The sequence below is a fragment of the Rousettus aegyptiacus genome, unplaced genomic scaffold (genome assembly GCF_014176215.1).
Source record: "Rousettus aegyptiacus isolate mRouAeg1 unplaced genomic scaffold, mRouAeg1.p scaffold_m13_p_4, whole genome shotgun sequence".
Lineage (NCBI taxonomy): Eukaryota > Metazoa > Chordata > Mammalia > Chiroptera > Pteropodidae > Rousettus > Rousettus aegyptiacus.
The window spans coordinates 136,537,234-137,690,666 of record NW_023416307.1 but is presented as its reverse complement, the minus strand read 5'-3'; the positions used below and the strand labels follow the sequence as shown (position 1 = coordinate 137,690,666).

The 1,153,433-nt window shown below is 34.6% G+C and overlaps 1 protein-coding gene, 1 long non-coding RNA gene and 6 pseudogenes across 4 annotated transcripts; 6 read left to right on the top strand and 2 right to left on the bottom strand.

Annotated features, from left to right (window-relative positions):
• Window positions 1-115,200: 115,200 nt before the first annotated feature.
• On the bottom strand, window positions 115,201-115,799 carry LOC118601666 (annotated as a pseudogene).
• A 111,008-nt stretch (window positions 115,800-226,807) lies between these two features.
• LOC118602509 lies at window positions 226,808-226,926 on the top strand (annotated as a pseudogene).
• A 31,861-nt stretch (window positions 226,927-258,787) lies between these two features.
• Window positions 258,788-258,906, top strand: LOC118602412 (annotated as a pseudogene).
• A 28,494-nt stretch (window positions 258,907-287,400) lies between these two features.
• Window positions 287,401-288,427, top strand: LOC107517488 (annotated as a pseudogene).
• A 22,445-nt stretch (window positions 288,428-310,872) lies between these two features.
• Window positions 310,873-1,032,831, top strand: ZNF385D (zinc finger protein 385D). 3 transcript variants are annotated; one of them, XM_016158249.2, is made up of 9 exons: window positions 310,873-311,305; window positions 469,315-469,533; window positions 823,631-823,773; window positions 912,310-912,420; window positions 946,525-946,687; window positions 1,006,626-1,006,856; window positions 1,018,052-1,018,230; window positions 1,019,311-1,019,412; window positions 1,021,550-1,032,831. In XM_016158249.2, the coding sequence occupies exons 1-9, from the start codon at window positions 311,200-311,202 to the stop codon at window positions 1,021,781-1,021,783; spliced, it is 1,488 nt and encodes a 495-aa protein (XP_016013735.2). In that variant the 5' UTR covers window positions 310,873-311,199; the 3' UTR covers window positions 1,021,784-1,032,831. The 3 variants fall into 3 exon arrangements, with proteins under 3 accessions (XP_016013735.2, XP_016013734.1, XP_016013736.1); XM_016158248.2 differs by lacking the exons at window positions 310,873-311,305; window positions 469,315-469,533 and adding an exon at window positions 757,853-758,280 and having other exon boundaries at window positions 1,021,550-1,021,842; XM_016158250.2 differs by lacking the exons at window positions 310,873-311,305; window positions 469,315-469,533 and adding an exon at window positions 758,294-759,153.
• Window positions 641,190-641,308, top strand: LOC118602682 (annotated as a pseudogene).
• On the bottom strand, window positions 921,627-921,744 carry LOC118602505 (annotated as a pseudogene).
• Window positions 1,032,832-1,139,889: 107,058 nt separating the features above from the next.
• LOC118601783 lies at window positions 1,139,890-1,147,829 on the top strand. The gene is made up of 3 exons (XR_004950603.1): window positions 1,139,890-1,139,987; window positions 1,141,086-1,141,244; window positions 1,147,628-1,147,829. It is a non-coding gene; the product is annotated as an uncharacterized LOC118601783 (long non-coding RNA).
• The last annotated feature ends 5,604 nt before the right edge of the window (window positions 1,147,830-1,153,433 follow it).

The window sequence follows — 1,153,433 nt, the reverse complement described above, 5'->3', positions numbered from 1 at the left end:
AGATAAAACTCTGGTGTTTCTTCCTGTTCTTAAGGGCACCAGTCCTATCAGATTAGAGCCCCACCCTTATGACCTTATTTAACCTTATCATCTCACAGGCCAAATATCCAAACATAGTCACATTGGGAGTTAGGGCTTCAGCATATGAATTTTGGGAGGACATTCAGATCATAACAAGTATACACACAAACACACACACATATGTATATACATATATATGTATTCAGATTATAACAAGTATATATGTACATATATATTTATATACATATATATACACACATATATATGTTTTATTTCTACTTCTTTCTTAGATAAAAGTCAGCATACTATATGTACTTTTTTCATATTTCTTTTTAAATTTAGCAATATGTATTGTTAATCACACTAAATGATATTTAGAAATGTTCCTCATTTCTTTATGTATCTTTAGCCAGACTTTTAAACCTGAGCAACAAGAATTATGTTAAAAACAAGCCCACCACTATTTATTACTGGATGAGTTCTAACGTTTAAACAATAATTATTTCTTTATTGCTGTGTTAGGGTAGTTTCCTCAGAAATACACTCCGATAGAATTCATGTATGAGGGAGTCATTAATGAAGTGCTCATAAATGAAACTACTGATGCTGGAGAAGCAGGTCAGGGTGGAGGAGAAAGCCAAGGTAGGTACATCATCTAGAACAGGGCTCCCCAACCCCCTAGAGCAGGGGCCCCCAATCCCCGGGCCGCAGGACAGGTACTGGTTTGTAGCCTTTTAGATACTTGGCCGCTCAGCAGGAGGTGAGCAGTGGACAAGTGAGCGAAGCTTCGTCTGTATTTGCAGTCATTCCCCAGCACTAGCTAGCATTACCACCTCAGCTCCACCTCAGATCGTCAGGCATTAGATTTTCATAAGAGCACTGGACCCTGGTGCCAAAAATGTTGGGGACTACTGTATAGAGGATAGCTTTAGACTGATTCCACAGGACTCTGGAGAATAAATCATGTCTCAGAGTTGCCCTTCTGTGAGATGAGGGAGTAGGGCTTTGCTAATCCTGCTCCCTTCAGTCGTTGGTAAATTCTTCTTTGTCCTCCCTCACTTCTCAAGGGACACGTAAATTCCCAGGTACCTCCAGCCCTGGATTGTGGCCAAAGCAGGTTGCAGTTGCTTAAGGGAAGTATCCTGAAAAATTGCTGCAGGATTGGCTTTCAGAAATAAATGCATACATACTAAAGCAGGGAGTGGCATTTAAGATTTGGAGGGGATGTTACATAAAGAGATAATAAGCAGATATGTTATCTGGGACTCTGGGACATCTCAGGTATCTGGGAAAAGCACAACATTGTTCACTATAATGGCAAAATTAAGGTCATAGGTCATTTCAACAAGCAAAGGTGATTTACTGAACAATAGAGTCATCCCTCACCTTTCATACAGGACAAGTGATTTGAATATAAGCGTGGTCCATGAAGATGTATGATAAAAATCAAGGACTAGCAAAGGGCATGCATCCATAAAAAGAAGGGCTTCCCTTCTAATAAACCCATTTATTAGCTTTTCTCCAAATATGTGATTAGCATACTTAAAGACATTTAAAAATGAGATTCAGAAGAAAATCTGCAACTTGGATTTATTGAGAACAAAAATGTTTCAATTTCTTCTTTCCTCTCATTTTATTTTTAATATGATTAGAATGAATTAGATGATAGTTGGGTACTTGGAAAAGTTAGATTGGATTCTCCAGTGACTAAACTCACCTTTAGATAAGTAAGGAGAGAGCTTATTAAAGCGAAGTATGGATTTCCATGCCTGAAATGAAACTGTCATAAGAACAAAGAAGTAATAAATATCTATCTATCTCAACTTTTTTTGGAGTGGCAGTATGGGAAGGTACGGGGAGAAAAGAGTCAGTTGACTAATTCTTTAAAAAATTCTGCTGTGGGTGTGTTCCATGGAGACTGTTTCTCATTTGAAAATGTCATCAGCTGAATTATCAAGAATTAGATTGAAATAAAAAGAGATGGAAAAACACAAACAGACAGTGTTTATAACCAGAAGACTCTTCAATATCTCAGCAACATATTAGGGCCAAAGTGGATACAGCCACTGGTAATCATGTTTTCTTTGAGGGATTCACTTAATGAAATAATGATTAAAATATATGACTAAAATTAAGAAGACCATTGGCATGACTTCCAATGGCATGTCCAAAAGAGAGATTTGTATTTTTTCTTTGATGAGCTTTAGGAAGAGCCAAAAAAATCTCCATTCTTAGACCTTTGTAGGATATGAATTACTGAGGGAGATATATTGCTATTTTTGAGATTGCATAGAGAGATAATTATGAGGGATGAAAATCTATGGTAGGCATCAGAATTAGTTAAGCAACCAATATTGTGGACACAGTTTAAAATGAGATTAACTTTTAGAATCCTATTCTGTCTTCTCTAGCTAGACAACTTTCATTTATTACACATTCATTCAACATTTTCTAAGCATCTTCCATGGGTTGGGAAGATAATGAAAATTAAGATAGTCTAGTTACCCACCAATTCCTTTCCTTGTCTACCAGGGGGGCAGTTTGAAGAACTTTAGTTGTTCAATTTTGCTACCTTCACTTGCTACCTTCAGTTATATACGTGCTCTACAGTGTTTACTTTCAACATTCATTCTTCTATTAATTCCCCCCAAAATGTATCAAACGTAGACTATACATTTGTATATAATAGTTATAAGATAGAAGTCACAATTGCTCTTATGTAGCTCCTACCCTTGAAAGAGCAGAGGTAAGAAAGCAAGCAATTATGATTCTGTGATGTAAGTGCCCTGAAAGGGGACTGGAGTGCTCCGAGCGAGCGGGAGTGTATGTAGGGAACAGGGAGTGAGTTCACTTGGCTCTGAGTGGGGGCAGGAGTCAGACTGTGCCTCTGAAAGTAGATGATTTCTAAGCTGAAAATGGAGAATTGGGCCTTTATACTTAAGTATAAGGTAAATTGATTATCACTTCCTGCTTTAAATAAAAATATCCCTGATATGAAGTCTTTGGGTGACATTTTATATTGGCTTTCATCTTCTATTGTAGTCCCTAATCATATGCACTAGGGGCTAGGACTTATTCTGGGTTCATAGCTTGTATCAACACAGAATAAAGAACAGGCTCCTTACCCCCTCGCCAGCCCCCACAAAAATTAGTGCATTTAATGGTAACTTTTTATTTTGCTGGGTGGCTTTCAAACAATTCTTCCTTATTGTGTCTGAGAGTGATAAGAATGCCCCAAATTACAGAAAATACCCAAATGTTATCATTATTTTCTACTTTCTCCTTAGAGAAATTTTAGATTAGAATTTTCATAAAATATTTTCATAAACATTTCCACGAAACAGTCACTTGTCAGTTTTTTCAGTCTGCTTGTACCTGATTTCTTCCTTCAGCCTCCTCCTGAGCACTCATGGAAGTGTGTAAACTTAAATTTCCAGATCTGATGCAAATACACAGACGAACTCTTTGATCAAATAGTCCCTAGTTGGAATCAACATTTATTTAGGCCTAGTTAAAACAAACCGCAATGTCAATGGCCTTTGGAAGCAGCTGTACCTTGACATAGGATATCAAAATGGCTCTGATTTGTAGGAAACAAAAACAAGAACAACAAAACAATTGAGGAAGTTACAACCTTGGAACATTTTGATTTAATGAAAATCAACCCTTCTGGACTGCAGTGTCTGGTGGTCACTCAGAGTAATTTATTAATTGGCTGGTCTCTGAATTAGCAGGCCTCTTGGCAAAAGGGCACTTTAATCATACTCCTTGGTCTGTTTTATATACTGCTATATTCTAATGCTTAGAGCAGTGTCTGCCCATGGGAAGGGCTCAGTAAATATTTTCTGTATGTGAATAAATATTCTATAGTTTTACAATGAAATTAGTTCTATATTAAATCAGATGTTTCTAGTTTTTTTTCCCTATAATTATTTATTTATGTATCAATAGATGAATTTATAATAATTTTGCTGCCCTGAAATCCCCCTGAGGGTGAATGCTAAGGCTTTTAATATTTAATAACTCACCAGAGTCTTTAGCCCATTATATACCAACATGGGAAAAAATACCACAGGCATGTCTTATTGATGGTGGACAGCAACAAATTGCTTATTTGTATTGTGACACAACTCTCGCACATGCTAATTTTGATCCTGGCAACCCCTCTTGACAAAAGCAAGTGTTATAGTTCCCAGTGGGAGAAAACTGAGGTTGGAGTGGATAGACTGCCGCTTACTACAGGTCTCCTGGCCAGCAAGTGGAAGAATGAGGAGTAAGACACTTATCTTCTGGCTCCTTCTCTAGTTCTACTACTATCTTATGCTGTGTCTTTTTTCTCTGAAAGGTAGTTTATCAAGTTTAGTAAAACACAAAACTTAATTTATGTTTTGTAGTAGTGTTAGAGGAAAGCATTTATTTGATCACAGATTTAATAACATGTTTGATGTGCCACGTTAAATTTTATTGACTGAAATTCTAGTTTTGGCTGGAGGAGTCATTATATCATCTTGGGGACTTGGCTTTTCAGGCCTTCACTTTTTGCATTTATAGGATAAGAAGGGTGGACTCTCTGCACCCTGATTGCATTTTCCTTCTGTTTATATCTCTGGTGAAGGTCCAAAAACCATTTGTGTTTCAGAGCTCAATGAAAATATTGAATTGGCTCCATTTTTTTTTAACCCACATAGAAATATACAAATATGATAAAGTTAAATGAGAATGATGGGAGGAACAAGATCAGGTTCAAAGATATGTAACTAAGACACTGAGGGAGATGGAGAGGATTTTTCCTGAGGGGAAGCTAAGTGATTAATTTTATTGTGACCTACAAGATTCCACTGTTCTAGGTGTTAACTATCATTATTACTATTACTGTTTTATTGTTATTGTTAATTGTATAAACATGGGCTACCAGTCCCTGTCTTTACCTTTAGCTTCTTCATCTAATTACCGAGGTGTCAAGCCTACCATGCAATTAACAGCAATATTGCAAAGATTCGATGCAGAGCATTTATGGTTGATTAGGTCATTGCTTGGCAAATGATCATTCTCTTCTTTCCAACCTCATGTGCAATGGATATACTTCCATGTCCCTTGACTTTGGCCAATGGATGGTAATAGAGCTTGGTTCAGTTGGGTTATGCCCTTGAGCTTCTGTTATCAACAGGAGAAGTACCAGTCCTAGGCAGCACACTGGTCCCAGAAGATTTAGAGCCACAAGAATTAGACCTGAGTAGAGCCTGTAACCTGGAGCCAAGCCCAGACAAGGCCAGCTGAGTTCAGCAGAGGATTTCCAGTAGGGTGAGAAGAAGGCTAAGAGAGCCTAAGTGATTAAAATAATATCCTTTCCAAAGGCTGTGTTGATGGTGAGACTAAAATTTATCACCGTGGGAAATGTTTTGCTGTGATACATTTTAGTTTGTTCAACTCTATGGGTTATTTTATGACCAGAACTGGAATTAAGGGTGTCATCTTGGACCTTTTATTTTAAAAAGGGAAGTATTATATATGAGGGTGACTGTCAGGGCACATAAAATTGTCTCTTAATCTTGTGACTTGATAGATACATTGCATTCCACATGGTACTTGATGTTCCATAGCAAAGTACATCTGTTTGAAGAACAGCTAATGAAAATAGTGGAGCTAGAGAAAGTATGTTAAAGCAGACTTTGAGTTTTGTCTAGTGTTGTATCCAGAGGCAGTTTTGAGTTGTGGGAAATATTTATTCTCACACAAAAACGAAAGTAGTAGGTAATCATATCGGACAATTTATATATGTTTAAATATAGCAAAACCTGTGGACATAGACCAGACAGGACAGAATGGTGATATTGACTTTCTCTTTTACTGTACTGATTTAGTTGGCTTTTATTAGGATTATATTTGGACACATAAGAGGGCCAGGACCTAGTTCTTTCCTAGAAGCTATACAGGTTATTAGTGGTAGTAGGAAAGGATATTGCCTCTAAATCTTAGAGGACATGTACCCAGTGTACTTCCAGGCTTGAAGGTGAGCTAAAGATACTCTTAATGTATGAACCCCTTTGCTCGTTTCTATATTGGTAAAAATGGATCTTGATCAATGTTTTTATTTGAGAACTTTGAACCACCCATTATGATTCAGGAAGAGATTTTCTCACAGATTGTTTATTAGGCAATTACTTATAGACAACCTACTATGTGCCAAACAGTGGTGGATATAATGATAAGACAGTTATTGTTTTCAGTATGATGGTAAAAATGGGGAATAAAACTAGAAGACAATTAAAAGACAATATGATAAGTCCCAAGTTTAGGGTCTTTACTGCATGCTATTGCAGCCCCCAGGCCCGTCCAACCTGGTCTTGGAGGCGGGCCTGGAAAGAGGGCAATGTCTAAAGATGAATGAATAGGAGTTATGTTGGGCAGAGGATTTGTAGTGATCTGGAGAGATAATTTTCAGGTAAAAAGGCTTATAAGAAGCCTGGGGTGAAAGCATAAGGTCCAGGAGTCATTGTCAACTGGTACCAGAGACAGCAACTGACTGGGCTTCTCTAACCAAAATAGCCCAACCAAAGCCATGACAATGACAACAACACTGTAACAAAGTGAAAAAGTCTTCCTCACATATAAAACTGCATTGTTTGTGCCTCTGAAATGTTATGATCAGGTGCGATGAATCGACATTGAAAGATTAGAAAGATAAGATACAACAGGCCAAGTTTCAAAGACAGGGACCTGAGACACCCAAATTTATGAGTCGGTGGATTGCTTTTTTATGAGTGGAAACCAAAACAACTAGGATTTCTAGTTGAAAAAAGGAAAGCTGGGTGGACATATGTGATGAAAATTTGTAAAACAGAAAAGGAGGAAGTCAAAAGTCCTGCTGGTTCTGGGTGAGCCTCTCAGGCACCATGTGACAAATTACTTTACCTCTCGAAGCCTAAGTTCTTCATCTGTACATAAAGGAGACCAGAGCAGGGAACATATATAGCTGCACCCAGCCCGAGTGCTTTCGCTACCAACAGCCAGCACCTGTTTGCTGAAGCGCCACCCCCAGGCTTCCAGAATCTGCTTTGCCTGAGTGCATGGAGAGTCGGAAGTACCTGAGAATTTAGTCATCACTTACCCCAACGGCAGCCCTTAACCAAAGACTGAAATGTGGGACATGAAAATACTCCAGTTCTCTCACCCCTGTTGGAGCAACTCTAAAGTGTTACCACATGGTCTTGGTGAACCCTTCTGGGGTTACCTTCTGAGCAGCTTTGCGCGACATCAGACCTTTTACCTCCTTTCATTTCCAGTGCCACCTGCCACTCTACCTCCTGCTCCACTGAGGTGGTCCAATTTAGTAGTAACTTTGATATTTAATATCTTTTAAAAGTTATTATTTTTAAATTAAATTTATTGGGTGACATTGGTTAATTGCATTATATAAATTTCAAGTGTACAGTTCTATAATAAATCATCTGTATATTGCACTGTATGCTCACCACCCAAAGTCTAGTTTTCGTCCATCAGCATATATGTGACCTCTTTTACCCTCTCCATCCTCCATCCCCCAGCCCCTTTCCTCTCTGGTAACCTTCATACTATTGTCTGTGTCTATGGGTTTGTTTTATTTGTTTTTCTCTTACTTTCTGTTTTATATCACACCTATGAATGAAATCATAGGGTTCTTGTACTTACTGAATGGGAGAAGACATTTGCAAACAATGCCTTCGATATGAGACTAATATCCAAAATATATAAAAAACTCATACAGCTCAACAACAAAAATACAAATGATTCTATTAAAAAATGAGCATTGGACCTGACCAGATACTTTTCCCAAGAAGACATACAGATGGCCAACAGATATGTGAAAAGATACTCAATTTCACTAGCTATGACGGAAATGCAAACCTTTAATATCTTAAATATGTTGTTTATTTACATATGGCAAAAACATATTTGTGGCAGACTAGAAAAAAATGTATTTTACATCTAATACTATTTAGAATCATTGAGTATTTACATATAAACATACCTACTAATGAGTTCGTTAAGTGTTCAATAATTCAGTAATTGGTGTTTTAAATGTTTCCATTCTGTAGAGATCCTTGGTGTATTGCTAAATGGGTATCTAAGGGTTTTAGTAATATTTGGGGAAATGTATTAGGATTTTGGATGGGCTGGAAACATATTCTTACTTTTCCCATTTAAAATAATAGAGTGGAGTCTCTTACCATCTAAAAATTCACCGTGCAACACATTTCCAGGAATAGATTAGATATGATTAAACCATGTTGGAAAAATATCCCTGGGTTGCAATGAGCCTAAAGTAATTAACTCACGATAATCTGAATTTTTGTGTCGATGTTCGTAACTACCATATAAAATCATATTATTTTTGTCTGTGTTTTCTTTGAAGTCAGAAAGGGCCTTTCCCTCATGCCCCACACTATGACACAGGGTGTCTTGGTCCTCTTCCTGCTCTCTGGAGGGCTTATAGGCTTTAGTCCCTTTGGTGGCCAGGTTGACTCCAGCTGATGAACTGAGGTGACAGGAGGGAAGTGTCCTTGCTGGAGGCCACTTGGGCCTTGAAAGACTCTCTACCACTCCCCTGGTTTCTCTGTAATGGAATCTCCCCTTTTCCTTCTCACTTTGGGGAGGTCCTGTGCTACTTAGACCCTTTTCCTCAGTCTTTCATCTCACTAAAAAAAGCCGGCTCTAAAGCCAATCCTTTTTCATTTATTTTGCTCTTAGGTCTATGGTTTCTATGGAATTTTCATTTCAGACTCTGTGTGGGCTCAGGGAGAGAATATGGGCCTAGGGTACTGGTTTTCAGTTCTGGTTGCACATTACAATAACCTAAACATTTTTTTTTATACAGTTTATTTAATTTTGGAAAATTCTTGGTCATTATAACTTCAAATATTTCTTTGTTTTTCCTTCTTCGGTTATTTCAATTACACGTATATTACACCTTTTGAAATTGTTCCACTGTTCTAGGAGTTTTTGTTATTCCTTCCTTTTTTCTCATTGCATTTTTATTTTATTTATTTTTTATTTTTTTTTAGATGAGGCAACCCTTGGTGGACCTCACAGATTGCAAGGACCTTGTTAGCTTACAATCCCTTATTTTTTATTTTTGATGCCTACAGCACCTGGTCTTCCTTGGTGGTCTCCCATCCAAGTACTAATGTCGGACCCAGAAACCGGTTTTAGGAGATGTTACTCTCAAAATGTTGCTTCTGTGCTGCCAAGGTGGAGAATCACTACCCTGAAGATGAAAGAGAGAGAGAGAGAGAGAGAGAGAGAGAGAGAGAGAGAGAGAGAGAGAGAAGGGAACAATAAAGAGATCATTGCGATCAATACTCAGAGACCTGTCCTGTTTTAAATATCTCTGTAGGTTTCCTCACAAGAATTATTCTATTTATGTTTTTCTTTCTTTCCTTCCTTCCTTCCTTCCTTCCTTCCTTCCTTCCTTCCTTCCTTCCTTCCTTCCTTCCTTCCTTCCTTCTTCTTCTTTCTTTTCTTTTCTTTTCTTTTCTTTTCTTTTCTTTTCTTTTCTTTTCTTTTCTTTTTTCTTTTCTTTCTTTTTTTATTAAATAACTATACCGAGATCCAAACAAGAGTTGCTGCTATGGGGATTGTAAGATCTGTTAGGATTAGATTTTAAATAGAACCTGAAATGTGTTTTTACCTTAAAGCCTAGGTTTTGGTCAGGGACAACTCTAAGACCTTGCTTCCACTGAAATCAGAATAAGTGAACATGCAGCATTTGCAGATGTGACTCATATCAGAGAAGATTAGAACATGAGGCCTGAATTATTTTGAAGGACCTCCATACTTCTATCGATTAGAACAAAGAAGCTTGGGAGAATTTCTCCCTTCAGTGGCTGGGTACTTGCTGAACACTTGGCAGTTCTGACCTTTCAGTATTTTCTTCCCACCACAGCCCAAAAGCAGATGCTGAATGGCAGGATGCTAAAGTTCTACAGCCCCTTTCAAGGTAATCATAGTGTCTGAGGGCCTAATTTGGTCAGGATTAACTGTCCTTCCCAAGGGAGGGACTGCTCCAGCCAGGTGGGATTGTGCCACTTCTCTGGCTCATAGCTCCCTGGCTTGATACTACCTTCTGCCAGGGGTTTGCCTCCAGATCTGTTAATATTTTAGTGTACTCTACTATTTCTAGATCCATTTTTTTTTTCGAATTCATATTAATTTGCCACATCAGCAAAGTTTTAAAAATAAAGAATTTTTATTTTTTTGATACAGCTCTAGTTCAGACTCTGGGTCAGATTCAGAGTGCTACCTTAAGAGGGCTAATCGTAAATCATTTATTTGTGCATTCATTCACTCATTGAGCCAGTCAATCATCAAACATTTGTTTAGCAATTATTTGTGTTTAGTACTGGGGATGGCATCTGCTTTCAAGGAACTCATAGACTCAGGTAAGCTAAAAAGTAATTATCCCAGTCCACATCTATTTTCAACTTTCTAATATTATTTTGGACAATTCTTACCCAAGACTGTACTTACTGTTGTGTTCGTAGCAAGATAGCCCAATTGTTGCTTGATATGGGGATTTTAGGCATTTGCCTAACAAAATAGGATGCTGAGGGGACCTTAATGCTTTTGTGGCTCCAGAATTTATATCCTAGAGTCAGATGACTTTCTCATTTTACTTAAATTGGAGGCATTAACTGAAGCTGTCAATGGAGAGCAACTCATTTTTAAGCAGCATGTCAATGGCTCTAGTTTAGGGATAGGTTATTTCCTTAATAGATTTTTAAAAAAGCATCAGGTAAAAGAAAATATGTTTTGCATAGCAGTTATTTTCTTGGTTTAGGTTCCTATACATTTTTGTTGTTGTCGTTATTGTTGTTCTAGGCTTCCTTAGTTTTGGATTCTCAAGATGAGAATTAAACAAAAATTAGCATGCTATCTAGAATCAAATTTTAAATTGCAGAGCAGAAGGGGCCATGTTCTCATTGTCTTCTACAATCAGAGTAAATCTCTTTGATGTTTTGAGGAAAAAAATGGGTAGGAATATAGATATAGAACATCTATTTTAGGTATAGTTCCTGGAAAATGTAGATTACAAAGGGACTGTAAAAAAGATGAGCTGACCCCAAAAGAGAAGTGTGCCAGTGTGATTCTCTTATTGGGCTCTAGAGCCAGAGCCAGCCCATATCCTTACTGGGAGGCAGTGTGTTCCTATTGCAAGTCCCTGTTATGTTGGGGCAAGAAAAAAAGACACAGCCTTACTTTGGCCAAAAAGAGGACAACAAAGGGGAAGTGTTTCTCTCTCTCTGTCTCTCTCTCTCTCTCTCTCTTTTCCTTCCTTCCTTCCTTCCTTCCTTCCTTCCTTCCTTCCTTCCTTCCTTCCTTCCTTCCTTCCTTCCTTCCTTCCTTCCTTCCTTCCTTTCTTTCTTTCTTTCTTTCTTTCTTTTCTTTCTTTCTTTCTTTCTTTCTTTCCCCCTCTGTTCCTTTTCCTAAACGAAGCTGATTTTGAGAGTCTGAAAGGGTTTGGTGGAGGGGAATGGCCTGTCCATGGCCAGGTAAGGCAGATCTGGAGTAGGGTAGGAAGCTAGTATTTGAGACCTTTGGTAGGGTCTGGCCACTCCAATAGTTAGGGCAAGTGAAACTGAGCACTTTGGTGTCAGCAAGGCTTAGATAAGGATCCAGTCCGCCTATTTTAACATCACTTAATTATTTCTTCTAGGAAAGCTTTGCCTTGGAAAGATAAGTCTGTACATCAATAAATAACTAGACTGTTTGCTTCAAGAAATTCCCACTGATCAATTTATCAGAGCCAGCAGTCTGCTTACCACGGCAAACAGCTTACTTATCAAACAAAAATTTATTTATCAAAATTTGATTTCAGATTCTCATCTCTGTATCCACCAATCCCAAATTATTAGGTCACAGACTTTGCCCAATCCCGGTCAGCCCCCACCTCAAAAGACAGGTCTTAACCCACTTGAGCTCAAACCCTAATAAATACCCTACCTCTGATTTCTCCTTTCTAAGATACTGCTGAGCCTCTCTCTTACTGCAGTGAGCTTGAATCGACTAACTTTGCTTTATTAACAGACTGTATGTTGATATTTTGGGGAGTTCAACAGAGTCTTTGCCTGTCTTTGCTGTGAAACAAGACGAGATGACTAGGGACTCCTAAGATAAGGCTGGGAGCAGCAGCAGTAAGTGGCAGAGGATAGGTATGTCCTGCGTTTATAAATATCTGGCAGATAATGTGCAGTGGAGGTCGAATGACAAAGACTTCGGAAGGGAAGAATCAGAGTGGGAGCTTGTCCTTCAGTGCATATGTAGCAGGAAGCATCCTGAGACCTTCTCAGAAACAGCTGAAGGTCATTTGGAGGATGGGCATGAGTGGTGGCTGATTTCTGGCAATGAGAAAAGGATTTTGGTGCAATTTTTTTTAGTATACAGAAGAATAACCTCATTTTGTAGTTGTAGGCTGATGAGGCCAGGGACATATTGGTTATGTAGAATCATTGTATTATGATTGGAGCATTTTCTTTCCTATATAAATTATGACTTACATTTCTTTCATTTAATGGGTTCTGTATATACTTTGGAAATGCAAAATGAAAGACTTTCAGCATGGGGTCATTCAGATGACACTAGAAATCAAAGTACATATACAATATTTGACAAAAATTGCATTTAGGCATTTTTATTTGCTTAGCAGAAAATTAAATCCAATATGCACAAATGGACTGTACCCTGCTTGCAATAAGCAGATTTTTTAAACACAGAAGCAGTAATAGGCAATATGGTAATAAAAAGTCTCAAAGTATCTCTTTCTGCATACTTATCAGTAAATATTAAAAACCAGAATCAAGACAAAACTTGAAATACTCACAGTAAAACTATGTTTTAAAATAAGTGAGTCACGATTTTCACACCAGCTTTGATTATTGGATCATTTGCTGCCAAACTCCATGCCCTGTTGTCTTTGAAGGTTGAAGCTCAAGTTCATGGAAGGCAAAGGATTTAGTTGAAAACTTCAAGTCACCTTGTTCCCAAAGCATGACCTTTGAAGGACAAATTTTTATGCTTTGGTAACAAGTGTTTAATTCAAAATGATAGATGGTTTCTCATTCCTGTTTTCTGTTTGGGTTGGGTTCATTCTTGGCTTAAGCAAGTTGATAGAAATAAATCAAACGTTCTAGGTTTCTAGTCATTTGTTGTAATAAATGAATTAGGCAAAAACCACAGTCAAAGGTAAGATGATATGTCAGGATGCTGTAAATTATTAAATCCATGGGATCCAAAATTCTCCTCCCAGACGCACACATCCTCTGTCTTCTTCAGTGTTCCAGACCTCTTCCCTTACCCCATCCCCTGCAACCAGGCCTCTGTTTTATAACACAACCTCTTCTTGCTTATACAACAATAATGACAACAATAACAACAACAATAACAACAACAAATACAACAACAACATACTGCAGGTTCATTATTTTCCCCCCACAGATTCTTTTCGATTAATCTTATTTCTTTCACTCAACTGTGTTTAACAAAAACATCCTGGCCAGAGGACTTTTTTATGATCCTTCTCTTTCATCTCAACAATTTTAAAGCAGACTATAAAAGTTCTCAGCAGGCTTGGTAGAGGAAACACTTCCTTTTGATTTTCCCTCTGCTCTGTCTCTCGACTGTGTAATCTTCCTGCTGGTCTGCTTCATGACATTATTGGTGCATTCCTTTCTTGGCCACAGAAAACCTTGGTATAATTAAATCCTTTTTTAATCCCACAGGAGGGATTCCAGAGGGAAGGAACATCCTGATGAGAAGGAGCTCACCATTGCAGACTTACTAATGATTGCTTTATTCTTAATCAGCAGTCCCACTGGGGCAAAATGAGTGGTCTTCTGTCATACTCTGCAGAGGACATGTTATAGCCCTTAGATGTAACCAGGACATTATATTATGGTAGCATTTATCGTTCCATGGATATTGATATTGATTGGTTGATATTGATTTAAGACAAGGTGAATCCCCGAGTAGAGATTGCAGTCCTGCACCAAGAGAAAGCCCTTGACTGCATGCAGGAAAGAATTCAAGAGCACACCAGAGTTAGAAACAGAGGGAAAGTTTATTAGGAAAAGAAAAATGCTCCACAGACAGAGCATGGTCCCCTCTCAACAACAGAGAATTAGAGAGCTGACAGGGTCTGAGAGGGACAGAGAGGCAGAGAGAAAAGATCCAGAGTGCTTAGGGGAATTCAGTTTATAGGTCCTTCTTAGTTTCTATGAATTACAGTTTAAAGGCTTTGTTTACCTATTTTCCTTTGATGATATATAGCAAGAAGGCATGGGTATGCAGTGTGAAAAGTATGCTGGCAATCTTGGCCTTTGTTCTGTAGGTTCCCCATGTTTTTGGACTTAGGGAATAAATGGTTGGCTTTAGTTTGTGTAGGATATGACTTAAAGACTGTTTTCTCTTCAACATATGGGTAAATGATTTGTTAGAAGATTCCAGCGGGAATCTTCTTTTGTTCTGTCCATTTCCTCATGGTAGGGCCAATCAGCACATTGTAGGCTCTGAATATAGCTTGACTTAACATTTAGTTCTCATACTTCTTTTCTACATTAATATGAATATTGATAATGAGGAATATTTGGATTAGAAGGTGTTCCATTGAACATGAAAATAGAAAGAATACTTTCCAACAATAATGGAGATTCTGGCAGAAGTTGAGTTATCCTTACAGAGTATTAGAAAAAAAAAAAGGAAACAAATATGGGCACTTTTTGAAATAAGAGGGAAGCAAGTTGCACAATAAGCAAGTGGATAATGCAAGAAAGATTGAAATTTGTGGGATCGTAAACTTGCATGTTGAAGTTTCTGAGATAGTTGCTATTTAGCATGAGTTTCTCCAAAAAAGCAGATTATGTATGACAAGAACTTGTGGAGGTTATTTTGGGAAGGGCTCGAAGGAATTGGAGCATGGGACTTGGAAGAGCAAAATAGAGAAGGAAGCAAAGCCAAACCAAGGGTGTCACTGGGGAAAACCTTAACTGTAGGAAACTCAAATCCTGTAGGAAACTCATAGAATGTGCCTCAGCTTTGTCCACCGAGAGGAAGATGGTCATTTACCTACCTGCTCCTGTTACACATTGGTCAAGGGTTTCCCTGATCAGTTTTTCTCAAAGTGTGGTCTTGGGATCAGCACCATCAATATTGCCTGGGACCTATTAGGAATGTAGGTTGTTGAGCCCTACCCAAGACCTGTTGAATAAGAAATTCTGGGAGCAGTTGGGCTTGGTACCTTTCACATACCATCTAGGTGACTCTGATGTATTTACCAGTTCTCCACCTTTACTGTCGATCAGAATCATCAGGAGAGCTTGTGCAAAACACAGACTGCTAACCCCACCCTGGAATTTCCGATTCAATAGTTCATGGATAGGTCCAGAGAATTTGCATTTCTAGCAAGTTCTAAAGTGTTGCTGAGGATGCTAGTACAGGAGTCACATTCCGAGAACTAGTTCCCTAAGGATGTTAACTCTCCGGCATTTTCAAGTTTCACTTGGTAACCTCTGGAAGGCATCCATTGTAGCTAAGTCCAGGACAGAGGAGGTGTTGTCAGGTGTTACCTGCTCAAAACTGGTTGCTGCAGACATGACCTCAGCAAAATGGTGAGACATGAAAACATGAGTCAGCATAAAAGATATCTGGCATTTTTTTTTTTCCAAAAATAATTTGTGGTGTGTTATGTTATGGAGGAAAATGTATTTGCACTAGCTATCCACAGACCCTGGAGAAATTTGCAAGAGTGACTTAATTTTTAAACCAGAGATCTGCTTCCTCCTTGGCATATTCTACTGTGCTCTAAATGGTCTTTCTGGTGCTGTTATGAAGATTTGTATATCTGTGTCTGTAGAGAGGTGATTTGTATAAACTAGCATATAATGGCTGGGACTGCCATGAAATTTATTGGGCCATTTGACATTCCTGGCTCACACTGTGGACTCTAAGAAAATCCCTAAGGCGAGTGAGTCTAGAGCAAGGCAGTATCACAGGCCCTGTTACAGCTGACACATAAACCAAAATTAATGGTCTTGAAGTTCTGAGAGTTAGTTCTATTATCTCTTCTACCTGCTGCAGGTGGTTTCTAAACTTTACTGTGCAAAATTGTTATCTGGAGAACTTGTAAAAGAAGCAAATTCTTGGTCTGTCCTCATTCTCTGCACTTTTCATTTATTAGGTTTGTACTGGTGCCTAAGAAGTTACATTTTTAACAAGGTTCCTAGGAAACATTGGTGTGGCTGCTCTAAGAATCACCATTTGAAAAACACTGTCGTAGAGCTCCTGGCATTTGATTTAGGAATACTCTAAGACCTCTGAATGAAAGCTCTGAATTTAGAACAAATTTCTGGTGTTTGCATCAGGATCTGGGAGGGACCCTGATTTATTTTTATATAAAATAACTCAGAAAACCAAAACAAATTGAACTTGTTATACTTAATGTATAAAGAGATTTTATAAATCAACAAAGTTTACCACCTTATTAGAAAAAAAATGGGCAGAGGATATGAGCAAGTAATTTATATGAACCAAATAATTCATATAATGAGAAATTTAAAGAACCAATAAAAATATAAAACTTGTTTGAATTGTCTAGAAATAATGAAATTCCATATTATATCTTTCAAATTTACAAAGGTGACTACTCAGTGTAAAGTGGATGGGAAAAACGGCATTCTTAAAAGTGTGAATTAGTGTAATCTTAAGAGCAATTTGGCACTGTGTTTGGAAAACCATTTAAAGGTACATATCATTGAACCCAGCAATTTTACTTATGGGCGTGTGTTATAAGGAAATAATGAGATTTGTAAACAGGTTTGCTTGCATAAGTAATATTGCAGTATTATGCAAAATAGTGAAAAATAAGAAAGACTCTAAAGGCCCAACAATGTGAAAAACTAGTTAAATAAATAATGGTATATTCATAAATAGCTAACTCTGGCAAAAGTTCATGAACTGTTAAGTGAAAAAAGCAGGTTATAATATAGTTGTGTAGTATTATCCTAATTATGCAAACATACCAAATACTGATAATGTTTGTCTCTTGGTAGTGGGGATTATGGATGACTTAAGTTTTCTTCATTGGGCTTTTATGTATATTGTATTTTTTCTAAAATTACTTTAAAATCATTAAAAATGTGTTTTAAGTAGAAAAATAATATTTTAATCAATTATACACTCTTTTAGCAACTTATCTCTATTTGAATTACCTCTTGGCAAACACTTCTCACTTGACGATGTCAACCAATCTTATCTTTAACATTATTTCTAAAGATGATACTTCCAGATCATATCTGCAATATAGTCCGGTCCTCTATCTTCAGACCTGTATGTCTGACTATCTACTTGACTTTCCACTTGAACATTTTTTAGCATCTCATAACTAATATTCCTAACTGAGTGGGGACTTCCTCCATCCCTAGTCCTCTCCATTATCAATAGAACAGTACTTCAATTCTTCCAGGTGCTCAGGCCTGGAATTTTGGAGGGGTCTCTGATGCCTCTATTTTCTTCGCTTCCCATATAGGATATGTCAGAAAATTATATTGACTTTAACTTGAAAACATCCAGAATCTTACTTTTTTTTTTTTTTTCAAACTCTACTGTTATCATTCTTGACCAAAATGCCATCTTTTCTCAGCCAGATCACTCGTCTTGCCACCTTATTGATCCCCCTGCTTCCACCTTTGACCCTCATCGGTCTGCTCTCAATGCAGCCACTGAAGTGATTCTGATAAGTCATAAGACACGTAATGTCATTCCTCTGTTCACATCCCTGCCCAGTTTTGCTTAGAGTAAATGCCAACGTCCTTAGGATAGCCTACAAGGCAGGCCTTCCAAGAAATGGCCACAGCACTCTCACCCCCTTTTGACTTCACCTTCTATTTCTCTTCCCTTTGTTCACTCTGATCAAGTCACCCTAACTTTTTTACTGGCTCTTGAATAGGCAGAACACGTTATCCCTCAGGGCCTTTGCATTTGCTGTTCCCACTGCCTAGAAAGCGCTCACTCTGAATATCTCTTAGTCTCACCTCGGTGAGCATCACTTGGCTACTGGATTTAAAGTGATCAGTCCTCTCCTTCATACCTTCTGTTCCTTTTACATGATTTACCTTTCTCCAAGTACTTACCTATATTTTAGTGATTTTCTTCTATCTCTTTTTTTTTTTCTGTTCCCCAAATTAAACTCCATAGAGGCATGGATTTTTATCGGTTTTATTTTCTCTTACATCCCCAGAACCTAGAAGTGCCTGGCTAATTTCTTCTTCTTACCTGACACCTAGAAAAGAATACTAATAATTTTAAAAAACCCACATGAATTATGCCCACCCCTCCCCCTAAAAAACCCTTACCTCTTTTTTAAGCAAAAAATATGACACCAAAAATATACTATTTTTTTGTTATAAAACATAACACACATATGATATACTATATATTTATCATGTTTAGATGGTAAAGTTTTTAACGAGATATTGTAATTCCTCACAAACGTATATGCAGAGCAGAGAAGCAACCACTTACTCATTTTAATTTTCAGTAAAAATACAGACCTTAAAAGTGAGGAGTCATAATCCCTTTGATCTTTTGAGTTTTAAGCAGGGTGTATCAGGAATAATTGTAGTAGAACAGTTAATATTTAGAAAGATAAAAAATTATTGATTACAAATAATAGAAGCATTGGTCCTTAACTAGATTTGGATATATTTCCTGTATGTATTTAGGATCACAAATTTCAAGGTTGTTTATGTCACTGATTCTGAAGTAGGTTTATCTACAAAGAAGGCTGGCCTCTGCATTTCTTGCTCTATTATAGAAGCCTTTCTGTCATATCATAGAAAGAATGTGTATACCTTGACCTTCCTTGCTACCGTGGTTCATCTAGAACTTCTTGAAATGAACACCGTTGACTGCAAATCTGTGTCATCTGATCCTACAGACCAGCTGGGCCGAATGTGTGACCGACAAAAAACATTTGAGCACACAATTCAGCTATTTTCACAGTTTGTTTCATCACTAGGGACTAGTTTGAACATTCTCTCCTGTAATTGATTTCCCTGGTTTAGTTTTTGTCTGTTGTGAAAGCAAGAAGCAATTTAAGTAGTTTGAGTTCTCAATCTGAAAACAACACTGGCTACATTTACTAAATCAATGTGATGATTTATTTTGTGTGTCAACTTGACTAGTCCAGGGGATGTCCAGATATTTGCTCAAACATTATGTTGGGTGTGTCTGTGAGGCTATTTTTAGATGAGACTAATATTTAAATTGATAGACTGAGTAAAACAGATTGTGCTCTCTAATGTGGGTGGAGAACTAATAGAATAAAAAAGGCTGACCTTCCTCCAAGTAAGAGAGAATTCTTTTAGCCCAATTGCCTGTGAACTGGGACATTGTCTTTTTTCTTGCCTTCAAACTTGAACTGAAAGATCAGCTCTTCCTGTGGTCTTGAGCCTACTGTCCTTTGGATTACACCTGCAATTTTGAATCTCCTGGGTCTCCAGCTTGCCTCCTCACCCTGTAGATCTTGGGACTTGCCAGCCTCTATAACATAATCATGTGCGCCGACTCCTTATAATAAATCGATATGTATATGTATATGTATGTCTATACACATTTTCCTATTGCTTGTTTCTCTGGAGAACCCTGGATAACACAGTGGACAATCGAAATTTTAGTATGGTTTAGAGCAGACCAAAAATGTTTCCTATTGGATAAAGTACCAGTGATAATAACAATACTTGGCTCATTTTATCTTTAAATATTAATAAACCTTCTCCTTGAGTATTTCAGCAGATTAAGTGCCTCTCCTATACCTCTTCGGCACCACTAGGTGGCTTTCTCTGGTTGTAGGAATGTTCTTGGCCTACCTGGGCAGTCTAGAATGCTAGGGTGTGAGCATCCTCAGGTATAGCCCACAACTTGTAGCAAAGGAGTTGATAGATTAATATACCAGTTTCCAAACCCTTCTGGTCAACAACCCTGAGGCATGTTCTACATGAATCTTCAAAGATTCTCTGTAGGGTTGAGTCCCAGTTGCCTGCTGGGGTAACCTGCTCATTGGAACCTGGTTAATTCGCTTCTTCCCTTTCCCTGTCTCACTTTCTGGCTTTCCTCCTGGTTCTTCCTGAGGTAGCCTAGAAGATAAACCACGTGCATTCAAATGATTACTTAAGCCTACTTCTGAGAGAATCTATCTTAAGGTGGGGATCATCTCAGCTGTGAAGGAAGATGATAGACATTTGGGAAGAGTTCCTCTCAAACCACAGGCCCACATCCACCCTTAATTTATTAAACAGCAACAAGTCTTCTCTGAATGCCTACTTTGTACCTCAGTTATAAAGTTCCTAAAAAATAATTTTTAAACAAGTTGATCATTAATTTAGTCATGTAGCAAAATTCTCCACGAAGGTCACAGAATAATATTGTTTCAAATGCATCATCTTTTATTTCCTATCTTTACTAAATGATTACTCGTGATTAATGCAGATATCTCATAGTGAAAATGACTCTACCTGTAACCACCATCCAAGAACCATTAGGTGTAAGTGTTTAAAGAAAATTTGAAAACCACAAAGGTATATGAATAATGGACTGGATTCAGTTTAATAGCTCTCAAAACTTGTTAGTGAATTGAATATCAGATTTTTTTTTAATTATGAAAATTGCTTTTTGAACATACACTTCTCATATAAATTTGAAATGAAAGAGCAAGTTGAAACCACATATTTTAATGTGTTTGTAAATTACGCACCATTGACAAGCCATTTTATGCTACAAATGAATTTGTTTTTGTTCAAAAGAGGCCTTAAAAAGGCATGATAAGAGTCCTTAAATGGGTAATAATAGTAGTTAAATTTTGTTGAAGGCTTATTTTATACAAGGAATTGGGTCAGCCATTTTATATGTATTATGATTAATTTCTACAATAATTTACAACACAGTTTTTTCCCCCCCTTTAACCTCCATTTTATAGATGAGGAAACTGAACACAGAGACACTAAGTGATTTTCCCTAAGTCATACAGATAGTGTCAGAGTAAAATTAGAACCCAGGTCCCTTTGATTTCAAAGACTGTGTTTATTTCACAAAATGGTGAAAAAATCCTTAGGTCCTATACCACCAATTCCCTATCTGTGATTCCACTGGTAACAGATCTATTCTTCTACAGTGAAGGAAATTTATCTTCAAAAATACACTGTGCTGTTGATATTTTTCACATGCCATCTCATAAAGAATCTACTATTATTGTAAATCCTTACAATTCCTGGTTGATCTCTATAGACTATGTACTCTGGAGAGTAAAAATCACAATGTTAATTGCTTTGTGGTGAAGTTTAATTGATAAATAGGTAGTTTTTATAAATTGGTCTTGGCCATTTGCCAAGTACACAGTTAGTGGCTCACCGACTTGAGAATACCTGAGTTCTGCTTCCAACAGGTGGCTGCTTATTACTACTTCAGAGAGGAGATGCTCTTAAACAATTTTATCATACCAGTATTCTTTTCAAAATTCTTCTGTGATTCGTCTTTGCCTTTTGAAGAAAATCTAAACACCTTAACAGGGTATTCATAGACTGCTAGCTGTCCACCAAACATGTTTCCTTTTCTTCTTGAACATGCAACTGGATAACATATTTTTAGTCTTTGGAATTGGGGTAGTCATATGACTGAGTTCTAGCCAATGGTGGGAAAGCAGAGGTGATGTGTGGAATTTTGGGACAAGACTTTTAAGAAGAAGCTGAGGCCCCTCCACATAATTTTTCGCTTTATGACTGGTACATACACAAGACAATAAGGCCTTACCTAAAGCAGGAATTGCCAAGCCTTTTTTTTTTTTTTTTTTTTTTTTCCAAGCTTTTTCTGCAAAATGCCAGATAGTAAATATTTTAGGGTTTGTGGGATGGTCTCTGTTAACACAAATCTTTTTTATTTTTATTTTTATTTTTTGTTTTATGATCCTTTAAGAATATAAAAGCCATTCTTAGCTCACCAAAGCAAAAACCAGATCGTGCTTATTTGCTGACCCCTGCCCTTAGGGATGGTGGAGCCACAAGGTTTGGAAGGAGCTTTGGTCCTTGAATCACCATGTGGAAGAGAGGTACCTACCAAGCTGAGAACTTCTAAGGGAAACTGTTACATAAATGAAAAACAAATATCTACTGTATTTAAGTCATTAGGCACATTGGGGCTTATAATCACAACCTATTCTATCAAAACTAACATTTTTTGGATTGGGCTAAAACCTGTATCTCCACATACATTTCTTGCATGTTGACTGAACTGGAATACTATTTCCAATTTCTCTAATTTCTCATTTTCTAATTTCTTATTTTCATACATTTACTTATGTGATTTCTTTCTGGGTGTAAAGTTGTTCCATCCCATCCCTGTCCTTTGAAATAGTTCTTTTTCCTTGAAGGCCTATGTCAAATGCCACCTCTTCTAGGTCTTTCCTTGAACTGGAAGAAATATTACATTATTTTGGAAGTTTTCATGTTTTGTTTTAACAAACTGTTATTATGACCTTCTGCCTAATTTTGTAGTTGTTTTTGTACATGACTTATCTCTCCTACCATAGTGTCAGCTTTAAGAGGTCATCTTGGATAAACCTATCATATAAAATTTGGCACATACAGGTGTACCTCACTTAGGGGATAGGATGTATAATCAAATCTTGAGGCAAAAACTGCATAGTCAAAATATCCTTGATAAATCTCTTAACTAGGCAATAAAGTTCATGGCTGAATTTAGAGATCATGTGCACAAAAATATTTTATTTAAAAGTTCAGACAATACTCATGTGGAATAGATGGTTAAATATGGAGAAAAATCAGACCAGTTGCTCTCTCTGAGATACATGTACTCAGTGAGTTGGATGGCAGGTGGGGTTATAGGCACTCTTTATACAGGGGTTTCTGTTTCTTGCTGAATATGTGTTTGAATTTACCAAATTTAGATATCTGCAGTGGCATGACTTCAATAAATGTGTGACTTAATTAAATGTTTTAACCATATATTTTCTTCTTGTAATAATCATTTTGGGAGTCATTTCTTTTGGCACCTTTGCTTAAGGAGGTGGAAGAAAGACACTGCTCTGGGTTTGCCCTTGAACTTCTAAAAGAGAGTAATTTACTGCAGGATAACTCTTGGATGAACTCCAGGATGGAATGTCTCTTGGGCTCTGTGCCTGTCCCTGCCATGGAAAACACTGATAAACAGACAGGGAAAGAAAAGCCAAATTTAAACTGAATGTTTTTATATCTCTCTCAAAGTCCAATGGAGATAACATTGAAACATAAAATGCTGTGTACATGTTCCTTTTGAAATGAGCCTTTTTTTTTTTAAGGTCAGTTAATTGTTCACATAGATTTTGATTGGCACTACCTAAGATACTGTGATTGCTGAAAGGGACCTACTCTGGGGATTATCAGTTTCAAACCCCTTAATTTATTTATTTGTTGTATAGGTTTGAACATTCCTGAATTGATGGAATTATTAGTCTCAAAGACTGGGTATATAGGAAAAGTTAAGGATACCTGAGAGTTACTGGCTGTTGGTCCTCAGACCAACCTTCTCAAACTGGGTGTAATTATTTCTCCATTTTTAAGTTTAAAATACCCTAACTCAACACTGTCCAATATAACTTTCTGGGTCAATGGAAATGTTCTCTCTGTGAACAGTTCTTTAGAGTAGCCAATAGCCGCGTGAGTTTTTGAATCCTTAAAATGTGGCTAGTACAAATTGAGAAAGCCGCTGGAAATCTTTGACTCAGTGTAAAAAATGTCAAATATCTCAATAATTATTTTTATATTTGTTTCATGTTGAAATAATATTTTGAATGTATTAGACTAAATAGAGCACATTAAGACTAATTTCATTTGTCTCCTTAAATGTGGCTACTAAAAAATTAAAAATAATCTATGTGACTTGTATATATCTCCTTTGAACAGCATTGCTCTAAATGATGCTGCTATTGCTTGTACTAGAGTTAAATTTTTATACTGTGCCTTCTCCTCCTCTAAATCCCTCAGAATCAAAAGCCAAAGGTGGAACAAACCAGAAGCTTCTTAAACCTCAAAATACAAATAATAATCTTGTAAATATGGGCTTATATTGGCCCTCATGCAGATGCTTCAATAGATATGATGCTACATTATTTTCCTTTAATACTGAGTTGTGACTGAGATACAAGTAGATTATGAAATGCTCACAGGGTCATTCAATAAGCCATGTGCACAACTGGGGCCATGTATTTCTTTAGCATTTCACCTTGCATCTTTGTTACTGCTTCTGAGTTACTGCTAACTCTCCAACGAGATTTATGCTTGTATTCAATTCAGGAAATAGTAATGATTTTTAAAAAAATATCATTAAAGTACATAATTTATTATGTTGGGAAATCATTTAGATGTGCTGACAGGTTTGGTAAGTACAGATGTACAAATATTGCTTTTCTATAATTCCAGCATTCCTTAAGTATGGATTTTTTGAGATTATTAATTTTTCTGGTTCCTTAAAATGTCAAGTATGTAGCCTTGGATATTTGCCTAATGAAGTGAAAAAATAAACTAATAAAAGTCAGAAAGGAAGTTGCTGAAAATGCATGCATATATTTTGAAACGGGATAAATACACACTTTGGGATAAACTGAGTTAAACAAGAAATGTAATGAAAGATCTTTTTTGGATCAAATTAATCCAAAAATTTTCTCTACTTTCCACTTCCCATTAAGGGTTTGGGTAGAAAGTCGTTCTAATCAAGGAGGAATGGAATGCTTCCTCAGTTTTCTTTTTAGTGTTCTCCAAGGTATCTAGGTAGGCTCTTTTCTTTTGAACAATGTCGTTTCCTGCCAACTTCCCTGCCAGAAGCAATCTCCCAGGACTACAGGAGATTGTCTGAATGTTGCAAATAAAAATCCAAATTCTCGAATCATGTCTGTGGATGTAGAAAGTGCCTCTGGGAAGAGCACAATTGGCTGGTTTACGTGTTATGCCAGTGGGGAATAGCAGGACCAGGGCAGTCTTGAGAGCTGGCCGTGTGCAGAAGGAGCTGAGAATGCTTATTAGTGGTGATACTTGTAAAGCGCCTTGCTCAAACCTCTCATGGGTTTTTTCCTTTTCTTTTGTCTTCACTATCTGAAAAAGGTGGTGAAGTTAACAGTACTAGACTAGGATAAAGAGTAAATATGATATAAAATTAAGGTCTGGCACAAAGAAAAACAATCATAAATGTTAGTTTTAGTTTTTCCTTCTTTCCCCACTCGCGGATAGTAACTGTTTAACCCACTTCTTGTAGCATTGGAATCCGTGTCTCATCTATCCTACCACTTATGTTTTACCACAGAATGTGGTTTTTATTATTTTTAAGCTATTTTTCCTTAACATGTTACTGTTCTCTTGCAAACTTCAAACATCCCTGTTGGGATGACAAAAATATAGCTTGATACCAGTAAATTACAGTGAAACAAGGATACTTTTAAATAGTATATTCTCAAGATTTTCTTGCTGTAAAGTACACCCATTTAGGGTTATTTTGACCCTATGAATGTGGTATAATTATACAGGACTAGGAGATTCTTTTGGCCAAGACCCATTCAGAGGGCTATGTTGAATGGCCCCACTAATGGCCCAAGCCCATATTTCCATATCTGTAATGCATGAAGGAGTCAGAATGAGTTATGACAGTACAAAAGATTGTCTTTTACTTATCCTATATACCAGGTGTCCTCAAATCTGAGGGTCTTTCAGAATATCCGAAAAGGTTTAAAAGATACAGATTTTTTTTTGTCAGCTATCTGAGGATTCTGAAATGAGTTTAGTGTAGAGTCTGGGAACACACACACCATATGCTTCTGATAAACTAAGGACATTTCATAAAATCCTGAAAAGTGCCACTAAAAATATAAAACACTGACTACACTTATAGGCATTAGAGCAATGCCTTTCCTTTCTACTTTATTTGAATGTATAACACATTATTATTATTATTATTATTATTGTTATTATTATTTATAGAATTCTTGTTGCTCATTCAAAAAACAAAATTATCTTGAAAAAAGTTTATATAAATGTATGATTTTTCCCCCCATTTTTAAAAATAGGTGTGGAGGAAGGCGTTGTTTTTCCTCAGCGTTTTTTCTGTTTATTTGAAGTTCCTCCTGTTAATCATCTTTGATCCTGTCCTTCCAACTGCTTAGTGGCTCTTGGAGTCGCTGAACTTTTTCTTTGGGCTAATGTGAGTCTTATTGCAGCCATGACTGTGCAATAAAATCATATTTCATCAAGAGAAGCAGGCCACCGGTTAGTTAAATGTTCCTTTCTACCTGCTGTGAAATCTAGAGACCAGGTTTCTTGCTGATTTGAAGTGTTCCTGCTCTCTTGATTTGGGGGAAGGGGAGATAAATGAGTGCTAAGTATGGATTACTAACACTATTTTCCTCCGAAGTGCCTTTCATGAAACGGCTGTTATTCTACAACTATATATCACAGTGAAGCAGCTTCACATTTTAAATTTGTTTTACTGGAAGCATTTTTAGCTTTCTCCTATTTCTGAGTCAAGAATGTTTATTTGTTGAGCATGAGAGTGAAGCTGCCCAGGTCCTAAATTATTTTAGAAAAAACAACATGAAATGACATTTTTCAAGTGTTAGATGCATCGCTCAGAGAAGGGCTACCTCACTTGGGAGAAGATAGTGGGAGGAGAGCAAATAGAATATTCTCCTAGAAGATAACCAATTCTTTGCAACTGGGGGACTCTTTAAATTGAACTATAGCTTCAAGGAATGTGAAACAAAACAAAATGTTGTGCTGTGGCTCCTTTGAAATTTAACCAGAAACGGGAACATATTTTCTTCTTTAAAAAATATAAAATGACTATACATTAAAATAACCTATGTTTAATTGCAGACTTTTGTCACCTCAAGGTGAATTTGGAGGTTTCCTAATGTGGAATGATTAAAAAACAAACAAACATTGAAGCTAAGAAACATCAGCAAATACATTGATAATTTCGAAAATTTAGAAAAGTACCTCCATTATTTTCCCCTACTGGTAGGTTAATACAGTGGTATTTTGAATTTAGTTGAGGAGAATACAGCGTGAAAGCTTAGCAAAATTACCTTGACTTCGAAAGTTAACTTCCTTAGGTGAAAATGAAATCCCTTGGATTTGCTTGCCGCGTCAGCTGATGCAAAGCAGTTGGTGACTGCACTTCTTAGCTTGATAATGCACTTAGAGGGGATCAATAAATCTGACTTTAAGAAATACAACTCTTTCCCCCCTGCCTCACTTGACCAAATAAATAAGTAAAATAAAAATTGGTCTTTTGGCAACCTAGAGGCAAATAATTCCTTTTGGTGTTTCATTAATTTATTTTAAAATATAGGTTGCTGACGTAAAGTGACTGTAATTCTCCTCCGGAATTTTTTCATATTTGTAGGAAAAATATGAGGCTCTCCTTTGAGCATGTTAGTGTAATTTTTAAAAATGAGATTGAACGTGAATATTTTTTTTCTAATTTTCACCACATTTTCTGCTTCTGAAAATTGGAGCCTCCTTTTTCTACCCTCCACCTCGCCCCCCACAAGCCATCAAACTATTGGTCTTTTCTTACCCACAGTGGTCTCGCCGATTCTATTTGGCGATTAGCATGATGATTATAGTAAAAATGGTAGCAACTAAATTTTCTTAAGCACTTACTGTGGGTCAAAACCGTGCTAAATGATTTTCATAGATTTTCTCTTTAAGCCTGATAGCAACTCCACTAGTTAGGTACTTATCTATACTTAGTCATTATCCACACTTACAGGGGTAGAATCTCAGGCTCAAGGAAATGGACTAAGGTCGGACAGGAAAAAATGAAGACAAGTTGGACTTGTATTCATATAGGTGGACTCCAGAGGCAGTGGTCTTAACCACCATATTATCTCAGAGTTTTGAATTAGTATGGCATATAATCTTTATGGCATTTTGCTTCATTGCATTTGAGCACAGTAACTGAGATGGGGCTGAGTGAGCTTTTGCCAGCTCCACGACCAGCATTAATGAGCAGATAATGGCGGGTGGTAATGAGTACAAAGCCAGGCTTAGCTATGCTGGCTTCTGCTTACTTTGCAATTACGATGCTTGTTTGAAAATTATAGGCAAAAGTGCTTGGAAATAACTGTTCCCTGATGCAGGCAAAATTTCCCTCCCATCTTGTTTATAGCATTAATTAGCTTAGGAGGCCCTTTGTGGCTATAGAACAGGGGATAAAATTCAGCTCAATTTCATCCCAAAGTGTGGGTCGGTTAAATCTCAATTTTAACACTGCTTGACTTTTAAGAGTATTTGAGGTGAAACTTGGATGAGCAAATCACTATGTTTATTCAGGGAGACCTCGTAATTTCCTATTTGTGCTGTGTTTTCATCACCGTCATCAACATTACCACGCCATCATAATCATCACCATCATCATCTCTATATAATGTTCTACTAGAAAGTTGACTTCATAAGTGAGGAATGGTGCAATGTTTGACACACAGTAGATACTCAGTAAATGTTTCTTAAATCAGTAAGGCAGTTGTTGAGCGCATCCTCTGTGATGAGCAGTGTGCTAAGTACTGTGTCTTCAAGATCACACTGAATCATCATCACTACCCTGTGAATGGGTTCTATCATCATTTTCATTTTACAAATGAGGAAACTGAAGTACAGAGAAATTAAGCAACTTGCTCAAAGTCACTCAGCTAATGAGTAGGAGGAGTGGCTCCAGGTCTGTTCAACTCCAGAGCCCATGATACTATGTGGCCCAATATCATCACCATGCAGATCATTTCTGCTTTTCTTATAACTCTTCTAGAAATCAAAGAAAACTTAATCTCACTTGATCAGGGTATCATGAAAAAAAAAAAAAATGAAGGTCCAGCAGTACTGGTTTGAAGAACCAGATGAATGCAGCACTGCCTCTGTGTTTTAAAAGCCTTTAAAATTTCTACCCTAAAGATGATTCGCCTTGATAAATACTAGCAGTAGCTTGAAATCTTCCTCTTGGGCATAATTCCAATGCTGTTTTTGAGAAATTTTCCTGCCGAAGGAAATCTGTAATGGCGAACTCCTTTGGGAAGATTTTCCACATGCAACACATTTTCAGAGTAGGAAGTCTTAGAGATCTAGACAGTAAACTGTGCCTCTTAAATGCAGTTTAAAGAGGATGCCTTTCTGCTTGAGGACACTGGAGACAAATCCCACTGCATTTAACAATCCTTTTGTTATAGCCCTTCCACTGTAGCCACAATCACATGTATTTATATTTAATCTTCTTAAAAATTAAACTCTTTGGGTTCCCATATATCTAAGATCTGATTTTGGAAGGACATCCAAGCTACTTTCTGTCACCTAATTAAAAAGAATTTGTAGATAATGAGGAAATGATTATATTTAATCATCATGGTACTTTTTCAGTTAGCTGGGAAACTCTAGCTTCCTCAGTACGCTGCTGCAAGTTTGCGTCCCTTAGCATTTCAGTTTTACTAGATTCTCTCAATTCCTTAAGCACTATTATAGGTGTGGAGGTTGAATGAGCATCACTGAAGTTGTAGAAGGGACTGAAAACATGTGGTTTTAGTAGGACGTGTTTTCCTGGGGTGTGTGCATATACTCTCTTCCCACGTATTTACTTACTGTATTCTCACATGTGTATAAAAATTGGGCAGGAATTTTTTGTCTCTCACTTAAAATACTTTTCTTCAGATTAACAGAAAAGGAAGAAAGTGTATTGCGAGGGGAAAACAATGATACTCTGAATTTGCGGTAGGAAGGAGCCTGGGTTATCGCCAATATATGGTACATAAAGGAAGAACAAAATGTTTCTTGCTCATGACTGTCTAATATCTTCAGTGGCAACTAGCTGATATTTAATCATCCATCTGGAATCCTGTAGCTGACTCTGAATTTTGTAGTTTTCCAGATGATACCTCTTATTGATAGTATCATTTTTCCTTTACTGAAATAGTAGAAATTATAATTAATTACTTTCTGTTGTTAAGTTTTTGTTTGCCTATCTCCCCATATTCTATCAAATTATAAGTTCCACGTGGAAGAGCTGAACCTCTGTTGTTCACCACTGTGTTCCTAATGTCTTGCACTGGGTCTAGCACTTAATAGATGTCTTGGTTTAGGTTGGATCCCTAGAAACAGAGCCTGAGGTGGGATTCTTGCACAAATGAGTCTTGAAAGAGGGCTCTCTGGAGACAGGGAGTGAGCAAAGATGCGAAGCAAAGCTGGAGATGAGCTTCAGACTGACCCCTTGAGGAACGCATCTTAAGGTAAGGGGACAGGCCCTTTGTAACCCCATATTATTTTTAGGCCCTAGGATTCATCCAGTGATGGTATTTGTATTTACTTCTGGACAAGGCCACTCCCTTTTGGCTGAGAGCAGTTCATACTTTGTGGCTCCAAGGACTCCGCTTCATCTTCCTGCTCCTGTACTACTGGCTACCTTCTGCTCTGCTGCTGGCTTTTCCCCCCTGAATGCCTGTTGGATTCTATTTTTGTTTAATCTATACTGTTGACAGACTTGATTCATCTTAATTTTATTGCTTTTCCTTAAATCATGACTTTTGCTCTCTCACATCTTGCTACTGTTTTTGTAACTTTCCTTAAAGCATACTTTTAAATTCTTCAAAAGAGAAAAATCGAATTGGGTTGACCAAGGGAGATAGATGGTCAGTGTTCATTCATTTATTCATTCTCTCATTCAATACAGGTTTATTGAATAACTGTGGTGAATCAAAGGTTATGCTAAGTGCTAAGGCTACAATGGTGAACAAAACCAAATATGGTTCTTGCTTTTATAGAGCATAGGCTTTAGTGAACATAATTTTAATGCCTGGACCTATGCCTAATGAACTCTTCAGAAGAAGGCTGTGGACCTGGCTCAGACAGTATAATGTCTCAGACATATTATCAGCTCCCAACAGATGGCTTATATGTTCTTTCTAGAATGCTCTGATCCTATATGTTGGGTCTTGGTTTTGATATTTGCCTCATCCTTGCTCCTTCTCTCAAGTTCTGTATGACTCCAATTTGCTCACTTTTTCCACATCCTCATTCTAGGAAGGATGGATGCTGTGAGTGTGGCAACTGTGTCACTCTACTGATGCAAGGGTTAAGATGTCACAAAATCAGGTAATTCTCCTGGAAGAGTTGCAAACCAGGCCATTAATAATATTTAAAACACACTTTTAGTCACTAGAGGGGTAAAATTAGTTTTCATAGCTCATGGGCTTACTAATGGAGTTTTTCATTTGACATAGGTTTGAAACCAACAAATAATTTTCCGTTAAAAAGTCATTATATACTGACGGTTTGGTGTGAAATGTGAATTATATTAGTAATTGATCCCAGAAAAGTTGTGTGGTTTTTTAATATATCTATTTTTAAAATAGTGGGGGATGCCTGTGCACTGACATAACTTTTGGTATCTCATCACTCAATAACACACAAACACACAACACAAGAATCAACTCTCATATCTAGAGATTGACTTTGCAGCCCAGTGAATGGACGGCTTGGTTCCCAGATACCTCATACTAAAAGTCTTCATCTAGTTGGGTTTTATGTTGTGTGTTTTTCTTCTTATTTGTCTCAATACTAATATTACCGATCTCCTTTCTCTATGGTCTTTTTAAGAAGGTAGCGGTGCATGGAAGCATATATTCCAATTTCTAACTGGAGAAATATTAGTATGAGAGGGTTTTGCATGCCACACATTTAAAAAGATTCTTTATTAAAAATGTGTTGCTAAGCATGCATATGTTTAATCCATACTGAAGGAGTAATTCTTTTAAGCGAGCTTAATTTTGAACTGGTGAGACACTGAAAGTTACTGATTTAATCTACATCTCAGTAAAACTTTAGTAAATAGCTATAAAATTGTATCCAAATTGAATCATCAAGATATAATAAATGGAATAGAAGAACATTTTTATACAGATGTAGGTCAGGCCGAGTGGGAATATTAAATGGAATTATTTACATGTGATGTAGGGAACTATTCATATTCATGTTTCTCGAGTTTGAGAGAGTTTTCAAGTAAACTAACTCTCTTCAATTTAGAATTTAATACCATTAACTTACTGTCATATTCCACAGCGAATTGTAAAGCTGAGAAATTTGATTTAGGTTGTTCTTATTAAATCCAAATAACTAAGTGGTTATGGAATAACCATTAATAACTCTATATAAAACTTGCTTTTGCTTTATTGATTCATTTTGTGCTGCGAAAACAAAAACTCTGGTAACTAGTCCTCATTATGCTGCACAAGAGTTATTTTGACTTTGAGCAATTATTCCCCATTTTTTCAGCCTCAGTTACCCCAATTGCATATGTCAAACGCATGTCCTGTACAGAACAGTGGTTTTCAAATCCTGTAGAGAATAAGCAGAGCTTGTGGGAATGCAATTTTCTTGGGCCTCACTTCTAGAGTTCCTTATTTGCTAGACTTGACCATATACCCCTGACTAGTATCTGAACCCATATAGGCCTCCCCTCTCCTGAGAGTAAAGGTCAAGTGCTAGTGCTAGACCAGTCCTCTCCTTATGCACAATTCTTATCCTCCAGTCCCTATTATCTACTCAAAAAAAAAAAAAAAGTTTCCAGAAATTTTCCTCTAACCCTCCTGTACTGTCATTTTTCCCTTTGTCCGCAGACTCATACACAACACACAAATATATTCTTCTTCTTCCTTCTTCCTTCTTCCTTCTTCCTTCTTTCTTCTTTTTCTTCTTCTTCTTTTTTTGAAACTGTCCCTCTGGATTTCACTTCTACCACTGTTTATCAAGCATTTTTTTTCAGTTCCTTTACTGTGGGAGTGCAATAATCCCAGATAGTTCACCTCAGAACATTATTATTCTCTTTTTCTACCTTGAGGAGAATTAAATCCTAAACAATAATATTTTATTCACTTTGAATAATTGTAAGATAGTTAATGCTGATTGGGTGCTTGCTTTAGTCCAGCTACTGCCTAAGTACTCTACCTCTGGCAATTCCTTCAGTGCTTACAGCACTCCTGAGAAATTGATAATTTCCTTTGTTGTTTGACTCTTTGATTAAATAAGTTCTCAGGTTAACAGTTTACTCTTCAAGATCAACTTAAAATTATTTTGTCAAATTTCAAAGTAAAATCTCATTGGAGTCTACATTGAGATTGTGCTAAACTGATAAATTATGTTGGGGACAATGACACCTTTATGAGATCGAGTGTTACCACTCAAGAATATCTGTTAACCTAAATATTTCCTGTTTTTAAAAACAGCTTTTATTTTTGTAGAGTAGTTTTTAGGTTCACAGCAAAATTGAGCACAAAGTGCATAGAGTTCTATATGCTTCTTGCCCTGATGCGTGCACAGCTTCCCTGACTGTCAACATCAGAGGGGTACATTTGTTATTAATGTTGAACCTACATTGACACATCATTATCACCCAAAGTCCACAGTTTACATTAAGGTTTACTATTAATGATTTTATTCTATGGGATTCAACAAGTGTATAATAACATGTATTCGCCATTAGCGTATCATGTGGAATAGTTTCACTACCCTGAGAGTCCTCTGCCTGTTTATCCTTCCCTCATTCCCTCCCTCTTAATCTTAGCAACCATTGATATTTTTACTGTCTTCATATTTTTACCTTTTCCAGAATATGAAATGCATCCATATAGTTAGAATGATGCAGTTTATAGCTCTGTTTCAGATTGGGTGTCTTTCACTCAGTAATATGCATTTAAGGTTCTTCCATTTCTTTTCATGGCTCAATAGCTCATTTCTAAATAATATTCTATTGTCTGGATATACTGCAGTTTATCCATTCACCCTGACGAACTTCTTGATTGCTTCCAAGTTTTGGCAATTACGAATAAAGCTTCCATCAACATTCATGTGTAGGTTTCAGTGTGGGCATAATTTTTCAGCTTATTAAATATCAAAGAGTATGATTATTGTATTATATGGTAAGAGTAAGTTTAGTTTTGTAGGAAATTGTCAAACTGTCTTTCAAAGTGGCTGTGCCATCTTGCATTTCCAAAAGTAATGAATGAGAGTTCCTTTTGTTCTACATCTTTCAGTATTCTGCATTTGGCCATTTCAATAGGTATTTACTGGTATCTCATTGTTTTAATTTGCATTTCCCTGATGATATATGATGTAGAACATCTTTTCATATGCTCATTAATCTTTTCTTTCAAATTACTTTTGTTAAAATTATGTAGTTCTCTCCATTTGGGTTCTGCATAGCTCCTGTTACATTTTGAGGCTGATTGCTTTTCCAAAGATGGTCACAATATTATCTGCCATACCATATACTTTTATAAGATTTTGCCATGTTCCTTGAAGAGGTAAAGTTGAATTTTTGTTCCCTTCAATCTGGATGTGTTTGTGACTCATCTGTAACCAACACATTGCATTGCAAGTGATGCTGCATGGCTTCTGAGGATATCCTTTCCTTTCCTTCCCCTTTCCCTTTCTCTTTCTCTTCTTTCCGGAGAAGACTAGGCCACAATGTAGTTTTCACTTCTTTTAGCTGGATTACTTACTCACTTTTAAGGCCTTTAGCTGCCTTGAGGCTGCCATTTTGGAGGAGATCCAAAGTTGCATATGGAGAAACTATCTGTAGAAGCCTTGAGACTATAATAAAGAGAAAGAAAAAGGTATCAGCCCTGAACTGCTCTCATACCCTGCTGTTCCAGCTTCAGTCATTATCTGACTCTAGCCTCAAGACAGACCTTGAGTCAAAGCCTTCCAGCTGTGGCCTTTTTGAATGCCTGATCCTAAGACATAAGGTATAACAGAACGGCTGTTCTTGTTTTTGTAAGCCATAAAGTTTTATGGTGAGTGATTTATTATATGACAACAGATAACTGGACAAATTAATTCCAGAATACTTAACTTTTATAGTTGCTACTATAAAAAAATTTTTAAATTAAATTTTCTGTTTATATTTGTCTCTGTAATCATCCTTGTCTTTTTAAATTTTGTGTCTCATGCAATATGTGCAATTGTATATTATATAGTGTAATGATACCTCCGAATTGCTTTTTATTTGCTCAATTTGAGCTTTCATCTCTCAACTAATAAACTCATAACTTAAGCTATTTTTTAAGGGTGACCTGCCTCCTTGCCATCACTAGTTGTGTTTTGTGGTTTGGTTATTTTTGGTATCTACATTTGAATATTTATTGGATTTTTTTCTTATCACTTTGGAAAAAGTAAAAAATGAAAATGCCAATACTAGTAATAAGAAGGACGGATTTTCTAAAATTAGTTACAATTGAGGCAAAAGTAGAAATATTTAGACTTGCCAAACAGCTAATTTGAGCCTCCCTTGAGTTCTCACTGACCATATTCAATTATGTTTAACCATGAAGGAAGTGAACAAAACTAAAGCTCATAGGTAAAGTGTTGGAAAGTGGCATTAAAGATTTTGTCTGAGAGGTGAATTATAATTAGATATTTTATTATTATCTTATGACTCTGGGCTCAGTAGAACCATTACTCTATTCAGTTCTGACTAGCCTCAGTACTAGATAAAGGTTTAATGAAGATTGTGAATCCCTATGGAAAGAAGATCCTTACCTGAGATAATACAATAGTGAGAGAAATTGTTGTACAACAGGGACTAACGAGCTTTGACCCTGATGTACCATATAAGAGCTCAGATTCCCTCCTTTGTTCTTGCTGTGAGGAAAGAAATTTAGAATCCGGAGGAAATACACATTTTAGCTTTTAGAGTTAGTGTGAAAATGAATGTAAGTGCTTCATTTTACTGGCCTTACTTATTACTTAAATTAGTAATGAAACACCTCTACTTACTTAATATATTCAGAAAAATTTTTATTTTCTACTCCATATTCTCTCAGCTCTATTGTAGAATCATTGTTTGACTTTAGTAGTGTTTTTTTTTTTAGAAATACAGTATGCATGAAAGTAGGGAGATATCTGTGAAGGAAAGGGATTGATTTTGCATTTCAATATTACAAACAAATTTTTTAAAGATATACGTTATTATTTTAATGATTTAAAAAATGATTTAAAAATAGATTTTCTTGGATTTTTTAAAGAGACTGTCATATCATCTGTAAATAATTAAAAATTTGTTTCTTCTATTTTAATGTTTATATTCTTATTTTTAATTTTGTATCTAGTTGCGTTGACTGGCATTACAAAATAATGTTTAATGCCGGTGATGATAATAAGCATTCTCATCTCGTTCCTGAGTTCAATTTCAAGGTATCATCATTAAGCATAACATTATTTTTTTTTAAATTTGAGAGTTGTATATTATATAATTATTTTAAGGAAATAATCTTGTGATTTTTAAAAATTGAAGAAATTGAGAAATGGAAGCTGAGTTTTATTAAATACCTTTATGGCATAATATTGAAATAATAACAGTTGATTTCTTTGAACCATTATGTATTAAGGTTTATATATGATAAAATTGTTAGATATATATCTATATGATTTCCTAATTATTTTTTTGCTTCAGATTTGCATCCTTGAAATTTAAAAAGTTTTAGACACATGTAATAAAGATTAGGCAGCTGTTATTGTTTCTTTTGACTTGTGAACCCTCCTTGGTAAAATTACACTTTGGAAGATCATCAGTAGCTACGGTCATGCATCACTTAACAATGAAGATCTGTTCTGAGAAATGTGTCATTAGGCAATTTCATCACTGTGAAAACATCATAGAGTGCACTTACACAAACTTAGGTGGTATAGCGTCCTACACACCTAGGCGATATGGTATAGCCAGTCGTTTCTAGGCTACAAACCTGTATAGCACGTTACTGTACTGAATACTGTAGGCAATTGCAATATTTGTGTTAGTAAATATTTGTATATCTAAACATGGAAAAGGTGCAGTAAAAATACTATATAAAAAATAAAAAAATAATGGTACACCTGTATAGGGCACTTACCAAGAATGAAGCTTGCTTGCCTGGAAGTTGCTCTGGGTGAGTCTGTGAGTGGTGAGTGAATGTGAAGGCCTAGGACATTACTGTACACTACTGTAGGCTTTATAAATACTGTACACTTTGGGTATGCTGTATTCATAAAAAAAGTATTTTTCTTTCTGTAATATAATAAATTAGCTTTAGCTTGCTGTAACATTTTCACTTTATAACCATTTTAATTTTTTTAACTTTTAATTTTTTTAATAAAACTTTGCTTTAAACACACATCGTATAGCTATACAAAAATATTTTCTTTCTTTATATCCTTATTCTATAAGCTTTTATCTGTTGTTAACTTTTTAATTTTTTTTTTTTACCTTTTAATCTTTGTTAAAAACTATGACACACATACACTAGCTTAGATCTACGCAGCGTCAGGATCATCGATATCACTGTCTTCCACCTCCACATTTTCTTCCTTTAAGGGCAATAACATGGATGGAGCTGTCATCTACTATGATGACAACACCTTCTTCTGGAACACCTCCTAGAGAACTTGCCTGAGACTCTTGAGGAAGTGTTACTATTTTCAGAAATATACCCATGGTGGTTTGCATGCTGGATTTTTTTTTTTTCCTCAAGATAGATTTACTCGTAAGCAGATAATATGCCATGAACATTACTCTCTATTTAAAAAAAAAAAACAAACAAAAAAACTTTAGGTGTAGGGATCCATGTTTTTAAACTTTTAAAGTTGCTTGTTGAAGTCTGCAAAAGCTTCTGCTATACCCTTCACTGTGAATTTTCTTGAGGGTTCTTCCTCTTCTTCTGAAGTTTTCTTATGTCTCCTCTTCAGGTATATGTATGTCTGTTCCAACAACTCCTCATTAGTTACTCAGGAACCACCTCTAGGAGCTCCTCGATGTCATCCTCATCCACACCTAGGTTGCCATCTCAATGCAGCTTTGTGAATTTTTGCAACCTCCTCATCCTTGGCAAATTCTTTGTGTCATGGATGAATCTCTTGAATGTCTTCTTCCAGATGCCATTCATGCACTCCTTGGTGACATCACCCCATGCCCAAGCAAGGCTCTTGATTCAGTCCTAGATACTGTAATTCTTCCAGAATTGCATCATTGTCTACTCAGTGTCTTTCTTGGTTGCAGCAATAGCCTGGGCAAAGGTCCTTCCCAGGTAGTAGGCCTTAATAGCTGCTATAACTCCTCAACCAATTGGTTGGATCAAAGAAGTGGTGTTTAGAGGCAGAAGCACCTCTTTGATATTGGATTGAAGATCACCAACACAAAGAGGATGTCTGGGAGCATTATCAATAATAAGCAAAATCTTAAAAGGTATATTATTCTCTGATACTACACTTCTCCATTTTACTAACATAGCATTTCAGGAGGGCATCTTGGTAGAGAAGCTGAGTCATTCATAATTTCTTATTTCTCTTATAGAACACTGGCAGTGTGTGCTTAGTGCTTGAAGGCCCTGGGTTCTTACTGTGACAGATCACAAAAAGTTTTAATTTGTAAACTACAATATTGACCCCAAACAAAACTTATTTTTTTAAAAGACTTGAAACCTGACATTGACTTGGTCTCCTTATGGATTAAAGTCCTTTCAGGCATTCGTTTCCAGAATAAGGAGGTTGTATCCATATTGAATATTTGCTCTGGCAAATCATTTTCCTCCACAATCGGCTTATTTTGAATTTCCAAAAAAATTTCAGCTACCTCTATATCAACACGTGCAGACTCATTTACATTGCATAATAAATAACAATTCTTGAGTTATTTAAACTACCCAGAACAAGCATTAAGTCCAGTATTATAGTCTGTTTCAGCCTTTTCTTACAACAACTCAAACAAACTTTTCGCTTTGGCCGTGACTGTCATGGTGCTGAGAGGGGAATACTTCTGTGTCTGGTTTTCAGTCCAGGTCATATGAAGTTTCTCAAGGTCTGATATAGGCTCTTCTTGAGTGTTTGTTAGTCTCATTGCCTTTAATGAGGCAGATACTTTAAGATATTCTGTCTCTTTCTTCTTGTTCTTTAAGATCGTAGCTATGGTGAAATGGGACATGCCTAACTGGCAAGCAATAACATTATTAATTTTCCACTTTCATAATCCTTAATCACTTTTAATTTCATTTTCAGGTCAATCACTCAGTGTGACTTCTTACTGGCAACATTAGCAGTGGATTTTGTATGCTTAGGGCCCATAATGAATAATGATAACAAAAAAATCCATGAGATTAAATCAAACACAAGAGAAAATGCTGCAATGAAGAGATGTGGTAAACATGAAATTTATGAGGCTTCTGCTGCTATATCATGTCATACTGTTTTATTTTTGTAAGTTTTTTTAATAAGTAGAAAGAGCACACTCTAAAATAACGATAAAAAGTATAGTGAGTAAATACAAAAAAAAAGTACCACAGTTGTTTATTATCATTATCAAGTACTACGTACTGTGTATGTACTGTACATCATTGTATGTGCTATACTTTTATATGATTGGCAGCTCAGCAGGTTTGTTTATACCAGTGTCACCCCAAACATGTGAGTAATGCATTATGCTACAGCATTATAGCTACAGTGTCACTGGGTGATACACATTTTTTGCTTCATTATAATTTAGGGAACCACTGTCTTACATGTGATCCATCATTGACCAAAAACATCATTACATGGCACATGACTGTATAGATATGAAAGAAAGAGAAAAGGTGTGCAGTTAGGTCAGAATAAAAAAAAAGATATGAGTTGCTATATGTCCTTTTTTTTTTTTTTTTTTTTTTTAGATAGAGCCATAGATTTGATTACTAATTTAGATCTTTGCCATCCTAAATTAGACAAAATATCAATTTAAAAAATAATCTTTGCAATTTTGTTAAAATGGTTACTGTACAAACCCTGAAAAAAAAATAAATGGAATCATGTAAATTATTCTTGATTTTCTTTTTGAGACATGTTTGGAGTCAGTCTCAAAGGCTGGGGATAAGAAGAAGAAACATGATTTTGAGCTAGGGCAGTTTATCTAAGCTCTTATTAATGATGTGAGAGAAAGTCTGAAATCCAACGATTCTGTAATGTTTAACTAAGTACTCTATATCAACTTCTAGTAATAATTGCACATCTTTTGATTATGAAGCTAAAATTATATCAAGACTAATAAAGAAGCATTATCGAATCGATTTAATGTTTAACAACATAAATCCCAGAGAGGCTATGTTTTTCCTAAAACTGCCTCTAACAAGGATATGTTTGAAATCTGAGGATAAGTATACAAATAGATATGTTTGCTTTGTCAAGTGTGCAATGCTAATGCTCAGATGTTATCTCTAGCTGTAAAATTAACGGTTTGCAAATGCTAAGCCTATTAAATAAGGCTTATCTGTCATATAATAGTGATTTTTAAAAAAATGATGCAAGATTGGCTGACAAATCAAATATAAAAAGAGCTACTTTTTTTTTTTCTTGAATGAAAATGAGTTGCCTTACCAGGTGGAAAGTTAAAAGATTTTTAAGAAAGAAATTTCATATAATCTTGAAAGTAGACTTTTATGAGCAAGATGATATTAAGATGAAGTACTGGGAAACTGATTCAGAAACTTGAGTAGGGAAGTAAATGGAAAAGTCTTATAATCATAAAAACTCATTCTAAAATTTAATATTGGTTTTCTAAAAAGGATTTTAAAAGAGCTGTTTTAGGTTCAAAATCAAGAGGAAGGTACAAAGATTTTCCAGATAACCTCTGCTCCCACACATACATGGCATCTCCATTATCAATATCCCCCACCAGAGTAATAGATTCGTTATAACTGATAAACCTACACTGACGCATCATAATCACCCAAAGCTCATAGTTTACACTGGAATTAACTCCTGTGATATGTTTGGTGGATTTGGACAAATGTATAATGACATGTGTCCACCTTTACAGTATCATACAGAGTAGATACTGTAAAAATCTTAAAATCCTCTGTGCTCTGCCTACTTATCCTTACTCCCATCCAACCCCTGGCAACAGTTGATATTTTTACTGTCTCCATAGTTTGTTTCTTTCAGAATGTAATATGTTTGGAATTGTACAGTATGTAGCTTTTTCAGATTGCCTTTTTCACTTAGTTACATGCATTTAAACTTTTCCACTACTTGATTTCATGCTTTCATAGATTTTTTGGTGCGGAATGATATTTCATTGTCTGGATTTATCAGTTTATTTGTCCATTTACCTACTAAGGACATTTGGCACCTTCCAAGTTTTGGCAATTATGAATAAAACTGCCATAAACACCCACGTGTGGGTTTTTGTGTGGATATAATTTTTCAGTTCATTTGAATAAATATCAAGGAGCATAATTCCTAGACTGCATAGTAAGATGTTTAGTTTTGTAAGAAACTTCCCAACTATTTTCCGAAGTTGCTATACCACTTTGCATTTCTACCAGCAACAAATGGTAGTTCCTAATGCGCCACCTCTTTGCCAGTATTTGGTGTCAGTATTCTGGATTTGTGGTGATATTGCACTGCAGTTTTAATTTGCATTTTCTTGACAACATATGTGAAAGATCTTTTCATATGCCCATATGTCATCTGTATATCTTCTTTGGTGAGATGTCAGTTAAGGTCTTTGGCTCATTTTTTAATTCGCTTTGTTTTGTTATTGTTAAGCTTTTAAGAGTTCTATGTATATTTTAGATTAACAGTCCTTTATTAAATGTGTCTTTTGAAAATATTTTCTCCCAATCTGTGGCTTGTCTTCTCATTCTCTTGACATAGTTTCTGCAGAGCAGAAGTTTTTAATTTTAAGGAAGTCCAGCTCATCAATTAATTCTTTCATAGATTGCGCCTTTGGTGTTGTATCTAAAAAGTCATTACTATATCCAAGGTTATCTAGATTTTCTCCTCTCCTATCTTCTACAAGTTTAATGTTTTACATTTTACATTTAGGTTGTGATCCATTTTGAGTTAATTTTTATGAAGAATGTGAAGTCTGTGTCTAGATTAATATATTTTTTTTTCTGCATGTAGTTATCTATTTGTTCTAGCACCATTTGTGGAAAAGGTTATCTTTGCTTCCCTGGACTGCCTTTCCCTCTTTGTCAAAGATCAGTTGACTATATTTATGAGGGTCTACTTCTGGGCTTTCTGTTTTGCTTCACAGGTATTGTCTGTTCTTTTGTCAGTGCCAGTCTTGATTATAGTAGCTTTATAATAACTCCTGAAGTCAGGTAGTGTTAGTCCTCCAACTTTGTTCTTCTCTTTTAATATTTTGTTGGTTATTCTGGGTCTTTTGCCTCTTCATGTAAACTTTAGAATCAGTTTGTCAATATCCACAAAGTAACTTGCTAGGATTTTCATTGGAATTGCAGAATCTATAGATCAATTTGGCACAAATTGACTTCTTGCATAGTTTTTTTTTTTTTAATGTTGAGAATTACTGAGAGTGAAATAATTTAACATGATGCAAAAGGCAATTTCCTTTAAACAACTATGTTAAAGGTGGATGAGAGATGAAATCTGGCTGCTGTGTGGCATAGGGTGTCAGTTTTAGAATTAATTGACCCCCTTTGCTGACAAATGAAATAAGAGATTTTGTCAGATGTGTATCAATGGCTATTTCTTTTAAAATAAATCATTGGGCATACGAGTCATTGAAGCAGGCAAGAAGTGTCAGATGTAACATAGAATGAAAAAGCATGGTGTTTGCAATCCATGGGCTTGGATATGAGTTGGGGACGTGCCAGCTAGATGGCTGTGGGGAAGTTAATTCACCTGCCTGAATATAAAATGAAGGTGGTATTAGTAATATTTACTGTATCGAGATTGAGGTAATACATGGAAAATGTTTAGCAGAGTGCACTTAGCAGGGGCTCATTAAGTGTTGGTTGTTATAAGTGCAATGAGGCATAGTGCACTGAATGGAAACCACGCCCTCCTTTTTGTCAGGAGCTTAAGGAGCTCACACTTTTGTGAGGGAGATGCAACTATAATCTTTCTGCCAATGTTAGATTTCACTGACATTCAGGAGTAACTTCTCTCTGAGACTTTGACCTTATTGTGGTAATAATTTATGATTGTAGAAAGTGTTCGATGTGCTATTATGTTGTTACATGTAAATAACTGTCTTTGTGGCAAGACCTTTGACTATTTATGTTGGGTATACTGAAAACACTGAGTTTTGGAAGTATTTCTAAATATTTCTTGTATCAAATGATGCTTTGGATAAATGTGCATGTGATTGTTACTTTCAGTGAAGAATATGGGACTTCAGTGAAACCCGAATTAAAAAAGAATGAAAAATGGGAGACAGTTTAGAATATAGTGGAGAAAATCACCAAGTCCAAAGCCTGAAGACCGCGATTGAGTCTTGGAAGACAACTGCCATGCCTTCCGTGTTGTCCGTATTCTGAGTTCCAGACAACTGACTTAGAAGCACATTTAGAAGCACAATCCATTAGAGAAGGCTGTTATTAGAATTATGATAGATTTTAGGGGTAGTATAACCACTTCAGAAAATTTTCAGGTTTCTGACTAGTGATTTGGAAATGTTATCAGTTCTTTTCTATTTGGAGAATAAAAAGAAGCAAGAAACAGTGTTTACAGCCACAATGGGAGTTATTTTCAGTAAACTGCTTTGTTAAGAGAATAAGCCCCAGAAAGGAATATGAGACATATTGCAGCCCCGTCATTTCCTTACAAGAAATGTTCTCCACAATTTATCTTAGCACACCAGACTTGTTCTTTGGTGTCTTCTGAAACATGAGCAAATATTGATATATTCCAGTCATGCTAAATTTATGGTAGTTTCCCAACCGTGCCATGCTGCTTCTGACCACCATGCCTTAGCATACAAAATTGTTTCTGCCTAGAGAATACTTTCCTACTGTGTCTTCTCCTTCATTTCGTTCATTGTTCTTTACTCAGACTTCAGAGCTCACTTCAAGTTATCGCCCTTAATTCCAAAAAGGGACTTGGAGAGCTGACATATACTTTGCCTTGAATCATTTTTATAACCAGTGTTTACTGAATGGTTCCTATATGTAAGGCCCTGTATTGAAAGCTGTAGAGAGATAATAAAATTATAATACCAAACCCAATGGACTATAACATGAGAACAGATAAGTATGAGATTGTGCTATATTCTAGAGGAAGAATTGAAGGAGGAGAAATTTTCTGTAAGGGGAAAGAGGTGGGGAATAAGAGATGATTCACAGTGGATATGCCATTGAGCTGGATCCAGAGGCTGGGAAAGGTTTCAACAGGGAAAGTTACAGGGAGAAGGCATGGTGTGACAAATGTGTAGAAGCTGGAAGGCTCATGCTGAATGTTATTAGTACAACAGTAAGCCCCTTGGCTACTGGAACTTTCCCTGGTTTCCCAGGGAACACAAATAATCAAGAGGCTGATCTGTTCTTCATATTTTTGAGACTTTATGAGAGCTGCCATCACCATGGCAGCAAGTCATGCTGCTGTGAACATCAACTAAGATTTCGATGAGTGAACATTCCATATTCTTCATATTAGACTTTGGTCTAAAATTACACAATAAAGCTCATATATTAAAATAAGCATAATCAAAGGTAGCATCATGAAAAATAGGAGGTGAAAGCCTGTTGTCACTTTGGCCACAATCTGGAAATGTTTTTCCTTTGAGCTCTCATTAGTGACTTTATAACCCCCTGGTGGGCATTTGGCATTTTTTTTTTTTTTTGATGTACAGTACTTTTCCAAGAGCATGGAAATATTCCTCTAGGTAGATTTTGCTGCTCCTTTATGATCTATCTCTGTGTGTCCTTTCTGTTTCCTGTAACACCAAAACCACTTAGAACTTAAGCATCGCTGCACAGACCACCTAATAGAATCCTTTTCTTTAATGAACACCACTCAGTTCTCTAAAACAAAAGGAAGGCAGACTGTAGAGAAAAACGGAATTTCTTTCTGGAGATAGAATTCATGGTCAATATCTACCAAACCTAGACACAGACCCCTTAAGTTGAGTACCCAAAATACCTCGTCCAAATTGCACTTCTGTTTTACCCTTTTAAAGTCCTCTCTCTATATAGTTGGAACAGTGAATAAGTAAGATTGAATGACATATAGGGTATGTGTTGATGAATTAAGGGAGACCAGAAAAAAAGCAATTTTTGCAAAGTTGTGGAGAGCCTTAAATATCTGATTCAGAAGTCTCGATTTTATTTGGTATGTAACTTGATTATTTTACATATCAGTATGAATTCATTTTAGAACATGAACAGTAACTCCCATTTATTTTAGCATTCCTATGTATAAGATTATTTACATGTATTTTATAATTACCATAAACAACCCATTGACATAAATCATTATTCCGTATTACAGACAAGAAAACTGAGACTCAATTATGTAGTACATCAAATATTATGTGGTAAGTAAATGATCGAGCCAAAATTTGAACCCAAGTCTATCTAAAAGAAAAATCCACATGCTTTTCCTGTTACAAAAGGTTGACTGTTTGTTAACAAAATTATTGTGGCTTTTTCTAAAAATTATTATTTTGTGGACTTAAAAATTCATTGCTTGAAGAATATAGAATAAAAATAATTGATCAACTTTAGGCAGATGAATTTTAATTTTCCAATGGTCAGCCACACTTTCTAATTATGGATTGCATTATCCAGATTTTATGACTAGATAGTATTTCTCACAAATGGCTTTTTTTCCAAAGCTGTGCCTTCTTTAAGACAAACTCAGGTTCTGAGGAATATATATAATTGCTAAAATCAAGTGAATGCCTAAATGTTTTATTCCTACTGTTTCTTTTACAAATAAGGTTTCTGATATGATGTATCTGCTTAAATCAAAAATAGAGTCAATTCCTTCCGGGCAGTCAAGCTTTAAGTGAATATCTGCAGTATTAACCATTGCCAGCACTAAAATCTATTTTACAATACTTTCTGGATGTTAAAGGCATCCTTTTTCACAGAAAATGCTGATTTAAGATGGTCATGTCTTTCCATCAGCCAAATGTTCATTTATTAAGTTTTAAGGAAAAAATATCATCAATACAGGGAACACATTGGAAAATTGTGTTTAAACGTTTTCAGGATATAGGAATTGGGAGAGACTGTAAATATAGTCTCCCATAATAAGAATACATAGTGTCCTAAGTCCTAGGAATACAATCCTAGTATTTCTTCCCTCCCCTCCTCTTTTATTTTTATTTGGGGGCATTATAATAATGGGAGTGCATTGTTAATTTTAAATGGTAATGGATGTAATTGGTCCACATTCGCTAATGCTTTTATTATGGTTTCCCATGGGCTATCCTTTCGTAGATGTGGAGAAAATAAAGAACATTTGATGAAAAATGTCTCTGTATATTTTCTTGGCTTGTGATGAGCAGTGTGTTTTGGGTATCAGGCAATTTCCAGTCTCTACCTGACTCCTCAATTTAATAAAATCCTCACATGTCCTCCTAGTTTTCATTTTACTCAGTCCTCACATTACCATATGGGGCAAAGGAGACTTTTTCTGATGCTATGTGGTTCATGATGCTATCATGGGTTAACTTAGCACCATATTTATACATTAAAAATCCTAAATTGTCTAGATTTTATGGACAACTTCAGGAAATTGTATAATTTTCACTTTTCTCAATTTCTTTCTTGGCTTACCAGGTGTTGTAACTAATTCTAAGTAAAAAAGCTCCCAGATCATAACAGCAATATTCAAATCCAATTAGCCAACATAGAAGAAAATAAAACAAGAGAAACAATAGCAACAACAACAAAAATGTAGTTGAGCACCTCACATACATGTTTTCATTACTGTATTTACTTAGCAGGTTTTTTTGAGAGCTTGGTGTGTTTCAGGAACTATTTGAGGTAATTGGGTTGCATCCATGATATAAATTCCTGCTTTTATGAGCTTCCATTCAAACAGAGGGTCAAGGGTAGAGGATTTGAGAGCAGAAAACAAGTAATAAGCGTTATGATTAAAACAAAAGCAAGAGAATCAAGACAAAAGGGATCTGGAGTGTGAGAAGAAATGCAATTTTAAATAGCTAGTCAGGGTAGAATTCATCAAGGTGAGAATTGAGCAGATTCTAAGTATGTAAAGAGGAGGCCATGTGGATATTGGAGGCAGGAATATTCTAGCAGAGGGTAAAGCCAGTTTAAAGAGTCCAAAGCAGGAACAGGCCTGTGTGTTTCAAAACTAAGATGGCCATAGTGAAGCGAGCAAAGGGGAAATAGTAGAAGGTGATATGACAGAGATACAGAAGACTGTAGTAAGTGCGGTCTTTTAGGGCATGGTAACGGCTTCATTCAGCTCTATTTTAAGTGGAATGGGATATATCTAGGTAGAAGAATAGTAGTAACAAGATCTGGTTTATGTTTGAAAATGATCACTCTGGTTGCTGATTTGAGAAGTGACTTGGAACTGGGACACCCTTTGGAGGCTATTGTAGTGTCAACTGATAGTTGGCACAAATTCAGTGACAACATGAATCCCCAATTTGGGGTGTGGTGAAGGAAACTCATTCAGTGTAAACAGCTCAGTTGTGATACAGCACAGTTTTGAGGACAGCATGGCTATAGAACAGCTCAATAGTGTTACAGCTCAACTACGAAGAAGTGTAGCTATGAGACAATTCTAGGGGTAGGCAGCCCTGGGGCTAACTAGGCCTTCTACAGGCTAAAACAGCTTTGCTCTGTGCTGCCTGCTCTGGAGGCAGAGGGGAGCTAATTTGTGTAAACAGAAGTCCCTCGCCTAGGTCCCTGATTGGTTTGTCCTCATGCAAATGAGAACTCCAAATCCTCACAGTTTGACTGGTTCAAAAGACACTGTCCTGATCAGTCGTATTAGAGGTACTCTGATTGGTTGGTGAAGATACTGATGGGGATATAGCTGCACACCTCCTATTGAATGGAGAAAGCCTCAGCCCTATTTGGTTGAAATACAATTCCAGGAACTCCTTTATATGGGCTGGATCAGATGTCAGGAATGCAGTGCAGGCAGGAAGTTTAGTGCAGGCTTTTCCCTGAGGTGTGGTTTACATGAGAGGCCCCTGTTTAGAAACAGCTACTAGGATCTGCTTTTAAATTTGAGTCCAGTTAGCTACCAGGAGGTATCTTCTTTCTCAAGGTCCAAAGTAGTAATCCAGGTAAAAGATGATGGTGACTCTCAGGAGGTGGCTGCCTGTGGAGGTGGTAAAAAGTAGTTGGATTCTGGATCTCTTTCAGAGTGGAGCAAGAAGGAATTACTAACAAGTTGGATAGAAATTGTGAGATAAAAAGCAGTGTCAAAGATAAACTTTTTGAGTTTCAGTTTTTCATCGCAGGAACATCCTTCTTTATTATATTATTGTTATGATCAAATAGTATGCATATATAAACACTTGGTAAAAAACAAATTTACAATTTTTTTTTACATAGATGTACTGTCTTGATTTCTTAGTCACATTTTAAGGTTTTAAAGTGGACAGAGTGTAGAAAGACTTCAACTAACTAGAACCTTCACAGTGGCCATCATTTTTACACTTGACTTTAATTGGAAGAGACAAATAGAAAGTAAACTGAGATTAGAGATTTAGTAACCAGTAACTGGGATTATTTTCAAGCCTAAACTATAACACAAAAATAAATGTGTTATATTCGTAGTGGTAACTTCAAATATATGTTCATTCAAAAGGGCTATATATAATAACCTGGTACTTGGAAGGGATTTATAGTCAAACTTAAGACCATAGGAAATTTAATAAAGCAGAACACTCCCTGCCCAAGACATTCCAGTTATCGAGGTTTTTTGGTTCTTGTGTGTAGTTTTACTCAAAGAAATTTATTCATTACTAGTGATTCACAAAAGGCAAAGAAGCTTGTCCACATGTCTTTTCTTACCATTCTAGTGCTTGCAAATATTTTAAGGTAATTCATCTTGGGAATTTCCTGAGGGTAAGAAACAATAATTTGATATTTAGTTATTTTATTATTAGCCATCATTCTGTTACACACTAAATAGAGCAGTTCTGACTTTTTAAGTGTTCACTTTTAACATACTGTCTAAAAAGAACTGTTGACAATGATAAATGATTGAGTGCCCCTATAATCAATTATCTCTTTTTGGCATTGCATTTTACTTTCTACATGTAACAAATTCACAGGTAATGAGCTGCATAGATATGCTCCAAGGACAAGTGTTGATTTAGTATACACTTGATAATTTTTTGGTTGTTGTTGTAGGAAAAATTTCTCAATGCAACAAATTTTATGAGGTTCAATAATCTACATAGAGCAAGTCAACACATAACTGGGTAACTATAGAGCCTCCACTTCTCTTGATGATCTGATGTTTCATGTTACCTGTGGCATCTTGGACAAGCCACTGATGGGGTCCATCTCATTGATAAAAGGAACCATGAAAAATGCACTTGCCTGAAAGCAGGACATGTTTTATCCCCAGAGAATCCTCTGACTGTCTGTTTTGAGGATTTTCTTCAGAATTGACTGCTATGATCAACACTTTATTTTGCTATGAAACAGTACAATAAATTGATGAGTCTGGTCATAATAAATAGAAACGTCCCATCTGCTGTTATGTATCATTTTTACTTAACATTTCATCATCAACAAAATGCTTTAAGAGCAGTGCCAACTGGAAAGAATGATTCTTGAAAATTTTCCTTCTTACCATTCCCACTCAAAAGTGCATTTTAAATTTGTATCTTTGACTTGCTTTTCTTGGGCTCATCAAGTTTAAGTATAAGCACTTTATCTATTTTGATTTGTGTTTCTAATTCACAAATACTGTGGCTCTGCTGGGTTTATATTTTAAAGATTGGTGGCGCCTAATGTTCCTTCCTCTTTGTCTAATGAATAGCTTAGTACATTATCCTCAAATCTATGTAAATTATTCGGTAGAATAATCATAACCTGTTTTATTCAAAGAACAGTCTTTTGTCATTTTTAAATTCTCTTTAACAAGTTATTTTTCCAAGTTTTTCAAATTTTGAGGAAATAAATTATCTAATATATTCTACTATGACTATTATATTAACAATTGGTTCAGAGTAATATATATTTTTAATTTTTCTGTGAGAATCGTGGGCATTCTTCATGGATTCTAACTGAAAAGCTCCCAGTATCTTGATATGCCTATCACAAGAGTGTAATTCTCAGTTATTCTTTAAAAGGTTATTATTGAGTAGCTTATTTGATTTAATTTGTAGACACAAGTTCAATATAAAAATTGAAAATTAAATAAAGAAAACACATCTTCTTACTAATAATTCTAAGGCAAAAATGACTATTGATGGGTTTCGAGAGGTTATAGGATTTACTGGGGCAAGCACTAACAAGAAGACCCAAGGGGTTCAGCCCCTCACTGGCAACTGGCTTCATGACCAAACCAAGTCACTTAACTGGTATGGGCTATGTTACCACCCAAAATCCTTCTAGCCGGACTGTTTTGTAAATCTATTATTTTATTCACTATTTCATTCTCAAAGTTCTAGCTTACTGTGAGCTATACTCAACATTTTCTTATTCTGCACTCTTCTTTAAATTTCACTTCCAACTGGCTTTTATTATAATTACTACTATGATTGTCTGTTCCATAATTATTATTTTGACTAAATAATTACATCTTTAACCAAATTTAGTTGATCTATTCTTCTTAATTTTTAAGAATACCAATTGGGTGTTGCCATCCTGCATTTATGATAACTCTTTAGAATTCTTTCTAAAATGAGCATGTCTTATTGGACCCAGTGTTGACACAGCATTGATGATTATTGTGTAAGTCAAAGTTGCCTTACTCTGGAGCTGCCAGTCACTCAGAGATCATCCTATCGCCTCCCTCCCCCCCTGTGAATTAGCCCTCCTGCTAGAGCATCCCACATAGCTGCAGACTGCTGGAGAAACTGTCCTCTGGGGAGATCCTAAAATTTCCAGTTGAGTATTTGAACTATTTTATCTATCTGATTCTAAATGACTATGACACATTGCTTCTTCTTTACATCCTCCTTTGTCTCAGTCATCATAGGCAATAGTCTTCCCAGTGAATTCAAACCATGCAGATCCTTATCCTTACCCTGCACCCCAACCATTTTCCATTATTATTTCCCTATGGAGCCTTTTTAGATATTATTTTTCTTAAATGCCCACCCCATTCCTGCACCCATGAAATTTTAATGCCCGCAGATATACTTTATATTTGTTAATGTACTGTATGTATATAGTATATATATGTGCTTTAGATATAAATAGAGTAAGATTTTTTTTCACCTCACAAGAACCAATTTTTGTCTCCTTGGAGACATTATCACCCCTGTTGGGAATGTGTCATCTGGGCTGACTCTATCTTCTCTCTCCTCCAGTTTCCAAAACATTTTATTTGTATGTCACTGTTCTAAATCTATTCTAAAATGCTGGGTAATTGGGTTGTTTCAACTTTGGGTTATTAAAAATAATGTTTCTATGTACATTTGTATATATTTAGTGTACATAGCTATGAGTTTCTCTACTATGTATATACAGGCATAGGTGTAATTGCAGTCATAGGGTATTAGTATTCTTATTTTTTTCTGGATAATGCCAAACTGTTTTCCAAGGTATTTGGACCAATTTATAGTCTCATCAGCAGTCTATGAGTTTCTTTAGTTCTGCATTATTACTATTATTTGTTTTTTTTCTCTTCTTATTTTTATGTAAAGATATCTTATTCTTCAATTTGCATTTTCTTGATTACTAATTGGTGAAGCGCCTAAATTTATTGGTCATCTGCATTTCCTTTGTGTGTGTGTAAAATGCCTATTCTAGTGTCTTGCTCATTTTAAAGTTTGTTTTCATTTTCCTATTAATTTTTAGGAATTCTTTATGTATTCCAAGTTTAAGCTGTTACATTCTCATACTGTGTCTCTTGACCTTTTAATCCTGTTTTAGTGTCTTTGGTTGGCCAGAGGTTATTAATTTTAATGTAAGTAAATTTAGCTTTTCTCTTATGGTTAGTGCTGCTCCTTAATTCTTGTTTAATAAACCATTCCTTATCCACGGTACAGAAAGGTATTTTCCTGTAATGTTTTCTAACAGCATTTTAGTTCAGTTTTTCACATTTATTGAAAAGCTGATTCTTTTCCTAATAATCTTTAGAGTTATCCTTACCGTATTACAAGAGTCCAAATTATTCTAGGTCTATTTCTTCAGCAATCTGTTGTCTTCCATTTGTTGTCTATCGAGTGTCACTATATAGCAGTATACGAGGGCTTGATTAATGTAGCTTTTTAGAACAGGCCATGATATCTTGAAGAACAAGACCTCTTGCTTGAGTCGTTAAAAAGTGTGTTGGCTAGTCTTGGCCTTTTTTACTTCTGTATACATTTTAGAGTCCTCGCGTTTGCTATCACAAAAAACAAGTAGGAGTTTGATAGGGATTCTCTTGAATTTCTAAATCAACTTAGAATTGAAGCTTTTGCAGTAGTGAATCTTCCAAATCATAAGCATAGTATTTTCTGTTTTTGTCAAGTTTTTCTTTAATGTTTCTAGGTAAAGTTTTATAGTTTTCTTTGAAAAAATCTTACATGTTTGTTAAGATTATCCTTAGGTACTCAATATTTTCAGTTATTATAAATGATATATTTAAACATTTTAAAAATTTAATTTCTAACTATTGACATATAGTAATAGATTTTTGCTTATAGATTTATATTCCCTTACCTTGATAAATGCACTTTTTGCTTTTTCTGTAGATCTTTTTGGATGTTTCAAGGGCATAATTATATCATGTATAAATAGTAACAGTTATGTTTTTTTCTTTATCATATTTACATATTTTAATTTCTTTTTGCCTAGCTTTACTGACTGGAATTTCAAGAATACTGTCAAATGTTGTTTCTAATCTCATAGAGGAATATTTCGGGGTTACACAATTTTATATGATGTTTGATGTATGCTTTTTGCAGCTACCTTTGTTTTTCTCCAAAATAAGGAATTGAGCTGATTTGTGTTTTGTTTTTTCTATCATTAATTTCCGTATACCACTGGGTACTTAGTTTCCTGGCAACTTCAGTTCTTTGATATATTCAAGAAAAGTTATGGTTTTATAGTTTATTCAGATTTTTCTTATTATTAGGATAGAGGCAACGTTCTTGTTTTAAAATTACTTTTATACACTCAAAATGATTCCTCATGCATATTTACTGTTAATCCCTACCCCTTCCTCCTCCCACCTCACCACACCCCAGTAACCACTAATCTATTTTTTGTTTTTGTGTTTTGTGAACAATGCCTTCCAGCTCTCTACATCCTTGCAGAAGTGGAACATTTCAGTTGGTTTAGGATGTTTACTTACCTATAAGTTGAAGTTTCTAGTTACACTATTGATATGTCTTTACTTTCTTATGTCTGTGGTTATTATGTTGCTTAAGTATTCTAAATACTTAGGACTATTTTTATCTGCCTGCTTTATTATTTCCTCAGACAGGTGTTTAAAAATTTCTGTTATTTTCAGAGAGCTGTTTTAAAACACTTCCTGTTATGATTATTGTGTTGCTAATTTTTGGTACTTCTATCAATTTCGTCATTATTTCTAGGCTATGCTATTAGAATGCCTATAGGTCTAGTATTAAATATCCCAACTTGTTTTTTTTTTTTTGAAACTTTAGGTAATGACTATCTTGTATCATAAGTGGTATCTTAAGTGGTATTATGTCTTATATTAATCTTCCATATTTTTAATTTCAAATTTTCTGTGTTTTTATATTTTAAGAATATCTATTGTAAACAGCATATGGTTTGATTTTTATTTTTGTTAATTCAATAAGGGAATCTCTATCTTTTAACAGGGGAATTGATTCATTTTAATTCATTGTGATTGTGTATTTCTACTACCTTATCTACATTTTCTTTTAACAATGTCTTTGCTTTTTCTTACCCTTTCTTGCCTGTCATTGGATTCAGTTTTTATTTTTGATTTGGAATAATCGTAGATTCACAGGTAGTAGTGAAAATAGTACAGAGAGGTCCCTTGTACCCTTCACCTTGTTCTTCCCAATGTTTATGTCTTGTATAATCATAGAATGATATTAAAACCAAGAAATTGACAATGGCAAAATGAATTTTTGTGCCTTTCAGTACATGCATAGATTCCTGTCACCACCATGGCAGTCAACATACAGCGCTGCTACATCACCACAAAGATGTCCCTCGTGCTGTCTCTTTATGGTCACACCCACCTATCTCCCTTATCATCTCTAACCCCATGCAGCATAAATCCACTCTTTATCGCTATAATATTCTCATTTCAAAACTGTTATAGAAATGAAATCATAGAGTATGTGAACTTTTGAAACTGGCTTTTTTTGCTCTGCATACTACCCTTGAGATTCATCCAGGTTGTTGCCCATAGCAATCGTTTTTGTTTGTTTGCTTGTTTGTTTGTTTTGCTTTGCTGAGTAGTATTCCATAGTGTGGATATACCACAGTCTGTTTAACCATTGGGTAAGAGGCAGAAGAACACATTCCTCATTAGGTGTTTAATAATATCACCTTGGCTTGTGGTATCACCATGTCGTTACTGCTACTGACACCCTGGGGAGCTAGGGGTGGGCGTCTGGTCTTCCTACTTGGCTTCCATGAGCACTACCAGGGTGGGGAGGTGAAGGTAGAGGTGAAGGGACACCTTCAGGGTGGAGGCAGAAATCCAGGTTTTCAACATGGCCCTCACTAACTGATACTGTGTGTGTGTGTGTGTGTGTGTGTGTGTGTGTGTGTGTGTGTGTGTGTTGTGCCTGTGCACACATGCTTGCTGGACTGGGATGAAAGTCCTGGCTGCCAAATTTTTTTTTTTCTTCTGATCCCATCCAGTGGAGAAAGAAGCTTGGCCATTATAGTTTAGTGAATGTAGAAATCTAGGCATCCAGCTAGGACTTTGCTGATACAGTTGTCTTAGGGCCACATTTTCTCCCCATAATATTTAGATCTAATGGAGAGGTTATCATTTAAATGTTTTCTGTGTTGCTAGGTTGCCTTGTTCCTGATCCTTTGGCTAGGGGGAGTGGCCTTTTCATAGAGATTTTGTCTGCCCATTTGTTTCTGTTGGCATTTTTCATTGTAAGCTTCTGATTATTTAAGCTTTATTTAGTCTCCTCTCTCCTGTACTGATTTGGAAAGAATTTATTTTCCCTTTGAATTTTGGTAGTTCCCCTCAAATACCAAATTCTAAAATATATCAATACTTCTATAAACTACTTCTATATCAATACTTCTATATTCTAAGACCAGTGGTCTTAGAATATTTCAGCTTTAATAACCAGGATCCAATTTCTTACACCTTATTATGGTCATGTATTTTAGTTCCATCTCATTTGTAAATTTTCCCAATTTTTAATTTTTATTACAAGTCCTGCTTACATTCAAGCTTATTTTAACATACTAATGTGCTTACCAGTTTCTTTATTCAGCATTTTTTCATGTTTAACACTCCTCCCTTCCTGGTTTAATTAAATGTTTGCTAAAATACATGATTAATAGCTTTTCACTAAGAGGAAACAGCAATAGTTTTTTTTTTTTTTTTCCTCTTTGCTTTAACCAAGTTAGCCTTTATGTTCCTCTCAGCTTGAGTAAACTTTAGACAGGCTTCTTCCAGACTCTAGACCCCTCTACCTCCTTTTGCAAAGAGCATCTGCTTTATAAAGTTTATAATTCCAAATTTCTTCTCTGCTCCTTTGAGATGTAAATCTTTTTTTCAGCCTCTTGCCAGTTATACAGCCCAGGAATGGGAGCCATTTCACTTGAAATGTAATCATCAAGAAAGGTTGCAAACCAATCTCCCACTTTCTATGAGAAGATGGAAGCCTAAATATCCAAAATCAATTAGCAAAAACAGATGACATAATTAGAATGACTAATCTCTCCACTCATGTCTCCCAATACTTTTCCCTTAGCCCGCCCCAGCATTTAAAAATCCTCCTGTCTTATATTTCTATGGAGTTGAGTTCAATCTTTCTCCCCTATCGCAATAGTCTTAAATACAGTCTTCATTGCCTATTTAACTCCATCTGGCACAATTTTTCTGTGACAACTCTCAATGAGTTTATTTCACCTCTCCTAAATGATAGTTTAGCTTGGAAAAAAACTGACAGTTCTTTTTCTTTCTGCGCATTAAAGATACGGAAAACAATACATTCTCATGGCTTTCCATTGTTTTTGAAGCAAAGGCCCTCAAGGACACACTTTAAAACACTAAAAATTGTGGGAAAATATACATAACATAAAAGTTACCATATTAGTCAGTTTTAAGTGTACGGTTCTGTGGCATTAAGTGCATTTACATTGTTGTGCGACAGTCGCCACCATCTATCTCTAGAACTATTTTTATCTTCCTAAACTGAAACTCTGTACCCATTAAACAATACCTCCCTGTTCCCTCTCTCCCTCTTCCCTCTCTCTGGTGTCCCCCGGCAACCACCATTCTACTTTCTGACTCTAAATTTGACTACTCTAGTTACCTTATATAAGTTGAATTGTGCAATTGTTGTTCTTTTGTGTCTGGCATATTTCATTTAGCATAATGTCTTCAAGGTGCAGGCCTGTTGGGGCATGTGTAAGAATTCTACTTTATTTAATACTGAATAATATTCCATTATATGTATATATCATATTTTGTTTAGCCACTTATCCATTACTAAGCATTTGCGTCTTTTCCACCTTTTCACTACTATGAATAATGCTGCTGTGAACGTAGTTTTGCAAATAAGTCTTTGAGGTCCTGCTTTCAATTCTTTGGGGGATTTAAATCAAGAAGTAAAATTGCTGGATTATGTGATAATTTTATGTTTATTATTTTCAGGAATTACCTGATTTTTACCATGTGATCTTGTGCTTTTTGCCAACAATGCACAAGAGTTGCAGTTTCTCCACATCCTTGCCAATATTTTTTTCTGTTTTTTTTTTTTTAAAGAATAGTCATACTAATAAATATGGTGTGATGTCTTACTGTGTTTTTGATTTGTATTTTCCTAATGATTAGCGATATTGAAAATCTTTTATGTGCACGTTGACCATTTGTATATTTTTTTGGCGAAATGTCTATTCAAGTCTTTTGTCCATGTTTCAACTAGGTTGCTTGATTTTTATTGTTTAGTTGTAGAGTTCTTTATATATTCCAGACATTAACCCCTTATCAGATACATGATTTGTAAATATATTTTCTTAAGTAAAAAAATTTTTATAGACCTATAATAGAAATTTCTTGGGAAGAGATCTATTTACAAGAAATTGCACTGATATTACTTTAATCTGTAAATGTTATTTTGGAACATGCTGTGCATGTATAAGTCTTAAGGAAGAAACCATTGGTCAATCGATACGTTCATTTATTCATTTAACATTTTCTAAAAACCTATCGTATATCCTAATATTAAATGTCTGGTGACACTGAGATGGGGGATAGATTTCCTACTTTAAAAACCTCTTAGTGAAGAGGCAATCTGATGATAATGTTGAAAAGGAGATTAAATTAAGTATTATGTTTTGTATAACATTGGCACCTACATACCTGTTGAGTCTGATCTTCCTCTCAGTTTTGTTTCTGCTTCCAGCCATGCTCTTCATATTTCTTGGCCCCTGCACATCTCCTATACCTGGAAAATGCTCATTCTTTTCTACCAACCTCTATTCCTAACAATGAATTCCTAGTCATTTTTTGAATTCTAGTTTAAAAGTCCTTTCTTTTGTGAGTCTCTACGGAGCTTCTAATTCTTATGACATGTCTTCCCAGCAGATCTCATGACCCTCATTTTGACATTCATTACATTTATTACTTATTCATCATCTGCCTTCCCCACTTGATTGTAGATTCTTTAATGTCAGAGTCTCAGCTTGCCATTGTTTTTGCCCAGCCCCATCTCACTATTTTCTTTGAGAGCATTTGCAATGGCTTTGTGATATATCAACTTGGCTAGGATGGGCCTTGTTTCCCAGAATCCTCTTTTAAGTACATTTCTCATTAAGGAGGATTATAAAGGAAATTCTCTCTCCAGAGCTGGAGACTGGGAAGGAGCCGCAGACATTTCACAGAATGTTCATGTTGTTGCTGCTGATCTACTGACTTACCTCCTCAGTGTGAAGTAGCCACTGGGTCAAGTGCATATCACTTAGACAGCACGAGTCCTGGCTGTTACAGAATTCTCTTGTCAACAAGAAGAATGGACATGAATTTCACTCTGTTCTTGTGGGATTCCAGCCTGCTCTTGATCTTCCTTTCCTGCCTGCCTGCTGTGTGGACTTCAAGCTCCAGCCTCAGACATGGTGATAACATATATATCTCCTACTGGTTCTGTTTCTCTGGTTAAACCCTCACTGAGATACAGAAGATTGTTCTTTTCCTTGGCAGCTCATATGAATGGCATATTTTAAAATTATTTATTACCTACCTCTTCCACTAGAAGAGACATAACAGAGTGGTTAAAAGCACAGATTCAGAAGTGGTTATATTTCTAGTCTGGCTCAACCACTTATTAGATATGATTTAGTTCCCTCATCTATAAAATGGGAATATTTACAACATATACCTGATAAAGTTGTTAGGAGGATTAAAAAAATACTATTTTTATAGATCAATGCCTAGCATGTGTAAGTGGCATACATAAATTTGATAATGGGCTGTAAAGCTTTTCAGGAGAGCAGGAATTTTTTCTCTTTTGTCCAGCACTTTTCTCCCAGCACTCTGAGGAATGCCTATGACATAGTAGGTGCTCAAGACTTCACTTAAATTGAATTCCTGTATAAAACAATCTCAAGGACTACGAATTTTCAATGTATTGATTTTGTGTGTGTTTGTGTTTCTCAACTTTTATTCATCTAACATATTAGAGAAATATACCAAACCCCTCTCAGTAATAGTTGTCCATTATGACAATGCATCTCAGTCTGAGAAGACCAGTGATTCAGAATCCTCATATCCTGGGGTAAGGAAAGATCATTGAAAAATCTTCATAGGGTAATACCGGGTATCCTCTTTGTGATTGTATCTTCCTCAAGGATGGTTTCTTTGTGCCAAGGTCAATGGTTTTACACTTCCACAAAGATGTACGTATTGCAAAAATAATAGCCTACATTCTCTTCTTTGATAGTCACTGGATTACCCTATAAAAGTAAAGATTATAAGGTAAAGACACAGATGCTTATTTTGTGTATTATTATAAATAGAATTTTTAAAAAATTATTTCTATAATTCTTCTCCCTTAAAATCTTTTCTTGCATTTTTTCTGAGTTTCTTTTTAGCTTTTCAAAACTTGTCTTGAGTTTATTTTCTAACTATAAAACACTGCAATATGTTGTCTGAATTTCTCAAAATTAACAAGACACAGTCAATTTTGCTTTGTGGTAGCCTACTTTCATCCAAAGATTCTTTTATTACTAATTAAGCATGCTAAATTAATTATTTTCTGAAATAGTTTTCCATTCTTGTAATTGACTTTTAAAATGATGGTCTTTAACTTAACAATATCCACTATGGAGAATCTAAATTCAATTTCAGTCCTCTATTGTAAGCCAAAATGTCATCTAAGTAAATAAGATAACTTGACCATGGTAAGTCACACAAAATCTTTTCTCATTAACCTTTTAAAAATTGCTACCAATTTTGCACCCAAGAAATATATGTCAGATTTCCCATTTATAGTCTAATACTAGCTTTAAAAAAATTTTTTTTGGAGTAAAAGTGAAACAAACTGCTCTCTGGAAATTTCTATTCCTGTTCTTAGCAGTTACGGGGTATCCAGAGTCACTGAGCCTTCTCTAATCTTGATATAATGAAATAACTCTAACTGAATTATAATATGATGAAAAAAGTCTCTGTTTCTAATGTTTAAGTTGTTTGGATTCAATTCTTGATAATGCATATGAAGGAAATCTGCTTCTCACACTCACTGTGGTAAATTGTATTCCCAGACCTTTACTATTTAGTGTTTTTCTGGATGGGTTCTTCCTGGTCCCAGCTGATATGTGCTCAGAGAAAGAAATCTCACCTGGATCTTTGCCTGAAGCAAAGACAAATAGAAAAATGAACTTTCTAAAGGAGAGCAAATAGAAATTATTTTTCTGGGTGATCTCTTGGCTTGGATTGTATATGGCCTTCTTTCCCTATATTAGCCCAGCTAATTAAATGCCCTTGCTTGAAGGCTTTATTGTATCTTATTTTATCTTGTGAAGCTTCTATTTATTAAAAACTAAAGGAGAAACATTTATCTTGATTTTGTCTCCAAATAGAAGATTTCTTGTTTACTGAATACCTTAAAGGGAGAGAGAGATAGAATTAGAAGAATCAAAGCCAAAAGAGTATGATTCTTTTGACCTTAAGTACAAATATCATTTATCTTTTCTCTGTACAGAACAAATTCTATGCAGCTTCTAATACGTTTCTAAGGGACAAAATAAGATTAACCACTTTTGACTCCTCAAAGCTGTCATGGCTTCCTGAGGTTTCTGCTGAATATACAAATACTAGCTACCTCCCTTAATAAGGTCAGGTCACCTTTTGAATTCTAGTATCTTAGGTTAAGTTTTCCAGAAGCACATCCTGAGATAAGGTTTTATGTGCAAGTAATTTATGATAGAAAGATCCAAGAGAAACCAGAAAAAGATGAGGCTTGGGATAGAAAGAGGAAGAAGCAAAGGAAGAGTGAAGTCTCAGGCAAAATTCCATAGAGCATAACTTTGCCTTGATCCTTTGATGGAACACTAGAGTGTAAAATACAACTCAGAGTTGTCACAAACTGCAGCAAGGGAGCTGGGCAAGGGAGTAACTCCCACATGTTAGTCATTGGCCGATGTCTGACCCAGGTGAACAAGAAGTCCTAGGTACTTCCAGCCCTCTGCATTTGCAGTAAAAAAGGCTACGGTGGCCTGAGGGCAGTCCTCCTCCTCCAAAGAGCTACAGGTCCTACCTGTTAAAATCCAAATTTGTGGGTGGAGATGTGTGAATGTGGCCTAAGAGAGATTCAAGGGGATCATGGTGGAGCACTGATATTGTCTACTATTCCAGAATAACACAATTTGGACTTGAGGCGCGACAGCCAACACATTCTCCAAACAATTTTTATTATTTCAAAGAAAACCCTTCATAGGGGGAGAGAAAAGGGACTAAAAAATTTCACTGGAATGCTCATACTCTTTTTCTGGGCTTGGCTCCCTGTCATCCTGATTTCCATCCACCTAAACAAGGTGGGCTAGTGTGGGAGTTTATGTTCTTTTATCCTAGACACAAGGTAAGTCAGTCTTGACCTCAATTATATTTATGAACTAGTATGTAGAATAGGCTTTCTTTCCTTAACTATCAAGATGCTGAACTCCACAGACGTTCTTGAGGAAAAGGCACATATTCTCTTTAGTAGGAGGCTTCCAGAATCAGTGACATGTTTGGTCAAACACTTCAGGAACTAGGGGCTGGCAGAGGTTTTTGGCTCGAAGGAACTGTATGATGATTACAGATGAGCTTGGCCGGTATAAGTGGTTCTTGACCTTATATCCAAAACCCATCCTCAGAATCCAGATATACATACTTCTGTAGCCAAAGCTCATAGGTACTTGGAGGGTTTCTGCACCTTTCGATAGGTATGAACAGAGAGCAGGGTTGATACCAGAGGTATGAATTGATTAAGAATTGTGGCTAACCTCCTTTCTAATTATTTGGCATGTCTATGGCTCTCAGTTCCCATGTTTGACAATCTGTTAAACATTTTGACTATCATGTCTGTTGCAGAGTGACTCTTAACTCCTTTTGAGATTAAATACTTTTTCCGAATTACTAGAAAAAACCATTGCTATATGTCAGAATAATGTGGTCCCAATCAAAAGGAAATAGCACAATGGTTGGACTTTTCAATTCACACCCTGGCAAGAATTTGCTCAAGATATAACCCCTTTGCAGGGCAAAGTCAGTATGATAAAAAACCCCAAGGGGCTGACAATTCGGTATTTTTACCAAGATTTTCTGATACATTTTAGTAACCAGAAGCTTTTTCCTATCATTATCCTTCTCATTTTGGACTTACTGTAAGGAAGAAATTTAAGACTCATTATATTTTGTGTTATAACAGCTAGTGTTTTAATAAATAGGCAACTGCTTTTTCCCCTTCCTTTTGATGAGTCTTAAGAAAATTGACTCATGTCACCATCTGTGTAGTATTCCTAAGTATGCCATCCACGTTATGGACCATTGTTTATTCAGAACACACGGATGATAGGCAATAAGTTTTTGATTGACTCCCTGTTCCTTTTTTCTCTTAGCTATTAGAAACTTATTCAGCAACTTAGTGGTACGGTTCAGCCAAAAATCACATTCCTTTGCAGGAGTTGGCACAGTATACTGCAGTATTTAGACTTTTATATTTCCATAAGAAGCTTGATGCCCTTTTTGTGCCCTATGCCCCAAAGAGCACAAAAATTTTACTGGGGTCATTAGCAAAATGTCAAAAAGTAGTAATTAATCCACAAAGTAGATGGTGTTACACGAGAATTTTTAATTTTCTTTGATAAATATTGTACTCAGCGGACCATGAAAACAACTATGGGGTTCCAAGTGCTCCCATGTCCTCAATACTTTGTGTTCCTAATCTATTCTTTCTTGAGTACGTTGCTATCATTCATGCCACATGGATTGAAAATTAGCATAGCTACCCTAGCCATTATTGATTAGAATAGGGATTAGACACTAAATCAAAGGTAGATTATGTGGTCAGACCAGTATCTCTGAACTGACTTTATTCAAACTGTCGGGTAATAATCTTTCATATTGCCATATAGAGGTAAACAAACCCAGTCAAAATCTGCCATTGGGTTGTATAAATGTGAGGTTAGAGAAGAGCAGGTAGGTCACTATATTTCATCTATTATTTCAGTTCTACATGAGGCCTTTGTACCTCCCAGTCTAGAACCTAGAGTGACTGTATGGAGGGAGAGACAGTATCCTCTACTAGACTATAATGGAATTCATTTCTGAGAGCCATGTAATCTTCTCTCACCATTTTAAAGAGCTTGATTAAAACAAGATCTCCAAATACAACCTATGTTTCCTCATGACTGACCAGCCAAAGAACAAAATTGAGCCATGGGAAGGGTGGTGGGAGAATGGTATTCTAACAAGATATAAGCACTTATATCTATTGTTTCTCTATCCCACACATAAAACTGTTTCCCAAAAGATGTGTGCTTATGACCACTTCCTTTGACTGCATTGAGGCATTTAGTTTTAATTCTGCTTGGGTGGTGTGATGCTGCCTTTGAAAATCTGCAAGATCATATCCTGTTGATATTCAACCATCAATGCAATATCCTTTTCTCTTTCTTTGCTGATTCATATGGTACCTGTTATGACCTGCCTTTAAATCTGCTCTATTTTATTCTCCAGAGAAATCTCCAAATGAGAAAGAGTGCTTCATTTTCCAGTATTGCTGACCTCTGCCGTATAGACCACAAAGCTTTGAAAAAACATTTTCAGTATTTCCTCAAAGCTTCTCTCCTAAGACTTATGCATAAAAACCAAAGCTAGGTTGGGAGACCTTCTGAGTGACTGGCATTCTGTACTTTGTCTTTATTTATACATTTTTTATTATCCTCTGTAACACGAAGAATTTTTGTATCATACCTGTGAATCTGAATTCTCTTTATTCTTTCAGGCTGTATTCTTTTCTAGAATAAGATCTTCATGAATACAGTAACCTCTTGAGCTTTCCTCACTGTCATCCATAGATGCCAAACAACATGGAATTTTATGTGAACTTAGTTCCAAGTTGGGACTTCTATGGGTCAGGATTCTTAGTTATAGATGTCGGAATCCATTCTAGTTAGTGTAACCTGAAAGGGATTTATTAAAAGATATAAAGCTGCCAGTAGCATATTTCTTCAGTTCTCTAATAATCTTGTGAGGGAAGCTTCCAGGAATAGCTTCTAGAACACCACCACTGAGAGAAGGGAGCTGCTAGCTCTGCTCTCGCTAGAGACACACTGTGTCTGTCGGGAATTGGGTACTATCCCACTGTAGCTGCCAATGACAGTATCTTTCTTCATCTTATGCTGATTTCAAAATCATGTTCTGCATCATCAAAATGTGTGTCTTATCCTCAGCTTGTTTCCTATCATAGCTCACTTCTGAGTACTGGTCTCACATGGCTACATCTAATTTGTGGAATGTAGGCTGCATGTCTATACCATAACTGCAAGGAGTCTTAGGAAATATAATATTTTGGATACCAAAACAAAGGAGGCAGGATTTGTAATGTATTCTCATAGGTAGGAGAGGAAGTTTAAATGATATTGGGTGACCATGAATAAAAGACATCTACTACCAATCATATGCTATATTATTTGAGGAAGTTTGAGTAATAATAGCATTAATAAAAGCAAAACATAGTAGTAGCAGTTGACATTTAGTAAGCACTTGCTATGTGCGAGGCACTGTGACAAATGCATTACACACTTTACCTGATTTTATATTCACAACACTGAGGATATTTTAAAATTCATTATAAACAGTAGAGAACCAAAGCCCAGGGAGATGAATAAATTCGTCAAGGTCAAACAATTAATAACTAGTGGAAACAGGCTTCAAAGCCAAGTCTGTTAAATTCCAAGTCTTATGATGTGCTGCCTCCTTTACTCATAGTTTTCTTTTAAGGCCATATTTCTATATACAAAAGTGTTGTTTAGAAGTTTCTTTAAAAACAACAAGAACTCTAATAAAAAATATCACTTCTTTAGACTGCATAGTCTTGCTCATTAAGACTGTGCTGAAAGACATACCCTAATAGTCTTTATGCTATGTCTACATTTGTCTCAAAGTTTTTAATTAGATGAATTTACCCTTTTAGAAAAACTAACATTTAACATTTTTTCTTTCAAGAGGATTTGTTAGGTTTTCCTTTTCAGGCTCAGCTTTCCAAATAGGTTTTCCTCTTACTTGTCTGCTATCATCTTCTGGATTATTATTTGATTCAAAAGAAGGCTTTAATTCTTCTGCTGTCATTCTTTGAACATTTTCAAATAGGAGTATAACACATTTTAATTCATTTTCCTCTGCCTTATTGCTTTTCTATACATGTATTATACTACTTGAAAAACACATTTTGTCATTGTCACCTTCAGCTTATATGCAACCTTGGTAGCCATTTCATTAATCTTTTTCGAAATTAACTTTTCCAAGTGTATCCAAGGTAAAAAAAAAAAAAAATTAAACCATCAAATATTTCCTCCAAACTAATTTTTGGAAACAGCATTGTGAAACTTGTTAATATTTTCTATATTTTTTAAATTATAGAAACAACTATTTATGCTAAGAAAACCTATCATTTCTTTTAACTCCATTTCTAATATATGGGAAGAGTTGTCACAAAAATTATATTCCTGTGCAATATTTTTATTTCAAATTATCATAAAAAAATAGACAAAATATATAACATGTCTTTTTAGCTTTTAGAGATGATATTTTGGGAAAGGCAAACCATCTAATGTCAGAACACACACACACACACATGCGCGCGTGCGTGCATACCCCTTTCTCCACAACTGCTAACTGCTGTTTTCTGGACCACATGTTGCACCTTTGGAGATGAAGGATGAGGGAGAGGAAATAAGCATATACAACTCCTGGATTCTAGGTTGGTTAGGTTGGATAGTGGGGCCAAAACCTAAAGTGGAATTAGTTTTATGAGATGTTATATTAAATGGGGGAAGATTTTGAACTGTTACTTCCGTTCATTTGAAATGTTTGTGGGACATTCGGGTAGAGCTGTTCACCAACGTGAAGCTCAGAGATTGTAAGCAAACACAGATTTGCTATCTTCCACCATTAAAAATGTGGATCAGTTATCCATTGCTGTTATAATGCTGTGTAACAAATAACAATAAAACTTCAGTGGCAAGCAATTATGATCGTTTATTTAATTTCCAACTGTGAAACTTGTGAGGCCTGGCCTTATTCTCTGTAATTCTTTGTCCACCAGCTGACTTAGAATGCTTTTGACTGAAACAACTAGGGAGACTCAGCTCTGTGCTACATCTTCTCTTTCTGCTACAGCTACCCCGTGGTTATTCTCAGGGCAATGAAAGAGGAGCAAGAGCTTAAAAGACCACACGTATAAATTCTTTCAAGCTTCTGTGCCCAACACATTTGCTAATATCCCATTGGCAAGTGGTATAGCCAGGTCCCAAGTTAGAGTGGTAGAATATTACCAAGTTACATGACAAAGGGTACAAATATAGGGAAGGGAGAATATTTGAGGCTATTAATGCAGTCAGCCTACCATAAAATGGTTGCTAGAAACAAGAGTGCATGGAATTATCTAAAGAGACTATATATAATTAGTATGAAAGTAACCAAGGGTAGAATTATGAAGGAAACTAATAATTAAGCTCTGAATATAAAAGAGTATAATCAAAGATGAATGGTCAGACAGGTTCAAAAATGACCTCCAAAAAATGGACTCTGGAATCTAAGAGGTAGAGAAATTCAAGCAGATAATGATAAACAAGGTCAAGTGCATTAGATAAATCCAATTAGATCAAGATTAACAAATATGCATTGAAGTAGATCTTTGTGAAAAAAGGTTACCTGACTAATTGAGTGTACAGAGAGGAAGCCAGATTTTAGTATATTAAAGCGAGAATGGAAAAGAGAAAGATAAGGCAGCAATTGAAATCTTTTTTTTTAAAGATAATGGAGAGAAGATAGACTAAGACATTCAAGAAAAAATAAATTTTATTTAGTTATTTTTTTAACTATAGAAAAAAATGAGCTTGATGTAAGTTAATGGAAAAAGTGCCAATAGAAGTTGAAGATATAGGAGAGTCATGGAAAGAAAAGTAGTAGGGAATCTCAAAAAGGGTAGAGAGAGATATTTCCAGGTACAGGTGGGGAGATTTTCATAAACAAGCAGAACACATCATCTGTATTTAGAGGAAAAGACCAAGAATTGAATGAGTGTATATACAGTTTGTGTATATATGAGATAATGAGTCAGTGTTCAGGCAGGTCATATATTATTATTTGTATTCTTATGCTTTAAGACTTTTATTGAAGTATAATTTACACATCATAATATTCATCCACTTAAATGTACAAATAAATCTTAGTAAGTTTATAGGGTTGTGCAAACATTACAGGAATCTAGTTTTAGAATATTTCTATCTCCCCCCAAATATCTACTATGCCCACTTGCAATCAATTCTCATTCTACCCTTGGCCCCAGGTAACCACTAATTTGCTTTTGATTTGACTTTTTCTGGATGTAATATATCTAGTCTTTTTCGTATGGCTTTTTTAACTTAGCCCAATATTTTTGAAATTGTTCATATTGTAACATATATCAGTACTTTGTTATTTCTGAATAGTATTCTCTCATATGGATGTTTTACATTGTGTTTAGCCATTTTCTAGTTCATGGATATTTAGATTCATTCTAGTTATGAACTATCTTGAATAATGTGTCTATGAACATTGTGACCCTTCTCTGCTGAGGCCCCAAACATCACAGAACAGAGACAAGTCACTCCTGCTATCCCATGTCTGAATTCCTGAGACTCAAAATTTGTGAGCATAATAAAATGGTCAATTAAAAAGAACTCCATTGAGTTTTGGAATGGTTAGTTAAGCAGCAGTAAACTACTAGAACAAAATTATAAAGATAATATTGGAGTTTCTTATGCTGAAGTAAAAAGAACCTATGGAATTCTAGAAATTGTTACCATAAAAACTGATATTTGGCAACCATTAGAAAAATAGGGCCAACAGCAGCCTTTTGTGAACTAATCATAACCTGTGTGACCTGGGAAACATATTCTAAATATTTTAAAATGTTGATTCTTAATCCTAAACATCCCCTGGAAATGCAGTATGGTTCTGAAAAAATATTTGATGAGAAAGTCCAACATTTAAAATTACTTCTTATGAGGTTAGGGAGGAAAAATTCTGCATGGATGATTTGGGGTGTCATTGAGGGACCCTCTTATGTTAGTGGAATTTTCCAGTTTGTTATTGATTCCATGTTTCAATGTCAGTAAGAGTACTCTGTCAAATATCTCTATGAATTCATTCATATCCATGAAAAATTATACTGTATTTATTAAATTCTGCTTAGAATTTAAGATTTAGAAGTGTTCAGTGACATTTTTGTAGTAAAATGACATGAGGACCATAAAGTATTACAGAAGCAGAAAAAGTTCAAATGCATTTCAGTTCCATTGATACACTAGTATGTCACACTGGAGATGGTAAACCAATTAATTACAATCAAGAAGAGCAAAAGCTAGACAGTATCTGAAGCAAAACAAAATTGTAGGTTCCTCTTGGAAGCTCAAAGCTCTACACTTGTCTTCCTTTGTAGGACATAAAGTTTCCCTTCTCGGTCATTGAGGTGGAAATGTTGCTGAAAATCCAAAGGGGGACCAATAATGGACCTTTTAGCTGTATTTATATTTATCTAACAGACAAAGACATATTTTGAAAATGGAAGAGGGGGAACATGGGTAATGCTGATGATCTGATGAATAAAAAATAGATTGGACCAAATATATGACCTTGCTACAGAAACTTCAGTTATATTACATTTTAGTCACTTTAATTTTATGTTTTTTAGGTTTTGGATAGTATTTTCACTCAGCTCTTCCCAACATTTTATATGTATAGCAGTCACCTTGGTATCATGTTAAAATGTAGATTCTGATTCAGTAGGTCAGGGCCCTAGTTCACTGGGGCCTTAAATTCTGTGTTTCTCACAAACCCAAGATGATGCCCAAGACAACACTTAGAGCAGCAAGAGCCTCAATAACTAGTAGCCGGAACTGGCACAGATGTAGCATCCCAGCCTTAACTCAGCCTTTCGTAAAAGCGATGGATTCAGCATAAATGTGACACTTGCACATAGAGCTTAAATTAATCAAACCAACGAGTACTCAAACGTAATCATTACTGTTCCTAAGTGCCTCTGCAACTCTCTCATAAGGAATCCACTTAAGAAAATGACATTTCTCCTGAAAGTGTGGGTGTCATTTTAGCTCAGATTGATACTAATTATTTTATTTTGTATAAAAATTCAAGGAAGTAGTCCCATGAAGACACAATCTGAAAGTCTGTGTAACTCTTCTGTTAGCTATGAACTCCAGAATCAAGGTGCATTCTTCCCAGACAATTAAAAAAATTGGTTATGCTTCTTCCTAATTAAATTTTAGAAGTAAAGTCATTAATTTAAAATTTATGCTCAGATGTAGTTTAACATTTTTATTTTCAAAGAGAATTTGAGGTGGCAGATGTAATCCTTGGATGGATTATCAAAGAAATAGTCACCCAATAGAATTTTCCAGTATAGCGAAATTATTAGTATACATAAAGGTTTGTAGTTCATAGTAATAAGCTTTTGAACCACTGTAATTTTTTTCTCCCTTGAGGAAGATGAGCTGTAGTTTGACAATTTTGATTGATATGATATGAATGGTAGCATTTGAAAAGTAATTAAATTTCATAGAGGCTTATTTTTCTGAAATACAGTGAATAAAGGGATACAAAATAAGATTTTGGCACTCTGACTTTCAGAAAAGTTAGTATGCATGACAGCAGAATAGTGCTTTTTTTGCCTATTTTAAAAATGAACCTACATATACATGCATTGTAACATGTATATAATCTTCCTGACAGGAGGCGGGAAGAGAATGATTGAAAAAAAATCAAATGTCTGAACTGTCTGGAATTTTGAGCAACAAATGAGTCCCACTGGTAACCTGCTTTCTAAAATAATCTCATGTCGTTAAGCGAATCTCTAATTAGTAGTTACAGATGTTTTTGATGTCTTTGAACTCTCTTTCACAGAAACAGTTACAGCTCATTAATATACCTTTACATGGAAATGTTTTAGATAGTTATCTGTGTAGTGTGACAAGTTGGAGAAAGGGACAAATCAGTTTAAGAACTGATGCTGCGTTACATCTCCAGCTGTGACTCTAATGCTGATCTCACACTCTATTATAGAAAAGAGAAGGGAAGTAATAGGTTCACAAAAGGCTGCCACACAGGATGCCCATGACCACAGAATCACCACCAGTGGATGTCTGCCCTAACACTGGCCCTGCAGAGGGAGGCAGGGGCATTAATGAGATAATGTAGGTAAAGGGCTTTGATCTCTTTGGGAGAATCGGCTGTGCAAACCTAAAGCTTTATATTACTACAGTTCCTCTAACCTATGATTTTTCCACATTACGCAGGCTTGTCAGTTACCCACCTGTGCCTGTTTAGTCCGCCATGATTTTATTTCTCATTTTTAAAGTTTATGTTTCTAATTAAGAGACATTGATGTTTCCAGTTTCACCTTGGCATATTCAAATTCATCAAGAGAGACCTGTTGTCAATAGGCATTTTGAATTATGTGTTTAAAATTGTCTTTGATGGTAAGGATGCCAAATTATGTACTTCACTAAAACCATTTCGTGCTTCCCTAGATGTGCGGTTGAAAACTGCAGATGTTTGATATCGTCTTTTACTGCTTTTGTTTGGTAAGTGGAATCTTAAATACATTGTACTTTTTTGAAATTCATCTTCTAATGCCATTTAGAGAACATAAAAGAAAATTAAAAAATAAAAGACATAGTGTCTCTGAAATGTAGCTTCTAAAAAAGTCAACCTTTCAAGTCAGACTGTTTTGGGGTAATTGTTTAAGATGCAGAGCATTCTAAGGTTGTAGTTGGAGCAGGTGACAGAGTTAAACTGCATCGGGCATTAATGGGGAGCATTTTGCCCCGTCAGGAACCAAGTTCAGTGAAAAGGCATATCCAGAAGAAGAATCAATCTGTAGGCTCCCTGTGCAACATAGAGTGTTATTCTTCCTGGGGTCTTCAATGACTTTAAGAATTGAAGTTGCCAGTTACTGAATTTCTTCTTGGAAAGGTTCAGTGGATAATGGCCTTTGATTAAGAATGTTCTAGTAATAATTTCTTAGTTCAAAAATAAAGCATAGATTATTTACACTTTTAGATTCAGATGTAGCAGGCATACCTTTCACGATTTTCTACCCTTATGAAAAATCAGTAGAATAAAGAAGGAAGGGAATAAATGTCTGGAATTGTCAGATCTGGATTCAAGGAATATTTGTGATGTGAACTGCCCTGTATCATATGCTTCTATGTACATTTTCCTTTTTAAACTCTTGATATCTCTGAGGGAGGATTATTATCCTAGTATATAAATGAGGAAACAGAAGCTAATAATAAGTGATTTATATTTACACAGTAATAAATGATGGAGCTTCAATTCAAATTCTCAGATTTTTGACTTAGAAATCTGTGACATTTAATGTTATAACATGACCATTAGAAAACTAGTATTTAACAGTATATCCTGGTTATCTAGTGCTGTATAAACACCTCAGAATTCAGTGACTTAAAATGACAGCAGTAGTTTTGCTCACAATTCTGCAGTTTGGGCACAGTTAGCTTGGTGGGAACAACTTGCTTCTGTTCCATTCGTATTCAGTTGTGCTACAATCATATGAGTACTTCTTTATTCACATGTCTGGTGATTGATGCTGTCCACTGGAGCTGGGGCTGTCACTGGGAACACCCACACATGGCCTCACTGAGTCTATGACTGCCAAGTCATAGATTCAAGGAGTGGGGGAAATAAACCACTTCTTGAGAAGAGGAGTGGTTTGTGCACACAGGAAGGGAAAGAACTGTTAGTGCCCATCTTTGCAGGCATTGGCTGTATCCTCCATATCATTACAGCCTTGCAGGGGCAGTCATTATTATGAATGCTGTTAGGTATACTTGAGATATAAAACTATATATTAGTTAAAGTAATGCTTGCTATTGTGACGAGCTCAGGACCAAATCAGAGGCTGAACACCATTAAGTTTATTTCTTGTTTAGATAACAGTCCAGGTGTTCCCATTCAAGGTGGTTTTTATGCAATTGATGACTCAGAGATCCAGGCTCCTTTTTTCTTCTCACTTTCTCATCTTTAACTTGTGACTTCCAGGTTTGCTGTGCTTATGGGCAGTGTTATGTGAAAAGGCGAAGAGCACAAAGAATCACACTGGGAAAGTTTAATGGGCCAGAGGTGGAACTGGATCTCTTTATTTCTATGCACATTTCACTGGCTAGAACTCAGTTATATGGCCACATTTAGCCACACAGAGAGGCTGAGAAGTGTTATCTGGTGCCCGTGTGTCCAGAAGAACAGAAAGGAGTTTGATGATTAGTGCTCTCTGACACGAACTACTTCTCCATCATTGCCCCCATCCCTCCAATACCCCCTCAAAGAAAAGAAAAGAAAGAAAGAAAAAGCTTCCTTTAGATATTGGTTGTAGCCATGCTTTTTTAAAAAATTATTTTTGAGTGTTATGGGGGCAACATGTCTGTGTATCGGAGATTGGGACAATTAACACAATGGTGTTGAACTCGAATGAAAGCGAATAAACAGAAATTAGAATTTACCAAATATAGTTCCATGCATAAAAGATTTGCTTGCTTGTTTTGTATATTTATTCAGTGACTTTAAAATGATTGTTTGCAAAAATAGGTATGCCCTGATGTTCTTCTGCGTGAAGTACAGGTGTAGGCCACAGTTGTCTGAGGAACAGTCACCAAAGCAGGATTAGATGGGAAGAGACATATTGAGAGAAATGCCAGTGAGGGAATGTGGGGAGATGGTCAGAAGAGACTGGATGAACTTTCAGACCATGATGCTGCTCTGAACCCTCTGCTGGCAAGAGGAAGGGAGGAAGGGAAGGAAGATGAGAGGAAGGAGGAAGGAAATTCTAAGACAGCAGCACAGTTTTTACCGCAGTTTCAGGAAGGCTGGCAGGGAGTCCTTCAGCCAAAGTCCTCCCATCAATGAGCTTCTGTGTCTTGCTGGAACGGGTTCTGTTGTTGGCCGGGAACAGCCTTGGGAAGTGTAGCCTCATCAAAGACACAGTGAGGGGTTTAATAATGCAGCAGCTTGGGCTGTCGCCAATTAGTCTCCTAAGAGTAGGAAATCTGAGAGGTGCATTTTTATGGTTGCCATAGTATGCCTTTGTTCCTGTGGCATAATTAGAAATTAGAAAGTTGTATGAAAATAACTATTTAGCAGTTATTCTAAAAGATTTATATTCATTTATTCCATATCTATTCTATTGAACATACCAGAGCAGTAGTTTGAATAAAAAATCCTAATCAGGTGCGATTAAGTTAATTTTTGTTTTTGGCCTAGAAACATGCTTCTATACTGTCAATGCCATATGATGTCTGATGTTCACCTCACTTCAGAATTAATAAGAGGAAAACACATTCTAAAAGTCATCTCAGGAGGAGTCATCTGTCCCTTTCTATTTGGTTAACTGCTTTCAACTTCATTAGCCTGCTCAATATGAAAAGCATCATTCTTCACACTATGCTTCAACTCTATCACCTTTGCCTCTCTAATATTTTATTGTTTGTGTTTCATCACAATGAAATGCTAGCAGTAACAAACATTCTCAAATTTAAATAGTTTTTTTTTTTTAACATAAATAGTAAGACATAGAAGAGTAAGGTAAATTTTGAGCAATGGCTTTTTTTCAATAGCACATTTGAAAATGTTTTGTGACATTGTATTAATATACTGTTTCTTTTGAATTGTTTTAGAACAGAGAGGTTATGAGAACGGAGAACTCAGAATGCTATGCCCTTGAATTACAATCTTATTCAATTTTATTCTAATTCATGCGATGCAAAACACAGTTTGAATTTAAGAAGTGTCTGTGAATGTTTTGGTATGTCTATTTTAAAAGGAATATTTCTCATTTCATATTTTCCTTAAACCATTAGATGGATAGAAGTAATGATCACAATCCAATCAGATTAACAGACAGCTCTCTGCAGTGATTTGGAATTTAAGCAAATATGTGGGATAGGATTATGGGAAAGTTGCACTGCAGATCTGGTTGGTTACAGGTATGTAAAACTGAGCTGCCTTTTCAAATTTAATGTGATGGTTCTGTTACCCCATAATCTTTTATGTGGAGGAAAAGCACAGTGCATTTAGTAATTTTAGAAAATTTGAGGTAGATCAGTTTGCCTGCTATTATTACTTATCTTCCCAGTCATCATCGTGCTCATGATAGATCTGATAAATGGATTTAGTAGAAACACACTTATTTGCAGTAGGGAGAAAATAACCCACTTAAAATTTCAAATGTTGTAAAAGCTATTACTGTATGTGAAGACTAGAATGTTCTGGTAGAGGCTGGGGCAAAATGGAGAACAAATCATTGTTTCACAATAAAGGATGCAAGATTCCATGAAGTAGAAGGGGGAAAAAAACTAACGTAAAATTCAATGGTGCTAAAAGATATTCATTTGATCATTTAGTCACTCATTCGGCATTTGCTATTCCAGTTGCTGGGTAGATAGCAGAGGAAGAATAAAGGCGTCAGGGAGAAAAAATTTTATTCTACATCCAGACATTTGCATTCATCATAATATATACTTAACTGAATTCTTGAAAAATCAAGATGATAATGACAACAGTAATAAGCATAATTATAACTATCATTTTGAGGACTCTATACTAAACATTTTCTGTAGCTGATTATATTTTCACAATGACTTTATCCAGTAGGTAGTTTAGTTGCTCTCATTTTATTAGTTGAAGAGAGATCCGAAGACATTTTCAGTTCTATTTGCCTTCAGAGAACAGCATGGTTATTACTGTTCTTCATTATGGGTTAGGAAGAATGTGCCTTTAGTGCACTTTTACTCAAGTTTATTTGGAGAGCTAATTTAGGTGGCTTTGGCACCTTGCTTTGGCCAACTCTCAATATAGTGTCCAGACCCCTCATAATATTGACTGCTTTTATTCAGATCTTTGAAGATTATTCAGCAGTAAATGCTCTTACACGGAGTTTTGAGGGGCTTTGCCACCTTCTGAATGGAATTCAGTGATGGTGGTGGGTTCTGGATATATGCCGCCATTCTCATTTTCCCCAACTCTGTATCTGTAGTGTGCAGAACTGCAAGCTCTGAGGCTCGTTGGGGAATTTTTTCTAGTTCCTCATCAGGATGCAACTTGTAAAAAGAGGACAGAAAAATGGGATAATGTGAGTGTAGGGTTATGTGTAGTAGGAACACAGCAGGACTTCAAAACTAAAATATGTAAACATTTGACTCTTTAAAGAAGACTGCCAAGTGACACTGAACAAATCACACATGGTATTTGGTTCTCTTTAGCTACAACACACAAGTTCAATCTTGGAGAATCACTGGGGTAAAGGTCCATAGGGCAAACGCAGAAATCTCACTTATGGGATGAGAGTCTATTACCGGCTGCGTAAGGCAGAGTTATATGGATGAAAGATACTAAGAACCAGGTTAGCCTTTTATTCATACTTATTTAAAAACAACAGCCACCACCATCTCTGAGTTAACATATTAAAGAAAAGACTACAGGGAGATTTAGAAGAAAAATTGTATGTATATCTTGAAATTTTAATTCCATAATCACGAATTTAAAATCTTAAAAAGTAAAATGTGTGTACGTGTGTCTATGTGAGTTGTATGTATATTGTAAAACAATATACACTAAGTCTATAAAGATTTCTTTTGCATAGTGAATTAGAATCAGAATTACCATTAGTGAGGTGACAATAGATTTTTAGACACACATATACACACACACACACACATACACACATACACACATATGTTAATAGTGATTTAAAAAATTAACTTATGTACTCCCTATATAATAAAAATTTTTAAAATGTAATGAAACTACTTCATATGCGAGATAGTACCCCAGGGTTCATTTATTCTTGAGTGATTAAGTTTGTAAATTGTGCATTTGGGCACTCTCGCCAGTGGTGGTTTTCTCTTATGAGCAGTTTTTTCCTCTGTGGTGGTAATTGTCAGGGTCTTCAGTGCCATGGCCATCAGTCATGCTGATACCTTGGGGTGAAGAAACAGCCAGATGTCTATAAATCTTTTTTTTTTTTTTCCACCAAGACATCTCCAATTTTTTATTTTTTATTTTTCTTGGAATGTAATAACATTTATCCATATTTGAGGGTTCCTGAAATACTTATTTCAATTGTACAATATATTGGCTGGTGTGATAATGATGCAGGACAGGGAAGATTTCCCCAAGTATGGGCGGGGAGACCAAGCTCTGCACCGAAAGAAGAGGGTTCTTTGGTGGAGACTATAGCAAGAATTCAACACACACGCCAAAGTTAGAGTCAAAAGGAAAGTTTATTAGAAAAGGGGTAACACTCCACAGACAGAGTGTGGTTTCCTCTCAGAGGCAGAGAGAGAGACAGAGAGAAAGACAGTGAGCAGCAAACTCAGAGGGACAGAGACAGTAGAGATGAGGACAGTGAGAGACAGAGTAAAAGCACTGAGGGGAACTCGGATTTCTTAATGACAGAAAGTAACATCAAGTATGATTAAAACTTCTCTGAATATTAGTAAATAGGCTAGCAATAAAATGACATTTGGAAAATAGATCTATTTCAAGTCATTTGAGGATAAGGCTAATCGACATAAAATCAGTGAATTACATTTTGATTATGAAAATTATTGCTTGATATATGATTTAACATATCTACCTAGATTTTATTTGAAATAAAATGCATCCAAGATTGTAGGCTGGTAATTTCAGCCACCTAATTAGTTTGACCACCTGTTTGGCCATATAGTGGTTGATTATATGAGCAGCTTAGAATGTTTCATTTAGTTGAACACAAAAATAGATATTCTGATCCCATTTCAGGCAAAAGTACCTAATGATGAGGGAATGGCACAAGACAGATTCTGTACTAGTTGTACGTTTTTTGAAAATGTGTATTCATAGGAGACTTCTATGCTCTACATTTGGCATATTCGATTGGCAAATTACCTTCTATTTATTTAGTGGGTATTGATTTGTCCGAATGAGTATTATTAATGATTCACTTTCCTCCTTCCATTAATAAAACATTAATAAATGTTTTTATTATTCTAATGTTTTAACAGAGTAAGATGTTTTGGTAGTCTTAATAAAGTTATATGTGCTTTAGGAAAAGTCATTTCATGTTTGTTTATGACAATGTGTAGGAAAGTAATCAGTGCCTTTTACCTGATATTCTTTTTCCTCTCCAGAAATTGCTTACTGACTAGAAAGAGTCCCAAACACTCTGAAATTGAGCTTATCACTTTTCTTAACATAATTATCCTTAAACATTAAAAACAAACAAACAATACTTTTTTTTTGCCTGACTGATAAAAGATTCTTTGGGTTTCTGAAATGAGCAAGGCACTCTGTGCTTTATTAGAATTCAAAGAACTGAGATGTGGTTACTATATTATTATTTTCTAGGAAATTATTAGTTAATTAAAGTGTCTTTTATCTTTTATTTTTAAGTAGGTGTGCTTAAAATAATAATTTATAACCAAGGAATTTCATTAATAAATTGGGGACTAAATTTTTTATTAATACTATTCTAGTTATTTTTCTTAATTGAACATATTAATTTTCTTGATGGTTCTAATGCGAATGGGGGTGCTCTTTGGGGAAAACTGGTTGCTGTTTGTGGGATTAAAATGTTCGGAGTATCTATTTTAAATTCTGTAGTGGCTGTAGGTAGTAACCACCACACAATGGAAAATGTTGATTCAAGCTGATTGATGTATAGTTACAGGTATTGCTGCTTTGCAAATTTTGTGCCTCTTTCTTTCAAGGACATTTTATTATTTTCAAGGTTGAGGTTTTGAAGGGATGCTCTAATCATAGAGGTAAGGATTGAGTTGGGAGTGGAAAGAGATGAAGTACAACTATAGGATTTTGTTTAGTTTGATGTCTCTTTTTCTCTCTCTGTTCAGATACTTGGAGACTTCAGTGATATTCTGAGAAAACATGATTTACAAAAATTGGCCATCATAACTGTGTGCACAGAGGACTGACAAGTATTAAAAGTCTCTAAAAGGGAAACTGAGAGATGAAAAGATATAAAGATAGGAAATAGGACATATGGAGGTTAAGATCATGGAATCTGGAGCCATACATACCTTGGTTCAAAATCTTGGTTCCACCATTTCCAAACGTGACTTTGGTTAACTTATTTAACCTCTTTGAACTTGGTTTTTTGTTTGTTATATGTGGCTATTAATAGTAACTACCTTATTATAAAGATTAAATGAAATAATTCAGAGTACACAGTACATAGCAATCACTAAATACATCTAAGATATTATTACTATTCATTATTATGTACATAAGAATGACCTAAGACTAGAGGAAAGCTGGAAAAAGTAGGAAGGAATGAGAGATAGGAGCCATTTTTGAAAGTATAGTCAGGTTAGAAAGTTATTATTGACTCTTTGCTGTTCTATAGGAATTGTTTTGTAAGCAATACTTAGAGTGTTGGTCCAGTGGGGCTTTGAGTTATTAATGGATTTCACTGCCTGTCCCCTGTTCTTTTGTACTAAGGAGCTCCTGAGGCATAAATGGTTTTCCTGCCCCTGTGCCCTGGATATAGATCTCTGTCCATTTCACTGGTAATAGGAATCAAGATCCTCAGAGGGGTAAATACCTTGACACAAGGAAGACCGAAGGAAATATTTGGGGACAATTCACTATAGCTTTAAATAAAGATCTTTGAAAAAGAATTCCAAAAGAATGCTATAGACTCATTTTAAGGAAAAGGAAAAGAGAAACCAGATCTGCAGAGGGACTTCGTGATAAGGGGAAAAGCCATGGCCCTGGACAAGAACTAGTTGAAAGAAGTGTAAATAAACTCCTGAAATTGAGACAGAGGAAGTTGACTGTAAGTTATATTTGGCCTGAGAGAAGATCCTTCTTTAGAGAATCTCAAGGCCCATGCCTTATTTTTAAAATTTAAATAAACCTTTTATTTTAGAATAGATTTAGATTTACAGAAAAGTTGCAAAGATAAAACAGGGGGGTGCCATATACTCCGCAGCCACTTTATTCTTAACGTATGATATTACTATGCAGTATTGTCATAACCGGAAAGTCAATATTGGTATATTATTATTAATAATACTTGCTTTCAAATATTACTAGTTTTCCCCTAATTCTTTTTTATGTTCCATGATTCCATACATGATGTCTCATTAATTTTAGTTGTTATGTCTCCTTAAATTCTTCTAGTCTGTGGCAGTTTCTGAGAATTTCTTATTTTCGATGACCTTCACAGTTTTGAGGAGTACTGGTCAGATATTTTGTAGAATGTCCCTTAACTGAGATTTGTCTAAAGTTTTCTCATGGTTAGACTGGAATCATAGGTTTTTGGGAGAAAGACCAGGAAGTGAAATGCCATTCTCATCACATCATATCCAGAGGACATGTTATCAACATGACTTATCTCTGATGTTGTTTTTGACCTTAATCTCCCTCCCTACTGAAGTCGTGTTTATTAGGTTTCTCCACTGTAAAGTTTTCTTTCCCATTTCCCTACCCTACTCTTAGAAATCAAGTTACTAAATTCAGCCCCAGCTTAAGAGGTAGGAGTTATGCTCCATCTCCTTGTGGGCGAAGTAACTACATAAATTGTTTAGAATAGTTTGTCATTAGAGATCTGTCTCTTGGCCCATTCATTTATTTATGCAATCATTTATTTAAACCACTATAGACTTGTGAATATTTATTTTAGGTTATAATCTAGTGCTTTATTTACTATTTTTTACTCAAATTATTTTAGCTTTGGCCATTGGGAGCTCTTTCAGTTGTCTCCGATGTCCTTCCGATGTGCCTCCATGTTTTCGTGTTTTGAACTTTTTCTTTATAGCAAGATTATCATTTTTATTTCATGCACCAGCCCTAGAATCAGTCATGTCTCCAAGGAAACTTTGTTCCTTTTTATTAAAGTATTTGTTTTACCGCAGCCTGTAAGAAATTTATCAGCTAAATTACAATGTTTATGTGAAGTTCCTTTTGTCAGTAGTATTACATTTGCTAGTCAAAAATATATTATCTTCCAATGTTATTCAGTTTAGCACTATTTTCTCCACCCCTTTCAGTGAGGTTATGTCATATATTTATAATAGCTGGATTCTTTTGTCACAGTATCCAGTCCATGCTAGGATCCTGCAGTTTCCTAGTTGTATTTTTAAAAATTGCATACATTAATGGTGACTCTTTCTGCTGTAAAGTTCTATGAGTTTTGACACATGTATACTGTCATATATTTAGTGCGTGTATGTGTGTGTGTGTGTGTGTGTGTGTGTACATTTCATCACCCTAAAAAATTCCTCTGCTTTCCTTAGTCAAACACTCTTTCCTTCCTAAAATTCTGGCAACCATTGATCCGTTTTCCACCCCTATAGTGGTAAGAGAAGAAATCTTTGCCTTGTTTTTGATCTCAGGGAAAAGCACCCAGCTTCTCACCATTAAGTATGATGTTAGCTATGGCTTAATTACACATATAAATATGAGGGTCCCACAAAGATCATGAGACTCAAAGAAGTGAACAGAGTATGAAGCTTTTATACCTTTTAGACAAAGAAACAATAAATTTTTGAAGCATCGACAAGATCGAGGGTTTTTTGCTAGGGGTAGTAAAATGATGAAGAAGTAACAAGATTTTCTTACACAGCCTTCTTGCCTCTAAATCCCCTGTCTCTGGTGATAAGAATGCCTTCTACACTTCTGGTTACAGGGAAGGTACCATTTACATAGGAGATTTATCTTTTGCTTTCAGGGGGACAAAGAAGGGGCCAGAGTATCCTTTTTACACTGGATCTTTCTTAAGTACCTTTAATTCAAAATAATCAATATGCCAAGTGGCATATTTTTGGGAGCTAGATTCTGATCCCCTACGATGGCTTATGTTAAATAGCCACCTACACTGAGCTTTCTCATTAACAAATTGAGATCTTTGGATCAAATCTGTATTTTTTTTTTTTAATATATGTTCCCACAATATTTAGAGCTCAATAAATCTAAATTCGAACATAATATTTTTTATAAATGAAAAAAAAAGCTTCATGCAAATTTGCTTTCCATCATGCCTTCCTCTTCTCCAGTCAGCTTATCTGTAATTGAGTAAAATGTGTATCAATTAACAATTTTCTTAATACACCACTTGTAGTTTGCTTGTTTGAAAAAAAGAAGAGTGAATGCCCATGGTGGCTCTGATATTTTATCGGGAGCATCTTGGTCATGTCTCCATTTCTTGATTTCAAGTAGTGATAGCTTAGTGTGGTGTTTCCACTGTGTGATCTATATCACGTGTGCAACTTTCACCCCCTTAGTCGCACCCTTTTTATGTTACAAAAGCCAAATTCCTTTGAAAACAATACCTCTGTTTTCTCAGGATTGTCTCTCTAGTGCTGAATTATTATCTCTTATAAGATTTACACTTCAGTTCCTTTCTGCAAGAGTCCAGCATGCTTATATCTCCTTAGAAATGTCATGTGAGACTCTAAAGGTGTTTCTTTGACTGGTGGTTCCTTTGAACTTAAGAATACTTTTTTTATTTTTTCACTTTGAAAGTATTTTCCAGGAAAAATAATGGCAGTATCTCTGAAATATTAGTCAGTTTCTGCAATACTTCTACATCTTATTTTGTGTACATTTTAGTGTTATATTTCACAAATATTACATATATCAAAAAATCATGTGCCTATTTTGAGGCATGATTTATAAAGAGGAAAGTAACTAATAATAATGGTATATTTAGTATTGCACGTTGTGAGTCCTTCTCGTACAATGTTATATTGAGCCAGCAAAAAAGACATTTGTTGTCACATTATTCTAATGCCAATGGGATGATAAAAATAAAATCTATTTTAATATGGAGTATTTGTTTATACTGTGTAGGTGCTTTTAATGTACAACAATATTTTACATAAATATATACTTCTCTCATTTAGAATTTACAAATCAGCTTTTTTTTAACGATAATACATAGTTTGGATAAATCTCTTATTGTTAGCTAACTGAGGTTGGCACTTTTTGTGGTTGATTTATATAGCTCAGGTTTTGTCTGTATAGAGAACTGAATCAGATGAGCCCAAATACCAAATCAGATCAGCCTACGTACCAAATTCTCCCGGCTACAGTGTAGTATTTTCAAACCTACTCAAAGATGGCCAATAAAAAATAGCACTTGCTTCTATTTTGAAATCACCAGTTTTTCTTAATATACTTCGGTCATTTCATTTCAGGTCCATTATAGTGTTAAAATTAAGATTAGTTCTACAGTGCAGTGATGTGGGTGTTTAGTGCCCTGGAGGATATTTGTTTAAATTAGCATTTCCTTTTTAGCAGACCCAAAATAAAACAATTAAAGTCTTCTCCTTGATGTTCGGAATGAGCTGGCAGGAGACTAAAACAAAAGAAGTCTGGCCCCCGTGACTTCTGGCTGCTGCTGGGTTTGGAAGCCTCATTGGAACCTGCTTTTATGGGCCCTTGTCTGCTCTGCACTGCTGACTGGGAACCACTCTGGCAATTATCAAAGTTGTGAATTAGAAATTATGCGAAGCTCTCTCAGACAATTCAGGACACCAGTGTACTTTATTTTTAGCAAATGACACATACGTGTAAAAGATTTAGGATAATATTTCACACTACACTATTCCATGTCCTGGGTACATTCGTTAGGACATCTCAGTACTGCGAAACCTTTTTGTTGGTCACATTTGTGTCTGCTGACAACTGGCATGAGACTGTCTACTTTCATTATAATTATTAGGCTAGAGATTAACTTATTAGAAGGGATTTAGACAAGTAATAGAGTACATGTTTTAAATTGTTCAGGGAGTTGTTAGGTTACTTCTTAAATGTTTTCTTAATGAAAGCATTGGAACTGAAAATAACTGCAAAATACTTTTTTTAAAAAAAGTATTGTAAAATAGTGAAAGCAGAGCTCATTTTAGAAGCTACACTAATTAATGGAGAATAATGTATTATATTTTAATAAATTATCTATCATCTGTGTCTATGACTATTTTTATAATGACTGTTGGATCTGGCACAGAGCAATTATTAGGATGGGGAAGAATATTTTACTAAAGTGTCATTCTGTTCCGGGGTCTTGCCCGTGGAATTCTGAATGTTTCCATTTCTGTTTACTGTATAATACTGATAGAAATTTAATTTAACGATATCTGTCACATTGGACTTTTTAAAAAAAGTTGTAAACGTATCTCTTCCTTGCTCAAAGATCTGCTTTCGAGGTCCCTCATTGCCTATAGACTAAAGTTCAAAATGCTTACCCTGAACCTTTAATGATTTGGATCCTAATTCATGACTTGTTTTCTGCTCAAGCTGCTCCCTCTGCTTGGAATGCTTTTGCCTGTCTGTGTATGTTCATATTTTATCTATCCCTTTAGGGCTCCATTCAAAAGCAAGTTTGGAATTGAGTGTTGAACTCATTATGTTTTCTTGCAGTTTCAGCAGTGGGTCCAAGAGCTCACTTGCTATAACCTATGTACCATTCTAGGCGCTTTACATATATGAAACAGATGCATTTTAAACATATTAGACTGATGAATTTCCATTTTCCTCTTCAGTCATGCTGCCTTGCAGCCTTCTGTTTCAAGGCTAAGCCATTAAGCTCATGGTCCTTCGAGTGAGGAACAGAGATATGTTCATTTTAAGCCTTAAAGATGATTTTGTGTATTGAGACAATTATCTTTAAATCCAAGCTTTGTAAATTTCTCAATTCCAAATTTCCTCCTTTACCTAATTAAGAGCTATGTCCGGGTCCCCAAATTGTAAAGCATTTTTGTGTGTCAGGGTTTGAGGGAACATTTGATGTGATGGAGAAGGAGAGAAAAGCCCATCTTGTCTGGGGGCATAAAGATAAAAAGTGGAATGAGAGACAGAAGAGAAGCAAGAAATGGGAGTTTATATTTTTATCCTTTTCAAGGTAGAACCCAGATAGGGTATCAGATGGTAGAAATATCCAGGTAGCTATGGAGAAGTACAAACATTAGGAGAAATGTCTAGTGGTTTATTTCCTTGATAAGCCTCTAGAAGAAACTCCGTACTCAGGATGTCCAATGTGGTACAGACTCAAAGAAGTGGCCTTGACAGGGAAAAAAAGCCTTCATAGATGAGACAGAAAAAGCCCTTCTGACTTCCCATGGTCTGTGGAGTACACAGCGGATTTATAGGTTTAATGCCTCAGGGAAGAGGCCAGCTATAGAGAGACTGCCATGGGCAGGAACCTCCTGTGCAGAAGACAATGGCTGAGACAAGGATTTGAGCTGAAGTTAACACTGTAGCACACCAAAAGCTCAACTGGGCCATTGCCTCCCAGACTCATCAATTCGGGGAGCACACCCGCTCAGCCACCTTACAAAAGGAGCCACTAAAGTTTTAGAGGCTTCTTTTCCCACACTGAGTCTAGACACATACCAAGCACACCCCATCCACTGTGCACTGATGCCGTCTTGTTAAATAGAAACACTAGGATATAAACCTGGAAGACTGGACTGTAGTTTGAATTTGAAATATTCTTTTTATTTTATAAAAAAACGAAGATCAATTATTAATTGTACTTTCTTTTTTTAACACTTCTAGATTCTCCTTCCACCATTACCTAGCAGATTAGAGGCTTGTGAGAAAATTAGAATAGTTATAGAATATAACACAGCTCCACATTTTGTTTCACTTTGTTTTGGCCAATCTGAGGTCAGTGGGAGTAAAATTTTGACCTTGATATACATTTAATTGTCACAATAACCCTGTATCTCTCAGAGTAGATCCCAAGACAAGGATTTCAGTACAACAAGTCATTTCTTTGGAAAGTGATTGTGGGACACAGGAAGGAAGCAAGACAAGAAAGGGCAGGAAACCATTTAAGCAAAATAAAGCCGTTAACACTATGGGTGGCTCTTAGGTTGGTGGGCTCCAGCCTGTGAAAGAGCCAGTGAGTGAACTTCATTGGCTTCTGACACTACAACCAAGTCAGTGTTTCGTCATTTAACATGGTCTCTCTTTTTTTGGGTTGCATCATATAGCCCAACATCATGCAAGTCACTTATTATTTACTCTCAAGGCTTTTCACTTGTCAGTGTGGAGATACATCTTAATACTCATTAGGGACTAGATAGGAAATACGGGTGGGATATTGTTACTTGACTTAGTTGCAGAATGCAGAAAAGAACTATTCTAGATATTTTAAACTCTATTCTTAAACTGATTAGATCACAAGAGGCCTTGCTACTTGGAACACATTATTTCAGCTCTTTTCAGAATGATCTTCACTGAACTATGTTTTATTATTTTGCTTTCACAATTATTGAAAAGTAACAATACGGTTATAATAATGGTTAGCATTTACAGAGGTCTTATGTTTTAGGCATCTTGTTAGGTATGTTAAATTGAATTCTAGCAAATGTATCTGCATAAATTAAGTGGTCAATAACACTTAAACTCACTGGATTGTATAAAGATTAAAGAAGCTCATGAATGTGAAGTTTTTAGATAGTGCTTGGCACAAAGAACTCAATATAGAGCGACAGTGGTGGTTATTGTCATTGTTGTTAGTATTATTTCTTATAATAGTTATGTCCCTTTGAATATGGCCACTTAGAAACTAACGTTGGAAGCCCCAGGACATCAAAATGCAAGACTATAAACTCTTCTTGATGAATAGAACCAAATATTGCCTATAGATTTTTTTTTCTCCAAATAGGCAGTTTTGGAGAATACATTTAGCCAAATACATGTGAGATTAGCTTTGTCTAATCAGACTAGACTGGTTGGAGAAAAAAAAATCAACTATAAAAGAAACCCTATTTTTTGAGACCTTCCTTAGAAATTCTGTTTGTTGATGGGCCTCTTAAATGGTGGTAGTTTAAATGTTTTATTGTACTAAACTTCTTTATTTATGATGGTGATTCTAATAAGAAGGAGGAAATGGCCAGAACCATTACTTTTCTTACTATTTGCACTGCTTAATCTTGGTGTCTTCTTTGGAGGTGAAAGAAGTAAAAGGAATTAATTGGGTGTTTCTAATCAAAAGATGGCTTTTCCTTTAAATGATCACTTAAATTTTTCTTCTAGGAACAATGAGTGGAATTAGAAAATTTCCTTCTGAATGTGAAATAATGAGAGTAAATAAACTCTGTAAAAAAGGCTGTTAGTGGAATAACTGTCTTCTTTTATTTAAGAAATGTAGGGACTTTGATAAACTTGGAGCTCAGGAGGAATTCTTATCCAAGGGTTTCCTCATAAATGAAGATAATGAGGGATTTGTATATTTATGAGTAGCTAGAGATTTCCATTTATTTACAATTATAAATAAAAATGAATATATATCTGTATATCTATATATCTATAGATATATAGATAGAGTTCTAAACCTAGGGAATTAGACTTTTTTAAAGACTGAGTTTGATTTCTCCTTCCATGAAAAACTACCTTTATTATCATAACAAAAAATCAATGAGCCAAACTCATCTTTTCATATAGTTTTATTTTCCTATTCTCTGTTTTACATAAAGGTATCACAGAAGTACTTGTGTTAGTACACTGTCAATGGTCTTTATTATATTAAAATCTCATTTATCTGTTGGGTCTGGGAAAGTGCTCCCTAGTTCCATGCTTGAGGGTGGTGACTCTTTGGGCTCCATAAGGAAGAGGGCTGGTATGTAGACGTGAAACCTGCTTACTCCTGTTCTGCTAAATCAATGGGACTCTTGTAGATGAATGGTGGTGGAATGGGGAAGGCTAATCTCAAGATTCACCTCTGAAACATTATTTTATCTGTCTTTGTTAATATACTTCAACAAATATTTGAGCACTTATATTGTGCCTGGCTCAGTGTTAGATGCTAAATTTAGGGTAAACAAGGCAGACAACTTTGGCCGTTGTGCAGCTTACATTCTACGAAATTCTTCTAGGAAGACCTCCTGGACACTTTGGCTTTTATTCATTGCCTTCTTTATAATTTATTCATTCATTTTTAATTAAAACACTTAATATGTGCTGTTAAATGCTAGAATGTCAGATACTCCTGATTCTTGATGGGACAAAGGCAAATTAGGTACCAACTCTGTCCTCATGGAGAAGTTGAACAAGTGAACCAATTATTTTGGCCCAATGAGAAAAATTCAGTGACAGAGAAATTCAAGGTGCTATGGGGATTAAAAAGTGTTATTATGCTAATTTTAATAATTAGCAACAACTCAGGTGATCTATTTTCAGATCCCTAGGAAGAAAGATATATTTAGGTAAAAAAGACATAGTTTTTTGTTCTTCACTGTTGCTAGATTTATTTTTTTTCCTTTTTGTGCAATGTGTTTACCATATAGCATTTGAAGTGAAGATGAGTGTCAGAGGGACAGACGGGTTGGAGGAAGGTAATGGCTGGCAGGGGGAAAATAGAGGGTTAGCAGAGGAGGAAGGATGAAAGAGGAGGGGGAAACCACAGAGGCAATGGACCAAAAATGGAGCAGTCGACTTCCTAATGGGAGCCGAAGCTCAGCCTGCTTCCCTTCCACTGCCACCACTTTTGACAGAGAGCAGAGTCAGTTTACAGGATCATACAGTCAGCATGGAGGACCAGCCTAATGGGGCAGAGAAGTAGGAATGAACTCAGAAGGAAAGAAGCAAATGACGACACACTGTTCAAAGGACTCAACAATGTCAGAAATTAGCATTCATTCGCCTGATGGAATTTTTCTGTTCACTGAGTCATAGGCTGCCAATGACTTCTCATTGCCTTTTTCCCCCCTCTTGCCATGTGGCATTTCAAAAGGTACTGCAGATATCCTAGGAACCCTGTCATTCATACGAGGCAGACCTACTCTGACATTAGTAAATTCAGAAGATACTTCTGTTAAAGTTTTATCTCTATACAGACAGAAAGAGGGGTATATTCATTGTGCTGTGGTTCAAGGGTGAAAAAATTACCTGCCTAGATATTAAACTGATTACCTGCCAGGATACCTCAGTTCTGTTCCATGAATTAAGACTTTTTAGTTCCAAAAAAAAAAAAAAAAAAAAAGTTAAAACACGTTATTTTAGAGGAGTAATAAATTTAGCCAGTGGTAGCCATAAATACATATGGGTGAATGAATTAATGATATTTATTGAGCCATCACTATTTTTAGGCAAAACTAAATACCTATTTTGTATCAGGCACTGCTCTTGGCAGATTTAAATGTAAAATAAATTAATCTCAACAACAACTCTGTACAATTTAGAGGTAAATGAATAGAGTCTTCCTTTGGCATTCTTATTCACTTAACATATATTGACTGCTTATTTTGGCATAGCACCAAGCCCCGGATAATATAACTGAGAATAAGATGTTTATCTCTCCTGTCTCCTTAGAGTTGAGAGTTAGTGAGAGAAAATGAATTTTAAACAAGATAATTACCAAGTGTGATAAGTGCACTTATGAGGAAAGTGAAGAATGTTGAGAGATCACACACAAGGGCACAAACACGGATTTAGAGACTAAGGGAAGAACTCCTTGGAAAGAGATCATCAAAGTAAGAGTAAGGCAGGAAAGGGGGCAGTAGGAAGAGTGATCTTGATGAACGCACAGCATAGGAAGTCTTAGAGATGCAGGGCAATTGAAAATGATTCTTCATCGTGAAATGTAGGGAATAAAGAAAGAGTGACATGTTTAGTATCACAGGGCCTATATGTAGCAGAGCTAGAGAAGGAGCGTGGTATTCTAGGTTTAATAACCTGCTCTTATCCTTCTGTATGTTCTTTCTACTTTATCAGCTTACTGTGGGAAATCAATAGCAGGAATCTGAAGAAAGAGACCAAAGAGGATCTTTGGAATTAAGGATGAGGAAGAAAGGAATAGAACTAATTCAGAGGTACCAAGATAAGACCAGCAGAGGTGGGGTAAACCTTGCATCTGGTGGACTTTGATAGTCATAGTTGTTTTTAGTAGGATGAGAACAAAGGTAAGAAAAGGAGGGAGGTGATGGTACCCAAAAGAAAAATTTCACCTTTTCTAAGTTGTATAGTTTATGTTGCAGCTGATACCATAGCCCCTGGCAGTGTTATTTTCTTCTTTAGAACCAGGTGGTAGCTAAACCCTTTTGTTTTTGGCCATTCCATTCCAACCTACTCAAATACATAAAAATGGGTAAGAGGGTAGCAGTCACCTAGTCTAATCTTTAATACAGCAGTGGGAAGGTCCTGGCATGAGAAGAATCATGCCATGTTTAGGGAACTGAAGGGAGGTCAAAGTGCTTAGAAGGCAGTGAAAGAAAGATAGGAGTAAAAGGGGTCAAATATGTGGTGATGGAAAATTTTCTAACTTTAGGTCATGAACACAATGCTATATATATATATATATATATATATATATATATATATATATATATATATATGACATACTGTTGAACTGTACACTTGAAGCATTGGATTTTGTTGATCAATGTCATTTCAATAATTTTAAACAACAACAACAATAATAAGAATAAAGCAGTGAAAGATAGAGCAGCATTACATAACAAAGGTGAGACACAGGGGTGCGTTGATATCGGGGTTATTAGACACATCAAGGATTAAAATTTTCTAAACAGAGCAATAGGAAACCATAACAAGTTGTTAAGTAGGCCAAGGCTGTGATCAGATTTTTATTTAAGATCACTGGATAATGTGGATTAAATAGATTGGAGGGGAGCAAGAGTGGATGGGTGGAGACAAGATACACAATTATTGGGAGTGATCTGGGCAAGGGATGATGATAGTTTAAACTAGAGCGGTGGCAGCATGAATGGAGCCATGAGGACGGACTGGAGAGATATCCACGAGGGCTAATGGGCTGGTCTTGGTGATGAGTTGAATGTGCGGGTAGAATGGTGAGGAGAAAAAGATAAATGCTAAGGACAACTCATAGATATTCTGACTTTTATAGTTGAATACATCTTAATGCTGTCACCAAGGTGGAGAACACTGCTTTGGTTTTGAATTTGTGACAATGAGAGAATTCTTGATGGAAAACTTTAAGTGTTAAGAATTTCTTCTTCATATCCAGGCATCTGACTTCTTATAGTTTCTCCACTTTTAATCTTAGTTTTGCCCTCTGAGCCATGAAATTCTGCTCTAGGGACTCAGTCCTGCTGTCTCTTCTAATTGCAAATACTTGTTTGCTTTGTGTGGGGACTTGCTGGGTCTTGAGCTAAGTTTTGCCTGTAACTAACTTTATGTAACTACCTATTGAGTTTCTAGTCCACAATGCAAGCTTTGGCCTTTAAAAAGATACTAAGTTTTGCCTGTGACTAACTTTATGTAACATTACCTATTGAGTTTCTAGTCCACAATGCAAGCTTTGGCCTTTAAAAAGATACTAATGTATGGTTCTGGCTTTCAAAGGAATTTATCTCATTGTAAAGCCAAGAGATGGCTTCAGGAAAAATGTGCTTTTTTTTGTGGACGATTTAAATAAAAGAGATGTAGAGGTCTTTGTGGAAGTCTTACCCCTTCTTTGTAGATAGAGAGCACAGTTACCTTTTGTGAATAAAATGGGAGGTTTGGAGAGAAAAAATATTTAGAGAAGAAACTATATGGCATATGCTAGGGAATCAACAGGCGATTTGAAGAATATATAATGAAGAAGCTCGGCTTTTCAACCAAAATTCAAGAAAATGAATACTGAAGTTTTGGATGAATGGATGAATAAATGATGGGTAGACAGATAAATGAATAAATGAATAAATGAATTGAGGTAGTTCACTCTATGTGAAGATTCACAGATGGGGCCAATCAAATAGGGGGTGTTGAAGGATAAGTTCCAAAGAGTGACAAGATGACCTACGGGGAGTATCAAGAGGTTGTTAGGAAAGAAAACTATAAACATCTGTAGGTCATGGTGACTACATTTTTTAATTGAATTCCCAATTTTAGAGGAAACCAGGGAAAGTAACTGTAATAAAAATTCTCTAGACATTGTCCTAGAAAATTTTGGAAATCTTGGCAGCCTATACTCATTTCAAATGTCAGCGTAATTCAGACATCTGCTCTCGTCCAAGGTGAATAACCACACCTGACTATGCAGTTTGTACTAAACACTCTGTCTTCCAGTGGGGCAATAGTGCGTGACTCTTGGATTCAGATAATCATTCTTGTGCAATGCTCAACCCTTGAAATGTTTTTCCTAATGGAATAAAGTTTCAGAGCTGTTAATAAAGGCCAGGACATAGATTCTGACACTTTTATTCACTTCTTTGTTTTGAAAGCTTTTCATTTTTACTTTTCTCTCTTCCCTTTGTGGCAAGAGCAAGAGTACAAGTAAAGTCAGCCAGTGGACTAACAGAATACCAGAGAATTAACATTGATGTGTGGCTTACAATATGCCATTTGAATTCTACATTCAAGATTGATTCAAATTCTATTTTCTTTAAAGTAGGAAGAGCAAAACTTAAAGATGATGTCTCCTTGATTTGTGGCTTTTCTCTGGTTTCCCTGATAGCCCTACTTGTAGCAGTAAATAGGTCAGATGTCACTTTGGAACAATTTTCCAAGTCATCCATGAGCTCTTTAACTCTGCTAGAAAAAATAAATGGAAAATGTCAAATTGAATTTGCTGTCTTAAATGCAAAATACTGTTGCCCAAGGATTAATGACTCCCTTTGCTTTCAGGGGAGGAGAGGGGGGCTTTGCACCCTCTAGGTCCCAGAAGCATGCTGGTTTAATCTGGCTTATGTTCATTCTTGTCAAGGAATAGGTTAAGTGCTTGTATTAACCTGAACTTTCCCCATATGAAATGAAGCATAAGAAATAGCATAACCATGCATTAGAGTAGTTCTTTTTCATTTTTTCCACAAATCCCTCACATATATTATCTACTTTTATACCAATAATCCATGTAAGACAAGTGCGAAAAATAATCAGCTTCATTAAGGAGATAAGACAAGTAAAATATTTTTATGTTATTTGAAAATTTATGCAGTACTTTCGTATATATAATCTCATGTTATCCTTACAGCAAAGCCGAGGAAGTGGATGTTAGATAAAAACCAAAGCATGTCTAAAAGAAATGGGTTGCTCACAGTTTAACCATCTCTCTATTTCTACCAGCTTTCCACATCAGGGCAGCGCTAACAGCCATTTGTGGAAAGTCTGCCATGTGCCAGACACTATGGTAAATGCTCTATGCACACTAGTTTATTTCTAGCCTTCCAACAACCGCAAAAATTGGGCTTCATGATAGTAAATAATTTGTCTCTGTCATGCAAAGTCTTAGAACTGAAAATTGGTGTCCTTGCTCCCAAAGTCCAAAATTACTTTTCTGATGCCTCCTTTGATGCCTCTTTGACCCAGTTCCATTGGTAATACAATTTGTGAATTAACCAAGTTTGCTCTATAGCATTCCTATCACTTCATGTGCTTTGGGAGATTGTGGTAGACTCAGCAAGGACAAAAGGATGAGATCCTCTGTTTTGGTGGGGGCGGTGAGGTTATCAATCATGAGACATATTTATGGACATTTGCATTTATTCACATCATTCCCAAAGCTGCCTCAACTCAGAAAGTGCATTTCTTATTTTCAGTCATTTGTGGTACTGAGCTGATTTCTTAGAGATCTAGCTTTGTAACTGTATCCCATAAGCACTTCAAATTTTTGATAGACTTGCTATCAGTTCAGGGTTGTGCTGTTCAACATAACTCTGTGATGATGAAAATTTTCTATCTCTGCATTATTTCACAAAGTAGTCTCTTGCAACCTGTGGCTAGTGAGCCCTTGAAATGTGACTAGTAAAACTCATGAGCTGATTTTAAAATTTAATTAATGAATATTTATAGTCTGGGATATTCTCTACCTATCTTATACATATAAAAAATCTTAAGATATATGTCTTTGGTTACTATAATATGGGATGGTTCAACTTTAGAAGACATAACCATGAGCCAAAGGTCAAGTCTATCAATATACCTAATAATTATAGCAGCCCAATAAGACAAATTTATATTTTGTCCTTGTTCTTTGAAATGTGGTGGAATAGAGTGAGATATCCTATGCTGACCTCCTGACGAAGTGCTGGAATTCTTCATGGTTATAGAATTTTGCTGGACTTCAGAAGGTGCAAGTGAGGGAGATCTCATTCTTTATACAAGCAACAAAGTTTAGGAGAATAATAAAATATGAAAATTCCTTGAAGGTAGAGACCATATTTTAGTTTCCATTGTATTTTCTGCAAATACGTGTCTGACAATAACTATTATTGATGAAATATAGCTAGTATTCATTAGGTGCTTATTACGTGCTAGGTATTATTCTTGGTGATTACATATAATAACTCATTTAATCCCCACAACCACCCCGAAAGTAGTTATATTATCTTTATTTCACACAGTGGGTTTACAGACTATTAAATGAGCTTTTAAAAACACTTCTCTCCTTTTTTTTAATGAGCATATCAACATTAGCAGTCAGTGTTTCTCAGGTGCCTAATAAGTTCTGATTTTTGGCATAAGGCAGGACCATTGCATTGCACAACTTCAGGGGGAACATTCACATGGTATTTTTGTGAATAATACCCCCAGAGTAGTGCAAAGGACAGGCTGAGCTGTCCAAAAAACTTAGCTATAGACAGTTTTCCTCCTTCTTTAGAGTTGCTATACTCTACGATCGCACTGGAGTACTCTTAAGTGAAGAAGGATATCATGCCCTATAAGGTTCATTGTAAAAACTTACTAAGAAATAAAGTTTCCCATAATCAGAAGGACTATTTGAGGGATGATTCCGTCATCACCAGAGATATTCGTGATGATGTTTTGGTCACCGTTTAACTCCGTAATTCTCTGACATCATAGTAGTGAGGCAACGTGGGTTTTGGGTTTGACAAATCAGAATTAAAACCTTAGCTGTACTACATTACTAAATGGTGACCCTCTGACAGGCTGTTTTTCTAGTTATAAAAGGATATAATTTTTCTTCATAAGATTGTCATGGGTATTAAATGAGATTGAATAAATAAAAGACAGAAACTAGTACTTGATAACTGGTGGGGATTTAATAAATAGTAGTTATTATTTTTATTACAAATAGTGTTTTTCAACAGGGCTATAGAACCTGCCCTCAAGGATCGTTATTGGAGAAACGACATAAATGTAAATAACTGCAGTGCAATAGGACTATTACTTGTGATGGGTATTCAATTGGAAGGAAAGGATTACCTGCAGTAAATTATTAGGAAGAATTTCTCAGAAGGCAATGATAGATTGTAAAGCAAAAGACTTTTAAATGGTAATTTTTGTCAAATAAATAAATAAAGCAATGCAAATAGTCTTCTGAATCTTGGCTGCTTGGAAATTAGTATTACTCCTGTCCTGTTTTTGGCTCAAAATTCCTGTCATGTGGAGGACTTTCTATACCCTTTGCTCTTCCATCCCTTCTGAAAATTTTATAAGCACCCTTATTGAATTCCTTCCTTGAGTGATTTTTGTTTCCTGACTGATGCATCGTGCTTTGGAGAGTGAAGCTTGGGGATTCCACATCAGTGTTCCACGGGCAGATGCAGGATGTCCAGGACCTCTCCTCAACTTTTGGAAATCTTCACACAGGATTTTGGAGTGCTATGGGTCATGACTTCTAAAGAGTGTCATGTTGTGATAGCAAGACATTTTTAGAGCTTTTACTTTGTTTTGTTTTGTTTTAACTCACTCGGTGTTCTTGAATCAGCTTCTTACACTCAAACCCAAACCATCTATAAAATCCAGTGCCTGGATTGTGCTTACTTGGGGCTAGGATACTTGCCATCCCATAAATAGTAAGTTTATATTTACCGATTACTGCTTATGTACTAAGTAGAAGTATAGCAACTATTTATAGATGTAGCTAACAAAATTTAGCGGTGTTTCCATCCAGGAAGCATCAGAATGGCTCTTCAGTTTTCCTGCCTACACACATTAGAAAATATGGTCAGAATGAGTGATGATGAGTTCACTAGGTAACAATGAAGCTGGTATTGACATCATGTTACACAACTCTCCATGCTTGCAGCAATGACAATGAAGTATAATGATCTCTTCTGAAAAAAAGCAGTTCGATACAATAACTGCTGAAATGCCAGCTACCTGTTTATTACAGTGTCTTTTATACCTTGGGAGCTTTGCCAGCATATTTAAAAAGCCAAATTCAGTATGCCATATTCACTACTAACAATATGTGTTCTTTTTCAGATGATGATTAATAAACATAAAGAATTTTTAGCTGGAGAAAAAGTTTATATTCTTTATAGATTTTCAAAAAGCATTTTTTTCAACCTTGGCAGATCAACTCAATGTAATTTGTGGTAAAAATCGAAGCTGGATGTAAATCAATGTATCAATCCATCAAACATTTTATAAAGAGGCAGTAGGCATCAAGAAAAAATATTTAAAAAGCAAGGGTATCCTTTCCTGTCTTACAGTAAAGTATTTATTTGCTGGAAAAACATAAAGATCCAGATCTTTCAGCTTATACATTTTCTTTCATCACTGAGATCCACAGGATATGGCCGTTAGCAGGTACAGAATTACTATATTTAAATAATAAAGATAAAATCCTTTTATACTTCACCTCACAATTCAACCCATAAATCATCTATATAGTTATTAAAGGATCCTAAAAATCTATGCCCTCTAGAATGTCACTGATTCTTAGTAGCCTTCCAAATGAGCAGAGAGTTCAGGAGAACACTGACAACCCCAAATAAAGCTGATTGCTAGATATGGATGGGGGCGTTTTCAACCCTACAAGCCTTGTTGTCAATTAGGTCTTTGGATGCAACTCCAGGATATTCAGACCTAGATTTGGGGGTCTCTCTATCAATGATTAGCTAATAAAATAGACAACTCTTTAATATCATACACAGCTAAGGCTCATTCAATTATCAGTTATTCATTAATGACCTGTTAATGAGTTAATGAATCTGTTGTAATTTTCTTAGGGGTAAAGGCCAGAATACGCTGTAAATTTTAATCTGTATTTCTGCGGAAAAACAAGTCAAACAAGAGCATATACATTTTCTTTTAATAAATACTAAAAAGTATTTTATGGTAATTATGATACAAAGACAAATTCTAGAACCCAGTTATGAAAAACAAATTCCTGAAAATGGAGGAACTCACCAGTGTGTCTTCTTTATGTTAAATTAAGTTCAGATACTCCGTTTTCTCTTTTTCTCTTTCAATGAATGTTAGGTAGTCAACCTTTCATTCAATTATTTTAAAGGATGTTGCTTTCCTAAAGTTTGCATTTAGAGACACAGTAAGACTGCGTACATTCCCCATCTCCGTGCTCCCAGAGACATGCATTGTTTTTCTGCTAATTGGTTTTGAGAAGTGGCCTCAATCTAATTGCCCAATTACAAAGTGATGAAGAAAAGACTTACCCAAGAATATTATACCCAGCTAAGCTGATATCTTTATATTTAGGAAATGGGCAGACATTTTCAAACATAAATGCATTCAGGTAATACAGGTCCCATGAACCTTTCTTAAAACACACACACACACACACACACACACACACACACACACTTTCTAATGGAATAACTTCAAAGCAGGCTTAAGTAGAGAAGGTTAAACAAAGGCTCTGGTTGTGAGGACTTTATCCATATAAAAATGGATCTAAGTCTGTTCTTTGTCAATTCTAGTTGACATGATTTGTTTAACAAACATAACTGAAAAAAAAAAAGTCACATTCAATTTTTAAAGTAATTAAATTTTACTGTAAGAAATTATGTTGCTTAGATGATGATAAATTCAATGTCAATTATTTTATTTTTTGTTGCTTTGTTTAATTGTACAATATAAGCACAGTATGTGTAGTGTTATTTTTCTCTTTTTTATTAAGACAATTTTTTAGAGCAGTTTTAAGTGCATAGCAAAATTAAGGGAAGGTCCAGAGATTTCCCATATACTTCCTGCCCCCACACATACACAGCAATCCCCACTATCGATATCCCTCATTAGAATGGTGCATTTGTTATAATTGAGGAACCTGCATTGAAATATCATTAGCACCCAAGGTCCATAATTTACATCACTGTTCACCATTTTTACATTCCGTAGGTTTATACAAATGTGTATAGTAGCCTAAAGAGTATTTTCACTGCCCTAAAAATCCTCTGTGCTCTGCCTGTTCATCCTGCCTTGCCTCCCCAATCCTAGTTAACCACAATGATCTTTTACTGTCTCCATAGTTTTTCCTTTTCCAGAATGCTGTATAGCTGGAATCAGACAGTATGTAGTCTTTTCAGAATGTCTTCTTTCACTTAGTAATATACACTTAAGATTCTTCCATATCTTTTCATGATTTGATAGTTTATTTCTTTTTAGTATTGAATAATATTCCATTGTTTGGATGTATTGCAGTTAATTTTGTACATTTATCTACTGAAAGGTATTGGTTGCTCCAAAGATTTGGCAGGTATGAATAAAGCTGCCATAGACATCCACGTGCAGATTTTCGAGGAAGTAATTTTATTTTTATTTTGTCTATTACGCATAGGCATAGTGGAAGATATTAAGTAACTAGGTAATTTCTCTCTTCCTTTAAATCTATTTGATTCACCAGTGATTCCCTTATGGTCCGAGCCTATCTAGTTTCTTTTTAAGTCAGAATTTCCACTAAGCTAAGGGCTAAGAGCTCATAAAAACACCCCCACATAGCTTTTAAGATCCTATCAACTACCTTCAATTGTAAGTTCTATAAGGGTGTAAATTTCTATCTGTTTTGTTCATTGATCTATCTCTGGCACCTAGACTAGTGCCTGGCAGATAGTATGTGCTCATAAATCAGCCTACGATTTCATGTATGAATGAGTGCTATGGGAGAGGAAGATGCGTTTCTGCTACTCAGTTCCCAGAAATCTCCCCCTGCCTGGCATTCTCTTTTCCCGCTCCCATCCCGCCTCTTCTCTCCCTGTCCTCCTCCAGACTTTCATAGTTCCATATTTTCTAAATTTTCTTCAATGAATGTATATTACTCTTATAATTGGAAATAATGAGATTCTTTTCATAGTGCAATAAAAAGAAACTTTTTCCAAAGAATTCTTCTCCTTTTAAGAGCTGAGACAAAGAGCTATGCATATTCCTATTTCCTGTTAATACCAACTAGTTAAGAGTGGATGAATGAGATGTTTTCCATGAAGAATATGGTCAACATCTTGGGTTATAGATAATTATAACCCACTTAAGCTTTATTATATTGAGATTTTATATCTACCCAATTTCTTTCTCTTGCTGGCTGGTCGATCTTATCAAAGATCTCAATCAATTCATAACTCTTTGGTGAATATAGTGGTTTCTTCTATTTTATTATTGTAGTTTAACAACTAGAAGATATCTAAGAGCAAATAGAAAATGTTTTCCTACATCTTGAAAATTGGAATATTCCTGTGTACATAGATTTACATTTTTAAATAAATTTTTTGTTTTATTTTTGAATTCTAGTGTGTGTGTGTGTGTGTGTTAATTTCCAAGAATTCCTATTGTGGTACCCTCAGATATATTATCTGTGGGAGTGTAATAAATATGACCTGGAAGAGACTCTGCTTTATATGTATACACCTAGTATACATGTATGAACATTATACAAATATGGATATTTATATTTATTTTGAAATGAATAAATAAGTAAATATTAATATTATTAATTCCAAGGAGGCTGGAATCTGGGATAACTCAAAATAACCCAAAATTCTCATTTGCAAGAGTGAACCATGTTAGGGAGGGCCGGACAGGGGGATTATAACTTCTCTTAAGTTATGGGTTACATAAATTATAGTATTCATCCTAGTTGATTTAAAAATCAAATCTCAAATCTCAGGGCCTTGACAAAATAAAGCTTTGTTCTCACTCAAATTAAAGTACAGTTAAAACAATTACTATCCAGTCATCCAGGCTCCTTTGACTCAAGGGCCAGGTGAAGTTAGAAATAAGTTATAATGGAGAAGGAGAAGCCGTCAGATTCTTGGCTTGCACATCTGAATGAATGTCATTTGTTGAAATGGGTACCTTTGAGGTATCCAAGTGGAATTGTCAAGGAGGCAGCTAGTAGGATCTCTTAACTATAAGTTAGTTTCCAGGGAACCTGGGTCTGGCATCAGTTTCCTCCACTCCAAAACTGAGGGTGGTTCCATGAGCTGTGTACTAGGCTGGCCAGCTTCTTAGCTATTTTCTCATGGGTTAGTTATAGAGATGAAGAAGACTGAGGGTGTGTGTGTGTGTGTGTGTGTGTGTGTGTGTGTGTGTGTGTGTACGCACGCGCGCGCGCACATATGCACTCAGATATGTGATGTAAAACTAGCTCTAGTCTAGTGGTTCACAAAATACCAGCAGCAAAAGTACCAACTGGTACCTTGTTAGAACGCAAGGCTCCACTCCAGACCTGCTGAATCGGAAACTCTGGGAGAAAAGTCCAGGAATCTGTGTCCTATCAAGTCCTCCAGATACTTCTGAGGCAGTTAAAGTTTGAAAAATGTTCCCCTAGGTAATCCATGAGGAAGCTGGTGTGAGGTCCTTTGTGATTTTTTCTTGTGTCCGTTCACTCATTCATTCAAATACAGTGCTGAGTGCTGACTGTACACCGGCCACAGCCAGATTGTTCAATGGCAGGACTGTCACTATTTGCTTATAGTCACCAGTCCTTAGTGCCCTCTGGGAACAATTTCCATTATCATCCAGTGGAGACAGACTTGTGGAATATAAATCAGATTTACTACTTGCTAAAATTTAACAGGTTTAGGAAAATAAAGCTGCTTCAAAACATGCATATAACACTTGGTAAATAAAATGCAATGAATTCCGTATTGCTCACTATTTTTATTATTATCTTTATTAATATTCTCCCACATTTGCACTCGTTATTTGTTGCTGGAAAATCAAATGTTTAGATTTCAATTTCTGTGAAAGAAACTGATATCTCCTCTAAATTTTGCAAACTTAGAAAAGTTGTGTAAATTAAATTGATGTTAGCTGTCAGAAGAAAATACACTGAGAAAAATTGACTATTCTTGTAAGTTTTTCCCACTTACACCTGCAGCTATGGTTAACAAAATGACAATAAATGTGTAGCAGAGTGAGTTCTTGAGAAATGAATTGGCACTAATTTTATAATGAAATTTTACTCTCTTTTCCTCACAGAAAAGACAGCTGGGTTTTTTTTTTTTTTTTTTTCAAGATTTCCAGGTTTACTTGATACTAGGTTAGTTAACAGTTTTTTAGTGTTTTTTTTTTTTTTTTTTTTTTTTTTTTTCCGGAGAAAAAGAAATTGCCATTCTTTGGAGTCATCCCCAAACAATGTTTCAAACACTTGAAGAGCCTGTGTTTTAACACAACTCTTTGAGGTTTGAGAGCAACTGGTTTGAGCCAACAGAGACTAGGTCATTTGAAAAAGTTGGGGGTAAGGGTATAAGGTGGGGCCTGACCACAGAGTGAGAGAGTGAGATTCCAGGAGACTGAGAAGATGGGGGTTTCCAAGGATGGTAGAGAGCTGTGACCTTTTAGTAATAAGTACCCTTAACCTGTAATAAGGGTGACTCGGTGAATGGCTGTGGTCTAAGAACTTTGCATAGAATTTGGAACTTTTAGTAAAGGTGCCAGTGACAAGGTTTGGCAAAGAAGGTACAGATGACTTCAGGCAGGTGCCTTCTAATAGACCAACATGGCTTGGACAATGACTAGTATTCTATAAGAACGACTTTGTCCTGACCAAGCCTCTCCCATAATGTTCTTGCAATGTATGAGCCTAAGGTCTTTGTTCTGTAACCTAATACACACACACACACACACACACACACACACACACACACACACACCCTTGCAGGTAGTCAAGCATAGACTTTTATTTAGAATTCATAACTTTGCTTAAATTTACCTGTAAACCCCTTTAGATCACCCTGAATGTTATACGGTTTGTGTAACCATATCCTATAATTCACTAAGAGTTTAACAGAAGAGCTGAGCCTTAATTAGGTAACCTTTCTTCCATATCTATGCCATCCCTGGCATTGATGAAGGCCAGAACTGTCTTTTCAGGGATAAGAACAGGTAGATTTGCAGAACCAGGGTTCTAATCTGGCTCAAACGATTCAAGGATGGTTAAAATGGCCTGGAGGACTCTCTACTGACCTCTTTATGAACTGTTCTCATTATTACTAGAATTTCCTCCCATGGGCAGAGATTCTCTGCCACTTTGAACATGGGATGTACGTACCAGCATGTTTTTATAACTGCGCATGTGCAGGAACATCCCCACCTATGTTGTGATAATGCCGTTCACCTCGATGTTTATGCACGGTTTCCCTGAATAAAGACAAATCAGATTCTTTGTTTTGGTCCAATAACAGTACAACCCCAGAGTGAGAGAGTAGGCCGTGAAAAGTGGCTCTTTTTGAACTTCACACTAACTTTCGAGTGGGGACTCATACCTAGCTTTGATATGATTTAGAGGAGAAGAAAGCATTTCTTGTACTTTGTCTTATAGTAAGTCATAAATTTGCACAAAATATTTATTTTTTTTCTGTCTCCAAACGTTTTTTAGGTTGGTGTTCTGTCATATTTGACAAACTCATTTTCATCCTGTTTTCTGGTTTCTGTCGTCTCCTATTATACCTCATGTGGACTGGCCGTTTGCATTTAGCAGATTTTTGATGCCTCACTGATGTTCCTTATCTACATTCAGGCCCAACTTCTAAAGACTTGCACTTGTGTCTTTGTTTGTTTGTTTGCCCTAGGCTTTTTCTGCCACTAGATCTTGCTTTTTCCATGCCCAAGACAAGATGAAAGTACATGAAATCAGTACCTCTTCCCACCCCCAGAAGCTCTCATCAATGGGAGTCAGCATATAAATACTCCCTGCTCCCTTGCTGGGTGGTAGGATAACTCTACTGCGGAGTATCGGATCTTGGAGTTGCCCAGTAGGATTAAGTTTCAGTTAACCACATTGATAACTTTCTTAATAATGGACAGTTTATTGTCTTCCTTTTTTTCCCTCTCCTACTTTTCCACTTCCCTACGGGTTTTCCCTGGTATCCCCTCCCAAGCGAACTTGTCTCAGGGTCTTCTCCTGGGAGCACCTAAACTATGAAACGATGTGTCCTTCATCCGGGGTTATTTAACCATCAGGGCTCTTTGCATTGTGTTCAAATTTTCAAAAATTAAGGAAGAATTCAGTCCTTGTCACTCTTGTGGGCAGAAACATGAAATGTTATAGGAAGAATGATAAGTAATTTTGTCTTACACTTCACTTTTTTCGATTTAACAATTCGTAATTAAACAGAGAGAACCAAAATTTTATTTTATTTTCTTCAGTAAAAACATTGAGTGCCTGGTGAATGCACAAAATTGTCGTAGGTGACGTAGAAGAGATAGAAACTTTGACATAGAAATTTGTGTCACTAATCAGGGAAAAGCATGAACACTTCAGATAACAAGAATATAAATCCCCAGGACTTTGAGATTCCTGTGTGGTCACAGTGTAATGGTCTTTGAGGTCTGGCTTTAGTCATGGGAGGACCTCAGAATAGGTCAACAGTGTAGGAGAGGAGATGAAGAAGCAGTAAGGAAGAAGAAATGTGAGCATCAGGAGCAGACTCTGTTAAAAAATGTCAGTCGAGGGACTGAAATTAATATGAAAATAATTTCCTTTCAAAAAAGCATCTTGTTTTTATATTTTGCCAGATCAGAAAGCTAGTGCCAATCAAACCTTTAAAATCTGGCAGCAAGTAAATTAGCACTGTTTAATTTCTTTGTACTATGTTTATAACAATGACAGCATAATCGAATGGGATTAATGATAACAATGGCTAGAAGAACAGAGCCAGATTTGGCTGTTGATACAGAACTCAGCATCCATTATTTTTTCTCTAGAGGATAACAGTTGAGACTGAGTATTGTGGAGCAAGCAGAACAAACAGATCCCGCTTTTTTGTTTTTTGCTAAATTAATCTTCTTTGTGAAGAATGAGGTGGCTCCCTGAGTCGTTGGTGCAGCACAGCATATTTCCAATCTCTGTCCCTGGCGGAGAGCGAGTTGCTCAACAGTGACCTAAAGTCATCCTGCTGATTGATCTCACTAATTGAAGAACTTACCTGCTTCTCTAGATACTTTGGGCTGATGGAGAAGCTATTAATTTGTGTTCTAATCACAAAAAATAGTTTCTGGTTAAAGTAGGATGGCATCTTTTCATCTTTTTCTTTTCCGTTTGCAACACTTGCCATTTTTCTAAGAACCACCGTAAGGGCTTTAGTCCAGGTATGAGTCCCTCATGCAAATGAAAACAATAGACTAATTGAGACTTTATAGTATTTGAGACCTAAGGATTTTATAGCCCTGACAAATTTGGTTTCTTGGCTTGGAAGTAAGAAAATCTAGTCTATTTTTGGATTTGTCACAACCTTATTGTGAAAAGTCTTGAGAGAGTCATTTTTTTCTCCCCCTCTCAAGCTTGATTCCTGAATTCATATGAGTATTAAAAAATTTAAATTCATCTAGGCCATAAGCTTCCTGTTTATAATTTAATATACCTTAAGTTTAAAGTACCATTTTAAAGCCACTGTTTAGGATGTAACCTCCTAGACAAGAATAGATTTTACTTTAAAAGCCTCTTGGAGAATTAAATTTATCCCTAGAAAAATTAATCTTTGTTTAACTACATCCATGTTCAGTAAATTGTCCCATCTTACCTCCCAATCTGAAGAATGGGAGAAGAAAGGAAGAGGCGAAATAAACCATGACTCCAGAAGGCAGCTCTGGGTTAATCCTAATGGTAGGAGCCGGGTGCTGGTGCAGAGGGCTTGATGGGGTTGATCAGAGTAGCGTGTTACTGAAACTGATGATCAGTCCTGTCAAAATTCAAGTTCACAACTTCCACATATCAAGTTCTAAATTTTGACTCCCATCAAAGCCTATATGTATCCAGATAGTAGTATGACGATTCTAGTGTAGGGCTGGAAGAGGAGGAAGCAGATATATAAGCAACTGATAAATGGCACATGTCTGGCTCCAGATTTTGCTGCAGAAATGTCAGATAGTGAGTGGGCGTATAGAAAGGATTAATATCCAAAACCACAGTGGAAATTTGTAATAAATTTCCTTTTATCTTCTATAGTGGACCCTGAGCAATATACCCTCTGAACCATTCAGCCCACTGGGGATGGACTTCCATTCCCAGTTGCTAGGCAAGCTGTCTAAAAATTGGCCTTTCCATTCAGCCTCCTTGAGAGATGGGTTGACTCAGCTGTAAAGAGCTGCCTTATCCAAGTTTACGCCCCATTTTCAGGGTAGTTCACCTCCAGTGGCTGATGGGTGTGGGGTATCAAGGTTTTTAAAGTTAGTCTTTGTTTAATAAACACTCCAGTTTCCAAGATTATAAGGCTGTATTTCACATTTTATTTTAAAATTTTGAAATTTTAGTTTTAATCCATCTGAAATTTATTTTGTATGTCGTGAGATAAAGATTTTTTTTTTAATCCCTCATGTAGTTAATCATTTGTTTCATTCCTATTTATTGTCTCACTGAAAGGAAAAGTTGCTTCTGTTATATTCCTGGTGTCCATTTATGCATGAGTTTGTTTCTGGGTTTTGTTGCTTTACCCCCAATGACCTGTTATGCTTATATTCATTCTAATACCACACTGCCTTAATTAAACTGTAGCTTTGAATTAACTTTGGTACACGATTGGTGATTCGGTTCCTCTTTTTTCTTCTTTATTGGTTTCTTGACTATTCTACATCTTTGCACTTACAAATATAATTTAGAATGAACTTGTCAAGTTCCATTAAAAGTCCTACTGGAATTTAACAGGAATTATTATAGATCTCGAAATATGGCTGGAGAAATTCGACAACTTTATAATGTTGCTTTCTATTTATTGACGTCTCTTTGATTATTTAGGTCTTCTGTAATGTCTTTTAATCAGCCTTATCATTTTCTTTTTAAAGATCTCTACATTTGTTAGATTTCTTCTTATGTTATATTTTTTGAGCTACTATAAATATGTTCATTACCATATTTTTTTAATTTATTACTGGTGTCTAGAAATAAAACTGACTGTTGATTTGATATTCACATTTCTGAGTTAACTAATTAATTTTTATAATATGTCTTCAGGTTCCTTTTTATAGACTAGAATATTATCTGCCAACACTATCAGTTTTTCCTTTTGATTCCTATATTTTTGTTTATGTTTCTTATTCTCATATATGAGATAAGGATTTCAGTACAATGTTTAATAGAAGTGGTGATAATTTGCATGCTTGTTTTGTTTAAAAGGAAACGCTTTCACTACTTTTACATTAATTAGGTATTTTTAAGGATTTTTGCTTTATATTGTTTAACATTAAGAAAATTTCCTTCTATTTATAAATCAATGGGAGGTTATAGCTTGAATGACTGTTAAATTTAATCAAATATTTTTTTTTAGTAGCTATTTAAATAAGTATTTGGGTTCTTTTATTGTTTAAAGCAATAAATTATATTAATAGATTTGTCCAATATCAGACTAACTTCGAATTCATGGTATAGACTCAATTTTGTTATGACAAATTGTCATTTTATAAAGGTTGTGGTTAAATTTTAGCATAGGTTTTTCCTATATGTGCTTTGAAGCCACCATTCAGAAAGAGCGTGGGAACTCACCAAAGTTTGGTTCAGCAGCAATGACAGATGATGGCATGTTTCAAATATCAGTCAGTCTGAAGTGAATTGTAATAAAGAATTCGACTTCACCTTTTGGTGTGTAGTGTTTTGAGTTGTGACAACACTTAAGTCTCCTCTCTCCCTCTTTTCTGTCTGCTCTGCATCTGGGCAGGCCAATGATGAAGCGTGATGCTCCTTCCCTTGAGCACATGGGAGATTCAAGCCATGTGGCCCTTGCCTCCGTATGAGAACTCTCTCTCTGGCCCCACTCCCTAACCACAGTAACAGCTTCAAACCAGTCTCCTTTCACATTGGTATATTTCATCTAAGTTATCAAATTAGTGGCACAGAATTGTTCATAGTGTTCCTTTATTATCTTTTTAATGTTCCCGGGACCAATAGTGATGACCTATTTTAATTTCTCAGATGGATATCTCTCTTTAGTTTTGGTTTCTTCTTTTTATATTTCTTGGTTAGCCTGGTTAGAGACCTCTCCAGTTTATTGATGGTAAAGAATCAGCTTTTGGTTTTGTTCATTTTCTCTATTGTTTTTTACTTCACCTTTTTTTTCTGCTTAATTTTAATGCTCTTATCTTCTTGCTTTAGGCTTAATTGAGCATTTTATGTGATTTTCTTTTATCTCCTCTTTTAGCATATCAATTATCCTTCCTTAACAATTTAATTTTTGCCCTGTAGTTTCCAACATACATCACAGAGTGGAAACTTTCTCAGTAGTAAGCAAGAAAAATTTTAGAGCAAATATTGTTTACTTCTCCTCTCTGGATACTGGTATTCTTTGTTGTTTTATATTCACTGTCTTGAAAACTGTTGCTTCATATATTTTTTCTACTTTATATGTTTTTGTTGTTTTAGATGGGAGAGTAAATCCAATATCTGTTCTTCATGTTGGGTAAAAGTGGAAGTTTGTTAATAAGATGTATCAGCTTCAAATTAACACTTTTTCTTACTTATGCTTTAGTAAATGGTATCTTCTATAAGAAAATGAATTTGAGAAACTCTTAGTTGTACATCAGCCTCTGATACTCATGGACTCAACTCCATAAGTTTATTTCAAAAGAAAGTTCACAACAATTTAAAGCCATTCAAGTTTACTTTAGGTTCAGCTGAAGTTCCAAATCCTGTGGTAGTACATATTCCTGCATTTAAACAACATATTGAAAATTAACAGTGATAATACAGAGATTGTGAAGATGAAAAAGAAGAACCTGAGTTATTTCAATCATGTCATTTTACGTGACAACTTGGAGTTTTTATCTGTATTAAAGTTTAGGAGAGGCAAACAGAGTGCGAAGTGTTAAAGGATAATATTTTTGTTTGGCAAGTGCAATTTAGTTCATAAATTCTTTTACTTATGTTAACTAGTATATTTAAATTAAAATTTGATATTTTAAAATTATTCTTTTCAAAGTAAGGAATAAATAAAAATATTATTACTTATTATTTCATGATTATTAATAAAAGGAACTGTCATTTAGAAGAGGAGTATGTTTGAAAAATAATACAAAGTGATCATATATACTAGGTATGCTCCTGGGCAAAGGATAGCCTAGGTGAATCACCGCACTCAAGGAAATCTAAAGCCATGCTTCCCACTAAGTATTTATAATTTACTTAAAATCTTATAAGTAATAAAATATTTTATCAATACAAAGCCATTTCTGCCATAACCAATATTAACTGGTGACAAATCTTGCATACTGTCTTTATCAAGGTTCTAAGGAACCTACCTATAAAAGTAGCTCAAGATCATTTATCCATAGAATAGAACAAAGTGTTACATTTACCCTTTATCTAGATAAAAATACATCAATAATATATTTATAGTTTTATGACAATACATGGGCAAATACCTAAAGTGAGATATAAAATTATTATGGGAACTTGTAGAGTGGTGATTAATTCCGATTGGAATGATGGGAGAAGCCTTCACAGGGGGTATGAATTTCAGTTAAGCCTTGAAAAACCTATCAAGGAAATTTTCAAGGGTAAAAAAGAAAGTCCTTGAGGGAAGTGCATTCCAGCCGGAGGAGGGGTCTGCCTGGTTACTACCACTTAAGAGCTGTATTGACTCAGTCTACTTAGGCTTTCCTATGGGAATGGATTACTAGGAACAAAGGTTATTATCTCTTAACGTTTCTAGTCAATAAACTATTAATCTTATAGGCAATTCTCTTAAATTCAGACTCTAGTGCTATAGTCTATGAGATGTAAAGAATCATCCAAATATAGGATATTCCTCTTCCTGAAATTTTTTTCAACTTGAAATGATATTAAGGAAAAAATTTTGAATCATCCTTCCAACGAAAGTAGGACTCACTCTTTATTTTGGATGATTTCTACATTTCTAGGCAGCAGAAAAATCACCACAGACCTCTTTCCTAGTAAATATTCAATGTAATGGCAACATAAATTCTTTCTGTTTTTATTTTAAGAGAAGGGCAAAATTTTCACATTTTTTTTTCTTCCCCCTTAATGGAAGTCTTCAATTACACAAGAGAATACGATGGCTTTTAGGAACCTAAAACCATGAAATTAAATGTAATTACTTTGTTCCTTTTATTTTTAAAGCCATTTGTGTTAAAATGTTAGAAATTAAATTAAATTACTCTAAATTAAAAGGCATGCTTTTGGCATTTTGCAAGACGAACAAAAAAATCTTTAAGGAAATAAATGCTAGTTGTGTAGACAGTGAGAAAGCTCTCGGCACTCACTGTCAATGTCTGCTTTCATTGCTATTTCCTTTGCATTTAAAAATCACATTGAAGTTTTGGACAGCTGTAAAACACACCGCTGATACCAACCTGGCCAACTTCTGATGTTTAGTGACTGGACCACAATTATTTAGACACGACTGCGGACTTTCTGTTTGGAAGCGAATCTACTTAGCGAAGATAAAAATCGAACATATTTTTACATTAGATAATTTTAAGAAATTCTCACATCTCTTTAGAAACAGCAAACGTCTCTGCTTGGTGTTTTCAAACATCAGCAGTATGAGAAACTGGGGGGAGAAACTGTGAAAGTGGTGCATTTTTTAATTGAATCGCATTCTTATGTCTTGGAAGAAAAACAAACCTGTATCAGGCTCCCTAATAAAAGCTTTAATTATGTTACTTAATCAACAATCTGCTTCTCGTTATTAAAGACAAAGGAGACATTCCTCTGCGGAAGCTCTTTCTTCATTAGAGTCATGCCGAATGCCAAAATAATTGCAGTGCAACAGAAGAGGAATGTGCGTGGTATTTGACATTAAATGAAGAAAGTCTAGACCTAGTTTAATTAATTAGTATATAAAACCCTCAGAAATATCAGAAAGTTTTAGAAACAAATTGCAAATGATTTCATTAATATAAAAGCCTATGTGCTTATAGATTATATACAAGTTTCTTCATTATTTTGATGATAATTTGAAATTCTTTTGGATTTTATCATAATGTTGTTTTAATTAGAAAATGTTTTGTGTAAAGGAGTGGTTCTTTACCTCTCTTTATAATTAGTTAGGAATCTTTAACAGCTTAGGAAAAAATCTAACACTCTACTGTCTTAATACCAAACGTCTTCAGGTTTCCTCTTAAGGACTGGTGCTTACATTTCACAAATGGAGCATGTTTTTTTCCTTTCATTATGTTACTCTTGAAATGTGCACAGAATTTGCATCCTGCTAGAATACTACCTCCCAGATATATGCATTCCAAGGATGATAAACAGTCTACTGAAGAGTCTATTTTCATATCTGTGTAAATGTAAGAAGCAGCAATATGTTGTAGTACTGTATTTAAGTGCACATCTGAAATATTTGAATTGGTTTTCTTTATATTTGCTATGTGCTTTGGCAAAGATATTGGGTAATTCAATTATTTCATCACCAAGTATCTATGAAGCACAGTAAGATATACCTTATAGACATAATAGTCCAAGTATTAACTAACAAATGAACAAACAAACAAACAAGCAAACAAAATATCGAAATAACATAACAAAACTCATGATTAGGATTGTGTTTGTGCTTTGAAGGAAGTATACATGGTGATGTGAGAGTGTATAAACGGGAGAGCTTTTGTTGTTTCAAGAGTCAGGACAAACAGAAATATTTCAGGTATAACTAAAGAATGAGGGAATTACTAATTTTGAAGGAGTGAGGGGTGGGCACTTTTTGTACAGAGTGAAAAACACATGCAAAGACACTGTGGTAGAAGAAAAGGTGGCACATAGGAGTCACGTAGAAGGCAACATGGTACAAAGTGAAACCTGTCTGGTAAACCAAAAGAGAGAGGAAAACAATAAGAGAGAAACTTTGAGAACTATGTGGAGACCAGAGCAGTACAGGTCTTATTGACAGGGCACCCCAAATGGTCTGGGACAGTCCCTGTTTATATTTGCTGTGGGATAGTTTTTAATACCCTCTCTCCCATAACACACACACACACACACACACACACACACACACACACACACACCTCTTTAAAATGTCCTGGTTTTGACAATACATTATATGGATATTTTACTTACAGTTTAATAAGTTAAAGATTTTAATCTTTAAGAGCAATAGAGAATGCTCTTTTTTTCTTTATTTTGACACGGGGGTATGTTATGCTTATATTTTATAAAGGAAATGCTCAATAGTTTGAAAAAGAATTAATTGATTGCTAATTGAAAAAGTGGATGACACCATTCCAAGGGAGAGACAGATGACAGCTCGAAGGAGGTATATGATATTAGTGGAGATGAAAAGGCATAGATAAACGAAAGATATATTCAGAAAGTAAATAATTAACTCATAGTGATGGACTGCATAGGTTGGAAGAAAGGTTGGTATTAAGTGTGGCTCCTGAGTTTCTGGGTGAGTACTATTTACTGAGATAAAATACCAAGTTAGGGAGTCAAGTAAGGAAGGAAAAACCACAAGTTTGTTTTAGGATAATCTGAGTTTGAGGTGCCTTTGAAGCATTTAAATAAGAGAGATAAAATTTGATATATGTGTCTGGAACTCATATCAGGGATAGAGATGCGAATTTGGTGCCAATGGCATGGAGCCTAGAATTTAGATGTGATTGCATAGAACAGAGTTTCTCAACCTCAGCACCACTGACATTTGGACTACATCATTTTTTGTTGTAAGGGATTGTCTTATGCATTGTAGGATGTAGAGTAGAATCCTTCTACTTTCTAGATGCCAGTAGCATTTCCTTCCCAGGTGTCATAACCAAAAACGTCTCCAGATATTGCCAGATGTCCCTGGGAGAATTGGTAGTATGTTAGAGGGCATGGGAAAAAGCGTTCTCTTGTTGAAAACCTGGACTGGAAATAAAGTATGGAGTAAGAAGAGGGCCTAGGATTGAGTCTTGAAGTCTCTTATACCTAATAGCTAAATAGAAGAAATAGAAGAAAAGTTCAGAGAACTAGGAAGAAGCCAGATGATTATGGTATAGCAGTCAGCCATTGCTAAAATAATACTGTGTAGCATACTATTATGGGCTGAATTGTGTTCTCCTAAATTATTTTGTTGAAGCCCTGACTCTTAGTATCTCAGAATATCAGATATTTTAATGAGGATATTTCAAGACAGGGCCGTTAAAGAGGTAATTAAATTAAGATGAGGTTGTTACTGGTGTCCTAAGTAAAGGAAATTTGGACACATAGAGAGACATCAGTGATGTGCGTGCACAAAGAAAAGGCCATGTGAAGGCACAGCAGCAAGGCAACTGTTTACAAGCCTGGGAGAGAGGCCAAACCTTCCAACACATTTCTCTTGGACTTCTAGCCTCCAAAACTGTAAGAAAATTAATTTTTGTTGTTTAAGCCACCCAGCCTGAAGTGTTTTGGAAACTAATATACATACCACACAAACTCAGTAGTTTAAAAGAACGATCATTTAAGTTCATGGATTGGCTAGACTATACTTAGCTGGAGAGCCATGTTTTACACTTTGGCGGCTATAGTGGCTCTGCTTTTGAAAGTAGATCTTTAAATTGGTTAGTGAGGTTCTACTTTATATATGCCTCATATTCCTAAACCAGGTCCAACTGGAGCATGTTTTTCTTGACAGAGGTACAATAGAATAAATTGCTTAGACTTGGAATTGGTGCTTTGCTACTTCCAACTTACTCCATGGGCCAAAGTAGTCACTTAGACAAACCCAAAGTCAAGGGGTATGGAAGTATCCTCTGCCCATGTTAACACCATAGCAAAGGTGTGCACACCAGGCAGAGTGAAGTCCTGAAAGCAGTAACTCAACCTTTTATATCTGGTGGCAGAGAGATCAAGGAAAAAGTCTGTTTTTGACAGAAAGGAGTGGTCATCAGTGCTGAATAAAACTAAGAGGCCAAGTAAGATGACTATATTTGGCATCAGGGTAGTAACTGATAAATTTAGTGAGGGTTTTTTGTTTGGTTTTTGTTTTTGTATTTGTTTTTTGGTGGATGATGAAAAGATGGGGAAGACTCATACATATTAGATATTATACTCAGTGTCCAGCTTTCCAAATAATTCAAGAATATAGGCAATGAACAGGCAAAAACAAATGAGAGAGCTCTGAACATTCTACATGTTATACTGGCCCTTTCTTCTTTCATTGGCCATGTGCTCTCTGGTTCAGAATAATAGATGAAGTTACCTAATAAGTTTGGGGAGTTATAACATTATACAGCACAGAGCATTTAACAAGTAGCATTAGTTTATAATGCTAATAGTTATGCAGATTACCAATATTCTCAGACAAACATGCTTCCAGATACATTGCTTTTAGATTTATTTACTGTAAGTAATATTTCATCATCCGCTAGGCCACTGCATATATAAGGACTCATTCTACTAACAGATATAATTAATATATTTACCCAGAAGTCCAGCTGAAAGGAATTTAGACCAGGTCAGCTGCCTTCTTTTCTTTCCCCTAGATGAAAGAAAACTTGTCCTATAAGCAAATATGAGGTAGAGATTAAGGCTGTAAAACAGATGTCAAAATCTTCTCTGAATAATTCACAGAGAACTAGATGTTTTTAATGACTACAGCTAAGAAGAGAAGTGGATGGTTAAGTCACACAATATCTTTTGTATTCCCAGAGCTTAAAGAATTTTAGCATACAATAGTAGCTCTATAAGTATTTGTTGAATGAATTAAGGCATATATGAATAAACGAGTCTCAGAGGGACAGAATTTTCAACAAGATTGTGAATAGTGGTAAAGAGCAGCCACTGGGAAGAACGAGGAGACTGAAGTATATGCAGCACATAGAATAAAGTTCTACTACTTTAGAGAGCTTTAGAAGCCACATGCACAGGAGAGAGTCACGTTTCAGCTGAGCTCAGAGAGGAGGTTGAACATGTGGGTATTTTTCCAGAAGGTGTAGTAGAGGGTTGGAGGGTGGGAGGAAGACTGGCACTGACTCAGGTGCCAGAATGTGCATCACATATGTAGATAATGTACTTGTCAACTTTCTGAGGGAGGATAGGGGTGGGGCTTTTATGTAGGGCTTATAAAGGCTGCCTTGATTAATATAATCTAATTTTTTTTTTATACAGAGGTTTTGGTTTTCTCTTCCTCAGTTCTCAATTCTAGATTTTTATTTACCTAATTGAGAGGAAAAAAAGAAGAAAAAATAGGGTCATGGTTCAATAGAGTAGAATAATTTGTGATCTTGATAATGTCTTTTTACTTAAAGCAAATAATGCCTCTTAAATGAGAGCAAATACATTTTCTCTAATCTATGAGGATATAAAATTCCATAATGCTATACTTAGATTAATTTAAAAAAATCCTTTCCCACACCCATGGATGTAGTCACATAAAAGTTCCTTATTTATATCTTGAAAAAAATATAAGACCCACCCTTAGGTCTTAGTAGCTGTTTATTGCTGGGCAATTATACCTTTCTGGGCCTCAGCTTCTTTGTTTTCAGAATAGGGTTTTAGAATAGCTTCTGTTGCATTTAACTGAGAAAACTTTGGGGAGGAATATAAAGAAATTATAAACACAAAGTAATTAGTGCTCTCTGGTAGATAATTAGTACTCTCCACCTTTAGGAAGGTTTGATATTTAGCAAATATATCAAAGCTGTTTCTTTCTACACCTCTTTTGAAGGGGGAAAGAAAGAGATAGAGCTTAGGTATCCTTATGATTAAAGGCCTTATCCTTCGATTCAATTTTTGGGGCAATCAGAGGAAAGAGAAAAAGGCATTCATGATAGAAATCATTAATTTGTGTAATTCTCTCTTCTTAGGGGTTTAATGGATGACTTTCTCCTTCAAGCTAATGACTCTTTGAAGGGACTCTAACTTTAAGGGAAAACACAAGAAACCCACTATTCTTTTCTATAAGCCACAAAGAATAAGGTTATTTAATAGGAAGGAGCAATGACTTCTTTCAGGTTCTTAATGAAAGAACACATTTTATATCTGTAGGTATTCCTATTTTACTCTCCTTGGCATTTTAAGTGTTGATAAGTAAAATTTGACATTTGGAGACTTTTCAAGGGAAAAATAGCTGTATGTCAATGTATCATTGCTCCATATACTACTCTAGATCTATATACTTTGTGAAGATAATAAGCTTTCAATGACTTCAAGTTACCAAAGAAACATCATGTAGTAATTTTTCTCCTACTGTTACCTAAGATGCATTTGGATAATAGAGCAATTTCCTGCTACTTTTAGCAAGAAAAAAAAAAAAGAAAGAAAGAAAGAAAGAAAGAAAAAAGAAAAAAAAATCAGGTTATAGTTAATTTCATTAAAGTAAATGGTAGTTATGGACTGCCCTCTCTCCTTGCGGCTAATGCAGTCACAGGAGGTACTAAATTTAAGTTCTTAAAGGATACACAATATTTGTGGCATTAATGGCTGTAGTTATTCTGAAGCTCTATGTTTTACCCAGTTAATTTCCATAAAAACAAGCAGTTTACATATATATATATATGTGATCTCACAATCTCTATGGTTAATATGGTGCCAAGGCCACCATTTCACAGACAGAGCTTTGGAAATTAGCGAATGTAGAAAAATCAGGGAGTTCTGTGGTAACAAAACTGTAATTACAACAAAGTTCGAAATGATCCTTGAAAATTCCTTAAAGTTTTTATTCTCTTTTGAACCAAAGCCAAACAGCTTTTAGTCTCTATTACCTTTCTCAAATAGCTCTTATCAAAATTCCTAATGACTGTGATCTTGATGAATCCAACAGCCAGTTCTTGGTCCTTATCTTACTTGATTTCTCAACACCTTTTGATCTAGTTAATTACTTCCTTACAGCACGTTCTGTATTTGGCTTCTGCGTCACCAGCTGTTTTTTGGTGTTTCTTCTATCTCACTGCTTGCTTTTTCTCGCTCTCTTTTGCTAGTCCTCTTTCTCATTTCCCCTTCCATTTCCTTGTTTTCTAAATGTTGGATTATCTCAGGACCCATTCTTTGAAACACTTCAATTTCAATTAACATCAGGTAATCTCATCTAATCCTTTCACTTTTAATATGATTTATATAATGATAACAATCAATTTATATTTTCATAGGGAATCTCTCTGAAAGCTGGATTCTAAGCTCAATTGCTCATGGATAGCCCCATCTGCATTTCAAATAGTTATCTCAAATAATATGTCCCAACTGAATTAATTTTTTTGCAGAATTTTATGGTTTTAGTAACACAAAAACAATGTGCATACAGACTGCTTATTCATTTTCTTTGCTGCACTTCCTGGCATTGGGATTGGTGACCCCAATGGCCGGCTGGGCTTCTTTTCCTAAAATGGCTTTGCAGTTCTTTGAGGAGCCATTGTGAGCCGTCTCAGCACAGTAAGATTTGTTGCACACCAGCAGCTCTTCAAGCTCCTTGACATTGTGGACCAAGAACTTCTGAAAGCCACTGGGCAGCATGTGCTTTGTTTTCTTGTTATTCCCATAACCAGTGTTGAGCACCAGGATCTGGCCCTTGAATCTTCATGTACCCTATTGTCAATGCCTGTGGGTTTCTGCCAGTTACACTTTATTTTGACTGACTGGAGCCAGATGAATTTCTTGGTCCTCTTTCTGACAATCTTTGGCTTCATGATGCCGAACAGGAGATGGCTGCCACCTCTGTAGGCAGCGCTAAAAAAGAGCCTGAATTCTTTTTTGACATTCAATTCTGCTTCTCCACTAGAGTTCTAAATTACATAAATGGCAATTTTAGCCTTTAGTAGATTGCATAAGCTAAAATTTGGAGTCATCTTGACTTTTCTCTTTTTCTTGTACCCCACATTTAATCCATTAGTATATCTAGCTGATTCTATCTTGAAAATATGTTGAATTTTACTATTTTTACTACCACCACTACCAGCACTCTGGTATAAGTCACCATTATCTCCCTCCTGGATATTTGCCATATCCTACTAATTGGTCTTCCTGCCTCCATCTATGCTCACATTTCATCTATATCTTATACCCACACCAGAGAATCCTGCTCAACTATGTCAGATAGTATCATCCTCTGGCTGAAAACCTTTTGGGAGTTCCCCACATACTCAGAATAATATCAGAAGTCCTTGCAATGTTTGATGGGTTTCTGTATAATCTAGCCCCTTCTGCCTCTCTGACCTGATCTCTATCTACTCACTCCTTCATTTCAGTCACATTGGTCTCCTTTGCTTTTCCTCAGTCACTAAACACATGCTTTCCTTAACTTTTGTACTTATTCTTTCCTATGACTAGAAAACTCTTTCCTCTAATATCAATGTGGCCTCACCCTCAATTCCCTCATGTCTTTGCTTGCATGTCATCTTACCACTGAATCTTCTCTAGCCGTCCTATGTAAAGTTCAGTCCTTTACTTTATTCCCATTATTTTCCTTGCCATTCCTTATACACTTTTTTTTTTAAATTCAGAGCACTATCATACTAAATATTTGCTCATTTAATTTGTTATTATCTGTCTTTATCATTAGAACCCACATTTGTTGAGCACAGGGAAGTTTGTCTCTTTTGATCACTGTGCCTAGTGTAGTGTCTTATTTGTAGGAAGTATTCAATTCATCCTGTGCCTAGTGTAGTGTCTTATTTGTAGGAAGTATTCAATTCATCCTGTGCCTAGTGTAGTGTCTTATTTGTAGGAAGTATTCAATTCATATTTGTAGAACGAATGAGAACTGGTGAGAGTGAGCTTTTTTTATGTGTATGAGAGTTCACTATAACCTACTACTTTTACTTTCTAGGGTCTTTCTTTTATTATTAATTCTCCTTGTTTGTAAGATGAGCTGCATTGTTGGGCTTTAGAGCTTATAAGGATTGGATGGAAGATTTTTTGTTGTTGTCATTATTAAAGAGCCAGTCTAGAGATAATTGGCCCCAGAGATTAGCTGGATTCAATGTATAGGGCAGGGGATGGGATAGGTCCCAGAAGAATTTGATGGGAGGAAGCCCAGGGAGGTAGTTCATCTTGGGAGAAGTCCAGAAATTGGCAATCAGATGTTCCTGATTATAAGGTGAGCACACCATAAACAGAGGGAAGGGGCAATTTGGGTAGATGGTTTGGGTCAGGAAGATCACGCTGCATATGGGGACCAGCTAGAGAATTAAGAGTCAGAGCAGGGCTCTAGTTCCACAGAATAAAGACATATGGGAGAGACACAGACCTCATAGATAAGAATTTTTCTGAACTAAGGAAAAGACAGGAGGAGTCCTCCGATAGAAGAAGCATAGAGATTTCTGGGTGACATAAATAAGCAAGGAAAGAAGATAGAGGACTAGAAATGAGAGGAATAGACATTTGTATTTGCCAAAATGTCAAACACCCACTATTTCAGAATCATGTAGGTTGTTTATTAAAAATGCAGGATTCTATGCCTCAGCTTAGTTTATTGAGTCAGAATGAATACAATGAAGTCTTAGGCTGCTGTGGTGGTTCTATGATAATGATCACCAGATAGACATTTGATAAGGAAAAAGATAAAAAGGGACAGCCTCAACTAGGTATTAAGAGATTGTGATCAGAAATTTTGAGAATACGATTCACCGTATGGACTCTTTTGAACACAAAGAGGTTTTAAAAGGTTTATGGACAGTGCAGTAAGAACCAAATTTACTTTATTGGGAATGCCATTGTACATTCCAAATTCTGGCTAGCAATAGGGAAAGAGTACATATACCCATTCATACACACACATATAAGTATGTATATCTTAATGTTCTTCTTATAAATATGTTATTTATGATGGCCTATTATCTATGTCTGTGAAGATGGGTATTGTTGAAAATATGTGTGTTCACATTGTCCATTGGCAAAGACAGTTATGGTTGCCTCTTAGATTATCTCCATCTGATTCTAAAGATGTCAGAAACAGGTGGCTTGATAGGCACATTTGACCTGCACATCATTTATTCACTGAACAGTATCATGATTTTATAAATTGTAAATTCATTGGCAACTTTTAAAAGTTCAGAGATAATACTTAAAAATTACATTCTGACTTTAGATAAATCTAAATTTACGGCAAAGCTAGTCTCCACATTGCACAGGGGAACTAGAATGGTGGCTGTCTTCTGTGCATGAAACATTACTGCTTTCATTTGCCATAGTTTCTCCTTCCATTACCCTTATTTGACTCACTCGAGAGAGTCACTTCGATCATTTGTGTTACTTGCCTGGTCCAGCCATGTGATAAAATAATTTAATTCAGTGAATTGATTAATTCTTCAGCCAACTAATTGGTCCACTCAATCAAGAAAGATGATTAAGGAAATATGATTACGGAAATATTGTCTGACTCCTGTTCCTGACGACTTCTTCAGTTGACCCTTCTATTGATTGTTCTGCCCTTGGGCATTTAAATAAATTAAGTCCAACTTCTAGGGAAAAGATGTTGGCTTTAAGAGTTAATATATCACCTTCTTCCTTTAAAACAAGAGAAATGTCCAAAGAGAAGAGAGTATAGTGAATGGTAATTTTTATGAATATTTGTCAGATACAATATAGATGGATTAATATGAAGGAGGACACAAGAAGCTAACCTACATTTCATCTTTTTAAAGGATAGAAATTCACTTCACTCTTTAAACCATTATCTATTTTGTAAAATTTTCATGAGGAACATTTATTATATTATAATTTTTAAAATTCCACAAACTGTAAAGGGCAAAAAAATGATTGGACTTGGCTGGGTTATCAGCATAGAGGAAGGGCTTTTCACTGACCATTCAAATGGGCTAACATATGCAAGAAGCATATCCCAAAAGGTTTAGCAAATAGTAGTTACCTTACTAGTTGGAATGGTGCCATTACATCCAGCCTAAACTTCATACAGGTAACAGAACCTCATTAAATAGTGCAGAAAACCTGTGAACACAGATAAACTAAAACTCTAAAGCTACTTGATCCCCTTTCCTTAGTGGGGAGGAGTTGCAGGCTGGCAGGCTACATGCCTTCCCCCGAGGAGTGCACGACTTCTCACCTCACCTATGAAGTTCTGGGGACAGGGACTGATTTCGAAATTGAAATAGAGAATTTAAAGCCAGAGAAGCAGGGGTAGGGGGTAGGAGTAAGGTGAAGTTAGCATTAGGAAGACCCAAGGCTAGTGTTAAGAACCAAAGATAAGAATTAAGGAAAAACAGGAATGAAAAGGAAAGTTACAGCATCAAAACAATAAAGCGGATATAGCCAACCACTAGATGGACCACGAAAAGTTGCTGAATGTTTCTCTAGCAAATATGGGCTATAAATAGGAAATGTGATAATGGACACGTTAAGAATTTTGGCCCCAGTAACAATTTTTCTTTTTCTTAGTATGAGAACTGTTGGTCTGTGGCACAAAGCTATTTATCAGAATATTTAATGTCCTTTGTAAATGAACCACTCATCCTTAAATGTCTTTGTTAAAACAATTGATAAATTTTCCCCTAAAACAAAAGCAGAATAATCCTTATTAGTATGAAATTAATGAACTTGGTCCCTTGATTTGGAGACAGTGGCAAACTACAGCAGCATAATCAAAGTTGCATTCCTCATAACAACTCAGGTAATAAGTGCATCGATTTTGGAGAATATAATAAAACCAGACTGAAAGTAAATGATTAAATATGTTCAAAGTGAAAGTAGAAAAGGAATTGGAAAATTCCTCTTTCAAAAGACACTGTTAGCTGTTGCATAATGTAAGATGCCGTCAACATGAAAGAACAGTCACTCGTGTGTGTGTTAGATACTTACAGGCAGATGAACACAGCTGTGGGGAGCCTGGATTAACTTCTGGCCCACACCGATGTCTTTTTGTTCTGTTTCTCGATGAAACCCTCTACTCTCAGGAGTTTATAATTTTTTTTTCTAGTTATTTTGTAAATTAGAAATTTGTTGGGGGAGCAGTAGATAAAGAACACTAGCTGTGTGCAGAGAAGGATGGCTGTCGCTACATAAAGCAGATGACTTGGATGTCCAAACGTAGTTTGTTTACAGAGAACAGCTGGCAGCGAAAATACTTATTCTGATCCTGAGTCAGTGTGAAGGCAATGGACATTTTTAATAAGTTCATTTGCATCCAATGTAGGCATATGAATATTCCAGCTAGGAGAGAAAAAGAGCACACATGAATTTTTAAAATGAGGGATGATTTAAAATTTTTTTCTTAACAATGGTAATGCTAGCAAAACTTTTAGTATTTTTTAATGTCAGTACTTAGAAGACCTGATAAAATACCAGAATATGTAATGAAGATCACATTGCGATACTATAACTTTAAATGAGTCGATCGTTAAGAGTTGCACTTCTTTATAGTTCGATTTTCATTTTTCATTGAAGAAAAAAAATCGTTATTAGACATCTTTACAAATAATATCTAAAATTGCTATAGATTACAGCTTAAAAAAAACTGTTAAGGTGTAATGTAATCAAAACAAAGTAGAAAACCAGTTTCCATTATTTCACAAGTAGAAACTGGCAATTTTTCTATTTTTTTTGGGGGGGGTGTGGTATACTCATTAACTTAGCATCTGATGGCACTTTTGAAAAGTAGTAGGATATGAGGATATCTCTCCATAATTTCTAGGCCTATGTTTGGGCCATTGCTGCCATTAATGATAAATATGTAAATTTGGAGTTTCACATTTAATGGAAATAAAGAGGAAGAAAAGAAATTAAAACCGAATAGAAAATCCGACGTACGCCTCAAACTATTGAGCATTGCATCGTGTACAGTTTTGGAAAATTTGCTGAAAGAAAAATTTCTCTTCATCACTATTCAACTATTGGTAGTAGTAGCACTAGTTTACCATATCATTTTATTGTTTTTAAAAGGACTTAAAAATAATCTAAAATCTGTGGTGTCTTGTGCACTAAATGCTTAATAAGTGATCTGCAGATGCTGAAATGCTCAAAAACGAGTCAGGTTTAAGGGCTGGATGTAGGTCCAAAAGGGAAATGGAGCCAGAAGCCTGGAAATAATCAGTGCAAAAGAGTGTGAGATAAACAGCAATGTGGAGAGGAGTGTAGAGCATCCAAGACATTTTCGATGAGTACAGCTGTTGTTCAGCACCTTGCTCCTATTGCATGTTGCTCTCCGTTAAAGCCACTAAGTTGGGGCTGGCCAGTTGAAATTCTCATCGCAACTTTTACTTTCATAACAGGATATTATTTGAATTATCTTTAAACTTTTTTCTCTATGCCCTTTACTTAATCATTTAATCCCAAGAGACTACTCCTTCAGCCCCCTAACAAATACCCATATATCCCAAGTTCAGACATGGACCTTTTTTATCTTTATATTCTTTTCATGAATGATTTTATACATTTTTAGTTTTAACATGTAATTCAAAGAAAATGGCTTTAAATCAATATTTATGCCTCATCAATCTTGTAATCACAGCCCATTTTTCAGCTGCCAGGGACTCTTTGTTCTCAGGGGGAGACTTCTCCCCTCAGGTGAATTTTCTTAAACCCACAAACAAAATGACCTCTTCTTATTCTAAACTCCCATAGCACACTGTTTCTCTGAAATTATCACTATCACATTCTTATAATTAATTAGTCATTAGTCATTCATCATGTATGTGTTGAATCCTTCATACTGAATGATACGACCCTTGAGATTTAAGACTACGTTTTATTTATTTTATTTATAACCCTGATCATCCTCATTTCTCCCCACTGCCCACACAGTGTCTACCACAGTAGGTGGTACGTAGTAGATACTCAGCAATGTTGGTTAAATGAATATATGAATAAATGAACCATCTCAGGTACTTGCATCCCTGTTTCTGGCATTTCATTGGTCAAATGAAAATGAAATTACAGTGTAAAGTCCAACATATTTCTGTTCATTTGCCTCCCATAAGAGATACTATTCTTGGAATATAACATTTAACAGATTTCTTAGTGCTTCTTTATAAAACCAGGCATTTTCATTAAAATGTACTGGGAGCAAGATGATATGCTAAGTAAGATATAAAGCTAAAGGCCATAAAGAAAGCAAATTTAGCAAAATTTAGTGAGGAAGTGGAGTAAAAAGGCTTCAGTAATTTTAACCATTATTAACTTATAAATAATCAAATATTCATTATTGAAAGAAAGAAATGTATGTAAATTATGGGCTTTTGTAGACATACATGTCAAAAGCAATATTTTAGAAAGTCTTATTACCTTAGTGACTTGATAAATTTCCTCTACTTAAAATTTTAATAAACTTGTAATCATTTAACGGAGTCTGTGTAGTCTCTGTTGTGTTTTCATTTTCTTCCTCAATTTGCTTATTTTTAATTTTTCTCTATATAATAGACCTTATAAAACCCATTGTTGGTTGTGCAGTGATTGGAACATTAAAATTTGTAAGCTAATTACAACCTTAAAAATCTTAAGTGAACTCATTAATCTTAAATGGGTTTGATGAGCTTGGGTCCTTCATTTGTCTCTCTTAAACATGAACACATACATCAGAAAATGCAATAGGTATTAAAGTCCTTATAATATCTTTTCATTAAGATCCCTCACTTAAAGTAGACAAGAAGAAAGAGAATTGGAACATACATATACGGACACACACACATATGTATGCACATATATGTATCTGTCATGCTTTTTACCCTGTAGTCAAAATGCATGGGTCAGGAACTAGAAGGTAGACACGAGAGTAGCATCTTTCATTAATACACCTAACAATCCATTGTAAGCATTTTTGTTTGCTCTTTGCTGGGCCCCTGGGCCCAGTGAGTTTGGAGGTCCTAGTGCTCAGAGGAGATTGCTTTCACCAGGTAACATATAGTTCCCATGAAATGGAAGCTTCAGCTGCTCCTATATATGTACTGGGCTTTTTCTGCCACTGAACCAACAGGTGGAGAATAATGTTCTTGTATTGGTGGGGGAAATTGATCCTAATTATCAAAGAGAAATTGAATTGCTCTTCTATGATGGTGGCAAAGAAGACATATCTGGGATCCAGGGAATTCACTGGAGTGACTTTTGATACACTTTTTCTCAATAGTCCTAGCTGATAGAAAAATGTGGCAACCCAAAAAGACAGGACCACTGGCTCATTCCCCACAGGCATGAAGTCTGTGGAGCAGAAGAAGGAAGCTTCAGTTACAGACTTAGGTCTTAGGAACCAAGTACAGAAAAAACAACATAAGCATGTTACCTAATTATTTATTTGTTCACTTGTTTTTATTTGATATGAAGAACCCAATATTGACTAGTATATAAAGTTTGAAATGGGACTATGACTGAATTGACATCACCCTGTTACACAGTTACCAGGGGACTTGAACTAAACATTTCCTGCATTGGGGACACCTGGGCAAGGGCAAAAATAAATGCTTAGTGGAGAAAAGGGTTGACTGTGATACATGTTTTCACTCTTCATCTCAAGACCAACTCTCTAACCTTTCTATGCCCCAAACAACCAAATTGTAAGGCTTCAATATATGGTCTTTTTTGCTCTCTACCTTCTAGCTGGGTTTGGCCAATAGGTCACCAAGGTAGGTCAGCAGGAGGGAGAAGAATGAGGCCTAAGTGTTTTCTTTTCTGACTCAAGTTGCCTCTGGCTGGCCTCTTACTGAAAATTAATTATTTCACTCAAAATCACTTCCTCTACTTGACTCCTAAGTCTATAGGTAGTTGCCTTTATTCTTGGTTAGTTCAGTAGCACCTTCTGGTTTTTCTAGAACCTTTCCACATGTTTGTACACCCCTCTCAAATTATCCTAACTTGTGTGACCGTCTGCTTCTTGTTAGGGACCTCACTGACAGAATCCCTGTTATAACTCCTCCTAGTAAAAAGAACCTAGACCAAGAATAGGAATTTGAGGTGGAGAAGGAATTATCAATTGTGACTTGGGGCTTTTAGAAGAAAAAGAGAAAGAGCTAGGGATTAAGAATGTAGAAAAACATTATGAATCTCTTCTTTTATTTTTACTTTTTAAAAATTTTTCTCCTGCTTGGTAGATTGTCTTTTCTTCCCCCCCCTTTTTTTTCTTATTACACCCTTTTATAACTGTGATATAATTGCCATATAATTTTTTATTAGTTTCCACTGTACTTTATAATGATTCAATATTTGTATATATTCTCAAATGATCACCACAATAAGTCTAGATAACATTCATTGCTACACACAATTGTAAATTTTTTTTCTTGTGATGAGAACTTTTACGATCAACTCTCTTAGCCACTTTCAAATATGTAGCACAGTAGTATTAATTATTATCACCAATCTGTACCTTATGTCCCCAGGATTTATTTATTTTATAACTGGAATCACTTCTTATATAGCAGGCCCATTCTAGGTCTGTCTTGTCATAATAATAATGTCAGCTTGTGCTTCTTCACATTTTTATAATTCATGATTTAGCCTGAAATCAGACCAGCTACATAATTTATGGGACTCAGTGAAAATTGGAAATGTAGGGACCTTTGTTAAATAATTCTTAGTAATTGCAAGATGGTAACAGCAGAGCCATAAACCAAGTGCCAGGCCACCGAGCGCCAGCCCCTGTGTAACTACAGTTTCTGCGCTTATGAACTTGGCTCTGTCTGAAATCTGTGGATATGAGAGAAGCTACCAACTTAAAAACAACAAAAACATATATTAGCTACCAAGATCGAAATAAGTCTTAGATAAAATTCATATTTTGCCACCATACCTGAAGACAGAGAGAGCTGCTATTGCTCAAACTTTTTAATCCTTCCTGGGGCTATTTATGTGAAGGTAGAAGCATTAGGAAGGGGTGAAATAAATTCAGAGTTTGGGGCCTTTGGGATACTAAGACAGTGATTATTAATGCTGATTGCTAATTTGAATGTCCTGGGAAGCCTTATAAATAAAAACCAATTAATTGGTCTTTCTTGGGACCAATTCATATAACTAATTTGTAGCTGGGTTTATAAACTATTATCTTAACTTTTTCCTTTAGAGTTGGGAATTTTTGGAAGGTTAGTCACTTCTAAAGAGAAGTTGACACATTACCTTTTCATTCAAAAAAATATTAAGGAAAAAAATTCATGTAGGATTTTAATAAAGCAAGGAGTTCTTCAAAGGATTAAGAAAATACGATTGAAGAAATTGAAATTGGAAAGATGAGGCCTCTATTTGGGCCGTGGCTTGACTTTTCTTTAGTTTACCTTTAAATGGTGTTTTTATTTCTAAGTACCATTTGGGTATAAATAAGTGTCAATCAATAGACATAGTAATATTTTAATTATATATATATATTTTCTAGATAAAGCATTTCTCTGGGATTTGTTTACACCAGTAATTTTCAAAATGTGGTATAGAGAATTTTTTCAAGGAATCTGTGGCCAAAACTTTTTGTATAGTATTTCTAAGATGTCGTTTGCCTTTTTCACTCTCTTTTACTTATGTGTGTGTAATGGAATTGGTACAACAGGTTGCCATAGAGGCAAGTAGAGAAGCTAGTTGGACATTTGCAAATTTTAAACAATGACACTTTTCTCAATATATATTTTAAAATATTTTAAAATAAAAACGTTAGTTATGTTACTACAAATAATTTTACTGTTATTTTTAAAAAGAATAAATATTCAATAAAATGATTTCTAATTATGCTAAATAGTTAAAGGTATTACTTACATAAAAGTTGAATTCTTCAATGATTTTTGAGAGTTTGGAGGAAGTCCTGAGAACAAACAGTTGCAGAATTGCTGGTAAACATTATGCCATTTTTTTGAGGTTAGGCATTTCTATTTCACTTGAAAAAAAAACATTAAAATTTGCTTTTAGTCCCATATATAAAGTACTTATATCATCTGTGAACTATACACATTATGCCTATGAAATAATAAATATTGGATAAATTTTTCATATATCCATTAATTTAACAATATTTTCATTGATTGTCTACTCTAACCCAGGTATAGTGCTTTTTCCTGGGAATAGAGCAGAGATCAATACAGATACATTATCTGCTATCATGGATCTAACTTTCTAAGAGTGGAAAAGGGAGGGAAACATCTAACAGGTCCTCACAGAAATGAGAATTAATTGCATTTATGATGAGCACCTGACAAAAAAAGCACAGGGAAGAGTGCAAATATATATGGGAATTACTTGATCAAACAGCAGTCTTTAAGCAAATAAAATTTCAAGGAAACAGTATGGGCTAGAATATGCCAGGAAGAGAATGCTTTACTTGTTAAGCAAAGAAAGAACTTCCAAAGAAGAGACTGGAAAGATGGGCAGGGCCCAGATCATACAGCACCATGTAAATTATGTTAAAGAATTTAATCTCTGTATGAATATGTGTATTTGTACATGTCTCTGGGTGAGTATGTGCATGGATGTGTATATGTGTGGATAGCTGATAGACCCAGGTAGAAATAGATGGAACTTTTACTATTTATTTAATGTCAAACCATAGAAACTTAAGTTAAATTATGATACACTATTGCAATGGAATATTACAAATGTCTTAAAGATGATACAAATGGAGACTCAATGAAAAAAGCCATCCATGATTCTTTTTATGCCAATGTTTAATTTTTTTACATACTTTGAAATTTATTTTTATTGATACACTGTTTGAGTTTTGACAATGTATATAGAGTTGCATAACCACAACCTTAATTAGGATACGGAATAGTTACATCACTTCATGCTGCCCTTTTTCAGTCAAGACACCCCTTACCCTCAATTCTAGGAACCACTGGTTTGTTCTTCATCCCCATAATTTTGCCTTTTCCAGAATGTTATGTAAATAGAACCATGACTAATTTCTTTTATAGCTAGTTATATTTCATTGCATGGATATAATAGAGCTAATATACCCATTTTTCTGCTGAAAGACACATTATTTCCAGTTTGGGGCAATTATGAAAAATACTGTTGTAAACATTCAAACACATGTTTTTGTATAAGCATAAATTTTCATGTCTTTAAGGTAAATACTTAGGGGTGGGATTGCTGAGTCATATAGTAATTGTATGTTTATTCTTATAAGAAATTGCCAAACTTTTTCCAAGTGGCTGTAAAATTTTACATCTTACCAGCAATGATAGGTCCAATTGTTCTGATTCTTCACCAGCACTTGATATTGTACTTTTTTTCAGCAATTTTAATAGGCGAGAAGTAGTATCTCACTTTCAATTAGCATTTCCTTAAGAGTAATGGGTTGAGCATCTTTTCATATGCTTATTTTTCCACACTTATACCTTCTTTGGTGAAATGTATATTGACTATTTTGCCTTCTTTTTGTTTCTTTTTAAATTGAGTTTTGAGAATTTCTTATATATTCAGCATATGTCTTTTATCAGATGTGCAATTATTTTTCTCTCAGTCCATTGCTTACCTTACCATTCTCTTAACAGTGTCTCTCACAGATCAAAGTCTTAGTCTAATTTACTAATTTTCACTTTTACGCTTTCAGTATTGTATTTAAGAACACTTTCCTAACCTAAGGTTATGAAGGTCTTCATTTTTTCCTTAACATTTTGTAGTTTTGTGTTTTGTTTTTAGATGTAAGATTTTTTGAGTTAATTTTTCAATTAAAGTATGAGACATATAAATATCCAATTGTTCCAGCACTGTTTGTTGAAAAGATTATTCTTCTGCTGAACTGACTTTCTACCTTTGACAAAAATCAATTGACTATATTTGTGTGTGTTTATTTCTGGCTTTTTAAGTCAGTTCCATTTATATATGTGGTTATCCATCTATTCTTTCACTATTGAAATACAGTTTTGAGTTGTGTAGCTTTACGGTAAGCCCTCACATTGAGAAGCATAAGTCTTCTAACTTTTTCCTATATTTTCAAAATTGCTGTGTCTTCTAATTCCTTTTCTTTGTACATTCATTATGGAATAAGCTTGTCAAAAAGTCTTACTTGGATTTTGATTGGGATATCATTAAGTCTATAAATCAGTCTATAAATCAAACTGAAATCTTAACATTATTGAGCCTTCCAATAAATGAATATGGACCATTGCCTCCTTAATTTAGGACTTTGATATTTTTATCAGTGTTTTATAATTTTTAGTACACAGAGCCCACTCATATTTTGTCAAACTTTGTCAAAATACAGATCTAATTTTTATAGCTATTATAAATTATACTTAAAAGTTTTTAGTTTCAAATTATTCATTGATGATATAAAATTGATTTTTGTATATTGATCTTTTATCCTGTGAAAACTCAGTTATGATTTTTTTTTACTGTAGCTTTCTTGGGATTTCCTATGTATACAATCATGCCATCTGTAAATAGAGATCATTTCCTTCTTTCCTTCCTCCCTCCCTCCCTCCCTTCCTCCCTTCTTTCCTTCTTCCCTCCCTTCCTTCTTTTCTTCCTTCCTTTCTAATTTGTATCACTTTTATTTCTTTTTCTGGCCTTAGTCTTGAAGAATTTTTTTTTTTTTCCTGGATATAGAATTCTGGATTGACATTTTTTCTCCAGAACTTTAAAACTAGTGATCTCCTATTGTAGAAGGCAGAAAAAATGGTCCCTCAAAGATGTGCGCATTCTAATGCTGAGAACCTGTGAATAGGTTAATTATTTACAATCTTACAATTTAAGACAAGGATTTTTAGGTGGAGAGAAAGAGAAGCCTGGATTATCCAGGTGAGCTCAATTTAATCACATGCCTTCTTAAAAGAAGAAAACCTTTTCTGGCTGTGGTCAGGGGGAGAAGATAAATGGTAGAGAGACACTGTGTTGCTTGCTTTGAAACTAGAAGAAAGGGGCTCTGAAACAAAAGGGGCAGCCTCTAGAAGCTGAAAATGCAAGGAACTGATTCTCCCCTAGAGCCTCCAGAAAGGAACACAGCTCTTCAGACGGTTTGATTTTAGTCCAGCGAGAGCCATATTGAAGTCCTTACTAAAAAACTGTAAGGTAAGAAATTCATGTTCTTTAAAGCCACTGTTTGTGGCAATTTGTTATAGTAGCAATAGAAAAGTAATGCGAATGTCTTCTGTTTTCTATCTGGTTTTTGTTTCTGGTTTTTGTTCAGAAAATCTTCAGTTATCTGAATTATTCCTTATGTGTAACATGTTATTTCCTCTGACCATTTTCTGGCATTTTTGGTTTTCAACAATTGTTATGAGGTATCTGGGCAGGACTTTCTTTGAGTTTTTTTCATTTGGGGGCTTGCTAAGCCACCTAAATCTACAAAATTATGTCTGTTGCTCTGAATTGCAATATGTTGAGAAAGATTGAAAAATGCGGTGAGGGTTAAATGGGTTGAAGAACCATGTTTTTCTTTTTCAAGATTGCTTACCCTATTCTGTGTCTCTCGAATATCCATATAAACTTTGAGAATAGTTTGGCAATTTATACAAAGAAATCAGCTGGGATATTGTTAAGGATTATGTTGAATCTGCAGGCCAGTTTGGCAAAGTATTGCCAATTTAACGATTTTAAGTCTTCTGATACCTTCCGATTTGTGTATCTTCCCTAAATTCTTTCAAAAGTGTTTTGTACTTTTGTTAAAATTAGTTTTTAGTATTCTTCTTGAGACTAAATAGAGTTCTTAATTTCTGTTTCAGTTTGCTTAGTGCTGCTGTATGGAAAAAGATAAATTTTAGTAAGTTGATTTTATAACCTGCAAACTTGCTGAACACCTTAATTCTAATAGGATTTTTTTTTAGTAGATTCCTGAGAATTTTCTGTTAATGTGGTGTATTACATGAGTTGATTTTTCAGATGTTGAACCAATTTTGCATTCCTGACAAAAATTATATTTGGTTATGATGTATCATAATTCTTTTGATATGTTGCTAGATTTGATTTATAATATTTTGTTGAGGAGTTTTGCATTTATATTCATAAAAGACATTGATCTACAGTTTCTTTTCTTATGATGTGTGAAGCTTGAAAGCAAGCCCCACTGAGATGAGGTACTGAAGAGCGAGATGGAGAGGATTAAAGGCGAAGTGGGAAGAAATGAAGGGAAAGAGGGAGGTCGTTTTGTTTAAAGAGCTAGTATACTCTTTATAGTTAATTTCATATATAATTTTCCGACATTTTTTATGGTACTCTTTAGAATCCACAAACTTCTTAATCTCTAAACATCTCTAAATCATAATCACAAATCCTGTAATTTTGCGAGAAAATTTCTAAGGAAATATGCAAGATTTAGGTGAAAGTCATTTTGGAGATATGTGGATGTTCTGAATGTGTAATACTGAGAATTATAATGAATAATAACATATTTTGATCTCCTATTCTCTTATATGTCACATATCATTTTGAATGTTTTAATAGATTATTTGCCACAACCGTTTATGAGTAAACTATTTTCATTTCCATTTCATGGAAGAGAAAGTGGAGGCACAGAAAAGTATAGTAATTACCATGAGGTTACACAATTTATAAGTAATAAATCTTGAATTTAAATTCTCATCTGATTTCAGAGTTTACACTCTTAGACATTATGCTATAAAGTGTGATTATCAATATCATTATCAATGATTTAGAGAATAAGTTTGAGATTATAGGTAAATGCCTGGAAACGAGTGGCTGACAATCAACAAATACACATTACTTATAATTAAAGATCTTCGGTGCTAGTATGCTGAAGATCACTAGTTACTGTGGCTGACATTAAAGAGAAAAGGGACTGAAAGAAAAAAAATTACACTCTAACTAGAGACTCCATTTTTTTCACATTTATGATGTTAGCTGCACATTATATAACTGGTAATAAACTAGCATTATTGGTGTCTTCAAGCATAAATTCAGATATAATAACATGATTTCTTTATTGACTAAGGTCCCCAAAAGTTAGGTGGCCGTATTGTAAAATGTTTGGAATGTTGCATATAACATGGCTCCATTTCTAAAAGTGAAGAACAGAAAAAGTGCTGCCGTTTGAGGAACAGATTCTTTTTTATCGGAGTTTATCTTTCTAAGAGAAAATATTTTGCTAGTTTATAAGCTTAGGTTACATAAGAGCTGGAATTTCTGAACAAGGTGAAGTCATTACTGTCATTAGTAATGGTCCTGTTACTAGGGACAGTTGGAAAAAACTGACCCAAAAAATCTGTTTCTAGTTACATGGAATATTTTATCTTCTTAAGGTAACAAGGTCTAGATGAATGATCAATATAATGCCTCAAAATTATTTCCAAGGGTTATATTTAGATCTGGATTTATACAGATCACAGAAATTTTTCATTTTTTTTCTTAGTGAATAGCGTAAAGAGTGGCTTCTATTTCTGTTTTTAAGGCAAACCAGGAAATAAATATGTAAATGTGTCACTTCAAGGAAAAGACCAAGGGTGGAGCTCATTTTAAAAGTAACTAGATGAAAGGGCTTGATCAATGTCATCAAGAATGTTGTATATGTGTTTGTTTATTTGCATATTTTGCTAGCTCTTTGTTCTGCTTGGTTGGTTTTATGCTCAGACAGGCTTTCTTTATGTGAGTCAAAAATAGCTGCCATCATTTTAAGAATTACATTATCTGGATAGCTAGTGATACCAGAGAAGCAACAGGGCTTCTTAGATGGCATCAGAAAAGTCCTGCAAATGATTTTGGCTGTTCTAACTTGATCCCTGGCACTATCTCAGATTGAATAACTATATTCTATAATGGGGAGCTCTTATTGGCCAGCCTGGGTCATGTGTCCTGGGTCATGTGTCCTAGGTCATGGGAGATAGAGCTATGTGATTGATAGAACATCATATGAGGAAGGGATCATGTGACTGAGTCTGTCCAAAGGGGATAGATAGTTGACAAAAGCTTACATAGTATTATATGAGGTTTCATTGTTAGGTAGACACATGAGAAAGCATTGTCTTTTTCTGTTGCTAAATTGATAGGATGTAACCATGAATACTCAGTGGCCATCTTGCTTGCCATGTAGATAGAGCCTATCTACAAAGCTGTGGTCATCCTTAATGCTCTTTAGTGAATATTTTTGGCTCCCTGACTTTTAAGCATGTGGTAGATTTGTATTTCCAGGCCCCCTAATTGTTGATGGCATTTTGTTATTTTCTCTGGACAGCAAATCATGAGAGAAATTGATGTATAACTTCTGGTTGGAGAATTTAATTACTGATGTGAGACTCTCTGGAGCTCTTTCCCTTAGGCACAACACTTGACACTATTGGAAATGGTGTTTGCTTCAATCAGGCAGAATTATTCCTGAATTATTATTGTTCCATAATTGCTGAATGATTCCTGAGTGACCAGGGCCTCCCTGTTGGATCCCAATGGATATTTGATATAAGCAAGAAAAGAATCTTTGTTCACTTTTTAAGTCAATTAGATTTGGGGCTTATTTGTCACTGCACTATGTTGTACTCCATCCTGATAATCCTAAAACTATGTAGGTTTCCATTGGCTAATTGTATTCATTCAATCTTATAACTATTGTATGGGTTAAGTACTAAGGAAGATATGGCCAATATTTATTTCTGTATTTATTCCTCTAATAATCAGTTCTTTAATTTTTCATATCAGATATATGTAGATTTGATGATAAATTGTTGCACATCTTTTTTAACATTAGTGATGGACTCCACTGAGTGTCTTTTATACAACTAAGTACAATTTATCAGGAGAGATTATTTTTTCCCCTCACACAGCCCCAGTACCTGCACATTGAAAGTAAACATCCTTTTAAACCTGCATTTGGTTTAAAGAAAGCCTGAATTATACTCTAGTGCAACATTCTAAATGAGCAATACCACAGAGACTGTATAATTTCCCAAACTCTTCTATTATGTTGAAATCATAAGTTTTATTGATTTTTAAGCTGTATTTATCTCCTTTCTTTATGGTTTCTTTTTCCTTGCAGTAGAATGTCAAGGAAATAGTAAGTTTCTGTCATTTATTAACCAAAGTTGGAAGAAAACAAAAATTGCCCCAATGAAATATTTAAGAATGACATTAAGATAATATATAATTTTATGTTTATCTTTCTGAACCTGAAGGTTTCAGTAGAGAAATTAAGGTAGAACAGGGATTTCTAATATGAGTACAAAATTGGGATGTAAATTTTCAAATGAAAGAAATTAAAAGGTTTCACAGCTTTCAGATACCTTCATCCAAAAAGTGTAATACAAGACTTAGATTGTGGGAGAGTTTTTAGGACTTGGTGAAAGAATTTCTTTGGTGTAAGCTGTACAGTGATTCCTGCCCTTGACCTTGGTAAGGGTTTGGTAATATGGCTAATGAAGAACACTTCATCAGGACCATGAAGATTTGGAGATGAGATTCCTGTAGTTACAGGTAGAGGGCTGGCATCTGTTCATAGCTACTTTGCCAGTGAAATTTCTATGACTAGGTGTGGGTTGGTCTGAGTTTCTCCGGGCAAAGGGCAAATGAGTTTTACCTGTGGATCAGAGGCTGGCCAAATGGGAGAACCAGCCTGGGGCCATTAAAAGTCCAGCCAAATATTTCTCTTGAAAGTTCTATGGGCTCCCTGGAGAGAGTCTGTGTATGGCAAATAGCTCAACATTAATGAGCTGAGTGGGAGCAGCAGGAAGAATGATGTTGGGAAAGAACAACAGAATGATCTCAGTTGGGAAATCTCTGAAGACACGAAATGACTCAAGAGTGGAGGAATCAACTTCAAACATCTGACAGGCCCAGAGAACACAAAGCTAGTTAAAATGAGGCCAATTAAGTGAGGACTTTCCTATTTCTTTCCTTTCCCACCACCTAGACCCCCTGGGCTGCACAAAAAGTGGTGTGAGTACTTGTGAAAGGAGCTGCCTTTTAGCCAAGGCTTGCTCAAGGAAAGGAGACAATTACAACCAAGTCTAGGCTATGAAATGTGGCTGGATTTTTTAGCTATAGAATTGAGAGAATACTTGGGACTTAAAGTGGCCTATAGGCTTTTATCTTCTCTAGAAGCAAGCAGGAGTGCGTGAACTACTCCATCAGCAGGTTTAAAGAGACTGGAGAGTAGCATCTATGGGCACACACCTATGGGAATGTTCGCTCAGCTTTCTGGTTATGTTCAATAAAGCTTACATTTGAATGGAGAACACAGCCTTTCGAGTTCCCAAATGATACTTTAATATAGTTCTTTGATTCTAAATTGTGCTAGTTTTTTCTCATTTAAAATTGACATGTATGTTTGATGTGAAAATTTGTGTTCTTTCCAAAATGTTTCTATAATGTTATTAATACATCTTAGAATTGCTTGGGTCCCAGAATTTAGAAACTACATTATTATTAAGTGACTGTCATATCTTTATATGATAGTTTAAATAATTTTATATTAAATATTGGTGCGAGTTACTGGGGGATGAAAATGATCATTCAAATACATACAGTTCCAATGTAAGTTACCTATAGCTTAAAAAACTAGGATTTTGATCTTCAATTTTCCACATAATTGTTAGCATAGCACTTTTCAAAAGGTGCTATCATTAAGAATCTTACTTAAAAAGGAAGACTAAACTGGTAATTTAAGACAGGAAATTGTTTTATTAATAGCAACTGTTATGATCTGAAATATTACCTGACCTATAAAGAGCTCAAGGCTCATTATATTCTCAACTCTAAGTATGAGATGAAGAATGTTTAGGCTTGTTTTATATCAGAATAAATAAAAATCTTGATATCTAGGTTAAGTTACTGGTTTTAGACAACATGAATAGTTGAAATTCAAATGCTAACCTTTCAAGTTCCAGTCCAGTGTTTATTTTCTTTCTGTTGCTTTGAAATAATTAAAATGCATAAAAAAATCATTAAAAAATTACATTCACACTAACTGTCTATATCAATTATATCATACATTCATTTCCAGATGAGATGTATAAAAATGAACATAATTCAGAATCAAGAGAATATAATACTTTGTGCTGTAAGATATTAATAACATGACAAATGAATCATGTTTGTCGAACCCTGCTCTAATTAAGGGAATCTTTGGTGTAGAGAGAAGTACACAAAGTGTAAGACACAGTTCCTACTGTCAAGGAAATGAATGTTTTATCTGAAGAGAGAAAGAGAGATCTGTGAAAAATAGCGTGCACATGGGACCACATTGGAAGAGCACAAGGAGACACACATCTCACTGCTTCAAATACTGCCTAGAGTGGGGTGATTCCTAAATTACTATTCCTAGCTTTGACCACCTTAATAATTTTTATTTTCCTGTTTTCCGTATCTTCAACTACCTCTTAGACAGCGTTATCTGACATCCTCAGGATGACCCAAATGAGGCATTATCGTCCCCCAACAATCTTGGTCCTGCTTCTGTCTCCCTTACTCTTTGTAAGGTCACTGCAGTTTCCCAGGTGCCGAAACTGGGAACCTCGGCGTTGTCTTAGAATGCCCGCTCGCCTTCACACCTCCACACCGTCAACTGTGGTTATTACAAAGACTCGCTGATTTTTGCTCCGTTATCTTTAAAAAGCTTGATACCTCATATCATCACCTACTTCATTATTGGTTCAGGCTCCCATCAACTTTGGCCTTTGTTTTAGCAGTAACTTTTTAATTGGTTTCTTCATCTCAGTTTCCTTCCCTGACAAATCCATTCTATTGCTCTGCCATCAGAACTATCCTTATATAACACAGAATTGCTCATTTGAGCCACTACTTAAAAATTATTCTTATTGGTTTCTAAAGTTCGACTACAGCAAACTGCTGAAGTGTCATTTTGTGCTTTTCTTTTCAAATACACTGTACTGTATACATTCTACTGCAGTAGATCCCAGTTTGTTTCCCTGGCTTAATTCATATATTCATAAATTCAGTAATTCACAAATATCAATTGAGCAGCTACTGCATTCCCAATGGAGAATTTCGATTCTAGGAATATAGCAATAAACAATACAAAGTCCCTTAACTCAAAGGCTTACATTCTGATTGAGAAAAACAGACAACAAATTTTAAAATAAGTAATTATATATGTGTGTTTGTTTCTGCACCTATAGATGTAACCTCAGATATAATAAATGGTATGGAGAAAAATGAAGGGGTAGGTTTTGGGAGGCTGTGCCTCAGTGCTAAAATGGCATTTGCGACAAGGACTGAAGGATGAAAGTGAGTCACTTGGTATAGAGGGGAAGAGCATTCTAGTCATAAGGAAGAGCAAGTACAGAAGCCCCAAGTTTACTGATCACTTTTTCTACTATGTCCAGTCTGCCGATAAAAGCATGGACTTAATTATTAATTCATGATAGCATAGCTCTTATTTTCATTTTATCCTTTTTCATAGTTTCTTTTTCTCTGCTGAAATTCTACATTTAGTCGCATGGTCATCTTTTCAGTTATATCCTTTACCAAATTTATCCTGAGAGAATTCAAGTCTGCTTCTATTGACAGTTTCCTATCTTGGCCATGGGTCATATTATCTTGCTTTTTCACATGTTTCATAACTTTTTAAATTGTATGCTGCATATCTTGTGTAAAGTATAGGAGAGTATAAAAGAAATGTTACGACTATAAAAGGGCATACATCTTCTGTTGTATTTCTGACAGGCCGAGTTAACCTAATCTATGGTTAATTTGGATTTCAGCTTTGTCTGCAGTTTTGGTGAGATCAAGCTCATTGTAAACTTCTGTTGTTGTGAGGGTAGAATCAGTATTTTCTCTTCAGTAGCTTTTGTGATCTCAGCTCCTGCAAAACCCAGGAAATATTTTTCTGCTTTATAGCTAAGGTGGTAGCTTTTATGGGAGCTGGTCTACTCCTTCCTCTCTCCAGTCCCACCTTCAACTTTTGCACCTTAAAAAAAACCTCTTTGTCCTGATTCTCTTCCTCAGCCCTTCAGAGGGGTGCCCTGTACCTTGAAGGAATCTCTCAGCTCTCCTGCCTCAATCTCTGCCTTTGTCTGCTATTGCCTGATTCTTGTGAAATCCTATTATGCTCAGAGAGATTTGTTTCAACTTGCCATACCAAGCTTTCAGCACTTTTAGAAGGCTCTGTACACTTCAGAGGGCTCCCTCAGCAATTCTGTCCTTGGTCTTGGCACACGTACCCCTGTGCACTTGGTGAAGAGCCAAGACAAAGAGCTGGTAGATGGAGGAGATTTGCTTTGTTGCAGGACTTCCAGCATTCTAGTCAGACATGCTAGTCCACATGCAGCCATTAAAATTTCCACTGGTTTCTTCTTATTCCTGCCTGTGGTAGATTCCTTCTCTCACTGTTTCTCTAGGGATAAAAGCAGTTGTGGCTCTCGTCTGTCCTCAGAAGGTATTTTTACTTCATTAAATTTAGTTCCCTTTTGATTCTTTGCATCCTCAGTTCTTTGAAACTATGCTTTTGTAGCTTTCCTGGTTTGTTCTTGTGAGGGTAGGAGGAATAATCTCTCATGGTGCTCTACATCCTAATTGGAAGTAGAAATCTTGCATCCAATTTTCTCACACAGCCAAAATTCTGAGAAATTTTCTTTACCAATAAAGGAAAAGCTTAGGTAAATTTGAATTTAAGCCAAGCAGAAGTTAAATTATTAACTTTTTCATTCTATAAATAGTTTTGCACCTCCTTAGCAGGTGTCAGGGATTGTTCTAAGCATTGGAAATACAGGTTTAAACAGGATAAATTTCCTGCCCTCATGAAGGAGGACAAGAAGAAAATAAATATGCTTAAGCACTGAGTTTTAAATAATGGCAAATACATTGAAGGAAACAAAGCAGGATAAATGGCTATGGTAGACCAAGTTTATACACTATCTTGGGTCTGCCTAGCCTTACCTACCTGTATATTCTCCCTGGTTGTTGATTTTACTGTCTGCATTACTTACATCATCTCTAGAGTCATAAAGCTACCACAGCTACCACCATATGTATGGTCCCAGCTGGAAAGGAGAGGCCCCTATCCATTTCCTACCTGGAATGAGTGCTTGAAGTCTCTGGCGTGTCCAGTGGCTTGCTGGAAGACCCACTTTATACAACATGGAAGTGCGATACAAGTGTTGTTGAGAATGTTGAGAAATTGGAACCCTTGTGCATGGTTGGTGGGAATGTAAAATGGTACAGCTGCTGTGGAAACACTATGGCAATTTCTTAAAAATTAAACATGGAATTACCATATGATATTCTTCTGGGTGCATACCCAAAAGAATTTAAAGCACTGTCTTAAAGAGGTATTTGTACACCCCTGTTATGGCAGTATTATTCACAATAGCCATGAGGTGGGAGCAGGCTAAGATTCCATTGGCAGATGAGTGGATAAACAAAATAATGAATATTATATTATCCAGCCTCGACCAAGAAGGTAATAGTCACGTGCTACAATGCAAGTCAGCCACAAAAGGACAAACACTGTATGATTCCACTGATATGAGGTACCTAGAGTAGTCACATTCATAGAGACAGAAATCAGAATAACCAAGTAAAGGGCTAAATAGGGTTGTTTCATGGGTATAGAGTTTCAGTTTTGCAAGAAGACAAGAGTGCCGGAGGTTGGTTGCACAACAAGGTCAATGTGCTTATCAGTACTGAACTGTGTACCTAAAAATGATTAAGGTGATACATTTCGTTATGTATTTTATCACAATTGCAAAAAGAAAAAAATCTTGTTAGGTAGACTTCAAATCATGACAGAAGGTTGGACAGTTAAAAGATAAATTACATACTCTTTCTCTCCCTGTTCCCTCTAGTGACAGACTCTTAGGAAACTCAGTCATTTTATATAGCCTTTCTGGGAACTCTGACATCAAGTGATGTCCTTTTTTTTTTTTTTTTTTTTTTTTTTTTTGAGAGACTGGGCCAGGTCAACAATATATCCTTTTGGCATATGTTCTTTTATTCCATTATCTCACTTCCCTTTTACACTCATTCTTAATCTGTAGAATTTCAAAAACACCCCACGCCCCAATATGTTTTAGCACTTCTTGAATCAAATTTTATTTTCTAGAAGCCGAGGCTCAGGCAGTGGGTCTGTGCTGCTTTAGCTGGTTTGTTCAGGGCAAACATTTTAAGAGAGATCCCATTTGAACTGAAGTTTGAATAAAGGAGTAGAATGTAGAGATTTTCGAAAAGTACATTTCAGAGGCAACAGCAAGTGCAAAAACCCTGAAGTGAGAACAAATATGGGACTTTTGAGGATTGACCAGAAGTACAATGAAGTAAGAAAGAAGGCAAGTCGTGGCAGATGAGACGAGGGAGGGAGTCATGATCCCTGTCAGTTGGGGCCTTGTAGGCATTGTAAGAATTCTAATTTTTACTCTAAATGATGAAAAGCTAGTGGAGGGGAATTACATCATTTGAGCTACAACTATAAAAAGATCTTTCTGGCTATAATTTTAAAAAACAAAAAATAACACATGTTGGTGAGGATGTGGAGAAATTGGTACCATTATAGATTGCTGATGGGAATGTAAAATGATGTAACTACTATGAACAAAAGTTTGGTATTTCCTTAAAAAGTTAAATCATATAACCCATGAATTTGAGTTCACCCAAAAGAATTGAAAACAGGTATTCGGACAAAAAGTTTTAAAAAAATGTTCATAGCAGAACTATTCATAATGACCAAAGGCAGAAGGATCCGAAATGTCTATCTACTGTCGAATGGATAAGCAAAATGTGGTATGTGCATATAATGGCATGTTATTCAGTCACATGAAGGTATGAAGTGCTGATACATACTACAACATGGGTGAACTCTGAAAACATGCTAGGAGAAAGCAACAGTGTACAAAATGTGATGTATTTTGTGATTCATTTATATGAAATACCCAGGCTAGGTAAATCTAGAGGCAGAAAGCAGATTAGTGGTTTTCATGGGTGGAGGGGCAGGAGGAGATGCAGAGTGACTGCTAGTGGTGTAAAGTTTCCTTGGGGGGAGGGCAATGTTTTGGCAACTGATGGTTATATAACATATGAATACTAAATGCCACTGGATTGTACACTCAAATGGTTAATTTATATTACATGAATGTCACCTCAATTGAGGAAAAAGAAAAAAAGATCTGACTTATCTGCAAAGATAAGAGAGAAGCAGAAAACTCGGTTAGGAGATAACTGCATTAGTCCAGGCAAGAGCTGATGGCAGCTTGGGCTAAGGCGGTAGCAATACAGATGTCATTTCTTGGGGACAAAATGATTGTGAGAGTGGAGGCAGTTGAGGAGCCGGATAAAAGCCAACAAGATTGATCATTTCTAAATGGGAGCCTAAGAACACAGTAAGCCCATTTGGCAACATTTTTTTGTGGACCCTGGTACCTTTCACTGGATTCAGGGCCACATACATGGTTGGTCAGAATCTCGACCTAAAAACAGGCAAGTTGGTTTCTTCCACACGTTTGCAGTTGCCAACTTTGTTGTAATTTCTTTTCATTGTTATTGTTAGAGGAAAAGGAAACACAGGGTATATCACAGTTCTGTTGCTTTTCCTGCCCTTTATGCACACACTTGAAATGGTGGTTTAATCATTAGATGTTTCACTGCTGCCTGAAATGGGTAAAACTTTCTTAAATGCACCCTTTGCTTTAGAAATTTACAAAGGGGCCATTGGCTGTTTTGCAATTTTAAGATAATTCTGTTTGACTCTTCTGTCACAGGGTTTTGCAGAGAGAGTCCTTCTTACCTGTTGCCATCACTTAGGACTTTTCTGGCCTTGACCTACCCTGGGATGAGTTCTATAATCACTTTAAGCTTCTACAAAGCAACACACATTTAAAACCTCAAGGAAGGCTTAGTTTTTTCTTTGTTTCTTTGATTTTTATTACAATAAAATATTAAGTGTATAAACCCTGGCCTTTTCAACGTGTCAAATAATTTTGTGTAAAGGAACCCATACCAAATAATTTGAATTCAGTAGCTTTCCATTTTGATCAGCTAATATTATGTTACTCTCTTACCTCAATCAGGACTGCGGGGCTTTTAGGCCAGCCTGGATTAATGTGAGTAAGGTGGAGCAATAACCAAGACAGTAAAAAGCGTACTATCCTACTTTTTCTGTAAGCTAGACAGCTCAATAAATGAACAGTATTCTCATAATGGAGATGCAAGTGGAGTGAATAATGACCTGGAAAGGTGCTAAGGAAATAATTCCTACGGCAAAGAATCCCAATCACCGTGCTCATTTTTTTTTTCCCCAAGTAGTGTCAGTAGCTTTGTTCATTGTTGTTTGTTTTTACAACTGATACAATACTATTTCCATAAAAGGGAAAAAGTTAAGATCAGAGAACATGCATGCACTGTAAGTGTAAGTGATTTCCAAGGTGACAGAGGCATCACTCTTGGACTACGGTGCGTGAAAGACTTTTTCCATCTCTACTTCCTGAAAATCAGTCAGGTCCTCTGTACAATAGAAATCATCCCATAAAAAGGAAACTGGCATAGAAGGCTACTTGTAAAAGTATATTTTATTGGAAAATGACATGCTCAGGCTCTTAAGTTAGCAGTTTAACTTTTCAGTACAAGAATATAAAAATAGGTCAAGAGACATATTTAAATACGTTGTGGCAAGGCTGTTTCCAATAACTGTCACAGATAAGCCAGCAGCAGCATGTCATAGATAATATGGGTTTTCTTCCTAGAAAGTTTTAGCTATAACTAAATAGGCTCATAGTAGCAGTCATTCATAAACACATAGGTAGTAAGAGTTCTTTTAAGTCAGGTTCTTTTCTCACCCTGTCTAGTCTGCCACCATCTTTATAGCCCATTTTATTATAATAATCATTACTTTAGATAAAGACAGGTGGTCATGCCTCTTAAGTACTTATAGCAGCTGCGTTCTAACCAGAGTATATGCACTTTCTAGTGCAATATTTTTAAAAATTGAATCTGTTGCCAATATTTTAAAATAGGAAGATTACACACAGAATGATCTCAGATTCCCAACTTCTCTTTGAGAAGTGGAAAATAATTCTGGAGTTGTAATCTCATGCAATCAAAACCAGCTCTTGCTAAGCAGAAACTGCCCTCTTCAGAAGGGTCAAGACTTAACAAAGGCAAATGTTCCCATGTTGATTTTTTTCTTAGTCAGCATGTCTGGTCTGCTTTTGCTGCCTGGATAAAGCAGATATTAGATATTTGAGTTGACAAATGTGTTTTGAATTAATGAATGTAAATTTTTTTTGTAAAGTGGAGGTGGCTAATCAAAATTTGGTCATTGCTTTCCTAAACCATAAGCCCAAAATATACAGAACTAAGCCTTACACTTGTTCTCTCTACAGTTATAGCTCTGGTCTGTTTGATTCTGTTTGAAATTTGCTATCATAGAACAGTAGTTAATTTGACTTACTCTAGAGAGAAGATATGGAAAAGAGAATTGTGTGGAAGTATATTTCCTGTGGCTATCTGTTGTAGGATGTCCCTTAAATGTGATCCCATCTTAAGAAGCAGCTTGGGGCAGGAGAAGATAATTATTCTACTCTTCCAAGTTGCTACAATCTTTCTGGAGGGCAGTTTATTAAGAAGTTTCTGAAAAGCCTGAAAAGCTTGTATAACCTTTAACCTTGTAATTTCATTCCTCGAAATATAGTTTGAAGAAATAAGCAGAGAGGGGCTCAAATATTTATTATAATGATATTTATAATTATAGAAAATATAGATACAATCTAAATATTTAACATTAGAATAAATTCTGGCATGTCTTTATGAATTGAAGCTATGCAGCCACCAGAAATGTTTAAAAGAATGTTCAACAATGATGTAAATGTCCATGATTTATTATAAAATGGACAAAGGCAGTAAGATTCCAATTCTATGAAACTCACATTCATTTGTAGACATACAGAAAAAAAAGGGTTTCATAAAAAATAACAATAGTAATTATCTAGAATAGTGACCTTTCTTTTTCTTTTTTATAATTTGACATTTCTGCTATGAATAAATGATTTTTATAACTGGAAAAGGATACTTAACTTAAAATCCTTTCCTTCTTTTACCCTTCTAGTTTTCCCTCTAGATACCACTCTCTCCCAACCTTTAGCTCATATGCACTTGTCTAGGGACTGTAGGAAAGGGGATATTTTTATTTTAATGAAAAATATGCAATTTTTTACTTGGAAATATCCATAGTGCCAGATTCCTTGCCTTTAAGGAGCTTAGGGCCACAATCCTCTGACTTTGCTGCTGAGAAGTATTATAAATACTCAGTAATAATTGTTTTAAAATAAGAGAGAAGTAGTTAGAGGTGATATTTTAGGTAAATAAGCAATTCGTGTTTTAGAAATTCTAGGCATATTAATTCTAGTTTCAGCATATTGAGCATTGCCTGATCCTCAAGCTTGTAACCATTTGACCAACCTCCCCTCACGCTCCCTCCCAAACCGAGACATAATTCTAACTAGGCAAGTGTAGCCAATATATCTGTTTCCAGATGAAGGCCTACCATCAGCATTTTAAAAAATAGCTGTTTTTTGAACTTGCCAAATAAGTTTTTCCTCTTGTTTACATGTGCTGGTACCTCTGCCTAGAATAATTCATCTCTAGGTATTTTCATGCTGCCTTCCAATCTCTGATCAAGTGTCATATTCTCAGTGAGGCCTTTCCCATCTGCCTTATATAAAATAGCAACACCCTTCATACTCACGCAAACACACCCATTCACAGAGGCACTCCCCATATTTTTAACTTGGCTTTATTTTTCTCTATGGCACTTAACATTTCCTGAAATAGTAAATATTTTCTTGTTTGGGTATTTGATTTTTGTCTCTTCCCATAAGAATGAAAGTTTGTGAGAATGAGAACAGGGACATTTTATAATTTGTATTGCCAGAACTCAGTCCAGTATGTGAGTGCAAAGTTTGTGTTCAATAAATATTTGAAAAATAAATGAAAAAATGAGTGAATGACCATTTATCGAGAGCCTCATGTGTTTTAATTTGTTTCAGTTATGTAGAAAGCATTATCTCAGGTTATCTGCAGAATAACCCTAGGAGATGAGAACTATTATTTCCATTTTTCAGAGAGAGAGAACAGACCCAGATAGATGAAACAATTACCAAAGTTCACACAGCTAGTAAGCACTGAAGCTCTGGTTTGAGCCCCACATCCAAGTGCAAAGGCCGAGCTACTGTACCCTGTTGGACCCTGATCTGGCTCAGTTCTGTTAGCCTCTGCCTTTCTCCTCTCAGCTGGAGTCCTTGCCATGGGAATTGTTTAGCATCCTGATCTGTTTATAACTGGTGTCCTATTTTGCCTCTACCAGTTACTCTTCTAAAGTCCTGGAATCCCATTGCTGAGCATTGCCTAGTTGTTAGCCCCACCCCACCTAGACTGTAAGCAAGCCATCCCCAAGGAGGATCCTGTCCTTCTACCACTTTAAGTCAGACCCCAAGTCAAAGAGAGGGCTCAACTGACCTGACTAATGAACATACTGAGTGTCCTGTCTTCATGATCGAGGATTTGGACTTAGAGGTGCACATTGAGTGGGAGCAAGACAGACACGATCCCTGCCTGTAAGGTTCTCGGCTCTCTAGAGGGGAAAGGTGTCACTGAATAAGTAAGCGTGATGAGATTTTTTCTCCTGGATTGTTTTATTGCAGAGTCAACAAATTTATTCTTTAATGGGCCCAAGTATATAGATAAGGTTATGTGGGCCTGAAGGTCTCATTCCAACTACTCAACTCTACCATCATTGTGCAAAAGAAGCCCAAGACAATACAGAAATGAGTAAAACTGACCAAGTTATAGTAAATCTTATTTACAGGAAGAGGAGATGGGCTGGATTTGGCTGCAGGCCGTATTTTGCTGACCTCTTTTCTGTTACCTACTCATCATTGGTGAGAACTAAATTTCCCACAACCTCATTCCAGGATGATGTAGGGCTAGAATTTGTATAAGATTTTTTGAGGCAGAAAGTAAAGAAGATCCATCAAGCTCTGAAGGGCTTTGGTGGTTAGAGATGGTCAGAGAGGGAAAGAGGTACAGGTGGCTTCCAATTCATCCTACTGGTGTCCAGTTCTTTTCTTTATGGGCAGCTGTTTGTCTAACCATGACCCTGGCCCACTATGAGACACTCTGCTATGAACTCACAGAAAACAGACACTTTCCTCTCATTTTCCCATCATGGCATGTAGGCATACCAAGCTTCCAGGTAACTCTGAAAACTGAAGATTTGTTACCTGCACCACGACTGGTGAATGATTTTTCTCCTTCCTTTGAAATTTTCCTTCTCCAGACCCTCTGACAATTGCTATAATAAACTTCTTATTCCATTGTACTCTTAGTGCTTCTCTGATTGGACCTTGACTGTTCTTTAAGGATAATGCCCAGAAGGATGCCCTCAACATTTGCCACTAAGCATTTTCTCCTACCAGGTACATTTCTCTTTCTCCCTATCTCCTCTAGCTCATGATTGCTTACTCTACCTTTGAATGGACTTTAATTTACATTGTTATCTTATAATTGATATAAAGCTGGAGATGAGAAGACTATTTTGATAAAAAGAATTATACCAGGCCATTCATAAATAAGACAGACACACTCTTGCAAACAGCCTACTTGTGTGTGTGTGTTTGTTTGTTTGTTTGTTTGTTTATTTTTGCTTTCTCCTGTCATAAAACTTAATAGAGGTCCTGGCCCTGGTGAGGGACAAGCCCTGGGTGTTGGTGTGAGAATGATCTGTGTTCAAACACTTTTATTCTCTGGGTAAGCCTGAGAAAGTTACTTACCACATCAGACTGTCATTCGCTGACATGTTGTGAGGAAAGCAATACCTACTGAGGGGTGTTGGGAGGATTAGGTGTCATACTGTATGCTTGGCATGCTGCTGGATGCTTCATAACTCTGAGATTTCCTGTCATGATGCTTTGCTTGCCCCTCTGCCATGTTCTCCTCAGTCCATTCAATCTCCTGCTGTGATCTTTTTTGCATACTGTCATGACAGCAAGGTGCTCCCTGCTTTCAAGCCCAGAACACCTGGGCACTTCTATCAGTAACAGTGACTCACTATGAGATGTGAATCCCCATTCAGGGATATTGGCACAGGAGAAGAGAAGATGGGAAACCATAAGCTTCCACATTCTAAATGAACATACAAAATATAAATTGTTCAGATACATATCTCTAAGAGGAAATGATAGGAATTCCTGTACCAGCAGAATGTTTCTAAAGACACAGGTGGATATCATTGCTTCATCCGGAATGAGCTATGTGAAGCCCCTTTTCCAAAGAATCAAAACTTACCTGGCTTAAGTGCTACTTTCCCCATGAAATCATGTTTGATCTTTCCAGCTGCAAATCTCTTCTTTCTCTAAATTTGCATGGTGTTTGATTGCTCTCTGATGATACAAATAATTTACACTGATGTATTGTAGCATAGCAGTTAAAAGTGGGAGTTAAAGATTAAAGTTTACATGCTATTTTTTGTACTGTGTGTACAATGGGAAGAGAAACTTCAAAAGCAAACATTTTACATTTGTTTTGGGTGTTTCTGACATAAGTCTTAATTTACAGTTATGGGGAAGCTCTAGGATACAAAGCTGACAACTGAAGAAAAGGCCTGAAATGGGGAAATTTGACAATCTCTGTCTTTTCCCATTACCCAATGGATGATAGATGATTTCACTGGGAACAATTACCTTTTTAGTCCTAGTTTCCTCTTCTTTAAAATGGGGATAATAATACTATCTACGTGCCTGACATTATAAGCACTCACTATACATTAGCTATTATTTTTCTTTGTATGTGGTTGGCTAAGTTTTGTCCTTGTATGTGAATTCTCTAGGAGAATATCTATTTTGTTTATCATACCTATGGCTTTAATCTATGCTGTAGATTCTCAAATCATGTTTGCTGAATGGATAAATATATGAATGCCCTTAGCTGATCAGATAAAAATGACCCATCGTAAGGGCTGAGTGGGCAGAAAAACAGATTAGTATGCTTGGACATACTTGCTTCCTGTAGGCATGTATTTAGGATTAAAAATACCATATAACTTTAAATATTTAAGCTCCTAAATTGACCTCTTGCTGTGCTTACTGCCTCTACCTTCAGAACTTATTCCTTACCCATTCTGAGCTAACCCCTGCTGACATCAGTCTTATAAAAGAAAATGAATGTGCTTATTCCTAAATAAATAATGACACTATAGCTAGTTTTTTTTCCACAAGGGATTCTTTCCATGTCTTACTGGAACAGTGAGACACACAGAGAAGGACTTTTATGCTTTTTCCTTGAAACGGGAAGAGACGTTTCAAAAGCAAATATTGCACGTTTGTTTTGGGTGCTGCTGACACATGTCTTCATTTACAGTTATGAAGAAGCTCTAGGTTACAAAACTGACATCCGAAGAAAAGATCTGAAATGAGAAAATTTGACAATCTCTGCCTTTTCCCATCACCCCATGAATGATGGATAATTTCATAGCGATGACAGCTTGGAACATAGTTCTGGAAATCTATTTCTGTCAAATACATATTAAATGTGTATATATATGCATGTCTATTTTAATATTTTTTCTCTAAGTGTTAAACAGTATTACTCTCTGTTGGTATCTTGCCATCAGTAAGAAGCTGGGACAGAAACAGACAATCAATTTTATCTTTGATTTAAGACTAATCTGCATGAAAGAACAGCTGGAGCTAAAAGAGAGTTGTAAATGTGAATTCTGTATCATGACCAAAAGTTATTTTTTCATCTTCTACTCTCTCCTCCTCTTCTGCCTCTTTTTCTTTTCTTTCTTACTCCCCTCCTTTTTTTTTTTTTCCTTCAGAATTTGTGGTCAGTTCTTAATGAAAAAGAAATCATGTAGTGTGTGTCCTGGTTCCTTTCAGTGAATAAGTATAGTCTCTAGAGATTTTTAATTATTATTAAAGTTTATCTGATTCTGATTTCTGGTCTCTCACTGACAGCTTTTGGTAGTTCTGCCTGGAAATCTCTTCAGACTTCTTGCTTTGATCATAGTGTGCCCCGTTATGATAACAAAGTGTTATCTGTTTTTAAGAGTATAAATACCACACTGAAATTCCCTACATATATTTCATCCTTTACTTGTAGACTACAACTTTATGGCTCATAAATAAAGCACTACAAGGATAAAGTCTGGGAAATATGTGTGTAGTACATCATACATGGGGTTCTCATTTCCTAAGAAAAAAAGCATTCTATTAATGTAATATGACTTTCATGTTATTCTTATTTATGGTCAAATTGTATTTTAACATCGTGATTCATCAGTGTAGACTTATCACATTAATCCTTGATGACATGGAATCATAGTGTGCTAAAGATAGAAGGAGCTTTGGAGATCATTTAGCAGTTTTTGCTATTTTTACACAGGGGGATATTCAGGCTTAGAAGCTGTGTCTTGGCATATTGCCAATTAGTTACCAGTAGAACCTGAAGAATAATTTAAGTTAGCTATTACTAGCAAACATAAGTCCTATTGCTTGTGTCTAGTGAAGGCTGTCAGAGCTTCAAGAAGTTGTGAATTGCTAAATTGTGATGACTGTAACATGATAAAACAAATATGAGAGTGAGCTCCATCATCAGACTCATTTATGTTCAAATTCCATACTTTCTAACTGGGTACCACGGGCAAGGTACTTAATTCTCTCTGGGCTTTGACTTCCCCTGCCATAGGAAAAGGGAATAAGAAAGTATAAAATGTTTTCCTATGTAAAGGAATTTGGTAAATGACTGTCAGATATTAAATATACAATAAGTTTTAGTTGCACATTGTATTATATTATTACTACTAGTAGTATTGATGTTAGTTTTATACTTATTAATGTGTTCTTATTATAATAACTATTATTATTAATACTATACTTCTCATTCCTGGATGAATTGTTCCTGGGGAGTTCAAGATATATGATATTCTACATTTGAGTTTATTTCAATCAAAGGTTAAGATTAGGTGGGTCTTCAAGACCGTGATAAAAATACAGGGCAATCTGGAAGAGTATGTCCACTATGGATGAAGGCCTGAGAAAGACCTTTGCTACTTCAAATGGTTTCAAACACTTTTAGACCAGCCATACATCCATCCATTCATACATCCATCCTTTCAGTAAATCGTTAGCGGGTGATTTCTGTGTGTTAGGCCCCGAATTCATGATAGAGTAGGAATTACATAAGTGCTAGAGGAACACTTGTACTATCATCAGAATTTTCCATTGCTTGTTGGTTCCTAATAAGGATGAGGAGAGTTATTGTTAGATATATGAGAGAGTCTATAAAATGGTTTTGTGTTTGGGTTATAGGCAATGGGTAGTAACATAGGGCATAAGGAAGGAATATTTTATACCAAGAGTGGCCTAGAAGGAAGACATGGCTTGATAGCACATTGCCACATATTTGCATAGCAATTCGATTTGGCAGAAACAAATTGTCTATAGAGAATAGACACTTTAAAAAAAAATGTATGTCAAAGGTATTTACCCTGACTCTATTGAAGTTACCCAGAGTGGTGGTGCAAAGAATGCTGGGAAAAATCTGCAGCACTGTAGAACCGTACATTTTTATGAACCGCAGCTTTATTTTTATTAATCTTTTTCTCCTTCCCTCCCTTCCTTTGAAGATATACATACTTTGTCCCAGGGAGAAACTGAGATCAGAGCCTTCTATTATCAAAATCCACCAATTATTTAACACCTACAATATGTCAAGACACTTTGTTGACCTCCTTGCATGTCTGATCACCCAGTGCAGTAGATACTATTATAAAGAACTATAAACTAGAGAAGTTAAAGAAAACAGGAGAATTTGGTTCTCACTGAGTCCAAGTCTATGACTATATCCGCTACTTAAGAAATGGAAGAGAAAAAGTTCAAAGAAGATGGATGAATGATTGCCTGCATTGAGGCTGAATATTCCGTGAAAAAAGAGAGAACAGTTTTGCACCATGAGTCTGTTATAAGACTTTACAAGGTTGTGGTTTATCTAAAGTTTTGTTTTCTGATGAGATAATAAGTTATAGAAGTGATTAGAGAGGAGTGGTGAAGTCAGTGGTTTATAGCATTCTGCCCAAAAGCTTGAAATTGTATTTTCTGCAGGACTATGCAGACCCAGAAACTGGTTAAAGAGGTTTCCCATGAGAACAGAGGGAGAGGACATTGCCAAGAGGCATTCTCTTTTAAGCTTTCCACAGCATCTAAGTTATAATCTTTGGTGTGCAATGTCAATTCTCTAGGGCAATAACTCTGGCTAGATGTAAGAAAAAGAAGAGGGTAAAAGAAACTAGAAAGCTCACCAAGAGTTATTACACTCATTCATGTCACCAGTGAGAGGTAAACCTCAGAAATAGATGTCTAGTATAGTTCCCATACTTGTTTAAACACTGGAGCATGGCAAAAATGGCTAAGGTGTTTTTTTGTTTGTTTTTGTTTTTTGTTGTTTTTTGTTTTTGTTTTTGTTTGCATCAGAGAAAGCAAAGTTTCTCTTAATTATTTTTAAGTGGGAAATATGAGTCAACTTTTTGTCTGGATGTAGACCATAATTGAAAAATCAATGAATGATAAACCAACACGTGTTTTTCTGTACATTGTTTTGATTGGAGATTTATTAGATGCTGTTTGGAGTTTGGAAAGGATGTATATCTCCCTCTTAATATCCAGAGGAAAAAGCCTTTATCAGTACCTGTTTTAATTCTCATCTACCAGGAGAATGGCCCATGTGCCTGTATCTGCACTGCCAGCAGGATGCGAGATGCCGAGGAAAGTTTACTGTGACCATGTGCTGATACGGTCCGGCTAGCAGAGCATCTCTTATTGACTCTGAGCCCACAGCCAAACACCATGAGAGCTGTTTTATTCTCCACTTATCCACACCTCAGGTTTTTCTCTTTTTTTGGAGATTGTGTTCTCAAAAAAAAAAAGCAAGGGTATAATGGCTGTTTGCAGGCCTTGGAACTTGACTACGTTTATCTTGGAATGTAACCATGCACACCTTGGCAGGATGGATCTAAGTTTTGTTTTTCTCTGTTTACTACAGGTTTTTTTTTTTTTTAAATAGAAGCAGCATTGAGCCTATAATTGTAGAGTCTGAACCTGTTCCTCATAGTGTTGCTGTAAAGATCAAACAAGGTAAAATATGGGGGAAAATTGTTTAAAACTGTAAAGAAAAGGGGGTGTTCTGGGAAGATGACATCCCCTTTTCTTTCTATCCTATTTCCAGTCTATCTTCTCACGTGAATCAAATGACTAGTAGGGCTGAGAGGAATCTAGCTGCAAGATAGACCTTGGTTCTGCAGGAGTTCTGGTGGATCAACAGAGTGTAAAGATTTTTTTTTTTTTTTTTTTTTGCCTTTATTGGTGGATGCAATCCTGAAGGTCAGCCTCAGAGGGAACTGCAGGGAGGATGAGAAATGTCAAGTCTTAAGGAAATCATGGACCTTATTTATGTGCAGACCCCTTGACTGAAGGTCAACACTGGCCATGTGTATGGCTAATCTTTGCGGTGCCCAGGACTCCAAAAAGAATTGACTGGGTGGATGAGTCTCCCTTGTCTCTGAAGCTGAGAGTGAAAGAAAGCCAGGGATCAGTCCAAGGATTCCATTTGATGTCTTCAGAGACTCATAAGTATTTAGGGTGCTCCAGTAATCAAATATTAGAATCTACGGAAAAATAAAATTAAAGGTGCCCAGCAGCTATGAAGATGAAAATCAGTCAGAACACAGCAGAATGAACATCCGGTCAAAGAAATTGTAGGAGGCAAATGCCAACTTGAGAGACATAATGAGCATTCAAGACAATATAGGAGTGAATTTTCTGGAGTTAATTGAAAAAGAAGCTGGTCAAAGTTGAGATTGAATTTGTAGTCCAGGAAATCAGTTGGGTGGGATAAATATCTTAAAGCATAGAACCAAAACACACAGAGAAATTATCTGTAAAAGAAACATGAAGGACAGACCCTGGATATCTAAATGCACATATAACCTAAGAAGGAAATTTCTCTGAAAGACCTGAGTCACAGAATGAAAAGGCATAGTGAAGTCCAGGTAATATTGATGAGAAAAAACACACACAGGCATACCTGGAAAGTACCTGTACTCTAAGGATAGTGAGAAATTCTGACAGCTTTCCTATTGGGAAGATCAAGTTATATATAGGGGGAAAAGATTCAGACTGCTATCTTTTTTTATATATATATATTAGTTTTAGGTATACAGTACAATGATGACATGGAATTTATGAAGTAATCTCCCTGATTATTCTAGCACCCAACTGGCACTATACACAGCCATTACAATAGTATTGGCTATATTTCCTGTGCTCTACTCTATGTCCCCATGACTGTTTTGTAACTACTAGTTTGTATTCTGCATCCCTTCACCTTTTTCACTCAGCCTCATGACCCGTCTCCCCTCTGGCAATCACCAGTTTGTTCTCTGTATCTGTGAGTCTATTTTTCTTTAGTTTGTTCCCTTCGTTCCTTAGATTCCACATATAAGTTGAAGTCAGATGGCATTTATCTTTCACTGTCTAACTTATTTCACTAGCATAATACCCTCTAGGTCGATCCATGTTGTTGCAAATGGTAAGATTTTATTCTTTTTTATAGCTGAGTAATATTCCATGGTATATATGTGCCATAACTACTTCATCTAATCATCTGTCACTTAGGTTTCTTCCATATCTTGGCTATTGTGAATAGTGCTGTCATGAACATAGGGGTGCATAGATCGTTATAAACTAGTGTTTGGTTTTCTTTGGATAAATACCCAGAAGTATAATTTCTGGATCAAAAGGTAGTTTTATATTTTAATTTTTCGAGGAACTTCCAAACCATTTTCAATAGTGGCTGTACTAATTTGCAATCCCATTAACAGGGTATGGGTGTTCCCTTTTCTCCACATTCTTACCAACACTCATTTTTTGATTTATTGAAAATTTATCTTCCCTTGCCCAAGGAAATATACTAAAAAAAAAAAAAATCACTAATAGCAATATCAGAGCATTTACTGACTATGTTTTCTTCTAGAAGTCTTATGGTTTCGAATCTTTTGTTTAAGTACTTAATCCATTTTGAGTTTATTCTTGTATATAGTGTCTCTAATCTGCAACAATTGACTCTAGAAAACATAATTTTTTATGTAGTATGGGTTCTAGAGACAATAGAGAGTACAGGACTTCAACCTTAGAATCTCTTACCCAGAAAACTATAATTCACCTGGAAAGGCAAACGATTCAATTAAGGTTTTATAATAACTCAGAGAATACATCTTTAAGGAACACAACAGGCTAAAAGAGATTCTAAATAAACAAGAGAAGATGAATTGAGTAATCAAGCTAAGGGATTGTGAAACGAAATGGAAATTGTAAACAGTGAATTTGAGGATGAATGAATGCTTGCTTGTGTGTTTACTTAGACATAAATAGATAACAGTAGACTGGGAATATGTGATATAAATGTTAAATATGCTAAATATAATAAAATACTAAATAAAGAGAAGAAACACACTGCAATGGAAATTTGATTACCAGTTTAGAACTAAAATTACTAAATTCTTAGTAAATCCTAGAATTTAGATGAGGTAAGGGAAAAAGATAAGAGAAGTAAAATAACTCTTCCTCAATTTTGATGGGAAGGGTAATGGAGAGAAATAAATGCATGTATGCTAACTGTGTAATCTTATTGAGAGGTGGAAAATAATAGGAAATAGAGAATTTTATTTGGGGGAATGATTTTTTTTTTCCCTTCAGATAAATGTAGATATATAGGTTTCTGATAATGGACAAAGAAGAGATAAGCTAATCATCAAGGAAATAGGAAAAATCTATTGGTAAAACGATACAGCCAAAGCTGTACTCAAAGCAAGTACACTTTTAATATTAAAAGGGAAAGATGAAAAGTAAACAGTTTTAACTTAATACCAATTTTAAAAGATTAGAAAAGAAAAAAAATCAGAGAAGAGGTATTGATAAAGGTAAAAATGAAAGTAATAGAGGAAAACACTATGAAATGGGATAAACAAATCAAATTTGTTTTTTGAAGAAACAAACTAGTTAAACCAGTCAGGAATCTAGAGAAAAAGATGAAAATGCAAAATTATAAATATATGGAATGGAAAGGAACAACCATGCATAGAGTAATAGGTAAAATACGAGATGACTAGAAGAAGGGTCTTAGTAGTAATTTTTAAAAACTAAACAAAAATGATACTTTCCTAGACAGTTACAACTTGTTATTCCAAGAAAAAGCAGACAACTGAATAGTTGATTAAAGGTGATAGGAGGTTCTAGATTTAGCTTTGAAAAAGAGAATACTTAAATACAGAAACACAGCAACACACACAAACACAAATATACACACTCATGTATTTAATATGTGTATAAAAAATATGCACATAAACATAAACACATACATGTAAGAACGTATAAAAATGAATATGTGCATGCCTGTATATACACATTAATATGTATACCCATAAATAATGTACAAGTGTATACACATATACAGTTTATGTATATATGATATATACATGTGTGTATATATACATATATTTATATATGTGGAAAGAGATACAAAAAAAGGTAAGCTATTTCGCTTTCCAAGACATTAAAAAATACTATAAAGTCACGTTGCCATGATATTAGCTTAGGAATAGTAAGTAGATGGAATGGAACCAAATAGAGATTCCAGAAATAGATCTTAGTTACATATGAGAATAAAATACATGACAAAGGTAATATTTTAATTTAATGGGCAAGGATGAATTATTTGATAAACTTTATTGACCCTATGTACTAAGTATGTGGAAGAAATAAACTCCTATCTTACATCATTTACAAATATAAATTCTAGATGGATTAAAGATCTTTTTTTCCTGAACCATTTGAGAGACAGTTGCCGATATAATATTTTTCTATCTCTAAACACTTCAGTATGTATATTCTAAAAACAATCAAAGTGCAATTAAAATCTCAGAGTTAGAAAATTACAATTGATAGACTATTTATCATCTTATATACCATATTATATAACCACCAACAATTCTACTAATGTCTTTTTAAGCAAAAGGGGAATAATAGTAATTTCCTTCTCTGGTCCAGGATCCATTTCAGGCTATCATGTTGCACTAGGTTGTCATGTCTTTTTAGTTTCTTTTAATCAGGGGAAAGTTTTTCAGTCTTTGACTTTTGTGACCTTAATATTTTTAAGAAGGAAAAACCTGTTATTTTATAGACTATCCCTCAATTTGGTATGCTTGATAAAACTGAAGACATTCTTAACCTTGCTTTTGGATTGATATATTATTTTCTATATTTATTTTAAAATATTGGTCTATACCATCGATTTGAGGCTGCTCAGTGGCAAAAATGGATGGACCCTTGGTTCAGCAGCCTTCCTTTCAAGGCTACTTGCTTACAACAACCAGAAGACCTCCTGATATTAGCTATAGCCAACAGGAGAAAAACTAGCATTTCTTTATTATCTGGAAATCTTAGATTCCCTGTACTCTTCATAGATTCACATTATTTATAAATAAACAAAAATAATGTTTACCTACTTGTTGGCCATAAAGGTAATTATATTTGAGGCATCACCCTTACCTTAGCCAATCACATAATCAAATTTCACACCCAGCTAAATCAGGCCTTAAGAACAAGTCCACCCCAGAAAGGAAAAGTAGTTTGCTTTATAATTCTACTTAATTCTGCTGGTTTTTCTTGAACAGTGGTTGTCTTTGTTGTGAATACAAATAATTTTTGGCCAGCTGGCAACAGCATTTTATTTGGCATAAATTCTTTTGACCTTCTGCTCCTCTTCCAAAACCACAAAGACTTAGAGGGCCAGATCTTCAACTGGTCTAAACCAGCTTTTCTTTTAATAGATGTAACTTAATCTCCTGCCTGTTTCTTTGTACTAATGCCAGTGTTGTAACATTTATCAAAAGGCTTGTAAATTAGCTGCCTGGTGGCTATGGACTGGCTAAGTGAATTAAGCACTGCCTTAGGAAACCAGAGCCCTGGGTTTTCCCCAACTGTTAATTAGTGTGGTTAGAGATGAGGACTTGTGATACTTCCTAGAGAAGACTTCGGTTCCACTACTCTACCATCCATTTGAGCTTGGGCAATTGAATTAATGTTGCTGTGTCTATACTTTCTCACTTCTAAACAGTAACAATGATGCTATTTATTTCATAGGTACTAATTTTAATATGAGAAAGAAAATAATGATACAGGAAGCGTAGCTTACATAGAACAACATTTAGTAAATGTTGCCATTTGTTATAACCACGTATGTCACTTTGGTAAGTCACATAAATGAATGTTCCAGGTATCTATTGATGTGTACAAACTATTCCAAACCTAGTTGTTTAAAACAAAAAATATTTTATTCTCACAATCAAATCAAGAATTTGGGCAGAGCTTAGCTGAGTGTGGTGTCACCTGGTATCACTTAATCGTTTATAGCTGGTAGCTGGGATGGTTGAGGAGGGCCCGGGAAAAATTCACTGGTTAGGGGGTCTCACTTGTCTGGTGGCTTGGGGAGGGACAGCTGGAAGACTGGTCTCTCTGTGGCTTCTCTTCTTCCCCATGTAGTTCAGGCCTTCTCCATATGGTCATTCCAGCAGGATTGTCGGAATGCTTACACAGCAGCTCAGGACTGCAGGGTTCCAAGAGATCAAAGATGAGCTGCAAAGCTTTTATAGCATAGTTTCAGAAATCACAGTGTTGCATGTACTTCGTTTGTTTGTTTATTTGTTTGTTTGTTTCATAGGATGAGCTCATACTCAATGTGGAAAGGGACACAAAATTGCATGAATACTGGGAGACATGATTCTTTGGCGGGGCAGGGTGGTCTATCTTGGAGACGAGCTACTGCAATGAATAAATGTATTTCCTCTAAATGTATTCATTTATATCTGTGTGTAAACTAATGGCCATGTACTACTTGGGCATATGTCCAGAGTGTTTTGTTGCAAAAATGTTTGAAAAAAGGACTACAGACTCACCAAATGCAGTGGCTTGAAATTTTCTGAGATTGCATTTTCGGAATGAGATTGGCCTGGGAGATCTCAGAAAACTATAATTAGAACCAGCCTCCTCTTTAGACTCAATATTTCCTAAAATTTCCTAATGCTTTGTTGCTCTGAACTATACTTTGTAAACTTTCAGTGGCTTGTAATAAACATTTGTTTCCTTTTATGTCTATAAGTCAGCTGTGGCTCTGCTAGGCTTGGCTGGGATCATTTGGCATCAGTTGGACTACAAGGCTTCAGGCCATGGGTGGGTCCAGGTATGTTCACTTGTCTCCTCATTCTGAAACCATAGAGTTCCATTCTGAATGATGAAATTCAGGATCTCTAGAAGCTAAAGCAAAACATGCAAACACATTTAAGACCTCTGCTGATGTCATATCATGTCCACTTACATTCCAGTAGCCAAATCAAACCACATAGGTGAGACCAAAGTCCATAGAGATGGGGAATCTATTCTATCCACAGGGAGGCCATGCAGGAAAAGAATAACTGTGAATAACTATCCCCTATCATGGAGAATATAGGGATCCTGGAATGAGAAGTTTTTCTGGACATTCATATCATGTTGAAAGTATCTGCAATATCCATTTGTAAAGCTCTATTGTAATATAGTAGAATTAGAGCATCCACTTTCTGATAAATTTTGGGGAGTACTCAGTGTTCAATCCAAAGCATCATTTTCTTAAAATCATATGATATACAGGAATTACTACCCTATTTTTGGACTTTGTTATTTATATTCATACTGTGCTTATGAAGCACCAACACTGTATTCATCTATTGACAATGCATAAGCAATTGGTCTCTGCCCTGAGGAATTTATTTCAGAGCAATTCAAGCTGTTTAAATCAGTGTCAGGCTCTCAACTTTGAACAGACAGCTGTGGAGAGGAGATAAGCTTTTGAAGATGCAGCAGAAATGGTGTTTATAGAGGGAATGAAAGAGGAAAAGATGATAGGCAACCAAGAAAGGGAGAGTTTATCCAAACTTGCAAAATGAATGGTAGGAGAGGAAAAAGCTAACAGTTCAGGTGATGGAAGAGACAAAGGTGAGGCTCCAGCTCAACTTTATCCTCAGCATTTTCAGAAATCCTAAGAAATTTAGACATCAACTGGATTTATTTGACAGATATACCTCTTGAAGTTTAGACTTCAGGTTTATCATGTCTCCATCACACATTTGTTTTGTGCAGATAACAGAGTAGTTATCCTCGAGTGTGGTGAATTCCCCTCAGTCTCTGTGGGTAGGTTGTTAATAGAAAAACTGATATACCTTAGTGATTTTCCAACCCAAGATAGCACCTGATCATAAGCTGAAATAATAACTTATAATATGTTATAATTAGGGGGTTCCCATAGGTATCCGTGCCTTCAAAATAATTACTACAACTAAACTCACTATGTACCAGATGATCCTAAATTAATTACCACATGAAAATGGCTCTGCACTATAGGAATAAAATAAGGAAGACCGCGCTGCCACAGAAATATAGTAGCTCACTGGAAGGACACATGAGGCAGGGGAAGATTTGATAAGATAGGAAGATTCCGGCAGGTGGAAGAGCCCCCTTGCCATCATAAGCTGTCCGCTCTGTGCAGTCTCCTCTCCAGCCTCTGTAGAGGGCATTTGTTTTTGGCTGCCCAAAATCCACTGACTCTTCCCAATAGCCTCCCATAATTGTGTTTTGGTGAATTCTCCCTCCCACGTTATGGGTAATTGGCGAATCTATAAACCGAGATGCCCTGTGTGGCTACTCTTCTATGATGGTCTGTGTGTCAGTATGGCTATCCTCCTGTCCCCAGTTATTTAATATATTCCCAGGTATAGCCTTTCCTATATTTCATAGATGTTATTAAATTCCATCATCAGTTGACTTTAAATAAGAATATTATCTTCAATTAGCTGGGTATACCTGATTCAATCAGTAGAAAGACTGTATTATTTATTAGCAGAGCTAAGTCTTCCCTTGGGAAGAAAAAACTCCTCCTGTGGGCAGCAGCTTCAGACTGTGCCCCACAGTTTCAGGCTGCCCTCCTGGTAGCCTGTGGACGTGGACTTACAGAGTCAGCCCCCATGCCAGTTCTTTGCAGCCATTCTCTTAATATATCTCTCTTATTAGTTCTGTTTCTCTAGCCAACCCTGTCTGATATGGCTTTCTATCTCCGCTTCCTCACAAATGGAACTACAGGGAGTCCTTCCTGGTGCTTAGTTTCCTACCCACCAGATCTTTCCTTTCACTGCTGTACTATTGCCAAGAGGGGACGTGAAGCTAAGCATGGCCAGCTGGTGATTTTCACAGTCTTTACCCTTGAGAAAAACAAACAAAACCCCTGACATTCTGAAGTTTTTCTTTCCAATCGAAGTGTCCCAGCAAGATCCTCTCATAGTTCCTTCTTCCCTTGTTCTTGCTCTGTTTCCAATCCTGGTGTACAGCTATTGTATTCGTTTAGTAAATTTTATTTTTGCTTGGCCATAGCAAAAAAAAAAAAAAAAAAAAAAAAAAGGCTATCAAATCCATTTCTGTCACTTGCAACAAGATAAAATAATTTTACTTATACAGCCCCTCAGCATTCCGATAGACTTAAACAAAACTTGGCTCTCATTTAAACCTGAACTCCCAGAGAATGGCCAAACAGAAACTTCTGAAAGGGCCTCTAATCAGATTGAATCTACCAAATCTTTTGCATTAAGGCATGGGGTGGGGACTCTATTAAAAATCAGTGTTTTCTTGCAGGCATAATACATTTAAGATACTGTCTTTGACCAACATCGTAGTTCAGCATACAATGAGTTAGGAATTTGACCTTAATATAGGGAGATTAGCCTATTGGTCAGGTGATTCAGTGTAATCAAATGAGTCTTTAAAAGTGGAAGAAGGAGGTAGCAGAGGAGCCAGTGTCAGAAGGATGTGATGTGAGAGACTTGACTAGCCCTTAATGGTCAAGGAGAAGAAAAGAGCCTGTAAGCAGAAGAATGCAACACAGCCTCTAGAAGCTGAAAAGCCAAGGAAGCAGATTCTCCTTTAGAGCCTGACACCTTGATTTAACCCAATGACCTTAGCAGATTTCTGACCTTCAGAACTATAAAATAATTCGTGGTGTGTTAAGCCAATAGGTCTGAATAATTTGTTATAGTAGCAATAGGAAATGATTAGACCCTATAAACCAAGAACATAGTGGACAGAACAACGGAGTTTAACCATAAAACCTAGAGGCGGCCTGTACATAGAAAGATACAGATCATTTTATGGCTCCACCATTTACTGGCAAGGTGACCTTTGGCAAGAACCTAATACCTAATCTTTCTAAACTTAAATATTATCTCTGAAATGAGAAGAAGATATCTACCTTGAACTTACCCTCCCCCAACCCCCAGTAAATTAGAGTTAATATAGTGCTTAGTTCTTAATGTCTGAACTCTCATCCCAGCTTTGACCAAGGCTGAGATTCATGGGTGACACTGGGTACCACTGTGGGGCAAGGAAGTAATTCTGGCAGACAGGAAAATGTAGAACAAAGGGGAAACTGATGTTTGTAGGAAGCCAGCTTAATATGGGCTTGGGAAGACAATAGGTGACAAGAAACCCAAAGCGACAAGGCAGAGAGGCAATAATTGGCTCTGAGATTGCAGGAATGAGTTCCAGAGTGCAGAGGCAGGAGAGTCTCAGGCCAGAGGATGGCAGCAGGCCTCCAGTAGCTGTGGGAGGCTCTCTGAAGGGTCCTATATAGTTTAGACACCTAGTGGCAGCTCAACAAAATTTTTAATTTTGGTGGTGTACTTTTCCATCTCTCTCATTTGGTTCTTTTTCAATAGGTTTTAACTTTTGATCTTATTTGTAGAGTCATTGCTATACTACCTTTATTTAAGTCATGGTTTCATTTAGTTTTTTGACTATGTTTTTAATAGATGCTTTGAAGTTCTTGGCTACTAAGTCCACCATCTGGGCCTCTTCAAATGCAGTTTTTAGTGCCTTTTTTTTTTTCCTTCCCTGTGTATGGGTCACAGTTTCCTGATTTTTTGTTTGTCTCATAATTTTTGGTTGGAAACTAAACATTTTAGATAAGTAGCTACCTTGGATATGAATTCCCCCAGGAATTATTGTTTTTATTTTGTTAGCTTCGTCATTTATTTGCTTAGCAACTTGGCTGAACTAATTCACCATCATTTTGGTTGTACCTTCTTGGAGTAGTATGCCTGTGGGAAGAGGATCGTAGCACAGAACTGGATAGAGAGGGTATGTAAGAGATGGAGTTGTGACTTAAATGCCACAGACTCTCACTATTCTTACCAAGGTTTAGTAGATAGTCATGAATGAATGGTTCTCCATTTGAAATTCTTAGGACAATTTCCAGAGATTTCACATGCTTAAAAAAAAATAATTTTCACCAGTCAAATTTTTGTTTTGCTGGGGGGTGTCTTCATTGAGCTCCTCGTTATGCCATTCTGGAAGTCTTGCCTCTCTTGTTTTATTATTTTATTTTCATCTGTTAATTTGAAGATTTTCTATTGAAATGTGCCCAACTTGGGGGTGTGTATCACTGACATTGACTCAGTTTATCTTCTAGCAAGAGTCCGTAGTCTCTGAAAAGCAGCAGTTTGAAATCTGGGCTTATATCTGAAACAGTGATTTCAATATGGTGGTTGGTTATGGCATAAATTTAGGTTATCTTTGGAAAGGTCTGACTATAGGTTTGGAGATATGTAGGGCCGGCCCTCCTAGAGGTTTCTGAGGGCACTTAGTAGAATTGCTTTTCATCTAGTGAGAAAAAAAGATGTTAAATGAGCTAACAAGTTGAACCTTTAGTTGTAAAGTAAAAGGCTTGTGTGTCAACTAAAGAAACACAGGTAAAGATCATTAAACAATTGTGGTTAATAATGTATATTTGTCAGTATGTTGAAAAATCAGGGGGGCTCTGCTAACACCTTGATTTCAGACTTGTTGCATCTGGAACTGTGAGAGAATAAACCTCTGTTGTTACAAGCCACCGGCTTGTGGTATGTGTTGTGGCAGCCTTAGGAAGCCGACTTCTGCTTATGTCTCACGCTCCGGCTTTAGTGTATTTAATGTATATTTTTCCAATCCATGGAAAGATATCCATGGCTATATGGATATCCTTGATAAATGCCTAGGCTTATTAGCAATAAAAGGAATTTTAAATTTCAAATGGCCGCAAAGCAAAGACATCTGCCAACAAAATGCCCTGAACGTGCCTGGCCAATTCTGAGGGCAAATAATCTGTCCCAATTGTTCCAAAAGTCTGCTTAGAAATTATACACCCAAAGTTGGTTATCATTACCACAGTGCTTATTTTGAATTAGTGTAATGATAAAAATTAAGGAAATAGGTACAATTGTGTATTACTGTAGCAGCGATGAATGGACTCAATGATTGTACGTAGTAATTTGGCAAAATAGGATAAGAATCATAGAGATGACACCATTTGCTTTGTTAATACTACTTTTATGAATGTGTCCCGAAGGAGAACTACAAAAGGAAAAATATTCTATGAAGGCATTTTTGCACGTGAAAAACAAAACAAAAACAATTCAAAAATAAAGGTGAATTGTGTCCTACTCATTCATACAATAATTTTTTTTTTTTATTAAACACTCTTCTAAGTGCTGAGGATAAAGAGTAAATAAAGTAAAATCATATCCTCAAGAAGCTTAAAACCTAATTCATATTCTTCCTATAACAAACACTCTGAACAGTAACAGTGCCTCAGTCTAATAACGATTTGCAAGGGGATGAGAAGAAAGGGTGTTGTGTGTGTGGTTCATGGTGGGGTAGAGTGTAGCCCTGATTCCTGTGAGTGCTTCTCAATTCCTGAGCAAACAGGTTTTTAGTTTTGAATAATTTTTAGCTTAAAAAAACTCTTCTGGTGATTTCTATACGCTTTCATGAAGAGGGAGAGATCGAGATCACTCCCTAATAATGTTAAGAGTTAACATTAATTAGGCACTTTGTGCCAGGTACACTTTGTATTAACTCATATTACTCATGAGCGGGGGGAACCCAGGTGGTATAGCTCTAGAATCAATGCTTATAAACTTTCCTTGGCTGCCTCTTCTTCCCTGATGAGTAAAGATAAGTGGATTATATTCAGTGAAACTTAGAAAACTTGTTGAGTAGGAAATATAATCTGGAAGAAAAGATAGTAGATCTTGCAAAATGGCCTGTATAAGAGCAATGTCATAATTATGTTAATATAAATAGTATAAATTAAAAGCAGCTACAGTGAGAGCTGTGTTTTGTTGGGCCTGAGCACAGCCCTGTTGTCAGACACTTGGTACCTTCATCCTGGTAGATTTCAAATCACCAATCTGTATGGTCTGGTGAATCGACATGCAATTGCTCATTTATCGATTTATGCTAGAGCTTTTTATTTGTGATAATTAAAGTTTTGGTTATTGGTTCACTATATAGCTGAATATAATTGAAAATCATCAAAGAGAAACAAGCTCAATTAGCATACAAGTTATATCCATTGTTATTTTTCTCCATGCACATATCAACTTTACTAGCATTCTTTGCAGAATATTGGCCTGTTTATAACCAAAGGAAAGGAGTCCCATGTTACCTCAATATGCTATGTGTGGTCTAATATAATGCTGCATTCTATATCTCTACGTATCTCCTATATTCTGAAACCTATCTTTTTTAGCTCAGCATTTTAATTATGGGAGTTTTATACATTTTCTTCAGTCCTTTGCCTTTTCTTAGAAAATGTATGTCAGCTTTTCACTTCACCTTCTTTATAATAAAACAAGAGGGTACAATATGTTAGTAATTATTACTCCTCCCATGTAACTCATTGTTTGGATAATCATAATAGATATAACAGAACATTTTAGTATCCAGCCAAGAGAGAAGACATGAAAGCATTAACTAAGATAACTGGTGTATATATTATTTGTCTCTAGCATGCTAACAGCTTCCCTACATAGTTTTTGAGCTACCATCACCTCATTTTTATATTTAATACAGCTGAGACAAAAGGATGTCAAGTGATTTGCTTGTTGTCACTAAACATTAGCTGACATTTGGAGACTAGTTTTTATAGGTCACTTGATAGGACATGTTATATTTTCTGTTAAAAACAACCTAGGAATACTACACTGCTTACCAAATTCCAAAATGTGTGGCTATGTGTTATTAAATGAGTTAAACCAGTAGTTCTCAAATCTGACTGTGGATCAGAATCACCTAAAGGACTTGTTAAGATCAGAGATTGCTGGACCCCTCTCTCAGAGGTTCTGATTCCGTAAGTTCAAAGTAGTTCCTAAAGTTTTATATTTCTGAAGAGCTTCTGGATATTGTCGATGTCTTTGGTGTGGGAACAGTAAATTGAGAACTGCGAGCATGAACAATAAAGATGTTTATTATTTTAAGTTATAAGAAATCTCAGATAGGGCAGCCCCAGGGTTGGAAAATTAAGGAACTCGAAGATTCTTTATCAGCCTCATCATTTCACCTCCGTCAGGGTCACAAGATAACTGCTGGAATACAAAATACCTCAAGAAGTAAGAATGTCTAGTGAAAGTAGAGGGACCATCTTCTCTGGCATGTGTCTTTTAATCCATGAAGAAACCCTTTCCAGATGTCCCTAGCAGGCCTCTGTTGGCCACAATAATGTGTCATAGACTCAGCCCTTAACCAATCATTAGCAAGGTGAGTAAGATCACCATGCTAGATTTAGATGAATTAAGATTTGCCTCTGAGTGGAAGATGGGAGCACCTTCCTAGGCACATTGCCAAGGGAGGACAGTGAACACCCCAGACATATTCATGACTAGGTCAGCAACGGAGAGCTGGGTAAAAGATTTTGGACTGGCAACCAATAACATCTATTCTACTAGACAGTAATGATTTTGTACAGTTTAGCTTGATATTAAAGTAAGTGCAATATTAAGAAATATGACCCTAAGTGCTTCTGCTACCTAATGAGGATCCCAGTTAGTGGAATATTCCATCCTGTTAGTTTAATGAAAGTAGGCTAATCTTAGAATAGCATAACTTGTTCTGAAGAAATTGGTTGCTTTCCCTCAGGTGGAAATGTATTTGACATTTAAAATAACATCTAACCTAACTTATTAGATATAGGGCTTCTAATTCTTCCAAAGGAGAATTAGAGAAGGAGCTGCATGCTTAATGAATGGAGTGAGAATGCTTCTAAGGGCAGAGGAAGCATGAAATGACCAGGGCTTGTCATCCAGAGGCAAGATTTTCTGTTCTGCATTCTTCCCTCATCCCACTTTGTCCTTTTCCTTGACCTCTGTGAGTTTCTCCCAAATATAACAAAAAGACTAGAAATTTGGATATTAGAATTGGAGGAAAATTCCAACAAAACTTGGAAGGAGAACATTACAGATAAATTCAATATATTTACTGCAGATCCATCTGTCCATGAATTCCTAAGACTGTCTTTGAGAAATGTGAGAACTGGTTTCTGTCTCCATGTGTCAAATGACCTGAAGCCCATAGTGGTAAGGTCAAATAAATTCTGGGCCTTAAGAGATGATATCTTCACACTGGTGAACCAATATGTTATGAAAAAGTAATTGGGAAATGATGAGTTTTGAGTATTTATTACCTTTGTTCTTAATATAATTTAATTGCAAGCTTATAGAAATTTATTTTTAATGACGTATATTTAACTGGCTTACAAATTTCCTAAAAATTTACGAGCAAGTACGAGCCAGCTTCAGTACACCACTGGGTCTGTTATACACAGGGAGATATATTAGAGCTGTTTAAACCGAAGCAAGTAGTAGTCTTGCTTTTACAGAACCTCCATTTCATTCAAGTTTCTGCTTCTGAAATGAGGTGGCTGTTCTAAATCTATGCCAAATCTACTAGCTGGAGCCCACATCTAAAGGTCTATTTCTGTCAGACCCTGTGCTGGCCCCGTGTTTCCTTGGCTCTCAGTATCCTGAGTGAAAATTAACTCAAGCCATAAAATTCCACAACAGGTGACAGTATTAAATCCTACTTAATCCTTCTCCTCATGTGTGCACAAAGTGGTTTGACCCAGGGCTACAACCCCCAGTGTTGTGGTCTGGTTTATTGGTCCTCGATCATCATTCAATGCCGACCAAGCTTCTCTCTTAGTGTAAAATAAAAAGAAGAGGGATGAAGTCATTGGTTTGGTTGAAAGAGATCAGAGATTAGTTATGAAAGTATTTTTTTCCACCCTGATTTTAAAGTGATTTTATGAAAACAATAAGATACAATTGTTACTGGCTACCACTTTAAAAAAAGACTTCAGATTTTTTCCCATAAAATACGTCAATTGCCATAGTTCTATATCTTGAGAATCAGAAATTTAGAATATTTTTATATTTGGCTTCTCATTCACTCTTTAAAGAAAATCAGTATGACTCTTATCTGCTTCCTTTTGAGTTTCTGAAATGGATAAATTGTGTAGGTTTCTGGGCATCATGGGTGAGCTGGAGCACAGGCTTGGAGAAGCCAGTGTATGTAGGGTTTGGCAACAATGCCATATATATACGCACACACACATTGTGTATGTAGGTGCATACATGGGCATATGTGTATACATATATGCTAATGCATATTATCATATATCTATATTTTCTGGTTGTCTAGGGTCCAGAGCTTTATGAGAAAGAACTTGAAATATGCCTTACTTTATAGTTCAGAAGAAAGATTTTCCTAATAGATATTTGAAGGGAGGTGGAAATCTTATTGCAGGGAGAGACAACTCATGCAAAATGTAAGCACCAGTAAGGAGGAAATTTGGCAATCGGGCTTACAGTCAGCTTCAGGATCTATAGATGGAGACGGAGCAGTGATTGTAAGTAGATGTGTTCTATGGTCTGCACACCTCCATGCTCTGTGAGGAAGAGAGGTGTGTTTACAGTGACAAAAGCTCCTCTGGGAAATCCCTTCAAACCTTTAGTGGTATATAGTGAGTTAAATAGTCCCCCTCTCCACCCCCTGCCAACACACACACATAAAGATAAATCCACCAAATCTTAAAACCTGTGAATTTGACTTTATTTGGGGAAAAAGGGGGTTTTGAGATGTAATTAAGAATTTTGAAATAATTCTGGATTATCCAGATGGGTCCTACATCCAATAACAACGTTTTTATAAATAATGCAGTGGGGAGAGATACATAGAGAAGACTAAGGAGGACAGGTGAGTGATGCTACCACAAGACAAGGAACACCTGGAGCCACCAGACGCTGAAAGAAGCAAGGAAGGGTTTTTCCCTAGAGGCTTTGGAGGGCGCATGACCCTGCTAATTCCTGGATTCGGGACTTCTGGCCTCTAAAATTCTGAGGGAAAATTTTTCTACTGTTATAAGCTGTCCAGGTTGTGGTAATTCACTACTGCAGTCCTAGGAAACGAATACAGAAATGAATGACTAAACAGAAGGCTATGGATTACTGAGGAACCACCCAGCTCTGCTCTGGGATACCATCTCAGAACTAGCCACAAGAGTGGGGCATTGAATTCTTACCTAGAGGAAGGGACAGTGGAAATTCAGAGACAAATAATGATGCAGCTCTATCTGCAGTGGTGGAAAGTATAAGCACTTTAGGAGGTATTGCAAGGTAAGCACAGTCAGTGTTCTGCCTTGCCTCTCGGGAGGAGCCGCAGTAATGTGGTCAGTGACCATGCCAGCAAGGTGGTGAGCAGAGCCACTGCAGACACTGGAAACAATGGATACTGAGAATACTGGTGAGCCAGTCCATGGCTGGGATTATCTGTGAGATGTGCTCCTCCCTGTGGCAACCAAACCACACACTAGGGGGAAGGGCTAGGGTCCTGCAAGTTAACAATTAGAACAAAATATTAAAGTAAACACTGTAGGACCCATAAGTTCCAGGGTTCAGAGGGACATTTTGGTCACATATTTTATTTAATAGTGAGTAGAAATAATCACAGTGCTACATTTTCCACATTACTATGGAAATAAATTATTTATTGCTTTTCTTTTGATTACTGTTGCCTTTATGACAGAACTTATATATCAGTACAGATACCATGAACACATTTCCAGGGCAAAAAGCTGAAATTATCTCTGACAGTAATGTTGTTCTTTGAGTAATAAGTGGTAGTCAAGATATATCCTTTCGATGACGAAATGCTGGAAATTTCAAATTGTGGTGGGAATGGGCAATTCAACATAATACATAAAACTGGCATTGTTTCAGAAAACCCAGATGGTGGAGACAAGGCATTAGCAGCTCTTATTTTCTCAGCTTTGAATAACTGAGACTAGAAAAAAAATCAACAATGTGTTTGTTTTTACCAAAATATAATTCTGGTCAAGGTGCTATTAACTGAAAATCTAATTAATAATATTCAGGGTGCTATACGTTTCTAACTGAGAAATCACCTGGAGTAAGGATGGGCTTGATGAAGCTTTGAGGACTGTATGAGTCAATGCCCTTGCTTTGCCAACATGGAAATTGAGGCAGAAGAAGGTACTTGTCTCAGATGAGTCACTGTAGGAACGGGAGCCAAAGGCTGAGATAGAACCTGGACTGCTACATTCTAGTCTGCTGTACTTTTCACCCTGTCACAGGCTTCTTATTTGAACACTGACTTCCCTCTGCTGGCAGCGTTGTTCTTGGTCCCTTTTTGTAGCTTCTGACTGCTTATCCTTGACTTCAGCTCTTTCCCAGCTGCTTATCAGAGGCAAAGCTTTAATTGACTCCTTAATACACAGGCAATTCTACTTGAAAGACTAAGCCGAGCAGGCTACTCAATTCCTCAGTGTTCTCACACATCATGAGCCCTCTTCCTTGGAGGATTGCCAATTCAAAATCAGTCCCTTTAATTACAACTTTTAGTTCCCTGGAATCATTTATCTTAGACTTAATTTAAATAACTTTTTGGCCCAAACAAACAAAAACATGAACAAAAGGACATGAAGAAGGCTTTAAATAAAGCCCACAGCTTCTTCTCATGACAACTAATACAATTGGTGGTAGGTAGAATCTTTGTGGATTTTCAGAAACATTGTGGAAGAAAGCATGGCATACATTGGGGACATAAGATTTTGGAATCAAAAAGATGTTAAGTTAATTCATATCTCAGATCAACCACTCTGAGCTCTGGGTTATGTCAAGTAAACCTAGGAACTGTTTTTTCCTATAAGATAACCCAATGGAGTTATTAATGATATTATTTTTTTCTGTGGTTTCATCAAGATAAAATGAGAGAGGATGGAAAGAAGGGGTGTTTGGTAGGAAAAATGTAGCTCTTACATTGTGGTTTCCATTATTTTTTCTTCCCTGAAACTTCTGGGGCCGATAAGAACAGCAGAAATGCTAGCAGAAATGCCAGTGTTGAAAGTAGGTGGATGCTCTTCAAGGTGGCGATGGTCATAATCCAATAGGTGGTAATCCAGAGATAGGCTTCCAGAATCCTGTTATCTTCTCTCTTGGGGGATTCATCATAGTTTTCAGCCCTGACTGAGCCAGATGCAGAGGCTCTGTCCCACTGTCTGCTCCAGGAATGAAAAGTCAGAACTGGAAGAGGTTACCAGGAGGTGCTGATTCCTGGCCTAGGTTCAACACTAAATTTATTAGGAAAATATAACCCAAAAAGAGGTGGTTCTGGGAGTCTACCTCCCCCATCAGAAGGCTCTCATATTTTCTACCAAGCACACTGTCTCGTGGAGATGGATATGGATGACGGAGAGTAGCCGAAATGGCTAATAACCCCTATTATCTCCCTTTCAAATTTTTCATGATTACACATGGTCTGTAAAAGCTCCAATTGTTTACATTCTAGAACTTGGGTAATAATTCCATACTCTACTTCCTACCGACTAGTAATTTGTTTAAAATATATTTAATAGATACCTGCAATGTGCCAGGACATCCATATCATTCACATAGCTAAGAATGATTTTTCTAGTTACTGTCACATTGCCTTTTATGCTTTTATCATCATCTAACCTTTAACCAGCTCCATTGAATTAACACATTCTTTTTTTCATATCATTTTTTTCGTTCTCAAGTCTGGGTCTTACTTCCTTGTTCAGTTTTACTTAGAGATCTTGACTTTAGCTGGAGCCTGAGACCCCCATTTAACCAATAAAGGAGTAATTTTATTGTAACTCTCTATACAGACATGAGCCAAATACATTAGAAATTTCTGTGACTGTGGTGGGTTTAACACGTAATCAGAGGAACTCAGGACTCTACCTCTCTTCTTTCCCATAATAAAACAAATCTCAGCCCTCTAAATTTTCTCTAATGTTTTTCTGAAATCTCCATCCTGCTCATAAATAGGAAATAGAGTGAGAATAACTATCACAGCTAAAACAACAACATATTTTAAACTTGCCCATTAAAGGTAAATTAGTGCTTTTCAGTTTACAATATTTTTTTGATAAGCTGTTTCTTCCAGTTTAAGAGTCATTATTTGATAAACTCAATGTGTTTTTGAGGAACTACCCCAGTCTTTCAAGAGCTTTCTCTCTCTCCCTTCCCTCTTGTCATCAGAGTGTAGGAGATATTTTACCCAGCTTCACATCATTGGTTGTGGGGCCCTTGGGTCTCTGTGTTGACACTGTTGATGGCCTTTGGTTGAGCCATAGCTTATTTCAACTGAGTGTCTGGGTATTGGTATCTGTCCCTGCTGAATCTTCAGGTGACAAGATCGTTGCTGAATTAACACATTCACCGTTGACTGGTCCACGGCTCCATGCCTCAGCCTCATCAGATACTACTGACCCTATGGTGACAGGTGCTTCACCTCCCTCCTGGTACTGAGTTGTCCAGCCCTTAGCCTAACTGTATGAGCCCCTTGTCCTGCACCGCTGTGATCCTTCATGTTGATTCTCAGATTTTCAGCTACCTTTTGCATCCTTTATATAGTCATGTGAGGATTTCTGAATCTTTACCATGCTGTGAGCAAGCAGTAGGGAAAGAGGGAAACAATAATTCTGGACCATCATCTAGACACTTCATTCCACAAATAACACTCTACTATTCTTGTGACATGTTGGACATGATGGAGGGCAAGGAGAACACCAACTTAGATGCCCTGGGATTCTCCTTCAAGGCACATGGAATTGTTGTTGTTGAGTTTCTATTATCAGGTATCTATTCCCCTCTGGGCTCATGTTCAGGGCATCAGGGCATTGAGTTCCAGAGAATCAACAACTTTACCCTGATCTTCACAAAATTTCTTTCTAAAATTAATTGTGCCTTCCCTTCAGAAGCCAGAGGGATTTTTTTCTTTCTTTCCTCTGTGACAGGAACTGTGTCTCCATCGAATTCTTTTTTTCCCTATAGAATAATAAGGAAAACACTATGCTCATGCATCCAAGCTTGGTTCTTGATGTGTAAAAGTAAGGCTTTGAAATTTAGCAAAGCATTTCGTCTCTAAACAGAGTCTGGGTTTTCAAGACTACTATCATGCTGTGGACTCAAGAAAATATTTTTTTTGAAGTTTAAAGCTAAACAATGATTTCTTTATTCTAGGCAGCATCTGACTTCCCTGAGAAATGAAAAAGCCATTAAATCAGAAGCCAAAGGCAACATGATTTATGGGGATGGAAGAATCATTGTTTTAAACATCTCAAAATAGAATGTTCTTTGCAAAAGCAAGAATCCTGTTTCATTTCTGAATGCCTAGTGCTTAGTTCAGCATTGCTACACAGTATGCACTCAGTAAATGTGTCTTGGATGAAAAGGTAGTCTCATTAGCTTTTATTGTGATCACACTTTATAGTACATCTCTGGATATCCTAGTTTCTGTGAAATCAACTAGAGGATGTCTATGAATGAATGAAGCATGTCTATATAAGACCTGATTAATGTGTCTCCCCAAATTTACTCAGTCCAACCTAATCCCATGGGCCTAGGCTGCTGTCACCTTACTCCTAACACAGTAGCTCTTCACGTGAAGTTTTTTGGATAAGCAAAATCTGCATTACCTGAGAGACTGTCATAAATGCAAAATTTTATGAACCACTCTAGACCTAGCGAATCAGCAACCATGAAGTGGGGCCCAGCAATTTATGTTTTAATAAGCCCTCTAGGTGATTTCAAAGTGTGCTAAAATTTGAGAACCACTTCCCTAACTTCTGTCTAGCTCAGCCTCCTCCAGGGATGAGGTCCAGGATTTACTGTGGCTTCCACTGAACCCACCTGGAAGTATCCTCAGCTCTCCCATACCCAGATTCTATTGGACCAGATGCTCAGATTCTGAGTCAGATTTCTGGCTTCCCATAAAGACCAGGTAACACTCCCAAAAAGTGCCCAGGGAGTTAATGCATTTCATACATACTGAAGTGGTTGAGAATATGTGAAAACTCAAGCCAATGAACTTGATCTTCCTCGATTTGCAGTTGAGATGAATTTAAGGCTATATGAAGGTGAATGCATAGCCTGAGACCTACATCAAAGTTGAGACCTCAGTAAGACATCATTCCATAATGGATACTGTCTACCTGGCCTCCTGTCCCTGATGACCAGTCTTATTGCTTTTGTAAGTGAAGCCAATAAAATTCTGAAATACACTATTAACATCTTAAATCAAGACTTTCTAATGACAATAAGAGGACTTTGAATAATGAAAATTATAAGTGAAATGTATAAAGTTCACCTAGGAGTTCAGGTAAACATGATTATAAATTATATACAACAAACTCCCCCAACATGTAGTATGAATCTGATGTTAAATTTTTAGTGCATTTTCAATAAAGAACTGGTGAAAACCTTAGAGAACTATTTTAGCCCTGCTGCTATTTTTTTTCTTGTTCTTATTTTTACTTAGTCAATGAGTCTCTTCTAAGTCCCATCTGATCCAAGTCTCAAGATGTCTATGGTGATAAGTCTTGACTGGTTTAATGAACTCACAGAGGAGTACAAGCCTCATTGTCTTTCTTCAGCCATCCACAGGATGATGCTTTCACTGACCCCAGGAGATTGACCCTGTCCACTTTTGGGAGATACTGGGTACAGGACATGTGTGTCTAGCACTCTATGAGTTGATCTGCACTTTATTACATTGATATTTCATTTTATTTCCTTTCTATTCATTTGTTTGTTTATTTTTATGGTGACATTGGTTAGCGAAATCCAGTAAGTTTCAGCTGTACACTTTAACAATAAAGCGTATATATATGTACACTGCGTGTTCACCTCCCAAAGATTTCTTTCTGTCACCACATATTTGACCCCCTTTACCCTGTCAATATTTCTTATGCAAATTCCCAGTCGACTGTACTCTTTTTTGGTTATAAGTTAGAGTAGGCACTCTGCCGGGGAAGACTAGTAATCTAGGGTATAATGGTACTGCTCTCCTGGAGGAGAATGAAGAGGGATTGTATGTTGAATGATGTTTTTATAGAGATGAATATGGAATAATCTAAATGGGCATTTTATTGGTAATGAAGCCAAGAATTTTGGATTTCATCTCAGAACAACTTTCTGTCTTCCCTTATCCACAGATGAGAGTTTGAGGCTGTATAGAGATTGGAAAAGAACATGACAGCCTTCTGTCAGTCACTACTAGGGAGTTCTGCATTCTGCAAGCATCTTTGAGGGTGGTGTATTTGTAATGTTATTTTTATAAGAGAGTTGAAAGATCTGAGTGCAATGAATTTGAGCCTTACGCATATATGAAAAATGTGACAAACTCTTTCACAATGATTCTATCCACAAGCTGATGCCAAGAGTCTTACATAGGAAAGCAGTTCCCTTAACTTTCCCCCTGTATCACTGAAGTTTTCAGTGTTGTTCACATTGAAATTAAACACGCTTAAGCTCTGAAATTGCACCTCTACAAAGAGAACCTCTAGTGAGTGTACCAGGATACTGGGTGAGAACTTTGTAAGGTCCCAGCTATAGCTTAGTTAATGGGCTGTCAGAAGTCATGGAAAAAGTGGCCTTGCTTGCCAGTTGAACCTGGAATTATAACAGTGTCAGTATAAGGCAACTGAAATAGAGAATGGGACTTCCTTCTACATCCTAATTGAAGAGACATTTCAGTACTTTGTCAGCAGTTTTCAAAGTTCATGTCAATAACATAGCAGCTTCACAATTATGTGTGCATAGCCTGCTTCTCCGATTAGTATCTACTGTAAATTTCAATTAAGTTCTGGAACTTAAGGAAGTTTGCTTTTCTAATGATTGTCATCTGTTCTGCTGAGGATTTTTCTCTCTGAGGGTTTTATCATAGTTTGCTCACTCACTTTGTTCTGAATGCTAGCATTTCTGAAATTGGTCCCTTTGCGTTGAATAACTGTAGTTTTTCCTTTGATGGAAAACCCCTTTTCAATTTGATGTGATTATTAAAGGGCTTCTCTCTGCCCCTGAAGTCATTTCCTAATAATTCTTATGTTATTGTCAAATATCTCCCAATTCATGTTGCCATATGAAATATTTTTGTTTAACTTTTCTTTTGTATTACCATGTAAAATCACCAGAGGAGTAATTTCCTTGGTAGCACAGGAAGATATCTATTGAAAACAGTATTGTAAACAGGATGATGGACCTTCAGTGAGAAAAGTAGTCATTTGGGTAGGAGGCCGAGGAGTTGGTGCACATCTGCCAAAAAGACCAAGATCCAGATTAAGACTGAATGGCACGGATAGAATAAACTTTGCAAGCGTAGTTTAATTAACCTATTTAGTAAAACTGTGATCCTTATGAACTGAGAACAAGACAGTAGAAGATCAGATGGTCTGAAGGAAGACATGGAGACATATTGAAGGTTACAGAGACTGAGTTGGTCTTTCTGAACCCAGAATGCGGAAGAAATTAAGAATAGCCAAGAAGAGACCAGTTGGATAGAAGAGTTGAATTAGCAGAGCCTGAGTGAGGATTAGAATGGGTTCATATAAACGTAAGTCTTTTTAAAACCCTTTGATATACCTTGTACCTAAATACAGGGTCCTCAACCTTTAGAAAATCACTCTTGTTAAAAATTCCCAGTGTGTGCCACAGAGACTCTAATTATATATTTCTGGGATCAGGCCTAGAAGTCTCATCCTTATCTAGCAGGGAAATCTAGTGATTTCCCACATTTTTAGAAACACTAACTTGCAGGATAAAGTTCAAATTCCTGCTCAGAAAAGTGAATATTCTCAAAGGTTTTTCAAGGCTGTTTAAGCATTCGTTATTCAAAGTAATTCTTAACATTACCAGGATTGAAATTTCTGTGTATGTAACACTGTATTCCACAGCATTATTACAGAGCTTTTAGAACATAGGAACAGCTACTCATTTATATTTCTGTTCTCTTCTACAAGATAGGGAGTGGGTTAAATGATTGTTGCTAGCCTCCGATTTTCCAATGCTTAGCACAGGGCTTAGTATAAAACAAGCTTTCAAAAATCAGTTCTAGTGTATCTGTAAATACAGACAAGTAAAAGCTAGTCCCATCTCATTGGGTGAACAGCTATTACTAACTAATATTAAAGAATCAATACCCCCCCACACACAAATTACTAAATTATACTATATTGTTGCCGTCGCTTTTCATTCTTGTGATATTGCTATCTGACTTTGGTATGAAGATAATCTTGGCCTCATAGACAGAAAATATTCATGACTATGTTTTCTGAGAGTTTGTATCTGAGCAATATCATTTTTATTTACATATTTGATAACATTCACCAGTAAAGTTATCTAGGCCTTGATTTTTCTTCATGGTGAGATTTTTTATTACTAATTTATTTTATTAATATATAGTTTTATTCAGATATTCTAGCTTTTCTAGAGTCTGGTTTAGTAATTTCTGTCTTTTTAGAAATTATTCCATTTTATGTAAGCCATCAATGTATTGTTATAGTTTTTCATGATATTCCGTTATAACTCTTTAACTTTATGTTCTATAGTGATATACCTTATTTATTGCTAATATGAGTAATTCGTATTATCTCTTTTTCTTGATCAGTTTAGGTGAGGTTTGATTAACTTTGCTTTTCAAAGAACTAAATTTTGATTTCATTGTTTCTTGCTTTCTATTTTCTATCTTATTGATTTTTGTCTGATCTTTATTATTTTCTTCTACTTATCTTGGCTTTGATTTTATTTTTCTAGATTATTAATAAGCAAGCCTAGATTATTGATTTTATCTTTCTTCCATTTTAATATGAGTTTAAAGAGATAAAATTTCTCCTACTGCAGAATTAACTGCAATTCATAAATATTGATATGTTTTGTTTCTATTTATTTGTGTTGGCATTTAATTTGATAGTTGGATGATTCTCTTTTGATTTCTTCTTTTATCTATTGGTAATTTACAGTTATTTAGTTTCTAAATAGTTGAGAATTTTCAAGAGTTAGTTTTGTAGTCAGAGAACATTCTTTAATATAAATCCTCTTAAAAATACTATGACATATGTTATGGACTAGATTATGGTCTACCCTAGAGAATAGTTGATGTACGCTTAAAGGTAATATGCAAAATGTTTTCTGCTCTTGTTGGAGGGTTCAGTATATGTCAATTAAGTCAAGTTGGGTGGCGATGTTATTCAAGTCTTCTATAGCTTCACTGATTTTTCTATCTAGTTGTTTATAGTAGGTATTTTTATTGAGTAGTAGCTCACAGAAATATTAATTAGATTCTTTTCCCATAAGAAACCAAGATCTCTTCGATGATTCAGGGTATAGACTAATAGAAAAGAAAAGATATCTTTAAAATTACTTTGTTGAAAGTTGATTAAACCTCAGTTAAGATTATACATGGATTAAAAATTATTTTTAGGTAGATAATTTTAAATTGATTTTTGTTCATAGGGCAACAAAATTTTTTTGGCTTTATGGGAAATGGAAATATGAATATGTATACATTGTAGGCATGTGTCATGAGATGTGAACTTGTCTAGGGTATAGTAATCAAACACTAATCTAGGTATTGTGAACGTGTTTTGTAGATATGATTAACATCTATAATTAATTTGCTTTAAGTAAAAGAGATTACCCTTGATAATGTGAGTGGGCTCATCCACTCAGTTGAAGGGTTTCAGACCAAAACCAGGTTTCTCAGAGTAAAAAGAAATGTCACCTCATGACTGCAGCATCAACTGCTGCCTGAATTTCCAGACCACCAGCCGGCCCTACAGATTTCAAACTCTTTGTGTGAGCCAATATCTTAAAATCTCTCTATAAATATACATATATCATGTAATATATAATATGTATTAAATGTCTATAAATACACACACATATACATTTATATATAATCTCCTATTCTCTTTCGCTGGAGAACTCTCACTGATATATTTGGTCACTTCTTAACTCTCCAGTCCCATTGTGTTCCACTCCACTCTTAAACAAACCACCATACAAACAAAGAAAAACTTTATTTCAGTATAACTTAATTGTATTAAATGCACACATTTTGTGTATGGTTCAATTAATTTTGACAAATTATATACTTGTGTCATTATATATGTTGATATAAGAAATGTCTGAACCTGTAGAGAATTTTTATGAGTTTACCTGAGCCAAACGGACAACATACTGGGAAGCAAGATCTCAAATGTTTGGGAGAATGACAGTTTTGCAGTTTCTTTACATTCGAGATTAAGGAGGGAACATATGGAAGATTACATGAATGTGGGAGAAAGCAAGGCAGGGAAATTTCTATGATTGGATTATAGGATAGTTAACAATATTATGTGCTTCTCTTCTGAGAAGTCTGAAAAAGAGACATTTCAAGGCCGTGTTAACCTAGATGCACAGAGACAATAGACAGGGCTTGTTTAAGGCAAAGGCAATCTTTTGCTAGGGAAGTTATAGGCCTGAGGCATGACCACCCCCCCAGGAATTGCCCTGTTAGGAATTTATGATCATATCACCCTGTCAGGAAGGGTACTTTTGGTTACATTTATCTTCGAGCCCTTTTTCTGTCTATATACCCCACTCAAGATACAGGCACTTTATTCTTGAATGTGGCAGGTCATTACAATACTAAAAACACAGCATATCCAAATTTATGGGATGCAATGGAAACAGCACTTACGGTGTATGATAGCAATGTAAAGGGCATGGCCAATGGACACAGTGCTGCCACTCCTCCCAGTAACTGATAAGGGTTCATTCGTCCCAGCTCCTGGAAACCAGGCTGGTTTTGAGTCTTACTCGAACAGAAGTGATGAGAATGATGTAACAGTGAAGCTTTTTGCAACATCTGCCTTTACATACTTGAAATCTTGAAACTACCACGTCCTGAGGAAGCCTAGTCTATCCTATTGAATGATGAAAGGGCACAGAAAAGATAAACGAGCCAACACAACCAGTAGCCAGAAAGACTGCCAGGCAGGTGTGTAGGGCTGTGTTGGACCTTGAGCCTAGCCGACCCTCTATCTCAGAGGATGGCAAAAGATTTTTGTAAATGACCTGGTAGTGAATAATTTAGGTTTAATGGTTCCTCCACTAAACCTGATACTACAATGTGTATTAAGTGCTCCTCTTCGGTGCTCCTATTAACCCTACACTATCAGTTTCACTATGTAATATAGGTGACCAGGTCAGTGATCACATTTATTTGGTTTATAATTGCACTTGAGTATCTAGTATAAATTCCTGGCACACAATAGGCAAACAGTACATGTTTATGAATAAATGGATGCACGAATGAATGTACCCTCTTTGAAAAAACTAAAGATGCTTTTTAAAGGAGGAGAATTAATTTATACTCTCTTGTTTCATGAGATAGGTGGAAATTTGAAAAACTGAATAAACTTGATCTCTTATTAGATTATAAGGTTACAATCCAAAAACATTGTCTGCTTTTAAGGATGTTAAAAAGTAGAAGAAGATAAAGCTAGAAGCAGATAGTACTACTAATACTACAGCAATAACAGAAACAACAGAAACAATGCCAACCATAGCAATTTGGTTTATGGAATAGATTTTAAATTTCAAATGATACAAATAGAAAAATGCCTTTATTTTCCTCCAAAAAGACCTTCAAACATTCTCTGTTGGATCATACATCCCAGTCCCTGGGCAATTTTTTTTGGGGGGGGGGGGCGGTTAGCTCTCATAAATATTAAACAGCTGAAGCCAGTCAACGATAGAGACCAATATGGATTTTAACTGCTAGATGAGAGATTCTGACTCACTCCATTTAGTACGAGATGTCAATATTTATAAAGTTGCACTAAACTTAAACTTACTGGGCTATGAATATACAAAGGTTTGTAAGAAAAATGTGTTAACCTGTGGTCAAGAAAATGAAGAGTACTGTAGTATAAGTGTGTGTACACGTTGGCCATAACAGCAGAGAGGACAGATCACCTATCCAGACTCAGGGTGTGGTTAGAAGAAATGCTTATTTTAAGTCTTGAAAGTTATGAGGGGAGAAAGTATGGGGAGGAATTCCTAGCATAAAAACACGGGCCAAAGGATTGAAATGTGAAAAAGCAGCTTCATGCATTGATACATTAATTTTTCATTATTTAAGAAAGTAAAAAGGGAAAGTATCATTTTAGAGTTGGAAGCAATCCTGGAGTTCATTTAGTATAATTTTCTCATCAAATTCAAGAATTCTTACTCCGAAAGCCCTAGCATATTACTCCATGCAACATTCTCCCTGTTATTTCTCTATGTGTAACTGATATTCTAAAAATGAAAAAGAACCAAATATGATAAGAAAAACTCCAGTCCCAGAACATATTGCTCAGGAGCTGTGCTTTTTTTTTTTTTTTTGATTCCTCATGGTGCACAGAACTTTCCTTGTGGTGATGTAGGTACTCTCTAAATAGGAGCTTACTGCAGCACTGGCGCCCTGGAGCAGTTCAATACAAAAAGCAATCTTTTCAATGACAACATGGAAATCCAGCCTTGCTTAATTTTTTCTGACAATTATTGATGCTAACTAAATGCACGAGGAAGTTGAGGCAGTCAGAACCTTTATAGTTTGGGCAATGTGAAGGAAAGTCAGGAGCTTTTTGTAAGAGTGGCTGCAGAATGATAGGTGTATAGTAATAATTACTCACCAATCCTTATTTATAGCAGGGTAAAGGATAATTTCTAAGGAGGTAAATCCGGAAGGTACAAGACACAACTAACCAATTATATAAATAATTTTATTTTATATACACCAAAATGTTAGCAAGTAGCTTAGATGTATAAACATTTTGAAGTAAAATGATCTTTATAGAATAATCCAATTCTTTTTTTCTTATGGGTGAGAAACTGTATCTCAGAACATTTTGTCCTTCCTTAAGTTGTTTTGAGAGTTGGTTCACTTCATTAATTTTACTGGTCAGCAGGCGGTCCTTCCACCTCGATTAAGCAGATAGGCCGAGCCCATAACACAGACTTATTTCTAAACCAGTGCTTCCATGCCCACAGAAAAAGTCTATTGTCCTTTATTTAAAACACTAGAGAAAGAAAAGAACACACTTTGAAGGGCTTATGTTATCTGCTTCCAGAATATTGGTCTATACGATGCATATGTTCTACCTAATAGATCTAATTGGTTTAACTCACATTGTGTTTCATAGTAAGAGGACACAGGTATTCTCAGAATGGTACTAACATTTTCAAAGAGAGATTAAGAAAAATGGAATCATTTTGATACCCCATAAACAAAATTTAATGTAAAGCTATTTTCATTTTTGTTCCCTTATGAATCCACATCTTGAACTCAGCAAATATGTGATATTACCATATGTGTTTGAATATGACAATATCCTGAGCATAAGGAAATTCACTCTTTTCTAGTAAGAGGATTAAAAGAGAGTTTTAAGCCAACCATATTTATTCATTCATAAGTAGTTACTAATTACCCACCATATGCCAATCACTGTGTGATGCGCATGGGATCCAACAGTAAACAAAACACAAATATCTCTGCTCTCATAGAAATGTAACCTTTAAGTGATGTAGGTAGAATCATTACATTAGTGTAATATTTCATTCACTTAGTCACATGTGCATAATTAGAATTGCAGCACTAATAACATCAATTTTGAGTTTTTTTCCAATCTCACATTTTAAGAACAATTTTATTCAAACTTTTACATGTAATTTTTATGGCAATTTTAAAGATCATCATGTTTTTTTTTGATTCATGTAGCAGTTTTACAGAATAAAAATATGGTTTTCACTGTTATTTAAACTGAGATAAGGATGCTATGCCATAAAATCCATATGTATAACAGTAGCATTAATTTTTTTTCTTTCTTCCTGTAGGTAGATATATATGGTTTGCAGAAAGTAACCACTTATTGTAATGCCCTTTAAAGTGATTGTTGAAAGACTTCTTTATCATTATACTCCATGATGTAATGGTGATGTCATACCTCTAGGAATAATTACTAAATTTATATAAAATTTTTAAATCTCTTTTTACTGATTCCGTCAAGTGACCTCTACAAACATTAAAATTACCATTGTTTGGTGTTATGGTGACGTGTCTTTCTTGAACGGTTTTGTTTTTTAAAAATCAACTGAGAAATATCCCCAAATATTATTACAACTTTATAAAGACTTTGCCAATGGAAAATTTTTGAGAAAAAATAATTCACTCTATATTTAGGCCTATATGGTAGAACTACCCATATGTATGATTGTAGGTTCTCTGTAAATTTTCTATTTCTTCCAAACTCTTCCTTCGGGACCCTCATTATAGAGGTAATTAAAAAGATAGTGCCTTATTGGTGTCTGTGCCTTTATAGTAATTCTATTTTTTTTTTAATAGAGAACTCTAGGGCTATCTTCATCTGTGCATGGTAAATAATAATTCTAGAGGCCAACCATTGCTCACATTCAGTGAATTAGAGGGGTTCTACCTCACTAGGCTTTCTTGTATATTTGGCCTAGAGACAGCCAGGGTCAATAACAGCCATGCAGCAGAAGAGGACCTGGATTATGTACAGTTGCTGGAGATACTGTTTGCAATATAAAGCATGCACAGAGTTATTCCATCCAGAGATGTTTATTGAGCATCTAGTGGGAATGATTGAAAGAACTCTGAGTACCTCAACCAGTGTGCTTCAAGCCTGAGTTTAGTCTCATTTATGCTGCTTAGCTTTGGCAGGAGAAATTTTCATAGTATTTTTTTTTTTAAAGGATGTTAAAGCCATGTAAAGTAAGTGTCTATCACAATATTAAGTTGTCTCAGGACTCAATTCCAAAGCCAAAGTATGAGTGACATATTTTTTGTGAGCCATCAATATGATGGTTTATCTATCATGGCATGAATGTGATGGAATTAGTCTTCAAACAGCTATTCTTTTTGACAGGTGACTTTGCTTGATTAACACGTTGTTATAGGAAAATCCCATGAACAACACTGAAAAAATCAAACATTATTATGTCTCTGATTTGGAATGCTCTAAACATGATTAATTTGCAAAGAGAATGGGGGCATTGTTTTTAAAAAATGTATGCCTTCTCTCTAATCTCGGTATACAAGTGAACCATAAATAACCATTGTCAAAATATATTATCAAGTTGTTGAGACATTATGACATCTTATTTTTTTACAATAAAAATTTTGCGTATATTTTCTTTGATAAATATATGTTGCTTCATGTACAAAAACATACAATTCTATATTTCATAGAACTATTAATAGTCCATTTTTAGAATTATGCAGATTAAAGTGCATAATACAGAATAAAAGTAAAAATTTTCCCCATCACAGAACTGATAAATTTTCTTATAATTTATCCTTGTAAGATAGGTTGCTTTGAACCAATAGCCTGTTTTCAAGGTTTCTTATGAATGTAAAATTATGTCACATGTTTTGCACAAATTAGATTTGTTTTGGATATTTTGAATTAGTCTGGAAATTTTATATTATTCTTTCATAGTCTATTATAAAATAAAAAATAATAATGGCCGTAACTCAAGAGAGCAATCAAAGTGACTGCAGTCTTCACAAAGTATACAACTTTGCCTCATATCAGTTTGCTAAAAAGAGTACTAACTGAATAAACTAAAGTTTCAGGATTATAAGATAGAAAATTAATTTTTGTACATCTTGGAGGGATGATGTCAACAGATGAAGATTACACAGCAGAGAAATGAATGTTAAGTGAATATACTGAAATTATATTCATTCTCTCAGGGCCCATAACAGACACTCTGGTTAGCTTCAAAGAGAAACCTGAGGTTTATTTTCTAAACTCATAATGGGGGCTGTGATTGCCAGGCTTAAACCAAAGCCTTTGCCAGCACTGCAGTTGCCTGAGGACAAAGTTGGGGTCCTGTGGTTTTGACAGTTGGGCCCCAGTAGGCTTCTCCAACATGGCAATGATGAGTCAGGCCAACCTGGGTTTAAATCTTGTGTCCTGCCCTGACACTGAAATCAGAAAAAAATTCTCTTTCCTCTGAATTCTCATAACCATAGCACAGAGTGTCTGCTGCAATGATATAACATCTCACCTTGAGCTAAGGTATTCCAGTTCATATGTTATTTCTCCCACTAGACTGTATGAGCCTTGTTCCTTGCTGTGACTATCAATACCATTCATCCAGGGCCTTCCACATGTTGTGTACTCAAGAGATGTATACTGAAGGAATCTAAGAAATAAAGGTGCCTTTTGAGAATTAAACATAAAGAACAATACAACCCACCAACTGACCAACCAGAGGAAAATTATAAGGCTATGTGAACTATAGAAGTTAAGTTATAGAAAGCTATCGAGTTAGAAGTTGCTGTTCAGATTTTACTCACTTCCATGACCGACTTGGTGTATGGAGAAGCAGTGCAGCAGGTTAAAAGACTCCTTCCATCTAAGTCTGTTCGTCTAACTTTCTTTTTTAAACCAACTTCTATCCTTTGAATCCAAAGTTATTTAAGCAAGCTAATGTCTGATGCCTTGGGAATGAATGGCTACACCACTATTTCCCAATCATGCCTGGTGGTAGCAATCTGCTAGGGCCTTGCCTCTCCAAGTGTGGTCCTTTCACCAGTAGCTGCAGTGTCTGCTGGGAACTTGCTAGAAATGCAGACTTTCTGTGAGACCTCCTGAATCAGAATCTGTATCTTAACAAGTTCCCCAGGTGATTGTGTATTAAAATTTAAGAGGTAATGACCTTGGACATTTGTTCAAAATACTGATTCCCAGCCCCTCTCCCACAGATTCTGATGCACTAGAGGGTTTCTGCAAACCCCTCTTTTTAGCACCAATGATTTTCTTTTTAATCATTAAGTAAATTTACAAAATACCAAACTAATTCAACCAGGGACAGAATGTTTTAAGTGATGATCTAACAAGTTTACTTCTCCTTATACAGTTCCAGATGTTCTGTAGGTAGGAAAAAAATATCTGTTAAGGGATTCTTGGTCCCATAATAATCATCTACAGTGAGGGTGTTCCATATTTCTGAAGAGCAAAACTGTGCTTAGAAAATACACTTTTTTTTTTTTAACTTCAACTCTTTTTGGTGGAAATATTCAGACACTGCCTTTTATGCTTCCTTACTTTGGCAATGGAATTCATTCTTTAAGGATGATGTCATCAGCTTGTGTATATTTGCGCAATGATGTATAAAGTGGAGCATCCTGGGGCATCTGAGCTGTGTACTGATGGCCACTCATGCAGGGAATGATCCACACAGGTAGAAGGTATGTTATAGGTATATGGTGTGTGTGCATAACTTAATCTATGCATATATCTCTTTTGATATGCATTTTCCACAAAAGTTTATGTGTACACTTTGACAAATATGCTTGTGAATGTATATCAACATAAAACAGTTTACTGAAATGATCACTATACCCAATGCCTTGGAGGAAGGCTTTACAGCCAGATATTTTTTTTCTTCCAGATTCTAAATTTATTTTAAAACTATAATGATTAATTTATTTAGTGAGACCTATTGTCAAAACAATAAAGGATAGATCTGAATCAAATACACTGTGAATTTTCTCTCAGCACTTGCCTCAGTGAAGATAATTTGTTTTAAAGCAATTCAATGGCACCGAGGTGAATAGAGGGTTCTGGTAAAGTGGAGGCCTTCATGGGAAGAATGTTTGGAAATAAACAGCAGTCAGCACAGAGAATATACCAGAAGATTTGCTTTTATAAAAATAATGACCTGACAAACAGACTTTGTGCTGAGAACGAGTCCTTTTAGGCTGAGCGAGAAAGGCCAAATAGTGAAATAGGACAAATAGTGACAAATAGGAAACAATGCCAAATAATGACTATAAACAAAATTCTCCTTCACCTGCTCTGTGAAATTTCTGTGTTCTCCAGCCTGCACTTGCCCTGTTACCAGGGGCAGCCTCAGTGGGATTTTAGGAGTGTTCTGATTGAGTTTATAGTTTGAATACTGATGATTTAGGGTTAATCTAGAAGAATGCCTTAAACTTTCCCACTTCCTATAAAACACGTCTTTTTTATCTACATGCAGTACTACTTGTCTGTATGATACATTCTCTGTGTACTCATAAATATGCCTTCATTATTATGTGATTGCCTTTTGCATATAAATCTTAATACTTTAACTCCTTTCAGTAGGGGCCATATTTAAATATCATATGTACTACTTATGAAGTATCTGATGTTTCAATATACTTTGTATAGATGTAATAAAATGGAGATATGCCATCAGACAGTTTAAAATTTATTCCATAAATATTTATTCAGTATCTACCATGTAATGTGAATTGACTTAAGTGGCAGGGATATAGATGTGATCCCCTCTCTTAGCTTAATTTTAATGGCGAGGACAAGTAAGTAGACCACAGAGATAAATAGTCTGAAGGAGAGGGAGTATTTGCAACTAACCCAGAGGTGTGAATAAAGGAAAATATCCAGAGAAAGTGCTCTCTAAGCAGAAGTTTCCTGGACAGTAGGAGTCAGAGAATAGAAGGTTGGAGGAGAGAATTCCAGGCAAAGGAAAGAGCATGGATAGGTTTCCTGTGCTAGAGCGAGCATGGAAAGTTTAAAGACCTAAAAGAAGTTCCATGTGCCTGAATGTGCATCCTAGAGTAACAGCCCTTGGCATGGTATGCTGTTTAAATTTTATTAAGCACTTTCCCATGTGTCTCTAGCTTATTGGTCACAACCACCTCAGCTGACATTATTGGAAAGGTCAATAGTGATGAAGCAAGTTCCTGGCTCAAAATTACAATTGAACCTCAACCTTCTCATGCTGGGTTCACATTCCCTTCCATCGTTAATGTATGCATTCTAAGATATTGACATTCAGTGCATATAAACTTTTATGTCATCCTCAGAGTTCAAAATAATCCAGTTCTTCAGCAGTTATTTATTTTATCTGAGACAGCACTTTGTTTATTCATATATGTGTATATATGTGTACATACATATACATATATGTGTACATGTATGTATGTGTATGTATGTAGATATATTTTTAGAGACTTTGAGACACTGAAACCTCTGGAGAGACACCTAGAGAGAGATTAACTCGAAACTGATATCAATTAAAATTCAAATGATAAAAAAGGTGCTTTATTGGGCCACGAATCTCACAGAAAAGTACAGATTTAATGGACATCAGGAAAGAGCAGCATGTTAGCAATTATTTTTTTTGGCGGGAAGGCTCTTATCCTAGTGATAACTTTCTAGAACTATTAGTTACAGAGTTTTATTTAGCAAGTAATAGCTTAAGACAGTAAAGTCTGTTGGAAAGTACCCAGGCGTTGAAACACTTCTACTTATTTGCCACAAGGAAATTACCTTCTTTGGGCCTCAGTTTCCTGATATGTAACAAAAATCTATCTTCTAAAATTTTTGTGAGCATCAAATAAGTAAAAAGTAACCATTTTATAATCATATAAAATCTAGTTACTGAATAATAATTTTTTGAATTTGTTCAATTCTTATTGAATCACCTTTTATCTCCTTAAATACTAAAGAGAATTGAGACATGTTCATCAAGGCATTTTGTGAACTGTAAATTGTTATTCAAATGTGTCTAGAACATAGTCTGGCAAATGGAAGATGCTAAAATATCATTAGGTAAATGAGTTCACCATTAATATGAGGACAAACCAAACATCTAGAAATTTAAAACATCACTTGGAAAAGAAAACATCCTAGGAAAAGAGTGATATGGGTACATGGAGATTTCTCACCTAATTGGGATAAGAAAAATCACCAAAAACATGAAATTAAAAAAAAAGGACTGCGTAGGTAGTTAATATCATACCTTAGCGTTGTTAAACAAGCCTACCCAAGGATTATTTAATTTTCTAGAATAATGTAGATTTGTTTTGCTATTTATTATTGAATATGGCCCAGACCCTGCAAAATTACATGCTAACTTGTAGATTTTTGTCTCATAGAGAAGCAAATGATTTCTGGTACAGATGCAGATGAACAGGTAACCCCAGTCGTCATGGTTTTATTGCCCTGCAGAACATTAGCCTGTTTTTTCTCTGAGCAAAGCTTTTGCAGCAGATTTTCTCTGACAGGCCATATAAACTGTTTCTCAAATGCCGTTTGAACCAGATTACCACCCTATTGGCTCCCTCACTTGTGAAATAAATAAATCTTTGATATATATATTGTACAGTTGTAGGATGCTTTTAACATTTTGAAAATGTAACTTGTCTGTTTTAAAGAAAATTTACTTATAGTCATGAGTTTCCATGGATAATGGGGGACAAAGAGAAAAGGACATATTTAAACACTCAACTATTAAACACTCTTCATAAGTGGAGGTGAGAAAAGACACGAACCATTGCCTTACTTGTGAGACTGGCTTTACATACCCAGCAGAATGATGAAATAAAAATCTTCTTTTAAAGGAAGTACTAAATTAACAATTACTTTGACATAATAGTACAAACTAAGCAAGCGAGGATATATGAATTTCTTTTTAAAATAATATAACTATTCTAGCTATTCTAGTTATTATATGTAATGGAGTACACTGGAGATTCTCTCCTCCCTCCTTTTTTTTGGTCCATTTGTTTTCCTCTGCTCTGTGGAGAGGGGCCAGAAAATTTCAATTTAAAAGGAGTCAGGGGATTCCAGATGGTACAGAATCTCGGAAGCATTTATAATTACTACCATGAGGAGGTGTCCAGGAAGTCATTTTTCAGGAAGGACCGCTAACCTGATATTTTGGATATATTCTGAAGGAAGCAGTCTCATTCTTTTAGGAGGAGATTGAGAGTGGGAAAGGTGTATGTGTTTTTAAGCTCTAGGTTTGTGGCTACATAATTACTTAACTCACTCTGACCAAGAATTCCATAGTGGGCTGTGCAAGTCTGGGACAGTCCATGGAAGACCATCTCAATATGGTGGACCTGTGTGAGTGGTGGTGTTAGAGCCTGTGGTTCTAACAGGCATGTAAGAACCAAAGTTCCACTTTATCTTTGGCTCAATCTTTCAGACCAAACACTACTCTGTGGATAGTGCACCCCCTTGTGGTTGTATCATGAGATGCATTTTAATCCCTCTAATAACCTTTTTTTTAAAAAAATAAATCATTGATAATCTGTGAACTCATGCTCTGGTCAGACTTAGTACAACAAGGACTGGGGAGATAATAATGGGGAATAATAGGAGGTTAGAGAAATGTACTTGTTGAATTTATTCTGTAAGAGATTAGAATACTGGGAATGAATGAAAACTTAAGATAACAAAAATTTGGTCAAAAGATAAATGAATTATAAGAAAATTAATGCAAGAAATGAGTGTGTGTGTGTGTGTGTGTGTGTGCATGCGAGAGAGAGAGAGAGAGAGAGAGAGAGAGAGAGAGAGAGAAAGAGAAAGAAGGAAGTAGAGGGAGAGAGGGAGGGAGGCTATAGCTTTCCAAGTAAAATTATATTTAATGAGATAAAGGCTAGCTCCTTGATCCAGGATATTTTATTTTTATGACAATAATATGTTGGTATTAGTATTAAAGGAGGAGCAGAACCTTCACATTTAACTTTAAAATCATATGAAAATATTAAGGCTTGTATTAATTTTCCATCACTACAAATTACCAACAATTCGATGACTTAAAACAACACAAATTTATTTAAAATCTTACAGTGCTGGAGATTGGAAGTAGGTTGGAAGATGAGCCTGTCAGAAGGAGATGAGTCCAAGTGCATTGTAGAATATCCTTCTAGATATCTCGATAAGCCTGTAGGCATATAGCATATATCTGTTTATTTAGATAAATGGGATTATCCTTTATCCATGTCAATAAATACATGTCTGCATCATGATTTTTAATTGTTTTTTTCAGAATTCCCTTGTATGATGTATCACTTAAATCTTATTTTGGACATTTCATATGATTCTCATTTTCTTCAAAAAAGCATACTTTGATTTGAAAAATAAATACATTTATTAGTTTTGTACATACTTATTTTATACATTTCCTGTTGATTACCTTAGGATAAATTCTAGGCATAGATTAAATGGTAACAGGTATCAGTTTATATTTGTTCTTTTTTTCTAAAGGATATAAATGAATAACACAGTTAATAACCCCAGAGATTAGAGATCTTATTATGATGACAGCGGATAATTTAAAATATACTGTACTGAAGAATAGTAAGAATGACTTTTGCACATAAAGTTTGAATGTTTATTATTCATATAGTTGCAATGTACTCTAGTACAAATTGATTTTATTAATGTGTTTAAATCTTACTTTCATTCTTTCCTTAAGAGTTCATGGATCCTGAGACTAATAGGTAGTGAGATCCACAAAATGAGCCACAAAAGATGATTTTGCTCTATTTTGAGAAAGACAGAACTGTAGCTAGGGGCTGGTTATATGGCTCAGGTCATTTAGGTCACCTCTCTGGGACTTGCTTGTCAAAGGATGGGGCTGACGAGATGATTAATTTCCTTCTGGCTCTAACATTCTACCAGTCTTTAGTGCTCAGCACTAAATAAAATGATGTTTTGATGTTGAAATTACTTACTGGTTTACATTATTTATTTAGGTATCTTCTTTACTTCCCAAAAGGCTGGTAGCAACTTACAATAAAAAAAAAAATCGAATAAAATAAGGCCAAGAATCACTATATAAGAAAAGTCAAGTTACCGAAACTCTGTACATCAGTTTTATAGGTAGAAAGGGAATCTACATTATATAGCTGTTGAGCAGATTGTATGGAATGAAGGATATAAAATTCCTTGCACAGCTCATGGTTTATAGTTCCTATTCCTATTCTCTCAAGCAATAGAGGGAAAAGAGGGAAACATTATAACTCTGGGTGAAGAACACTGTATAAAAATAGGCTCAAGCTTCCTAACATCTAGAGAAAAGTGAGAAATATGGTGGTAGGTACAGCTTACTCTGCCTGGTAGCAAAATTCAAAAAAGGACAGACATTTTCTGACCATGAATTCTGAATGCATCTCACAACAAGGGTCTTTATAAGTTACCTTAAATAACCTAATATATATCTATAATAACAATCTTATAAGAATGTTTTTCTTCTATATAACAGGTTCCTTGAAGATTTAAAAATTCAAAATATAGTGTTTTCCAAGAGTATTGGAAAACTACTAGAAATACATCTAATATTTTGAGGCCACTTATAACCAATAATCCTGGCAAATTTCCTAGGTGAAACCACCAATAACCAATAAGTCCTGGTACATTTCTTAGGTAAATGATAATAACACATTTAAAGGTAAATTCTTATGAGTAAGAACTTTAAACATATTGATGATCTATGACTTATTAATTTAGCTCCTAACGGCCAGGACCTAGTCTAAGGTTAAACCAAATATAAAATACAGAGAATGTCTTGCATTAGCATTTTTACTGCATCATTTTTAATAGTTTAAACATTATACATGGTTTAATTAAATCAAAATTCCAATAATAGGTAACACATAAAAAGTGACATATGCGTGTATGTATATGTATGTGTGTGTGTGTCTGTGTATATATATACATATATATAACACAATTAAAAACTTTTAAAAATTGTAGTAAAATACACATAACAAAATTGACCTTTTTTAAAACCATTTTTAAGCATATAGTTCAGTAGTGTTTAGTATATTCACATTGTTGTACAACCAACCTCTAGAACATTTGTTTTCTTGCAAAGCTGAAATTCTATACCCATTAAACAGCTACTCCCCATTTATCCCTCTCCCTGTCTCCTGGCAACCAACATTCTACTTTGTCTCCATAAACTAAACTACTCTAGGTACCTCATAGATGTGGAATCACACAGTGGTTGTCTTTTTGTGACTGGCTCATTTCACTTCGCATGATGTCCTCAAGGTTCATCCATATGGTAGCATGTGTCAACCTTTTTTTCCTTTTTAAGGCTGAATAATATTTCATTGCATATTCTTTGATATGATGGTTGCTTCCACTTTTGTGAGTAGACCTGCTAAGCATAGATGTACAAATACCTTTTCGAGATCCTGCCTTCAATTCTTTTGGGTATATATACTCAGAGGTGGAATTGCTGGATCACGTGGCAATTCTGTTTTAATTTTTTTAAGAGAATGCCATAATGTTTCCTAAAGTTTCTGCAGCAATTTACATTCCCATCAATAGTGCACAAGGGTCCCCGTTTTTCCATATCTTCATTAACACTCGTTATTTTCTTTTTTTGATAGTAGCAATCCTAATTGTTGTGAGGTGGTATCTCATTGTGATTTTGATTTGCTATTCCCTAATAATGAGTGGTGTTGAGCATCTGTTCATGTGCTTATTGGGAATTTATGTCTTTTTTGGAGAAATGAGTGCTGTGCCCATTTTTAAATTGGATCTGGTTATTTTTGTTGTTGAATTGTATGTGTTATTCTACTCAAGTCAATTATTTGGTGATTTTCAGATATATGATTTGCAAATATGTTCTCCTATTCCATAGAATGTCTTTTCACTCTTTTGATTATCTTTTAATGCACAGAAGTTTTAAATTTTGTCGTAGTTCAATTTCTGTTTTTTACTTTTGTTCTTACCTGGTGTAATTTATATATACATTACAATAATAGTTATGAAAAAGATATAACTTATGAATATAATTGTGTTACCTGAAAAAGCAGGATGAAAATTATATGTAGATAATCCCTAATAACACATGAGAGGCTACTTGATGATTTTAAGTGACATAATTATAAACTCAGTTCTTATTTCTGATAGATCAAATCTTATATACATTGTACTTAAGTTCTAAAAGTCTGTTTCACACCATATAAATATTTAAATTAATCATACAGTAAGTCAAGCAAATATATGCTTTAAAAAAATATCAGTTATATGCTACAGAGTATTTAAATTATGACACATTTATTCTTTTGTTTAAGTTATTTGAGGCTTCTTAAAATATTAGGAAGTTGGTATTAAAGATGACTATTTCTTCTTCTACTTACATTCTGTATAGGAGATAAGCATTCTTCATTATGCTGAGAAACTGTACTGCATTCAAATTGCACCCCATATATTTATTCGTCTATTCAGTTATTTACTTTTTCAGTATATTAGTTCATCGTGGTTACAATGGTGAAAAAGACAATGTGTCAATCCTCATGGAGCCTACATTCTATTAGGGAAAGATAGATATTACACAGGAGAAGTTTAAAAACAAATGAGATAATGTGAAAGAATGAAAGATTCTAAGAAGGAAATAAAACAGGAATTGTGATAGAAAGAAGGGAGATCTATTTTCTTGAGTACTGACTGTTTATTTTATGTGCATTTATACTTAGGGAAATATTGGAAAAATTTATTTTTGCTAAAAGGTATAATTTTCATGCCTAGTTTTTTTCCAGTCTTCAACAATTCCTTGCTCTTCCATTAGAATAATTTCATGACTAAGCTTTTTGAATCCAACAATTCAAACCGTAAAGTGTCTTAGTTCTAGGGCATGTGGGATGTTTGTCATGGTTTCAGTGATACTCACTAGCACAGGAGGCAAAATCCTGATCAAATTCAGGGCAACATTTCTTATAACTTCCTTTATGATGAAACTATGATCGAACTGTGATGCCAGGGCCACCAGGTTCTCTTCGTCAGCTAAAAACTCTGTGGTGTCAGTGTCGCCGAGCGTTTTTTCACTATCTAGCTTACAGGAATATTAATCTGCATCATCTGGATCTAGGAAAATAGAATAAAAACGTTCCATCAGCACAGCAGCTTTCTATTATTATTGCTTGTATTGGCCCAACTCTCTTAATTTACTTCGAGTTTTTTCCTTACCTTGGGGGAGGGGTGCTCCCTGTGAAATGGAACAGTTTCATCTTTCCGGGAGGTGAGTTCATTATTGATTCATGTTGACTCAAATCATTAGGCATTAATTTCACAAATAAAAGATTTCATTGACTTTTTTGGGAGAGAGTTTTAATGGTATGGGTCATGCATTGTGCTACCCATTTCAAAAACAATTCAAACATTGAAGAAAATATACACTAATAAGAGTAAGTTATAAAACAGGTGTTTTCACTGTATAAAAATGCTGGAGATGAGCATCCTGTGTCCCAGTATGGAATGTGTACTAAATAGCAATCTGACAGCAGCAGTAAATGTGAGCTTCAATTAGTATTATAATTTTAGGTTTAATTCAAAAAGCTATAAATATAGGGTCACAAGTTAAGCCGTCTTAAGGCAGATACTATCTATATAATATGATATAAACATCACCTTAAAGAATCTGCACAGATAAAATATTTATAGTCTCAGATTCCTAAGGGAAAAAGTGATGTCTTTTCATTCTCCCCCAAACCAACATAACTTCTTAAAGAAAACACACACCTACTCATTAAAAAGTCAGTGTCATAAAGTAGCACATTTGGTTGATACCAGTTAAAGAGAAATAGCTTTAGGTCCTGAATTATGTGGCAGTAGATTGAAAATATATTTTTGAGAAAGCTAGAAACAGGGAGAAGGGACAATTCTTTTTGGTCTTTTTCAACTTGAATGTAATTCCTGTTTTACCTTCATTGCAAATAGAAAAGAGTATCAGATTTTTTTCTCTTGTGATTTTCTGTAGGTTGTAAAAAAAACAAACTACTAGAAAATTAGAACTGACAGAAACTATAGAGCTAATATCCAATGTTCTCACTTCGTAGATGAGCATATAGAGGCTCAGCCATGAAGTGTTACCCAAGGTCACACAACCAGTTTGACTTTCAATCTAGAGTTCTTCCCCTGCCTCCTCTTTGGGTCTGTGGGTACATTTTCCAGCTTCAAGGGAGAGCTCAGCCTGGGCAGAAGGGTTCCATTCTTCCACTTTCAGCCCATTACGAGGAGAGCAGAGATGGAGATGGCCATCTCTGTGACATGAATGTTGTTTTTCATTCACTCTATAGAAGTGAGCTATTTTCATTTGTTCTGGATGTCCTTTATTTTAATGTAAAATGAATGAATGATACTTTGAACTCTTTTATATTTTGGTTTTATATTTGGTCCCTACTTGTATATACAAATTGCAACCATTCTCAAAGAATCTAAATCTCTCCCATCACAAAAATAGAGGCTGACAGGCAGTTAAGATATGTCCCCTCCCCCCTCTCCTTTTATGAGCACTACAGGTCAAGTGTCAGGAATGTTTATCTAGCCGAGATTGTCTTTCTGAGCTGCCTGAGACGCAAAACGGTTGATTGAAAAGTAAATGCGCATGAGTTCACCACGCTGCAATCGACAGGGTGATCAAAGGTGCGACAGTGTTTTTTCCAAGTTCCGGTGGCACTGCATCATGCTTGTAAACATGATTCTCAGCATTTATAGTTTAAATATTTGGGAGACGAAAAGGTCACACAAACATTCCCTGAGCCCTGACTGCTACCAAATTGGAGGCAAAACAGCATGTCTAATAATTTTAGAGTCAGTCTTGACATTTTTTTGTGGCTTTGGAGATTTATGAGTGTCAATAAAACTTGGGAATCTTGCTCAAAATTGTTAACGAATGAATGAACGAATACGTGTGTGTGTGTGTGTGTGTGTGTGTGTGTGTGTGTTGCTCTGCACATTTCATTGTAGCGAGACTACTGAGAAAAACTGGCTGTACCTTGTGCTTAGAGAAGGTAGGAGATGTAACCTAGGTGCATTGCAAGTCAAAATTGAAATCCAGGAGCAGAATATAATTTACTTTCTCACCTTTTATGACTTTTTAGTTCCAGATTGATCGATTGGTGTTTCGTGAGGGCAGGAATTTATATGTGTTTTATTCATCACCATATCCTTGTTCCTGGGACAACACTTAGAAAATAATAGGTGCTCAATAAATATCTGTTGACCACACAAAGAGTTGTTACTATGATTGTTAGTAGATTCTGAGAAGCATCCCTTTTTCCCCTAGAGTTTTTCCATCTCCCTATTAGTTGTATTCCTAGAAGATGGCTTTATTTATTGGAAGATAAACTTTTAAACTTTTTTTTTCCCATAAGGAAATCAATAATTTGTTTTCTGGTGATTAGTCTGCACATTTTATATATACAAATTGAACATCTCTAAAATTCCAGGCAAAGGATAGTGCTTTTTATAGTCTTCAATCTGCTACAAATTATTTTTTATAACTTTCTCTTTTTTATAAAAGAAAACTAAACTATGTACCAAGTGACTTTTCCTTCATAAAGCTTTTTCTTTTTGTTAATACCTTAGCCACTAGAAACATCCCTATCAGTTTCTTACATATTCTCCTCTATTTTATTTGCTCATTTTCTCTTTCATTATTTTACTTGATTTTGTATCAGGGTGTTTAAGTTGTGCTTCTTTGCCTTGTCTCACCTCTGGAGATATATATTAGATTTCTAAAGAAGGCTATTTCTTCTTTTATTTGTCTATCTAACAAAGGTGCTTATTGCTCGAACAGCTGTTGTATGCCTGCCTGGGGCCATGATTATACATCTACTGGTGTAGCTTAAACATTTATAGAGATATTACCTGAAAATATGTATGGCTTTGTCATCTTCCCTGGAAATATTTCAGTAGATTCTCAATTGACTTCATTGTTGGTGTTTCCTTCTCACTCTAATTCATCCTTCAGTTAGTGTCCCAATTTCCTAAAACATTGGCTTGTTGACGTCATTTCTTCACTTAAAAAAACTTTTCTACAGAATGAATTCTGATTACAATAATGTACGATTTGAGGTCCCTTTACCTCTGACATTACTTACTATACCAGTTTCATTCCTTGTTTCCCCACCATCTAGAGTTTGCCCATCCTCGACTATGTCCTGTGAACACACCATAGAGCCTGATGTCTTTGTTTGCTTTTTATCTCTTTTCTCTGATTTCTTATATCATTGAAATACTACTCCTACCTTAAATGTCTCTCCAGTGCCATTACAAGATTTCTTGGACAAAACTGATGCTCATGGAACTTTATGTTGCTGTTTTCTTAACTCTCTCTATCGTACTTAATTGGCTATATATCTGTCCTCCTTATTGGTCTATGAGCTCCTTAAAGGCTGATGAAAAACTTGATCATCACTTTATCACCAACACCACTCCACACAATATTTAAACACGTAAGTGCTCAGCCAATACTTGGTGGGCAAGTGAACAAGTGACCAAACGGATCTTTGTTTCTAAGTATGAGTTGAATTGTCTAGCCAGCATCCTCCACCAAACTGGTAAAACTCTGATATTGTGTCAGGAACTCTGAGACATGACTGTCGGTGAGACAAGCAGTAGTAGACCTTGTTACCTTGCAAGGTTACCCTGCACCTCCAGCCACAATAGCTGGCGAAACAGTTTTGATCTTAAGTAAGGCATCTCAGTTTTTATTCTTTTTCTGGAATTTCAGCCTCTTCACCATTCATACATTTCCTATGAACAACATTTTAAAAACTATTTACTTGGCATATAGCATGTACCTATAAGTGGACAGCGTGATGAATTTGCACAGGGATAACAAGCCAGGAAATCAGCACTCAGGCTGTAACAGACATCATTGATGGTCTGCATCGTATCCTTTCAGAATAGCTGAGTTCACCTGCATGTGGGGAAGGCAGTGCCTCACACACTGACAGTTTCTCCTGCACCACGGGAGCTTTCCTTTGAGAGGTGGCACGTTTTTAATGCCCTAGGGCAACCATGAAACAACGGGAGTGGAATCTGGTCCTAAGGGGCACAGCCTTCCCATCCTCCAGTGGAACCATCCCAAGATGACTTTCACATGAGTTCCCATACAAGTGATGATGTCATTTTAGTTAATGTATTTAGAACATAGCTCAAGAATTTTCCCACATAAAATTTTGTTAAAAACATCGTATTGAGTTTTGTGAGAATTATATTGAGAGGTGCATATGGTATAAGCATTTTTATATTATGGTATATTAAACAAGACAGGATACCACAATGAGAAAATCTTAGCTCACGAAATGGTTTATTAGTATTTCTTATATACTATATGGGCAAAGGCTACAACACCTAATTGGAGATAGAGTCAAGGCCAGATCTATCAGTGGTTCAGTAAAAGTAAAATAATTTTACCTATTAAAACAAAGGGAGTTTACATAGGAATTAAAAAGAGCCAACTATGTGCACTTAATAAGACTGACACCTAAGATCTAAGGCTAGAGAAATTTTGAAATTAAAGAGCTGAAATGTAAAGTACATAGGAACCAAAAATATAAAAGAGATAAAGATGAACACCACTTTATGCTAGAATAAATAGTCTACTAGGGCTGTATAACTCTTAAGATTTTTTTGCATTTAACAACCTAGCAGAATTCATGAGCCATAAAATGAAAATAATTACACTTTGGGAAAATTCAGCACAGCTCTTTCAGAAACAGATAAAGAATGCAAAAGCAGGTAATATTTGTAAGACTATACCATAATAGAACCACAGACTTAATAAGCTTAAACTAATAAATATGCACAAAATCCTTCAACAAACAACATATATTATTTTCTAGTACTTATTAAACTTGTAGAAACTTGTTTATTAAAAGCCCACAATAGGAATCTTAACAAATTCCAGAGAATCAGTATTATTTTAGCAATATTCTCTTACTAAAATTAATATACTAAATATTCACAGGTGTAACAGATAAAAAGAAGTTTTTTGAGGTCCTCAGTAGTTTAAAAGCATGTACATTTCATGAGATCAAAATACTGGAGAACCCACTGATTTAGTCAAATTTTTTTTCTTCCTTCTCCCTTGTCTTCCCCCTACCTCCATATAAAAAGAAAATTAATCAAGATCCAGTCAGTTTCACAGTTTTATTTTCAAGGCTTCATGGAATAAACAGTTACAGCATTTGACAAATGTATTGTGTTTTATTGATGGTCAAACTACCTTAATATCAAAACCTGACAAGGGTTGTAAAAGAGAAAAAATATTTTAAGATAACTTAATATATAGCTGCAAACTGCTCAAATAAAACATAGTCACTAAAATCTAGCATCATATAAAAGAAACATTATCAGGTAGAGTTTATCTCACAGTTGCAAGGATGATCCACATGAAAATCAGTGTAATCTATTCATTAGTATGTTAAGGAAACATGCATGATCACTTAAACATATACAGAAAAAGCACTGGTATAGTCCAACAATACACTTGTTAAAAATCTCAGTAAGAGGCAATAGGAGGCAATTTCATTCCTCAGATACATGGTATATATCAATATAATAGTTGTCTAACTTGAGAAGCATCCAATTAGAATCAGAAACAATACATGCATGCCTGCTATCACTAGTCCTCAATCTATTGGTAATCACAGCCTATACAATAAGGGGGATAAAAGTTTATTTAAAAGGAAGAGATACAATAATCATTATTTATAGATAAAACATAGGTCTAACATAAATCTAAGAAATGTACTAGTCAAATTTATAAATTAATGTAAATATAAGTATAAATTAATTTACCTTAATTTAAGGAAAGTTACTGACTAAAGGCTCAGTATATAAAATTTAATAGTATTCACATATACCAGGAATAGCTGACTTCAAAAGTTAATGAGGAAAAAAAGTACCATTAGTAATAGCAATCAGATTACAAGGTGTCAAGAAATCAATTTAAAATCATATTCTAATAATAGCTGGGATAATTCTTATGGACAAAAAACAGGAAGAAGAGTGAAGTCCTCCCATAGAAAAGCCATATTTTTTGGTAAAGATAAAGTGAATAAAATAGTGTGGTATTGGTATAAGTACTAATAATGATCAACAGACCATGATATAGAAGCTCAAAGCAGAGCTAAGTACCTGTGACAAACTGTATAGAATGGAGATGGTTCAAATCGCCGGGAGACAATGATCTAGTGAAATGATTTTGGAAAAATTGGCTGGCTGGCTGTTGAAAATAAAATGAGGTCACTAGTATAATATAAAAATATTATTGTAATTTTAAAATGAAACTCTCAAATTTTCAAAGACAACATAGGAAAATAGTTCTGTGACTTAAGAGTAGAATGGATTTGTTAAAGAAAACACAAAAAGCACATATTACAGAGGAAAAGAAGAATTTCAACAATTAACTATTTGAAATTCTATTATAAGTTATGACAAAGTTTAAGATTATAGACTGAAAAGTGATATCTGTAACACATTTGACAGAAAGAGTTCAACATATAAAGGACACATATAACTCAATACTAAAAGATGAACAACTCAAAAAAAAAAGTGGACAAAGCACAGGATAAGAAACAAAATAGTCATTAAACATAAAATAAAATTCACCCTCACTAGCATTCAGAAAAATACCAAATAAAAACAAAAGTAGCGAGATAGCTTTTCTGTTAAATTAGGATAGGATTATCCAAAGGGAAGCTTTCCTATTAATTAATACAAGATAATTTCCTGTACTAGCAGTGTGTATGCTACAGAATTTTATCTACTGTAAAAATCAATATTTTCTATAGTTTTCTTTTAAAGACTTTAAAATTTTAATAAGAATATGATTTTAATTAATAAGAGTAGATTTCATAAAATGAGTTGTGTTTGGTTGATGACTACAAAGGCCCACTGAAGACGTCCATACCCTAACTCCTGGAACCTGTCTCTGTCTGTGGTACCTTTATGGTAAGAGCGATTTTTCAGCTCTGGATATTGAGATGGGGAGAGATTATCCTACATTATTCAGGTGGACCCAATGTAATGACAAAGGTTCTTACAAGAGGGAGGTAGGAGAATCAGGAACAAAGAGAGAATGTGGTAGGAGGATGGTGGCAGAAGGAGAAAAAGCAATATGATGTATGACCATGAACTGAGAAATGAGGACAACCTCTAAAAGACAGTAAAGGTCAGGAATGATTCTCCCCTGAAGCATCCGGGGAGAACACAGCTCAGCTGACAACTTTAGTGTAGCCTACTGAGACTAATTTTGAACTTGTGACTTTCAGGACTGTGAGATAATATCCTAGTATTGTTTTAAGCCACTAAATTTATAGCAACTTGTTACAGCACCAGCAGGGAACTAATACGATGACCTGTGTGCAGTATAGAATTTCTCTTCCACTATTCATTATGAAACGACATCAGGAAATTCCTGGTCTGTGTGAGGGATCCATCCAATTCTCTTGACCCCAGCAGAAGATCTATTCCCGACTGTCTAGTCAATAAACTCCTAATTAGAAGGATCAGGTTCCACCAGAAACAGAGTTTCTCAAATGAAAGCAACTGTACGTACACCGCTTAGTGATTTACTGGTGACTCATGCCCTGAAAGTTCACTTCTATCAGACTGTTTATGTGAAATACCATCATGAGAATTAATGAAGATGCTAAGGAATCAGTGAAGGGGTAAGAGCCATGTTCTTCTCTTCTATAGGCAGCATGTGCTATGATTAAAAGTAGTAAGGTGACAACATTAAATATGAAAGAAGAGACCTAAATTTGGTCAAGTTTATGTTATTTTTAGTCACGCTAATAAGATACTGACATTTGGAAACTACGTTCACGCTCACCTTCATAGCTGGAATAACCTGTGTTTCTCCAGTCCTGGGCTCTGTGAGTCTAGCCTGTGGGTCTGTTTAGAGAGAAGGGAGAGCCGGGTTGGTTTCCAGCTTAGTGACAGCTCTCAGTCTGTCCTTGTGGAGCCGTTGATCTGTGAGGTGATCGAAAGTGCCAAGTGGCCTGAGAATGAATGGCTGCAATTTTCAGTGTTCCTGCTAGTAGATACTGTGTTCCTGTAAGTTGCGGGAGCCAGGCCAGCTCAATACAGCTGACTTATTTTTAATGTCTTTTTGTCTCCGTGTGCGTGGCTGCCTATGTCTGTGGAAGGTGGTGCATTTGTGTTCAGATACCGGTATTATGTAATCAAGTGTGTTGATCACATAGATCACATAGGAAGGACCAAAGAGATTGTCTAAAAGAAGCCTGTCCCACCCTCCAGCCCCTGTCGTAGTGACCCACGGATGGAAAAACTTTGAACAGTAACCACCAAAGGTGGGGTAAAAAAGAGAAAGAGAGACTGATAGTTGCATACTATATTTTATCAACCAGCACACATCTGGTGTTTTATCTAAGCACAGTGGACATGCTAGATTGCTATAGAATTTTTGGAAGAATGGGCTTTTGGTAGGGTTTTGGAAGTTTGCAGTTGCCTAATCAGGTTCTAATCAGCTGTAAATAATATCCATTTAAAATATGGTATAAGAAAATGTGATTAAAATTCCAAGGGCAATGTCACAGTATGAAAGACAGATTTATCATTTATTTGAATCTCCTGACTTGTTTTTAAGAGTAGGTGGTCACTTGTTTTTAAGAGTAGGTGGTCACTTGTTTTGCTTGTTTTCCTGAAGTGATCAGTGTCTTAGAATTCCAAGATAAAGTGGGCCTGGGGGATGAAGGCTATACTGAGAAAAAGAAATGTTGCTCTCATCTTCCTCAGGTGCAAAAATGCCCCTAAGCCCCTAACCCCCTACCAATGAGCTGGTTTCAATATTTTGTGCTCCAAATAATATATTTTGTGCTCTAAATAATACCGTCAGCTCTTGGTGAAATAAAGCAATCTTATTCTTAGCAGCCCATAATTGTTACATTCCTCTGTATTTATCTTTGTGCGTATTTAATTTCTTTCATCCTCACTATCACCTTTGCTGGGTAGAAAAGAAAGCTCAGCCTTTAATAGCTGAAAAGATTTGCCCAAGTTCACCAGTCTAGTAAAGGGCATCTCAAACTTTCCTTTTTTTGAGAAGATACATCTACAGAGGTTAGTTACACAGTATTTCCAAGAAATAATTAGAATTTATATTTTATTCATTTGCATAAAATTGTCTGATGACAGGATTTATTATTTTAGATAATTTCACTTAGACATGTTTGGCATATATTTACAATCAGTTCATATGAATTGCAGTGAACTAAATATAATGATTGTATATTTGCACTAAGCTTTGACATGCTTTCGTGTAGTTTGGTATTGTAGTTGTGATTTTTAAGCTGCAAGAAGTTGTGAGCGTTCAATTTGGGCTCCTTATTACCACTAGATTTTCTTTAAGTATTAGGTAAAAACACAAAGATTAAAAACCCTACTATAAAAATTCAAGCCTTTTATTATGTATTTTCCAAGCACATACATTTAAGCAGTAGTAGTATGTTCAAATTACAGTGGGTACTTGGTGTGTTTTGCTTTCATCATTTTTCTCTGTGTTTATAATTACATGAAGCCTCAATATATTTTTAATGATAACTTTTAAAGAGTTGTTGAAAGGCACAAAGAGCAGAATAACATAGATTTGTAGCATAATAGCAATAATTTCAGCATCCTTTTCATATGGCTCGTAACAGTTGCCAGGTTTAATCACAGATAACCATCCCCGAGGAACTATTTGGTTTGAAACAATTTTAGACATGAAAGTTCCTTGACCTGAATGCTCAGCAGCCTGGAGTGGAGAAAAATGAGGGTTAAAGGTAGAAATAGTGTTATCATATTTTTAAAATGAGACAATGCATATCCCGTGAAGCTGCTAAGAAGCACATTTATAAAGATTTTAAGCGTGTGTGTGTGTGTGTGTGTGTGTGTGTGTGTGTGTGTGTGTAGGACATTTTGTTGCTCATTTTCCCCCTGAACAGGTGTTGTGGCCATGCTTGGCCAGTGGGAGCCTAGGCGATTCATTAATTTCTTCTCACTTCATGCAAGGGAGCTTTCTCTCACACTTGAGGTGCTTATACTCTGACCCTCTCTAGCCTTATCTAGAGTCAGTGGAGCCACCTTCAAAATAGCAAAAAAAAAAAAAAAAAAAAAAAGTATAAATATTTCCCCTGATGGGTCATGTGGCCTCTGTCACTTTTCTCGTGTAAAAGCATTAAAAAGATCAGGGATTTATATCTGAACAAAATTTCATCTGAGTCCCAGATCTACCACTTAGTAGTTGTGTTAAATTGGGAAATCTACTTAAGTGCTGTGAGCATCTGTTTTCTTATATAGAAAATATAATTTATAGTACCTGCCTTGTAGGATGGTTTGGGAATGAGAAATCTATGTACAACAGTACATAGATATATGTACATTGATATATGGAAGCTATTTGTATCGATGGTATTGCCTTTGATTTCTCCATTAAATTCCAGTCTGGACTGTGGATGTCCTTTTATGTGAGGAAAAGTAAATAGGTTCCAACTTGCTTGAGGAATATTGCTTCAAGAAAAGCTGCAAGTCCAGGATAGGATCTAAGTGAGGAAACAAACCTGTTCTTCTTACCTTATTGAGAAAGCCAAAGTGTTTTTTTTTTTTTTAAATTGAGGTATAATTTACATAGACTAAATCACATAAATCTTAAATGTACTGCTTAGTGAATGTTTATATAAGTATGCGCCTGTGTAATTATTGCCCTGATTAAAATATAGAACATTTTCAGTGCCCTGGAAAGAGCCCTCATACTTCTTTTAAGTCCTTGTCCTCCACCCCGTCCAAAAGTAATCACTATTCTGACTTTTATAATCATAGATTAATTTTGTCTGTTCTTGAACATCATATAAAGAGAATCATACAGTAATCTTTTGGGTCGACCTCTTTTGCTTAACATAATGGTTCTGAGATTTATCTATGTGTTAATACTTCATTCTTTTTTCCTCTTAATAGATATTTGTTTTTTTTTCCAGCTCTTGACTACTATAAAAAAAATTTATCCACATTTTTGAATAAATCTTTTTGTAGACTTATTCTCTCATTTCTCTTGATTTATACTTAGTATTGAAATTGCTGGGTTAAAAGGGAAGCATGTGTTTAAAATTATTAGAAACTACCAAACTTTTTTCCAAAGTGAATGTTCCAGCTTCTACCCTCACCAGCAGTGTATGAGAATTCCAGTTCCCTACGACCTCCCTAAAATTTGCATTGTCAACCTTTTATGTTTAGCCACCTTTAAGATTTTTTGATGGCATCTTATTGTGCATTTAATTTACATCTTCCTGAATACTCATGAAGTTGAATACCTTTTAATATGCTTATCGGTCATTTGGATATTTTCTTTATGAGTCTATGGATAGACTCTAAGACTTGTTGGCCAATTCTAATTTCAGGGGGTTCTCAAGTTTTAAGGATATGGTAAGTGCTTCCCCTGGAAGTCATCAATTTTTTTTAAAAAATCAAGTCAACACAAATATATTTTTATTTCCTAGATCAGGACTAATTGGCCGTAAAGAAGCAAGGCTTCCTTAAAAAAAATACACAGGGGTGTCCTTTACTTGGTTCCCAAAAGCTCCTGTAATAAGATGTTCCTGCTGTTTGCAGCCTTTTGGAACACAGACGTCACTGGGGAACGTTTTATTGTGAGCCTCTGTTTGTGCCTGGGGCTGGATGGCTGCTTGCACATAGCAGATATGATTAGGCATTTTAGCCAAAGACAGCTCAGAAGGGAGCTGTCTGACAGCTTCCTCTGCGTCTGTTGCTTCACTGAGGTGTTTGGAGGCCCTCAGGGTAAAATCCGGTGACAGGGCTGATTTAAGCAGAAAGTGTCTGGATGGCTATCATTTGATGGTTGTTATTGAAAATGTACTTCAGGAAACAGAAAGTCATAAGCAGAAATGAACACATGGCTCATAGAATTGTAGGATTTTAAAGTCAAAAGAGACCCTAGAGATAATCTAGCCTAAACATCTCATTTTATGAATGAAAAAATCAAGGCTTACTAAGATACTGGACTTTCTGATGTCTTCAGTGCTGTTTAATGGAGGAGGTAGATCTTGAATATTCTTTGTAAGAATTAGCTTAACTGGTGAGTAAAATTCAGTGCAGGGAGATAGGGACACTCACTTTGCTTCATTAAAAGTGCTATCTCTAGACTTCTATTTATTACAGAAGTCAAAACAAGATTCTCCATATGCCCCTGAGCTTTTTCTTGTTCTTTTTCTCTTCCCCAACATACTTAAAACCTAGTATAGGATCTGAAGCTTAATCCTAAGAAGGAAACTGCAGAAAGCAGTAGCATCTCTTAGTGTCAGCGAGTATAACAGAAGAGGAAGGCACAGAATTATGCCTGAAGAAAGAATTGAAAGTCAGTCTGAAGAAATTTGTCTCTAAATTTGTAAGCATCAAGAACTTTGATAAAAATTTCAAAATATTGAGTAAGGCAGTGCCTGTTGCAAGTAATAGAAATTTTAACAAAATTTGATCCGTTATGATCTCATCCAACAATAAGCCTGGAGGCGGGGACTTTCTAGGACTGGTTAACTTAGTGAGCTGATGGCGTCACCAAGGTCTCAGACATCTTCCATTATTCCACACGAAATCCTCAGTGGACTGGCTTGTCCGCTGTGGTGGACTGGAAGACTTGTTACTCAGATCCCTCTTCAAGAGAAGTTTTACTGTGAGGAAGAGAATAGCTAGCCTCTGGCTGTCAGTTCTTTTAGAAACGTGATGCCTCATCTAAAGAGAGCTGCCTCAGGTCATGGTTTGTCTTCAGATGGCCGAGTAAAGTAGAGGTGGGAGTGAGGTAAAAAAGCAGGATAACTTCTATGGGTAATACAGGTCCAGGGCTCCCTGTGAGGTTGTTTGAAGCTTTGTTAGACCTATATCACAGTTAAATTTCTCCCTTTCACCAACCCTGCTTCTTTCCACTTCCTTTCACAGGTGTTGATATCTAATAAACACATTGTACCCAAAGCTCTGTCTTTTTGTGTGTGTGTGTGTGTGTACATAAAGATGTTTATGTCTTCTAAATTATTTTCTTAGGATAGATCCTCAAATCTAGAATTACTGAATTAAAGGCTATGCCATTTTAAGACTCTTTTTGTTTTAATACCTTTATTTAGATATAACTGATGTATCAAAAAATTACACATATCGAATATATTTTGATCAGCTTAGATAAATGCATCCATTCATGATACCATTGCTATAATCAAAGTAATAAATATATTCATCACCCCCCAAAACATTTCTGTGTCTCTTTGATTTTCATGTATGTGTGTGTAGTTAGAAAACTTAACATAAGATTTTCCCTCTTAACAAATTTTTTGGTGTACACCACCATATTAACTATAGGTATATGCTGTATGGCAGATCTCTAAAATTTATTCGCCTTGAATAACTGTCACTTTATAACCATTTGACAACTCCCCATTTTCCCCTCTCCCTATTCCCTGGAAACCTCTTTTCTATTTTCTAACTCTATAAGTTCAACTATTTTAGATATTCTCATATAAGTGGAATCATGTAGTATTTGTCATCTGTGACTTCACTTAGCATAATGCCTTCCAGGTTCATCAATATTGTCACAAATGATAGGATTTTTTTTTCTTTTTTAAGGCTAAATAGTACCCCAGCCTCTTATGTTTGCTTCTGGTATATCCTACTCCCCATAGACTCTGAAGCTGTGGTTCCTTCTCGAGATTGCTTTTCCAACTCCAGGTGGCACATACAGACAATTTTAAGGTAGAAAAGGGAACATATCTCTGTTGTGTCCCATTTGAAGCATGAGAAAATCCCTCCTGGAACCATGTAACAAACTTTCTGTCATACTTTATTGTCTGTAATGGTGTCATATCATAAGCTAATGTCAAAACCAGTCACTTGGGAAGGTGAATGACAATACCATGACTGACTTAGACCAGTCAACATTCACCCCCCTTGAACTTGGGTTGTGGTACTTTAAAATTTGTAGGGCAGGCAGATACCTATAGCCCCCCTCCCCACTTTTGGCCTGGCATTCATAAAAAAACATAAGCACATGACTTACAAAATTTTACATGAAAAAATAAGTATGGCTATGCTAATTTAAAATAAAGTATTGACTTTTACTTTCTTTTAGAGAGATATATCTTAATATTTTTCTCAGATAACATTAATGAAGATAAGTGTGTCTATAAAACAATAAGCAAATATACAAAATTTTTAGTTAAAATTTGAATATGTTTAATTTACAGATTTTAACATAATCATTAATTTGAATAGTATTATCAATTTCAATTACATCATTGGTTTGCCTACTTTTGATTTGATATATAAAATTATTTAGTCTTTATGGAGATATTCTAACATTATTCTTCCTGAAAGACAATGTGAATATACATGCTCTAATCACCCTGCTTTCATCGATTTCTGAATTTTCCCTTAATAGCTATTTATCCATGGATAAAATGAAAATGAATTCAGAAATATAAAATCACAGCTAATTTACAACCTTCCTACTCTAAGGTATGCCTGTAGAGTTCCATCTATAAGATGGTTGGATGAGTATGATAGACTACAGATTACGTGCAATTAATTGTAGCTGGTAGATGCTGTAACTACCCTTTCTCTATCAGTTAAGAAATTATATGAAAATGCAAATGGGAGAGAGTGACTTATTCTAAGACTAATCTTGAATCAGTACTAATTTGTACAGATATCAATTTTCATACATTTTATACCTTGACTATTATTGATTATAAAATATTGGTGATATACTTCTCAATATTTATTTGGGGGTTGAGTATCACAGTTGTAATTTTAATGCAGAACAGTTTATTTAAGTCCGGAAACATCTTGTTTTAGTATTTTTTTTTTTTTTGAGGTGAAATTCATATAAGATTAAACATTATAAAGTGCAAAATTTAATGATGTCGGTGCATTCATGATGCCATAAAACCACTATTTCCATTAAGTTCTGAATTGCTTTTATCACCCCCAAGTTTGGTGTGTTTTTGATTCCATATGCTAAATTTTACATAAATCTTATATTAGATAAAGGAGGGGAAATCTATAAAGACAATTTACGAATGTTACGTAAGTAGAAAGAGAAGTACATCCATCTTCTAGGAAAGCAGAAGCCTTGGAGAAAGGTCACTTCATTACACCATTCATTTGGAAAATTGATAATTACTATTAAACAGTCATCTACACTGAGTATTCACACAAATGTTTTAATATATACATACTCACACACACATGTCTTTGGACATATCTCCTGGGGGTAAAATGTGGAGATATTAGTTCTGATTATAGGAGTAATGAGTAGCAAGATGGATGGAAATTTGTATGCAGTCCTAAAAAAACAAAGACCATTTTATTCTGTTGTGCTATAGCCTTACAAAAATGGCTTATACATAGGTTAAGTTGCCAGTCATTGATCCAAAATGACTGCTCAAGTATTTCAGTCACATCAACCACTTGTTAATGGATCCAGCTTTTGAGGTGTTATAATGATGATTATTGAAAGACAACAGAGGGATCTGTCATAGTTCTTCATTTCTTCTTATTCTCTGGCAGATATTTCCATAAATGGGTTAATAAATACTATTGTGAGTAAATGTAGATGTGGGGTAAAAACTCTCAGTGTTTTTCTATTTATATTGTATTTTTATTCATATACAGTACAAAGTTATTTTGAAGTCCTGATGTCTCATTAAGTTCAAATGCTATTCTTTTACTTATTTTAAAATTCTTGTATTAATATTTTTAAAAAATTGCCTGTACATTTCCTAAGAGATTGACAAATACTCTTTGTGAAGGATGAAAGAAAACTGTTATTGGTTGGAAATCTTAACAAATTTAAGCTGAATGCTAACACTCTCAAAATTTATAAAAATAGATGAAAGAGGAGGGGAGATTCTTTCAAAGATTCAAAACAATGACAAAGGAAATGACTTAAAAATTTGAGGTAAATTTTTTTTAAAATTAAAAAAAACCTCATTTTTATACAAGAGACATAATAGACAAAGTTTGAAAGTGTATAGGATAGGAATCAAGAATATATAAAGAAAATTATACATGAATGTATAAAACAAAGGCTACCCAATATGAAATGGGCACTGATATGAACAGGCAGCATACTTAAAAGTAATCTTGAAAATTCAATAAACACAGGAAGCTCAAAATCAGTAATAAACAAATACATGCAAATCCAATCCAAAATCAGAAAATTAACAGCATTTCAAACTGGAAAAGTTGAAAAGACTCGAATATCAAATATTGAAGCAGTAGGGAAATATAAACTGTCATAGATACCATGGGCTGTAATATAAATTAATTTAACCACGTCAGAAGTAGATTTGATAGTATCAAATCTAGAATACAAATCAACAGGAAACAAAAGGTTTACATTCTATAATTGTGGGCAATGTCAGTATCGTGGGAAAAACTTAAATGTCAACCATATGATAGATGATAATATTTTGCTTCTAATTACAGAGAAGATCAGATATTATAAAGGGCTTCATGCTGAAATAAAGATGATATTGGCTAGATTATAACAAACATCTGAGGGGAAGGGTTATCAAGAAGGAGTAAGAGGAAAAAGTGGTCCAAACATTTAAATCATAGCCATAAATATTAATTAGTTAAACTCTTCAATTAAAGCACAGTGACTATGAAAGTGGATTTTAAAAAGTAGGGAAACAAAACAAAAGTATAACAACAAAAAGCTCAATTCAGCAATATGTTATTTATATGAAGCACACTTTAAACGTAAGGATATAGGAAGGTAGAAAATAAAATAATGGGAAAAACGTTTTTCTGGTGAGGTTAGTATTTGCAGGATACATTTTTCTATTCTTTTACTTTCCACTTTTCTGCATTCCTAAATGTAATGTATATGTCATAACCAGCATATATTTGGTTTGAGTGATCACAAAAAGAGTAGATATTCCAGAGATAAAAAGATGTATTTCCTGGCATCTAATCAACAGGGACATATAATATAAATCTTTGTATATATACACCTAATAATATAGCTTCAATATACAAACAAAAAAATAACTGAACTGGAATTTTAAATAGGCAACTTTACAGTTATAATAGTAATTTTAATGCATATCAGTAGCTGATAAAATAAGCAAATACAAATATCAAGAAAAATGTAAACAATTTGAACAATGCAATCAGCATTTGATTTATGTAGAACACCACACCTAACGATTACTGAACACACCTTCTTTTCAAGTACACATTAGAGCATTTATAAATGTTGACTATGGGTTTAACCAGAGAACAAGTCACAATAGATTTCTAAAAAAATTATAGCATATTATATTGTTTGACAATTGTGAAAATGATCTAAAAATCAAAACTAATATGATACTGGAATGTAACCAAATAATAAACAATGGATTTCTCAATAACCATAAGTGAAAGAGGGAGATAAAGTGAAAATGGAAATTAGAAAATATTTTAAAATAAATTATAATGAATATATGACATAAAAATTTATGATTTAATTAACCACAAATATATATGCTAGAAAAGAAGACATGCTGAACACCAACGTTCAAAGATATAGCTCAAAAATTATCAAAAGAGCAGCAATTCAAATCCAAAAAAGAAAGAAACATAAAAGCAATGATCAGAAATTAATGAAACAGATAACACAGTAAAAATCACAAATCCCAAATTATCTTTTTTTGAAAAGACCAATAAATTTGATAAAACTTGTCAAGATTGATCAAAAAGAAGGCACACAAATAATGTTAGAAATATGTTATTTAGTTTTGGATGAATTCTTAGAGTAAAAGTTCACTAAAAATGACACAAGAAGAAATAGAAAATCTGAGTTGTCTCACAGCAATTGAAATTTTTCTTAAAAACTTTCTCTTCCCACAAAGAAAATTCCAGGCTAGATGGCTAACATGAATTTTTGCAAACATTTAGAGTGTAGAGATAAGGAGCCACTTCCTAACTTATTTTTTGAGATCAGCAAAACATAGTTACAAAACAATGTTGAAGAAATTTCACAGATGGAAAATTACAGCCAATCTTTCTTGTATACACAGATCCAAAAATTCTAAACAAAACTATTATCAATACAAATCTAGTTTATATAAAAAGACAAACATATTATAAACTATTTGGCTTAAACTAGGAATACTACTGTAGTTTATTTGAAAATCAATGTAATTCACTACATTTACAGAAAAAAGTCATATTTCAATAAATGTAGAGAAAGCATTTGATAAAATTGAACACTTACTAATTATTTAATAAAAATCTTAGGACCAGAAGAATACATTCTTAATATAAGAAATGATATCTTTAAATTTTTAGAGCAGCTATTATATTTAATAGTAAAATTTTAAATCTTTCTCCCCTGATATTAGGAATAAGACAAAATATTTGATGTAATTATTTTTATTGAACATTATATTAGGGGCCTTCTTAAGCCCACTCTGTCATTAAAAATAAAATTTGTAAGTAGAGTTGAAGAAATAATTTTATAATTTTTCAAAAATACAGTTGGGTAAAGAATCCAAAAGAGTCTACGGATAAAATGTTAAAATTATTAAGTGAATTTAGTGACATTTCCAGATACAACATAAAATTTTTTCAAAAATCAAGAATAATTCCATAAACTTCAACAAGCAACTGGAAAATTCACTTTCAAAAATATAATTTACGATAGTATTAAATCATCAAATATCTAAAAGTTTAACAAAACGTGTAAGGAATATACACATAAACTATAAGAATATAACTGAGCAAAAATAGAGAAGGAAGTAAATTGAGGAGTATATTTTGTTTATAACTTGGAACGCAATATATGTTATAAAAATATAATAATATATGATTATAAAATTATAAGAAACTTCTCTAAAAGAATCTAAATGTAAAATATAATTCCCATCACAATTAAAGAATTTTTAAATGTAAATTAACAAATTTGATTCTAATATTTGTTGGGAAATTCAAAGGGCTAAACTATTATGATAATCTTAAAGGGAAAGAACAAAGTCATGTGAAGTTTTTTTCTACTGACCATCAAGTCTTGTTATAAAACCACAGTAATTAAGATTATCTTGTTGGTAAAAGGCTATGTAAAAAAATTAAAAGAATTATAAAATTCAGAAGCAGACATTCACAATTATGGACAATTTATTTATAAAAAATGGCACTTAAGAGCAACAGGAGAACTATCTTTACAATAGGGTCAATGTAATATCCATATGAAAAAATGGATATTGACTTCTAACATCATGTACAAATATCCACCCCAAGTTTATTATAAATTTAAATGTGAACAATTACACACACAAAAAAAGCTTTTAGCAAAAAAGGAAAAAAATGTGGGGTAGAAAAGTCTCTTAAATAGGAAACTAAAACAGCTAATTAAAGCCAATACTGATAAGTATATTAAAATAGTAAAAATAAAAGTTGTAATATCTTTTGGAGGGTAGTAGGCAAGCACCAGATGGAAGAGTATACCTTGATGCATATAAACCACAATGTGCTTATATCCAGAATATGTAAATGATACTTAGAAATCAGTAAAAGGCTATTCAATAGAATAATGAGCAAGAATCTTGAACACTTTACAAAAGAGTATATATGAATGACCAACAAATAAAAGATGTTTAATTAAAACCAAATGAGATACTACTAAACACTTGTCAAAATGAAGAAAAAAAGTACAATATTATATATTGACAAGAATGATGTAACTAGAATTCTTATATATTACTTGTTGGTATAAAAATTGGTATAACTATTTTGGAAAAACTGTTTGGAAGCATCTTCTAAAGCTTAACATAGGCCCGTCGTATGAGTCAGCAATGCCACTCCTATATACCCAAGAGAAATGTGTAGATATGTTCACCACAGGATATGTATGAGAATGTTCATTGTAGTGTTATTGATAATAGTTAACTGGATGGAATGAAATGTACATTAACAGCACAATAGGTAAAAAAAAAACATTATATTCACAACATGGAATACTATATAGAAATGAAAATAAATGAGCTATTGCTACAGACAAGAACTGGGTTGAATTTTATTTACATAATTTTGAGCAGAATAATCCAGGTCCAAAAATAACTTTCATATAAAATTTTAAAATAGTCAAATACCTTCTGGGATATCAGAAGTCAGGATAGTGGTTGCCATGGTGAAGTAATGGGTAGTAATAGGTGAGGTATGGGTGGTAATGGGTGAGGATACACCAAGGAGTGCTTCTAGGTACTAGTAGTCTTCCCTTGAGCTGTCATGATTACATAGGTATGCTCATTTTATGGGATGTCATTTTCCTGTGTTTTTGAATAATACACTTTCCTTTTTGTAGGCTGTGCTTCAATAAAAGCCAATTTTAAAATATGGTTCATTCATGTTAACATTCGTCAAATATGCCTGTTAGATATGTGTATGGTTTATTCTCTGCAATTTTTCTCTAAAATTCCCAATTTGAAAATAATAAAGTAAAACCATTAATAAGCAGTCATTCTCTTGAAAGGATTGAGCTTTAAAGTGCAGATTATGTTTTCCTAGGTGTCAGTAATCAATTAATTTACTAAATTAAAGTTAATTTAATGTTTTAACCTAATCCTTCATATTCCTGTCTTGCTCACTGCCTCTCTCACCTATTAAAAATATCTATCACGTCATTTTTTCACTTCCTCCCTCTTTCCCGCTCTCTCCTCTCTCATACACAAAAATATAGAAGATTATATGTATATATATTTATATGAGATATACACGTGTGTGTGTGTATATATATTTCTTTATATATCTTTTTCACCATAAAATGGTACTTTTTGTAATGTGTTTATGCTCAGGGCTTCCTGGGCAAGATATTACTCTCAGAACTAAAGAGGAGTCTAAGCTTTTTAGCTTTCTCAGAAAGCTACCTATTAATAAGCTAAGGATTAAAGGGACATAGGAAGATAACATTTACTGCTTTTTTAAAGTACATATGAACATATATTTATTACATAAAAATAAGCATCCATATTTCCACTCTACCATATTTTTTATTATATGCTGATTTTTAAAAAAGAAATATAAACATCTAATGATAAAATACAGAGCTATATGTAAATAGTTTTCTAGCCGGCTTTTTTCACTTAACATTGAATGAACTTTTTCATGTAATTAAGTTATATATGATGATATTCCCTAACCCAATGTTTTAAGATTTTTAGAACTATGACAACTGTTTCAAACATAAAGGGAATGTCATTCTTATGTCGCAGTTATTTCCCTAGCATTCATGAGCATTTGCCTGCTTGAGTGGCAGTGTAGTGTTCATTATTAAACTCTGTATTTTAATATTCTTCATAAAATAGTCCCAACTCTACAGCAAAACGTGGATTTCTGCTCCATTTTGAAGAAATGCCCTGTGACCTCTGAAACAGGGAGTGAACCTGCTCAGTCTAGAAGGAGCGGGGCTTTCTTCTCTGAGCATCCCCCGTCTTGCTTGCCAGGGTTGCTGCCTCATTTCTGGTTCCTAAATTACCTTTTCTCCTCCTGTTTACCGAAACAGAGTGGGTTTTTTTCCTCCCTTTAACCTCCGAGGACATAAAAGCATGACCAAATTTACTTATATGGACTTGGAAAAACAAGGTTCTCTTCTTTCCAAACCTTACCATGGGAATAAACAGTATTCTAGAGTCATTCTTTGGCCGTCTTTTGCTTAGCTTCTTCTCTATTTACAATTTCAGTTTAATTTTAGAAGTCTTTAGAAATGCTGATTACATTCTTTATGCTTAGCTTGACAGAAGAATGGATAAACTGGTTTATTAATACCACATTATTTTACGGTTATAATAAACACATTTAAATTGTAATTTAAAGCCAGTTTGTGAGTCAATCCAAAGATCTTAATGTGCTGCTTTAAAGTATGTCATCTGCTTCAAATTAAACAATAATTTGGTAGCCCCCTCTGGTAAATGTACAAAAAACTAGTTAGAATACAGTAACCAAGAGAGTTTATTGTGATTCCGCCACGAAGAAAAGTATCTATGGGCTTATACTCTCAATTTACTTGATTCTTTTTAATAGACTGAGTCCATAGGTACTCTAAATGAGAATAATCAGAAATTAAATAGATAAAAAGAAATTTCTGACCCAATATGTGGAATCTGATAAATCACTAGGATATAATGAAGTTTACCTATGAAATATTATAGACTATATTTTAGTTTATAATGTTCTTTGTAAGAAATGACACATTTTCATGAGAAGTTAGAAATTCAAAATGATCTATAATGCCACTGTTCTGTTTTGGCAAGGATGAGCTGTCTAAGTGAATTCTGCCAATTGGCATCAGGGACTTCAAAGCTTCATGTTATCTATGAAGTGCTTCATCATTAATGCTCTGATGTAGCTAGGAATGTTTAGTCTAATTGGATTGAAATAGCTTATTGTAGAACATTTTTATTTGAGGTTTTTTTTTTTCCAGCCTCGGCGATATCTTGAGTCATTGAGAGTTTTTCCTAAGAATCTTTGCCAAAAGATAAACATTGTCAGCTGAAGAATTGTATCTGATCATCATGTCTATAATGGGATAGATTAATCTAATAACTTTATTAATAACATGATCCTAATTTTTCCTAAGCATATAAACATCAGAGAGATCTGGTTCATATTAGTTGTTCTGTCATAAGATGATATTTAGCCCTTTGTGGTTGGGTGGAGGGAAAGGGTTGCTAGGAAATATATCTACTTCCATCTGTACAAGAAATTTCAATACCCTTGATCCTGCCCTATTGAGGCAAAAAAGAAGAGGTGGGGAACTGCTGAAAAACTTTGTGTGTTGAGGCAGGATCACAGTGTTCTATAGCTTCCAGTTGTTATTCACAAGGGGAAGTGAGTGACTTCTATTTCTGTCTGTCTGTCTGTCTATCCGTCTCTCACTATTTTACAGAGTCTTTGAGCCAATCATTGTACTAAGTTCTTGGAAATATTAACTCGCGGGTAAGGAAGGAGCATTTATAAAATGGTACTCTGTTTTGTATGTATAGCTTTAAAAAAGACCAATATTAACATCGTAAACTAAACAAAACAAGACCTAGCTATAGTCACAACATTATGAGTTATGAAAGTCAGGCAGACATGGGAGTTTAGACCTGAGTAGAGACTCCCTTCAACCAATCTTAAAACAAGTGGGAGATCCAGCTTTCTGCTATGAGCATTATACATTTGTGTGTGTGTGTGTGTGTGTCTGTCACTGGACTAAACAGCTTCTGAGAATTGCCATTCAGGAACAACTAGGAAAGTCAGAGGAATGAATGAAACCCAAATTTTGCTACTTTGCTTTATTGATGAAAGCATCTTTGATCAAGGTATGATGAAATTCACTGGTTATTTTAGAAAGTTCTTCTGAAGACAACAGACTATCCATCCTCCTTTTAAAAAGGGAATTCCATGGATCACAATTCCAAAGATGCCCTAAAGTTATAGTAGGAACCAGTGATTATTTTATTATTTCTAGCTTTTTTTCTCTCCATTCTTCTAATGTGGTTTTATTTTCCTTCCTAATGATCTCTCTTGATAGTCACCTTGCAAGTCACTGGAAGAAATGGATCCTCTTAAACATGAAATAGAGTGGAAGTTATTTTACTGCAATGACCAGTAATAATGTCAGAGACTAGGATGATGTCGGGGCCACTAGGCAGGACCTAGGGTTATCTTATGGACATCAATTCTGAAAACCCTCAGGATTAGGAAAAACAATCTTATTAACAGATGGTTATAATAGTTATAACCAGCAATATTGCATTTCTTCATTTTGATGAGATTTTTATAAATAGGAAAAATCTAAATTACAATAACTTTAAATTAATAAAAAATAACTTCTTTATAATAAATTTTAAAAAATAATGACGAAAGAAAGGCTCCCCAAATAGAATTTTCTTATGTAACTGAAGACTAAAAGTGAATTTCAAACCACTGGCCACATATGGCTATTGAGCATTTGAAATGTGGCTAATGAGATAAAAGAAACTGAATTTTTAATGTTATTTAACATTAATTTAAATATAAATATAAATGCCACATACACCGAGCAGTTATGGTATTAGAGTTCTACTCATTTCTTTTCTGAAATTTTAAATCATAATTAATTCTGTATGGTGATAAGAAAATATGACACCAAAGAAACACTTGATATATTTTATAATATATACTATTAATTATCATATTTTACATTATCATATATAAATTAAGAACTATAAGAAGGAAATGTTTGGTTAAATATACACAATTCCAAAATTATGCTTGATACTGTGTTTTAATATTTAAATATTTTCCCAATGGCATTTGTATTTTTAATTAAAAATTATTATGATTTTAGCTAAAAATATGATGAGATATGGTTATGGCAATATTGAAACACTTTTAATTTGGAATTTATTCATTTACTGAAAAGAGGCCTATTTTAAAAAGTTTTATTGAGATAATAATTTACCTACCAGAAAGTTCACCTATTCAGTGTACAATTGAGTGTTTTCCAGTATATTTGTAGAATTGTGCAACCATCACCATAATCTGACTTGAGAACATTTTTATCATTGCAAAAGAAAACTTGTTCTCATTAGCAGTCACTCCCCATTTCTTCCGCAGCCCCTGGCAACTCCTTTCTTCTCTGGAGATCTGCTTCTATATATTGGATATGAATGGGATTATACAATACGTAGTAATTTGTAGCTTCCACTAAGAGACTAATGTCTTCAACTCCTCCCGCAAAACAACAACAACAACGACAACGACAACAAACCTATTTCTTTACCTGAAACAAAGTTAGTAAATATGGTTAAAAATAATCAATTTCACTTATGAATATCTCCTGGAGAAGAGGAAAAGAATCCAATAAATGTTAATAGAGAGGTATAATAATTAATAAGACATCTATGAAACAAATAGCTAGAAACCTAATCCATAAAGTACTTATTCTTTTTTCTACCCAAATTCACTATACCTAGGAGGCGAAAATATTTGGAAACACCAGATCTATGTGGAATTAAGCTCAAGATGGGAAATCCTCTTACTTCCCTTTATTGTGCCCTTTGGACCTCCCGGTAGAGAATAGGGGTGGCAATATGTATGTGGAAGCCTCTGCTGTAAGCACCATCACATGCATTTTCTACCGCCCCAGGTTTTGGCGACTATGGAATTCTCATGTTCTATAATTAGCTTTGTCCTTACATCTGATATGATAGTTCCCAATTCTCCAGTAATGCCAAAAACCATCATGTTTCTTATATCCAGTAAGTTGATTTAAAAATATATATATTTTGCAAAAAGAACTAAATATAGTCAAATGCTTATCTAGAAGGGTTATTTTGGAAGTGGCTGTATGTCACTGGCAGCACGACAATCAGTTGGAGAATTAAGTACTTTGTTATTTGGTGTTTTCCAAAAAAAGAGAGACTGGTTAACTGGTTTCTGCTTACAGAATTTACTGAATTTTGTCAAATGAGTTGTTCATGTGCCCAAAGGTACTTACTGTGTTAATGACACTATAAAAATTGGATAAAATCCTTTATCTCCATCATGAAGAAAGAGAAGGCTCAAGAGTTTGGAATTTTTTGAAAAGCTTTTTAAGTCAGTATTTAAAAAAAAAGAAACATTTTAAGGGTCCAATATAAATCTCTTCTTTCAGCATGTATGAGATGTAGCAGAAACCATTTGTGACTTGAGGGTGGTTTAAGATTTTTGGAATATTAGATGTGAGATTTTATCCATAATCCTTCAATTATTTGGCCTCTAACCCTATTGCGTGAACCAACATGACCACGATGACTCTGTTGCTGGGGTAGAACAAAAGAAAGTGTAATTAATGTCTGTCACAGGCTATGTGTCCATGCGGGAATAAGCATACTGATTTAAGGACAGATATACTTATTTCTCTTGTTTCAGAAACTTAATATTTCCCAGACTTGTGTGTTATAAGTATTATACTACTTACCCTATTTTTTACTCCTTTCTTTCACTTCCTTTGTCCCCTAACTGTAAAGAACATATCAGATGTAGAATTTACAGATTTATTCTTCTAACTACATATGCTCAAGATGACGTATGACTTAAGCCTTCCTGAGTTCCTTTGGTTGCTTATGTTTTTGTTCTACAAAAATGTACTGAGTTTAGAAACGATTGCAAATAGGAGGAGAGTCAATAAAACAGAGAGTAATAGTGGATAGTTTGACACTGAGGAAAAGAGAGGCAAAGTGTTTCTAGACCTTGGAACTTTATACCCTTGGTCTGAGAGGAGGGACTTCAGATGTTTTTTAGAGAAACTTGGTTCTCTTTTAGGAGCAGTCGGGCAAGTATGCTGCCTAAGGCTCTAGAATAGCCTGCGGATCCAGATGTTGAAGCCACATTTTTTAACTCAGTAATTACTCTAATCTTCCAGTGGCTGGGGGTGAATTTTAGTGAAATTCTTCAAAGCAAGAATGTAGCATTTCTTAATCTATTATTACAGGTTCAGGAGCCCACATTAGTATCCTGATAGGGACTGGAGATAAAACAAGACCCTCAGTGCTCTGATGGTAACTATGGCCTAATGAGTAGGCTCTTCAGGTAAATAATCACAACATGGCATTACTTGTAGTAACAGAGAAAGTATAGATTCTGAAGGCAGCCTAGTAACCAGTTCAGTTTTAAAAGAGTTAAAGGCATAATCTAATAGGTGACATTTGACCTGGATATTGAAGGATAAGTAGAAACTTTCCAGGTAGCAAGGAGCAAAGAGGGAATAGATTTGCTGAATTAATACCTTGAGAGAAAGGTATGTATGTACATAGGGGGAAAAAACCTTTTCCATTTTCATAATGTTTGGCTCTATTAGTCCTTGAAATATGAGTAAGAACCCTCTTTGGGTCCCTATTTTCTTTTATGCTGTTCTATAAGTTGATGTATGTTCGGTGCCAAATTGAGTTTGCGCTCAAAATTTCCTAATCCATTAATCTTCAGGTGTTTTTCACATTTTCCATTTGAGTGACTACAGCAGACCCACTGACCTCTCAAAAGGTTGGTAAGCCAAAGAGAAAACGGCAGCAGACTCCCTGAATGGTGAGTATTTATAGAAAAGACAGTTCACTTAGAGTAATTATTGAAGGAAATCAGGGGAAAGTATGGACTGACTGCCCATCACTTATTAGTTTAGAATAAGACCAAGTATAATTTATAGGTAATGGATAGAGATGACTTTTTAAAGTAAAACCTTTTGCCCTAGTGATGCAAACCTCTGACACTGGGGCCTGCTTGTGTGCTGAATCACTCAAATTGTGGCTCTGTGCCCAAAACTCAATTTCTAGTGTTTAGTGTCCTCTAAAGCATGTTCTCTCTGAGACTCAGCTTGTTCTGGCAGAACTTTGCCTTACAGAATTTTGCTTGATTTGCTCTTCCTTTTCAGTCTGATTAAAGTTTCCTACTCTTTTTAGCACCTATTTCTTTCTGCTTCACCAGAAAAGCTTGCTTAGTTAGCTCAGCTTGATTTCCCCCCTGGGGCTTCCCCCAGTGTGTCTCTCTATTGCAGAAGCCCTTGCAGATAAAAACATGGCCTCTTGAGTGCATAACAACAGCACTTGTCAACTATCTAATGGTACTAACCCTTATATAACTCTTACTGTTTGCCAGATACTGCTCTAAATGCTCTTTAAGAATTAGCTCAGTCATCTTTACAGAAACTAAGGAGGCAAATATTATTCTTATTCCCATATGGTAGATAAAGTAAGGGAGGCACAGAGCGAATATGGAGCTTGCCAGAGCTCGCAGCATTAGACATTTCTAGTTCCATACCAGTTGTCTGCGCTTCCAACCACTCTACTCTTTGGCCTGTCATTAAAAAACAGGGACTTTATATAAATTGACACTCTTCTTGTTCACATTCTCCATAGAAAGTGGGTACTTTAATCTTAATTTACATGTGAGAAAGCTGAAGTTCATAAAGTTTGTATAGCTTGCCCAAGTGGCTGGCACTCAACTCATGGTTGGCTAAGATGTATTCTAATTGCTAGTACCTCTAATTGTATTCCTTGCTATTAACCACTGCATTGAGCACCATTTTTTTTTTCTTTTTGCAAAGCTGTGATCTAGAGTTCATGTCCCAGATCACTTCTTCCATGAGTGGATTTATCCTGCCTCATTGCCTCATAGAACTATACTCTGATGATTCCCAACTCTGATGTTCTCCCCGAGTTTCACATTCATGTATTGGTGGGGTGAGAGTACAAGGGGAAGAAGATGTGTCAGGAAGCACTTTCTATAAAGACCTAGCCAGTAAATATTTTAAAGTTTATGGGTCATGGGGTATGTCTCCAATGGTGTGAGCAACTCGAGGGCAGAAGCTGAATCTTGATCATCCTATCGTCCCTGGTGACTAGGACAACAGCTGGCAAATACAACCTCAGACATTGTTTGATGAATTAATGAATAAATATAAAACATTACCCTTGAAAGGATGAGGCTGACAATCCTGATTAAAGAAATCTTTTCATAACCTAGCCCTAATGTACATTAACTGCTCAGTGCAAAGGAATGAGTTTTTCCTCAAAATCCTGATATCTCTGAAGGAAATGGTTTTTCTCTCCCCACTCCTAAATATAATACTTTGAAAAAAATTATATAAAAATACAAGTGGTCATTATTACTATTAGTATTAATTTTGATGTGCATAGTTAATTAGCATAGTATTTGGAGCCAAAGCTGGGATCACATAGAAATACTGTCCCTTAGTAGTTTTATGACAATATGCAAATCATTTAGGCTCTCCCAGCTTCAGTCATAAAAGATGATGTAAAAATTTTATAGCCTATATGAAAGATGCATTATGTCATAAATCATAAAAGATCATAACATTGTGAAGATTAAAGAACATATGCTCAAAAAATATATTGTTGTGCACTACTAGTAGCTTAATTAATAGCTATTATTGTTGTTGTTTAATTAATATTCTTATCCATCATCTGGATACAAGAAATCATAAACACTACCAAAACAGTGGCACCAGCCATGAAGTTACTGTTCAAGTGGTTACTTTGAATAGACTATCTAATCGACTCATGCCAAAGGCAGGTTTCCAGCACTCTCTTGAAGAGAAGCAAGTTCAGATCATCAATCAAAGGCACTTACTGAGTCAAATGCTAGACTAGCAACTTGAGCAAAGGAAGAGGGAGCCTCTGCTTTGAGGAGCATAGTGTCTAGTTAACAAGACAATACACCCAAGGGGATAGAGAACACTGTAAATTCTACTACAGTTGATGAGTTAAAAATGTGTGGCCTGCATTTCAGAGGACAAAAGTAACCCATCTGGTATTAGGATCTTCAAAGGCTCCCTCCCTTCTCTTATAATTCCCATCCTAAAGAAAACGTCTATTTTTAAATATTAAACAGTTAGAGAAGGATACCAGATGATGCCGAGGAATATACTCCTCTGTGTTCTCAGTGCCTAGCACGTATACTACACATTCAATAAAATAGGTTAAATAGATAAATGAATGAATGAAAAAATATTCACAGAACCTGAATTGCAGTAATATTGACTCTCTTCTCCCCTTTATACTATATATTTAATATCATTATCCACAACTAATTAATGGGAAAAAAAGTAACCACATCAGCATCACCCTTGTCACAGTATAAAGCCCAAAATGATATTGATGAAAGTTTAAGTAGATTACCTTATCAAACCTTATCGGGAGCCTGACAGTAACTGAAATACCTATCTTGTTAGAGCCATCAACTCTTACTTGGTCCAAAGTTTCATTTGAAAGTGACATGATTTCTTTTAGGCCTGAATCCTAAAGGCTTATTCTGTACAACTGAGCATTGCTCAAATTGTAATGTGCAAAGGTATCACTTAGGGATCTTTTTATTTTTTATTTATTTTAATTAAAAAATATTTCAATCACAATTAACATTCAATATTATATTAGTTTCAAGTGTATAATATAGTAGTTAGACATTTATATAACTTACAAAGTGATCCCCAATAAGTCTAGTAACCATCTGATACCATACAGTCTTATTATAATATTATTGGCTGTATTCCCTGTGCTGTACTTTACATCCACTCGGGGATCTTTTTAAAAGGCAAAGTCTGATTCTAGACATATAGGGTGGTACCCAAGTTTCTGTATTTCTTACAAGCTTCCAGATGATGTTGATCCTGCTGGTTCATGAACCACATTTCGATATCAAGGGCTTGGACATTATCCAACATATTTCAGGATCTTCTCTTCACAGAATTCATGCTAGCATTCTTATCCTCATCCCTACTAATCTTAGAACCAACCCAGACTGAAATTCACTGCATAAGGAAACATTAATTTCTCACAAAGTCTGTAAACCTATGAAGCTCTGGCTTTTTTATTTGGAATATGCTACAAAATGAATGCAACCCTCATGAATTTCTACATTTGAGAAGGGCTTTTGAGCCTTCTCATATGATACTATATGTGTATAGGGTTTAATCACATCAGTATCATAATTACTCATAATACATCATTATCCCTAAGGTAATGAAGGAGTATTTGCTTGAAAACAATAGGGAGTATCAGAGTTCTTATCAGACTTTACACAGCCAACTTAGCCACAAAGAGGTCAAATATAATTCTGTAATATTTTCATACATCAAGAATAAGAGTTACATAAAATGAATGAGAGTTATAAAGAGATGGTTGTTAAGTCAGGTCTGAGTCCATGTGCATTTACAATGTCTTTTTCAGAGAATTTCTTTTTATAAATAGTTCTATAGCTATAAGGTAGCAGATTTTCTCCTAAATTTTTAGTGTCTTAGAATATGATTTAAAATACATTATTTTTAAAACATTAGAAATTTACAAAAATCCACATACATTTTTAATCGAAATAAATTCTATGTTGCATTTTTCACAGTTTTACTTCAATATTTCACTTGGTATTTACCTAACCATTGCAGATATACTGTCATTATTTTGGCCATTTTGTCACTTGACAATGTATTGTTATTTTTTTAGAAAGTAATTCTAATACACAATGTCAAGTGTTTTCTAGTGAAATACTGTGTAACAATTATTTAAAGAGAAATAGAAAGTATTCAGGGAAGTACATGGTCAAGATGTTTTGAAGAGGATAAATATGAATTTTTGTATGTATGTCCTATAATTATTGTCTACCAATAATACGTTCTTTCCAAGTAAAGATTTTAACAGCGAAATTGTTGCCAGATTTAACTAGAAAGACAATTAGCCTCAGAAAAAGATCCAAAACTGGCTTATTTCAAATCCAAAACTTCTCAGGTTACTAATTGCCCAAGGAAAAGACAAAATCTATTATAAAAACTGCCAGGCCAAACTTTGTACTTTAGTTTAAAGAAACTGGAAAAGAAAAGAACCCATTAAAATAAGCTCTTTCTTTTTCTTTATTTGTTAGGTGTTAATGAGGTCTGATTCTGAAAATGTTTCCGACTGACCTACATCAGAAATGAGAGAAGTATAAAGAAAAATAGGGAGATTCATATTATATGATATTAAAACCTCCCATGTTTATAATGATTTATCTAGGGCACTGAAAAAAAAAAACAAAACACCCAACTTTCTAAGAAGAAAGAGGCAATGACTGAACAAGTGAGGGAGAAGCTGGTGGTGGATAATGTTTATACTTCAAGTCACGCTTTGCCAAGAAGTACTGTGATATTTTTTAAAGTAAAATTTGCATGGGACAGGCTAGATTAGGTTACGCTGTAGAAATCATCTCTTCCTACTCCCTCTCTATTCCCCAAAAGGGCCTTAGACAACACACAATGTTCAAAGAGTATCTGAGTACCTCTCCAGGGAAATTCTAATGGAGGCTTGATATTTCAAGCTGTTTTGCTCATATGGCTCCTGCAAACTATACGCATGTACAGGTTGATGAGGACAGAGAGCACATGGAGAACCTCTCACCAGCTCTGAGTGTTTTCAGCTGGAAGTTAAAAATCCTTTCTAACTGCACTTCTCAGTGGAAGCAAATCATATGGCACATCTACCTTCAAAGGGCAGTGAAGCACAGCCACCTTGTGTGCCAGGAAGTAATAAATATCTGCTCCAAAGTTCTCTGTTTACATGTATCTCCTGATTTATTCTTTTTTTTCCTTCCATATGTCACTTTACTGGTTAGGCCTTTTTTAAACTTTCACCTAGAACATTGTTTTAGCCTCATCCATAGACATTTTCTTCTTTGCTACCTCCTAATCCTTGTCTATCTTGCACATAGTCACAAAATAGCCTCCCTAAACCAAAGGGGTTCCTATTTAACCACTACCCCAAATCACCCATTATCTCTCTTCTGGCCCATCTTCTAATGTGTCATGACACTGACAGGTTATATGTGATTCAGACCACATAGAAATGCCACATAGTTGGGATCACCAATAGAGAAGCAGACATCCTAAACCAACCTTATCCACTTTAACTGAGAAAGCACTGGGGAGAAAGGTGCAGGAACAAGCTTATCCTACGCATGATCTGAGAGAGTGTAATGATAAAGCAGAATGTGTCATTCATCTGGACAAGCAGTTGGCATTGCCAAGATCCACCCAAGAGAGACATGGACCTCATTTCACTTAGACCATTGGCATAAGAATTTAGGAACATTGACTATGCATAGATTCATGCAAGCAGATATCAGCAAGCAGAGTCTCAAATATAAAACTGGGATCTAGGAGTAAGCTCCAGTCACTGAGCAATGCTAAGGGTTAGGAGCATGGAGGTATGACACCTTATCAAGGTAGGAACTCATGTTAGAAAAGACAGCTGGGACTTAAAGGCACACAGTCATCTATAAGGCACTAGCTTTTAAACCTTGCTGTTCCAAATGAAACATTCAGAACCTAGTAAGTTAGATGTCAACAGCTATTCTGGTTGAAATCGAGATCTCTACCTCTTCTCCCTGTAGAGTAGCAACCCCAAAAGTAATTTTTAAATATCTCTGGGGTTCCACTGAGCAAGTATAGATAGTCTTAGTTTAAAGGAATATGGCAGATATACAGGTGCAAAAGCTGGGATGGGGGAAGAGAGTAAGATGCAGGAGGTCAATGAGTGCTAGCAGCAAGAATGACTGACCAGTGTTGCACTGAGACCCCACCCCTATATGATGAACCAGATCAAGCTTTTAAATCCCATCTGACTGTTACGTGTTGGACCTTGATTTAGGAGCAGAAGGAGCCTATAGAGAGGTGCCAAGGAACGAAGACTGTCTTCCTGTTTCCATGGAAGACGTGTCCCTGTTACAATAATCAAAGGCATTTGTTCCTTGGATCCCAGACCCTCAGACATTTTGAAGAACTTTGCTCCTAAAGTTATTTCTCTCTTGCATCACCAATGTCTTTCACTACACAGGACCATTTCCTGCAGTCCAAACACATATTCTAGAGCAGAGTTTCTTAAAATGTGGCCCCTAGATCAACAGTATCAGTATTACCTGGGTACCTGTTTGAAATATGAATTCTCACATTCCACCCCAGGCCTACTGAATCAGAAACTTTGGGGCCCAGCAATTGGTTTCGTAAAAAGCCCACCAGATAATTCTGATGAAAAGTAAAGTCCGAGAAACACTGATCTAGCATAAGCCACTTATAAAAACAAACAAAGCAGAAAACCAAAAACTTGATCTTCACTGTTATTCTCCTATACTACTGTCTATTTTCCCATTCTCATATGATAAGCTCCTCAAACATGTTGTCTACATTTGTCTTGACCTCCCACATAGTTTTTAATCTTACTTCAGTCTCTTTCACTGCACAGAAACTGTTTGTTTTGAGGTAACCCCAAAATCTCAATGCCAAAATCAGTGGGCACTTCTTTTTCCAATCTAACTCAGTCGCTAATCAGCACCTTTCAGTCAATCTCACACTTTCTAGAGAAATTTTACCTTCTTGACTTCTGGGATACCACAGTATCCTTGTATCTTCCCTAACTCTTCTTGTGGCCTTCCCTTTCTCTACCTAATCTCTGAGTTTTGGTGTTCTACAGGCTTTGAAACTTTGTCTCTTCCTTTCCATCTGTCAACTTTCACCCCAGGTGATGTCATCCAGTTCTAAGGTTTGAATGGATCTCCATCTGATAACCCTAAAATTAAGATCTCTAGTCTGGATTTCTCTGAGCTACAGATTTGCAAATTCAATACTTCCTCCTCTGCATCTTAACTATAATATATCTAAAACAGAAATACCAAATTCGTCTATGGCCATGCCACCCTGAACAAGCCCGATCCCATCTGATCTCAGAAGCTAAGCAGGGTTGGCCCTGATTAGTATTTGAATGGGAGACCATGTAGGAAGACCAGGTGCTGTAGGAGTAAAAAATAAAAAATAAGGGATTATAAGCTGACAACATCCTTGTAATCTGTTGCCTCACCTAAAAAAAATAAAAAGAATTATCAAATCCATACTCCCTCCCCCGCACATACACATGCAGCTCTATACCTCCATGTCAGCTTTTTTTATTATTTAGAAATACCAACAGCCTCTATGTTCAAGCAAAAAAAAAAATCTAAACATTATCTTATAAATTCTTCTTTCTCTTTCCCCCTTACACCCACCTGATTCACTATTACTGATTCTGTTACTAAAATATATATACATGTGTCTATTTCTCCCTATGTCCAAGACCATCAACTTGGTCAGGACCTTGATGATGTCTCTTCAGCACAAAAGTCTCCTACCTGGCTTCCCACCTCCAGGCCTTAGCAACTGCTTTTCTCTGGCCTGGATTGACTCCACTCTGACTCTCCCATGTCTGACTTCTCATGTTTCAGGTTTCCGCGAAGATGACTCATTCATTGGGGGGCCTGGATAATCACATCATCTAAAATAAGGTCCTGCCAGGCCTGTTATTTTCTATTACTGAATCCTATTAATTTTCTTCACAGCACTTAGTACTATCTATAATTATTTGGTGTGTCAATTTGTTTGCATATTGTCTGCATCACACAAGAAAAAACTTTCCATGAGGGCTGGCTTTATCATTTTTTATTGTATCTTTAAGACCTAGATAAATCCTGATAATAAATGTTTCAAATGATGAATAAATGAATGAATGAAGAGGACTGAAGAATAAACACAAGTCTCGAAATGCATTGTTTTCAGTAAATAATTCCAAACCCTGTCATTAAATAGCTTCTCTCATAGAAACTCTTTTTCCTTTCCAGCCCTCCTTTATGTCCATACTAGTGTTCTACCTTCTGTGTAAAGGTGACCTTGATCCTTCTAGTCCTTTAGCTCTGGTCACCTTCACACATCCTGTACTTATACTATAGTATTATTATTCATTATATATGCATACGTCCTATACAGTCAAACCTCACTTGAGCAACTGCTCTGTACCCATGATGTTGTAGTGATCTTGAAGGTAGAGATATATTTTAAAAAGTCCACTGCATTGAGCAGAGGATTTTGCATATAGAATATATATAATTGATGGTTAATTGAATCCATCCTTGATATACATGGCTGTTATCTAGAGGTGTAAATTTTAGGGTGTTTTTAAAAAAAGTCAAAATTGTCACTGTAAAATTTTTTCCAAACTCAGGTAAAATGATCCTATACTTTAAGAGGATTTTGAGAATATCAGATAGATCTTCCTTTTCATTAAATATTCATTTACCTTCTGGGGTCATATTCTGACTCTACCAGTTAATAATTGTATGACCTTAACCAAGTTTCATAACATCATTTGGCCTTAGTTTAATTCTTTATGAAATGTATATGTGCAAGGGATATAATAATAGAATCATTACAAAAAACACATGTTTGCTGCTTAGTATAGTTCTTGGCAGAGAGCCAAAATGTCATTTTTATTTTGAACACCTGCTATATGCCAGGCATTAGTGAGGTGCAAGATATACTCTGTGACTAGTAGTCACTCAGTGCAGGAAAGCTGATGATAATTGTTCAGGTGATTCTCATTATGGACCACCTCTAGGTTGTGAAAATATTTACTCCTCCTGTCTACCAAATGGTGTTTAGAGATAATTAACACTGCCTAACACTGTCATCACTCTGTTAATCAATAAATATGTTTCTATTGTCTTTAGGAGGCTGAGGTAGGTACAATAACCCCAATTCTTTAACCTCTCTGTGTCTATATTCTATGTATTGTAATACTCTGAGACTACACTTAAGCATTTGGTTGAATTTGACCATTTTGTTGTTAAAAAGTACTTGTTTGAGTGGGCTCACCTTCTCTCACTGCTTTGAAAGACCACATTCTTAGGTGTGGTAGGTAGAATGGCCCTTAGAGATGTTTACACCCTAATCTACAGAACCCATGGATATGTTATGGTACATGGCAAAGGATTATGATTAGGGTTACAGACCTTAAAATAGGGAGATTATCCTAAATTTTCTGGGTGGGACCAATGGAATCACAGTGTTGTAGCAGAAAGCTTTCTCAGGCTGGAGTCAGAAGATGGGCAAAGGTGAAAGAGATGCAGCAGAAGGTCAAGTAAAAGAGTTTCAAGTCTGAGAAGAATGCAGTGAACTTCTACTGGCTCTGAGATGCAGGGGTTCACATTCAAGGACCAGAGGAAAGCTTTCCAGAGCTTCAGCCAGCAAGGAATCAGACTTCAGTTCTACAATCATAAAGAAGTAGATTTTGCCAGTGACGTGAATGAGCTTCAAAGTAGATTCTACTGCAAGCCTTCCAATAAGAGCCTAAATGGCTAACTTTCATGTTGTGAAACCTGGAACAACAAAATAAACTAGGAAAACATAGACTTCTGACCTACAGAATCATGAGATTATGTTTGTGTTGTTTTAAGCCAAGTCCTTGGAATTTGCTAAGAGAATTTCCCTCTCTTCCCAGTAGAGGGCAGCCTAGATGAGTTGACAGCTGGTCAACCCTAAGGCATGTGAATGAACCCAGCCAAGATCAGCAGGGGCCTCTAGCCAACCACTCCCCATGCTTGAACAGTACACAACTGTATGCCCTGATGTTTCGTGATTGTTTGTTATGCAACATTGTTGTAGCAAGGGATATCTCATATGTAGGCCAAGGGACAGCTGGGTGAATGTTATACTTTTTTAATGAAATGCTCTTTAAGAATGGTGAGAAAAATCTTTTCAATTATGAGGTTAAATTAGGGAGATTCTTACACATATTATTAAGGAAAAAATGGGGGAAATGAAAGTTACTAGAACTTCACTTCTACAAACTTTTTTTAAAAGAATGTGTGGCCTAGTTAGCCCAAATGGTCTTCACATTTTGGAAGTTTTGATTTATAAAATGGAAACCAAATGTTTCAGCCACACTGCTTTTTCCCCCCCAAACCAAGAAGTAAACAACAATAACAAATCTAAATGAAATAGTATTTATACTTAAGTGAGAAAGAAACACCCCAGAGTTAAAACAGAGAACGGGTATTTCCACTAGGACTCTCTTAACTGAAGCAGCTATTTTTTTTAAAAACAAAACAAAACAAAACAAAATTAATGTAATTCTGGCTTAATTTAGTTTTGTTTTATCAAGTCAGCAGAGTTAATTCTATGTCAATAAAAAAAGAAACTCAAGCTGTGCAAATCATTTTACACTCTATGTGAATTTCTAGGGGAAATACCGAAAACATATTTAAATTGCACCACAGGAATTGTGAGTATATTTAATTTTACAAAAAAAAAAAAAAAGTGTCATTTGTGTTTCTTTGAGAATAAAAAAAAAATCCAAACAAAACAAACCATTCCATAATTCAGTGTTTGGGACACAGTGGGTTACCAATTGAAGAACTTCCTCCCAGGCCAAAAACAAACCCTGCCTAACATATTGTTCTTCAAATCAATATTAGACTTAGCAAGGCTGGGTTTGTGGCAGCCTGTTCTCTCTAGCAGTTTAAGGTAAGTATACACATTGATTTATGAATGAAGGAGATCTGGTTCCTGGTGGGGCAATAGCAGAGAAGTTATTGTGCACAACTCAGTGTTAGTTTTGACCCCCGGAATGAGGTTATCTGATCCTAGAGTTGAAGGCATTCACTGTGAGCTTGTCCCTGTAGGTAAATAATAGCCGTTTAAAGAAACTGTGGAAGAGAACTAAAACCAGTTATGTGATCTCTATATAGCTCTGCAGCTCAACTTAACCTTTGCAGTAGTCTCTAAAAAGAAGAAAAAGCAATTAAAGTTCATATACTATGTGCTTTAAGATGATAAAATGAAAGCTAGTCATTTGCTTTACAGATAGTTTTAACTGAGTTGAATTTATACTGGAGTGTATGTATGAGGAGCTGCTGTAGCATGAGATTTGAAGGCTCTTTAATCTATCCATAGTAGCCCAATTTTCCTCTTTACTTTTGAGAAAGGAAAGAATTGACCTAAGTCCCTCCAAGAAAGATAACTTTCTTGTTTTCTGTAAAACGAGAAATAGAATCCGTATTAAAACATCAATTTTGTCAGCAGGATAGGCCTGAAACCTTGGTAGAATAATCTCTGCGCGCGCGTGTGTGTGTGTGTTCCTTACTATAGAAACATGTCAGATAATCAGAAACATGTCTGCTGTCCGCTATGCGTGGCATGTATTCCTACAGCTCCAGAGTTCTCATCATGAGATAAAATCTCTCTGAATATTTTAAAATAAGCCCTTCCAAAAGTACATGATTTATTTACTTCATTCAAATGAGGATTAGATGTTTCTGACATTATTATTTGCATTTTGAGTTTATTATTCATTCATTCATTAGGCATTCATTAAGTAAGGCATCTATATATCTGACAAAGTTGATATATTTTTAAACACCACTCACCCCTCCTTATATTTCAATATCATTTTAGTAATAATGATGAAGTATACACTCTCTCTCTCTCTCTCTCTCTCTCACTCAGCTTTGCACCTACCAAGCAAAAATTTTACACCTTGCAGTTTAAATTCTGTTTCACTGTTAAAACTTTAAACATAGATAGAAACTCTAAGCGATCATATGGAATGATAGAATTGAATTAGCCCAAGTTCCATTTCTTTGTCTTCACAGTTATTATGTTGTTATTGTTAATTTCAAATTTAATGTTTAAATGTAGGAATCTTAGTGCCACAAGATGGAGAGAGACAAACTGTGCCTAAAGTGTGGTTGGATGATTCTTAACTATGAACTTAACTCTTAAAATGAGCACATTTAGCTGAGCACACGTGCTGGAAGCTGACTGTAAAACTGAGATTTCTCCAAATTAATTTCCATGTAGAATGCAAGACTTATTAAAAGATAATAAAAATGTGCTAATTTGAAGCATACACACATGCGTATTTATGTGTTATATATAATTAATACATACTTATACATATGCTTATATGCACATATTATCTATCTACTTAAATCTCAACTTAATTGAAGCAATTTTTCTAGACGGAAAAAAGGAAGATTTTGGTTGGATGGAATATTAGACTGACGTTTAAAATTACTACAGTGTGGTGATAATATCATTTTTTTCTTTTATTATGGAAAAATATACATAACAAAAGTTACCATCTTAACCATTTTAAGACTTAGTTCAGTGGCATCAAGTACATTCACATCGTTGTACACCCATCACCATTATCCCTCTTCATAACTTTGTCATCATCCCAAGCTGAAGCTCTGTACTCATTAAACAATAGCTCCCCTTTCCTTCCTCCCCACAGCCTCTGGCAACCACTGCTTTTTGTCCCTATGAATTTGACTACTCTAGGTACCTCATATAAGTGGAATCATACAATATTTGTCCTTTTGTGTCTGGCACATTTCCACTTAGCATAACGTCTTCAAGTTTCATCCATGTTGTATATACATGTATCAGAATCTCATTCCTTTTAAGGTTAAGTCATCGTCCATTGCACGTACACACCACATTTTGTGTCTTTATTCATCCATTGATGGACATTTGCGTTGTTTCCGCTTTTAACTATTGCAAAAAACACTGCTATGAACATTCTTGTAATAATATGTTTGGCTCCATAAAGCAGACCAATTTTTAGTTGGCTTTATTACCTTTAAATCTCCACAATGCTCCTTTTATATCTTTACCTGCCCAGCACCCCACATTTGGTACCCCGCTATATTGAGGCGCTGTGAGGGGAAAATAGGCTATTGTGGTAGACTCAGATTTTTATATTAACTCCATAGCTGTGTGATTGTGGATGTCACAGTTCAGTCTTTATTTCTTCATTGCTAGGATGAGGTTGTTTGATGAAATCTTATACACTCTCTGTTACAGCTTATGAGTCCATGCGTGCAGACAACAATAACATCAGTGCAACACAACTCAGTTCACAAAGTACTTTCCCTTCCAGCATCTCTCTTAATCTTTCCAGTAATGCCATGAGGTGGATTTTAGTTATGCCCATTCTGTGAGGACAGAGATCCTTTCCCATTTTGTTTATTAATATCTCCTAAAACTCTAGAACACTGCCTGGATTATAAAGGCTCATAATAAATACTTGTTAAATGAATGCTTTTTCAGAGCATATGAATGGAGTTTTAAGAAGTTGAATTTCTTACCTTGAATCCTTTACCCAGTAAATAATACCTGTTCTGAAACCTGGTCTTCCAATTCCGATTTCAATGCAATTTTTACCACCCCATTTTTATACATTATACTTCCAGTCATAGGAACAAATATTTATTAGTGATGTGCTTTGCTGAGGACTTTCATATTCATTATCTTATTAATCTTTACAATCATCCCTGAAGCATATTGAATTGTTCCAGTTTTATAGATGAGGGAACTAAGCACAGAGAGTTGAAGTGACTTGTTCAAATTAGTAAGTGGCGGAGCTTGGATTTAGACCCCAGGCTTCCACCACCAGGGGGAGGTTCTATAAATAAAGGATCAGAATAAGCAAACTCTACTCCTTAAATAAAATAAATTTGAACTTAGCCTTAAAGGAATTACAGGGTAAGTTTAGTAGAGTTATGGAAACAAATAAGCATGATTTAGGTAGGGAATAATGGGTCTAGCTGTTCAGAAGGGGCTTCTTGGGAAATAGGAGACTAAAGCTTCTCTAAAAGTATAGGGCTTATACAATAGGTATTGAGAAAACGAGGTCAGGGTGGAATTTTTTTTTCTTTCTTTCAGGGCAGATTTGCAGTTGCTGTTTGGTACTGCTGTTACTCAGTTTTATAGAATACAGAATTCAATTCCATGAATTTGCAAAGATAATCAGTCTCTGGAAGCTGATTCATACTAGCCAAATTATAAGAGAATGACTCATAAATCAGAATGATTTTACAGTAGGAAATTCACTTCACTCGAGACCTAGTAGGATCTGGTAGGTGATTAGAAAGCTGTGGGGTTGTGGTAGGGGGTTTGGCAAGCATCAGTGGTGGTAATTATTTTAGCTCAGAGATAAAATAAAGCAAAAGATTTTTTTCTCACATATTTCTTCCCACATATTAAGTCTTAGCAAAGAAAATTGGTATCCTTTCTTGATAAAGTCAACTGACGAAATGCTATTCTAACCTCTAGACCTATCTAGCGAAAGAACCAAAGCCAGTCATTTAAAAATATCATCTTCAATAGGTGCTATAGGAAAACATGCTCTCATTCTTACCCTCTACTCTCCTTTTTAATACCAGGATGACATTCTCATTTGAATGTGTTTTCTCATGTTACAATCTTGAAGTTTATAGTTTCAAAGGCACTTCAGAGCATTGGGCTGGGAACCCAGAGTGCCCATATTCAAATATCAGTTTTGTCAATGATTAGACAGTAGACTTGAGCAAGACAGTTCTATACATAGGCCAAAATTTCCTCGCCTTTATACAGGAGTGTTGGAGTAGATGGTAATCAATATCCTGTTCAGCTCTAATGGACTATAATATATTTAATACTGCTAATGGTACTTATTTTTTTTAAGTGAGTTTTCTGTAGTAGATCTCTGCTGTTTTTTGACTGCTCAACTCGTCTATGGTTTAGCTGGAAGAGGAGACCTAGGAATTCCTTATGTAGATTTTGAATAAATCTTTGCTGTGGACTGAGTTTTCATGTCACCCCCCTATCCCCAAATTCATATGTTGGTATCCTAACCACCCAACATGAGGCCTTTGGGAGATGATTAGGTTATGAGGTGGCACCTTCATGAATGGAATTAGTGGCCCTATAAAAGAGAGCCCAGAGTGCTCTCTAGCCCTTTTATCACATGAGAAGATGGCCACCTGTGAACTAGAACTAGGAAGTGGGCCCTCACTGCACACTGAGTTTGCTGGTGCCCTGATCTGGGATTTCCCAATCTCTGGAACTGAGAGAAATAAATGATGTTTAAACTACTCAGTCTATAGTATTTTTGTTAGAGCTGACCAAACAGACTGAGTCCTCTAGTTTTCAACCCAATTAAACTTCCCTTCTTTTTCCTTTTCTTGGTGATTCAATTAATGAAGTCTTTCGGAGATTCTGGTTGGCATGTATCTCCCATAACCTTTTGGTGCTTATATTCAGTTCTCCGTTAAGTCAGGAATCACTCTTCCCTCTGCTGCCCAGTTCACCCACAGCAGTGGAGGCCTCTCCTGTTTTCATTGTCCTTGGTAGTTATACATTTTGAAATGTCATTACTGTCATTTTAATTGGGTTTCAGGAAGTAATGGAGGTAAACACATGTATTCAATTTGCCAGGTTTAACCAGAGAAATCACCTCTGTAATATTTGATTAAAGAATAAAATGGAAAATGTTTTAAAAAATTATTTTGGCAGCCCTGTGTGAATTATGGAGTGGAATAGGTCAGGAACCTGAGACATGGAGTCAAAGAAAGCTGTTTCTCTAAGTATAACCTAAGGAGATGAAATAGGAGCTTCCCGATGAGAAAAGCTTGAGTCAGAAAGTCATATTTGGAGGAAAATAAAGTAGAGTTTAATAGCATTTAACGTGCTGAATAACCATGGTCAAAGAGGAGAGAAATTGAAGCAAACTCCATGATTCAGAGCTGATTGAGTGCTGTCCAGTGGAGTCAGGGAGACCTTGTTAGCTTTAGAATGAAGTCAGGCTTTTTCGATTTGTTGAAAAGTTTAACTCAGAGTGGGAAAAGCCTCAGGGCAGGAATTAAAGGCATAGAAATTCAGAGAAGGATTTGACTTTTATTTTTAGATGGGTGACACCTGACCCATCTGAGCATAAAACAAGTGAAGAGATATAAGATTTGGATATGTGGGAGAAAGAGGGTACTTTTTGCGAGAACTGGTTAGGTGACCCAGAGCTCTTCCAAAGCACACACTTGGATGTCTTGAGGGCTGATTCGCCTGCATGATACTTTGATTCTGATGGTTGTATGCTAATAATGACCTTGACACAAAAGTTGTTATAAACACTTCAGATCATCTCACTTCTTTCTAGCTGGTAGCCTTTGGGGTTGCCAACAATTAGTCCCTATTGTTAAAATGATCAGAGCTAGCTAATTAAGTGCTTACAAATAATTTACATATTATCTAACCTATATATCTTGCATATGAGCCCTGCTCCTCTGTAAATTTTTGAAGGGACACTTACTGGTTTTCCTTAATTCTTAATCTAAATTCAGTATCTGTGTACTATGTAACATCTGCAAACTCATCCACAAACACATTGGTTCCAAGGTTATGAGCTCCAATTGTGTGCCAAGTCCACCCTCTCTCACATTCTGAGTAGTTGACTGACTGCTCTTTCGCAATCCCCACTAGGCTTTTATGATTTAGGATCTACATATATTTGACACTTATGTTTTATGTCTATATACTTCATTCATCTATCAGATCTTCCTTTATCATTCTAAAAGCTACTTGAAAACTTTTTCATGAAATTATAGCATTTTCAATGTGGTTATAGATACATCTTGGCTACTTCCAGCTTCTGAGATTAATCTTTTTTTTCCGATCCCTGTGAAATAATGTCTTTCTCTCGACATCAACATATTCTAACTTTAGAGGTAATTTTGTTCCCCCGTGGCTGTGTCTCAAATGTTTCAGTGGGAGCGAGGTGTTTTTGATAGTGTCATTCTTATTATTTTAGGATTCTTCACACTTTGCAGAATCCTACTTTGTCAGCTGCTGCTGTGTAGATATTCACAAGGGCAGTGTATAGACAGGGTCAGAAAATTGGCATAAAGATTAAGAAATTATAACTTCTGAGGGAAAACTTGGGACATAAAAATAGAAAGTTACATACTGTGTTACTTCTTTTAAGAAGAAATGTTATCTGTCCGAGGGAGAAAAAATTGAGTTCCAAGTACAGATTAGCAAAAGGTGTTTATGGTGCCGATGGGTAAGTAGCTATAATCTGTGATGAAGTGATTGGGAAGAAGAACAGAAATGAAAACAAAGCTCAGCCAAGGAACTGATTAGGAACAATAAATAAGTAACATACAAGAGAGTGTGTGTTGCATTTGGAACCAGGGAGATTATTAATACATATAGGAAACTAGGAAGTAGCTGAGTCAGAGTACAACAGAATGGGGTAAAATAGCATATTGATCCGTACACTATTACTGTTCTTTTTATCTTGGAGTTCTAAAGAAGTGAATTTGTTTTTATTGATGGGTAGTTATAGTTGGAGAATATCGAACTCTAGATTATTTACAAAAGGGACAGAAAAGAGATATTAATCTATTAATATCTTCTGAGTTTGAGGGGAGACTGTATGTGATGTGGTCGGGATGCAAACTGAGAGACCTTTGGAAAATGTTTTAAATATGTATAATTAAAGAACTCTAAGGTTGAATGACCAGACCCTCCGAGATTCATCATTTTCTAAGTTTTCTAAGAGTAGGTCTTGAATTATGTATTTCTGAATAGACATGATAAGTTGAGAATGGTGCCTATGAATCAAAAAAAATGTTATAAAGTAATAATTCATTTCTCTTCTCTTTGTTAAATCCTCAGGTACATAAAATAGCATTCAGGTTTTCTAATGACTACAGGAGAAACAAAATAACAACCTTGGGTGAATGTATTATAACCTGTGGCAGTTTAGGTCAGCCTGTCCATACTCAGCTTGGAAAAAATGAACGATTTTCATTAAGTTCTCTGAAACATTGAAAATAAATTTTCGTACCCTTATGCTTCCCTTTAAAACCATCTGGACATCTGACCAGCCATGCTTGGGTTCACAGACTTTCCATGTTGCACTGGATAAGAAAGGTGCTTTGAAAATGATGTGGGATTTAAAGATGAGAATAAAGACTCTCCTTCTTCTACATTTATGCTTATAAGTATTTAGAGTTTTGAAACAAAGTCTCTTAAACAAGAAACTTGGAAGATATCCGAATTGTTGGTGGTATTGTTACCAACACCCGGTAGATTTTATTCTTTTCCTCCTAACCTAATTTTGAGAGCGTGTATACTCTGACAAGATTTATCGGAGCCCCTGGTTCTCTTTGAGGCCTTCATTTCTGCAAAGTACCAAAGAAAAGAAGTGGAGAGAGATTACTTTTTTCTGATAATAAAATGCCTCTGTTGAATGTACTGAGTTGCAAAATCCAGTAGACCAGAAACAAGAGACATACAGTGAAATCAGGGGAAAGAACTTTCAAATATAATTTAGAAGGAAATCAAATTGTTGGATGAAAGTGAGTGTCCAGAAAGGATGTGATTAAAAACGACTTCCTGCCGTAAAAAGATCCCTGGAGTATCTTATTTTAGACCTGCCATGATTCAATGACTGCTTTAGGTGTGCGTGTCTGTATGTGCGCATGCTTAAAGTTATAAAATAAATGAATTAAACAGGTTTGATTATGTCCTAAGAAAGCAAAATAATAATAATAAATAATATCCTTCCAAGTGAAAAATTATTTAAACCAGCAAATGGATAAAAAAATATGAAATAATTAGGCTTAATATAAGTACTCCAGAAGAAATAAACTTGAAACACATAATTGATTAAGTATCAGGAATGCCATGGTGATTATTTACAAAACTTCCATACTGTTTTCCATGGTGGCTGTACCAATTTTCATTTCTACCAATAGTGCCAGAGCGATAACTTCCTGCTTCTGTTGCTAAGGCTCTAGGTTTTCCTTTCTTACTTGAGCCAGATAGCTACAGCATATGGCCTACTTAGTAAACAGTTTCATAGCAAGGCTCCATACTGTAGCTAGAAGTGAGCTCTGCATAACCAAGATGTAAGCATCCATGTACAAGCAACCCAGAATACCTGCCCTGCTGATATATCTTGGCACATTTGACGTTATACAATGTAGAAAATGACCCTGCTATAAATTTAAGAGTATAAGGTACTTTTCTTTAAATAGTGGTGTTGTGGTCTGTGTATTATTTTGTCAAGAAATCGCTTTCCACATAGTGTATGTAATTTGTGGCAGAAGCAGACAGCTAACCCTTGGTAAGATCCCATTCTGTAAGTGGGGCTGCTTACTTACCTGATTAAGCTGTCATTTCTGTCTATTGGAGTCCAAATTGTCCACCTATCGCTCTCTCTACCTCAGCAACTCAGGATTTTTGAGTCGCTTCACCCCACTAAAGATTGAGGTCTATAGAAACTTCCTGTACATTCAGTGAAACATATACTAAGATGCTTTTCATCAACACCAAAGAATTGTCAGTCTCTGAGAAGTCTAGTATTAAATACAAAATCCTCAACAACTGCATTTTTACTTTTTCAGCAATTGTGAAGATGTGTATTTGCAGAATTTAAGATTTTGTCTTCAATGTGCTTTTCAAAACATCTGCTATGGTTACTAACGTTTTTAAGAAGAGCTTTACTATTTGTGTGGCTTCTCAGTCCTTTGACTCTCTCTAATCATGACAATATCTGTACTGCACCTCTCTGGTTTGGACTGAGAAATAGCTCGGAAAGTGTGAATTGTATCTAAGAAAAGATCCCGGATTAAACAAGATGAAGGACCCTGCTCATCTTCTTTCCTGAGTGGAGTCATCCGTCCTGTTTCTCCAGGAGGAGTGCACATGCTCAGCCAGAAGCTCTCTGTACCAACCTAGGTGGCATCCAGGTGTGTCAGGACCATCCGTTCAGTTATCTTTGTCTTTTGGGCCACAAAGATGTCTCGGAGTCTTATGATGAAGCCTCTCTTCTGAGACAAGGAATGGGAGAGAAATTGAAATAAAACTTCTCTCATGTTTGTAGTATACTTTATGGTTTACATGTTTGATTTCCTGTGGTTTTCATCATAGCCCTATAAAATAAAAAGACAATAAAAGTAAATATTATTTATTGATAAAGAAACTAAGACTCAGAGATCCCTAAATTAGTAGGGATTGAAGGCAAAAACTTTAAAGCCCCTTTATCCTTCCTATAAACCATCTTCCCAAGTGTTGCTTTCCCAGGAAACTTTTGCTGTGACTTTAAATAGGACATCTTCCAGCACCACTGATAGGAAAGTGTAATCACTTTAATTGGGGAGAGGAGAATGGGTCCAGAAGCCATTGCCCATAATCTCCTATTAGAGATCACGCAGGGCTTAAAAGGTGAGGGCTGCAATTACACCCCTGCAGGAATTGTAACATTTTCAAGTGTTAATTACCTCAGTGTTCCTGAGGTGCTGCGTTATTGTTTGGCACAACTCAAATTTTAAAGTATAGAGAATAATGCTGCCATAAATTTAAGAATATAAGGTCCTGTCTTTAGACAGTGATATGGATGAAGTCCTGCAACAATTTGTACATTATTTAGGTTGTTAAGAAATGACTTTCCACATAACATGATTTTCTGTTTTCCTATTAGCAGCAGCAGAAAAATATGTGTGATTATTTCTTAGCTCACAACAGAGTTGGGGTTGGGGGAAGGCAGAAGGGGCATGGAAAGAAGGTATATGTAAATGCATGTATATGCACTTACAGTAAATAAATGGCCTAGCAAATAAGCCTAGAATATAAATAATGACAAGGAGATCTCAGATTTAAAATCACTTAGGTATGATGCAGCATTTTAAATCTAAAATATTCCTGACTCTGTACTTTGCCCTCCATTTCGTGTTATGATGCCAGTAGGGACTTAAAAGTAGGCCCTTTCAATGGGACTTAGTGCAATACAGTGAAGCTTTGCCTGGCTTAGGGATATATCATATAGAATATAATCTTGGGAGTGGCCTATTCAAAGACATGGTGTTCCTTCATCTCAGGAATCTCAAAGCCCAGAGAACTTTATACTTTTTCTAGGGCTGATAATTTTTTAACTTATAAGCTTCAATGCTGAGTTTGTGTCTCCCCCAAATTCCCTAGTTAAATCCCCAATCCCCACGGTGATGTTAGTAGGACGTGAGAGAGCTCCCTTGTCCTTTTCACCATTTAAGGACACGGCCAAATGTTGGCCATGTGTGAACCAGGAACAGACCTTTACCAGATGCTGAATCTGCTGGTACCTTAATTTTGGACTTTTGTGGCTTACAACTGTGAGAAATAAATTTCTGATGTTTATAAGTTACAAAGTCAATGTAGTTTGTTATGGCAAACCAAATGGACCAAGATATGGACTAAAGGCTTATATCAACCATGTGCGCTTAGTGTCACAATAAGACGAAACTATCTCTAAAAATATGATAAATACATGCTCATGTTTAGGCGTGATGCTAAAATGATGGTCATATGTAGACATCAGCAATAATTAATAATCATGTTTCATCCTCCATGTTTATATCATAGTTCTCACCCACCTCCTCTCTTATCTGGCGTCTTCACTTATAGTCACCTACATGAAGAGAATGTTCAAAGGATGTCCAGTGGACTCCAGACAGTTATCCCAGGCACGCACCCCGGCTCCGTCAGCAGCGTTATCAGCATCAGCAAAGAGAGTACAACATTTAAATCAAATTGATTTTTTGAAATCATGAGTTATTCATTGGGAAATGGGGAAGGAAGATAACCAGAATTTTTATCTTTTATTGAAGTAGATAGCATAATTCTTTTCTAAAAATGGTGTGTTTGAAGATAACAACCCAGTAGTGGCTTAAAAACTATCTGTTGGCTAGACAAACAGGTGGTATAATCTTTATTATTGTTATCTTAGTAGAAGTAATTATTTGCTAAAAAGGCATGAGTGGTTTTTCTCCTTTGTTATTACTTCCTTTCCTTGCATTTGTGTAACACTTAATGCTTTTCAAAATACTTCTACTGTGGTGTTTTGTTTGATCCAAAGGGATACTTTCCAGCTCTAAAAGAACAGCAGCAACAACAAAACCTTTTGTAATAAAAAGATAAATAAATAAAACACTGTGGAAATGAAAACATTACTAAATGTAGCTGAAATTATCAAGGAATAGGACTGCAAGCCCTCTGTCCTGTGTGATAGAATACTTCTGTGTATCAGTGCTGCAATAATTTATAAGTAGCTCTCTTTTTGGCACTGTTTTAAGTACTGTATGTGAGCTTTAAGTCACTTCGTGATCAAAATAAACCTAGGCAGCATCATTATCTTTATTTTACACATGAAGAAAATGGGGCACAGAGATATTAAGAAATTTGCCCAATTGCGCAAGTAGGAAGATAGAATTTGAACCCAGGGAATCTGTCATTAGAGCCTGCATTTTCATGGATAGCTTATTGACAGAATTTGGTTCAGAGTAGAGGCAAATCCATCCTTGAAAAACTCAACTCAAATACTGAATATAAACTTGTTCTCATCTAACTTTAATCTTTCTTTCCTGCTCTCTCTTCTCTAAGCACTGTTGAATGTTAATGAGCCAACATTTTATTCAACTTCAGCCAGTCATTAGCAGGTAATTAATCTGTTTTACATATCCAGCCTCTCTTTTAATGAGTAAACTTTGAGCAAAGCTTCCACCACTGGGTGTTTGCTTCTACTTGTAGAGGCAAATGAGCAGCATATATTTGGTTTGTTTTGCTGTCCTTGTTATTGGATTTGGTTGTAAAGAGGAATGGGGACATTGTTAATCAGAGTGTAGCAATTCGTTTTAGCAATGAATTGTGGGAAACCTGACACACACAGCCGCCTAAACCCATCAACAAAAGACAAATAGAGCCTGCAATTTGCACAACTGACACGTAGGCACTAGTCATTCTATGACACAGTGAGTGGTATTCAAATAGAAAACTGTCAGTAAGCTATATTTACTCTTTCAGGAATGACCAGCATTAAGTATTAAGTATAAAAACAGAATGGGATTGCTTTCACCATCTCCATTAATTTTGTTTCCCTTCTTTCTTTTACTATGCTTGAAAATTTTGTGTATTCTTGAATTTTGTCTTGTAACATATCTGGTCGTAGTTCCCCAAGATTCTACAAGTCCCTGGGAGATTCTTAAAATACTTAACATGTTTAAAGGAGACAAATGTAGTAGCAACACACCGATTCAGAGTATAGAACCTAGGAGGAGCTTGGGGTACAGGACTACCCAAGGGGGAATGCCTTGGGCTTAGGGAAGAGATGGGGTAAGCCTTTGACTAAGCCTTTAGGAAAATCACACTTGGAAGGCTCAGTGTCCCCAATTCCTTTTGTACTGTGTTTTGACTCAGAGTAGATATACCACAATACTCTGGAGATTAAATGTATAAACATTATATGTGTATGTGCAAGTGTGTGCGTGTGTGCATGTACGCGCACGCATGCGCGCGCGCGCACACACACACACACACACACACACACACACACACACACACACTCTCAGCTTCGCCACCAGCTTTCCATCTTCAGCCTGCCATTGTGAAGTGCTGGAAAAGGACTGTGAGGGAAGTTCCCGGAGAGGAGAGAGGCAGGTCTGCTCTAACGTACAGCTTTTATACTCTTGTAATCCTTGCACATTAAGTATAAGGAAATGCAACATGTTAGAAAGAAAATGGCAAAATCTTTGGAGCCAGACAGCCAGGTGCTTCAATGACAGCTTAGCCATTTGTTCCTCATCTGTCATTGGGCCAGTTTTTTTTTTTTTTCCTTTCCTAATCTCAGTTTACTCTTTTGTAAAATGGTACCATCTAACTTGCAGTACTGTTGTGGGGATTTAATGAGATTATGTATTTAAAGGGCTGTGTGAGTGGAAACACATATTAGAATTTTAAAACTGTATCTATTAACCTATACCTATGAAACAGGAATTTTCAAAATTGACTACTTTGACAAAATTAGCTTGATTCATGAGACAGAATCTGATTGATTTAGCCAAATTGAACTAATTTCCCCCACCACAGATGTAAATTGTTTATTTGACTGGTGGTGATTTCTTTGGGTTTTTATTGTTCGAGCCTTAATACAATGCAAACATTCTGATAGTTACCTAGCCAAAGGAAGATAGCAACATGCAAAAGTTTGGTTTCTAAAATACTGGCTGAAAGGGTTTATTTCTTCATATGTTTTTATAAATAATGCTCAGTAAGGAACCTTATAAATAAGAAAGGGAGGATGTGTCCTGGGCAGTATAAAAGTCAATGTCAGTAACTAAAGACAGGATAGATTCCTTGTCTCCCCATCTTTTCTCTCTCCCAAAGTAAAGCGAGGTAGGGGAGTTGGCAAAAATTATAAAATAAAATATTTAGAAAAAGATGATGAGTGGATTTTTCCCCCTGGAATTATTTGGAAATACGAAATGTGGTTCTAATTTGCCCCATGCATGTGTTTTTTAATTACAAAATAAAGATGGAAGCATGTGAAACACTCAAAAGAGCTAGTTTATGAGTAATTCAAAAGGATCAGACAGGATAGTATATGTGTTTTATGTAATTCATAGCACATGTAATGATTGCACTTAGTATCAGTCCATTAAGAAACATCTGCCTTTGCAACTGCCACCAGGCTAAATTATGCTTGTGCCTTAGAGGACATCTTCAGTGTAGATAAATAATATATGTTAAGAGATTTTATGGATTAACTTAAAATGTGTTATTTTCTTCAATTTCCTCAAGAGAATTTGATTCAGTTTTAGTTTTTTACTATTATCCTGTTTCTCACTTTAAATCCCCATTCACTAAAGCAGTGAAGACCGTTTTCATCAGTGTATCCCCAAATAATCATTTGAAAAATTAATATTCAGCCTTTAATTTTATTTTCTCAGAGCCTTTTAATAGTCTTGACGAAGAGCCTTTGAGAACCATTTTAATTTAAAATTAGAGTGTTACTTATCAAAATTTGTAAAATGCTGAGAAAAAGCATCTCTAAAACCTGCTATTTTATTGGTTCTAACTAGTTGGGGAGGGATCAAATTTACACTCAAGTAATGTTTTGTGAACCAAGCCAACTATTTTCCTTTATTCTTTGTTCCAAAGACTATACTAACACATCTGTAAATGAAGGAGATTATTTTAACTTCACAGCATTTGTCTGTATCTTTATCACTATTGATATAAATCACATAGAAAGCAAATGGATTTATTAAAAGCACATGGATATGCCTATTACAGTATGATATTATTTTTTCCTATGATAAAAATGTATATAAAAAAATTCCAGATGGAAATTTTTGTAAAGAAATGTCAGAGAAAACACCTGCCTAGTCTCAGACGGAGAGCCCGTGGGAGGAGTCAAGGTGAAATGGTGAGAAGAGCTCAGAAAAGCTGGTTTTCAGTATAGGCTCTGTCTCTTAGTAGTTGTATGGCCATTGGAAAGTAATTTAGTTTTATTGGCAGTTTATTTACCAATGAAAAGAAAATTTGACATAGTGATCTCCAGTGTTCTTTTCTGCTTTACAATTTGTATGATATTTGCCCGAGTATCCAAGTCTATGGCATACTCTGCATCATTTTTCCTATGGTTCTGTTAGGAAAAAACCTGGGATTATTTCTCCTGACATCCTTTTCTTCAATTGCATTTTGCATGTTGCCACTTGAATTATTTGTTTCACACTACCACTGCTTGCATAATTTATGAAGTGTTGCTTTCAAGGACAATTTTGGTATTTAAATGACCTTATTTCCCAGAGAATGTATTATTCAGATATTACCATCATCAAAATTATATAAGCACGGACTGTTAACGTGTGAGGAGCCCTTAAAGGAAGCTGTTGTTTAAGGGGATTAATTTTTAAAAATTTTTGATCAACACTCATTCAATGTGATAAAAGCTCCAAAATAGAAATAGCTACATAAACAATCACTGAGTTGAAAATGGAAGTGTCAATTTAGATACAATCTACTAATTAAGCTGATTGTTAGTGGAGAGTAGCCAGTCATAGCTGTCAGCAGTTCTACTTTTAACACGAGACTTGTCCTACACAATTAGAGAATATAATTTAAGAAAACAGTTTCTATATATGTTTAAGACTGACTTTATCTAAACAAAATAGTCAAATTCATGTTTCTAAACCTTTTCAGCTTCATAATTATCATCATCATCAAAGGCTAATATTGATTGAGCCTTTTCTATGTAACAGTGTCTTAGTCAGCTTTCCCCAGAAGTAGACTCTAAAGTGGAGATTCCCATGCAGGGAGTTAATTAGGAATTGGTTTTGTAATCAACACTTGTAAGAAAATGTGGAAAGCAGGATTAGACAGAAAGGAAATGTAGTCATAGAAGAGGTCTTTGCCCTTCTCCTGGGCAGATCTAGGCCTGGCCTTTTAGAAATTGTCCTGAAATAACCCAAGGGGACCACGACTTTTTACTACTATCTCATTGACCAAGCATTTGTTGTGGGACACCCCCAGGAGGAGACAAGTGGAGAGAGACATTTGTGCCTCAGTCCAGAAGAGGGCTTTCCCATAGTCAGACACAGCACTATGCCTTTAAATGGTGTATCTTAAAATCATAGCAATAACTCTGTACTTAGCCATTGTGATTGTTCCATTATGACCATGAGGAAATAAAGCGTAGAGAATTAACTTGCTCAAGGTCACACAGCAGTAAATAGGTGTGGCCAGATTCTTAGTTCTCTCTGACCAAAGTCTGAGTTCTTCCTTCTCTCTGTCTTCTAAGGATTCAACCACCCTGATAATTAGTACACCTGAAATGATCATGTTCTCTTGAGCTAGGTAATGGCTTTAGTTCCAAATTCCAGATTCATGACTATACCATAACAATATCAGAAACAACCCTATCATCTTAAACTACTTCTTTCTATCTGTATTAGGGATCAGAAATAATGTGGTACATTATATACACTAAGTAGTGGTCTTATTCTGTATGGTAAACTATTCTACATCTAACATTTAGTTTGTGTATATATTTTGCTAAAATATTCTTTTGAACTCCATAATCTCTGAATATCGTTGTCTGCAGTTATAGAATTTGAAAAGTGGTGCTTGGATTGTTGAGGGGTTGGGAGTTTGACGTAGAGTGTATATAATTTCTTTCTCCTGTTTGCAAAAAAATAAGTCAAACAGTATAATACATGTAAAACATCTTGATAAATACTAAAGGGCTCTGAGATGCAATATATTGTTACAAGTAAAATAAATAAATAATTACGAGAGAGCTAGTGTTCAAAAAGTTGACACTAGCCCAACTCTTCTTTTGATTATGGGTAAAATCTTTCAATAAAATGACATTTCTAAGTTGTAATTTTCTTCCAAATCATGTTTATATAGTCTGTATTGATGTGACTTCCACACAATTTGTTTCCATAACTAATATGTGTATATGTCTAAATAACACCAAATAGATTAGCTTGCCTTTTAAATAAGTAATTGAAAAGATCTTTGGCTCATAGAGATAAAATTGTAGTAAGAAATAATATTCAAATGTAATTATATTATTTTTTCATGTTCTCTATGCATTGGTAATTGAGGGCTTTGTCTAGGTTTTATACATTATGGGAAGGATTATATTTCTTGTGTATTCTTAATCTCTCTATTCTAGCCTCACTTAACATACTGTATTAATGAGTATTCCTCTTGACTAGATGTGGCAGAAAACCCAACTGAAGCTAGCTTAAGGAAAAATGGAATTTATTAATCCATACAATTAAAAAATCAGCAATAGGGCTTGCCTCAGGCCAGAAGTTCAGGCAAGTCATAAATTCCCTCTCCATCTCTCACTTCTACTTTCTCTGTCTTGGTTGAATTCTCTGATTCACCCTTCCTTCCTCCTTGATGGCAATGTGGCTGAAGGAGTTCTAGCTTATATCCTCTCATGACAAAGGTATGGAAAGAACACCTGCCTCTCTCCTTGTAGTCCAGCAGAAGTCTTATATTTTTTTCTCCATTCCCCCCCCCCCAATTCATTCTGGACCAATAACTGTGGCCAGGTCAAGCCTGAACCAAATGCAGCTGAGAGTCAACAGCAGCCAGACTCCAAAGATGTCTCCATGGGTAGGGTCACAGGAAGACTTTTCTCAGAGTATAGTTGGGATTTTTCCCCCCCAAAAGAATATGAAAAAATGAATGCTGGATAGCTAAAACTGGTGAATATGTATCACTACCACTTAAATCTATAAAGTTTACTTCTCAGAAAGCAGTTGCCAACAGACTTATAGCATGCATTATGTGATGTTTCATGTTCCCTGGGGTTCTGAAATGAAAATAAAGCGAGCACAAAAACCGAGAAACAAACTCTTCTAACAGTGAAACGAAGCTTCTTGAGAGGATAAATAAGTGCAGGTGTGAGTTACATGCAAAGCATTTTTTAACTATATATGAATATTGAGTTTCTGTGAAACTTAAAGAGATACTGTTTTTGTTAGAGTGAAAAACTTCCCTTCAAGTTTACTGTGAGCTGATAGTTTTGCAGTCTTTTAATGTTCCAGGAAAGATGTGGAATACCCCTATCAGTTTAGAAAGCGTTGATGGGTGGCAGCTTGTCAAGGTTACTTCTGTCAAATAGAAGAGTCATGTTTAAACATGAGTGCGCTATTCTCAATGTTTGATTTTGTCGTGATTTTTAATAGCTTTTGTGATTGTTCCTGGGGGGATGGAAAACATATATATCGCAGATGACTCTTTCCATTATCCTTGCCAGAATATAATCTTATAATCTAATTAAAAGTAACAGTGCTGATGGGTTTCTTTTCTTAGCAAGTTTTCAGAGTTTATACATTCAGTTCACTTAAAGTTACAAGGATAATTATAATTGGTGGATTATAAAATATAATTCTTAACCTTGTTCTAGAGTTCTGCATAAACTAGTTTATGTAAGTTTCCTGTTCATACATTGGAGACTGCTTTCAAACAAGGCATCTTATAAATTATCGAATGTATACCTTAGAAGGGCTTAAGCATCTTCCTCCTCTTCCAACATTGACATGGATTCTCTTGCCACAGGTGGGAGTGAAAACATTGGCTGCCAGAAAGTATTGGTGGGGAAGGGAACAAGAGGATCTAGGTGAGAAACTAACCCACTGGGGTTGAGAAACACTGAAGGGACAAATCCAGATGCAGGAGATTGGAAGATGCTCCATTGGGCATGTCCACAGTGTGCCAAGACAAACAACCAGTGCTGCTCCGGGGAAGCATTTGGTACCCAGGTTAGTCTAAGGAAGAGAAGTGCAGGTAGGGATGACAAGGCAATCAGAGACAACAAAGAACAGTGGATTTAGAAGCACAGATATCTTAGGAATCTGCAAAGGAAATCAGAGTCTGGGGCATTGTTTCCGAAGAGACGACTTTCATTTCTGCTCTTAGGAGCAAGATTTCAGACTCTGAGAAGTAATTGTTAGTGTACATGCAGGACCTCAGTCTTGGAGGGATTAGAATTTGGGAGGAATTATCTAGCCAAGGTTTCAGAATAGGAGAATAAAACAGAAATCTAACAATCAGAAGACGGAACAATTAGAAACTTAGTGTCAGAAATAAAGCAGAGGTCAGGGCTTGCTGCTCAAAGTGTGATCTTTGGCTTGGCAACTTTAGCATCACTTGGAAGCTTATTAGAAATGCAGCATCTTGGGCCTCCTCCAAATCAAGTGAATTAGGTCTTGCATTAAAAAAAAAAAAAAGTCTTCAGGTGTTTCCTGTACTCTTTCAGGTTAGAGAATTTCATGGATCCAGGGCCAGGGTCAGAGGGCCAAAAGTTTGACCTCGATGCTAAGTCTTTAAATGTTGAACTTTAGGGGCACTGATGCCTATAGTTCTTCTTCTTCTAACTGGTTCTATACCTAGTTCTTTCCTTCTGTATTTTCAATTAATCTTTACATCAACTCTGTGAGGTGGGCATTTTCCTCATTTGTATATCAAGGAATTGGGATTCAGAATAGTTGAATAATTTACCCCAAATTAAACTACTTATAAGTGATAGAATCTGGATTTCTAAAAGTCTTCTTTTGGAATTTTTCAAGGGATCTACAAAAAATAGAATAATATAAAAACTCGTATGTCCTCATCACTTAGCTTCAATAATATCAACATGTTCCCACTTTTGTTTCATTGTTACCCATCACAACACATACACTTTTATCTTTTTTCTCTCTTAGAGCCTGGATTGAATGTAGGCCTGGTTGAAGCAAATGGGCAATAGGGAGAGAGGAAGCTTATGGCCCTGAGCAAGCCCCTTGACAATCTCCTTTGCAAATACTTTCCCCAATGGCAATGGGTAATTATCATTCCCTCCATGATTACTTAACAGAAATGGTGTAAGGATACGATTAGATGGAAATTATAAAAGTGGTCTGCAAAAGTTAAAAGGGCTACGCAAATGTGAACCATTATTAATGAAAAGAAGTTTTTAAAAACTCAGGTCATTTCCCTAACCTTCCTTTCTCCAGGGCTAAGAATGTATTTTTTAAATTATACTTGTACTTTATTTCATAGGATCTTTTTAATCATCACATTAAAGGATTTCATTAGGGCTGTCACTATTAATTTTATTACAGTATGCTGTACCAGGTGAGCCTTTAAAATTTTGATTGCCTTCTTTTGACTAATCACTGCTGGGGGAGTTTACAATTTGTTTTTCCATATTTGTAAAGCACAGACTAAAGCATGTCAGGAAGTCATACACTTTATTAAAAGACTGGGTCTAATACATTCGTGTTATTTAATAGCTGGAAAAAATATTTATGAATATTACACTTGAGGAATTATGCATTTGTGCATGTTCTAAGTCGAGGTCATAGAGTCAGATATGAAGGTTTGTGCTAATTGATTTCTAAGACTCTTTGTCACTCAAAAAATTTTAGTAAATAATTTGTGCCCACAAAAGTTTGGTATCATTATTATTTTAATATAAACATATACTATTTTAACATATTTTCTTATGAATTCTTAATTTGGAAGACTTATAGCTTTTAACAGATAAAATTTTGGACAAAGGTACCAGATATTTGGGGCGGGGGGTTTCGTTTTAAATACCATATAGTCATGCAGATAATTAGAAAGTTTTTTTAAAAAGAATAAAAGGACACATGTAAAAGTCAAGATACAAATCTATATATTTTCATAATACTTTGGATTGAAAATCTTTAAGAAAACAGTCTATAACATGAATTGAGAGCTCAAATATGATATAATAAAAGGCATGCATTTTATTAGAATTGTTAAATTCACATACTAAATATTTACATAAAGATAAATACTACAAATTGTGAACTGAATTGCAAAGCATAGTTATTTTATCTTTTAAGTCACCAACTTCAGAAAATTACTTACTAGAATAATTATAAGATAAAATTCCCATTTCTGTATGTTAATAAGGAAACACATGTAGGAGCAATATGAGAAATTTAATTCTTCCTTCTAAGAAGCAGTGAAGGAGTAACAAAACTATCTCTTGCAGATTGTCATAGCTTTCTTAGAACTTCTAGAGAGCAGGTTCTTTTGTAAAAATGATAGCTAAAACCACACCCCTTCACTAACACATCTAACTGTGAGAAGCTTTCTTTTCCAAACTTATGGATGCTCAGAACTCAAATTTAGGTTAACGAACTGTTCCTTAATGTCCCCACTCTCATTTCCCCCCAAAGTCAGTGACGTTTTAAATTTTATTAAGGAAATATTCTTCTGATAACTGGTATTATTTCCATCTTAAGTTTCATCAATCTCGCTTATGTGTTAAATGATTATTTATTCTCTTTAAACTCATAAGGTGAGAAAAGATAATGCATTTCTTTTTCTTTTTTCAGCTGGTATTATTATTATTGAAAAATTTTTTCTAAATCTTTCTTTCTCCAAGCCCATTCCTTTGCCTCTTTGCTTAAAAAAAAAAAATAATGGTATATCATCCACAATTAATCAAATTTACTCTTCCAAGTGTCCAGCTCCACAAGTTGTCTTTTTTCCTTTTATTTGTATAAAAATGTATAAAGAACCCTCTTAGGAAACATGATAAAAGCAAGGATTTAAAGATATCCAGGTAGATCATCAACTTAAAATATTAGCCACATGGAAGTTCATTTGAGAACTCTGATCCAAAAATATAATAAAAACCACAGCCTTACTTCCAGACAAGAAATACAATTTTAAAATGATGACATGTCCTATAGTGATTTTTTTTGGTGATTTTTCTTGTCACATATTTTGCTTAGACAAGAATTTTTCTTGCCCTGTCCGTGTTGTTTCCTTTCAATTACGCGATAATGGCGCTACTTGTACTCTAAGTTTTAGTCCATTATGGGGTGAGTTACACAGCTGCGACTCAACTGAGAAAGTGGCAGACTGTTATTAACTTCCCTAACATATCTTTATTTTTTGATAGGCTCTCCAGCAGCAGTGAGCCGGTAATAGCAACTGCAATGTTAAGGACCGTGGAGGTCCATCTGGAAGTGGTTCACAGACATGCCATGTCACAAGGCAGCATCCTGGCTGCAGAGAAAGAAGAAACCTTGGTCCAGTTTAACAGGGAGAGTAGGGGAGACAACAATCACATAGGAAGCAACCTTTCGTTATCTATTAAAATTCTACTTTATTTAAAATTATGATAATAAGAAAAACCTGGCATTTATAGACAGCCTTTCCTCTCTGATAACCTCACTAGGCAGCTTAGAACCTTATGGTTTCCTGGAACCTTATCTTAGTTTAAAGAAAAGCTTTGGCTAGGACCATTCATCATATTCTTTTTCCTTTTGCTGAAAGTTACAGGGCAAGTTTATGTCTACACATTATAGTAAAGGAGACCCTTTTAAAAGTCTTATCTTAGAGACTTATTTAAAGAATCACTGTCAACCCAGAGAAAATGAGGAGACTGTCAATGTCTAATCTTCTTTTCTCTCTAGAGAACAAACGTTAGCTATTTATCATGAAAATACTTTCCGGTCATATCCAGTTTTTACTGACTCATTTCTGGAGACATTTATTGAGAATCTACCTTGCATGATAGAGTTTTAATATCTTAATTTGTTTTATCAATCGTTAAGTATTTATGAGAAAGTTATCATTTTACTGATTAAGAAACCTGAAGCCCAGATTTGGCGCTAGAATATATAGCCTATTTTTTTTTTTTATTAATTCAGGATTCCTAATACTAAGTGATGCTGTAATTTTGTTCTTAGAAACTGTTTGGCACTGCAAGAAGAGAAAAAGACAGGTAGAAAAATAATTATAAATGCAGAATACTTTGCATGCAGAAGGCAATATTATTTACCATGTAGTTATTAACACATCTAGACATTATTTTAGTTGTCATTTAAACTTTTTTCCTCTACTTGTACAAAACCCATGAAATACCGATGGAAACTAAGGTTTAGAGATGGTAAATAACTTGCCCAATTTATTAATTCACAACTAATACACAGTGGGCCAAAGATTGGATCTTAGGTCTGACTCTGAATTCAAGTGCTTAGCTACTTTACTAAACTACTTCAATAAAAATCTAGATAGGAAAAAATATGTAAGATATAGATGCAAATAAGAGCTGCAGAGTACTAAGGGTTCCAAGAAAAGATGGGTCCCTACAATCTATAACAAACACCCTTTCGTCATCCTTCCCCACTCTCTGCACTCTCCTGCTTGTCTTACGATAAGCTGTATTATTTATTAATTTATAATTTCTATCGATTATAGTTTTCTTCTGCTACTCTCCATTCTCACTCCCCCTGACTAGAATGTAAGCTCCATGCAGGCAGGGATCTTTGTTTTATTCATCATTAATACCAAACATGTAGGATAATGCCTGGCACATAGGAAGAGCTCCATATATGTTTGTTTAGTGCATTAGTAACCTTAATTGGGAAGGAATATCAGAATTTTCAGATGATCGTGGGGCTTCTAGATTCAAAAATGAGACTAAATATATAAAAAGTATGAGGACTCTGTCCAAGGTAAATAATCTCCAAAATCATGGCATGACCAAGAATGTATTAAAAATATATGTTACCTGTTGTTCATGGTTGAGAGAGCTGGTGATGCTATCCTTACGTGATGGAAGAAACAGCCGTTCAACTTGTGCTTTAAAAAAAAAAAAAGTTAGATTTTGAATAATATTTTCTTTTTCTAGAGAAAGCTGAAAGGCAATTTGAGGAGTTTCTGCTTTGCCCTTGCCTCCTCAATCTGTCCTTTGAGCCATCTGCATCTGTTGTCACATAATTGCGTCTGTTTTTATTTCTCGTTAATGGCAGGGTCCCTGGCTTTCACTGTCAGTGACCGGATCCTGTAAGTGAACTTTCTTTGCTGAATGAATTTGGGCAAAGTGTTTTGGCTTTTCATCTGGGTTTCTGTGCAGATCTGCAAAGAAACCAGGGATTGGCCATAACTCCTGCTTAAGATTCAGCACCATAGGAGCAAATATGGCAATGAAGTTGTGAAAGAATCCTACCTGGACACTACCTAGGTTTACCAGTAACAACAACAACAACAACAACAACAACAACAACAACAACAATCTGCGGTGTTTTTCCTTTGTGTTGGAAATGGAAGTGTGGGGAGCCTCCTAGGCTCATATGGAAATGGTGTTGAATCTCATGAGCCCTCTCCAAAGTCATCAGTAGGTTTCCATTCTTTGTCTCAGCTATTTTATTAAGGTACTAGGAGTGAGGTTTAGGTGGTTACATTTTAACTTAAGTCTGGGGACTTTGATACTTTGAGCTGTTGAGAGAACATTAGAAATAATTTCCTGAAGGATGACAGTTGAAGCCAGAATAGACAGTCCAAAACTGGATCACAGTATCCAAGAGCTAGGCAAAAAGTGACAACCTAAGCCCACAGCCAAAACTGGGAGAACATTTAGCAACCAAGTATCAACAAGGTTGGGTTGGGCAAACACACTGGGCCAGGGGAGGAATGTCTGACTGTGCAGTTCTGATGCAAAAGCAAAATACACTTTTATGTGTTTTCTATACAGCCTGTGTGCACACATTATGTGCATATAAAATGACCTATACAAAATAGTCTCTTGAGAAGCAGAAAGAAAAATTATTGTCATGCTTACTAAAATGACAGCCAAGGCAGACATCCTTATAGTCCCTTGCACTAGAAAAGCCCCAAGATGTTACATTTGAACAGAATTAAAATGTTTTTCATTCACCCCATTCCCATTTCTTTCCACTGTTGAGATAGTAATGGGCTTGTGAGCTTGGCTATGTAGGAAAAGAGAAACCAGGTCCCACACAGCAAAGCTAGATATCTCGGGATCAGTAATTTTTGACTGAATGCCGAAAAATCTGCTAATGGGCTTTCACCAGGATGATTTGCATGATAAACGCCTTAACTAAACCTAAAGAGTCTTTTCAATAGTTAGGTTTTTGTACCTAAGACTATACTTTTAGAGTAGGCCCTATTTGTTATTACCCAGTGGGCACTCGGTGATACAGCCTAGAAGTAGTATAGACTGGTAAGCCAGACACCCCTGGACCCCGGGTAGCACAGAGCAGGACTTACTGAGGAAATGCATTCACTCTTCACTAGATTACTGAGATAGATGGTATAATATTGAGCTCCCCCAGTATCTCATCTCGGGTCACTGACGTAAAAGGTAGGAGAGCTGATAATATAACCAAATTCACATTCCAACATGCCCCTGGCATCTTCTATGCTTTTAGCATTAGGTACCATGATTGGCAGTCTGTCCACAGTCTTAGGATGTCCAGTGACTTTCTCTTGAGTACCAGATGGATTTATTTGTAGTCTATTTGAGAGCCTTGTTCAGGCTTAGGGGGAATGTGCCATGATGATTAGCAATGTTTGCCAAGCAGGTGGGTGGGAAAGTAAGTATTTAGTAGCCAATAAAAATACCTTCTAAAGTTAAAAGGCCAGTGAAAACAGTACTCCCCATCTGAACTTTGATGTAGCCTATTTGGGGCCTGTGATTAATGAACTTGTAGAACATTTCTTGGAGGGAAAAGAAAATGCAAAATTATAAATTTCTCAGATATACTATTGAGCACAATTTTAGTCATTGATCTTTACCATTTTTCTTATATTTAGTATTAAAGTGGTTTGTAAACAAACTATCCTTATCACTTCATGTTACAGAGTCTAGTAAGTTTGCTCCCTATTTTAGAGCAAGTATTTTCTTTGGTAAAACTTACTTCCTTTGAGTGTCAAGGGGGTGCACACTCATTTCTAATAAAATGAAATATGATAACTAAATCCATGTTATCTTTACCCTTTCTCTTCAGAATCATAGATATATATCATGTTGCCTCTTGCCCTCAACAGACCAAAGTGTTGGCCAGAGAGTTATGGCCACAGTGACAACTAGATTGCTATCTCTACAGGATAACTATGGTAGTGGCTCTTGGATCCTTTCAGACCCTTGGTGTTTAATCACAGTTTAGATTGTTGACCTAGATCACAGATCAGCAAACTATAGCTTATGAGCCAGGTTCTACCCACTGCCTGTTTTTGTGTGACCAGGACCTAAGAATAATCTTTACATTTTGATGATAGGAAATACTGAATTTGGATATCATCTCTTAGCCCACAAAGTCTAACATATTTACTACCTGGTTCTTTACAGAAAAAGTTTACAAATTCCTCATTTAGATGCATACATAATTAAATAATAACACTTTTTTTAAAAAACTGAGGAATACTTAATTACTGCTTTTATTTCCACATATAGCTGGCTCATGAGATGTAAAGCATGTGAAAGTTTTTTTGTTTTTTTGTTTTTTTAATAAATTAAAGACTATCAAAGTAAGGATCAAGCTGGATAATTAATTAATTGGCAGTATAGTTCTAAGAATTTCATACACTAAAGTCATTTTTGGTTTTGAATTGTGTCTGAGAGATTAATTCATCAATACAAATGGCATAGTTAAAACAACCTAGGATTCAGGTTGGGAGAGACCATTCTTGAAGTCCATCTGAAGGACTTTGATTTGTTGAAATATATTCCACACTTGAAGGTAACTTTTCTAACAGGCTTTTCAAATGTTAAAATGCATCCTGCATCTGTGGAACTTGCTAAGATGCAGATTCTGTTGCGGCTGGTCTGAGGCTTAGTCTGAGATTCTGCGTTTCCAGCAGGGATGCAGGGCTGCTGCTCTGCCATTCATGAGTTGAGAAGAGAGACTCTGTACCCTGCCATCGAGACTTCACCACTTTTCCCTTGAGCTGTGATGTGGCCTAACTGCAAAAGTAGTACTTTGCCCTTGAAAGTCAAGATCATAAAAATGACAAAACACCTGGACCAAGTTCCTGTTTTACTGACAACATTTTACAGCTTTGGCAGTCCATCAGTCAGAGGTTGGTATGGAAATTATAAAGAACAATTGCCTCAAACTGTGTTTTTCTACCCGAAGGCAAAAGTGACAGTCTAATGGCTGTAGTGCATTCGATATACAGTGCCATATATTAATTGGGCCATGCAGACAGCAGACAAATGCTGATGAAGAAATAAGAAAGCAATTCATAATAACCATGGATGACTCACATTGCATAAGAAAAGCAAATTGTTATTGGGGTTGTACTAAAGTTCATCCCATCTGTGCCTTGTAAGTACTGCAGTGCACTGACTCTCCATGATGGGAGATTATGCAAAATCATAAAGCTGTTAGTGTTCAAATTATTCTGACTTCTGAATCTTGCATTATAAGTAATAAAAGTGGTTTGTAAATAAACAGATTGAGTAAACAGATTGAATTAACAATTTTCTTTTGAGAATTAAGTCTTTATCATCTATCTGGTTCTAATACTTTTATAGGTTTAGATTTATTTATTTTGAGGATTATCCTCTTTCCTTCCTTTCATCTGCATTTTCTTTTTTGCTATCTTTCAGTTTTGGAAAGCATGTCCTGGTGTTTAAAGCAAAAAGACCTTACTATATATTATATTTATGTAATTCAAAGTGACAGGAAAAAAATTCAGTCTTCTTCTGTTGTCTTCCTTCTTTTTTTAGTTCCACAGTCACATAAAGAAACAATTGATTGAACTGAGAGAGATATGTCTATAAAGCAAACCAAGAAAAAAAGAACTTGATGTTATTAATGAAGCAGGTGGAAAATCTTTTCTAATTCCCATTTTAACTGGGCAGTGATTTGCAATGAAAGCTGACACATTCATTTTTACTAGGCTAACAAAACCCAAGGCCTATTGAAAGTCAGGGTGGAAAAGAAAAATGGAAAAATTCTCTTCAATTGGCCTAAATTATTGTTGCAGAATTTTTATTGCTTTCCCTTTAGAAAGCTAATTCTTATCTTTGTTTGTTGCCATGATCTTGCTTGTATGACATAAATCAATCAAACAGAAGCTGTGCAGTTATTTGTAAGAATCTCTTCACAAAATAATGGCTAATAATTGTAAATTCAAGAATGGGAAAGATTGAGGCACTCTTCTCTGGTTATTCTGTAAGACTTTTTTTTTTTAAAGGCAAAAATGTAATTGCTTGGAGTAATCTGTGTTCAAGATTTCTGGGTGAAGCTGTCGAATATCTAGCTGTCATAAAATAATGAACATGTTAAGTCTATTAATTATAAGTGTCCCATTACATGGTTTCTCTACTTTGATTAAATCATGTGACAAATTAGAGATAACGGACCTTTAAAAGTAGTTTCACAGTACATATGTCTGGGCTATAATTCTTTCTCATGTTAACAGAACAGATTTTAATACTTATGAATATTTTAGAGTTCTACTTAGATTTTTTTCCCCTTCAGTGAGAGAGCTATCATGAAAGCGATTTTTTTTTTCTTTTTATAATAAGCGTGGTCCATGCACCTGCTGGAAACTCTTTTCGCTTGCTGGAGGCAGTTCACACAATAACTAATCCTAATTCACTTGTAGGTAGGAACTTTTTACAACATTAGATTCATCAAGTGTATCTGAGTCATGAGGATTTTTATCTGATTTTGAGTTAAGATGCTGAGCCCCTGCTTTAGTAGAATAATTACTTCAAATGCCACCTGATGATGAGGCTGACATTGAAGTAGTATTCTGGTTTCCAGAAGGAATATAGAATTCTGTGGGGGAAATTTCTTCATATCCATGTTTTAGAAAAATCAACACTCTGGAAATATATTGCTTTAAAGTACATTTAGAAAAAAATTAAATGCTGGAAAATAAAAATTAAAAAAACAACAACAAGATCATGTCTACGGCCATGCCACCCTGAACATGCTCTATTTCATCTGATCTCGGAAGTTAAGCAGGGTTGGACCTGGTTAGTACTTGGAAGGGAGACCGCCTAGGAACACCAGGTTCTGTAGACATAAAAAAGGTATTAAAACACACACACACACACACACACACACACACACAGAAAAGCAGTAGTCAGTGTCAGTTTACCCTGTAGACTGTGACTCAAATAAAAATGTGCTACCAAAATGAACCAGTGAAATAGTTCTCAAAATTTCCTTCTTGGGGGAAGATTGTCATGGAGTTGCTCAAATAGGTCATCGTGTTTATTCCCATTTATATTTATATTTCTTTGTCTTTCTGGCTCCTGAGGATGAAGAACAGAGAACTCAGATGGGCAAGTGGATCTTTTCTCATGATAAGTTCTAATTTGGTCTCAAATATAGAAGAAAAAGATGAGAGTGACTAGAAGTCTGCAATTGAAAAGAGATGGAAGATTTTTGACTTTTAGCTGTCAGGAGCTTTGAAGATATAGTCACATCCCAAATGGCAAAATGAAAGGATAAGATGAGTAAAAGGTATACTCTATTCAAGCCAGGCAAAACCAGTGTTAGGTTAGGTTAAAATGGAGAAGCATAGCAGACCACTCAGAGGTGCTCTAGTGTACCTAATTGTATTTGTTTCAAATATCTGTTTCAGTAGACACCAAACTACAGTAATTGGCAAAGGTAGAGTCACATTTTAAAAAGGAAAAGCCTAATAAAAAATTCATATGTTAGAATATTTGACTCAGTCATTAATACCCGCGTGGTGCCTATATTAGTGGATCACAAGAGCATGTCCCTGATGATGCTATCAGTCATTAGTCATTTGCAGAAATTGCAAGGTATCTGATTTCAGAAGCCTTCCAGAGCCCAATTTATAAAGTGAGTGCAAATCTATGAGGCACAGTTTCATCATATGAATCCTGTCATATGCATCAAGATTTCAAATGAAAAATATCCTGCATCTATGAATTTTACTTGATAACAAATGTAACCCTTTGTTTACATGTATTGCCTTTTCTGGAAATTGTTTCTATTCTCTATGGCTTTCCAGAAATAACTATTCTTTGAGAGGGAAATTATGTTTCTGATAGAAAATGTGTAGATAGGATATGCATTTAGGATTATTTGTTTGGTAGTTTAAAAACCTGCTTATTTAAACTTAATGGTCATGGATTCATGAGCTCATGTACGTATACACAAAAGTACACAAATTGTTTTTAATACTCTATAGCTGTTTCTAGAAGTTAGCCCTGCCTCTTTAACATAATCCTAAATTCCCCCAAATCTGGCCTGCCTATGCTCTTCTTTATGCTACTCTGAAATATTTATTAGGTGATGTCAAATTATCTTTTTCTGTGCATCTCTCATCCCATCCCACTCACTCTTGAATACAGTTGCTCCTAAATTACTTCACAGAACAATATAAATTTTCTACAGCAGATATATTTGGCGTTAGCTGATTTATACTGTTACTTGTCATTTATATTTTTGTGTGGAGTGAGTTTTCACACTATTTTCTTATTTTTGTCTTTATGCTTTTCTGTAGAATACGAATCCTTATAGACTTCTAGAATTTTGGCAGGTGAGTTTCACAAGTAAATATTATGAAGCAAATTTAATGCTTTGGGAAATCACTTGACACTGGAATCACAGAGTAGGCAAAGGGATGCCACACTGGGTCCTCAGTTGCTCATTGGACATCATGACGAAGTTCTAATTGAAATCCACTCTTTATTAAGACCCTAACACTGACCTAATAGAAACACAATGTCATAGGAAAATTAATTCACCTGTAGGGCACAGTATTGACCCCTCAGCTCTTCCAGAGATTTATAGTGCAGTGGTAGGAGAAATGAAGAAAACATCATCTTTACTAAAGAGCAATGAACCATGCCAATATTTTACCATCATATTATCATAGCATATTATAACTTCTAATACTGCATTACGTATACTTTATCTAATTACGTTTTTGCATCTAAAGATGGAATACTGTTTACATTTTAATATCTGTACAAGTACCAAAAAGAAGATGCTGCTCAACACATACTTATATTTTTGCATTTGATGTGCAATGTGATGATTATGATCAACTATTCATACCCTAGTAAATGGCATATTATTTTATTCCAAAGACAGTTTTTTCTTTTTCTTCCACTCTTTTGGACACTGTTGCCAGTTGATGAAACTGATATTTAAAAGAGTCAATTTTGTAGTCCATTACTTCTGTAGCTTTGTACTTACAGAGCTCATAAATTCAGTGTTCTACTAGTTTGCATTCTTCTTGAGGCCAACCTCGGCACACCTAGATGAGAATCATTCCAATCCTGTGGCTCTCTGAACACATTTCTTTTCCAGTTGCCTGATGCTCAGAATAATAACAACTCCATTAGAACAGCATCACCAGTATTTAAGATGCTATTTAATTGCAGGCACTTTGTCAATTGTGACTGAAGATAGCTTCCTATTGCAGAACTAACAATGAAGTGTATAAACAGTATAAAACAACCAAACCCTGCCATGTTAGAAAAGAAATAGTTGTTTGAAAAACAGTAGGCTCTCAAAATTTCCACTATGATGTGTACCATTTTAAAAATAGGCACTAAACTAGTTTAAATATAGGCTCCAATACAAAGTCATATGAACTGTTTCTCTGGAAAATTCCCAAAGAAAAATGAAAATAATTATAGATAGATAATGAAATGGATAGCTTATAAATGATGATTTGCTTACCCTGTTTAGAAAATGCAATTTCCACTTTGATGTTTGGGTAGGAAAACTTTTTTTTTTTGCCATGGAGGATTCATGATATGTTTCTTTGCCTACTAGTTATTCCGAGAATAATGGCCACTGCTCCAATGGATTGGTTTTGAATTTCTAGTACTTTGTCATATCAGGAATCATTATAATAGTGCTCATCAGCCATATCTTCCTTCGTCTTCCCTTCTCACAAAGTGTTCCCTTTTAGATAAGTGATCATTCTTTTGGATATAACCTTGTAATGCCACATGTGCTTGTCAGAATAAACTCTGGTAAAAACTCAACATTGTAATGATGTGTGTGTGTGTGTGTGTGTGTGTGTGTGTGTGTGTGAGAGAGAGAGACAGAGACAGACAGACAGACAGACAGACAGACTGACTGACTAACCAGCACCTGAAATGTAAAAAATAAGGATAGTCTAGAGCAGCCATTCTCAAGAATGTTGTCCAGGAATCTCTATGGATTCCTGAAACCCTATCATAGAGTCTACAGTGTCAAAACTAATCCCATAATAACACTAACACATTATTTCTTGTTTCACATTCATTTTATCATGAGTGTGAAGTGGAGTTTTCTAGAGGCTACATGACATGATATTGCAACAGATTGAATGGTGCAGAAGCTAGGAGGATCCAGATGTCTTCAGTGAAGTCAGACATTGAAGAGACTTTGCAAAAATGTAAAACAATATCATTCTTCTCACTAAATTGTTTTGTTTTGGAAAATATAGTTATTGAAATATTTATGTTAGCATGTAAAATACTATACTATTTTAAAAGAAATGCATATTAAAAATTCTGTTTTAATTTTAATGTATTAAAAATATTCATAGACTTTGCCTGTAGTTTTGTTAGTGTGAACTTTTGGGCTTTTATTCATTTTATCTTTTAATGCAGTTTTTTTATTCTCTGCAGTTATATGTACACATAATTTAAAAGGTCAGAGTCTACAAAACTTAAGGAAAGCAGTGGTCTCTTTCTCCTCCCCATTTTTCAGAGGCAGTGGTTTTCAATCTCTTAGCTTTTCCTTTTGGTATTTATCTACATCTCTCCAATAAAATATTTATTTTGCCAGTTGTCATTTAACAGTTTTAGGCATACTTGCTTCCCACTATGGGGGATGAAAGCTCAACTCTCTTTCACTTCCCTGCCCCATGTTATAAATTGGTACATTTCTTGCACATTCCCATTTTGTCAATAAAATTATATAATTTTACTTAGGTTAATAATGACCTTGTAGATGTTATTCAGTTGAGCTGTGTTGTTTGTATTGACCCTTTTTTTTCTTAATCAACTTTTCCCCTTTGTTAGCAATAATAGTCTAAAAACTTCTTTAGAACACCTGCATGTCTGTGATCGTTTGGCTCAATCGGAAATAATTTTTATTAAGAATTTTGAAGTTATTTATCCATTCTTTTTCAGGTTTTAGTGTTGTTGAACACATTCTAATTCCCCTTTCTCGTATATAACCATTTTTTTTCTCCAGTAGCTACTATTTTATTTGGCAATAAGTAGATATTTTTAATAAGGAGTCCCATGTCCTTCAAATCATGAAATTTTCTTGATGTAATTTTTGATGCTGTTTCTCTCCTATATATTCTCTCATCCCAAAGCTGCTATTGAATGTTGGACCTCCTGGTATATTTTTCTAATTTTATCCTTTCTTTATAATTTTTAATCTCTGACTTTTTTTCTTATGTTCTGGGAGATTTTCTCAAATATGTCTTCCCATCCTTCAGTTGAATGTTTAATTTCTGCTGAATTTTCAGTTTCCAAGATCTCTATTTTTTGCTTAAAGATTTCTTTTCTCTCTGTATAGTCTTTATTTTATCCAAGTTGCTTCTTTTGTTATTTTTGCTTGTTTTGCTGTTTGCCTTTTACATTAAAGGTTTTCTCAAATGTGTAAGTCAACTCACCTGTCCATATATAAGAGTGACTAACCAAGGCTGTTTAAAAGTTCTTAAGTTTATATTTATAGTTTATATTTGAGTTCATTTTGTTGTACATTTTATGGGTTTTAACAAATATATATGACATGAATCTACCATTACAGTATCATATAGAGTAAAATCACTGCCATAAAAATCCCCTGTGGTCTACCTATTCATCTCTTCCTCCTTTCCTTATTCCTTCTCCCTAAATTCCTGGAAACCAGTTTTCTTGTCCCTATAGCTTTACCTGTTCCAGAATATGTCATATAAATGGAATCATATAGTATGTAGCCTTTTCAGGCTTTGACTTAGTAACATTTATTTAAGATTCTTCCATTTTTTTGTGGTTTAATATCTCATTTCTTTTTAGTGCTGATTAATATTCCAGTGTATGGATATGCCACATTTTTTTTATCCATTCCCCTGTTGAAGAACAGCTTGGTTTCTTGGAAATGATAAATAAAGCTGCTATAAACATTCATGTGCAGACTTCTTATGAACATAAGTTTTTAACCCTTTTGAATGGGGATACCAAGGAGCATGCTTGCTGGGCTGTATGGTAAACATATATTTATTTGTTTTATAAGAAACCACCAAACTATCTTCCAAAGTGGCTGTACTGTTTTAAATTACCATCATGCCTATTGTTTCACATCCTCACCAGCATTTGGTGTGGTCAGAGTTCTGGATTTTGGCCATTGTGACATATGTGTAGTGGTATCTTATCATTGAGTTAATTCTCATTTGTATTTTTTTTTTTGCTACAATTTTTTTTTTTTTAATGAAAGGCAATGGTTTCATTCAGATGTTAATAAAGAAGAGTCATTGGAAAGTCAAGCATAGAAATGTACCAGCCACATGTACAGATATTACTTCTTTTTAGGGCAATGGTAGTGGAGAGAAGTCATAAAAACAAACATATTCCCAAATCTTGATTTGATAAGTATAAAAAAATCTGAGAAAGGAGATAATTTGACTTTAAAGAGGTTCGGTTCAAGATGAGAAGAATTTTTAAAATTCTTTTTTCTTTTTTGAGAATCATTTGTGTTTATCATCAAAGTTGGAATAGCTTGTGTGATGTTAACACCTCATTCATTTTAAATTTCTCATGGTCCTAATGTCATTATCTTTTAATCAGAATGTGTCACTGGAACTGAGATAAGATTCGAACAGACAAGTAGGAGAGAATAGCCTAATCACTAAATCGAGTAAACAGGAAACTGAAACATCCAATGAGACTGTTTAGAATTTTAATACTCAATAAATAGAATACTGAATAGCTGGAAAATTCAGACCCTGCCTTCAGTTGAGAAATGCCTGGATCTGGAGAGTTAAAACAAGGTAACCTGACTGTGTGTTTAAATATTGGTGGGATCTGACTGGATTCTCTCAGGCAGGACCAAGAGATAAGGTGCATCTTGACCTGTGTATCACTGATTGAGAAGAAAAACTGAAGTTAAGGTCCACTTACAAAATTTCTTTAGGGTAGAAGTTCAGAAATAATGTTATAAATAGCTTGAATTTGGCCATTATAGTAGCACTTGTATATTTCTTTTACATTACCTTTTAAAATTTTTCTTTCTTTGCTTTCTCTGAATAAACGTGCTGGCCAACATCACCACAAAGGCTTCAAAAATCAGGCAGCACATATATGTTGATGGTCCTCTCTACTGAGCTCCAGACATGTCTTTCATTCATTCATCAACTCCTTCATGAACATATCCATTAATGAGTCAACTAGAACAACTTATCAACTCTGAGGTCTTGAACAATTTATTAAGTTTCTGTGAACCTATTTCCTTACCTACTCTGTAGTTATAATAATACATACCACTCAGAGTCATAGAGAGTATTAAATAAAACAGTATTTCAGATTTTTATGTCTGGGTTCCTACTGCTGCTTCCTCAGTACAGAATATCTTAATTTCTTTACTTACCAAAGTGCATTAGAAATTTCCTGTTTCTAACCATTCTCACCAGTCCTTGTAATCTCTAAAAGAAAGTTTTGTGATTGCAGAAACAGATTTGTTATGTTCATTTGTTTTTAAATCCCCTGCATCTTTCACAGTGCCTGATGTATGGTAGACACCCAATAGATTAATGTACATCAATATGAGGATAAGGTTTTAAGTTTTTCTCTCTGCTTTTTCTTGTTTTGTAATTATACACACATTAGTGACATATTCTGAAAAATTTTAAAAAACTAGATTTTTTAAAAAATGAAATACAATTTACAATGTGTTTTGACTTACTTGGATCAAGGTTTTTGGTAAAACTAATAAATACTTCTTGGTCATTAAACTAAGTCATCTCAAGTGATCGTTTCAGACCATTGAAAGATTAATTTTAACACTTACATTAGCAAAGCAAACCATTAACTTGATTTATTATTAAATAGCAACTTACTTAATTTAACCAGACACCATGCTGTCAGTAATTTGACAGTAATGATATTGTTTTTCCCCCGGTGACTGAGATTAAGAATACCAATTTACTAAGTTAATGCTTGTGTGAATATTGTCAATAAATAATTGAGTGACTAACTTGGATAAATTTAAAAGCAGATTCTGATATCAGGACTACTGAACTAAAGAGTTCATTTTGGTCAACTAAACTACATTTCCAAACTACATGTGTGTGAAATATAGTTTTCGTTTTATTAAAAATATATTTTATTACATTTTTTAAAAAATTACATATGAGACCAAAATAGCAGAAAAGTTGAAATCAGATTATAGAATATCATTATCCAAGTGACTTGGAAAGCAGTAATCCTTTTTCTGTAACAGTTGTTATAAAAGTTTTTACCTTAAGAAACTCTTGGCATTCTTATAATATCTTGATTGGTAAAAATTCACTGTAATAAATTCTTTCTGAAACATGCAATGATGCAATTAAACAAATTTTATCATCTTTAGAGCCTAAAAAATGTATAGAAATATGAAGAGACTAATATGTTCTTCAGGGGGCACTTGTCACTTCACTTCCTTTAAAATTAGAGGTAAACTTAGAGATGTCTTCTTTTTACTACCTCTTCTCTATAATTTTCCTTTTACTACACACAAAAAAAAAATAGCTTAAATGACATATGTTAAAACCAAATAGGTAACAATTACACTTCAGATTAGAAGTATGATTTTCCAGCCCAATGTCAAATTTTGGACAAGAACTTGTCCTTTTCCTTGGGGCTATTTGTTTGTTGTATTTGAAAAAGAACATTAGGCAATCAGATATATTAGTCACTTAATATTTAAATAAAGGCAATATGTCTTTAATTTAGTTTCATTTTGAGAAAAGTATACTGAGGATTGAAGAAATATTTCAAGAATTGAAAATATCTGAGTTTTTTTTAAAATTAGATATCTTTAAACTCTTCTCTTGTTTTGTAATTTAAATTGAGAATCAAAAATTTCATCCATACTGTGAGTTATGCTAATCAAGGTCCAAAAGGCCATATAGCTCTCCCATCGGGAGGATGTGTGGTGTGGAGAAATTTGAGATAGGGGATAAAACTCCCCCAGAGCATGCTCACTCAAAAATTGGCTATTTTTTAAGGAGAAAAAGGTTCTTCATTAATTAGAGGGCATTCATTTTACTAGACAATGACATGAATGTGGTTTGGAAGCGAGGACTAACTTGCAATTCAGAAGACTAGAATGGCAGAGAAGTACACGGAGATAGGGTTTTTTTGGTTTTTTGTTTTTGTTTTTTTAAATTTAAATTTGCTGTTTCTGTGAACTCTCTCCTATATCTCTCTATGAAATCTTTGCTAACCTCTTCATCACTCAGTAATGATTTTTGTGAATAGATTATATGGAGGATTTATGAAGAACCACTGCAAAGCTGGTGATAAATGACAGTAGAATACAATGGAGATTGCTGAGTATCTGGGTCGTATATGTAAAGATTCTCCAAACAACATGATTGTTATCTATACAACATCTTAGAGGTGACTTGTTTTTGGGAACTATTTTTCTAGGAGTAAGTCTATGGGCGGGGGGAGGAACACATTCTATTTCTGTCTATTCTCACCTCTGGTGTATTTTTTGTGTATGTATATAAATTTCACTTACTCTTCACTAAGGCAAACCAAGCTCTATGCATGAAAAACAACATCATTTAAGTCCTTCAAATTTCTTCTTTTAGGTGGGCGAAGGAAGCAGAAACATAGCCCTTCTCTCTTTCTACTCATCATCTAAAAAATAGGTACTGCATGGAACCAGCATTTATACCTTATAGATTTTTGATTCTATTCACATACTTTTGGCCTTTATTTAATTGAAAAAAGCCTGCTACAATTTTGATTGGGATTGTATTGAATTTATAGGTAATTCAAGAAGAACAGATATCTTAACAATATTGATTCATATAACCCATGAACAAAGAATAACTGTTCTTTTATCTGGTCTTCTTTAAATTCTCTCAGTAATGTTTTACAGTTTCAAGCACATAGGTCAGATTTATCCTTAAGTACTTTACATTTTTGATGCCATTATAAATAACATGTTTTTTTATTTGAGTTTCTTGTTTACTGTAGTACATAAAATACATTGATCTTTTGTTCACAGAGCTTTTATCTAGTAGTTTTTTGTTGATTCCATCAGATTTTCTATATAGATGGTTATGTTATCTGTGAAGAAATTCAGCTTTACTTTTCCAATCTGGATGATTTCTTTTTTCTCATTCTTTCATCTGCCTGTATTGTTTAGAACTTCTAGTACAACGTTGAATATAAGTAGTGAGAGCATAAATTCTTTCCTTATACATAATCTCAATATTGTTGAACTCTTTCAAATTGAGAAAGTTTCCTTCTATTTCTAGTTTGCTGAGGATTTTTTTTTTAATCAGGAATGGATTTTAGATTTTGTCAAATGCTTTTTCTAGGCCTGTAGAGATGATCATATGTTTCGTTTCGATGTCTTTTTGTTTGTTTGTTAATATGGTAAATTACATTCACTGATTTCTCAATGTTAAACCGAATGTGCATTCTTGGAATAAATACCATTTGGTTGTGATATATTTTTTTTGTATATTGTTGCATTCAACTCGCTAAAATTTTGTTTAGGATTTTTTTTCTATGTAGCTTTATTTGTAATGTCTGGTATCAGGGCAATGCTAGACTTACAGAATATATTACAAATTCTCTTCTCATCAAGTTTTTGGAAGAATTTATATAGACCTGATGAGGTTTCCTCATTAAATGTTTGTTAGATATATAAGTCAAGACATAAAGCCTGGAGTTCTCATTTTGGAAAGGTTTTAAACTACAGAATGAATTTCTTTAGTAGATTTAGGGCTATTCTGGTTATGTTTTTTCTTAAGAGAACATTGATAACTTGTCCATTTAAAAGAATGTGTCCATTTCACATAAGCTGTCAAATTTTAGGCATTGAATTGATATGAATATATACTCATTATTCTTTTAATGTCTAAAGATACTAAGGTATATATTGAGACCACTGATCTCAGCTCTTTCTTCTTTACAAATGTAAGGGTTTATTGCTGTAAAATATCCTTTAAGTGTAGCATTCTGCAAATTGTGACATACTGTGTTTTATTTCCATTCAGTTCAAAATACTTCCTATTTGCCTTTGATTACCTTTTTGACATCCGTTATTTAGTTTCAAGATATTTGGATATTTTCCTGACATTTCTGTTATTGATATCTAATTCGTTCCATTTTTATCAAATTACATGACTTGTTGACCTGAATCATTAAAATTTATCGAGATTTGCCTTATAATTCACAATGCTGGTATATATTCTATGTACACTTGAAGAGAATATGTATTTTGAGTTTGTTGGGTAGAAAGCTTATTTTAGTTAGATGTTAATGTTATTTCTAATTTTTTTTCTACTTATTCTATCAGTTATTGAGTGAAGGTATTGAAATACCTAACTGTAACTGTAGATTTATCTATTTTTTACAGTTCAACAAATTTTACATTCTTAGTATTCTTTATTGGATGGTAGACATTGTAAGTTTTACATTGTTGAGTAGTAAATATTTTTATAATTCTATAAATATTTTTGTGTTTTTTTTTCTCCCTGGGGTAAATAAATTACTTGGAAAGAGTTTTATTCCTTCAAATCTTGCTTTTATGTTTTGTTAAGTTTATCTGAAATAATGCTCAGTTTAGAGCTAGTTATTTTCCACTGCCAAGGCAAGACTTTCTTGAGTACACTACCCACGAATGATGGATTTTTCCAATCTGCCTGGTGAAGCAGGCACTGTTCCTAGCCTGATATGAGTGCCATGTACTATTCCATTTAATCCTTTTAGAGGATTCTTTTTCAGGTCTTGATAAATTTCTTCATGCATTTGTGCTCATTAGTAATTTGCTGAATAGTCAAGACTTGATACAGTTTTCCAGAGTGCTTTCTCTTTCCATTCAAATTCCTCTTCTCTGGAACTCTAGTTGCCTTGGTTTCCCTAGACTCTAATTTTCATCTCATTAACTCACTGAGACCACCAGTTTCTTCCAGGTTTCTTCTCTCTGTGCCATGGCCTGGGAACTTTTTCATCCTGAGGCAATTACAAGATTCATCTCGTTTGTTTCCCATTTCTCAGGGACTGCTGTCCTTCATTACCTGAGGTCCATTGCCTTGAAAATGATTGTTTCAAATATTTTATCCTTTTTTAAAAATTTTCTATAAGGACATAAATTTACTTCCTGTTACTATATCTCATTAAAAGAAGCCCACATTTGAATTTCATTTTTCAGACCTTTTACAGGCATAGAGATAGTCTACAGAATAGACCTTATTGGGTTGGTCAGGTGATGTTATTGCTCCTTACTTTAATGAGAGCTAAGGCTATGATGGATGGGCTTATTAACTTTGAAAATCTGCACTCTCACTCTGAAATCATTATTAGATTTGTTTACACGCAAACCCTTCTGAGCGTGCCCATGAGATGGTTTACTGATATCATCAAAGGGATTAGAATGGGAAATTTTCTTTCTTAATCTGTGGTGTTGTGAAGGTAGTTTAATCCCCTTTGTTTTTTTCTGGAGAAATCATTAGATACATTGCATTTTAACAGACATTTATAATATACGATGAAGAATTTTGTATAGCTCAAATACATGTAAAGCTGGATAGCTTCTCTCAGTTCTATTCCTTTTACCTTTTGGGAAGCTTTCCTTTTCCTGTAAGCCCTTAGCCTTGGGGGAAACAAGTAATAGATTGTTGATCTTTCTTCCTTGGATATGTAAGATGGTCCCACTCTAAGTGTGGAGCCTTCAGTCATTAATGACATAATGAGTAGGAATTTATTAAACCTTCTCCCTAAAATCAATGCCCTGATCTACTGGCCTTCGGGTCTTGTTCTTCCCCATTAAAAAACAACAACAAATAGCACTCTGGGCATTTTTTTTTAACTTTTACATCTGTATTCCTTTGCAGAAAACTACCAGCTGTGGTATTTTCCGGATTATTCTCACTTCAACAATACATTCATCCACTCCCAGTGAATGCATGGACATGCTTAGGGAGCAGGACTACTTCTTATGCTCTCTATTGTCCCATTAAACCAATTTGGGAGGACTTTCTGCTTTTAAAATATAAAAGCCTTCCAATTATATAACCTAAATATTTTAAACCTGATTTTCATAAATATTTTGTTTCATTGTTTCCTAAGGCTGCAGAAGATTTTATTCCTTAGTTTTTAAACTATTCGTGTTTATATCTTATCTATGCAAAGAAAGTTGTTTGTACAGGTTTAAATGACATTTTTTCTTCTATGTGTCTAATGCTACAAATTCCAAAATTTTATGACACATTCAACATACTAGTATGTTAGCTGTAGTCTTAAAACATAGTTCATATTTTCATCACTTTTAAATCTGTGTGTTCTATTTGCCTATCAATTTCATTCTGAAAGAATTGTGATTAAGGAAAGTATATGGACAATTTTCTCTACAAATGTTAATTTAAATGAGTTTATCATTGAGATTTTAAATATACAACTAGAAATCTTAATAATAGATATCTAAAAACATCCATTCTTTTTTTCATCAATATTATCTCTCCTTTAGAGCTTTTAATTTTCTGCCACAAAATCAAGATCTCAAGAATACTACCAGAGACTTTTTAATGAGAGACAGGATTCACATATTCTCAAGGGGGCAATGTAAAGCAATTTTAGCTATTAAAAGATAATATCAAAGAGAGCACAAGTGCAAAACCTAAAAAATGGATCAATTAGGAATCTATTGTATCCTTGGAAGCAGGAGGACTTCAATTAAAAAATTGAGACCACGGCTATTAATATTACTAAATGAAGACAACAAAAGCTGTGCTAGATTTTCATTTACTATTATAATACCCAAGGGCCAATGCAGCTGACATATAAGGTTAAAATATTCATTTCCTCATGACTACATGAATTCTCCAAAAGTAGCTTTAGTCACAAAAGAACTTCAGCCTTTAGAAGAGTGTTCTTGATCTGTTTAAACTCTGACCTCTCTCCTGCACGGTACCGAGTATTTACTGACTGTTAGCTGGAGAAAAACGGAGCTCTCTCTCCTAAATGTTATAATTAAGATGTGATATCAGTATATCTGTCATGAATATATGTATATATGTATATATATGTATATCTGTATATGAATATATATTCTTTCTAAGAATTTATTAGCTTACAATGAGATGTTAATACTTGACATCAGAAAATTCTGTTTTCTATCAGACAATTTAGTTAATTCTGTTTTCCAAGTAGATGGACAGTCTGGCCACTTTTCATTGTATCAGATATCCCCACACCAATCCCAGATCACCATCTCTCCCCCGGGGTTCCCCCCATAGTATTCTAGCTGGTCTCCTTGCTTTGTCCCCTGCCCCTTTACAGTCTATTCTCAATAAAGAAGCTGAAATGATGCTTTTAAAGGTATATCTAGTAACATTTCTCTCAGCTGAAACCCGTGATAGCGCCCCAAGTAAAAGCGAAAGTTATTTACGACCTATAAGGCTTTGCCTGATCTTGCCGCCTATTTACCTTCTAGCTTCTTCTAAAACCTCTTTCCCAACCACTTGTTTGGCCCGGCCACACTGCTTTCTTTGCTCTTTAATAGGCCAGCGGTGTTCCCGTCTTAAGGCCTTAGCACTGACTTTTCCTTCTTTCGGGGATACTACTTCCGCAAAGATCGTCATGACTACCAGTTTCACTTTTTACATTTAAATTCTTGTTCAAATGTCCACCTCTCAAATAAGGTTTTCCTTTGTCATCTTATTTAAAACTGTCTGTGCCCCCACAGAACCTTAAGTTCTGCCTCCTGCACTACTTTTTTTTTTTTAATTTGCCAGAGCAAATAATAGGTACTTAATTCATATTTGTTAAATAAGTGAAAGAAATGTATTAACTTATCTCAGTGACACTTGAAATCAATACAGAGAAGGCTAACCAGGATAAGAGATTTACTTTATAGGTATAGGCTAAATATTTCTTTCTAGAAATTTAACTTATACATGAAGAAACTCCCTTTATTTTGCTTCATTAGCATCATTTTAACCAAATGCATTTATAAATAATGGATGCTTTGTTGTGCATCTTAGTTTAGATCATGCGTACCCAGTATTTGTCCTGTGTAAGTAAATTTTTGAATTCCCTGGGATAAGTGTGAAGTAACTGTTAAAAAGTGTATTTCCACAACTTGTAGTTGATTCTAATTATCTGTCCTTGGTCAGGGTGTGAAGTATTTAAGTACACTTGAGTAATATGTTCTTTCAGTTCATATTAGATATAAAAATGCTTATTATCAGGAAGCTTCAACAGCTATAGCTTTTGCATAGAAATATTGACTGCAGTACTTCCAAAAGAAAGAAAAATAGAGTATATATAAAGGGTAGCACTAGCATGTCTCTTTTAGCTTACACATCCATGGTTTAATTAAATTGAACATCAGTATCAGGAACACAGCTAATGCTTTGTTTGAATAATACCTATTTGAATTGATTTCTGTTGTTCGAAAGGAATTATTCCTTAAATGCTCTTTGATGGGTCATGAAGCCCATGACTATATTTCCTTAAAACAATTTTAGGCTTAATGATATTTCTTTTGTGTAAAATAATTTTTTAAACAGAACTTTGTTTACTAATACAGAACACTCATAATTACCTAACATGAACATTAGAAACATTTCCCAATTTGAATACACTTACTGACATTGAAGGTCAGTAAATTCTTAAAATTTGTCTTACCAGGATTATTAATACACATGTTTATACTTCACTGCTCACATTTGGGAAGGAGGATTGGAGGATCTGAGAACCATTGCCAAGACAATTCTCGAAGCCTATTTTGGAATTGCTTCATTTTTTCTTCATTACAAAATGTAATGGTGATTGCAGTATGCAGTCTTACACAATAAAAAAGTTATATGCACAAGCAATAAAAAAAAAAAAAAGACAACACCCAAGTGTAGTGGCATCTAATTCAGCTATAGAAATGCAGCTGTGTATGAACAAATACAATTTTACTCTACCATTATCATTATTGTTACTAGAGCATCTGGATGTCGTTACCGATGTGATTGGAACACTCCTGGATGATATTTCTAGGGTCACCTTATCCGTAACACTTTGATGCCTCACACTTCTTGTTCCATTTGTTTGAACAGTAGAGATTCTTGTATTATTGATGCTTTCTCTTGTTTCAACAATTATTTATTTAGCACACACTCAATTTAGGTATCACTTAATATCCTTACATGTTTAACTCAAGTGCCCTCTAGGCAGTAGTTGCTTGGTTGTAAGTAAGGTCACTTCTAAATCAGTGCTGGTCAATAGAATTTTTTATGATGATGGGATTGTTCTATAGCTGTATTGTCCCATATGGTATCAACTACTAGCCACATGTGGTTATTGAGTATTTTATATGTAGCTAGCATGACTAAGGAAATGAACTTTTTATTTTATTTAAATTTAAATAACCATATATAGGGAGTAGCTACCACATTGGACCTCTCAATCCAGGATATTATTATTCCTTCAAGGTTAATAGATCATACAGGGAATTTGGACAAGAATGACTTCGTTCTCTCTCCTTCAACTCTTGACCTCCATAGGATTTGGGCCTTTATCTGTTCCCCTTTAAGCTTCTCAGTACCACCAATCATTGTACTGATTAAGGACCATTGTTTGCCCTGTTGTCAGTCAACTCCTGAATCTCCAGGACTGATAAGTTCCTTTGACCCCCGGGGTGACCTTGTAGAATCTAGAGTCCAACCATCCCCCAGCCCCCATCATGACTTTGTGTTTTTACTACCTCCCGTGCCCCAAAGCTGAGGGTTATTTCTGGTCCATCTGAGTGCTCAGTTTACTATCACTAAAGCAGATTCTGTCAACAATTTTTAAAGGTATCTGCCATTCTACCACTATGTCCATAAAACCAATGAGGAAACCAGTTGTATAAGTTGCATGCTGGATTTCATTTTTAAAAAAAATATTACAAAATGTATTGAGAAGATTCAGAGTGTTGCCTGCAGCTTGCAGCCTTCCATGAGAGTTCCTGAATGCTGGACCTTATCCCCTTGTTATACTTTTCACATGAGTATATAAGCATCTTCATACAAGCTGGAGTAGGGTTTGGATGGAAGGCCTGTCTTGACACCAAATTTAAAAACTTCTATTTCACTTCCCTTTTTCCTACATTTTGGACAACAGATGTTTTTGGGAATAAGGCATACATACATGGGTTTCGTGAGGGGGTAACTCGTTAGATTTTATGGTCTCATGGGCATTAATTGTCCAGATAAACTTGAACTGCCGTGTCAGAGCTTTTCAGGAGAGAATCTGTCTGTGAAGCTCAAGTGTTTTCCCCTTATTCTAGGCAATAGAAAAACAAATGCCAAGAAAATAAATAATTAAAAAATATTTTCTTTTGTCAGCTTCCACAAGAAGGTAGTCCCCCAGAACTGCTGCCTGTGCTCCCCTTTCATTTCTACCATTGTTCTCTCCTTTCCAAGTGAAGACAGACAAACATTTTGGTAGAAGATGCTAGTTCGAGGCCTGGTTATACATTCCTTCGCATCGTGCTTGGAATCACTTTCCTCTGAAACCCGAGGGACTCCAGTCCATTCTGTCAGATTTCTTTCTTACCCATAGGAATTTTCTTCTCTTTGTTCCTCTTAGTAGTTGCCTTTAGTAATTAAACCTCCCAAAGCTCTAAATTAATCTGCTTACATATTTCTGAATTTAAATTTTGGATAGAGTTCAAGATCTTTCCCATAGGTCTTGGTGGGCTCCATGTAAATCATTCTGTATAAATGGGGGTTTAAGTATTCCTGAATTGGTACAGAACCCTGTCTACCTAATGGATCCATAGGCCTCTGACTGAAGTGTACTTAACTCTGCATGGTAAATGAGAGGCTCATCTGAGTGTCACATTTGACTGAGCCGAGGTACTCTACCCTATATTTTTTTTACATAAGAAATGGAAGTTACACTAAAAACTTTAAAGTAAACCAGAAAAGACCATATGTCACTGTGATAACATAAATCTTCTATGCAGAAAAAAATATGATGGATCTGGATCATATGACTGTGCACCTAGTATATGTGCACTGTTTCGAAGAGGCAGGAGAGTGAAAGGTAAATCATTAGAATTAAGTAAGTCAAGGTACGTAAAAGCATCTTATAATTCAGTCAGGTACACAGAAATTAGGAAACTGGAATCCAGAGAGGTCAAGTAATTGGCTCAGCAAAATTATGTTGAAAGTTTGCCTAATGCAAAATGTTCAAAAATCATTCAAAAGAAAGAAGCAACGTTAGATTTGGGGGCCCTTATGAACTTTTTATCTTGAACATAAACTTCTAATTTTTTTTTCTACCGTATTGTTGTTTAATGCATTCTTTCCTTTGTTTCTAAGACCCCCTCAGGAAAGTGCTGATAATTTAGCTCGAAGTTTATTTTTTCTTATAATGAAATATTTTTCTCATTTTCTTTAGATTGAGAATTTACAATATAAGCAACTAAAAAAGGGAACCCAATTCGATAGTGTAACCACTCAAAAACCACATTGTGACAGTCCCTATACCTGTGGCCTCAGAATGTAATTGTCACATCTGTCATTGGGAGACGTTGGTCCAACAGGCCTGCAAGAGGTAAATTTAATTCTCTTGAATTGTCTTTGTTCATTTCCCTCTACATTAACACACAGAGAATATGAGCCTATGAGAGAGGCAGAGTTTTGCTTCATCATTCTTATCTAAATTTTTGCCTCTGCACTTTTGGAAACTGATTCTTTACCCCTTTTGCTCATTTACAAACATGCTGGCTGATGTGAGCTATCCTGATTTGTTTTCTCAAGCCCTAAGGTGTATGTAATGGAGTGAAGAAAAGAGGTAATAAATGGTGTCCTTAAAACTGGCAGAAAAGTTCTTTCCCTCCTCCCACTATCTGCATCATCCTGTTCAGTTGGGTACCATCAAATGCATACTTACCTTGGGAAAGTTGCTGCTATAGTAGAAGAAATATGTATAGTAGAGACAGGTGGTCTCTCTCGCCATAAAAAGAGAGTTGGAAAATGACATTCCATTAGCCTGTGACTAAACTACGTGTGAGTGTGTAGGCTCATGTGCCGTATAAAATCACAAAAAAAAATATTTATGGGAGAAAGGAAAGGTAGAATATTGGGAATAGCATTGGGATAGGTGCCAGCTTTGCCTCTGATTAGTAATGTGACCTTACACAAATCTCTTTATTTTTCCAAGTCACCATTTTTATATTGTCAGATAAAGTAAAATCTGCTGAGTCTGGTTGGCTCACAGGACCTGTATGTAGAGCAAGTGTGAAAGTACCTTAAAAACTCTAAGATGCTGTAGGAAAACATTAAGCTAATTACAGTCACATTTGGGATATCTCATCTGAAGAACAAAGAGATATTGAGTGCAACATTCTTTATTTTAAAACAATCTTCTAATTTGAAGGAACATAAATTTAATAAGATAGGTTATTCCAGGGAATAAGTTACATCTTGCAAATTAATTGGGCATTTTGGAAGCAGTATAAATTGGAACAATTATTTTCTAGATGAGATTCTGTTGTCCTTTGCCTGATGCAGCTTATGGACTGGTCAACTTACCATCAAGTCATAATTTATGGATGAGAAAATCTAGTATAATAATTCAAACTCATAGTCAATTAGTTAGCTAAATGAATGTATTGCTTATTAGATTTGAAAGACTGGATTAAGCAGTAATGAGACACAAAAGGATGGAGTTTACATCTAATGAAAAAGACATTCTCTAAGGAAAAGGATTAAATCATTTAAAAGATACGAGTGAGATAAAATCCACTAGTTTAACATTAAAGATATAAAAAAAATAAATAAAAATCAAGATGAGCTAAGGCGTGTCCAAAAAAAGCATTTGAAGGGTAGCTTTTAAAAAATCTGTACTATTACCATGAAGAAAGTTTACTTCTACATGAGAAATTTTTATAATTTATGTGATTTTGGACATCTATCCATTTTCAAATTTATAATTATCAAAATATCTAAGTCCAAACTAAATTATGAATTCCTTAGTGATTTTTTTTTCTTAATTTTTCATTCCTTCCATTATAGGAGGATGTGAATGGTTAACTTTCAAGTTGTATAATATCCTTCCAGAATGAAACCTGAAGGTATAATATGTATCATAAGGAGTGAGGTAGAAAATACAATATTCCCTGAATAAAGTTACTTCCTGGAATTAAGTTGTTTACTTTTAGCTCTAGTATACTATTGTAAGTCAAATTATGCATACTGCCCAGGCACATGGCCTAAACTAGAATATTGTTTCATAGGAAATACCAAGGGCAGCGAGACCGTCTGTCTTATAGGCTTTGGGGAGTATTTCCTGCATGTCTAGAGCACACAGCACTGAGCACTAAGATGGCGGTAGTAGGCCCCATGGTCCATGATGGTTAATTCTCTTGGTGTCTTGTGTCTGATGTTAGCTGAGACCAAGGCTCACTCTCCCTAAGTTCCTCTACTTTGTAGAAGCACACATGATTACATTAATGTGGACATTCATGACACGTTCTGAGTTTTGCCATATTTTATATGTGTGTTCTAAATGGTGTTATAGAAATCTAAAATAATATACCTGGATTTCTGGCCCTAAGAAGCTAGATATTAAATGTTGTTTTTAGCCACTGAGTTTTGAGGTAATTTGTTATGCAATAGATAACTAATACGGATATCAAAAAGCATGTTAGAATACCTCAGTCTTATAATACTGATAAAATTCAGGACGAATACTTGATTACTATTTAGTTGACTCTCATCAATTATGCCAAATATATAAGGAGTGTGGTACACTTCTTGATTTTTTTTTTTCAATATCCAAATCAGGTACAACTTGAAGAGATTAGTTTTATTTAACGACTTCTGAATATGCTTCATAGAGTATGGCTAAGGCAGTATGACAAATGCTTTCTTGAAAAACATTGAATTTTTCTGTCATTTTTGAACAGGTAACATTGGTTTTATATATAGTCTTAATTCTTCACATAGTGTGCTGCTTGCTTCTGCATATTACATATTTTATTTCCCCCAACCATACTATCAAGTGCTATTATCATGCTTAGAAAATGAGGTCCAGAGACTTAAGTGTCTTATCAAACTCATACAGCTAATATGTTAGCAGAGTAAGGATCTGAACCCATATATGACTTGTTCTAAAGGCTATTAAACTATTCATGCTGCTCAAGGACATTATCTTTTTGTGGCCTTCAGAAAGCCCACCTTAGCAAAACATTCGAAGCTGTGGCATTCAAGATGGAGAGAATTCTTGGGACATGTGCTAGTAAATTCCCCTGTGTAACTGAATCCAGGGCGCCTTCTTTGATTAGAGGCTCTAAGTATCCCTCAGTTTTATTCCTTCAAGCATTGCATGTGCTATTAGAATTTAAGTAAATTAGTGCAAAGGCTGGATCCAGATGGAATCATACTGGATTCCTTGCCTAACTAAGTCCTCACTAACGAGAGTAATTTAAAAAACCTATTGACAGTTTCCTTCAGGTAGGCTATTTTAATGGTGAAATACTTTGTGCTCTATTTTTTTTTCTTGATGTGAATAGTTCTTTTCCCCTTCCATTTGTGATCCCCTTTGCTGTGATGAGTTAAATCTTCCCTGAGAAAAAATTTTGCTTCCTGTTCTCATAACACCTACCTATAGCATCATCTTGATCATGGACACATACAAGAATACACATTATTTCCAATCACTTTGGTAAAGGCCTTTTTTTTTTTTTTTTTGAGAAAATATAGCTGTGTTAAACACAGCATGACCAATATACATGTTACACATTGGATCTTTTATACTCTAGATCTTACACTTTCAGAATTTATAAACTTCCTAAGATTGCTGTATAAATGATCATGTCACATAAGGTAAAAAAAACCTGAATTTTCTAATAATTTTGAATTAACTTTGAAAGATTTAGTACCTGAAATTATCCCTTCCTTCTGCAGAATATATTTTTTTGTCCTTTAGAAGCTATAAGGAAGGAACGGGGCTGGTGTATTCAGTAGATGGTATAGAGGGCACATTTCCAATATTGTGATCTTCACTTTCTTTAAGTACAAATCACTATCTTTTTCGAACTTGTTTATTGCAAGAGTGTAGTATAAGCTACTTTAAAAATTTGTCTGTCATATAAAGATACAGTCTTCTGGCCTGATGCTTTTTATGGAACATTATAAATGTATCCATTTCAGTCAAGATGCATCACTGCAGTGCTGCATTATAAATTTCACATTCAGGATAAGCCTGCAGCTTATCATTTATGAACCCCCTAAATTTCAGGCTTTATACAGATGATATGATTAAGTACTGGTAGGTTAAGATGAGAATTATGGTCACAGAACCCTAATATTAGTCATAAGGGTATCTACATAGTGAAACACAGTGGGAAATTAGGAATGAACTCATATTGCCAGAAAGTTTGAAACTACCCTCTCCCCCATTCCTTAATATTTTTTAAAGCTGAAGGCTCTTTCTTACAAAATGAACTTTCTGTTCTTATACCTTTTCTTACAGATAAGCACTTTAGAATATCTGCTATTAAAGTGACTACTCACTGATGGTCTCATGGGACAGACAATGGTTCTAAAAACTAACAGGACTCTATGTATAATTCCAGCAAGGAGTTAAAATATTTCTAAGTATGCTTGTCGTAAATATTTTTATTTTGGTCTAAAGTTTTTTAAAGGATTTAGTTTTTAAAGAGTTGCTTCAAAAATATCAATATGAATTTATTACCTTTAAAAATATTTTCTAGCTGTATTACTAAATGGGTCTATAAGAGGTGTCATTTTTTTAAAAAACCATCATTAATCATTTGGAAAAACCTATTTGCATTCAGATGTTGGTCCCTAATACTGTCCTACTCAAAAGGAACCAGAGTTGCTTGTGATAGGAATTTCAGAATGATCCAGAATCTACTTGTTGTTTCCAGAGAGACATAATATTTTTAAAAAATAAAATAAAGATGGAAAGGGAAATCGTTTAAAAAATGAAACAGATTGTTTAAAGTGGGTCCACTGGTGTGGATCTTACATTTTGAGGATTTTAAAGAAAATGATGATTCCTCAAAGCTATGAGCGAATAATATGAGGTATTTTAAAGGGAGGGCAAATGTAAATTCCGGTGAGTTATTGTGGACAAAGTTTATATGAAGCAACTTGAACTGTGTGCATACTACATTCAGGCATTATTAAATATCTGAACTTAAAATCTCTTTGCAACTTTCCATAGATTTTTTTTTATTGTACCTTGTTATTTAAAAAAGAAAAAAAAAAAAACAAATATAAAAGACCGTTCAGAGATAGGGTAGGCTCCAATATCCATGTCACCAAGGACCCCTGTCCTTTTCATGTCATTTGGTCATGCACAGTGTTAGCATCTCTACAAGGCTGGTTGTCTAATGAGCATAGGTTGTCATAAGATGGCTCCCAGAAGTTAATTGAAGAACTTTACAGCCAGTTCTTCTCTTCAATCTGCTGCGGACAACTTTAGCCTCATGCTTGTCTCTAGGTGGCTAACAAGAGCCTTCAGGTGTCCATCTGCCTTTGCTGTAATTGACTTAGATTCATTAGGAAACACCCTTGAATTTAAAGATGGGGTCAGGCTCCTCTGGTTACCTGGAATGAATTCCTGAATGAAATCAAATTTGATTAGAAATGAGGATGAGTATAATGGATAGTTGATAGGCAATTAACTGTGGCCACTACCAGCTAAAAAATGTAATCTAGATTTGGAGTACAAAAGGCTTGGGAAGTCAAAATAAGTAACATTAAGTTGTGATAGAGGCTAAAGATTAAAGTAACATGTATCATTGAAGGCACAGTAATAATTATGTAAAATGAAACCTAAGAATATCCAGGAGATGTATGATGTGTGATTTGAATTAAAAAACATGGACTTGAAAAAACCATGGACTTGAAAAAACCCAATGATATTAGCCTTTATATGCCACTTATACTCAATCCTGGAAAATACCCAGGTTTTGTGTCCTAGTTACAGCTCTGCAATTTATAGCCCAAACTTGTAATTGTTTCCTAGTCTTAAATTTTTGCTGATAAGACTTGGTTAAAATTGGAACTGTTAATTCCACTCTCTATGAGTATTCAATAATTTTAAAATCCCAGTGGAAGTGTGAAAGTAAGGATAAAGAAGAGTAAATAAGCCAAACTAATTCAGTTCAATTATTACATTAATAATATTTGTAAACATGTTATAATCAGTGCAGATTTTTTTTTCTCTTTTTTAAGGTATTTTTGATCCTTAGGAAAACCATAATTTAAATTGTAGGTGTTTTAACTGCTTAGGAAAATTATGATTAATGTTTAAATTATTTAATGGCATTTAATCATCTAAATATAATGGTTATACATGTATGGGGAACTTAAAACTGTGAGATTTATAAACTAATCAAAGACAAAAGTGAAAATGAGTATTTTTTATTTTAATTAACCCAAATTACCAAATTTATAAATAAAATAGCAAGATTTGTTAAGTTGAGCTTAGGGGCTTTAAGAAAACAAAATCATATTTATAATTTTAATAGAAATTAAGCATGCTGATTATAAAGATTACTACTTTTCACACGCAAATTTCCCCTTCAGACAGCACCTAAGATCAGTTTGGGTATGCTGTAAGCAAGGATTTAATTAGGGGAAGGTGAAGATTGTATGCTTCCCCAGCTAGCATATGTAATACCATCTATATAACTTAGGACTTTGGTTTTTATCACCTGAGGTAGTAAGGATTCTGATTATGACTCCTGGTGGTGTAAATTATGGACATCAAAGGGCAGGAAAAGGCCCCTGAGTAAGATAAATATCTGAAACATCACTTCTTCACTCTTTATTATTAGGTGGTGATAAGGTCAGAAAGAAGGAATTGGGAGGGGCTGAAGACTATTTTGTAGAAATGGAGCTTGTGAAATCTTTAGTGTTCTTTTATTTTGCCTTGGACCAAGCAAAGTTATGTTTGAGTTAATGGTGGTGATAGATAATGTGTGGCTGAGAAGCAAATCAGATGTCTGTGAGTCACCTGATCTCTCCTTCCACTAAATTGCCTCTGAATCCTAACAGGTTCCAAGTTTGATTAATGAGTATAGGAGGTTAGACCGGTGAGTTCTAATACCAGTTTTTAATGACTTGGCTCTTTACTATAAGCACTTATGTTCATAGCAGATTATGGGTTTTCCCTATGGCATTTAAAACTTACTTGTAGCAGATGCTGTTAGTGAAGATATCCAGAATCCCACAAGTCATTGGCCCTCTAGTGGCATCTATGGTTAATGGATCTTTGAAAGCACGAGTCATCTGAGCAGTTAGTTCACTTGCCAGAGATGCTGAGGCCACAAGTTTGATCCCCGGAATTCTACAAGTCTATCAAATATCTTGTTTCTAAGAGAAGAATAGGTGGTAAGTATATTATGATGTCTATATGATGGACAGATGTTTGAAGGTTCTGCTCTAATAAAGCGTCATCCTCTAAGCAACTCATGTGAACTTAGAGTGGATCAAGGGCTTTGAAGAAGTACTTATAGTGATGCTATTATGAGCTTGAGAAGGCTTTATATCAGCCCCACCTCCTTTTAGTTTTAATAAAATCATTCCTCATTTGCTGTGCAGTAACCAGATTAGCAGGTGTTGTTCAAACTTTCATCAAAACAGTGCTTTTTTTTCTGTACCAACACCCTAGAATTAAATCCTTCCCCTACCCCCTCCACTAACCGTAATAATAACAATTTTCCTTAATGAAAGAAAAAAAGAAATTATCCATAGGAATGCCAAAATTCAGAAAGGTTCAGTATGAGTCACTCTGATACTTGCATAAATCTGCCAGTGAGAAGAATCAGGATGCTAAAAAGAAGTTATAGTGGAATTTGAGGAGTAGATTAGTTAGAACAGTACTTCTCTACCTTGAATGTGTGTACACATCATCTGAGGAATTCTCTTAATATGCAGAAAATGATTCAATAAGTCTGGAAATCTGAATTTCTAACAAGCTCCCAGGTGATGCTAATATACAGTGTCCAAAGGGTATGGTGAATTAGATTTGGCTGAGGCCAGAAAAGACACGATTAGATATTTAGTGAGTGGGTCACTGTATCAGGAGACTCCAGCTATTAACCTCAAATGTAGAGTAAGAGCTGGTTCAGGACATAAAATCTGGTCACCTAAAAAAGTGGGTAGGTGTGGGCTAGACAAGACACTGGGAATCACCAATGCACTCTAAGCCAGAAGAAAACAAGATAAATTTGGTTGAAACACCATATTCTAGACCTATCTATTAGGATGGAGTATGAGCCTAATATCATCCTTTTGATGACATTATTGCTTGATAATATATAAGCAAAGTACAAGTCTAACACTGCTTGTATGTCTCTAAACCCCTTGTCCAAATTCAAGAATTTAAGATGTCTTTTGTGAGTCATTCCTGATAAATGCAGAGAATGTTTCTTTATTATTTATTTATATATTTGATATATATATATGTATGTATGTATGTATGTATATATATATCCATCCATCCATCCATCCATCATGAATTTCGCACATTCTAACCATTTCTTTGGTTAGAATGATTTTTCCTTCACTTTATCAATAGCGGTCTTCTTCATTATTTAGTTCTCACTTTAAATGCTATATTTCCTAATAGACTTTTCCCTCATCCCCTATCTATAGGTTTCTCTGTCATTGCTTCTCATAGTGTCCTTTGAGTCTCCTTCTCAATTATTTGCTCATTTCCGTGTTCCATTTTATTCAATCAGTATTTATTGTGCTTATATCAGATGACAGGACTATCCTTCATGCTAGATATATAGCAGTGAACCAAACAGAAAAATGTTTGTTTTCAATTCTAATAATTTTTTCATAGACTTAAAGTTTGTAATAATTTATTCGAATTGTTTAATTGTTAAAATGTTAGATTCCTTGAGTCTAAATATCACAAATGTCCTATTCATCTTCAACATCTGTTGAATGATTTGATGAAAGTGAACAATGGAGCTAAAATTTTTTCTATAAAAGATAGACAACTACACAAAGAAAAATTACAATAAGTTCTTAAGTAGGAGATTTGTGATGACATAGGAACAAGATTACATATTCAAGGCTAATTGATGGTTAGTGGAAACCTTATTTGAGCAGAACCCTGAAAAATAAGAGAATATAACATGTAAAGGGGAAGAAGAAAATAATGCTCTAGATATAGGGAACAACATGTTGAAAAGCATGGAACAAAAAGAAAGTATGGTCGTTTTGTGATCCCCTCCGCCAGGAAAAAAAAAAAAAAATAAGTATGGCTGGTGCATAGAGTCCAAGGAATGGAATAGCAAGAAATAAGCCTGGAAATCAGAGAGAAGACACTATATGAAAACTGTACGAATAAGCAAAACCTTGTAAAAAATTGAGAAATTTAGACTTTATCCTAAGGTCAATGGAGAGTGACTGAAGACTTCTAAATGAGGACACCGTAAGTTCAGAAACATAATATACAAGATCCATGGATGCACCGTGAACAATAAATTAGACAGAAGCAAAACTATAGACTAGATTGAAGACTATTACAGTAATCTGGGCTAAATCTACTAAAATCTATCAGATTTAGTAAATGAGTTTAGAAATGGTATGATATAAAAGCAATCACAAAAAGTAAGTGTATTTCTGTATACTAGCAATGAACAATTCAAAAACGAAATTAAGAAAATTCCCCTCACAATAGTATCAAAAGAGATAAAATATTTAGGAATAACATTTAATAGTTATAAAATAAATATTAAAATTATAAAATATTGTTAAGAGAAATGGAAGAACTAAATAAATGGAATGACATCACATATTTATGCATTTAATATTGTTAAAATGATTTCAGGTAGAAGCATGACAAAAAATATGTATTTTAGAATATGAAACTGACACTGATGTGGACATAGGAATAATGTTTACTCTAGGAAGCTAAAGAGGCCTGCTCTAAAAGGTCATGTTTTTAAAAAAACATGAATGCGTATTTGTATGAGAATTCACTAATTATGAAATCATGGCAGCTAATTCAAATTAAAATCACGCACTCCTCCATTTGGCGGGGCCCAATTTTCTGTCTTTCCCAATATGACTTCTGGAAGGATAAAACCTGTACCTTCCATCTTGCAGCCTCTAGAATCATAGCAGAAGTCATCGCTAATGTTCTTACTGCAATGGGGATTTCACACTGCCCGACTGTTTTTAACCCTCTTTATGGATGGAGTTAAATATTACCCTCTATGCTCTTCCCTCTCCTCTTCCTACCTTCCAGCAGTCCACATGTTCACCTCCTTCACAAGGATCCCTTCACTGTAGAAATGTTTGTCTTTTTTTTGAATTTTTACACTCTGTTTCTTTTGCTGCAGGGTCTGATGCTCGTGACTCTACTGCTTCTAATTTTCCTGCCATCCTCACTCACTGTCTTTGATCTTCTGATTGTTTTTACTATCATCTTTGCTACTTCTAGCACGTCCACTTTCTCTGTCTGTCTCCCTAACTTTTCTCATCCTATGCCTGCATTTCGTTTTTCTCTTCTAAATCCCCCAATTTTCCATATTGACTACCTCTTAATAGTAGTGGCAGTGGCAATGGTTCTGAGACTTCCATAATTTCTAGTTGGTGAACTAATTACTCATGGTATATAATGGGATAATCTTCATGTTTTGGCAATCCATTTTTGTTTTTCAAGGAGCATGGTGATTAAGAGTATACTCTGCAGTCACATAGCTTGAATTCAAATTCTGTATCTGCTACTTTCTAGTTAACTTGTACTTGTTTTTATTTAAATCTTCAAAGACTCCGTTTTATGTTAGTAATAATTACCTGATAGGATTGTAATAAGGACAAAAGGTTAATCTACATAAAGTATATATTGAAGTGCCTGGAATTCGATAATGTTTCAATAAATGTCAGTTTGTTTTTTTCATTATCAGATATTTCCTTATTTTCTCCCAATTATTATAGTAAGTTTTCCTTTCCCATTTTCTACTTTTTAGATTTAAAAACATTGCAGAAGTTTCTAGGTACTAGACAATTTTTAAGGATAAATACGATTTTTCTGCTTTATGTCTTTTTTTTCCTTATGGAGAGAATGTTAATGGGATTACTTTTATTTGATATAATATCTGGATTATTTAATAGTAAACTATGTTATGAACGGGTTTCTAAGTAAAACTAAGTAGAATCCATAATTCCTGAATTTGTATTTGTATTCACAAATACAAATCTGTTGGGGCAAGGTGTAATATAGAAGATAGAAATAGACTGGAAGTAAAAAAACAGTTCTTATTTTAGAATTACCATTGTATAGCTGCTGCCTTTGGTGCAGTTCAACTTAACCTAGATAGGTCTAGGTAGAGATTAGATCAAATATATGCTTTTTGTTAAGGGGTACCCATATTCCAGGACTTTGGTGTGCTGTGAGAGCAAGAGCTTAAACAAATCCATAGTTTTAACATAAGCACACCTTCTAGAGCAGATTTTTACTCAAAGATTTGGGAAAGACACAATAACTGATTACTAATAGTAAGATTAGCTCAGTCAGACAGGCCCAGAGATGCTTCTGGAAGTAACATTACAAGAACTCCAAATTTAGTTCAAACTTGTACTGATTGGTGATGATGAAACTGGAAAAAACTACATTTGTGAAACATCTGACTGTTGAATTTGAGAAGTATGTAGCTACGTCGGTGTTGAGATCCATTCCCTTGTGTTCCACACCAACAGAGGACCTATTAAGTTTAATGGATGGGATACAGCTGGTCAGGAGAAATTTGGTGGACTGAGAGACGGCTATTACATCCAAGCCCAGTTTGCCACTATAATGCTTGATGTAACTTCACGAGTTACTTACAAGGAGGTGCCTAACTGGCATAGAGATCTGGTACAAGTATGTGGAAACATCCCGATCGTCTTGTGTGTGAAAGTGTATATCGAGGAGAGAAAAGTTCAGGCAAAATCAATTGTCTTCCACCTAGAGAAGAATCTTCAGTACTATGACATTTCTGCCAAAATAAGTTCAACTTTGAAAAGCCCTGTCTCTGGCTCACTTGAACACTAACTGAAGACCCTAACTTGGAATTTGTAGCCATGCCTGCTCTTGCCTCACCAGAGGTTGTCATGGACCCAGCTTTGGCAGCATAATATGAGCATGATCTAGAGGTTGCTCAGACAACTGCTCTGTGGGATGAGGATGATGACCTGTGAGAAAGTGGAGCTGGAGCTTAGGGTCAGAAGGCTAGTCTCATAGGCAACTGTCCTGTGATGTCAGTGGTAAAGCGTATTTGCCACTTTGTTATGTAGCTAAGCAGAACATGTGCTTCATCTTTGGGATGCTAAAGGAGATAAACAAGCTTTGGAGTGAAAGTGGCAGTTAAAAAAAAATACCTTTATTTTTTGGACCTGCATATTTAGCTGTTTTAGAACACTGTTGCCTTACTGAGTTTCAAATATAAGACTACTATAGCGATAGCACAATATTCATTGGTGAAATCTTGTTTGTTACTGTCATTCCTATTCCTTTTAGTTTGGAATCAGAATAAAGTTGTATTTCAAATATCTAAAAATAGTAAGATTAGTATATTATTAGATTTTAAAATCATGTAACTTAAAAGAAATTTAGAATTAGTTTCTTGGCTCTTTGGATTAGTTCCTCAGCTATGCTGAAGTACATGTGAAACCTCTAGATGTACTTTGATGGAGATAATTTGGAAAGTATCAAACATCTAGGACTGAAATTCATTGACTTATAATGCATGTTTCTATGATTATCTGTCTTTATAATTCTGGTTATCAGCAAATGATTGTATTATTAGTTATTATTTGTAAAGTGTAGCCCTTATGAAATGGTTTAGTATAAATAACATTTATAAAGTTTTAAAATAAACTAAGCATTTAGGATATATTATTTACATGCATTTTGTATTTCAGAGCATAAATATGTGATACTAAATAGATGTGTTGAGTCATGTCTTAAAACTCATCCCTTTTTGTTAGATTTTTAAAAAATGGAATTAAACAAAATTTAGCTATAAAAATACTATTTTGACTATATACCATTGTGTACTTTTAATGAGGAAGTAGTGTTCATTTTTTAGTAATACTTTAGAGGAACACTAGTGCCTCTTTTTTTTTTTGATAACTGCCACTTGAATTGTTGAGTTTTGCTTTAAGCTATCATAAGCCTGTATAGGTGAACAATTATAATTTTCTTTTTCAAAGAGTATTTGAATGTTTATAGTCAGTTCCTATGAAAACTAATGTAGGTAAAATTCTGAACTCTGACCTTATCATCTACATTATTTTAATTACTTTTGAGATCAAAGACATGTTTCAACAGATTCTCATACAGTGAATAACATTTTACTTTGTTATTTATTGTAAATTATTATACTGTATTGAATACTTGGGCACACTGGTAAGAGATTAATCCATTACCACAATGTGTACCTTGAAATTTGCTTTCTGTTAAAGTAGAAAATGTCAGGATAATAATGCTATCATTAAAAAATAAACAAAAAACCAACTATGCAAATGTTGTACAGCTACCAGTGAAACTTATTTTCAAAGAGATAAGTCCTTTAGCCTGTCTTATAAAAAATATACCAGCATAGAGAGAGCAAAAATTTAAGTTCATTTTTAGGGTCAAATTATATAACAGTAGTCATTGTTAATTTGGGAAAATTATTTTCTTACTATAAAACTTGTTTAACAACCATTCTACTCTGGAATAGTCATTTTCTTCAAGTATTTATTATACTATTATTTTGTACTCTGAAAATGCCACATGATGCTTAGATTTTCATATGCAAAGTATAATTTGAGATACTTTTGGATATTTCAGTTCTAAGAAAATCTCTTATGAAATATATAGATTATTGCTTCAGTTTATTGAATATATGTTTGTTCTCTAGATATATGACTTAAGATATAAAAATGAAATGAGAAAATATATGTTAAAGAATTTGTAACCTTTTGAGAAAGCATATAGTCATCTCTTCCTTAATTCTGCCCTAGGTCTGTGTGTGCCTATGGTCATTTAGACATAAACTTGCAGTTCTTAGAAATATTTTCCATGAAACACATCAGTTTTATCTTCCTGAAATATATACTTAATTGCTAAAGAAATAGTGTATATCACAAATGCTTCCCATGGATAGCATGGCTTCCTTTTCTGGTTAATAATTATAAAATTCTTTAGAATGAGAATAATACATGATTTTTTGCAAGGGCAAATCTTTCTGTGTGACCTGGACCATTTAAAATTGTTTTTTCTTTGTTGATATTTGAATGGTTGGCCTGTTGGTCTGATAAATGTACCAGAACATTTTAGAGTTTTACAAACATATTCTTTTATATCTCTAACTGGGATTTTTGATAGCTAAAAATACCAAAAAGTTAATCTTCGAAATAGGAATTCATGAGGGAATATGCATGTGTGTCGAGCTTTTAATAATTATGTTGATTACTGATAGGCTCTTGAATCAACTGTTCCAATCTGAAAAATATGGGAAGGTAAGAAGATTAATTTTTACAAATAAGATAGTATGCATGCAGGCAGAACTTGATTGGAGATAAAGGTCAGTAGCCATCTGTTCCCCAGTCTTATTTAGAAGAGCAGAAGGTGTGGTATGTCATGCCCAAGCTGTTTTCAAATGCGTGATAACAAAACGTGAAATCATTTGGAATGTAAATTTTTAAAAATTTCACCTTGAAACAAATCACTCCCTAAAATAAACAAAATAATATCTTTGATTTCTTCTAAGATTTTTTTTTTCTACAGAATTTGAAAAGTTATTCAGCTCCCAAACCTAGCTGAATGTACCCAGACTTAGACTTATAAAGCAAATTATGGCCAATGCAAATATTGGAGAATAGTGATATAAGCTCTATAAATATAATACAGATTTGCCAATGATTGGCTAGATTCTCACATAGAAATTTTATCTGCCCGTTCTTTACTTGGGTTAATCATTTCATCATTATCATCGTCGTCGTCATCATCATCATCATCAGTTATTATTTACTTATTTACTTACCTATTGTAGTTAGACATGCATCTTTCTGGAATTTTTTTTTTTTTGAGGACCCATGTGGGCAATACTTTCCAACTCTGGTGTCAGCTGACAGGCAAACTTACTAAAGGTTTTAAGTGGGTGTGGGCCCTAAAGCAATAAAATATGTAAACATGCCAATTCTTTTTAGCTGCATCAACTTTTTGGTATTCCCACAGCCAATCTCAATTTTCTCTTTTTATAACAACTCAGTAAGGGGTTTTACCAGAGCAGACAACCATGAAATTAATTTTCCATAGAAGTTTACTGATTCTGGGAAACTTGCTGGTCAGTAATATTGGTATAAGTCCTGATGCTGGCTTGGCTGTTTCATTATCTTTTTAATTGCGGTGAATTTTATCAGCATCAATTCTATGAGGTATATAATAGGCAAAAACTTTAAGGGAAGGAATACAGGATTTTTTTTTTTCATATTTAATCTCTTCACTTTCAGCGAGATTTATAGTAGCACAGCACTGTGTTTTTTCTTTTAATAGCAAGATAACTTATTTGTCTTGGCACTTGCTGCACCTGACATATAGAATGTTGGAAGGAGTAAGATGCCCCAGTGCTTCACCGAGTAACTGAAGGGCTGAGACTCCCCTTATGCTTCATCAATGACAGAGTTCTTTCTTAAAGCTAGCAAAAGCTGGATATGTTCACTCAAACTTGGATAATTTCTTTTCCTATGTTGTGAAGCCCGAAATACCTTCAGTTGTCTTGGCAAACTCATGGATATCTCTGTTGTGATTGTTGCTTCAAATTCTATAGGAATTATGCAGTACCTATTTTAAGAAAATAGTGTTAATATATGAAATTATGCCTAATTTTATAGAACTAAGAATTTTCAGTTATTAGCTTTTCGCCATTCAAAAAGGAAGGATTACACAACCTGGGATATTGGACTGGGAGAAGTTTGCGAATAACAAGACCTGCTCTGCATAGAAGCTTCTGGAGACTGGTCATCTGGACTGCTTTTGCACTGACTTGCTTTTCGGGTGACCTTCCTTATATAACCTCTCCCAAATGCATCACTTTCTTGTCTTGAAAGGCTCAGCTTTGTTCTTCCCTTTGTACTGGGTGTACCACCAAGGATATGGGGTTCTGCTGAATGTCTCACTCCCTGCTGATAGCATTTAAGAGGAAAAAAGTTCTCCATTAGTGCCTGAGACTAGCATGGGTTTTGTAAATAGTGTTCATGTATACATTCTGGAGAGTGAAAGTTTTGCAGAGATAGTGAATTTCCTGCTTGTCCATTTCCCTAGAGAGGTAAATGGGGTATGTTGTTAGATTTTTTTTTCTATTTAAATGTATTTGAGAGCAGAGAGACTGAATGTTTAAGAATAGAAAGGTGACCTCACTGAAAGGTTGTGACAAGTGAAAGGTGAGGTAGGAAGAGAATGCTTTCTGACCTCCATCCTCCCTGCCCTATGCAACCCAGGGATTGGAGCAGATTTGTACCTTTTAACAAAGATTTATAGAACATTTATTAGTTGCAAGGCAAAGTGTGAAGTTAAAGGGCTGCTAAACAAAACAGGAAAAACAACAACAACTGAAAGCTTGGTCACTACCCTCAAGGAGCTCAAGGACATACCCATAAAATTGCATGGAGGTGTTTAAAACAAACTTATGAGTCAACATGAAGTTATACTATTAGATAGCCCTTTATCAACTATGAGGCCCCCAGGTCAGAGGCACAAAGAAACCATTGGTATTACTGGACCCCACAACACAAATTACTGGTGGAAGCTGGGTCTATTTGAGCCTGACCTCGTCGCCAGAGATGCTGCTGAGTCATTAGAACAAGGGATTGGGAGTTAGAAACAGTCCTCCACTCTCTGGCCAGGGTCTCCCAGTGGACAAACACTGGGGAGTGCTCGTAAGGAGTCACTTACCGAACAGAAGAAATAGGGAAGGGAAGGCATGAATCTGAGGGCCAAACCTAGGCTCAGTGAAGTGGAAAGCGTTTCACTGCAGGATTACAACAGGATTACAAGTCATGGAGTTGACTACAACTTGGAATATAGATTAAGGACTAGAGAATAGTGGAGTCACAGAGCTCATTTGGAATGCTGTCGCATTTGGCAGGGCTTAAAGAACTGGAATTAAATTAGGGTCTGGAGGAATGGCTCATTCACTTTCCTCATGACCTCATTGTAGGGAAAGATTTCATAAACAAGCCACAAAATTCACTAACCATAAATGAAAAGACGATAAATATAATTATATTAAAATTGAACATTCCATTTATCAAAAGACAATGAAAAAACAGAACTGCAACTTCAAGTTATAACCTGGGAGATGATATCTGCAACATATAAAGTTTTGAGAATAACATTGCTACAAATGAATTAAAAAATGAAAAAAAAAACAATAGAAAAATGGGTGAAATAAATGAACTTGCATTTCACAGAAGAGAAAACCTGAAAGGCTAATAAGCATATAAAAAGATGCTTAATATCAGTAAACAGTAAAATGCAAATTAAAACCACACTGTGATACACTTTGCACTAACCAATTTGGCAACATTTAAAAAGCCAGATGATTTCAAGTGCCATGAGGATACTAAGTGGGAACTCTTCTTTACCGATTCTGGGAGTGTACATGGGTATATTCACTTCTAAAAGCTTTGAGATATTATCTTGCACATATCCCAAAGATATTGTTATATATATATGCAACAATGTAGCTGTAAAATACTAACAATTACTTGTAATAGTAAAATAAAAAGCAGTAAAATGATAAAACAATTAGAAGCTACTTAAAGGCCTATTGTTATGCAAATAAATATATTGTGTCATATTCCTACACTGTATTTAATATACAACAGAATATGAATAAGCTGTATAGTTCACTTGCAAACATAGCTGAATTTCAAAAATATGAAGTTGAATAAATATACTAATTATAGAATTATATATACAACATATTACCATATGTAAAGTCCAAAATGTATAAAACTTAATATACTGTGTGTATGTGTGTATAACTATGACAAAAAGTTATATTCAAAGCCTGAGAGAAGGGACATAGAAGGGACTTAATAATTTTCTGTTTTTTAAAGTAAACAGTGGAACATAATATTTGTTATAAGTTTTTTGTTCCTTGTTTTTGTATGTATTACCATATTTTATAACAAAAGGAAATTTAAAAATAAAAAGGGGCTAAAGGAGGAGCTATAGTAGAATCAATGTCATAGAAGGCTATGAAAATGAGAGGAGACAGTATTTTAGGGTGTTCCATATTGAGAGTATAGCATCATATACTATAGGAAAACAATATTTTCCCTTCACTGAATTATAAACTCCCCAATTAAAATTATACCTTTTACCTTTTATGTCCCCTTGTGCTACTAAGCTCTAGTGTATGTACGTGGGTTAGAATGATAGTGGTGCTGAAAGAAATTAATTACCCCCTCTCCTACCCGATTCCCTTTCCATTCTGTGATTGGGGGAAAAAAATATCCCTAATGGATAGGAAGAACATAGGCAAATTTGACTGGATCTCATTCTAGCTTTGTCATTAATCAGATGGGTAACCTTAAATAATTCATTTACCTTCTTTGAATAACCAGTTTCCTTAATTGCTGGATAAAGAGATTGGAACAAAAGTTCCTTTCCAGCTTTAAAATTCTGAGGTCGATGATGTCACTTTTGAGATAGATTTATTATATACAGAACTTTCCACCTTTATGCACATAAATAGTTGTTTCTGTGCCTGAAATCCCTAGTCACAACCTGTCTTTTTATATAAGTGATAGCAGAGAATTTTTATTCTATGTGAAATACCTTATTGCTGATTGTTATATATCAAAATGATGAGTCTGCTGTAATTTCTCAGCTGTCAGCGTGGATGTTTTTAGGATTTTGCATGCCCTTAAAGTGCTTCATGTATCTTCTTGGTATTGTACATGGTCCTTTTTTTAAGAGTCCTGGGCACTTGATTTTGGTTGGTATTTAAGCATGAGCTTTTAAACTACACCATCAGTTGGCAAATTTATTTTTTAATGACATTTTATTAAAATCTTGCAGAAATTACCTACAAATCCACTGCATTTTTTTTTGTTTCTGTCTGATGCCAAAAAACAATAATATTTTTATGAATTCACATTGGTATTCATTTCTAAATAACACAGTTTGTAGTTTTTACCGTACCTATTTTAGGAACATGAATTCGACATGCCGTAAGTCATGAGGATAAGCTTCATCTTGCAAAAATTATATATTTCTTCTTTCAGCATGTTTATTTTCAGAAATATTCTAATTTAATAGTAAAATATATGGTTCTAATGGGGATTTCAGTGTTAGAAGAGAGACATCATTAGCACCAAATATAGATGAATTCAGGAGAAAGTGATTGAGATGCTGTTGACATTTCTTCTTGTGATGAGTCAAATTTTCCACCTTCTTTGCATTTGAGGTCTTTCAGTCTTCTATTCTTGTTCTTCTCTCTTGTTAAGCTTAGGGATCCTGTTCTCCATTGTTTTCATTTTAACCTTTACCCCTTTTTTAGACATTAGTAAAATTATGTTCACTTCTTAGTGTCTTAACATCGAGTTATTTTTTATGTTTGTGCATGTGGTTTTGGAAGATTGGGTCCAACTTTCTGGCTGGTATTAGTATTTAAGTACACATCCTCACTTTATGTGTTTCGCTTGCATAATCCTAATATGGTAATTTTGGTGTAGATACATTCTCTATTAATAGTACAGAATTAACACTATTGTATGAAAATAATAGTTTTATTTTATTTTTACCAAATGTGTCAGAATTCTCTGTTATTTCTGGGCTAATGTACAGTCTCCCTCACCAAAAAAAAAAAAAAAAAAAATAGAAGAATAATATAGTGTTTCAAAAAAGCCATTGAGATTAAGATCTATGAATTTATTCAACAAATTTTCCGTTAATATCTACCTTGTGTTACCCATTACGGACATTTGCTACTGGAGGTAAGAATAGACAAGTTGCCAAAACTATTGTCAGATTAATCTGGGAGTTGGAAGTAAATATGCATTCTTTTCTGAAAACATTCTCAGCAGTCAGGATTTTACTCCAAAATCAGTACAGAATGACATAGTGAGGGACAATCACCCCCACGGGACAGTTTTCTAAAAGAAAATTATTGAGAAGCCAAATTAATTCCCCAGGACAGATTCTCTAATTGTTTGAACTGGGTTCTAGAAGAGTGTGATAATCTAAGTGGGAGCTGTGAAAATAAAGACGTGGAAATGTTAGCATGCCAGACAGGAGTGTTCGAAGACTTGGCTTTGTTACCATGAATACCTAGAAGGGAATGAGGTAGAAAACTGAACTTACAGATTGAGAAGGAATTTGCCTTTTATTTCTTAAATTTTCTAAATTCAAAGATTGCTTTAAATCTAGGAGATGTTTGCAAGAATAGAGTAGGCTTCCGAAGTCAAATAACCTGAGCTCACACCTCAGCTCCATGACCTTGAGCAAAATATATTCCCTCTCTATGTCTGTTTCCTCAAATAGGAGTAATGGTAGTGCTTATCTCATAAGGTTATTGTGGTAGAAAATGAAATAATGCCTGTATAGTACTTAGTAGCATGTCAAGGGTCGAGGAAACATGCACCAAGTGTTAGTAATTATTATTATCATAACATATGTTAGTTTTAGTCAGTTAAAACATACAGTCTTAGGAGAGATTCACTGTGAGAATTCTCTCTACTTTAATTTTTAGAAATGGTTATCGAGTAATAGGTCGCTCACTATTCCATAAGCTTCCTGCTTCCTTTTGTAAAGTTCTAATCATTAGAAAATTCTTTCTTGTTGAGCCAACACTTGTGATCTCTAACTTCTACCTATTATTTCTGGCTTATGGAGCTTCATATAGCATTGAACTTTTTTCCACATGGCAGCCTTTCAAATACAGTATTTAAAGACAGCTCATTTCCCATATGTTTTCTCATTTCTAGGCTAAATCTTCTAAATTGTAGAATTTATGTTATAATCCTCCTGTTCTTTGAGGACACTGTTGGCTAGCTAACTACCTATTCTTAACTCCCTTCTCTCTTACCTTCCTCCAAAATAAAGTTTGAAAAGCAGCAAAGGGTAATCACAAGACTCGGGTTGGGCCAATGAGATGTAACAAGAACTTAGTTTCCTAGTAAAGGTGATCTTCCCAGCCCGCATTGTCCCTTCTCCTTTCATTACCTTTCTTCCTGTCTTGAGTGAGAACATGATTATTGGGGCTACGGCAGCCATCTTACAACCTTGAGATGATAAGTTTGAGGGCAAAAAGTCAGTAAGCTAAGGCTGCAGGAGTAGAATAGTTGACAAGAACTGAAGACTTGTTGACCACATTCAACAGCTGAACAGGTGCTTGCAACCCTTATCTCAATGTTTTTGTAGATTAGTCAGTAACTGTTTATGCCATTAAAGCCAGTGATTCTCAAACTTTACTATGCATCAGAAGTACCTCTAGGGCTTGTTAAAATGCAGATGGCTGGACCCTAACTCTAGAGTCTCTGATTCTGTAGGTTTGGAAACAGGCTTGATAGTTTGCATTTCTAACAAGTTCCTAGGTGACACAGGTGTGGTGGTAGCAGTGGGAGCATTGGTTTAAACCATTGTTAATAAAGAACTGGTTTAAACCATTGTTAATCTGACTTTCTTTTCTTTGAAGTTTATAGCCTCCTTTAATATAAGTAAACATTTTATTTGATTTTGAATTGTTTTCAGTGTTTCATAGACATTCAAAAAAAGATTTCTAAAACTCTCCTTCACTCTAGACAGTTTCTTTATCAAACAGTCTATACTTTTATACTACCTAGCATAGTTGTCTGAGTTGTTCTTTAGCAAATCAATCATCAGTCTATGGGACATTTAATGAAATTTTATTATGTGTAAAATATTGGGAAGATTCACTACCCCAAAGAGTTTACAATCTAGATAGGAGATGGCACACAAAGACAGAGGAAGACCATTTCCATCTGTATCAGATATGACCATTTTCGAAGAGTTTTCAAACATATTAGCACAGTTAATACTTAAAGAAAATGGGAAGTGGATACATTAACACCCATTTTGCAGAAAAACTAAGATCCAACTGTTTAAATAATGATCTAAAGAAAGCCCAAGCTAACATATAGCAAAATCAAATCTAGGAATTTTAAATCCTTACTCAGTGCACATCAGACAAATTTTTCATCATTAACATTTATTATTTCCATCTTCTTTCATTTCAAAACAATATAAAAATAGAATTAGCTTTACTCTTTTACAATACTTTGGAGTCATAAAATGCCTCTTGACAAGCCTGACCAACAACTGACTGTTTGAAAATTATCTCTGAAAACCTTTTTTAAAAAGTGATTTTTTAGCTGATGAGAGATGTTCAGGACTTCTGTATACAATTGTAAATTTTCACAAAGGTGACCAGCTTAGGTGACAAGTAGAGACTGAAATCCCAGCCTGGAAACCTGGCATGGTGCTACCACCATCCAGAAGAAAGAGGACGTTTTTCATCAACTTCAGGGCATGGAGAGGCAATATCCACTAGATACTCCTCTCCCATGGAGCCATGAAAATATCAAACTTTCTCTGAGAGACAGTTGCCATTCGGGAAGGAATATGGAGCAGAGAGGAATTTTGAGAGGAAGAAAACACCTTTAAAAAATTGAACTTTGAGTTGATTGAAAATTTACTCCGAAGAGATTATTTGAAACTAGAAGAGACTGAGTTAATAGTCTCTTAAATGTAAGCCTTCCATCTTGTCTTCTGCCTATCTTCCTTCACATCCCATAAGCAGGGATGGGGACTTGACAAGAAGTTGTTGGATTTTAGAGAAGTAGATGAGCTACTTCTTGTGTTTGTTTTTCACACATCTTAATTGTGCGATATGAATTTCATTCTCACCACGTGTAAATTTTGCTACCTATTTCAAAAGGTAGGAATTAATCCTAATAGCAATTTATGCATGATACCACACAACATGTGTATAATAAAAGTACAAATTCTTGCCCTGGAATTGTTTACAGTCTAAAATAGAGAAAACACGGTGATATAAACATTTCTGAATATAAGTAGAGCATTTCTAGATTCATTACACAGTGAACATCATTCATTTGCACGATTTAATTGTATGCAATCTTTTCCTTATCTTTATTTTAGATATTTTAAAATTCATGAGATATAACCATAAATACAATAAAACTTTCCAGTTTTAAATAATTTTAGTTAGTATACTATAAATAAGTGTGAATTAAGAACCCTTCAGAGAAAGAGATATAAACTGAAAATCTGCCTTTTTATTTTTTTAGTATTTATTTTAGAAAAAAATAAAAATGTAAATTTAATTTTTGTTCAGGGCTGGTATTCTGAAGTAGACTATTGCCTGTATGGTATAATTTACATAGTAATATTTTTTCTCTTTTTGATTATTGAAATTCAACCATTAGTGATTCATTCTCTAGGTACAAGCATGGTGGTCTTTCTGTAGGCCTTTTAAATGCAAATGAAGTGAAAGAGTGCAATCAAATTAAGTTCTTTACAATTCAGAGTGCTTGCAAATGTCAGGTTCTTTTCTCAGCATAGTGACATAAATGTTTTTAGGTGTTTCTAGTGAAAAACACACAGTAAGACATTAAAAATTAGAGCGGGAAGGAACATTTTCAAAAAAAGTGAGAGGAGATGTACTTAAAAACCAATATCCTGTTCTTCACAATTATGGCTATAGCCACTCCTGTTTTATTTTTCTGTACGTTTGGAGGCGCTAACTACTGTAATGACCACATCGTCTCATGAACATGACATGAAAGCGCACACTCCTACGTGATGTCATTTCTGTCAGACCCTTGGAACTTGGAGTCCTCCTTCGTTCCTCTGCTTCAAATTTACAGGTGACAAGGGGAGGAATAATGAAGGAGCTGGTGTTTGAGCAGAAGTCCCAGGAGATTTTTGGGTCCTAGACTTGGGGCCAGTGTCTGGATGCCAGAGGATGGGAAAAGTAGTTTTCCCATGTTCCCAGGAGGGAAAGTAGATGGTTCGGTGAACGCACAGCATTGCTTTTGCCACTGTTAGCTTTCAAAGCTATTAGTAGAAATAATAATCTTAAAGGCAAAAATGTCTTTAACATTTGAAGAACAGACATTTCCTTGGCACTACATATTTCCCAGGAAAGGGCCAGCCACTTAATTGTCACATATAACGTTCCTCATCCATGATAAATCAATAGGCACTGATGGAGTTCCTGTTGTACCAAATATATAAAATCAGTGCTATTTTTAACACTTATTGATTACATACTGTTTGCGAGACTCTGTGCTACATACTCTAAAAAAATTTTGATGAAGTACAGTAAATATATTAGAAATCGTTTTATCTGGTGTGATCGGGATCAATAAATCAGTAAAAGTCAGTTAAAACAGGGCATACATAACAAACATTTTTATTTTTGACTTACTACAAATGAATATATCTTCATTCATCAGTTTTTTAATGGAGAGCAAAAATCTTCCTTTTAGTGTGGGTGTTTCTTGTCTTGCTTGATAAACCCATAATGCATAATCTACCTGGAACACAGGATTTTGGTTTCCTGTCCAGCAGCTACTCCCTTCTTTCATAATGCCAAGAACTTTTTTCCCCCTGATATCCTACCATTTCTCAAATGGGTGATTCTCTACCTTTTCAGGTGTTAGGTATATAACCTACTCTTGGCCAATGAGATGCAAAAGAATCTTGGGGAGCTTCTTGGAAAAATGTCTTTGCTTTTAAAAAGCAATTGCATGTGGGGCCTAAGGGTCCCTTTTTGGCCTTTAGTTCTGATTTATGAGGATGGGATGCCTTGAACTGCTGCGGCCGTTTCGATTACTTGAAGGAAGACTGCCAGTAAACTATAAATGGTTGGACAGAAAGGGGGACATGAAATAGGATGACTCGATTAAGCTGCTATATTAAAGAACCCTGGAGCTTTTCTACCTCAGGACTTTTGGCTAGCTGGAATGGTAATTCCATTATCCTTTTGCCTTTTGAGTAGAATTTCTGTTGTTTTCAGCCAAAAAATCTTAATTAAAACACCACAATTCTTTTCCTGCTTCTCCCAATCTATTATTGGTTTCTCTTGGAGAATTCCCTTAATAAATCACTTGCACATGAGTCCTTGATGTGCATCTGGGGGTCCTGTCATCGGACAAGAGTCAGTGTAGACTGAGTGATACAGATGATAAGTATTAGAGGTTTTCAGAGGCAAGGGCTATCTCTGCAATGAGGTGGCTCGGAAGGGCTTCAGAATACAGCAGAAACTATGGGTTTCATAGATATTTATCTTTTTAACAAATAATAATGGCATGACTACTATGTGCCAATTAACAGTGATGGCAATGGAAGGGCTCGCTAGGCCAGCGGTTCTCAAATGGTGACATCTGAATCAGCAGTATCAGCATCACCTAGGAATTTGTGAAAAAATGCAAATTCCCAGGCTCTGCCCCAGACTTATTTTTTTAGAAACTCTGCGGCTGAGACCCAGTTGTCTGTGTTTTCGCCAGTCCTTTCACACACAAATTTGAAAACGCTGTCCCAGGCAAAGATTTGGTTTCAATTTTTGCTCTGCTGATTTTTAACTGTGAGCTCAGGCAACTTATTTACTTCTCTGATGTTCAGTTTCCTCATATTAGAGTCAGGGGGGATGACATCTGCGTTTTGGAGGGCAAATAATTGTTAATATTCTGCTTTCATTTTCCTCTGTGCTGCTTTTCTTTTGTTCTATTTTCCTTCTTTCTCTTCTTCCCTCTCTCCATAGCCACACCTCACCTACCTTTCATTTTCTTTCTCTCTTTCCTACCTTCCTTTCTTCCTCCATCTTCCCTTCATCTATCTCCCTCCCTCCCTCCCTCCCTCCCTCCCTCCCTCCCTCCTTTCTTTCTTTCTTTCTTTCTTTCTTTCTTTCTTTCTTTCTTTCTTTCTCTTTCTTTCTTTCTTTCATTTCTCTCTCTCTCTTTCCTTCCTTCCTTTGCTTTCCTTTCCTTTCTTTTTTTTCCCTTTCTTTCTTTCCTTTCTTTTCTTTCTTTTTTTTCATTTTCTTCCTTATCTGCCTACCTGATGTTTTTAACCTGGTTATGAAAGATGGGCTGAATATCAGGAGATGGAAAGAGGGCCAAACTTCCCAGCAGAAACAGCTTTCAAAAGTACACTTGAGTCATAATGAGGTAACCAGCTGGCTATAGGGGAGTCATGGGTAGAATGATAGGAATGGCAGCTTGTGATGAGAATATGGGGCTTCTGATGATAGTTCTGGTTTGAACTACAATCAAAAGGTAGTAAGTGGTGAGGCATGTGATATGGAACACCAGAAGTAACACGGTGAAAGGAGTGATTTTGGCAGATTCATCTGACACTGATCTACTTCAATTAGAGGAAGATCAAGATTTCAGGAACTCAGTTGCTAAAGAATTATAAATTAATCCAGGCAATTAATCCAATGGAGAGTCTGAATCAGGGTACTGGTATTCTAAATATAAGGGAGAATTAGAAAAGAATCTTGAGACCTATAGAGAGGTGGAAATCCACTTGGCTAGAGGTTAAGGTGAAGATAGAAAGGGATTAAAAATGGCTTTGAGATTTTAAGTATGACGGAATAGGGATACCACTGTTAGCAAGAGAGGAATCAGTGACTGGAGATGTTGCTGAAGGAGACACAGAGTTTGAGGGAAGGTGGGATTTATGGGTTACCATATCATCACTTGTAGACATCCAAAATAGCACCGTTCACAAAAATCCAAAAATGCAAATTTCCATAAATCTCCCTGGGATGACAGCTAGATGGGCAAGCTGAAATAAATGTAATTTATGCTTATATATTTAAGAAAAAAAATTAGTCTCTGCTAACTCATATAACTACACAGCAGTCAATATATTAGTTTTGGGAGAGATCCATGTTTCAGTAGGAAAATAAAAATGTTTTAAAGAATGAATGGATTATATGTGTAACACATGTGCTATTATGTGATCTTTTTGTGTGTCTGTTAAATGTTCAATTTATTGGAAATTTATTGCAACCACACCACTCCATGAGGTTGCTGTGTGTAGTTCAAAGCATTCCTCTCATCTAGGCTGGATACACCAAGTGCAAGTTGTTTGCTACCTCATATGTTCCCTGGAGTGAAATCCACAACTGGCCCTCCATGCACAGAGGGCAAGGAGAGACCAAAGGGTCAGACCACTCCAGATTGGTAGGTGGCATTTTAATAGGCAAGGAGGTTTGCTTACAATGTTTGTCTTAGGCAGCCACAAGATGAGTAGTTTTCTGCACTAGCTCATTAGATTCTTGAATTTATATAGAGGCCTTACTTAGGTTCAGTCACAGATACCAATACCATCCAGATGGCCTCAACAGCACATTATCGTCTCAAAGCTGTGTCCTTGAAGTGGCTCCTCATGCCAGAAAGGTGGGCATAATGTACATTCTGAGTTCAGGGAGAAGGGGTGAGTGGCTTCCGATTACGGGGATTTGGCTCAACACGTGGTCATGTCCTCTTGCTGACCTACTCTAACATAAGTTCACTCCTTGTCAGTTCATTCTCTTCCTTTCAACTTTCTAACCATCGATCAGAAAAGATCCAGGCTCCCCAGAGACTCACAAATATGTTCTGTATTTTGCCATTCTTCTTCTTTTTTATTTAACATGTACTCAGAATCATTTTCTATCAACAATAGTCCCCTCCTCAATATCCAAGCTCTAGTTATTTTGAACCTTTTTTTTATGTAGTTTTATATATTTTTTCATTAGTCATTCCAATGTTTTACTAGTAATGAGAAAGAACTTTTGAATTTTTTTGTTTGTTTTTATCATGGAAAAATATATTAATCAGTGGCCCCTCATATCCTATGAGTTTTTTTTTTTCCTCATATTTTTCCTGGTGTATTACTTCTAGTAGAACAGATGCACTGGTGCTGAGGTATTTTACATCCAAAAGAAACAAAAGGAACTTTGTATTAAAGATTTATTCTAAAAAAACTTTTTACAACAGTCTGATCCATATATTAACATAGCATAGTTCAATGCTGAGTCATTTGGTCAGAGACAGTCTGGAATGATATTAGTAGACAGCAGTCATACTCTCTAGAGAATTAGAGAAGAAAATTGCTTAAGGATGTTCCAGAAGATATTTGCTCCAGGAGAAAAATGTATTATAGAAACACTATGGCTGTGATTCTCAAACTTGAAAATGTATCAGAATCATCTGGAGGGCTTGTTAAAACAAAGACTGTTGGAATCCACAACTAGAGGTTCTGATTCAGTAAAAAGCAGAGGCAGAGCCCAAGAATCTGCATTTCGAATAAGTCTCCAGGTGATGCTGATGCTGCTGGTCCAGTGAGCACACTTCCTGTAGAAAGAAAGTTTAGCATTCAGCAAAAACAAGACAGAACTCTTTTACTTCTAATTTCTTTCTGTTACAATTGTGCACAGGTTAATATTTATCTAACACTACTTTGTTCATATTTCTAATTTTTTCAAAATGTTCATTCTTCATTTTCTTCTAAATAAAGCCATAATAATTCACCAGAAATTGAAAGTCATCAGTAGTATCCATAGCCTTTCACCTATATTCTTGACTATACTATTAGTCCATTTGCTGGCCCTGAAGAAAATTTTAAGCATTTATGCACTATACATTTATTCATCCTATTTGTTCTCCTTAGCATGCCTTCTTATCCTCACTATTGTTTTTGTCTATCAAAGTCCAACCCATTCTTGAAGACTCAACTAAAGTCCTTCTCCTTCATTAAATTTGCTCAAATAAAGGGAGAACGTCTTGCCCTGAACTTATTAAATACTTTTTGCATTTTGTTATTTTCATTTTATAAAAACTTTTCTATCTACCAATTGTAGTTAGGAAAAAAGCCTGAATACTTTTATAACTTTTATTTTTGTGGCAGCTTTTTAAATCTTCAATAGATAGATACTATTGTTTTATCCATTTTACAGACAATTTACTTTTGTTAATTCATTTTACTTCTAAATTTAAGTTACATGACATCAAATGTGACAAATACATTTTTGTTCTCCTAAAGTACCCATCACAGTGTTTTGCAAATGATAAGGTTTATTAAAATAATTGCCATGTTCAAGATAATCTTCTTTGGCTTGCTATAAAGCAGTGATGATAAAATATATTTGAGCATGTTAGTTCTACAGGCTTCTTTGTGAAGTAAGCTCTGATTATTAAAAATGGTTGAGAAAACCAATAAAATGCACCTAAGTCATCAAAAAAAAAAAATGACTAATTAACACAAGAGTAAAAGACCTGGTTTTCTATACTCAGTTCAGGATAACTGTGAAGGGCTAATTCAGCTGAGAGCTCCTGTGTGATTGGCTTTGTTGAAGTTTAACTTCTCCCATTACCCCATTCTGCCTCCTTTACTCTCACAGGTCTTGGTCTCATGGGCTCTCCCAATAAACTTCCTGCACACAAATTTCCATGTCTCCACAGCCTGTTTCCTGAAGAATCCAACCTAAGACCAAAGAAGTAGGCACTAACCACATTTATTAACTTACTATTCTAGAGAAAGTGCTTTAGAGTGGAAATGTATGTATTTTATAATCAGAGAGATTGGAGATAAGCAGGTATCATTTCAGGGAAGTTGCTTAATCTCTCTCAGCCTTATTTTTCATCTCAGAAAAGGAATCTTACTGAGATTAAAGACAGTCCACATAAACCATTTACCATAACGTTTGATCAAACCAAACCAAACAAACAAGAGACAGTGGTCAGAACACAGAAGCCTATAAGTTGGTAAAATTAAATCATTGGAAGGCTAAATACCTGGAGAACAACTTCTTAACCCCTCCCAGATGGGCTTTGTGTTCACTTGTCCAGTCGTAATACTATCCCTGGATTTGTGTTGAAGTTTCTTACTTAAAGAGGCCACATGAATTCCAAGTTACTTAATGCTCCAGGGGTGAGATTTCCTTCTGAGTATTGGAGTAGGAAAATATTTTTTTCCAGCAGGAGAGATGGATTTATAAATCTTTCAGACAGTAACAGTTATATAACATCAGATGACTCCTGCTTTTTGGTGGCTTCCAAGGCCAAGAGACTGGCTCTGTTTTCAGTCACAGGAGTAGTGTTGACCTGCTCTTTTGACAGGTCTGCTGTCCTCCCTTGACCCAATTTTCTTTCTATGATCTGATTTTATATTTATGGCCTTGGCATTTTATTATAAACCACCCTTTTAGCAAGTGTTAGGCTAAACACAAATTGATCTGCAAGATTCTGAACTCTTAAATTTTCTGCCTGGCCAAAATCCCCTGACCTCGAATCCTTCCCATAACTCCTCTCACATTGAATATGATCTTCATTAATATGACCTTTGAATTGTCAGTCTCTCCCAATAGTTCCTGGTCATCACTCAGCCTCATGTTTCATTTATAACCTATCAGCTTGAACTCTAGCTTCAACTGTCATACTATGAGTTGACTACCAACTGTAAACACTCTCTACCATGGATTTAGTACTTACTAGGTACCAGGCATCATGTTAAAAGCTTTACATGGGATGGGGGGCAGGGGGACAGTGTGCAAACAGTCTCCAAACCAGCAGTATCCGCATTACCAGGAAACTTGTTAACAACTCAAATTTCTGAGACCCATCCATGTAAGATCTAGAATGTCAATAACTCTGGAGGTGGGGTCCAGTTATCTTTGTTTTGACAGGTCCCCAAGGGGATTCTGATGAAGACTCTAGATTGAGAACCCCAGCTTTATCAATATTACTGTATTTTATTGTAAAATCCTAAGCCTGAAGGCTTTATCCCAGCTTTTTAGATGAGTAAACTAAGGCTCGCAGAGGTTAAATCAATTGTCTCTCAAATAAAAGGCAGCATGGCAAAGCAACCAATGTCTGAACGATTTATTATTTTTATTTAAATAAACTTCTTAAATGTTTTAGTTAAATATTTTCATTATAATTGACACACAATATTATATTAATTTCAAGTATACAACATAGTGATTAGACATTTATATAACTTACAAAATGATCACCCTGGTAAGTCTAGTACCCATCTGCCACTGTACATTGTTATTATAACATTATTGACTATATGCCTCATGCTGTACTTTACATCTCTGTGACTGTTTTTATAGATTTGAGAGTTCATCCTGTCAAGTCCTACTCCATGAAATCCCTCACTTGTTTGATTTCCCATAATTTCTACTTTGTCAGTGACTAAACTTGGGAAACCATGCTGAACGATTTGTTTCTGCACTTAGTTCTTTGAATACTGCTGGGAGAGTAACAAATAAAAATACTTATTGTCTTCATGATAATGAATGTACATATTTTACTCCTGAGGCAGGTTCCCACCTGGCTGGGTCACTTGAGGGGTGATCTTCCCCTGTCCTGTGGATTCACTGTGATATCCCTGTTAAAACTGTCATCAAATATTCTCCACATTTTTTCTAGCTCACAGTGCTACTTCTTATTGATCACCAGTTATCAGTAGAAGCCCTTATCTCTTTTTTTTTCCTGGAAATATAGGGGCAAGATAATATGAGCCTTTCTCACTTGCTGCCAATTTCACTTTAGAATTGCAGTACATTTTCTTGTTTCTACTCTTTTGTTCTTGCTTCTAAGAAACAGGTGACCCCTTCCCCCCCAACCCCCCTAAGATTGATTACTTACACTCTTGATTCACTAGTTCTGTTTTTCTTTTCAGATATTGCCCAATCAATTCTCTTTTTCTCACCTGGAACTTATCTCCTATACTATTGACTTCTCAATCCTATCAGTAAAGTATGTTTGGACTTTCTCTTTACTAAGAAGAAACAATCTTCCTCAATTCTGCTACCAGCTCTCCACCCCCAATCTCTCTCTCTTTTTTAATCTTCAGTTCTGTGTCAAATTTCTTTAAAGAATAATCTAACATTCTTCCATAAATTCCTTTGCCACTCATAACAGTTAAATTCTAGTGCAACAGTTCTCTTGAATAAAATTAACTTTTAAGCTAGATCCATCCTTCTCTACAACAAAACCAAAAGCTTTCCCAATGTATATGAATGTTTACTCTCTCTCAGTCCCATTTGTTACCAGTGTTTATCTCTTTAACAACTTTTTGCTGACTTGGTTTCTATGACATGGAAATAACAGAACTCACTTAGCCATCTCTATTTGTCTTTTTGATTATGCTTTGGTGTCTCTCCTTTCTCTCAAATTATTAATTTCATTCAGTGAACAGTTTTAGAGTCTACTATGTGCCAAACACTGTTATGTGTTAGGACTGCAACAGTGAACATGATACTTATGTTCTCATCGTCTCAGACCCAGCGGTTAGTGCAAAAAATATAAATGAGAAAACGCTATTTTACCTAATCCTCAGAACTGCTTCATGCAGAAGGTGTTATTCATGTTTTACTTATGATGATCCTGAGGAACAGGGAGATCACATAGATCCAAGGTTCTGTCCTAAGCACTTTGCGTTTCTTTTTCTATTTTGCCTCACTAACCTGACATTCTTCCAACAATGTAATTCCATATGCCTGCCCAGGATTGTCAAGCATGAGAGCAAACACAAGCTCTAATGTAGAACCCATTTCTTCAGAGAAAGGCTCGAATTTTTAACTGTGTAAACATCTCTACCTGTACATCCACTGAAACTTCTGATTAAAAAGGTCCAAAGAAAATTCGTTATCTGAAAGTCTTTCCCAAATAAACATAAAAATAAAACCAACTAACTATATTTGACTTCTCAATTCTTAATGGTATCACCATTTGTCTAGTCCTCCAGGCACAAAATTTAGAGATGCTTTGAACAAATCCCTCTCCTCCACAAAATTGCCACCTACTCTTAATTATGTCTCAGCAATATCTCCTTCTAAGCATCTTTATATTTTGTTTCCCACAATTATCATTGTTCTTACCCTGATGGTTCCTTACATACGGTTTCTACTGCCTCCTAAGTGCATTCTATAGTTCCATTACTTTCTGATTCTAGGTCACCCTATTAACCTATTAGATCGGTCTTCTTGCTATATTTCTGATCACAGTGGTCCCCTGCTGGAGTGAAGTACTTACTATCTGCCCAGGATAGCAATAATAGCCACTGACAAATTTTCAAGCCATTTCTCTACCTTCTTTCCTGAACTGTATGTTCTGGGCAAAAGAGTCCACTATTCCCCAAACTTTTCTGTCTTTACTCTTTCACTTTAAATATCCCACCTTTTTACCTCTGCCTGATGGAATTGGGTCACATTTTAAGGTTTATCTCAAATAATCTCCCTTCCATGAAATCTCTCCAGACCTCGCTGCCTTTTGAACTCTCTGGAATAATGTATTTGTTGTTGTCTTCTGGCACCAGAGGCTGCCTAAAATAGTGTTTGTTGGTATATTATCAAATTGCTTTTTCAAAGCAGGAACTATATCAGATTCTGTTCACCTACAGGAAAGGCCTTTACCATGGTAAAAGCTTATTAACACTTGCTGAATTGAAACGGTGATGAGAGTTTAAATCCAGATGAAAGCATGTAATGATTATGTGTGTGTGTGCGTGAGAGAGAGAGAATATCAAATCAAGCTAACATAGTCATGCTAAATTGAAATACAACATATCTTTTGGCGCATTGGCTCTATTTCTTTTTTATTGCTTTGTTCTTGGCATTTGCTTTTCTTGGTTTGTTCTATTAGCTTGATAAGCAATTTAACTACTTGATAATACACACGTGAACAGTGCTGCATATCAGCAAAAGTCAACAACTGGCTCACAGGAGGAATAGACTGCCCCTTAGAGGATGTCACTTAGCATTTCCTTTCTAAATAATGGTGTTTGTGGGGTTTGTTGATTGTTTTTTAGAGCTTTTCTTGAGAACTTACAGAGTGGCGACCCACCAATATCTCTACATTCTTGTCAGCATTAATATTCGTAATAATTTTATCAATAGTAATAATGACAACAATAGCCTTGTATCTGTAGGACATTTTACCCTTTTGAATTATGTTTATGTTTATAATTTATTTAGTCTCCATAGCATCCTGAAACCCAATGAAAAACAAGGCCTTAGCAACTTGTTATTTCAGGTCACCCTACAGAGTAGTTAGTGGTGCAGCTGATATTAGAGAGCAGGTTTATTTTGTTTGTTTTGCAACTCAAAATGTGGTCCTTGGATCAGTGGCATCTGCCACAGCATTAGAAATGCAGAATATCGGTCCCCACTTTAGATCTATTGGATCAGAATCTGAACTTCAACGAGATCCTTAGATGAGTTCCTTTGCCCAGTGAAGTGTGAGAAACACTCCACTAAGTCCTAGAATCCCGCAACAGACGGTATCTTTTTCATCCCAGGGTATTGTGGAGAGACGGAGGGAGGGAGGAAGAGAGAGACAGAGACAGAGAGAGAGAATGAGAATGAATGAGAGAGAATGAGAGAGAATGAATGAGGTGAAAAAAGAAAAATCTCAGTAGGATGTGGTTCCCTCCAAAGGGGTGAGCACTCAGGTTTTGCGGAGATGGAACTTCCCTACAAATTTCCAACAGCTTCACCAGATCACTTAATATCTGTTCTCTGAGGTTCCTGAAGTTAACTGTTATTTAAAAAATGAAGTGGGGTAAGGAGGCGGCCGGGGTGGGAGTTTGTCAGACAAATAGTACCCAAACCAGGAGGATAAAGGACCTAAGCACAAAAGGAAAGCCCCTTTTCTAAGGCTTCTGAAGCAGCTCACTTGAGCTCATTTACAATATTTCTAGTTTCTGGATGCATTTCTCCTTCTTGCGTTTCCCCTTAACACCCCTTAAAAAGATCCACTCACTCCAGTAAGCTAGTTCCTTTCCTCCCGGTTTCTTTCCTCCTTCTCAGCCCTCCCTCTCTCGCGGCACCTCTGGGCCGGGCCCCTCCCTCCGCGCCGGCTTGCACCTCTCTCCAGCCGGGTGCACCTGAGGCTGTTGCGGGCGTGGGACTTGTGCAGAGCACGGAGGGAGCGGAGGAGTCCGAGGCGCACCGACTGCCACCTCCAGCCCGCGCCTGAGGGACTGCACGCGCGGCACTTCGGCGACCATTCTTCGCCAACGCTCAAGCCTCGCCCGACCACCGCCGCTGAAGCAGCGGGTGGGCAGCCGTGCGCCCTCAGGGACAGCCAGCCGGGGCTGCTGCTACTCCCGGATGCCAGGGCCAGGGCGCCGGACGGCAGCCAGCAGGAGGATGAAGGGCTCGGTGGGAGGAAGGAGAGAAAAGCTACTGGGGGCGCCGAAAGCTCAGTCTGGGCCAGGTAAGTTGCGTGCAAAATAGGTGTCTCGGCTCGGGCGGTGGAGTTTGCTGGGGTGCCAGGTACCGCTCTGGGGATGCAGCGCAGAGGAATGGGAGGCACGCAGAATGGCCATTTGCGCCGTCCTGATCCGGGACCATCTCCCCCACCCTCAGAGCCCACACCATAGGTCCGCACCCTTGCCGGTTGGTGCCAAGAAGAGATGGGAGGTTGCTGGGGCTGGAGCGTAGGGTGCAGATCTTGAAGGTCTCGGGACAGCGCGCACTGCCGAGAACCAAGGGGCAGCAAGGGCAGCGGCGGGGGCAACAGGGTCAGCCTGGCTCTGGCTGGAGTCTAGGGCTGGGCCACCGAGGATGGACGCCCTGCTGCCTGCCTCCTATTGGGTGTGTACGGGTTGCGCTCGCTCCTCGGGAAACCTGATGAAGTTGTTGGGATGAGAAAGCACAGCGGGCCAGCGTTGTGACTGTCTTCTCGTTTTCTTCCTTTCTCCTTTTTATTTCACTAATATCTCCTTGGGATGCACATGACTTGAGGGCAGCGTGAGAAGCTGTTGAATTACAGGAAGGATTCTCCCTCCAGGGGAATCTCACTGACATTTAGGTTGGGTTTGGAGGCTGAGGGTAAACCAGTGCACCTGAATCCCATTGCCTTCCTGTTCCAGAGACCCAGTTAGAAGAAAAAGCATAGGTCTGTGTGCCTTGTGACTTCTTGCCTTTGGGGAGTTTTATTGTGGGTGTGAAGTGGAGTCAAAAGAACCTAATATGGTGTCACCGCTTGTGAAATGCCCATTCCCTCTCTGTCCCCCTTACACTTCAGACTTGTAGCATCATGTGTTTCTGGTGGCTGTGTTTATGTCTGCTTTAGCCTGAGCCGCCTCTGAAATAATGCTGTTGATAAGCTGTTCCTGGTTGTTTGAGCATCCCCAAATTCTGGATCCCTGAACTGACCTCAAAGTCTACCCTATGTTCTGTGGTATAACTAAAGACCCTAGAGGTGACACTTTTCTATGACATTCCTGTGGTGCTTTCTGGGGATGTGATGGGGGAAATTTCTCTCTTCTCTTGACAGTATTTGCTATTTGATCTATTAAATATGCCTTTTACATGTCCACTCAATTCTGGTTCTCCATGTTCCCTGAAATGGACTGGAAAGGTGTATCTCCCTCTGGGTGTTCATGCCACCCTTGCCCTGTGTTGGGTAATTCAGTCACTATACTCTGGTCCCTAAGCATGAAAGGCAAATATGGGTCATTTCAAATTACGTAGATTGATGCAGCACAGTGCATCCAGGGTTTGCTGCAATTCCTTTACTTTTCATTCCAGATTTTCCTTGGAAATTAACTTGAACACTCTATTCATGGAGCTAACATATAGACTGGAGAAATGGGCAAACATCTTGAGTTAACATATTATCTTAGATCTAAGTAAATGAAGTATTTAAAGCTTTCTGTGCTAGGGAAAAAAGTCCTAAACAAAAATTTAGGAATTCTGGACTAATATTGCTCTATTACAAAGTGGGTGAAGGACTTTTGGGGGCATATAACAATAATGATGATGATGATGATGATGATGATGATGATAAATCAATAGCAACAATGTCTAGCATTTGTTTTCCACTCACTGCACACCAAGTCACATGTTAAGGGCTTTACAGCCCCTGCAAAAGCATAACAACCCCAAAAGGCAGCATCTTTACCATCTCATTTTGTGTATAAGGAAAAGGGAACCTTAAAGATGTTAAATTTGGAAAAGTTTCAGAGTTAGTGTTTTGGAAAGCAGTATTGCTAGACTCCAAATTCAGTTTCATTAATCACTAACCTCTTTGAGTCTCATTTGAAAGTAGAAGGATGACTTTCCTAAGTTCTAAGTCCCATGAAAAATTAGTACAGTGATGATAATGTCATAGATTGATTCATCCACAACAATTTCAAATGTAACAAAAATAAGGAATTTGAGACTTGAATTCACATGAAAATTGTGTGGCAATTACATAATTTGGCTTGCTAGCTCTAGAGAGGGCTAAATGCTGAGGTCTTAGTGTTCTCCTGACAATATTTCTTCCTTGAGCCCCTTTATTGTAAATCAAGAGTACTATATTATAGCCATTCTCTTAATAATGTGTGATTTATGACATAAAACATACCTAGTGCTAATATTCACATTATTATGCCTCTGTAGAGTTATCTTGAGGTCTGCCTGGACACTCATATTTCAGCCAGCTTATAATTAATGTTCAGATCCTAACAAGATGTTCAATTTCTATTAAGAGATACTAGCATCTTGTTTTAAAATTTCTCTTTTATTTTCAAAACAATTACACCCCCTGCTGTGATTTGCTATTTACTAGGTACATCAAAAGTTCAATAATAAAAAAAAATGTTTTCAATTCAACAAAAACATAGTGTTTCATCTATAAAAATAACTCCAGATAAAAAGATTCATGTCTAATTTAGGACTTATTTTATTTGAAATTTAATTAAGATGTTGCAATTCTTACTGCAAAGTGCACGTATGTAGCTAGTACATATCTTCTATTGTTTTCTTATAATTTCCAACTTGATAAATCCATTATTCATGAGTTCTTTAAATAAGTTTATTAGTGCTTATCTAGAGATTCTGAGGTTTTTAAAACTAAGAGCAAGAAGAGCAAATGATATGGATTTCTTATATTTCTTCACAAGATGTAATTGTGCTTGTTTTGGGAATAGTGGCATGTTTTAAGTCACAGATCTGATTTGCCTGCCCATGAATAGAGTTACAAATATAAGCATATAAATCCATTAGAACACAAATGATATTAATATCTAAGATGTGCAAGCAGCTTTGGGAATATACAAATACTTTGAGAAGTTAAAGATATTTTGCTATGTTTCCTAGCAATTGAATGCTATCTTACTGTTTTCAAACAAAACTACATTTCTCTGTCCCATTAAACTAATGTTTATTGCCGTGGTATCTCTTTTGCTTTAGGATTAAATTGTATTTTCTAGTAGTAACAGCATTGTATGAAATATAATTTTTTTTCTTCTCTTAACATAGTTGAAATCTTTTTAAATAATCATATTTTGCCTACCTACCAGAAATAATACACTTATGAATATGTAAGGGTTTTTGCAAAGTATAAAAATAGCATAGTAATAACTTGCCTAGAGGTTTTGTTTATTTTTCGGAAGTAGATAATTACGTTGTTATAGTGGTAACTTATTAAGCCTTAGTAGTAAAGTATTAAACTAATTATAAAATTGAATTTTTGAATTGTAAAATATTTCGTAACAGTGGGAGTCTTGTAAATGAGTTAACTTTATAATCACATGAACATATGTTCTACTATGTTTTATAAATTTTCTAAATTCCATATTTGTACTTTTGGATTAATAGTTTATTATTTGATGATTCGAGCAATCAGATCTTTGAAAAGCAATTTAAACTCTGAATATCTGAGTCTGATTTATATCACAGATTGAAGCAACTAATATTGGGGAAGGATTTGTAACTTTGAATGTTTCAAGAGCTTAAACTCAAGATGGGTAACACTTCTTAGTTTTTTTGCAAAGTTTCCAAAATGAAAGTCTGAGCAAATTAAAGCCTATGGGTTTAAAATCAAGCAAGCATTTAAATAGCCTCGTAGGAATCCTAGACCAGCTCAAAAAGAGTACATGCCTCAATTTCGTTAGTGAAATTAATCTTTTGAACAAGTGGATAACACGTTGGAGATCATTTTTTAAATTCTGGTACATTAAAAATGTATTAATTTATATCTTCTAAGGCCTGCTAAAATTAGCAATAACTCTCCTTTCTGGAATAACTCAGCCTCAACTTTTTTTTTTTTAATTGCAGAGAGAGGCAGAGATGAATCAAATTTCTTCACAAAATCTTTATCCCATTTTTAAATGTGATTTAATCATATCTAAGTAATTCTGTACTACTTTTAGTATTTTTCCCAGATTAAGGATGGGTTTCAAAAAGTATCTTATTCCTAACTTATTAATGAACCTGTCTAGAATATTAGAACACAGTTCTACAATGATATTGGGACCTCTAGACCATTTAATGACTTTGTTACTTTGCTTATAGTGTTATCCAACTGTACATTTAATTTTTTTGCTTATTCGGAGCACAAAGGGGATAGTTCTTCATGATCTATTTATGGAATTATATCTACCAAAACAACCAAGCATGCAGCATTCCTAAACATGTCTTTTAAGCGAGAAGTTTTCAGTAAAGGAGAGTTTGTTCTTTTCCTCCAGGTAGTTATGTGGCCCATCTTCCAGCAAATAGTACTGATATTGGCATACCTTGATTATACATTAGACCTATCTGTCTCCATGAGAAGAAAAAATATTACAGTAGAGTATTAGGGAGGTCCATTTTAGGATTTTCCTAAAGGTTTTTCATAACATGGGGTCAAATGTTCTCTGTTTAGTTTTTTTCTGATCTTGTCATGTGTTCTGTTTTTATATCTAAAGAGTTATTTGCTATTTTATAATGTATTATTAAAATTATTTATTAGTGGTTTCTTTTTCCTGTATTTGTATGCAGTCAACCCTTATCTGAAATGAAAGAAAAATTAAGGAAATATCTATAGCATCTTTGCTTCACTCTTACTTAAAAAGAGGAATACACATGAAACTCCAGAAGGCATCCTGAAAAGTCTGGATTTTAATGTTGCATTTGTTGAGAACTACTTATAGAAGTTAGTCTCACTGTACTTAATTTATTCAGATCACTAGGAATTTAAATTATAAAGGCTATAGGTACAGGATTGAGTTCTCAGTTACAATTTTACATTTACCGTAAAACGTGACTTTAAAGTCATGGATACAAATAGTCATTGAACTTGGTGTAGCATTTAAGATTGTGAACTAAAGAGCTAGAATGCCTGGATTTGGATCCTCGCTCTGGTCCTTATAAGCTGTGAGAATTTAGTCAGCTTATTGTACACCTCTTTGCCTCAGTGTCCTCATCCATAAAATGGTGATAAGTTATCTATCTCATAGGTTGATTGAAGACTTAATAATATCTGCAAAGTACTTCAAATAATGCCCAGTACAAAGTGAATATTCCATAGATGTAAGCTATTTTAAATCATCATCATGTATTAGTTTCCTGTGGCTATTGAGCCAAATTAACATGGTGACTTAAAATGACAGAAATATATTTTCTCACAGTTCTGGAGATCAGAAATCTGATTTCAGTGCCATTGGGCCAAAATCATGTTGTCAGCAAGGCTATGCAACTTCAGGAGGCTCTGGAGAATATCTGTACCTTGTCCCTTGCAGTTTCTGATGGTCGTTGGCGTTGCTCGTTTTGCGGTCACATCTCTCCAGCCTCCGCCTTTGTCTTCCCATTCATCATCATATCCTCTGCGAGTCTCATTCCCCTCTCTCATATAAAGACATTTGTGCTTGCATTTAGGGCCTACTCTGATAATCCAACATAATCTTCCATTTTAAGATCCTTAATCACATTTGCAAAGACTCTTTTCCCAAAGAAGGTGATATTTACAGGTTCCAGGGATTAAGATCTGATATACTGGGACAGGGAAATGCACATTATTTTCCCTATCACAATCATCATCCTTATGTTTTTATAGTGTGGTAGATGTATGAAAAGATAGAAGAACCAACATAACTAAATTGTGGAAAATGCAAAAAGTACCTGGAATTTCATATCTTTTTAAAGTACATTGTCTGTGTTCAAATTTCGACCAGATTTTAGATCATTGACCTCAGGACAATTAATTGTTTTCTGTTCACTTTACTTTAACTTAATGTAGTCAATAACTATTTGAGGAGTGATTACTATGTGGTTATAGAGTAACAGTGCTAGGGACATCAGCATTACCAGAAATAGTAATACCCTGGGCTCACAGAGTGTCTGTGTAGAAATAATAGTACTACTCTAGACAACTACTATCTTTTAATGAGTAGTCTTATTGAGTGCAGTTGGTTCTTCGCATTTAACCTCAAAATTTTAGGAGTAAAGAATTAATATTAAATATACTTTAGAAATTAGAAACTGAACCAAATAATATACATAAATACAGCTAATAAGGGACAACTTTTGAACTCCGTTCATTTTGGCTAAACAATATATGCTTCAAAAGAAAATGAAGAATTGGGAGCAAATTTAACAAAATAAAATAAATTTTCCAAAAGATAAACCACATAATGTAATCAATAAAAATATCAACTAATGAGATGTTCTGTTTAATTGGACTTTTGGTTTAAATGAAAAGTTAAGAACCTTCTTCGAAATTGTTGTTAATTTTTTACATTTTTTTTTTTTCTAAAAGGCATTTAATTTTCTGGCCTTAGTAAATAGACACTATTTATTCAATAATTTATATTTTACTTTTTCTTCCCCGAACTTTTTAAGTATATAGTTCAGTGGCATTAACTACATTCATATAGTTGTGCAACCATCTTCACTATCCATCGCCAGATATCTTTTCTTATTATAGAACTAAAACTCTATACCCATTAAACAATAACTCCCCATTTACCTTCCCCCCAACCCCTGGCAACCACCACTGTACTTTCTGTCTGTCCCTGTGACTTGGACTATCTAGTGCCTCATGTAAATGAAATCATATAGTATTTATCTTTTTGTGATTGGCTTATTTCAGTTTGTATAGTTCTTCAAGTTTCATCCAGCTGTAGCATATGTCTGAATTTCCCCCTTTGAAAGAAAGAAATTCCTTCCATTGCATGTGTGTACTACGCTTATTTGTTCGTCTGTTAATGGACACTCGGGTTGCTTCCATGTTTTACCTATAGTGAGTAATCCTGCTATGAACATTGGTGTACAAACATCTCTTCGAAGCTTCTTCCAGTCCTTTTGGAATGTACCAAAAAGTGAGATTCCTGGCTCATATGGTCATTCTATTTTTAATTTTTTGAGGAACCACTGCAATGTTTTCATCATGGCTGTACCATTTTATATTCCCAAGGCACAAGGGTTCCAATTTCTCTAATCAACACCAACAGTCATTTTCTTCTTTTATCTTTTTTAATAGAAACCATCCTAATGGGTGTGGGATGGTATCTTACTGTGGTTTTGATTTGCATTTCCCTAGTGATTAGTGCACTGAATATCTTTTCATGTGCTTATTGACTATTTGTTTATATCTTCTTTGGGGAAATGTCTGCTCAAGTCCTTTGCCTATTTTTGAATTGGGTTGTTTGGTTTTTGTTGTTGCTATTGTTGAGTTTTAGGAGTTCTCTATGTATTATGGATCTTAATCCCTAACAGTTCTGTGATTTGTAAATATATCCTTCTTATTCTGTGGGTTGCCATTTTGCACTTAAAAATTTAAGAAGATTCAATTTGTCTATTTTTTTTTTCTTTTGTTGGGATATCTAAGAAATCATTGCCTCTGCTTTACATTTTTTTTTTTGGTAATGGGTTTAAGATGTTTTAAAAGCACATAAAATCTTGCTAAATTAAATTAAAAATAAGGGACTAAAATGAAAATGAATAAACTACAATTACCAATTAAAATGTGAATATTCTCACAAATGTAATGTTGACCAACAAAGGCCAAAAAGCCACCAAAGCATGATTCCATGCACATAAAATTTAAAATTAAGTAAAGCTAACTTATGAATACATCATAGTTATTGGTAAAGGAGGAGGCAAAGTGCTGAAATTATTCTGTGTCCTGATCTGGATGTTGGTTACATGGTCTGTTCGCTTGTAAAAATATATCGAATTATACATACGATTAATGCACTGCTCTATACTTGAATTATATTACAAAAAAAGTTTAAAAAACAAACATGACAAAGAGAAATTTCTCTAAGAGTAGGAAAGATAAAGAAATATTTTAACTTATGTTTTAAGGGAACATTCACTCAAAGAACTCTGCCCATAGATTTGGCCTTAAATTTGTAAACAACCATCAGATCCATAGAACCTGATATCATCAGAACTCTATCGTTCAAGAAAAAAAAAAGAACATTTCGAGTAATGAGACTGAAGAGAATTTTTCCCATAAGTCTTCATGAAAAGGGAACTGGATGGTGCAGTGAGCTATATCTTTGTTTATGTAGCAAAGCCTTGGATAGGAATCGTTCTTACAGTGAAGAGCAGTTTACTTACTGTGATGCCTGTTGGTCTGACTTAATGTCAAACAGTTCAAAGTTTCTAGAAGAACAAGAGGTCTGCATACCCCTCAGACAATACTTTATAAGTATTACTTCCTTTAATGACACTTTTAGCCATGGTTTCATGACAGTGAGTTTGAGCCCATTTACTTCGACAAATTCTGAGTAACAATATTCTTTAAGATGAATTAAAAGCTGGAGTCAGCTTGACTCTGGAGAACTTGAGAAAATGGATACCTTCCAGGAATGGGAGGGACATCTCTGAGATGGGAGCAGTGGGAAGTCCATATTTGCCTTAAGAGTTAATAAGTAGAGTACAGTGACCTAACTTGGATTTCCCTTGATATTTCAGTTCTTCACAGTTATCCCTGTGCATCAACAATCTACATAATAATAGATATAATCCTACAGATAATAATCCCGTTATGAGAGGAACTGTGTTTTATTAACCTTTCTATCTCCTGCAATGTTGTCACTAACTTGAACAAAGTAGGTGTCCTGAAACATTTGGTGAATAAAAATTAAATTCTGCTATGTATGTGATAGACATGGAATTTGTAAAAAAAATTGAACAAAATGTTGTCAGAATCTAAAGATATTCTGAAAATTGCCTAAAAGATGGTATAATAATCTATCAGATTTTGATATACCTTTTCATTTGCTCTCTCCTGAACTAAGTAGATACAGTCCAATTGCTGATTAATTGATGGCTTTTAGTAGATTGAGTAACATTTTTTAGCATCTCATAAAGAAGAATTTGACCTTAGGAAATTGCTTCAAAACAACTTTTTTTTTTCCAGTTTTTATGGATTTTGGTGAACACTTTGTAAAAATCCCATTTTAATTACTGGAAAAATTCTTAATTAATTGAATCATAAATTACATCTGATGGAAATGTATCCTTCTTTAATTCTTCATGATTAAAATAACTTGAACTAGTTGACCTGAAGGGATGATACAGGGAAAATTTAAAAAAATATTTTCTCCTTTTAGATCATAAATAAGAACATATCTTCTTAATTTATAATTTCAAAATATGAAGAGGAACCACTGAGTACTCTGAGAAAATCAAAGAATTCCTCTCTTAAAAATGTTGCCTTTAACAAAAGTAAAAGTTTCCCTAATAAGGATTTTTTAGCATGTGTAAGAAAATTTGAGAAAAACTTAATATTCAGGATAGAAAAGATTTCCATTATAAATGATGAGATTAACATTTCTTTGTCGACTTAAAGCAAAATTGTTTTCATCTTAATGCACATCCTAAAATCTTCCATTTAAATAGTGTTTCACAGAATTTAAAAAAACTTGAGCTATAATTTCTCATTTGTTTCTTCCCACAGATTAGATGGGTAGATGTACCATTAGCCACATTTACATTATTTTTTTAAGATAAGGAAACAAAACTAAGAAAGGTCAAGTGATTTTTGCAGAGCCAAGTAACTTTTAGTTGGTAAAGTTGGATTGTGAGGTAACCATGTCTGACTCAGACTAATCTCTGAGTTATCCTGAATGGTTTCTTTGTTTTCTTTCCACATTCACAGGAAAATAGTTTCTGTTAAGTTTATCATACATTGGAGTGATTTACCAGGGGACAATGATAGTATATGAATGGAATGGAGAACAATCAATAAATGACAGTATTAAGAGAGCGCTAATGAAACATTAATTTAAAAATTGCTCCCAAATGTACTTTAATATAGGCTTTATAACCATATTCAGATCTGACGTGAAGATAAACTAATTTTATGCAAATGCTAAAGTGATTCTAACAGTTATTTTATATACCTTGATGTGGTCCTTAAGGAAAATCGTCAGGATCATTAATAAGTTCCTAACTTGATTAGGCTAATTTGATACTCCAAAAGACATCTTCCTATAAATGCTGCCTATTACATTCTGATTACAGCAAATTGCTTGCTTTGCATGCCCAAATTTTTAAAGTTTCCAGTCTCTGCATTTTTGTGCTTTCCCAGTTGATGGCTTTGCATTTGATCTTGCCACATCAGAACAATGAATCATCTTATCCATTAGCTGAGTTTGGAAATTCTGTGTTATTCAATGAATTTGTTTTTACCTCATCCTTTGATTATTTGAAACCTGACAGCTTAACTACTTTCCCAAATGTGTTCGTGATACAACATCAACTAGTTTTGTATTGAGCAGCAAAAGGCTGCAATGTTTTTATTTTTTTATCCTTATAAATCAAATGGAATATTTTAATAATCGACATTGTGTGTTTCAGAGTAACAAAAGGTTTAAGGTAATAATAGCTAGTGATCTCTAGAGGGGAAGCATAATCAAATAGTATTAGAAGGCTCTCAATTTTTATAACCCGAAGGAAACAGAAATGTGCCAACTGAGTGATCACCCTCATTATTAGAGTCTCAGAGGAATACACAGTTATTCATTTTTATTTCATGAATTCCCACTAAAAGAGCGCCAAAACATTAAAGTGGAAGTGTTGTTTCTTTGTTTCTAACAGTGAAAGCATAAGGTGTACAGAGGGACACATAGTGAGACAATGTATGCCAACACAAGTGCCTCTCTCGCTCCCTACAGCTCATAGGGCATAAAAGGGCATGGATATCTGTTTCATTTTGAAAGAATTTTTAAGACTTCCTGTCAGTCCTTTGTCATTGAAATAAACAGCAATGAATCTTGGAAGTTGGCTCCTACTGAGGTGTCAATAAATAAGTCTAATAAATGATGATGGTAATAAATTGTTGAAATTTGGTTGACTGACATAATGTATATAGAGAATACAGTGAAATACATATTTAAGATACTGCCAAGCCACATGCAATATCTGTTGTGTCTGGTATTAGAATTGTGGTACTGATTTCATGAATATGGCTGTGCATATATGAGAGTGTAATGCGCATCTACCAACGAAAATAGTTTAGAAGTCATTAAGAGGGTAGTTTGAGGATGGCCTGCCATATTTTTGTGGACAATCTAAAAGTAGTTTTTTGGTTTATAAGAATAAAATTTCCAGGCACACGTTTTAAAGAAAGAAATTATTGCTTTTAGTGTAGCAAGTCTAATTTAGCTCTTGCTTTATTAGATTCCAAATTTTTTCAGAAAGAGAAGCAAGTTGCAAGAGTTCAGCTGTGAATACTTTCCAAGATGACACTGGAAATGTCCCCCAAAAGGATATTGTTAGAGCTAGTCAAGTGGCTGTGACTTTAATAACCATGGTAACCCCAACCTCAGCGTATCCTATTGTTTGCAGATATTCTTTCATCTTCCATTCAAACAAAAAAGTGGTCCCATAAGCAATTTTGAGAACTCTACATTAAAATTAACATTTATTTGAACCTCGTGCTGCTTTTAATACATACGTCTAATTCTGTCTTATAACCTATGTAAAGAAATAGTCATATGGCCAAGCAACATAACTGATATCATGCATTCATTTGTTTATATACAATTCATAACTAGTTTCCTTGTCGATGAGACATTTGCTGTCTCCATAGGACATCATTTTCTATCATTTCTACTGGCATGCCCCTTGTCATCTCAAACTGAGTTTATCACTTCACCCCTAACTTCAACTCTACCCTTGAATTGACCCTTTTAATACCAATGCTGTTTTCTTAGAGTTTATTTCTATACATTTAAAGACCAGAAACTTATCTTGACTTAAAATATCTTACAATGGTTGTCTTGTTATCAGACATTAATAATTATGGGGAACCTATAAAAGGTTAGTGTAGTGACATTTCATTTTTAGATCTCACTACTAAATTCCATGAATATGCCCAAGGTATCAGGGTGTCTGCAAATAGTCAAGAAAGATTTAGCTACATTTTTTTGGCAAAATGAGAAGCTGTCTATTATCATTAGTTTTTTAATTCCAAAAGGCTAACACTAGCTCATTTTTAAAGAGAAATTAGATTCTACAAGACAGAAAAATCTCCTGGAAGTTGCATAATGATGTTATTGTATTTATTTTAAGATATTTAAATCAATTTCAGCCTTCTTCCAATATTATCCAATGATTAAGTCACAATGATGAGCCATAGTTTTAGATATTTTTGTATGGCAAATCAAAGCATTACACTTTTTTTCAGAATGTTGGAAAGAGGTCATTTGCTTGCATTTCCTGGTTTCTGAGCCTGGATATAGAACCAGATGGTTTTTAGGATCGTCATACTGAATCAGTAAATCATGTAGATGGTTCTAATAACTGGGGAGATGAGTGTTTGCTTTTCCCATTTAAAATTTCAGCCCCAACTGGACATCCATTCTCAATGCTTCTCATTCTTCTAATCCCTAGTAACCTCTTTCCTATTAATGCCATTGTAAATTTTGTCATGCATTTCAAGTCTTTTGTCCAATGCCTGTTCTTACATTCAGAATATTATCTGGTTTCTGCTTCTGAGATGAAATAAGGTCCATTAGATAGGCACATCTTCAAATTTTCCTTCTTTCATTACCAGTCACAGCTTTATTTATAACCATCCTGATTCACATCTCTATCTCAAAATGATTGCCGTCCCAAATTCCACTTATCTATTTTATGATCCCACTTCCTCCTGGTGCCTCCTAAACATTTCATCAATTACTCATCCTCTCTCTTAAAATTTCACTCTTTCCTTCCATCTGTTCTCCCTCCAGACCTGCTGTACTCTCCTTTCTATGTAAAATAACTCCCTTTAAGCTGCTGTCCTAAATTTCTCCTTGGAATCATTGTCAATCTTTTGGAAAGGGCCATCTCCATGTTGTCCTTCATTTTCTTACCTCAATTTGTCATATTTCTGAGATACTTTTAAATGATTACATGTGAATTTTATGTCAAATCCAAAAGTCTCTTTTCAATATTGCTTCTTCTTGAGCATGCTAAAATATATGATACTGCTGACTATCTTTGTTATTCATTCAACAAATACTTATTGAGTGTCCAGTATAAATCCTAGAAATATGGATAAGATTCAACATTTTCTTTCCAGGAACTCAAACTTAACTGGGAAAAGGGGAAATAAACAATTTAAAATAGAGCTTATCAAATACTTGAAGTGATTAGATTTGTTTATAATATTTATTTTCCTCTTTCCAATTACTTGGAAAGGTTGCAGTTTTATTCACCCCTTACCCCTACCCTTTGAAGTAAGATTATGACATGTTTTTTGCTGTGGCCAAGAAAACGTGAAAGGACATAATGTGTCAGTTTCTGGCAGAAGACTTTAAAAGCTGATGTGTGGTATGTTAGATTCCTCTCCTTCCCACTGTCACGGAGATTAACAGTGTTTCAGATGATGGAGGCTTTTATGGCTGGTGGCACTGAGGAAGGATAACTTGGAATTGAGGACCTGCTGACCTGAGATGAACAGATTGAATGAGCAAGAAGTAAGTCTTTGTTTCTTTAAGTCACTAAGATTTAAGGATTTTGTTACTGCAGCAAAACCTAGCATATCTTAACTGACACCGTGCTGTATGGAAATGTGAATAAAGTACTTTGAAAATATTACTGCACTGTGAAGCATTTATATCTTCACTTCTAAGCTTCCCACTAGACTTTGCAAGTTGGATGTTCCAAAGTCACATTAAACTCATTATATTTAAAAAAAAATTTTTTTTAAATATGAAAGTAATTTCTAGGTAATATGTGATTAAATTTAGCAGTCTTGCATTTAACTGATACATAGTAGAGGCTCTGTGTAAAAATCAGTTCAGAATCAAATATATATATTTCTTAATGTAACATGCTTGTTATTATAATTCCTGGCTACTTTGAAGTTTGTATTTCCTTCTCTATGAACTTCTGGAAACTTGACATCGTTTTAAGTTCACTTAGAGATTTGAGGATAATGATATGCTTTGGTCTATTTTTCTTCCTATCTGAAAGTTTCATTGTATTAAGACTGGAACAATACTATGTAATTATATGTGTGAACTTCTTGATAATCTCAATGATGGAATTTTCCTTTTATGTGCGAATGCTTATTCCTGCACTTTTCATATAATTACTATGCTCACAATAACATAGGTCCTATAATAACTTGCTATCTCATTTCCTATACATACTGAAGAGAGGGCATTGTCTGAATAGTAAATGTTTTGCTCACTTAATGACAGACTCTGATTTTGTGTCCACACTTACCTCTCATTCTTGATATTTTATATCATTTTTTCTCCTCTTTAAATATTTCATCAAAGATTTATTTCATAGTATGTTCAATTCTATATAATCGAGAATAACTTTGAGTGGACTAAACTCAGAAATATCCCATTAGAATGTCCCTATATTTGATGTTTGTTTATATATGGCATATATTCTTCTATTTCTATCTCAAAAAATTAAACCATGATAATTCTATCTGTCCATCCATCTATCATCTATTACCTATCTATTTTTCTAATGTATCTAATTTATAACCACATATTTATATTTTCTTAAAAACTCAGCTATAAGAATAGTCAGCTGGAGAATAATTCTAGCATACAAAGCTTGCTACTCCCGTTATGACAGGAGTTTCTGTAATCATGAGGAAAAGATACCACTGTATTTGGCCTCTTTTTTCTTCACCTCCTCTCTCTTCATTTCTCTTAGGCCTACTCTCCCCATCTGCTGCCCCACCCCTGAATATCCTATTAAAAACCGTCTTTAAGAAATGAATGCAATACTAAAAAATTATGAAAAGATAACTCTCAAATCAACAGCATGTCTAAAATTTTATATGTTATATGTGTCAAAATATATTTCTTGTGCAGTTTGCTTTTTTATGTGAGGACCATTTTACAAATGCTCAATAATAAAGCAAGTCAGAGTATCTGTTACGTATAAACATAGATGCTTTGGTTATGTGGTGTTTACATGATTTGATCTCTTGATTCCCACCTCCAGCTAGTCATTGGAACCCAAAGTAATTGATTTCAATTTGCTTAAACATACACATGTGCTCACACAGACACATATACATATATGAATGAAGAGCTTTTATTCTACATGTTTCTTACATGTTCTTTGGAAGGAAGGCAGAAGTATATGCAGTCTATATGCAGAAAAAAGAAATGCTACTTAAATGAACATGAGGAATTTACTGAGTTTTGTGCCTATTTGTTGTAATATAGTTTATCATGTATCGTAGCTTCTCTATTTCATAATTTAAAAATACATTGTTGTTTGCTAATAGGCTCTACTGTTAAATTTGTGATTCGCTTGTATACTGTGTATACTAAAAATCCTTTATTTGTTCATTGGATCAAGGACAAATGGAAAGTCTTTTCATATACTCTACAGATGATTCAAAGTCATAATACATTTTAACTTGTTTCATATTTGATTATGATATTCTTGTGGGTTTAAAACTTTTTCCTGGTAATTTTCTTTCTTATTTTTTTAATAGAGGATCTTTTTTTTCATCATCTTGTTAACATTGTCCAGTTCCTTCTTAATTTTTTGGAATCCATTCAAGATTTCCTTATTAAGTTTTCATGAAGCTCACTGGCTTCTTAGTTATAGTCTAGGCCTCTTAAAGAGCTGCCACTCTGAGATTTTATTTCATTTTGGTATGCTATTATTTTCTATTATTTCTTACATCCCATATCTTAATTTTCCTCAAACTTATTATTATTTTAACAGAATATATAACAAATAACTATGTTAGAAAGCATGTGTATGATGTAAAATATACCTGAGTCTTTACAAAAGACTTGACAACATATGTTCAAAGCTTTAAAAGTATATGTCATTTGATATAACAAACATATGTGAATTTCCTCTAAAATGTATTTATTTAATGAAAACATTGCAATACCTAAAAAGGCTTAATGATAAGTTCATAGTTGCAACTTTTTGCAAGATAATGTAGACTATGTAAAGGAATTCAGAATACATTTCAGCAATATGATGGGATACATGCAGTACCCAAAGTGTGTCTATCGACATTGAATTATATTTACTATATGTAAATAAAAAGAAGCACAATCAAATGTAGATTCTAATTTCTATTCAATTTTATAATTACATTTGTATAATAGAGGATATAGACAGTGCAGTTCAGTAGAAATTTCTGTGATGAGGGCAATATTCCAATTTAGTTTTGTCCAATATGGTAGCAATTAGTTACGTGTGGCTAGTGAGCATGTAAAATTTGTTATGTGGCTGAAAAACAGAATTTTTAATTTTATTATTTAAATTAAATAACCACAGCACCATATTGGGCAGCATAGGTGTAGAAGACTATTATATTCCAAGGCGTTAATGGCGATTGTTTCTAGTATAGAGTCATTGGTTATAGGTTTTTCTTATGTTCTCATCTGCATGTTTCAATGAAATTTATGCTAAAAACAATCAAAGAAACCTCAATTTGAAGAAAACATGCCTGACAGAAATTCTTATCTGTCAAAACCATGTTTCTAAATCATTATTTAAGGTTTGAATAATATATAAACAAATCATTCATTTCCTTCCCATCAACATTTCTGTTATATTTTTATATGATTTTATAATTTTTATAAAAAGGATTTGCCTGTGTTTCTTGGACTACGTTTGTGTTTTTAGAGAACAGAAAGATATTTTAGTAATAGCAACAATAACAACCAACATCTATCAAGACTTAATAAGTGTCAGGCACTGCTTTACATGTATTGACTCCTTTAACCCTTACTGTTTATATTCGAAATAAGTATTGATACTTTCTTCATCTTACAGATGAAGGAGGTAAGGAGAATTTAAATAAATTACCTAAGTTTACTCAGCTAGAAAGTAGGGATATGGGAGGAGAGAATCTGGCTTTGAAACCCGGGCAACACAAAAGCTCTTTATCCAGCATAACTATGTGTTTCTCCATCCACATTCAGCAGAGAGGGTGCTAGTGAGGAGCATGTGCGATGTTAGATTTAAACAGAGTATGTTCTGAACAATCAAGAAAGAAGAGAAAACAGGAAAAATGTGAGGGACTTGAGAGTTAGGTCTGTTTGTGATAGAATGTTTTTCCGTGGAGTTTACATTGCATGAGATGAGAACAGAAAAAAGAGGAACACTAAAATGTGATAGGATGGGTTAAAAAAAAATCATTTCAGTCCTGGTAATGGAACTGGTGAGCAGGAAAGATATGAGGTGGTGGTCAGAGAGTGGGATGTGTGAGATTTTGGAGGGGATTCACTTATTTACAGTTAAGATGAGGGTATTAATGTGAGAGTGTGTGGCTGAAGTAGGATGGAGGGTAAGACCATTCCAGGTTAAAGGAGTAAAAGAACACAGCTTCGGAAGGGCTGCGTACATGGATGAAATCAGCACGAAGTGTGAAAGGAAAAGTTTTGGAAAGAATGGTTATGAACCAGGCGCTAAAATCTTGCAGTGGTTTATAGACGACTGCAACAAAGAAGGGGACGGTTGCCACAGTGGATGACTTATGATTCATTGCCATGTTCTATTGTTTATTGTATCACCAGGATTTAGTACATGGTAAGCGATTGTATCAGCTGTTATGAGTTCCAACTGGGCATATCTCCTGTACTTGAGGGACTACCAAATAGTACAGAGTCTGCAACAGTAAATCATGGAGGAGTGATTGTATCTTGTAGGAAACTTGCTGAGCCATTGACCAAGAAGAGAATTTGATACAGCTTGAGCACCGACATAGTCTGGGATTGGTGGTGGAACTCAGAGAAGGAGTGCTGAGGGCACAGCCTTTTTTCCACCATTGGCATGTCACAGATGAATAAATTCCCATGGAGCGAGGGCCATCCACTTGGTGAGGAGATTCCAGCAGCCAGAGGTTGTGGCAGGTCTGATGGCTTTAGGTAAGACCAGATCTCCCACACTGGGAAACTGCTTGAGGCTGTGGGCATGGTTTGTAACAAACGCAGCCCCTTTCCATGCTGCCCACACAGAGGAAATTAACACGAGGGAATCCACACACTCACCACCCGTTTGTGGGACCCTTCAAGTAAGGAACTAACAGCCCTATGGGGAAGACAGCCAAATCCTCATGGGTTAGCGCATCTTTTCTCCCCCTTCTTTCTTCCTACCATGTCTTGAGTGAAATAAAAGCTTTTTTGGGGGAAAAAAAACTTCTTACATCAGATGAGGCCTCATGTTTCTCCACAATGAACACCAGAGCTTTAAACCAACTATGAGCCTAATGATTTAGAATGAAGACGAATGACTCTTAATAACTGAAAAACAACTGACAAGATTAAAGAATTAAACAGAAGTATATAGTAAGAGGAGCCTGTTAACTAAAGGAAAAGGAAACTGCTATAAGGAAACATTTGGTAGCAGTTTCTAGAAACTCTGTATGCCCCCCTCATATTTTTTCTGACAATATTTGTGGAATGAATGAATAACTTAAACTCTGTTACAATTCAATATTGCATGCTTAAATTCTGAGACTTTCGTACATCAATCTTTAGTGACAGGAAATTATAGAAGCCTAGATGGTGGCTGTGTCCTCTTTGGGTCAAGATAAAGACACTCCTCTAAAAATGTGTTAGGAAATAATTATGTTGCAGGAATCAAATGTCGTTTAATTTGGAATCCAAGAATCTTAAGACAACTCTTCCATCTGGGCTGTGAATAACACTTCTCACCTCAGAAAATGCACACCTCAGTCACACCACGTCATACACAGGAATAGGATCACGTGGATTGTGAAAACGGGGCTGTGCTAACAGCAATGGATATAAACTCTATCACAAACGCTTTGCAATACTTTGGTGAACCGTGCTCATGTACATAAACATATTCATAAGCTTATTAGATAAGGAATAGAAAGAAGTTCATAGATTTGAAGCAGGAAAGTGGTAAATTTTTCTTCGGGTTTTATTTTATATGTGCCAGGAAAAGTGAGGATCGTAAAGTCCCTTGCATTTGAAGTTATTGCAGACTTCTCAGCCTTGCAGGGAGGAAGACAGTCTGTGATATCCATTGTGCTGTGGAGGCATTTCTTCCTTGCCTCCGTGGAAAGGGCTGTGGCTGGTTCAGATAGGGAAACATCCACAAATTCCTTTTATGTTGGCTGCATGAACTATATGAGGTAATGATACAAACTAAATATAAAAGAAAGCCCCACTTAAGGGTCAGTGAGAAGAGCAGAACCGATTCTTTCTCTTTTAAGTTGACACCATTTTCATTCCATATATGGAAGGAAACTAACTTAATCTTTCACAGTTAACCTGATTTTTGAATTGCCCTTTTTATTTTTGGTAGAGAGAAAAGCAATTAAATCTTTGAATTCTGTGAATTTCATACTTGTGCCATTACTTGAAACTATGTTGAAGATAAGAGTTAATCTTAAATATGCTTTCTGCTGCCGGATATTTATTTAAAATTAAACTATGACAATTTTTCACTGCTGGCTTGTTTGCATTGGATTTTCAGCTTACGTTAATTATATAGAGTTCTTGGATGTATTTGTATTTGTAGTAACTTAGTTATGGCAAGCTTCCTAGTTATATTGCAGCTTGATGCATAAAAATCTAATTAAGATTTTGAAATGCAGTATCTAGGAAATGACCCTTAAAATATTTGTCAACCAGTTTGGCCAAATGTTTTAGCAATTATGCATGCTAATTTTTAGTAATTATATCTCTTATGTCTGAATATCTCTTGTCTTTGAACAAGCTGCTTATTTCTGAACCATGGAAACTTCCAGAAAGTTCTAAAAGAAGAGCAGTCTAAGGATGAATGATAGGTGAACATTATATTGTTACACTTTTTAGGGAAGAATTGTGACAGAATCTCAGTGACTTTAGAATGCAGTGTATTCATTTAGTTAAACTAAAATTGCTATTTTTGTGGCAAGCAAACAATTCTGGCTATTTCGTATTCCTGTTTTATAAGCTGGGTAGTTATTTCATCAGGCTAATTACTTTTTTCATTTAGCTTTTTTCATTTTGAGATAATTGTAGATACACATGCAGTTGTAAGAAATAATGCTAATTACTTTTTGATGATAATGTAACATTTTGGTTTAAAAGTAGTACGAGTTGAGTCAGAGGAGCAGGTCTGCACTGAATCTGATATGATACTTCTTCATTATGGGACACTGTGCAGTCTCACTGAGAGTAAGTTTCTTCTTCCATAAATGGCGAAAAATAATTTAGACCTCTCGGAGTGATTTTAGATGCATGGCATAGAGTATACCTAGTACTCATTAAACAATGGTTATCATTAACAGTTTCTTTAAAGTGCTATGATGAGTTGTAGCTATTTTTTATTTTATTTTTCCCACAGAATATATCCCTCACATAGCAAAACACAATGGAAAATACCCAATATTTACACATTCAAAATGGGTACTTTTCAAGAAGGATTCTGAAGGAAGCAGTAATTGTGTATGAAAAAACTCAGAATGTTCATCTAATTTTTAAGATATGTAATCTCTTGGAATGTTGTTACCTGAGTATATGCTTATTTTTTAATAGCAAATGGTTAAGTTTTGTGAAGAGAATGGCTAAATAGTATTTTGTACCCATGTATCCTCAACAAATTTTAAATTTAGGTTTTGCAAAGCCCCACATTAATAGCTTTCATGAATAGATTTGTTTTGGACTTATGCAATGAATACTCATAGCTGGACCTTGATTAGTTATGAGAAATTTTTTTTTTTTTTTTTTATGATCAACATGTTATTAAGATAACCACACTTGGTTTCAAGGGCAAGTACTTAAACACAGGGGTAATCCCAATCTAAAGAGTTAGCTGCACAAAAAAATTTTTACAGAGGTATTTCCCAAGCATACACCTCTTTCTTCTTTTAAAAAATAATATTTAATTTACAGTAAAAAGATATAAAACAATATGAAGTGGAGACACCATTTTAAATAACATGTTTAATCAGTTCATTTTTCATAGTCTAGACCATCAGTATGGAAAAGGAACTTGCATATAAGCAGTTTGGCCAAGAGTGATGGGTAAGCAGTATAAATGTATTACATATCCAGGACTTGAACACTGCAAATTCACAAGACAGGAGAGTTTTATTGAGTTCTACTGAACATTTTGTGATTATAAACAAAGAAATTGAACAAAATTTAAGTGTGTATACTTTTACTTATAACATAGCCAAATTTTAGTTCGCACTTAACACAATTGAATTATTGGCTTTTCACCCTTCTTTGGCAATTTTTTGTTTATATCTTACAATATTATGTGTGGTTACCTCATATTATTAATTAGTTAATTCTTATTCTACGATGAAGAAAATTAAAAGAAAAATAATAACAAAACAAGAAGTTACAGAGTTAATCATTCTCAATGTACTTTGGAATCATTCTCAATGTACTTTGGAATCTTCTTCATTTTATTCTCACAATAGTGTAGTTGGACCCAGACTCTAAATATGATACTGAAAACTACATGAGAACTCAGATATCCTCTTGATTTATGGTTCAGTTCATTTATTATATTTCACCAATCCTTGATCATATATGGCTTTCATTTTTCAAAATATGGGATGCCAGAAACAGTAAAACATTGGGTTTGGTCCCAGATATGTCAAATCTCATAAAAGATGTTTTACAAAATATGTTCAGTTATATTATCTTGTTTATTTTTCACCCTTGAGGAGTAAATGCTCAGTGTGTGTGAGGTAAGAAAGGCATGTATCACCAGTGTAGTACTGAAGAATAGACAAGGAAGTTAAATGATCTACTCAGGTTATGACACTGCCACTAGAACTTATAACTTCTAACTCAACTTTAGTAGTTTTTCTGCTAAATCACAGTTGTCAAAACAGAGGCTCCTAGTACTACTATTTCTTTATATTGTGACAGTGAATATGGTGAATGGGAAACTCATATCCTAATCACATGGGTTCAACTTGATGTTTCTCTGCTGCTGCTATTATTCAGCCAAACAAACATTTGTTTATTCACTACTTCATGAACTTATTCCATTTTTGAATCATTTAATGTATTAGGCTCTGTTCCAGGCACTCTGTCTATTAAGATTAATAAATCTCGTTATTTTTTTTTCCTTGAGAAATCTGTAATCCGGTGGAGTCACTGACTTTGAATTTTAAGCAAATAGTAACCTGAAAGAAGACTAACTAGATAAGCGAGATAGTAAGATTGATTAATTGCTTGAGTCATGAATATAACAATAAGCATTTGCTCTGGTTGTAATCATTTGCTCTCAGATAATTACCAGAGTGAATGATTTTATTTAGTTTTGCCGTTCGATAACTAGATTTATCTACATGCCTATACTAGTTTTCTAGGGCTGCCAAAGCAAAGTACTATAGACTCAGTGAGTTAAACAATAGAAATTTATTTTCTCACAACGCTGGACACCAGAAGTCTAAGATCAAGGCACTGGTAGGGTTGGTTTCTTTGAGGCCCCTTTCCCTGGCTTGTGGATGGCAGTATTCTCCCTGTGTCTTCAAGTGGTCTTCCCTCTCTGTTCATGCCCTAATTTTCTCTTCTTCTAAGGACACCTGGAATATTGGATTGGGGTCCACCCTAATAACCTCATTTTAACTCAAACACCTCTCTAAATATTCTTTCTTCTAATATAATCACATTTTGAGGCAATGAGGCTAACACTTCAACAAATAAATTTTGGGGAGAAGTATAACTCGGCCCATGACAATGTCTTTCTAACAATTCTAACAATGAGCTTAACCTATTTTATAAAAAAGCCCATTCAATAACTATTTGCATTTTCTTTCCTAGTGATGTAAGCTCTATGGAAGATATGCAACAGGTAAAGAACACATCATATATTATTATTGGTCTAAATGTAGGCCTTATTTAGATTTTGTACATGCTGCAATTGTCATAGAATTACAGAAATAGGTGTGCTATAGTTTCCTCTGGAATTTATTCATAGTTTAGGTAAAATGAGACTCAGCAATCCCATTGATGGCAAGTTATAGATTTATAGATGCCATTTTATCCAATTTAGTTGTCTAAGTGTTGGGCGACTTTATAAAAATAAGTAACTTAGAATTTTATTTGTATGCAAAATTTACGTTTATTATTTGAGAGACTATATATAGACTCTGATATAAATGTGGTTTTAGAAAGTTCTCATTCTAAGATTTCATGACTGAGCATTTCCCTCATTCTCCTTCTGTGAATTTTGTATTATTATGGCACACATAAATATTATTCTTTTATAAACTTACCAACAATTTAAACTAACCTTTCTAATAGTACTACCAAGTTGAAGAATCTATTTTCATTCTGCTTCCAACTGAATTTGATTTTGTTGAGCAGTAAATGGCCTGAGCTTCTACTGCTATGTCCGGTGATTTTGAAACTGTGCAGTTTTTCTAATGTACCTGGCCTTCCCTAAATTGACTCAGCATCACCTTTGCTTTCTCTTCTTTGGGGACTGTGGATCAAGTACAGTTTACTTTCATGATTCTAGGGGAGACATTTTGACTTTACTTCAGAACTGTATAGATCAAAACTCAGAGAGATAAATCTTTCTTCCCTGCAGTGGTTTGACCTAAAATAACTGTTCCAATGCTACCAGTAATATATTTTTCCGTAATGTTTTTTCAAACCTATTTTTAAAAAGAATATCCATGATAAATTTAATTAAATACATTGTTTAAGTATGAATGATTGAAAGATGAATAAATATGTTGTGGACCAAATCATATGATTATGCTCTGTAGCTCAAAATGAACTAGATTTTGGAGAGGCTAATAAAAAAAATACTATGTAGTAGACCATACACCATATCTCTGCTTTATATCACTTTTTGCACTCTTACTCTGATACTTGAAATTTTATTCCTTGTTTCAACATTGTATTAAATAAGATTAAAAGTCTCAAATGGCAATTTCCTCATTTGGATACTTGGTGTATGTACTGCCCCACGAGTATATCAACATCTGACTGATTATAAAACAGAATAGAATAAAAGATCATGATGATATTGGAATATAGCACTATAGAGGAGAAAGGAAGTTTTCTTTTTCTTTTTTAAGTAGGAAAAAGTGTCAGTATGTATTTGAAATTTAGTCATTTGAATACTGCCTGTTGTCTTTATTTTCACAATTAGTGTAAAATGTACTGGGTTTCTTCGTAGAAGGGAAAAGACAATGGGAATTTAAAAATGAATACATGAAATGGCACCTAACCCTTAGAAGAAGAGTTCATAAATGATGTGAAAGGTAATGCTAAATGGTGGCAGAAAGTCAAGTGTCCACTGCCTGGCTTTAAATTAAAATTGTATCACCTGGTTTTGGTTCACTGTATATATTTTTTCAAACCAATTAAACCTCAGCTTTCTTCTTAGTATAATGGGATAATAATAATTTATAACTCATATGGATTTTCTTAGAATAAAGTGAAATAATGACTATAACATCTCTTTAAATATTTGGTGCATAGAAGATGCTCCATAAATGTAACTTGGTATGATTTTTATTAAAATACTTTAGTAGAGTGAGATTTCCCACTCTAAACATTTTGCCTAAATAATTCCAGATTTTCTTTTCTTCTAACAGATACGTCATTATTTGTATTTCAGATAAATATTTTTAGAAAAAAGTAATGAGTATGTTTTTGAAGCAAAAAGACAATCCATTCTTTCTCTTTCTCTCTCTCTCTCTCTTTTCTTCTTTCTTTCTTTTCTTCTTTTTCCTTCCTTCCTTCCTTCCTTCCTTCCTTCCTTCCTTCCTTCCTTCCTTCCTTCCTTCCTTCTTTCCTTCCTCTCTCTCTCTCTCTCTCTTCTTTTTTTTTTTGGGGGGGGGTGGTGAGGCAGGGGGAGGCACTGAGGAAGTGGTAGACATGAATTTATAGAGAGCCTGGCTTGTAAATTAAGTCATTCTATAAGTAATAAGGCTAATGGGAGTAGGAAAGTTTATATAAATTCTGGTATGGAAAGGTGTGCCAAGAGAATTGAGCAGACATTCAGTTTCCATTTGCCGTCCGCTGCAGTTGGGTTCCTTGGGAAGCAGACTCTGAGAGGAGATTAGTGTACAAGTTGTTTACTGGGGATCAACATGTATGTTGGAAGGGAAGAAAGCAGTCTAGGACAAGGGCAAGCTGACTTTGATGCAGTCACAAAAGGTTCAGGCAAACCATGAGCTTTAGAGATGTCTCAAGTTGATGTATGAGTCCAGCCTTTATATCCCCACATTGACCAGTCACTAGACATAGGCTGTCCTATAAAGGAACATAACCTCGGGCTAAGGAACTCTCTTCATCTGAGTGATATCATTGAGAGGTCTGACAACTGTCAGCCAATAGCTTTTCTAGAAGCTGACCAATGAAGTCATTTAGTCCTGCAGGGGCATCTGAGTAGGGCAGCATAGAACCCACAAAACGGCCACACTCCTGTGTGTGACTGATTCATTTCTTCCATATGTGAGTTATATTAAGTATCTATTTATTTGATTATTGTCTGTTTTCCAACAGAATGAAAAACCCAGGGCATCAGGGATATGCCTGTCATTATGGATTAATGGAGAACTACCATAAATGCAATTCATAATGAAAACGGCCATCAATAGTAATATGATTTCCATTTATCACTGTTATTGTTATTGTTATAGCTAGTACTGCATCACATAACCTGTATCTTTTGAATGACAATGTGTGGGAAATATTAATCATAAACAATTGCGCCTTGTGGGAACTTAGTGCTAAATAAGGTCTCCACACCACCATGACCAAATCATGTAAAAGTGGGAGTTTTGGGCCCAAAACATCTCAGTGGAATAGGGCTGGGGAGCTGCATTTTTCAAAATCTCTCGAGGTCACTCTCATATACAGTAAAGTTTTAGATCGATTGTCTAGTTGAGAACTGATACGTAGACCTTAAAAAGGAAGAGGAGTATAATCAGCATTTGTTCATCACCTGTTTAGTACCAGAACTTTGTTTGGTGGTGTCTTCATTGATTTTATTTACTCTTAAACAAAACAAAACAAAAAGGTTGAAAGGTAGATACTATTATGTTTGCTTTAAAAATGAGACTGAGCTCAGAGAAATTAGTAGTATGGCCGGTAACAATGAGTGGAGAAGAAATTCTAATCCAGCTTTGACTCCGAAGCCCATTTATTTTTTACTGGGCTCTGAGGCTTCCCTGTCCTATAATTTAACACACACACACACACGCGCGCGCACACACACACACACACACACACACACACACACACGAACATTCAACAAAACTCAATAGACAAAATAAAAGAATTTGTCATTCGTCTTCACAAAAGTAGTATTTATATATACAGTTAAGTCACAGCAAAGAGGATTCCATTCTTTGGGAAGACATCATGAGGAAGAAGGATGGAGCTGGATCTTAAGTGAGTGGAAAGTAGATAAGAAGAAAAAAAGATAGAATCTTCTAAGTTTTTTAGCTTTAAAAAAATAGAGCTGATAAAATACTACTACTTGCAACTCAAAGTGTGGTCCATAGGCCAGCAATGTCATCATAACCCATGAGCTTGTTAGAAGTGCAAAATCACATATTTACTGAATCAGAATCTCCATTTCAACAAGATCCCTAGGTGAGCTGATGCATGTGAGAGCTTGAGAAGCACAGCTCTGCGGGCTCATGGTGAACCGCTGTTGCTGGAACCAACAGATTCAGTGGACCAAGTCAGCAAACATAAATCTGAGGCAGATTATGGAGTACCTCTGTTTTCACACTGAGGCATTACAATTTTAATTGTCCAGTGCCCTCGCAAAATTCCAAAACATGTAGGATAAGCAGAAAAAAATAGGAAAGAACATGGTATTTATTGAGAAAATCATTTAAAAGAGGCAACAAGAGAGTAATTACTAGGTCTATGATTCTCAAAGTGTGGTCCCAGGACAAGCAGCATCAGCATCACCCTAGAACTTGATCAAATGAAGATTCTCAGGGCCTCCACCCCACTGTATCAGAAACTGTAGGGCTGGGGTCTCAGTAGTCTGTACTTTAATCAGCCCCCTGGTAATCGTGATCTCTATCCAAGTGCCCAGGGGTTCTGAATGTGGCATTAATGTCTAATGATAAGAAAAATAATAAAGTATTCCAGGTGTATTATTTAGAGTTCTTAGACAGAAGAATAGGAACTGCCTGACCTTAGTTAACCTAAGCAGGATGGGACTTTATTAGAAGGATATTGGGTATCTCACAGTATCGATGAAAAAATTATATGGACAACAGTGGGCTATACCAATACTATCATGAATAATTTCCAAATATTCTAGTTATGCACTTTAACAACTTCAATTTCTTTGGTGGTAAGAGGCTTTTACAGTACTGAGTTATCGTGCTTCAGCAACATCTACTAAACTTTATAAGTGATGGCAAAACAAGGCAGGGAGGGGAATTTTCTGAGCAATGCAGCATGTGGGAGCACATACTTTCAAACACGTACATAATTTGCACATATGTATTTGTGTATACATACGTATTACACACACGTATGTAAACAATGATGTTTTTTGAAAGCCCAATAAACATCGTTTTGCTGCACAAATAAACATCGTTTTGCTACACATTCTCTTTGTTTCCTTTACATTCTTTTCGTATTGCTTTTTAATGAATTTCAGGACTAAACATCTTGTTACATTCTACGCTCTGAAAGCACCTCTCAAAGAACAGAGGACAAGAAGTAGCTACCGCCATTTATTTATATTAAACATTCTCCTGAGTCAGCATCAATTTCCATTCATTCTACACTGATATTTCTGTAATTTCTGTTTATTTTTTATAAAAATCACACTTTTCACACTTTTTTTTCTATTCAGTGAAAGTGCGATCTGCATCTCTACAGACCTTGAATTAGTAAACTGTTATGAAATTCTGTTACCAAAACTAAGATATTATCTCTTATTTGTTGATGTCTCTTTTACTAATTTAGATATTTATGTAGAATTCATATATGAAAAAAAAATTTTCTCAGCAAATAGTTTTTAAAGTGTTATTTGCTTTAATTGTTTTATGCTTGTATAAATAACCATATACTAAGTGGCAATTACTTAAGAAAGCACTCAAAGGAGACCTGATACAGTTCTCTTTGGTATTAATAGTCACCTTTCTCCTACCTTCTCTTCATGTTTCTCAACTTACTAGAAAAAATATTTCAACCAAATTTTAATGAGTTATAAGTTTTTATGCTTTTAACATTTTGAGAGGCTGTGAGACGAATGATGTGTGGATGCGACAGAATTTCAACCGTGTGGCAGCTTCAATTCCAGTGGGGAAGTAGGCACTGTCTTTCCTTACTTCAGTCCCCATAGTGTACAAAAAGTCAGTTTTTGGAAATTCAAAGGAGCTCCTTCCTTTGCCCACAAGCTCAGGCTGCCTTCCAGTCAACGAGTAATTGGATGCAAAACCAGACAGTGATAGGTCTGGTCATTTCTAGGTCTTTCTCTCACCTTGGGGCTATAACACGAATGTGGTGCCATTCCTCACTTGCCTTTTAAAATGCTATGAATCCATACAAATGTAAAAGAAAAGGGAAAAAAGAAGGTAGAGAAAATATAAGCTATTAATTATTTCTGCTGCTTAATTTTTTTAACGTATATGTTTATTATGCACTAAGCTCCACACCGTAGGCTTCCTATGTATTATCTTATTTTTTTAATTTAAAATTCTTTCTCTTTTCTTTTCTTTCTTTTTCTTTTTTTAAATTGAGGTTCTGCTACTGGATTTCCATTAGCATCAGTCTTAACCTAAAATCAATAAACATTGGTAAAGTCCGTATCAGGTCTGTCCACTTTTCTCTGATCATGAAGCTAATTGGAAATTTGGGGTAGGCTGTAATACTATATTTGTTTTGATAAAATATGGAACTATCCATTTGCATAATGAGCATAGCACTTAGGAAAACAAGTCATGAAAAAGTTAAGCTTTATTTCCAAATGTTGAAGTGATTCATAAACATCATTAGAATGATTTACAAAGTTTACTAAATATATAATTCTTAATGACTTTCCACTCTTTAACAGCAGGTAAATGAATGGGCTTTTAAGACTTTATTTGAATAATTGTTGGTAAAGAAAGCTGTTAGAGGTATTCATTAAAGGTGCATAAAATATGCCCTTCCCACTAACACTAAGGTTTTTTTGCCTTAGGGAAAAATAAAGTACTCTTTGCACAGGATTTCAAGGATGTCACTAATTACCATTATGTCTGTAATAAACCGTTTTAGGCACAGGTGGCATTTCCCTTGAGCACTCTGGTCCCACATATTAAAACTTGGCAGATTATTAAACAACTTTATATTAAAATTTGGTGTACAATGTGGCTCTGTTTTTAGGAAAGCTGTAATAAAATAGTTTCTTTTATATAATTAGAATGATACAGAAACAATTTTGATATAGATTGGTATTTAATTTAGCTGTAAATATGAACATTTGATATGTAGCAAAATATTTGATAATATGTTGTGGAAAATAGCGATCATATGTGACAAGATAAAAATACACAATATTTCCTCTGAAGGTCACTAGCTTAACTTTTGAAAATAGAAACTTGGATTTCTTCAGCAAAAGTCACATGGAATATATAAATAGCCTCTGTGTGATTAAGATAAAAAAACCAAAAAGTCAGAAGTAATTTAGAATCACTACTGAATAAGTCAGTTTCATAAAACTATTTCTGATACAGTTGAATAGTTTTTGAGTTTCAATAAACAAATACAAAATATGTTTTGTTGTTATACAACCTTCAGTACTGTTTCAGGCATCACCATGGGAGGACAGCTCTACTTTAGAGTTTTTACTTAAAGTTCCATATCACATTATAATGTACAAAGACTGTATCTTTGTTTATATGTTTAAAATGTCTGGATGTTATTTTATTCTTATTGTATCTTTCTACTTCAAGTCAACAGTTTTACCATGTAAGCCTTATCCACTCAGAAAACACACACATTGTCCAGCTTCCTTTGGAGATGAGTATTAGTCATAATCATTCATATTAATTTAGTTTAAATCAATAATTTAGTATATTTAATCTATAATGTTAGTGCTGGATTGTTTTAAATAGAATCGATTTGTTTTAGTGGATTCCGAATGCTGAGTACACATACATTTTAGAAAATTTATAAAATTCAGGAAAACCCAAAGTAAAAATATAAATTATCCAAAAACCTACCACTTAAATATACTTAGTATTTTCATTTTGGCAGACAACACAAAAGTTACTAAATTTTAGGCAAAAATATATGAAAAGTAACCTCAAATACATTTATACAATATTATTTAATAAAGGTTCACAAAATTTAAATCATTGTTTTTAATTTTCAAAGAAATATGTTTAATAGAAATTTGGAAAATAAAAGTGGAAGTAAAAGCCGCCTCAGAAATAACTGCAGACCTTTTGGTTATTTTCTCATCTTTTTATTTCCACAAATAGGTTCATATCTATCAATGCCCTTCATTCACAGATGATAGGGAACATGCCTGTGGTTAAACATGTTGGGCTTATTACCTGTTGATGTAACGGAGAATATATTACACGGGGAAATATTGGGTAAGGCAAGAGTGTGTTTGGATGGACTGATTATAGGTGTAGGCATTGGTTGGGTGAGTTGGGGAAGGGTTTATGGAAGAGAGGATTTGCCTGTAATTGGAAGCTGTCAGGAAGCAGAGCAATTTCTGTGTTTGTGTATCTTAATGAAGCTATCTAGAAGATTAGACTGCGACTAATACTGTAATTGGCAAAGAAGTAAGTCACTCAATAGCCAGGGTGGTGGAATATTTGGTTACTTTTGTAGTTTGATAATGTTCATAATTTGTCTGTTCAGATATTACGAAGTGATCTAGTTTTGTTTGAAACTATCATGATCATAGGGTGACCTTATCTGATGTTGATGCTCTGCAAAGCAGTTTATGTTCTTCAGGAGCTCAAGACCTGTCAGTGAGTGCCAGGCCAACGAAACACGAAAACAAGGCCTAGCTCCTGGGTTGCAGAGGCTGTTTTTCTCTTTTGCATATATTATGATTATATCACACATTCAGTGTAAAACATAATACTCTCTGAGAGCAAGAAATTGTCCTATTTATTTTTGACATGTCCAGGGCCTAGATATCTGCTTGAATCATAGAAGCGGCTTAATATTTTTGAATAAATAGAATGGAATGAATGTACAGCACCAAGAGTGAACTGTAATGGTTAAATACTATGGACTTTGGTTGATTATGGTATGTCATTGTAGGTTCATCAATTGTAACAAATATATCACTCTGGTGGGAGGCGCTGATAATCAGGGGATGCCATTTACATGTGGAGACAGGGGTGAATGAGGAATCTCTATACTTTTGGCTCAATTTTTTAATCATCTAAAACTATTCTAAAACAAAATTATATACATTTTTGTATAACATAATTTATATACATATATAATTTATAAAGTCTAACATGTAAATATATATATGTATTAAGTCATATATATATGTGTATACACACACACACACACACATACACATAAATTTAAGAAGGGTAAATGGAGTTTTAAGTTTTCTGAAGCCCTTTCATTCTTAGGCTTTGATAAATAAATATTTTTCTTTTCTCCATGAGAGTCAATACACACATGCCAAAATAAAATATAGAACTATAACGTTAACGGAAGTAAAAAATAGATTACTAAGAAAAATCCAAGTAAGGTGAGAAAAGGGAGAAAAAGCAACAGAACAGTCAGAACAAATAGAAAATAATAAATTTAAGGTAATAGTTGCTTTAAAATCAAACATATCAGTGACAATAAATGTAAGGAACTAACAAAGTAAATAAAGATTGTCAGTCTGAATTTACAAGTGAAACACCTGAAATATATTGATGTATAAAGGATAAAAGAAAAGTATGCATAGAGTTTCTATTTTGGGTAGCTATAAAACCTGGAGAGAATGTATGGGACAACTACTTGAGGACTTTGAAAAGCAAGTGATCATGGAAAGACTGGGTAATAGGACCAGAATTTGTAGTACCACCAAACTGGCAGTGAATTTACCTTTTCTTCTCTCTAGTATCTATCAGTCAGCACTCTAGGCTACCTGAAACCTGAGTGTCTACGTCAGCACAAATGGAGATAGCTCCAGGAGAATTCATCCGGTTTAGGACTGAGGAGTGTGAAAGGGATTCTTTCAGATGTTTGCAGTGGCAGCTGTTACAAAAATGCTCCAATGAACAAGGACTAAAAGTATCCAAGTGACTGCATGGAGACAGATGGTTACTAGACAGTATGATAAGTACATCGTAAGATATTTAAATATTGAATCACTATGTTGTACATATCAAACTAATATTTTATACCAACTATACTTTAATAAAAAAAAAGTATTGAAGTTAATGAAAATATAGAAAGTGTCCAGAAAGAAATAGAAGATGTATAAAGGAGAACCAAATAGGAGATTTTAGATCTGAAAAATAAAATAACCTAATAAAAAACTCTCAAGATAGGCTAAATATCAGAATGGAGAGAACAGAAAAAAAAAAATCAGTAAAATTGAAGATAGAGCTATAGGAATTATCTAATCAAATAGGATGTAAAAAGATTGAGGAAAAAATATACAGACCATTAAGGACCTATGAAACAATGCCAAATGTCTAATATTTATGTTACAAAAGTTCTAAAAGGGAAGAAAAGATTATAGTGATATGTATATTTGAAGAAATATGGTAGAAAACACCTAAAATTTCTTGAATTACACAAAAACTACATATGTAAGCTGCTGACCAAAGCTCAAACAAAAATAAGCCCAAATAAATCCATGTCCAGTCATATACACTGCCAAAAACTAAAGACAAAGTGAAATCTTAAAAGCAGCCAGAGGAAAACCTTAAGGAAACAATGATTCAATTTACAGTAGATTTATGATTGGAAATTGTGGGCAGGGGAGAAAATAGTAAAAATAGAGATAAATATAATAGACTACTGCATTTAAGTAGATATTTTGACTATACTTCTCCAATGTGATGGCTAATTTCTCAGAAATATCTAAATTCCTACTATGGATCCTAGTCTTATACCTTTGCAGTATAATTTTTTTTTCTAATTGTTTTTATTCCACAGCCATTTGCTTCCATATACTGAATCAAATTCTCATCTTATTTTTTAATAGAAATTAAATTCATTAATCTGCAAAACAAACTTTTTTTTGCATGCACTTTTTAATTCTGTTACTGCATTTCTGGTACCTTTGTAATCCATTCTTAGCTATTCTTCAGTTTTTAAATCTCATCCTGTTGTCTTTTAATACAAGCATTTTACCACTTATTACTTTCAACTCATAATCTATAGCTGCCATGCCTTCTTCTTTTGGCCAATACCAAATAGTTTTCAAAATATTTTATATCTATAGAAATCATCTTCATAAATTATTAAATCTTCAAGCTAATATTATTTGTGTGCAGGAATAAAAGCCCACTTCAGTCTATGATACCATACTAGATGAAAACTTTTTATCTCTTGGACTGAAATACTAGCTTCATGAATTAACCTGCTATTATAATTGTAATTCTGAAATGGAATTTGCCTAGCCCTCTGACAAATTTACAGTTGTGAAGGCAGGTATTGGAGAGCTGAACAAAAATAATCAACATATTCTACATATTGGTACAGCTAGCTGTTGATGGATTGTCTCTCAGTAAATAATGAATAAACACTGTTAAAGTTTTACAACAAGATGTATTTTAGAAGTAGTGGACTATTAGCCTGATGACTAGTAAAATAATAACAACCGATTCAAATTGGTGAAGTTTTCATGAGTATTCATTATATTATCATTTATATTTTCTTCCAGTTAAAAAAATTTTAAACTAAGAAGTATCAAATAAAAATCTAATAAGTGGTATTTAGAATAATGAGACAAAAATTTTTAAATCAAATTCATGTTAACAAGAAGCCACATAATAGTTTTTTCTTAAATTTACTATAGAAGTTGCCTAAACCCAAATGATATGAGTTTTGAGTCTGATAATTGCACACTGAACCATTACATCTTATTAATGATGTTACCATTTAGAAGAAATTTGAAAAACTTAGGTGGATCAACAGTGCTTCTCAAGGAATTTCTAGCAAATATACGAGACAAGGTAATTTAATAATCTATAGCTAATACAAATTTTGTTCTGGCTAAAATTACCTAGCACAAAGTTTTTTGATTGTAAAGAAATTCTGCAGCCTGTTGGCTATCTTCTATTTTATTTTAGAGATAACTATGTCTTAATTTCTATGATGATACCCTGTGTATTAATGACAAAATTATTGCTTTACAAGTATGTTTTAGATAATTTAATTTCATGAAATAGTAGTAAGCTCTCATTAACCTTATGATTATATGTAGCTATTAAAGTTAATCTCTAGGAAACAATATAGAGGGGGTGGTAGAGAATAAACGTTTGAACAGATATTAGTGAATTTTTTTTTTACAGTTGGGAAAATAAAATAGTTATAATCATATCAGAATGGAACATTAGGTAATGTTCAGGATAAAGACCTACTTATAAACTTTACAGTGAAACTGAATAAACTCAGGTTTAAAGAGAACAATTTTAAAACTACTAGACTGCACAACAGGTTACCTATGAAAAATGATTGGCGAGACAGTTGTCTCCTCTGGAGTCTGCAGACAGTGGAATAACATATTTAAATTGGTGAGCAAAAATAACTACTGTCAATCTAAATATGTTGTACCAAACTAAATATTCAAGAATAAAAGAAAAAAGATACAGGATATATATTTCAAATAAATAGCATGCAGTTAGTATTTTCTCCATAAATTGTCATCAAGGGTATACACATCAGCAAGAACATTGGAGCAGAGGAGGGCATGGTGTATGAGAAAGAGCAGTGAGTCTAGAGTGTAATAAAATATTAATAACTTTAACTTTTTTTCATTTCAAAACAGATCAAATTGGGTAAAATAATAAAACGAGTTAGACAAGTGTTCAATATATTAGGTAGAGTATGTTACCACCAGGAGTATAGACACCAGGAGTATAGAAATACTCATTTTCGATCAAAAATATGAATTATAAAATCAGTGGAAATGTAATATATAGTTTCCAAAATAGAACAGAAAAAAACAAAGGATTCCATAAAAATTTGTCAATCCAACAGGAGCATGAAGAGAGGGACGGGGAAAAAAAGAAGTAGGGAAAATGGGTTGGGAAGAAGAAATACAAAACAAGACTTTTTTAAAAAAGTCCAAATGGATCAGTAATCTCATAGTATGTAATTGGTCAAACACTCTGGTTTAAAGTCAGAAATTATCAGATAAAAAAGAAATACAACCTAAATAAAAAGCATTTGTAAAAGACTTGGATAATGCAAATTAAACCAAAAATGGGAAGAGAAAAAATATACTTGGAAGAGTGCTACCACATACTAGGAATCGTTTCACAGTTTTCTTCCAGATGATAAATATTTTTGTGTTAAAATTATTAGATTAATTGTTGAATACCTCAAAGTATTGAAATAGAGACAAAATGAAGAGAAAAGCCTTAAGAAATAGCAACCTTCTTTCGTGTTCAAGGTCAACAAGGGCAAAGGTGATAAATCACATCTACTCAACATCACTTAAGAGCTCCTTTAGCCTGGCCTGGAGGTCAGTTTAAATACACATCATGCTCTTCTTACCTGCCAAGCCGTGTGTAACCTGCCAGCTGATGAGCAAAATAAGAAAACATGGCACAATATGCTCTGTGGAGACTCTAGTCAGAAGAAATATTTAACTGGGTAGATGAATCTACATGGGGATTCATGTGAAGCTTCAGGAAATTCTCTGACTTCACAAAATAATATGGAAAAATGTGGTTATATGCATTTTTTTCAGTGCAATAGGTCAATAACTCTCATCACATTCTGGAAAGATTGAGTCTTCTCAAATTTTAATACTACCATTCGAAGATCAGTTAGCTGTGTGCCCATGGAAGTTACAAGAGAAAAAGGAAAGGCAAGCTTTCATCTTTTAAAAATTTTTCTCTACTTTTAATTTAACTTGGAAAAGTAGATTTCTCATTTTACAATAATTGTCATCTGAAATACAATTGCCCCCACCACCACTCTTTCAGGTCCTTACATTATTCAGCTTGTAAAGTTTAATGCTCCTAACAACCAGTTTTCAAATTGACTTTTGTGGCCCCGTCTCAGTTATATTTGCGAATTAGTAATAGTGGTTGAGTGATAAAAAGGAACCCTCAGAAAATCTCTTAACCTCATTTTAGCCAATAATTTCTCTACTTGCCCTTTTTTTCTTTTACAAGAACTTAAAATAGGTTTCAAAAATAAATCGTTTGAATTTCACTTCCATCTATTGTTCCCCTGTAGTGAAGGTGTTAATGACCCAAAGCAAAAGTCCTGAAGCCTTGCAGATGGCTTTAGGAGTTTAAACATGAGGTAATTTCCTATTTTCTGGCACCCCGGCTGCTTTTATCAACTTGCTTTCAGTCTTAAGATAAATGTAAACATAGGTGTGAATAAATATTATTAAATACTTAATGTGTTTTGTTCTCCTAACCTTACTTATTTTCTCAGGCAAAATCGGGATAAAAGTTCACATAATAAAAACAAATATGTAATGTTTCATGAGAATTTTACTCTTATTTTTTATGCAATATGATGTGTGGTTGCTTTTATAGTAAGTCAAAACCTTGATGTAAGGAGGTCTATTGGTGTTTAGTAACCAAGCCACCCTATATATAGCTCTGAGATCAGCCCACTCTATTGAGTTTAACTTTTGGTAATAATTTTATATAATGTTTTAGTATAATGGAGTTTATTGTAAGTAGAATATCTTTTAGTGGGGATTCTAAGAATAGGTTCCTTTAATTTAAATCTCAGCTCTACTGCTACTTATAATCAGGGTGACCTTGGGTAATTTTCTGAACTTTTCTAAGCCTCACAGACAAGATCTGTGACCACCTTCTTATGTAAGACAGGGACACACTCAATAATTAAAGTGGAAGTATTCACAGTCTTTCCCCTTGTTGTATAATGAATGGAGATACAGATCAAGCCAAATTCCAAGGGACAAAATTGAGCCCCATGCTTTAGGAATTGACTCGAAGAAACAGAAGGGAGGAATGGAAGGAGAATTGACCCACCTTTGCAGCTGGGAACTAGAGACCGAAAGGAAAGTGAGTCATTGTGTTTGAACTGTTAATGAGAAAAAGGAGATTATGGAACTATGACGACTACAACGAGGTATGATGCTTTCAGGAAAGAGATGGATAATGATGAAGATTAGGAAATTTTGTCCTATATTATGTAGTGAATTTTCTCTGTGCCACCTCTCAAGAACATTTTAAGAACTGCTAGGCCTTTAGAGAAAAAAATGTGATTATTTTTTGTACCGTCATGACACTGGGACTGGTGTTAAAAGAGGGCAAGATGGCCCAGTTTTATCAGCTCACATTGCATGTATCAAATATATAAAGATTTATAGCAGGTTTCTGGAACTTGTCACTTAGGATAGATTTTTCACTTTATTATTGTAAAACTAAATGAGCAATTCAAGAGCTTCTCCCATCTGCTTCCCTCTCTCCATCAAAATAAGAACAAAGGTTCATTTAACACCCCTAAGACCCCTAACCACATTCAAAAGTACTGGAATTTTCCAACTAATTTATTTTTCATACCAAACTTAAAAATTCCTGGGACAGTTTTCTAATAAAACTTAAGGTCAAAACGTGTGGACTTTCTTTCCCTTAGTAATAGTCATAATTAATCATTATACAGCCCTCTGTGGCATGCACTGTGTTAAGAACTTTACATTTTCATTTGTTTAGTCTTCACAACAAACCTACAAAATGGATATTATAATAACTATCATTTTTATTTTATGGAGAAAGGAATTGATGCATAAAGAGGTTAAATGACTTGCTTAGGGTCACACAGGTGGTAGGTGGTAGAACTGATTCAAATTCTGGTCACTTGCCTGCTACTGGGTTTCTGTTTTTAATCACTGTTTCATTGTCTCTAAAATGACGGCTTTGTCAGTCTCATGTTCAGTGTATATAGTTAATGGTGATGGTAAGTAAACGGGGAGGCAGAAATGAGATCACACTTATGGTGAGTGGAGGTCAAGGTATGCTGGGGGCAGCAAAAGATCTCTCTTCCCAAAATGTTCTTGCTATAGTTTATATTTTCTTTTCCAAGTGTACTTTAGAATTAGCTCATCAAATTCCCTAAAAAATGTTGAGATTTTTGTCAGGGGTTGCACTGAATATATAGATAATTTGGGGAGAACTGAAAATCTTTAGAATACTGAGACTGCTCATAGGATCCTGAAATATTTTTCCATTTTATTTTTTCTTTTATATTAGCAAAGTGTATATTTCTTCATCTAACTTGTATACAGTTCTGTTATTTATTTTTAGTTTTTTTGTGTGTTGCTACTATAAATGGACTTACATTATATTATAAAACCTATTCTAGGTATGCAGAAGAGTCATTAAATTCTGTATATTTATTTCACAAATGGATACCTTACTGAAACATTTTATTAGTTCTAGTAGACAGTTGGGGTATGAATCATATTTATAACTTAGTAGATTGCCTTACTCATTGTAAATACATAATAAAGGTTTTCTGCTATTTTTATTAACAGATTCAATTATTTTTATATGCTTGTGCATCACATCCATTAATGAGATTATTGTGTAGAATTTTTGTGTTAGCTTTACTTTCAAAAAATCTATTTTTAATCATCTTTAGGAATAAAACAGTAGTACTCCCTCCTTTGAAAATAAGAAATTTAGCCATCTTTTGGCTAAATTCCATACTCAGTCTTCCTCCTCCCACTTTTGTACTCCTGGGGTTTAAAGTCTAGAAGGTTGTTGTAACTAAATGTGTGGGCATTATACACAATCGGCTAATGATCGGAACCACAGAGCGTGGGCAAATCTTACTACCCAGCACTTCCCCACTTTCTGCTCCATTCCCTACTCTCATTTACCTATTACCTCGGACCATGGATCTTATAAATATCAGAGACAATAGGAAAGGTTTTCTCAGTTATGACCCAGGCAAAGCCCTATGAACCAGCAGTCGAGAGCCCTGAGCAAGGAACTAAAAAGGGCACATCCTAGGAAAAGCTTGATCCATGGAAAAAATTGAGAGTAATCCCAAATGTTTGTGCCAGATCTCCCTGACCTTTTTCACATTTCCTGGCTGTGAGGGTAGAGGCTGCCTACTTTCCACCATCATTAAGACTGTGGTCACCTACAGTCCTACGGGACCCAATGACAGAAAATGGAAAAATAGAAATCCATTGAAGGTACCGTAGTGATAAGAAACACAGAGCAGAGCAAACAGAACATCTAGCCAGGGCTGATAGCAAAGAAAGGTGACAGCCCAATTAAAAATAATACAAAGTGCTTGTGTGAGGAATAGCTGTCTAGGACTTAAAAATATTTCTGATCTTAATAATTTAGGAGAAGATTTGAAGAAGAAAATCACTGAATAGTTGGGCATATGGAAAAGTAAAACATAAAGATGGCTAGCATGTGAGACTATTTGTAAGAGAATCAGAGAATGTAGCCAAAGATACTGTATGCAAATAATGGTATTCCAGTGAGAGAAAAAAAAAAATAGATGAAGGAAGGACAAAAATTAAATATTAGACTAAAATATCACTGAATGGGAAAAAAATGAGCAGATTAGGCAGATTAAAAAGGCTGGATTGGTGAAACAGACTGGGGTAGACTAGCAAAATTCCCAATGTCTGAGATGAAGGGGGAAACCTTATAAAATTCTGTGAAGTCCAGTCAGACTTCCTAAAAATAACAGACTTATTGTGCTTCTCTTTCATTGCATTGTGAGATAGAGGAGAGTGTAAGAGAGGTTAGACTTTATAGAGACAGTACTACGATGTAATATTACTATATCCTGTCAAGATGTCCTTCCTCTGTTACATAAAAGAAAAATGAGGATATAAATAATTCAAATAATATATTCTATGTCCCTGTCCTAGAAAGTATTTAAGAGTATAAATAACAAACAACAGTTAGCACAAGTTAGGGAAAGATAATAATAGTGAAAAATGGTAAATATGATATAGGTAAAGATATATTGCCTGGGAATGCATGACACGTAAGTGAGAGTGAAGGACTCTAGAAAATATATATAACTAAATTTAGTAATAGCTCAGACCTAAATGGACTAAATGATCTTAGTAAAAAATAAACAACTATGAGTTGAGGAAGGAAGAAATTTTTCTAAAGATCTGATTTTATTAGGGGATGTGGGGAATAGAATTGGGGAAAAGAGATGATGAACAAAAATAGGATAAACAGTTTGCATAGGTAGGGGAGACAATGATCTTTTAAAAAAATTAATTTTAGTAGTATCGAGATGCTCACTAAGAGGAGTATACCTATTAACAGAATGGAGACCGTTAAAGGACTAGAAAAGCAACTTCACAAGGGAAAGAGTGAAAAGAATAGTAAAATTGTTAACACCAGCAAATAAAAGGAAGAGGGAAAAATTTAGGAAACAACACTTGAAATAAGTAATAAAGCGAATTAAAAGGATTAAAATAAAGAATATCTGTTATTATATTAAATGTGAATATATGAATTCCTGCATTAAAATGCAGAGACTTGTAGAAAGGGTTTTAAAAAGAAATGTATGTTATTTACATAGAACACACTTAAAATGATAAAGGTTGATAATAAAGTGGTGGTATGAATATACTAGAAAGTGGCAAAAGGTGAAGGAAGATGAGCATTGTTAGTATCAGAGAAGGGGAAATTTAGGAAATTTAAGATTTAGGAAATCCCAAATGGGTAAATTATATATTAAATAATAATAAAAAGTAAAATTTTTGAAACAGTTCCAAAAATCAGAGGGTTATGTACTAAACCACATACCATGATGTATTATATTTTTCCATAAATTGATTTATCTTGCTTCATTTCAACGAAATGCTTAATTATATTGTTATAATTAATTTTAGTTATAGTGAGACAATCTAAAAATTAAAAATAATTATATTGAAAGTTTATAAAATTTAAATGTATTTTAATCAAAAATATAAATCCCTTAGGTTGGCGGCAGGGAGGGTCAGCCAGATTCCTGCCTGGAGGCTTCCTAGTTTGATATCAGAATCCAGACCTCCCAGTTTGACATCAGAATCTGGACAAGGGCCCCACCCTAAAGCCCTGGGGCCACTGCTCTAATCCTCTACCACCCTAATCCTGGATGGTCAACTGACATTCCCCATTCTATACACTAGGACTTCTCCTCTGGGACCAGTGAACCTCACCCGGGAGCCCTCTCCCAATAAAGGCTTGCTTTTGAAACTTCTCTTGGTGTGTCACGCATTTACCTTACAAAATCATCTATTAAAAATTGAAAAAATAATTCATATGAGATCATTACAGTTACTTTCCTTTAAAATTATTTAAAGTTACCTATTAAAGCACAAAATAATATTCTTTAAAGAAAACTGACATCTTAAAATCAATTTTAAAAAATTTAATTCATTCTAAATATTTTGATAAAAATAAAATGTCTCACTTCAATATGGTCTAGTATTCTGAGAATACCTGGGAAAGGATCCTTTAGGCTAGAATTTCTTGTATTCATAACAACCGAAAGGAAGTATTTGGGACAAGTTACATTGTCTTTTTCTTTAATGGAGTATTAATCCCATTTAAATCCTCTTTGAGCTCTAAAGCAGTGTTCATCTCTGATATTAGCTGCAGAACAACCCACAAACCTTGATGACATTTAAAAAGACTCACCTTTAGATTCCAGAACATCAAGAGATGCGCAGAAGCATTTTGCATGGGATCTTATCACTGTTAAGTCATGAGAGTGGATGCTGAGAATGTGCAGACCATCAGATCCTACGTGAAGCACACTCACACTCTTTCAAATAAGTTTGTGTGCATGTGTTTTGTAATAAGAACGGTCGTCCAAAACAGTGCCCAGGGCAGGGGTCCCTTTTGCCTGTGTTGAAGGCAGTTCTGATTATAAGAAAGATATTTCATGTTAAAATCTATGTGATAGCAACAGCTTCTCTCAAAGAAAAATGGATAACTAAAATGCTGTCATTTAAAAAATCTGTCAGAAATTGAAATAACTTCAAGACCAACTCCTTCACATCCAAATTAAAAAAAAAAAAATTGTTTAGGATATCAGCTTTGTACTTGTCGAGGCCTTTTAATCCCCCATCTGTTCCTTGCCCTTTTGAATTACAGAATTTTCTTGATATTTTCATAGGACATCATCTATGTACTTCCTAGGAGCAGAGCATAGCTTTTCACAGGAGGAGATCGTGAGTCAATGTTCAGGGATTCACAAACTAGAGCCCATGAACTATGAGGAAATCTGAGGATCCCTGAAGTTGTCAGCTCACAATTGTACTTGTTCTTAATTACATTTTCTTCTACATGAACTAGAAGATCCATGGCTTTTTATCATATTCTCAAAGAGATCTCTGAGGTGATATGCTACTGTGAATCTCTGTATGAGTTTTATTGAAATATCCTCATTCCTGCCATTTGAATAACATTATTTCTAATGTTCAATATGGTTTTTCGATAGCTTGCCTGAAACTTTTTCAGTATTTCTTTTTTTAAAAAGTGATTTGTATTAATTTTGTCCAAATTTTGGAATTTCTGTTGTCTCTTTCATAGAAAAACTATTTTAACATTGCATAGTATTCTATAGGTTTTGTTGTGACGTTTTTAGGCATGAATATCCATTCAAAAGAGCTTTTTTGAATTAAATGCTTATGTCACTATGTTAATTTAATTAATGCTAAAGATAAATTTGCAAAACTTAGCAAAGATCTTTGCATATAAAGATTACATTAAAAATGGGATTTTTGGCCTTCTTCTTCCCATAAACCCTTAAAAAAACTGCCAACTATTGTTCTCCATGGTGTTTATATTAGGCAGCTGCATGATAGTTATAAATTTAGCTTTTGCTTTGTGCTAATTTTTGGCATAATTTCTGAAATGGAACGATTTCTAAAAGCCTGTGCTGCAGGCATTTAAGGTAACCTCTTTGGAAAAGATACATGATTTTAAGAAGCAAAGTATTTTATTTAAAAAGAAAACATTTTAGAGAACTTAACCTCTGCATATTTATTCTCTGACGAGAGCTACCAAACTCCCATTTCCCTAATATCTAATGGTTCTTATCTTTATCCTTATTGTGACCTCCAGCATCCTAAACATTGTGTTTTTACAAAGAATTTCATTTCATATGCAGTACTTCTTTATTTCCATAATGTTCAAGTCCAATAGGCTATGATTCCTTTCTCTCAAAAATTCGAGATTTCTTGGGATCTATTCTTTCTTCGGTCTCGTTTTGTTGATACCCAATCTTGGATAATTCCTGCTACTTAGTATCTGTTGCTCTGCTTGCCGCTTCCAAAATATCGCTGAAAACTGTCAGGCAGCGGGGCCAGTTTATTTGACCACCAATACATTTAGTGCTAATTCATCTTGGCTTCTCTATCAATCAGAAACACTTATACTCAACTTTAATTTGTCTCCTAGTTTATTCTCCACATCTCTAGCTTTATGAGTTTCCTTTCTATCTCAAGCCTCTGACCTAACTCTCCTCACTCTGGAGACAAACTACTCTGATTCGTTATTGATTTATCAAGGTTATCTGATGTTCGCGCTCTTCGTGATTTTGCTTTCCACATCAAATTTTCCCTGCGTGTTCATCCATTTTCTTGACTTTTATCTTTGATGAAGAATCTCGTTTCATCCTACTTAAAGCTTGCATCCACTTGGGCACTCAACGCAATCTTTGTCTCCTTCAATTTGCACCTTGCTGCGTCAGTTATTCTCCACCCTTAGCATTTTCAGTATTGTAAATTTTTTCAGAATTCTGCCTCGCAGTTAAAAAAAGAATAGCTGAAACATATCGAGTACTCCTAATGTACTGAAACTCTATGGTACATTTTACGTTAATTATCCAATTTTATCGTTAAGATAATCCTGCGTGGCAAATACTATTATTAGTCTCATTTATAGATGAACAGATTGAGTTTTAGAGAATCCAAATGAAGATCAAAAATGAGACTCAAACCTAGGCCTGTATAACTCCAAAACAGACATTCTTAAGCATCTAGTTCCTATACTGTCACTCTCCTTCCTTTTTATTATAAGGTTTATCAAGGAAAAAAATCTACCTTTTATTTCTTAAATGTTTCATTCTTGCTTTACTGCTTAATCACATTAATGCACCTAACATATTAGTAGAGGCCTGATTCATTTAAAACCCTGTCTGAGCTCAGACTGTTGTGATGTTGGACAGTCGTCACCGAGACAGCTTCTTCCATTTTTTATTACCCTCCTCCCCAGCATCCCCTGATAATTGTGGTCTGCTGACTCTACTCCTCTTATTCATCTATCCTTAGTCTCTCCCCAGACAGTGTTTTCCCTAAGGTTCTGTGCTTGGACATTGTATGCTATATAATCTATCTTCTGGGTATCTTACCTTCTTCAGATTCAAATACCATCTATATAGGTCAATGTCTCCCTAATATAAGCATTAACTTCGAAGTCTCTCTTTTAATAGCCAGACCTGAATTTCCAGTTGTCTAATAGTCATCTCTCCCTGTAGGTCCTAAGGGCAATTGAAATATCCATAAAACAAATCATTATTTCCCTGGAACCTTCATTCACTCTGCCGGACTTGTCTTCATCAAAGCCATTGCCATCCACTCAGTTGGCTAATATGCTTTGGCTTCCACTTTTTCTTTATCAATTTGCCAATATTAATTCCCTTTATTAATAGTCAATTGGTCACTAAATCCTTTGGATTCTGTTTCAGTGAGCTCCTGCTTCCTTTTCCTCCCTTTAAAAAATAAAATTGTCTTTTATCTGTATGCTTGATTTTATCATCTCTGTTAATATTACCTATTACGATATCTTGAAGACTTGCTTCTAGTCATTCCCTTATTCAATTCAGTCTTTGCCATGGTGGCTTTGCATAAATAGATCTTTCTTCAAAACTTGGATGTGATGACCTTCATTTTTTTTAAAGGACTTATTCCACCTCAAAACCTAGATGTGATGAGTCTTTATGCTTTTTCATTTTTTTAACCCCTACTCTGCATCAATATTTCCTCTTGAACATAGTACAGTAAATTTTTTTTGTTGCACAGTTCTTTCAACACCTGTTTTGTTTATGTAGGGTAGTGCATGATCCAAGTCTGGCCAATTAGCAAATGGCCATGATGATTGGTCCCCGAAGGGTTGACAAAATCTTAAATATTACAGTGGTTGTGTGGCCCTCTGAAGTTCAACACCACGGCCCAACCCTACCTGACAAAATCTATCCCTTAATTTTTTGGGAGTGGGACAATAAGGAAAAAAATATGTTAAAAGTCTTTTTAGAGAAATTATAATGAAGAAGACTTGAGAAATACTGAGCTAGAGTGGCTGAAAGAGAGAAGTACTACCATCTCCTGTAGGTGTAGCATCTGAAACAAATCCAGGTTTGAACTTCTTTATCTATCTAAAAACACAAAACAATAGTGTGTCTGAGAGCAGAGCCAAAAAGAGACAATAAACCCAAGGATAAATGGGAGCGATTGAGTCCTGATGAAATCCTTTGCACCTCTGAATCCAGCTATTTCTGAAGTGAGAATTAATGCTGGATATTGTTATTAATTAGGCAAATTCCCATTTTTATTTAAGCCATTTGGGATTGTTGTTGTCATTATTTTTTAATTACTCTCTATAGTAACATCCTTTAAGGATATTCTGACTCTGCCTCATGTTTATACAGACTTCCCTACTTTTCAGCTTCTTTCTGTTTTATCATAAATTATACGTTCATACTGCTTTGTCTTAGCTTACATTTTTTCCTTAGCCATATGTTCTTGAGTTTCTGTATTGTAAACTTTCTTTTTAAGACATATTAAATATGACATCTATACCATAATCTTCAAAGACTTTCTCCCCCACCATACTATAATAGAAATTTATCCATAAATTACTTTTGAATTCTTCATGGTGTGTGTGTGTGTGTGTACACGTGCGTGCGTGTAAAATTTTCATATGTCTGTATCCTAGTGAGAATGTAAGATTTAGGAGTTTTTTTCAAGACTATTTAATTCTGTACTTTCAGGTTCTAGTAGAGTACTTTCGAAATCAGAACTGCTCAAGAAAATTGATTTAATTGCATTTTCACTATCAAATTACTGTGCACATCTAATTTTTCCTCAATGTTTCTGAAGAGAAGGAGGTTGATTATCAGAACATTAGCTACACCAGTCAAAGAAGCAAAACCTAACCTGAAGAAAAAAGTCATAGGAATCCATGAGTGATGAATTATATGTTAGTTCCCACTGAGTCCCTACACGCTTAGGCAATTTTGCCACATTGAGAGTGTGAAGTGTGAGTGGATAGTGTGAGGACTTCCAGCACAGTGATCCAAAATGGTGGTTGATACTAGGAAAGGATAATTATAGGGCTCCAATGTCCCCAAGTGATGTCCTGTTGAATAATTCATAAATCAAGACTAATTTGTGTTGGAACTAACATCCTTCATCAGACTAAAGACAAGTATGCCACTTCACAAAATTGTAGGTGTATGACTGCGCTGCTGGGAATACTGATTTCATAGCCTGACAGGGATTATAATAGTAAAAATTGACACATTTTGTTGTAGCAAAGGTGACTTTCTGAAGCTTTAAAAAATACTTGATTTGTATCATATTATAAGACAACAAAGCATCAATATCGTCGTCTACTTTTATTTCACTCTTTTGACTCATATCTTCTACCAGATTTTCCCCCAGCTTTATGGAGATAAAATTGACATATAATATTATGTAAGTTTAAGGTGTGAAATGTGGTTTTATATATGTATATATTGCAAAATGATTTAGTTATCACATCCATCACCTCACATGTTTATAGTTATTAGCTGAAAGAATAAACAGGTAAATATATCTGATCCTATTCTTAAAAGTAAAAACAAAACAAAACAAAAAAGAAAACTGTCTTACCAGAAATGAAAACACATTATGAAGACACATTTGCTATTAAAGAATGTTAGAAATACTGACATATAAAGCATACTAATGTTTTTTTAAGCATCCCATTTCAAATATAGAAAAATAATTTCATTTACATAAAATCAAGTTATCTTTTTGTTTTTTTGCTATATATCATCTTACTCAAGATAAATTGAAGTGTTTCATATAAAAATAAATGTATTAATATTTATATAATCATTTATATCTGGATATAGTAAAGACTTTCAAAGTATGAAATCATTGTATGATATTAGGAAAGACAGTTTGACTTTATAACATTTAACAACTCTTCAACGTGAGCAGCATCATATACAAAATTAAAAACTGAAATAATCATACTTAAATATGACAGATAGAATAAAAGCTCTTAATATAAAGGTTGTACTTACAAATCAATAAGAAAAATGTTAATTAAAAATGGATTTACAACCTTATACATCAATATAGGATGGGAAGTAAAACTGAAAGAATCATCGAACCCCAACAATCATAAAAGTGCTACAAATAAAAACAACATATATAATTTTCACTTGCAAATTTGAGAGCACTAGAGAAAATGTTCCTAAGGTCAGATGAGAAAGATAAATGACTGAAATTTCATTTTTCCTTTCAAACAAGCAATTTGACAAATAACAAAATCTTTTAAGATGTTTATTTTTACTTGAGTCAGTAATTCTGCTTCTAGGAATTTGCCTTAGAAAAATAATCATGAGGCAACTGTGGGGTTAATTGCAGTAATATATGCAACAGTGAATACCTGGCAATAGCATAAGACTTCAAAATTTAATAACAAAACAAACACATTATAGCATACACAAAATGTAAGCATTAAATTATGCTTTCAGAATTTTTAGTTATGCAATAATGATGAAGGTAAAAGTCACTTCTTATGTGTCAGACCCTATGCTAAGCACTTTAATGTGATATCTCATATCCTTCTCACAGCCATCCAGAGAAGAAAATTTTTCTCTTTTAAACATAGTAAAATGATTTAAATTACTTGACTTTGTTCACACAGCAAGTAATTTGTGAAGCCTGGATATAAATCCAAAAAATTGTCTCTGAAGCCCACTTTGAGCTTCTATACCGTCCTGTCACCAGAATGGTCAATGATCACAATCAAATATTGTGAACACAAATATGATAGTGTGCCTTGTATAATATAAAATCCAGACAAGCAGAAGTGTTTATTTGTGGCATCTTTGCTCTCCTTGGACCAAGTCCTGTCTCAGTGCAAGTAACTAACTTCTCATCAACACCTGTCCCAGTACAAGTAACTCTAACCTCTCATGAGAGGTACTGTTAGACCATCAAACAGGACATTGAGTCCCCATGCTTTTATCGAAGATTGGCACATTTTCTTATATTTATTTAGGGGTCTGGTAAAGTCTGTTCCTACTGGGGATGTAAAATTCCACCCTCTCAGCCATTGGTACATTTTTCTCTTGGACATCAAGGATAGATATCAAGGTTGGTTCAGCATGATAAAGTGCCAGGTAGAAACAATGGAAAGGTGAAGGGTGAAAAGAATGACTTTTCAAAGGCGAGTCAATTACAGAGAAGAGAGGGCTCTTTCCAAAAGCATGACGAACCTTGAGCTTTACCAAAAACAGGACATAATTCAAAAGTGAATTCGGTTGATGTTAATCGTCAACTGTTGTCATTGACATTTCAATTATTTAAAAATACAAGAAAGCTATCTAGATGCATTTTAGTGTATTTTATACCTGACCATGATTTATCTTTGAATTTAAATTTTACTTACATATTTCAACTCTTGAATTTATTTTTGACCTTATGTTAATACTCTATTTGGTATAGTCTAGACCAAAATAGTTTGAAGTTCTAATTTTCACCTTTAGAAGTGAAAAACTAGAACAAGGTCATGGCCTCTTAAATTCAAGAAGTGTTTTATTTGTACTTGCTTCTCCCCTTCCTTTCAAAGCTTTATTAAAAAAAGGATTACCACATGAATAATTAAATTTTTAAATATACAGGGCAAAGATAAGTAAATAATTACAAGCAAAACCTTATTTTTATTTAAAGTAAAAGCAGCTACAGAATTTAAGATGGTTCTGACTTTCTTAAGAAAGAACAGATACCGTCTTCCTTTTCCCATTTTAGTGTAGTTATTCAAAATGGTGAATAGCCTGGAGATTAACATGAGGGCTGCTTTTCCTTTTTTGTTTCAAATCCATTAGTGGAATAACTTGGCACCCATAGAGCTGCACAGTGTGGTTTTCTGGGTTATTCTTTCTTTTCTGGCAGTATTTTAATACAAATACAAAAAAAAAAAAGGAAAAATTATCTTTAGATAGCCGCTCATTTTATTGCAGAAGTGATGCTTGGATTAATCAGTTTACAGTTAGAAAATATACCCTAAATTATTAAGCAAACTTTTGGAATTTATTAATTTGCAATCCACAGACGGATTTTGGCTGTATTTGTTTTCTTCGTTGCTGAGAGCAAATTGGAACCTTAAATGAAAAGTGGATTGGCTGCGTGTTCATATTTTTCGTGGTAATATTTTTTGTAAGCCATTGTTAAAACCTCCAGCATGGCATCTTTTTGCCACTACTTCATTTTTTAAGGACATTTCGAGTCTGGCATGAGTTTTCATCTTAGTAAATTCTAATATCTGTACACTCTAATCTCAGTGATTTTTCTCTGTGCTGCCTCTTTTGGGGATTCCTCATCCATTTCTCTGCCCCATGTGAACTGTGCCCAATGAGCAATGATCATGTGTCCCCTCACCAGGGAACTTTCTACCTTTTCCATTACTGAATTTTCTCGTTGGTTCCCTGAGAATCATTTAATGGAATTCAAAATAATGGTGCCATCTTTCTCTCTTTAAAAAAAAAAAAAAAAAAAAGGCATATTGTAGTGTTCTTATAATTTTTTGTTGTAAAAATTTGTTTTTTTAAACTTCATATACCCAAGATGGTAAACCATAGTGTTAATGCTTTGGAATTTATATGAAGAAAGTGTAACATTTACGTGAAGGAAAGGGGAAAAAAGATCTTTATTTAAAAAACATTTAAAAATTTCACTGAGACAGATGCGTAAATAACCTGAAATAAAGAGTGAAGTGTAACTGTGAGTAAATTCTTTTCTAATATAATAATTGTTTTTTAGAAATTTTGACACCTGAAAGTACATTATTTTTTGTGCCTTAAGTAACGTGCACTCTTTGAAGGTACTGTAACCCTTAAGATCACCAGCGAGCTCTTTAATTACTATGCCAGTGCTTTCAACTATGCTTCCTCCTGCTTTATTCTTCTCATCTAAAAGTAAATGGAGCTTTCACAAGGCCTAAAATATAGTATGGACTTTGATTATACACTGGAAAAAATCCAATTCAACTAGTTAAAAATTAAGGGTAATTTTAATTTTATTTGGCTTTAAAGAGCCTTATTTATCTTTTATAATTTTCCCCTTAGAAACATATTCTTGGTTTGATAATGTTATTAACCTTCTTTTCAAATAAGCAGCATTGCTTCTTATGAATACATATCTTCTGTGTTTGCCCTAAATCTTGCCTAATCTAAATTACCTTAAGATATTAATTTTTTAAAAAGCAGTGAGAACAAATTCTAGGTATGTCCAGAAAATGATTTTTGAATAAACAACAAAGAAATACCTTAAACAACAAAATAAATCTTACCTCCTCTAGGTCAGTGTGAGTGTGTGCGTGTACACACACACACACACAAATACACACACCTCTATCCCATGAGAAGATGAGGATGTCATCACAGTCCATTTGTGTTATGAGTTTCCCCAAATACCACAAGTATTACATGCATGTGGTTGGAAGGATGGTGCTTGCATGTACATGTACACGCATGCACATACACACACAAGTACTTATTTATTCTCCATGTAATCACATCTTTTCCCAAACCTTCAATTCTTATTTCTAGATGGATGGCTTTCAACCACTACTGTTGTGAAACTTTTCAAATTCTTCATCTCTAGTCCAGTAACACTCTCAGTCTTCAATTCTGTGATCAAAACTCTTTATATGCGACCTTATGAAAGTTAATGTCTTCATTGTGACATTGAAAGCTTTCAGCATTATGACTCCAGTCTATCATTATGGACTCATCTGCTTTGTTTTCTTTTTCTTTCTGTTTAAATTAAACTGAGACTTTCTCAGATACAACTTCCTACCCTAGAAGGACTTTTCACAGGCAATTACTTTTGTCTATCACTTACTTTCCTGTTGTACTCTTCAGGGTCCAAATCCCTTGTTCAGAAATCTTGTGTCTATCCGAATAGTTTAAAGGCTTTAGAGAAATAAACAGGGTTCGGTTCTTCTATGTGACTTTCAGATTAAATCCCCTCCACAGAGGGCCACCAATGGGATATCATCTTTACCTCCTTGGACTCCAATGCATGTTAAACAGAACTTCTGCAAACACTTCAAACAGCCTCGAATTTATTTCTGGAGTTGTGTTTTTCCCTTATCAAAGTGCGGGTGCCTTGAAGACAGTGGTAGTTCTTTTGAAATATGATTTCTAACATTTTGCTAATTATATTCGTATGTAAATCTGCTCTTTTCTATTTCTACAAATCCAACAGGCCTAGCCTAGAAAGCTGAAATCTGTTCCACCCTCATCTCTAAAACTGGATAATTAGCAAATCCCATCTCTATGATTATTTGAAATATCTCAGGACCTCTCACCCTACACTGCAGCCATACCGGGTTAAGGAGCACATCAAGGATTTCCCTCCTGCAGATGCCTCACCCTGCTGGAGCAACTTCGTTTGGATCAACCCCAACATTGGTGCCCTCCTCCTTCTCCATATAGATAGGCAGCTTCTTCTTTGCTTGGTTATGATGGAAGATATTTAATGGAACCATAGTTTCGTCCTCATTATCTTAGAAATGTTAATGAACGGGCAAAACAAAATATGTGAAGACAGACCAGCTTTAGTAAATATCTACCTAATAATTTGCTGTTCTCCTGGAAGAACTCTTATATATGGAGTGTGCTCCAGGTCCTGAAAGAGGACAACAGGCATTGAAGGAAAACAGCATTTTCTTAACCACAAGGAGGAGAAAAGGTTCTCCCACTTTATATCCATAGATAAGAGATTTAGAAGTGTCAGTTGCCAGAAAACTGAAAAGAAGACTTCTCTCTGCCATCCTCGTCAAATTCATATACTTAAAAATTGCTTTATGATTTTTAGATACAACACTAAAGCCACTAAGTTTTTGAGGTTAGTTTGTACTGAATCTTAATATAGTTGGTGAACCCAAGAACTGTTAAGTCTATTATTTGTGCAAGGGTGAATGAATTTAAAGGAAAAAAAAGAGAGAGAAAAAATGCTAGAGACCATGAAACCTCTGAAACAATAACAAAAGGAGTATCATGATATTCCAGGAACAGATAAATAATAACATAGCTTAGGAGAAAAAAATAGAATTATACACATTTAGAAGGCATTTGCTTTGGGATCTCAATAACTTCTAATAAACCAGTAATTCATCAATAGATTACAAAGAATAAAGTGATAAAAAGGATTAAAGGAAGCTGCCTAAAATGAAAGCTGAGATTAAAAGATAACTGAATGAGATAAATATTTGGAGATTAAAATGTAGAAGTGAAATGGAAATCTTTATTGGATATAGTAACAGATAAAATCGACGATATAGAAAAAGAGAAATAATATTGTAGTAAAAGCTCAATGCTTTCATTATAAAAACATAAGTAAAACGATCTAATGATTTTAGTGTAATGAAGAAGACTTAAATTTGATGACTGTTAAAGCAGATTGAAATATAGGGAAACAAGAGTAGCAATGTAAAAAACATATCTGGCTACTTAAAAATAAAAATTAGTTCTTACATGTAAAAGAGAAAATAAGGAATATTCAAAATTGTAATAAGAAAAATATTTTAACCAAAAATATGAAAATTTCTTGAAAAGAGAATATTAGATATAGTCAGAAACCTCATTATGGTAATCATTGTTCAGGAAAAGATAAATTATCAAAATTGATGCTAGAATAGGTGTTAAGCATAATTATATCACGAACCATGAAAGATATTAAAAATTTATCGAAGAATTATCACCATGAGGTCCTTGGCTTCAGACGGATTTAAAAGTTATTTATTTCAAAATTCTGGCACATAAAGAGGAGAGGCTCTAGTGCACTTTACAGAGTTCACACACCATTAATATTAATAGCAGAAAACAAACAAAAAAGAAAATTGCACATCAATGTCAGCTAAAATGTATATATTGAAGAATCCTAAATAAAATGCAAATAATTGTGATTCTGTAGAATATAAATTATGAACATAAACATTTTGAATTTTAAAGTATTGTATCTGTTAAACGACACAGTATAATGTTTGTTACATTCAAATACATTTCTGATAAAAAGCACACTTAACAGGAAAATGCATTACAGGGACATTCATTTAAGAAGACAAGAAAAGCCTACTGTAAGCATTTTTATTGAAAGTTATTCTGGAAGATCTATACAACAAAAAGGAAATATTAATGAGTGGCAAAAAGGAATCTGGAAAGGAAGAAAAAAATTATTAATTGAGGTTAGATGGTTTTTTACATTAAAAATATATTGTTAACTGACATACAATATAATAAGACAAAATCAATGTTTTGTCTTTAATCACAGCAATATGATCTAGTAGGTAAACTGTAAACTCTCCTGAGACAGAAAAGCTAAAAATTACTTTATAGACTATGTCTTAAAAATCACTTTATGTTTTTAATTTTTTTAATTTTAATTTTTCAATTAGAGTTGACATTCAATATTATATTAGTTTCAGGTATACAGTATAATGGTTAGATATTTATATAATTTATGAAGCCAATGGGATTTTCTGGTGTGTAGGGCAAATCCTGACAACTATCAAAGAATTAGCTAAGCACTAATCATGTTCTCTTATCAGAATACAGTTAAGTTAGCAATGTTAACAAAAAATGATACTGTTTCCTTTCAAATTTGGAAATTAGAGAATTAAAATTTTACACTTTTTGTGAAAACTTTTAAAACTAAGAAGAAATCTTGCTCGCATAGCTACTATAAAACATTTTACTAGTTTCTTTAGCTAGAGATATAAGACGAAAGTTTAAAAATTACATTTACAAAATCAAAACTATTAGATAACTAAGAATAAGTTTCATGAAAGACATTGTTTCTTATGCAAAAATATTAAAACGTTTGGAAAGATATATAGAAAATATATAACCAGAGATCCATGTGCAAGGATATAATGTCTAATGGGTAAGAATCTTAATTCTCTCCAAATTAATCTATAAATTTAATGTAATCCAATTAAAAGCACAACAGAGACGCATTGTCTGAATTGAAAATTTTACTACAAATTTTAATGAAAGAGTAAAGGACCAAAAAAACCAAAACAATTTGCAGATATAGAATGAACATGAATGAGTAAATTATGTAAACTTACATACATTTACTTGTACTATTGACAGATATACAAATTTAGATCACAATGAGAAATCAACTCACACTCAGAAATTGGAATCAGAAATTTAAAAACTCTGGCACCAGTAAGTGTTGATGAAGATATGGAGCAACAGGACCTTTCTCAGACAGCTGGTGGCAGTGAAAACCGGTATAGCATTTTTTGAGAAATAAATTTGTCAGAAGATAGTAACATTGAAAATCTGTATCTTTACATTCCAGAAGTGAGTTCAATTGTACAGTTTAGAAATACTCTCATGCTATGTGCATAAGGAAACACAAGGTAGATTGTTCTCATCAGTGTTATTTGCAAAGTGTAAACATGGAAACAACATAAATGTCAACAAATAGAATGAATAAATTATAAAGTGTACACTCTAGATAAATAATGAAATATACACTAGCGAAACAGAACAAAGAAGTCTATGTACATCAGCACAGAAAAGAATCTCAAAACCACTATATGGAGCAAAGAAAAGCAAAGAAGTCTTAAAATATGCAAGGCAATAGTGTATATTGATAAATAATATATATGTTTATTATAATGCCAAGTTCACATATGGTAGCTTGAAATGATAGACCCTAAATTCATAATAATGGCATCTTCTGAATGCAAGGCCAAGGAATGAGTTTGGGTAGAGAATTCAGCTATATTTTCTATATTTTACTTCTTAAGTTTGTTGGTAAACACATAGGTTTTTTTCTTTACCTTTTTGTATGTCTAAATGTTTTTACTGCAAAAAAACAATTTCCTTTTATTGGTATTCTTATAGAATGTTTTACTACTGCTGTTTTTCAAATGATTGTTTAATGTTACTCATATTTATTCCTCTATTCTCTGTAGTATAATCCTCCTTTGGGAACTATTCCCAATATTTGAGTTCCTCAGAGCCTACAGTAAAGTAGTGACTTAAAGAGTTATTTTGAACTTCCTCAATTTTGCTTTTTTGTTTTTTTTGTCAGTTATTGTAGATATATTCTAAATTGTAATTGTCATATAAAGTATAATCTTGAGAGAACAGTCATTTCCACAGCAAACCTGTGTAGGTGTTAGTCGTTTTATTAGTTATTAAAGTCACCATCAGCCTCTTTAATTTCCACAGACTCAGTGAACCCTAAAAGCAATTTGAGAAGAGATGCCAGTTCATTATTGATAGAAGCTTATTTTTCTCCTCACAGAAGCTCACAGAATTTGAATTATGGTGAAACTGCTCTGCCTATGTTTCCTTTGACAAATCATGTTTTCTTAGAATTAAGTAAAATCATAAGAATATTGCAAAATTTTTTAGAGCTAACATAATGCAGTTAGGGTTGCATGAGTTAGGTGGAAAAATAAAATGAAAGATCATGTCTACACCCAAGTTATGTTCAGGAATATTTCAATAGAGTTAAAAAATTATTTACTGTTTCTCAGATCCTCTTATTATTTTAATGCTATGAAAACTGTATCCCCTGAACTGAAATTTGATCACTTAAAATTTTTTGTTTTGGTTTGTATTTCATTTTTTATTTCAGGTATGTCCATTAATATTATTTACAAAATAACTTGGGAAGCTCTGATGTAATATATTAAGAGAGAAGAGAGCCAGTGGATGGTCACAGCGCTTCTTTTATTCCCTTTTCCCTTGCTTTTCAAGTCTTTGTCAATTTTTCACCTCTCCTCCTCTGTTCAAATATCACATTGTACAATGATCTGTAAGTCACTAAATCTGATGACCTTTCCAAAGTCTTTATTCTCTTTGACTACAATGTGTCTTTTAAACACACCTTAGCAACCTTTAAAAAAATGCTATCTTTAATAACTTCTATTTTCCATAACTTTAAATTATGACTTATTTTTTTTAAGGCATGAAAAGTTTGTCTACTTTAATAAATTAAGTGATAGAGACACATCTGAGAAAAAGCTCAGAAACTCTCTCTTTGAATCCTGCATTCTTTACTGATCCAGTCCCCAAAAGTAGTGATCAGTTAATAGGCTGATGACTGTCACTACTTCATTCCCTCTGTGCTCAAAGCTATAGAAACACATTTACAGATGCTCAGGTTATTTTGTTTGTTTGTTTTCTTTCACTATCTATAAACATTGGGCAAAATACACATTGCACATTTAAACATACTTTTGAAATGCAATTTTATATTATATTTCTGTGTCAATACAGATAGTCATAGCTATTCATTTTTAATACTTATATTTTTATATTTTTAAATATAAAAACATTTATAAACTTTTCTACATGATGTAAGAAAATGCCCAGTTGCTACACATTTTTCTACATGTGTTCACTTGAGTCGTTATGGTGTATCAGAGAAAGATGTGAGAGGGAAGGGGGAGATCAGGTCTCACAGTACTCCACTACTCTTAACAATTTATAGTTCTTTGGCCAGTATTGCCCAGACAATGGAGATTTCTGCCCTGGCGTTTGCCATTTACACAGCCCTCCTCTGGCCATGACCCCAACCTCTATAAGGTAAGAAGTTTACAGATCAAGCATCTTGCCCTTTTATAGCACATCTGTGCCCTTCTAGACTTTGCTTGCATATAAAGTCCCTAGAATCTCTCCCAGATCTGTGCGAGCCTCTCTCCAGACCATTCTTCCAAAGACAGACTGTGCCAGAGATCTGGCCAAAAGGCAGCTTTTTGTTTTTGTTTTTGTTTTTTCAGTTGAAGAGAAGAGAGGAGTGGGTGAATGGATTTGGGATATGTTATCTGGATTAGACATATGTGCAATAGGACTTACTGGAGAAAGCTGGGGTTGGCAATAGAGGTGGATGCGGCCAGCTTGGGGGCTGGAGACTAGTTAGTCTCCCAGTACTGTAATATTCTACTCTGAAAATCTGAGAAATATAAGAATTCCACATTTGAACCTGGTTCTTAGGAGATTATATTCATCAAGATAGGAGAATACAATATATTTTAGTAGCCTACTAGTTCAATATTTAACAGAAATATAATCTAAAACATAAATAATTAGGGAGATATGAGGATCCTGATTACTACTTGTGTATCAGGCCCTGCAAGTGTGAGGATGGGCCTGTCAGGGTTTCTAGTGTCGATGGTTACTTTGTAGACTCTCAATGAACTGAGTGTCCTGGTATTTTCATTCTTGTATAATCCCCTCCCATTAAATCTGGGCTGGCCCATTGGCTTGCTTTCACCAACAGAAAATAGCAGAAGTGGCACTCAGGAGAAGCCAACCACCATGTCTGAGACCACTGTGCTGGAAGGAAGCTCAAGCTATCCACCTGGAGAGGCCACATGGAGGCTCTTGGAGGTGCACGCCCTTTGAGAAGGAACTTTCCATTCAGTCAGGAGTGCAGTTAGCTGAGAGCCTCTAACTGAAGCTTCTCCCTCAGTGTTCAAGATGAGGCCATGGTTTTCTGAGTGAGCTCCCAGCCAATGACTGAGCAAAGTGGGGATTCTAGGGTCTGTCCATTTCTGCACAAGATGGCAATCTTTGCTATGGAATCCCACATTGGGTTGACTGAGACTTCATCTGATGTGCATTGAAGTCACAAGTTCTTTCTGCTCAATCAGTTCCCTTCCTCCTTCCCATTTATGGGTGCTGAATCTGCACCATGGTCTGAATGAATTCTCTGCCCATTCAGCTTCCTCCCCCTTTTAACTTTCATAGGCATTACCCTTTCCTCTTACAGAGGATCACTGGTTTATGATAGTTCAATTTAATGATTTCTCAAATTTACAATAATGTGAGACTGATGCTCTTTTAGTAGAAACTGTACTTTTGAATTTTGATATTTTCCTGGGCTAGTGATATGTGCTGGGCGGCAGCAGCAAGCCACATCTCCAGGTCAGTCACAGAATCACAAGGGTAAACAGCTGATACTCATCAGTGTATTCTTGGTGTTAGATGATTTTGGTCAACTAACCAAAATGGTGGGCCAATATAAGTGTTCTGAGCATGTTTAAGGTAGGCTAGGCTAAATTATGATGGTTAGTAGGTTAGGTGTGTTAAATGCATTTTCAACTTCTACTATTTTCAACTTATGATGGATTTATCAGTACGTAATTCCATCATAAGTCAAGAAACATTTGCACTTGAAATTCTAACTCCATCTCAAGGTCTTCTTCCAGGAGGCCCCAACTGACACAGAAACCGAAGAACCGGCCAGCAGCAAGAACCTAGGACTTGAATCGGTGACACTATTTAAGTCATTCCCACCAGCCTCCAACCATTCAAATCACCCTAGCTGGGGAAATGACAGGCCCTGCCAGACCCTGCCCAAATTGCAGAATCCTGAGCAAATAAACACAGTTGGTTTAAGGTTCATAGTTTAGGAGTAGTTTGTGGCAATAGATAATTGAAATAGAAATTATTACCCAAAGCAGGTGATATTGTAACAAAAGGCCTAAAATATATGGTACTGGCTTGATTTGTTTCGATATTTAGATATCTGATAGGCGCATGTCCTCTTGTACTTTTCTCCTAGGCCTGAAAATGTTATAGCTGGCATTGGTTCCCATGAAACCTTACTATTTCTTTTCTTCTTTGCTTTGAATATTCCTATGCACTTTCTCCTGTTTCGTTTTCCAATTTCTAAATGTCAGTCTCCTTCAAAGATTCACCTTTGTACCCCTTGATTAGAAACTCCATTGGGAGGACCATGGGGCAGGGATGGTAGGTTTCTCTGATTACATCTTCCAAAGGTTATGGCTTTTGGGGTTTGCTGAGAGGGTGATAGAAAATGTTGGCTGAAAAATTGTTAAATATGAGCCTGAAACATCAGAGGTCAGACTGTGTGATCTGCAAACTAATAAAAAAAAGTGGTGCATTTTTTTTTATGTTCCTGTTTTTCTACCAAGCAAGGTTTCAGGTCTACTTCTTTTACCTGGTTCAGCCCTGGGATCATCCTACTAATGAGAGAAACTTCATTAAGTTTAAGCGATTTCTTATTAATGTTCTTATTGAGACTTTTTGAGTCTTCACAAATATATTTTCATATTTACTTTGCAAAGATTTATTTTTATTTTATTTTATGTATTTCTCTATTGGGGCCTGAAGCCAGATTACAGCCTTTGGATGCATGTAAAGTAGACTCATCAATTTCTCTTCCTGGTGTGGGAACACTTACTGCGTAATCTATTTTAGACTTTATGTGTTTGCATCAAAATTCAAACTTTTTACCTGGAATATCACCTTTATTTTGTGCAAAAATTACATCCAAACATATTGAGGATATTTTAATACTATTTTTACTGTAATTTACCCACTTCTGAGAGACTGCCAAGTTTAGGTTAGGAACTTTTACAGTTTATTATTCAAGTATAGAGAAAGAATTTATTGTTATCTATGGTATTTAATTCCAAATACATGTCATTGTTATTACCAGCATGATGACTTTTTCATTAATAGGAACACTGAAGTTTTTCCACTAATAATAATAGAAATTAATGGGCCATAAGCAAACGTTTTGAAACCAATTATCGTCCTATAGTGAAAGATGTGTGTGAGTGTGTATATAAGCAGATAGGCAGAGGTAAATAGTTATTCCTCTGGTCTTGTAATTGAAACCAAGTATATAATTTTCCCACTTCTTTGGATTAGAATATTGAATGTCCCTTTTAAACACAAAGGAGATCTAATAGTGGTAACAGATTAAAGGTTTTAGTAACCTTGTAACAAAAGCGAAAATGCATCAAAGTCCTACTGTCTTGATGTTTTACTTATTTATTTTGAATTCTTACAACAATCTAGAATTTTGCATCAACTTTTTTTTTTTTTTTTGCAACTGAGAAATTAGAGGCTTAGAGATGTTAAGTATTTCACCCATCAAGACACAGCTCATAATTTTCAGCCCCAATATTTAAATCTGACCCTGAATTTCATGTTTTCTTTTATTGGATTTATTGGATTTACTTAAATCAATGTATCCATTTAGCTCGTCACTTAGGATTATGAAGGAATGGAAAAATATGTATACACACACCCTAATAATAGAATAAGGAATAGAACCACAGGCACAATTTCCCTAACAGGAAAGATCCTGGTGGAAAATATAATAAAGCTATCACAATACTGGAGACTTATCAAGGAGAGAAATTATACAAAGAGGTACTAATAGGAGAGTTAAGTTGTAAGGAAGCTAAAACTCTATTCACCTCCTTTTAGAACCATTTTTTTTCTGGGTTTCCTGCCATCCTTGTGTTTCTTATATGTGGAATTACATAATGTAGCATCAAGTTTGTGTTTACAATGACCTCAAGGGATCTTGAGTGTATGTATCCAACACTAGTCCTTCAGATACCTAAGAGAATATAATAAATTGGAGGGGAAAAGTATCAGCAAGTGCTTGCTGCAGTCTGAGAAAGGATAGAATTACCAATATCTGGAGAAGAAAAATTCATTGACCCAAAATTTAACATAGGTGAAATAAACACATATGTGTGGAACCCAGACAAATACTTAGACCAGTGTTTGTAAACTTTAGAATTCATCAGAATCACCTGGAACAGATTGCTGGATCCCACCCTCAGGGTTTCTAATTCAAGGGGCCTGTGAATTTTCATTTGCAGAAAGGTCTCAGGTGACGCTGATGTTGGGGTTGATTTTGCTGGACAGTGGACCACACTTTGGCAAGCGAGGCTGTGCAATACTTGGTGAAAATCTCCAGATAGCATTCGCTTGGCAGAAAAGATAATGCGTGGCTTCAGATTCATATATATCATTGTGAAACTTATTCCCAGCTTACATTGAGCCTAGATATTACTCTAGGTATAACCCAGGCACTGCTACAATGCACCTGTAAGAACAATTACAGACAGGGCTTTATTGACCAAAGAGCAATCTATTTTGATGGCTTAGGAGAAAGTATTAGGTTTAGTTAGTAGAAATATCTGAACTTTCTAAACTAAAAGTAATATGGATAATTCATTAAAGTCTAATGGAGAGAGAGGAAGACTATTTTAGGAATTCCTTGACCACTAATTGAGGTGAGACAAGGATATAGTTGGAGTTTAATCAAAAGTAAGCAAAGGGTTCAATATATTTCTGATGCCTGGTAGCCCTAACAATGGGGCTTTCTCTCCAAGGTAATGAAAGTATAATGACACATGCAAATGAAGATCAAATTGGGGGGATTTCTGTGGAAGCTTTTTGGGATTTATAATGTAAAAATGATGATGAAATGATATTTGAGTTTTATGTAAAAGAGTGAAGTTTAGTATACACATCTGAGAGAGTTCCATGGTACGACTAACTTACTTCTCCAAGTAATTCTTCAAATCTATGGAGATAATAAATCACACTATTGTATATATATGCTGTTCAACTCATTAACATCATGTCTGGAGAGAAACAAAAACTAGAACCTAGGATGTGAAAATACAAAAGCTCATTCTCTTGGAGATCTAGAACCAGAATAATTATAGCAACTATTTCTTAGAATTATCTCTTGTTTTATTACTATAGAATTTTGGTCTCAGGGAGTTTTGGAAGTAGTAGAAGTAGAGAAGGGAGTCAGAAGAAAAAAAATCAAAACCCAGGAAAAGAATGAGACTCTAGCATATCCTTGAAAATAAATGTTATAGAAATAAAAACTATGTCACTATTCTACCTGTATCTGACCTCTTTCCTTATCTTTTTAAACCTTTAAAACTTTTAAATTGGCCATGTAAAATTATAGGCAAAACTAAATTTTTCATTTGACACATGTAGGCATGTTACTTTCAATAAGAGTTCTACATAATCTCTCATGGAGTTCCTACTAAGAGCCCCAGGACTGGGCAATCAAGTGTCATCCTCCATAAGGATGAACTAACAACAACAAAAAAATCCATATTAAAGCATACAATCTGTTTAACTATAAACAGACATAAAACTTTTGACTATTGTACAATAGTTAATTTCAGACTATGTAGAAAAAATATTTAAAGAAATGTAGATGAAAATATAGCTACCCAAATATATAGCATTTTCTATGTTAAAGTAACAGTGGCCAAAAACATTCTACATATATGTTAGGGCCCAGAGGATAAACTTTACATATTCCCTTCTTGAAAAAAAAAAAAAAACTTTGAAAGCATATTTTAATTCATCAAGAGATAAAGTTAAGAAATAATGGAGCTGATATAAAGTATATTAGATACAGCAGAATTAGTCAATTAGAAATTGTCCTAATTGGGCTGTTGTAAGAAAAATACCATAGACTTAGTAGCTTACTTACAAATGTTTATTTTGCACTGTTCTGGAGGCTTGGAAGTCCAAGATCAAGGCCAGAGTTGGTGTCTGCTGAGAGCCTACTTCCCAATTCATAGATGACCCGTCTCTCTGTAACCTTATCTGGCTGAAGGGGGAGGGAGTTCTCTGAGTCATCTTTACAAGGGCACTAATCCCATTCATGAGTGCTCCACCCTCACGACCTATCACCTCCTAATACCATCACATTGGGAGTTAGGATTTCAGTATATGGATTTCGAAGGGACACATACATTGTCTTTAGCAGAAACCAACACTGGGAATTCACTCAGCTCTCAAGGAAAAAAGTAGAGATATTAATTAAAAGGAGAAGCTTCAATATCCAATATTCTTAGGCATATAACAGAGTACATTGTATGTGATTATCCTGTGTGAACATAACCAATTCGCAATCCAATGAAGGAAAATTTCTGACCAACTTAACATATGAAAATCGAAATAAACATATGTATAAATAAGTAAAATATTAAAATTGAAATTGTGCATACTGAAAGAGTAATAGTGCATTACCAAGTAGGATTAATCCTAAGAATGCAAAATTTTTTCAATATTATGAAATCCATTATAAAGCATCACATCTGTTTTGAAAGTGTTCCTAATGAAGTGAAAAAAAAGAGCAAAGATACCCATTCTCTTGGACTTCACAATATTTAAAATAATTTAAGATATTATTGGTAACGCAATAACACAGTGAAGCGGTTTAATAATTTTAACTATTCTAATGAATAGTAAAAACTATATTTGTGAATAATATATGAAGCAACTAAGATCTATTGGAAATAAAATTTAATAGGACACTCAATTATTAAAGCTGTCTAGGGACATTATTAATGTTTGCATATGGCAGTATAAAATCAAATGGAAAATTATTTCATTTAATAATTTACTATTAAATTAATTAATGTACCTTGAAATAAGATTATCAAGACATAATAGGACCTAAATGATTAAAAAAGAAACAAAAAACTGAAGGGCAGAAAATAGGTAAGCCTTCATGATTATTTGTTGTGTAACAGAACATGTAATTTTTTCTCCTATCAATGTACCTTTTTAGCATATTGACAGTGAATATCCAATGATTTCTTTGGAGGAGACACTGCCAAAAGAATTTAAATTTATTTGAAAAAAGGAAATCAGAAAACAGTAGACCATTTTGACAAAGAAGAGTAAGGATAAGTAGGAAGAGGGGAGGAAGTGAGGATTATACATTAGTAAAAAATAAAATTTTCTATAAAGCTAAAATCATCAAAACACTGATCTAAATTCAATAACTAAATATTCAGCATATGAAAAGTAGATTAGATGGCAGAATTCGTTCAACTTGTCATGGTACAATATTTAATATGGATGGGTCTTTGCCAAAAAACTTTCATTTTGTTTTTTTCTCTCCCCTTCCAACCTATTCCATTGGCATAGCTATAGGATATTCAGTGTGGTGCAGCTGTTGGAAGTGGTTGATGGGGTAGCAAAATTCTGTGTGTTTTGCCCCGAACTGGAACTTCAGAAGGACCATGAAGAACAGCACCCAGAGTTACTAGCAGATTTCTGGCAGAAACGTCAGAGAAGAACTGAAAAAAGGAGAAGAAAGATACAATAAAGATGGGAGGTAAACGTCGATATCACAAAAGGCAGAGAAATGAGAAAAGGAAAAGAGAGAAAGAAGGAGGAAGAAAGGGAAGGAAAGGGGGAAGATGGGGAGGGGGAGGGGGACGGGGAGAGGGAGAGAACACGCAAGAGAAAAAACCAGGGAGATGGAAGGAAAGGAGAAAGGAAGAAAAGAAGGAAGAAGCAAAAAATTAAATAAAATACCAACTGCACAGATATGAATAACAGAAAAACAAATATTAGAAACTATTAGACTTTACAATATTATAGAAAATCTTTTGAAAAGAATAGATAAGATTTTTAGAAAATGGAATATGGTCAGTTAATATTGGAGGGAGTGGAGTTGGATCTCTATTTCAAGTTATATTTGTCAAAGCATAAAACAACAAAACTTTGCAAAGTTTGCGACATAAATTTTAAAAAGTTAATATCTTTTAACATACGAAGGCATCTTATAAATCAAAGAGAAAAAAAAATACCCAATAAAAAAAGTGGGCAAAGGTCATTAGTGTATGATTTGTGAAAGACAAACATAGTTAGTATTCACATATATGGAAAATATTTAAACTCAGTAATAAATGCAAAATAAAGCACGAATGAATGATCATTTGTCAAATTTGACAGGTGTGAACACATACACAAACATGACATTTTGGTAGAGATGCAAGGAAATGGGCTTTTATACATTTTTGCTCTTGGTATATTTCTGTAGGGGATTTGGGAAATATATGTGTGTATTTCAGCATGATAGTTCTCTTTTTATTTATCCATAAGACGTAATTACAAAGGCATATGAAAATATACATATTGGTTTGTGGAAAAATCTTGTCAAATCCATGCTGTGGAATTCTACATAATCATTAAAAATTTCAAGATATGAATATCCAGGACATACTGTAAAGAGAATGGAAGTAGATTTTAAAACATCATACATAATATATGCAATATTTTTACTTAGTGTTCTGCATGTAGCTATTTTCATTTAAGAATATCTTAGAATATTCTTCATTAATAAAGCTTGTATTAACTTTGCTTCTTTTTGGTTTGATACATCTTTGAAATCTCAAAGCCAATGTAGGCATTTGTCATACTGAGAATGTTATAGTGGGGATATAAGGCTGACCTGAGGCTGCTGGAAAAAACTACTAGTGACTGCCTGAGGTGACTAGAGGGACATGGAAGGTGTGTGCAGGTCATGTAATATTATGACTATACCTTTAAAATGAGGTTAAATGAGCATATCTCTAAGACTCCTACTAATAGTTAGTATTCACATATATGGATTTGTGTCTTGTGTCTTGTTTTTGCCTCTTCATTCCTTACCAGTCCTTTTTGCCTTGGGAACAAGAAGGATATAGAGTACAAGTGATGCCACAATTCCCCTTGAACCTGGGAGCAGCCATATGCTGATTAGACACACTTTCTTCCCTGAGCATCTGACCAGCTGTTTTGCTTCTGGCCTTTCACATCTATTTGGCTGTGAATCCTGTTTCACTTACTTTGTTGAGAATCTATAGGTTCATAAAATTGTTTTCATAAGATTCTTAGGAAATAGTTTCAAAATTAGGAAGCCACTGTGCATGGAATGGTTGGACAGTCGTGGAATGTAGTCTCAGGGCCAAATAAATGTCTAACATTCAGTGTAAACATTTTAAAATAGTGATTTTAAGAGACTTCTTAAAGAACTTTATTCAGAATTCAAAAAGTAGAAGCAACAAATATTCACTTTTTTTTTTTTTTAGTTAAATGAAAGGGCATATTTTTACAATTGCATGCTTTGCTTATGTAATGCAAATTACATTTTGTGCCAGAGATCACAAATATGTTCAAAAAATATTTTCTGGATGTCATTGAATGGATTGCACTGTCAGAAAAAAAAAAACTCAAAGTCCCTCCCCTACTCACTTCTCTTGAGTAGAAATTTGTCAGATATATTGGTCAGGTGATTTCAAAGTGTATCCAAGATTGGAAAACCTGCAGAAGGATATGCCTCTTAATTCTTCTGACCTCATTGCACTCCTTAAAATTCAGTTGTATTCTTAATTAAGTCCATTTTTTTACAACCTGTAGTTAAGAATTTTTTATCTTTTAGAATATAGGTAAGTTATAAGAAAGTAATTACATATTTAGGAAAAACTCACTTGCACTGTACATACACAAGTGTGCGTGTGTGCATGTTTGTTGTGTGTGCGTGAAAAATCAACATTTCAGGGAATGTTCTGGGATAGTTAATTGGTACCAATTTTCTATACCTGTTATATACACATTTGCAATGATCCCTGATGTTTACTTTTATGATACTGAGAGAGTTCAAATACTTTCAAACAACAAAACAATAATACCAACAATAAAACATCATTTATTGTCAACATTGTTTGGAGCTATAAGAATCTACCATTATGTTTTTAAATGAGGTTGATGGAGATCATTAAAACAAAACGATTATTTCCGCATAACTCAAGAATTCAGAGCTCCCTTTTCTATGAATATGTTTTAAAACCAAGATTTTGTTTTGTTCATTCTGCTTTGTATGGGTGCAGATGTTAGTACGTTACACATTATAGAAGCACTAGATAAACATCAATTAACCGACCTTAAACCTAAAATATGTTTGCCAGATTTTATATATAAGTTGATAAATAATAATGCTGAAAGTACCCTACACATTAAAAAAAAAATCAATACATTGAATCAAAACATATTATAGTTAGAGCTACCCATACATCACTGTAGTTTCTTATTTCAAACATTTCCAGTGTGTCTTAATTTCATCTGTTTACAACGGAGATGCATTTAAAAGGGTAAATGCCCTGAGGAGGTATTGAGATCTAGGGTTTTTTTTCTCTGAGTGACCAGGCTATCTGAATTTATGTGCAGCTTCAGTTTGCTTAGAATATGATTTAGCATAAGATTTCCAGCAAATACTTCTTCAAGAATTAAATGATAACATTTTTACTAGATATGTATTTGAAGGACGTTTTGTCCCTTGGATTATATAGCAAACTGCCAGACTGCCTACGCAGTCTTTGCATGAAAGCAAAGTATTGCTTTCCAATTAGGAAATTCTTCCTACTCTTTCCTCAGTTCTTCGGTAGGTGAAAAATGATGTTAAAAAAACCCTCAGCTTTCCAATGTATAATATTTTTCAACCAACTAAATAGAAAATAAATGTTTGTCAGGTGATAGTCAAGTATCTCCACTTAGAGATAGACACACGAAGTTGAAAATACAGGTGAGCTGGATGAGCCTTTTATCACTGAAAACATTGCAGCTTATTCAGAAGCACTTACAAGATAGTGTATTTGAAGATGCCTTTTATAAAGATACAAATCTAGCTTTATAACCAAATAAATGATTCAGTTCCTTTGTCAGGGAAACACCTTTAATCACTGTTGAGAAATCTCTTTTTCTATCTTTTCAGTTTGTACAAGGCCAATTTCCAGTGGTTTAGTCAGCAACATTTAACTCATTATTCAGTAACCTAAACATTTATCCTGTAACTTTTTCTCCTCTGCTTACTTTATTCTGCATCTTATTCTTCCCAAACTCACTTCTTTGTGCCATTTTTTTTCCCTGCTGCCCTTTTAATATTATGAAATTCTCTTTTATCTAAAATGATTTTGGTCTGTTAAAATAGACTTTCTCAGAAAGGATTTTCTTTTCTAAGCATACCAGATTCATATTCTCCTTTACTTGATATTCTCATATTATGACTTTAAATTTTCTCTTATTTCTTTCCACAAAAATAAATGATTCATACAGCAAACATGCTGAGGTAGGAAGTAGCTGTGTTTGGATTATATGATTGGTTCACGTTTGCTTTTTCTTTGTTTTACATGAACTAAAAAGGTTTTTCAGTTATAGCCATGCCTTTGAAATTAAAATTAGCCAAGTATCTAACAGCTCTTAAAGGATCACTTTTCTTTGTGATCTGCCATAGAATTTAAAATTAACATGTTACATGACATGCAAAAGGTACTGGGCATTTGAAAGATATCTATGCTTATTGATAATACTTAAGCTTTAACAGCTATGTGAATGGAATTAATTTCTTTATATCTTAGGAAATTATAAGCTCCATGAAACTGAGATTCCTGTTTCCTTCACTCTTGCAATAAATATTTGTTGCATTAATTTATCACTGTTATTTAGGAATCATTAATCAATGTGTAATTTTGGGTTTGTTTTTTTTTTTTTTTTTGGCTTTTGGCACTCTCTTCTTCCCCCTGCTTTTCTTGAATTTGATGATTTTATCATTCATGAATTATCTAGGGCCAGTCTCAATGGACCTGTTGCTTTTAATTATAATTTTCTAGGCTACAGCTCAGATCCTGACATTCCACAAAAATACTCATTTCCCTGTATAGGTTGCATCCAGGGATTCTTCTGGGCTCAGCATCTTGGAGCTAGTTAAATTCTCTGTTATCACTTCTCTTTATAGTCACTTATTCCCGCCCCCCCCCCCAATTCCCCTGGTTCCCTTGGACCCACAGTGCTGCTTCTCTCGCCACTGCTAATCTTGATGCTTTCACATGTCCTCCTTTCCCCAGTTCTGTCTTTGTTTTATTTTTGACTTTGTTTTGGGGAGTTTTAAGATAGTTTCAGTGTGGAAAGAATTACATCTGTTGCTTAGAGTTAGAATTTTGAGATGTCTCATGCTTCGTAAGGATAGAAAGAAATAAACACAAACAAATGCAGTGAAATATGACATTGTGTTTAAATAATCAGTGCTTATATTTTCTCTTTTTCATTTACAGCCATGTAAAGTAAGATAGCAACATGTGGTCGAAATATCTGATCTCTTATTATTTCTGATTATTTTACTCATACAATCTATTTTCAGATGCAGAAATTTTAGAACAGGATTGGAGGCTAAAGTCTTACCCTTTGTTATTTGCTTTGTTCTATTTCTTTCCCCTGACATCCTCATTCTGGTAGTTTTTGATTCTATGAGAGCACCATCCATAAGCAGCAAAGGCTGGTACTTTGGCTTGATGATAACAAATGGAAATGAAAATACTCTGGGGCCATTTGTGTCACCAATAGCGAAATACATGGTAATGATTAGGAGAATCGCATACTTTTACAATGATATTTTTCAACATTTCCTAGTGCGTTTTCCCATTTAATCTATAATGTAGCCCTATGATATAAGCAAGAAGTACACTATCATTATAAATTTTAAAATACAAAATTTGTCTTAGTATCTTTAAATGCCTTGCCTGACTTTACATGGCTAAACAGTTGGTAGAAATGGATCTCAGATATAGGCTTCATGTTTCTTGGTCCAGGCCTCTGTCTGTTACATTCTTTTACCTTTTTGTGAGATTACTATGCCAAGAAGAACACTGTCAAAACATTTACCGAGTGTATAAATAACAAGTGGCTAGCATAAATTATAATGTCCAATGGCAATTAAAGCACATACTTACTTACAGGTGGATGAATCTTGCTAATTTAAATTCTGAACTTTCATGCAAAGGACTAGATCCTAGTGCTTCCTCTACTGACATCCTAGAAGTATTGAATTGCATACTATAAACAAAATTGAATTCATTCATAGTAAAGAAGCAATTTTCATTTTTGTGTCTGTACCCATTATGACTGTCACCATTTGAATTATCCTAATTCTTAAAGAAAATAAATATGCTAATTTATTGAAAGTTACCCACATTGAAGTGCCATGAAATTCTTTTATTATTGTTGTTGTTATTATTTATTATTATTTTTTTAAACTCTTTTAGGCAAGGCAACCCTTAGTTGACCTCACAAATTGCAAGGACATTGTCAGTTTACAATTCTTTAGATTTTATTTTTTATGCCTACAGCACCTGGTCTTCCTAGGTGGTCTCCCTGCTTAGCTTCTGAGATCAGACAGAATCAGGCTTATCCAGGGTGGCATAGCCATAGACATGAAAGACTTTTGACATCACCAGATATAATGCTGTGAGTTTTCTGTCATTTTTAAGACTGATAAAATATCATCATTACCTTTTCCCAGATCCAAACATTTATACTGTCAAAGATGAAATATAATATTCTTTTCAGAGAAGAATATTAATCTGGCTTTTAACTTTTTGAAATGGAAAGCAAGGTCTACAACCCTAGGATTGGTAGAGAGATGTATTTTTTTTAACCTCAGCATAAGTGAACTGTGTCTTAAAAACACCTCAATCTTACCTTGATAAATACAGTATAAGCCTTGAAGAACCGCTATACTCTGTAATTGCCTTGATTAAAGAAGAATAAAAAGGTTTGACAGCAATCAAAGGGCTCTCAAACTCTCATGTGTTAACAGCCATTATCTCCTTGCTTCCAGTGTGGAGGTATTGGTCGAAGTAGGGGACCAGTTATGCCCTACTGATAGTCTTTGATTAATATATTTTTTTCTCATTCTGCAAAGAGCTAATCAAAATTTTAATTTGCTAATCAGGTTTTCTTTTGATTAATGCCATAGTAATCATTTAAGGAAATAGAATACAATATAAAATGTCCCTTGCTAATAGGATGCTCTCACTAGTGTAGCAAAAGCATTTCTCTCTACTATGTGTTACCACTAGATATTTGTGAGATATAATATTTTTAAGTAATTGAGAAATGGCAATAGTGATAATAGAATTCAGCTGACAAATATGGTATATTCAATTCTAATTTTTAAATTAGTGATGGGATTAGTCTGGGTTTAAGGCTCTGTAAAAGAATCTTTAAATAAGCATGATAACTGTCTGCTGAGTTTGTTTTATTCCCTAATCAGTTGATCTATGGTATATAGACTCCTGTTTCTTTGGCCAATCAAATTCAGATGTAATTTAATTATGTTGCTCTTAGTATTTATATACTTAAATGTCTCCAATTTTGATTATAGCTTTGGTAGAGCTGTCATTCTGAAGATTAGTGAAAATATCTTGATGATTTCAATACTTTAACTAAAAAGAATAAGAAAGAAGACTTTTAATAAAATGAAGATTAACTTTGAATCCCAGCCAAAATGTTCATTTCTACTAGATGATGAAATAGAAAAGATTTTAAGTGCAGAATTTTATGCATACTTATTTTATTTTCATTTTTTTCAAATATAGTAAAATGAACACATATGGTACCATTGACTGAAGATATTATTTTCATACTCAATCAGCAAAACTGTTAGGAAGCCAAAGGAATTTAATATCTTGATTGCAATGCACTCTTGGCCAGCCTTGGTGAAACAGTTCATACACATAAATGAAGTTAAGATGATGAGCCATTAAAAATCATATGTGACTTGTATGAAGTTAAATTATCCATGCTTCCTTAGGGGCCCATGCTGGACATTCTAAACAGTCTGTTAAATTTATTGTCTCAGTCATTATTTCAAGGCCTATCATTTTCTATGAATCATTACTTTGCCCTCCATATAGATTATTATGAGACATTGTTATATTATCCTCATTGTTATATTATAATGAAATATGTAACATTTTATTTTTGATAACATTGAGTTTTGTTGATGTGGAGGTGAAGACTACATAATCCAATAAAAAATTCCATTTTAGATGTTTACCTTCTAGGAGAAGGGGATATATTTGAGGAGATCTTTAAGTTAGAATAAGTCAATTTGAAATGCTAGGATACTAGGTAAGTAAAAATATTGTTTATATACTGACTTAACTTACTCTCTGGTGAATATTACCCACAAGTCACCAAAATATACTTGGCTAGTGATAGGATTTGATGGTAACTGATGTCTCTACCTTTTCTTTTTTTTTTCCCTAGGAAAAAAACAAAGTGTGTACCTGAATGGAAAACTAAGCATTGACCATAGTCCTTTATTCTCACCTCATTCAGTGGAAACTATTTTACAATGTTGTAAATTGTAGATAACCTCTACTTGTCCAATAGAGTTTCAGTTGAATTACCTCCCCATCAGATGGAAAAGATAGTTTTGCCTTCATTTTCACATACATTTCAAATTCCTAATCTATATATTTGTTTTACAGATTCACTTTTAAACCACTTTAAATATCTGTCTGGTTCCCTCATTGATTGATTTAAATAAAATCTTTACAACATATACATTTTATATCTGTATGAGAATCCTGACTTTATCCTTTTTTGAAAATTATCATTTATTACTTCTTTCTCTAGGAAAAATGTTTTCAGTGTCAGTATTATTGGCATTTTGGACCAGATAATTCTTTGTTGAAAGAGGCTGGTCTGTGCATTGTAGTGTATTTAGCAGCGTCTCAGGCCAGTAACACCCACTTGGGTGTAGCAACCAGAAATGTCTTCAGGCATTACCAGAGGTCCCAATGGAGATTATTTAAAATCACTTCTGGTTGAGAACCACTGCTCTAGGGTGAAAAATATATATGCTAGAATTTCCTACAAATAATTAATGTCCTATGTTTATCCATTTATTTAACTAATTTTTATTGATACCACACACATACAATTGTTTGTGAATAAGTCAGTCACAAATTTGCTTTTAGAAAACTTTCAGCTAATTGCATTTAAGATAATATCCTTTTAATGTAGATCTTTGTTTACTTTTTAGTCCTTGAAAACATTCTTTGTTACTTAAGGAATATCTCCACCATCACCACCACCACCCCGTCTTTTTTTACATTTTCTCTTTTTATCCTATCTCTTTTCTTGGCTTTTTTCACTTGTATGCTAATTACTGACTCTAGTCATGGCATACCAGCAAGCTACATATCCAGGAAATAAGTCAACAATATGTGTGTGTGTTAAAACAGTCATTAATATGGTCCTCTGTTCTCCCTGAAAGTTCCTGGAAGTTAGCCATGTAGGTAACCCCTAAGTAAAAGATTAAGTGAGAGACTATGTGAGCCCTTAGAATATATTTTGGCACATAGTATATAATATATATTTTAAAAGATACTTATATTAAAGACATGTCCAAGATACTATAGTTGAGTGTAGTGATAACCAAGCCAAGCTAGGAATAAAATTATTTATGTATGGTCTATAGGAGGTAAATATACCATATCTTTAATGCCAAAGATCTTTTGACAGTTATTCCAAAAGGAAATATGAAAGAAGTCTTATAACTTGACAGTTATGGTGATGGCACGATGGCAGATAATGTCTTCAGAATACGTAGTTTAGGTAGATAATGTCCTGCCTAAACTCAAACACAGGTTTTATAAGGCTATTTTCATCAGTAAAAATCATAGGTCAGTGCCTCCTGTGTCCCAGGGGACATTTCTGTAAGGGGAAACAGTAAAGGTGAGATAATTATTAAGACTCAATTAGTTACTATATATTTGCTGAGTACATTCTATATACTGTTCTTGGTGGTGACAATGTAGAATTAAACTGTAAGATAGAGACATTACCTTCAAAAAGCTTATATCCCAAGGCAGAAAAAAAATTAATTATTGAAGAAAAGATAATTTCAGCTACTAAAATGTGCTAAAAAATATAAAATAGAGTAAAATAGTTAAGTCTAACTGATGGTTTGATGTGTGGGGCTGAGGAGGGCAGGGTGACCACTTTGACGACAACCTTTGAAGAAAATTTAAATGTTGAGAAGGAAGCAGACCTTCTCAACAAGTGCATAGGTTTGAGTTGAGAATGAAATTGTGTCTCAGAAAACACAAACTTAAAGTGTGGTTGGGATCAGTTGACTCAAAGGTGTGGAGATAAAGTGGCAGTGCATTTGGAGATTTAGGCTAGGGCCAGATAAAGTGGGAACTTGAAGGCCGTGGAAAAATCTATTTTATTTCAAGGGTAAATTTTTTTTTCTTGATGAAATCAAGTTCATTTTTCTGGTTTTTATTTTGAAACTTTTTGTCTTAGAAAATCTTTGACGAATTTGAAGGAAAATGTTTGCATCGGAAAAGAAAAGCTTTTTGAATAAAAGGAAATGTCTATATAGAAAGGTCGTATGGAAAATGAACTCGAATTAGTCTTCAGCATTTCTTTTTTCTTTTACCTTTTCCTTTTCTTTCTCTCTTTCCTCCACTACCTCCTTTCTCTTCTGTAAAGGAAAGCTGTTATTGCTATCTCCTGGCTAGAACACCTTAAATGACAATAACCAATGTATTACCAAGCAGGTTTCTAACAATTAATGTTAATGGATATGAAGAAATGAATGAAAAGATGACTCAATAGATGGACAGCTGGCAGGATCTCAGGTTTAAGACAGAAACTGTCCCAGAAAAAGTTTTCAAGGATGGGGGTGGGGCAGGGGGCCAAACCAAAGTACTTGGGTGAAGACATCATAGAGTGTTACATAGATAACACCAAGAACGGAGTCTGTCAAGAGGTAGAACCAACAAAGGACACACTTGGAAATTAACTGAGAAATTGGTCCAAGGCGAACACAGGAAGATGTTTGTGGGATATGTGTTCTTGACTTCAGAATTTCAAAGAGCATTTCAGGCTAGAGAAAGAAAACAGGAAAATTTTTTAAGTGAATTTAATACATTTGTTAAAGGTACATACATTAAAAATAATTAAAATCTTGGAACGATCAATATACTTTATTCAAGAGATATAACATGTTATTGTACATTCTATTTGTTTATAAAAGTATTACAAAAGATACAGGTTGTTACTATAAATAATTCATCAAAAAACAAGGTTTATGTCATATAGCTTTTTGTTTCTATGTGCTTCCTTACTAGAGCAATAGAATATTTAAATTTTATTAAACCTTAAAAGGTATTTATATTATACTGTCATTCACTGTGTATAATAATATAATTTAAAATGAGAAGTAGGCACTGCTTTTTAATTTAAATATAGGTATATGCAAAAGGGAATAAGCTCACATAAACATTTTCAAGTGTGTTAAAAAAAGAAAAATTGAGGGAAAAAAAATGTTATGTGGTAGAATTTAACAGAGGAGGAGCAAAAGAAGCTTCTCAAGATCAAAAGCTGTATATGAAAGCCCCGTTGGATAGCTTCACTTTTTGAAAATTCTAAGATACTGGCCTAAATCCCTAACTGTAGAAATCCATTTAGGCAATGAGGGAAATGGTAGATACAATCACAAAGTGAAGGTAGAAAGTATAAATGGCCACTAATATTCCATTTGAGCTTTGCGCCAGAGAGGAGTCTTCTCCCCGCCCCCGCCCCCCCGGGAAAAGAGCAGAGTGATATTAGGCAAAATATGAGAATTAAATGCTTTCTACACCTTTGCTCCTCAAAGTGGGGCTTATGGACCAGCAGTTTGTCAGACGCACAGACACTCAGGCTCCAGCCCAGACCTTCTGAGCCAGAATCTGCACTTGAACAGATGCCTAGATGCACCATGTGCACCTTTAAGTCTGAGAATCTCTACTGCTCGCTACAAAAGAACATTGAAGGAAATTTGAGTTAAATTGTCAGTGCAGGATAAATGGCTAATCACTAGTCTTAAGGAAGTGATACAAGTGAGAGCAAGCCAAGATTTGCCACTTAAGATTCATTAGGGTTTGGGGTTAGCATTGAGATTTGGACCAGAAGCAGGATTAAAGAATGTGGAAAGATAATTCTACAGTATGGTATTTGGAGTCACTGACAGTTCTGAGCCTACCAAAAAAGAAAAGAAAAGAAAATGTTCAACTGTATTTTTTCTTTGGAGACCTTGAAGAAGCTGGAAAAACTCTTTTTCCTACATTGTTATTTAATTCCAGGTTCACCCTGTAATCTGTGCCTTTCTTGGAATACTTTTTATGTCTTAATTCCCATGCTCTATCTCTATCACTCAAAGTGTTCCTTCCTATCTTTCCATGCCCTCTAGAAAGTCATTTGGAAGTCATCAGATGGATTCTGAACTTCCTTGGCTGTACCCTATCTGTGTCATTGAATTGCATACAATATACATATTTGTCCTTGTCCTTCACACCCCTACTTGCTCTAATTTTTAAGAGGTATCTGATGTTAGCCACCTGACCGTCTCATTAGGCCTCCTGCCTTTAGTTAACTCTTGGAGGCCTGGGTGTCACTGTTGTCATCAGCCACCAGGGATGTCTATTAGTTTTCATATGCATAGGTTTATTCACATACTTCTTCTCTCATTCATTTTGCATTTCCTAACTCTGTGTTAGATGGCAGCTTAGTGCTAGGGATACAGGGATCTATAAGCCTCGGGCATGGCTTTAGGGGAGCTTAGAATGATAAGCATACAGATCTCTTATAAACTGGCAGTGCTTACATATTTATTTGTTTATTATTTACTTTCTAATGATGAGGAAAAGCTGGACAGTCTGAATGGGCCTCTTTTTCCCTATGACAAGCTATGGTGTATACAAATTAATCTTCTTATTCTTTACCAGGTAGGGTACTGAGTTGATTATCTGTATTAGTTCACTTAATCATCACAACAATCCCTCTCCCCTATCCCTACCCAATTTTCCAGATGAGATGAGATTGCAGAGTAAAGTAACTGGCATGGTCCATATAGCTGGCAAGTGGGAGAGCTCAGATTCAAACGGAAGTGGTCTGGCTCCAGAGTCCTTACCTCATAATTCACTTTGAAGCACATTGTCATCTACTGCATAAAGCATTTCTTAATATCATTTTGACAAATGAAAGTAATATTTCCCCAATTTACTTCTACTACTACTTCCCACCCTCTTTTATATCAGAGATCTGTAAGTGATGGCCCATGCAAAATTCACCTTATAAACAAAAATTTTTTGGAACATAGCTATGCCCATTTGTTTACATTTTACCCATGACTACTCTGCGCTAAAATGACATGGGGTTAGTCATTGTGCCAGAGACCTTCTGAACTGAAAGCCTGAAATATTTATTATCTAGTTCTTTAAAGAAAAATGTGTCAACCCCTGTTCAAACTAAAGAACAAAATCAATTCATTGCTTTCATATTACATAAAAATGTTCTGAAGAGAAATGCTCTCATATACTAAATATAACATTTGTAATGAAAATGGAAGAAAATAAGCTACTTATATTTTAGTCATGTAATTTTCTCATAGTCTAAGTAAGAATTATAGGATGAATAAGCAGCCGACTTGTGCTATTGTTGAGTGTCCTTGAAAAGCATCAGTGATCCTGGCGGTGAAAAACTGAGGTTGCAATCCACAAAGTAGCAATAGTTGCCATTTCCTTTTATTGCTGTTTCATGTCCCCAAGGTAAATAATGCATTTTTGTTTGCAATTTTTTAGCGCAACACAAAACTACAAAAAATTTACATAATAATTTGTCTCATAGTGAATACTTACATTATAATTGGAGGAGAGAAGAAAGAATATTTGCCTTATTTCAATTATTGAAATTCCAAAACTTGAAAAACAAAAAGTTAACAAATCATTTAAAATTTTTTTCACTATAAGTGGGAATACATTTAATATTTATTCTGATCCATCAATGCTTGTTATTGTCTTATTTTGTTTCACATAGAATATAAAAAGTATGCATTGAGTATATTTTTTTATTAGTGTTTAATTTGTTTTTAGTAACCTAGTAGATGAAATAAAAAGAACAGTTGATTGAATACACATCATTCTAATCTGGGAGTGCATTTAGGGAAAGCCATTAATTGTTTGCACAAAAATTTTTTACATGACAAATAAAAAATGTAATTAAAATAAAAATGGTGTTTTAATAAAGTGGAAAGGAATTTTTTTAATCACTCTGTTATTATTCATCTGGGCTTGTGAGTTCATATTTCTTACAAAGAAATATCGATTTGGCTATTGATCTCATTTTTGCTGAAACTATAATTTTTGAAAGTAGAGTACTCAAACCTTTTCAAAATAAAAAAGAATTATAAGTACTGTTAACATATGCAGATTATTCTTTACCTTCTGTTTCTTAAAAAGAGAAATAGATATCCAAATATGCAATTTTAAAAATCATGTATGTTGGTTAAATGTAATGAAAACTGAGTTTGTTTAGAATTAAGCATTCAGACACTACTTTTAGATTTTGACAAGGAATGAATCTATGGATTTAAATTTACTTAAATTTTAAACAAATTTGACTTAGAGCGCTTTAGACTCTGAGCTATTTATCCTTTCAAGTTTAACTATATGGTTAATTTGGACAAATAGTAGCCATTTCTCAAAACTTTTCCCATGTACATTTGATGCAAGTCTAACTCCCTTTTCTGGTTGTCACTGAAGAAAGCCATGACTTAGTTTATTTAGGAAAGTAAATTCATGTAAAAGTGGTTCATTCGAGTCAGTAAATTGACTCCTTTGTGTTTTACAAATGAATATTCAGAAGAGAATAGCCTAATTTATTTATGTTTTGCTTTAAATAGTGTAGGCTCTGGATATTTAGGACATTATATCAAAGCACTGGGTGCTATATATTTTTTTATCATTATATAACCTCGGTAGGAAAATTTGTTTTGTTTTGCTTAATTTTGTGAATGAAATGAAAATGATAGATGATGTTCCTTTCCCAGAAAAAAGAACCTAACTTCATTTGGGTATCTGCACATCATTATGCACTCGGACTCTTACTCCTGATAATATTTGAGCAGTGTTATCAAATAATGATAAAATTGAAAGCCGTGGCCAAGGGAATAGAAAACTTTCATTTCATACTGCTTACCTGCCCTAACTGTTCAGTTTAGTCCTTGACTGGCAAACTTTCCTAACAGCGGTGCTCTTAAAACGACCTGTCTACTTTCTAATTGTGTTTTTTCATGGTTCTTAGTAATTTTCTCAGGTATTATTTTTACTTAGAAGATCCTATTAGCCTCTTCAAGCTAAGGTAAGACAGCAGTCAGCCAGCCAATATATGTGAACAAGAATTCTAACCCATTTAACTCTTCTTCTACTAGCTGCTTTTGTTTAAGCTCTAGTTCCCACAGAGAAAAGGAGTTAATTTGGCTTCTACATTCTAATCAAGAGGAGTGCATTAAGGAATATTGTGAGCCTGAGTGAAATGAATATCTTCTTCTTATTATTTTCTTCAATGACACCATTTTGGAGAGAATGATAAGCAGCCTGACTGCCATATATTTCCAGACTCAGCTGTATATTTCCAAATAAAAGAGGCACTGAAGTTTATTAAGGACCAAAGGGCCAAAGGTTCTTTTTTTTTTTTTGGTTGTAGAGTTATAAAGGTATCAAGTGAGTCAAGGAAAGCTTTAGCCATTGACAGAAAGCCAGAGGTGTAGAATTATTCGAGTGAATCTAAGCTAGCACACTCATTTTATAGATGGGAAAGCGGAGATCAAGATAGGCTGTCAAGTAAGCTAGTTGCAGAACACAGGAGACAGCATATTAAAATGAAAAGAAAGAAGCTTTGGAGTCATGTAGAACTGGGTTCAAGTCACAACTTAGTTAATTATTAATTATCTGGTATTGAGGTAAATGGCTTAACCTCTGTATCCTTATAGAAATGGTACCTACTACACACAGGTATAAAATGAGAAGGCAAATGTTTAAACACTTAGTTAAGTGCCTAACACATGGTAGGCATTGGATTAATAACACTTTCCCTTCTCAAAGAGGCCCAAGAATGTTGATTTTCAAGCCAATCCTTTTCGATTGTTCCTTCCTTTCATATTCATAATTCTATTACTCAGTGAGTTTAAATTGCTGACTCATAAGCTCTATGTCAAAATCCTTCCATGACAAAAATTGATTTGCTAGTATGTGTTAGGTTGATGGCAGCAAGGTCAATTGAGTTCGATTTGCTTTCCTCTCTAAGTAATCAACTTTGTATATGGAGACCTTAAAAGACCTGGAGAGTTTTAAATGTTTCTACTCAACAAATGTTTATTATTTAGATATAAAAGAGTTCATTTAACCTCATTGGACAGTAATGTTTCACAAAAAGATTTTGTAATTTCATGATGAAAGCTTAAGTGTTTTTATTCATTTAAAAATGATTCCAGCACTGGCTTTTGAAATCCTTAAATATTTTTATCTTACACATTACCTCCTCAGAGGGGTCTTTGCTAATTATATTATGTAGGTTGCCTTGTAATTCTCTATCTTTAGCTGTAGATTTTGCTTATCTTTTCACGATAATTTGCAACTACATTTGTTAATGTTTGCTTCCTTCACTGGTTTGTAAACTCCATGAGAACTTGGGCCAAAGTCTAATTTGCTCATCATTCCATCCCAAGTACATAGTTCCAGTTGTGGCACATAGGGAAGGGGTTTAATAAGACATATGTTGAAAGAAAAAAAAAATTGTCCATTATATGAGGAGTTTGGAGTAGAAGGTGACAGGGAAATTCTGAATCCATTGCTTGGAAGGCTGCTTGGCTTGAAATGCGTCAATGTAATTTTTGAATTTTTCATCTTATACTGGGATAGAAAGTTGAATGTTAGAGACCTGAACATTCATTTTTGATAGCGAATTTTTTTTTCAGTGCCATTCATTGTTAGATGTACTTTTATTTACTAGGTTATTCATCAAGTAATCATCAACCGGACCCTGTGTATCAAGCACTACACAGATAGGGCTCTTTCTTTGGTAGACTCTAGAATGAATGAGGAGACCCACATTAATCAAGTAAACATACACATGAATATATCACTATATATGGTGATAAGCATAATGAAGAAAGCAAGGAAACCCCAATTGTAATGATAAGGAGAGAAGTCCCTGAGCTTCTTTCTAAGGAAGACACATTAGGATCTTCAGTCCCACCAAGTAATTTGGGACTTGTGTCCTTCCCTTAGATGCTTTTCTCTGCCTAGGATTCCTGAAAACGTCCTCTCTGCTAATCTTTTGTACAAGGAGAAGCACATTGTTTCCTGTATAGTAGCTGCTGGCTCATTTCCTGTTGGAGTAACTGATGGATACTTTCACTCTACTGCCACGCTCATGATGTCACACACTCTTGGATTTTTCTCAGGACTTAGCCCAAATTCACCTTACATATAAGTTGGATTTTGATCAGATTCAGATTCTTCCAGTGTTCTTTTGCTTTGAACCTGCCTTCTTTTCTTTCTACCTCCTTCACTCCATCCCATGCCCCTGTGGGTTCCATATTTACATATTCACCTTACTGATGACTATGAAATTTGGCAGCTAGACATATTTATATTTTTAACCTTTGGATCAGAGATTCTCATTCTTAACTCTACTGACATTTTATGTCATAATTCTGAGTTGTAAGGCCTGTCCTGTGCATTGTAGGATGTTTAGCAATACCTCCGGCCTATGTCCACCAGATGCCAGTGGCACTACTCTCTCAGTTACAACAACTGAATATGTGTCCAGACATTGACAGATGTCCCCTGGGGTCAGAATTTCCCCAATTGAGAATTAGGTATGCTTTCCAGGAAGCAAGATGTGTTTTACTCATTTATTTATTCCATCACTCATTTAACAAATATTTATTGAACACCTACTTGGTGTCAAAAGCTATCCAAGGCATTAGGAATATAACAATAATAAATACAGAAAAAAGTTTTGTCCTTGTAGGGTTCACATTTTTGCAGAGGGAAAATATAATAAATAAAAAATAGTTAATGTTAGTTTATAAAAAGTACAAGAAATTGAAAGAGAGCAAGTAGGGAACAGTATTTTAGAGAGCTAATCAAAGGCAGTCTCTGTGAGTAGATAACTTTTGAGCAGAAACATAATGTAGGAAACTTGAGAGGTTTTTTTTTGTGTCCCTGTGTGTGTGTGTGAGAGAGAGAGAGAGAGAGAGAGAAAGGGAGAGAAGATCTTGGACGGAATCATTGTGGAAAGAAGGAGGCAGGGGGTGGAAAGTCCCTAAGTGGGAACAAGCTTGCTGTGATTGAGAAACAGTGAGAACCCCAGTGTGGCTGGAGTTGAGGGAAAAACAACTAGGTCAGAGTGATAGATCCTGAGTGTATTGAGAAATCATTGGAGAGTTTTGAGCTGGGCAGTAATGGAATCTAAGTTTTCATCAGAAAGAGACATTCTGATTGCTTTGGATAGAACTGACAGTAGTAAGGGAACCAAGGATGGAATTGAAGAGACCCATCAGGAGGATATGTGAGAGAAGATGTGGCTGGAACTAGGGTGATGATACTGTAGGTAGTGAGACAGTGTTGAACTAAGAGATGTCATTTGAAGGAAGGCCTAGATGCACCTGCTGATGGATTGGATGCTGAATGTGAACAAAATAAAGGGCCAAGAGTGACTCACAGGCATGAGGACTAGGTGGCTATTGATGCATTTTCTGATGTGGACAAGATTGGGGAAGGAGCAGGCTGGGTGAGGTTAAGAGTGTAGTCTTGTATTTTTTAAATCTGAAATGGCAATTAGTGGGGATGTTAGTTATTAAAGCAGTTAATTTTACCTCAATTATCTGTTTTTCCTCAAGGCAAAAAGTGTGTAAGTTTAGTTGGCACAACCATTATTTTTTTAAGTGAGGAAACTAAAAATGCAAATTTCGACTGAGTCAGTATTTGTACTAAAAAATACAAGCCCTAAACTGAGACTCTAAAGTAGTAATCTTAGTGACAGTTGCCAAATAATTTTCTTGCATTTTTATATTAAAACCATAGAACAGGAAGCATTTGCTATTATACTTTGCAGCAAATGGAAAGTAAGTACAAATCCAAACTGAAAATTTTGTTAAAATGAAGGGTGAAATTATGGCAAAAAATATAAATAAATAAATATGTGAGTGATTAGATTTATCATAACATAATCTGATCCACTTCCTCCAAAAGCCATTTTTGGGTCCTGGTCTTTCTTACCCATTTATCAGTGTGAGTTAACTTCATGGGTCACTGGGAAATTTTTCCTGAATGTTTCCTTCATAGTTAATGCCTGCAGGCTTTGAAGCCTTTAGTAATACAGTGATTATTTTCATAATAGCAGTGATCTCTTTTTCTTAAAGCACCTCATTATATTACTACTAAAATCCCAATGTTTTCTACTCTGCCTTTAGTGGGTCTCTAGGGTAAAACAAACAAACAAACAATCAGAGGATAACATTGAAAGAAATAATAGTTAGGTTTTCAACATTGAAAAAAGCCACCATTTGTGAAATGTTTTCAGAATATCATTTAATTTTTTTTAATGATAACACATTAGAATTAATATATATATATATATATATATATATATATATATATATATATATATATATATATATATAGATCAGTCAGTATTCTGTAGGAAACAGGAAGCATACTCAAATAAGGTAATTGAGGAGAGTTTAATGAAAAGAGCAAGGTTAAGATAAATCAGTAGGGGATGAGAGGTGCCACAGGACTAGAAGCAAATTCTCACCTTTAGGTGTGAGGGGGAAGTGGAGGGATGAATTTCAGAAACTCAGGGAGAACCCCTGTTGGAAAAGGACAATGGATATGAACTGTGGCCTTTGGTAGATAATCGCAGCAAACTAGAGGCAACATGGCAAAGGCAGATGAAAACTTCAATCTCACTCTGCCCCATTGTCAAGATGCCTTGACACCACCCACTCCCACCTTCATTACTCAGTCCAGTCAAAAAATAAGAGGCCCATTGGGGCACATCGAGCTTCTTGGCATAGAATATAATAAGGAAGGGTGAAGACTTGTTCTGGAGAGGTAAATCCAGCACATTGATTAATACTACCTTTTTATTTTTGTGTCCTTTAAAAAAATTTTTTTAATATATACATTAGCTCCTGGAATAGCTTTGATCAGACATTCTCAACTATTTCTCTGAAATCATTTTTAATGCTTACTGCATAGGCTTTACCAAGCCAATTCAACCACCTCTTCTCAAACCAATGCCACTCAATTCATTTGCATACTGCTTTGCTTTGTAAAGCCATTTCCTGAATTGTTTTTCTGATATACTGTACTATTTTCCACCTAATCTTTAGCAATGATGTTACAGTCTCTGATTTGTTATTTCTCTCTTCTCCAACTATTTAACTATATCTCAAGGTCTGGTCTTATCCCTTTAGTATAATTTGTTGTTTGAGGTGTGTGGAAAAGCAGGGAGTTGGAGGTAATAGAAACATGTAGGTAGAAAGTTAGGTAGATATATAGATAGATAAATAGATAATTATGAGAGAAACACTATAAGTTATATTAATTTCAGTTTATTTCTTATACATGTTAGTCAAATAATTATCATTTAAATAATATGAAAATGCCACTTTTAATTTTTCAAGTTCTGAAGGATTCCATGATAAATATGTTTTAATGTAATTTTGAAATAGTGGCATAGTAGCTGGGTTTATTAAACATATTGCAGTAAAAATGAGTTTCATTGAAAAATTGGTAAAAACATTTCTTCGGAAGTGAAAAATCTGGCTACAATTTTTGAGTTTGATAAATAATAGGAATTCAATGTTAAAATTAAAACCATAACCAAAAATTTATAGTTGAATTAGCATTTTTATATTGAGCAAAATGAGAAGATATTTATTATGTTAGGTAAAAATGCTTCCTTTGCGAGAGCAGGCAGATTTATAACCATTTTATAAATGAAATCTTGTTCAGTATTAAATAAAATTTCTAAAATATTTAACTGTCAAATTCATACCATTTTTATTCTTATGAGATTACAAAATGATTTATAACCTATCAAAATCAATTCTAATGTAATTTTCATTTATTGAATATAATAATCACAACTTTTAATTAGAGTATAATTTAATTTTTTTAAGTTTATATTAGCGTGGAGAGCCTGAATGAGATGTGTTCGAATAATTTACTACCTAGAGTGGAGCACATTGAAAATAACCTGATTAATTTTGTATCTTTACATTATTAATTGTACATACTAGGTTCATATCTCTTCCACACATTGAATTTCCGTGTTTTCTTTATTACATTTTTATGTCCCAACAATCCTTTTCTCTTTTATATGGATTTTGAAGCCCTTGAAAGCAGAGAAGCACAAGGTTAATAATTCTCTTTTAGAGAGCATGAGAGAGAAAAACTATTTTTATAATAAATCCCTGATTTTTATTTGCTTTTTTCCCACTGTGTTGACATTTCCATTGACAGTGTACAAAGCAAAGGTGGCAACAATGCCAGCTCTTAGCACAAATCAATGCAGTGCCACCAACTAAACCAGGGGTCATTGAATTCTTCACACCATGTGCACACAATTTTTTTTTTTAATTATTAAGAATTTATTTTTAGAGAAGTTTTAGGCGCACAGTAAAACAGAAGAGAAGGTACAGTTTTCCAATATACCTCCTGCTCCTCCCCCATGCATAGCCGCTCTCATTATCACAATATCCTTCAACAGAGGAGTACATCTGTTATAATTGGTGAACCTACATTGACACATTGTAATTACGCAAAGTTCGTATTTTACATTATGTTGCGCTGTACATGCAATGAGTTTGGACAGATTTATAGGGACATATATCTATCATTATGCTTTCATACAGAGTATTTTTACTGCCCTAAATATCCTCTGGGATTATTTAATTATTTAATTATTTAATTATTTCTCCTATGAAGCAATAAAACTTTTATGACGTCTCAAACCTTCCGTATGCACATCTTCTTAATATTCTAGTGACAAAAAATAGGAAATACACAAAAAGTACTGCTGCTACATACCAACATAGACAGTTTCCTCCAGGAAAAGTACTGGAATGACTATTTGAATTGCAGGCTAAATAGCAGGTTTTATCATGAAATGTCAATTACAATTGAGAACAGCTGACAAACTATGGTTGTTCAGGCATTGGTAATTGGCAGAATAAAGTGAGCCTATCATTTCAAGGAGACCAACTCTTAGTATTTTCAGCTAATGATAAAACCCAAGCTTTCAAGGAAAAATTTGAATTTTGGAAAACTTGAAACTGCCACCGTGAGTTAGACAGCTTCTCAATTCTTAATGACTTTCCTCATTAGCTCAGTGATCATTTTAAATACATATATTACACATATATATTCCTTATATGTAAATGTATTCCACATATATACACATATATCATATGTGTGCATATGTGTAGGTATAATAAAATGTACCCGCATCTGGAAGTTCATTATACCTCAATGAACCAATATTTTCCAAATGAGCTCTACATAATGTTACAAAATCATGCACAAGAGAAAGATTTACTCAAGGTACATGGTAAACCAATTTATAATAGTTTATTAATAAAATTTCAGAATCCACATAGCAGCTTAACTTTACAAAATTACCACGTGTTGAGTGTTGTTGTAATATCAAAAAATAATATCCATGATTATCTGGAAAAGGACATTAAAGGGTTCTTTCTTATCTAACTATATGCCTTTAAGGGACTGACTTTTTTTCATATACTTCAAGCAAAGCAATATGTTACAACAGGTTGATTACCAAAGCAAAGAGATTCGCACAATTGCAAAACAGAGTCACTCTTCTTAATTATTTTTTGTCTTAGAAAATACAGAAAATTTTAATAAAACATGTATTTTATCATGCAATAGGATTATAATTTTATTTGAAATTAATAAATACTTAAACTGTTTCAGTTTTCATTTCTAATATGGCAAGGAGCAATAGACATAACCGATATAAATAAAATCTCTTTGGTATTTTCAATAATTTTTAAAAGTATAAAGGAGTTCTGAGACCAATAGTTTGAGAACTTCTACAGAAGGTCAAAGTAGATCAAATCTGTTCTTAGGTACTTTTGGTGGGGGGTGGATATTATAAGTTCTACTGTCCAGAGAGTCTTTTTTTTGGTCATTTTTTAAAAAAAGAATAAAGTGAAATAAGTCAGACAAAGATAAATACCATATAATTTCAAAAAGAACAAATTAATCAAAACAGACTCACAAACATAGTGGACAATTTGGTGACAGACAGAGGGGAGGTGGGTTAAGGGGCTGGGAGAATGGGATGAAGGATTAAAGAAATACAAATTAATAGTTGATAGTTGGGCAGGAGGATGGGGAGCACGGCACAGGGAATGCAGTTAACATTAATATGATGGCTAAGTGGATGGCCAGGGGAGAGAGGGAGCAATTGGGGAAATCATTTTATGAACAATATAGATGTCTGACCAATGTACTATATACTTGAAACTAATTTAAATAAATTTATTTTTTTAAAAAGAATAAACTTGGTGCTAAAAGCAAAATATTTTTCATGATACTATATGTACATTGTAAATCTCTTCCAAAATAACAAAAAAATATTTATTTCACAGTTTACTTTTGAACTAAGCTTCATAAATATTCATACATCCTGACCTGAGAAAATAGTGCACTATTATTTCTTCTCTTACTCTTCTTATTTGAATGTTGTATAAGTGCGGCTCATGAACAATTTTATTCTTTATTTTTTATGCTCCTCCTCCTTTTTAGGGCAATTGTTACTGCTAATATTTACAGCTTATTCACAGTAGTAGACCCCAATCCTTGCAAAACAAATTATTCTAATTTACTTCCTTTGGCAAAGTTTTCCCTAGACAGAATAAAAGTACAGTCTGCTTTAGTTATAAAAAATTCCGTTGTACCTCTATAGGAAACATTTAGATCTGAGTCTGTCTTTATAATACTTCTCTTGCATAATGCATAACTATTTTACTACTATATCATTCTGCATAATCTCAACTAATTAAAATATTAAATATAATATAAGATATTTTATAGGATTTGCAGCTGATTTTTCTTTAGTGAACATTAGTAGAAAATGGCTAGGTACTAAATGTGTGATCTTTAAGTAGTCACTAGGAATTTTGTATTTCTTAAGCATTTTGATTACCTAGTGAGAATCAAAATCAGTATCATGACAGTTTTACTCTCCGCTTATTTATTCTACTAAGAGTTATGTTATATGTTCAATCCCTATAGGATTCACTGTCAAGAGAGGTGACCGAGTTTGATAGATATAGAATTATAAACATGCATGTACATAGCAATTGATGCAATATGTAAATTGTGTACAAAATTCACATACAGCATAAAAGTGGTTTAATCTTTTGAGGATTGGAGGAATATTTAAAATGCCTTCAATGAAGATACTGTCTTAACATAGTTTTAGAAAATGAAAATACATTTTTGGAGAGATATATACATATATATAGTGGATATTTTAGTCAGAGAAATAATATTTGTAGAGATCTTAGAAATATGAACCAATATCTTTACAAATTGATTTACAGTTTTCTTTGTATTGATGAAGCATCAATTATTGAGTAAGGCTTTAAAGAAAAATAGAGCTGAGAAAATAGGATAAAACCAGATTAGGAAAGAATTTGACTTTATCCTGTAAGTACATGTGACACATAGAAAGGTTTAAAGAGAGCAGTGATCAAGTAAGAAGTTTGAAGTTGGCGCTATAAAAAAGAAGACAGGAGGGCAAATTGCTGCAATTGTCCAGAGTGAAAAGGAAGACGGTCTGAAAGGAGAAAGTGAGAGTAAGTGTGAAAAGGAGGAAATAGATTTAAAAAGGGTTTTGGAGGGAAGGTGGACAGGATTAATCTTCATATTCTTTACTCGGATGCTGGGCAGTGTGGATATATTCTTAATTATTTTTCTTCATCTCCAAGAATTATGATGAGCCTTTTAAAAGATATAGACTGAACATAGATAATAACCTCATTTGAAATCCTAGAAAAAAAACCCTACATTTAAAATAGAAGGATGCAGAGTAGAGAAGACAAAGGAGGAATCACCAGAAAAATAGAAGAGGAAATGATGGTACAACTGCAATTAAATGACAGAGTTTTAAGATATAATTGAGCCATTGGACAAAATTTTGAGAGATTACTATGATGACTGAAAAATGTTGATATCTTTATAGCATTTCTGGGAATGACAATACCTCATGGTGTTTTTCTTTAATTTGAGAAATGTAAAGGAATAGAAGAAGTTTATACTTTGAGTGTAGAATTGAAACATCCTATTAAAGGATGGAAGATTTGAGTGCAGATACAGAATGAGGTAAGGAGTTTATCAAAAAGAGGTTGAAAATATTGAGGCAGGTTTTCCTCTGGTGGAACTAAGAAACCCATTGACTGTCATCTGGAAATAACAGCCTTGGGAAACTGGGAGAAAGCCTACTGAGGTCATGGCGTTTCAGCCACAAGTGCCTTCTGTGTAGTCTTGAAAAGCTCCATTTTACGCCTCCCCAGGAATTTTATTTTTCCTTCTGACTGGAAAACAACTATTCATCTGTGAGGTCTCAGGTCATAGACAACTTTCTCAAAGAAGTCTTCCTTAACCTGAAAAATATTCTCTGTCCTTATGAACTCATCGTTTTAACTTAACAGTATTACAGAATTGTGTTATGCATTTACTTGTGTTTGGTCTATCTCCACTAAGAAAATGTAAACTCCATGAACATGGAAGTGTTTTTAGTTCATCACTTATATCCAAGAATAGCAATAGGAGTTGACTCACAAAGATAATCATTAAAGCATTAGTGAAATGAGTAAGTATATAATAAAGATAGCACCTGAAATTTTTGGTTATAGAAATATGGTCTTAAAAGGCAATGGGTTAAGTACCTAACAAGACAACAACTCACATTACAAACAATAGCAGTTGCAACGAAGGTTACGTGACAGAAACTATAATTATCACCATCTCATTTGTAGAAAGAAGGAACTTATATTGCTGCCTCATGACTTATATGCACAAAGATTTCAAAGCAAAAAAAAAAAAAATACAGAAGTGTATAGTCAAATTGGGAAAGAATTATCTGAAGTATGACCCTTTAGGCAAAATCTCAAAAGAAAAAAAGATCAATAAATTCAAATTTTGTGAGAATTATTGTATGTGGTGAAAATCAAAAGCCTCCCTTATTAACAAAGTTCAAATATAAATGACAAAGCAAAAAAGTAGTTGTGATATTTTGGAAAGACTTTTATTAATAAGATAATCATTCTTATAGATAAATAAGGAAAGCATGAGTCCCAATTAAAAAAAAAACATGAGTTTAGAGTATGGAATATAAAATTTCAAGAGAATAAATACAAACTATTATTAAACATGCATATAAAACTATTATTTCTCAAAAAAATGCATATTAAATACCAAATTTTGTTATCAAAATGGTATTTTTTTAAGTATGATGTTATGATATTTTTAAAGGCTGAGAAATAGGCATGTAGGAGTGTGAAGTGATACAAGATTTTGGCAACAACTTGAAAATATGCATCAAAAAACCTTGACACATAATTCTATTGCTAAAAATTTTTCTTAAAAAAATAATTGGAAAGTTTACAAAGAGATACATTCAATAATATCCATCTAGCCTTGTTAAGAATATAGATAAAAAGTCAAGAAACACCTGAACTGCTAAATCAAAGGAAATGTTTAGGTAAATTATTTTATATCTGTAAGATGCAATATACCCAGAAGTAAAACAATTACATATATGTGTATTTATTAATGTCCACATTACATAAATGGAGGGGAAATTATAGATTAAAAAATATACAATATCTCATTTGTGAGGGAAAAATCTTACATGATTATAAAATAAGTGTCAGTATTGATTCGCCTCAGGGTGTTGGTGATTACAGAATTTGTTTTTACTTATCAATATTTTTAAAAGTTTATACAATAAATAAAAAGTCATATATTTAGGAAATAATATACATTTTGTAATGAAATGTGTAAGTAAATGGAAAAATAAATAGCTGTAAATAGCTGTAATATAAACACAGAAAAGATTTTAGGTCAAAGAAAATGCACAGATTAATTACTCCTGATAGACATTGTCAAACACTTGAAAAGGCTTCTGTCAGTGAAGTGGACACCCAGCATTATATATATATCTTCTGCCTACATTGAAAAACAAAAGTAAACGTGTATATATACATTGGCCATTTTAATAATCAGATTGCCTATTACTTAAAATTTGCATAATTATGCTTGCTAGTAAGAATCGAAAGTTTTGAAATATTTATTATCGATTATCATTTTTTTATAATTTTTTTAGGTATGTCTCTTGATACATTTGCTTTTACAAGAGTTCTCTCTCTCTCCCTAAGTTATCATAAGGGAGTATACATTAAGGTCACCAGTGCTTTCTTAGCTTTTATATATTGCAAGTATTTTCCCTAGTTAATTATGTTGTTTATGCTGTTTTTTAAAACATACTGAAAAAAATAATTTTTAGGTAGTCATGACTACCAAAATTCCTGTTTTTATATTTCGATGAGGAAAAGATTTTATATAAATATATATATGTGTATGTGTATATATATATATATATTTCATTTGATTTGGAGAATCTAATTTTACTTCAATTTCCTCACAGTTAAACTAGCACAAGTTTCTAATGTTTTACTTTCCTACTGATTTGAACTGCTTCTGATGAGAAGTTATGTTTGTTTCTGATTTCCTTTCTTATTCTAGCAATCTGGCTATTTTCATGCCAGTGCTGCACTATTTCAGTAATTATATTTTCTAATGTGTTCATATATGCAATATTTTCTTGGTTCTTATTATCCACTTTTCTTCTAGATCAAACTTCAAATGACTGACAAAAAAGCTTCATTGAGATTTCAAATTAAATTGCATTAAAACTATAAAATTTAATACAAGGAAATTAGAATCTTGTCATTGGTGAATCTCCCATATCACACAAACATGTTATGTCTTACCATTAGGCAGATTTTTATTTAACACCTGAATATTATTAACAGGAAAACTATTATTATTGTATTGGTTGAAAACTTTTCAATCTCTAATACCTGATGTTATAGCTTACTAATCAGGAATGCTTTTATAGTTCATAATAGCTGCAATGTTGAATTCGAAGTTGAAATTCAAAATCTGAATTGGTCAACTTAATTGCTCTCTTGATTACAACTAACCTTATGGTTTCAATTACAATCTATTCCACAAGTTTTTACATCTGCATCTTAATACTCCTTCTTACTCAAGATTCAACAGTTATTTCCAACAACCGAATGGGTAGCCTTTCCTAGGTATCCCCCAAATACCCAAACTTAGCATTTTCCTACTCTTAAAAGTGATTTTTCCCATGTGCGTTATCTCCATTATTATCATTATTACAGTCTATCCATTCCCTCGGAATAGAAGATGAATATTTGTCCAGAACACTTTTTCTTCATCTTCTAACAGCCTATCAATTATCAACCCCCTTGCTCGTCAATTCAGGATTATACTGTGCCACCACAATCATTTTAAGAATATAGTTTACAATGTCATGGTGGGACTTAACACAATCATTTATTACTTCCTGATGCCCATGGCGGGGGGGGGGGGGGTGCGCTTTAGCCTAGAGTAAGAGATGTTTTTACAATCTTGGCTATGTGCCTTTTGGTTTTCACTTCTGTCTTTTCAAATCAGAAAAGCTTCTATGCTTCAACCACACTAAACCTGTCAAACTCACTCAAACATGCCACACATTTTAGCACCTATGTGCAAAAGGTATTTCTTTCCCCTGTAATGCTCTTCATTTTTCCCAGTATTGGATGAACATGAATCATCCTTCAACACCCCGCGCCACCTCCTGCAACCTTCCTCAGCTACCCAGATACTGTTAACTTACATAATATGTTAAGTTCTTAGCGCAATGCTCAGCACCTAATAATCCCTAAATAAATGGTAATTACCTTTAATAACAGTAGTTTTCTTATCTATTCCCCCTACCCTAGGTTGTTTATACCTTTATCACATTACTTATTTTGTGATATAATGATACACTTAAGCACATCCGTCCTACCTCAAAACTAGGATTTGTAAGAAGGCAACATCAACATCTTACTGCTTTCTATTGTGTTCATTTGTGCTCAGCATGGTGATCACTTACTCGTTTCTAATTAAATGAATATTAAACAATTTTCAAACTGCAGAAAATTCTGTATATTAGTATAAAATCTAATTACCATTATTGTTCCCTACAATTTACTTTTAAAAAGATGAACTAAAACACATGCTAAGATTTTGTTTAAAGCTTCCTAAATCTTTTTTTTTTTTTTTGCAAAGCAAATAATACCACAGTCTAAAGTTCACACCCAAATGAAGGAAAACAGGCTTGAATTTTGGAATGGATCACTGTCTCTTCCTTCCCTATCTCTTTATTCTCATTTTATCGATTTGAATTAGGTTGTGTCTCAATTGCAGTTTTTAAATAACATTTATTGAATGTTTAATATGTGCCAGGTACTAAGCTAAGCACTTTATAACTTTATCCATTTAGTTTTGACCACAGTCCTACGAGATAAATCTCACAAACTCTATTTTTTCAAAGGAGGAAACTGACCTTTAAAGAGATTGTGTAAATTTCCCAGGTCCCTAGGACATCTGAGTGACAGACATGGAACTAAAAATAGTATCTATAGATCCCAGGCCCAAACTCTGAACCATTGTTCTATTCATTTCATTGTTTGTAGAGGAAGGCCTAAGGCAGGGGTACTCAATGGGGATGGGATGGGGGTGAGGTTGTGATTTTCCCCTTCGGAGAATTTGGGAATGTCTGGATACATTTTAGGTTCTTACAGCTGGGAAGGGGGATGTTTCTGGCATCTAGTGGGTAATAGAACAGAGATCTTGGCCTAAGATAAAACCCAAGACAGCTTTTCAACAGCAAAGTATTACCTGGTTCAAAATGTACATAATCTCAAAGCTGAGAAATCCTGTTTGGCCTAAGGAAGAGATAGAGAAACTTGTAAAATTATGGAGACTCACTTAGGAGATTCCCAAATAGAGAAACAGGTAGGGAAAGAGTTGCACACAATAAACCTTCTAATATATGGTATTCGCTTTGTGTGTGTGGGGTGTGTGTGTGTGTGTGTGTGTGTGTGTGTGTGTGTGTGTGTGAGACAAGCATTATTCTGAAAATACTGATGGTGGAGTGCTTACTTCTCTTATAGAATTTAAACAAGAAGACCTCATCTTAAATTGTTCAGAGAAGAAAAATTACATTTGACACTCACGGAAAGATGATAGTTAAGTAGGGATACTTATTTTTACATATCTACTTTGAAATCTCAGATTTTTAGGGCTTATTAATTGTGGTCTTAATTATTTTAGCAAATGGGTATCAGCTAAACTTTTTAAATTTGGTGTAGGATTTTTCTTAACCTGAATTAATATTGAAATTCCAAGGACCTCAGTGGTATAATTCATTTTTGGGCTTGACGGTTTCATTTCGCTGAGGCAAGAGTGATTACTGAGTCTTGCCCTGATCCCAACATGTAAACATTGAGGGCTTTTGAATGGGCATACAAGTGTGGAAACCCTATTTGTTAAAGCTTTTGATAGATTCTAAAACTTTAATTAGTAAAGTTATTGAAGTTTTTAGATTAACATTTTCTTGGCAAGAAGGATTCAATTTTAAAACCAGAGGTACCCACAGATTCACCGGAACTTTTCATTGATTGACCATTTTGCCTTTTGCTCACGTAGTCACTGCTCTGTTTCTGCAGCAGTCTTTAAATATTTTGCAGCCAGGTCTGGCTTTATGCACGTGTGACCCATGTAGTACACAGAAACCTGCGCTTAGAAAGACTCTATACTTTAATACTCTTTTTTTATCATTCTGAAATTCTTAACCAGGGGCCACATTTTTATTTTTTACTGGCTTTCCAAATTATGTAGTTGATTTTTTGTGGCAAGTTATGTTTTGCTTACACATTTTCAGATTGAGCTTGTAGAATACTGGGGGCAATATTCCCTAATTTACCAGTTAAAAGCAAAGTAATTTCAATGTGAATGAATGACATTAAAAAAAAAAAAAAGAGTGTGGAGAGAGAGGTAGCCTAGGAAGGGTAATAATAAGGAATATACCTGTCTGCAAAAAATCAACATTGTGTGTAGTGTTTGTTAAAAATATAAATTGATAAATCTGTTTCAGCACCTCTATTGAAATAAGAATTTAAACATTTTAAATGCCTTTTGTAATTAAGAAAATAAAGATATAACCTACTTAGGGAATTCTAGAAATTTTTCTATAAATGTATTTTCAGTTTTTTTCATTGTATCTTATATAATTGTGTAGCACTGTTTTATTACATATAAATAAAATTTGGGGAAAATGCCTTAATTTTCATACCTCTCTGCTTTGGTCTTTCTCAGCTGGCAAACTTGAGTGCAAATAACTATAAACACTTAAAAATAGCCTTCATTTAACTATGCTATATAAAAGTTGAGATCTGTTTTTTGGCAGAAGTTTCCATTCTATGTACTTGCTTAGGGTAATTTTGAAAACATCTGCCTGAGGGGAGATTTGGTGCCCAGTTAGCCTAGAAGGAGTGATTAATATTCTTTAGGCCCATGATGCAGAGCCTTCTCTACAGAAGAGAAAAGCTGACATAGCATATACTTCCTCTTTTTTTTTTAGGTAGACTCTCGTGGACATACGTATAAATAGAGGCAATGCTATTTTAGCTTCCAATATTTAGAAGTTGAAGCTCAGCATGATTTCAAATAATGCACATTTGCACATTCCTCGGAGACTTGAAAGGGTTTGTCAAAAACTATCGCTGTTGCTCTTCAGTTATTTATGGATTTATCTACAGTGTGTCTCTATCCTCAATTTCTAGCATAATAAATCAGACTGCTGATCTCATCCTTACCTAAGGAGTGATATGTAGTAGGATGTACATTGTATTCTTCTATTTATACACATTTTTAAAAATAATATATTATTTTATTAAATACAGATAAGAATTATGATGATGGGATGCCCTGAAAGTTGTAAAATGTTTGCTCAATACTTAAGAGACTATCTAACTGTCATGTAAATGGCACTTCTTTTGAGTTTCTGACAAGCCATATAATGAAATTTTTTCCCTTTACTCAGTGCCTACTATGTCCAAGACACTATACTTTCTGCTTTACATTTATTATCACAGTTGCTACCATGTAGGATGGAATTCTGATTATCTATTGCTATGTAAGAAGCCAACCCAAACTTATTGGCATAAAAACAGCAACCACTGTATTATGGTTGTAGATTCTAGGATTAGGGAATTAGATAGGGGATTCAGAATACACATGGCTTGTCTGTTGCACAAGTCTAGGCTCTCAAATGAGGAGACTCTAATGGCTGGGAGTGAGTGGAACACCTAGATGAAACTATCGGGGATAGCAATGTCGAGAAAGAACAAAGGCGGAGGCATCACGTATCTTGATTTCAAATTATATAATAAAGCAATAATCCAAACAGCATGGTGCTGGCCTGAAAGCAGACACATGGACTGATGAAATAAAATGGAGACCCCCCCCCCCAAGAGAAACCCACATGTCTACAGTCAGCTAATCTTTGACAAGGTCATAAAGAATGCACCTAGGGAAATGGCAGTCTCTTCAATAAATGGTGCTGAGAAGACTGGATATCTGAAAGTAAATGAATGAAACTGAACCCTTATCTTATACTCTATAAAAATTAACTCAAAATGGATTAAGCAGTTAAATATAAGACCTGAAATCATCAAAATTTTAGAAGAAAACAAGGAAAAAGCTTCTTAGCAATGGTTTTTTTTTCAGGGATATGACACTAAATGCATAGGCAACACAAGCAGAAATGAATAAATGAAATTACCTCAAACTAAAAACCCTCTGAGGTGTCTACTGCTAAATGGTTGCTCCTCTTACATGACGTGTGGCTAGGTTGGAACATCAACCAGGGAATTTACAGATAATCTCTCTCTACGGCTTGGGCTTCTCTCAGCCTGACAGATGCCTTCCAAGGAGGAACATCCAAAAGAGACAGGTGTAGCTCCACGATCTCACTGACCTCACCTGAACAGGAGAGCATCACTGATACTGGTCACAGCAGTCACTGCCTACCTTCAAGTGAAGAGACAAAACTGTACTTTTTTATGGGAGGTATAACAAAAAGTTTGCAGTTCCTCTTTAAAACTGCCACAGATAGGAATAAATTTCCATTCTTGCATTGAGACAGATTAAAGGATGTTGAATACTTTGTTGAGTTTGCAGAGCAAATAAATAACAAAATCAGAATCCAAATCCAAAAGCTTGTGCTTCCTGAAGAGTAATGTCAATTTAGAGAGGTTTCATTTCTATTTCTTGTAAACTTGATCTTAATTGAATATGTATAGCTGTGTGATTTTCTTTAACATTCTGCCTTCCCCCATAGCACTTTATGAAAGCTGAGGACTATGTCTCTCTTCTTCTCTCTATCCCCAAAGCAGAAATTAAGAGCCCAGTAAATATTTGTTAAATGACTCAAAGTCCAAACATTCGATTTTTATCAAGCTCGAGTAAAGCTTACCTTTATCTTCCCAGACACCTTTATGGTCCTGTACAAAATGTGTGGTCATTCAATCCCTTGCAGGTGAAAGGTTGAGTGTCAGAGTTGTCTCCCATTAGCAAAGCCAGTGATGGTGTAGGATAATCTTGATTACGCTGGAATGCTAAATGTTGAGATTTGCCTGATTCCGTGAAACAGAATATTTAGAGAGCAAGTTTGTGTGGTTAATGAACCTCTTCATCAGCTTGATGGAAGACTATTGAATGATGTTTTCACTTTTTTTGTAGACATAAAACTCTATTATATGCTTTTTGTGAACTCATAGAGTACATAGTAAAATTCTTGTTTTTATGCATATACTCTTGAATCCGTGGGGGAACTTTTCCTTGCAAATTGTTATATTAGAAAACTATGAAAATTTTGGTATATAAACACCATTCTGTTAAGTTTTTTATAAAGTCAAAGTTAGTTAAATTTGTGTGATTTTCAAGAATAAGACTGGTTTCTAAAACACCTCTAACAAATCATCATCAAAATATGCATTTTAAAGATCTCATATTTTTCATCGGCATAATTGTTAATATAGGTTACATGGAGCTTAAATTAGTCATCAGCAATGATTTTTTTGTATAATTTAAAAATAATTTAAAGCTCGTTATATTTGCAAGCCAAATATGCACACTTTTTTCTTCTACCACTTCCATTAAGTTTTTAGACTTAAGGAAAAATGCTTCTATTTCTAGTTTTACAATTAACTAAAAATATTTTTTTCTACTAACCAGTCAGCTTAATATATTAAATAATCAGCACTCCAAAGGACATTATTAACAAAGAAAATGGGAAATAAATCTGCATTATTATGGTCCAAGATAATTGAATGAAATAACCATTTTAGTTCTACTTCCTGATCCCCAGAAATTTAAAATTTAACAGAAAATAATAGACAAACAAAATCCTGTTTGTGTATATAAATAAAAACTTGTAAGTTTATAAATAAAATTGTGTGTGTGTATAAATCGAATTGAGTTTATATATAAATTGAACAGTGTGAGTGTTGAGTATGTGCATATAAGTGACAAAAAGGTGCAATGAAATATGCTACAAATTTATCTAAACAGAATGTTAGCTCTGAAAATAATATTTGAGAAGTTAAGCCTCAGAATTAGAACTATGGGAATTCTAAGGAAGCACAGCTATTGTTTATTAGAAAAACTTTTTAAAAAGATGACAATAGGCGTGTTTAAAGCACAGAGAATTGGTAGAGCATCTCTCAAAGTCATTTGTGAGAGGAAATCCTTTTTTACTATCTTCATCATAAGATTATTGAATGCAGTGCTTTCCACTCCCCCATTTGATCATAGTTTAAGAAAACGAAAGCTTCTCAAATCTTATAAAGTTAACAACACTAGAGCATTTCAGTTAGTTTTATAACAAAGTTAATTCTAGGCGGTGGAGTGAGAGAACATATCTTTGAAGTTCATTGCTGTGGTTCAGACTGTGGTTCTTACTTGGTAGGTGAGTTTCCTTTGGCATTTATGTCTGTGTAGTTTTTTGGGTGACCTTCATGTAGTCACTCAGTGAGTGCTTTCTGGTATTGAGGATGGTGTTTGCAACACACAAGGTAAATTATTTTTTTCTATGGCAGGCACCATGCTTCAGAGTGGACAGAGGTTGGCAAAAAGGCAAATTTAGCCCTTCTGTATGAAAATCAGAGACTAAAAAATGATTTTGCTATTAGCTGTAACTCATGATTGAGAGATAATTCTAGAGAAAGTCAGAAAACTAGATTTGAAAAGAAATATAGTTCTTTTTGTGTGAACCATTATAAATGCCCGTAATCAAATGCTTGAATAAATCTTTATATTTAAGATATTCTCTCATTCTCCATGGTTTCATGAATCTGATCCTAACATCTATTATGGTGTCTGAATTCCCTGGAGAAATGCTGCATGACAGGAGTAGTGGTAGGCTGTCTTTGTGATACTGTCAGTATCTCTGGGATTGGTTGGAACTCAGTCTTCTCTCTTCATAAGGAGCAGAGATTGAGCTGTGACACTTAAGTCAAAACCACTTTGAGGATTTTCCTGAAAATGATTCAAAGTGTTTATTACTTGATTAGAGTGATTCTTCATGTCAACTTCAATCACAATTCCTTCTAATTGTGTCAGACTCGGAAAGTTTATCATCCTTCTGATAAGGCAGGTGGGATTAAATATTTTCCATGCAGACTGAAAAAAAAAATTTTTTTTAAGAAAGAGCAAATGAACAATTTTTGCTGTATCACTTTTTTTTCTAAAGTTTTCACTAAATCCATCATAGTTGCTGTGCAGTCTATATATCTGTAGTCTATTGTAGGGAGGGAGCTGTTAAATCTGAAACAAATTTGCCATTTTAAAATTAAAAGGCTTTCACCAGGTGACTTTAAAATGCTGATTAAGGAGAATGGAAGGGGAAATGTGCTCTCTCATTTTTTTTTTTTCAGTTTTATTGCTTATCCTGTCCTTGCAAAGTCAAATAGCTGACTCACATTGCACTACTTCTAAATATTTGGGAGCACACTGGTTTATATGAAATTTTCTGCAGTGAAAACAGCAGTATGCTTCCTTTGGAAAGTAGAAATCACAGCAGGGCCAGCACCTGGACACTTGTGTCATGTGGTCGGAATGGTGGTAAAAAAATCAAAATACAAATACCATCTCTCTTTACTGTGACACCTCTTTAATAAAATTTTATATAAAGAGTAAATTAATTGCAATTTTTTAATAAAGTCACTGAAATTAATCTATTATTTGTACTTTCTTCTCAAACTGGAACTTTACAGCTTCTTTGAATGCAATACACAGGATGCATTTGTCAGCTTGGATAGCTATAACAATACCATAAGCTGAGTGGCCTAAATAACAAATATTTATTTCTCACAGTTTGGGAGGCTGGGAAGTCCAAGATTTGGTGCCAGCAGATCTGGTGTCTGGTGAAACCTGCTTCCTTGCTTACAGATGGCCAGCTTCTTCTAGTGTCCTATGTGGGGAGAGCAGACGGAGTGAGCACAAATCCTCACGTCTCTTCTCAAGCCTTGTCATGGGAAGTCCACCTTCATGACATAATTGTCTCCCAAAGACCTAACCTCCTAACATCATCGACTGGGAGTTAGGATTTCACCATGTGAATTTAGTCAGAAAATATCTAGTCTATATATCACAGCATTTCTAGTTTGCCATTGAGTAAGGACTTATAGAACATAGGTCTACTATTCACTTGGTAATCATTTCCTCATTTCTTTGGCAATTTTGATACAAGTGCAGACAACAAGAATAAATTAGTCCATTTTGGATCTGGGATATGCCAAGGTCACAATTCCTTAAGCATAAATTTTGAAAATCACAGTTGGTATTGAGACCTTGGAAGACTCAATGATCTGGTGTTTATTCATTTGGGTACATGCCAGGCCAAATTGTATAGCAGATGAGCAAAATTTATTGATGCAAAAAATTACCTAAAAAAAAAATGGCTGTACCTAGAATGTTTTAAATACTTGTTATTACTTTTGAATATACCTGCGAGGCGTGAAATACCCGCTTTGGAAAGTTCTGTGAAGCTGTTATTCATCGTACAGTTATAGACTGTGAAGTTATTTGTATTTAAGTGGGATTAAACATACTTTGAAACCCGTCCTACTTTAAACTTACCAATTGTACTTCAGGAGCTAGTGTGCCTGAAATGGACATTAAATATTAATCATTGTAAGACTCCCATTTTAGATTAGATGATCCTGATTCAACCTGCTTAAGGGTTTCACTTTGAATAGAGGGTTTGTTGAGATGCAAAATATAAAAAAATTCCTGGGTTGATAATGATAATATACCTTAAAGTATTTATTATACTCTACTTTTCTGTTTCTGATATTTTTCTGTTTTATTTGTGTTTCGTTGTTTGGAATGACTTTGCTTTAAATTAAGTCAGGAATAGCTCTCAACACTCTCTAAAGACTAACACAATTTTAAGGTAAATCACTTCTCAAGTATTAGGCAGTTATAGCAAAGCAACACATTGTAACAAACTGCAGGCATTTTGAACCCTGGAACAAAAGTTTAATAATGGCTAATTAATTTTTTCCCTAGGAAGGTTCTTGCACAGGGTACTAACACTTTTTGGAAATATAGATTTCTTACAGGCTTGTTGGCATCAAGGGGAAATAAAAAAATACAATCTCAAGCGGTTTTTCAATAACTTTGTTGTGGTGGAGGAGTGCTAAATCAATGAAGATATTTGCTAAATGAAAGGTTGACTGTTGTCATGGACTGTAAATTCCCAGTCATTGTTATCAGAAATATTTAAAAGATAAATTTCAAAGGCACTCATGCCTATATCTTAGGCTTAAGTTCCATATTTTCAGCTGTTTATCGAACGCTCCACTTGACGAAGTGCTGAGCTCCATTCATATCCAAAGTTCTGAATATCTCTTAAACCCAAATGTTGTGGTGCAGTCCAATCTAAGACCCACAGAGCCAATTGAGATGAACTGTGAGCCTTTATTAGCCGGCCTGCAACTGACTCTCTATCACACAGGGTTAGAGATCAGCCCCGAGCTTCCAGAGCTGATAGCTTATAAAGCCTAAAACCACATCAAACAAGCAAGTGGGTTTACAGAAGCATATCTTTGCACAGGATATCTCCTAAAACTACACCCTGGTTAAACATTAAACAAGCAAGCAGGTTATAGAAGCAGAAGTTGGCCATTTGAAAATTTTCCACCCTTAACACCAAACCCAGATCTTCACCTCACTTACCCATTCCTGGTAAAAGTGCCATTGTTTTACCAGCTTAAAAATCCTGAGTTGCCTTCCTCTCTTCCGTTTTAAACAACCCAGCTATCCACTGTGCATATCCCTTTCTTGCCTTTCAAATGCTCTGAAATCTTTGACTTTCATTTTCATTGCCCCAAACTGACTTGGGCAGTAATTCATGTCATTTCCCCTGTCATAATAGTAGACTAATTTCTCTATCAATTTTCAGACTCAACCCATCTTTCAATACACATCTTTTTAACATCTTAATCTCTTGCTCAGAAATCTTCAGTGACTCCCCATTGCTATAGGATATAACTATATATTTTTAGGGCCAGATTGCTTTTTTAGCCAAATATCAGAATGTTCAAAGATAACCCTTGACAACTCCCTGTTCCTTGCTTCGAAATGTTCAGCCCCAAGAATTCAGCTCAAGTCATTCTGTTCAACATGTATAGCGTGGCCATAAGATCTAGATGCATAGGCAATGTTTGACATATTTGACCATGCTAAATGACTACTTAACATCTATCTTTGATGGTTGTTGAGGGAGGGGAAGGCCACTTTGAGCGAGTCACACAGGTTGACACGTCATCCAGTATTTCCAATGATGAGGGACTCTCTGGATGATTTCCAAGGCTGGTTTGGATGATGTGGCCATGTGGAGTCGGCTGTTGGCTTGCCAGATCTGAAGGAAGCCTCTTGACTGTTTCCACACAGTAATGCTGCAGGCCCAAGTTGATTCAGTGGAGAGATACAAACCGCAGATGTGCTTACAGGGACTGGTAGAAGTGCACTAACACTCCACATTACTGCAGCTTTCCACTGCACAGCGGTGAACCATGCACATTGTTAATGAGTGACAGCACATTGAGCATAGTCTGCAATGTCACTGAATTTATTATGTATTGTCATATAATATAGATAAAAGCCTTTTTATAGAATTTTTCTAGTTTCCCATTTTGGCCATCCTTAGATTGTTCTTTTTCTTCTTATGCACTTATCGAATTTCTTCCATTTTTATTCTTTCTTTCCAAGTTGTTTCTGTCATGAAATCTTTCCTGGTAACTCAGCCTGGAATAATTTTCTGTCCTTACAAAGAAATTATTGTTCTGTTTGTAGTGGAATATCCCCAAATATTAATTGATAAAAGTGATGTCCTTCCTTTCAGTTTCAATTATTTTTTTTCATTCGTACCCCATAGTCCCCCATTTCTACATTCTGCTTAGACAATCAGATATATGTCCCTAGTATTTTTCCAGATGATAGTTATCATAGAGCCACAGAATTTAAAGCACTTAAGTATAATTTTACCACTTAAACATACATGCTGGTGGCTTGGGTGTAAGACAGAAAGAAATAGGTACACATTTGAAACACAAGTTCTTCTTTTTCTAGTCTGTTTAATATTTTGTGGGCTGAAGAAGGGAAAGAGAGAAATCCTGTGAACAAGAGAACAATTAGAAGCTTCACTGAAGTTTTATACCACCATCATCTAAGTGGGTCCTTCTTTGAAAGTAGCTGGCTGATCATTAACTTGAGATTTTTCTCAGTAGCCTGTTCATTGAGGACACCTCTCTCCCAATGGCCAAGAATTCTGATAGGACATTTCTCAAGCCATCTGTAGTAAAAGACCAGTTATTTATCTTTTTTTTTTTTTAAGTTTTTAGTTCCAACTGACTGCAGACTTATACTTCTATAAAACATAATAAAAATAAATTACTAGAAAAACAGAATGAATAAAACAAAGATATTTAAAAAATCAAGTCCAAATATCTTATGTGAATCAATAGCCATAACATTATCCTGTCAAATCACTATAGAAATTTTTAAATATTAATTTGCAATGTCTGAATTTATTCTGTTTTAACAAATAGTGCCCATGCATCAGTGAACCACACTTAAAGTAGCACTGGTCTAGTTAGTCTCTGCTGTCAGGTGTTGGGCTAGGAAAATCCGAGGTGGTAGATGACTGAGAAGGCTACCACATAGAGCCCTTCGATGCCTAAACACATCTGGGAGAGGCTGGGCAGGCTGGCTAATGGAAAAACCCGATTGTCACTTGTTGCCATGGAACAATGTTCTAGCATACGCCCTACTTCTTATCATAGGTAGTTCATTTAGTATTTAATTGTGAATCAATCTCTTAGGAGATTTATTATATTGCAGGCTTTAAAAATGTTTTTAAAATGTATTATTTATTTTTCTATGTTTTCATTTTATTTCCCCCAAAAGATCTCAAGATTCTTGGGTCTAGATAGTAAATTTTATTTTTCTTTGCATCTCCTACATTTTCTAGTTCAATGCCGTACATAATTGCCTATAACCATTCATTTGTTTTGACCAAACAAAATACCAATCATTTCTCAAGAAAATATAGGAAACTTCAAAGTGTGTAGATCGATATGGGTCTGGATTGTCTCATGCATACCCAGGTGGAGAATATTTATTTAGGCTAATAGAGAAATGTAGAGTCAAGAGGGACTTGACATTTTAAACTTAGTTTCTTTCCTCATCTGTAAAGTAACCTTTAGAGTACTTCTAGGTTATTTTGAAGATTAAATAAAATGCTACTTATAAAGCACCTAAAATATGCATGTTACACAGCAGTCATTAAAGTATTAGTTGCCCTCTCCTTAGAAGTGATCTTTTAAATACTCGGCCTTTATTGCAACAAGTATGTAATATAGGATTGTTAGTAAATAGAATTTTTTTCTTTATGTATTGATTGCATGCACACAAATATAGCTACTTTGTGGAAGAAAATAGTTTTTAAAATCTTAATTTTAGCTTAAAGGGAGAAACACAACTACTTAATGAAAATGATGATGTACATTTCCTCTCTTTGTTTTTAGTGCCAGGTTTATGACACTATCCCTCCACTTATATTCCCCAAAGAATCTTGTGTCCCCGAGGAAACATCTTAAGGAGACACAAATACAGATTTTCCCTTCAGAGATACCAGGACTGTGAACCAACATTTTCCCTGGAGAATCACTTCAATGAATTACTAATGGTGACTTGCATCATTAACTTAGCCATAATCTCAGCATCTTAGGGTGTATTTCCTGTTACTTACTTGTTTTTAGTAAATAATGGAACTTGCATTTTGTCTTTAACCATATCATGAATTCATAATCCTCATTCAATGCTATAGTAGTAAAAGGAAAAAGGGAGTGTTTGTGTTTATTTCTTGGCTTTAAATTTGCTCTTAGAATAAAATAGGCAGAACACAAAATCAAGAAAGATAACTTCTATTGTGTCATTGTCCTTTGTTTTTAAAAGTTCTTTGTATTTCAGTGTCACTCCTGAGTTTGCCAATTTATAGGTGTTATTTTCAAAGCTAGAATGTATATACAAATGGGACTTCTAATATAAGGTATATACACATCTATGTGTAGTCTGGGATGTTTTTCACTCCTTTTAAATTGCCTAGTCACAGTGTAAGTTTCACTTTTTTCATAGTCTAACTGGATTCTGTATTATAAATACTGATAGCTGTTTTTCCTTTCAAGCCTGTCATTGCCTTCAACACCTCAAACCAATTTCTTCAGATTCTACAACTCTACCATTTCTCTTATGTCTTTGAACTTTAATGCAGAGCCGTTGACTTCCAAAGTTTCTAATTCTATACATTGTTTCTTAATTTGCTAATTACCCATTATTTATTTCTTTGGACAAGGAAGCAACTCATTTTTACTTGTGGTTCACAGTGGGGATAGCCATTTTTTGTTCAGCCCTAAACTACATGAAAAGAAGTTTTAAAATAACCCATGCAGTGTTTGTATATACAATTCATTAATGTTTAGCTTTACAGTATTCAGTCAAAACACCATTTCCCAGAATTAGATCTACTTTTTCCCAACCCTCTTCAGTAAGGTTAGTTTAAACAATTGTAATACAGTTGGATTCATTTGTAGCAATCTGCATTCTGTCCCTGGATCCCCTGCCATCAGTTGATTTTTTTTTTTTTTAATGCACATGGTAAAATTTACTCTTTGTCATGTATAGTTCTTTCCAGTTTGACATATCTGTAGGCACGTATCCATCATCACATTTCCATCACCCTAAAAATTTTTGGGGGTGGCCATTTTGTAGTCAACGCTCCTTTTCTAACTGCTGGCAACTACTGATCTGTTTTCAGCATGATTTTCCCTTTTCTAGAATGTCAGATAAATGATTGCAAGCTGTTGTTTGTGAGGTCTGGCTTCCTTCACTCAGCAAAATAGATTTAAGATTCATCCGTGTTGTTACATGAATAAATAGGAGTACGATTGCTAGGTCATGTGGTAAATGTATATCTAACTATATAAAAAACAAAAATAAAAACATCAAACTGATTATGAAAGTGGCTGTACTATTTTGCATTTTCATCAACAATGAATAAGAGGCCGTTATTCTTCACTGTCACTAGCATTTCATATTGTCAGTGATTGCCTATTTGATTTTAACCTTTCTAATAGATACAGAGTTTTATCTCATTTGGTTTTAATTTGCTTTTTACTAATAAAGACACTGAGAAAATTTTTATATTCTTATTTGTCATTAATTGATCATCTTTGGTAAAGTATTCATTATATATTCTAGATGCAAATCTTCTACCTGGATATAATTTGCAAATATTTTCATGTAGTCCATAGCTTGTTTTTCCATTCTCAATAGTATCTTTCATGCAGCTGTTGCAAAAAGGTTTAATTTTGACCAAGTCCAGTTTATCAATTTTTTTCTCTTGTGGATCATGCTTTTGGTGTCTTATTTAAAAACTCAAGGTCATAAAGATGTTTTCTTTTTTCCTCAAAGTTTTACATTTTTATATTTCCCACTTAAGGCTATAATGAATTTTCAATTTATTTTTATATAAAATGCAAGTAATGTATTAGGGCTCATTTTCTGATCTGTAGATGTCCAATTGTTTTAGGACTATTTGTTGAAAACACTATCTTTTCTCCATTGAATTCCTAGCTATGTTTTGATAACTGAGAAACAATCTCTTAACTACAGAATAAATTGTTATGGTTTTGATCTTAAATTTAAACTTTTCCCCTAGTGCAATCTACAAATAACTTTCTACTTCTTAGGATGTGAATATTTAGAATAGTTGTCCATCTTGTTTAAAGAAGCTCTTTACAATAAACATGACTGTGATAAAAGATGAGAATAAGTGCCATATTTAGAATATGCAAGAGTTATCTTGCAATTGTGACTGAAATTTCAAATGATTGGCATTGCTTTGTAAAATATGTATTAAACATGTATTCTACTACGTAGCTTTTTTTTTCTATAAAAGAAAGTTTTCTTAAGTATTATTCACTTCACCCTCAACTAAGTGAAAATAACACGAAAGCATGCTTGTCTCCCTTACAGAAAAGAATAAATTTGAAAGGTAACATTTCTCAAGCCAAAAACCAAGGTGAATTCATTAAGGCCCAAAGGGCTACAGGCTTAGAATAAATAAATGAATAGGACTACATCAAACTAAAAAGCTTCTGCGCAGCAAGAAAAAACTGTCAACAAGGTAAAGAGACAACCGGAAAATATATTTGCAAGTAATGCCTCTGCTAAGGGCCTAATATTCAAAATATACAAAGAACTCATACAATTCAGTAACAACAGAAAACAAATGATCCATAAATAAATAAATAAATAAACAGGGGACCTGAACAGATACATCTCCCAAGAAGACATACACATGGCCAACAAACATGAAAAGATGCTCACCATTTCTAGCTATTAGAAAAATGCAAATCAAAATCACAGTGAGATACCATCTCACAATTGTTAGAAAAGCTGTTTTCAACAGAACAAGTAATAACAAGTGTTGGAGAAGATGCAGAGAAAAAGGAACCCTTATACACTGATGGTGGGACTGCAAATTGGTACAGCCACTCTGGAAAACAATAGGAAGGTTTCTCAAAAAACTAAGAATTGATCTGTCATATGATCTGGCAATCCCTCTACTGGGTATTCACCCCAAAGACTTGAAAACCCATATTCAAAAAGATATTTCCACACCAATGTTCATAGCAGCATTTTTCACAGTGACCAGGACATGGAAGCAACTGAAATGTCCTACGATAGATGATTGGCTAAAGAAGCTGTGGTATATATATACAACGGAATATTACTCAGCCATAAGAAGAGATGAAATACTGCCATTTGCGACAACATGGATAGACCTCGAGATAATCGCGCTAAGCGAAATAAGCCAGACAGAAAATGTTTAAAACCACATGATATCACTCACATGTGGGATATAAACCTAAAAGCAGCAAACAGAGACTTATAGACATGGACAATAGACTAGTGGGTACCAGTGAGTGGGAAGGGGGGTGGGAGGGGGGAGGTAGATGTGGTAAAGGGGGTCAAATATGTGATGACAGAAAAAAATCTAACTATGGAAGGGGGACACACAATGCAATACATATATATGCCTTACTGTCAAATTGTACACCTGAAATTTACTGGCTTTTATTAACCAATGTCACTGAAAAAAATAAATTGAAAATATAAAAGAATAAAATTAAATTAAAAAAAATAGAAATAGTAAGTCCAAAACCTGAAGTAGGCAAAACTCAAATGTCTAAAAGTGTCTAAACAGAACACACAAAATAAATCCTGTCCATGATTTGGAAACCGAATCAAGTTGGGCCAAAACCTATCCATCCAGACGAGAGATAAATCCATGTGGAGATGAACAAAGAGATTGCGAACATAGATCAGGCTGCTATCAAGGCCAAGAGAGAATTGATACAGAGACAGGATACAAGAGTAAGTTTGAGAGGAGTCAGAGAGAACAAGTGCATGGGGTCAGTGGCCTTTAGAAATTGGTTTTATTTATAGAGATCAAAGCCCTGCCAGCTTCCTCCCCCATTCCCATATTCAGCTTTCTTTTACTTTCAATGTGATAATTTTTTTTTTTTTTTTTTTTTTTTTAGAACATTATTTGGTGCTTATTTTAGGAAAAGAGGGAAAAGTTTCAGAGCAATTAGCCTAGTTGAACACAAGGAGAGTTTATTCATTTAATCCTCTTGTCAAACATATAGTCAATCTCCGCTACTTATGATCTCCTCTTTGGGTATTTAGGATTCAAAATGCATAAATTTACTCAATTGAACAGACATTCACAGATGGCCTAAAGTGTGTATGGGGTTGTGGAAAGTATTTATAGTGTAATAGAAACAATGAATGTGGAAGCAAACTAATTATATTTTCATTTACAACAATAGAAGCATGCACTTAAAGTGGAAGTACTACAGAAGAAGATATGATGAGATCTGTGGAAGGAAAGTTAGGAGGGTGGTCACGAAAGGCTTCTGGGAGGCAACGGCACGTGTGCTGGTTGTTAATAGAATTCCTTCCCTAAGGTTTACAGTCCGGAGACAGATGGTCTAGTATTTATTGTTTAGTGTGGTACAATGGGAATCCAATGAGAAAAAGGGGAAAGGGAGGGACAGAGGAAGGGAGGGAGGAAAGAAAAGAAGAAGGGAGAGAGAGAGAAAGGAAAGCAGGGGAATAATTGAAAGGAAATACATCACAATTTGAAAATTGTTACTCCGGGTTACTGGATTGTTGAAATTTTTAATCTCTTCTTTATACTTTTCTATATTTTTCTACTTTTCTGTTAAGGCATACTAGTTTTTGAGTTGAGAATAAATTGGAAGTCACTTCTTTAAAATTTTTTTCCGAAAGAGTAAGAAAAGTCAACAAAAAGCCTTTTAAGAGAGCAGAATAAATGATAATTTTATTTTAGAATAAAATAGGGAAGACTAGAGAATTTCTGGAGGCTAGCTGCAAGAAGGTAACTGGCATTGTAATATTTCCTTAAAAAGTCATGTGCCCACATGCAGGGAGTCCACTGCCATATATACACACATGAACTCAACTGATAGGGGAACCCTCAAACTCATTTTCTTGATGAGGAAGATTATAGAAAGAATTTTTTAAAAACACCTATCGAAATGCTTGCTAGATTAGAGAGTATAATTTTAGAGAATTAAAGAAATAAAAATAGTGAAATCTGATTTAAATGGCTATTAAATTTCCTCTCTAACAGATTAGTTTCAATCGAGGAAATTAAAAGACAATAAATATTTCCATTTTGGAGCTTGGAAAACATGAAAGTGGACAAGTTGAGGGGCATTCTGCAAATCATATTGTAAATTTTGAAAATCAGAAAATTTCCCAGTCTTTCATACTGTGTACTGTAGACCAGACATCATTGTTTATGCTGTTTGATTCCCTGCCTCCTGCTTGGATCAGTCTTCCTTGTAAACACTGTTGTCTAGAAAGCAAAACTTGAAGTGTCCTTAAAATAGTCTAGAGATTTGTGAATTTGGAAGGAAAAAATTATAGATCAAGGGACTAAATTTTACCCTTGCCTACTTTCTCTTGCTTTGATATATTCTTTTGCTGGTTTATTTTCTTTCCTATAAGTAAATGTTAATGATTCGTTGCATTCTTTGTTGTATTTTTTTCTTCGTAGTAAATGAAAAGCAATGCTAACTGCTTTTTAACTCAGAAAAAAGTAAAGACATGTAGAATATATATAAAATTGAATATAGTGAACTATGAAATTTTGAACAGAAGAGATGATCACATGAAAGTAAAATTGTTCAAGTAGTATTACCTAGTATACTTTATTTTATTTTATTTTCATTTTTTATGGTGACATGGGTTAACAAAATTCAGTGAGTTTCAGCTGTACATTTTAACTATATTGCATTCTGCGTTCCCCTCTCATTGTTAGATTTCTTTCTGTCATCACATATTTGACCCCTTTTACTCTACCCACCCACTGGTAACCACTAGTCTATTGTCCATGTCCATGAGTCATCTCTGTTGCTTTTAGGTTTATATCCTACATATAAGTGATATCATGTGGTTTTAAAACTTTTTCTGTATGGCTTATTTCACTTAGCATGATTAGATCCATCCATGTTGTCGCAAATGGCAATATTTCATCTCTCCTTATGGCTGAGTAATATTCCATTGTATATATGTACCACAGCTTCTTTAGCCAATCATTTATCGTAGGGCACTTCAGTTTCTTCCATATCTCGGCCACTGTGAATAATACTACTATGAACATCAATGAGCAAATATCTTTTTGGATATGGGTTTTCAAGTCTTTAGGGTAAATACCCAGTAAAAGGATTGCTAGATCATATGATAGATCAATTCTTAGTTTTTTGAGGACCCTCCATACTATTTTCCATAGTGGTTGTACCAATTGGCAGTCCCACCAGCAGTGTATGAGGGCTCCTTTTTCTCTGCATTCTCTCCAACATGTACTTTTTAAATGTCTTAGAGATGCTGGGAATGACTCTTGCTATTCTTTGGTGTCTAACTGGTTTATCATTTGAAGTTCAATACATTCAATAAACTATAGATTTGTAATCTTGTGATGATCTAGGTAATATTTATTATTTATTATTTTGAAGAACAGGAAAATATATTTATTGAAAGAATGTAAAAATCTGTCATTATAATACCATTATTAATGGTACCGCCTAATATTTATTGAGCATGTATGCACCAGGCACTGTTTCATATACTCTCCATTAATTATCTCATTTAATTCTTTTAATAATCTCATGAATATAAAAGTAGTATTATAAACTTCATTTATAGATTAGGACACTGAAGCACAAAAAAGAAGCCATTTGTTTAAGATGACTCACCTGAACTGGTAAAGGGAATTCAAAATCTAGAGAACTGAATTGTAGAGTTTAGTAATTAATCATCTTTATGAGATTGTACTTATCTCCTTATTCACTTACATACTCCATTGTCCCATCGGAATTCACTTACAAAGCACAAGTTCAAAGATAAAACCATTAAATTTTAATATGGTGACCGAAGAGCAAAAAGGGTAGGACCTTTTAGAACATTGAGCTCTCTGCGGCTGCACATGTCAAATGCCCGTGAAGTTGGCAATAATCTGAAAGTTTGGCCTAGCAGGACATACAAGGTAGCTCATTCAGAGCACTGACAGTTGATGCTGGCTGATTGCTGAGTGTGCAGCCATGATTGTTAACCAGAGTATTTACATGTGACCTTTCAAGCATGGTTGTCTCAAGAAAATTAATTTTTTTACACAGGATCTGGCTTCTCCAGAGCAATTATTTCCAATAAACTAGCTAGGAGTTTCATGGCCTTTTATGACCTAGTTTCAAAAGGTGTGTAGTGTAACTTCCACCATACTCTATTGATCAAAACAGTCACACCACCACCTAGATTCAAGGCAAGGAAACAAAGACCTCCACCTTTTAACAGAAAAAATATCAAATAATTTGAAGCTATGTTTTACAGCTACCATAGCAGGTAACATGGAAAATTCTTGAATGTAACAATAAATATGATAATATTAGTAATAAATCCTCATATGAAATATCATTATAATTAAAACTCTTCTTTCTCTCCTGGCAAACTCTGATGATAACAAGTATCAATAGTTTTAAATAATTTTATGTATAAATATATTGTGTACATATGTAAATATACACATATATCACAAATGCACACATTTATATGTACTTATAAAATTTTCTTTCCCAAGCAATACCATTGCTTAAGTGATTTTCTGCAAGTTGCTTCATTTGCACTTAAAGTTTGTTTTATTCTTTGTGCTGGCTATATATTATTCTAGATGTACCATGGCCTCTTTTGAGTCTTTTCTAAATTCTTTGCTATATCAGTGTTGCAATAATTTTTGATATTATACCTTGTGTATTTCATGAGCATCTGTCCATTGAAAATTTATAGAAGTGAAATTGTTGGGTCAAAAAGCATGGACAGTTTAGAATTTTAATTTACCAATAAATATTTTTTCACTTCTCATTTGCCAGACCTTAATTTAGACACTTATTTTAATGGATATTTTCATATTATCTTTCAAAGAGATTGTACCAATTTGTACTGCCACCAGATTATGTGTATAATTCTGTTTCCTCTTGCCCTTGCTAGCACAGTGTTATTAAGTCTATTAATCTTTGACAAGTAGATAACTGCAAATTATTTTGATTTTTAATTTTTAACTCTGAGTGTGAGCGAGCATTTTTTAATGTTTATTTGTTATTTGTTTCTCTTTTTTAAAAGGAATTGGCTACATACATCATTTGACTTTTTTTTTTTTTTTTTTTTTTTTACTTAACGGTGTTATTTTGCAAGAGCACTTAAAAGAGCATTAGCAAAACTCTCCATTCAGCATAAGAATTGCATATAATGTCTCTAGCTGTCATTTTCACATTGTTTGGGTATTTTGGCTATGCTGAAGATTCTAAGATTTTCGTTTTATCCATCTTTTATTTATGGCTTCTGAATGTTTTGCCATGTAAATGAATGTCATCTTTTCCTTTTTTCTCCCTAGTAATCAGCCTCACTTTACCTTCCTCCATGATTACAAGCTTACACTAATTTTTTTTCCACACTTATTTTTCAGATTTATATCTTTATTCCAGTTTAAAATGAACACAATCTTTAAAGTATTCACTACTTCTGAGAAGACATAGTGCATGGATATGAATATATGCGAAAGGACAGATTTAGGTCTGGCTGAAGATTAATTCCTGGGTTCTTATAGGAAAAGCTTATTTTTATTTTTTGCTTAGATACACACAGATTTACACACACACACATTATACACACACAAAATCTCACACATAGGCATTGTCTTTAATCGACCTGCTAAGAATTCTTTTACCAAAAGTTGGCTCTTGCCTTGATGGATCCAACCTAATCTTGACAGTGTATAAAATCTTCCTGTTGGTGGTTGAGATTTGGTACTCATAACAAAATGAAGAAAATTTGCATTTATTTATTTGGTGTTACAAACATGTTTTCTTAAAGATATTTTGCCTTTCTAGGTATCAAAAGTAGCCTTAAATACATTATTTGATATTATTAAGACTATAAGACAGCATGGTTTGTAAAATATTGTAGAGTTGCCATTTTTATTGAGCACCTACAATTAGCAGGCCCTGTTGACACTCTATTACAAAGATATATTTCATAGAATTTCCATTCAGAGAGAATGTGGTCTGAAAAAATAAAATGCATGTTAATTCAAATCACTAAAATATAAAGAGTATGTAATTGCCAAATATTGGGATAAATAAATAATTTAGGAACAGTCATAAGGAGTTGAGACCTGCACTGTCATCAGGCATTGATAGTTATCCCAAGACACATGTGTAGGCTAAGGTTGTGGTGGGAGACTTTTTTTTATCAAAGAGAAGAATAAAACAGAAGTTCAGGAATGAAAAATATCTAGGAGAACATTCCTGGGGAACAGTGACTCTTTCAGACTGGATGAAATGTATGATTTGGATTTGATGATATAATTTAATAAGGCTATGGAAGAAGAGATTGCCAAGGCTCAAGATTTGAGACTGTCTTCAAAAGGCATTGAGATGATCTCTGTGGTTTATTGAGCTGCTCAGTGGAACAACCACCACAATGTATTTTAGGCAATAAATCTGATGGCAGTAAATAGAATACATTGAGGAGATGATGTTCAAAATGAGAGTTCTGAGGGATAGGAGACCAGTTGTATTGATAAGGCAGTAGATAAAGGCCTGAGTTCAGACAGATGTAATGGAATTAGAGAGTAAAATATGAATTTGAAAGTCAGTACAATTAATGTATTTGCATACCTGGTCAATGTTTGGTGTGAATAGGTGCAGATAAAATTATTTTGAAATTTTTAAGTCGAATGACTGCAAAATTGTTAGAGAAGTTAGGAGGAGTGGCTGGTTTAAGATTGGGGAGTGAATTTGTTTTCAAATGTGTGAACTTTGAGGTAAAGCTATTGGGTGCAGCTTAGGAGACAAGAAGAGTTAAGAGTTTGATTTCATCACAAAGGATAGGATAATTAAAGTGTTAAGAAATCATGGTAATTTATCAGCAACACAGTGGGCTTTTAACACAACCAATGAGTTGCTTCCAAATATCAGAATAATAGTATCAGGAAAAAATTTAGGGGGAGAGACAGAGTAGGAATGTTCAAATAAGTAGGAAGGTAAATAAACCATTTACCCTTAGAAGTCAAAAGAAGAGAAAATTTAAGAAGGTAGAGACTACTAAGACTATATTTTCAACATTCACTGAAATAGTTTCAGTGAGCAGGAACTAGATATCCTAGGGGTTAATAAATAATCTAGTTTTGAAGTTATATGCACAATAAATGGGGATTTTTAAAATCAACTTTATCGATGTATACATGACATGCAAAAATATGCATCAATTTTAAAGGTGTATTTCAATGTTTTGATGATCTATACAGATCATCACAATCAAAATACAGAATATTTTCATTACTCCCTGAAGTGATCTTATGCCCCATCTCAATTCAGTCCCTTAAATTTGTTGCCCCAGACAATCACGAATATGCTTTCATTCACTACAGATTTTATGTGTCTTTTCTAGAATTTCTTTAAGTGTAGTAATATAGTATGTAATCTTTTGTGTCTGGCCTTTTGCACTCAGTGTGATTTTGAGATTTATTCATGTTGTTGCATGTATCAGTAATCTATCTATTCTCTTTTATTGCTGAGTAGGTAGAATATGTTTCTGAGCAGTTTTATTAGTGATGTAAGGTATAGGCCATAAGAGACAAATATAAATAAATTTACTTTATTTGAGAGAGCAAAAATAACTGAGGCTGTTTATAAGCAGATTAAAGGACTCGATAGAGAAACTAAATAAAGAGTACTAAAAAGGAAATGACTTATTTAAAATAGTCCCAGAGGACTATGGGTTATAAGAGGGAACTGACCATTAAATAAGTATACGAGTAGGGAATTTAGCCTTAGAATTTAAAAACATATAAACAAAACAAAAAAGAGGAAAAAAATTTTCCATTAACCAGAGCAAAGAAGATTAGATGACAAAAGAGTCTAGTTAAAATTAAATTTTCAGGATATAAAGACTATGTCAGGAATTGTGGGAGAGAGAAGATAGTGGGGGAAATGTACATCAAATGGCCTAGATTTTCTTTGTAAGAAAGTAGAAAGTGAAGCCTTTCTCTGAAAGTAAGAAATAGAGAGTTAGTATTGAAAATTTGAAAAAAATGGATATGGACATTTTAACATGAAACATGGAATTGGCTGATGACTTCATAGCATATTCAAGTGTATTTCTTACTTGTTCTAGCAAGATTTGAAAAGTAAGGGGATATTAAAAACATACAATCCTGTATTTTGAGATTGTACAACGAGAAGGGTATGAGATCAAAAAGTGAAGGTTTTCAGTGTGTCTTACTGGAAGCATCATGTAAAACATTAAATCTGGTATCTAGATTGAGAAGTCCAGGTAGTTGATTGATGAGAATAAGAAGAGAAACAGAGAGAAAAGGAAATACAGGAAAGAATCTAAAAACATCCAATCCATTGAATCTTGGGTAAGTCTAAGGATCCATCAGTTAGACAGACACTAGTGCATCCTGTCTTTAAACTAGGGCCCTTTGGTGATTGATGCTTTCCTGGGTTGGATTAGAATTCTCTAAAGACTAAGTAATTGAAATCACACGTACTTCCTCAACTAAGTGCTGCATGGCATTCAGCCACCTTCCCTTTCTGTGATTCGGAGTTCCCAGACGCCCTGCTTGGTCAACTGCTTCCTATTTCTTCTTTGTGACATCCTTGCAGTTCCTGCTTTATCAATGGCTCCCAATCTAGTAACAAATATCCTTAGGATAAAAATTTAAAACAACTATAAATTCTATCCATTACCATTTATATTACTTATATTTAAAAAAACTTCTCTTTAATGTACACATGAATAATGTGAGGTATTTTTAAATGCAGATTCTGTTTCAGTAGGTCCAGGCTGGACCCTCCTGAGAATCTACATTTCTAGCAAGCTACTGCTATATGCCGATGTGCTTGAATCACACTATGAGTAGTGAAGATCTAGCTTGTACTTCTCCATCTTGGCCTTTGCAAGCAGAAATATGTCAAGGAAGGATGAGCTCAAAGATATGATTAAACATGTGAAAGGATTGAATGGAGAGAATATTAAGGTCATTGGAGTTGTCAGCATTGTGCCATTAGATAGAAAAATCACACAGATGCTAACTAATGCTGTATGATAAAATGACAGATGATGAGGTAGAGAGAAAAACAAGACAAGTGAAGAGGGTAAAAGAATATGATGAAAATAAAAACATGACTGACAAGTACAGCTAGAGCGGATGCTATAAATGGATGACCTAGACATCAAAAGAGACACTGTTGAAAGCTTGCCCAGGAAAAAAATCATAGCAAAACACATTATAAACAAATGAAATTCATGTTCTGCTTGGTAACTTGAATTACAGATTCTGAAACAAACAAAAAGTAATTATTACATGTGTTCCTGAGGTTACTGTTTTTACAATTTAAAAGTGTTTTCTCACCTCCAGATAGGAGAGCAAAACAGTTGAGCTTTGGAAGATAACTTCTGAAGGCTTTATAAAACAATCATCTTCTCAGGCCAGGGAATCCTCAGCTATTTTTCGCTGAGCTCTCTTCACTTGTGCTGTGTGTAGCTTTCTCAAATGACAGTCCTTCCCTTTGTCTGTTTATGATTCTAAGATGTCACTAGCCTGTCATGCTGAGGCCCCATGCTTCTAAGTACCTTTATTGCTGCTGAGAGCTTGCTTATAATTTTGGTGTCCAGCTGTGGTAAAAGTGAATGCTCTTAAAAAAGAAATGGAGGGATTTTTTTTTTCCTTTCTGTAGGATCGAACTTGGAAGAGAACATTGATATAAAATGAGCAAGTACTTAGATACTTTTTTTTCACTTCCATTTACTTTGGGAGAGATCATTTGAGATTCTTTTCCACTTGTACTGGCTTTTCAAGTGGGATCCTGCAGTGAAGGTACAATAACTATGCATGTGAAAGTAGCCAGTGGGGTTTTAATTTCAGGGGGAATCAGAGGTAGGTTAAGGTAGAGGAAGTAGTTTAGAGAACCCTGCCTATGCTCTTTCAGACACACACACACACACACACACACACACACACACACACACACCCCAGAAAAGAAATGTATGTACAAAAGTCATTTTGGCTAAACTAAACACGCTAAATGTTAGTGATAAATATTAACAAGATTACATTTATATAAATCTAGCAAATAAATGCTTCTTATATCTGAATATTTGTTATATTTTGATATTACTCTGTCTCAGCTTCCCTAAGAGTTAGACATACGATAAAGATTTGAAGTTAAATAGTTTCTTTGGCTGCTGAACCCAGAAAATACTGGCAGAGAAATGGAAAAGTAGAAACAGGGAGAGAAAGGCAACCTTTAGGGGGTGTTACCATGCAGCTGTCACTGTGGGCAATTGTCTCTTAATGCCTCTGAAGAAACCAGAGGAGCCAGTGTAGAACACATGCCTCTCATATCTCAGTGTTATCTTCCCACTCCCACACTCTTAACCCTACACACATCCACACTGTGGGCAAGGGGCCTGGGTATTTATACACAAACTCCCATCAGCTATTAGTTGAAAGCTGCTTCCACTGGAGAGGGAGATTTAATTCTCTGTCACTTCTGGCCTGCCTGCCACATGGTGCAGGATAGGTTTGGGATGCAAATGAGCCTCGGGCAAAGGAGTGCATGTGCCAAGAGTTGGACATCAGGCCAGTGTACAGGGGAGTAATAATGGCAGAAAGATGTGGAAGGGGTAGCACCAGTATCTACTGGGTATGATATTGAATTCCAGTTTATACGCATCATTTTTTTTAAAGTATATGCTATTCAATCAGAATTATTTTTGAAAATAAAAAGGAAAGTAAAGGTAGCAAATGATTACTATGTGAAGTCAGGAATTTAGAGATGTGACCATATGAAAAAAGCTTTGGAACGTGATCTTAAATGCGATTGTCAATATACATCCACTATTAATATTATTAGGAAACTATCAGACTTTTGTCCTTGAGATTTGAAACTAGGAACATATTGGTGTGTTATCAGGGATCAGATTTTCTGATGATACATTTTAGTCTTTGAGAACAACAACAACAAAAAAAGACATAGAAATGTATATTGCTGTTTGGTGATGAACCAAGTTTGTAGCCAAACTGTAGTGAACAAAGGTGTCCTGGAGGCTCCTGGGGTGTGTCTCTGGTGCTCTACTGGCAGTGCTCAGTCAGTCAAGTTGGGCTGGTCTGGTGCCTTGGTAGGCCTTAAATCGATTGGAACCAGAGTGTCCCAAGCTTCACCTACTGTGGGTAGTGATGAGATCACTTTAATAAGAATAGCTTAACTTCGATAGGACTTTATCCTGGCTTGCTGACAAGGGTCTTCCACAATTTTTTGCTTTCCCTATAGCGTTTCTTTGGGTTTCTAGCTAGCACATCACTGTCTAAACTGTCTGCTATTTTTTCATTATCTTTTGCCTGTCACTGCATAGTTTGGTTAAATGGACACTGGGTTTGTCTACTGTGTCTTCACGTTCACAACAGCAGTGAAACTATTTGACATGTCTTGAAGGAATGAGCACATAGAGAAGTAGAGATGAAATGGAGCATACATGCTTCAACTGAAGATATTTAAATTCAGATATTTTAAACACAGAAATAAACGCATGGGGAATGCTAAGCTGGTACATAGCATGTACTCTAAGTGACCTAATAAACAAAAGCCCACATTTCACTTAAAGCTTTATAATTTGTAAAAGCACTTTTATATACATTTTTTTTTCATTTGGTTTTCACAACAGCCGTGGAAGATGGATTGTTGTTATTCCCCTTTTATGGATGAAGATACTAAAGCTAAAAGCAGTAGGCAGCTTGCCCAAGTTTGTATAGCTAACTCATTCTCCTGCCTGCTATGCAAGCCCAGTTCATTTCCAGCTATACTAAACAAGTTCAAAATGAAGTCAACTTGTCTTACTCTTACTGTCATTGTCTTTATGGAGATATAGAACAAAATAACCTTCACCCTTGCAGTACCTTAATTTGAATATATTTGACCTTAGAACTTATTGTATTTTTAAGATGACTTTAAATAAGTAGATAGAGATTTTGTTCATTCAACAGGCAGACATCCCAGGCTTCCTTTTTTCTTTTTTTTTTTATTTTGAGGCTGGCTGGTGAAGATTATGTAGCTTTCATAGTCAGCAGAATTTAGAGTGGTTAATGAAATCTTCTGTATAATTAGATTTTTAAAAGATCCTAGAAAACATGGTTTCTCTGTGAAGTCATCGAGGGCATTGATATCTTCTTCTCAATCATGGAGATATTCTTTTGTGGATATCTTAGAGGCTTTAATGAGTAAAGAAGACAAAGCTTAAATTGAATCAAACAAAGATGAATTTAAATTATATTTAATTAAAGTCTAATTTTTTCAATCTTTGCATCAGTTATTTGAACATATACTTTGTAATTTAGTTACTGTCAGCCATCCAGACTATACACCATTAGGATAGCTATATTACCAAGTTAAAAAGAACAAATTAGCAGTCTTTTTTATTAAAAAAATCAAAGGCACACAGCTACAAAGAAATCTGTTTTCTCATAAGCCCTGAAGTGATTAGAAATCTCTATAAAATAAAGCAAAATGAAATTAAACTATCATTTATCAAAATTGTCTCTGTGATTTAAAAATCAGTGAAGATATTCAGTCTTAAGAACATTCTAAAGAGGTGCTTGTCAAATGTTAATGTGCATACAGATTATCATATTTATGAATGAAATGTTATGGGCAGTGAATTGATAATTATGGACGTTGGACAATGAATGCATTAAATTCATCATAATATTTTTTTACCTATATGAATAAAAAATAAGAAAAAAGTTTTTCATTCTAGTATTCATGTAAACATAACTACATATATAAAGAGATACATGTGTCTATGTGAGGGTATGTATACATACATATTTTTCTGCGTTTACTTATACATACACATATGAATGCCACTTCTAACTAGAGAATAAGGTTAATAATTATTTTGGATCTGATAACTTGCTATTGCTACAATATTTTGGAAGAAATTAAGCTACTATATATAGAAATGAAAGAAGACTTTTATTTTTTTACTCCGTAGAGATTACTTTAATCATCTGTGTGAGAATTAGTCCTTTCCTAAGGAAAACTGGAAAATAATGCATTTGCAAGCTAATGCTTTTATGGAATATAAATAAACCATATCTATGGCGATAGACTAAACATTATTAAAAATTAAATTCTGGTTAAAAAATCCTCCAAATAACCATAGTAACATAGTAGAAAGTAATATTTAGTAAAAGTGATAATGGTGGTGGTGATGTATGTCGGGAAGGGGATGGCTGAGAGCTTCAGAAACTTAACATTGAATGAGTCTGTAAGAGTTTATATGATTGAGAAGTAAAATAAAGTTCCATACAGAGGTAACCACATATGCAAAGACCGAGAAGTATGAACAATATGGTGTAGGTGGAAAATTCTAAAATTAATATTACTTAGGAATACTATGTGTATTAAACATATTTTAAAAATCTAGAAAAGGAGAGAGATCAGATAGATGATCAAGGACTTTTACCTGTAGATGATGGGTACCATTGATGGTTTTAAATTGAAAGGCAGTATTTCCAGTAGAGATTTAGATGGTCACTTTTACATTATTGCTATACTATTCTGAGTGAAATTAAGGGAGATTAGAGCACAGATAACTGTTAGGAAGTAATAATACTGTCCAGGTGAGAGAGACAAGGTTTGAAATAAAGACAGTGACAGGGCAGACAGAATAAATTAAAAGATAATTAGGAATAACACTAACTCATGTTTAATAGAGTGAGAAAAGGAGGAAAAGTTATCAAAAAAAAAGACTCTTGAATTTCTAATTTGGGAAAAGGGCTATAGAGTACAGGTCTGTAATCATTTATCTGTAATTCCAAAATCCATGAATTTCTGATACCAAGACATTTTTCATCTGTTTGTTACCAAAACTCATTAGTGGCAAACCACATCTTCTTTTAAAATTTTTGTTAAGTTTATTAAGGTGACATTGGTTAATAACATTATATGTTTCCAGGTACAATTCTGTAACATAGCATATGTATATTGCCTTGTCAAAGTCTAGTTTCCCTCTGTCACCATAAATTTGACCCCCTTTACCTTTTGTATCCTCCTGTCATTCCTTTCCTGTCTGGTACCCACCCTTCTGTTGTCTGTGACTATGAGTTTGAGCAAAGTTTTTCTTGAATTGATCCAAGACTGTTCCAAAATTTTTATTTATTCCACTTGGTATAAATATTCATATATTTCATGCAGAAATATTAATGTATTTAATTATGAGTCATCACCCTAGAAAGAGCTGAGAGTGTTATATTATTCATTGTGTGTGCCTCATTATCTTTATGAGATCCAAAATATTCTAAATACCCATCTAGTCCTAAGGGTTTCCGATAGGGATTATGGATTTATAGTACTATATAATAAGACTACATTTATTAATAAGATGCCACCTAGTATCTTAAGCAGTAAAACAGCTATTAAATTCAAGTCTGACCTTTCTGAAAATTATTTGCAGAATAGGTTGTAAAACATATATTGTCAGGGAAAAAGGATCGATGATCAACTAATATGTGGACGGGGCAGAATATACTTTCAGTTTTCCTTTTTCTAGATTTGTAGCAGTTGACTTGTTAATATTCCCCTAACAATACATATGAAAACATCAAAAGGGGAAACTCTAAAGTAGAAATATAAACAAAGATAAAAAACATCAGTAATACTGCTAAGAGAAAGTTGAAAGAGGAGGTTTCTGGTGAGCAGAGTGTTTCTAATGTACCTTTATAGAAAATTTCTACTAAATTTATTACGTTATTAAAAAAATCACATTTCTTCAAAGTCAGTTCCAGAATATGTGAAACAGAAAAAAAAAAAAATACCTCTTTCAACCATGAAAAGAGCTGCAGAAAATATCAGCTCATCACCACACATTTGACTGAGTTATAGCAATTGATTCTCATTGCTTGTAGCTTGAACTTTGAGAAAATGTGCTATTGAAATATCCATCAAAAGAAGAATTGCTAAATTATGATACATTTATACCATGTAATTCTCTGTAGTAAATAAAAAGAGTGAGGTCAATTTTTATGTACTAATATGTGTCAAATAATAATTTCACTGCACAGAGATAAATAGGCAAGGAAGATTTTATTCAAGACAATTGCAACAGAAGTCAAGATTATTTCAATAAGGAAAAGAGATGGAACTCAACTCTATTGGAACAAAAGATGACAGAGTTGTGAAGCACTGGGGTGAGCTAGTAAAATGATACCAGGTATGGAGTGGGAAGGTTGGTCAATTAGCTTAAACTATCTGTGTTTACTAATTAACACTAAGTTAGACTCCTACCAAGTTAGACTTGGGGTTAGGTGTGCTATGGTTCTTGATGATCACATTTCAAGGGGATGGCTCCCAGATCCTTGAGAAATCATTCTTGAGTTGTAAAACTGGCAAGAGGTTAGGAGAAGATTTACATTTCAAAGAAACATGCTCTAACAAAAATGCAGTTAGTGCTATAGTTAGAAAGAAACTTTTTTAAAGTTTGGTCAGGCTGAGGGGAACATTAGCTTTCTTTGTTACAAGGAACAATTTCTCAGATTTATGTATTTTTTTTTTTGTAAATTATTTTATTGAAGTATAATGTAGTACAAGTGCACAAATTTTAAGTTTACAGCTTGATGAATTACAATATAAACTAACCCATGTAACCACTACCCAACTCAAGTATACTGACTGTTTGGATGTTCTATTTTGTTAAATTTTTAATTTATTTTTATTTCTAATTTACTTTTTAACTTTATTAAATGTATTGGGGTGACATTGGTTAAGATTAAATAAACTTCAAATGTACAATTCTATAACACATAATCTGTATATTGCATTCTGTGCTCACCATCTAAAGTCAAGTCTGCTTTTGTCACCATATATTTGACCTCCCTTACCCTATTCTACATTCCCTCACCCCAACCCCTCTGGTAACCACTGTACTGTTGTCTGTGTCTATGAGTTTTTTCTTTGTTTATCTTGTTTGTTTGTTTATTGCTTTCAATTTTATACCCCATGTATGAGTGAAATTATGTGGTGCTTGTCTTTTACTGTCTGACTTACTTTGCTCAGCAAGATATTCTCAAGATTTATTCATGTTATCGCAAGTGGCAGTATTTAACCTCTATTATGGCTGAGTAGTATTCCATTGTACCACATTTGTACCACATCTTCTTTATCCAGTCATCCATCAAAGGACACTTAAGTTGTTTCCATGTCTTGACCATATAAATAATACTTTAATGCACACAGAGGTACATATATTTTTATGAATGAATATTTTCAAAATTTGGGCATAAATACCCAGAAGAAGAATTGCTGGGTCACACCATAGTTCTATTCTTATGGAGGAACCTTCCTACCTTTTTTTCAGAGTGGCTATATCAATTTATATTCCCACCAGTAATGCAGGAAGGTTTCTTCTCCACAACCTCTCCAAATTTGGTATTTCTTGTCTTGCTGATAATAGCCATTCTAACAGGTGTGAAGTGGTATCTCATTGTGGTTTTGCTTTGCATTTCCCTTATAGCTAGTGAAGTTGAGCATCTTTTCATATAACTGATGGCCATTTGTACGTCTTCTTTGGAGAAGTGTCTGTTCAGGTCCTCTACCCATTTTGATTGGATCACTTTGTTGTTGTTGTTGTTACTGAGTCATATGAGTTCTTTGTATATTTTGGATATTAGCCCTTTCTTGGAGGTATTATTTACAAATATTTTCTTCCATTTGTTTCATTGCCTTTTTGTTCTGTCGATTTTTTCTTTTGCCTGGAAGAAATTTTTAATTGAATATAGTCCTATTCATTTATTTTTTACTTCCCTTATACTTGGGGTCAAATTAGTACAAATAAAAATTCTGGACAAAAATCTGTACTTCAAGATTCTTTTTGAAAGCAAAAGAGAACTGTCAAGTTAGTAAAAACTTAAGATATTGAGAGCCAGCAACTAATAAAGAAATATAAACTCCCAATCATTTGAAGAGTTAGAAATGAGGAAGGGGGAAATACAGTAAAAATTGGGAGAGAATGTAGGAATATATTTAATTTTTAGGTAGAGAGAAAATTTTAATAAAAACAATCAAAAAATTACAATAAGAAATCATGTAAGGTTTGATTACATAGATATAAACATTTTCTGTACTATAGAAATATAAAAAAGATGCAAATGGCCATTGTATAAAAATAGCAAAATAAACATAAAAGTTAGATAACAATATTTCTGTCATCTGAAAAGCTCTTGGCAATAAATATAAATAAAACATTACAGTCCACAAAAAGAGGACAAATGTGAATAGGCGATTCACAAAAGAAGAGCCATACACAACAGAGAAACAAGAGAAATGAGTTAACCTTGAAATCAACTATCGCAAATTAAAGCATCATACCGCTTATCAAACTGGTCCTCATATACTCAATATTGAAGAAATAGTGGTAGCATTTTCACATTTATATTGTACTTAAGTATTGTAAATTGATACACACTTTCGGAAAGCTGGTAAGAATGTTTCAGTCCTTGACCTACTATTTCTTCTAAGACTTTATTCCTGGAAAATAACAGCAGTGGACTGTACACTTGAAATAACCTAAATGCCTTATGGTCAATAATTTAAAAATCAATTATGGAACATTTATGTTGTTTGGCCATTAAATACTCAAAATATGAAATCATGTTAAAACTGATATAACGTTGCCTGAGCAGTGTGAATCTCTGTATGAATAATAAAATATAAACCAAAATGTTTATTTAAATTTTCTTTCTTATACAATTATTTGTTTTCTTTATTTTCTATAACAGACATGCTAATTTTAAAGAAAAATGTTTTTTGAAAATGTTAACCTCTTCCTCTCCTTCATGGAGCTTTCTATAATCATTCATTCCCACACTCTTTTTACTCTGAAAAGTACTATAAATATATATGCATATAATTAAGTGAATATCTTTGTTTATACATAATATATATTATGTATAATATACACACACAGAGAGACAGACATATAGAGACATTCACAGACATACTTCTTTATGTCTATATTGGTGATACTAAATTATTTCTTGAATTCTCATGATTTGATGCTATAAATATAACTAGGCATTAACATTCAAATAACTAATTACTTTTGTTTACGTTTGAATATGGAATCAAGACTCAGTAAATACTTGTTAATTGGTTAGTGGAAAATTGGCCTAGTTGTTTCAATCATATTCCTAACATTTATTCTCATATGACAACACTCCAAATCATCTGGAAAAGACAAACTAATCATCCCTTTTTTATGTCTATCTTGTGCTTGTTTTCTTCACAAGTTAAAAGAATTATAGGACATCTAGTTTCATAGCACCAAAGCAACACTAACGTGACTTTCCTCCTATCTATCACTGTCATGTATTTTAGTATGTTAAGTTGTGACTTTCTGAAGGCAATGATAATCACTCATGGGTTGGTGTGGAAAGTTGTTAAGTATTACACACATACACACGTGCGCGCACACACACTTGAAAGGAAGGAACAGGCTGGTTTCCAGGTAACATAAAGCATTTTCAAATAGCGTGGGTAATGTTTATGTGGTAAACTACAGCATCTTCAATGCTAATAGGGCAAGACCATGTCTACTTTGTTTACCACTTTACCTCAGTGCCTCATACAATGTTTGGCAAACAATAGTAGAGTTTACTCCAGATGCAGCTTAATAGCTATAGCTACACCATATCACTTACCAGCTATATTGGGTCACTGCTAATTGATATAACTGCTACTTATGCAATCATCCAAGGAAGGGTCTCCTCTTTTGTTAAAGTTTCTGGGAGTTGCAACCAAAGTGAGCCTGATATGAAAGCCAGTCCTCCATTTTGTTCATGCACATTAGTTTGTAAAAAAGGGTTTTGTGTTGCCCTGGAAAATTTTATCTTTGCAGCCATAAGATATACAAATAAGACATTTACCTGATCCAGCATGGCTGATATACAAAGTGGAAACCCTGCCTTCCTAGGTGTTTAAATATTTTAAATGTCATTGTCATTTTTTTTTTTGAATTAGGAATTTTTATTTTTTGACATTTCCATACTTGGTTAAGGATTTACTGTGGACCAGACGCTGTTCTAGGTATTGTTCCATAACATTACCTCATTTCATCATCACAATATTTCTGGGTCCTGAATTTAACTATTTTTATCTATAAAATATGGAATATCTAGAGCAATCTCAGAGTTTTCTCAAAGCTAAATAGCTAGAATGTGGCCAAGTCAAGACCGAGAGCCCTCTGATTTCATACTACACTGTGCTGCGCTCCAGAGTTTAGGCCACAGTCTGCTCTTGGCTTTCTGCAGCCAGCATGTGAATGGGTCGTCTCACAGATTTCCCCACACATAGTGGTTCCTTTGGTACATTTTCTTAGGGTTTGAAAATATCAGCTCTACAGAAACAAGAGAACTCAGTCATTTAAGTCTAATCACAGTTATTTAGTGCTTGAAATATATAGCCATTACATAGGCAGTCTTGTTAAGTACTTTCCAGAAATACAGGTCCAAAGATGTCTGTAACATATATTTAATTTAAAATTAGATGGTTTATAAAAATATCGCAGCTAAGACCATAGTGTAACCACAATGTTTTTAAACAAATCAACTAGAATCAATACTTCAGAAAACTGTCATATTATGGTACAAAATGACTGTAGGAGGCTGGAATAATAATGTCTAATATGTACGGGGTGTTTTCTTGACTTGAAAGTACTCTGATTTGATTTCCCTGGATGTACTGAAATGGTGACATCAACATCCCCATGATTGTAGGTGAGGAGGGCGAGGCTTAGAAATGTGGGTTTACTTCCCCAAAGTCACACACTTTGCTGCTCCCAACCTTGAATTCATGATTCCAGGGAAATGGCTATTCTTTAAAAAGATTTAAAGTTAAATTTTTGAAATTGTAATCAGAATTAAAGTTCCTCAAAAAACTTTTTTTTTTAAATTCTGCCTCGCTTTGAACCAAAATAGTTGTGTATTTGATTTGATTATTTTCATCAATAGAGAAAATTCCTGTAGAATTTGTTTTTGACTTCTAATATAAATATTAGACCTGTATCTTTCTTTTTCCCTCTCAGATTATAAACTTTTAGCAGCAGCAATTCTATGACCCATTTATTTGTCCTATAACACCTTACACAGTGTCTCAGAAAGAGTAGGAGTAAAATAAGTGTTTGTTGGGTGACAATTTAATTTGAAGACATTATAGGTTATATTTGTTTGCTAGGACTGGCATAAAGTACCACAAATTGGTTGGCGAAATGACAAAGATTTATTGTCTTACATTTATGGAGGCTAGAAGTCTGAGGATCAAGGTATCAGCAGGGTTGCTTCCTTCTGTAGGCTGTGAGACTGTTCCATGGCTCCGGCGTAGGATCTGGTGGTTTGCTGGCATTTTTTGGCATTCCTTGCCTTGTAGAAACATCATCCATATCTTTGCCTTCTTCTTCACACTGTGTTCTCCCTATGTGTGTGCCCGTGTCCAAATTTACCCTTTTATAAGGATATCAGTAACATTAGGGTCTATATTAATCACATTTTAAAATTTTTTTCTGTATTTTATGATAGTTTGACATTTTGGGGTATTGCTAATCCTGGAGAAACTGCCCCTTTTGGGGCTAGCCGATTTCTATAGATAGTAAATAAAGGACTTGCCTGTCACAACATCTTTGATATGCCAACCAACCAATCTAGAGCCCATATTCTGAACCACCTCCTTTATCTGGCTTTTATACTCCAGAAGGCAATATTCCTCTGTCCTCTTCCTTGGCACAGACATCAGACAATAGTTTCCTGAGACCTGCTGGCCTCACCATAGCTGATTCAAACAATACAGAGGCCCACTCTCTTCTAGTATAACCTTATCTTAACCAATTACCGCTGCAATAACCCTATTTCAAATAAGATCATAGTCTGAAGTGCTGGTAGTTAGGGCTTCAACATATAAACTTTTGGAGGACACAATTCAATCCATAACAGAGGTCAATTGCACTTTTTTATTTGTAGACATTTTGAGTTTAAAAAATCTGAAAACTTTATAAAATTCTAGAATATATCACATCATGGCAAATATATAGACTACGCATTGGATAGAATGATAGGATTAGAAAGAAAGAATAAAGAGTAACCTAAGAATGACCAAGAGCTGGAGAGATGATTTAAAGCTAGCTTTTATGTGAATATTGGAGAATTTTTTAATAATATTACCTGTCCAATATTTGGTAAATATTCTCCACCTTTCTAACTTTATAATCTGTACTCTAATTCGTGGAGAGTACATTACACTCTTATATTCTCCTGAAGAATATTGCAATAGCTCTTTTGTTGGTCTCTCTGTTCTTTCAAATGCATTGTTCTTTAATAGTTTTCTTTTACCTTAGAATAGTCCCCACAGACAAAGGTCATGCCAGCCACTCCAGCAAACACATGGCAAAATTAAAGTGGTTTGCCAAAATCAAAGTTTAATTTTTGTTTACGAAAGTTCAAGAAAGATGCTTCCACTCGGCATGTTCATTCCAGTAGTGATTTTTGTGGCTCACCTACCTTCAACATATAGCTTCCAAAATGGCCACAGAAGGCAAAAGGGAATGAAGAATCATGCATGAGAGGCTTTTATGTGCTAGGCTAGGAGTTGCAGTAGATCATTTCTAGTCATTCTTTATTGACTAGACTTTAGTCATCTGACCACATCTAACTACAAGGGAAACTGGGGTGTATCTTCCATCTGTTGCCTTCGAGGAAGAACAAATGGATGGGTAAGCTGCAAGCCATCTTAATGCATTATATTCAATCTTTTCCATGATATAGTCCAAGCTATTTTCCTAACTTGTATTTTGTATTCATCCCTTTTATGAACTTTATTTAAGCCCAAATGAGATTGTTTATTCCCCACCTATTTCCATTGTGTTTTCACATCTGAGTCAATATTCAAGATTTCCTTCTTCCTGAAATCCCTGCCTCCTCACTACTAGCTTGCCATGAAGATTTTAGTTCTAATATCACTGCCATCGAGAAATGTCTCCTATACCTTCTATGACTTAACATAAAAAAGTTCTTTTCCTCTTTTGGATTCCCATAGCAATTTATCCACAAAGGTAATGTTGCAGATAAGCCATGAAGGTCTGAGATAGACATTAAGAACTAATGAATGTTTATATTTATGAAACTATAAAAATGTATTAAATTTTATTAAATTATGAAGTTTGATAGGTAGAAAATTGTTCTTTTAACATAAGAAAAAATTATTCTGGTAGGAAGAATGAGAGTAATTCTATTTAAACTCATTCTACTTAAATATCTAAACTATTTCAGAGAAAATGATATAAACATTAAAAATTAAAAGGAGTTAGAGGGGTTAAAGGGAGAAGAGGGAATTAGTTAAAAGGTATGTATTTTGCCTGGATCACAGAACATGGCAAAGTCATAGATACAGATCTGGTAGCAAATCTTGGTCACTATGCAAGAGAAGTGTGCTCTGACCCACAGAGCTGTTCAGTCTTTACCTATGGCAGCTCATGTGTGATGAATGGGTTTTTGAATAACTGAAAAATCTGGCTCAACAAACTAACTCTGTTGCTATAATTTCATAATAACTGTACAACCTGTGCTTCATTAATTGGCTTCCAGTGTAAATCTGTTAAGAATGGGAAAATACAGAAGCCACAAAGATATACGTATTTGGCATTTGGGATTTAAATCAGTTTTTTATGATTTTACTTACTGTTAATCTCTCTGGAATTTCTCATTTTTAGTATGCTGGTAAAGCTATGGTGTTTTGTTTTTGTTTTTGTTTTTGTTTTGTTTTTGGAACAGAATCTGGTCCATAGAAAATACGTCCTCTGAAATCTTTAGAGTTATACTAACCTAATGAACAATATGTATCCAACGTCAATGGCCTGGGGCTCTCATATGGCATTCATTGCTTTCTACCTTGTGTTATATTTTGACAGGTATGTTAAAATAGATTTGCCAAACTAACTATGAATACTGGATCTAAAAGATTCACCCTGATGATGAATTCTTACTTGTTCAATTAGGAACCAAAACAAATGTGAGATACACACAGGATTTATTTCCAGAAGAAAACCGTATCTGGCTATGGGACAACCCAATCACGCTTTGCTTTAGAACAACAAACCACAGCCCACAGGACAACTATGATTTGTGGCTTGTTTTTCTACTACCAATGAGCTAAGGGTGGTTTTAACATATTTAAAAGCTGATAAATACAAATAAAGAAATAAAAACAGCAAAAAAGGAGAAAAGACTATGCAACAGAGACTATGTGTAGCCCACAAAGCCTAAATTATTTACTACTTAGCTTTTATGGAAAATATTTCTTAAACCTACCTTGGATTACTGAGCCAAACTGTGATGTTATTATGCTTGACCACTTATATTGTCTTGGAACTAATTTGCTGTAATTATATCTATTTCTTGAGATATGCCCTTGATATATGAAAGAAATTTTCTGAGAAGAATGTGATTTATAAACTTCCACAGTTTAACTTGCATTTTATTCAGCAGAGGCTTAAAAAATATATATATATTTTAGTTAGCACCTTATTCCCTACTTCTAAATAAATGTACTCTAACCATTATGTTTAAGCAATCTTTCATTGGTTTCAAATGAACATATTTTATGTTCTTTTTACCTTAGTTAATGTAATTAACTTGGATGTGCACCTTAGCTCAGTATCGTGCAGTTAAGTATGACTGATTTCTTCTCAGAAGGGCTATAAATGAGAGAACAAGTGAATGTTTTAGTTTTAGTGGTTCCACATTAACTGTCGCTATACAATTAGCTTTGCCCTAATTTTACTTTTCTAATTATGAAAAGGAAACAAGCAGTATACATTACATAACCCTAAGATAAGCTTTTATTTGCCTTTACATTTTCTCACTTAAATCATCTTTATATTGACTGACATTAGGAATGGTCTTTTTGACTTGTTTAAAATAATCACTTGACAGGAGAAACATATTAAGGCTGATTTGTTTAAAGATGAGAGAATAAAGCTTGACATTTTAGAGACATATTAGTTCTAAGAAAAGAGAATCTCTTAAGTGAAACATCATTAATGTGCTTCCAAAAGGTCAACAATTTATTACCTTACAAAGGGTAGATCAGAGCTACTTGATCTGGGCTAATCAATTCATTTTCTCCTCCAATCTTTTTGATTTAAAAATCATTACAGGAAGACATATGCATATGCATATGGAAATGTAGCAAGATGGCATGAAGAGATGAAAGCATAGTTTTATTGTTGTTTTTGTCCTTTTGTGGAACAGGGACTGATAGATGGTTAGAACAGAGACTGAGCTGTGGTAAGTAGGTGGGACAATGCGATATTTGATGGTCCACCTCCTTTTCCTACTCATTTGCCTTCCTCTTCCTCTGTCTGTTGCAGCCTACCAGGAATAACTGCATCAGAGACTATTAGGCCTTTTTTCTTATATTTGCAAAAGAAAACAGAGCTTCGTGGAAAAGAAAGCTAGGTATAATGACGATGCAAAAATATTATTTCTCTATTGCCACACATCTTAGAAAACTATCATTTGTGCATCAGTAATTATCTCATATCTAAAGTGTATTTGCAGAGCCGAGAAAATTGAAGAAGGCTTCTGAATGAAGCACCTTGCTTAGGTATCTGTTGTCTAGACCAAGGGATCATGTTGTATTAAAAACACAATCAAGCTATATTTAGAAAGAGAATAGGAGATGAAGGAATTTACTGGAAGTATATAAGGTGATCTTACAGATGGTAGTACAAGAAATTCAGTAAAGTCTCTATAAAAGTATATGCAAGAAATATGTCACTCAGGAACCACTGGAACCTATCTTGCCCAATCCCCCTCTGCCTCACTATCCTCCATGACCTTCTGTTTCCTACTCTCTCTCTCAGTCTTTCCTGCTTTTTCTTTCTGCCCCGAGTCAGCTTTCTACTTTCTTAATCTGTAGAATTGATTTTGTTGGTGTCATATTCAGAGAGAACATGAACCTTTTCTTCTCCTGCTCTATATCCCTTCCTAGTTCAACCACTCAAATTAAACTCTACATCTAGTCTCTGAATCCAAATTCTGAATGCTAACACGAGAGAATCTGATTCTTCTGTTTGGGCCAACTGCCCGATGGTGACATGAATGTACTGCAATCTCTGAGGTGAAGTTACATGATCCATTGACTATGCAAGAGGCTTCAGGGAACCAGATTATCTGAAAAGATGGGAGCCCAGGGTGATAAAAGTGGTTAATGACATTTACATATTTCCAATCATTGTGAATATTGAGAAATATTCATTCACTCATCAAATGCTTTATTAAACATCTGGTACGGGCTAGAGAGATAATGATGAATAGGGCACAGTCCCTTCTTTTAAGGGATTTATAATCTACTGAGATTGACAAACAACTCTGCAAACACTTTCCTCCTACTGATATCAGTTCTTCATTTGAGTAAGCATAGGATGCCAATACAGGGTATTTTGGGGGACTTAAGAGATTTCCTGGTAAAGCAAGTGAGAGATAAGCCATCTAATAAAACATGAATAGACGTTAGCTAGATCAAGAAAGTTGAGGGAAACCAGTTAGGCAGCGATATAGTTCAGGATCTGTCCATTTGATGAAGATCAATTGTCAAAAAGAATTTGTCAAAAAACCAATTCATGAAAAGATCAATTTGCCAAACTTATGGCCAGTGCGTGAAATGGGAATTGAGCATAGGAAAATAGTTTGGGGGAGGGGAGGGGTTGGGAAATGCATTACCTCTCAATAGGCTTTTGTGTATTGACAAGAGTTAATTTCTGAAAAAAATATGCATAATAAAAATACAATGCCAGATACATTACTTATATTGGTTTTATATTAAGTCATATCCATTTAATTTCAATGGATTGTAGGCTTCTTCAGATCAAAGACCATGTGTTTTCTTAATTAGAATCAACTTTTTCTTGGTATTGTATTGTAAAGAATACACATTTTTTTTTGCTTACAGCTTTATGGGTTCTTTGGGTGGTCAGTAAATATATTTTAACTGACTAAGCCCTTGTGCTCATTAATGTTAAGTATAGACTTTTCTAATTCCCAGTTCACTTACAGATGCCTCTGTTACTTCAGGGACATAAGTATAGGATTATTATACAAATTTCATTATTTTTTCATGCTTTCCAAAATAGAATAGAAAATGATCCCTGTTACATTAGCTACTTAAGATATTAATCAATGTAAAAGCATGATATATATTTAATATTTGGAGATAGAGCTTACTGATTACTAATGCAGGTCCCTAAATGAGTATTAAGCACAGCAGTGCAATTACCACTCAACGACTCCTTCCTTTGCCTCTACAGAATCTTTTCCAAGAGGTTGGCTGATATAAATACTGTGAAATTACCTTTTTAGTTTTCTATAGATTTGTTTCATTCAAAACATCTTAATATATAGCAAAATATAATCCAAAATATAATGTTCTTAATATAACTGAATATAATTATGGATAAAGGGGTTTTCAGGATGCCTAGAAATTAAGATCAGATATTACATATGTCCCATTACAATGTTAAACAAATGTTTTCCTGAAAAGAATATTTATGCTAATATCCTCTCCATGGTAAAGCCGAATAAATAATTGCCTTATAATTTCCACATTTATCCTGAGTTGACTTTTATATATGTGTTTGTACTGTTGTGTAGTTATGTGAGAAAAAAAGAGAAAATGATTGTTCAGTAAAGATTAAATCACAAATGAAAACCAAATAAATTAGTATACTTAGGAGGGTACCAGTAGGAACTCGATATTTTGCTTGAGTTTTCAAAAATAAGTGTAAAGGAATAATATTTTTTCAGGAATATTTACGATGAATAGTCTTAGAAAAATACTTTAAAAAAAAATGCCAGTGCATAGGAAAAAAAAAAAAAACAACAATAAATGGTTTGCTTATAGTTCCTGTTTATATTTTTCCTTCCCCAAGTCAACTTTATTATAAAAATACACTACTATAAATAACTACCAGATATAAAATAGAGGAATCTAAAAACATTACTAATAAAATACACAATATTTTCACTAAATATGAATAGCTTTGAAGTATTGATATACTCTACAGTTGAACCAACTCCTATTGTATTCACGTTCTCTAATTAGCTTCCACTTGTACGTTTATTTTAACAGCTTAATTTTGTATTTATTAGACCAAACATGAATGGGAACATTTGTGACACATATATAAGAAGCTCTCTGTTTTGTAACTTTTTGCTTTTCAAAGAAATGTGTCATATCTGCTTTTCTTTTTGTAATTTTCCCAAGATACGTGTGTGTGTGTGTCTGTGTGTCACAATGTTTTGTTCACAGTGTGCCTTGAGTAAATATTATGGGCTGGCTGAATGCATCTGAGAAGCAGGACGCTTTATGGCCTGCATTTCTCCACTGCAATGCCATTGTCAATGACTCCAGGTGATCACTTCAAAGACTGAGACACTTACCATTTATAGTCTTGTGAACTAGGGATCACCTTGGAATCTACAAATGGGACAAGAAACTGGCAATAATCATTACAAAACTGGCAACATGGTCTAGGAGCCTTTTTAGGTTTAAGGACGGTGTATGGTTCAACTCCTATTTCTCCTTGGTTTTGACTCAGTTTACAGAGCTTATGGAAACTGCTGATCACTTTACACCTGATGGTGATAACACCTGTCAGAAGCTATCATAAAGGAAAAGCAGTTTAAAGACCCTAAAGCCCATGTTTCTCATCTCACCCAGGGACACTTTCCTGGGCAGCATCAGGAGATTTTGCTACCATTTCCTGTTATCTTTTTACAAAGTCCTTCACTTGCTTGTGAGATGAAGAAAGCATGGATGAATCTGAACTCTACACAGAAGATGAACTACCATTTTTTAAATCATGCTTATCCTGACCTTGTAAAAGACAAGATTAGTATCAAAATCCAGAAACAGTGGTTTCAAAAAAATTTACTGGTAGCCTCTGCCATGAGCCTTCTTATATACTGTATTTTAATTCAGTTCATTTTTATATCACCCCAGTGAAGTGTTATTGGGGAACTGTTATTATGTAGATTTTAAAAAATAAAATAAAACTCAAAGAGAAGGTAAATTATCACTCTGGAGTCTTCGAGGCTCCCAGTTTACTGGTCTCAAATAGGAACAAAAGACTTTGGTGCAAAAGCCACCAATAGAATATTTAAATACATTTCATAAAGCTTCATTTAATATCTCAAATTCGTCCAACACACTGCTTTTTGTGTTAATGTTACTTATTTTTTGTATGTGTTTTTCCTGCAGTTAGCAACTGATTTTCTTTACATTTCAGTTCAAAGGGGAAATGCCAAAATAATTTTAGTTTGTCAAAATTATCAAACTAAAAGAATTTTCATATTTGTTTTCTCAAGATAGCCACATCTACTTTTCCATTTTCATGTATGAGTAAAAACTTTATTATGACTAGAAGAATAGAAAAGTAGTGGTTGGATCTTATTTAAACTTTAAAAATTAAAACAAGAGTGAAGAAAAAAATGTGTGTTTTAAACATCTCTCACTTTACTATGGAATTGCTATGCTTAAAGTTGAATAAAAGTGATTTGATTTCTTTTTTTAGTTTCCTAATTAAATGTATCATATATAAATCCTGTTAAGGCTGTGTGGTACAATGGTCAGGGTATGGATTCTGGAGTTTCCAGTTTCCTCTCTGACAGCTCCTAGTTTATGATCTTAATCTTTCTGTGACCTTCTTTAAAATCAGAAAATATACTAGTCTCCACCTATAAGCTCAAAAAAATACTAGTTCTTATTCCATAGAGTTTCTTTGATGATTAAATGCATCAGGGCAGGTAAAGTCTTAAAAGAGTTTCTAGCATACGATAAATATTCACAATTGCAATCATTATATTTTGAATCTCTTTCTATACAACTCCATATTTACCCTGTTTCCTATAGTATAATTCATAAATTCTCCCTATACATCACATATATGCATATTTTTTGTTAACTCTGTATTAATTCTCTTTGACCTTATAGTTAGCTATACCTCATTTAAGTCAGAACTCTGGCTTTAAAAAGCTGTCTTCAGAAAATTTACTTAAAAATTTGGCTTCAGTTTTTCCATCTAAACAATTAAGGGGACAATAGGACATGCCTTGCAGGATTAGCATAGTTCCTTTCTGGCAGATAGTAAGAATGTATACCTGCTAGTTCCCTCTTCCTTTCCCTTTTTTTAGTGAACATCACACTCTCAGATACTAATGCCAAATGTGAAGTCAGCGAATCTAATTCCTTGGCTATGTGGAACCTGCCAAGTGAAACTTGAAGCTATGAATATTTCCATAGCTTTGCATCTCGTTCCTTTGCAGGGTACAAACACTCCCTTTTTGGATAGATCTTGCATTCAGCCTTATTGTCAATCAGTATTGTTAATGATACTGCCTTTTTAAGTATGCATTGAATAAAACATTTGAATCGTGTTATTTATAACATTCATTCCCTTCAACACATTTCCCTGATGTGAGATATAAAATGCGATCTACATTGGGCAGACAATTATAGCTTGGTGAAGCAGAGATAGAAGAACAGGGGTGATGGAGGGGCGGGGCGAGACACTTCATACCATAAAATGGGGAAAATAATGTGAAGATGGGATTGTGTCTTTTGTTTGGGTGGTTTTATCTGCCCCACCCCATCAGAACTAAGAAATTCTTGGATTTATAGACATTTCAAAAGAGAAGCAAGGCCTTTGAGATCTAGTCAATGAGAAGTGACACGTGTAACATGTCCAATAATCCTGAGATGTGTTGAAGAGCAGTAGGTGGTGTAGAACTTATATTTTTGCAGATGTTAAAGAAGACAGGCTTAAAAAAAAATTGCAGCAACAAGGAAGTTGCTACTGTCTTTTCTTCAATTAATATGTAGCATAAGGACAATATAGTAAATTTTAAAACCACCATTTTTTATTTTAAAGAAATGGTGAACTCCAACGGAAAATGGAAGTTAATGACGGGGAAAACTCTCATGAATTAAGACTGAAGAAAGGTTATGAGTAGAAGTGTTTACTTTTACATTAAAATATCCATTATTGCCATGCTAGCTTGCCATGTACATACTTTAATAATAGCAATTCAGATATGTGATCGTTTGTTTGAATTTTGTTATCATAAAAAATAAGAGAGAAAAACAATATAAGAAGTCTAAAGGAGATTTGAAACATGCCAAAGCAATGCTTGTGTTGTAGTACTGTTTTTTAAAATTTCTTTGCTTTTGAACATCTATAATTTATTCATTGAATGAAACAAAACCTAGAGTCTCTCTCATTTTACAGATCTGTTCCCTGAAAGCTTATTTATACAAATAAGGACTCATCAGTTATCTTCTATGTATAAAAGACTTAGTATCTCTTTCACAATATGCTTAGTACTGTATCATTAATTATCCTGAAACTATCTTTCTTTGAATGTCCTTTCACAAATCAAGTTTAATATGTCTTTGCTGCAAATATCAGTGGTTACCTTAATACCATAAATCGAGAATACTACTGTCCTCTTCCTTCTGAACATGAAATCAATAAAAGCCCTTTCTCTATCTTTAATTTTAATTTTACCTCATAAACTTACTATGTGAATTTGCCAAAACAGGTTTTAAGTGTTCATTATTCATTTTGGTTCTCTTTTCTATATCATCTTCTAAATATTCTCATAGCTTTATAATTCTCTATGCAATTTCTGTGTTTGTTCCCCAGCCTTTTAATCCAGATTATTTAAAAAAAAATATTTACTTTTTTATAAATTGTATATAAGTAATTCATAGGTAAACACTTGTTGAAAAGCAACAGATAAATATATAGGGTATAAAGTAAAAGGATATCCATTTCTGACTGTGACAGAGTGGATTTTATCAAGCCAATCCTCCCTTCAAGCACAACTGTAAAAGCTACAGAAAATAACAATAAAAGGCTGGTTGAAATTGAACGCAGTAAATGAAGACAGGACTACTGGAAGAAAGATGCCAGAGAAAAAGAACTCTCCCCATCCAAAAAAGTGAGATATTTCAAGCAGCTTTTGTTCATCAAGGCATTTGTCTAATCCTAAACTGTATGAAGCCACAACCCCCAGAGACCGAACAGAATCAAGGTTCAAAGAAGCTTCTGATGGACAAGGTTCAAAGAGCTTCTGATGGACTCACAGAGCTGTAGAGAAAAACATTGGAGTTTGCTGTCTGGAAGAAAAGATGGGGTAGATTCCATGACTTTTATCCGAGACTCATGAAGACGTACACTGTAGAATCTAAGGCCAAAAGCCCCCACACTCGACACATCTCATTCTTTGATTGAATCAAGAGGATCTGCCTCAAACCTTGTTGAAGGCCAGCAGGAAAATAATTCTCTGTGGAAGGTACAAACATCTTCTGGAGCCTTTATAAATTTTAATATACATTTCCCATCATTCAATACAAATCTTCAAACATATCAGGAAAAATTACCAAAACCAAGAGAAAGAGTAGAGCTAAAGACCACAGATTATTCAGATATCGAAGATATAACGTATAACTAAATATGTCGACAAAAATAAATAATATGTAGAATTTCACCAGAGCTAGGATCTGTAAAAATAAGTAGAACTCAATTTTTAGAACTGAAATACATAATCTTTAGTGAAAAGCTCAATGCATGGGTTGACCAGACACTGATCAAGCAGAAAAGAGTTTTTAAACTATCATACAACTCAGTAGAATCATCTGGAATGAAGCATTAGTAGAAAACAAAATTTTGAAAATATAGAAAAAAAATTAAAATGGTGGTATATGGTTCATTGAGAAAAGTTCTAACATAAGTATAGTTCCAAAAGAAGAGGCAAGCTTCGAGTAGAAATAATATAGATCAGAATCTGGGCAAGATGGTGAAGTGGTAAATAATATTGAATGAAAAAAAAATTTTTTAAATATAGATCAAAACAGAAGTTGCTCATAATATTTGGATCATAGATGTATAAAAATAAAATGTAAAACTATAAAACTTTTTGTAGAAAATCTAAGAGAAAAGTCTTTGCAAACTGGATCAGAATAAGTGCTCTCATACATGCCACAATAGCACAATCCATTAAAGAGAAAAATAAATTTCCCTTCATCAAAATTTAAAATCTTTGTTCTACAAAAGACCCTGTTAATAGAATAAAAAGACATACTACAGACTGGGAGAAAGTATTTGCAAAGCACATATACAAAAACAGTTCTTGTGATATGATATGTGGGTCCCATGCAAAATGAAAATACAGGATGTCTTGTTCAAAAATTTATTAAATATATATATTTAAATTTATTGGGGTAACTGGTTAATAAAGTTATGCAGGTTTCAAGTGTCCAATTTAATAATGCACCATGTGTATATTGCATTTGTGTTCACCACCTAAAGGTAAATTTCCTTCCATCACCATGTATTTGACTTGCTTTTTCCTTATCTACCTCTTCCTTCCCCCTTTTCCCTCTGGTAAACTGTTGTCTGTGTCTGTGAGTTTTTGTTTGTTTGTCTTGTCTGTTGGATGCTCTCAGTTTTATATCTCACATATCAGTGGAATTTTGTGGCTCTCACCTTTTTCTGTCTGGCTTATTTCACTGAGAATGGTAATCTCAAGTGGTTGCAAATGGCAGAACTTGTCTCTAATTTTCACAGATTTTCTCCCAATCTTCACATTTTTTTAAAAAAATAGCTATTTTTAGAGCAGCTTTAGATTCATAGCAAAATTAAGTGGAAGTACAGAGATTTACAATATACTCATGGCCCCCCCACATGCATACCTCCTTTATTATCAGCACTCCCTCCAGAGTGGTACATTTGTTATAACTGATGAATCTTCGCTGGCCTATAATGATCATCCAAAGTCCATAGTTTACCTTAGGTTTCAATGTTGGTATTGTACATTCTGTGGGTTTGGACAAATGTATAATGATATATGTATCATTATTATATCATACAGAGTATTTTCAGTGCCCTAAAAGTTCTTTTTGCTGTGCTTAGTCATTGTGCCAGTCTCTCTCCAACTCCTGGAAACCACAGATTTTTCCTGTCATCATAATTGCACCTTTTTTCAGAATGGCATATAGTTAGAAACATAGTATGTAGCCTTTTCAGATTGTCTTCTTTCACTTAGTAATATTCATCAAAGTTTCCTCCATGTATTTTCATGAATTGATAGCTCATTTCCTTTTGGTGCTGAATAATATTCTATTATCTGGATGCACCACAGTTTGTTTATCCATTCATCAACTGAAAAATATCTTGGTTGATTCCAACTTTGGCAATTATGAATATATCTATATTCATATGCAGATTTTTAGGTGGACATAAGTTTTCATCTCCCATAAGTAGATACTAAGGAGCTTGGTTGTTGGATTATATGGTAAGCATATGTTTAGTTTTGTTAAGAAACTGTCGAACTATCTTTTTTCAGTGACTGGACCATTTTGCAGTTCCACCAGCATTAGATGAGAATTCCTGTTACTCCATATGTTCATCAGCATTTGGTGGTGTCAGGGTTCTTGATTCTGGCTATTCTAATAGGTGCATAGTGATATCTTGTTTTAATTTGCATTTTCTTGATGACTTCTAATGTGGGACTTATTTTCACATGCTTATTTGTCATCTGTATGTCTTCTTTGGTGAGGTATCTTTTAAGGCCTTTGGCCCATTAATTAGATTGTGTTCTTATTTTTGAGTTTTAAGAGGTCTGTGTGTATCTGTATATGTGTGTGTATTTTTTTCTCTTTATTACTTTTATTTATGCAAGCAGTAATTTTTCACATAAACAGTGTGGTTAGTAATAGTTGTCAAAATAAGCAGTCAGGCTTATCATTTCAAAAAGTATTTAATGTTTCTATATATTTTGGATAATGGTCATTTCTCAGAAGTATCTTTTGCAAATATTTTCTCCCAGTGTGTGACCTGTCTTCTCGTTCGCTTATTATTCTTTTTTTGCAGAGCAGAAGTTTTTAATTTTAATGAAGTTCAGTTTATCAATTATTTCTTTTATAGTTTGTGCCTTCGGTGTTGCAATTAGAAATTATAAAGCAATTTTCATGTATAAAGAATGTGACAAGAGTGGCAGAGAGAAGTCTTCTTTTCCAGTTTTCTGACAAGTGACATTTCTAAATCTCTGATCTATGGTTTATAAAGTGGGGTAAACTTTTCTCTTTCTAATGGTTAAACATGTGCTTTTTTTTCTCTAGTTCCGCCTGTTTCAGCACCTGGAGCACAGTCTGTAGAAGCTCCTCTGGGAGAATGGAGTATTTTAAAGTAGATATTCTTATTTACCAATATTTCTAAGATAGTAAAGAGGAAACTATAGTTCCATTAAATAACTGCCCTTGTCACCAAGTAAGAAGACACTGCCTGTCTATATGGAGGAAGAAGGAGGGGCCACTGTTAGGTTTAATCAGGAAGAAGCTGCATGGTGAGGGATCTACAGTTTTATGGGAGAGAAATCCTTGTTATGTTTCTCAGTCTGATATGGCTGCAATGTAAAGTGAATGGGCATTAAAATGGGATAAAAATCTTCTGTGCCCCACATATTCATCACTTTCCTGCCGTCATGGTCTTTTTATTGGCTATAATGTCTTGATCCCTCAGGGACTGACACAGTATAACCTGGCTGAAGCCAGGAAAGTCAATCTCTACATTTCACAGGTCCCCAACCCCGACTTATGACAGAGGGGAGATACCCAACAGAATGTAATCTCTGCTGGGTACCTGGATCAGGGAAAAGTGAGAGTCAGACCTGTGCTGAGTCACCAAATGTACTGTGGCAGTGGGAGCTCAGAGTCAGGATGACCAGCAACATTCCCCACCCCAAGATACAACAGAACATATGTGTCCATCTCTGACCATGCACCCTGCCTATGCCCAGGCCCCCACCAGGGGAAGAGGGAAGAATGCAGCCCTTCTGCAAACACAATTCAGTCATCGCTCTTGGGAGAGGGTGACAACAACTGTAGTGTGAGGTTAGGTGTCTGCAGGTCTGGGATACCAGGGAGTAGGGAGCAGACAGCCAAGGACATATCCTGGGAAGGCACAAAGTGGCATCTAAGTCAAAACCTTAAACCCTTGTTGCATGCTCCATTGTCCTATTGGAGTTCACTTGCAAAAAAAGGAAAAAAAAATATTAAATTATTAAGAATTTCAAGACAATGACTGTAGAACATTAAACTCTAAGAACATGGAGGCCCATATGACTGTACCTGGCAAAGGACCTTGAAGCTGGACCTGCCAATAAGAGACTTGTTTCCAGAATATGTGCATATGTATTGATATGTATTACATATGTATGTATATCTTTACATTTTAACTTCTAAAATTCTCTTCTATGGTATCTCTGTTGTGAATGTGATGGAAAAGCAACATTTGGGTTAAGAAACCATATTTAAGAAAGATGAAGATTTTCTTAGTTTCGGCAATTATAACTGGACTGTTATCCAACGTTAGCACAGCTTGTCTGGTGCTAACTGCCCTGGCCCCAGGGGAGTTGTTTTGTTTTCATGTTTAAAAACAAAATATATTGATTCATGTGTAAGTTGCATGTTATTTGACATCCTTCTTATGTAACCCACTATTCTACCTATCCACTTTTCCACTTAGAGTTGCACTCAAAGCTATAGGATTTATGACAAATGTATTATATCTAATTGAGTTTAATATTTTTATTAGTGTGTATATAAACATGGCAACTTCTACATTAGAAAATATATATCTTCTACATTAAAATTATATATACACACACATTAAATATATATTAAATTAACTTAATTTAAAAATATCAATAACCATGACCTAATAGTTAATATGCACTCAGCAAGAAATTATAAACCTGCTTTTTTAAAAGACAGTTAAGGCTCCCAAATTGCCATACATACATGAGTAAAGTGCAAGAATATGTATTTCACAAAGAGGAAATTCTATTAAACACATGTGGAGAAGTATTCTACCTCCCAATAAAATAAATATATTCATAGATATATGTTATAATGTTCTGCTCATTTCACTAGCAAAAATAAGGGTAAAATATAATACCCAATGCGGACAAAAGTTCAATGAAACTGACATTCTCACACCTTCATTGTAGTGTAAGAATTAGTAAAGTCATTTTGAAAGCCATTTAACAATATAAATTAAAAACAAGTTGCTCATAGTCTTTGAAATAATATTTACATATCTGAGCCTCTAATTTAGGGAAATTATCCAGAATATGTGAAAAATAATGTAAATATCTAGATTTTTATTCTAGGCTTATTAATAAAAGAGAAAAAATTTGAAAAGAACCTGAATATAGGTCCTTTTCCAAACATTCCCATGGAACATTCCTGAAGTTCCACGGAACACTAGATTATATAAATAATATAGCTTTGTTATAAAAGGATTCTGTTGTCAAATAAATTAGGAAAATCCTGCATATGATAATCTTCATTTAAAAAGTCACCAGAAAAATCTATATATTAAAGATTCTAAGATTCTAAGATTTCTGTCCTGCAGGAATTTACCTAACTTTGTTTAACCTAGATTTTTCCAAACTAATTTTCCCTACAATCTCATACTTCCCATGTAATAACTGTTAATACTTTATATAATGAATTTGGGGAGAAATAGTGTTAGAATAATTGTGTTAAGATTTTAATGTTTTCCTTATTTCCCAAAATGGTATGATTGCATTACTTTATAATAGAAGAACACATAAGAAAAAAAAAAAAAAAAACCCAAGCTTAAATTACTACCCTAAAAAAGTTTATAATCTATTAATCTATTAATCAAATTAATAAAGGTTGTTTTGTAAAGGGTTATGTTAGCTTTTTGAATGAACTTCTAAATTAGCAAAGTGATAGGAAAATTCATTCTGCCTGCAGGGGAAATGTTGGAAGAAAGTAAGTAAAGTAAAGGACTTCCTCAAACTGGTTGAGATATTAACTGTCCATCAAGAGAATTATTAATTTTCTAACCACTAAAGTTTAATAATTTCCTGTGAGTGTAGAGTGATATAAACAGCTATTCTTACCTTATCTGAGATTAAACCCTCTCCAGATATGTGGAAATATAAACTGTAGAGTTATAGTAGAAAAAACTTGGGCTTTGGTATTAAACAGACCTATTTCTAAAACCTAGTTTTCTTTCTTGGTCAATGTACCTGCAAACTTAGTTGTGACTTGGTCATAAAAACAGCAAAAGCAAAGTTCTTAAAGGATTAGAGAGAATAGTTGTTAAGCCTTTCACAGTGCCTGGTTCTTTAGAGGTGTCACTAAGTGGTAGCTATCTTCATTATCATCTTTATCATCATCATCATCATCATCATCATCATCATCATCATCATCAACCCTGTTAAGTTCCAAGTTACTTAAAATCAAATAAAGTATCTGAGCAGAAAAAAAAAAAAAGAGAGAAATTGATTGACACTTGTAAATGAGAAGGATAGGATACTGGATAACTTAAAGAGGGAAAGAAAAAGTCAAAGTAGGGCTCAGAGGTTAAATGCTTCTGCCAAAATTTTGTTGTTTTTTTTTCCTGCTTCCCATTTCTTCATGACTCTACTAAGCATCAGCATTAATTATCAATCTTTGTGTAACAGAGTATTCCAAAACTTGGCAACATAAAACCATAAATATTTATCTTACACATTTTCTGTAGATTTGAATTTGGGAACATCTTAGCTGGATAGTTCTGGCTCAGGGTTTCATATGAGGCTGTGGTCAAGATGTTGGCTATGACATCAGTAATCTCTTGAAGGCCTGATTGGGCCTGGAGGTTCAATTTACAGGGTGGTTCACATGCATGGCTGGTGAGTTGTGGCTTGCTCTTTGCAGGAGACCTCAATTCCTTGCCGTGGGTGCCTCTTCGAAAAGCTGCTTGAGTATCTTCACTATGTGATAGTAGGTGTCTCTTCCCAGAAGATGATTCAAAAGGGTACAAGGCAGAAACTTTATGATCTAGCCTCAGGAGTCACACAGCATTATCTTTGCAATGCATCCTGTTAGTTGCATATGTTAGCCTTATTCATTGTGGAAGGGGACTACAGAGCAGCATAAATACAAAGAGGTGAGGATCTCCGGGAACAGTTTTAGAATCTGACTACTATCGCTTCATTTTCTTAGGCTACAATAGGATTTCTTTAATTAGGGGGAAGCAATAGCTGTTGACAGTTAACAGTGGCACCACAGCTTGCAATCTAGAGAAAAGAAAATAACTCTGTCTTAACATCAAGTCTCACAGGTCTCTGACTGGCTCAATTTTGAGTCATATGTCTTTCTCTGGAACAAGTCACCATAATTTCTTAGTCCGGGTTCATTCTACTAACCCTGGGGTCAGGAGCACGGTCTGGGGTTAATAGACTCACTTGAATCATGTAAGTGGGGTGGAGAAGAAGGAATGAGTGCAGGTTTTTGAGGGTAGCTTGGGCAGAAGAAAATTACATTTTCTTTATCATTATTATACTAAAATCTACATGGGAAGAAGTTCTATATGGTAATAATCTTTATTTGTAATATAGATCTGGAAATTACTATTGAATTTTTTAGAGATTGGCACTTCAAGATGAGTCTGTAAGTATCAGTCGTAAGATATTTGTACATTTTCCTTGTGTTTCTCATAAAGTATAAATTTTGAAAAGCTTGTAATACTAATGTCTGGGTCATTTTATTTCTTCATTGAAATGCTTTTAATTATAGACTTTATTTTAATTACATTTTTTAGACTATGCATAAAAAACAGTTATTTATTAATAGTGTATTATAAGTACTATACATTTTACTTGTGTCTCTGTTTTTCAAAAAAAGTATTAATCACCTTAAAGACTTAGAAACCATAAACAAAAACAAAAAGTTCATATTCTATCATCATATTCTCAAACTAGAATTAACTCTAAAAGAATATGCTGTAGAGATACCTCTAAGTGATCACATTAAGCAAAATAGGTTTTAAAAGTCAATACAATTTACTATTTAAAAGTATTTTTAACTAGACCATTAATAACTATCTAGCCCAATTAACAATATAGAAAGCAATTTCTGCTTTGTACTCCCTATGTTTATAAAGAAAATAACACAGTGCTTAATTTACTATGTTAAATCAACAATTAAAATAATAATTGCTTCAATTTTTATTAAAATTGAGCATATATCGTATAGATAAATAACAATTGTCATGTAATCTGAGGGGAAAAACTTGTACTAAGAAATACTTAAAATTCACATTTTAGGTATTTCTCAAGCTTTTTTGAGACATTTTAGAATTTCACAGACAATTCTTTATAAATAATCACTGTAAAATGGTAGATTATGCTGTCATTTTTTTTAAATAGCTTAAAATATACCCCAAATTACAAGAATGGAAAGCTATCCATGTAGAAAGAGAAAAGGGCTACACCTATATCATATTACTTGTCATTTTCTATGGATTGACATGTTTAAATGATTGTAACTTCATGGAGAAATACTATTCATAGAGATCAGTTTTATATATATCCATATTTGATTTTACCTCAATATCAAGTTACTCAGATAGTTCCAGTGGGTTTGTTTTATATTGCTAGGTTACTATTTATGTAACCTTGACCTTTAGTGACATGATATTAGCAAATGCTTTAATGAACTTGTGAATGCTAGACATTACAGTCAATAACCACAGCAAAACCATATTTGGAGAAATTACTTCTAGACACCTCTAATATAACTTTTTGCTCATTTAAAATGAACTCAGGGTTACCAACATAGGAATTAAAAATAAATTAGTAACAGAAAAGAATTATCCTTAAAAAATCTATTTGCTGTGCCTCAAAAATGTAGCTATCATCACAGAGGGTACAAGTCATAATAAAATTGATACATGCCTCAGGATCTGAGCCCAGGGGATGTACCATATCAAAGACAGAATGTCACTCTAAACTTCAAATTTCCCATCTTGTAGGTTTGCTTTCCAACTTCAACTATTTGAATATTATTAATATATTTGCCCACAAGTAATTGTTTTTGAAATTACTCCTCAGCAGTAATATAAAATCTCAAACTGTGATAGCAACACTTACCAAGAATACTGTTTTTATTGCTTCGCTGCACCCACTGGGCCATTTTTATTGTTGAATTTAATCAGTAAGTGTTCATTTTCCAAACAATGCAAACACATCAGGGCAAAAGTGTTAGAATTAAAGAATGTTAGTATAAAGAATGACAGACGGCATGTAAGGGTTAACATATACACAGCTCCATAAGTAGAGCTCACTTTCTTGGATGTCCTAATATCATCTGGAAGGCAGGACTTGTGCTTAATGAACAACAGAGCACCTCCAACAGGACACAAAGCAATACAGAATTATCTACTTAGGTTCCCTGTCTAGTCACTGATGCTTTTGCAGATGCCAAACAAAACAACTTGGAAATATTTAAGTTTGACTTATTGTCAATCACCTAAAGAGAGACATGTAAGACAAGTCTAAAAATGTAAAATTTGTGATGATGAAGAAGATGGTATATATTCCTATAAAGCCTTTCTCTAGATCATATGAATTACTTTATTAAAGCTTTCGGTCTACAAATCCACAAACCCATCTATATTTGCCCAATATTCTTACAACTCCTTCCCTACCTCTTTCCCTTCCTCCTTCGGGTTCCCTGGATTCCAATCTCCCCTCAGTGATCACCTCCCCATTTAAACAGAAGGTTGAATACTATGAAGTAACATAGGCCTATGAAATTTGATGTTATTTTTAAAATTACGCATATGTATAAATGTGAGTGTATATATAGAGAGAGCTGTAGGAAAGCTTTCATATTTTACAAGTTGACTGATTTTTATAAATTAATTAAGGTCTTAAATAGTTCTAAACCAAAGTGCCCATTAATTACCATGAGCTTGAAAAATAGATATTACCAGTTAAATGAAAAACATATGATGTTGATTTTTGCTTAGTGATCTTGTTTTAATAGATCTCAATTAAATAAATGACTGTACTGTATGCAGACTTCAAGCTGTGAGTTAACAGTTGCTTCTAGATAAAAGTACTAAACCAATAAATAAAGAAATTTCAGTAAAGAATGGCCATGTATTCCTTAAGCATTCTCACATGCCTTTTTGTATGTGAGATTTTAGATTATAGGATCTTCTCATTTGTTACAATCTAGACTGAAGATACAATTAGGATCTGACTCTAGAGCCAGACAGAATCTGCGTTTAAAATTCAACTCTGCTACTTATTGGCTGTGCCTTAGTTTCCTCATCTATAAAATTTAGGTTAATTACTGAATCTACTTATTGGAGATGTTTTGAGGGTTGAATGAATTAATAATATTCATAAAGTTTTTCATAGTGTATAGAACCTAGTAGATACTATATGTGTTTCTTAATTATTAGCTTTAAAAAAAACACTAAAAAATTCCTAAAATTTTCATAAGTGACATTCATAAAATACTAATCGTGAACACATTTCAAATAGATTATTTGTGCCAAGCACTCTAGACATTTGTTTTGAATAAGACCAGTTTATGAATACTAGGGTGTAGTCCATCCAGTCAGAGCATGAAATGAATTAAGACACCATTTGTTCAGTAGGAAATTACTGCCACGGGACCAACAATATATCAAATTCCTATGATCAGTTTATTCTCCCTCTGTAAATACATCTCCCATTATATCCACATAAGGAGAGCCAGATCGAGATCAAAAGGCTGCTTGGTGTTCGTGTAATCAGGACAGGGAGAGTTAAATGAACTGGGAGTTCTATGATATCAGGACATTGAAGCTTGCAAAATCTCTCACAACAGAAATAAATGGTCATAGCAATCATGATCGTCTCCCCCGAACAGTGCTTTGATAGATCCAGGTGGCACTTAACCTCTCTGGCTCTTTTACGTGCTTCCCTGGCTGACCAGTCCCTTGAAGTCAATATTCTTTCATATATCTGGATGCCTTTGTTCCACTTACTTCGAGTTACCTTTGAGCTCATGCTGGCCTCAGAGCCCTCTTTCTCTCTACTCTAACTTTGTGAATCTCTTTTTTGACCCATTGTGTGTTGATTTCAAAGGTTAATTCTTCAGAGGCTTTTCTTATTTCCAAGTGGAAGCCTCACTTTCTGTTTCCAATGGACATTGAGTAAACTTGCTTAAGCTAGGTAATCAGAATGTAAAACTAAGTTGACTTTTGAAATATTTAAAATAATGACACTGTTTGACCAGGAATCTCTCAAATTATGCCTATATCCAATTCATAGCAGTATTATTATTAAACAAGCAGCATGACTTTAGTACAATCTACTCTTTCATGCCAGTTTCTGCCATTGCCCTGTCTTTATGTGATATAGAGAATTCTCAAGTGAACACATATGGTTACATCTAGAGTCAGCAATAAATTCCCTTTCTTTCCTGGACATATTTCAGATACAACATGACTAACATTTCTCTTACCAGCCTTCTTTTCCAGGGGGGTGATGAAAGTCTTTCTAAAAATAAAATTTAAATGACTACTGAAAGGTTTACATCATATCTATGTACTTGTGAATTGTTTTGAGGGAGAAAAAAATATTATTACTATGCATGCTTTTTGCACACGGAATCATAGTCTAGCTTGCACCAAGGCTGCAATAAAAGTCGTTTCACTCATCAACATGATCGAGTTAGAAATAAGTATGAGACTGAAAATACTATTTCTAAACATTTATCTACGTTCATACCATTTCATTTGGCTTAGATGTTCTCCTAGTATTCTATTTCTCTCCTAGTTCATTATTGTTCTATACATTTATTTCCTGAAATTCGCAATTTTAATGTTTCCATAGTCATTTCAATTTTTATTACTGGCACTTTGAATCAGATAAGGTAGATCACTCTCCCACTTGGTAAATTGGAGTTACAATCAACAAAAGTTGATAGTTTGTAATGTTCAATGTACAACAATTTTTTTGTTAATCACAATATTTATGGAAGAAAAGCCATGTTTATTAAAAACATTTTAATTTAAACATACCTCAAAAGTTAAGATTAAAAAAGGATTTTTTAATAGCTACATAGCACTACCATAAGCTTAAAAATTAGAGGTACATGGAATGACAAATCTAAAATTTTAAAATATGAAGAGACTTCATGGCAGTCTAGAGTGCTTGCCCATTCTTGATCCTTGGGCCATCAAGACTTTGAGTAGTTTAATTCTGAGAGTTTAATTTTAAGAGGTGTCAATCAAAAGCAAAGTTCTTATCAATTAACACACAAATTGCTGAAGATTTAAGATCTGGCACAACTGGGAGGAAATTGAGTATCAAAATGTATACTCCAAATAAATATTAGATTAAAAATTTCATTCTAAAGAAAAAAAAAAAAAAACATGTTACACTGAGGGCAATAATGATAGCATGAGCATGGGTGTAAAATGTGACGTTCCAAAACTAGGGTACATTTTTTAGCATTAGAAGACATCAGATATCATTTGTCCACCTACTTTATTCTACAAATGCAGGAAGAAAGACAGTGGTGAAGGGCTTTCTGGAGACTACACACCTGGAAAATGTTACATGCAGCACACTTTGATGGTCCTTGCTCTTGACACAACTACTGCAAATTCATCATCAGAAATCCTTAAAGCGATCTTTGAATTCGCTAGAGACTTGGAGTTGATTTTCAGATATAATCCAAGTACTAACAAATTTGGAATTTGTGGTTTTGTACCCCACATCTCTTAAATAAAACCTTGATCTAAATAAAACTGTGAATTTTCTGTTTTCAAATTAACATTTTTTAGAATATAAAAATAAAATAACAAAAACATGAAATATGTATATCGAAAACAAAATTAAAGAAAAAACTCATTCTACAAAGAAGGTGAAATATTTCTAATAGTGCTAAAACCTAATATTTTGCTACATTCCCTTTCAATGAAAAAGCAACATTCAAAGGGAAAGTATAGTTACTTGCTTATTAAAATTAGTTTTTAAAATTAAAATATAATTAGCAATGGTGAAATGTGAATATATTTTTAAAAGCAAATTTTTTATTTCACGAAAAATCCTTGTTAGTGAAACTTCATTCTCTGGAGATCAAAGCACTTGAAAGAACAGATTCCATCTTTTTACCTTTAAAAGGATTTAGCTTTAACTATCCTGGATAAATGAGAATTTATTATCCAACCAAGGAAATTTCTTATTGATAATATTGTGTATAACCTAATTATTTATGCCACAGTTTAACTCATGTATTATTTTTCCTTTATTAATAGAAATTGACAAAAGCTGAAAACCATCTTCAATTTAATAATAGTCCTTTATATATTTTAAGACTGTTAAGGCTCTTCTTCATCTTTCTTTTAGATCTAAGAAAGTTAATTTTTTATAATTTAAATTTATAAATTTACTCTAACATTTAATGATCTTTCACATTTCTTCATAGACCTGTATTCATGCATATTAAGTCTCTATTTGAAACTTAAATCTGAATATAATGCATTTGAAAAACATGAGTATAATGAAATTTTTCTTAAAGTCTTCTACATATTAAAAATATCTCTTATATTTTTAGAGTTATTTTCTATCTCAAAATTACCACCCTGAATTACTTTTTTTATTTATAACAACTACTATAATTTAACAAAGATATTTTCAATTTTGTTTCTTTTATAGGGACTAGGATTATTGAGTTTTATAAACTTAATTGACAACCTTCAAGCTTATCATTTGGATAATGAAAAAAAAAAAACATGTTAAATGGTGCTATAGTGAACAATAACTACAACACATTTTCATCTTTTTTAAAACAGGTTTTTATTTCTCTCTAAGTCAAATTTAACGATTATACATTAGTCAATGTATTTAGTATCACAAATAAAATTTTATCTTATATAGCAAATCTGAACAATTTGTGGATTCATACAGTGAGTTATTGAGTGTGTAAAACCAAATCCAGGCTCTGAGGGAAAAGATATCATAATTGATTAGTGATGTCTGCCATGGATGTATATCAGGTGATCTAGAGCTTCATGAGGGAAATTATTTATATTTTCATCTCTTTTACTCAAACATGCTTTATATATTTGGTGTCAGGGATGTAGCTGGGATGTTTTAAAGCATGTACGAGAAAAATAACTTAAATCATTTTTAAAAAGCTGAGATGGTAAGCTGTTGTGGGACTTCTTGGCAAGCAGATACATTTCCATGGAAATTTGCATTATATCCTAATTTCACTATTAATTAATGCAAAAGAGTTGGATGGTATTTAGTTATCTATTGCTGCATAACATTATAACAGCAAACTTAATGGCTTAAAACAACACAGATTTATTATCTCATAGCTTCTGAGCATCAAGTCCAGACATTGCTTAGCTGGGTCCCCTGGGTCCTCTGCCAGCTTGCAGCTGATGAGCAAAAAGAGAAAAATTAAACATAAAGCATCATCTGATTGGCTAGTTAAAGTGCTCTGACTCAGAGTCAAATTTCTCAGTGACATACTAGTTACTTTGTGTGGGCTTACAAGTTTTGGAGCAAAATGGCTTTAAACAAGCTGCATGATCTGAGAGCATAGGGTAAATGTACATATAAAATACTGACTAAGCAAACTGCTAAAGGGAGGTTATGGCAGACCTTCCGGTTCCGTTAGGCTTTTAGAAGCTGGTTATTAAGATGCCAGTAAAGGCTGTGTTCTCATCTGAGGTTTGCTGAAGGAACGACTTCCTCCCCACTCACATGTTGTTGGTTGCATTCAGCTCTTTATCATGGCCTCATTTTTTTCCTGGCTGTTTGCCAGAGATATCCTAAGCTCCTTGCTAAGTGGTCCTCCTCCATAGGGAAGCTGGTAACAAGGCAGCTTGCCTTTTCAAAGCTAGCAAGGGAGAGAAAGTCTCTCCTCACAAGAAGAGCATTATTATCTTATGTAACATAATCCCGTACGTCCCATACATGTAATCACATATATCCCATCACCTTTACCATATTCTATTGGTAGAAGCAAGTTACAGGTTTTGCCTGAACTCCAAGGAAATGAATTATGCAAGGATCTAACTACCATGATGTAGAAGTCATAGGGGGCATCTTAGAGTATGTCTGCCATAGTTGGGATGTACAATTTTTTCACAAACTTTTTCTTGATATGACAAAGTATTCTCAAGCAGCCTGAAGTTATTCTGAATCATCAATAGTGTTTGCTCTACTCCTCTGATATTGAAAGCAGGGTATGTGAGAAAGGATATATTGAATTAAAAGTAACTATGTCATTCATAAGAATGGTTATGATAGAATGGTTATGATAAAACTGGATGCAGGTAATATTTTGAGAAAGTCTATATTCTAAAAAGACTAGACTTGAATGACAGTCTAGTCTTTTTAGAATATAGACTTTAGAAAAATACCAAAATATATTTTAAGAAAATGGAGTCTACAGAAGCAAAAATAAATAAATAAAAGGAAGAAAACCTAGGGACTTCACACACTAGAAAGCAAAGCTGTTTCTTAAAATAAACTAAAAACTTACTTGTTTAATTGCTAAATTTACAAGCCCAAATCTTAATCACATTAAATACCAGTATTATTCTTACTTAGCGTCTAAATGGTTATCAAATGTCATCCTGCAATTCCTGTAGCCTACATTTTTTTCCCTATCCTCAAACTCCACGAAGAACTAGGATATTTGCTTGTGTGGTGCACTAATAGCCCAAGTGCCTAAAGAGTGCTAGACACGGAGGAGGTTCTGAGACTATATTTGTTGAATCACTTTTCAATGATCTTCAACCATCTCCTGTTCTCTTTCTCGACATAACTTTTCACCAGGTATAAGCCAAAACAATTTCTCTCTAATTTAGGTCTCCAGAAGTTTTTTTCTGGGGCAAACCATCCTTAAATTTTATATAAACTGTTTTAGATGCAAAGTAGGGTACAGATGAAAGCACAAAGATATTTGGTGCATTCTCAAGAGAACAAGGTTGATATTTAAAGTAGCCTCATAAAAAAAAATATGGCCTGAAAACTTAAGAGCATGATTCATAACCCAGCCTCAACATCCCTGGTTGGACGTAGGTATATTGAGTTGCATAAACCCAGGGGTCATGTTTTGCCAAGGAAGCCCTGAGAACATAACCAAGTCAAGAAGAGATTCCTAAAATCAAAAAAGGAGGAAAACAGGTCAAAATATAGAAAAATATTTGCACCTTGTTTGGAAAAAAATAATACAGTTTTTTTTCATAGGACTTTGAAACTTTGAGGAATAACATTTATTGCATTGAAATTTAAGATAGATCTGACCTATTACTGAATATAGGTTCTAAATGAAGTATGACTTTTTTAAAAACATAAGAATTGCCTTTATTTTTATTTTTCAAATTAAACTGTGAGCTCTTGTTTGGTCTCAGAGATATGCTAGCCATAATTTCATGATGAGTCCCTTAAAGAGTAAGATAGGATTTTCTTTATCTGAGGTCTCAAAAGAGAACTTCTGATTCTGAGTTTACAATTTTAAAGTCTACTGCTTCAAAAAGGAAAAGAAATACATTTCAAAGTTTCATGCTGCATCTCATCCTGCCACTCCCAGTTTAATATTTGTATGTGAATCCATGAATATCCAATAAAGCTTTCTTCACCTTGTGAAAACCACAATCTTACTGAGAATGACAGATTTAGTTTGATGCCATGATGTAATAAAAGCTATAATTGAAGTAACAATCCATTAACCTTGATCTGTCTCATGTAATCTTTTATATCATTTTGCTATTATAAAAGTAAGATATTACAATTAAAATGCTCTCATTTTTGAAGTTCAAAAATTATGTTTAAGTCAGGATACTATATAAAACAATTACTGTGTATTAATAAAAAACTTAGAACATGACGATTGATTTAAATTGTTTGCTTTTCTGACTTTCTGCCAATTCATCTTTAATGTCTAATGGTTATAGCTACATTTCAGTGAATTCATGTGGAATACATTAGGTATACCATATAATATATACACATACCACTAAAGTTGAACATTGTGTATATGAATATGTTGTGTGTATTATATATTTACGAAATTACAGTAATGCTATTTTCATGCCCAGTGTTATGGGAATCTCCAGAAACTATAGTTTGAATTTTAAATTTGTACTGCACTCTAGTGGGGAATAAGATCAATGCAAAATTGTTCTTATGTTGGTGCTATATAGCACTAATTATGCACTATTTACAACTTTAAAAGTAAAATGGAGAAGAATGCTATGGTATATAATTTTCTCAAAGGTGAAATGGTATAAATATAGTTATATATATTTATATCATATGTATTTAATATTTGACCAATGCAGTACAATATTATTTTGTTTCTAAAATGGTTATGAAAATAGAGAAAACCTCACTACTGAAATGGTTCATTTGATTTCTCACAGAATATTTTTAAAAAATATAAGGTGTATATATAGATGTAATTTATACCATGCAAATTCAAATAAGGAAATGTTAAATAAAAGTTAACCCTCATTTTTTCTACCAAGGAGACAAAAGAATGACCACTATTTCACTATAAATTTTAAGAATGAGCATTAAATTTTTAAATACTTGTTCAGTATATGATCTTAATTTTATGAATTTTATTTAAAACTGCACAGGCACCTTTGACAACAATGTCTTTGTCAACATTAGAACAATCTTTTGAAAACTTAATTTTAAAAATTTTTTTCTAAGTTATTTTAAATTAAATGGATGCTTTAAAAGTCATGTATAATGTCATCTCTGGAAATTTTACTTTTTAAAAATTTACTAGCAAACCAATTATTACATATTGCTAACATTATATGGGCATTTGTTATCTCATTTGCCTGATACCAAAGCCCAAGTGCTTTCCGTCATTATCAGTAAGTCCTGTAATGGCAAAGACCATCTTCATCTTGGTTATCAGTTTATTCCCATTACCTAGAGAGTGCCTGCCACATAGTGGGCAATTAATAAATACACATTAAAATGATAATTGCTTTCCTCTGTCAGTATTTCCGAAGACTACAAAATGAATTACTGAAGAATCTGGAAAATTGGATTGGAGAAATCATATCTGGACCATAAGAGTTCCACAGAGTCCTGTGTAGTGAAAGTACAGATGCATTTTAGAAAGAAACCAGTATCATCTTAAGTGATTAGTCAATGAACAGTAAAATATATATTACAGTAGTTACTTAATTATTACAATTTTAAGGCCAGAGGTGCTAGAATTGTCTTTTGCCATTTTCTCTTAGTTTTGAGTATACAAAGCATGTATTTACCCAAAAATAATAACTGCAAATGTAATTAAGTCATAGATCAGTTACACTTGTTTCAAACCTAGATTATGAGGCTATCTTGGGTGTTCAGAACCTCTTTTATACTTCTGATGTAAAATTTTAGATGTTGAAACAGTTTTAATATTTTTTGTATATGTAGGGTATATCCATCCAGATGTTAGGGACTTTACTTAATTACAAGGAATTTAAAAATGAGAGAATTTTATTTGATTGAATTAAAGGGAAATACCTAATATGTTAATAAATACTATAGAACAAGATGATTAAGAACTTGGAATTTAGGGATGAATAAAATTGAATACTTATCCCAGCTATACTGTTTATTAGTGTGCGAACCTAGGCAAGTTATTTAACTCCTCTTAACCTTAGTTTCCTCAGCTATGAAACAGGAAAAACTATGATGCCTAACATGTTATGATGAATAAATGAGATACTGTGTACTAAACACTTGTCAGATATTTAATGCAGTATTCAACAGAAAAAAAGTAAAATATTTACCATTTGTATTCTATTAGAAAGGCTAGTCATTTTTAGATAGTACAAAAAAAAAACCCTACTAAAATGGAAGGAAGTGGAAATTTTGAATTCCAAGTGTCTAGACAATCTTCATTTGCTACTTGATTTAATAATATAAAGAAATCTAAAAATCTTGCTGGGCTTCTTCATAAATTTCTTTGCAACCCTAGATTTCACTTGTGCACAAGATGGAGAGAGTGAAGCTGAATTTTTACCTGATGACTTTGAAGAAAAACCAGAAAGAGAAAAGAAACATGCAAATTTCACTTTGTGCAACGTGTGTAACATTCAGCTGAATTCGACTGCTCAAGCTCAGATCCACTATAATGGCAAATCACATCAGAAGAGATTAAAGCAACTCAGTAATGGGATGCTGAAAAACGACAACGGTAAGCTTTTCTAAAAATATATTCTCGATTTTATATCATCAATTTAAGTTATTTGTGTACCTGCAGATGTGAAGATAAGAGGATGGATTCATCTCTGTTTTTAAGATCTGGAAGAATAATTAAGTAAAAGTTTTATTACCATAGTATATTAAACTAAATAATTTCTCAGAGCTTTTTGGAGGAGAAGGGGAAATTTTGTTTGTTGTGTATACCTAACAGTGTTAGGATTTTGATCATGGCTCATGGGATGTTTGTTATAAGTTTAAAAAGTTGACGATAGAGTTCCTTGACATTTGCGTTTAATATAGTTAGTTGGAAACGGGCATTCTTGTGCATTTTACGTAAACAATGTGGGGTTTTTTAAATGAGTTAAAATTCCATGGCCAAAAGCTTTCATCAAAGAATGGGTTTATTGAGCCAAAATGCTAGCCAGGAAAGGACCAGGTCTTGGAGCCTGTAGTGTGAACCAATAACAGCAGGGCTAGGTGGAAAAGATAAATATTTCTGCTATCCTGCAGTTGATGGGCTCTTTTATGGAAAAGTTTGGGAAAGAAAGATCTAAGTTGCTTTGGAAGAATTTACCTTGGCTATAGGTCAAGGGGGTGAGAGAAGGTGAAATGCAGCTAGTTCTGGGATAGGTGCATAAGCTGTAAGGAAGAAATATTTGCTCCTTTGGATTGGTGGTAGGCAACAGTCTGGAAAATTCATGGTTAAGCAAGAAGCAGAGGTGTCTGGTGGTCAGTGGTGCCTGGCTATTCTCTTTAGATAATCAGTGAAATAGCTACCTGGAAAGTAATTCAGTTTCAACATACATTCAAAAAGTGTAAGCAGTGTCGCGTTGGTTTTGCACTGGAGTTGTTAACTGATTAACCTCTCTGGTCCCTTCCTTCCACCCTCTGGCTTGCTGTAATTTGATTTAGGACATCTCAGAATTTTCTCCTTGTCATATGCACATTAGAGGCTTCAGTTGGTTAGTAAGGTTGCAACTGATTTTTAAAAATACATATCTTTTTACATAGCATTTTAGCCAATAAAATAGGATCTATTAATACATGCTGATTGTTTGAACTTGCTAGCGAAAATTCATGGTTTGTTTAATCACTTTAGATTACTATTTTACTATATATGTTGAATTTAGCAGTGAACAGATTTTTTAAAAAGCACAAAAGTACTTTTGGAAGCATATGGAAAGTTATTTATTAGAAAAAGCATGGGGAGGTGAGGGAGAGTTGGGTAGATGACTCCATTTGGGACTTTGGAGAGCTAAAACTATAGCAACTACAAAGAGTTAAAATATTGTATTCTGTTCAGATGTTTCATATTTGGTAAATGTGACATAGTTTATCAAAATTTTAATGATATTGAGAATAAATTTTGATCTGTTAAAATATTTGACTTCATGAGAATTTTTTAATATAATTTTGTAGTTTTTCTTCAAGTCATGAGAAGAAAAAAAATAGTACATTTTTAAATGGAAATTATTTCTACCTTGCTTTGTGTTTTTTAGTATGAATAAGCAGGACTAGTCTAATAGAAAGGCCCTGTATGTCTCTTCTATTGCATAGCAAGTCATAGATGTAAAAATAAAAATTGTTATCAGAAAGCAATTGAAAGCTACTGAATTCTGTAAGCATAAGATGAATTAGTAAAGCAAATGTACTTAAGATGTACTTAAGTCATGTTTTAAAATATATATTCAGAGCCTCTGTTTTGAACTTTTCATTGAAATTTGGATAAAATTATCTTAAGACAGCATGATTCAATTTCAAGTTGTTTTTCTTTAAGTTTGTGTTGTTGCAGGCGATAGTGTCAACCTTGGTGTTTTATTTCATTTACCTTGATATGTATGTACAGATGTCTTTTGGAGAGGTAACGGAGGATACCATAGAAAGAAACTAGGTCAGAGATATACCTGGTTTGGAAACTCAAGTCAGAACTAGTGCCAGGCGAAATTTAGAATAGTCACCACCTTTCAAACTATAATCCTAGAAATAAGCTTCCTCAAATCAAATATTTTAAAATAATTATATCAATGCACTTATTATGGGCTAGCATTATGTAAAGGCTTTATGTACATTTTCTTATTTATTTATTTTTAAAAACCACACAGAAGGTCACACAACTATTAAATGGTCAAACTAGCAAACCCAGGTCTTATTCATTTTAATACCTACATTTCTAAAATCTACTGTCTTCCCAAAATGAATAGTCTGTAGAAACTTTGCCTCTTTTTTATTCAAGGAGTGAAATCATTTTAAGATAATCAAAAAATTAAAATTCTATAATGTTTCCAACAATACATTGATCAATATGGTGTATAAAAAAATTTTATTGCTGCATTTTCTACCCATTATTATGACCGCTCCCCTGCCCCAACCAAGGCTCTGTATAGTAAAGTCATTGAAAACAACTATGAATTAATGAGAGCACATGGTTTAAGTCCTGTTATACTTCAGAGGACCCCTCACCTTTAACTATAGGTGGATCTACCTGCAGGCAATCAACCTCACAATTGAGTTAGTACTTCACATTCATATAGAAATATATTCTTTTATATATCTCCTATCTCCCCACTCTACAAATGTACCTTTTCAGGCCTGTTGAGAATAAGAGCCCAATTCCAAGCCTTATATAAGTATTAATGGTAATTTTTTAAACTACACAGAGACCAAGCTAAAAACAAGAAATCCCAAAAATAAAGGATTTTATGAATTCTTAGTCAAGAAAATTGTCATTTTTAGTTTATTTAGGGAAAGAATAGTAGTTTTATTCTTCTACTTGAACGTGCACCCTTGCCAGAATGACTACTGTGAATTTCTTCCATCTTCAGAAAAGCTATACCTCAATTTAGATTTCAAATGGGAAATAATTAAATATAGTCATGTCAAAGAAGGACTATAAGAATAGAGATGTTTACCTGAGTTCATCCAACCTTGTTCACAAGTTGTTCATTTAAGGATGCAAATAAAATAAATAACAGACATGGAACATATTTTTATTATTCATTAAGGAATAGAAAAATTATATTATTTTTGTCTTGAATGAATGTAGAACATATATATAATTGCATGTTTAGAGGCATATTCTATTATACACTACAAAGAACAAGAATAAACAAGGCAGGCATTACCAAATCTAAAATATGGTTTCTGTATTTCTGAGCAATAATATATGGTGTTTCTCATGTCATCTCACATATTAGAATAAATGATCATCTAAAATTCACAATGAAAAAGCATATCTTGCTCACTAATTAATTAGGAAGCCATAGTTCCCCCAGATAAGGCCTAACTCCAATTTCAGACAGTACAGTACTTTTCGTAGGAGTAATGTGATATGGAACACAGGCTCACCAGCTGAGTGCAGGCTGTCCTGAGCCTCCAAGGTCCCTGCTGCAGAGTTGGGAATGTTACCTGCTGAGTTTCTCCCCAGTCTTTTCCCTCTGGCAAAGGCAGGCATCACCATATCTAAAGTACTTCTGAATTTTCTCCCTCCCTGGGGGCAGACTGCGAAGTATCCCAGCCCTTTGCCTCAAAAGTGGGTAGAGAGCTCCAAAAGGCCATTCGGGCTTCAGTTTTGCTGATGCCGCTGTGCAATTCTGTTACAGTCCAACCTCACCCTTTCTCCAGTCCTGATTCCTTCCTGTATCACAGATGTAGATCCCTAATCCACCGCTTGCCCTCAAATCATCTGAGTCTGCTTCTTGGGAATCCACCTAAGCCACTACCAACTTTTTTTCTGTCTCACTAATACAGAGAATATGCTTTATTGTGCAAAAGCATCTAAATTTAATATTTTCCCCACGTGTGTTTTCCAAATGATCCTTGTATATAAGCTTTATCATAAAACAATGCTAAGGGAACAAAAAGTGGTCTAGCATTTGTCGTCCAGGTATTTTATATACATCATCTGTTGAGCCCCAATTACCAATTCTGCAAAGCAAGGTATTTTACAAATAAGATAGCCAAGAATAAAAGAGATTAAGACACTTGCCAAATAACTGTTCGTTTATAAAGTTGCCCATGTCTATATTATCAGCAACATACTAATCTCCTTGGTAAATTTATACTACTGTCAACAAATTTATGACATACATTTGGGTATTTTCTTATGTTATTGACTTTATGTTATTTTCCAAAGCACTTAATGTACATTGTTACAACAAAGCCAGTGTTTCCTTAAATTTTTTTTCACTAAATCTAACTGCTGTAAATATTTTGTGCAGAATAGAGTCATGTAAATAGATTATTTTGTAATTTATTACCATGCATTCCCTAGTATTCCAGAAATACGTTTATTTTTATGTTAGCGCACTGTTCAAAGTGGAGGTAAAAAAAAAAAAAGGAGGTAAAATACCAAAGAATCAGATGGGTAGCCTATAATTGAAAGTTGCTTAAACATGCAGATTCTAACATATTCTCGAGATTTCATACTTTACCCTCTCATGAAAACAATAAACCAAAGAAATTGAAGTGCAATCTGCCTACCTTACTTTCTCTTTGGATAAAATTGATTTTATATTTGATTTTATATTTATGAGGAAGTTTAGTTTTGCAAATAATAATTTTCTGATAATAAAAATAATACTATTCTATCTGGACTGTACACAAAATGTACAAAAATAAAATAAAAATTACCAAAAATTCTGCAAAGTTAACTACTTCTAAGCCTTTTTCCATCATTCTATCAGGTATGAAAATAAATATGAATAAGCAATATTATATGTACAGTATTACATACATTATAGCATAATGGTGTTTGCAGATCATCACATTTTTTATGGATGCATATTTTTAATTTACCCTAAAGAGATTAATAAGGAAGCAAAATTTATGGCTAAATGTTGAAATTGTGATCACGTTTGTCATTTCGCTTTTCAGCTATGTGATATATTCCAAAACGGAAAACCCTTAACATTGTAATGAAGTTTAAAATGAAATATAATAAAGGTTTTATCAAAAAATAGAAATTTGAAGATTAGAATTAAAATGCTTTTTTGATTCACAAGAACATTTTGGAATACATATTACAAAGGGTACAACTTTCAGGACGTTTGAAGCTTCTATGGCTAAATAATTTAATTCAATATTATATGCTCTCCATGGTTAAGCTGTTGTTAATGCTTGTCGAAGGACCTAGTAATAAGTTGACCTATTGTGGCAGCTTTATTTTATTCACACTGTCTTTGTCATATTTGAGTTATTTTATTAAGCCTGGTTTTCTATTTTTACTGGGCTGAAACCTTTGAAATAATTCAGTTTTATCTAATAGTATTCCAGAGTATTTTAGTTTTTATCGTTTTGTAGCACATAAATCTAAAGTATTGTCCCCTTTATCTATACTCTTAGCATTAAATGTTCTTTTATTTAACAGAAAAGCTAAATAAAATTTTACTTTCTAGCTCTCACTGATCTATTCTCTTTTCTCTTTCAATTGATTGTCCCAGATGAGGTTTAAAGTGTCAGTAGATTTTCAGATGCTCCTTCTTCTGTAACAGTGCTAGTTAATAGAAACAAAATAGCTTCATAGAATTTTCTGGTTCCTCAAGACTTGGTTTTTTATATAAACGCCTTTATTGATAAATTTGTCTCATCTTTTGATCTCCAAGGACTATTTGTGCTTTTATAGAATGTCAATAGACTAATTAGAACTTGCCAGTACATTTGTGGATTCAAAGTAATCCATTTTGGGATCATTTTATTTAATAACGAAAACTGCCCTCTTAAGTGTATCTTATCTAAATTAATATATGACATATTGCAAAGTGGTGATAAGGAATATTGCTTTGTTCATACTTCTCTCTCACGCACTGACCACATCCTTGAGAAGGTTCAGTCAAGGGGAGACAATGAAAAAATGCTTATATTAAATCACCCAACATTATATAATGACATTTTGTACTTGTTTGAGTAACCTAAGTTTCTTGCTTATCATTGAAGAATAAAAATATGGGAAAGAGTAACAGATGCTAAATTTACCCTGTTCAAATTTTTACTAGGTTTCTGATTTTTTTTTCTCTCTCTCTAAAGAGAAAACACACTGATCATTTCAAAAGGGTCTTAGATGCTAGCCACTTGCTTTACCTGGACCTGATATTAATTCCGTTGGAGGATACCATGTTTTTCAAAACAGAGATTTTAAAAATCCAATCTCTGTCCTGAAAAACTCCTCTTTACTGGGATAATGGTGAGATTTCACAATCTGAGGCTGATAATCCAGCCTGATCCCTGTCTGGAGACAACCCCAGTGGGCTACTATGCACAAGAAGTGAACCCTAGATCTTCAGGACTCTTGTTTATCAATAAAAAATTAGATGAAATGACCGTTAATGGAAGCCTTGAGAGAGGGAAAAAAGGGATAAATTAAATGCATGAGATTTAATTTGGAAATAGAATTTATTTGGGATAGAAGATATTTCCATGTCATTCTCTGTATGTATATGTACATGTATGTTTGGGGACGTTTGAAGAATTGCAGGAATTGGGAGTTTACAGCAGTGGTAGCATAAAAGTGAGAGTACATAATTCTTTTGTGCATCTGAACTTCACATCTGTTTAGCACAGGTAGAACTACTTGTTTCCTCACCTTTTGCCTCTTTCAGTTATCAACCACTTCCAGTCTTAAGTGGTTCTCTACCCTTCAATCTTAGAAAAATAATCACTTTTCCACTTTTGTAGGTTTAGAAAGTGTGTTTTTATTTACTCGTTTTCTTTATATTTCACCTAAAAGCAATTTGCTCATGGTAGCAGAACTTGAGGTAATAGAGGTGGAATTCTTTCATGTATGAATTTCTCATTCCTAAACAAGTTATTTTGCATTTCAAGACCAACTCTATTTAAATTGGCTTCTCAGTTTTGAGAGCTTCATCCAGGCATGGCATGCTTCACCTTTTTGTGCATGTTTCTCAAAAACTCTAAACAATGATATGAGCATATGAATGTGTGTTTAAGATGGTTCTATTGATTAATTTATTAAATAGACTTTTAAAATATTATTTTTAAGTCTTTAAGAGATAAGAAAGTAATTTCAAAAAAAAAAAGCAGACTGGGTACATGCATTTCCTTTCCTTTTTTTCCCCAAAATTTCAGTAAAATGACACAAGAAATTTGAGAAAAGCAAATAAATCCATAGCAGCACTGTGCACTTGAGAAGAGTAAAGTAGGCATTTCTGAAAGATATAAAGGAAACGAGATGAAAATTAGGTAAATATTAAATCGAAATACAATAAGGAAATTCACAGAGGTGAAAAAGGGGCCCTATAATTTAGGTTTCCAACAAAATTTCAAAATAACTCTAAAATTATTCTGAAATAACATTAAAGGTAGGGTTCACTGTTTGATAAACACTGTAATGAGTTTACTTATGTTGATTTTCAGTTAGAAATGGGACATAACTGATCTGCCCAAGCTAATACTGGAAAAGTAAAAAGCAAATGAGTCTGGGGACTAACAAGCCAGAAAGGTCAGAGTGAACACCCTGGTGTGGTCAAGGATAGAGATGGTAGAGGGAACAGACATGCCTAATGAGAATTTTTAATTTGTTACCTTCTAATGTGTGCTATTATTCTCTCTTACATCTTGCCACATTTTATGTGAAATTAGATTTCTTCTTGGAGAACTGAAATGGGTACTGAAACTATCCAGGTTGAGATTGATATGGTGCATGGGTAAAAGGACAAAGGATGACTTATGTATGCATTGCCCATTTACAACTACTTGTATCAAGTAGTATTGAAATCAAAGATATGAGTAAATACTACTCACTTAAAATTTGCCAACCTTGAGAAGAGAAAGAACATAAACATATTTTAATTCAACATTTTACCTGATAGAAAATGTGATAAAAAACACATATGGCTTTGCTTAAGGATTTTATTTCAGAGATTCAATAGGAGCATAGAAATCCTGAGTATTATGTTAACAAATTGATGACTATGACATAAAAAGGCTAGGGTTTCCAAAAGAGAAGAATAAAAGCAAAATTAATGTAAACTTATTTACTTTATTTAACATATATAAAACAAACACTTGTGTATGCAATAGTAATTATAATGAATAATTCATACTCCCCAATTCCAAAGAAGATTATGTAAATCTTCTAACAAAGGCCATTGGTACAAAATATATAACTCACAACAGGAATAAATTAGTTAATACAGCCTGAATGAGGAATTAACAAGGTTCTTTATTAGAATCCTGTCTGTATGCTGTGAGGTTGCTATTACATGAGTTCAGAATAATTGTGGTTGATGTTGAGAAATTGCATAGAGGAAAAGCTGATTAGAAGGTAACAAAGATGATAACTTGACCTATGTACATATTTGATTTGTACAACTAAGATGTGGATTTTATCCTCACTATTAGAATAGTTATAACTGAAGGAGTTATAAAATAGCCAAAAGAAAGAAGAAAAGGGAAGCAATCTTAAATTTATTTTTTGCAGGAGGAAGAGAATCAGTATCCTAAGGAGATAATGAAGGTATAAGAAATATAAATGCTGAGTAACATTTGTTGTGCATTTACTTTGTTCTAGGTATATTCTAATAACTGTATGCATGTTTATTTAATCAGATTATGAATGAGTATAGTTATTAGTATATATTATGTAGATCATTAAACCAGACAAAGGAAGTTAATTTGCCCAAGGTGATTTAGCCAGAGAAGGGTAGAGCCAGACCCTGAACCATAGCAAGTTGGCTCCAAAGTCCATAGTCATATTTATGATGCTATATCATTTCTCACACCTGAGAACAACTGGGACTTCTCTAGAGTTCAGAACAAGGTGATGGTTACTAGTGGGTGCTGAAGGCTTTTTTAGAGAGGTCAAGAAAGGCTACCTCTATTGGAGACCTGGAAATTGTAAAATAATGGGTTATCTTTGAGAAATTAACTCAATGAAGTAGAGGAAATCTGAACCAGACTTTGAGAGTTTAAGACGGTGTTTGAGTGTTGGTCTTTAGACTACCTGTTTCAGAATCATTGTGTTTTTAAAAATTCAGATTCCTTAGGTATACATTACAAGCTTCTTTAATTAGGAGTCTCCAGTAACATTTAGTTCAAAGAAATAGAAGATCAATAAGGGGGATGGGAGAAACAAGAGAAATGGGATGGCCGTGGCCTAATGTATGTATTTCATTCCTAACAAAAGCTATACAGGCCTTTTGGTGACGATCGGCCTTTATTTTAGCATGTGCTGGGAAAAGACTAATTGCAAGCCTAAGAGACTAAACAAAATATTTTCTTCTTATATTTTCAGTAATGTTTTAGGAACTCTGATAGATGTACAAATTATGAAAACGAATGGCTATTTCCCTCTGGCGGTTGTGAGTCCCTAGCCCTGTAGGTAATTTGAGGAGCAGGTAATCCGTCTATGAAGGAGCGGCAGGGTCATGAACCCCACAATTTGTCTCTGGTCTTGATCTTTTGATTGACATTCTGACTGTCACATTTTACAACTTCATCATAAAAGAGTATCCAAATATATATGCTTTATCTCCCAAACAACTTCCTTTGGCAATATCTTGTATGTTTTTCTTTTTTATTTTTATATCTTTACATGTTGAGGATGTTGTCATCATGTAGTGATAAGTTATTATTTTCCCAGAAGTACATTTACATATTTAACCTGATAAATACTCATTGTACAATTATCAACATATGTTTATGCCCAATATTCTGTCATGTCTCTTTTTCTATTTTCCTATACCTATTGTACATGTGCTAAATACTTTACTTCTGGGATGTCTTTGTGCCTGAGAGAGTTACTGGGGCAAAGGATCTTTAGTGTTTTTCTTTCATTTCATCCCTTATCTAAATTCAAATTCTATACTTGATCATTTATTTTAACCCTGGGGTATCTTCATACTCTTTTGAATACTATTACTTTTGCTTATGTTTAATTCATCTGTTATTAAATGTAAAAGAGACCCAAACTGAAAAATGTGAACAACAAGCTATATTCTTATTTCAACAAAAGTTGAGGAACTATTACTACTATCATTTTTTTTAGCAAGACAATAAGAGGTTTAGGATTATTCTTATTTTAATTTCAAACTCCAGTCTTTAACATAGAAATCATAATTTTATGAGCGTAGAAACATTTTTCTTTATTATTTGAATATTTAATCAGGAGTGCCTAAGTTTGAAATAATAAATTAGATTACTGTTAAAGAAACCTTACATATCTTATAGATACTCAATAAATATTAATTTATGAATGTAATCCTGTCAGGTATGTTTTATTTACTCAACAAGTAAAGGACCCCATTTGTCAACATGACTATTAAAAGTGTCCCAATGATTGTAATTCCTGATATCAGGTTTTTGGTTATACTTCCATAAAATACTTTTCTTCTTAAAATTTCCTTAAGAAATTTCTTCAGTTCCAAATACATCTATTGTACAATAGTTTCATGAATATGAGCATCAAGGCCTATTTTAATTCTTCTGTGCTTTTGAGATAAAAATAAAAAATAAAAGAGGAAACCCCTACGACCTATGTGCCTGATCCGGAAATACTTTGCCAAACTATCAATAATATTGTCATTCTCCATGACATAATGAAATTGATTGAGTTATTTGGTGATGCTGAAAAATCTGTCCTTTCTCATTATATTGTTTAACAACTGCCTTTATTAACTTAATATAAAAGCCTACCACCAAATATAAATTATTAATTTTTGAAGTTCAATTATCATCAAATTTTATAAATCGAATAACATATTTCTTTTAACATCATTAGAAAAGGAACGTTCTTTGTCTCCTGTGGTGATATGGTGTTAGGAATCCAAGAGTTGAAGTATTTTCAAATTTATAGCAAAATAAAGTTATCTAAAATGTTCTTGAGTTATTTACTATTATGAGCAATTTATAATTATTTGCTTATCACATGTGACTTTGGGAGTTGTTCAAATTAGAAGAAGGGGGTCAGTTATTGGGTAAAACTGGGTGAGACAAGAAGTCCCAGAGAGGGAAGATATAGTAGAGAGGTTTATATAAACATCAAGGATTGAAGGAGCTTCTTGGCTCGTATTTGATTTAGGATTGTAGAATAATTCTACTTTGTCAGTTTGTGCCAAATAAAGAGATTAGAAAAAGAGAACTTAGTTTACACACTAGAATTTTCCTGTTTCCTTCTGATGGAATGGAGGGACTCAGATACTACCCTATTTCCCTATACAGTGAAGCCCTGTGTAGCTGAGTTGAGTTGCTATGGGGTCTAGCATGGTGAGGGGCAAAGAAAGCCCACATCATAGACCTGGGCTTGGTTCAGTGACATGGGCTGTAGCAACAACATGATCAATACAAGTCAGGTTAGCTGGCAGATATACTGATTCCTGATATAGAGGAAAATGAAATGGGCTTCATTTCATAGCAACATTACTTCAGCAGCAAACATTGCAAAATACCCTCAGATGGTTCCCAACCAACCACACTCTAGTAGACATCAGCCAGCACATTCTCAAGGACCAGAGTTCCCTCTTACTTCTGACTTGTTCACATAAGGCAAATTTCATATACCAAAAGTTTGCTTGAACTGGGGAAGAGGAAATTATGAGAGATTAAGCTGAAAGAACAAATATTAAAACTAAAAGTGACTGAATTATTCAAAAGGAGGTATTTGAATTAAAATACACACATACACAGAATGTGCTATAATGATTAGCACATTTAGATATTCATTTGCAGTTCCGCTATGTGTCCCACATTGTGTGGTATGGAGGCAAAAGTTATTCTGAAGTTCCTGTTAATATTTAGTTAAGGATGCTGAACTGACTGTGTGCAGAACTAGCCACATAATTTTTAGGGCTCAGTGCAAAATAAAAATGTGTGGTCACTTGCTCATATTTGTTAAGAAATTCAAGATACTTATAGTAGATCATTGAACCAAGCATAGATAGAGTCATTGTGAGTATAGGGCTCTGTGTGACTGTACTGGTCACAGGGCCATGAAGTTGGCTCTGGCTATGAACTTGAATGTTAGGGTTAAGGCTTCAGGGAAGATGTGGCCAGTGGGCGATGGCTGCAGGTCAGACCACTAAGTCAAGAAGTTTGACTCAATAGGGACTATGGTACCAAAGAGAAGAGGATGAGGCCTAATCAGCATAGGAGATGTAACTCATTCTCTGTGGGAGGATTTCCAAAGCAAGGAAATAGAACATGAATTCACCAGCCACATATTTGTGCATTAGAGGTCTGCAGGGAGCCCAATAACTCTGCAAAAAATGGTTGCATGCAATTCATTGTATGTTAGTGAATGTTTAACATTCCAAGCTACTAACATGGCATCACAGAACACAGAGTATGGAAGAAATAGACACAATTGATTCTTATGAGCCCCTGCCAGGCTGGACCAAATCCCCAATTGTGTGTATGACCAGTGGGTTTAGAGTATGGTACAAGGACTGTGTATATGTTGAATATTGTAGTAGGCCAAATAATACCCCCTTTAAGATGTCCTAATCCCTGATACCTGTGAATATGTCGCCTTATACAACAAAGAGGACTTTGAAGATGTCATTTAGTTCAGGATATTAAGATGGGGAGATTATGCTGGATTGTCTGGGTAGAAAAAATGTAATCACAAGGACCTCATAAGAAGGAAGTGGGAAGGTCAGAGTCAGAGAAGATGTGATGATGGAAGCAGAGATTGGAGTGATGTACTTTGAAGATGGAGGAAGGGTCAAAGGAGTGCAGGTGGCTTTTAGCAGCTGGAAAAGGCAAGGAAATGGATTTTCCTCTTAGAGCCTTCAGAAGGAAGGTGCCTTGTGGACACCTTGATTTGGACCTGTAGGACCCACTTCCGGCTTCTGACTGTAAGACACGTTTATGTTGTTTTAAGCCTCCAAGTGTGTGGTGATTTGTTACAGCAGTAATAGGAAGTGAATGCAGAAGCTGTTCTCTTTAGTGTTTATTTGAATTTATCAATGTGATCTCATAAGAAAATATGAAATTCGTTGGTAATAGTAACATAGAAACAACATAATTATTACCATAACAGTAGTGAGTGACGTCTTAATTCTAGCACAAGGCAAAGTATTAAAAACAACTATAAATTATGTTGGTGAATACACAATATAAATAGATATAAATTGAGAATCATTCTTCCCTTCAGTGCTCCCAGAATGGTTGATGTTTAGTCCCTTATGAAATAAGCCTTCCCAGGAGCCTTAATATTCAGTCAGATCATCTCCTGAGGGACCCACCCACATATGCACTTTACACATGATCAGATAGGTCTAGCTTTTCACATGAGCGTATCTCAGATTAAACTAAAGCCTCCACTAGTTATATTTATTTAAATTTTATTCTGGATGCTCTTAGTGTATTAAATATACTTTAAAAACTAATATGTGAGTTCACAGCAAGCTTGTTAAGTCAGGTCTTTACTGCCCTTATCCTTGTGTAATTTAATGTCTTAACAGACTAATTGGATTAGTGGCCTGAAGGAAGAAATTAAAAATATTTATCTCCTACTTAATGGAATGGATATATCGTCTATGTAAAGGATTCTTATTAAGAACCTAGGAGAAAAGAAAAGTGAGCATGAATTCTCATTATTAATTATTCATCTAAGAAAAATTTTTTGCCTATTTTAACATTTTTGGGCATGTTATTCCAAGCATCTAATACTTGATTTATTTAGGTAAAAGCTGATATAAACATAACTCTTGCCTACTAAGGAATGTTTATGTAAAAGTATGCATTTGCATGTATACAATACACACATAAACACACATAACTAAAAATTACTCTGTAGCTTTGAAACATGTGTAAGGCCCTATTCGAACATGTAGAAAAAGATGGAAATATCGCTATTCTGAAAGGAAGATCTTCCTAAGCTAAGACTTTTTATGCTGTTGATACTTTATTTCCAGCTCCTTCTAATTATTTCTGGCATTATTTTATTTACCTTGTCGATTTAATAAGATTCTTGAAAGAAGCAAATGAAGTAATATAGGTGGAAGTGTTCTATCAATTTATCTTTTTTTAACAAGATTATGGATTTTAATTAGGTATTTCCTCTAAAGTAACTCTGAGTTATTTGAACATAAAGGGCTCCAATAATTTAATTCCATATTAAAACCTGTAGTGAAAGTTAAAGAAATAAACTCAGGATTTGTGAGATTTCTGGAATGTTTCTTACACACAGAAATTACCCTTCACTCTGTAGTACTTAGAAATGACAACATCAAAGTCAAAAGATTTGAGACTGAAGGACAGTAAGGAGGACATGTGGGGAAAGCGCATTGTCTTTTACAGGTGGCCTGAGAAAGGAGGGAGAGATGAGCAGTGACAACTGTGGGAAGGAGAGAAGCACAAACAGAACCCCTAGGACTAGCCAGAAAAAAAATGAATTGAAAAAGTGTGAAGAATAGCCCGCACCTGAGAGTTGAATTGACAGACACTTGTGTTTGGGGCCTCTGTGTTAGCGGTTCTAGTCAGGATCACCCCAGAACTGGTTAAACTCAATTCTTAGGGGCCTACTCAAAATTTATTGAGTCAGAAAATCTGGGGTAGGCCCAGCCGTTTATGTCTTAAAGAGTTCTTCAGGTGCTTCTGTTGCAGTCTCAAGTCTGAGAATCACTGCTCTGTCTAATAAATACCACCTCAGAAGCAATCATTTTTAACATCAAATCCAGTAACTTATGTAATGTGTTTAGTGCAAGCATGCAGTTAACATTCAATAAATAAGTGTTAACTGTAATTAAGGCTAGCCCTTTGTTCAGTACTGAAAAAGTCAAAGTTGAGAAACTAACATATAGATAGTTATAGACTTTTAGGATTTGTAGTGTCCTTAAAAATTGTTCAGGGGCCTCTAACACTTTGACCTGCATACAAATTACATGAGGATCAAAAATGCAAATTATGTTTCAGACAGGTGTGGGGAAGGACCTGAGATTGAACATTTCCAATCAGCTCCCAGGTGATGCCATTGCTACTGGTCCAGGGACCACACTTTGAGTAGCAGGGATCTGGCCCCTTTTACTTCCACTTGCCAGTTCTTTGCAGCCCCCTAAAGCAATATGAAACAGAAGTTCGAATCTTCATAGGAAAACCAAAGGATAAAAGGTAGGTAGCAAGTTGGAAGTCTCTGGGGTTCATGTGGTTTATTCCTTTGATTTGTAACTTTTGTCCATCTTTCTTAGGAAACAATTTAACACTTCTCGGGAAAGAGAATTTGTAAAGTATCCATTAATTCCTAAAGTTATATGGCCATTCCCCATTAATTACATAACTTCAGAAGGAGACAAACAGTACTGCTAGACTAAATAGAAAATGAGACAGATGCATTACACAAGCCATGTATAACTACCATTAAGTAGTCTTACTTTGCAAACCCATCTAGAAGAGTCAATGCTTCTGCTTTGCTGAATCAACGTTTCACATTTACTTTTTTGAAGCTAAATCTAGTTTGAATTGTTTACTCATGTACATGGATTCTTGGTAGGTAGCCACATGGATCCCACAAGGGGAATTTTAAAATAATTAAATTATATTGAATTGTGGTTAGCCCATCCTTTGACAGTTTCAAGAGTTGTCCAAGAGATGATTGAAAAGATGGTCTACACTTTAATAGAGGAAGCCGAGTGCTGTTAAGTGGTTCTGTCCTTTAACTAGCATGGTTAAGTTTTTACAAGTCATGACGTGACAGACTAGAAATACCCCAGCTTGTTTAAGCAGAATCTACTGAAGCATGAAACTTTTCATTGCTTCTGGACTCTGCTCTTCTAGGTCCTGTAAATTCAATCTCTCCATCATGTATGGCTGAAGACAAATTGATAAAGCACAGTTTCTAATGCAGTTGCATTTCCTTGAATTCTGTTTTGTATTAAGATTATTTATACACATTTTACATAATTGGAATTATATTCATGAAGCTCTTAATGTAGAGTGCTATTGAATACTAAGGATTAGCCATAATCAAACTACATTTTTGTAATAAATAATCATAAAAAAGTTATCACAGACATGCAATATTCACTTAATTTTTGCCTCAGAAACTTTGTTTTTAAATCTCCATTCCTCTAGTCGACCTTCTGTGTTGAAACCGCCATTCACAACAGTTCTAGGCTTCCATTTTTCCAACCTCAAGTTCAGAAAAAGAGACTCTCTCTTTCCAGTTATTACAGCAAAAAGCCTCATTTATTACTGAGTTCTATGGTGAATGCAGGACTAGGCAAAATGGATAGTAAGTTTTAGAGTCAACACCGACTCTGTCTGTGGAGAAATTATTTCCTGAATGGAGCTATCTGGAAAATTGCAAATTTAAAACCCTTTTAAGGAATTACAGATATTTGAAGGATGATAAACATTAACCAAGCTCTTTTGTATGGACCAAGAGTAAAATCTCCTTTGACAAAACTTTCTAGGGGAAAAAAATCACATGTTCTTTGGAAACTCAAAAGGGACATGTTTGTCTGTAAAAGAGATTAAGAGGTCTTCAAATACTTAGGTTGTAGCCTCAGTTTTATATACTTTGTATGTAAGTGTATATATATACTTATATACAATTTGGTTGACTATTTGAATTTTAAAATAATTTGAACCTTTGCTGAGAAGGTTAATTTTTGGACATGGAAACATTTTGTTGCCTGCTTTGCTAAGTTTAGGTTTTAATATTTAGCATTTAGTACAATATTGTATTTTTTATTCACAAAGAAAAATGCTTTTCTATCACATCCTAACCCCTTCAAAAATTCCATCCAGAACTCTAAGAGCACTTGAATACCTAGTTTATTTGCCGTTATTGAGTGTACATCTTAGTTTGTTCTCAGAAACAGCCTTCTTTTAGAGTTTCATTGTTATAAATCTAAGTTTATCTTAGAAGAGGAACTTTTAAAAAACATATATTATTTGAAAGTAAAGTTAATTTATTTCACAAGGTATCTTAACAGTGAAACTGAAGCATTTTTAAAAATAATCATAAGTAAATTATTTTTTTAACAAGTTAATAGGAAATGTAGATTCCAAATGAAATTACATTCCCTGGAGAGTACTCATTTTAAAGATGTTTTCTTTTTACTAAAATGCAAACACACATAGAGTTCATCCTCTGTTAATTTTTTGTTTAGGAGGATAAATTATATAGTAGACCTTTATGTTATTTCATTATACTTGATATTCTTATTAATATGATATTATATTATTAAGAACTTTTAATTGTAAATATCAAGGGAAAAAAATACCACCAACAACTTAAAAAGGGTGTTTGACTCATTTAATGAAAATTCAGGGGTGGAGGTCGGAGGCTGTGGTATTAGCTGGCTTTAAGCACAGCCATTTTTAATGGTTTCACCTCCGTTAGACTGTTCTGGTTCCGCTATTTACTAGCTCCATAAAATTGCACATTACTTAAGGTCCATGGGCCTCAGATTCCTCAACTGTGTAATGTGTGTAATGTTATATTTTTCATAGTATTGGTGTATTAGTACACATGAGGCACTTAGAATAAGACCTGATACATACATAGAAAGCTTATAGTATTACCGTAAACATTTCATTTCCAAATCTCCATTCCTCAGGTGAGCTTCCCTCTGTCGATACCATCCTTACTAGCAGGTCCAGACTTCCATTTTCCCAAAGCTAGGGTTAGCAAAAGAAAATATCTCTTTCCTAATATTATAGCAAAAGCTTCAGGATGATGTTCATCACTCTGTTGAATTATGGCCAATCTCCATGGATAGGATGCATAGCCCTATCTATGTGGTCACATGCCAACCCCTGGACCTGGCATCAATCCCACACAATCTTAGAACAGAGAGAGTTGGTTTTCCAAGAAAAACTGAAGTCATCTTACTAGAAGAAAAGGAAGTAGATTTGTGCAGACAATAACAGCAACCGTTTATTTTTAAAATTCTTTGAACCTTGATTCTAACATGTTGGCTACATCATTATGCTTGCTCTCAGTTGTTTGGTCTCTTTTTATTGTAAGCATTTGTAGAATGGCAATAGGAATATTTAGTACTATAACTTTAGTTCACTAACCTAAATTAATATCAGATTCACTAACAATTAACATGGAGCTTTTGGTTACCAAAATTTTTGTCACGTTTAAAGAACTAACTCTATTGTTCTTCTGTTTTATCTCCTATTAAGTAGCGAAAAATGAAAGTCTCCTGAAAACAAACAAACCGAAAACAAAAATCTTCATATTATGCTTACAATTTAGAAGAAATTCTAGAAACGTTGGCTTTTAGATGAAATTACTTTATTTTAAAGATTATCATTAAAGTGTATTATTTTGGTTTGCTCCACAATTTAGTGTGTATTCATCCAAATTATTCATTTAAAATATTTTCAATGATGCACAGATTTTCAGGTTTACAGTTTCAGGAAAACCAAAATATCAGACTGAACATGATGAAAATGTAATCAGAAGCAAAAACATTTTATGTAATATTCATTCATTCAGCAAATATTATGGAGAACCTCTTTTTATCAGGCAAAAAACTGCCTTCATGGAGTTTATAATTTAGCAAATAGAGATAGAAAATAAAAATGGACACCATAAAAAGTAAATTATATTGTAATAATATAGAGCCAGTGTAGCATTAAATAGAATGAGGACTATGTAGATTTTATTTTAGGTACTGAATGTGATTTATTTCAGTTCCTAGCTTTAAGACAAAGGGGAAAGATGTACAAAAAATTATAGTCTGTCTAACCTTTCATTGTAGCATTTTGCATTATAGCAGTTAGTGATATTAATGGAGATCACCTACAGAATGCTTGTACTTTTGGCATGCTTAATTAAGTAATAGGAAATAAAATAATTCTAACTGGAGTTATTTATTTTTCTATTTCTATTACATGAAACATTGTAGAAATGTTAGGCCAAAGCCTATAAATAAAAATGGATCTTTCCTATGGTTTTATTAGACCAGATGATTCTCCCTTGGGTTAATTAATGCTTCCCTTGGATGCTTGCAAGACTTCCTAAGCACATTTACACTGTGCTCATTGCAGGTCATAGTTTGCTGTGTTTCAGAGTCACGTGCATGTGTTATTGTCATTAGTCCTGCAGGTCACTCTTTCATTCTCCATTCATTGATTAGTCACAGTCTTCAAGCACAGGCTTTCATCATTGCATTCCTTCTGCTCTAAGGCGCACAGTAAATCTGTTATTTATCCCAGCTGGGATGAGGAAAATCTTGATCCTATTGCTTTATTTGGGAAGAATGTTTCCTTCTTGCTGATCTCCAACTACCTGGAGATTTATACCTCTGTAACTCCCATTTTGACTTGGACTACTGGCCAGTATGGTCAATGTCTGAGACAAAAGGGCTCCTTGTTGGGAAACCACTGGCCCGTAAACTCCATTTTTAGGCTCTCTACCACTCCAAAGCACTATTATCTGCTCTAAATGCAGAACAGCTGACTCTTTATTCTTATTAATAAGCTCTTTATGTCTGCGTTCTTCTCTGCTGCCTGCTTGACCCAATCAAGGCTAGTTTTTGAAACTCGAAACCCAGAAATTGTATTGATTTTCTTCTTTTTGTCCTATTGAACTGTCTCTTCCTTTAGATATAAATCTTGGGATGCCTCACGAGGAGAGAGCTAAGGATAGGAGGAAATATTCAGAAAAAAGCCTAGAATATTTCATAAATAGTATTCTGCCTTTCATTTATTACCAATTTTCCTACTAGATACTGAGTTCTCCTCACAAGCAAAGAATCTGTCTAGTGCGGAGAGAGCGCAAGATAGTTCCAACAGTAGGGGCTCTGAAGATGAGAGCACTTGCATCCAAATAGAAGTCTGCTTGTAAACTGTAGGCTTGGACATTTTAGTTTCCTAGCCTCTGTATCTTCAACATTAAATTTGCAAAATTATAGCTATATTTCATGGCAGTTGTTAGGAATACAGAAAAAACGTATATAAAGAATGAAATTAATATTCACTCAATTAAAAAAGTATGCTATATTTATTAATGTTCAAAGAAAATTCTCTAGTAATAGCGCTGGTTTCATAACTATACATATATATGTATATCTTACTATATTTATCTATTTATCTATCTACCTATTTATATCTCACCAACATTGCAGTTTTAGAATTAGCTCTCTCAATTAAGATTATTATTTTTTTAATAAGGACATGCTTACATTTCTAAACATTTTATATTTTCTGTCAAGTAGCCTAATGCAACCTAAATTTCACAAACCAAAGTTGGAGTAAAGTTATAAATGATCTTTTACTTTAATTTCTAAAATAAAAATAACAATATATTTTATTAAATTTCAACTTTTGTTCTCATGTATTTTAACTTGTTCCTTATTTACTTGAATTATATACATATAGTAAAAGAGCAATCATTGTTGATCTGTATGCAGTATTAGTGATATCGACTAATTAAGACTACCTTAAATTCACTGTCATATCCACTAAAAATATAAATAAATGTTTGAAAAGTATACTTAAAAATTCTTAAACTGCTATACTTTAAAGTGATTTAAACATATCATAAGTTTATCACATAAACATTGTTTTTATATTTGAAATCCAGGTTCTACAATTATTCTTTGTGAAATTACTATTGTCCAATTTTAACTAGAAATTAAATCTTGTGTAATTGTTAAAGTCTGTGAGGATATCTTTATCAAACATTCTCTTGCACTTTAAAAAAAGTTGTTTAAAGATGATGTTCAAAGCAATGATTTACTCTAATTAGTCTTTCTATAACATGCTAATGTTGGAAAAACAAAGAAGCATAATACAGACGTAGATAGTATTTATTTTGAGCCTCTGTTATTTTTAAAAACATCTTTTAAAAAATTTCCTTAGAAACTACTAAAATTAAAAATGAAAAAGATATTAGTGAGTACAGTGTTATTTGTAGAGAAGCAATGAGTTTAGTAGTTAAAATGTTACATGAACTTAAGATCAGAAAGTTTTATTGACCTGGAAGATAAACTTGATTGTAATTTTAATAAAATTGTATAATGAAGAACATGATCTTGAGTAAGAATTTGTTGAATAATTTATTAGTTACATATATGGATGTTCATTACATTATTACTAGTAAGAGTATATACATTTAACAAATCTAAATAGCCATCGTAAGAAAAAAATTTGAAGACAAATCACAGAAGACTATATATCAGGATTCCAGTGTACCAAAGAGAACAAATTATCTGAGTACATGTGTGTAAATGGATAGAAATATATGTGGTGTATATATAAGAAATAGTTGCAATTGCTCCTACTGGGGAGCACAGAATTGGGGTAAAAGGTCTCTCACTTTACTTTGTCTTTATTGTTTTAACTTTAATGCATAAAACATGTGCATGATTTGGTAGAATATATCAAATTAATCTTTCTCCATATGTATTTTATTGTCAATCATCTTTTCATCCCCAGAAGAAGCAAATGACACACTCAAAGGGGTGGGCAGTGTAAAGGGAAACCTGGGTTATTAATAGTGAGCAGCAATCACTACTATTTGTGAAGGACTGAGCACCAAAAACTTTTGAAACCCCTCAAAATAAAGAGAAAAGTCTTTGGAGAAGGCTGTTTTGAAAGAGTTGTATTCTTAGGCCTGAAGACACAGTTGTGACCTACAGGGAGAGAACAAGGAAATAAAACACTACAAAACCACTGAATTCACTGACCTCATTCATTTTCCCTTGCCCTCATCTCCTGCTGGGGCTCCATTGACTGATGGCTGCCCGAAAGCAAGGACACTCATTGATATAGTCTATACAGATAAGTTTGTCAGCTTGCAGATCAGGGTAGAGAATGATAAAGAGAATAGCTGCAGGATCAAAAATGATATAAAAATTTAAACAAATAAATATTTATATATACATAGATGCATACTTAAATTGAAAAAAAAAAAGAAAGGAAAAACAGCAGTTGAATTTAAAATGAAACTCAAAGGAGCAGACTCATTCTAAGTATAAACTCAATAAAAAAAATAGTAAAAACAAAACTAGTAAAAATTAATAAAAAAGAAAACATAGAGGGCAGGGGAGTTGAGGGGCTGGAAGAATGGGGTGAAGGGTTAAAGAAGCACAAATTAGTAGTTGATAGTTGATTCCAGGGAGGGAGGATCATGGCAGAGGGAATGCAGTCAGCATTAATATTATGGCTAGGTGGAGAGTCAGGGAGAGAGGGAACAGTTGGGGGGAGCGTTTTATGAACAATATAGATGTCTAACCAATGTACTGTGTACTTGAAACTAATTTAAATAAATAAATTTTAAAAAAAGAAAACAGTTTTGTTTAGTGAAAAACAAACAAACAAACAAAACAGTGTGAAAACAAAACAAACCAAAAACACAATAATGCTGTGGACTAAACATTATACCCCAAATAGAGATAGTTCCTAGAGTAGGCTTGGATGTTTTCCAATGTTCCTTCAATCCCTGTCTTTTTATGTCTGAGAATTGTACGTTCTCATGTTTCTGTTACTTGGAATAAACTGTCAACCTGAAGATGCTTTTTAACTGTCTCTAATATTGACTATCATTTAACCATGAGTTATGTGGACAAATGTTGAAATGAAGTCAGTCAGTATCTTACAATCCGTACATGTTCAAGAGGCAATAAAATACCCCCAGGCAAGCAGTATGGACTTTAAAGATAAATAGATCTAAATTTGACTTGGCTAATTGTGTGTTTTGGGTCAAGGTATTTACTATCTTTAAGACTTAGTTTCCTCATCTATAAAACTGAGAAATGAATGACGACTTCTTAGGCCAGTGTAAATTCCCTGAGATAACACAGAATAAGTGTTGGTGGATGTTTATTCAACACAGGTAACTTCCCTTGATGTGCTGCCCTCCACCTGCTTCCCTAGGGCAGTGCTTTCAGTTCTTAATCTGATTCTTTTTTTTTAAAAAAATGAATTTATTTATTTAAATTAGTTTCAAGTATACATGCATTGGTTAGACATCTATAATGTTCATAAAACGATACCCACAATTGCTCCCTCCCTCCACTGGCCCTTCACTTAGCCATCATTTTAATGCTAACTACATTCCCTCTTAATCTGATTCTTGACTTCAGGAGTGGAACAGAAGAGCACTAAACTATTGCTAGTCTCACCAGGGAGTCCCTAAAGGCCTAAGATTTGCCAGGCTGATTTTCTACTTTCCATTGCAGCATTTTCCTCCATTGGTACACATATTTGAAAATGAGTCTCCTTAACCTCAGAAAGTTCGGCAAAATGAAAAAAAAGTAGCTAGGATTCTTGCTGTCTTTTCCCAAAATATAAACAAATTCAAATTTAGAACAAGGTAGATGGGGAACTAATTAATATACTTTTGAAGTGTGTATTTTATAATAATAAAGTTATTCTCTTTTTTGTTATCTTTTTGCTCTTTTACTGAGATGATTTCAAGAGAAAAGAAATATAGTATTTGACAATGAGTTTTGCCAGAGAATTATTATTTTTTTAACAAGAAAGTGTTGTTTTGGACTACATTTGTGTATAAAGCATCCAAGGAAATGTCTAAATTTCTCATGTTTTTTAATTTCTTTAGGAGCTGTATAAAACTCTCTTATATTTTTAAATAATGAAATATATTGCTTTTTAAATATTCCAAATGTGTTATGGTAAATCTTTTAATCTCTGAGTATTTATTGCATTAAAAATTGCTTAGGAATTAAATTCCAGGAGCCTTTATGTACAATTTGTGTTTAAGTTCAACAATTATATGAGTTTCAATGTACCTTATTTTATGTAAATCAAGGGTCAGCAACCCCAAAATATAAGTGATTAAAAAAATAGGGTATTGTCCTATTAATCCTTGGATAAAAATGTAATCAACTCTAGCACAAACTTGTCCTGCCCTGGGCCTTCAAGAAAGTAATTTTAGAAATGGCAGCGTCCTGAGTGTGTATGTTGACTCATATTTTCTACAAATTTATCAACTTTATTTTATTTTTCTGCATGCATTTTATTCTTTTGTTTTGTTTTGTTTTGAAATAATTTAACTGTTCAAATGATGCAAAAATGGTATAGATTTTATTTTATTTTATTTTATTATTTTATTTTAATTATTTAATGTACCTTTTACCTAGCTTTCCCCAATGATAACATCGTCTATAACAATAGTACTTTATTAAACTAGGAAATTGGCACTGGGATAATACTATTAAACAATAGAATTATTTGGATTGTGCCAGTTTTTACACACAGTTTTTTATTTGGCTTTGTACAGTTCCGTAAATCTATCACATTGATAGATTTGTATAATATCCTCCACAAGTCACATACAGAATTGTTCAATCACCGTGAAGAAACTCCCAATGCTGATTTTTAACTTCCTGTCCCCATTCACAGATATATTCTTCGTTACTATAATTTTGTCATTTCAAGAATGTTATATAAATGGAACAATACAGTATATAACTTTTTCAGATTTTTTTTTTTATGCAGCATAATGAATTTGAGATCATCCAAATTATATGTTTCAGTAATCCATTCTTTTTTTTATTGGTGAGTGGTATTCCATTGTATAGATATACTGAAATTTGATTTATTCATTTACCCTCTGAAGATATTTGGCTGTTACAAAAACAAAAGCTGCTATAATTATTGACGCATAGGTTTTCACGTGGACGTAAGTTTTATTTCTCCAGGATAAATACCCGGAAGTGCAATTAGTCAGTCGTACGGGAATATATGTTTAACTCTATAAGAAACTGCTACATCAGTTTTCATAGTTGCTGCCATTATGCATTCTAACTAGCAACATAGGAAAGAGAGTTTTTCTGCTTCCTCATCAGCACTTGATTTAAATTGTTAGTATTTTTTTTTTCAACTTTGTTTGTTCAAATGGAAGTATAGAAGTATTTCACTGTGGCTTTAATTTGCATTTCCAAAGTAACAATATTCAGTATCTTTTCACATACCTATTATTTATATACCCTCATTGGTCAAATATCTGTTTAAGACTTTTGCCCATTTATTAATTGGATTTCTTTCCTTATTCTCGATTTTACAGAGTTCTTTATATATTCTGAAAACAAATCCTTTGTTGGATGTCATTTAGTAATATTTTCTCCCAATTTGTGACATATTTTCATTATCTTAAGAGTGTGTTTTACTGAGAGGAAGTTTTTAATCTGATGGTATCTAGGTTATGGATTTTTTTTTTTCCTTTGTGGATTGGGTTTTTGGTGCTATACCTAAAAATTCTTGACCCCAGGTCAAAAAGATTCTCTCCCATTTTTCCTTCTATTAGTTTTATAGTGTTATATTTTGCATTGAGTTTTGATTTATTTCTAGTTAAATTTTGTATAAGGTGTTAAATTTAGCTTGAGATTATTATTATTGTTGTTATTGCTTTGCCTATGAATGTCCACTGTGTCAATACCATTTGTTGAGAAGCTAACCTTTCTTAATTTAATTGTTTTGCCCTTTTGTCCAATACCAATTGGCTACACTTGTGTGGGTATCCTTTTGGACTCTACTTTATTCTGTTGATCTATACATACTTTGGCCAATAGCACAGTGTCCCAATTATTGTAGCTCTATCTTGTCTTAATATTGGGTAAGGTAATGACTCATATTTATTTATTCTTTTTCAAAATAATTTAGTAATTATAGCTCCTTTATTCCATTTTTTTTTTAAGTGAGTCTTAGTTACTTTAAACAGTAGATTCAGCTTATCTATATATGAAAAAATCTTGCTGGGATTTGATAGAATTATATTAAACTTATTGAGTAGTTTGGAGATTTGACTTTATTATTATGTGAGTTTTCCAATCCATGAACATACTGTGTCTCTCCATTTATTTAGATCTTTGTAGTTAGTTCCAGCATACAAATTCTGTATATACTTTCTTAAGCTTATACTTTAGTTTTACAGTTTTGGAACTATTTTAAATTACATTCTTAATTTCCGTTTTCAATTGTTCATTGCTTATATAAAGATCAATGTGTGTGTGTATGTACATTATTAGTTGTAGGAATTATTAGTTGTAGGAATTATTTTTATTGTATTTTTCTTGCAGATTTCTACGTAGCTAATTATGTTGTCTACAAATAGACAAGGTTTTATTTCCTCCTTTTAAATCTGTTTTTTATTTGTTTTTCTTGCTGTATTATACTGGCTAAATTTTCAGTATGATGTTAAATAGGATTGGGAAAATTAATTGTCCAAATAATTGGAGATTTTTCTCTTTTCTTTATAACATTTTTAAAGATGACTTTCTTATGATCAGAGAAATACTTTGTATAATTTTTAAGTATTTTCTATTTGATCAAAGTTCTATGATCATTTGAAAAGAATATGTATTCTGCTGCCATTTGGTAGAGTGTTCTATCATTTCTATCAGATTTTGTGGGTTGATGATATTATTTAGATCTTCTCTTTAATTGCTAATTTTCAGTCTAATAGTTTTAGTGATTACCAAAAAGTTTTAAAGTCCTTAACAACATTTCTCCTTCTAGTTCTGTCATTTTTACTTCATACAATCTGAAGCTCTATTATTGCATGCATATCCATATAGTGTTGTTAAATCTTCTTTGAGAATTGACCCTTGGTGATTTTCTTTGTTCTGAATTTTACTTTGTCTAATATTAATATTGTACTCCAGCTCTCTTTGATCAGTGTTTATATATAATTTTACTCTCTTCTTTAATTTTTTCCTGCTTGATTCATATATAATGGGCATATAATATTATGTAAGTTTAAGGTGTACAATATGATGATTTGATATATATATCAAAATGGTTGCCACAAAAAAGTTATTTAACATGTCTATCATCTTATATAATCACCCTTTTTTTGTGATAAGAAATATCAGAAATCTACCCTCTTAACATTTTTTTTACCTGTTCATTAATTGATTATTTAACCTACCTATATCATTATATTTGAAGCGTGTTTTTCGTGGATTCTATATTGAATCTCTTAATCCATTCTGATTATGTTTTTATTGGTCTGTTGAAATCATTTACATTTAATACAATTATTAATATATTAGCATTTAAGTCTGTCATTTGATTGTATTTTCTGTTCTCTCTTATTTTTCTTTCTGTTTCACCTTTCCTGCCTTCCTGTAAATTACTGAATATTCTCTTCAGTTTTTTTTTTTTTAATATGACCCACTCATGACTCTGCTCAGAAGATTATACACAGTTTAAAGAATCTCTTTCCCAAGTAATGTCATTTCCCACAATTCTCCCTTCACTCCTGTTAGGGGTGGGGAGAGGTGCTACTCTCTACTATCATTTACTTAATTTATGACAATGGAGAGAATGATCAACCAGGTTTCTCCTCACAGTCTCTACAATTCCTGTGTCTGTGGAGAAGGGGAGGATGCTGGCTTCTACTGTGTTAGTGCAGGGGAGGAAGGGCTGAAAGGATCATACCTTGAGTACTGAGATCTCTATCCAGTCAGCTTTCTTTCAGTCTCCTGATGTTTGCTTTAGGTTTTTTTCCCAGGGTTTTAATTGTATTTAGTAGGAGGAATAAGGTAGAATGTGTTTACTTTATCTTGTCTCAAACCAGAAATGTGATTTGTATCAAATTTCTTAATCATTCTTATTTTAATATGGCCATTGTACTATGGTCTAGTGTAGCATAAAGTAAAATTATAGCAGTTTTTTTTTAGTCCTTTTTTATATAGTCAGTCTCTCTCTCTCTCTCTCGCTCTCTCTTTCTCTCTCTCTCTCTCTCTCACACACACACACACACACACACACACATGCACACATGCACACACACTTCCTCATAGCCACACAGGGCACATGGATAGTCTATGTTCAGTATTCTACTCCATAGTCTAACTAAATTGCTTTTTTAAACCTTAGAGTCTTTATGTTATTGAGTAGGATATTAAGGAAACTTTATTTGTAGAGATGAAGAAGAAAAAAGATGTCGAAGATATGAAGTATTTTCCAAAGCCAAAAGATATTTAATTTAAGAATCCAAATCCTTTGTTTATCCCTGCAAGGAAGGGAATATTTGAAGGTTTTAACAAAAGATCATTTATATAAAATTAACTACAATTTTATTAAAAGAGATAAATCAACTGTATTTCAGGCTAATAAGCCACTTAAGAGGTTTCATACACATCTGGATTTTTAGTCCCTGGAGGGTCCATAGTGATTTTCTATTCTGATTCTTTTATTTTAAAAAGGAACAATTTGAGCCAACTTTATAATATTTATACAGTCTAAATCTATTGTATTTTCATAAGTTAACAGAATTTTCAGTGAACAATTTGTACTAGTTAATCTCTTTCTTAAATGTTGAAATACCATTAACATTGTATACAAGGCATATTTTCTGGAATTTCAGAATAGGAAGAAATAACTACTAATATATATGTGTATGTGTATGTACGTGTATATATATATGTACATATATATATGTACATATATATATGTACTATACTTCTAGTGCCTTTTAAATCAGTTACTATTAAACACATGTGGTTACATTATTAAAATTTTTAAGTATTAATGTGTCCTGGGCACTAAATCATTAGGCAGTAACTAGTAAATTTCTGCAATATTAATTAAAGACCAGTAATTATTATTATTCACTAATGATTCTATAATATTTCTGTAGGATTGTTTTTACAAAATGTATTTAATGGAACACTGGTTGTGTAGTACTTTGAAGTGTATATTGAAATACATTTGGGTTAAACAATCCCTTGCATCGCTTTTACCATCTATCCACTAAAAGTAACCTTTATCTTGTTCTTAGTTCTCTCCTTATCTAGCTTAAATCACACATTTTATCATTATAATCACTCCTGTGCATATACTCTAAACTTCTTTCCTTCTTCCTCAATTGATGGGCAAAACATCTACTAATTCAATCATGCCACTGTTTTTTTTTACTTCATGCCTACACTCATGCAGACAAACATATCTGATCGTGCACAAGACTCCCATGCTGATGTGTTCTATTTTAAATTAATGACCATAAACTTCCAGTGGGCTCTCACTGGTGCCTAATAATCATATTATATTTTCCTGGTTTATTTTTTTTCTTTTAATCCACTAGATGACTCTTTTATATTTTCCTCATTCCTCAAACCTTGATAGCCTTCTTCCCATCTTTATTCTCAGCTGATGAATTTGCTGCCTGTTTCATTATAAAAATAGAAGAGATCAGCAAAGAACTTATATGCACTTCCTTGGTGATATCTTCCTATTTACTTGTCTCTGTGCCCATATAAGGTGTTCTATCACCCTCTTACTCTGGATAAACATCCATACTCTTGGCAATGACCTTCCCCTCCCTTGTGCCCTAGATCCTGTCATCTTTCCTAGTTCCAGTCAGTCCTACCGCAGTCTTCCCCTGACACATCTTCTTTTTATTCTCTGGTGGGTATTCCTTATCACTATTCAAACATCCTATTTATTCTTTCATTTTAAAATTATTCTCTTCATTTTCCTTTCTACCTTCAACCTAGCTTATCTTTCCCTTTATAGAAAAACTCCTTGGAAGACTTATTTATATTAGCTATCTCCAATTTCTGCCTTACAATTTTTTTTTTTAATCTACTCCAAACGGTCATTCCTTCTTTGACTTATTTACTTAAACTATTCTTTTCAAGGTCACCAATGACTTCATGCTCATAATCCAAAGGTCAATACTCAATCCTCATTTTACCTGATTTATTAGAAGCAGATTATTTCCTTCTCTTTGAACGATGATCTTTTTATGTCTCTAAATTTTCTGGCTTTCCTCTTACCTTCCTGACTACATTTTCTCTATCTCTTGCTGGTTCCTCATCTCCTTGACCTCTAAACGTTGGAGTACCACATTACTTAGTCCTTCGAGCTTTTCTTTATTCTATACATATTATTTCCCTGGTAATTTCATCCAATGTCATGGCTTTAAGTGTTCTCTAAACATTGATGATTCACAAATTGTATTTCTAGTTTGCATCTCTCCTCTGAACTCAGATAGCCACATAGGATCAATATAGTCAATTGCTAGTTAATGTCTGTATTAATATGTAATCAGCAAATCATTCTCTCAAACTTAGAATGTATAAGACTGAGTTCCTGATCTTCCCTCTTTAATAGCTGTCCCTCTTAATTTCTTGACAATGTGGTATTTTGTTCTGTTCTGTTCTATTCTATTCTGCCCCATTCCATCCCATCTCATCCCATCCTATACTACTCCAATAACTCCCAATAATCTATCCTCAATATATTATCCAGTGTATTCCTTTAAAAACAAAAGTCAGATTATGTTTTTTTTTTCCTTTCTTTCTTTCTTTTGCTTAAAATCCTCCAGTGGCTTTCCATTGCACTTGTAATAAAAGCAAATCCTTATAGTGACCTACAAAGCCCTATCTATGTAATTTGATTCCTACCTTTCTTCATTCCTTGATTTTTACCCCTTCCACTTATAGCATACTAGCCGTACTAGGCAATTTATTTTGCTGATACAAACTAAGCTTGATTTCACCTGAGGGCCTTTGTACTTGTTTAAATCTCTGTTTAAATTGGTTTTTTTTAATCCAGAAAATTGATGACTCATTTCCTCACCAAATTAATTTTTACTGAAATGTCATCATCTCAGTAGACCTTTCTTGGCAGTTTCTATATTCAAAGGTGACTCTTTCAAACACATACTCTTTTTTCTTTCTGTCCATAGAACTTATCATCATTCAATAAACGATACTTATTTATTTTATTTTATTTATTTTTCTCTCTATACTTGAAACTGAGCTCCATGAAGGCAAAGCATTTTATTAGTTTTGTTCATTGCTGTATCTTCAGTACCTAGGAAAGACCCTGGCTTATATTGTACACTCAATAATATTTGTAGGGAGATTAGAGTAAATGAATACTTCATACAGGAAAGGAATCTATTTGATGTAATTGTTATAACTTTATTTGAGAGAATACTATTGGGAAATGCCAGCTACAACTAGTATCTCTCCAAAACCCAGAATCAATTATAATAGAAAAAAACAAAGAAGTTCTATGGTAAAAATCGAATCACTTTTCGGTCTTAAGGGATTACGTTTTGCAGGTTATCTATCTCATTTTTATTATAAATAAAGTCCACATCATTTAATAACTTTAAGTGTTTTTTAAGTTCATGAACATGATGACCAGTAGGCATTTTTCTGTCTTGTTTTACATCTGCGTATTGGAAACCCTTTGAGCATTGTTCACACTGTTTATCTTGCCCAGCAGGCTCACCAACTCAAAGCATTTTCCGTTCTCATCTGAACAGGTTACCATTTTAAGATTCTTTAATCAATACCTTTTTCCATTTACATCATATTAAGAGGCAATTTAAAAGTTTAATCAAAGACTTCAGCAATTGTTGATTATGCATGCCGAATTAAATCCAGGGGCTGCCGACTGTGGATTGATTCCTATATGAGGTCCTCCATGGTAGGAAATGAAGGGAAGCACGATTTCTCTCTGTGCTGTAAGCACTTGCAGGAGGAGTATTGATCTATTTGCCTTTGTGCCTCAGTGCTCGCCTGGTCAATTATTTACAGATCACTGAGACAGTGATTGTTCAGGAGCAGGTGAGAGAAGGAGACTGAATTTTCTGTGCCTAGTGTTTGGCGTTAATAATAAGGTTGATAAAATGGAAACACACTATTTTAAAGAAACATATATCATAGCAGGTAACAACCAGGTGGCTTAATTAGGACCTCTAAATAAAAATAATTTGTACATAAAGCAACCCTGTATGTCTATGTGTTATTTTCAATGGACTTCCATATGTTAAATATGGCCCAGTCAGAGGAAAAATATAAACTTTTTGACTCATTTTGGTTTATGAGTTTAAAAATAGATGGTCTCAAAGCTCCTTTCTACCTTTAAGAATCACACTTCTAATACTGTACACATTTTACACAATATTTTCACAAGTTGTTTGTTTCAAATCCTATGTAACGTCCTAGGAATACAAGAAGTAAATTGTTCATTTTAAAACATATTTTTCTTTAGGAACTACTTTATATGGGTGTTATGAGTATTAAATAAGATAAGCAATAGTACTATGAGCTAGATTATGTTGTTATGTATTCACAAAATATAGAAGAAACAGACAGCTTTCTTTTCCTTTAAATGATGTGTACAGTGTTATAGAGCTAGTAAGAGGTGGACATGGAATTCAAACTATGTTGGCCTGAATTCAAAGCTGGAACATTTATATGCTATGTTGTATGCTATGGACTGAATTGTGTCCCCCAACCAATTCACATGTTGAAACCCTAACCCCCAATGTTACTATATTTGGAGATAGGATCTTTAAAAAGATAATTAAGGTTAAATGAGATCATAAGGGTGGTCCCTAATCTAACATGACTAGTGCCTTTACAAGAAGAGGAAGAGATATCAGAGATGCAGCACACAGAGAAATGGCCATGCAGGACATAATGAGAAGGCAGCCACCTGCAAAATAGAGTTACCCCAGGAGAAACCAAACCTGTAACACCTTTATCTTGGCCTTCTAGCCTCCAGAACTATGAGAAATAAATTTCTATTGTTTAAGCCAGCCAGTCTGTGGCAATTTGTTATGACAGCCTTAGCCAACCAGGACACTACATATTTCCCAGGTACCCAGAGTTCCTCCACATTTTTATAAATTTGCCACAGTACATAGCATGTAATAGAAGCTGAATAACTAGTAGAGGCTCGTCAAACAGCTCCCAAAAATATTCAGTAGAGAGGTCCCAACCAAGCCTGTGACAGCAAATCCATTGAATTGATAATTGGTCTATTTCCCAATCCACCACCACTTGAGAGACTCTAGCATCTGACCCACTTGATGACTGAAGGAGCTTATAAAATGTCCCTAGAAACAGAGCAAATGATTAGAAGCTATTGAAAGAGAGACAGTAACTCAAAGGTGATCAACAACTCTAAAAGTGTAGTTGATGAGGAGCCTACTGTAGAAGCAGAACCAGTTAAAGATCTAGAGACCAGATCAATAAAGCATGATGAGAATTATTAATAAAAATTATTTGAACATACACATACACAAACATACTTCCCCTCCAAAAAAAAAATAATTTCTAAATATTTCATGGGCATTCTAAATGGAAGTAAATTACTCTAGAATGGGTTCCAGTTCATGTCCCAAGGAAATGTGATTTTAGAGTAGATGTGTTAAAATTTGACATAGCTCAATGCCTTTTTTAATGTTTACTTAATATTTCTTCTAAGTTTTATAGTAATGAAAATGTTCGCTTTTAGCCTTAATCCTAGTTGAGTAGCCGACTAGGTATTTATCTTATATTAAGTTTCAAGCAAATCCCTTTTGAAGGCAGAGCCGATGGCAAGGTTTATCTGGCAGGTGGCATTCCTGGCAACCCCACACAGGCATCTCATTAGTGAGCTCGCTCAGTAGCTTCCCTAGAACAGTTAATCTGGACTCGATTCATTGTTCTCTAATGTCCTCTTCTTTTAGAGTTAGATAATCCCTGAAGAAACAGTACAAATAGCATGTGACAGTGTCCCATGTTTTGGGTCATATTCTGTGTTCAACAACTAAAAGTGTTTTCAATTCAGTTGACAATATTTTAAGGCTTATAACTGTTTCTAAAAACTTCAATAAAAAAAAATTGTAGTAGAAAATGCTCGTATTTCTATGATTGAAATGAGCTAGTGTTAAAATAGTGCTTCCATCGTGTTCCTAAGGCCTATGACATTCTAAACCTGGAATTGCTACCGTTAGCTGAGGATGTGCTAAATTGGGTCAAGAATGTCATCTGCAGAGATATTATACCTATCAGCTCTTTGCTCATCTTAACAATGCATAGGCTTCACTTACACACCAGTATCAATGAATTTTTTAACCTCCCAATGATATCATTGAGAACAAATTTTATTTCTTAATTCAAAGTATTAGAAGTTCTAACGGCATCATTTGCATGTGTGATATATTTTAAAAATATCATGTATACAACACCCTTGGGAGAAGTAGTCTCTAAACTGTACAACTGTATGCAGCAAACTTCCTCTCATTCCCTCCCTCCACTCTTATAACCAAAACCTTTTACTCTGAGCATCATGCTTCTATTTCTACTTATACTGCTGTTTCCTAAGATTTCTTACTTCTTGCTCAATGAAGGAATTTATCAATATGACAGTACAATTTATCATTTGGAGTGATTACCAACCTAAAGTCATTTGTTCTCTGTCATTCATCCCAGATTGCCAAACTCAGGGAAATAATAGCATGCTTTAGAATCACAGGATTTCAGAAGTGAAAGGGGCGTAGTATTTCCGTAGTACCACATTTATTTTAATTTACAATTATTGTGAGTGTCTGTGTCTAAACATTTTGTAAATATAATATTTTTCATGAAGAAGACAGCACTGCTTTTTATTTTATGGTGGTACTGTTACTTATCACAGGCTTCATTTAAACAAAATCCCTTTTGTTAATTTTTCTTAAGGCCATGAATTTATTCTTTATGCTACTGGTATAATATCCAGGAGAGGGCAGTAGAGTACCTGATTCAGATGTTAAAAAATTGTGCCACATGAAATTCTTTTTTAAAAAAAATTGCAACCTTCGAGTGACTATTATGATCATGTTAGAGTAAAGAGATTGAGACCTTTGTCAGCTAAATGTTGTCATATACAAAGGTGAATATTTTTCTTAATTTCTTCTTTTATGTGAAATTCTCTCACATAAATGTATTTTATTCATTAATAAATAATCACCAATAATAGTACCAGTAATAGTAATCAAGTTAGAGCTTTATAACCATTTAGGTTATTTAAAAGTAAATATCTAAAATATTCAATTTGAGTCTTTAAAATTGATAAAATATTAAGTGTTTGTTAAAAAAAAATTAGTGATATGAATTAGTGTGAATTCAAGTGGCTTTTCTATTTAACCTGTTATTTAATTGTTTAATACTAGTTATAGTTGAGTAAGATGTCTGTGCCTCAGCTTTTCCTCCTGAAGCCAGAGAAATAAGCATTTTCTTACTTACAAAATCATCATTCATATAATCATCCCCCATATTTAACTTCACTCAAAGCTAACATTCCCACATAGTAAGTTAACTCTACTACAAGAAACCCATCCTGCAATCTGCTTATCTTAGAGGGAATATTATAAAGTCATATTGCTCAAAGAAAGGCTTACGAGTGGTTTACTGAGTTCCTATTTACTTTAATCTCCCAGAGAGCACAAATCTCAGGATATTAAAGGCATGCTTCTACTTGGAACAATTTAAGGTATTTCTGTAAGCTCCATATTGCTAGTCTTTTCCGTTTGTAAATACCTGGATATTGTGACATTGGACCTAACTGGTGGAAATCCTAGAGCCTAGCATCTTAGAGCTTGAGTTTGGAGTCATTAGTTTGAATCCTGTCCATGACCCCTATGGATAAGTGATCCTGGACAATTTATGTAACTGTCCAAAGACATTTCCTTGATCTGTTGGAAAGGTAATAATGTTGCTTATTACATAAGGTGGTTATGATGGGTAAATTATCTAACACTTAATAAATTGACTAGTGTGTAGGAACAACTTAATAAATGTTTATAATAGTTGTAGTGTTTCATATAGTTTTTCTAAAGAGACTATTAGAAATAACCTTTATAAATCCTATGGTCCAAAAATATTTTTGAGGACATTGTCACTATATTACTGAGCCCCATAGAAGAAATGTGTCTCTAATTTTATCACTGATACACTTTAGATTATGTTGGCAATTGATTTGGCCTTATTTGATAATCACTTTGAATTAACTTTCTTTCATGGTTCTGTCTGCATCAGTTGTTAGAAAGCTTACATTCAAAATTTTGCCTCATTGCAATGAAATTTTGCATAATTTACCCTATCATATTTATTCATATCTTCTTTATATGCATTTTCCCCTTTTCTGTTTTATTAATTCCCTTTTATTAAATTTTATTGTGTATATTTTTGCAAGATGCCTTACGTTCTTCCTTGGACTAGTTATGAAGTTTGTTCATCCATACAGGCAAGTGAACAAAATTAATCTAAGTGATTCCTTAGGAGCAAACTTTCTAATTTATTGGAAAGGAAGGTGACATATATTAACCACTGAAAATTTCACTCTGTGAGTTGTAGTAGTTATGACCTCAATAGTAAGTATTATATAATATCAAATACTAAATGAAGATATATAATAGCATATATATATATAATAGATTTAAGAGAAAAGGCAAAAGAAAAAGTATAAACATTTTATTTCTGTTTTCTGAGTTATCTACTTGCTTCATGTAATATCAACATAAGATAATTTAATACCTAGATGTAAAGTTCTTTGTCACAATGACTGAGAAGAGTAAGAATTTGCATTGTCCTTCATATGCAGAAAGACCACTTAAGCTTTTTTTGCACAAGTATTTATTGAGACTGACACTGCGCTCTGAATTGAATTCAATGCAAAAAAAAATCTGTCAAGATATCGTCACTTTAAACTATAAGCATAATAAATCCTATGTAATTGCTATGTTGAGAAATCAGATATAAATGAAGGAACAAAGATGCTTCTGTTATTTATATATTTGCTGGGTTTTATTAAAGGAAAAATTGGAATGGTGTTATTTATGAAAGTTTTCTCTTTAAAAGGCACACACTGTGATTTTGCTTCATGGTCTATAGATCATGGAAAACATTACTATTATTTAACCAATATCCTCAGAAAGTCTATATAATAATTTGATATGAAAATTCCAAATAGTACATGTTCACTCTAAAAAATGAAAACTATATATACTCTAAAATAATCTTTTAGCATTAAATTGTTAATCATCATAATTGCTGAATAATCCTGAACATTAAGAACAACATAAAATGGAACAATTTAAAAGCTTTTTCCAAGTGTTTTATCAATAGCTTGTATTTCTAGAAAAAGTTGTTATGTACATATTATTTCTTAATCTCTCAAGTACTACAATTCTCATGACTGTAATGTAGCCCTAGAATTCTAGAAAATGTAGAGCTTTTGTGAATTTTTAAAAAATTTCTTAAGTCTGTGTAATTATTCTAGTGATTATTACTGAAGTTTTTCCTTAGATATTTGAGGGATTTTCTTACCCTCTCATATTTTGCCTCTTTCAACAGATCATTAATCTACTTATCACGGATTTTAGTATTAAAATATAATTTGAAAGGCTGAAAATGCTTTTTCAGTCATTCTTACCCTGTACTTTAGTACAGCATAGAAATACGTGAAACGAATATAAGCGTTGTGCTGCTATGCTTTTGGCAGACGTCGATAATCAATCAGAGCATTCATTCCTACTGAGAGCATAAATATTCTTCAAATCTTTCTTAGTATATGTCTCCTAGAAGCTCCAACCAATGAAACCAAGTTGACAAAATAGATTAGTTCAGTTTGTCATTTCGAGCATAGAAGTAACCAAATATAATTTGTTAAAACTGCATATTTGTGTGCATGTATATGTAAATTGTATATCCACATACATATAATACATATCTATACAGCCTATCTAATATAACTACTTACATTTTCTGTATGAAAACATATATGTATATGTACTAACATTTATACTTTTGCCAATATAAATAATATTATATAAATCCTTACTTACAGATGATTTTTATACAGAAATATACAACAAACAGAAATAATTACTTTCATTTAGCCTCTAATAGTGATTTGAAATTTAGACATTTATATGTTCATTCAATTACTATAAACATTTAATTTTAAATGGTTATAAAGAATGTGATTTATATTTTCTTGTTTTCCTTATTAATGCATTTTTGATACTGTTAATACAATGTTTATGTAATCAGATTTACTGCTATTCTCAATTTGATTATGTTAAGGGCAAATAAAAACAACTACTACCATTTCTGGGATTGGTGACTTGAGATCTGATGAATAGACGTTAGTATTTTCATTTAATTTTTCTGATCTAGATTAGCAAAGTAAACAAATGCACTTTAATCTCAGATAGTAGAAATGATTTTTTAATATATTTATTCTTGAAAAAAAGACAGATTTCTTTCTTCCTTTAACGAAAAAGGTGCCAAGTAACATTGTAGAAACAGATGAGCTTCTTTTGTATCTGGATGTCATTTTGTCTATTTGCCACCACCCACATCCATCACTTCTAGACACATCCACAGTATTTGGCAATAAGACAAGTCCCATGATCTAGTTTTTGAAGTGCCTACGGTCTATTTCAGTCGGCACTACTCTTACTGACAGTGATGTCCCACACATAAGACCTTTCTCATTTTTACTTATAAAAACATATTTATCACAAACCTCATTTTTTCCAAGGTCTTCTATCATCATAGGCTAACTATATTAATCAATTAGCTTAAACCAAGGTGTTAATGGTTAGTAATAGGTCAATCTGACAATAGCAGCCTTTATCACCTAACCAAAGGGATGAATAACTAGAAAAATATAAACACCGTGCAAGGCAATGCAATTGAAGTAATAAATTTTTTTAGCACTGGGAACTTTCCTAAAGTCTGTTAAAAGATTGTCTGTTTCCTCTATGTGTTTCAGCATCGCCTATTATCTTGATATTAAATTATAGAGTCAGAGAGATTTAGAACTAGAAATTACCCAACGATAAACCAACTCAGGAGTAGCAGATAAGCAGCACTTGAACTGCCAAAGCCTCTACCCCACCCCCAGTTCTTAGTCACTGAGCTGAGACACTAGCTCACAATCTATTTCAACAGAGAACACAAAGCAGCTTCTTCTAACCCACCATTATTGTCACTAACGTGAAATGATTCGTCATTCTGGACCTAATCTACTTTCTTATTTTTACACATGAGATCCAGAGAGATTAATGGGGGTGACCAAAGCAGCACAGCTAGTTAGAAGAAGAACAGAATAAAAAGCCCATACTTCCAGGGAATGTTCACTTTCATTACCCATGTATGTTTTATTGCTATCATTTTGTCATCTCTAGATTGACTATAGAGAACATGAACTGAGTAGAAAAATGCTTCTTTATTTTTCCCCCTTAGGAAAAGTGACAGTTCAGCCCCTGAGAAAACAGAAGCTTAACCAAGAACAGAACCTGTATTTCCTGATACTTCATTCAAATTTTTTTTCCTTTTCCAAGAGTGGAACTCATGTCTCTTGATCCTCTGTGCACAGCTTTCTTAGTTTACCACCTAGATTCATCATTTCAAATTGCATCTACATATATCCAGCCCTCATTTATTTATATACAGTAAAAATAAAGCTAATTCAGAAAATAGTTCTAAGTCCTAATAATTATGAAATTGGTATAGATAATTATAAAATCTATTACTAGATTATATATGTATAAATGGATAATATTAATAAATATAATTTTATCAAGAAATAAAGAATTAATAATGTGTTTAGTAAAGTCATCACGCACCATTATCATTCTAGTTTTGTTCTAAAAATCCTATACTATATATTGTTTTTTGCTATTTGTTTGGTTTCTGATGAGTAGAGGAAAATGGCAAATCTAAAATTGTTAATTATTGAAAAGATTTCTTATGGCTACTCATTAATTATTTTAATTTCCAAGACTATAAAATTCAAAAATTATTCTACTTATAATTTATGCAAAAAAAAAAGAGACAATTTTGCATCTAAAGCTACTCAGACATAAGGGTAATAAATAATACTCTATTAAACAATAGCCTTAACAGTTTCTGAGTTCAGGAAACTGCTATTCTAGTTGCATTTACATGTTAATTTATGGTCTATTTATTAGCTTTTGCTGCAGCATCTTAGCTTTTCTTAATTAGTGTAAAGTGAAGTAAATTTGGTTGCAAGCTCTTGAGATTAGGGTAAATGTGGGCAAAAATTATCTGATCAATTTAGTATGTTATTGCAGCCAGCTTTTCTACTTTTTAATGACTAGAGTGCATATGGCAGAGGTTGACAAATCAGCATTAAAACATCTCCAAAGCTTTTTCACTGATCAGTTGTTTGTTCTTTATCCTACAAACATAGTCTGTGTCTCTGTGCTTTATAAAACCAATAGAACACTGAGCTAACTCCATGTTTCATTGTTCAGATTTTCTTGAGAGTCCTGAGCAAAAGCATCTGGAAAATGGTCAGAAGAAATAAAAGAGAAAATAAAAGTTTGATCTGATGCCTTAGTCTACTTTTTATAATTTAAGCTTACTACCTACTAACATGGTCTAAGTCTAACAACAAAGCCATTTGTTCAATTCATTGAACCACTGAAAGGAAATATATAGGGAATCAGTAGCGGTTCAACAAAATGCCAATATGGGAAATTAGGAAAAGCACCAAATAGTGCCCAATACATCAGTTTTCAATCACTTCAATATAGCTTTTCCCTGGCCTGAACCTGACATGTGACACTTGTATCCTCATATGTATTCCCCAGGAGTTTCTTAGTCCTTGTGGTGGGGCCCTCTTTCTGCAATGTCCGATCCCGGTGTCCTTGGCCTGATTACTGTTCTGCTTATATCTGTTTGAATTTACTGAGTTGAAGCTCTCATACATATTTAGTATATTTATATTCACCACATTCACAGTCAGGACAGATTTCTACTCTTTTGATATTCCTCATCTTTCCCTGAATTATTCTTAAGTACATAGACCTGTTTACTGACTCCTTTACACATTTGGAAAGTATAAAACAGTCCCATTATGTCACGGCCTTAGTTTGAATACCTGTCTGTTTTAGGCTAAATTCTTATAATAATCCAAGTCTCTAAATTTATAACTTTTTATTCTCACTTTAACAATATCAGAGTGGCCTTTCTCAAACAACCTGATGACACTACACACCACAGCTTGAAATTATTCAGTACTCTACTTTTTAAAATCATCTATAGAATCCATTTCAAATTCTTTGTCCTTACATACAGGTCTCTCAGCTAAATGCAGGCTCTCCTGATAGCTATACCTCTTTCTCTAATTCCCTCACTATACCTTATACTCTTTGCTGTACCTGTAGGTCCCTTGACATTTTAAAAAATATTTCCTTCACCTTTACTTGTTCCACTGGGGAAAAAGAACCTATTATTCTGCCAACAGCCACATTTTTTTTTTGGCAAATATCTATGCATTACTAAAATTTGTTTAAAAAATCATTTGCTCTACAAAGCTTTCTCTCCACTGCCCAATAAGTAGCTTTCTTCAAACAGCTCAAGCTATGTACATACTTCAGTTATGACAGTTATGGCACATTAGGAGCTTATATCACATGTCTGTACATAGGGCAATCTCTTATGATTAGTCTTTTTTTTTTTTAAGTGTCTGTCTGTCTGTTTGTTTGTTTATTATCACCTACAGCACTTGGTCTTCCTAGGCGGTCTCCTATCCAAGTACTAACCAGGTCGGACCTGCTTAGCTTTTGAGATCAGATGAGATTGGGTCTATTCAGGGTAGCATGGCCGTAGACTGATTTTTCTTATATGTCCATAGCTTTGTAATACCTGGGACATCCTCAAGGATCAATAAATTATTAGTGAGAGAATGAATGTAAATGAATGAATGAATGAATGAATGAATGAATAGTATTGGGCCTCTGGCTAAGTCATCCTCCCAAAATTGCCTGCCATCAGTAAGAATTAATTTTGGTTATCTGTAGATTCAAGGAGGAGAAGTCAAGTAGAGTTTCTTTCCCTTAGGGGTATACTTTAAGGTCATGATGGTATTAAGGTAGGAGACAAATTATAATATTTTTCCCTATGCAATCATCTTTGCTTAGTGTTTTTCATATTAATCTTATTTAGAATTTATAACAACTCTATGAAATAATTACAAATGATATCCATTTCTCAAATGAGAGAACTAAGCTCAAAGAAGTTAAGTAACATTTGTAAAGCAATTATGATAATGAGTTGTAAAACCTGAATTTGAACTCCAATTTGTCCAACTGCAAAAATCTTAGCTCATACACAATGCACTAATTTAGCAGTCATTTCATGGTGATCTGGATCAGAAATGCATCAGAAATGCATTCAAAGTATCCTATCTCTGTCCCTGTCATGCTATAGTGTCATTTCACACCCTTATTCTTCCTTCTTAAGAAATTTTATGCCTTAACAGACCATGCAAAAGAACCTCTATCATACTTACTCAGCTTTTGTGTTGAGAATCACTTCTTGGGAGAAAACCACACTCTTGACAGCTATTCCAATCAAAACTGTGGTTTTAAATGAAAGGGAAATTGCTATTGAAAATAAAGCAAGATAAAAACAATGATATTAAGTTTGTATATGTATGTGAATATACAAATATTTCTGTTTATTCTGTATGTAAATATCTACATTAATCAGCATTATTACAATTATATTACATGTATATTAAATAACATATATTCACATAGTTGGCCTCAAACATCATATGCACAGAAAAAATATCTAGGAGGAATTATACTAACCATTTATAATTAGCTATTTACAAAATTACAATTTTACATTAAATTTACATACAATTTTACAGTATGTATTTTATAGTAACTATACACCGTTTTTATGATTTAAATAAAATTATAGAATCATGGTCATTAAATAAGTCAACTCATATTAGATTTCTATTTGCATATAAAGCTTTTAATTGTTAACTGACCCTTTTTTTTATTTCAGAAAATTATAGATTTTTTTAAGTTTGATAGTTTCTAAAATATATTTCCATGTATAACCTCTGCTCTCTTTTCATCCTTTAAAAAAATATATCAGCTCTTTTACAATCTCTACTCTCGGAGAGAATCTAGAAAGTTTAACATAACTTTCTGTCAAAAGGGAGCCTGTTTTTTAAAAGCTATAATTGCAAATTTTTTGCATAATTAGGTAAGGTGCTGTATCAGGTAGATGAGGACCCCATTGGGCTTCTATCATGGAGCTTTTGAGAGAGAGCACCAACAAGCAGGGACCGGTGGGAGTGGAAGAAAAGTTAGCTGACCCCTCCAATGAAGACTGAGTGTACAAATCACCAAGCTAAGGCATCATAGTGACTCAGTTTACTCCGTCGATTCTGATCCAAAATGGTCAGGCTTCTCAGCATCAAGTAAGAGGGAGTTCTAGTTGAAGATAAGTCATGTGAGGCAATTTGAGGGGACTCAGGAAGACAGATCTAATTGTAAGGGTGAGGACCAACAAGTGCCGTGCAAGTGGTCAGGCCTTCAGCCAGCCAACCTCAGGTTCAGGGCTGGGCTTGTAGGAAGGGGTTTCGAACCAAGGAAGCAGGGATTGGTGGGAGAGAGACTCTAGGTGACTAATAGGAGCCTCAGAACAGATAAACTAAAGTCACACCAAGAGAGAGGATAGCAAACACTTTCTGAATACTCACAGATATTTAAAGCAGAGAGTCCAATTATGCTGCTCATTCAGATTCATTCTAATGTATGAGAATGAGCCTGCAAGACACAGGTTTTAAGTCCATGCAGCTGAACCCAGGAGAACAGTCACTAACTTGTTGACCATTTTTCAGTTTCCTCAACTGTCAAATGAGAGAAATAATTGTCCCCACCTCACGTAAGTGTTGTGTGGAATAATGTGTGTCAAGTGCTTAGGTTTGTTATTGAGAAAACTTGGTTATTTTTGATGTCCAGTTCCTATATAACCTAACATTTATACCAGTGGTTTTCAACTCAAGTAGCAAGTGAGAATAGCCCTGAAGCTTTTTGTAGCTGCAAATTTTTGAGCTTCACTTCAGTCAAATAGAATTAGAATTTCTCAGGCTCATGTCTAAGGATCTCTAATATTCGGAGAGTTCCAGGGCTGGTTTATCCAGTAAAGATTATTAAGCATATAGTAGTGACACTGTTTCATTTATTTATTAATTTATTAATTATTAAAATCATGATTAAAGTAACACAAAAATTGTTTATGATTACTTAAAGTAACGATAGTAACAGATGTATACTATTTAATTAGATCACGTCACAGGCTAACTGAAATAACTACTAAACCAGTCTCTGAAAAAAAAAGAGCAATCTGTGTAATAAACACTGAGATTAATTCTCTTATGTGCGTTAAATGTACTATTTGCTACTTGTATTCACAATAGAGAAATGTATCATGCTACTGATACTCTTCCATGGTTTTTATATACAGGAATAGTAATTCCTTCTGCCTATCTCTCACAGCCCTTCCACATACAAACGAATGAATTAACAAATGAATGAACAATGTCTAAGAATGGACCACAAAAATGAATACTTACCCTAGATCCCAAGTCTTTTCACAAAGGAGTTTCCTTTCTTTTTATTGTTGAAACAGTTCCATTTCAAATATATCAGCAATTTTTAATCTTCTGGTCCCTTTGATCCTCTAATAATATTGGGTCAGCATAAAGGTGCCATGGGAAGAAGCAACAGGTTTTAGTAAAATATCAGCTACTCAGAATTCTCTTCAGTAACAGCAGCAGTCACCTGATTCCTTGAGGGGGAAAATCCCCTTCTAGTAAATTCACTCAAGTTTAGATTCTCTTTTGTGATTTCAGACAATATACTTTCAGGCAGTATGCCTCGTGGCGCAGAATACGATTCATACTTGATAGATGGTTCAGTTTATCTCCTATAACAATTCTTTATTTTCTAGTGCTTTTGATGGGAACAATTTTTATTTCTTTCTAGTGTGGGTAGAGAGAAACTAACCACTTTGTGCTCATTTTTATGCCACTGCTTTCATGTAATTTTTAAGGAGACTGCACTAGACATTTAAAGTTCTAAAAAATGGAAAAAAATAGAAAAATCACTAAGAAGTACATATTCCAAAAGGAACGGCCTACCAAAGTCAGGGAGTTGTAAAGTGTTGAACGAAACATTTACAGTCAGTGAAATAGAAGAAATTGATGTATTTAAAAAACGAGTTGAAGCACCATAATATTACCTGCAGAAGAATGGCATTCTTCTTCTTCTAAAGCAGGGCAATGACAAAAATCAACAAAGTAGATTATAGTGGACAAGTAATAAAACATTCTCTCTTTTTTTCAAGCAGTCTTTGATAGCAGGAGGCATACTTGGTGAATTTTAGTGCACATGAAAGCTGAGAATGATAACACTCTACAGAGGATGCCATATGTAGGAAGAGAGAAGTTTTCCTTAGATCCATCAGCTGGAATCCATCATGGAAGTGATGGCAATTGCATTAGCAGAATGCATTTTCCATAAGAGCTGGACCAGTTTGTTTCCAACTTGAATAATGCATGGACACCTTTGAGAGGGAAAAAAAAGGAAAGGCTCTCACAGACCTCCTTCCCTTTCCACAGTGGGCAAATTATTTTTATAATATGATTTTATATACTATATATAATGTATATGTATATATGACATATGTATTATACATAATATATGACCTATGTTAATTATAAGTGAAGAGTAAATTCTTAATTCTAATAGCTTTTGTATGACTAAAGCCATAACTGATTTATCTATTAAATTCAAATAAAACTTTAAAGTGATACAATTTAAGTTAACTATGTTAATAAGATAGATGTTAGTGTTTTCTCAAGAAGAGATGATCACTTTCCATGTGAAAATAGCCCTCATGACTATGCTAACGCATAATTTACTATTCTGACATGAACCATATAAGAACTTAATATTTCTACCACTTGTTTCTGGTTGTACTATCATAAGATTTTTATTTCACCAGCGATATCGCTTTACTTGCACGTGGTATCAGTGTGACCACAGGCATCCACCCAAACATGAACACTGCAGTTACAAAACAGGATTCAGTTTTATTTTTGTGGATCACTCAGATGATCAATAACATTATGTTGGTTTTGCAGATCACCAACGTGCAAACAAGCCATTTAAAAATAAATTATTGAATAGAATTTCTTGATATCCTGAGATTATGTCTTCAGACTCAATTCGAGTAACAGAGAGGTAGACTGAGAACATTAGCTTATCAAAACAGCCACATCATTAATAACAACTGTAGGGCACCCCTGGGCAGCCTAGGAATCTTGGGTAGTCTATGGGGCAAATATTTACTTTGTAACACTGTGATTTCATTCTTACTTTTTCCTCAAACATTTACTGAATACTTACTGTTCAAGGCAAAATGATAGGCACTGGTGAGCTAAGGATAATTTACATATGGTTCTTGCCCTAGAGTTTATCAGGAGAAACAAACACATATTTTGAAACATGACCCCACCGAAAATAATAATTTCTACTACAATGACCACAGAAGTAAGTACAAAGTGCTTTGAGCAAACATAGAAAGTTAGGTGATATTTCTTTAATTATATAGCTAGCAAGAACTTGGAGATCAATCTTAATACCCTCTTAGTTTAAAGATGAATTAAGGTCTTTTTTCAATCAAATTTATTAGGGCAATATTGATTAATAAAATTATAAGGTTTCAAGTATACGAATCAATAATACATCATATGTATATTGCATTGTGTGTTCACCACTCAGAGTTAAATTTTCTTCTGTCTTCATACATTATTTAACCCTAGTTAAGGCCTCCTTTTCCTTTTCTATCTTGGTTGTCCTATTGTCAATGTATATTATTCTCGCCTTTGCCTATACCTTGTTTAGCCAACGGCACCAAAGAAGTTGCTAACTTTCCTAGGAAGGTCTCAATTCTCAAGAGCCGTCCTCTTGTGCTTTTAGAATATATTTTGAGTAAAAAATAGATACATTGATGCTCAGGAAAGTGGAAGATAGGGAACTGATTTAGCATAACCATAAAGTACAGGGACTCTTGGCTCAAACTGAAGAGATTCAGATTTCAACTCTTATTGTCTAAGCAACCTTGACCTCCTTGCTTCTAGTTTGGTTTCTTCACTTTTCAAATGGGAATAAAAATAACTACCTATTTATATTGTAACTAGAAGAATGAAATGAAATCATGAATGCAAAGCAATGAGCACAGCATGTAGCACATATCTAGTTCCTCAACAAATATTGGCTAATGTGAGGACTGCAGCCCTCAATGATACAATGGATAAAAAGAATTCCTATTGAGGGTTAAAAACAGAGACAAAGCAACTCCTGACTATCAATCTGGGGCATTTTGAGTTTTAAAGGAGAATTTACCATGGTTGATGCTTTTCTTTCGTATCAGGTCTACACTTTCCCATATAAATACTTTTATTTTTATCCTATTAAGAAAAAAATCTGATGTAGTTTAATGGAAAGGTAGTGTCATACTAAATTCCATAAAACTTTATTTCATAGAAGTCCAATTTGTCCACTAACTCATTATTACTTGGAGTAAATCATATTGCCTCTCTGGGCTTTTGCTTACTCATTTGTAAAAAGAGGTCTATACTCAACATTTGATTTAAAATGTGTCTTTGGATTCATTCTAAGATTTCCAAGTTCACATTTTTCGATAATTGATTTCATCTTCTTTTGTGTCTACAATTTATAGGCACAAGAACACTGCTGACTTGGTATTATTTTTGCCAGAGAATTCTTTCTGTGGTTTGTAGCCCAACTGATACTTTTCAAAACTTTTAAACCCCTATTATTTTTTTAAGAAGCTATAGTTAGCAAAATCAAATGTGTTTCTTCTCTGGCATTTCAGTATTAGCACAGTATAAATAGGTTTTATAGGGAAATGTTTCATTGGGAATAGTACTCTACTATGTTTCAGTCATTTAATTTAATGTTTAAATCCCATTTCTACTCTTTACTACCAGTATGACAATAAACATGTCATTTCATCTCTTTGAAGACATCTAGTGTATAGGCTGGTACATGGTACCTGCTTAGTGAACTGTCATTTCTTTGTTTTTGCCTTTCCGCCAGCATCTTATATTCACATTCATGGAAGTCTAGATAGGTAGATAGATCTCTTTATGTATCTTATTGTTTTGTACTCTGCTATAAGTTAAGCATTGTTATTCATTACTTTATAGTAAATTTTGGTGCTTTTTAAACTCCCAAATGCATTTTGAATACTGCTAGAGGAGACAGTAGATTATTGATTTTTACAAAAAATTTCAGTCTAAATAGAACATTATTTATCAGTATTAAGATTCAATAAAACCTCATTTTCACTAAGCTTCTATTAATTTCAAGTGTAATTAATAGAAGAAACCATATCATTTCCTACATCAGAAACCATAGCATTGAAAGCTTTTTGGATAGCTCATTTATAATAGCCCCTTGTATTGCATTGTAGAGCTGAATATTTTTAGTCAATAAAATGTTTCCTGATTTCACATTTACAATTTTATTTATCCCTAAACTCTCTAGCACAACCCTCAACTATTTTTGAAAATATCTTTAAAACTGACACTTGATATTGGACATTTTTTATAAAAAGCACTTAGAATCTCTGTTCTTTGACCTGGCATTTTAAAGATTCTACCAGACTCCAATCTACTTATTCTTGTGATAGTAGCTCCCACTCATTGTTAGTGTAACTCCTGGACTCTGGCCTTCCCAGGGACCCTGGATACACCCACCTTTGCTGGTATTGGGTCTCCTTAACATTCAATCCATCTGTTGGTATCTCTCCTAAGCTCCAAGTTCCAATGCAAGTTCAATGTCTTCATAAAACCCAGAATGACCGCTTTACCTTAGTATTTATTTCATGTGGACACATGAAGGATTATTTCTATTTTCACTCAATTAGGTTTATCACTGACATTATTTTGTCAGTCCTTTTAAGCACTTGTCATTCATTCACACTTTTCCTGTAAATCCCAATCTCTCTAGATAAATGCTGTTATCTCCATTCTCAATTCATATATTAAGACTTTGAGACAAGCTGAAAAATATTGTTATTTTGGTTGACTGCTATCACTGTAACATTCTGATCATTAATTACAACGTTCATACTTTTTAAGTATGTCAAGAAATTCTTTACGTTATTTATGCCTGTTGTGCTTTCTTTCCTACATATCTATTCCATACGTTCAGCACTTTGCTCAAGTCATCTACTCCACTTTCGCAGAATATATTTATATAGATGTATTATATATGTATATACACATGCAGTGGAAACAATAGTGCAACATTGTGCCTACTATTTTGCTGCTTCACTTAAAAGAATATGGACATTTTCCCACATCATTTGACACAGTTGATTTTCATTGTCTACTAAGCATTTTGTTGTTTAGGAATATTATACTTTATTTAAGCGGTCCCCCAATTATGAACAAGTTTTTTTCTAGCCTTGTGATAAACATTAATAAATAAGTTGTGCAAACTCTAATTATATCTTTAGTATAAAGTATTAGAATGGAAATTGCTGGCTTAGATAGCATGCAAGTATTAAAACTTTTGATAAATGGTGCTAAATTTTCCTCCAGGAATTTTTGCCTAACTGAATTCTCAGTATTCTCCTTTTTTTTAAAACTCCATTACTAACACTGTATGCGATCCTTTTATGTTTATCTTTGCTTATTTGCTAGTCAGAAATATAATCTCTATTTAGGTGTTATTTTCTTGATTATAAAGGAGATTAAACAATTTTCGATGTGCTTACTCAATACATAACATTTCCTCTCTTAGAATAGATGCTTCTTGTCGTTTGCACCCGTACCTACATGACAAGTCCCTGCTTCCCAGGTAAGAACTTCAAATGAGGACTATCCAATTCAAAAACAGAAGCCTTGAAGCTTTCCATTTGGTGTTGATGACTATTGTCAAAGAGACATCCAAGACTTAAATCAATTTCAAGTAACCCTCAAACATTTAGTGTGTTTTCTTTCACTGAAGTGGAAGAAAATCTTCCCTTGTCTCCATACTACCTTCTCTTAAACACTGAGTTAGCTGATAAAGTGTTTGAAAAACTATTCTCTGTAAGTTGAATGGCAACCCATGCGCTTAAAGTTTTTGTGCTTTCCTAAAGTGTTTAACTTGATCTCTCTCCTCCCAGAACAACTGAGTCAATGTGAATAGTCAACGCTTTACATACAACAGTGTTTTCTGGGAGTCGTTGTGGATACAAATTTTTGTCCATGATGTAAATTTTTGCTCATGACAGTTTAGTACACATTGAACTCCACTTCCTCCTAGCTAGGAGGAAATTCTTCTTTACTTGTGTTTTGTGGATCTTTTCTTTTAACATTCACCATCACTTTCACATACACACCTTGGGTATCTCCCTAGGCTCAGTGTTGCTAGCAGTTTAGAACATCGTAGGTAAAGTCCTCTGTTTTTCAGTGGTCAACATTGGCATGCTCTTTGTCCAAGCCCACATGAGCTTCTAAAGTAAGGCGATTCCACTATCTCTGTGTTATTGTGAGCAAGGGGTATTATTACTCTTCCTGTCAAGGCCATAATTATGCTAAAGCACTCTATCAAAGGCCTGCCTTTCTAGGAGTATCCAGATGAAATTGAGGTTCCTGGTGCTCAGAGCTCTTTCTCTGTCACAAGGTTTACAGTACAAATTATTTCAAGAGTGCTTGCTTCCTCTTTCACTTCTACAAGCACAAATCTTTTTTCACTAAGAAATGATTCGGCATAATTTCCCACATGAGGACCTATAAAATCACAATACTGACTTTTATTTCTTGGGGGACAAGAGTGGAGACATAAGCAAATCCTCATTCCATTATTTTACATTTTATCACAGTGGAAGAAGCCAGGTAGAATATCTTTCAACAAAAGCACCAAGATAAAATAGATAATACATATACAAAATGAGATATCAGACTAAAATATAAAGTTATCAAACTATATAGAGTTTCACTGCTATTGTACCCCTAAAGTAATAAGATCCTATATTTTTTCTAAATGGAGTAGAGGGCCTTCTCTTTCCCTACTTTAGATGTAGTAAATAAAGCATCAATTCTTGGAGAATTATCAGTTGACATGGTATTTATAATTAAAGTGACAAGAAAACTTTCTATTTTAAAAAAATCAGCCAGTAAGCAAAGCAGCTTACTGAATTCCAAGATTTCATCCTGGATTAAGAGAAAAATAAACTTCCCTTAGATTTTAAGAGAATATTGATTCACAAAGCTGAAGTTATATTTTAATTACATTCCATTTGATATGTTTATTTAATCTTTTCATTAGAATTACATACGTTAAACATTTACTCTTAATTTTAACAGATCTTTCCAAGATTTCGGCTTTACTAAATTCTTAATATATTCAGCATTTTTATCAATAAGTAGGATGAAATTGAATCTTGGAAATTCTTCTTATACAAGTTTTATTTTGTAATTCTAAATTTTGATAGATTTACTAATTTCAATTTTACTTAACTTTCAAAATGATTATTTTATTACATCTAATGTACTTTAGATAGCATTAAGAATACATGATTGATAAATGATAAAGTACTGAAAATGAGTGATTCCTGAGAGATTCTGATTAAATCAGATCTTAGTTTTAATACTTTCTTTTTGCCCAACTAAATTATTAAAATTTCAAGAGGTGTATCAGTCAGGATTCAAGAGAAGATTAACCCACACAGAAATATGAAGATCAGAAATTATTTTCTGGCTAGCAATGAATAAACAGAACCACAAAGAATACAGTAATAGCAGATACTAGAACAGGGCCACTATCCCTAGGTCTTAAATAATATACAGTAGATAGAGGAGGATCTTGAAGAGGCTCCCAACCCCATTCTGTGATCCAGACTTCATTGGAGAGGGTACGGCCATGACTGGAGTACAGAGTTTTCTGAGGCTGCAGAGCTGCTCAAGGGAAGCCAGGAGAAGCTAGCCGCAAGGAGATCTCATGGCAGGGTGCTCTGCCATGAGCATCTGAGAGGCTCCAGAGTAACTACTCTGTGAATGCCTGGAGCTGGGGCCCTGCAAAAGCTGTGAATGTGACTGAAGCCAAACCCATTTCTCCTTCAGTTTCCCTTTAGTACCTTCTAATGACAAAGCTTAACATTGTCAAGGGAGAAATGTTTACAGGTCCAGCTCCATTGTCATAGAAAAGACAATGAATTATGGATTTGCAGCTGTTGCTATTATTTAGCAACTCACGCAATTAAACATTGTGTTTAACTTTCAACAATATCAACCCTGTGGCTACGATAACAAAAAAATATTCTTTCATGATGGTCGTGGTAGCTCGCTGGTCCTCAGGCTATGACTTGAGCTGAGAGGTTGTTGTGCTCAAGTGCATTCAGAAAAATATGTGCTACAACACTGTCCTTAATAGTCATCGTTATTGCCGTCATGGTCAAGTGCAGCAAGACACTTGCCTCAGTTGGCACTTTATCACAATATGCGACAGGTGATAGTTTTAATTGTGATGTCATTGCATGCCATGGATTTCTAGAATCCCATTTGCCATTAGCAGGGTGCTCAATACTTTAATTAAGCTTGAGGGTACAACCAAACCACTCTCTGCATCCCATCTTTATGGGTCTAGCAACTGGGAACACATCCAGAGCAGAAGCTTCGTAGTCATTTGAACAGAAAAAAATTAATATAAACGATGATTACTTACAACGGGGGATTAAGGTTATAGGAGGCAAGCTAATAATGATCAAAGAGGACTCTAAATAATATAAGAAGAGCACATACAGGGAGCATTTATTATCACTTGGGCTGAGATAGTGTAACCAAGGAATCATTAGGAGTTGGAAGACATCCCTTTCCCAGGGCTGGGATCTAAAACTTATTGGAGAGGATGCATTCATGGCACACTGAATAGCAAAATGTTCACTGAGGTCACCTGGGGGAGTGCCAAGGAGGTTGCTACCAGAGAACTGCTATGTACTGCTAGCTACCACTGGAAGCACACCTGCAGAAGCCATGCAGATTGTGGGAGCCAGGTGTTGTAGAAACTGCTAGTCCCACAGAAGCCCTACTCCAGAGCTTATCAGAGCCAGGAAAAAACCCTTTCCTCCCCCAGTGTCCCTTTAGCACCACCCTCTGCTAACAAAACGATCACACCAGCTAACAAATTAGAAATATTTACAGAGTCTATCAACATTATTACAGAATAAGCAATGGAAAGTGGGTTTAGATTTAGCCTAGAAAGATAAAAATTAATGGCTATCACAGAACACCATTCAATTAAGATTATGTTTTCAGATAAATTTACCCAGCAACTATGAAGATATGCTCTAATATAATGTGGAGAATGTAGGACAATAAGTGAGCCATGGTTGTTGTCTTTTCTTTTTCTTTTTCTGATGATAAATAGGTGAAGACATCTATATAATAGTATTGGATCCATGTAGGATCAAGATGATGATGATGATGATGTAGGATCAAGATGATGATGATGATGATGATGATAATAATAATAATAATAATAATAATAATAATAAATAACCAAAACAACAACAAAAGAAACAGAAGAATCTTCAAGGAAAGCAGCCTATTCAATGCATTGGTGGCCCAGCCAACATGACATTTTAACAAATGTTTATAAGAATAAAAAGAATCTCTGGATACATTTATCTCTGAAGTTGCCTAAAAGAAGTTTCCAATAATTTATTCAGCCTCATTTTGTTTCATGTTGATATAGCTCTTTTACTCTTTTCCACAACTCAGAAATAATCAGCGATATACACATAAATTATTTTAGCCTTTCAAGAAAGTTTTCTGTTCTAAAGCTCTTTGGCACACATTTTTAAAAGGCAGTGTCTGGCATGCCTTCACTTTGAACATTGTAAATATGGCGATCTAGCTAATTAACTCACCCAACACTTAGATGTATAAAGAAAATGTATATTGGTTCTTCTAGATTATCCAGCTTTTCTTATGATCCCTACCCACTGGGTAAGGGAAAAAATAATACAATGTAAATGTTATAATTTACAAATGTCAGTGAAATTTTTAAAAAATATTCTTTTTGATAAACAGTCCTTTTAAATATAATGCATAGTCTTATTGATCCCTTCCCCCTTCCTGTGGTTTTCTCTGGATAGTCTCTAGGTTTATGCAAGGCAGTTTAGTTGTGGTAGGGAAAGATGAATCTCAATTCCCACTGGTCGCTGTTTTCTGAATTCTCATTGGATCCTGCTTCAATGTTGTCTGGTTTTCTCCTTTAACTACTAAGGTCCCATCTTGGGTTATTCTGGGTGGGGCAGTAGCTTCCACCACTGGAGCCCATGATTCCAGAGGAAATCCCGCCTGCGATTCCCATCCATTTTGGGTCACTGACTCAGATTCACTGATACACACCTTTGCTCTCAGAGGATGTTAGGTGATTCCAAGTGGAATCTGACCTGAAGGTTACCCAATGTTTCAACAAAGGACAATGTTCAACAGACTGTGTTGTCAGGCCCCTTCACATTTATTTGAATGTTTCTAATGTCATTGTCTAAAAAAATCGAATATAGGAAGAGGATTATTTACAGCCCTCTCCTGTGTTAGCTCATATTTCGTCTTCTTTCTCTCACACTCTGTTGAGCCAGGAGAGGCAGATTTTGGATTTTCTCTTTCTCTGTAGCATATGTGCACCCATGCATACATGCCTGTGGCCTATCATTGTGGGTAAAAGGGTATCTCGAACTGCATGGGAGAAAGTCTATGTAAGTTGATTAAATTTGTAAAATCCTCTTATTCTAGACAAAGCCCTCCTTCAGTACTAGCTACAGGATCTTATTGTAGGCATCGGAAGCTGAGTATTAACATGTTTTCTCTTTGTATTCTTTCCACAGTAACCCTAAACCTTTTCTGGTCAAGTGGTACAAGGATTTTCATGAAAGGAAATAAGTCAAGAGTCATTAATATAGTTCAAAAATATTAAGGTTTTTACATAGGCTTTTGGATAGTCACTCCTCTACTCTGCTGTTTGCTGTTTGTTGTTTTTAAAATTACTCTTACTGTTCTATTTAATATTCCTTATTATTAAGAAATCACTAATTTCTAACTCACTAATCTAGTCTATCAAATAAAATTAAGTTTGGCCTCAAGTGACAAGACTCAAAATAAAAATAGTTTTAAAAGTTGAAGTTTATTTCCTTCTCATATAAAAGTAGACAGGCCTATGGAGGTTTAGTGGCTCAAAAATTACCAGGGATTCAGGCTCTTTGTTTCTTGTTGAAGAATCATTCTCATTAACTACTTTCCACCTCAATGTCCAAGAAAAATTCCTTAGATTTAGCCATTACATTATTTTTTAGCAAATAGAATAGAGACAAAGGAAGGATAAAGCATCCTTCTGCCATTCTCGGAATTTGCATATCTCATTTTCACTTACTTTTCTTGACCAGAACTTAGTCACATAAGATACATTTTTGCAAAAGAAACTGGATAATGCACTTTTTTTTCTTCTGGACAACCATATGTTTAAAAAATACATGCAGGGCTCAAAGGAAATGAATATTAGCAATAAGCAGTCTCTATCACATGCATATTTTATACATGGTGGCCAGAGTGAGAAAATATTATATTATTTAGTTTTACTATATCGTTTGAAATACAGGACTTATAATTTTCAGAAATAATTGGTGATATCAAATAATCAGTGCTGTGCAGAGATCTCACAATCACACCTTCTGCTAATTAATATCCTTCAATCAGAAAACTCCTAACATTGGTTCCAAGCCATTTATTTTTATTGTTAAATTAAAATTATAATGGAAACAAAAAAGTAACCATGAAACAAGTAACTACCAGTGGAACAATTAGAGAAGAAACAAACATAATTTTTAGGAGAATGTAAATATTTTTGTTAGCTAAAATAATACTGTATGCTGTATCAAGCAAATCAAATAAATTTAGAGGATCAACACAATAATGGATTATTTTGTGGCTAAAGTAGGAGTTAGCACCTTTTCTGTAAAGGGCCAAATAGTAAGTATTTTAGGGTTTTATGGCATAGAGTCTCTGTCATAACTACTCAGCTCTACCATTTTAGCTCCGAAGCAGCCATGGCTGATATGAACATAAAGAGGTATGTTTATGTTCCAATACATTTCTACTATTAAAAACAGATAGCTGGCAGGATTCGACCTTTGCTTAATGTGAATATTTATGGCCAACAGAAGACTAAATACTCAATCTTCTAGAATACTGGTCTCCTAGGAGAGGGTAGGCTCACTGTGTGCTCAGGAGAAAGAGAAAACAGTTTTAAGTTAATTCATCTCTGCGTCAGCATTATTATTACAATATCTTAACCTTCATATTATTTCACAGTTCTAAAAGCCCTTTCACATATATGTATGTTTCACCATTATACTATAAATTAAAAAATTGGAATTTTGATACAGCATTTTGTAGGAAATGATATTTTGATGCAATATTTTGTAGAAAGTTAAGTAAATTGCTAAAAAGAATGGGGCTATTAAAGGATTTAAACTCATGTTCTCAAACTGGCCTAATAGCACATTACTTCCACAATTTTAAATTGGAACACACAGGTGGATGGAATATAGGAAGAAGGTAGGGAGAATTTTATGTAAAGAAGTTAATAAGCTACCCTGAATTAACCACAAGCTTTTAACAAAAATCATTAAATGAGCATCTGACAATTTATATAGTAATGTGGTACATATAAGATATAAATGGGTATAAGATATGCTTATTAACCTTCGGAGATTTGCAAATTAGTTCAGTATATATTATATATAATACTATATATGCACACATAATATAATATATATAATATAATGTGCTAGTATAATTATAACAAAGTATATTAATAATATTCAGTGTATTAATAATGTCAATATACTATTTTAACATACTTATAAGATATAAATGAATATATTTAATGTGATATAGTATGTAATATAAATAAAATAAAATACATATTATAAATATATAGTATACTTATTGATCTATTTTATATAAAATTTATAGCTATTATTGCTGTGTAAGTATATGTATAGAAACATATAAAGGTAAGTGTTGTAATGTATAGTGAGTGGCAAATAACTTTTTTAGTTTTGAATTACATGATGAAACAGTTTTTTTTTTTTTTAAGCTTATGAGTTTCTATTCAAGATATGGGATAAAAGCAGATTCTTTATTTCTTTACTTATTATTTATTGGTCATGGACATTGGCTTCTCTAAAGACAAAAGTAGAATGAGTGTTCTCAGCATATATGAGTTTAAAGCAAACATGTCAGCTACGTGGATAACTATGCCATTTGACTGCATTAAAGACCCCCATATCATTGCTATGATTATCATAACTCTGAATTGTTAGGGCCTACTGTGTTAATAGCACTCTAATCTGTATGATAAGCAGAATGGTTTTTAGTACCAGTAAGGTAGACAAGGAACATTTTATAACTTCCTAAGTATATAAAACTGTAATGGCAACAATTTTTTGTGAACTGTCTTCATTTACATGGGTATGGGTAGGATGTCTGCCATGTCAGTATATTGGCTTTAATATTCTTCCTCTGAGCATATATTTATCAGAAGTGGAGTTCATGAACATTTTCTGTGAAAAGGCTGTCTCACTTGATAAATGGATAAATAGTAATCTATCATTAATGTATCTGTTAATTAAGATGATGCTTTGGAATAATATTTTATTTTGCCTATTTTTTTTTCATTTTTGCTGTTACTAAAGACAGGTGCTAAGGCAGAAATTATATAAGTAGCTAGGACTGCCCTTCGAAACCTCTGCTAAGAAGAATTAGTGTATGAAGCGACATAATCACATTCAGCATAGATGATGTATTCAGTTTTTTTTTTTTTTTACTAATATTACACAATTTCAATTTTATCTTCTCTGTTGAATCTAGGATAGTTTTTAAAATTATTTCACTTCTAATACCAAAAGATGCTTTTTTGAAGGTAGCAGAAATAGGCAGGAAAGAGCAGAATTTAAGTAAAATTCTTTATGGGAAAGGAGTCTATCTAGGTGAATTTATACTTACTATGGCATAAAATGATGAAGTAAAGAAATAAAACACTCATTCACCCTTTACAAAAAAAAAAAAGACACTAATACTAAACTATAGCAGCATCTTGTGCTGCATAATTGTCTGCTAATGTTAATGTTTTTAGATTTTTTCAGTTTGATATTAAATATGGTTATTATAAATAGTGAAGGCCTGTGCTTTCCTGAAGAAAATGTACATATGTTTTTAAACCAGGGCCTCTAACCAAAGATTTCTTAGAACTTAGAGTGTGGCCAATATATTAAATTCATTTTACTCAGAGGTAGACAGGAGTGATTTTCTTCCCATATGTTGTTTTATTTGCCTGTTTTTTTTTTTTCATCTGTTATGGTTACAAAAAAATCATAATGGTTTTGAGTCAAGTAATAATGATAGAGATAAAAGGTGGACACATTTTAGATATATTTTGCAGTTTGAATCTGTAAGACTTGCTGATTTTCAGTCATGGGGAATTAAAGGAAAGAATTTTCTTTAAATGTTCAGAGATTGACATTCAACTCAAGGACTTGGGTGGATAATGATGATATTTACTCAGCTGAGGAAGATGAGGAGAGTGATAAGAACTCTGAAAATAGAGATAACTGCGATACTTGCAAAAGAAAATACATTTAGACATTTGAATCTGAAGCTCAGGTAATAGTCAAAGCCAAGGGAATGGATCAAAACTTTTTTGGGAGAGTATCCAAGAAAGAGAAGAGGACCAGGAATAATCCCTGAGGATCTCCAAGCTTCAGCAGTTGGACAGAAAAGGACAGTCCCACAAAAGATACTGTAATAGAGTAGTTATTCTGGAGAAGGAGTTCCAAGGGCACAGAGTGCTATGAAATCCAGCCAGGAGATCTGTTAAGGGGAAGGAGAAAAAGTCACAGGGGATGATGGAGAGGAGCACAACCTGGGTTTGGCAACACAGAGTCCCTTGGCAACTTTTCCAAGAGCACTTTCAATGGAATGTTGAAAAATAGAATTCAGATTGGTATGTGTTGAGGAGTGAAAGAGTAAGGATGAGGAGATGATTGTGTATAGTTTCAGATCCATTGTAGCTTGAAGGGAATCTGGAGGGAATCATTTAAGTTAAATGATTAGGGTGTACATGACTGTTTACGGGACTAATCCAGTGCTAGGAATGAGATTAACAATATAGGAGAGAGAAAGGTTACTGGCATCAGTGATTCAACCCTGGTGCCACATTAGAATGATTTGGGAAGATTTAAAAAATATGATGGTTGGGCCAATTCCAGACCAGCGAACCAGAATCTCTGGGACTGGGGCCTTGGAAATGGCTTTTAAAATTTTTCTCTACACAATAAAAATATGTAGTTAGTGTTGAGAGCCACTGAACTACCTCAAAGATTTCTCAAACTTCCAAGTGCATCAGAGTCACCCTCCAGAGTTTCTAATTTCTTACCTAAGTGATGCTGATGTTGCTGTTCTGAGGCTCACATTTTGAAAACCACTGAACAGAATGAAGGTACTCCCATATATAAATGTATGAAAGGGCAGCGGTCCAGGGTACTAGTGGAAGTATGCACCCTTGATAGACAGAGCTTCACTTCCTCCAATATCACAGGAAGGGAAAGAGATGACGGCAAATATAAGATTGATCTGTGATGGGAAGCCGAGGGCCTGGCCATTTCAATGAAGGATATGTGAGGTAATCAAATGAGGGTTGGGCGGCAAACTGGAGCATATAAGTTTGGAAATATAGGAAAGTTATTTTCTTATATTGTGGGTATTAAGCAAACTGTGGTAGTAGGAATACAAGGTAGTCCCCATTTGAGGTTTGAAACAGAAAATATAAAAGAATAGTCAGCTGCTTATATAATTTTCTCTTATAACAATTAGAAGTGACCAACATGTAGGTTTCTTGTTCAACTACTGTTTATTAGTCATGTCTTAGAATTAGGCAGTGGACAAGATGCTTTTGCTTAGATTCGTACATAGAAAAATTGAGAGTTGGCTTCTCTGCCAAGAGCTAGATGATAGCAATGGAGAGGATTATAGCCATTGAAACACTGCAAAAGCTGTTTATGGTAACTATGTATCTAATTATTCTTGCATTGACATAATCAATGCCTTCATTCCAGCTGATCATTGTGGGATCAGCTTGTCATTGCCTTTTCTCTTCAGAGCAAATGAGCTGGCACAGGCAAGCAAATCACACAGCTGTTGACGCTTGTTCTTAAAAATCCTTTGGGAACATCACTCTAGATGTCTTCATCTTATAGGTATACAGCCACAGGAAAAAAATATCCTAGGAAATATTAATGTCTACCGAGAGTTAGACAGAATATTCCAGAATATTCAGGAACTAAATTTGAAAATTCCTGGAAATGTACAGGGGACATTAAATTAATCTACTTAAGTACTAACAAACAAAAATTTTAAGTAACAGATTTTTATTTAATGATTTTTTTTAAATAGGTGAGAATAAACAACACTTTAAAGGATACAAAACTATTCATGGATTATATAAAACAATCTTGATTGTAAAAAGTTGTTTTATAAACAAGAAATATTTATCTTGGTATAAGTGAGCATATTGCCTTGGAGAAGTGTATGGGATTGGCAGTTAACCTCTTTCTGCATATGTTTTAATGATACTAAAAATAGTGTGCTTTTACTATTCAGAGAGTTTCCAAATGTATTCTTCAACTCAGCAAACAGTTCTTATTCCTACTGTGCAAGCTCCCCTTTCCTTTAATTTCCATTACAAAGTTGTGAGATAGGAAAGCTAATATTATGTTTCTTTTACAAGTGAAGAAAAACAGAGCCTAAATTATTTGTATAATCTTGTAGACGGTGCCAGCAATAGGACTAAGACTCATGTTTTTTGAATTCTTGCCAATGTTTATCTCCCTAAGAAAAGTTGTGGTGTATACTTTTTTTAAAAATAAAGCAATTATTAAAATTCAAGAAAGATTGAGTTTCTTGAAATTAAAACTACTTTTACCCTAAGGAATAGAGCATTAACAATGGGGAAATCATGGCATTTTACCCTTCTCGCCCCATTCTCCTTTAAAGGAAATTATTCTCATTTCCTTTTCTCTCATCGCCAATTCTTCCTTACATAAAACTAATTTTAACTTAAAGTAATTTAGAAAATGAAAAGCAGAGACCTGAAAGGGAAATATTATTGGATTCATCTACAAATTACGAGTCTGGTTAACAATTTGGGATTTAAAGGTCTGAATTTTGACTAGAACCTAGCTTCGATTCCAGCAGGTGTATTCTGAGGGCACGTTCAGCCTTAGGGAGGCTGCTTGTCTCTGCCCTGGGGGAAGCTGCTTTTTTATGAAGAGCTCCTAGTTCAATGGTGATTTGCAGTGCTGAGAGCTAGAAATCGGAACTTCTGAAAAGAATGAAAGTCCCTGGAAACCATCTGAGAGGCAAGAGAGTCATGACCTCTCCTCTCCTGTCTGGGCAGTCTGAGCAGGGACTTTTAACTTGGCTGGAGTCTTCTGGGGACCCCAATTGAGAACCAAACAGCACAGCTTCAGGGAAGCATGTGTATTCTAGGGCACTAGGAATCAAATTTAGACATTTTCTTTTATTCTTAGTTTCTTTAGTTCCCCTCCTCCATTCTACCCTCCCCCCAACCTTTACTACTTTCTCTTTTATTTTCTTCATCAGACTTATCTTGATCACCCTTCCTCTTCCTTCTCTTCCCTCCCTCCTTTCTTCCGTCCCTTTTCCTTTGGTTCTAACTTCCATCCCTTTCCTTCTTTCATTTAATATTGCTCACTTTATATATGACAATGTATCTTAGATTTTAAAATCATTTTGCTTAAAATTTGTTTAACTCTGTAACCTAATCTATAGAAGAAAATTTAATTAGTATACTTTTTTGTACCAGCTCTTCAGCAAGTAGCTGTTATTCTGGAACTCTAGTGATCCTTGATGGCATTCTTTAGAGAACACTAGATTCTGCTTGAAGGAACAGAAGAAGTCTCTTATAGGACCAAAATCTTGAGCGGTTTAATATGATGGTCACACTTCTTTTTATTTTTCAATCACCAAGTAATTTCCAGGGAGTATACAGAGCCAAAATTTAGTCACAATAGTCTGTTGCACATGGCTTTTTCTAATATCTAATTAAGGAATTTGCCATATTTAGTAAAGAAATTCTACCCTTTCTCAGCACTTACCATAGGACGGCTTCAGTTACCATCTATGAAACTAAATTGAAATAAAAGAGTTTAATTTATGATCTCATAATTCAGTTTCCCCAGTGCTTACATTCATCATTGTCACTAAGATGGGGAAATGAAAATAAGATTTTTTATAATTTACCTACCATAGGCATTATAGGTATAAATTATTGTCCTCAAGAAAAAAATTTTACATCATATTTTTTTCTGAATTTAATCACTTCCCACAGATACCCTGAAAAACAGAATTAATTACTAAAAGAACACATCACAGGGCCAAGTGCATTCATAGTCTTTGACTTTGGGAGTCTGTGATGAGTCCATGATTAAATGCACTACCTATCAATGGCTGATTAAAAACGCAGCCTGCACGTGTATTAGGCATTTAACTACACATCTAGAGTGGGACACCTAGATTCGGGGCTTTTGCTGACCTTTGAGTTTTTGGATAAAAGATATGTTCTGTACTTCAGCTTCCTCATCTGCCAACCCAAGAGAATGGAGGCTAACTCAAAAATAATCAGGGATATTTTCTAACTACATTGAAGTATAGACGTAATGTTTATTCTCTGGAAGATGAAAGGCAATGAGTAAAATTAACTTCAAAGGTGGCTCCAAGAGAGTGGAGAGAGGACAAGTGATAGCAGATTTGCAGCAGTTTTAGTAATCAAAGGTACGGTTGAGAGGCAAATGCCAACATTTTCTTTTCAGTTACCCAGTGACCTCTAGACTAAAAGTAGATGAAATCTCTTTTCTTAGGTTCATGTCTAAACTATGGTTTCATACTTTGAGACAAATATTATGCTGCTCATTGTTCAGATAAGTTGCCATCTACCGTGAATATTATTGCAGTACCTGCATTGTGTAGAAGTTTGATTAAGATGATCAAGAGATTCTCAAGAGTAAGATGAGAACTTTGGAATATTATTTATCTGTCAGATATTGTGAATTTAGTTCTTAGAGTGAGTAAGAGAGGGAGTAAGTTACAATACAGAACTATGCATTTTTTAACCCTTTGCAAAGCCAGCAGAGGAAAGCCATTTCATTCAGCATCCACAATTGACCTACCTCACAAATATCTCATTACCTTTCTGTTTCAAAGTGTTCATTCAATCCACTTTGTATTCTAGTCATAGATTTGGTAAATATACAGGAAGAAAGGTTTCAATTTTGGCTGACTATGGAGACTGCTAGATTCAATGTTTTTTTCTTAATATAGGTTTACACCTACCCTGTTCATAAAACTATTTCTTAAATGTTTCCATGTTGTTAAAGCTTTCCAAAGACACATAAGAATAGCGCTTAATAAAAATGATTGAATTGAATAAAGTTGAAGTTATAAGTTGTTACAAATGATATAATTGAAAATGTTCATTAATTTTTTATGCTTTTTATAATTTTATAACTTGCCTATAAATCTGAAGATGCTTTACAAATGGTATTTGCTTTGGCAATTCCATTTATCTAGATTCCTTTGAATCTTAGCATATTTTCAACATTATAAATATTCTGATTTTATTTGAAAGTTTCATTTATTTCTTCAACATTTTTTTTTCTGTATTTTTAATGCCCTTTATCCTTGAGCGACTATAGGATTTTCTATGACTAGAACAGCTGTTTGTCCTTTTGTAAATAGGCTCACTCATTTATGTCCTCTCATCATTTTCCCCAAAATGAGAAGAACTCGTAAAAAGTAATTTCATTTTTCTAAGTATAAATTTGAGATAATGAGCAGAGTACACAACTCCTTATAAGTTATAACAGAATCCATTACCAATATGTGTGCCATTTAATGGCGTTTAATAAAAAGTTTTAAAATTTAGAAATGGTGTATCTGGAAGCAGTTTCTTTACAAATATCTATTTCTCTGCAGTATGTATTGTCTTGGTGCCATTTTAAGTATTAATAAAATATACAAATATATATAAATTAAATAATTATGTAAATATTAAATATATATTGATTTTAAATAGTGCCATTTAAAAAAAATAAGTGGACTTATTTCTTTATCCAGGACCTAAACTGTGCTTTAACTGAATGAAACCACTGATTTTTTTACTTGTTTAATATGTGAATAATGTTTATAAAAAATAAGCTTGCTTATTTTTAAAGTTCTAAGTAAGATATTTTTGGAAAAGTATTAAATCAAAAAAAATTTCATGTGTTTCCAATTCTAAGGAAGCACTGTTATCAATGTCAGGACATAATATGGAGCTCAGTTAATTTATGACACAAAAAATAAAGCCATAAGAATAGTAGAGCAGCAAAAGGCTCATTTACTTTAGCTTGCTCTTACTCTAAGTACCGCGGAGAGCTTAGCATCGTCAAGCCCATTGTGTACTAGGCAGCAGCAGAAAAGCAACAGGGAATGTGAAGGGAGCAAAGGAAGATGGCTGCCTTCACTCACAGTTCTCTAGGCTGCCGGCTTGCTCCTGGCTCTTTCATGGGACAAAAGGGAGAAGAAGACCATTTTGAAGAGACCCAGTTTACTTATTACTGTGTCACATCTACTAGAAAAGGGGTCCAGAATCCTGGAGTTTCTTCTTCACTCCTTTTCCTTAGGGAAAAATTATAGAAAGAGGGAATCATTGTGGATATATTTTGTTTCTCCTTAGAGACCAAAATGTTCTACTAGGTACCATTCTAAAACATGGATGTATTTGCACCATTTGTTTGTTTGTTCGTTTGTTTCAAACTCTTCTAATAACTTCAATTTTCTAAAGAATTAACTCCAAAAATCTTACTATGCCATTTTTGTTATTTATTTTACCTTCATTTTATCTATACACTATATAAACCACCCCCTTCAGGGTCTTGCCACATCTTAAATATATCCTGTTCCTCCTCCTCAACCCAAGACTGATGCTGTTGATTGCTTTCCTAAAAAGTATTCTGCTCCCCACCCTCGCAATATATCCCTTTCCTACTTAATTTGTTGGCCAGTGATGAGAGACCTTTGTTGTGAGGGTATGTAGACCCTCTTCCAGTTCAAAGAGATTCTCCATGTTAGCCTGAACTAGTCACCAAGATCTCATTTTTATATTGACTCAATACTGACCAATGAGATAAAGGAGAAGTGAGTTAGGGGAGAATTTATCACAACATTGGATTTTCTTATACAAGTAACATCTATAGCTAATCCTGGATTTTATACTTTTTTAATAGGTGAACACATGTAATTTCTGGAGACACAGCAGCCATCTTGTGACAATGAAACACTGAGAGTAAAAAGAAAAGATTAGAGTTGAGGGAATAGAGAGTAAAGGTAGAACCTGGGTATGTGATGATATCCTGAAGTGCCTGAGATACCTTTTTTCATAATTATTGTTAAATTAGCATTACACGATACTATGATTTAAGTTACTATCATTAGATTCTTTAACTTGTAGCAGGAAACATTTCTTCATAGTTGTGCATTTGCCAACACTTCTGTAGCATCCTTCCTAATATATCAACTGTAGAAATTCAATTCGCCTTTCTATAAGAGTTCAACTAGGAGTATGTAGAATGAAAATTTTATTATAGGAATTAAACCACATATGTGAGAAGTGATGGGGAAAAGGAGATCCAAAAGAGATCAAAAAAACACCATTAAGCAGACAGGATATGAGTGAATGGCATTGAACTTGCAGGAAGCCAGGCACATCCAACTGCAAGAGTAGATATTCAAAATAATAATAAAGTGAGGGAAGGAAGGAGGAAAGGGGAGAGAGAAAGAGAGAGAGAGAGAGAAATAGGAAGGGAAATGCTCAGCTTTTAGATCACTATATACGGATATAGCCCCTAAGAGTGGCGTCTTGAGTTTTAATGCCTAAGAGGGGAGAAGAATTGTAATGTTGCTAAAAGTGTTGAGTTGGAACTAAAACTGCCCGTACCCATTTCTATGCCGAGGCAGTTACCAAATACAACAAAGAGTAGAATTAGCACCATAATATCTAGAAATAATACATCTATTTGAAAGAGCCTCTAAAAGCAACTATGTTTAATAAAATTGATACAAGGGAGATAATCCATAATAAAAAAATGACCTTGTTAAAGTTACTGAATTTTAAATTTTATTTAATTTCAATTAATTTCTATTTTTATTTCAATAGTCATCAACCGGTGGCTGTATTGGACAGAGATGTCTTAGATATTTTTGTATTTCTAAATGGTTATAGAATAATTACTTCTTTGCTTTTTTCATGTATGTAATTTGAAGTTCTGAGATAAAGACATCTATCCCATTAAAATTTGATTTGTTTGCATAATAATATACATCAAGTTTCAAAAATTTAAGTGTACTACCTCTGAGGTTAACTTTAGTGTTATGAATCATTAGAAGGGGAGAAAATGAGAAACATACTTCTGTTTTGTTATAGCTCAAAGGAAGATTTCTGAGTCTTTTCTGAAACTATTGCCAACTCAGAAACTATGTTATACAAATCTATAGTGACTTCATTATCTAGTACCTGTTATTGCCCTGTTGAACCAAAATAAACTGTTGTATTATGTGACCTATAAAATGGTATTAGGCATTTTATTACTTGCTTGCTGTCAACTTGAACATAAGACAGTTATTAAAGATTACACTGAGAAGATTCAGAGTACTACAAATGTTATTTTACAGAGCTGACAGGTTGCCTTTAATGTTTTCAGTCATAAAAGAATAGAAACTGGATAAATTTGAAGCCAGTGATATAAATTCAACAGACAGCGTGATGAATAAAACGCAGACATGAGCAATCTTCCTTTCTATATTCTCTTTATTTTTCTAATGCCTATGCCATTACTTTAACAGCTTCTAACTGATGTAGATTGGAAAGCAAAAACATTAAGAAAGTAATTCCACTGAGGAAAAGAATGCTTCTTTATAGTCACATTAGGTGCCAGAGTGTGATCTAGACTTTCATAATCCATTGCTGAATTTATGAATGTTAGAAAGTAGGGAAACTAAATAGGAATGGGGCACTTCTGATTACAGGCATCATTGATTTTGATGAAGCATCCAGTGGAGGTGAAACTTGTTTAGCAACTGGGATTATGTTTCGAAAGAAATATATTTTTAATTTCTTTTTTTTTTTTTCATGTGGTTTACTTTTGTCCTAGAATAGACACTTCTCAGATTATGAACAATCATCTAGGGAACACCACCTAAACGTTAATAGTTAAGCAACACCATTTAACTTTAGCCGTCACTCTATAACTCCATTTCCTCTCCTGGCCTAGTTACTGCCTACAGCAAATCCGCCCCGGTCTTATGGCGCCTCCTGGTGCACAGATAGGAAACCATCGCACCTAACATCGTTTTGCCTGTTTCCCAACGTCCCCCCCCTTCTTATCAACAAGGAAAAATAGATAATTTTTTCCTTTCTTTTACCTTTGCTCTTTCAAAATTACATTTGTCGTCTCATTAGCAGTCTATTTTTTTCTTCTGCTTGGAAATATCTTTTAACTCAACCCATTTATTGAATGGGGTGAACATAATATTCCACAGGAAAAAAACTTTATTCTTTCCTCCCATTATTCCTTTCAGCGTTTCTCTTGGTTCTTCCTTCCTTACTCATCAAAGACATCTCTGGAAGATACACTATCTCTCTTATCACTTTCAGTAATCAGAAACTTCTTGTTTTTGATAATTCTCATTTTCAGGAATAAACAAGTTTTAGGTGGTTCAATTTCAAAATTGAGCCTAGACACTATCTCTCCCCCTCCCCCACCCTCATTCTGTTGGACTTGGACTATTTTACATAGGGTTGTGATCTGTGCTTTCATTCTCTATATTCCTTTCCCTTCTGACTTTTCCAAAATCAATATGGAGAGAGTAGAGATTAGAAGATAGAAGAAACATTTTTTTATGACATACCTGACACAGTTCAATTTGTGGCTACTGGTGCCCTCAGTCACGACAGGCATTTGTTTTGTGTGCTGGTTCTTCTGTGCAGAGTTTCGTGTTTTATGTTCCTTGGGCACACCACCTTTCCACCTCTCCTCATACACACCCAAATTTCTGGTCCCGTGTATTTGTCTAAATGGAGCAATGCATACTCCAACTCACTACTTGTGCACTCTCATTCCTTTCCTCAACAAATTAATCTTTTCATCAAGCCCAAGCAAGAAGCCCTTTTGAGGGTCCATCTGGCTGGCTTACATTTATATACTATTGAATGCCCGCCCAGCATAGGAAACACTCAGTTATCCCTGCAACACCAACATGGGTGTGAACTCTGGTTGCCCCTATTCTTTATTCTTCCATCGTGGGATACTGTTCCAGCTGCTTCCCGCCTTCACAATTTTCTGGAGAAGCAGGCACCAGTCCTTACAATCAAGCAGAGAGACAAATTCTCCCAAGTACTTTCTTTGGACATCTGAATTCTGGTATTGGTTTGACTGTCTTGTACCTTTGAAGGTAAGATCTTCAGCTCAGCTTCTTAAAGGTCCTCATTCTCCTTTAATGCTGCTCTGTGTGTTCCCCTAACCGCAGCCCTGTGAGGAGGGGCAGAGAATACCCCAAATTTTTCTTTGAATCTAAGTCTTATTAACTATATAACTTGCTAAATATAACTTCCTCTTCTGTATATTTTTAAGTTAACATGAATGTTTCCATTAGTTTACATTATGTTTGTATTTATCAAATTAACTCAGGTTAAGGGCAGATGAAGTTTATCTAGAATACAGAGGTGCTTATATTTACTATTCTCATGTTTGGGACGTTTCCTTATGTCTCCAAATTTCTGAGACATAAAAAAAGGTCCCATTATAAAACATTATGTTATATTTCCTCTTTCCTCCTGTCTTTTAAGATGAACCAGTGCAAACATTAGAAAAATCTCTTTGCTTTCTGCATTTATACTAAAAACAAAAATAATCACTATGTGTCAAGGTTTTATGACACACTTGACACACAGCCCGATGTTTTACAGCTATTTCATTTAGTGATCACAATAATTTTCAGAGGTAAATCTTACATTCCTCATTATACATTATATATGTGGAAAGGTGAGAAAGGATGACTAATATATTTAAGGACTTAGAGCTAGTCGGTAGTGTAGCTTGGATTTGTACTTATATTTCTAATATTCTAAGAGGTGTGATCTTAATTATGACACAATACTGTCTAAACATGATTTGCACACACCTACTGATACTCTAGCATTAAGGAAACATAAATTTTTTTAAGAAAATAGCTATAATAAGCAACAAATCCTCTACTTTTTAATCATTCTTGAAGTTGTCCTTGCTTTAGCATGCAAATTGTCACAAAAATTTCTGCCCCTCTGTGCTCTTCTAATTAAATTTCCTATTTGTTAAACAATATGACTAGAATAGAGAACAGTCTCTCCTTTCCCCTGAGGAGATTAACCCTGTGTTGCCTGGGGATTCTGTAACAGGCTCTCTTAATACAGTTGCCAGGCAAGATAATGCTGAGTTTTCTCGGACCTCCCTGACACCCCTCTGTGCTTCTTCACAAGCAACTAGACTCAAGTCCAAGCAGGACCCTAAAGGTGAGAACAAGTGGGAGAAAAGGCATTACACTCCAAAACGTCACAATTTGAGTTCCCCGGGAAGCAGATTCTGAGAAGGAGATTTGCCTGCAGAAGTTTACTGGGGCATGATCTCAGAATTGAGAACTGCTAGTTGCAGGAAAGGAAGAAAGTTTGGGCAGAGGGAAAGGTTAGGCTGTCCTGCAGTCACCACAAAGACCTCAGACAGTGCCAAGAGAGCTCTGGAGTTGGGAATGCTCTTCAAAGTTGTACTGAGTTGAAGCAAGGGAGCTGGACATTTACAGCCGAACATGAACCAATTTTTGGACACTGGCTGCCTGGAGGAGGGGGTGCGACTCTGGGTAAGGTAGCTGTCTTGTGCTGAGTATAATTCTTGGAGAAGCCTGAGAGCTAAGGACTGCCAGCAGGCAGCATCCCAGCAGCAGGACAGAAACCCTTCAGTCCCAAAGGGGCATCTGAGCACAGAATGCTCTATAAATATGTTATCATTCCATTGTTATTTTCAATTTAACTAGTTTGAGGACTTTATCAATTTTAATAGATTTTTGTGGGCTTTCCAATTTTTATACTCTTTTTACCTAGAAGTTTTGTTGAGAACATTTATTTCAAATATACTGTTTATGCACTTGATTTTTCATCATGTTGCTTTTAGAAATTAGTCTCTCTATAACTCCAAGGCATCACTCCGTTTGTCATTAATCTTTTAAGATAAGAGTAAACAAAATGATATAATATGTTTGCTGGCTCCTCACTGATGAAAACATAAATAGTTTGAAATTAATTAGTCAATGTTCTAGGCATTGTATGGATAAAAATTATTTAATCTTCACAGTAAACCAGTGTAATAAATAGTATCATTCCCCTTATTCAGATGAAGACACTGTGGCTAAGAAAGGTTAAATTGTCCAAAATTACAGATCAAAGGGCTGCTTCAGGAATTCTTAGTGAAAATTGTACCTTATATGTCCATATTAGTTATACATGGCTGAATAACAATTACCCCAAAATTGGTAGTTAAATAATAATGATTATTATCCAGCATGATTTCTGTGGGTCATGGGAGTGCTTGGTAGGGTAATTCTGGCTCATGATTTCTTGGAAAGTTGTGGTGGAGATGTCAGCCTGGGATGCAGTCCTTGAAAGGCTTGACTAGGGCTGGAGGATCTGCTTCCACGCTGGCTCACTCAAAAGGCTATTGGTAGAAGGCCTCCATTACTTGACACGTGGATGATTCTACATGGCTGCTTATCCTTGCAATATGGCAGCTGCTGTCCCCCAGAGAAGAGCAAGGAGGAAATTGCAATGTCTTTAATAACCTCATCTCACAAGTCACAGATGGTCAATTCGGCCACATTTTCTTCCTGAAAATTGAGTCACATAGTCTGGCTCATACTTATAGGGGTGGGGTGGACAAAGGAAGCACTTTTGGAGTGGGGGGCTAGATGAGTCATAAAAGAATTTGTACATATATTCTAAAACCTTTACAATATTCAATATGTTAAAATAGCATGTATATTTAATTTTCAAAATTTCCATCACAAGTTAGGCACATTATAATTGAACCAACTTTATTACTATAAGAAGCCTTTTTAATATGGCACTTATATACTTAGTTATAAATACAGATTTGATTATGGAAAGTGTTATGAAGTGGAATGGATGTTAATTATTTATGGCAGTTTTGAATATTCTAAGTAAAATATTGTTTTAATGCACAATAGATATTTTTAGGTTTTAAACTATTTTATGTATGAATTTATCCAGTGACTTTTATTGAGCACATGCTATTTACCAGTACTTTTCTAGGTGCTAGGGATAAAAAAATTGGGTATGGCTTCATCCACCTTACATTTTAGTGGCAGAGACAGATAATAAACAAGAACCAGATGGGTAAAATAAAGTACTATAGCTTGTGATGAGCATCGGGATAAGGCAACAGCAGTTGAAGTATAGGCATGCAGGGAAGTGGTGGAGGGGCAGGGGTGCTGGGAGAGAGGAAAGGAGGCCATAGTTTTGACGCAAAAGTCATAGAAAACTTCTCTGACAAGATAACCTTTGATGTGTTCATGGAACAAGATGGAGGCTAGTATGGCTGAAATATTGGAAGGGTGTGAAAAGAAATGAGGTTGGAAATGGAGCCAGGAACTAGAACCCACGAGGCTTAGAGCCTATAGGAATTCAAGGCTTTAGGCTCTACTTCAAGTGTTACATAAGCCCAAGAAGGCTTGAAAACATGAGAGTGACATGACCTGATGTACTGAGTTTAAAAGCAAGATGGTAGCTGCTCTTTGGAGAATAAATTCTAGTGGGGTGAAAGGTGTTTGAGCAGAACTCCCAGCTGGGAGACGAGTGCAGTAGGCTGCAGATGACAGTGTCTGAGAATAGGAGGAAGCGGGAAAGTGGAAGGAAATGGTTAGACTCAGATACATTTGAACAGGTGTTTAAAAAAAGGGTAAAGAGTAACCCAAAGGCTTTAAACATCATTCAGTTAATCTATACATGACTACTCTTTTGAATACTTTATGCTCACTACTGAAATGCTTTTAGGCTTTGGTTTTCCCCTTAAAACTGTAGAAACAAAACTGTGGAGTCCTGTTTAAAAACACACATTAATATACTAAGTGATCAATTTTTAGTTTCAACAACTCTGAAGTGATTAACATTTTCCTTATTACCCAAGCTATAGCCACATTAATACTGCCCTCAGAAATGAGGAAATCAATCAAAATGTTAAATATCCATGATTATCAGTTCATTATGCATTTATAAAGGTTACTTAGTAAAAATGTCATTACTTAATTTGATATGAAATTAACTTTATTATCAATTTACTGTTTCTTTTGATAACATTTAAAAAAATATTTTACTGTAAGAGCCAAAATAGTCCTTCTGGTAATTGAATAATGAAGCCATTAAAACTAGAGCTCAACACTCTCTTATTTAATTAATAGTCACTGTTTTCATAAAAACACTTAAGTGAATGGCTTTTCTTGTTAGGTTTTTCTCTTATTTTCTAATTGAGCTGTACTAACCTAATAATAACCTACTATATTATGTATGTTATGTTATGTATCAGTCTTTAATTTTAATCCAAACTTTATTTCCTCATGCTCTAAGATCATTAGTTTCCATAAATATTAAGAGGATTTAAATGAGAATTAAAAGAGATTTGTTGTTCAAATAAGTTTTGGAAATATGAGCAAAGTAAAACAAAAAAAAATTCCTCAGAATTTTCTAAAGCATAAAATGTGCATTTTCAGTTTCCAAACAGGAAATATAATGTGCAAAATTAAAAATTGACCATGTAATGGTTTCTTTTCTCCTTTAGAAAAAGGCTTGCCTTCCCTAGTCCCTTTATTAATGCTATTCTGTTTGCTTAGTTATGGACAATAGAGTATATGTTGATCATTGATAGAAAGTCCATTTGAATTTAGTCACTATAATTAATTTATAATAAATAATTATCAAAAGCCTATTATAGGTGCTTAGGCCCAGAGATAGAGCTGTGAACAAAACTGACATAATTTCTGCCCTTAAGAATTTATATATGGTCTTCAAAATGTTGTCCACATACCCACTAGAGGACCCAAAGACATTCTAAGAAGCTGATGAATAGTTTTAAGGGAATACAATCCCAGATTTTCAACTTTGTTCATACTCTTTTCTAAAATGAAGTTACCTGAAAAAGCTCCTGGCAAATGATTCCTGCCCATCCCACCCCCACCACCAACCCTATCACAATGAACATTCTCTAACTTCACAAAAGAAAGGGAGACCTGTGATCCATCTCTTTACATTACTTGTCTTATTTGCTGCATTATTTCATGGAAGAAAATAGATTAGTGTTGATATTAAGAAAGTGAATAACCTGTATGTACTATTTCTTGCTCACACCTCTGCACGCACACAATCACAATCTCTGCTCTGTGTCCCTTTTCCTCCATCCCCCACTTAGACACACACACACACCTTTCCCTTAAATAAGAATAATACTTATTTTTTAACCTCAGTGCTGATCAGAATGGCGGTCACCTCCTGTGATTACATAGCGCCATTTTGAAGAGACAACTCCTAATAGGTTAGTTTTTGAGCCAGGTCAGCAGTGATTTCCTGGCTGCTTAGCTGTCCACAAAGAACTGTGTCACGTGGTTGTCTTTTTCCTTTTCCTCAAATCATAGCTAGTAGAAGGTTTAAGAATGATTAAAATAAAACTCCTGTGAGTTCAATTACACTCTCAGCTTGTAAGTATCTCTCAAAATAATGTTAAGAGGAAAAGGCTTGAGTTAAGGAGAGATAGCAAACTTCTTTCTGTGGGATGGGCAGTGGTCTACCTAAACACCAGTCATTTCTGTTACAGGGCCTTAACCAAATACACCAATTAAATTATAAATTAAGGTTAAAATTTAAGGTTGGCTTTCAAAAGCTCATTGAACACATCATAAATTTGAAATAGTGTAGATTTACAATGAAAATATTTGTAAATAATTTAAAATATTTAAAAATATGAAGAAAACACATGGTAAGGTCCAGTTTTTCTTTTTGGGACCACTAAATTAAATATAAAAGCTCTCAAATTTGCTCGTAGTTCTGAAATACTCTTCGGCAGCATTTATTTGGCCGCCTCTGTGACCAGTTAGGGGTCGGAACTGCAGCCTCATTTTATGGTGCATTCCATTATCCAATTCTGTCACGAGGCCATGGGTCATATGAGAAATGGGGAGAGTCTGAATGGGCAAATCCATTTTGTTAAGTTGTCTTTTAAACAGTGGAGTTCAGGAGGGGTTGCTACCTTGGCTTGAATCCTGGGCCAGAGTCCCAGGCAGCTGTTAATAATGGGAGGCACCTATTAATAATGGGAGGCACCTATTAGAGGGAGCTCCTATCACATTCTCTTCCCCATTTTTTTATTATTCAGTTAAGCAACATCGAGTCATGTCCTTCTCATTTGAAGCTAAAAGGGTTCTGACTAATAGAGTTTGCTATATCCAACAAGAAATTGAATGATACCATTGTCATAAAATTGAATTATAATACTATGAAGTACCGATATTTTAAGAAACGATCCTCCTTTCTACCAGTGTAAAATTCCTTTCTGTTCTTTGTCAACCTTGTAGATTGCCTAGGGGTCCCACGGGGGCAACTGGAATTATTACAAGTTCGTCTTCCTTCTTTTCTTCCTTCTTTCCTTTCTTAATTTTCAATTACACAACTTGATTGGGATAAACAAGAATATGGCCTAAATGCCAGGCTTTGCAGAGTGAAACCATAAACTGTAATGATTTTATCCACCAGTCTTTATTTTGACTGATTTAATTATCTGCCAGTTTGGTGTTTCCAGGGAGTAGAGGTCTGGAAAAAGTAAATTGTGCTTAAAAAATGCTTCCGAGTAATTTGCATTTCTGTTTAAGTAATAATATTATCATATTAGTTGATATAATAAGAGACTATTCATTTCTCTATTTCAAGTCATTTTCCAAAGCAGTTAATAATGATGTGATCTAATATGTCATTTTTGAATGTTTTACTGTGTTCCAAGAACAGTGCTAATCACTTTAAAATGATTATCTAATTTAATGCTAGAACCTACAAGGAAGGCATTATTAATATTGTTATTTCTATTTTATAAATGAATAAACCAAGGTTGAGAGAATTTAATGAACTTACCCAAGGTCACACAGCTAGTGAATGACTCGGCTAGAATTCAAATCAAGTCTAAATGTCTCTAGAAACTGAGTTTTAGCACAAATGTCTTGCACGGGGTCACCCAGCAAGTCATCATATACAGTTAGTTAAATTATTGGTTCCACCATTTTATTTCTTTGTGTTTCAACTCATATCTCTGCCACAACTTCATGGTAGATAGAAAAGTATACATCCCAATCTCCTGAATTCAGACTTAGTCATGTGACTTACTTTGGTTGATACAATTTGGCAAAAATGATGAGAACAGAGACTTATGTGCTTACGTAGTTACCTTCTGGTTGTCTTCTTGTTCTGAGTGACCATTGCCTGTAATGTCTGGCTCCGCCATGAGGTTCGAATGGAACCTGCAGTCTGCAGCCTCCCCCGGCCAAACCCAGTTGAGATCAACTAATTTCAATCCTCATATCTGTGAGCATGAGAACAGGGGAGAGTTGTTTCAATCCATCATAGTTCGTGACACAGAATTAGTGTGGCAATAGGTGACACATGCTGAAGAACAGATTTTTAAATTAAGACTGATAAAATGCACCAGTGAAATTTTGTCTATAGACCTTTTTATTATTATTGCTATTTGTTGGTTTTGGCTAGAAGCATTTTTAAGCTTTCTTTTCTCACTGATTTGAATGGCTTCAGGAGGAGATGTGCTCTCTCATGGGCCACGGTTCCCACAACTCAAGTCAAACCTTTCACTTAGTTACATTCCCACTTACCTATCCCCTAATGGAATTTCAGCATATGATCTTTGACATAGCCTGTAATGGGGAGACCTTGATTTATTTCCTCTGTTGTTTAAATTTACTCTCTAGAGATCTATATCACATATTGAATTTTTAGTCTTAGAAATGTAGGAATAGAGTGTGAAAGTCAGGAAGAAATACTCTTTTGGGTTGTTTTTAATTAGTTTAGTTTCTATAAACATATAATTTTTACATAAATATGTCATATAATAAAATGGATTAATAGAAGTTTAGAATTCTTCAGACCTGAGGAATTAACTCATTAAGATTACTTAGTTTACATGGAAAAATTATGTGGTTTATATGTATCTAATGATTTAATCAAAGTCAGAAACTTTCATCGTTGTCCAGGGAAGTCAGATGAACTGTTAATTTACAGTGCAGTTAATAGCATAACTTATCATATGAATTCTTCAGTGTTGATCACCTGAAAATTAATATAAATTTTAGGAACTATTCTTTGTTTATTCAAAGTAGGTATTTCATATATTGACATTTATTTCTCAGTTACTCGTTGAATCTTATACAGTATAATCTGTTTTAAAGTTTTTCTGGCTTTAGCTTTTTCCTTATTCTTCCTAGAATTAACATTATTTCATAAATTATATCTCCCACTACAATTTGATTTATAAAGGAACATTTCGTTGACTCATAATCTTCCCTGAATAAATACTGTGCTGATGACAAGAAGATATTCGACTCTACCCATCGACAGCTGGAATATAACTTGTTTTGGATGAATTAATGAACTGATATTGAATTTCATAGGTAACTTATTCAGTGAATCTCAGTGTATTTTCAATTGCTTATTTGAATGAAAATGAAAGAAGAAAATGAAAGAAGAAAACATCAATGGAAAAAGAGAAGGAAATTTTCTTCAGTGGCAGTTTCCTAAACATTTCAAATAGCAAACATGGGTGGAAAACAGCTAAGAGATTGTCCATTTTGAATAAATTAAATGAATTTTAGTCAATTATAATGTCTATTTCATATGAACATAGGATGTAGTGGGCTGCCAAGGCATTGTCTTTTTCTAGAGAACATCTCTATTGAATATACTGAAATAGTGAGAGAGAGAGGAATAATAGGTATGAAAATATATGATTAATGAAATTGCAGCAAAAGTGGGCAGTTTTAGAAAAGAGAATTTTATCTGATTTGCAAAATTTTGTATTGGTACTTTGAATTGAAACCCTAAGTGAATATTTTCCTTTGACTTTTTTTCCTCTCAGTGGCCATTTGTTTATTCCACTTAGCAGATCCCTGCTGCCCAGTCCGCTGTCATCTTGGTTGGAACAGTTGTGCTAAGCCACTATCATCAATTTTCCTCCCAGTTGAATCTGCCAAGGCTGACAATTATTATACTAACAAGTGCTTGTTCAGTAATGTTCAGTTGTTCAGATTGCCTCCCTCATTATTTTTCTTCCCCGGAGGCAATTGATATGAACAGTCCCTAGCTCTTCACCTGGGGCTCAGAGATAGAGAAATTTGTTTAGATCTCAGTTTTAATTGTATCTCTGGTTAATGGCAAGGAGATTTGAGTCTCATTTTTCAGGAGTACTAGGGTGCCAAATAGCCACATATAGACAGGCTGGTCATGACTCTGGTGTCTCTATGCTTCATTGGTTGTGGGAAGGGTCTAGAAATCAAACTAGAAAGGGAAAACCATAAAAGCTAGGCATTGTGAATAAAGTATTTACAACATTTTATGCATTAAAATATTTTTAAGTATTACCTTACCTCAGCATTAGAAATAATAATGAAACCTGTAGAGAATTTCCTACATTATGGGGTAGCGATAGAATTAAAAGTTGTATATGAAGAACTCATATCTTTAAATCTCTAAGTAATTTGGCAGCAACTGGAAATGAAGTGGAAATTGAAAGGAATTGGAGCCTGTAGCATTCTCGTCCCAGCTTGATGTTGGAAGAAGTGCTCCAAGTGCTTTGGAAGACTAAATTTTGTTGTGTGTTCTGGATTGTACCTCCTTTACCTTTTCTCAAGAACCCCTCTCAATTAATTACCTTTCTCTTTACCGAAAAATTTCTGTGTGTGTGTGTGTGTGTGTGTGTGTGTGCGTGTGTGTGTGTGTGAGCATGTGTATGTTTGTGTGTGCATATGTAGATCCTATGTTAAATCACACTAAGCAAAAAGAGTCCTTCTTTGCACCAACCCACCTCTTCTGCACCTTACTTATAATTTTGTTTATAGGCATACTTTGATTTATTGAGCTTCACTTTATTGTACTTTGTACATATTGCAGTTTTTACAAACTGAAGGTTTGTAGTGACCCTGTGTTTGCAAGTCTGTTGGTGCCATTTTTCCAACAGAATGTGCTCACTTCCTGTCTTTGTGTCACATTTCAGTAATTGTTGCAATATTTCAAAGATTTTCATTATTATTATCTCTGTTATGGTGACCTGTGATTAGTGATCTTTGATGGTACCTAAATAATTGTTTGGGGTATCACAAACCACTCCCATATGAGACAGCAAGTTTAATAAATATATGCTGTGTGTGTTCTGACTGTTCTACAGACCAGCCAGTTCCCCATCTCTCTCCCTCTCCTAAGCCTCCTTATTTCTTGAGAAACAGCAATATTGAAAATAGGTCAATTAATGACCCTACAAAGACCTCTAAGTGTTCAACTGAAAAGTCACACATCTCTCATTTTAAATCAGAAGCTAGAAATGATTAAGCTTAGTGTGGAAAGCTGAGTAGGCCAAAAGCTAGGCCTCTTGCACCAGTTAACTGAGTTGTGAATGCAAAGGAAAAGTTCTCAAAGGAAATTAAAAGTGCGACTTCAGTGAACACACAAATGATAAGAAAACAATACACTATTGCTAATACAGAGAAAGTTTTAGTGGTCTGGATAGAAGATCAAACCAGCCACAACATTCCCATATTTCAAAGCCTAACCCAGAGCAAGGACATAACTCTCTTTAATTCTATGAATGCTGAGAGAGATTATGAAGCTGCAAAAAAGTTTGAAGCTAGCAGAAGCTGATTCATGAAGTTTAAGGAAAGAAGCCATCTCTAGGAGATAACATAACATAAAAGGACAAGGTGAAGCAGCAAGTGCTGGTGTAGAAGCTATAACAAGTTATCCAGAAGATCTAGCTAAGGTAATTCATGAAGGTGGCTATGCTAAACAACAGATTTTCACTGTTGACAAAACAACCTTGTATTGGAAGAAGGTGCCATCTAGGACTTTCACAGCTAGAGAGAAGTCAGTGCCTGGCTTCAAAGATTCAAATGACAGGCTGACTCTCTAGTTAGGGGCTAATGCATCTGGTGACTCCAAGTCAAAGTTAGTTGTCACTTACATTCTGAAAATCCTAGGGCTCTTAAGGATTATGCCCTCTACTCTGCCCGTGCTCTATATATGGAACAACAAAGGCTAGATGACAGCATATCTGTTTACAATATGGTCTATGAATATTTTAAGCCCACTATTTAGACCTATTGCTCAAAAAAAAAAAAAAAGATTATTTTCAAAATAAGACTGTTTATTGACAATGTACCCGGCCACCTGGAGTTCTGATGGAGGTGTACAATGATCAGTGTTGTTTTGATGCCTCCTAGCACAACACCCTTTCTGCAGCTCATGGATCAAGTAGTAATTTCGACTTTCAAGTCATTATTTAAGAAATATATTTCATAAGGCTGTAGCTTCCATACATAATGATTACTCTGATGGATCTGGGCATAGTCAAGCTAAAAGTCTTTTAGAAAGGATTTACCATTCTAAAACAAATCACACTTAAGAACAAGTGTGATTTGTTGGCATAAGTCAAAATGTCAACATAAGGGGAGTTTGGAAGAAGCTGATTCCAATTCTCTTAGATGACTTTGAGGGGTTTAATCAAGACTTCGGTGGAGGAAGTAACTGTAGATGTGGTAAAAATAGCAAGAGAACTAGAATTAGAAGGGGATCCTGAAGATGAGACTGAATTGCCGCAATCTCATAAGAAAACTTTAACAAATGAAGAGTTGCTTCTTACAGATGAGTAAAGAAAGTGGTTTCTTGAAATGGAAACTACTCCTGGTAAAGATACTGGAAAGATTGTCAAAAGGACAAGAAAAGACTTAGGATATTACATAAATTTAGTTGATAAAGCAGTAGCAGGGTTTGAGAGTTTTGACTCCAATTTTGAAAGAAGTTCTACTGTGTGTAAAATGCTATCAAACAGCATTGCATGGTACAGAGAAATCATTTGTGAATGGAAGAATCAATCGATGGAGCAAACTTCACTGTTGTCTTAAGAAATTGCCACAGCCACCTGAACGTGCAGCAGCTAACACCGCGATCAGTCAATAGCCATCAACAATGAAGCAAAACTCTCCACTAGCAAAAAAGATTACAACTTACCGAAAACTCAGATAATGGTTAGCATTTTTAGCAATAAAACAATTAAGATATGCGTACTTTTAGACATGTTACTATTGCCAACATTAGAGCTACAGTATTGTGTAAACATAAAGTTTTTAATCACTGTGAGGATGTAAATTTATGTGATTTGTTTTACTGTGATATTCACTTTATTGAGGTGGTTTGGAATTGAATCCGTAATATCTCCAAGCTACGACTGTACAGTAAGTCATTACGTGGAACTTTGTACCTCCATCGCCTCTTTCTGTCATTGAGAGGACTAATTTATTTCCTCTCTTACTGTCATTCTTCACATTCAGCTTAAGTCCTTGTCTTCTATTTTTTTTTTATTGGAAAAGACAAATTTTTACAGCTGTTTTTTGTTCACAGCAAAATTAAGTAGAAGTTACAGAGATTTCCCATATACTTCCTGACCCTACCTATGCATTTGACCTATATAACCCCCCCAAAATTTTTGCTTTGTTCCTTGTAAACTGAGGAACTATGGGTTCTGTTTTCTTAGTGGCAAAGATGTATGGAGAAAATTGCAAAGCCAGCCATAAGGGACTTCTCAGTTTGGAGCCTTGTTTAGTTCTGAAACATTGCAAACTATAGCTTCATTAATTGAGTCCATGAAATTATAGGACCACAACTGATTCTTGTTGTGAGAATTAAAATTTTAATTTAGTCTCTTGATTTGGTGATTTCAAAGCTCACACTTTGAAATCACCAAACCAAACAAAAAGAGATTGAATGGTTAGTATTTGACAGAAGTCTGTGACCTTCTAAAGATAACCAAACAATTAAAGTCTTGGACATGGAGTTTGTTTTGATGCCGAAGCTATATAATGATCTAGATGTTCTTTCTTAAATTGGGTATTCCCAGTAACTTCTGAGGATGTGTTTATAGACTTCTGGCCAATGTCTTTTTTACTGAGCTTTAGACTTTTAATTCTTTAAAGGAGTGAAATTTTGGAAGACAGGCTGTGTTGCTTTTATGGGCTTTCCCAGAAGAGAAATACATCACCAGGGCTTCATAGCACTGTCGAGCATTGGTCTGAGTGACTATAAGCTCAAAGAAATGACTTGTTACAAAAGAATTAGATGAATACCTTATTGTCTCTTTTGCTGTATAACAATAATTTAAGATCCTCAACTCACCATTTTAGAAACACAAAAGAAAAACTTCCTCTTTTAAAAAAAATCTATCAAAACTAGGTATAGCAACTCAACTGTATAGCAAAAAAAGTTAGGTATCTGTGATCAATTGTATATTAATAATAATGAATATTGAACACAATATGGGCCATATGTTAAGTACCATGCAGGTTTAATAATTTAATATAGCATCTCTAAAAGGTATAGACTTTTATCCTCATCCTACAGATGGAAAAATGAAGTTTCCAGAGGGTAAGGGAATTGCCCACAGCCTCATAACTTTTAAAAATCTTTTTTCTATTAGTCTTTTATCCCAGTTTTATATCATCATCAAATTTAATGTGTCTTCTCTATGTTTCTTAAGTTGTTGACAAAAATTCGGAATATCAAATTCGGAATATCAAAAATTCGGAATATCAATTCTCCTAAAATCTAATTAAGACCTTAATTCCCATAATTGTTTATTATGTTTAAAATGTTGTTTTCAAGAAACCACCTTTTTTGTGTGTGCAAGTTCTGATGTGCTCTCAGTTTAAATAATACAAGTTTTTGTTTTTAATTGATAGGGTATCATGTTGATTGTAGGGTAGCATTTTGCTTAACATTCAAAATATTTTTTAAAAAGGGGATGGGGATTTTGCTAGATGAGCAGTGGGAACAAGACTGTCCAGCTCTGTCTCATGGTCATTTAAACGACATTATTAGGACCTAGAGGACAGGGTTAGAAAGTTTTGTCTGTTCTTCTAGTATTTTTTCATACTCCACTAGTTGTTTTAAACCAGACTGCTTTTTAATGGAAATCAAACTAAATGATATAAGTAATTTAACACACTCATTCAGAAAATTTTATGTTCACTGTACAGTTCATTGATACCCAGATGTAGAATAACATTAGACTATTCAACGTTCAGTGATTTTTTTTGCAGAGACAGCAGTATATAAATCTGCAGTGTTGACTTTATGTGCAAATCTTTTGGGTAAGCTGAAAGCAATATGAAATGATTAAGTGGTGCCATTTTATGAATTTTTCTATTAAACATATGTTTAAAAGTATTTTACATCTAAATCTTAAAATACTATCATACTAAAGAATATATTCAATGCATCTCTGGGCTGATTTTAGATATTTTTGTTCATTTATTATATATATTTATTTTACTAGAATACTAAGGACAGCTTTAAGATATACAGTATTTTATTTCACTAATGATTGCTTTAACCAAATTTAATGCTAGTTATTTTTAATATTTATTGAGCTATTCTTGAATTCAAACATTAGTGATAATTAGAATATTCTTGAAAATAATCTGTCTGTAGGAAAGCTGGTATAGAATAGCATCTCATGATACCACTTTTGAGATCATTTGCTACCTCCAATATCTATTTATTTTTATTGCACAATGTTTTAAATTGATAAAACTTATTTTTTAAATATGCTATACTTAATTTGGTTTCTTTCTCATTTTGGATGTCTTTCTATAATCAATTTATGATGATTATGGTGGGACTTTAACATAGTATATTATCCTGATAAGATGACCAGTTACATGGTTTGCCCAGGGCTGACAGGGTTGTCTGGGAGCAGGACTTCCATTTTAAAATTGGAACTATCCTGGAAAAACCATTCCAGTTTGCAGGATGTTTATTGTTAAAATGACAAAAGTTCTAGGTGAACCAGGATTATTAGTGACCCTGCATCCTAATTATTATTATAATACTTTTCACTTAGAGCACTTTTAGTCATGGTGCTTGGTATTGACATGAATATTAAAGAAAATTTGATATGACCTAATAACTCAGACTATTCGAATGTGTTCACTGGAAATGTTTTTAATGTTTTTAACTTTTTTCTTGTTTTATCATAATTGTTCAAGGAAGTGTTGTGGACTTTTTTTTTTTCTGTCATAATCACCTTAATTTCTATAATAATAGCCCATGGAATGATTTCGGTTTGCCTTTTGCTCTCAGAATGCATTCCTCCTAGTGGAGTTAGCTTCACTCTTTACACCAACAGATGACATCTGCTTCTGGTGTGTAGATGTGACTTCAGTGAAACTTGAGGTCTTTCAAAAATATGCCATTTCTTTTTCTCCCAGGATTTCACAGGTTCCATCCACTTCTATTTTCAACTCATCATGCTGTTCATCCTCTACTCTTGGACCCTCACATCATACAATTTAAATGTTTTGGATAAGAACTCAATCTCTGAATTTCAGCTGTCTTCTTCCTCTTGGCCTGCAGTAAGGTAGGGTAAGGTAGCTAAGACCAATAACTTTGGAATTAGATGGTGTCACTCAAACTTTAGCACTACTATTTGCCAGCTAAAAAAACTTGGCGAATGACTTCAACTCTCTTTTTCTGAGTACTTCAGTTGCTTAATTACAGCAACGATAGGATTTTAGGTGATATTGTGAAGATTAAAAATAATGCATCTAAAGCACTTAAATCAATCCATAGCATACAGTAAGTATTTGGTAAGCATTAATATTATTCATCTTGATTATTTTTTATTTGACTATTGTAATGTCACTACTACCTCACACTCTAATTTTACCTAATTGGTTAGCATTTGTTAGTAAGTTAATTTGGAAGATCTTTTAAAATCTAAGCATCTAGAATAAAGAAAGTCACCTCTATTATTAATCCTAAACAGTGCTTGGAGTCCCTTCATGAGCCCAACATCACTGGCCTCATCCTATAGCACCATGCCAGGAATAGGGCACTCTTCAAAGTTCTTACTTTCAGTCTTGTCTATAATAAATTGCACCTTTTAGCAATGTGGGATGCACATGACTCAACCTGCAGTGTATTAGAATCCATAATAGAATCAAGTAATTTCTATTGAAATTCACTGAATCATCATTTTGATATAAATTGTATTTCTTTGCTTTCAAATCATGTTTAGAATGTCTTTGTTTGTTTTGATAAACTTCTCTTGATTTTCTCTCAGCCTGAATGAGCTTTGTAATTTATTTAAATGTGCAGAGGGAAGAAACATTGTCAAAATGACTCCATTTTATTCTCAGCGAAGATGGGTTTTGATGTAAACCTTTAATTTGAAAGGAGAGATCAGATTTAGTTTCTCAGTGTGATCTTTTTCAGTGTTCTATGCCACTGGGTTTTCAAATGTTAATATAAAAGTGATATGTGCATGATAATAACATTTTGAGTACTCCTCTCAGTCCTGGTCTTCGAGTTTAAAGCATATGGTTTCCAAACAGCCTGAGCTAATTGGTGACACTAAGCATAAATTAGAGTTAAGATGATTCCTGCCCAGGCTCAGTTGCACACTGCTTTTCCCCGTTCTCACTTTTGTGTTACCCCTCACAATCTCTTTTTGCTACTCCTCTACCATCATTATTTCAATTTTATCATATTAATAAAAGTTTCATGGTACCATGCCCTAGACAAGGAATGGGTAGGGAAGATAAAAATGAGAAAAGGCTTTAGTAAGTGAGGAAACACTTATAAAGAGCAGACTAAAATTTATGAACTATGTACTTTCATTTTTTATTGACTTCCTCCAGACTCCCCATTTTTATCTTCAGTCCGTTGCCTCACCCAGGATCCCTACAGTGTGAGCCTTCACTACATTCCATGTTAAATAAATAAATAAATAAACAAGCTATGGTGGCCTTGACTCTTAAAAAAAATAATCAATTTCTTTTCCAGGTAATTATTTTGCATATGCTATTTGAGATAATAAATGCTGTTTCTAAATATAATTTTTTAAATGACATTTAAATGTTTCTCCTTGAAATTTTTCTTTTGTGATTTGTTTTTTAACTCACTTTTTATTTTTAGAAAATAAATCTATATAATGTAGAACATGTTGAGTTTGCTTAGGACAAACTTTTCCTTTCTAAAACTATGGATTTCTGATAAGAGTCAAGGTATGCTGTCACAGTGTATGTGTTGTTTATTTGCCAATCTTAGGAATTTTTATTGTGTCATTTCTTTTTTATTGTTTTCCTTTGGGGTGAATTTGTTACACGAATGAAAAGCTGAACTAGGTTCATAGTGTGGTGTTATTTCTTGATGCTATTAGTTTTCTGAAGTTTTGAGGAGCCAAGAGTAAAAAGTTCATAGAGTAACCCCAAGTTTAGAAGGCAAGAGTTTGGGAAAGGTCCTTTTTATAAAATCAATGTTGTAGTCAATCAATCAATACAGAAATGAGAGTGCAGAATTGGCAATTCAATAATTAATGTGTGAAACACTTATGAGTTATAATAATTATAATAATAATAGCTAACATTTTCTAAAAGTTTACTAATGTTAGTCACTGTACTTTATATACTTTATGTAGATTACATTACTTAGTTTTTATAATAATCCTAAGAGGTTTAAAGATGTAGGTGCCTTATTTATATGAGAAAACTGAAGTGCAGAGAAATTAAGTTGCCTTCCATCACAGAGCTAATCAGTGACTAAAACCTATTCATATTCAGTTGCTTCTGGTTTCCAATCTGGTGCTTTTAACCAAATAGACTCTTTATTCTATACCTCTCTTTTCCCCCACATATATCATGGGGAAACTGAGGCTCAGTGAGATTTCATGAGATTTCACCACCTCACAGAACAAATGAGAGCAGAGGTCCTCGTACTGTCTGTGCATTAGAACCAACTGAGAATTCTTTTCACTATTCCAAACTCAAGCCACACCCTAGAGTAATTAAATCACAGTCTCAGAGAAGACATGAGCACTAATTTCTGAAAATCCCCATGGGATGCCAATGTGCAGACAAGTTTGGGAACCACCAAGTTAGAGGAAATGCTTTGTAAGAGTCAAACTGTCCTCATTTCCAAGCCATTTTTTTTTTTTTTTTTATGTTAGCCACCCTGAGTTGGTTAGGGATTTCCAAAAGATTCTTTGTGCTTCAACTGTTATTAAGTACTTATTGTGGACCTGGCACTGAACTGAGAACTTCACCTGGATACAATTAGTTTTCTTAAGTTTTGAGGAGCCAAGAGTACAAGGTTCATAGAATAACCCCAAGTTGAGTCTTTCCATAAAGTATATGAAAAAATACTGAGGCTGAGAGAATTAAAGCAACTTGCTCAAAGCCACACACCTAGTTAGTGGTGAGGCCAGCATTCAAAACTCAAGTGGACTTGACTCAGAACTCAGATGTCAGGACTCTGGGAATCATATCAATTGTCTCTATTTTGAGGTCACTTTTCTTTGTTTCTATTCTTATAATGCCTGGGAGCCTGATGGTGTTGTGGGTTTCTGACATTTCTGTTTGCTGACCCTGACGCCCTCCGAAGCTTTGAGACTTGGAGCATCCATGTTTAGCATAACTCTGCTTCCCATGTTAAGAGTCTTAATCACACTAGCTGCTCTGTTTAGAGTCTTATCTATATTTAGGTTCCAGCTGTTCTTGCTGATGAGACTTCTGGAGCACAGAAACATTCTCCATTTTGTGTTCCCCACATGGAGAGAGAGAGAGAGAGAGAGAGAGAGAGAGAGAGAGAGAGAGAGAGAGAGAGAGAGAGAGAGAGAGGGAGAGAGAGAGAGAGACAGACAGACAGACAGACACAGACACTGAGAGACACAGAGAGACAGAGAGACAGAGAGCACTTCCACAATATCCTTTAAAATCTATGCATCCAGCTTCACCCCGGCCACCTGTTTCCTCTTTTGGGTGTGATCTTGCTGGCTGTCACTTTCGTTATGTTCTTATCTCCTGCTCTTATCTCTGTCACTCCACACCACTTTAAGAATTCCTTATCGTATACTTCATGACAAATCGTGGAATTGTTTCATAGAATTCAGAATTTCCTAGGCATCCATTATTGAAAAGTTTTTATCAGAGAAGAATACAAAGTAAGTATTTATTATAGTTTAGAAATTTTATGAATTTTGCTTTTACAATCAAGAGTTGCTAATTTTAATTTAATTGGTAATAAAATATTTATGCAGTAACTTAATTACCAGTTGGTATTTTCTTTGGTTCATTTTATATCACAACATTGGGGACGTAGGAGATTAATAAAAATACATTGAATAAAAGGATGAATTGAGTTTACTGGATCTAGAAGTAGTAGTAGACATGATAGTATACATATAAGCAAAGCCCGCTACATGGGCCTAGGACATGCAGTCACATAGGGCTCCATGCTCTGTTGTTTCATTTTAAAGCAGCTTAATGCTCTGTTGTTTTATTTTAAAATTCTTAGTATCTTGTGCAGAAGCACCCTATGTTTTCATTTTTCATCAGTTCCTACAAATCATGTGTAGGAGCATAGGCTCATGTAGCTGATTTTTCATAGAGGCTATATATCTAAGCATAAAGTTAGAGTCTCCAAAATAGTTAAGCAGAACTTTGGGGTGTATTTAGAGTCCTAGCATTGAGCATGTTGGTCAGAGATGCCTAAGGAATCTTTTTGTTATGGTAATAATGTACAAACTAATACATAATAAATAATTTTCTTTAGAATTAGATTGAATCATCATGTTTCGTATATACATGCTCACATTTTTCATGTCTATATTTGTAATTAACAAAACTTCATTTAGTATTACTGAATTCATAAATACTAAAAGTTTAACTATCACTATGTGAAGGAGTTAAACGTATATTCTGACATTAAAGGTGTCCCTCACATAATTAATATTCTGTTCTGAACCTATCTGAATGAATTAAAATGAACTTTACCATCTTTGCCTATAGAGATAAATGTATATGAAAATGTAATAATAATTTTAAAAGAATACATATTTGAGTTTAAAGAAATTTGTACATTCTAGAAACAAGGTGAGAATGCCTTGCTCTGGAGGATTTCAGAACACATACAAGTCCTGTGCCTCAGGGCCTCAGTTTAGTACCAACCAGTGTGTAGGAGACAAGAGACTGGATTAGAGATGCCTGTGCGAAGCCAGCACCCTTTAGAGATAACCCCTTCATAATTCTACCGATGGAACCGGAAGTGGCAAGGAAGTTACATAGCTATCAAGGCTGTAAGTGTGTATGTGTGTGTGTGTGTGTGTGTGCGCGTGTGTGTGTGTAAGGAAGGGAAGGAAGATAGATGTAGAGTCCAAATTAACACAGTTGTGTGTTGTGAATGTAAACTCAAAAATTAACATTTAAACTCTACCAAGTTCTATGAAACATCTGGGTCACCCTGCAAAAGCAAAGATCAAATGTCTTTGTGGGGATGCTTCCAAAACCCAGTATATAATGGCTCCTCTAGTATAATGCAATCCAAACTAAAGATTAACACGATCAACAAATGTAAAGAGATTATAATTTGGAAGAGAAAGCAAATACGGGAAACAAAGATTCACACTTGAAAGCTGGATAAAATGGATACTCTCAAAGAAACTCTAAATAATAATTTCTAAAATTATCGAAGTAATAGAAAAGAACTAGGGTACATAATGGAAGATGAAAGCAAAAAATTAGAGAATTAGAAACTAATCAAATATAATTCAAATTGAAAAATTTAGTAGAGATATTTAAAACTTAAAAGATAAATTAATAGGCAGACTTGACAATTTTGAATTATTTATGTATTGGAAGGTATACATGAGAAATTTACCAGAAAACATTACAAAGATGTAAAAATGAGATAATTATAAGAGAGAGTTTAATAGAAATTGACTTTAGAATGGTGACATAATCTGTATGTTAATAGAATATCCAGAGTAAAAAGGAATAAAGAATAGATAATAAAGAAAAAAGAAGATAACTAATGATTTTCTGAAATTGTTTAAAGACAGGCAAACATCCTTCACAGACAATAACTACGTGTCGTTCTAAGTAGAGTAACATACTGCAAAACATGTAAAAAATATCTTAAAATCAGAGAAGTTGATAAGATATTATCTTCGGAATGCTAATAGGAAACAAATATTATGAAATCTAATACCTAACTAGATATTATCCAGTACTGAGTATGAAATGAAGGCAATATAAAGTCTGTTTTCCACTCAGAGAACTCTACTAAAAGAAACACCACAGTTTTAGTTTAGTAAGAAATAAATTGAATTTGTAATAGGAGAGTAAGATGCAAGGAACAATTCAGCTTAAATACATAGGTAAACATATTAATCCAAAGAAGAACAGATGGGTAAAAAACAATAACAAAATATTCATTTGGGCAGGGTCTTAAAAACAAGGCATGATAAAATACTAGAAAAAAAATGAAAATAGGATAAATACATTTTTAACTTTAGATTTTGTTGCCATGTATCTAACTTAACAATTAATTTAATTGCAAAAAAAATTTTAAAATAGTGCATTCATTCATTTATTGCAAGTGAGTAGGAAGAGAAGGTGAATAAATTAAAAATCTATAAATCTAATAGGTTATCAGAAGGGGGAATAAGGATGGAACTTGTGGTAACACAAAAATACTTGGTAGACATAAATCTCAGAGTAAATCTAAGCTTGTGAATTTTATAGCTGTGCAGAAATTATTGACAGAATTTGAAAATATTATAGATCTCTGCTGTAGAAGAGAGACAGCTTAATATGGCATAGAGAATTTGAAAGCAGATCTGGAAAGAGATCTACTAATCAAAAGAACACTTGCATAGCAATAGACAAAGTGGACTTAAAAAAGCATTACCCAAAATAAAGAAAGTTATTTCATTCTGAAAAGAAGGAATTATTCTCTGTCTTCATGTAATAACACACAGGTGTGTACTTAACAACAAAGCTTAGAAATGTACAAAGCAGAAATTGATAGAAGAAAAATGAACTTTAGTTTTATCTGTAATATATTATTTCTAAGACAATAATACCTGTAAAATATATAAGAAAATGTTAACCTATATTAAATATTAGAGGCCATATACTGGTGTCTTTTATACTACTCTTTTTATATTTTAATGTTTGAAATATTTCCTAATAACAATTAAAAAGTTTAAAGAGTGGCATTTGCACCTTAAAAATTGGGAAACTATTGTTTCAAATAAGCCATTTGAACTAAGTCAGAGTTTTGTGGATTTGTACATGTGTGTGTGTTCACATTTATATCATTTATATTTATACATGTATTAATTAATAAGTATTCAGCAAACATTTGTTTAATGCCTACAATTTTCCAGCCATGAAGGCAGGCTAGGAACCTGGAATGTAAAGATGAATGTCAGGGCATGGGCTAGGTTATGATGCAGAAACAAATAATCTTAAAACTTCAGTGGTTTAACACAAAGGATTATTTCAAAATTATACAAAATCTATTGTAAATTCATCCAGCAATTGTTATGGGAAATAAACAAGAAGTGTTGATGTTTGTTTTCACTAACAGATGCATGCTCATAGCTCAAATTTTGGGGCTAAGCGATCTAGGTATAATGGTGCTCCCCTGGATGAATGGACAGGAATGAGACTGAGTCACCAACCACTAATTTAATAAACCAAAGTTTGGGAATGAATTCTGGTGTGCAGTGAGACTGCTTAAAGGATGGAGATGAGTTTCCTAAGCATTATTGCTAAGAAGAGAGGAATGAGATAATCTTTTTAAAGTTGTGACAAGCCTAGATATTTTAAGTTCCATTAGGTATTAATGATACAAAAGAGTTTGTGTCCTTGCATGATGCATAGAGCATAGGGAAGTAAAAATTATAGTACAATGAACATGTTTGCAATCTATTTAGCTGTTATCAATATTTATATGCTAATTCATAGTATAATAAATTGATAAGGTGGTGCTATAAATTGGACCTACTGGCATCTTGTTTAATGCTTGACACTAAACCTATTTACTTTAAATTAAATCTTGTAAATGGCAAGGAAGTAATTCTTTAGTATGTTAATCTATAAATTATTTTCTTAGGTAAATAACAAATACTCTCATTCTATGGCAACGGCATAATAATCAAAATAGTAAAGACATATATAAAGAATGGGAATTCTCTCTTCTTCCTCTAATCCACCCCCCCCAAACATTTGTAAGAATAACTTTAAATAATTTTCAGATTAACTTGTAGTCTTCACTTTTAGTTATTTTTAATTTGTGTGAAGCTTGTTTCCAAAGTGATAGTTTTTGTCACCCATTTATTAATTTCTATTTTTATTACATTCTACATTTCTATTTTGTGAATATTTACATAGAAATTCCATTATTAACAAATATATTAAGTTAATCATTATCCTAGGCAGTTTTGTTTCTTCACTCATTTCTCGTATGTCTTCACTTTCTCTCCAATTTATTTTTCAGTTTGTTTACATATATAGTCATAATTCTTTTTTAAAGTTTCATGAGTGATAATTTTTCTGAGTATTTGTACATATAACATTTTCTCTATTTTAAACATTTTGGGAATGGGCGGATATAAATTTCAACTTCAAATGTCTTACCTTAGCGTATTTTAAATATTGCTATACTGGTATTTTATATTTATGTTTATTCATTTTTTTATTAACATTCTTTTTTTATGAATGAATTCACATCATGTTTCTTCATAGGTATTATCTTTCTTCTTTCCAGCAGATTATAGGTCTGTCATTTTTCTTCCTGGAGATTTCACTATCTAAGAATGTGAGGAACGAGGATATATTGATACTTATTTGATCTAACATAACTAACTTAAAACTGTTGACTCTGGTTTCTTAGTAATCATTTTTATGCTTGGGAATTTTTACAAAGTGAGAATATCTAACTTCATTAGCAAATGTAACACATTTTTGTATATGTTATATATAACAAGACAATTAAGAGAATGTTCAAACACGTTTTATTTATTTTATTTAAGATTTGTACTTTTTTGTATTTTGAGCCAATATGTTTTTTCAGTATTGAAACATATTTGTGATCTAAAGCACTGACCCTCTCTTTAACCTGTGTGGATCATACATTTCTAAGATTAGAATTTTACCTTTTTTTTTGAGCTTACTTACTTTAAATCTCTCATAAAGTCCTCAAATTTTTGTTCTGCTAATGCTTATCTTATACTTTCTGGTGATAATATTGATTTATTTTTAATTTTATATTTCTCCTATCATTTTAATGGGATTTGGAGAGACAGGGAAGCTAAATACATTTGTTAAGTCAGCTGTTTTTCACTAGTAGTCTACAATCACTTTTGATTGAGAAACACTCAATTTTACCACATACATTTTAAATAAATATACTCTATTTTTAGTACTTAATTTAGACAACTTATTCTAAGTTCCTAAGAATTTTGTTTTTAGCAGCTAATGGAGAACGTTCTTAACCCTTTACTGTAACATGGTGGGGTGGGCACTCCTAGAGGAGCCAGAATAATTCCAGAGTCCAGAATAAGACATTATAGCTTCTTGCTAAGTAAGAATGCAAGTGAAGCCAGCTGTGGAAAGTGTATACCAAGTTGTCACATCTATATTCCTATCTTATGGTAAATATTTTAAAGATTTGTTGGAATATAGCTTTGGTGTCCTCATTAAACTATAATATGTAGGTCATAGTTTATTTATCTCTATAATTTCTAATTATAGGATATTTTTTGGAGCACATGCATTTCTGGTAGAAAAGGAGGAAGAAGAAACATGAAAGGGAGGGAAGGAGAAATGGAGGCAGAGAGAGAGAGAGAGAGAGAGAGTGAGCGAGCACAAATGCAAATAAAGTACCTTGGTTTCTAGTAGTGAAACACAGTTGTGGAAAATATTTAGTGTTATCTCCTTAGGATTAACCAAACATTTGATAATAATTGCTAGTGGAACCAATACTTAGGATAACGTTCAGAAAGTGCTATGCATCTCAGTGTTAGCTTGCGCATGGGAAGACTGTAGGCCAATAATTCCTAAAATGTCAAGGAAGATGCATGTCAAGAATCTGGTGTTGCAAACAAGGCACTTCTCCCCAGAAATATGAAAATCAAATTGTGTTATTGTTTCCGGATGAGTGGTGGGCTCTCTGGAATCTATCTGTAGACCCCCAGTTAGGAGCTCTTGTAGAAAGTAAGTTAATATAATTTCCTGTTTGATAACACCATACACATATACTGATTATTTTATGTGTATTTAGAACCACAATATTTAAAAGAAATAAAAGAAGAAGAGAAGTGAGGGAGGAGGAGGAAAAGCTGCTATCTGCTCAGGTCCTTTAAAAAAAATGTGTAATTTGTGCTGCTAAATACAAGGCATATTGTAGTAGCATAATTATAGTCTTTATACTTGGTATTTCAGCTCTGGAACATACCAAAAGAGTGATCTTAGGTAAATTACTATGTTATCATGTGTCTCAATTATCCTCTCCTTAAAATGGAATAATAATTTCTTACCTTCTTCTAAGGATTGTTGAAATTAAGAAATGATAGTTTTATAAATTATAGATTCCAAATGTTTTTTTCTGATTATTCACAACTTTATTTTATGCACCATAATTAAAAAGTTCCTGAAGAATATTAAACTGTATTATATGTGTTTCTCTTTTCTGTGTGTTCATTAAATTCCATAATAGAGTTGTTTTGTCTTGTCTTGAACTGAATCTGACAAGCTCATCAGTGTGAAGAAATGAAGACAGGTGGGTAATAAACCAGAGTTGAGTTTATTCTTGGGCAGTTTGCTTCTGTTCTAATGATAGATGTATTTGTAAACAGATGGTAAGTTCTGATGAAATACATAGACATGACTTTTTTCTAAGAATAATACTGTTCTTTAACATTTTAGATGTATTAAAATAATTAATCAAGCCACACTTTGTATTTATTTTCATAAAAAGCTTTCTCGTTAAGGACTTTTTTGCTTACATATGCTTATTTTAGGAATAATAAACACAGTGGGATTTACTCATAAATTACTGCAGATATATGCAAAAATAAATCAAGCTCTAAGTAATTATTTATTATGCTTCTTGGAATAATCTAGGGATGATTCATTAAAAAACTTGTAGAAATCCATGTATCATGTCTTTAGTAAGTTATATTAATAACAAAACCTATTCACTTATGATCTGCTGAAATATTCTGTCCAGGAATCTATCATGTACGTTTAGTTCAGAATAGATGATATTTTCATTGGGAGTTGAAGGGACAGGAAAAAGGGGAGAGAGAAAACACACACACACACACACACACACACACACACACACACAATTAAAATAGCTCTTGTTACATCATTTTCCCTGTTCAGAATAGAAACAACCAAAATAACATCAGTCAAAATAGTTATTCATACAGAAGTAAATAAAATTGTTAAATTCTTATGAGGAAATAGTGATATACCTAGAAAATAGTCCACCTGGTTTTCTTCTGCCTTGTGGGGCAAAGTGAGTTTGTAGAACCCAGTTTGCACAGAATGTTTTTGCAGTACTGAGTTCCATAGGAGCCTGTGTCTATCTAGAACCAGTCTTAGATTGTGGATTTCTAGGCATAAAATGTAGTTACCTCAACTACATTATATTGGTCTTTATATAGACTGGATAAGATACTGGTCTGAGACTAAAAAGAGCAAACTCAACAGATGTCTTTTTTTCTCTCTCTCTCTTCCACAACCAACTCAAGGACTGGTTTTAAAAATAAATTGGTATTGGATTCTCTTGGTGAATTTTGTGTGTAGAACTCATGAATTTTACTCCATCTCCAAGGTCAATTTCCTGAATATTCTGAGTCTTTTAGCATAGGCCGATAAGGTATTTATGACAATAACTGCTAAATTAGCTTTTAACCTTTCTAATTTTTATTATTCTGCCTTTCATGTTCACTGTGTTTTTTCATACAAGCTGCTTTTTAAAATAACATATTTTCTTTGTATTTTATTAATCGTAATCCAATTTAAAAGTCTTGTAGACATTTTTTTGTGTGTACATATGTGTGTTTGTGTTTGTTTTTGTTTTTCCTGCTATAGGTTTCTAAGCTATGATTAGCCTAACTGTAGGACTTTGTTAACAATTCAGAAGGGACTTGTTCATCTATTTTTCTTCTTTTCCTTCACGTCTCTTTATCTCCATTCTGCTCTTTCTAGCCTACTGTTATTTCTGCTTCTATCCTGCTCATTTTTCTATTTCTCTTTTATTTTGTTTGTTTTATAACATTTTAATATCTAATTATTTATAAAGCTGTAAATTTTTCTATAAGAAAGGTACATATACCCACAACCAAACTTAAGAAATAAAACATGACAATGCTGAAGATGACCCCTGAACACCACTTTCAAATTCCCTGACTCCTCTTCAGCTAGAAGAAACAACCCTCCAAATTTGGGCATTTGAAAATTATACATTTAGGTATTTAATTTGTATATTTTTAAACTTTATAAAAATTGTATGTTGAACATAATCTTCTGTAACTGCTCACTAAATTTTTTACATATTCATTTATATTGCATGATGCTCCATAGCGCGGATTTGCCACAGTTTACTTGTTTATTCTCATGGTGATGGATATAGATATTATTTACAATTTTTCCCTTTTCCAAATATTATTGGAATCAACATTTTCACACATATTTTAACAGACTGTACTCCTAACAATAGGATTCTTGGGATTGCTTGGTTTAGGGCTTTTTGTTTGGTCTAGTTCATTTTTTAATGAACTAGATATTACAGCATACTCTCCAAAGTGATTTGACCAAGTTGCCCTCCAATTCTCAGTGTATGATAATTCCATCCCTCCATATCTTTTCTAATGCAATTTTGTAATGTGTTGATTTCTTTAAGTCTTGTTTTTAAAATTTTTATTTCTTTCAACTTTTTAAATTTATTCTGTGGTTTTAATTCTTTCTTTCAATGTTAGGCAGGCCTGTCATTAATTTCAGAACTTCTTTTCTAATAGAAGATTTAAATCTATAATTTTTATTATATACACTGATTTAGCTAATTATTACTTGTCTTGATTTATAATAGTTCTGAAATTGGTTTTAAGCACTTCCTGATTTTAATTCATGTTAGTTAAAGAGTGTAAATTTTCTGCATACCTTTTTTTTTTTTTTTGCTTTTTGTTTTTGGGTTTGTTTTTTTTTTTAATTTTTACTTTTGTCTTGTTCTTGCTTTCCAATGTGATTGCATTGTGGTTAGAAAAGTAGTCTGTATTAAAGCAGTTTTATTTGTTGAAAATTTCCTTATGTTCTGGAAAGTATTTTCCCCAAAAACTAGGCCAATAAAAGCATTTCCTTGTCATCTCCTTTTGCTTCCAATTGGATATATTTCCAGCCTACCTAATTTTGAAAGTATAAGACTTTGAAGGTCTGAATTTTATGAGGAGTCTCAGTTCCATCACCTAATAAAAGGTATTTTCCAAAAATAATAAGTAAACTGAATAGTCACTTAAAAAATAAATTGGACCCTACTTTTCAGCAAACACAAGAATAAAGGCCAAATGCATCAAACATCCAAATTTAAAGAGATAAAATGGGACTAAAAGAAAAAATGGCTTAGTTCCTTTACAGTATGGATATAGGAAAGCCTAAATAAGACTCAAAATTCAAATGTGATAAAGAAAAGATTGATGTTTGACCCTATAAAAATCATAAAAAGTAACTTTTTGTATGAACAAAAAGAAAACTTCATAAACAAAAATAAAATAAATGACAAAGTAGGGGGAAAATTAATTTGCTGTATTGCTAAAAGTAAAACACATTCTTTCTTGTTTTCTCTCCTATTTTCCCGTTCTTTCCCTCTCTTCCCACATCTCTCTTCATTCTGTGCCTTTTTTACTCCTATTGATACTTTATATCTCCTTTTTTAAATGTGTGATTCAACTTCTTTTCTCTCACATGTATCCCTATTCTCCATTTGTTACTACAGTCAAAAGAAGATAACTATCCAAAATATTTAAAATGTAATCATGAATAATCACTTTAAAAGTCATCTCTGAAAACACCTGTATTTTTTGTTATAAATTTGAAATAGTATGTCACAAACATTTCTAACTTTACAAGAATTTCATTAAGAAGTTAAAAAAATAAAAGTAACACAATCTCAATACCCAGATTATTTTTTGACCAAAAAACCTCCAAATACTTCACCACTGACATTTCTGTAATGGATATTAACAAGGATGACATTTTGTCTTATCACAGATGCGCTAGTTCATTAGGTCTCTTTCCCTACCCATCTCAAAAAGTGGAGCAGCTCCGACACAAGTTTCTCTAAGATGTGTTCATTTGGCCTCTGCACATAGGTAGATTGAAGAATAATCCAAGCCCAGACCATCATGTGGAATTAAAACGTGTGCCTCTCCGATTGTATTAAATACATAAAACTGCTATTCTTTCCCTTTACATTTACAATTAAAGCTCAAAAGATCACATTCGATATGAGTAAAATCTTTTAAAACTTTAAATACCTGTGAATTAGTTATTAGAAATATAAATAGATACCAAAATAATGGCTTTTTGTATATTTCTTGCTTCTGCTTTTAAATAACACTAAAGCTCTTTTCCATTTCTACAAATGCCTGTTGGAACAAAGGCATGAGAATTTTCAGTAAAATAGCAGTGCTTTTATATTTCACACTTAGTGTTCAAAATTGTCTAATAGGCCCTTCCTTCATTATGTTAAATTTTTAGAGGAGGCCTTATCGAGTACTATTCCTTAAGTAGGAGCAGGGAGGATGAAAGGGGGAGAACACTGAATGTTGAATTTCAATTTTTTGAAACTCACATTCTGTGAGAATAAGCTATCATTTTCAAATCCTAAGCAATTATTTTAATGAGTGGACACTCACTGACACTTTTATTTCCCAAGAATGTTTTTAGCTCATATTAGCATAGCCTTGCACTTCCATCCTTTTGTTGAGAATTAATCTTATGCAAATTTTTAGGAAGTTGCTTCTCATTCAAAAGTATTCCTTTTATCTTAGAGCATGTAATTTTCTTTGCCAAGGTAAGAAAATTTCCTAAAAATTTTAAATGTCATCTTAACCTTAGTTATGAGTGTGTCTATTCAGTATTAAAGTAAGGAGGGTTAGCGGAGTCATATGTATTTCTGATTGAAAAAAGGATGACTTCATTGCTTCTCTATCTCATATATCTCTGTTTGAAAAAAATAAATGATGGAGATTGCTTCACTGCCTTAGTAATTAACCAAGATTTTAACCCTGGCATCACTGTCCATGAATAACATTAGGGTTTACTGCCAAACTGCAAATCTAGATTTCGATTTTTTGAGACATTAAAGCAATGTTATTTAAAGCTCATCCCTTAATAAGACCATCAAAGGGACAGCATTTTTTTAAAACTGTGATTACTGTTAATCCAAAGATTTTCTGTACGTATAACTATCCCTGCAGAAGAAATAGTATAAAAAGGAGAGGTGGTAGGGAGGAAGAGAGAGAATGTGACTCTGGCAGGCAAAAGGAACAAAATGGAATATAATGTTATGTTCTTGGAAACATAACATTAAATAGTAAAATTTAAAACATCACAAGAAAAAAAATACTATCTTCATTGAACTGATGCTGGAGAAATATCAATGAAAAATAATCTACTATATATCTTAACTATTTCATTTCCAAACTTGTTCAATTAGTTTTCATATGCACAAACATGTTTTGTGTGTTTCTAGATCATAGTTAATTTCTCTCTCATAGTCTCTGTCTTTCAAGTATTCAGAGTTTTATTTACTTGGAATCACAGTATGATAATTCATTTTGCTTTACATTTTCAAGGAAATAGCAGATTATATTATAAAGTAGAAATATGTTAATATAGGAGTTAGTTCTTAACTTGGGGGTCTGTGTATAGACTTTTTAAAAAATGTTTTTGTTGTTGATATTGTTGCTTTGGGGGGGTGTGCGTGTGTGTAATTAGAAAAAAAATCATACCTTTATTTTTAGCACCTCCAAGGGAAATACTGTATTTCTTTCCATTACGAATGTAGAGGACAAACCACTCTCACACACACACTGAGGAAAACTTGCATTAATTTATACAATTATAGTAAAGCAGAAATTTTCTTTTGTGTTGCATACCCATTGAAAAAAAGAATGATATAGAATTGGTTCCCTGGGTTTAGTTTTTTAAAAGGTCTCACCATACCTCCTAAATACTGTCTGCTGTTAACAAACATACTCATTTCTAGTCTTATTTTAGCAAGATAGAAGTCCAGCCACACACATCAGTCAGGCTCACTGAGCCGCAGCCTTTCCTTGCCATTTTGTTGTTATTTTTATCAATAAAAAGCCGAGGGCATTACACTGCATTAAAATGCCACCTAGCACAGATTGTTTCTAAGATTTTCACTGACAATTTCTATGAAGTTGGCTTGACATCTTAACTATATTGTTGTTTCCATCTGAAAAGACTCCTAAGACAAAACAAACTGTTTTTTTTCTTCTTCCTGTCATATCCGAAGTTAACATGGACAAGTTTTAATACAATCTAAGCATATGAAATGAGAATATTTAATATTGCTAATTTATTTCAACATTTTGTGAGTACTCGTCAAAATAGAGAAAACATTGGCCATCTTCAGCATCTTTAGACCTCCTGTCCTCTATTAACATTCTCATCAAATTTTTTAACTTCATTATATTATTAGAAGACAGCAGAATCTATGGACTTAGCCTGATTAATATTCAAAGAGGATTCTACCATTACTTTTGACTTTCAGTCTGATAACTAATCTCTCTAACATAGTTTTCTTGTTTATAAAATGAAAATTAAACCAGCTACATCAAATGACTATTTCAGAATTTGTTTATGCATATCATCATATTTATTTTTTAAAGTTCCTGAGTGAGAATTTTTCTGAGTATTTGTACATACAACATTTTCTCTATTTTAAACATTTTGGGAGTAGATGTAGATTTCAGCTTTGAAATGTTTTACATTAGCATGTTTCAAATATTGGTACACTGGTTTTTGTATTTCTTCTACTTGTTTCTTTTTGAACTTCCCAATTTATAAGAACATGAGCATCGTGACAAGGTTTTCAGGCTTAAAGTTTGAGAATAATCTTGATTTATCAATTTTCCTTCATCAAGTATCTAATCAGTTGGTGAATGCTGTTGTATTAAAAACGGTATGCAAGTCTAACAAACCTAACAAACACTGAATCTCACCAGCTGAAGATGACCTGGGACACATCTCCAGTTCATTTAGCTTGAGTTCATTTAGCTTGCTGCAGCAAGGGAAACATCCCAAGAAGAGATCTTGGGAGTGTAAGAAGCTATGTGGAGGCGCTTTGTATAGGTCTGGGTTTGTGCTGAAGGATTCTTAGGAGCATCTGGGAAAGCAGCAACCAACTCCAGGTTGGGTTCTTTCAAGACATGAGGCAGCTCAGCAGTTGGGTACCTTATAACTTCATGGAGCAGACAAGATGAATGAAAATGTAGCTGCGTTAGGTATTAGTTAAAATCAGAAATTGCCCAAAAAGTTGTTAGTTATTTTGAAGCTGTGATATGACCTTGGGGAAAACACTAAACATCATGTATGTACCTTTATCAATGTCCCATTGAAAATATTGTTTTTATTTTGATAGGAATATCACATTCTGATGACCAGAAAGGTTAATGTTTACTTTCTCACAGAATAGTTCTTTTAGAACAAGGCAATTTCATTACATGTCTTTTTTCATTTTTAAAATTGTTCATAGCATCTATCAAATACATTGACAATTAATGATGAGTAAATCCATAATTTAATAAAAAAATGAAAAATCGATTGAAATGTAGAGTCGATATATTTTTGTGGGAAGTGCTAAGTAAGTTTGTTTATAAGACTTTTCATTATGTGTTGGGCCCTGGGGATCTGTGATATCGTAAGATCATGTGTTTTCTAGTAGTTCATAACCTAGAATAGAACAGAAAGGTAAACAGTAATTTCACAACAATGGAATAAAGGATAACATAACGGCAGGTGCACAGATCAGAAAAGGTAACACTTTGTCTAGACAAATTGGGAAAACTTTCCAAACATTGACAATTAAATTGTGACTTGGAGTTTTATAAAATTCTGTTACAGGAAAACCAAAGATTGAATGTAAGAAGGCTGAGGGATAGAGATGATGTTAATGTTAAAATATTGTCTCATGTTTTGTTTTTAATGTGATACTTTTCTTTCTGAGCACCCTCATGGAAATAAAAATACAAATTAAATCAATGAGAGACTTTTTTTTTTTTTAGTCTTGCACATTAATAAGATTTTTAAAAAAAGATTCTAATATTCAGGATTAGCAAGGAAGCAGAGAAATAAGCAAGCTTATACATCGCTGGAGGGAGAGCTAATTGCTATAACATTTCTGGTGAGTGATTTGGCAATTTGTGTTAACAGTTTTATAAATATTCCAGTCCTTCATCCTGGTTGACTATACTTATTGGAGTCCATACTAAGAAACATCAGCTATGTATACAAAGACTTATACATGAAGATTTTTATTTTCAAATAATTTATAATAGCTAAGGGACTAGAAACAACCTAAGTAGTCAATGGAACAGAAAGAAGTTAATAATGTTACTTCCATAGACTAGGAAGGACACTTTGTTTTGTGAAGAACATTTAATGATGTGGCAACATGCTCATATTATTATATGAGTTACAGTACAGAATAATAACTTGCACTTTAGCTTCAGAGAGACTTGAGTTCTTGTCACATCCTTATCATTAATTATGCAGATAGCCTGGGGAAAGTAATTTAATTTATCTGAGCCTTAGCCTTTTCATCTGTACAATGGGTAAAATAAAAGTACTTGCCCCACAGGGTTTCTGTGAGAGTTGCTTGGGTTGTCATTTAAAGAGATTAGTGCCTGGCTTCATGGTAAGGGCTGAATAAATGACAGTTATGATGGATGATAACGATATAATTTCAAACTGCTATTTTTCCTCTGTGTTATAGAAATAGTTCCTCTACTCCATTCTGCTGACGTCAGCTGTTATCTGTATGTCTTCTATTGTGTTTAACATGAATTTGTTTGGGTAATAGTCTAAATATATCCTTATGTTTTACATGCTGAGTAAATAGTAGTCTTTCAAATCCCTACAGCTACTGGATACCCTCTAGGGGTTTTTCTGATCTTTGACTTTTATTGGATATCTATCTTCTATAAAATTAAATATTATCTTATCTAGTAGGCAATATTTATAGCACTGTTGGGTTGGAGGTAAAAATGAAAACAAATAACCTATTTAATACTGAGTACCAGGCACTGTACATTTACACATAGGTTAACTTTAATTTTCAAAGCAGCTACATTAGCCAAGACCATTATTATCCTCATTCCACAGATGGGCCTACTGGAGATATTAGTTAACATGTCCAATATCACACAGATAATTAGTTGACAAGCCGGGATTTAAGCCCATATGGTCTGGCACTGGAGTCTATAATTCATTAACACAGTAAGCTGCCTCCTAGAGATATTGGACTGTAGGCAGGTACCATATCAGATTCAGACCATTGAAACTTTACTTCCTATAACTGTGATTGATACAAAATAGCAACTCAATAAGTCTTGCTCAAGGCATGACTGACTGACTGAAAAGGGAAAAAGATGGACATTTCACATTCCAAATGTAATCTGTTGCAAGCAGCACTCCTGATAGTCATTCTGCAGCTGCCTTTATCTCCTGGGCTCTCAGGTCAGGTACCTACAGTCAAGGTACCATAATATAGTTTTTCACCTTATTAACTGTCAGCTGGAGCATTCCTGTTTGTGGCAGAAACATTTGCCAGCCAGTTGTCCAGTCATTTCTAAATCATAGAAACAGTCAACCTAAAACAATAAGATGACTTCCAAATTATTATTTTTAAGATTTTTAACTATATAAATTACACAGTTTTATCTCATTTTGCCCCAAATGTTTGCCAACTAAACAAATGTGTTTTTGTCCTACTTTATACTTAGAAATTCATGGCTTTGTGGTAGCATGAACATGTAGCTGCAGATCTCAACCATTGAGCATGAGTTTGGCTCTTGTTTTGGTTTGCTCGACTGAATAGTTTATTATCACTACAATTTAAAAATTCCTTGGAAACAAAACAATCTTTGCCAGGAGTACAACTGCTTTCCATCTAAAATGCCAGCATTTCAGTGTGTCTTGCAACATTTTAATTAGTTTGCTTATGGAGCCAAACACATGCATAAAAACACTGAAGGCAAAGAAAAGTCTCCCTCAACATAATTACTTTTTGCAAAAGATTACTTACATTTTCATAACCATTCAAGTGTTTTTGTACAGAAATTTTACATTTTAAATGGGAAATTATACCTCCATAAAAGCTACTGCAAATTAGCAGGTTTAACATAGCATTCTCATTCTCATCCTCATACAGTGTACTGCTAATACTGTCATCAGATCACACACTGGTTATTTTGAAAAATGGATCCGCTCAGCAACTCATTAACTTTGAGTTAGTGCCAGTTGGTATGTTGTTCTTTAATGTAGCATTTTGTTTTCAAAGGAAGTCCAAGCTATACAGTTTTCAATAGTTTAAGATGTTCAGAATGTCCCCCAGTGGGTAGCAATAGGTGTTTCAGCTCATAATCTTTATCTGTAGAGGATATAGAGATAGACTGAGCTCTATAAAAAGAAGAGAAGGAAAAAATAAGACTTCTGTGCTTACATTTGAATCAACTAGGATCAGAGTCAGAATTACTGTGTTTACATGAATATGTAATTTATCATATACAAATTATATTAGTGAAAATGGTTACTAATAGTTAAACGTATCATAGAATAGAAGAAAAATACATATGAACTCTTAATGTTAAGGAACAGAAATGAACAGAAATGAACATAAAGGTCAATTCTCATTACCGGAAAAAAAGGCACAGTGAACTTTATGAGCTCTCACTAGGAGATTAAGTAAGTTCTGCTCTGACAATGTACATTATGTTACATGTTTTCTAACTTTGAATTTGCAAAAAGATTTTTATTTCTTTTAACTAATTTTGGTATTGGCCAAAACTTACTTAGATGTAATCATGAGAAAAAGTAAGTACATTTGTTTCACTGTCAATATATCTCTAAACTGACAGAGTAATTTCATTAGCAAGTCAAAAATTTTAACTTAATGATATTTTTTCAAGAAAATAAGCACCCCATAATAACAGTTATGTGACATATCCCCACAAATTCTTAAGAGAGATAATTGATGGAAGCTCTTTAAAATAACAGCAATATCCTGCATTTTAGGTCAGGGTAAAAAGTACAACGGTTTTGTAAGTTCCCATTTAAGATTTGTCTTCAATTAAAGCTGAAAGTGAAAAATTGAAAAATTGTTGTGATCTGATACTGGAAAGATTGCATCTAAAGCTTTGCATAAAACCAAGCATAAGTGCAAGCTCCAGGGAGACTAGAAGCAGAAATAAATTCTCACTCAAAAGTGTTGATAGAAATGTGGAAATGTCAAAATTTTTGCCCAAAAGATAGTAAGTTATCAAGAAGCTAATTTTATGTTACTTGGGCCCTCCGAGGCATGTTAATGACATTAAAATTAGGAGAGAATTGAACGGTAACTATATATTTACAGACAGGATGGTTTGTGTGATTTTTCTGTTTGATTGTTTTGTATTTTTTTAATTCAAAGAAAACATGATGTCCTAAGAACAACTACCCAGCAAATTTAAGCATCAGATGGAAATAGTTTTTTGTACTTAGGATTGCATAAGATATTTGAAGCATTATTTATTCAAATATTTGTCCCAAGCCCCAAACCCAAAATACCTTTCGAAAAAGAGAATGATCGTCATTTGCTAATAATTATCTTTTACATGTCTAAACCAAGAGGTAATCCACAAATAATTAGTTTCCAACTATTGCATCAGAACATGGTGTCAGAAAATTATGACTATATTGCCATGTGATTATAATTAGGAAAATGACAAACATATTGAACAGAGGCATCCTGGGAGACCAAAGTCCAGTCCAAATGAGGAATGGAACAGGTTGGTAGGGCTCCTGTATAGTAGGTTGAATCATACAAAATGGCTGATATGTGACGTAGGTTTACCCTAATAGTAGTTATGTTTTATAAGTACTATGACACTGCTCTTCAATTTGACATGACAACATTATTAGTTATCTATTGCTTTGTAACAAATTATTCCTATATTTCATGGTTTTTAAAACAATAAGCATTTATTAATGCCACAGTGGATATGAGTCAAGAATTCAAAAGTGACTTATTCAAGTGGTTCTAGTTTAAGGTCTCTTATGAGTTTACAGTCAAGGTATCAGTCAGGGCTACAGTTATCTGAAGGCTTAATTGGGGCTGGTGGGTTCATTTCCAAGATGGCTCATTCACATGCCTGGCAAATTAGTGTTGGTTGTTGACAGGAAACCTTAATTCCTTGTCATAAGAGCTTCTCTACAAGGCTGCTTTAGTGTCCCCCCAATATAGCAGCATGCTTAACACAGGGCAATAGATCCAAGAGAAGAAAAGAAAGTTACAATGCTTTCTGTGTCCCAGTCTTAGAAGTAAGGCACCATCGTTTCTGCCAAAGTTTATTTATTAGAAGTGAATCACTAAGTTTAGCCTAAAATCGCAAAAAGGAAAATTAGTTTCTACCATTTGAAGAGAAGAATATCAAAGAATTCATGGATGTATTTTAAAACCACAATGTCAATTGTTACTCTCCATGCTAACATATATAACATATGTTTTCAACACAAGTCCTTTATAGAGTAAGACGATATATTTTTTTACTCTGGTGCTTTCTTTCTCTGAATACTTACCGCCTCTTCATTTCAGATGTTCCTGCAAAGATTTTATTCTTCTATCTTCCTTTTCTCAGCATTTCTGTTGAGATGGAGGATCTGAAAAGTAATAGTTGTTTAAGGGAACTAAGAGACAATTATTAATGAACATTCCAGAGTAGAAAATTATACTAGTTTTACTACAGTGGAACAAGAATTTTATTTCTTCTTTATTTATTTCAAACCTCAAAAATCACACAGTTTGAAAAGAGATATCCCAGCAGTTATGGGAAAACCTCCTTATTGTTGGTCAGAGTAACTAAATTGTGCTTTAGCTTAATTACTGATTAACTGTCAAGTCATGAGCAAGAAGCTCAATCTCTAGACCTCAGTGTTCTTTATCGCTATAGTAGAATTGCCTCTAAGGTTTTATTTAATAGTAAAAACACAATATGGTTATTATTAATAGTGATATATAGAATAAAATGGACATGATATAAGAACATAGATTTTTTTTCTTCTGTTGGGTGCAGTTGTACAGGGCAGTAACAAAATAGCTCTTGTATCCTTTTTTTTTTTCTTCTTTATTTTTCTATCATTAGTATCTAGCCCAGAAAATGCTCCAGGCAAATGAATCATCAACCATATATTATTTGGTCGAAGTGACCATCGAAATAGAAGATTGGCATGTACTAGAGACAGTGACGACTATTTTCCCTTGTTCTCCATGTTATCATATTCAATGTCAAGCTATAGGAACCAGTGACCTTGGATTCTTGGAAGCTGGATCTGGAGGGAATAAACTTTTAAACCCAAAGTTCTGATTTCGATATTACCATGAAGTAAATGTGTTTTGCTGCTTAATGGATTTTATACTCTTCTAGGGTACATTTGTGCATATTTTTATAGAATTGAGGTCAGGTATGCAGGAAACATTTGTGGTAATACTGAACATTTAAGGTGGCTTTCACATGCCATCTACACTTAATCCCCAGAAATACTTTTTAAAGTGTCAATTTGCCAATTTGTGATGTTCTTACTGACTACATTTGTGGGGAGCCATTCATATACATAATTAATGGAAGTGCCTTTTAGTCACAAAGAGTAATCAGATAAAAAGATATATGGGCATTTTTAGTAATATTCAGTCTGGTCCGGAGACAAAGGCAAAATCTGATCATAAAGATATGTGTCAGAGCACAGACAAAACTTTTAATCTTAGAGAAAATTTAGCAAGAGCTTCAGTCACATCAGGACAAATAAATTCTAATCTATGTTTGCCAATGATGGCATAGTTCCTGGGTTATTTTCCTTTCTCTTTTCAGAGGGGAGAAAAGAAGCAAAGTCAAAACATGTACAATACCTAAAATGCTACAATATTATCCCTGGGTTTAGACCATGCAAGTAATAAGAAACACACATTTGTTAATACTCACTCTTTGACAGCTACCTTATTAAGGAATGTAGACAAACAACTAATAAGAAACAAATCATGTTCTCTAGGAGCTGAGTCTAGAATTAAGAGATGCTAACCAAAATAGTATAAAATTGTGAAAGAGGCTCCAAATAAGTTGGAGACATCTCACCTCCTGAAATGATAAAAAGAAATAGATAAATGAATAAGCAGACTAGAAGCACATTGATCTATTATTTTTTATAAGTTCCATAGTAGTGACATTATTATGATTTCTGATTCTTGTCTTTGGTGGCCACATCAGCCATCCCTGGCTCTGCTTAATTCCTAAAGTAGGAAAGAATTGTTGAGACAGTTTGCTTGTTCTTAAGCAACCTCCATTCTGCTCATTTCTTTAAAGATATACAGGACTATTGAGTAGTCTTTCAGATATACACACATCCCCCATTCACCTTATTACTTTTTTAAAATTTTTTTCGACATTCTCTTTCCTCATTAATTCATCACATTCCTTGAAGGCCAAAAGTCATTAATGTCCAAAAGGACTTTATTAGCTGTGGGAGAATAAAAGTGACAGATATTATCATACAAAATTTTAATTTTAACTGTAACTCTAACATACTCAGCCTTTAATTTTTTTAAATTCTTTTTTAAGTCGAAGTTTAGCATATACGCACGAAAGCACACAGACCATGTTTACAATGCAGTGAATTTTCGCAAATCAAATATACTCTGTTACCACCATTGAGTCAAGAAGTACAATATTAATAGCATCCTCAGTGGCACCAGTAATTAATTCCTGTCTAATAATGATGACTGAGTCTACTTATTTTTGAGTAGTTTATAAATGGCATCATGAAGCATGTATTCTTTTGTATATGGCTTCTTTTGCAGAATAAATATTATGTTTGAATTATTCATCATTATTTTTTGTGTAGTGATAATATATTATTTTTCAATACTAAATTGCTTTCCATTTTATAAACATACTAAATTATAGTTATCCATTCTGCTATTGATGAAGAGTTTGGAACTATATAAGTAACATACATATAAACATACATATGCCCCTCTGTTGCATATAATAGGTCTCTCACGCTTCTCTCTGTACTTTCCATCTGTTTTACCTTTGGCGTTACAGTCTAGATATTTTGTATAGATCTATCTGCCACTTCATCTATTCATTCTTCAGCTATGTCCTATTATCATACTACAATTTCAGTATTTATATTTTTTAATAAAAAAATTTTCCATTTATTCTTTTCTTATTTTCTATTCAAATTCTCTACTAGTCATCCATTGGCCTAAAGATATTAATCACAGTTATTTTTAAATTTTAGTTGATACCTCTCTTATTTGTGTCATTTTGTGTTTGCCTGTTTTTTCTTCTGGTTCTATTAATATTCCAAAAAAATTTCAGTTTCATTGCTAATCTTGTGTGTAAAAAATTTTAGTGATGATTTACCCAATCCTCTGACAGGCCAAAAAGAGACATATCGCTTAAAGCCAATCCTATCTTGAATTAACTTGATGCTAGTTTGAGGTTTAGTCTACCTTTGGTTTGCTTCCACACTTATGTATATTCCTCCTGAAGTCTCAGTTAGAGCCTGGAGTATTTGCCAGTGCCACGTCTCCTTGGAGGACTTGAAATTTGATTTTGGTCTTCCTAGCACTGTGGGTTTGCTGAAGACCCTACACAACTCTTCAGTCATATTTGCCTTCTTTTCACACACTTTCTGCTGGGTTTTTTGGCATCTTTTCCTATGTAATTTAATTAGATAATGGCTCAATGATAAAATAGTCTCATTTCTGTGAACCTCATTCATCGCTGAAATTTTGGTCAGTCAAGTTCTGAATGCCTCGCCATATCAGAACTCCAATTTTTGTTTTCCTAACCTTGTGAAATCACCAAAAGTTCTTCTGTGTTTTAAAGCTCTTAGCAGCTTCTCTACCTAGCTTAGTCACATATTGGCACTCTTCAAGAATCAGTAAACGTCCCAAGGAGAAAGCCAATGTGAAGAAAATTTAGCTTATCTAAACACAATTTCCTTCTCTCTAGGATCTGGCCCTCCAAAACTGGCTAACTCCGTAGCTTTCTGATGCTTTCAAATCCATTGTTTAAAATTTCATTTGGTATGTTTTATTAGCAGAATCATAGATCTGCAGTAAGATGCTCCAACGTAACTGGCAGTGGAAGTTTCAGGCTTAAATTTTTATTTATCTGAAGTTTTAGAATAAATACTCAAATGATAATAAAATTAAGCTGTTGCCAATATTTCAAGCAGTAAATTTGGAAGAAATAAATTATCTTCACATAATGGAATTTTAAGGAATTTAAGTAAAGTAGACCAGATATTATTTTCTTGCCCAAGACTGAAGAAAGTCAAAAGAGACCAACAATACCAAAACTAAAATTTTTACATAATGACTACTGCAGTATTTCTAGATTCCATATTTTCACAATTACCCACTTTTCACAAATTAAAGGTAGAAATTTCCTTTGTAGAACATATCATGTATAGTACTTTTTACAATTATTTGACCATATTTTTCCCATACTATAAAATCTTTCTATATGTCTATATGTGTTATTTTATATCCATGCTTGTCTACTCTAAAATGCACACATAAACTCATAATACATTCACATGCATGTGCATACACACTTATTCTAAAAACTCAGAAGTAAATCTGGCAGTTGACACCAGTGGGTTTATGTGTGACATTATTAATTACAATAATTGAGAAATGAATATAATGAGCAGTTCTGATTATAGAGCCTGTGAGGCATGTTATAGATTTGACCCAGTCCAAGAAATGCTAGCATAATTAAACTGAAAACCACAAGTGCATCTTTATTAACCTAAAGTTTGTCATTTCTCTCACTTGTTATGGGAAATAAAGGTGAGGTCAATTCCTTAGCCTCGAAATATCAATATGCTTTATGTATTTGCTACACATTGAGTTTGGTTTGTTTTCCAAATAAAACACCAGCTTTAGAAGTTGCGCCAGGTGTTTAAGGATGTTTTTCGACTCATTCATGTCAGCAACATAATTCTAACTAAAGTCCTATAGTATAAATTATTGATTTTGTCAAATCCATTGAGATAGAATGGTACTACTCAATATGGAAGGCATACACAATTGAAAGTCTCTGTTTCTATTGCCAAAATTCTAAATAAGATTAGCAAAATTTACTCCAGAAAGTCAGGTTACAGAGAAAGGGAGAAAGGAAATTATGCTTGTTGAATAACACTCTACCTTCCTTCAAACAAAGTAACTTTTTTATTTTTATGTAATATCAAACTTACAGAAAATTTGCAGGAATAGTGCAAAGAATTCTCATAAAGACTTTACTAAGATTTACTAATTATTTGTGTTTTGCTCATTTGCTTTACTGTTATGCCTCCTCTTTGCATTCTTCCTCTCTTTTTCCTTCCATTTTTTGAGCCTTTTGAGAGTTGTTGAAAGCATTTCATTTCTTTATCTCTAAATACTTCAGTGTTTATTTCTAAGAGCGAGGATATCATCTTACCACAAAACAATAATCCAAATCAAATTTACCATTGTTATAATAGTGTCAGATCCAAAGCTCATATTCAGATTTGTCAAATATTTCAATAATGTTCTCTGTAGCCATTTATTCTGTGTTCAGAATCCAGTCTGGAATCATGCACTGCATTTAGTGTTTATTCTTTAGACTTTTATTGTAAAATCATTCTTAAGCCTTCCTTTCTCTTTTTTCTTTTGAAATTTGTGAGGTGTGCAAGCCAGTTATTCTGAAAAATATTCCTTATTGTGTTTTTCTGGCATTATGTTTTTAAAGCATACTCATTTACTTGGTTACTTTCTGTAAGACTTGGTAGAATATGTCCATGAAATATATCTGTCTTGTTCACTTGTATTTCCTTATCGTTAGAACTGTGTCTCAGCACACACTAGGCGCTCAGTAATTGATTTTTGAACAAATGATTCTTATATGTGTGGCATGTACTTTATGCATATTACTTAATTTTTGGCCCTTGCTACAACTTTGAAATCTAATTATCCTTAAACCCATTTTACAGATAGGAAAACTTAGGATCAGAGTCTACTAATCATCAAAGTTACACAAACTGTAACCACATCTCCCTTGGTCTCTCTTAACACTGTGCTCTTTCCTTTTCAGTACGTATTTTTTTTCCATCTTCTAAGCCTCATGCTTTCACAATTCTTGGGTCAACTTTGGAATTGAGTACACTGGAAATCTAAAGGATAACTGTAACTGAATGAAATGAAATAAACATAAGAGCTAATGTTATTTTTATCTGCTTAATACATAAACACAAGCATCTTCCTAAGTTCAGTAGCTTCTAAGGACATTCCACAGTCTCATATTGCTAGTAGCCAAATATAAGAATAGTAATTACCTTTGAACATAAAACAAGATATTCTATTGCTTCAAAACCTTTGAAATTGAAGAGTCTTCTCATTTATTTTTTATTTTTTATTTTTTTTGAGAAACCAACTGTGGAGCAAGTTCTTAAGAAGATTTCTCTAAAGCAAGTTTTATGAAGAGCCCATGGATATTTTTTTTTTCATTTAAGATAATGTTTTCCCTTTCTTGCACATATAATGATGCCAACTCCAGGTTTTAGTGGATGAAAGAGATGCAGAAAGATAAAATTTATATTTCATATTTGAAAGAGGTTAATCTTGATTTTTTTAATCCTAGTTAATGATATTTGATTCATTCTTTACTCAAGCTTATAAATTGAATTGTGGGCCAAGTGGACAATTATATAAGGTTATAGTACCTAGCCTTTATATACCACTTATTATATTCCAGCCACTAAACTGAACACTTAACATGAAATTCGTTAAGAATGGTTTGATTATTTAAAATATTTCAGGTAATATTCAGTCTCTTTTGCATTAATGCCTTTATGATACTATACTGTATCACATAACATTAACATTAGTAGCCATTCTAAAATTGCTCTGAGTTTGAAATTGTATTTCTGCTCTGAATTTGTCCTTTTATTTTGATCACCATTGCCACGACCATAATTTTTATTTATACTTTGTTGCTTTTAATTTATATCTCTGGAGGCCTGTATTTATATACATTTTTAATTATCAAAGAAAAGACATATAAAGCTCTCATAAAGAGATATCTTATATATTCATTGTATTATACCTTAAAGCCAGATGGATAAAGAAATTATTTGACCATCAGGGCAGCCAATTTTTTGTTTTTGTTTTTAGAAGTAGAGTTCAGTGTTTTGATTGATAAAGATTTTCAGAATGTAGATCCAATTTAGAAATTTTTATATAAGTGATACTGTGTTTAGATTCTTAGGCAATAGGGATATGAATTTGGATAAGGATGGGGAGTAGTGAATAGAAGCAATAGGAATTCTTTCCCCTTTGTGTCCTTTACTTTTCTGCAACCTAGCATGAATAGATCATTAATTATAATCTGAAAAATTAGAGTTAATACTGCTCACCTTCCTCGTGACCACTGTCTCTATTCTACCTCCAACCACACCACATACAGAGCCAATACCATCACAAGGATGAAAGATGACCTGCTAAGCAGATGATAAACTTCTCCCAAAAGATCACTACAACAGAGTTATAAGTGGCACATCTGAGTTTGCTCAAGCTTTAGCAGCCTGAAGAGCAAATAAACATTTTAAAGTATTTGCAGACAAGTCCTGTTGACTCTCTTGGGTAAGACCATTGCGGCTACTTTGGTTTTCAAAGCCAGGATGGGGATATTAAATAAAAGATACTGCTCAGAGCAAAAGACTGCTGTTTAACCAAGAATTGCCCAAAGTTCATTCATAAAGCAATTGTAGATAGAGATGATCTTGGAAAACCTTCCTTGTTCAAATAATTAGGGACATATGTCATTACTGTATCCCCTTACACATTAGACTAATAATGACCCTAAGATATTTCGCAAGATTGAAATCAATTTAGCTTTGTTTTAAAAAGACATTTCTCAAGTGCATATTAATATTCCTTCAGCAAAATACAATTTCAAAACCACAAAGCTATGAGAATATATGCTTACCAAAGAAGCTAAAACAAAGAAAAAACTGTATGATCATATGGTACAAAAAAATATATATTTCCACAGAATACAGACACCTCACCAGCTGACAAAAGTGGCCAGAAGCCAGCATGAATATGTATGAAATTTCCCTTCCAGGAACTGAATTGCTGGTTTATGTCTGAAAGACAATCAGTACTTCCAAGTTTTATTTTCTTAAAAAAGGGGCAAGGAACCCAATTTTCTCCGCTAAACATTTAAAATGCAGGCTAAACCTCCTTCTGAACATCATGTTGATTACCTTTGAAATCCTTATTTATCTACTTCTCTTTAAGTCCACCACCAGGATTCTCATTGAATACATACTAATCTCTTTCCTGCAATAGCCTCTTTAACATTTTTTGCCTGTTTTTATGTTGCTCGTAATCTGTTCTCCACACTACAGTGAGAAAGATTTTTGAATGATACTCATATGAACGTGTCTTACCCCTGCTTTATATTCTTCGGCATCTTCCTATTGCTTTTAGGATTAAAGCCAAGTTCCTTAAACTGGTCCACAAGACCTTTTATAATCTCCCAACAACCCAATTCACCTCTTTTTGGGGTGACCATTCTTCCTTATACTCTCTTCCTATTAGTCACATTAGTCTTTCATAGGTTTAATAGTCCTTTTTATTTCAGAGTTCTACAATTATTCCTCCTCCTTTCAAAATTGTTCCTTATGCTCTTCCACTAAATAATGGATTCGTATATCTCCTTCAGAACTAATGTATCCAAGAAAGCCTTCCTGACCCCCAAATAATTTTCAGAAACTTCTGATATAAGCAGTCATAGCACATTATATTTTCATACTTGTAGTATTAATCACAATTTTAATCTAATACTTACTTGGTTAGTTATTGAATGTATATCTCTCTAAAATTAAAGATGCACAAGGGCAATATTTTTTATCACTAAATCTACAAGACAGCACTCAGTAGATGAATGAATAAACAAAATCTTGGATAGGTGAATGAATAGATAGGTACATGGATGGATGGGCGGATGGATGGATGGAAGGGTGGACAGATGGATGGATAGACAAATGGATGGTTGAATAAATGGATGCATAAATTTAAAAAAAAAGTATACATGCATGAGTCCTCATGAATTTGTGAACATGCTTGGGTTTTAAAAGATATTTTAAATTTGTATTACTTTTGTTATTTATAATTTCAAAGATGAACTTTCTTTACCTCTTTATTTTCAAGTCAACTTCCTGCAGAAATATAATCTTTCTAGATTTTGGAACTATAACCTGAAGCAGTCCTTTTCTTAACTATTTTCATTTGTATTTAATTTGTATTCTAGTGCAAGGAGTTACTTTCTATTGCTACCATATACTTGACACTGAATTGGGTTGGCATTTTGGGGGAAGTCATGTGTATGTGTGCATGTATTAATATTTAATTATTAATAATTAATATAATAATTAAATATTAATATAATAATTATATAATAATTAAATATTAATACATGCATACATACACTCATAAGCTGCACTCTGTTCACTTACAAAATAATAGGAAATCAGTTATTCATCAACTGAAATATAACAGCCTAATGATACAATTTATATTACCCCACTTTAGAAATCTTATAGTCCTAGACAAATGAAAGACATTATAATTAAAATGCAAAATATATTCAATTAATTGGCCAATGTAGTTTGTTTGAAGGACATTTTTACCTCCTTGCCATAATTTATTTTATTGCAATTGAACTAATTCTACCGTTACTTAGATTTTTAATAAAATAGACTTCTTTTTTAAAAAAAATTTGTCAAAATACCAGTTGTTAACCAAAAAAGGGAAGAAAATAATTATTAACTTAAAGTTTTGTAAAGTCCAGTATTTTTCAAGTGTGATATTGAAATTGGCTAAATTAGTGACAGGAAAAAATTATCCCTTAAGTAAGTTCTTGTTTGTTCATTCATTTAATAACTAGTCACCAAGATATTTTTTATGCCAAGTGCTCTTTTAGAATTTAGTAAACTAGAATCAAATAAGACAGAGAAGCCTTCTGCCCTTTGTGGAGCTCACACCCACTCTGCGTGAGTCATTTTCTCTTTGTGGGTCGGATTCTCTCTTTTGTCCTGGGGTAAGGAAAGCAGTTCGATAAGCTGCCTTCCAAGATTCTCCTGTTCTAGGTAGCCACAGTGGCCCAAGGCTCCTTTTCTCTGCTCCAGCAGTGGGGCCAGCCCACATACTCCATGGGAGAAAACTTGGTGACAGAGTCTTCTGCATCACATTCATCAGCTCTGAATACTTCAACTCCTTGGACTTAAGTTAGGGCAAGAATCTCAGATAATTGTTTCCAGTGCTCCAAAAATATCGAATTGAAATGAATGTCTTAATAGCCTACACTTTCAGCTAGAGGGGGAAGAAAAAGGTTAAATTTCTGACTCTTTCCTCAAAAACACTGATATTTTACAACTTTATGAATTATTTTCTCATTGTTTTGGCCTGACAGATGGAAAATAAATCTTGTGTATTTCTTTAACTACATTCAGCATGTTCATTTGTTTTTGACTATGTATTTTGTCCTATTTGAAGTATGTTCTTCCTGTCTGTGGGAAGCAGTAGTCTTCATTTTGATTATCTAATGTAAATAGATCTCTGAATAATGAAAAGCATAATACTCTCAAAGTGTTAAAACTAAATTTCTGACCTGAATATCATATATTATTTGTGATACGATAAGAACAAAGGCATTTATGTAACAACTATTGGTTGCAAAACACTATAAATGTAACTTTATTAACCACATGGAATAAAAACAACAAATACTAGAAACCTATAGTTTATACTGCAATCCCAGTAGATGTTATCTTGTAATATTGAATTATGAAATCTTAGGACTTAAAGGAAAAACTTTATGGTATGTCTTTTTTTCCCATTGTAGAAAACGTAATACAGTGGTTTATTTATATTCAATGGTTTATTTTCCTTGTATTATTGTAATGGAAACAAATACTGGCACATTGCTTTACTAAGAGAGAAAAATTATTCTGTAAACAATCATGGTTTATATTTAGCAATTTTTCTGATTGCCGAACACTAATTTTTCTGATCGCTATAAAACTTTCTCTGGCTTAATATTTATTTGGACTTTTATTTCAATTGTAAAACATTCTGCAATAATTTGGAAAAATAGGTTATCCAGTTAGTTATAATATAATGGGGCAATAGAATCTTCTCCCTTGGGATTATATTATAGTCGAAAATGTTTATTTTCATTGAGTAAGAGCATTTTTCAAACTAGGTATACAGGTTCTTGTCACTAACAATAATAATAATAGCAATAAAAGAAGAGCTACCATCTATTAATTATATAACCTGTGTCCACCAAGGTAGCACTATGTAAGTACTGTCTCATTTGTTCTCACAGCAAGCCTGTGGAGAAGCAGTTATTCCCATTTTAGAGATAAAGGTACTGAAGTTTTGAGATATGAAATTTATACAAGTTCTTTTGCTACTAGAAAGCAGTAAAGCTTGAGCACTGATCTGTCTGAGAGCAAAGGCAAGGCGTTGACCTCTATTGTCACTATCCAATGTTCCTAACTACACAATATAGGTCTTCTTATTGTGATCAGCTAACAGAACGATTTTGCTGATCACTTGCACAAGCTGGTATTCTTAGATAAGGAAGACAAAATGTGATCTACACGGCTTAATTACATTAATTATGAAAACCATTAAGGAGACAAAGATTTTCAGGGAGGAAAGAGATAAGTCTATACATGTCCATTCCAATAAATTCTAACAATTTTCTTAAAAGAGTATGTCTCATAGCTGCCTTCCTCCCACCACCTCCTTCTCTTTAATGTACGTGTGAGAGTGTATGTATGCAATTATGTGGGTAGCTCTTGGACACATGAGGGTGATTTTGAGAATCAGTGTGTCGATTTAAATAGAACTGTTTCATCAAGTACGGTCTGCTACCTGCATCCTCAAACTGGTGGTCAGTTAGTACACTGAATGTAAGTAGCATGTTTACTACTGGGGCACTTTATTTACCGGTAGAGTGCTGGGAGGAGGTCCTTTGGGATACAATGGAGAATTGAAGAGGAAAAAAGCCAAAGCAAAATATCAGACAGACTAAAATGCATTGTCAGCTCCTAAGACCTGAGAGAAATGCCATGTAGGAGGAAATGCGGTGGAAATAAGGGGTGGGCAGATGGTGATGTTCAGAGGCAGAGGACTGGAGACAAAACCTGCAGTCATTCCCCTAACCACACAGCACACCATTCCAGCAGTATCTTATGTATATCCTCTGGCACCTGGGCAGGCTTATGCCACATGAGTTTATGGAGGGACAAAAGGGCATAATTTTAATTTTCAGACTATTCAGTAGAATTGCAACAGAGAGTTTTTCCTCTAGAAGAATGTCCTCTTCTTACAGATGTAGATGAGAGCCATTATAATCCCCAATGATGTCATTGTTCATCCTGTAGGAGGTTTTATGAAGTTTAGTGATGGGAGGAGACCTGGGACTTTGAAACCAGGAAGCAATAAAGTTGTTGTGGGGCCATTAGCATAACAAGGTTGTGAAGTAGAAATGGAATTTTAAGGGAAGAGGATAGTTAGGTTTTGCAATTACTGAATTAGGTCACTTGCAAAGTAAGGATGACCTTAATGAGAGAAGCAATCAGAGTACAAGCTTAGAGAATATCCAGAGAGAAACAGAGTACCAAGGCTAAGGATAGAGAATATATAGAGATAATAAACCTCAAGTCAAGGTTAAATTGAATCACCTGTTGAGGAACAACTGCAGCTCACAGGAGAAAATAGTACAGAGTGCTTTCTGTTTGAGGTATGCTTTCATTGAAGATCTGGCATTGGCCCCTGCAGCCATGCATCCTTGTTTCTGAAAGCAGGCTCATTTCATGATTATTTTGAGACCATGCTTAGCATAACACTTCCTCAAATTACCAGAGTCATGAATCACTCTTTCCTATCGCACTGAACAGGTTTCTCTGATACATCAATTGCTTTAAATATGTCACTCTGTTGGGCAGGAACTTTCTCTCAATTACTGAAAAGTTAAGTATTAATAATTGAAAAGTTAAGTAAAAGTATTTAACTTTCCCAGGGTAACTTTTTAATTGTCTCCCTTTTAAATATTTATTATTAGATCACTGTAGAGAGTCAATCCTTTCTTTTCTTCCTCCACCCACACTTTATCATTTTAAAAGTTTTCTCCATCTTCTTTGTATTACTACAACTTAAAACTGATTAAGAATATCACATTTGTAAAACAAATGAGGTGGAGCAGAACCAATACCACTTCTCAGGATAAAAGTTAAAACAACTTCATAACAAATATAGAAGGAGTTTTCTTCACCGATCAATTAATTATTATGAAATTAAATAAACATTAATATTGAATTTGCAGTTATTTGTGTTAACTCTAAAAATAATTTTGTAAAATCAAGATTTATGGGAGTGTCTGATAAATTTATAGCATTTTTAAGGTAATAGATACAATGTCAAAAGAACAATCAGTCTATAGTAAGTTAGTAGGTCAAGTTTGATCATCACAGTGTTATATCAGTGTTTTGATAATTTTCTTTTAGAAATATAATTCCATGTTGGTTTATATTCTCAATTTCAGCTATAGGCTGAGGGAAGTTTGAACAAGATGGTGTTAATTGACAAGAAACCAAGGGATATCTGAAGCCCGTGTGTAGTTTGAAATATGGGATAGAATGGAAAAAAAAAAAAAAAACCTCGAATAAAATACTCCACATGAGACCTAAATATTTCTGCATATTTTCAACAATGATTATTAAAAGACCTAACCTTTTCAGACCCACTCACTGGTCATTTAAGATCTGCTATAATATTTTTTTGAGACCTAACAGTTTGCTATTTAACTATGACTATAAAATATTCCCACCATTCACTTTAATTTATCTATGATAAATAGGCACTAATAAAGGACTATATCATTTAAATAAATGGGACACTTCATCACCTTCTTTAAACACCTCTCATATTATTATCAACACAGCTGACAAGTAGCAAGATTAAATGAGTAGAGTCTTATCTCTGTTTTGTAATCTGCCCACCATCTGGTAGGTTATCAAAGCCCTGATGTCTGTGTTTTGGCCTGTTTTTTAAGTGCTTTGATTTCAACACATAAAAAAGAAAATATTAAACTTAAATTGTCTAATACTTCTTGTTACTACAGACATTAGTACTAATTGATTTTTTAAAAATATGAGCTCATTCAAGTATGTGTCAATGGTTCAAGTTTGACATTTTAGTTAAAAACTAGTTAGTGCTAGGCTATAAAATTCGAATGTTGGCTGTTAGGAAAATGAAAGGTAATAAATAACAGAGCAGTCTTAAGGAATGCCACTTGTCTTGAATTATTGTCACTATTTTTTTTTAATGAAAACAACAAAGCACCATAAATAGAATTTGTTTCCTGTTGTAGTGCACATTATTTTTTATGTAATGGGATATTTTAGTGAAATATTTTACCTGTTTTAGACATAGTCATGATGGTAAAAAAAAATATGTATTTATATGACAATACATTAAAAGGAAATATAAATTATATTAATATTTATTGCACAATTTTTAAATTAGGATATGTTGCCAGAAATATATTTAATAGTACAATACTAAAAGGATTTCTAGTAAAGTCAGGAAAAGTCTAAATTTACTCACTATAAGTAATATTAAAAATTATTTGGAAAGTTGTAGTCAATTCCATTTAAAAAGGACAAAAAAAGAGGTATAAATATTACAAAAAGAACACAAATTTGACAATAATATGATAACTGAAAGAATATTATATATTCAGTAAGATGATTGAATACATAATAAATATTGAAAAATTGACATTCTCTATACCTACTCCAATTTTAGTTATATTTTAGAGTAGGAGGGCACATTTTCTATACCAAATGGACACCTTTCTTCTGGCATGACCGAAGATTCCACCAGGCTTCTCAAGTTCTCTGGAGTCTAGCCCTATTGACAGAAGTTTAGATGCCTCCATTTTGGTGCCGTATTGGAGCTGGATATAGGGATCTGGCTCATAGCTAGGACTCTGGATGAATAAACTCTATATACTTGTGGGAAGCCTGAAAAGATATTCTCCTCTCTGAATTATGGATGCATTAACTAACTGTGTCACACCTGGAGCACCAAGCATGTGCTGGTACAGAACTGAGTTCCGGTAGATATCGATAAAGGATAAATTAAACCTTCCTACTACCATAACTTGATGGGTGGATCCAAAATATTCAGTTCTACAAAATATGAGTTAATGAAATTGCCAGGATGAGCCTGTGCAGCTGGCTGGCTAGAAATTTGGGAATAGATTGAAAAATTTAGACAAGTACAAGTTCTTGCTTAGTTTGCCCCACCCAGTGGTATGGATAAAGATGATTCTGGATCCAGTGTCTAGCTGGGGCTTCCTGAAAACCATTAAGGCCTTAAAAAATTACCTGTTTAGTTGATACACGTTGGTCAGATTTGAATAGATAGGTATGAAGGAATATTGGAGATGAGAAGACTCATCCTCTCCCTCTCCAGTTCTTGGACTGGAGGTACTTGCACTTTCCATTCAGCCTGTTTTTTCTTTCATGTCCTGTCTCTCACCCCATAAGAAACTAGTAACTTTAGCTGCCATAAGAATACCATCACCTTTCCCCCAACCATTTTGAGAACAAGGCTCGGAAGAAGGATAAGAAGCCAGTCATCAATAGCAACGCATCCAAATTTGTATTATTGTGCTGGGTATTATGGGGAGAAATTTTTATTTTTATTTTCATCTATTTGTTTTCTTTAGTTTGAAAAAAGATCTTAGCGTAGCTTTGCACAATGACATTCCACCTATAGTAGAACACAAAAACCTTTGTTGACGATAATAAAATACCTTTAATTTTCATGACAAAAAAACAATCGTTTAAGGTTAAAGTTCCAAAATTGTGTGCGAAAGCACTCAGAAGCACTTCAGTCAACTCACAGAGGCACCACCAAATATTTAAATATTTTGAAAAACAGCATAGGCTTTCAGACACTGCATAAATCAATTGCTTGAAGCTGTTCACCCTTTCAACATCAGATCACATACATTACTTTTAATGATGTCATATTTTTATAAAGCTTAGTTTTTCGTAGTTAACTGTGATACAAAGCAAGTATAATACAAACGTCGATGAAGAACAGGAAATGAAGGTGAGGATGTTCAATCAATCTTATTCCAAAGTCTGAGAAATTGTGTCAGGCTCAACAGGTGTGTGCATTTTATTAGTAAGTAATTCTGATCATTTAAGAATGAAATGAAATAATGTTTTAATTTTATTAATATATATTATTTAATCATTGGGCTATTAAGTTGTCAGGATAGTTTTTGGACTCAACTATTTAGTAAAGTTCTCACATATTTTTGACCTGGGAATATCATGTAAAAATTGCTAAGACACTAAAAGTGCCACAAAATAAGAAAGTTTGGAACCCTCTGGAATGAGGAATTGTTCTACTTGTCCTTTAGATCCCTGTGAGTCTATGAAATAAATGAAGAATCTCCACTATGGGAATGTATCAAAAACTACATTTTTGAGCAAATTGATCCTTATGTGATTATTTCAAGAAAAGACAATTATTGGAATATATTACTTACAGATAAATTCCACCTACCATGGGTCAAACATCACCCAATAAAATGTATTAAAATTAAATATTCAGCCTTTATAGTCATCATTATTATTATAAGAACTTTGTCAAAGCAAAGACACTTAGAGGCACAGTCTAAGTTATGCAGCAAAACAATGAGAAGTCTATGACTCAAAATTATGTTTTTCGTTGATATATCTTGTGTCTTTATTATCTTCTGAATGGGGAGGGAAGGTAGCTCCTATCCTATAATTAAGTAAACTAAAAACAATTCTTACTTTTTACCTTAAGGAATTCCATTAAAAATAATTTAAGAGTATCTTTGTTTTATGTTCACAGCCAACTCTTATTTGTTCGTAATATTATAAATATAGCTCAGCAAAACAGTTTAAAAAGGGTCTCACTTTAAAACAGATTTCTGGTAATGATTTTTTGCAGACTGCATGTGCCCTTATTTTTTTAATTATTTATGTGCGTGTATGTTTGTTTACTATTCTAATTAGAATTATCTATTCTAATTTTTTCTAATTTCCAAATACTGAAGTGATATCTTTGTGAAAACCTAAATAAATTGCTCTCTTGGCCCCCATGTTCATTTTAGTTATATGAACACTAAAATAATGAATGGCTGGGTATATATTTGCTAAAAGTAAATGATGGTGTAAAAATTGCTCTGTATTCCTTGGATGTTTAGAAAATACAGGATTTATGTCAAACCAAAAATATGAGTTAATGTCATTTTCCTGGAAGCTACATTATTTGAAAATATGCATCGGTAACCAAAGCTTTTTTAAGTATTGTATTTTAGCCATTTGGTGAAATTTTTAAAACAGTTTTACTTGGAGGTAACTACTTAATCTTATTGAAGTTATATTTATTCAAGAGATTTCAAGTGTGGTATATCATAATGAATGCAGCCATGAAAGACAAGTCAAAGGATAACAATTTCAGGGCAAATCAGAATGAAACTCAAAGAGCCAAGTGAATTCCATTTTTTTCCCAGATGTTTTATTGCAACTTGAAAATTAAATAATTACCCATTGAGCTTGATGTGACTTTTGAAAAGGAAAAAAAAAAAAAGGTATATTCTGAGCCTCTAGTTTGTAAGTATTGCTACATGAAACGTGCATTTCCCACATGACCTTTAGAAATGTTTTATTGCATTTCATTAGACAGAAACAGGGGAGTAAGGAGACACTTGAGGAAAATCCAGACATCAGATGAGATAACATTGTAAAGTATTCAGGTTTTATAATGGTGGCAGTTTGTAACCCAATGAAGAACAGAAAGTTAGAAAATAAAGAAATCAGCCACCTGTACCCTTGATTTTGTGCTGGCTGAATGTGTTCACTAAGGGGAGAGGATGAGAATGAGTTTAAGGCACCATGGGAAACCTCTCTGGAAGTCTTAGAAATGAGCTCATAGATCATCAAAATTTTTCATGTACCTAGAAATTCTACCTTTAGCATCTAAACTTTGCTTTGAGTTTATCTGTGAAAATACAATGTAAATGGATACGCTTACTTTTAGAAATTCTTTGATTGCATCATAGAAGATAAGAATCAGGTGCATTTTATTATATTATTGTATAACAAAACTTTGATGCCAATCCTCAAAAATTAATTTATACTTGTATTAACCAACATTTACCGAGTGATTGTTTTGTGCCAAAGTCTGAATTAAGGGCTTAATTTTAATTATTTTCTTTAATCACTCTCTGAGTAGGATTCTGTTATTATCTCTATTTGAAGGATGAGAAAACTAAAGTCCAGGGAAATTCCAAGATCATGGGACAGTAAATCATAGTATCAGGACTCAAACCCAACCTTAGAGACTGAGTTTATTTTTCCCCACATTTCAACAATTCTGAAATCAAATTTTGGCTTTAAATTAATCTAATTTTATAGCATGCTTATGTTTATTAATGTCTTTCCTCAATAAAGACATATTAAATCCAAAAATGTATGGTTTCTTAGAATTAAGGAAATGGGAAGTTAGGGAATAAAGACCACCAGGTCTTGGGGGTGGGGAAGCTACCAGGCAAGGGAACACAGATCTGTGGGGGAAACAATCAGAGTATTCTGCTGAAGTAAAGGCAGAGTTTTTAAGCCCTGGAAGGGAGAGGGTCTCAATTTTACTTATCCTATCTAAGGATTGAAAGTTGCTTTCTAGATAGACTGAAGTCACTGGTATATGGTTTGTTAAAACAAGTCCCATCGTTATTTGCTCAAGAAAGTCTTCAGTCCAATGAGGGCCTGACATAATGAGGTCCCTCAAAGTACTTGGTTCTTTAACAACCTCAGCTGATTAGAAATAGGTTTGAAGGAATAAAATATTCAGTTTATATATCTTCTTAGCAATTACTAATGAACTGGAAAGTTTTTCTGCCCTTTATTTTTATAAGAACTAAATAAAAGAATATAAACCTGAAAGGTTAAAACAACAACTAAACCAATTGCATATAAGCAAAGAATTTTGAAAAGATGTGTTATACAAAAAACCCACAAAATTTGGAGGGTTTATTTTAATATATAATAAAAATAGGATCAAAATAAAGACTACTGAGTGCACCCACAGCCCCATATTTTGAAGAAGAGCATATATATATAATGTTACGAGTTCATTAGAGTGGCTAATGTAATATAAATTTTGTCAACATTTATAAACAAACAACTCAAAATTCTATTTAAATTAAAATTTAATATTTTTATCTATCAGTTTGACATTGTGTGCAGAGTTATATGTAAAATATGCAGGCATTCTTATACACAAGTGCTATACTATATGAATTATTATAAAGTTTCATGAGAGCAAGCTGAAACATTCACATCACCTTGGCCCCAAAATGTCATTTTGAAATATTTATTTTAAGGAATAAGTCTAAAGAGTTATGAAGATGTTTTTCAGTAATGCTCAAACTGATATTTTGTCAGGAGGATCAAATTGGCATAAGTTCACACATCCAAGACAAGATTATTTCAAGAATTATGGTAGATCTACCAATTGCAATACTACATGGCCTCTTAAAATTGCTTTCATAGAATACTCTGCAAAGTTACAAAATCATTCTTCATATAGTGTAAGTTTTCAAAAAATCAGCATTTAGGAAATTCTAATAGAGAAAAATTTTTTTAAATTCAAAGCTGCCATTCAATGACTCTCTATTTTTAGAATACAATAAAATGTAGTTTCAACATTGGGATGCCTGTAAAGGAATAGGTACTGGTATAGACTGATTTATGTACTAGTTTTCTTGTCCACAATGTAAAGCATTAAATAGATGTAAAAATATTTTTGTACATAAATAATATAAAATATCTAACAAAACATTCTATTATTCAATTTCTCTGTTTCATTATAAATAAAGGATGGAAATGGTTAAGTTAAAAGTGAATAGTTGAAAAATCAAAGAACCAATGATACTCAAAAGAAGAGATCTTAATTTTGTAGTTCACTGGTGTATGACTTTGGAGAAATATATAAATACATTTGGTGAACTGATCCATGAATTGAGCAAGGGTCAGCTAAATCAGCTAACTTGCCATCTAAATATACACACTGCATTAAGTAAAATTAAGAGGTGATTACTGGGTTCAGCTTAAATTCATATTACTATGAATTGATTTCTTAATTTTTAGAGAGCTCTGAAATTGAGCACCATGATGCAGAATATGGACTTTATTATTAATGTGAATTGCTTAAAGAGGAAATGAAGCACAGTTACTAATGTCTCTAGAATAAATACATAGTACCAGGTCATAAATTTGATATATCAGTGCAGATACTTAAATATCTACTAAAATATTGTCACAAAGTTTAGTAATTCGATGATATAGGTTAATATGAGAATTCTAGTTAAGGGTGTAATTAAGATGGTACATCATTTAAGCATGGGACCATTGAGCAAAGACACATTCAAATACAAGTACAAAATATGTTTTTGAAGATACCTTTTTGCCATTATGTAAAATTCTGAGTCTAGGAAAACCAACATTTGTTTTGCCTATTTTACGTCATATTCTTTGACATGAGTGAAATAATTTAATCTCGACAGCCTTCTAATTAGATATTATGATTTCTGTTTTATAGAAATTGAAGTTGTTTTTAAATGAGGTGGCAAAGTTCACACATCTAATAAATAAAAGAACCAGGCTTAAAATTTTGCTCTTCTATGTAGAAAACGTACAACTAACATGAATCTCACCATAAACATGCATTGTATAATCATGAGCATCCATATAGGTTATACAAATACTACTGAAGTCCAGACAATACTGAAGGATAGAAATATATTCATAAACTATTAAGTCAGATGCTATTTTCCTGTCCCAGCGAGTGCTCGCTTAGCATAGGAAAATCCCTCTTCTCTCTCCCACCCCCTCCCTCTCTGCATATTCAAATATACATATATTTACATCTGTATACAGTCAGTGAATGTATGCATTCGGTGTTTGAGAAATATTAAAATTATTATATATTTTTTCTAAAAATCTACCTATATAAATTGAAAATAATAACGTCAAATTATTCATACTGATAGTGCTTTATAAAATTTTCTATGTAAATGAGATTTTTAAAACTCAGTGTGTAAAGCTCATGTATATTCATCTGTAAAATGTAGGTGAAGGCCTTGACTTCCCCGGTATCTTCCATATGTATCCATATTTCTATAATTATAATTTTCAATGAGTTTACTCATTTATTCTGAATATAAATAAATTTGTTCAGAAGATATCGTAAAATAATACTCTGACTTTGACCTTCAATAATTTCCTAGAAATGGCGTGGAAGTCATCCCGCCCACCTCACCCCATACAAGTTAATGAGTATTTCCTTGTCAGAGATGGGAGGTAAGAAGTTTCACATTTCTAAATGATTCTAGAAACCAGGTTGTTCTCTCACCCTGCAACTGAACAGCTTTAAAAACACAATGTGCAAAGCTGCAGATTACCAGTCCGGGTTTGATGTAATTTCAGGCTGCTTGAATTAACTCTCTCTGACAAGCCCTCTCTTGCAAACCACAAGCAGCAAAGTGCCTCTTTGTCTACAGTTATAAGCCAGGCTCCAGTCTCTGGGTGTTTTCATATTGTTTCTAATATATTGGTGCTTGGACAAAGTCGAATCATCCCCTATGAAAGCCTGACTGCCCAAAGGGTGTAAACCCAATTGCCAGTGGTTTATTTAGCTTTGACAGTTCTCAGTATGATCTTAACAGACTTTGGTAAAACAAGAAGGCAGGGAGAAAGCTCCGGAGACTTCCTTCTATTCATTTCTGTAATAGTTTTCTTGCCACAAGAGACTTAAGAAGATTTGTACAGCCTGCTTTCTTTTCATTAGCAGAAAGTGCCATGGTATTGGGTAAGTTAATGTGTAAGACTATAAAAAAGCAGAGTGGTGTATATATGAATTTTTATTCCATTTTTAAAACCTTTTAAGTACAAAACAGCTGAAAACATAAAGAAATATTAAATATAGTTTTGTATTTTCTATATCATAGACTTAGTGTCTGGCTTCATTCTGTTTGTTGAATGCAATACCATGGTTCACTGGTTTTGTTGGTGTGAACATCTTAAAATTATTGTTATTGGACTGGCAAGGGAACCTGATTGAATTTTCAGCACAATCATAGTTCTTATCGTGGGATATAACAATATTTAATGATTTCTTTGTATTTCCACACACAACAAAATACATCAGTATTTTCAAGCTTAGTCTGGCCATTGCATAAAACCACCAGAAGTAAATTACTGTTTATACAGTGTCCTTCTTTCATTCTTTGCTAAAAATAAAAATAAAAAAAAAGTATATATGGTTTATTAAAGTCCTTAACTCATATTGAGAAAAATACACATGTTTATATTTGGTATAGCATAGTATCCTAACCTATGAATGTATTTACATATTATATGCATAGAAGAGAAAGATAGCTCCCTTATCTTTCACCTGCTGTGCTTTGCGTAATTTTAGTTACGTGTTGTTCTTAATTCTCTTTTAGAATTGATTCTATAGCTCATCATGTAGATTAATTCCTGAATTAAAGGATTGATGAAATGTACTGAATATATGAGAGTCAGTAGATATACTGTGTATTTGAAGTTATTTCTATAGAAGTCATTAATACTTTAAAGTTCAATATTTGATAAATTAGAGCACAGATAAGGAGACTAGAAAAACAAGATGAGTAAAATAAAGAATATGTATTTGAAACAATTATTTCTTTAAGATACTTTTTTTTTTCTATAGGTTAGACAGAACCAAAATGTGGAATCAGTGAGCTAATTTAGTTCTTCCGTTATTTTTAGGTCTTCAGATGCATAATAGCTAAATTCAGCCTAAACTTATGACTTTTCCTGGCATGTCTGATGCAATTTTATATGTTATAAATATAAGTTTTTATTTGAAGCAATATTACAGTTATAAGTTCTTATATATTATCAAGAAGATTCTAGTATAGACCTTGAAGGGTTAAGCTGTACTGTCTTACAAGGTAAAAAAAAAAAAATCATGATGACTTCAAAATAAGACTGATGAACTTGACATTAGCTTTTGATGAAATCCTCATTATTTTTTCAGAGGGAAGTAGCAGAACTGCATGTATTATATACTTGTGATTAGGGACATTTCAAACAATGACTTGATTAAAGAACTGCAGATAGAGGTGTTCTTTCCCCACATCTTTTACATTTTTTTTCCCCTGACAGTTTGTGATGGTGCATTGACATTTTGAAATATCAAAGCAAAGAATAACCATTGATACAGCTGTCTGACTTACCGTTGTTCCTTATTATAGCAATCATGTTACCACGGGCCATATTTCTGTCAACAGCACTTCATCACAGATGCCCCAATTGCCCATATATGCATGGAAGCTTGGAGCATTGCCTGCCAAAGATGTAATAAATCAAGAAGCAAATTATGTAGTTGCTTCTGCAGTGCTCAGATTTTCTTGTGTCCTCATGGCCATGTGCTCTCATCCAAAGTTAGTAAGTCTCAAAACAATGCATTAGCTGGAGGATGAGTCTCTGCATTCTTTTTGTATCATATTTTATAGGACAGAAGGATGACTCACTACAAATTAGAATGTGAAACATAATCTTAAAGGGCCTTTTACTAGTGCACACTTTTAGGAAAGGAACTTGAAACAATGGTTATTTACTTATTCTCTTTCAACTGCTGCAAATGCAAGCTACTTGAGTATCAAGTGGGGATTATTTCACTGAAAATGAAAATATATTACTTTATCAGAATTTAAAAAAACGATCACATAAGAATGTCGATAAATTATCAGTTGCTTGAAATAATAACACACAAAGTTACAGTGTCATTATTTTGTCATGTTCTCAGCTATAATATACATGCATACACAAATCTGTGTGTGTTGTACACATTCTCTTTACTAAAGAAAAAGTTTAGTATTTTCCAAAAATCAAAGGAGGTAATTATATGTAACCTGATGGCATCTAGTTATTCTACTTTATAAAAGAAACTGATTCCATAAAAAAGAAAGAATAAACACAATATATTCTTACTTTATTTTTATTTTCAATCATAAAGCTTAAAGATTTAGTTGGTTCAAATTAATTGTACACTGGGGTAGTTCTCATATAATATATAATGGAAAGTAAGCAGTCATGGAATTAAAATTAGAAACAACCATAGAAAATATCCAACCTAATAACTACATTTTATAGACCATTACTTTCTTCGCTTGTTTTAGCTAAGCTGGAAATTTAATACAGCTGACATTTGATTCAGCTTAGTCTATACAAATAATATCACTCTATTTCCAAAGAGATAACATTTTTACCATAGGATGCATTGGTCTTTTTAAAAAAATGAAGTTTCTACAAAACTGGCATCATCAACAAAGTAACATACAATTTATATAAGCCAGGTTCTTGAAAGAACATAAGGTAAATACCAAAAAGATGTATCACATTTTTTACTGGCTAAAATCACATTTTAAAAGACAATTTGTTTTTGTTTCTCATTCATTTTTATCAGTCACTGGTTTCAAACACTTTAGAAAAAATATTCCTTGTCTTTCAGTCATTGGTAAAATACTAATTATCCGAAAGTTCCTGGATGCATCCTTTGTGATGTATTGGTCCCATTTAATCTAAAATTGATAATATTTTTGTAGTACTCAAAACTATTTTCAGTATTACCTGTTTGTTCATAAATATTTTACATAGCATATTTTTGCATATGACATTTTCTCCATTAAGAATAAATCTCCATATTGAGACTTCCCTGGCCACTCTACCTAAATCCTCCACACTCCCATCCCAACTCATATCCTCTTAGCCTGTCTTATTTTTTTTTACAGCATTTAGCTACAGCTAAAATTATATTGCATGTTTATTATCCGAATGTTTTCTAACTCCCTAACCAGAACATAAGTTCCTTGACAGCATGTAGACTGTGTTTTGTTTTGTTTTGTTTTGTTTTCATTGCTGTACTATAAGAAAGAGAGCTTCTGGCATAAAATATAAACTTTTGGGCATGAATGTTAAATAAATCAATAATACTCAGAGCTAATACTGTATTACTGTGTATAAAAATGGTACTTTGCATATATAATTTCTAATTTTAACATTAAACTTCTCAAATAGTTGTTTTTTTCACCAATTTATAGATTAAGAATGTGAGATATATATAGAGAACAAGCAACTTGCCACTAGACATCTGCACTGGAGTCAAATCCTGCTATGTCTGCCTTCAGAAGCTGTGAATACCTTTTTGCTACATCACATTGTCTAATACTATATTAAACTTACAAACAATTTTTCTTTCACACGTCATAGAAGAAAAGGAAAATGTGGGAGAGGAGAGAGGAATACTGGAAAATAATGTCACAATTCATGCTTGGCCAGAAACTTTGAAAAGAATATAAAGAAAACCATAGTCTCTAAAGACCTCTAAAAGAGAAGGGCCCAGGGAAGAATCGAGAGGAAAGAATTGAAAAGAAGTGAGGCATGCACAGAGAACATTGTTTCAGTTCCAACTATTCCTACCACACTAGTCCAGAAGGGCTTGTGTCTTTCTGTTTCCCTAGGACAACTTTTATCCATCACTCTCCTTTGTCAAGTGAGTTTACTCAATGTCATCTGAACCAGAACTGTGCTTTACTTAAGCCGATCTCCTCCCATCTCTGAAGCCTTCTCTTTTCATGACAAATAGATATGCTTTCCATTCATTTTTCAAGGTCTTTCCCCTAGCCCATCTTGTCTTGAAGCTTTAGCCTACGATGACAGTTACTCCCATAAAAACTCATGGCACCACTTACTGGACATATCACATATTATTTTTAAGAAATTTCATATTACATTTTCTGTATCGCTTAATTTCTTGTCATTTATCTATATTTTATTTTTAATTGTAAGAGTTGTCTTTTAATTTTTTGTGTATTTTACAATATCTAGTACTCAACAAGGCTTGATTGAGTGATTATTATTTTTAATGTATAATAATAAATTACGGGTAATTTTGGTGGGTGATTAATGTTTTAGTGAATAAGTATCTATTTTTTAAGAGGTCAAAATCTTCCTAGAGTTCCGTGGTAAAAGCTTTAGGGTCCAACCAAACTACATTTTATTCAAGTTTCACTGCTTTTAACTTATGAATGATCTTTAACAAGTTCCTTACTCTAAGGCTCTTTTTTCTCACCTGTAAATGGAGATAGGAATACTTGATAGTGTTATTATTCCTTGGTATTTCAGAAGGCAGATTTAGTAGTTTTACCACTCTTAATACCCTAGCAATGATAGTAAAACGTTGCCATCCACTTGTCCTTGCCTTTACTGAATGGATTTCTACTTTCTGTTCAGCTGCCAGCATGGAAAATCAGTTCAGTATAAAGCCTGCCCTTTCAATATGATATCCAGCACTGCTAGTAATCAGGAAGCAAAAAGCATGGGCTCTGTCCTGAGAGACCTCACAGTTCAGTTAGATGACTGACTACTCAATGGGAGTGAAACAATTAATAAACTCTTATGTATTAAAGTTCAAAGTAATGACATAATAGAATAAAAATAATCATGATGGACTTAAATTAGACAGGGAAAAGTAAAAGTGAACTTGATCTTGGCTTTGAGTAAAGTTAGAAACATAAACATTTTAGATTGGGGTGTTGGGATGGAAAAGTGCACTTAAACGCAGTGAGGAATGAATGAGTGTATTATGTGTAGAGAGTGATCAGCATTAAGTGTGATTGACATGACAGGTGTCTGACACAGATGGAGAGGAGGAATGTAGCCAAACTATAGAAATACTTGAAATGTACACAGTAGTTTATGGTAAGAGAGTAGAGAGTAGATTTAAAAAAAAAATCACATGTTTATTATCTGGGACGTGTATGATGAATGATTGCCTGGCAATTGGCTAATTCATGTATAAAAGGCAGACAGGCTATAATTGACTAGAAATATTCTATCTACTTTTAATTTTTAACCACCGCCCTCCTCCCACTTGCAATCTGCACACCTTCACAGAAGGTTCATTCAGGCTTGGAAGAGCAACACTTCGATGGTATTAGATAGACTGACCCGGGCACTCTCATCTGCCAGGTTCACCAGTGTCAGTACATAAAACCTTTCTTGGTGGTAGTTATTCAGATGTTGGCCTGACCTGGAGAAGAACCTTGCCAGCTACAAGGTCAAATTCAACTTTGGTGTTAGAGTGAGTTTTTCAACTTAAATGGGCACCTTTAATGAATGAAATTACATTTAAAAAGAGACTGCTCTGAATATTCTATGCATTGAGATTTTATTGTGTTGAGTATTACTTGAAGTAAATAAAAACAAAATTGGACCTTTTTTACATAGAGACTGGACAGTGTAATATTTCTGGAAGTTGAATGTCTGGCATTTGTAAAAGCTTGGATACTTGTTGCAAGGAGGAGAGAGAGTTTTCGAAGACTTTTATTTCCTGCTTTTAGTCTTTTTCCTTGAGATAATTGAAAAATATGCTTATTTGAAGAGACTACTTTAAGCTGTATACCCACTTAATATTAAATATATTTTAAGAGAATGTTGGGATAATAATAATTTGAGGATGTATAAAACAATTAGAATTACTGATGTATATTTCATTCATCTTAAAAAAAAAAACACTAATAAGAACACTTCTGCAGGGAGAATTTTTTCTTTCTTTTCAAGACAAAAGAACATAATAAAGTAAAACTGTCCTTTGTGTTTTTATTTCTAAACATACAAGTAAAGATAAAAATATTTTAAAATTCAAACAATAGTGACTATTTTAATTGAGTTGAGGTGCTTTATCATTAATAACACAAAACAGCTCTTAAGTTTATTGATTAGATTTTACAAAGACTTAGTGTGGCTAAAATAACTCTTGCACAAACAATTATTATACAATATCAAACAGGTTCTTAGATGAACTCAATTACAGTGGTACAATGGGGCAAATAACTGTAAAAGTCATTGGCATTATTGTTCTCCGAAGGTCAAAGGCACTGGAGTGGAGAATGGTGAAATTAGATGACATAGCAGAATAAGAGGCTATGATTGAAGATGTTCTGGATCACAGACCTTTATTGTACTTTGATTTTTTTCAAGCTTGCTTTATTTGGGTCTTTCATCTGTGGGAAAAAATTAATGTATGTCATACCATACTTTGATTGAAGTATTTGAAATTTTATGAGCACACATTTTTTTTTTTCATCTCAAGACGTACTTTTTTGTTGTTGTTAGTACTCCAGCTGTTCGGCTAACTTCTATTACTTATAATGTAAATGTCTCTGATCCAGAGTAGTGCTTTTTTCTCGGCTTATTATAATGTTACATTACAACCTTTTGTATTCATAAATATTTTACATCCAAGAACCTGAACAGTTGAAATGTTAATAGAGTTTAACCACTTAGAAGGAATATTTAAGTTTGGCAATTCACTGCTAACCTACTTGCAACTTTTCCTAATCTTTTATTTCCAATAAAATTCAGGTAGTTTATAGACACAGATTTCATTTTTTTTTTTTAGCAGAGTATAACGAATAGCATCTTCCAGGTATTACTTGTTTTTTAGTCTGTAAGATTTAAACAAACAAACTTAGCTCTTATTGATCAGAAGAAACCTGGATGATTAATTTACTCATGTTGTACCATAAACTATGTGAATAACGGGATACACATGGCTGGAAAATAACATCAATGTCTTCATAAAGATTTCAGTTTAGTGGAGGAAACAGACATTTAACAAGTAAACATGTAAATGGGTATATAATTACAAATTATGATAATGCTATGAAGAAACATATGGGTTCCATGAGAAAGTAATAGGAGCTACCAATTTAGATTGATTACCTCACAGAGTAGAGCTAGTTACAATGAAGGAATTAGAATAATGATAAAATTTTCTTCTTCACAGACCAGTGTTTGCATAGCTCCGCTCCCTCAAAATTATACATCTCAAAAACATTCTACTTAAAAAGTTTGAGCATTTTAGCCTCATGATGCAAACGATGATCAAATAAGTCTTTATGTATATTGTTCAAAAGTTTTATTCACTTCTCTCTTCCAACTCTATGCCACCTTTCTTGTCTCCCTTCTCTCTTACCAGCCAAGATTTTTCTCATCTAGTAATGGGAGTGAAATGATTCTTCTGATAACCCATGCTCGAAGCTCTGTAATTACCATAGACCTCTCTCTTTATCTTGTCCTCCTTCTTTGGCTTCCTCATCGAGCAAGTTACCTGTATAATTTGTCTCTCTGGCCATATCCAAAGTCTACTTTGATTCATTTTGCGGCATTCCACAAACTAGTCCTTAGGCATGGCTTCCACCTGTCATTTCTCAATTCTAGAACCTTCACTGGCCCTCTATTCTCTTACAACTTAGACTGAACACCTCAAAGTCAATCTTCAAGATTCTTGAAAACCTGACTCTACTCAGATAAACCAAACTCTCTTTACACTTTGTTGTGAAAAATTCCAAAACATCATATGATGTGTGGGGGCTCTTAGGACACTTATATGCCAAGGGCCAGCAAGAGAAGATACTCCTCTGAGGTGTAGCCAATTGAAAATAAGGTGGCAAGATAAAGCTTAGACTCGAGTCCGCTGTCTGTTCAATCCACTTTAACTTTGCTCTCTTTAGGCTGATCTTTTAGGAAAACTGAGTCTGCCCATTTTGTCTTTGTTTTATGTGCTAAGAAAAGATTACTTCCAGACAGACAGCGACCTTCAGTCTGTCCAAGAAATTAGACTGATAGAAAATAGTATTTAGTCAAAAAATCTCTAAAGTGTATGGTTCTGAAATGAACTCGAAGGAGACAGCTTTGAAAGCACCAATAGATTCTAAAAGCTGTGTCATGTGACTTCTGCCTATGTTCAAACCTACATATTAGCTTTGTGTCCTTAGTGAATTACTTCATTTTATGTCCATGTCCTTCATCATATAAGGGTAATACCTAATCCTGTGGTTGTTTCAATAAATAAATAAGTTATAAATCACTTAGAACAATGCACATTGTTAAGTAGGTGCTATGTGTTTGTTATATAAAATAAATAAATCAGTGTTTTATTGAAAGGATATTTTCATAAAGATTATTTTAAGGCATGCATAAAAATTGACTTTTTAATCATTAATGCCAACAGCATAAACTTTTCATAATCTAAGGACAAATACTTCTCCACTGTCTTTTCCTCTGTACAATTTATTGCTAGATAATCACACATTTAACTAGATATATCACCTATAAAGGGAACTTATTAGACAAATCAGATAAATTAATTGTGATGTGGTTTTAAGGAACATCCTCAATAGTGACAATATGACTAAGAGTAAACTGCACCAAATACCATGGGACAGTGAAATAAAAAACAGTTTTTGCTCCATTTCTTATTTCTATCACTTAAGTGGGAGCTCATATTTGTGCAATCAGTATTCTATGTTTAAGTGGAGATAAGAATTATTTGGTAAATAAAAAGTGAAAGAAAAATGTGTAAAAACAAATTAATTATATTTAACAGATTGTTTACTCATTTGCTTGCAAAACAAGTTCATCTGTTAGTACAGTCAAGCTGCCAGCCAAAGCAACTTTCCCCGGGGCTGAAATTGTTTAATTATCCCATAACTGGAGCAATTTGGTCCCAAAATCTTTTATAGCACTAGGATTCTCTCATGCTGTGTTATCAATCTGTAGACAAATTTTGATTGTTAATATATTTTAATGTCTCCATGATGTAGTCAATAAACAGTTTAAGTTGTAGAACTTAAAGCTACATCAATTTTTTTTTTTTTTTTTTGCCTATATGATTGTAAGAAGGGGTCATCTGGTAAAAAGCCAAGATCTCTATTACAAGTCTCAGAATAAATAATTGATAATGAGTGCTATAGCGTAACTTAAAAAGCAACAACATAGATTTGGGAACCCAGATAATCTATTAACAGTTATTTCTAGCAAACTCTTCTGATGTGGAGAAAATGCACAGAGCACAGAGCATATTTCAACCAAATACAGCCCCTGGCCTTCCAGGTTTTGTATAGTTTCCCTCACTCTAAATATATTTCCATCCAAAAAGAGAAATATAATCCAACAATAGTCATTTTCAAATGATTTCCAAAATAAAATTCAACAAAACTACTAATATTTGCTTCTCATTGCTAAGGAAAAAAAAAAAAAGGATATGTTGACTACTGTTTCTTTTTCTTTGTGGGAAATAATCAGATTTCTTCAATACTGAAAAACAAATTTCTCTCTAAATTTTTATTTTTCAATACTTTTTTCTGCCAAAATTAGTTTTATTATTACTAATGAATTATTATGTAAATAATAACTAATCAACTGAGTGACAACAATGCACTAGTCAACTTTGCTAAGTACCTTGTACGCATTATCTCATTCAAAATCCTATGATCTAAGCAGAATAAAAATTAACTCTTTTTTGGATCTGATGAAATAAAGGCTAAGAAAGTTTAAATGCTATATTTAAGAGACCAGGAGATATGAAAGTTGTGCAGATTTTACTGTTTGTAGGCTTCTTTGAAGTGACTTTAAAATATTTTGACTTTCTCAAAAATGTTATATTTTTGTTTTCTGTGTCAATACTAAATACCAGTAGGTTAGGCACAGTTTACACAAAACAAATCTAACAGTTTTAGTCCTGAGATACTAACGAAGTCAGGCTATGAAGTGTCACCCCTTTTGTAAAGGAGTAAAAATTCTGTATATTAGCAATATCTCTCATCAATATCACTATATATTTATAAACCAGCTCACAGTTACATGATTTTAAATGTACTGTGCATTAAAACATGCATGTTAAATAGCAAAGTCTAGACAAAGTTGAAGAAATTACTTTTGGATACAGAGAAACGAAAGAAGCTGTGATTAATCTTTTTGATGCTTTTAGATTGCAGATCTAAGGAAGATTAAGGTACAGAAGGAAAGGAGGAAAAGCAACATAAAATGTTCTTTGGAAACAAGGAATTGATTCAAGCGTTTTTACTGGTTTTTAAATATGTAATTCCCCAAATTGAAGCATCTGTCAATATTGGAAGGGCCAGAGAGTGTCAGTAGCACATGGGGAAATGGTACACAGGAGAGACAGTCCAGAGCTGCAAAATTCAGGAAGTTGCTCCCTTTTTCCCTTGGGTTTAAACCATCATCACCTGAGGGAAGCTTGCCTGGGCCAGTTTGGAGAAAGCTGTGCATCTGCTTTAGCCCTAAGGTCTCTGTACCTACAGCTTATTTCAGTAAATACTTCAATCTAGGTTCTGGTAACAATCCATAATTAATTATTATTGTCATAGTTAATATAAAATAAGATCATAACCATGGTTCTGAAAAGGAATAAATACAGCTATAAAATTATTTTATATGCTGTTATTACTCTGTGTTATTTTCTAGTGTCAATAAAAGCAAATATCTTTACTTTTTAGAAGTTGTTCACCTATGCTGTTTGAGAAACTGGAAAGTCAAGAAATAAGGTGGGATGGCTTTCTATTCCAATATGTGTTTTTTTCAAATGACTTAACTTTCTCAAGAAAAGAATAATTCTGACACCAGCTCAACTGGTTGTTAAAGCTGATGGTTCTCCACCTAATAAGCCACATAGAATAACTGAACTCCAGATACTTGTCAAGGATTATATAACCTCAAACTCACTGCTGTTCATATTTAATCAAAAACTGAGTAGAGAGATATAATAGCTATGGTAGATAGATTGATGGATATGCTGCCCATCACTTAAAGGTAAAAAAAAAAAAATCTATTTCTGTTTTAGGCTACAGAGTGCTACATCTTGTACAGAAAACTTGCTTGTACTTAATTTCATTTTTATATATTTTTTCATAGGCTTAGATTCAGGAACGTTGAAAAGCAGCTAAATATATAATTTATCATAAGGATGTCATCCAAAGTATTTTTTTTCTGTATCACAATGGGCCTGTTCTCTTTTATTTGCCTTGTTCAGCTCCCAGTTTTTTAAACAGCTTTATTAAGGTATAATTTACAAACTATAAAATATATCCAGTTACATATACAATCCAAAAATATTTAGTACATTTATAGAATTGTGCAAACATTACCACAATACACTTTGAACATTTCCATCATCCCCAAAAATATCACTCATGTCTGTCACAGTCAAGTTCTGCTCTCACTCCTGGACCATGATAATCACTAATTTGTTTTCTATCTCTGTAGATTTTCATATAAATGAAATCATACAGTGTCTGTGCCTATGCATTGGGTATTACTCATAGTGTTTTGGGAATTCATCCATTTTGTAGCATTTGCTATTTATTGCTGAATCATATTCTACTGTATGGATAAAATAAAAATCATTCATTTACTGATTGATGGAAATGTTGGATTGTATCAACTTTTGGTTATTATAAACATTTGCACACACAACTCTACGTGGACTTATGTTTTTCATTTCTCTTAGCTAATACCTAGGAATGAAACTCCCAGATCATCTGATAACTTTAACTTTTCAAGCTGCCAAATTGTTTTTTAAAATAACTATATCATTTTACATTTCCCTAGCTACACATGAAGGTTCTAAGTGTCTCTATAATCTTTCCAACACTTGTCACTGTCTGTCTTTTTTATTATAGCTATTGTATTGGTTGGAAAATCATATCTCCTCGTAGTTTTAATTTGCATTCCTCTAGTTATGAACTAATGGTGTTGATCATTCTTCATGGGCTTATTAAGTAGCAGTTTGTATATCTTCTTTTGATATTCAGATCCTTTGCCTAATTTTGAAATTGGGTTGTCTTTTTATAATTGAGTTGTAAATGGCCTTTATATATTCTGGAAACAAGTCTTTTATGAAATACAAGTTGTGTATATTTTATCCCCTTCTGTGGCTTAGTTTTTCATTGTCTTAATATGGTCTTTTAAATAATAAATGTTTTATATTTTGATCAAATCAAAATTATAATCTTTTTAATAAATTGTGCTTCTGGTATCATATCTAAGAAATATTTGCCTAGCCAAAAGTTCTAAAGATTTTCTCCTTTATTTTCCCTCATGTGTTTTATAGTTTATCTCTTACATTTAGGCCTGTAATAAATTTTGAGTTAGCTTTTTTTGTGCTATGTGAAGTAAGGTTGAAATTTATGTTTTGCATATGAATATCCAATTTTACTAGCACAATTTGTTGAAAAGACTATCCTTTGTCACACTGAATTGTCTTAGCATCACTGCCAAAAAATCAATTGGCTATAAATACAAGGATTAATTTCTGTCCATCACCTCTCCTTATACCAGTATCACACTGTGTATATTAACAAAACTAATTGCAAGTCTTTTTGCAGCATTCATCAGACATTGATATTAGTGTACATTGTGCAGTCTCCAAGAGATACTGAAAGAAACCGTTCCCACACTTTAACCAAGCTCCCCCTGTCACCATACCACTTTATTTTTTTTTTCTTGAGGACCTTTTTATTGAGATATAATTTACATAGGATGATTTAAACGGATTTTACAAGTGCAGTTCAATAAGTATTGGCAAATGCCTACATTCACGTACCCCACAATGGTAGTAAAATATATAATATTTATTCTGGAAAGGCAAGCAGATCCTTAGGATCATGTTATTGGCTATATGGAGAGCTCAGTGCACTAGAGTCAGATAGTATTGTGGTATAAATCTGGCTCTGAAGAGTCTCGCATGATCTTCAAGAGAATAACAATTCCTCTCAATAGTAGTTGCATAATTAATCACTCAAAGCTAAATAAGGTAAAGGGGAGGTAGGTTTTTTTCGTTTGGAGTGTGTTTTTTTTTTTTTTTTTGAAAGGGTAGCTGATTCTATGACAGTTGAGTTAAGAAATGAGAGACCATTCGAGCATCTTCAGTGAATCCCACTTATGTGTTCTGTATAGTTTAGTTGAGAGATTCAGGTGTTCTTTACTAAAAGAGCATATGATATCAAAGGCACAGAGTACCCATAATCTTGGGATTGAATAATAAGCAATGCAATCAGATTGACTTTTAGTAATGATCTATTCTTTCTCATGGGCCAAAACTCAGGACCATCTATCTGTCAGAGCCCAACTAATTTCTTGTACATTTTGCACCATAGAAAATATATATATGCTAGTAGAGAAATTTTATATTTGTATATTGTGTTATGTACAAGTCTAACAATGTTTTCCTAGGTGAATTATTGAATAGTTTTTAAAGCATTAATCAATATAAGTAGTATTTCTGATCTCTCCATTCTGTTCCACAACCATTAATCTATTTTATACTAATACCAATACCACATACTCTAAATTACTGTAACTTTATAACAATTTTTGTTCATCTTCAAAATTGTCTTGGCTATTGGCTGTTTTCTTCCATACAAATTTTATCATCTTCTCAAACACCACAAAATACTTTTTGAGGTTTAGATTAAAATTGAATTAAATTTATATTTTAACTTTGAGGAAATTAATAAGTTATGATATACATTACCCTTCTTTTATTTAGGTTCTCTTTGATGTTTTTCAGTACCGTTTTCTCTAAAAAAGATCCTGCACAGTTTTATTATAGCTTTATTGGTAGGTGGGTACCTTATGTTTCAGTTGCTATGGTAATACTGTCTTTCTTTTCTAATTTTATTTTCAACTATTTACTGTTGCTATATAGGAATAGAATTGATTGTTTATTAATCATGAATCTAGCTACATTGCAGAATATTTCTATTATTTTTAATGATTCATATATATTTATGCTTTTCTGGAGTATATTGAGAAGCAATGACATTTGCAAACCTTTGGGCTTTTGAAATAATTGTTTTCATTGTTATTACACCAACTGGGATGTTCATGTTGACTACAAGTGATGGTAGTGGGGATACTAGTCTCATTCTTGGTTTAAAGGGAATACTTCCCCATTAAATATGGCAACTTCATCTCAGTGTTATCTTCAGTGAATATATCTATGTCTAGAACATAGTTAAGGTTTAATAAACATTTGTGAATGAATTGACCCTGAAATTGATTATGTTTCTTAGGAAGTACTATGTTTCATTTTGAATACTTTTATTTCTAAGGAGTTTTTTATTTGTCTATTTTGGAGATTTTAAGATAGTATAACCAAAATAATTTCTTCCCAAACTTTATGCTCACTTAAAAGCCTGATGCTTTCACCTTGTATTTTCTTTGGGCTCCCATTTATCAGAGTTTACTCCACCCTCATGAGCAAATGTCATTAATATCCAAGATGGATTGTCACTATTTCATGTTTTTTTTCCGCAGAAAAACTGTGCTCGTAACACAAAAGTGAGACTAGAAAGTTGTGAAAATTCTAACAACACAGATTTTATATATGTTACTTGCCAAACTCATCTTTGATGAAATAATTTTTACTCTATGTAAGTTAAAATTATAAAAGCAATTGTAAAAAGATAATTGTCGGGGATTAGATTTTATTTTGATTTTGAATATTTGAATTTTATTTTGAATGAACATATACTGAAAACTCATTGAAACACAATTAATAACATTGAGTACATATTAAAATATGAGCTATATTTTTAATTTTAAAATTAATTTATGTTCAGCCTAGAATTTGGAAAGAATGAAAAAGTATAACCACAGTAGTATAATAAAATCTTTAATACAGAATAAGCTCCTGTTGACTTTTTGGTGTATTCTTGCCTTCATTCATTTCTTTATGCTTAGGATTATTAAGCGGGTGCCCTTGGGTGTACTATTAAGTATTCTTCTAAATCAATGCAATGTTTTAAATGCTGTATAATATATTATATAGACTAGAGATTGACAAACTATGGTCTGCAATCCAAATCCAACCCACAGCCTGTTTTCATATTGCTCATTGGCAAAAACAAAACAAAACAAAACAAACCATACAAAAAAAACGGGATTTTATACTTTTATACTAGTAATACTATAATAATATTTTATGACAAATGGAAATTATTTGAAATTTGATTTATTTTTGTACATAAAGTTTTATTGAAACACGGCCACCCTCACTTGTTTACATATCATTTTTTTGTGGTTGTTCTCCCATTACCACAGCAGAGTTGAGAAGTTGTGACAGAAACTGTCTGACTCTGAAAGACTAAAATATTCACTCTCCTACCTTTTACATAAAAAAAATTGCCAACCCCTTTCTTAAGGTCAGGAACAAGACAAGGATGCCTACTTGCACCACTTCTGTTAAACATTGTATTGGAAGTCCTAACTGCAGCAATTAGACAAGAAAGATAAATAAAAGGTATCCAAATTGGAAAGGAAGAAATAAAACTCTCGTATTTGCTGATGACATGATGCTATATAGAGAGAACCCTAAAGATTTTACACATACACACACACACACACACACACACACACACAAAACTATTAGAACTGATCAATGAATTCAATAAAGTAGCAGGATATGAAATTAATATTTAGAAGTCAGTGGCATTTTTATATACCAATGATGAACTTTTAGAAAGAGAAATTAAGAAAACAATACCATTTCGAATTGCATAAAAAACAATAAAATACCTACAAATTGAATTAACCAAGGAGATAAAAGTTCTATTCTCAGAAAATTATATATCTTGAAAAAAGAAATTGAAGAAGATATAAATAAATGGAAGCATATACCATGTGCATGGGTAGGAAGAATAAACATCATTAAAATGGCCATACTATCAAGCCAATCTATAGATTCAATGCAATTTAGATCAAAATACCAATGCCATTTTTCATAGAACTAGAACAAATAATCCTAAAATTTATATGGAACCATAAAAGATCTTAAATAGCCATGGCAATCTTGAGAAAGAATAACAAAGTTGGAGATATTACACTACCTGGTATCAAACTATACTGCAAGGCTACAGTAATAAAAATAGATACATTGATAAATGGAATAGAGAGCCTAGAAATAAACCCATGTCTATATGCTCATTTAAAATATGAGAAAGGAGACAAGAATATACAAAGGGATAAAGACAGTCTCTTCAATGAATGGTGTTGGGAAAATTAGACAGATACATGCAAAAAAATGAAACTGGACCACCTTCTTATACCATATGCAAAAACTGACAAAATGGATTAAAGACTTACATGTAAGACCTGAAATCATAAAATTCCTAGAAGAAAATATAGACAGTAAACTCCCTGATATTGCTACTAGCAATTTATTTTCAGATATATCTCCTCAGGCAAAGGAAACAAAAGGAAAAATAAACAAATGGAACTACATCAAACTAAAAAGTTTTTGTACAACAAAGGAAACCATCAACAAAACAAAAAGACAACCTACTGAATGGGAGAAGATATTCACTTATGATATATTTAATAAGGGGTTAATATTCAAAATATATAAATAATTTATACAAGTCAACAGCAAACAAGAAACAATTCAATTTAAAAAAATGAGCAGAAGACCTGAATAGATATTTCTCCAAAGAGGAAATACTGATGGCCAATAGACATAAGAAAAGGTACTCAAGATAACTAATTATCAGTGAAATGCAAATTAACACCAAAATAAGATATCATTTCACACTTGTCAGAATGGCTATCATCAGTAAATCCTAAAACAACAAGTGTTGGCAAGGATGTGGAGAAAAGGGAACTCTTGGTGGGATTGCAAATTGGCGCAGCCAATATGGAAAACAGTCTGGAAGTTCTTACAAAAATTAAGATGGATCTACCTTTCGACCCAGCAATTTACTTCTGGGTATTTATCCAAAGAAAAGCAAAAGAACAATTGCTAAAGATCTATGCATCCCTATGTTCATGGCAGCACTAGTCACAATAGCCATGATATAGAAGCAACCTAAATAGCCATTGACATGGTTAGATGAAGAAGTTATGGTTCATATATGCAATGGAATATTACTCAGCCATTAAAAGAATGAAATCCTTATGATTGCAATGATATGGATAAACCTAGAGATTACTAATGCTGAGTGAAATAAATCAGAGAAAGATAAATACCATATGATTTCACTTATATGTGGAATCTAAGGAAGAAAAAGAATAAACTCATCAAAAACAGACTCACAAATGTAGAAGACAATCTGGTGATGGCCAGAGGGGAAGATTGGGGGGGCGGGGGGTCTGGGAGAAAAGGGAGAATGAGTTAAAGAAGTACAAATTAATAGTTGATAGATGGTCATAGGGATGGGGCGCACAGCATAGGGAATACAGTTAGCAGTCATGTAATGGCTAGGTGGAGAGCCAGAGGAGAGAAAGAGCAATTAGGAGTGATCGTTTCATAAACTATATAAATGTTTAATCAATGTACTGTGTACTTGAAACTAATAATAAAATCAAATGAAATATTAAAAAATTGCCAACCGCTACCGCTTTCTATTTTTGGATAATTTACAGATGATCGTGCCATACACTTTTACCTCCTTATGCTTTTATTGTAACTGTACCCTCTGAGTGAAAGGCCTCCTGTTCTCTAAAATAAATTCCTACGTATCCCTATAGTCATAGCTCAGTTATTTCCTCCTCCGATGAGCCTTCTCCATATCAAGAGGTAATGTAAGCCCCTCAAAGTCCAACGTTTCACAAGGCTATATATTTTATTCTCTCATAAATGTTAGTAATAATAATACTTTACACTTATTGAATATTTACTGTGTGCCAGAATTTGTGATAAACTCTTTACATAAGAATGTCACTAACTCTTACACCAACTCTGTGGGTTATGTATAGTTATAATTTCCATTTCCATTTGACCACTGACAGGCAAATGAATTTACACCACTTTACACAGCTAGAAAATAGAGAAGGAAGTCCTGGATGATCAATTCCAGCCACCAGGAAATTATAAAACAACTTTCAAAGTACATTATAATTGTCATAGTCTGTGTCTACAGCTAGAATGTTAGACCTCTTGATGCCAGGCAACACGTACAGTCATGCACCATATAATGCTGTTTTAGTTAATGACAAACTCATGCGTAATGGCCATCCTATAACGGTATAAAGTTATGACGACCTAAGGTTAATTTATTATTGAGAAAGAAAAAATGTTTTATAGCTTAGTGTAGTCCAAGTGAACAGTTTTATAAAGTCTACAGCAGTGTACAGTAATGTCATAGGCCTTCACATTCACTCACCACTTGTTCACTGACTTATCTAAAACAACTTATAGTCATGCAAGCTCCTTTCACGGTAAGCACTCTATACAGGTGTACCATTTTAATCTTTTATAATGTATTTTTACTGTACCTTCTCTAAGATTAAATATGTTTAGATATGTAAATACTTACCATTGTGTTATAATTGCCTACAATATTTAGTATGGTAATAAGCTCTAAAGGTTTGTAGCCTAGGAACAACAGGCTGTACCACATTGTCTAAGTGGGCTATGCCATTTAGATTTATGTACGTGTACTCTATGATGTCCACGCAGTGAGACAATCGCCTAATGACTCATTTCTCAGAATATATCATCGTCATTAAGTGGCACATGACTGTATATTACATCTTTGAACTCCTAGTCCCAAGCTTGGTTACTGATACATGGTTGATCATAATACATGCTTGTTGATGAATGAATAAATGAGGGCTAAATTCTGACATTTTTCAACATTCTCTAAATCCCTCAGCAATTTTATAATGGAATTGTCAAAGACAAGATATGAGGGGCAACTATTCAAATGAATGTTATTAGAGAAGACCATGTTCCTGAGACTATTTAATGCATTATGAAAGCATCTGATAGCAAGTGAAGAGATTTTGAATTAAAGCTGTCTTTATTTAATAGGAGTAGGAAGGATTTGAATATTTTCTCTTAGATGTTGAGATCTAGGGCAAGCATTTGAAATAACCTCAGAGCTAATAAATAACAAAGGCTGAGCCTAGAGATAAAGACATTGATTAATATCACAGGATCTTCATGTCAAGAAGTCGTCTCAAGCTGCTAATTTAACTGAAATGATTAAAAATGAAAAGAAGATAAAATGACTCACTGCACACTTTAGCCAACAAAAGATAAATATATTGTAGAATTGTAAAATGATATTGGAATAAAAAGGAAGAGAGGAACAATGTCAAAGGAAATGAATAGTTTTTTTTAAGCCACAAGCCATATAATCCCCTATGTCATTATTTCACTTTTCATATCAGATATACTGATCACTAAAACTATTGACATTATTGTCAAAATGACAGTTATGAATGTTTCACATACATTTTCCAAATTGAGGGATAAAAATATATCACTCAGCCAAACCATATACAATTTTCTGAAATATCAAGGATGGCAATTTTAGAATTATAAACTCCAATGAAAAAGTCACTGATTCCACTTGCTGTGTTCTTAAATAAAAGAACCAAAATAATAACAACAATAATAATAGCTTCTTCCAATACCCAAATATCAAACAATAAGGAACTGGGTAGATAAATTGTTGTAGACCTTTACAATATTTCTTATGAATTAATAGAAATTCTTTTTGAACAGAATGTTTAATTACTTGAAAAGACTAACAGTAGGGTATTAAAATTAAAAATAAGATTACAAAGCAGTATACATGCTTCAATAGAAAAATTTATGTCAAAGGATATACATAGAACTGACTATATACAAACACACTATCAGTGATTAAAATAGTTAATTTTGGGTATAGGAATATATGTCTTTTTTGTTGTTCTGTTACTTATTCTATTCTCTAAAGTCTGTAATAAATATTTGTATAAAGATCAGATTTTAAATATAAATGCACAATTACAAATATGCATCATAAGCAGCCAAGTATAAAATCAATCAGAACTAACAAAAAATAAAGTGAGACATATTTCTTACTTAAGTTGATAACATCTATCCAGGTAACTTTTATTAGTTCCCAATATTATAATTTCCTTTATTTTTTATTGTAAATTTCAAGTTTTTATTTCCTTCTTGTAGTAGAACATGACCTATATAGAGTTATTATCTTTGGATAAACATTAAGCTTTTGATGTGGCTTAACATAACTTCAATATTCATGAACATTTAGAAAGAATCATTTCTGATATTAAAGTGAAAAGATTAAAATCTATGTATTAAACAGTTTAATGTATACCTGATTGTTACTGGTCTTCTTTTCTGGTTTTAAGCTAAAATTTTATGAAACCAGTTTAGCTCTTAAGCTGCCAGTGGCCAATTTAATAAGAGTCAGAGCCATGCTGGTCTCAACAGGAAAACATAATTTCTGAGTCATGTCTTGATATGTATAGTGCAACTTATACACTATGGACAAAAATTTTCCATCTCTGTTTGCCATGAGTTTGTTTCATAAAAGATATGGAATATGAACAGTATCTTTGCTTTCCGCCTACTTTCGAAATAAATCCCAACTTCGAAGATCCTTTGATACTGAACCTTCAAAATCTGTATTCAATCGGCCCCTTCGTTGTTTGTGTATAGGGACATGTGCCACTTTTGTTGTTTTTCATGTTTTCATTTTTCCTCTTTTTTGGGGAGGGGGTAACTTCATGTTTCTTGAATGAACTAGTTACTTTATATTACTGTAACCACTAATAAAAATATCAATACAGACAGTATTTAGAAACTCTAATTTATTAATTTTATCTGGTAATGGAAAATTAATAGTTAAAACAAGAACACAGAAGAATAAAATGAGAGATACGCTCACATTAAAAGAAGCATGATAGTGTTTCTAAAGTTACACAATGCCGTTAGATGTTTTATACTTACGATTCAGTTCACATTGTCATAACTAGCAAATACCTGCAGTAATAATAATACCAATCTTAAAATAAGAAAACTACCTCAGCCCAAGGTGTCTTTGGGCAAATGAAAAGCAGAGTATCAGCAGTTCCACCAGGAGTTGAATTTTAATGAACTATAAACCCTTTTTCTGAGATACTGAAAGTATTTATCTTATTCTCAGATAACCACAGTACTGTCAAGGCATACCACCCAATGTCCCTGGGTAGTAAGAAAAATATATCATATGGATGAAGTGACAGAGAACTGCAGGGTATTAAAAACATGCAGTTCTTTTTTTTTTAAATTAAGTTTTACTAATTCTTAAAGTAATTTTTACACTCTGGCTTTCTATTTCATGGTTTTGGTGACTCACATTAACCAAGTGTCACACTTCGTTCCATGTCGTGGAATGTGCACACATACTATTTCAACATATTTTTTCTTGAAAATTTTTTTTACCATTTTTTAAATGTCAAAAGCTGTTTGTGATAAACATCAGAGCAATTTGTCACAATGCTGTTAGTTTGATCTGAACTCTTCAGAAAGAATGACTGCCTTTTAGGCAATAAAGCTTCTTTTCAATACAAATGAACCAAAGTACATTTAAGATAATTTAAATAAAAATTTTGTTTTAAAAATGGTATGTATTCATAATTTTAAATTTATTTTCTTTTTAGCAGTAATCTACAATATTGGTTTTTATTGTAACTTCCAACATAATGGAATGAGACAATGTAAATAGATGCCTTTCATCATAACTTACTGTTTCCAGAAATGTTCATAATTTAAATAATTATGTATCTTGACTTCATGCCAATTAAATTTGCTCATCTAGGGACTGAATTTTAATGAGGTATTTGAATGAGTTTTCATTGATATGATCTTTTAGAAGAAACACAATCAAATGAGAAAAGGTTTAACCTCATATTTTCATTTCTTCAGTATTTGAAAAGAACAGATAAGACTCCCCTCCCCATCCCCCCAAAGAAAAAAGGTGAAATAGAAGCACTGAACAAAAGATGGGATAGAAGCTGAATAGTTTAAATACATTCAAAGATTTACTTACTAACACTTGAAGTCAATGTGATTTATCTCAAAAATAGAATATATGTTAACCCGCTCCCTTCAAGAAAATTAAGAAGCACAGTGGCCAAGTTTTGTCATGCTTGAAGCAGTTAGCTAGTTTTAGAGAACCTGTGCACCAAAATTCTGGAGCTGGCTTCGTATAAGTAAAAAAATAAAAAATGAAAAAGAAGAAGAATGCTTTAAAATGCTTCCAGTGTTGAAACTATAGAGTACATGTGTCTCCCTGTGAATGGACAAAACACAGTGCGCCTGGGGGAAGAGGATTTTATTAACTAAATGCCTAACAGCTGCCTCACAAGCATGAGCCTAGCTAAACCAAACAAGCTGCAAATCTGTGCACCCTGCATGAAAGGCCACATAATACAAGCTGATTACTTTAGGGCACATTAATGCGGTTATGAATAAAAATAACTAACCAACAAATCCTTGCCTAATTTTAACAACTACTGATGAGGAAATCTAGACAGATGGTTCATTATGAGGAATGGGTTTATGATGAATTAGCATTGTGATCAAAGGCTAGGAGGATGGCCGCAGAGTGAGTGGTGAGGGAGGTGGAATTACTAATCCCCACCAAGTCAAAGTTATGATATCTATTCTTTTCTTTTTTTTTTAATTAAGTTTATTGGGATAACATTGTTTAATACAATTACATAATTTTCAGGTGTACATTATAATTTGACATCTGTATATTCTATCATATGATTACCGCCCAAAGTTCAGTTTCCTTTAACTACCATATATTTGATCCCATTTATCCACTTCACACTCCCCCCAAACCCCTATATTTGACTCCTTTTACCTCTTCTGCCTCTCCTCTCCTCCCCAACCCCTACCCTCTGGTAACCACTAGTCCATTGTCCATGTCCCTGAGTCTCTGTTTGTTTGTCCTGTTCATTTGTTGCTTTGAGATATATATCCCACATATAAGTGATATCTGATGTCTCTTTAGAAAGTCAAATATTTGATACTTTCATCTCAAATTGATAAAACTTAATAACCCTTGTATGAACAAAAGGAACAACAAATGACTTTTGATTTACAGTTTAATAAAAGATAGGGCTTTTGCTATAGAAGTTTCCCAAAGGTGAACAAAATAAAATGATATGAGTATCATTTTATTGAAACATACCTTTTCTATTGGAATATTAAAAGCCATCATTTTAAGGATGGTAGTACTACCTGGACTACAAAAGTCATTTAATAAGTGCTTTAGAATGACTTAGCAATACAAAACTCAGAAGTCCGTGTAGGTAATCTCCTGACATCGAGTTTGAGAAGTGGAATGTGCTGAATTTTTCTATTATTGGTTATTTTATACAACAGCAGATATATAATCTGAGGAAGTAATTTTACATGAGGAAGATAAAGCCACAAAAATTTTATTTTGTTTCTAAGGTGTAACAGTTATATTTTGGATACATTGAAACATAGTGTTTCCTCTCCTCTCCCTGATCTCCCTTCCCCACTGCACCTACACCCAGTGCTCATGAGGATTTATTCTCTTGGTGAGAAGGTAACAAGATTACATTTGGAGGAACTCTGTCTCTCCAGCTAGTGTTTCCTCTCCTCTCCCTGATCTCCCTTCCCCACTGCACCTACACCCAGTGCTCATGAGGATTTATTCTCTTGGTGAGAAGGTAACAAGATTACATTTGGAGGAACTCTGTCTCTCCAGCCAGGAGATTCCATTTGATTCAATCACTCCTCTAAAGCACTTTTCCGAAACTCTCATGCAGAGCAATTATCCACTAGTCTGCAAAAGTAAGAACCCTATCTAAAAAGTGAACAATTTACTCTTTTCTTATCATCATTGCAATTGTCTTTCCAATCTTCTCAAACCACAGTAAGATTGTCAGTACTATTTCAATTTCTTAGTTTTGGAAGCCAAGACAGTTTAAGGTTTTTGTCTATATTCTTGTTAGGGAGCCAAATGCTATTTCAGAGAAGTATTCAAGAGCAAAAGGGTACATAATAGAATAGAAATGCCAATCTACCTTATTAACAGCTTTTCTATAGAGACCCACCTGTCACATAATTTATTGTCAGTATATTGTAGAATATAAAATAATTAATTGGATTTTCTCCTTGTTGCAATTTCAGAAGAGTAGGGCCAGTTCTAATGGTATCCATTTCTTCCTGCTGGATAATTAGATATCTGTCTCCTGACTTGCATGCAACAGAGAACAATCCACTGCATTGCTTTGAATGGCATACAACTTGTAGATCAAAGCATGATAGTTTGTTTAGTTCCTTCTGCACATAATCAGTTTTATCCATACACCAAAAAAGAACACTTTTTTTTTTTTTTTACCATCATGAGGGTATAAGATATTCAAATCTTCTCTCTAAATACCACAAATAATGTCTTAAAAATTGATGTCAACTCGCTAAAAGTCTACTAAAAAATTCGTTGGTGAAGTAAAGCTAAGTTCATTGGACCTACTGCAGCAAGAAAGTGTGTATCGCTTTGAGTTAATAATGTCTCAGAAGAGAAAAATTAGGGTGGAGTATTTAACCAGTGTTAGGGACTGGGCTGAATAATTTTAAGATGGACCTTGCAAGGTACAGAAATGATTGAAATTGAGCAGAGTTAAGTTTTTAGTTAGTATGAAGAGGAAAATAAGCACCTTGAAATGAGTCATAATAAGCAAATGCTTAGTCTTGATAAATATGCTTCTTAGGTTGGTATACAGTTGTAGATTCCAGGAGCAAGAATTTCTTGGAGCAAGGTTAATTTTGTTTAGTTCAGGTATTGTTTAACAGAGATAGGAAGTTATTTTGATTTCAATTCTCGCCTATTTTATTTTCAAAGTCCTAAATCACTCTCAGGTTTATTTTCAGTTTAATATATTGATAAATGTCCACAAAACCATTTTCAATGGCATCTGAGAAACTTAAAAATGATCATAGAGATGAGTCATAAAATACAATTCTCTTAAACCTTGAGATGGTTTCTAAGCATGATGAATACCTACTTATAGATAAACGATAGATCTTTTCTATCTCTCCAATTTTAATAAAATTACTTGTTGGGAAATAATTAAATAAAGAAATTATTTAGCAGCCTTTAACAGTAATGAAAATTGTACAATACTAAGAGAGCAGATCTTAAATGTTCTTAGCACACACACAAAGAAGGGTAATTATGTGAGGTGATGGAAGTGTAAACTAACCTTTTTTTGTGGTTAGCATTTCACAATAATTAAATAATCATATCTAAACTTACACAATATTATGTATGTCAATTATCTCAATAAAACTTCAAAAATTTAGTCAAAATGTTAAAAAAAAGTACAACTTCTGTAAGGTAACTTAGTTTTCATTAAGAATGCTAAAATACGTTGAGCATTTCCAGTTTGTCACATTGAATGATTTATGAGTACCGTGTTAGATCATTTGATTCTCAAACAACATTACGAGGTGAATATTAAGGCTATGGCCATATTACAAACACAAAACGTATGAAACTTGCCTGTAGTCACAGTAGATGGCAGAGCAAGAACGTGAACTCAAGTCTCTAATGTCTTCTCAGTATGGCCATGTCACCACGGGCATATCGTCACCATGAAACTAGTGATCTATAAAACACTTTACATCTTTCAGACTTCATTTAGAAACACAACGAGCTTAACTAATGTTAAATATAGTATTAAAGTATTAAATATTAAATATAATAATGAGAGCTAATGAGGTCTCATAAAATCCATTTTTTTATGTTTATTTAAATATAGCAATTCTGTTGTTTAATCATTACACTGCTATTTTCAGTTTTAGTTGTCATTAGTATTTACAGATTCGTTTTAAGCTTTAGAAGCTCCAATATTGTGAGAGAGTGTTAAACTGTATCATTTTGAAAGCACATAGATAGACCCTATCTCCTCGGCAGCATCCTCCCCCAACACATGGCACACATAAAAACACATGCACATTTTATTCCTAAGAACTTTAGAAAATGCCGCGTAGTTTTTAAAATACTAGTTAAAGAGCATTATGTTTATTTGTTACTCCAAACAACTGTGTATAAATACTTAGTTATCGAATATGATGAAATTCTATAACTAAGTTTAATTTTAAAGCCTATATATTCTACATTTTGAAATTATGAGTTGTATTTATTTTGTTCCTCAAATGCCATCATTTTATTTTCTGGAAATTTATGCAGTGTTTTTTGCCTTCTCTCTTGCTTTCTGCAATAATGGTCCTCTCTAATTCCCCTCCCCTAGCCCATGTCACATTTCCATATTTATATTTTGATCTGTCGATCATATCTGTTCATTCACATATGAATATTATTACACATGAGATGCAATTATTACTGGTCTCTGAGTGTGTTTTCAGATTGCTGGGTAGACTTTCAAAGACTTTTTTTTTAATTAAAATTTAATAATTTCCTGAAAGTAGTAAATTTCATTTTTTAGTATTCGTATTTTTAGCAGTAAGCACAGGAGACAATATTTAAAAGAGTTTAGAGTAAGTGCAAAAACTCTGTATATTTTAACATCATAAAGTTATTTGTTGAGCTAAAAAATTTCAAGATTATCATTTTAACAGCTTTTAATAAGCAACTCTCTCTTCCCTATCTCAGAGATTTGCAAATTTCATGGAACATATGGAACCTATATAATAAACACATTAAACAGATATAATACCTGGCAAATGTTATCATTTCCAGCAACAATGAACTAAATGGCTGACTGAAACCCTGGAGCCACATGGCTATTGAGTGGTAGAGCAGTCCTATCCTGGGAGTGAAATAGGACAATGATAGTTTAGAAAGAAGAAACACAATTGACAGTTTGTGTGTATGTCTGAGCGCACATGCACGCATACATGTCTGTAAAATAACCCATAGCTAGTTGCATCTATATACACTTTGAAAAGCAGTACTTAGCTAAATAATACTTGCGTCTAAAAAAAAAGTTTATGCTTCTTCTTGAGCCACCTTTAATTGTATGCTAATTGTCAAAATCACAAAAGCAATTCTTTGTCATTTCTTATCCCATATAATGATAATGATGCCTTATTCACAAATACAGGATCACAATATTTTGTTGTTTATAAGAGTTGCCCCATATATATTCTCACTTTCCATTTTGCATGGTATAGTCTTATTAGTAGTCCCATTTTTCAGTCAAGAAAACTGAAATCTGTTAAATTTAAGTAATTGTTTTAGAATGTTCTCAGAATTAAATATCTGGAATTTGTCTTTCTGCTCCATATACAGTATTCTTTCTTTCCCACAACAATTATCAGAACTGTGCTATTTATTCTTGCTACATTTATCCATGGAAAACAAGATAGTGACTTTGGAACATTTCATTCAGAGCCTTCAACTGGGGATTCTCAGGATGAAGCAGAATTTGAATGCCCATCTTTAACCTGTTCTCTTTGCAAATTTAACCATGGAACTCAATGTTTAACTATATTTATAGATAAAATGATCATTTCAATTATTTTACCAATAATGATTCTTACCTAATCTGAGAGGCCAAGATTTTCTAATGCTGTTATCAATAGTGTTTGGTCCTTTTTCATTCCCACCTAACATAATGGAAAACAAAATGTCATGAAATTCTCAGAACATCAGAGTTATTTTGTGTTGTTAAACCAAATATTTGCTGCATAAAGGAAAAAAAAGTTGAGATGGGGGGTAGAGGATTGTTTTTTATGCAGTGACAGAGTTTTGTCAAGGGGTTTCAAAAATAGAATGTGATTAGTTCCATGTGTGATCCATATTATACTTGGATGAATTGTATCTCACAAGACATGGCCATTCTGTAGGAAAAGAAGTTATTTAAAGAAATAAAACATCTGTGTTTTCAACATTTGAGCTATCAATGAGCGATTAACTCGGTTTAGACTCTGAGACCTCTAGAGAAAAGTAACTTAAATATTGAGAACTGTACTTTTACTTTGTTTTACCATATGTTTAAAAAATTCTAATTTTAGTTCTCTTGTAATGTTTTCATAGGCTAAAAAAAACTTGTGATTATTTGCCATGCAAAATAGAGCTGGCCTGTGGGAAAAAAATAACTCTCACATTCTGTAGTGATACAATCTTTTTTAACAGCTGAAATCGTCATAATGTTAACACATAGGTGAGCATGCTCATAACTTGCGTGTTTCTCTAGAAAACGTTATTTAAGGAGCAAATATGATCCCTCACAATGTTAGAGACCTATATACAAAAGGTAATTCAGTCTAGATGGAGATAGATTTAAGAACTTTGCCTGGAATTCTTCCCACCGCTCGAGAGTCTGGCCAAATCTGCCTCATTCTCTAAGTTCTGAATTACAGGTTGCATCCTCTGTGCAGACAGACCTTCCTCACTCAGTGCATAGTTAGAAAATCTGTCCTTCATTGTGCTCCTACAGCCCTGAGCCCAGCCTCAGTTTGTTACAGTGTTTCCGCTTGGCCTCCCTCCAGGTGAGTTCTTCACAAACTGGATTCTCAGCATTTATCTTCAAATGTTGACATGCAAAGCAGGTGCCCAGAAGTATTTGTTAGAATAAATGAATGATAAACAACATAACACCATTTTCAATAGAAAAAGTATATTTCACGTGATATCAGTTGGGCTCCTTCCTATTTTCAATGCGGCTTTTCATCCTATGATTACATTTTTCGGTTTCTTTCCACTTTCAACAATTCACTCATCTAATATTCAAATCATCCATTTGCATCTTGGTTTCATTTTTCTTTTCCTGTTTCTGAGAGTGCTTGTTTTTGAAAAATATATTAAGAAAGTAAACAACTATTTTCTCTGGTTTCCATCAGTAATGTTTTAAATATGTTTTTTCTCTTCATTTTGAGTATAATGCCCTTTCTGCTTTAAATGTTTCACCCTTTCACAGTCTCCTTGTTTTTTATTTCCATGATTTGCTTATCCTTCCATGAGAAAATGTCTTCCTAGGCTTATTGTTTCCAACAGGCAAGTTTATAGACTCTTCTTGGCCTCCTTCATCTCCTACCTGGGTCCTGTTAGGATTTAAGCTCTAGGGCACAATAATATGCACAACCAGTGGCAACATTTATATTACTGGGATAATAGTCCTTTCTTGTATTTTAGTATCAAACATTGTAAAAGATTGATAGTACTGAATTTTGATGAGTGTAGGAGGAAGTGCTGGTGGAAGAGTAAACTGGAACGACATTGGCGAAGGGTGATATGCATCAAAGAGTGTAACTGTGCATCCTCTTTGGACTGACTGCATACCTAGGAATGTTTCCAAACCTGGCAAATGCATGTTGATGATCCAAAAGTTCACTGTACTGCAGAGTTATGACTATTACTAGATCTTGAGCACTGGGAAACAGGGGGCAGCACAGAACTCTAGAATCACTACAAAGCTCAAGTTAACCTGCCAGTGGACTTCGAAGGGAAAGGAGGTTAAAGACTGAAGACTGTGAGTTGAGGAACTTGGAGTGTGTCCTCTTTGATCACACAATAAAGTCTCTCAGCAGTTCATATCGGGTGCAGCTGGGGGACAAGGCAGTGTGGCAGACAGACAAGAGTCTGTCTTAAACTATCCATTATAAAGCTCCATTGGGATGCCACCAGCTAAGAATCTATAAGTGAAGGAGCAATTATCATGCATCTTTCAATGTTCATCTTATGTCACCATGGGCCAGTCGATGCTGCCCTGCATTTAAATGAACTCAGCGGGCATAAAATTGAGGTGTCAGTAATGACATTTAAATAGATAAATTACAGTACAAAATAGTAGATGCTTTAAAGAAGGACGACACAAATGATATGCAGAAAATGTCTACTTGGGGGAAAATATTGATAGTCTTGCAAACAAAATAGTAATTTGACTGTTTTTTAAGAGATGAGTAAGAGCTGAGCATGTGCAAGTGAAGAGGGAACTGCAACCTTTTTATAGGACTTGAATTCACTTTTAATACATTTCTTTGTAAATTTTTTTCTCAAACATCCAAGATTTATATAACCTCCAGTTACATGGCACGACCCTTTCATTTTTATCTTTTTTATTAAAAAAGAAAAAGTATAGCAATTAATAATTTCCATTTAATACCTCATCCTTTCATTAAAATATAATTTTCAAAAGGTAAAATTATAATTGCCAGGCAACTATAGAGTGGACATGAGAAATCTTTTATTTCACTTAACTCATTAGTTAATGAGACAGAGTAAAATGTTACAGTCAGTTTAGAGTATTTGAGAAGTTAGATGTACATAGACCATCAACAAAGCAAAATAAGGTTAAGATAATTTAGTTAAAAAAAAAAAACTACTGGTAAATATACAAAAGTCCATACATTTTGGTGATATCTATTTTAGCAAAAAAAATAAATAAAATAAAATAAAATATATTTTGCACCTCTATCAGGAAAAAAAGCATTAGGTTGACCAAAAATAAAAAAAAATAATAATAAGTTCACTAAGTTTGAGACCTTTAATTAATAGTAAACAATGCATTGAATTGAATGTATTCCTGTAGATTTTCTTTGGGTGGCTTTTGCCCTTAGATGATGTTAAAAAAATGTGCCACCATCTTTGCACATTAAGTCCAAGTTTTAGATAATTTTTTGATGCTCTGGACTTCAATCATTTGTTTTTCTTGCTTTATTTTTTTATCTACCAGACTCCAAGGGGTTTAGATTTCCTGGGCAAATTCATCATTCTATCAGCTCTTCTTAGAACGAGAAGTGTGCCCTGGTTTGAAATTGAGAAAGACTCTCTGATGCTGACAAGTTAAAGTAAATGAATAAATGCAACCTTGGCTAAAATTTAGCTTTTATGTGCTAAGAGAAAGCCCCAGCTGCTGTATCTGAATATTTATCTCCAAAATATTAATCACAGCTTGACTTAAGCATGCAGAGCAACAGCTGTGTGAAGTTGTTTTTGCGCCTTTCCTTTACAATAGTAAAATAATCAAGGCAGGTTTATTATTTTTGTATTTTATGTCACAATATGAGACACCGTCAGACTCTGAGTGGGAAGCTGGCATTGATAACCATACATATTCCCTTGTAAATCCAACATTCTATAATGTCATAATTTCTAAAACATAGAGTTATTTTCACAAAAGTCAAAGAGGTGTTCAACTTTTTCCAATGAAAGATATTTTAGTCTTTTACAGATCTTTTGTTAAAATGTGAGGAAGATTACTCATGGTTTCTTTTTATTTCTCATTGATAACATGCTTTTTCTTCCTAATATTTTCATGACAATCCCAACTTATAGAACATTTATTTTATCATATTCAGTCTGCTGAAAAGAAATTGATATTTTTAGAGTGTCTGCTGTGTCTCAATTAAATAATTAAAATTTTTTTCTCATTCTCTCATCAGCACCATCCTTTCTCCAAATCTAGTATAACAAAAGAAAGAATTAAGTACTAAAAAGAGAGAATTTCCAGTTAGTAAATATAGCACTTCTATTCCATAGGATAAGTATGATTTATGATGTTTGGTATTATAGAGCTTTATCTGGTCTAGCCCGCTTATTTTACAGAAGTAAAAATAGAGATAGATCTAGAGAGATGATGTGACTTTGCCAAGGTCACCCATTAAAGGTGGTTTCCTAAATACTACATATTTAGGAAATTAGCCTTTATAACTATATTTCTTAGATATATTTTCACTAATCTCAGAGAACTATGCTATGTTTTATTTTCTTGAAACAAGAAGACATACTTTTCATAGTTAATATGCATGTTGAACTTGAGCTTTACCAGTTCTAATCATGAGTTGTGTGTATATAGGGGCATGAAAAGCTTTGGAAAGCCATTGAGTATGCTGATGTACTCTAGGACTAGTTTGATAAAGAAAAAGGCAAATTCCAGAGACTCATGTTGAGTGGCTATTTTTGTCTTTGAGGGTAAGATAAAGTTCCCAAATCTTTAATTATCACTGCCAGTTTCTCACAAGGAAGTCTTTCTGTTCACAACTGCACAAAGTCTTAAATGCTATATTTAATCTTTATTAGTGTGCACCCAGAGCTGACTTCATGGATTCTATTGCTTTTGCCAGAGGGGCATGTGTTCATGGTCGACATGGACAGCTGTCATTTTTTTAAATCAGCTTTATTGAAGTATAATTTCCACACAATGAAACACATCATTTTAAATGTATGGTTCAGCGAATTTTGAGAAATGTTTACACCAACATAACCACCGCCACGATCAAAATTCAGAACAATTCCATTAACCAATAAAGTTCTGTGACAGCCATCAATTTTGATTTTCATAGAATGCTTGCTTAGGCGTTTGGCCTTTTGCCTGCCTGCGATGAGGCTATCAAGCCAACCTCACAGATTCTGAGGATCTTTATAAAACAGAGCACAGGTGTGAGTGTGACACAATAGAGCTCAGGTCCTATCGTAAATGACTGAATCATTGCATCAAATATTGTATTTTGCCCCTAGCAGTGGTTCTTATTGGAAATAAGCTTCCTCACACACACACATGTAATTCTGTAATACTGTGTTTAAGCAAGGAGGAAATACCTTCCCAAATCCTTCTAATGATCAATTTCTTCCCTAAGGCTAAAGAGCTTGTGCATATTGCTAGATATTAAAATGGGTCATCCCTTTTTAGAAAGATGACTGGGTGGTTTGGTTTATCTTATGGTCTCAAGACCTCACGTCATGGTGTAACAGGTGCAATGATTTTATAAGTGTGGGATTGCAAGACTAGCACTGCAAAAGTTATTTACTCATAAATCACTATGCCAGAAATGAAGTTATCCTTCCACTAGGCCAACAGTGAATTTTGAGTCATGGTCTCAAAGACAATAGAAAGAGGCTTATGTTGATGAGTCTGATCAAAGAACAAAAACCATTATAACTCTATAAAAATAAGTAGAGCAGCTACTTATTCCTATTAAATTGCTACCATAAATCTTTTCTTAAAATTCCATTTTTTTAGATATCTTTGCCTTGCTTCCTAGAAAATAAAATATTAAAAATAAATACAAATGATAATCACAGAAAAATAATTTTCAGTGATATTCTGTTAATTATTGGAAAAGCTCCATTAATTCCTACTCCCAAATTCCATTAATTTCTGCTTCCTTTTTTGTCATTGAAAACAACTTTTCTACAAATGGAGGAAGAAACAAAACATAAAGTCAGATAACTATCCATTTCCAACAGATATTAAGCTACTTCATGTTGACTGACCAATTTTTTGGGGCCTCTGTGTGTCTTTGGCACCTGTACAAAAAAAAAATAAGTGTGTATCCTTGAAGGTTTACACTCAATTTAAGGCTAAATGGGAATTAATAGAGTAAAATTCTAAATGCAGATAGGTAATATGTACTTCTATATATTTTTTTCACATTCAGAAAAAGCAGCTTTTGATCTAATTGTGTAGGTCCAACATCAAATTTTACTTTGGCACCCTTCATTATTACGTAGAACTTGAAGTTTAATGTTGTGTTTCAGGTAAAACAAAGAAAACAAAGCATAGCAGCCTATTATTCAGTGGAAGGGGAGACCATGGACATCCCTGCCATTCTAAGAAGCTGCTACTGGCAAGTGAATGATTTACACGTGGTATCTTTAATACCAGGCTGTAGGCACATCTGTGTCTTGCTTCTACTAAAATCCTTCACCCGTTACCAGAGTCTCTTTACCTGCCTTTTCACCCTTAAAATAACTTGTCAATCTGGGTCTTCCTGTAGTAACTTGAGTCCTAATACTTCTCACTCTCATCGCTTACTACAAAGCTGCTTGTTTTATGATGTAGCACAACGGTTGAGTACACATGACCCTTCTAAGTCAACCTATCAGGTAACTATTTCTTCCCTTATTTGTGAAATAAGAGATACTGATGTACCTTTGAGGATTGTTATGAGGCTTAAATGGCAATATGTTTTTAAAGTATACAGCACAGGGCCAGGCAGCCAGTATGCACATAACATATGCCAGCCATTGGTATTACTCTTGTAATTATCTCACTCATAATTATCTCACCTCTACTATCACTTAATGTATACATTCCTAGCTTTTTAGTGTACTTTTTGAGAGAGGCAGCTTTTAATTCTATTTTAATTCCCACTTTTCACACTCTTTCAAACTTTGGAGACAAATCCATTAGTGTATTTGATGATGAAAATTTTATTTGAAACCAGAGGTTAGGGTCGGGAGGTGAGGGTAGAAATTAAAAGCTATACCAAGGCAAATACAGCCTTCCCACCAGTTCCTTAATCCCTAACAAAGTGAAAAATGCTTCTTTCCAACTGATCGGGTAAATATTAATGGAAATTTGTTTCTCTCTCTGAATTTTTTTTTTAATTCCCCTTTCTTTCCTCCTATTAAAGAAGAAAATAGGAGGAAGGGTTTTTTGTGTAGTCTTTGGAATCTTACAGACCTGACTTTAAGAGTTCTGTGACCTTGAACATATCCTCTTAATTTTATCATCTACAAATGGGAGTAGATAACAGGATTATATTAAGAATTAAATGGAATGATGCAGGCAGTTTGCTTAGCACAGCACTTGGTACTCAATGAATGTTAGTCATTAATGTTATGATGTTTATTATCACCATCCAAGGGCAACACCAAAATTATAATACGAAGAGCACAGGCTAGGCTGGTCAGTTTACTTCTTTGAACTTCAGTGCCTTCATCTGTAAAATGGAAATAAAAACGCTTTCCTGAGAGGGCTATAGGATGCACCAAATTAGATGAAGTCCTTAAGAACCACTGGGCACGGGGACTTTAGTAATCACCAGCCTGATCCCAGTCCAAGGCCAAAGTCAGTCATTACAGACCTTCTTCCAGGACTACCTGGTGAACAATTGAATCATTTTTTTTTTTTTGCAGGTTTGTATATGTGTACATAAATATATCAGCTACAATGACTGTACTCTAATACCACTATTTTTATTTTTTCAATTTACTTTTTTGGCTTAGTTCCATATTATATTTCATCTTGCGTGACTTGTAAGGTCTTACTATTTTCTTTCTTATCTATTGTTTTCTTATTTTTCCCTTATACTTGAGTGAGCACTTATGAAGTATGTGGATTATTCACTTTCCCGAACTATTTAAATGTTTTTCTAATATCTTTTAATATGTTAATAAGTATGTTATTATAATCATCATGAACATCATCATAATGAAATAGCCATAATGTTGTTTTCTGATTTCGGGGCTGGTTATCATTCTTCCGTAAGACCAGTAAATATCCCGTTTTATTTCCTGTTTGATTTTTTCCCCATAAGTTTGCCTTACTTGATTCCGTCATTCTTTTAGAGTGAAGTTTGCTCACTGGTGTCAGGTGTGGCTCTAATTGTTTTTCCCTGATTACCAGCATTCATTTTCCTTGTTTGTGTCTATCTTCGTCAAAACATGGTTGTTTTAATTAGCATTTTTTAGTTGGTTAGGTTGAACATTTTAGCACTTTTCATTAAAATTTGTGTATCTTGTTTTGTTGTTAGACTGTACCTTTAGTATATCTCTTATTTAACCATTGAAGAAGCAAATGCCCAGAGAAGTTAAGTTAGTTGCCCATTGTCACAATCTGATGAATACTTAATCACAGACCCCAGTGTGATCGAATACAATTGTTCTCAACAGTGTGGTGTATGGACCAACAGCATAAGCATCACCTGAAAACTTATTAGAAATGGAAAATTTTGAGCCTTAACTCCAGAACTACTGAATCACAATATCTTAGAGTGGGGTACAGCAATCTGTGTTTAACAAGCCCTCCAGGTAACACCGATGTTTTTTAAAGTTTGAGAACCACTTACCTAATAGACTTCTTTCCCCTGTGGGAGAAAACATTGATTTCTCGCTAATAGAACCTTGATTTTGTTCACTTAACAAAAGGCAATCTAACCAGGGAAGGTGAGTGAAATCCTAGGACAGGCCTTACCAACCTTGCTACTATTGCTATTCTGAGCCAGATAATCTTTAGTCGTGAAGTATCTTCCTGAGCATTGTAGAATTCCTGCCCTCTAGTCACTATATTCTAGAAACAACACCAGCCCCCAAGCTGTATCAACCAAACATGTCTCCAGGCAATACCTACTGTCTCCTGATAGCAACCTCCACCCCCACCCCCTTCTTCTTATGGGAATCACTACCCTGGAGTATGACTCATATTTGTTTTAATTTGAGCATCACAATCCTTTTCCCTGATTGTCTTTGATAAGATTACTAGCATATGACTTAGTTGTGGCCTTCTGAGAAGTCCTGAGAAAGATTTTCCTTTCAGTAAACTGGAGATGAACATGAGGAAATGTCTCCTATCTTCCTTCTCTCTGGATCTTATCTTTTGCATATGTGATGCCTGGAGTTGTGGCAGCCCTTGTACCATCAGAGAAAAGCCCATAAAATCAGAGAGAGCTTGTCCGTCAATTGAGCTACTACATCAATAGGTCCAGAAAATAGCTACTATTAGACCTCCTATTATTTAAGAAAATGAACTATTATTTTTGTAATCTTTAATTGGTTTGTGTAACTTGGAACTAAAACATCCTAACTGATAAATGCAATATAACTGGAGATATTGCATGTATAAATTCTGATAATGGGGAGTTATATGTATATTTCTTAGTCCTTTTAAAATAACTGAATTGCAGCAAACCATAAATCTAAATAATATGAAACAATATTAAACTATACAGAGATAATCTTCAAGCAGTTTATGCATGAGCAACATTTTCTTATGTGTTTATGTATGAAGTTTGTCTTCCAATAGCAATGAAAATGAAACTCTCCAGAAATCACATTCAGGATATCTATATTAGGAAAATTCCATTACAATGAGTTTTTTTAGTATAGAGTAGTGCCATTGTGCTAGATCTCAGAGGGTTTTATTAGTGAATGTGTGCCCAGGTGTCTTTGCTGTTCAGTGATAATGAATTTTTTTTTTGTGACATTCAACATCACTGAAATATAATTTTATCTTTATTGCACATTGTTCCTCTTTTTGTTTTAAAATAATTGGCCTCAAAGGTAACACTTAAATGCTGGAGGAATGAAAAATTGTACATTTTGATTCACATATTTCATAGTCTACCATTTGAATGAGTAAAAATACAATCTCTGTGCTCATGATTTAATCATCTATGTTTACATAAAGAAACTTTGGCTGGATTAAAATGAAGAGTAAGTTTTGGTTGATATAAAAATGGAAACTAGACGGTATACCTTATTTAAAACTAACAAATAATAAAAACGAAAACTATAAAATCCATGTTGGGTGTTGATTAGGATTAAGCTCATTCCTTTCCTACAAGCATAGTGATAAAACTCAACTTTGAGCCCAAGTTAAATTAACATGATGGACACAAGAATGCATCTAGACGAAGTTGTGCACACTTAACTACAAGATAAGAATCTCTGCTTGATGTTCACTCCTCCTCTGGCTCAGTCACAATCCTATCTCAATATTCTGAAATCTGGGAAATAAACTATAAAATTAACAACAGCCAGCAGAGCCTATACAAAAGAGTAGGGAAAGAGATTTAGGAAAAAGGAGAAGAAGCTAGCATTTGTAGATAAGTAGGTGACACAGTAAGGGGGGAAGAAAATAAGAATGACTGCTACGATCCTGATTTCTGCAACTAGTCATAAGCTTATGAATACTCAAAATAATCACATTGTAGTTCTTGGATTCAATATATATTCTTTCCTAAATATTGTAAAGCACTCTGTTTTCACTTGATAATCGAGATCAGTCACCAAGGCAATTTATTAATCTTCTTTTGCCTGTTTTTGAATAGCATGAGTAGCCTAAAAATAGCCTCAAGTGAATTACTGTTGTGTTCACTTGTCTAAGCATTCCTTATTCAGGTATTGAAAAACCTCTAAACTTGCAAAGCCCAAAGTGGCAAGTCTATTGAAGCCTCTATCTGATCAATTAAAGTCTCGCCTCTAATAGATTCTGTATTCCATGTGCCCTTGTATGATAATTGCAGTAGCTGTTTCATGATTGCTTTTATGGACTACCAATGTCCCATCCCCTAATGCTATCTGGTTCCTCACTGCCTATAAAACCCGCCATCAGAAAACCAGTCCAAGTTTCCCATTTTCTTAAGATCCTGCTGCCAACAATGACTTCTACCAGCAGTTTATGTTTTGGCCAATATTCAAAATTGCAGACAACAGACCACCTCTGCCTAGTTTAAGAATAAATTTATTAATACATTGGAGAAATTAACAGACTCCATAGAGAGTGTCAAGAACATTTTCCCCATATCATGTCTGTATCCTCCCAACCCTCACCATTCCGTAAGGAGAACCACTGCCTCTGTTGCACTCATGCATCATTGCATCAGGAAACTACTACACAGTTGCTGGCTCTAAAGCCACACAACCTCAGGGAGCTCCCAAATAGGAAGCTGCTTCCATAGCTGTTGGTTCCAGGAACATGCTGCCTGTTCATAAAGTATATAAGGGGGAGAGAAAAGAGGACACCCCAGCCCCCCCCCCCACATAACTCAGTTGAAAATCAAAGTCTCCCATAGATGTATCTGATTATGAAACCCAACTCATGTATATGTGGGTAGTATCAGGGGAAGCTGGGAAAAGTATCTAGTTTTTTCAATTCTGGTTCAGGAAGGTGGTAGTATACTATGGAAAACTATCAAATTATGGAGTTTTGAAGCAGCCATAAATGATGCATATCCAAAGCATCAATGCTTCCCTAAGGACTGCCGTTGCCCACTCAAACTTAACATATTTGTAGCATAAACTGGGTGCTGAAATTGCAGGTTCTCTTCTCCTGGTTTCAATGAACAGTCCTGCCAGAAGAAGCACTGTGTCACGAAATTGCTTTTATTGACATGTGAACAGAAATATCTCAGGGACATTACTGTCCTCAAAGTTAAAGAGAGGAATCCCTTACCCATGCCCCAAATTTAATTTTAATAAGGTCCAAATAACTATTCTATCCATTAAAGAGAATTATTATTGATAACATTATGTACATTTTCAATGACATCATTTTAAATTTTAAAAATTATACAAATGAGACACTAGTTTGAATTTAATGTAAACCAGACTTCCAGGGGACATCATAGACACATTTTCCTTTCTCTGCCATGTATCTAAGACCTGAACATCCCTTGACTCTGCTTATTTCCATCTTGGAATCTCGGGCATTTACTTCCTTCTTATCATTAGTTTTTTCATTAAAATTACCTACCCACATCCCCTGAACTTGGTTTCACTCCCTGTTCCAATGTGTCCTGCACATCGCCACTACAATTTCCTTTTCCCAAATGGAAATCCATCCATGTCTCTTCCTTTTTAAAAAATACTTTAATGGTTCATTCATGCCAGGAGGGTATTTTTCAGCTTTTGCAAGAATCCTATGTCTTCCATGTTCTGATTTCTATCTTTCTAAACATCTTTAGCTTTTACCAGTTACCCAGGTGAACTCTAGTCAGTCCAAAAGAAATTCTTAATTTTTCATATATGCCCAAGTATTTTTTTTTTTAATCTGAGCCTTTGAAGATACTGTTCTCTTTGTTCAGAATGTCCTTTCTTCCAAACCACATATTTTATGATCTGCTGAATGGCCTTCCTTGGTCTATCTGTTAGGATTATTTACTGACTATGGGATGTCCACTCCACTTTGTCCATGCCATTATTGTACTCACCTCACTGAGTTTTGATTGGTGGTGTTTATCATTGTTTATAAGCATCCGTGTCACCTCTTCAAAGGAAGTACTAGGGAGAGGTTGCTTCGTATCTTGAATCTCCAAAGGTTGGCATGGTGCTTGGCATATGTTTTAAGTGCTACCATTTCTTGGTAAATGAATAGATAGATAAATAACTTATGGGTACATGCTCACCTGATGCTTATTGTTTCTTGTAAGATTTAAATTCAGAGATTTTGAAACAATGTTTGATCATTACTGAAATACGCTTAGTGGTTTAAATTGGCCATTTTGAGAGATTTGTGGATGCTACATTAGCCACTGGAGGGAGCCCATAAACCATGAATTTAGAAAATTGTCACCAGTCACAAAGTATATTAATTAAAAATTAATTATAATGTAGATCTTTAATGGTAAAATAAGGTGAGTTATGCCGATAAAATGATAGCTACACTAGTCTGTAAGTTGAAAGAAAATCAGATAAAGCCCTGAGTTTGTGTTTTTATCACAAAGACAAGTTATATTATAGAAGATAAGGGAGAGAGCAAACGGGAAAGAAATAGAAAATCCAAAATTTGGAGGTTTTTTGGCTTGAAACATTAGTTCAATAATTTTTCTTTGCATTTATGACAATATAATTTTTAAAGTTTTTTTTTAAAACATGTTTTCCAAAGAGTGATATCAGATGAATAGGCCAATTATAACATTAGTTCTTAAGACAGTATTAGTGATAATTCGGAATTGTTATTTACTTAGCAATCTGTATTTTTTTATTTTAATTATGATAAAGATAATACTGTTCTCTTGTTATATTTTTAAAGGGGGAAAAATAGAAATTTTCTAGATTAAGGCAATTTTAAAATATGATTTAATGTACATGGCTATGCAAGTTCAAAAACCAAGTTTTTAAAAAATGTAAAATATATATCTAATTGCCTAGAGACACATAAACAAATATTCTGTCATTGGACCTTTCAGAACTTGTTAGGTTAGGTGAAGTTTTTGAATATATTAAAAAGTTGCTTTTGTAAATTATCTAAGGCAGTGATTATCTTTAGATTGATCTATAGCCTATATAATCAAAATAATTTTCCTTTTGGATGATAAAATCACTAAACTAATTTCAGTCTCAAGTGATCTTGTTATTGAAAGCCTGCAGAATACAAACTGATGATTGCTTAACTCAGGACTAAAACAGTGGCTTTATCAAAATGTGGACTGTCTCTTTATCAGTTCTCTAAGTTCTGAACAGGTAGACCTAACAACTAGGGAATTCTGACTGTCATTGGCTTTCAATTTCAAATTTCTCTATAAAATAGCTTTTAACCTTCAGGACACTATTGATGTTCTCTCTCAGCACAATTAAAATTCTGGGTAGATTTCTCAAGATAATTAATTTGAATAAGTTCAGTGGAAAGACATCCAATGAGCTTAATTATTTGAGGATACATAAAACGTTTAAAGTGTTTTATATTTCACATAAATGCTAAGTTATTTTTATTGTTTAGCCTTTTAAAATGTTATTCATGGAGATCATGACTCACTGTTGCATATCTCATGCTTTTGCTCCCGCCCCACAGTCCAGCAAAGTGAAACTCGGGTGCTCATTAAGATTCAGCTGGCCAGCTACAATGTGGAAAACACCATTTTTGTTTGCTGGTACTTATACCAATGTTTTAAATTTTGTATCAGGTCTTCCTTGCTTCCATAAATATATAATTCATAGCTAGAATGAGATATATCTGTGATAAAAGCAGATGTGGATGAGATATGATGTCACTCCAGTTTGTTTGTCTTACGTTCAACGTAGTTATAATCTACCAATATTCTCCCACTTTATCACCAGGAATTATAAACCAGCGTTTTAGATGAGACATTTGAGGCCCCAGCAGGTTACTTACTCAATGTCAGGGAGGGAGTGCTAGAGCCAGCATTCAGGCTAGGCCCATTTGCCTCTAAATTACATTTTCTTCTCTGCTTCTATGTTTTTCAAACTTTACTGATAGGAATCTATTCTACAAAAACACATTTAACACGAGATCAAATACAGATACACACAATAAAAACTTTTTCAAAAAATACTTATCTTTACAACATGCAATTAATCTGATATATTGCGTTCTGTTGTATTTTATTTCATTTTGTAAGATGTAAAACAATAACTTGATTTCACAGTATACTAATTGGTCACAATCTGTGGTTAGAAAAACACTGATCTTCACTTTACTCCTGGACATAATGTGCAAATAAATTGTTTGGGAAATTATAGACCAGTTGAGGTAAAAGGAGTAAAAATATTGATGGAGTCAGTGTCTTTTAAATTAAATTTAGAACTAATAAAGACCTATGTTTAGCTCCTTTCAATATAAGTAAGACTAGTGGCAGGAAACTAATAAATCTTAATCTTGATGTTTCTTCAAGTAGATTTTAAGAGGAGTCATGATTACATTAATAAGAGTTTTGTTTGTTTGTTTGTTTGTTTGTTTTTATCAAATTAAATCAGTAAAGGTAATAATAGTTTTAAACACATAAACATATCTATTTGGAGAAGTTATATTTGGGTAAAGATAAGAGTGCATTTTGAGAATGACTTTTTCTGGATTGTTGTATCCTTAGAGATTTCTTGAGGAATTTATTTGGGCAAACCTGAGGCAGTCATTTACTGTAGTTTTTCCCTTGAGGTTTCTGTGCTGAATCAGCATATCTGTGACACTGTAGGTTTTCAAGGCTGTAATCTAAAAGGTCTGAGATTTCAGACAAGCATTTCTGTTACTCTCTGAAAATTTGGAGTCTTTCATTTCAATTATTAAAATAAAGTTTCATTTGAGATGTTTTAATTTCCACCGCTTTTAGTAATATTCTCATTCCGACTGCCTCCTAACCCATGAAGCAAATATTGGAACTTAATTTTTAAAGTAAATTTTAGTTGCTTTTGAAATGAATATATATCACATGAGCTACAGTTACCTTAAAATGGATATCTTACATCCATGCATGGAGACCAATATCTTTGTTAATTTTAATGATATTCTTTTGATTTAGTATTTTGTGATCAGCTTGGATCTCTATTTCAAAAGGCTATTAAGCAGATAGAGTGAAATTTTTCTAAATCACACAATGACAGATAATCCTTCTGTGGATTACTGAATTTGGGGAATTAGTATAGATTATAAAGTAACAGAAACTTACTGTATCTTCAGAATTTCAGATTTATGCCACTTAATAATAATGATAGTAGAGTATAACCTCATTAATTCATATTTCAGATAATTAGGACATTTTAAGACCTCTCAGCCTGATTTAAAACTGATTCAACCACTTGGGTAGAACATTAGCTGGATATTTGTTGCTGCTATGAAGTTGTGATATTCATTCTTTTGAGAACATTGTTTCCTGTATGCTAGGCTCTATTCTAAGCACCAGATAGACACAATCTAGACACAAAAACCTATGCTTATAGCATCTACCTTCTAATTAGGAAGAAAGATAATAAGCAAATAATGACATAATATAGTGTCTGATTGAGATTAGGGCTTTCAGGGAAAACCAAGAGTGTAAGGAGTTGAAAAGTGAAAGGTGAAGACATATTTTAGTCAGGATAGTAGTGAAGATCCTTTTGAAGAAGGGATATTTGTACTAGTCATACTCTTTCTTGGAAGCTGTGCTTCAAGGTTATCAAAGTGGATTTCTTTTCCTTCCCTACCTATGTCTCCAATTCATTTCTCCTTGCTCATGCTATGCTGGAAAGTTAGAATACCATGCACTTTAATGTTGGCAAATGGTTTGCCTTTACACATTCCTTATAAGAGAGATTTCCATTTAATGTCTGTTGTTGCCTATGAACAATATTGAAGAACTTTCTCCAGAAACTGTTTAAAATGGTAGGATTCTGTAAGAGAATACTAATATTTGCTAGGGTTTCTATTTCATCTGCAGAATGGTCACATTGACGTCTCATTGTGGTTCTTTTAAGATAATTAAGTTTTTGTTTGGGGCTTTTTTATTTGACTTATAAACGTACCTTGATGGACCATTTTTATTTGGTTATTTTGGTTTTGTTTTTAATAAGTGTCATTTAAATCATGTGTTTGTGATTTTCCTACCTTCTTTGAAGAGTAAAACCAACATGACCAGTGATCAAAAGTAATTGGAGATATTTATTCATAATTATAGGATAATGAACAAACATATCTAGTCAATCAGTTTTGTGAACTGGTTACTCATTGAGGACTTGCTAATGCAGCTGTGACAGACAGACCCTGAGGTGACATCCAGCCAATCCTGCCTCTTGATCTTCTCAACTTTGTGTAAGCCCTTCCATTGGAGTGTGAGCAAGACCTGTGACTTGCTTCTAACCATAGAATATGACTAAGGGAATGAGATGTCACTCCCTTTAATATGTTATGTTTTATAAGACTGTCTTAACAGATTGGAGCTAGAGATTATCCTTAGGGTCTTAAAGTGGCCATATTAGAGAAGCCCATGTGGCAAGGAACTTGGAATGCAAATAAGATCCGAGGTAGCTTCCGACCAATAGCCAGTAATAAGGCAGGACCCCAGACCAGACAGCCTCAGTGAAATGAATTTTTCCAACAACCTGATTGAGCTTAGAAGTAGATTCTTCCCTAATTTGGCTTCTAGATGAGAATATAGCTCAACAGCTTGATTGCAGCCTTGATTGCACCTTGAGAGACCTTGAGTAGAGGACTGAGCTAAGCATGCCTGAACCCCTGATGGATGGAAACATTGAGATAATAAACATGTACTGCTTTAAGCAGCTAAGTTTTGGTAACTTTTACACAAAAGAATGCCTGGCAGACATTGAACTCCTCCATGTCCTTTTACTCAAACCATCCATCAAACCTTCAAATAAGGTTTGAAACCTTCATCCTTGAATAAAGGATGATGATGAGAATCTTAACGCCGAAACAGAACAATAACAATCAAAAAATATTTATTGAGTCTACGGCCATGCCACCCTGAACACACCCAATTTCATTTGATCTCAGAAACTAAGCAGGATCGGACCTGGTTAGTACTTGGATGGGAGAACACCTAGGAATACCAGGTGCTGTAGGCTAAAAAAAATAAAATAATAAAAAATATATATTTATTGAGTACCTACTGTATGTCAAGCAATGCATTATATAAACACTTGCTTTCTATTATTTTATTTATTTTTCATAAAGGTCTTATAAAGACTGTGTTGTTTTAACCATTTTATAAACATTGGAAATTTAACTTTCTAGAAAACATACTGTATGTATGTTTGCATACAGTGAGTGTCAGAGGCAAAATTTAAAGCTATAGCCATTCAATTCCAAATTGGCTTGCTGCTCTGCTATAGTGCTTCAAAAATTTACTTTCTTGTCCCCTACTATCAGACACTTAAATGCTTCTGGGGACAAAAAAAAAAATGTGTTAGAGTTCTAACCTCTAGTACATCATAATGTCACCTTATTTGGGGAAAGCATCTTCAAAGAGGTAATCAAGTGAAAGCGAGGTTCCTACGGTGGACCCTAATTTAATACGTCTGATGTCTTTATAAAAAAGGAAAAATTTGGACACAGAGGCTGAAGCACACACAAGGAGATGCATGTGAAGAGTTATTCTGCTCAGAACAGACCTTACCCTAGTGCAGTCAGAGAAAGCACAGCCCTGCCAGCACAGCTACCAAAGACCATACGTCTCTCGAACTGTGAGACAACAAATGTCTGCTGTTGAAGCTACTACTTTCTTATGGCAGAAAAAGAATACACAGGGTAACCTAAGAAAAGAAAAACCTCATTCTTTTCTCCATACCTACTTGCTCTTCAGTATGTTTCCACATAGAGCTTCTTTCTTCCACAGGGAATTCTCTTACCAGTGGTTTTTGAAAAAAGTTGAGTTGACCAATTCCTATTTGTCATTAAAATAAAATGCCAGTTTCCAATGGCCTGGCAGACATGAAAAGCCATCTCCTGCTTTTGTGAGGACACTATAAAAATGTTTCAATAAATTTCCACCATCTGATTGTTAGGATTCTGATTGAGGCCGTGTTTTCTGGCATCTCTCCTCCATCGTCTTGCTGCTGAGGTCTCCTTGACCTTCCAGATGGGCTTCTTAGGCAGGATCTATGGCCATGCCAGGCTTGCTCTGTTTCTCATGTGTGTCCCATCTGCTACATGGGCAGGGTGATATCTGAGGGGTTGTTGGCATTTCACATGTTCTATTCTGGTACCACAAGGCTGTTTTCAATGTCAGACGGGTGTCCACTATGTCCTCTAAATTGCTCTTATCGAGGTCTTTGAGAAATTTTCTTACTGTGCCTCTCATCAGATGTCAAAGGAACTCACACTACCTACTCTCTTCAAATAAATCATCTGTAGTTTCCCAAGTAACTCTACGCCCCCTTCATTGTAATGCAGGGGGGAGTGAGAGTAAAGTAATTTTTCTAATATCATCCTACAAGTCCTGCTTTCTGAACAGGTAGGTAATCGCTTGCATGTGAGTAGTCAGATGAGCACCAAAGATCTGGCCCTGTCACCTCCTTGGTTCCCTGAATTTAGGTGAGCTGGCATCTCACTTTGGAAAAACTCGCCACTTATTATTTCACTATCAAGTTGAGGTCTTGGATGAAATGAAACATAGGTTCACTTTTAACTTCCTGTTATCATTTATACCTGTCCAGCACTGGTCTACCTGCCCCTATACTTTATTTCTGCTTTCTTTTCAGCCAACCTTCTTGAAGAAAGTACCTAGACTTCTTGTTTCCATTTTCTTCTACTTCCCAATTCACAGCTGTCTTCTGTTTCTATAGCAACAATAAAAACTAACCTGAAGGAAATGACTAATAAACTCTTGATTACTCTGTCCAACATTCAGGTCTCAGTTCTGGCCACTCTCTTGCATTTTTGAATCCCTGTTCACCAAAGTGAATTTTCTTCTTAAAAACGCACCCACTGTGTTTCCTGAGACTCCTCTCTCTCCTTCATCTTCTCCCTGTCCTTCCAAAGGTCCCTCGTCCTCTAATATTCATTGGATGTTAAGTGTCTTTAGGTTTCTTCCTTGGAAACATTTTTTGTTTTATTTTATTTTTGGTTTTGGTTTGTTTTGTTTTCAGTCTCTTTGCAATTTAACCATTATAAAAGTTTTTTTTTTTTTTATTATCTCACTTTCCTAAACTCTATGGTTATTTAACAATCTAATCTATTTAATTAACTAACGAACATTCTTGAAACTATACAATTTTGAGCTATTATTCTTGATACAAAATTTTTTCAGTCTAGACAATTGAGGAAGAATTACATAGAGTTGAAAACATTGAGGGGATCATCTTTCAAAAAAGAAGAGCTATTATTGAGTTTGAATAAAAAGGAAAAATGAAAGTGAAGTAACTTCTTAAAAACTTAATCACTTTATTTTAAAAGAAATTTTATTCATTGTGATGTAGTTTTCTCCCATAAGTACTTGAATTATTTTATAATATATTAACATACTTTCAGTTGAAGTATGTCACCCATTTAAAAACCTTCTGTTATAATTTTTAAAGCAACATTTTAAATCATTTTGCTGATTTGTTAATTATGCTTTTTCTTTTCTCTTTTGTTCCTAGTGATATAAGAAAAAGTGGTTGGCATCTTAGAAGCATCTTTTCTACGCATTCTTTATTTAGGAATCATCAGAGGCTAGGCAAAGTCTTAATCATTTGATTAGACAATTGTAAATTTATTTTCTTTTTCCCTTCGCTGAATGATTGTTATTCATATTACTTCTTGTTTTTTGCTTTTATCACACTGTTTGCCTCCAAACAATTTTTGGAGAACAGATACCATCTGTGTTGTTAATATTTGCCTCCCCAACATGTAACAGCTGATATGTAGTTGTTATAAAAATGTTTCTTAAAAGATAAAACAAAATTTTATTTTTGGTTTGTTTCTACAGCCTTTATTAATCTGCTAGACTTAAGAAATTTCAAGGTTTTAGTTGTTGCTGATTTTCATTTTTCTAAATTCTCCATGCCCAAGTATTATCTCTTCATTCCATAAATTCACATTTATAAACTATGCCATTAAGCAGCACAATTGTGTTCCCTTGAATGATTTCCAAAACATTAGAAACAATTATTGGTAGTAGATAAGTAAAGGGCACACTCAGATGCAAACTCTGGTATTTAAGACTAAATCCACAAAAATGAAACACCTTTTACGACATTTTAATACATGAAATAGTCACTTCACAATTGAGAATCCACAAACTCCAAAAACCTAAGTTAAATTTTTCTCCTCATAAATGTTTCCCAAAGGTAAAATTTTTACGTAAGCCCCACCCTCACCCCAGCGGGCAGGGACCATTTCTTTTCTCCAAAAAGGCACATAATGGAGCAACCTGAAATATCCATAAAACATCCATAAGAAAGAACTAATAAATGCTGCTTCCAGAGGGACATCCTCAGAGAGGTGAGGAAGGGAAGGAACAGTTGCCAACTCTCTTGAAAAACTCTGGCATCAGATGGGGTGACAGACGTTCTAGCCAGGTGGTCCACACATATGAATGAAAGGATATGCTGGAAGCGAACCCACAGCGACACTGTATATCCAATAATGGCCTCAGCTAAAGATTAAGTTAATACTAATAGGTAGGAAGAAGTATTAAAAAAAATACACAACTCATTTTAGATTTGCTTATGCAGGGCCAATGCTAATCATGTGTTTGAATTTAGATCTCATCAATTTATTATGGTCTTTGCCAAATAGAAACCAGAGAGAATTCTACAAATATATACATCAGCTGTCCATGCTTTCTTGTCTTTGAGTAGATGCAATCCAATTCGATGTGGATAAGGAAGCATTTTAAGATTTAACAAGACTCATAATTATAAAATTTGCTATGGTTTTTCAAAGCCATCTATCCCACATCTACCTGAGGCCTCTTTCTTTGGAAGGAATAAGGACCAAAGCAAGTTACAGGGACATCAGTGAGAAAGGGCGCTGCTCAGAGAGGGTGTTAAGGATGCCAAATACAAACAGAGCTCGCTTCAAAAGTTTACCAGTTCTAAACTGAAAAGGGGGAGGGAAGCTTCTTTCTTTTTCTCCTCTCCACTCCATTCATCAATCACACCCAGATCCAGCTACCATATCCACATCATTGTGCAGTAAATGAATGTAAGACCTCACCTATACCATGGAGCTTCTTCCATCCTCCAGCCATAACTTTGAAGTAGGAACTAAACAGCATACATGAAATAGGCAGACCACTAGAGGACATAAAGAGTGGGGTGTTGGCCAGGATCAGTATATGCTTGTCAATGTTTAAATGGCAGTTCTGAAAAAAAAAAAAAAAAAAAGCATTTATATAAAGGTTAATTTTATTTGTCAACTTCTATGTGGGCAATGACACCCAGATATTTGGTCAATATTATTCTGGATGCTTCTGTAAGGGTGTTTTTTGGATGAGAGTAATATTTAAATCAATGGATTTTGAGTAAAGCAGACTATTCTCCATAACGTGAGTGAGCTTCATTCAATTAGTTGAAGGTCTTAACAGAACAAAGACTGACCTCCTCTGGCCAAGGGGGAATTCTGTCGGCCAACTTCCTTTGGACTCTTCCCTGGGTCTTCAGACTTCTGGCCTACTCTGTAGATGTTGAGCATACTAAGCCTCCACAATTATGTGAGCCAACTCCTTAAAATAAATGATAGATAGATGATAGATCAATAGATAAATAGATAGATGGATAGATAGAGAGATAGATATAGATATCTGTCTGTCTACATCTATATGTACATATAAACTGTTGGTTCTTTTTCTCTGAAGAACTGTGACTAAAATAATATTCATAAATTTATTATAAATGTTACTAATATAGCACCTAATATATTATTAAAAATAATAATAAAATATAAAAAAATGCTTCACTGTAAATTCCTTATAGCTAATTGAGTCTCAATTGCTTTCTTAGCTTTTGATAAACTATTGTATCCATAGATAAACTGTGATTGCAATTTAACCATGATGTGACAAATGAAGCTATATCCCAATTTGCTCACTCCATTTCCAATAAACATATTACTGTCAACTCTGGCATATGAATTTGTGAAATCTAATATCATTTTTATAATGTTGTATTGCTAATAATTGTGTCACAAAATCAGACTACTAATAAATGTTTATTATTGGATTCAGCAAGAAGTCACTCAGATCGTTGTGAACATATAGAGTTTAACATGAGAGTTAGTTGATATTTTAATTTGCATTAATAAATAAGAGACAAGTGGAAGAACAAAAATGTATTTTAGAAGTTCATTTGACTTCTTTACTGACTTGGATAATAGTTTTAAAATACTGGAAATAATTTTTTCTGTGCTATTTTAATGTAACAGGTACAGACATAGCAGTTCAAATTATCGACAATTTTTTTCATCACTTTTTTAAATCTAGAGCAGGAATTGGTAGACTTTTTGTTTAAATGGCCACATAATAACTATTTTACTGTATGTAGGCCTTATAGTCCCTGAGTCTCCACTACTCAATTCTGCCATTACAGTGTAAAAGTAACCATGACAATATATAAGTGAATGAGCTTAACTGTATTTCATTAAGCTGTATTAACAAAAATGAATAGGAGGTCAATTTTGGCTTCATGGTTGTACCTTCTTGTCCCCTAGTCTGGAAATCCACAACCAATGGAATCAATCAATTTACTGATTTCCATTGTGTAGATATTCTCAAGCTACCAACATGTTGTCACTGAAAATGGAGTCGAAAAGAGATGTACAATACCACACCTTGGTATAGTGTTTTTAACATATATATGGAATACACCTCAAGAGAGTAGAGTATTAAAGGAAAATAGTAAAATAATTAAGAACCGATGAGTTTTGACCATTGATTACCTTTATTTTTAATATAATTTTCTTACAAGCATATGTAATCCAATTTTTAATATTGGCTGTGTTACAAAGATGGCTTACAAAATTTCTGAAAATTTAATGATTATCTCTAGAGAGCTAGTACAATCTGGTTCTAACATACCACTAGCCAGAGTCAAGAACAAACTTAATATCTGGGTCAAGGTCATGAAACTGTTTTAGGGGATAACTATAGGGTAGAAACTTAGATTCATGAAAAAGGCATTAGGAGGGACACTCAGATAGACAGCAATATTGATGAATGGATAGCATTTTACTTAGCAAAACTACTTGCAGAATTATCTACTGACTTTCAAGGCACACTGTGTAACACATGACTTGGTATCAGTTTAACAAAATGCTAGGTTGAAAGGGTTTTTCTGAATTCACCAGAGAATACAGTTATTATTTAAAACACTGTATCTATGGAAAACACATCTCAGGTTTCAAACAACCAATTTAAAAAAGGAACTTTTTAGGGCACTGTGTTCATAAATTATAGACTTGCTTGTATGTATACAAATGACAGAGTCATTTTTACATGGGTAAATTATATTTTGCCAAAATATTATTAAATACAATTCATAGTAATGGCTTTACTGTTTAATATTTTCTCGCAAAATAGTAACAAGCAATCAGATAAAACCCCTCAGTCTTCTTTACCCCTTGTCAGACCACCTGCATCATGACTGTGTATCTTGTGTCACACATCAATTCAACAAGTCTTAGCATGCCTCCATTAACATGCGTTAAGGATACCATAAAATGTTGCATAAATGGATCCATTTTGAAAGACAAGAAATTCGACTTAGTAGCTACGATTTTCTGCTGAGAAGAGTGAAATGGATGAGAGGGAGTAGCATGTCTCAGTCTGATACCAATTGTTCCTATGTGTAGTTTAACCTACATTAGCTACTGAAAGAACCCCAAAGATAGTGGCAGAAATGCATTGTTTTCATAACATGTTTCCTATAAACATAAATTCTACCTTTATATGTGCAACAATTTGATAGAATATAATAAAATGATCTTCATTTCTGTAATCAATATTCTTTATTTTGCTGTGCAGAAAGGTTGTATATTACCAAAACCCTTCCTTATCATTTCTAGAAAATTTATTTAAAATTCTGTCATTCCAAGCTGTAGGAATTTTGAGAAAGTCTGCCGAACTATGTATTTATTCATATCATGAATTAGCATGACCAAAAATGAATGGTACAATCATGGAATCATAAATTTTTATGCCTGACTATATTTCATAAAACTTCATGATCAGGTAAAACCTCATTTTACACATGTGGAAAACAAAGGCCCAGAATATGTAAGTGACATGGTCATTTTGACTAGACACTTTTCTGGTTAGAAAAAAAAGTTTTATTTTTTTATGGGTAGAAAAAGGAGTTTGTTGGTTTATTTGTAAAGATAAAGAAATTATTTAAATGATACTAATACATGTTTCTAACTTTGAAATCAATTTGACTTTTCCCCCATGGACTAATTCTTGTAGAACAAATAATTATAAAATAAAAGTAGACTTCTCGATGAGGAGACAAACTACCAAGTCATTGTCATAAATATAGACAAAATAGTGAGGTAATAATCTTATTTATATACATACTAACCCATAGATGATGTATGGTTGTTTCTTATGACACTTTTTTAATGTGGCAGAAGACAAAGCATAAATCTTTCACCTCCAGTAACTATAAATACTATTTTTTTTAGAATAATCTAAGTTCAATAAAATGACTTTTATTAAATAGTGAGAAGTGTTAAATTATACTCCATTCTCTAGCGTATTCTAAATGTAAACACTATTAGCATAATTATCTTATGCACTTTTTACCTTCATCTAAAGATTCTTGTACACTTTTTGAAGACAAACTGGAAACATTTCTAAGTAGCTATGCATTTAAATCAAAGTCCACATATTTAGTTAAGCGAAACACAGTGTTGCAACTGTTCACATACTGTTCATGGTCTAACGAAAAGTAAAAATAAAATTATTACTGACTCCACGATATAGAGCAATACTTCTCAAGCTTTAATGCTATTTGCATATCCAGATCATTTTTATATTTTAAAAATTAATTTATTAGGTTTTTTTTTTTGCCATGCAGAGCCAAATCATGGCCAAGAACTAATTTAGTGGACTGATGTATAGTTAGTGAGCATAACAGGAGGAGGTTTTTTGCTCTTACTTGTATGTTCAGAAGAGAGAAAGAATGTTACCAATCTGTCCCTTCTCTCCATTATGAGACTAAAGGAATAACATCATAAAACCAACTCGTCTTGCATATTCATGGATCCTCTGATGCTGAAGTTTGTAAGCAGCTTTCCAAATGAGGACTCTCTAGTGCCCTTTTAAATATAGCACTCAGTGTCTCAGACAGCTATTTTTATTATCTTCATTATTCCCAAAACACGTGACTATTTGTTTTTTTAATTGAAGTGCTGTTGTGTGTTACAGCAGCTCTGAGAAAAGTGTTGTATTTAGAAAGTGTGTGAAGGACTTGATACTTAAGTTAATAAATTCATCTCAATAGCTTCCCACCTCTGTAGAAAGGTTGGTTTATAGCAGATCAGCTAATACACAAAAACCTACACCATTTCAAAATTACAGCCCTGCTATTCTTATTAGGTGTTATAGTGACATAACTATTTTAATTCTAAACAACTATATTAAGAGCAATGGCAGGAAGCATCTGTAAAGGTAGCTGAGAGCAAGCATTTTAATCCCAGAGATGGCAATAAAAGAATCCCGCATGTCCTCTGTTGAGCAGACAGTCCGTCATTTAGGCAAGGCTGCAGTTTGTCAAAAATAATTTATGAAAACAACACTTTGGTGCTAAGAGTACTAAACTCATTGTGCTGAAAGAATATGACAAACACAGGATTTTTTTCTTTCTCACTTAGACATTTTTTGATCCAATAAGAGGTAAATTATATCATTTGATTTCTTGTTAGCACTATTTGTCATGAGCAAAATATCACCACCTCGATGTGCTTTACAAATTTGAGAGGCATTTGAATGATGAAAAATAATAAGGGCCTCTTCTTTTAATGGTAATATATTACAGAACTACTATCAGATCATGTCTTGTCCTATTCCTCTACCCTCCACATGTGCAGAGGTCTTTTTAAAAAATATGTTTAGAGTGCATATGGACCTAAGTAGTGTATTATAAAGGATAAGAGAGAAAAAGCACTTCAATTGAGTTTTAGAAATATCTGTTGTAATATATAGTGATAAATAATTTGCTTATTTTTAGAAACAAAGTGCTATATTACAGCTAAAATATTTAAATTTTCTAAAAAACAAATAGAAGCACGTCCATTGCCCAGAAATTCTAATTCTTGATATTGACCTAGAGAATAATTTATTTAAATGGGCACATTTAAATGCGTTTCATTACAGGGCTCTTTATGATCATGTAAACATAGCGATCATTTACATGTCCATTCAAGTAATGGAATACTATGCAGCAGTTAAGAAGGAAGTTTAAAAGTTAAAAGCATTTCATGCAAAAATTATTGAGTGATGAAAACAAAACAGAAGGATTTTCATAGTATGACATATTCTTCTGTAAACACAAAATACTATATTTTTTATATTTTTTACATATTAATGTCATCTTTATACTGACGAGACATACATGGAACTAATAATTGTATTTCTTATGAGAAGGTCTTGTTCAAATGCCACTTGAGTAATATCTGGATGAGACCATGAGGCAACATCTCATAGCGAGTAAGAATTTCAATCTGGAAGCAGATTAATTATGTTTAAACCACTGCTGTGCTATTTACTGGATATATTACATTGAATAAGTTACTTAAGACCTCTCTGTAATTCAGTTTTCTCATCTATAAGATGGGAATGAAAACGGTACCTCCTTTAGAAAGTTGCTTACACAATTACATAAGTTGCCATATCTTACTGAACCAGAAGTGTGATTAATTATAAGATGATCTATTATGACACATCATCAACTTCAAAAATGTCAAAATGAGAAAAGATGAGCATCTTAAAATAGAAAGATGTATGTAAAGCATTGTATACATAAGGAGTACTTTGTATACATTGCTTATTATTATATTCTGAAATCTCACTTATTGTTTTTGTAATTAAAAATAATAAAATATCAATGCATAAGATAAAGGGTGATAAATTTGTTAAGTCCATATGTGACTTCAAAAGTAGGTTTACTTTGGGAAACCATGAAATAGACCCTAGCTACCTCCATTAGATATCACAAGCAGCTATACCAGCGCCTCAGCTCTAAAAATCAGGCTGCATTGGCGGAGTTAATTTTCTTAGGTTCATCCATGCAAATCCCAATTCCAACAGCATAGCATGGCAATTCATGCATTCCACTTCAGGTCCCTTAAGAAAATCACCTTTATTAACTAAGCACTAAAAATAGTTTTTAATCCAGTGTATATAAGAACTGTTACACAGCACAGCTGTGTTTTCCTTGAACATTTCATAGGCTCACCAAAATCAATTATCACTAGTAGTCTATTGTGCCTTATGGTTAGAGGAAAGGGTCAGGTTAAATTAATTAATTTTAAATAACTACCAAAGCCTGTGTGACAGCACTGTCATCCTGCTAATCTAACGCATTTATGGGAATATGCGTGCTTCCTAGAATCACAGGCTCAGAGAACGGGTCATATATTGAGGGCATTTGCTCTTGAATTGATTTCCTTAGTGGATCATAATTCCAGGCCACTGTGCTTTTGAGACCCAACTTCAGGCTGCAATAGATATTTGGGACAATGTTTTTTGGGTTTGTTCTCAGGATCACAGAGAGTAGAAACAGGGTAGTTAATACAATGTTTATTCCTATGCCAACAGAGCATTCAAATGACTTTGTTTAGGGAATCTGAATGTTTTTGTTGTTGTTGTTGTTGTTCTACGTGAAAAGCCTTGCTTTCTTCCTATACAGGTCACTTAGGGCAGGAGAAAAAAACCTGATCCCATGGTACTTTAAACTCTACAGGAGTCCACTGTCCTGATGCTTTATTGCAAATGCAAATGGATCGTAGAAATTAAACTGAGCTTTAATTGTGTTAACAGTTCCTCTTAATCCTTCTTGGAAGTGGAGAAAGGTGGTAAAAAAATGACTCTCTGGTTAATGTGCGAAGGCATAATGTAAACAATGATTCTCTGGAAGATTAGCGACCCTAAAGAAAGCAATTACAGAGGAGAAAAAAAAGGACATTTAGACAGAAGCTAATACTAAGTAGCTTGCAGCAGGGGAAGCTGTGCAGAATTTTATTTCCACATTAGATAGAATTTATTCAAAGCTTTCGTACTACAAAACAGGAAAATCGAGTTTCCAATGATTCCAAATTATAGACAAAATTCCATGAAACATGAGAAAACTTATCTAAACCTCTGTTATCTTCTACCTATGAACTCATTGTAAAAAGCTGTTTTGTTCCTTTCCTCAGCCCAAAGCCTGGGTTATAGCAGGTGCTCAACAAAAGTAGTAAATGTTGGTTGATTGAAAATATGAATGAATGAGAAAGTAAGTCAATCTTTATAGTAATTCTTAATGGAAAGAATAAATGTGTATTTTTCTCTTTCAATTTTTTAAAGACAAATGTTTGATTAATTTGTATTGAAAGATAAAACTTACTTAGGCATTCAGTGGTTCTTTAGTGATCCAAGGTGAGCAATATTGTCTATCCCGTTTTTGTTGGAAGGACAATCACACTGTGCGGTTCCTCTCACATATAAGTAATAGGGCAGAGAGTTAGAATCACTGGATTTTGATTAAAAAAATTATACCCCTAATAAGATATATTTTTTGGCAAATCACAGACATTTTCTGGCCCTCAGTTTTGTATTGTGTTTTTTTTTCCCCTTTATGAGATAAAAACAATATCTATCCTTGATATCTTGGCATAAATAGAATGCTTATATAATATATGAATACATTTTGAAAGAGTATAAAGCAATACTTCTCAAACCATCTATGATGGACCACCTTTTTTTCCTGGTTTTTAATTTTTAACCTGTTAAGAACAGATACTTTTAAATCCCCACATGTCAATGTCACAGCAATGTTAAATTGATATCAAGGTTACTAAATGCTTTCTCTCACTTTCAGTCTCAGCTTCTTGATGGAACAATAGGAAGTGGTTTGCTGACTGGCCAGGATATCTCAGTGTTTACTCATCCAATTGAAAAGCTATTAGTGTCTGCACAAGTGAGCTGAGATGATGATGACGATGGTGATGACTCAATGATGACAGCAGTGACAATAATGGTGGTGCTGCTACTCAGAGTGGGCTCACAGTTGGGAATTAAGCCAGACTGGATTCGAGCTGTTTGAAGGGGAAGTGAGAGTGAACTGCATGTATGACAAAGCCTCAGCAAAGGTGAGATGAGAGTCACATGATGGCATCAAGATCATTTCATACTTAAGCAGATCAGATGCCTTCAGAAAATAAGATTGGAGAGTGAGATCTGGAAGGACATAGGGTTTAACAAATGAGGGACAGGCTTAAAGTGGTATTTAGAAATGCTACATTCAGCAACTTCAGGAGGGGTACAGTGAAGCAGAAATACAGTTTATATTCAAGATATGAGGCAAAAAGAGTCTAAACTTGAGTGACTAAAATGGGATCCAAAAGGAATGGATGTGAGAAAAATAATGAATGAAGAACAGATGAAAGCTATAATCTGTCGAAGGGATGCAGAAGAGAAAGGAAAGATTATGCAACCATGAAAATACAGTTATAAGTAGAAATATGGGACACAGCATAATATATATGAGAATAGGCAAAGAGTTGAGATGATATCATGGCTCTGTTACTTGCTAGCTGTGTGCGTTTAGATAGTTTAGGAGATTACTTATCTGTAAATTAATTTTAAAAACATACCTGATGAGCTCACTGCAGTTTTGAGTGTTACAGCATACATAATATGCATAACATATGTAAAGTGTTTAATAGCATGTGTGAGTTTCATGAACACATATATACATGTGTCCATATATCTAAAACATAGCATTATCTTTCTATCATTTAGTTGTCTGTAATGTATATACTTTTTCATTCCTAAATACATTTAAAAATATCAAATTCATTTAATACAAATACAGATAAATTTTAAAAGAGAGAATTACACTAAATTGTGTGATGCTGTGACCTTGAATTGACCTGGGTGCATGCTCCCCTTTTACACAAATCAACTGGTAGAAAATAGTGGTAACAATTGTGTCCTGTCTTAAATGCACACTATAGCCATTCAACTGTAATTAGAAGTTAAAACTGATTTATAGGCATCTGTTATTAATACTGACATTATCAGCTTTACACCCTCAGTACTCCAAATTACACGGTTCCAATTACATCTTTACAGAAAATGTGTTATCAAGGCAGTATAGTTGTGGCAGTGAGATTTACAGAAAATGGACTGTTATGTGATGCAACTATACCTTCATAACTTGATTTGCAAGCTCCGCACATTCTTTATTTCAGGCCATGTTGTTGCCCAGTGAATAGCAACCCCTTTATCATGGTCTCAGAGTCTAAATAGTAGGGCTTCACTGAAATATAGGAACCATGATAAGTGTACAAGGGTGGTATGTAAAACCATGTAATTAGAAGACATCTGCATTTAGTGCTGTAATTTTTAAAGTTCTGCCCCTAAGATGTGTTGTTATAGTCTAAGGCCGATATATTCTTATTTGATAATCTGGAATGCCTTTATTATTTTCAATTTAATACACTTTCATTCTTTCAAATACATGTATATTGAGTTCCAGTTATGCATGGTGTTAGGAATATAAGTATAATGAAAGATGATTCTTGCCCTCAAAGAGTTTCTAGCCTAAGATAGCATGTATTGTAAAAAAATGCAAATTCAAACAAACTCAAATTGAAATAAATTTTGAGGCAGTTTTCTCCAAATTTACTTAATCATGTGTTAATAACATTCAATTTCTATGTTATTTTTGTGTGTATATCTATGTATTTACAACTAAGAAGTGATCTACTCTAATAGAAATGTACATAAGCATCTTCAGATGTAGACAATAAATAAGGTGATATAAAACATTTTAATATCTGTGTTGTATTTATGTTATACAAGAAAAATATTTTATCAAAATTACCATTAATCAAAGTGATAATTTCAGTTTGTTTCTAAGTTCATTTTTTTGTAAAATACATGTTTGAAATTGCTATATTAATCAAATCTCTCACAAAGGTACATAGATCCAATTGAAGATATAACTATTTACTCGATTGGTAATTAGAATACTCATTTCTTCACACATTGATTTGTTCAACAAGTATTTATTAAGTACCTACTATTTGCCAGGCACTGTTTACTAGTATGACAATAGAGAAATAAATACAGCAGACAGTCATAGCCTTCAAGGATGGGAATGAAAGAGCAGAAGTAAGGACCGTTCTAAGCAATAGTGTACTGGTAAATGCTAACATGTAGCTCACAGGGGAAACAATGGGGGTGTATATATAATATTTTGTATTAAAATTATTGAGCATTTTAAATATTGATCAAGCACAAGAGGTAAGGAGTGATGCAATCAAGAGACACAGTAAACACACGTATGCAGCTCTGCTGGCATAACATGGCATATAGTTTTATAGCACACTTTTTTTCTGTAAGTGGAAAGAGTACACACTAACATAATGATAAAACTATAGTATCTTAAATATATAAACCAGACATAGTCATTTGTTACCACCATCAAGTATTATGTACTGTGCATAATTATATGTGCTACATTTTTATAGGACTGCTAGCACAGTAGTTTTATTACCCAATATGACCACAAATATATGAGTAGTGAGTTGTGCTATAGTGTTCTGGTGGCTACAATGTCACTATGTAATAGGAATTTTTCAGCTCCTCTATAATTTTAGAGGACTACCATTGTATATGAAGTCCATTATTGACTGAAATGTTATGTGGTACATGACTATATTTTTTTCTGTTTATGTTTTTTTAATTTCTAGCACATTTTATTCTGTTTTAGAGTTTTCATTTCTCTGCTTACATCTCTCATCTGTTCTTGGATGTTGTCTACTCTAGATTATAACTCTAAACATATTAATCATAATTATTTAAATTCCCTATCTGATAATTCCAAAAATTATGTCATATCTGAATCTACTTCTGACACTTATTTTATCTCTTTAGATTTTTTTTTCTCCTGTCTTTTAATATGCTTTGTCATTTTTTCGTGAGAACAGGGCATAATGTTTCTGGTTGTAGAAATGAAGTAGTTAGACTTTTAGTGTGAGATTTTATATTCATTTGGCCAGAAGCTAGGCTTGTGTGAAATGTTTGTCCTAACTATATGCTTCAAAGACTTTATTTCATGTACTTACCTTTTTTCTTTCCCTGTATATCTTTGGTTTTTCTAAAAACTTCTTTTTAAATAGAGTGTGTCTCTTTCAGCTTTCTCAATTGTAGTCCACTGTTACCCGAAGCCCTGTCGATATAGTGATATGATATGGATGGAGGCGAATTCTTTAATCTTATGATTAAATCTCAGTTTTTTAATGAGCCAAAGTCCCTTGGTTGTGACCTTCAAAAGAATTTTTTAGCCTTTTTTTTTTCCTCCTCCAATAGGTGGAACAGGAAAACTACAGTTGTCTTATTGTCCCTTTTCCTCAAGACAGATAAGGCTCCGCTATAGTAACCTGAATGCTACTAGGCTTTTTTTATGGAGAATGTCCTAGTGGTACTTCAAATTATTTACTTTTCACCTTCATCGCCCAACACAAGAATAGATTATCTTCCAGTCTTCATTCTTTAGAACCTGATGAGGTTCTAGGAGGTACAACCCATGAAATTGTGGGATCTCCCTTTTAAAACACAGTTCCCAAGACTCTAATTTTCTAACTGGTCTATATTCAGCCTCTGGCAGTTCATCCATTTACTATTTAAATGTTCTGATCAGTTACCGGCTTCTAGGGCTTCTTCCTCACATAGGCCAACCTTATGTGTAATTCTCTGCATTCACCTGTCTCTTCAGATTTGGGAATGGTAGTTTGCCTTGTTACCTCAACTCTAAGATCTAAGAAAAATCATTCGATTTCAGTTTGCTCCACTTTTTTCTTGGTGTGAGAATGGGAGTGATGACTTCCAGCTTTTTACAAGTTGAAGGTTGCACCAGAAGTCATCTTTTAAATTCTCTCTTCATATAGCTAAATCATAATTCTCAATTTACCCCTTTTAGGTATAATTACCCATCCATTAATAAAAGTTCATCATCAGAAAAATGCAAATCAAAACCATGATGAGATACCTCCATTTTCAGAATGGCTATTATCAAATAGTCAACAGATAACATGGGTCTGATAAGGATGCAGAGAAAAAGAGAATGCTTGTGCACTGTTGGTAGGACTGCAAACTGGTGCATCCCCTATGGAAAACAGTATTGAGATGCCTCAAAAAACTAAAAATGGATATACCATACAATCCAGCAATTCGATCTCTGGGTATTTATCCAAAGAAAAGGAAAATACTAATTTGAGAAGATATGTGCACCGTTATATTCATTGCAGCATTATTTACAATAGTTAAGATACGGGAGCAACCTATGTGTCCATCGATAGATAATTGGATAAAGAAGTGATACACACACACACACACACACACACACACACACACAATGGAATATTATGAAGTAATAAAAAGGAATAAAATTTGCAATTTATAACACCACAGATAAATCTAGACAATATTATGCTAAATGAAATGTCAGGCAGAGAAAGGTAAATACTGTATAGTTTCACTTACATGTGATTCTAAAAACAAACAAAACAAAAATGGACTAAGAGAAACAGAAACCAAAGGGATGGTTGCCGGAAGGGAGGGGGCGAGGGAATGGGTGAAAAGGCAAAGGGCAATATGGTCAATAATAATGTAATAAGTTTGCGCTGTGACATATGAGTACTAGAATTAATGAGGTTTACGTTGTAAGGTATGAAAATGTCAAAAAACTATATTGTACACCTGAAACTAATATAAACAATAACGATTATATACCAATTAAAAATTTTTAAAATCTCAATATAACATATTGACCAAGTCATTATAAACATTATGGAAAACAGATTTTAGTTGGTTTATTAACATTGGCTGTTATTTTGTTATTATATCTTATGACAACAAAAAGAATTTCATCACATTTGGAGAGTCTATTTGAAATAGTCTGAAATTAAATAAGATTTCATTACGTGAATAAAATTTCTTTCTAGAGCCCTTGCGACTCTTCAAAGAGAAGATATTATATATCTTTGAAGACACACACTGTCATCTCCAGGTAGAGGTCCTCTAATTTCAGTTACTCAAAGGTGTTCTGTGGAACAGCAAGAGCGGCATCACATGTGAACTTGTTAGAAATGTGGGCTAAGGACCTTGCGTCAAACCTATTGGATCAGAATCTCTAGAGGCGTGGTCCAAGTGTCTCTTTTCTGCAAATGTTCCAAGTGATTCCAATGCACACTAAAGTTTTGTATTAGTTAACAATACATTTGAACAAGAGATTCATGTGGCAGATGGTGCCCTACAAAATCAAATGCCACAGAAAAAGATATTATTGATTGTAAATGTAAACCCTAAATTACAAATTATAAAGTCAGGAATCAGACTTCACAATTGTTCTAGTTTTTACATGAATCACATGTATGTTCATGCTGTGGATTTGTTTAGCTATATTAGCACTAAGAATTTACTGATTTAATGGTAAATGTATTCATTTACTGGGTATAAAGGCATTCATATCTTGAATCTAGTCTTAACTATTTCTGAGATAAAACCAGAGCCTTAGGCTTGTACTTTATTTTTGGGCTAACCACTGAAAAAAAGACACGTCAGGTAGAAATTTGCTTAGTCTCTGTATCACTTGCCTAGCATGCACAGACATTTTCATTTATAGATGATGAAAAGAAGTCACAATGTCTAGCCATGCTTGTTGAAATTTGTGATCTTGGTCAGGAAGAATAAAAACTTCCTGGGAGTGGGGGCGTGGAAGAATTACCAAAATATTTAGCTATCTACCACAGGAATGTTCTTTTTTTTTATTTTTAAATAAATGGTTTGCAATTTTTTTTTTATTATTATGGTGACATTGGTTAATGATGTCCAGTAAGTTTTGAATGAAATGTTCTTTAAACTTGCAGCTGTAATTTATTTAGTGGATATTTTTGGATTGACTGTTCAAATTTAAAACTGTAAATATGTGTTATGTATTTGGGAACCTTATTTTTCAATTCCCACGACAGTATATAAAACACAGTATTTTTTTGTTTTATCATCTTTACTTACAAACCTCCTTTAACCAATTTTGAGCTTATCAGTTTCCATCTAAGTTAAAGAAAAATTTGCCCTAATGCTAAGTTGCCATTCTGTTTTTAAGAGATCTACTTTAAACTTCATTATTGAACTGCTTTTAATACTACTCTGGTAAGAAATTTTTTAAATAATATCTTATATTGACTCCAGGCTTAATTTTCTGTCTTTTGATGCAAGAATTTTATCTGCACTTAAACAAGTGGCATTAACAAATTACTATAATGCATAAACTATTTTTCTTATGCAGCATTAAAAACTAAGAATATTATGCAAGTTTTTCACTAAGAGTGCATCTGAACTGCATCATTTAGAGTATGTAATACTTTGTAAGCCTGCATTTAGCTTGTCAATTATCCATTATTGATCTCTCAGGATATAGTTTAATTTTGCTGACCTTCAAACCTGACAGTATCAAGGTTGCTCTCCAAATGTAATATATTCCCACTTTAGGAAAGATGGGAGGTGAGAGTATCACATATAGAAAAGATATTTGATTTGAAGATTTGTGATAGTTTTTATGGGCATTATAATTAATAACAATGATTATAATAATAAAAAACATATCTCGATGACTATGTTTTAGGATACAATGTGTGCATGCCTTCTCTAAAGAGAGTCTCAACTCTTCTCTGAATGTTATCCTGTTTGACTTTGCACCTCTGCCCTGTTAAAATATACCAACCCATTAGCACCAAAATTATAGCCTTTAAATGAAACAGTAAAGTAATCTTTTTCTGTTGGTTTCATCTATGTGCTAATGAGTTTTTATACTGTTGTTTCTGGATCTCTCAAAGCATTGTTTTGTAGCACACTACTCTTGTAGAAGGGAAAACAGACACTTTAAATAATAATAATAATAATAATAATAATAATAAACTCCAACTAAAATCAAGATAATTTTGCTTTGTTTTGTTTTTTTCCATAATTTTTGCCAGCTGATGTAGTATTTTCATATTTCTTATTTTAGGCAACCTATAGATTTTGAAAGTACCTAAAATTTCACCTCTGAAAAATATGGTCTTATTTAGGATGGCACAATTTGGCTCAAATATCAGTATAACAGATGGATGACATGTCCACAATGAAATAAGAATACGGTTAAAGGAAATATTACTGTAATTGAGAGTACTATGTTCTATTTAGGTAAAAATGCAGTATCTTATACTAACCTATTTGGATGCTGAGAAAATAGTTTTTACTTCCCATCTGACTTACAGGTGTGAAATAATGTGTTTTTCCTCACCATTATATATTTTCAAGTATATATTTTGGATTAATGGCAGTATATTTATAATTCACTTAAATGGCAAAAAAAGTAAAATATCTGATAGGGTTGCCAAGCAATGCTTGAAAATGGCCACATGGTGCATTTACAAGGAATGGTAAAGTAGGAAAATAAGGAGGAAGAGGAGAAGCAGAGAATAAGTATACTGTTAATATAGAGAAGAGCATTTTTTTTTAATGTGGATGAAAAATTAATGTATGTACAAAGGGATTTTCATTGTTGTTACATTTCCATAAATTGTTTCTGCTGTATCGAATCCTATTGCTTTACAGCAGATATATGCCAAATTGGCTTTTATTCCACTAATAACTTACTTACTAAAGACTTGGCTGTCTTTTTCTACTCATAGTTACCACAAAATTCTTCACCCCAGGCATCATACAGTTCTACCTCAAGAGATTTAAGATTTTTATATTGACTATATACATTTTGACACAATTTGTTTTATATTACACAATGTAAAGACTTGAAAATCTTTGACCCTATTGATTGTTGGGTGACAGTTATGTCAATTTGACCTAAAATTCTTTTGTATTGTAAACCAGGATGTCACATAATAAATCATGCTTCTTGTGTAGACACAAACTTTTTAGTGTTGCATTGGTCCTTTTATAGAGTGTGAGTTTTCACAGACTAATTACATTTTGCACTCCTCTTCCTTACTTTTGATTTCCTTGACTAGCTATGTTACGTAGTTTATGGAATACTTTTGAAATTAGCCCTTTGGAATTTCTATCAGTTGTTTGAAGACTATATTTATGCTTTTCCTATTTAATAATATCTTAAACTAAAGAAATGAGGAAACTAATATTTTTCTTCTTCAGTTTTCCGTCAGTAGCCTAGCAAAACTCCCAGCAAAGTAGACATTTAGTAGGTGAACATTAATTGAATTCAAATCTAATGAAAAGTGATCTCTAGCTTCTCTGGACTCCTAAATACTTAGACTTTACCTTTCTTAAGTCAACTTGCATTACAGTCATTTATGCATTTCCCTACTCAGACTCTAAGTTCTCTAGGAAGAATCATGTTGTATTCTCCTGTATTTCACAATGGTACCTAGCATTAACTTTGAACATAATGGGCATTTAATTACTGTTAGGTGAATTAATAAAGGTATGTGACAGATCAGCTTCTTATAGTTGTATTTAACAATAATATACATACACTCAACAGGAATGTTTAACTGCTGTGTAATAACTCTCCTTTCTGTCCACCAGTTGGAACCACAAATTGCACCATAAAGTTCCAGTTTACAAACATATTGTAATAGTAGGCCTAATAATAGTATAAGGACATTTGTCTCAAACAGATGACCAAGAAGGACGTGAAGAAAGAATTTTCTTATTATGGATAATTAATGTCAAGAAATTTCTTGTTATGGCTCCAATATTATGATAACCAGAAATAGGGAGGTGAATTTTGAAGCAAGTGTTTATACTAGAAATGAGACCTCACTTTCTGCTATTATCTCACCTATAAAATATAGAATTATCATAAACAGTAGTCTGCAAATTATGTCCCATAGGCCAAATCATTCCTGTTGCCTATTTTATAAATAAAGTGTTATCGCTACACAGCCACACCCATTTATACATAGATTGTCTATGGATGCTTTCACTACAGCAGCAGAATTGAAAAGTTGTATCAGAGATTGTGTGGAACAAGAGCTTAAAATGCTTACTCCTCTGCCTCTATAGAAAAATTTTGCTAACAGCATAGCATGAAAATCAAATGAAATAATGCATATCCTTTTGTAACGCAAAACGTAGCACCTAGTAAATCTTCAAGAAGTTTAGAAGATATTTGCTAGTACTGTTTCAGGCCAGTTTTGTGCTAGATTACGTTTATCGTTTAAGGCTATCCTGTCCAATATAGTGGCCCGTAGCCGCATGTGACTATTTAACTTTAAATTAATTACAGTTTAACAAAATGTGAAGTTCAGTTTCTTAGGCGCATTAGCTACATTTTAAGTTTTCAAAGTCACATGTGGTTAGTAGCTACTGTATTAAACAGAATAGATATAGACATTTTTCATCAGCTCAGAAAGTTCTATTGGACAGCTCTGGTCTAAGATCTCAAAACCGACAAAAAAGTTTGTTGGTTTTTTTCTTCCCTACTAAAATATATTTTGTCTTGGCATCGAGAGATCAAAAAGTGTTAAAATAATCTAATAAAATTGCATGTCTTATTTATAAATAGAAAAGGAAATATATGTATTTACAACAGAACATTTATAAATATTTAAAAACTAGAAGTTTAAGTGTGATAAATAGAGAAAATAGAAATATGTGATCAGGATGCAGTTTGACAGAGAAAAAGAGATCAGTTTCTTGTGTGTGATTATTGTAATCCCCATAGGAAGAGAGCAATAGAGTATACATTGGAATATAGACTCCTAACATTACAGTTTTCAAGCATGCAGATTGGTTCTCGGCTTTGACTGCACACTGGAACCACCTGGCGATTTAGTGAGATGCAAATCCCACCCCGAAATTCTGACTTAATTGGTGTAGGATACGGCCTGGGCCTTAGGATTTTGAAAAGCTCCCTGGTGGATTCTGATAAGCAGTGAAGTTTGAGAAACACTGATGTAGAATCCCTGGCTTCACCTCAAGCCGAATGATGCAAGGCCCAGGTATTCATGTATTTTAAAGTATTCAAATGACTCTAATAATTAGTTTAAACAATATGATTATTAGAGCATGCTAACAAATTCTGTAAATCTTTGCTATAATGCGGAACAATAAGAGTCAAAAGAGAACATTTAGTTATGGTGTACATCAAATAAAAATAAGATATTCTAGAGCAGTGGCACCCAAAATGTCGTTGCCAGGGCCAGCAGTGTCAACATAAGCTAAAGAACTTATTAGAAATGTAAGCTCATGAGTTCCACCCCAGGCCAACTGAATCAGAAGCTCCTTTAACAAGCTCTCCCTCCAGATGAGTCTGATGCAAACTGAAATTCGAGAACCAATGCTGTGGATGCACAGTGATGCACTCATAAAATCTAGGTAGCATTTTTTTTTAACTTCAGATTTATAAAATCAAAATAAAGCTATTTCTTTTATTTTGTTACTATTTTTTTATATTACCAATGCATAAATTTATATGTGGACATACAAACATTGTAAATAGAAGTATATACCAGCATAGTGTATTTATAGTTCTAAATAATGATATAATTTAGTATTATTTTCCAAGCTAGTGTCTAGTCACTCGAAGCCCCATGATGTAAATTTTGCGAGTGTCCTTTGCGCTGCCACAGCTTCTGATAACCCAAACAGGATAAATTAAAGCTCTAAGATGCAAATGAAATATTTATATTTGCACTTAAAAATCTCTTATATGTATCGAAGTAGTTAAGTGTACACATTTGAGTAAAGCGACTAGATCAATTATGCGGTACTGTACTTGAATTTCAGGTTCCTTGGTATTGAACGAGGTAAATTTAATGTGAAAGAAATTCAGCCTATGTAAGTGAAAGCTCAAGTTCTTCCACAAAGTAAGTTTCTCAAGCTGTAAAACCTTCTAATTTAACGGATTACCCAGTAATGTTCAGCTTTCTACGCCTTCTTAACAAATTCTCAATTAAAGACATTCTGAATGATTTCTAAAATTTTATTTTATAATATTCAAGAAGGCATATTAACAGTATTGTCAAAGATTTGCAGTCTGTTTTAATGAACTGAAAGCAGTGTTGGTATTTTATTCCCTTGGACCTGTTTAAAATGCCTTAATATAATATACAGTCATGTGCCACTTAATGACTGAGAAATGGATCACTGGGAAATTTTGTCATTGTGTGTATATTATAGAGTACACTTACATAAACTAGGTGGTATAGCCTGCTATGCACCCAGACTATATGATACAGCCTAGGCTACAAGCCAGTACGGCATGTTGCTGTATTGGATATTGTAGACAATTATAATACAATGGTAAGTATTCGTGTACCTAAACATATATAAAAGAGAAAAGTACATTAAAATATGATATAAAAGATTTAAAATGGTACAGCTGTGTAGGACACTTACCAAGAATGAAGCTTGAAGGAAAGGAAGTAGCTCTTGATGAGCCAGTGAGTGAGTGAGTGTTGAGTGAGTGTGAAGACCAAGGACATTACTGTATACTGCTGTAGACTTTATAAACACTGTACACTTGGGCTACACTAAATTTATAAAACAACAAGAGATTAACTCAAGCCCGAGAGAAAATTATGCAGTCAGGAAACAAGGTAGACATGAGATGCGTGAGGCTGCTGTTATACAACAAATACTTTTTTAATAATTGGAAAGAGTATACTCTAAAATAACAATGAAATGTATAGTATAGTAAATAACACAAACCAATTATGTAGTCATTTATTATCACTACCAAGTATTACATATTATACATAACTATATGTGCTATACTTTTATGTGACTGGCGGCACAGTAGGTTTGTTTACAACTGGTGTCACCAGAAACACATGAGTAATTGTTACGTTAGGACATGTCAGCTATGATGTCGCTAGGTGATAGGAAGTTTTTAGCTCTATTATGATCTTATGGGACCGCCATCATATATATGGTCCACTGAGGACTGAAACATCATTATGTGGTGCAGGACTGCTTTCTTTAAGAAAAACAGACAACCTCGTTAGATCGCTTATCCGAATTATTTTTTTCCTTCCACAGATAATGCAAAAGCCAATTCATTTAGACCTATGTTGATAAATCATAAATTCTCAACTAGCATAGCATGAGTTTTTGAGGTTTCACTGTGTATTGATTCCACCTATTTATAAGTTTGTATGGCAGATTCATGGTGTTTCTTCAGGTCTCTGGAAGCCCACAATGTGTAGCAAGTGCTCTAATTACTTGATGTGCTGTAATGGGCTAATGCTTTATAATGACTTAAAGAAAAACAACTATTGTACCAAGGGAAAGTAGATATGGCAAGTGGTGGACTCCTCTGAAAGTGAAAAATGCTCCCTAACTGCCCCAGAATATTTGCTGTAAAAGAAGAGAAAAGCATTGTTCTGAAGGTAGGATGGCTCCTCCAGGCCATGATAATCACACTAACAATGTTTAACTCTTGGTCAGTAGCACTATTAACTCTGAAGACTTCATTTCACACACCACTTGTATTTACTTGACCTACATTTATGAGTTACTGGCATAATAAAGACTATTTTATGAGGACGTTTTTAGGCTGGAATACTAAGCTTCTTAGTAAGAAGATGCAATGAATAGAATTAAACAAGGCGACAGAAGGGAGTAAGTAATGGAATAGAAAGTTTTATAGTTATCTTCAGGCACACTCACAGACAAAAGACTAATTTTTGAGTCATAAAAATAATAAACCCGAATAGTCCTTTAAAAAATGGTTGAGAGTATTAGATTATTTTACTAGTATTTATAACACTGCCATTTAATGAGAATTCATGATGTGTCAAAGACTATGCTAAGCTTTTTAAAATTATTAGCCTGTTTGATCTTGAAAGGTGTATATTTTATCAATAATTTTGAAATAGGAAAATTGAGGCTCATAATGTTTAGGCAACATTTCCAGTTACTCAGCTAGAATTAGAGGAACAAGGATTCAAAAAGGCCAGGTGAACATCTCAAATTGTAGATGATGTAATTGATGCTTAGAGAATTTGCGACTCTCCTAAGACTCTTCATCCAATACACTTTTTTTTTTTTTTTGCTTTATCATAAATGGGATTCATATGAAAAGGATGGTTACCTGGCCAACCAATGAGACTTCATAATAAAAATCAACAACAAGAAGACTGGTTGAGAATTAAACTGTGAATGAATGTATGTGTATGTGTGCATAATAAAATTATATGGACAGCACACATACTATGAGACAGTCGTTACCTGGATCTTCTTTATTCATTCTGAGGATCCTGTTTCTTTGCTACACAATGTATGGTCCATGAACCAACATTATGGGCATCATCTGGAAGCTTGGAAATGCAGACTTTCCCCCAGACAGAGTAAATCAGAATCTGCATTTTGAACAAGATCTGCAGGTGATTCATTAACTCATTAGTGTTTGAGAAACACGGTTAACTCACTGTGTTTATATTCTATAAGTATCTGGAGCTGGCTGGCCACTTTCTTGTGTCTGTACAAATACACTAATAGCTCTTAGTTTTTCTTTCTTTCTTTCTTTCTTTCTTTCTTTCTTTCTTTCTTTCTTTCTTTCTTTCTTTCTTTCTTTCTTTTCTTTCTTTCTTTCTTCCTTCCTTCCTTCCTTCCTTCCTTCCTTCCTTCCTTCCTTCCTTCCTTCCTTCCTAGTTTTTATTTTCTCTGCTGGTAACATGGATCCCATTTTAAAATTTTGGTCTTTCTTCATCAGTTATATTAATATGTACTGACTGTCTTTCTTAGGAAGTCCTTGTTTTTTCCTAAGTTAAATTTTTGCTGAGCAACTCTGTTTCAATATTTAGTAGATTCTTCATAGCTTCCCATCACCACTATTAAATTTCTCCAACTTGGTTTAGATGCTATTTCTTTGAATACTGGTTTGCCCTGGGAAACATAGCTTTAAAACCTGAATTTGATGACCACATTGCGTGTGTTAAATGTGAATACTTTTTTATTTCTCATAGCCAAGCAGATTGCTCAAAATATGGAGATAAATGTTTAATGTGAACATTTTGACATTTATCAATTTATTCATCCATCCCTGTATTCAACATATAGTGAGTACCTATAATAACCTAGAAAAGAGAAGATGTATTTAAAATATAAATCAAATGCTGACATTTATCTTAAGAAGAATGTTAACATTTTTGAACATTTAGTTGGACAAAATTGGAATAAATGGGGTAAGTGATGAAATACAGAAAGAAAAGAAATTCAGCTATTGATATATAGTTTTATTTTTTAAATGATACTTCTAATCCAATATTAATTATTTTGCTTATATATGAGCTCTAATATGGTTTCCAAACATGATTTTATACTCCTGGCCTCTGGGATGAAGTTTTAGAACAATGGACTCTATGAATATTTATGGGTATATTTTCAAATATGGATATCTTTTTGCAAGCATATTATCTGCCTATATTTTTACTATTCGAGGTAAAGTCAGGAAAGGAAGGGAAAGTGGATTTTTCAGATGAAACTAAGTAGAGAGGGATGTAGGACATTGGTATATCTCCATTAGGCTCCAGAAATCCTGGAAACAACCCAGACCAATTGCAATTGAACTAATAGTTCAGTTTGACTCAAAGTTAGGTGTGTCTTAGGTTATTAGAGCTGTTGGCACAGCACTCTCAGATCTGTAGTGGCAGCTGTAACAAGGCCCATGCAAACAGGAAAAGAACGTTTATAAGGAGGCACAGCTGCTTGCCTGGACAGCTTTATGTGAGCTGCAGAATGATGGTCTCCAAGGTTCTTTGGTTCCGTCTAATTTAATTACCTCTCTTTAGCATCAGTCTTTATGCTGGAATCTCATACACACAGCATAATGAAGATATGACGAGAAGAGAACCCATCATTTCCTGTGCCCCATGATGTGGCAATAGTGGAAGTTACTTGTGGCCACCTTATCAAAGTGTTGGCATAGCTTTGATTGGGAATGATAAAGGAAAATATTGTGTTCTGTTTCTATGGCTCAGTCTCTATTCTTATAATCCTAGTGTGATATAAGAATCTCAAATTGGTCAACATTCCATGATGACGTACCACTTCAATCATGTTTTCTGATTCAAAGCAGTATTACTTACTGCATTTATTTATCTTAGGCTTTTAACCTGAGCTCTCTAAAAAGTAAAGGTATCCTGCCTCTAGCACACAGAATTAATTCATCAGCAATGCTTCCACAGTAGTTCTGCATCTATTCCTGATTATTTGAGTGCAGAACTGTGAGTTAAGTCATTCTACAACATTTTAAGCACTTTTTTTTTAGAGGGATTTAATAGCGATATAGAAAAAGTGTCACTATTTCCTAATATAAATGAAGTACATAGGTATTTGTCCTAATGTGTACCTGCATTTCTATATAGTTGAAGTCCTTTATAATTTAAAAATATAAATTATACTTATAAAACATTTAGGACTATTTAGGTTATATAACCAGATGGTCTAGCTTTAGTGTGGGTTTGATTTAATTGTGCAATGATGTCTTTAAGGCATGACATGGCTCTCCTGATGTGAGCGTAACCTCTTTTTAGTATAACCTCTGGAACTTTTCTTTCTGTCTCACTGGCCCTAATTATGTGTGCAAAGCACCAAGGGAATGCTATGTGTTGATTTGGATAAGACAGGTTGTCTCAGGAAGCCTCTGTGGCAAGAGAATGGGAACACCTTGACTGGGTTAGGCAAAGCAGATTCTACCCACCAATTCACATATGCAAAGTGAGAGAAAGAAAGGTTCCTGAAGACACAAATCACTGCATTCTTCTATCCTTTTGCTGTCACTTCTACATATGACTATTGGAAGGCTTCTTCCACACATGTGCCATGTGGCTTTTCCAGCTGGAGTTTGCAAAATAAGGCTGGTTGGTCAGTGATTTTATTGTTAAGCTGTTTCAACTCAATTATATATTGATCAAATTCTCCCTGTACTCATTTTAATTAATTGTACTTATTTAAATTTTCACTCTGCCCACAGAGTATTTACCTGTTTTCAAGGTCATATCAGAAATGTCATCAGACATTTAGTGATATGAGTGAGCAAAAGCAATTAGATGTATTTTCATGAGTAGTAACCTAATGACCCTAAATAAAAATTTCCACTTATTTCTGAACACACGCAAAAAATTGTAATTATTATGAATTTTATGATGACAGACTGTCCTGATACAGTTGAAACACCTGTGCTGTGGTGTGACCAAAAAACAGGGCTTGTCTTGAAAGCAGTCTGTTTCCTTGGGTTTCCCAGATGGACCAATGATGCCTCATAGAAGCAGGAATAGACTAATGATTTGGCCAACCTCAATGACTTGGCTGTGTGGACTAAAATATTTTAGTTTGACCTTGAACTGACAGTTGAAACTCTGATCTTTGCCTGATCCATTCTGCATATTAAGCATACATGATATGGAGGTATCTTAAGCAGTGCAAGATATGGAGACATCTTAATTAAACCTTTACCATAAATCAACCATGTACTAAATCAATCACAGATGTACTAAAAGGAATCAAGACAACTAAATGAGAATCAGGCAGTGAATCTAAAGGGATGCTATCGCATTCTGCCCCTTTCCATTTGGTTTGACAGAAATCTCCAAATAGAGATTCTTAATGGAGTTGCTATAGACAAATGTTCAAATTTCTTTAGCCTGGCCTTCCCTGGAGCAGCAGAAAGTCATTGCAATGGAACTGCCTAGGGTGCCCATGACTGAAATTAATACATGATTTTGAGGCAGAAGGTAGAGAGAATGTTTGTGGGCCTGGCTTTGAAATATTAAGATTTTGTTAAACTTGATGATAGAAATGTTAAACCCAATGCAGACAGGATACTTGATCTGTTTCCCAGGAGCACTTTGATGTTGGCAATGTAAATGTCTTCCTTTTTGATTGATGTTTATGTGAGGAAATCTGTACTCGTCCAATTGATGAAAGAGGCTAGTAATCTATAAGGAAATAGTCCCCTTACAAAAGAAGACAATATTGTATGCTTTTAAATATTTAACTTGCCTCGTAAAATATTAATTAAACTGTAAAAGTACATATTTTACATCAAGGGTTGTCAGACTGCAACCTCCAGGCCAAATTTGTTTGACCACTTGGACTAGTAAATACAGTTTAATTGGAACACAATGCCACTTATTTGTTTACATATGTCCGTTTTGCTCTGCAATGACAGAATTGGGTATTTATGATGGGATCATGTCACCACAAAGCCTAAAATATTTACTACCTGGCCCTTTACTGAAAAACTGTGCTGAACCTAGGTCAATAACAACCTTTTTCAGACATACTTTTTTGAGGGGGCATAAAAAAATGTTTTTCCGTGGTTTTCAACACTTATCTTAATTTCTTAATTTCTTTTTACTCAACAGAGAGCCTCTATATTAGTAAAGTTTTGAGTCCCCAAAAGTGGGTTCCACATTTTCTTTCCTTTTCTTTAGTCTTGATACTTTTTCAAGTCGAACTCTGTCTGAAATTATTTCCCCATTTCAGCAGGATGCAGAGCGTGACATCCTTCGTGTCCCAGGGAAGTGCGCCATACATAATGCATGAATCTTAGGGAAGATATGAGCTTTTGAATACACAATTATGCTTTGGGCTTAAAATGGAAAAGTGCCACGTTTGGAAGCAACTTGAAGTTTCTCAAAATATTTGTTTGCAGTTATAATTTCAATAATTAACATACGGATTAAAACATTTTTCTTATCTTTCAATTCCAGCAGTGAGGTCAGCACCTCATAGCTACAGGGGGAAAAATGCCTTGAGAGATTCTTGAGTCAAAGACAGCAATAACATGCCAGCAACAGGTCCTTTGCAGGGAGGATGGCTCTGTGGGCTGCTGCACGGATGTGCCTGCATCCTGACATGGCACGAGACATGCTGTTTTGTCTCTTTTTCCCTGAATGTCCTATTCCGTGGGCCTCTGATGAGAGCAAACGGAAGGAAAGCATTATGTGCTTTTCATCTACAGGACCAAAAAAACAGGCAACTATATTTCTCCATTTATTGTTTTCTGTCTTTTTCTGCATCTTTCTTCCCAAACCCAACTACTTAAGAGAAGAGAGAAATCCACGTAAGCATAATCCCTGACTCTCTAACTTCTTGGCTCTCCACAAGCTGTTTTTGCTGCAAGCTTTCTTCCTGAAGCAGAAGTGAATCTGTAGACGGAGTATAAAGGGCAGTTCAACCGAGGGAGGTTCTTTGAGCTTCTGGGATTCCTCAGAACAGAAAGGCTCAGCAGCTGCTTTGTGGTTTTCATCTCTTACCTGTGTTTCCTTACTATTTACAGAAATAATAAATTCTAGTTCCAGGTGGTATTGCTACTTAAAAGAATCCCTTCCTGCAGCCTCAGATATGAAAGTCGACTTTTACATTTTCCTTCCTGATTTATGTAAGGGGTGATGGCTGTGATGTCTGCTATTCTGGTTTTCTGATATCAAATCAATTCCTAGATCTCTTGACTCTCCAAAAGTGGGGTATACAATCAAGGAAAACAGGAACCATGTGGCATTTACAGACTGGCCCTGTTATCTGATCAGTCGTCACTGTGAAGCCCTTATACCTTGCCTACATGCTAGGTGAACAGCAGAGAGCTATATACCATGGCAGGAAGTTGAATTAGTGATACAATCCGTGAATGCCACCTAGTTAAACAGAGCAATTAGGGGTAGAACTTACACAGAACTAGAAAATTTGAGGATATTATATGTACCCATCCATGTGAACATTTTAATTTGACCAAATGTTCACTGTGCAAATAACCCTTCCTTCACAGCTCATATTAGAACCTCCTTACCTTAACCCCTCTCAGAATTAGCTCTTCTGAGTTTTATTTTGATTTCATGCCCTTGACATTTTTTAAGGTCTCTGAGATAAACAGTCATTTGGATTCAATTTCTATGTCTCTTTTGAAACTATATTTTAAGGACATTGCCTTGCATTTATATCATGGATATGTATAAGTGCACATTAGCTGGTTGTTCTCCGATTGTTCCTCAGATTCATTCTCATACTTTTCTGCCTGACTTTATGCCCTAGGAGGTCAATCCTTGGCCTAAATTGCTGGGTTCCATTGACCTTGGCTTTCCATTGGGTTTGGCCAGTAGACAGCAAGAGAGGGATATTCAAGAGCAGGAGACAGCAGAGGTCAGAGAATATACCCCTTCCTCTAGGACCACCACTCCTGCCGGACAACCCCCACCTTGACTTTAGCTCTCACTAAGCATCAAGACCTCTTTAGTGTCTGTGATATTCCTCTTGGTACCTCAGGATTAAGGACTTCCTCTTGTTTCTAATTTCTGGGTGCCCCAAATCACTTGTTGATTACTTCACATACCTCTATACTACTGTCTATATTATTTACACACACACACACACACACACACACACACACACACACACATATACACACACACATATAATATGCAAATAAAACCCTCTTACTATTTGAGTAGAATTCTATTTTCTGCTGGGACCAAAGAATGCAATTTACTACTATACACTAGGCACCGTTCTAACTGTTCTAGACCTAGGGAAATAATGTGAACAAAACACCAAAAAGAAACCTTCCCTCATGTCATTATACTCTAATAGGGAAAACCAACAATGAAAAATATAGAATGAAGTAAATAAATAACTAAATATATACTATGTTGATGGTACTGTTAAGAGACATAAAAAAGATCAAGGAGATTGGGAAAGCTAGTGAGGGCTGAGAGCAGGTTATTATAGTCTTAAATACAGTGGTGAGGAATGGTCTTAATGAGCAGTGACATGGAAATTCTATTTCTGCTGTGAGTAGTATTCTTTTTAGGTCACTTACCTTAATTCCACTTAGAATTGTCTCCCTCAAGTTTTAGTTTTATTTTATGTCTGTGACTTAAAAAAAAAAAAAGACTTTGAAATAGTCACTTAGAATCAATTTCTACATTTCCTTTGAGATCATATTTTAAGGACATGGCCTTGAATTTTCTCAAAGGCTCTTTATTGAGCATATATAAACTTGTTGTTCTTCATCTGTTTTCTCAGAGGTATAGGGACAAGAGGAGAAATAGATCAACTATTTAGGGATGCATTGCATTAATTCAGGCAAAAGATGATGGTGGCTTGGGCTAGGTGGCAGTGGTGGAAAGGATGAATAGTGTTCAAATTCTGAATTTATTCTGAATGTGGAGCAACAGAATTTCTAATAGATTATATGTGGTGTATAAAGGAGAAGAATTAGAAAAAAAAAAAAAATCCAAGCAACTGAAAGGGTGGAATAGACTGCAGTTAAAACAGATTTTAAAGAGAAGATCAGGAGTTTTGCTTTACACAAATTTAGTTCTGAAGCGTTTATTAATATTCAAATAGAGATGCCCAGGGGTAACTGAGTTTGAACTTCACATAGAGGGTCCAGAAAGAAGATAAAGAGTTAGGAATGTTACTTAAAGCTAAACTACTAGCTAAGATTACAAGAAAGTTGAATGCATGTAGAGAGAAGTAGAAGGTCCATGGAAATGATCCTGGACATTCCAGTGTCTAAACTTCAGTTATTAAGTCCCACCCACTAAACAGGGCTATAAAGAGATGATCAATGAGTAAGAAAGAAAACTAGGAATGTTTGATATCAACCAGTGCTATAAAATACCTCGTGAATAATTTCTTTTAGAAAATAAAGCAAAAAATATATAGCAAGAGAAACACTCTTAGATAATGAGTATTTTATAATTTATACTCTTCCACTCATGCTTCAACTAGTAGAACTGTTAGAACCAGATTACACATAAAATATACAGACATAATATATATGCATACATATAAACATAAACATCATATACACACATATACTATACTCACTTAGTATATTCTATGAATATGTGTATGAAGATAGATAACAGATTTAATACAGTCCTGTGTTTGACAGTATATTTTTATTAGTTACCTCTTTTTGACGCCTTCAGCAAGATGTGAATAAACTTAGTTAGCATCACAGTATAGTAGATTTATTGTCACACATTATTATGAAGATTCAAACATGATCTAGATTAGCTCAAGCTCTGAAATCATATTCATATTCAATAGAAGTTTACATAAGTGATTAAGTTTACTTTAAAAACAAGTTATTCTGTATCTCTTAGTATAAAAGGTTAAGAAAAAGTATTCGGGACAGAGCAAATAAATGGTTATTCTGCAAATAGAAGGGCTCCAGGTCTATATTAACCTACATCTCATTTGGATGACTTTTCTGATATGTGTGGAAAGAAAGAAAACTAGAAACTGTGCTTTCAATGGATTGTGATTCTAATGTCTTGTGAAAATAGGAAAGAAATGAAATTCAGACTCAACATGAATAAAACACTAGAAATGTCAAGGAAGGTGTTAGTTCCACAGAGGGGAAATGGTATGAAACCTACATGACCTTATTTTCATGAAGAAATGCAACCTCAGAGCAGTATGTGCAGAGTGTACAGCTTGTCACACAGCACTCTGAGATTAATTTCTCGGGTGACCCAGACACCATCTTGGCTAGAGATGGGCAGTTTGGGATACCAAAGCATGCAAATTGTATCAACTAAAAAAATTTTAAGGGAAGGGAAACAAATTATTTTGAGACAATATGCAAGGTCTAGATTGCAAGAAAATTCTTAGATAAAATAACATTATGCTAAGCTACTTTCAGGAATGGGTATGGGTATAGGTTTGGGTAGTGGTAATGTAGCTTTGAAAGCAACTTTGCCTGTATATTGAAAGACCTAGAAGCCACTGAGAAAGTCTCAGTGAGAACTCTGGTGGAATTTGAACATGGCAAAAATCATGATATTTCCAACAGTTGTCTTATAGAGGGTTTGCCTCTGAAACAATATGGATATTTCGAAGTCTTCAATATGACTTCCCTAGCCATTTTCTCCTATCCAATTTTCTATTCCATTGACAAGAAATGAATTACCAAAACAGTTGCTGAGGAATGACTTTATAAGGATTCCAGATGAGTAGAGTTTAAAAGAAATTTAGAAAGTAAGTTTGAAAACAATATGGCAGCATGTCTAAAACTCACTGGTTCTGCCCAGTTTTACCTTCAGTTCCTGTGATAGCCTTCAGGGACAGATATGCTGCATAGAGATAGTGCTCTCTGTTGCTTTAGCCCAGGTATGTGGGGCAGAGGACAGTCAAATCAGGCTGTCAAAAGTAGAAATGATAGATGTGGTTGCCAGCAAATGAAGCCTAGTGGCACAGAGTAGATATTTAATGTTTGTTGAATGAATTTACAGATCTGATTAATGAGTGATTAGTTTTCATTTTACCTTTCAACTCTGTTATCATTTCTTAGCTTTCCATATCACTCTCTTATCCAATAACATTAATTCGCTCTGTTATTAATTCAATTAGTGCATCAGTTAGTTAACATCAATAAACAAATACTCATTCACTGCCCATTAAATGCTGTTATGCTAAATTCTTGCACATGGGAAAGCCATAGTCATGATTAAAGAGATTCTTGGTAATTCTTGGAGTCAGAGAAATAAATCATAAATCTCAACAAAAAAGATACTGCAACAGGTACAGCAAAAGAGCAGAAGAGCAGAATCTGGTACATAATTTTGGGACCTAGTATAAAATGAAAGTGCAGGTGCCCTTGTTGAAAAAATAAGAATTTCAATGAGTCTATAGCAGTGTTAACCACATGCAAGGCCTTTCTAAGCATGGGACTCTGAACTACTTTCCAGGTTGTGTGGCCTGAAGCTAGCCCTGCAAAGGACGATTGTCTGTTTACCTCTATCTATGATGAATATATCTGGAAAGGTTTCTAGAATAAGTGGAATACGAGCTCTCATTTGAGAGAGAACTTAAGACTTTGATTGCAAGGTTGGATTAGGATATAAAGAGGAAAGAGGTGGACTTGTTATAATTTATTTTCAGCTGTAAAAAGCAAATGTGTCCAGGAAATAATAATTGGTTCAAAATTTGATTGAAGGAAGAGAATGGAGTGGCTAGACTTAAGAATAGAAAAGTAAATAAGGAGCAAGTCTCAACTGCCCAATGACTATCCCTGGGAACATGGATAAGTATCACAGCAATATCTTCTTTCTATATATTTTATTCAGGTTTAATTTACCACAAAATGCACAAATCTTAAGTGCACATCCCTATGACATTTTATATTGTAACTACCATCTAGATAAAAGTATATAATAATTTATCACTCTAGAATGTTCCGTTGTGTTTCCTTTTTAGTCAGAAGCCTAATCCACCATAATCACTGTTTGTTTTTCTATCACTATGCATTTTTTTTTCTTGAACTTCATAGAAATAGAATCATACAGTCTATACTCTTCCTTTTCATTTGCACTTTATATTTTAATGAATGACTTCTTGCCATATTTTCAGTTAATCCTTAAAATAATGATGTGAGGAAATTATGTTCAGTTCTCCTTTTTACAGATGAGGAAGTTAATACTCATAGTTATGAAATAATGTCTCATCACATGAATAACAAGTAATAAAATCAAGGCTCAAAATCCATTCTTCCAACTCTAAGCTAAGTTTTCCATTTTTTTTTCACAACTGCCCACTTAGTCATTGATAATCTAATAAAGTGACATTGTAGAACAAAAAAGTAACAAAAATACAAATTTTGAAAAATTAAATTCTAAAACATGTGACTAATTATAATGACATTTATCATCATCATACTATAAATATGAAAGTGTATTGATTTACCAAACATTTGTTTCTGACCTACTAAAGACAGCCACCATTTTTCTTCAGAATAATTTTTTTAAATCCACCACATGGGAAAACAGACAGTTGAAAAAAATCAGATATGTTTTTCTAGACATTTTATTCCCCTTTTACTGAAAATAATTATAGGAATTTCTTACTAACTATAAGAAAAAGTTTATCCCCTTACATACATAAGACTATATAACTTCAATGGCACCTAATTTAACATATATTTGCTGTTTCTTAAAAACATTACTCAGAATTTATCTTTTTGTTGTTTGTTTAGTTTCATCACAAACCACTTTTAATTTTTCTTTGGAAGTCTCAGTTTTGAAATGTATGTAGAACTTTAACTGGCTTTTACCACTGGGTAAGGACATCTTAGAAACAAGTACAACTGGATTCTGCATTAGTGTATACAGGGAACAAGTAGAACAAATTAAAACTGAATTTAGATCTCCCACAATATTTTCAAATGTGGATATTTAACTTATTTTTCTCATAGAATAATCCTATTGTATTTCATGATAGCCTTATGAGGGGTTTGAGAGAGGAACATTTTCTCTTTGGTTATAATTTCCTTCTGGTCCCATTATCTTTCAATATCCTAACCTCTGCTCTGTTCCCTTCTCCATTAAGGTTTAATTATTTCATACTGACCTTTATCCTTTGAAATAGTTTCTCAATTCATATCTTCTCATCTTGTCCACAATTTTATTCTTAGTCAATTCTTAGTAATTACAGCCTCATTCTGTCTTAAACGCCACTATAGAAATAATAGAATTTACTCTTAGTTCAGGACAGTAATTACTGCCTAATCTTACCCTTTTAGAATCACAACATTTATTCAAAATTCTTTGGAGAAAATAACCCCCTTTACAATCAGCCATTTAGCATTATATTCATTTTGTTTCTGACTTTGATGCCTCAAAAGTAAAAGCAATGTAGAAATCAATAAAGCCACAGGTCTAGAGATGACAGTTTTCAAACAAATGCTGTCTATTACAGTCACTTAGGAAAGCTCTTTTATGAATAAGACCTAGGAACAGTGTTGGGAATCCTAAGGGAAACTACTGTGCAATTAATAGAACTTGTTGAAATTTCTACCTTCCCTAAATTGTCTCTCACTCAAAGATTCCTTAGAGACATACAGCCAAATGAGAGACATCCCACATGCATCCAGCAGCTTTAGAAAATAATAAATTTGCATAAAAAATAGAGCAATTCTTGTTGTTGAACAATATCAAAATGTTTTCTAAAAACTAATGCTTATAAAAACTACTTGGTACTAATTTATGGGCTCATTCACCCATTTGAAAAATATGTTTTGAGACCCTACTGGGCACAGTTCTTGGTACTGTAGAGGGAAAAAAAGACAAGATTTTGATTTTGCTGTCATGAAGCATATTAGAAGAGGGAACCAAGCAATATTAGACAGTGATAAACGTTGGGAAAATGAAATAGAGCAATAAGACAAGTATCATTTAGGCTGCTGCTGTCAGGAGAATGGACTGCAAGAGGCAAGAGGTAAGAATAGAGATTTGTTAGAGCAATAGTCTTCAGACCAGGGATGCCACCCCAAGGAGTAGGGTATTCTGTGACATGAATTCTTTTAGGGGAATCAATTTACAACTCTTCAACTTTCATATGTGCTCTTTTCTGAAAATGATCTTCCTGAAAACATTCTATGAATGTTCTATTTTCTTATCTCCCCTTTCATAATTCACAAAAAAAGTTTTACCTCATCCATCCAGAATCTACAATGACATTTTGCTCTGGGAAAACCCTCTGGACACCAAACAAAGGGACAATTAAAAATATTGGATATTATATAAATTTTAACCACTATACTGTACACCTGAAACTAATGTAAAATAATGTTGAATGTCAGCCATAACTGAAAATTTTTAAAAATTAAAAATGCACAGAGAAAAAATAAATATTGATTTTGGTGCTGAAAAAGTGAATGACTTTAGTTAGTACCAAATCATTTTACAAATCAGTTGATTTCCTATTCTTCACTTCAATAAGATTTTAGAAAACGCATTTTTTGGTAGATAACAATGTGATTGCTAGAATTTAGAGAGATCCAATAATTCAGTAATATCGCCATAACAAAACTTCCATTGTTCATCTATTTATGCAAGTGAATGTAATGCTGAGTGCTTATATCTACAGACATGCAAAACAGAAAGAATCGATGCTGAAGACTATATATTTTTTAGTACTTTGTAAAATGTATCTTATGTTCTTTTAATCAGCTATTAATACTCACAAGAAAATTTTAACACCTGGAGTCTTATAATGACAAGCGATTTTCTCTGTTGCTTATTATAGTTTAATATTCCTTTAAGAGAATATGCCACAATTTGTTTATCCATTTGTTATTTAAGGATGCTCAAAAGATTTCTAGTTTTTAGTATTTTAAGTAAAGTTTCTATAAACATTCATGTGGATATGTTTCCATTTCTCCGTAAATACTCAAGAGTGAATCGCTGAGTCATATGTTAAGTGTATATTTAATTTTATAAGAAGCTGCTAAACAAAGCACAGTGTTGTAGTTCTGGTAGATCCACATCCTAACTCCTAACTAATACTTGATATTTTTGGAAGTTTTGATTTTAGCCATTCTAATAAAGGGGTGCTAGTATCTCATTGCAGTTTTATTTAGCATTTCCATGATGACTTGAGAATCTCTTCAAGTCCTGACTTGGTGAAAAACAGGGATGGATAGCAAGCGATCCTGAAGGGCCTATCAGAATGAGACGGGTGTGAGCTTTTTCAACAGCCATATACAGAAAACTTTTCTGTATATGGCTAGTGGAGGGCTGTGTGCTGCAATAGGTATTTTGCTACAGTGCTTAGTTGGTTATATGATTAATATTATGTAACTATGGCATCCCAATTAAAAAAAAATTCAACATCTATATATTAATCTTGAATGGAAATAAAACAGGACTTTTCTTCAAAAGCAGAAAAGTCAAGTGTCCATTTGTATACCTTCTTTTGCGAAGTACATGGTAAAATCATTTGCCGTTTTAAAAAATGGGTCATCTTTTATTTTATTATTGATTTAGAATTATTATTAGAAATATTTTGTTCCCCTCTGTAGCTTGTTTTCTATTTCCTTGAAGGAAAATTTTGAAAACTAGAACATTTAAACTTAAATATAAGCCAGTTTACCATTTTTTTCTTTTATGATTAGTGCATTTTATAGAAATCTTTGCCTACCCCCAAAACATAAAGATTTCTCCCATGTGTCCTTCCAGAAACTTTGTAATTGTTTTTTCACTTAGGTTTTTGATGCATTTGAGTTTAATTTTCAGTATGATGCAAGTTAGGCATCGAGGCTTATTTTATCCGCACCTTTTCCCGTTAGATAACTAATTGGCATATTGAAATTTAATTCACTATTCATGTGTAGGTCTATTTCTTAGCTCTCTATTTGGTCCCATTGACCTATATATCTATATTTTTCAAATACCACACATTCTTCATTAATATAAATTTATAATATGTGTAAGTCCCTCAATTTTGTTCTGATTTTTCAATTTTTTCTTGTTAATTTGGTTGTTTTTTTTGCATTTATATGTAAATTTCATAATTAGACTGTCAATATCTACAGGGAAGCTTGCATAGATTTTGAACAGAGTGATATTGAATGTACAGATCACTTTGAGAAGAATTTCTATTTTAACAGTATTGAGTCTTTTAATCCATAAATGTGATATATCTCTGTTTTTTATTTAGTTTTTCTGAGCAATATGTTGTTCTTTTCAATATATAAGTCTTGCAAAGCTTTTGTAAAGTTATCCCTATGTGTTTTAAGCTTTTTTATACCTTAAAATTATGTTTTTAAAATATAGTTTTTGACCATACATAGAAATATAATTACTTTCTATATTCTCTTATACACTATAGTATTGCTAAACTGACTTTTCTTTAGCTTTCTGTAGATTCATTAGCTTTTTTGGTGTATGATTGTGTCATATGCAAATAAATATAGCTTTAATTCTTTCCAATTTGCATCATACTATTTTATTTTATTTTATTTTTATTATGTTTTACTTTATTGCTTTCTTCTTGCTTTTTGCACTAAGACTTTCAGCATAATGTTCAACAGAAGTAGTGTTTTAACCATTGATTTTACAGTTTGAGCTTTGTTTCATGACACAGAATATTGTCAATCTTGATGAATATTTCTTTTGCACTTGAAATGAGCATATATTCTACACTTGTTAAGAGAGTCTTAAAGTATCATTATGGAATCTGAATTGTTTTAGTTTTATATATAATGTTTATCGTTAATATTCATCATTATCTCTGGTAATATTTGTCTGATATTAATATAATCACTCTAACTTTGTTATGTTTATTATTTGCATGATATACCTTTTTCCATCATATACATTTCATTTTCTTTAGTCTCTACGTTTAAAGTGCATTTCTTGAAGACATTATAAAACTGCTTCTTGCTTTTAAAAATTCTCTTACAGTATCTGCATGTTATTTAGTATATTTAGACAATTTGTATTTAATGTAATGATGGATGGACCTGAGTTTAAGCTTTCTACCTTACTATTTGATATTCTCTTTGTTTGATCCATTCTTTGTTTTGTTTTTCTGTTTTTATTTTTGTATTTTAAGAATCAAGTATTTGTTAATAGTTCACTTTATCTTTGTTTGTTGGTACTATATCGAAAGCAAATTATTTTTGTTTGTTTGTTGATTTTGTATCCTGCAAGAACTCTTTTATTATTTCTAACAATTTTTGGGGGGGCGGGAGCAAGTCTTTAAGGTTTTCTATATATAAGAGCATGTCACCTGCAAATGGAAACAATTTTATGCTTTCCTTTCTGATTTGGATGCCTTTCATTATTTTTCTTACGTAATTGCTCTGGCGAGGACTTTCCAGTAGTAATGGAAATAGAAGCGGTAACAGTGGACAGACATCCTTTTTTTGTTCCTTATCTTAGAGGAAAGGCTTTTGGTTTTTCCCCAGAGAGTATAATATTAACTGTGGGCTTTTCACATACGGCTTTTATTATGTTGGAGTAATTTTTCTCTATTTTTAGTTTGTTGAAAGTTTTTATCATAAAAAAAGTTAAGTTTTATCAAATACTTTTTCTGCATCTATTGAGACAGTCATGTGGTTTTTTTAGTATCTATGTTATTTTTTCTACTATAACATTTATTTTTATTAATTTAATAATTATTTATCTAATTATTTTATCTAATATTTATTCTAATATTTTCTATTCTAGTAATAATATTTTCTACCATCTGCTCCATAAATCTCACTGCTGTGTATTTATCCAAAAGCATGGAAATCGGGGTCTCAAAGAGATATTAGCACTATCATGTTCACTGAAGCACTATTCACAATGGTCAAGATGGAGAAACAATGTAAATGCCCATGCACAGAAGAATAAAGAAAAGATGGCACATACATGAAATAGAATATTATTCAGTCTTAAGAAAAAAAGGGAATCCTGCAATATGTAATAACATGGATGAACTCTGAAGACATTATGCTAAGTGATTTCACTTAGAAGGACACATACTGCAAGATTCCACTTATATAAGATATCTAAAATAGTCAAACTCATAGAAGCAGAGAATACAATAGTGGTTGCTAGGGGCTGGGAGGAGGGAAAATGGGGAGTCGCTAATCAATGGGCATTAAGTTTTAGATATGCAAGATGAATAAGAGATCTGCTACACAGCACTGTGCTTATAGTTTGCAAATCTGTACTGTAAACAAAAATCTGTAGAGGATCTTCCTCATGTTAAGTGTTCTCATCAAATTAAAATTAAGAAAAGAAAAAAAATCAGTGGCCTAAAAACGATGGGTAAGAGAGGAGATTGCAAAGGAACAAGAGGGAATTTTCTGCAGATGATAGAAATGTTCCGTGTCACCATTGTAGTGGTACTTATTCGACTCTACACATTTATCAAAGCGCATAACATAATACAATTAAAATTAGTGAATTGTATTGTATGTAAGTCATACCTCAGTAAAAATGACACACAGATATCCAGATTAGAGGACAACTACAAAAGCATTATTATATTCAATAAGCCACATTAATTATGTAATTATTTAATTTTTATAGTAATCTAAAATATGTTAAGAGCATAAGAAAGATTCTAATCATCATGAAACAGTTGAATTATTATATTGCTATTATTCATGTCAAAAGCATGGAAATGCATTCTTTTACTTAATTAATGCAGCCTTATGGATATATATTTTTTTGAGGTTGTGATAATAAGGCACAGTCTCCTTATCCCATTCTCCATCCCCTTGAAACAAAGAATCTCATAGCAACTATTTTGAATATAGATAATTATAGATAATGGGTGCTTCCAAAAAAAAATCCCTTTGATTACAGGGCTCTTGGAAATCAGTCATAAAAAAATAAATTCTTTCACATTCCTACTGGTGAAAAATAGCTTTGCAGTTGGATTTCCAGAGGTATATTCTTTGGCAGCTAATGTGAAATTAGAATTTAGAATTCGCCCCAACTGAAAACTTGAGATTAGAGCTCTGTAACAGAAAGAAATCTGAGTGCGGCTTTACAAGACCTAGGATTTTGCTTTTGCTTTACTTTTAACTCATCAAGTGTTCTTTTTTAAGTCAGAAATTCATAGGATTGTGAAAATCAAGTACAGCTGTAATAGACTGTCACTACTTGTGGGCTTCTAATAGGACAGCCACTATCTCAGTCTGCAAGGTCCCTTGGGCCCCAGGTTTCTTTTGTGGCTATGGGCTCTGGTTTGTGCCCAGTTCAAGCTTCTTTAGGTATACCAGTAAGCCACTCCTTTGCGCCTTTCCCATTCTCTCTTTCCAAACTTGAGGTGTATGTTGGGGATGGGTAATGTCCAGGAGCCAGACCCAAGGACCTAGAGAAATCTCATTTCTCATTCTCTTAGATCTCTCCCATATCACAAGGGTACTCTGGTGTTTCCTGCCCTTTCAGCAAAGTGCCACATAGTCTTCTCAATAAATTCCTGTTTTTCATATGCTGGAGGAAGAGGCTGCTTCATGTCTCAGCCATGGCAAAAGCCCTAAAGCAGTACATTGCCAACTCTCGTTACTTGCTTGATTTTAAGACAAGACAAGGAAATTAAGAGAGCATATACAATTTAATGTCAATAATTTTTCCACTGTACTAGTTTATGGGAAAGTACTTTTTCAATCTGTAAAACTCTACCCCAACATTAAAAGACTGAATTATTTGTTTGTTATGTGTTCCAGCATCGAGCAGAGATATAAGGATGAAAATGTGAAAGGCTAAAGGACATATTAACTATATACAAATGCCTAAAGAACTCTACCATTGAGAAACACCTCTAAAATACTTTCTCCAAATTCTCCACGCTACCAACTCAGTTTCCCCAGTTGTACAGTTGAGATTAGGAAGCCTTTTCACAATAAAGCCTAACATGCAGTTTTTTTCACAACTCCTATTACCTTGATTGACACAGCCTACATTTTCGTTCTAACTGTGGTGCCGAAGTTTTCTCTGTGTGTTACTATTAGTCTTCCCAACAATCAGAACTGTAGTACAGTTGTCAGCTCTAGCATGCTTTAGGTATTGTATGCATATGTGAAGTTACTTCATGGCCATTATCAATAAAACTAATTTATTTTCACTTTTGTCAGAATCTCCAAATATTTTCCTATGTTTAGGTGTATTTTCTTAACCTAAAATTGATGTAGAAATTGCAGTCAAGCTCTCTTCTTTAAAAGCCAAAGACGTTGATTGTTAGGTGCTCTCATTAACCACAAAAATCTCATCTCTAACTATCAAGTCTTTTAAGCTCTCTCACTGAACAATCCTAATATTATAATATGGCAAATGTGGCTGAGGTTATTCAGGTGTCTTTTCAGGAGTACATTTATACATCAGAAAGCATGTACAGAACCATAAAAATATTTCCTTCCTGAGAGAGATTGTGATATTGAAAGGTTTTCTGGATTAATGAAAACTGGCATGGTTTGTTCCGTTCATCATTCTAAAATTTAACAAGGAACAAATTTCTTTAAGTTTAGAAAGATCTCCATATCAGTTCAAAGAGTAGATTTCGTAAGTGTAATGGGATTTAGAGAAGAGAAAGAAGATGGGGAAAAAGACGAAGGAGAGAATATAATAGCTCTAGTTGTAAGAGCCTGCACTTACTTGATGCTTTTACGTGTGCATTCATGCCTCAACCAAAATTATTATCCCTATTATATTCCATTATACCAAAAGTCATATTCGTGAAGAAAAATATTGCCACTGAGCAAATTTAAATCTCCACACTTTTTTTCTTTTTCTTTTTAATCTCAGGAAGCTCTCTCTAGTCTATTACAGACTGCAAATTTGCAGCACAGATATGCAACTTGTTATCTGACATTCATAGAACTAGACCAGAGAGTAAATGACTAATAATTGTTCCCACCATTTTAACGCTCAGTGAGTCTCTGTAAGAAAAAAGTTGCAAAGTAACATTAGGACCTGTGTGTCAGAGATTAGCAAGTACTGTTTCTTTGTTGTTGTTTGTTACTGTTTGCCTCTGTTCATGGTTTAGCAGTACATCAATGCATGTTTTAAAGTGTCAGAAGTACAATAGTACTGTAAGTGAAATCAACATCTATAAAACCAATTCTAAAGTCCATCAGGATCTCTTCAATTATCTTAGGATAGTCACAGTGGCGCTGTATACTGATGCTTATCTGTTTGTGAGGCTGAACAAGGCAGCTCTGTAAAATTGCAGTAAAATTGATCTCTTTTGCCTTTTGAAGCAAAATGAAAATATTAGCTCCAAGTAGAATGTGAACAATTTACTGATACTGCAATATTGATGATAGTGACAAATTCCTTATAGGTCTTAATATTTCAGATTTTAAACACCTTTTAATGAGATAAGTTTTAAAAGTGATGTCATGACATTGACTTTGGACTTAATGTTCACCAGGCAAAACTTAACCCCTTACCTTTATATGGTGATTTATCATTTTTTAGAGGACTTCTCTATTTAACTTTTGCAAGTAGGGCAGGTTTTATTACCCCTCCCCTCACCTGACACATGGGGAGCCTGAGCTTCAGACAACTTCAGTATACAGGTTGCCAATCAAAAACATTCAGAAGCACCATTTATAATGTCCGATTAGCTGATTAGCTAGAATAAAGGAACTGATTCTCCGACCCAACCTAGGATGAATTATCTTTACCAAGAAGACTCTTTCAAAGCTATAGTTTACCCTTAATGCCAAGGGTTAAGGGTGCTGACCACTCACACAGTCGAAATTCATGTGTAACTTAAGTTGGCCCTTTGTATACGTGGATTCCCAATTCCTAGTTGGCTCGAACAACACCAATTTAAACAGTGTGGGTCAACTGAACTGTGGTTAATTGAAGAAAAAACATATGTAAGTGGATCTGTGCAGTTCAAACCTGTGTTGTTCAAGGGTACATGAGGATGAAAACAACAAAAAATAACAAAATCCCTCTTCTTCTCTTGACCTGAGTTTCCTCATCAGTAAAACAAGGATAATAAATCTTAGCCCACATGTGCTATCTACCTGTAACAGTTTTTTAAATATTAAAATTAGATAATATAGTTAAAGTGCTATAACATGTACATAAGCAATTCCAAATCCCTGCCTTTGGCCTCCTTTCCTGCCAAGTATCACCTTTCTAAACTCTAGCAGTTTCCAGAACAAGGATATATACTGCCCGTGTGATGTATTACTTTCTATCTTACATCATGTTTATTTATGAGTGTATCTTATCTCCCTACTGAAGTTCCTTCCTGCACAGTTCATGTGTGTTTCAAATATGTTTCCCAGTAGGAAACATGATTCTTTGAATGGAGCTGATGATAACTAGAGTGAGAGTTAGAATGAATGCTCTCCTCTCACGTTGGAGGCACCAGTCCTCCTATTTCTACCTAGGACCCTTGGAATTGGTTCTACCCGTCATAGTTCATATCGAATAACTCTTCCATTCTAAATTCACCATCTGCTGGGATTTCTTTCCTTTTCAGAATTGCTTTGATTATTCCTCTTTACCATATTCTGACTTCCATATATGCCCACTATTAGATAACTCTTTAGTTTTTCCTGCACTGCCTAGAACAGTGCCCTATAATTGAAGGGCTCAATAAATTTTTGTTGAGTTAACAAAGAACTATTGTCTATTGTTATCGCCCTTGAATCAGAGTCTGCCTCTCACTTGCTTGGGCTATAGTGCATAAGAAATACAAATGTCTTGGTATCCCTAGAGCTTACTTTTTAAAAATGGGCAACAGGCTTGCATTTATCCTGGCCTGAAAGATAGCCTCAGGGGTAACCCAGATGGCTAGGATAACTCCTGGGCCACTAACACCCCACTGGCCACCTTTTTGACTAGACCCATTTTAAGACCCCCAGCAAGAAGTGAAATGATGAAGGAGCTGAGCTAGATCTCCTGGATCTTCCACCTGCTGGTTGGTATAGCCTCTTCCCCACAGTCCTTTTTTACCACCTTCTCATTATTCACAGCTCCCTACATGGAGTGGTCTTGTTCATCTTTTTCTGAAATAGGACCAGTATCATTCTTGAGCAATTATCCAGTAATTACTCTCTAGGATAAACCACAGTTTCCAATAAAGGCCAAGCCAGCTTCTAAAGAAATTGTTCTTAAAAGCTTTTACTCTAAACTATTTTAAACAGTGACCAAGCGTTCTTCAGAAAATATAGTACAGTGCAATTGGAAAGAGAACAGATTTTCAGAAGTGTCCCAACAATGTCTGGCAGAATACCATTTATTTGACATTAACGGGGCAGACCATAATGTTCTTATTTTGAATTCTGTCTTTAGAAATGGCCTTATCAAAATAATCCTCCTGGATCAGCTTACCTGCTGTTTGACAGCAGGTCAAGTGTAGAGGTAACCAAAGCTGAAAAGTACTGTGTTTCTGTGCCATTTTGGCATTTGAAAGGTGATAGATTAACTGTGAAGTGAATTAAGCAAAAAAATACTTTCATTCCACTTACAAAGTTTTACAACTACAAAACAACCCTTGGAATATAAATCAACATCCTAAGACCAGTATTTAAGCAACCCTGCCAAAGGTCTAATTACAGCATCAATATAAAAATAAACAAACACACAAACAAACAAATAAACCATCATTTTGAGTGTCTAACCAGGACTCCAAAGAACCTATGGTCAGCCAAACTGAGTTTGAAGTAATATTTTATGTCTACCAATGACTGCCTGGCCTTTCAAAAATGGTTCAAATTCCATTTATTACTGCTGGAAATAAGGTGGAAGAAGATCCACATAAGAAATAGGAATCAGATCTGATATGAATCAGATTTCAGGATAAAATTCATTCTCTTTCTAGGTTAATCCTTCCACTCCACACTCCCTGTTATCACTTCCATCCAAATTGAGAGGCATCCCAAATTACATTTCCTGTTGTTCCTGAGAGTGGCCGTTGTCAGCCCGGGCCTGAGAACAGAGCAGAATCAAGTCCCAACTGATGTACACTGGTGAGAAAATATTATCTACTTAATTATTATTTGTTATTTGTATCGAACCAGTTGTCTATCATTGGGTTTTGTTTTCTGTTTATTTGTTTTTTTAGGCGAAGCAACCTTTGGTTGACCTCACAAATTGCAAGAATCTTGTCAGTTTACAATCCTTTTTTTTTTTTTTTATTTTTTATGCATACAGCACGTGGTCTTCCTAGGTAGTCTCTCATCCAAGTACTAACCAGGCCCGACCCCGTTTAGCTTCCAAGATCAGACAGGAAAGGGCTTGTTCAGGGTGGCATGGTTGTAGTCATTGTTTTTTTTGTTTTTTCCTTTGTAACCGTGCCATTAAGGTTGTTTCTCTTAATGGTTAGTTATGAAAATCCAAGTACTTCAAAATAAAAGGGATCATTTAGGCCCATAAGCTTCACAAGCATGGAAATAAGAGTGATCTGGTAGGTTGTTTGGTGGCCTCAAATTCTCTGTTGAATCTAGGCTGGTATTCTGACTAGTTTTGAGCAATAGAATATGAAGAAATGATGCCATGCAAGTTCTAGATCCAGGGCTTCAAAGGCTTTGCAGCTTTTACATATCCTCATGTGGAAGGCTGCCGCCGAGCTCAACATACCATGGAGAAGCCTGGGATGTGAAGAGAGAGGCCTCATTATTCCAATTGTCTCAGATGAGGCCAGACCTCTATCCACCAGCTAAACACAGCTGCACAGCTCAGACTAGGTGAGACCAGCAAAACATCCCCACAGCCAACCCACCATATTTGCTAGACATAATAAATGATTACTATTTGAAGACATTATTCGGAGTGGTTTTTACACAACAGAAGGTGACTGAAAAAAGCCAAAGGCTTTTAACAGGCATTTCTCTGAATTAGAGACTGAAAGAAAGATGCTGTATGAAGATATCTGACAAGGAAATATAAAAAAATTTTTCACGTAACTTTTTTTTTAACTTTTGTTTCTGTCACTCCAATGTTTGCGATATGTGAGAAACTTTATGCTTTATAGAGCTCTAAAGATAAAAAGTTTGAAGTTTTTACAACCCTTTCATAAAATCATCACAAAATACTCTTCAAACAAGTCTCATGTCCCTGTTTACGATTTTTCATGCTACAACAAATGAAGGCGAGATGATTAGCTCCAGGAGTGGTAAGAGGAAGAAGCCTAGAATACTTCTGGATCATATACTGATTTCTGCCACTCTCAGATATTTATGATGGGATGGATCTAGAGCAGGGCCAGCTAACTATGGCCCAGGGGCCAAGTCTGCCCACCATATGTTTGTATGGTCCATGAGCTAAGGATAGTTTTTCATTTCAAATGGTCACTAGAGAAAATCAAAAGAATCATAATATTTCATGATATATGGAAGTTATATGAAATTCAAATTTCAGTGTCCATAAACAAAGTTTTATGGGAGCATCGCAATGCTCTTTTGTAGACATATTATCTATGGCTACTTGTTCACTCCAGCTGCACAATTGAATAGTGGTAGAGACATGTACATAAAACCTAAAGTGCTTTACTCTCTGACTCTTTACAAAAAAAGTTTGCCTATTCTCGGTCTATAATGCAGACTTGAACATTTTCTTTTTAGGTTGCTCTAATGTGTTATGTGTTCATGGAAGTATTTGTGAACCTATAAATAAAGACACCCAGCTGACTTTTTCTACCCACAGTTTTCCCACCTTTTTGGTCTAACACAGAGATATATAAAGGTGTTTAAGTCCTAAATTTGGTTAGAAGAATAGATAAGGGGAGGAGAGAGCAAGAGAATAGTAGATCACAGATCAAGTGTTTGATGATAACAATTAAAGTCCCTCTAAAAACTCCATATTTATGTTTCTATCTTGGTATCTCTTCTAAATAACATTTTTATTTATAGACCAAAGCTATTTTTGAAGGGCTGGGATAGCAAATGAATAACGGCATTAACACTCAAAAATGACTTTTTAATTTTCTGTTTGCTTCCATCATTAGCAATTAAAAGTTCTTCAATAGATCTTGTGACCATGTCGCTAATAAATAAATATACGAGTGAAAAAACTAAACTCATATTTCTTACTTGGCTGACCTTTAAAGGCTACAAGACATCTATAGACTCCATCCTCTTTCCACCCTCATTCAAAAAGTACTCCTAAAGCACCTATGATTTCCTTTAAAACCCTATTCAAAATCTATTAATGTACTTTGCTTCTATAACAGTTAAGGGATTATGGAGTATAATCTCAGGATACTAAATTGAAAGGAACATTTTTTAGAGGAACAATTGTTACCAGAATATTTTATTTTTTTCTGGAAATGACACACCATTATTTATGAATGGAAGAAGAGGAAACAAGTTCCCTTTCCCTGTAATAATATAGTTTCAAGTATAATTTCTGGTTTAATTCCCAAATAACACATAAAACCCCTCATTTAGGATGCATGGTTTAATTCCCAAATAACACATAAAACCCCTCGTTTAGGCTGTATGCCTCTTTCCTCATATTTTTTAACTTTTCCTATTAGACTATATGCTAAATTTATTACTCGTGTCTTTTACCTTAGTGAACATGTGCTTAGCTTAGGTATTTTTTAAAAAATAATCTCACTTGATCCACTTTTTAAATCACATTGTTTACCACATTCTAGAGAGGACTAAGAATATTTTAGCGGGGAACATTATCTAGTTGGAGAATTTTGGAGGCAACATATGCTATTATAACAACTTTCTGTGGGGAAAACTTGTTCTAAGAAAATTTTGCAATGAAGAATCATAAGCCATTTGCTATATAGTTGCACAGAATCTATTTAGTGCTAAGAACGTCATCTCTTTTTACTTCTTTTCCCCAAACCTAAGAAAACGTATACAAACTATAAATATTTCCACTACTTTTTATCTTTCCTTCTTTAGCTGTTGAGAATCCCTTTTTTTCTAGTCAGGTCTTACAAATGACAGTACTGTCATTAGATTAGAATTTAAATAATAACTAAATTGCAGTAATTAAGTGTTTATTTAGAGCCATAATTATATGCCAGTGAATAAGTAGATTTATTTAGGGCCAGAACTGTGCCTAGCATTGCCAGGACAGTCTATCACTTAGAGTATGTGCAAGGAAAAGAAAATATAAATATAAAATTGACTTTGAAAAAAAAAAGCTTTTTATTGGCTTGCTTACATGGGACTCCAAAGGTAAGGTGAAACTCAGTGTTGGCTGATTCAAATGATCAGTGATAGAATAATCAACCATCTCTCCATTGCATAGTTCAAAGTGCCACCTTCATCCTAAAATATCTAGGTTGGCAACAGTAGCATTCTTCCTTATTACTATTGAGTAGAAGAAAGAGAACTATCTAGACCCTTTCCCACATAAGCAAAAACAACTTTCTAAGAAGCCCTCCATAAATGGGTCCTTTTGGTCTCATTGGTGAAATCACAGCACATGTTCATTCCTGAGTCAGTCTTTTGTGAAGAAGATGGGGTTTTCAGTGTTTAGACTTGGAGCTCAAGATCAGGAAATAATATCAGCTCTGAGTCTTATAGTCTGTTGGCTATTCGAACGTAGCATACTTCAGAAAAGAAAGATAAAGGAAGAGATGTAGAGTAACTGAACATCAATATCTAGTTCAGCCATCTGTTTGTAAAATGCAATTTTAACATTATAGAACAACTTCTTCCTTCTTTCCATTATTGTCTTTTTATTTTGTTGTTATGACTAACAAAGATCACAATTAGATAAAAGTTTTTGCGTGCATTCATTTCACCACCACAAAAGTAATTCTAAAATGACTTTTTCATATTTTTAATTGACTAACACCTTCACAATAACCTTATTTCTTATATATAATAATTTAAAGGACTACTGGCTAACATACAGAAATGCCTACAATTATTGGATGCTTCCCATACATGATCTGGACTTGTAACTTAAACACATACTTTTAAACCAGGGATTAAATAGGAGGTAGATAGCATTTTCCTATTTTACAAATTACCCAGCTAAGAGCTAGAAAGCCTAAATGACTTGCCTGAAGCCATGCATTTACTAGGCTGCAGAGCTCAGAGTTCCTAAGTCTTTTGGTTCCTAAATCCTGATTTTCTATTCTATTTTGTCTTCTAAAGTTGTTGTTACAAAGTACTGCAAACTGAATGGATTAAAACAAGAGAAATTTATTCTCCCACAGTTCTGGAGGCCAGGAATCCAAAATCAAGGGGTCTATGGGGACATACTCTCTCTGCAAGATCTGGAGCAGAATCCGTTCCTTGCCTTTTCCAGCTTCTGGTTGTTGTTGACATTCCTTGGCTTGTGGTCACGTTTTTCTCTGCTCCACCTTCACATCACCTTTCCACTATGTATAGTGTTGAATTTCTCTCTATTTTCTCTTATAAGGATACATGCGATTGCACATACAACTTATAGCCTACCTGGATAATCCAGGATAAATTTCTCCTCTCAAGATTCTTAATTTAATCACATCTTTTACCATATAAATTCATATACACTCTTTTGCCGTGTAAGATAATAATCACAGGTGTCAGAGACGAGGAGATGGACATATCATCGAGGCCACCTTTCAGCCCATTAGAGATGCCAGGCTAGAAATCTGATTTTTTTAAAAAATTCGATTATGGAGGATCCTGTCCATATTGATTCCTGCTGTGTTCCTAGTATCCAATACAACATAATGCCTGCCATAAAATGTACTCAATATTATTTGCTAAATAGATGAATGGATAAACACTTCAGGATATGGAAGTGGAAGGTATCTTGATACTGGTAAGAAGTGCCTTACCATTGAAAAGAAGTTGTAGACGAAGAACATAGCTAAGAAAGTGAGATTGACTTTATATTCAGATGTTCTCATTGAAAAAGTTTTTGACCACAAGGGTGCCCTTAACATTAAGTCAGAGAAATAACTGAGTATCTGTTTCCATGACTCTTCCTTATTATGGGTGAGAAACAGAAGACATGAAAGGGAGGAGGGAAACTCATAGAATCAGATCAAGTTTAAAAGGACTTGAAATGTTGTCTAGTCCAATTTCACACCCGGCGACAAATGATCACACTTGTGAAACACTGAGCGCTTCCATTGAAATGCCCCAGTGCTGAGGATAACATCACCTGACTGTTCGGCCCATTTTATCATTGGGCTGACCCAGGAAGCTGAAGGTGAATAACACAAAGCTTAAAAGGTGTGTGGCCAGTTGCACAGGACAGTGTCTGGGTCAGCTGTAATTTCTAAATTTGGAGAGGGTCTCCTAGCAAAGGGAGAGCAACTTCCCATCTTGTAAATTTCTGTGATCATGAGAAGTTGCTTGCTTTTTTGATCCATAATCATTCAAAGCAATCTATTAACCTGAAGTTAATTTCTACTCAGAAGTAGATACCAAGCACCAGTGATTTTCAAATTATTTGTTGAAAACACTGTTTATTATTTATCATAAAATCCTAACAGAATGTGAATGAGTCTAACATATAAAATGCTAAAAGGCAGGCCTCACTATAGAGATGAGCTAATTTGCTGTAAGATTTGTTACATTAAAGAAAAATTCTGTAATTATTTTTCATGTTTTTACTGAATCACTTTTAAATGAAGTAGATATGAAGAAAAAAGAATCAAATAAGACATGTGGTTTATTAACATATTCAGTATTGTCAAATTTAATAAAAATAAAAAATTCAAATATATACACTTGGAGAAGATAATACAGAAATAAGCAAAAGATAAATTATTTAACAATACTGTACAAAATACATTGGGTTGATTTTTAATGTTTTTATGAGTAAATCTGGAAAGATGATATCCATACTAGTTAAAGGGATACTGCATTTTACTGTCAAAAATCTTGTTAAAAGAATATTTCTTAGCCCATTTCTCACTAGGCGTTTAAGTATAAACATGTGGAAGTAAGGTTCTTTTAATATTTTCAAACTATAGGTTATTTTGGTATGAGCACAAAGTTATGGAATATTAAATATGTTATCAGGATAACATAGTTGAAATTCTTTGTAGTGAAACCCAGCTAAAAATCCAGAACTGATCAGATTTAGTTGTCAACTCCAGTGTTGAATCTATGATCTATGAAAGAGTCCTGGCCACATTTACATCCCACGAAAGGAAAGCAGGTGGTCAGAAGAAGAGTGGGAATGTTTCAAATGTCTCTGCTACCAAAGAATGTGTTCATAGATAAAATGGGGTTAATTTGAACCAGACTGAAGCTCGGTAAATATTTATGGAATAAATTAGTAGCTAAATGGGATTGGATGACCTCTAAATTGAGTGTAGAAAGGTCTGGGTTTAAGTTCAAATACTACCGCTAACTTGTAACTGATGTTTTCTAATTCCCAGTCCAAGCTTATCCATCTAGAACAGTTTGCCGTGAATCAATTAACTATAAAAGGAGGGAAAGAGTATTTTTAAAAACTACATAATACTTTTGAGTACCAACTATGTCTCTGTCACATGACTTTTGTACAGATTTTCCTTTTTATTATAGCAACCGGTGAGGTAAATATAATTTCTGTTTCTCCCCACCACAACTAAGATTAATCTCAGAAGAGTCTGGAACACTTAAATTTTGAAGGACATGATAGAACCTAAGAGAAAGGACATTTCAGGTAGCAAAGAAGAGGGACTTTTTAAGTAAAATGTTTTTACACCGTTATTGAATTGTGCCTCTAAAAACAACCTTGAGTGTTGATTTGTTTTGAAAAGAAATGTCAAGAAAACATTTCTTTTTATGCTTAGATTCAGTCTCTGGTCTCACTGTATACATAAATTTTGAAGTACTGGAATCTGACTTGTTTATTTTTATAAAACTTTACTCTTAAAACCCAAATACTAGTTTTTTAACAGAATATTTTATATACCAGCTTTTAAAGTGAACTTACAACATGATATTCTCCAAATAATCTTGGGTGAATAAATTAGACCAATTGCATGAATATTTTCCTCCAGTCACATTCCAGGATTTCTGTCTATCCCAAGGCAATGGCAAATATGGACATGTTTATTATTTTTTTCCCAAAAAAGTACAAGGTTTCTTTGTATACTGCAAGAAAAATTTCCAGACACAAACATTTGCTAAGGGAAGGAAATCACAAACATGGAACACCTACTTAAAAATTTCACGCATATTCCACAAGTCTGCTAATAAGATACTCTGAGCAAGATGTTGGCCAGAGTTTGCCTCATCTCGGTCATACAGGGGCAGAGAAGTGAAGAAGGAAAGCAAACATTAAGTAAGAATGGCTAAGCAAATACAGTTTTGGCTACAGAATTGAGTTGACTTCAACTATCACTACAAATTACACAGAGAGTCTTTTCTCAGTGTAGTCAAGACAATATCAACTGAGGTGATTATAAGTAGCTTTATATCAAAGAAATGTAAGTGTAAAGCCTAGGATCCCCTAGAGATGGTGACAGCCATGTCAACACTGCTAAAATAACAGATCAATCCAATCCATTCTGCCAAACAGCTGGTCAAGTCAGTTAAACAAATAATAATCAAATCAGCTGCCAGACCAAATGAACTAGAAAACAATCCCCAAATACTCATGCCTGTTATGTATGTACATAGTAAACACAGTGTCAGTTTGGTGAATATAGATTGCATTTTTGCTAGAGTATTTAGAGGCTTGCATGCAAATCTTTTTGGAGCTATTCTAAAACATATTCCTATAACTTCTCAGCATGTCCTCCACAAGAACCCTAATCCAAGACATTATCACATTGTACCTGGGTTACTGTAGCTGCTACTTCCAATCCAACTCCTTGCCACCAACATGACCCTCTTTCGTCCATACTTTAAAGCAACAGCCAAGATGATCTCAAAAGATAAACTACATATCATGCCTTCCCATTGATCAAAATTCTCCTTTGCTTCCTCCTCTAATATGGATAAAATTCAAGCTTTTTACCATGACTTACAGAGACCTACCTGGTCAGGGCACAGCCTTGCTTTCTGACTATGTCTCCATTCATGCTCACTTTAAGTCACTACCATGGCCTTTTTCTGCCCTAAAACCAAGCTTGTTAGTATTGCTGTGCCTTTGCACTTGCTGTTTCTTCCATCTGGAAAGCTCTTTATCTCCTTCTCATCATTTAGGTCCCAAGTCTCATACATCATATACTTTCTCGGACCTCCCCAGATAAAATAGTCACTCCTTTTATATCCAATTACTCACTCTCCTGTTATCTCTTTAAGGTTTTTCATAGTATAAATTTATTCCTGAAATTTTGCAATTTATTGATTTGGTTACATCTTTATTGTCTATCCCTAGAAGGTAAGCTTCATGAGAGCAGATTCTTAATGTGCTAGACAGAATACTGTCTAACCCTCACAGATGTTGACATCTAAATATTTACATCCTAAACTATAAATGTGTTTCTTTACATGCTTTGAAGACATGATTCAGTTACGGACCCTTGAGATTGATAAAATTTTTCTAGATTATCCAAGTGGACCAAGTATAATCACAAGAGCCCTTATAAGAGGGAGGGAAAGGGATCCAACACAGTAAAAGAAGATGTAAGGAGAGAACCAGAACTTGATGTGATGTACTTTGAAGATGTAGAAAGGGACGATGAGCTAAAGAATTGGGGTCGCCTCTAGAAACCAAGAAAGTCAAGGAAATTATATTTCCTTCAGTCTCCAGAAGGAGCACACCTTGACAACACCTTTAATTTAGTCCAGTGAGACTAATGTCAGATATCCGACTTTCATAATAAATTTGTATTATTATAAGCCTCTAAGTTAGCGGTAACTTGGTAGGGTAGTAACAGGAAACTAATATTAATGTGTATTTGTTCCCTGCTGAATCCATCCTATACATACTTGTATGACACATGTAAATAGTTAAGAAATATTTCTAAAACAAACAGATAATAAATCATGTACCAAAATTTCCTTATAGGGAGACATGAATGCTGAATTGACTTGGACCGTATATGAGTATGACTATAGTTATGAGCCCTATTTACTTAAAAAGCCATAAAATCTACCCCATTCTCTTTTGCTTATTTTTCTAAAGAACAACAAAGTATAATAAAATATATGTTGATTAGATGTCATTCAGAAGAAGTTTAAAATATGACCCCTGGCAGCTTCAAGTTCTCTTGAAAGCTGCCTGTGAACTATTTGATTTTTTTTTTGAAACTGACCTTCAGGGTGAGCATGTGCAAGATGAATATATGTGATGATAAGGCCACAAACTTCTCAGCACAGATGATCATATTTGTTTAAAGGGAATGTTTTGTGGAAGAAATATGGCTCTAGAATTATAACCAAACCTAGTATGCATGGATTTTTTTCTTTTGTAAAATACGTAGTGTTTGTTTATGGCTTATTTATGATTAGTTTCTGACATGCTATTTCCATGGGCTTAGTTGTAAGTACAGGGTAGGAAAGTTAGAGGGAAAAACTAATCAGAAGAAAATGCATAAACCGTAAGTCAAAGTTTTCTTAATATTCAATACTTCTGACTCATAATGGCATTTATCCAAGTAAATAAGCTGAAGATTAATTGCCTTCAATATGTTGAACCCTTTACCAATATTCTGAATGTAGAAAGAAACATATGCTACAAATTCAGTGTGTTTCTGCACTCTATGTTTAGTAACAGGCAAACTTCAAAAGGATCAGCAATTGCATTTGAATGAAGAGCCAAATGTCATGCACATTTCAAAGACTTTTTCCTAGAGTTGTAACTCCTGAAAGAATTAACCTTTTTGTAATTTGTCATCCTCTAGCATTCCAAGAATACTTGTAATGCTTCAAAATTGAGGCACTCCAGTGTATTAATATGAGGAGACTATAGTGTGATTTCTGATCTCCTTTCTGTATGAAATCTGGATGAAGTATAGACTACCTAGTATGTGAATTTAGTTCAAGTGATTTTATTGATCTAGCGTAGCATGTGGCATCTAGAGACATGAATAAACTTAAACCAGGCACCTATTATAAAAGGCATTGCTTGTCCACAAGAACCAGTTGATCTCTTAAAAACTATTTGAAAGAGTCCTTGTAAGTCAGGACTTTGAAGCCCGTAAGAGACCTACAATGATCCAACTAAATGTATTAAATATATATATAGAAATGCATATACATATATACACACGTACATGAGTTCATGCATAGTTTGCCTATCATCTGATTTACGGATGCATTAATATCAAATAAACAATATTCAGAGAGGTCATGGTATTGATTTCAAATCTCTTAATGAAGGACTGCCAATCCATGAGTGTGGCTTTAGAGTTATGGATGGAGATGACAGAAGCTAACAAGAATTGAGTACTTGCAATGTGTCAATTTTCAAATCAGGTGTCACTTGTATTACCTAATTTCATACTCACAATAACTATATGAAAGGGGTATTACTAGAATCCCTTTCAGAAATACAGAAACAGGCACAGGGAGGTTGAAGTGATAAAAGCTATACAGTTGAGCAGGCGACAGAGCCAGTTTCTCTGCTCAAGCACTTTGACCTTGAAACCCCTACTGATCACTGTTTCATTCAGGTGCATTCGGTAGAGGACTACCTCCACTGATGTCCTGCAGGAGAGTTTTCTGTCCGTTTCTTGATTGTTAATAATCTCCCATTACTTCTCTGTTTATACTATTGCAGAGAATTCTCTAGCTTTCTTTATGCAGTCGTGTGATGATCAGCAGAGTGTTCATTATTCTGTGAAACTTCCATCTATTTGTAAAATTCTGGAACTTAAGGAATGTATCTCTCACTCCCATTATAGTTCATGTTCTGCAAATTAGCTGTTGTGTCTGAATCCAATCTTGCTTATTTTTCTGTCTGTTTGAACAATGACAGAAGTTACCTAAACCACCCATTCATTCTAAAGAAAGGGGATAACTTCCAAGTGAAATGCTGCCTGAACCTCTCCTCTACCCTCTCCACCATTGTTGGACAACAATAACTATACGGCTCTCTGTGTGCCCTATGAAATATTTCATCTGACTAGTGCCACCAAGTTAGAATTGTACCACTGTTGTAAAACTCCCAGCACTGAATGGGCCACTCTGCTGGAAACATAAGTAATATATAACCTGGCGCAATCTTTGGGTAACTCATAATCTGGTTGGGGGTGGCAGTAGATTCTTTGAGTTTTCTACCCACCAAACATTCTCCTGTCTTCTCACTGGTAGAGTCAGCCTCCCATGGTAAAAATTACAAAGGCTAGATATTTATTTTCCCAGCTTCATTTGCTGGAAATGATCATGTGACCTACTTCTTGGAAAGGAAGCATAAAGGAAATTCTGCTGCAGACTTTTGTTTTTGGCTAATAATATAAAATGATTAGCCAGTTCTAGTTTCATATTTTGTTTCTTGAAACTAAAAGCAATTTTACTGATATGATGAGACAAACCACAAACACTAGGAGTAATTTGAGAAGGATACAAAAAAAGGTATACTTAAGTGGCAAAATTGTCTGGCAATAAATGCAGTAGGTAAGAAAGGCAGTGATACGTGAGTTTGATGCAAGCTTCATGGAGCTCATGCAGTTTTACTTGGATTTCAAGTTCCTTGTGACATTCCCATTAGAAGTGCTTGCCATTTTAGAGCAGTATTTAAGGATGAAAAATGTTATTTTTCTTGTTTCATTGAAAATATGTATTTATTAAGTATCAGCATTAGAAAATAGATGTAAATATCAGAAGAAATTTTTTCTCTGTGAATGATCTGTGTGGTACTGATACGAACTTTAAAACATCTCAAATAGACAGTGGAATCAATATTTAAATGATATGAGAATCTCTTACCTTCAGTAATCTGAATATATTAATTTCCTAAAAAGCACTTATACATAACATTTTTAATGAAAGCAATTTTGTTTGAAATGTCACATTATCATATTATAGTTACAATCAGCATATGGCACAAAGGGAGCAAGACGGCATTTCTCTGCCATTTCCTTATAGTGTAAAAACAGCCATCAAGTCTTCTCGGCTAGAAATTTTAGAACTGAAATTGTTTTTTTTTTTTTCTTTAAATTTTCTAAGTTATTTAGTAAGATGTTAATCTATTTCATCTTCATCCATAACTAATATTTTTTACCTACTAACTCACATATTGGTAACACCACCAAGTGGAATCGTTTCGGTTTTTATTCAGTTTTACCACGATTCTGTATTTTTTTAAAAAAAAAATTTAGGCTATACATATAGCTACATAACCATGCATATATATATAGATATACACATATAATATATAGTTATATATGTATATATACTTGTATGATCAGGAAATATAAGATATATAAGATCAGGTGAGGTATACATATAGACATATGTATATATAGTATGTATATGTGCATACATGCACATATATATGTGCATAATCTTTTGGCTTAAAGAAGAAAATTTTGTTTTTATTAATTTTTATATACCAATAATTTTCCTAGGCATACATATTCTAACGTTGTTGTATACACACACACACACACACATATATAGACATATGTTGCCCCAATTGTTGTTTTTTATAAAAGCACTGTTGCTATGTAGTCTTTTTAATAAAAATTCTCAAAACCATAGAGATTTTGTTTTGGATATATAAAGTTAATTTAAACAATGTGAGGGGCCAGCCTTCCCTGTTTTGCTCAGGAGTCTCAAGGCCTCGGGTAGTGCACTGTACTGTGATATCATGAATTTTGAAAGAAGCCGTGTTTTAATGAGTCACCTTTTGTCATCTCCTTTCAGTTTTAGGTTTGCACAGATGGCCATGCTGTGCATGTGGAACTGACAGAAATGCACCATTTTGCATTACTAAAGCGCACAGTCTTTTATGCTTTTCTTCACAATTGCATTTTGTTTTCATGCATCATTAAATAGTGTAATAATTTAATGATTTCTCTATAACGTGATAACTTCACCTCAGGTTTGATGTACAGCTCTGCGTAATCCATTAACATAAATTGACTTTCAGTAAACCTAAGCAATACAGACCTCTTGGGAATTACAGAGGCCGATTTTTTTTTTTTTTCTGTTGCAACTTTATCTGACAATGTGGCGCAGTCAGCTTGGATCACATGTAGGTATTATGTGCTTCATTTGCATTTACTGGTGTGTTCTTTGGAAAACATGCCCTCTGTGGTTAAGGAGTTTTCTGCTCTGATATTGCTATTGAATTTTGTTTCACTGGTTGAGTTTTCTGGTTCACTTCTGGGATATTGCTATTGACTGTGTGCAAAATTATCTCCTTGGGCCAGAAAATTCATCTGAACATAGCAATGCTTGACTTCATCCCCAGAGAGAGTCTGATGAAAAGAGAAGTGAATTAAAACAAAATGTGTTCATATACTATGTACGCACAGTGTGTGTTCGGGGGCCTAGAAGGAGGCACAGTGGTGTTGGACATATCATGAATGCAAATCCAGTAAGTCAGTGTTTAGGATACAAATAGGAATTGCCAGCACTTGGAAAGTTATTAGAGTGAAGATTTGGCTGCCGTGATTTAAACCTAAAGTAGTTCGAATTTGTATGTTACTAGTTTGTATAACTTCGAGTTTGGTGTGAATAAGCAACTACATAAACTATGATGTTGACATTTTTACTTACTTTTTAATTAGACAGTCTTTGAAGGTGTTTATGCAGCATATCATTAATGCACATATATAAAGTATGGATGCAGTTTAAGTATGACAATATGTAGCTTGAAAAGTAGAAAATTACACTATCTTCGAAGTCTCTTGTGTTACCCTTTTTGATTGCAAGCTCCTCTTCTTGCTCCCTTTCCAGGTAACTACTATCCTGAATTTTGAGCATTCCATTTCCCTTCTTTTGTTTATTAGCTTTATAATGTATGTGCATATCTCTAAACAGTATTTTATGCAGCAGCTTTGCCTGCTTGCTTTTGATCTTTCTGTAAATGTAAGCTCTTACATTCGTTCTTTTGTTGCTTGCTTTTTTCATGCAATGTTATGTTTTTTGAGATTCATGTGTTGATGTATGTCACAAGAGTTCCTTCCTTTTCCTGCTTTCTTCCAATCTGTAAGTACACCACAATTTATTAAGTCATTTTAATAGAGCTATAATATTAGCTTGTTTCTAGAGTTTGCTCAATTGATGATGCCACTGTCGACTTTCTTATAAAAATCATTCTTTGTAACTTTGAACAAATTTCTTTAAATTGTATACCTAGGAATAGAGTCACTGGGTTATAGGATACATGCATCTTTAACTTTTCTAGATATTGACAAATCGTTTTGCAAAATCATTGTACAAATTTACATGCCCACCAGCAAAGGATGAGGGTACCTATAAATTCACCAACACTTATGTTTAGCCAGCTTTTTAATTTTGGAAAACCTGGTGAGCATATAATAGCATCACTTCATGATTTTAATTTACATTTTTCTGATTACCGATGAGGCTGAACCTCCTTTCACAAGCATGATGATGATTTTTATTTTATTTTCTGAAATGCTTATTTGAATCTTCTGCCAAATTTCCCATTGGGTTTATCAGCATTCTGATCTTATTTCTGATTTTAAAATGAATAGATTTTATATTTCATTATTAAATATAATGTTTGATGTAGATATTTTGCTTCTAAGCACCTCTTGGTAAAAAAGAATTTTCTTCAATTTTTAGTAGGTTAGAGTTTTTTTATTTTATCATGGAAGCCTTTTTAAAAATTGTCAAATGCTTAGTAATTTTTCAATATTAGGATGATCATATGTATTTTTTACTTGAACTAACTTTGCACTATTGTGATAAAAAAAATTTATTTATGATAGTTTACAATTTTAAGTACTCTACTGGATTTGACTTACTCATTTTTTATTGAAGATTTTTTCATCTAAGCTTATGAGTGAGACTGTCCTGCACTATAATTGCCTCATCACATAAAATTACTCAGAAATTTTTCCATACAAATTTTATGTAATGATAGAATTTTTTTGCCTCTTTTGAGAAACAGCCTTTATTAAATTTAAGAAATTTCCTTATATTTCTATTTAAAATTTTTTTCTGGTTTTCTTTGGGGGGGTGTGGGGGGCTTCATTGAAATAAAATAGATGGTTGCTCATATTTACATTGTACAAGTCAATGAGTTTTTTTTTAATTATAGTTGGTATACAATAATATAATAATTTCAATTGTACAGCACAGTGATTACAGATCTATATAACTCACAAAATGGCCACCCCACTAAATCTAGTACCCCTCATCCCTCTTACATATTTATTTCCATGTCATTAACTTTTTTTCTTACGCTACACTGAATATCTCCATGTTTTTTTCTGTAATTATCCATTTGTACTTAATCCTTTTTCCCTTTTTCATCATTCCTCTTAACTACCCTTCCATCTAGAGTCCTCAAATATCCTCTGTATCTATGAGTTTGTTTCTGTTTTTGTTGTTTATTTTATTTTTTATATTCCACGTGTATGTGAAATCATGTGGTATTTGTCTTTCTCTACTTGACTTAATTTCATTCAGTGTTATATATCCTCTAGGTCCATCAAGTCAATGTCTTTCTATACCCTTCCTTATAAGTATTTATAAACAATTGGAATTATCTATTCATTGAAGTTTGGTAGAATATCTCTGAGAAACCATCTGTGCCTGTTGAAATACTTTAAATTATTGATTTGATTTAGTTCATTATGGTGAGTTTAGTTGAGGTTTTTTGTTTTCTTGATTGATTCCTAATACTGCTCAGAGTACTATCCATTTCTAATACTGCTCACTTTTACTGTGCTTGAAAATTATGTATATTCTATAATTTATATTCTACAAATATTAATATATCCATTAGATAAAGCATATTAAATATGTTACTCATATATTCTATTTTCCTACTGGTCTTTATGTGATTAATCTATTATTACTAAAAGGTATATTTATATAATATACCCCCATGTTATGATGATTCATTAATTTCTTCTGATAGTTGTTTAAAAATTTGCTTTTGGTTTTGAAGTAGTTATTTTATAGTATATATTTTGTTTCTTCCTGGAGAATTAGGTCTATTGTTATTATGCTGAACATTTTATTTTCCATTTATTTTTTCCGTGAAGCATAATTTTTCTTACATTAATATAAAAATACCAAATTTTCTTTATGGTATTTGGATGGTATATATTCCCCATTTTTTTACTTTCAGACTTTTTGTGTATCTTGTCTTAGTTTTGAGTTTCTCTTTTGAAGAACGTATGACTTTTTCTCCCCAATCTTGCCTGATAATCTTTGTCTTTTAATTCCAGAGTTTAGTCTATTAACATTGATTGTGATTACTGATATATTTAAATTCATTTCTTACATCTTATAGTATGCTTTTTATTTATTCTGCTTCCTTATGTTTCTTTTTTCTTCTCTTTTTGACTTTTTTCTTGTTCTTTTTTTCTGTTTTATTTCTATTTTTAGTGGTTACTGGAAAACGTTTAACAGCATATTTATTATAACCAAATGTAAATTTAAATATTTTTTCCATTCTAGAACAATATAAGCTCCTTAGAACTTGCTAATGTCAATCACCTTCTAAGAGCTTACATGCAGTTCTCTATCATAACTTTCGTTCTATTTTGTTTTATTTTTAATATGAAAAATTAAATTGATTTGTATTGCTTAATGTAATAACGTTGGTTTAGATTTACCCTGAAATTCTTAATTTCTTTATTACACCATTTTAATCTCCCTCTTTCCTTCTAGTATTTTCTTCAACCTAAAATTACTTTTTCTATTAATGTACAAAAATTTTAGATACATACAGAAAAGAAGAGAATTGTATAAAGATGCTCATCACCCAGCATATGGCCTGATGGAGGACATATATCTTATTTCAGTGTTACCTTTTTCCCATTTCCTCACTACACCCCATACTCTAATGAATTAGTCCAAGCAAGTCCTAGTTATATTTTAATCTTTAAAAATTTTGAAATGTATCTCTAACTGTTTAAAAATTAACATATTATCACAATTATACTTATATATAAAAATAATTCCTTCATACTATCTAGTATCCAGTTATTATTTAAATTTTCTCTAATAGTGCTAGTAATATATTTTTTAGTTGATTATTTAAATAAAATTGTAAACAAAGCCAAAACATGGCATTTGGTTGATAGGTCTCTTAGTCTTTTAAAAGCTCTTAATCTGTAATAGTTTCTCTCTCTCTCTCTTTTAATTACATAAACCAGGTTATTTTTTCTGTAAAATTTTCCCTGTTCTGAATTTGACTGATTGCATCTCTTTAGAGCATTTAAAATATTCTTCTCTTCTCTGTGTTTCCTATAAACCGATAGTAATATCCATAGACTCGAATAGGTTTAGAACAGACTTTATTTTTGGAAAAATGTTTTATATGTAGTTCTGTGTACTTTCTATTGCATTCTATCATGTTACAAAATGTTTTATTGCCTCTTTTTCTGTGGTGTTAAAGTTGATCAGTGGGTTTAGGTTTTGTTACCTTCATGCATTCATTATACAATTCACCATTAAGAAGTTTTATACTAAATAATTCATCAAGAGTTGATGAATTGCCTAGGTACAACATTTCATTACAGTTTGCAAAATGGTGATATTCTAACTCCATCTTTCCTCCTGCATTAATTAGCTGGAATTCTTTTATAGAGGTACTATTCCTCATAAATTTGGTTTCTTGATGTATAGTTTACACAGTTAAGGCAGAATAAATGCTGGAGGCTTTCCTTTCTTTATGAGTTTTTGGAATATTTAATTAATGCCATATATTAGCAACCTCCAAATATGTTTGACTTCTGTTTTGTTTTGTGTTGTTTTTATCAAGTTCTCTTTTTAATTTATTTTTTTATGTATTTAATAAATTACATTCATTGTTCTTTTTGTTATTAAAATTGTTCCCTCTTGAGAAATGGGAACCCCTTCTCTTGACTCTTGGCTTTTTGAAATGACCGTAATAGTCTTTTATAGCTTTCTTGCTTTTTAATATGAAAATATATTCTTGTCTTGTGTTGAATATTTCCTCTCTCAGTCCGGAGAATCGGCAATTTTCCAAAAAAGTCTTGGTTCTTCTAAACTGAAAAGTTATTTAAAGACCACAATCTCAGTGATTACGGTGTTCATTGCTACTGCATTTGTCATTGCTTTCAGAATTTTTCATAGTATTTGCAAAGAAATAAGATTTATGTTAAATAGAATAAAATAAGTTTATACTGGTATTTTCAATTCAGATTTAAGATTTCAGGTTACTTTTATTAACCTTTTTGATTTTTGCATTTCTATTCATTTTCTATCTCTTTTCTCTTATATGGAAAATGTGGTCACTAAAGACCTTGACATAATTACTTATTTACATACTAATATAAAGAATTATTTAAATACTAATATAAATACTAATATAAAGAATAATATGATTATCATTCAAGTTATCTTTGTAATTTATTTTATCCTTTGTATATATTCACCAGGAATGTATATTAAAAGTTCTTTGTTTAAATTCATTCAAATTAATTCTTACCTGTATAGTTAAGCCTCTGAATTGATACACAACTAGTTTCATTTGATTTATTTTGCTTAATAATTATGTAAAACACTTTTATGGATCCAAAACCAAATTATAAAACACAGTATATTTAGAGCATCCAGCTTCCATTTCTTTCCTATTGACCTTGTTCCATTTCTTCTCCATAGGTAACCAGTTTGTTTTATTTTTGCTCTACATTTTTAATATAAATATATATGTGTATGCATACACACATGTTTTAAAATAAAATGTAACATCGTTCTTTTAATCATAAATGGTAAATGATTTTTCCATATCAACTGATACAATCATGTAGTTTCTGTCTTTAGATTGATTGATTATTTAGATTAATTGATTTTTAAATATTACACCTGCCTTGCATTCCTAGAATATATCCCACTTAATCATGGTACATTTTTTCTTCCTATACATTGCTGAACTTGATTCATTAATATTTTATGGATGATTTTTCTGTCAGAGTTCTTAGGGGTATTGGTCTGTAATTTTTTTTTTTTTTTTGGTACCGTTTTTGTCTGGTTTTCTTATCAGGGTAATGATAGTCTCATAAAATGGATTGAGAAATTCTATTTTCTGGAAGAGATTGTGTAAAATGGGTGTTATTTTCTTCCTGAAATATTTGGGAGTATTCTCCAGTAAAACAATCTGTGACTAGATATTTTGTTTTAGAAGTTATTTTTTACAATGAATTTAATTTCCTTTTTAGTCATAGCTCTATTCAAGTTATCTATTGGTTTTCTGTGTGTTTCTTCTGTCTTTTTTGTTCTTCTTTCTTTGCTTTCTTATTTATTTTTCAGTATTCAATTTTAGCTTATTTTTAGTGTTTTGAGTATTTAATTTTGCATAGTGATTTTAGTGGTTATTCTTGGGGTTTTATACATTCCTAAGTTATCAAAATTTATGATTTTCTTTCAATATTTTATGAATTCAAGGGGAATGCAAAAATATAACAACTCTCTCATGCCTCTTCCTCCCCACCTTTATAATATAATTATCTTAAATATTACCTGTACATGCTCTGAAAATCACATCAGACAAGGTTATGATTTTTGTTTTTAATCATCGAAGATAATTTTAAAAATTCAAGAGGATCAGAATAGCATGTTATATTCAGCCAGATATTTACCATGTCCGATGCTCTTTATTTATTCCTGAAAACTTCCCGAAATTCAATTTTTTTCTTTGCTGAGAATTTCATTCTCCTGAACCTCAGGAGTGATTGTAATTGCATGCTGGAGCAGTCTATGATAGCTACTTTAAAGTCTTTTTTTAATTTTAATATGTGTGTAATCCTGGCACTCAGTATCTTTCAATTGTCTTTTCTCATTGCAGTTGAGATTTTGCCAGTTCTAGATATGATGAGCAATTTTGCATTATCTTCTGGACATTCTAGGTTATGAGACTCCAGTTCCTATTTAAATCTTCTATTACAGTATGCAGGCAACTCCTTGAAGTTTAGAATTCATGTCTTGGCTCTTCTTTCTGAGCTACAGTTCAAATGTCAGTTTAGTTTTCAAAGTCTTTGCAGTTCTATTTAGTATGTCACTTATGTGCTACCCAGAGGCCAATCTGAAACCTGGGCAGTGTTCCACCCCATTGCTCAGCTCTCCAGGCTTTTGCCATGTTGCTTCTGGTTGGTTTCATGCACAGGCTGCACCATCGTGTACCCTGATTTAAAGCATTGCTTTATCCACCTTGTCCTTTCCATAATCTTTCCTCTACTCTCTAGTTAGGAAAGTGAGGTGATTTGCCCCTTTGCTATATTAGCTTTGGGCAGTCTCTATGGCCACAACACTGACAAAAGGAAGGGGGTGGTATGATGCTCACAGTAATGTAGAGTGGAGATAGGCAGCAGGATTCTCCTCAGTCTCCACAATCACCATGTCCAAAGGTGTGTGTGATGGATGCCGTCTCTGCCTGCATTCCCCTAATACAGGGTTGGGATGGTAAACAGGCAACTTCCCACAGTTTCTGAGACCACAGCACAGAGCAAGGAGTTTGGAGAAACAGCTTCTGGTGTTTGCCTGGAATGGGGCAGGCATATTCAAGCAGGTTTTGTGCCCGGAGTCCTTTTGTAAAGAGAGTGTGTTTTTGTGGGGTGATTTTTTTTTAAGTTTTCCTATGTTATTTATTTAATTCAGTCCTTCAAACATCTTCACATTTGCTTTTGTTGTATAATTGAAAAAAATCCAATACTTCATTTGTTTATACTGTGTTACTTTTATCTCATATCAGGAAAGTGAGTAGGTGAGCATTTTGTCTTTTTAAGCTAAAGAACTGAGCTCCTTTATAAACTTTTGAACTTTGAGTTCTTGCCTTTATCCTTATCATTTAAACTACCAGAGAAATAGTTACTCTTATGGTTTTCATGGTTATTAGCATTTCGTTATGCTCTATATATTTTCTTAAAGATTAATACTAATGATTACATATATATATAACATTTTATGTATATCACATATATATTAATCTAGTCATGTTAAAATAAATGTATTAAAATATACATTCACTTCCTTATCTTTGACCATTGGCATAGTCAGGCTTTCATAAATTATATAATTTTTGCATATTGCATATAAATTTGTATAGAACAAATGCTTATATAATTTCATCAATTATATAATTTTTTACATTTTCATAATCTGTTAATATTATTTTCCTTAACTCTTTTTATTTCTAAAACTAGTTTTCTACAAATATTTTCCATCGCACATAAAAATTATCTATGGCATGAATTGTTTATTTTGGAAAGAAAACTTGTTGGTAGGTTGTTGCAAAGTCTACTTCAGAAAATGCATATTAAATTTGATGACTGACAACATCTCTCATCTTCCTTGTGAAATCCAATATCTAATAAAGCTTTTGCATCTGAAGCAGGTGGACGGACAATCTTACATTTTCTTATAAGTCAAGGGAAGACAGAACTATGTGCTTAGCATGCCATAGCCATCAGAATTGACTTTCGAGGCAATGAGAATATCAGGATGAGTTATGGAATAGACAATTTGGAAAGTGCAGATTTAAAAATCAATTTAAAGAGTTTATATATTATGTGTGAGAAATTACTTTCTATTTCTTATCAGCACAATGCAGCTCCTGTCTGTGGACACTATAGGAAGTTTCTGACAGCATTTAGAGACATTTTGAGTCAAAGTGAACTGCTTTCTGGTTTTCTCAACTCAGTCCCTTAGCAAAGTCAAGATGGCCTTATTAATATTTTTAATCCCCATGGGCAAATCTTTCAAAACTTTCTTCCTAATCACTGATTTCTAGCCATAATTTTATCACGTCATGTATTAATAAGATACAAGCCAATGTCCATTGGTAAAATTACACCAGCGAGAAAGATTTGGGAAATATAAGGACCTTTTTCATATTTTTACCATTCGAGGCCACTGTCATGAAGAGGAGAGAATATCATTATCGTTGAGCTACCTGTTCCCTCTAAAAAATGATAATATTGCTAATAAATTCAGAAGAGTTTCTCAATTTTTTTCAAGACTTTCTTCATGTTTTCAGGAAAAGTTACTGAGAACTAATTTCAGCTTTAGGGGAAAGAAGGCTGTTACAGGAACAGTAATCTGGGATGTCAGTAAGCACTCAAGACTATTCCGGCTTTTTACTTCATGATTTTTAGAGCGAGCTACCATCCTCATTTTACCTGAAGATCAAAGGGCTAATTTTTCTGTGGACGTCAACTCTACAGTCGAGGCAACAAGAGGCAATGTGAAGGGTAGTGAAAAAAGGGACACACTAACTAGGTCTTTTCTTTGGTAAAGGGCTTAACTAAATGCCCCAACCAGGACTTCTGCTTACGTTTTGTTGATTGCCACTGTGTCACATAGATAGCCCTAACTCCAAGGTAGACTGGGAAATATGACACCTCAAACTTAATTGGAGTTCTAATTATAAAGAGAAAACTAGACAAGAGAGTGAACAGTGAGCCAAAACATATACCATTGTATTCAATAATATATATTTAAATTTCTTTCATGTTAGGACTTCAGGAGATTTGTAGATTTTTTCTTATTACAAAATGTGTGTTTTCATGTGAGCGTAGTTCTGTACTTGGAAGAAGAAAAAGTAGGAAACAACAAAACAAAAAGTGAAGTCCGGTCTTGTCAGTACTACTTACTCCTGACACCTCCAAGGTAAGTTGTGATAAGGGGAGGAATCTGAATGTTATAGGCATTATGGTCAAAGACTGCACAGCTTATTCAGTTTATCAATGACAAAATTGGTCTCCAGGGGAGCCACATGTCGTATGGTAGGAGAAAAATCTCTGTATTGTAGAGTGGACTTTGGTTATTTTTCCTAATCACAAGTAGACTGCTTGATTTGAATTGAATTGAATAGGCTATTTATTGATTGATTCGATACCTATGACCAGGAATCATTGAGAACAGCAGTATTAATTTTTATTAGAGTCCACACAGTGAAAACTGCCAGTGACCTATTTGCATACCTAAATACTGACATTTGCACCCACATTTATAATAAATTTACACACACCACTTATACAGGCACATAGATGTTCTCTCTGTCTCTCTCTCTCCAACCACCCCCCCAACAGAGCCCTAATTTAAATTAATTCAATTTAATCATTTTTCAGTGCCATTTAACAGACTCTCTTATCTGCATCTCTCATAACCTTCTCCTGTGTTATCTGTATCTAGTACTGTTTTCCCACATTATTCATGTAAATGGAAGGGAGATGGTTGCAAAAGGCTGGTGATTAGAGTCTATTACCAACTTGGAAATAGAAACCTTCTTAGAGATATACGTCACCCTTGCAGTTATCAGTTTAGTCTTTTCTCACTCTACTTCCAGGAGTCAGTAGAAATCTAATTTTTGCTTCTGTCCAAGGTGGCCCTAGCCTTGGCTATATGTTTTCTCCTTTCTATATAAAAAGTAAATAAATAAAGATGGGAAAACCTAGCGATTATGGAGTGTCTTAACTTACAGCCTCTTATTCACTTGGTTTATTGTTCATAGAAGATTCTAAGCTGCATTTGCCTAGGGTTTGAGTTCTAGCACTGTCTTCCAAACTTCTCAAATACTGAGAGAAGATGTCTTGTTTCCAAACCGCTTGGCTTGTTTTTTATTTGGCAATTTGATTTTTATGTTACCACACACCTAACAATACTTAAAGATGTACACAGCCATATATTGTTGTAAAAGTAAGCTAACATACATTGCCTGGGAGTGAAATAAATAAACACAGATAAAACATTTGTGACTATAAAATACAATGTTGTGAGTCCTGGATCTGGACTCTAGCCAGCGTTATCCAATAGAAATTTCTGTGATAATGAAAATGTTCATTTATGCTTTCCAATACAGTAGCAAAAAGCTACATGTGGCTTTTGAGTGCTTGAAATGTGACTCTTGAAACCAAGGAATTTGTAATTTTTTTAAATTTGAATTTATTTAAATTTAAGTGGCCACATGTGACTGGTGGCTACCATGATGAATGGCATAGTGCTAGTCTGAACTCTTCTAGAATATTTTCTTGTTGTTCGAACTTTAATGTCTCAATCAAGAAATAATCATAATTATGAAATTTTCATCCTTAAGATTGATTTTTCAAGCGATATTCTTTCTAACAATAAACTGATGGAAGTAAATAAGGCAAGCCAGGGAAAATAATACAAATAGAATAGTGCCGAACTGAGGTAGACCTACTTTCATCATTTGTGATCTTGGACAAATTATTTAACCTCTCTGACACTGTTTTCTCACATGTAAAATTAAGAAAATAATGTAAATAAAAATTAAAAACAGTTAAAATTAAGTGAATTAGGAAGAATCTGAAGATAGGAGAGGCTAAAATAAAATAAATTGTCCAGGGATGAACAGCTCTGAAGCAGAAGGAGGGATTCAGATTCTTGTCTTCTGATTACACACATAAGCTTTTCACAAATTAGGGACCTCCACTTTGGGCAAGGTGCAGCAAATTGGGAAAAAAAATACCACTGTCTCTACTTTTTAATAATCTCTTATAGCCATTCTGTCTTCTTGGAAGAAACTAAAGCACTTCCTTGTGATAGATTTACTTAATTTTTTCATCTGATTGATTTCTTAAAAAGCTTACTCTCCACGGATAACTGCTATCATCACATGTGAGTTCATTTTAATTACAGCTTGTAAATAAAGACCTATTTAGCTGATTCAATCTTGGAGGGCAGTTGCATTTCATCATGTTAAAAAAAAAACAAATTAAAATTTCATGGAGGACAATAATTGTGGACCATAGGCATATGGTATAAAAATATTATTCCTTTAACTGAAAACACTGTTCTGTTTACTAAATCACCACGTCAGATACATCTTAATTTCATCACGATTTTATCCAATAGTTTAATTGCAGGTAAAAATGTGCAGTAGGCCTAAATTGCCCTGTGATAGTGCTAATTTCTCAGCTGAAATAATTTACACCTTTATAAAATCTCTTAACTTTGTTTTTCTAAAAGTAGAAATACTTCTAGCAAAGATTTCTTCCTTCATTGTCTAAACATAAAATGAAACTCTACAGAACTTGACAATATCCTCATTGATGTTGAAGAATACCGAATTTCTTATTCTCAAATGACAGTGCCACAGATACTGAGTACAGTTCCAAAATGAGTGATGATTAATTATCTCATGGGGGCCTGGTAAAGATTTTTCCCCACCCAGCAGTTTGTTTTCCAAGACTTTTGGGATAAATGATTCCATGAAAACTATAATTCTATGAAGATATTCAAAAACCACTAAAATTTGTCCAATATCATGAAAACTAAGAAATGGTGAAGTCTGAGAAAAATGCTTTTGTTTCTTGATCTGCTATCTGGATAAGTTGCATTTTATTTAAATTATGACAGGGATGGTTTATGTATCTTTATGTACTAGAACAAACATGGACATTTACACAAATTATTTTCACACCTATTCTACGGAGTTTAAAAAAAGCTTTTATTGTAAATGAAGCTGAAAAGCAAAACATTTGGGAAAGATATTTTATTACGAAATGTTTGAGCTTTATGCCGAGTTCTGAAACATGCTGAGTGCTGAACCAATACTGGCTTTCACAGTTTTTAAAAGTATTTTGATTTTAAATAGCAGTGACTCTACTCTTACAGAGAAAAAGAAATGCTTTGTCTAGAAAATTTTCTAAAATAAAATTTAAAAAAATGCTAAAAATGAAAATCTGGGAAGAAAATGAAATATTAATGAAGATACTTAAAGTGGCACTCTAGATCCATCCAGATGCTGGCAGATCAGTTTTAGCGTTTGCGCTCCCGTTCCCCTTACATTTGGTGCTTTGCTTTTAAGGTGCTGCTTGCACCTGTAACTCTCTTTGGAGGATGCTTTTAAATTCCTGGAGCTGCTTTGCTCACATATACAGAGTACTCGAGTGTGTAAAGGGTTTTTGTCTCACAGGGACCTTAGCAATGATCTACAGCCCTCTTGCCTTGAGGGGAGATAAACTCTGACATAATTAAAGCTCCAAAGCTCCCAGCAGATCAAGATTACCCAAATTCCTAGCCTTCCTCTTCTTTCCCTTCAATGTCCTGCTTCCCTGACTCTCTCGCTTCTCCTGGGAGCACTTCTCAATCAACCACTTGCACACAAATCCTTGAAAACTTACTTTGCTTTGGTCTGGTGACTTTACAAGCAATTCATAAACATGATGTTATTAACCAACCCAATGGGCAGGTAAGCACTATTATCCTTATTAGAAGTGAGGAAAGAAAGCTCAGAGATTAAGTGACTTGCCCATGGTTAACATGATGGGGAGATGGGACCACCAGGGTGGTGTTCTGTCAAGATCTTCCTGCCTCCAGAGTAGGATAATCATCACCATCGACAGGGGTGGCCTGTTTGAACTGCCCTGACTGTCACCCATGCACATATTGTTTAGCTTGCACCTACCACACTTTATATAAACCAAAATGTACCAGCTCTGAAAAACATTTTTTTAAAAATTCATTTTCTGCACAGTAAGGTGCTGGTTCAAGTTTTATATTATTTATTTGAAGATATCTGTTACATAAACACTGTTTTGACTCTGTTGTTTGCAAGGGTCTCAGAACCTTCTGCTTCAGGGGTCTTAAGCAAAACAAACAAACAAGTCATTTTGGAAACAATAATGGAAAATCCTTTCTAAAGGAGTGAGTTCATTTCCCTACGGAAGCAATAATTGGATTTATGAAAGAAATGACTCCATCTCTGTAACCCAAGCTAAAAGCTTTTCTTATTTTATACTCTGCTTGGAAACAATATTTAATATGTGCTACCTCCTCCATAAGTATCAACTTAGGGATAACAGGAATTGCAATCTATATTAACTAACATGTATCATTTTCATGCAAAATTAATAAATTAATTCATAAATTAGATTTTTATGCACAATTTTCTTGTTTTTAAGGAATGTATCGATAAGACATTTCTGTGGCTTCAGGTTACCCAGTGTGAATGACATAAGTTTAAAAAACTATCCAGTGTCTTACAGAATTGAAAATATTATTTCCCCTTTGTGGAGAGACGTATCATTTTTTAATTATGTTTTCCTTTCAGTGTTTATGAGACAGATATTAATTTCAGATGATTTATCTTCTACATCACCCAAGTTTCAATACGTTCTCTATAGCTCCCAATTTTAAAATGGCAAATGACCTGTTCTCCCTCTCCAGGCCACAGCAGCTGCTTGAACCGTTAGCTCCCATTTCACTCCCATGTGGTTTTCCTGTTTGATGGCTTTGCTTTAACAAATTCATAACGCAAGTGTTTTGGCTAGAGAGAGAAAGGAAACAGCTCCTCAGTTAAGTTCCAGCCACATTAGCTGGAAGTTTATGATTAAAATAGACATAAAAAAATTAGAGCGAATTGGTAACAACAACAAAAAATCTCTCAACAATTACACCCCAGAACCAGATGCTCTCATTGGTAAATTTACCAAACACTTAAAAACGAATTAACACCAATCCTTGTAATTCTCAAAAAATCAACTGAATCTAGGAAGCCAGTATTGCCATGATACCAAAGCCAGATAAAGATATTGAAAGAAAACTAACTATAACTCATAAACATGTTTAATATTGATGCAGAAATTCTCAAGAAAATAATAGCAAACCAAATCCAGAAGCCTATTATGAGTATTATACACCAGAGACAAGTGGAATTTATTCCAAGAATTCAAGGGTAATTCAGCATATGAAATCAATCAATGTAATACACAATGTTAATAGAACGAAATGGAGTAAAAACGTAGTCATCGCGATTGATGCAGAAAAAATCATTCGACAAAATCCAATACTATTTCATGATTAAAAACAAAAACGAAACATTCAAACTAGAAATAGATGTCAATTTTTCAATTAGGTAAAGGGCATTTATGAAAATTCCACAGTTAATAATATACTCAGGGGTGAAGGAAAAAACTTTTCCTCAATAACTGTGTGTAAACCAAGGATGCTAATGCTCTAAATTCCAGACAGCAGTTAGGCAGGAGAAAAAAATAAAAGACTTAAAAATCAGAAATAAAGAAGTAAAACTATTTTTATTTGTAAATGACATGAACTAATATATAAAAATTCTAAAGAATCTACCAAAAAAACTTGTTAGACCTAATAAAAGAAATCAGCAAAGTTGTAGCATACAGGATCAACATGAAAAAATCAACTGTATTTCTATGAACTAGAAATTAATGAACAATCTGAAAAAGGAAATTAAGAAAAACAATTCCATTTATGATAGCATAAAAATACTTAGGAGTAAATTTAATCAAGGTGATGCTTGACTTTTATAGTGAAAACTACTAAAGGTTGCTGATGAACATTAAAGAAGACTGAAATAAATGAATAAATTGTCATGAGCATTTACTGGAAGACTTAATACTGTTAAGATGGCAACACTATTCAAAACAACCTACACATTCATTGCAACTGCTATCAAAATCTTAATGGATATTTTTGTATAAATGGACTAACCATTCCTAAAATTCATGTGGAATTGCAGGGCACTTCAAACAGCCAAGACAGTCTTTAAAAAGGAAAACAAATTTGGACTCATACTTCCCAATTGCAAAACTTGCTACAAATCTACAATAATCTAAACACTATGATAAGAGAATAGACATATACATAAGTGGATTAGAATTGAGAGTGTAAAAATAAACCCATTAATATTTGCTCCATTGATTTTGTACTATTCTCTAGGGAAAGCTACTATAATATTCTATAGGGGAAAAAAATAGTCTCTTCAACGAATATGTCTGGAACAACTGGGTATCCACATGCAAAATAATGAATTGGACCCCCAGCTCACATCATATATAAAAACTAAGTAAAAATGGATCAAAGGCCTAAACATAAGTGCTTAACTCTTAATAGAAAACATAGAGGCAAATCTACATGGGATTTGGCAATGAATTCCTAGATAAGAGTCCGAAAGATCAATGAACAAAAGAAAAAAATAAATAAATTTTATAAAATTGAATTTATTCAAATTCAAAATTTTAAAGATCAAAGAATGCTATTAAGAAGATGAAAAAACACCTATATCTGATAAGTATACAGACTACAAAAAGAATTCTTACAACTCTAACAAAAAGATGACCCTCTTTAAAAATAGTCAAGGGACTTGTTATTTAGATATAAAAAGAAGATATAAAATACCCAAAATGAACACAAAAAGATGTCAACATTGCTAATCACTAGGGAAACGTAAATCAAACCCACAGTGGGATTTCACTTTATATCCACTGGAATGGCTATAATTAAAAATAATAATAATAACCTTTCTTTTATTATAAAGAAATTTAAACATGCAGATATTAATGGTAGGAAGGTAATATGGTTCAGCTGCCATGAAAATTGTTTGCCAGTTACTATATGATCCCTAAATTCCACTCCTAGGTATATACCCCCCAAAATTGATAATAGATGTTTTAAAACTTATATAGGAATATTTACAGCAGCACAATTCTCAATCACCAAAAGAGATAGAAACTTCCCAAATGTCCATCAACTCTTAGATGCCAGACACAAAATATCACATATGGTATGACTTCATTTATACAAAAATATCCAGAATAAGTAAATCTACCAAGACAGGAAGTATATTAGTGATTGCCAAGAGCCAAGGGGAGAGAGTAATAGGGAGTTGCTACTTAACATGTATGAGGTTTCCCTTTCAGGTAATAAAAATATTATGGAACTAGATAGAGATGATTAATGCAAACATCATGAATGTACTAAATTCCACTGAATTGTACTATTTAGAACGGTTATTTTATGTTATGCAAGTTTTATGTCAATTAAAAAAATAGTGTATCACGCAATTCAAAGACAGTCCCCAAGTCCCCACCCCATCATGTTCATGCCTTGTATGATACCCCTCCCTTCAGTGATAGAATCTGTGAATATGATGAGATAGTGACCCATAATTAACCTACGTTATGTGGCAAAGTTGAGTTTTTCACCTGTAACTAAGGTCTCTAATTAGTTGATTTTGAGTCAGAAGAAAGATTATACTGGGTGGGCCTGACCTAATTCAGTGAGCCATTTAAAAAAACAAACTGCTGTTGCAGGTGCTCTCCTATCAGCCTTGTAGAACTAAGCTGCCGTATTGTTAGAGGAGGGGGCCATGTGGTAAAGACGCGAGGATGGACTCTAGGAGCTGAGAGTGACCCCTGAGCTAGATATAGCAGGGAAATGGGGACCTCAGTTACAGACTAAGGTTATGAATCCTGCCAACAACCATAGACTTGGATGAGGATCCTGAGCCTCAGGAGATAACAGGCCTAGCCAACGTCTTGATTTCAGCCCAGTGAGGCCATAAGTGGAGGAATCAGCTTACCTGTGCCTGAAGTTTTACCCATGTAACTGTGAGATAATGAATTTGTGTTGTTTTAAGATGCTTATTTTGTGGTAATTTGTCACACAGCAATAGAAAACCAAGATGGATAGAGAGATTTCATTGCAGTGAAGTTCTCTAATAGACTCTGAAAGCTCCAAAGAGTTAGAGAAACCTACTAGAACTTGATTAAAAATGAAACAAAGCAGCTGGTGACAGTATTTGTATCCAGATGCCAAGTGAGAGAACGAAAACTGAGTGTTATCTGGGCTTTGTGACAATGCTATTGCTGCAAATCTACTTCTTTTTGAATGGATGACCATAAACTCCTAGATCTTTTCAGTATATATCTTAAATGCTTGTGTTAGTAGCTAACTACCAGCTTTTGCTTTCCTGGTCTTAAATATTTATATCCTTTTTTTCTGGTTAAAAAGAATATTTTATATTTGATATTGAGAATGAAGCATCTCTTTCCTCTTAAATGCAGTCTGATTGTCATCCCTTCACCATATTTGAGTGCCTATTATTTGAGGAAGTGATAAATCAAGAAGAGTTTTGTTTTGTTTTAATTTTATTTTATTAGTTTAAAGTATACAGTACATTGGTTAGACATTTATATAGTTTATATGACGATCCCCATAATTGCTCTTGCTCTCCTCTGGTCCTCCACCTAGACAATACATTAATCTAACCGCATTACTTATGCTATGTTTCCCATCCCCGTGACCATCTATCAACTATTAATTTGTACTGCTTTAACCTTTCACACCATTCTCCCAGCCCTCCAATCCCCCCTCCCCTCTGTCCATCACCAAATCATCCTCTATATTTGTGAGTCTTTTTTTTTTATTAGCTTGTTCTTTTTGTTCCTTAGATTCCACATGTAAGTGAAATCATATGGTATTTATCTTTTTCTGTCTGACTTATTTCACTCAGCATAATAACCTCTAAGTCCATCCATGTCATTGCAAATGGTAGGATTTCACTTTTTAATGGCTAAATAATATTCCATTGCATATATGAACCATAACTTCAATCGTCTGTTGATGGGCATATAGTTTGCTTCCATATCTTGGCTATTGTAAATTTTGCTGCCATGAATTTTGGGGTGCATAGATCTTTACAAATTATTGTTTTGGTTTTCTTTGGATACATACCCAGAAGTGCAGTTGCTGGATCAAAAGGTATATCCATTTTTAATTTTTTGAGAAACCTCCAGACTGTTTTCCATAGTGGCTATACCAATTTGCAATCCCATCAACAATGTATGAGGGTTCCCTTTCCTCCGCATCCTCGACAACATTTGTTCTTTTTATTTATTGATGATAGCCATTCCGACAGGTGTAAGGTGATATCTCATTGTGGTTTTAATTTGCATTTCTCTGATGATTAGTGACCTTAAGCGTCTTTCCCTATGTCTGTTGGCCATCTGTATTTCCTCTTTGAAGAAATAGTTTTGTTTTGTTTTTAATTTGTTTCCAACCAGCCAGAGTCAGAATTTCTTCCCACAGATTCGCTAAGTGACATCTCATTCACCTGCTTTATTTTTCTACTACAAGGAGACATCCTGACTTTCCTCTTCCAAAGAAATAACACAATTATTTGGGCTTATCTTTTCTGTCTGTCTTAGGAGCTTGAGGAAATGATTTTGTTGTTGTTGTTGTTCAGCTCATTCGCTCCCTAGGTGACACCAAGAGAGCACTGTCTCCCTCAGTGTCAATTATTTTCAGACTCGGCTTTCCTCTTGCACACAGCTACTACTCCACCAAAGTGGAACAGACGCTAATGACCATGTGCTCCGCCCTCAGCCAAGTGTCTGACAGTGGCCACTAATAAAACCATCTGTTACTTGGGTGAGTCCATAGCCTGCCACTACTGTAATGTGGGGAGGCGCAGACTTTCTAGACTCCTTCGTTATTAGAGGGCCAATGGGGCCCCTGAGGCCTACAGCAACAGTGTGCATAATTACATGAAAGGCTTTGATGGCTTTTCCATTCGCACTGGGTGATCTTGGAGCAGACTAATACTGTTGTTAGATAACTAAACCTGCAGGTTGAGCTGAGGACAAGTAGGGCTTGAACACTGAAACAAGCATTTTTAAAAAATGTTTTAAGTTACATTTTAATTGAGGATCCTAAATGAATCACTTTATCCAACAAGTCAACACACAGTGGATGCTGACTATGCAAATATGGAGTAACAGATTGAGCCTGAGTGAAAATGGATGAGGAAGGAACGAATGTTATGGGCACTCACAATTTGTCAATACTCCATAATCATATTTCACCTAATTTTTCTAATAACATTATGTGATATGTGACAATAATTTGCGGTTTCCAGATGAAGTTCAGAGAGGCCGACTGGGGTACATGAGATCACACAGCACTGGTAAGTAGCAGAACCGGGTTTCAAACCCAGGCTTCATTTATTCCAAACTTTTATCCCTTTCTGTTACAGCCCCAGAGGGAGTAGCAACGGTTATTTTTTTAAATGTCATCACTTTCTTCCACTCCCAACTACCATCCTCAGAGTTCTGAGAGATAAGAGATAAGGAAAATGCTGTAAACCAGTTTCTATGGTACATGCAACCGTACCTCTAGAGACAGCTTCTGCTCTGAACCCCAGTTGCCCCCTCGATCTGGTAGTCTGAGCTGGAAGCTGCCTTTTCCTTAAACTTGAGGCTAAGCCTCTCAAGCCACTCTTTGTTTTCTATCCTGTAAGTGGCACTCTGGTACCTCCAGTGCCCAGGAGGCAGATGTCTCAGAACCCAGAAACCTTCAAGGATGTCCAGTGATCCTACTATAGCGAAGTTCCAGATAATATAAACCATACCCACTTTCTCTCTCAGTTTAAGCAACCTTTGGTTTAAAACTTCTCATTTCTTCTCCCTTCTAATGTCTACCCCCACCTCCCTAAATTGGCAAGTTGCAACTGATGGCAGAGAATGGGAAAGTGAAGATAGAGTGCCTTCCTCTGTCACCAAAAGAAATTGTTTTCCACATATACTCCCTCGATTATTTTTCTTGGTTATACTGTCAGCAGCAGGCTTTTTGTTTTGTTTTAATATTCCCAGTCCTTCTTTGTTCCTCTCCACATGTTCTATGTCATATCCTTGATCTCGTTATGCCTAAAACTTCTGCTTTAGAGACAGAAGTGATGTGTGTGTGGTAGGGAGTGCAGCCAATAAAATGTGTATCATCATTACTAATTTTTCTACATCTTAATGAGATATTACAGGGAAATAGATATGCTACTTCCCATATGAAAATTTTGCAGCTAAAAAAAAAATCTAGAAATCTGAGGCTCAACTTGACCTCATAATAATAGATGGAATCTCTTTGTGGATTTCAGTGACCTGATCGAGCTGTTTTTAAGCATCCCACAGCATGTCGTGTTTACTTAATGATGTGTCTTGTGCAAAACCTCACCATGTCCTGTAATTTCTGTGGTCCTCATTTTCCTTATCTGAAGGGGATCAGCCCTATGCAATAGTTTGTACTTTGCAAAGAGCTCTTTCCACATTCTTCAAGCTTTAACATGCACACAGATCCCCTGGTGAGCTTGTTCAAATGCAGATTCTGATTCACTCTGCCGATAGGCCTGGGCATCTCCATTTCTAACAAGCTTCCAGGTGATGCTGATACAGCTGGGCCAAGGATAACACTTTGAATACGAAAGTACTTGTGGTTCTTTGAAATGGGTTGTCAAATTCCTGAAATGGAAAGAGTGTGTGGTTTATAAAATTTTCTCTTATTACCTCATTTGATTCTTATCACAGCCTGTGGTGTAGATAGGACATTTATTATTTTCACTAATTAACAAATGAAGAACCCAAAGCATGGAGCACTTCAGTAGCCTGTCACATCTAGTTAGTAGCAGAGACAATGCATAAACTTGTTTTTCTGGCTTTTCATATGATATTTTTCTGCTATGTCACGTTGGCATTCAATCCTATAAAGTAGTATTGACCTTTATGGTGAAAATATTGTATAAATTATTTCATTTAGAAACTATGAAAGCTATGTGTTCTTAGACTAATGTGAACCACCCCCCACTCAGAAAATTGGGTGTGAAAATGTTGTTTGAATTATGCTGGCACATTTTCCTGCTAGGGTCCATAGCTTTAATTAGATTCTCAAAAGGTCAGTGATCAACCAAAAAGTTTGAGTACTGGTCAGAGATTAAAATATACAAAACAAGGAGACTTGAGAGCAATTTTCTAAGATGGTGAAAACAATCTTCTGGCATTCTATAGCTGAATGGTGCTGATGAAATCTTGTCTTTTAACCTGTGGAATCTGGATATCAGGTTTTACTGAAATGAAGAGGGTGTGAGTTGGATGAGAGGGCATGTGGAGCCTGTCTTGGACTGCATGTGCACATCTCCCACATTCTGGAATGGACACCTGGCTCAGGTCTTCATTATACCTAGAGGCCAAGAAAGTACTTGGAAGTTGAGAGAGCTTCTAGACCAGGGATTGACGGACTTTTTGTAAAGGGCCTGCTAGTGAATATTTTAGACCTTGCATGCCAGATGGTATATGGTACAGATACTCAACCATACCTTGAGTCTGAAAGCAGCCTTAGACAATATGCAGACCCAGAGGTGTGGCTGGGTTCTGATTAAATGTTATCTACAGAAACAGAGGCTGGTCAGACTTGGCTGAAAGTTAAAATATGATGACCCCTTCCCTGGACAAACCTTTGCCTAGAGGCAAAGGGTGATTGCTATGACTTTATAAATCCCCATGTTCTTTTAATGGAGGGTGCAAAGTGCACTACAGAGAAAAGCATTTCTTTGCTTTTATTTTACATTAAAATCAGAAGAGACATCAGTTTATTTACCCCATCACTTCATTTTACAGGCATGAAAATTTAAGGCCCAGAGAAGCTAAATTGCTCAAAAGAATACAACTTACAGATGGAAGAATTTTAAAACTTTGAGTCCCCATCTTTAATGATCAAATATCTTTTCCACAAAAGGCCAAAGAGAATGTGAACATGACTAAAGTCAGTCCCAATACGTTTGACTGTAAGCGTTAAACTTTCTAAACTTTGCTTTATCATTCAGATATATAATGTTAGAAATCATTAAATAATGAAAATCATTAGAGTTGCTAATGTTTTGGAAAATATCCCCTGGGGGACTCCAAGCACTGGCAGAGTTCCAGATTTTTGTCCCCAAAGCCGGATGGGAAAGTGAAGGAGCCAGATTTCTTCTTTGGGGAAGGGAGTTTCTCTTAAAACTGTCAGCTGAAAACCCTAAATACACGGTACTAATTTTTTTGTGATGAAGAAAGACATTTCTGCATCCGTCATTGTTTCTCCGGGGTAAATGTTTGTCATTCTCTCCTGTCTATCTCACCTTGTCACTGCACACTTTATGTCTGTTTCTTAGTCTGAGCCACTGAACGTGTGTGTGTGTTTTTGTGAAAAATGGACCTACACCTTATCAAAACAACTTACTGAGGTAGAAACAAAGCAATTGCTCTATCCGATCATATTGTGGAAAGAGATAAAAAACAAAACAAAACAAAAACAAAAACAACAAAAAAACTTTCATTGTATTCCTTTTACATACCTAAAGAAAGAACAGAAAACATGCAATAAAACTGATAAATTCTGCACTGACCTTTATAAAGGCATTTTCTTTCCGTGAAAAGTACTTGTGAATTTTTGAGCTATAACCTCTGGTAAATTGAGAATGAAGTTGGTTGTTACTCTGAATTGGTGCTATGCCTGCTTGGTTCTGTGAAAATCTTCATATTGGCTTATTGTATTTTGTTGTGTTTTGTTTTCCTTTGCTCTTGTTTTACCCTATCTGAAACTTAGGAAGCAGAAAGAAAAAATAAATAGTCCTAAAAGATGAGTTAAAAAATTATCCCCCTCAACTATCCAGTTATCAAAATTTTACATTATATAATTTACAATCCTTACAAAGGAAAAATTAATGTCACTAATGGGAGAATTCCTTAAGAAAATCTGAGCAGATGCTTAATTCACATATCGGAGAGAGCAAAGTCAAGCATAAAAAAGACCTAGTCTGCCAAGGTTTAAATAGCAACTCGTGCCTCTACAGCAACAATTTTCCTTGAGAAAATCTACCATATGCTTTGTATGAAGTCCATCTGCAAATGTAATACCCAGATGCTCACATTCCCCTTCCAGAGAAATTACACTGTGACTGCACATCTTCTGTGCCCTAGAGAACTGACAAAAGGATGACATTTTCTCCTTTCTTCTTTTTTCTGTATTTTTTTCATTTTAAAAGTAATAGAAATATAACTGTAGAAAATTTGTAAACTTCAAAAAAAATGTGAAGAAACAGCAATTACCCTAAATCATATAACCAAGAGATAATTCTGTTAGTTTTATATAAATATGATCATAATTCCTTTTCCCCTTTGTATAAATTGATCGATCTTCCCCTTCTTCAAAACCATTTGCTTTATCAGCAGCATAAGAAACTACATTTTATTTATCTTTATGAATTACTTCGTTATTGAAAATAAACCATTTATGCATAAGGTTTAAACATCAGAGTATTAAAGAGGTTTGAGTGAAATATAAATCTTTCCTCTGAGATTACTTCCTGAAAGACCAACACTGTTAGCAGTGTAAGTGTCCTCCTAAAATTAGTCTATCATAAATACTTGCGTGTGTATACAGAATCACAGAATACAAGCCGTTGTCTATATCTTGATCCTTTTATTTAATATTCACTGGAGATCTTTCCATATGGATCTTTCTCAGCCTAGTAACAGCTTTGAAATATTTTTATTTTAAGGTCCGACTACACTTCATCAATTTCCTGCTGAAGAGCTTTGAGTCCCTTTATCCCAACCTTCTGCCATACTCTGACAAAGTTAAAAAAAAAAAAGGCTAGAAGTCATATACATGAAGATCATAGAATATTCATTAATTATGTCCAAAAATCTGTCATAGTATATGTGATAAATGCAATAAAAATGCAGTAATCTGCTAAATACTTTAAGCATTTGAATCTTTATTTAGTATTTAATTTTTTGTTTTGCTTTTTTTTTTTAATATACAAACATGCAAATCCAGAATTGATAGGCAAATAAAGTATCTTCTGGCCTCATAAATCAGTGATGTCTACCTTTCTTTTTCAGGGAGATTTATTTGCAGTAATGAAGTAAAAAGCATCTATTAACATGTTGATTTGTTATGAATTTATATGTTTAACAAATGAACACATGTCCATAGTATGAAAGTCAAATAGCACTTTAAATTTAGATCAACAAGTTCAACTTCCTACCCCGTCCCTATTCCCAAGTCCTGCCCATGAGAACCTATAACTTTCAAGTCTTCTACATACTTCTGGATTTTATTTTTATTTAATTTTTTCTTACCAATAACAAGAGTTTATTGCTTTGGGTTGATCTATAATTTTAAACAGTATATCTTGAATCCCTAAATTTAAATGTGTGTGGCTCACAAACCTTCCCCGTTCTCCAAAGATAATTATATTATGGTTTTGATTGAATCAATATTTTCTGTTTTATTTATTATGCCTTGGACATACTGTTCACAGTGAAGCCAAGTAATGGGCTGTAATCACTTTTACTGTATGATTTCTTTTTGTTTTCCTAGAACATTGTTTTAATTTTTCACTTGCTTAGGGCTTTTGGAATACTTTTTATCACACCTTTCAATAGCACATCTGTAAGTCAAATTCTTTTTCTATATTCTTTCCTGATACTCTCTGACTTTCTGCCCTAATCCAGACCAGCAGCCCTCTAAGCCTCCTGCCTGGCTGTTTTATCACAGCATCCCATTGGCCATCGCCTTGGATATTTCCAAACTTCTCACAGGTATCGGGTCCCATGATTCCTGCTTCCTGGATTCTATGTTTCCTCTAGCATGATTATTGCCTCCTTAAAACGAAGTGCCTCCTGCAATGCAGACAAAGAATAGAGAAGAGATTATTCTTGGAAATCTTGGCGTCTCAAGAAGGTTTTTATTTCAGTCTTATGATTTCATGATGTGCTTCAGTGAGAATTCTGCTCCCCTTTTTAAATTTTAATTGTGTCCCATCTGGGCACGTGCCCTTCTATTTGTTTTTCTTATTTTTGTTTTGTTTTGTAATTTGCTATCCTTAATTTTCTTTCTGGATCTTTTGTTAGGCAGGTATATCTAGCTGTGTAGATCAATTCTCTAATTTTGTTATAATTTTTCTCTCACTTCCCACCTATTGTCTTTCTATTTCTATTCTTTGGAAGGCACCCTTAACTTTACCTTCTAATGTTTCTATTGAATATTTGATTACTCTTACCATAATGTTAATTTCTTAGAGCTCTTTTTATCTCATTGTTCCTCATGACAGATATCTTCATCTTTTGTTGTTTTTTGTTTTTTTATGGTACAATATTAACTCCTACTCTGAGGTTTTTAACCGTTATTCATATTTAAAAAAAAAAATCTTCTGCCCCTCGCATTGTCTCTCTTTCTTTGAATTTTATCCTATTATCTCGGTCTCTTCTTTTCCTGTTGGAGGCCTTCCTCAAATATGTGGTGATGTTTCTGTTCATTTATATTTAAGAATGAGATGTTAAAAGGTTGGTGGCAGAGCTCGTGACCTTCACTATAAGGTGACTGCGTGTGGATGGGAAGCTAGCTTTTTCTAGGCAGTTACCAAAATGAATGGCATGTGAATGGCATTTTCTGGGATGTTTCTATTTTTCCTGAAAGGAACTTCTAACGTCCCACGGGGCAGGGCGTATGTGGCCACTGGCGTACTGGAACTAGTGTCTGAATGACTAGCAGGAGCTGAGGGCTTGAGGTGGGGCATATGTTCCCATTTAGTTTTCAGACTTTGACTAAATACTCCTGTTTTTATTTTAACTTCTCACTTTTTCCCTTCTCTGTGCCTCGTGCCCCTACTCGGTGAGCCTCTGAAGTCCCCTTCCGCAAAAAGTAGAGGAGGCGGGTTCTCTGGTTGTAACCACGCCTCCCGAGGAGGCCCCTCACAACTTCTATTCCTGAGACTTTTGAAGGTTCCAGGAGTCTAATAAGCTGACCTCTCATTAGTATCTCCTCTGGATACTTAGTTTCAGCTTCCACTACTTGGCTCGATCACATATTTTTCTTCCATTCCCTATCTTCCTAAAACAAATTGACATTACTTATATGTGGTTATTTCCTTTTTTATTTTTTACTCTTATGCATTAATCCTTTTCATATTTCTTGTTCTCTTTTAAGTGTAATTTCAGGCAAGAATAAAGATAAACACGTGTTCAATCCACTATGTTTTATTATTAGGCTTAAATAAATGTAATTTTTATTGGTAGCATAATTCCTAAAATAGCATAATAGACTACTTCACAAGGGCTTAGGAAAATATATTTGGAGATTTAGCTTGGGAATTTGTTTCTGGTTTAAAAGATAAGATTCATTTATGCAAAAAAAAAAATCTGTTCATTTCATTTATTAGCATATGTCCACAGACATGGCAAAGCTTAATGCTAAAAAAATTACTCAGATGCAACTTGGTTTTATGAATTGCCAAACAGAAAAGTATAAATGACCTCATTATTCTGTCACCACTGATGTTGTACTGTTCCAGATCATAGTTTTTGCACAATGGGAGGTATTCGAAAGTTGTTTTTCTCACTGATAGCCTAGCATAGATTGATTCAGAGATAATGTACTGACAAAAACAGGACATGTGGTTTCAGGGCACTGGGAATGAGAGCAAAATTTCTGATTAAAGCTTTTTGAATAATTCTTGCTGGAGGCACTCTATCCCATTTGCTGTGAATTTCTATATGTTTAAAACGAAATATGCCAAAGCAAACAATGAAGATAGAAAAAAAAAAAAACTGACTTTCCTAGAGAAGCATTGTACTCTCAAACAGTTCTTGGCTTTCTTGGACTGAGACTATCGAAAACATTTCTGGACAGACCATTAACTGATGCAGTATGTATGCTCAGGACAGGGGGCCGAATCTTTTCCCAGGACAGCCAGCTGGACCATACTTAGCGTTTGGAGCAGCTTGTAAAGTTCTTTGTGAGGAATCTGGGAAAAGGAGGGTCAGAGCTAAATGTGAGTTCCAGTTCTACTATTTATGTTTGTAATGTTGAGGCAGATTATGAACTTCTACGAGCCTCTGTTAGAATAATAAAAAAATTGTCAATATCACACAAGGATTTTATGAAGGCAAAATGAAGTCACATATTAAAAAAAAATCCTAAAGTACCAGCACTTGGGATAAATAGCACGCTCAATGTTTCTTGCATTTTTTCCTCCCTTTCTCACATCAAGGTTATGCCTCTATGGAAATGAAGTATTATTCGGTGCATAGTGATTTATGTGAGTGCAGGCTAGGCAGGGGGAAGAAGGCGATTGTCACATTCTGTTCAGCTAGTCAAATAGGTTTCCATGGGCTTCAATAGGTCATGACCACACTGAAACAAAACATGTTATTCGTCTTCAAATTTCTAGCAAAGTGCCATAAAGTACAGAGTAGGTATTTACCAGGTGTTTGTCAAATTAAATTTGTGATCATGCTGTTGATAACCCTGAGTGAACAGGGAGAGACAGTGTAGCAGAGTAGTTAGATGCAGGGCTCAGGGGTGACACAGACCTGGGTTCACATGCAAGCTGCCCTCTTAAATAGCTACTTGGTTTAGGCCACGTTATGAAAGCACTCCAACACTCCGTTTTCACAACTCTACTTTTCTTGGGCCATTGAGAGGACCAGACGTGATGCCACAGTAACAACCATAGCACAGAGCCCATGCGTGTGTCTCTCTCAGGGCCCGACTAGGGTGAGGTGAGTGAGGCACTTGCATCAGTCACAAAATGTAAGGAATCACAAAAAAAAAAAAAATAGTAATCAAAACAGATAATATTTTGAAGAAGCAATATTTTTAAATGCAAAAATGTCCAGGAGGAACAAAATTTAAACATTTTAAATAAAAGTCATAAACACTAACAGTGGAGCCCAAGGCAGGAGGAGAAATCAGTAAGTCTGATTCTAACTTTATTTAATAATTCTAAATTGTCTTCATTATGGAATTTTTTTTTGGCATTGATTTAGTTTTTTTAAAAAGTATACTACGATGCCTTTTATATTGATTACAGAGATGTTTGGTGCCCTCTTAAATTTTGCTCCCAAGATGGGTACTCACTCCTCTCATACTAGTTCATTCCCTGATTCTTTATCTATATGAGAGTGTGTACATTTCCCCAGTACTTAAAAGTAGACTCTTTAAAACTCTTAATAACTTCTACTTATCTGAAATCTATGTGTTAAATAACCATATTTAAGCCATGTGGAACAAAGATGCCATCAATTTTAGAAACTCCAAGTGCCAATAAAATGGTTAATGTGATAATGCTGGTGTCTTGAAAAGTAACACCAAAAGATAGATCTTTAGGTAAGTAAATAAGTAGCCCACACCAAGAGTTGGGTAGTGAGAGAGATTTCCATTTTAAGAATACCCCTCCAATGGCTGATTATAGTTTTCTTTGAAATATATGGATTTTGAAGCCATAATAACATTCTTCTTCTCTATAGGCTGATTTTTAAAGTTTTATTCTTGGTAGAATTTGCTCCCAGCGACTCAATCCTAATACCCATAGTGCAGTAAATGACAAACTTCTTACAGGAGACTGATAAGCACGTGTAGGAGAGAACCCGGGTGCCTGCTGAATTAGTCTGGCAATGCCGATAACACTGTCTATGGAGTCTGATAGAAAAAGAGGAAAAGAAAAAAAAATCGCTGCCACAACTTTCTGGAAGACGTGCTTACCTCCTATATTTTTAGTCTCGTCATAGGCAGTAGGTGTCAATCAAGATATTTTAGGGAAAAGCATAACTTGTCCCAGGTATACTGTAAGCTTTTGAGTGTTTCCTTATTCAAATAAATATCCCCACATTTGTAAGGGAAAAAAATCAGTTGGCTTTTTCCGGGGTTACTATTTTACTTTATTTATTAATTTTTGTAAAGAGCATCTTGTAGCTGGTGAGCTTCTGTAATGGTGCTCCTTATGAAGGCTAAGTAAGGAGGCTGACACGGTGAAAATAAAAATGGAGAAATTGCTGGTTTATTAAGAAATGAGATGGGTGCACTTTCCAAGGGCTAAGTGCTTGTACATGAAACTGTGCTGTTAGTCTGAGAGGTTTGCAGATGATTTTTTAGATTCATCCTGTAGGGGGACAGTCCATACACAATTAGGCTTTCTCTGAAAATGTTTTTGCCAAATGGAAATGTGTAATAATATATGTGTCTTCCCCTGTACTTGGAAGATTTTCAGGGAAAGTTCCTTCTCAGACTCTTCTCTCGCCATTGTTCTACGGGAATGTTTGAGACTGGGGGAATTTAACTTTGAATATACTTTAAAAGAAACCGTGATCAGACTAAACCATTTCCCCATAAAACTTTGTCTGAATTAATTGCGTATTCATTACCTCTCCAGGTCATTCATATGTCTGGTTGTTTCAGATATTCCTCTGTTTACAACACCAGAAAATCACTATACCTGAGGGTTCCTAAATATAATTTATCAAAGGAGCATGGTATTTTTCTTCTATGATGATCTTGAAATATTGAGCCAAAGTTCAGGAAGAATAGTGATCAGTTACTAGTCACAAAGATCGAAACAGCAGTACTATGAGCAGGAAATGCAATGAGGTGTGAATATCTTAGTGAAGCTGTGCTTTTCCAAGCCTGAATGCAATTATAACTACATAACAGATTTTCAGGTAGGTAAGCCTGATTATCCAGGATGTGAAGTGGCCAGGTTAAATTAAGTTCCTGCTCCACTTTCTTTCTTATCTTCTGTTCAAACACACCAAAGCCTACATACTTATTATTTCAATGTCTTTCTCATCCTTGTCCAAAAAGTAATAGTAGGGAACTGATATTTACCAAATACTTATTATATAAGTAATAGACCATGCTTTCTAAAAAGAAAGTTGTCTAATTTAATTCTCCAAATAATGCTGAAAAGGATAGTTATATTGATTATGTATATTGTGGTGCATGTTTTTACTTATAAGGAAATAATTTCATAGAGGTTTAATAACCTGCTCAGAATCACACAGATAGCAAACTTGGGGAGGTATAAAGGTAAGACAGGTTGGAAAAGGAGACACAAATTAAATTAATGATCTACCCATAGTATGAAAATTAAAAGTATCAGCTCCTACATGAAAAGATCCTGAATTAGAGGCTCATTTATCTTGAGTCAACTGGTGACCTTGAACATGCCTCTTAATCTCTCCAAGCGTCAGTTTCCTCACTTTAAAAAAGATGTATTTAAATTTTCTGACCCTTAAATTTTCTCCAGGTGACAGATCATATCTCTCAGGTCCAAGCTTGGTGGTTTCATGTTGATGTCTCACGAATATAAGTTCTCAAATATTGTGCCCTACACTTGGCGGGCACCACTAACTATTGCCCAAGATGCTGAATACCAATAGGCACGTATGCACAGATATCACAGGAGAAGCTACTGACCTCCATGAAAAACAGGGAAGCATCTGGAATTATGCTAATGGTGCATTTGATGATGAGAGAGCTTCAGTTTTTGATCCAAGTTGTAAAACAAATCCCTTATCATCAAAGAGGAGCAGAAAGTATAGGGTAAATGATGCAGATGAGTCTTCTCCCTGGTGGAGAGAAGAAGCCGAGAAAGCGAGAAACCTATTTTATCGATAGAGACATTTTTCATCAGTTTGAGGAGTGATGAAAGTTGCTAGTTTTTCCATCCCCATTTAGTCTTTTCAGTTTTCACTCTATTGCTAAAGCTTTTTCCTTGGTCAAGTGACATTGCTGGGGATGTCAATTATTTGATTCATCTTGACCTGCGGGCTAGAGGCCTACTTTTAAGAACTTTCCTCTGTCAGTCTGGTAAAAGGATGAGCCTCTAAAACCCATGCTGCTTAGGTATTTATAACCTTTAATATGATGAGCTTAGAAACCATAATAATAATAAGACTTACACATTTGTTCAAGGTGCCTGTCTCATGCCATCAAGAATAGTAAGGAATTCTTAGTCATGCTCTGGCCTGAATTTATATGAGCTATTATTAGAGCTGAGACTCATGAAACACTTACCTCAAATGACTTATAAAGGAACCATTATTCAAAAAAGTTTTCTATGAAGAATTCTTTGTTTTTCTCGAAATATTATGTATCGTATGGACAATGACGATCTGACACTCTTTGGCAGAGCCTTCGATACAGTTCATAGTTGCCGTACATGATTTACTTCCAGATGAAGTCTAGAGGGGGTTGGAATAATTTAGAATTTTGGGAATACTTTATGCAACATTTTAATTTTGGATGCAGAGGGGCTGTAGAATTTTAGATTGCTATCTCCCATTCCTCCTGATAATTTTTCTCTGAAAATACTGTTATTTTATTTTTTTCTCTTGCTGAAGTCCATTCTTTTCCCTCTTCTCTACCTTTCAAAGAAAGAGATAGCTATGCTATTCTTAAACATCATATTTATCTTGTACCCTTTTCTTTAATTTTCTGAACAATTAATATAGCCAACTTGACCTCTCTGAGTTAGCTCTCTGCTATAATCTCCTAGCTTCTCCATCCAACTTGGGATAATCCAGTAAAATCATTGCCTCACAATTTTTCAAGTATGACAGATAAAAAACTGATGGTTTTAAACACTCATGTATTAAGTAACGGCTATGGCAGCTTTGGTAATATACAATCAGCAATCATGCTAGATGGACCTCACAGGAAGTCCTTGGTTTTGTTATTAATATTTGAATATTGTTATCAGTCATCATATGGAAGCAGTTTTAGGAAATGTTTTCTCAGGTGAAAGTTGGAGAAAAAGAGTTTATCTGAGGACCACACAGTAGCCCCCTGAAGGTTCTGTGGGTTAATCTAGAATATTGTAAGGGACACTAATGCTGCACATGGAGACATTTGAAGGATCCCGCATGTCTTAGCAGCACTTTCATGAATGTGCTACTATGAATCCCTAACGTAGCTTAAGTATTTAAAAAGATAGAAAAAGCAAATACTTAATCCCTTTCATTATTATAATGAAGAAAGGAAACAGGTTCATATTTTTCAGTAAGTAAATCGTATCAATGTAATAAATATAAAATATATTCACGTATGGAAAATGCTGAGACAAGAATGCACCAGCAGAACAGAAGAAACAAAAGTAGGTGAGGAAGAGAGGGAAATCTCAGAGCAAAACTTGGTGAACTGTGACATGAGTCCCTAGGCAGAAGCTGTAATGATAGGATGGATACCCTACATCTAGTTTTCACTTTGGCTGTTAGCACTCTGTAAAGCTGTTACTTCCCTTTGAAATGTGTGAAACTTGTCTCACAGGATTGTTAGGAAGATTAAAATAGTTAATAGAAGTAAAGTATTTAGAACAGCGCCCATCACATGGTAAGTTCTATGCGTTCGTTATTATTTCTATTGTTGTTGGCTCTTTAGAAGTGTTTATTTTCTATATAGATGGTTGTGTGTGTTTCTGTGTGTATGTGAGCTATTCGCTAATATGCGAGTTAGATCCTAAGAGTAAGTTTTGCATTACACAATAAATAAGCCTGTCTTTCTTTATTCTTCTCAGAGAGCAAGGTAGCCTTGTAAGACAATGCCTGGAAATTGCATTTGGAGCCAGGATTTCTTCTGAGCCTGTTTTTTAAATATATAAATTTAATTTTTTGACTGTCTAAGGAAATATACAGTGAAAACAAAAAAAAGAATAAAAAGTTATTTTGCATAATTGACTTAGTAGATCCTTGTACTTTTCAATAGAATATAGAATTTGCTCAATCTAAGGCCATGCTCAGAAAGTAATATAAACACATCTGGATATCTGAGACCTTGCAGTTCTCAATGGGTATGTGCATCACATCCTACTTATTCTTTTGTCATAAATCTTTTTGCTATACCATATTAAATAAACTTACATATGTAAACTGGGTGTCATTCCAAAGATACTCAGTCAATGTTAATTCCTCACCCTTTCTTTTCCTTTGGGGTAGAAATTAAAATCGGAAAAACAATTTTTGTTTCTAATGTTCAAAAATAGCTGTTGCATAAACTTAACACGCTAGATCTTTTAATGATAATAGATATTTAATTAACTTTTTATTATATACATAATATACGATATTATGCTTTAGGCTACATAATTTACAGAAAGACAGCAATCAGCCCTTCTTAATAATTTTGTCCTCACATTTTTACAAAGCAGGAAAAATGTATATTTCTCCATGTGAGCTTTTAGATGTGTTTCTAAATGTAAACTTTTGATCCATTTGCGGCTTATAATCATTGAGATAGAAATCGTTTGACTTGCATAACCTGCTCAATTGTGTTCTACAGAGAATAGAGCTTTTGGAATGTTTCCATCCTGAAACATCAAAGCTGCTTAATGACACTGATGCTCCTAGCTTTGTCATTGGTGCTGAGAAAGCGATGTGCAGAGTGAGTGATCTGTAGGCAGCTGTCTGTGTTTCAGCCATGACTGTGGTTGACTTTTTTCTGCTCCAGGCTAAAAGTGGTATGCTTCTGTCCACGTCAGCCACCAGATCACCACTTCCTGAGTGTTGCTAAAAGAATATCAACTTTTCCAACCTGATTCTCTGTGGGGAAGATTTAGTTCTGTCTAACAGAGCAGGCTAGGTTTGTTGTTCTCAGAAAAGCAGGGATATTAATAGGATCTGGTCCACAGATAGTAATGGTCCAGACTATGTGCCAGATGGTGATTTTGCTTTCTTAAAATAATTTTTCAATCACAATATTTTTCCTTCAGTTTGCTGAATGCTTACAAAAACACTTAGCTACCAGTGGCTTATTGATTTCGGTAAAACTGAATCACAACATGACAATTGGAGAGTTTTGATTGGAATTCTAAAATTTATTTTTTTAGTTAAATTATAAAATAAATATGATCCTCTTTTTCTGTTATGAGAAATCAGAAATTATACAAAGATATGGGATATGATTTTTCTACCACCTTTGAGACAGGTGTACCTATATTTTTTTCTGTGATTGTAGATTTTGTTTTACATGAGCCATGACCTGAATCAGAATTGTTTCTCTAGATCTTTCAAGAGTTGGCAGTGAGAGCTTGCTTGGATTGACTATGGAGTGCTTCAGTGTTTAAAGTACCCCTGTGAGATGAATAGGAAATGGGAAAGCTTGCTTTATTTCTGACACCTTTTATTCAGGCTCTTTGCATCTCTGTGGTAGGAAAAGCCTGAAGAAGTTAGGAGGAGCTTTGAAGAGAGATAGCTAGTTGTGTCGAGGGTGGGGGTGGGGAAGGATATTTGTAGTGACAAAAGTTTCTTTGAAAGCCAGTAAATAGAAATGTTTCCAGTGGGAGGTGCATCTCAGGAGCCGTAAGCAAGAACCTGAGAAAACTGAATATCCCCATTCCTCAATGAGGGGCACTGACTTTCTTCCTGAAGAATTTTTAATTTTTAAAATTCTTGTATTGAGTATGTAAGTTGTAAGATGCTAAAACTTCTAGGGTGTTATATTAGTTTGTTGTTGCTGTTTAACAAACCATCCCGGAACTCATTGACTTAAAACAGCAATTACTTATGGTCTTCATTCTTGGACTCTAGTTGCATGTCGGCCAGGGTTCAGCTGATCTAGGTTTGGCTCGGCTGCATGAGTTTGCTTCAGGTTGCAATTACTGGGCAGCTCTGCTTCTTCTTGCAGGTTTAAGCCAGCTGGGTTGTCTCTGTTCCACATGTTTCTCATTTCCTTGGGCCGACAGGCTTGCCAAGGGAGGTTCTTCTCATAGTGATACTGGAGGTGTAAGAGAGCTAGGCTCAAATATGGCACACCTCATTCTATTAATCAAAATTGGTCACAAAGCCAAGCCCAAAATAAGGCAGGGATTGAAATTTAATATGCCCATTGGAGGTGGGAGACTACAAAGTTCTCTGGCAAAGAGCATATAGTTATGAGGAGAGGTAAAAATTTGGGTGAAAATTATTAGTGTTTCAAATGATTCCTCGTTCCCAGTTTGATTATTTTGAAAACCTTTCTTCCCTTTACATTGGCTAAGAATATTCTCTATTCAGAACTTGATTAATATTTGTCAACTTCTGTGATGCTGAGATAACCCATAAAGATGATGCTTTGTTCATCTCCTTTTACCATTCTGCCCCAGCCAAGGTAAAGAGAGAGATACTTTGGGAAGGACGTCAAATAGAGGGAAAGAACTTATGCAAACTTTTGCAAATATTTATTTTTTAAAAAAAGTAAATTCAGGCTGACATGATGAAAATGAGTTCCTGACAAAGATCAAAAAAAGGGTTTGGAGTCAGAGTGAATTTATCAAAATGCAAATATTTTAAACAAAACAGGACATTGCAATTGCATACAGAAGCTATTCCCTCAAAGCCTACTGGAGACATTTTCTAGTTTACATAATGTAATTAAATTCAAGCCTGATGAATTCAAATTTATCCCAAAGACATTATTGGCAACATGATCCCATGCGGTGAAAAGGCTGAGGAAGTAGCATGTTTGGGGGCCAAGGGAGAATTAGAAAATCATATCTAAAGCTCACAGCAAATGTTTGCAAGGATTCTTCTGCAGCACCGTGCAGCAGTGGGAACCCTTCTGAATCTAGTCTTCCCTGTAACATCCAATTGCATCCACAGACAGAAGAGCAAACCTTATCTGCCAAAGGAGTAGCCGTGTGCCTTCCTCGTGCAGTCCTAATACCTGTAAGGGATAATGTTCCTTTTTCTTTATATACTTATGATTTGTCTTTTATGATAATTTCTGATGCTCCATTTAGAAATTATATTTCCAGAAGCTCAAGTAAAGTTTATTATTTTAGTTACCTCTAAATTACATCAAATTCCTCAGGTAAAGTAAAATGTTAAACGTCAGTAGAAAAAAATGAGCAAGGGATATGAAAAATTCACACAAACACAAAAATTGCTTCTATAAAAACATTAATCTATCTTAATAAAAGAAAAAAAAATAAACTCCAATAACAATGAAATCCCAGTTGTTGCTTATCAAATGGAATGTGCACACAGATTATTTTATTTACTGGTAATATCAATACTTGTGACAGTGGAGTGAAAATAGACACGTGCTGATATGGTTGTAAATTGGTACAATTGCTTTGAGCACACGATTGAACACTATGTACCTAAATTCTGTACAGCAATTTTACCCTTTAACCCAATAATTATATTTCTAGGACTTTATCCAAGAAAACAATGAATAATAAGCACAAAAACTAATGAAAAAGGAAGCTCATTGACATTCCATTTATAATAATGAAAACTTGGAAACTAAGTGTCCAAAAATAGAACAATGTTTAAACACATATGGTACACTCAGACAGTATTGGTCAACATTTAAGGTTATATTTTATAGGATTTTTATGAGATGGGAAAAATGATAGTATAATATTAAAATTTCAGAATGCAAAGAAATACCATAAAATATTTAATATGTAAATAATATATACCATTGTAAATATAAACTATATAGTTTGCTATCTAAAAAGAAATAAATAACATTAAAATATTTGTGTATGGAATTATGTGTTCTTATTTTCTCCTTTACTTATTTTCTGATTTTTCCAAATTTTTTAATGGGAACATTTCATAATTTTTTATTTAATGAAAAGTACTATTAAAAATGAGCTCTAGACAGAAATGTATACTATTTTTGGCTTGAATAATCCCCCCAAAAATGCTCTAGAATCATATCCTTATATCAATAACAAAATCAATAATTATTTCCCTGTCATTGAAAACCATAAGTATTTTAGTATAAAAATTTAATTTCTAGGGATATAAAAACAGCAACCCTATATGAAGGAGGAAAAGATGCAGATATAACTAAAACAGTCATGATAAAATTATAGAAGATTTAAATTTGAAATTAGATAACATAAAGAATTTCATTTGCCGAAAGTGATAGCCAGAGGCAATTTAACTTTAGATAGGTACAATTAGATTTATTGAGAGTTTAGACTACTTTTGGGATGATAGAAGCATAAAAGCAGTTTCCACTGTTCTCTTTTGTTCCCCTCTCCTTTTTAGTAAGGAGAAGCTATTTTTTATTTACTCCAATCTTCAGATAACCTTGGGAAGTAGCAGATTTTGTAGGTGCCAAAAATGAAAGTTCTAAGCTGATTTAAGGAGCAGATGCTAATTCTTTCTGTAAATACTATGTAACCCTGCGTAAAAGAGTTAGTAAAAAAGAAAACACAAATGAAACAGAAGCAAAAGATATGCAAAAGCCATCACTTATCCAGAGGAATTCACTCAACTTTCCATGAATACTTTATACTTTTGGCTATGACCTCCTCCTTATGTGACGGAGCCAGGGTGCACCACCTTTCCAAGAGCTAGTTGTACACATCTCTAAAGCTATGTTGGTTGTGTTTATAACGTGACATTGATGTCTTGGTGGGAGTATTTAAATCATAGAGATTGGCAAATGCTACAAATCAGGGCTTTGTTTCCCTGGAGAATCAGCTGCGAAGCATTTACCAGCATACCACTGTCCTAGATCTCTCTTCTCAGTTTCAAAGCTTTTGTTCAACTGCGTATGTCAAAGGTCCCCAAACCCTGGGCCATGGATTGTTAGCTTTCCTTGGCCTGTTAGGAACCAAGCCACACAGTGAGTGGAACTTCATCTATATTTGCAGCTGCTCCCCAGCACTAGCATCACTGCCTCAGCTCCACCTCCGATCATCAGACATGAGATTCTCAAAGAAGCACCTGTCCCTGGTGCCAAAAAAGGTTGAGGACCGCTGGCCTATGTCATTTCCATTTCTTAGTTTTAACGATATCAGAAAGATCTTATCCAAATATGTTAGCATTACTCCCTCCACTAGGAGTCTTTAAAGTTCCCCAAGTACCGAAAGCAGGGACAGGCACTGAATTGGAAAAGTGAAAACACTAAGTTATTCATAATCATATCCACTCCATCAACCACCACCCATTATCATCTGTCCACTTAGTCAACAAAAACTCTTCAAAGTTCTCAAATCAGTTCATCTCTGTACCTACCATAATATCCTTCTTAGGAACTGTTATTTCTTTTGAACTAGTCTGAGCTTTGTGATACCATGGAATTGAGACCCTTCTCCCTATTTTCTCTTTTCTGCTTCCATCACAGGGTGCCATGGTCTCTTTTTAAAGGTGTTACTTCTGTTTGGCACCTATTTTTAACAGAGAAAAATACTTCTTGGAGAAGAATACCAGAGAAGCCTGAGGTTGCCTAACATGAAAACACAAAATAGTAAATTTATTTTTAATATTTCTGTAACTTTTAAATTTATGGAAATTAACATTATATTATTAACATGATAATATGATGATAGCAGCTGTTTTTTAAGCACCTATATGAGCCAACTGTTCAAAACCACAAAGAAAGTAAGAATTATCCCTGTTTTACAGATGATGAAATACAATCTCAAAAGGTTAAGCAACTTTCATAAGGTCACACAACTTTTGAGTGGCAATGTTTGGATTCAGTCCAAGGTCAGTATTACTCCGAATCCATACTCTTTATACTATAACATTTTACCAGTCCTCAAACCCAAGGAGCCCATTGTTTCTGTTGTTGTTTTAACAAATCTATTCAAGCCTGTTAGACATTTAAGATTCATTTTGATTGTTTTATTTTCTGACCATATCTCATAGCTAATTCTAGCTTTCAGTTTTATGTTTACCCAATCCAGTTCTTTTGTGTGTGCATGTTTAACGTTGCTTTTTTTTCCATTTCTCTTTTTTTGAATATGGTTTACAAGTGCAGTTATAAAAAATACAGTTCTTAAGTTTAAAGTTTGATTAGTTTGACAAATGTGCTCCATGTAATTACCACCTTAATTAAGATATATAGAATTTCTTCAATGGAACAGTGTGAAACCAGGTTTGGGAATAAAGCAGTTTTATAGGACTTTTGTGGTTAAATAATAATAAGTGCCTCAAACTTGGCAATATCTGTGCAACACTGCCCAAATGAGTGGGACACTAAATTTTAATGACAAAATGTGAAGGATATAAAATAGGAGTTTTGTTGAGGGTCTCTCCATAACTTGGATAAACTGGTAAATCTTTCCATCTTCCTTTGGTCTGATATTATGTTCCCTAGGAACAGCCAATTATTAACTAATATTTCTATTCTTCAGAATAAATAGTAATAGAAAAAGGGAGAAAGTCTTAGGTAGGGAACAGTGGCGTATTGGTCATTGGAAAAATAGCTTTCCTCTCTCAAGACAATAAGCAATTATTTTTGGTACAAATGAAGCAAAGACAACAAAACAAATTCGCATGGCAAAATTCCATCCTCAAATATATCTTTACCATCTTTTCTAGAGATTCGCCAGAATAAATACACAGATTCTCGGTCACATGGCCAATGTGACTCTTCTTTCTCTTGTATTCATTCATTTACTCCTTATACATACAGCTATTCACTCACCTAACAAATATCTATCGAGTGCTCACTATGTACCAGACACTGTTGTGGGTGCCAGAAGCACAGATAGGAGTAAGATTAATACAGAGATGAATACTCTGCCCTCAGGGAATGCACAATCCAGTGAAGAGAAAGGACACACAAACAAAGATGTGCCACACGCTTTGATTAAAGCTTCAAAAGAATTGTGTTTAGATTGACATTGATGGAGAAAGAGGCAAGGACTTATCGCTTCCTTGATAAAAGGGTAGTTAAAGGAAGACTTTCTTTAGAGTTTCATTCCTTAAGGTAGCCTTGCCTGGCATGGGAGAACCTGTTCATTACACCTTGCTTCTGGTTCTTTAAGTAGAAATAATGAGAATAGAAGCTAGCAGGGGAAAAATGGCGTACTTCAGTTTAAGAATACATTCTTGTTAATTATCAATTTCCTTTTTTGTATATTTAATTATAGTATATCACTCCCTTCTAAACACTCTACTCTTGTTATAAAATGGGTCATAGCTCGATCTTCAAGAAGATCCTTCATCTTTGCCCATAACCAGAATGCAGGTATAAGTTACGTGGCACGAGTGACCTTGGGGATTCTTTCGTACATTGCATTCATCTGTCTCCATATCCCACTAAAATTTCTCTCTCTAAATGAGAGACAAATACATGTTTGTATAATCCCTTCATGTTTAGAATGTACTTACGTGGATAATTACAACAAGTTGTAGTAATGTAAAAATATGAGCAGTCTTTTTAATTGTTGGCTAGAATTTATAAGAAGTTAGTCTATTGGGGTGTGAGGTGGGTGTTCATAGTAATATAAAACTATTATATATATTTCTATGCTTTAACCTCATAAGAGAATCCTCTTCTTTAATTACTAAAATGCTCCCCCAAAAAGGTCATATCTGTCTGTTATCCAAATATCTACAGTTATCACTTTGTAAACTTACATTACATCCTCTCTCTTCCTCCCCTTTCCCCATCCCACATTCTGCTCCCAACTCTCCATCCACTTAACAAGTATGTATTGGTTACTTACCATGAATTACGTACTAGACCCTTGAGATACAGTAGTGAATTCACCATTGCATCTGCCTTCAAAAATCTTACAGTCTTGTGAAATAATAGGCTATTGTGAAGGAAATTGTAAATGTATCATCACTAAGGAGAGCGTGCTAAGGAAGTACATAGGAGATTCATCAGCAGAGTCATGACATGCTCTGGAAGAAATGGTGTCTAAGTTTAGAGGTAAAGAATGTGTAAAATTTGTCAGAAAGAGTTGAGCTAAAAAGAGAAATATATTTTGTAGGATAATTATACAAACCTAAAAAAACATGTGCAGCTTCAGTCTTATTTAAAGGTGGCTGTCTCACACTGTCCTAGTATGCCTCTAAGAACTGTGATTTCTATAAAGCTCTCAGCTGATAATATTTGCTACCAAATTCTGTTTCAATTTAGGCTTAGACAGAAATAGCTAGGGTGTGCATGTGTGTGGGAGGCAGAGAGTTTTGTACACACTTTCTTTAGCCACTTTTCATGGGAAGAAAGAAAAGATTGGAATGAAAAGTTCTTATATTTGATAGCTACATTATATATTGTCATTGAGCCCACAACTTGAATCAAGTATTGGATTAGGTAAGATTTATATTAATAGAGCCTCATCTGGCTGTCCTCTTTACTCATAACCACAAATCCTTTCAAGTACTTTGGTTCAGTACAAACAACTTTTCTAGTAAATACAATTTTAACTATGTGTTCTTGACTTCAAGGATCTCTACTTCTTTATCCTGCCTTCTAACTCATATCCTTTTATTCTACCTTTACTACATTTAATATACTTTCTTTTAAATGTCTTTTATTTTAATTTACTCTCATTCTTACTACTTATTTCTCTGTTATCCTCCACCATGACTGACTTTCTATAGTGGTTTAATAAAATTTTGTCTTTCTCCTGAAAGATGTCCCCTGAGATTTGCATCTTATAATAGATCTATTGTGAACTAACAGAAATTGAAATAAAGGTGAGAATCAACGAATCCATGTTACTTATAGAAATAATATGTCACACTCCTACTCTTCACTGAAGCATGAACTCACCTCTAAAAAGTGAGTTTTTAGACTATGGTGATCATGCCTCAATTCATGGGCCAAAGTCATGGTTTTGGGTTCTAACACTTTGATAAGTGTGCTCCTGATCCATAATGGACAGGAAATCATCTGACACAAGTCAATGCTCTTTATCACTCCATTAATAAAAGATTTGATTATCAAGAAAATAATACATGAAAACATGATGAATTCATGTTACTTATCAACACTAAGAGTCAAAAATCTTTACTTATTGTTCACATGTACATGTTCACAAAATATTAATGGAAAATAGAGATTGGAAGGGAATAAGTCTTTGATCCGGAAAGCTAGAAATGATTATTTTTTTCCTTGCAGAAACCATTATTATTAATTCTGTAACTACTCTTAGTTCACTTCCTGAATGCTCTGGATTCCCACACCTCACCCCCTATCTTTACCCCACACATGACTGACTCTTCCTTTTATCCCTAGACTGCCATCTTGCCCTTTATCACTGTTCTGACATCTTGTATTTTCTTGTTTAGAAGAAGTAGTCAAAAGGCTAGTATACAATACTTGACTATGACTCATCCTAGAGTCAGTCTACCAAATCTCTTCCTGTTAACTAAGGGTATAATAAAAGATATTACTATTTGAAGAAAAGAGACTTACTGAAGTTGCCTCAAGGGAGAAAATGAGATTATTGGAAAGGTGCATATGAAAAGAAATCAGTGAATAACTAACTCATGCCTATAAGAATGTGCCTCTCTCTCCATCCTGCATGTGACATATACACTATTTCCTTCTGTATTTTGACCTCTTTTCTACGTTTCTTATCCATCTTGCACAAGAATTCATATGACTTGAGTTTGTATGACCTCCTAGTTCCAGAACCCATCACCAACTGACAAGTTTCTTCTTCATCTCCTAGTTTATATTTTTGAGAACAAACATGATTGTCTCAGTTCATCTTTTTAAGCTAGGTCATATAGGTCATAGGCCTCAGAAAATCTTATTCAGAGGTTGCCCTAATCAAATAAGTCATGTCCAGGGGTGAGTAAGGCCTGCATATTTCAAATGGAAAAGGAAGTTTGCCAGAGAGGAAGATGGCTTGGCAGCAACCCTGAAATACGTCAAAGTTGCCTATATTTCCTATCAAGATTGATGCCTTATTTATGTGTATAGAAAAGTAAGAGTGCAATCTCACATACTTATACTACACATATAAAGTTTATTGTGCTATACATATATAAACTTTTGGAAATGGCTGTTTTTATTTTTCTGAAATAAATGCAATAGCTAGCTTATTTTGTGAAAATGTTACTGAGATTAGAAAGACATTCATTTTTGAAACTTTAGAGAAGTAATGGGACATTTCTGGCTATTGAAAATATCTAGGACTTTATTTCCTTGAGGCAACTATAGGTAATGGCAGTCTAAGAATGCTCTTCAGTGCTTGAGGATCTTCAAAAACAGGGCCACTCATAATGTGACAGAAGTTATTTAAGAGATATGTAAGCAGGAGAGAAATGAAAAATTGAAGAAAAAAAAAAACAAGAGCTTGGAAGCCAAAATGTAGAAATATACCGCAACTTCAATATAAACATAAAAACTAGTGGTCTATCACTCTGTTTCATTTTCCCCATTTTCCCAATGAATCTTACATCTAGATCTAGATATAGAGAGATAGAGATAGAGATGAAATAGAGATAATATATCTATATTATATATATGTATATGATCATGTTCTTTAGTGCCTATAATATATAACACATATCTATATGTATATATTCTATATCTCTATTTATCATCTATCATCTATATGTCTATCATCTATAATTAGTCTTTCAGTGCCAATATATGTGTGGCACAGAATCCAATGTAGCCAGCGCATTGACTCAATCATCTGAAGGCTAATCTGGGTCAATCGTCAAACAATTATTATTCAGTTTTCATTTTTGTATTCAATGCTCAGCATCTATGGCAGCTAAAAAAGCTAATCTACCTAGAAACTGGTTGAGTTGATGATTCCCAAGACAAGCCTAACCATGCAAGACATCTCTTTTTTCCCTTGCCTGCTATGTTTTATTCGATGGCAATAGATAGAAAAGCTGAGCCAGGAAAACTGACCTATTCAAGAGATTTACAGCATTACTGTGTATGCTTATCTCCAAGTCGCATGATTACATGAAAACTTTATTTCCACAGAATGCTTAATAGTAAAGTATTCTAGTATCTTTCAAATCTATAACTATGTAGTCCCTCACTTTCCTGATTAAACATTCTGTGGTTTGCCAAATCTTTGTTGCAAATTCGTGATTGCCTCCAGACTACCTGTCTTACCTCATTCTTTATCACTTTCTCCTGCCTCTCCTTGTTGAATATCTTTTAGCTTGTGTCCCATATTCCTTTTTATTTTTCTGGACTTTTGCCCTTGTTATTAACTATATCTGACATTCTCTTCCCTTATTTGTATCTGACTAATTTCAAATTATCCTCACCCTTCAACTTAGATTTCAAATTCTCAAAAGTCCTTCTCTAACCTCCCTAACTACCCATGTTTTTTAATCCCTTTCTGCATCTCAACAGATTATTATAGCCATTGATTCATCTTTCATTATAATCCTCCATTCTCTGGAAAACTGTAAGTTCCGTGAAGCCAAGGACAATATCTACCTTGATCACTCCTATATCCCTAGTCCCAAGCACAGTGATTGACAAATGGGTGCTCAGTGAATATTTGTTAAATTCATGAATAAATGAAAAAATTAAATGATTTCTACATTAAGCATTTGATTTTAAAATAGGTGATAAACTACTTGGTTTTAGCCCATGTTCTATTGTTGGTTACATGTAGTCAGAGCTTAACAGGAACATACAATTGATTGTTTAAGGCAGACTCTCTATACATATCTCTGCATCACAGATTTTTCTAAATTAAAGGTTTTTTTTTTCTAGAAAGAATGGTTTAGTTATTTAACTAAAACAATGTAATTTTAAAAGGTATGTACTCTATATTACAAACACTAAAAAACATGATTGATTATTCACTTTGAAAGGATTTCCCAAGAAATTTTATACTTCAAAATTATAGAAATTCCTCAAAGCCAATATATTTCTTCACACTCAAATTAATTAAGGTCTTTTTTTTTCCTTTAGTTTTTTTCTTGAAAGTGAAGAGAAAACTTTCCACTACATAGAAACCCTTGTGAGACTTTTATTGTCTTTTCAAAGTAATGACACCTACTTAAAAAGATAAAATGCTGAGTGATTACCTTTGTTGAAGAGAAAGAGAAGAGCATCATGATAGAGTGTCTCCTGGCAGACCTGACAGCTCCGAACCATCACTATTACTCAGACAGAGTACACGGACCAGGGCAATTATTTAAATTCTGGTCTTTCTTTTCCTCACATTAATTCCAACATCAACAAGTCTCTAAAGAATAAATGGGCTTTATTCCTAAATTATTCTGCAATTTCAAGGGCTTCTGGGGGGAATAACCATACTCTCTTCTTTGGGAAATTGTTTCTCTGTAAATACTTAGGACTTAAATTTATTCCATCAAGTATTTATTGAATACTTACTCAATGACAGTGTCACAGGATGGGTGCTCTAGGAAACAAACTTGGATGAAGGTCAGCATGCAAGATGTTTGTTAGGGAGCACTCTGGGTCAGCACTGTGGAAGGGAGAAGAGATTTTGGAGTTGGGGGAGGAAGAAGTTGAACTATGCTGTAGGTAAAGTCAGCTTTGGCTACTTTAGAACTTGAGTGGCCCGAATTTTATTTCCACATTGATCATTGAATATGGTCCCCCATAAAGGAGAGAAATCCTGGCAAGGCAGCTTCTGGCAGTTGAAACACAATAACTAAAGGGCCTAGCAGTTGAAAGCCATCTACAATATTCCTAGAAGCAGAGCAACAAGTCTATCATTTTAGGGAGAGTGGGGCAGTGCATCAGACAGGCATTTCTTGTGTAAGTCTGATCCTCATCTCCAGCCATGGACAATAAAATAAATGAGAAATAGTAATTTCATCTAATGAAATTTCATATTAAAAACAGGGAGATCATCTAGTAGGACTCAAGGGATGAAGAATTCTTGAGACATAAGAAAAGTAGTCACTAATTATGACTGTGGCAATGAAGAAAATCATACTAGAAGAGGTGTCATGTGAATGGACCATCAAGAGAGGAATATGTGTTGGTAGATGAATGGTAGAAGTTTGATTGTCAGATAGGAAGAAAAGTTCCAGATGATGGTGGAAGGGAAGATGGGATGGAGCAATTGAATACAATAACAGAGACCCTTGAATAAAATTCCGAAGATATTGGAAAATGCAAAAAAAAGTAAAAAAGAAAATAACTTCGATCATAATTTTCAACCACCATGGCTTCAGATAGAAATTAAATGAAACTTTTTCTCAAATATTTTAGTCATACAAAGTAAAAGCAGGAAATACAATGGAAGAATCTGGCTACACTGGGTGCACGTTCCCTCATGGCACACTATCAATTTAATCTAAGTAACAGGCACTCCCTTGATAGTTGACACTCACTTTAATGCTCTAAAACTCAGATGCTCTCTATAAACCCTTTGCAGCTGGGTTACTTCCCTCACCTCTATAGGCTCTTGCATTGGAGACCCTTACTCATTCCCACAACATCATATCATGGATTAATACACCAAGACCCAAAGGGGCATATAACATCCTCAAGCCCCTATCTCTATCTCAGCTGATCTCTAGATCATATTTTCATAGTTTTAATTAATATTGTATGGAAGTCTCATTGACAAAAAAACAAAAATACAAAAACAAACAAACAAACAAACAAAAACCCTCCTCAAACTCAGAAGCTTAAAACAGTAATAAACATTTATTATCTTACATAGTTTTGAGCGTTGCTCAATTGGTTGGTACTGACTTGGGATCTCTCGGGAGCTTTATTTAAAATATTGGTCATGGCCGCAGGTATCTGAAGGCTTGACAGAAGTTGAAGGATCCATGTCCAAGGTAGCTTATTCACATGCCTGGGAAGCTGATTCTGGATGTTGATTGGACATTGCAGTTTCTCACCATGAGTGCCGTTCATTGAGTTTCTTGAGTGTCCTCACAGAATGGCCTCTTCCTTCCCCCTAGAGAGTGTGATCCATGGCAGAGAAACAGGAGCCACTTAGCCTTTTATGACCCAATCTTGAAAGTCATACTTGGTCATTTCAACAATACCCTATTGGTTACAGAGGTCAGCCCTCTCCAAAGTCAGAAGGGACTGCACAAGAGTGTGGTTAATGGGAAACAAGAATCACTGGGGACTATTTTGGAGGTTGGCTTCCACACTTGAGGAAAGGGGCCACATTACTTTCTTGTATTTCTCCATCAGAGCCCACCACGTATGTTAAGCTATTGGTGAGCTTCTTTTGTAGTTCTCCATGACTGTGCTAGCAGCATGAATTGTTTATCATATACGGTTGACCCTTGAACAACACGTGTACAGATTTAAAAAAAAAATACTGTAAATGTATTTTCCTTATGATTTTCTTAACATTTTATTTTCTCTATTGTAAGAATGTAGTATATAATACATGTGATGTACAAAATATGTGTTAATCAACTGTTTGTGTTATCGGTAAGGCTTCTGGTCAAGAGTAGGGTATTAGTAGTCAAGTTTGGGGGCAGTCAAAAGTTATATGCAGATTTTTGACTGTGTGGGGGTTGGTATCTCTAACTTAGTGTTGTTCAAGGGTCAACTGTAGTCAAAATGTGATAACATTTTGTAAAATCTTTCTAATTTTTAAATTAAATTTAATTATGGTCAGCAATGAAAAAATGAGAAAAAGTGCATGTAAATCAAATTATATTAAAATACATACATATTAAACCAATCTCAAAAATATGACTCAGAAAAAACTGACATTATCATCAAATTATCGCTTGTTTTATTCTATTGGTATTCATGAAAAAGAATATAAAGAAAATTATGATCTTTTATTTCAAATACATAATCTGTGTATAGATTTTAAAATACTTTCTCAGTTAGAGACAGGCTTGATACTTATGTTTCCTGTGATTTTATAATCTTAAATATGAAATGTGAGGGTTATTTCCACGTTAGAGTAACAGTAAAAATGTCCATCTGCACAAAAGCTCCGTACTGCAAAGGTGGGTCTTTGTTTACCTTTTGAAAATGCTTTTACAAGGGGCTGTGGGTAACTTTTCCAATATAGAGAAGGCCAGTTGATCAGATAGCAGCAAAACTAATGAAAAGCATCATGGAAGTGACAGCAAGATTAATTAAGTTCCTCCAGTTGTATTCACGTGTGGCTGTGCAAAGTTCCTTTGGGTACTGCTGCAGTTAAATGGTATTCATGGTGACAAATACTGTAGATTTCCAGAACTGACACTTTTGAGTCAAGGGTAAAAATCACATTCGGTCATTTTATCCACCAAAAGGATCAGAGATGAGCCCTAAGGATTATTAATATGTTTGAGTAAAGTCAAGATTGAAATTGAGATATAATTAAAAGGATGTTAAAACTGTAATATTTTGCGTCCCGTTTACACATTTCCTTTATATGTTTTAGACATTTTGACAGAGGAAGCCAAACGGATTTCCATCTACTGTATTTGACTGGAGGCACAGAATTATGCACACTTGGAAACACTTTCAATTACTTTGTGAATTCTTGCAACACTGGGGCAGAGCTGCACTCTCTCGGCTCACTCTATGTAGTTATTATCACAGTATATATAAAAACGGAATGTCCATGACCTACAGCATCCAAACTTACTAGAGCTGTACTCAATTTATCATGAAGGATATTTTTTTTAAGCAAAAGAAGGAATTCAGTGTGATTCTGTTTTCTTCCAATTCGTTTCCGAGCACATTTGTTGTGGGGCTGAGTGGGGAGAGGACTCATTTTCAAATTGCTGCCCAGGAACCATATGAATTTTATTTTAAGAAAAATTGGAAACCTCTGGAGTGTATAAGATCTTTCAACCTGCTATACAAGATGTATTAACTCATGTTATTTTGTCACCAGATATATTCGAGGTAATATTATTACATTTCTGTCCTTGGAAGCACTTCGAGACTCATTTATGTATTCATTCAGCTAACGTGTCCTACATTATCTGTCAAATAAGATTCACATTCTTTAACCTGGAATGTGAGATGATATCCAATATAGCTTCTGTGTTTACCTTTTCAACTTTACTTAGTATGAAAACCTTTTATGAATTTCTCTTAAATACTCTAATTTTTCCTTAGTCTCCCAAACATGTCATTCATAATCCTACCTTTGTTTTATGCCATTTGGCAACTTTTTCTGCATTTTATCAATCTAAACAAGTATTAAAAGCAAGCTAACATTCTTCCGCAGTTGTCCAGGTTTGCCTGAAGCTATCATAATTTCATCTTTTACTAAACCCTTACATGCATTTCTTAAATTATTGACTTGTTATTTACTTGCTGTTATTTACTTAATATTATCTTTTATTTTACTTTTTTTTTTTTATATATGGTTCATCTCTTTAAATACTATACTAAGTGCTTTGAGGAGTAGGGTGATAGCTTAAACATGAGAGTTTGGTACCTTGTGATAGGATTTCTCCTCCCCCTCTCTCTTCCCTCCCCCTCCTTCTCCTTCTGCTAGTATAGTTTATAACAGTTTAAATTCCTATAGGCGAGGCACCAAACTAGATGGTCCGGGGCTACCAATGAGAGGTAGCATTGACCTCATAAAACACTAGATAAAAATATAAACAACTTCCTGAAGTTTTGGCTAAATAAGAAAAAACAAAGGGAGACATGGAAGGGAGACCATCTGAGAGCCTTCAGAAAGGAAGCTTGTGATGCTTTTTGTTATAAGGGAATTGGTACTATATCAATCATTTAGAGCAAATGCACTCATGAAAGCCACCTAAGAGAGCAGCTAGGAGTTTCATTAGCTTCCCCTGAATCACTCTCTGCCTAAACTTTCTGTTCTTCACTCTGGCACTTGGCTTCTACATTGGCCTCCTGACCTGCTCTACCCACAAAATTTCTGATCTGTCTTTTGCCTAATGGCTGCTCAGCCCTCTGGTTTCTGGCTGGCCTTTCCTCAGAGTTTTGGGATTTGTCTCTCTACCCTAAGATTACTCTTTATGTCTCCTCCTTGTCTGTGTGATTATGATTCTTGTCTCCAACCACAGCAAAGGCTGCTGCTTCATAAATCACGGACAATGTCTGATGTTAATGGCATACTCCAGGCACTAACCCTGGCACTAACTTTGGTCTTTGGCATGTATTTCTGCTATGTTCTGGGCTATGTTAAAACATTTGAGAAATTAACATTTATCTAACTCTTTTCATGATTCCTTAGGGCCTTCATTCTATTTGGAGGATATTGACAACTGGACAGGTCATTGAAATTCGATCTGATAAATATTGTAATAGTTATGCAAAGAATGTCTTGCAGCTTGTTAAAAAAATGCATACGTCAGACAAAAGCGAAATATCTGAGTAGTTTGGGGTGGTGAATATAACCATTTAGATAAATGAAGAGGAATAGGGAAGGGCATTCCAGGTAGAATATAACTACATTCTCAGTAGGGTCAGGATGGAGCATCATCTAGAAGTAGAAGACTTTTGAGATATTTATTCACTTGACAAGTTTTTACTGTATTTCTCCTATTGTTTAGACACTGTTTTAGGCACTGGATATAGCATGGACATGGGGACATCCTGGACCTTATATCCATTGTATTGGAGGAAAAGACGCAAACTGTTACTAATGAATGAATGAGATGAAGGGCGTTTTAGGTCCTTTCCTCTACATGAGAGAAAAGTGCAAGAGGTTCCAAATCCTACTGGATAAGTATGGAAATCTCTAGCTTGTAAGCCCCTTGTGGACAGTGATTTCTGTAATATCATTGATGTACCTTCCGCATTTAGAATAGTACTTGCCACCTAAGTGCCCAACAACTATTTTTTGAATGAATAAACATGCTTAGGCCACAACCAACTCTAAGGTAAGAATCCTAAGAGAGCTCTCAATGACAGTTACTAAATATTGTAAAAGAACCCCTATTAACTGACTATCAGAATAGATAGGATCACATATAGAAGGGATTTATTGGATTATCTCCAAAGTCATGGATAGAATTTTGAAATATTATGGTATTTATAGGTTTTTATTCTCATCAAGATATCAGCACATTTTTGCTTATAGGCGATTAATTTTCTGGACTAAGGTCCATGGGGATTAATTTCAAGGGAAGCATCGAAAAAGAATATAAGAATAGAAATGATTTGTGAGTTTACAGCAGTGCCTACACGACCTAAAAAATTCTAATTAATTAAACTAGACATTTCTTCTCATACAGTCAACTTACTTATTTTTCCACTTTTCAGATTGTTTTGACAGTGGATGTTGGTATATCAGAAAGAAGTAAAGTCAGCCTTAAAATTAATAGCCTTTCATCAAATGTCATTCATATGTCAACAAACATTCATTCAACAAATTATTACACTTTCAACATACACTCAGTCATCAAATACCACATACTTGTCTTCTTGCTTATAATGGCCCAGGGCTCAGTCTTAACCCTCTTCTCCATTTACATCTATAGTCCCTGGAAGATACATTCTGCTCTCATGATTAATTACTACCTATAAATTGATGACTTAAAAATTTAAATAGGAAACCTAAACTTCAACCCTGAACTCCAGACGCATACAGTCAAACTACTATGGAATATTTCCAGTTGAATACATAATAGGAATTTAAAACTAAATATGTCCTACATTGACCACCTTTCAGCCCCCACCCAAGCATGTTCTTCCATTGTCTTCTCTGCACCGGTTAGTGGAATTTCCATCTTTTCAATTGCTCAGTCTCCAATCTTAAATAATCCATTACTCTTTCTTTCTCTTCCATCACTTATCCAACCCATCAGGAAATGCTATTGCCCCATTTCGTCATATGTATAAGCCTCCAACCACTTTTTACCACCTCTACTGCTTCTACACTGGTCCAAGCCACCTACTATTTTCTAGATTATTAAAAAGGCTTCCTAAATGGTCACTTTGCCTCATTCCTTGTTCCTTTTACTCCATTCTCCATATACATTAGCCATAATGAACCTATTAAAATATGCTAAATCATGTTACTCCATAGGCATTCTATATAAATCAGAACAAAAGTCAAAGCCCTTATAATATGACCTACAAAATCCTATTGAATTAGGCTCCATGTGACCCATTTGACCTTCACTCCTAGTATACTCTTCAGTACTTACTCTGTTCTAGTACATTGGCCTTGTTGCTCTTCCAGGTACCCCTCAGACATGTTTTCTCATTGCCCTTTGCACTTTCTGCAGTGCTCTTTTACCAGACTCAGGATCTAGAATAATTCGTAGCACAAAGTAGGCATTCAAAAGATATTGAATTTATTCAATAAATATTGAATGAATGAATGAATGGGTAAATAATGAATTCATTTATTAATGAATGGGTAAATAATGAATTCATAGTAGGCCATGAAGATAAAAGAGCATCCTCTTTCATTTGAGAGACAAGTACAGGGAAATTCTCACATTGTGTTTAAGTGCTAGTATCAGAATTAGTGTTCTTCCATAGTCTTCCATATAGGAAAGGTATAGGAGCATCACCTCACTCAGTCTTAAGATTGAAAAAGTGGCCTCAAAGACATAATATTGGAATAGAGACCCAAGGTTGAATAAACTGTCCAGGTAAAGAGAGCAGGTAAGAGGGAATATAGTCTTTAGGGGAACTATAGCCATGCAGTAAGATTAAAGAGTGTTAAGGATAAAGAATTCACAAATGAAGGAATAATCAGGGACTTGATTGTGAAAGTCCTCATATACCCCAGTAGGTAAAATAGATAGTGAAGAATACTAAGTAAGGGAGTGATTTGATTATCTGTGTTTTGAAAAGATAACAATGGAGAATGCAAGTTTGGAGTCAGGAATATTGGATAAAATTTTATTTCTGCGATACAGGTAAGAGATACAAACGGTTTAAACTGAGGCTCAGGGGTAGGTAATGTAAGACACAACTGGGCAGTGCTAACTCAATGCTAAATTACTGCTGTGTACAGCTATGAGAATTTGAAAGGGCAAGCAAGCTCATGAACTGTGGCCTGCAGACCCACCTGGCCTCTGTATTGTATGGAACTTAGGAACAGCTGCTGCTAAGCATGGACAAATTCAATTCGAGGAAACACTTTGCATAAGACACCATCAACCTCAAAGAATTGACTGCAGTCACATAGAAAAGTATGATGTTTTACACACAATACAGTTGTACTTAGTATGTTCATTCATTCCTTCAAAAATATTTATTGGGCAGCAGCAAGTGCCAGATACCTTAATAAGGACTGTGGATACAACGGTGAACAACAAACACAAATCTCTGCCCTCATGGAGATTATATTCCAATGAAGAGAGACCAAAACAAACAGATGTCTACAGTAGTGTGTCAGATAGTAGTAACTGCTACGGAGAATAATAAGGGTGAAGGAGGATAGGAAATGCCAGGGGAGGGTCCAGGGCAGTCTGAAATTGTGAAAACGAAAAGAGCCAGACAAATCTTTGAGCAAGATTTGAAGGCAGTAAGGGATACAGGTAAATAGCTATCTGGATATTTGAGCAGAGAGAAAATTCTTACCTTATCATAATTTTTTATCACTTAGAATTTTTATTTTACATGTATTGAAGTTTTAACCCCAAGTATGTAACTGGTTTTTGGTATCTTTTCTATCAATAGTGAAAGGTGTATTCCTATTGGATAAGCAATTACCCGATTCTCGCTCAGAACCTTCTAGCTTCTAAAACCTTCTTAAGGACAGATAAAGGGCAGGGGTATAAACTAGGTCCTTCTCTAGAAGCCACCAGGTTCTGTCCTTGAGTTGACACATGGGAGCATCTTTCGAGCACAACTGGCATATCCACAACCTCATATCTAGTTGTGCTATCATTTGGATGCTATTCTGTTTCAAAATAAAAATAGTTGCATTTTTCTTTTTGTAAATATAATAATACAAATAAATTTAAGGAAAATAATAAAATGTGTACAATTGAAATCATTCATTTTCCAACCAGAGATAAGCAATGTTTGTATCTGAAGCCTCAGCATTCCAGATAACATTTAATTGTGGGAGTTGGGGGGACACACCTTTAAATAAAGGGAACACCTTTCTTCATTTGGTTCAGTATTCTAGGGATGTAACACTTGGTTGGTTGCCTCTTGGATACCACACTCTTTCAGAGGCTACATGCCACTCTTTCAGGCATAATCCTTTATAAATCAGGCAGAAGTTGGAATGTTCTGTTACCAGATACTGTCTGCCTATATATTGATGACCATATAGATATATTTTTCTTGTGGAACAAATAGTGACATAATTTAATTGGAGAAGATCTTTACCTGAGCCATTATAAATGAGAAATTTATAATTTATTTCTTTGAAAAAAATGTGCGGGGGACTCTAACATCAATTCAACATACAAATAGTAAGACCACTGTGCTTTACTGACCACATTAATGAAAAAGTTGCTAATATCTGTGACCCTCAGGTTTTCCATGTGTAACACTGACAATATCCACATGTCTATATCTGTTTGTTAGTAAGATGACATAAGTAAAAGTACATTGTAAATGCAAAATGCCATGCAAATGCAAAAGTGTTATTAATTATTAAGACAGTCCTTTACTCTCTCAAATCTCCTGTTTTAAATTGCACTCTCAGTGTTTGCATCTCCTAACTACAGGAACTCAAAAGGACCAAAAACGCTAACATTAAACTACAGTGCCCCCTAGCCCATGTAGGAGGTCAAAACAGCTGATGAGTTTCACCAATAAGTTCTACCACAGATGGTTCTTCTGCCTGAGGGAAGGACCCATTAATTGTGCTCTTGGACGATTTCCATCTGTCCAAAAGGAAAAAAAAAAAAAAAAACCAAACATGTGTTTTCTTCAGTATTTTCCTGTGACATTCTTTTTATTTTTAATTTTTTTAAAAAAGTAAAAAAAGTAAATAAAATAAATATTCTTTACTGTTTACACTTTCTTCTTCCAAACTGCTTTACATGGAGTATATTCCTGAAAGAACATGACTAGATTTATCCTAAGACTCACTATGATGTTTCTGATTTACATATGGTTTCCTATTCACATTCACCAAATTCTTTATTATTTATTGTGAGGGAGGATATTGGTCACAGTGTTTCTTTCACAGAATGGAAATAGGGGGCTAAGCTTTTTTGCAAGATTGCGCAGCAAGCTGTTATTATGAGCCTCAGCCCCCTAGTTCCAATAATACTCATTAAATCCACCTACAGATACAGAATTGTGCAAGGTAAGACCCTTGAGTATTTTAATATCAAAATATAGAAATGTTTGCTAACATGACTTGTAAACATCCGTATTAAATATATATATATATCAATTGCTTCCTTTCATAGGCTGTAGTTCTCTATATTCAGTTCTTAATTTCATAACATTTTGTAGAAATTTTAAGTTTAAATGGTCTGGTAGGTAAGTTGGGTCACAAAGTGAAGAGTCCTTAGGAAAATGAACTTGTTCTGTGGGTTTATTTCCCATGCTGAGCATTTAAGTATTAATCAGCACAGCTTTCTGGGATTTCTTTCAAACATCCTTTTCCATGTAAGATAAGGAGTGCAATTCATTAGACCATTGGAGGAGCCAGAGGCTTTGCTAAGCTTTGCCTTTCTTGACTGTTCATAGCAAATTTAATGGGAGTGTACGTGTGCGTCTATATTATACTTGTGACCAGACTGCAATTATGACAAAATCTTGGTTGCCTTTCAGGCTAAATGTCTCTCCCCTTCAGGGGTCAAAGATCATTTCAGTCTCAATGTCCTTTCTACTACCTACTAAGGGAGCCAGCAAATGTGATCCTGTGAAACTGGGAGGAGACTTTTATTACCAGTTATTTTTCTTTACATTTCTCAGTTAACCTAGCTCTGAAAATACTCAAGAAATAAAAATAACTCTTTACCAACTAACCACTGGCTTTCTATGATCTGATCACTTCTAAGTGAAAACCTCTATTACTCTGGCAATGGTCCCTGAGTCTTTTATTCCTCTTGGGTATAAACATCACAAACAATAAGAAACCCTCAAGCCTCAAAGAGAAAGCAGGCACACAAGACACCATTCCTCCTACCAGACTGCCTTTTTAACTTGGTAGGGGAGGCTAAATTTTGGCGAGGATGATGGCATTCACGGGAGAGGCGGGATAAAAGTGTGTCTAATTACACGTTAACGGCAGACCTCACCTTAACCATGTCCCCTCCCGCACGCTGGTGAATAGCCCCCGTGTGTTCCTATGTGATTCCAGAGACCCTTCTCTCTTTAAGAGAGCCTCCCGCGCCCCTCACTCCGCCCCCTCCGGGTCTCTGGGCTCGTCAAAGCTTCCCGAGAGCCATGGTTGGTCCAGGAAGGCAATCCGAGCACCTCATGGAACCGCTGCTAACGGGGGGTGGGGTGGGGTAGGGTGGGGTGGGGGTGTCTGTTTGTAGTACTCTCAGTCCTGATGTCACAGGCGCGGCAAGGACATCGCAAGGAGGAGTCGGATTACAGTAAGGATGGGCAGTGCAGCAGGCAGCCCGAGCGCACGCTCCAGCTGCCGGGGATCGTAGCCCGGGAAAGGCAGCCTCCAAGGCGCTCAGCCCGCCGAGGACGCACGCTCGGCGCTCGCTGCTCTCCACGCCGGGGACGTTTCCGCCGAATGTAGCATGAAACGGCTCTGCTTTGCGTGTCAGCCTTGGGTGCGAGCTGATGCTGAAGACGCCGCGGTGGGGTTCCAGCTGCCTAATTAATGAGAAACATAATGTATTTTGGTGAGTGTTAACTCTTATGATGTAATTTTGGGTGTGCACAGCTCTTCATCAGTGCAGACAAGCCTTTAAGAAAATTTTTAAACCGCTAGAATCTATTATATTAAACCTATCTTCAGTTGGCAACTGGAGGACCAAGCTGATGCACTCTCTCAGCTTCCTTTGTGCTATACAATTGGGGCTGTTTATTAGTCGTGGATGAGTTTAAGTTGGAAAAGAAAAGAAACGGGTGGGGGTGGATAAACTTTCCCTTGATGTGTCTGCATGAAGTTGGCTTTTTTTAGCTAGGTGAAGGAGAAATGGTGCCGCGTGGGAAGTCATGGGCTAACTTAATGAAATGTAAAACAAAGTTCCTATACTACTGAGTCTGTGAAGGCTTAGTCAATACCAGTGTTTCATTAAGTATTTTGGCGTTTCCCAAATTCTGAGGCAGAAAGGGAAAACGTTCTTTGGTGTGCAGGGTTGAGCAGCTGAGGGCACTCCTTCATACCATCCCAGTTTTCAGTCTAGCTAGAGCAGCCTAGCACAAAATGCATATTACTTTACACCATTAGAGGTCTCGGAGCTGTTAAATATTTGTGCAATATAGTTGTGTGCCACGGTGGATACCTCCCTTAGGTTCTGAGCTGAGCTGTTTGCATTTCCAGAAAACATGTTCAGGCTTAGATCTGGGCTCTCAGTGCAGGGCTGTAAACCGGAGGGGAGCTGTACATTTGCACTGTATGCTGCAACTTACTGCTAGGAGAGAAGGCAAAATCCCTTCACTAAATAAGAAGCCAAGGACTGAATATCCTTTCCTCCTCCTTGAAGTTATGCTTTCCTTCTGTAAGTTCCATCCCACGTCATCTTCTAAGGGCACCTTTCTGATACTAAAAGGTTTGTAACAACAACTGGAGAGGGGCTAGGGAAGGATTCCAAGGGGCAAATGTTCTGAGTGATTTCTTGGTTTGCTTTACATATGAAATTAGAGTCATATTTCAGATTAAAGAGGTATTTAGATACATGCATTGGGGCAATATTAGTTTCTCGGGTATTTATTTCTGTGTGTACTATTTGCTTTGTTTTCTTTCCTTGAGCCTTTGAAACATTTGCGAAAGTATGGAAGCAACACAAGTTGCAAAAGCCTAACGCCTTTAGTTGTCTTGCAAACAGTTTTAATTTCCCTATAATTTGTGTCATATTATAAAATAAGTCTTAAAATAACTAACAATGATTGGGAAGAAACACTATTTCAGAGCCAAATTTAAGCAGAATCCAGAGTTAAACAACGTCTCTTTCCAGGGGGTAATGATGGAGGTTCTAAGCTTGTTATTGGCAATTAATAAAATAACAAATGTCTGTCGTTTATCGTGAATGTATGTTTGATAAATGGAAAAGCTTGTAAAGATAATGTTTTTTGGACAAAATAAAATTTTAGCATCTGTAATGATATTTGAGGAATGGAAAGTAGATTATAATTTTACTTTGAGTTTTCAGCCTCTTGCAACAATTCCTTATGTGCTGGCGATGAGGAAGTTGTGTTAACCAGTGTAGTGGTATAGTCTAAAAGTACTAGTCAGAGGCCATACACGCTGTACTGGATTATCACGTCGCTATTGGAGAAATGTGCACTGGGCTAGCTCGTATCATTAACTGTATGTTAGTCTAGCTGCCTTGTAAAGCAGAGTGATTCACAGGGCAGTTTGTTTCACTGTGCAATACAAGTTTTTAATAGTACAAATTGAAATGTGATGTCCTGCTTCATATGAAACTATACTCTTTTAAAGGGAAGGCTAAAGTTGCCCTCTGTGTCACGAGCATGGTTCAGTCTTACCATAATTTTGGCATGAGATTTGTTTTTCTATTCTCAGAGGAAATCATATGTATTCAGGAATGCCATTCCTTTCAGGTTATGCTATGCAGCCCCTTGCTTAAAGCTATTCGGCATCCAGAACTCTGAAAGCCCACCTGTCTATAATAAAATGTGTGGTATAAGAATGAAGGCAAGAATTAAGCAATATATCCCAGGCATGTTAAGATTTAATAGCATTCTGATGTTTGCAAATCCCTAAGACAAGATTAGTATGTGCGTTATCTATATGTATTCATGTGTGTATATTTATGTGTGTGTATCCAAAATCTTAGCTCTTTCAGGTGATTTTTCTAAACAATGTTTTTACTTTGCAGTTTAGTTGCGGATTACTTTCTCTTCATTTTTTAACTGCAGATGATTTATCAAGTCGAGGAGAACAGGGACAAAGGGAAAGTGGGGCTGCATTCTTGGGCTTTTCTGGTGATTTGTGTGAGAATTCTTTTATCTGTGTCCCGGGCACGGAGTGATGAAGAGCGTGATGATGCTGTAACATGGGGTGAATTGATATGCAAGCAGAATACTTACTTCCCTTATAAATAATCTAATTAGTCATCATTGTAAATCCCACCTCCCCCTTCAAATATAGCTGAAGAATCATTGCCTGAGCAGCCTGCCTTCGCCTCTCTGCACCTCCTTATCCTTAGAGACTGGACAGTTGGACCCTCTCCCTTCTCAGTTGGAGTCAGTTGTGTGTGTGCAACTTGGTGGAATATGTAATCTTTCCAGTTCTCAAGAATAGCTCATGTTTTGAGCGTGCTGTCGCAGGCTTACATGACTAATGGAACCTTTTAAAGGCTTAAGCCTCACTCTTATCTCCTACTGAAATTTTAGTGCAGTGTTTTTAATAATTGTTCATTTGCACTTACTGCGCAGTGATTTAAGAGTTTACTGTTCAGTCACCCTGGATACTTTTGTTACTTATTCTATTGATCTTGCATTCATTACTTAGAGTTTAAAAAGAGGTTCACACAAGAGAAAGAAGCGAGGAAAATCCCAGTCAGCAACCTGATTGGGATTTACTGTAAATGTAAGGGAAAGTAATAAATGCTTTTGAAGTTACCCTTTTTCCACCCCCATAAATATTTTACACAGTTAAAAATTACATGTGCCAAGGATGAATAGCCATTAAAAATTTATCCAGAAATAAATGCAAGGCAGTTGGGAGAGTTCTTCTCAGATTAAGAAAGAGAGGCCGTGGGTGGTTGTCAGTACGACAGAGCGGAGCCGCTGGGTTAGCTTGGTTAAGAGGAAGGAGTGTGCTGGTATGAAGGGCAGGTTCTCTGCTTGAGTGCATCCCGGTTATTTCTCAGAGCCTGGCAGAACGTTGCAACTGTGTACTGTCTCCAACTCTAAGCACCGTATGTCTGAATCATCTCCCCCTTTCCATCTGGCCCAACACATTTCTCCACTGCTGGAGTGGTGAGTCGTTGCCAGTGGTCATGTCAACCTCACAAACTGTCCATGGTTGGCCAGAGAAGTGCCATGTCGCAATCCTCTGCCATCAGGAGAGAAAATTGGAGGCTGATTGCACTGAGGAAATTCTATGTGACTGAAAATCAGGATGTTATCAGTCCCCGGGTCAACCACATGAAGAGAGAAATGACGAAAGAAATGAAAAAAGGAATGATACACCTGAAACAAATGAGAACTGAAACAAATATTAGAGCTTCCTCTAAATGCTACTATTAACGGCATATTCATTAAACCTGGAGAAAAGTGTGAGCAAAATTTAGAAAGTGTGAATGAGCCATTCAAACTCAGCTTGCGTTAATTGTGGATCAGCTGTCTTCCTGAAACTGCCTAAGAAAAATAGGAAAAATACTTAATGGTGTGCCTATCATAACAAGAAATACTTAATTGAGGAAGCTTTTAATACAACAACTAGGAAGAATCTGGTAAGAAAATTCTGGACCAGAAACCTATTCCCTTGTCTAATAGCCATGTTAGTACAATGTCATAAGAGAGACTTTTATTTTTCCCCTGAGATATTTAGAACATTCTTAAGTTAGCATTTACACTTTTGCTGGTGGCTGGATCATCAAGTTTCACCTCTAAAGCAGTATGTTAGAACACTTAAGCGGCAAGGTTATGAGGAAGGACACCAGCAGATAAAGCATTTCTCTTTTTTGGTGTTTTTCAGAGGAAAGTTAATGCGTCCTAATTAGTTTGTACTGAGTGATCTGTTAGGGGGAGTAAGGTCCCGTAGAGTCTGCTAAACACTGGAGGTGTTTCTGTCTTCCTAAGACTGACAGGGAGAGAGAATAATTCAGGAAGAAACTTGCTAGTTCAGCTACCCTCCTCTGCCCCCTGCTTTTTAAAGTTTGAAGTCATTACCATTATGTTTAATTACAAATGAATCTAAACGACATGCAATAAATCACTATGTAACAGGGTTGGAGAGGGTGACAGGTGAATATTGCGGGAAAGGATCATACGCAGGAATCTGAAATCTAAGAGAACTTCCAAAACAATAAAAATTTCTCCCTCAAGACAGTTCTCTTTTAAATTCATATGAACTTATTTTAAGGAACCAAATTCCAAATTTGAATGGTATAGCAGTAACATTGATTCCTTATCACACCCTTAAAATGTAAGCTAAGCTAAAAATTTTCCTTTTTTTTTTTTTTTTAAAGGACCTTCTTAGTTGCTGTAATTATATGGAAATGAGACGGGTTTATTTAAGGGATAAGTTCCCAAATTCATGAGATAATGATGACTTGCAAAGTTACCCTTTTGTGGGTGGCATAATTGTTCCAAAAAACAAATGAAAAATTTAAATTAGTGGTTTCTGACTTCCAGATTTGGTCACAGCTGCTTTTGACTGAAATCTCCCTTGATAAGGCACGATGTATTGGCTAATGTGTGTGTGTGTGCATGTGTATGTGTGTGTTTAACACTGGATTTGTGAATACTGCCCTATTATATAAATACTCAAATATTATTCCTCATCCACATCTTTTGTCTATTTCTAAATCTTTTCACATTCTTTAAAAGTAAAACATTAAGTATTGGTTTAATACGATGAAAATTAAACTATTTTTTGAGCATAGCTGGCTTTCAGGTTTAAGAACCTTTAACTACATTAGAGTTTTGTAAAATCAAGTCAGAAGGATAATTGTCAAGGCTTTTCCTGCCAAAGAAAGGGTGATATTTGTATAAGCAGAAACCTATTTCTACTTTGACCTTGAGAAAGAGATGTTTCCGTTTGTATTACACTGTGAAAAACGTCAGAAAACAACAAAGGTCATAGTCGTTGCCCTCCATCTCTTTCCCTCTCTGTCTTTCTTTAAAGAAGCCATTACATATCATTTCCCACAAAGATTAATTTTTCAACAGAATTTCACACATGATTGGTGGCATTAAGAGAAAATACAGCATAAGGGGTGGCTAGAAATATCAAAGCTTAAAGTGGTTGAGATCATGCTTGAACCAAATTGCTAGGGTTGAAAATAGGAAGATGCTTTGCTCTGTCGCAGCGTTAAAATCGTTAGGAAGCAGCTGGAAGTCGGCCTTCATTGAATGTGAACTTCAGGTTTACACAGCCTTTAGAGTAGATGGTATTACCATGAAACCCTCTTGATTCCAAAACCTGAAATGCATGTGAACCTTCATCAGAGCACTGAGTGGAATGCATTCAACCCCTTTTCCCTATCAACTTTTTAGTTTTCTCTTTTTTTGCTCACTTGCAATATCACATTTCTGTAAGTAGGGAGGAAAGAGAAAAGTAACCTGGCCGAGGTCAGAAAGGAAGTCAGCATCAGTGTCTGGATTGGTGCTCCGAGCAAATGCAGTCTGCCCCGAAGCACCATTGTACCTGATGGGAGATGGGGACTGTGGAGCAGGACGTGATGGGTCAGCCGAAGTCTTTAATGGATGAATGCTCTTTGATCTGTCTGTATCCTAAGCTCCCTGCTCAGCTCTGTGCCAGGCACACAGACACTTAGAAATACGTGTTGAATGTGCAAGATTGAAGGGATGTTGGAGATTAGCGAGCAAGAGAATCTGCTTTCTCAGCAGATCCTTTAGGGCTGATGTTCCCTATGAAAGCAAGAGAAACACTCCTGCTCCTGAAACATTAACTTCCTTTTCTTCTTCTTCTTTTTTTTTTTTGTAAAAGAAAAGACTGGACCTTAGGAATTAAATCTTAAAATAAATGTAAGGAATTCGCAGTCTTATTTTTCTGCTCCTGTTCACTTCTTCCTTCATAGGTCGCTGCAATGTAAAAAGAGGGACAAGTCTATTAAAATATTAAGACCAATGTACAGAAATGTCTGAAGAATACCAAAAATCATTATATAAGATGGCAGAATTACATTTTGTATCAATTCACCTAATCACAACTTCAGTTCTCAGCTTCACTTGGCTTCAGTGAATTTGCCCCAGATGTTGGCATTGCTGAGAGTCTGGGATTGACAGGAAAACCCTCTATGTACAAGTAGCCGAAAATGCCCAGGCAGGCCACTAGTTTTAAGGACTGCCATTGGTTAAGTCTGAAGAAATGGAGATAATTTTGACACTATTTGCAAGGCTTTTGTAAAATTGTTCTTCACACTAAATCTTATTATGCCTTTTGCTGATGAGGAAAAGCACTTGTGGCAGATTGCTTTGAGGATAAAAACACAATAATGAACATAAACGTACTTTAGTAAACATGATCCCTTACATTTTTATAGCAATTTGTATTTTTCAAAATGCATAGACATTATGCTTTTTTTTTTTTTTTAGCATCAAAATAACCCATTGCAGGAAGTAGAGAAAAATATAATTATTCCTATTTTTAGAGGAAGAATCTGAGCCTCAGATGACTGAAACAACTTTCTCAAGGTCACACAGCTAGTTTATATTAAGGCCATGACTCTAATTGAGTACTTCTGAGGCTTACTTCAGTGCTCTTTACTTTTTATAACAGAGCACAAGGGAATATTTTATGAATGGAAGAGTACCTGTAATAATAATCCTATAAAAATATTTTAGCTAATAGTTAAATAAATACAAAAGATTGGGATCTAGATATATTTGTTTTGACTTCGTTGGAATCCCAATTAATAACAGAGGTCTGAACATAATTTGTGCTTTCATTTCTTTTGCTTTATCTTTTTACATCAAACAGTTAATAATAATCAGAAAAAAAATACTAATTAGAAAGCATGAATCAGCCTCAGGCAAGGCCTAGGCCTTCTCTACTGCCCCAGTTTTAACAAGGCAGTGTTATATATTAAGACTTGTATTAGTTACATGTTATGTATTCCTGCTCTCACTATTTAGCTCAATGCTTATTGAAAAATCCAAATCATATGTGCTACAAACTCTGCTATTTGCAATGACACCAACTCCAGTATTTGTTCAAGATGGAGACCCACGCTGGTCTTTATGCTATGACTGATTAAGAGGAAAAAAATGGCCTACATTAGAATTTTAGCTGTTCCACTTACTGGCTTTGTATCTTTGGGCAAGCCACCACACTTTTTTGATACCCAGATTTTTTTTTTATAAAAGGAGAATAATGATAATACGTTTCCCACAGTTCTATTTTTAGGACTAAAATACACAAGGCATATAAAAGTGCCAGGCCCCTGAAGTACATGTTAAGCCATCAGTAAAATTTGATTCTTTCTTGATTTTCTCTCTCTATCCAACCAAATATACAAATATCTAAAAAAAAAAAAAAAAAAAAAAAAAAAATTTTAACTGATTATTTCGGGGCAACCAAAAAATAGGAACCATGCCAATTAATTTACGAAGAAGGACTTTAACGCAGATAATATGTTATTTGGTGATGGACGCGCTGTGAAGCCCCATGTGGGGTGAGGAGGCAACCCAGAGATTAGCAGCAGCAAGAAACTGGTAGTTGTAAGATGGAGACGTGAGATACCCTCCAGGAGGCCAGGGTATATGGTTCCAGGGTCTACAGGTGGGAGCTGGAATCATGGCAGGGCTAAGACATTGAAGAATGGAAGGATTCAGCCATAGGTACAGAGAGAGGTAGATGAATACTCTGGCTTCTCCCTTTCATTCACCATCCAGTGCACTATCTCTCCCCCTCACTGGTGGAATTGAGCCAGAGGCCAACTGATAAGGCCACCTGGGCAATGTATCCCGCAGGTGTCAGCACCTGGGCAGTTCAGGGAAAGTTCAAGAAACAGCTCTCAGGGCAAACTGGCCAGGGACCTGGACGGCGCCTTATACCTGATTTAAGGACCACTTTAAGTAAGACACTGTCTTTGAAAAAAATCTCAGTTTATTAGTGAAAGTTTTGCTTGAGGGAGATACAAGTAAGAGAGAGAGGAGCATAGCTTGAGAGCTTTGTGACCTCACCAGCCCTCCCAGTTCAAGTACCGCCTTTGTTATTTTCCGGTAATGTGACATTGGACAAATTAGTGCATCTCTCTCCATGTCAACGTTTCCCTTTATACAAAGGGTTGAAGTGTCTGACAGCGAGGTTCAATGAGATGTTGAATGCAAAGCTTCATAACCTGCAAAGTGCCACATGAAAGAGTCTTGTTATGAGGACGTGAAAAACCAAGTGAATTAGAAGAGTGGATTTTGAGAGAATAACAATTTGGAAATAATATGTTCAACTATGCAGCTTAGCATTCCAGCAGAGATTTCTAGTGCACTAAGGAAGGGAGCATTTGGTTACTTCCTCAAATAGCCTGTTGTATTATGGGGTCACATATACCTTTGAGGCCACTTCTAATCTGTTCTTTGTCATTATTCTGTAACAAAGGGAAATTACAGAAGCAGAGGCAGTGAGAAACTGAGCTGGGCAGGAAACCCTACATAAAGATTTCATGCCCCATATTCCTTCCTCTCCAAGGCTTTAATGGGGATAGACACTTTGAAAGCTGTGGGAGTTTATTAATAGTTGCTTGGAAGGAAAGCAGGATTTGGTATTGATTTTTATCTATCCTTCCTTGTGTTGCTAGACTTCTAAAACTAATTTCTTTGGCCAACTTGCCCTCCTATTAAAAAATAAATAAAGCAAAACATTCTGCCCTTCCTGTATGGAATTATCAGCATCCCTCTCCCAAAGCTTGCTCGTAAAGCCCTGTGATGGTTCATAACTTACCGTGCCCTTGTTTTGAGGCAGCATTGTGGTCCCTGCTGGGGAGCATCGCCCAGGCCATGCACAGTGTGGAAGGCACTGATTCCTATGAGGTGTTTTAATTAGCTGCCCTGAGGAATGGCATGCTGTAACTTAGAGGACTATGGTGATTCTTAAGGGTCCTATCTTAAGGCAGCTTTATCAGTTAAAAAGTGCATTGAAGGTGGATCGTTATTTATTTACTTGTTTTTCTCTTTTTAAACAATATATTACATAAGATCCTAAACACTAACTTTCTGGTAAATTATTTCACTGTCGCCTAGTTTTTCCTAACTTTAACATGCTTAATAGGTAAGAAAAATAGAGTGAGAAGCCCAAGGCATGTACTTTATATGGATCTCTTGGTTTCCTTAGAGACTGCCTCAACTGCCTTTGGTGGAGAGCAGCCCTAGTGCAGATGGGTGATGCGTCTACCACTGACAGAAGGGGAGTTTGAAAGTGCTTGAAGGCCTGCTTAGTGTCAGGTGCTGGTGTGAGTTATTTCATTGTCACCGCACCACCATCCTTAAGAGGAAGTTCAGTGGGTCTAAGTCCTGGCTGCACAAAGGAAGGAACCCCCTGGGGAACTCTGAAATGATGTATTGTCAAGGCCCCACCCGAGTCAGATTAAATCCACTTCCCTGGGGGCAGAGCTCAAGCACCAGCATTTTCTTTTAAAATGTCTCAGTTGATTCCGAAGAATGACCAGAATTGAGAATCACGGAGATGGGTAATTTAACCACTTTACAGACCACATCCTGCATCCTAGGAGTTCTCAGCTTGCCCCAGGTCACTCAGGCAACTGAATCAGGATTCAAACCCAGCTCAATCAGAATTTAAAGCTTACGTTCTTTCTTCCCCAACACACTGTTTCCCTTTGGGGAAATCGGTGCATGAAGTCCAAGCCTGCTTGCAGACTGCCTTGTGCTGCCCCGCTGGTTTCCAGAGCAAAAGTCCCTCGGGCGGACCCCCTCCCCTCTACTTTGGACCCTTTTCTGGAGCTGGTATGCAAAAGAGATTCATGCTACACTAGTCAATGCAGGATCATGGTGGTATATGGTTCCGGAAAGGATCTTAGACCCATGTGTTTCTCAAAATTCAATGGTACACATCACCCAAGCGTCATTTTAAAATGCAGATCTTGATTCAGTAGGTCTGGGGTGCAGCCCAGGGTTTTACCTTTCGAACACGCTCCCAAGTGATGCCCCTGCTGCTGGCGCACTGACCACACTTTAGTGAGGCGTCAGGGATTGTGTAGCTGAGCTTTGTGTTCTCCTTTCTGCAGATCTGGGAAATCAGGTCTAAGTCTCTAAGTTAAATTGCTCTATTTCTGTTCTATAAGGGACTGAATGGTCCCTGGTTAGAGTTACATTCAGGGTGATCAACCATCCCATTTTGCCTGAGACTGAGAGTGTTCCCAGAACATAGGACTTTCAGTGATGAAATGAAGGAACTCTTATGCAGACTGAGGTGAATTGGTTACCCTAGTTCCAGGAGATCAAATTTAAATTGTAGCTTTAGCATCAAGACCAAGTTGTTCTCCACAGAGAAACTGGGCAAGTAACTAGATTTTTTTTTCAAGCCTCAATTTCTCCATTTCTAAAGCAGGACAAATAAATGCAACTTCCAGTTAGAATAATTGTAAGGATTAAATTAGATGGTGAATGCAAAGCTCTCAACACGTCACAATGTTCATTCTCACTAATGTTGGTAGTAGCAATTGTCATGAATACATAGACCTGACTCTGCATTCCCCTCCATGACTGAAAAGAAGAAATTTTCCAAAGATAAGTGTGAGTGGTCGTGGAGCTCCTTTGTTGCACCATCTCCATAAAGAGAGGGCAGCTTGTAAGTCACCTCCTGCCCTGAGGTATGATGAGTAAGCTGGGTGAAGTCATTCTTAGTTCAGCATATAGTTCACCTACCCTGAATATCAATACTAAAGGTTTTCGTTCGCTGTTTAGAGAAAGAGAGGCCTGGCTAAGGCTTAGCCACCTTGGGACGTTTTGAACTGGCCCCCTGTGTTCCTGTCGACCTTGTTTATCCATTAGTGTTTTTCTGAGCTCTGTAACAACTTATAAGGGCAGCTGCAGCTAATGACTGTGCCTTCCATCTCCTGACCTGTCATTGTGTTAACAATCGATATCCTTAAAACAACACACACACAGACAGACATGGCAACACTTACACTGTGGTGTCCACTAAAATGCCCACTGAGAGGAAAAAAGAGAGACTTTTAACCCACACGTTTCCTCGCACAGAGCCTGGCACACAGACACTGGAACCGTGTGTGTTTATTGAGTGGAATGCCAAGCCTTGGGCATCTCTGATCAATTTCCAGTAGAGACTGAAGTTCCCCTTCCTCATGCTCAGTTGGCTGGTGTTGAGTGAATAAGGCTGTCTTTGCCAGTCCTTACCTAGGAAAGCCAATTCACTCACCTCCTGTCAAATGCCATCCGCTTATCAGAGCACTTCGTCTGCCAAATATGTGACTTTTATGTGCAAAGCAATGTGCGCTTTTGTTTTTCTATTATGACTAGTAAGTAGGGCTGCTATGAGCAGCAAATTATTCCACAGTAGGGGTTACCAGGCCTGAACTGCTGCCGACTAGCATTTTAGACAAGAAAACAAATGAACAACAAAGCAGAAGCTACTCTTGCTTTCCTCGAGCATAAAATGCAATTGCAGAAAGGGCCCAACGCAATTGTACTTTCACTGATATCTGTTTTGGAGGCAAAATTGGGAGCTTTTTGTCTCCGTTCCCATCTCTGATTACTATCGTCATAGCCTGTGCCATCACTAAGCATATGGAGTCAAAGTCTCCATTTAATAGACAGGAAAATGGAGGCCAAGTGATTAGGAAAGGCAAATATCTGGCAGGTACCAATACTCAAACTGAAAATTAAAACCAAGTCTTGATACAGGGATTTGAATTTGGATAAATTTCCCTGAGTCTTAGCTTCCAAAGCAGTAAATTGAGATAATGATAACTCACCTTGTTTCACAAGGCAAAGCTATAACTACTAAAAATAGCTAAGGTTTATTTAGTACTTAGGCCCTGCCAGACACTATTCTAAGTATATTGGCTCAGCCAATCCTCATAAAAGCCCTGGGACAGAGGAATGACCACTGTGCCTATTGTACAGATGAAGAAATGGAGGTACAGAGACTGCGGTAAGCAGCCAAGCTGGGTCTTATTCAAAATATCTGATACTCTAGCACAGGCGCCCCCACCACACTGTTTGTGTGACCTTGAGTAAATCTTGGCCTCTGAAAGCCAAAGCTCAGGAACATATTCTCACCACTCAGGTAGAGCAGCATGTTTTTGAAGAAGGCAACAAACTAAAAAGTGAACCAACACACAAGCAAAACTCCTCTCAGCTTGCATGCCAAGCAGCCACCTGGTGGTGGGGCCTGAGGCTGAGATTTCAGTTCCTTTCCCAAGGGCAGGAGATATAAAATCTTGTTTATGGAACATGCAGCACCAATGCCAGTGATGCCCCAGAATCCCAGCTTACAGATGATGCTAATCACAAAGATAGCTGGCGTCTGTGAGCCAGAGGATATGCTGCAGCCTTTTCCCATGTGTTTGTGCCTGATGGAGGGACCCCGCTCTTCCAGATGGAACAATGGATTTCCTTTCTCACTGACTTCTTTCTGGGGACTTCATGCAATGAGGTGATCCTTTCTTATCATATAATAAACCGAACTTCTTTTAGGGCTCTGGAATACCAGGAGCTGAGAGAGATGATGAAATTCTTCTGTACCCTCAAAAAATTTCTATTTTTTGAAAAGATAATACATGCACAATTTTTAAAATCAAATATTTATAAAGGGGTAAATAGTAACTATATCTCCTACTTGCAACCATAGTGCAGTGTGTTGCATTTGAGAGACTAAAGTATCTGGAAGGTACGAGTGGTAGGGGTGGGGGAAACATGGAGGAAATGGTCGAAGGTGGTCAAGAGGTACAAACTTCCAGTCATAAGATAAATAAGTCCTGGGGATGTCATGTATTGCATAGTGACTATAGTTAATAATACTGTATTGTATATTTGAAAGTTGCTAAGAGACTAGATCTTAAAAATTCTCATAAAGAAAAAAAAATTACATGAGGTAATAGGTGTTAATTAAATTTACTACGTGATCATTTCTCAGAACATGCATAGATCAATCATGTTGTATACCTTACACTTACAAATGTCGTAAGTCAATTATTTCTAAGTAAAACTGGAAAAAATTCTATGTAAGCGTGTATGTATGTATGTATATATATATATACACGCACACATGTATATATGTATAAATATATATATACACACATATATATAGCTCATTTTTACATGGAATAGAAGCATACCGCCTGTTTGCTTTATGCTTTATTTAGTATATATTAATGTTTTTCATTCTTTTTTATTTTATGACTATATACTATTCTAATGCAGAAACATATTTGTGATTTATTGGGCCTTTTAAAAGAAAATTTTTCCCACTTTTTACTAATAAAACCAATGAATGTCATCATGTATATATAATAATTCTTTGGGCACATGGACATACATATCTATAGAGTAAATTCTTAGAAGTGGAATTTATGGGACAAGTCATATTTAATTCTCATGGGTACTGCCAAGTGCCCATGGAAATTTTTATTGATAAATTCCTCCATATATTTCTATCATTAGAGAATAAAATAGCTGCTTTTAAACTGGTAAGTGTTTATATAAAAACAAGACTTCTCAGAGTAAGGATTCTCAAAGTGAAGCAGTTTTCTGCTTTTTTGTCCTTTGCTCTCCTATCCAGTCTGTTTCCCCATTTCGCTTCCATTGTGCTAATTTCATATGGGCATTAGTATCAATATCAAAAAAAAAGAAACAATGGAACTAAAAAAATTGAAAAATTCCCTATGCTTAACAATGGGGATAAATAAAACAGGAAGAATGTCTCTTATAAGTGGCAGTTGTACCCTCCTGAATGTTGATCCTTGAAAGGTCTCTAAATCAGTTTGATCTAAAACCAAATATAGTTGGAAGTTTCATTTTCTTTGTCGCCACTGGTTATTAAAAGGTCAGTACACATTTGCATAATTTCATATTTCAGTGGTTTTATCTTCTATTCCTAACTCCATATTCTTCTTTTACGTTTTCATCATTTTTATTTACAACACATTAGGATTAGGAATAATCTGAAATGTCTATAGCATGTCTCTGTGGTAAAATTGCCACATTTATTAAAGAAACAAAATCTCCAAGTCGCGATAACTGTCACCTTTATTGAGCTCTTGAGCTCTTTGCAAATATCGACTAATTTATTTCCTAAAAGAATGATATTGTTTTAATGAACTGAATGTCATTCTCTCTGCAAAAGAGGAAAGATGTGCTTAAAAGTTAAGTTTCTTGCCCAAGAACACATAGATTGAAAATGGCAGGCACAGGATTCAAACCCAGGACCTTCTGATTGGACATCCTGTGTGTTAAAATGTTGACACCACCCTCTGGTAGTTTCTATCCATTGTACTATCCTTGGTTCACTTCTGTGGAATTTTGATAGTAGGAGACATTTATGTAAAGTGGAGGTTCTCACTTTCCTGGTCCTTGCTGGGGAAGAGTCTTAAGGGCAATCACGGCAATTCCTACTAAGGTACAAATAATGCTAAGAGCCCTACCCTACAATAGGGCTCTGAGGAGGGAGGGGTGATGAGTCTTCTGTTCTCTCTTCTGTTGGAGAGATAGTCTTGCATGTTACCTGCTGTCTCTTTGGGCCATCTTAGCAGTCCCCAGTGCTGTCAGAGCAACGGAATTTAGGTGAAGGAAATCAGTAAATCATTGCACTTTATGATATGCTAAGTAAGAATGCTATGTAGAACTCACTGTCTAGTCTCTTAATTTATATCTCTTCTGTTCACTGAGACATTGATAGTTCTTCTCCACTCTTGTGACTGATCAATTCTTTTGTAATACTAAAAAAAAAAAAAAATTCATATCTAATGGCAGCTTGAGGTAGTATCTAATATCTGACATCCTTATATTTATAGGTGAGCAAAAGGAAGATAGTGGGTTTAATTATTTAACCCAGATAGTCAATAATAGTGGCAGAGCTAGGCTGTCTAGAATTCAGGTCTGACTCCTTCCCAGTACCATTTGCTTTCCTTTGAATGTAAGGTGGAGTTCACTGGCTCATTCTTTTTTCACAACAAAATAAGAGATGCATATTACTCTTCTCATTTTATAGATGAAGAAACTGACATTAAATTACTTCCCCAATGTTATACAGAAAGTGTGAGAGCCAGGAGTTGAATCCATTGTTCACCATTCCTCTCTACTTCCTGGATTCAGTGCTCCTATCTGCCATTATGTGTGTTAGGTTTGAATGTGTGTAGATCTTTGTATTTCTCCAGGTCTAAATGAATTCAAATATCCCTCCCAGCCCTAAAATTCTCTAATCCAACAATAGCTGTGGGTAATAAAAGGGTGAAACTCATTGGATCAATAAATCACTGTAGCCCACATGAGTCCCAAAAGTATGATCAAGTCTGTGTCATTTCATTTCTTACTGTCAGCAGTGTATATCATTTATCTCTGTGTCCCTAATGAGCTTCTTGACTTCATTTTCTTAGGCTTCCATCTTAACCAGCACTTTCTTGTCCCAAGGCATAGCTACGGATATGATACCCCCCTGTCCCCAACACACACATACTCACATGCCTCCACTGGTTCTTATTTTCTGATATACAGCTTTCAAACTCCTTATCCAGGTGGCCAGTGCAGTCCAGGTTCTGGCCCCAATTCACCTTGCAGTTATATTTTTATAACACCACCTCCCATCTCATTCTAAGCTCTCCATTCCCTGTTTCTTAACTCTAATGAAATGTTGTCTTTCTTACCTGATACAAAGCTTGTTTTTGCCTCCACGTCTCCAAAAATATAAGCATTCATTATTTTTTCACTTTTTTCCTGTCCTTTAAATGTTTTAATTAAAAACACGATTTTACAAATTCTTCAAGAAGGGCCACTGCAATCCTTCTTTGGGAAGATGATCTAATTCTTTATATAAGTAGTAAACACCCTTTATTTGAATTCCCATGCACAATATTGCCAAAACCTGCCTGAGCAAAAACTCGGAGTATATTAAAAGTTCTGTTTACCATTCTCTATGATAGACTTACTGAGTCAGAACCTCCAGGGAAAGAGTGCAGGAATCAATATTTTCAAAAACTACCCCCAAATTTAATATCACAAGATTGTCAGCTCTCCATAAATAAACCTATAAATGTAATGCAATTGCACTTAAAATACTAATAAGATTTAATTGTGAACTGACAAAATTATAGTATAATTTATCTGAAAGAAGAAACATAAGCAAATGCTCCAGGAAATTATGAAGAGCGTGTGTTCTGACAGGAGAGACTTATCCTAAATTATATCATAAAACCATAATAATCAAATAATTTGGTCCTGGATGATAAGTCATAAAAAGAAGATTAGACTATCTAGAAGTAAACCTTAATGCTTATGTATATGGGGATTTAGGCAGTGATAAAAATGACATTTCAATTTATTGTTGAAAATAGGAAGTATTAAATAAGTGCTTTGGGTACAACTGGATAAACATTTAGACAAAAAATAAAGTGAATTCCTATTCCACTTTTTAAACCAAAATAAATTATAGATTGAACAAAGATTCAAACATAAAAACTGATGCCATAAATTTATAGAAGGAAGACCTGATGAATAAATTTATACTCTTGCAATAGAAAAGACCTTTGTAATCAGAATACAAACTCAAAACTGTAAAGGGGACAAATAATAAATCTAACATAAATCTAACTGCATAAAACTAATAACTTGTGTTAGGGAAAATTAATTCAAAACATAAGTTAAAAAAAGAACAAATTGACACCAATGTCAGATAAACGGCCAATTTCATTAATTAACAAACAGCTTGTAGGAATCAATAGGAAAAGACAAACAACTCAATGGAAAAATGGGAAATATGAGCAAACACATTACAAATAAAGACATATATATTACCAGTGAAAATCTAAAACTACATTCAATTTCTCTCATAATTAACAAACTATGAATGAAAATAACAGGATTTATATAGTCCTTCACTTAGCGGATTGGTAAACATTTAAAAGTTGGACAAATTTTTAAGAGTAGCATGTGGGAGAGGCCACACTTATACACAGTGTGTAAGAGAATAAGAATACATTTTTGCAAACTTTGCACAGGTAATTTGATAATACTTACATATGCATTTTTTTTTTTTATAACAAGTACTCTTTGCCTAGCAAAATTGTAACTAAGGACATACCTTTTATTCCCAAAAGGTCACTCATGCATATGATTAAGGATGTTAAACACGAGGTTGCTTTTTAAATCACAAACCAGAAGCAACAAAAGTTGAACATCAGTAGGGGATACATTAAATAAAATCATGATATATTTAAAATGTTGGACTGGTGTGCAGCCATGAAAAGAAAAGTAAGTATATCTTTATGTGATAAGGCAAAAACCTGGACTATAACACAGTGAAAGCAAGGCTCAGAAGGATAAAGAACAATCCATTTGGGAGTAAAAATTTAAGATGGTGTTTAGATAGCTATAGTGAAAAAGAACGTAAGAAATTGTTAGCAGTTGTCAGAGTTGGGTGGGACTTAACACATTTGAAGTCATTCTGGGTAGTCCGTTCGCTCCCTCAAGGGTTCATGTCTGTTTTGTTCAGTGCTCTTTGTCCAGCAGGACAATGGTGCCTGGCACATCGGAGGTGCCCGATCACTGTATATGGAAATGACTAGTTTACTTTTTTTTTCTCATCTAAGGTTATCTGTCATTGGGATATGAGCCACTTTTTTGTTGTTGTTGTTCTCTTGTTTATACTACTTACTCTGCATTAACAAAGATAAGGGATATCTCGGTTGAAAATGATTATGAAATATATGTAAAAGCTTCCCAGACGGTTCTGATGATCAGCCAGAGTTGGAGAGCCAGAGTTGGTGCCTTATCTTTTTTCCTTTCGGGAAGTGTCTCTTTCAGATAGTAGGACAGATGTTTGCAGTGAGGCATCATCTCTGTTTTTAGGTTGCAGGCCTTTGCAAGTAGAGGCGTTTCTTGTACAACGCTGAGAACTGATTTAGGTTCCATCTTCCGTTGTCAAATTTCCTGGTTTTAGTACTACCTCTTATGCCTATCAGCTGGATGACCCTGGCCAAACCCCACAATACTTGACATTTGTGCCTGTGTTTCCTCATAGGGTTGTTCTTTAGTGAGATAATAGATATGATATGCGTAATAAAATGTCCTTAGTGTTAGATGGGGAGCCCTTTGTTATCTAGCATGAAGGGATATAGTCGATAAATGGTTACTGAATGAATGGAGAATGGATGAATGGAAGAATGAAGCCCGTGCACTATAATGGGAGGCCCGAGGCAGTCTACTCCTGCATCTCATAGCTCTGGAGGGATTTTAATGAAAAATCAGCTGGACACACAATTAATCCCTTTTGATTTACAAGGAGATCATAGTCTCATGTCTTCTTCCTCAGCCAGTCACCTACTGTTAAGGTCTGTTTCCTAGCAGTTATCCTGTATGGTGTCATCTCTTGGGACATTAAGGCATTTCCTCTTTATTGCTCTGGCTTTCTGGTCTGTTGCTGTCCTCTAAATTTCCCTTGTTTTCATTTTGTGCCAGATTTCCCACTCAGTCAATTGACAGCCCAATCCAGTACTGGATTCTGAGAGATTACAGAAGCCTGGCAAACCACTGGGAGAGCCACAGGCCTTATCTTTAAAATACTGTGTGAGGAGAGAGAAGCTTCCATCCCACCAGAATGCCTCAGAGTTGACAAGATTGCCAGGGTCTTTAAATCACAGTCTTCCATCGCTTGTGGAAAGAGCAGTCTTATCTTCAAAGACAGTGGAGTGGGAAGATAATCCATTTTCACTGTGGGTTATAAAATAAGTGTTGCCTCTTAAAATAGTTTGAACGAAGGCCTTGAGTAGCCATTGACTAACCAATCAATATTTAAATACATATGTTCTAACGAGCAATTAGTTTTTAGAGTTTTATTGCTTGTAAATTGTCATCGTTTATAAATCTTTATACCTCAAGATGTAAGGCATACTCGAAAACTTTGATTTTTGCCATCAGCAAGACTGGAATGATGCTGTGTTGGGAATTAAATGAACAAACCACAGTAAAGCAACTAACCTGTAGTAGATCCTCAAAAAGCTGTAGGGTCTTTATTGCTTGTTTTATCATTTCACATTCAGGTGGTCTTAACTTTTTTTTAAGAAAAGGTTAAGTAAAGTAGTTTTTAGTTGAATATATCTTTTTACGTGTGTGTGTGTATCCTGCGATGGTGTCACATAGTCCTTGAGCTTCTGAGACATGACAAAACCTTGCTTTTTGTTTGTTTCCAGAACTGATTCTGGGAAAGAAAAGGCCATCATACTTGTTGGATGGGCATCTAAACTTTCCTTCTTTTTACTTTATATACAATCGGGGAAACCAGCTGGTTTCTAACCTGAGACGGTAGCGCATAGCTGGGTAGACAAAAGGGTGAGCCAAGGCTGTATGGGGCTGGGAAACTAACCAAGGACAACCAGGTCAGAGACCCACTATCCAAAATGCGTGCAAGCTCTTGTAAGTGTGTAGGCTGGTGGAGGGGGAGACGGGAAAGTCTGGTGAATGAGGCCAATTATACTCTAGATTTGGAGGCAGTTAGGGTTACTTGAAGGGTTTAGGACCTTTGTTTGGTTGCCATTAGGCTTAAAAATTTTTTTGAAACCTGGAGAAAAGATGATATCTCCTTGGTATGGAAGTTGGCAAGAGAATGTAGGCCACATCAGGGGACAGGAGAGAGAGGGAGTTTGAAGTGTGAGCCATGGAACCCTATTGGGTTCCAGGATGGGGTGGGGTGAGAAAAATCAAAGTTGCCTCTCAGAGACCACAGTGGCCTCCTTAGCTGGAAGCAAGGTAAAATTCTTTTTCTCTGGCAGGAGGGACCCAGGCTCCTGAGAATTCAGGCTCTGGTCTGTCAGGAAGCCCTGAGCCTGCTTTATGGGTACCATTGCCTTTCCTATGGCAGAGAAAACAGAAAAGAAGCAGGCAAACAGTTATGGCCTGCGCTCTAGATAGCTGAGAGCCTTGTTTTTCAAAAGTAAAGGGGAGAGAGAGAAGAGGGCTATGTATACATATCATACAAAACATCTATTGTACAGACTATAGCATCTAAGGAAAAGTTTTATCCAGAGCTACATTTTGGTTTGTGCAACTGCAGTGGGTGTGTGTGTGTTGGGGAAGGGGGTTGCAGGGAGAAGACTAGTATTGTACTACGTGCCTGTTAGAAACAGCAGCTTGAATGTGATTCCATAGTGTAGCGGTTAGCATGTCTGCTTTACACACAGAAGGTCCTGGGTTTGTGCCCCATTGGAGGCACAGTCCATGGTTTCTGGCCATGCCATCCAGAACAAGCCTGTTGTCTAATCTCAGAAGCTAAGCAGGGTCAGGCCTGGTTAGTTCTTGGATGGGAGACCATGTAGGAAGACCAAGTGCTATCGACATAAATAATAATAATAATAAATAAAAACCATACACACAAAACAGTACTTTACATTACTCATCCCTTTTGGGTCACCCCTGCTGCCCTGCTATTTGTTTGCAAATATTTCTGGAAGATGGGACACTATTACAGTCCAGACGAAAAATGCCAGGCTAGGCATCAGATTCCATGCTGATCTTTAAAAAATACAGTTGAGAGGCTTTGTGTATTTATAAACACAACTTTTCCATAAAGTATAACATTTCACTTGGGTAACTTAAAATAGTCTAAATTAATATTACTATCATTGCTGAGGGATTTAAAGATCAAAAGCATTTTAAAATAAATTGGACCCTCTCCAAAATGGGATGTTCTTGTCCTCATTTTTATTATAAAATCTCAAAGAAACTCAAGGCACAAGAATATTATTTCTTTATATTTAACAAGGGGGATTTTTCGTGTGTGTGTGTGTGTGTGTGTGTGTGTGTGTGTGTGTAGTCTTTTTTTAGTGTGTGCCAAACTTTTGGTACTCTCTTCTCTGGATTATTTCTTTTTATATGCATGGAAAGAGTCTTTCAGACCATTGAGAGACAGAGGCTGTGCAAAGAATTTCACTTGCCCTTTTTCCTATGCAGTGAAATGTCCAGCCGTGCACTCGGCTTCAGCTTTCTGCCTGAAGGTGGAAATCTTAAATTCTTTGAGTTGTCCTGGGTAACATGCAGAGTAAGTGCCAACACTAGCTGAGATCTTGTAGGGGACTGTTGCAGCAATGGCGAAGGGGAGGTGGGTATGCCGCTTTCCAGGAATATAAACTACACAGTTATATTTACATTTAATCTCTGCTCATTAGAAAAAATTTTATTACAACCTTTTCATAATAATGAGAGATATGTCGAAGGGAGTCTAAGCAAAGCGTGTCATTCGGCAGATGGAAATTTGCTATTCATGCCCCTTCAATTGTAAAATTTATTTTACAGGAAAAAGGTGCAAATAATTACCTGGTAGCTATTTGAGATTCTCCCTCCCCCCCTTTAAGGATTTCCTCTTCCTTCCTCACCACTACTCCAAAACAAAAAGTCTTCAAATTAGATGGTGTGGGACTCGTAGGGAAAACATATTGTTAACATAGCCAATCAGAAATATGTGCTAAAATTATAGTCGCTTTACAGTATGAAAAGGACCTTGATGATTTATTTCTCCAGGTCAGTGTTCTCAAACTGGAGTGCACATCAGAATCCCACAGAGCATTTGTTAAATACAGATCACAGGTTTCCACCCCGAGCTTCTGATTCTGTAGGTCTGAGGTAGGACCTGAGAATTTGCATTTCCGAGTTCCCAGGCGATGCTGATGCTGCTTGTCTGGTCCAGTGGTTTTCAACCTTGGCTGTACATTTGAATCACTGGAAGAAGTCTTTAAAATTCCAATACCCAGGCCACACCCCTGACCAATTTAAATTTCATTCTCTAGAAGTGAGAAATAGGTATCAGTATTTATTTCAAGATCTCCAAATGATCTCAGTATGCAGCTAAGTTTGAAAACAACTACTCTAAGTCTATCTTTCTTTCTCTTATTTTTCAATTAAGAATTGTGACCAAGAGAAATGAAAGCATTCAGGGCCATACAGCTAGTTATGAGAGATTGTTTTCCTGATGTGTGGACCAGAGCACTTTAACTACATAACAATTCTTCACCTGGGTGCCTAGATTTAAAATTTAGCAACATTGAATAATGTGACTTCCGCAGGATTGTTGCCTGAGATCTTGTTAAAGTGTGGGTCCTATCTCAGTCGGTCTGGGGTGAGGTCTGAGAGTCTACATCAAGCCCTCAGCTTTGATCATACAGCCGGTTCACAGACCACACTTTGAATCGCAAAGTTGAAATGTATCTTTACTTGGGCTAAATATAACAGAAACCATGATCTCATGTATAAGGTAATAGCTACTGTAAGGAAAATTGGCATATCTTATGCAGCTATACTAGACCAATTTTTAGCCATTTAAAAGTTTAGAGAATTGTTAATAATTTACTTTCCTTCATTTTTTGTGTGTGGGGGGATTTAGAACTTTAATAATTGAAAATGTTCAACTTTTTGCTGAAAATATAATTTAAAAGTAAGAAAAAAGTAAAAATTGAGTGCTTTGGAGACAACTAACCTCCACAATACTAATTGTTTTAAAATTTATTCAATTCTGTTTTTCAATTCTGCCGGAACATTCCCAAGTCATGTTGGGAAGTAAACACTTTAACTGTTTTAGTTTTTCTCTTTCCCGTTTTCATATCTAGGAGAAGGCGTTATAGCATCCTGATTAAAATTCTGGCCTCTAGAATTAGAATTTCTGGGCTCAAGTCCAGCCTTTGCCACTAACAAGCTATTTAATTATGAGCACAATACTTAATCTTGATGAGGTTCAGTTTCCTCATCTATAAAATGGAGATAATAATGGTACTTGCCTTGTAGGGGTTTTGAGAGGATTTAATAAACAAATAAATGGAAAATTATTAGCAAATATCCAGGTACTTTGTAAGCACTTAGATAAATACTGACTTTCATTGTTACCCTGCTTCATTGGCTGGCAACTACAGCTGAATGATTGGTGTAGACAGACACCTGTGATTCTGAGGACTTCATCCTCTGACTGTCTGTCAGGAATGTCTCTGGAAGACTTTCTCAGGAGACCAAGTCAGTATCGTTCTTCCTATCAACCCCAGGGGATCAAATTGCAGAGTGGAGTTGTCAGAGTAAGATCTGCCAGGAGGGTTGGTCAGGTGTGAACTTGCATGAGCATTCCAGGAATGTCCCCAGCTTGTTGGCCTGGCAGGCCCCTGACTGCCTATTTCTGAATTCTGCAAGTTCGTATGCAGGGGACATCATGTGGCAAGCAAACGTGTTCATATTTTAGCCAAGTGATTTGAAAAGTGTGGTCCCCGCACCAGTAGCAGCTGAATCCCCTGAGAACTGCTAGAAATGTAAATTCTGTGCCCCCCATGCCAAACTGACTGAATTTGAAACTGTGGGGTGGGGCGCAAGAGTTTGTCTGAAGGAGTCTTCCAGATGATTCTAATGCACGTGAACATTGTGAAGCACTGCTATAGACATAGGCAACCCTAAAGGATTTTAACCACAGGAGTGATATGATGGGTTTTATATTTTAGAAAGATTACCTTGGCAGAACAATGGGGCATGAGATCCAGTCTCTGCATCAGAACTGCAGAAAGATTCAGGAAGTTATCACAAGGGATTTGAAAATCTCACATGGTTCCAAATATTGAATATTATCTTCGAGTTTGAAAATTCGAGAGGGGCTCAAAACATTTTCTTGTACATGTGCATTCTGTTTTCCTTGAATGTACTAAATTATTTTATTATTAAATAAGGCAATTCCGTTCAAAAGCATAATTGTATTTGTTAAAACTTTTGTCATATGTTTTCTCAACCAACTGATAGCTAGAGATAAAGCATTTATTCTTTCAATATTTAGTAAGGATTGCTGTGTGCCAGAGACTTTTCTAGGCACTTGAGACAGAACAATGAATAGAAAGAAATAAAATTCCCTACCTTGATGAAAATGACATTCTAGACGGTTATAGAGATTATAACAAGATAAGTAAGTACGATATTTTCTGTGCTATATAGGAATACATTTACAAGTAAAAAAAAATTAAAGGAAGGAAGAGTGAATAGAAATATTGGGGATTCAAGGAAGGTTTTAATGAAAAAGTGAACTCTAATATATTTAAGAAGCTGAGAACTCAAGCATGCAGATATATGAGCAAAAATTATCCCCCGCATAGGGAACAGTAAGTGTAAAAGGCCTGAGGAAGAACTGACCCTGACATGTCTGAGGAATAACAGGGAGGCCAGAGTGATTGGAGTGGCATGAGAGGGGTACAGAGTTTCAGGTAATGAACTTTGAGCGGTCGAGGGTGGTAGTGGTGGAGATAATATAGGGAGATCATAGAGTAATTATGTAAGGACTTTAGGGTATTATAAGACCTTTGATTTTACTTGGAGTAAGATGGGAAGATAGTAACAGTTTCTGAGGAGGGAACAGAAATGGTCTGACACATGTAAGGAGTATCATTCTGGTTGCTGTGTTGGACATAGCTTGAATATGGTCATGGGTGGAAACAAGGAAACCCATTAGGAAACTATAAAAATATTTCAGTTGAGGCATGATACTGGACAAGGGTGCTAACAGCAGAGGTGGTGGGAAATGTCTATTTTATAGTAGAGTTGATAAGACTTGCTAGAAGGTTGGGTATGGAATATTAAGGATGATTTAAAGTTTGGTGGGGCTTGAGTAACTAGAAGGCTGGAGCTTCCATTACCTGAGATGGAGACAGTACTGGGAAGAGCAAATTTGAAGGGTGAATAGCAGGAGTTTGATTTTTAACACAAAGTCCTGAAATGCACTATATATGCATGTGAAAACTACCAAGTAGGCAGTTGCATATACTGAGTAAAAAGTCTAGCGAGAAAGTCTGAGCTAGAGATGTAAATGTGGGAGCATATAGATGATATTAAAACATGAGGCCGGAAAAGATTACCAAAGAAATTAGTACAAATAAGATATAGAGAGGAATTCAGTAAGTTACAAGGACCCAACTCTGAGGTTTTTCAACATTCAGGGGCCATGGGAACGAGAATAAGAAAGAGCAGTAAGAGCAGGAAGAAAACCAATACCTATAATCCATAGAGAAAGGTTCAGTTAGTTAGGTAACATGAGGACTAGGCATTGTCTTTAGGGATCTTAGTAAGAAGTTTCTGCGGCATGATATAAAGAAAGGCTTGGTTGGAGTGCCTTTGAGAGAACAGGAATTGGGATTTTGGAGACAGCCATTATTGACAACCCTCTCAAGGAACTTTGCTTAAAGGGAACGAGAGAATTAACTGTAAGTTGGAAAATAATGCAGGATCAGGAAATAATTTTGCTTTTTTTTTTTTTGTCTTTGAAGATGGAAGAAATAATAACTTCTTGAAATGAATAGGATTGATACAGTAAGGAGAGTAATTTAATAATGCAGAAGAGAGGGAATAGTTTGTGTTTAGACTTCGGGGCAGGGATTAAGAGGAGAGATTGGTTTTAGCTGGGAATACAGCTTCATTCACTGCAAGCAGGGGTGGTAGAGGATGTGGAGACAAATGAGATTATGGGCATTTATGGTATTTATCTTTCGTTGCTCCCATTTCCTCAGTGAGATGTGAAGCAAGGCCATTGGGCTGGGGAAGATGTCTTGAAAGTTTTAAGAGAAAGGAGAAAAAAAAACACTTGTCTAGGAAAAAATGGCAAGTGAACAGGTTTGGGAATGGTAGTTTGTTTCTTAGGCAGCATGAAGGGCCCTCTTGATGTTAATATGGATTTAAATTGGGAGCAGTCATTATGACATGTTTAATTTCTTCTCCTGCTCAGTGCAGCTCCACAAGTGTGGGCACAGTAGACAAAGATTTAAATTTAAGTATGATTTCACTTAGTCAAGGGGTAAATAAGTGAGAAAGCGTTTGGGAGTCAAGGATACATGCAAGAGTGTTATTATGATTAACGAAAGATTAAGGCTAAGTAAAGTTTGAAAAGCATGACCAGGGTGAAGGACTGAAAAGATGGTAAGATCAGCAGATTCTAGGTATTCCTGGGGTGAAAGATTGAGTTGGTATAAGGAAACTAACCTATAGATAAAGAAGGTGGTGTTCAGAGGACAAGATGTTTGAAATTGCAGCTGTTGTAAATGACAAGGTCTAGTCTATGACTGTGGGGAAGAGTGGGAGAGGGAGAGGGAGAAATAGGATTGTTGGCAAACAGGAAGCCAAACAACAGCCACTCCAGTGAACTGGAAGTATTGGGTATATATGGATATACTGAAATCAAGAAGTATGTCAGGAACAGTGTAGGAGATGGTTGTAGAGAAACAAGTGCTGACACCATTAAGAAAGGAAGAGGAGCAGCCTGGGGTCAGGAGTGGTAGAAGCAGTAATTGTGACAGCAGTAATTGTGGTTGCTATGGACATGGAAAATTTGAAGCTGAGGGTGATGAGGGAGTGATTACTGGGGATGGGATTTGAGGCAAGGAGAACTTTTGCTCAACATGCTCAGTGGTACCAGGAGGGTGGAAGAGAAACAGCCACCACATGAGAGAATTAAAGGGGAAGCAGTGACCTCCATCAAGACAGTGAAACAAAATATCAAAGAAGAGGTTTGCAAGAGCAAAAAGAGTTTGGGGGCCACCACTTGACAAGTGCAGTTCTAGAGAAGGGTCCATCTTTTCTCTGGAATGGGACTTCGTTGATATTCAGCTGGTGGAGTCTTCCAGGCGTTTGCGAAGGGATTATTACTCCGTGTGTGTAAATTTTCACTTGGTTCCTGACAACGGAGATAGAGGAGCCATCTTAATTTACTCTGGTGTCTCTCTCTATCAGAGGCTAGAGGGTTGGTCAAGTTGGCATGGTAGGGAAATGAAAGAAAATTATTTGTACATTGGAAAGTAATCCTTATACAGTTGACCCTCGCACAATATGGAGGTTAGGGGCGTGGACCCTTATAGAGGTGAAAATACCCCCTGTAACTTTTGACTGTCCCCAAACCTAACTACGGTTAGCCCTTCCAATGCACAGATTCAGCCAACTGCAAATCACAAACAGTATTTTCAGTATGCACTTGGGAGTCTATAAGTGGGAATCCTCCCTAGTGAAACTGCCATTGTAAAGGTGAAAATACTATTTTTGATTTGGGGGTTGGTTAAATCATCACATGTGAAACCTGCAGAGAGGAAGGGGCGACTGTATTTGTTGAAAAAATATATGTTTATAAGTGGACACACACAGTTCAAATCCGTGTTGTTCGAGGGTCAAGTGTATTTAAAAAATCTGGCACCACTGGTAAGTTGAAAAGAGAGACTGTGCGTGTATGTGTATTTATGTGCGTAGTGGGTTCAGACTGAGAGTATCAAAGCCATTTAAGAGACTATTGCAATATATCAGGAGGTAAATCAAGAATGAATTAATTCACTGCCAGTAGAGGCTGAAAGGATATGATGGATTCAAGAAATAAATTAATCTTGATTGAGGAGAGAAAACTATATTTATTCAGAGTTGGTAAAGGCAGCCAATAGGTCTTAGGTATTTAGACAACAGAAAAATCCGTGTTTTCATGAGCTTGCATGTTTGCTAACCTGAATAACCTCTATATGAACTATTCTCATTTCTTCCAGCATGTAATTTTCCCATGGGATACCAATATATATAGAGTGAAATTTCTCAAAATTGAAGTTTTATTTAATAGAATTTTGCAAGGGTGTACAAATTACTGAGAAGTATTTTTCTTAGATTTGTACTTTTCTATTTGAAATGACATTATTTCATGATAGTTTAAATCAAGCACATATGAAGATGATACAGAGTATAGAAACATTACAGGTTGAAATATGGGAATGAGAGCACATTCCACATAAAGAAGTAAAGACATGAAGAAGACCATGAGTTCAACTGACCGATGGGTTATGCTAGAGCATGCAGGCAAGGTGCTCACTGGAGAATAAGGAATGAAGGACAGCTGGCCATAAGGAGCAGAGACCCTGGTTTGTAACATTGGCATCACAGTCCTGTAATGTGGAATGCCTTGGAAGCAGACATGTCTGAGTAAAGAGGGGGGATTTTGGATATCCATGGTGGTTTTCCATGAGGGAAAGCTATTTTAGGGCAGACTGAGCATAGTGAACAGGGTTGCAGGAGGTGAAAGAACAAGGCAAGTTCTGGGGGTCGTTACTTGTCCATTGCCATACAGAGCACAGGCCGTGTTGGTAGGTGGTGGCAGAGGAGACCAAAATATGTTGATTAGGGCCTTTATGAAAGGCCTCCAATGCTCCATCAGATAAAGGTTTAGATATTATTGTGGAAAGGTTTTAATAAGCAAAATGACATGTCATTGTATGTTTCGAACACCAGTACATTCTCATGTGATTTCGCCTTCAGAAGAAATTTATAGCTGTACTCAGATTGGCCATGCCCTTTCCAAGTGCTGCTATCCCAGAGGAGCTCGTTTTAGATTTTGCCCGTATCAGCATATGCTTGTCTACTCTACAGTCCTTTTTCTCCACAGAGCACTTAGGGGTTTAAATGTTTCCTATATGTAGACGTCTTCCCTTTCAAGGTTCTAACAAAGAAGCACTTGCAGTATCTTAAGGAGATACCGTGATGATGGCCAAGTCTTATAAAGCTGATCTTCACTGACAATTCTTCGTACTTTTAAGTCTCCTCGTAATGATTCTAACATTTCAGAGTTAAAAGATACTTACTGCACCATGAAACATAAATGAAAGCCTGACTTCCTACTGTACCAAAGGACTGTAAACAATCCCACACCTGTGCACAATTTATAGTAAATCAAGCATTTGGAATTTCATTCCGTGTTGAATATTTTAAGTGCCTTTAATAAAGATGGTGTGATTTGTAAGTCGCATAATGAAGCTGGTCTAAATAGGAGTTATTTAAAAAGAATAATAACTGTTTGAACTAAGCATCTCTCTCCCCCAGCAGTGTGATTTAGATCATCAGCTCACTCAATTTTTCTTTAAATAATAACAAATACTCTTGGCAAATAAGACCCACTCAAGTTTAAATCACATCTGGGTTTCATTAAAGGTAAGCTACTGAAAGCCTTTGAACTTAAACTTCATCAAGCTTTTCAGATTGTTTCTATGGCTATGTCTAAATGTACAGAGGAATAAAGGCTGAGGCAGCAACTTGAAGGAGGAAGAAAAGAATAAACTGTCGGCTCTTAAAACTTGATTTTATCTCTGGTATTAGAATCTGTATTTCTTTCTCTCTTTTTTCTTTCTTTCTTTCTTTCTTTCTTTCTTTCTTTCTTTCTTTCTTTCTTTCTTTCTTTCTTTCTTTCTTTCTTTCTACCTACCCACCCACCTACTACCTACCTATCAGCTATCTATCTAAATGCCCTTTCCACAGAAATAGATCATTAGGGATGTGGCACTCTATTACCCTAACCGCTACCTTCATGGTAGCTTTACCTTCATGCAAAGCTATAGGTTTGTGGGTGTTGGTCTTAATTATAATTGACTCTTTAGCACTGAAAAACATTAGAAACTAGAATAAACTCCCCCGGTTCAAGGTCACTTGTGATCATAAACTTATAAAATTAATATAGATATGAATTTGAAAACATGTTCCTGGAGCCCCAATTTCTGCCTCTACTCAAGGAAGCTTAGAAAAAGTTAGAAAATCTTCTCTTTTGTATTATAAAGTCATAAATATGCAATGACTAATGTAAGATTAACCCTTGACCTCATTGTACTTTCTACCAAAAAATGCAGCTTTTTGTGGCAGTATGTGGTTTTTCATCGACTCCAGTGTAAGAAGTTAGAGGTGAGCGATCAAAAGCTGATTGTTTATAAAGGAATGAGTTGTATGATATGTGAACAATATCTTAATCAAACCGTTAGGGAAAGAAAATTAAAATACTGACAAAATTTTCAACAAGAGTCTTGTAATAAGTCAATGTGTAGTCATGTAAGTTTGTATGGCCTTGTTGAAGTTTATTCTTTTTGGGGGCAAAGTAAGGTTAGTTTTTGGTCACTATTAGTCCTGTGACTAATGAGTAACTATTTTAAGGACAAGTCATTACATGGAAGTGAGTTAGACCCTTGGAGGAGGCAATGCAGTGCATCATATATTCCACAGTGTACAGGGATGGTGAATTTCCACATCCCAGCTCCACCTCCACCATCATTAGTCAGGTTATGCTTTCTCCCTGGTGACTGAGCTCATCTGGGCACATGTCCCAGGCTGAGGTTTTGGTAACCAGGGCTTGGTGTGGGAGTGACAGGAATTGAGCCACCGAGTACCTCTGGGGCAGGAAGCAGAGGACAATCTGGAGAGTCAAACCCAAACAGGTGAGTAGAACAGCAAAGTCCACATCTAATGCAAAGGGTCTGAACCACGGGAGAGGCACAGTGGAGCAAGTGGGTGTTGGGGGTGGTAGAGAGGCAGAAGTAGACAGGGTGGGTTCTTTTTCTAGCTCTGCCATCACGCAAGCTCAGACAAGTCCCTTATTCTGCCACCCTTAATTTCCTCAGCTGTGAGAGGAGGAGATTGAGAAAACGACTTAAGGAACTCTTCTTACTCTCATAGTCTGTGCCCTCCCATGCCCACTTGGGAAGAAGAACCATAGTACAAAAGAATTGAAGGTCATGGGATCTTTGAGATTATTGAGTTTTTAACACAGTAGAAATCACTTTTAAGTTTCAAATTAAGTTCTTATTAGTGGTTTTAATTTATACTCTTTGGACCTCTATAAGAGAACTTAAAATAATTATATTTATTTACACACACACACATACATATGCATTTGCTGCTTCTTAATCTATATTAATAAGTTACTTTTCATGTTTTTAAAGAAGGTTACTAGTCCAAGGTACTAATATTTATTAAAATTTGCTTTCTTTTACAGGCATATTTTATAGGGTAGAGATGTAAGGCAGAATTCTCAAATTGGTAGTTGGCTAGATGCATTATACTTGTGAACATTTCATTTGGGTCACATAATTTTAATAATATTTTAAATTCATTACCACTGTCAATATTCTCGATATTTCGATGTTAAAATTTCTCCATTTTAAAAAGTGGTAATTTTAACATAGAAATATCAAGAATATTTTGACTTTTCTCAAAATATGAGAAAGTCTGGTAGAACCAAACCAACATTGAAAAGTGAGGATAAATGTCTGGTTTGAGTCCTAGCTGCCCCTTCTTAACGGCTGGGTCTTCTTCCGGTTCATCATGGTTACCTCTGCACTGTATTAGACCTCTTCTTGGAGATACATGAAATGTTCAGCATGCCACTGTAGTGGGGGACTAGAGTGGCACTGCTCAGCATTTAAACAAGTACTTATTAAACACCTACTCTGTCCAACATTATGTGAGAAACATTAGATTATTTGTTCATTCATTAATATAACATATTTATTGAGGGCCTACTCTGTGTCAGGTACCGTTCTAGGTACTGGGGATACTGTGATGAACAAAACATGATTTCATGAACTTACCCTTTAGTGAAAGGAAAGGATAATGAACAAAGAAGCAAACAATATCAGATATTGATAAAGACTATGAAATAAAGTAGGGGAAAGGATGAGAAGTGAAGGGTGACACTTAGGAGGAAGGGAGGTGACCCAGTGATGACAAGAAGGTGTGCTCGGGACACTGCTGGAGTTACGCACAATGCGTTCCAGGTGCACATGAAGTGTGGCTCTTAATCCAGAATCCATAATTTAGTGACAGCATTTAGCAAGAAATGGTATCTGACCAGAATCTCAAACAGAGGGGAGCGTTGATGGATGACCGAGAAGTCAAACCAACCAAAAGCTAAGTTAAAACAACCATCAATGTCACCTCAAAAATAAGAAAATTTTAGTCTCATGGAACTTAAACAGGACCAGAAACCCTAGAAAATCTTTATTCTAATTTCTAAATACATGCATTTTGTCTTTTATGGCTGAGTATTGTTTTTAATTGCCTGTGGAAAGGGGCACACAATTTCTTTTCAGTGTTTGTGGTTGGTAAAGGACCTGAGTAGGTAGAGCCATGCGGGGAGCCGATATTGGCACTGCTGACAGATGGCACAGAGTGCAAGGCACAGAGTCTGACGGGAGTTTGGCCTCCTCATGTTCTGAAAGACGTACCTTCCCGGCACTAGTGCATGGTTTAGGGAAGGCAGTGGTGGTGTTGGCTATGCAGGCATAGCAGCTCATTTCTTTTTAAATGAATGTCTGAGCTCAGTTTAAGTCCAAAGGTCATAAAGAGGAGGAGCCACAAATAACAGATTTGGCCAACTTACCAGCCTAGTGATCAGGTTCATGGACCAGTATGAAAAAGAACTATTTACAGTGGTGTCTTTACATAGGACAATGTATGTCCTAGATTTTTTTTGTAAGAGGATATATAGCTTAAGCTACTTTTAAAGTTTGCAATAACTGCTTTCTCATTTTATTATTGTTATTTTTTAATTTATTTTTTGATGGTGACATTGGTTAATAAAAACCAATAAGTTTCAGCTATACATTTTAATAGTAAGCTGTATATATATATAATCATGCTAAGTGAAATAAGCCAGACAGAAAAATACATATATATATACATATATATGTATATATATATATACACACACACACTGTGTATTCACCTTCCATAGTTAGATTTCTTTCTGTCACCAAGTATTTACCCCTTTTATCCCATCTACCTCCCCCCTCCCCTCTGATAACCACTAGTCTATAGTCTATGTTCATGAGTCTCTGTTTATTTGTCCTGTTCATTTGTTGCTTTTAGGTTTATATCCCACATGTAAGTGATATCATGTGATTTTCAACTTTTTCTGTCTGGCTTATTTCACTTAGCATGATTATCTTGAGGTCCATCCATGTTGTTGCAAATGGCAGTATTTCATCTCTTCTTATGGCTGAGTAATATCCCATTGTATATATGGAAACTCATATCCAAAAAGATATTTGCACACCGATGTTCATAGCAGCATTATTCACAGTGGCCAGGACATGGAAGTAACAGAAGTGTCCTATGATAGATGATTGAATAAAGATGTGGTACATATATACAATGCTTTCTTATTTACATAGTTTATTTTACACATACTTAGCCATTGAAAGGGATCCAGCAAGGAAAGATGGCTCACTAAAATTGTGTAATTGTGAATAACCCCTTAATAAAGGAGTTATTTACAAAGGTTGGGTGGGATTTAAGGGAACCAACAAGGCTGCGCAGGACCCTTGATAGGGAGAAGGATGGTCACCTTTGAACAGTGTGGAGAGGACTGCCTGAGAAAAGGTTTATTTGAGAGACACAGACAACTATGGAGGCTCTTCAGGGATAAAACACCCAAACTTATACTCATACTTTCAGATCACAGCAAAGACTAGAGAAAGCTTCAGAGTACACATGGAGAAATAAATAGCAAATGTTCAGAACAGTTAATGAAAAGATTTCATTCTTTAAAGATGAAGGACATTCTTTTCAATATAAACTGTAATGAACAGTTGAGACAGGTGAACTAGAACTGATTTTGGGCACCTCCCTTGTATATTTCAATTATGAAATCGACATGTGCATATCACTTGAGTATTTCAGAATGATTTTTTGCATCAAATAATTTAAATAACTTTGTAAAACTTTGCAACAATTCTCTATAGCACGCAGAGTAAATATTCTTATTTATTTTACCCTTCTATCTCACACATCTGTGAATGAGACTCAGAAAGGCTGAGTGAGTTACTGACTGAATGTCACTAGGGCACCAAGTTTATCAGAACCAAGAGCACTCAGGTCTTCATGTCCTGTGTCCCATCCAGCTGCTTTCCCATAATCCCTAATGATGGTTAATCTTGGCTGTTCCTGCTTGAAAAAATAAAATTCAAAACCAATTTTTTAAATTTATAATATAGTATAAATGCAGATCTGTAAATGTTAGTTCAGGGTTTTGAGTTTTGGATCATTAGAGCTAAAGTTTATCCCTTTGCTAAGTGTCAGTTCTCTTTTTAGCTGTGTAGCATATATTATGTCATTTATCCCTAACTATTCCCACAACTTGAAATGCTGCTTCCCCAGAAACCCGCATTCTTTCGTCACTTTCTTCTGGTCTCTGCCCCAATGTCATTCGATTAAGAGAGGTCTTCCCTGACAAGTCTGTGCCCCACGCCTCACCAAACCTGGCCCTTATCACTCTCTAGCCAAGTAGAAATAGAAATATAACATGAGCTACGAATCCAACTTAAGATTTTTTGGTAGTCACATTTTAAAACAAAAAGAAACAAAAAAAAATTAAATAATGTATTTTATTTAACCTAATATCCAAAAATATCATTTAACATGTAGTTAATATAAAACATGCATGTGATATTTTATACTCTCTTTTTATATATAGCACTTACCTTTAGGGCGCATCCAATAAATAGATCATATTTACACTTAGAACACATTTTAAGTGTGCAGTAGCCTCAGTGGCACCATAGTGGATAGTGCACCTCTATGCCCTTTACCCCACTTGAATTTTTTATTTTATCATGAGGCTCAGTAAAGCCAAATGAGTTGCTCAGAACAGATCACAAATCTCATTACTATCAGAACTAAAGACAGAGCTCAGCTTATCACTTTGACATATCATATGTTGACTTATTGTCTTAATATGATTATAAACTTTCTGAAGGCAAGAAAATTAGCCTGTTTTATTCACTATTGTGTCTACAGTATATTGAGTCATATCTCACTGGAAGTAAGTACTCAAACCTTGGTTGGATGAATAGCAACATGCTGGCATGGGTTCAGCTGGGACCCTACCCCTCTTGTGGGCGGAGCAGGCAGAGGCACAGGGAGAAAAGTTCCACTCCTCACACCACACAACTAGTTTATGGGTTTCCCCCCGGGCAGCGTTTTCTTTGAGAGCACATATTTAATCTAAGCTGTTCTGCTGAACTAGAAAAATACAAGAACACATTGATCAGAATGATAAACTGTCACTTTCTAATGTTTTTCTCATAATTCTCCTGTTTCGAATAATATTAAAATAAACAAAGAACTATGAACAAGACACAAACCGATAAATAAGATAATAACTTCAGGTCCTTTATGGCTAGCCAGAGAACTGGTTCAGCAGTAATGCCTTTGTTCCCTTCAGGTCCCAGTAATTGCATGTTTAACTGATTTATGGGAGGTTGGTTCAGGAGTATATTCGTCCCCACAGTAAAGCATTGTTTGGTAGAAGCTAAGTTCTCATTATTTTGTTGGATAATTTGCTGGAAATGCATTACATGGCCTTGATAAACAATGACCAGTTGTTTAAAGGGCTTCAGTTTGATGGATGTGCATAAGTTAGGTGGACACACGGTGATGCTGATTAGATCAGAAAGTCTATTATTCACCGATTAGGTTGTTTAAGAGAAAAATGTTTAAATGCTCTGGATGGTGGCTGAATTTACTGTCTTGGTTTTTGTCATATGGGCCAGCTTCTATATGACTGTGTATAATAATCATATGCTGTTACAACAAAGTGAATATAATAACAACTAGTATTTGCTGTGTGTTTTCTTTATACCAGGGATGTAAGGAGCCATGGATTTTCTCAAGCATGCTTAGGGAGTCTCCATCCCACAGAGTAACTGAGGCATGAAAATACTAAGAAAATTACTCAAGGTCACATACCTGCCTAGTATCAGTGCTCTTACTTGAATGATCTAATTCTGAAGTTCATGTTCAACCTTCCTGCCCATCCCTTCCCCCTTACATTTTAAGCGTCCTAACTTCCCAGGCCTCTGCCTTTCTCTTCTTTGTGAAGGCACTTCAAAGGAAGTACATTCTGATGGCTTTGGAGACAGAACTGGGTCTCTATCCAACTCTGACACTTGGTTACTGTAGGAAGTTGGACAAAATGACTTACCTACTGAAAGCCTCACTTCTCTTATTTATAGAATGGGGCTGTAATACCACTAGCATGGTTATGATGAGAAATGCTATATGAAAGTTACTTAGCACAGGATCTGGCATTGAGAAGACACAATAATGGCAATTATCTCCGTAATTGTACTTCGGGAGAATAAAACAGTATTCTTATTTACACTACACCTTTTCTCCCTAACAAGAGTTAGCAGCAATTAGAATTCTAACAGGGAGGGCATTTTAAAGGAGTAAAATTAAATAGCTCCATGAACTCTGTATGTGTATAAATATACTTAATAGCATGTATAGTTTGGCTATAAGGATAAAATTATTAGGAGGGCTGTAAGATCTTATGCTCTTGGGCATGGCTGTATGACTGGCCAAGGTTAAGAATATATTCTCTCTATGGTGTTGTATAGCCTGCTGATGGATATTTGATGCATTTTATACTTACCACTGAAACATCTAATGTTATTTGTGGAAGAGGCCTGATGTTAGCTGGATGGGCTATTGGTCAGTTCTACTTAAGCTATAATACATACTACATCCTGCAGTAATGCTTGCTTAAAATCACATGTGGCTGCAACCTTTGAACTAAAAAGAGCTACGTGGGGTGGTATCTAGCTGATGACACACACTCTGCAAACTAGACTGTATTACCATCCGCTATGGATCAGCTTCACTTTTGCTCAGCTCTTGAAAATTACCTGTCTCTAGAGGCATTCAAAGATTAATCTAAAAGGGGAAAGAATGGTAATTTCTGAAAGCTACTTTAGAAGAGAAAAATAACTCCATTACACAGCTCTTCTTTCGACGTCCTTTTGAATGCCTGACTTTCAGCTTTTTGCATTGTACTTTCGTATTCTAGGAAGTGATATGATGCTAATACTTGTAATGATGAGAATGATGATGACGATGAAGATGACGTCCATTTATGCACAACTGCTACGTTTCAGGCACTTTTTATACCCCATATCTAATCTCCAAGATAATGCTCTCATTTTACAGTTAAGCTAAATTACGTATTAAATCACTAAAGCAGTTCTGTGGTGGAGCTAGGATCCCAGCCCAGGTTGGCCTCACTTCAGAAGCCAAGCTCATCATTCCTTTTTCCCTTCCTCTCTTCTTCCTTTTTTCTTTTCTTTCATTTCTCCCTATTTTTTTTTTCTTCCCTTTCCTTCCCTCCTCTTTATCTTCCTTTTAAAAATTCTCTTGTTGTTTGTTTGTTTTTTTTAATTAGACTCAGTGAACTTAATAACCAACTTGACCCTGAACACTTAGTAAGAGGTGGGTTAATTGAAATTACAGGTTGATTAATTGAAATCCATCACAAGAAGCTTTCTAAGTTATCCCAAATCAATGTTATATGTTCAAACACCCAATATTCCATCTTTCATTCAGATGTACATGAATGAGCACTCAAATTAATGTCTGCAAATTAGTTTACTATAGTCCAGATTTCTCTTTCTTCTTCTATATTGTCTTCCTCTGTCAAGTACAGGATAGTCCAAGATCCAAGAATCTCCCCGAGTGCCCAGATATGACTGTAGGACCAGTTAGTGCTTCGGAAAGCCTGAGAAAAAGCAGATTTGGGCCACCTGGAGAAGTGACTCCTCCTCATCCAAGTTTCTTCCACTTTTTAAGGATGCTCTTGCGTACATTTTCAAGATGCAGGGTTTTCTACATGAGCCTTTATTATATCAAAAGGCACACCTTAAAACTTCTATAGATTTCTTAAGTTTTATAGTATGAATATTTTTAAATATAATTTCTACTTGTTTTAGCTAGATGATACATCATTTTTCTTACTTTTTAAAAAATCATAAACTGTTTTTTAGCTTTTGTTGATTGCATAAATCTGTGAGAATTTTTTTTAAACTTTAAAAGTATAGACATGGAAATAATTACTTTTAATCTTTCTAAAACTTGTTATACTTGGCAAAGGACATATGCTACTTTAGCTTATGAGCGTTAGTATATTCCTCTTAGTATATACTTTTTATGAATGAGGAAAAGGGAATCACACAGGAAGGTCAGGTAACTCGCCCACGGTTACACTATTTATAAATGGCAAAGCCTTACTCCAGATTTAGTATTCTGATTGTATGTCTGAGATCCCCCAGAAAACAGAACTTGAGAGAATGGTTTGTGTTGCAAGTACAGTTGACCCTTGAACAATGGACTGGGTAAGGGGCCTAGCTTCCATGCCAAATTTCTGGTTCTACAATCAACAATCATGTCCACAGTTTCAGACAACCACAAATTGAAAACAGTATTTTCGAACTGGGCTAGGCATCTGCATTGGTAATATAAAAATACTGTTTTCCAGCCAATGCAAAACCCACCAATAGGAAGGGCTGGCTGTATTTATTTAAAAACAAAAGGCACATTTACATGAACCCACACAGTTCAAACACCAGTTGTTCATTGACCATATCAACTATATTTTGAGAAGGGGACACAGGGAATAAGAATGGCGGACTGGGAAGAGTCAAAGAAGGGTATATTATCAGGCTGAACACTGGTATGGGCAAGAAAGCTCAGTCTGACTGGGACCCTCTGAGTCGCTGTATTCAGTAGCCTCAGAAATTTCCTTTCAAGAGACTGAAGAAGGAGACAGTCCACCAGCTCCTATTTCTCTTTGGGTATGGTTGGGAACATGGGATAACTCCTGCATGATTCAGATCATCACATATATGTGAATTCGGCCTCCCTAGGTATCCCTCACTGAGGTATCAGAAAAGCTCTGGGGAAGAAAGCAAGAGATAACCATTGTTACTGAAGTAAAAAGTCGTCTGGTTACAGCTGTGCAAAGCTAGTTGCCACGACTGTAGCTGGAGAAAAAATAGCTAAGAGGTTTTATGTAGGTCAAAAGAAATATTTAATATATAAGTTTTCTGCTCTATTTAAAAATAGTGATTGCTTTCAAGGATTCACAGAATATTGGTGGAGGATGACAGATGTTCAGCTAATGGCAATAAAATGCTGGGCAGTAGGCTAGATAATGGTAGTTCAAAGAAAGACATGGTTACTGTGCCTGAGACAGGTGGGAGTCTCCACATAGGTAACTTATGACCTGGGCCTGAACAAGAGTTTGTCATAAGAACGAGTGGGGCAGCGGGGGAAGGACATTCTAAGGGGAATGCAGAGAGAAGAACCGAGATGCACACTGTTTGGGAGGGATGGGCATCCTGCTTTCTTCTGGCATCCTGTGTGGAGTACAGTGAGAGTGTCATTGGCAAATGGGGCCATAAAGGTACATTGGTGGTAGAATGTGAGGGCATAAGATGGCTAGCATTGAGTAGGAGGAGGATAGGAGAGAAAAGAGACACATAGGGTATCACTGGTGACTGCCGACGGCCAAATTCTGGAGAATTTGAGAAGCAAATTGAAAGTAAGAAGTCAGTGATTTATATTGTTGACCAGAATGCATGATTTTAGAAAGGAATGCATAGTGAGGGAGAAAGTCAGCTTGACTGAGGGTGAAAAGCTGATGTAGTTACAATCTCTAGAGAAAGGAAGTGTTTGAGATAGATCCTCTGGGATATAGTGGGAAAAAGCCAGATGTATAAAGTTAGAGGTTTTAGATCTGATTACGCCACCTGATTAATAGCTACGTGGATGTGAACCTCTGTAAACCTATGTGGATTAGTTAACCTCTGTAAACCTCATGATCTTCATCTGAAAATGAAGTTGAAAATAGATGTCACACAAAAGTTTTGTAAGAGGAAACAATCCAAATATCCATTGATGGGTAAATGTATAAACGAAATGTGATATATACACACAATGGAATATTATTCAGCATTAAGAAGGAATAACATTGCGATACATGTTGTAACATGGATGAACCTTGAAAATATTATGCTATGTGAAATAAGCTGGACCCCAAAGTATGAATATTTTAGGATTGTACCTAGTATAGTCAAATAGAGTTTCACTGTGGGATGATGAAGTGTTGAAGATAGATCGTGGTGATGGGTGCGCAACAATGTAAATGTGCTTAATGCCACTGAACTATACACTTAAGGATACTTAAAATGGCAGGTTTCACGTTATGTATGTTTTGCCACTGTAAAAATAAATTGTGGTGAGAATTAGGGCGGGCAGCGCGCACAAATAACAGTTTCATAGCAATAGTGATCAGAATTAGCAATAGATGGGCATCCGATGTTGGCAAATGTGGAAGATGAGAAAAGGTTGATGGGTGGGATGGCCAGGAAAGCAAGTCAAGAAACCTCTTAGAGGAGAGAAAGGAGAGAAGGATGGGCACAAATATGTGAATCCATTTTGATGTAAAGGGGAGGGAGGTATAAGAATCTCCTGCCTGGTGACTTTCTTCTCTTGTTAAAGGAGTGTGGAGACTGAAGGTGAGGTTGAGGGGCATGGGGAAAGTTACAAAGCTGTCTGGAAGGGAAAAGAAATAGACGGGAAGAGTAAAACAATAGCCAAGTAGCAGAAAGGAACCAGCTAAGGTTGGACATAATAAATTTGTAATGGAGCCAGTGAACATGGCTCTCTAGTAGTACTTGGCAACACAGAAACAATCAGTTGGATTGTTTTAGGATATGGTATTGGCAAGACAGTTGCAGTTGAAAGTTAAAGAATCGAGGGGATTGAGGGTGCTCATGAGAATATAGTTGAATTGGTTAGACTATGTAGTTCAGGTTAGAGAGGAAAGAAAACAGAGGGATTGAGAGACTGGGAGGAGACCTGGAAGCTTTCAAGGAGCTAGAAAATTTAATGAAAGGAAAATACAGTAAACATGGGTTACGATCAGAAGTTAGAATTGTAGAATTCAAGGTTTTTGAGGAGGAATAGTTCCAGATATTGATCACATAAGTGCGAAGGCTGAAGGCAGGTGGGTTCATGTGAATTTTATAGAGTTGTGGTTCTCAAACTTTAGACTCATCAGAATTACCTAAGGCTCTTTAAAACAGGTTTTGCTGGGTCTTAACACCCAGAATTTCTGATTCCACAGGATTAGGGTGGGACCAGTGAATTTGCATTTCTAACAAGTTTTCATTTGATGCTGATGCTGCTGGCCTGAGGACCACACTTTGAGAACCACTGGAGTAGCGCATGAAGAAAAGTCTATGATTAGAGGGTGGGTTGTTCTTCCTCGTAGGTGTTATACGTGACAGAAGATGAAGAAGGAGGGAGGGCTCTGTCGCAGGTGCTAAAGTTTCCAAGGAACATGAGGAAGTAACCTGGGTGATAAAGAGGGTGAGGGATCAGCTTGAAATATGTGCTAAGTTGACCAGTATACCATTCAATCAGGGTTTTACATAGCATTTAAACCTTGGTGTGGCAGGCATTGAGTCTAAAGGCTCAGGTTCCCTAAGAATCCCTATATAAGTCCGTATTGAGTTTATATGCATCCCAGATGGCTGAATGATTTAGTGCCCCTTCAAATCATATTCTCTGGATTTCTATTATATGGATGTACATGTATATTTATTCTGTGTTAAAATTATATCTTTTTTGTAAGGAAATAAAAAATAGATCTTTCTACTAAATATCTTTTATATGGCTAAAAATTAAATACAAATTTTATGTCTATAATAAAGGATTTTTTACATGTACTTTATATATTTGATTTTCAGTGTTTTCCTCACTCAGAAATGTTTAGTGGATCAGACTCATTAAGACATTCAAAATATGTTTAAAAATACTCATTCCTTCTTATTGGCAAATGTTTTCCACTTAAAAAAAAAAAACACAAGCACTTTTTTTTCAATATTTGACCCAGCCAATATTTTAGAATATACATTAAAGAGTTTTAAATTTATATTTTCAAAATAATGAAAATAATTTCCTTGTTCCTGATAAGCGGCACCATGGCATGGCTATTCAGCCCTAGAATTTCAGCTGACGATGTCTGTCATTTTCAGGCAACTCTGAGCTCATTGATCTCAGACTTGACAGCAGGATCTGTCATTTCAGAGTTGGATGGGTCTTATGTAACCCCGGTTCATTGGAGATAAGTGGGTGAAAAGGAGGTACCATTTTCAATTTCTACTGGCATTAGACAGATTTTATGAGCTTTCTTGGAAATTCTCAGAACTTCCATTTTCCAGACCCTCTGCTTCCTGTTGTGCATCGCCCACCATAACAGTCAAGGAACTGTGACTGGGCCCTCAGAGTTCTACCGCCTGGTACAGGCTCATAGCTCGTCTGAGGGCCAATCCCTCCTTCTAGGCTGCTGCTAAAAGGCTAGCTTAGTCAGCGCTAAGCTCTGAGTTTCTGGCTTCTGAATCTTCCAGGCTTGGATGAGATACCAGACCCGGTGCAAAGTGGAATGCGGTTTTCTTCCAATGAGGTCAGATGATGCAGCCTGAAAGAGCAGGCTGTTAACTTCCTGTGGAACACTTAGGACAATGGAGAAAAGAAGTAGGAACGCAGTAAAACTCTCCTTCCCCTTTCTCTCATGGACTACTCCGAGGAACAGTTTCTCTGAATGGCCTGTCTAGAGATGTCAGATGTGGCTCTACAGTTGGCTGCATCTCTTCACAGCTTGTCAGGAAGCAGTTGCCAGCTTGACAGTGCATTACCTTGCATTGTTTGCCATTCTTCCCTGCCTCACGTCCCTTTTCCTCACTCTTACTGCCCTGGCCTTGCCTCTGCACTTCCCAAATAAAGCCTGAACACTTAAGTTTGGTCTTAGCCTCTGCTACCTAAGGAACCAGGTCTGAGACATAACTCAAGGGCACTATCTACTTTGGCAGGAACAGAAGCAATTACCTTTCATGGGATCTGTAAAGAGTCATATTTAGAAACCAGCAAAAATTGCCATAACATTCCTAGTGTAATTTGAGGATATTTTAGGGCAGTGACTGTCAAAATAAGGTCACCAAATCCCTAGCATCAGCATTACCTGGGAAGTTCTTAGAAATGCAAATTCTCAGGTGCTGGGACCCAGAAATTTTATTATTTTTTTTTAGCTCCCAAGTAATTCTGAGAAAGTTTGTGAATCACTGCTTTCGAGCTGCTTATAGATCCATGCCTCAGGTAGCTACCTGGTTGGTCTCCCCTAAAATCTGTTACTGTTGCAAGCAGCAAACACATTCTCAAAAACTGACACCTATGAACTAAATGTACATGGAATCTTATCCTAATTGTCTAATTACTAAGGTGCAGTTGAGTCTACACAGAATTTCCGGCGACTATTATATTTATAGCTGCTTTTCAAGTCCACCCTTTCCAGGTTGCTACAAAGGCCCAATCAATCTACAGGTTCTCAGTGAGCATGGGAGAAAAGGGAGGTTGATAATTTTGAATGACGGTTCACCTAGATTGTAAGTTGAGTAGGGCTTATGCTACCCTACAACAGAACAGACCTCTCCAGTGACTGAATACTAGTGGTTTATAAATTTGGTGTGTTCTCCTCTGCACAGTACTAGATAAACACAGCAAAATTCTCTCTCTCTGTCCTCCTCTTTTACAGTATGGTACTAGAATATAGTCAGCTTGACCTAACTGCTCTGAGATTTAGTTGTTCAGTCTTTAAGTGTGACAGTATCTTTATACTTCAAGAAGGTAGGTCAGGCTAGATCATTCTAAATATTTGGACATCAGAAAATTCTCTGGATGTTGAGATTACACAGTCTCAGCCATGGAAGTATATAAGATTTATATGTTCCCTTACATCGTCATAGAGACTATTTTTCTCAGCTCTTCTGTTTAACTAGACCACAGTCTTCTTGGCTAAGGACTATCTTTCTGTACATACTGAAGTATGTTTTGGGAACGCAAAAGACACTATAATAATTTCAGAGTGTGCACATACTGTTTTCAAATACCCTGGTGTGCTCTTAATGATTTTTTAAACATATGGTACAGTACAAAGCTGTTGAGTGGGAACTGAGAAATTTCTTTTTGTTGTTTTTTAACATTGTATGGCTTAGTGTTTAGTTTTCATGCTGTATTTCTGGAGTTATTAATTGAACATTAGAATTTCATCATATGATAATAGATATGGCAGAATTCATGGATTTTAAAAACAGTTTATGTGTATGCACTGTGGGAGTAGAGACATTGCTAAAACCACTTAAAGCAGATGAGACTTGGAAAAAATGCAGTTAATGTCTAGCTGTGACAGACTTGTTTTGTAGCTTTTATTATAAAAAGATAATTAATGAATAATGTCATTATGTGTTTTATGGTATGCCTTATCTTCTCTCCTCACTTTTTTCATTGCCTTATTTTGTTTCATTTGAAATAACTTATTTATGATTGTAAAACATTATTATATATCAGTTTTATTTATAATGGCAAAAATAGGACATACCATAAGTGCCCAATGATGAGGTATTGGTTAAATCAGTTGTGGTAAATCTCTAAAATAAAGTACTTTTCAGAGTTTATATGATGTTTTAGAAGTATATTTACTAAGACATGCAATTATTCTTAATAGAACAAAAGCAGCTTCTGTTACTGTTCTGATTCTATTACTGTAAACTAATATGTTTGCCCCAATCATATATATATATTTTAAAAAGGAGCAAAGCAGTAGAGATGCCAGAAATAATAGAGGTGACTTCTAGTAGTGAGAATGTAGTAATTTAATTTTTTTTATTCTTTGCTTATTTATATTGTCTAACTTTCAAAAATGACCATAAAGCTTCATTCAGCCATTTAGCTATTTCTCAAATGGAACAAATTAAAATTTTACATGATCACCATTGATGAAGCAATGTTTTTCCTTTTTGCATTTATTCTCTTTTTGCATTTAGAAGTGTTTTATGTTTTACACAAAAAACATATTATGGATTATGGGTAATAGTTTTGTTAGCTATTGCTGCATAACAGACCAGCTCCAAAACTAACTGGCTTACAGTGGTAACAGTGTATTCTTTCTGACTTCCTGTTTTGCCTGACTCATTCATACAGCAGCATCTGTCTGGAGTCTTCTGGGCTGTAAGATCCAACATGACCTCACTCACCTTTCTGAAGGTTGGTGCTGGCTGTCAATTTTGGACTCTGGTTCTCCATATTTTGGATCGACCTGTCTCCTTACCTAATTCTCACCAGGCAGCGTAACCAGAGAGTAAGGGCAGCAGTGCCAGGCCTGTTGAGGCCCAGGCTCTGGATTGCACATGACATCACTTCTGCCATATTCTATTAGGAAAGCAGGCCATGAGGCCAGAGATAACTGATAGGATGAAAAAATAGGCTTCTCTTCATGATAGACGGATTGACAAAGTATTTTGTGGTCACATTTAATTTTCCACAAGGTATGACCAAACCGTTAAAGGCAGAGTCCCACAGTTATCAATAAAAAGTGTTTTGTAGCTCTCACACCTTCAAATTATAAATAATTCTAATATCTCATTAAAATATTATTTATTCAAGTTAAAAAGTATTACATGTTTAGTAAATGTCAAGTCAGTATTTACTTTTTTTTCTGTGTATTATCTCATTTAACTGACAGAATAACACTAAGGGTAGATGCTATTATATATTTTTTTCCATTTTACAGATAAGGGAAATTAAGAAATATTAACCATGCTGCCTGGGACACAGCTAGTTAATGGGGAAATAGGATTTAAATTCAAAGTCTGACTCCAAAGGTTGATTTCTTAACTTCTGTGCCTGAACTGACAAATACAGTAGCTACTAGCCACATGTGGCTGTTGCAGATTTAAAATCCGCTAGTGTCAGTCGAGGTGTGCTGTAGGTGTAATATGCACACTGGTCTGTGAAGACTTAATACAGAAAAAGAGTCTTTAATAGATCTTTTTTTTTTTTTTTAGATCGCTTATATGTAGACATGATTTTTTTTCTATGTATATTGAATCAAATAGAACATATTATTAAATTAATTTCACCTGTTTCTTTTTACTTTTTTCATGTGGCTACTAGGAAATTTATAATTTCACATGTGACTCACATCTGAGGCTCATTTTATGTTACAATTGGTGAGTGTTGCTCTATACACTGATGCTTTTCATACAGTTTCTCATAGCCCTTACAAGTCATCGTTTAATCAATAACATGGCTTGAGGCCATATGTAATTTCCAAGAGTGATCTTTAGATCTCTTTATATCAAAGTGTAACCCGCACTTGCCAAAAATAATTATAGCAACCTTAAAATTCAAACGATAATTATTTGGTGTTATATTCGTGAAGAGAGTTAGAAATAAACTACTCCAAATTGGTACACATTTCTGCACATACTTTATTTCCAAGTACCAAATTGCTTGATGTTTTTAAAGAAGTTACTTTCTAGTTTTCATTGTTTTTATTTTCTGTATTTATTTATCTGTAATTATTTATCTTTAAGTATTCTTATGTGGGTCACATGAAAGGCTAGAACATTTCAATTTGTCTTTATCCCTTATCCATGTGAAAACCCAGGCTGGAAATCTGTGACAGCCAAAGACGCCAGCTTGCCAGTTGTCACCGTTGTTCTCTTTTCTCGGTTGACCCATTCTCCTTGCCTCAGTTGAGGAATTATTGCCGAGAGAATTCACCTATCTTGCTGTCACTCTTGGCTTATTCCTTTACTGGTCCCTTGGCCAAAACCTCAGGATGGTTGATCATGTGTCCTTGATCTAGCACTTCATTTTCTAAATTGAGAAGCAGATTTGTTGTTCCAGATGAGAAAGGTTTTCCAGAAATCTTGTATGTAATCTTCCAGTAATGTGGTGTTGCCAATTACTAATTTCATCATTTTATAATGGGTTTGTACTTTGTCTTTTTATGAGCTGTGTTATTTGGAATCTTTTAAATCTGGCTGGAGTGTTTGGTTTAAACACCCATCAGGTGAAGCAGCCTTTTGGAGCTGATACTTCCTCTTATTGCAACAACATTGCATGTGTTAGTTCTTCTGTTGGGTTTGTAAAGTTCATCACACACAAGGTTAGAGAAACTCATGGAAAAACTGAACAGAGATACAGAAAATTGAAAATCAGTTGCTTAAATGTCTGCCACTTCTGCTGTCGTTCATGATCTGCTAGGCTGTGCCATATTGTGTGTTTGTTTCTCTCTGTTAAGCTTAAATGTTTTCAAAGTGTGCTAATACTGCAAGGGTAGGTTGAATTCTTGTCAGTAAGGCAAATGACGTTTCCAAACAGCTAGGAGCCAGAAAAATCTTTAGGGACACACCTTTTCTTGGCAATACTTGAATATTAAAACAAATGAAGTGTTTTTTTTTTCTTTTTTTGTTTTCTTTTTTTTTTTTTTTTTTTTTTTTTTTACATTCAACAAAAGGGAATTTATCCTGTATCTCTCTTGCTAAGACAAAATGGGAAGGAAAATAAAGTTTTTACACCTGTGTGGACCAGGATTTTGCAGAATTTCTTAGCATTTCTTGCAGCATACAAATTAGAAAAGTCTATTGCTGATACCCACTGGATTCTTTATGAAGCTTACATATCCCATCAGTTTCCTTGCTAACTGGCAGTGTACCTGTTCTAAAGCATTAGCTTAAAAATTAGAATTTTTCAAATTGCCATGCAAGTTTGCTGAACTAGCAGAATACATCCCTGTCATTTATTTTCCTAAGCTGTACTCCCACTTCATTTAAAATGAAGACATCCTTTTGAACAAAATTAATTGTTAAATTTTTTTCCAAGTAGGCTCTTGAAAAATGTGACATTCTTAAGTAGCTAATATATTCAGAATAAAAATGGGAAATTCTTTGGAAATCTGTTTGCAACCTAGCTTTGCTCTGATTAATAACCCTTGCAAATGTGTGCTTATTATACCATAAACATGACCTTTCTAAGAACATTAGAAAAATCAAACTATGGATATGCCATGTCAGAGACTTTTTAAATGTCAGAAAAATGTAATGCTTTTAAATTAACGTGATTTTATAATACTTAACTGCTGATGGCATTTTTGAACTTTTATGAATTTAGGGGCTTTTTAAAGATCCTTAAAGGGGTTCTGTCATTGAAATAGGGTTGGCTTGAATTAGATCTAAAGAACGTAAAGGTACTTAGAAAGAAAGGACAGTTAACTATTTTTAGGTTTAGTATTGTTAAGCTTGCCAAACATATAAGCTATTTATTACCTCAGTTTATTTGAGCATCAGACCAGAAGAGCAGTTGGAAGATGTTTTAATTCAAAGAGACACTTCCTAAACACAGTGCTTTGGGGAATGTTTGTGTAAAGGGGGCAGGGGATAAAGCAGAGCATGCCTGGAAGTTGTTGGGATTAATAATGACGATTGGTGGTGGATATAGAACCAGAGCAGCTAGGGAGATTTAGGTCTAAGGTGGGACACATCTCACACACACAGTTCTAGATTTCTCTGACAGTGTAATACATCTACCAGAAATTCAGTGACTTAAAACAACACTCATTTATTAGTTCACAGTTCTGTTGATATGAAGTCCAGCACTGGTATGGCCATGTTTTCTGCTAAGGGCATCATATAGCTGAAATCAAGATGTTGGCTAGACAAATCTGGAGACACTAGGGAGAAAACATCTGTTTCCAAGCTCATTCTTGTTGGCAGAATTCAGTTCCTGTGGTTGTAGGACTGAGGTCTCTATTTCCTTGCTGTTGTCAGCTTGGGGATATGCTTAGCTACTGTCAACCTGGTGTTTTTTTTTTTTTTTTTTTTTTTTTTTAGTTCTTTAATACATAGCCATCATCTTCAAGTCAAAAACAGTACACTGAAACTTTTGGGCACTTTTGTGAGCAGCAGGAACATGCCTTTTGCTTTTAAAGAGCACACGTGATTAGCTTGGGCATATTCTGATAATCTCCCAATTTTGACATCATATCATCTAGCATAATCTAATCACAGGAATGATATCCACAAAATTCATAGTTCTGGGGATGATGCAGTATGTACACCAGGAGTCAGGAAATCTTAGGGGTCATTTTAGAACTCTGCCGAACACACACAGACACACACACACACACACACACACACACACACACCCTCACCTGGACTTTGGGTTTATCATTCCATTGTCTGGCTTCGGGGTTCTCAGTATGGAGTCCCTGGAGGAACAGCATCAGCATTACTTGGTAATTAGTAAGAAATGCAAATTAGCAGGTTTTACTCAAGACTGAATCAGAAACCCTAGGTAGAAATAGGCCTCAGCAGTTTGTTTTTTTTTAACAAGTCTTCCAGGTATTTCTGATGCTTACCAGTGTTTGAGAACCAGTACTGTAGACCAGGTTAGCAAACTACAGCTGATGCCAGAAATGAATTTGGCATGGTGACTGTTTCAGTAAATAAAGTTTTATTGGAACATAGTCATGATCATTTGTTTACATATTGTCTATGGCTTTTTTCACACTAGCGGCACTGTAGTATAGACCATATGGCCCACTTAGCCTAAAATATTTATTATTTGGCCCTTTTCACAAAAAAAAGTTTGCCTCCCCCTTCTCAAGAAGTAGATTACTTGATTGCTTGAGTCTCACCCAATTCTAATTTATTTTGAATTTATAAATCTTCCCATATGAATCCTACAGAGATTACGTATGAGATTTAGAGCCTTATTCTCCTAAAAAAGATTAACCTTGAGAGTCATTCCTATTAGAGGGCCTGAAAGTGTGTCATTTTCTCCTCACATGATTGCAACTAAAATAACTTTTTTATCCTTCTTCTTCACTTTCTATCCTGTCTTTTTCTCTCTTAAGTGAAAATGGAGAACATCTGTTCACCATCCTTCCTATATTACTTTACAAATAGTTAAAGGCTGGGTCTCTTCCCTTCAGGCTAACATTGCCAATACAGTACCTTTAGCTTTCCTCATTCTTTCCCTTTTCCTATTTGCATATCCTTTAATCAAGTCTTCTTCTCTGCTTTGGATCTTTTATAGGCTGTATAAATCTTTCATAAGTTATTAAACTCTGAACATACTTGGCCGATCTTTTTGGCTTCTACATTAAAACAAAACAACAAACAAACCACCCCCTCCAACAGTCCAAGATTCAGCTCTTTATTTTGTTGTTTTGTGTAATTGTATGTCTCTTGAGCTTTCCTTTGCTTGAAGTTCACTAAATGAGGCCTGCATCCCTTACTTTACATTCCTTCCTCTTTAAAATCAGTCCAACAATCAGACAGTATGGTTAATTCTTGCTTTCTGAGGCTAAGTTCAGTGATGTCAAACATTTGACATAATGGAGATTTTCACTGGCATACGATATTTTTAATTGGCCAAACAATTGGTTAAACATACTTTAGGTGCCTAACTCTAATTTTACAATCCTTTTCTTATTTTTATCCATGTTCTCAATACCTGGCAAATCAATTAATCGGTCAATGAAATCAATGAAATCTCTGCTTTCTCTTTACTTTCATCAGGCAAGTTTGATCCTCAGTCTTGATATTTTCTGATTTGTAGCACTGAAAATATACATGATTGGGTTTTTTTTGTTTGTTTTATTTCAATTTTTTGTTGTATTTCTTTTATTCTTAGTCTGGATTCTTCTAGAAAATGTGTGTGTGTGTGTGTGTGTGTGTGTGTGTGTGTGTGTGTGTGTTTATGTGTGTGTTTTCCAAATATATGCAGAGCTGTTATCCTGTCCCCTTTGGTTTCCCATTTTATCTGTGATGTACATTCGTGCTCTTGGTATTATGGATTTCTTTGAGGGACAGCCAGCTTTCCTAAGCTTGCCCCTTGAGGTATGTCCTGCCATTTCCTTTAGCAGATTAAAGCCTGCTTATTTGAAATATTTCATTACTGAAATAATCACTTTTAATTTACTAATTATACAGCCTTTACCTTTCCAGAAACATAATGAAAAACATAATTTGCTCCATGCCAATCAACTTAGCATCCCATGTGCTAAAAATGTAGGTATTTATGGGTTTCTGAACATATGACTTATTTAAAATAAAAATAACATGTTTCTTAAGAAGACTTACCTTACCACCTTGTTTTGTTATCAGGGATGGACTTCAGGAATTTTGTAACAATATAATACTCTGAAATGTGATGAGAGAGTTTGAGTTCTTCACAAACAGTTCTACTCTGCTCATATGGATAGCTGGAATTTATCAACCACTTGAGACCCAATCCAAACTAGCCAAATGAAATTGTAGCCAACAGCAATTCAAAATGGAATACAAAATTGAACATGAAAATATAAAAAATCCAAAACAACTACCTAGCTTTGTATCAGTGGCCATTGAAGAAAGATTATATATACAACAGCCTTGAGGAGTAAAAGAAATGCGAGGTTATGAGTTTGTGTATAACAGTAGAGAAGAAAGAATATTTCTGTGTAGAACCATGTAGCATTCATGATTTGGCTAGGAGTATTTGAAAAAAAGAGCCAACTAAAATTTTGGCTAGACTAATTGAATTCTCTAGCTACAGACAAGACTATCATAAAAAATTATTATCAAGATTTCCCCAGTGCCAATATGTCATCTAAAACTTTGCCTTGAATAGCTGGTGAAAATGTAGCAAATAGACAAGAAAGCCACTCGTAAAATTGGCCTTGATTCTAGTCTTATGTGAATACTAGAACATGTCATATTCTGAATTAAAAAAAAAAGCATCAGTCATTAAATCTGATACTGTTAAAGATTACATAAGACTTCTTGTTAAAGAAATGGGTTTCAAACTATTTGAGGAAGTGGAGGAAAAGCCAAATTGAGACCAACCAGTGTTCATTTAGAAACTAGCTTGCTTTCATTAATATATGTTAATATTAATAAATTGCACTTGTTTTACTTGTTGGTTCAGGAAAGGATTCCATTTTTTTTAAACAAGAGAAAGCTATTATACCAGACAGAAAGCTGGAGAAAGTAGGAATGGGGAAAGAATATTTTTCTTATTCCTTGCCATCACTTTTGTTTTATCTTTATTTAAAGGGCTTAGAAACATATTTACTGTTATGGACAATTACCCAGTGCATTCAAGAGAGTGAGTAACCAATAAATATTTGGTATATGTTTGTGAGAAAGAATGACCCAAGGAATAAATCTGATAGGAAAGAGAAGTGAGAGTCAGTAAGGGAGATGACAGAGCAGGTAAGTATTTGAGAACAAAGCTAAAATGGGATGACTGTGAATTAGCATGTGTCCATTTTTCAACTGATCAAAATAATGCTAATAAATATTTCCATGCCGGATTCTTAATCAGCTATCATGTGTTGAGTATCCACTGTGTAGTAGGCACTAAGCTAGTCTCTATCCTGTATAATACTTTGCTATGTTCTTGATTGGTTATTTTCTAATTTAAAAGACGGAAATACTTCTATAGGTTATGATGAGATATTTTTAATAGGTATTTCCATATATTATATATTTGGAGGCATTTTCCGTACTGTTTACAGGAGGCTGTTTCAGTAACATTTCTATCTAGGTCAAGTGAATCATCCATATATCTGATTTAGGTATGATCATTTCCCAGATTATTATTTTTCCCAATCCCCCTCCCTCTCCTTCTCCATTCCTTTCTTTCTTCTTTCTTTTCTTTTGATTTTTTTTTCTCTTTTTAACATTGTTTCCTAGGCCAGCCATTACAATGCTCATGCATTGGAAACAGGCATCAATGAATATTTCTTGTTCTTAATAGGAATCAACCAAATGGTATTAAGGAAATTAAATATAGTTTACCATTTCCATTTATTCTCTTTAGATAAGCTTTCAGATAAACAGTCTTATTCATTTGTTCATTTATTCATTCATTCGCTCAAGAACACTTGAATGCCTATAATTTTCAAAGCATTTTTAAGCATTATGGGAAAAAAAAATAAAGCAATACAGGCATGTATACTTCCTTTTAACAACTTTTAAGCCAGAACCAAATAACTCAACTAGTAAACAAAAAGTAAAACTCATAAGAGACATAATGATTAATGATTTATATAATAACATTAATCAAATCAAACTTAACAAATTAGAGATTAATTTCTTTTCTATTATTTTAATAAAATAAACATGAATTTATAAAAGCAATAAGAATAGTTACTATACTTTAGTATTTACTTTGTTATGTAGTTCTCCATGTACTCCTTACAGAAGTCCTGTGATTTAGATGTTATTTTTTAACTTACTAGAAGAAACTAAATAGCTATTTAGTTCCTTAGGACAGAAAAACGTTGGAAGTTGGATTCAGGTTTCTGATGACAAAGCCTGTTCTCATAACCGCTTAAAATATTCTGTGGAAGTCTGCAAAAGAGAAAATTGATTATGGTGCTAAATGGACAGGGAAGGCCAGGGCAGAGAGAAATTAAACCTTGAGGAGCAGAGGGCAGTTAAATGACATAAATTAAAAAAAATAATAAAAGTATTTTTCTTATCTTAGTTATATGAGGAGGCCACTAAATAGTAAGAATAAGCAAGAAAAGGTCATGATGACATTGATAACATGGGAGACAGATATTTAGCAGTTGGAAGGCATAATGACTTTTGAAAATGATATACAGCACAGATCAGAATCATTCAGGAAAATGCAGGGCCAATTTCAGAAGAGACATTTCTTACAGAATTTCTCTCTTCTCTCAGCAGGCATTCCTGCTCAAAGCAATTTGACTCATCTGTTTTGTTCTTCCTGTGGGATTAATGTACTTCAAAAGCACAAAATAATCTTTACAATTTAAGGCAAACAGGCCTGTAAATTTGAAAGGACTAACTCCAATTCTCTGGGCTTGTGATCAGAGCCCCTTCTCAAATTTCTTTCTAAGATCAGTAGTTGTTATGTTTTCCCCCGAATTTTTTGGGTTTACATTGATCAGGCCAATCCACAGTTTTCCACTCTCTTAAGAAAGCTCAATAAGGAAGACTAGCAATGAGGAGCTGATATATTCTCAAGACATTCAATCGCATCTCAGTCATGAGGGAATCTCAACACTCACTGTTGCAGGAAGCCAGAGAAAGGATGTCTCCTACTTATTGAGGAACAAATCTCCAGTTATCCTAATAAGCTGGACAAGTTTTAGCAGAAAAGTCAAATGCTCTTCTTAGTCCTCTCATCAGATTCTAACCATAAAAATGCTGAGTGTTTTGCCAAAAGGCTTAGTATAAGGAAACCATGAGGATTTTTCTGCTATCCATCTTGCAGTGGTTACAAATGATATCCGTACATCTCGTAATCTGATTTATGAACATTAGGATTCCCTAATGTTATCATGTTTAGGTCATTTTGTGTATTTATGTTGGGAATAGCAAATTCTGATCGACTGGATTAGATACTGGTATGTTGATACGTTGTATTAGAAGGATTCTGAGGCAAACTAGAAGTATGATTGATTGGTAACATACACCCTAAGTGTTAGAAGGAAAGCAGAATTATAGATTTCTGTCCTTGGCTAATGGAGACAATAGGCAGAATATGATTTTTACAAACAGCAAGAATATTGAAATCAGTCAATGTATGTTTTCATATTACTTTGAATTAGCTCCTATAACGTACTTTTTTCATACACAGTTTCCAATACTAAAAAAAATAAAAATGTTAACAGAATTGTGAAAATTTAAAATCATCTGTGTATGTATATGTTACATACATATTATATATAATTTTATATTTATAAAATCGAGGTTTTATAACCACATATTTATATTTATAATGATGTGTTTTAGTGTTTATCATTATATTTTGATATTGGGACTGCTTTGAATCTTTCAGTTTATGTGGTCCACCATATGCCAAGCACAGTACAATTTTATTACTAGAATATTTTATTCTCATTGCTAAATTAAAATGTTCAGAAATTTATTTAGGCCTGTGTATTCTAAGGAATAATAAGGTGAACTTCTTGCAAACTTGCATTCAAAGAAAAGTCAGAGACAATTTTTGTGTCTCTCTTACACTAGTCAGTTAATTCAGGCTCAGCCTGAGTTGATCAAAATTGATGGGAATTAGTAGCACAAGTCACAATGTATGTGCCTCATGACAAGTCAAAAACTGTTGATTTTATGCTGCAATTCACAAGAAGGTGAAAACTTGATCATGGCAACAAGAAAAATCTGTGTTCTCTTATGACCTTGGCCTCTGATTTTGGACTTCTAGCCAATGCCTGGTATTCTCTGAGCTCGGGGCCTCACCAGATTTAACCTTTAATGTTCATCATTCTATCAACATGGCTCTCAAGAATGACAGCTCCCACTGATCATTTGCTTCCCTTTCATTTTAGGTTAGCTTTAGTCCTGTATTTAATTACATCGTTTTATGATATCTTTTATTTTCTCATAATATATGTCCCTTTTCATTGTGTGTTGCATCTTGGTGATGGCTCCATAACCTGGTGTGGTGACTTTCTCCTCCCTGAGGCTATAAGCAATTTTTTTTTTCCCCTGGGCTTGTCAATCCTGTACTTGCTGCTGCTTGGCAATTTGAATGTGAAAACTTAGGTGCTTTCTTCAGAGGCGATTTCTGTTTCCATCAATTGCTCTTTCAAATTTGTGGGAATCACAACTTCTTAGGTATTTGAGAGGAAGAAGGATATAATATAATCAAGGAATATGGTCTTTGGAATCAAGCATCTCTGGTTTCTAATTCTTCTAGGCTCTATCACTTAGCAAGATGTTTTATCTTCAGTAAAATAATCTCACTAAGCCTCCATTTCTTCACCTGTGAAATGAGAACAAGCAAGGATATTGTCACTGTTTACATAAATAATGTATGTAAAGACATCTAGCACAGAACCTAGAATAGAGTCATTGTTCAGAATGGCAGGACATCTTATAAAAATAAAATATGGTCATGTGTATCTTCTTGTTTGCAATTACAGGCATTTTATTCCTCTTCTATTAAAGCCAGTCATACTCAGGATACCGCATTTACTCAATTTCATTAGTAACTGATTTTACATCTTTTCCAAGGACCAAATGTTTTAGAATTAAAAGAAAATAAGAAGTTAGGTTTCTTTTAAGCACAACCTGCCAGAAGAAACAATCACATTGAGGCTGAGACAAAACAGAGCACATGTCAGCTCCACAGGGAATGTTCTTGAGGAAACTGAAATCAGGATTTCTTTTTGCTATTATAGAGTTCATAAGAACACTCACCAAAGCAAAGAAAACCAGAACTCACAGTTACTAAACCTTGGAAGCTAATGGATGCTACAAATGGGATATGCTAAGTATAGGCCCCTTAAGATAGCAAAAATGTGATTGTCACTGTTCTTGGCACATTTTATTTAGTTCGATGATGGTGATAGTGCCATAGTCTTTTCTTACATGGTCCCTTCTAAATGTCACCCAGTGCTAACTCCAGTGGTGTTTCCTAGGATTTTTTTTTCTTTTTTTGCCATAGCTATCATGAAAGAAAATTCGTTTGAAACGTGGAAAGAAATTATAGCAAAACATTGAATGAAAACATTCACAATCAAGCACATGCTCTAGAAGGTATTGCCATTAATTTCAATAAAATTAGTTATGGCGGATGTAAATTTAGTTTCTACTTTGCTCTTTTGGACTATGACATAGACAAAGCGAAAGGGAGACTAAACCACAATTAGGTTAATTCAGATAAAATAGTAATCTGATGCCGTAGAGAAACACATACATATTAGTGTATTTGGGCTGCTATAACAGAGTCTCATAGACTGGGTGGCTTATAATCGATAGGCATTTATTTCTCACAGTTTTAGAGACATGGAAGTCCAAGGTCAAGGTACCAGCAAATAATGATGTCTGGTGAGAGCACACTTTCTGGTTCATAGATGACCACCTCACATGATGGAAGGGGCAAGGGATCTCTCTGGGGCCTCTTTAATAAGGGCATGACTAATCCTGTTCTTGAGGGCTCTGCCCTCATGACCTAATCTACTCCCAAAGGCCACACCTCTAAATGTGATTACATTAGGGGTTAGGTTTCATGATATTAATTTTGGAGGGCACAAATATTGACTCTACAGTATTATTTGGGGGAGCACAAATATTGAATCTATAGTATTATGGTATTTGGTAGACAATATATGCAGAATCTACTATATACTGTATCATAAGCCCTAATGGAGGCAAGAGACAGGTAAAATTACTTCCTGACCAGTGTATTGCCTTTCAAATGAATACCTTTTAGTATACATTGATTTGATTCATTTTAGCAAAATTTAATTGAAGCTTCATTTATAGAATTAGCACCTGTTAATGAAAACAATAGCAATCACTGAATAAAATGTAGATATAAGAACTTAGACTACGGGAGCAGAATATTTGGTGTCAAATCCTGAATCTCCAACTTACTAACTGTATGGCCTTAAGCAATTGTCTTAACCTGACCATTACTCCATTTCTTTGTTCATAAGGCTATGGAAGGACAAAGGAGATACACAGCATAGAGTACCCACCACAACACCCTGTGTGCAAGAACAGCAATGTTATTGCTTTTATGTTTGTGGAGGAAAAGGGAGTACTTACCAGATAGAATAAATTTACACCTAAAAATGAAATCCATGTTTAGGAAACTTGTGCAGAGAAAAAGTTTTAATAAAATTATAATGCAAAAAGATTAGAGCTTCTTATTTTTGGACCATTTATTTTTTAAGAAAGAAAGTCAACAATGGAAGCTTAATTGAACTCAAAATCTACAACAAAATGTTCCTCACCTTTTAGCAGTGCACTCCAATAAACTCTTGATTGTTTAGTTCCTGTTTCTTTTCTATTCTTCAAGGAAGTTGCTCGGTTTTGAAGTGGATATAGATTGTTAATTTGGGCACAAGAGAAGAGAGGCTACCATATCTCAAAAGGCTGTGATTCACTTTAATTCAGTCATTTGTTTGCTCATCCAGCTGTCCATTCATCCACCTGTTTGTTCCTAAAGACAAATCATTGAGTAACGGGAATGTCTTAATACATTGAAGTTAAAGAGGAAAACAATAGACAAACTCCTCAAGACCCAGCATACTCATGTGGGGAGATAGACACAGAAGCAAGTCCAGGGATGGATGTTCAAAAGGAAGCCCGTGCAGGGCAGAGCAGGGCACAGAGGGTACGATCCATCTGCAGAGACGTCCAGTAGATACTACGTAAAGGAAACCATACTGGAGCTGTGTCCTGAACCAGGAACAGATAATTGGTTTTTTGCCAACTTTGGTGTACGTTTAGAGAATATGTGGGGGAGGGATGTAACTGAGATAAATATAAATTACGATGCTTAATATACTGTCATGGGTTCACATTTTCTGGGCTTAATTGCTAGTTGAAACTTGCCATTCCAAAAGTGAGTTATATTAGATATTCTGGATTGAATTAGTTCCTTTCTATACCTTTAAAACATATTTTCCCATATCTATAGTGCCCTACACTACTTTTCCTTTTAATTTTTCAAAAGAATTTTCTCCACTACTCCCTGTTCTGAATCCCTTGTCCATCCCTGATCCTTCTCAAAAGTGGCTCCTCTTTGATGTTACCTGTTTAAATGACTGCATTTAGATAACTCATAAAGGTCACCAAAAACCTGCAGGACGTTAAATCTAACGAATGTTGCTCTCTTAGCATTTCTTGCAGCATACAGATTAGAAAAGCCTATTGCTGAGACCCACTGGTGTGCCCAAAACTAGCTTGTAAGCACTAGACTCACTTTCGCAATGGCCACATTTTCACTTATACCTCAAACTCATGTCAAAAACTTAGCTTGTCTTCTTTTAGACCTATTCTTCCTCAGGTCTTCTGTATCTCAGGCGAAAGCCTCACCATCTGCATCACAAGGACACTTTAGTGAGATCAATGAAGGTGTTCCCTAATTTGCCTGATTCTTACTTAACTCACTGTTGATGGTACTGGGAAAACCACACTAAACCATTTAAACTCAGAACCGTTTCGTTAAGACCTTAGGTTGCATTTAGAGTCTACATGGATTGATGAGTGCTTAGAGATGAAGCAAAAAATGTAACACAGTTACATCATGTGAAAAAAAACATGGGAGAGAAAATATTTATCAGGCTGTGGAGGAGGAATTGCACATCCTACTCTCCTGGCAAAGACAAGATCATGCAGGCAAGTCCCAATTGAAAGGAACAGATCATGGAAAAACAAGGCCAAGCAACAAGACTTTGTTTTTTCCTCTTTAAAGTGTGAGATGACTAAAGCCTAGATATTATGTCAAAATTACTCTGAAAGACAGACATAGCTAGGCAGATTTAACTGCCTTCCTCAGCCAGATTTAAACACTTAGCTGTTAATGAGACTGGATTGTGACACACTTTGGGGAAATAAAAGCTTTATGATAGCATTCACGAGGATTACCAAATTTTAATAAACATCCATTTATCCCACAACTGCCCCTTTTACATCCTTCATTTGAAGGTGGTATCATTTTTATCTAAAACACTCATTATTCATTAATATTGATTTCAGCATTAACAATTTTTTAAATCATCTTGCCCTTTGAGTATTACCATCATTGATCACACATGATGCTTCATAGATTGGCCACTGTCTTCTCTAAAAATGGATGACTAATCCTTTTGTTTGTGACCCCAACAGTGTCTGCCCTCTGACGGTGGCCATGTTTGGCTCAGTCCCCAAAAGAGAAGGAACTAGGAGAAAGCAAGACTTCCTCTACTATCTGCATGCAGTGCATTCTGAAACAGATTATATCAAGCACCTTATCTACAAATTACCTTCACTAGAGAATGTTGGTTTTGCACGAGAGTTGTAATGTCCAGTAGCATCTTCTGCATCGATGGAAATGTTTTTTAACTGCACTGTACAACTTGGGAGCCTTTAACTACATGTGGCTATTGAACATTTGACATATGGCTAGCATGACTCGAGAAACTGAATTTTTAATTTTACTTCATTATAATTTAAAATAGCCACATATGGTTAATGACTACCATATTGGACAGCTCAGCACGTGAGTGCCTTTTTTTCGTTGTTAGTTATAATTGATTTTGTGAAATCAAATCTTGGGAAATTCCTCTTGAAGAAAATTTTAAATTTTTACATTCACTGTTGCTGACTCAAGGGAGTGTCTCTAGGCAGAATCCTTTGCTTTTCAATGAGGAGGTACTTGTCCTGATTTATGCTCTATTTGGCAAAGGGGTTGAAGTACAGAGGAATATTTAGGGTTAAACAACTAAAACACTTTACTTGGGCCTTTCTAGCAGAATCGTCTCTAGTGTTTCCCAGATACCAGAAATTGTAGTGAATGTTGGTTAAAGAAGTGAGAAATTCAGCTTTTCTAGTGAAGACTGAACTCAGGATATTGACAACTAGATAATAGCAGTATTTTGATTTTGGTCATGGGATTCAATGACAGTGACAGAAAAAAATATATATTAGTTAGTCCTATTTTCTTATCTTCCTTCCAAAATGAGTTTTGAGGTGACTTACTGGAATGTTTAAATATCACAACTTAAAATGAGTAAATAAAGAATTTGGACGAGGGAAAATGTGGATCACTCACATGTGTTTTCCTTCATGGGTAAAGATTAAGTCACTGACCATTGACTCGGGCAAATGGTTTTGAATCAGTATTTCCAGAATGGTGCTTCTGTTGACCTGACTCATACTTCCATTCTCACTTCATTCCTCTCTGTGGTCCAGAGTAGGATGTGTGAGACAGCAGTTGCCATCCCATGTGGCTGAATGCTGCCAGCTGCCCCTGTTGTCAAACCTGGCTTTAACATTTGAATTGACTTGCCAAGGGCAAGTCACTTTAGGCCAATGAGGACTTTGATCCTTAAGTAGAAAGTACTAGATCAACTTTCCAAAACCTGGTAGGTGAATCAACACTCCAAAGCAGAGGGAGGATATAAAGAAAAAAAAAAAAAAAAAAAAAGGAAGGAAAAATTGTGACCAACTCACATTAAATTCAGTTTTATCTCAAAATAAGTGTCTAGTTTTATCATTCCATTGGGAACAACATTTAAACAACGCTAGGAACTAAATAGCAGTTTGTATCACTGAAGTTTAAGGAAACATGGTAAACCTTTAGTTTTCCTAGCTGAGGAGTAAAAAATAACAACTGCCCATTGTAATCCACAACCAACAACCTTGACTATTTGAGAGGCAGCCACACAAAGGAATACAACAAACACAGTATATTTTTCTAACTTGCTAAATAGATGTTAAAGAAAGTAAACTCAAGGGGCTTTTGAAATATGTTTGACATGATATGCGTGTCTTCCTGGGTTCTTTCTCCAGTATGTGGCAATGACAACATGTTCCCATGGCAGATAAATATTTAGTGATAAATACCGAATATCCCTTTGCCATCTCCTTTACAAGGAGTGTATCTGTTCTTCTTTTTGAGTAGTATTAAAAGTTTCTCACAAGATTTCTGATTTTAACGCATTTCGTTCTGGGTATAAGGGAGCTAGCTGGCTTGCCTAATATGACAAAACTGACTGTAGATTGTACTTTTTTGTTGTTATAGTGTTTGTTTGTTCTTGTTTGCATCAATGCATTGCAAGTTGTTAAGGTTGCTCAGGTTCACATGCCATTATCTGTGTGATGTTAGGTAATGTATTTTGCTTCCTAGAAGCTTGGCTTTTGAGTTTATAAATTAGGTATTTCGGTAGCTGCCTGGCAGAATTATTTTGCATTTTAAAGGAACTAATGGGATAGTCCATACGAATCACTCAATAAATTTATAAAATTTAACTATATTCTCTATATCACTCCTACCCACAAATCGAGTTTTGCTTTCATCTCCCAAATCCATCAATTCGTTTTCTACTTCCTGTTTGTAGTGTCAGATCTAAATGTTTTATTCCTACTACTGCAAAGACCCCAGAATTCCTAGCCTGCCCCTCCCTCCTACAATGGAGATGGCAAATTCTAACTGAAATAATTGGAAGTGGATTTGAGTAATGTTCCCTGTGTATCAAATTAGTTGTTTTGCAAGAACTACTTAGGACTCAATGTTATATAAATGCCCTAAACATTTTTCTGTTAGGTATGAATATTCTGAGTAGTTTAATAATATAATATAGCTCAGTGTTCTATATGTGTCTGTGTGTGTGTCTGTGTATGTACACACACACACCCATACACACACTCACATATAAAATTAAACTGATGGTGAAGGAAAAGGATTTCTTTAAATTGCTTCTTTAAGGGATTTCTACTTTCTATAAATGTGTATGTGTATGGATGTGAGTGTGTGTGTGTGTGTGTGATTCACAGTTCTGGTGCGTACACTGGCATGAATATTTAACAGCAGCAACCCCTGATCATTCTGAACTTTGGTTTTGTCATTTGGGAAAATGAAAGATTAAGCAGTAGTTTAAGCTGTCACACAAGATGTCTGTGACTGTGTGACTGATGAACTCAATGCATCAAGTGCAGAAGTTCAAGGTTAAAAGTGTTGTATTATGGAAAGAACACTATATCACTTTTAAGAAATATTTCAGAATATTGATTTACAAAGTAACCTCTTATTGTAAAGACTCCCCTTCTACAGAGTTCAAAAGAAAGTGAAAAATATGAAGTTGCTTTTAAAATGATCTTAATTAACTATTTCCAGAGAACCTAGATTTATGTCTGGACCAACCTGAACCACTCCTTTGGAATTTATTAAGTTTATTAAAAATATATGCCTCACCTTAATGAGTACCAATCAGCCAGGCATTGTGCTAGGCACTTTGGATACATTATCTCTAATCTAGTATAATAAGCTTCAACTGAACTACCTGTTTAGAATTACTATTTATCTGTATAAATTGTTACAAGTGTTTCCGAGTTTACATTTTAATTTAATTATCAAAAATCCAAATTTTTTAAATGAATGATCTTACTTTCTCAGATAGTCTCTATTAATAAACATTCCATTAACAAATAGGTTACTCCAGTATATTTTTTGAATTCACAAATTTGTACTTTTGCGAATATACAGCTATCTTGTGAATAGAGGAAAATAATATTTAATATGTTTGGTCTATAGTTCAATTCCAAATTCTAAATATAAACTAACAGAAACAAACATCAAAAAAGGACAGAGTTTATAAGCTTTAATGATCGCCATCTTATTTATCTTATCTACCTTCCTTATTTAATACCTTGCTGTCTAATAATTATTCAATACTCTGAATGTTTTTTAATTTGTTGACTTTAACGACATGTAAGAAACTTGGGGATAGTGAGATAGTAATTCCTCTCAAATCAGAATAAGTTGTTAAAATTTAACTTGTAAAACTGTATAATTCAAAATTGCATAGACTATGAAATATGTGCTGCTACATACAGGCAGAATTTTATATACATAGGGCATGAATGTGTATCTTTTTCAGTTCCCACCCCATGGAAGCTTCAAAAGGCTTTCCTCAAATATTAATATTTCCAGAAGTGTGACATTCCAATGTATGAAGCAACACTATCCATAAACAATAACAACAAAACAACTCTTCTAACCTATAGAAATATGTGTAAATTCACTACAAATTTTGATGTTCATTACTGTCAAGATAATTTTATAATAAGCAAAATAGTAATAAATATATTCATATCCTAAATGCAATAGTTTTTATTAAGAAAAGAAGGCATGAAATAATTATTTTCTCAAGAAGCATATCAACTTATTTTTCTCTTCATGATGTTATGTTAGCCCTTACCTTTCTGAGATTTTAGGATCAAACAATATAATGAATACATTTGCAGAGGATGACTTGTGACGCAGATAAAAATAATTTAAAATTATTCATTAAAGCTCACTATTATTTGTGGACATATTAAACCATGTCACTGATTTCAACCACAACTTATTTTTACTTCCAAGTTTTCTAACGGGGCACCAACCAAAACATTGATTTTGGTTCTTGAACTTTTCATCAAAAGAGACATTTTCAGCAATACTAAACTCAAGATAGGTATTTCACCAAAGTTTTATGGATGTCCTCTCTAAGAGAGTTTACTCACTCACACTCAATATATACTACCAGGTGGACAGTAAAAGAAGTTCGTGATGTGCTCTGGTGAATTGTAGACTTGTTATATTCTGTTTGTTTTAATAACTGCCCTGTTTCCTGACTTGCACTACTTTTTATTTTAATTGGTTTGCTGATTCAAACTTGCTATTGTTGGCCTTGCTGATGCTAAGAAACATTTCAAGAGGAATGTAAAAAAGAGTGGGAAAAATACGGTGCTTTGTTAATTTGGCTCCAGCTGATTTTATACCTGGAAGCAGGAGAGCTAATGTTTTTTTTTTTTGGTATGGTTAATTAAATCCTGTGTTCATGGCTTATTTTCTAGATATTAAGTCACCCACCTTGTTAGCGAATCCTCCAGTCCAGTAGGGTCGGATTTACCATTGGGGAATCATTTTTAAAATGTTTACCTTGTGTTCAGGTAATTGATTGAGGGCAGGATGACGGCCTGTGTGCATTTGGCCGGAGAGTTAATTGTGAGATATGTAAAGATGATTCGTATGGGGTCTCATTCTGCTTTGTTTTAAAAACAAGATGATGGGCAAGTAATTGGCACAGACAGGAACCTCCCTTTTCTGTCTCTTAGAACTCTTCTCCACGAGAAACAAAAATTCTACCGCATTTTGTTTTCCTAATGCTTCTTGGATTCTCACCAGCAGGTTTTACAGTCTGTTGCCTGCCTCTCAGATTAGAAGAATGCTTGCATATTTTAACGGTTTCCTAGGATTCAAACAGCCTTTAATTAACAGAAAATTGATGTTTTGGAATGTTACCAAAATATGGGAGATGGAACACTATGGTGGGTTTCTGACCTTCAAGCCTCTGAGGGCAGTGAAGTTCTTCTATAAGGGGGCAAAATTCTGAGCTGTTGCAAACAGTCGGACGCCTTCTGGTATGCAAAGAGGGTGTCTTTGTTGGCATAATAGTCCCACTCCCTGCTCATCGGTGAATTTCTGAAGTCCACCTACTCATGCCTGGGAAGGAGGCAGGTAGCTTTGAATGCTTGAAGCCATAGGAGTGCCGAATAGCTCAGGGATGGCTCGATTTGTAGCTGAGTTCACTTGTTTTAATCCTCCAGTTGCCAGGGCAGTAAGGTACGGCTGCCTGTGTTTGCAGTTCAGTTTCTTTTCTGTGCCAGGTTCATGTCATCTACTGCCAGAGTTTGGGATGTGATGGTAAAGAGCAGTTCTGTAAAGTAATCACTCAGACTAGATACACATTCTGAGCAGGAGTTAGTTTGCAAAGAGGTTCGCGAGGTGTAATGGAGGGGTTCCCCTTTTGAATTGAGAGATTTTGGTGACAGACTTGTTACTAACCTAAGCCAGGGCTGTAGGCAAGAGAAGGATAGATTGAGTAGTATGAATTGTTTTAAATGTTAACTGTTACTTACATAACCAGATAGTTATAATCCAAGGAGGAACATGGAACAGCTCAACCAGTTTCCTCTGCCTAATGGCAAATCTGCAATTGGCCAGTTCCCAGTTGAGGTCAGTACGCTCCATGTCTTGTTTTTTCCAGTGACCCACAAAGCTGGCCTTTTGGTCTCAAAAGAGACCTTGTTTTTTTTTTATTTTTTTGTTTTCTTTTTCTTTCTTTCCTTTTTTTTTTTTTTTTTTTTTTTTTTTTTTTTTTTTTAATGTGCTCGGTGTCCCTGATTGCTCCCTTTGCTCTCCTCTCTGCAGGTGGCACATGCCAGAGCCCTGCTCTCCCAGCCCTGGTCCGTCCACCAGCCCCTCCTTTGCAACCATCGCTGGATATTAAACCATTTCTTCCTTTTCCTCTTGACACTGCGGCTGCAGTGAACCTCTTCCCCAATTTTAATGCGGTAAGTCCTATTGTCAAATTTGCATATACCAGAGTGGTAAGTACTGGAAAACCTTCAAGGCCAGGGGTGAGTTGGTCACTACTTCTGTTTTGCTATGTTGTTTATCTCGTGATTGTCTGAAGCCCAAGGTGAGGTTAGTTGCCTGCCTGGTTATGTAAGGCTCCCTGCAGCCAGACTCCTTCGAGGGAAAATGAAAAGAGATTCAATCAATTGGGTTGATCATGAGTTCATGCCTCCTCTTTACTGTCTTTCCGAGTAACATTAACAATTTTGTTATCTTGTTGGAGTATATCTAAATTGAAATTTAATGAATTTCTTAGGACTTTAGAATTCAAGTAGATGTTAAAACTTAAACATGTATGTGTTTCTTCTGTCTGGGCCCTCTAATTTTAAAATCTATTATATATATTTTTTCCCCTAATTTAATAAAGAGGACCGCGATAGTCACAAAGGTGATACATTCCATGCTTAGAGTACTTTTTTTCCTCCTTAACTTAAAACAGCATTTGGTAGCAAGAGTTTTCCTCCTTATTTTTTCTTCCCTGCTCAGCCAGTTATTCCGGTTAAGTCTTTCTTAAATTTCCTTATTTGGAGGTGGGGGCAGGGAGGGGGGTTTGTCAACAGCCTTTTCAACACAAGTTGAATTACTTACTTGCTTCTATTTTCACTCTTGAGCATATCTTTATAAGTTGGCAGATTCCTCTTATTCATCATCTTTTTTGTGCGAGTGAGCATGTTCTTAGGATGGAAATAGAAATAAGAGTTGAAAAGGTTAGAAACCAGTAAGAGATTTTTTTTTTCTAATACTTTGTGATTCAGCTTTCAGCAGTTGTTATAATGCAGGTCTCAACTTATCAATGACAGGACATGTCAACACAACCAAAGCAAAGAAGATTAAGATGGGACGTCACTGAATGTCTAGTGGTCTGAATAATACAGATTTCTTGTTACAATATCTTGCCCCAATGATGGATTAAAAAAAAACAAAAATTTCTGTCCCAAATCAGATCATTCTTCTTCAGAAGACAGTAGTGAGTCTTATTTTCTTAAATAAAAGTTTGTCACAGGGACTTAGGACATGCCAGTGAGATAGTACTCTTATGTGTTAGTCCTCACTAAAGGGCAAAGGAGAATCACAATGATTACTTTGCTTTTCGTGGGGCTGAGGGAGTGTCCATAGACATCTTATTTTGAAATAGATGGAGCATAAATTGAACACCATGAAGACCTCACATTTCTGAAGTAGAGGTTTCTAATCCTAGGGGTTTCAATGAAAGTAGAGGACAAATGGCTCAGCATCATATTCCCAGCCTGATTTGTAAATGACCACACTGAAGTCCCTTGTGTTCCATGTCTCCGAGCTTCTTGTCTGCTCTTCTGTTAAGTACCTTCCTGGCACAGTCTTGTTTTCCAGACCCCCAGGGATGATCCATCAAGATGCTTTACCTGGCCTCTGAGACCACTCGGCAACCTGTCACTCAGTTCTCATGTCAGCTTTAGAGAACTTAAAGTAAAATTCCTGGAAAGCTGTAAAAGGCTGGGTTTAAAACTTTTGATTTACCCTTTGGGAAGCATTGAAAGCAAAATGATTAAGTTGATTAGTATTGTTTGTCATAAAACAAAGGTGAGCCATAGCCTGAGTTATATGACACTGAGCAAATCTCTTTACCCTCTTTGTTAGTGTTTCCGACTTCCTCTTTAAAATAAGGAGAGTGGACCTGACAATGTCTTCCTTTAGGGGTTATATTATTCAAATTTTTGAGCTTTTGTAGGCAAAGGCAGCATTGTGTGCTTGTCTCTAGCTGGATTGACTTGGTTCAAATCTCAGAGCCAGTACTCACCATCACTATCACCCTGGGTAAATTACACAACCCCCATGTATCTCAATATCTTTATCTCTAAAATGGAGCTAATATGTAACCTATTTTGTAGGTATATGATGTTTATGTAGATTAAATCATTTAGACCAGGGCTTGACATATAATAAGCACAATTTGAGTGATAAATATTATGTTTATAGACTATAAACCCTTTGTATTTTGAATGTGGCAGTTCATCGACTGATTGCAAAAGTTTGATTTGATTTTTTTTCCTATGATAGATTTTGCTTGTGCTAGTATTTGTTCAATTTAAACCAAGAAACCCTCTGTTACTACATGTATTGGTTATTTCCTTCCAGTGCTAGTCCAGTGCATCCATGGATGAAGACATTCCTTGCTTCCAGCTGAGGGGAATGTTTGCAAAGCCTATACTTAGATGTCTTTGGACTCAGAATTAGGACATAGAGCATCTCTCTAAGTAAAAACCTGAGCTCTTCATGTTGTAGCAGGTACAAATCTCAATCCACCAATGCAGGGTATATGGAACATAATTTTTTATTGTTGCGAGTTGATTTTATTTCTGGTTCAAGAGCTTATTCCATCAGACTAGAGGGAAATGCAATTTAATTTTGTGCTAAGGTTCAGGAATCTAAAGGTTATGCATCCAGCTTTTGGTAGGAGAATTCCTGTGGTCATCAAGTTATTTATCCACGTAGGCACTCATTGATGGTCAACACCTGGTTAGCATGGCCCGTCAGGCCACCAGCTATTAGATTTGAGCATGTAAACTTTGTGAGACTGTCTGTGGTCCCTCATGCCTAGCTTGCCATACCATCATAACTTCTTTGCCAAGGAAATGATGAACCTTTCTGCCACCCAACAGCCTTCCCTTATCTGACCTTTTCTAACTAAAAGCCTGCCTGCCTATTATATTCCTCCTCTGAGTTTATGAGTAGGGAATCATCTGTCTGTTTGGCATAGGGTGAAGCGGAGTGGTGAGGAAATTTTAAAAAATGTATACATGTAAAATAAAATATATGAAAACATGAGCGGATATCTCTGATTATTTTTCTTCCACAGGATCATAAACCATTGGGTTTGGATGTGAGTCAGGAAGAATAATAAAACATCTGTAAAACTAAGTACAGTTAGGGGAAAAGGAAAACAGATGTAAGATCTGGGCTGGGATAGCGATATAAAAGAGGACATTCGATACAACCATTAGGATTTCTTAGTCTACCCTAAGCCGGTTTTTTAGAAATAGCAGCAGAGCTGTTCTCTTGACCTAAAGATATTGTGTCGCTCGATGTTCCAGTGGCTTGCAGACAAGAGACAGTTTTGCTTGGATTTCTCATGTACCCCTAGGCTGCTCCTAGATCTCTTAAGACGTTGGAGTTTTAGTGCTTAGGACCATCCTGGTCCCAGGGATCCCATTCTGAGAATGCATTTCTTGAAAGGAACCAATCCTAGAAGTAAGTAGGGGATGTTTAGGCAAGAAATGTTAGGGAATGGCGTGAACTCGGTCCATTTTAGATAACTGCTTTTTTATGAAGCATCTATTAGGTGGGAGGAATTATGATAGCGAAAGTTACATTATGACCTCTGCCATGAAATAATTCCATCTATAAAGGAGAAATTGGATAAATAAATACAAATTTGTAAATATGAGTGCTTTTATAGAGAAATAGATAGGATACATAGAGAAATATATAGAGAAATATATATAGGATAGAATGGCAGATTGGGGACAGTAGTGGAAGGCTGTGTGTGGTTGTCTTAGTGAGGGTGTGGTGAGAAAAATAGAAACTACTTTAGGCATGCAAACAGGAAAGGACTTAATATGAGGATTTAGGTGCTTGCAGAACCTTTGGTGGTGCTGGCAAACAAAGGTCAGGAAAGGCTCTTTCTGGCTCTTGGTTTTTCTGTGTGCTTTCTTGGAGTCAGGAAGTTGCAGAAACACAGGACACCCCAGTAATCCCATGAAATCCCACTCCTTAGTGAAATCCAAGCTTGAGCACTGCTGGCAGAGATGCGTGGTCACATAAACCTCAAGCTTCTCATCTTTGTGATGGAAGAGAGAACACAGGAGAGGGGAGGCAGTGCTGAATTGCAGGCAGAAGACTTGACACGATGACATAAGAAAAACCTGAACATGTCTGCAATCATGAGCCAGGGCTAAACCCATTGACACTCCAATGCCCTGTCCTATAAAATAAGAATGACTAAATATCTTTTTTTGCTATCGGAGGGGTGGCTGAGTTTTAAAATGTTGAACACCGAAGCTGGGTTTGAGTAAGACCTTGGAACGTTGTTTAGAATGGGAGCTAATCATTTAAAAATGACTATACTCCTTTACCATTTCTCTCCAGCGTCTCACGGCTTCCCCTTTTGTCTTTCATTTCTCTAACCATTTTTGTCTTCATATTCTGATCAGTAGTTATGATAATGTGAACCTTCAAAATGTTGTTGGAAAGTTACAGCTTTTGGGGGTGTGTGTTCATGGACAGACTGTGAACCTGGTTCCGTGCTCCCCTCCCATGGCTGTGTTTCCTGTGGGCATAAAGGTTTAATGGATAAACTGACCTAATGAACTGGCATAACCCGATACTCAATAAATATTGAGCTTGCCCTTTCGGGAGATGCACAAGGAAAAGTAAGGAGGTTGTACAGAGGGCAGAGAGGCAGAAAAGTGGGTGAATAAAGACTATTTCACTTTCAGTTGGCTTTGGCTAATATTCTTCAACATTAAAAAAGGAAATTAGTGTAGAATTTTGACTCTGTGCTGCTTCTCTGTGTAATAAGATTTCATTATGGGAGAGGGAGCTAAGGGCTAAGGGACGGGGAAAGAGAAAGGCTAAGAAAGAAAAAGAGGTCAAATCCTAGCATGTGACTCTAGTTCTTCTTGTTTCTCAAAAACACCAGTTTTCCTAGAAGCCCGAATGTGGCTTAGTTTGAGTTTGGGTTTAAAAGTTTTATCGGTTGGGTGGCAGGAAAGTGAAGTTTCTGTGAGCTGTAGCAGTGCTTCTCATACCCCGGGGTGCATATGAATCAAGAGGGGAGATTCTGATTCAGTAATTCGGGTGGGGCCTGAGATTTTGAACACATGTTGGTGGAGGGAGAGCAAGCCGTCAAAAGCATAAGTTAATAAGGACGGCACTAATCAATATAATGGAGAGTATGAGGAAGAAGAGGTAACTAATCTTACTCCATGATTCACTCATTGGGCATTTGTTAAGCACTAACTATGTGCTTGACACTATGGTAGACACCAGAAATACAAAAACAAGAAGGACGAGAAGAAGAAGGAGGAGAGAGAGAGAGGAAGGAAGAGGCGGAAATGAAGTGAAAGAGGAATGGTTCTTGTATTTATGGTGTTGGCATAGTTGATTATTCACTCCTTTAAATACTCTTCTGTCAATCACTGGAAAAACATCCAGATGTTAAACACTACTTTAGACAGTAAGCCCTGTGCAAGTGGGAACCCTATCCATATAGTTTGCTTCGTTTATTTAAAAAATGGGGTGGAGTAGGTAAATTATTTCATAAAGTACACTGTAATTAAATGCTTAAATAAATGACTTTGAAAGTAAATGCTATCTGAGTCCAAAGAAAGGAGAGGCCACATGTAGGTGACTAATGGAAGCTCTATGGTAAAAATTAAGGTTTGATTTGGGAGCCGATATCAGCTGTTATCATATATCATATTTATCTTATTTGTTAAGGTAATCATAATACAGAGCCTGAAACATCTCAAAGACTCAGCATTACATTTGTTTAGTGAATGAGTGGGCAATGGGTGGATACAGAAAGAGAGAGAAAAAGAGAGAGAGAGAGCACGTGAGAGAGAAGAAAAATTCACAACAGATGATTAATAGAAGAAAAATGGCTATTACAATTGTACTATGAGAAACATAATTGATGGAAATGTCTCAATAAAAACAAATTGAAGTACTCACTGGTTTTATATATTAGATTATTTACATCTAACCAGAATTATTAATTTAAGCAATTATTAGGAAACATAAGCAAGCATAGCATCAAGCCATCCCCTTAATTCGCAGGTATAATTTTAAGTTGGCTCATGTGTTTATTTACTCGAGAGAACAGTGATGTGAAAATCCCAGTGTTTGTCTATAGAATATACTCTAAAATCCATCCTTCAAAATATTCATCAGCTATTTCATGTGGGTCCAGAAGGGCTGTCGCTATAAAATATTGGTGAGGTACTTCAGAACTCTAAAAGGACAGCATTAATATGCTTATTAGCATATAGAGGTTATTCTACAACTATAGCTTAAATTTGCATTCATAATACTATAGGTGAATTACAAAAAAAAAAAAAAATAGAACCCAAAATAGGCAAATTTCAAATTCAAATTTTTGTTATCTTTGGATAGATGTCCTTCAGGACCTTCATTTTCTCTATCTTCAAAATGGAAATACTGTCCTATTTATTGTCACACTGTGTCTCCTTTCCTTTCAAAAATTGTTCTTGACAATTGCTCTCGACTGTGGCTCTGTATTTTGTTTACCTGTTCCAGGTATGAAGATGCTCCCATCCTCAGCTTGGTGGAGTTACAGAAACAGTGGCTAAACACACTTCCGTTTGTTTGGTTCAAAGAGATATTAATTAAACTCAGTTTACACATCAATAACTGCTCTTACTAAGTTTTTACAACTGCTGCTGTCACTAAAATAGGTAGGCAGCCAGGCTGAAATTGTGGGTAGAAAAATAAGCCTGTCTTTCTTAGTCACAACTGGTTGAGGGTAGGGAAATTTTACAGGTGAAAAATGCCATAGTAAATATGGTATCGATTGCTAAATTCTTTGTCCTTTGAAGATAGATGTAGCAGATTGCTAGCAAGTTCTGTGCACTGAGTGTGTCATATTTACAGAGCGAAAGCCTCTTCAGAAACATCTGCTTATAAAGTCTCCTTTCATTAAATGTTTTCACACCGAAACAAATATAAGTGTGTTTGCTGAGCCCTGCAGCTTCCTGTAAAACCAAAAGTTTATGAATGTCACACTTTCTTATAATGACCCCCTCAAACTCAAAATAACTTAAAACAGAATATCTAGGCTTCAAAGTAAAAGGCTAAACAAATGCACTTGCATGAATATCTTTCTGTTTAAAAACTTGTTTACTCTTTGAAAAGGTGACAACGTTTTCCTGTGATTCAAACCTAAAGAGAACAAAAAAGTCTTCCTGTTCTTCCCCTGCCACTCAGTTCTCTCTTAAGTGACAATTAGTGTGGCAAATTGCTTTTCTGTCTATCTTTCCAGAGATATTTTGATGCGTGGATATCTTCTCACTGAAGAATGAGGAATAATACACATTTTATATATTTATTTTCCTTTATGGGTCAATCTAATCATACCGAGTTGAGGCTTTGCTCTTGAAAAGAATATATTTGACATATTTCCTAGTGTGACTTTCTTACAATGATTCTGGGATTCTGGGTGAATAAGAGGACTGAATTAGAAATTATCTATCTAAGCTCATACTTCATTTTGTGATCCAGCAACTCTTTTCAAGATCCTTCTTTACACTTAGATATAGACATTTTAGAAATGAAAAACACTTTTTAAAGTTAATTTATGTCTATTTCAACTCCCTTACTTCTAGGCTAAGCCTAGAATGATTGAGAGATTTCCAGTTTAATGTCTAGTAAGTACAGAACTAAAACTGAGACTTCTGACATCTGACTTCTGTTTCTCATGAGGAGTGAATCATTGAACCATAGTGTTATGGGTTGAATTGTGTCCCCCCAAAACTTGTACTTCACAGTGCCTTAGACTGTGGCCTTCTTTGGAAATAGGGTCATTGAAGTTATAGTAAGTTAAGGTGAGATCATTAGAGTGAGTTGAATGACTGGTTCACTTATGAAAAGGGGAGTTGAGACAAAGACAGGCATAGAGGAAAGATGATGTAAAGACGCCAGTTGAACGTCGTCTACAAGCCAAGAAGAGAGGCCAGAACAGATCCCTTCCTCATAGACCTCAGAAGGAACCAACTCTGCCGACACTTCAATTTTGGATTTCTAGCCTCCAGAACTCTGAGAAAAGAAATTTCTGTTGTTTAAGCCACCCACTTTGTGGTACTATGTTACAGCTGCCCTAACAAGGTTGTTAAAACCATCTGACTTACCTATCTACACTTGCTAGACTCTACAGTGCTCCAGACAACTTGCAGTTCAGCTTTTTACTTAACTTCAGTGATGGAAAATAAGCCAGCCCTTGGGGGAGAGAGACTCTGCACTCTAGGTCGACTACACAATAAAGAAGTTCTTTATTTGAAGCCACTGCAGGCTACTTGCAACTACTACCTTACACCAAGGAAGAAGATAATACACAATATATTCATTTTTTATAAAAAAATATTTATTAATCACAAGCGAGATGACAAGGGCTAGAAAGGAAGACAATTTTACACTCACTATTTTTAAAAATCTCATTTCATAAGAGCCTTGCATGTTACAGTATTATCTGAACACTATCAATAAGGATACCTATGGGTAAGAGAGAAAATAATTTGCCTCAAATCGGAGAAATGGTGAGTCACCAAGTTATGGCTAGATTTAGGTTCAGTGATCCAAGTCCAGTGCAATTTTTTCTAAACAGAGGTAGCTGATTTCCTGCCTGCAAAGTTGTAGTTTTTCTAATCAGCTGTGAGAGCCTTAGTATACTGTAATAGCTAATTAAATAATCTGTAATTTCCTAGAAGACTTTAACTCCAAGAAAGTATGCTATTTCTTGAATAATATTCTGGCTGTGATTGGACAGTTATGAAAAAAAAATCTGGAGCATCAATGGACTGTGTGCATTGTGTCACATTCAGGAACATTTATGTTGTATGTGGGCAGTCATTATTAGAGGAATAAAGAACTTTAAGTGGCAATAAATAATAATAAAAAAATCCATTTCTTTCCCAGAAACGATTTAGACTTTTTAAGATTCAAGACCCATTTGTACACGTAAGATAAAAAATATTAAACTGAGAATCTTAAAAAGTTGTAATTCCATGATTAATACTTTATCTATGGCAAAACTCTGAGTTCACACCTCCTCATCTGTGAAACTAGAATAACCATTGACCTTGTATGAGTGTCTAAAGGTGCTAAAGATCGAAAGTGCTACAGAAATAGTAGGCATTTAAAAAGTCTAGTAAATCATTGTCTATGGTGTGGGGAGCCTAGTGAGCGCGTTTTCAAAACCTCCCCAAAGTGATTTTTTTTTTTCTTTTTGCTCCTTAAATGTTGAGAGTCTGCATTCCACCCTGAGGGCAAAATTGGCAGGAAAATCCATTTTCACAGCTAAGTAGAGATGAAAGAATAACCTCAGACTATCTTTGATGGAAAGTTGCCTTTTCTACACTTCCCCCTCAATGCAAATGTGAAGAACAATATTAATGCTCTTTCTCATTAGTCTTAGTCAAAGGAATGAGAACTTTTTGCCAGCAGGACTGTTTTGTTTCTCAAAGTGTGGTTCATAGATCCTTAATTATCCAAGAACTGTTTATAGGTCTGCAGTGAGATGAGAATAGAACTTGAGAGTGAGCAGCATTTAGACATTTTTATAACAACTTAAGAGAACAATTTTACATCTGTTGAAGCTAAGAAGGAATTGTGGCTTATATTTAGTATGTCTTTTCCATTCTCTTTTTCCTGGTAATTCATCTTTATTATATTTTATAAAAGTATCAGCCTGTGACTGATGGAGGAGTGCTGGTCCTTCAGCCAAGGGAGTTGAGAAGCGTTACTCTGTTAAGGATTTCGGAGTTTCGTGTATACTTCGAAAGTGGAGGAGACTTTGAAGCAGTTATTTAGGTAATTCGTACGCTGTATGGTTGAGAAAGCCGCAAATACATTTTGATTCAAATTCCTTTAGCTCTATCCAATTTCCCTTATCCTGCTGAGGTGTGGCAAAGGCAAATGGCTCTCTCAGAAACTCATAAATCAAGACAGTAGTAAAATCAAAAGGAAGATCATTTGCATTTTGCCTCTCTCTGAAGCATAACCCCTTATGCCACATTTTATCTAGAGTTTGGGCAAGCAATAAAGTGGTAAAATTAGTAGTTATTTCTTGTGCTTCCTTGTTTGAACACTTTAGAACGGAATTTACTTCAAGAAACTTTGCTGAGGTAATTTAAGAAACTAAAGAAAATTGGAAAATTTAGGTGACTATATATGGAGATAAGAAACATTATTGTTTTGATGTCTAATCCAAATTATTTTTAATAGAAACTAGAATAAATGATACTAGTACAATAGATTGGAGATATTTTAAAAGAAGTTTCTTCAAGGAAATCACACAAAAGAATAATTAGTTTTACCAAAACATCCTTGTGCTCTTTCAAACATCTGTGCATACTTACTGTTTTAGTGCTTCTGTGACTTTTGTTCCCTACTGCATTGAAAAACCCCCGTCTCTGCTTTCCTAAGAACTTGTGGTAGGAGAGAGAAACAAGAGAAGTAACAAGCATTTTCTAGCACTTTCTACGTATGCAGAATTTATGTACTCATATGGATGGTGCTGGGGTATAATGGTCTAAGTAGGAAGGCTGCCTTCCACCTCCTTTTCTCCAGATAATCCTGCTTGTCTTTTTAAGGGGGGTAAGGGGGAAGTTCAGAAAATACTAATTTAATTTTCAGAATCAGCTTAATTATCCCAGACTATCTATAAGGTCTTATTGACATACTCTGGTTTGAAGACCTTGGTTTGGAATGAGGCAGAGAAATAAGGTAGGATGATTTATAGCTTAGAGTTTGTTTTTAATTCTTCAGAATAAAAAAAAATTAGAAATTTAAAGAAAAAACATATATGCATATATATATATATATATGTATATATACATGCATGTGTGTATGCCTCTTACTGTGGATTATGTTTTAAAATACTGACCCCAAGTATGTAGGCAAACTCTTGCATATGTATGTCTAGAGGCTTAATTTAAGATGATTATTGCGGCAATGTTTTTATTAGCAAAAAAAAAGGAAAAGAAATACATAATAACCAATATGATTATTAATGGAGAAATGGATATATAAATTGAGATCTGTTTGTGAAATGTACCTTAAGAGACATTTGAAATGAAATAACTTTTTTACGTGGAGATATTATAAAACCATAATGCTGGGTAGGTAGGAAACAGTTTTAGAATATATACAAAATTTTAGAAAATATGTGTGTATATGTGTATTTTAAAATTACATGGCAGTGAGAGAGAAAGAGAGAGAGAGAGAAAGAGAGATGGATGGATCGAGATTGAATCACAGTATCTAACAACATGGACTGGAAGAACACACATCAAATCCTTATTTGCAATGGTTCTGAGGAGTGAGAGACAACAGGACTGGAGTGGGGAGCATAGGAGACTTAAGCATATCTATAATGTTCAAGTTTTGCTGTTTAAAAAGGAAATATCTATAACAAAATTAAAGAGTTGTTTTAATCTAGGTATTCAGTACATGATTATTTATAATAGTCTATATACTATATGTATCGAAAAAACATCAAATTTTATAAATTATGTATGTCTTCAGCAAAAGACTTAATTGCAACATGTACTACCTATAATATGTTACTAGTTAAGAGCTTGGCTGATACTGACACTTCGATATGCCAGTTTCGGATAATAGTTTGTATTTTCTGGTCAACATGAGCTCAGCTCTGAGATTTCTGTGACACACTGATGATTTGGCTTGCTCAAAGGCCTTCTAGTAGAACTATTTAGATTAATATCCAGGTAGAAAAGTTAATGCATATATTCTTGTAACCTTCTGTTATTTAGATAACATTGCAAAGGCAATCAGAAAATGTGTTGACCAAGCTTGGCAACTTACTCCTAAAATCCAATTCAAATTTACTTATTAAAAACATTATCATTTAAATACTTGCACATTCACTGAAAGTCAAAGAGGTTAGTAAAATTTCTGTTTTTTTTTTTATGAATATCAATTGTAATGGAATTTGAGATGACACTCTAGCTTACATCAAATTTTATAGTATAGTAGGGATGGTGTTTTAGAGTCTCAGAGAAACTGATACCACTATTCAGACACGAACGATTTTTTGAAAGTGGTCATCTTCATTTATACTTCCTTAAAACAAGGTGATCCAGCAAGCAAAAATGTCAAGTTGATACTTAATTATCTGTTGAACACTCTCTGTATTTTTAAAGGAATTGCTGTATGTTGTAGGTAACCACTGGGTTCTGTGCAGCAGGAAAATTTTTATTTTGAAAGCAAGGATACTGAACCCACTATAACGTATGTCATGGAACTCCTGAATGAGGTTAAACAGCCCAATTTCAATTTGAAGTTAGTTGACTAGATTTGTCTATATATTCAACTTGCTATATAAATACCAATATTTTAAGTAGTTTTAATAATAACTTGTAGGAACCTCTCTCCACCACCAAAAGAAAAAAAATCAGATTGCTTTGCTTTTTAACCCAAACAGAATCATAGAACCATTTCTGCCACAAATAGAATTTAGTGATCAAAGATTATACTATGCGGTACATCTGAGGAATATATTCAATTTTAGTGAATGAAAATAACATGAGCCAGAACATAAATGAGATGATATTTTATAGGACTTAGCCACAGAATTCCTCTTCATTTTTTTCTTTTCTGAAAAAAAAATTTAAAATTTTAAGATAATGGAAAGAGCCTGAGAAACATCTGGGAATAATAAAAATGTGAAAGCTAACATACTTCTTAAAAAGGAAAACAACACACGTTGATAAACTTCCAACCGATTGACCCGTTCTTTGCATGATGGGTTTTACTCTATTCAAAGCTAAATGCACTCTTCTCAACAACTGTTAGTAAGTCCAGAATGAGGGGGGAAAACTCAATGCCTTGTGTTATACTAGATGATTTCCAAATTCATTGCGTTTTGGGGATCTGTGAGAGAGCATGTAGAATTGGAGAGCCCATGTCGGTCTCAGAAATTCCTTTGAAAGTGTGACATGCTGTTTGTGTTATCCTAAATAGTATATCCTTTGCAGATGCCTGTGAGCTGTTTGGGGGAATTTTTTAAAATTCATGTTTTAAAGACTCTCATGTCTAATAAAGAAACATAAATGAATGTAGCCACTTCTTTCTCATTTGTGTATTGGGCTGCCTGTTTTCACTTGGTTGAGAAGGCCCATACTGTAGTGGCCAGGAGCAAAGCTTTTACCCTTTATAGAGCCAAGAAAACCTTGAAGAATAAAGAGACTTAGCACAGGAGCAAAGAAAAATGTTCCAAGTTGAGTTTTCGCTCTTGAAATCATTCTGGAGATTTAAAGTTGACAAAACCTAAATTTTTATATTCAATGTACAATTCCATAGGTTTTTGGAGATGTTGATTCTATATATAATTCCTCCTCCATATTCTGCTCTTGTTTTGGCCACATTTCCTCTACTTTCAGTTTTTGAAATACTAGCATTCCAGGATATTTCCTTTCTCATCACATCTTTGGATCTTTTTGCCAACTTCAATGTTTGACTGTGAATATGGTAATTAGCTCTGTATTTGGTCCCATATTTAGTACATTGGCCTGCTTCAATGGAGATGTTTTCTTTCTTTATATGGATGTATTGGCTAGTTGGTAGCCATGTTCTTAGCTGCCATTTGTGACTTGTATTTTTGAGTAGGTGAAGTAGAAGAATAAATAGCTCTAAATTTCTCTCATGTCCTGATCATATCTGCATATTTTTTCTTATTTTTTAAAGAATGACATGAACAAAAATTTTATAGATGTAAAATGCTCTAAAAAACACCTGTTATAATAAAAAGCTATGTTTTACTTATACCTTTAAAAAATATTTTACATTGGAGCATTGTTGTTTTTAAAGGGCCTAACCGAAGGAATTCTGCTGTTAAAATTATTAATGTATGTTTCATAATTGTGAGATTTCCTCCCATAAATTTTGGCTCTTGATAATGTAAGTATTAAGTAGAAATTCATTTTGGGAAATAAAAAAAAAACATTTTTAAACATATAAATGTGTTTATCAGCTTGATTGCTAGCAGATAATATTGAACTAAAAATTATGTGAATGTATAGAAAATGAATATGAAAACTTTGACAATAGCTAGTCATTTAATTGAACTGTTAGGTATTTAAGATATAAGGGTTCCATTGTTAACTTATAAAATATAAAATATCTACATTAATGCCATCAAAATGAGCATTATTTGTTGGATTCAACATATTTATTGGTACCCTTCAAGAGTACGGTAACTTCTATTTCTCTCCCACCTTTTACTCATTGATTAATTCAATAAATACTCAGTTACTATTGAAGTTCAGGTCATGGGAGATAAAACAGTGACCAAGATCCAGTCCTTTACTTCAAGGAACTTAGGGTCTTGATCCAGGAAATTTGAATAAATTTTGTTTTAATTCATGAATCAATAAGCATTTTTTTATTATGTGACTAAGATAGCTCCATACCATGCTAGGCACTCTCAGAGGTGAAAATCTCAGACGATTTATAAGTGCTCATAAGATGTTATAGAACAAATGAAGACTAAAGTTCATAACTTAGTTGAGGAGGAAGGCACAACAAACCAACACATTTTAATAATTTAAGTAGTAAGTTTGATATTGCTGATTTCACAGATTGATTCCCTTTAATGAATTGGCTCTTATTTGGACCAAGTCAAAGGATTGGAAAAAATAAATCTATCCTATCCTATCTTTTTTTAGCTAACTTGCATTTAGGATAAAAGAACTATATTCAATGTCGTGTTCATTATAAATTATTTCTTGTCTTTGAGCTATTGAAAATGTTCAGTAAAAAAGATTGGAGCTTTAAATATTTTCTGATTCTGAAGAGTCTTTGCCAAGATTTCTTCTTATAGAAATGGAAATTCTCACGAAATGGGTTTTTTTGATTATATCTGCAGAAAGGACATTTTGTGTCACTTTGGTAAGATAGCTTTTTGATGTGGTTGGACATCCCTTCCTAGGCAAGTCCTGCAAATGTCCGTGATGTCAGCTACTAAGTAGCTTCTGGGGACATGAGTCCATGATCACCCCCTTCATAATCCTGCAAGAACACAGCATATCCATATTATCTGATAAACTGCGGGACATAACACCCTATGGTGACATCCACATACACTCTTTTTCTTTCAGAACATTCTTTTTATTTGCCTTTTAGCCTTGTCTTGCCATAATTAAGTAGTATATATGCACATACTTTTAAGCTATAAGTAAAAATATTATATCATAGAGCTATTATTCATATTATTGTATAGTATAGAGATGAGTGCTCCCAAACTTCGATATGCAATTAAATCAGAACTTGCACTTCTAACAAAGTCACAGGTGACACTGATGCTGCATGTTCATGGACCACACACCGAGGAGTGAGGTAGCTTAAGATAATGGGTTTTGGAATCGGAGTCTAAGTTTTATATTCTAGATGGACTACATACTAAATATGTAATGTTGGTCTCCCTATATGTCAGTTTCCTCATTTGTACATTGGAAGTAATACTACCAACGGCCTCTTGGGTTATTTGTGGATTAAGACTATTGCAGGGGCTTTTGGTAGTTGTGTGAGTGGCAGTGATGACTGTATTTTTGTAACTTAATAGATTGTTTCCAGTTCTTTTGTCACATTCTAACATCCCTTAAACCTGTTGAATTCCTGTTATAGGCTATTTTATTTAAATAATCATAAGAAATGTATAAACATCACACAGATTTTACTTGGCAGTTGGTCTCCTCTCCATTTGTTATCGATGTTTATAGAAAGCTAAACCTACAAACTAGATTATGACTCCCTCCTCTTTCTTCCTGTCCTGATTTGTGTAAAGAGCAGTTTGCACAGCATATCTGCAAGAAATAAATGCCTACAGATTCCGGTAACTCTGGACCACCCAAGTCTCTCTGGGATCTCACGGTCCTTCAGCATGCAAAACATCCTCATAAAGGAGATTAAATGAAGAGCTCTCCAGATTTGTCAAGTCTTAATGAGAAAAATCACTTTAAAATAAATTTCAATAAAGCATCTTAAGTAACATTTTAATCAGTTGAAGTTTACACCATGTTTCTTAATAACATTTATATGAAAAAGATCAATGATTATTTTATTCTGCTAAGCCTATAAAATTGGTAATGGATGACATATAATAAATATAGCACATAAAATCTACAGTTAAATGTAGACAGTCGTTAACCTGTTTTTTAAAGCTATAGTTAAAATGAAAAGTGATATACTTTAAAAAATTATTTGATTAAACCAGTCAGGAATAGAAAGAGAGAAGCAAATTTTACTACCACAATTAATTCTGTGGGTAAAAGAAACAGACTTACGGATAATGAAAATGGAAAAAAAATCATTATTTTAGTAGTTGAGCTGTGTTAATGGGAATTGTTTAATTAGCTGAATTATCTGATTTTCTTTGGAACTTACAGCTCTCTTGAAAAATAAGCATGGGTTTGTTGTATTTGTGCTGGTAAGTAAATGGAAGGATGAAGAGAAAGAGAGAGAGAGAAGGAAGCCAGGAAGGAAAATAAGAAGGAAGGAGGGATGGAAGAAAGGAAGAAATGATTCATCACTGGCATTTTAGAACAGACTGACAAAAAAATTTAGATCTGGAAATGATTTATGGCAAGACACTAACAAACTCTCATACTGAGGTTTTGTGTTGTTTTTATTATATGTGATTAAGGCAATCCCTTTAAAAGATTAGTATTTAGAAAATGACTATAATTTACTTAACAGCAATATCAAAATTTGAATAACAAGAATTATATTGGACATTTGGATTATCTGTAAATATAATATTGAAAATCTTAGATCTGTCTATACCTGCTGTTTTCCTTAAGTATTCTGTTTTGCTTAAAAATGAGAAACAATGCATGTCACTAATAAATTGATTACCAATAAAAGATCACTGGTAGCATAGCATAAATGGCAGATTACGGAATCACATTGGATTGGCTCTCGATTCTGTCTCGTCTTGATTTCAGCAAGCCATAAGATCAAACAAAGTAGGGTTGGGCAGTGCTGCCATTACAGGCAACAGTTAGTACCTTACTGCTTTCTATTTGTATCTCAACATGCTGAAGCCGTTGGCTCTGAATGCTGGCTGAAAACATTCTCAGATGATATATGGAAGGAAAGTAAATGGAATGACCTATACAGGTCTCTGATGATAGAAAAAGGAAACAAGGTTATTTCATTTCTTTGTAACTGCTTCTGAAGTGGATGGAGCCAGTAGAGTTGTCAAAATTCCGTTTTTCTCTTGGTTAACATGTTTCCAAAATCCACTGTTCGCCATTTTCCCATAGCAAGGTTAATGCATTTAGATGCTCACTTAGTATTAGCTGGATTAATTATTCTCAGTTGCCACTGAAAATACTCTATTGTTGGTAAGTCCTCTTTCAAGATTGTATCTTACCTTTGAAAGTAAAGGTCTGAGTTCAAATCTAAGCGTTGTCACTTAGCAGGTGAGGCTCTTGGTCCACGCACTTCACTTTCTAGAGCGACTGATTCTTCATCTGAAAAAATAAAGAATAATCACACCATAGCAGGCAAAATTTTTCATTAAAAAACTTTTTATAGTACTAAGCAAGTCCTGGATAAGTAGGTGCTCAGTAAATAGCATTTTCCTTCCTTCTTCATTTATAACCAAATCTTATAACCAAATCCACAGTTGCATTTACTTCCATGGCTTATTTCCATACCTTAAAATTATATAGCCCTCTTCCTCATATTTTGAAAAGAAAAATAATGCTTTAAAATTTCCCTGAATTTTTTCTTCTTAAAAAATAATTTGGCCCTGTGGCCTTTGGCAGCTACTGTCATTTTAGGTCTTTTCTCAGTCCCTGTAAACTAGAACTACATTTCACTGAGCTTTTGCGAGATGCTCATTTAAACTCACTTCTTGGCATTGGCCCCCCTTTGAGGAAGAAGACAAATTTGAGATTTGCCTATGTTGAATTATAAACTAATCCAATACAAAACCCCAAATCCTTCCTGGTGAGCCATTTACTAAGTTTTACTAATGTTCAGTTTTTCTCTGTGCTTAATGCTGAACATGGACCTAGAAAAGCTAAATTTAAAACAAGACAAGACTCAGCAGCCACGACTTGGTAATGAGGGAGAAGAAAACAGCTATTCAAATGAAGTCACTTCACCTTTGTTCAGTTGCCCTTCTTTCTATTTTTTCTTCCCCCGTGCAGGGATTGTTGGCTTTAAACTTGGCCGAAACTGAGGGTTGATGGCTGCCTTGGGTATGGGCGGATATTACAAAGAACTTCAACTTTTCCAGAAATATTTAGTTCATACAACACACTTCTATAGCATTTGTACCAAGTAGTTAATTTAATAGCCCTATTTTTCTCAAACTCTCAGCCTAGCTTTAAATTCCCAGTTTGGCCAGCCACTGAATTCTAAGGTTTTATTCTTCATTACTAAGCTCTGCTCTCACCCTCAAAATGGAGGTTGTATGTCAGGAAAAATACCCCTGACATTTATTTGTCCATTTATCCTGTCTTTGTAATTTCCAGCTGTAGTTAAGAGCTCCCACTATTAGAAGGGTCAGAGGCAAAACGGTTAGTAGGTTAGTTATACTACAGTCTGAAAATGTGTAGGTTGCAGGGGTCTCGACTGACCTCTTCCTTGTCGTGCCTTTTCACTCCCACACCAGGTCCCAGCTGCTGGTGTGATCTCGCCAGCTTGCACCATCTCCTTCTCAACAACTGTTTATTTTATCAGCCACTCTAGTAACCTTGGCTGCAATTTGATTTAGACAACTGTTAACTGATTAGTGTGAATTGGACAGCGCAGCTGTTGCCAGTTCCGGTCCTGCTAGTGGGTTCAAAAACCTGGTATATGCTGCAGTTTGGAATTCATGAAACTTTCTTGGGGACCATTGCATCGAAGACATGCTGAGTATTCTGACTTAGGACTTCCCGGCCTCTTGGCTCTCAGTGGTGGCTTATTCTTAAAGATAGTTTTGCGGTTTTTAGATACTGACGTTTTGCTTTTTCTCAGGTACATATTTTGATGTTTATAACAAAGAAGTGTTTAAGGAGTAATAAGCGGAAAAGCTACCATTTTTGAGTGTCATGTGTAAACTAGGTCTATAGACTGAGCACCACGCTGGGCACATCATTTAGGGTGGCGATAAGAACACATTTTATCTTTAAAAGGTGCTGCAGTCACTTTCACACCATAATGTGGCCTGTTTCATCTTAGGGAAGTGTGATTCACACGTGATATGGCATCTATTTTAAACTATAAGGCTATGTGTGCAGGAAACTTTACTTTTTTTCCCCCCTAAAATTGAACTTAGTATCAATTTTGAACTTCCATTATATGTGTAGTAAAAATACTATTTTCGTTAATTCAGAGTCTTTCTCTTTACTTCCCTGGATTTTATTTATATTCATATCCTTTAACAATGTCAGGGACAGGAGACATCTGGTCCTTTGTCCTTTTCTTTTCATGTTGGCAAGAGGTGGGTGCACTCTGGTCTATTGCATGTGATTCTTGGTTGTCTAGCTGTATTAATTGCCATCGTAGCTCTTCTTTCTAAACTAGCATTATCCAATTGAACTTTTCATGGTGTTGGAAATGCTCTGTGTCTGCTCTAATTTGGTAGCCACTGACCACACGTGACTATTGAGCACTTGAAATATGGTAATGCAACTGAGTACCTGAACATTTAATGGTATTTAATTTTACTTTATTTAAAGAGCCACATGTGGACAGCACATTTCTAAACCACGAGATCTGTGCAGGTTGCTTAATCTCCAGCTATTCCCACACACTCTGAAGACTCTTAGAATAAATTCAGTCATTTCTCTGTGACGGTCTAGATCCCTGGAAAATTTATAGGGTTCTCTAAGGCTGTAATAGGTTCAATACTGCTCTGGTGTCCTTGAACTTCACATCACTGGAACATTCTGGAATTCTGTGAGATTGACTCACTCATTTGTTTAGATTCCCCCTACTCACCATTCAAACATGTATTTTGCTTCTGAATTGTGAGCAAAAGGAATCTCTGGGCTTTTGCTGTGTTATCGGCCCTTGTTGGTGTTGGTGGGTGCCAGTGAGAGATGAAGCTAAAACAGGTTTCTTTATCTCTACTCTTCCCCCAAAAGCACTTGATGGTCCTGTCATCTTGCTACCCAGCTTGACTCTTGTTATTTACCAGCCAACTCTAAGTTTTCTTCTTCTCTGACTCCACGGCCTTCCCCAGCCCAGAGAATGGTGTTATCTTTTGAAGTAAGAAAAGTGGCCTGTATATGAGAATGAATTTTTCTCAATTTGTCTTTTTTATGGTGGAAACTTTATACACTGTGGCCTTTAAAGTGTATGCTTTTAAACTCAAAAGCCCAGTTCTTAGAATTCAAACACATTGGCTTTTGAAAAGCAAATGCATTTTCTGCTTTATTTTTTATTGTGTTAAAATATACGTAATATAAAATATCATTTTAACAGTTTCTAAGTGCACAGTTTAGGAGCATTAAGTATTTTCACATTGTTGTTCAATAATCACCACCATCTGTCTCCAGAACTTTTTCACCTTCCAAATCTGAAACTTGTACCCGTCAAATAACAACTCCCCATTCCTCTCATCCTCAGGCCCTGGCAAACGCCATTCTGCTTTCTGTTTTTGTGTTTGAATACTCTAGGCACTTCACGTAAGTGGAATCATACAATGTTTGTCCTTTTGTATCTGGCTTATTTCACTTTGGATGTCTTCAGGATTCATCCTGTTGTAACGTGTCAGAAATTCCTTCCTTTTAAAGGCCAAATAATATTCTATTGTATCTATGTATCACATTTTGTTTATCCACTCATCCACCCACTGATGGATTTTTGGGTCACTTCCGCCTTTTGGGTATTGCGAATAATGCCGCTATATGAACATGGGTGTACAAATATTTCTTCAAGTCCTTGTTTCCAAATTTTTGAGTATTACTGAGAAGTCTCTGCTTTCTTTTAACTAGTGGGTACTGCTGACTAAATGGGGTTAGAGTGAAAATATCTCAAAGCACACCCTGGGTTCTAAGGAGATTGTATGGAGATGGCTTAAAAGGAGATCTGATTTGTTCTGCATAGTGTGATGAGAAAAATTTTACGTTGTCTGCTTGTAGAAAGTGGAAATAGAGAGAATTTAGAAATGTAATGATATGACAAGAAAGAGGAACCTAAGTACATGGTGTGAGGACTAGGCAGTAGAGGAATATAAGCCATGAAATCCCTAGCGATAAGAAATAATACTAATAATTTTATTTTTTTCTTCCTTTTTCTCTTCCTTCTTACCCTTCCCCCTTCTTTCTCCTTCTTTCCTCCCTCCTTTCTCCTCTTCTCCTTCTTCGTCTTTTCTTTCTCCTGCTCCTCCTCCTTCTTCTATTCCAACTTGTCTGGTACTATGCTTTCTCCTCTTGCTAAATTTTACTCTAGGTACCCCTTAATTGTTTATAACACTTACCAAACACAAAGCTCCAGGAAAATTGAAGATGGAGGGTAACCTCCAGTGTGGACACAAGCAGACCCACGAAAAAGGATGCTCACTGCAGGACCTAGTGGGGAAGTAATTATAACAATGATATATTTAGGAAAACTGTAACTCTACTTCCAAGTTTTGGAGATATTGCTGACAAATTGGGGTGTTCAACCACAATAGGTTGAATACCAAAAGAGTGAATGACTGGACCATCTAGATTTGAACATCTTTGTTACACAATTATAAGTAGAACAATTAGAACAATTATATGTAGTTAAATTATCCCCATTTTATAAAAGGATATGAGATGTAACAGTAATAATTAACCTATGTTCAAAAAACTAGAAGTTGATAGACCTATGCTTCAGATCACATTTTTCTGATTTGATACTCAAAAGGTACCTTTGGAGTTACTGAAGCAGAGACATTAAATATGTCATTTTATAAAATCCACATGTATATGTGTATTTATAACAAAAATATTTAGAGGTCATTGTGTGATTATCTTTTTTTGTGTAGACACACCTGCCAATACCCTTTAGTACATTGAGTCTCTAGAATTCTATAAATATTTTTATAAATGATGAATTTAAGGGCCAGAGTATTTGAGTAATTTACCTGTGCTTAGTCACCATGGCAGTATAGAAGGTAAAAGAAGATGAGAGTCAACAAACTGTAGCCTGTGGGCCAAATTCAATGGGCCACCTATTTTTATTAAGGAAAAAATTTATTGGAACATAGCCACACATTAATTTTACATATTGTTTATAGCTGTTTTCATGCTACAATAGGAGAGTTGAATAGTTGAAACAAAGACCCTATAGGCCACAAAGCCTAAAATATTTATTTTCTGGCTCTTTACAGAAACAGTTTGTCAACCCCTTGTCTAGACTGAGTCCCATTCCAGTTCTCTTTGCATTATAGTAACATATATCATGTATTGCTTCACATAGTTCTCAGCTCTGCATATAACCAGTTAACAGAGCACTGAATATAGCCGGCACTGGTGTGACATACTGAAATTTAGTACATTGGAGTGACCTTTACCCCGTGGTCAAAAAAACAGAAGGGCCAACCCATAATGGCCGTTGTCACAAAGAAGCTCTGTCAGGGCTCCCTGTAAGGGCTCTTCTTAGAGTCTATAAGAAACTAGTGAAATCTTTTAACTGTTAGAGTTGTTATACCATCCCACCCCTTAATCTATGTTTCCTGGGAGGTAAAGCTGTATGTTCTTACATGTGCCCTCATACATACCAAGGGACATGTTCAAAGCAAAGTCTGGATCATTATTGTAGTCATTTAGTTGGTAGCTCCCAATTATAAGACACATTTTTACCTTGAAAAGCTTCATACTTCTTAGTGCCTAGAGCAGAATGTAATAAGTTTGGAAAATAGTAAGCATCCAAACTTCAAGAGCTGAGATGGCCCATTATTTGGAGATGAGCATCAGGAGCATAGTTTGTGTGGAGTGGATACACTTTCAAGTACTTTTTTACCCTCACTAGCATGGCTTAATCAGAAAGTGCAGAAAAGCTGGAGAGGTATCAAACTACTGTGATAATCTTAATAAGTGTGTGTGTGTGTATGTGCACATTTCAACTGGAAGACCTACTTTCCATCATGTTAACTGCAGCATAACATGTGGGAGGACCAGGGTGACAGCTGCCAAACTTCTATGGTACTTAGTGGATTTCAGCTGCCAAACTTCCATGGTTCATAGTGGATTTCACGCTTCTTTGTTTCTCAGAGATTTAGAAAAAGGAAATAAAGCTTTAAACAAGGAGGAAAATATCTCCAGTTTTAAAATCCAAGATAATTTTGAGTTAACAGTTTAAATGTTTAATTACTTAAACTGTTGGGAAAGAAATTATACATAAAGGTCATTTGAAAGTATATTTGGAATATTCATTCTATAATAAAACTATGTTCCTGATCTTTGTCCTCAATTTTCTTTTTTTCTAGACTGTAATAGTGCAGTGAAGGTATTTCTCTTCAGGAGACTCAGATGATGAACATTTTTTTAAATAAAAAATTTATAACTAATACAAATAATTACTCTTTATTCAAAAAATTTTAAGTAAGGCAGGTCCATAGCACAATTGGTTTTCATGTAAAATTTTGTATATAGGAGTTTATTAAAATGACTATCTCATGCAGTAGTAGCGTTAAGATAGCCAAAAATTAATATTATAGAAGTCTGAGGCAGTTTATTTATAATATCAAAATACTGGATAAAAGCCAAGTGACTACCTCTGAGGAAATATTTAGGTTATGGTAGACTGGTAAAGTAGAATTTTATATTGTTATAAAAGTAATGGTTCGAAAGACTATCTAATGACATAAAGGCTCATAATGGTTTAATTTATAAAACAGAATGTAAAACTTTTTCAGTATTTTTTTAATTTTGTAAAGAAATCAATTAACATATCTATATATTTATTTAATGTATTTAGTGATTCGTTCAGCAAACATTTATTGGGTACCTCCTATATATCATATTCTGGTATAGCTCTAGGGATCTTACTGCTTGCATTTTAGTGAAGGGAGGAAGATAATAAATAAATAATCAGGTAATATATAAAGTACGTCAGATGACGCTAAGTGCTGTAGAACAAAGAATAGATGTAAGGAATGTGGGAGTGGTGGCTCCATATTTCTATGTTATTGAAGGACTTGAATATAAAAACGTTATAACAATGAATTCTTCTTGAATAATTTGGAAAATTGTAATTAGTTGCTATCCATGTTTAGAAACTCTGGTAAGTCACTCAGTGGTAGTTGGATTAGATGAGAATATGAGGTTAACTCTTTTTGAAGTTGGAATGTGTGTGCATGTGTGTGTGTCTTTATCTGCTGAATTTGACAGATTGCCTTTGCAATGTCTATCGGAACTGTCATTTCTTTGTGGTTTCATATTTATGAATATGTGTCTACTCCTCAGCTGTCGAAGATATTTCCTCAGGTTAAAGGGTTCGCATATGATTGCCATTGGGTAATTTCTTGTTAAGTTCAAGTGCAAGATTATATTTCACTATGCGTTCTTCTATAAATCTGAGGATTACAAGAGGTAGATAAAGATTTAAATAAAGTATAACTATAATAGCTTTCTATACAGAAAACCAATGTACTGCTTATTTAATTGGAATGTGTCAAGAATAGTACAGGATCTGAGACTTTATACTACTTGCAAGTTAATAAGTCTTACCATAGTTTTATATAAATGCTGGAAAAAGACATGAGATTCCTAGTTCAGAGACAAATGATTGTATTACTGTATATCAGGCACTGAGTTTCATGTTCACATTGGTTCACTTTGCCTCCCAAGTCCACAAGGTGATATGGGGATAGATTCAGGTTGATGTTGCACACAAAGTGCTTTTGTGTCACAGCTGAGGAACCCTGAACTTAGTGAAACCATAATCTTTTAAAGGAAACCCCTAGCAAACCTGCCTAACCTTTGTCCCAGAGAAAGGCATTATCTGTTATACTGGTCAGGAAACAAATCTGTCCTCCACCCAGAGAGAGACACTGTCTGACTTCCAAGACTGCTATACCGACAACCTTGAAAAGAGCGTCTAGAGCAATCTGCCAAGGTCCTTCGCTCAGAAATGCAAAAACATAAAACCCTGGGAGAATTTTCTCCCAATTGAATATTGTATATTACATTTCTTGGTAAATTATTTGTTTTCTTGAATTTCACATATGTGTTCCATTTTGTTCATAGTTGTTAGTATATTTAGGAAAAATGCAGGCTAAAATTTCTCTATTAGAATATATACAAAATAATGTAATGATTAGTACTGTATTTTTACTGCTATGTTTCTTTTAATTTCCTCTGATTATTACTTGAAATTTTTTTATGGATGATATGTTCAATAAAGATAAAGACAAGAAAGTACAGAGGCACATCATGGATTAGGATGAAATTTTAGATTCCATTTAAATCTATAGTCAATAGTAGAGATTTTAGATTTGTTGCAATGATTGGGAGTCTTAAAATTTTATTTCCCTCTTTAGTAGAGAAACAGCATCCCCTGAATCATCCATTGAAGTCATCAAAAATCTAGAATATAGAGTTTGTGGGGAGAGGTACTGGGGAGGGAGAGCAGAAGAAATGCAAGAGAAAACTGGACCTCTTGGAGATAATACAGTCTTTAAACTCCACAATGAAAGTTACTTGGCTAATACAGGTCGGCAGTGGTGTACTCACAGGGTCAGCTACAAAAAATCATGCAGTTTTTGACAGTGTGGGCTCTGGAGCAAGGTTGCCTATGCTAGAATCCCACCCCAGCCACCCTAGTAGCTTTGTAGTTTGGGGCAAGTCACTTAAATTCATTGTGCTTTAATTTCCTCATTTACCTAGGAAAGATACTAATGAAACATACTTGTAGGATTGTTGCGATGATTACATTAGTTAATACATGCTAAATACTTTGAACAGAGCCAGGCATTTGATGGGCACTCAGTACATTTTAATTATTAGATATCATCTTATCATTTGTGTATTTTGTTCTTAGAAACTAATGACATTTCTAAACACATTAGATTCTACAAGAACAGGAACATAATCTTGCTTGATCACCATTATGTTTTTAGGCAACTACAATGCCTCATACAAAGTAGATGCTTAGTTGATATTTATTAAATAGATGAATAAAATAAATATTTTTATTAAAATCCTGAAACAGAATCACAAGCAATGGCTGTGATAGTGATACAGACAAATACACATGTCTAGAGTTTGTCTATAGTTTGTCTGTAGTTTTCTACTTGCATAAGGATCGGCTTTGGCTTTAGGGAACAGTATCTTGATAGTATAATTAGACCTGAAGAACAAAACCATGGTTTGCTCCCATTGAAATCATAAGCTAGTTGACACAGATTACCCTGATGTGTATGAATAAATTCATTTTCTTGACTCATTTTAAATTACATTTCTTCTAAGTAACAGTTTTCTTCTCTCTGTAAAATGAAATCTAAAAGAAAAATATTTTAATCCCACCAAAAGATAAGCCTTCAGTTATAGAACATACTGAAGGAAAATATCAGATTTGAAAACATTGATTTATTTATATGTAATTTGGTTAGCTGGATATTTGTGTATTCAAGAAGTTATCACAATGACATAACATGCGTGCTGTTTACCAAAAATGTTATTATGTAGTTAGAAAAACTAGAAGAATGTCACTTAGCTTTTATGTCCTTCTTAACTAAGTATATAACATATGTTCAACATTTTATTGATTAGAAAATAACGATTACACTTTGATAAGGTAAGTGAGTACCTCTCACATTTAATACTAAAAATATACTATTTTTTAATGCAGAGATTTGTCACTTACAATGCTATTTAGAGCTAGAATATCATGGATTTCCTTTACGGCTGATTTTAATTTAGTTCATTATGAAAAAGAAAAGCCATTTCTCCTTTTATTTCCTTTGTTTATACACCAATACCACTGGTTTAAAACATTAACAAAGACAGTATTTAAGTGTACAATTATAGATTCATTAGGTTTATAAATATGTTATGAATAAGGCGCATATATATATATTGAGAGGTTGGCATAAGAAGAAATATGCAGTTTTATGAAATATTTAGACTTTATTATATTTCTTCTGTTTATTAGAGTCATTATACAAACACAATGCTAAAAATTCCATCTTTCAGAACCGTAATGAATTTATTGATTATCTAAATAACTTAAGATACGATTTGAAGTTTCCTCAGTGAAGTCAGGACATCCAGAAATAATGTTCAGAATGACCTGAAAATAATAATTCGGTATAATAGATTAATGCAGATAAATATATTAAAGTTTTGTTTTGTTTAGTGTGTTTTTATACATTTGCATACATATTGCAATTTAAAGATCGATCTTCTTGACACACACTCAAATAGCTGTATAATTCAAAAGTGTTGTAGCCAACTCTTATTCAAAGTCATTGAATCTTCATGAATAGTAGAGTAAAATAAAGATAAAATAATAAAGTAAAATAAAAACCGATATGCTTCTAATGATTTCATTTTAATTTTACTCTAATATAAGAGAACAAAATGAGTGAATTTATATTTCTTTTCTTTCTCTACCTTTGAATACTAGCTTGTGATAGCTAAAAAATTGGTAACTTTTCTGTTAAATCTTGAAAATATACTGAATTTTAGATTTCTTACCATATGTTCAAATTTTAATTAAGTTAAAAAGTTCCACTCTTATGAAATCATAGATTTATCATAATAAATATATTAGAATAACCGTATAAGAATAGCTTTTCTATAATTAGTTCATCAAATAAAATAGAGATAATGCAGATGCCTTAGTTATTGAGATTATAATACTTGACTAAGATACATGAAAAAATAATTTCTCAGGATTTCACATTACTTGATGACAGTGTAATTTGATTTCAATTTCACACAAAATGATGGTTTCTATTTTGTTTCCCCAAATTTTGCCACATCAAATCCAACAGAGATAATGTATGCTCTACTACAAATTAGGAAGAAGCAACGGTCCATGTCAACAGAATCTGAAAATAGATTTGTTATGTCTCTCTTTTTTTTTTGGTTTCTTTCATTAAAGAATACACTCCATGGTCCAATTCATATCACGCATTATTGTTCAATCTCCCAGAGCAAAATGCTATTATATAGCTTTTCCCCCCCTTTAACTACTTTCCTTTGGAAATTAATTTAATGCATTTCATGCAGAATTGTTTTGAATTGACAAAAATCAGCATGAGAAGTAAGTAAAAATTTAATATATTTCCCAAGGGTTTAAACTAATGTTATAAACTCAGTAAATGAACAAATTAAGAAAAGTAGTCTCAAATTGGTCACTTAATTAAAATTTATCAGCTTCTATTACCTAACCAGTATGCCCTGCCATCTTCCCAGTACTGTTTTTCTTATGATACTTACCAACATCTGACATTATCTTACATATGTGTTTAATATTTGTCTCTCTACCACTAGGTATAAGCTCTGATGGAAGGAATTTTATAATCCCCCCCATTAAAATGGTATTTTCATTATTTTTCATTGAGGTATATTTGATATATAACATTATATTAGTTTCAGATTGATTCAGATTCAGTACTATTAATTCAATATTTGAAATGATTCAATACTTGTATACATTACAAAACAATCACCACAATATATCTAGTTAAGTTTAATTGACTGTCTTTCCCACCACTAAATTGTAATCTCTGTGACAGTGAGGACTTTTTTGTTGTGTTTTTGTTCATAGCCATGTCACTGGTGCCTAGTATCATGCCTGGCACATACTAGGAATTCAATAAATATTGATTATATGAGGGAAATCTTTACTGGACATCCATAGACATACACATACTATCAATACACTTACATACATTCAGATTTCATGTAAGCTCCAGATGAACAAGGATCCACCTCTTGGAATCTGAAGCCTTAAAGGAAAGGCTTTTATTTCTAGTAACCCGATGAGAATAAACACCCTTAAAAACTTCTCCCCAGTGCTCAGCAGCAGGGATACCTGCTGACTTTATATCCAAGTTCTGACATTAGGAAGCGTCTTCTCCCTATCTCAAATCTCGACTTCGTTTAAAAAAGGAAACTACAAATGCAGATTTTGCAAGGTCAAAATGCCTTTTGATGGCTATCTAAAACTGAAGAAACTGAGGTTTTGGAAGACTGTTAGATAGCCAAAGCCACCACTGACATTTTGAAAAATATATGCAATTATACTTTTTTAAAAGTGAGGATAAAGACAGACTTCTGGCTGGGGAAAAACACAACCAACAACAACAACGACAACAACAAAAACAACTTATTTGTGGTGATCTCCTCAGTATTCAAGGAGGTATTTCCTCCAAAGAACATGATTTTTAAAAATCTTTCTTTGCTTGATTCCAAATATATCAACACTCCATCTATAGTGGTGCTAGGGTGGGGAGAGAGGATGATAAGAGATGTGTCTGCTGTTGTGGTAAGACAGAATACAGGAAGTTCCAGAACCGTGATCTGGAAATACTGTTTGTCCTAAGTTAGTTTAAGGTTAACCTGTCTTAGGAGGGTAGGAGAGAAGTGTGGGTCCACGTGGCATTGTCTGTGAGGGGGCGAGTGAGGGGCCAGATGCTACTGCTGTCTTCCACTGAAGTCCAGCATAGAAGAGGAGGTTGTCACTAGAAAATTGCTATTCAGTGTTTTCATGTGTGTATGTCTGTGAGGTATAATGTCATATCGACATATCTCACCTCACAAGCCAAAAAAAAAAAAAAAAATCCACATGGTAAGTTTGCACATCCTTGGTACAAACCAATAAACATAAATATAAATATCATTTAAAATATGAGTCAAAGGGCTGATCTCTGTTATCTGTCTGTGAAACTTATAGACTATTTGAATTCTTACCTTATCATCTACTAATTACATGAACTTGGAAAATTACATCTCTTTAATTCTCTCTTCTCTCATCTTTAAAGTAGAAAAATTGATAGTGCCTACATTATAGAGTGTGTTAGAAGAGTAACACTCTATATGATGATTAACATAATATGTGCTCAGTACATATTGGTAATGGAGATTGTTATGGTGATGAAGGTGATGATGATGAAGAGGAACTTGAATTCCATGTGCCTAATGGGAACACAGTTCCCAAGTTATAATATCCAAACTCAAGTGTACTTTCGAGTTCGTTTAGTCCTGTCTCCCTATTTTAGAGATGAGCAAAGTAAGTCTTAAAAAGATGAAGTGACTTGCCTAAGTGTACATAGTATGTTAGTGGCACTGAGATTTGTGTGGTGTTTCAGAAGTTTAATTAAACTTGAAAAGAAAGGTGGTCGATTTGGAAAATCCTAATTTTGAACACTGGTTCCTCCAATTACTAGCTACAAAATTATGAGAAATTTTCTTAAATTTTATAATTTCTATTTTTCCTGTCAAATGGTGATGATGACAATAAAACCAAATTCATAGGACGATTGGGAGAATGCAGTGAGGACATATATGCAGAGGGTCACTTTCTCCATGGGTCCTCCTAGAGGAAACATCTATAAATATGATGAATATTTAATCACATCCTTGCAACAGATACTTTGGTGGGTTTCCTCACTTATTTGGCAGTGCCCTATGAAATGGTGTCATAATACAGTCCCATCAAAGTAGCGCTAGGGTAAGCCAGTACAGTGTGTGGCCAGTTTTGCATCTTGGCTTAATCCATAACTAAAGTTTCAAAAGCTGAGTTTATAATTTAAAGTTTATAAAAGATGAGTTTCTGTTATGCATTGCATTTTCGATTCTCTTTTCTAATAAATACTGGAAACAAGTTGTCTATAAAGCTTGAAATAGTAGCCTACATGGGAGGCTGCTCATCTTTTGATGGAATTTAGGTCACTTTTCCTAAAACGAGGTCTGAGAAAATGCTGGTGGTGGGGGGGGCGGGAAGAAGAAATAAAAAATTCCTTATGGGCAGATAGAAGTGTGAGCTTGATTAAGTGTCATTGGCAACGGTTCCCATTATCTGGTCCAGTGGTTACTTTTTTCATGTGCTTAATCCCTTCATTTTCAGAATGAGCATGGGAACATGGAACATGTATATGTTCTTATTTTTCCTTCTGTTTTGAGAATGAGCCTTCCTACCTAGGAAAAGAATGGACCTGGAGAAAAACAGATGAAAATAAGAAGTGGATTTTCACAGGGTGTCGTGTGAGGAAGAGCTGAATGAGCTTCTGAGGGCCTCCAGTCTGCACCCCGAGCTCAAGGCAGACCCGGCCAGAAATAGTCCGAGGAGACCCCTGCACCCATTTTGTTTCTCCTGCCCATAGCAAATGGCTTTGACAGACCATTATTTTTAGCACATCTCCAGGAAAAGAGGGAGCACAACTCCTTAATATTCCAGACTCATTCTCCCTAAAGTTGACTAGGAACAGATCACCAGAAAAATAGACTTTAGTCTGATTCCTTGCATTTTAGCCAACGCTTACTGTTTGCTAATTATAATGTACAATGTTGGTTGGGGGACTTTAAAAATTTTTTCCAGTTCTACCTTTAATAAGTATTTCTCAAGCACAATAGAAATGGGAAGGTACATGGAGTCATAAAATCATGGAGTAAGAAAGGATATTATAGGTCATATTTGAAGAGATATATGCATATATTATTTCAATAAGATCTCTTGCACATAGTGGTATGGAAGTTTAGCTATTATTTTTATCATTATTATTACTACCACTACTTCCACTTTGGTTTAAGTGTTGAGATCATCTGGGGGTGCTTGTAATAATTCAGATTCCAAAGCTCCTCCCCATATTTACTAAGTTAAAATTTTAGGACTGGTCCCAGGGAGCCGGTATAATAAAGAGGATCCCAGGTTATTCTGACACTGGCAGCCAGTCACTCAGCTACAGAATAGAACTCAGCAGCTACTGACAGACTCGCCTGCCTTTCTTAGAAAACAGTAAATGGGAGCTTGGAGAAGTTAAGCCACTTCTCTTTTTTTTTCTTATTTTATTGACTTTTTTCTCTTATCTAGGTCGTTCATAAAAGCTACCTTAAATCCTTTCTCTCAGAGAGTACCCTTTAAGGAAATGAATAAAAACGACTTGCCTAAGGTGACATAGCCAGTCGGTGGCAGATATGAGAATACATTCTCCTTTCTTCCCACTGCCAGTTAATGTTTCTGCTATGGAAGCCCACAGCCTTTCTCACTTAACGTTACTTGCCCTTACAGCAGAGATGCTACTTGTGAGCAATTAAACTGGATCCCGTCCGAAAGTGAAATGCCACTTAGAGCCTGTGGTGTCAGAGAGAAGACTTTTTGAAACAGCTTTTTACTCAACTCCAGCTTCAGGTTTCCTAAATGCACTGCCACCTTATGAACTTCAGTAACGACCCATCATTCCATAAGCCTTTGTCCACAGTGTTAGGGAAGAATGGGGAAAGCCTTAGTTGGTGGGAAAAATAGTCTTTCAGGTCATTGCTCAATTTCATCTTGCAAATCACAGACAAAGGAATTATTAATATAATGGTTCCTCATTTTAGAATATATTTGCAAAGAAAACACTTGGCAGATTTAGTCTACTCTGCTGTTGTATACATAACCGAATTTAAAATAAATTCTTTAGATCAGGTTATAGTTGTGGTATACATCAAAACTACATATATTGTCGCTTGATTCAAAGGCAGTTAGATGACCAGCAGACCTCTTTCCACATAAATGATGGGAACAATACTGTAATAGAAAATTTCCTTCTACTCCAGAACAGTAGATACCCTACAGGTGATGCATGCTACGGCTCACATTTTGATATGTCGTTTCATAGGAAAACCATGTCTGTCTCATACTACTGTACACTATCTAAGGCAATTGTTTTTAACCTTTTTTGACTTTTATTTGTATCTACATCTATTCTGTTGTTTGTGATTTGCACAGCTTAGAATCCCCATTAAACGAAGGAAGCATGCTGAATTTCAGTAATTAGAACGAGGGTGGAAAAAGACACCTAATCAACCACCTGATTTTAGCATCTTTTAGTTTTCTAAACTCAGCTTTCTCTTCTTAATATGTGACACATTGATAAAGGGTCATTAAATATTCAGGACCCACTGGAATATCTGAGGGACCTTGGAATATATAGCCTATGCTTTGCTTTGCCACTAATCCCATAGCACAGTGGTTCCTAGACTTGACATTCACAAGCCAGTAATAATATTCTCTCTCTTTCTCTCTCTCTCTCTCTCTCTCTCTCTCTCTCTCTCTCTCTCTCTCTCTCTCACACACACACACACACACACAAGGGAGCACATATAATTTAATTTAACATAATGTTGCCAACAAAGGGCATTAAAACAAACAGCCTCGAATATTCTATTAATGTCATTTCATTTAAAAAATGTATTTTTGGCAACAGAACACATAACCTCAAGAAGACATAATCCTGTACTTGTAGTCTTTTAGTTTTATGGAAAACAAGCAAACCTTCCCTAAACTGTCCTAATTTTTAAATTGTATTTTACTACAAAACATTGAAAAACTCATTATTAATGGACACCAAATCCCTAATTGACTTTTGCTTTTTCTCTCTAAGCCCCACAATACCCAAGTCCTTTAAATGGGCCTGTCAAGACCACATGCATGTGTACTGAAGCATGTAAATAGCCCACCAGCCTTGGTTATTTAAAATTCTAACATCCTTGTCTGCCTCTCTTTGTTCCCCATTCTAACTTCAAATATGTGCCAAGATTTTCTTGTATTGGAACCCACCTTGGATTCTTTTTTTTAGGTTCCACCTTGACACTTCCCATCACATTCATGTACCTCAACCAGAGGACAGAGGTACTTCTAGAACCTACCTAATCTCCTCAAAAGAGGAAATACCTGCAGTGGCCAAGGTCACCACAAGGTGGTGGTAGTGATAAATATCCTCAGTGTTTTATCCTCTCATAGCCATTGGGAATCTGATTCAAGTCAGATAGGAATATCCTATGAGGAGAGAAAGATAATGCCACAGATCAGAGCCAAATCTGACCTCAGGAGACATCCAGTTCAATAAAGAAGCCATTTTATTTTTGCCTGTCTGTGTGATGCATATAACTGAATGGACTTTTTGTGAAAATTGAGACAACATGTCTCGTATAGTTCCTGACACAGAAGTAGCTTTTGGACCATGTTAATTCCTTTTCTACTTCCTCACCTTGTCACATTTTTACCCAAAGGATCTATATGAAGGACATTTGCGTGGGTTTGCTCTCCTTGTCTGTGTCTCTGAAGTACCTTGCTTGGAGTAATGACTATCAACTCCAGGGGCCTCACAGCATTATACATAGAGCAGAAACTCTGAGCTGGGTGGACCTGGGGTTCTGTCCTTGGTATATGTCCTTGGGCAGTGTGTTTAACCTTCCTCAACTCATGTCCTTATCCATAGAATGAGAATTGTACGATTTTCCACATAGTGTAGCAAGTTAAATGGAGATAAAGTGTGGCAAGTACTTGGCCAATAGTATGATTTAAATAAAAGAGGAACTTTAAGAAACATGAAAGGAGAGAGGGCTTGAAAGACAACCTCGGATTGCTTTGACTACATTAGCAGTGCTGTTCATTAGAACTTTCTATGATGGCGGAAGTGTCACTTCTTTTCCAGTGTGGTAGCCACTTACTATACATGACTACCGAACACGGGAAATGTGGCTAGTGAGACCGAGGAACTGAATTTTTAGTTTTAATTAATTTAAATTTAAAAAGTCACATTTAACCAATGTCCATGGTATGGGACAGCACAGAAATAGAAGCTGTATGACTTCCTTGTGTCGCAGTCACTCACTCACCAAAATGGACAAAAATGCATTCTTAATACTTTGCCATTTGCCCAGGGCTAAATTTGGGGCCTAGCCCAAGACTCTTTTTCCTAATGTAGTCAAGTCAGATGGTTCTCTTGAATTGTTCAAGTTTAGTGAATATGTCTGGGTTTCTGTAGCCACCAGTGAAGGAAGAGAAAAATATTGCTAAATATTCTTGTTTAAGAGAACTAGATTCAGAAAAAAATTCAGTGGTTGCTTTTGTCCCTGAATCCCCGAAAGCTTTACTCCAAGGCTGGTTTAGAAACCTTCTGTTTGGGCACGGTCTGCGGTATTCTCATGTGGTCCTTCCTGGTTGTTCCTCGTTTGGATCATTTCATATCCTGACTGTCAATAGAAAGAGCAAAAACACAGAAAATACCTGCATCTGCAAGAATATGAACCTTGGGAAGAGAGAGTCCCCTGAATTTGGAATCATGAAGAAATGTTTTCTCTGCTTCTCGTTTATAAAGCTAATTAGACTGTAGCTTTACTACGTTAACTATTGGAATCGACCATCAAAATATTTTAGTTTTTTGAAAAATCAATTCTGTTCTATCTTGTTACTTAATAATGATAATATTTTAATCCTTATAACCAGGTCAAAGGCAGTTTTTGAGAGATAGGCAAGAAGTAGATTATGAAAATATCCATGAGTGAATAGATATATTTTTATGATCTTAGTCCTTCCTTTCTAAGCCTCCCTCATGTTTGGGAGGTGGGAATAGGATATGTTTGGCAGATCACTCTAAGGAGAAGGAAATGTTTACCTCTACTCTTTAATAGGTTCAAATTTGGCTTCAACACAGAAGTAGGAAAACAGTCTAGAGATTGCGTTACGACTGTGGTCGAAAGAACTTCCTCATGTCGAGGATTCAGGTTGCAGCTGGCTCATGGTTTTCCTGGAATACTCCGTGTTAAACCTTCATGATGCTTGAGTTGCATCTTCTGAGGCTGGTGGGCGAGCGCTGGGCAGTGATGATTTCTTTCCCGTGTCCTATGGAGGGACTCAAGGTTCTTCTGTGAAGTTGTCGAGCCAGCATTTTCACAGCTGCCTGGATCTCTACCCATCCGATTCTTGCCAGTAGCTGTTAAAAGGCCTCAGAGTATGATTATTTCCCAGATTTCGGTTATTTTAAAATAAACTAAATCTTTTTCCAATTTAGGTAATGTATCTTTTTCATCTTTACATGTATCTGTGTGACTGGAAATAGCATTGTTATTTTTATTCCAGTACTTTTTGAAAAGAAAAAAATAATAATTACTTTCTTTAATGCCAATTTTCGACATTGAATTAATTTTGCAGGTCACCCAGAAAACAGATATATGACAGGGTAATCCTCCATGCAGGGGAAATCTGGGCTTCCTTTTAAGGTTTGTGGCCAACCTGGGAAGTTCCAAACGCCAACCAAACTGTAATTTCCAAAACTGTGTTGTGATGGCAATGAAAAGCATTTTTATGAATGGAGGCATCTCTTAAAATAGTGCTGTTGGTTTTCATTAAGTAAATAATGTTGATTGGTTGCATGTGAAGTGAAAATAAGAAGCTGAACTGAATACCGTTAATATTTTCTTTACTGCATCTTCCTCCATCTCGACTAGACACATGGTTCAATCTACTTATGTCTGTGAAAAAGAGAACAAACCACCATAAGGGGCCAAACCACTGTAGGTCCATTCCTCCCTTTTCTCAATAGAATCTGATGATTTTAACACATTTCAGCTTTTCATTTCAAACTCGTTGACATACATAATTCAGTACTAATTTTTGTCAGTTTTTTTTTTTTTTTTTTGCTTTCCTTTTGCAAGAAAGAGAATCTGCAGCTCAGATAGTCATGACCAACTGAATGGGGGAAAGTGGTTTAAAATCAGTATGATCAGGCCATGTGTTATAAAATGAAGTAAAACAGAACTGCTGTGGAACTTGCAACCATACCGTACACTGTAGCAATATTTAAGGATCATGTGCAAAGTCATTTTTTTTTGGAGATTTGTTATTAAAGGGTAATAAAAGTGTTTTTAAGGCAAAACAGCATTTTATGATCTATGATAAAATAATAGGAACTTGTATTTATTAAACACATTCTTGGTTCTAGGTAAAATACATAAACACTTATCCTACATTATTTCTTTGGATCCTTACAACAACCCAATAATGTGGGTGCTGTGTTGTCTTAATATACAGATGAGGAAACTAAGAGGCACGTTCATGCAAATTACATAGCTAACAAACACAGTAACTCCCATAAAAATGATGGCAGAATAAACTCTGAGCCCCTCTTCTTAAACACAGGTTATGTTGCTTCTAACAGTAAAAAAAAAATGGTAATTCTTCTAGATGGAGACATTATTTTATCATCCCTTCATTTCGGTGGCAGATCAAGGAAGAAAGGCTAATAAACATTTTCTTTTTCATTTGGGGGCAAGATTTTTAAATTGTTATTTCCCTTTACCATTACATTTTGCTTGGAGCACCCACATAAATCATTTTGAAAGAACAGATGAATTAGTTTAAAGATGTGAGTCTTAGTTAAAATGAGACTAGAATATATAAATGTTATAGCCATCATCAAGTAAAGTGACGACTAGGCAAACTACAACATTTATTTTATTTTACATTAAAAAGCAAAATAATAATCTTGTCCAAATAATTAAAATTAAGACCTCTTGAGCTATATAGATAGACTGAATTCAACACAGAGAATTAATTTGTATAAATTGTATAGCTTTATAGATTTTATATAGATATTGATATAGATATTGATAAATATGTGTATATATTTTTTAGAGAATGCCCCACAGAATTGCCTCCAGCATGTCCAGAGCCTGGACAAATGTTGTTTGGCCTGGTTCTTGCCTATAAAACAAGTTAAATATAAAATATATAATCAAACTATGGGCCCATATGAGGCATAGTGATTTACTGAAGAAAAAATAGAATATTTGTCTTCTTATATTTAGTAGACGAGAGCTACTTATATATCTCTTTGTAGTCCCATTTGTGCACATGAACATTTTTCTGAAGTGCAGACACTTTCTTTTTTTTATTGTGTATTGCCCAATGCACCATTCCTAGTTGATTTCATATCTCCCTCTATAAGAAGGAAAGAATAGCATTGTTATTTCAATGCCAGGGCTCTTCAGAGCAAGTTTGTATTAAAACAGACCTTGTTTCTGCTTTTCGCTAACACGGGTAATTTAAGAGCTGTTACTTTGCTACTGCTGAGCCGCCTCATCCCTCTGCTTGAGGTGAAGACCCCTGGTGACCCACTCAAAGGTTGTTACTGCGCTTCCTCCTTAATGATGACAGGAGATGCAAGCCTTCCTAAATTATGTAAGAAAGTGTGAAGGATAATTCTTGTTTGTTGACATCAAATTTACTGTTTGAATTTTGTAGCATAAATGTATCTTCCACTGTGTTCTGAACAATTCAGGCAGTGATCATTGCCTTTCTAGAATGTGCTCTCTTTTTGATGAAAACTGCACTCCTGCCAGCCACACAAGGCCATCAGTCCAAAGGGTAGTTGGCCTGAAGGAAGAACGAGAGGAGCACTTCCATTCTAGCAAAACGTGTCCAACTCATCAAGCACAGCCTAAGATGACAGGGACAGTATGAGGTGGGAGACATCAGTGGGAGACGAGAGGGCATCAGTGGGAGACAAGAGGACGGTGACCGGCAGGGTTTGTTGGCATAGGAGGAATAGTCTCGAAAGCCACCTAGGAAGACATTGGAGCGCCAGTGGTGGGGGTGGGGAGCTGTTCTGTCTATCAGCTATGGAGGTGCATGGGACCAAGGTCGCAGCCCACCCCATCAGTGCTGTGGACCTAGACTTTCAGAATAAGAGAGGCAAGAACCACTTAGGGTCTACACGTGTGACTCAGGCAGGGTCCACCATGGACGGTGGGTATCCCAGAGACCCAAACATGCCTTGTGCTCACTAGGAGTGGTCACCCTAAATCAGATGTCTGCATCCATGGGTGGCCTGATCTTGCATGTAGAAGCAGAACACAAGGCAGAAGGAGTATCCCAGGCCCTCTTGGAACCACCCTGGCCATGGGTATCATGACATCCTCAAAGGTGCAAGTCACGGAGCTCTGTGGAGACCTGGATGCAGGTGCCCACTCCTATGGGTCCAGGTACCCACTCAGGACTTAGAAAATTTTGAGAAAAGCGTCCCAAAGTGCAAGGCCGAGGTAGGCTGGTTCCCTTCCCAGATCTAATGCCTTGTCCCTAGCCCTCGGGGTTCTGATCCACTGGGCCTATACTGAAGATACATCTTTCTCTTGATAGCTGTATAAATGGACTGAATTCAACACAGAATTACTTTCCATTTTTGAACATCTACCTGTTCATAATCTCACATGAAATCTTTAACATCTTAACATCTCCTTAGAAGGAGAAAAGGGCATCTGCTTTATCCCTTTTTGATAGATGAAAAAAATCTAACTTTCAGGCTTTTTCTCCTAGTAAGTAAAAGAGGTACGATTTCAACCTTGATCTTTTCACTCAAAATTCAGGACTCAATTTATTCTATCACTTGACTTCTCAAAACATTTGCCTTTTCTTCTGTTTGTGAGATTCAGTATGAAACTAAAAAAAAGCAAGTTTCCTGCACTTCCGGAAAGTTTATAAGCGAATGATCTCTTCAAACTAAATGTTAACTGTTTGGTGTCAAGGCAAATTGGGGATATTGAAAATTTGAGGGCAAATGACCTTGACCTCATTTTCTTTTTAAAGCATTATTTTTGAATGCCTTCCTTTTTTGTGATTTTTTCCCCCATTAAAATAGAGTCATCTTTTATCAGTAGAGTCTAAGGGAGATTTTATTGCATCTGAGTCTCAATTTGTGAGTAATAAAAAATGAGTGGAAACTCTTTCATGTCTCCTATAAAAGGAACTGCATCCTTTATTACTAAATTTAGTCTTCTGGACTATAGAGCGACAAAGCACATGTTTCTGGCCGAAACAAAACAAAAATATAAAAGAATTAAAATCCAAAAGTAAAATATTCCACCTTGTGTACTAAGGATTAAATGAACATCCTCACACACAGAATGCTAAAGGGTGGGCAGGGAGGGACACTTCAAATTAGTACAAGAACAGAAAACAATTAAAAATCAGTAATCAAACTGGGAGCTTTTTTTTTTTTTTTTGTGATGAGAGCAGCAAATATGCTTGAGTGTTTCCGAAGATAAAGTGCTACATTCATTCGTCCTCTGTAGATAATTTGACTCTCCCGATTCACAGTTCGCATGCCTCTGTTCCTGCATTATTAGCTGACATCGACATTTCCCACTGAAAGGTCATCCTTAGTGGTGATCATTTGCTGTTGCGTAAAACAAACAACTTTATACACCCGTACACACACACATGCACACACGGATTTTTTAAAAAACTGATGACGTGACAAATTGGCAGTTTCTTGCTCACTGCATTGTGAACACCCTGCATTGTCATCCCTAACAGCTGCTGCTTTGGCCTTTCTAATTACTTAAGCTTTACCATAGCTGCTACTAAGATATGTTTTATTTTTTCCCCACCACAAACTATTCTTTACAGAAGAATGTTAATTAGTAACTGATAGATATAAAGATTGCCAGCGACAGCCCATTAATTCCATTTACTTTAATAGGACTTAGAACTTAGCTTGCAGTACAGCTGTATTCAGACTGGATTATAAATGTAATTTTTTGCATCATTAACTTCCCTGATTAATCTTAGACAGCAAATGCATAATTATCAAGGGAAAAAACCACACAGTATTTGCAGCAAGGAGTCCAGCTTTCCAAATTACACTTTTGCAGCCTTCTGATTAACATCATAGTAAATAGTGCAGGTTTTTATAAGGAAACGATTGCTCTCCATTGCTTGATGGTTAACCCATACTAGATACTTACTGCTTCAGAGTGTGTGCATGTGTGTGTGCGTGCACACACGTGCGTGGGTGTACATGTGGACAGCACACAGCTTTGCTTACCTACCGTACTTGATTTGTAATGAGTTCACCTACAAGGATTTGCAAAAAAATAACACACTACTAATTTGCATATGCTGCACTCCATTTTTGGACTTAGGGGCCCTCGCCTCCTGAGCCCTTTGTGGAAAACTGCCTCCTACTACTGTGACACTTCAGCAGTGAGGTGTACTGGCAAGCATTAGATCACAGCCACCCGTGTTCCTGTTGGGCCTATGACTCCGGAATTCAGCATATTGGGCAAAACCAAAACACGGAATCAAATAGGCAGAGGGCATTCTGATGAAAAAGAAAAGCAGTGGGCTGAGATTAAAATACCTTTGCTTGCCATTCTGTGCTATCTGATACTGAAAGGACAGGCGTAGGTGCTAAAAGGAAAATTCCCTAGCATAGGGATAACCTGAATCCCAGTCCCTTACTCAATGACTGCTTTGAATGAGACTAATTATTGCCTTGTTAGTATAAAATGGCAATTCATTAGCACAAAGCTTCCTGCTAAGTAAGCTAGAAAAAGTCTCACCCCAATTGTATGTCTATTCACAGAAAAGAGCCACTAAGAAGACATGGAGGAGGTGGGGGAAGACTACCTGTGAAGATTTTTTAAAAATTTGCAAAAAAGAGGACTCTTTTGTAATGAGTTATGATGATTTGTTTGAATAGCAGACAGCCCAATTTTAGCCACTGTTCCTCTGTTTTGAACACAAGAGGTGGGAGACCTAGTGCCTAAATCTTCTGGTCTCTATTTAAAATACAGAGTATTCGGAGATCTCTGACTATGTTTGATTTAGAATAAACTTCCCCGTGCTGTATTTCTGATGTACTATTCATTGCTTTCCAAAGTAACTTACACTGAAATATGTGCAGATGTTTTGCTAACAGGCTCTTGGGTACTTACAATGCTAATTCCTGTGGGCTTTTACAAGTGACCACTACTTTTGCATTACATTTGTCAATATCATGCATTGAAGAGAGATGACCGGTTGGTACCCAGAAAAGAGTGCTATCTCTATATGCATGAAATAGTCACCTCCCCTCTTTTTTTCTCAGGTACAACATGGGCAAATTACTAAGGGTTGCAATTATCAGAGTTCTGTTCCTCTCTTTATCTGATGGAGTTCCCAGAATTACCTTATCAATTAGATCTAGAAGGTAGCAGGGTCTTACCCATCATCCCCTCAGCAGGTCTAGGCTAGGAACAATAATACTGCTTCAGGTTTGCAACCCTTACCACCATTCTCCAGAGACTTGTCCTCTTAAAGAAATTTTTAATGGAATAGAGCCTGCCTTTTACAATATCATTAGTGATAAGCAGGAGAATAATGTGATCATCAGATTTGTGTTTTATCAATGTTGCTTTGACTGGATAATGGGATGTGGATTTAGAAAGGAAAGAATATATGCATTTCTTGTTGGATCTAAATATGTACGTACTCATACATATATACATATATACTCAAACATCAAGGTTGAGGCCAGGAGGCAGTATATTTAAATTTCAAGTCTTCTTGACTAAATTGCTTTATACTAGGTAGACATCCATTCTTTAACTGATAGGATTTTCTCCTTATTTAAGATTATCAATCTTTGCTAGTGTTTTTCAATTTATACTTAAAGGGCCTAAAGCATGTTAATTTCTATGATGTGAATTTATATTTACAAAAATATATTTCCTGCTCACTTACTCTGCAATAACTGAATACGATTTACCTAATTCATTCCGAATAGGGACTATATTAATTTGGTAGGGCTGCTGCAACAAATTGCCACACAATGGGGTTCTTAAAACAACAGAAATTTATTTTCTCATTGTTCTGGGGGCTAGCAATCCAAAATCAGGTAACAGGCATGGCTGGCTTCTTCTGAGGGCTCTAGAAAAGAATCTTTCCTTGCCTCTTCTAGCTTCTGCTGGCTCTCCAAACTCCTTGGCATTGCTTGGTTTGTGGACACATCGCTTCCATCTCAGCCTCCAGCTTCACATGTCCTTCTCTGCGTGTCCAAGTGTGAAACCTCCTTTTGCCTCTATCTTATAAGTATACGCGTATGAACTGTTTTTCAATTAGTTTATGGTCAAAATGATTAAAGGATAGAGAAGCATTTGCGATTTGTAGGACTAACTATACTTTTTTTGTAGAGGTCATTCTAGAAATGAAAGTATGTTTTGCTGTGACTAGTTATTTAACATTTAGGACCCACCTGGATAATCCAGAGAACTCAAGATCCATAACTTAATTACATTACAAAGACCCCTTTCCCACATATTGTCACATTTACTCTCTTGCTATATAAAGAAATATTCACAGGTCCAGAGAGTAGGGTATGTTCATATCTTTTGGGAGACCACCATTCAGCCCTCTACATAGGAGGAAAAAACTCATTGTACCAAGAACCTAGGTTTCTATTGACAACGATTGATACATCATTTGTTAATTCAGGATTAAAATACCACAAATGGAAAACTGGAGGGGAAATTAAGGATTTGTGAGGCACAGAAACTTCTTGGCAACCTTCCTGGCTACACACAACTTTTTAAGTTCAAGGGAGAGAGAAGGGATCAGTTGCCTGGTTGCCGGTCCAGCTTCCTTTCCTTCTTTCATGTTACTTGTCTCAAAAATCTATCAAGGACACTAGATCTAACTAAGTGCTATGTAAAAGAGGTTGATATAAATCAGATCACATCAGGCTAGAAAAGACTTTAGCAGTATAGTGGGGTGGCTAAGAGCATTTACTCTTGGGTTGAATCTGTCTCACCTTTACTTACTGTTTTGACCTTAGGTAAGATTCTTAACTTCATCATGCCTTGGGTTTCTACATCTATAGAGCAAAGTTACAAAAGTACCTCTTCTTTGAGGTTGTTCTGAGGGTGAAATAAATTAATACATGTAAAGTACAGGGAAGTATCTGGGCTGCAAGAAGCACTCTATAGCATTAGCTATCATTAGCAAGTATCTTGTTCAAATACCCCCCTTTAGAGATAAGCACAAGAGGTCCTAAGAATTGTGATGCTTTTCAAGGTCACACAGCTATTTAATAACAGAGCTAGACGCAAACCCATCTCTCTAGAACCTAGGACCTATAATACATCCCCACTTCTTGCCAGAAAACCTTCATAAAGAACTTAGCTGATTGTTTTGAGCACATGGGAGTTGAGACACCTTGCTCTCAACTGTATTAAATAGAAATGAAAAGTTGGTATCCTTAGTGGCCAGAGAAGCCAGAATTTTCAATTACTCAACACATTAAGGCTTATAAACATAGAAATTATTATTGATGGCACAGGTTTTGAGGACATGGAGGCAATTGCTGAAATTCAGGCTCTTGCAAAGAAGAAATATCAGATTTATATTTTTAAAATATGTGATGGGGCAAAATGATGTGCTCTAGTGATTTAGTAAAATGTGGTAACTTCTGACATTTTTGAGGCCTTTTAAAAAATAATCAGCAAAGAGAAAATAATTTGGATATTTGCAGCAATAAATAACTCTGCTGCAGATTCTTAAGCGATGACAGAAGGTGCATTTTTTTAAATAACAAATTGAAGTTCCAGCATCAAAGTGACCTATATTGCTAATATCTATCTTGCTTATCAAAAGCATACAAATTTCATGAAAAGTATTTCATCCTGTGCATTTAGATACCAAATACTGTGGTTAATGAGTGTTCCTCACACACGCACACGCGCGCACACACACACACACACACTTTCCAGAGTTGTTCACTATTGCACTATTGTTTGGAGATATTTTGACAAAGCACTTACAAGCAATAAAAAAATAAGCAGGAGAACATATCTTTTTTTTTTTTTTCCAATAGCAAACTAGTTTGATTTAAAGGACGTAGAAACATTTGTGATTTGCAAGACTGAATGTGCCCTGTTTGTAGAGGGTATTTTAGGAATGAAAGTATGTTTTGGTATAACTAGTTACAGAAGATCCTCAGGCCTCTTTCAAAAACTCTTCTGCAAGGAAATTGATTTTCTGATGGAAGGTACTGAAGGGTATCTTTAGCATCAGTGAAGAAGCAAGTAATTTAGCACTATCAGTGAGTCAGATGTCTGTATATTCTCAACAGAAAACAAGAATTAAGCCATTCCTTACACTGTTTCTATTACCCAGATTCCTTTGTAAGGAAATAGCATGAATTGCGGACACTTTGGTTTCTCAAATCACCTGATAACTGTGTGTTCTCACACCTTCATTTGACTTTTATTTTCATCACATCATGCACATTATGTGATTACAATTAGATTTCCTTTTTTTAAATCTTTTATTATATTCATTTATTTTTTAATATTGTAGGGGAGAGAAGTCTAAAAGGTGATTTAATTTTGTAAATTCTAATAGAGTTTAGCTCATTTTAGTAGAACAAATTTGATGCCTGATTACAATTTTTCTTTTCCTGTTTTCCATGCATTAATTCTATTCCTCATTTTTTCTATTCATTAATTCTGATTAGCCTTTCAGAAAGTCATCTGTTTATATCCTAGGTAAATACAACTGCTCAGACTCCTGAAACCGTACTTAGATTAGCTTGTTATGCCTTTTCCCCTCTTTCACTGAATAATGAGGTCTTTTCAAAATGATCAGTAATTTTTTTTTTTACCAATCTCCCAATACACACACATTTTCCCCACTCTCTCTATAGTTATTCTCTCAAGAGATAAGATAGAGGAGGCTTTTTAAAATGATTTGGCCACATGAATGATTTTTAAATGGAAAACGAAAGATAAAGCAAAAGGACAACTGCAACGACAACACAATTTGAGGTTTTTGGAGTTGAAAAAAATTGGTCAAGGACATGGCTAGAAAGCAAATCAAAAATATTCAGGGAGGAGAACAAGAAATAGAAGTTAAATTAAATGAAATCATATGTGATGAGTTCTTGCTATGTGAGACTTTGTGCTGTATTTTAGTAAAGGATCTTATAGATTTTAATACAGTGCTATGTCAGAGATGTCTACCTATCCACCAAAAGCGTGTGCTTCCTCCTATTGTATGAGCTTTCGTGGGAGGTGGCTACCCAGGGGTACTAAATTTCCCAGCTTTCTTTGTGAGTATAGCCATATGTCTGAGTTCTAGCTAAAGGAATGGGACTTTCAACCCCGGTATTCTTACTCTGTACCAGTCTGATAATACAAGTCTGCCTATTTACTGCTTCAGGGGTACAAAGGGTCATTTAATGAATAAAGAAACAGAGCTTATGTAATTGATTGAAGGAATGATGGAAGGAATTCTACTAAGGATCTTCTTGACCCAACTTCATGTGACATTGGATTCTCTTCTGAATTATCAGTAACACACAGAGTAATATAACAAAAATGTCAGTTTGGAGTTTAGATCTAATACGAACCAATTCTAGAAAGCCTAGCACTGAAGTTATGTGTATGTAGTAGAGGAGAAGTGAGGTTTGAAATGTATGGAGCCAGAACTAGTCTATGAAAAATAACTCTTAAGTCTTAGAGTTCAAATTTAAAAGAGATTTAATATGTGTCCTAAATTTGACAACAGTCCTTAAAATTTACCTTAGATTGTCATTGGAAAGTTTTTTTGAAGCCAAAGGAAAAACTGTTCTAAAACCGTTATTATAAAAGTTCAGTCAACCATATAAGGAGAAAGACTAATTTTGTTTTTTTAGACTCTTCACTGAAAACTTTTATATAAAATCATTGTCATATGAAGAAGCAATTGAAGAGTATTCATCCAAAAGAAGTAAAGGGGGAAAAAAGTGTTATTAAGGTAGGTTAGTTAAAAAAGTTATTTTTCTGAATTTTATATTTGTGGTGCCTATCAGGTTTCTTTTTTAATATTTGGAGTTAGTTGTACATTTCCTCCTTATAAATTAACATTCTTTTTCTAATGAATTTTTGATTTGCAAGTATATGTTCTTTTTCTTAAAAATATTCACCAGAATTGTATAAGCTTCAACTTCAGGATGCACAAAACCTGAATCTTCCCCAGCAATAAGCTTTTGCTTGAACTCTTCTAGTGACGGAGCCTCTCACCCCAACCATAGGGCTTTCCTTTCTATGTGGAGCAGACTTAATCATGACAACATTAGTGTGTTCTTACTGTTCTTTCCCTATTTGTTTTAATTCAATTTGTGCTAATGTCAGTTCCCACTAAGTCCTGGCTCTTCCAAGGGACCTGGACAGAAAGTTCTATTTCTTCTCCATTTGTTCACAGATGCATGCTGATATTATAGGAAAGTAAGTGCGCAAAACTTAGTATGTTTTCTAAATTGCTTTTATTAAAACCTGTCATGTTTTAAATGAAACACAAAACATTTAAGGGAAAATATGTCTGTAAATATAATGCCTGTATCTTTTTGTAGCTCTTAAAATTGTATCATCATTTCTTTTTTTTGAAATTAGTCTGCTTATAGGTATGTAATGATTAGAAACTGGAGTTATTTAGTTCTTCCTTATACGTATTTTACATTTACTATTACATCTGAGAAGCTTCAAAGTTGTTATCTCATATACAGACTGTGTTAGCTACTCTGGTGAAAGGAGATGCTTCATAAGGATGTTTGTTTTTTGACCATTATTCAAAACTAAATGGGTCTAAAATTGGATTTGTTTACCCATGACTGTGATAATTCCTTACATTTATAATGCTTTATTCTTACAAACATATTAATTAATTTGATTCCAATAGCTTCTGTGTAAAAAAGATAGAGCAGAGGAAATAGGTGCCATTTTTACAGAAGAAAACCTCAGGCTTGGACTACAGAATCTACATGGTTAGTTAGCAGTACCACCAGATGTATGGATAGATGTCTCTTGAGTCCCAACTGAATGGTTTCTCTTTTAAAAATGCTGTGACATTTTAATCTAACTTCTCAATGCTTTTATATATCTGTGACTGATAGAAGAGCTTAATTACTCCTAGTGACTTGACAACTGAATAAATGAATGAATTTCAACATGATATAATATATATCAAATATATGTATGTGTATATTTAAATATATATTTCCCCTATTTGTCCAACCTAAAGAAGTCTTGGTTTTGAATTCTCCATTGAAAAAATTATATAAGTTTCCTGATTCATAGTTTCTTAATGTGAAAATAGAGTTAATAATGACTATTTTACAGAGCTTCCTAAAGGTTAAATGAAATAATATCTATGAAGTCTCTAGATCAATAGTAACTTTTAGTAGATGCTCACTAGATGCAAATTTTCTTTACTTTCTTATTCATTGCTACCAAAGACATCACTCTAAGTATGTTCTTTATGGAAGTATTGCAAGGAAAAGAATATGGTTCTGTGTGTGTGTGTGTGTGTGTGTGTGTGTGTGTGTGTGTGTGCGCGCGCGCGCGCGCTAGCGCTAGAATCTGTTATGCTAGTCGGGGTTCTAAAGTCTCATGCCTTGGTGATGGTGAAGCATCATGCCATATTTAGATACCTTTATCTTCCTCTCCCTCTGCCTAATAAGACTGAACTTGCCGTTTTTACAGAAAGCAACGGGTGATATTGGCCTCTGACTATGTGGGTGCATAGAATTATAGCAACTTGTAGGAAATACAGTCCCTAATTATTTGAGGAAAATAAATTTGGAGCACTGTGGTTTATGATAACTGTATTCTAGTTCCTAAGGATATTAAGTAATATTTTAAACAACATTCTTAGACTTTCAATGTACATTTATATATATTATGTCATTTGGCCATCACATAAATCCAGAAATGTTTTTATCATTATATTTGCTTTATAGAAGAAAAATTAAGTCAATATGAGGGAGGCTAAGACTTTTGTCCCAGCCCGCACAGCTAATAAATATTAAATCTGAGATTGGTATTGAACTTGCCATTTGTAGTATGATTTTTTTTTTTCCAATAAAGAGCAGCGTAACAGAAACAGACTGCCTGGATTGGAAGTAGGGCTCTGCATCTTAACTTCTCTGTTAAGGATACATCAGCATCTTCATCTGTAAAATGGGAAATAATATATACCTCTATGGCAGACAGACCCTAGTGTGGCTCCCATCAGCCCCCCCTTCACAACCCTTGTGTAATTCCTCCTCTTAACACATAGTCAGGGCCTATGATATACTTCTAACCAATAGAATATTTGCAGAGGTTATGGGACAAATATGATTATATGAACATGATTATGTTACATATGATTGAAGCACCAGTCTTACAAGGAGATTCTGTCTCTTACTGGCTTTGATGGAGCAGGTTGTCACTTGTATTGCTTATAGAGAGATTCCCCTGACAAGGAACTTGGAGCGGCCTCAGGTGAATAGTAAAAAATCAGGCCTTGTTCAACAGATCACAAGGAGCTGAATGCAGCCAACAACCAAGTGAATGAAGAAGCAGATTCTTTTCTATCTAAGCCTCAGATGACACTGCATCCCAGGCTCGCACCTTGATTGCAGTCTTGCAGAGAACCCAACTACGCTGTATCTGGACTCCTGATCCACAAAAACTGTGATAATAAGTGCATGTTGCTTTTAGCCACAAAATTTGTAGTTAGATTGTCATAGATACTTAATTCACTCTAATAGCACTATTGTGAGATTAAATTCAATAATAGATGTAAAGTGCTTATATCTATGGCAGGCACATTATAATAACTCAATAAAAGTTCATATCATTATTATGCTTTATTCCTTAATCCAGTAATATAATGAGAGTTTTAGAGTCATATCCTGATATATTTGTATTCTTATGTAGTCTGTTCCATGATGCCTGTCCTTTATTGTAATACAATCTCCTAGAAACTTACTATGAGGCCTTTATAAAGATAAATCCTATGTTTATACATATTTATATATGTCTATATTTTTTGTAGATATGACTACTGTATAAATTGCCCCTATAATTCTAAGGTCTTTGCAATGAAGCAAGTCTCAACAATGTTTAAAGAAAGAGATCCTGGTATAGTAGATTAAGAAAAAAAAAATGGGAAATTTTATTAGCATGTATTACTGGGAATGGTAAGAGTAAAGCTAAGGGCAGATGGAAGGAGGGATTCAAATGGCAGCAGGCATCTCTTTTCATCTTTCTCTGCACCTCATCTCTTTTTCTCTCTGCATGTGAGTTTCATTTGTCTTTGTGTAGCTTTGGAAATGGCTCCAAGCAAATCTAGCTTATACATTAACAGTTTCAAGACCAGTGTCAAGAACACATCCTCTCATTGTTTCATCTTGAAAAGAATCCCAGAAGCATATATTATTGGCTCCCCTTAGATTCCATATGACACCTCAGAGCAGTGAATATGACCACCATGGGGCAAAGCACTCTAAGATGCTCAGAATAGTTCATGAGTAGTACTATTCTAGAAGAAGAGTGGGAAGACATGTTAACTAGACCAAGCAGTGGTGTCTAGAATTTATTTAGCAACATTTTTCTCAAGTGCCTTGAATGTAAATGTTTACTACTGGAAAACCTGATTTGGATAGCATTCTCCATAAATGAGCCGTTTGGCTTGCTAATAGATGATTATGAAGCATAAATTGACTCTACACTTGTGAGCACTTTTTTCTTCTTTATTTTAATTAGTAATTCTAGAATGAAGGGCCCAGAGATTGAAATCTGGAAACAATTAATGGTTATTCTATCTATAGCTGACCCTAATTATTTTGCTCAATTGGCTAGAACTGTCTGCTAATGAGCCTGATGTGGTGGGTAAATCCCTATGTAGACCAGTAGGTTTTACTTGTTCTGGAATATGAACTCTACTCTTACTCTCACCTTCTTCTGAAAATACTTGCTTTTGGATGTAGGACAGAGCAAGCAAAATTATTTAGTACAATTCTATTTAGCACAGCTGGGAAAACAACTCCAGGGCAACTCGTTGCAAAAGTGGTTGGCAGTCATTTACATTTATGAATGATGGCACAATTATTTTCATATTAGGTACCTGATTATATCCCAAGGTTGTCTGACTTATCATTGACAAGACGTGTAAAAAGAATTTTCCTCCCTGTCTCAGTGAAGTCTCATCATCCCAACCCATTCTTGTGAGAATGAATGAAACTTAGTGGAAATTTAAACAAAGATATAGAACTAAAAATGTTAATTCTAGTGACTATGGCAGACATTGATCTTTTTTCACAGAAGAATTTGAAACTACTTTCATTTCTAGATAGTATTTTGACACTTCTATGTGAACCCCAAAACAAAGCTTTATCTAGAAAGTAAGACAGGAAAAGTAACCATGAGGATAATCAGAATAAAAAAAATAACACCAAAAACAACAGATAATTTTTGAGCATTTCCTTAGGTTGGTTACTGTGGCAACTGCTTTCCATATATTACTTTATTTTCATAATGACATTTTTTATGTAAATTATTTTCCACATTCTACAAGAGATAGCAGACGCATAGTAAAGAAAAATAACTTGTTTTACTGATGTAAAAGAACGAATGTAGGCAATCTGAATCCAGAGCCCACACTTTTAAACACTATGATAATTTGACATATTTAGTTATCTGATGTTTCATTAATGCTTATGGTTTAATATCAAGCAATACTGAGAATTCATGTTCTTAATCACATTATTCGAAGACACCCATAATTCATGTTCTCAATCACATTATTTAAAGACACCCATAATTATCAGAAAAAAGTATGCTTTTTTCATTATGAGCTACTTGATTGTAAGTAACACGAAACTATTTAAACTTGTTTATATAAAATAAAAGAAGAGATGGATTACTAAAAGAATAAAGGAACATCTCATGGAACTCAAAAGCAGGACTCAAGAATCAGGCCTCTTAATAGGACAAGACCAGAAAGCCATCAAGGACCTGTACTACTTTCTCTCTCTCTCAAGAACTAAATTGTCTCTCATCTGTGTTTCTCTTTAAAGCTATGCATTTGTCTCTATAACTAGTTCTCTCTGGTCCAACATGACAACAGTAATAAATGCCACCTCAAGTTATGGGAGTAATCCCTTAAGTCATTAATGCAGAAGTTTCCCCCACTAAACAATAAATAAATGTTCATCACTATTTATCATAGATTAAACTAATTAAATTTATATTAACTTTTAAAGACTATATTTGTATGTATATGTCTATATACTATGTTTATATGTTTGTATATATTTCTATGTGTGTGTTTGTGTTGTGTGCATGTGTATTTAAGATGCCATCAATGATTGTGTACACCATTATTTTAAGAATAATTTTGGAGAGAACAAAACACAGCTAGAGTGTTAATTGATTAATGAAAATAAATTTTCTGCTGCTCTGTAAATGCATCAGAATTGAAGGATTGTTTTAATTAAAGACTGTATTCCTTAACTTTGCCTAATGATACATGATTTGCTCTAAGTATGCAAAAGAGGGAGAGAGAAGAGTATACCCCTCCACTCCTGAAACAAAAAGCAAATATAAGAACTTCATCCACTGCAGCAGAATTGATCAGAAGAAAATAGTTTTGACCCTTAAGTCACATCTCTTTTTGAAAGCTAGCAACTTTCTGTCTGCAACATGAAGGTTAAATCCTAATTATCTCCACAGAGAGAGGTGGTAGGACTGTTCTCACAATGGGGTGGAAAGGTCTGACAGTGGAATTTATTTAATAGAAGCCACAGTCACTGTCTTGCAGATGCTTCCTATAATCAGAACCTTTTGTTTTTCAGTTCAGGTTCCTCTGTGAGAGAGACCACATAATGGAGCACAAATCGTCTGTTCTAGGAATCAGGAGACCTGGCCCTTCTCTTTGCTCTTACTAGCTTTGCAGCCTGGGAGCCAATTTACTTCTCCAGTCCTCATGTGTTTCTTCATGTATTTTAAATGCATTCTCAATTCACTTATGGATCTTTATTACTGATGTTCCATTTTGTACATAAAATGTATGGTATTTCATTATCCTCTGTGGATCAGTTAGGGTACAGATAGAAAAAAAAATCTATTCAAAGGTTTAATAGAAAAGAATCAATAAAAGGACAGTGTTCAGAGGTGAGGTCAATGCTAAAGGAGCCAACGAGTGGCATCATGGCCACCCCCTGGGCCTGAAGGGGTGTGGGGAGAAAATAATGCTGCTGGAGCTCAGGAGAACTGAACTGCTATGCAGGAGGAGCTGCAGAGCATATGCTACGGTCTTAAAGAGAAATTACCATCAGGGCGATGTAGACTCTTAGAGTGGTGTGGACGTTTGGAGGGCGGTGTAGACATTTGGAGGGCAGTGTGGGCATTTGGAGGGTGGTGTGGACATTTGGAATGTGGTGTGGACATTTACAGGGTGCTGGGGCAGAGGTACTCTGATGTCTCTCACCTCCATCCCTTTGTTCTTCTTTTGTGCTTCTATTAGCCAAACACAGACAGAAATCAGGTGGAAGGGATTCAGGTGAGGGAGTCCATAGAGTGGATCCCCTCAAAGAATAGAGGCAAGAGAACATCAGGGACTAGATAGAGTGGCCGAAAAGAATAACCAGTCTGGTCTGCACATTCTAAGCTGTGCATGATGTGGTTGTCATATGTAGTATACACGAATCATTTTTCATGTTTCCTTAAATGTTGGATAGTGTTGAGTAGAGCAGGCTATTATTATGAAATGTTTAAATATTTTAATGAAATTATTAAAGGTCAGGGTAAGATTTTTTTCAATTTCTTTATCTCTAACTTTGTGATTAATGATAATACCTACCTCACTAGATGGTAGTAATGATTAAATAAGACAAAAATAACAATAAATCTTTGCATTAAACATATGGGTGTTTGGTATTATTATAGCCATTTTGCAGACCAAGAAACTGATGCCTGGAGAGATTATAAATGCTATAGGAATAAATCATAAAAAAATGTTGAAAGACATCTGAACAGGGAATGATCTCTTTTCTTCAGTGTGGCTAGGAAAAGCTTTATTAACTAGGTCGTCTATTACGTCTGTTTGTTTAGCCCATCACCTGTGATCAACATATAATTCCCTACCCTGGTCGCAAACGTGAGCCATTGAATATAGAAAATTCTATGATAGACATGCTGCGAGTCACCTTTACCTTACTGTTCTTGCCTCAGTTTAGCCCAACGAGACCCCGATTCTCTGTGTTCTCCATTCTGTTTCCCAGGCCACTGTATTTGACTTGGAATATTTACTAAACATCTATACTGGGTCCAATACAAATGTCTTCTCTTTCTATCTGAACCCTGAGTGGGACTCAGATGTCCTTTTTTTCTTTTTTTCCACTTCCTGTTTCCTTGTCTGTTCCTAGAAAGTAAATGTGCCCAACTCCCACACCACCCCCATCCAATGATTTCACTTCTCAATTCTACCTGTGGCCTTCAGACTCTGATGTAAAGGGAAAGCCTCTTGTTTCTCCTATTGAGAAGAGTTAGGACTAAATTTAATTTCCATCTATGTTCCGTCTTCTGCACTCGAGAAACTTTTAGTGGGTTTGCCTGTATTTTCATGCTTCTTGCTCATGTCAGAAGCATGGTCAATGCTGATCTTTCCACCTGTGCTTTTGATTTTATCCGTGGCTAACATGAGGATTATGGCATGCCATTAATTACCACTCTCTAGCATCCTTTCTGTCCTTCCATCCTGACTCCCCTTTGTCCACAAATATTTCATGATCTTCCTTATCCAAACAAATGGCTAAATAAACAAACAAACCTTTCTTTACCTTTTAAAAAATTTTCTCAAGCTGTTTTCATTTCTCTTCTTGTCATATTTTTGTAGATTTTTAAAGAGCATTTCCTACAAGTGACCCCATTTCCTTACCACCTGCTCACTCCTCAGACTCTTACAACCTAGTTTCTTTCCACCTTTCTCTACTAATTAATTTCTCTAAGTTTATCTGTTAATCACCAGAATCACTTAATTGTCACACCTTACCTTCTTTCATCCCCTTGGGTTTTATATTGCATGCCACCTATTCCTTCCTTTGTCCTTGGATTCTAGGACACAAAATACTCCTCCTTTTCTCTCACGCCGTTGTGCCTTCTTTGCCGAGTACTCCTCTTCCATTTCTATAACTAGATATCCCTCTTAGCATAGCACTGTCAGGCTAATCTTCCGAGTAACTGAAATGCCTAAACTTTGATTATGTCACTTCTCAGCTTAAAATGAAGACAAAAATCATGCAGACAAAACACTTTTAGCAGCTTGTAACTTGAATGTAACTTCCTGTTTATGGCAACCAATGTCATTTGCCTTTCAACTCCAGACCACTTTCTGAGCATCTCCATTTCCCCCTCCAAAAACATAGTAGACCATCTGTGATATAAACTAAACCTCGTTTTTATAACCTTTCCCTATGATGTTATTTCTAGTCAGGCTAGGCTTAGCTAGAGTAATGAGCAGCTCCAGATTTCATTGGTTTTACATGTGAAGATATATTTTTCACTGTTGGAAATTTATGTGACACAACAGGACAGCTGTTCCTCTTAAAGTTACTCAGCAAACTTGTTCCATCAACTCAACACAAGTCCTTCTCTATGACTGAATAAAATTAAACAAGGGCTTTTACTGCCTCACGCTGGAGATGGGGTGTGCCACTTCCACTCACATTTCATTGGCTAAAACAAATTACATGGCCGTACCCAACAGGCATGCGCTGGGCAGTATAGCCTAGTCTATGCACAGAATCCTTCCACCATCTGTGCTTATTGAAACACTAACTGCCCTCTAGGCCAATATAACATAACATTTATCTCATTTAATCTTTCCCCACTATTCACGTCACTTCCCCATTAATTAGGTAAATATCCACATAATTTTAAAAACTTTATTTTAATAGATAAGTAATTGTAAATATGATAGCCATATATGGTTAAAAGTTCAAATTTTGAAGAATAAAAAGAAGTAAAGAGCCATCCCCACCCCCAAACCTACTTCCTAGAGATAATCGATCACTGCTTATACCCTTTTGACTATTCCTTGATAATTCTAATGCATATGTGCATAGATATGTTTAAACAAATCGAATCACATTAGGCATATTGTTCTTTTCTTAGCTGTTTCACTTCTTATGTTTGAGTTTTTTTTCTATATTAGCTTACAGAGAACTAGCTCATTCTTTTTTACACATAAATATTATCAATATAGATATAATTTATGTTACCAGCGTCCTATAAACAGACACTTATTTTACCATTTTGGCCTCTTAAAAATTCTTCTACAGTCATTATTAATGTGAAAAGAATTAAACCCATAGGAGAATATCTTCATAAGTGGTTACTAGAAGAAAAATTGCTAATGGGATACTTAGCTTTTAACTTGGAGACACGTTGCCCAATCCTCTCCCCTCAAAATAAAGGAAAACAAAACTGTGGCACCGATTTACAGCCCTACTAATATTGCATAAAGGAGTTTCTTCTTGCCCTCTTACCAACTTCAGGTATTACTAACCTTTTAATCACCTAATTAAGACATATGCTTCTTTAAGAGAGCCCATTTATTATCTATCTTTTTTCTCCTCTCTATAGAAAGTGTTCAGTGTTGTAAGTTCTTTTTATTCTTTATAATTGAACATGATGGCATTTAAGCTGGACCCTGAATGATAATAGGTTTCGAGTAGCTAAAGATAAAGGCAGTGAATTCCTGGTATCATCACAGGCATCAAAAACAGGAGTAGGAGGGAGTAGGTTGGCTCTGTCAAACAGCAAACAGATCTTTTTGTCTGGAGGTGTAAGAGTAGCATTTGATAGTAGTGGAGGAGACAGTCGTAATTACATTTTTGTGACTTTTTTTAGTGTTCTTATTTAAGTTTATGAAATATATGCTTATTGAAAATTGAGACATTATAGAAATACATAAAGCTAATCATGAAAGTTCTCCCATAATTCCACTCCACTGATAAAAATGTGGTGTTTCTTCTCCATTATAAGTTAGAGTATTAACAAGTTACTTCACACACACAAAAAAAATGCTTATATCTCTTTTTTGTAAATTTATTTTTCAATTATAATTGACATATTAGCTTAGCCAATTTGGCTCTCACATGTGGGCTAATGAGTTCTGTTTTCAGATTTTAAATTTGTTTAATGCTTAAAAAAAAAAAAAAAGCAGAGAAGCAAAAGACCTAAGTTCTGCTCCTGGTTTTTCTATTAACTGACCCTGGACTGATATTTGTTTCTCTAGTACGGTATTTCCTCATCTCTAAAATTAAGACTTCCACTTATTTATTCATTCTTTCCATCAGTATCTGCATACCTGCCAAGGTGTGATAGACAGTTTATTAGTAATTATGGGTACAACAATGGATAATATAGCCTACTTCCTAATTATCTCTGAACATAAAGGATCATGGAGAATAGGCACCAAATGAAGAGATCATGAAACCAGAGACATAAAAGGATGCTTGGGTACCATCAATTCGAGCACCTCACCCCCGCAGTATAAACTGATCTGCTTTTCCTGGAGGAAGGGACAGCTGTAGTCATCCCAGGGGTCAGATGTGCCTTCCAGATCACTGATGAAATGCAGCTACCTGGCTTGGCATCTTTGGATGCTTTTGGGAAAAGTTAGTTCAAACCTGTCCCAAAGGTTTATAAAATAATAGTAACATTTTACAAATAACTATCATGAAATTTTGCTTTCCTTAATGATTTCACATTTAGTAACCTTATAAAAGTGAAGCACTTGTTCTAATCCAGTCTTGTAAGTACGAGACATTGCTTTTTATGAGATTTAAATTTGAAAAAAAAAAAAAAAAAAGGCCAGATGCTTTTCTTAACTCCCCAGTGCTTCATCCCCAGGGGTTTTCTCTGTTTTGGGAACGTAGCCTCCAATCTTCTGTTACTTTTTACTCTTGAGGTTTCCTGGTAACACTTTGTGCTAATCAATTGGAAGTATTCATGCTAATGAAATTGTGCAAATGGCCTCATTAGCTGGAGTTTGTATCTTTCTTGAGGTTTTGAATGTTTTACTTCATTCATGCAAATGAGTCAGCAGGAAGAATTCAGATCTGTCTTAGCCTATGGTTTATCTTCTGCTTTCTAAAGTGAACAATCTTTTGGGGTTCGCAGCAAGGAACCCATCTCAAATATGTACTTTGTAAATAATTTGTCATCTATCCTGTGGAATATATGGGTTCAACTTGTTTTATAAAATTGCTTATGGGTTTTCAAGTAATAATTATCATTTTAATTTTCATCAATGTGATTCATGTATATGGTAAAATTTATAATAACAAAATGCTCCTAAAAATAACATCAATAAAATTAATAAATATTCTTTGGGCTTTACTACAACTTTCAATGCAAATTTTTCTCAGAATTTTCTTTTTTTGTTGAACTCCCATTAGTCAGATCTGCCCTCTCTAGGATTAATCTTTAATTATCTTATTTTTTTCATCTATTGTTCATACTTTTGGCTTAGCTTTTATTTTTAATTAGGAGGATATTTTTCTTATTTATCTTTATAATTTTCTACTACTTTTTATGTGTATACTTTCATATTTATACTTTCTCAGATATTTTTGCATTTGACTATTCCTTTTTAACAGCATCTTCTAATTTAATGTGTGGCTATGTTCTGTTATTTATCATGGAAATTAATTTATTTTTTTCTCTGCATTGCTTCTGTTTTCTCTGTATTTCCTGTGTGTGTCTGTATGTGTGTGTGTGTGCACGCATACGTGTGTGTGTTTGTATTTGTTTAGGTCTCTGTCTTTCATTTTGGAAGGTTTTCTCAAATATCTCATGATTGTCAGCTTTAAATTTATTTTCCAGTGTAAATCATGGAAAGGCTAGTTTGATGCCATATGTGAATGGTGGTAGGGTAAACAATGTAGCATGATAAGACCGAAAACTATTTTTCATTAGAGAACTCTAACATTAGAAATTGTAGGACTTATTCTGGGGCTTTTGGATATTATTGAGAGGCATCATTTAATCTTCTGTCTGGTGACTGTAATACAGATTGCTCATTTGTTCAGTGCTACCCAAAAGAACTGTCTGTCTATGATGATGGGCATGTTTCTTACCTGTGCTGTACAGTCACCACCTGCCACATGTAGATATTGAGCATTCAGGAGATAGCTAATGCAGTAGAGGGACTAGGTTTTGATTTGATTTAATCCCAATAGCCACATCTGGCTAGTGGCTACCATACTGCACAGTACTGTTCTAGATATTGGGAAGAAGAAAGGGGCGGGTGGGGAGGGGGTGAGAAATTTCATCAGTTATTCTACTGACCTTTACTAAACCTCCACTTAATCAACTACTTCACTTCAAATGACTACTGTGTTTGATATCTTCTGGCCTTGAACATTTCCAAAGAATATATCTTTAGCTTCCCATGGTGATGAATCATCAGTAAGTATGAAATAGGAAATAGAGGTGGGACCTGTGGCTCTAACCACTCCTTATAGAGCACCCCAAAGACACTTGGTGTCATACACTCCTGATGCTCACTATGACTCTGAGAGGTAACTCAGACTGATTTTTTGTTGTTGTTGTTCTCACTCTCAAAATCTTTAGACCTCATCTTTTCTTCACTTTATTCCATATTTGCAGTATAAGGACACGTCTCTTGCTATCTTCCCACACAGAGATTTTGATTCTGGTTCTTGTGTTCCCTGATTTTTTTTTTTTTTTTTTTAGGTGATGAATCAACGGAGAAATGGGGCATAAACCTATTTATCTCTTTCTTTATGATAGAGTTGCTTCAACTTCCATTTGAATTTCTGAGCATCATTTCCTTCATCTGTAAAACAGACATAGTAACAGCAAACTTTGTATTTGTACAATAGATCAGCATTAGAGTCAGCAAAATCTTAGCACATGGCAGATTCTCAATAAATAGGAGCTATTCTAGTTCACCTAGAGAAATTGTCTCTTACGAAAACCTTGGGGGAACTGTTTGGCAACTTGGGAAAAACTTTGGTTTTAAAAGTATAAAATGCAAACACTTTATGTTTAATGTTTTTATCTTTTGATACCACATATAACTCACCCAAGCCTTTCTGGAATCCTGTCTCAACCTTCTCATTCTCACATATGCAATAACAATATTTCAAACAAATCTGTAAAATTGCTTGCCGTTTGCTGTAAGCAGGCTGGATGTCTGTCTATAAACAATGGAGCCAGTCTGCAGTGGGAACCAACATTTATTTTTCAATGACCTTCTGTAGAAAAGTTTATATGTGACCTCTGATTCACATTAAAAAATAAACGAAGTTTATTTGGAAACCATTACCTTTTTTAGTGGGATTCTCTTTAGCCATTTTTATAAATACAACATTGTAAATAGTTTTAAACATGGTGGGTAGACTCAAGGACTCTTTGTTCCATTCAGGTCAGCCATGGACATAATCCTTTTTGAGATTTTTCTGAATATTAGAAAACATAGTGAACTTGTCTAAAATCATTAAAGAAGTTGAATAAATAACATACAATTTTGTAATTGAATAGATCTGTATTTGCCTGAGAAGCCAGAAGAAGCTCTGGTAATTCTGGATGTTTCATATTAAAAATTTGCATTCACTTTTCAAGTACCCAAATATTTATTTACTTTACCTAAGTCATAATACCTAATTTGTGCTTTAAATTGAAGCACCTAAATTCATGTAGTCACAATTCACTAAAAGCATAAATTGGTGCTTGAGTTTTTCTCTCTCTTTTTATTTTTCTTTCAGAATTCAAGTCAACAGAAATATATTTGAGACTCTAGTCTCTTATCTGCTGGGCAGAAATCCCACTTTCCTGAGTTTTGAGCAATGACTTTGCTCCACTGTTATTCAATCCAATTTAGTATTTTGTCCAGTTATATTGTTTATTCACATATAAATGATCCAGTTGGGAATATGTTAGGTAGTGCTTGCCAGCTCTTACTCTTAAATTTCCTTTTTAATGACCAAGCTTAATATGGTTCTATATTTTCTAAAATTATTATTGAGGATTTTTCTCTCATTAAGCTAAAACTACATGTATGTGGTTCTCTATTATTGTCTATTCTTAACTTTTTGAAACACTATTTTAAGTCTAGACTCTCTTGAAAATAACTTAGAAATAAGATGTGTGTATATAATTTTATCCATGTAAATATTAAGCTAAATATTTATCCTTATAGATATATTTTTCTATAAGTTTTAAAAATGAAAAAAAAAATCACTTATTTCCAAGACTACTTTCTCTAAGACTCATGGTTATCTTGTATCATAAATAATTTAGCCCCTTATGAATTATTATAAATATATTTGCTAAATGCATTTGCTACTACTACTTTCTAAAGTAGTAGTAGAGATTATTTAAGGTGACATGTGAATCGGTAGTCATCTTGCTATTTCCATTTAATTCTTTTTTGTAATCTCAGTCATCCTTCCAGTTTACCTTGTTTTTCATCACTCATTAAATGTCTGGATCATTTTCAGACACATCTTAGGTTTCTGTGTCTTCTCCTTTCTTCCCCATTCAGACATCTCCCCATATGAATGTTGGATTAAACTTTTTTCAAAAAACTGTCTGCAGTGCCATTTCCCACCCATTCAAAAACACATTTAAGGTCTTTGGTGATCTCATCTTAAAAAAAACTCCCTAGGTTTATCACCTATTCCTACCCATACTTGAGATAAATCATAAACCACTTTAGGCTGAAAATGATTTGTTATCTCCATGCCTTTCCCATTCCACCCATTGTCCTATATAGTCTCCTTGTCTGATGTGCCTCTCATCACTCCTCCCATTTCTGTGGCCCTATTCAACTCCCAAGTCTAAGCTTTAAAGTCATTCTTCACTGAAATCTCTGTTCTTTACTCCTGTCAGAAATCACTCTCATTTTGTTTCTCCCTTCTGAACACCTGTGCCATTTCATTTGCACATGTTTGTTACTGTGTCCATTCTGTCTGTAAGTTTTATGGGAGTAGAGAAATGTCTCATTTTTCCTTAGACCCTTTCTTTTTTAAATAACTCAGTTTCTAGCTCACATAAGTTGAATATGGCTATAAGAATTTTACTTATTCCATTTAGTAAATATCAAATACGGGTGAATTGCAGGACTTCTTAGGTCACATGATAACACTACTTGAAAGTAATCTCTGAGAGTTCCCACTGCAAAAGAAAATGAAGCCACTAATTAAGTATGTGATAAATTATATAATTAGTTGATTAAATCTTGAACTAAAACATAGCTTCACTTGTAAAGCAAACCCTATTTAATTAAAATACTTTGTTTTTAGGTCAATCGTCAATATTTTTTTTTTTATCAAATCTACAAATACACCGACTATTGGCTGTAATGTAATCCAGCATCAAAATTGCTAGCATAATTTGACACCCAGAAAAACATAGGGAAAATCAGCATAACTATTACAAAACTTGCAACTTTTCAGAGTACGTTAGCAGAGGGATGCAGCCTTAGGCTGAATTAGTTGTTTTGAGGTCAGGTCTGGAAGTGGGAGGGAAACTGTGTCATAACGTGATATCTTTTTTTTTCCCCTTCCATCATTAGTCCTCCCTGTATCTCTTACCTATGAAGAAAAAGAAAAGATGAGGTTGGCAAGGACTCAATCACTCAGGAGCACGGAAGGAAATTAAAGCTACTTGCAGAAGCACCTCTGATTATGTTGTGCCTCGGGTTTCCATTTCCTCATAGCATCGTCTCAAAAAATCAGAGGATGTTGGACAAATGAAAATTTGTCTTCTGATTGCACCATACAGCTTGTAGACTATTTGAAGATGAGACTAGAACTCTCTGAAGTATAATAAGTTCCTACTCCTATAAGAATCCTCAGATCCATATACTGAATAGTGTGGTTTGTGACTTTCTAATCTTGTCTTTGCTTTGTAATTAATTTATCTTCTTAACTTTGTTGTAAAATTACTGAAGTGTTTGGCAGTAAATTACTCTCAAATTGAAGTTACCCTCTTCCCTACTTATACCTGTTAAAACTGAAATTCAGAACCACTTTGGCTAACTTTCTTTCCTATGTCATCTTTTCTTTTCAGAAGATGATGGAGAAAGAGTTTCTGTGAACTTTTGTAGTTCAATGTTCATTATGTTTCAGCGATAGCTATCAAATGGCTGGTTCTTATGACCTGAAAAATAAAAATGTCTATGCATTGTGAAATTGCATTGATACCCTTGCTTCCAGATTAGTGTTGTTAGAAAAAACTCAATCCACAGTTTACGTATTGTGGATGTTTTTGGTGAAAAACCATAACAGAAAGATTAGAGGCTGATGTTTAGTGTACACTGGTACTCATGACAGATCACTCTAAAACTTTCATGCCTGTCTTTTTTTCCTGTCTTTCTTGGTCTACAAGATTTATATCTAAAGATTTGCATTCCTAAGAGAGCTTTATCATTATTTCTGCTGCTCGAAAATCACCTCAGTTGGTAAAACATGATTCAGATGACAGCAGTGTGTTCTTCTGTAGTAGGCAAGTGCTGCCATTGGGCGTATCACATTGAACATAGAGTCCGAGATAGAAGAGAAAACTAATGAAATTTGAAACAGAGGATTAGTTTATTCCAATTTCTAGAGGTGGTCTGGTGTTCAGAATTGCTTATGTGGTAGGTACGACATTTCCCTCTTTTATATATATTGGATTCCTATCTCCAGCTGTGCTAAAGTAAAGATTTATACATGAATAATAGGGCTTGGAGGATAAAGTAAAAACTAAACAAACATTAGAAGTTTCATTGCTAAGCGAGCCTGCAAAGACCACTACAGGCATTTATGATGCCGGAACAACAAAGAACCAAGCTTACGGAGGTGCTGTATCTTGCCCCTGGGAGAAATATTGGGTGTGGTCCAAGTACATGGCTGTCTGTTGGAACTCACAGTAGTGCCCTGGCGTATGTGAGCAGGGATAAGCATGCTCTCCAGGATTCCCTCTTCTGGTCTAAGTGCTGTTAAGACAAATTTATCTTTTTAAGCTTGAGCTAGAGAGTGTCACAACTACTTAACTATCTAATAATGGTTACGAAAGGTTAGAACATTTAATTAACTATTGGTTTAACCTGTGGTAGCAAATGAGAAGTTTAATTTTGTAGTTTATTGAGTGACTATATAATACATAGGTGTATATGTCTGCCCACATGTTTTTAAAAATGTGTATACAATTATGGTTCAAACGCTAATTGTGAAGGGCACTTGTATTCTAGGTCATAGATTTATTTAGGATCTTCTTTCTATGGGTCATGGCTTGAAGATTGAAATGAACACAAGATTAAATAGATTTACGCAGAGTTTTAAAATAATTTGTCAGGCATAAGGCAAGATGGAGGGAATCCTCCAGTTTAGGATTGGCTTATGTTTTTCTCCAATACTTATTCTTGTCAGACTGATCTCTAAGCTTAAAATTTTCAGTTAATGTCATGGCTGCTAATGTCAAGGACCTGTAAGTGGATACTGCCCGTTATCCTCCCATCCAGGTACCCTTGATCTCTGACGGTAATCTGTGTGCCCCTCCAGCTTTGGCATGCTTTTGCTTCCAACACTCTGTACCTGGACTCTTCATTATAAAAAAAGCCACTGGACTATTAGAGCCACATTTCCAATCTAGGCAGAGAACCAGAACTCTCTGGAGGATTGAGATCCTTAACAATAATTGACAAATGTTGGACTATGCAAGCCCAACTCCCTTACTTTGGGTCAAGACAAAGTGTGGTGTAGCCTATACTCTAGATACCCCCAACATTAACTGTCTTCTCTTCAGTCTATCTTCTGCTTCCCCTGCAAATTTACATGTCTCTCCGAGGACAGGTCATTTTTAAATCACTTGTACAGTGTAATCTGTATCTCAGAGTCTGCTTCTGGGAAACTAGACTAAGACAGGTCTGTTTTAAACAAAGGTGCACAGACTTCATCTGTTAGCTAGCTCTGTTCCTGTCATTCAGCACTTTCATGAAGATGCTAAAATCACAGGTAATCTACAGGACAAATGCACACTGCAAAATAACTGAAAGATCTTGGCAGTTCTAATGTGAAGTATTTCATAGAAACCTCTATGGTTTTCATTGATAAAAGAACAACTTTTAAGCATTGCCTGAATGAACCTAACTTCCATCACTAATGTTCTTCTGAGACAGCAACTCTCTGAAAAGCTGTCTGTTTTCTGTCTCCTCGATGTTGTACTACTTTAACTATTTCATGTCCACTCCTCTGCAAGTTAAACTCTAAACTGAGGAGTCAGGAATTAGACAGTTAGGAGCGGGGGCGGGAGTGGGGGGACTAAGTCTTTATGGCAGAATAATCTCATCAGAAATCCTCTTGTCTCTGACCAGTGTCCTGACACTTTTCTATTGTTTCTCCTTTTAAAAATTCTCTTCTCCTTTTATTTTCTGCACTTTTCTGGGACTAGCTTATCCTTTGGCCCCTCTCTTTTTATTGCCAAGTATTTCAGATAACGTTTTCTTTCCTGTTGTCCATTGTAATTTTAAGCAAAGTCTATAATATGTCCCTAGGGACCCAGAAGCAAATATAAGCTCTGTTTAAGTTTTTTAAATGCACTGCGTGTACATGTGTCTGTGTCTGTGTACATGCATGTATTTTTGGAGTAGGGTGGATATTGTGTTTAGAAATAAAGATGTACCACTCATACTAAAAGCCAGAGATGGCAAAAAAACAAACAAACAAACCTCTGTTTAACTTCAACACCCTTTCCCCATTCTTCCCTCTTTCAGTAACTCATAGAGAAAAGATGGAACTTTTTGTCCACAAAAGATAGAATACGAGTCATTTATATTTCAGAAGTTGTTTAAGATGTTTTGGCCCAGAATTCAGTCTAGTCCAAGGGTGAGAAGATAAAAAAAAAAAAATGGTTTGTCTGAGAAGTGAGGTGATGGAACTGGAGACAAAAACGTTGCTGCAATCACTGTCAGTGGAGCCAGGGGAGGTAGGGGAAGATGGAGAAAAGCCAGACCTTTGGTCACCACACTCCTGCCACTAAGCCACCAGCCCTTCTGTTAAAGGGACCTAACCAGAGCCCCCATTGTAAAATGAAAAGTAGAATTGGTTTGAGAGATCCCAAGCAGGGCTAGTTGGGAGTAACTAGAAAAGAAGGAAGAACAAGAATGTGCTACAAAGCAGCAAGGGTCAAAGGCATTTTGTGACCCGGGGCTATTGTTCTCTGGTAGCTGTAGATATTGGGGGGACACTCTGAGGTCATGCAAGAATGCCATTCAGGGTGTCATTTCACAGTCAGCCAGCAGCTTGCCATGCAGGCCATGTTTCAGCCATTATTGTCCTTCAGCCAGTGCAGGGAATAGAGCATGTTAAGAAAAGAGCCTGTCTGAGAGAGCCACCTTTTCATTTGATTTAGATCAATGAATGGCTTTATGTTCTAGAATGCTTTTCCCTTGTGGAACTTTTGTACTTTGATTGACAGATTCTAACTGCTTTCTACTTAGAAGAAAATGGAATAGGTTTTATTCTTGAAAGGTACCTGTTGCTGGGATTCAAAATCTTAAAATAGAATTTGCCGTTCCTTTAACATCTAAAAGATCTGATTTGAGAACAGTTTGAGCAAACTCCAGCTTTACAGCAGATAGATATGTCTTTTTTTTAATCAAAAACAGCAGAAAATTACCCATGGTACGATATTTGTTTTTTACCATGAAGACAAAATTACGAAAGAGGGAAGACCTTATGAGAAAATATAAAGAGAAGACATAGTGAGAAGAGGGAAATACAAGACACGTCAATATATTGCCATCTGTGGCAATCATTAACTTGTTTCTCCTGATGTTCGTTCTCTAATTTTAAAAGTAGGTAGCATCCTTTTACAGGGACACTAAATTATAATAGATAAATAAGTTATCAGATTGGAATATTGATAGAAACTGAAGAATGGTATTATTTAAGAGATAGGCAGACGAACAGGATCTTATAATAGAATTCATAGAAAAGCAGCAAGAGTTTGAAAACCAAGAAATTACATAAGGGTTTTATTTGTCTCAGATAAGTCAATAAAACTACTAATAGTCATAAGTGATAATTATGTGCCAGAAAATATACGAATTAAGTCTTTCGCAAATATAATCTCACTTGATATCTCACAGCATACCTATATAGCACATATTATCTTAATTATAAATACTCAGGCTTAAAGAAGTTAACTGTCTCACCACTACTAAGAGTTAATTGATACTTGGAGGAGTATCAGGCTTGATTGAGCAGCTGGTGAAAAATAAACAGTAATACTCAAAAGAGCTAAGAATCCAGATAGTTGGTTGATCTGTGATGGGCATTTTAAAGAAAAAAAAGTGATGGACATATAATGGCCCTAAGAGGCATGAAGGCCATTAATGTAAAATGTTTCTAGGCCAGATATTAGAGAAAGAATTACAATAGAAAAAACTAGTGTGTTGAAGAAAGTTTTAAAAAATCTATGGCAAGAGAAAAAATGAAGCAGAACTTGACGAAGCCTGTGGCCAGAGTGAATGATGTATTTAATATTTCAGAGGCAGGGAAGTTCCTGGGAAATCAATATATACATGCCAAATTAATTTCATGTGTGTATTTTCTCTATATGAGGACAACATAGTAAACATTTATAAGTACCTAGTAACTTAATTTATGTTCATATTGGACTTAATATTATTGGCTTTTAAAACTACACATTGCTTATTATAGTATTTAATCATGTAATCAACTTGTTAATTTTAAATCTGGATGAATAATGATTTTAGAAAGCTACTAAATTTCTTTCATTTTTTTTTTTATTTCCATAATCATTCAGTGACCACCGTTCAAGAAGTATTTAAGTACTATAAGAGTGAATAGACTATTCTCTTTGGGTAGGTAAACATAACATTGTAAATAGTTTTGTTTATTGAGAAGATAAAGGGTCACTTGTGAAAAAAGAGAAATTTATAATGTAAAATTTCAGTTTATTACAATTTAATTCAAAGAGATCGTGAAGAAACTGAAGAAATGTTTTTCATACTTATTTTTGAGTATTTATCTGCATCGCCAGGTCTAGCATGTGATTTTAAGATGTTGTATACATATTTAAATTTTTAATTTATTTTCTTTAAAGTATAACAGATTTGAGATTCTTTTGAGTGTGGGTTTCTTTGTTTGTCCTTGATTAGATGGCGAATAACCATTATAGAGTTTTGGGGGTGATGCCTGCACACCATTGCAGCTACATCCCTCCTACCCCCTATTCTTCTCCCACCACCAAATGAAGAAAAAGGAGGCGAAATAGAAGAAATAATCACTTCCTCTGCTTAGTTAATTCTAATTATCTGTAATTCATGGTAGCGTGAGCCATTTTTCAGTGACTATTCAAGATAAAATTCAATAGATAAAAGCAATATAGTTCATTTTTTCATAATGCATTTTTGAAAGATCATTGCAAATATTATTTTATAGACTCTCTTGGCCTTTTTAAATGAAATATTTGATGCCTACAAGTATATGTGTCGTATATGTGTGTGTGTGTGTGTATGTGTGTGTGTGTGTGTGTGTGTGTGTGTACTAGAACATGATGTAATGTGAACTTCATGAATCTCCTTTCCAGATTAAGAAATTGACCATTATCTTTAACTTTTAAAATAATTTGTTCTTTCTTGCCTCCAGATCAGATATAACCACTCTCCAAAATTTTTTATTCAGCATTGCCATTTTTATTTTATTGTTTTAGTCCCTAAGGATATAACCTTAAATAAAAGATGATTTAGTTCTGCTTGTTTTTTAGCATCACAGAAACATCATTTTACATCCTCTGTGACTTATTTTTTTACTCAATACCATGTGTCTGAGATTCATCTGTAGCCATACATTTAGCTGTACTCATTTCTTATCATGCCGCATGGCACATCTATTGTATGAATAGCAATAAAGTATAGGTCTATTGTACTACGGATGGATATCTGGATTCAGGTTTTTGCTGTTACTAGACTGCTGTTATTAATGCTCTTGCATATGCCTGTTTGTGCACAACTGCATGAGTTTCTCTAGATTCTATTGGACTTACTTCTCTAGCAATGGACTTACTGGGACTTACAGTACTAGGGTCTCAACTTCAGTAAATGTTACCAAAAGGCAGTACTAGTTACACCCAGGCAGTACCTGGTGTATAAGAGTTCTTTTTGTTCTACGTCTTTACCAATGATTGGTGCTGTTGCACATTTTCTAAAAATTTACGTCAGTTTGTTGGATGAAAAATAAAATCCTAAAGTTATTTTGTGTTTTCAAAAATTTCTCTGATCATTTTTTCATGTTTATTGGCTATTTATTTTTCCTTTTTTTGTGAAATGTCCATTTTTATTAGATTGTGATTTTTTTCTTGAACTGAATTGTTCATGTTCTTTATATATTAAGGATGTTAATCCTTTGTCAGATTTATGACTTGTATTTTTGCTCTCTTCACAAAGACTTCTGATGAACAAATGTCCTTAGTTTCATAGTTGTTTGAACCTTTTTTATCTTAAGTAAAAAAATTTTTCCTACCTTAAAGCCATTCAAATATCCTTATTTCCTAAAAGGTGAAGTTTTGCCTTTCACGCTGAGGTATATAATCTACTGGGAATTAGTTTGTGTGTATGGCATGAGATATAAACCCAATTTCATTTGTTTTCATAAGGGTAAACAAATGTCCCGCCTCATTCATTGATTTCTCATTTCTGTCTCCATCATATGATAACATATCTGCCTCAGGTAAGCTCCCACATAAGGGTCCTTGCACCCGCTTTGCCCTCTACCTGAAGCGCCATACCCTTAGATGGCTACAGGCTCCCTTCCTTACCTCTTTTAGGCTTTTTCTCTAAAGTTACTTTTCAGTGAGACTGTATCCATTTATATTTAAAATTTAACACTTCCCCAAATGTATCCCCCAATCCCTCTTCCTTGCTTTATTTTTCTCCATCATTCTTATGACTATTTGAATTTGTATATATTTGTCTTATTTATTTTATTATGTATCTCTCCCACTGTAGCATAAGCTCAATGAAGAGAAAGGTTTTTGTTTTATTTACTGTTGGAATCCTAGTAGCTAGAAGATGTCTGCACATAATCAACACTCTATATATTGAATGAGTGGATGAATGAGCATATGTCATTTTAAAAATGGATCTATTCATAAGCTTCAGTACTGTTTCATTGGTTTATTTCTTTTTCTCTTGGTAAGTACTTGCGTTAATCTATAACTTTATGATATGGTTTGATGTCTGATAGGACATGGCCTCCCCATGTTGTGTTTCTTTAAAGGTGGTTTGTTTATTCTCAGTAATTTCTTCTCTTTTGTCAATTTTAGAATTATCCTATCTATTGCTATGAAAAACCTTGTGGATATTTGATTCACAATGCATTGACATTTCTTATTATTTCAGATCTTTCTATCCATTCTTATATCTCTCATTTATTTTTAAAATTACCTCTATAGGTTCTGCACTATTTAATAAATTCTTATCATTCCTGCAGACAGTTAAATTCTTCACATATCCTTTAATTAAATCAGAATTACTTATCTTTAAACATAGACAATATGCATTCTAAAAATTAAATTATAAAATATCATGGATTTATGAATAAAAGTAAAATTTTGAAATAAGCTACCAATTGTAAGTCATCAGAAAATTTCCATTTAACTAAGAGATGAAAATCTAAAAAGAAGAACCTAATTAAAACTACTGAGAAGCCTAAGGAGGAAACCACTTTATTCTTAACTTGCATCTTTTCTCTTACTATGAAGCCTTATATGATCCCTCTCCAACGAAATTTGTTAGTTTCTTCCTTGTGTTTGACAGCAATTATCATAATATAGTCTTGTGCAATAATTATCTTTACATATATTTATCTTCCTTACTGGATTTTACATTCGTTGAGACCAGGGACTTTATCTTGTCTTTGTAACATCAGGCTCAGTCACAGTGCCTGCCATCTACAATGTAGGCACTATAAGCTTTAAAATTGGCATTAAAATTGGGCATCCAAAGGACATCATAGAATCTACTCTCTATAAAATCTTCAAAAATTACACAGAAATTGGCCCATACAATAATTTCTTCCTTTTAGATCCTTTGTCCCTGTAGATATAATTGTTCCATTCTCTCTTATTTCTTCTCCAACTCTCTCCTCTTCAGTTCTTTTGTTGCATCTTTTCCGTCTGCAATCTCCAGAAAGAACAGTTTCTCCCAGGAATCTCTTTGCAGTCCCCTCTCTTCTAATTTTACTCAAAAATCTATTACTATTATCTATTCCTATATCTTCAGTTACACAAAGAATTATGAGATTTTTAACTTTAACACTGAACACAGCTTTAAACTCTTGAGACTTGTTTCTAATTTCCTACATATCTACTACATTATCTGTATAAAGCCTACCATTAGTAAATAAAATTCAATATGTTCCCAATAATGAACTCATTAATCCCCCTACCATGCATATACCTACACACATGCCTTTCTGAAATTTATCATTCTTCGTTTATTTATGCGATAGTTAATATTATCACTATCCATTGAGTTACCCAGATGAAAAGAATCAGGCCTCCATGGGCCTTATTTCAAAAAAGATAGTCCTGACTTAAAAGCCTGTCTCCTAAAAATCACCCCACTCTATCCCTCAATCTCCCAGTTGCTACTAGCTGAATTATGACCTATAGTTTTCAAGTGGACTACTGCAACAACCTCCTGATATGTCTTCCTGATGCTAGATTGATTTTCTTCCTGCAGATTCTTGTTTAAATTATTTTTTTAAATGCAAATATTGTTACATGTACTCTTGAGCTGAATGTTTTCTTATAGCTTAATATTGCATGAAAAGACAAAAGTCCAAATTAATTACCATAGCACACATGTTATGCACATACCCCAATTTACCTTGTCACTTTCATAGCTTCCATTCACACTGTTCTCCATTCATACCTAAATTTTAAATGTTTACTGACATCACATTCTTTAATGCCTTTACATCGGTGGTTTCTGTTGTAACTGCCATGTCGCTTTTTTTATCTAAATAATCCCTATTTATTTGACATCTTCCAGGACATCACCAAACTGAGTAATTGCTTCCGCTCCTCTCCGCCCATAACACATTGCTCATATTTTTAGTTCAACATTTACTAATTTGAACTAAAATTTATTTAGATGTTTTCTAATATTCATTATTCTAAATTATTCTCTAGAGCTCAGAACCATTTGTTTTGCATTATTGTGTTTGCCCCAGTGGTTAGAATACAGATCTTTCCTCAGACAAAAGTCCGCAGAAGTCAAGAAAATATCTGTCTACTTCACATGGCATCCTTTCTTCTCATCAACACTGATCAAATGCTGTCCTTCTTGCAAGCCTACGTGTTAGGTCTGTGTGTTCGGATTCTTCCTTAAAACTTTATTAAACTGATCAACCCTCCCAATTTGTCTCTAACTCATTGTTTTCAATTTGTTATCATCTTAACTAATCTCTGAACAACCAATAGAGAATATTATTTAATGACTCTATCCTTTAGGCATGATCGTAAGCATGGGAAAATAGCATAAGAGTTACTATTTCTCCCACTTACTTGGCTCTCAATATCTAGAGGATAATGGTGTCTGAAAACCACAGTACAGTTATGGATCCTGAACATGCTTGGTTCTGTTTCAAGTGTTTCCCATATATTATCTTTATCCCATATTTAATCCTCCCAATACTCTTTCCCAAGGTTGAAAAATTAGGAGGTGACCATTCCTGGATGTAAACCCAAGACTATCCATCACGAGATTTGTATTTCAGGATACCTCATATTTTTAGAACCAGTTTTATCTCTCAGTTTTCCAATTCTCAGCTATCCCCTTCACCCTCTTTTAAACTCTGTATTGTTTTGTTTTTTAATTCCTGTGTGGATTTATATGATAAAGTGCCAACAGTTACAAGAACTCTTGCCAAGTTGTGTCATGCAGTGCATGGTCTTTTCCTGTTTAATGTTTTGGAATTGTTTAAAATTTAGCTTTGCAGCCTGACACTTGATATGTGATATGTTTTTCTTAAGTGTTAACATTGCCATCCCAGAGGTACTTAGGCAGCCAGATAATTTTGCTAGGTAATTAGTAGAAGTCTTTAGTACTAGTGCATTTTCTTCATTGTGATTGCCTTTTTTATATTTGCTTTTCTTTAGCCAAGGATTTTTACACTATGCAAATTATTATCAAGAAAGATCTAGAGAATCGGTTTAGAAATTTCACTTAAAATGCAAAGTAAACAGCAACAGAGGAAGGATGAAACTGTAGTTTTTAGCTATCACATGTTGTTTTCATAATGAAAAGAAATATACATTCTAAGAAGTGGGAGAAAGAAGCTTTCACTGGGTTCCCAGATTTCCGAGGAAATGACATGATGCTAACTCATGTTCTTGGTGTTAAAATATTGTTTAGAAATGTGATTACTTAACTGGAGTAGTTTATATAATCAAATGTGAGCAACAATAATCCTTTACCTAAAAACTGTAATTTATTGATATCAGATAGCAGGTATTTTGGACTAGTGTACATTTTCAGTATACATAATTTTCTTTAGATTTTTTTATTAAAACACATTTAGCAATAACTTCTAGTTTTCTTTCAAAATGGGATAAAGATCATACAAACATAATTTCTTTTCTCTCAAGACTGAAATAAACATAAAGAAATATGAAAAAGACACATAGTTGCAAAAAAAAGCCAAAGGTAATTTGGGTCGCCAACAGGTAAAGGTTTAAATATCTCTGGAAACCAGAGAAATGGTGGGTGGAAATGCACAGATAACTTAAAAGAAAAAAAAAAGTAGAGAAAAGTATAAAGTCAGAATATTGAAGAAGGTCTAGAATTAGGGTCTACAGGTGTAGGTGAGGGAATAAAGCAGAAAGCATGAGACAGGTGGGGCTGAAAACATGGGGACTGATTGAGAAGAGAAAAAATTGTTTTAATTTAAAATAAAAACATTATTTATATAGAAACAAAGGCAAAAAGAAATAATAGGAAAGCATGGTTTAATATATGGATTAGTTGAAATAGAACAGAATTTCAAGCAATTGATGTATAGTCAGAAAATAGAAGCTACCTTACTCAAAGCTAAAAAACAAACAAACAAACAAACAAAAAAAAACAAAAAACTCTTGTATGGGCCAAGATTTGTAGCACAGGAACCATAAAAAAGGAAATGGAATCCTGTCATGTTACCTGGTTAGCAGACAAAAATATCGATAAAGTCAAAACAATGATAATTTTATTAGCTTTTAAACACTAGAATCATCATTGTAAAGTCGATAAGAATAGGTTGTAGAGTACACAATATTTCAGTTAGAAAATTTTGAACATCTAAAAGTGTAAATGTAGTTGAGAGAATTTAGAAATGGAAATTGAGAGGAGAAAAGATGTAAGAAAACAAATAATTTAAAGCAAGGAATTTGAGATACTGACTCAAATTAGTGAAACCAAACATAAAAGTAGAAACATATTATGTAGTATTATAAAATGACAAGAGAATATTGAAATTAATAAAACTTTGAAAGTTTATATAAATGAGTATGGAAAGCAACAAAGTGTGATGGTGTCTACATATTAAATTCTCATCTTTATTAGTGTCTAGATATATAAATATGTTCACATGTTATTGAGAGCAATTATGGCAACTAGAAGAAAAGTATTAAATAACTATAATAAACATTACAAACATTTACCTCTGGTTTAGGAGGGTTAGAGTGGCAGAGTTTTTTTTTTTTTGCTTCTTATCCGAAACTGTTGTACTCTGGTCTGTTACCATGTGTATATTATTTGATAAAAACAAACAAAACAAGAAAATAAATTACAGCACAGGAGTCCCTATGAGAAAAGACTTGAAATGCATGGGAAATACAAAATATACTAGGTAGTATGCCAACTAACAAAATAACCTCTCAGATCGGTGTTTTTTGATGTGTTTGCTCATGGGAATCTGTTTGAGATTTGCAGCCCCTTTTGGGCCATGTGAAGAGTGGTTTAAGTGGTTGCGTTTATATTTTAGTTTATACAATTTACATTGTAGCTTATACAATAAACCACCAATAGTCTATCGGCACTGTATTAGGGGGGTTTCAAACCCCTAAATTATGTTTGTGTGTGTGTGTGTGTGTGTGTGTGTGTCTATGTGGCAGGCACCAAAAGTGTTTAAAATACAACCATAATGTAACTGTACCGTCATGGGTAAGAGAGGTTCTTATGTATCAAGTTACCTTTGCTTTTAGTTCAGGTGGGTTTGATCTTTAAGATTTCTGGGAGCACCAAATAGTCTCAGCTTCATCCTTCCATGATCTCTATAACTGAGAATGCCTTGCTGACCACTTGGCCTTCGTTACATCAGATTCAAGCTTCTAACTACAATTCAACTTTACATTAGTTTCTTTAAGTCCTTAGAAACGGTCAGGAAATGAAAAGCAGGCAGAGTAGAGAGAGAGAGAGAAGTGTAGCAGTACTTTAAGCACACTTTGAGGATTAAAAATAGCCTACAATGTAATAAAAGCAAGTCAATTGTTAGAAATACTTTATAATAGCCCTTGTTTATTTCAAATTGTTCTGGTGTAGCTTGCCAATTTCCAAGAACCCCAAATTCAGATCCAGTTTTTAAATTGAGTTCAGAAGTTTATTGAGCTGCTACACATGTTTGAGAGTCAGTGTGATATGTAGGAATAATACTGGACTTTAATAAACCTTGATTTAAATCTTGGAGTTGTCTGGTAATAAATATGTTACCATGACAAACAACTAATCCTGGCTGTTCCTCAGTTTCCATTTCTGTAACATAAGGATAATATCATATCCTGCATAGGATTATTTGCCTAAAAATCATTTATTGGTAGAAAAGAAGACATTGGTTTCCTGGAAACATCTGGTGAAAACGTTTTAATCACAGGAAGGTGATTCTAATACCTGGTTTTAACCAGTACTTCTTAGCCATTCCCCATAGAGCCTTTAAACATTGAACGGATTTTCCTTGTGTTGGGGTTTTGGCCCTGTACCTTGAACAGGCTCCCTGGGCAACTCCCAGTGTGCAGCCAGGGTTGAGAATGATTGCCTTAAATATGTGCCAAGCATTTATGAGACAGATAATTGTTTTTATGTTAAAACATGCAGTTCATTTTGAGTATTTACATCAAGGCCCCTAAGCACAATCTGCTTCAGATGACAGCGCAATTTGATGACAAAGCAATTTTTCTACAAAATTGAACAAAGTGGCTTCAATGAAGAATTCTATCTTGGACCACTTCCCCCCCCTTAAAATGATTGACAGTTGGCTGGAGTGGCAGCTTTTACGTATGTAATTACTTTCTTCAACAGTAAAACTTTCTTGAGCATTGTCTGTCCTCAGACACTTGCTTTTCAATGACAAATAAAACTGTATCTATCTTTTGCAATTTGGGGAGGAGAGAAGTAGAAGCAGAGTATTTGAGTGGTGGATAGTACACGACATGATGCTAGAACGTATTGAGTGTTTTGGGGACTGGGAGAGAGAACAGTTAGTCTGACCTACTGAGAGACTAGAGGGGTTCGATCCTCTTGGAGAAAATAGCATTTCCAAAGATAGACAGGAATTTTCCATGCAGTATTTAAGTCATAGATACTGAAAAATATGAAAGAGCCTTACAAAAGATAAGAAGACAAGAAATCACACCGGATTATGCAAGGACTTGCAAGCAGATCTGTATTACAGAAGCAAAATATTGGAGGCAAAGAAGAATGGAAATGAATCTAGAGATGTGGGCCTGGGCTACTTCATGAAGGCAGTGTTTGCCATCATAAAATTTCCCTTGTGGCTTGAATTCCACATCACTGGCTAAGACTAAGTGGTATATGGGCCACCCACAGGGGAAGGTAGGGGAAATGTGTGTGTAAATCAGTGAAAGAATATTTCAATGCAAGAAGTAGAATAGGTCAATAAATTATCAAGTCTAGCCCAAACAGAACAAAAGAAATTGGGTCATCCCAAATTCCAAGCAGTGAGAATTTTTATGTATGGAATGGTGGATAAATACTGGCATATAAATTGGCATGTAAATAATATGTATACATTGGTAGACATACACATACAAACATATGTATATGTCTATTTTTATTTTTGAACAAAACAAAAACAAGAAGGGTATCTTTACATGCTTAATTCCATATACATGTGTTATCTTGGAATTTTCATTCTAGAAGACACTATAGATACTGATAGAGTTGGAATTTCTATAAAAAGAGCTGTTCCACACATTATTATACTTTCTCAAAGGCATTAAATGGTAGTATAAGGAAAGACACAAACAAACAAAGGAGTAAGAAAAAATAGTACAAGGCAAAACATGTAGCTCCAAATTTGTCTTTTCTAATTTAACCAAAATTAGATAATCACTCACATAGTTCATACCAATGTGCCATTGTTTAATTTTTCTATAGATTTTATAACTTTGATTTTATGACAGTTCATAAATAACTCATCTACATTTTTTGCAGTCCCCCTAGTAACAGTCTACACTACCTCTTATAATTCTATTATCCTTATCTCTCTGTATTCCTGCTCCTTGAACTTGAACTTGTTTTTTCTTCCCAGACCCTTGGGGATCACAAAACTCTTCGAGGCTAAAATGGGTCATGTTAAGAAGATGGAAAAGGAAGAGTCTCAGTGATATATTGTTTAAGCTTTTCCTTTTAGTTTTGAGCACTACGATAAGAAAATTTATTTTAATTTGAATTTTTTCTTTAACCAAGAAATCCTAGAATTAGTGTCTGAGTAAAATTTCACAATGGCGTCTGTATTTTATATTGTCCATTCTATTTGTTAGGGCTTGAAACGTGTCCCCCCAAAAATGGTTGGTTGTAGTCCTAAACTTCAATACATCAGAATGAGATATTATTTGGAAATATGCTTTTTACAGAGGTAATCAAGTTGAAATGAATTCAGAAGAGTGATCCCTAATCCAATAAGACTGGTGTCCTTATAAACAGTAGAAATTTGGACACAGAGACCAGCACGCATAGGAAGAATGGAGTATTGGAGTGATGTGTCTATAAACCAGAGCTTACCAAAGATTGCTGGTAGAATACCAAAAGCTGGGAATAGGCAGGAATAATTCTCTTCTCTGGTTTCAGAGAAAGTATGCTTCCCCAACACCTTGATGTCAAACTTCTAGCTTCCGAAACTGTGAGATAATGAATTGCTTTTGTTTAGAGCCACCTAGTTTGCAGCACTTTGTTACAACAGCCCTAGGAAACTATTACACAATTAAACTATTAGGGAGATATGAAAGGCCAATTAACCTAGTACTTTTACCTTTTAATTATTTCAAACAAGAACATCATCAATCACTCCATATAATAATACCATGATTGTTAAAAAAGAGAGGAGTTTAACAACAGATAAGTAGTAAAGATGATTTCAGAGAAAGAGAAAATCCTTTCAATTTAGCCATCAGTGATTTATACACAAAAGTATTTTGTCCTTACCTTTCTTTTCATCTCAGAATACAGAAGGTTTTAACACTTGGCCCATGTTTCCTGGCCAGGAATCAGATACATTTGTGGACTTCTAGTAGAGCTGGTAATAGAATGGATTTTTGAAGTTTATTCTCCTTCTTAGTCAATAATGCCATGTTCTCTGGGACATTCCACATAAATGTAATCCTAGTTCTGGGGTTGTTGGGTTTAATAACCTTAGACATTATTCAGAGACCAAGCCTGAAGACCACTGAGGAACCTAACTTCTTGCATAGGTAGGCATTCATTGTCTTTGAAAGAGATGTTTCTATTTAAATCCACCAAAAACAGGATTCATGTCAAAACATTTGAGTCAAATTAAATCCCTGTAATGCTGATAACAAGGTTTCTAAAGTGTCCACAGTATTAAACACTGGAGTGTTCTCCACAGGGTGATATTAGTGTGATTAGGCAACATTCATTCTTTATAAAGAAACCATATGTATGTAATATATATGTAACATAATATATATGTATATGTATATATACACATATACGTGTGTGTGTGTGTGTGTGCTAAAACAATATATATGTTGGCTAAAAATATACTGTTGCCAAAAAAGGAAGCCCATCAATAGAATGAAGTCACTTTCTTTTCTTCCTTTTTTTTCTTAGACCTTTATATCCCTCCTTGGGGTATAACTTTTCTCATTTGTAAAATAAGAAATGTCAATAAAAGTAAAATATATATTGAGTGCTCACTAGGTTCTAGGGAAAGGAATGAGTACGACAGGGGACATGAGCATGGGTGAAACATAGACCCCTCCTCACTGAAAACACAAGTAGATGAATTCCAGAGATGTGCCCAGGATGAAAATTCCATGACTGAGAAATTGTGTTGGTAACAATCCATATATCCACTTAAAAATCTCAGAGTGCAAGTATCAGGGCATTCCATGACAAGGCTACAAAACACTTTGGTTAAACTGGTATTGCTTGAGTGCATAAATGATTCTAAGAAAAATAATGTTTTAAAATCCCCTTAAGCTCATCCATCCTTTACTTTGAACTTCCTGTGTTTCTCTTTATTAGCCTCCTCATAGAACATTAGGGAAAATAGCCATGGCAGAAAGCTACTGACGGTGAAATGTCTCTTACATGCGGACATGTCCTGAGTACTTGGAGAGCATCCAAATGCCTTTTTTCATTTCAAGTCCAAGCATTGGTTTTCTGAACCAAATCTTCTTCTCCTTAACTGATCAGGAGACCAGTTTGTCTATTAGCCTTTTGTCTAGGAAGGTGTCTAGTGGAAAAATGATGTGATGTTGGCACATTAAAGTGTAAAGACAGCCTATCAAACATTTCTTGTTACTTAGATGACAATAGATTATATGCAAATTCTGCTTGGTGGCTCACAGTTATAGAGTCTACTCCCAGCGTCTATATCCTGTATGCCATGTTGTATCATGGAGACATTTCCTACATGTCTTTGCTTCTAATAAGCTCTGTTCACCTTCTATTTTTAAGGTTTTCTTGTGAACCCAGATTTTTCCACCGCTATTGTTCATACCATTCCAACACTATTAATGTGTTGATATTTGACTTTATTTAGCAACTCAAGAAAGATGTTTTAATAAGTGTGAGCTAGTCTGCCGATTGCTGCATACAAAGAACAGTGGAATTCAGGCCTGCCAACACACTTTACCCTGTGTTGGGAAAGACAAACAAGTCAAGAGGTATCTTCAGATGGTGTGATGGAGCATTATAAAGGATGAGTGGGAGCACCAGGCCTATTCGAAGGGGGTCAGTGAAAAATTCTGGAAGAAAAGTTGAGTCCCTATTGGACTCCTGAAAAAGTGTGCAGGCATTAGCCAGGGGAAGATGAATTTGAAAGCATGGGGAAGACTTCTCAAGGCAGAGGGAGTGGAATGTGCTAAAGACATGAATGGAAAAGGTAAAAGTGACCTTGGTGCATTGAAAAATTGGCAGTACCCTTAATGTATTTATGTGATTTATACACAGTTATATTCCTTACTTAATTTAAATGAGCAGATTAGGGCTTGACCTGATTAAAGACATTGATGGAAATAAACTTATCTCTGATTAAATGAATTTGTTGAATGAATTCATGCACGTCCTTTGCTGTTTGACAAAAGCAAAGAAGTCATCAGGCTTAATGTGTATCCCCAACATGCCCCACTCAGAGATTTTGTTGCCTTGGGTGATTGATATTCCTGTGAAACTCCCTACCAACACTAGTCCTATAGAAAGGAGAATAAAGGCATCATTCCTCATATGCATTTTACTCATGTATGTTCTACTGAAGGTTTGCATGTGAACTTTTAGATTTTTAAGAAGAGTATGATAAATATTATAGCAAAACTTATATTTAATCATAATTTTACAGCTTAATATTTTGTCATTTTTGTTTCTAGTTTCATATTTTAAAAGAAATGAAATGTCATGTCTGTAGCTTTAGTTCTCTAGCCACTGTCCTAGTCCCGTCCTCAGGTCCCCAAAAGACCATTATTATGAGTATAATATACACTCTTCTTTTCATTCTCTTTAGCATAGTTTTACATACAAATATGTACATCTTCAATTTATCGATTTTTTTGATGTGATTTTTAATTTTTATTTTGAAGAAAGTCACAGTCATAATATCATCTACTCTATATATTTCAGTGTGTATTTTAAAATTATGACTTTTTAAACACACTAATGATCACAACTTAAAAGTAATTCTTTATTGTTTAAATAGTCAGTTTTATTTTCCCCTAATATTGTCTCCTAATATTTATTTTACAGTATATTAAAATGAGGATCCATCGTTTGGAATTGATTACAGTGTCTCTTAACTATCATATATCATACAGGTTATAAGTCTTTCCCCTATTATGTGCTAGCTCTTTATTTGTTCAAAAAAGTATGTCATTTGTTCTATGGTTTTCCAGTTTGGAATTCACTGATTTTATCCATGTAGAAACTTTTAACATGTTCTCTGTCTCTCTATTTCCTGCAAACTGGTAATTACATCTATAGGCTTGATCAGATTCAGGTTTTTTATTTTAGATACATAGATGGCTTTGTACTTCAGGAGATACTTGATGTCTGGTTGTCTCTTTTGTTCATTAGAAGTGATTGATGGTTATTGCCTGGATGCATTATTTCTTTACGAGTTATAAAACGATTCTATCCTAATTTTTTCCCCTGCTTTTTATTTATTTTTTATTGATCATAGATGTGTGTTTTTTGGGTGTCTGATGTCATATGGTAGATATTCTTATGCATTTTGTTTTGTTTGTTTGTCCATGCTGCTGAAGAAATATTTAAGGAATTCCTTGTAACTTCTGTATTGACGTTTCACCTTACAGCTCTTTGGCCATTTATCATTTCTACTGTTGATGGACATTAGGTCGTTTCAAAATTTTGACTAATGCAAACAAAACTGCAAGGAACTCCCTTGTAATGATCTCGTGGTGTACATGAGGCAGAGTTTCTCCAGAAGTTGAATATTTAGGTCACATGGTCAGTTTATTTTAAATTTTACTAGGTGCTGCAAATTCTCCTTTACTTTTCCCAAATCCTTGTCAATACTGAATGCTGTCATATTTGTGTGTGTGTGGGGGGGGGTTGCCCACTGTGTAAAAGCTGTCTCGTTATTTTAAATTCCATTTTCACAATAACGAGCACATTTTATTTTTTATTGACCTTTCAGATATTTTTTTCTACAAATAGCCTTTTAGTATGTCCTGGCCATTTTACCATTGGTATTTTTATCTTTCACATAGTAATTTCTAGAGCTTCTGTATGTAGCTAGAGTACATAATCCTTGATTTAGATGTTGCAGACAGTTTCTCTCCATCTCTCTTTGTTTATACATATTTATTTTTTCATTTGCTGAAGAAAGAAAATCTAGCACAGTGTTTAAGAGTCAAAGTGGTGGCATCAAATTACCTGAATTCAAATCACAGGTCTGGAAGTACTTAGCGTTGAAACTGTAATCCAGTTAAATTTGTGCCTTTGTGCCTGAACGTTCTCAAATGTAAAATGGGGACAAAAAATAAATCTACCTTGTACCTTCTGCTCAGTTTTGCTTTGAATCTAAAACTGCTGTAAAATAACGTTAATTCAAAGGAAAATAAAATAAAATATCTACCTTGTATGGATCCTGTGAAGGTCTAAGGGGTATGACTTGTAGACCCTACTAAAAGTGATTCATACATCGAAGTGCTTGCTTACCTAAAGTTAGTTATTGCTTCCTTCAAATATAATTTGAGGTTTAACATAGTTGAACTTATATATCTTTTCCTGGATTTGGATCACATGGATATTCTGAGGTATCTTTCTACTCTTTCTAGGTTTTCTGCTTCTGGAAAGGAATGGTGAGGTTTGCTGTTATTGCTATAAAGTAATAATAGCAGAAGCAGCTGCATTTATTGAGTACTTTCTATGTGTCACACACAGTGCTGGAATGTGTATACACTTAGTATAATTTCTTATCCACCAAAACTCAACAATGATTATGGCCCCATTTTAGAAGGGAGAAAATACAGGTTTAGAAACATTAAAATAAAATAGCTAGCAAATAAGAAGGAAGATTTTAGAGTAGCTCTTAACCAATTGTTACTTTCTATTTGGGGAGAAAGAGTAAGAGTCAGACTTAGTGTCATATATTATAGCTGTAAGAACCGAGAACTGGGAGGTGACAAGTTGATTCCTTGACCATTTTTTTCATTAGGACACTTCACCTCTCTGGGCTTTAGTGGCCTTTTAAATAGAATGAAAGAGAAAATGTGATCACTAAGATTCTTTCCATTTCTAAGATGCTATGGTTCTCAGAAAAAAAGTTACACCACAAAAGGTGCTCTGTGCAGTGCAATTTAAAATGACAACCTAAATATGCAGTATCAGAATTGAATAAGTAAATTGTGGTACAATCATTTGGTGAGATAGTATGCCACCATTTAATTGATAAATATAAAATTTGAAGTTAAATGAAAGTATTCTTTTGATACATTCTTAAATGGAAAAAAAAAGTATTCTATATGCTTACACTATGTAAAATTATGCATTCAAAAGTATAAAGATATACAGTCATTGTATAATAAAGAATTTGGCTGTCTTCATCCTCTGTTCTTGAGAGGTAACTTCTAAAATCTTGGATATTCCTAAATGATAAGAGTATCTTCATTGATCATGCACAGCTTAGATCACACCTGAATTTTTGCTAGTGAGATGATGTAGGATGGGGGTCGGTCACCAGAAAAATTGACTGTACGATTAAAGGACTGGGCTTTGAACAGGTAATGTCAGTCTGACCTCCAGGGAGGGGAAAGGAGCTGGAAACTCAGTTTAGTCATATGGCCAATTATTTAGTTAATCATGCCTATGTAATGAAATCCCAATAAAAACTCTGGACAAGGCTTAAGTGAACTTTTTGGCTGGAAGGGTGCCAAGAAGGTAATGTGTCCTGATTCTGTGGGGAGAGCACATTGGCGGCTCCATGTCAGGATTCTCCCAGACTTCATCCTATTGGTCTCTCCATTTGGCTTATTCTGATTTGTATCCTTTGTAATAAAACTGTAATCATAATTATAGTGCTTTCTTGAGTTCTGTTAGTCATTCTAGCAAGTTATTAAAACTTCTGGGGTTATGGAGCCCCTGAAGTGGTAGCCAGTTTATCAGTAGTGCCAGTGACTTGGGGACTCCCAAATTAGTGACTAAATTCTGAAATAAGGACAGTCTTGTTGGGGACTGACTTCTATATCCAACAAATGACTTCTATATCCAACAAAACACATGCTCACGAATATTTATAGTAAACTTAATTATAATAGGTTCAAACTGAAAGCAAATCAAATCTCTACCAACTGTAGAGTTGACGAACAATTGTGATATGGTCATGCAGTAGAATACTATACAGCAATGAATAAGGGAAAGATACTCTAGACACAAATGCTGAAGGAAAGAAACTAGATACCCAAGAATATATACTATATAATTACATTTTATAAAGTACAAAAGCAGGAAAAATAATCTATGCTGATCTCATAATGGTAGTGATCACTAGAGGGTATTGACTGGGTAAGAGGAAGACCGGGAGCCTTCTTGATTTCAGAAAGTGTTCTACATCTTTATTGGGATAGTGATAACATGGGAGCATGCGCATGTTTTAAAAAATCAACTAATGATACACTTAAGATATATGCACTTTTTTATATGTAAGTTATATATCCATTAAAATAGAGAGAAAGAACAGCAGTTGCAGATTTTTCAAATGGACAAATTCGTTGCAGGAGTGAGATTATTAAGAATGTTTTTATTAGTATTTTCTGATATATGAATATAAGCAATATAAACACACATTTTACTAATTCATAGTTGGTCTAATAAATCTACCAGGGTCTCTACTCGGTGTCACTTAATTCTACAGAGTCACAAATATCCAAGACAGTAGATATCACAAAGCTTTATTGTGGTGCCTGAGGAAGGCAAAGAGGCAGAGTGGGAGGCTGTGGGTATTAGCTGGCTCTGCCTCTTACTATTTGTATTATTTTAGATAAGGGGCAATGAGAGCTCCTCAGTAAATTGTTAGGATAGAAATAATGCTTAAAAACAAAAAACACACTCTAAGTGCCCTTAAGTGTATGTAACCTTTAGAGTTATTGTTACTGGTCATTGTTACATAGAAATACCAGCTGGAAGAGACAACCTTTATATTTCTGGACTTCTGAACTTCCTGACATTTAAGTTCTTATTCTCTGATTTTAAAACCGAAATCCACAATAATAATAGGAACAGAGAAAGAGGCGATCTCCTAGAATAGGAAATGTAAACCCAGGTTAAGCCCTTTCCTGTGAAAATACAGCAGGCGTCCTTAAAGCAGGTTCAGAACCTTGTGCTGCAGCAGCTCTACCTGAGGCTGTGCCTGGTACACTTATTTACAAATCAATTTAGCAGAATGCCCAGAGGGGAGGTGATGGAAAAGCTGGGTCTGAGATAGAAATGCAGAGATCTTTAAGCCTGAAATGAAGAAAAACATATTCATTTGGCTTTAAATAAGGCCATACTGAGTTTGAAATTGAATTTTAGTCTAGAGTTCGGGTAAGCATATCAATAAGTAGTGCATCATTCTTCACTTTTGTTTGTTTTAGGGGATTGAGTATTGTTTTTAGAAAATTTGAGGTTTTGAAATATTCTACTTTAGAAATTAAATAAATATGTCTCAAAATATCATGTATATTTTACCATTTCTTTCAGTTTTTAATTTACTGATACATGGGATAAGTTTTATGGACCTGATTTTTATGTATTACATTTTTAGTTTATGTCTTTACTTTTGTGCTGAAGGCTTTACATTATATTCATATTTCAATAATGACTTTATTTTTCCAGATTACTATTTTCTAAACTGCATGCATTGAATCAGGCATGCTAAATTTAAAAACAAATAAAATGACAAAAGATTAGGTTATATTATTTTAGAAATTATTTATTTAAAATATTTTTATTATGGGATATCTCAGAGAATTTAATATTTTATGATGTACCGTGAATACCTAGGTTGTAAAATCTGGATTTTTTACAATTTATTTGACCCAAGAGCCCCCATTTTTTCATGCCTACACACATTGGCATCTCTTAAAACTGATCTTGTAGAAAAAAAAAGACAATGATAATATACATACACACAATAGATGTGATTGTTTTGACAAATCAGACCTATTTGTTCATGGGGAAAAACCCACATGTATGGCTTTCTCTTTGAACAAAATGTTTGATTATAATGGTAAATAATGGTATGTTTAGATAAAATGATCAAAATGGCTATGTGTCCCCTGAGTTGATAGTAGATGCTACTTTTAGTTATATACCATGTGGATTCGTTTAATTGACTATTTAACAACAGAACTGGTTATTATCTAGATATTGCCCTTTCATAATTACTTGTTGTTAATGGATTTATGTATATTTATAGATGTATATATTAGAGAGGTGAATGTGATTTATGTTAAGTAATAAAGGCATTAGACATCATTTTTTGTACTAGATTCCTGAAATGATAAAAGATAAATAAAATACTTTTTGTTGGTGTAACTTTTGTTTTTAAAATATAATTCAGTTGTGTTTTTTTTTTTTCCTAAGTATACTGGGAAATAAAATTGTCTCCAAAGAAGAATATACAACTTTGCATTGTAAAATTTGATTTTATAGTCACAGTGATCAGAACATCATTCAATTCAAACAAAAGAATTAAATCTAGAGACTATGTCATATTTGCATGGGGTCTAGTTCCAAAATACCTCCTACACAAATTTGGATTGAATGTGGCCATTGCTTTCTCAGTGTTATTGAAAGACCAAAATAATATACTGCTCACTAATATATGATAAATACTCAACACCACATTTCAGAAAGCATCTTTAATATAAATGGGTTGTTCATTTTTATTTCATTGTATTATTTATTGTAAGAGTACTTCAATATTTCTAAATGGGTTATAGACATAATTTACCTAATCCCCTGATAGAAACGGGCCCCATTTATGCACAGAACAGATGCAATATAACATGACAAGACAATGACTTCTAAGTTAGTGACCTCTTTCTGCTTTTAATTTTCTTTAGCTCTTGGCTGAAAGGGAAATTATTCCCCAGTGTTCACTGTAATTGTTGTCATAGAAGCATTATGATGGCATGTTTAAAATAGTTTAAGAGTGATCCTGGGAAGCAGAATTAAGGCTTTTGAAACAGCCCAGATTCACAGATTTGTGTGGCCTTTTCAAGCTCTGAGCATTATCTGTTTTGGAGCTGAGGAAATTGGAGAGGTTGAGGGAGGGAGGGAAGGATTGAGAGAGAGGGAGAGAGAAGAATCCGATACCATGCCCTGTGGCCTTTCAAACTACTCTCTGGTAGTACATCTAACCTAAGGAAAAGAGATTGTAATTTTAATTTAATTTCAATGTTTGAATTAAGACACTGGAAATAAATTTAGGAATAAGCTTTAGATTGTATATTAAGACTTGAAAAGATTATAGAATTTACTGGAAATAATTCAAATGTTCATCAACTGACAAATGGGTAAACATATATGGTGGTGTATCCATAAAAAGGAAGACTACTCAGCAATAAAAAAGGAATAAGCTATTGATATTGGCAACAACACGGTTGTCTCTTAGAAACTTTATGCTGCATGATAGATGCCAGACAAAAAGACCACATACTGTATGATTCCCTTTATATGAACTTCAAGAAAATGCAAAAATACAGTGACAGAAGGCAGATCACTGGTTCCAAAGACAGGGAGGTGAGAGGCAGGAATTGATCACAGAAGGGCAAGAGGGAACTTTTCCAGGCAATTCAAATGCTCTATTTGATAATTAGTATTACTGTGTATATTTGTCAAATCTCAACCAATTCTACAGTTCACACTGGTGAATGCTATTGTATGTAAATTACACCTAAATAAAACTGATTTAAAAGGGATTATGGAGAATTCACTAGTAAGTGCGGAGGGGATACTAGAACTTGTTAATACCTGGAAGTGATCAGAAAACTCTTGGATAGCTGAATTTTATCCAGAATCTGGGCCAGGATTAAAATCAGAAAAAAAAGTTAAGTGATAATGGAAGAAAAAAATGATTACATGACAACTTCTTTTTGATCTTTGTATCTGTTTAATATATAAACCACCTAGCCTAGTACTTAGCTAATAAAAGGCACTTAATAAATCCTGAGTGCTACTATGTTTATTGTTGTTACAGCTGTTATTTAGAACACTACATTAAGAGTGTTCTACCTTAATAGCCAACATGTATTGACTTGTTAATGTGCCCAGCACTGACTGTGCTAAGTAAATTTCATGAATTACCACTTTTAAACCTCATCGTAATTTTATGATATAGAGACAAATACTCAAAGAGGTTTCACAAATATTAAGAAGCAGATCAAATTTTTTTCTAAGAGTTGAGAACCACTGATGTGGACTGTAGGACAGAGCTTGGTGAGGAGACATTAAGTTTTTTAGAGCTGGGTTGTTGCCATTGTGTTTTGGGTGTCAAATTGTCCTGTCCTGAGAAAATGGGATGGAAAGAAATAACTGATGCCTGGCCCAAGCTCTTTGAACCTCAAATAATAAGTCTGTAGGGTCACAGTATACTGGATGAGAAATAAGTGGTTATTGAATGGAATTGATAGCTCCATGTATTGGAATTCTTAAAAGCAGAAAGTGTATGCTATGTACTACATTCTCGATGTAGAAAAGATAACAAATTGCATAAAGTTAATGTTGGATAATAGTGTATAATTTACACTCAGAGCTGATTGTCTAAGTCTATTTTGTAATATATTTGGGGCAATGGTGTAGATACACTTTTGTGCAAGATTGCTGGCATTCGTAATAACTCAAGTTTTGATAAACCTTTAATTATATTTTAATATTATCAAGCTGAAACAATTGTTGATCCTAAATGAGAAAAACATTACACAGACTCTAATGGATACATTTATTATTTTCCTTATCATAGCGATCTTCAAGCTTATTGTTTCCTATTTTTCAAGAAAGTAGAAATGCTTTTTCTTAGAATAAAAATGTTTTTTATGATGTGAGCAATAGATTGAAGCTGTACAGATTGGCTCTTTAATGAAATAGGCAACATTCCAATGGAACTGACAAGCTTTATTTCTATTTGTTGTATTTTTTTCTCCTTACAGATGGACCCGATTCAGAAAGCTGTAATAAATCATACATTCGGGGTTCCTCTTCCTCATCGAAGAAAGCAAATCATATCATGCAACATTTGCCAGTTGAGATTTAATTCTGATGTAAGTTTATCATTTAGTATACAGTAAAAAAAAATGTATTATGCTGTTCTAATCTCACAGGAGAGATTTCTTAAACATTTTTCTCCAATAATAGAGTATGTCAAAATTTAAAGATAACATTTTAACTCCTTAGGTGCTTTAATTTTGGAGTTTATTATATTATGTTTGGTTGTTTACTGTAGAAAAATCACACATCTAATTTTATATACTTGCCATTTATGGTATTTTTTTTTAGTCTTTTGAGAATGCTAACTTTAGGTAGTATACTTTCTTTTGGGAAGTAGTCAAATTTATGACCAATGGAGTTTTCAATAAATTACACCACTGATTTAATTCCCAGATCTTATTTCATGGCCAAATTTGGGCTTTGTAAATACTTTTTGCCTGCTTTGCTGGTGTCCAATTCTCGATCAGCCCTTTCGTCCTTAATTATATTTTTGTTAGAGCTCTCAACTTGCTGTTCTAGAAGTATTAGCATTTTAGCAGAGGTCTTAAAGAACTCAAAGCACTCAATCCCCTAAGGAATTAAACTTAAGTGGAAAACAGAAAGAGACACTTGTGGACCTGGTCAGTGCTTTGCAAATTATTCACAGAGAGCTATTCACATCTTTCATACCTTTTCTAAGGATTAGGATGGGCTCTTGATTCATCGCAGTGAAGCTAATGTCGGATTGTGGCCAATCTGAAAAATCCCCTAATCTGGTTTGGTGTGGAGTTGGTCCTGAGAAAAACAGAAAAGAGGGGGAACGTTGGCTTGGAAGAAATAGAAATTGAACTCTAGGCAAACAGAGGACCCCACACTATCAAAATGACTCCTCCAAGATGCCATTATTTTACCCTAAATTGACACAGTGTTGAGATGACCAAACAGATCTGGATTCTAGAGACTGGTAGGCCTTCTAGGATTTACTTTCCCTGGGCAAGTAGGTCCTTTGGGTGCTCTGGGTTTGAGGATAGCATATAAGATAATCAGGCACAGGAAATAGATGTGTTGGAAATAAAGTGTTTTTTTCTTCTGTGAGAACATTTCATTTTGTATAAAGATTGCTAATATGACATCGTACCACCTACTAATATAACCATTAGGTAATTTTATAACATTCCTTCTCTTGGCTTAAAAAAGAGAAGAATAGATTGTCTGCATAATACCTGAGTGGTATTTGCTGCTACAAGAAAGAATACAGTAAACATGCAGCATTTTATTTGAAGAGGTGTTTCTTGATGTTTATTTTGTTGTTTGTTTTTTTTTTAATATTGAGCGCCTTGATTTGATTTGAATTTCAAGAAATTTATCATAGTTTATTAACAAATAATATTTTCAAGTAATCAATATTATGCAGTAATCTCTTCCAGTTGTATAAAAAAAAAGAGGAGTCCGACATGTTGACATATAAATAAGAGTCCTGAACTCAATACAGTTGACCGTTAACAACACAGATTTGAACTGCATGGGTCCACTTATATGTGGATTTTTCCCAATAAATACAGTAAATATATTTTCTTTTCATTATGATTTTCTTAATATGTTTTTCTCTAGTTTACGTTGTTAGAAGACTATAATATGTAATACATCATACAAAATACGTGTTAATCGACTGTTTATGTCATTGGTTAGGCTTCCAGTCAATAGGAAGCTTAGTAGTTAAGTGTTTGGGGAGTTAAAAGTGAGATGTGGAATTTTGACTGTGAGTGCATCAGTGCCCCTAATTGCTGCATTGTTCAAGAGTTAACGGTAGTTGTAATTTTGATCATTTTTAAACAGTCACCAAACAATCATATGGTTCTCTAATTGTAATTTTAAATTGCTCCTTTTTTATTCCCTTTCTCTTTAAATTATACTGATATTTCACTTTGGAAATGAATATATAATAATACAAAGTCTCCCAAGAGCCATGTTGCCAGCTTCTTACACCTAATGGGAGACATTTTAACGTTCCTCCTGCCAACAATTTTACTGTCTGTATTTTCCTATGTATTAAAACTTTCTGTAAACTGGAAATCAGAAATAAACTTCAAGCTCATTGAATCTGATCTCCCACTAAATATAAGAAAACCATCTGCCACATCCGGGCTAGCTCTTTTGGTTGATTATCCCCAGTGATGGGTCACTCACCACTTTATGACAGTTTTTTCTTTTACTTTTTTTTTTGAGTGTTTCTAATCCTGTAGAGGGATAACAAAGTCATAGTTAAAGACTTTAGAAATATTGTCAGATATGCTTTTGAAAAGACGTATATATTTACATGCATGATTATTAGCATTAACAAAGAATATAGCAGTATAAAGATCATTTATATAATTTTCTAAAATATAATCTTATTTCCTTGGTAAGAAAGAATAGCAGTTTATTTTGCTAATAAAGTACCAGGGTGATATGGGAATCAATGCATATTTATTAGGGACAATATCATTGTCACAACTTTGCTTTCAGGTTTGTCTGGCATGTGGTCAAAGGAAAATAGCCAAGGTATTTGGAGAATTTAAACTAATCAGTCTGGGTCGTAATTAAACAATTACAGGCATGACCATTCACTGGATGGTTACTATGTTAATCTGCTACTATAACAAATTACCACAAACTTGGTAGCTTGAAACAACACAAATGTATTATCCTATAGTTCTGGAGGTGAGAAGTCAGAAATGGGCCTCAATAGACTAAAAATCAAGGTGTCGGCAGGGTTATGTTCTCTAGGCTATGTTCCTTGCCATTCTTTTCTAACTTCTAGAGAGGTAGCCCTTTTTCCTTGGCCCGTTACTCCTTTCCATCTTCAACACTAGCAATGGCTGATTGAGTCCTTCTTCATTTAATTACTGATTCTCACTCTCCTACCTCTCTCTTCCACATTCAAGGACCCTGTGATCACAGTAGACCCACCTGTACAATCCAGGATAATATCTCTATTTTAAACTCAGCCGATTGGCAATTATCTGCTAATTCCCCTTTGTCATGTAACATAACATATGCATAGTTTCCAGGGGTTGAGACTTAAACATCATCCTTCTGCCTACCACAGATTCTCATTTGGATGTTTGATTTAGGTTTGAATTGACTTTCATGGCCACCTGCATTTATCAATAGTCACCTAGTACAGTTTTGCAGTTTTATATAAACTGAACATATGAATTTGCTGCCCTCACATTTTTTCTTATTTTGAACTTAAATGTATATTCACTATGTAGTGCTGATTTTTTAAATTGAAGTTTTTTAAAAATCAGAAGACCCAATGTAATTAAGTTTATAAATGACATAGCAACATTTTAACTATGATTTGCAAATAAAACATAATTGTTGCAAAATTGAAATATAGGAGTGGAAATTATTTTAGAGTTTTTATTGAAAAATATTTCTGTAGCATTATTATGTCAATAAGGGAACTAAAGATTTGCTTACTTATCGACTGATCATATCTAAAAATATTAATTTTATATTACATATTAACTTATGAAATATTTGAAACTGGATACCAAGATCAATTGGATTTATCATCCATTTATTGATATGTAAGAAAATAATCTCTAAATAAAGAGAAAATATAGATATATATCATGCTAGATCATTTTAATCCCCCCCCCCCAAAAAAAAACCCTTTATAATCTTAATACAACTGCCTCTGCTCTTTTTAGGTAAATTTATCTTTCTGTTGCCATTCTTAAACCTAGAATCCTTCTGGAAAAGTAATACTATAATTCACTTGTATGCTTGGTTGAATCCTCTATCACATAGCAAAATATTTTTGCCTTATGAACCTTTTTACATTTCAAAACTTCTTCCCCTTCCAATAAAAATAATAGCTTGTAGTTCTTTTCATCTCTGCATCATGAAAATTCAATTTCCTTTTCCTCTAAGCTTTTATTTATTTTTTTAACCCTTCATATTATAAACTCTGTAGTTTTGTGGTATCCCATATCTGTTTCCTATATAGTACATTTTCCAGTTTGGGCTCTGCTGATATCTTTATAAATGTCAGATTATATTGCGTGTATTTTAAATCAGATTGCCTTCTCCTGGGATAGGCTTTTTTTTTTTTTTTAAACTGTTCTCAACATTTATATGAAACACACATGGTGTTATGCAAAAAGCTTCTAGTTAAAGACTGAAAGGTTATAATTTGCTCAATTATTTTATCAGCTTCTAAAAAAAGCAGAAATTGCTATTGACCTTGGCAAGTTAGTAAGTTTGCCTTTGAAAGACAACTTATGGCATAGATGTAAGATTATTAAGTAAGCTAGAGAATAATAACTCAATGACTGTTTATAGACTGGGAAATAAAGTCTCAGGCCACAAACTAAGGAATCACAACATTGTAGAATCTAAGAGTTACTGTGGTTAACGTCCTAACAATAGCATTCCATATGCTAGAGACAGAAGAAAACTTACTAATTGCATACATGGAAACTCAGGTACGGAGAATGTAGGCTGTTTATACAAGGCCAACTGGCCAGTAGCTGGCCTCACAGGGTCAATGTCTACTTCTTGGATGTTGCTGCTTCATCTGGTCCAGGTAGGGCAGCAAATCCATCCAGAAGTTCCACCGGATCCTACAGCACTGGCATGGATGAAGATCTGTGTATTCTTGACATGTAGCCTGTACCAGAGAGAGGGCCTTGTCGGCTCCTTCCCTTATGAAACTAACTAGATGTACTCAGGACCATTGTGAAAAATCATTCACAGCCCAGCCTGTGCCTCACCCATAAGGACTCAGGAGTCCTCTCATATGGCTTCACTTGTACTCGGTCATACAACTCAGTCATACACATGGTGAAAATGTAAGTACGAACGCAAATTACTGAACTAAAATACAGTAGCAACGTGTCCTTTATGACTCAGGCTATCAAGTATTAATTAGTTCAGAAACTGTTTGATAAACAAGAAGGAAAAACAACCTCATCAGGAGGTAACATTGCATAGAGGCCTCAGACCCCTCCACAGGGGGTTCCTTGGGATCATCATCAATATAATTGATATGTTTTCCATTGGTATTATAGAGTAGAAATCATTATTCTTGCTCTGCATTTTAGAACCCAGAAATGTAGTGAAACTAAGCAGTATATCTGAATTTAATTCATATCTCTGTCATAACTTTCATACCCAGATATGGCAATATGATGATGAAGATGTGAACAGGCATATTTTTTCCTACCAAATGACCAAACTCGATAATTAAACTTTCTTAACATTGTGTCTTATGACACATCTTTTAAGCATTTAAATCAATATTATTTGTGGGGGCTATTAGTTAAGGGAAATATTGCTTAGATGGAGAGAAAGACAAAAACTAACAGTTACTTGTATTAGAGTTAAAGAACTGTTCTTTTACTTCTTTCTACTTTTGTTTATTTTTCAAATTTTCTTTATAAGATGCTTAAGTTTTATAAAGAAAAAAAAAGAATTGCTGCATCTGCTATTATATTATGATTCTGATACTGTGTATTTTGTTCCCAACTATAAATTCCATTTTGAAGGACTTAATAGCAATTTTATAAATATCTCTTGCCTGTCTCTGACAATGTCTGCAGTCTCGAAACATGCCCAGGAGAGTTCATAGATATTATCATTGTCTCGTTCAGATTTCAGCATTTTATTATATATCTTAAGAGAAAGGTTAATAAAAATCTATGCATTGGGAATATGCATCTAACCCCAAACCTAAAAACGGTACTCATGGAAGATGAGTGAAATGGTATGAAAATCAAAAGATCATGAATTAAACTCTTCGTTGTCTAGATCTACCTTCTCTTAATTGACCACGTGTCCTTGAGCTCTTTATTGAGCTTACAGGGCCTATAATCATCTCATTTAAAATAACTAGCCCTTCTTTACATCCATGTTGTAAGGATTATAAACTACAACATGTAGGCAATTAGGATATAAGCTGTATGGTAAGGGTAAATGGAAAAGTCATTTTTATTTTATGGGGTAAAAATGCAGTTATAGTTGCTTTTTTTTTTTTTTCTCTGAATGGTAAATTACTTCTTAAGAAATATAAAGGTTTGAATATATCTTTTCTATTTTTAAGAAAAGTATTAAAAAGGATCTACTCTATGGAGTGTATCATACTTAGTGTATTTTTGTGTTAATTTGAGGTTCTTACTCCTGGTAAATCTTTACCTTTTACCTTTTAAAAACTTCAGTCACAACTTGTCCCTGGCAAAGCTGCATTTATTAAAAACTCTCAACTGCTTCAAGTCTATTGCTGCTGCTGCTAAGTCCCAAAGGATGTGAGGGACCCAGTTATAAATTAAATTTCCAGGCAGCTTTGAAACATCTCTTTCATAAGAGAGTGTCCTCTATTAGTCTCCAGGACTCACAGAGCCATCGAGGCCTTTGGCCTGGCCTGTGCACCTTGGCCTTCCCCCTGGGTACTTTTCTTCTTCAAAAGCAGTTCCATGACAGGGCTATTTGGCTTCTGTAAAAGAGGAAGCACGTCTGGGACCTGATGAGGTTTACTTGGGTTGTCAGGTTACCCCTGTATGAGGAGCCGGCAATGGAGTGTGTGGCGATGGACTGTGAATTGTGGCTGAGTTTGAAACAAGTACCCAGGATGTCTCTTTTGAAAGGATTATTTATATTTGAGTGTGCGTTTGGGCCATATTTCATCCCTCAGCTTCACTACCTTCTACTTCTTAAATGGAGCCCACAGCTTTGTCAGGAATTCTCAGAAAAGAAAACTTGAACAGAAAGACCAAGCAGGAAATATTGGGTCTGGCTGCTAGATATTTCAGGAGAAAACGAGCCATTCAAGAGCACAGGAATCTATTTAAGGAGTGTACTTCTTTGGCAGGCTTTTAAAAATAAAACTTCAACATTGAGACATTTTAAGACTCTCTGAATCAGGCTTTGATATTTCAGAGTTTCATTTGTAGATGGAATGAAGAGTGGGGACTGAGAAAAGAAAAATCTTTATAAAACAGTCTTTATTTCTCTGGGCTTCTTTCCTTCGTAAACAAATAAAAACAAAATAACAAAGCTCCCTTTTCTATCGAATTCTCCTAGACATGGAAAAGTTGACCTCAAACATTTAGAGAGAGAAAGTTAATTTTAGACAAGTAGATACACACATAATCCCCGCTAAACAAGGATAGGTTTATATTTCTATGGAGTGCTACAAGCACCTCAGAGAATTGTTGTATATTGGGACTTAGAGATGTCTAGGAAATCATTCTGTCCATTTTATAGACTATATAAATGGATAAACCAAAGGCCAAAATATTTAGTTGACTTTTTCAAGGTCTAAGCTATTGAAACAGCTGAAAGAACTGGGAACAAAGCTCTTAAGTTCCAGCGTAGCGCTTTTATTTACCATTTCAAGTGACAGCTCCTAAAGGAACTTTATTTTGAGACTTGCATTGGCATCTGCTGACAGTTTTCAGCTAAGACAATTGATCACTGAAGTTCTACACACAATGCAGAAGCTGATCAAGGTTCATACCAGTAGTACACTCATAGCTAGATTGCTAGTAATACAGATGCCTAAAATATGGAAACACATTTCACAATCGAGAACCACTGAAAGGGCAATAATATCGTAGTAAGAACTGAAAGGAGAAAAAGAGAACTGGTGCTGAGCCTATTTCATCAAATGCCACCTATTAAATGCAGAGATTTTGAGGAGAGGGTTAAGTATGGGCAAAGCATAGGAAAGAATGTGATGTGGAAGTTACAACCTGGTGAAGTAAGAGGTATGTTTCCAATTAAACGAACTAAATGTTGTCCACGTGTCCCCAGAAGATGTGGCGAGGAGCTTATTCATGTTAGGAAAGCTCTGTAGGGCTTAGATATCACTTAATAAATGTTGACTAAAGAAGTGAATGAAATGCTCAAGACAAGAAACATTGTTCTTTATTGCCATAACAAGAAAATGAAGGTAGAAACAGGAATCTCTGAGATGATCTGACTTTCAACTTCACTGAGAGTATTTAGAATAATTGCTGCATTTTGATAAAAATGGAATTTTAGGTTGCCTTTCCCCTCTGTAAAGCAGGACATATATATCCTCACTGACTGGTTCCCTAAAGCCTAAAAATGAAAATTCACATGACCTGAAAGGTGAATATAGTGAATAAGTGAAATTAGACTTGAGCACAGCCTAGAAACTGCTGCTTATGATTCTGAAAGCATGCCACATAGTGACCTCTGAATTTTTGATTATTTAAAAAAAAAATTGGCATAGTTATAAATCCCCAGTTTTAACTTTATGATTATACCCTGAAGATTTCAGAGCACGGCAGCAACCTACCTCATCACTGTCTGACTAATGAAGCCTTTATTTGCCACGGAATAAAATCTTTGATATAACCCAGTTGCCCAGAAATTGCTTGATATACATCTCTAATATAAATGCCATCTGTTATTTTATATGTCTTTTTACAACTATATTCATTTCTCAAAATGTTACTTAGCACTAACAATACTTGTAGAAACTGAACAGAAACTGGATTAATGATCACCAATAGTTGAAGATCTCAAAAAATAAAATTTGTCCATCCTTTTCTATTCATTGTAAGTCACTATCAGGCCCCTTGCTCTTTTTGTTCTATTTTATTCTAGTCTTTTTCAACATTTAATAAATTATCTGTTTCACCATAGTCCTAGAAACTAGGACAATAGAGGGATTTGTTCCTGGCCAGATGAGCAAAGGAATTGGGGAAAGAAGTAATTTGTATTAGTTTGTTCTTGAGCCATTTTTGGTTTTCATGGTCTCTTGTATTCTGCCTTTCTTAATAGTTGCTATTTGGTATTCTCTTCTGCTGAATCCTAGTCTCTATGTTAATTAACTGTAGTAGTTGTGATGAACTACAAATACATTACCTTTCTTAGATGTCCATATGGCCAAAGATCTCTATATAGATGAAATGAACCTACACACTCATTTTATCTTCTTCGCATTCAAAGTTTCTTATGACGACTAGGTTTGGAGTGGCTTTTTTTTTTTTTTTTTTCCATTGTGACCTAAAGGAGAATGAAATGCATGCTGCAAATTGCATACTACATTTGGATCATGTTGCTGGAATTTCTTTTGTGACCTTTGAACTGGAACTTGAAATGATGGATGCATTCCTTCATACTTTATGATTCTCTCCATAATCTAGCTACTGTTCTAGAACACTATACTGACATCCAAGATTCTAGGCCAGATTCACCTTTTTCAAGCCTGACAAAACCCATTTTATTTTATTTTATTTATTTTATTTTATTATTATATTTACACCTACAGCACCAGGTCTTCCTAGGTGGTCTCCCATCCAAGTACTAACCATGCCTGACCCTGCTTAGCTTTTGAGATCAGATGGATCAGGTGTGTTCAGGGTGGCATGGCCATAAACTGACAAAACCCATTTTAAATGCAAAGTACTGCCTCTGGGATCTGTTGTCTCAGTCCAAATTTGTGCTTTGATGTAAATTGAATCAGATAGTAGTAAAGGTTGCAGTCATTTGGGGAACTCATTCCATGTGAGGAGGGAACTGAGGAGGGCAAATGGAAGCATGGGATGCTGTGAGGGTTTAATTTTCTCTGTCCATATATGATTTTCAGTGATACTTTCAGAAGCAGAAAGAGAACTTTTAAGAATTGCCCATGTAATTGTGATTCACTTTTTATTGGGAGCTTTTAAATTTCTTACGTAGAAAACCTGTGGAAATTGATGTATAGCAAATTTATTCTTATCAGATTTAGTGGACTATAAGGTCTGTCTCTACAACTTTAAAGCTTTTCTTAGATTCCCTTATAAATAAGGTTTCAGAAGGTAGTCTCTGAACAGGCTTTATCCATTTCCCAAGCAGAGCTTATTTTCTCTGCATCAGTGAACTTGTCATGATAATCAACTTTTTTGTCCCAACCATCAATCACTCTTGATTACAGCTGGATAGAAGTTCTGTACTGTTGATCAGCTCATCAGTGCACATAATATTACACCTGGAGGCCAGTAGAAATCATCCCTCGATGGGAAAAGTGTTTTCCTTCAAGGCTTTTGTCAATGGTTTTATCATTTACATTTGGTTCTCATTGAGTTGTCATGTCTGTCTCTGACTCTATCTGCTGCTCTCTCATATAAAATATTCTCCTGAAATAGCTTTCAAAGTCTGGTTGATAATTTGTACTTTATTGTTATTATCATGCTTTTGCCTTCTTATTGCAAAAAAAGTAGCTTATGATCTATTGTTTCTTTATTTTCGTATTAACATTTTCTCATTCTTAATGTAGTTATTGTAGAAATTAAAATCACATGAATTATAATTCAATGAATATTCAGTACTTCGGTAAGAAACAGTTTAGCATATGTTTTACTCGAATGTTTGCAAGTCTAATTTTGTTGATTTTTAATGGTTTCCTAAGTTAGGCTTTTTGTTTTATGTTTTTACTTGGGCTAGGGAATATTTATCTTTAATTTTCATCTTATTTTAAGTAACACTAACTAGCTGTCTTCATGGTTTAAAAAGAGAAGTAAATGTTTTAAATCAGTTGCTCAGTCAGCATTATTCTCAGCTGTGTCTGTAATATAGGTTATATGCAGTAAATGTGTTTCTTATTTCTCTAAGCCAACTCATATTTCTTAAAATAGTAGCATTTTTAGAGCAGTACTAGAGTAATGATAGAGCATTATCCTGGTAAAATATTTATTGATTTCATAAAGAATTTAAAATAAATATCTGATTAAATAAACATTTAATATGTCCTTTGTGTATTACAAAAAGACATTTTTTCTCTTGTATTTTGTGATAGTTTTATGACTTCTTAAAATCTGGAGCAAGAATTTAGAGACATATAAAAGGTATTTTAACATTTAAAGTGCAAAGTATAAGGAAAACTGAATAGAATATGAAATTATAGGCTAACATGGATTTGATTAGAAATCATGCCTCACTATTAAAGGGATTAATTTGAGAAACCTAAAATTTCTTCTATTGCTGGACTTTCTGTGATAATAATATATTTTGATTTTTTATTTTTATTATTTTTATTTTTATTTATTTTTTAAATAAATTTATTTATTTATTTTATTATGACATTAGTTAACGAAATCCAGTAAGTTTCAGGTGTACAATTTAACAGTAAGGCATATATATGTATTGCATTGTGTGTTCCCCTCCCATAGTTAGATTTCTTTCTGTCACCACATATTTGATCCCTTTTACCCCATCTCCCTCCCCCTTGCCCCTTTCCTCCTACCCTCTGGTAACCACTAGTCTATTGTCCATGTTCATGAGTCTCTGTTTGTCCAGTTCATTTGTTGCCTTTAGGTTTATATCCCACATATAAGTGATATCATGTGATTTTCAACTTTTTCTATCTCGCTAATTTTACTTGGCATGATTATCTTGAGGTCCATCCATGTTGTCACAAATGGCAGTATTTCATCTTTTCTCATGATCGAGTAATATTCCATTATATATACGTATTATACCTTCTTTAGATATATTTTTATTTTTGAGTGGAATAGGACAACAAAAAGAGATTGCTGTTTTCATTTGATGTCAATATTTTGATATTATTAGTTCTTGCTTTAATCTGTTACAAAAGAAAAAACAAGTGTAAATTGCATCACTTGATGAGGAAGTGATCCATGTAGAAACAAACCACACAATGACGAATGGGATTGGATTTTGAAAAGCCGGGCTAGGAGTTCAAACTGGTTCATGGTATATCTATGGTCATGAATCTTCCCAAGATAGGAGCTGATCAATTTAGTCAAAGGTACTTTGTCATTATGAAGGTTTAACAATTATGTGAATATTTTGCAGAACCCACTCTTGTATTGTTTTATTAGCAGTCAACAAACTGGTTCTTGTCATGAAGAATAGGTCAAAATAGTTCATCTCTTTTTAGACCAAAGAGGCTAGTCAAATGGTTTGTCACAAGGAACTTATCATCTTAGCCTGCTGAATGCTTTTTTATTCTTATAAACAAACAGTAGTCACAGTGTATGACCTGATGCTTCACCTTGAAAATCAGTCTAAACAGCCATGTTTGTATATTCATAAAACATACAGATTGGCTAAAATTTTATTACCATTTATTAGAGACCAATTAGAACTGACAGATCTTTATTTTAAATAAATAATTTAAGAAAGAGTTTTCTCTGTCTGTTTCTGCCTTTGTCCCTCTCTTTCTCTCCCTTGCTCTCTCTCTTTCCAATATTTTCACTGTGGGAATGTTTAGTTATATTTTAATTCTATTAGCACCTCACATGCTGGTAGAAAATTTTGGGGAAGTGACACGTTTGTGGTGGGATCAGATTACTAAAATTTTGACCACATCATCTCCTCTAATTTGTTGCTGATTTTTAAATTGAAAAAAAAAAATGCCAATATTAAAACCTCAGTGGAAACAGAGGTTCTATTAAAGATATTTCATGTACAGAATCCAGTTTCTTTTTTTAAACAAATTCCTAGGCCACTGAAGAATATCGAAAGAGGGGACGTTAACATACCTCCCTCTCATAAAGAGATGTATTCTCTATAAAATGTTTTCATTTCTATTCCACATAAGAATGATTTCAGTATTTGGAGGTAGAAGAGAAGAATATATAAATTTCAAGATGACATCCATGTTTATATCTGCAGCTGAAATCACTTTCTCAACTTCATACTCAAATATCAACTGCTCACTCAGTATCTTCAAATCTAAAATGTTCAAAACTGAAAGCCATGGCCTACTCCCTCAAATCTGCTCTATAGACAGCATTTCTCCAATAACGGCTACTCCATCTTTCTGGTTCATCTTCCTCCTCACAACCTATATTTAATACCATATAAATCCTGTTAGTTCTACCTCTAAAACATATCCAGGTTCTGACCACATTTCACCATCTTCATGTTAACCACTCCGGTTCAAGCCATCATCTCTCATCTAGATTATTATAAACATCCCTCTTAATCATTCTCCCTATTTCTACTCATTTTAGAAATGTAAGTTTAAAGATGGAAGTTGGCTTATCTGTTTTAAACCTTCCAATGGTGGTGCGTTTCACTTAGAATGAAAGGCAAAATCCTTAGAATGGCTACACAGCTTCATGAAATGTGACCTCCTGATGTTTTCTGGCCTCATATTCTTCCTCGTCTCTCACTCTTTCTGTCCTCACTCACTCCTCTGCAGCCATAGTGGCCTCCTTGGCAGGGCTGGGGCTGGGATGAGGCAAGTGAGGCACTTGGATGCAAAATTTAGGGTTGCTGAAAAACGCAGTAATTAAGACAGATAATAAATATTAAAAAGATAAAATTGGCAAACTGAATCATAGGCTGACTGCCTATTTTTATAAATAAATTTTATAAAATTTATGAAAGTTGAGTTAGGAGTTCAAACTGAGCCAGGCAAGTGAGGCAGAGTTGTACAAGTGCTGGATCAGATCCTGTCTTATTTAAAATTTTGATATTTTGTTGCCATGGATTTTTTTTATTGCTTTAACTCAATTTTTTTTTTAAAAAAATATTGAGTTAAAATGTTATTCATCTTGATTACTGAGTCTTTTTAATATTCATTTAATTTTTTCTCCCAAGGTAAGTAATTTGCTTATCTCAACCTAGTACCAGCTCTGCCCTTAATATATCTTGAATACACCAGGCTCACTCCTACCCTTAGGCCTTTTCATAGACTCTCCTCCCTGCTTGGTTACTCTTCCTCAGATTTGTACGTGATATGATTCCTTTAAGCTTTACCTAAATGGTACCACATCGTAATGCTTACTATATCCACTGTATTTAGAATTTTAATTTGTCTTCCCTACCCTTCTTACCTGATGGCTTTTCTCCTAAGAATAATTACCTTCTAATATACTAAATAATTTACTTTTTATTATATTTATTGACTACTGCCAATTACTATGTAAGCTCTATTGGATCAAAGATTTTTGCCTATTTGGTTCATTGTTTTATCCAAGTAGTTAGAGCAGTGCTTAATGAATAGTTCTTAGTAAATATTTATTGAGCACACATATTGATGACTAAATGTATATCATGATGTTGACCAGTTATATATATCCAAGCTTTATTTCACCCAATCTTTATAATATTTCAGCCCTCTCCCAATTTGTCTCCCTCCTCTTTTCTGCTCACACATAAAAGCCCATACCCCATGACATGAAATGGAGACCTTCTTAGGAAAGATGGAACTAGCTGCCTTTCCTTCTGTTCATCCTCAGTGAATGAATACTGTCCTTTCCCCTGTGAACTTAGTTTATTTCCTGGCATCATAGTATTTGGTGTGTCCATGGATATTAGATAGTTTCACAGTGAATGTGGGCTTTTCTTGGTATCTTAATACCAAACATATTGTTAGGCTCCTCTATCTGTACTGTGTCAACAAACAAGATAAATAACCAATTATGTGGATTCTCACATGTCAACTTGGGCAGTAGTAAATGAAATAGAAGTGTACTGTATTTTCAGAAAATTTGCCACTGTTTGATCACCAATAATATTTAAGGTAATCAAGGGCTTTGACAATGCCTATTCTTGGAGAACATAGGGGAATATTTGTTAAGCGTAATAGATTCAGCTCCAGCTCCAACTCCCTGTTATGATTGTGGGGAACACACAATATTTTCCTAATCATTCCTGAAGCCCCCACCTTCTTCACCCACAGACTAAAATAGATAGCTGTGTATCTAAGAAAAAGAGAGGTGACAATAATGGGATAGGGTCAGAGAAATGCAGGTCCACAGCCATGATTAGTGGATCGATTTGGTTTTTCCTTTGTGTTTGTTGGTTCATGTGAAACAGTGAGCACATGTGAGAGTGACTAGTTAGAGGCACATCATGGATAAAGAGAGTTTCTAGTCTAATTATCAAAGTTAGCTACAAGTGTTTCTCTGTTGCATACAAAGCCAAACTGAAAGAACAACAAAAAATTAAAGTGGATATATTTTCCCCTTTCTAATTCTTTACTCATTATAGCAATTTTCCATTATTCTTACTCTAAGAATTCTTTGAATTGATTTGCAGTTCCACAAGACCCATTCTCCATGCAGATAGAAACGTACTTTTTTCTATTGCATTATCTCTGACAGTTGCCAAAGGATAAGATCTTCATAGTTATTACACAAGCTTAGGTTTCTTTAGTAACTCAATGGAATAATAAGAAACTTCCTAATAATCAGGACAGACTTTTCTAAGATTTTGTTCAGCTAAAGAGACGAGGATCAAAACTGTGGAATGATTTAGTGAACTCTTCATATATTAGGTATTCTAGAAAGTCGCTGTTAGCTGGCAGTTACATGAATAAAAAGAAAAAAAGACTGCCAACTTTAACTGATAAATAATAGCTAGAGTAACAGCATTTTTTAGAGACAGGATCAATGATAGGTGGAAACGTTTCTACTTTCTTGACATCATAAAGCATTCTAGGCAAATCGTTTCCTCCCAGTTGCCTTGTCCTTTAAATGATTTAGCCTAAAGAAGTAGAATTATAGATACTAAGAAGACATTATCTGAAATTAGTTTGTACATCTGTCTTCTGTTCTCAATTTTACTTATGTAGAAAAGAGAATTGGGACAGATTTTAAACACCTGGACCTTCTTTCCATGTGACTGCAATCCTCCCTATAGGAGCAATTGCTCAAAAGAGAACAAATGGCACCTAAGTCTTTCTTCTTCCATAATACTAGAGGGCATCAGGAGTGTCTTTCGTGAACCAGTACTTCAAAAGCCATCCGTCACTAAAACAGTTTTCCCATAGATTAAGGACTAGATTTGCATTCTAAATTAGTACTTCCAACAGCTGCTGTAAGATAACTTGGCTGTAAGTTAAGAGTTTGCGTTTGATCATCTGCCAGTGAAGATCATAAAATTCAACTTGGCAACGGAATTTAGGAAAAGAGGTCTCCTCAGCCCAGCTGTGCTTATCTGAGTGAGCGGCATGTGTAAAAGCACTACTCCAGCTCTCTTCTTCTCTGGTCAGCATGTGAATGATTTGCTGTTGAGTAAGTTGAACTTAGTTCCAGTTTCTTTGTGTCAGAGAGCTGAACCCACCTTTTGTTCGATATTGGAGAGTGGGGGATGGAAGATTACATTAAGCCTGCTGTAGTAAACATTTTAGAGTGTGATTGGAGCAATCTGGTCAAATCTTTGGATGATCCCTTGATAAATGACTAAGACCATTGTTTCAGGTTTGCACCTAATCTGCATTGCAAGTTCAAATGAGATAGGAGTTATTTTCCAGATTACTATTTGTTCCAGCTCTTGATATGGAAAGACTTGTATCTGACTAATCCTGTGTCAGTGCTTATTAGTGGTGTGAGACTGAGCAAGATTTTTACCTTCTATGAATCTCAGATTCTGCGTTGTACAGTGAAGATGATAATACTAACACAAATCAGATGTCTGTGAGTATTAAAGGAGATATCGTAAGCAAAGCCGTTGATTCATAGTAGGTATTTAGAGTCAATTTTCTTTCCTTTTTACATTCAATATTGGCATATAAATAGCAATTTTTTCATACTCAGTATCTTCAAAAAATCACAAGTTATGTGTGTGTGGCAGGGGTTGCTAGATGTCCAATACTACTTCCATCTTTCTCAATTAGATAATTAAGTGTTAATTTGGCACTGCCAGTGTACTCTATCCTTTTGGCCGATTCTTCCTTTCAAGGAAGTTTCGAACATGCATAGTCATTAAGTTATTTTTAATAAATTAATAATATAAATTAATTCTGAAAGCAATTTATAGATTAACTCAGTAACTGACAGGTTGATTTTGGGTTCTCTCTCTTGCTTTCTAATTCAAAGCCACAAGATCTTGTGTAATAAATGCATGTTTGACCTAACATTTTTCGAAAATGGTATCCGGTGAGTTGCGGCGTAGGCCTCAGACAGTTGGCATTTGGCGTCGTATGGATGGATAATAAATACACAGCTGTAGTTATAAATAAATCTATATACCATTGACAGACTCACGAAAGGTTTACTGCTATAAGATTAGTAGAGGATGAATGGAGTTCAAATGCTTAGGGCACCAAAATGTTTCTCAAAAAGAACTGGCCCTTATTCTCAAATATAAGAAGACCATTAGCATGGGCAAAAAAGAAAAAAAAACCACGTATTTTCCAACTGATAAGCAGTTGCATGGTACTTGTGGTTTTTTAAGTGGGGAAAAGTTTCTTGTGTCAGCAATTCATGCGACAGGCCAATGATAAAGTGACTTCCTGTGCTCATGTTAAATGGTGAAGTGCTTATTTGCCAGTCCATTGGGAAGATTTAGAGCTGCAGCCTCCTGGGTGAGGGCCACGGGAGATTTGGTAGTACATCAGTAATTCCTGGGACCTGTGATGGCTTGTGGCCTTGTTTGTCACTGTAGCTTTATGCATAACTTATCAATTTATGGCAATGATTATATCCATCTTCACGGAATACAGACTCAGGGTTTGAGTCACAAGATCTTTAACCCTTGAATTTCTGGACCTCTGCGAAGCAGTTGCACAAACTCTCTAAAAATCAGAGGTTAGTAATATTTTGGAGTGTCAAATAATGAATTTTATAGGCTATTTGTCTTATTAAATGCTTTGATTTATGTCCTTATGTGCAGTACCAAGATAGCTTCTGGCCATCATAGGCATTTAATAAGCATTGAATGAACTCAATATATGCTGGGGTGAACTGGTGAAGGATAAACAGAAACATGAAAAGGAAAGTGACCCTGGAAGTTGCTGGATCTATTACTCTTTGGAATATGTACTTAGAATATCATACTGTGGACGAATGACATATAAACTGTGTATAAATGCTGCCTGTATTTGTTTCAGATATAGGATGTAGATATTTTCGTTTTAAAAGTATTTTTCATTATTCATATTGGAACTGCAGCCAGAAGAAATCCAAAGTGTTTCGTTTTTAAGAATATCTTAAAATTTAATCTAATTATCAGAAATCTATATTTAGTTAAATATGATATTGAATAGACTGAATTTTTTGCAACACGTACGATTCATCGCTCTATTCTCCTTCCCACACACATCTTTTCATAAATCCCTCCCCTACTGCTGATGTACTAGAAGGGGCATACGCAATTGCTCATTTTATAGGTAAAAAATGACCAAATGCCAATAATTTAATATGATTCATACATATGTGCTTACAAATACATTTTGGTCATTCTAATGTCAATCCAGTGTGGGAGGAATATACTTCATCTGAAAGCAAATTGTTTTTTTGGTCTTTTTTTTAAAATAAAAATCTTGAAATCACCTAAAAGCCTTGTAACCTGCTCCAAAATTGTCTGTGTCAAAATAATCAAAGTGTCCTGAGCAATAGTAGATATAATTATCATGTATTGAGAACTTAATGTTTTTAGATTCACGAGTTCCTTTAATCTTTATGATACCATGCTCACCAGGGGCAGGAACTGAGTCTGTTTTTTCCACCAGTACAGCCCTAGTGTCTAGCACAGAGTTTTGAACACAGTATGAATTTTAATATTTGATGCAAGAAAGAACAAACAAACAACCCTGCATTGTTGCTTCTACTTTGCCAATGAGAAGCTTCAACTTTAAAAAGGCAATATAAATTCCCCTTATTTATCATCATACCAGAAATTAAAAGAAAAAATAAATTTTGAATGTCATTTCAAGTAATTTGACAAGAATTAAAATATTCAAGGAAGAAAAGGGAATGTTTCTGAAATAACATATCTTGCTTCCTGTTTTTTTTTTTCAAATGTATTATAATAGTGGATATAACATTTTAACTGAAAGGTACCTATGAGAGCATTCCTTTTATCCATCCCTTCTCCTTGAGTCTCTATGGTTCCAAAGAAAGTTCTCAGTAACTATCAGAAGAGGAATCAACTAACATCTGTGGGGCAGAAGACCAAGAAGTTGAGGATCATTTTCCCATCTCCTTCTACTCCTAGCTTATAGCAGAGCAGCTCCTCTCTACTCTGTATTTACATACAAGTAAGAACAATTACCTTGCAAGAACTTTTAAGAACATAGCTATGCCTGTAACATAAGGTTGGGAAGATCTAGCCCATTGCTAGTAAGGATAACAAATATTAGATGGCAATGCATGTTCACAATTTTCTTTACCTCTTCTATCTAGTCACTGATCAGTTCATAATGCCATCCATTAGTCCCTTTGGATGGGAATCAGAGATTTCTTCCTCTCTGGTCCCCTCTTCTTCATTTCTTATTTTACTGGGTATATTACCCCCTCTGGCAAGTCATTCTCTCTGAACTTCCCCCAGAGCTGACTCGTAGTCAGCTCTCCATTGTGTTTTCCTTTAGATGTAACTGCTGCAGGGAAGGGCAACTTTAGGTCTTGCATCCTCTGGGCTCTGGAAGAGGGACTTAGACTTCTCAACTTTCTTAGAATGAAATACCCATAAAACAAACATTTTTTCCCTCCTCATGATGAGGGTCTGCTTTAGCATGCCTCTTATGAGTTATGAAAACACTCTTAACATATTTTTTTCCTACCTTGCTAAGACTACTACTATTTTCTCTTCCTGTTAGTGTAAAGTAGACCCGATTAGGGGTAGTTAGTTCAGTTTCCTAAAGGTGGATGAATCTGAGATTTGGATGCAGAAAAAGCTAGCTATTGTGAAAAAGCGTGCTATTGTGATAGAGATTAAGTAAATCAAAGACCAGAATGGAGACTCCAAAACTCCTCATTAATATTTAGTCTTTGTCCAAGGAACTTAAATTTTGCTTCTCTAATTTGATCTTCACAAAGTAAAAAAATAGCCTTTTCCATAATAATTTCTCAAATGAGAAAACTGAAGTTTGGAGAATAGTAGCTTGCTTAAGGTCCATGATTGGAAGGCTAAAATTTAAACTCAGGATGATTAAATTCAAACTTAATTTCATTCCATCTTACTTAGAATAAGACAACATCTAATGATTAGCTCATAGATTTGGCATCGTGGTCTCCTGGATTGTATTAAGATTTATACAAGAATTTATTCATTTTTTGAATTTACACACCTATCTCAAGGCAATGTTTCTTATCTCCTTCACTTGAAGATAGAGAAAAATGACTGAATGTTTGCAAAAGGAACTTGAGATCTATTGATGAAATTCATGTAAGATTGTAAAAAAAGGATAATGAGATTATCTGTCTCCTGAAAAGATTTTTTAAAAAGACATAGGTAAATTATTTTACATTTTTAAGCTTTCTACGTATGTGATGAGAAAGGACAGCCAGGAGAAATGAAGAAACATAAAAAGTTACAGATTTAAAGAGTTCCTGAAATAAAAGTAGTACTTATTTTTGAAGTGCATGATATTAAAATCTTACGAAGTTTCATCAATCATTTGTACAGCCTCTTTAGGAGGAGCAAGGTCTTTTGATTTATTCTGTCAAAGTCAAATAGGATGTCAGAAACTAAAATTCCATTGCATCGTCTAAGAAGACAGATACTCCCTGGCTTTGATGAAGGACTGAGACAACCCTCCAGTCATGTTTCTGCCTTTAGTTTCAGATAAAGAGAGCATTTGGGGAAACTGGGTATGCCAACTATGATGGCTTATTAAGAAATGATAAGGGATTATATAGAAAGGGTGATTTGGGTCTATTCAGATCTATGGTTCAGCCCCTCTCATAGATATTTATTTATTCTAGGCTATCCAAAATAAAACCCAAAGAGGCCCAAAGATATATTGTATTTCCTGTTTCTCCTAAGATCACAGAACATGTAGATTTTCAGAGTACTCTGGTGCATTTAGGCAAAGATCAGCTAACAAATAAATTTTGAACACTTAATTGTGCCTTTCTGCTCACACTCCCTCTCTTCTTTCCCTTGGCTAGGAACTCTGTATTTTTTTAGATTTAAAACATAATAAGAAGGTAGATGCATTTATTAGGTTAATATAACTCTTGCTGTCCTATGAATCAATCAAAAAATGTATCATGGCTCTAATAATAGACATTTAAATTTCGCTTTATGTAAAATCCAAAATATGTATTCTTCATCCATTGGCACATCTCTTCCCAGTGGTGATTCAGTATTCCAGGCCTTTACATCTCGTTGACTTAACATCTTTAATGTGTAGCTTCCAAATGGCTATGCTTGTTTGCATAAAATAGGTAAAAGGGGAAAGAATGTGGAAAATTATGCTTGGGAAGTTTTAGTAAACCAAGTCTGGATATATTGAAGATCACTTCCACTCACACTCATTGTCTATAATGCAATCACATAGCCACGCAAGTATGAGAGTAGCATAGTCCAACGGTGTGCCAAGAGGAAGAAATAAGTGTCTTCTGTGAGTTCCTAATATTGTACCGCAGAAAGTAGCTAGAATATTACAAAAATGTTCTGTTTAGTTTCTGTGGTAAAAGACAGTGGGTCATAGAAGAAGATAGGGAATCAGTTTTATCAGAAATACACTTTTTAAAATTTTTTCTCCCCTTCCTGGATATTTAATTTTGTGAAATATCTGCATTGAAGACAAAAATATTTGAAAAATTCTTTATGATGTAATAGAAGGATCATGACCTTGGAAACAGGAAGACCTGGTTTCAAATCTTTCCTGTATGGCTTACTCCATATGGACCTTGAGCAAGTTACTTAAAAATTATGAACTTCAATTTCCTCATCTGTAAAATGAATATAATAATATCTAATTTTGAGGGGGAACTATGAACTTTTCATTAAGCCCCTTAAACAGAACATAGAATATATTAGTTGGAAAATATTTGGTAGCTGTAACAACAGTTTCTTCTTATCCACGCTTTTCCTTTTCATTGTTTTAGTCACCTGCAGTCAACTGCACTCCAAAAATATTAAAATGAAAATTTGAGAAGTAAACAATTTATAAATGTTAATTGTGCACTGTTCTGAATAGTCTGATGAAATCTAGCATCATCCTGCTCCATCTCACCTGGAACGTCAATCACTACTTTGTCCAGCATATTCTTGCTGGACATCATACCACCTGTTAGTTCCTTAGTAGCCTTCTAGGTTATCTGATCAACTGTCCTGTTATCACAGTGCTTATGTTCTAGTAACCCTTATTTTACTTAATAATGACCTCAAAGCCATTTATATAACTTTTCTTACAGTATATTTTTGTAATTGTTCTATTTTATTATTAGTTATTATTTGTTAATCTCTTAACTGTGCCTAATTTATAAATTAAACTTTGTCATTGGTATGTATGTATAGGAAAAAACATAGCATATATAAAGTTCAAGTAACTCTTATTTTACTTAAATGGCCCAAAGCTCAAGAGTAGTGATGCTAGCAATTTAGATACGCCAGAGAAGCCTTAAAGCACTTCCTTTAAGTGAAAAGGTAAATATGTACAGGAAAAAGCATAATATATATAGTGTTGAGTAACACTTGCAGTTTCAGGCATCTTTGGTGGGTCTTGGAACGTACCTTGTGCAGATAACGGCGTACTACTCTACTGTTACTATTAGGGCAACTCCAAATTCTTTTTTCCTCACCTGAAAATCTATGGAAAGATTATATACTAGTTATGTTAACACTAAGCTGTTGTAACAAATAGACCCTTAATTAGAGATTTGCATACTGATTATTTTATATTATTTCTTCTTTTTATTTCAACTCTTGAAATTTTCTACTTTATGGACTTTACCAAAAAAAAAAAGTATTTTAAGATAACTCATTGATGTTTTTAAAAATATTAACTGATTTTTGTGCTTTTAGAAATGACAGACTCAAAATGCAGATCTATTTCCAGATGTACACTTATAATGTGGAAACATATATTAGTAAAGTAAAACAAGGAAATAAATAGTGCTGAGTTCAGAATGACAGTTTCAGATGGGTGAAGTTTTCATCTGGAGGCCACCTGAACTGACAACTCTGTGACCAAGTATTCAGATCTTTTATTCCCTACCTTTCCAAATTTTGTTGTTCCAATTAATTGATTTAGCATCAAATTATCCTTTCCTGTATCATCAGCAATGTACATGTTGCAAAATTCAATGGACGTTTTGTGTTCTCTTTTTACCTGACATGGCAGTGGTAGTCAATTCCCTTTCACAAGCTATTAAGTCTCTTGGCTTCCCTGATACCAGATTCTTCAGACTTTTATCCTATTTCCATTACTGAATCTTCTTCATCTCCTCTCTGGCTCCACTTCCTGCAATGCCTATCTATATGTTGGGATGCCCCACAGCATATGCATTGGTTGAAAACATAAATATTTAAATGAACAGGTAAATAAATAAATCTAATTTTAACATAAAAGAGTTATGCTAATAATGGGAGTTTCAGGAACTAGGAACACAATGAGCCGAGGAACCTGTAAGAACCCTTCCACTTGGAAGGTTGTTTATAGGACTCACCGAGAAAAGGTGAAAGCACAACTTTGAATAACCAACCTCAGAGAACAGGGGCTCCACAATTCCTTATTGAAAACTAAACCTTGGAATAATTTTGCAAACTTTGTGCTTGATTTTTTTCTTGCTTTCCATGAAGCTTGAATCACTGGATCATTCTTGGAGTTCTTTTGTTGTTTTTAACACATTAAATTAGCTCATTACAGCTGAATATGTAGTGGAAAATAGCATCTGTTTACACTGTAATAATATAAAAATTACTTACCAGTAACAGAATAAAGAGCAATTTGCAAAAGCTAATCATATTTGTGCACTTGTCTGCAAAAAAGTAAATTGTTAATATATGCCCAAGGGGAGAAGTCTCTTGCTGGCTTGTACAGTGGAAGCAGTGATATTAACAAGCCTCACTTAGACAAGTCTTGTATTTAAGATTGGGTCCAAAATATCCATCTTGCCATGAAAATATAAATGTTTATTAATTTTGTTAATTGACTTGACCTTGGTAAATTCAAACAATTTAGAGATTCAAATAATATCATCGAAAATCCTATGGTTAGAAATTTCTTCATATTTACAAAGTCAAAGTTTTAATAATTTTTACTTAGAAAAACTCTTTGACTTTTTTTAGTGTTAATCATAAATACTATTCGAAAACATGTCAGATGAAGCCCCTGCTTTGATATCATCCCCCAGAAATTGAAATTAAAGGCCTGTTTTAAAATTGAAAATTAACTTTGAAAATGTTGAAAAAATATAGGCTAGAATTTTAGTTTTAGTAATCTAAGTTATAGCTTTTTATTTCTTCACAGGTAGAAGCTGAGTGCTTAAATTTTATAGATACTGAGACTTTTAAATGTTATAAAATTTATAAAAATATAATTTATAGAATAAACTCTTTCTCCTTTGTTCATCACAGAGACAGATAGCATTGATTTTTTTTTTCCTCCTATGTTTATCAGGGGGAGAGAAAGAAACCTATATGACATTAATTTTTAAATTCCTTTTTTCTAGATGCCAGGATGAAACCTATTCAATTAAAATAGTCTTACTTCGGACATGTTAATAATATTCATTAAGCACAGCTCTCTTTTATATTTAGTCAGCCCTTGATTATTGCCTCGTTGCTTTTGACCTACCCTTTAATAAGTTTCTCGTAAATGACTAATTTCATCCACTACAATTTTATCTGAGGGAACAACTGACTGTCAGGTTTGGAGGCCACCTCATTGTAGCCTTCTATAGTCAGACTTTACCAATCCTCATTTTACTGCTCTAGTGATAGAATTTTTACTTTTATGAATCTAGCCTCTGGAGGCCAAATACTGAGATATAATATTCTATATAGCAGAGAGAAATGAGTCCTTTCTTTCTAGTTAACTTACTTTGGTGTGAAGATGAAAAGAGAATGACTCATTCTCTGGCTGAAATTGAAGATTTTAAACATTTTAAGAAAATACTTTTTAAAAAAGCTAAGTGATGAAGTATACTTTAGCTCAATGAAGAATTTGGAAATATGTTATCTCATACACTGTCAGTTGGAGTTTTAGTTCATTCATTCAAATGTCGCAGCTGATTAAAGATTGTGTTTCAGTGTTTAAATAGGAAAAAAAATATTTTATTTGCCTTTGAAATGGCATTTCCCAGTGGCTTTGGTTACCATCTGTTGCTGATAACTCCACAATATAGCTACAGCCTAGAATTCACCTCTAAACTCCAGACCATATAGCTAATTACAGAGCCCACAATTTACTTAGACCTGTTAAAGACCCCTCAAACTCAACATACCCCAACCCAACCTATGATTTCTCCCCAAACGTCTGGACTTCTTTAAATATCAACAGTTCTAGGAAATAGTACCTCCAATCATACATTTGCAAGAAGCAGAAACCTGTGAGGCATCTTTGAGACTACCCCTCAAGATTCTCCATCAGTTCTTGACATTTTTAATTTACATAATAATCAAATGTGTGTAGTCCTCTCTCTGCTTTCACTGTCATCATTCAGTTCTTAGCTTTGGATATCTCTCCTCTGGACCTCTACAGTAATAATCCAATGCTCTTCTCTTCCCCCATGCTTCCCCTCCCCTTCCTCATCTAGCCTCTTTGTGTCTGCTAAAGTGATCTCATAAAAAAAAAAATGCAAACATGTCTATGTGTCTGTATTGCTTAAAACCTTAGAGAGGCCTTACCTTTGAACAAAGAGTAAAAAACATAATTCTTAACCTAGCCCACGAGGCCCTCTGCAAGAGCTGACTTATGCCCAGTAATACTTTCTGATGCCTGAAGCCTTTGCATTTTGGGATATAAACAAACATCACATGGTTTCCCACACTTTGTTTAGAACATCAGCATTAATTCATTGGAGCTTATATTGAAATAATTAAACTAGGTGAACCCCAGATAGAATGATGCTAATACTGTGTAAAGCATGGGCCTAATATACAGTGAAATTTTGTGATTTATTGACCACATAAATCAGTCATTTCTTATTAATGAGCTTAATATCCATGCCGTATTCAATCTTATGTCCTCTACAAGGCGAGCCACTATAAAGTCACATAATAAGGTGGTTTTCCATTGGGTACATGCCCTGTTTTGCCTTCACTATGTGGTTTAGTTGTTCTAGCTTTCAGAATGTCAGTCTCTTCATCTATAAAATGCCCATGTCATTCTCTCATAGATCTTCATAAGAGATAAGTGAGAATATTCATAAAAAGCCTTTAGCATAGTATCTAGCACAGATGAACATTTAATAAATGTCTCACATAAATATCCATTGTGTAAAGAAACAGCAGGGTCTCCTTGCTGCTGTTGTGATACCGACTCTACCTGCAAGCTTCACCCAGGAAAAAACCCTCTGGACAAAATTCTACTAAGGACTGCTGAACTTTCCTGAGGGATGCTGTGCTCTTAGCACCTGATTGTTCACATTTTCTCTAAACATTAAGCTCTTGGGATTATAACTCTTCCTTGCTAACACAATTCTTATATGAAAGTTAACAACAACAATAACAACAGCAGCTTTTTTCTGTTCTTTGAATATTTCCTAAGTCCCTTATTTGAGAACTCTGGCAATTTCTCCAGGTTTTGCACATGAAATATCTCACTTTACACGTCTTTGATCAACGGGATGTTCTGAGGTAGTGTCAAGTCAGCTGAGCTTCTCTTTTTTTAAGAGCATTTTCTTTTCCTTTGTTCTTAAACCCACAAAAACACAGTTCATTCACAGTGTTTGTCCATATCCGGGGTTCTAACCTAGGCACCAAATTGATTTATACAGATGAACATTTGTGTTCTTTTATTCTGACCAAAAAATGGACATTTATTCTCATTATTTGAATCTTTATTATATCCCAAAAAGCCTTAGGTACTTTGACATAATTTATCTCATTGAATCAGGTGAAACCTTTGCCAATTTTTCAGATGGTTGGTATGTTTGTCTTCCTAATTGTCTAGATATTTGTTATGTAATATGAAGTTTAACAACCTTTTGCCATGTGCCCAAAGTGCTTCAGAAAACTGTTATTATGCTTAACATTGGCAAAACATTTGGACCAAACAGAAACCATTGCATATTTTAACAATTGCATATTTTAGAAATGATCTTTGAAAGTTCATTAAAGGAACAATTAAAACAATTCTCATATTTATGAATTAGAAATTAGAAATGTTACAAACCTACTGAAAGAAGCCCTTCCTTGGTTTATGGAGAAATCGATAATTTAATCATTTTTCCCTAATGGAAGGCACTCTTCTTCAGCAAATACAGGATATGTATTATTATGCAGATTTACAGGGAGGAAAATAGGTTAATAATGTCATAGTTAATTTTTCTATATTGTTTTGAGAGCATTTTGAGAGTTAAAAAATGATGTTAGAGAAATAACATTCTTTTGAGTACTAAAAATTTCTAGATGTGTATTTAAAATAATTCAATCTTTTATATAAATCTTAAAATGCAGAGTCATTTCTGGAATTACTCGTTACATTTCCCAGATTAAAAAAAAAACTTGTAAGTTATTCATCAAAATTTTTAAAAAGTGAAACAATCTCCGTATTATTCCTTTGCTACAATCTCATGCAAAGAGAGCTCCTGTGAACAGCACAATTTGCAGTTGCTGATAAGCTTCTCCCAGAGAAAAAATAATAGTTTGTGTTTGTGCCAGATGCTTTTCCAACATTAAGTACCATAAAAATTCCCTGAAGTGTGTTCAACAGATAAGGCAAAGTGCCAAAGAATGACAGAGAATTAAGTTGAACCCTGTTCACATATAAAATCCATTGAGACACCATATGCATACGTCCATTTTAAAATCAAAATGTAAAGCTAACTCAAAGTGCATTTAATAGGCACCTATTTAGAGATCCAGACTAGGACCTAGGGACAGAATGACTAGTAACATCAGTTCTTTATCTGTGGAGAGATTCACTCTCTATTAGGAGAAGCAGACATTTAACCCTTCTTGTGGCAATGACATAAGTGCTATAATGCTGACATATCTAAGACTACATGGAGAAGGTGACATGTGATGAGCAGAAATCTGTCAGCCAAGTTCAGGTGCTCTGGGCACAGGAAACTAGTCATACAAAGGCTTGAAAATTATTTCTTCTTGTGCTATAAAAAGGAGAGCTATCATTCATTTGTCTACATTGCAAGAAATTTTCTTACTGGAAAACAAACCTAACTGTGACTGGGTGTCAGGGAGAGTGGGACAGGTAGATTGTCTGGAGGAAGAAGTTGGGGGTTACTTAAAGGAAGCATGGATGTTATGCCAGGAAATAAAAACATTTTTATCTGTTACCGATACCAACACCTATGACAGCTTGACCTTCAGACATAATTAGATTCAACATTTTTAAGTGTACCCGAACTTTTAAATGGTAATTAACAATCACACGCTGAGTGAGGTATTAAACTATGGAAATTGTGAAGCCATATTGAACATTAGTTGAATAGTTAGGCAAAGTGTTTTTTCTGCTTTCTCTCAGTTTCATATGAGAACTCTTTCATCACTAGAGTTAAAACTCATTTAAGGTCTCTAGCTTACAAAAAGCTCCTCAAAAATATTGAGCAAACTTAGCCAGAGCCAGGTCTTTGTTTTGGCTCCATTAGACGATGTGTAGCAGCTCCAGAGCCCACTGTTAGCTGATGTCCCCCAATCAGGATCCTACCGTTAGAAGTGAATGAAATAGCTGTTTGGATTCCAAAAATAAAAAAAATAAAAAAATAAAAAATGATAGTTCCACAACGGAAAACAGGAAGAACCTCTTAAATTAGCTTCTCTCACTTAAATAAGTACTACTTTATCATTCACATTACGTACCTGAAAACATTAAATACTTATTGTTGCAAAATCGTGACGTTCGTAGATGAATTGAGAAGCTTTTAAAAGATAAATGAGTCCATCAAGATTATTTTTATATGACCACATAAGTGATAAGGTATTCTCTTTTCCTTTAAAATGTTTATTTAGAATTTTTTTCAGTTAGTAGCGGTAGTGGATAAAAATCACGTTACTCTTGTGGTATTATTTTTCTTCTTTTCTATTTTTCTGTTCCTGTGACTGTTACTATTCATTTCTGTATCGAAGAGTACAGGGGACAGGAACACATTTAAAGTAAGGCATCAATCACATGAGCGCAAAGGGAACACTTAATTGAATCATGTTTTTTTCCTTTGGGACTCAATGCCAGTGAAGTTTCATTTTTATTCGTAATGTAGTCATCTACTTCCATGTTAACTACACAATCACAAGTTAAATTATTAAATAGTCTTTATGGAACATGTAATTGAGGAATAAAAATATCTGTATCACATCATTCCCCCTGATGTGTAAGAGAATTTGAAAGGTGCATGTATTCACAGCAGTCAGGCAAATGTAAAACAATGAACTATTGTACCTTGAAATTTCTTCTTCAGCTATTTTGTTAAGTGGAGTAATAGAAAAGCTCTCTTCTTGACTTACCAGAGTGGTTTTTATCTGCCTCCTGGCAAGAAGTTTTCCTCAATAAAAAAGCCCTAAGTACATAATGAAAGAACCTGAACATGACTAACACCAAATCAGTTTCATGCAAACAAAATAGTGAGATACATATTTGTTATATAGTGAAGTTTTAAGAATTGTGACACAGGGTTCAGCTTAGCTTATTTTTTCATAGAGCTGGGGATACCTCCAGCCCCCACAAAATGGACCATGGCAAAGCATTCAATACAGAAGTAAAAATAATGGGGTCAGTGGGTCATGCTGCAACAATAATTAACTTGGAGAGAAAAGGTAAAAACTGGAAAGAGAAAAATCACAAGGACTTAGAAAGCACTTACATGAGGTTTTAGAATTGTATGGAGGTTTCCAAGGTTGATTTGCTATTTTGCATTGATCCTTCTTGGATAGATACTCCCCAATTACACATGCATCCTAGTTATTTTTACTTATTTTTATATGACTAGTTTTTAAGAAAAGAAATGTTTGATAATTTGGAGGAGGAGTGGTAATACACCTTGCTCACATTTATACATATGTAAATGCTCAGTCTTCAAATGATTCTGCATTAATCTTAAAAAAAAAATCTAGACTTTGGGTATTTATACAAGAAGGGGTCATCTTTGGAGAAAAGTCACTAATATTTGAGATGAGTGGTTCTGAAATTTTAGTATGCATCAGAATTACCTGGAGATCTTATAAAATACAGATGGCTGAGACCAATCTCCATAGTTTCTGATTCCATATGTCTAGGATGGAAGTTGAGAATTTGCATTTCTGACAAGCTGCCTGCTGCTGCTGCTGCTACTGGTCTGGGGACCACATTTTGAGAGCTAATGCTTTACATGAATGTTAAATTAAGCTGAGAGTTGATAGAAAATAATTAAGGTAAAATAAGGACTTGGAAATATTCTACTGGTGTATACAAAAGTAATATTCAAAATATTTAACAAGCCACTGACCAATCAGAATGCATCCGGTCTTAATCCATATGGCTGAACCTGTGCACTCTGCCTCGGCCTTAGACTTGAGTGAGTATATGTAACATAAAAAACAACTGCATTTAGATAAATCAAAATTTTAAACGTTTTTTCCTCTAGTACTTTTTAAATGGTTCTTAAAATGCAAATCTACATTTCATGTTTTAGAGTTTGGATAGTATATCAAGTGTTATTTCATTTTGTCTTTATCTATAAAAAATAATCTAAGCTAAAATTTTAAAGTCAGATAATTCTTAAAAAGATAATAATAATTCCTCTGGCTCAAGTGTTCTTTCCCCTCCCCAAAAGGATGGCAACTTCTTTAATATCTACTATTTCTTTTCCTGGTGTTACATTTTAATAGGATAATGTTCATTTTGTTTTAATAAATTTAATATGTTATAAAATTACATGATATCACAAACTAACAAAGACCACCTTGTTCCTTTTAAAATCACATGTTTTCATGAAAATTAATCGATTATGGTAACCAGGTATGTATGCTTACAATATACTTCCTAGATTTAGAAAAGCCTGTTAAGATACCTTTATATAAAAGAGACATAGAGTAAAAATATACAAGGTATTGATGTTAAGGAATGCTGTGCCACATGAATATTAAATATCCAGTGAGTTTCACAGAATAATAGTGACTTAAAAGAAGTTTCTCATTTAGATAAGTAAAATAAGTGTGTGTGCGTGCGTGTTTCAAAAGTATGAAACTCTTCTCCCAAATGTTAGCCATTTAGCAGCTATTTTAATCCACTTTGGAACTTGAGTTGTTTTTAAACTGGAAACCGTTTTTGAAATACTGAGGATCAAAGTCTGACTGGCTACAGATGCCTAGGATGTGAGGATGACATTTGAACTGGCATCGTTCTTTTCTCCAGGAATGTGTGTGGGTATCTTTCATGTCAGCACTTGCCTCCGTGATGACACTTGTTAGATGTCTTTGTGTCATGTGCTGTTTTACAGTACCCTCATACTGCACTTATTATTGAAAGTAAATTGTCAAAGCCCAATTTTTATTGTTCTGCTCACTTCTATGTGTACTATGATCATCTGATTCTGTTTTAGTTTTAAAATATAGAATTCTGAAACGGGCCGTAATGAAGTAGTACACTTCTTTAACCTTGAAATCATTCCTGTGAAAAATAACTGTTTGCTTGTGTCTGATAGTTCCCAGACTTCTGGGAAAAACTCGGTTCAGAGACTGGCTAATCAATAACAGAAAACAACCTTGAAAGGAATATGGTGTGCTACGTTATGTCCAGTACCTCTCTGCCCGACAGAAAAGCAGATGGGGCCCAAAGAGACATCTCTGGCCAACTGCTACTTTTAAAAATCTCCCAGCAGGATTCTTTCTTAGGCTGCAGCTTTGTTTATAGTCGCAGAAAGATTGGATGTGGCTAAATAATCTATCCAGTCCAGTGAAGTGGCCAAAATGGGTAAGGAGAACTGACTGAGTTTTCTTTTTTACACAAGAAGCATATCTTTATACAACATACCTGTGTCAAGATGGACCAAGAGTTATGGGTCAGTGTACATAGATAGAAAAATTGCTCCCAGTACAACCCAAGAGCAGTTCAATAAATTCTACAAACATTAAACAAAGGTTGATGACAAAGAAAATCTGTCGTATCCAGGATTATCTCTCTACATTCAGTTTCGAACTCATATGTCCACTTCTACTTCAACACACATACCCTGCACCATCATAATCACCTTGATCTCCTCTATTACACTCACCGCCTCCATCATTCCCCTAAATTCTACATGTTTGGGGCTTTCCAGAGCACTTTGGACCTTCATATCATTGGATTATTTTCAAATTTGTGGGACTTAGCTATCTTTTTTTTTTATAATCAGATAATTTTTATTTAAGATAATTATTATCAGAGTGCTTTGGGACTATTATTTAATTAACAAGTGAGTATGCCTTATCTTATTATTTTGTTCTGTTTTGCTTTGTAATTCATTAGGTGTCTCAATTGGGACATGCCAACTATTGGTCATTTTATCATCCCCTTCTCCCCACCACTCCCTGAGCCATTTCACTTGTTGGGAGCATCAGCTTAACTGTACCTGTGTAAAGAGTATTTGGGAAGCATAAGTATTCTCTTTACTTGCAGGATTCTTTTGTATTTTTTCTCAGTTTCCAAAATAGTTATATTCACCTGGTCCTATGGTGTACTTGAACAAAATTTGTCTTGTTCGAAATACCACTAAGACTGCAGATTTGCTAGAAACTTTAAAATGTATATTTTGGAGGTATAAGTGAAGATATCACTGTTAATTCAAACCCTATCTTTTAATATGCATTACATCTAAAATATCCACTTCTAAATATGCTGGTCAGAGAGAAGAGAGGAACTTTGCTTTAAGAGAGAGTATGTAGCCAGCTGCTTAGAGAAGATGACCAATTTGGATTTAATTGACTGTATTGCCTTCAAAAGATATGGCCGAGGGATTTGATTTATTAAAGAGGAGAACTAGGCAGGAAATTAAAAGGGATACACCTCTGTCCATCAAAGTAGCATTCTCCATGTAGAATCAAACCAATCCAACCTACCACTGGTTCTTCAATTAATTATAGCAAGTCTTAATTTCATATTTGGCTCACACTATGTCTTTTGATGTTATGTGTTGTTGGAAAACTTGTAACTGATGCATGAGTGTCCTCTCTGTTCAAACTGTTTCTAATATATAATTTCCTTGTCCAGTGTTCTTTCAATAAGGGTACCTAGTTCTCTGAAGATACTTATCAGAATGATGCAAATGAAGGTGTGGATTATTTATTTATCATTTATTAAAAGATATTATACTGTAGCACCTTACCTACCACAGTTGTTTTGATGAAGAGGACAATGTGATTATTATTTTTCTGGCAAAAAGAGTTTAAATAAGCCATGGAAAAAAGTAGTCTAACTGGCATAATTCTCCACTGAGATATCTTCTTCATTAGATGTCATTTTTAAATGTTTTGAGCTGGAAAACCTTCCTATCTAAGAATCTCTCTGCCCACTCCCAGCCCTGTCCCAAGCCACAAAGGCTTTTTCGTTCTTTATAAATCAACATTCATAAATACAGATTTCTTTAAGATGATTTTCTCTCAATTAATGTTAAGGAAATATAAATTTGGGAAAATATATCTTACTGTTTTAAAAAATCTCGGAAGGCACAAGCAAAAGAATCACCTTGGTTCCATTAAGTAGTCAAAACACACTGGAATCTCCTTACAATGGATCGGGGTTTGAAACGCCTACATGTTGAAAGGATGTCCCTACTATAATTTTTCAGACTACCCTCTGTAAGAAGCAAGGAGAAAGAATGAATCAGAAATTTGCCCAGCTTCTGTGTACTCCATTTGGACTCAGGCAGTGCCTTTGGTTTTGAACTCTCAAGCTTCAATCTCAGTCTCCAGGGTGCCCACTTCTCTTGTTATATGTGAACTTTTTCTTATAGATACCCTTTGGGGACTATATTAATAAGACACATTATAGAAAGAGAAAACACATTTCCCAAGCCAAGAATAGGAGAGCTGTTCTTTTCTAGAGCCCTTGTTAATCTCTGGAAGCCCAGCATCTTCTGTGGCCAAACAAAGGCAATCCAGGTGTAAATACATACTTTTTTCCACACCACAAAGAAAATGTTATTTATGTGTTAGTGTTCAGCTACATGTCTCTTAAGGGAAGCAATAGAATGTTTCTTCCTTCCATCCAGAGGTTTCAGAACTTGATCCCCATTGCTTTCTAGCATCATTCTAAATAGAACCCCACTGTTTGGCCACGGCCAAAATTAGCTTGAATGGTACCTATTATTGAAAGGGAGTCTGTATTTGCAGTAATACAGAGAATTCTAGTTTAGAAATGAGCCTGATTGCATGGTTCATTTTGTTCTCCTTTGTAGAGCCAGGCTGCGGCCCACTACAAAGGCACGAAACATGCCAAGAAGCTCAAAGCACTGGAAGCCATGAAAAATAAGCAGAAATCTGTAACTACCAAGGACAGCGCAAAGACTACCTTCACCTCCATCACTACCAATACCATCAATACCAGCTCTGACAAAACAGGTTAAGCGATGATCTTTATTGTTGTCGTTGTTGCTGTTGTTGTCGTCATTTGGGATTCCTTCCCTTGTCTAACCCCGTGTCTGTTTCCTTATGTTCCTGCCACATTAATTCACGCTTGATCCATCTTTCTATATAATGATAATTGTATCCCCTCAGTTTTCAAATACCCATAAGACATTAAGGTAATCACTAATTATACTACAGATTTTTCACTTGAAGCAGTCCAGTGGCTGTTTTAAAGGAACACAATAGTCATAAAGGCATTTGAAGCCATGTCCCCAGTAACCCTTTTTGAGAAGTGTACCCTTTCAGTGTGCATTGTTTGTATCTTGTATACAGCACCCCAGCCTGTAACTGCATGGTGGATTTGATTTAACTGTGAATACACAGCAAAGGATGCCAAATGAATTGAGAAGACCCAAATAAGGGTATTATTGACAGGCCTTATTCTTATAAATCCCAAACATTGCAGTGTTTTAAGTAGTGGCTATGTAATTCTGGGTTCATTATGGCTAGGTAACCTTCTCTCCACACACCCAGGTAAGTGTTATTGATACCAATTGTTCTTTTTAACAGAGTCTTCACAGTAAAATAATGGCTTCTGAATGGCCTCATGGATAGCTCCACAAACAATCAGTTTATTCACAGCAGTGAAAGCCAATGGGTCTTCCTAAGCTGGCATTTTAAAATATAAAAACATTGACCTTCAAAATTTACATGAAAGGAAGTCCTGTGTGATTCATGGATGTACCTTGAATAAATCACTGGTTGGTTTTCAGCTCCTACAAATGACAATGGTCAGGAAACATCGATATCATCAGAGGTGGTAATATCTTAACTAAAAAAGACTCTTCTGTCCATGACTGATGAAAATATAAAACTACAGTGATCAAACAGAACAGATTACGATGACTTTATTACACATGGTTGCATATATTAGACACATATATGCTACTCAAAAGATCTGGGGAGATACTCCTATGTGAATCTGTAAGGGATAGCAATGTTCTCTCCAAGTTCCCATGACAAAATTGTTGTCCTCTACCCAGATATTGCTGGTAGATGCATCATGCTGTCCTTCCTGAGAACCCTATATGCTCTCTGAGGCTGAGTGCATCTGTCATCTTTGTACCCTGGCACCCGGTGTGGGAGCCGAGTAAAATGTCTATTGAATGGTTGAATTTCCTCTCACCTCTTTGATTCTCTGAATCATTCTATTTTGTGTCACAACACACTAAAGAAAAATGAAGCCCTTGTCATGTTCGCTTCTTTCGTATCAAGAATAAGACCTGGATTATGCTATTTTATTAATTTAAATGTAACACTTTACAGGGAAAGCATTAATCTTTTTTCTGTTATTGAAAACTCACTGCCTTATTTGCGAAGCTGTAAGGGAATGAACAGTAATGAAGCAGGTGAGTGCAATATTTGCTCCCAGATGTTGGGGGCACAAATTTTCATCCCTAAAGCCATACTTTCCATAAAGAAATATCTTATATCTTTCATTTATGAAAAGACAGTAGGTAAGCAGAACAAATAGATATGTTTGGTGTAAAATTTTTACTTGCCCCCCAAACTATTTTACTCCTAGACATTTTAATCAATAATGGCTTTTTGGGTTACCTTGACTCCTCTTCAAATTGCAAAAATCCCTGTTACATTGAGGATGCACATCATTTAAATATAGCTGTGTACATGGTGGGTAGAGCTGCTAACTTGGGTTAGGAAGGTTCCCACGTACATTGTCTCTGTTACATAAATGAGCCGTGAATTCATTCTTCCATCCCTCAACTTAGAGACAAAAGGGTAAAGGCTGGCAGTCATCATGGCTCTGTCCTTTTAGAAGTTAAATGGGAACAATTTGGGGATTGGACTGTGGGAAACGACCTATAAAAAATAAATGGATCCCCAGTGGAGATGCCAGAACTTACCTAATGGTTGGAATGGCATTGAAATGGTGAAGCACCCCTTCAAGCCGGAGCTAAAGAAAATCCAGAAAGGCAGAAGGGATAGTAATCTGTGGAGAACTATATCCAAAAAAAAAAAAAAAAAAAAAAAAAATGTTCCATCGGGTCAAAGACTAAAAATCTAGCACATAAACCAGATATTTTAAGCCAAAGTCTAACAAACTGGGATTTCCACAAAACTACCTATGCGAAATAGCCCAAGAATACTCCTGTCATTTAATAGTTTATTTACCCATCAGTATTGCAATATAAATCAGAGGCACCTATGCTGACAAATTGGAGTTTTCTTAAAACTTATTATTGTTTTTTTTTATTATTATTATTACTGCCTGCTTCTTCATGCTGATTAGGAAGGAGTACAACCCTGAATATAAGATGGTTCTCTGAACTAGTTTCCTAGAACAGTTAAATATTTGGTGACAGAACAAGAGAGAGATAAGACTCTAGAATTAAAGATCATGAATTTTTAATAATAAAAAATATTAACCATTCTAATTTAATGACCACAATTTTTCTTTTGATTTGTGGATTAACCATACATAAAATTAGAAATGTATTAGGTCACATTTTACTAATTTTACCAAATTATTCTTAATAAAAATAATCCAAGTATATTAAAAAATATTGCTTTTTAAAAAGCTAAATATATTATTATTTGGTAGATGAAAATCTTAAGAGAAGGTTGAGCAACAATAGTGAAAAAGGCAGGAAGTAGTGTGAACTTGAGAATTAGAAAATTGACAAAGGTTTTCCTGGGTTTCTCTAACATACAAGAAATAGAATACTCATTAAAAACAGATTTTCATTACAAATCTACTTGATAAAAAGAGCATTGTGACAAACAATTCCTCGTGAATTCCAAAATCATATATTAATGGTTTTAATTGCTGCCTTGGGCTAACAAATATGTCTTAATGACACATGGGGTAAGCTTTTATTCACTAGCTTTATGATCTTGGAATTCTTTTTCATTATTTATGTCAGTCTGCATGCTGGAGTGGTGAGCAATAGATAATATTCAGTGATCAACCACCAACTGCTCACAGAAAGGCTTCTTTCCCTATCTGTAGGCATGAAAGATAACTCCCTAACATAAAAGCATAATTTTAGTTCTTGTGATCTAAAGTTAGGCTGGTAAATTGACACAAAGACAAATTTACAGGCAAAAGTGATATTTAAAAACTATTCTGAACATTCAGTATCATTGGCATATAAAAATGATTGCTATTTATTACAGAATATTTCATAGAGCAAACATTGTCCAAGTTGGCCAGAATAACTTTATCTGATCTAGCAAGGTATTTTTTTTAATACAAGGAAAGAATTTTATACAGAAAAAGAAATGACAAGAATTAAGAAATTATGCTCAAAGCAACTTGGCATATGTAACTCAGCTTTTCATTTGTTTGTTTTGTTTTCTATGAAGTGACAAATTTATAGTTGTCCGATTTAGTCTTGCGATAGGTCAGTCATCCTAATGATTTTTCTTTACTATCCCTTTTTGGGAACTCTTTATTTCCATGGCCTATCAGTTAGTTTAGGCTAGATTATACTGTAGTAAGAAATAATTTCTAAATCCTCTTGGCTTTTTTTCAGTTATTTCTCATTTACACTGCATATCAGCTATAGGTTTGTTGTTTTTTTTTTTTTTTTCCATGTTAATTTAGCTCTAGGGTCAGGCTAATGAAACAGTCACTAGCTATATATTACCAATTCTATGGAAGAGACAAAAAAAAAAGGTCCTGAAACAATAGGCTTTTAAAGCTTTTTAGTGGAAGTGACATATAACATTCCTCATGTAGTCATTGGCAAATCCCATGGTCAAACCCGATTACAATTGGCGAGAAAGAATAATCTCCAGGGATGGGAAGTAGATATTAGTGAGCAATTAAACACGACATTCCATCTTAGCCTCAACTATCACTTGTGCTTAGATGTTTCAACAACATTTGACATCTCTAACATTGTTCTTCTAAGTGCTGACCCGATTTTTCACGGCTTATTGCTCATTCACTTGGATGGTTTGTCAGTACCTCGAATTTACAGGTTTAAAAAAATAGAGCTAATCTTGACCATCATCCCCAACTTTCTCTTCATTCTGTCTTTACTTAGTTTTATTTTGGGTTGCACATTTCAGAGTTGAAATTTTCTAGTCGCTTTGCCTTTTCTAACTATCTCAGTCTGCACATCGATTCAGTTGTTGGAATCCACTCCCCTCCCAGCCCCAGAAAACATCTTTCACTCTTTCACACACAGTTACTACCTGTTCTCTGGCCTCATAGCTCTGTGTCTTGCCCATACAATTGCCCTAGCCTCCATTCTTACCCTTTGACAACTCTATCCTTTGCTCTACAGACAGCGCATAGATCACAGCACTTACCTATTCAGAAACCTTCAGTTTACCTTTTTGTGGAACCTCATGGCCCTCCTTGATATGACCTTGGTTAGACAACCTGCCTTTCCAAACTTTTCTTCTATTGCTCATCTACAATATTTTCCCCTAGAGCACACTTTTTTATCTGTGTTTTTTATACTGTTTTTCTAAATTTCTTAAAAAATATATCTTTTCTCTTTATCCTTTGCCTATGAATTTCCATAAGAATCCATATTTTTAAAACTTAAAACTTTTATATTCTTAAAATATAACTTTTATGTCTTTATTTTCTCCTATTGCTAGGTGATGTGTCCAGAGTACACACTTGAATAATCTTTTTATTTTTTACTGTTCTTTTTATATAAAAATAATAAACAAGCAATTTTAAAACTTAAAGCAATCACTTTTGTGTTTTTGTTCATGAATTGAAGCATAGCAAAAATGTAGACTTCTTTGTGAGTATATGGTTCTCATTAATTCAAGAAATTCTGAGATGTTGCTCATCAAATTTTAGAGTTGCTAATTTTCACAAAGATCATCAAGTCAAACCTCTAAAATTTCTTTGTTTTTGGAGATTCTCTGGTTGCACAGATAAAAAACACTTGACATTTCTAATGCCTCTTCACTGACTATCAATCAGGAGTTAATTAGCCTATTAAGTATATAGATTTACCCTAGTCATCTAATTGGTAAGATTGGGAACATTTCTCCAGGGTTCTATTACATAATTCTCTTTACAAAGTCAAAGTCAGTGAATTGCAAATATATTCATTAGATAAAGGTAATATGTTGCAATTTAAATGTGCACTTTTCACTCTTGTGATTCAGTATTTTTTGTATGCATTTTTACCTCTCTTTTTCTTCTTTTAAATATAAAACTATAATCCCTAGGTGTTGTACTCACTTGGCTCAAATGTGCAAGTGTGAAATACTTTTGAATCTATTGTTGAGTAGGTCTATGAATGCAAAGGAGCATTTATTTGCTTTGTATTAATAATCAACTCTAGTGTTTATTGGAATTCATATTATTTGTTCTGGGACTTAGAGTGATAAAGAGACTTTTCTAAAGATAAAGAATACATCTGATATAAATTGATGGCCAGTGACTGCAAACAAATACATTAGGAAGCAAAGCCTCTTTGGGAAAATCAGTTACTTATAAGGTCACAAAGTCTCTGTTCTTTCCTTTCCTGAGTGGTACCCTCTCGAGCCAGCTATTTCCATCAGGCCCTGTGCCAAGCAAAGCTAGGCACACACGTTTTTTCCTTCCTATTTAGCTAGAAGCAAAATCATTGGAATAGTGATCTGGAAATAAAGGTGGTGGATGAATAATTTGTAAAGAAAAGCCAATTCCAATGTTATTTAAAAAAACAGACACACAGTTTTCAGCAGAGGACAAGTAGGAATTAGTTTCATTTCTGTTGTCAAAAGGAAGACGGGTAAAATTTGTTTTTCTTGACATAGGCTTCAGACAGATGTCCCAAAGGCTAAAAATTCTAACAAAGTACAAGCTGGGCTTGACATCAGAAACCTACACACACACACACACACACACACACACACACACACACACACACGTGTAAAAGTTATAGTATATATAAATATTTTATACACATACGTATTTATATGCAAGATTCTGTCTTTAATACCTGTCTTTGAAATATTCCACTGCACCAGATCTTTATAATTAGCATTGCACATTTTCTTTAGGAAGAAAAGCAAACATTTTTATGGCTTATGAATCCATAGCTTTGTTGTACTTTAAAGGCAATATAAAACCATTTGAAAGGGAGCACATTTCTATCAGCACTTACAGATCTGGTGCAGTGGTATACAAATGCCCTTCTCAGCACAGGGGAATTTTTGCTATCTCCTGGGGTCTTTCTTTTCTGACCCATTCTCCCAAACAAGGCCTCCCTGGGACAATCACTATTCCATGATAAAGGACCCTATTGCAAGTGCCTTGGCATAGGAGTTGAAGCACCATTGTGAGACCATTTATTTTAAAAGAAAGTGTTTTTTCTTTTCTTAGCACTGGCTCATGACATGCTTCAGATTGGTCAAAGAAAGAGACTTTATCAAGTATTCTCTTCTCAAGATATGTGAAAAGTGCCAGCAGAGTTTCCTGGTAGCAGATATCTAGATAGACTGAAAAAGAGAAGGAGGAAAAGAAAACACCTAAAGCTCATTTGAATATTGTGGTTCCAGGATCTTCGTATGTGAATCAGTGATGACAAATTGTATATATTATGGGTGACGTGAAATAACAAAAACAATATCCCATTCTTTTTGTGTATGAGGAAATCAAATGAAAGTTATTGCTGGTTCCATCAGTCTGATAAACATTTGACCTAGATGCATTACATATGACTTCTCTTCTTGAATTGCAAAAGACTTTCACAGTGAATTCTTCATGTGGACAAGAAGAGTTGCCTTCCTCAACAAAACGAATGGGTTATGTAGTAAGGACATAACTTCTTAAGGAAACTGTCATAGAGCTTTGTGAGGGTGCTGGTGTATGGCGTACAAGATAAGAGGGGAATTAAGACTAAATTGATATACTTGTATATAATTTTATGATATTGTCTAAAGCAACAGGGTCTTTTACTTGTGTATGTGTGTGTATGCATGTGTTTGTGTATACACTGTGTACGTGATTGTCTTTCTTTACCATAAATATCAAATCTATAAAATAAACAAGCTAAACATCTAACCAGTATCTATGAAATACTAGACATCTGGATGAATTTTAAAAATTAAATTAAATCCCCAGTAGCTTTGTCTACAGATGCTATACTTCTGGAAACATCTGTGCCTATGTGTGTGTTTGTATGTTTTGTTTTGTTTTTTTAATTTCTGGAGGAGTGTGTTTTCCTCCCATTTTAACATTGTTCTTATGAATTGAGTAGACATAAACTTACATAATGATAAAATACTTCAATTGCAAAATAATTCTTAAAAGTAGAATCTTAACTATAACAAAAATAGAGCAATAATCAAATATGACAAAATGTGAAATGAGAACCTATAAAAACATGTGGACCATTAAAGAACTTTGTCTCCAAAGTCGAAAAGTGAAGGGTTTGCTATCTAATAGTAATAGACATGAAGTGTGAAACAAAACATGTTTAAAACACATTTCTTACAAGCAGGAGACATAAGCTTCTACTGAATTTTTGGCAAAACTCACAGTGAAACAGACATTTAAATTAAGAATTACAATTGCATTTGTGTTCTGTGAATTCCAAACTCTTAAACATGGCATCAGAACATTTTTTGTAATCTACCATTTCTGGCAGGCAACCACATCTATCCTTAACTACGGCCCAATAAAACCACTTGAGGATTGAAAGCAAGGTGCCCACTTTCTTTTACCTGGCAAAACCCTTCCTTATACCTCACCCCATCTCATGCATCATGTACTGATACATAAGATGCATATGTTGTGTGCCAGGGCACACATGAATAGATTCACACAAACATGTACAAATACATTCACACTCTTTTGCCTGGGTGATTGCTACTTTCAGGCTTCTATGTAAGCTCTGTATTAGCATCTACTTGTCAACCGCATCAAATTTCCACCTCCTTGATGACATGTACACCTTTATCCTATATGTCTTTATCCCAGCAAGTAGAAGTTTTACATTAAAACTATCATTTAACAGTGATATATTACTTTTACTCTGTGGAAGATCATCCTAAAAATTATTTTAACAGTAACAACTAGCACACTCTAAAATATATAGTAATAATTTGAATACATATAGTCAATAAGTTTTGCTGAACTTTAATACATTTAACTACTTTATAATACAGATCAAAGACATCAACCAGTGTAACTCAGAATTTGAATGTGCAACCTTTGGGTTGAGCATTTTCCAAAGACAGCATAAAATTAAATTGCTATTTTAATTATCATAATTGCATTCAGATTTGTCATTAAATTACCGTGCTACTTCAGTTTCTAATGACTGTTAAGAACATTTTTAAAAGCTCTGTTGAGTCAGATTGACTGTGTACTAACTTCAAGTTGTGACATTGGTGTCGGGTTAAATTTGAGGTCAGGGAGCATATTTAACTCCATGGGGTAGAGTCTGTGCCGCTTGGCCAGTGCTCAGCCAGTGCTCTAGTTTGCTTTTGTTATGACTCAGTTTGGGGCCAGCTTGACAACATTTTACACTTATGTGATTGCTCAGATCAGTTGCCCTCAGACTAACAGTTGGTGCCTGGCCAAACTCCAAGGCGAAGGTCAAGATGCAGAATGTGTAGCAGTAATGATACCCATTTGGACTTTATTTTATTTTTTGTCCAGTTTTCTGTTTCCCTGTCAGCTCTTTAGTAAAATTAAGTAAAACCAGGAAAAAAAAGTAATCCATTTTTTTTCATGCTACTCAGAAAGTAGAAGAACATGTGGATAAGAAAACGTTTTTTATCCTTCTCTGAAATGGTCAGAGATTTGAGTCTGACTCATGAACTCTAGGTTATTTATTTGTTCTTTTGTCTGCCCACACCCACTCATTCGTCTACAAGTATTTTTGTAATATATAAGGTACCGCAGAAATGAAAATTAAGATGTAGAATTCTACCCACAAGATTGGGAAAATAAAAAATAAACCCGAAATGCAAGCCAGGGTAGGTAATGGTTTGTCAGGAGAAAATAGCAGATATGGTGCCATGAACGTGTAGAGCAGGTAGAATAACCCTTTATATGAGAGAGGAAGAAGCGGATACAGAGATTATTAATCAACATATGCACTAAGCTTAATGTCAGGGGTATGTAATCCCTAAAATAACTCCTTAGATGAAATAGTTCATTTAAACGTTAATGAGAACTCAGTAATTGCTTGTCTCTAGATATGGCTCCTGTCCTCTAGCAACTCACTTTAGTAGGAGAGACAGAACAAAAAGCTGTGAGAAAGTAGTTTAGAAATGCTGTGCTAGAGGATTGAAGGTCGTGGCACTACCTAGCAATTGGAAGTAGACATTCTTAATTTGCAGATAAAGAAAGTAGGTTCTGAGTTAAATAACTTGTCTGAGGTCAACAAATTTGTAAGAAACAGAGTTAGGATTTGAACTGAGTTCTGATTATTCCTAGGGCCTTTTGCCTCCTTGTCTCCTCTTAGGCAGCAAAATATTTAATCCTCCCATAATCCTTGTTAGCACTAGCCCCAGTTTTGGTAGCTAATTGATATCAACATGTTGTTGGATTTTTCAGATAGTTCCTCTTATTTTGCAAAAGCCTTTGACCCCCCCTAAGGATGGTGTAGTAAATAGTGCTTTTGCAGATCAGCCCTTGGACCTGTTAAAAGATTTCAATGTGTGTGTCTGCCCACATTTATCCTCCTCATGTCTTTATTGTGATTTTTCACCTGCATGGAAGCTGGAAAGAGAAGATAAGGTTAAGGGCCAAAGCATTTTGCTAGGCTACATTTTGTTAATGAAAACCACACTGTTATTTTTATTATTTTGCCAGACAGAAAAACGTCATGTGTACTGAAAAGGAACGTCTTTGATCTTTCTATGTAAAATTTATAGCAGATAATTTAGGGTTGCATGTGAAGCCATTTCAACCAGAGTTTTTCTATGTATGTTGATTTTATAATACTGTCTAGACAATGACCGAATTCTCTGGAAGCTTTAAATACAAAGGACAAAAAAAAATCTGCTTTTTTTGGCCTTTAAATGTTAATTTTTCTAAATGAGTATACAAAATTATCAAATAAAGATACAAGGTTACCTACATGGGAAGAGATTAAGGTCTGCGGGACGTGAATTGTCTCCTAGGAATTTTCACTTTGGAAAAGCGCTTTAATTCTTTCAGGTAACTAAGGCAATATTTAGTGCAGTAATTTTGGTAATTGAAAATCCAGTAACCTAGAAAGGATTGGTTCAGGGCCCATAAATGCAAGTTTCCTCCTTTGTTAGTAAGACCTTTTAGATCAGGATATAGTGCCACTTAAAAATAAGCTAATATAGTCTAGAGTCTAAGGTCATAAATTGTTGTTTTCCCTATACAGTTGGTTAATTTCCTAAACAGGAAAAACAGTGTGCTTTTTATATATATAGTTTTTAAAACTTCAAGATGGTATCATGTAGATTATCGTGTTTTACCCTCATACAGAATTTTTTTAATGTGTAAAGAATTATTTCTAAGTATTTTTTAAAAATTTGCTTTGCAGAAGACTACCAAAAATGGGACAGAAATCATAGTTATCTCCCTATTAGTACAAACAGTTTATATAGCACCTATTTGCAAAATATTATTGAAAAATATATTTGTGATGTAGTATCTGCCTTTTATTTATTTCCAGATACTCATATATATTAACTTTTGTGTCCTAGGAAGGAAGGAATTACCTATCACCCTGAAAGATGAGTAGATCTTAAAAAGGTTTTTAAATCAGTAGGTGAAAAGCAATTTCTTTCTTCAAAGTAATTCAAGATTCTAACCAGATTATGTATCTTTGTGTTAAAAACCACTAATCTAATGACTGTTTGGAACAGTGGTAGAATACTTTATTTGTCATGGCTCTCAAACCATTGACTATTTTTGTCTGCTAATTGTTCTCTTTATTCAAAAGGGTAAAGGTAACATCTTCCATCAAATTTGTAATTAATTGAAGAGGGTGAGATAGTTTTCCTAAGTTATATCCTGCAGAAATTTAATTTTTTATAATGCAAACAATAATGAAGGAAAGAAGTCAAGCAGGACTTGATTAACAAAGTTATTTTTCACACGGAACATGTTTAGAATCTATAAAGCAAGTCTGCTCAATTCGCAGGTACTTTGTCATCAGGTTAATGTAGTTGAGTTTTTTGTTTTGTTTTGTTTTTATTTTTGTTCTAGTATATTTGTCTTTACTTAAAAACCAGGCAAAGGCTTTATTTTATCTTTATCCAAATCCCACCCAATGTAAAATTCTGAACAGCAAGGAGTTTCTGGTTTTCTCAGCTGTCTTTTTTTTTTTTAATTAAATGTTTAGGGTAACACTGGTTAAAAACATTATGTAAGTTTCAGGCATATAATTCTGTAAGATATCATATGTATATTGCCTTGTGGGCTCCCCACCCAAAGTCTAGTCTCCTTCTGTCACCATATATTTGACCCTCTTTACCTTCTTCATCCTACCCACACCCCTCTTCCCTTCTGGTAACTGCCATACTGTCTGTGCCTATGAGTGTTTGTTTTGTTTATTCACTTGTTGCGTTCTGTTTTATAGCCCACATACAAGTGAAATCATATATGGTTTTTGTCCTTTTCCATCCAACTTACTCCACTTAACATGATACTCTCAAGATGCGAGTATGTTATTCCAGAAAGAAAAACAAAACATTTACTATAATGCATCACAATCCCTGATCAATGAACATATTTGCTTTCGGGTACGTCCGTCCATACTCAATTCCACATTAGCATTCTAAAAATCACATATATGGCTATTTAGAATCTCTGTGCTGTATTTTAGTTTAATGAAAGCTTTACTCAAATACATGAGTTTATATGTGTAGCTTTACTGTGAAAATTAAAACTTTTAGTATGTTAGGTGGCAAATGGTAAATATCTACTGTCAAAAGTTAAAAAAAAAAAGGAAAAGACAAGTCAGCCATTTGTCTAGATCATGGTTCAGAAAAATTTTTCAGTGAGGGAGCTAGGTATTAAATATTTTAACCTTCGTAGATCATATTGTCTGTCACAACTGCACAACTCTGACACTGTCACATGAAAGCAGCCATTGGCATATGTAAGTGAACAAGCTGTATTTCAATAAATCTTTATTTACCACAACATGAAGCAGACTGGATTTGGCCCAAGGGCCATACTTTAAAATACCTGATCTAGAGGCCTCCATATATTCAGCAATTTCATGTGTTTTTCCCCCATTATCTGTGTACTCAAAACAAACCACTACAGATGTCACAGTGGGAAAAATACAACAATTTATCTTAGTATCTCTCGTGACTATTAGTATCTCAGTAGTGTTATATTATTGATGTCTCTCATGATTCTGAGATTTAATAAGGGGTATGTTTTTCGAGCGAGGTTAGAGGGGGTCTATCTTCTGTGTAGTTACAGTGAAATGGCAGCTTATGCTGGAGTCATCTTGATGCCTTCCTCACTCACATGTCGGGTTGTATATGTTGCCTGTTGGCTGGACCATCCACAGGACTGGCTGCTAGAGCCTCTCTATGTCCTTGGCTTCTCACAGCATGGCATCTGGGTTCCAAAACGACAGCCAGGTTGAAGCTTCATTTCCTTTTATGACATAGTCTGTAAAGTCATAATATCATTCCACCACATTATGTTGGTTGAGACAGGTGCAGGGGTAGAGGTCCTAAATTCCACCCAATGATGGCAGAGTGTAAGAGTCACAATGTAAAACAGTCACGTGCGTTGGGAACTATTGCTATGGTCATCTTTGTGAAATAAAATCTGCCCCAGTGGTATTCTAGTCTAGTCTAGTCTAGTCTATTAACAGCAGCAATAGAAAAGGCAGAACAAAAAGATTTGGAAAGCAAGGGAGAAATTGGGACAGTAATAAGAAGGACACATTGATCACGGTAGCTAAGGTAAGCGGGAGGTAAATCCGGGTTGTTATGAGATTCAAAATGCTAAAGCCATGCATCAAAGCAAAAGAACTTTAGAAATGCTGTATCTACAAAAGATGAACGGATGAAATCAGAAAGAGGACTTTACAACCAGAAGAGTGAGGTGCCCTTGACACTGGGGCCACATTCTGACCCTACCAGGAGCTGCACAATCTTCTGAAGGTCTGAAACCCACTGCATGTCAAGGACAACCCATAGCATAGGGCGGGGCAGAGAGAGGAATGTTTCTAGCTAGAATGAGAGAATCAAGTACTGACTGTGAAGCTGAATCCTGACAGGTGTCACAGAAGCTAAAATCTCATGGAAATTGCTGCATCAACTGGTTGGTTTGACATCATGAATCCCGAAATAGATGAAACAGCCCATCTGGGAACTGAAAAATAAGGAAAGTCTTTAAAACTCCATCCCCTAACTTCTCTCATTTTTGCGCTCAATAAGCCATTTTCTGCATTGGGGCCCCGGAAGAGCCCTTCCGAGCATGCACCTTGATACGAGAGCCCTGAGACATCTGTTGTTCCATTTCAGTCTTCTCTCCGCTGTACCCAGATCTCTTTGTCTGCGAACCAAATGTGCCTATTTTTCGCTCCACTGGTTTAATAGCCCCAGGAAAAGTTGATAATGTAATCATAGAGTTCTGTCTGCGTAAAACGTCTCGAGTTTTATCTCCAGCCTTTCTGTGAGGCTCCTTGGACCATGTAGACTTCAGTTTTGCTCCATTCTAGCGGCTTTTGGTATAGCCTATTGAAATTAATTTGTGTGTGTGTGTGTGTGTGTGTGTTCTTGTCCCTCTATCAACTGCGAGAAAAATGTACCTTATTATTTAGCAGTGTTTTAACAGGTTTCAGTCCATTAAAAGCAAAAGAGTGTATTAACTAGCGTTCTTCAGCTTTTAACTAGTGAGCTTTCATCAGTTTATTATTAGGCTCTAACTGCAAATGTGCTTGTTAAATGCTAGGGCGTTAGGCCGACTCTAGCAGCAACAGCAGTATCCTCTGGGACTAGAAATCCAATTCTGAGTTCTACCTTCAGGTAATGCTTTTGGACTGCTCGGAGAGATTAAACAACTAAATGCTGAAACTTACCTTCCAGGGTGCTGGATTTATTCATACTCTAAAACCCCTGGCTTAAGAAAACAGTCAAGACTTAAGCAGCAAACTGCCCAGTGGGCCCAAGTCTGTTCCAACTGCAAGCTCCTTAATATCGTTTCTGTCCTGTTTCTACAGAGCTGTGACATTGGACGGACAGAAGGTTGAGAACCAAGTTAATCGGAGAAATGCATTTCAGTTCTTCTACAGAGTCAGATGCAGTTGAACAAGATTACGAGTTTTGCCTTGGTCGTAGTATGGTAAAAGATTCTATTCTAGATATGGAGATTCATCCAGGCACAAGAAAAGCTAAATTGATATTAGTTCTCTGTGGAACTGGCATGTTTCTCCCTCTTTCATAATGAAAGTTGTGCTTTTCTTTTTGCCTTGACTGCCAGGAAGATTAGAACAAATGCTATGAACAATTGTAATCCTCCTGAAGTTAATAGAAGGGAAGAGGAAGAGACATAGACTTTATCTCTGTATCAGTGTGTTTAAAAAAGAAAAAAATTCGAAAGAAACTATTCAACCTGGAAAGATCACGATGCCGTTAATACATAAGTTCATTGTGAAAATACATCCTCCTGCCCACTTCCAACTTAGCATGGTGGAAGCCCTTCAGACTGACTGGGTTTTAGCAAATTAAAAAAATGTATGTTTATTGCACATTTAATTGTAATAATAACAATAGTGCACACTTCTATAACACTATGAGTTAAGCCCTCTCATATTTTACACAGATGGACCTATTTAATTTGCACAGCAGCTTGGCAAAGGTTTTGATCTTATTTGGTGAGTGAAGATACTATAGAACAGAGAGGTTTAGTTCTTGCCCAGAGTGACATGTATTATGCTGATAATGATGGAACCAGGATTGGAATCCAGCAAATCTGTCTCCAAAGGCACTGATCCTGAGTGGTAGGCATGGGGCCTCTGTGATACAAGGTTGTGATCCAGCTCTATGTGTTATATTTTCAGTAAGCATATTATTTACTTCTCTTTCCTCAAACAAAATTTCTCCATTCTAGTTCCATATTAATGTTACGTATGTGCGTATCATAGTGTGTGTGTGTGTGTGTGTGTGTGTGTTACATTCGGAAGTAATAGTAAAAGGTACAGGATTAACAAAGAAAGATAATGCTGTTGTTAGATGTACTATCATGAAGTTAGGTGAGATTTGGAATTTGCAGTAGAGACAGTGCTCACTAACTATCCATGTATTCTCCATTTTCAAGCTCCTCTTGCATTTAAATTGGGGCCATATAATTAATTATACTAAATGTGATTATGAACAGATGCGATAGATTGTGAACCACTGTGTTGACAGAGAAAAAACCTAACATGTAGGACCAGAGTGGTGATTAAGGGCAATGACATTTTGTTAAATATGAAATTGTTTTTAAAATTCTGGAGGCATTTGTCCTAGAGAAGTTTTGAAGGTGAAATGCTAACTGTCTTCAAATATTTGGTATGTTAATATCTAGAATGAAAAAAACTTTGTTTTGTATGACATGAAAGTATACAACCAAGACTAATTGGTGAGAAATACAGAGGAACTCACTAAGTACAATATAAAAAAGAACTTATTTTTGATACCACATATGACTCTCCACTACATTTGTAAATAATTTATTTCTTGTACAGTTTTGTTTGTCTGCTACCTCGAGAAGACTAGAAGTTCCTTAAGAGCAAAAATATGTGTGTCTTGTTCATGGCTATTTTCCTAGTGCCTTGCATAGCCTCTTCTCATTAAAAAATAAAAAGCATAATATAGTCATCAAATGAATGAATGAATAAACAAATGAAAGAATGAATGAATGTACAAAAGAACTTTCTATCAAATAGAGCTCTCCAGATATTTTCCCAACTACGGAGGAATTCTGGTACAGGCTGTGTGACTAGTTGTTAAGAATGTTTCAGAGCAAGTTCCAGCTCTGGTTTGTGGTTGTACTAGAGTAGTGTAAATGTCTCTTCCAATATCTTGATCCTCTGATTTCTATCTCTTTTCGTTGGAGCTTTGCTGATAGTTAAAGCCTTTTGTTTTTTTATTCTCCAGCAGATAGGAAATTCAGTCAAGATGTTTGTTGTTGCAAAACCACAGAGAAATATTGCAAGCATTTTTTAGCCCACCTGTTTGTGAGGACATTTATCATCTTTTGATAACATGTCATCATGTTCAGAGAAATGGACAGCAAGTACTTTGTAATCAGGACAGGAGGCTGTGGCATAACTGATGGGAGCTTTTATCAGGTATCATTGTCAAATGTGTGTCTCTGAAATGTGTGTGTTTGAAAGGCTTGTACTTGCATTTATGACACTGGGCTCCATTTCTTCATATGCAGCTATAAATTAAGGCATATAGTGACACCTCATCTCAAGTTGGGTGCTCATATGTATGCATGGTCAAATTTTGATCACCAGTCAGATTAGCCTCATTAATCACTGAGCATCCCTTCCACTCAGCTGGTCATCGAATGGATTTGTGACTCTCTAGATAAATTCTTCTAATCTCTCTGCTAAGTCAGTTTCCAAAGAGGGACAGCCTCTAAATTGGCAGCTATGAAAGTCAGTAGCCACTCAATGCCTAAAACAGGATTCTGTGTCACGTTAAGTGTTTTAAGACCTATGATAACTCACTGCTATCAAGGAGCTTTCAGCCTTGTTTTATGGATTAAACCCAAATCAAAATGTTATGATGTATGCCTAAAGGTACCTGCAAAAAAGTGTGGCGCACATGTGTTTGTGTTGAGGGTGGGTTAAAGGCAAGGGATGGTTTGAGGAAAAGTAGATGAGGTTCGGAATGAGACTGCAGGTTTCTAATCTCTGCAATATCGTTTAATTTTATTCATCTCTCAAATAATAAATTATAGTGAGGATGATTAGTAATGCAGTTAAGACACCTGTCATAATGACTGAGATATAGCTGGTTCTATGAAATGGTTAGAAAGATCACTATTACTATTTATTGTTGTGGTCATGATTGTTATTATAATTATTAAATTTTTGTGTAATTTTGAGACCAATCTTCTGTGGTCTGCACAAATGGATAAAGACGGTGGGAGGGATTGAAAGATGTCAGGAAACCCTGAGAGGAAGCCTACAGCTAGCAAGATCAGAAATGGTGGTATGACCAGAAGAGTGCCAAGGCATTCCCAGATCTTTGATATGTCACAAAGGTGGGAATTGAGGACAAGTTCAGTGTTTACCTTAGGTCAGCTCCAGTATTTAGTATAGCTGGGCCTTCACATTAATGTGGTGTCTCTTTATTGCCTACATTATGGCCCATCTCCAGCTTTAGCAAATAAGGAAGCCTTGTGGATCAGGATAAGCATTTTTTTAGAAGGAATTTTCCTGAGCTGTGCTCAGGAACACCTGCATATGGAACAAGGCTTGGCATTCAATCTAAGGAAATAAATCAATCTAAACAGAGACCATGAGTAGTGTGTGGTTCCAGAGAAGATGGAGTAAACACATTTCATCCTCTTTTTCCAAATTACAACCATAAACCTTGGACAAATATAATGCAACTATAAGAAGACTCTGAATGGTGGAGAGAAGAAGGACTGACTAATGACTTGAGGATGATCCAGTAGGAATTTTCCTATTTTTTTTTGTTTTTGTTTGTTTCTTTGTTTAGTTTTTGTTTTGCCTCCTATATATATGCCTGCCTGGGCGCCTGAGTAGCATGCAACCTGAAACTGGAAATGGTTACAGACACAACAACCCCAAGAAAATTCTGCTCTTTCTAGCTCCTTGGAAGGATAGAGCCTTCGAACCCTTTTGACTATACATTCATTCCCTGTTTAGAAGAATATCACAAAGAAGCTACTCCACTCCCCCATCCCACTGGACACTATAAAAACTGGAGGCAAGAGTCATGTCAACCATCTGTGCTCAGCACTGATGCAAGAGAGGCAGTGACCCTCTCCAGCAAGCACTGTGAAAACTGTGGAGCAGAACCCTGTTGACCAGCCCCACCCTGTGAATATGGATCTGGACCCTTTAAATATCCTTCCTTTACCAACTGGCACAATTTTCAGCTTTGTCAGTAGAGGGCACTGGCGAGACATTACAGCAGGAAGGAATTTTTCTTTCTGGTCTCAAGTACTCACTGGTCAGACTCTTGAGGTGTGGACTGCTTCTCCCATAAATACCTGGCTCCTGCTGTGAAAGGTGATGAGAAGCATTCATAGGCCAGCAGCTTCTACCGACACACTCTTGTGGCAATTTTGTAGCTTGATGCCTCCAGTAAGATTCCTGCTCATGAATGGCTGAATAGCTTTCCCTGGTAGCTAGGGGACAGATTTCCAGGAAGTTCCACCAGTAAGTGGCCCCACAGCAACTCTTCAACCATTAAGTGAGCGATGGCCACACTCTCTGCCCCAAGGTCTAGAGCTCAGCCCTGGTTGGCTGCCTCTTATATGTGCTCGTCCTATATTATTTAGAGATCTCTTTACTTTCTTATTAGCCAATCATCATTAAGCAATTCTATTACAGTGAATACCGAACTTCCCATGTCCAAATTACTGTGTAGTTTCACCCTCCTGATTGGACCCTGACTGATAAAGAATAACACCAAAAACATGATCCATAAAAGAAAAAAAATATCGATAAATTGGACTTCACCAAAATTAAAATTTTTATTCTGCCATAGACAAACCTCAGTCTGGAAGGAAATATTTTTAATTCACATATCCAACAACAATTTTGTATCCAGAATAAAGAACCCATTAAACTCAAGAGTGAGAAGGCTAGCATTCCAATTATAAAATGGACAAAAGGCTTGACCAGCTCTTTAACCAAAGAATGTACCTATGGTAAATAAGTACATGAGAAGATGGCTGTTCAACATTATTAACTATTAGGGAAATGCAAATTAAAGCCATGATAAGATCCTACACACACCAACTAGGATGGCTAAAATAAGTAAATACTGACAATCCCGAGTACCAATGAGGATGCAGAGCAGCTGGAACACATTGCTGGTGTGAATGCAAACTGATTCAGACACTGAGTGAAATAGTTGGCAGTTTTTTATAAAGGTAAACATATAATTGCCATGCGACCCAGCAGTCTTATTCCTGGGGATTTACCCAAGGAAATTGAAAACTTAAGTGGCTTCAGAAACCTGCATACAAACATTTATAGCAGTTCTATTAATGCTCAGCAAATACTGGAAACAACCCAAATGGCCTTCATTGGGCAAATGAATTAACAAACTGGTCCATCGATACAATGGAGTTCTGCTCAATAATAAAAAAGAATAAACTTCTGTTAATGCAACAACTTGAGCAGATGTCTAGGGCATTGTGGTGAGTGTATGAAACCAGTCTCAACATTTTCCATACTTTATTGTTTCATTTATGTAGCATTTCCCAAATTATACTCTGCCGTAGTTTTCAGGGTGTAAAGTTGGAGGGGGGTTGTGACTACAGTGGGTAGCGTGAGCAAGTTTCTTTCGAGTGATTAATAGTCTATTTCCTGATTGTGGTGGTGATCACAAGAATCTATACATGTAATGGAAATGGAAGTTGTTATCATGGGAAGAATCTGGATGAAGACTGCATGAGAACACTTTCTGAATTATTTTTACAACTTCTCTGTGGGTCTAAAATTATTTCAAAGTAAAAATTAAGCAAGTAAACAAACAATCATAACATATCCAACAATGGTATGTTAGGTACCGTGGTATAAAGATAGGACTAGGACAGGGGAACTGACGCCAGGGATTAGTCAAAGCCATACCCTTGTTTCTGAGTCAGTTGACCTAGTTAGAGGCCTAGGAATTGGCACTTTTAAAAAATTTCACAGATAATTTTATTGAGTAGACAGGTTGGGGAAATGCTGATTTAAAGGAATTCTAAGGCAAAGTTAGCTTTGCCTTGGAGGGAGAATTTTCCTAGGTTCCCTGGGTTTATGATATTTGATGGCGCTATTTATCTTGGCCTGAATTTTCATTGATTCTGGACAAGAATGATTTAGAACCAGTTTGGAAAACTTTTCCTATAAAGGATCAGGTGGAAACATTTTATGCTTGGCAGGTTGTACAGTCTCTCTCATACCTATTCAGCTCTGTCATTGAAATGCAAAAGCAGTCATAGATAATACACAAATGAACGGATGTGCCTGTATTCCAATAAAACTTTATAAAAACAGACAGTGAAACAAAGTTGTCCCGCAGGCCACAAATCACTAACATCTGATTTAAAGGATTAAGTGAACCACATACTTAATGGTAGTCAATTATGTGGTGGTCCTAGCCTATGAGTTGTCACAATCCTTTTTAGAATTAATAAACAAATGATTCCATACTTACGAAACCAAGGGCTGTACCTACTCTGCTCTTGTCAAACCATGCTTAGTTCATTGTGCTTAGTCTGAGTCTTTGCTTGATGAAGGTTTATGAAATTGTTCAAGACTAGAACAAACTACCCAAGACAGTGAAAACTGGACCATCGGGAAAGCACTTGGAGTAACTAGAATGCTGAACCTGGAGAAGATTCTGAGAATGGTGTGCAAATACTTTGTTATTCAGAAAAGAGATTATGAAGTTTATGACTTAAAGGTGGAAACGAAAAAAAGAGGCTCATTTATTCAACACATTTAACCAAGAACTCTATATTGAACACCTACTGCATTCATGTGCTGTTCTAGACCCCAGAAAGACACGAGCCAACTGGATAATGAAAGAAGGTTGTAAAACGTTGGATTTCAATTCAATAAGAAAGGATTCTCTAAAAACTAAAAGCTACCACAAAATGGACTGGGCTACTTGGGAGGTGATTGTTTTTACACAGCTCCATCTTGGGAGGTGATTGTTTTTACACAGCTCCATCTTGGGAGGTGATTGTTTTTACACAACTCCATCTTTGGATGGAGTTGTGTAAAAACAATCAACAAATAGAGTAATCTGGCCTGGGGCATTTCAGTGGAGCGTCTGTATGGGGCAGTGGTTTAAGTTCTGTCTTGCGGACTCTAGGGGTCTCTGTGAGTTCCGTAAGGAACCAAGGTTGTGGAGTTTGGAACTCCAGATTCCTCAACCCAGTTTCAGTTTCTGTGTTTATCTATGAACAGTTGGACTCCTGCGTAATCATTTTCTGAATAAAGAGTCAGCCCTTTGGCTAAAAACACATTTTACAACCACTGAGATAATGATTTCAGTCAAAAGCCCTGTGAGATATGTCTGCTCTAAATCCGAGTTTCTATATTTTATCAAAGTAGGCAGCAGCAACCGAACACTTCAGAATTAAAATACACAATCAGAAATCTGCAGATTTGAAGAGATGGTTTATAGAAATCCCAAAGGTTACATTCCTTTTCAAAATAATACCTATTTTCATAGTATCTTATTTTTCCTTTTGTCTTGGACATTGCCTTTTATTTCTACATAGTGATTTATCTCCTTTATTGCATCACATCCCTTTTGCCGTTTAATTTTTTACAGTCTGTACGTTCTGTTATATAATGTTACTTATGCCTATAATTCAGAAAAATTCTGACTTTATCCTCATTTTTACAATAGTATAAATCTTATTTGTATCTCTTCCAGGTGACTCAGTCACTCAGTGATTTCTCAGCCAGTGCCTTAGACAGTTTTGTGTTTTCTGTCACCATTCAACTCTGCCTCAAGAAATCAATTCAAAAATCTAGAAAACCTAGAAGATAAAATAAATAGTTAAGGGTTATTGTATGTGATAAGTAAACTTAAAATGTGCTTTTCAAAAATGAAATTTATTATCTCTCTTATATGCGGAAACTAAAGAACAAAATAAGTGAACAAACAAAACAGAAACAGACTTACAGACACAGAGAACAAACGGATGATTGTCAGATCGGAGGGGATTTGGGGGGCTTGGTAAAAAAGGTAAAGAGATTAAGAAGTGCAAATTGGTAGATGCAAAGTAGTCACGGGGATGTGAAGTACAGCATAGAGAATACAGTTAACAATATTATAATAACTGTATGGTGTCAGGTGGGTGCTAGACTAATCAGAGGGACCACTTTGTAAATTATATAAATGTCTAACCACTATGCCATACACCTGAAATTAATATAAAGTAATATTGAACATCCACTTTAATTGAAAAATAAAAATTAAAAGAAGTGAAATTTAGTGATTTATATAACATGAAATGACAGTTAATGATACTATTTGGTTAAAATTGTTAAGAACACCATATCCAAATATCCATCAGAATATATTTGAATCATAAGATAGCTTTAAGTTACTTGCTACTTGTAAATGATCCATAATCTCTGAAATAAGTTGAATATTGGGAGATGACTATGTTTGTGGGCTGAGCTTACAAAGTGGAACAAGTCAAATATCAAATACCACCAGTCAGTAACTTAGTAGTTAATCAAGCCATATATGTTATGCTTTTTAGTTATTATTAAAGTAAAAAAGAAATTCCCCTTATCTTCTGGGTCTTTCCTTATTAAAAGGAGCTGGTGATTCGGCTATATATAAGGAGGATGGGAACAGTTAAAGAAAGCGGCCCCTGGAGGATGAAGTGATAGAGAGTGACAAAAAGCCCTAATTTTACTGTTATACTAAGTAACTCATCCTCCTGAGATCCCTCTTTTTTCCATACAAGTAAGGAGTTTAATTTTTTTAATTTTCTTCTTTTTTTCAATTACATATATATGGGTCCACCATGATTATTGTATGCCACTACCTCTGTACATGGTTGTTTTAGGGAAATGATACTAAAACAAAGTGTATTTTAAAAGCAGATATTTGTAATCTCTGGTAGCTGTAGATTTTATTTTCATTTTTTAAAAGAAGACCAGAAGGAATAATCTGTGTGTTTAAATAGCAATAATTATCATAGATTCTGCTTGCATTAATACTGAATACATTATGAAGCATTTGTCATAGCTAATGCATTTCTGTCATATCAAGTAATATTAGAAGGGGGCTTTTGTGATGAATATTAATGTAAGAGACAGCCGTAAGTAAAGCAAATTATAGAGGCAAGTAAATGTAGAATTAGCTGTAACTGCAAAGCAGCCTTTCATTACAAGTTAAGTTCTTATGATGTTAGTAAATCTGTAAGGTTCTAGGTAGCCATCAGGGGCCTGCTGAATGCTGATGGGAGGGAGGAAATACTTTTTTGGTACTCTTGATTCTAAATCAAAAGCCTTAAATAAGTTTGTCATGCAAAGAATATTTATATGTCTTAATTTTTTCTTCTTGCCTTTAAATAAATCTTCTTTTACAGAAATCTGTTCTTTAGTAGAGTTAATTTAAGTCCAAAGTTAGTTCCAGATGCATATGTTTAGAGAATGAATTAAGTAAATAGAGTACTTTGTGTTCATTGAAGCTAGATGCTAGATGTATAAATAAGAGATCATTAACACATCATTACATGTGTTAATTACACATACTAAATTATGGATCAGATCTAAGGAGGAAAATTTCCACAAAAGTTACATAAAGCAAAGATAAATTTCTCAAGTGGTATCCTAGATGAAATTATACAGAGAGAGATGCATTTCCTGCCTGATTATTGAACTAAATTAACTTACAGCTCTAGAATCTTCTAAAATTTTCCATAGAGGAAATAATACCAATACTTCTAGGCTACCAGTTCAAATATAAAAATATTAAGTAGGTAATTTATGCTTTGAATCGGAAATAGTGTATATTATTTTTTTCCACAAAAATGTTTCTACTCAATGTTTATAATAATTTATGGTTGTCATTTTATTTTCTCATGTATTTCTTTTTTATTACTTTTTTTAATTATACATATTACAAGCTCATTTTATAAGATTTATATGACCTATAAGGTAAAAAAAAATAAACTTTCTGTAATCCCCTTTTCTACAAATTTCTTCTGCTACTAAATTCGAACAAAGACAAAGAAAAAAAGTCTCATCTCTCTTTCTGTCCCTTAAGTCAGTCAGTTTTCTGTTTTACTGGGGACAATGTTTTTATACTGAACATTTTCACAAATTTGAATAAAAAGGATTTTCCTTTCTCTCAAAGACTGTAGACAGTAGTAAGAAAGAATAATTCATCTTCAAATAGTTGATTATGTATCAGACATCTTAGGCTAAGTTATCTTATGGTAATAGATGGCCACCCAAATCTCAATGGCTTATAAATAAAGGTTTGTTCTTTGCTGTGATTCTCTGATAGAGCAGGTGTACCTGGGCATTGTTTTGTTTTATAGTATGGGAGGTGGGAAGGAATGATGATAAGCCACACATTATTTGTTAAACTATCTTCTAGGAGGTGGCGTGGGTCACTTTTACTCATGTTTTTATTGGGGCAGGGGTGGGTTCCTAAAGTCAGTTGCATGGTGAGTCCTAATGACAGTGGGACATAGGTATATATAGTCCTCTGAAGGACACTGTGGAGAAAGGGTTTGAATATCTTGAACAATGATTCTATCACCCATGTGGTACATGTTCGTTTATATAATACATTGGATGTTTTGGAACATCTAATTTGTGCAAAGGTCTGTGCTAGGGTTGAGGCTAGAGTAATGAATAACAGACTTTTTTTGTGAATATTGTGTTGATTGAAATGTTATGCTACTTTCATAAAGGCTGAAAATATTCTTTTCTAAAAGAAATCCGATTAGAGATTAGAGAGCAAGAAATGAGCCAAGGACATTTTTATACACATCCCTGGGGATTCTGAGCAATTCTGGAAGATGTCCCCTCCAACTCCATTGTGATAGTAGAGAAAGTCACTGAAATCCATAGATTTGTGTCTTTAAATGTGGGATGATAACATAAAGGGCAGGAAATTCGTTGCCTTGCATACGTGTTTACTGGTTTTATTTTCTGGAAGTGAGGCTCCACGAGATGTAAAATTTAAAGGAAACATTGGCTTGGGCACAGATGTTTGGGATGTCAGAGAAAAAGCAAGCCTGGTGGAAATAACCATGAACAACAGATACAGGAATAAACATTATGTTGGTCGATGGGGAGTTAGAGTGCTAGAATTGGATAGGGAAGATGGAAGTTCAGCAAGAAAAGGCAGACACAGCAGAATAAGGACTCAGAGTTTGACATTAGAGTGAACAATCTAACAGTTGGTAGATATTTGGAAACCAACAGTGACATAAAAAAGAAAGTATCTTGGGGAGATCTTTGCTAAATTATGAGTTGTAAATATGATGCAATCACTGTGCAGAACATGGTGTTTTAATAAAGAAGGGGTGAGCTGGAGTGGAATTGCAATCTGGTGGATTTGGTCTGTCAGACAAGTCAAGGAAGAGGTAACAATGCCTTAAAGACTGCAAGTGGATTTGGTCTGTCAGACAAGTCAAGGAAGAGGTAACAATGCCTTAAAGACTGGAAGGTCTTAGAAGGATTGTGGGGCAGTGACAAAAATAGTGAAGGCGATTGGTCATAGAGAATAATTCAGAGAGTAACCATGGACCTTCAGGTGATGGAAACAGAATGAATATGGATGAGACTGCAGCCAGGAGTACCGATACTCCAAATCTCTTCCATGTATGGGAAAAAAAGAGAGCTTCCTGGAACAACACTTTTTGGGGGGAAGAATCAAGTTCTAGCTAAAGTGAAAGCATGAAAGGAGATACATGGATTTTGGATAAGAAATTTTTTTCTTCAATAGTAGAGAAATGTTCTTTTTAATTCTGACCTAAGTTCAGGTGCTGTAATTAAAAATAGGTACCCACTCTCACCTAAAAACAGTAAATTTAATAGGCTACAAATGCAAAATTAAACAGAGTAGAAGTCTCCTTCCAATACACACATGTACATGCACACACACCTTACCCTGAAGATAAGTATCTTAAAGATATAATTCAAGCAAATATGGGTACTGTTTACTGTAAGAAGGAGAAAATTGGGCTCAACGTCATTAAAAATATTCCAATTGATATGTGAAGAGAGTAAAGGATCTAATTTTTAGCATTACTAGGTAAATAATACATTTGGCAATTATTCCTTTGAGCTATTCCCCTTCATCTGGTCTATTTTAGGGGCTGAGTGAATGATTGACTAAAGAGTGGCCTTCTTTCATGAAGACAGTATTTAAATCCATCCTGAAACAATTTAAATCCAACTAAAGTGTATTTAATTCTATGTTTAAAATGCTATAGTTTAAAAGGTAAAGCTGCCGCACATACTATCTATTGTAGCTTGCATCTTCTCTGCCCAAACAAATTTCAGTAGTTTAAATGTCTAACATCGTAGTTCGGGGTTGAGCAATGTTTACAGAGCTGTGTTCAAATAATCAGCACTATTTAACTGTGCTCTATCTCTTAATCCTTATGACCAACAATTGCTGAGAAAGCAACATGCTTTTCTGTCCGTTGATGATTCACTCAGCATGCAAAATGCATATACACATGAGTTATATCTAAAAGATGAAGTCTTTTTCATATGTGATACACTGGAAATGATTTTATATCAAGCCATAAGAACCAAGAAAAAAGAAATAGATTTTCCTAAGAATGCCAATGAAGTCTACTTTAAACTCAAAATTTAAGTATCTTTAAAATGTAATCTTTTTTTTCCTGTCTTAGATTTGATTTGCACTAACATAGGCATGCATTGATTATTTCTTTGGGGGACTGAAAGAGTTAATGGACCTGACATTTTAAATGTGTGTGTCTTTAACTTTGAGCAGAATGGCACTCTTTGGCTCATAAGGAAAGTAAAGATACCATGAACTTTTATACAATTTTCGAGTGTTAAATCTTGGAAAGTCTTCCCTCTTAGGTCTTTTCTGTATTAGAGGTCAGTCTAAATAATGCCTTTGGATTAAAAAAAAAAAAAAAAAAAACAGAGAGAAACATTTGTTTTAGCTATGAAAGATTTTAAAATGTGTATCAAATCTTTAATTTTCTAAAGACGAAAATTGAACAAAAAGGCTGTTAGATGTTTTAGATAAAGGCATATTCTTATTTTATGCATGAAATTATTAACCTTAACATCAAAAACAGAGATTCACTGCTGCAAATATGAAATAAATGCCTTTAGACATGTTGTTGTAGCATATTTCAATATAAAATTATCGGTCTAATCACATTATCTAATGTAAATATCAATTCAAATACTAGTAATGAGAATTGGAATAACACAAAACAATTATTGCCTCCCTCAACCATTTTTTGGCTATATATTTTTCTTTAATTTGTAACTATCCCAGTAACATTTTACTGCTGTATGTACCATATGAACAATAAATAACATGCCTGAAATTTTACTGCACAACAAATAAAAAATAATTTTAAAAATTTATTCTGTATTTTCTATATCAACATTTAGAGAAAAGAGCCCTTATCAATTACACTCAGTATATCTTAGGCATAATGAAAATATAAAACTAGTCAAGAAAACATGTCATGAGGAATGTAATCATTAATATGAGGACTATAACAAAGGCCTTAAGCAATAAAAAATTATTTTGAATTTTGAGAACAGAAAGACTTCTGAGAGAACTTTGATTAGAAAATATTCTGTACATTTTAAAATTTAGGTATCCAAAATAGTTTTTTAATTTTTTCAGAATTTAAAATAAATTAAATATAGTTCTAATCTCAAAAGTAAAACGTGAGAAATTTTAGAGGTATGACAGCTTGAACTGTGTAGGGAAAAGAATAATTTCTGATGATACTGGATCTGTAGTCACCTCCAAACAACATATTTGACCTTAAGAGAATGATTTAACTGCCTTGGACTTTGGAATGAAATCAGTTTATTTACCAAACGTTTTTTTCTTGGGCACCTACTCAAAGTTCAAAGCCCTTGCTTGATACTAAGGAAATCAGACAGTATATAGACATAGTCCCCTGTGACCCTCACCATCTCTGACAGTTATACTATGGTTTGCCTTGATGCTGTGGTTTAGGGGAATTTCCCCAGCCACTCTGGATAGAAATCTCCCTCTTGGCTTCCCTAGCTAAGCCATGGTCACTGAAAAACAATAAAAGAAGAATGGGCTAATTGAAAAGTTAGAAAACTCTTAGGAACAACATAGATTTATTCTAAAAATAGTTGAGCCAGGCACTCTCCAAGGTACTAGGTATCCATTGCTGAGCAAGTGGCAGAAGTTAGTGGCTAAATATGATGAACAAGGTTGACTAGATAGATATAGATAGATATGTAGTAAATTCTCATATGGGATACAAAATATATGATATTTTATAATATATACTATATATCACATACTTATATACTATAGCTTATGCTAACTAAAAAGCAGAGTATTTAATAGGAGAAAATTGGGGAGTATCCAAGTTGGGTTCATTAATCAAGGAAAATGCTATCTTTAGCTATGTTTGAGTAGCTAAAATTTACATTAAGAAATTAGATATGAGAAGGAGCCCAAAGGCCAGCCCAGTCAAGAGAGAAAGTATGTACAAAAACTTTAAAACAACAACAAGAAAAATATTTGGTATATTAGAGAAACAGATAATAAATATATTGTTCAGAGTTGAACAGCAATATTTAAAATTAACTTTATTTCCTACTGAATCTATAATCCATTTTATCCTTCTTTTCCTCCAATCTCATGCAATCTAACTAGTAGAAACTAACCTATAACAAGGACCTATGTGGAGGTAGAAACTAACCTATAACAAGGACCTATGTGGAGGTGAATCTGGGACATATGGCTTGTAGCTCTCCAGCCTCTGGCGCAGAGGCAGAGTAAGGCCACCACATCCCCTACAAAAGAGGAGAAGAGGATGCACACTCAGGCAGGAACCAAATCATCCTGGAGTTTTGCAAGCTGTTACACGTACTTAGACTTTTAAGAGCAATGGGAAGCCATTAAAGTGTTTTAAGTAGACACCATCTTTTTTATGTTTCAAAAATGGTTACTTTTGTTGTAGTGCAGGGAGTGGATTAGAAATTAGGAGTGGAATCAGGAAGACTGATTGAAGGTGATTACACCAGTCTAGGCAAGAAGTGATGGTGACAAGGAACACTGTGGCAGCAGAAGTGATGGGCAGACAGAAAGTACCTTTTGATATAGACACAGGAGGACTTGTTGATGGATTGGAGGTGAGAGGTAGGAGACAAGGACAAACCAGGTTCAGATTTAAGCAGTTGGCTGCATGGTGGTGCCATTTGTGGCTGACAGTTGTATTTTCTAAATGAAAGTCATCGCTTTCTCTCTGGGGTTCCGTAATATATTGCTTGCTCCCGGACTATAGCCCTCCTCTTATGTCTCCTTGCAGTACCGTTGATTAAAGTTCTTGCTTCCTTTTCTTGGTTTTAAGCTCTTCAAGAATAGAGATTTCTTATCATTTTATTTATTTATTTTTTTAATTTTAATTATTTATTTATTTATTGAAGTTTTATAAGCATTTGAGCCAAAAATGACAATAACATATATGCTGGGGAGCAAAATCTCAAATGTCTCCTCCTGTCATATTTTTTAAAACTTATTTTTTATAGCCCCCTAAAGTGCCTAGCACAGTTTCTTATACCAAGAAATGTTAATTAAGTGTTTCTTCTATGTTACATTCCTTTATTATAACATAAGAAATTATTATTATAATGTCTTTATTATAACAGAAGAAATTACCACTTTAAAAGCTTATGGAAAAGGATGAATCTGGAGTACTCATCAAAGTAATTTAGCAAACTTAGCATTTTGTTTTCTGAACCTATGTATATAATGAAATAGGAAGAAATAATTATTTTTTCCTCTAACAGGGAAAAAAAAAACTTAACCAGCAAGCAATTATTGATTTCCTTTGAGTTTTTCATGCACAAAGATATTCAGAAAGACCCTGTAAATATACTCAGAAAGAAATCATTTTTCCAATTGTGTCAGAAATAAAGAGTCTTAAGGGAGATGTTACCCTACATGCTGCAGGCTGTTTTGAATGAGACAAAACTGATTATAATAAAAATATTTTGATATTTCAACTTGAGGGGTGAGAAGTGTTCTCTGTACTTCATCCTCTGAGAATTTTTGATCGTTAGAAGACTTCATATAATAGATTAATTAACAGAAAAATAGTTTCGCCACAAATATAACAACCTGACATTTTATTACAGAGAAATGAGTTTGCTTATTTGCTCTGGGCTCTTTAGTGACCATTATCAGAGTTGCTTTAGCGGTTATGTATTAGAACCTCTGCAGACTATGGCTTTGAATGTTATTGATGAAAATAATGCCCTTATGTGAATAGATCATACCAAGTAGTGGTGAGAAAACAATCCAGAAAATGGTACAGTGAAAGAAGTCCTTACTCCGAACTCAGAAGAATTTAGGATTGATCCTGGCTATGACATGTGGTATATGTGTTGTCTTGGGAAAATCATTTAGACTTTTCCGGGCCTCTATGTTTCCATATTAAACTGAGAGAGTTATAACATAAAGCACACAATTCAACTCTAAAATTCAATGATTTAATGAATCACTCTAGCCTATATGGGCTTTATGAATTGAATATAGAATATGAGTTTAAATTTCCACTTGCTTTAGTCTTTCATACTCTACTGGCCCCGTTGTGTTGGAATGTAATAGCCAACATTTGCAAAGTACATTCCATGTGTATAAGAGTATCTTGGACCCAATGATGGCCGAAGGTTAGGAATGCTCATTTCAAAACAATTGCACCACAAAAACGTAGTTGACTCCAGGCCCTTTCCTTAGCATTTTGCTGTGTCCTATACTTGTTTATCTCCATAGTTAGTCCCAGAGGACATGTCTTCTGTCCGCAGAAGCAGTTTTCAAATTGTTTATCTGTCTCAATTAGAATCTGTGATATGACAATAAAGAACAGTCTCTGATCAAATGTTAGGAAACCATTTGATTACGCTTTCTCAAAAAAAATTAAAGATAGAAATCTTATTAAATATATATCATGCTTAATTTGTCCTTTCCTTTATATATTTTTACATCAGTTTATTTTGATACTAATTCCAGAAACAATATTTTAAAATTTTAAAAGGTTTATGTGGAAATTTATATTGTTTTCTCAGTCATTTTTTACTCTGACAGCTTTATAGAAATTTGAGGATGATGTAGACAGAATACACCCACTCACATCACATTTTAGAACAATACTAGAGACTGTGCTGAGTATTCTAAACCTGGGCAGCTGCCTACTTTCTTCAAACAACCTGGCTAGTTAGTATTCAGAACATTTTTAAGATAAAGGGCTTTCATAATGTACTCTTAATTCTTTAGTTCTATCATCTCGTGTTTGTGGAAGAGTGGTCTGTGCAGCACAGCACTGGGCAAAGCAAGAAAATAAAAAAGAAGTACATGATATGTTTCCTTACCATGACTATGTAATGAATTCGTATTTTAAAGGGGGGAAAACGTGTTGTAAGTGCCTAATATGACATGTTGCAAGCGAAGTGCTCAGAGAAAAGCAGTTATACTTAGTTGATATGACTTCCACTTTATCCAACTTTAAAAATCAACACATTCCATTAGCAGCTATATTCTTAGTCCTCTTAACCATCAATTTTTTCTTAATGCACCTGCTTTGTAGAGTACTTTGCAAGAAAACGAGAGATTACTTTGGATTCTCAGTATTAAACTTCTAGACCACAAAACAATTACTAACTTTTTTTTTCTCTCTTTGTCTTCTTCATATGGTTGTTTAATACCTTGAATTCCATTTTAATAATTTTTCTCAAGTTTTGAGTGGCTATGCCTGTGCCAGATTATGTTACACTAAAATAAGAAAATTTAAAAACTTTTCTCAAGTAATGGAACTTCCATGAGTCTACATAGTTATTTAAAGAAAAAAGAAAGAAAGAAAGAAAGAAAGAAAGAAAGAAAGAAAGAAAGAAAGAAAGAAAGAAAGAAACTTGAACATCATTGAATAACTTAAAATAAAAACACTAAAAAACTTTTCTCATAGTATAAACCTAAGTCGACCCTTTTATCTGATATTTGTCCATTGTATATTATTTATAATAGTTTCAAAAAATCTTCTTTTGACACTTTCTATGTTTTTTTAGTATCCTTTGAAAAATGCTGTTTTAAAAAAAGACTAATATAATGTGCTTATATTTGGTCCTCAGAAAGAAAGCAACATATACTAAAATATGTTCTGTGAAGTATGAAGTCAGCTGGAGGTAAACGCAAACTATGTCAGGTTGTAGGGAGGAGGGCTTTGGTGAAATCACAGTACGACTGTGACTATTTTCCAAGTCCATGGTACAAAAGTCTATGGCCTCCTCCCATGTTGCATTTACAATACTGTATAAATCAGTGTGAATGAACAAATTTCAGTTACTTCACTGTTTTATTGAGACATAGTTTATATACAATCAAATGCACATGTTTTAAATGAGTTTAGACAGGTCTGTTCGATATAACTCTCACCCTAGTCAAGAAATAGGACCTTTCTAGTGATTGCGAGTAGGAAGAATCAACGTCATTAAAATGGACATACTACCCAAAGCAAGCTATAGATTCAATGTGATCCTTATAAAAATACTAATAGCATTTTTCAGAAAACTAGAATAATCCAAAAATGTATATGGAACCATAAAAGGTCGCGAATAGCCAAGACAATCTTGAGAAAAAGTACAAAGTTGGAGATATCATACTACCTGATATCAAACTATACTATAAGGCTATAGTAATCAAAACAGCATAGTACTGGAGTAAAAACAGATGCATAGATCAATGGGACCAGAATAAAGAGCCCAGAAATAAATCCACACCTGTATGGTCATTTACTCTATGACAAAGGTAACAAAAATATACAATTGGGTAAAGACAATCTCCTCAACAAATGATATTGGGAAAATTGTATAGATATACGCAAAAAATGTAACTGGACCACCTTCTTATGCCATATACAAAAATAAACTCGAAATGCAATATAAAGTTAAATGTAAGACCCCAAACCATAAAACTTACAGAAGAAAACATAAGCAGTAAACTCTTGATATTGCTATCAGTAATTTTTTTTCCTACTGTATCTCCCTGGGCAAGGGAAACAAAAGAAAAAATAAATGGGACTACATAAAACTAAAAAGTTTTTGTACAGCTCAGGAAACCATCAACAAAATGAAAAGGCAGCTTGCCGGATGGGAGAATATATTTGCCTACAATACACCTGATAAGGGATTAAAATCCAAAATTTATAAAGAACTCATACAACTCAACAACAATAACAAAAAGCAAACAATGTAATTAAAAAATAGGCAGAAAACCCAAATAGGTATTTCTCCATAGAGGGAATGCAGATGGCCAATAGACATATGAAAAGTTGCTCAACATCACTAATCATCAAAGAAATACAAATTAAAACCACAATGAGACATTATCTTACACCTATCAGAATGGCTGTCATCAATAACTCAAAAAACAGCAAGTGTTGGCAAAGTTGTGGAGAAAAGGGAACTCTCATACATTGTTGGTGAGACTGCAAAATGGTAGAGCCTCTATGGAAATTCCTCAAAAAATTAAAAATAAAACTACCATTTGACTCAGCTGTTTTACTTCTGGATACTTATTTAAAGAACCCAAAACACTAATTGGTAAAGATGTATGCACCCCTATGTTCATGGCAGCACTATTCACAATAGCCAAGATATGGAAGCAGCCTAAGTGCCCATAAATAGACAATTGGATAAAGAAGAGGTGGTACATATATACGATAGAATATTACTCAGCCATAAAAAAAAAAAAAATGAAATCTTACCATTTGCAACAACATGGATGGACCTAAAGGATGTTATATTGAGTGAAATAAGGCAGACAGAGAAAGATAAATACTGTATGCAGAATCTAAGGATTAAAAGGAAGAAACTAAACAAAAACAAACTCAGATACAAAGGACAAACTGGCGATTTCCAGAGGCGAAGGAGGATGGGAAACTGATTGAAACAAGTGAAGGGATGAAGAAGTACAAATTAGGAGTCACAAACAGTCATGAGGATATAGAGTACAGCATAGGGACTGTAGTCAATAGCATTGTAACGGCTATGTGTAGAGCCAGATGGGTGCTAGAGTAATTGAGGGAATCAATTCATAAATTATATGAATGTTTAACCATTGTACTGTGTACCTAAAACTAATATAAAATTTAAAAAATATATTTAAAAGAAGAAATAGGACCTTTCTATTACCTCAGGAAGTTGACCGATGTCCCATTCCAGTCAATCCCCTCCTAACTCAGAGGCAAACACTGATTTGCTTTGTATCACAATAAACTATTTTTATCTTTTCCAGAATGTAACATTAATTGAATCGTGCTGTATACTTTTTGAGACCCATTCTCTTTTTTGCAACATAGGATTTTTGAGGTTCATCCATTTTTTTTTTTTTGTATTACTTAGTTTATTTCTTTGTATTGCTGAGTAGTATCCCATTTTATGAATATACCACAAATTGACTATTTACCTGGTCGTGGCTATTTGGGACGTTTCTTGGTGGTACTTTTATGTACAAAGCTGCTCTGAACAATTGTGTATACCTTTTTTGTGGATATAGTTAGATTTTTCTTGATAAATACCTAGAAGTAGAATTGCTGTGTTCTAGGAAAGGAGTATGTTTCCCTTTACCAGAAACTGTTCATTTTTTCTTAAGAGATTGTACCAGTTTACATCCCATAGATAAGAGATAAGTCTTGTTTGCCTCATATCCTCACCAAAAAGTGGAATTATTGGTCTTTTAAATTTTTCATTCTAAGTAAATATGATATGTTATCTCATTGTGGTTAATACAGCCATTCTGTAGATGCAGAAAATGTAGTTAACTTGTTCACATTCACACCATGCACAAATGGCAGAACCAGCATTTCCAACGTACTCTTAACTACTATGCATATTCTCACAAGTAGAATCTCTGGGTCCTGAAGAATGTGGCATCCAAATGAACCTCAAATGGTCAATGAGAGAAAGCATGGCTTTGCTGGGACAGAACCAGGATACTATGAATTATTAGGGAAATCTCACAAAAAATGTGTCTCTGACACTAGGGGTCCAAGGTCAAAACAAAGCTCCAGGGGTGGAAGTGAATAAAATAAGCATGTTTACTAGCATTGCCCTTTCTTCTTGTTCCCCAAGTTAGACTTACTGATAGATGCTTAAGATTGACCCCCCAAAAATGCCTTAAACTATTTTAAAAACTGTTTTGTTCCCCAAATACTATGAAGTCTATATGCAGTAATAATGATGTCTCAAAGAAACTGTCTTACTTAAGTCTTTCTACTTATGTGCGCTTAGAATCAGATTACTCTTTTGGCAAAAAAAAAAAAAAAAACTTAACATCCATGATATTTTATAAACTTATCACAACATCACCTACAGCACCAACAAAAACAAAACTGTTCTTGGTTTTCATATTTTGAAAAAGCTGTCAAGTTCATGCAAGAGAAAAGTAAGTGTAATAGATTCAAGTTTTGACACAGAAATTCACTAAATTTTCTTCTAAACTTTGCTTTCATATATTATTGATGAGTATATTGATGAAGAAATATTAATAGGATAAGCTACCCATCCCCTTCAGTATTTTGCATGAATAAGAATGTAAATACTAGGGCCAGTGGCACAAGAACATGTTAGAAGGAGTTGACAAATTCCTGATCATTGGTGAATTGTTTGGCGTAGTCAAGGTAACATAGAACAGAGATTTAGAAGATTTGGGTTCAGGTCCAGAGCCTGCTTCTCTCCAGAGCTATGTTCTGGGAAAATTGCCTCATCTCGTTGGACTAGTGTGCATTCATTTGTCAGACTGTGAGACGGTAATAGTTATTCTCCTAAGTTACTACTCCTTTGAGTTTTTCTGTATTTACTTATCAAAGCCAATAACTCACGGAGACCTAAGCAGGGAGAAAGAGGGCGAGTGCAATTGGAAGAGAACATGCAGTTAAAGGAAATGGAACCAGTTTTTCAGTAATTCAACAAATTTTTGTGCTTAGTAACTGCCTTGAGCAGGAATCACAAGACATAATGGAGAACAAGGTAAATATGTTATCATTTCTTATGGAGCTTTCAGTCAAGTGAAGAATGCAACTTATAGGAAGGAAATTGAGATACAGATGTTAAAAGCCACAATTGTTAGTTACAACATACAGGAGAGGTTGACGACTCATTTTAGGAGATCCCTGAAGGCTTCTTGGAAAATGAAATCTCTTAGCTGAGAGACAAATAGCTATTACCCAGATATGAGAGGCGATGATGTCAAAGGCAGAGGTGACATAATGTTTGAAGCCTTAAGATAAGAATGATTTCCTAGGACAGGAAAGAAGGTCAATAGGACGAGAGCAGCATGGATATATGGAGGAATGGGCAAAGAGAAAGATGAGTCTCGAAAGTTAAGCAAGGACCAGAGTCTTAAGGATCTTATTGGCCATATTAAGGTTGTTGAATTTTGTTCCCCAAAATGTTAAGCAAATGAACATATTATAAGGTAAGAATAATAATAGATTTGTATGTTAGAATGAATTGGGATAGTGTAATAGGAGACATGCAAATATCATTTGCAGAAGTATTTCAGTGGTGTAAGTGAGAAATAACTGTACTCTGAAATTTGCTATTGAAATATATAGAGACAACAATTTTCCAAGATCCTCACAAACCCTAGTAGAGATACCTGGCAGGAATTCATGCAGAAAAAGAACATCTTTATTCATGCGTACAGCAGTTTCTGCAGCCTAAAGTATGACGGAGCATGAGTGTTATATAGCCTGAGAGAGTGGGTCAGGCTGAGATCAATGAGTCTGGTTATATGCCAAATCCTATCCCCAGTGCCCTGCTTAGGTCAACTGTGCGATTAATCACAAAAATAAAATGGGTGATAAGGAAACAAATTATAGAAGTGTTATAAAATTCACGCAGGTGGACTCTGAATGGATTGCTTTTCACAGTAAAGGAGGAAGCAGGGTCAGGACAAAAAAAAAAAAAGACATATTGAGACTCACACAGATGTGAGACAAGAGTGCCAAGAAAAATAAATAACTCTAATACATTCTTGGAAGAATTATTTGAGAGTTTCGTTTGAAGCACTGGTGATAATTGACAGGTTTGGGTTCTGTTTCATTCACTATTTTATGACTTTTCCTGGACTTTAAAATATTTTGTCTCGTGTTATCTACCCTTCCGAGTGATGAGAGGCTAAGGCTCCCTTGAGGGGAAAGGGGGTTTGCAAATGCGTGGATAGGAAAAGAGAGGCCTATTAGGTCTAAACTGTGCATGAAATATTACAATAAGTGGTTCTTCCCATTGAGAAGAGAGAAAGTACTTCGAATTAACTGAGATTATATAAGGCATTGATAGGCCAGTTTGTATCACCTAAATAACCATGATTCTGAACAGAAATATTCAGTGCAGAGAACAGTCTTTAAAAACCAGTATGTTTTTTATTAAATACACAAGGGTTATATTAAAAAAAAAAAAAAACAATCTAAAAGCAAAAGAAATTGAGAAGACTTTAGATATAAACATAGCTGCCTACACAGAAATAAAATTCAGGTTTTCCAGCTGGTCAAGGGGACAGTGAAAACATATACAAAGAAATGTTTAACATAAAATGTCCTGTACAGAGAAAGATGGATGGAAATCTGTTAACCACGGGGTGTACAGTACTTGGATATAAAATCTCTCTGTGAAGTTGACTAAGTATTTAATGAGAAAGAAATTTATAGCATCTTACTTTGAAGCAGAGTCTTTGACCAGCAGTGGGATCACATGACGGCCTCGTAAATTTGCTTGGATCGCTCTGCCTGCACCCCACTGAAAAGCAGTGAGTAGCCGAGTAATGTGTGGTAAGCAGAGATACGATCTCATTTTCACATGGGTTATAGCTCTGTGAACATTTTAATATGTTGCTCATCTGCTGTGGTTGTTTTTCTCTTAATCCAGAAATTATTGCAAAAATATCCATGAGCGTGCATGTGTGTGCACACTTGTGCACACATGTCTATTTTATTTTCTAATGGCTGTAAATAATTAAGTGTGTGTGTCTGTGTTTTTCACACACACACACACACACAAAAGGATTTTTGGACACTATGAGTTGAAAACATGGCATAAACATAGTAACTTTGGACTGCAGCTTCTAACAGCTGTGGTTTTAAAACTGCAATTCTAGATAGAGCCTATTCTATTTGGAGAAGAGTTGACTGCTGTTGTTTCTGAAGCTAATACAGTGTTTGAGAGAGAGAGAGAAAAAGTAATACACATTTGAGCATTTGAGGTTCTCTGGGAACATATGCAGTGCGATGTGTGCTGTGCCAAAAACAGAGAGAGATAGACAGGAAGACAGACAACAATATTTTTGGTTTTCTTTTTAATATACTAGCATTTACTAGCATTAAGATTTATTTGCTTCATATTAGTAGACCCATTCAAAAGAAGGCTTTTGGTTTTCTATTTAAGATTATAAGATTACATAGTTAACAAAAAAGTGTATGTATATAATGTGTTATTCTACATTAAACTTCCAGTCAGTGGCTATAAAGTTATTTTGAAATCTCTGTAATTACTTTCTCAAGTCTGCTTATGAGTGTGCAGCATTGCTTTATCAAATACCCTGAGAATATTATAATCTAAAATATTTACTTTAGTTGGAGATTTAAATGAGTATAAGGCTTATTGGAACCTCTGCTTCCTTTGGTTAAGCCAAGAATTGTATATAGCATTTACCTCAGCTGAACTCACTTCACTTCATTGCTATGTTTCTATTGTTTTTATTTACGTGTGCCATCACCTCCTAAAAATAAGATAGTGTGGGATGTATACTCTTAGTCCTGTTGCATATGAAGAAACTGAAGCCAGGTTGGTCTCCCAAGAGTATAATATATGATAGCAGCAATCTAGGAAGAAAAATGTAATCTCTAATAAAACTAAGCATTTAACCCTACCAATAATTTTGGATTTCATCTAGTAAGTTCTGTCACTGAAAAAGAGACCTCAGATCTGAAGAGTCTTCTCTTGATTCCCAGATATTTGGGCTGTGGTGCAACCACTTGGAAATGGGTATCTTTTCCTATCTGTAAGGCATCTGTGGAGAAGGCTAGTGAGTCTGGAGTCATGGATGAAGAAAAACTAGCCAGCTGTTGCAGAGAGCTGTCTTCAAGGCCGTATGTGAAAGGGCTTAGCTGCTTCTCCCTTCCCCCTGGCTTTTAGCTCTGAGGAGCCCTCAGAACCGCTCAGGCTCCCGTGCGTGCTGCTGTGTGGGTCTCACGGGTCTCAGCTGCTGCTGTGCTGCTGCCCGTGCTCTCTGTCTCTTCACTATTTTAAATAAGTAGTATTTTTTCTAATTGTGAAGTAGTACGTATTGTAATACAGGAAAAAAAAAACAGATTGTGTCACTTATCACTTATATATCCTTCTAATCTCCCTTTAAAAATACATGCGATATATTTTTATAAAAACGGAATCACATGACACATAATGTTTTGGAATCTTATGTTGCCGAATATTTTCTGTTCTACTTTATTTTTCCTCTTAATCTATATTATTTTTGTATATTTACTATTTTAATTACCCAGACTAATAATATCACTGAGCTCTGTAGTTATCACTCAAGTTTATTTTTTTCTTATCAAACAATATTTTAAAGATTGTTTTATTTGATGTTGCCTGCTTAGCTTTTTAAAAGCTTATCATGTAAATCATTATATAATAATTATTACATATTTACATATATAATTATATACTAATTATGTATATAATTATATGTAGTTATATGTGAATTTCATAATAATTTATAATATATAATTATATAATTATTGTGATTATAATATATAATTGCAAAGTTGAATTATATAATTCAACTTCATAGCATTTAAAATTTATTTGAATTTATTTTACCTTTTTGTCTTCATTATGTTTTTATCCTTAGCCTCCAAAAAAATGCTATTTACTTCCAGCACAATGTTACACTTATTTTAATGTCTACTTTTACCATTAAAATAATATTTAGATATTTATCTACCTATCTCTGGCTTATAAGTTACATTTCTTCTCCTGACTTAATATCAAGCAAGCATAATAAGCAACAGGATCAATTCTGAAGTAAATCTCTCTCTTGCATTTAGTTCCATGACAATTGCTTTAGGTTCTTATTCTGTAACTTCTACTCTAGAGACTAAATCCTACCTCATAAAATTATAGTCTAAGAAATGTTAAGTACCTGAGAATTCTTGCATCCTGTTTCTGGGTAGGATAGGTGGAGAATAGAAGGAAATTAAATTAAAAGTAGAAAAGTTGAATTTCAATTTTAATATAACAATTCCAACCGCCAAACCACAATGGGGCGCTCTGGAGTTTCTAGTCTAAGGGATTTGCTTTTGATTGCTATTGCCACTGCACAGGCAGATAGTGTGCAAGCTGTCAAATTTCAGCTGTGAAAATATTATAAGGACCAAAAAAATTAGCTCACTCATAAACTATTTGTTAAGCAACTACTATACGTCAGATACATACTTATATCTATTAAGCTAAGAACTAGAAAGTCACAAGGAGCATCCAAGCCAGAAATCGAGGACACAGAGGTTAAAATGCTTTAATAGACTGCAAATGTGTTTTTGTCCCAGTTCGCACCAGCAAGCAGCTTTACTGGCCATTTGCAGCTATCTAGGAAGCACGCCGTCAGGCAGTATTCGACTCCTTTCTGCGAATATTTGAAATGTACAACTACAAGTTGATAGTGTGTGATTTCAACTGGCTAGAGGCCTAATTAGTAGCTGTGCAAATTCGAAGGCAATTAAATTACTATTTAACATTTGGCCCAACATGAATAATTTGAATTTATAACATCTGTACTAGACTTGCTCTCTTAAATTGTCGTCTTCAAAATTAAAACTTAATTTCGAAGAGGAATTTTAAGTTCAAAAAATTCACATATCATGTAAAATGTGAAGACCAAAGACTGAACAGTGAAAATTATTTTAGAAGATGAAAGGCAGAGAATCTTCTTTCATTTTACATTCTTTTTTTACATTAATTCCCTGAGATACCATATGCGAAAAGAGAGGTACACCAGGGTCTTGGTGCTGCAATGCAATTTTTGCGTCTTTAGGCGAGTTAATTCAAGTCTACCAACTTTTGTGTCTCCATTTTATTTTTGTTATTTTAGTTTTATTGAGATATATTTGCCATATAAAATTGTAAGATAGTTAAATTATAGATGGTGGTGATTCGATATATACTGTGAAAGAATTATCCCCATATAGTTAATTAACATACCCATCACCGTATGTATGTATGTATGTATGTATTTGTTTATTCATTTATTCATTTACTTATTATTTACTTTGGTGAGGGCATTGGTTCTACTCTTTTAGCAAATTTTAATTATATAATACAATGTTATCAACTATAGTCACATTTCAAAAGCAAAAATAGTTCCTGCTCTGATTTTAAAGAATTTTGTTAGAATGAATGGGTATAAAAGCATTTAGCAAATTGTACAGTGCTAAACAAATCTTAGATGTTATTAATATTTTTTTATGACAGAAAGATAAGTCTTGAGTCTTTCAGGAACTAGATCAGAAATCTAGTTGTCCTAATTAATTATTCTTTTTTTTAAAAAAAAAAAAAGTTCTACATCATGACTGTATATCAAATTAGAAAACCATCAGTTTTAGAGATTACCATCGCTCTAATAAGTAACTTTGTTGTATCTTTACTCTTTAATAGAGTCTGTAGAAAATAATGTAAAATATTACTCCTTACATGCACAGAACAAAGACCACACATGTAAACACTTGTGTTTTGACAAAAGACCCATTTGGTGTTGTGGTTTTATCACAAGATTACATACAAAGACTTAATTTCTAAGTTGAAAGTAATATAATATTTTAAAGAAAAATCAATTGCTTTATTCATTTTGTCCCCATTGAAGTCTTCAATTTGAAAGCATGCTGATAAAGCTTTATACTGAATATAAACTGTTATAAGCAAAGTTAAATGATAAATATCCAATTTCCAACAACTGCTTTTTGGCTTTCTACACTGTTTCTTACATGAGCTAATTAATATCTATGAAATAATATATAACAGCATTAGGCTAAAGCATCCTAATTTCAGGCAGATAAAGAAACCAAAATGATTCTGCTCCAAATCTACATCAGTCGTTCATGCAGACTAGGACGTGCAACACTACTAAACTATATTTCAATTTTATGTTGTGTAGCACTGGAAAGAAAAAAGGTGGTGTTACTGAAAGAACATCTGAGCATAAAACAGAGGCCAGGCCTGAGTCTCTTAGGGCTCCGGATGTAAACACCATCAACAGAAATATTGACACAAAAGATCAAGCTTAACATTCAAAGTAAATTGACTGAGAATGCAGAAAATTTGACAGATGACTTAGCAGCAGTCAATAATACTAACAACGAGGATTTATACTTGTTACAGCTGAGGTTGTGAAGCACCGCTGTGGGAAGCTGTAAGTAGTCCATTGGTCTGGAACCTGGAACAGAATTTTGTATTCTCAGACTTAGAGAGTGGAGGTCCATCTTCTATGGAAGGTGAATTCTAAAGTTTTCACCTGAGGTGAAAATTAGGTAGCATCATAGTTGCCTTAAAAAGGTAGCAGTTTGGTGTAGACATTTCATCTCTCTTGAATGCCCATCGTCTTCCATTTTCATCAAGCAATATAATAGATTCTGGTACATTGGGTGAGCACTAGATGAGGTAGTTGGCTTTCTGGGCCATGTTGTTTAAAAATAAAATATACCTAGCATAGTATTCTTGAGGATTGCCTTCTTTTGGGGATTGAGAACTCATTAAAAGTAAAATATATCCTAACTGTAAATTTCATGCTTATTCCATATTATTGCCCACCCATTTAATTGTGATCGCTCACACCAATTAAATAATTTTAAACTTACATTTTAATTATAAAGTATTGTTTCACTCCACCCTTCCCCTCCTTCCCTGTAGAGCAGAGATGTCAAGCAGAGATAGTTAAATGCAACACTTGATTTAATCATCCAGCCAGCCAGCCAAGTAATAAGTACTTGATTTAAGTACTTACCATGTGCCAGATATTGTCCTTGGGAGACTCATAGTCTTGGGGAAAGATTACTAATTTAAAAAATCATTATAGAAACATGATTAGTACCCAAATAGGAATATGGACAAGGTGTTATAAGCACATGGAGAAAGAATCACCGAATTTCTACAGTAACCTTTGTGCTAAGTCCTGGCCAAAGGAGCACAGGAAGCTTGGAATGAGCATAGCATCGAGGATAGTTTGACAAGATTAAAATGTAGTGTGTGGATGAGAAGCTAGAGTTAAAGCTTGAAAACTCTCAAAGGCCAGACTGGTGTGTTAGACAGAGTAGTTTAGATTTTGTTCTACAGGGTTTTTAGCAGAGGAATGATGACAGTTGTCTTTTAAGAGGATCTTTTTTGATTTGAGATGCATGATAATTGCCATCCCATTTGCATATATTAATATATTAGGCCCAACCTCCCAGCAGAGCAACCTGAAGGCATAAGTAGCACAGGGGCCTTGCTCCCTCTTGATGCTTCGCCACTGCACAAACATACAAGTTGATATAATGTGCTCTCCTCTCTTGTCCTCCCTGGTGACAGGATAGGATGGTCAGCAGATGGCCATGCTTCCTCATAGTAAACCACAAATGAGAAAGCTAGAAATTAAGAGAGTTTTTCACAGCTGATTACTTTTTACAAATAACTGCCTCAAGACATAATATCATGCCGTACAATTTGCCTGTTTAAAGTATACGATTCAGTGTTTTTTAGCATATTCACAGAAGTTGTACACTCATCGCCACAATGTTAGAACCCCTCCCCCCCCCCAAAAAAAAATCTTATACCCACTAGTGGTCACTTTCCCTTACTTCCCCCCTCTCCTTGCAATCACTAATAAACTTTCTGTAGGTTCATCTATGCCAGATATTTAATAAAAATGAAACCACATAATGTCTAGTATTTTGTTACTGATTACTTTTACTTAACATAATGTTTTCGAAGTTCATTCATAATGTGTCATGCATCATGACTTCATTTCTCTTTAGGGCAGAATATCCATTATATAGATATACCACACTTTATTTTCTCTTTCATCAGATGATGGATGGTTAGATTTTCCTCTTGCGAGGTATCATGAACAGTGCTGCTGTAAACATTTGTGTGCAAGCTTTGGTGTGAACACGTTTTTTCTTTCTTTTAGGTATGTGGGCAATTGGGTAGGATGAGAAATGCTGTTATGTGATAACTCCATGGTTCCTCCTTTTGAGGAACTTATTAAAATGTTTTCTAAACTGGCTGTACCAACTTAATAGCTATTAAGTTTGAGACTATTTATTTGCAGCTACCAAGTTAAAAATTGTATTTAAAGCTTCCATAGGTTGATACTCTTAGCAGGTAGGTTTCTCATAAAATTAACTGAAAAGAAAACAAAAACCTAGATGCATTTTTAGTCAATGATGCTGTTTCTGTTTAAAAAAAGAAAAGTATAAGCAAAATATAACTATTAACTAATCCTAATAATTTGTATTTTTTCTAATTTACATTTTTTCCTAATAATTTGTATTTTTTTGTATTTTTACCTGTGGTTTAACCAGAGAGCCTTAATCTATTTCTAAACACTGAGTCACTCTTCTTAGGTTGTACAGAGCTACTGGATACTTAAGAGTTCAAATTTTCCTAGTCTTTGTTCTTGTGTTACTAGCTTTTATCTTAATCTCTTTTTCAGTTACTTAAAGATTTTGTTTGTTTGTTTTTTTCCTCCAAGAGTTTCAGAAACTGTTTTCTGGACTATATGATCTCTTTCTTCCTGACCTAGCATAATGGGGGAGAGGGGGAGAAAAAGCATGGTAATAATTCCTTGATGTGATTCCTGACCTAGCTCCCCAAATGCAGAAAATAATTTTCCACATATGCCCTATCTAATTTAGCAATTGGCCTTTCGTAATGGAAGGGCTAGTGAAGAAATTATCTGTGTATAATTCTCAAGTTAACTTAATAATCACTTTTTTTAGAAACTGTATCTTACAGATGAGTTTTTATAATCATCCTATTTCTCAGAGCATCATATTATTTTAGAGCTGGGAGGGACTTCAGAAATCATGTAATGAGGTTCCTCATTTTTAAAAAATCATAACTACCTTTCTTAAATCACCTAATCACACTTGAAGGAGGTAGAAATTTTAGAAATAAGAAATTTTCACATAAATGCAATCACACACAGATGTTGGGCCTTTCTCTGGCTTTTCCTATTATTATCCATTCTTCCTTTCCAAGTGTCATTTCATTTCCTCGTTTTTTTTTTTTTTCCCATTCATTCATTTACTGAAGAAATATTTATTGAGAATCTATTATATTTCAGATACAGCATTAGATGCTAAGGATCACCAGAGAACAAAACAAATAAAAACCCCTACCCTTGTAGGGTTTGCATTTCACTGGAGGGAGACTGATAATAAACAACACTCAGATTGTTATATATTTCATAGCATATTTGAATGTGATAAATTCTGAGGAGTAAAAGAAAGTAGGATAGAGAAAGGGGAATTACAGGCATTGCTGGAGGGATACAATTTTATCCAGGGTAAGGTAAAGCCTCACTGGGAATATGATACAGATGTAAAAATGGAGAGAGGATGAGTCATTTGACTGAGGAAGAGTATTCTGGATAGATGAAATAGCAAACTCACAGTTTCTAAGGTGAGAGTATCCTTGGAATGCTTGAAGAAGAGCAAAAAGTTCAGTGTGCTGTGGTTGTTACAGATAGAATAAAGGGAGAGTAGAAAAAGGTAAAGTCAGATAGATAATGGAGGACCAGACCACATAGGGCCTCTGGCTATCGCAAGGACATCAGTTTTAAAAACAAAACGAAATTATAGAAATAAAATTTACATAACATAATCCACTATTTTAACCATTTTAAAGTATACAATTAGCGGGTTTTAGTATATTCCCAATGTCATGAAGCCAATACACTACCTAATTCCAGAATATTTCCATCACCACCAGGAAAAAACCCCGTACATCCAAATGTCCCCTTTCCCCCATTCTCTGGCAACCACTAATATACTTTCTGTCTCTATGGATTTGGCTCTTTTGGTAAATGGAATCATACATATGTGGTCTTTTGTGACTGACTTCTTTCACTTAGCACAACACTTTCAAAATTCATCTGCTTTGTAACATGTATTGATAATTCATTTCTTTATATGGCTTGATAATATTTCATTTACGGACATACCACATTTGTATATCTATTTATTAGTTGATAGACATTTGGGTACACTTCTAAGTATACACACAAGACAAATATTTCATTTGTCTTGTGTGTATACTTAGAAGTGTAATTGCTGAGTTGTATGTTGACCCTATATTTAATCTTTTGAGAAACTACAAAACTTTTTCACAGTCACTGCATCCTATCATATCTTCCACCAGCAATGTATGGGGATTCCAGTTTCTCCACATCCTTGCTAATACTTGACATTTTCTAACCCCCCCCCCCACTATTATTTCAGCTATCCGAGTGAGTGTGAAATGGTATCTCATTGTGGTTTTGATCCGCATTTCTCTAATGACTAATGGTGTTGAACATCTCTCCTGTATGTATTGGCCATTTGTATATCTTATTTGGAGAAATGTCTATTCGGATAATCTGTCCACTTTTTAATTGGGTTGTTTATCTTTTTATTGTTGAGCTGTAAGAGTTATTTTTATTTTCTAAACACTAGCAGCTTTATGATTTGCAAATATCTTCCATTATGTAGATTTTTTATCACTTTTTTGACACCCAGGAGTTTTTAATTTTGAAGTTAAACTTATGTTTTTCTTTTGTTCCTGTGCTTTTAATATCATTTTTAAAAAACCAATGTTTAATCCAAGCTCACATATTTTTAACTGTTTCCTTTTTATAATTTGGCTCTTATGTATAGATTGTTGTTTTATAATTTGGCTCTTATGAATAGATTGTTGATTTATTTTGAGAAGCCTATGATATGAGACAGGGCTCCAACTTTATTCACCACCATTTGTTTGTCTATCTCACTGTATTGTTTTGAGGATAAAAAACAGAAATATCTTAAAAAATTATCTGAAAACTAACAGTGACTAAACAAGTGTTGGGCATTGCTGTTACTTGAGTCTTAAATTTGTTACACATTTGTTTAATTTTCTAATTGTTTAGGTTTACCTTTAAAAGGAATGCACTATTAAATCTATTAACTGATTCATGTAACAGTAATGATGCTGAGAATTAAAGACCTTTAAAATTAGATAGTAGCTGGGTTATTGGACTAACTAGAGAGACCTACTCTGTATCATGCAAAATTTTAAATAACAAAAAATATTGAGGTAGAAAAATAGTTGAAAAAGCAGTCTTTCATTTGAGTGATGCATCATCTATTATTTTGAATATATTATATAATATATATCTTGCAAAATCAGCTATAGACTTCTTTGGCATTTACCATTCATTTATATGTTGCAGTGATATACACATCATATCTGGTGGCAGCTTTTGCATTAGCATCTCGGAAATCTTAACAGATAGATCCCCCAACAGAAATAGAGCATCTGTGATGATAGGACTTTCAAAGATTGAAAGAGAAGAATTTCATCGAAATCTTATTGATTAGTTCATTACATTGATCCATCTGGGCTGACTGATAAAAATATTCTTTAAGAGGAAAAGCTCACTAAAGCTTCTTTCCTATAGTATCTTTCCTATAGTATCTTCTTTCCTATAGTAATTTAAAAAGGCAAATAAGACACTTGTCTCCCTAACTCTTCTTATCTCTTGTTTTTTTTTTTCTTTCTAGTTCTCTCTTGGGGGAAAAAAAAAAGCAAATACAAATAATTTCTATCTCATTCACATCTATTCAACTTAATTAAACTTTCAATCTGAGGAAATATGTATTAACCCAGACTGACAAGTCAGCAGAGAAGAGACTTTTATTGGCTTTGGAATTGTATTTTGAATGTTAAGTTATAATGAAATTTTACTGAAGTGCTACATAAAAGCAAATGACCACTACAATTATGGCATTGCAGCACTAAAGATAAACATAAATAAAGATAAATATCAAGGGAAAATAAAAATGTGTGAAAATAAAATAGATTATTTTTTTCAATGAATAAGCAGTTTTGAAGAATTCCCCCAACACTTAGAATTATCTGTGCCCTTAAATTTTCTGGTGGATTTATTTTTGCCTTAAATTCAATTTTGATTTTAAGAGCATTGTATTTTTATAAAGCTAGGCCTAAGCATCAATGCTCTCTGGAGGAACTTCTAAGAAAAGATGGTATCACTGAACTAGATCATACAATTCACCCCTGTTAGCTGACTTGCCTGATTCTTGGTCATTTTTCCCTCCCCCAAGCCAATCTGGAAAGTTTTTATTTGCTGTCTCTAGAAATATCCTCAGTGAAGGGCAGCTTATAGGTGCAAATTGAAATATCAAAGGGAGAAATACATATATTAGTGTGTTTGTTTATTTGTTTGTTTGCTTATATTATTTTGTTTTTGTTGAGGTAGAGAATAGGTGAGTTGAGCCAAAGAGCAAGAAAGAAAAGCGCTTGAACCCTAGCCCTGTACTTGCCTTTCCTACCTGTTCATACCAGTTGCCTGCAGTGTGATCCAGGGGCATAAAGCCCAAAGTCTCTAAACACACAGTTACCATCTCTTGCTTTGTCTCTTCTCCCCTTCTTTGGGAGGCTCAGGCAGTGGCCACGAGTACTCTTTTTTCAATAAAACCATGACGGGGCTGTCTAAAAGGTAAGGCTTTCAGGCTAAAAATAACCTGACATGGTCACCACCTTGTCTGCTTACCATAGTCTTAAGCCATGACCTCAAATACCCCAGGGCTGTTTCTTCACACCCAGTTGCCTTCTGGCTCTGACTTCTCCCCCCAGCCCTGTGGATTGGCTGTCATGACCTGGCTGTGATCTTGACTCCTTGGCAACAGCCTTTCAAGTGCCAGGCTCAGATGTGGTCTGCCTTGCACACTCTCTATCCACTCAGACTTTTCACTCTGCGTATCCAGCCCTGGACTGCTAGCACTCTAGGCTTGGCTTCCTCCCTGAGCTAGAGGAGGCTGCCAGAAAGGATGTGAACAAAACTAGTCACACATTGCAGTGAGGCTTTTCCATTTCTGGAGAAACATCATCAAAAGTCTAATATTGATTTAAAACAGGTTTACAGAAAACAGGATACACAAAAAAGAAAATCTATACCAAGAAAATTAATTTTTTTTAACATGATCTATAAAGCAAAGTGGTTTACTCAAAGTGCTTGCTTTTAATTTTAACTTTACAGTTTGGTTTTGGTTAAAAGTAGAAATAGTGATCATTAAAACAGCTATACAAATATGTATCCTAAATAAAATAATGATTATTTTCTAAGACTTAACTAAGAATTATATTTTAAAATTAGTTTATCTAAATTAATAATGAAATTTCAGAACTATATTAGAATGTCTCTAATATAGTATTTAGATTTGACTCATGAAATAGATCCCAAATAGTGAAATGGAACAGCAGTGCTATCATTTTTTAGAAGTCGGGTTGCATGGGGCTAGGTTCCTATTCTTTTATAGCTATAAAAATATTTAGCATTCCACAGGATCAGAATGACCAGTATTAACCATCAGAGATAAAACAAATTTATTTTGAAATTAATTCTCAGGTGGCATAACCTCTAACATAGATCTTCCTTAAAAATATATCTTTAAGTATTAAGTTAAGTATTGGTTAATAGAGCTAACCAAGAAGAACTTTTTTTTTTTTCCTGCGTATATACTCAAAATAAGTAATCAGGTTTGAAGCTGTTTAAATTATACTGAAATAACTAGTCTCTTAATTGAGGGCCAAGGAAAACCAAAATGATTATTCTTCATCATTTAGACAAAAGAGTGATTGACATAATTTTTTTAGTGTCTCAGTTAGTGTTTTGGAGAAATGATGATACAATTATACTAAATGTATTCTCAAAAACAAAAAGAAAACATGATATGGAGGATTTTTGTACAGGAGGCAGTCTATTGTAGCTTAGAGTTTCTGGAACAGTGTGATAGTTATGGAAATAATAGGAGAGAGAATTTTATATCTGAAATTTCATGATAATCTGTTTTGTATGGTTTCTGCAGATTAAAAGGGAGTCTTACCATTTTAGAAATAGGTCTGTTGGATTCACTGAGAGGCATTTGCTCCAAAATTTTATTAGTTTCCAAGCAGTTCTATTAATTTTTCAGCAGCCAACCTTTCAGTAAGTAATGAGTAGAATTCTGATTTCTCCTGTTCTACTTCGATGTGTACATTTTTCCTAATTTTTATGTGTCCTCCAAGTCTTAAAAATCTTGGCTGAAGTACATTAACGTTACATGGAAACAGCTACTTTGAGGATAAAAATTCTACCAAAATGTGATTGCATTATGTGATAACTTCCCTCTGTACTCCGTTCTGCCGAGAGGAAAATCATAATAAATTGCTGTTTGGAGTGAAATGACTGGTAGTTTGGTTCTTGAGACAACACAGTTTATAGTTTAAATGGAATGCTTAGCAGTTGTTGAAATGTCATTATTTAAATACACACACACACACACAAACACACACACACATATATATATATACATATATATGCGTATATGTATATTTCTCAATTATTTTAAAAGCCCTCTCTTTTTCTGTATTTCTGTCATCTTTGCCAACCATTGCCCATAATTTATCCAGTGGCACTACTTCCTAAAAACTGGTGCCTTAAAATTTGAAAAATAAGTTTTTAATCTAGATGTCTGAGTGTAACATATCAGTTACATCATTGTATCTTTCTGGTGATTTAAATGTTTTCTGCATATATATCTATGAGACACTTATATTGTAATGAAAACTGCTAAGTAACTCTTACATATACAATAAAATGCCTGAGATCATATGGAACAATGTTCTAAATTATATCCACACTAAATATTTTATCATCGTGCCATCCATTATGAGAGTTTGTTTTCTTTTCTTCGAGACAGCTCTAAGGTACAAAAACACTTGAAGAGCTGACAATCGTTACTTCCTTTTTATTATGTGGGCTGTCCAACAGCATTCTACAGCAAGGATTTGTATGCTAAATGGCGTGGCGTGACTCTCTCCACATTCTCAGTTCTCTACACTTTCTGAATTCACTTGTCAGAAGGCGCGCTCTCCCTCACTTTGTGTTCAATTTTAATTAGTAAAAGAATTCAAGATTCATGATTTACGATGTCATAAACCTTAGTGGTTAGATATTATGGAAGTTAAGGACACAAGCCAAACCCTTACTTTTAAGCTAAAGCATTTGACTAAAGAAGACTGTTGCTATAAACAAATAAACTACCAGGGGTTTTCACTGAAAAACCATGCCTAGACTTTTCCCCAGATTTCAAATCTGATTTTTCAAAACACAAGTCTTCTCATTAATGAAACGGCAACTGTTACTGTGGCATGCAACACTTTTTCCCTCTGAAGGTTCTTGGAACAGGAGGACTATCATTTATAGATTCGAACAGACTTTTTCTTCTGCCTTTCTGAGGGGAGAAAAAAAAAAAACACCTTTCCATTAGAACCCTAAAAAGTTCATTTCCTAATCTAGTGGCATCCAAGTCGCTTAAAATAGCCTCGAAATAACATTTCTTTTGTCTTCTCCTTTCTGTCCTTTTTGAAATATTTATCATGAAGTTCACATATTCTAACAAAACAAGTTAGTGCTGATCCCGTGTATGTCCAGTGGCCAGACCTACTCAATTAACTCTCAAGGCCTAGCGGTCTTGCTTTGTGATTAACTTAGCTTTGAATTGATTTGCTTTGGATTAATTTACTCTTGGAAGGGATGCACAGACTTTCTGTGAGCAACATAGGAAACAAATTTCCTTGGAAATGTAAACTCTAATTTAGGGAGAGAAGACTATATTCTTACAAAAGAATCCCTAGTTTCACTGCTAAATGGGAGGGTAAGGAAGCGCCTTAGTTATTTATTTTTGCTTCAGATCTGAATGTTTCTCTATCCTCCCTAGTTTTCATTACATATATCTCTAAAAAATGTACTTTACAATAGAAATATTCATTGCTTGCTTAGGTAGTATTTAAAATGTTTTTTAAAGAGTCGTTTCATAATTTATTCTAAATTCCCCCTTAGGGTGATCGACTTGTCCTGGCTTGCCAGAAACGTGCCCTGTTTTAGTACTGAAAGTTCCATGTCTCGGGAACAATCTTAGTCACAGACAAAACAGGACAGTAACCACCCGATCTCTCTTTTCCCTTTTTGACTTTCAGGACTTTCTGTTTAAGTGACATTACAGCTCTAAAGATGAGTTAAGCTAAAGCAGAAACTAATTGGCAGATCTGTCAGTGGTGGCTGTTGAAGTGTTGGCCTCAGACCCGCCCCAGCAGCAACATCACCTGGGTACATGTTGGACTTGCAGATATTCAGACCCCAGTGCAGACCAAGGAATCATAAACGCTGGGGGTGGGAATCAACAGTCTGTGCTTTATCAATCTCCCTCCTCCAAGTGGTTGTGATGTATATGAAAGTTTGGAAACCACTGGTTTACAGTTACAGTGTTATTTCTGATTCACAAAAGTTTCCAATTTCTTGGCCTCATCTTTGTTGGATGGTGTGAGAGCCAAAAGAGCAGAGAAAAAAAAAAATGCATGAAAGAAAAAGTTTTAAAAATTCTAAGATGAAAATGATTAAGGATGAAAACTTAGGCTAGCAGATCAGAGATTGCTATTTATACTGCTGTGCCAGTTTTCAGTCTAGCACCTCGTGGGGATGTAACCTCGACTTTTTGAAGAAAAGCAAATGCCTAACAACAAATTTGTTGATACTAAGCTCTATGTTTATCAACTATAAAATAACTAGCAAGTTCTGTTCTGGTTGTGTTACAGAGTATATTTGTATATACTATAGAAGTAGGGAGTATAATCCACATAGACTTTCAGAAAATGGAACTTTAACATGATAAGACATTAGAGATTCCTCAAGTGACTGTTATCAACCAAGAACATCCCTAGAATATTGTGAACCCTTCCAGGTGGCTAACAAGAGATGCCAAGGCATCTGCACTAGAATGAGTGCTTTCTGTGGACTTGAAAGAAAAGAACAAGGGCAAATTATTTGGCGAAGAGAAAAAATAAGACTAGTTGTAATCAGTGTATCTCTCCTTAAAAAAGAGACCTTGCCTTCTGGGAGAGATTAAGTCAGGTCACGTGACCTGAACCATTATGGAAATGAGCAGTGTTTGGAGCTCAGGTACAGAGTCCCTAGAGCACCTTTCAAAACTGGCAGCTCACATAAAAAACAGAGATTTGGGGCCCACACAGGATTTCTCTCTCTCTCTCTCTCTCTCTCTCTCTCTCTCTCTCTCTCTCTCACTCTCTCTCTCTCTCTCGCTCTCTCACACACACACACACACACACAGTTTCTGAAACTTCAAATTTGGAAATTTTATATAAAACTTTTGGCTTTTATCAAAATAATAATCAAAACATCTGGTAAAATTGGACCCAAATGTCTAAAATGACAGGAACTAACTAGAGTGATTTAATGAACTACCTCTTTTGTGTGGAGCTCTATGTTCTCCAGTTTGTAATATAGGATCTGACGCATGAGGGTTCAATCAGGCCCACCCCAAAGGTTTTAGAGCCAAGACAAGAATACGGATCGAGACCATATGCCACATGGCTAAATATTTACAAATTATACCTCAGGTTTCACTAGTAGCTCCACCACCTAAGAGTGTCTTTTTGACCTGGAGAATAAGGAATTGACTCACTCAACTCAGCCCTGAGTCCTACCAAGTGGCAATACAAATTTTCAGGGACAGGGAAGAAGCTGTTCCCAAAGTCAGGACATTTGGGTGATGACTGAACCCACCCAAATCAGGTGGATTCAGAATTTCCAGGCACTTTGAAGTACTGTCTATACCAATGAAGCAGAGGGGAAGGACTTTGTGTGCTTATATTGTGAATTGCACTGTTTCAGTCATTTAAATCTGCCTTTTCCTGTTGTGTGTGTATGTGAGTGTGTGTGTGTGTGTGTGAGAGAGAGAGAGAGAGAGAGTATTGCCTAGTTTTATACCTTCTTTTACTTGGTGAAATCTCAATTCAAACCAAAGAGGTCCATTTGGAGGTCAAGGACATTTTGGAGGTGTCAGGTTTGAAGAGATCAGCTGTGGTTGGCCAATCGTTGGATCCTTCTAACTCCCAAGGGGACTGATCAATTCCTGCTAAGGCCTTTGTGCTTCAGGAACCTCTGATCTTCCTCCTGTCTGGCCTGATTCTCCTGCCCCCTCCTCCTTCTCATTAGCTTCACTCTCAGTTGCTTGGCCCAAGTCAAGCCTTCTTTGATCTGGTCTTAATCATTATCATCTTCTAAGGATTTTTGCAACCATACGTTTTGGTGATTTGAGGTAGCCAAGTTTGAGCAAGCCAACTTCCTTCTTTGATTTCCATGTAGAGGCTGTGATCTCCTACCCCTCAACATACATAGCCACACATGCACACACATAGACATATACGCACAGAGAGACACACATACACACACAAACACACTCAAACTTGTGAACATTCAGACTCTATACTCTGACCTTTGGGGCACCCAGTTCAGCTCTTACATTTCTTTCCTATAATCCCCATTTGCTCAATTGGTTATTAAACTCTCTAAAAACTTTTTTTATGAGATCAAAAGACACAAAGTAGACTTTTATTTCAGTGGCTTGTTATATGTAGAGCCTTCAAAAGTCCAGAGCCCAATGCAGGAACTATTTCTGCTTGGATCTAAGAGCATCGTAATATGCTTAATAAATGTTGGTTAAATTAAATAAAATCCATAGGAAAGAAACCACCAGTAATAATTTTTAAAAACTTGCGGGGGTTTTGTGTCATGAAACCTCAAAATGTCAGCATGGTTAAGGAAGCAGCTGTTCTGCACGCTTGCTAGCTAGCCTCGGTGAGACTTAAATCCACACAGGAAAGAAGAAAATAAATAGTATATAATTCTGAGTCTTCAGTCTACAGGAAACATGATGAGCATCTCTGGGTCATAATATTAATTCCTGTTACCTAGGAGAAAACTTAAATAATACAACTCTGGGTCTCCCAATTGGGTTATGAGGTTTGTAACTGGGAGAATAAATTTCTTACCCAGACCATGTCACTTGGCTGCTATATTTTATTATTTGGAATTCACATTGTAAGTATTTTATGGAATCTTCTTGCTTTGTAAATTTTTTAAGAAGAATTTACAGTATTTTTAGATAAGGATGAGACCCACAAATGGACCACTCTGAATACTGTCAGGTTTCCTTTCATTCTCAACTAAGGTCCCATTCTCAAAGTATAAACAGCCTGTTTTAATGCCAAAGCCAAATTGTGACAGTTGCAATAATGAATATTTGTTACTAAGCACTGGCAGTAGCACAGGAATGGCACAGAAATCACAGAAATGCAAACCCAAATCGTCTCAAACCTTTCTCTTCCCACTGAACCACTGTTGTTATTTTTAGCTCCCTCTCACATATATTGTTCCTAGGGGGTTGTTGGTTGAATAGTGCAAAGAAATCTGAATCTGCCTTGGGGAAACATTAAGAAAAGCAAATTATATTTCTAGTTTCTAATCTTAAAAAAAAAAAAAGGGAAGAAAGAAAAAGGTGCAGTAAGGAAGGTCTGTGGTTTACTTACCATTTTGCACAAGAGGTTATTTGAGAGCTGTAGGTTTTTCTTTCTCCCCACCTCCTAAATGGATTCCAGCAACTTAATACTTTAGCGTAAATGGATGATAGGACATACATAATCGACTCTAGTTTGGACCTTGCCTAGTTTCTTTTAAAGTCAAATTTTTAGGATGTGATTTTCAAACACATGTAATAAATCATGACCACCTTGCATTAACTGGAGGGGGCATAGTCAGCTTTTTTATGAAAAAATAAAAATTTAGCATTAAAAAATAAATGAAGAGCGTGTGCTTCTGAGCCAGACTGAGTTTGAATCATTGAACTACAGCTGGCAGCTCTGGCATGAGGCAAGTTCCCAAATCTCTCCATAACTCAATTTATTCTATAAGATGGGGATGAAAATGGTATGCCCTCTAAGGTTTTTACGAAGATTGAATGTGTTAATACCTGTAAATACTTTAAAAGTGCTCCACAATCATTATCTATAACTGTTCTTCATTCATTCATTCGTTTTCTTTTCAATAAATATTTATCGAGTGCTTTTTCATGCCAAGTATAAGTGCAAGGATATAGCAATGACCAAAACTGATTAAAGATTAAGTTTATTATTATTTCAAGTCATTATAGGATGTCTCATAAACCACTTTAGTACACGATGGATGTTTGTTGTCCTTCTCATCTTTAGTGGCTTAATATAGAACCTCACACAAAATAGCCACTTAATAAATGTTGATAGAATGAAATTTGAATATATAAGTCAATGCAATGCAGTATAAGAAGCCCTGTATTTTGAATTGCAATGTCAAGTCTCAGTTTCTCCCCTAGAGCATTATGTGACCTTGAGAAATTGACTGAAATTTCCTGATCAAAAAATTCAGAAATTCCTAATCAAAAAATTAAGAAAACTATACTATAGCTTCTGACTATGATTCTACAAAGTAACTGAAATTATATGCTATTCGTTGACTGGTTATAATTCTGTTTTTTCTTAAATTTAATAACCTTTTGATTTTAGAATAGTTTTAGATTTATGGAAAAGGTGCAAGAATATTACAGAGGGTTCCCATATACCCCACACCCAGTTTCCCTTATTGTTAACATGTCACATTATCATGGTACATTTGTCAAAACTAATGAACCGGTCCTTTTCTTATCTTTCTTTCTTTCTCAGACTTCCTTGTTTTGATGACCTTGACAGTTTTGAGGACTCTTGGTCAGAAATTTTGTAGAATGCCTTTAAATTTAGGTTTATTTTTTTGCTTTTATTATGGTAAGACAAGAGTTATGAGTTTTGGGGAGGAAGGTTGCAGAGGTAATCATCATTCCATCATATTAAGTGTATATGCTTTTAACATGATCACTGTTTTAAGATTCTGTTTTAATGAGTGCATAAAAATTATATATAATTGCTAATTTAACATACCATAATAAGGAAAATATCCCTGCTATAGGCAATTTTCTATTCAATTTATAAAATAGTTGTTTCTTTTTGAATATGGCATAATCTCAAAATATAGTTAACTTTTTTCATTTAAAAAAGTCCCCTTCACCACTTATAAATGAAAAGTAAATGAAAAATCCATGTCTTATTACAAATTAGTAGTAGTCCTACCTTTATGGACTCAAGATCTATATATTAAATTTAAGATGAAAAATATAACTGTATTTCTTTCAAATTTACTGCAAACTGATAATAACAGATCTATGCTCAGCTATGTGGTCTAAAGGATGCAACAAAGAAGCCTGGAAGTCAAGCATTTTGATACTAATTCCCCTAAGCCTGTCTCATGCAAGCAACTTGCCTTAAGAAATGTTAATACCTGACTAAACCTTAGGCATGGAGAATCTGATGTCTCTAATCTTGTGGAGTCTTTGGGATAAATGTACATTATCCTCTAGTGTTTGGAAAGACACTAATGTAGCTGTTTCAGAGACTGGAAGATCTATAGTTTTGTTTATTCTATACTTTTGTTATGAATTTCACAAAGTTGATTTAAGAGTGCTATGATCTATGCTCTGTACAATTTTTAGATCAAGACATAAAATAAACATAGTCAATCCAGAAGAAAATTTGTTAGAAGTAGGGTATTACTAGGAATGTCTTTACTTAGATTTTAATGAAATAATACCCATAGTATCACACTGTTGCTCTAGCATGTAGCCACACTAAACTTAAATATCTCTGTATATATAAGTGTCACTCCAAATACATCTGATCATGAGAAAAATTTAGTAGTTTTAACCAACTGGTATTTGGGATCTATCTATGGAGAATCACTGTGTTGGACAATGATATCATTTTCTATTTATTTACTTATTTTTTTGAACATTTTATTTATTCATTTATTTTTAACATTTTATTTTTCCCCATCCCTTCTTCCCCTTCCCTTATGGAAACCAATAGTCCATTGTCTATGGCATGAGTCTCTGTCATGTTCATTTGTTCCTTTTTTTTATTTTTTAAAATCCATGATTTTTTCATTACATGAAGCACTTTGCCCTGGCTCACCATATAGTACTTGTGTGACTTTAACTCTGAAATTTCCTCATTTGTATAAGTTTGCATGAAGGTTAAATGAAATTATGTCTATATAAAGCACTTAGCAAATTAACTGGCCATTTTTCATTTATTCACAGACACATATGCATATACTTTCAAACAATCATTTCAGGTTTGTTGAGAGTAATGAACAGCTACTATACTATCTCAAAGCAGTCATTGTATTTTGTGCTGTATCTAGGTTCTTAGAAATATTTTCTGGCTATTATCTGATATTTTAACTTTAATCAGATAGTGTATTAAGCAAGTAAAAACTAATCAGAAAATGGACCTCTCAGTGTTGAAAGGAGTAAATAAACTCTGGGGTGGGGGAAAATTATATTACAGTCATTTTTATTTATTTTTTTCTAAGTATGAGAAACTGATTTTTTTTTTTTACATGGATGCTGGATAATTCTTCATGACACTGAAGGAGGCTTATTTGATGATCTTAACAGCTAAAATAAGTGATTAAAAAGTGTGTGAAGTGTTAGGTAAAGAAAATGATATCCAGATAATTGTTTTATACAACAAGACGTCATTTCTCTTCTTATTGACTAGTGTTTCTGATGCCATATTTTGGAAAGAAGCTATAATCGATCTCACCTATATTCCCACCTCTGTATCTGAATCAAAGAGGATATCAAAGTTAAAAGGAATCCTGGAACTGAAATCAAATCTTGGTAGTATGAGCTTTACAAGAAGTAAGAGTTTATGAGGACAACATTTCATTGCAGGCAGACCATTGTCCTTTATAGTCACCGGCCACTCCATTTTTCAGTGTGGCATTAGGTAGTGACCACTGCAGCATATGGAATGAGAAACAGTTGCTGGAGAGACAGCCTGGGAATATTTTGAGTAAGAGGTTAAGAATCAGCCAGCCAGGAGGCAGAGTAAGTAGTATAAGAGTAAAAAGAATATGAGTATAGAGCTCATTTGCAGTTTGTTGTTGGATATACAAACATTTGTTGACATCGTGATAATTTTTTTTTTTTTTTTTTGGTATATTTGGAATGAAAGCTATGTATACCTACATGAAGTTAGGGTAAGATTGTTTCACTATAGAGGTTGATCGCTCCAGATTTAGAATCAAACTTTGGAGTGGGGTGCGGGAGTTGTAGGGTTATTATATGTCAACACTTTATTGGTCATCAAACTCTTGGAACCATTTGACATTAACATGGTATGACAGATCTGTGAATTCCTTGTAAAGAGTGGCCATTGGTGTTTGAATACTATGTCACAAACTCCCAGAACACAGCCTGGTACAGAGCATGCATTTACTAAATATGCCATATTGGAATTCCTCGTATTTGTATATTGATAATTTTTGTACCTGGTATTGAATATACAACTCTTTGTCAATAGGGCAATGATTTCCTAAACTGTTGATCTAGACAAAGCAATATATTGTCAGGGTTCCATTTTTTTTTTCTTTTTCTTTTGTACACTGTGTACAAAAGAATCAGTACTTATTTTTATAATTATAGCAAATAATGTAGAAGGAAAATAGACCAGTAATAAGTAAAAATAAAATATCTTAAAAGTATTCTCTATTTTATTTTTTAAAAGCCATCTGTGTAGAAATATATGTATTACAAGGTATTATACAATGTAAACATTATTTTACTACAGCCATATGTTAACAAGAGGACATTGTGGGTATGTTTATTTACCCTCTTGATAGTCGCTCTTATATTAGCAGAATGTAATATTAGTGATACATCTCCAAATAGGGAAAGATAATACCACTGTTTTTCCCTTTTTTTTTTTTTCTTGTGCTGTTTTGAATGCAGACAGTACCACAGGGACACCAGCAATATCAACGACAACTGTGGAAATTCGCAAAAGCAGTGTTATGACAACTGAGATCACCTCTAAAGTGGAAAAAAGCCCCACGACAGCCACTGGCAATAGCTCATGTCCTTCTGCAGAGACTGAGGAAGAAAAGGCAAAGCGGCTCCTTTACTGTTCCCTATGCAAGGTTGCTGTCAATTCGGCCTCACAGCTGGAGGCACACAACAGTGGTGAGATGCAGCACTTTCTTTTCTGTCTTAGCAGCTCTGCAATTATCTTCTTCTGAATAGATTAGATCTTTTGTATCAGGGGAAGAGGAGATGGCAGAAAACTGACAATGATTACGTGGAATTCATTAACCATTAAAAAATAAAAATGACATGCAAAGTGTGATTTACATGAGGACAAGGGAGGGTTTCCGGGGCTTCTGTGCTGTGTTGTGTATGTGTTTGTGTCAATGGATGTGTGTGTGCATTATTAAACATTAGAAGGTAAAGTAAAATATAATGCTGAAGTATAACTTTTGCACTTATTTGATTTCTAAGTTCCTAAGTACTTCCACACATTTGCTTCTAAATGAAGTTTTCTAAAGTCGTACGAATAATACAGTTGCAAAATTTGGTCGCATAACTCTGTGTACTTTTGGTTAAAACCTCCCTATTAGGTTTTTGTTTTGTTTTGTTTTGTTTTGTTTTATGGTAGATAATGTGTTTGGGCTAAATCCATATGACCTGGACAATTAAACTTAAAAAAGTGCTTGTCATGATCTTTACATGTAATATTTTACTCTTTCTGACAACATAGATAATATTCCTCTTGTTCGATTGAGGCTCAGTGAAGGCACATGATGACTTAAGTGACTGAGTCATGATTCAAATGCAGGTCTTGCTAATGTAAATACTAAATGTTAATATATTATAACAGAAAATACTAAACAATAATATATCATGATATATGATAAGCCAAGATAAAATGGTTTCTCGATATATTTTTATTTATATGTTATATATCTATATCAAGGTATTATATATCTGTATCTATCTTTAGCATATCTATCTACATATATATCTAGATACACATAATAGTATATTTATTTGTTTGTTTATATCCTGCCTGAGATTTTAGCCAGCTCTTTGGCCCAAGTTCAATTTTTCTCTGAAACACTCAGTTCATTGCCAGGATTCTGTCATCAATTACAGTAGAAAAAGAATAATTTGTGAATTATACCTTGAGTTAATATTGTAGCTGTATGTTGACCAAGTCATTGACCAATCAATGTGCTGCCTTAGTAATATTCAAATATTGACTTGAAAGCTTTAAGGGAGTAATTTCAGATGGAGAACAACCTCTTCAGCACATACTTTGCTGCTGCATGCAACATTAGTTGTAGTCATAGAGAGTTCATGTGTCCAGTGGCCCTGTCAGAATCTATGCCATGTAGCTTTGTCTTGTGTTTATCCTTACAATATATTCTTCCTGGATGCAAGATAATTGGAGAGCATACATATTGCTAGAAGTCAATTTATTTCTTAAGAATTCTTGATCATTTTACATGGGGACTAAGAAACACTTTTATTTGGGGGCAGGGCACAAACCATATCCTTTAAGGCTAGAGTTAATTTATCAAGAATTTGGATATCTTTCTTGAATTCTTATCAGAAACATCTGCTTAAGAAGCAAAAAGGAATTATTTGATTATATTACATCAGGTCAACAATTTTCATATTACAATCCTGTGGTCATCTCTACTTTGTGTGCCAGAATTATTTATGGGGTTCTAAAAACATATTCACCCATGGTGCCTTACATAATATATGTGTATATTCATATATTTTATATGAATATAAAACATGTTCATATGTTATAAATACATTTATATTTATTTAAATATATTGTAACTATATATATTTGTGTATACATATTTATATATATATTTATGTATATACATTTATATATTTTGTGTGTGTGTGTGCATGCGTGTGTGTGTGTGTGTGTGTGTGTGTGTGTGTATTTCTTATATCCAGAGATTCTGATTACTTATGTATTCAGGACCTGGGAAGCTATAATGTTTGGAAAATTTTTTTTAAAACCTCAAAAGTGTTATCTAGTCAGAACTTGGAACTACTATAACCATCTCATTCAAGAGTTTAGATGGTGAATGTGGTTTTACCCACACTTGAATCCCTTTATGGGGGTGTCCCTTTCAAACTTTCAATTAGTCGGGGGACTGCAGCCACTCCCCTTCCCTCCAACCTGCTTTGTGGGTTTCCTTATCCCTGTATTTCCCGTCTAATAGCAGAGATCTTTTTCCAGGATCCAGGCATAATGCTCATTTTAGGACTCACCCTATACTTGTATGAGCCAGCAGTGCCAGAACTAGAGGTGGCAAAGGAAAAAGAAAAGATATACAACTAGATGTTCTAGGACCCCCTTCGTGCACCATTTTTGAGATCCAGATTTAGCCCCGTTATTTGTAACTGCAATAGCGTTGGGAGACTAAGTGAATCTGGGACTTCCTCTAAATATAGATGAAGGTAAATGCAGTCTTTCCTGTATCCAGACAGCATCTTGCATCTTTCCCTTAGGGTGTGATGTGGAGGAACCCATGAGGTGAGTGTAAAGTATAGAGGTTCTATATCATGCTCGCTCTCCTGTCAGGAGTAGGAATGGTAGTCATAGGGTTATTGTGTTGTGTTTTAGTTTTGGTTTCATCAGAAGCAGAATATAAGACCAGGATTTGAGGGCACATAGTTTTTAGGGGAAGTGAAAGAAAACAGTTAAGAGACTGGGAAAAGGAAGCAGGGAAGAGATGGCAGCCAGCGTTGGGTATATCACTTATCCAGTTGCTAACATGGGCAACTGGAATTCACCAAACAAAACCTGTAAGCCACATGGCTGACACTCTATTTGACTATTTTAAACACAAAATTTTCAAGTATTCACATAGAGTAACAGAATTGAATCAATTCAATACTGTTTCTTCATCTTTACGATCACTATGCTATCATTGTTTATTTATAATCTATTGTTCACATTAAAAAATGTATAATACCACGAGGGTTGAATGCATGAACTACAGCCTTTGTGAGCTCAAAGAATTTTGAAATGTTTTGAACTTACTAATGAAACAAAAGCTTATGGCCAAATTCATATGTGTTGTGGGCTGACTGTATAATGGAGAGTTCTACAAATTAATTTCCATGTATCATATGACTGACGTTCATTATAGAATAAGTAATAAAATATGCTAATTTAATCTATATGAAATCTTAACAGTAACCATATCAGTTATTTAGAATACACATTAACAAAATATTTTTAGGGAACATTCCTTTATCACTGACATTTTAGAGTTGCCAGTTCATGGTGCTAATCCATTTAGGTATTGTTTTCTAGTTCTCTTTAATGTACACTCATTACCTGCACTTAGAGCGGCCACATTCACTACCTCCCCCTTAGTACTGCACTGCCCCCTACATTCACCCTCACCCCTCTAATATAACTCTAGGACTTCTAAGCTTTCTTCTAAGCCTGATATTAGGAAACCACTATTAAGATTGGACTGTGTTATACAGAGAACCAGGTTCGAATGCCAATTTTGAACAGAAGCAACCAGGATGCAGGGTGGGGAAATGTGTTCTTTGCATCTGAATTGTAATTCAATTATTTTTTTCTTTTTATTTTCCTTTCGGAAGCACATTATATACATAAAGTAAGGCCTGTAGCACTGAATAGAATTATGCATTTATGGTCTGCTCATGGGAAGCCAATGACCTTTCAAACATGTTTTTATTTTAATCTTGGAAAATGCATTCTTAATCATAACTAAATTTGGGATACAACTTCCATCAAACACTCCCTGTGGTGTGGTTCAGTAGATGAACTAGAAGTGACGAGATTTAGTTTTTACCTCAAATGGCAGATAACTTTTCTGTGTGAGCCTGGGTATGCCAGTTGTCCTCTTTGGGTCAGTCTCTTTCTGTCTCTGTCTGTCTGTCTGTCTGTCTGTCTCTCTCTTTCTCTCTCTCTCTCAAGAATCTTTTAAGGATCAAATATTATAGCATGATTATTAGTATAACCACAGCTTTGTGTTTCATTTTCTTTCTCCTTTTTGTTTTCACAAATGTGTATGTAACCATTCAAAGTTGCAATTAATTGACTTATATTCCATAAAATTAGAATACAGAATTTGAATAGGGGTGTTACTGCTTTGCTTTTTTAGAATTTGGGGAGAGAATTCTCTTTCCTGAGTGTATGAGCAGGATTCAAAAAAAAAACAGTCTAAGAATGCTTAAAACTCCTCAAGGACATGTGGTTTTCAAGAGATATGAGTCTTTTGTATCTATATGTTATAGATACAGATATTACAAAAGATGTTTTGGTTTTTCTTTAAAACGCCCCCCCCCCCAAAAAAAAAACATCCTACTAGGTTTGCTTTGCTTAGCTAATTATGACAATTGCCTCTATATAATGGGGGGGGGGACAAAAAACCTTGCAATGTTTTGTAGTTAATACTCATTACTAATTTGGGCAGATTTGGGGGGAGGGGCTAATGACTTAAAAGGGAAATATTTGATAATTTTCACTAACCTCATTTTAGCTTTTCTGTCCCAAGACAGAGCTTATTCTATCCCTCACTAACTTTTAATATACAGAAAAAAAAAACAGTTATCAAAGGATGGCCTTTACTAAATTTTAAAATGTTTAGAGATTTTAATATCCTTAGAGATTTTTAGATTTTTGCCTAAACAAGAACAACAATGTTAAGAAGAAGAAAGAGAAGAAAATTGACTAAAATTTATCGGGCACATGGAAATACCAAAAAATAGTCTTTAAAACAATAAATGCACTTAATACATTTTAATAGAACAGATTTTTTTTTCATAGCTAAGGACATTGCAGGACAAAAAAAAAATATAAACCATACAGCTAATAGAAGCGAATTCTGACTTACATCATTCCACAGCCTGAAGTTATAACTCTCTTTATAAATATGTGTTCACTGAACTTTATTAATATCTAATACTTCCGTTAATCTTTGCTGATCACCTACTATATGTTAGGCACTGATAATATGAATATGAGCAAAACTCAAGAGTTGCCTTTAAGAATCTCATGTCTATTCTATATTCAAGAATAGAATATGTAAAGACTAGTTTCATCAAGAGATCTGTCATTGCATTGTTCAAGTGAAAAACTAATTTAAGCCAGTCAGCTGTGGCCAATGTTCATGTCCTTATTATTATTAAGGCTCAAAAATTATCTGCCACTCCTAGTCAGCATCTTCTATGATCATGGTAAGACTTCAATTTGATTGAAAATAAAGATAGAAACTCTCTTATCACAGTTCTGCTATTGTGCCTTCTATAAACTTTCTACAAATAAAAAAAAAAAAATTCAGCCTTATACCTCCCTCTGTTCCATGTGACAATTTAAGGCATATTTGAGTACTGGAGCTATACTATCTAATATGGTAACCGCCAGCCTTGGGTGGCTATTTACATTTAAATTAATTACAAATTCAGTTTCACAGTTGCAGTAGCCTCATTTCAAGTGTTCGAGAGCCACGTATGACTAATGGCCACCAAATTGGACTGTACGGATATGGAACATTTCCATTATCACAGAAGTTTCTATCAGACAGTGCGTTAGTGCTATAATTCATAAATAACATGTTTGGGGAGTTGGAATATACAGTATGTGCTGCAATAAAAATAATTTGTGCATACCTGTGACCACTCGAGGTTTAGTTATTTCCATTTGATGGCATCTCACTGCACACAACAACCAGGAGTAACTTCAGAGTTGTATCAAGATGCGTTTTCGCTTGGCGTATTTTTATATGACTGTTCTTGTTAAAAGTGGTTGCACATGCAAACCAAATGGAATATTCAACCTATGTTATTTTTATTACTCATGCCTATTATAAAGTCATAGTTGTTTAGAATGTTTTAGGAAGTTTACACCTGAAAATGTGTCACTACTGGGGAAATGCAGCTTGAAGGTGAGAGGTGTGCAGATTTTAAAATTTTATGTTCACTTTAAATGCTCTTTGAATTTTCTACTAAAAGCATGTTTTACTGCCATCAAAAATAATTTTTAAAAAATTAAAAATAGAATTAGTTTATACAGAAAGTAAACAAAAACATTGCTTTTATAAATAAGATAACATTTCTTTTATACTGTGAAACTGTCTCTAATTCGTCTATGCATTGATTGTTAGTATTTATTATGTGAAGATCTTTTAATTGTTTAAGGTTTATTTAATGAAGATCTTTTTGCTAGGCTGTCTCGGGTAATAGATATAAAAGCAACATAGCATTTTTCCCATGCTCTTACGAGCCTTGGTTTAAGGAGGTGGGACATGTGCACATAAAGAGTGTTAAATTCATGTCAAAAGAAGCACAGGAAAGACTTAGTGTTCCCTGTAGTCAGTTATTATGGATAAAAGAGGCTTTCTGGATGTCTGACATTTCTATTCACATGCTGGGATCACCAGAGTTACTGCCATATTAACCCCACATGTTTATCTTCCCATCAGACACAGCCAGTGCTTTGCCCTGAGCCTGCAGAGCTCTTTCCTGGATTTTTTGTTGTTGTTATTCATCAAGCCCATCCCCACTAGTAGTGCTATGTGTGGCTTGTTTTCCATCCCATTCCAACTTCATAGCTCTTCATCTAGGGCTGTTTCAGATGCTAAAAGCAAAGTTATCCTCGCCTCTGCTTTAGACTTCTTGTTTTCCTTGTCTCATCTTTCACCTCTGCAAATTGGACTTTAGATACATTACTGGTGAATCAGCAAATTACTTTCAACCTGGAAGCAAACAGAAATAATACATTTTATTTTTACTCATTTGGGGCATTACTTAGTTACCTGAACCATAGATGTCTTCATGGGTGCTTAATGCTTATCAATATGCCGTTAAAGTAAACCAAAGTTTTCATCTCTAAGACAAAATCCAAATATGATTAACATGGAAAATACATATTATATAGGAAGTCAGGATAATAAAAGGTTAATATGACATTTGGAAGATAAAAAGATATAGAACATGGAACACTTAAACTGTATAATAGGCGTCAAAAGCCTCCATGCAACCAACAGGCAGCCTTCCAACTATTTTTGTTATTGTTGTTGTTGCAAAAAGCTTTATTGCTTCAATTTGGTCTAAGGCATGGAAGAGGGCTCCAGGATGGTTGGAAGGCTGCCTATTGGTTTCAGGGAGAGGTTCAGAGAACTTTTCTTCCTTAGGGCACACAAGAGTTTGAATATAATGCCATTATACAAAATTTCATAAATAAGCACATCAAAAAGAAACACCTTTGCACTTTGCTGTGGAGACTGACCGCTTTCCTGTCCATTTATCTGTAAGCTGAATCATCTGAACTTGCCAATGAGACGGTAACTAAATAATTGCTGGCAGGTGCATGGGTTTATTAAGGGTCTAGTCGAACATTACTAAATATCATTTTATGAGCATTCTGGAAAATTAATTTTAAGGTATTGAAATTTATTTTATAGAGGGGCAAAGTTTTCAGACTGTACCAGAATACATTTCCCTATAAGATGAATCACTCTGAAACTTCCTTTGTAATTTTTAGATAGTAATTTGGCAGCTTGAATCAAGAGACTTAAAAATAGTCATATTCTTTGTCCCTATAAGACCCCTTATAAAAACCTATCCTAAGGAAGCAACAAAATATGGGATAAAAGATTTAATGAATGGGATGTTCATTACAACCTAATTATATAGGGAAAAGAAACAATACAAACATCTCATATTAAATAAGTGGTTAAACACATCACATTCATAAAATGTTAAACTATGTGGTCATTAAAAAGCCATGTGCATTTCTAAAAGTATATATAATTCCATAGGATGTTCTTTACAAAGTCACTTTTAAGTTACCAAACTTTTTAAAATGCACATATATAAATAGAAAAAAAAAGACTAGAACATGATAACCACTATTAATATTTTGATATACTTCTCTTTGGTGGAATTCTGATTTTTTTCATTAAAAAAAATCCTTTTTTTGTAAATAGATCTTGATTTTTCTGATGACCTAATGAATAATTCATTTAATTTTTGAAAGTCATTTGCCAGTTTTCTTGCTCGCTAGCCTTTTCTTTATACCTAACTTGGGAACCATCTAAAAGGGGGAAATTATAAAGATGATGGGGCATAAAAGGGAAGCCTAGCCTCTTTTCACCACCCCCTACATATTATTTCGATCTTTGCAGATATAAGATAAATCACTCTCTTGACCCAAGGTCATCAAAAACAAACAAATAAAAACCAATATCTATTGGAGCATTATGATTTGCTTAATTCAAACCATGGTTGGAATATGGTTTCATATTTCAGGAATCATGAAGCATCAAATAAAGGTCTTACATAGTCAGAGTCAGTCTTTTAGAAGTTATAGGAAGAAAATACTCCATTTAGCTCCTTGCAGATTCTGTCCTCTGAGGAAGAAGAAACAAAATACAGAGGCAGACTTGTGACTGACCTGCTGTGCAGTCACAGAGGAAGCCACAAGCATTTGGAGATGTTTACACAATGTTGCACCAGAGGTGACCAAAGAGGTGATCAAACTGGCCATCACAGAGCCACAGCCTTTCAAAGCATCATGTTTCAAGGTACTCTGCTGAGCAGAAAGGAGCATTGCAAGACTGAAAAAAAAAGAAGAAGAAGAAGAAGAAAAAGAAGCCCAGAGACTAGAAATTTCAAAGACTCAAAATCCAAGTTCTGAAAAGACTGCATTAACAAAATATAAAATTAAAAGTGCTATGAGAGATTCGTATGTAACTGATATTAAACTGGCTCAGAAATCCTTAGTGGATGTCTAGCTAAGTCCCCATAGCTCTAGGGACTTAGTTAGAAATCCTTTTTCTACCTTCCAGAAACTTCAAGTAGTATTTCCTTTGTGAGGCAGGTAAGCACCTTAACCTTTCTGAGTCAAAAGTTGTTATGCCTAAAATGGGTATAACGATAGCACCCAACTCATGGGGCAGCAGTGAGCAGGTAAGTAATTTAGCACAATATATGCAATGTTTAAAAAATAACATGAGTTCTAGTAATAATTACTATTTTTATATTATTTTGAACATTTTATCTCATAAATGCTTTAAAATTAAGCATTAATTTTAGCTGTATTTGGAGGAAATATGGCTACCCTTACAGCTTATTTGATCTTTATGGTCTTTAAAAACTAGCTAATAGCTGTTTAATGACTGACAACTTGCTACAAAATAAAGGAGGTTATACAGTACAAAAGTTCCACTCTGCTTACGATGAATAACCCCAGAGTCAAAGCTATTAGTTGAAGTTTTTCACACAATATCGCCACATTTTTAACCATAAATGTATGGTATGTGTGTGTGTGTGTGTGTGTTTGCATGTAAGGCACGTGTAGGTAGGTATATCTAATTTTCCTATCTTTGCTAGCTTCTGTGGAGAGATTACACTGAAATAATAACGCTAACAATCCAGTGATTTTCTGCAAGGATTTCCCAAATGTTCACATGTATACGTATATCCCATTCTACTCTTCTCCTAGGAACATGACATAAGTGGGACTTAATTTGCCAAATATATTATGGGGAGAAGTTTGTTTTTATTTTGGATCTTTACCTACTATTTCTAAGCCCCTACTATTGGGGCCAAATCTTTGAATTTCCTCTCATCTCCCTAACTCACCTGACATCCAGTCCTGAGCCAGTCCACCAAATATGGCTTTTTTTCTCCTCTCAAACAGGATAAAGTACTTAAATATTGCTGAATAGGTTAAAATAGTTTTCCGATCTATTCAGGTGCTACCTACCAAGCACCAACTCCGAAAGATATTAACCAAAGGTCCTCAAAAGACCCTCAAGAAAACCAGGATGAAAATTAGTCTCCTACAGACTACTTTTAGGTATTTGAAAGCCAACCTGGCCTCAAGAATGCTTCTCGATTTCTTGCTCCTTAGGACATTGCTTTGCCCTACTTTCACTTATGCCATCTTCGTACAAAGTAGAAAGCGTTTCTGCCACTATATTACCAGGGAAATGGGTGAAAACTAACCTCAGTGAGGCCTCACAGCTGCCAACACAGAGCAGTTCTGTGGCTCTGTATTTCACTTCCTCCAATCTTCTCATAGATGGTGACATTTTACTCTTCTTAATATGTCGAGATATGAATATTTTCATAACTATGTAATAACAGTATGGTATTCAAAGTGGGTAATCTAAGTTGTAAAAAAAATACACATTTTTTTTATATTGGATGCAGTAAAGTTATAATCATTTTGAAAGAAACATGAGGCTATAACTTTGTTTCATGTATTCATTGCCTCTTATTTAAGACAATGATGATCTACAGTGACCTAGAATGTCCCTCAACATGTTTTCCTCCTTAATATTCAATGGGTCTGGGAGGCTAGCCTGAGAATCATAAGTTAAGAATCTTTTGTTATGCTTGCAGAATTGATAAAAGTCTAATAAATAAAATTAGGAAGGAGAAACTGCTGGGGGCTGGGGAAGCTTTTAAAAAAGCCAGAATGGCAGAAATGACATAAATAATTACAAGAGAAAATTTCATAGCAAAAACACATGATTAAGTGAGAAAAATAAAGAATACTTCTTAATGCTAAGAAAAAGGAAATTGTGAGTAAAATTTTGAGAGAAAACGCCCAGCATGAACTTTAGTGATTAAAAAACAACCGTAAATGTTGATAAGCTGAGTTACATTAGTTACGTGTGACCATCTAAAGATTTTACTGATTTATTTAAAATATGCATTTTTTATAGTGTATCTGTTTAGCCTATGATTCCACCCTCATCTTCTCGGTAATTTATTTATATTTGAAATTATATAGCCAATCCGTGTGGGCTTTACTCTCCTCGTAGGGCTTTTTTTTAGTCATTACGATCTTTATACTATTACTTTTCCTCTTTGAACCTAAAACATATAGCCAGGCAAGCTTGTTTGTAGTCTCTTTAGAAAGTGGATACTTAATTAGTGCCACTTCTGTAAACACACCATGTTAAAGTGATTACATTTGTTACACATCACCTTCAACTATACCTTTAGCAACTAAATCACTCTTCCTCATCAGCTATCATTTGTCTTATTAGCATCAAGAGGAAACAAAACCAAGTCACGCCCATTTAATTTCATCTCAAAACTCTGGAGTTGAGTTACTATATTAATAGTGCTTACTTGTAATGGGCGCATTATTTAAAAAAAGTAATTAAGTAATGTTGCTATAAGGTGGTCAGAGCATATTTTTACAGTCTTCCATAGCATAAGCATAGTTCGACCATAATCTTCAAAAGAACTGCACTAAAACTAGGACTCACATTCTGTTATTTTATTGTTTCTTGTAGGCATATACTAGTTAAGATTTTTCTCCTCTTTTTTCTAAATATTTCTGGCAGGTACTAAGCACAAAACCATGCTAGAAGCCCGGAATGGAAGCGGGACTATCAAAGCCTTTCCTAGGGCAGGCGTGAAAGGTAAAGGACCAGTTAATAAGGGAAATACAGGCCTGCAAAACAAAACATTTCACTGTGAAATCTGTGATGTGCACGTCAACTCGGAAACACAGCTTAAACAGGTAGGCAGCACATATTCTAGAAATAAAAAGGGGACATCTTATGAGCAGGATGTGTGTGTGTCCTTTATTCTCTTTTTTCTATTTTCTCCTCCCATCCATCCATTCATTTGTCCACCCATTCATCCATTTATCTGCCTATGTATCTATCCATCCATCCATCCATCTATCCATTTATCCATCGACTTACCTTCTAGTCACTGTCCTAATGTACTTATGCTCACTTCAGTTGCTGAGGGACTACTATAATGCAATGGCTTCTCGGACCTTTCAGAAATGATCTGAAGTTAGTTTTTACTATGCTTACATATGAGAGTGGGAGGAAAAGGGGTATTAGACCTTTTTTTCTACCAGGTTTCCCACTTAAAAGTGTTGATTTTCTTTAAAGTTCAAATTGTAACATTCTATTTTAACTTGTTTAGATATTTACATACTACAACTAACTTTATACAGTGCTATTATTTTATTTACTTTATTACATGGTGTTGTACTGTATTTCTAAATCCTGTAGCCACTTGCTAAAGGGATGACTAATCCTGTTAACATTCACTTTTACTCTGAATGGCCTTACAAAGAAATTGGTTATATGTTGCCAATCAAAGGCCCGGCCCTCAAATTGTGTTGTTTTATATACATAGGTATGATATTGTGCTGATTTTATGCACCTTAGTTATTTATCTTTAAATTTAAGGGGTTGACATTTGGCTGTACAAATGTGAGGATAAATATTAGAATGTAGATAAATTCGTGCCTGCCTAGGCATCTTTGTTTATCTGCTCATGAAGTTCCTTCAGACATTCCTTTCATTTGTAAACTTCTAAAAAAGGAGATCTGTGCAATGATAAAGAAGACTGGGAAAAAGAAGATCCTTCTACTTGTTAAAAAATATACTAAAATGAATAACATAAAAATATACTCAAGGCATCAGACAAAATTCAAGGATAAAAGTGCATGCTTTTTTATGTTTCCCTTTCCAAAACTTGCATGAGATAACTAATATGCTTCCTCAAGTTAAAGCAATATTTGTGAGAGTTCTTTGGGATGATGTTTTTTAATACTGTCAATTTTAATTGCTTTTCATAGCACATTAGCAGTAGAAGGCACAAAGACAGAGCTGCGGGGAAGCCCCCAAAACCTAAATACAGTCCGTACAACAAACTACAGAAGGCAGCACATCCACTGGGGGTGAGTGTCATTTTTGCTTGCCAAAAGATAATAGCCTTTAATGTACCACAGTCAGCTGAACTTTGGTTTGTTTGGGTTGTGTCGTTGTCGTTACTGAATGAAATAAATGAGTGGTACTTAAGTGAGGATACTTGATTTGAGAGTCCAACCCCTACGTAATTATTGGTTTTGTGAGTTGCTTTGCCATCTTTAGCCACCGCCCAATATCTTATCTTCCTGAGTTGGGCTCGGGTTTATGAGAGATCATGGGGAAATGAGAAAAGTCAAATTCTTTTGAGTCAGCTGTAAGTAATTACCTAAAACCTGGTCTTGACATTAACAGATAATTTTAGGAAAGAATGTCAGTGAAAAACAAGTTTTTGCATCTCATTTTTAATATTTTTTAAATTTATTTATTTAAATTAGTTCCAAGTATACATTGGTTAGACATCTATATAGTTCGCAAAACGATCCCCCCAATTGCTCCCTTCATCCCCTGGCCCTGCACCTAGCCATATTAATGCTAACTGCATTCCCTCTACCATGCTCCCCATCTCTTTGACCAACTATCCTTTTTAATACTTTTAAGAGACAAAGCATTGGTATTATTGATACCCTCAATAATATTTTGAATTTTGCATGACACAGTATGGAAAGGTATGGCTTATTTTTATTTAATTATTCATTCACCCAAGGTCGCTATATAATGCTTGGGAAATACTTCATGGGAAGTAGCCTCTTCCCTTTACTTCAAATGTGCCTTTTAGGTTAGTAAACATACTAGTACTGATGTCTTCGCCTGGAATTTTATTAGAGGGACCCAGGGCACAGTGCAAAGTTGAGGATAACTGATCTGTGGTATGTGTTGAATTGTGCATTTTGAAATCTGTTTTCTTCAAAATAGATCTTATTAATACAGTTGACCTTTGAACAGCTCAGTTTTGAACTGTGGAGGTCTACTTATCTGTGGATTTTTTTCCACAAATACAGTTAGCCTTCTGCATCTACAGGTTTTGCATCCATGGATTCAACCAACCTCGTATCAAAAACAGTATATTTTTGATCCACAGATGGAAATCTGCATATGTGGAGGGCTGACTATAGTTGAGTTTTGGGGAAGACATGAATTATACATGTATTTTTTACTGTACGGAGGGGGTGATCATCACCCCTAACCCTCACATTATTCAAGGGCCAACTGTAATTGGTGCTATTGTGTGCTATTGACACATGAAAATATAAAGGAAAACTGCAATCATCTATTACAAGGCCTAAGTATGAGTTGACCCAATTAGTTTAGTAGCATCACTCATTTCTATGCAAATGAAGTTACTTTACTCTTATACAGAAGCAATTTTAGCTGCATTGGGAGACTGAATTCAGCACCACTTGTTACAACCTTGAGTGCTCTGACCAGCACAGATGCAGCTTTCGACAAACAAGTGAATGGTTCTTAAACAGAGAAGTCAAATCGTGTTAATATTAGCATGCAACACTTCCTGAACTATCACTGTGTTACTATTTTCATAAATGGGAACATTCTCTCCATGAGAACAGACATCTTACTGATGGTAGTAGCTAGAGAAGGAAATGGTTTTGTAGAGTAGGACTGAGAGAATGTTGTTACTATTTGTAAAGAAAAATTAGAACATGTCAAACTTTTGGGGAGATAAGTTTTCTTCTTTACTGAAAGTGGGATTTCGTTATTTTTATTTCTCTTGATTAAGACCTCACACTTCTCTATGCTAATCAGTGATGCACTTGGATAGTCTAATAGTAACTGACAGCATTAATGAATCGCTATTTTAAAATGTCTATTCCATGACAATTATTGTGTATGTAAAAGGAGTAAAATTTCCGATTTTTTCTCAAGATGAATACTTTCCTTACGAAATATATGTATCAAGAAAAATAAGGTTGCTGAGTACTTTTCGGGGGAACTGTTCCCCATCTGAGGTCGGCCATTTTCAGGCATCTACTGACTCCTGCAAAGGAAAGATGATCTACACTTTCCAGTATTTTTAATGTCAATTCACAAGTATGAGTTTATCTTCGTAGTTGTTTCCTGCTGTATTTTAAAAGCTGCCCGCCAGTTTGGATTCCAAGTGCAGACTCCAAACTTGTGTTCTTCTATTCTTTTTCTGTCTCTCCCTTGCAGGTAAAATTAGTATTTTCAAAAGAACCTTCAAAGCCATTGGCTCCACGAATTCTACCAAACCCGCTGGCAGCCGCGGCAGCCGCTGCTGCTGTGGCAGTGAATTCCCCCTTCAGTCTTCGGACCGCCCCAGCAGCGACACTGTTCCAGACTTCCGCCCTTCCGCCAGCCCTCCTGCGGCCAGCTCCTGGACCCATTCGGACCGCCCACACGCCTGTGCTGTTTGCTCCTTACTGAATTCCAAACGGGAGTAATTGTACTGCAATAATTTTTCAAAAAACAAAAAACAAAACAAACAAAAGAGAACTATGCAGTGTTTATTTATAGTTTAAAGTATATCTGAAGAGCCAGGACTTTTGATAGTGAATTTAAAAGATTATTAAAACAAAAAGGGGAGGGAGGGAGGTTTGGGAATGGGAGGGAAGGGGTGGTATTTTCTCCAAATTAAAGCATTCCTCTTGAACACTGATTGTTTTAGAAGTGATCTCCAGCATTGACTTGTTGTGGTATCTAGAACTTCTGAAGCCTTTGTGACTGTGCTTTTGGGCACCTATTTCCCTCTGCATTGTTCTTCCTGCTTTATGAAACAACTATATATTGTCTAAGGGCATTAACTGGTTCCAATGTATATATAATAATTTACCCTGTAGATTAAAATAATACAAAAAAAGAAAAAAAGAAAAAAACAAAAGCAACACTGTGAATAGTAGTACCCGTGCTGGTCCTCTTGCTATGACAGCAATTACTGGGTATTTATCCCAACAAAAATAGATACAGTAGATGTCTTGTAAAACAATAGTGCTGTGTCTCAATCTATGCCACTAGGTTTTAAAGAATTGCAAAGGTAGAACGAACAACTATTTCATGCCAGTAAGCAGTCAAAAAACAAAGCACACCCGACGGTGTTGTGGAGGTCTCTCTGGTCCACATCCTCCCCTCCTGTCCAGCTCTAAGACAACTTTCAGATCAGAACAATAGAACAGGGCCAACCACAGAGGTGGGGGAGATGTTAACAAAGATGATTTCTTACCAAGTATCATCTTCCCACCTTGAAGAAGTATTGCTGGAAATAGGAAACTGTTTGTGATGAACCTGAATCTGCAAAATAGGTAAAACCATACCTCGTGGGTGTCGAAGAAGAAAACTACACCACTCTTTTATTTCATGGATAAGGGACAATCATAACCTAGGATGATAAGGCAAAGTAAAAATTTCTCATGTTCATATCCAATAAAGACAGAATATTGTATCTCTGCAATATCCCTTTATATCATACCAGTAGGGTTGTCTCTTAGGCAAACCTTTGTCTCAAAGGTGTCTGCTTTGAATATGATGGTAGACATTAGCTATTGTGGGTTTTTTGTTGTTTCTTTTTATTTCCTACTGACATGATATAAACAATTAATATATATTTAAATGTTAGTAAAACAAGAAAAATGAATCTGAGTTAATTGCAAACCAAGAATATAATGTTAAAAAAAAAAATACCGGTGAGATGCAATTGACCATCATTTCTCTAGTGAAGTTGTGAAATACTGAAAGCCTTTGATATTCACCATAAGGCTGAAAGGAGTTGATGTTTTACCTTTAAAACAAGATTTATCAGGGGTATATATAAATATATGTATATTGTATATATGTTAGAAAGATTAAGAGAATAACTTATAAAAAGAAAATCTATATGAAATAATTATATAACCATCCCATGTTACATGTTATCATTAAGTTGGTAACAAATGGCATAAAAATAGCTGTGCCTTTAATTTGTGATAAAGGCTATTTGCTTTTTCCCATAGAAAGCTAACATATACCTATCACTATGATGGGGTTTGAGGCAGCCAGTCTAATTATTCATAAGAACGGTGACACTCAAACTTAGAACAATGATAAAACATGTACAAATCAGTCCTACATGATTTAGGTTTAGAGAAAAAAAATATTTTTGAAAAGGTTTTGTAAAGATTATTTAAAAAGATGGGAAGGGCTGGGCATGGCCTTCCTGAAACTGCTCTTATCTAAACTGTAGTAACCTTTTGAGAGGATTCAAGATGAAACCATTTGAGAGATAGGTATTTAGCATTTGTCATTTTATATTTAAGAAACACCCATAGCGTGCTTGGTGCTCGACATTAACCATGGTCTTTGGAGTTCTTCTCTACCATCTAGCTGCGGACATTTGTCATATAAACATATCTTTAAAGCAGTCAGATTTATATAATTTTTGTTAAACAAACAACCAAAACAATAGGAAAAAGAAAAAGAAAAAGAAAGGAGGAGGGCAGGCAAGCAGGAAGGAAGGAGAAGAAAAACTATTTCATCAGTCTTTGCTAAAAAAGAATTTTAAATTATACATCTTGGTTAAGCATGTAGGTTAACATTAAAAATTGTTTTTGAGAGTATCTGGTGATTTTGCACCTACCAACATCTCTACTCTCTGGTCTTCGCCAGCATTTTCTTTTTTCACCCACAGATCTGCTAGTTCAGCTAGGTGGTGAGTTGTTTGGGACTCTGTATCTTGTGTGACTAGATTCTGACCGTTTTGAACTTTAGTTTTCCTTTTTCTGAATTTTTATCCAACAGCCTACACCTGAGAACACCTGCCCTTCTGTTGGACAACTTAGTGTTAATTGATGCAATCTCACTACATGTGCTTTCGCCGTTCTCCCCCGGTTTTCACCAAAGCGAATGAGCCAGTCCACTAGAAGTCAGGGCCTGTGGGATACGAGTCCTGGATCACAAGGTTTTACTAACTTTAATGATTTGCTGGGAACAAACAAATCAGCCATATTTCTCCATCAGCCATATGAGAAAACTCAGAAATACGTAAATCCTTTCTGCCTCACTTCGCTATGGAACCATTTTTGTTTAAATGGTCTCTTAAATTGGAGTTGTAATCATCAGTTTGTCTTTTACTCACTACCTAATAAAGGATGAAGCCTAACCTTAGAACTTATAGTGGATTCTCTCTGTGAATTGTTTCCTCCCACTCCATGTATTTATCAGTACCAGATCAACATCTATTATAGTCCAGACTGATATAAAGCTATATCCTTTCCCTGAGGGAACTTTCTTCATGAATAAAGATCAATAATTCAGATTGGTCAGGAGTGGTGCTCTGAAAATCCCCAAGGGTGGTCTGACTTTATGGTTATATATCCCATCCCATGCATCACACCCATGACAAGGAAGTGATAGAGAAAGCATCTCTGATTTCATTTGAAACAAATATAAATGCATTGCAGGAGTCAAATGCCTCTGGAAAAAAAAAAAAACTGTTGCATCTCATCCAGATCATTCTAGACAAATGGGAAACAGTTGTTGGGAAGGTACTGTATTTCTTTTGAGAAAGCAGGTGATTACACATAACAAATGGCTCCTCTCACTTGGTCCTAAACTTTGTTCTATTCACATAAGCAAACAGTTGGTTTTTGACTGTTTATATCATCACTGTCTCATCTGGAAGAATTGTAATTTTTAGGTACTATTGGGCTTGCTCACATTCATTTTAATAATTTACTGCTGTTATCATCAGAGATATAGTTTAGGTTTTTGAAAGGTGCTACACATTTTCTGCCAAGGAACTATTTAGCCAAGAGAGTGTTTATACTCATTTGGAAATTAAAAGAGCAGTAAATCACAAAACAAGGGATTAAAAATTAAAAGACAATAAAGTTTTAAAAATAAGATCATTCGGAGCTTATTATGGATCTGCCCATGTAGATTTCTAAGGCACAGAACCAATATATAGCAGACAAGGGCATTAAATTTCACTCACGATTACATTTTAAATGAATGTATTTGTCTCCACACCCATGTAAAATTTCAACTTTCCTGAAGAAGTCAGATTACAAAGCTAAAAGACGATTCTGTGGTTCATAGACCTCTTCCTTCAAATCTGGATTGATGTATAAAAATACTTTCGTGTTCATAAGCATGGATAACATTGTATTAATACCTACTTGTACACGGGAAACCATCATAAAGCGGTGGAGAAAACAATGAACCTGAAAGCAGACCAAGTCTTGTAGATTTAGTCTCTGACCAGCAGGGTAACAATTGAATAGTCAGCTAATGCTTTGTCCTTAACTACTTCATCAGTAATAGGTAAGGGTGTGTAAAGACTGAGCTGGTTTCCTATTTCTGCATTTAAGGATCTCTTCTCTAGTCCTCTCAGGAATAAAACTGCTCTTTTTTGGTAGTGAACCATACAGCTATTCAATATTTGCATGTGTCCAGAAAAGTGTTCTGTATTCTTTTCCATCCTGAGTATACTCCATTCATCCGTTTAATCAGAATGTGGACTTCACCAAGAATTATCAGAGGAGTTGCTAATTCACATCAGACTTATAACAAAGTCATGAAGGATATAGTGCATCTCTTTTCTCAGTTTAGAACATAATAAATTCTGAATAAAACAAACCCCAATAAAAGCAATAGAAAAATAGGCAATGAGGGTGCGGAAGGAAGCAACAGATTTAAATGCTTCATCCTTTTTCTTTTTGTGGTTCTTTCTCACAGATCCCCTCACTAATTCGGTCCTGGTTTTGCAGGTGTTGTAGCTAATGGCCACCTTAATAAGACTGCTTCTCCCACAGCCGAAGGATATTAGTTATCTTCTCTTTCCATTGTTACAGCAAGAATTACAGGAATGCCTCCTTTTAGTGTACTTCGCTTTGCATCACAGGTGCTGTGTTTTTTACAAATTGAAGGTGAAAGCCTTCGTCAGCAAAAGATTAGGGCTTGCTTTATCACAAGACACACTTTATTACAGTGGTCTGAAAAGGAACCCACCATATCTCTAAGGTATGCCTGTATTTGAATTGAGTCCTGACAAGGAATGTTTAACATATTGATTGCTGTTGGTCTTCATGAAAAGGGCAGACTGATTTCTGGAGCATCTCTGCTGGTCTTTCTAAGGTATGCTTCAATAACTAGAGTCTACTATCAGGCAGTAAAATGGGTCATTTATATGGGAAGTCTCCATTTCCCACTTATGAGTTCTGAGAATGGTATCGAAGCTTTCGGTGAAAGATGGATATGTTGATATATCATCCTCAGAAGGCCTGTAAGGTTGTTTGTTACTTCCAAGAATGGAGTTATACCTTACCAGAATTCTGAAGGGAAGACAGGTGCTGCCTTGGAAAAGACTTCACATGTGCTACTTGATTAGAAGTTTGTGCAAGTTACTAAGAGTCACAGTTTAAAGTTAAATTCCTTGGTTGGCTCATCAATGCTCTAGTGTGAAAGGACTAAGAATTACCTTCAATTAGAGTGTCTTCCCTTTTCTCAGTGATGGAAATTTATCCTTGGATAGCTGAGTTGAACTTAAATCTGATGGTTAGTGTGTATGATCAAGTGAAGTATTGTATAGTTTGTTCAAGTTTACTAAGACCGTAGAAAATAGGATCGTTTTCTTTTCATGACCAATAAGTGAGCTCTCAAAGCAATTTCTGAAGAATAAGACTAAATGATTTGTGAACAAAAAAAAATATAACTAAAAGTAAGTATTCGTACAGTGACCAGTTCTAAGGAAACTTAATCACTTTAGAGCTTGGGTGAGGTTGATAAGTAGATATAATATCAAGGTACTATGCTCTCTAGTAATATTATTATGCTAGCAATTTAAGTTAGATAATGCATTTTATCATTTCTTACAAGTTACTGACTTTAAGTATACAAGTTGAACCTTTATCAAATCTTCAAATACAGGTAGTATGAGAACATGGTAAAACAGGACTAAAGAAAATTAACAAAGAGAGAATCCTTTTCTGGGGGCCCAGATTGCGTTTTTTTCCCAGGAAATAAAAATTTTTTTTGAAGTCAATAGCTATTTGCCTAAATCTCTTGAAATATAAATCCATTGAGAAGTGATGTTGTTATGGAGTTTTTAAGCCATGGTGAGATGATATAGAATTTTATTAAAAAATAACAATGTGGGTTTTATTGGATACTTGTCAACTCAATTTAAAATACATTATTGTATAATTTCAGCCTAGAAATATGGGCTAGGGCAGTTAATACTGGGTAAAGACCCTCCATGAAATGCTTTGTGTCTTTTGTGTCTGTGAGCTAACATTATTAGAAATAGAAAAGAAATAAAGTTCTTGAGATTATGGAAAGTTTAGCTTTCATGAAATAGTCAAGGAGATTTTATCAGATGACATCTGCGTTGTAAAGGCATTATGGAAAAATATGTGGAAGTGTTAAATATTGGGGAAAAGCCTTGTGGCCAGGGATCTAGGCACAGATTGATTATCACAGAATTATGAACATGGTATCTGGCTTCATCACAAATTATCTATGAGGAACCTGGGCCAACTCGCATGTTATTTTGATGATTCCCTGCTAGAAAAAAAAAAAAAAAGTAATAAGATTACAAATATATGCTTTCAAAAGGCTGAATTTAGTAAAAAAAATTTTAAAAAGTCTTTTGTCTCTCAAAATTGATTCCCAAATCTTAAGTCTAATCCCTATAAATTTTAATAAAATTGTTTTAAAATGTATCTCATACTTACGATGTTAATATTTCTACATATTTAAGATTAGACTGATCTGATGCCAAAGCAAAGTCATATGTAGTTATATTAAACACTCAATTTTGCTCTAAAAAAAACAATGGATTCTATATGCTAAGAACATTGTTTTCTTGGGACATTTGTTAATCATAATTTTAAAAATTTATCAGTTGAAATATTATGTTAATTCAACTAAGTTTTTCTTAATTATAATCAATCATTTCTGTTAGTAATATTTAATTTACTGGAGTTTTACAATTAATTTTAAATTGCCTCTTAAGGAGGGTCAATTTAGCCTTAGCCAATGTGTGATAAAACAGTCAACTCTCACGAACACTGGAGGCTTGGTTATTTTTAAACAGTTATGCTTAACAATAGACCTAAAAACCAACCCTATCAAATGAATTGAGTAATGACTGTATATTTACTGACATGAGCCAATTTAAACCTTAGTCTCAAGGACTAAGAATAGCTTAATCCCCATGCATTTAGTGACCACGAATTGAAGGCAGTATTTGTTTTTGACAACCAGGCTTCTGATTGGAAACTCTGCCATTAACATTCCAAAAAAATCAATAATATTTTCAAATAAAAAAAATAGATTATGGTTTGTCCCACATTTTTGTAGCCCTGCAGAAAAACGATTTAGGGGGAAAACTGTGTTTTTTCTTCCCTTAAAAATCTCATAGCTTAGAAAATACAAGAAGGGCTTTGTCCAATATCAATCAACTGCCTGGCAAAGGTTTTATGAAGTTTTACCTGATAACCATAATACCTCATTTTTCACAGAGTATTGTCACAAACATTAAAGAGGTACAGTAGACATGGCTTTCTTGATTTAAAAAAGAAAAAGAAAAAGGCAAGGATTAAAGAAGTTGACGTACCTATAGTCACACAGCTGTGGGTCTCTGATTCATCAGTCAGTTAAGCTGACGCCTCATTGTTGTAGAATTAGCATGTTCCATCTTCGTATGCATGTTTGGGAGCTCGACTTGAGCAGCAGAAGCCAAAATGCTCAGGATGCAAATTTGCGCCACCTTATCAGCCCCTGTGCTAGTGACTGACTTTGCTCTTTTCAACTTGCCAAATCACGCTGAATAACCTTTAGTTAGAGGTTTTAGATGGCCCCAGGTGGACTTAGACTGTTAAGATGGAACTTTTTAATGTTTTGTATTTCGATACTTGAATTATGGTTATTTATGTTGGTGTTATTATTTATTCTAATTGCAGACCCAAAGAACTGTCTCCTGTATGCCAGTAAAGCCCCGAAGTAGAAATAATAATCAGGAAAATTTGCATAATTTGTATCATGCTATTCTTCTGTTTTAAATCATGTAATAAAATTTTCCCATATGCCAGTAATTTACCCAGTATGAAATGAAGCTGCTATCAATTTTATTGACTCAGAAATGTAATATATAGCACATTTCATCCTGTCTCTGGTCCTGTACTAAGTTCAGCTTGCAGCTGTGAACAAATTAGTCTTTATTTTTATCACAATTTCTTTAAGAACTTCTCAGTTTCAATAAAAGAGAGACACTAGTGATATTTTTACGAGATGAAAGTTCCCTGGTTCCTTCAGCAGTCTAGAAACTCCTTAGCCATCATATCTTCTCTTTTTGACAATATGAAAATTGTCCAGGTAAACGTAACTTTACTGGTAGTTTCAGGAAATTGGTACATTTATGACTTTATCCTTCACTTAGTTCATGAAATAAAGATGGTTGCTTATTTTCTTCTCATTCCTATATAATCTCATTCCTATATAATGTATCCAATTTTGGAAACATTTTTTCCTTCTGAGTTTAAATTTTAAGACTTTTTTGAAGGGGGGAATATTAGATCGTATCAAGTGTGTATCCTACATGTTCACTCTATGTATTTGTAATATCTTACCATTTCAAGAAGTACAGTAAACCTCCAAGACACAATTGTCCCAAGTGCAAACTCGACATTTAATGACTCACAGAAAATGTTTATCATGACTGTTTCACCAAAGAAATGTGTTGTTTGAAAAAGAGAAGGAAAAAAAGATAAAATATTGTTTTTATTCGTCCCTGAATGATGCCCGTTCCATTGTCCCTTCTTTCTCCCTTGTTAGAATGACAAGAGTTCTCATCTTTAAACTGACCACAGTACATTTTGATTACGTGTAGGCAGAACAACTATTTATAACTTTAAAACCTTGTGGTTGGTCCTAGCTGAAATGAAATCTCAGTGCAGTTAAGAGGCTGCAAGATGTCCATGTTTCCATATAACTGAAAAAGTTTTTTGCCTGAACAGTGTTTTTAAACAAATTTTAATTAGCTCCCGTTCCTAAAAAATAAAGGAATTTCTTAATTGGATATTCTGATTTCTCTTGAAAAATCAGAAAAATCTGAAAGCCCTAGTAAGATTGTATTCCTACTAGGCAACTGTTAGCTGCAACTGAACTGTGATTGCCCCCTTTAGACAAAGCAGAGTTTTGCAATTTATTATCATCTACACTGAGGCCTCAGTAATTGTTTCCTGCCAGACCCCTGTAATCATTTGTTTTGCAATGGCCAGCATGGATGATTGGTTCTCAACCCCCACATATTCTTTTGCCAGCGAGTTTTCAGGGTCCTCTTCATCCCTCTATTCTCTCTCCCAATTCATTGTTGCTGTGTTTGTCTTGTAATACTTCTGATTCTCATTTTGAATAGGCAGTTTTATAAGGGGCAATGTTTTGCAAACATCAATTTCATTAAGGCTCCCTTCACCAGAGTATGACCTGTGACAAATTAATGACTGGAGTGTGTGTGAGATTCCTTAGAGGTGACACTCAGGAATAATTTGATTCAGGCAGTGGGTGACTATTCAAAAAGGGATTCTGTCACTTTCTTTGTATTTTCTTATAGGAGAGTTTGGCTTCAGCTATTAACAGAAATTGGATTTTAGGAAGAAACACCAAGTATATCTCATATGAAAACAAGTCCTTATCTCTTTTTCTTCAAGTCAAATATGAAAATTTTAGAAATAATACTTCTGAACATACCTTGGCTAAATACATTTGATTCTTTTGTTAGGACCACCAACTACTTTCCTGCAAATAATGTAGGCTACCAGATTATTAGTTTGAAAAAAAAAATCCATACAAAAGTATTTTTATCAACTCTTGAAGTAACTCCCTTTCCTTCCCACATTTAGAAATAGCATTTAAAATATAGAATTAGCCATAGCATGCAAAATAGTTATCCTTGTCCGCCTAGGCAATAAACTGACATTTTAGGATTGATATTAACGTCTATAATTTTTAAATTGCTAATTATCTACTATCAAAAGTCTCTTTCATGTTGTTTTGCTTGGAAATTAAAAAAACAAGGCTGATCATAATTTTCTGTTAAGTATTCCAAGCCAGGAGCCTAAGCCAAAGCTAGATTTAAAATCTTGACTAACATACAACCTCACATTTTTCAAAGTGTGTAATCCAGGCATTGTGAATAATTTCTGGCCAAGTCCTAGGAAATTGTTCATGATCTTTCTAAACATAGCCTGGGAATGGTTATGCTGAAGCTAAAACCAAATGTCAACTAAGGTCTGATGCTGGGGAAAACACTTAGAACATTACTGAATTACCCTCCTGTTAAAGAGTTCACCTTCAAAAGCTAATTATCAGTTTATCATGTTTTATTCATTAACTGGAATTATTTTCAAGTGTGTCAGAGCATTTCAGGTGGGTTGGGTTACGATGGAAAAAAAAAAAAACAAAATAAACATAACCCTTTGCAAGTTTGTGATTTATTTAGCCAACGAGGTAGAATTTCACAAAAGTAAAATGCTATACAGGGTAGTGGGAGAAAATGAAGTCTATTTTTGCTGCTGTTTCCTTTTCTCCAGATCCCCTCTAGGAGAGAAGTGGGAAAGACAGGAGACAGACACAATTGCTAGCAACACCTGGTAGAGACATGGTTCCCACCGATTTATGAAGAAAAGCCCAGTGTATACTAACTCACTGCCATTGTGTACTTAAGAATTAATCTCCTAGGGCTGCTGAAATGAATTACCATACACTTCGGTGGCTTAAAACAACAAAAATTCATTCTCTCTCAGTTCTGGAGGCTGGAAGTCCAAAATCAAGTGTCGGTAGGATTGCTTCCTTCTTAGGGGTTCAGAGGGAGGGTTTGTTCCAAGCTCTCCCCTAGTGGTCACCAGTAGTCCTTGCACGTGCACACTCCCATCTCTGCTCTCATTTTCATATTACGGTTCTCCCTGTCTTCATATCTCCTTCCTCTACAGGATGATGTCTTTTCTCCTTTTCTCGTAAGGACACCAGTCATATTAGATGTAGAACCCACTCTTCTCCAGTACGACTTCATCTCATCTAATTAAATCTGCAAAGATCCTTTTTCCAAATAAGGTCACGTTCTCAGGTTCCAGAGATGAGACTTCAACATATCATTTTGGGAGGAGACAGCTCAACCCCCTTTGGCTTATTTCACTTTTCCCAGAGAACTTACACCAACAATTTGCACCCTTTCCTAAAAAGGGTTATTTGCAATCTTAGGACTTGCCTAATTCTTGAGCCAAAGCAGCACCATCAAGGCCATCACCGTTATCACTGAAGTTTGAGGTAGGAGGCAAGCAGAAAGGGCCCTGAAAACTATATATTCCTCTATTTTTTTAATTTCTCAAACATTCTCTTGCTTACTCTCCACAACCAATCCTGTCATCGTAGGTTGGTCCCCTAGAAGCAGAGTCTGAAATGGGATTCTCATGAAAAGAGTATGGAAAGCAGGAGAGGGCCAGAGAGGAAAGCTAAAGATTAACTTCTGACTGGTCTCATAGGAAGATCTGAGTATCTTCAATAATTTATTAATTATTTGATCATTTATATAATTCAAGGATGAAGTACTAAAAAGGATGCATGGTCAGAAAAAGTACGGAACCAAGAAAGAAAGGGCTGGTTAAAAGGACCATTGGCAAGTCATGATAAACTGATTAGTAATCCTAGTTTGCCTGGAATACTTTCAATTTACACCTGTTCTACTGGTATAATGATTGCTAGCACTCCATTTCAAGCTTGGAAGTGTCCTGGTTTGGTTGATAAATAGTATGGACAGTTTGTTTTTGACTCTCCATTTTCCAATTTATGGAATGAATGTGTTGAAATAGATGACATATAAAAGACCCTTTCTAATAATAAAATTTTCTACATAGTACTTTGTGTTTGATAAAACATGTAGCTTTTTGAAGGAATCCACTTGGGAAAGAGACGGATGTGTCTCCTAGAGAAGTAGTTGGTGTCATACATTAAAAATGAAGTTTTGAATTTCTTAATTGTCCCTTCTTTCACTCCCCCATCCATCCATTCGTGTGCACCTTATTAGTGTGCAGTTATAACAGACCCCAAACTATATTGGATAAGTGAAGGGAGGGTAACTAAAGCATATTCAGTGCCAGATTCTATGCCAAATCCTAGGCTTCATTTTTTTAAAAATTATTGTTCCTATTATTACTTCATCTTCTCAATGATCACAGGAGTAAAATATTATCATTCCCATATTAAAAAAATATAAAATAAGACCAGCGAAGGGAATCAGTTGCCCCCCGATAAGTAGTAAGAGAGCTTTGGAGATAATATTTTGTTGGAGAACTCCAATACCTAATTTTTTTCCCTACTGTTCTATGCAAAAGTTTTAATCAGGCTCTTTCCTAGAGAAAATAACAAAATGTCATAGACTCTGACTAAAGAATATATAAGTACAAATCATTGTACTACAGGCTAAAAGACACAGCTTTTAATGAAATTTGTTGGGGAATAAAAGTGCTGACTGTGACCACGATGATGACGATGATGGTGGCACTGATGACCAAGCTCACGTCAGACTCAGACCACTCATCATCATCTTTCCTTTTGCAGCTGAGTGATCTAAGATGTTCAAACCAAAGTGCAAAATCTATGCCCAGTCATCGACACTTTGCCTGCTCTTAGCAATACCTGTTATACTCAAACCTAAAACTCATTTGATGTAGTCTTCGGTGCGCTGTAGTCAATTTAATTCAATGATAAGATTGATGTTAGAAGAGTCTTCAATTACACAGCAGCAAGGAGAGCCCATGCTAAACCTAATGAATTCTTTAACAGCAGTCAGAAATCACAGAACCTGAGACTTCCGGATGTGGCATTTTGTCTGCCCCCATTGTCTATAAGCAAGGGGTCCAACTAATGCAGGTGAAATGTATGACAGGAAATTGACATTTTAAATAAGATGGAAAAAATTACGAGGCCAAATCTACCTTCCTGATGACACCCTGAAAGCTCTGAGGATCGAAATATCCCTATCACTTAATGGAGAACCTTGTTATGATCTACAGTGTGTCTGAGATTAATTGCCTCCCAGTTTCTGGTGTAAAAATGCCTGTATATTTTAGAATCTAGAGTAATGACATAAGAGTTAAGAGATCATTCCTGTCATTCTTTACAGTTTCTGAAGCATTTAAAACAAATAGTATTAACTATTTAAAAACTGAAGATGCCCTCAAGCAGTGTTTGTTAAAGTATGATACATAGGCCACGCCTATTCAAATCATCCAGACGGCTCATTATGCAAATCCTCAGGCTCCATCTAAGAGAGGGACCCACCAGAATCTTTGACAATGATGCCTTTCCTGTTTCCAACTCCTTGGTGATTCCTCTGTGCACTAAACCACCGTCTTAAAAGAGCTACTAGTTCTGACATTCGTTAGTGGCCTTCTTCCTTCATGACATTTGGCATGATACACAACATCAAAACACTGTCATCACTATGAGCAGGCTTTTTTTCCAAAAGGGGTTTTTCCACTTTGGTATAAATCTCCTGTAGTGAATTGATATATTATTTAAGTAAAAGGTACATTATTTTGGAATTTAACATTCATTTATACCGCAGCTCTTCCATAGATAAAACAAACAAATTTGGAGGGGCGGCGGGATTGATCAATTTATCGATTGATTGATTTTCCATGATAACTCCATAAGTCTCTATAATAAAGGACAGGTAAATGTGTTTCGTAGATATAAGCATTATGCAGACAGATCAGAATAAAAATGGGAGTGTTTAAATACTAACTTATATGATTACATAGCTGAGGCAGCTTCTAACAAGCTGATATGCCCCAGATATCACTGTATTCTACTGCAGGGACAAATGTCAAAAAACTATTGTGAGCTCCAAAACCAAATGGCACTCTGGGTGCCTATGCTGAGTCCCCCTGCATGCCACTCACCATGCCTGTGAGTCTTGCAACTTCAGGGGACAGTAGATAGCAAACAATGAAAAGACATCATTCAGTTGAGTAGGAATCTGAGCCTCTGTTCCAACCATGCATCTCTCGGACTAGCACAGTATGCTTCCACAGTATCTTTCTTTCCATGATATTTAGCTTGACAAGGTTAAATTTATTATTTTCTGCAAATATTGAATAGTTCCTGCCCAACCACCTGTTTCATAATGAGCTAACTTCATGTCATTGCTACCTTAAATAATTTGCCCAACCACAATGCTATTCACAAATTGTGTGAGCTTGCGCCAGTTGTTTAATCTCCGTGCTTGTGTTTTCCCACCTGTTAAATGGGAATACTATTAACACATCTACACTATGTTGTTCTTATGTCTATTAGCTAGTTTAATATATATAAAGTGCTTAAAACAGGACCAGACACAAAATAAATGCTATATAAATATTTATTGTTGTTGTTATTATTATTGTTGTGGTTATTATTATTATTTTTTTCTGTCTGTTGCCTTGTACAAACAAACAGAGTTCCTAAGTCAAATGTATTTTTTAAGAAACAATGGACATTTTGTATTCAGGATTGTGTGTGTGTGTGTGTGTGTGTGATAAATCATTTATTAGTTTGAACATTAGTTTTAAAGAGGAAATGACTAAGCATGTATTTACATGTGCTGGAAGGTCTTTAATAATTTTTACTTAAACAAAAATATGTCTTAAAACGTAGAGAGGTTCTTAGGTTTATATTTATTGTACACTTATAATTGACCAGACCCTTTATAATTTTATTAAATTTTTATAAAAATTCTCTGAGGTCAACTTTATTAGGCCCAATTTTTGAAGGAGATAGTTTATAGTCTAAGAAGTTAAGCAATCAGAGTAAGATCAAACAGCAAATAGGTGCTGTAATAGGTATTTAAACCTAAGTCTTTTTCCTTCAAAGCCAATTGCTGTTTCACTCTGTGTAATGATCTCTTAAATTAATGAATGTTTAATTAACGAGCCTTAAAAGTATTGATGCCAAGATTTCTACTATTAGTCCTATCACTTAATTCATCCAGCCAGTCATCTAACAAACATTTCTTGAAGCAACGACTTGCTAAGCAATTGCAATTTAAAAAACAACAACAACAACAACAAAAAGCCTAAGGCATAGCATTTGTCTATGCCACTACAGTGAATTTCACACTTTAGAAAGTAAATAGACATGCAGACAAATAAGTGTAGATTATGTTAGGGGTATATACAAATATACAAAATACTATCAGAACCAAAAGAGAGAGTACCTAACTTCTAGGTGGGATAGGAGAAGGGAGGTCAGGGAAGGCTTCCAAATGAGAGAACATTTCAGAAAGTTCAAAAATGAGATGAAATTTGTCTAGAGTCACACAGGAAGGGATGCTGTGATCCTCTTAAATGATGAAGTTCTAGTCATAGAGGCTTGACAAATAATATTAGATAACTAGAAACATTTTTATAGGCAGAGGCTTTGGTCTATGTTAGATCCATTTACCACAGACCATGGAGGACAGAAATGAGGTAGGATGAGGTGTGAGTGAAAATAGAGATAATTGGCATTTCAACAGAAATTACTTGAAACTGAGCTTGATTTCATTGGTTCTGTTGCATAATTCTTTACATAATCTTGTAAAAATTATTTAATGTTCTATCTTGTATCGTATTTTTTTTCTGTCACTCCAGTCCACAATCCTTCCCTCCTGCTAAACCTCAAGATTCTTGAGAGGAGCACTCAGAGTACAAGTTGACTGGAAATGAAATCAGAATATCTCCTTAGCCAAGTCAGTGTTCTAGCGGCGAATTCAAAAATGACATCTGACAGTTTCATCCTTTTAAATCAAACTCTCATCCCTGACATTGTTTCTTTAATAACTCTGGAGAATTTTGAAAAACAATGCGTAACTATCCCCTGAAAATCAAGGCATTTTCCACTTGTGATAATAATTTACAGAGGGGAAAGAAAGTTTGTGTGGTTTTTAGATTCAACACAGGAAGAACAGAACATCAAGTGCTATTCAGACTGAGAGACAAGAACTTGAAATCTCTCCTCAGTGAATAAAGTTATTTGGAGAACAATTTATTTATTAAAAATGTGTGTGTTGCTATGTTACAAATTTGCAGCAGGCAAATAACTTCTCTAAAGTGGCTGATTCCTAAAAGGCAGTCTTTGTGCATTGTGGGTATATGACAACCTGGGCTGTCAAACAGGACGCCCTGTTGCCTCAGGGGCAGAGTGAAATCTGGACATGTATGTCCCTCCCCTGGTGGCAAAGGATATATAACTGACTCAAAAAATTGGCCGAGAAATTTCTCAATTCAATGGATTGCTTGTTATTATTTTCCACCATAGGAAAGGCATTAATGCTTAAATAGATCTGGATTTGTTAAGTTTAAGAGAGGCTTTTGGTCCAACACATGAAAATTCTGTTACTTTCTTTGGACTGCATGTATTTGTTTTGTACTTTTCCTTAGGATATATTTGGCAAATTACTTGGAATGAAAAGTTAGTGAAACAGTAGTGTTGGGATGGGTTGAGTGAAGAGGGTTGTAGAGCATTAGGAAGGAGAAAGAAAATTGCCCTGCTATGTTCAGTGATGCCTATAAACTAATAATGAAAACTAATATCAAGAGGTTAACGTTTCATGGAAACAGTTCGGCTTCAAATAGACACGTGCTTTTCTAACCAGTAGTATTGTTCAATAGTAAAGTGTCACAGTACCAGCTGCTGAGAAGGCAGACTTGAAAGCATAATGCCTGAGTTAGAATCCTGGCCCAGCCACTACTTGCTCTGTGTCCTCAGGAAAATTACATAACTCCTCTCTGCCTTATCTTTCTTAATTGCAAAATGAGGATAACCACAGTGCATAATTTATAGAATTACTAAGAAGAACAAGTGAACTAATGTATATACATTACTAAGTACATTGTCTTGTATACAACAATAAAAACTTACAATCTAGTTAAGTTTCACTGAATAATTCCTACATGCAGTCACAGTGCCAAGAGTTATATGTATATTATTTCATCTAATTCTCACAGTAACCCTATGATAATGTGAATATTCTTCTTCTCCTCTTTATGAATGGAAAAAACTGAGGTGTTAGGTAAGGAATGGAGGCCCCAAGTCTCACAATAATGGAAAAAGGATTCAACCCAGGCAGTCTCACTCCAGAGACAACAATTGTAATCACTGATCATGCTTGGGGTTAGGTAGGCTCCTGGCACATTGAAAGGATTACGTAAATAGTAGCCATTCTTCTTCTTGCTATTAATAATGAATTAGTTGCCTTAGAAAGCAAGGACCTGGAACTATTCAAAATTTTGCTAATCGCCGTCCAAGAATTCTGGATGTAGAACGACTATATTTAGTAGAAAATTACTCTACACTGGCTTTGGAAACCAGACAAGGTAGATCAAAATACTGACTGTGCCATTTACTACTTATGTGACCCTGGACAAAATGTTTAACAACGGTGAAAGTCTCACTTGTCTGTATAATTAAGATAGTAGTATCTGCATTGTAAAGATTCAATGAGAATAACGTACATAGAATTTAACCCACTGATTGTCACACAAATAGTACCTGGGTAATGATAGAAATAATTTCTAATATTATATTTATGTTTATTTAGGTTTTTGTTTCTCCAATCCATTTTATTCTCTAATCTCACCATTTTATGTTGGGCTACTTAATATCTTAGAGGAGATTTTTTTTCAGATGGTTCTGTTACTATCTCAAGGAAAAAGACAAAACTGGGTGCCCTAAGTTAAGGGAAGATAGAAGACCATTGGAAGTAGAGGAAGCAGAGCTAAAAATAAAGAAGAGAGGAGATGTAAGAGACCTCTGTGACTGACATCTCATTTTAGCCTGAATCTGGTGCCATTGCTAAGCACAGTTCATTCTGAGGATGAATTAAAGCAATGGCTATCCACTGGTCACTGCGAAATGCCCATATACACCCACCAAGAATGAGAAGATGGCCCCTTATGAGTCAAGCAGGGTCACTGTACCTAGTTATACCTTCAGAGGCAGTGACTCTAAGCCTCTCTGGCTGTCCCTGAATCCAGTGTGGAAGAACCATAGTGAGTTCTGTATTGGCCTTGATGACAGAGCTGTGATACTTAATCAGAGATCAATGACCCTGACTGGAACAAATCGAGGTGAATATCCCCAAATGCAACCTATTTAGGTAAACATATTGGGTTCATATTACACACTTAACTCTTTAAGGAGCACCTCAAAGTCATATTTTTTATAAATATATTGATCTGGATCCAGATAAATCAAGCATCCTTTCTTATAGAGAAAAATAAGTAATTATTAACAGGTCTGATTTAATTTTGTGTTTTTTATCCTGTTATAATTTGGGGCTATGCAAAGGGATGGGGGAGGGGAGGAAGGAGGGCATTCTAGGGAGAATCAAGTATCACAAAAAGAATGAAATGGAAGCCAAAAATTCAAGCTTCATGTGCTTCTCCCACTATAGTTAGGCTGTCACTAATGTGGCTATTAACTTTTCATGTTCAGATTTATTATGCTGTCATTATAGCACTTTTCTTTGCTGATGTATCAAACCACTATTACATATTTGTTGGCATCTCATCTATTTAAAGGAAACAAGTGATTACCCGTTGCCAAGGAGACTAATAAGGAGTGTGCAAGCAAAAGACTGCAGAGTACTTGTTAGAAGATAACAAGTCACTGGTATTTTATTTTTGATTAAATCATAAACTACCTTATTGTTGGAAGAAAAATCACCTTCTCCCTCCCATAGAAAACTAGAGCACTTATTCAAAGGATAACCCTACAGAATTCTTAAAAATAAAATAGATACACATGATATACCTAAAATATTTTGGAAAATAGTAACTTATAATAAGCTTCCCTAGAATGGAAAGTTACTTCTGGGATTTTTGAAAGTGTTCATCTCCATCAGAGAGTTATGGAATCAAATCATGGCCAAAGTGTTTCTGAAAAACACAAGACACAGGTTATAGATGTGAGCTGCAGATTTCCACAGACTCTGACATGTGTTTCAAAAAAGTAACATCAGCTTTAGAGTTAGGCCAATCTGGGTATTATTGTCAACATTGCCCAAATTATTTGCCTTCTCATATTTCATTCCTTGCTTATAATATAGAGAAAATGATATATACTACAAGCAATGTCGTGATAATTAAATAAAATAAATTTCACAACTTGCCTAAAACATGTTACTTCCATGAATGGAAATCCAGGTCATTTTTCATTAAGTTCAAGCATTCATTGAATATCTGCATTTACTTAGTTAGGCATACAATTATGAATAAGACATGGCACAGTCTCTAAACTCAGATTGTTACAGCAGTCTAATAAGAGATTCAGATACATAAAAATATAATTTCAATACAATGTTTTCAGTATGATTGCAGAGTGTATTTGCTGGGGTAATGCTAACTGCCGTAATAGATAAATCTCTAAACCTCAGCAGTTTAATGCTTTTTACTAATGATTTCAACATGGGTTCCTAAGGTCAAAGGGCTCCCTGGGTTCACTTAGCATGCAGAATTCTTTCATCTTACACCTCCATCTCTTCTGAAAACATTGTTTAATCTTCAGTGTCATGGATGGAGGATTGCACTAGAGAGGTTTCCCATGTCACTTCTGTTTGAACTCTATTGCCTAGACATCAATTACGTAGCTGCACTTGACTGCAGGGGAGACTGGGAAATGCCATCTAGCTATGAGCCCAGGGAGGAGGAAGTGTTTCATGAGCATCTGAATAGCATCTGCAACCCAGAGTGAAACACAAATCAAAAGCAACACAAAGCAAGACCACACTTCAAACTGGGGTGGATGGTGAACAGGGTAAAAAAGAAGACTTTCTAGAAGAAATGATAATTCAATTTTGTTAAAAAATGAGTATTTTCTAAGCAACAAAACATGAGAATGGCATTTGAGGAAACGAGTATTACCTTTTATTTCTGGGCAGTCTTGCATTGTTTTGGCATCAGTAAATCACAGTTGGTTTATTCATTCACTTATTGACGGATATTTGGTTGCTTCCAGTTCTAGGCCACCACGAAAAAGCTAGTATGAACATTTGTGCATAGATTATTGAATTGACATGTGTTTTTGTTTTTCTTGGGTAAATACAAGGAATAAAATGGCAGGGTCATATGGTGGGTACATATTTAACTTTTTAAGAAACATGCCAAACCATTTTCCAAAGTAATTGTTTTCTACCAGCAGTTTATGAGAGTTTGCAATTGCTCTACATTCTTGCCATTGTATATCGGTACCACCCCTTTATTCATTCACCGTTGATGGACACCCAGGTTGCCTCCATATCTTGATTATTGTAAATAATGCTGCAATGAAAATATGGATACATATGTATTTTCAAAGTAGTGTTTTGAGTTTCTTTGGCTACATACCCAGAAGTGGGATTACTGAGTCCTTCTTTGTCTATTGTTATAGCCATTGTTTCAAAGTCTATTTTGTCTGGCATAAGACTTGCTACCCAAGCTTTTTTGTTTGTTTTCATTTTCATGTAACATCTTTTTCATTACTTTCATTCTGTGTGTGTCTTTTGATCTGAAGTAAGTCACTTATAGGCAGCATATGTAAGAGTTTTGCTTTCTTATCCATTCAGCCACTTTATCTTTTGAACACCTAAACCATTTACATTCAAAGTCATTGTTGATAGGTATGTAGTTATTGCAATTTTATTATTCATCTTTTTTATCTTTTTTCTTCTTCTTAAAGCAGTCCCTCTGTTTTAGTGATTCTGGCTCAGTGACAGTGAACTCCTTTAGCTTTTTCATGTCTAGAAAATTCTTTACCTGTTTAGAATCAAAGAACATGAAAAAGCAGTGAACCAAGGCCAGCTACAGTTGGTGCTAGGATTGAGGCTGCTCAGCCTCAAGAGATACAGGGCACGCCAAGGCAAAATGCTGCTCACTTAGGTTCTGTAAATCTTAAAGAGATTTTAGGAAAGTCTGTAGAATGAGCCAAGACAGGCCATTTGACTGGAAAAGCCACTGGAGACCTACAAGCTGAGTAGTAGAGGATATCAGGGAATCACCAGGGCAGGGCAACCAGTGTTTGCTAGACTGATAGAAACTCAGATATGGCCACTGCCTGGGTTAGCATGCTGGGTGGGGGCAGGTTCAACAAAGAAGCAATGCCCTCTGCCAGCACTTCTGTCTGAGAGAAAGCTGCCTCTCCAGCCCGTGCCCTGAAGCCAGACAATTTAGTTTCTCTACATTGGTCCCTGACACCTTTTGAGCTGCTGCTCAAACTCAACCACTGCAGTTCCAAGCGAGTTCATCAGCAGGTAAATCCATGCACTGACCCTTTAAAAGGAATACCTGGGGCTCCTGAAGCCCTTGTCTCACTCGGCCACAATCTCTGCTCATTCAGATTTTGTGGGGCCTTCTCTTCACGGGGCTGGAACCCTGGGTCAGGGAGTCTGGTGTGGGGCTGAAGTCTCTCGCTCTACCAGAGAGAACGCTGCAGCGATGACATCCCTCCCAATTTTTAACCACCACATGCATGTGTGAGATCAGCCCATTCTGCATCTCTGCCCCTCCTACCAGTTATCAAGATAGTTTTTTCTGTGTGTCCACAGTTGTAGAACTTTTGTTCAACTAGATTTCAGGTGACTCCCAATGATGATTGTTCTGTGGTTTAGTCATAATCTTGATGTGGTCATGAAAGGAGGCAAACACAGCATCTACCTACCTATTCCACCATCTTGACTAGAATCTCTCCAAGTTTCTTCTAGAAATTTTATAGCTCTAAGTTTTACTTTTGGATCTTTGAACCAATTGTATACATTTTAATATATGGTGCAAAACATAAATTCAAGGTCATTTTTTGCATATGGATATCAAATTGTTTCAAGAGTATATGTTTAATAAGCTATAATTTCTTCAACTTAGCATGCTTACTGAAAATCAGTTGACTATTTCTGGGTTACATATTGCTCTAGTCATCTATCTTGGTGTCAATATCATACTGTCTTGATTCCTGTAGTTTTATAATGTCTTAAATCAGGTAGATTTAGTCCTCTAACATTGATTTTTTTTTTTTAAAGGCTCTTGTTTCTATATAGAATTTAAACCAAGCTTGCTAATTGCTACAAAGTAGTCTATTGGCATTTTGAGTGAAAATATGTTAATCATTATATAAATTTGGGGAGAATTGATATGAAGCTGGTATATTGCCCATTTATTTTGGTTTTCTTTAATTTCTCTCAGCAATGTTTGAAAGTTTTCAGCAATAGTCTTTTGCATTTTTGTAAGATTTATCCCCATGCATATTCGTATTCTTATAATATTTTAAATGCTATTTTGAAAATTTCAATCTTATTATTTGTTATAAGTATATAGAAATAAAATTGATTTTTATATACTCATATTATATTCTAAAATATTGAAAAGCTCAGTTATTAATTTTAACATTATTTTTTGTAGATGCTATCAGATTTTCTACAGAGACAATCATACCATCTGTGAATTATGACCATTTTACTTCTATCTTTTCTGTCTAAATCATTAGACTAATAAGAACTCAAGTACAATCCTAAATAGAAGAGTTGCTTCTTCAAGTTTTGAGGTATTACAGATAAAGCTTTCTTATTTCTTATCTTAAAGAAAAATCATTTAGTATTTCATTATTAAGTATAATGCTAGATGAAAGTTTGTTTTCATAGCTGTTTAGATTGAGGAAGTTTCCCTCTCTTCCTAGTTTATGCAGTTTTTATCATGAATGAACATTGGATTTTGTCAAAAGTTTTTCTGAATCTATTGAGATGATAATATGGTTTTTCTTTCATAGTATGGCAATATGATGAATTTTTCAATATTAAGAACTTTGCATTTCTCAGATAAACCTTACTTGGTAATGAAACATCATCCTTTTTATGTATTGTTTGACTTGCTAAAATTTTGTTAAGAATTTTCATATCTATGTTAATGATTTGGGTCTATAGTTTACTTTTCTTGTTCTCTCTCTCTCTCTCTCTCTCTCTCTCTCTCTCTCTCTCTCTCTCTCTCTCTCTCTCTCCATAGCAGACTAATTCTTGCCTCACAGAATTAAGTAGAAAGTATACTCTCTTCAATTTTCTGGATATTTTGTCTAAAATTGGTATTGTTTATTCCTTAAGCATTTGGTAAAATTTTCAAGTAAATCCACCTGGTCCTGGAGTTTTCTTTGTGGAGAGAACTTTGATTACAAGTTCAATTTTATTAATAGATACAGGAATACATGTTATATAAATCTTGTTCACTGAGCTTTAGAAGTTTGTGTGTTTAAGAAATTTGCTCATTTCACCTACTTATCAAATATATTGGCAAATAATTTTTATGATATTCCTTTGTTATCCTTTTAATATCTGTAGGCTATACTGATGTCATCTCATACTTGATATTTGTAATCTTCTCTTTTTCATGATTAATTTTGCCAATATTTATCAACTTTTTTAATCTCAAGAAACCCACTTTTGATTTTTTAATTTTTCTCTACTATTTCCCTGATTTCTATTGATTTCTGCTCTAATTATATCATTCCCCTCTTCTGTTTACTTTGTTCTCATTTTTATTTCTAAAGATGAACTCTTTAATTTGAAATCCTTTCTTCTTCTCTTCCTCCCTTCCTTCCTTCCTTCCTTCCTTCCTTCCTTCCTTCCTTCCTTCCTTCCTTCCTTCCTTCCTTTTGTTCTGTCTTTCTTTCTGTTTTCTAATATGAGCATTTAGTGCCATATTTCCCTGTGTGTACTCCATTAGCTACATCTCACATATTATGATTTACAAACATTCAAAATGCTTTCTAACTTCCTTGTGAATTTTTTCTTAGACCCATGTGTTATTTGGATATCTATTGTTTAATTACAAATTATATATGGATTTCCCTAATATCTTGTTATTGATATCTAAATTAATTTCATTTTTATTAGGGAACATACTTTATATTATTTAAAAAAGCATTAATATTTGTTTTATGGTCAAAAATATGATCTACTTTGGTGAAAGTCTAATGGGCACTAGAAAAGAATACATATTCTGCTGGTTTTGGTTGGAGTTCAATAAATATAGATTAGGGCAAGTTGATTGATAATCTTGTTCAAGTATTCTATATTTTTACTGATTTTTTGTTTTCTTCTATTAATTATTGAGAGAAGCTTGTTGAAACCTCTGATGATAATGATAGATGTGCCCGTTTCTCTTTTTAGTGCTATCAGTTTTTGCTTCATCTATATTTAAACTGTGTTATAATACAAAAAACATTTAGGATTGTTACATCCACTTGGAGAATTGATCCCTCTGTCATTGTATAATGATTTTTCTTATCCATGATAATGTTCTTTGTCTTAATATCTCCTTTGTTTGTTATTAATATAGCCACTTAGTTTTTAATTATTGTTATCATGGTGACTTTTTTCCTATTCTTACTTTTAAGTGTTTATTTTTTAAGTGGGTTTCTTCTAGGCAGCATATAGTTGAGCCTTGCTCTTTTATCCTATCATACAATTGTTGCTTTTTAATTGTGTATTTGGACTATTTAGAGTTAATGTGATTATAATATTGTTCCGTATACATTTATTACTTTGTTATTTGTTTTTAATTTGTTTCATTTTTTTCCCTTTTGGTTTTTGTATCTGCCTTGAGAAATTTGAACATCAAAGGGATATTTGATAATATTAAGAAATTATAGTCAATTTGTTATTATGAGAGGTAATACAATTGCGGTTATGTGAAAAACAAAGTTTGTCCTTTTTTTAGAGATATATAGTAAAATACTTGTGGTTGAAATGATATTTAAGATTTTCTTTAAAATAATCTGAGAAGTAGATAAAAAAAAAGATTGGCTAGAAGATACACGATAATAAAAGTAATGGGTAACTGGAAGTTTATTATATGATTCTATCTTATTTGCATTTGACGTTTTCCATAATAAAGAAGTTTTTTTAAAAAAAAAAATTAAAACTTAGAAATTGGGAAAATTGTTGGGATAAAAGCAGTTTGCCAATCCTTTCCTCAACAACCATCTTCTAGCAACTGGCCAAAATAATTTAAAAAGAAAAGTTAGGGGAATTAATTTAATGATTACTCACCTAAGGAATGGTCCACACTTCTTATCACAATTCTAGAGAAATTTCTGTTATATATAGCACTGATTAGATTGTTTTGAGAGTAGATATCAAGGGCCAGGGCATGGATTTTCTTCCAAGAGAATGATAAGTTATTCCCATAATTGTATAGTTTGAGCCAAGCATAATAAAATGCTATAATTCAAACAGATGTGCTGAAAAATTCTAAAGAAGTAAGGAGGCAAATATTTTGAATTTCTCTTCTGGCCACATTCTGGCAAATATTTTTAGGTGCCTCTCTAAGTCAGGCACTATCTTAAGGTATTGATGACATCATAGTGACCCGGAAAGACAGAAACTATGCTCTGACAGATCTTACATTCTAGAGGGGAGACAGAAAAAAGAGAAATAAATAGATCTATAAGCTAGAATTCAAGGTACTGATTAATGCAGTTAATAAAATGAAATAGTCCAAGAAAGTAAGAAGAGAGAGAAAGTCTTACAGAAAGAGATACTGGGGAAAGAGTCTCTGAGGAAGGCATGTTTTAGTATGGCTCTGAATAAAATGAGTGAGTAAGCCATGTAAATGTAAAAAAGAAGAAAATTCCAGGTAGTAGGAATAGCAAGTGCAAAGACTCTGAAGCTGAAATATGGTTGACATAGATACAGATCAATAGTACTTCATACTTAGTACTTTCAGAATTAGAAAAGGAAATGTAAATCTCTGCAATTTTTCTATAATTTACTTTCTAAACAATCAATTATACCAGTTCCTTCTGATATTAGATTAACTGCGAAATCTGAGAGAACATGGTCTAGAGGTTAAGAAAGATCAGGGGGAAATAGGGATAAACCAAATTAGTACCATTTTCACATTTCCAGCCTAATAGTTGTAAAAGTAACTGCATGGAGGAAATAAGTGTGTGGCCTTACCAAACCTAGTATCTAATCAATATTTGACCAACATAGCTGGTCCTCTGGTGGTGGGGACACTTCCAGAAAATAAAAATGATGTCCCAATATATATTTTTAAACATGACCCAGCTGTATGCTGCCCATAAGAAACTCATGTGTCCCATAGGTAGGTTAAAAATAAAAGGATAGGAGAAAATATGTCATCTAAATATTTATCAAAGTAAATCAAATTTGAGTATATTAATATTAAATAAAGTAGTCTTTAAAACAAGGGAGATTACTAGAGAAAGAGAAGCACGTTATACAATGATAAAAGGTCAATCCAACATGAAGTATGCACCAAACAACAGAATTGCCAAATATGTAAAGCAAAAACTTACAGAACTGGAAAGAGAAATAGAAACACCAAAATTTTAGTGGGAAGTTTTAACACCTCACTCACAACAAATTACACAACGACTAAATAAGTAATTAGCAAGATATAAAAGAACTCCAAACTATCAACCAAAAGGATCTAAATTATCTTTATAAAACATTCCACTCAACAACAGCAGAATATATGTATTTTTTTCAGGTGCCATGGAAGGTGTACCAAGATAGGATGCATCCTGTACCAAAACACGAATCTCAACAAACTAAAAAGAGCAAACCTCGAGAAAAATTAAAAATACATTGATCTCGAATAAAAATGAAGATAAACAAAATTTGTGGGCATAACTGTGGCGGTGTTGAGAGGAAATTTTGCAGTGTTAAATATATTCATTACAAATGAAGAAAAGCCTCAAATCACTAATCTAAGCTAAGACTTCAAGGACCTTGGAAAAGAAGAACAAAATGATTCCAATGTAAATTAGAAGGAAGAAAATGATAAAGATAATTGCGGAAATCAATAAAATTAAAAACAGAAAAAAATAAGATAAAAATCAATGAAATAAAGATCTGGGTCTTTGAAATGTCAATACATTTGTCAAACCCTTAGCAAGACTGGAAAAGAGAAAAGGGAAAAAATATAAATTACCAGTATTAGAAATGAAATAGGAAATAGCACTATGAACTCTACAGACATCAAAAGGATAATAAAGGAATACTGCAAACACTTCTACACTCTTAAAATTTGACAATTTGAACAAAATGAACCAATTTCTCAAAAACACAAAATACTACAACTCACACAATACGAAATAGATCATTTGAAATACCTATAACTATTTTAAAAATTTGTACTTGATAAATTCTCCAGAAGGAAATCTACAAGTCCACATGTTTTCATTAGAGAGTTCTTCCAATGTTGAAAGAAAAATTAACAGCAATTATTTACAATCTTTTCAGAAAACTGAAATGGAATAAATGCTTCTCAATTCATTTATGTTATATTACCATAATACCAAATAGAGACAAAAATATCACAGAAAAAAACAAATTATAGACTAATTTCCCTCCTGAATATAGAGACAAAAATCCTTAACAAAATATTAGCAAACAGAATTCAACATTATAAAAAAATAATTTTATATCATGATCAAGTGGGAACCAGAACATAGAACAGAATGACAAAAAGGAGACAGTAACTAGGTCATGAAATAATTTAAAATGGAAAAATGTAATCAATAAACACAAACATACAATATCGGTTAATGTTATAAAACAAAATCCAATCTTGAGCTGTCTATAAGAGACTAATGAAAAATTGATTTAGCAAGGTTGACACACAAAAAGGATGGGCAAATTTATAACATTACAATGTAAGCATAATGTTTTGGATTCTTGTTAATATTAGATAGAATTCTAGCTTAAAAAAATTAAAAGACACCTAGCATGAAGTTTAAATGGAAGATATTCTGGTCATAAACCTATAGGTACCTTGCAATCAAATATATAAAGCAAAAAAATTTTAAAGCATTACAATAAATTGAAAGAAATACATTAATACTGCAAAACTCTAATATTTTTATTAGTCCTAAATTATTCAAAAATAAAATATTTTTTTAGAATTCTTTTGTATGCACATCACAGAAATTACTTAAAATTTAGTACCCCAAGTAAGGGATCTTCAATGAAAGTCAAGGGGTAGAATTCAGGTATCTTTCTTCAATGATTATTACTGACCATTTCTTCTTTCCCCATCATCCTCTGTACCTCATCCCTTTTCTTTCTCTTGCTTGCTCACTTTTTCTTTCTCCACCTCTAGACTCTGCATTTCTGTACTTTGGCTTTCGTTCTGTATAAGTACCTTTACATTTACATCATCTATATAACTGGCAATATAAATATAATAAGATCTTATCTTTCCTAACAATCCTAGCAAATGAATGTGGTTATATCTGCCTGTTATGAGTCAAGTGAACTTCTGTGATTCAATTCCTGTGACCAGCCATAGAGTATTCTGATTGGCTAATACTGAGTCATGTGCTAAACTCTGGGGCTGAGGTAGGGTCAGTCTCACTTAAACCACATGTATTGAATAATTAACATAAGAAAATTAAGGTATTAGTTTCCAAAGAGGAAAAACAAGCTAAGTAGGAACAGGCAACAAATGTCCACTACAAAGATTTGAATAATATAATTAATACAATTAGCCTTACAGATACAGACACCTGAAGCTTTACCCTCTTTTCCTGCATATCAGATCATATTAATATGTGTATTATGTTTTTGCTAGATTGCAGCTCTCCCAACTTTATAGCAATCTATTTCCTGTCCTTATACCCTGCCCCTACTGATGCAAATTATTTAAGCTTTCTTATTTCTTCTAATAATTCTAGGAGTCTACAAATGTCCACAAGTTCTCATAGGAAATTTTTAACCTATTGCTGTTACTGCCACCCCAGCTCTGTAGAAGCCCACCTTTGTCATTCTGGTTGTGTAATAATCTAGATTCCATGTCTCACCTGTGATTAACCTCTTTCCAGCAAAGAGGTTATCAGAACTGAGCCTCAAAACTGTAAATGCCTCCTCCTAATTTTCATCCTGGGGTACCACTGGTCTGTAGAGTATATATTCTCTCTTTTGCACCATTTTTCAATCACGCATAGAGCACGTTCCCTCTATTACCTGCAGTACTGCAGAAAACTGATAATATTTAATAAATTTTATTATATATTTCAAAAATATAATGAGCAATCAGTGACTTATGATATATATGTAGTGGGCTTGAATAGACTCTTAACATTTACTCATGGAGTCCACTACAGGTCCTTCCTTGTCTGGCCCGTAGCTGCTTGTCTCCTGCTCACAAGTTGCCTTAAGAAAGCCTATACTTAGAGTGAAGGTCAATAAGGTACACAAATTTAAGAGAGCCAGCTCAGGACACAGCCATATCAGACAAAAAATAATATATATTAATTATCTGCTATGTTATTACTTTAACATACAAAATAGAAAAAATAAATGTTTGTTTAAAACTATGTATTATTCTGTGTTATTTAATTTTCTGTTACACAAGTGCTATAATTTAAGCATAATAATAAGACTAAATAACAGTGACAATTAGTAATAATTAATAGTAGGACAATTAAATAATATTTGCAAAAAAATATAACAATAATTTATGTTCCTTTCTGTCCTTTGATATGGCACTTTAAATCTTTTAATTCTTTATTGGATATTTATATTTCATAGGTTGAATTATGGTGTATTTCTAAAGATTCATAAATTTAAAAACTTTTAATAGGAGAACATAAATGTAATAGGACTAATTAAACAGATATTACCTAAATGTAAGAAAAACATAACAATGACATGTTTTTATCCATTCTATGCTAGGATACTTTTACTCTTTCTGGGTTCCCCGCCCTGCCCCCAATAATACTGTTCTGAATTTCTTATAGCCTATAGGATATTCCGTTTTTTCTTTTATATAAAAGAAAAATTATTGTAAAATGTCAAATTCACTTTGACTCACTGTTTTGCACTTATCATTGTCATACTACATTGATTCTTGGTGCCAGTCCAATATGATAACATCAAATTAAATATCCTCTCAACAAAAGCTGTGAGCACAGAGCACTTAGGATTTTACTTAACAGCAACAGCAGGCCTTTTCGATTTATAAGGATTGGTTTTCGGTTTTCTAAAAATGTCTGGTCTGTCATGTAAAGAGTTTAAAGTTGTGTTTTCTGTCTTTAAAATAAGAAAATTCCAAAAAACCTGAAAATCACCAACTATTTCTCCATCTGTTAAAGAATCGAAGTCACAGATCAAGACACTACCCTAAAATTGGAGAGAAAATTGAATAAAGAGATTCACAGCTTATCTGCAGCCAGTACCAGCAGGAACCCTTAAGCTATTGATCAATAGCAGGAGGTTTGGCATTGATGAATTTAAGAGTTAAAGCTCCAGGGCCCGCAGTTCAGGAAAGGGACAGACTTTTGTGAGTTTCATGTTTAAGAGCCCACCAGGTTATGAGGGTGAAGATCAGAGAAAAGCTCCCTCATACTTCTGGAATAAAGAGGGGGAAAACAGCAATTTTGAAATAAGCTCAGAACATTCTGTTCTCCTAAACAAAAGTCTACCCTCAAGGGCAACTACTTTCTCAGAGCCTAAGAGACTTGGGTCTTATCAGAACTTAATTGAACAGGGGGAAGTCAAATACCACCTCAGATCTCCTCTAGCCTCCTGTCTCACATAAAAGTTTAAAACTAAAGGCAGAGAAACACTTGTGAAGGTCACAGCCTAGGGGCACAGACTCACTAAAAGGGTGAGACCTAATCATGAGACTCCTCCCACTGTTCACTACCATGTAGATTGCGCTCTTCTACAAAAACAGGAGATTACAGTTTAAAGAGCTAGCCTCAAACACTTTTTAAACTATCTCTAGGAAAAACCAAAAATCATGGTGGGGACCAAAAAGGAACTCTAGAGGAAATTTTAGCCTCTGAAACCTACAGCTAAAGCAAATAGTAAACATAACCTACAGTTATGGAGAGATGATACATGTTTATGGATAGAAAATGTTGATATTATTAAAATGTCAGTTCTTCCAACCTTGATCTATAGATTCAGCATAATTTCAGTCCAAATACCAGTGAGTAATTTTGTAGATATCAAAAAACTTATTCAAAAGTATACATGGACAGGCGAAAGTCTCAGAATAGCCAACACAATATTAAAGAATAACAAAATTGGAGTCGACACTGCCCTACTTCACTTATTACAAAGCTACAGTGATCAAGACAGTGTGGTATTTGTAAAAGAATAAAAAAATAGATTAGCGATACAGACTAGAAAGCTTAGAAATAGAGCCACACAAATATAGTCAACTAATCTTTAACAAAAGAGCAAGGGCGATTCAATGGAGAGAGGACAGACTTTTCAAAACATGGTGATGAAACAACTAGACATCCTTAGCCAAAAAAGAAAAAAAAGAGAGAGAGGATCTGTATACAGACCATGCACACATCTCAAAAATTCTAAATGTATTATAGATCTAAATGTAAAATGCAGTAGTATAATATTCTAGAAGATAGCATAGAAAAAAGTTTAAGTGACCATGTGTTTGGCAATGAGATTTTAGATGTAACACCAAAAGCACAACCCATGAAAGAAAAGAATTGATAAGTGGGACTTCAGTAAAATTAAAAATTCTACGATGATACTGTTAAGATAATAAAAAGATAAGTTAAAAATTGAGAGAAAATATTTGCTAAAAACATATCTGATAAAGAACTTGTATTTAAAATATATAAAGAACTCTTAAGACTCAACAGTAAAAAACAACCCTATTATAAAATATACAAATGATCTGAAACTTAGCAAATAATAGATATATCTATAGATATATAGATATATAGCAAATAAGCATATGAGAAGCTGTTCGACATCATATATTATGAGTGAAATGAAAATGAAAACAAGATAGAAATACACACCTATGATAATGGCTAAAATAAAAAACGCTGACAATAAGGTCATCTGCTTTGAATCTATGTGCTTGTTTTAATAGATGAGCTGTCTGTCAATCGGATCTTTTTCTTATCTATAAACTTATCATATAGATTATCCATGTCTAAAATGTTCATCATTTTTAAGCATTCAGAAGCACATTGGATTCATCATAATTTAAATCTCTGAGAAAGTGGTTTTAATATACAAACATAATTTGAATTTTGAAATCAAAATCAAATTCTAAATGTTATAATTTTAGTAAAGATATTTAGAAAGTACTATTAATATTAGCTCCTCTTTTCTGTAAACATACTATTGGATTCTGAACCAATCTTATTTCCAAAGAATGAGTCAAGTTTTTCACTGTATGGGTTTTCGTTGCAACCTACACCTAACATCAAATAATTCAGGTGCAGTCAGTTCATTTTTTTCTCCACTCATTATGGCCCTTTAACGATCATCAAACGATTTTGGAGAGACTGCATATGTTTCTGTTAAATAATCCTTTTCCCATTTCTCATCTTCAATATATTTCTTAACTGGAAAACATTCTTCCTGCTTCGAACTTTAAAAATATGATTTTACAATGGGCCAATATTTTAATATCTTTCCTATGGCTGACATCAATGAGATTCATCCTGTAGACACATGAAAGGCTATCTCTTTTTATTTCAATAAAGTCTAAAATACCATTAAGTGATTCTGTGCATTTTCAAGAAACTGTAAAGCAATAAAAAATTTTCATTCCAAAATCTTCGCTATCACGGATAAGCAAATCACATCACTTTTTAGCACTGTTGTGTAAGAAGTTTGCAGGAAATTTAACAGATTAAATCTTATTTCTTTGTAGGAATTTAAAACTGAAAGGAATTTTCCAAAATTTACATTTGCTCTAATTGACCAAATATGCAGATTGATAAGCAGAGTCTAGAGGATATTTGGACAAGATATCAACAGTCTTTTATTTAACATTGGTTGATGTTTCATTAAAATCTACATAGAAATTTAGAAAATGTTTCAAACTACATTCTTAATAATCAGAGTACCTAATAGCTAGGAAAAACATTTTTGCCATGGTTTAGTTTATCACTTAATATATTGTAGAAAGTGTGATTGTTGATAATATCTGACAGAAAAAACTCTACACTCTAAGGAGCCAACGTGACTCTTATCAGAATTTCTCACTGTGTATACTCATATGCCATTTTAGTTGCAATCTTGAACCAGGAAATGTAACGTTACTCATTTTCCCAGAGCAATAAAGGGCACAATATGGAATCACCAAGAGTATAGCTAAGTTATTGCGAGGTATTGTCTCAGCATCCATTTTGTTTGGTCAAGTGGGGACCTTGAACTGTGTTAGCCCCTCATGTAGTGCACGCCCTCATCGATCTAAATAAAGAGGTATACTGAGGCAAGCTCGAATGATCAGAAATTGAGTTTATTCTGGAATAGCAGAGGAATTGCAATTTAGGAAATGCAAATTGCAGCAAGCTGTGGGGGAGTCCACTGAAGTTTTGGAGCAGGCTGCATTCATAGGCACAGAGTACCAATGTGGGGAAGGGAGAAGTCAAGCCAGAGTTTAAGCAGTAAGTTCATTGGCTTGAGGATGGGAAGAGAGTCTTGGTGAATGTTCACTGGTCAGGAGATAAGTCCCAGTTTTCTATAAGTCAAGCATTTTAAAAAAGAGATGTCTCTCAGTAACGTTTTGTTTTCCTGAGGATGTACACTATGACATTCTCTATTTCACAGCCTCTAGTTCCGTTTTAGATTGAAATCCTTTCATACACTTGATAACAGCTTATAAAGTCACAAGTAACTTAAGTTTCTGATTTGACTTTCCCAAAGGCCCTTGTAATAAAATCTCCCCAGTCTCCCAAGGGCCCTCCCTTGAATACCCTACAGATAAGACTCCCATGAAGGTCAGTAACCACCCTCCCCCGCCCATTCCCTTCCACTACTTTTTTTTTGGTTTTAATCTACTGAGCTGGCCTTAGCCTAAGGACCCCCAAATACCCTCCATTAACTCTAATAAATGCATGTGTCCTAGTTTCTGTAGCTCTCTCTGTCTTGACTTCTCCTTAGGGCCCCTCAAGGTGTGCCATGTACTTCTTCCAGGACCTGTATTGAACATCTCTATTTCAATTTCTCTTGTGGTCTGTTGTTGAACTGAGGCTCACCATTCAACACCCCAGTGCTCTGCTTATCAGAAGTTAACGAAATCATATCAGATATATGTGTTCATTTGAGGAGAAGGCCCAAGCAAATTCAGTGGCTGCTGGTTTTGAATGAGGATAGATATTTTTCAGAGAGATGAAAAAAACTTGTAATTGATTTTAAAGTACCTGCTTATCTCATCCCAGACTTGTGAGATTCAGTCTCCATAGGTGCTTTCATATGACCTTCTCTACCCTGCCCATTCCCAAATTCTTTCCAGCATATTATTTAATATGCTCTGTTTTGATCATTTACCTACCTAGCCCAGTTGTACTTCCACTTGTTATTGAGATAACATGAACTTTTGCCTTCTTTTTCTGTGATATCTGGGTCATGTTTGCACTGGAATTGAAGTTTTTTTCCTATTCATTATCTAAACTCTCAGAAAACATAATATCAGTATTTATAGTGTTAAAAATTATATGTACATTATCTTGATAGAAAGCATAATAGTTTAATCCACTGACAAAATCAAAAATGAACTGTTAAAACTCATGATTACATTTGTTATATTTTTATATTATTTTATTGTTTAGGCATTACAGTTAAAATTACCCTGATATGTGCATTTATATTGTAGACTTTGCTTTATGTTTTCATAAATAAATGGTTCATTCAGGTGGTTTTGTAATATTCAATAAATTATATGCCTAAAGTTGTCTTCAAACCTTCAACGCTTGCAAAATGAAAACAGCTCACACCTTCGAATAGTAATTTTTTCAGTTTCTACTATTTCAATGAATACTTCCAATTTTCAGTCAGACCAAGTCTCCCAATTCTCTATTTACTCTGCACACTGAAAATATACCTGAAAATTCTGTAGGTGGCGAACTATTAGATATAGTATAGCTGGGATTAAATGGATCATACTTAATGCATTTAAAATCAAATGATGGCACAACACAGTACCCAAAGGCATTAATGAAATGTAATAACTGTGAGATAATTTTATGTCAATCAATCAGATAGCAGGAAAGAGAATAGAAACATATTACGATTAGGTTCAGATTAAATAATTAAATTACAGAGGATCTCAGACAACTCTCTGAGTTTTTATGAGCAGGAATAAGTTTATAATTTTTCCTCGTGGAATAGTAATGAGAATTTCAAAGACTTCTCCTGGCTAAATGTATTTTACATAAATACATAATGCAAAAGCTGGAGACAGGTACATTCTGGCAATATTCAAAGGCCAAATTATGTGGCATTTGAAAATCTATAAATATATACAACTCTCTCTCTGTTTTCTTTCTTTCCTTTCTTTTTTATCTCTCTCACTCTTCATTTCTTTCTTCCTTTTATTTTTCATTTTTTAATGCTCTAATGAAAAATTTGTTGCTTTTGCGGTTATCTGGAAAAGCTCCCTGATTTTGCTTGTTTAGCATGTATGGAAACTGTGAAAGTCAAGCTGGGGATTCCCTCATTGATCCACATTGTACCATCCTATAGGCTATTGTGTGCGTGCTTCAGCAACCTCCACATATCAATGTTTAAAGCATCTTCAGACTAATTTGCAGATTAATCGTTTTCAGAATCTATAGGGCAGGAGTATGAAAATCCCTTGGAATAAGGAGCTGGGGAACTCAGGCTTCTTTGTGAGGACATTGAGAATTGTGATCTTGTTTATATCTGTAATCCTGGCAGCACTTAGTGCCTGGCACAATAGTCTCTCAATAAATCACAACACAAGAAATAAGGACACATGTGCCTAGGACATTGGAGGATTCGCAAAGCATGTGTTGATTCCAAAGGAGGAAAAAGCAGTAGTTTTTGCTAAAAGCCAGACAGGCTTTTCTCAGTTATTTCTCTGTGTTTACCATTGGAGACTGTGGGAGATTCCCTTTGGAAACCCACAGCCAAAATATGGTTCAGCTATCTTGGAAATCCAAAAGGGCCAGAAAGTGCTTGGTTTGAAATGATGTATTACATTTAAAAATCTAGAGGAGCACTTAAAACTATTCTGGACGCAGAAGCCAGTAGAACATGTGTATGACTCTCAGCTTTAAAACGCCTGCTTGGTGACAGGAATTGTCTCCCTGCTGCTTGTATGTGGGTTATAATCACTACAAAAAGAAAATAGTCCTGTGTTGTCAGTTTATTACCATTTTCTAGATGAGAAAATTGAGGTTCAGAGTAGTGAAACTGCTTGAGATCGCAGCATTATAGAAAGAACTAGAAGTAGAACTCAATGCTGTTCTTCTCCCAAGCATGTACTCTTAGCATTAAACTGCCTTTTTTGGTCTCATTTAATTTTTTTTCTTTCTTTCTTTTTTTTTTTTTTTTTTCCTTTTTCTTTTTTTCTGAATTTGTCTTATCTGGTTATCAGGGTTACAATCACTGCTTACATATAAATTGTATATATTTATCCTTTGTCTTTCTTTTATTTTTAGCCTTTCGAATCACTATGTTTTAGGCATACTCTTGAACACTCATAGATGTAGATTTTGCTTTATAAGCCAGTTTGAAAGTGTCTTTCCTTTAAAAGATGAATTAGGGCTAAATACTTACATTGTGACAGGTATGTTTGGTCTCATTATTTGATCATTTGGTTTCACTATTTGATAATAACTGTGGATTCTATTTCTATTTCTTTCTGCAGTTGGGGTGTCCTTTGCTGCTATAAAATTTTCTTTTGGTATTTATAAAGATTTGTGTTTCTACCTTTTGTTTTAATTTCTTTTAGAGATATCTTTACATTTATACCTTTTAAAGTGCCCTTAATCCCCCTTTCTCTTACTTTTTATTATCTAGTTGGCCAATCTTAACTGGTATTTCTACACAGCAGTATATGACTTACCCTCTTCTTTTTATGTCTCTCATATGTTCCCATTTTTTTTTAAGTTACATTCTTTTTGTTTTACCAGAACATATAATGTATGTATATAATTCTCCCACTTCTTGTTTAGACTCAGTTCCATAATTAAATATATAGAACATTCATTCACTATTGGTCTGTTTGCCGGTTTCCCAGTCATCTCTTCATTAGATAAAGGTCACTTCTAGCAGACTGTTCAAGGAGAATACATATGTACAGATTCTTCAGGGAGAAAATATGTGTACAAATTCTCTCAGTGCCGCCATGTTAATTGTTTTCTGATGGCCTTGGTACTTAGTAGAAAAGCTTTCATTCACATTTGCTTTAATTTGTTTTTAGAAAATGGTACTCGTTATGCCTTGATCTACATGTTGTTTTTGAAGATTCTGATGTCAGTGTAATTATCTTGTTCTTCTAAGTTATTCCATCTTTTTGCCTGGAGACCTTGAGGATATTTTCTCTACTTTTGAATTCTAATCATTTTACTAGCATATATCTCAAAATTGATTTTTACCAGTCAATATTTCCATTGATTTGGTAAAAACTTTCAGATTTTCTATTACATTTAGAAATTTTTCTTGGGTTATAGTTTTACACATTTGTTTTGTTCCAATGTTTTCATTTACTTTTTTAGTATGTATCATGGTGCCTCTTTTTCTTTTTTTACATTCTACTACTTTCTCTTTTTTTTACTTTTTCTTGATCTTGTTTGCATTCTCTTGTCTGTTTCTAATGTTCCTTATTTAATGTTATTTTAGATTTATTCTTCTTTGAGTACCTTATAATTTTATCTTTATTTCAGATATGATTTTGTATTTTTCTTCTTCTATGTCTTTTTAAATCTAATCAACACATTCAATTTCTTCCTGCTTTTGTCCATTTCTGTGTTTAAGTTTTGAATAACAGATTCAAATTATTTTTCATATCCCATAGGTATGTGTTAGAATATTTAATTCAGAGAGTGATTATAGTAGGCTGAATAATAGTCTCCAAAAATATACATATGCCAATCCCTGAAATTTAGAATGTTATCTTATATGGGAAAAGGAAATTAACAGATGTGATTAAAGGTCTTGAGATGGAGACACGTTATCTTGGATTATCTGGATTGACATTATTATAATCATAAGTAATCTTACAAAACAGAAACAGAAGAAGATTTGACCACAGAAGAGGAAGTAAGAGATATCATGATGGAAGCAAGAGGTTGGAGTAATAAAAGCAAGGATCACAAGCCAAGGTATTAGGGCAGCTTCCGGAAGTTAGAAAAAGCAAGGAAATGGATTCTCTTGGAAGAAATTATCCCTACTGGTACCTCAAAGTTAGTCCATGAAATTAATTTTGTATTTCTGGCCTACAGAACTACAACATAATAAAATTATATCGTTTTAAGCTGCTAAATTTGTGGCGATTTGTTACAGATGCCGTATCAAATTAGTACTGTGATGTTATAGGATTCTTATATATTTGGTTGATTTTGAGAGGAAAATTTTCATTACTTAAAATGTTTTATTTCACATATTTTGTTTCCTTCTTAAAGTTGTTTTGTATAGATGTAGTGTACTTTTTTTCATTTATTAATCATTTTGTGGACAAGGTTTAACATTTAAATTTGCATTTTAAAATATTTAATTATGAATTTTGATTCACTGTTTTAAATGTCTTGTTTAGAGACTTTAATTATATGTACTTCTACCTTCCATAGTAAGAGCATGCTGTAGTTATCTTAATGTGTTTCGTATATCACAGTTAACATTCCTCCTATAATATCATTTAGAAAATTTTTATTTGTTTCCTTTTCTCCTCTTTTTTTCCTCTTGCTCACATGGTTCTCCTCCTATGATATGTCTCTCTTCTTCTTCTTTCCTCAGCTCCACAAGTCATCTTCTTTTTCTCATAGATGTAACACTCTGATGGCTTTTCCCAAATATAAAATTTCACAAAACAGAAAGGAAAATTGTTACTTGACAAATGCCAATTGATTTCATTGAGATGATAATAGGTGATATCTCTTGTATATTTACAAAAAAAAGTTTCTAGTCTGGAACTTCAACATAGACCATCTATTCAAAAATGTCTGCATACTTATTTCAGGTAAAATTATGCCATTTGTTGGAGTGTAAAATCAGATAGATCTGAGTTTTGTGAAGATAAAGTGAGATAATATAGGTAAAGCCCTTAGCAAAGTGCTCGCTGTGTTGATTTTTAATTCTATGGGATTTATAATCATCAATCTTTCACAAAAAAGTTATCCAGATATAACCTGAGCTCAATTCAATTTTAAAACTTGGTCCATTACTGAGTATAGTAGGCGCCATATGATACAAATGACTACCATTTATTATAAACTAAATAAGGAACCTGCTGACAGTGAGAAATTCTTCATAAGAAATTATATTCCAGACTAAAAGATGATGTTCATTTTCATATTGAGTACATACATATACATATATATGACAAATATTTACTATCATAGATATAGAAATGTTTACTATCAAACCTATTTTGTCTTATTATCCTTGTGACTTGTCTCTATGGCACAAACCAAAAGATTCATTTACAAAGTTGCATTTTAAAAGAAAGCACTCAGCCCTACCATACAATCGAAATAGTATAAACACCAGAGAGACAAACACATATACCTACTGCATGCTGTCAGTGTATTTGGGTTTTGGAGGTGAAAATTTAGAGCTGTAACTTTTTTCTTGTTGCAGTAATATCTGATCAATAACTCCCTTGTGAAGAAGCTTACAGAGTAAAACATTTTTATCTCGTTTATTCACAATAACTGTGGGATGAAGGCATTGTTATTCTCCTTTTATGCACAGCAGAAATAGAGGCTCAGAAAAGTTAGGTGGCCTGTGCAAATAAATGCACCTCATAGGAGAGGGAGATGTGTCTCCTGGGATTTAGTCCAGTACATTTTCCATTACACAATGGGAGTCACTATTGGAATTTACCCCGGTTCTTATGGAGCTTTGAAGCTTCTGACAATCGGGGCCTTTCCTAGCACAAGAAAATTGTATCAAAAGCCTCATGCTGTGTGAGGTTATGCACAGTCACAAAAACAAATAGAAATAATGAAGACCAGGAGGTTGGGAAGAGGGGTGAAACTGTTCAGGTGATAGGAGAATATAATTAGTAAAATGAATTTTCCACAAACATGGCAAATTTCATCTCAGCACTAACTTTTCATTTCATCACTAATATGTCCCTTCTCTTTCTTCCTGTACTCACAGCCTTCTACTTCTTTCTCTAATACTGTTTTGAATGTTCATTTAAATCAAAATGGCATGCGATTTCTAGCTTCTCGTTTTAAGATTCTCTATGACAGCCCACAAGCATGGCTACATTTTTCCATCTCTTTTGCTCTTCTATAGAACCCCAAAATATTTGAAATGCGATAACCTCCTACTGGATTAGCTCATGGTTGAAGAATCAAAGAAATAAGTTTACATAACTAGAATATAGTTAAGAATAAAATGAACAAAAAATCTATTTTAAATTTTTTTCGGCAAAAGCACTATATAAAAGCTTAAGGCTAAAATAATTTAGCTGCTTAAGCATACTCCATTTGTATACATTTTGGTTTGGGAAATTAATTTCATTGTAAAAAAAATTAAACTTAGAATTGAGTTTAAACTTTTTCTTGTCAAAGCAATTGGAGAATCTACAGAATACCTACTACTACTAAAAACAACAACAACAAAACAATGAAAACAAAAGAGAACCCTGTGCCTTTCCTAAAATTTTTTGTATATAGTGAGTTATTCACTCTGAATCTTATCCTGTACCCACCACCTCTTCCTGCACCACACACACTTATTACCACCAGTATTAGCGAAGTGCCCTTGAGCAGTACATTTTATTTCATTATTGAAATATATTAACCTACTAGCCTATCCTCTAAGCAGAAGTCAATTTTGGTCCCAATATTTTTTTGTTATATTATTATTATTATTCATTGATAAAAATGGAGGTTTTTTGAAAATTAAATTTGTCAATTTTTTTTACTTACAAATAACAGAAATTCTACACAAACTACTTTAAATACAATAGAAATGTATTGATTTTTTCCAATTTAAGATTCCAGGATATACTTTGACCCTAAAAGCCCCATCCCATATTTTCTTGTTTCAGAAAAAATTCTTTTTAAAAAAATCACTTCTTCCCTTCTTGGCCTTGGTTTCCTCATCTGTAAAACGAACGTTTGGACTTCCAAGATTTTTTCACTTCTATCTGTGATACTGCAACTGACATTTCCTTTCTTTTCTTTAACTGTGGAATAGAAGACTGTGCACCAGTTAAATTGTATTTATTCTATGGAAGAGTAGTTATGGGAAGTATTTAGAAGGGTAATAAATAACTCAACTCTGCTAAAAAGACAGATCACAAAGGCATTCGGCTAATCCTCCTCTGGTCTTGAGTAGATTTTGTGCATGTCCTGAGGCAGTCTGTGTTCTTACAAAGTCTTCCTATCTTTCATTGTGGTGGTGACAATGGATCCCTCTCCTTTCCCTATTTAATTATCTCATCATTCAAAATGTCAGGCATTTCTCCCTCCTCATTCATCACACTGAGGGCCATAAATGTCATGCAGAACCTGGTGTTTATCAATTATCATTTTCTTTATTTGTGTTAATTAGGTTAAACATCAGGGCTTAAAACAAACTTACAAACATTATTTTGGAAGTGGTCAGCATTTCATGACCAGGTTGCAATAACAAATTCTACCTAAAGCCAAAGACAAAACTAATCATTAAAACTAATCATTCTTTTACATTTATTTGTCAATTCATTTGTTTTAAATATTGTTTGGTGTATACCCACTTATTTCTAAAATATATTTGATGCAGATTAAAACAGATACATATATTTGAGGAATATTTAAAATGATTAAATGAGAATTAAACTTTATAAACATGTACAGAACCTACATTTGATTTGGACAATAGCAGTTTTGGACAAGATGGACTCCCATGGTTTTTCTATATTGGATTTTCCTACTTTTCAGTTCTCATTGTAGCAGGATGTACATCTTATATTTTGCTGATAATTTTTTCTAATGGCCTCATCTTCCATAAATGCCAAAATGCCATTATGAGATAAATATTCCTCATTTGTATTTCTTTCTTCTCAATAACTCTATCAAGTCATAGACCTCCAAAGGCAGCAGTACTTAATGTTTAGTACCAAATAGTGGACCCCTCACTGATACGTCTGACATCTCTATTGTCTTTCTCTCAATATTTCAATCCTATTATAATTTCAGCTTTTCTATGGATTAGAAGCTAACTTCTATAACATATTCTGAGATGATATTCAAAGCTGAATCAATCCCTGGTAAGACACAGATTCTGACCTTTCAAAACAAAACCACAGTGTCCTAGGCCCAGGGAACATCTGCTGTGCACAACTGTAACATGTGCTGGCTGTTTTACGAACACCAAACCTTTTCATTAATCATTCTACAACACTGGTATTGTTTTAAAGCTAAAGAGAAGGAGGCTCAGAGAGAATTGGGGACTTAGCCAAGATTATGCATTTTATGTTAATTATAAGTTTAAAAGAACTGTTAACTTAAACATAGTAAAAGCTAATTTAATTCACAAGTTAAACTGTTTAGATGTAGGCAGTCCGCGATTTGTATGAAGCCTCCAATAAGTCATCATGAACGCATGCTCTTTCTCTCCCTGCTCTGGCAACCTTTGTGCTTGATATTCATTCTCAAGTTTGCCTCACTACCCAAAATGGCTGCTGAAGTTATGGTAATCACTTTATGTTCTACTCAGATAGCAGGAGAAGCTATGGGTGAGAATAGAACAGGTCCACTGCAGCTGTGTGTCCCCCTATTAAGGACTTTTCTTGGAAGCCCCATCCCCCCACACAACAACTCTTTCTTAAATGCCATTGGTCAATCATAGCATCATAGGAATGAGTGCAGTGCTGTTGGTGGGAAAGGGAGAGGAAGAAAAGTTTCCATTTCTAAAGCAAAGTCAAAGATGGATTTGGGACGGACAACTAATATTCTATTACGCACAGCTAGAAAGTGGCATAGTCAGACTCTTAACCCAGATCTCACTGATTTACTCTATCACACAGCCTATTATACGTGGCACAAGCACCTAGAATTTAACAACCATATTTTATATCCATTTCTTTTTGTATATATCAGTTTCGGTATAGTCTTGGGAATGACGAATGTTTGTCAAATGGATGACGAAATGAATGTATGAGTGCAAGAAAAGAGAGAAGAGTAGATGAGTGAAGTTGTGCCTGGTGATAAGTAAAGTGGTATATATTTCTATATCCCATTGTTATTATTTTATAAATAATTGGACTAAAACAGGATAAATTACTGGTGGTGGTGAGAAATGAAAAAAACAACAATTCTTAAATTTGAATTTTGTCTATGTCTTGTTATTAACAATTATCACTTCAATCATATATGTAAAAAAATTAAAAACAGAAAGCATTGAATAGCTACCAACTTCATTAATTTACATTCATTTTTTAATTTATTCATTTGCTTTTTTAAAATTAATCTCATATACAGAAATCTACTTCTTTTAATGACTACTCATTTGATAAGTTTTAGATAGCTGAGGTCTCTATTTTGAAGTACAAAATGAGATGGATAAATAAAACAACTATTTGAATATTTCAGTAACATTTTTGTCTCAATTGCTGTGAAAGCAATTATCAAGATAGTTCCCTTCATTTCCATTTCAAACATTGTGTTTGTGGATGAAATTAAATCAACCATTCAACTCTTGATTATTTTGTATTCTCTTTTTATGTTAAACACATACAAACACACACACACACACACACACACACACACACACTCCACCATATAGTTAACCTAATCTGATTATTTTATGAACTTTTTACTATGTAGTGAGTTCAATTACCCTTAATGAAGAAGCTGAATTTGGCCTCTTTGGTAAATAATAATTAGATGCGTGGTGAATATGCTACCTTTTATTTGGGGCAAATTGCTTATGTGTACACCTAAATTTAGCATAGGGGAGAAAGCAGTAGACTATTTCAAGCATATTCAACTCTAAATTGCTTGCACTTGAAGCAATGATTCCAGAATAAACCCAAACCTTTTTTGCTTAGTTAAATCCATCACAGTCAAGAATGCCATAAGATTGCCCAATGCCTTAGATGCAGTAGCATTATGCTGTGTCAAATATTGCTGAAAATAGATGAACTGCTGATTAGGCCTTGGAAAATTGTATAATGTAGAACCTCACATTATAGTGACATTTGTTGGGTAATAATCTGCTTTCTAAATTTGTCAGTGTGCTTTGTCCAGATTCAGCTTTCTTTAATAGCTATATATGCCATGCAAGTTATTGGGCCAGTTTAAAAGTTCAAATTGGCTCAAAATAATAACTAAAAGTAAACGTGGATATATAAAGATAAAAATGAATTACCAAAAGCAAGGCAAGGGTATGTATTTTCATTTCTGATAACAAATGTCACATGTCTCATTTTCTATTTGCTGGAAAAAAATTGATTTTGCTAGGAGAGAATTAAAAAAAGAACAAAATGAATGGAATGCATGTGGCTGATTCTGGGTAGCATGACACAGAAATCACATGGGTTTTAGGAAATATATAATAAGAGTGCGATTTACCTTCAAAAAGCAGAGCCATCACATCTTAAAATGATAATAAGACTAGAAAGCTAGTTAACACTCTACTTCTCTGCTCCTGTTACCTCTGTGTTGCTATATTCTCATTCTAGGGACCACAGTTGTGGCATATTTTAATTCTCTTCTTCCCTCGCTTCATTTAACAGTAGCTGGCAGTAGATGCCTATTTTGGTTACCTGGGCCTGTCAGCCTGTATCAGTCACTAGTGCCAGTGCTCGGAAGGCAATCACTTAATCAGACATCACATCAGCCAGTCATTCAAAATAAAGAATCTTTCCCATTGTGAAGAAATCAGCTCCTGATGGAATTGGTTGTTGGAAGAGACAGCACCTTGTCCTTTACACACATGCACACACGCACATCACCACCACCACCACCACCCGCCATTATTTCCAGCTGCCTCTATTGTGTACTCTTGGGTGCAAGGTTAAATAGCAGTATTGGAAGAGTGAAAGGAGATAATAAATTCAATAGATGGGAAATAGCCTAGGAGGAGGTTGCATGTAGTATGAAGGAGTGTATCTTGAAATTGGAAACTAGATAGCAACCCTTGGTAACCATCCTTAGAAAGCCTGGTTCCTAATGGCAAGAAAGTTGATGTCTATGGGTTAGATGCTTTGGCACAGTTTAAGAACAGCAGCCTGCACACATTCACATTTTGTCACAAGCACCGTAAGCAGTACAATGTGCACACCTGGTCTCATCCTAAAGGAAGACAAGTCAGAAGTTAGGCTGAGATGCTCTCATTGAGGGAGTGTACATTTGAAAATAACAATTATTCAATATTTCATCCCAAAGGAAGAGAAAAAATGTACCTTAGCCATCACAAATTACTACACTAGCTAAAATGAAGAAGCCAACAGCTCCCATAAAGTGATAAATGAAAAAGTCATTCCAGCTCTGTGTGAAAATTACACTAATACCAAAATTTCCTAAAATGTACAATGCTATCAAACCAAGCATTGACATAATAAATAAAAATTTTCTTTCTAATACAAAATCAATACCTATTAATTATGAAGTGTTCAGAAACACAGAAAGCACAAAAGAAAAAAAATCTTAATTTTTCTTAAGTCTGTATAATCCATATAAACATCTTGGGGCATTTTCTTTCAGATCTCTCTCACTCTGTCTCTCTCAAATGTCTTCATATTCTATACCTCGCTTCTTCACTCAACATTATATTATTAACTTTTATGTACATTATTCAAAATCATGGTAGTATATGATTGTATTTACTATATCTTCAAAGATGTGAACCACTCAATCATCTCTTATTTTTGGTCAATACTACAGATCGAATGCCCTTGAGACAGAGATTAGCATTCAGGAAGTTAATTAGGGAATGCTCTCTGGATTTATACTGGTGTGGGAAGAAAATGAAGAAGGATGAGCAGAGCAAAAAGTTGGCCCATGATGCAATCATAGCAAAGGACTCAGATGGCTCCACAGAGTACTGTGAAGTTGAAATTGTACCTTCACAGTTGTCTCAAGGTTAGCCAAAGGGGTCTTTACAACCATATTTCATCAGATGCAGGCTACCCAAAAAGGTGCTAAGATCTTGGGAGAAGCAGCTCCCTTTAGCTGAAGGCCGGTAAATAGTATCTGTTACAGCCACCTTGAGAAAGCTCACATTATAATGTTGACATAGTTAATGCATTTTGATGAGATATTTTGCCAAAGACTAAACCCAGTCTATTAGCCAGCATTAATCTCAGTAGCTAGAGAAATAGGTTAATTTATGCTTAAGGAGTATCTGAGTTGCGCAACTTTTAGGTCCACCTCTTACATTGTTCAAATTTTCTTCAGGTTCTGAAAATAGCTCTTTCATGATTATGGTCGTTTCATCGTCCTGAAGTGAACTTATAAGAGGAAGATTAGTAGTATGAATGATAGTACTTGCCATTGTAGCTGGTCTCCGCAAACTGATATTCATTATATCCCTTCTCTACTAACCATTCCAGTTTTCTCTGACCCTTAGCTCCCTCTTTGGCTGGTTTGATTCAAATCTTCATTCCTAAAGTGTCTAGTTCTCTTGTCACCAAGCCTATCTCTTGTCTTGATTGTTGCATTTGTCCATGTGTTATCAAAATTGGGCAAGGGATTGGCAAGAGTTGCCTAAGGGGATCATCTGAAAATATTCAGCCATACTTTCGTTGTGAGTCAATTACTCCTGTACTGCATACTTTCGTTGTTAGTCAATTACTCCTGTACTGCATACTGGTTTCTCAGAAGTTTAAGGAGTCTGAAGTTCCTGGTGGCAGCCACACTTTAAAATTCTGTGGAACGCTTTCTGTGTCCCCTAGTGAAATATTTATCATTTGGGAACTAGGACCTATAAACCTCCAAAACTTGGATTTGTGAGGATGGAAAGCAAAAATTTCCCAGGGGGTTTACACAAACCAATGGTGAGTGAAGCTGCTCCTATTTTCACCCTTTGGTTTATAGACTATGCATTCTGCTTTGGGGAGCAGAGCATGGATTAATAAGTATTGATTTAGAGTATATTCTGCATAAACTCTCATCCTTACAGGGAATTGTCTTTAAGCTGTTGCCTCAACCAAACCTTCAGCATAGGGTAGGAAAAGGAGGCATCTACAGGGAATGGTGAGGAAGCAAGATTGCTCAGGAGGAGATGAGAAACTGCAATGTCATCACAACAAAATCTTAACAAAGATTTTGTAGGGCCCCATAGGGAGGCTCTAAAACTCAGATTGCCTTTTAGTGTTGTCTCAAAGACGAGCAAAGAGGTGGGGCCTTTATTCACCTCCCATCAACCCCTCAGTGGATGTCGGCTGCTTTAGAGAAGAGCCTGTGGTCTTGAGCAGGGTGATCCTCTTTAGATGAGGGCAGTCAGCTGACAGTACTCTAAGTATCTGGGTGAACAGATCTTTCTGTCCTACCTAGATGGTCTAAGTGGTTTATCACAGTGTCTACCACATATAACTAAACCATGTCCAATTTTGATAAATATTCATAGATAATATGGTGTTATGACATTTTTATTTATGTGGATTTTCTTTGCTAATTTTTAATGCTATAATCCTTTTATAAATGAAATATTGGCATCAGAAGACAATCTTATATTTAGACTCTGTCCTTCAATCAAGTTTTCGATTTATCAAATTTCAAATATATCCTACCTTCCTCTACCTGGAATGGCTATGTATTTTTATTTGTTCCTATTCTAAAAGAAAACAAATTCATGAATAAGTAAGAAATAAATTTTGTTTCAAAAAAATCGTTTCTGGTATCTCTGTTTGGTTGGAGACTATTTACCCTAGTTCTTTATTTACTAGTTGCTGACCAATAGCATGTGGTTGTTTACTTGCTTTTATTTATCATGCCTTATCCATTGCCTCATCTTAATGTCTGACAAATGTAGACTTGTTGATTTCATACTTTTAATATAAGTTTTTACCATATTCTACTCTGACTCTATATTAATCAGAGTTCTCTAGAGAAAAAGAACCAGTAGGATATATGTATATGTGTGTTCGTGTGTGTGTGTGTGTGTGTGTGTGTGTGTGTGTGTGTGTGTGTGTGTGTAGAGAGAGAGAACAGAGAGATTTGTTATAAGGAATTCCCTCATATCATTATAGAGGCTGAGAAGTCCCACGATCTGCATATTTGGCAAGTTGGAGACTCAAGAGTCTTGAGTACCTGTTTGTCCAAGTCTGAAGGCAGGAGAAGACTAACATTCCGGCATGTAGCAGTCACAGAAAAGTTGCATCCTACCTAGCTTTTTCGTTCTATTCAGGCATTCAGTTGATTGGATGAGGGCCAGCTACATTAGAGGGCAAAATGCTTCACTTAGTCTACTAAATCAAATGTTAATCTCATCCAAAACATCCTTAAAGACATACCCAGAACAATGTTTAACCAAATGTCTGGGTACCGTGTGGCCTAGTCAAGTTGACAAAATTTACCATCATAGACCTATATCTTTCAGGTTTTTCTCAGATAAATGTTGACCTTACCTTAACATGAGCTTAACATAACCTAAAGAAATAACTCTGATGGTGAGTTAATTGCTTTTAAACAGTCAAGATACTCCCTACTTCCATTTATAGCTTATTTGTAGAACCAATTAGAAACTGAAGCATTCTGTCTTAGAATATGGCCCTATGTTTTCTACCCTTAACAATCCAACCAGGGAAACCAACATCACGAAGAATGCAGAAGAGAAACAGCCTTTTTTTTTTAAAAAAAAAATCAACTTCTTTTAATTTAATATAACTTTTTCCCAATAGTCTATGAATTCTGTAATTGCTTTTTATATAAGAACAATTATTATATATATTACATATTATTATATTATATATGTGTTATCTATTTACTAAATTCCAGAGAGAGAGCCCATATAAGAAATATACACACACGTATACACAAGGACACACATACATATATATTTACAGACATACTTACATAATAATACTTCTTTTGCGGTAAGACCTACATATGCAACTACCTACTCAGTATCTCATTGGGATATCTTAAGGAACCACGAATTCAGTGATTTCCAACATGAGCTTATCTCCTGCTTCAATAGTGATGCTCTCTAAAGCCGATCTCAAAGTTTTCATCATTTGTTCATTATTTTTCTTCATTAGTAAATCCTAGGACATGCTGAATTCTTTTGATCTGCAGAGTCAATATTTTCTTCTATTATATTTCTAGTATTTCTGTTTTACTTAGGTCTGGTCTTCAGGAATTTACCTCTCCTTTTTCTTCTATTTTTATCATTTTAATTATAATGTTTTATAACTTAGTTCTTTACCATTTTGTTTTGTATTATTTTTCATCTTTCCAACACATGATTGATTATAGTTTAATTTGCATTATTTTTGTCATCTTTCGTATTGTAATTTGCAGTTCTGTCATGTTTAGATTTTTTTTCACAATTTTCATATTCTGTGATCTTGAAATATCTTTTTTGAATATTTTCACCTTTTTCTTGAGCCATTTATCTAGAGAGATTATATTTTCAGAAATTTCTTTGAGAAATGAATAAATATTTATTTGAATGTTTTCCCTTTTCTTTGGCTAAGTCTTCTTGAGTCTATTTATATCTTGCTTCATATGTTTCTTTCCTTCTCTCCCTTATTTTTTTCTTTTATATTTCTGCAGCCAGAGAATCTGTGTGATTTAAGATCCTATGTAATTCCCAACATGAGATGAAATTTCATCCAATAAATGTTTTACCTTCTTTTTTTTTTTTTAGATAATTCTTTTGGTCAAATATCTGGTGATGGAAGGAGATTTGAGGCTGGATGGTGAACACACAACGCAATATACTGATAATGTGTTATTGAATTGTAGACTTGAAGCCCATATAATTTTATTAACTAGTGTCACCCAAAAAATTAAATTAAAAAATTCTTTTATTTCTTCTTTTTCTCTTGTCTATGTTGAAATAAGCTTTAGAAAAAAATGATTCTGAGACTTACAGAGATCCAAAAAAACAAATCTTTATCACCAATGAATATAAATTATCCTTCAGTTATTTTAGGTACAATGATTAATCCATCTCTTTTGAGGAAGAAGTAACCTTAAAGGTGGAATATTCCTCCAAATCATAACTCTAAAATGGTCCCATCAAGATTATAGGCAAAAAAACCTCATCATGTGTCACTGAAAGCCATGATTTCCAGCAGTCAGGCTGTGCCTGCAAAATGTGACCATATATCTGTTTGGAACATATAGTGTACCGTGTGCTTTGGGTTGTAATTGCAGGTGTAAATATCAATCTAGTCTTGTAATTTGGCATCTGAACATGTAATTTGCCATTTTATGATTCTGCTTGTGTTTGTGTTCAGGTGCAGTAGTAAATGTGCTTCCAGGAGGCAGGCACAATGAGCCTCATCATGTTTCACAATCCACTAGACGGGCAGACTAAAATTCAGAGAAGGAGGGAAATCAGCAAAATTGATGAATCTCTATTATTAAATTTACTTCTGTTAATTATTTAAAGATCAATCATGATGCAGCTATATATTAAAATTATTTATAGCTTGGTCTTAGTAACTTATTTTTAAATATATTATTAAAAGTTATTCTAGTGAATTTAAACTAGTTCTTTTTAAGACAAAGCAGTTTGAGTCTAATTCATATGTGTCACAATGAAAACATAGTCTTCTCCAAAAAATAATGTGAGAAACAGCTAAGATAGTGTATATCTATCTAAAGATGCCAGAGATCCTTAACAAAACAAACTAAGAAAGTATCAAATTTTATAATAACAGAAGGCTCTAAAGATTTATGATATTGTGAATATATTAAATTTTATATAACATACACACATATAGAGATTAATAAAGAGAAAAAATGATGTGTAGAGGAATAAGTGGAAAGTAAGACTTCTTGTATATATAACATTCTAGAAAGGGATAGATGATTTATATTTTTGAAACATAAGAATTTGACAAATGATAAACAGATGCAAGTTTTGTAAATCAACTTTTTATTTTAGAATAGTTTTAGACTTACAGAAAAATTACAAAGGAAGTACAGAATTCTCCTATATTCTATACCTAGTTTCTCCTAATAGTAACATTTTATAATAGTATGGTTTATTTGTCACAATTAATGAACCAATGCTGATATACTATTAACTAAAGTCCATACTTTATTCAGATTTCTTTAGTTTTCACATATTATCATTTTTCTGTCCCAGGTACTCATCTAGGATACTACATTGTATTTAGTTATCACATCTACTTAGGCTCCTCTTGGCTGTGACAGCCTCTCAGACTTTCCTTGTTTTTGATGACATCAAAGTTTTGGGGAGTACTGGTCATGTATTTTATTAATTATTCCTCAGTGGGATTTCTCCTGAAAGAAAGACCTTGGAGGTAAACTCTGTTCTAATCACATCATGTCAAAGGTACATACAATTAACATGTCTTATGACTGCTGATACTCACATTGATCACCTGGCTGAGGTGGTGTTCACCATATTCCTTTTCTGTAAGTTACTCTTCTTTTTTGCTGTCCACACTATATTTTTTGGAAGGAAGTCACTGTGTGCAGCTCACACTGAGAGTGAGGAGTCTTGTGAACAGAGTATCTACTATGAGGGTCTTTAGTCTATTATTCAATATTTATTCAATCAGTTATTTATAATCAGTATGGACTCCTATATATTTGCTCTATACTTTGGGTTATAATTCAATAATACTTTATTTTGTTGCTCAAGCTGCTCCAGCTTTGGCCATTGGGAACTTTTTTGGTTGACTCCTGTGTCCCTTTGACATATCTTATCATTGTGTTTTTATTTGTTTTGTTTGGCTCTTTCTTACTTTCCCTCACTAGCAAATGCTCCAGCCCCACCTTAAATATTTCTTGCTCAATTCTTGCATATTTGTTTACTTTTTAACTTAGAGTTCTTAACATATTAATTATAGTTACTTTAAATGTCCTGTCTGATAATTCCAACATCTGTCACATCTGAGTCTGGTTCTGATCATTACTTGGTCTCTTAACACTGTGGGTTTGTTTATAATTTTTTTCCTTTTGTCGTGCCTTGTAATTTTCTTGTTGAAAGCCAGACATGTTGCTTTGGGTAACAGGAACTGATGTAATAACATAAATAGGCCTTTACTGTGAGGATTTTTGCTATTATATCTAGGAGTGGGGTTATGTTTAATGCTTGTGCAGTTGTATGTTCTAGAGGTTTCAGATTCTTCTAGTGTCCTTATGTTTGCCTCTCTTCATGACCTCGGGCTTCCTTAAGTACTCGTCTATGTAAAGAATCATTGTCTTGCAGATCTTTCGAGCTTTAACTCACTATTATGATACTGGAACCCCTGCTGGTGTAGTGGTAGGGTGCTGGAGTGGGAAGCATTCTATAATCTTCTGATTAAATCTCAGCATTTTAGTGGGTCTGTGACTTGGGGCTGTGAACGTTACAAATGTTGGAGAGGTTCTCTTCCTCAAGCACGTATGAAGTTCTGGCAAAGTCTTTACACATGGAGACAAAGACTTTGTCATAAAGAAGGCTCTGGGCATATTTCACAATGAGTTTTCTACTCCCCCCTTGAGAGCAGCCATAAGAGAATCTTTCTCATATTTTTCACTGTGAGAATATTGTGAATTTCCTATAGGTAGCACCTACAAATATATGGAAGATCCCCTATGACTATAGTCCCCAGGAATTTGTCACTTCACTCTCATGCTAGTCCCCACTCCATCTCCAGCCATTCATCAAAATTATCATTTTAGTCTTCTTACCAGTTTGTTTATATCTCCAGTAGCTTCTGTTCTAGGTAAGCAGAGCAATTGCTATATTTCTCTGATACGCCTGTCTCTCTAGATTTCGGGGTAAGCATTTATCCTGCAACATTAGTTCTCTGATGAGTCCAAGAATAGTCATTGATTTTCAGCTGTCAAACTTTCTCATAAGAATTGAAGTGACAAAGTTCCAAGCTCTTACATTTCAGAGGCGAAGCCAGAAGTCATCTATGTGCTATTTTTAATACTGAACTCTGAAATTTCAGACATTCCCAATGAATTCTGGGGAAAATCACACACTCGGATTTGTGACAACTTTGGGTGATTTGAGAGTATGTCTTAAAATGGGTATAACAATGTTATATTAAATTCAGTAAGTGATATTAGTTAAGGATCAGTGAGAAAGAAATCAAATATAATCAAAATGGCTGTTAAAATTAATTTGGAGAATTTTCTAAACTCATTTAACTTTAACTCTTGTGAAAAGAGTCTTTGATTTGCTTGTTTTTAGGATAATTGACTAAAATGTATATATATTTTTTTCTTTATTATTAATTCTACCAACCTAGCTGTTAGCTTACTCTTTTACTGCATCAGTTGTTAGTCGATTTTAGTTCTGTATTACAAAATATTGGCAAAATGCCTAAAGAGGAAATAAGCAGTCTTTTAAATCTTAAGTTATAACAAAGTGATAAATACATGACTGATAAATACACTGTCACTCTTTAAACAAGAAAGTTCTGCTTTAAAAAATAATGATTTCACTTAAAGTCCCATTGTTTGAAATGACTATTTAAATGGATTACTTTATATTGGTTGAATTCTTATACTCATTTAATTGAGCATAGCTTTTATCTGGGGCCTGAGAGTCTGTGGATTTCGCAAAATTGTATTCAAAATGTGATGATGTACAATTTTTCTAGAGAGAATTCTTTAGTTTTATTAGTTTCCCAAAGAGGTTTGTGATATAAAAATACTTAAGAATCAGTACATAGAGTTAAATACTTAATTCTATGATCCTAATTTCTGAATTATGACCCTTAGAAATAACATCAGTAACAAAGAATCTCTCAGAATTTTAACATCATAGGACAACATATGCTTATCAAAATATTCTCATGCTTTCAGAAGTAGATGTTAAACATAACCTTTATATATCACTGAATTATTACTTACAAAGGTATTTTGCAACTGAATATATCAAAAAAGAATTATTTCTCTTTTATATAACATCTTTAGTTAATTAAAAATTAATTTCTACATAACACAGTTATCAAATACCATATTATGAAATTTTTTACCTAATGATATTCAGCAATATCAGGGATATTTCTCAAAAAAAAATTTGTTTGTATTTAGATATGTTTCTTACTATTACTTTGATTCTGGCTCTGATTTTAAAGTAAAGAAAAAATTTCAATTTCAATTAGCCACTTCTTGGGAAAACAGGTTCTAAGAGACTTTGTAATGTAGCAGTCTACCACAGAAAGGATATATAAGTTTAGATTAAGGAAACATGTATTTTGATTCTGGTTCCATTATTTTGTAAAGGAGTAGCCTTGGGCAACTCATTTCACATCACAAAAACTTATTTTCCTCCTCTGTAAAATGGGGGTAGTAAGTGTTTTCTAATCCATTTTTTTTTAGTTATTGTGAATATAACAAAAATACATATACACTTATGTGTATATGGAAAATATAACTATATATAAAACACACAATTTTCATTTGTAAATTATGTAATATATATATTATATTCTGAATAAAAATGTTATAGTATTTTAATAATCTCACTTCTACTGACTTAGATAACTGCTTAAATAAATAAGTATTTTTTAAAAGAAGCAGTAAAGCTTAAAACTTAAGCTATATCAAAGGTTCTTCATGTTTTTTTTCCCTCAGCTTTATGGACATAAAATTAATATACAACATTATGTAAGGTTAAGGTATACAATGTGGTGATTTGATACATGTATATATTGCAAAATGTTTTCAACAGTAAGATTAGTTAACAATACATTCTTCACCTCACATAATTACCATTTTTGTTGTTATGGTGAGAACATTTAAAATTTACTCTTTTAGCAACTTTCAAATATATAACACAGTATTGTTAACTATAGTTACCATGCTGTGTATTAAATCCTCAGAACTTATTCCCATTATAATTGGAAGTCTGTACCCTTTGACCTCCAAAGTTTTAATTTTCTTACCTAAATGAATTTATTTTTTTGAGAGGAAGATTACAAGCTAAAGGATAACTTGTTGCTGCTATTCAGAATTTACTTAATTCTAACAGTTGAATGAGCCATCAAATATTTCCAATAACTTCCAGTTAAACTTTTGTTTCTAAAAATAAAAATGTGTCTTTGGTGGTGCTTGAAGATATTAACATCTTTATGAGGGAAGACAAGCTATGGGTCCTGTTCGTATTTTAATGGTAGCAGGAGTTTCCAAAGCCCAGACCATACTGAGCTCAAATGCCTGCATTTATGAGACATTTGAATGTAATTGGGGATCTCATGCTTGAAAATTAGGGCTCTAAATTCTGCTCTCCTGTTGCAATCATCTTGGAAACTTTTAAATATCCTGTCAACAGGCCAAAACCCAGAACATTTAAATCCGAATCCCTGGGAGCTGGCATCAGTATGTGTTAAAGCTCCCATGCAGGTCATTCTAATAGGCAGCGAGTTTGGGGACCATTGTGTTAAACCCAGAGACATGAATTGACTATTACCTAGTCAACGGAAAATACTACTACAAAATCCTTTCTAATCAAGTCTAGATTCCTTCTTCATACTCAGCAACCAAAGCAACAGACATAGGATAATTCACTTAAATAATTAACCAGGAAACTAGAAAGTTATAAAATGTGTCTGACTCTCCTTGTTCTTAATTTACCCTTTTAACTTTGCCTTCTGATATTTTATTATCTTCTGGAGCTGATTAGATTGTTTGCTTGTTTGCTTGTTTTTAACCCAGTGCTGACAGAACATATTTCCAACAAAAAGCCTATTATGTATGTTTGAGTAATTATGTGTTTGGTATTGATATAGAATTTTGTTTTTCTTCAGCTTGATTTTTTTTTTTTTAACATCTGCTGTAGGACCATATAAACACCCTTAATCAATAATATCTCTTTCTGGTTAATAGTACAATAAACAATAAAAATCACATACTGAAAGACAGACAATAGTAATGGTGCCAGACTCTAAAAAATCCTCCATTTTACCATCACATGATACATTATATTCAAGCATTGAAGAATGATCTGATAAGTATCTCTTTTTCTTTCACACTAGTCTGACTCTCAGAAGCCATTTTAGACAAGCATACATCCCAAGACCTCCCTCACGCAGGAAGCAAATCCGAATGTTGGCCACTGGGCTGAGCATATGTCATCTCATCACTGGGTCAGATATAGAGACTGACAAACTGAGCACCTTATTTTTAGTTCACTTATCTCACATTGAGAGCAAATTTATGTTCTTATCCATTAGAAGGGAGAGATGATAAACCACCTCCATTTTTTTCTTTTTAAATCGAGAGTGATATAACGGTTACAACAGAATCAATTGCCTTGAAAGTAATGGGGTGAGGCTGTCCACACCATTACTTTCAGCTCCGGCTTCTTGCCAATTCCATCCAACAGACATTGTAACCGAGTTCAGTGATTTGCACATTTTGTATTTGCAAGTTTACAAAGTTTTTGAACTCTTCCTTTTTCAGTCCCAATGCACACATGCACAAACACACACCAGGGAAATAAGAGCTCTATCTCAGCAGTTTCCAGAGAGAAATTTAGGCTCAATTTTACCTTTTGGAGCTTATAAGAGTTAGCTCTAATATAATGGTCTTTGTGCCTTGCACAGAAATCCTCATTTCACAAACAACTGCCTATTAGACAGGCTGGTTGTGATGTGTGTCTTAGAAAATGGCCTTCCTATGGTGCTGGTGGGTCACTCATCATGGCTGAGACTAAATTACCACTCCACAAAAAAAGCCAATGATGGGGAAAAAAATAACACCCTACTAGTTTGATTTAATCAGGAATGGGTCTGAGGAATGCAAATAAGGAGGATAGTGTCTAGTTATTTTTCCATTTTTATCTCCATCAAAGCACATTATTTCTAAAAGTATTTTAAAAGATGAACACTGGTTTTCAAACTGGGACCTGAAATGTACATGGGCTTTTCCTTTTTTTTCAGGAAAAGGGAACTAGTGTATTGTGAGCAGACAGGTGTTCATGCTTTTCTCTAATTTAAATGTGTATCTAGATCTAATTTTAACTATAATTAAAAATCAAATATAACAAAATAAAATGCTTACAGCCTTTTATGCATTTAGAGGAAAATACTTCTGGGTGGCAAACTTTTCAGAGATGCAGATGTGGGACCTAAAAAAGAAAAAAAGAAATATTTTTCCTTTCACCTTTTCAGTTCTAGCTGGGCTAGTAATCAAATTAACACAGCTTAAGAGGAGAAAATCAAAGTTGTAATACATGCTCATGGGAATTTACATAAGTTTGAAAATTCCAAAGACAGTGAGGAAACATTTGGTATATAAGACACTTTTGGATAAAGAAGGGAAAGGAGGGAGGGATATCAAATTTCAGAAGTGAGAACAGGCCATTTACAGGTAGAGGAAGGGGAAACATACATGACAGACAAATTCTTGCTAGGCAACTCAGAGGGAGGTATCTAGCTAACGGGCACCCGCTGTGTCTTATTTACTATAATAAATTTAAATTAAGCTAAGGTAGCATTTTCAGATTTCCTTCCTGAAGTGGATCTCTCTGTCTGAATATCCTGGGCAGGAGGGTCAAAGGTTCTTTCTGAGTCTATTTTCTTAATAAACAACTCAAAATCAATATCTCAAAAAGCAGCCTCAGGATGGCAAAATTTTGGTTCCCTTCACAGACATCGTGAGGGGTGCCAGAGAATCCTAATCTAGGAAAGATATGGCAAGAAGTCACTGCCAGCTGTTTCTGACTAGCCAGATTTGGAAAGCAAAATTTTGCGGAAGAAAATGCCCCAGAGCCCCAGAGCTTATTCCAAAGTGACTTCAAAACTTATTTAGGTTCATTCAATGAAAATCCGAAGGCGATTGCTATATTTTGTTTCTTGACTCTTTTAATTCTTCAATGTTTCAAGTTCTTCCATATTTGCACATTCTTAAAATCTCCTAAGATATAAACTCTGGGACAATCAGCATTTCCCCCACCTTTCTTCTGGTTCTAAAAATATCTTTGAAAAAATAAATAAATGAACAATAACGAAATAATAAAAAGGTGAGAGAAGCAAGTGAAAGTGGATCTAGGAGGAGAGTATCAGATAAAAACAGACCATTATCACTCAGTATGGGAAGACAGGAAGGGGTCCTTAAATTAGTCTTAAAAAAAAATACTTAAAAAGTTAGGAGAAACCCTTAGAACCATCAAACCATTCAACAAACTCAGCTGAGTCAGGATTTCTCTGTTTCTTTGGATTTGGAAAAGATCTCAGAAAACTTCGTCCATAGTCTTCAAACTTTTCATCATCTGGAATTCATATTTTTGAAAGAATTGATCTATCCAATTACATTCAACAATGACTGATATTTCATTATGATGGTTAATTTTATTTGCCAACTTGGCTAAGCCATGGTAACCAGATATTTGGTCAAACACTGGAGAACCCTGGCTAACATATTCGTTTTATTATTTTTGTTCATCAAATGACATAATAAATTATTATTCATCAAAGATAGATGAATTAGGAGGTAGAGAAAATAAGTCTTCAACAAATCCTACATTAGTCTGAAAGAAAAAAAATGTAAGCTGTGTTGGGTGGAAAATGAGAACTTAATGATGTAACAAGAGTTTCATGACTTTAAATTACAAATACTTTGCTCTAGCAAGAGAGTGCAAAAAGGAGAGGAACAAAGAGGGAAAAAGAGAAGAATGCTGCTAGGAAACGGTAGAAGATTAGCCAACATATTATCATTATTCATAAACTGTATGATATAGATAAATTAATGGACCAAGTGTCAAATCATGTTCAAAATTATGGCAAGGTGATTGAGGTGTGGGATTGCCCCAGGTGTGGAGGTCACGGGGCTGATTTCTTGCAGCCCTCAATAAATCAGAGGGTATCAAGCTGATCTTTACCTTCTGACCAGCATACAATCATCATGCTTACGTTTTTAGAATAGATTTAAATCCAGCTAAAAGCAAAGAAAGGATGATTAGCTAGATAGGCTTCTTTACTTCACATGTAAGAACTATTTTCATTAGGCTTTTGAAACAGGGGCATATCCTGAGAAATATAGAGCATACAGATTGGGAACCAGCCATTTGTTCGGTCCAGCATCTCATCTTACACGTGAGGAAACGGAGGCCCTAGAGAAAGTTCATGTCTTCGACTAGACTGAGTCACAGTCACTGAACAACACTGGGATTGATTTTCAGGTTTTAGTCTGTATTTTAAGGTATTTCAAAAAAAAAAAAAACTTTTTAGAGTTTTTACTTTCTTTCCTGAGGGAAGTCTCAGTCCCTAAGAAGTAAATGTATGTATACAAGTTCCAGTTTTGACTTGCTCCCAGCTTCTCCATTCATTTTATTGTAATTGCTTGGAAACGTTTTTGAATTAAATTTATTGGGGTGACATTGGTTTAAAAATTATGTAGGTTTCAAGTGTACAATTCTACAATATATGATCTATATATTGCATTGTGTATTCACCACCCAAAGTCAAATCTCCTTCCATCACCACATATTTGACCCTTTGTGCCCTTTTCTACCTCCCCCATCCCCTCTTTCCCTCTGGTAACCATTGCAACTGTAGTCTGTGTCTGTGAGTTTTTGTTTGTTTGTCTTGTTCATGTGTTTCTCTGGGACATTTTTGAATAGCAAATATATTTTACTTTAAAGTAAGCCCTGTGACAGACAGTATACCTGAGTCAAATTATGTTTGTGGCTAATATAGACGTATATCGCTGTCACCTGCCACATCAGCTAGTATGTTTGATTGACCCCCTCTTTCACTGAAGCACCTTTCTTTTCCATGTGGTAATTTTTAACCATAAAACCATTTCTTGGTTAGGAGATAAGAGGATGTACTGCAAATTGAACCTTGTGGTTGAAACAAATAACTGGCAGCCCCAGAGTGTGCCATTTGTCTCTGATATCAAAAGTGAAAAAGCTAATTATCTCAAAATTCTTTTTCTTCTTCTCTCCTCTTGAAAAACAGCTAAGGCAATGCACTCATTTGGGAATTAGAGGCCAGGCTGTGACTAAGACAATGGTTTAATCATGCAGGGAAGGATGGTCAGAACATTTATTTGTGTTCAATGAGCTGAGATAATTTTACCCCTCTTCCTAGATCTCCCAGAAAAAGATCTTTTAGGGCCATTCAAAAATGGAATGCCTTTAACACTCACCCTTTATTTTAAGGACCAATAAGGAAAGTTTGAGTCATCCTAATTTCACAGAAATTTTCCTGAAAGGGAGGGAATGTGTCTCTTTGCTTTGCATGTCCTTGGCCTTAAATGTACTGAGTGGATGGGGGAATTTGACAGCTTTTGTTCTAAAGTTAGCCCTCGTTCTCTATTTCACACTCAGTAGAGGAAGGACTGAACTTTGTAATTAATACTCAGGAAATTAGCAATCAGCAATGACAGAGAGATAGAATGGGCACGTGGACGGATCTCAACCACCCATGACAAGCAAAGGCTAGTGAGGGGCTCACAACAGCAGAGATTCTAACACCAACAGCAGAACCACTTTTTAGCTGGTTCTGATTCTTTAAAATGCACTTTCTTCAGTTTCCCAGAAGTGTAAAGGCAGGTCTTATTGGAGTTGTATTTTTTTAAGGGGATAGTTGTTTCTGCTGCAGTTAGAAGTGCTCTGATGAGTACTCTTCATCAGAAATCAAGAATGTTTTTCTTTGTCCTCTTGCACAGAAATAAGAGTACCTGAGAATTAACTTATGATACAGCAGGCTTTGGGAGGGCAAGCTGTTTATTTCTGTAATAAGGGGACATTGAAAAGTAAAAATTGATGATTTCTTGAGAGGGCTAGCTGTTTGTTGGAAGGGTCCTGACCTCCATGGGATATTTCATTTATCACTGTGTAAACTTCTGTATTGCAATGCCAAAGTCTTTGCCTTATTTTCAGCCAAGAAAATTGGGTCCCAATTGAAAACTTATCTTCCTCTAGGTTTTTAGATCATTCAAACTGCTTCCCAGTTAATAATTTTTCCATGGTTTCCTATTTTATGTTAAGTGTGCCTCATTCATTTACATCACCTCCTTGCCCTGTAGGGATTTGAGTTTGCAGTGCTCTTCCCTGGGCTTACTCTCTGTCATCTCTGTGGTAGGAATCATGAAGAAACTTGTTCTTGAAAATTCAACAGAGAGGCTGAAAATAGCACATTTAACTGCATTCTTGCAAAAGTCTTTTAACATCTCTAGTTCTTATTTCCTTTTTCTTTCAGGTAGGAGTGTTGGACTAGATAAGGGGTTCTCGAATTTTACGATGCATAAAACAACCCAAATAATATGTTTAAAATGTGCAATCCTAGGCCTTGATCTAAAAGTTTTACATTACATATTTCTCAGAAAGTATCTAAGAATTATCATTTAAACATGTCCATCAGGTAATTTTGTTGAGACGGTATGCAGACCATACCTTGAGAAACAATAATCTAGGTGATTTCTATGGTATATAGTTTTGAATATGGCTTCCACATGAAATTCCATCTCATATGTTCTTTTCATAATGTGGTATTGATACACCTCCCATCGTGAGTGGGGTTTATGTGAGTAACCTCCCTTTAAATCTGGGTGCACTATGAGTATGCTATGTGACTTTTGGTGCTGGGTTATAAAAAATGGTATAGCTTCCACCTGGTACTTTGGGGACGCTTGCTTTTGAAACTCAGCTGTTATACATGTGAGGAAACCACAACTAGCCTCTGCAGAAAGGTCACCTGAAGAGGCCAGGTGAACGTGTTTCAGCCAACAACCCTAGCTAAGCTCACAGCTGAAAGTTAGAACCAATTTGCAAGCCCCGTGAATGAGCCATTTTAAAAGGAGGTCCTTCAGTGCCGTCCTCAGACCATCTCGTCTGATGCTGCCTGAAGCACAGAAGCCTTCTCTGCTCAACCCCGACCAAACAGCAGGCTTGTGAGTTACATATGTAATTGTTATTATTTTAGGTCATAAAGTTCAGGGGTGGTTTGTCACACAATAACAGATAATTCAAATAGTTTCTAAAATTTATAGTCTGGGTTAGCCATATATGATGGTCAGATCATGTACCTTGAAATGAGACAGTCCTAGGCTTACATAGTATCTCTAAAATTAGTTACTGGTTACTGTAGTCTAGTTCTTCCCACTCTAAATTTTATGAAAGGACGATAATAATATCAATTATTTCTTGGGGATGTTTTGAAAATTACATGAGGTAATGAGTGAAAAATGTTTTTCTGCCTTATACATTTTTTTAAATTATTATTCCTAAGAATTCTGTTGATATATACAGCCAGTGTACACACAACTTATATTTTTTGGAAATATGACTTTTATTTGTGACACTTCTTCCTTTAAATACTAGGTATATAAATGTTTAAATACTCTTAAATGTTGTCCCAGTTTGGAGATTTTATTTCTTGATATCTAATAAGAAAGAGAACTAGATTAAATGTTATTCATGAGAAGTTTGTGAATCTTTCGGCATTCAGCACAAAACGTATGTTTTTTAAAGTGGAGCTGTAGTTAGCCAATCTAATAGAGGCCTTAGAATTGGAAACGAAGCAAAACTCTATTCTCTGGTAGTATGATATAGTATACCCAAGACAATTTATGATAGAGGTAACAGAAAGGATAAGACAATTTAGAAAGAAAGAAAATGTAAAATTAAAATAACCAAATCCAAGGCCTTCTTAGATTTAAACAATAACTAGTTAAAGGATATTCGTATATACTTTTTCTAGAACTCAAATGTTTTTTTTTCTCCGTTTTATGCATTAGTAATTTATTCTGGTGTATATGGTGTATATGGTGAAAGATACATAGATAGAGATAAAACTACTCTGAGGTATATATACATTTCAATATATTTTTTTGAGACACGAATTTAATTTTAGTTTTTAACAGTTTAAGGTATAATTGACGTTAAATGAATTATACATATTTAAAATGTATAATTGGATAAGTTTTTACTGCTACTCTAGAATGATTTGCAATTTCTAGAATTATATATAAATGAAATAATACAACATACATATTTTTTCTGCTTATTTCATTCAGTATATTATGTGGAGATATATCCATGTTGTCATGTGTCAATAATTTGCTTCTTTTTATTACTGAGTACTATGTACATACGATGGTTGTTTTATCCATTCAACTGTTAATTACATTTGCTTCTGGTTTTTAACTAACAAATATTGCTACTGTGAAAATTCATATATAAGGTTTTTATGAATATATGCATCTATTTCTCTAGGAGTGGAGTCGACAGGTCACATGGGAGGTATACGTTTACCTTTTTAAGAAGCTGCTAAAGTGTTTAACAAAATGAATGTGCCACAAGTAGTTTACGAGCATTCCAATTGCTCCACATTCTTGCCAAGGATTGGTATGGTCAGTCTTCTAGATTTCCCCAGTATCCTTCTGTTGCCCATTTCTAATTTAATTCCATTGTGGTCAGGGAAGTACTCTGTATTACCTTCATCTTTTTTTAAATCTATTGGATTTGATTTATGGCCCAGAATATAGTCTTAGCATAGAAATGTTCCACATACAATTAAAAAAAAAAAAATGTGTTCTTTCGTTGGGTGAAGTGTTCTAAAAATGTCAATTAGGTCAAGTAATTTGATTTTTTTCAAGTTCATTACACTATTTTTCTACCATTTATTAAGAGAGCAACATTGCAATGTGTAATTGTAATTGTAGATTTGTCTTTTTCTCTTTGCAGTTCTATTAGCTTTTTCCTTACGTATTTTGAAGCTCTATTTTCATAAATGTTTAAGATTGCTATGTTATAGTAATAAATTGATACCTTTATAATTATGAAATTATCTTTTTTACCCCATTAATATTCTTTACTGTGAAATCCACTTTGTCTGATATTAATATAGCCACTCCAGTATTTTTTTGATTAGTTAGCATATTAATATGATTAGGTTCAAATCTGTCATCTTTTTATTTGGTTATACTTGTGCCCTTTCAACTTTAATTTTTAAATTTTTTTTTATGGTGACATTGGTTAATATACAATAAGTTTCAGCTGTACATTTTATCAGTAAGGCATATATATATTTACAATGTGTGTTCACCTCCCATAGTTAGATTTCTTTCTGTCATCACATATTCGACCCCCTTTACCCTGTCAACCTCTCCTCTTCTCTCCCTCCCCCTACCCTCTGGTAACCACTAGTCTATTGTCCATGTCCATGAGTCTGTTTGTGTGTCCTATTCATTTTGTGCTTTTAGGTTTATCCCACATACAATTGATATTATGTGATTTTCAACTTTTTCTGTCTGGCTTATTTCGCTTAGCATGATTATCTTGAAGTCCATCCATGTTGTTGCAAATGGCAGTATTTCATCGCTTCTTATGGCTGAGTAACATTCCATTGTATGTATGTACCATAGCTTCTTTATCCAATCTATCGTAGGACACTTCAGTTGTTTCCTTGTCCTGGCTGCTGTGAATAACGTTGCTATGAACATCTAAGTTGTACTTTTTTTATTGATGTATAATTGACATAACTATATTTGTTTCAGGTGTATAACAAAATGATTTAATATTTGCATACATTGCAAATTGATCACAATAAGTCTAGTTAACATCTGTCACCATACAGTTATAAAATTTTTTCTCTTTTGTGATAAAATTTTAAGATCTTTCAGAAACTTTCAACTATGCAATACAGTGTGATTAACTATAGTCACCATGCTGTACATGACATCCCCATGACATGTGTTTTATAACTGGAAGTTTGCACCTTTGACTTCCTTTACTTATTTTGCCTACCCCTCCTCACTGCCTCTGGCAACCACCAATCAGTTTTCTGTATCTATGACTTTGTTTTTGTTGTTTAGATTCCACAAATAAGAGACATCATTTGGTATTTATCTTTCTCTGACTTATTTCACTTAGCATAATGCGTTCAATGTCCTTCCGTGTTGCTGCAAATGAAGAGACTTCATTTTTTCTTATGGCTGAATAGTCTTCCATTGTTTCCTTATCCATCTAAGGACACTTAGGTTGTTTTCATATACTGGCTTTTGTAAATAAAGCTTCAATAAACATGGGGGTGCATTTTTTTTCAAATTAGTGTTTTTGTTTTCTTTGAATAAATATTCAGAAGTAGAATAGCTGAATCATATGATAGTTTTATTTTCATTTTTTTTAAAACCTCCATGCTCTTTTTTATCGTGACTAAACCAATCCAATTTACATTCCCACCAATAGTGCGTAATGCCTCTTTTCTCCACATCCTTGCCAGCACGTCTTACTTTTTTTTTTGATAAACATTTTAATAAGGGTGAGGTCATACTGCATTGTGGTTTGATGTGCATTTCCATGATGATTAGTGATGTTGAGCATCTTTTTATGTGCCTGTTGGCAATGTGTGTCTTTTTTTAGGAAAATCTATATAGATCCTATGCCCATTTTTTAAATTTAAATTGTATAGTTTTTTTTTTTGCCATTGAGTTGCATGAGGTCATTATATAATTCAAATATTTACCCTTTACCAGATATGATTTGCAAACATTTCCTCTTACGTAGTAGGTTGCCTTTTCATTTTGTTGGTGATTTCCTTTGCTTTGTAGGAGGTTTTTGTTTTGTTTGCTGTAGTCCCTCCTGTTTGTTTTGCTTTTGTTGCCTTTTCATTTTGTTGGTGGTTTCCTTTGCTTTGTAGGTTTTTGTTTTGTTTGCTATAGTCCCTCCTGTTTGTTTTGCTTTTGTTGCCTTTGCCGTCAAATTCAAAAAACCCATCAGCAAGACCAATGTCAAGGAGCTAACCAACTACGTTTTCTTCTAGGATTTTGTGAATTCAGGTCTTACATTTAAGTCTTTAGTCCATTTAGTGTTAATTTTGTTTATGGTATAAGATAGCGGTCTTATTTCATTATCTTTCATGTGACTGTCCAGTTTTTCCAACACTGTTTATTAATGAGTGTCTTTTCCCCATTGCATATTTTTGCATTTTTTGTTGTAGATTAATTGACTATGTATGCATGGATTTATTTTCTGGGTTCTCCATTCTGTTCCATTGAGCTATGTGTCTGATTTGTGCCATATTATTTTTTTTTGCCATACTGTTTTGATTACTATAGCTTTGTAATATAGTTTGAAATTGGAGACCATAATTCCTCCAGTTTTGTCTTACTTTCTCAAGATTGCTTTGGCTAATCAGGATCTTTTGTGGTTACATACAAATTTTAGAATTGTGTGCCCTATTTCTGTGAAAAATGCTGTTGAAATTTGGATAGTGATTGCATTGAATCTGTACACTGCTTTGGGTAGTATGAATGTTTTAATAACATTAAATCTTCCAGTTCATAAGCATGAAATGTCTTTTCATTCATTTGTGTCTTTAATTTCTTTTATCAATGTTTTATAGTTTCCAATGTACAGATTCCTCACCTTCTTTAAATTCCTATGTTTTATTCTTTTTGATGCAATTATCAGCTTGTTTTCTTAATTTCTTATAATTCATTGTTAGTGCATAGAAACACATCAGATTTTTGTATATTGATTTTGTGTTCTGAAACCTTACTAAATTCATTTATTCTAATAGTGGAGTCTTTAAATTTTGTATAATGTTATCAACAAATAGTGACAGTTTCAATTCTTCCTTTCCAACTCGAATGCCTTTTATTTCCTTTTTTCTTTTTTGACTAATTGTTCTAAATAGAACAGCCAATATAATGTTAAATAAAAGTGGTGAGAATGGGTTTTATTGTCTTGTTCCTGTTTTTAGAGGAAATGTGTTCAGCTTTGCACTGTTGAGAATTATGTTAGCTGTGGGTTTTTCATATATGGATTTTATTATGTTGAGGTCCATTTCTTCTGTATCCACTTTGTTGAAAGTTTTCATTGTAAATGGATGTTGAATTTTGTCAAATGCTTTTCTGTATTTATTGAGATGATCATATGATTTTTATCCTTCATTTTAATGTGGTATATCACACTGATCACTTGCAGATGTTGAATAATTGTTGCATCCTTAGAATAAATCCCACTTGATCAATGTATTGATTAATCCAGTTTGCTAATATTTTGTTGTGGGTCAGAGATATTTACCTATAACTTTCACTTTGGTCTGCTTGTCTAGTTTTCATATCAGGAATGCTGCCGGCCTTGTAAAATGAGTTTGGAAGCATTCCCTCTTCTATTTTCTGAGTCTGATAAAAATTGTTGTTCTTTTTTAATGATTGATATAATTAACAAGTGAAGCTGTCTTGTCCTAGATTTTGTTTGTTGGGATATTTTTGATTAACTGATATAATCTCTTTACTAATAATTGATCTAGTCCAAATTTCTATCTCTTTACGATTTAGTCTTTGAAGATCGTATGTTTCTAGGAATTTATTTTTTATTGGTTGTATATACTTGTACATAGTGGCCTCTTGCTTTTATGGTATCCATTGTATACCTCTTTCATTTCTGATATTTATTTGAGCCCTGTTTTCCATTTTTACCCCTTGTTGAGTCTAAACATTTGTCAATTTTATTTACCTTTTCAAAGAACCAGCTCTTAGTTTCATTAATCTTTACTATTGTCCTTTCAGTCTCTATTTCATTTATTTCCACTCTGATCATTTTCTTTCTTCTGCTAACTTTGAGCTTTTTTTTCTTTTCTAGTTACTTGTAAAGTTATGTTTGAGGTTTTTTCTTATTTCTTGAGGTATTTATCACTATGAACTTCACTCTTATAACTGCTATTACTGCACCGAATACATTTTGGTATATTATGTTGCCATTGTTATTTGTTTCAAAGTATATTTTGATTTCTCCTTTATTTTTCTTTATTGACCCTTTGGTTGTTCAAAAGCATGTTTTATCTCCACATATTTATGAATTTTCCAGTTTTCTTATTTTCTAGTTTCACAATATTGATGCTTGATATGATTTCAATCTTAAATTTATTAAAATTTGCTTTGTTATTAAACATATGGTTATCCCGAAGAATGTCACACATGTACGTGAGAAGAATGTATATTCAGCTGCTTTTAGATGGAACCAGATGTAAAACACGGAGCACCAAACACATAATGGCACCTCCTCTAATAGATTCTAGTGCTCTGGAGAATGATAGGAGTACACAAAGGGAACCTTGGAATATGAGTGTATTCCAAGGTATCTGGAAAGGTTTACAATCAGCCCTTACATGCATTTTTAATTAGCTTTCCCCTTAGTCTGCAGCTGTGATGATAATCTTATAGGCTTCTTTCACAGCAAGACTAAGCTCTTGAGTCTTTTGCTTTTTCCTGTGTTTTGAGAAGTAGCTGCTTAAGAACTCTTTTGCTATTGGTCACCTGAGCCAGGTGATATAGGTCCTCTGGAAGCAGCTGCAAAAACTAAAGCACCAGACAAGTGTTTAAGTACCTCTCTGGAGATACTAGCAAGCTGCAGAGAGGCAGAGGGTGAATACAAAGATTGCATCTACTGGCCTCCATTCCCTGAGGGCACCTCTGTAGGCCAGAACAGAAGTCTGCCTCAGGAGAAAAGCTCCTGGACACACAAATAGGCCTCTTTTCCAGAAAGACTGGGGGTGTGTTTCAACATGGTCTCTTTGCAGTGCTCTGGGGGTTGTAGTCAGCCAAGAACTGTCTCCCAATTGTTATAGTTTCACAGAACCCAAGAATGTAAACCCCCTGGCCTCCAGAGCCAGGAGATCAAGGGGTGTTTCCTGAGCACCAGCTGCAAAAACAAAGGCACCAGACATATATAAAAGTTCTCTTTCAATAGATATTGACACTGTGGAGCATGGCTGAGGAGGAAGAGTAAGCAGATGGTACCCACTGAAGAAGGAAAAATTGTGTCCACTTGCTTTAGCAAGGTAGAGGGCACACACAAAACTGGCACCCAGCAGTGCCTCTGTCCCTGGAGAGTATCTCAGTAGGCTCCTACAAATTTGGCAGATGCCTTAAGATTAGCAAGTGAATCTCCTTCGCATATGGTCTGGGAGATTTTCAAACTGCTGCTTTGTGCTAGGCCCTGGGGTGAGTGAGCCTGTGCACAAACTCAGCCTACCAAGGCTCTTTGGGTCTCAGGAAAGTGAGCCTTATTGGTTTTCAAAGCCAGATGTTTTGGAGGCTCATCTCTCACACGCAGGTCTTTAAAGTTGAGGTGCCTGATGTGAGATACAAACCTGTTGATCCTGAGAGGAGCTCCAGATTGTGAGTCTTCTCCAGATTATGGGTGGCTGTGACGAGGGGTGGGGTTTATGGTAAGACTGCATTTCAGCCTCCCTTACCTGCCTCCAGATCTTTTTTTCCTTTGCTCATTTGAAGAAATCATTCAGCTAGTTTTCAGGTCTTTTTCACAGAGAATTTTTCCATTTGTAGCTGTAGATTCCTTGTGTCCATGAGAGAATGTGAGTTCAAGATCTTCCTATGCCGGCATCTTGAACCACCTGCAATACTTTTTCTTCTCCCTTTTTTTTCCTGTCATCTTTTGGCTTAATTGATACTTTGAAATGACTTCAGTTAATTTGGACTTGTTATCTCTAATTCTTGTTATTTTAGTGATCACTTTAGGATTCATAGTGTAAATCTTTATTATAATCTAATTTCAAGTGATAATATATTACTGCACATATAGCATAGCAAATTTAAATAGTTCAGTTTTTTCTTGATCTATGTGCTATTATTGTCATAAACTTAGCTTTTACATATATTACAGACCCCGAATTATATTGTTATATCAACTAAATACATGACAAATGTTAGAATTTCAGAATCACCATTATACAACTCTGATGTAATATTTGGACAAGGGGCAGCCAATAAACGTTAAGTCTTTAAGTGAAAGGTTATTGGCAAACAAAATATTTGTTCACCTTTAAGTTTTATGCCACACACCCATAGAATCTTTATTATTTATAAAGAAGGAAAGGTTCTTTTATAAGGAAGAGATGTGGTAGACTTCATCTAAACTGAGACAAAACTTAGAATCACCATTTATGAATCAAACAGATGTTACGTGTCTCTGATGTGATGCATTGAAAAGTAAATACTCTTCTCTATATGGTATTCTTGCCCCCAAATATTTCTCCTGCATCTAATCATGAGGACACAATTGGATATAATCATAAGCTCTCTGATCATGAGATATTTTACAAGACCATGGTGGGGTGGGGTGTGGGGAGGAAATAGAGCACACAAATGGAAAGGTGGAGAAGGGGAGTGATAGAATTAATGTGCCAAATTTTGACAACTGTTGAATCTCAACGGTATACAAGTATTTAAAGTATGACTATTCTTTCTTTCAACTTCGGTCTGATGTTTTATTAAGTTTTTTTTTTTTTTTTTTTTTTTTTAAGGGGAAAGAGCAACTGTCTCACTGACAGCACAGAAACCATGTTGAAATATACATTTTAATTAGTGATAATACCCACTAGACATAAGTATACATTCACTTTGAGTCTTGGTTTTCTTAGGTAATGTCTATAAGACTATTGTGATAATTAAATGAGAAAGTACATATAAAGCACCTACAGAAGTGCCTAACACATAGTAGTTGCCTAATCAACAGTAATGTGGGGGTACAAAAATAATTTTTCTCCCACTCTTAGAAATTTTTCTGGTGGCACTAATAAGCAAATTAACATGAGACAGATAAACAGAAGAAAATGTCCAAATTTAATACACATGCCATAAGAATCTGAGACCCAAAGACAGGTTGGGCAGTTGATGCTTATATGCCATTCCAAACAAAGGAGAGACAGGAGTATGGGGTTTCATAAGAAAAATAGGTAATTCATAGGTAGATGAGGAAGGGCAAATGTGTTAAATTCTCGCCAGGCTCCCAAGAAACAATGGAATGTACAGGAGATCTTAACAAACAGACTTTATTAGACTTCTACTCTATCTGCTGCACTTAATAAAAATATGCTAAGGTGAATATGCATGCAGGTTTTTCTATCTGAATTCCTTTAGGAAGGTAAAGGGGGCAGGTCAAAGGTTCTTTCTGACTCTTTTGTTTCTTAATAATAACCAGTTTAAAATCAATATCATGAAAAGCATACTTTTAGGTGGCAAAACTTTGGTCCCCTTCAGTAGTTTCCTTTCCCCTGGACACGTTAGGTCCAGATCTAGGTTCATGTGGATGTAGCACCCTCTCTGGACACTTTGGTATAACTGATCACCTCGCAGACTGGATCACTTCTGTACCAAGCATGAACTTTTAACCTAGTTCCCTGCCTCCATTGGGTCCCTTATACAGACCATGTCAATAGCACAATAGATTGGTATGTTTTTGAAGTGTATCCATTTCTATGGTATTCACGGTACATAGATCAGTGTCTTTGGGTTTGCAAGAGCTCAATGAATATTTTAGATTAAAAGAATTGTGAAGTCTGGGGAAGTATGTTAGCAACCTACCTTTCCCAGCAGTAGCAGATCTTTACTAGGAATACTTGACAGTTTCCTAATTTTTTACTCAATAACGAACATCTACTAAAGCCTAGAAAATCTTTTGACCTCAAGCATACACTGTGAAAGGAAACGAAAAGGAAAGCAAAGAAAGTTATTTATCAATACACTTGTCATCCTTTTCTGAGCCTTAATTAAAATTAATCTTTGTTTTGGACTGACTGTTAGGCTTATCTTTTCTAACCATTTTCTCTTTGATGAAGAAAAATGTGCTCATGGATGTTCAAATATAACATTTCATTTCTTTTCCTCAAGTCTATTTTGAAGAACTTTTCTCATACTTTGAAACTTTGCCACAGAAAACAATTATCCCCTTTAATTTAGCACTGTGTGTACAGAAACTTTACCAAGGAGAGCATTTCGTTACCAAGTTAGGAAAAAGTAAATGAACAAAAAATGAGAGAAGGTAAAATGAAAATGTAAACTTATTCTCTTTTTAGTTTGCACAGAGTAAGAGTCCATAGTCCTCTACAGAAGTCCCCAACTTCAGTCTGAAGTTGTTTAAGAAACATATACAAGCAGGAACATAAATAACCTAGAAGACAAAAAAATCTATTCAGTCTTTTTAAGTTTGAATTTTTAACAATAGAACCACTTTCAGAAATAATAGCATTAGATTGGAGACAACTGTAATAATTACATTTCAACTAATTTCCTATATATTTTGGCTCCAAACAGTTTAAGTAAACTTTATAATACCATAATACCACATTTAATTCAAACATAGCTTTTTCTCAGCAGAGGCGAATCTCCTGAGAACTTTTAGGTTTGGTCTCAAGTTATCAAGTGAATGTGAAAAAAAATGGCAACAATTAAGGGCTTTTTTGCTACCTTTACTGGTACAAAGGTCAAGCATAATAGTGATGAAAATTATCAACGTGTTCCATGTTGCCAAGATGGAAATAAGAGTGCCAAGGATGGCCTTAGCAAAACTGCCCAAGGACATAAATACATTTAACTCATTTCTTTCACACCAGGGATTTGCGGCTGTACCAGGTAAGATTCAATGTCATGATTTATCAACTTAATGACAATAAACTTGAATAGGAGGAATTTTTACCTAACGAGAACTTGTGGCAATAAATGATTATCTCCTTCATTGGACCTGCATTACCAATCCAGGGTCACCATCCTTTACCTGGTTAAAGTCTTTCTCTTCAGCAGAGGATTTAGATACAAATAGTATATGCCTTCGAAGTCCGATTTGCCTGCAGCCTGCTACTTAATATTTCTCAGACTGTTATTACTGTATTTTTTCTTGTTAAAATGCAAATACCCTTGGAAGGAAATACTGGTTTAAGGGATTTAAGTCATTTGTTATTGAGCGTGAATGTGATTCAGATACTTTTTGATAGAAAACAGTATATTGACATACCTTTGGGAGTTAGAAATGAAGGAAGTAGTGTAAGATAGAGCTGGACGATACCAAAATGATGCCAGGATGCCACTGAGGAAGCGAGAGGACATACATTTTATGTCATGATATTCCCAATATTTGCCTCTGTTTTTCTAAAACAGATTCTGATTCCTGGTTCAAAATATATCATTGAAACTACCACTAAAAACTTATCCTTCGACTTCATAAAAATTAGTTATTTTTAAATCTTTACTCCCAGAGAAGAATAGCATTCTATCTCAACCTGGGACCCTGCACACATAATAGGCAGGATTTTGTATTAATTTTTGTGTTGTCAGGAGACACATAGTTCGGTAAATCTTGGTAAATTGAATGAATAAATGAACCTCAGTCATTTAATTGGCAATATACTTCAATGCTAGTTCCCTCCATCCATGTTTCGCAGAAAGATCTTTCTTTCCTTGCTTGCCAGTTGCTGCCGCAGACACTTCTTACCTGAACCTACTTCATGGTGGGTGTGTCATCCCCCCACCTCTGTCCCTCAGCATGAGGGCATGATCTCCAGGTCTTTCAGACTGATTTTTTTTTGACAGCTATTCAGAGGCATTCTGTCAAAAGAATCAAGATATAGCCCAGAGAGGACTCATGTTAGCTATTTTGCCTCCCAAGTCATGAAATTAAGCTATGTTTAAATCGTGAGTAGATCATTTTCTAGTGTCATAGTTGAAGGTTTCACGCATAAGTGCCTTTTCACGTCCTACTAAATACAGAGTTTTTAACTACATTAACATGGAAGTTTTCCTAGGATTCACCTGGTGAATACAGATTTGGAATTAATGTGAGTTGAAAGAAAAAGCCAAGGAAAACAAGCTGTCATTGCAAAAAAAAAAAAAAAAAATCAATGATTTATGTGCTTGTCTTTGCCTTTTGGATATCATTACTAAAATATCTGAGCAACAATAAGATAGCTAAACATTAATGTCTTATCAAATATTTTATTAATCCGAATTTTAGTTACCTTGCCAAATCATGAAATATATATGAAAAGTGGGCATAGGTAGTGGGAGAATCCTTAATTATTGTGTTCTCAAAGAGAACAATGATATAAATGTATTGATTGAAGAGGTTAATTTTGTAACTTTAACTTGAAATTCAAAAATATTGTCCCTGGTCCCTGTATATAAGTCAGAGTGGGCACCTGTATTTCTGTCAAGTGTATATCAAAGTCATGATTTTTCTATATGCTTCTTGGATGATATTCTGGTGGTATGCATTACTATCATTCCCATTTTACTACATGGTATCATTATGACTATACAGTATTTGAACATGGGTATCTTAAAATATGCTTAACTACTTGAATAAGGAAAAGATTTGAATACAAACTACATTAGTAAAAAATGCCATCAACAAGAAGAACTACACACATTACGTAGCTATTTGCAGAGCAGAATGTGAGCTGGGAAACAGACTACAATTCAATGCATCACCTATATTGGCTTATGTAAGCAAAAAAAATGTGACAAATTTTGGTAATACAAAATCCTGTAGATAAAACATTAAAAAATTTTGAACCCAGGGGTATGAGCAACCTAACTCTAAGGAACATGCATAGTTTGAAAATCCCAAAGTTATTAATTTTTCACATACTTATATACATATTATATATCATTATATATATTACATATACATATATATGTGTATATGTATCTAGATATATGTATATGAACATACATACATATATGATAGAAAAACTGTCCTACCCCCTCAGTGGTAGAAAAGTAGAGCTTTTTCTTAGAGAAGACATACACAAAAGAGACACAAAAACAAGAAAGCACATGTACCAAGTGAATATTATGGAAGCAACACAAGATTTCAGTGTGGGAGGGTAGTAAGAAAGAATAAAAAGAAGTCCTTCAAAGAGGAATAACTTCAGTTAAGCTCTGGAAGAGTGCCTGCTTTCATAAAAGAGAAATATTCTAATAGGAGTAGCGAGCTCAGAAACAGGAGTGTGGATGGCATTCATTTAATTCAAAGAACAGTCTTTTAAAATGTTTTATAGGGAGAATTGCACATGTTACTCACAATTTGAGTTTTGGATTTGTTAGTTGATATGTGTAAAATAAAGGCTTGTACACACATATAAATGAATTTAGACAAAGTAGTTCAATATTATTTGGTCACTAACTCAGGGAAAAGAAAGAAAGGAGGAGTAAGTGGGAACAATGCTGAATACTAGGTATTTTATTTTTGTCCCAGTTTTACTGAGAAACAATTGACATACATCATCACTGTATAAGTTAAAGGTATACAACATAATAGTTTGACTTATATGTACTGTGATATGATTACACAATAAGTTTAATTAATATCTCATTGATAAAATGAAAAAAATTCTTGCAGTGACAGCTTTTAGGGTCTACTCTCAACAACCTTCCTATTTTTCACACAGCACTAACTGTAGTCACCACGCTGTATGTTAAATGACTATGATTTATTTTATAACTAGAAGTTTGCACCTTTTGACCATTTCCAAATTTTCCTCCACTTACCCCCTGCCTCTACTAACCACAAATCTGATCTTTTTCTATGATTTTGGTATTTTTTGTTTTGTTGTTTATTTGTTTAGATGGTATATAAGCGAGGTCATGTGGTATTTGTCTTTTTTTCTGACTTGTTACACTTACCATAATACTTCAAATGTTCATTTATGTCATTGAGAATGGTGAAATTTCCTCCTTTTTTATGGCCGAATAATAATATATTGTTTGTGTGTACACCACAACTTCTTTATCCATTCATCCATTAATGGACTCCTGGATTATTTCCATGTCTTGGCCCTTGTAAATAACGCTGCTGTGGACATGGGGGTGCAGATATTTTTTCCAGTTAGTGTTTCCATTTCTTTTGGATATATTCCCAGAAATGGAATCACAGGTAGTTTTTTTTTATTTGTTTTGTTTTGTTTTTAATTTCGAGGAAACTCCACACTGCTTTCCATAGTGACTGTACCAATTTACAATCCCACCAAGAGTGCACAAGAGTTCTTCTCTACATTCATGCTAGCATTTATCTTTAGTCTTTCTGATGTGGACCATTCTAACAATGAGGTATAACACATTATGGTTTTAATTTGCATTTTGTTAATGAATAGCTGTAGAGCATCTTTTCATGTACCTATGGCCATTTTGGATACTATCTCTTTATCAGATATATCGTTTGAAAATGTGTTTTTTCTTTTCTCATTCTACCTATTGTCTTTTCACTTGTTGATGGTTTATTCTGCTGTGCAAAAGCTTTTTCATTTGGTGTCATTCTACTATTTTTTTTATTTTGTTGCTTATGCTTTAGGTGCGACTTTTACAAAATCATTACCAAGATCAATGTCAGTTTTTTTGCAATGCTTTCTTCTAGGAGTGTTAGTTTTAGTTCTTACGTTTAAATCTTTAATCCATATTGAGTTAATTTCTATGAGTGGTACAAGTTAGAAGTCAAGTTTTATTCTTTTACATGTAGACATAGAATTTTTCCAGCATCATTTAATGAAGAGATTATCTTTTCTTCATTGAATATTTTTGTCTTTCTTTTCAAATATTAGTCGACCATATATGTTTTGGTTTATTTCTGGGCTTTCATTTGTTCCATTAGTCTGTGTTTCTTTTTATGCTGGTACCATACTATTTTGATTACTATAGCTTTATTGTATAGCTTGAAATCTCTAAGTGTGATGCTTCCCACTTTGTTCTTCTTTCTCAGGATTTCCATAAGTATTTGATGTCTTTTGTGTTTCTATACAAATTTTAAGAGTGTTTTTTTTTTTTCTTCTGTAAAAAACACCGTTAGAATCTTGAAAGGGATTTCACTGAACCTGTAGATGGCTTTTGGTAGTATGGATACTTTAACAATAATTCTTCTAATCCATGAACACAGGCCTTTATTATATTATAAATAGTTTTAACTTTTTCAAATGTTTTGTCTTTCAAGATATATAATTTATTCTATTCATGTGATATATCATATTGTTTGATTTGCATATGTTGAAACATCCTTGCAATCCAAGGATAAATTTCACTTTATCATCGTGAGTGATCCTTTTCATTTGCTGATGAATTTGGTTTGCTACTATTTTTTTTTTTTTTTTTGTAGCAAGGCAACTCTTGGTTGACCTCACAGATTGCAAGGACCTTGTCAGTTTACAATCCCTTATTTTTTATTTTTTATGCATATACCACTTGTTCTTCCTAGGTAGTCTCCCAGCCAAGTACTAACCAGGCGTGACCCTGCTTAGCTTCCGAGATTGGGCTTGTTCAGGGTGGCATGGCTATAGATGGTTTGCTAGTATTTGTTGAGAATTTTTGTACCTATATTCATCAGAATCATTAGTTTGTAGTTTTTTTTCTTTTTTCTTTTTTTTATTGGTAGTGTCCTTATTTGGCTTTGGTATCAGAATAATGGTGGTCTCATAAAATGAGTCTGAGAGTGTTCCCTTCTCTTACATTTTTTTTTAGAAGAGTTTGAGATAGATTAATATTAATTCTTTAAATATTTGGTAAAACTTATCAGTGAAATCATCTGGTCCTAGATTTTCTTCAATGGAAGATTTTTGATTACTGATTCCATATGCTTATTAGTAACTAGGTTATTCAGACTTTTTTGTTTCTTCCTGATTCAGTCTTGGTAGTGTGTATGTTATTAAGGATTTTTCCATTTCTTCTAGATTGTCCAGTTTCTAGGTGTGTAGTTTTTTTTATAGTAGCCTCTTATGAGCCTTTTTATTTCTGTAGTATTTCTTGTAAAGTCTTTTTCACTTTTAATTTTGTTGATTTAGGTCCTCTTTTTTTCCTTGGTTAGTCTAACTAAGGGTTTGTGAATTTTACCGATCTTTTTCAAAAACCAACTCTTGGTCTAAGCTTCTCTATTTTTTGTTCTCTAGTTCATTTATTTTTGCTCTAATCTTATTTTCTTCTGATTTTTGGCTCAGTTTTTTATTTTTCATTTTTTCTATTTCCTTCAGGCATAGTTAGGTTGTTTATTTGGAATCTTGCTGCTCAATATGTGCATTTATTGTTCTGAACTTCCCTCCTACGACTGCTTTTGCAGTATCTCATAAGTTTTGGTATGTTGGGTTTTCATTTTCATTTTTTGGGGAAATTTTATTTTCTCTCTAATTTATCTTGTTCATTGTTTTAAAAAAGGGTTGCTTAATTTCCATGTATTCATTAATTTTCAAGTTTTCCTCTTGTTATTGATTTCTAGTGTCATGCCAAGAAGGTACTTATATAATTCCTATCTTCTTTAATTTGCTAAAGCTTACTTTGTGGACTAACATATGGTCCATCTTAGAAAATATTTCATCTCACTTGAGAAGAATGGGTGTCCTACAGTCATAGGATAGAATGTTCTGCATATGTCTATTAGATCAATTTTGTCTACAGTGTTTTTCAAATTTAGAGTTTCCTTATTGATTCTCTGTCTGTATGATTTATACATTGTTTAAAGTGGGGTATTAAAGTCCTGAGTATTATTGCTATTTATGTCTCCTTTTTAGCTCTGTCAGTTTTGCTTTATATGTTTAGGTGCTCCAATGTCAGGTGCATAAATATTTACCTTGTTACAGCTCCTTTGATTGACTCCTCTGTCATAATAACCTTCTGTGTCTCTTTCTAACATTTTTTAGTCTAGTCTGTTTTTTCTAATATAAATATAGATACCCCTGCTTTTTTGTTGTTGCTATTTGCTTGAAATATCTTTTTGCATCCCTTAACTCTACATGTCTTTTTTTTAGTCTGTCTTTTTTTTTTTTTTTTTTTGCACAATAAATCAGTTTATTACAGATTAAAACATCATTTCTATGTGTGTCTTTAAGGCTAATGTGATTCTCTTGTTGACAGCATATACTTGGGATTTTGTTTTTAACCATTCAGCCATTCTGTCTTTCAATTGGACGAATTAATCTATTTATGCTTAAATTATTATTCATAAGTAAGAACTTACTCTTGCCATTTTGTTTATTTTTTTCTGATTGTGTTGAATATCTATTCCTCGTTTCTTGATGTCTTTTTCCATGATTTGTTTTTGATAGCAGTATGCTTTGACTTTATCACATTCTTTTGTGTAATACAGGTATTTCCCTTGGAGTTATCATGAGGCTTACATAACATATTTTAAAAGACCATAGTAAAGCTTATGAAAACTTCAGTAGAATTTCTAAATATTATACTTTTTTCTCCCCATCACAGTTTAGGTTGTTGATGTTACAATTTACATTTAAACATAGTGCAACCATAAATAGGTAATTTTTACTGTATTCTTTTTTTATCTTTTAAACTGGAGTCGTAAGTGAATTATACACCAATACCATATTATAGAATCTAACTTAGACTATATATTTAATATCACTAGTGAGTTTTATGCCACTTTTTAATGTTTTTATAATGTTTATTAGCATAGTTTTTCTTCCACTCAGTCTTGTAAGACATATGTACTGATGATATCCTCCCTTAGCATTTGGTTTTTTATTTTTATTCAGAAAACTCATTCTTCATTTCTGAAGAAGAGCTTTACTGAGTATAGAATTCTTGGTTAACAGTTTTTGTCTCTTAATATTTCAAATGTCATCCCACTCTCTTTTTGTTGAGAAATCTGCTAACAGTCTTATGCAGATTCACTTGTATGTAACTTCTTCCTTTTGCTGTGTTAAAATTTTTTTCTTTGCCTTTGGCTTTTGGCAATTTAATTATAATGCACCTCAGCGTAGCCCTATGTGGATTTAACCTAGTTGGCATTTCACTGGGCTTCATGAATTTAGATGTCTGTTTTTACTCCCAGGTTCAGAAAGTGTTCTGTCATTATTGTTTTAAATATACCTTCTGCTAATTCTTTCTCTTCTCTTTCCGGAATTCTTATAATGCAAATACTGTTTCTTTATTCTGTGCTCCATAAGTCATTTATGCTTTCTTTACTCTTTTATTCTTCTTTTGGTTCTTCTGATTGGATAATCTCAAGTATCCTATCTCCCAGGTCGCTATTTTCTTCTACATGGTTGAGTCTGCTTTTGAAACACTCTATTGAATTCTTCAGTTACCAAATTTTCAACTCTGGGATTTTTTTTTTTTTTTGGATAGTTCCTATTTCTTTGTCAAACTTTTCATTTTGTTCATGCATCGTTTTCCTAGTTGTATTTAATTGTTGTCTCTGTGTTCTTGTAACTTGCTAAACTTCCATAAGAGAATTATTTTGCATTCTTTGTTTGACCGTTTGTAGATATCTATTTTTTTAAGGTCAACTTTTGGAGTTCTATTAGTGTCCTCTGGTAGTGTTATATATGCCAGATTTTTCATTTTCTTAATTTCTTATACTGATATCTACATTTGAGTATTCCGGCTCTTCTTCCTGACTTTGCATGTTTGCTTCTGGCAGAGATAGATTTTTGCCGGTCAGCTCAGTTTGGGTCTGGGCATGCCTGCTGGTAGTGTCCTTGGGCTGGTGAGACCTGCTATTATAGTCTATTTTTGGATGAGACAACTGTTAAAGCTTTGAGGCCTGGGATGGGGTTATGTGCCACTGGCTCAGAACAGTCAGATAGGACTCTGATTTTATTCCATACCCAAGTGAGGCTGTAGAACAGGCTTCACAGTTGCCTGGATTCGCTTGTCAGCTTTACTAGATTGTCGAGACTGGGTATTATGTTCAGTAGTGGAAGGGGCTATGATTAGCTTTCCTGCCCTGGCAGGGTAGCAGGATGGAATCCAGGTTCTGTATGGCTCATTTCTTGGGGACCTAAAGCAAGCATGAGGCTGCACTGAAATCCCTGGTTATGTGAGGCCACTGGTTTTGCTGTGCAGACAGGGAATGCCACAGGCTGTGCTCTGTTTACATGCCTCTATAAGCAATGCTGTTGCATGGGCTATGCGGCTTCCTGTATGCTCTGGTTAGGTTTCCTGGTTAGATCGGCTAAGGTTAGATCGGCTAAGAGCTATATTCAGCAATGAGTGGCACTATGAATTAGCTTTTCTGCCTGTGCAGAGCAGGAAAAGAACCTCTAAAGCTGTTAAAGCTATTCATTGCTGAACTCAAACCAATCTGTGTTGCAACTTCCATAGCCAAACTAGGGTACTGGCTTTGCATTGCTGATCATTGGTTCTGGCTACCTGTCCAAGGCTTGAGCATTTCTGACTTATGTATCTTCCAGGTGTGTTCAGCAGATTTTCTGGTCAGATGACATAGTCTCTGGACCAGGACATAGTCTCTGCAGCGGGTGGGCTATGTCTCAGTTCCCTTGCCTGGGAAGATGGATAGGGGCTACTCCAGGATTCTCCCAACTTTTTCAATTGGGAGGGTCCAGGGCTACTCTCAGCCTCAGCCATAAATTAATTCCCCTGCCTGTGCATAACAGGGGCACCCTCCATGTCCAGTACTGGCTTTAATCTGTGGCAATCAGCTCTGTCTGCCCACCTCTGGGTTCAAAAGTTGCTGATATAGAGCTTCCAGGTGTTCTCGCCAGTTCCTCTGGCCAGATGGGGCTGGGAGACACTCTCTCTAACAGGCGAGAATATGATGCACCTCCTTCCCTGTGCATGGGCAAACCAGGCTTTAGGGCTAGCAAAAGTTTTTTATGGAGGACCCAAATCAGGCAGATCTATACCAAAGTTCCTTGATCAGAATGTGCCACTGACTTGGTTCTAGGAATGAGCAAATCTACTATTTCGGATTACCACTTGGGCACTGCTGGTGTAAACTTAGTCTATCAAGATCTAAGTGCTGGTCAGAGCCCTGCAGATTCTCCTGCAGTCTCCGTGGGGAGATAGAGTAGGGGCTCTCACAAAGTGACCACTAATGCTGAGAGGGCTTCTTGTCTCTCCTAGATTCCCTTTTCCTACTGGAAGAACCAGATGTTTAGGGGACACCTCTCCACATGGCGATGCACTGGCCCGGGGAGAGACAATGCAGTCAGTGTATCTTCTTCTCTTATCCTGCTAATGCAGTCTGTCTTGGTCTCTGTGGTACAAGGGAGTGCTTCAGCCTCACTTTCATGTTCTAGGATTCTCTCAGTGATGTGTTGTTCATAAATAAGGGCTTGGAGTTCTTGTGCAGGGAAACAAAATCAAGAGCTACTTATGTTGCTATATTGATAACATCGCTCTATGTATCTGATCTCAGAAAAAGATGTCCAAGATAAGAAAAGAATTATGTAAATGACAAGAGATTAGGCCACAGATTTTTCTGGATCAAGATTTTCAGCAGATTTCTTACAAGTAATTATCTCTTATCACCTGTACTTGGTCATATGATGAGGTGATCTAGTCATTTATGAGATTGAGAAAACTTGAGTTTTTCTATATCAGGACTTCTGGGGTTGACTATCTGGCCTGAGGGATATGGCCAGGTAGGCCACAGGCTTCACTCTGTTACTTTCAATCTGTCACATGTAGATATCTTTCCCTAATAATTTGGGATTTATGTAAACTTAAACGTAGGTGTCTGGAAACCTGCACTTAGACTAGTGGAGTTGTATTTTGGAAGATTTGGGGTTGAGAAAAGTTATTGAGGAAGCTTAAGATTCCTGAGCTGTAATGTTGAATATTATTATGTTTCAATGACATAAATATGCTAGTATAAAGTGTAGTAAATGCTATAAAGGTAAGTAGTACAATGAGTTCGTCAAAGAGAAGCGTCAGATTTAGATTAGAAAAGTCAGAAATTTCTTTGAGGAAAAGGCATATAATCTAGATTGAATGAGAATGACTTAGGTGAAGAATGAAGAAAAGATCCCTATTGGTATCCGCCCCAACACAGAATGTAAAATGGTGCAGTGCCTTGGAAAAGTTTGGCTGTTCCTCAAAAGGTTAACATAAGAGTTACCATTTGGCTCAACCATTCTATTTCTAGATGTATATCCAAGAGCAATGTGAACGTATTTCCACACAAAAACTTGTACACAAATCTTCATAGTGACATTATTTACAATAGCCTAAAAATGGAAATAGTCCAAATGTCCTACATTGGTTGAATGGATAAATAAAACGTGAGCTATCCAAATGATGGAATATCCTTTGAACATAAATGAAATAGTGATACATGCTGGTACCCAGATGAACCTTTAAAACATTATGCTAAGTGAAGCAAGTCAGTCACAAAAGAACATACACTGAGCAATTCCATTTATATGAAATATCCAGCATATGTAAATCTACAGAAAAAGAAAGATTAGTGGTCGCTTAGGCCTAGAGGAAAGATTTGGGGAGAAATGAGGACTAATTGCTAATCGGTATGAGTTTCTTTTGGGGAGGATAAAAATATTCTTAAATTGGTTGTGATAATAGCTATACAACTTTATGAATATAATAAAACATTGAATTGTATACTTTATGTGAATTATATGTCATGTTAAATATGACTATGGCTGTCATAAATTTAAGATAAAAAATTTGAAGGAATATGAGGATTAGTAAACTAAAGAACTTACTAGAGACATTATTTTCTTAATAAGTTATGTCCAAAACCTAGAATTCATTTGTGATAGTTGTAGATAACAAGGAAGGAGGCAAGAGCACAGAAAAGTGAGAGAATTCTAAGGTTTTTATCGAGTTTATAGGAAACTATGAAATTTATAAGATTTAGACATTAATAGGAAAGACAATGAGTTTTAAAATAATATGTAGCCACTGGAAAAAAATGTAAAAATTGAAAAAATATAAATAATGTTAAAGACTTGTTTAGAAAATAGAGGCAAGATAGTAGAATAAGAAATAGCAAAAGCAAATATAAAAATAAAATTAGAAATAATGTTAAATATATATAAAAGAATTTTAATAAAAATGGGTTTATCCTCATGATATAATATAGAAAATTATAGATTAGAATGAAAAGAATATTCTTCAATATGTTATTTATAAGGGACATATTTTAAAGTGATACTAAAATATTGAAAATAAAAAAAAATTGCATCAGATAAATATGAAACACATTTCAAAACTGATATCAGACAAAATAGAATTTAAGGCATAAAAACATCATAACTTCTCTGTAACAGTGTGAGACTATATAAAGCAACAACCAATAAACTAAAAAAATTAAAAGTAACTATTAAGCTTGTATTCAATACACTCCTCTAGGGGAAATGGATTTTTAATAAACTAACAGATCAAGTAATCGAAAAGGAAGCTAATAGATAGAAGATTTGAATTATGCAGTTATTAAGCTTGACTTCTTATGTATTTGTGTGTGTGTTTATCCAACATTAGGCTCTATAAATTCAGAATAAAAATTTTTTCCTTGTCTTATGAAACAGGAAATTATACCACAAACTAAATTGTACAAGTATGTTAATATATTTCAAAACAACAACATGTAAGCTATGAAGATTGAACACACGATATAACATTAGTAATAAAAATTTTTAAGATATTAAGAGTATTATAGCAAAACACATATTAAAATACTAAAACAAAACAAAACCCTATATTTAAAGATAAATATCCAAGAAAAACTATGAAATACCTTGAGCTGGATAGTAATGAAACATTGAGTGTCATTAATGGTGGGTTGCAACTTCACAACTTTAGCAATAAGATATGTATTTCCAGCTGTGAATACACTTATGAGAAAAAACAGGAGTTTAAATGAATAAGCTAATTGTTTAGCTCTAGAATCTATAAAAATTACAACACAACAAAACAAAGCTACAATAATTTGTATGAATATAATGAAAGGTTTTAGATCATTGTGTGTTTTTAAATTTAACAGCAATAACTTAAAAAACCTAAAAACTGGTTCTTTGAAAAGCCTAATATGGCTGAAAACCTTTGAAAACATTACTTCATAAAAGTCAAAGATGAAAAAAGTACAATGAGTATGTAGAAATAAGTATAGCTATAAATTATGTGTTATGAAAATGTTACAGAATATTAAAACCAATAAATTAAAAATCTTGTTGAATTAGATACATTTCTGTAAAAACATAAAATGCAAACATCATGAAATAAATGGAAAATTGAATAGAAAATAACAAAAATAATTTGAAATCCTAGCTAGAAACTTCTTCACAGTCAATACCTAACCTACCCCAATAGTTTTTAACTTCTCTAGACCATTTTTCTTTAAACTATGTGCTATTTAGAAAAGTGATACTTAATATCCAAGTATTTGGGGATTTTGTAGCTATTTTTGTTATTGATTTTTTTATTTAATTCCATCGTAAACTGAAAACAGACATTTTATGATTTCTCATTTTAAATTTGTAAAAGTGTGTTTTATGGTCCAGAATGTGGTCTGTCTTGGTGACTGTTCCATATGAACTTGAGAAGAACATATTTTCTGTTGTTGGATGAAGTAGTGTATAGATCTCTGTTATATCCAGTTGATTGATGGTATTGAGCTCAACTATGACCTTAATGATTTTCTGCCTAATGGATCTGTCTATTTCTGACAGAGAGGTGTTGATGTCTCCAACTGTCATAGTGGATTCATCTATTCCTCCTCGCAATTCTCTATGTCCCATTTATTTGGAAGTTCTGTTACTTTTTTGTTCATTTTCTTTGTGTAGAAATACAGTTGATTTTTGTATATTTATTTGTATCCTTGCAACTTTGCTGAATTTAATTAATCATTTCTGTTTTTTGTGTGTGTGTGAATTCTTTAGGATTATATATAAATGCCATCTGTGAATAGAGATAGTATTAGTTTTTTCTTTCCAGTTTGATGCCTTTTGTTTCTTTTTTCTGATTACTCTCAGTAAGACTTCCAGCACAATTCTGATTAGAATGGCAAAAATAGGCATTATTGGTTCTCTCCCAATCTTAGGGGAAGAGTTTTCAGCTTTCACTGCTGAGTATGGTATTAGCTGTGAGGTTATTTATTTATTTTTATAAATGCTCTTAACTATGTTGAGGAATTTACTTTTTATTCCTAGTTTGTTAAATGATTTTTGTTATGAAAGCGTGTTGGATTTTGTTCAGTGTTCTGTTAGCTGCATACACATTAACGATTGTTATGTCTTCTTGGAAAACCGACCCTTTTATCATTATGTAATGCCTCTCTTTGTTCCCTAATAGCATTTCTTGGTCTAAAATCTGTTCCGTCTGAAATTGATACAGATTTTCCTGTTTTCTTTTGGTTAGTGTTATAGCATGGTATATCTTTCTTCATTTATTTTCGATCCATATGCATCTTTATAATTAAAGGGATTTCTTCTAGTTATCATATAATCAGGTTTTATTTCTTGATCTATTCTGACAGTCTTTTAGTAGATGCATTTAGACTATTGATGTTCAAAGCAATTATTAATATAGCCAGATTAAAATCAACCATATTTGTTACTGTTTTCTGTTTGTTGCCATTGTTGTTTATTCCTATTTTTGTTTTCCATGCCTTTATTTTTTGTCTTTTGGAGAATTAATTGAGCATTCTATGCAATTCTACATTTTGTCTCTCTTATTAGGATATAATTTTACTTTAAAAAAAATAGTGGTTGCTGTAGAGTTTGCAATACACATTTACAACTAATATAAGTTCACTTTTAAATAACATTTATCACTTCAAAGTTTGGTTAAATACCTTATAATAACAAAATAATTCTAAATCATCCCCCTATACCTTGTATCATTGATGTCATTCATTTCATGTATACATAATCGAACACGTTGCTATTATTATTATGAACAAATTCGTTTGATTAAGAATTAAAATATAAGATTTTCTTGTATGGCTTCTCTGATGCTTTTTTTTCTCTTTATATAGATCTGACTTTCTGACTTTTATCATTTTCCATCTCTCTAAAGAATTTATTTTAACATTTCTTGTAAGGCAGGTATACTAGTAACAGATTTCTTCTATTTTTGTTTGAGAAAGTCCATTTCTCCTTCACTTTTGAAAGATAATTTTGCAGTGCACAGAATTCTTGGTCAGAATTTTTTCTCTTAACATTTTAAATATTTTATTACATTCTTCTCTTAATTCCATGATCTGAGGAGAGCTTGGATGAAATTCTTATCTTTGTTTCTCTGTAGGTAAATAAGATATTTCCCCTCTACTCCACCAACAGACTTTCTGAATATTTTTCTTTATTTTTGATTTTTCTGTGATATGAAAATGATATACCAAAGTGTTAGGTTTTTGGTTGGTTGGTTGTTTTTTTGATTTATCCTGCTTGCATTCTCTGAACCTCTTGGATCTGTGATTTAACATCTAACATTAATTTTGGGAAACACTGTCATTATTTTCTCAAATATTACTTGTTTCTTTTTTTCTTCTCCTTTCAAAATTTCCATTACATGTATGTTACACTTTTTGTAGTTGTCTCACAATTATGGATATATTGTTTTCCCTCATGCACTTAAGTTGTGAAAGTTTCTGTTGAGATATCCTCAAGCTCAGAGGTTCTTCCTTCAGCTGTATCCAGTCTATTGATAAGCCCATGAGAGTCATTATTCATTTCTATTAGTGTTTTTGATCTCTAGCATTTTTTGGATTCTTTCTTAGAATTTCTACTTACAATGGCCACCTATACTTGCATTCTGTCTATTATGTTCATTAAAACCTGTTCATAGTTGTTTCTTAATAAATTTATTTAAATTAGCTTCAAGGATCCAGTACATTGGTGAGACATCTATATTGTTCATGAAACAATTCCCCCAATTGCTCCCTCCCTCCCTCCCTCCTCTGGCCCTCATATTAATGCTAACTGCATTCCCTCTGCTGTGTTCTGCAGCCTCATGACCAACTATCAACTACTAATTAGTACTTCTTTAATCCTTTACCCCATTCTCCCAGGCCCCCAACCCCCCTCCCCTCTGTCATCAAATTGTCCACTATATTTGCAAGTCTGTTTTTGATTAGTTTGTTCCTTTTGCTCCTTAGATTCCATATATAAGTCAATAGGATATGATAATTTGACCATCTCTATCATATCTGAGTCTGGTTCTGATGTTCTGTTTTCTTTGAACTCTATTTTTTGACTTTTAGTATGTCATAATTTTTTTCTTAACAGCTGAAAATACACTCAGTAAATGGAACTATAATGGGTGGATGTTTAATCATGTGGTAATGAGGTGTGTGGGGAGGAGAAACAGTCTATTGTTCTATGAGTTGCTGTCAGCATCTCGGTTGTCTTTTAGTGAGTCTCAGCCTCTGGACTGTGAAATTCACACAGGCTTCTCAAACCCCCTCCCCCACCCCTTTCAATGTGGCAGGATGGCTAGAGTGAGCTGGAATTTGGAATTTCCCTGCCCCGAGGTCAGTTAGCTTCTGATAAAACCCAAGCAGGTTATGCTCTGGTTAAATACCTTCTCCAGGGGGCAGACCTTGTTAAGAAGAACAGACTGCTCTCCTATTTCAAAATAGGTCCCTTTTCTCTCTCTCTTCTGGAAGCTGGGGGAGATTTTTCTCTATTTACTGTGAGAACTTGAGCTTACAGAGGTAAAATTCACTAAGTTTTGGAGCTCCTGATTACTGGGTCCCCCAGGAATTTTTAATCTCTCAGATTTATCTACACTGAGCCTCCAGCAATTGGCCCTCAGAGTTCAGATTTTTCCATTCTGGCGCTGGTCCTAAGGAAGCATGTGCTATGGTAAGTCAGGATTCTCTGCATTTGTCTATTGGGCTCCAATTTGGAGGGCAGTGGTTTGCCTGGTGATCTAAAAAGAATTGTTGACTTTTCAGTTCTCTTTTTTATTTATTTAGGATGAAGTTTCACTATTCAGCTTCTTATATGCTAGCCTAGAAACTGGAAGTTAGTTCAAAGATTTTTAGTTTCTTGTTTGCATGTGTCTATTACCCTTTCACTTGGACTCTGGCTGCTTTCACCTTACCTCCTAAATCATTTTGATCAAATTAATGTTCCTAAAAGTCCATGCCATTTGCTTTCAGTCCTTAGTAAACTACGATGGATATTGAATGGAATCACACACTTTTATATATTCAAGATCATTGCACCTGGAGCTTTATTTTAGCAATCTACCTATATTTCAGAGTGCTCCCTATTGTTCATACTGTGACCCATGTATAATGTCTCCTCCTTCCTCAGTAAAGTGTATCCTGCTTTTTATTTGGTGGAGAAAGATACAATCTGTGCACCAGGGATTTATAAACTAATAGGATTTGGAAAACTCCTCTATCTTGTAAAATTACCTTTTTATAAGACTATGTTTTATGGCTTGTCCCTCTGCCTCTTGCCCCATCTCATTCTAATTTGCCCCAAATAGTTCTTCAGGCTTAAATTTTATAAAGCATAGTTCTGAGCAACTAATTTTACTAATTAAAAATTTTCAGTAGCTCTCTATATCTTGACAGTTGAAGAATAATCCTAGCAATCTCTATATACCATATTTCTAACTTGCTTTTCTAGGTATAGAAAAAACTTCACTGTATAGTGAATTTTCAGGTATATCTCATCAGACTGGGTTCTATGAGGAAAAGAATTATTTTGGAGGGAGCAGATCATATTTTCATGCTGCTTGGCTGGTGACTGCTTCCTATTTATTTCTATATATTCTTGTTTCTAATCTAATGCTACATTCTCCAATTAGAATGCCTCCTTCACCAAGTGTCAAGTTCTATCTCAAAGGCCATCTGCTCTGTATATCATATATCTCCAACCAAAAGTAATACTTTTCTCATCTAAATCCCAATTATAGTTCTGTGTACCACTATGTGTCTCAGTTTTAGGTTCAAAGTCTTGCATCCTGAGGATCTAGAGATTAATTAGTCAACAGTGAATAGCACAAAGTCCCAAGGCAAATAAATATAACATTGTTAGGAAGAGTTTGGCAAAAAACCAAAAAAACCTAAATTCCATAATTGCTTTCATACATACTTAGTAAAAATTTCATTTTCCTGAACTTATTAGTTGTCTACAGTTTAAACAACAAAAAAATTATTGATAGTTCTGGGGTAATTTGATAGTTCTGAGGCACATCATCAGGTCAAATATCCCATGAGTTTAGTGACAGATTAGCATGAGTAAGAGCTTTAGAATCACTCTTAATTAGGAAATGCTGTGTAGAAACACTTCTTTACTATGACCCAGAGAAGGGCGCTGTTCCAATGTAAATACGCCATGTATTATCTGCATGCACTAAAATAAGCCTGCTCTTCTTTCTTTCCTCCTCTTTCCTCCCCCCTCTCCTCCCCCCTCTCCTCCCCCCCTCCTCCCCCCTTCCCTCTCCCCTCCCTAGTAAGTTTTAGTCCTTCTAATGGAACTTGAGGAAAATATCCCCAAGAACACCACAATCCAATGAGTACAATAGAGAACTATACTACAGAAAATTCTCACAGGCCCTCCTAGAAAACTTTCCATCCCTCCCCCCATGTTTCATCATCCCCAGGTTATGCCTTCTCAGTTCTCCTATAGGACTCTAATTGATAAACTTTTCAAATGGAATTATGATATGTTTACATGCACATCACCCCCCTCCCCAAGTGAATATGTTGCTTTCTTTTCATGTCTTTCTTGGTATTTAGCAGAAAGTTCGTTCTGATAAATAATATTTGTTGAACACATAAATTTAAAAAATGTATATGTGGTTCAAGACAGCAAACAGAAAGGGATATTTGAGTTGGTGCAAAAGGTCTGGGTGTGGAATGAGAACATTTCATGAAAGAGAATATTGTCTATTTTTATTGGAATTTCTTCTTTTTTTAATAGAGCTGACATTCAATATTTTATATTAGCTTCAGTTGTACAGCAGAGTAGTTAGACATTTATAAAATTCACAAAGTGGTCCCCCCAATAAGAACTAGTATCCACATGGTACTATACATAATTATTACAATATTATTGACTAAATTTCATTGTTGTACTTTACATCCCCAAGACTATTTTGTAACTATTAATTTGTACTTCTTAAATCCTTCACCTTTTTACTTAACCCCTCAACCCCCCTCCTATCTGGCAATCATCAGTTTGTTCTCTGCATCTAAAAGAGAACATTGTCTTTTCAGTGCCTAGCAGTTCATTTATAGCTGGCCTTCAAAATAGGAATAAAACTTTGGGAAATAGTACCAAATGACATGAGTTCTAAATCTAGTTCTATCATCACATTACTGGACTATCAGTTTAAAACCTTTGGTTTTTCTACCTACAAACTCCTCTAGAATTTGTATTCAGTTTATAAAGCTCTATAGATAAAGGTATTTTGTCAATAAAACCATTGTTGGAATGAATGAGTTAATGAGGTACTCAAGTCACATTACATCTAAAGCTATTGATAAATTGGAGGTTTATGTTTGTATACATTGGCTGCAATAGCTTTTTGGGCTAAAGAAAGTCTTTGGAAGTCAGAACTGACTGGATAAGTTATTTCTTCCCTTGGCGTCTGTTATGCACCTGGCTTTAAGTCATAGTAAAAAAAAATAATAATAAAAAAATAAGGCAGTCTCTCAAAGAATTGAAATCTTCCCAAGCTGAAAGTATTTTAGAACACACTAAAAAGGACGAAAAATCCGTTATTTTAAAAATGAGGGAATAAGATGTATTTTGAAGGCATCATTACATCCTTGAAGGGAAAATGTTGTCTTACTAAGTGCATAGAGGTTATTTGTCCCTTGGTGTTTCTTTGCTAAACCCCACCACTTAACTTAAAAAGACACTGTCTCAAAATAACCGTCTCAAACAAAATGAGCAAACTCTTACTGGTGTAAAGAATTTTTAAATGAAGTTATGTTTTACTTTGTCTTTCTAAGTTTTTATTGTGAGACAGTGTTAGAATTGCAGAAGACTTACAGAAATAGGACAGAGAGTTTCCCTAGTCTCTTCTAATGGTAACATCTTATATAACTACTACAGTTACCCAAACTAACATTGCTGCAATGCCATTATTAACTAACTATAGACCTTCTTCATATTTGGTCCTGTTCTAGGATCTAATCCAGGGTTACAAATTACATTTAGTTTTCATTGTCACCTCATTCTCCTCCAATCATGGTAGTTCTTCAGTTTTTCCTTGTCCTTTATGACCTCGATACTTTTGAAGACTGCCGAATGGTTATTCTGTAGAATGTTCCTCGCAAGTTTGTCTGATGTTTTCTCATGACTACATCGGAGTCATGCATTATTGGGAAGAGAACCACAGAGTAATGTGGTTTTCTCAGAAGGCTCTGTCAAAGTTTCTCCACTGTAAAGTGTCTATTTTTCCTTTTGCAATTAATATTTAGAGTAGATGCTTTGAGACTATGCAAATGTCCTGTTCCCCTTAAACTCTGTCCACTAATTTCAACATCTATTAGTGGCTCATGTCTGCGGTAGTTATTACTGTGGTGTTCTAATAAGAACTTTCTATATTTGCCATTGCTTCTACATTTATATTTTTGTTTGCTTATGTTGGTGTGGTGTAAAGGATATTTATTTTATTTTTAGGATTATAATCTAATAGTATCATTTTGTTGCTAAAATTGTTCCAGCTAAAGACATCAGGTGCTTCGATTTTTGTTGCTGTTTTAAATAAAATTTATTCTTTAGAATAACTCAGATTTACATAAAAATTTAAAAAACAGTACATGGAGTTCTCATATATCTTCAGTTTCCCCTATTATTAACATCCTACATTAGTATAGTGTAATTGTTACAATTAATGAATCAATACTGATACATTATTATTAGCTGATATATGTAGCTTAACAGATTTCTTTCTTTTTTAATCGAATGTCCTTTTTCTGGTCTAGGATCCTATTCAGAATACCACATTGTATTTATTTGTTATCTTAGGTTCCTCTTGGCTATGACAATTTCTCAGACTTTCCTTAATTTCTATGACCTTAATATTTTTTGAGGAGTACTTTTCAGGCATTTTGTAGGACACCTTTCTGATTGGAATTGGGCTGGTGTGTTTTTCATAATTAAACTGTACTTATGAGATTTGGGGAGAGGTAAAGTGCTATTTTTATCACATCACATCAAGAGGAGGAATCATCAACATGGGTTATCACTGTTAATGTTAAGCTCGATAACCTGACAAAGTGTCAGTTTTCTCCACTGTAAGTCAATTCTTCTTATTTTTCTCGCTTTTCATACTTCACTTTTGAAAAGGAAGTCATTAAACACAGTACATACTTAACGAATGGGTACTTATGCTTCTCCTTGATGGCAGAGTAGTTACATTAGCTATTTGGAATTCTTCTGTGTAGGAGGTTTTTCTATTCTCTATTTATTTAAGTATTTATAGCATTATAGAATCATGGGTATTTATTTTATATTTTGAGTCATATAACAAGCACTACCTTATCGTGCTCAAATTGTTTTGGCTTTGGCCATTTGGAGCTTGGAAATAACTGAAACTAAAAGTTGGTACTTGTGTCCTTTTGACATATTTACTCAATGGGGTTTTTGTTGTTTGTTTTTAGTACTTCCTTTCTGGCACTACGGGATGCTCTATAGTCATTTTATATATTTCCAGTCCTAGAAACAGTCATTTACCCAAGGAGTAGCCCTGGTTTCTTTTAGAAGAAAGTCTGATCTGAGTTAGATGTGCTCATTGCTACTGGGATGTCATCACTTTTAGGTCTTTTCATCTAATTGAGAAAGAACATACAACTCTATAGAAGCTGTGTCTATGCATATATCTATGAATATTTCTACATGTAGCCATCTGTATTTATTTTAAACTAAACATCAATTCGTGTAGATATCTCGAACTCTAACGTATTCCTACATGGATTATTTTAGCTTCCTCTACTTGCCGATCTGTAATCACACACTCCTATAGGGAGAAATCTACCTCCCATTATCCTCTATCCATTTATTTAATTGTTCAATTTCAGAATACATTAGAGTTATTAATCCATACCCCCACTGGAAACAATGAGAATACAGTGCTGATGTACAGTACTTTTTGTCTTTAGTTTTACAGACTTCACCAATTCCTCAAAGTACTTAAGTTAGCACCATTTCCCCCATACCTTTCAATAAGGTTGTTTAATGCATTTTTTTTTAAAATCGAGGTATAATTGCTATATAACATTAGGTGTACAACACAATGATTCAATATTTGTATATATTGCAGAATTATCTCTACAATGAGTCTAGTTAACATTTATTAACATCTAGTTAACACAATTTAATACAGTTAGGTTCTCCTGTCATAGTTTTTATCCCTTCTTGGATCCCCTAACTCCTAAGTGATTTTTTAAAAATTTAAATATATTAAGGCTTACTTTTTAGGCAATAAAATTCTATGGGTTTTGACAAATGCACAATCTCACATATGCACCAGTAGGCATCATACAGGGGAGAGTCACTGCCTGAAAAATTCCGTGATTTACCTATTTAACCCTTCATCCCTCTCCCCTCCTCCTGGCAAGCATCGATCTTTATACTATATCTATAGTTTTGCCTTTCCCAGAGTCATACAATTGAAATCATACAGTAGCTTTTTTTCAGGGTGGCATCTTTTATTTAGCAATATACATTTAAGAGTTATCCATATCTTTTTGTGGCATGACAGCTCATTTCTTCTTATCGCTGAATAATATCCCATTGTAAAGGAGTACCATAGTTTGTTATCATTAACCTATTGAAAGGGATTGGGTTTGCTTTCAGTTTTGGTGATTATTAGTAAAATTGCTATAAACATTCATATGCAGATTTTTGTGTGGACATAATTTTTAAATTGCTCGGTTAACTGCTTGGGGTGGGATTGATACTAAGGCTATTTTAGCTTTATAAGAAACTGCCAAATCATCTTCTAAAGTGGCTGTGCCATTTTGCATTCCCACCAGCAATGAATATGTGTTTTTGTTGCACTGTACTCTGACCAACATTATGGGTTGTGAGTTTTTTGGTCTTTAGCCTTTCTATTAGGTTGTTTTAATTGGCAGTTTCCTAATGATAAATGATGTGAGCATCTTTTCATGTACATATTTTCCATATGTTGATTTTCCTGTTTAGATCTCACGTCCATTTTTAAATTGGGTTCTGTTATATTGTTTCATCTTAATAGGTCTTTGTAGATTTTGGACACAAATCTTTTATCAGATATGTGTTTTGTGGATACTTTCTCCAAGTCTAGCTTGTCTTTTTATTCTCTTAACATTATCTTTCTCAGGATACAGTTTTTAACTTTAATGAAGTTAAACTTCTCAGGTTTTCTGTGATATTGTGCTTTAGGTGTTATATCTAAAAACATATTACCAAAACACAAGATGGCCTAGATTTTCTCCTATGTTTGCCTCTAAAATTTATATTTTTCATTTCATATTCATGTCTATAATTCATTTTGAGTTCATTTTTATGAAAAATGTAAGGTCTCTATCTTATCTCATATTTTTTGCATATGGAGATGCAATTATTCCAGCACCATTTGTTGGAAAACTAGTTTTCCTGCATTGAATTGCCTTTGCTTCTTTGTAAAAGACTAGTTAACTATGTTTGTGTGGGTTTATTTTGGGGCTCTCTATTTTCTTCCATTGATCTATGTGTCTGTGTTTTCACGAACACTATATTGTCTTGATTACTCTAGTTTTATGGTAAGTCTTGAAGTTGATTAGTATCAGTCCTCTAACTTTATTCTTTTTCTTTAGTATCACAATGATTATTTTTAGCCTTTTTACTTTCTAGATAAACTTTAAAAGTACTTTGTAAAGATCTACAAAATAGCTTGTGGGATTTTGATTGAGATTGCACTGAATCTATAGATCAAGTTTAGAAAACTGATATTAAAAATATTATGCCTTCTAGTTAATAAACATAGAATACACTCAATTTATTTAGATATTCTTTGATCTCTTGCATCTGAGTCTTACTGTTTTCTGCATGATGATCTGATATATATTTTGTAAGATTTACACCTATTGGCGCTATTATAAAGGACACTGTTTTTAATTTCAAATTCCAGTTGTTGCTGGCATATAGGAAAACAATCGATTTTTAAAAAAATTAATTTATGGTGACATGGGTTAAGAAAATCCAATAATTTTCATCTGTACATTTTAACAGTAAGCTATATATATAAAATGTATGTAATTTTCATCTGTACATTTTAACAGTAAGCTATATATATATATAAAATGTATGTATACAGACACACACACACACACACACACACACACTGTTTATCTCTCATAGTTAGATTTCTTTCCGTCACCACATATTTGACCCCCTTTACCCTATCTACCTCCCCCCTCCTTCCATCCCCTAACCTCTTGTAACCACTAGTCTATAATCCATGTTCATGACTCTGTCCTGTTCATTTGTGGAAAGCAATTGACTTTGCATATTAATCTTCTGTCCTGCAACCATGCTATAATTGCTTTTAAGTTTCAGGAATGTTTGTTGATTCTTAACCCTTTGTACTTAGACAACTGTGTCAATTGTGAACAAAGAGTTTTCTTTCTTTCTCTCCAATCAGTGTACTTTCTATTTCTTTTCCTTACTGCACTAGCTAGGACTTCTGGCATGAAGATAAAGAGTAGTGATATCCCATTATCTGGTTTCCACTTTTAAGGGGAAAAGACCTAGTTCTTACCGCTTAGGCTAATGCTAACTCCAGGTTTTGGCAGATGTTCTTTATCCAGTTGAGAAAGTTCTCGAGGTGCTTTGTGGTTTTATTTATTTATTTTTTTAATAATGGGTAAAGTGTCATCCTTGAAAATAAAAAAACGATAGCAAATTACTCAAGAGTAAACTAGTAGAAAATTACTCCATTCTTGTAAAAAGAGAAAATAAAGAATTCCAAAATTATACATATCTCTTAAAACCTAACTCATTACCCTCTTTCTTCATAAAGCTCATTATGAAATGATGGGCTGACTGGCTGACAGCTCCTGCAGTTTCTGTTAGATCAACTATCCATCACAACCATAGAGTCAAGTTTTGTCTTCAGTTTTCTGGCAGCCACATGAAGGAGGCTCTCTTTTAGCCTCTTTATTCTTTGCAGTGTTCAGAACCTTTATACAATATCTTGTAGGCCCAATTATATTTCAACATCATGTTTCTTAAATATACCTTCTCTTTCTCCTGAGACCACAAGACATTGAAACTTGGTATAAAAACCAAGCTTTAAAATCTGTTATAATACTTACTAGCTATGTAACTAGGGTTTATTTTTTATGATCTTCAGTTTCCTAGGAGATGCTAAATTTTTTGTTGCCTTTTTTTTTTTTTACTTACAGAAAGTTTTAACTACTAAAATAAAAGTGATGTAAAATATCTAATACATAGTAGGTTTTCAATAAATGTTTTCCCTCTATGTTAAAGCATTTTTATCTGCCCAAATTTAATTAACTAGAAGTATAGTGATAGAAATTTTATATTTGGTGTCAACTTTGTAGTTCAGCTATTTTTAAGATATTTGATCGCTCACCACTTATCAAATAATTCACTAAAACAGATATGAGTATCTTTTATATAAAGATATAATGTTAGTTCTTAGATAAGGTCATATTGCTCTGAAAACATGCAAAAATAACTATAATACAGTTCGATAACTATATATTAAAGGAATGAGGGCAGAAAAGTTTTCATAAAGAGATTGAAACACAGGAAAACAACACTCCTTTGAACTTGAAAATAGACACATTATATATTAATGTATCAGTCTGTAAAGCCATGTTAAAGAGATTAGCTTTCAGGTCAGTGTCACTAAAATACAATAGGAATGGAAGTGTAAACATAGCAGGAGTGATAATGCGTTGGTCAAGCTATGAAAGTGAATGACATGAGAATTCATAGAGTAACTGGCAGAGCTCCTAAAAACTCTGCCCAAGGAGAGGGGTTGAGCAAAAGAATTTCTCCTGTGATTTCCTATCGTGAGGAAGAACGAATCTGGCTGAGCTGACATCATGACATTTAATCCATGAATGACTTAACATCTTGTTCTAATCTCCTACTCCGTAGACCACCTTCTGATGACAAACTAGGTTCTGCCTTTAGGGATAACATGTGATAAATTGAAAAAGTGAATTAAGAGTTTCTGTCAAATATTTTTTTGGCACTCAGTTTATTAGTATCATAAGTTGTTTAATAAGAATCTGTTCTTAAGAGGTAGTGATGGTCTTAGAATGCCAAGAAATAAAAATGGTAAGGTCTCAAAGACTAAGAAATTTTTATGATAATCATTGAGGTAAAGTTACTCTTTGAGGTCTCCTTGATTTTCTTGAAGAGCTGGACCAGGATGCAGTGCTTTTTAGACAGGGGGAGTTGATGAACAGTGTGAGACATGTTCAGAGGGTGTTGGGATGAGTAGAAAAAGGAGTTTGAGAGTTTACTTGTACTGAGGTGGTAGGGAAAGAAGAGTGGGGAAGTAAAATATTGAAAATGAGGCTGGAAACGTAGGTTGGGGTCAAAGAATAAATGAACTTGCCTGCCAAGCAAAGGACAATGTATACTATGGAGCTTCTCCAAGGGGGTTTATGTTAAGGAGTGATATGAGCAAATGTTTTATCTATTGCTAGATAATAACTTGACTTTAAACAATAACCATAAACACCTAAAGATGTGATTCCTTGGGACCATCAAATCTATGATCAGTCCTCTGGTTTGGGGAACAACCTGGAGAATGTACTGGTCAGAGAAAGACCTGAGAATGGGATATCAATTAAACAGACATGGCATAGGCAAGAATCAGCATAGAAATTCTAAATCTGAACTAGACAACTATAGACCTCAGACTATCTTATGAGATAAAGAAAGTAATTAAAGTATATTTCTTTCAATCCATAATAATCAAGTATCTCCTCTTTTTTTAAAAAAAAATACTCTTGGAAGAATAGGGAATCAGGATTTCAAAGAAAACTAGATAAAATTGAACAATACATTTTACACACACAAAAATCTTGACATAAAAATTTATCCGAAATGTTATTGGTTTTATTTATTGTTTACTTGTTTTACCCTTGCCATGTTTATATTCCTCTCTGTACTCTAACTCACTGAGTTGACTCTCACTTCCGATGGGCCAAGCAAGTACATATTGACCTCAAGTCTGAGAAATTCTCTAAAAAGTAAACAGGACCTATAAAGATGATCACAACAGTATGTTCTTCAACACTTTCACAGCCAGTGTCATCCATGAATCTTCATTAATAATTAATCACTGGTCTAGGTGAAAATAAATTTATAGTCCTCTAAAGCTTTATGTAAAAATTCTCCTATGTCATATGAATAAGCAAAAAGTGCTCAGATTGAACAAATTCAAACCCAGCTCTGCTAATAAGTAGCTTGGTAATTTGTGATCAACTACCTAGCCTCTCTGGCTAAGTAGTAGCTCTTGTCATCTACAGAATGAATAGGTTGGACTTGATGATATTTAAAATTTCTTCCAGCTTTTGTATAATATCTTTTATGAGCATTGACACTCCTTGGAAAGTTAAGTAATATCTTTCCCATATGTTCATTTTTGTATCATTCATTTTTTTCTACAATGAGGTACTTATTGGTATTAGAATCAACAAAGTCCATATTTAATCCAGATTTCACAAGCTAATTAGACCAGAAATGAAATCAGGAAGAACTGAAAATCTCATAAGATGCTCCAATTAATGTCAAGGATGCTTTGGTTGCCCACAATCAGGGAAGGTTTTGGATGAAGGCCCAAGAAGCCAGTGCTTGCAGGATTTGGAATCCCTGCCATTATCCAAATAAAAATTTCCATAATAAACCCATTATATTGAAGAATGGTAATATTCTGCATTTGTATCACATGTAATAATTTATAGATGCTATTTGTTTTTGAAGTTTGAAATTTATCTTATTTATATTTCCATACACTAGAAAAAAACAATCCTAAGAGGTCTTAATATAGGTGTGGCTAGAACCAAGTTTTGGCATGGATGAAGCACAAGGTATGTGACAAGGAATTTATATATTCATATATTCATTCCTTCATCACAGATGTTTTGAATGTTTATTGTGTGCCAGGCAGTGTACTAATCGCTATGAATAGAAAGATAATTAAGTTCTTGCCCTCACAGGAATAACATGAAGCTACATGCTCGCTGAGGCAAATTGGAGCGTAACTGATTCAGGCAGAGAGGAAATCACACAAAAGTTCGAAGGCCAAGGGGATGTTAGGGAGATGGACACACTTCAGTTTAAGATGAGTATAGAGTACAGTGTCAGGAGTGATGTAGAATTAGGCTGGAGATGTCAACAAAGAAGATCCTGAAGGATATGGTTAGCTATGATAAGGACATCTAATTTAATTCTGAAGGCAATGGGAAGCCATAGACATCTTTAGATGAACATTGACATGATTCAGAATGTTTACTATGGCTGAAGTGTAGAATATAAAATGGAAATGGGATAACACTTGAAGGAGTCACAGGCAACATACTTAGAAAGAAATATGTAACAAGTTGATGTGGTTTGATAGCATAAGATTGTGACAAGTGGCATTCAAAAAATGAAAGTATTTGGAGGGATCTGAACAAAAGGAATAAATAGGTCACCAACACAAATACAATAATGATAAGGACACTAAATGCTTATTTAGAACTTGTCGTATCCAAATTACAATGTTAAATACTCATATTCTTTAAATCCCTCTCATAACCCTTTGATATAGATATACTATTTTTATTCTCATTTTATAGGTGAGAAAACAAAGGCACACAGAGATTAGTAAAGGACAGAGGCAGCATTGAATCCGGACAACCTTTCCAGGGTTCATGCTTTTTACCACCAAGGTAACTGAAGTCATAGGTAGATCAATATATGACCCAAGGAAAATACATGGAGTAATGATAGAAGCAGCATCAAAGAGGATCCAGGGCTCTCCAATATCAAGATTTCAGCATTTGGAACAACAACAACAACAACAAACAATTTTTAAAGAAGAGAAAGGGGAATATATTGTCTATATTATCATAATGCAAAGAGAAAAGCAAATTCTAAGCCAATGCAATCAAATTCTGTCCAAAGTCAATGAAGATCAGTCCTATATTTCATCGGGAGCCTAACTGCAAAGTCGTATACATTCTGCAGAAGGGTTTGGCTCTTGTTCTGTGGTCTAATGATTTTTCTCCCTGAGTTTCGTGCATCAGAATGCCCTGGATGCTTTTTAGATATGCAGATGCCTATATCCCCAACCCAGACTGAATGACCTAGAAACTTAGAGGTGAAGAGGAGGGTACACACACTTTTAAAACACTGCAGGAGATTTCGATGCCCATCCAAAGTTTATAATCAGCACTTTGAGTCACTGAGCATCACTGATCACCTGGGGGCAGAGACATTGTTACATCCATGTTTTAGAAAGATTTCTTTGATGGGTGCACACCAGTGTGGGGGAGTATAGAAGCCAAGCAAAAGCTAAGATCCGAGTAGTCCAATATTTTGGATAAACTCCCAAATCTGGACTGAGTGTTGCAGCTACTATTTGAATTTCTCATACCTTTTACTTTCTCAAGGAAGAGTCTACCTTGTATATTTAGTCCCTGACACACTGTTGTATTCACAACATGAAAAAGCTTTCATGTTGTTTGAAATGACTAAGTTTGGCAGTTATGAAGTTCAAAAAGGAACTAGTAAGTCTGGGACATGGTTGAAAATAAAGAGCTTCCCTGCACAATTCTGTTTAGTTAGAAGTGTGCTAGTTTTTTCTGTTGCTTGGAAATGATACCTTAATATGTCTATAATTCTAAAAGCATTAGGGGAGGGTTTCTAATTGGAAGTGTAGGGTTTATTTGTCACAAAAAAAAAAATCACAAAGAATAGTGGGAAAAAGGCATTGTTTTTTTTTTTCCCCCTGTCTGCTGCTTTTCAAAAAGCTTTAATTGAGGACAGCTGTGATATGGCACAGAACTAAAACAGGAAATGAGTGCTTCGATAATTCTACATGTCCAAAGGACTTCTTAAATGTCGTGGTGAAAATACCAACAACAATACTTTTTGAGATTAACTGTAAAGGGATAGATTTAACTAACTAAACTATTTCAGAAGGCACCACTTTCAAAAAGATTCTGAAAACGAACTCTTTTCTCTAAGCTGTCAGGATATCCTAAACATAAAAGTAAAAAGTGAGAGAAAAGAAGAAAAAGCAAGTGTACGAAATAGAGGAAAAGTCTGTTGTTCTAAGCAGGATTTCTCTTCCCCACATTGTGGCTGCCAAGCACAATTTCATCTTTTGATTTAAGAGCAACCTTCTCTAGATTGTTTCTTCAGCAGGAATGTGGCCAGGGATGAAGTGCTGCCTTGGCTCTTGGACCAAGTTCTTAAGCACTTTGCAATGATACAGGTCAGGAAGTGTTTTTTAATTTATTTTATTTTATTATTATTTTTTTAAGACTTACAATGTCAACAAATTTTAAAGCTAATAGCAGCCCTATGTCATACACATGCTTTCTCAATAACACCCCCACTTCTTTCTCCCCAGGATTTATTTGGATTATCAACAGCTTTGTCACAGAGACTTTGTCGTTGGCTGCATAAGAAAATCCTTGCTTCAGATCATTTGACGATACAGTAGTCCTCCTTTATCCACAGTTTCTCTTTCTGCAGTTTCAGTTACCCATAGACAACCATGATCCAAAAACATTAAATGGAAAATTCCAAAAGTAAACAATGCATAAGTTTTAAGTCGTATGCCATTCTGAGTAGCATAACAAAATCTTACTCTGTTACTCCCAGGGAGTGAACCATCCATTTGTCCAGCGTCTCCACTGCCCCTTGCCCATTAGTCATTTAGCCTGCTTGGTTATCAGGTCACTGTCGTGGTATCGTAGTTTGTGGTCAAGTAACCCTTATTTATTAATGGCCCCAAAGTGCAAGAGTGGTGATGCTGGCCATTTGGATGTGCCAAAGAGAAGCTGGAAAGCGCTTTTTACAGGTGAAAATGTGAGTCCAGTGCAATAAGATATTTTGAGAGACAGAGACCATATTCACATAACTTTATTACAGTATAGTTTTATAATTGTTCTATTAGTTATTATTAATCTCTTACTGGTTTCAAGTGTACATTGGGGGTCTTGGAATGTTATCCTCTGTGGTAAGGAGGCAAGTACTATGATGTACGTGTCATGGATTCTTTGGTTTGGGCGAGCTGTACAGAGTCCTTAAAATAGTAATATTTGTGTTTCCTATTTTTAAAAAGAGCTGCATTGAGAGAACAAAAGAAAATTAGGACTATTTTTATTGTACATTTTTTTCCTTAGGAAATTTATCACTCACTCAGTTCAGTTTGAAAAGCCATTTATTGAGCACACAGAGTCCAAGCGCTGAGCTATATGTTCATAACACAAAGATCTATCCTCAGTTGGTAATGGTTTAGTGGAAAAGTCTACACACTTTTCTGTATACAGTTCATATATAAATAATTTAGGCTCTTTTGGCCACATACAGCCTCTGCTGTATGCTCTTATTGTTTTATAACCGTTTAAAATATAAAAACTTTTCTAGGATCATGGTCATACAAAAACAAGTCTCTAGTTTAACGAACAAATAAGTAACATGAAAGATGGTCTCATTTCGAATGGAAAAAATAGTTTGAGCTATAGGAAATTGCCAATAGTTGGCCATTTTTTTAAATGGTAATTTCATATGATCCAACCTATGTGTTAAGTCTAATCTACTAAAAATCAAAATTCTTGACAATTGTACACTTGCTATATATATAAATGCATAGGTCAAGAAATTAATCAATGCTACTTGGGAATATCTCATCAGAAAGATTAATCTTGATTTAGATTTTGACAAGATAGAGAAGAGAGGGGAGGGGATGGAAAGAATCCACGTGGGTAAAACAGAGTTGTGGCACTAGATCTTCACCGGGAGGCTGAAGCATGAGGTGAATATGAAAGACATACTTGAATAAAGTTAGGTCAGACTGTCTGTGGCCTTACACAACTTGATAAGAAGTTTGGAGTCTATCATACAAGCATCAGGAATTGAAGACCTGACCAGAGAAATGCCTCAGTTCAATTCAATGTCACAGTTTAATCAAGAAAGCTAACTATTCAAGGCCAGCTGTTCCATGTGGCACCTGGGTTCAAATTAATTAAAGACATTTCTTTCTTCAATCACTTTTCTTCCATACATTAGAAAAATTGTTTTAACATGCTGGTTTTGTTAGAACAAAGCACTTTATCATCTGCTGGAAATTTACCACAATGAAATATAAAAATCTATAATGTCAACCATGAAAATGGTGCTTATAAGGTGTGACTTTTTTTTTCTTTTTTTCTTTTTTTTGGTACAATTATATATGTGGCAGCAAAGTCTCTGGAAATAATATAAGATTAATAATAAGGATAAGAGAAACACCGAAATAAGTTAGGAAATTTTAACAATCCCGGGTCTAGGCAGGAGATGATGACATACTGGGCAGTGGAGGTGACGAACGTTACAAACAGAAGCTCCATGAGATATTGAATGTAAAGATTAGAAATAGGAGAATTTATACATGACCCTAAGAGTTGTATCTGAGACTAGATGACGAGGTTTGCTTTTAACTATGAGAGGAAATGCATGAGAAGTGGCCTGTTTAGAGAGAATTTGGAGAGTTAAATTTTGGAGATGTTAAGTGCGAAACATCCAGGTGATTTCCAGTAGCTGTCTAGAATTCTAGAGTGGGGCCAATGGCTCATGTGTAATTGCTCAGAGTGTAAAAATATGAGAAAATCAAAAAAGAAAAGAAAAGCCTCTAGGTGAGAAACGGAAATCTACAGAGAACAAAACATACAAAATCTGAATAAAAATTCCAGAGGAAAACCATTGGAAGTGATAGTATAGATTTAAAAAGGAGGAAGAACATTCCAGAAGGTGTAAGCATAAAAATAACATCCACTCCTCTGAGGGTATGTCTGATGGCCTAGGAGTTAAGGTCAGCAGTTACCTTTGTAAAAACAGTTTGAGCAGGTGTAGTGAAGGCAAAATTTCATCTTTATGGATGCTGGGGAGAGATGAAAATTGAAGGTAGTAAGTGTAAATACTTCTTGTCATTATTTAAAAAATCTGATTGGAGAGTAAAGGAGAGATAAACAAAGGTCAGTGTGAAAGAATTGTTTTTGGTAAAAGTCAGAGGGCAATGACAATAAAAGATTGAATATGTAATAAATTACATGCATGCATAATAAAGACATGTGAAAAAATCAAAAAAAGATATTGACCTAATTTTAAATATTTAAACAGAAGAATGTACAAAGGTACATGGCCAATCACCAAATGGGCAGCCTGAATGAAAGGTGTTCTGAATGTAGGTATTATTTGAATTTGCCTCAGTTTCTGCATCCGAGCACCTCTTGTTCTGTTAGCAGAACTGTAGAGATTTGGAAAGGTAGAGGAAAGGAGATCACGTTTTCCACAGGGCTGGGTTGAACTGAGGACCTGCGGCAATTTAACCTTTCTAAACTACCTTTGTAAAAGGAAAAAATATCTCTGCTTCTTTTCAACTAGTTAACTTTGGGTCTGAGGATGAAAGACAAATCTGGAAATAACATCACTCATCCTGAATGTAAAAGCTCTTTCTCCACACACGAATTCTGGAACTCAGTATATTAAAGTTAAATGTCTGTTTAAAAATTGTTGTTTCTCCTCTCGTTCCTTCCCGCTCCACGCCCCCAGTCCACCCACTGACATTGCAGTTATCAGGATCAATTTGGTATGTTTAGATTTTCCAAGGCAGTGAATTTGTTTTGAGTACAGGTATGTAAGCACATTTCTCTCCATAATTAAATGGAACCAGCATTCCTTCTGACACCCAAGAATACAAGCTTTCTTTTTCTGAGATGGATCGATAAGAATAATCTTCTGCATTGTCAGACTTGGCTACTCCTCATTTGTACACAGACAACAATCTCCCTCTGAATCTCAAAGTGGACAACTCCATACATTATTCCCAGCAAACAGAGCTGAATCATTTAGAATTCACCTAGGCTCTGATGAGACACAATGATACATTCAGAAAGAACACAGCAGGGACCAGATAGCATATATCATCACAGGCCAAGTGAGTACACCCTTGGACTCGATGATGTAGTCTCTTATTCTTGCTAGTCCCCTGAAATGATCTTTGCTCTGAAAAAGAGCCTGGCAGGAATATAGAAAAGTCAAGGTATCCAGGGTGGAAATTCCTACAATTTAATCAGTCAGGCAGGGTGGGAGAAGAACAAGTATTTTATTTTCGTAATGTGATATGAAGTGTTGAAACTGCCTCAGAATTTTCAAAATCTGTCTACCTGATTGAAACTTGGAGCTGAGGTTCACTTGGGTTTGAATTATCTGGTCTTTTAAGGTCATCAACAGGGGACTGGAAAATTCATTATTTCATAATCATGACATGACCTAAAAAAAAAAAAAAGTTAAACGTAAACAGCAAGTAGTGCTAGGAATTAAACTGCAACCTACTCAAGATATTTGAAGAAGCAAAGATGATAGACATGTAGTTTTCAGCCAGTACAGTTGTTTTTGTCTTAGAAATTCTTAAAACTGCAAATTTCTCACAAAGGTAAATATTTGGCAAATTTCCTCATCCAACAAGTCAGGTGTATCTGCTATTGTGACAAAGTACCTACAGGGTTGCCTGCTTTGAAGGGATTTGAGTTTTCTGAAAGAGTTCACTCTGTTGAGAGGAGGTTTTTGAAATCTGAATTGAGATAACATTCTTGCCTTTATTTGTTTGTTTAATCCTATTGTGAAACAGATTAAAAACAGAATTTTTTAAAAACTTGCAATAGGTTTAGATGGTCCTAATATACTAATAAGCCTTCCTACTGCTCTGATTCCTATTTTACCTGTGACTCTTCAAACACTAAGGGTGTCTGTGATGTGTGCAAGGGCTAATGTTACTTTTTGCCTTGGCAATTTTAGATTTTTAGGAGCAACTCTTGTTTAAGGCTTCCTCCAGGCTTCCTCAGTCCCCTCCTCCTTTTTGTCTTGGTCTCAAACTGTTTGGTCAATTGCATCCTTGTAAGAAGTGCAAAGGAGGAAGAAAGGAAACCAAACTCTTTGGGCTGCATGACACAAGATCTGGAAACAGGTTTGGCAAGAGCAGAATTTGAGAATGGTCTGTTCAGCTGAGTGCTAAAGCTTTTGTTTGGATTTCATTTCCTGTCATGTTAAATGATTAGCATTGGCTACGTTATTGAGATAAAAGAGTCAGATCTGAGCAAGGTATTTTATGCGTACCAATGAACACGTAAATGGCCTTAATTTGTGGACAGAGATGATTCAGTTAAGACCCCAACTCAAAAACTGATTCAGTTGTTAGTAAGGTGACAGTGAAACAAGAAAGAAGAAAAATAACGCATCAAGAATTGTGAGTTTTGACCCGCTGGATTTTACTGATGGGTTTTGAGGGACAGAAACACATACAAAGTTAAAATTCACTGTAGCAAAATATTATCATTTAAAAAAAAAAAGTCAAAATGAGAGAAAGGTTTTAAATAATGGAACTGCAGCAAAGATGCGATCTTGGCAATGAACACTGATATCCCCCAACTGACTTAAATCTGATTGCGCTGAATGAGTAATGCTCATGAATTAATGTAAATTATCTATAGAAATTCTCATGCCTCCCCTTCAGCTGCCCCTTGACAGAGAAGAATGGATCCCCATAGAAATATACCCTGAGCTTTCTGTCAGGAACATTTTAAATTACTCATATAATAATACTTATGCAAGCCCTGGAAGGAGCAATTGAAGCCTCAAAATGGCCACAGCGAATAAATGCATGTGTGCTTCTCTTCCTGTGATAGGCGGTCCCTCTGACTGACTCACGCCTTGACTGGACATTTGTCCTGGCAGGTAGGGAGTGCAGCATTCGGAGTGGGACATGTATGTTTCTGACTGGTTATCATTGAGCTTAAGTTCTTTTTTACTCTCTCTCTTCTCTTGCTCTTCCTCAACCCAGAGTTTTATGTAAGAGGTTGACATCAGAACCAACTGATTTCCTAAGGGGTGACTCCATCATTGATGTTTCAAGCAAATTGTGAAGCTCTTCTTAATTTTTTAACTAATTATTATCAACATTAACTAGATGATGCCACTATTTGGTGTGACGTGGAGGAGTTTATACATTGATACCTTAAAGCAAATTAAGGAAAAAAGTTATACACTTTGAAATCACTCATCAGTTTTTTTAAATATAAATATTCATATTTCAAATAATGAAAAGAATTTGCAAATTTTAACTTTTAAAAAAGATATATATTGCAAAATCTATACAGAAAAAGTATAAAAAGAACAAAAAAATTTTCCAAAATAATTAATAATGTGAAATTTCTATGTTATTTTAGTAAATCCTACTCTAGTGGCAAGTAAATTCTTCCTTTTTCAAAGCTCTGGTCCTATTTATCAGTTTTTCTCAGAACTTGAGTTGTCAGTCTCAGTTTTAATGGCCATTTTTTTAGAATTTATGGTGATTTGTTAGGAGAATCATAACTGGCTCTTGCACATTTACTTGGTCAGAGTGCTGTCTTATGTAAGGTCACTTAGCTTATGCGTCCCCTGTTAAAAAGTCTCAAAACATCCTAAGGCAATCTTATCTTTGAGGTTATTTATTCTACATTTTCTAGTGGAAATAGGTGATTGCATTATCTGTTCCAGATGTTTCTCAGTGCTTCTTTTCAACTTTCTCCGAGCCAAAGAGTCAATTATCTATAAAACATATTTCTTTATATTCACAGCATTGTATGCTATGAACACGTTTGAGGAAGTGAGAGCCAAATGGAATAAATAAGCTGAGAAATAGTCATTCTCTCTTCTCTCTCTCCTTTCAACTTCTACTGATGTTAGAAAAAATAAATTCAAAACAAGATGTTGGAAGGACATAGGCAACATGAATCACATTATTTACTTCACATTTATTAAAGTGAGAGTAACAACAAATGACACATACCTGAGGTGTTAAATGCATTGCTGCATTGTATGTATCATATACAACTACGTATACACGGAGTTTGAGAAACATTTTCAATATAATAGAAATTGGATAGACCTTTGAGTCAAAACACGAATGTTGCAAATCTCAGTTCTAGTGTAATGTTGTTGCACTATTTTGGAAGATATTTGCTTCTCTGAGTTTCAGTGTGTTCATGTCTAGAAAAGATCAAAATTACCTGTTCTACAGAGTCGTTGGAAACATTATGTGGGAGTAACATGAAGAGTGCCTGGCACGTAGTAAATTCTTGATGAATTCATTAACAATTCTCAGTTAAAACTTCAGAAATTTATTGGCAAAATATTTTTTTGAAAAATGCCTTCAAATGATGAAATATATATAAAATGCAAATTTATACGATACATTTTTATCAATTAGTTTTATTCCCTGGGACCTCCAGTTTTTTCTTTGGCACCAATAATGGACAGGTGAGAGGAGTTAAAAAGAAATAGTTTGGATTGAGGAGTTACTTTTTTTAAAAAATTAACATTTAGTGCTATTGTGTCATTATTTCAAGTAATATTTTAAAAAATTAATGTATTTTATTTACTTCCCATACCAATTCCAAGAGTGTGTGTGATTACTCTCTTTATAAGTGAAGAAACATAAGCTCTAAGGCAACCCAGTTTTAAAAAAGCTTTGTTTCCCTTCAATATCTTTTTTCTTCCTTTCCTTTTCCCTTCTTTCTTTTTCTTTGTTGCTAGTTCTTGCTCTTGCTCTCTTTCTCTCCCCCCTCCCTCCCTTCTTTCCTTTCTATTTAAATATTTATTATAATGAAGCAAATGAACTGCTCGAGATTTTTTTTCCTTTTAGTATTAATTTTAAAAATATATAGAGTGAGCACCTAAAGATCAACCGGACCTGATGGCTAAATTCAGGTTGACACTGACATTGTTGATAAATGCCCTCCAAAACTGGACCAATCTGAGGATATAATTGACTCACTGTTATGATTTTGGGCACATAGTAAGGTAAGTAAGACATTCATGTCTGGAGATTTTGTGTTTAGAGCAGTTCATTTCAGAAGAGTTTCATGTCTTAACAACATAGGCATATAAGGTTAAATATTTACCAAAAGATGTATATCAAATTCTAAAGATTATTATTCTCTGTGAGGTATATATGAGCTTCAAATTCCTGTCTAAACAATCAAAAATGTATAAGTTCATTTCCTCACTCCCTTGAAAGTGAAACGGGATGGAGGGATGCCAAGTAAAACATGTCGAAAAGACAGACCCTCTCTCTCTCACCATCTCTCTAGTGTGTTAGTGAGTTTAAATAGCCCAGATCTCTAGAACTCTGCTATCAGTCCAAATGGAGAGTTCCTCAGTTTTCAGTTGGAGGAGTCTTAAAATCTTCCCTAAGCACCTCCCTGACACTGTCTCTTTCCTGTCATAGAATTTGTACATATACCTCTTAAATATATCTACCTGCTGACTGCTTTGTGAGACAGCTTCTGGAAGGTTGCTTGAAAGCAAAGGCTGTTCATACGGAAGTAGGAACATACCAGCTGCCATGTACCAAAAAAAGCAGGGAGGGGATTGCCTTTAAAGATGCCCCAAGGCTAATGCAGAGGAATAGAACAGGAAAGGAAGGGGGCTTGTTTTTAAATTAATAGATGTAAACCTGAACAGCTGCTATGACCTAGTTACACTTGAGCATTCTTCAAGGGAAGGAGGGAAGTGGAGCAATACTTAATGTTCTGGGGTAGAATATTTAAAACTTGTCTATAGGCATTTCAGGGTCACATGTCTTTCAATTCTTATCTCATCTGAATCTGAAAACAGAATGAGTTGATATAATTTCTCCTTGCCTACTGCTTTTTTACTGGACTGTGGTTTCTTAATTATATTATAGCTAAGCAACTTCACATAATTGAGAGCTACAATATATTTTTTTAAAGGAACAGAAAGATGTTTCATAAAATACCAACAGAAAAAAAAAAAAAAAAAAGGAATGATCAGGCCAGCAGAGGCATGGCTGCAACATTGGTAGAGGAAAATCACAAGAAACTAGGTTCGATTCCTACCTTGCTGCAATCTAGCTGTGAGCACCAGAGCAAGTCATTTAACCTTCTAGATCAGTGCTGTCCAATCAGTCAAAATTCAAGTAACAAATGCAAGTCACATATGTGTTTTTGGATTTTCATTTCAAACAGCCACATTAAAAAAAAAAAATTCAGAGAAATAGGTGGTTAATTTTAAACATATATTCTATTTATGTTGACATGTAATCAATGTAAAAATTATTAATGAGGTTTACATTTTCACACTAGATTTGCAAAATTTAGTATATATTTTACACTTATAACACATTTCTATTCAAACTAGCCACATTTCAGGGACTCAATAGCCACTGGGTAATGCAGTTTTAGAGAATCAGGGCCTCTTTTGTAAAATAAAGGAATTTAATAGGCCTTCTCATCCATGTCTAAGAGTATTTAATTCAGTGGTACTGATTTTGCATAAAATGGCTTTAAATGCAGTAATTGTAAGCATAGACTATGCTTCCCCCTTCCCCAAATCAAACATGTTAAATAAGCATGCTGAGATGCAGTTTTCATATAAACAAAGTGGAAAAAATGTAATCTCTCCCTTCAAAACCTTTCTGTAAGACTTAAATGAGATAGTGTATAGCAAAGCACCTAACATGATAAAGACTCAATATATATCTGTTTGTATTTAGAATTCTAACATACCAGATATGAAAGCCAAGAGAATGGTGATGTCATTGTACTGAGGGAAATCTGTAACTATAGAAAATGGCACTTGTTATACTTGCCAGTTGATGAAAACCAACATCTGTCATTGGTTGTACTGCCTTCTTTTATTAACAGCCCCTGGATTTTTTTTTCTTGAGAAAAATTAATGGTAGAACTCTTAATATAGATGCCTGACTTCCTCTGAACAAGAAGTGCTATGTGATCCATGCCAGCCCAATCTAACCACTTATACCTGGAGTTTGAATTTGGGAAAGAAAGCTCCAGGAAGGGACGTAATTACAAGGGTCTCTTTCCAATGGAACATTCTAGAAGAGGCTCTCTATTTACACCCACTGCCTATTTCCCAAACCATCACTGGGTCCTATACTTGCTGAGGCCTGGTCACTTAGCTTTTTCTTTGATTCTTCAAGGTTCTCTATAGTTTTTATATTAACTTCTCTCTTTAATGAATATAGACAAAATCAGTTCCTACCAAACACCCTGACTGGTTTAGGCAAAAAAAAAAAAAAAAAAAAAAAAAAGACTTCTTTTGATCCCTACAAACTCTTCTGATTTGAACACACCATGAGTCCTAATATCTATTTTAACACTTAGGTCAGGTTTTCAATTTAAATATGAGATAAACAGTTACTCATATTTTGTTTAATTTCTGCCAGCAGGTTTTCTGTTCTTCTATGCTACAGTATTCAATACGGTAACCACTAGTTAGTCACATGTGACTATTTAAATTTAATTTTATTAAAATTTAATTACAATTAAAATTCAGTTTATTCACACTAGCCAAATTCTAAGAGCTCAAGTGCTACAGGTCACGAGTGGCTACTGTAATGGATAACAGAAATAGAACATGTTCTTCACTTCAGAAAATTCTATTAGACAGCATAGTCTAAGGACTCTCCAGAAAACTTGTTCAAAAAATTCATTATAAGTGGGGATATTCCCTGGTGAAGATTATTGAATAAAGAGAAAAGTGTGCTGTCAGAAAAAGAATTATCATTTGAAAAATGAAGGTTAAATGTGTCTTCCACAAGAATAAGATGGAGTTAAAAAATATGTGCAGGATAGTTATGTTTTGAGAAAGAGTACATGTGGTGATTAAAAGACATTCGATATCTTAATTTTTCCTTTGAGGATTAGGTGATCCTTTTCTAAAGTCTTCCTCCCTTTAGGGCATCGAGGCATTAAATTATAGAGTATTAGTTTCCTAAATAACTGTGGTGACTCTTCAGTCATTCTTGCTCATTTTTAAACTTAAAGCATTGTCCAGAGAGCACATGTCACTTTCTGGGTCACACAGCTCAATTACCTACAAAAACAACATCAGAACTAATACATGTCTCCTAATGTCTCAATCTAAACAGCTGTTCTCTGTTGGACAAGGTATATTCAGGATATCTAACTAAAAATCATTTCTTGGGCATTATCTTTTTAAAATTTTATTAGTTTCAAGTATACAGTACATTGGTTAGACATTCACATAGTTTATAAAACGAGCCCCCTAATTGCTCTTTCTCTCCTCTGGTTCTCCGCATTACTGCTGACTGCATTCCCTATGCTGTGCTCCCCATCCCTGTGACCATCTATCAACTACTAATTTGTGCTTCTTTAACTCTTTACCCCATTCTGCCAGCCCCTTGACCTCCACCCCATCCATCACCAGATTGTCCTCCATCATTGTGAGTCTGTTTTTGATTAGTTTGTTTTTTGTTCCTTACATATCCACATACATGTGAAATCATACGGTATTTATCTTTCTGTCTGACTTAGTTCGCTCAGCATAACCTCTAAGTCCATCTGTATCCTTGCAAATGGTAGGATTTCATTTTTTTTTTAATGGCTGAGTAACATTGCATTGTATATATAAAACATAACTTCTTTATCCAGTCATCCATTGTTGGGCATTTAGGTTGCTTTCATATCTTGGCTATTGTAAATTGTGCTTCCATGAATATTGGGATACATACATCTTTATGAATTGTGTTGGTTTTCGTGGGCTAAATACCCAGAAGCGCAATTGCTATGTCAAAAGGTATATCCATTTTTAATTTTTTGAGAAACCTCCGGACTGTTTTCTATGGTGGCTGTACCAATTTGCAATCCCATCAACAATGTAAGAGGGTTCCCTTTTCTCCGAATCCTCGCCAACACTTGTTCTTGGATTTACTGACGATAGCCATTCTGACAGGTGTCAGGTCATATCTCATTGTAGTTTTAATTTGCATTTCTCTGATGATTAGTGACCTTGAGCATCTTTTCATATGTCTATTGGCCATCTGTATTTCCTCTTTGGAGAAGTATCTGTTCAAGTCTTCTGTTCATTTTTTATCTTAAGATATTCAAATCAGAGTCTTCCTGGACTCAGTCTTCCTTACCTGCTATGAAACAGGCAATTGTACAACTGCCATTTCACATGTCAGCACTAAAGCTCAATGTATCTAAACTTCTCTAAGAGCAAGGAAAGAGGAAGTTAGCCCTCTCAAATCATATAACTAAGACTGACCTCCAACTGTCTCATCCCCTGAAATTTGCAAGTCTGTACTTTACTAAGCAGCTAGGGAGACTGTCATCTTTACACAGGGGAATTTTGTTTAGGTAAGAGTCTTCAGAGCTAAAATAATGTGTTAAGAAGGAAAAAAAAAAGTATATTTGTAGAATTCTTTGTGATTGTAGAATTCTTTGTGATGTAACCAGAACCAGAGAAAGCATTTCCTATTATATGAAACACTGTATGTGAGAAAGAGAAAAATTGTCAAACATATAAACCTATATTAAGTTAGGTCAATTTCCAAAAGTCATATTCATACATGTGTATGCGAATATATACTTTTGTCCTTGGGGCTTAAATCTGTCAGGTATTGAGTTCTGGAACTTAAGACAGTCTTAAGTTTTATATTCCCTTAAGTGGTTTAGTATTGGCTTGGCCATAGTCTTCCTACCTGCCTGCCAAGTCTCCCTGTCTGCTACACATTTGACAGCTTCTTTTTGGGGGCCCGATAATTCTTGCTGGCTGACAAATGAATTAACAACAGGACATCATCAGAGTGGTTCCCAGATTATTAATGTATATTTGACATTTCTGTGAATTTATGCATTGAAAGAGATTTGCTTTTAACTCATATTCCTATCCTCATCTTTGCTTGGAATTTTTTCAGCTTTTTACAGAATTTTGGAATAATCATGGTTTTTTTTTTTTTTTCTATCTCAGACTAAATCAAATTACATGTGCTTTGCTTACCTTCTTTTGAGTCTTTGTCTCCTTTCTCAATGCTTCCATTAATTCTAAACTGGCCCTTAAGATCTACTGGCCTACTCAAGTTTATGCATCATTTTACTTTACCCTGACTAGGTTAAGCTGGTGTTCTGCACTGGGAGTGGCCAACAGTGCCAGAGAGTGGGAGTTATTTCCTATAGGAGGCTGGAGGTCAAAACTTTAAGAGAATTTTATATTATATTATTGGGAAAATTTACTTCCTGAGGAATGGATGAACCAAACTTAACACTGTTTTCTATTGAGGTCTTCTGATTCTGTTCACCACCTCTTCAGAACAGAAGTTAGGTGAAACAACCTTTAAATTTAACCTTAAAACACACACGCACACGCATGCGCGCGCGCGCACACACACACACACACACACACACACCTTAATTCACCTGTAAACATGCTATTTTGCAAACAAATGTAAATATTTTTATCCCTGGGCCTCAAGCATGAGTTTTGAGATGTCTCTTAATAATTCTCCTTAGCATACATAGTTTAGTCTGGAAATCAGTCTTTTCATTTCCTAAAAATAAGTCTTTTCCTTCAAGTCCTTGGAGTATACCTGATACAAAAGAGTAGAGTGGTGCTTAGAAGTCCAGAATATTAATACAGATTCCTTGGCTTCTAATCCTAGCTGTTACTTACCTGTTTTAGTTTCCTCGTTTAAAATGAAATAATAATAGTACATACCTTATAGAATGTTGTAAGGACTAAAAAAAAAAAACAAAGAAAGAGCTTAGAAACAATTAAATGTTTTATTATAAAATTTATTATAATAGTTTATTATAAGTGAGAAATCTATCCTCATTAGCCTTATACAATAACCTAAAGTAATTGATGCAATTCATTTTTGTATTTCTAGGATTAAAGAGGCTGGGAGGATGCAGACCTGTGCTAGTGTTGGGTCTGGGGAGCTTAGAGAACTTGAAGTCCATTTACAACTAATATTTACCTGATTAAAGATAAGATGAATGAGGTGATGTATGCGTTTCTAGTAGTTCAAAGTCATGAGTGTATGCAAATCTATTCTTTATATTATTCCTTAGGATACTAGATAAGCAGCCAACATAAAGGCCCAGATAAAAGTGGTTTAAAAAGATAAAGATTCATTTCTCTGTTCTTTAACATTCCAGTAGTCCCGGTCTAGTACAGCCAGGCTATCAAGATCTCACTATCACAAGCACATTCTAAGTGCCTAAAGAAATGAAAGGACAAAGGAAGAACAGTTGGTCTTCATAACAATTATTAAATTTTGCTGGGTAAGGACTTTGACCATTCTTAGTCCTGCCCATGAATCATTTGTGGCTTAGCACATCTAGTTATTGTTAGTTTGTTTTGAGGTCCACGTTCTTCTATGGTTCAGGGATTTTCTTCTTGGAAGCTTTTCCTTGTATTTTATCCTCCATGACCACCTCTGAACTGGGTATTGGAAGACAATTTCCTTCATGAGGTCTATGTAACCCTGGAGTGGCTTTAGGTGTCAAACAGCCACAGGCTCTGAAGGTAAGGCTTGTGGTTTCTTGAACAGTAAAAATAACCTCAATAATCTGTTAGGCTTCTAGTCTATTTGCTTTCAGTCAATTCTATGGCCAGAAAACATGGCCAAAGATATAACTTAAATATACGTGTGTGTGTGTGTATATATACATACATACATACATACATACATATATATTTTCTACTTTAGAATTTTGCTTTTTTATTTCTTAGCCTCAATGGTCTGCCCATGTTTACCTTTTTCAATTTAACAGAGGATCAAGGGAATCCTATTAAAATGCTGAGCTTGGATGACATCTTCAAATGGACCCCAGAAATAGAACCTGAGACAAGGGTTCATATGAAAATCATGCATTAGCAAGTGTGATCAAGGAAAACCAAGAAAGGAGTAGGAAAGTGGGAGAGGATGTTAAGGAAGGCAAGCAATGCCAGTGGAAGGCGACATTGCTCCATTGCCTTGTAGGGCAGCTCCGGAGGTGGTATAATGGTGGGAGTCACAACTTTAATATTGTTCTATTCAAGTAACAAGGCAGCTGGAGAATTTGTACCTCTGTACCCATTAGTCATTGTTTTGCAGCTATGGTTAGATGAAGGAATTTACATTCACAGGCATTTTGGCTCTAACAGTCTGAGGCAAAGCAGTTCCAGCAGCCCAAGGGCAGCCTGCCAAAAAGGAGATGCAGGTGTTGGCTGGAGGGAGAGGAAGCAGTGCTGGAGCTGGTGTGCACTGAAACAGTAAAGGGATCACAGTAAATATTGGCAGAGTACTGAGGAGTCTGCTGGGGACGAGAGGCAAAGACTTTCGTATGATGATTAACTCAACAGGAGGTAATGGGTAGAGGCAGTCTTCTATGCTACTTGGAGTGCCTCTGTGGAGGCACCTTTTATAACTAGTATGAATTAAACTGTTGTCTTGTAGTAATTTGATTAAAAAGAACAAAACAAAACTACAAGAATTAGGCCACTTACACCTACATATTTAAAAATTTTCAACCCATTTCACTTGAGTTACAAAGTTTATCTGAGTTCCAAAATATAATAAATAACAATTTAACCAAAAGCTTTGTCCTGAAATCGACAAGATTACAGTTTTCTAGTCTGCAATGGCTGTGTCTGAACTATCAACCAGCTACTAAGCCAAAGCCATTTATTTTAAATTCTCTTGTAGCAGTGCTTGACTTTTAAACAACAGATTCTGGAATAGTTATTACTTCATATCAGATGCAGAGATAAAGACCAAATTAACAATGGCTTGAAAAGATGGGGAAATGAAAGCTTTGCCTTAACCTAACATAGTTAATCATTTCTTATTACGTTGAATTAGGGTGCATAAAGCCAAATGTAATATGTGGGCTTTCATCGAGTACTGGTTTTGACAACATGTAAAGAGCATTTTAGGAATAAGTGGGGATACTTGAATATGCTTTCTTTATTAAATGAGATGAAAATTTTCTGAAATGGAGAGGCAGAGATGATTGGCTAAGAACAGGTTATAAATGCAGATTAAAATGTATATATTAAATTAAAAAATCCAGAAATACTTGAGCCACAACTTTAACAGCGGTTACCCCAGGTCGTGAAAATATATTGTTTCTATTTATTTTTTATTGTCTTTATGCTCTCATTTTCTACAATGTACTTGTGTTGCTTATGAGTTATTTTTAATAGATAATTTTTCTATTGTTTACAAACACAAATTTAGTAATTATGCCATAAATGTGGCAAAAGGTTACTATATTTAAAAAGGAGTTGAAAATCGATATAACATAGCATTACCCATTTTAAAAAGGTAAATTAAAAAAATCTTCAAATAGTCCAAAACAAAGGTTTAAATTTACTTCTACCAAAAAAAAAAAAAAAAAAACTATCTGTACAAATAATTTAAATGTTCATATCCTTTGATACAGAAATTCCACAATTAAAATTTAAGGAGATTATCAAAAGTACAATGGAAAATTTCTGCATAAAGCTGAAGACAAGCAGAATATGCTTCTTTGGCATGAGGATTATTTTTAGCTAGTTATTTTAAAGAAAGAGCAGACATAAGAAAAGCTCTGAAAACCAAGAAGTTACCCTTTTGTAAGAGACTTAGATTTATAAAGGAAATCTCAGTGTAAGGGTGTCTTCCTCACTGAACTAGTAAAAGAATGACAAAATCTCTAGAAATTCTTATCAATGGAAAAGGCACAGACCTAAATCTGTATAACAAGCTTACCCTCCTTTACTGTACTTTACCTGATAACTTTCCATTACTGCCTCCTCCCCACTGCCCCCCAACATTTTTTATCTTAAGCCGAAGATAAATATATTTAAGGTGGTAGCTTGGACCATTTCAGGGAGTTGATCAGTTTTCCTGGTATTTCTGTGTATGAAAGGTACATATGTTATTAAACTTATGTTTTTTCCCTGCTAATCTGCCTTTTATTACAGGGGGCTGGGGGTCTCACCCAGGAACCTAAAAGAAAAGGGAAGGAAAAACAATTTTTCCTCTACAGTTTGGCAATTTCTGATAGGACATGCTGAGACGCTGCACTTACTCCAGAGCCAGTTGCTGGAAAACTGGCAGAAGCTGACGAAGTGTAAGAATTTTTACCAAAGTCAGGTCCCCTGGACTAGAAGAATAGAGGAAAATTAGTTTTTCTCCACTACAAACTGTTTACCATATTATTTATAATAGCATTAAAGGGGTAATAACCTAATTTCATGTCATATGGGCTTTATTAAATAATGTATCACCATATTATACAAACATTATATTTTTTGAGTTATTTTTAATTTATACAATATTTATATTAATGTAATGGCCAAAATATAAAAATATAATACATCGAAGTCTTCCACTTGCCCCATCCTCTATTAGTCAAAATGCCCCACCCATCTAACTATATATATATACTTATTTCCCAGAGATATTAAAATGCCCATTCAACCACACAAGTATAGAGTTCTGTTTTTCTCCATTTATATACAGTATGTGGCATACCATTTACATCTTTTACACCGGGCTTTTATTATTTAACAATATATCTTTAAGTTATTTCCATATAAATACATGGAAAGATTCCTCGTTTTTAACTATTTTGATATCATTTTATTTTAAATTTATCAGATTTCTATTAATGAACATTGGCTTATTTTTATCTTTTGCTATTATATAAAGTACTGCATAAACCTATCCATACATAATTCTGCACCTCTGTAAATATATCTGTAGAATAATTGTCTAGAAATGTGATCGCTGGGTGGAAAAGAATAAGCTTTTAAAATGTTAGTAATTACGAGATTACCTTCTACAGGGGATTGTTTCGATTTATGCTCCCACCAGCAGTGTATGACAGTGGATGTTTTCCCCATAGCTTAGCAATGAAGTGAACTGTGCAACTTTTGGGTTTCTACCAGTTCTAGAAGAAAAAATATTTCAATGTAATGATTATCTACTGTTATGTAATACTCCTCCCCCCAAAATATATTGAGTTAAAAAAAAAAACCAAAACATAATTTCTCACCATTCTGTGGGTTGGCTAGTCATTTCTGCTGACTTTTCCTGGGTTTATTCATTTGGCTCCATTCAGTGAGAGGGACTGCAGGGGCTGGTCCTGCTGGGACAGCTCCAAACGCTGGTCATATCTCTGTGTAGACTTTCATCCTCAAGGAGATCATACTGCGCATTCTCACAGGGTGGCAGCAGCATTCCAAGAAGTAATTACAAATGTGCCTCACATTTTTGGATGTCATAATGGCAAAGCAAGTCACATGTCCCAGCTGAGAGTCAAAAGGAAGCGTACCTCACAAGAGCATTACCACCTGGAAGAATGATTCATTGAGGGGCTGGTGTGGTAAGTCTACCAAATTTAATGTGATTTTCATTTTAATTTCTTACTATTAATAAGTTTGAAGAATCTGAACATATTTTCACATGTTTAACAGCCATATTTCTTTCTTTTTCTAGCAAACGTCTAACATATCTTTAGCCAACCTTAATTCGCCATAGAGTACTTGGCCCTTTTCTTCTAGGTTTTCAGGAAATTTTCTTCTTTTTAATTATATTTGCCATGCAGTATTAGTTTCAGCTGTGCAACCTAGTGATTCAAGATTTAAATACCTTATGAAGTAGGCACTACAATAGGTCTAGTAACCATGTCACCGTACTTATTATACTATTGATTATATTCCTTTTGCTGTACATTACATCCCTGTGACTTATTTTATAATGAAAATTTGTATTTCTTAATCTCCTTTCTCTTTTTCACCCATTCCCCCATATCCCTCTTCTCTGGCAACTCTCAGTTTGTTTTTTTTGTATCTATGACTTTGTTTTGCTATATTTATTCATTGTTTTCTAGATTTCATATATAGTGAAAATCATATGGTATTTTTCTCTAACTTATTTCACTTAGCATAATACTCTCTAGGACCATTCAGATTGTTGCAAATGGCAAGCATTCATTTTTGTGTGTGTGTGGGTCAAATAATATTCCATTATACAGATATACCATAACTTCTTTATTCATTCATCTGTTAATTAAGACCTAGGTTGCTTCCATATCTTGGCTACTGCAATGAATGTGGGGATAGGTGCACATATCTTTTCAAATTAATGTTTTTGTTTGCTTTGGATAAATACCCAGAAGTGAAACTGCTGCATCATATGACAGCTCTATTTTAATTTTTTGAGGAATCTCCATTCTATTTTCCCATAATGAATGCACTAGTTTACAATCCCACCAACAGGGCATGATCATGGGTTCCATTCTTTCTATAACCTCACCAATACTTGTTCTTGATTGTCTTTTTGATAATAGCCATTCTGACTAAGACGATGTCTTAGTTTTAATTTGTATTTTCCTGAAAAAATAGTGATGTTGAGTATTTAACATGATGTAACCTATACAGGTTATATCACTAGCAAATATCATCTCTACTTCAACATGTTGCCTTTTCTTTTGGTTGATTGTTTCCTTCACTGTGCAAACCCTTTTTGGTTTGATGTCTTCCCACTTGTTTATTTTTAATTTTGTTGCTTGTGCTTTAGGTGTTATGTCCATGACATCATTACCAAGATCCATGTCAAGGAGAATTTTTTAATGTTTTCTCCTAGGAATTTCATGGTTTCAGTTCATACATTTAAGTCCATTTTGAGTTAATTTTTGTGAATGTCATAAGGGTCAAACCTTACTATTCTATGTCAATATCCATTTTCCCCAGCACTATTTATTAAAAAAGACTTTCTTTTCTCCATTGAATATTCTTGGCTTCTTGTCAAATATTGACCATATATGCTTGGGTTTTCTTTGGTCTGCTTGTCTGTTTTTATGCCAGTGCCACAATATTTTAATTACTATAGTTTTATAGTATAACTTGAAATCAAAAAGTGCAATGTCTCCTGCTTTTTTCTTTTTCAGGATTGCTTTAGCCATTCAGGTTCTTTTGTGGTTCCATGTAAGCTTTTGGACATTTTTTCCTACTTCTGTAAAAAATTGGCGTTGGAATCTTAATGGAGATTGCACTGAATCTGTAGATGGCTTTTGGTAGTCTAGACATTTTAACAATATTAATTCTTCCAATCTATGAACACAGGATACCTTTCCATTTATTTTTACCTTCTCTATTTCTTTCACCAACATTTTGTATTTTTAGAGTAGAAGTTGCTCACTTCCTTGGTTAAATTCCTAATTATTGTTTTTTATGCTGCTATAAATAGGATCAATTTCCTTTTCAAAAACATTGTTCTTAGTGTATAGAAATGCTACTAATATTTATATATTAATTTTGAATCTTGCAACTTTATGGAACTAATTGAATTTTTTCTAGCAGTTCTTGGTTGTCTTTAGGATTTTTTCCATATAAAATCATGTCCTCTGCAAAGAGGGAACAAATTTTAATTCCTTTCCAATTGTAATACATTTTATTTAATTTTTGCCTAATTTCTCTAGCTAGTACTTTAAGTACTATGTTGAATAGGCATGGTGAAAGTGGGCGCCCTTTCTTATTCCTGATCTTAAGAGAAAAAGCTTTAACATTTTAATATTATGATGGTAGCTGGGGATTTTCATATATGGTCTTTGTTATATTGAGATATGCTTAATTTGTTAAGTATTTTTATCATGAGCAGATGTTGAATTTTGTCAAAAGCTTTTATGGCATCTATTGAGATGATCATAAGATTTTTTTCTTTAATTTTACTAATGTAATGCACCACATTGATTTTGCATATGTCGAATCATCCTTGTATCCAAGGGATAAATCACACTTAGTCATGATGAATACAGTTGTTAATGTGCTGCTGAATTCTGTTTGCTAGTATTTTGTTGAGAATTATTGCATCTATATTCTTTAGGGATATTAAAGAGTAGCTTTCTTTTTTTTCTAGTACTGTCCTTATCTGACTTTGATGTCAGAATAATGCTGGCCCCATAAAATGAGTTTGGGAGTGTTCCCTTCTCTTCATTTTTGGAGCAGTTTGAGAAGGATTGATGTTAATTCTTTTTTAAATGTTTGGTAAAATTCACCATTGAAGCCATCTGGTCCTGGGCTACTCTGTTGGGAGGTTTTTGATACTGATTCAATGTCCTTGCTAGTAATTCATCTATTCAGATTTTCTAATGTTCTTGATGAAGTCTTGGTAAATTGTATTTTGCTAAGAATTGTTTTATGACTTCCAGGTTGTCCAGTTTGTTAGTGTATAATTGTTCATTGTAGGCACTTGCATTCTTCTGTATTTCTGTGATATCAGTTGTAAAATCTTTTCATTTATAATTTTGATTTAGGTGCTTTTTGCCTTGGTTAGTCTAGCTAAGAGTTTATCAATTTTGTTTACCTTTTTAGAGAAACAACTTAATTTGGTTAATCTTATTTCTGTTAACTTTGTGCTCCATCTGTTTTTTTCTTAGATCCTTAAATTGTAGAGTTAGGTTGTTTATTTGGGAACTTTCTCACTTCTTAATGTAGGTGTTTATTGTTGTGAATACCTTTAACTGCTGTTGCTTTATTCCATAAGTTCTGGTTTATGGTTCCATTTTTGTTTGTCTCAAGAAATTTTTTTATTTTTCCTGTATTTTTAATTTTCCTGTATTTCTGAATTTCCCAGTTTTCCTCTTGTTATTGAACCTAGTTTTATGCCATTATGGTAAGAGAAGATACTAGGTATAATTTCTGTTTTCTTGAATTTGCTAAGACTTGCTTTGTGGACTAATATATAGTCTATACTAGAAAATATTTCATGTCGCTTAAGAATGGATGTTCTACAGTTGTATGATAGAATGTTCTGCATATATTTATTTTTTTTATAGTATCGTTTAAATCCACTGTTCTCTTATTCTCTGGATGATCTGTTGTTGAGAGTGAGATATTAAAGTTCCCAGGTATTATCATATTACTATTTATCTCTCCTTTAGCTCTGTTAATTTTTGCATTATCTTCTTGATGTATTGACTCCTTTATCATTATTTCATGACCTTAACATTTTTAGTTTAAGGTCTATTTTAACTGTTATATATAGCTACTCCTGTATTTTTGGGTTACCATTTGTTTAAGTGTCTTTTTTCAACTCTCAGTTTATATGTGTCTTTAAGGTTAAAGCTAATATTTTATAGACAATATATTGCTGGATCTGTTTTTTTAATTTATTCAGCCATTCAATGTTTTTTAATTGGAGAATTTAATTGTTTGCTGTTTTAAAGTACTTAATAAGTAACATGTTGATATTGCCATGTTGTTATTTCTGGTTGTCTTGTAGATTTTTTGTTTCTTATCCCGCTGTCTTTTTTAGTGTTTTGGTATCTTTATCAGTATGCTCTGATTTCTTTGTCATGTTCTTTTGTTTAATTACTATAGGTTTTTTCCTTGCGGTTACCATAAAAATTGCATAAAATATCTTAAAATTACAAAACCTTAATTAAGCTGCAACAACTTCAGCAGAATTTCTAGTTTTAATTCTCCCCTTCATATTTGAGTTTTGTTGCTATTATAATTTACATATTTTTAAATATTGTGTAATAACATTATTGTAGTTACGGTTATTTTTACTGTGTTCATTTAACTTTTAAACTAGAGTTGTATGTAAATTATGTAGTATTATTACTATATTACAGAATTTAACTTTGGCTACATATTTACCATCAACAGTGAGTTTTACACTATTTTAAAAATATTTTATGCTGTTAATTAACATTCTTACTTCCACTCAAATAACTCCTTTTAGCATTTCTTATAAAGCAGATTTGGTGGTATTGAACACTTAAGCTTTTGTTTATTTTTGAGAAAATCCTTAACCCTCTTATATCACTGAAAGGCAGCTTCTCCTGGCATAGAATTCTTGGTCAACAGTTTTTACCTTTCATTATTTTGAATGTCATCCCATGATCTCCTTGCCTGAAAAGTTTTGATGGAGAAATCACCAGTACTCTTCTGGGGTTCTCTTGTATACAACTTCTCTCTTTTCTTTTGCTGCCTTTAAAATCTTTTTTTTTTTTTGTCTTTGACTTTTGAAAATTTAATGTGTCTCACTGTAGCCCTATTAGGGCTCAACCTTTTGGGGGTCCTTTGGGCTTCATAAATGCAAATGGTCATTTCTCAGGTTTGGGATGTTTACAGCCAATACTGCTTTAAATACACTTTCTGTCCCTTTCTCTAACTTTCTTCCTGGAAATCTTATAATGCAAACATTGTGTCTTTTCTTTATGTCCTATACATCCTGAGCACTTTCTTCACTCTTTTTTATTCTTTTTGTTCCTCTGACTGGATAATTTCAAATATCCTATCCTCTAGGTTGCTGATATTTTCTTCTACATGGTCAAGTCTGCTTCTAAAACATTCTATTAAAAAATTATATAAATAAACTGAAGACTTCACCTCTAAGTTTTTTTTTCTTTTGGTTTCTCTGTCAAACTTCTCATTTATTATGCATTGTTTTCCCAATCTGTTTAGTTGTCTGTGTTCTTGTAGTTTGCTGAAACTTCTTGAAGAGGATTACTTTGAATTCATCTGATAGTTCATATATCTCCATTTTTGGGGGGTAATTTATAAGAGCTTTATTAGTTTCCTTGGTGCTGTCTTATTTACCTCAATTTTTTGGATTCTGGATTGTTTACATTGGTGTCTGTGCATTTGAGTAATCAGGTTCCTCTTCCAGAATTTACAGGTTTGTTTTGGCAGAGACTGGCCTTCACCTCGGTTTGGGCTTCTGAGTATGTCTTCTTGGCAATGTCCTTTGACAGGCAGTGCCTGCTATTAGGGTCATTTTTTAGGCAAGGCAACTTTTCACTCAGGTCAAGGATGAAAAGGGTGGTTGTGCCACTGGCTGAGAACAAGTGAGCAGGACTGATGGTTTTATTCCAAGTGAGGCTTTGAGATGGTATTTGCAGTTGACTGCATTCTCTTTTCAGTACTACTAGATGGTCTCAACTGGGGACTATAGTTCAGTCTGGCAACAGTGTACACTAAAATTCCTGAGGAGGTAAGTTGACTGACTTTCCTCTGCAGATGGGAAAGTGAAAGGCTGTGTTCTGTTCAATTGCCACTGCATCAGTGACTTGGTAGTACAGATGAGCAAAGCTACTTGCTGAAACTTCTACTCATGCACCCAGTCTTCCAGGATCCAAGAGCTTGTTGCTAAAGCCCCTCCCCCTCACAGTCAGGTTTCCAATGGTTGTGCCCATAGGTTCCCCTTCAGTCACTGTGGGGCAAAACCAGAACAGAGACTTGTACAAAGCAACACATGTGCTGGGCAGCTGCTTGTCCCCTCTGTGCTTTCTTTTCAGACTGTAGGAACTAGAGGCTTAAGGGAGACCTCTTTGTAGGACCTAAAGAGAGGCAAGGCAGTCAGTATGTAGTTTTCCTCTTACTCATCTAATAAATTGTCTTGGTCTCTGTGGTGCAATGGGGTGTATCAGCCTCCCCTCCATGTTCTAGCATTGTCTTAGTGATGTCTAATCATGATTAGTTGTTCTTGTTAGGGGGAACAAAATCAGGAGTGTCTTATGGTGTCATCATTTCCATGATTAACACTTAAATCAGCAGACTTTGAGTAGATTATCTTCTATAATGTCTGTGGTCCTCATCCAATCAGTTTAAAGCCTTTAGAGCAAAGCCTGAGGCACCTACAGAAGAAGGGATTCTGCCTCCAGCCTATCATCTAGAAATCCTGCCTGAATTTTCAGTTTTCAGCTGGAAGACTACAATGCTATGGTGAGGAAAAATAATTTTCTCTCTACCCTTTCAGGTTTTTGGCCTGGATCTCCCTCTAATAAAGGGCAATAGGAGAAAAACAGAAGCTTAACAACATGCATACCTCCCTGTATACATGGAAGATATACCAACAACAAGTGAGTAACTCCTCCAAATGGCTCAAAACGCTACTTTAAATACCATCTTCAGCTAAAGACAAAAGAAGATGTTGGGGGTGAGGACCCAGTTATGGAAAGTTATCAGACAAAACATAGTAAATGAGAGTAAGGTTGTTATGTAGATTTAAGTCTGCCTCCTCCATGGATAAGAATGTCTAAAGATTTGGTTATTTTTACCTGGGACAGTGAGGAAGACACTCTTACCTTATCAATGTAAATGTTTCTTACTAAAGGCTAACTTCTACTTGGTTTTTGGAGTTTTTCCTATGTCTGCTGTTTCTTTGGCATAGAATACTTTTCAGTTGGTTATTTTTAAGAGACATACTTTAGGGTAGTATATTTTTCTCCTTTTCAGTCCCATCTTTGAACCTTCACATAACTTTCACAATCCCGAAGCCAAGTTGACAGTTGTGCTCTCTCTCAAGCCTGAGAAGTTAATTAAACAGGAGGTGGGCTTTCAAATTTAGGTTATGTGGTATGAGCAGACTATAAACCTAGTCTGAGTCCTGAGGGCAGCCCGTTCAGAAGATTTCTAGATGTTGAGCTCAAAGGATCTACTGCAGTTGGAATGTCTCTACATGATGTATTTTGAGTGTTGAGGTAAATTCTCTGAGTGGCCACATAACAAAAGGCCAAGGATTGTCTAAATGTGAGCTATTGTGATTTCTCTGAGGTTTATATTAAGTTATTCCCGTAAGTTTGCAGGGTTTCGGGGAAAAGAAAAATTTTCTTCTTGCTGATTCCAAGTCAAAGTTTAGGAGAAAACTGGAAATGTTAGTTTGGAGATTCATAGCCAGATGAGAGAAAAGTGGAATTCAGGATCCAGCCCAGTTTACAGGTAGAAAACAAAACCATGAAAACAATGCTAACGTTTTTTTTATTCTACAATCATCCTACTTCTACCAAAGATAATCGCACTAATTTGTTAAGTCTAGTTTCAATAAACTTGGCCTGATTTTTATATAAGTACAGTAAGAATAACTATTGACCATATAGGCTCTTTTAAATCTGCTTTGCTAGAACATTTCATAAGGAATTTCAGATAAAACTCTGAAAAGACTCACAGGGCTAGGAAGATAAGCCAAGTACTCACACTTTGCCTCCAAGGTCTATAGATCTGGGTTAATTCCTCTCTTCTTAAGGTCTCCAAATATACTGAATTTCCTGAGAATGCCAGGATATGATCTTCCTTACTCACTTGGCGAGGTTGCTGGGATTCGTGTATGTAGGTACCAGGCTGTTTTTCCATGGGTTTTATTGGCTCCTTAAAACTTTCATATGAGTCTTATGCACATAATTCTCAAATATGACTTACCAATCAAAGCCTTGGTAATATAACCAATGTTATCAATTGGTAATATTGTTACATAAGGAACTGATTCTTATTGAATTTATGAAAATAGCTATATTGTCATAAAAACAGAAGCTTAATAACATGTATACTTCCCTGTATACATGAGAGAGATCAAGGAAAAGTGAGTATAACAGTCACTAAGCATTTTGAGGGATCAGTTAATAATTGTTTCACCTTAGTTCACAAAGATAAACTTTACCAAATAAAATTGCTGTAAATCAGAGTTTAAGATAGTTTCCTTAAATATGGAAAAAACATTAAATAACCAGCAATGTTTTAAACAAGTTGTAAAATTATAATCATCCTCAGTTTATTCAATCTCATGTAATAAAAGTTTTATGAATCCAGTTTTTCTATCAGAATTTTGTAAATTCTTAGTTCAATTTTATGATCTTAAAGTTATTAGAAACCTGTACTCCAGAATAATTGTTAGAATCCTTTCTATGAATCCCTCTGAAAATAAACACTTTTGCAAAAGCATCAGAATACAACAATATCTGATAACAATTTAGTTGACAAGAAGGTTTGGTAATTTGTGACATACAACATTTCAAGATATTAGAATTGACAAATATATTTTACCAGGTCATATCAGAATTATGTACCATTTCTGAAACACTTAGACCTATAAAAATACAACATTAAGGCGGCTTAGCATTACTTTTTACTTGAGAATGCTTCCCATGTGATGTTAACATAAGATAGTTTAATATTTCTCTTATAAAGAGAGAGAAGAAATCTTTTGAGATGTTTTATGGGCCCTCTGTAATTTAAGAAGACTTCATTTAGAATTTGATTTTGGGAAGTTTGTCAAAAATATCAAAAGTCAAGTGAAATAATAGTAATTATCCATTTAACCAAAGATTTCATAAAGCAAATACAAAAGGTTACATAGTTGTAAGACTTAGCTCTTAATAAAGGTAACATAAAATTATTTTCATAAAGCACAAAATCTTTGCTTTCTAGGTAGATTACTTAAAAAGTTAAAAAATAAATTATAAGCTCTTACAAAAAGACTACCAATAGTCCAAAACAAATTTTGTCCTTTTAGGAAATGAAAGAATATTCTTTTTGTTTTACATAAGTACAATATTGATATCAAAGCTTATTTTTAAAATGCTTGTAATTCATTCCATTTTAGCCAACTTGAGCACAGAAGGTAAGATTCCTTCTCCCCCTCCCCCCTTGTTCTCATTTCTCCTTTCTGAAATAACCAGTTTTACTTTAGAACAAAATTACTTTCATTTTCTTTAGCAAAAATGAATTTCTATATCTCATTTTCTTCAAAATACATCCTATATCCTTTCATAGAGTTGTTTCCCTTGTTTCTAGTAGTTTTAATTACATATCTTAGAATTACTTGCTCTCAAAAACTAATTTCTAATGAAAACTAAGAAGTAATTGTGAACTGTTATATTAGCATTCTTTATATTGACAAATCTATAAATTCATTTAATAATCTCTAGAAATATATGCTTCTTCACAGTCCAATCTTTCAGTGTGGCATAGAACATATTTATAAACAGACTTATTTTAATAATAAAAAGCCCAAAGTTGATAAAATACTGAAACATTAATTACTGAAGGTACATTTATCTTATTTGGGAATGATCTAGCTATCCAATGAATTGTCGTCATTTAACTTATCTTTGCAAAACTCTAAAGTTTCAAGTTACCAAAGAAATTTGGAAAATGGCTTAGGTAGACATTCTATTTACATCTATCTAATCACTTGCTCTTAACAATTATGTTTAGACTAACAAAACTTCATGAAATATTAGAAAAATCAGCCATCTCTGCTGATGAATTTTGTAGCAGATTCCATGAAATTATTTGACTTAAAAAACTCATATCTGTAATAACTCTGAAGATATGTCCATTTTAATTAAAGAAACTTAAACAAGCTGTATTTACATTAACTTGACAAATATTTGATTAGTTTTTATATTTCTGAGCTTACAAATACTTAAAGCCTTATTTTTAAATGAACTAAATAGCATTCTTTTACAAATTGATTTTGGCAATACCATCCAGAGGTAGAAAAATAGCACATATACATAAAAGACATGCACAAATCTACAGCAGATACAGAGACTTTATAGCTATTGTTATAAAATTTTAGCCATGGATCAAGTATGATATAAAACTCACTAACTTTTTAATGACAGTTGAATCCAAATTGTGTTTCTAGCAACTCGCTCACTCTGATGGCTATATCTTTTTTGCTAAAATAGCAAGGAAGGCACAAGATTTTTCATTAGCTCTATTTTCAAAAAGTTGTGTATTTTTTGTTTGTTTTTTTTTTTTCTTGTCTGATAATTATTTCCCTAAAGTTTGCATTGGAAAGAAATGTCCCTCAGGTCATAGAAGAGATGGGGTAGAAGAGCTACATCACAATGGCACAGAGGAAATATCCAAGTTTTCTCTCAGGAATTTTGGGGTATACTTGCTTATTATCAAATAAATAGTAATTACTATTTAAATTTTTCCTTTTCTGATTCCAATGTCCTGATCCTTTACAGTACCTAAAGGCACTGAGAGGAAAAGGGAGGGTGAAGGTTTGGTAAGAGGATAGGTGAGCTTGAATTGCTTAGAGTGGCATTTCTAAGTTTGTAAAGATTTGTAAGACAAATATGGTTTCTTATAATTGCTCAAATAAATAAAGTGCAAGCAGAATGATATCAAAAAACTGAGTATCCATCCAACCATATTATCGAATTTTTTTATGTATATCAAAGAGAAGACTTCCAACTAAAATGGAAATCAAGACTTCTATGTTCTAGAGCTTCAGGATTTAACGAGGTATGGTTTTGTAAAGTCTGTATTAAGTATCAACAAAGGCCTTTAAATTCTTTTTTCTGAGTGCACAATTCAACATAAGACCAATTTACCTTAGGAGGTAAATGCCTCTACTTTTGTTGCTAATCAGACCCTGAACATAGGCCTCCAAATGATCTATTTCTTGATCATTTGTGGGCAGCACTGGGAGAAATTCTGGTCAACTGTTTCCTCTATGAGGGGTTTTCCCCCAGGGGGCCATATGGCTTGTCTGATAACTACAGTTTAAATATGGGTAGGAAGAACACACCTTAGCAGGTAATCAAGTTGCCTACACAGTGGTTGTGAATGACCACTGATCTTCTAACACTTTTTAGAATTTGATAGGGTCTTTTCTAAGTGGAGACAAAAAGGGCTTTCTAAGTTTATCCTTTTAAGGGAGTCCCTAAGGCTAGCCACCATACTCCTTTGTGTCCCATTTTCAATTTAGTCTTTCCATAGTTACCAAGATGACAATTGTTTACAAAGAGAACTCTCTACATTTATAGAGATGTTTCCAATTCAAAGGATCCACGTGTGGTCATTGACAAGTAGGATCATATATTAATCTAAAGGTGACAGATAAGCCTTTTTGTGGCAGCCTTCACAATATCAAAAAAGTTTATTTTTAGACTTAGCTGAAAAAGGCAAAGACCTTCCATGTCACAAGTGGCAAGAACGCTGTAGTGAAAACAGTATCTCTGGTTTTTCCACAAGCATATGAGATACCTCCAGTCACAGGCCCACTAATCTGTGATACCAGAGAGGCATGACTGGAATGGAACTCTTCCAGAGCTAACAAGACAATGAAGTTTGAGATGACAAGCTCCCTTGAGAGCTGGCATGGTGGAAAAAAATGAAAATTCTGCTTCAAGATCCACAGCCTGTTTATCTAGCTACCAAATGAATGTAACACATGCATTTTCTGGCTGGTAGAGATGAAAGTATTCTCACTGGCCACAAAACCAAGCTCTCAAGACATAAAACAAGATGAAAGGAAAACCTCATGTGGGCTATGGATCTCCTTTTCATGACAAATGACACAAAACAGAGACCAAAAAAAAAAAAAAGACCATCTCTAGGGAAAGAAAGATCAATAGAAAACAAGAGTACTCACAACAAATCTTTATCAAAGTAGCTATACCCAAGGAACTAGTTCAAAGATCATTTCTCCTTCTAATCTCAGAATTTGAAAAGGGACAAGATTAAACGTTTTTTTTTTTTTTTTTTTTTTTTTTTTCTCAACTGGGCACTACAGAGTGAAATCTGGGAGAGCTGACTTTGGGAAGAATTCATACCTTTTGCTAGTTTCCCAGGATCCATCTTCAGTCTCTGGAATGACTCAGTTGTCTCAATAGGTCTCATCATAAGTTGCCAAACTATAGGGGAGAAAAAATAATTCTCCCTCTCCCCCCTGGTAATAAAAGTCAGATTGGCAGGAGAAAACCATAAGTTTAATAACATGTATACCTCCTGTATACTTGTGAGATACCCAGGAAAACTGAGTAACT

Bases quoted from the DNA above. Each gene is read 5' to 3' on its own strand.
- ZNF385D (XM_016158249.2), top strand. From the start codon at position 311,200: ATGCCAGGGCCAGGGCGCCGGACGGCAGCCAGCAGGAGGATGAAGGGC. The intron at 823,774-912,309 runs GTAAGTCCTATT...TTCTCCTTACAG, and splicing joins TCTTCCCCAATTTTAATGCG to ATGGACCCGATTCAGAAAGC. The intron at 912,421-946,524 runs GTAAGTTTATCA...TCTCCTTTGTAG, and splicing joins AGTTGAGATTTAATTCTGAT to AGCCAGGCTGCGGCCCACTA.